The following is a 1,153,433-nucleotide window of genomic DNA, read 5'->3' as shown; positions in this document are numbered from 1 at the left end:
AAAGTTGCGTGGCTATAGAGTATCGTCTCAGCTGTGCAACTGCATTTCTGATTTCCTGTCTGGAAGATCACAATCTGCACTAATTGATGGACAGTTATCAAGTAGAACAGATGTGGTATCTTGCGTTCCCCAAGGAATTGTCATAAACCCTCTGCTGTTTCTAATCCATAAAAATGATTTAGGTGACAATCTGAGCAATCATCTTAGATTGTCTGCAGATGATGCTGTGATTTACTGTCTATTAAAGTCATCAGAAGATCAAAACCAATTGCAAAATGGTTTAAACACAATATCTGTGGTGTGAAAAATGGCAACTGACCCCAATTAATGAAAAGTGTGAGATCATGCACTTGAATACTAAAAGCAATCTGTTAAATTTCGGTTACACAATAAATCACACAAATCAGACTGTCGAGCAACCTCAATTTGTACAATAACATAGATAATGTGGAGAAGGCAAACTGAAAACTGTGTGTCATTGGAAGAACACTTAGAAGATGCAACAGATCTACTAAAGAGACTGCCTACACTACACTTGTCCGTCCTCTGCTAGAGTATTGCTGGGCAGTATGGGATCCTTACCAGATTGGATTGACGGAGAACAACAAAAAAGTTCAAAGAAGAGCAGCTCATTTTGTATTATTATGAAATAGGGGAGAGATTGTCACGGATATGATATGTAAGTTGGGGTGGCAATCATTAAAACAATTTTTCATTATGGCAAGATGTTTTCATAAAATTTTCAATTATCAGTGCTTCCCTATGACTGCGAAAGTATTTTGTTGATGCCCATCTACTTACGGAGGTATGATCACTCCGATAAAACATGAGAAATGAGAGCTTAGACAGAAAGATTTAAGTGTAAATTTTCCCTGCGCACTGCTAGAGATTGGAATGGTAGAAAAATGGCATGAAACTGGCTCAATGAACCCTCTGCCAGACACTTAATTGTGAATTGCAGAATAGTCATGTAGATACAGATTTAGAGTGCCGAAAGACAAAGTTTGTAAAAATAAAATACTCTGATGTGTTAAAAATATGCAACAATGAAGTTTTGCTGTGGGAAACAATAGTGAAATTGGAACAATGACTGTGAAGATTTTCCGTATTTCCCTCATGTCAGAGAGACAAGCTCAGCAGTCAATTCAGCCCGACATCGCACACTGTGTACACCTACATTTACACCCGTACTCTGCAAACCAAGGTGAAATGGCAGCAGAGGGTATGTGCCATTGTAACAGTTATTAGGACTTTTTTCCCATTCTATTCATGTAGAACTGTGGAAAGAATGATTGCTTAAATAACTCTACATGCACTGCAATTAGTGTAATTTTTGTGATACGTATGAGAGCAATATGTAGTGGGGTTGCAGTATATTTCTAGATCCATCAGTTAAAGTTAATTACAGAAACTTTATAAGCAGGCTTTCTACAGCATTCATCATGTCTATCTTGAAACATTCACCATTTCAGTTTTTTCGGTATTTTTGTGACATTCTCTTATAGTTGTATCTATTCAATATCCCCCGTTAGTCATATATTGTACAGGTCCTACATAATTGATCAATATCCTTTGAGTAGTTACACGTGTGTTTTGTATGCAGTCCCCTTCATAAACTGATTGCATTTCCTTAGCATTCTACACTAGAAAAATAACACTACCTAATCAACCCACAGATACGCCATATGTGTTAAGAAGTCTCTCATTATGTTTAACAAATTTTGTAAGTTCTTCATACTTTCAGTCACACACATCATCACACAGTGAAACTCAACACTGGTACCTGTGGCAACTTACAATGCATAGTATTCACCTCATTATGAGCCAACAAGAAATCCTTTTAAGTTAATTCTGAGATTTGAATCTTTTGTAGGGTTTACTGTGCAGGTTACACATGTATGCTGTCAAAGATTTAATTTCATTTAATAATGGATTTTTGTTGACAGTAATTTATTGCCCAAATGAAAATCTGCTGACAGAAAACTGTGCAATGAACTTACCACTAATTAATGCTATGATAGGGCTGACTTTAAATGCATGCTGGGGAAGGCTCAACTTCTGAATGTGAAAATCATATAAGTAATGGATTTTCTGAGTGTAAGGATTCTCATTACTCTCACAGTCCACATGCTATCAGCAATATACAAACTATTTCTTTAAGAGATCATGCTATCACATTGTACCAACATCAGCTTCTGCAATATAGCCATCTTTCTGCAGTTAACTTCATGAAGAACACACCTGGAATTGGAAGGTATGTAGATATTTGAATAACTAACATAAAAAGTTCATTCAACACAATTTTTTATACAACTGAAAATGAAATTAAATGATGGAAACTCCATGTTGGAATATCAACTACATAAGGAAAAGATAGATCACTACTTATCATAAAGATGATACAATAAGTCACAGACAAGCACAATTAAAATTACACATTAGCTTTCTGCCGCAGCCTTTGTCAGAAAAGGATGGAAGGACAGACAGACATGCACGTGCGCAAACACACACACACACACACACACACACACACACACACACACACATTCATTCTTACATAAAAGCAAACGGAGATGGCAGCCTTGTTTACACAAGGTGTGTGCTTGCTTCTGCGAATGGATGTGTGTATCTCCCTTTCTGGCGAAGGCTGTGGTGGAAAGCTAATGTGTAAATGTCTCTTAGCTGTCCTTATCTGCAACTTAATGTATCATCTTTAAGGTAAATAGCAATCTATCTTTTCCTTATATTGTTACAAATGAAATTATTGAGATCAAAAACATTGAAGAGCACGAGTTTATGGCCAAAAATGGATAAATATTGACAGCGTTCTATTCAAGGCATTTCATAGGTTGCTGTCACTTGGTTGTATATTACTGATAATTTGGAAAGTTTACAAAGAGACTGTGAGATAAGGGAACGGGCCAGAATATATTTTGGGTGATGCCACGAAACTCATTCAGTAAAACATAATTTGTTGCACAATTTGATAAGAAATTAAGTAGAAAAGAAAGAGGAAAAATTTAGAAATATTTGGTAGAAGTCTTTCCCAGATTATATAATCTTGAAGTAAATGTGACTGTCAATAAGTAAATGGTAGGTTTTTCGGGTTGATGTCCCAGACAATATGTTCTAAGTGAACCATCAAAGTATGGGATAAGAACATGGACAGCTTGTGGCTGGGGAACTTCAGATGTACTAAAATTACAAATTAATGTGGGCGAAGCCACATGAGCAGCACCAGAAATAAAAAATAAAAAAAAAATAAAGTTAAAAAGGTATGATGATGTGTAAGATCTTACCAGTGAACCAAGAGTTGAGAATGTAACATACAACAACTTTTTTTACTTCCTTTGAATCCAGACAGCAGTTGTTAAAAAGGAAAGTGACACTATTAGGAACTCCACAGAAAATCATGTCAGAACTCCCACAGCAAATAATGAACAGTGAAGTTCACAGTCATCATTTAACTTCAAAAGTGACATTACTGTGGTCAATTACATCTCAAAGAAAAACAAAAAAATATTATGAGTATGAGTCATCACAATGGCAAAATCAGCAAGACATATGACAAGAACAAAGATTACAACAGAACAAAGAGGCTGTAAATAAAATGCATATCAATAATTGTATTCTACATTTCAGATATTTTTGCATACATTACTTATGTTTTCTGACTTCCATAGATCCCAGTTACAATGCAAACAAATTGACAAGAAGTATTCTTAGAAGAATTTGTAAAATCACTCATAAAACAACATACTGCATCAAAATCACACCTTCCAACATCGAACAAATCAATGAAGATTTTCAAGAATATCCTAAATCCTGAAAATATGGATGCAGGAGCAACTGGCCACTGTCCAGAAACAACTGAAAGCTGTGTTGGCCATGATCGAAAGGCTTCAGGCTGCTGCCATCAGTTGCTGAGGAGCTGATGTGGCTGAGGCCACAGTTTTAACACCTTTGGTGCTTGCAGTGTCATCTGGTACCTCTGATGTTACAGTTCCTTCAGATTCGCTCCTCACGACCGGTTTACATTCACCTGAGTGTGAACGGTGAACAATGCCGGGGCTACAAATCTCTGAGTGGCAGGCAAAAGTAGATAACAGCAGTACAGCTGTCCTCTTCCACCTCAAAAACAACTTGTATGTCTTGCTGATTGCCAAAAGTACACCTCAACCAACATGGGATGATTTGCTTGTTGGGACTAGTGCCGACCTCCAAATTTCCAGACAATTGTCGAGAGGTTTGTTGGTCAGTGAGAGCTTCAAGGTTTGGCAGGTGATACAGTCCCTGTGGAAATAGTAGTTAGGATGGAAAGGAAGGCTACTTTCCACTCTGTATGCTTGGCAGGGCAGGGCAGGGGCGAGAAGGGGGGGGGGGGGAGTTAGCTAATTGTGACTCAGCACTAATGATGCCTGCTGGGGGTCTGGGACCATCCTCAGTCCCTACAGAAGTCTGGCTGCATTTGTGGTGGTGTTTGGTTTGTTGGGCACTCAACTGCATGGTCATCAGCACCCGTACAAAGTCCCAATTTTTACACAGTCCAATTTGTACACAATCCAATCCAACTACTGTCATGAATGATGATTATGATGATGAAATGATGAGGACAACGCAAACACCCTGTCCCCATACAAAGACAATCCTCAACCCAGCCGGGAATCAAACCTGGGATCCCGTCAGCCAGAGGTAGCAACGTTAGGCACTACACCACGAGCTGCGGGCAGCTATGTCGGTGAAGACAGTTTTCCTAATACATGGGGCAGAAACTGAGCTATTGATCTACAGCATCATTCCCAGAACTGATCACAATCTTCTGGTTCCAACCCAAATGGAAAGCTTCAATATCAGAGACTCAGATGATTATGTAATGACCTTGGCTGCAGATTACTCCACAGCCAAAATCATATGGCAAACTGTAGACCCCTTCTTAATAAGTCAGAGATGCACTACACACAGGACGAAGCTACTGGATTAGAAGAGTAAATCTGGCATATGCCTGTGGGTTTTTAGGATAGATAAATGCCTTGCACAGGCCCAACAACTGTTCTGTTTTCAGAAAGGGAAAAATAACAGCCCCAATTATTACAGAAAGAAATATTCATTATGGCAGATCACAAAAGAGAATATGAATGACGTATTTGTTAACTGCAGGGGAGTCCATGGAAAGGACCCACAACTAGTCTCACTTTTAAACGGTAATATGTCAACACAGTGCGATAGGTAGAAAGCTGGCTGAATTCAGATGTTAATAGGAATGAAATTCTGTTTCGAATGTACACTGCAACGATGGGCTGGATGTTTGTGGTGGAGGCATTTATTAGCCATAAATGTGGTAATATCTACTGAGAGTAAATGTTAAAGGTGGATTTAAACATGGTAGAAAGATGGCTCTAAACATGGTAGTCTGATGATTTTATCAGTCTCCTGCCAAAGGCGTAGTAGTAGTAGTAGTAGTAGAGGTATATTTCTGCGGAAACCCATAGGAAGGTGCCTGTAAATTTCCTGGCCATATTATAGTGCTAGGGAGTAATTTCAACTTACCAGCTGTAGACTAGGAGTTGAGTATAAATGAGTATTGTACGATATGGCTTAGACAGGTATGTGAAGAGCAAAATTATGAGGGATGGAGAAGACTTTTAGTGGCTCAAGAGCTTGGTCAGAAAGCTGCACCAAAAGCAAAGAGAGCCTCATACACAGCCAAAGCCTTGTCAACAAACAAAAACTGAACAAAGACAGAATTAGCCAAGAAAAGACGTGTGAAGTGTTAAACATATTAGAAAGTAAAATTCTGTCAACCAATCTGACAGAAAATCCTAAGAAGTTTTGGTAACACATATCAAAGCTACTTGTCCACACAGTCAGCGACCATAATGGTGCTGAAGTGGAGGATGACAGAGAGGAGGCTGAAACTGCTTACCTGAGGCAGATTGTCCTGAAATTCTTCTGTTCAACTGTAATACAAATATCAAATTACAGACATCTAAATAAGTGGCTGTGGGGTAGAAAACCAAGTAAACAGAGGAGAAGCAATTGGACCTGACAGGATACCTATGCGATTCCGCACTGTGTATGGAAAAGAACTTGCTCAATTCTAGCAACTGACTACTGTAGGTCAGTGGAAGAACGTATTCCAAGTGATTGGAAAATTGTGTGGGTCATACCTGTTTTCAAGAAGATTCATTGAACAGATGTAAACAAGTACCGGTCTAGCCCTATATTGTTAATGTCAGTCTGTTGTAGAATTTTTGAATATGTTTATGCTCACATATTATATTTCTGTAGATTGAAAACCTCCTAAGCAGGAATCAACAGTTTTGTAATTGAATTGAAGAGCACATTTTAAGAAAATGTCGTCGATCTGTAAAGTACACCACTTAGGGAACACTAGTATGACCTTTCTTGAGTACTGCTCAAGTGTTTGGGAACACAGGTTGGATTAAAGGCATTTGACACTAACAACAGAACAATCCTACTGCCGCCAAGATACACTTTGCAAAAGGACCATGAAGATACATAAAGAGAAATTAGGGGTTATACAGAGGATACAAACAGTCTTTTTTCCCTCTGTCTATTTGAGAGTGGAATATGTATGATTTTTGGGTAACCTGTGGAACTGTTTTACAGAATAAGTCATAAAAAATATTTTAATACAAAGCTTAAAGTTACCTGGATTTTTTTTTATTATACAGGTGGACAGTAATATACATGAGATATCAAATTACTATTGTCTTTGAATGTAAAGGGATTAATATATCTTTACCGACCACCAACAAGGGTGATCACAAATTACCTCACAGGTGCAATAAACGTGACCCACTTCATAACACAGGTGATCCAAGAAACACATGGAAGCACTAAGAAACAAAAATACCATATAAGAGCTGTACCCACCACCCACTACTTGTATGAAAAACACACACACACACACACACACACACACACACACACACACACACACACACACCATGTTATTAAGCAAACACTGGCATTTACATATCCAACCAAAATGCAAAAAGCTACACACATTTGAAACACCTGAAATATACAAACACCAAAGAAAACAACCTAAGTCCACCCTATTGTTGCTGTTCTTATTTCCAGTCCTAGGACTGATTTCATGCAGCCCTTCATACTAGTCTATCCTATAGTCTTGTGTAGTTTGCGAACGAACTAATTCGGAAGAGCACTCCCACAGGCGAACTACGACACTAGTTCACGGATAACCTCGCTATTTAGTTCGTTCGCTCTTTTCCAAAGACCAACGGACAATAGCGAGACGGAACGAGAGCCCGCAGTAAGCTTTTTTAAAAAAAATCACGTGCTTCCCCCCCACCCCCCTGCACTGCAGTGCAGTGTCTGACATATAACCATAGTGTCAAGAAGTAAAATCATACACAGCTTTAGCTAAGTACAGTACCTAAACTGTGTAATGTAGAATGACTATCATCACATAACAATGGACTTCCACAGTGTGATGATGTGGAGTACGGTAATGCGTATCAGTTCATTATAGGGTTACTATGTTTTGTTTTAGGCTGTTTATTACGATGTCATCAAAAAGGAAACATAGTTCCTTGTGGACACATTTCACTGAAGACACAGATAAAAGAAAAGCAAAATGTAACCACAGTTCAACATTAATAAGTATTTCAGGAGGCTCAAACGGAAATTTAACCCGGCATATGAAAACAAAACACGCTTCAATCCCAATAACGATGGAAAGACAACCACCGATAATGTCTAGTTTAAACTCACTGCAAGCAAATCAAACTACATCCGCAATAAGAATGTTATTTCGGTATCAGCCTCCCAACAATCAATGAACCAATATATTCGAAGACCACTGTTAGTCTGAAAGGTTGAAGAAATAGACAAGTTGTCAAGATGGTAGCTAAAGGGCATCACGCTCTACGAATTGTGGAAGAAAAAGATTTTCGAAAACTGATAGAACTAGTTTCTCATTGCCGAAACTACAAACTTCCATCGAGAAAAACGTTATCGGAAAATTTAATATCAAGGGTTCACAATGACATAATGGATGAAGTACAAAGGAAGGTGCAATCTGTATCTGCGTTATCTCTCAGTACTGATGGTTGGATGTCGAGGAATAATGAAAGCTATATAGTCATTGTAGCCCACTTTATAGATGAAGAGACTAAACTTCAGTCGGCATTACTTGGTTGTATTAATTATAAAGAGTGGCATACCAGCCAAAACTTGTGCAATTTCAAGAAAGACGTTATGACAGACTGGCATATTTCCCGCAAAGTTGCTGCTATTGTTAGCGATAATGCTGAAAATATCTTATCTGCTATCAGACTTGGTGAGTGGCGATCAGTCTCATGTTTCTCTCTAAATCTTGTTGTACAAGAAGCTACTTAAGAAATATCTGACATTTTGGCGCAAGTTAAAAATATTGTCGAGTTTTTCAATCGTAGTACACAAGGCCAAAAAAAAACTGATTGCTACACAACAGCAAATGAATCTGCCTGTCCTCAAGCTCAAACAGGATGTCCAGACCCGCTGGAATTCTACTTTTGACATGCTTCAGTGAATAATGAAGGTAAAGGATGCAGTGATTGCTACGTTAGCACTTCTGCGCTCTGACCTAACAATAAAAGAAGGTAACTGGCAAATACTAGGAGGAGTTTTGCCCTTACTTAGTCCATTCTATGGAATCACAATAGAAATAAGTGCGAAAGAAATGTGACTTTGTCAAAAGTTATTGTGTTTTGTGACCTGCTCAACAGTTTTCTGCAGAAGCATGCTTCTAACAATAAAAAAATTGTCGCTGTGCAATCAGTGCTCAAGAAAGGCATGGAAGACCACTTTAAAGATTTAGAGGATGACATTCTATACGCTGAGTGTACTATTCTGGACCACTGATTTAGACAGAGAAGATTTAGAAATCATAAAGCTTCTGAAGTTGCAATAGAACATCTCAAAAATAAAGTTGGCAGAGTGCAGTTACTTCAGAGGGAGAATCGAGATATTTTAGTGGCTGATCCTACTGCTAGCGACACTTCGGCATCTTGTTCTAGTAGCAGCAGTAATGAAAATAACAAATACTCTATATGGGACGAGTATGACCAAGAAATAAGGAAAATCACTAGACCAGATAACCAACTTGCTGCTGGTATTCACAACTCGATAAATACCTCAATGAAGAGTATTTAGACTGAAAAAAAGATCCACTTGAGAGGTGGCACGAGCGTCGACAGTTATATCCTCATGTATATGCATACGTGTTAAAGAGATTTTGCATAGTAGCGACATCAGTGCCCTGCGAATGCGTTTTTTCGGTGATGGGACAAATCCTTAACGAACGAAGAACACTGTTATCAACAAATAAAGTTTCCAAATTAATGTTTTTACATAATAATATGTAAATTTTTGTAATATTTCACTTGAAAATTAGAAGACTGATTATTTAAAGAATGATAATGCAAAGCACAAAAAGTATGCTTTAGAATACAATCTCACTCAGGGGTCATTTTTTCTATGCCTATTTTTCCCGAGGACATGCAGCTTTACTGTATGATTAAATGATGATGGCGTCCTCTTGGGTAAAATATTCCGGAGGTAAAATAGTTCCCCATTCGGATCTCCGGGCGGGGACTACTCAAGAGGACGTAGTTATCAGGAGAAAGAAAACTGGCATTCTACGGATCAGAGCATGGAATGTCAGATCCCTTAATCGGGCAGGTAGGTTAGAAAATTTAAAAAGGTAAATGGATAGGTTAAAGTTAGATATAGTGGGAATTAGTAAAGTTCGGTGGCAGGAGGAACAAGACTTTTGGTCAGGTGATTACAGGGTTATAAATACAAAATCAAATAGGGGTAATGCAGGAGTAGGTTTAATAATGAATAAAAAAATAGGAGTGCGTGTTAGCTACTACAAACAGCATAGTGAACGCATTATTGTGGCCAAGATAGACACAAAGCCCATGCCTACTACAGTAGTACAAGTTTATATGCCAACTAGCTCTGCAGATGATGAAGAAATTGATGAAATGTATGACGAGATAAAAGAAATTATTCAGGTAGTGAAGGGAGACGAAAATTTAATAGTCATGGGTGACTGGAATTTGTCAGTAGGAAAAGGGAGAGAAGGAAACATAGTAGGTGAATATGGATTGGGGGTCAGAAATGAAAGGGGAAGCCGCCTTGTAGAATTTTGCACGGAGCATAACTTAATCATAGCTAACACTTGGTTCAAGAATCATAAAAGAAGGTTGTATACCTGGGAAGAATCCTGGAGATACTAAAAGGTATCAGATAGATTATATAATGGTAAGACAGAGGTTTAGGAACCAGGTTTTAAATTGTAAGACATTTCCAGGGGCAGATGTGGACTCTGACCACAATCTATTGGTTATGAACTGCAGATTGAAACTGAAGAAACTGCAAAAAGGTGGGAATTTAACGAGATGGAACCTGGATAAACTGAAAGAACCAGAGGTTGTAGAGAGTTTCAGGGAGAGCATAAGGGAACAATTGACAGGAATGCGGGAAAGAAATACAGTAGAAGAAGAATGGGTAGCTCTGAGGGATGAAGTAGTGAAGGCAGCAGAGGATCAAGTAGGTAAAAAGACGAGGGCTAATAGAAATCTTTGGGTAACAGAAGAAATATTGAATTTAATTGATGAAAGGAGAAAATATAAAAATGCAGTAAATGAAGCATGCAAAAAGGAATACAAACGTCTCAAAAATGAGATCGACAGGAAGTGCAAAATGGCTAAGCGGGGATGGCTAGAGGACAAATGTAAGAATGTAGAGGCTTGTCTCACTAGGGGTAAGATAGATACTGCCTACAGGAAAATTAAAGAGGCCTTTGGAGAGAAGAGAACCACTTGTATGAATATCAAGAGCTCAGATGGCAACCCAGTTCTAAGCAAAGAAGGGAAGGCAGAAAGGTGGAAGGAGTATATAGAGGGTTTATACAAGGGCGATGTACTTGAGGACAATATTATGGAAATGGAAGAGGATGTAGATGAAGATGAAATGGGAGATAAGATACTGCGTGAAGAGTTTGACAGAGCACTGAAAGACCTGAGTCAAAACAAGGCCCCGGGAGTAGACAACATTCCATTAGAACTACTGATGGCCTTGGGAGAGCCAATCATGACAAAACTCTACCATCTGGTGAGCAAGATGTATGAGACAGGCGAAATACCCACAGACTTCAAGAAGAATATAATAATTCCAATCCCAAAGAAAGCAGGTGTTGACAGATGTGAAAATTAGCGAACTATCAGTTTAATAAGTCACAGCTGCAAAAAATTAACGCGAATTCTTTACAGACGAATGGAAAAACTGGTAGAAGTGGACCTCGGGGAAGATCAGTTTGGATTCCATAGAAATGTTGGAACACATGAGGCAATACTAACCTTACGACTTATCTTAGAAGAAAGATTAAGAAATGGCAAACCTACGTTTCTAGCATTTGTAGACTTAGAGAAAGCTTTTGACAACGTTAACTGGAATACTCTCTTTCAAATTCTGAAGGTGACATGGGTAAAATACAAGGAGCGAAAGGCTATTTACAATTTGTACAGAAAGCAGATGGCAATTATAAGAGTCGAGGGGCATGAAAGGGAAGCAGTGGTTGGGAAAGGAGTGAGACAGGGTTGTAGCCTCTCCCCAATGTTATTCAATCTGTATATTGAGCAAGCAGTAAAGGAAACAAATGAAAAATTCGGAGTAGGTATTAAAATTCATGGAGAAGAAGTAAAAACTTTGAGGTTCGCCGATGACATTGTAATTCTGTCAGAGACAGCAAAGGACTTGGAAGAGCAGTTGAATGGAATGGACAGTGTCTTGATAGGAGGATATAAGATGAACATCAACAAAAGCACAATGAGGATAATGGAATGTAGTCAAATTAAGTCGGGTGATGCTGAGGGGATTAGATTAGGAAATAAGATACTTAAAGTAGTAAAGGAGTTTTGCTACTTAGGGAGCAAAATAACTGATGATGGTCGAAGTAGAGAGGATATAAAATGTAGACTGGCAATGGCAAGGAAATCGTTTCTGAAGAAGAGAAATTTGTTAACATCGAGTATAGATTTAAGTGTCAGGAAGTCGTTTCTGAAAGTATTTGTATGGAGTGTAGCCATGTATGGAAGTGAAACATGGACGATAGCTAGTTTGGACAAGAAGAGAATAGAAGCTTTCGAAATGTGCTACAGAAGAATGCTGCAGATAAGGTGGGTAGACCACGTAACTAATGAGGAGGTATTGAATAGGATTGGGGAGAAGAGAAGTTTGTGGCACAACTTGACTAGAAGAAGGGATCGGTTGGTAGGACATGTTTTGAGGCATCAAGAGATCACAAATTTAGCATTGGAGGGCACCGAGGAGGGTAAAAATCGTAGAGGGAGACCAAGAGATGAAAACGCTAAGCAGATTCAGAAGGATGTAGGTTGCAGTAGGTACTGGGAGATGAAGAAGCTTGCACAGGATAGAGTAGCATGGAGAGCTGCATCAAACCAGTCTCAGGACTGAAGGCCACAACAACAACAACAACAACAACAACAACAATTGTTTGGTAACAAATTATAAGTGTTAGTGTTTCTTCTGTTAATGATAAAGGTATTATTGTTTGTACCATATAGTACTTAACCTTTACCTAAAGCAGAAATATTTTTTGTTGGTTATTTCCAAAACTTTAAAAAAGTCGATTATTTATTAAAGTGTATTTTTATTGACAAAAAAAAAAAAAAAAAAAAAAACGCGTTTAGCATATTCTGTAAGTAATATTCCTACAATGAACTAATAAATAAATAAATAAATAAATAAATACATATATTTTAAAATTAGAATACTACGACTGCACTGTATGTAAAGTAAAGTAGTTAACTACCCCATTTGTGTTAATAACTGGTTTATTTGCCCTTTCAAAGTCTAATTACTCGACATAAAACTGTAATAATACAGGCATTGGCAACACTGCTCATTATTTAAAAGACTAGCATAACGAATAATAGAGTGTGTGCAGTAGCGGTAGCAAAACGAGCTAACTGTCATTCTGGAAATTGGGATGGGAGCTAGCGAACTAAAAGAGCGACCTAGTTCGCGACGGAACCGCGAACTAAACTGAACATTCCCAGTCAAGAACTATTATGCGTAAGACTACTATCCTATACTACTCTCTTCACTTTTATACGACTACTGCAACCTACATCCATTTAAACTTGCTTACTGCACTCACGCCTACATCTCCCTCTCCAATTTTTATTCACCACACTTCCCTCTGTAACCAAATATAACAAACTGACAATTCCATGATGCCTCAGGATGCATTCCATCCACCAATTCTTTCTTTCTGTCAAGTTGTGCCTTAACAGTCTTGTTCCCCAATTCAAGTCCATCCTAAATGGTACCATTTACAAAAGTATCATCACTACAGCCTGCACAACACAATTAACCCTTTAATTACCACTGATTTCTGCATGAATTCACACATTTTTTAAGAATCAGTACCTTTCACATGAAACCACCAATGCTACTGCAAGAGAGAGAGAGAGAGAGAGAGAGAGAGAGAGAGAGAGAGAGAGAGAGTTCTGGTACAATGAGACAAATCCTCTTTGATGATGATGATGATGATGATGATGATGATTATGATTGGTATGTGGGGCACTCAACTGCGCGGTCATCAGCATCCGTACACATTCCTAATCAGTACACAGTCCAGTCTAGCCACTTCCATGACTGATGATGAAATGATGAGGACAACACAAACATGCAGTCCCCGGGCAGAGAAAATCCCCAAGAATCTTCTTTGAGCCTGTCCATTTGTATCAGCAATCATGATGCAGTTGTGGCAACAACAATGACCAAAGTGCATAAGGCAGCTACAACAAGCAAAAAAACCAGTACTATCATATCTCAATGAGGAACATGAAACTTTCCACACAGAACAGAAGCATGTACAGAAACTACAGCTCAAGTTTAGAAGAGTAGTTGACCATGCACCGGACAGATATCATACCCAGAAGAATAGTTTAGTTTATAAATCGAGTGACCCTCCTCGGTATACAGTCACTGTAAATAAACTTCTAAAGAAACTGAGGATACTGCATAACAGGTGTAAACCAAAGCACAGGACTGCAGAGAAGGAGATGTTGAATGAGAAGTGTTTCGCAGTCAAGAGAGCAATGCATGAAGCCTTCAGTGACTACTGTAGCAGAATACTGTCAAATGAACTTTCAAAAAACCCAAAGAAAATCTGGTCATATACATACGCTGTTACTGGCACCACAGTTAACGTCCTGTCCCTAGCAAATGAGACAGGAATTCAAATTGAAGGTAGCAAAGCAAAAGCTGAAATCCTTAACTCTGTTAACAGTTGAAATTGTTGAAACTGAACAAAGCAACAGGGTCTGATGGAATACCTACCAGATTCTATATTGAATTTGTGCCTGGGTTAGCCCCTCTTCTAACTCTTCTATTGTAGATCTCTCAAACAAAAAGCCGTGCTCAGTAGTTGGAAGAAAGAACAGGTAACACCACTCGACAGGAAGAGTAGTAGAAGTATTTCACATAAATACCGTCCAACATCTTTGACATCAAATTGTTGTAGAATCTTAGAACTTATTCTGAGCTCAAATATAATGACGTATCTTGAACAGAATGACCTGTTCCATGCCAACAGCATGGGTTCCAAAAACACTGATCATATGAAACCCAACTCACACTTTTCTCACACAACATACTGAAAACTTTGGATTACAGCAGTCATATAGATGCAGTATTTCTTGATTTCTGAATAGTGTTTCACTCAGTACCACACCTACCTTTATTGTCAAAAGTTTTATTCTATGGGGTATCAAGTGAAATCTGTGATTAGATTGAGGACTTTTGGGCTGAGAGGACACAGCATGTTATCTGGGATGGAGAGTCATCGTCAGATGTAGAAGTATATTCAGATGTGACCCAGGGAGTCCTTGCTGTTCATGTTGTATATTAATGACCTTGTGGACAATATTAACAGTAACCTCAGACTTTTTGCAGATGATGCAGTTACCTATAATGAAGCACTGTCTAAAAGAATTAGCATCTTTGTATCAGTCAGACCTTGGTAAGATTTCAAAGTGGTGCAAAGATTGGCAACGTGTTAAAGCAGAAATTTAAAACTGTGCACTTAATAAAATGAAAAGACATAGTATCCCAGGACTATAATATCAATGAATTACAGCTCAAATCAGCCAACTCATACAAATATATGAGTATAACAATTTGTGAGGATATAAAATGGAATGAACTCACAGGCACAGCTGTGGGTAAAGCAGGTTCTGTTTATTGGTAGAATACTGGAGAAATGCAGTCAGTCTGCAATGGAGATTGCTTACAAATCACTTGTGTGACCCATTCCAGAATACTGGAACTTGTACCAAATAGGACTAATGGGGGATACTGAATGTATACAGAGAAGGACAGAAAGAACGATCACATGTATGTTTGATACATGGGAAAGTGTTACCAAGTTGCTGGAGAAACTGAACTGGCAGACTGTTGAAGATAGATGTAAATTGTTCCGGGAAAGTCTGATAACAAAGTTTCAAGAACCGACTAAGTGATGACTCTAGAAACAGACTACAGCCACCTATATATCGTTAACATCGGATCGTGAAGGCCAGATTAGAGTAATTACAGCATGCACAGAGGCTTCCAAATAATCATTCTTCTCACACTCCATATGTGAATTAAACAGGAAGAAACCCTACTGACTGGTATAATGGGACATAGCCTCTGCCTTGCATTTCATGGTGGTTTGCAGAGTATGGGTGTGGGTGTGAGTGTGGGTGTAGATGTCGATGTAATGCATTGCAGCAGTCACTAATAGTGTTCAAAGCAACAGTTGATGTAGAGATCATGCTACCTGATTGTAGAAGATTTTGACATGGGCTTTTTGTATAGCGCGCATACTCAGGAGATCACAGACAGTGAAAGTACATGTATATAAGATATTGCAACAAACCTGAGTTTGTACTACTGCTTTTGTGAGTTTTACTGGAATAAAACCATTGGCACAGACTGTTATTCTGATACAAAATTTATTACATTTTACACCCAATTTGCTCGTTATTTTACTATAATTTGTTTTGGGCATTATTAGATCATCAAAATATCGAGATGTGGGATTTTATCTAGGAAAAATGCAAATCTGGTTTCAAATATATCACATATGAACGATGGGCAGTTGAAAATTGCGTGTCACAGTGGTTCCACAGTAAAACCACTTTCCTGAAACAAGTTTGTTTACTTTTTGCCATTTTCTTCTTTATTCATTACTTGCTATGATGATAAAGGTTAACTGTATGAAAAAATTTGAAATTCTATTAGTTTTCATATTGTTGGGACTCAAAGAGTTAAAGGTCAGTTTTTTTAAAACCCAGTAATTGTCTCTCATTGTCATATAGAAGTTTGAGATTTGGTTCAAAGGTGCCCATAACCTTCCTCTGTAATGGTACAAAAATGTGGGGACCTGCGACGTCACCCTCGGGTTTCGTGATGCTTCAAACAGCACTTTGTTGATACTTGCCAAAAAAGGCCAGAGCTCAGAAGTACAGGTAAGTTGTAAAGTGGTTTAATGGTGACATATTGACACCAAACTTCACCATAAATCTGCCCAATGCCACCAAGGACATCACATAATGGGCAGGTTGTTACACCCCTAGTATCCCTCCAATACATATGCTCTGTAGCAGGAGCTAGAGCAGCAGCATAACCTGCCTGCATGGACCCATGCATCAATCACAAGGTCACTCTGTAGAGGTACATTTTAAAGTGCTCAACAAAGGAGGGCAGGTGGGTGACACTGAGGGTGTTGCCAAACTGGGAGGTCTTAGAGGGGCCCTTGACCGTTTTATTCACACATGTGTCAATGTTCATCCCCCTGAGATCACAACACAAGAGGGTGGTGTGAAACAGTACGGTTGGGAAAATAAAACTTGGCACCTTTTGCTGCTTCGGATCACATTCAAATTTCAAGTTTGTCAAGAATGTCATTGTGTTGCTAATCACACTGTGAACTGATGTTTTTTACATTAACATAATATTTCCTTAAAACAAGCAGCTCTCTACAACAAGCTGAAATCAACACGCCAAAGAAAGGAGTGGTTTGAGTGATACATTTTATGCCACCCGCTGTGGTATTTTCATGTCAATTGAGTGGCAGTGTGTCTGAAATGTTTTCCCCAGCCACCCGAAACAAAACAGCATGATTCAACTCAAGGCATCACAGTTCTGACCTCCATCACAGAGGTGCCAAAAGAAGGGTGAAATAAGGGTAACAGGGGCTGTGATGAGCTTCCCATTGCATGAAACATCCACATGGTGGTTGGCAGACTATGATCAGATTGGATTAGATTCAGTTTTCGTTTCATAGACCCACAAATGAGATGAATCTCGTGGGTGTGGAACACATCAGAAAGTATAAAACAAAAAACATAAAACATTTGATACTACCCTGTCCATGAAATTTTGTGCAAATGAGAAACCATTACACCACTTAACACCTCACCTGGATGTCGGAGCTCTGGCCTTTTTTCACATGTGTGGACACCTTGCTTTCTGAAGCATCGCCAAGCCCAAGGACGATATCACAGGGGCCCATGCTTTTGGGTCATTACAGATGAAGGTTGTTGGCAGCTTTGAGCCACATTTCAAACTCATATATTGCAATGGGAGACAATAACAGGGTTTCAAAAGAGGTATTTTAACTTTGTTGTGCAGCGTATTTAAAAAAAACTGCACACACAGCATCCATTTAATATAATAAGTAAAATTAGCCTTTTTGTCACTGTTGGGAGTACTATTACTTTTTAGAACCTGTGTGTTCTTTGTACTTATTAGTGTATAAAATTCCCCCTTTGCTTAGTTCAGTGTGTACTCTGTGATGTAAATATGACAGAGAAAGGAAGCTGTGACCACTGAAAGTTACTTACATTTATGTTAATATTTATGTATGTAATGTCTTTGAGCTTTGCATTAAAATAGATTTTGTTTTCTGCTGCCAAACAGCAACATAAATTACTTTAATACCCAAATCTCCAGATCAGTACTAAACATTGTATGTCAATAGAGTATCAACCAAAACACTGATTTAGTTCGTGCTGTGTGCTGTCATCCAGTAGAAGATGCATAAATGGTAATTAAAAGTAATACCAGAACTACGGAGTATAGGAAAAGTGTGTCTGTGAGGCAAGAAAGTGTAGATCATTGGTAGGTGAATTGGTAGAGCATCAGATCATCATACAAAAGGTCTTGAGTTCGAAACCCACAAATGGCGAATTTTTTTTAATATTGTAAGGATGAAATTGCTAAGTCGGAGACATTTTTCTGACATCTAAAAGGACATTTCAGAGTTTGGAGCACTGTTCTTTTAGCAATCTGCTTTTGTTTCATTAGTTGAAAGTGGCAAACCTATAGCGTACATCTATATACATAACACCACACCTATCTATACAAATGTACACTATACGTCTGCTACTTTCAACTAATGAAGCAAAAGCAGACTGCCAAAAAAAAAACAGTACTAAAAACTCCAAAACGTCAGAATAATATCCTCCCATATAACAATTTCTTGCATAAACTGTTAACAAAAATTCGCCACTAGTGGGTTTCGAACTCGGGATCTTTAGCTCTACCAACTGAACTAGCAGAGATCCCCCAGGATAGCAACTCACATATAGGCTTTTCCTACACTTTGTAGTTCTGGTGTTACTTTCAATTACCATTTACATATGTTCTACTGGACAACAGCACACAGCACAAACTAAATTAGTGTTTTGGTCGATACTGTATCGACACACAAACTTTGGTACCAATCCAAGTGTCTGACATCTGGAGGTTTGGGTGTAAGATACAATATATCCACACCTTATTAAATGACAAGTTCCCTGATGCTGAATGAATAAGTCTCCAAAACATGCAGTGGAAAGTACAGTATAATAAACGTGACTGGTTACAGTAATTTGTATTCCCAATTGACATTCCCATAGATATCTGCCACATTTTTGACAGGTTCTTCCTATTAAGAAAATCAAATCATAGTTGAGGCAATTTTGCTTATAATCATCTTTGGAGTATTGTCTGGAAAGAAGCGGGAACTGTAAAAAAGATTATGGGGAGATAAAGGACAGAGAAAATTATGATACACAGCAGCATCTCGTTACAGAAAACACTGCAAGGTATTATGAAATATTTTAAGAAACAGTCACAGCATTTGACTTACAACATGAAATTCATGTCTGAAAACAAATTCAGCAGTGTGGAAAACACTAACATCCATGCCACAGAACAGATGTAAGTCATATATCACACAGATGAAAAGAGAAAATAGAGATTCAATGAAATTACAGAAATATGCAAAATGTTCAATGACAATTTCTTTTCAACTGTAAGTCAACTCAAAATGAACCTTTCTCTCAACTGGTTTACCATTTCCAATATAACAGATTTGTAACACACTCATGAAAGATGATGTTTTGTAGACAAATAATGCATGAATAGATGCAAGTCACTGTAGCAGAGGACACATATAGCTAGATCATATGATAACCATATCCTGGAAATATACTTATTTCTGTAATACATATTTTCAATCATATCTGATCCAAACAGTTTTGCTCAGTGGTGATACCTCTTCACAGGAAAGGGAAAACTACAATTAGTTGACTTCTAAAGCCTAATACTAATAATTAATAATTTCCTGTGGCTCAATGGCCTGGTTCAAGTCTTTTAATCTGACACCATGTCAGTGACTAATATGTCCCTAACCTACCCTAGTTATCCAACGGGGGAAAAGGGACCAACAGTTTAACATGGAATCCAAACGAGCCATTTTTGTAGTATCTCCATCACACTGAGAGGTGAATGTTAGACTGAGTTATCTGCGGTCTGACCAGAATGCAATTCTGTGACCTTTTTGTTTCCAGGCATATGCTTTACCACTAGACTGCAAAGCCCAACAACAGAGTAACATTTTTTTACTTCATAAATAAGTGTGACATCAATTTTGTAATTTAATTAAAAGCATGCAGTGGTCTGTCAATGGATGTGCTGCAGTAGATACACCAGTTCCCATAAGATCACCAAAGTTAAGCACCATCAAGTGTGGTTGGCACTTGGGATGAATGACAATCTGGGCCACCATGCTAGGCCGGCCTGGGGTGCACTTAGCCACATGATGTCAATTGAGGAGCTATTTAACTGAGTAGTAGTCGCTCCACATGAAAAAAAAAAACTGACAATGGCAAGGAGAATGGTATGCTGATTCCACACCCATCCATGTCCGCATTCGATGATGCAAGTCAGCTGAGGATGATATTGTGGTCAACTGGTACTATTGGGCCTTCTGAGGCATGTTCAAATGGAGTTAATTTTCTTATACAATTGTCTACAAAAATCTGGCACACTGACGTCTCTCTTTGGAGGTCAGGATCTGCCTGTCACAAGACAATTTAAAGGGGTGGTGACAGAGGCATAACAATACATTACAAATCTAGGTCCAACTGGTTAGTGGCACCATGCGAGAGGCTCCAGACAGTGTAACAGTGAAGAATGAAATAGTTTGTGAGGAAGATAAGACCAGGCACTCACAAATATCATTACAGCAGAGAAGCAGCTACACTTTTTGCAGGGGTTCCTGTACAGAGACGACAACCTCAAGAGATGCTGTTCTGTGATTTGGAAGACAATGGGAAACAATTCACATAATATTTCCTTAACACAAGCAGCTCTCTTCTACAATGAAAGTGACAGCTTCCTCCTGGTAAAATGTTCCAGCAATTAAGTAGACCCCCCCTCCAATTCAGATCTCTGGGCTGGGAATACTTGAAAACAGCTATCTACACCTACATGCCTGCCATGATGTTCACATTTAACTGTTTGGCAAAGTGTCCACAGAACCATTTTCAAGCAATTCTCGACCCTTCCACACTCAAACAGCATGTGAGAAAAAGGAGCACCTACATCTTTCAGTGCGAGCTCTGATTTCTCTTATTTTATTATGGTGGAAATTTCTCCCGTAGCAGATTGGTGCCAACAAAATAGTTTCACACTCCGAGGAGAAAGTTTGTTATTGGAATTTCATAAGCTGTCCTCCTTTGAACTTTTTTGATGTCCTGCGTTAATCCTATCTGGTGCAGATCTCATACCCACAGAAAGAGGGTGGACAAGCATAGTGTAAGCAGTCACTTTTTTATACCTGTTATATTTTGTAAGTGTTCTGCAAATAAATCACAGTCTTTGGTTTGCTTTTTCCGCAGCATTATCTATGTGATTATTCCAATTTAAGTTAATCGTAAATTGTAATCCCTAAGTATTTAGTTGAATTGACTGCCTTTAGGTTTGTGTGATTTATCATGTAACCAAAATTTAGAATGTTCCTCTTGGCATTCACGAGGACATTTCCACTTTTCCCACAATTCAGATATTTTGTCCAAACCATTTTACAATTAGTTTTGATTTTCTGATGACTTTAAGACAGTAAATGACAGCATCATTTGCAAACCATCTTTGAGGGACACTCAGATGGTCTTTAAATTGTTCATATAGCTTATGAAGAGCAGAGGGCCTGTAACACTTCCTTGGGGAACCCCAGATATCACTTTTTCACTAGATGACATCCCCTCAGTTACTATGCACTGTAATTTTCCTGACAGGGAATCACAAATCCTTTTCTTGAGAGGGAATCACAAATCCTTTTCCTGACAGGGAATCACAAATCCAGTCACACAACTCACAATCAATAGGCATATAATTTGATTAAAATAAACTTGTAAGAAGCTGAAACTTCCTGGCAGATTAAAACTGTGTGCCCGACCGAGACTCGAACTCGGGACCTTTGCCTTTCGCGGGCAAGTGCTCTACCATCTGAGCTACCGAAGCACGACGCATGCCCGGTCCTCACAGTTTTACTTCTGCCAGTATCTCGTCTCCTACCTTCCAAACTTTACAGAAGCTCTCCTGCGAACCTTGCAGAACTAGCACTCCTGAAAGAAAGGATATTGTGGAGACATGGCTTAGCCACAGCCTGGGGGATGTTTCCAGAATGAGATTTTCACTCTGCAGCGGAGTGTGCGCTGATATGAAACTTCCTGGCAGGAAGTTTGGAAGGTAGGAGACGAGATACTGGCAGAAGTAAAGCTGTGAGGACTGGGCGTGAGTCATGCTTCGGTAGCTCAGATGGTAGAGCACTTGCCCGCGAAAGGCAAAGGTCCCGAGTTCGAGTCTCGGTCGGTCACACAGTTTTAATCTGCCAGGAAGTTTCATATCAGCGCACACTCCGCTGCAGAGTGAAAATCTCATTATGTAAGAAGCTGTGTCAATTCCATTTATAAACTCTGCCAGAGTGACGCCATTCCAGAAGTCCAACATAATCTCCAATCCCTACTTAAAGTCTTAGGCCCTTCCCATGACTCCATTTCCTATCTCACCCCCAAGAAACCCCACCCACCCACATTCTAAATGCTCCCAAAGATCCACAAATGCAATAATCATGGAGGCCTCATAGCAGCCGGTTATTGTGCGCTCAATGAACTTCCGTTCCTCATTGATCAACACTTCCAATCAAAGGATCAAACTCTGGTCTCCTAAATCAAAAATAATGAAGTGTCACAGGCTTACCATAATCCATCAGAGAACAGGCCACCTGTGAAAGCAGTTGGGTCATACACAAGCTCTGCTGCAATTACTGCACAGCTTTTTATATTGGTATGACTACCAACTAGCTATCCACCAGAAAGAACAGCCACAGCTAAACTATGACCAAGAACAAATGTAACTGAACACTACATGTTTGATTTCAATGGCTGCTTCACAATACAGGATACAGGCAACTTGGATCCTCTCCTCAAACACCTGTTTTTATGATATGTGCAGATGGGAGTTATCCTTGCAACGCATTCTCCTTTCCTGAAATTATCCCTGCCTCAACCTATGGTTGGTCGGCTAGTTAGTTTAAAAGAGAGGGGGGGGGGGGGGGGGACCAAACTGCTACATCATCAGTCCCTCGTTCTGATTAAAATAATTCCACAAGGGTGGGAGTAAAATAATTGAGACATACAAAAAACAGCTGGAAAAAGGAGAAAACCACGAGAATGACAGAGGGGCAACAAACACTAAAATGGACCAAACTGGACAAGAAAACCATAGAGAGACGCAAGAAACATGTAGAAGAGATCAAAACAAGAGAGCACATTACCATGGCTGGCTGACCATGAGAATACAAAGGAGAAGCCAGCAACTCTGCAACACATTAAAACCTCCACCCTAAAAGCATTAGGGTGTAGGACACAGAGGGACAGCGCTAAAACTTAGATCAAATGATAAAACCCACCCTAACGAATAAAACTGAAAACTAAAGCTGCTGCTGAGGCATCGTTGCCTAACACCGAAGGTAGAGTGCTGGGAAAGCTAAAAGTTCGCCACAGAACGGCTAAAATAGGTCCTTGCGACGAAGGAGGTAACCATGCGGTAGCCACGTATGGCCAATGCGGAGCCGGCAGAGGACAACTGATTACCTGTGAGAGGACTGCATGGAAGACTTCCACACATTTGCAGTCTTCTTAATGACACACAGTTTGTTGTGCGTACTGTTATGCTATTCCGTCTCCCAAAGCCGAAAGACCCTGCGGCGTAAGACAGAACACAGGTCAGTTTTGGAGATGACCATCTCCAGAAGCAGTTTCCGCATACCTCGTTTGGGCAGCCTGTCGTCAATTTCATTGCGTGGGATTCCGACGTGTCCTGGGGTCCACACAAACACCACTGAACAGCGGGACCGTCCAGGGCATAGATGGACTCCCGAATGGACGCTACCAAAGGATGGCGAGGGTAGCATTGTTTGATAGCTTGTAGGTTGTTCAAGGAGTCAGTACACAGGAGAAATGACTCACCAGGGCATGAGCAGATATGCTCAAGAGCACTAGATATGGCCGCCAGCTCTGCAGTGAAAACACTGCAGCCATCTGGAAAGGAGTGCTATTCAATATGTCCTCCATGAACATATACAAAGCCTACGTGACCATCAGCCATCGAGCCATCGGTGTAAACCACTTCATGGTCCCGGGACATGTCGAGAATCAAGAAGAAGTGATAGTGGAGAGCCACAGGGATAATGGAGTGCTTAGGGCCACGCGAAAATGAATGGACCTCAAGGAGAGGTGGTAACGGGAAGGACTCCAGTTCAGATAGAAGGGACTGGACGCGAACCGCAATCTTAAGCCCTGACCTGGGCCACTGATGTGGGAGATGAAGTGCCGTGGTTGGGAAAAGGAGACGGTAATTTGGATGTGCAGGAGAACTACGAACATGTGCAATGTAACTGGCGAGCAGCTGTGCACATCTAACCTTCAATGGAGGGACTCTGGCCTCCACCAGGACACTGGTCACCAGACTCGTTCTAAAAGCTCCTGTCGCTAGGCAAACGCCACAGTGGTGCACTGGGTCGAGTAAACGCAATGCTGAGGGCGCCACCGAACCATAAACCAGACTCTCATAGTTAAGGCGGGATTGAACAAGGACTCTGTAGAGCTGCAGCAGCGTAGAGTGATCTGCGACCCAGTTGGTGTTGCTCAGGCTGCAGAAGGCACTGAGGTGCTGCCAGCACTTCCGCTTAAGCTGACAAAGGTGAAGTAGCCAAGTCAATTGGGCATCGAAAACCAGTCCTAAGAATAGATATGTCTCCAATACAGTAAGTGGATCGTCATTAAGGAAATGTTCTGGATCTGGACGAATTCGATGCTGACAGAAATGCATGAAACATGACTTCGCAGCTGAAAACTGGAAGCCATGGGCTAGAGCCCATAACTGCATCTTGTGAATGGCTCCCTGAAGTGCTGGAGGAGTAGTACGAAATGTTGAAGTCACCCGCATACAGAGAAGGTGAGACCGACGGCCCTACAGCTGCTGCTAGACCGTGAATAGGATGGCGAGGGTAGCACTGTTCGATAGCTTGTAGGCTGCTCAAGGAGTCAGTACACAGGAGAAATGACTCACCAGGGCATGAGCAGATGTGCTCAAGATCACTAGATATGGCCGCCAGCTCTGCAGTGGAAACACTGCAGCCATCTGGAAAGGAGTGCTGTTCAATATGTCCTCCATGAACATATACAAAGCCTACGTGACCATCAGCCATCGAGCCGTCGGTGTAAACCAGTTCATGGTTCCGGGACATGTCGAGAGGAAGTGATAGAGAAGAGCCACAGGGATAATGGAGTGCTTAGGGCCAAGCGAAATGTCCACAAGAATCTGCAGCCTAGGTGTACACCATGGAGGTGAGGTGTACGTGAATGGACCTCGAGGAGAAGTGGTAACGAAAAGGACTCCAGTTCAGATAGAAGGGACTGGACACGAACCGCAATCTTAAGCCCTGACCTGGGCCGCTGATGTAGGAGATGAAGCGCCGTGGTTGGGAAAAGGAGACGTGAATAGCCACTAAAAATCCAGTCACACTGAATACAGAGCCCTGCAGAATGCCATTCTCCTGAATATATGGGGGAACTATGGAAGGCACCAACTTGGACACAGAAAGTACGGAGAGACAGGAAGTTCTGGATAAAAATCGGGAGTGGGCCCCAGAGACCTCATTCATACAATGTGGTATGGATATGATGTCGCCAGGTCGTGTCGTATGCTTCACATAAGTCAAAAAAGATGGTAACCAGATGTTGGCACCTGATAAAGGCTCTTCAGATGGCAGACTCGAGGGGCACAAGATTATCAGTAGTACAGCGAACCTGGCGGAAGCTGCCCTGACATGGAGCCAGTAGGCCACATGACTCCAGGACCCAACCCAACCACCAACACAATATACGTTCCAGCAGCTTACAAAGAAAGTTGGTGAGGCTGATGGGCCAGTAGCTATCTACATCAAGTGGGTTTTGACTGGGTTTGAGCACCAGAATGATGGTGCTCTCCTGCCATTGTGATGGAAAGACGCCATCGCACCAAATTCAGTTGAAGATGACAAGGATATGTCACTTGTAGTCAGACGAGAGATGTTTAATCATCTGACTGTGGATCCAATCTGGCCCAGGATCTCTGTCGGGGCGATGTGCAAGGGCGCCAAGGAGCTGCCACTCTGTAAATGGGGCGTTATAGGGTTCACTGTGGTGTGTAGTGAACGAGAGGATTTCCTTTCAATCCATCGTTTGAGAGTGCGAAAGGGTGGCGGGTAGTTCTCCAACACACAGCCTCGAGCAAAGTGCTCGGCAATCGCGTTTGTGTCAGTAGATAACACGCCATTGATGTTAAAAACAGGGATACCTGTTGGGGTCTGGTACCCAAAAAGACATAAGATCTTCGTCCAGACTTGGGAAGGTGACTCAATGGTCGACACATATATCTCCCAACACTCCTGTTTCCGGCGTTTTATAAGCTGGTGAACGCGGGCACAGTGCCGCTTAAAGGCTATTAGGTGCTCTAGGGAAGGGTGCACTTACGTCCCTGTAGAGTTCGCCAACACTCTTCAATTGCCTCAGCGACTTCCGGCGACCACAAAGGGACTGTCTTTCGCCGGGGGCACCCTAAAGGATGAAGGGTCCGTTTTCCGCTGCAGAAATGACCGTTGTAGTGGCCTGCTCAACGACAACATCGATGGTACCTATTGGGGGAGATTCACCATTGACAGCAGAGGTGATGGCTTTACGTCACAGCGGTAGACCATCACCTTGACCTTCTCGGGTAATGTGTCACCCTTGAAGGCCAAGATGAAGGCACCGGTGGCAACCTGATTATCCCTTGGACCCCGGTGGACACGCCAGATGAAATTGACACCTCACCGTTCTAAATTGGTGCGCAGCTCATCGCCAGACTGCAAAAGAAGGTCCCAGTGAAATATGATACCCTGGACCATATTTAAGCTCTTGTGGGGTGTGATGGTAACAGAAACATCCCCCAGCTTGTCACAGGCGAGTAGTACCTGTGATTGGGCAGAGGATATTGTTTGCATCAAGACCAACCCTGACCGCATTTTGGACAAGCTCTCCACCTCCCAAAACTTGTCCTCTAAATGCTCCACAAAAAACTGAGGTTTCATTGACAAGAAAGATTCCCCATCAAGTTTAGTACCGGGGTGAATAAGCTTTGCTGCCATCCTTAGCCTGGCATTCCTCCCATGGTGTGGTTAGGAAGCTGGGCGGGGGAGAGGGGGGGGGGATGATTTGGGGTCGTATTTCTTAGCATTGAATTTAGACCTTGACTACTTAGAGACTGCTGATGTTTGACCACCAGCAAGAGATGACGTACACTTCATGGCATGTCATCTGCCCTGATGCCACCCACTCCGACCAGGAACGCTTCCTACAGGCTCTGCCCAGCCACAGCAAAGACCACCTGGCAGGATGGCCATTGCCGGGAGTCCCAATGCCCCAGGGTGACGGGCATCTACTCTTTGGCATATGTGGGGAGTTAATTGTGCAGCGATCAGGAGAGTGATCCCTGTGTGGTCAGGGGGCTACAGCCAACAGGGTATATGGCGGCCCCACCGCAATGGACTGGCTACCTTGCTGGATATCAGGTACAAACGAGCTAAGAAGTCCACTATGGTCGACAGTGCTGAAAGCGATACTGCACAGAGGATGGAAGCAAATGCACCCAGGAGGGTGACCTCGCCCAACAGCTGGAGAATGAGAGGAAGTGCAGATCCACGTCCACGAAGAATGCGAGAGGTCTCAGCGCACGATGGACACTATACACCATGTAAGGCACCCTTCCCCAATTGGCTCGCTCTTTGAGAAAATTTTAAAAAAACAGTGGTCAAACCCTAAAGGGGACAATCACGTAAAGGCCAAAACATGTGAGACTCCTTTTAGTCACCTCTTACGACAGACAGGAATATCTCGGGCCTATTCTTAAACACCCGGACTCGCAGAGGGCTCAACCTATGATTATCTACTGTCCCACACCCTACACTACAGTTTACATTCCCTCTGTCCTATCACTTCCTCCCAATTCACGTCCTTTCACCCTACTGTGCACCATTCTCTGACAAAGCACCCATCAGTCTTTTCCCCCTCTCTGTTCCTCTCCGTTTTTCCACCTCCCACCCACAGCCTCTCAATGCTGCGCTAGGCAGCCCTGTCCTGCTGCCTTCCAATCCCTACATGATCTGCCAGACAGTGCTCTTCCCTCCCCCCTATTATCCCTCCCACTTCCCCACTTCCTTGCCCCTCTCCAAACTGCTGCTTTTGTTCAACAAAACAGTCACATTCTGGCATTAGTGGCCGGAGGTAGCAGTTGTGTGCTTGCTTGAGTGAATTCAAGCTTTCGTAACCAATGGTTGCTTCGTCAGGAAAGAGGGAAGGAGAGAGGAAAATGAAAGGATGTGGGTTTTAAGGGAGAAGGTAAGGAGTCATTCCAATCCCGGGAGCGGAAAGACTTACCTTAGGGGGAAAAAAGGACAGGTATACACTTGCGCACGCACGCACGCACGCACGCACGCACGCACGCACGAACACGAACACACACACACACACACACACACACACACACACACACGTATCCATTCGCACATACGCAGACACAAGCAGATATTTGTAAAGGCAAAGAGTTTGGGTGGCAGATTCACCTGGTCCTACTCCAAATCCCATGCCACTTTCCTTGACGTTGACCTCCACCTGTCCAATGGCCAGCTTCACACGTCCGTCCACATCAAACCCACCAACAAGCAACAGTACCTCCATTATGACAGCTGCCACCCATTCCACATCAAACGGTCCCTTCCCTACAGCCTAGGTCTTCGTGGCAAACGAATCTGCTCCAGTCCAGAATCCCAGAACCATTACACCAACAACCTGAAAACAGCTTTCGCATCCCGCAACTACCCTTCCGACCTGGTACAGAAGCAAATAACCAGAGCCACTTCCTCATCTCCTCAAACCCAGAACATCCCACAGAAGAACCCCTAAAGTGCTCCACTTGTGACAGGATACTTTCCGGGACTGGATCAGACTCTGAATGTGGCTCTCCAGCAGGGATACGACTTCCTCAAATCCTGCCCTGAAATGAGATCCATCCTTCATGAAATCCTCCCCACTCCACCAAGAGTGTCTTTCCGCCGTCCACCTAACCTTCGTAACCTCTTAGTTCATCCCTATGAAATCCCCTAACCACCTTCCCTACCCTTTGGCTCCTACCTTTGTAACTGCCCCCAGTGTAAAACCTGTCCCATGCACCCTCCCACCACCACCTACTCCAGTCCTGTAACCCGGAAGGTGTACACGATCAAAGGCAGAGCCACTTGTGAAAGCACCCACGTGATTTACCAACTGACCTGCCTACACTGTGAAGCTTTCTACATGGGAATGACCAGCAACAAACTGTCCATTCGCATGAATGGACACAGGCAGACAGTGTTTGTTGGTAATGAGGATCACCCTGTGGCTAAACATGCCTTGGTGCACGGCCAGCACATCTTGGCACAGTGTTACATCGTCCGGGTTATCTGGATACTTCCCACTAACACCAACCTGTCAGAACTCCGGAGATGGGAACTTGCCCTTCAGTATATCCTCTCTTCTCGTTATCCGCCAGGCCTCAATCTCCGCTAATTTCAAGTTGCCGCCGCTCATACCTCACCTGTCTTTCAACAACATCTTTGCCTCTGTACTTCCACCTCGACTGACATCTCTGCCCAAACTCTTTGCTTTTACAAATGTCTGCTTGTGTATGTGTGTGTGTGTGTGTGTGTGTGTGCGCGTGAGAGTGTATACCTGTCCTTTTTTCCCCCTAAGGTAAGTCTTTCCGCTCCCGGGATTGGAATGACTCCTTACCCTCTCCCTTAAAACCCACATCCTTTCATTTTCCCCTCTCCTTCCCTCTTTCCTGACGAAGCAACCGTTGGTTGCGAAAGCTTGAATTTTGTGTGTATGTTTGTGTGTCTCTCGACCTGCCAGCACTTTCGTTTGGTAAGTTGCATCATCTTTGTTTTTAGATATATTTTTCCCACATGGAATGTTTCCACACACAGAGATATATATATATATATATATATATATATATATATATAGGGAGCGGAAAGACTTACCTTAGGGGGAAAAAAGGACGGGTATACACTCGCCCACACACACATATCCATCCACACATATACAGACACAAGCAGACATATTTAAAGACTATATGTCTGCTTGTCTCTGTATATGTGTGGATGGATATGTGTGTGCGTGCGAGTGTATACCTGTCCTTTTTTCCCCCTAAGGTAAGTCTTTCCGCTCCCAGGATTGGAATGACTCCTTACCCTCTCCCCTAAAACCCACATCCTTTCGTCTTTCCCTCTCCTTCCCTCTTTCCTGATGAGGCAACAGTTTGTTGCGAAAGCTTGAATTTTGTGTGTGTGTGTTTGTGTGTCTATCGACCTGCCAGCGCTTTCATTCGGTAAGTCACATCATCTAAAAACAAAGATGATGTGACTTACCGAACGAAAGCGCTGGCAGGTCGATAGACACACAAACAGCGCTTTCGTTCGGTAAGTCACATCATCTTTGTTTTTCCCTCATTATATATATATATATATATATATATATATATATATATATATATGTGTGTGTGTGTGTGTGTGTGTGGTTGTGTGTGGTTTTCCTTTCTTTTCCGAAGAAGGAAACTGATGGAATGGCCTTAAAATATATTTTGTAAAAACAGTGGGAAATATACTAGGACTGAAAAAGAGGCAGCCATGGATAACAAATGAAATACTGAAATTAATAAAGGAAGAAAAAAAATTTAAAAATGTTTTAAGTGAACAGCAGCAACATACTAACTTTGAAATGAAGTTGTGTGAAAACAGGAAAGTTATAGAAGCATGAAAGGAAGATACAGCAAAATTGTTACAAAATTGAAACAGTATAGTGAATATGTTACACGCAGATGAATATATAATTATCATAAGGATACACAGTCAGGAATACCAATGTTTGCAGTTCAGAAGATAACATACTAATGGAAGCAGAAAATAAGGGGAGAATATGGGCACGAAACTGGCAGAAACTTTATAATTTCCCAGGAGGAAATAATCTATTGAAAATGACGACACATTGAAAGAAGGTTAAAGGGGCATACAAAATTATTCTTAATTTCAGAAATCTTTGCACAAATTGGTAGGGAACAAATGCCTAGGTACTGATGAAATTTCAGCAAAACTCTTGTACAAATCACGTAAAATGGCTGCAAGGATTATACAAACTCATTAACGAAACTTGTGTTACTAGGCAAGTTCTATCTGATTTTGAAAGGAATGTAATAACTACGCTACACAAGAAAGCCAGAGTGGTTAGAAGTGAAAATTACAGCATAGTATTGTGTGCATAAAAGATAAACAATACCTAGATCAAAGAATGGAAGGGAAAATAGAAAGTAGATTAGGAGAGTACCAGTTTCATTTTACAAGAAGCAGAAACCAGAGAAGCAAGTTTAGCAATGAAATTAGTGACAGACACGAGTTTCAGGACAAAAAAATTAAACATGTATTGTATTCAGAAATTTGGAGAAGACCTTTGCTTATGTGAAATGGAATAAAATGTTTTCCATTCTTCGTTGGTGTGGCATCAATTACAGGGATGGAAGGGTAATCAACACACTTAATTTAAAACAGACTGACAGTCAGAACTGACAAAATGATACAAAATGGCAAAATCGGGAAAGGTGCAAGGCGTTGCTGCTCATTGCATTGTCACCACTCACCACTGAGAGGAGGCTGTGAGTGAACTAAAGAAATGTGAGAATTCTTTGGCACAAGCAGATAAATCTGCAGAAGAGTTTTCTGATGGAGCTGCAATGCTGCAACTGAACAGGAACTAACCAGGTGCTCAATGAAATTGAAAGTGTGTTAGCTGACAGTTACAATGCGCACAGAAAGAAACAAGAAAACAAATGCAACAGTGTGAACAACAGGACATGTTCGACACCTGAATGTTAAACTTGGGCAAGAGACTCTTGAAGGGATGTACAACTTTCTGCACTCTCTGAACTAGTACAGAAAAAGAAGGTAGATGCAAGAAAGACATAATAAGAACTGCACAAGGCAAAAGGACTTTCCATAAAAAGAATCAGCTATTAATATCCAAAAATATAAACCTCGAGATCAGAAAAAAGATTCATGAAATACAATGAAACCACATTTATACGTTTCTCAGCTCTTACATTTTACACACTTTTTAAATTGTATACTGTGCACTTTTTCAATTTTGCATGCAAATTTACCCCACATCCATGTTTTCCATTTATACGTTTTCGCGCTTTTATGCTATTATTTTTACTACTCCACAGCCATTTTTGTCACACTTATACATTATAAAATACAAGAACTCGTCTTGAAATGTTTTGTATGTGGTGTGGCCAGTGATTATTGGTTTGCTAACTGCATGCAAAGTCACAGTTATTATTGCGGGCCTTAGCAACAGTACACATGGCGGCACTGTTGTTGTTGACCTTGTGGCAGTCCGTTTCAGATCGAATAACTTGGCGAACACTGCTCCCAATACGGCCTTCACACAATGCCACTTTGGGGTGCTGTTGACTGGCCAAGCAGTAGGTTGCCGATTATGAACAGCCAGCACGAGACATCAGTGAAATCAGCAGCAGTATCGGCAGCATCAAAGTTGTTCACAGCAACAGCTGCACCTGTTTTCAGTGGCAGCATGACATGCCACACTGTGTGAATGCAAGAGCGCTGCAGAGTAGCGTTTCTTAATGGCGTTGTGAAATGGGGCCCTAAGGAGGGGGAATGCTGCCGTGGTCCAACTATCACACAATACACACCAGTGGCACTTGACGGCAGTGCAAACAGGTGGAGCACAGTGAATGAAATATGGAGCGTTTTTTGCAAGGCGAGAATTAAATCTTTTTACTGTAATTTCTAATTTTTGTGCATGTGAAAATGATGAGTTCACCACAAAATAAAAGAAAATGTTTTTCCATCAGGAGAAAGCAAACATAACTGAAGAAGTGCAAAGAAGTCCTACTGAAGGTTAGGACACTCTTTACACGCACACTTCGTATGTACATTCCCTGTCAGTTCCTTCTGAATGTTACTAACTTTTTGGAACAGATCTCTAAATTAAATTAAATTTAGTGCAAATATGTATACATATCTTTTAAATTTGGTTTTCTTATCTAGGCAATGCGGTACATAAGGACTGCAGGGCATCAATTAGAGCCAAACACAATATGCAAGTGCTTTCAAAAAGCAGACATCACAAAAGATGAAACTCAAGCTTACCCGGAAAACGCTGAACATTTTGATGTAGATTTTGATGTACCGGTACCAGAAGACAATGAATAGGCTCGTATGTCAAATGGAATTGATTTTGATGATTTGATGCTGATGCTGTCATGTGTTGCGTACAAAATAAGGATGAAATAATTAAATAAGTAGTGTCCGTATCAGCTGAAATAAACACTTCTGAGGAATTCGAAGAATCAGATGGTCAATCTGTGGACTCACACAGTCTGTCAGAATCACTTACTGCATGGATGTAACACAATGCTACATAAGATCAAGAAATGGTAGTGATGACAAGATGTGAACAGTGACTGCATATGAAAACTTTATGAAGGCAGTATTGGTTCCAAAAAACAAACCACATCTGATTCATTCTTTAGGCCTAAATAATTTTAATTGTCCATAACTTAGGCATAAGCCTATTTGAACTACTGTACCCATTACTGTACAATATACATATCTTCTGTTGCACACACTTGAGTTTAATAGAAATATATTAAGAAGTTTCATTTTAATGTTAATCTCACTTGTATATTTATTTTATCACCCCCCTTCAAAAATTTATAAACGAGGTTTTACTGTACTATGTTTTTAGCACATATGCATGAATGCACCCATTGTCTAGGGGGTAGCTCAGCGTGCTTGGTCAGAGGGGTTGCTGTCCTCTGTAATTAAAAAAATTAATTAATTAATTAAAAAACTGAGTGAAAGGATCGAAACAAATGCAATGAACAAAATGAGATTAATGTTTTTGATCAGTAATCAAAATGTCCTCAGCCACGGGTTCGAAATTGGCCACTGCTTAAATTTTGATTATTAATCAGCACTGGTGGCTGAAGACTTCTGGCATAAGACGCCACCCTCATTCTGCCAACAGCCTTTTCAAAGAGAGCTGAGGAGTGGACAGAGATTCAGGGCACTCTCTTGTCCTTGGGGTGGGAAACTGCTCCTGAAGGTGGAAGAATCAGCAATGATCAACAAAATGAGGATGCAGAAGGCAGTGGAAACCACTGTATTAAACACATATAATGTGTATCCACAGGACATATGGCCTGTTACTCAAAAAGTGACATGATAATCTCTCCATTGGCAAAAGATTCCAGTAGTCCTCCATTCAGATTTTCAGGCGGGGAGTGCCACAGAGGTGGTGACCATGAGAGAAAGACTGAATAACCAACAAAAGGATAACATTCTATGAGTCAAAGCATGGAATGTCAGAAGCTTCAACATGGTAGGGAAGCTAGAAAATCTGAAAAGGGAAATGCAAAGGCTCAATCTAGATACAGTAAGGATCAGTGAAGTGGAGCGGAAAGAAGTCAAGGATTTCTGTTCAGATGAGCATAGGGTAACATCAACAGCAGCAGCAAATGGTGTAACGATCGTGCGATTCGTTATGAATGGGAAGGTATGGTAGAGAGTGTGTTGCTGTGAACAGTTCAGTGATACTGTTGTTCTTATCAGAATCGAAAGAAAACTAGCACCCATAACGATAGTTCAGGTATACATGCTGACATCGCAAGCTGAAAAAATAGAGGAAGTATATGAGGATATTGAAAGGGTAATACAGTACATAAAGGGAGATAAAAATCTAATAGTCATGGGGGAATGGAATGCAGCTGTAGGAGAAGGAGTACAAGAAAAAGTTATAGGAGAATATGGGCTTGGGACAAGGAATGAGAGAGGAGAAAGACTAAGTGAGTTCTGTAGTAAATTTCAGCTAGTAATATCGAATACTCTGTTCAAGAACCACAAGAGGAGGAGGTATAGTTGGAAAAGGCCGGGTGATATGGGATGATTTCTGTTAGATTACATCATGGTCAGACGGAGATTCCAAAATCAGATGCTGGATTGTGAGGCATACTCAGAAGCAGATAAAGACTCAGATGACAATATAGTAGTGAAGAAGAGTAGGCTGAAGTTCAAGAGATTAGTCAGGAAGAATCAATACGCAAAAACGGGTTATGGAAGTACTAAGGAATGACGAGATACACTTAAAGTTCTCTCAGGATATAGATACAGCAATAAGGAATAGCACAGTAGGCAGTACAGTTGAAGATGAATGGATATCTCTAAAAAGGGTAATCATAGAAGTTGGAAAGAAAAACATAGGTGTAAAGAAGGTAACTGGGTCATTCCATGTCAAAGGGACCAATATTAAACAGTGTCCCCACTCAACCATCTCCAAATCTGATGAAATTTGATGTGAAGGTTCTATATGGACTTTGATGGTTACATACCAAATTTCAGTCCAGTATCTCCAGTGGTTGCATTTTTAGAGCCTTTCAAAGAGAGGCTACTCACCTTTGCATCACATATGAAGGTGCAAATGTGCCAAGTTTGCTAGGCTTTTTTAAAAGTTCTAGCAAACATTTTGTCATTTGTTTTAATGTATCTAGACAACTTTTTATGCTAAATCACACCATGGCAAAAATTAGGGATTTAGCCACACCTAAATATAGATACAACCCTCTAAAGTGGCTAAAAAAATTCATCGCACTATTCGGAGAGAACCAATGACACTGAAACTTCAGGGGTTCATTCTTACCTGTGATGTCGACATATGAATCAAATTTAATCAACATTGGGTGCCTACATGAAAATAAATACATCTGGAAAGTTGGCCAAATTTTTTTTTGTTCAAATTTTAGGGTATTTTTGGGGCAATATCTCAAACAAGTCTAATTCAATTCTTTTTTTTCTTGCCACAGCTGGAAAGAGCATACTGTAAGCCTTCAGAGCTATATTATTTAATCTCTGGATCTTGCATTTTGTGTAGTAAGAATACCTATCGAAAGAAAGGGAAATGGATTATATATAAACACAAAAAAGTAATGCAATTTGAAGTTTCAAATCAAAATACGTGCAATTGTAGTGTCTTTCAATGCTATAACATTCGCCTGTGGTTTGGATAAGGCAAATATGCTAATAAGAAGTGTTTTTATATTATTTTACAGCATAGAATATAAATATAACAAAACCTCAGAAAATCCTCTTAAGATTATAAAACCTAGATCATAACGGAGTGCTATGCTGTTTTAGAACATTTTAACCGTACACAGCCTGGTGGTGCATATATGCCCTGTCATTTAGTTTCCATCGTCATTATAAGGCAGCAATAGTTTTTAAGACTCTATCCTCATAACAGTGATATATTGCTGAGTCACACTTGCAATGTTGCTTCCTGGCAGTCTTCTGTGTGTGGTATCTTTGGTGTTGACATTGCACAATCTTAGTGTTGAATACCGAGTGTTTGAATAATCAATGATCATTGTTGTGGCTGAGCAAAATCAATAAAACAGTATTTTTTGATAGCCAAATCTGTATATTTTATATACAAACAGGACGATCTATTACAAGTAAATTACAAAAACTGTGAGATTTTAAGTGAGTGATGCATATACATCACTGTGTGTAATTTCATCTTACATTATGCTTCAAACCAGGTTATTGACGAGCTTTCAAATTTGCTTGTTATAAGTTAACAAACTATTGTATTAAATGAACCAAGAGACACTTGCTCACTGCTACTCTGGTGGATCAGATGGAGCTGACTGCCGTAAGTAATCACCCTTCTATTATGGCAAAAGTCAACTACAATCAGTTGAAGAAATGTCACCAATGGACAAGGAGCTTCTATGATGTACATCTGGACTTGATTTTACTGAAGATGCTCAAATTTGTTCATACCATAATGTCATGGTGATGAGAAAATTTCAATTCCAGCAGAATACTTTCTACAAACCATTTGGTAAAGAAAAAACACATAACCAAGAAGGCTTTTTCAGCGGTAACCATTGCAATGTCTGATAGGTTGAATGTACTGGCTAATGAAGTTTTTAAAACTGGTCAGAAAATCTGTACCAATGTACACATGAACTGGCTCAAAAACGATCACACCACCAGGATAAGAACGAACCACCACCCACTGCCGACATGGATGTTGTTGATACTTGCTTTACTGCTAATACTTCATTATCACCACTTGGAGAGTCGCCATTAAAGCTTCAATGGATCGACAAAAGGGATTCAACTGGATAAATAAAGTGCAAAGTTCTGAAAGCCCAAGACAGCATTACTGAGGTAACCACCACATCTGCTGGTGTGAGTAAAGTAGATATTGTAACATACAAATGGAAAAGTGGCAAAACAGATACAGATATGGACATCTTAATTGAAGAACTTTAGGTTAAGCTTCAGCTTTCAAGCAATTGCTGTCAAGTTCAAATTTGCAAGCAGAAAATTTTGGGCAACTTTGCAGATGCGCATCTTTTTATCTAGGCATCCAATGTTAATTAAATATGATCCATTTGTAGACATCATTGGTATGAATAATCTTTTGTGGTATTGGTTCAAATGAGAATTAGCAGTGGGAGGTCAAACCTTGGCTCTCAGAATAGTGTGACGAATTTTTTAACCGCTTTAGAGGCTTGTATCTATATTTAGGTGTGGCTCAATCCCTAATTTTTGCCATGGTGTGATTGAACATTGAACATAAAGAGTTGTTTATGTACATTAAAGCAAAAGATGAAATGTTTGCTAGAACTTTTAAAAATGTCTAGCAAACTTAACACATTTGCACCTTCGCCTCAAAGGGCTCTAAAAATTCAACCACTGAAGATACTGAACCGAAGTTTGGCGAAGGTCGAGTGTGGTCCCCTTGATATGGAATGACTTAACTGTGAAGAAACCATGGGTAACAGAAGAAATACTTCAGTTGATCGATGAAAGAAGGAAGAACAAAAACATTCAGGGAAATACAGAAATACAAGTTGCTGAGGAATGAAATAAATAGGAAGTGCAAGAAAGCTAAGATGAAATGGCTGTGTGAAAAAAGTGAAGAAATTGAAAAAAGAAATGATTGTTGGAACGACTCACTCAGCATATAGGAACGTTAAAACTGCCTTCAGTGAAATTAACAGCAAGGATGGTAACATTAAGAGTGCAATGGCAATTCCACTATTGAACGCAGAGGAGAGAGCAGATAGGTGGAAAATGAAGAAGAATTACATGATCTGCTGAACTGAATGAAGAGTCTAATGAGTATAGAATATGGACAGAGTAAACTGAAGGAAGACAAAAGTAATGAGAAGTAGCAGAAATGAGAATAGCGAGAAACTTAACATCAGGATTGATGGTCACGAAGTAGATGAAGATAAGGGAGTGGACTACCTAGGCAGCAAAATAACCAATGACGGATGAAGCAAGGACACCAAAAGCAGACTATCACTGGCAAAAAGGGCATTCCTGGCCAAGAGAAATCTACTAGTATCAAACACAGGCTTTAATTTGAGCAAAAAATTTCTGAGAATGTATGTTTGGAGCACAACATTGTATGGTAGTGAAACATGGACTGTGGGAAAGTCGGAACACAAGAAAATCAAAGCAGTTGAGATGTGGTGCTACTGACAAATGTCGAAAATTAGGTGGACTGATAAGGTAAGGAATGAGGAGGTTCTGTGCAGAATTGGAGAGGAAAGGAACGTGTGGAAAAAACAGACAAGGAGAAGAGAGAGGATGATAAGACATCTGTTAAGATGTCAGGGGATGACTTCCACGGTACTAGTGGGGGCTGTTGAGGGCAGAAACTGTAGAGGAAAACATAGATTGGAATACATCCAGCAAATAATTGAGGATGTAGTTTACAAGTGCTACTCTGAGATGAAGAAGTTGGCACAGGAGAGGAATTCGTGGCAGGCCACATCAAACCAGTCACAAGACTGATGCGTCAAAAAAACATATCTTTATGATTGCAAAACATGGGCAATGGGGAAGACAGAGATGGAATAAGCAGAAGCCTTTATAATACGGTGTTGCAAAAGACTGCTGAAGATCAGGTGGGTTGACTGAGTAAAGAACGAAGACATCCTGGAAAAAGTGAATGAGAAAAAAATACTACTAAAATAACATAATGAATTGAAAAATATAATTAAAACATTAGTAGCTGCTGGAAGCAATAATAAAGAGCAAAAAGGTCATAGGTGCAGGCCTAGTATGTACGGCAATCAGTCAATGATGAGGAGTGCAACAGTTATGCTGAATTGAAGAGGATTGCTGGCCAATGAGAAGAATGGAAAGCTGCATCTTCCTGTTTATGACCAAAATAGCAACATAGTTTTCAAGGCATAAAAAGGCTACTACATGAATTTCTGGGGTTTCACAAGTGAAGACAGTATTTGAAAGAGCTTAATGTTATGACTGTCCCTAGGTTACATGTTTGTTTTGCGGTCTCCCGTCAGAAGACTGGTTAAATGCATCTCACCATGCTAGTCTATTGTGTGTAAGCGTCTTCATCTCTGCGTAAGTGCTACAGCCTAAATCCATTTGAACTTGCTAACTGTAGTCAAGAGTTGATCTGATGATTCCCTGATGCCTCAAGAATTGTCCTATCAACCAATCCCTCCTGTTAGTCAATTTTTGCCATAAATTTCTTTTCTCCCCAAATCAATTCAATACCTCCTAATTTTTTTCTTATATACCCATCTAATCTTCAGCATTCAAGCATCCTCTTACTTACTGTCAACATTTCACTTCTGTACAAGCTATACTCCAAACAAATATCTGCAGAAAAAGACTTCCTAACACTTAAATTTAGATCTGATGTTAACAAATTGTTTGTTTTCAGAAACACTCTACTTGTTACTGCCAGTTTACATTTATCATTATCTAAACATCGACCACCGCTACTTATTTTGCTGCCAAAATAACAAATACCTCTACTACTTTTAGTTTACATGTTTAGTACAGCCTTTTCCCCATCAAGCAAAAACTAAGAAAACATACCACTATGACAAGAGCAATGGACATAATGTCTAATATACTATATAGGCCCTTGACACAGTTATCTACAGTGAAATACTGCTTAACACAGATTACACATACTAATGCTCAAAGGTGAATAAATTCTATTATACTCTTGAACAAAGGCAGTGCCATTTCTTATGCGTTTTATAAAGTGATGTTGTAGATACGAATTGTGAAGTGCAATGGGAACTCAAACAGGAGACAGCTGTTTCTGAATACCCAGTGAGGAACCAACAGATGGATGACATTTCATAACAATGAGGAAGTAATTACTTCAAAACTGGATGTGAATCTAACTATGTTATGCACGATGTACACAGAAAAAGATATGAAATCACCTACCTTTGTCTATGTTTGTAAAAATTACAACTAAAATGTTTGTTCAATAACTGTAACCAAGCATTTTCTGACATCAGAAACTGTAACCAAGTATTTTCTCAAGACATCAGACTATGTAGCCAAGCATTTCCTGAAGACAACGCATTGTTTGGGTTTGCCTACTACAACTAAATGGCCACTTCTCAACTTATCTCTGACTATGCTAAGGATCAGTCTGTCACCACCACCTTCATACCAAAAATAGCTTATTAGTATGACAAATTCAACAACTCCCTCAACTCAAATCCAAATTATCCTCATCCATTTTAAACAAAACTACAAAGTATACTACAGATCAATCTATCACCACAATATAATTTTTTAAAAAAGGGGAAAAATGAAAGCTACAGGGGCAGAAATTAAAAGCAGCTTCATGAGCAAACACAGGAAGGCACAAATAATTCAAAAAACATTAAATGGTTTTGATATTCAACATCAAAAACACAATGCTGCTTTTCCTGCATCTCACTGTTTACAAACAGCATTCCATTGTCTGCATTAAACATACATGTTGCCAATATCCTTATCACACAGAAAAAGTGCATGGATGGCACAATTAATTCATGAAAATCAAATAAGCTGCTAGTTCATAAGCTTATACTGATATACTCTCTCTCTCTCTCTCTCTCTCTCTCTCTCTCTCTCTCTCTCTCTCTCTGTCTGTCTTCCCCTTTCCCCCTAATCAAAATCTTGTCATGGCAGTTGGCAGTGACACATCAAAACAGTGTCATCGTGTCTGTAGGTGTGTTGGAAATTGTTTGTACTTACAATAAAACAGAATTCTAGCTCTAAGCGACTCAATGCCTCCTCAACATGGTGAGTAGCAATCTATTCTTTCCTTGTAGTTGTTATTTCATCATGGACTTTTGGCTGTTTATCATGTATAGTCTTGTCTATTGCACACAAGAAAGTGTGATATTCCACAGTGTCGATTTTCAGCAGTTGTCTGTAAAAACTGATGGCACTGGGTGAAAACCCACTTACTATTATGTCCAAGCTGAAGGCTTTTCTTTTGATCAACTATGCCTATTACTTTCCCTTACAGGAATATCTAACATTTTTGTAAGCATAATTATTATTAAAAAAAAGCTACAGATAATGTAATTAGGATACAGGACTGTTACTTATCCAGCGACCGTCTTCAATTGTTTTCTCAACTCAAACCATGCAAAGATTGGTACACTTCCTAATCATCTTTCTCCTTCTCAGTCCATTATTGGTCATTTGAAATAAACTATGTAGTCACTATTTAATTTAAATATAATAATTATTTACTTAACGTAATATCTTATTCCATAATTGTATGAAAAAATTACACTACCCTACGGGATAAAAATAATAAATAAGCACTACAGGGTTTCAAACTAGTGTTGGGAGTAATAAAAAGTGAATGTATCACATTACAAGTAAATCATTAAATTGGGCTACAAAAGATACCCATTAAGCATGCTCACATCAGGGAGGTAGAAAATGCATTTCAGTACAATTAATAGCTCGATTACAATGTGTACTTACACTAAGGCTAAGCAGAAGAATTCCATTAGGGGCGTATAACGAATATTCTTCCACAGGTTACATCCAAGGCCCATTTCACTAGCCATCGAGAACCAAATTGAAAGTAGAACCAAGAAATTTAAGAGAGATCACAGACAACACCAATCTATAATGTATGCTGTGACAACTTAAGTGAAGCACTTTAATAATAAATATGTTATCGGGATATGCCACAAATGTCACATTTCTTCTGATCCCATTTACGCCAATCAATAGGATTAACATATTCCATTTTATTTTCTGGGAAGTGATACAGGGAATATACTGATATAAGGATTATAAATATGCTCACAATTTTTTTTAACATCATCACAAATACTATAGCTATCAGACAATCTTTTGGATCTAGAGAAGTTTTGTAGTACCTGCAGAGAAATAACTTACTTATTGCATTCAAGAAATCAGAAACTTAACTTTACCATTCCCACAAGTCATTTTGATGAATAGAATTGAGTTTCATGTAAGTCACTGAGAACTAAACATTTACAATAGAGCAACTGAGATTTTTTTTCCTTTGTTAGTTTCACAGGTAGATCCTACTCAACGTAATTTGGTGTGAAACGATGACAACAACTTTACTGTGACCAAAAATCTTGCAAGTTGAGTATAAGCATTATTTACTATTTTAATATATTACTTAACATTGCACCTCAAAACAGATGTGTTTCCACATTACTTGCCCTCTTCGCAAAGTGTAAACAGACGGATGTGTACAATCATCTCATTAGCCTACCTAGCAGTTTCTATGTTGCCATTGTGAAAACACTAAATGATACTACAGGTATTTACTAGTACATGTAACTGCCCTTAATTGACCTGCACGGTTACATCAACGTATAAAAAAAGGACTACATAGTTCACTAATGTCTTTTCCACATCATAAAGTAATTGTTTGCTGTTCTGTGGCACAACACAAAAGGAAATCACTATCTATATCCTAGCACAGAGCTTGTTTGTTGCCTGTCAGGTCGCCCTGATTTCATATCGAGCACCACAATTTGATTAAATAATCTCATCCTCAATTTGCCCCAAAATTCGTGATTTTCTGCCAACCACTGTGTTGGAAACGCATTTCATTACTATAACTTGTGAGGCGATAATGTGGAACGGACACAGCAGCAGAAGAATAAATGTCCACGAAGTAGGTGTTAACTACGACAAGAAAAAGTACAGGGTTCTATAAAAATTGCAACAGTTTTGCAAAGAAGCCTACGTATATATAATTTTTCGTGACGTCAATTCAGTTACAAAAGTAAACTATAAACATACACGTCACTGGTCAGTTCAGATCGCAAAGGTGACACCATTTTAATAAGCACCGACTCAAACTGAATTCTATGGTAAAACGACATTTTAGATTCTACCTAGATTCGAACGTCAGTATTGTTCCAAGCGGTATTTTTACACGGCTCTCCTTACATGTCGTAAATTAAAAAAAAAAAAGTGAATATTACTCAGTAAACTCTCAGTGTTAAACAGTTATCAGCATTTACACGTGGTTTACAATATTAGGCAAATTAGTTTTATTGCCGATACGTTCTAGTTACACTAATTTCCATAGTGGTCTTTCAATAGGCCTACTGCATGGGATTTGTTTGTCAGTACCGATTCCTGAACTTACCAACTAATAAAATAGCCGTGACAACTCACACCACTTAGTATGGCATCATTTGTCTTTCACTTGTATCACAACTTTAGCAAAGCAATGTTGTAATAACGTACAGTTCACTTTCAATTAAAACACAGTTTTAACCAAACTTCAACGCACTCCTTACGTTCCCTTGGATGAAAAACAATTACGTGGTGGCTACCATAGTTCCTTGTCAACGGAAAAATAGATGAAGTGAGATTGGTTTATATGACTCAAATAATCTATGGGTTTTAGAACTTAACGTATACAGTTTTTACTTTAAATTACAGTCAACGTATATCTGAAGAAAATGAAAATAGCTGATAACCGCCCGTCTAACAGCTAGGCGACAAACCATTCATCTCTGACCCCGTGTCCAATGAGTACTTCACTACTTCACGAGTTTCATTATTTTGTTTACCTGTACAGTGTACAGTGTCTTGTTTGTTTACATATGCGCGGTGGAACCCCAGTTGTTTACGCGTTGAATAAATCGAGTGGGGAAACTGTGCTTCGATGACACCGTAATGGATAATATTATCGATGCTCATTACTTTCTACTCCCTTCGCAGGGAAACATATATTCTCTTTCTAAATTGTGTATGTGCAATGGCAATAACAAAATATTGGCAGCTTCACTCCGAAGAAAAATATTTTCGTTTGAGTACATGTGCTCTGACGGTGCTCTAATACCTGCTGTAAGAGAAGTTGTATTCACTTACATACCAAGTAAGTGTATTTGTGTTTTTAGTTTCACACTTCTCCAAATGCCGCCTTTTTATTCACAAGTATAACGTCTTCCATACTTCAGTTCCACAGAGGATCTCATTTATAACATTTTGCATCTAACTCTGCGTTCGTCTTAACAGTATACGCTCTCCTGTTTTTATGTATCTTTGGAATAAAATTTTCAGCATTGCTAACAAAGTTCTGAATCATCATGCTGTAACCATTTAAGGGATATACTGTTTTATTTTGCCTTGGAACTTGTAAAGCCTTTTAATTCTTAGAATTGTTATTGCCGGGTCAACGGAAGCATCTGATTCCACCTGTCAGCTTTGACCCGTGACGTAAGGCCGTTGTAGTGTGTGACTTCACGAGGGCGCGGAGTTTAGTTTGTGAGTGTGTCGTTTTGGAAACGTAACACTGTTGTTCTGTCATCATGTTCTGCAGCCCCATTCTACAGATGTTTTCTTCATAATGTGTTTACCGTAGTATGTGTAATAGTATATCCCGATGATTTTTAAATAAGGTAGAGATTGCTAAACATTTTGTTTTATTTCATCAGTGCCCAGTTTGCACTTGACCCCTTTTAGCTTTGTCAACTGAAAGAAAAAACTGTGCTTTGTGTGCACTCTTATATTGTGGTAGGAGCTTATATCTGTAATTTCTCACTGCAAGATACAAATTAATTGACATATGAGAAACCTGTTTTAATGCTTGACACATGAGTAATGTATTTTAATGATTCACAAATGGGATGAATAGTGTGCAGGATGTAGATTGTGTGTTTTAATTTAAAGAACATAGACTTGAGACTGAAAAGTGCAGGTAAGATTTAACAGTCTTAATCTGTATGCACTAACCACACACGATCACATTTTATTCAATCAGGCCACAACAAAAAAAATACATTGTTGAAACTTCGCAACATGGTATCATTGTCTGTTTTCTTAAAAATGAAAGTTAACAAACACATAGGTTTCACTTGTTCTCCATTCAGAGGTTCTACTAAAATATTTAATACATACCAGTTCTGTCTGTCAGTGATTTCATCTAGAATAAAATACACTGGATCCTCAGTTACTACTCTTCTGATTTATCACACACACATGCATTCATAATGATGTGGCATTAGTGCCTTGCATTACCAATTTGTTTCTTTCTTCACTATAATTTCATGACGAAACATTATTCTACTTATGGTAGATCAATAACATGTGTAAGCAGTAAAAGTTTTGTACAGAAATAATTTGCTGGAAAGATCAGGGTATCCCTCAACATCATTCCCCTCTATCCGGCAATGAACATGGAGGTATCAGACAAGCTTTTAGACTTGCAAGTGCCAACGACATCTGGTAAGTCTGAAAATCCCTGTCAGGGCGTTATGAACATTTCAGATGAAGAATCTTAAAAATATCTCTAAACTCAATGATGTGAGGAATGATTCAAAATGCCTACAGTCAGCATGTATTTTATTTTGGGATTTTGAGGATGTAGGCTAATGATGAAGAAAGTTACTCATTTGGAAATTCACTCAACAGATAAGAGGGTGCCTTACAGCATTCAAGCAAGAAATGTGTGAATGAAGCAGAAAAGTCTGTCACTTAAATATTGTTGATGTTTTCAGTTCAGTAACAATGATTAAGAGACTACTTGAGGTGCAGTGGAACATGTCTGTCTCCCTAACCAGCCTATTTTTTTTTTTTCCCTCTCTCCAAAAACTGAAGTTCTGGGCAAACTTTTGAATATATATCTTCCATGAGTTATTCAACATCCAAAAAATAGCTACAAATGTTGCTGACACTGAAAAAAAGACGCAGCAAAATTATAGTTAGGAGAGTTTATCTAATGGATTCTTTGCACAATAAGTCATTTACACCTATTGCAACAACAATAACAAATTTAAGGTGTGGGTGTTCTTCCATGGGAGAATTAATTAATGAGTTAATGGACTGTATGTTGAGAGGCAAGTAAGGGTGACCATTCCATTGGAGTGACTAGCATGAGGTATGCTACAGCCCTATGTTTGGCTTCACTGATCACATTTATTGCTCCTCAGTGGCAGCTTTCCCTCCCCCCTCAGTTGCATATTTTTCTGACTACTGTGTGGCGACAGCATGCAAGGGAATGGGACTTTGTGTCAGTTGGTTTTCTGTTGGCCTTCTTGCTTGCTTGATTCGTTTACTCATTTCCCCTGACTGCCACAGGCCTTTGCACCTCATGACATCATTCCCCTGCTGTTGTAAAATGGAACCAGTTTCTCCTGTATTTTTTCTTCTGAGTATATTTGCTGCAGCGCTTGTAAGGCAGCAAAGAATCAGAGCAGCTGAGAACCTGTTTTCTTTGATAATGCTTCATCTACTCCTGTGCCTTTAGGATTGTACAAAGTTTTGCACTAAATACAGACTACTGATTGGAAAGCCAAATCTTGAGGACACGGTCAGGAAAACCGAGTGATCAGTCAAGGAAGGTCCCTTGTTTTGAACCATCTGTGTATACTGTGTTAAAATTGTGATGTTGGTTGAAAGTTTTATAAAGCAAGGACTTACAAAGTTAAATCAGAGGCACATTCATTCTTGAAGTTTAAATCCAACATAATTCTGGACCTCCTCAGAATCCAAGATGGACAACTGCTCCACTCTTGGTATAAAACTTTGAAATGAGCCCTTGGGCGTTATAGCTCACATTCAATTTCTGAAATGTCATTCCATTGGTGGTGAGGCAGTTGCATGATTTGCAAACGTCTCAGGCGTGGATGTTGTTTTATAGGCTTCTCTCACCAAGAGGAGTCACCTCCTGTTAAGTGGTGGCTCACCAGCATCAGCACAGATGCTTGACATAGAGCTTGTCCTAAATTTTTTAGTAACTAGACTGTTCCATGGTGTTGCACTGCATCTACGTCTAAGATTCACAGTCAAGTTTCTGGCAGAAGGTTCATTGAACCACCTTCAAGCTATTTCTCTACACCCGCATCCACACCAGACATGCCATGCAGAAACTCATGGCGCAGAGCAGCGCAGAACAGTGCTGAGTAGTGCACAATCACAGAGAATGGAGCAGAGTGTTGTAACTGCACTCCAGTGTGCATGTATGTGCTTCAGTAACAATGAAAAATTAGAGATGCTGTCCATAAACAGCCTTGCTTGAATGAATCATTTCCTTGGATGTACTGACACTGCATGGAACTGGTTCATTGTTGTACAAAGCAGTTTTATCAGCCATACCCAAGATTATTCTACAAGGTCCATACTGGCCACTCCGTACTGCACTGAACCTCTTGTCTGGATTTTGCACAGTGTGGCCAGAATGGATGCGGCTTACTGTTCCACTCTCAAACAGTGCATGGGGAAAAACGTTCACTTAAATCTTTCTGTGCAAGCTCTGATTCCTCTTATTTATTATGATGATTATTTCTTCCTTCGTAAATGGACACCAACAAAATATTTTTGTATTCGGAGGAGAAAGTTAGTGATTGAAATTCCATGAGAAGTTCCATCTGCAACAAAAAATTATTTGTTTTAATTATTGCCACCCTAACTCATGCATCATAGCAATGACACTCTCACTCTAATGCAGATCTCACATTGTGCAGCAGTATTCCAGAAAAGGACGGGTAAACATAGTGTAGGCAGTGTCATTATTATACCTATTGTATCATTTAAGTATTCTGCCATTAAATCACAGTCTTTGGTTACTCTCTCCACAGCATTATGTATGTATCCCTCCAATTTAAGTTATTCATAATTTTAATCCCTAAGTATTTAGTTGAATTCACATCCTTTAAATTTGTGTATTTCATCATATCATCGAAATCTAGTAGATTCCTGTAGTACTCTTGTGAATAACTTCACTTTTTTTTGTTATTTAGAGTCAATTATCACTTTTTGCACCATACAGATATTATGTCTAAATCATTTTGCAATTGGTTTTGATTGTCTGATGACTTTATAAGACGTAAATGACTATATCATCTGCAAAAAATCTAAGAGGATTGCTAGATTGTCTCCTAAACAGTTCATATCAATTAGGAACAGCAGAGAACCCATAAATCTTCCTATGGGAATGCCAGGTATCACTTGTGCTTGACTCTATGACTTTCTCTTAGTTACTACAGACTGTGATCTTTTTGACAAGAAATCACAAATCAATTGCACAACTGAGATGATATCTATAGGCACGCAAATTGATCAGAGTTGCTTGTGAGGAGTGATGTCAAAAGCCTGAAAATCTAGAAATAAGTCCACTATTCTAAAATAGAAGGCCATGTAGATGCATACACCATGCACCCATTACCAAACTGAGACTGCATGAAGGCTTTGTAAAACTGGAGCACATAGGTTTGGTCTGCCCCTGTGAACTATAACCTATGCATTTTAAAAGTATTTACTGCTTTTAAGGGCCATGCTTTCAAGTTTTTAGTATGTGACAATTAGATAAATGTAAAATCAACTATGAGATCCAGATATCTCACCATTTCCCTTATATTATGAACAGCACCTCTCATCCTTAGTTCAGTGAAGTTAAAAATTAAGCATGAATATTAAAAAGAGCACACATAAGTCAAAAAATTAAAATCTTTTTTACACCCCACTCATTCCTCCAGCTTCCTAATTAGAAGCTGCAACTGATGGGTTCATTGTAACAAGGATAGAAGAGTCACCAAAGACAGAGAAGTTGTCCACAAATGACATGACAGGACCCTCAAAACACTAATCTGAAGGACTCCAATCTGTTTTGCATAAGTGACTAAGAATATTATATCTTGATGTACCATCAAAGGTCTTCACAATGTCAAAAAAGTTCTTATCAGTTGATTACTGCAGGAGGAATCCTGTCATATATGTGCTTCCTGGATGTCCACATTATTAAAGACGGTGATATAAGAGTTACTAAGGAGTTATCTGTAGTCTATGATCTATACGAGATGGCTGTTGACTATCTGCTCCATGATCTATCCAACACAGCTTTTGAGGCCAACACTAGTATAACTATTTGGGCACATATGATACTTCCGAAGTTTGAAGAAGAGGATGAAAATAGTTTTGTTTCATGAATCGGGAAGTTGTCTTGTCAACTAAGTAAAGTTGAAAGGTCAAGGCTTTACTTCTTTCTGTGAGGTGCCACAACAGGCTGTAATACATGAATGTGTGATGTCTTACATGCTGCAGGCAATGGAAAATACTGCTCTCACATGGAAAAGGAACAGTTGTGTGCTTCGTTATTGGTGGAACTGAAGCCCCAACCATCCTTCCATCATTGTCTGACCACAAGGTCAGTATACCGAGACTGAATACCACACACAAAATACAACAAAAATAAATGCAAAAATACGTCAATTTAAAAAAGCAAATAAAAATTGGCTTGATACCTTCCTAAGAGAGAGCTCCAGTTCTTCCAAATTAAGGTAGACATGTCAGCAAAAGACTCTGAGGACACATAATGTAGATGTGGTTTAAACAAATATTATGAGAGGGAAAGTTGCTACTCACCATATAACAGAGATGCTGGGTCACAAATAGGCACAATAAAAAGTTTCCAGAATGAGATTTTCACTCTGCAGCGGAGTGTGCACTGATATGAAACTTCCTGGCAGATTAAAACTGTGTGCCCGACCGAGACTCGAACTCGGGACCTTTGCCTTTCGCGGGCAAGTGCTCTACCAACTGAGCTACCGAAGCACGACTCACGCCCGGTACTCACAGCTTTACTTCTGCCAGTACCTCGTCTCCTACCTTCCAAACTTTACAGAAGCTCTCCTGCGAGCTTCTGTAAAGTTTGGAAGGTAGGAGACGAGGTACTGGCAGAAGTAAAGCTGTGAGTACCGGGCATGAGTCGTGCTTCGGTAGCTCAGTTGGTAGAGCACTTGCCCGCGAAAGGCAAAGGTCCCGAGTTCGAGTCTCGGTCGGGCACACAGTTTTAATCTGCCAGGAAGTTTTGTTACAATAAAAAGTGTTTCACACTTAAAGCACCTCACACACAACTGCAGTCTCATGCAACTGAAACCACCTGTCCCATACATCCTCCCACCACCACCTACTCCAATGCAGTCACTAACACCACCTATCCCATCAAATGCAGGGCTACCTATGAAACCAGTCATGTTGTCTCCTAGCTAAGCTGCAACCACTGTGCTGCATTCCATGTAGACATGACAACCAGCAAGCTGTCTGTCCGCATGAATGGCCACTGACAAACTGTGACCAAGAAACAAGTGGCCCACCCTGTTGCTGACCACGCTGCCAAACACAATATTCTTCATTTCAATGGCTGATTCACAGTCTGTGCCATATGGATCCTTCCTACCAACACCAGCTCTTCTGAATTGCACAGGTGGGAACTTTCCCTGCAATACATCCTACATTCCTGTAACCCTCCTGGCCTCAACCTTCGTTAATTGCTGCCCTCACCAATCCGGCCCCTTTCCCTGCTCCCATTCCAGCACTATGCAGTCGTCATTCCACCACCACACCCAGTCTTTTTATTTATTTATTTATTTATTTATTTCCGCTACCTCCCCCCTCCCCCCCCCTCTTCCCCACCTCTCCACTACCCCCCCCCCCACCTAACCTGCAGCATTTCACTGTCCTCCATCCCCTCCGTACTATCTGTCCCCCTCCCTGCTACAGCCTCCTCCTTACCCCCACCCAGTTGCCACTCCCATCATGCACTGGTGCTGCTGCTCGCAATGTGGTTTCAGTTGCCTGAGACTACAGTTGTGTGTGTTTGCGTGAGTTTGTGTGTGCGTGTATGTGTGTCTATTGTTGACAAAGGCCATTGGCCGAAAGGTTTAAGTGTGAAACACTTTTTGTTGTGCCTATCTGTGACTCAGCATTCCGCTATATGGTTAGTAGCAACTTTCCTCCTCATAATATTGCTACATTCCATCCTGGATTTTCCTTTGTTAGATGTGGTTTAAAATCAGATAAATAGGCATGATGGCAGTTGATTTTATGCAAAGTAAATTAATAAGAGATGGAACAGTAAACAGAACAGAACAGGTCAGGACACTGCTGCAGAAGTGATGAGTAAAGCATGCCAGATTTGAAAGAAGGTTAAATCTCCAGGATATGAGAGTTCTACAGATGTTTGGTACTTACTGCAGACTCCAGTGTGGTTGCTTTTAATTGTTTCCATCATGAAACTCTGTCTGAAAATGTGACAAAAAAATCCATTTAAGAGATTGTGGTCATATGAAAAGCATACCAGTAGTGAGACAATCAGTATGTTAACTGAGCAACAGTAATGTTACCAATAAAACAGAGTTACTAAACACAGTTTTGCAGTGTTCCTTCACCAAAGAAGATAACAAATATTCCATAATTCAAATCAAGAATAGCTGCCAACAAGAGTAATTTAGAAGTAGATACCCTCAGTGTAGTAAAGCAGTGTAAGTCACTTGATAAAAGTATGTCGTCCAGCCCAGATTGTAAACCTTTTAGATCCCACTCATTGTGCTTAAAAAACATCTTTACCTAAAGACTGGAAAGTTGCTCTTCTCAGACCAGACATAAGAAAGGAAATATAATCCTCTACATTGTAAACTTATATCACTGACATCAATTAGCAGTTGGATTATGGAACACATACTGTGTTCCAACATTATTAAATATCTAAGAGTAAATGATCTATTGACACACAACCAGTACAGGTTCAGAAAATGATGTACTAGTGAAACATAATTGGCTCTTTATTTATACAAAGTAATGAGTATTAATTACATGGGCTCTCCAGTTGATTCCATATATCTAGATCTTTAATAGGCTTTTTGACAGATTTCCTCTTAAATGGCTCCTGACCAAATTGCTTGTCCATGGAGTATCATCGAAATTGTGCTACTGGGTGGTTTCGTGTCAGAATTGTCAGTTTGTTGTAATTAACAGGACATCATCTGCAGAAACCAAAGTTATATGTGAAATTTACAATCTAGTAAAATCTTCAGATGAAAAGATACCATAAAATGATTTATACAGGATATCTGTATGGTGCAAAAAGTGGCAATTGAGCCTAAACAATAAATAGTGTGAGGTCTATACGAGTACAAAAAAGATTTGGTAAATTTTGGTTGCCTGAAAAGACTCGCAGAAATAAAGATTTCCAAGTCAGCTGAATATGTAGTGATTACATTTACGAAAAACTTAAACTGGAACAATCACATTTAAACTGTTGTGAGGAAGGTGGATCAAAGACTGTATTTTATTGACAGAACACTTAGAAGATACAATAAATCTACTAAAGAGATTGCCTGCATTATGCTTCTGGGACTTAACTGCTGAGGTCATCAGTCCCCCAGAACTTAGAACTACTTAAACCTAACTAACCTAAGGACATCACACACATCCATGCCCGAGGCAGGATTCGAACCTGCGACCGTAGCAGTCGTGTGGTTCCAGACTGTAGCGCCTAGAACCGCTCGGCCACCCGGCCGGCTCATCTTCTGGAGTACTGCTGCATGGTATCGGAACCTTACCATATAGGACTGATGAAGAACATTGAAAAAGCTCAAAGAAGGGCAGCTAATTTTGTATTGACACAAAATAGTGTAGAGAATATCTCAGATAATATAAGATAGGGAGCAGGAGGGGAACCATTAAAACAAAGGTGTTTTTGCTGTAGTGATACCTAGACTCTTCATTGCAATCACCATTTTCCTCCTCTAAATGCCAAAATATATTGTTGACTCACACCTACACAGGGAAAAAAAAATAATTGTAATAAGAATTTCATGTGGCTCAAGAGTTAGGTGCCAATCTTTCAATTGGACACCACTTCATTCACTTGCATGTGTCTAATCTGTCCTAGTTATCCACACAAGGAAAGGGAACCTTCAGTTTAACATGGCATCCAGACCAAGTATCATTCCTGACTATTCCGCATGTTGCTGAGAAGTGAAAGCCAGATGAAAGAGATTGGAAATTTCCATTGTCCAGCTGGGATTCGATCCCCCAACCTCTTGGTTTCCAGGCACGCACTTTGTCACTACACCTCCAGATCTGGCAGAGAGGAATGATCATATTGATAAAATAAGCAAAATTAGAGTTTGCATAGAAATGTGTAAGTGTTCATGTGCAAACTGAGACTGGAACAGTTGATAAATAATCTGAATGTGTTTCATAAACCTCTGCAAGCACTTACTTGAGTGTGAATTGCAAGATAGTCATATAGATGTAGTTACCCAGCTATTTAACCTGCTGTAGGAGCTGCTAGATGAGCCCTCCTATGAGTGTAGGACATACAAGCGGAGGGTTGAGACCTGTAGAGCACTGGGTTGCTGATGAGAAACCTGCCGGAGGAGGGTCCAGTGGCTGGAGCCAGGTCCAGCGGCCAGATCGTCACTATAGCCCATCTTGGCTCTGGACATCTGTTGGAGCCTTAGCACTCCTATTGAGTGTTTTCTTTGTACACACTGTTTCCTTCATGTGCTTCTTATCATGCCTAGGCATTTATGGGGGTATGTATTAGGGGCTACAACAGATCTTCAGCCGGACATTGCTGCTTGTCCTGTTCCAGAGGTTGCCCCTCAGTCTGCAAGATCCGGGCGGTCGCAAAGGGTGAGCTTACTGGTAGTTGGGAGCTCCAACGTCAGGCGCGTAATGGGGCCCCTTATGGATATGGCAGCAAAAGAGGGGAAGAAAACCAATGTGCACTCCATGTGCATACGGGGGGGGGGGGGGGGGGGGGAGTCATTCCAGATGTGGAAAGGGTCCTTCCGGATGCCATGAAGGGTACTGGGTGCACCCATCTGCAGGTGGTCGCTCATGTCGGCACCAATGATGTGTGTCGCTATGGATCGGAGGAAATCCTCTCTGGCTTCCGGCAGCTATCTGATTTGGTGAAGACTGCCAGTCTCTCTAGCGGGATGAAAGCAGAGCTCACCATCTGCAGCATCGTCGACAGGACTGACTGCGCACCTTTGGTACAGAGCCGAGTGGAGGGTCTGAAACAGAGGCTGAGACGGTTCTGCGACCGTGTGGGCTGCAGATTCCTCAACTTGCACCATAGGGTGGTGGGGTTTCAGGTTCCGCTGGATAGGTCAGGAGTCCACTACACGCAGCAAGCGGTACACGGGTAGCAGGGGTTGTGTGGCGTGGACTGGGCGGTTTTTTAGGTTAGATGGCCTCTGGCGAGTACAGAAAGGGCAACAGCCTCAAAGGGTGTGGGGCAAAGTCAGGACATGCGGAGACCAAAGCAGCAATCGGTATTGTAATTGTAAACTGTCGAAGCTCCATTGGTTAACTACCGGAACTTCAAGCGCTGATAGAAAGCACCGAAGCTGAAATCGTTATAGGTACAGAAAGGTGGCTGAAGCCAGAGATAAATTCTGCCGAAATTTTTACAAAGGCACCAACGGTGTTTAGAAAGGATAGATTGCATGCAACTGGTGGTGGCATGTTTGTTGCTGTTAGTAGTAGTTTATCCTGTAGTAAAGTAGAAGTGGATAGTTCCTGTGAATTATTATGGGTGGAGGTTACATTCAACAACCGAGCTAGGTTAATAATTGGCTCCTTTTACCGACCTCCCGTCTCAGCAGCATTAGTGGCAGAACAACTGAGAGAAAATTTGGAATACATTTCACATAAATTTTCTCAGCGTGTTATAGTCTTAGGTGGAGATATCAATGTACCAGATATAGACTGGGACACTCAGATGTTTAGGACGGGTGGTAGGGACAGAGCATTGAGTGACATTATACTGAGTGCACTATCCGAAAATTACCTGGAGCAATTAAACAGAGAACCGACTCGTGGAGATAACATCTTGGACCTACTGATAACAAACAGACCCGAACTTATCGACTCTGTAAGTGCAGAACAGGGAATCAGTGATCATAAGGCCGTTGCAGCATCCCTGAATATGGAAGTTAATAGGAATATAAAAAAAGGGAGGAAGGTTTATCTGTTTAGCAAGAGTAATAGAAGGCAGATTTCAGACTACCTAACAGATCAAAATGAAAATTTCTGTTCCGACACTGACAATATTGAGTGTTTATGGAAAAAGTTCAAGGCAATCGTAAAATGCGTTTTAGACAGGTACGTGCCGAGTAAAACTGTGAGGGACGGGACAAACCCACCGTGGTTCAACAACAAAGTTAGGAAACTACTGCGAAAGCAAAGAGAGCTTCACTCCAAGTTTAAACGCAGCCAAAACCTCTCAGACAAACAGAAGCTAAAGGATGTCAAAGTTAGCGTAAGGAGGGCTATACGTGAAGCGTTCAGTGAATTCGAAAGTAAAATTATATGTACCAACTTGACAGGAAATCCTATGAAGTTCTGGTCTTACGTTAAATCAGTAAGTGGCTCGAAACAGCATATCCAGACACTCCGGGATGATGATGGCATTGAAACAGAGGATGACCCGCGTAAAGCTGAAATACTAAACACCTTTTTCCAAAGCTATTTCACAGAGGAAGACCGCGCTGCAGTTCCTTCTCTAAATCCTCGTACAGACGAAAAAATGGCGGACATTGAAATAAGTGTCCAAGCAACAGAAAAGCAACTGGGATCACTCAACAGAGGAAAGTCCACTGGACCTGGCGGGATACCAATTCGATTCTACACAGAATACGCGAAAGAACTTGCCCCCCTTCTAACAGCCGTGTACCGCAAGTCTCTAGAGAAACGGAAGGTTCCAAATGATTGGAAAAAAGCACAGGTAGTCCCAGTCTTCAAGAAGGGTCGTCGAGCAGATGCGCAAAACTATAGACCTATATCTCTGACGTCAATCTGTTGTAGAATTTTAGAACAAGTTTTTTGCTCGCGTATCATGTCGTTTTTGGAAACCCAGAATCTACTCTGTAGGAGTCAACATGGATTCCGGAAACAGCGATCATGTGAGACCCAACTCGCTTTATTTGTTCATGAGACCCAGAAAATATTAGATACAGGCTCCCATGTAGATGCTATTTTCCTTGGCTTCCGGAAGGCATTCGATTCAGTTCCGCACTGTTGCCTGATAAACAAAGTAAGAGACTACGGAATATCAGACCAGCTGTGTGGCTGGATTGAAGATTTTTTAGAAAACAGAACACAGCATGTTGTTGTGAATGGAGAGACATCTACAGACGTTAAAGTAACCTCTGGTGTGCCACAGGGGAGTGTTATGGGACCATTGCTTTTCTCAATATATACAAATGACCTAGTAGATAGTGTCGGAAGTTGCATGCGGCTTTTCACGGATGATGCTGTAGTATACAGAGAAGTTGCAGAGTTAGAAAATTCTAGCGAAATGCAGGAAGATCTGCAGCAGATAGGCACTTGGTGCAGGGAGTGGCAACTGACTCTTAACACAGACAAATGTAATGTATTGCGAATACATAGAAAGAAGGATCCTTTATTGTATGATTATATGATAGCGGAACAAACACTGGTAGCAGTTACTTCTGTAAAATATCTGGGAGTATGCGTACGGAACAATTTGAAGTGGAATGATCACATAAAATTAATTGTTGGTAAGGCGGGTACCAGGTTGAGATTCATTGGGAGAGTCCTTAGAAAATGTAGTCCATCAGCAAAGCAGGTGGCTTACAAAACACTCATTCGACCTATACTTGAGTATTGCTCATCAGTGTGGGATCCGTACCAGATCGGGTTGACGGAGGAGATAGAGAAGATCCAAAGAAGAGTGGCGCGTTTCGTCACAGGGTTATTTGGTAACCATGATAGCGTTACAGAGATGTTGAGCAAACTCAAGTGGCAGACTCTGCAGGAGAGGCGCTCTGCATCGCGGTGTAGCTTGCTCGCCAGGTTTCGAGAGGGTGCATTTCTGGATGAGGTATCGAATATATTGCTTCCCCCTACTTATACCTCCCGAGGAGATCACGAATGTAAAATTAGAGAGATTCGAGCGCGCACAGAGGCTTTCCGACAGTCGTTCTTCCTGCGAACCATATGCGACTGGAACAGAAAAGGGAGGTAATGACAGTGACACGTAAAGTGCCCTCCGCCTCACACCGTTGGGTGGCTTGCGGAGTATAAATGTAGATGTAGATGTAAATGCTAACTTTCAGTACATCAACAACTTCACACCCAGGAATATAAACATCTACATTGTCTTCTTCAGTTTCACATTCTCTTGATGGTGATTGTTGCTGTGGGCTATCATTAAATTTCTTGTCATAGTGAGTATAGCAATTCCTGCACAATGGGTTTGATGGTAACACAGTTACTTTAGGACCAAGATATTTCTGCAATACCGCTGACAAATTTCCAGCAATTATGAAGTGTTTCAGTTTTCTTAAACACCACATTTTTGTGTCATTTTTCATAGTCCACACACCTCACCCTTTCACTACTGTATTTCCTCACTGACGCTGAATCTAATAAAAAATTTTGTGAGAGAGCTTTCCTAGAAAATAATTTGTAGAAATGCAATTTAAAAAAAAAAAATGTTTAGTAATAAATATTGACGTAATACAAATGGCTGGAGCAGTTGTATCTGGTAATACAACAAGGAAATTGCCATTCTGTGACTTTCCAAATTAGCAAAACAATTAAGTAGATAAAAATTAAAATTTTTGTATTTTCTTCTTAAGTTTGTAAGTTAAAAGGAAGCCTATAGAGGTAGGTGTGTGTGTGTGTGTGTGTGTGTGTGTGTGTGTGTGTGTGTGTGAACGAACTAAATTTGAACATATAAAGAGGCAGCTTTAAAGCAAAACATTTGCCAGGTCTCCAGAACTTTTGGTTTATTAGTTATATTTGTTTAGTTCTCTACTGTTTGAAGGCTTATTTACAAAACATACATTTTTCAAAGGACTGTACCATGTAAAAAAGCCAAGACAAAATGAAACTATTTTATTTCATAACACATGTACTGATAATCCAAAACATTATAACCACTGCCCACCACGAAACTGGATGCCGCCTGGTGACGTGGTAGCAAAAGTATGTAAACAGAGCAGAGATGGATGGGGATCACCATAGTGAAGATACAGGCTGCAAATGGGGACATCCTTTGAGATGAGGGACTTTGACAAAGGGCAGATTATTATTACACAGAGCCTGTGGACGAGCATCTCAAAAACGGCGAACCTGGTCAAATGTTCATTTACTACTGTAATCAGCATCTACTGAAAGAGGTAGGAGGACTGTGAAACTACCACTAGGCACTAAATGGCTGGACGTTCACAACTCTTCATAGAACTTGGGGTTCAGAGGCTTGTCTGCTCTGTGAAGTACGATAGATGAGGATCTGTGACATCTCTGCTGATAGAGCAAAATGCTGGAGCACGCAAAAGTGTTTTGGAGCACATCTTTATCGTTCACTGTTGAACATAGAACTCTGGAGTAGACCACCCCTACGTGTTCACATGTTGACCCAATGACACCATCAGTTAGGATTGCAATAGGCATGGGACCATCGGGATTCAACTTTCGATCAATGGAAACTTGTTGGCACTTCGAGTGAGTGACATTTTTACTACACTAGGTGATGTTCCTCTCCATAAGCACTGTCATTGAGATGAACGGCGGCTAGAAAGGTGCAACGCCTCGCAGATGCAGGCTCATGGGAGCAGTATTATGCAATGGGAGACATTCTCCTGTGCTTGCATGGATCCTGTGGTAGTAATTGAAGACATGGTGACAGCTGCGAACCATGTGCATCCCTTCATGCATGATGTCTTCCCCTATGGCGATGTCGTCTTTCAGCCATGTAATTGTCCATGTCGTGGAACTAGAACCATGCTACATTGGGTTGAGGAGCATTGTAATGAACTCATGTTGAGGTTTTGGTGACCAGATTCACCTGATATAAATCCTATGGAAATTATATGGATCACTATCGGGCGCCGTCACCACATATGCAAATCAGCGGCCCGTTATTTACGTGAATTATATGATCTATGCAAAGACATCCAATGCCACATACCTCCACAAACCTACCAACAAACTTTTGGATCCCTAATCACAAAACCGGTGATGTATTTTGTTCTAAAGATGGACAAACAAGCTATTAAGCAGGTGGTCATAATATTTTGGCTAATCAGTGTACTATATATGCAGTCACATGTGTGCATACTTTCAAAAGGCTGCGGCAGTGCTATATAGTCCATAGAGGGTGCCTCAGACTTGTCTTTGTGTGTGTGTGTCACCACCAGAGTCTGCCACTGACCCCAGTCTATTTAAGGCTAGCTGAACTATGCTCAGCCTCAGTTTTCTATGTATATTGCTACAGCTCTTTGTGTATGTATTTGGTTCTTGCTGAATGGTACTTAAACAGTGTTCAAGTTCTAAATGCTTCCATGGAATAAAGTTGTGTTCAGTCTTAATGTTCATGCTGTACTTACATCTAATTATAACATGATTGGTGATGAGTGTGGTCCTTTTCTCCATGCGTCTTTCTTCTCTGGTTGGTCCTCTGTTTGTTTTCATGATGGCTGATGGTGTTTGCGGAGGACATTTTACATTGGTTGGTCGAACAGCGAGAATCATTCGCCACAGCGTTGCACCACCAATCCCAGGCACTGGACAGTCAAACTCAGTTACTTCAATCATTGGCTTCTGTTTCCTCTAGTTGGCATTTTCCTCAGTTGTGTCACTTGCTGTTTTGCCCTTGCTAAGTCCCCATGGTTTATCCACCTCCCTTTTCTACACATGATTAGACAATTGAGAAATGGGACACATACGAGCAACATCTGCAATCATACTATCAAGCTTTTGCGATTACTGGTGCTATTTTATGTCATGCCTTGTTCTTTTCATGGATATTGCCAAGAATGCATCAAGTCCTATGTCAGCTCACCACTTTGCAGGATCCGTCTTTTTAACATTTGAAAAAAAGTGTGAAGTTCTTTCAAAATACTATTGTAAGTGCACCCATATTACTGCATCTTAGTTTGATTCTTACTGCTGTAGGAAGCTACCACATCAGTCCTATTGAGCATGGGCAGCTGAACTCCATGGATTAAGTCGTCGTTGTCATTTTGTGTCCATAAAGATTCACATGCAGATTGGATGGTGAGAGATGCTATCATTCATTTAACTCTGGATCGTGAGTTGGAGTGTGTGCGCTCCCATGTGAAAATCCATCCCTGTCCGAGGTTTTAGCTATTGCACAGTTGTTTGAGGAGTCACAAGTTGCGGATCACGAAATTCAGTCATGGTGTGAGGTATCAGCTATGCAACTCTCTCCTCCACACCAAGCTTCAGGTAGTTTGCAGTGGGAAGACTTTGTCACGGTGGTCCACACACAATCACAACATCAAGGGGGTGGCCTTGCTCTCAGCAGCAGCTGCACCATCACAGCAAACAGGTCAGTAAACAGCAATGTACGCATTTCACACTCCCATCCTGCCCTTATTGTTTAGTTAGCCATGAGTGGCCAGACTGCCCGAAACTCTGGGCTACCTGTCAGAATTGCAACAAAAAAGGTCACATTGCCTCTGTTTGTAATTCAAAAATTCAGCACAACAATCCTGATGAGGGTCTGGACATGAACATTATATCGGCTATTTCTGTTGCACCAAATGAGCTTTTTACTGATGTTATGGTTTTTCATAAAGTTCTGAACATGCAAGCGGATATAGGAATTGGGGTAACCTTGTTAAACTCTCAAACTTATATGGACTTGGGCTCCCCTCCGCTTCTCCCTGTGTCATGGAAGTTATTAAATTACAGTAAATAGAGTATTCCTATTCTGAGCCAATTCTCTGCCCCAGTGACCTACAGTTCAATAGTCCGGTCAGTTACATTTCTTGCTGTAGGTAGCACGTGCGGAGAATCTTTTTGGGTCAGGTGCTTTTAAGTTGTTTGGTTTTACCATTTCAGATGAAGTGAATTTAGTGTCTGAACAAGTGCTGTATACAAAGTTAGAGGCATTGTGTTTTGAGTTTTCCTCTTTGTTCTCTCCTGGATTGGAATGTGCCAACAATTTTCAAGCACACACATGAAACATTTTGCTCGGCGTCGCTTTTTCCAGACCTGTTTGGTTCCAGTGCAACTCAGAGAACAAGTCAAAGATGAATTAGATCACCTCATGGAATCTGGCCTTGGTCAGCCAGTTGCATCAAGTGATTGGTCCACACGCTTAGTTTAGTAAAGAAACTGTTGGGCCAGTTACGGCTCTGTGGCAATTTCAAAGTTTCTGTGAGTACACCATCTGTAGTGGATAGTACCCGATACCACACCCAGATGAACTCTTTATGAAGTTATCAGGTGGTCAGTATTTCTCAAAAATTGCTTATTTACAACTCCCTGTATGTTAGTTGTCGATACCCCTTTGGCCCACACCAATTCTTGCAGTTGGCTTTTGGAGTCACCAGTGCTCCCGCTATTTTTCAACATTTTTTGGAACAACTTACAGCATCTGTATTGGGTTTTGCAAACTATTTGGATGACACTGTAGTTTCCGGTGCCTCCACTGAGGAACATTTACAAAAATCTCTGTACTCTTTTTTTTTTTCTGTCCGCCGAGCGGCTGGGTTCAAGTATAATTTAGAAAAATGTCAATTTTTTCAACTTTCTGTCATTTATCTTAGGTTTGAAGTTTTTTGCAAGGGTCTCAAACCCGTGCATAAAGATGTTTCTGCTATTGTGTCAATTCCGTGCTCTGCATCAGTCAAAGAACTTCATGTTTTTGTAGGCAAAGTCGCCTACTACCATAAATTTTTGTCTGGGGCAGTGGCAGTCATATAACCGTTACATGTGTTGATGATGGTTGCAGGCATGTGAAACCACGTTTTCCATCCTTAAGACCATGTTGCAGTCTGCGCCATGTTTAGTGACATACTCCCCGGACCTCCTCTTGGTCCTTGCAAGGACACTTCACAGTACGAGTTGCGGGCGGCACTGGCCCGTAGATATCCCAGTGGCTCCAAGTGGCCTATTGCTTATGCCCCAAAAATTCTGACTTCTGCACAAACTAAGTACTCTCAGATAGAAAAGGAAGCTTTGGCCACTGTATATAGTATGGAGAAATTCCATATTTTTCCCTATGGTACCAAATTCCACCTGGTCACCAATCACAAACCATTGATTTCCTTATATAAAAGTCCTTCTGTGCCGTTACCAGATAAAGTGGCATATCGCGTTCAACATTGGGCTCTTTTCCTTTTGCATTACAACTATGAGATTCATTTCTGCCTTGCAAATCAACCCACAAATGCCGATGCTTTGTCCTGCCTGCTCTCCCGTCTGGACCCAGGATTTCATCAGGAGGAGTTGCTTTGTTTCCACATTGATTTCATCATGCAGCGGATGGTTGAAGGTTTTCCTATAATTAGCACACAGAACATGAAGGCTTTAGCTTCTTATCCCATTATGCAGAAAGTCATAACAATTGTACAACATGGTTGGCTGGATTCACCACCTTCTCACTTGGATAGTGATTCCCATGGTGCTTCGTTCAGAGATTCTCTATTTATTACTTGCAGATCATTGGGGTACTCAAAAGCATTGGCCCATCAACATGTGTTTTGGCCAGGGTTGGACAATGATGTTACCCACCTGGTTGCCTCCTGTTCACAGTGTGTGATGCACCAAGCAGCCCCCCGGGTGTCATTGTCTCCTTGGCCGATGCTGTCATGTGCATGGGACCATATACATGTGGACTTCACTGGCTCCTTTCTCAATGCTTATTATCTGTTGGTCATTGATGCATATTCTCATTTTCTTTCACTATGTTTGCTCATGCACAACTCCCACCGTTGCAGCCTTGTTCAAAATTTTCTCATTCAAAGGCTCGCCCACGATGTTATTGTTCCATAATGGTCCACAATTTTCATCACAAGAGTTTTTGGCATTTTTTGATTTCCATGGTATCTGTCACGTCCTGAAGCTGGTATTCCATCCACAATCTAACGGTGAGGCAGAACACCTAGTGTGAACATTCTAAACTCAGATGAAAAAGCACGTTACCAACTCTTCGTCCAACATTGCCTTAGACTGGTTTCCCTCCTCATACTGTTTCACACCGTTCGGTGAGAAGAGCACAGCAGAGCTCCTCCACGGGTGCCACCAAGGACACTGTTACACCTCCTATGTCATCCAACTGAACATCAACCCGATCAGCTGCCATGCCTCTTCCGGCCGGGTGCGGCTGTCACAGTCTGGGCGGGCGGTTTCGAACATCACCCTAAATAAATTCCAGCTGTCGTCAACAGATGCTGGGGGCAGTGGCTCTGTGAGATCCACATGGAGGACATCCTCTGCTCGAGACACCATGATCAGATTCGCCTTTCTGTGGATGGTCAGGCACCCCCTGATTTCACACCATCGCCTCCAAGCCATCCACATCAGGCGTCACATCACATGCTGCTGCCAGTTCCCCCCTTATGTGTGGGCGAGGGCATCCATCCTCAGTGGCTGAACCAGCAGTTCCTCTATTGCTTTTATATGATCATTAGGGATTCCATCACCCAATCCTGAGCCACCGCTGACACCAATATCATCAGCTTCACCATCACCATCACCAAAGCTGACTCCCAAGGTCAACACAGAAACAGCCCTAGTATTACCGGTGCTGCCACGGGAAGGTGGGCACAGAATGTGTCTGCACCGAAAACACTTCAGGCCTTACGCACCTGCTCCAGCACCCCGCCTTAGCTAGAACCCAACAGACGAGGAGGACAGCATGGATGTCTCAAGAATCTGTGAATACTGTGTTCAAGTTGTTAATGCTTCCATGGAATAACGATTTTGTCAACCTACTTGTTGCGTTTTACTTGTACCTAATTACAACAATATAGAGGTCTAACATTATTTTTTCCAGAGAAAAATCATGATCATGAATTTGACATGTCCTGTAGGATTTGAGATGAAATTGCCCATTAATATGTTCTCCTTCTTTTATCTGTAAAATCTGATATTTTGTTCTTCCTTTTGTGAGATGACTGTGGGTTTCCTTGATGTCGTGACCAGCAATATTCAATTGCACATTTTTATTTCCAGGAATGAGATTTTGGCAAACTTGCCATTTGTCTCTGATCCATTTTTGATACCTGGCTCTGCTGTTTCACTCACACAGAAATGTGAGTACTTTGTAAAACCTGCCTGCTGGCCAAGTACCATGCATATAACTGTCAATTTCCCACAGATAATCCACTTATGATCTGAGTATTTTACTTTCGTAAGGATCAGATGCATGTTTTCACAAGTTTCTTTTAAGCACACTTAATCACCAATTTACACTGATTCAAATTTGTCACCATAATGTAAAAGAACAGCTTTTAAGCTTCTTTTAGAGGGATCACTAAATAGCCTCCGAGCTTCGTTTTCGTGCTCTGTTCCAAATTCATGCATTAATCCAGTTATGTAGGAACAAAATACCGAGTCACCTTCTTGTTCAAAGTAAGGTGTAAACTGCATTTCTCTCTTCCTATAAAAATGAGCAGACATACCTTAAGCCAGAAAATTATTTTCTTTCAGTCTAGATGCAAGTAGTTCAGCCTTTTCTTTGGTTAGACCTAGATCTCTCATAAGGTCGCTGAGTTCAGATTGAGTAAACACCTCACAATTTAGATGTCTAGCACATTCGAAAGCAGGATCTGGTTCTTCGCTTGAATCCAATAGGTTATCATCACTTGACATGTTTGTAGGCAGCATAATTTCTTGTAGTGACTCTGGAGGTTGAGGTATTGTAATGCCTGGACCAAGAGGAATCGGGTGGATGCCAGATGGAAGGTTTGTGTGTACAGTGTGGTTTTTTGTTTGTTTTGTTTTTGGAATTATAACCATTAACATCAGTGCAAAAAAAGTAACAGTGGTCACAGTGGTTCATTTGCTCCCACCACACCAATGAAACTCTTTCTTATTCCCTTTAACTATTTCCATTAGTCTTCTATGCATGCACAATGAATGCATCTCCATTAAATTAGAAATTAGTTACCTTGCTGGTCTTACTCTGGGTAGTGTTCAGCCAAATCCACTTAAAATGTGAAGTCTGTGGTCTATCCCAGATGTACTAATTTTTGTTCCTACATTCCTTTTACCTTCGTAAATTCAACAAAAGTGCCTTGGGTGCCTCTTGTATTAACTAACATACTTTGCAGTAGTATATGAGGTTTCCATACTCTTCGTTCAGTTCCATTGGAAACTGTTGCACCTGACAGTGTACTAATGCATGCTACATTAGAAATTCTACTAGTTGTGTCACCAGTTTCTTCATGTGCGACATGCCCAAAAATTTTGCACAAAGTGCTTCTTGATTTGCAGAACAATAAATCCCGTCTGTTGATTGTTGCAATTTGTTGGCCTTCCATTGTCAACTAAATTACCAAATTCTTTTTGCATGGTTTTGTAATGTCATATCAAATATAATGTCATATCAATATAGTGCCCTTTCTTCTGTCATTCCCAGTCATCTTAAAGGACTGTGATGGTAGATTGCTAGACTGCATCTTTTTTTGCAAACACCCTTTGAACCTGTGAATATCCTTCATATACGAACAAATACCGAAGGGTGAACAGCACGAATTTATATACGGCCAAAGGTTTTGGGGGTTATTTTTAGAATCTGCAGATAAAATATTGCTTTCAAATTTGTTAAAAGAATCTGTCATTGACCTTTTGACAACTGCTTTCATTCAATTTCTGTTTGTCAGCGGGGCAGTGACTACATTTAAAACAAGTGTGCAAAATTCTCTGCTTTCTCAGCAATTTCCTAATATGTTTGTTGAACCAAGGTGGATCCTTTCCCGCCCCTATATTTTTGCTAGGCACATATTTCTCTAACACAATACCTTTAAATTCCGACCAAAGAGGCTCATTATCTTCATGTTCCGCAGTGAGTGCTTGGAGCTAACTATGAACATATTCATTAATGACACTTTTATTTGCTTTCCCAAACAAGGAAATTCTATGCTGTTTCTTTGGTTTTTTTTTTTTTTTTTTTTTTTTTTTTTTTTTTTTTTTTTTTTTTTTTTTTTTTTTTTTTTGCAACTTCCACTGACATAGAAGACACAACGACATTACGGTCACTAATACCTTCTTCTAGATTAACTTCTTCAAAAAGACCAGGTCTGTTTGTTACCAAGATATCTAATACGTTACCATCACAAGTTGGTTTTCTAACCAATTGCTCAAGGTTGTATGTTGAGAGCGCTCCTAGAATAACTTCACACAAGGCTTTGCTTCTGCCCCCTGTGATAAACATGTAATTTTACCAGTCAATGGACGCCAGATTAAAGTCTCCACCTATAACTAATAGATAATTTGGATATTTATTTCCTATGTGCTCAAGTCTTTCCCTGAAATGTTCTGTGACATTTGTTGTGGATACTGGTGGTCTATAAAAACATCCTAATACAATGGTCACTCCTTGTCTGATTGACAGCTTTATCCAGCCTATTTCACAGTGTGACCCAGTATCGATCCCAACTGCATTTAAACAGTTTTTAACTGCAATGAACACACCACCTCCCATAGCATCAGTCCTATCCTTCCTAAACATTGTCCAATCCAAGTTCAAAATTTCACTGCTATTTATGTCTGGTTTCAACCAGATTTCAGTACCTAATACAATATTGGCATTACTACTGTTTATTTCGGAGAATAACTTGGGGATCTTGCTACAGACACTTCGACAGTTTACTAATATGAGATTTGGCATATTTAAATCCTTTGGAATGACCTGTTTAGTCGAACTAATGCTTTTTACAGTTGGCATACCCACATGAGTGTCATGAACTGGTAATTTTTCAGGCCAATGGTTTGTTTCCCATGGGGGGAACCTAATCTAAAAAAAGACCATGTGCACGCCACAAGTACTGTGCTACCCATGTAGCTGCCTCTTGTGTGTAGTGCATGCCTGATCTATCAAGGGGCGTCCTACAACCTTCCACCCAATAGCATAGGTCGACGAATCTACAACCATTTTTGTCACAGAGTCGACGTAGCCTCTGGTTTAGATTCTCCAATCGACTCCAAACCAGAGGATCCACTCTGGGTACAATGCTGCAAATCGTCAGCTTGACTTCCACTCCTCAAGAGATGGAGACCGCCTTCGCCAATTTGGCCAGCTGTCAAAAGGACCCAAGGATTTCCTCGGAACCCCAGCGACTGGCATTGTTTGAGCCAACATGTGCAACAATCTGCAGCTGGCTGCACACTTGATAGCTGCCGGAAGAGCCTCTTCCACATTCCAGACATGGCCCCCTGGCAAGCACACCAAGTGAACTTTGGACTTCTTCCCCACCCTAGCCACTATGTTGCTGAGGAGCTCCATGACCTGTCTAACATTGGAGCACCCAATAACTAACAAACCCCTATCCCTATGTGCCTGTCCAGACCTTGCTGAAGCAGCGGCAACTATCCTGGCAGAAGGTGCATTCTGATCCGGCTAAGCCCCCCCCCCCCCCCCCCAGCATCAGATAGCACACTGAATCTATTAGCAAAGTGCATGGGATTTAGCAGGAGCCTGCATCCCCCACGCAGCCTTTGCCTTGAGGCTTGAGACCTCGATACGATCCGCCACCCACATTCAGGTGAGAGTGGGCCGGCCAGCTCAGTCACACCTGAGATTGGCTCAGTGACAGAGAGGTGTGACATTCCCCCCTGCGCATCTAGTACAGCAGAGGCTGCTCCAGGCACCCCATCCCCACTGCACCTCGAGGTGGCACTCTGGAGCCTGTTGACTGTGGCCGACAAAGCTCCTGCATCCGCACACAACAGACACAGTCCCTATCCATCTAGCTAATATGTGGTTTACTATAAGAAACTTAAGGAAACCTACTGCCACACAAGGTTAACAGCTACACTCTAGTTGGCAGAAAGGACACTCAACAATGAAAAACAATAAAAATGTATGGTAGAAGCTAGATGTCGTGCTTATTTTCCTACTAGGGGCTATCTAGTGAATACTAAAGAAAAAACAGTGACCTACAGTGAATTGCTAGGGGCTATCTAGTAAATATTATTAAAGAATTAAACAGTAACCTAAGGTAAGCTACACCTACTGATTATCCCTCGTATTTATAATGTGAACAAACGTTTACGTACACGCGAAATGACCAAATGAAACTATAGAAACTGCTACCTTCAGTGCATCGAGTCTAAATGGCACTAATAAATGTAAATACTGAGTATTGTACATTGACAGGTGCAGATACAAAACAAAGCCTTTAACTAACAATAAGAGTTCAGAATGTAAAGCACAAATACAAACTCTGCTTTATAGGAACTGATGGGCTTGCAGTACATGATCACTGAAACCCACAACAAGCTTAGGAATTCAAGCAGACAGTTAGGTGAGTTTTAGCTTTCGGCTAACTAGACCGTATGTAAGAAGGGCTCAAAAGTTGTATTTAATACTGATTTACTCAGATATTGTAGGGTAACACTAATTTATCACAGATTTTACGTTTGCTTAACTGTTAACGCTTGCAGGTTGTGCTAGTCAAACATATACAAGTGAGGTTGGGGACATATGGTTAGGCAATGCCAGGAGACAAGATGGCTCATGATTAGAGGTAAGAATTAAGTTAATGTATTTTGTTTTCTTGTCTTGTAAGAGTCAGTTCTCAGAATGAGTGTTGTCAAGGACAAAGCTTTGACAGAAGCTTAGAGGCAAGGTGTGTCAGGGCAGGAAGCAGTACCACAGTTGTCACAACTTCCTCCAAGTCAATTTCCCTGATTTCCAGACAAGTTTTAGCATTTTTCCATGACAAATTTTGAGATCTCAAGGGTAAGTAAAGACATAAGTTGACAAAAAAAATATAAGTATTTCTAAATGTGTGAGCAAAAATCTTAATTACTAAATCAATATCTTTTGTAATGAACTGTTTTTAGATAAAGAAAGTGAGCCAAATGGTATATATGTTTCATTAAGACCACTGATGCTATTTTATTTCAATAAAACGAAACACATCCGGTGCCAAAAATATGCATTTCGTTGGAGCCGCAAGACAGATTTACAATACCTTCACGATTTCAGAAATAACCTCAGTAAAAGCAGGTCTCTTGAAAGAATTGTATAAGGTGGGGAAAGGGTGTGGAAACCAACACTATAGGTGGCCACCAATAAAATGTTGGTTCTACTATGTTCATTACTGTCGGTTATTACCCACAGGCAGGACCAGCATGTTAGCGGGAAATTGTGGGTTTCAGATCAGCAGGCCTGATCCGTTAGATACCTACAGAAATGGCCAGTGGTTTTGGCCGATCATGGAAGTCCACAGGTGTGGCCAGCTATTCACTGACACCAGGTTTATGTAAAGGCAAATCACCGGGTTGTCCCCGAGTGTCTGACACAGACGTCAAACTCGTCCGCCATAGTTTCACAAGGAGTCCGCAGAAATCCATTTGCTATGCAGCTCGACAACTCAACATGCCCCGATGTCCGTTTGGCGTATGTTGCGTCAGTGTTTATACGTGAAAGCATACAAAATTCAGCTACTGCAAGTTCTTCATGAAGGTGACAAACAACATGTGGAGTTCTGTAATTCCATTCTTGGCAAGATGAAGGATGTCAGTTTTCTTCCACACTTAGTGTTTAGTGACGGGGCAAGATTCCATTTAAATGGAAAGGGGTGAACTGCTATAATGTGAGTCTATGGGGTATGGAACTACCACATGAACTTTCCAAAATTTAATGTGTTTTGTACAGTTTCATGGGAAAAAGTGTATGGTGCATTTTTCTTTGTCGAGAACACTGTTACAGGAAGCACATATCTTGATGTGCATGAGAACGTTCTTTTCCCAGAGTTGGAGACTGATTCAAACGACTTCATTTACCAACAGGATGGGGCACCACCACACTGGCATCTGGAAGTGCAGGAATTTTTAAATCAAAGGATTGCTGAATGATGGACTAGTCACACTGGACCAGATGATTCAGCCTTAGATTACTGGCCTCCAAGGTCACCGGACCTGACTGTATGTGATTATTCCTTGTGGGGGTTTATAAAATACTGTTTAGGTGCCTCCATTACCAGCAACAATGAATGAGCTGAGACATAACATAACAGCTGCTGTGGAAGCTGTTACTCAAGATGTGCTTGCTGCAGTGTGGGAACAATTTGAAAAATTTGACAAATATACTGGAAAAATCTCTTTTTTTGTCTCAATAGATGTGTGTTCTATGGATCGGAGCGTGGAATGTCAGATCCCTAAATCGGGCAGGTAGGTTAGAAAATTTGAAAAGGGAAATGGATAGGTTAAAGTTAGATATAGTGGGAATTAATGAAGTTCGGTGGCAGGAGGAACAAGACTTCTGGTCAGGTGACCACAGGGCTATAAACACAAAGTCAAATAGGGGTAATGCAGGAGTAGGTTTAATAATGAATAGGAAAATAGGAGTGCGGATAAGCTACTACAAACAGCATAGTGAATGCATTATTGTGGCCAAGATAGATACGAAGCCCACACCTACTACAGTAGTACAAGTTTATATGCCAACTAGCTCTGCAGATGACGAAGAAATTAAAGAAATGTATGATGAAATAAAAGAAATTATTCAGATAGTGAAGGGAGACGAAAATTTAATAGTCATGGGTGACTGGAATTCGAGTGTAGGAAAAGGGAGAGAAGGAAACGTAGTAGGTGAATATGGATTGGGGGTAAGAAATGAAAGAGGAAGCCGCCTGGTAGAATTTTGCACAGAGCACAACTTAATCATAGCTAACACTTGGTTTAAGAATCATGATAGAAGGTTGTATACATGGAAGAACCCTGGAGATACTAAAAGGTATCAGATAGATTATATAATGGTAAGACAGAGATTTAGGAACCAGGTTTCAAATTGTAAGACATTTCCAGGGGTAGATGTGGACTCTGACCACAATCTATTGGTTATGACCTGTAGATTAAAACTGAAGAAACTGCAAAAAGGTGGGAATTTCAGGAGATGGGACCTGGATAAACTGAAAGAACCAAAGGTTGTACAGAGTTTCAGGGAGAGCATAAGGGAACAATTGACAGGAATGGGGGAAAGAAATACAGTAGAAGAAGAATGGGTAGCTTTGAGGGATGAACTAGTGAAGGCAGCAGAGGATCAAGTAGGTAAAAAGACGAGGGCTAGTAGAAATCCTTGGGTAACAGAAGAAATATTGAATTTAATTCATGAAAGGAGAAAATATAAAAATGCAGTAAATGAAGCAGGCAAAAAGGAATACAAACGTCTCAAAAATGAGATCGACAGGAAGTGCAAAATGGCTAAGCAGGGATGGCTAGAGGACAAATGTAAGGATGTAGAGGCTTGTCTCACTAGGGGTAAGATAGATACTGCCTACAGGAAAATTAAAGAGACCTTTGGAGAGAAGAGAACCACTTGTATGAATATCAAGAGCTCAGATGGCAACCCAGTTCTAAGCAAAGAAGGGAAGGCAGAAAGGTGGAAGGAATATATAGAGGGTCTATACAAGGGCGATGTACTTGAGGACAATATTATGGAAATGGAAGAGGATGTAGATGAAGATGAAATGGGAGATACGATACTGCGTGAAGAATTTGACAGAGCACTGAAAGACCTGAGTCGAAACAAGGCCCCGGGAGTAGACAACATTCCATTGGAACTACTGACGGCCTTGGGAGAGCCAGTCCTGACAAAACTCTACCATCTGGTGAGGAAGATGTATGAAACAGGCGAAATACCCTCAGACTTCAAGAAGAATATAATAATTCCAATCCCAAAGAAAGCAGGTGTTGACAGATGTGAGAATTACCGAACAATCAGTTTAATAAGCCACAGCTGCAAAATACTAACACGAATTCTTTACAGACGAATGGAAAAACTAGTAGAAGCCGACCTCGGGGAAGATCAGTTTGGATTCCGTAGAAATGTTGGAACACGTGAGGCAATACTGACCTTACGACTTATCTTAGAAGAAAGATTAAGGAAAGGCAAACCTACATTTCTAGCATTTGTAGACTTAGAGAAAGCTTTTGACAATGTTGACTGGAATACTCTCTTTCAAATTCTAAAGGTGGCAGGGGTAAAATACAGGGAGCAAAAGGCTATTTACAATTTGTACAGAAACCAGATGGCAGTTATAAGAGTCGAGGGACATGAAAGGGAAGCAGTGGTTGGGAAGGGAGTAAGACAGGGTTGTAGCCTCTCCCCGATGTTATTCAATCTGTATATTGAGCAAGCAGTAAAGGAAACAAAAGAAAAATTCGGAGTAGGTATTAAAATCCATGGAGAAGAAATAAAAACTTTGAGGTTCGCCGATGACATTGTAATTCTGTCAGAGACAGCAAAGGACTTGGAAGAGCAGTTGAACGGAATGGATGGTGTCTTGAAGGGAGGATATAAGATGAACATCAACAAAAGCAAAACGAGGATAATGGAATGTAGTCGAATTAAGTCGGGTGATGTTGAGGGTATTAGATTAGGAAATGAGACACTTAAAGTAGTAAAGGAGTTTTGCTATTTGGGGAGCAAAATAACTGATGATGGTCGAAGTAGAGAGGATATAAAATGTAGACTGGCAATGGCAAGGAAAGCGTTTCTGAAGAAGAGAAATTTGTTAACATCGAGTATAGATTTAAGTGTCAGGAAGTCATTTCTGAAAGTATTTGTATGGAGTGTAGCCATGTATGGAAGTGAAATATGGACGGTAAATAGTTTGGACAAGAAGAGAATAGAAGCTTTCGAAATGTGGTGCTACAGAAGAATGCTGAGATTAGATGGGTAGATCACATAACTAATGAGGAGGTACTGAATAGGATTGGGGAGAAGAGGAGTTTGTGGCACAACTTGACCAGAAGAAGGGATTGGTTGGTAGGACATGTTCTGAGGCATCAAGGGATCACCAATTTAGTATTGGAGGGCAGCGTGGAGGGTAAAAATCGTAGGGGGAGACCAAGAGATGAATACACTAAGCAGATTCAGAAGGATGTAGGTTGCAGTAGGTACTGGGAGATGAAGAAGCTTGCACAGGATAGAGGAGCATGGAGAGCTGCATCAAACCAGTCTCAGGACTGAAGACCACAACAACAACAACAACAGATGTGCCACTTCCCTGCTCCCTCATACTTACTGCTTCTTGCCTTCCTACCACTCCCCTCAGCTTGCAGTCAGTACTGTCACCACTTCTTGCCAGCAGCCGAGCAGAGACTGTAAATGCAGTGGCCAGGTTTGGCCATCATGTGTCATGAGTTGTCCCTGAGTGATTGTGTGAATGTATGTGTGCCCTAGTTTTCTGACAAAGGCTATGGACAAAAATTGAGATGTGGCAGTGTGATTTGTCTTCTCTGTGTGCCTGTCTGCAGCTTAGCAATCATCTTTATGGTGGTTGCTGCCTATCCTCATTATTATTGGTTCTAAGAGTATTTGTGCAAGTTATCTGTTGCATGGATTGATCACCGCAGTCTTATTTCATCAATGTGGTGTCTGTGAATAGCTGGCCACACCTATGGACTTCCATGATGGCCCAAAACCACTCACCATTTCTCTGGGTATCTAACAGATCAGAGCTGCCAATATGAAGCCCATAGTTTCCCACTAATGTGCAGGCCCTGCTTGTCGGACCTAGTCTCACTGATCTGCCTGCAGGCCAGGTCTGTTTGTGTGTGACATAATGTGGCAGATTTTCGTGGTTTATCCATGCACCAAGGACTGTGGTGCTCCTCAGCAGGCCAGGAGCCACGGGTAATGGATTTAAGGAATTGCGATTGTCTCACCACATGTATATCTACAGTGCAACGTTTTGTTTGTTCTAGTACATTTTGGCACATTGAAAGTAGTTTATGTATGAGAAAGTATGGATGACAAGAAGAAGAAAATTGTGGCAGTCGCTGGCAGTTTGTATGCTATGTACTCATGTATTTCTTGAAAGAAAAAGCACTCCACTCAATACCTGTAAAACAATAAATACAACACAGTGGGTAATAAATGACAGAAATGAACATAGTAGAACCAACATTTTATTGACGGTCACCTACAGTGTTGGTTTACCCAACCTTTCACCACCTTATACAGTTCTTTCAAGAGGCCTACTTTTTACTGAAGTTATTTCTGAAATCAGTGAAAGTTTTTTAAATCTGTCTTGCGACTCCAATGAAATGCGTATTTTTATCACCAGATGTGTTTTGTTTTATTGAAATAAAATAACATCATTGGTCTTAATGATACATATGAGGGTTGGAACTTTAATAGTGGCAACTATTTATTTACAACCTGTACAAAATATATACATGTTTCAAAGTTTTACTGACCTTCAAAGTAGTCACCAGCATTGTGTATAACCCAGTGCCAGCGATGTGGAAGTTGTTGGATACTCTCAGCAGTGCCAGTTGTGTTGACAGTTCGAGCGGTGCGGTCTATTGCCGGACAAATTTGTTGCAGTTCTGAAGCGAATGCTTTGATGTGTTCAGAAATTGAGTTGAACTCACGAGGGCTTAAGTCAGGGGAGTGCAGTAGGTGGTATAGGACTTAGCAGCCCCATCAGTCAAACGAATCAGTAACAGCTTTCACTGAACGTGCTTGAGCATTATCCTGTAAAATGATGGTCAGGTCCTGCAGAAAGTGGCATCACTTCTGTCTCTAAGCCGGTTGTAGGTTGTGTTCCAAAAATGGACAGCATAGAGACAGAAGTGATGACACTTTCTGCAGGACCTGACAATTTTGCAGTACAGTGCTCAAGCACGAACAGTGCAAGCTGTTACAGATTTGTTTGACTGATAGGGCTGCTAAGTGCTTACCACCTACTGCACTCCCCTGACTTAAGCCCTCATAAGTTCAACTCGATTTCTAAACTGAAGTAAACACTTCACGGCATTCGCTTCAGAACTGCTACAAATTCGTTGGGCAATAGACTGCACCGCTCGAACTGTCAACACAATTGGCACTGCTAAGGATATCCTACGACTTCCACATCACTGGCAAAGGGTTATCTACAATGCTGGTCTCTACATCTGTAAAAATTTGAAACATATATGTATTTTGTACGAGCTGTATTTCTGCTTCTGTCAAAGCTTTGTCCTTGACAACACTTGTTTTTAGAACTAACACTCACAAGACAAGAAAACAAAATACATTAACTTAATTCTTACCTCTAATCATGAGTCATCTTGACTCCTGGCATTTACTAGCCATATGCCCCCAACAATTACATGTATAATATTTTACTGGAACTGATTCTGTACATGGTGTTGAGTGGCCCTCAGGGTTACACCGTGCACATCTAACAAGGACTAACCAATCATGACTTCCAGTATCTCTAAAACTAGACAAATTCACTGATTCTCTATGCGCAGTTAAATCTACTTTACGAAATACATGACCATCAAACCTTCTCTCCATGACCAAAATAAATCTACCTTTTTGGACTCACTATTTCATAGGCTTAGGTTCAGACATTGTTCTAAGAAGGCAACATCTTACGTCAGTGTTAGATTACTCGTGGATTGTCACCCATGGAGAGTGAAGAATAGCTGGGTGGAGGCATCCAGTTGCCTTTCATGCGAAACAATAGATGTCTGACATTGCTGACAATACAATTAGTGTGGTCGAATGGGGCATCACTTGAATGCCACTGTGTTGTATTCCAGGGTGTCACTCTGGATGTTACAGGCTCATGGTGTTGGCTGTGATACTGAGACAAGAATATTTTAGTACACAAATGGCTGAGTACTTATACGCTACAGATTGTGTTCATTTAGGGCTTAAGGCAGGTATTCTAAACTCTTTCATGGTGGCAAATGAGGAAAGGCTTCCATTCTTCCATTAGCATGTTGCAGTGTCAGCTGTTCTTAAAATGTGACCAGCTGCCTCTGTTTCACAACACCTGTCGGCCGTGTTTTGCTTTGCAATGCATAACACTTTTGCCGGCCTGTGGCTGCCTCTGTTGCATCTCACTTCCACTCTGACATTCTTTTTGACTGAATACCGTCGATACACTACAGTGTTATGATGGTGTGTATAGTGCCGGAGTGGCAGCACGGAAAGGATAGGTAAGTGGATGATAGGGACTAGTGAAGGTTAAAGGCATGGAGGGACTAGTGAAGGTAAGAGGCAGGGCAGTTATGGGAATGAAGACTACTTGGTACAGAGTGTTCCCATCTGTGCCATTCAGAAAAGCTAATGTTGGTAGGAAGGCTGTAGATGGCAGAGGCTGTGAAGCAGACATTAAAGTGTCAGCGTGTTCAGCGACTGGGTGCTCCAGCTGTCTCTTGGCCACAGTTAGGCGATGACCATTCGTTTGGACAGGCAGTTTGTTAGTTGTCATGGCCATGTGGAAAGCAGAACAGTTTGTGACATTCGCTTGATTCATTTCCTCGTTGCTGGTCCTCAGTGTCAAAATACTGTGTTGCTGTACAGGCTGAAAAATGGAGGGTGGAAGTTCAACACTGACTACTTTAGATGATGTAGCTGTCAGGTGCACATTTGTGTTTCACAATTCTTTACTTTCACTGTTCAGAACCTCCCAATAATACACAGTTATATGACCAGTGCGCTCTTGTTTAACTTTTGATAAGTCTCATTAATAGGTTGCAAGCAAACATCAACACACTGCTACAATAGTTTACTGTTAAACATCTACGAGCAGTAAAAACCTAACTCAGATTTCACAGTTCTTGTAGAATAAAATGGTACGCATTGAACACACACTGTCATTGTTTTATCACATGGTCTAATTGTATTCAACTTATTTCACAGTTAATTGGATGCATTGTTGTTGATCTAACCAATACAGGTTCCTTGTCTGAAACTCGACCATGGACTGACTGTCTCATGACCAAAAACTGGGCCTCAATATATCATCACAATAATAGGCACTGAAACTATACATTGTTTGATGTTTAAGTTACAGAAATTGCAATTAAAATATGACTCATTAAGTTAACTGAATATATCAAAAAATTCGTTCTTTTTAACAGTTTCTTCTACTATAAAGTTTAGGCTGAATTATTTGTTTAAATGATGTAATTAACAGATATAGTTACACAAACAAAACTTTTGACAAAACTGATAATTACTTTGGAATTAATTAAGGGCTGGCTTTGCTAACATGTTTTCAAATAGAGCCAAATAAATACTTAAACAATGCTATTAGTTGTTCCCCCAAATGTTTATAATTATTGTAGAATTTACACTCCTGGAAATTGAAATAAGAACACCGTGAATTCATTGTCCCAGGAAGGGGAAACTTTATTGACACATTCCTGGGGTCAGATACATCACATGATCACACTGACAGAACCACAGGCACATAGACACAGGCAACAGAGCATGCACAATGTCGGCACTAGTACAGTGTATATCCACCTTTCGCAGCAATGCAGGCTGCTATTCTCCCATGGAGACGATCGTAGAGATGCTGGATGTAGTCCTGTGGAACGGCTTGCCATGCCATTTCCACCTGGCGCCTCAGTTGGACCAGTGTTCGTGCCGGACGTGCAGACCGCGTGAGACGACGCTTCATCCAGTCCCAAACATGCTCAATGGGGGACAGATCCGGAGATCTTGCTGGCCAGGGTAGTTGACTTACACCTTCTAGAGCACGTTGGGTGGCACGGGATACATGTGGACGTGCATTGTCCTGTTGGAACAGCAAGTTCCCTTGCCGGTCTAGGAATGGTAGAACGATGGGTTCGATGACGGTTTGGATGTACCGTGCACTATTCAGTGTCCCCTCGACGATCACCAGTGGTGTACGGCCAGTGTAGGAGATCGCTCCCCACACCATGATGCCGGGTGTTGGCCCTGTGTGCCTCGGTCGTATGCAGTCCTGATTGTGGCGCTCACCTGCACGGCGCCAAACACGCATACGACCATCATTGGCACCAAGGCAGAAGCGACTCTCATCGCTGAAGACGACACGTCTCCATTCGTCCCTCCATTCACGCCTGTCGCGACACCACTGGAGGCGGGCTGCACGATGTTGGGGCGTGAGCGGAAGACGGCCTAACGGTGTGCGGGACCGTAGCCCAGCTTCATGGAGACGGTTGCGAATGGTCCTCGCCGATACCCCAGGAGCAACAGTGTCCCTAATTTGCTGGGAAGTGGCGGTGCGGTCCCCTACGGCACTGCGTAGGATCCTACGGTCTTGGCGTGCATCCGTGCGTCGCTGCGGTCCGGTCCCAGGTCGACGGGCACGTGCACCTTCCGCCGACCACTGGCGACAACATCGATGTACTGTGGAGACCTCACGCCCCACGTGTTGAGCAATTCGGCGGTACGTCCACCCGGCCTCCCGCATGCCCACTATACGCCCTCACTCAAAGTCCGTCAACTGCACATACGGTTCACGTCCACGCTGTCGCGGCATGCTACCAGTGTTAAAGACTGCGATGGAGCTCCGTATGCCACGGCAAACTGGCTGACACTGACGGCGGCGGTGCACAAATGCTGCGCAGCTAGCGCCATTTGACGGCCAACACCGCGGTTCCTGGTGTGTCCGCTGTGCCGTGCGTGTGATCATTGCTTGTACAGCCCTCTCGCAGTGTCCGGAGCAAGTATGGTGGGTCTGACACACCGGTGTCAATGTGTTCTTTTTTCCATTTCCAGGAGTGTATATTTCTTTACAAGTTAACAATAGAATTTAAGTTATGGAACAGTTACTGATTTCACCCTATAATGAAAGACATTATCTAGGAAGAGTCAAAACAAATTAGAAAATTGATTACATACAAAAAAACTAAGCACAAAATTAGATCTGGTGCTACATTCTTTAAAACAGGGGGCCAGCCTTTCTCTTTTATTAAGATGCAATTTATACTCATGTATGTTAATAGTAACTGGTCAAAACTGAAAAAAAAAATAAGTTTTAAAGTGGCAAATGGCAAAACAAGAGGGGGAAGTAAAAATATCCCAGCTTGCTTCGTCACAAGTGATTACAGCTTTGTTTGTAGATCACCACCAACAATACCTCCACTTCAACAGCTACCACCCATTCTATACCAAAAAATCCCTTCCACACAGCCTAGCCAGTCATTGTCATCACATCTTTAGTGATGAGCAGTCCCTCTCCAAATATGCAAAGGCTCTCACTGAGGCCTTCAAAGACTAAAATTACCCTCCTATCCTTGTCCAGAAACAGGTCTCCTGTGTCTTGTCTCTCCTGTCGCCTACCCCACTGTCCAGAGCACTCTTCTCATGACTCAGTACCACCTAGGACAGGAGAAATGGGCTCTCACTCTCTGCCAGGATTTCAAATGCCTGAAATGAATTAATTGTAGCACAAGCTTTTTACATTATTAAATAACTACTTTGCATAACTATATTTTACACTAGCGATACATTGAATGGGATTGTGTTGCTTTTAACAGACTGGCATTCTATTCATGATGATGCAGGAAGCAATCTCCATTTGGCCATTTTAATGTAGGTTGCTCATAGTTCCACTAAATTACTTCGGTCAATGGTTCCTACTATAAACTATGGCAAATGACCTGTCCCATCCTATTCGTATGAGATATGTATGTTTGTAAACACCTATATATATGATTTTTTTTTACTGTAATACAATGATATGTCCAATGTTACCATAAAAGTTATCTGCGTGTGCATAAAACAACTAGTTCTCTTCAAAAGCTGATGTGTACTTGTGACACAAGTATACTGATAAAAGATCTCAACAATCCGTACCAGATATGGTCAGGAGAATAATAGAACAGGCTTCATCTTGCAAATCCTCATATTATGCAATTTCAGATCAGTGAAAATGACTTACAGGTACCAAAAGCAGAGATCAATGAGCGTACACTGGATGTGTGAATTTCCTGGGAATCTAGATGGTTAATAAACCGAGGTGGCACCTGTGTCTGCCGTATGGCATAATCTTGGAATATGCGACTAAGGTGAAAAAAATGTTTGTTCTACAGAAGCACACAATAAGAATATTTTGTAAAGTTGGTAACTGAATATCCTACAGAAGACTCTTCAGGGACCTAGGAATTCTTACACTTAATAATATGACTGACCTAATGGTGAACTTTCCAATTCTCAACCACAATACTAAAAATAGAAATAATTTCCATGTAGACTATGTGTCCCCTGTAGGATTCTGAATGGAGTTTTATACTCCAATAAAAGGTCTCGAAAAGTTTGACAGTGGACATCAGACAAGAAATTGGAATTCCCAAATATTTAAACATTTCGCAAAAGCATATACCTCATTAGGCAGTACTACAATATCTCTGACTATTTCAACTCAAGAATTTAAATTCTGCTTAACTCTGATAAGGGTATCCAGGCCAGAGGTATACACAAACAAATGCTTGTAATGAAAGAAATTGACAGCATCTTATGCAGCCTTACTCTGACACAGGATGTCTGGGCTAGAGGTATACACAAACAAATGCTTTTAATGGAAGAACCTGATCATATTTTATGTTGTTAGATAAATACACAATCAATAGAGACACTCAAAATGTGATCTTCACCATTTCATGAACAGCACTAAGTCATGGCTCATGCGCACAAATGTTTACTGTACAGTAGAAGACATACTCCTGACAATCAACGTTTGGATACCACTAGAAAAGCTGCAATATGTGACATCGTTACAAGTGTTAAAATCTGCAACATGTCTTCAGCAGTGTGCAAGAAGAGAATGGAACATGGATCCTCCCACACGTAAATCTGCTTATCAGTGGGACAGAACTCTTCGAGAAATGGGTATTTTTGAGTTCAGATACTGGAAGACATCATAAAACGCATGTAAATGAAGGGACTGTGTAACAAGTATGCAAAGTATTTGTTATAAGCCCACATAAATCCATTAGATGACCTAGTAGGGAACTAACTGTTCCTTATTTGACAGTGTGTGACATTGTGCACAAACAATGCCGATTGCATGCTTACAAACTCCGAAAACAATGGCTATGTCAATGCAGTGCTGTTCAATGATGACTTTACCCTTCAGCACTGTGGCAAAGTTAACCAACATTACTGTCGAATGTGGGTAAGTGAAACTCCAGCAGCAGTGACTGAGCAGGAAAGGGACACAACAAAAGTTAACATATTGCTGGGATTTCATGAACATGGTGTGATTAGTAAATTTTTAGGATTCTGTGCCTCAGTCAGTAAAAACAGAACCCTTATAGTATTGCTTTGTTGTCCATCTGTCTCTCTGTCTTCCTGTCTGTTAAAAACTCTTTTTTCAGGGTTGTGTGGACATATAAAGTTAAAATTCATGTTACATTCTAAGATCTATGGTCCTTTGGTGGTAGAGTAAAGGTTGGCTTCGAAGTCCATGCAGTCAAATGTACTGCCATTTTTGTCACATTTTCATATTTGCAAACTCCCTTGTCAGAACATATAGGGTACTTCCCATGAATCTACAATGATGAAATGTGGCAAGAAGTAAGGTTTCACAGTACAAGTAAAGGAAAAGCTCCAAAAATTGTTAATTTGTAGTTAAGAGGGGTGGTTGAAAAGCTTCTAACCCAAGATAGTTACCATAATGTCTTTCACAAACACCACCACCTACTTTTATGGTGACCTTTTGTGGGTATGCAAGTCAGATTTCGTGGCTCCAGCTTCGTTAGTTTTGCCGCTAGGATGCGTTGTACATGGTGACATAAACAAAATGGTGAATATCGAGACAATAAAGAACCGTGCTGTGATTGAATATCTTCATTTGAAGGGAATGACACCCAAGGAAGTTACGGAGGGCATGCGGAATACACTTGAGGACAATGAAAAACTGTACATTCTACTTCAAATATGGGAGAACGAGTGTGAAAGGTGCGCCAATTAGTGAAAGGCCTGTCACCATTGCCACTGATGGAACAGTGACTGCAATTCACGATACAGTTTAGCAGGATCATTGAACAACATTGCAGCAAAGTGAAAACACATTTGAAATCTCCTAAGAGTGTGCTGATGACATTGTTTAGGATATTTTGGAAATCCGGAAAGTTTCATCTTGGTGGGTCCTGAAAGACTTGAAAGCAGATCAGAGATGGGTGCGTGTGCAGAGTTGTGAAGAAATCGTTCGCCAATTTGAAGCGGATGATGACTGCTTTCTTGCAAGGTATGTGACAGTGGATGAAACATGGTTTCACCACTTTGATGCTGAGACAAAACAACAGTCACAACAATTGAAACATCATCCCCTACCCAAAAAAATTCCGGGTGCAAAAATCAGCCAATAAGGTGATGGCATCGGTCTTCAGGGATGCAGAAGGGGTAATTATGGTGGATTACTTGCAAAAGGATGTGACTATCAATGCATCATACTATTTCACCATCGTGCACTGTTTGAGAGAAGAGATAAAGAAAAAAAGGCATGGAAAATTGGCATTCGGAGTTCTTTTGCATCAGGACAATGCACCAGTGCACAAAGCCCTCACAGCACTGGAAAATCTGCCTGACTGTGGGTTCAGATTGTTATGTCATTCGCCATATTCTCCAGATTTGGCTCCATCAGACTTTTTTCTTTTCCCAAACCTAAAAAAAAAGAGCTCAGAGGACGATTTGACAATGATGATGCAGTGATTGATGCTCAAAATCGAAGACCTTTTATTTCAATGGTTTGCAGATGTTATTTGACCATACCCACAAGTGTATTATTGTACATGGGTATTATATTGAAAAATAAATAGGTATTATGAAATTTCTGTCATTTTTATTTGTTAGGCTAGAACCCCCCCCCCCCCTTGTATATCACACGAAAAAATATTTCATTTGTTATCCAACTTCAAACTTGAAATTAAAAGAATCAGTACTTCTGCATTCAGGTCGAATGGGTTGCAATGTAAAAGTAAAACATCAGGCAAGGAATGACTTTATTCTCATATGATGCATTCCAGAATTTATCCATCATCAGATGTCCAGGTGCGATTGGGCCTACTACACACAGACATGGCATTTCAGCTGTATGTGAAATGCCATATCTGCATGCAGTAATCGCTCCTGGATATCTGATGATGGATAAATTCTGAAATGCATCATATGAGCAACAAAGTCATTCCTTGCCTGATGTTTGACTTTTTCCATTGCAACCCACTCAACCTGAATGGAGAACTATTGATTAGTGCAGTAGTGGCCACCTGGCCCCTGCATGGCTTTATGTTATTTTTTATATTATTGAAATTAAAACATTCTCGAAAATCTTGGAATCCCTGGAACTGTTACTTGCCAGTATCTCCATTAGAAATTTCCCCACAATTTAAGACTGAATAATGTGGGTCTTTACCAGTGTGTTTTTCAAACTTTTGTAGGTAAATGAGGGAATGATGCTGATTAAATTTAAATAATCCTATTGATGATACGGTCGGTTTGTGACCACTTTTTCAGTGCATGGGGACCTTTAGCTCATCAGGAACTGGTACTCCTGGTGGTCAGAATTTAGTAGTATTTTACCTACCAGATAGTTTGTTATTGAGAAGTTCTTATTTTAACTGTTGTCCTTTCTAGGCATTACAGGAACACACTATGTTATTTTATGTTGTGTTGTTGTTTTATGACGTCCACTAAACAGTGAAAAATTGCTGACTATGAACACTGAGTCATCCCATTCTCTTTCCTGATCAGAACATGAGTTGAGCTTGTGAGTATGTTCATCTGCTGTCTCTCTTCATTTTTTATGTTTTATTGCCTTACATGGGTTCTTGTGTGTAACTTTGTACAGATTGCACCTGTGATGTACCTATAATGCTGCAAAATTGGTTGTGTTTGTAAATAAACTACTTACAGCTAAAGTGGATTCATCTTCAAAATTAAAAAAAGGAGCCAAAAGTGGCTGCTTCTGCATGTTAATGTATAATTTGCTTCTTCTCATGTTCCTGGAGGCTTTGCTTCATGGTTGCACAGAGTGGACACGCAGTTTGACGCGCCATCTACATCTACATTTATACTCCGCAAGCCACCCAATGGTGTGTGGCGGAGGGCACTTTACGTGCCACTGTCATTACCTCCCTTTCCTCTTCCAGTCGCGTATGGTTCGCGGGTAGAATGACTGCCGAAAAGCCTATGTGCGCTCTCGAATCTCTCTAATTTTACATTCGTCATCTCCTCGGGAGGTATAAGTAGGGGGAAGCAATATATTCGATACCTCATCCAGAAATGCACCCTCTTGAAACCTAGACAGCAAGCCACACTGCGATGCAGAGCACCTCTCTTGCAGAGTCTGCCACTTGAGTTTGCTAAACAGCTCCGAAATGCTATCACTGTTACCAAATAACCCTGTGACGAAACGCGCTGCTCTTCTTTGGATCTTCTCTATCTCCTCTGTCAACCCGACACTGGTGAGCAATATTCAAGTATAGGTCGAACGAGTGTTTTGCAAGCCACCTCCTTTGTTGATGGACTACATTTTCTAAGGACTCTCCCAATGAATCTCAACCTGGCACCCGCCTTACCAACAATTAATTTTATATGATCATTCCACTTCAGATCGTTCCGCACGCATACTCCCAGATATTTTACAGAAGTAACTACTACCATTGTTTGTTCCGCTATCATATAATCATACAATAAAGGATCCTTCTTTCTATGTATCCGCAATACATTACATTTGTCTATGTTAAGGGTCAGTTGCCACTCCCTGCACCAAGTGCCTATCCACTGCAGATCTTCCTGCGTTTCGCTGCAATGTTCTAATGCTGCAACTTCTCTGTATACTACAGCATCATCCGCGAAAAGCCGCATGGAACTTCCGACACTATCTACTAGGTCATTTATATATGTAGTGAAAAGCAATGGTCCCAAAACACTCCCCTGTGGCACGCCAGAGGTTACTTTAATGTCTGTAGACGTCTCTCCATTGAGAACAACATGGTGTGTTCTGTTTCCTAGAAGCTCTTCGGTCTGATATTCCATAGTCTCTTACTTTGTTTATCAGGCGACAGTGTGGAACTGTATCGAATGCCTTCCGGAAGTCAAGGAATATGACATCTACCTGGGAGCCTGTATCTAATATTTTCTGGGTCTCATGAACAAATAAAGCGAGTTGGGTCTCACACAATCGCTGTTTCCAGAATCCATGTTGATTCCTACAGAGTAGATTCTGGGTTTCCAGAAATGACATTATACGCGAGCAAAAAACATGTTCTAAAATTCTGCAACAGATCGATGTCAGAGATATAGGTCTATAGTTTTGCGTATCTGCTCCGACCCTTCTTGAAGATTGGGACTACCTGTGCTCTTTTCCAATCATTTGGAACCTTCCGTTTCTCTAGAGACTTGCGGTACACGGCTGTTAAAATGGGGACAAGTTCTTTCACATACTCTGTGTAGAATCGAATTGGTACCCCATCAGTTCCAGTGGACTTTCCTCTGTTTAGTGGTTTCAGTTGCTTTTCTATTCCTTGGACACTTATTTCTATGTCGGCCATTTTTTCGTTTGTGCGAGGATTTAGAGAAGGAACTGCAGTGCGGTCTTCCTCTGTGAAATAGCTTTGGAAAAAGGTGTTAAGTATTTCAGCTTTAGGTGTGTCATCCTCTATTTCAATGCCAGCATCATCCCGGAGTGTCTGGATATGCTGTTTCGAGCCACTTACTGATTTAACGTAAGACCAGAACTTCCTAGGATTTTCTGTGAAGTTGGTACATAGAATTTTACTTTTGAATTCACTGAACACTTCATGCCTAGCCCTCCTTACGCTAACTTTGACATCCTTTAGCTTCTGTTTGTCTGAGAGGCTTTGGCTGTGTTTAAACTTGGAGTGAAGCTCTCTTTGCTTTCGCAGTGTTTCCTAACTTTGCTGTTGAACCACGGTGAGTTTTTCCCGTCCCTCACAGTTTTACCAGCACGTACCTGTCTAAAACGCATTTTACAATTGCCTTTAACTTTTTCCATAAACATTCAACATTGTCAGTGTCGGAACAGAAATTTTCATTTTGATCCGTTAGGTAGTCTGAAATCTACCTTCTATTACTCTTGCTAAACAGATAAACCTTCCTCCCTTTTTTTATATTCCTATTTACTTCCATATTCAGGGATGCTGCAACGGCCTTATGATCACTGATTCCCTGCTCTGCGCTTACAGAGTCGAAAAGTTCGGGTCTGTTTGTTATCAATAGGTCCAAGATGGTATCTCCACGAGTCGGCCATGTCACAATGTGTGGCCCCTCCTGCCGGAGGTTCGAGTCCTCCCTCGGGCATGGGTGTGTGTGTGTTGTTCTTAGCGTAAGTTACTTTAAGTAGTGTGTAAGTCTAGAGACCAGTGACGTCAGCAGTTTGGCCCCTTAGGAATTCACACACGCCAGCTTTGCTTCATGGTAAGACTGACAGAACAAGATGTGTGAACCAATGAATGAATGAACAAACTGCTGATGTTCTTGCCTCTGGAGCTGTAATACTACTGATTATTTATCATACTATTTGCGATGATCATGATTTTCAAAGTGAATCAGGTTGCAGCCTGCTAATGGCAGCTTGGAGCAACACTGCAAAGTCAGAACACTTTACGATAAATCTCATGAAACACACACACACTATATTTATCTTTCTTAATAAACCCAACAGAAATAAATACAGTGATACAATTAATTTCTCCATGTAAACATGTAAGGGGAGAAAAAAACACTGTGCACAAACCAGGTACTGCTGCTGCTGTCAGCTGCCTTTTTCTATGTCTGGAACTTGAAGTGTCTGTCTGCCAGGCATTTTCATGTACTGTAGTGTACTCACTAATTATGTGACATTATGAATTTGTCTTATTATTTTATTATTATTATTAAGGGTTTTCTTAGTTGCTACTTACAACTGCATTAAAGTATAATGTTACATATTTTTTCATTGTAGGCTTTATCTAAATGCTAAGTGAATTAATTGTCTCACTTTTTCCATTAGATTATTTATCTTTGTGCACTGCTTCAACAGTTGGTACAGTAATCTTTAACTGTTATTAACAAACCATTGGTGGCTTTGAAACCATTCACAATTAAAATTCTAGTTAATTTTATATTTATGGTGCTAAGCTACAAAGAACACCCATAGTAACTGAGAGAGAAAAATTCAGTTAATTTGCATCCAGTGATACTGTTTTCTGACCTATTGTATTTTAACAGATCATTCTCTGTAACTTAGTTGACTGTAATAAACACATACATAGAAAGAGAGAGATAGAGATTTATCGTAATGTTATACGATGGGCTGCATTCCAGTAACAATTAATTAAAATTTTTCAGTTATGATTTCTGGTGGGAGCAAGCAGTGGAAGAGGAGTTAAAAACGTTCCAAGTAATTACTGTTATGTTCCATTTTGTCATATAGAACTGCCTACAGTACATTTTTAGAGAATCAATTTATTTCATGTGCCCATCTTTGTGTACTTATAATTTTCATAACTTGTGTTTTTATACATGCTTGTGAATCTTCAGCTTATCAGTAACTGAAATCAAGCTATATAATTAAATTATGAGCAAGGTGGTACAGTGGTTAGCATACTGGACTCGCATTCGGGAGGATGATGGTTCAAACTCACGTCCGGCCATCCTGATTTAGGTTTTCCATGATTTCCCTAAACTGCTTCAGGAAAATGCTGGGATAGTTCCTTTAAAATGACATGGCCAATTTCCTTCCTCATCTTTCCCTAATCTGAGCTTGTGCTCTGTCTCTAATGACCTCATTGTCGACAGGTTGTTCAACACTAATCTCCTCCTCCTGTAATTAAATTGGTATGAATTATAAGTAATTCATTCTCTGTTTCAGGTGGAGCAGAAATCATATCTATAGATTCATTCAACAAGAGCACATCAGGTGATGATTTTGTTATAGGAATAACAATTATAAAGGTATGATATCGTATATTTCTCAGTTGACATGAAGCCATCAACACATTGTCATAGGATAGTTTCATGGTTAATTGTTACATTTTGTGTAATATGTTTGTTGTTTCTGCATTATAGGCAAGCAGTGAAAGCAATACTGAAACATATCTAAATATTTATTCTGAATGGGAGCCAAACTCAGAATTCAACCTAGAGAGTGTTGCTCAAAACTGTTTAATGTTGGAGCTGGATTTTATACCATACCAACTGTATCATTCGTATATCCTGGTAAATGAAAATGATGAGAACACTAAAGAGGTACTTAAATATTTTTGTTAGATTGTAGCTTAATTAGGAAATGATGTTTAAACCAAACACAGTACAAAAAAGCATGGGTGCAAGTGGCAAGAGCATGCGCCACCTCCTCCCCCCTCCCCCTTCCCCCCTCCCCCTTCCCCCTCCCCCCTCCCCTCCCCTCCCCTCCCCTCCACTCCCCTCCCCCCCCCCCCCCCCACACACACACAGTAGAGTTACTTCACTAGTCTTCTTGTATGTATGCAGCAGTCATTCCAGTTGATGAAAATTTATGCCACTTCAAGTTTCACCTCTGCAAAGCTTAATTTCATGCGCAAGACAAGCATACATTTTCAATAATATTTCTGCAAGTTTAGTACATGAAATTGAATTATACAGCGTGTATATGTATTATAGGAAACGCTTTCAGGAACAGTCATGAGCTGTAGAAGCAAAAAATAAGGCAAGAAACCCCTTTCCAGCACTAAAAAATCATAAGCCAAAATTTTAGTCAGCAGAAGATGTTTTTTAGTATTTGATTACGGAAATTTTGTCTTTGTGGTTCTAGTTACTAAGATAAATGCCGAGGCTGAAAAAACCATTGTAAATTTAGACCAGGTGGGTGGCGAGACCCAAGGACATGTTGTAATGCCAGTTCCCATATGTGGAGTTCTGAGAAATTGGTGTTGGGGGGGAGAATCCTATGGCAAATGTGATGAAACAGGCATAAAGCTCATGAGTGTCATGTGGTAGAACATGTTCTGCAACAGAATATTATATGTTGTCAGTATACACCATCTGTCTATGCACTTTCATCCTAAATGATAACTTGGTGGTAGTCACAACGATGTAGAAGGCCAAAAAGGGTTTGCATAACAACTGGGACATGACGTGTGTCATTTCACAGGTAGCTCTTTCACCAATTGCAGGGCTGGTACAGGTGGTGATACAGGGGTGCATAGGGCAATTTTCATCCTAACTAGTAACTTGGTGGTAGTCACACCAAAGTAGAAGGGCATGCTGTTCAGAAAGTTACGAACCTCTTCTTTCACCTTGTCGTCGGAGCTGAATTACTTTCCAGCCAAATGTTCTTTTAACCTAGGGAACAGGTGATAGTCACTGGGTGCCAAGTCAGGATATAGAGTGGGTGGGTGATTATGTTGCACTGAAACTGTTGCAGGAGAGCAACGGTTTGCCGAGTGATGTGTGGACGAGCGTTGTCATGGAGAATGTGTACGCCCTTGCTCAACATTCCTCTTCTCCAGTTGTGAATTGCCCGTTTGAGATTTCAGAGTCTCACAGTACCTGTCAGCGTTGATTGTGGTCCCAGCGATTCAGCTCCGACGAGGTGAAAGAAGAGGTTCATAACTTTATGAACAGCATGGTGGCGAGCTGGTATGACATGGGCATACAAAAACTGCCACAGCATCTACAAAAATGCATTGAGAGAAATTGTGATTATGTCGAAAAATAGCTAAATGTTCAAGCTGTAAACTGATGTAAACCATTCTAGAAATAAACAGGTCTATGTACTTATAAAAAAAATAGGAGACCCTTTTTTTGGGATTACCCTCGTATGATGAACAATATCCAAATTTGTAAATAACAGTGGCCACATATAATCAAACAGAAATCAGTGCTAGTACTATAAAAGATACAGGAGTGAGATATTGGTTAATAATAGGTGGTACTGATAAATAAAAGAGTGAGCTAGCACATAAGGATGTAAACAGATGATAGTTTGGACAAGATAACATGGCAGCAAAGACTGACAAGAGGGTTACTTCAGAAGGTATGATGGCCGCAACAACTAAAGTACAAACACAAATAATCAGTTTTTGAAAATGCAATATAATTGGATAGATGGCACCAAACAGCAAAAGGAGAGAACACACACAAAAGTTGCAGACATGTGTAAGCTGTCAGACACAGTGGCTCCTTCTGGCAGAAGGGTTGAACCAAGGACGTGTTGTAACACTGGTTCACACCTATGGAGCTTGAGAAACTGATGCCAGGGAAAAGAATCCTATGGCACGTGTGGTGGAACAGGCACTGAGGTCACAACTTTCATGTTTTAGAGCATACTCTGCAACAGGATATTGTATGTTGCTAGTGTAAACCCTCTGTCTATACTCGTTGATCCTTACTGATAACTTGGTGCTAGTCATACCAATGTAGACTGCCAGACAGTGTTTACATAACAGCCAGCAGATAACATTTGTCGTTTCAGAGATGGCTTTCCCTTTAATGGTATATGTATTGCCAGTTGTAGGGCTGGTATAGGTAGTGTTGGGTGAGTGGATGGGACAAATCTTACAGCAGAGATGGTAACAGAGTTACGAGCCATTGGGGAAGGAAATGGGTGCAGAGTGGGCATAAGATCTGAGCAAGATGTTAAGATATTGCCACGATTTGGGGGGGGGGGGGGGGTGAAAAGATATGCTTCTTGTTCAGAATGGACCTCATTTCAGGGCATGATTTTAGGAAGCGGCTGATTAATACATTCAAGACTAGGATAGTACTGAGTGAAAAGAAGTGCACTCCTAAGGTGTGTGTGTGTGTGTGTGTGTGTGTGTGTGTGTGTGTGTGTGTGTGTGTGTGTGTGTGTGTTTTTAAGGCATCAGCGGACAAGGGTTGGATGTGATGGCCTGGGAAATCTACTTTCAACTAGTTTGATGGGTTAATTACATCCACCAAACATATGTCTGCCTTAAGTCAGCAACACCTGCCCATATAGTACATGAACTCCCCTCCTATATTAAAGACACCAACCATTTCATAGATCATCTGAAATCTGTGCACATCCCACTCCCACTGCATACCTTCCTTGTCACCATTGCTGCCACCTCCCTCTATAACAACATTCCCCATGTGCATGGTCTGTCTGCTGCTGAACATAATCTCAACTGGTGCCCACCTTTGTCATCCTTCCTGCTCACTTTAATTAACTTTATTTTCACAAAGACCAGTGGCATGACATGACAATGGGAGCCACAGTGGCTGCTTCCTATACCAAACATTTTATGGGTTGCTTGGAGGGGGCTTTTCTGGGATCCATAAGCCTTCAGCCCCTGCTTTGGTTTATTTTACATTAATGACAACTGTGTCATGTGGACTGATGGTGAGGCTAACCTGCTAAAAGTTTTGGAATCTCTTAGTACATTCCTCCTATTCCAAATCCCATGCCACATTCCCTGATCTTGGCCTCATCCTCACCGTGGGCCAACTACACACAGTTCTGTTCAGATAAATCTACTAAAACAACAGAACTTACATTTTGATAGCCACCATCCTTTCCACATCAGTTGTTCCCTCCTGTACAGCCTTCGCTTTCAAGGCAAATGTGTTTGTTCTGATGGAGATTCTTTATGGCAATACACCACCATTCTTACCTCAGGCTACCACGAACATGACTACCCCACCAGCCTAGTTCAAAAGCAGATTTCTTGAATCATTACATCCAATCCTGGTACTGCTGATCCATCCAAAAAACATCTTAAGATTGCACCTCTTGCCACTCGGTGCAGATGTTATAGGGTGAGTGTTCAACGGAGCTAAGCCATTAAGTCGATTCTCCTTCAGTGTCGACCTCAGCCATGTTTTTGTACTCCGCAATGTTGAGAAAAATTCTTTCTGCAGTAGCAGCAGATGCAGATAGACAAGCAAATATTTTGTACAGCATGCGAAAAGTAGGATAGTCAGCTCTAGGACAAACAGACAATGTATGCGTAACAGAATCACAATCATTAAGGGCATATATACTCGTTTGCTTGTATTGAAGAATCTCTCCCATTAGTCTCTTTTTAATCACAGAGTGATTCTTCTTTGAAAACAATAGTTCAGTCAAGCACTGATTCAATTTATGTGCCAGATCATTATTGTCATGTTTCAGTAGTTGTGAGGGCAAAAGTATGCTGAATTTTAAATGGTGATGCTACATAGGAAGTACAAATACTCGATAACTCGATTCAGTTGAGTCGACTGATGAAAGAAACGAATGAATAGTGTGCGGTCTGATGCAGTGTGGGCGGCCCCGCAAGGGGGGGCACGCGACTGCGTGCCCCCCATAAGTATCCACCACTGGTCACACCAGGCGCCAGCTTTGAGAGCTGAAATTCAGTGTGAACCTTCCCCCACTTATGTGAGAACCAAGAAAGCTATTCTGACTCTACAGTCACACATTCACTTTCAGTCAACCACACATTCATTCGTCACAGAGTTAACCACAATTAAGTTATGGATGAAGGGTAACATAGGGTGCTGATATGAAATAAAAGGAAATAAAATCAGTAAAGTTGGTTCCGCACACAACTGTTCTTCCAGACATGGCTATATCATAAGCAGATAGCATAAAAGCAATCTGCTGAACTAGGTGAAGCCATGTTAATTATTATAAATTATAGGTTCATGAAAGGTGGCTGAGGCAGATGCCATTCATTACTCCAATGCCAGGAAGAAAACCTGTGCCAGATCTGTTGTTATCATAGGATTTCAGAGTGTAGCCACCCTGATCCACTGATGAGGACCCAAGTCAGAACCTCAACCCAAGTGGTCCACCACAAAACTTTTAATTATTGCTTTAACTGTACAAATACTATCAAACACAAAAAATTGTTGGAACCAGAATGATTATAAAATGTATACAGGAAATATTCCCCAAAGAAAATTTTTTCTTGCCCTCACTTGGGCCATACATGATCTACAAACAGTTAATAACATTACTAATTTCATAATTTTTCAAAACAATTCAATCCTCATTCTCACAAAAAGGAATATACTAGATATTCCAGTTCAAAACCGAGAGTCATGGGTCCTACTAACAAAATATAATTTCCTTTGTAAGATCAAAAGCTAATATTTGAACTGGGTATAAGAGGGTAGAAACTAGATGTTGCATCAGAGCTGCATGTCTACATACACTAGAATTTGTCACTGTAAAAGACATATTAATAGGCATGGTAAATCATGCTGAAGTCTCATTGTAACATAGAAGACAAACAAACAAAAATCAATCATTACAAAAGATAATGTTTTCATCATAGGAGAACCAACAACTGTTAAGTACTTTAGAAAATGCATTTTATCCACCAGCTGTTTCATTTAACCTATACACCATCTAGTGGTTTCAATTACATATCATCACTGGATGCAAGGTAAAACAGATCAGTTAAAAACTTATTCCATTTTTCTTTTAAGTTGATACAACAAGGTTCACAGTGAAAACACTCAAACAACTGTCATCTCGTGTTGAAGGTTTATAAACAAAACCAATAGATGACATATAGGTTAAATAAGACAGCTTATTGTTAAAGTGCATTTTCTTAGGTACAAAGGATTTGATATATTTTACACTAATATGCAGGATGGTCAGAAACAGTCTGAAAAGCTTGCAAGGGTATGTGGTGCTGCGAAAAAATTCGATACATTGCATCATTTCTGATTTAATTAGCATTGAAATTAGCCTATCAGGACTTTGTGCGTGCAAATCACAGCAGCCTACCAGAGATGGTGTTTGCAAAAGTGTTCTTTGTTTGGTTTTCTAAACTGAAGAAGAGATCCTTGCTGCCATCCAATGTCCAATTTATGTATCACTCTCTTGTTCAGTTTGAGGAAACCAAATGAAGAACACTTTAGACATCACTGCGTGTGCCAGGTTGCTTGAATTTAGGTACGCAATGTCGTGATTGGCTAACTTCCATGCTAAGTAAACTGGGAGTAGCACAACATAGCAGTTTTTTTCCTAGCAATTATTTCTCAGCACAACCTATGTTGCATCATCCTTATAATCTTTTCAGACTGAATCTGACCATCCTGTAAAGTTCAACATGGTACTAATTATGTTATGGTTGTGTTCAAAAGCACACTAAATATCAACGTGTTTTTGTCTATAAACATTGTCTTGTGTCACTGTACAGAAACCTGTTGACACAATTAACATGCTCCTCTAAGAATGAATGGTGACAAAACTCTATTTACAGAACTTAACATAAAATTACCATTAAACGTGTGTGCACAGAAATATAGCCCTCGTTTGTATGAAATTACAGAAAAAAAATTACATTAAAACCGATAATCACACAAATGATAAAAGTTTCATCTGAAAATAAAAATGTTACAATTTCTACAGCCATTCTGAGACATAACACACTTTATGTTGTAGTCTCTTAACATCACAACATATTTCACAGGTGTGTAACAGAATTGTGGTAGCGAGGGTTATTGACCAGGCTCATCTGGTTTTATCTAATCATGGAAACTGAGAACACGATCATGCAGAGAATGAAAACAACATTAAAAAATGAGTTTCATGCAGTATGTCTCATTAGCCTCATAAAAAGTCACTCCCAGGCCACATGAGACTGAAAGCATTCTTTTATCAACCACACCGCACTGTCTTTTCTTGATGTTGTTTCATTAATTACTGATCAAAAAAAGTGCTCAGTCTTGCAATTTATTGTGGACCACCCTCTATTTTCACCAATAAGATTGTCACTATAATAACAATTTTTGTCTCGACCACAATATTTTATTGACTTTATTACACCTTACATGTTTCGGCGTTGCACCATTTCCAAAGGGTCTACAAAAAATTTATATCAGTGGGAAACATGTGATAACATCCAAAATAGTGATTGTTAAAAAATGCTTCGAATCAAATAAGCTTGCTGTCTTGATTCTAATGACCATCGTGGATGCACTGAACGTTTTTGGCCTGGCATACATTGGGATGACTTCATGTGCCAAACAGCATTTTTTGAAGTTAATTCTCATTCATGAAATGTATTTTCAGTTGTAAATGTGGACAACCTTCAGTTGTATAATTGAACAAAGACACTGAAAATTTGTGCCAGACCAGCACTTTAACTCGGATTTCCCGCTTGTCTAGAGCAGTCATCTAAACTGCTTTGGCTAATCAACCACGCTTCATCGCAAGACTCAAACTTCAATATGTCACCATTCATGCACCTACAATCTGCACTCATACATTCTTTGTGTATATTTCTGTACCAGGGAGACAGTTTAATTCAAAGTTTCTTGCCTGGTATTGACAGATAAATTAAGTATTGCAGTTTGTGCATGTCTGAAGGAATGGGCCCTGCAGCGACTAGCTGTTATGAAACACATGAAATGTATTCGCAGTTGCAAATATGGACAGCTGTTAGCTCTGTAATGGAATGATGACATCGAAAATTTGTGGTGGAGCCAGACTTGAATTTGAATTTCTTGCTTGTCGCGAGTGGTCGCCTTAACCACTTTCGTTATATGAGCATGCTTCACGTCCAGACCCAAACTTCCAAACGGCATTGCCCATGTATCTACTGCCTGCACTTGTACATTCATTGTGTGTATTCCCGTACAGCGGGAAATCTGGGTTTGAGTCCCTGTCCTGCACAAATTTTCAGTGTCATCATTCCATTATACAGCTGAAGTTATCCATATTGTAACTGCAAATACATTTCATGTTTTTCCTAACAGCTGTAGTCAGTGAAGCACATGGTTCTTCGGATATACATGCACTGCAACTTCGTACTTATCCACTGATACCAGGCAAACAACTTTCAGTTAAAATGTCTCCCCTGTACAGGAGTATACATAATGAATGTAGAAGTCCAGCTGTAAAAACTTGGATGATATCATTTGGAAGTTTGGGTCTGTCCATGAAGCTGTTACTACTGAAAAACACTAAAAGTGGCACAGAAAAAGTGTAAGGGAAAACTTCGTTTCAGTTGTTGTGACTCTTGTGCTCTTGGCATGACACATCTTTTACTCTCGGATCTGTGAACACTCAGAACAAACTCCATATATAGTTAAACACCATATAAAATAATAAACTGCATAATAAAAAGTCTGCAACTAACATAAGCATAGTAACATGCACCTGGCTGTAGGTTGTCAAAGTACCTTTCTTTCCTTGATGTATGTTCTTTTCCCTTTTTGATACTTTCTCAATACATGTGGGTCAGCTAATATCCCTCCAGTCTCTCCTCATTGCTCCATGGGTTAATTCCATTTCTTGATTCCTACTTAGCCACATATCTTTGGCTGCTGCAGTCACTGTGCTCTTCCCAGGGTCCCATCACAAATGAACACTCTCCAACTAAAGTGCTACAGAGAAAAAACAATTAGTAGTTACAAATTTTCAGTCTTCTTATCCTCTGATCCACCTCTGCACTGGCAGGAAATTCATTGCTCCATGTACCTACTCTGCTCACCTCTGCATACATTTATGGGAACTCATCTAAATAGTCACCACAGTGTTCCTTGTTCTGCTGGAACTTAAAATCAATAAAACCCCTTCTTCACATCTGTAAGTCATAATCTCACTTCAGGTATCCTTCTTGTTACGAGGTGCATTCAAGTTCTAAGGCCTCCGATTTTTTTTCTAATTAACTACTCACCCAAAATCGATGAAACTGGCGTTACTTCTCGACGTAATCGCCCTGCAGACGTACACATTTTTCACAACACTGACGCCATGATTCCATGGCAGCGCTGAAGGCTTCTTTAGGAGCCTGTTTTGACCACTGGAAAATCGCTGAGGCAATAGCAGCACGGCTGGTGAATGTGTGGCCATGGAGAGTGTCTTTCATTGTTGGAAGAAGCCAAAATTCACTAGGAGCCAGGTCAGGTGAGTAGGGAGCATGAGGAATCACTTCAAAGTTGTTATCACAAAGAAACTGTTGCGTAATGTTAGCTCGATGTGCGGGTGCGTTGTCTTGGTGAAACAGCACACGCGCAGCCCTTCCCGGACGTTTTTGTTGCAGTGCAGGAAGGAATTTGTTCTTCAAAACATTTTCGTAGGATGCACCTGTTACCATAGTGCCCTTTGGAATGCAATGGGTAAAGATTACGCCCTCGCTGTCCCAGAGCATGGACACCATCATTTTTTCAGCACTGGCGGTTACCCGAAATTTTTTTGGTGGCGGTGAATCTGTGTGCTTCCATTGAGCTGACTGGTGCTTTGTTTCTGGATTGAAAAATGGCATCCACGTCTCATCCATTGTCACAACCGACGAAAAGAAAGTCCCATTCATGCTGTTGTTGCGCGTCAACATTGCTTGGCAACATGCCACACGGGCAGCCATGTGGTCGTCCGTCAGCATTCGTGGCACCCACCTGGATGACACTTTTCGCATTTTCAGGTTGTCATGCAGGTTTGTGTGCACAGAACCCACAGAAATGCCAACTCTGGAGGCGATCTGTTCAACAGTCATTCGGCGATCCCCCAAAACAATTCTCTCCACTTTCTCGATCATGTCGTCAGACCGGCTTGTGCGAGCCCGAGGTTGTTTCAGTTTGTTGTCCCATGATGTTCTGCCTTCATTAAACTGTCGCACCCACGAACGCGCTTTCGACACATCCATAACTCCATCACCACATGTCTCCGTCAACTGTCGATGAATTGCAATTGGTTTCACACCACGCAAATTCAGAAAACGAATGACTGCACCCTGTTCAAGTAAGGAAAACGTCTCGCCATTTTAAGTATTTAAAACAGTTCTCATTCTCACCGCTGGCGGTAAAATTCCATCTGCCGTACGGTGCTGCCATCTCTGGGATGTATTGACAATGAACGCGGCCTCATTTTAAAACAATGCGCATGTTTCTATCTCTTTCCAGTCCGGAGAAAAAAAATCGGAGGCCTTAGAACTTGAATGCACCTCGTACTTCAGCAAAGTCTTCTTCTTCACAACTCAATCAATCAATCACAAAAAAAAAAAAAAAAAAAAACACACAATAAGAACATTCCATTATTCACAACATGTCTCAGACATCAAGACAAACTAGTATTCAGCATAACTTTCCAGCATGTCATTATACGACAGTGGTCGAGGCATCAATTGGTTGTAGATGATGTACCTATCAGATTCTGTCTCATCAGGCTTTTCCCAAAATTTCTTGATGTTTCATATATGATGTATACCATGAGATCTGATATGCGAAGTGCCTCCTCATCAGCCATTCTCAGCAGATCAGAAATTGCCCGCTATATATATTAAGCCTATGAGTAACAAGAGTTTCTGCCTGAGACCACAGTTTCACAAATTTTTTCCTTGAAGTACCAGTGCTCGTAGCGTGAAACCACTAACGCTGTTTAAAACTGTCACCTAGCAATGCACTGAGGCATTTCTATGAATGTACTGCATTGTGGTCGTCACTTATAATGTTCAAAGCAACAGTCGACACGGAGACTGTGCTACAGGATTGGAGGAGATTATAACTTCCCTTTTTTTTATAGTGTTTTGAAATGAAACTTCTGTGACTGTATATAGTGCCAAATTTATTAAATTTTAGGCCTATTTTTGCTTATTATTTAGGAATATAGCTTGTTTTAGACACTGAATTCATGAAAGTTTCGAGAGGTGGGATTATGTTTAGGAAAAATGTGAATCTGCTTTTAAATATATGACATGAAATGATGGGTGGTTGAAGCCTATGTTTTCTAGTGGGTTCAAAGTGAAACTGTCTCCTTAAAACATTTGATTTTTTACAATCGTATTGACCAACTAGGATCATGTTAACAACTTCAGTTCCTCTTCTTCTTTTGTTGTTGTTTCCTATTTTTCCAGTATTCCCTCATATTCTCCCAATGAAGTTTCTTTCTTTCTTCTGTCCATGTTGTTCCTGGTTTTTTATTTCTTCTGCTTTGAAAGCATTCCAAATTTAGTATTTTATTTTTAAAATGGTTTCTTTCCACTATTTCTGATTCTTTGATGTTGTTTCTTTCTGTATCTTTCCTTACTTCTGTAATCCATGCTATTGTTGATTTCTTCTTCCAGAAATATAGGAGTATTTGTTTTGCTAGTCTATTTCCATCCATCCGGTAGAGGTGTCCGAAAAAGGTTAATCTTCATTTGGCCATTACTTCAGATATTTTCTCTATATTTTTGTAGATCTCCTTATTACTTCTTATTTTCCAACCATCTGCAGTTTTTATTGCACCCATTATTTTTCTAATAATCCTGCTTTCCAGTATCTCTAGTCTGCCCATCTTATAGTTCATCGTTACCCATTCAGATCCATATAAACATTCTGATTGTACCGCTGTGGTGTAGTGTTTTAGTTTTGTTTTGCTAGATATGCACTTCTTGTAAATATTTTTGGCCAAACTATATGCTATTTCCATTTGTTAATTCTTACATATATTGCAGATTTTTCTAGTCCATTCTGTTGTATAGTCTCTCAAAGATATTTAATTTTATTTACGTGCTCTATTTTACCTATTTGTGTTTCTATGCATTTTCGTGCATTTTTTATATTTGTCATGAATTTTGTTTCTTCGGCTGAAATTTTGAGACCAGTTCTGTTTGCTGTTTTTTCCAGAAGGTTTATTTAATTACTGCTTGTGTCAGGTTTTCTGAAAGTATTGCAAAATCATCCGCAAAAGCCAAGCAGTTTACCTTGATCCCATTTGTTTTCCTTCCAGAGTTATTGGTTCAATTTTGTGATTTTTTAGCTCCGAATTCCAGATGCTTACAATTTTTTCTATAACACAATTAAACAGTAAAGGTGATAAACCATCACCTAATCTAACACCAGTTTTTATTTCAAATGGCTGAGATACTTCTCCCATAAATTTGACTGTAGATATTGTACCTGTTAGTGTTTCACAAATGATATTTGTTAATTTTGATTTAACACCAAATTCTCGAATCACCTTATCTATTGTTTCTCTGTCTGTATAATCAAATGATTTCTTGAAATCAATAAATGACACTATTATTGCTTTGCTGGTTAACATTCTATGGTGAATTATTGACTTTAAGTTAAAAATTTGTTCTGCGCAGGATCGTCCCTTTCGAAAACCACCCTTATATTCTCACAGTTGTTTATCTAAAGTATCTACCACTCTGTTCAGGAGAATTTTTGATATTTTGTATGCCACTGACAGAAGTGACATTCCTCTGTAATTTTTGACATTTTGTTTGTCTCCCTTTTTATGTAGTTGGTGGATTAATGCTGTTTTTCATTCATTTGGAATCTTTTCAGTTTTCCAAATGTTCTCAATAAGCAGTTGTAGATCCTTTATGATTTTTGTTTCTGACCACTTCAATAATTCTGCTGTAATGGAGTCTTCACCACTTGCTTTATTGTTTTTGAGTGTTTTGATGACTTCATGAATTTTTAACTCTGTTGGTGGGAAATATTCCTCTAGATTTTGAGGTGTCACTGGAAATTCTAATTTATCTGTTGTAACTGGACAGTTTAACAGCTTTTCAAAAAATTTTGCTAAAATTTCACAATTTTCTTTGTTATTTAATCCCATTTGATTGTTTATTTTTTGTAGATTTCTTTTTATATTCCTTGGTTACTGTGATAATAAATGTTAACTGTATGAAAAATTTTAAAATTATGTTGCAAAGTGAAACCACCTTCATACAACTGAGTCTTTACTTTTTGCTAATTTCTTTTTATATCCATTGCCTAATAAAATAATAATGTTGATTTTGTGAAGAATTTAAAATTAGCTTTAATCAAAACCCTATTCCCTACTGTCAAATGTATATGATGAAGTGCTCCCTTCTGATTAGCTTTACATCTCTCAGCAGCTCTTCATATTTGTTACATTGCCATCTGTACTATTACAGCATGTCTGTCTGTCTCTGTGGATGGAAAATGAACCTCTTCCCTATTCTTATCAGCTGACCACTTGTTCTTCAAAACTGAGATGGGTGTCTGGGATATCTTCTTGGAAATCTTCCGAGAAGATATCCCAGTCCCTGTGTTGTGTGTGTCATTACAAATGAATTATCCTCACAAGTGCCTTCATTATCCTTGCTGGAGGATTTGATACAGCATGGTAATGAGAAACATATACTGTGAAACTCTTCCTCTGTCATAAAAAAAGCTTGCCATCTGAGTGATTTGAACAGAGGACCATTGTCTAATTCAACCTTGTCTACGTCCCTTACACCTCTCAGAAAGCACTCTGCAAACCCCTTACACACCGTCTTTGCACTAGCAGTCTGAAAGGTGCAAAGGTTACATATTTTGTAGTCAGTTCAACAATAACTAACACATACTAATAATCTGCCAGGAAGTTTCATATCAGCGCACACTCCGCTGCAGAGTGAAAATCTCATTCTGGAAACATCCCCCAGGCTGTGGCTAAGCCATGTCTCCGCAATATCCTTTCTTTCAGGAGTGCTAGTTCTGCAAGTTTCGCAGGAGAGCTTCTGTAAAGTTTGGAAGGTAGGAGACGAGGTACTGGCAGAAGTAAAGCTGTGAGTACCGGGCGTGAGTCGTGCTTCGGTAGCTCAGTTGGTAGAGCACTTGCCCGCGAAAGGCAAAGGTCCCGAGTTCGAGTCTCGGTCGGGCACACAGTTTTAATCTGCCAGGAAGTTTCATATCAGCGCACACTCCGCTGCAGAGTGAAAATCTCATTCTGGAAACATACTAATAACTTTGTCTTTCCTTCAGGAAGGGCTGAACAGCCCAGTAGCAGCAAGTTCTGACAGCTTCACCAGAATAATAAGAAATACCGGTCTTCTGTGCATTACAGTGGCTAATTTTGCATGTTGACAGGACTTTCAGTTTGCCATAACTTTCCTGATTCTTCTCTCCATGTTGTCGAAAAAATAGACTCTCTTAACCTGCCAGAGCATTCCTTTGCACCAGAATGTACATAGCCTTTCCCTGATGTGTACACAATTGTTAATCGAAGCTCTTGGAGATACAGTGACCAGTGCACTAAGTGGTCATGTGTCAGTTTGGAAGTCATCAAACACTGCAACAGTTTATGGTCACAGTACACCTTTGTGTCCCCTACCAAACAAGAAGAATAAAAACCTCGTAAATCCCTACACAATTGTGAGGGCTTAGACTACTGTAATGGAGTAGCTTTGTTCAGACTTGGACAAGATTTGATTTGTGAATGAGGTCACCAAGTCACTATCACACAGTATGTTTAGGAACAGATGAACGCCAATCCAAGCACAGAAGGTATCCGGAGCAATGGAGAACTCTATCTCTCTCAAAATCAGGATGTCCCAGTATGGGGGCATTAATTAAGCTTCCTTCAGTGCTACAAACTCACTCTATGCTTCTTAGTTCCAGTCCCAATCTGTGTTCTTTCTTATTAGGTGACAGAGCCACAGGGTAGATACAGTCACCTTGATGAATCTTTTGTAATAATTTACTAGTCCTAAAAAGGCACAAACCTGTTGCTTAGTTTTTTGGTACTGCATAATTTCTTGTGCCTTAGAGCTTCTCCAGGTCTGGATGAATCCCTTCTGGTGAAAGCACTTCCTCAATGCATTTGCTTCCCTTACACCCAGATTCTGAGTTTACAAGGTTCACAGTTATCCCACGATATTTGAATGCTTGCAGCAAACAGTTTAGGATCTTATTGTGCTCTTTGCCATGCTCTTTACATCCACATACGAGGTGACCTTCTTACTTAGTTCTACAGGAATCACTGTGTTTAAATCTCTTAACGAAGGCAGTTGATGACACTTTCAGTCGAAAAGGTAGATTTTTAAACTGGTAGCAACACTCAAAACATAGAAATGTGGTGTATTGGTGGCACTCTGGTTTCATCTCCACTTGCCATTAACTTGTGCACAAATCTACCGAGGTGTGTGTCTTCATATCATGAAAATGTAACAGTTCTTCAAAAGTTTATGGATGATCTGTTTCTGGCTCTATAATCGTATTAATATTATATGAGTCAAGTACCAAGCGTATTGACCCAGCTTTCTGTGGTACACATACTAACAGATTGTTGTAGGATCTGGAAGTTTCAACAATAACCCAAATTTCTTCTTCACTGTGCTCCTTATACTTCAAGGGAATTGAGCAATGTTACATAAAGAACTTTTAGTGTGGTCCAGGCATGTCTGAAAACACTTTACATTGTGATACCAAAATATCTCAAGCTGCTCTCTTTCTTCAGTTATCTCAAGCTGTCCTGTTTTTTCATCTCCTACTCTGTTCAAGTCTGATTTACCATTATTTGTATTGCCTCGGACATGTTCTGTTTGTGACACATCAACAAAACCCACTGAATAGTTATTTTCATGAAACTAAAAGCCAAAATAAATAACTAAACAAACAGTCGTTTTCTATAACACTCTTTTCTACACAATTCTCGAAATACAATTTGAATGCCTTTCTCTGAGGTTGTGGCCCAGCCAGTTTCATATCAGCATTTATTATCATTTTTAATGATTTATAAAATCCAGCCTCAGGATCGTAATCCAGAAATTCACCCACATTGTTAGTGATTGGCACACAGTCCTTGCTTCTGTCTTGACTTTCACTGCTTTTCCCGTTATGCTACTCTAATGCTCATCTATTGCATCGGCAATTCAGTCCATGCTTTCTCCTGCAGAAAGTCCTCACAAACACTTACTCATCATGAACACATGACTACTGTTGCCAAGAACACATCAGATTTCCTTACTACTCATACTCTCAAGTGCAGGATAACCTGAATCTTCAAGTCATCTTCCTCTCTTATTAGTACTTCCCGTAAATCTTTGAAACTAATATACAATGACACAGGTAGCTGCTGCTTATGTACACCATTACCAGGTCCACATTCCTCCCATCAGTTCCTTTCGTTACTGGTTTCATTGGCACTTGGCCATTATTTCTGGGACCAGCTGCCTGCAATTCTACAATTTCCAGTGGCATGCCACACTTCTCTTCTCTCTCATAGATCCCAAAGTGACGTGTATTGTTGTAGTGTTCTCTAAGAGACCCTCAGTCTCTCCTGAAAACATGGTTCAGTGTGTTATCAGTAATATTCGACTGATGCCAAGGACAATCTCTCAGTCCCACTGAAGGATAGTCTGAAGTCAAAATATTTCGTGCTTGCTATACCAGCACTCCCACCTTGTTGACTTGGTCATAGGCCACTTTTTGCATGAGATGTTGGAATGCCATTACATCATTCATGCATGTCCCAGCTATGACTGTTTCATGTTGGAGATGATCAGACAGCTTGATCAAGCATATCCTCACTAGCTGTGCTGGATAATACAGCGAATCAAGGTATTGGTTTTTGCTATATCATTTGGATTGAACTACTAGAATGTGACTCACTATAAACCTCCATCATGAGAATACTCATTTTTACCTGGTTCTGGGTACTTTGAGACTAGAACTCAGATAGAAATGCACTTCTGAAATCTTGGTACATCTTACAGTCTCATATTATTAAGTACATTCAGAGACCGCCTCATGTGTAAATGTCCACAGGCGAATTTCATCATCAAAAGAATGGTCCATGGACAATGCTTTTTCAGTTTGATCTTGCTACATTCGTAGATGTGGGTCAGTTGTGGGATCAGGGAATAAGGAGTACTTGTGAACCAAGACAAAGTAACATCAGGTCTCAGTGTAGATTTATCTGTCTCATTCTGTTTGAATTGCAACAGTATCTGGACTTCTGCATTGCCGCCTACAGTGATGGGATAAGGACAATCAGAGTCCTCATCTGTACAAAGAGAAAGTCACTCAGTGGCAGTGCCTGGCAACTCCAGCTTATCCCAAACTTTTACTGCCTCCCCTCCTCCTTGCTTTAATGCCCTCTTCATGCTGTTAAACTTGTTGAAACAAATTCCATAGCAATTCAGTCTGCTTTCTAGTAATTTCACTTACAACTTCGCATAGTTGGGTTTAGTCAAGCTGCCCAGCTGTTTGTTTCACAAGACCAACTCTCATTCTCTCTACCTTCAGCTGGTTTGGCTTGGCTTCCTCACATCTACAACCCTTTTGCCAATTTCTTCATGCCACTGATTCATTGTCCTAAATCTGATCTGACTTTACTTATCTTCCGATTAATTCCTTTGGTAGTGCCTGTGTTTTTGGCAGTATACACTTTTAATTTTGTGTTTTGTGCCTCAGTCCTTTCCCCCTCTTCTCCTCTAAATCATTACTCTGCCCTCCCATTCTCTTTTGTACCTTCTCTAATCCAGTACTCTGCTCTTCTATTCTCTTTCCTATGTTCTTTAATCTGGTACTCCATGGTTGGAATTGCAGCATAATTAGATTCTGGAATACGCTGAAGTCAAACATGACCATAATAGATGAGTCTGCTCTGAACACTGTTCCTCACCATGCATATTCATGGACCTTACCCTGCGCCTGACCAGTCAGGCCATTCAGGAGGGTGATCTCTGTTTATACTGGTCCCCAAGAGCCTTGTTCCTTGCTCAGTCTTTAGGCTTATGTCTTCCAACCCAGCATCAATTAACTGCATTTTGTCCAGTGACAAAACAATCTCATCCTGCAAAAACATCTGCCCTATGCTCTAACAGGCGTTAGACAGAATTGCATGACTCCTGCAAGATAAATTTTACAGATTAGACACTTCACTAAATTTAACAGCTAATCAGAAGATCTGCAACGTAAAGAAACAGTGCTGGAAAGGTATCACTAGACAAGGGAGGCCTGTAGTTCTTTCAATTAGATTTAATTTTACACATCAATGCTATTTATCGTCTGATTCTGTTTGGTTCTGAACTTTAGTTTGTTGAAAATATAGGATACATCTTTCACCAAATGTAATGTAGAGGGTGACAATTATTGAACTATATTGAAAAAAGATGTAAATTAGTAACAAACTACAGTGTGCACACACTTTATTCAACATGTAAACATTACTACAGATATTCGGATTTAGGTTATGACATGTTCAATATGCCTGCCATTATTGGCGATGATGTGGTGCAGACAAATACCGAAATTATGCATGACCCGCTGAAGTGTCGGAACAACAGTGCTGTTGATGGCCTCTTGAATGGCTGTTTTCAGCTCAGCAGTGGTTTTGGGGTTATTGCTGTACACCTTGTGTTTAATATAGCCCCACAAAAAGGTGTAGCATGTGTTCATATCTGGAGAATATGGCAGCCAATCAAAGCCCATGCCAGTGGCCTCTGGGTACCCAGTGCCAGAATGCAATCCCCAAAGTGCTCCTCCAGGACATCAATCTCCTGCTTCAGTGGGATCAAACTATGTCTTGCATGAACCAGATCTTGTCAAAATCAGGGTCACTTTGGATAATGGGGATGAAATCATCTTCCAACATACATTTGGTATTCACCATGCCAACAAGGAATATCACACCAATTATTCTGTGACTGGACATTGCACCCCACACAGTCACCCGTTGAGGGTGAAGAGACTTCTCGATCACAAAATGCAGATTCTCTGTCCCCCAAATGTGCTAATTTTGCTTATTGATGAACCTGTCCATATGAAAGTGGGCTTCATTGCTAAACTAAACCATGCATGCACATGCTAATTCCCATTATGCCCCGTGACCAACTGTACAGTTTGAATATCCTACCACAAACCGTTCAGAAGTTATGGTGATTTTATTCCATATAGTTCAATAATTGCCATCATGTACTGTATGAAGCTACTGTGCTTTTTATCGAGAGCAGGAAATGCCAGTTTTTTGTGGTACGTTCCACTAAATGCAGTGTCATTTCAAGTCTGTAAGAAAATATAATGAGATATGGTCCAGTGATTTATCTGTAACACACTACAGAATCTGAGTAACCGCCTTCAGCACAACTGATAATGGAATGAATTTCATTGGTAATTTAAAAGGACACTATCAGAGGAGATATAAGGGAGTGGTGGACTGCATGTACGCACAGAAGAGCTAGCAAATTGTACTCCATGAAAAAGGACATTTATTAACATGAGGAATTCTCTCCCCAAATTTTAGTAGTCTGTTAATGAAACAAAAATCATCTTAGTATCTTCTGCCTCCATAGCTGAGTTTTCAGTGCTGCAGAATACCATGTGAGGGGCTCAGGTTTGATTGATGGCTGGGTTAGAGATGTTCTCCACTTGGGGACTGTGTGTTGTGTTGTCTTCATCATCATTTCATCCTCTTCGACACACAAGTCCCTGAAATGTCGTCAACTACAAAGGCTTGCATCAGGAGACCAGTCTACCTGACGGGCAGCTCTAGCCACCTGCACATTTCATTTTATCCTATGGTTGCTTATGGGGATTGATTTCTTAGCAGCTCTCTGAACATTATTCTGTCAACTAAGGATCGTGTGATCAGAAGGGTAGGACATGCTTGCTCTTATGAGTGCATTAAAAATCAAGTACTCACTACAGATAGGAAAGGGAGTCAGTAGAAGATAAATTTACCAATCAAAGAAAATCCTATGAATTCCTACAAATTGCATGCTGCTGCCATCAAACCTGGCTTGTGGCTGCTCATTCTGCTTGAGAAAAATCTGCAGAACACAATGGAGAAATCCCAACATGGGTTGATAGTAAAAGTGAGTCACTCTTTCAAAAACTATGTTGAAAACCAATAAAATCTGACACACAAAATTTAGGTACATAATTCTCTCAATAACTGAAGTTAATTACTGCACAGATTACCTACATTATAAACTGAATTGTCTAACCAGAATCCCAACCAAAATGTTTTGTCCTATGTTTGCTTGGAAACAGCATGTGCTATTCACCACACTGTCAGAGCACAACTAAGAGATCACAAAAGATAGCAGGTGACCAGCTATCATGAAAAATGACACTGCTGCGCCAAACACTTCACCCAGTTGGATGGGTGCTAAAAAAATGCCAGGTGCTATCAGTTCACTGTAAGAATTTTGAGCAAAAGTTAGGTGGAAAATGCCACAGTTCACACGCTGGTTGTGTAAACCAGCATGTAAACTGTGGCATGTGAAATGAACATTGAAAAAAGAGTGAAACAAAATGATGTCTTTACCAATCACACCACAAGCCACCTTTGAAAGCTACAATTCAGCAGACCTTCTCCCGCTTCTATGAGAACCAAGAAAGCTACTCTGCCTCTATAATGACACATTCAGTTTCAAACAAACACCATTTATTCGTCACAGACCTAACCACGATTAGGTTATGACTGAAGGATAACATAGGATGCTGATATGAAATAAAAGCAATTCAAATCAATAAAGTTGTTTCCCTGTGCAATCCTTCTCCCAGCATGGCTATATTATAAGCAAATAGCAGAAAAGGATAGGGGAGGGAGGGAGGGAGAGAGAGAGAGAGAGAGAGAGAGAGAGAGAGAGAGAGAGAGAGAGTTGTCCTAACACTAACCCCTGAGACCCTCCCCCACTCCACCCGACCCCACCTCACCCCACATAACCATGGCCCAATTAGATGCCACCTCATAACTGTTCCAACCGCATATGAAGTGCAGAAAGATGACTGCTGAAACGTCTCTATGAGTACTGTAGTTTATGTAATTTTGTGTTGATGGTTCCTTTGTAAATGATGTGTATGGCTCTAAACAGATTCTCTCTTGATTCTTCACATGATACTGATTCTTGAAATTTTATAACTAGGCCTTTTGTGGGATAATTTGAATCCACCTACAAGAGTTTACCAGTTCAGTTGTCTCAGTTTTCCCTGACACTCCCCTGTGGATCGAACAAACCTGTCACCATTTGTGCTGCCATTCTTTGTATACTTTCAATATCCCTGTTGGTCCTGTTTGGGGTCACACACACTTGAGCGACATTCCGAGGTGGGACACATAAGTGAAGCAGCACTGTTTTTTTCCCCAATGTCATGTCAGTGAAGTGAAATCTGCCTTATGAATGATTAAAGGTTTATTAATTCAGATCTAAAACCAATGATCTATGTTTTGTCTGGCCATGATAGTCAAATGTTGACAATAAAATATTCTCATCAGTTGGGTTCAGATAATAAAACAAAGTATTGTACCACATATTATTGAACAGTTTATTTTCTAATTTCTCCATTCCTCTTTATATACTCTATTTCTTCTTCTTCTTCTTCTTCTTCTTCTTCTTCTTTAAACCTTTCTTGCGTCACTCTCTCTTTTTATACTTTCTTTCATTTTTTGGTTCTAATGTACCCTACAGTTTTTTATATACTCATTCAGTAAGATTTTATTTCTTAATAAATGTTCCCTTTTTTTTCCTTTTTCTTTAAATGTCATTTCCATACCTTCTCCCCAATTCTTTGACATATTGGTGCAGAAAATTCTCCTTTTCTTATAAAATGCCTCTTTTGGCATTGCTATTCGGATTTTAATTCCTTTGGTGCTCTTCCAGTCTATTTCTATCTATCATGCTTCTGCAGTACTTAAAACTTTGCATATGTTCTAATACTTCTCCATTCAGTATTATCTTTACCTTTTTATTTCTTCCTAGTGCCATTACTTTTGTTTTCATTGTATTGATTTCCATTTCATAAGTCTTTCCCTTAGCTTCAGTGGGATCACTATATCGTGTAATTGTTTTTCATCTATTGCTAGGCTGCTGTCACTTGGTTATAAAACCATGGCATGAAAAACTGCCTGCCATTGGTATCAGGCATATGGAATGATCTTGAAAGCACTTCCTATGTCCCCATCTGTGTGAGGATGGGGGTGAGTTTTTTCACATCAGCCATATCAAGCCCCTGCACTATTCCAGATCATCTCGAGCACTGAATACGACACATCAGACAATAGTGCTGGTAAACAATTCTCAGCTTCTCAGCAGAGTTTGTGCCCACTTAGCATTAAAACAAGAGAAAGAAAGTGTTCACTATTCTACTCAAGAAAATTAGTTTACAATTAGTGTCACAGAATTACATGGATTGGACAAAAATACAGAAACACCATGAGAAATGCATGCTTGAACATAAATGCAGATGTTAGCCAAGCCTGCAGATTGCATTGTTGTATTTGACCACAAATGTCAGCCCTGCAATGTCTTCAGTATGTTGTTAGTGTCAGTCGTGGTCAGAACAGTGTTCTGTGTATGTGTGAGTGCACATGTTGGAACTACATGAATTCAAACACAGGCAAATTTTTAGTGCTAATATGATGAGTGGTTCCACAAGCAAGGTAGATAAAGTGTTGGGTGTCTTAACAGGCATTGTATTGAAGATTTATACCGCGTACAGGGAAAGTGAAAAACTAGCATCTTCTAAGTCACAACACAGATGAAAGTGTGTGTTAAGGGATTGTGCCACACAGTGATTGAAGAGGATTGTGACAAAAAATAAGAGGGTGACTGCTGAAATGCTGAAAAAGTCGCTGCGGAACTGAATGTCACATTTGTTAACTCTGTCAGCACCAAAACAACACGAAGGGAGCTCCAGAGGCAGGGAATTGGAGGGTGGATCAGTGACTTTGCTGTTTGGTGACAGGGCCCCTGTGCACACAGCTTGCATCATCCAGGACTGGTTTTGTGAGCACAGGAGTGAATTGTCACATCTCCCCTGGCCACCACAGGTACCAGATCTCAATATTATTGAGCCTTTGTGGTCTACTTTGGAGAAAAGGGTGTGTGATTGCTATCCCCTTCCAGCATAACTACCTGAACTTGCCAAATACACTGCAGGAAGATTGATTTAAGATCCCTCGTAAACAATGCAGGACCTGTATCTCTCCCCTCCAAGATGACTGGAAGCTGTTTTGAATGTGTGGTTTTCCTACACTGTATTATGTGTGATACTGCATTGCGTTTATGATGTTTCCATGTTTTTGTCCACCCCCTATATCTCAACATGAAGAGGCGGTTAAAAGTAATGAAGCAATTCAATTCTGGTGCACTTTGCTGGTCATAGTTCTGTGATGGTATGGAAAGTCACTTACTGTACAATGCCCTCACAGCACTGTGTTTGGCGAGATCCAGAAGATATTCGATCTGCTTGTTGCTTGCCATTGTGTAATTCCTTCTGAAAGAAAATTCAGAAAGGAGTCAAAATACTGAACTCAGCCTATGCAATGAGGAATAAAGATGTAGATTAATTTTGTGGTGCAATGACAACTGTATTCAGCTATGAGTAGTTAAAACACCCTCCCAAAATTAATGTCATTGATAAAAAAGGGGAGTTTTAAAGACAGTAGCTTTTCTGTTTCAACAAGCATTTATGGCATGCTCACCACAGTATGCACCATAGCTATATGCAGACTCCAGCAGTGATCCAGAACAGAGTCAAGGAATAGCACTCACTCGTAAGTTTCTCCATAAGCAGAAAGTGTAAGGCAATCCAGGATGGCACCACTCTGATAGTGCAGGCATTAATAGCCCCAGTCCCTATAAAAATATCACAGAAAATTCTTTGCAGGTTGCCTCTAGCACCTGAAATTGAATCGTGTCCAATGCTAGGTTTACAGTGACAGTAATCCCAAAAGCTGAAAAGACATGTAGCCCAAAAATATTCTCTACTGCTAGGCAATTTACTACCAGGATGTTTAGGTTTTGAGTGACATTCTTGTAACTGATATCTGCTGAAATCACTCTTTTGACCAGGATTTGATATTGGCAGTCTCAGTGAGTCCACTATTCACAACCCTATGTTGTTTATATCCATGCTTCCCAGATGGGAGGCCTAACAGACCTAAACAGCTGTAACTGCTCTGGCACACCACAGCAAGATACCCTTCGTGTCCACATTTTGCACAGATTTCCTGGCAACAGGGCATTTGAATCATTGGTTCATTTTGAAGCAGTCTTCACATGATGGGAGGGATTAGTGCCAGTGTCTAACGCCACACCATGTGGTGATCAGAAAGATTCTGAGGAGGGATGGGATTGATACTGTTTCCAGGGGTTGACCAGGGCTAGTTCAAAGGAGACCACCATGGGTAACATAACTGCTTGCAAAACTTTGAATAGTTGAGCAATGCATAGGATTCCTTCCAAGTGAAGTACGGGAGTTCTGATTCCTCATTGCAAACCTGTTCATCTTGTTGTTGTTGTTGTTGTTGTTGTTGTTGTGGTCTTCAGTCCTGAGACTGGTTTGATGCAGCTCTCCATGCTACTCTATCCTGTGCAAGCTTCTTCATCTCCCAGTACCTACTGCAACCTACATCCTTCTGAATTTGCTTAGTGTATTCATCTCTTGGTCTCCCCCTACGATTTTTACCCTCCACGCTGCCCTCCAATACTAAATTGGTGATCCCTTGATGCCTCAGAACATGTCCTACCTACCAATCCCTTCTTCTGGTCAAGTTGTGCCACAAACTCCTCTTCTCCCCAATCCTATTCAGTACCTCCTCATTAGTTATGTGATCTACCCATCTAATCTTCAGCATTCTTCTGTAACACCACATTTCGAAAGCTTCTATTCTCTTCTTGTCCAAACTATTTACCGTCCATGTTTCACTTCCATACATGGCTACACTCCATACAAATACTTTCAGAAATGACTTCCTGACACTTAAATCTATACTCGATGTTAACAAATTTCTCTTCTTCAGAAACACTTTCCTTGCCATTGCCAGTCTACATTTTATATCCTCTCTACTTCGACCATCATCAGTTATTTTGCTCCCCAAATAGCAAAACCCCTTTACTACTTTAAGTGTCTCATTTCCTAATCTAATACCCTCAACATCACCCGACTTAATTCGACTACATTCCATTATCCTCGTTTTGCTTTTGTTGATGTTCATCTTATATCCTCCCTTCAAGACACCATCCATTCCGTTCAACTGCTCTTCCAAGTCCTTTGCTGTCTCTGACAGAATTACAATGTCATCGGCAAACCTCAAAGTTTTTATTTCTTCTCCATGGATTTTAATACCTACTCCAAATTTTTCTTTTGTTTCCTTTACTGCTTGCTCAATATACAGATTGAATAACATCGGGGAGAGGCTACAACCCTGTCTTACTCCCTTCCCAACAACTGCTTCCCTTTCATGTCCCTCGACTCTTATAACTGCCATCTGGTTTCTGTACAAATTGTAAATAGCCTTTTGCTCCCTGTATTTTACCCCTGCCACCTTTAGAATTTGAAAGAGAGTATTCCAGTTAACATTGTCAAAAGCTTTCTCTAAGTCTACAAATGCTAGAAACGTAGGTTTGCCTTTCCTTAATCTTTCTTCTAAGATGAGTCGTAAGGTCAGTATTGCCTCACGTGTTCCAGTATTTCTGCGGAATCCAAACTGATCTTCCCCGAGGTCGGCTTCTACTAGTTTTTCCATTCGTCTGTAAAGAATTCGTGTTAGTATTTTGCAGCCGTGGCTTATTAAACCGATAGTTCGGTAATTTTCACATCTGTCAACACCTGCTTTCTTTGGGATTGGAATTATTATATTCTTCTTGAAGTCTGAGGGTATTTCGCCTGTTTCATACATCTTGCTCACCAGATGGTAGAGTTTTGTCAGGACTGGCTCTCCCAAGGCCGCCAGTAATTCCAATGGAATGTTGTCTACTCCGGGGGCCTTGTTTCGATTCAGGTCTTTCAGTGCTCTATCAAACTCTTCACGCAGTATCGTATCTCCCATTTCATCTTCATCTACATCCTCTTCCATTTCCATAATATTGTCCTCAAGTACATCGCCCTTGTATAGACTCTCTATATACTCCTTCCACCTTTCTGCTTTCCCTTCTTTGCTTAGAACTGGGTTTCCATCTGAGCTCTTGATATTCATACAAGTGGTTCTCTTATCTCCAAAGGTCTCTTTAATTTTCCTGTAGGCAGTATCTATCTTACCCCTAGTAAGATAAGCCTCTACATCCTTACATTTGTCCTCTAGCCATCCCTGCTTAGCCATTTTGCACTTCCTGTCGATCTCATTTTTGAGACGTTTGTATTCCTTTTTGCCTGCTTCATTTACTGCATTTTTATATTTTCTCCTTTCATCAATTAAATTCAATATTTCTTCTGTTACCCAAGGATTTCTACTAGCCCTCGTCTTTTTACCTATTTGATCCTCTGCTGCCTTCACTACTTCATCCCTCAAAGCTACCCATTCTTCTTCTACTGTATTTCTTTCCCCCATTCCTGTCAATTGTTCCCTTATGCTCTCCCTGAAATTCTGTACAACCTCTGGTTCTTTCAGTTTATCCAGGTCCCATCTCCTTAAATTCCCACCTTTCTGCAGTTTCTTCCATTTTAATCTGCAGGTCATAACCAATAGATTGTGGTCAGAGTCCACATCTGCCCCTGGAAATGTCTTACAGTTTAAAACCTGGTTCCTAACTCTCTGTCTTACCATTATATAATCTATCTGATACCTTTTAGTATCTCCAGGATTCTTCCATGTATACAACCTTCTTTCATGATTCTTAAACCAAGTGTTAGCTATGATTAAGTTGTGCTCTGTGCAAAATTCTACCAGGTGGCTTCCTCTTTCATTTCTTAGCCCCAATCCATATTCACCTACTACGTTTCCTTCTCTCCCTTTTCCTACACTCGAATTCCAGTCACCCATGGCTATTAAATTTTTGTCTCCCTTCACTATCTGAATAATTTCTTTTATTTCATCATACATTTCTTCAATTTCTTCGTCTTCCGCAGAGCTAGTTGGCATATAAACTTGTACTACTGTAGTAGGTGTGGGCTTCGTATCTATCTTGGCCACAATAATGCGTTCACTAAGCTGTTTGTAGTAGCTTACCCGCGTTCCTATTTTCCTATTCATTATTAAACCTACTCCTGCATTACCCCTATTTGACTTTGTGTTTATAACCCTGTAGTCACCTGACCAGAAGTCTTGTTCCTCCTGCCACCGAACTTCACTAATTCCCACTATATCTAACATTAACCTATCCATTTCCCTTTTCAAATTTTCTAACCTACCTGCCCGATTAAGAAACCTGACATTCCACGCTCCAATCCGTAGAACGCCAGTTTTCTTTCTCCTGATAACGACATCCTGTTGAGTAGTCCCCGCCCGGAGATCCGAATGGGGGACTATTTTACCTCCGGAATATTTTACCCAAGAGGACGCCATCATCATTTAATCATACAGTAAAGCTGCATGCCCTCGGGAAAAATTACGGCCATAGTTTCCCCTTGCTTTCAGCCGTTCGCAGTACCAGCACAGCAAGGCCGTTTTGGTTATTGTTACAAGGCCAGATCAGTCAATCATCCGGACTGTTGCCCTTGCAACTACTGAAAAGGCTGCTGCTCCTCTTCAGGAACCACACGTTTGTCTGGCCTCTCAACAGATACCCCTCCGTTGTGGTTGTACCTATGGTACGGCTATCTGTATCACTGAGGCATGCAAGCCTCCCCACCAACGGCAAGGTCCATGGTTCATGGGGGGGCTGTTCATCTTATGAGAATCAAATTTCTGAGTCCCAAATAAATGGATTGGCATACTAGGTTATATATACTAGGTTGTCATGGACAAATTGACATTTTTGACTGAGTCCCTGAAGATCGGCCACCCACACTGCATATGAGTGGTCTACACCTTTTTAGTGTTGATTGAACTGTAGGCAGATGAACACCGCGTGGCACTGTTGACTGTAATAAATTACCAGTAAGATACACAACTCTTCAAAAGGCAGAATTATTGGATCCGTTAATGGTTGCAAGGTTTGCAGTAACATGAGCAATTCAGGCTACAGTAAGAAAAAAGTCCACTGGAACTCACTTTCTACTATTTTAAATGCTGTGAAGTAGTGAAGGCAGTGAAGATATATATATGTCCCAGTCCTCTTTCGATTCCATGCAGGGTGGACAAAGTGGAGATAGTAATGATTAGGATGGCACCATTAGCTGCTGTTTTCTAACGTGAGGTGGCTACTCAAGTTGCCATTTACTGCCATTTACTGGTAGTGCCATTCCTCTTGAGGCTATGTCTGCTGGTAGTGCCACTCCTGTCGTGCTGCTAATTATTGTTGTAACATCATTTGAAGCTATTGTTGCTCTAACAGCTTTGCCAAAGCTAGGTTTATCTTGAAGTCCTTTTCTTGGTTATAGTCAATTTTTTGTTTCAACAAGTATTTACTGCACGCTGACCACAGTCGCATACAGAGCCGGGGGGAAATCTACAGCAGAGTCCAGGGGTGGTACTCGCTCCTGCGTTAGACCCTTTGTCGCTAAGCAGCAAGATCGCTTCAACTCGTGGAAATAGATGGATCTGCACTGAATTTAAGTTTCCACTAAGGTAGAATTCATAAGTATGTATAACAACTACATTTTTGTAAATAGCCTTATTAATCCACACACATGTTTTCCTTTATTGCAAAGAAAATTACTTTTTATTAAGTTTATTCACATTCTTACAGCACAATACTGAACAACCTTTCTCCCATTAAAGTTTCACTGAAACTTTGACAGAGTTAACTAATACCATAACAAACATGTTTTATAATATATTGTGATTGTGATTTGCAATATGGCATGACCTCTGTTCAGTTGTCTGTGCTAATTCAGCATCAGTGCATTTATACTTAAGTTTTGACAGGGGGACACTTTTGTTTGAATATATACAAAACAATATGAAAACCCAGACTGAATCTTTCACTCTGCAGCAAAGTGTGTAATGTTTTAAAACTTCCTGGCAGATCAAAACCATTTACTGGACCATAACTTCAACACAGAACCTTGTCTTACATGGACAATGCCATTATCGACTAAACTATCTAGGCACAACTAATGATCTGCACCCACAGCTTCATTTATACCAGTACATTTCTCCTACTTCAAACATTCCAGAAGTTCTCCTACACACACTTCAGTACTAGCTCTCACAGAAGAACGGATATTGTGAAGAAGTGGCATAGCTACAGCCTAGGCATTGTTCCCAGAATCCATCTTCTCTCTACTGCGGCAGTGTGTGCCCTCTTCCAGAGTACTAAGTCTTTTCTTCTCATCCTGTCTGGTAAGTCACCCTGACCTGGGGGTTCTGGGTGACTTTTCAAAACTCTACCCCTTTTCCTAAACCTCTCCAGTCCTTTTCCTTCACCCCTCTTCCTTCCACTTCAACCCTTCTGCTGGAAGGAGGAGCCACTGGCTCCAAAAGCTTGCACAAGTGAAAGCTTTTTTTTTGTGTGTGTGTGTGTGTGTGTGTGTGTGTGTGTGTGTGTGTGTGTGTTTTCCTACTGCCACTTGATTCAGCATTTCATGTTGTTATGGTAGTTACTGCTGCGAGATACAATTGACGATATTTGTGCAGCAGGATTCGAACTCGGACCCCGTGACTGTCACATGACTATAAAATCGATAGGTTCAGGAGGCTCATACTCAACAAAACACAAGATCTCTACGGCCCATGCAACCACCACCGAGGAGGACAGTCATACTGTTGCTTGGTCATGCACCAACATACTGTCACTTCATGTATTTTAAGCCAGTCAGTGGAATAGTTTGCAATAAGATAAGAATCCAGTGTCTGGAGTACCATGTGATGACCATTGTAGCAGCTTCCCATGACACGCCAGCAGAGGCACAGTGACAGTGGTGCACACAACAACCACCCTGGACACAGACAAGCACCACTCTGTCTTTTCAGACCAGGTCTCAGTTTTGCGTAGTGTCTTGATAAACGTGACTGCATGTGGAGCCTCTGAGGACAGCAAACATTTCCAGATTGCATTTTACATTATCAGATAGGCCTTGCACCTGGCATGATGGTATGGGGTGCAATTGGGTACACAACATGATTGCTTACGGTTCACATAGTTCGTAATTTGGACAGCAGGTGTTACAGTTCTGACATGTTAAAGCTGGTAGCAGCGTACCATATTCGAGGTGTCCACAACATTATCTTTCAACAAGGTAATGCAAGGCTGCATGTTACCTTGACCTATCTCAACATAGAGGGTGTATGACTGTTGCCCTGGTCAGCATATTCTCCAGATCTCTCTCCCATTGAAAACATCTGGTCACAGTTTGTTGAGAGACTGGCGCCTAATCATTTGCCAGTAGCTATAACTGCTAACTGTGGAACATAGTTGAAGCAGCATGGCGTAATCTTACTTGTATCTACTATCCAAGTTCTGTTCGACTCAAGGCCTTTTTGAGTGAACCATTGTTGCTGCCAGAGGTGACAGCTCTGTGCACCAAAATTTTCACTTTGTGACCTCAAATCACATACAAATTTAATCATATATTCTTCCTAGATGAGGAATGTGAATGAATGAATGAATGAATGAATGTGAATGAATGACTCAGTGACACAAACAATTAATGAACAAAATCAGTTTCTTTCATTTGAATATATATGTCATCAATGTGTAGTGTTTTCAATTTCAGTGTTAGCTTTAACACCAAATATTTTCTATTAAAGGTTGTATGGTTATTATCTGGAAGTGATAACAAGATTCATGTGTTTCGAGAGGACAGAGTAAACCACTGCTACAGTCAAGTTGAAGTAGATACCTATTTTCCTGAATTTTCAGACATTCCAAGTGTTGTAATGTGGATGGATATTCGGTATAATGAAGAACACACACAGTAAGTGAAAATTCTATCATAATATACTTGTTAACAACTGGGACTGCAACATCATGGTGGCAGAATAGTAAGATATCTTTGTGAAATATTACATACATACGAACTGGTCCGATAACAAGGTGTGTTGGAAGTTTTCTTCTGCAATGGGGGTAAGGATACTGACATTCAATTGAGTGACAGCAGCAAACAAGTGTGTGATTTTTAATTATTTCAGTCACACAATACAATTATACTTTAGCAAAAAATGGCTGAGGTACTGCTTCGTTGTACTTACTGTTACATACTGGCAGTGCAGCCAACTAGTTTTCACAGCTTAATTATATATAAAGTGTTTTGTTTAGTGTTGCTATATCTAATTTTAAATGTGAACTATAATTTGTGTGTTCTACTTTTATGTTGTATTTTACTATGCAGCTTAATTAATATGCAGCAAAAAATTTTCATGTGTAACTGAACTGTGGGTATGTATGTGATGTTGACAGATGTGGTTACAGCGTATCGTATGAGCTACATACAACATCCAGTGAAGTTTTTAGTAATAGCGAAGCCAGTAACAGTGCGAAATGCGTAGAAAGGAGTAAGCTAGTATTTCAACATTAATAAGTTTGACACCAGTATGGTATTGTAATGACATAGGAGAATGTCTACACTAGCCATTGTTCAGAGCTAGATATTGTTGAACCTAACGTGCCATATTTTGGAATAGATGTACGATTATGTTGGTTTCTCTGTCTCAGTAACTTTGTTGATGCTTGCATTCAAGTTGTCCTTGCCTTCATTTAATCACGAAGACACAGGAACAACAATATAATTTCAGAATGATTTTGTTTGTAAAGAATATTCAGTTTATATGCTTATGAAGTGTGAGACGTCACTTGCTCATGTTGAACTCTCCATCATATAACTTATACAAACACATACAAGTATTAGTGATGTTATTGTATGAAGAATGATGAGACCCATTGTGTGCCGCCATGACGTACTGTAGGAAAAAACAGCTAGAGCAGTTTTGAATGTATTAGACTAATATTTCCACTTTGTCAAATACATTACCTTTGAGCATTAACATAGATCAGCATATCTTTCCAAAAGTTCAGATTATAATGAGCTTTCTCATTCTGTGAGAAATAAAGTAATAACTTTTCATAATGCTTTTGCATCTAGTAACATTTCCATCCAAGAACATTACTAATGAATATCCTCAGCAGACAACTACCAGCTTAATATCGTGTTGCATGAATTCCTGTGCTGCTCAGTAGCATTGCTTTCGGTGCTGTTAGTGGCCAGCTGCGGCTTTCAACTTTTTTTATTTTTTCCCACTAATTCATCAGATACACTATCTATCTCATACTTAATAAATAACTTACAGTTTAATGTGTACTTCGAACCACAGTGCAGCTTAGCATTTGTTCAGATTAACAAATCTTTGTTGGAAGCGAAAGAAGTGATAAACAAGAGAAAAAAGCCTCCTTGTGGGCTCAAATCTCTTCTAATTTTACACTAATGGACTTTTCACAAAATATATATAAAACAAAGCAATACATTGGTTGACTCTTCTAGGAATGTACCTTCGCACAACTTTAACAGACCGTACCGTGATGCAGCCACCTCTCTTGCATCATCTGCCACTGGAATTGGCTGGGCATTTCCGTTACTCTTTCACACACACTAAATGACCGTTTAGTGAAACATACTGCTGTTCTTTGGATCTTCTCTATTTCTTCTATCAGTTGTATCTGATACGGATTCCATACTGATGACTAATCTTCAAATATTGGTTGAATGAGTGTGTTGTAAGTTACTGACTTTGTTGATGGATAACATTTCCTGAGGATTCTTCCAATGAAACTCAGTCTGTTCCACTTCAAATCACTCCATATGCATACTCCTCGATATTTTATGAGAGTAACTGCTTCCAGTGATTGTTCTACAATTTTGTTATTATACGTTAAACTGTTTTTCTGGATAAGTATTCGCTACACATTACATTTGTTTATCTCGAGAGTTAGCTGCCGTTCCTTGCATCAGGTGTCAATCCTGTGCAGATCTTCCTGTATTTGACTACAATTTTCTAGCATCATGACATCATATATATTTAACACTCCCCTGGGGCACACCCAAAGTTACTTCTGCATCTGAAGACTTCTGTCCCCTGTCATTTAAATTTGTAGTTTGAAACGTACCCACTAAATTACACTCATTTTTACCATACAGTGTTAACACTAAATTCTCACTACTTCTAAGACATTTTCTGGCTATCATATGCAAATGAAGAAGATGAAGCCATTCACTAAGAGTTTTGTTTACTGCTTGTAGTAATAATTGTTTCTGCTTGTTGTTCCAGACGATTAACAGCATATGGTTGTGAATGTGGTTACATGAAGTTATCAGTTGTTGATCCACAAAAGAGAGAAGTTATAACTAGTTGGAGTGCTCGTTTTGCAGGATCAGTGTCTTCTGTCCGTATGTTTGATAGATATTCAAGTGTTCAGTGTCCATCATTTCTTGGAAAAGAAGAGGAAAAGCTTGCAGAAGATTCACAAGTTAATCTGCTTGTAACTAGCACTTTGCAGCCTTCGGTTGTATATATGTAAGTATTTGCTAAATTATACATATTTCTCCTCTTCATCTTATAAAATGTGTACATTGAAGATGTAAAGAAATGGGCTTCAGATGCAGTCCCTGTAGCATGTTAAGTGACATTTCCAGTAGATACATGTTCTGTGTATGGTATTGTCAGTAACATTAGCAACAGGGAAGATGTCAGAAGTGAGTGCTTACATTCTTATGTCTTCTTGGGACTAACTTATCCTTACATTTGTTCATTTGCATGTGTCTTGTAATGAGGTGTTTGTTCCAAAAGGAAGCTCCCTCCATTGATATGATAGATCAGTATAATATAATGCTGGAAAGAAGTACAAATGCTGTTGTACTTACCAGGGTAATTATGATAAAAAAGTGTAATGTTACTGATTGATGTTACTGACAACACCATTGTTGATAACAAGGTAGGACAGAAGTAGATGTGAAATTGCCATGGCAGACACACAGGTCGCTGCAGAACTGTGACAGAGAGAAAAGAGTGATCCAATTACTGTAATGTATAAATAACCCGTGTTAAAGCTATGAATAAGTAATTGGCAACAAGATGTGAACAGGATTAAACAGAAAGATGACTTTACTAAAACAGTACTCATAAAATGGCACATTAGATTAGATATTGGACTATCTAGCCATCCTGTTTAAAGATGTTTTTGATGTTTTTAAAATTGTTATTATTATTACTGTTATTATTATTATTATTATTATTATTAATTCACATGTTACAGGCCTCTATCAGACCAAGCAAAGCATTTATGACTACCAATTCTTCCTGTTCTCATTCATTAAAGGCCCTCTTCCTTTCTTCGGTCCACTTTGGTCTTTGGGCTTTAGGTGCTGTCTTCTCTGACATTACTTCCCACTTGTGTCTATAGATACTTTTGTCTGTGATGTCCGCTGAATCTACTTGTGCTTTTTCCAAATCAATTTTGACTTGTGCTGTTGAAGGGGTATTGGTTTTGAGCCTCTGTATGTATCCGAGTATTCGGTTGGTGAGTCTGGTCTGTGGGAGTCTGCTGATATGGCCACAAAATTTTAGTCGCCTTTTTCTGATTCCCGCTGCGATGTTGGACAACTTTTCTGTGGTGTCTCTTGAGTGAGGCCAGTATCCTTCGTCTGTAAGTTTTGGTCCAATAATTTTCTTGATAATTTTTCTTTCCTGTGTGAGGATCTTGTCTAGGTCGCCGTTGGTGTGTAGTGTCAGTGTTTCGCAGGCGTATAGCACCTCAGGTTTGATTACAGTATTGCAATGACGAATTTTGATGGAGTTTGACAGACATTTTTTGTTTTAGATACCCTGTGTTTTGTATAATGCTCTCTTCATCTTCAGTAACATGGTGTTCTACATGATTTTCTCCTTTCCTGTCAGTTCGAGCACTTCCCATAGCTGTTTAAAATTTGTTACTCTGTTGATCATGACATATTGTGTGTTTAAGTTCAGTACGTTGCATTTTGTGCAGAAGAACTCTGTTTTTTGGATGGAAATCTGTAGCCCTAATGACTTTGTCCAACACTAGGTTGAAGAGGAGTAATAAGAGACAATCACCTTGATGCGTGCCTGTCCTGGTCCCAAAGGGTTCAGTGATTTCCCCCCTAAATTTCACTTTTGACATTGTGTTTGTCAGTGCCTGTCTGATCAGCCACAGTGTCCAGACCTTGTTTGTATAGGATGTTGAACAGTGACTAGCAGTCAACGGAGTCATACGCTTTCTTAAAGTCAACAAAAGTGCATATGACTGGCATATTTCTGAGGGCTTTGATTTTCAGCATAGTCTTCAAATTGAAGATTTGTTCTGCGCAGGAGTGACCAGGTCGGAAGCTTGCCTGGTACTCACCAATCTTGTGTTTCATCTGGTCCTGTGTCCTTTTGAATAGCCAAGCTGAAAGGTTCTTATATGTGACATGTAGTAGGAAAATGCCCCTTTAATTGTTTACATCTGCATGGTCGCCTTTTTTATGTAATAGATGAAACAGTGCACATTTCCAGGCATCTGGCAGCTTTTCTGATGTCTAGATGTCTGTGATAATCTGTGTGAGTTCTCCAAGTGAGTTTGGTCCAAGGTTTGTCAGTAGTTCAGCCACTATACCGTCTTCATCAAATGTTCTGTTGGTTTTGAGTTTGAGGATGTGTCTGTGGACCTCCTCTTGTATCGGGGGTGCTTCTCTGTCAGTTCTTCCTCTAGGAATCTCTCTGTGGGTTCTGGGCAATTCAGAAGTAGTGAAAAATACTATGCCAGCACCTTGCAATTATCATTATTTGTCAGTGCTGATTTTCCATCACTTTTCCTGAAGCAGAGGTTCAGTGGTGTGTATCCTCAGATTTGCCTGCAGACGTGCTGTAGAAATCTCTTGTCTTGCAGTTACGGAAGTTGTCCTCTATGTAATTCAACTGTTCTTTCATGAATTTTCTCTTGGCTTTTCTGATCATTTTTTGTGGTTGTTTCTGAGGTTTCATTGAAGGCCTGTAAATTTCCTGGGAATTTTTTGCTATTGTATTTCTGGTATTCAACTTTCCTAGTGACGAGTGCATTCTCACTGTCAGTGTCTCACCAAGGGTGTGTGGCGTTCTTCTTCAGAGGAATGAGGGCTTGTGCTTTTTCTGTGGTTTTTTTGGTGGAGATTTTGCCTCATTTAAATGTTCTTTTTCCCAGGCTTCTTTCACTCCAGACTCTGCAATCTTCTTTATGTCAAATTTTGGTAAAGGGGTTTTCTTATTGAAAGTTCTTTTTGGGGTGAATTTGACTTTGACACGTGTGAGGTAATGATCCGAGCCAATATTGGCTCATCTGTGTACCTGGACATTGTGGATCTCTTTCTTTACTGGGTACGAGATTGCCACATGGTCAATTTGGAACTCACCTAACTGCTGGACTTGTGAGTGCCAGGTTTTCTGTTCTTTGGGGTCCTTTCTGAGGAATGTCAACATGAGCTTGAGGTTGTTCTGTTGACAGAGCTCTATGAGCTGTGTGCCATTTTTGTTAGTAAATTTATGTGCTGGATAATTTCCAACTGTTTTCTTGTGTCATTTTTGTTATACCGAAGCCAAGGTAGCCCCTGAGGGCTGGCAAACCATATTACACCACAGAGGATGAGGTTGTCTATGCCCAAGGCATACCAAAAGCACCATGGTAAACACCGGCTATTTACATACAAAATAATGGAAACAGACATTCTGAGCACTGCTTCCTGCAGGGGGAGCTCGAGCCACCGCCTGCAGTAAGTATCACAACGCCAAATCCTGATTGGCTGGAGACAGCTATTTAGTGGCTAGAACCAGCCCCAAAGTTCAGTTCACACCTGATGCTAACCTTGTGTACTGCGACCGTAGAAGATTACGCCTTCGTCTCTGAATTGGACTGTTACTAGTGTGTGTGTGTGTGTGTGTGTGTGTGTGTGTGTGTGTGTTACCACAAACCTTTGTGGAAAATTAGAAGTGAACTTTTGTTTGCCTCAATTAGGAAACTGTTACTGGCTTTGTTATTGTTACCTTTTGTTTGTTGTTCAGTCATCAACCTTGTGAATTGTCAGTCACAACAGTTTTTTTTGCCGATCTGTGCATTTAAGTCTCCCAGGAGTAGTTTGAAGTCATCTCTGGGGATTCTGGACATCACTTTCTTGAGTGTCAACCAGAATTTTTCTTTGGGTCTGTCTTGTTACTTTGGTTAGTGGGGGCATGTGCATTGATCAGTGTGTACTTTTTGTTGGCGCAGTGAACCTGCATAGTCATCAGTCGGTTGTTTACTGGTGTAACTTCTTTTATGGATTTGACTATGGTCTGGTGAACCATGAAAGCCATCCCCAGTAGCAGAGTGCCTTTGGCAACACATCTGTCAGTTTTGCTTTTGAAGATGCAGTATTTGCCGTAGTCCATGGTGTCTTTGTCTGTGATATGTCTCTCCTGGAGCACAAGGATTAGAATCTTCTGTCTATCGAGTTCTGTCACTAGGTTGTGCAGCTTTCCAGGCTGCATGAGTGTGTTAATGTTGAGAGTCCCTAAGTATGTTGTTGTCTTGAGTGGGAGTTTGCCAGAGAACTCCGATTTTCTCTGTATTTGTGAAAGCCCGGGTCCACCAGAATCTGAATGCCCTGTTGCCATCTGTTGACAGATGAATTGGTTACCACCTGGGGTGGTGTTATTATTTGCATGAGCCATAGTTGCTTGTAAGCAATGGTGTCCATTGGTTGCCCACTAGGTTTGTTAGCACCAGGGATTGTCAGTTCCTAGAGCACATGTTGCAGCTGCACCTCTTGGTGAACAGACGCTGACCATACTGCCGCTTGCTCCGGGTCAGACGCAGCATTGATTTAGATTGTCATTTTGGTCTGCAGGTGGTATTTTATTTCCCACCTACCTTGCATACCTGCCGGGCATTCCCCTATCTGCCACCTGGGGACACACCAGATGGGTTTGACAACTCACACTGGATGATGATGGTGATACTAATAATTATTATTATTAGAAACTTTCAAATGAGAATAAGATGATGGATAAAAAGTAAGTAAACTGTTTATTGTTTCAAAAGTAATCACCGTAACTGTTAATGCATTTATCCAACTGTGAGACAAGATGGTCATTGCCTTCATGGAAAAATGTTTGTGGTTGGCTGTGAAACCATGATTGTACACAGGCACGAACCTCTTCATCCAAAGCAAATCAACGGCTGTGAATGTCTTTCTTCAGGGCTCCAAAAATATGGAAATCACTTGGGGAGAGATCAGGGCAATGTATGGGGAATGTGTAATGGCTTCCCAGAAAATGCCTGCAGCTTAGTTGAAACAACCTTGGCAACATGTGGGCTCACAGACATTTTTCCATGAAGGCATTTTCTATCTTGTCTCACAGTGGGATTAATTTATTAACAGTTATGATCGTTACTTATGAAATAATTAGTGGTTTTACTACTTTTTTCCATCTCATTTTCATTTGACTGCCTCTTTATTATTATTATTATTATTATTATTATTATTATTAATTTGATTTGCTCCACCAACATTTACAGCTCAGTCAGTTCTCCATCTGTGGTGAAAGTTAGGCAAAAGGGACATTAAATCATAATCACAAAAAATACTGTTTTCAGTGTTGTTAAAGGGACATTAAATCATAATCACAAAAAATATTATTTTCAGTGTTGTTAAATTGTTTGGCATGTTAAGAACTCTGTCTACATTTAAAATAAAGAAAATTAGTCAATAGTGTAACCTCTAAATATAATCACAGGTAATAAGAACAAAAGACAGTTTTTAGTAGTTTCTGTGAAGTGCCTTGTAATAATTAAACAGAGAAAAAGTCATACTTAACACTGCACTTCCCATTGAACTAGTTCATAGTTTCTGCAGTGAAGTAACTTACAGACAACCAGGCATTATTTGAATAAAATATAGCCAGATATCTTGAGGGTCATTGTTCAGCTATAGCTTTCTCCGTAATGCAATGGCATGAGGTGTCACTGCCGTAGTCACCATCACCATCGCATTGAAAGCATGACTAATTTTCTTCTCCACTGTTGTCCAATCCAAGCTGGTGCTCTACCTCTAAAAAGTGTGCAAGATTTCAAGCCATCAGCAGTAGTTACCCATAGTGTCTCTTGCAGCACTCATATTTAAATTTTATGCATTACACATAGTTTACCATTTTACATACTTCTGTTAGGAAGTGAGCAACGACTGCTTTAGGCCCATGTTTATTTTTTCATTTCTTTACTTGTTTTTCTGCTCACAAGAGCTAAGGTCACACACAGTTGACTTAGTAGCATATTTTAACATTACCATATGTATCACTGTTGACTGAGGCAGTTTGAACCAATGACCACTAACTAACAGCAATGCAGCAGATCCATAGGCATCAGCACTAACATCTCTGGTAGCAGCCATCGGTTAAAGTTTTTTCTGCAGTTTTTTTATTTGGAAGTAAGTAGAGACTAGTGTTTGATTTCATTTTTTTTTTACTTCTTTTTATCTTTGCAAGAGCTAGGATCATGAATAGAGACAGCTGGGAGCTATGGCTGTTCCAGGATCTTAATGGGGAGTAGACTACTCTCTGTGAACTGCTGGGAACTGCATTGGCATTTGGCTTTATGTGGCCACTGTGAACTGTATGGGTCGTGGAGAGGTAGGGTTGTCCCTTGTTGTCACAATTGTGCCGAAAACTTATCAGTAAATCATGTTGCTGATGCCATCTACAAAGAACACATGACAGTGGCTAGCAGATTGTACCCAGACGTGGAGCTGTTTTATGGGGAAGGTAGTGTGTGGCAAGTGGTCAAAAGCCTGGACTCATACTTGTAATGAATAGGTTTGAGGCATTTTTTCATACTGGTGAGATAGAGCCAGTGAAACTTAACTCTCGTGTGTGAGCAGCATTCTCTCCTCTTATCAAGATTCAGGCAGCTACAAAAGGGAAAATGAGTGAATATTAGGTTTTAATTCCTCATTGACAATGTGGTCATTAAAAATGAAACAAAAGATAAGACAGCAGCTTTTAGGTGTAAGCAGACTGAATATTTGACATATGATGGTCCCACTTAGTAAAACAGCATCACATGATGAGAACAAGTTATCTGTGCCCTCATTGTGTATCCCAGGAGGAGCTGTTTTCCAGGTGGAAGTTGCCATCCTGGGGGCAATTGATAGAGCAGTTGCAGTCAGCTGCAGTTCTTAACAAATGCTGGGACCAAAATTGTCTGTTGCCTGGAATCTAAAACTATTTGACTATAATAATAGTAGTAGGTGGTGACTGATTTGTCTTTATTGACTGTGGAAACTGTGCACATAATATTGCCAGTAAGGACAAATAACCTTGTGAAGTAATACTGAATATTTCGTCAGACAACTGCCTGAAACAACTATTCCAACAGGTTGCATGCTGAAGAAATATTTTATACCTCATGGACATATACAGACTGGTCTTTTTGAGATTGTCACCAATGAGAGAGATATTAGTGATCCTGATGCTATGACATAAATGGTGATCACCAAAGGCTAAAAGATAATAAAAAAATCTAGGGAAGTATTTGTGTGTGGTTGAACCGAAGGGCAGTTGCTAACAACCTACTTAAAAGTTGAAATTAGAGCATTTAGTTCAAATCCACCAAACACAGAACAGCTATGGTTGCAACTCAAACACATCAACAACCACTATCTAGATAAAGATGCAGAGAACCACCTAGATTTGATTATACCATTTGGAGACAGCTGCAGTCTCATAACAAAAGAAATGCAACAAAACTAATGAAAACGTAATGGCAATTTGTGCATGCCTAAGAAGGACTATCATGAAGCCTACAATGATTTACATAGTCAGACACTGGCCAAAAATCTGTCAGAAAACCCAAGAAAGTTCTGACCATATTTAAAGTGAATGAAGTTATTCAAGCCTTCCATCCGATCTCTCCTGCATAAGTCTGATGTTGAAACTAGAGGCATCTGGTTCTCAGACAAGGACACTATTGTACTTATCTTTTCTTGCTGTACATACACTAACTAATGAGAGATTTTGAAATATGCTTCCTTAATGTTGAAAAACAATTAGCTTACATAAAGCAAACAAGAGACAAAACCATAATGAAATTCCTTATAAATTTTAGGTTGGACATGCTGTGACGTCTTCCCTCTTATTTAAATGAGTGGCTGTTTTGTAGTGATCAGTCCCACATAACTGGAAGAAAGTGGAGGTCACTTCAATTTACAGAAGTTGTAAAAGAGTCACAGACCAATATTGATAACGGCCATCAGTTGCAGAATCCTAGAACATATTTTAAGGTCAAACATTATGACAGTGAAAAAATCACTCCTATGAAACATAGCTTGCTTTATTCACACGTCGGTCTTTGTGAATGAAGAAGCAGGTGAAGAGGTACACTCATTCTTCTTACCGATGATATCATGACCTAGAAATCGAGATACAATTTGTATATTCTCACATATATGTGACAAATTCAAATATTTTTTTGCTGATAGAACTATTTCATTATACTACATGTAAATGTTGAAGACTCAAAACTAAAAGTTAACATGCCTCAGGGATGTGTAACAAGCCCGCTAATAAACTGATGGAAAAAAAAATCTCAACACCAACAGGGAGCTGTGCGACATAAAGAAAAGTTGGTAGGTATGTTCCTACATCTGAAACATGATGTTTATGCAAGTTTGCACCAGTTGCATAAGAGTGGCACTAGTAGTGCCACTATGAGGATACAGATCAGGTTTATCTTAAATACGTGTTGTAACAGTCGTGAGCATTAGTTACCTTTGAGATTGGATTGGACGTGGTGATACGATGTTAGTCATGAATGGCTTTAGGGCGACGGAGACACCATTATAAACACCTCACTTGAGTTTGGACAAGTTCGTGTAATAGTGCTATGAGAAGCTGGATGCTCCTCCTGTGATACTGCAGAGAGACGTGGCAGGAATGTAGCCACTGTACGTGATTGCTGGCAGTGGTGGTCACGAGAATGTACAGTCACAAGAAGACCAGGTTCTGGACAGCCATGTGGCACAACCAGGGTGGAAGACTATCACGTTCAGTGTATGCCTTGGCTCATTGTGCTGCATCTGCATAGCAGTTTGAGGAGCAGTTGGCACAAGAGTGACACAGCAAACTGATACAAATTGATTATTTCAAGGACAACTGCAAGCCAGACAACCTGTAGCATGCATTCCACTGACCCTAAACCACACCAATTTGCAACTTCTGTAGGGCCAAGTGAGAACTCATTGGAAGGCAGGGCAGAGGTCTGTTGTATTTTCTTATGAAAGGTGGATCTGCTAGTGATGGCCATATAATGGTTAGGAGCAGGACAGTTGAGGGCCTGCAACCAGCCTGTCTGCTTGCTAGACACACTGGAGCTAGACCTGGAGTTATGGTCTCTTGTGCAATTTCACACGACAGCGGGAGCTGTCTCGTGGTTATCCCACGCACTCGACTGCAAACTTGTATATCAATCTGGTGACTCGACCTGTTGTGCTGCAATTCGTGACCAGCATTCCAAGGGGTGTTTTCCAGCTTTCACCCATATACTCCTATTATAACCCAACATGCTCTACGGAGTGTCAACGTGTTGCCTTGTACCACTCAGTCACCAGATCTGTCTCCAGTCGAGTACATATTGGACATCATCAGATGACAATTACAGTGTTGTCCACAATCAGCATTAACCGTCCTTCTATTGGCTAAGGACGTACAACAGATATAGAACTCCATCCTACGGACTTGTACAAGACCATTCATACATATTTGCATGCTTGCATTCAACATTCTGTGGGTTAAACCTGTTATTAATGTACCAGCGTTTCACATTTGCAATGGCTTATCTCACGCTTACATTAACTTAAGATCTTGCTATGTTTATCACTTAAATATGTTACCTGGATGAATGTATTCCCAAAATTTCTTTACTCTGCATTAATTATTTTTTTGTGTCTTGATTTCCAAAAAGCATTTGATTCAGTACCATGTCTACACTTATTGTAAAAAGTACTGACACATGGGGTATCAAGTGAAATTTGTGACTGAATTGAGAACTTTTTGGTTGGGAGGACGCAGCATGTTACTTGGATGGAGAGTCACTGTCAGATGTAGAAGTAATTTTGACTGTACACCAGGGAAGTGTGTTAAGCCCCTTATTGTTCAAGTTGTATATTAATGACTTGCAGACAATATTAAAAGTAACATCAGGCTTCTTGCAGATAATGCAGTTGTCAATAATGAAGTGCTATCTGAAAGAAGGTGCATAAATCATTTAGATCTTGATAAGATTTCAAAGTGGTGCAAAGACTGGCAACTTGCTTTAAATGTTCAGAAATGTAAAATTGTGCACTTCACAAAACAAAACAAAAATATCATTCCATGACTATAAAGTCAATGAGTCACTGTTCGAATTGGCCAACTCATAACTGGGTGTAACACCATGTAGGATATAAAATGGAATGATCAATGAGGCTCAGTCGTTGGAAAAGCAGGAGGTAGACCTTGGTTTATTGGTATAATGCTGGGGAAGTGCAATCTTTGTACTAAGGAGACTGCTTACAAATCACTTGTGTGACCAATTCCAGAATATTACTCAAGTGTGTGGGATCCATACCAAATAGGACCAGCAGTGGATATTGAATGTATACAAAGGAGGACAGCATGGATGGTCACAGGTTTGTTTAATCTGTGGGAGAGTGTCTTAGAGATACTGAAGGAACTGAACTGGAAGAGACTTGAATATAGATGTAAACTATCCCCAGAAAGTCCATTAATAAAGTTTCAAGAACCAGCTTTAAATGATGTCTCTAGGAATATACTACAATCCCCTACACATCGCTTACAAAGGGATCTTGAGGATAAGATTAGAATAATTGCTGTGTGCACAGATGCATTCAATCATTCTTTCCATGCTCAATAAATGAAACCCTAATAACTGGTAAAGTGAGATGTACCCTCTACCGGGCACCTCATGCTGATTTGTAGAGTATAGATGTAGGTGTTGGTGCAGGTGTAGGTGTAGATGTAGGTGTAAGTAACACACCAAAAGAGTATTTCACTCGTATCAATTTATTTTCCTTGTTGTTGAACAAATACACTCCTGGAAATGGAAAAAAGAACACATTGACACCGGTGTGTCAGACCCACCATACTTGCTCCGGAAACTGCGAGAGGGCTGTACAAGCAATGATCACACGCACGGCACAGCGGACACACCAGGAACCGCGGTGTTGGCCCCCGAATGGTGCTAGCTGCGCAGCATTTGTGCACCGCCGCCGTCAGTGTCAGCCAGTTTGCCGTGGCATACGGAGCTCCATCGCAGTCTTTAACACTGGTAGCATGCCGCGACAGCGTGGACGTGAACCGTATGTGCAGTTGACGGACTTTGAGCGAGGGCGTATAGTGGGCATGCGGGAGGCCGGGTGGACGTACCGCCGAATTGCTCAACACGTGGGGCGTGAGGACTCCACAGTACATCGATGTTGTCGCCAGTGGTCGGCGGAAGGTGCACGTGCCCGTCGACCTGGGACCGGACCGCAGCGACGCACGGATGCACGCCAAGACCGTAGGATCCTACTCAGTGCCGTAGGGGACCGCACCGCCACTTCCCAGCAAATTAGGGACACTGTTGCTCCTGGGGTATCGGCGAGGACCATTCGCAACCGCCTCCATGAAGCTGGGCTACGGTCCCGCACACCGTTAGGCCGTCTTCCGCTCACGCCCCAACATCGTGCAGCCCGCCTCCAGTGGTGTCGCGACAGGCGTGAATGGATGGACGAATGGAGACGTGTCGTCTTCAGCGATGAGAGTCGCTTCTGCCTTGGTGCCAATGATAATCGTATGCGTGTTTGGCGCCGTGCAGGTGAACGCCACAATCAGGACTGCATACGACCGAGGCACACAGGGCCAACACCCGGCATCATGGTGTGGGGAGCGATCTCCTACACTGGCCGTACACCACTGGTGATCGTCGAGGGGACACTGAATAGTGCACGGTACATCCAAACCGTCATCGAACCCATCGTTCTACCATTCCTAGACCGGCAAGGGAACTTGCTGTTCCAACAGGACAATGCACGTCCGCATGTATCCCGTGCCACCCAACGTGCTCTAGAAGGTGTAAGTCAACTACCCTGGCCAGCAAGATCTCCGGATCTGTCCCCCATTGAGCATGTTTGGGACTGGATGAAGCGTCGTCTCACGCGGTCTGCACGTCCAGCACGAACGCTGGTCCAACTGAGGCGCCAGGTGGAAATGGCATGGCAAGCCGTTCCACAGGACTACATCCAGCATCTCTACGATTGTCTCCATGGGAGAATAGCAGCCTGCATTGCTGCGAAAGGTGGATATACACTGTACTAGTGCTGACATTGTGCATGCTCTGTTGCCTGTGTCTATGTGCCTGTGGTTCTGTCAGTGTGATCATGTGATGTATCTGACCCCAGGAATGTGTCAATAAAGTTTCCCCTTCCTGGGACAATGAATTCACGGTGTTCTTATTTCAATTTCCAGGAGTGTATGTACTGTTGTGTTGAAGTGGAAGAACTTTATATAGATAACTTAACAATTTAACTTTGGATAAACACATTGCTTGAGCCATACACACTAAATCCCAATGTATTATAAATGTCCTATTTGAAATAAACAAGCTGTAACAAAGCAGCCCACAAATCACAAACTTATGGCTTTAAGAATTGTTATTGTGTTCTGACTGGGTTAGATGACTTGATTAATGATGATTCGATATGGTTTTTCTTAACATCTTAATTTCTTAGACTATTGCCTATGATGTGGTGATAAAAGAATTAGTCACTTCATTGTTAGCTTCTGGCTGGAAGGAAATGCAACATGACAAGTTCTACTTTTATTGAATAATTATCCAGATACTTTTTATACAGGGTGTATCAAAAAGAATCATCCGATTTGGCATGTCTATATTTCTGAAACTAATAAACATATACAATGAATTTTGTTTTTTGATGAACGAGAAAAAAAAATATGTGTGTGTGTGTGTGTGTGTGTGTGTGTGTGTGTGTGTGTGTATATATATCGCCCCCCACCATTTCTTAGGTGTTCATTATGCCCCCTTTAGACGCACAGTATATGTTAATGCGGTATTCAAATTGTCCCCATAGAGGATTTTGGTACACAGCTTCCACAGCTGCTGTTATGCGATGTCTTAGTTCATTCATTGTTGTTGGTAAAAGAGGTGCATAAACATAGTCTTTTGTAGGCCCCAACAACAAATAACCACATACAGTCAGGTCCAGTGACCATGGAGGCCAGTGATGTAAGACTGAATTGTTTGGTCCAGTGCGACCCATCCATCATTCAGTATTCTTTGATTAAAAATACTTGCACTTCCAGATGCCAGTGTGGTGGTGCTCCATCCTGTTGGTAAATGAAGTTGTTTGAATCAGTCTCCAACTCTGGGAAAAGAAAGTTCTCAAGCATATTGAGATATGTGCTTCCTGTAACAGTGTTCTCGGCAAAGAAAAATGGACCATACACCTTTTCCCTTGAATCTGTGCAAAACTCATTACATTTTTGAGAGTCCCTTTCATATTGTTCAACTTCATATGATTGTTCCGTACCCCATATTCTCGCATTATGACAGTTCACCTTTCCATTTAAATGGAATATTGTCTCGTCATTAAACACTAAGCGTGGAATAAAACTGTCATCCTCCATCTTGCCAAGAACAAAATTACAGAACTCAACATGTTGTTGTTTGTCACCTTCACGAAGAGCTTGCAGTAGCTGAAATTTCATATGGTTTCATGTGTAAACATCGATGCAACACACACCAAATTCACATCGGGGCACGTTGAGCTGTCAAGTTGCACGGCAAATGGATTTCTGTGGATTCCTTGTGAAACTATGGTAAATGAGTTCTGAGTCAGACTCTCGGGGATTACCGGTGATGTGCCTTTACACAAACAACCTGTTTCTCGGAACTGTTCATGCCGTCATCTAATGCTCTTTGCTGTTGGAGGATCCATGCCATACCTAGTACAAGCAGTTATTACTGACCCCCACTGTGCAAAAGGTAGAACACAAAACGCTTTCTGTTGTCCCGACACCAGTTTTACTAGAATTGAAGTGGATGCACACTGTGGCTATCTTGTGGGAACCATGTAAAACATGGGAGTTTGCTCTTTCCAACAGTACGTCTCTCACGCACATATCTCAAATAACATAATGCTTATGATATTTTTTTTTTTTAATTGGACGATTCTTTTTGATACACCCTGTCATCTGCATATTGTCCGCAGATATGTACATTATCCTTTAGATAACATAAAATCAGAAAGCTCACTGTGAAAACCCTACATATAAGTTTACACAAGGCTCAATGGAATCAGAATGACATTTCAGTGACATATCATTAACAGTTCATTTGCCTGAGTTGAATCACAACCGTTGAGTGCATTATATATTTTCTCCAAGGATGTCATGCTTCTCCAGTGTAGGCCAGCACTGCTGGGAGCTCGTATATTCGCATCCTTGCACGTACTTCCTCTTATAGAGTTACTGTGACACCATCCTGTCTTAGATACCAGCACTGTCCCCGGCATAGTTCTCCACATGCAAATAAAATAACAAATCCTCAGAATAGTTGTGCTCTCCTCTATGACAGCATTCATTTGCGAGTATCATTTGTTGATGAGAATATGTAGGTATGCACATCACTCATCTAAAGTGGAATGTAACACCATGTACCCCACACTTAGATGAGTGATCTCATGATAAATACAGATACTTTTCTTAATTCATATGCCAGACATCTGCCAGTTGGCAATGGTCTTTATAATACCAACAAATTCCTAGTAAAGCTGTCTACTTACTATTGCTTTACAAATTAATAACATTTATTATCTGAGTATAGCAATATGCTTTTCATTGTTCACTAATGGATGTTTTACCATGATTAACAATACAGTAATAATCGTGTCCCACTTAAAATTGAAGGAATGTGCCTTTATCTTTGCACATAATGTGGTAAATATTCAAACCTTAGTGCTGCATCTACCCTAGCATATTTATTTTAATATGCCTGTACTTTTTCACCCAATACTGCCTGATCTTCACAATATTTTCCACATAATGACGCTGTGGTAGAGTTGTAATAATGTCCTTTGAATGCATAATTACAAGAAAAAATGTTTAAAACATGCAATTTTTGCAAGAACTCAAGAGATTCTGGCAGCCTTATTCTTACATAATAGTTTTGCTGCTGTCACAGTAACAGTATACATGAAATCACATTATGAGTACTTATAACTCTTAAATTTTTGTACAGCTTGTACATCATAATTATTGTGTCTCTTAAAACTCCATTATTGCAACCATACAAAATCAGAAATGAAACTTCCTGGCAGATTAAAACTGTGTGCCGGACCGAGACTCGAACTCGGGACCTTTGTCTTTCGCGGGCAAGTGCTCTACCAACTGAGCTACCCAAGCACGACTCACGCCCCGTCCTCACAGCTTTACTTCTGCCAGTACCTCGTCTCCTACCTTCCAAACTTTACAGAAGCTCTCCTGCGAACCCTGCAGAACTAGCACTCCTGAAAGAAAGGATATTGCGGAGACATGGCTTAGCCACAGCCTGGGGGATGTTTCCAGAATGAGATTTTCACTCCGCAGCGGAGTGTGCGCTGATATGAAACTTCCTGGCAGATTAAAACTGTGTGCCAGACCAAGACTCGAACTCGGGACCTTTGCCTTTCACGGGCAAGTGCTCTACCAACTGAGCTACCCAAGCACGACTCACGCCCCGTCCTCACAGCTTTACTTCTGCCAGTACCTCGTCTCCTTCACTTAACACACAAACACATATAACAAATTTTTAAAAACAAGTTTTGGCTTAAATACAATGCACCATACTCTGTCATGCAGCATGTAGTGTCATAAGGTAGACTGCATTTTGCCAGCACAACTTGATGACATCATGGTGTTGTAGAGCATCTGATGCTTGCCCTGCCAGCTGCTGTGAAATTAGTGATTGCCCATCGAAAATAGTTACCACCTCTAAAAGATGCCACCAACCATTCTTCCAACTGTTTTGTAATCTTCCATATTATATATAATATCATGAGTTTTAACAGTATTTCCTCAGTAATATACTCCTTCCACAATCTGTGCAAGCCTTGAACTTGGAATACTGCAGCAAACTGCGTGAAAGATTTTATGATGGCAGTTTAATTTCAAACTGTACCATCTGCAGCTAATGCAACAATTAAAACTGAGAGATTATAGCTAGTACCTTCAATTTTTCATCACAATCCAGGAAGCACTTGAGGATGAACTTTTAACCTCCAAAGTGAGACTCAGCAACGAAAAAAAACTTCCTTTTATCTGGAAAGGTTAATTAGTATAATTTAAGAGCATGGTCCATTGAAAATCCTCATGAAATTGTTGTATAGGAACGAGATTTACTGAAGGATAATGTTTTCTCTGCCATCTCACAGATGAAGTCATTAGGGCAATTTTCCTTTTTTTGAGAAGACAGTGACAGGTACCTCTTACCTTGATATGCTGCAGTTGTGGTTGTTTCCACAATGACTGCTGATTCCGAAGATTTCATCTTCCAACAAGATGGGGCACATACTCATTGGAGCATTGATGTCTGTCACTACTTAAACAACAAACTTCCACATTGCTGGATTGGATGTAGTGGTGAAGATGATGTGGCTCTTTTCCATTGGACCTCCAGGTCACCTGACCACAAAGCCTTCTTAGAATTTTTCCTTTGGGAGTACATTAAGGATTGTGTTTACAGTCCCCTCTCTGCCAAGAAAACTGGAACAGCTCAGACAATTGTACATGTAACACGTTGGAAAATATAGAGCTCTGAAAATGAATAAATCATTTATAGGAGCCCTGTATTAACTCCTTGAAGGTTCAATGTCAGCTTCAATGTTCTTTGGCACAGTCACAGCTGACATAGTGTTCCTGTTGCTTCAGACATAAATTTACCAATAAAGACTTGGTATGGGTTTTCTTAACCTCTTACTTGTTCAATAATTGCTTCGGTTGCAGCGATAAAAGACTTTGTCTCCTCCTCATCAGCTTCTTGCTAGAAGGAAATCTACTACTGCAACTTCTGCTTTTCTTGAATAGTTATGTAGACATCTTTTGTATATACAGGAGTATGAGCACAGATTTTTAAATAGCGACCGAGTATAGTGTACTGTGTACTGAACAGTGTTACATCAGTACATACTTAATTTGTAGACTAACTGTTACGAGTAGTATGTTTTAGGTTGATTAGTACGTCCAAGCTCATGTGGCAAGAGCTTGCCATTAATGCTTATTTTCCCCTGGGCAGCAGGTCAGATGTTAAAGTGTGGACACACAGATGCAAAATGGTTAGTCTGTACTGACAGACAACTTAGTGGTGCAATTACAACTGTGCAGAAGATATCAGGTAGTAAATTATGCAGCATGTTTGTAGAAAGACTGTTAGACACAGAGAGAAAACAACAAACGCACTGAACTGTGTGCTTATTAATGTAACAGTGATCACAATATCTGAACTTATACTGTTAACACCCTGTATAACCCACATATTGTCCAAAAAACATATATAACAGTACTTCACACTTCTCCAGTGTAGGTCAGCGATGTTCAAAGCTTATATATTCACCTCTGCACCTATATTTACTTTCTCTTACAAAGTTATTGTGGTCATCGCCTCATCCATTGCCATATTTCTCCACATGCAAATAAAATAACAAATCCACACAATAGTTGTGCTCTCCTCTCAGATAACTTGTTTTAGGGTTTTCATTTGTTGGTAAAAATATGTAGGGATGCATATCACATTGTTGTTGTTTTTCTTTTTTCAGGTACTTTCATGTGTGGAATCTATTCATCTTTTATAGCGAAGAAAAAGATACAAGAGTTTAAAATTCCAATTGAGTTTCTTACTATGAACTCAAAAGCACATTCAGAGCCTATCAATTACCGTCTTCTCCTGTGTCCTTTGTACTTACATCACATAAATTCAGCTACTACACTTTTCATGCTGGCAGCACTATCAACTTTTATAGGAATAAGTGCAAAACCATGCTTTGCAATTATGCTCTTGTCAAGCCCATCACACAAGACAAAGAAGTATGGTTCAAATGGCTCTCAGCACTATGGGACTTAACTTCTAAGGTCATCAGTCCCCTAGAACTTAGAACTACTTAAACCTAACTGACCTAAGGACACCACATACATCCATGCCCGAGGCAGCATTCGAACCTGCGACTGTAGCGGTCGCGCAGTCCAGACTGTAGCGCCTAGAACCGCTCGGCCACCCCGGCCGGCAAGAAAGTATGCAACATAGAAAATCTTATTTATTCATTCATATCATCCAACAAGGCCAAAAGTAGTTTTTGGTAATTCTTGAAATTTACAACAGCATTCTTGAAATGTTAAAAAATATGTCAAGAAGTGTAGTTCCAAATTAATTAAAAAGCAAGAACTTCTAAGGACAACAAATTTAAGTACAGTTGTAAAAATTTGTCATTTAAATAATTGAAAACAATATGCTCCTATGTATGTTGCATTGTCTGTCTTTTCCACATGATGTTTTTTTCTTTTTTATATATATTTTTGTGATTAAGAGTTAATATCCAGTTCTTTTGCTAACAGGAATGTAGCTCAGAATGGTTTGAACTGTAGCCATTCATTACCATCAAGTGAAGAGTTTGATGCTGTCCTCTGTTCATGCATTGCTGACATTGACATGGATGGAGAGCAGGAAATATTACTTGGGACATACGGACAGGTAAGCGAAGCTTTATTGCACTATAGAAAATTGTGGAATAAATAATGAATAAAAATGAGTTTTATTTTTATTTATTTTTTCCAGGAAATGCTTATGTACAAGTACAAATCTGATACTTGGGTATTATCTGGCAAACGCACATTTGCAAATCCTATTCATTCAGTGCTGTATATTGATGTGACAGGTGATGGTGTTAAAGAACTAGTTGTTCTCTCTCTGAGGGGTGTACACATATTACAGGTAAGAATAAAAAGTGATTTAATGATAATGTGGAACAAAACCAAGGAAATCGTATTTTCATTATTAATACTGTGTTCATGCTTTCTGCCATCTAGGTCAAGTAAACTGAGACCTTTTGGACATTATTTGTAGCACTAATATTGTAACTGCAGTAACTATTGAAAGTGCTCATGTCAAATCCTAATGCAATTATAATGTAGTATTATAGACTGACATAGTACATCAGACTTGTGCTTGAATACAGGTCTTCTTCACAATTCAAGAGCAATGATTCCACCTCTGAGCCATCAATGCAGACCATGATGTTGCCCACCTCAAGGCTTTAATATGCCTTTAGCTCTCTTTAGACATGCCCTTCTTTGTATTCCACTACAGGAAGTAGTGATATGATGAAGAAAACTCAGTTTCAGGATACGTTCCGCAGCTGTGTGAAACCTTATTGCGGGTCTAATTCTTTGATAGCGACTAACAAATTCTCCCATATTTATCCAAATGGGGCTATTCTTGTAAGTTTAGCAGAAGGAGTTATTATTGCAGTGCTGCCATCTCCTACATAGCTCCAGTTTGTGTGAGGTGGGTTGTAAAGAAAATTAAGAGAACAGTTCACTAACTGAAACATGCACAGATCGTTGTTTGAGATTGATACATCACACAGTTTTATTATATTTATTTTCCAGCCTGCAACAGCATTAGAAATTTATAAATTTTGAGTATCATAAATATTTCATGTACAGGTAATACACATATGTACTGGATATATCAGAAAGAGTCCCCCCAGGGGGCTCACAGTTCTTTCGTGAGGTCGTGCATGGCAGACATGGGGCCATGAGCTATTGCACAGCCCATTCTTCTTTCCGTGCCTACATTTCCTTTACCCTGTCCCTCTCTCCCTATCCTTGCTCCTTCCCCACTGCCCCCTCTTTCCCCTCTCTGTGTTCTGATTTATGCCAACCTGGCTAACCACCAGGTTCCCTGTATTGTTTGCAATTTTGTTTCGTTCTGCCTGTTGTCTGTCATCCTTTTTGGCATGTAGGTCTCCGCTTGAGGTTTGACTCCACTTCTAAATTTTCTGTTTTTAGTGTGAGCCATTTGGGGAAGAACTTCCTCCCTAGCTTCTATGCCGTGAATTTCTCTCCCCCCTTTCCTTTCCCTCTTCCTTTCCTGTCATAGCCACCCTCCATCCTGCTAGGTCAACAGTATGTATAGCCAGTACGTGTGATGGGACTGTTACGTACCCATCTGGCTGAGCCCCCTGACAACACAGGGATCACATACTGATACCTGATCTGTTCCCTTCCCATGTATGCCAAGGAGTGGTTGCTTTTCTTCCTGGAGCATCAGAACTCCCAGCAATTGGCTGGGTGGTACCCAGGGGGAGAGTTCCTGATCAGAGAGGTTGGTATCAGGGCGGATGCTTGGCATGTGAAGTGTCTGAAGCTGCAAAAATCTGGCTGTTCTCAAATGATTGTCTCTTCAAATGGTGAAGGATCATTGAATACTACTTCGTATGACACAGCAGCCTTCCCTTCCCTAGCTGCACCATGGGAGGAGGGCCAGGCTTGCCATCTTGGGATGAAAAACTTTCCCCACTATCTCATCTGTACCAGGAATGACTGGGACACATTCACCACCACAAAGCCATTGCTTTTTTTGTGGAGAATATTGAGGACAAGTTTGGTGACATGGAGTCTCTCAGTAAGATGTGGTCGGGCTCCCTGTTGATCAAAGCTTCTTCTGCTGCCCAGTCTGTAGCTCTTTGTGCTTGTGATCATCTTGGCAATGTCCCAGTGTCTATTACTCCTCAGTAATCTCTCAATATGGTGCAGGGAGTGATTTTTGATAGTGACTTCATCCTGCAAACTGGTGAGGAACTCTGGACTAATCTGGAGCGACACAGCGTTCATTTTGTTTGGTGTGTGCAAAATGGTCGTAAAGACAACCACACCAATACAGGTGCCTTCATTCTGGCTTTCGAGGGGGTACCCTCCCAAAAAAGGTCAAGGTTATGTGCTTAAGATGTGACATGAATCCATATGTCCCATCACCCATCACGTGCTTTTGGTGCTAGCGTCTTCCCACTATACAGCAGACACTTCGTGTGGTGACTGTGGACACCCACTCCATGAAGGAACCCACTGTCTTCTGCAACCTGTGTTCGTCAATTGTCATGACTGCCACTCTCTTTGCTTGCCAGATTGCCCATTTTACAAACGAGAATAGAAAATTCAAGAGTATAAGTCCCTGGATCACCTGAGCCTCGCCAGAAATATGAGAGACTCCATCCGGTGGCACTAACTTCAACTTTTGCCTCTCCCTCCTATCTCTTCCTTACCCCAGCCCCATCCCCCTCCCGGAAACCTACTACCACACCATCTGTGCACCATCTGTGTACCTCAAGGTCGCCTGCTCTCTTTCGGTTCCGGATCTTGCACGAGCCAGGACAAACGCCCCCCCCCCCCCCCTCCAGTGCCCCCGGAGGTGCCATCTGCTCCCCCTCACAACCTGAGTATGACATCTTATTTAAGGATGTCACCCCATCCTTGCTGGTGATGACCACTGACTGAGTGACATGGCCTCCCCTCGGCTTCTTTATGTCCAACCTGGACTCTCACCACACAATAATCCAGTGGAATTGCAACAGATATTATCGTCACATGTCAGAAATACAATGTCTTGTTTCCTCCTATTCTGCATTCTGTCTTCTCTTCAAGAAACTCATTTCTGTGATGACCACTATCCAATGTTTCATGGTTATCGGGCATTCTGTCAGAACCATACTGGCCCTGGTATAGCATCTGGAGGGGTCTGCACTTTGGTTCACTCCAATGTCATTAGTGACTGGATCCCCGTTCATACCAGCCTGGAAGCAATAGTAGTTAGAATGCAAATGACTCCAGCAATCTCCATTTGCAATGTCTACCTCCCTCCAGGTAGGCCATTTTCTTATGTTGAACTGCCTACCTCACAACAGCAACTCTCGCCCCCGTTTCTCCTCCTCGGGGACTTCAATGCACACCACCCCCTTCAGGGTAGTGCCACTTCAATGGGTAGGTATCTCCTAATTGACCAACTTATGACAGACTTTGATTTGTGTCTCCTCAGTGACGTTTCCCCTACCCAATTCAGTGTCACTCATGGCCCTTTACTGCTACCGATCTCACCATCTCCTCCCATGCTCTTGTGGCTTCCCTACATTGGTCTCCCCATGATGATCTTTGTGACAGTGATCGCCTTCCAGTGATTCTATCATGCCCCTGCCACCGCCAGGCAGGCAGGCTCTCACTTTGGGCTTCCACAGGGCCAATTGGCCTTTATATACATTTGCTGTGCACTTTGACAGCTCTCTCTTAAACTGCATTGATGTGGTCATGCAGAGCATTTCTGCCACTATTCTTCATGCTGCTGGCACTGCTGACCCCCTATCCAAGGACCCTTCGTCATCGACTGGTACTGTGGTGGAACAAGGACATAGCAGTCACTGTCCAGGACTGCCGACAGGCACTGCAGCAGTTTAAACAACACCCTTCACATACCAACCTCCTTGCTTGTAAGCGTCTCTGTGCTAAGTCTCATTACCTTTTTAAGCAGAGTAAAAAGGAATATTGGGAGTGCTAGGTTTCCTCCCTGAGGACGTGTGCCTCTTCATTGCAGATCTGGTCCAAGCTCCATAGCCTTCTGTGCTGCCAGCAGCATTCAACTGTCCAGGGTCTTATCCTTTAAGCTGCTCTGTACTGATTCATTGGTTCTTGCAGAACAACTCGCGACACACTTTGTGATGACATTGGCATCCTCTTCCTATCCTGCTATTTTTCTCCAACAGAAATACCGAGTTGAACAGACCACCCTCTGTTTCAATCCCACTAACCTGAACGTTATAATGAACCCTGCTCTGAATGGGAATGGTTGCAGGTCTTACCTCTTCACATGACACGACCCCACACCTGGATTCCAGCCACAACCATATGGTCGAACACTTGGACGTTAACAAGAGGCAACATTTACTCAGGGTCTTCAACTGCATTTGGCTCCCAGCTGCTTACCTGTCGTAATGGTGAGACAGTATAGTTATCCCCATCCTCAAGCTCAGGAAGAACCCAACATCTCTCGACACCTACCACCCAAGTAGCCTAACAAATGTACTTTGTAAACTGCTGGAGAGGTTAGCTTCCGATTATGTTGGGTACTTGAATCTCAGGGCCTTTTATCCCTGTATCAGTGTGGCTTCTAGGAAGGACGATCTCCAACTGATCATTTACTCTAATTGGAAACAGCAGTCCGACAGGCTTTTACTAACTGCCGGCACCTTGTCGCAGCCTTCTTTGACCTACATAAGGCATACGACACACGTTGGCACCATCACACTTTAGTTACTCGCCATGACTGGGGCTTTTGCGGCCCCTTTCTGATTTTTATCTGCTAGTTTTTATCCCACCAGCTCTTCTGTGTTAGAGTTGGCACTTCACTCAGCACCCCTCGGATTCGGGAGAATGGTATCCCACAGGGCTCTGTGTTTAGTGGGGACTGATGACCTCCAATGTTAAGTCCCATAGTCCTCAGAGCCATTTGTCTGTGTTTAGTGTCACTCTCTTCCTCATAGCCATCAATGCCTTTGTAACCTCTGTTGGGCCTGTGGTTACCACAGAATTGTATGTCAACAATTTTTGCATCTGGTGCAACTCCTGTTCGGTAGCATCTGCTGATCACAGGCTCCAAGGCGCCATCCAATGGGCCTCTACGTGAGACGTCTCCCATGGCTTCCAGTTTTCTCCCTCCAAAATGCGGGTTATGCATTTTTGTCATCGACCCACAGTACATCCCGATCCAGAACTTTATTTAGGTGACCATCTCCTAGATGATGTAGCACAGTCCGATTTCTTGGGCCTTATTTTTGATAAAAAGCTGACATGGCTGCCTCCTATTTGCCACCTGAAGACTACATGCATGTAGAACCTTAATGCTCTCTGCGTCCTGCCCCACACATCTTGGGGTGCAGACTGTGCTACTCTTCTCCATCTTTACCATGCTCTGATCTTGTCCAGACTAGATTATGGTAGTCAGGTTTGTGGCTCATTGGCTCCTTTCACTCTGAAAATACTTGACCCTGTTCACCACTGTGGGATGCAGCTAGTGCCTTTCGCACTCGTCCCCTTGACAGTCTCCTTGCAGAAGCAGTTATTCCCCCTCTACAAATACTATGGAGCCAATGCCTAGTTTCTTATGCAATCACCATTTGCCGATTCCCTGACCATCCCCTGTACCCTGTCCTCTTTGCAAACGAGGGATGTCTCCCTCCTGATAACCGGGCACGGATGGGATTGCCTGTTGGAATGCGTCTCACCTCCCTTTGTGGGGATCTCCATCTCCACTCACTGAAATCGCCCCGTGTATTTCGTCCCACACCTGCCATTGGATGGCGCGTAGACATTCCAGGACCCTAAGGTCTCTGTCACGCCTATGGTCTTCTGGCGTCTTGTACGTTCCATCATTGCATAGTTCCAGGATGTCACCATCTTCTACATTGATGGTTCTAAGATGATAGATGCAGTGGGACACACTTTCACGTCTCCTACTGACTTAGAACAGCATTTATTGCCAGGATCATGTAGTGTGTTCACAGCAGAACTGCTAACCATTCACAGAGCTCTCCTTTTTGTTGCTCAGGCTTCCCTCCACAGTGTTTTAATATGTACCGACTCAATGAGCAGCATGCAGATGACATTCTCTCTGCCCCTGGCCATGCCGCCTGCTCAGTTGTCTTTCTTTGCATCCCAAGTCATGTGGGCATACCACGAAATGAACTGGCTGACCATCTGGCTAGAGAAGCAGATACTTAGCCCCCTCTCCCTCCCAATTCCCTTTCATGATTCCAGGTCCGGATCTACATCAAATATCTCTTTGTCCAAAAGTGGAATGACATCAGGAGCGCTACTGCTCTCAGTAACAAACTCTGCACAATCAAGAAGTCTACTGCTGCTTGGCGCTCTTCCTTCTGCTCCTCTCGCAGGGCGTCCACTGTCTTAAGCTGTCTATGTATTGACCATACCAGGCCCACTCGTTGTTTCCTCTTGTGTTGTGAACCACTCCCATAATGTAGTTGTGGAGCCAGACTAATGGTGTCCCATATATTGGTGGAATGTCCCCTGCTACTGGCCCTTTGAACTAAGTATAGTCTTCCAGATTCCTTAATCTTAATATTACAGACAATTCATGGGTGGTTGAACTGGTCCTCAGTTTCCTCCGTGGAAGTGGTTTTTGTTTTCAGATATAAGGTTTTGCTTTACTCCTGGAGCAAGGACCTCTCTTCATGTTTTCTCTGTCTGCAACCCATGCCTGCTACCCTTTGTGAAGACCACTCTTTTATCCTTCTGTTTTCATAGTTTTTAGATTTGGGCAATCCTTTTGTATCTTCTACAGTGTGTATTTTAACTTCCTCATTTTATAGTTTGACTCCTCTGACTGGATCTGTCTACTTTTAGTGGGCCCTCTCTCTTCCGTGTGTAACTTTGGAATCACAGGACAGATGACCTCACTGTTTAGCCACATAACACCCCTCAATTAGCCAATCAATCAATCAGAAAGAATGACTTGATTAAGAAATGCAACATGCATGTTACAATACAGAAGCAGACTTTGAGTGGCGTGCAAAGAACTTCAAACACAAGAATATATGGCTTGAAAACCCTTCTTCTTGCTTTGCAAAATACGCACTTTAGATGACAACCAGTGAACCCACAAATCATAAAGATCGAACCTCCTGTGTACAAAATTATTAAACATCCGATTACTTTACAAATCAATTAACATGTTACATATTTAACATTGCAGAGAAAAAGTTTAGAAAAGGTTTGAAATTATGTTTAAAGTTTGTTGCAAGGCACCAAGTGCTCACATTCTCAAATGCTGGATGAAATAGTGCATTTCGCTTCCGTCTCTTTTCTGTTTGTTTTTGTTTTACTATTACTCGCGTAACAACTAATGTATGAGATAAAATATGTTACTACGAAAAGAGACCCGAAATACCTTTTAGTGATGCTGTGCTATGTCTTTCTTTGGATCATTAATTTTCAACAAAACAAAATATATTACGTTCTTATTGTTCTGGATCTGGCTTTCTATTAAAGGAACATTTTTTTGTTACTGTAACTCGCCATAAAGTTCAACATATCTTCCTTACTTTATAGTTATTGAAAAGGTTAATGAAAATTACTTCGTTATCAATACTGATGTTACAGTACGCAATGATTGTTCAACATCATAATTTTGCAGTGGATTTTTGTTAACAGTAAAACAACAATAAGTACCACGACTAACACGAGAACATGAGACTATTATCGGAGAAAAAAGATGTTTTTTACTATAAGGTTGCCAGACCAGAACTACGCACAGCAAGATTTCTTTTATGTTATGAAAGTAAATTATCTTTTTGCACTGTTAGTAATATATTATCAGCAGCCCGCATCAACCTGTAAAACACATCATAAAATCTGCTGCTCTGCTCTGCAATTCCGAAAGCTGGAAGAAATAATTTTACTTCACTATTACCTGCCTGCTTCTTTGCGGTATGATAGATTTCATTTAATGCAATTTGAATGCGCCGCGGCAACGGCTCGTTCGTTCGTAGCACAGCTCTGCACCACGAATAATATTTAAATAACTGAAAATGTCTTAAAGGGATGGGATAAAATACCAGGCAAGCTTAATACAAATCATAATGCAAGGTTTCACTAAGTAACTCTATTCAAAACATTTAATCAATTGTGTCTGTATGTGTGGATGGATATGTGTGTGTGTGCGAGTTTATACCTGTCCTTTTTTCCCCCTAAGGTAAGTCTTTCCGCTCCCGGGATTGGAATGACTCCTTACCCTCTCCCTTAAAACCCACATCCTTTCGTCTTTCCCTCTCCTTCCCTCTTTCCTGATGAGGCAACAGTTTGTTGCGAAAGCTTGAATTTTGTGTGTATATTTGTGTTTGTTTGTGTGTCTATCGACCTGCCAGCGCTTTTGTTTGGTAAGTCTCATCATCTTTCTTTTTAGATATATTTTTTCCACGTGGAATGTTTCCCTCTGTTATATTCAATTAATTACACACCTTTCCAAAACTACTTAATGGCGTCCCTCTTACAAACTTGACAAAAGAATGCTACGCTAGCGTACAATATAACGTCACAGGCTATCCTACTCACGTAACTCCAAGAAGACGACAGAAACATTAATGTTCATTCTTTATTATTTATACTAGTCACATATTCTCATCTTTGTTTGATACTTATCGTCTGTGGCGGTTTCAGTACTCGCCGACACAGATATTATCTAAAATAAATAAAAAAAAAAAAAACAGTACATAATTTTATACAAGAACAAAACATGACACACAATGTTTTCTCTTTATTACATAATATGTCTTTTTGCTAAGAGACGTTACAATGCCCCCTGGCAGCAATTGACTAACGTTAAGAATTTTCGGCAATATGCTGCCACTAACGTCCGTTTTGTCATTGTTTGTCACCTTATTTGGAATATTCACTATTCACTTGTTTGCTATTTTGCACTATAGTTTTAATCACACTCTTTATGGTTTTCTCACACTTTGCGAGGTGACCGTAAACCTAGTCCCAGGGTCATTACAGTTTTCTGGCTCCCCCATTCGGGCTATGTGCGGTCAGAAAACCTGGGAAAACTGCGCCGGAGCCATGGTCATCTCGCCTGGTTTGTCGTAATACGCAGTCTGATTGTTCATCAAAAACGGTTGGCATTTATCAAATGTTCACAGATAACGAAGGTTATTTATGATAAAATATTAAACTTTTAGTCCCCTTGTTGAAAATGTACCTTTTACTCTCTTTCACATTCGTGGTAATATTTGTGTTCTGTGTCACACTAAAAGTCAATCATTAAATAGTTTTACAGTAGTGTAATGGATTGTCTCTACACTTACTCACGACAAATGTTCTACCATGGTATGGCATTCGTGTCAGTTTGCTTCACTAATATGACGAAAACATATAACATATATCATCGAACAAGTGAATGTTTTGAGTTTATACACAGTAAACTAAAGAAAAACTGTTTTTCACGAAATTTCGTGTCCTATAAATCATTTTCATGTTAGTACATTAACAGCGTAGTTCGTAATTTTCGGTTGAATGTCGACAATGTCGTACGGAGCGGGCGGTGCGAAGCAATTGTTGCGTAGCGTCGTCTGGAACGCGGCGTGCCAACGACTGCTGGGTCGACGATCTGCTCGCCGTAACAGCGACGGCGTGCTGGGGTGGCGCCCGTGCAGTCGCGAACAGTGCCGAACCATTCACCAATGTCGGCGTGTTGCAGTTGTTTCCCGCGACCGGCTGGCTGGCGGCATGGCACCCGTCTCTGCTTCTCCGCGTGGCTCCCCGTCATAACGCATGAAAGAAATATTCCACAACGGTTTACTGTCTTTATGGATACAGATTATTAGCTGTGGAAGAAAATGCAACTTGGTTAAAAGCGTTTATTGTTCAGTAAGCCGTCGTTTCGCTGGTATGCACAGGATGTTTTGGCATGATAAAGGGTTTCTTGTGGCTTCACAAGTGAATCGCATTGTGACACTGGTATTCAGGGTTCGTCACGCGCACGTTGTACTACACACTTTCACTTGTTCTCACGGTCGATACGCTGCCATAGCGTCTCTCAACACGCGAAAATGTTTCGGTTCACACACACACTAAATGTTTCCGTCGAGCGATGTTTGTTTGAATCAACTCCGAACGGATCACTAATTACCGTTTTTACACACAGTAAATTTATTGTTCGTTGAGCACTGCACTACGACAGGTAGTCACTCAACACTTGACTTATACCGACGTATATATTGGTGCAGATACAACAGTCATTTTCTGTCCCTACTACACACAATATTCTGTCCTTTCCTAGATTGTTTATGCACACAGTTTATTTTTAATGCATATCAACTGTTCTTAGCATAATCACTCTCATCTACATTGAGTCCATTGTGTTTACCAGGTCATTATACACTTTTAGTACTATTTCTAGGCATATATGGCTTTTTTGTAATTATTTAAAGGTGTGTGATTTTTGGTACATAGCTTTCTTTTCTTTTTTCGGTGTAGCTTGCCAGGTTACCACCCATCTAGCAAACAGATTTTACCATGTGCATGACAGCTGGACTTGGGCATATTGCTCAATAAATACTTCATTTTTTTAATGATCTGTCCTACAGGACTACAGTGTAGTTTCCACGTTGATTGACGTGATTCGCGTACCGTGTAATTAATATTCAAGGACGTGTACCCAGTACACGGGCTTCAATTGAAGCATCGATACATACAAAGCGTAGGTTACACGGAACGAGTTTGTCTTTGATTGAATTCTGCTCGTGTTGTTCTCAGATCACTATTGGCAGTAAACGTTACATCACATAATCGTTTCGTACTACAAAGTCAATTTTTGTCCATTAGAGACTCTCTCTCAGGGTTCCTTAATTCTAACACAATTACACCTGTTACATTACTATATGAGATCTCATCATTAATTGTACTTACTTACTACAAATGAAAAATGACTCAAGAAATTAATCATTATTTTATCAACAAAAAGATTATTCATTGCTTGATGAGCATATAGTATTTTAATGACACTAATTGTCTGTAAACAGAGTCTTCAATTTGCATGCTATTGCTCAGTTTACTGATTCTACTTTCATGCTATGCTTACTTATTTATGTTTTGCTTCCTCAAAATTTTAAATACACACAAATTCTTTCTTAAAGCTAACATACTTATACTCTAAAACACAATTGAAATCTTCTCATAACTACTACTATTTACATCTGATACGTCATTGAATAAATAATTTTACTATCACACTCTAACATCTTTCAAATCTCTTAGGCACTACTTCCCTCCTCGACCAAGGGATGGAGTAAGATGCGTGACAGTATGTTTTGTGGGGCATGACCTCTACGTGATAGTGGTACCCCTTGATTATTCCTTGTCGGTCGGTAAATGCCACGGTATATTCCGATAGCAGCTGCGTCAACCGTTGCTTTTGTATGTGCTTAAACTTTCAGATTCCTGTACTTTGGTTTGAAATGCATCAACATTTGTTTCAGAATTTCTATCTTCAATACTAGGATAATAGAGATCTGCCACATGTGAATAATCATCGAGGTGTAGTACCCAGGGGTTCCTACCTTTGATATCTATTCAGTTGCAACATGGCACAAGTACCTCCCTCAATTTCATCATAGACAACTCAATCCACCTACCTTTATTAACTATGCTTAATTTTCCCGAGGAGAGGTCGATCACTGCGTCCCTCTCACGGAGAAAATCTACTCCCAGAATGCAGGCCACCTTTAACCCTTTAACAATGAGGAACGAGCTCACTATGGCTTCGCCCTCCTTACAAATCTCCACCTGCACCTGGTACTTAACTAATTGGCTCTGTGCACTTATAGCTCCAGACACCTTGCAATTATTAACCGGGAAAGTCGGTATGCTACATCCCTTCCCCAGTGCTTTAACAATTCTGTACTCATTACACTCACTGAGGCACCTGTGTCTATGATTATATTCACGGCAACATCATTGATTTTCGCTTCTATTATGGCTTGCACACTTTCGTTGCTATCTTTCTTACCTTCATGCGGTTCGGTCAGTAGATCTTTATCTATACTGATACCGTCGTTGTATCGCAGCGTATGTATTCCAGGCATATTATTGTCATTCGTGTTGCTCTCACTCCACCCCTCGGCCAGCGATGGAGAGCATGTCGTGGCCGATTCTAGTTTGTTGGATGGCTTGCTTGCGAGGTACTTGGACGGCTATTGTCCGCGACCTCTACTATGTGTACGTTTTGATTTGTAGGCCGCCACGACTGCGCAATAGGCGCGTTTTGCAGTGGTGGTCTGTTGTTATCGTACTGGTCATTACCTTGCCGTTCTGGGCTTGTTCGCTGATTCTGATTCCAATTTCGATTATTGTCACTGTATTTGCTATGCCACTGACCTCGCTCATTTTTGCAGCGGTTGGTCCCTGGCAGTCCGGAATCGTACCGGTCGTCAAATCGACGCTTTTTATTATGGGACGGTTGCCCATACCCGTTCTGATTTCTACTATTATTACCATTTTGTGAGTGCTCTTGCCGCTTGTTACTGCCCCCACCATTTCCATGGTTGTGGTTTTGTGCACTATTATTTCTGTCATGTTTACACCCTGATCCATTATTCCGTGACTGATCACACGCTGCTTTTGCGTCTTCCTGGATTAAGTCTATTGAATCTAGAACAGACAGGAAGTGTTCCATGTCGCTCTCTGGTACTTGTATTAATTTCTCTTTGATATGAATGGGTAAATGTGATTTTAGGAGTCTTATTATGTCTCTTGGTGAGATAGGCTCATCCCAGTAGCGCGTTTTGTTTATATACTTCTCGAAATACCGTCTCAGATTCCCAAGACGGGGTGAGTACAGTTCGGGATTGTATACTTCTTTTCTTAGCCGATCTTGTATACAAGGCGACCAGTATTTCGACAAAAATGCCCTTTCGAACTGTTCATACGTCATGCAGCTGTCTGCTACTTTCGTAGCCCACAACGCGGCATCACCCTGAATGTATGACATTACGTATTGAATTTTCTGTGCTTCGTTCCACACACTAGGCAAGATATTTTTAAAGCTTTTTATGAATACTACTGGGTGTACTGACTTCCGTTCAGTAGTAAACGTTTGGAAGTGCCTATTTTTGATCAAACTTTCTTCAACCAATATTCTTGGACTATACTGGTTTGCTCCTGGGACATAGGCTGTGTGCTCCGAACTGAAGCTACAGCTCTTCGCATTATCGCCTAAAGATTCAACATTGTTGCGTCGCGTATAAGTTTGTGCGTTGGCAAAAACATTGGCTGTTGGCGACATAGTTTCATGTTCAAGATGTTTGCTGCTCTGTGCTAAACCCTTTTCCAAGTCGGATATCCATTTGCTAATATTCACTTGCCACTGCGGAATATCCTCACTGAGTATTTGTTTGATGGTTTGCACGTCGTTCTGTACTTGACTATTTACTGCGGTACTGAACGATTCTGAATCTCTATCTGCCATGGCTGCTTGTACCTTAGAATTAATATTTTTGTCGATCTCGCTCTCCTTTGCTTCTAGCCAAGTGTTGAATTTGGTTTCAAGTTTAGTCGCTTGTTCGTTCCACTTCTGCTCTACAAGCTGTGTGGAATCTATTTCTAGCTTTTCTAATCGGTTGGCTAAGACACCTATCTCGTCTACAATGTTAGTGTTTGCTACTTGCAGGTTGTTGACCTGTACAGTCAATTCCTGCACGGCCTTAGGTATGGACTCATAATTCTGTTCCATACAGGCAATCTCTTTCATAATTTCTAACGATTGCACAGGTTGCTGGTCCCGCTCAGCTTGCTGGCGATCCCGCTCAGCCTGCTGGGCAAGAAACTTTTCCTCTAGCTGGCGATCTCGCTCAGCTTGTTGTGCAAGGAAATTTTCCGTTAGCTGGCGATCCCACTCAGCTTGCTGTGCGAGAAAGATCTCAATTTTTTCGTCCTCTTCAGCTTGTTGTTGCACAAATTTTGACTGGTAATCCAGCACGCGCTCTAATATCGCCTGAAGTGAATACCCACCAAGCAGATTACCACTCTCTGGTTCCTGCTTTTCTGGGGGTGGTGCAATTTCTTTATCTACATCTCCTTGAGCACTGGTGGGCGGTGGCATGACTTCCTGTGCCCCTGCCCCCAAATTTTCGCATGGTATATCCTCGAAGAGAGTACTTGTACTGCTTAATGCACCCGTTTCTACATTTCCTGCACTAACTAATGGCTGTTCCTCAGTATCCATATTGCTCGGACGTTGACTACGCAATTTAACCATATTCATAAATTACCTACTCGAACACAAGATCTGACAGTTTTTCCACTTGCACACAAAATATGTTAATTTATCTACAATACACTGCACACTAAAAATTACTATCTACACTCAACTTCGCCCTGTCATAAACACTAACGTCAAACTATGCACACCACTAGCGATATGAGATCACTTCACTGGAGTTAAGCTTCTACAAACAGGACAACTACACTGTAATCTTACCTTTAGTTTATCTGATTTCGGGGTTCGGCTGCCCCCGGATTATGTAGTCGTTACAGTTTCTCAGTACTATCAGGATCGTTTCCTCTGACTCGCTTGCAGTGGTGCGTTTTTTCATGAAAGAGTGTTTGTACATTCATTAATACATGGCATTAATCATGAGACACATACATACATTTATCACTAAATACATACATGTATATAACAATAGACACTGAAAGAAAACACATAAAACAGTTATTATTTTCGTGGCCACTGCAAATTCGGGCCCCGCGTTTTTGGGCGCCAGTTTCGCTTCCGTCTCTTTTCTGTTTTTTTTTTACTCGTGTAACAACTAATGTATGAGATAAAATATGTTACTACGAAAAGAGACCCGAAATACCTTTTAGTGATGCTGTGCTATGTCTTTCTTTGGATCATTAATTTTCAACAAAACAAAATATATTACGTTCTTATTGTTCTGGATCTGGCTTTCTATTAAAGGAACATTTTTTTGTTACTGTAACTCGCCATAAAGTTCAACATATCTTCCTTACTTTATAGTTATTGAAAAGGTTAATGAAAATTACTTCGTTATCAATACTGATGTTACAGTACGCAATGATTGTTCAACATCATAATTTTGCAGTGGATTTTTGTTAACAGTAAAACAACAATAAGTACCACGACTAACACGAGAACATGAGACTATTATCGGAGAAAAAAGATGTTTTTTACTATAAGGTTGCCAGACCAGAACTACGCACAGCAAGATTTCTTTTATGTTATGAAAGTAAATTATCTTTTTGCACTGTTAGTAATATATTATCAGCAGCCCGCATCAACCTGTAAAACACATCATAAAATCTGCTGCTCTGCTCTGCAATTCCGAAAGCTGGAAGAAATAATTTTACTTCACTATTACCTGCCCGCTTCTTTGCGGTATGATAGATTTCATTTAATGCAATTTGAATGCGCCGCGGCAACGGCTCGTTCGTTCGTAGCACAGCTCTGCACCACGAATAATATTTAAATAACTGAAAATGTCTTAAAGGGATGGGATAAAATACCAGGCAAGCTTAATACAAATCATAATGCAAGGTTTCACTAAGTAACTCTATTCAAAACATTTAATCAATTCAATTAATTACACACCTTTCCAAAACTACTTAATGGCGTCCCTCTTACAAACTTGACAAAAGAATGCTACGCTAGCGTACAATATAACGTCACAGGCTATCCTACTCACGTAACTCCAAGAAGACGACAGAAACATTAATGTTCATTCTTTATTATTTATACTAGTCACATATTCTCATCTTTGTTTGATACTTATCGTCTGTGGCGGTTTCAGTACTCGCCGACACAGATATTATCTAAAATAAATAAAAAAAAAAAGTACATAATTTTATACAAGAACAAAACATGACATACAATGTTTTCTCTTTATTACATAATATGTCTTTTGCTAAGAGACGTTACACGCAGGTAACTGCATGCAGTAAGTTACACTGCCTGAAGACACATACAGTTTCTAAATAGTACTTGCCTTATTGTGACAAACCTTTACATAAGATTATACCTCTCAGTGAATAGATTATGACAGCATTTTATTATTTTTTAAATTCATTCGGTAATTGTATGAAATATTGAAAATCAAATTTTTGTTGCCCCTGGAAACCAATAGATAGGCAACTTGCAACTGGCCCTGGGTGACAGTGCCCCAGTTGGGCTTCGTAGTATAGTGGTAAAGTTCATCTTGTAAACCGAAAAGTTTTTGTAAATTTGCAGTATGTGCCACAAATCTAAGAGAAATATTTTATACTGTAAAATAACAACATGTTATGCATATTAACCCACCTGAAACTGTCCTTTTGCATGGTCATTTTCAAAGAAGTTAAATTTTCTTTACATCAGTGGGAGTAAATTGGGAGCAGAGTATAGCCCAAAAATATTGTTGATCTCTCTCTCTCTCTCTCTCTCTCTCTCTCTCTCTCTCTCTCTCTCTCACACACACACACACACACACACACACACAAAATGAAAACATATTTTTGATAATATTTATCAGTTTTCCCCAGTTGGGTGTGTGGGAGCCATTGCCCATGCAATCTTTTGACTACACACATGCCTTTTAAATAATGAACACTCCTACAAGACTGTTTGGGCAAGACTCAGCATCAACAGTGTACATAAATAAGCTTATCACCCACCTGACTCATCTCTTAATGTATCTGAAAACTTTAAGCGAAACCCTCAGCTCACTTATATGTAAGTTCCCCAATCATTCTGCAGTCATTGATGGAACTTTAATCATCCAACAATTAATTGGGAAAATTATAGATTTGTTAGCGGCGTGCCTGATAATAAATCCTGTGAAACTTTACCAAATGCCTTCTCTGAAAACTACCTAGAACAGACATTGAGGAACCCCAATCATGATGGAAATATATTGGATCTAATGGCAACAAATAAACCTGACCTCTTTGAGGGTATCCACATTGGAACTGGTATCAGTGACCCTGAGGCAGTTGTGACAGCAATGATTATCAAAGTATGAAGGACAACTAAAACAAGCAGAAAGCTAAATATGTTCAGTAAAGCAGATAAAAAAATCAGTAGTGTCATATCCCAATGAGGAACTTGAAACTTTCAGCACAGGACAGGAACTCTGGCTCAAGTTTAAAAGAAAAGTTGAGCACGCGCTGGACAGATATGTACCCAGTAGAACAGTACATAATGGGAAGGAACCTCCATGGTATACAGTCGCATCTTCTAAAGAAACAGAGATTATTGTATAATATGTGTAAAACAAAGTGTGGGGCTATAGATAGAGAGAAGCTGAATGAAACACGTTTGGCTGTCGAGAGAACAATGCGTGATACTTTCAGTGAGTACCATACCAGAATATTGTCAGGTGATCTTTCACAAAACCTACACAAATGCTTAACTCTGTTTTCAAATGTTCCTTTACAGAGGAATGCCCAAGAGAATTGAACCAATTTAATTGTTGTAGCACTGAAAAGATGAATGAAATAAATATTAATGCCATTTGTGTTGAGAAACAGCTTAAATCATTAAAATTGAGCAAAGCTTCAGGCCCTAATGGAATCCCTGTCAGATTCTATACTGAATTTACAGCTGAGTTAGCCTTTTTTCTAACTATGGTCTGTTGTAGATCCCTTGAATAAAAAACCGTGCCCAGTTTTTGGAAAAAGGCTTAGTTCACACCTATCTACAAAAATGGTGGTAGAAGTAAGCCATAAAACTACCGTCCAATATCCTTGACATCAGTTTGTTGCAGAATCTTAGAACATGTTCTGAGCTCAAATACACTCCTGGAAATGGAAAAAAGAACACATTGACATCGGTGTGTCAGACCCACCATACTTGCTCCGGACACTGCGAGAGGGCTGTACAAGCAATGATCACACGCACGGCACAGCGGACACACCAGGAACCGCGGTGTTGCCCGTCGAATGGCGCTAGCTGCGCAACATTTGTGCACCGCCGCCGTCAGTGTCGGCCAGTTTGCCGTGGCATATGGAGCTCCATCGCAGTCTTTAACACTGGTAGCATGCCGTGACAGCGTGGACGTGAACCGTATGTGCAGTTGACGGACTTTGAGCCAGGGCGTATAGTGGGCATGCGGGAGGCTGGGTGGACGTACCGCCGAATTGCTCAACGCGTGGGGCGTGAGGTCTCCACAGTACATCGATGTTGTCGCCAGTGGTCGGCGGAAGGTGCATGTGCCCGTCGACCTGGGACCGGACCGCAGCGACGCACGGATGCACGCCAAGACCGTAGGATCCTACGCAGTGCCGTAGGGGACCGCACCGCCACTTCCCAGCAAATTAGGGACACTGTTGCTCCTGGGGTATCGGCGAGGACCATTCGCAACCGTCTCCATGAAGCTGGGCTACGGTCCCGCACACCGTTAGGCCGTCTTCCGCTCACGCCCCAACATCGTGCAGCCCGCCTCCAGTGGTGTCGCGACAGGCGTGAATGGAGGGACGAATGGAGACGTGTCGTCTTCAGCGATGAGAGTCGCTTCTGCCTTGGTGCCAATGATGGTCGTATGCGTGTTTGGCGCCGTGCAGGTGAGCGCCACAATCAGGACTGCATACGACCGAGGCACACAGGGCCAACACCCGGCATCATGGTGTGGGGAGCGATCTCCTACACTGGCCGTATACCACTGGTGATCGTCGAGGGGACACTGAATAGTGCACGGTACATCCAAACCGTCATCGAACCCATCGTTCTACCATTCCTAGACCGGCAAGGGAACTTGCTGTTCCAACAGGACAATGCACGTCCGCATGTATCCCGTGCCACCCAACGTGCTCTAGAAGGTGTAAGTCAACTACCCTGGCCAGCAAGATCTCCGGATCTGTCCCCCATTGAGCATGTTTGGGACTGGATGAAGCGTCGTCTCACGCGGTCTGCACGTCCAGCACGAACGCTGGTCCAACTGAGGCGCCAGGTGGAAATGGCATGGCAAGCCGTTCCACAGGACTACATCCAGCATCTCTACGATCGTCTCCATGGGAGAATAGCAGCCTGCATTGCTGCGAAAGGTGGATATACACTGTACTAGTGCCGACATTGTGCATGCTCTGTTGCCTGTGTCTATGTGCCTGTGGTTCTGTCAGTGTGATCATGTGATGCATCTGACCCCAGGAATGTGTCAATAAAGTTTCCCCTTCCTGGGACAATGAATTCACGGTGTTCTTATTTCAATTGCCAGGAGTGTATAATGACGTATCTTGAACAGAATGACCTCCTCAATGCCAACGAGAATGGATTTCATAAACATCGATCATGTGAAACCCAACTCGCATTTTTATAACATGACATGCAGAAAGCTTTGGATCAAGTCAGTCAAGTAGATGCAGTGTTCCATAAAACCACGGGAGAACTGCCGGATATCAGTAACTTCCTGCCACGATATTTCGGCGCAGAGTCTTCTGGCCATCTTCAGGTGAATGCCACTGTAGTAGTACTGGCGAGTACGCGCTGAGCTCCGCTATTTAAAGCCTTCTGAGGTGACATTGCGCATGCGCCGCTCAGTGCGCGCGTTCATAACGGCTCCGTGCGCTGCGCCTCGCGCCCTCCACTGTGAAAGCCTGGCGTATCGGTGTCAGGTCGATTTCCATCTTTATGCAGATAACTACGTCGACTACGAAGTTTCTCTATAACAGGATTCCAAGCAGAGTTCAGCTGATAACCGCTATCTCGATTGATGAGAGTCTCGTTGTCAGACAATCTTATTTCCACAGCTTCATTGATAATCGAGCTCCAAAAGTTGGATGTATGGGCTAAAATTTTTGTGTCGTTGTAATTCATGGAATGGTCTGTGGAAATACAATGTTCGGCGATTGCGGACTTGGTGGGTTGGAGAAGGCGAGTATGCCGTTGGTGTTCCACAATGCGTTCTTGCACAGTTCGTGTTGTTTGCCCTATATATGATTTGCCGCATTCACACGGAATTTTGTAAACACCTGGTTTACGCAGGCCCAGGTCGTCTTTAACGGATCCCACCAGTGATGAAATTTTGGAAGGAGGGCGAAAGATGACTCTCACTTGATACTTTCTCAATATTCTCCCTATCTGTGAAGAAATATTCCCAATAAATGGTAGATAAACAGTCGACCTGAAGGCCTCTTCCTCTTCCTTGTTCCGTCGTTTGTAGGTCTTCATCACTCTGTTCACTTGCCTAGGTGAAAAGCCATTCTTCAAAAATACTTTTTGCAGGTGTTCCAGTTCCGCTTGAAGACTGTCGGCGTCAGAGATAGTATGGGCACGGTGGACCAAGGTTTTGAGAACGCCCATTGTTTGTGCTGGATGGTGGCAACTAGTAGCTTCTAGATACAGGTCTGTATGAGTGGGCTTTCTGTACACCGAGTGACCAAGTGTGCCATCACTCTTCCGTCGCACCAAGACGTCTAAAAATGGCAGACAACCATCTCTCTCTATCTCCATGGTAAACTTTATGTTTTCATGTATGGAGTTCATGTGACGTAAAAATTCTTGGAGACGGTCCAGACCATGAGGCCACAATATAAAAGTGTCGTCAACGTACCGCCAAAATACTGTCGGTTTAAAAGTGGCAGAGTCGAGTGCTCTCTCCTCAAAATCCAAATGCGACGGAAGAGTGATGGCACACTTGGTCACTCGGTGTACAGAAAGCCCACTCATACAGACCTGTATCTACAAGCTACTAGTTGCCACCATCCAGCACAAACAATGGGCGTTCTCAAAACCTTGGTCCACCGTGCCCATACTATCTCTGACGCCGACAGTCTTCAAGCGGAACTGGAACACCTGCAAAAAGTATTTTTGAAGAATGGCTTTTCACCTAGGCAAGTGAACAGAGTGATGAAGACCTACAAACGACGGAACAAGGAAGAGGAAGAGGCAACTTGCCCTAAATGTTCAGAAATGTAAAATTTTGCACTTCAGAAAATGGAAAAACGTATTATCCTTTGACTATAATATCAATGAGTCACTGTTGGAATCGGCAATTCATACAAATACCTAGGTGTAATACTTCATAGAGATATGAAATGGAATGATCAGATAGATACAGTCGTGGTTAAAGCGGGTGCTAGACTTCGGTTTATTGGTAGAATATTGGGTAAGTGTAATCAGTCTACAAAGGAGATTGCTTAAAAAACACTCATGCGACCGGCTGTAGAATATTTCTCAAGTCTGCGGGACCTATACCAGGTAGGTCTAACAAGGGCACAGAAGGGCAGCATGGCAGCGTACAGAAAAGGGCAGCATGAATGGTCACAGGTTTGTTTAATCCATGTGAGAGTTTCACAGAGATACTGAAGGAACCAAACTGTAAAACTCTTGAAGATTGACATAAACTATCCCGAGAAAGTCTGTTAACTAAGTTTCAAGAACCCGCTTTAAATGATGACTCTAGGAATATAATACAACCTCGTGAGGACAAGATTAGAATAATTGTTGCACACACAGAGGCATTCAAACAATTATTCTTCATGTGCTCAATATGTGAATGGAACAGGGAGAAACCCTAATAATAAAAATAATAATAATATATGTAGGATAGAGGACCAGAGTGTCAGGCAGCTTCAGAGCATCAGGCAGCTTTCCAGAGTGTGTATGTGGGAAGGAGGGGGGGACGGCTTGTTTATGGAGAATAAGTAACATATTGATTTGTTTTAAAGTGGTTAGTAGGGACTGGGGTGGTAGACAAGTTAAAAAGTGGTTATTTATTTATTTAGTGCTACTGTACCACAGTTTGATCGCATCCTCATTGTTACTTTCTGTCAGTAAGGGCTTCAACAAGGGAAGTGTCCGGGCATCTCTGAGTGAACCAAAGTGATGTTTGGACATGGAGGAGCTACAGAGAGACAGGAACTGTCGATGGCATGCCTCGCTCAGGCCGCACAAGGGCTACTACTGCAGTGGATGACTGCTACCTACAGATTATGGCTCAGAGGAACCCCGACAGCAATGCCACCAAGTTGAATAATGCTTTCCATGGAGCCACAGGACGCCGTGTTATGACTCAAACTGTGTGCAGTAGGCTGCATGATGTGCAACTTCACTCCCAACGTCCATGGCGAGGTCCTTCTTTGCAACCACGACACAATGCAGCGCGGTGCAGATGGGCCCAACAACATGCCAAATGTACTGGTCAGGATTAGCATCACATTCTCTTCACCGACGAGTGTCGCATATGCCTTCAACCAGACGATCATGGGAGACACGTTTGGAGGCAATCCAGTCAGGCTGAACGCATTAGTCATACTGCCCAGCGCGTGTCGCCGGGTGGAGGCTCCCTGCTGTTTCAGGGTGGCATTATGTGGGGCCAATGTTTGCCGCTGGTGGTCATGGAAGGTGCCATAATGGCTGTATGATACGTGAATTACATCCTCCGACCAATAGCGCAACCATATCGCCAGCATATTGGTGAGGCATATGTCTTCATGGGTGACGATTTGCACCCCTTTCATCCACATCATGTGAATGACTTCCTTCAGGATAACTACATCGCTCGACTAGAGTGGCCAGCCTGCCCCTCCAGGCATGAACCCTATGAAACATGCCTGGAATAGATTGAAAAGGGCTTTTTATGGACAACGTGACCCACCAACCACTCAGAGGGATCTAAGCCGAATTGCCATTGAGGAGTGGGACAATCTGGACCAACAATGCCTTGATTAACTTGTGGATGGTATGCCATGACGAATACAGGCATGCAGCAGTGCAAGAGGACATGCTACTGGGTACCAGAGGTACCAGTGGTACCAGTTTGTACAGCAATCTGGACCACCACCCCAGAAGGTCTCGCTGTATGGTGGTTCAACATGCAATGTGAGGTTTTCATCAGCAATAAAAAGGGCGGAAATGATGTTTATGTTGATCTCTATTCCAATTTTCTGTACAGGTTCTGGAACTCTTGGAACTGAGTTGATGCAAAACTTTTTTTGATGTGTGTAGTAGGGTGAGAAAAATATTTATCATTTTTACTATGTATCTCTAAATTATGCCTCTCAGCACAATGTGAGCGTACTTTCATTGCATTTATTATGACTGTAAATTGTTCCAGAACAGATCTGTAATGCAACTGCATTGGAGAAGTCTATCAGTACAGTGGAATTTGTAACACTGATGAATGTACCTAGCATTGACTAGGATGATGATCGATTTTGGAACTGATATTCATGATTTTTTTTCAATAAAATAAGAAACAAATTACAAAACTGACTTTAGACCTTTATTGTGCACCATTAAGGTAGTGTTATGGTATCTTTTTTAGTAAAAAGATTTGCACTCAGAGGACACTACATGCTACACATGATATTGACAAAAGGCCTTCACGAAATGCAAGGGTGGTTGGTGGGAGCTCTGAATGCCAGAATTTTCAACCTAGAACAGAATTTCAAAAACTGTTTTGATACTTATAATATAGTCTAACATAGTGCAAAGGTATATCTTAAAAATGGTTTTTAATGAAATAGCGGCACGCTCAAATAAATGTCAATGTTTTTGCCAAAAAATAGAATGTGTGCTAAAAGTCAAAATTAAAATATATCACAAAAATCCTACATACTACAGCAGAGAAAACACCGATTAACAAGTTACAAAAATGTATGATGTAATTGCATGTATATTCCAGGTGTTATAGCTCCTTTCAGCTGGAAAAAAACGTTGATTTGAAAAAGCAAGCATTTAAAGTTTCAGAATGCATTTTTTTAATATTGAAACTAAACAGGCCACCAATTGACAATGCCAGCACCATACAGTTGACCTTTCTTTCTTTCTTTCTTTCTTTCCTGCTGTCAGAACACTCTTATTTTGACAGAATTACATTGATTAACTGGCACTCGCCAATCAAAGCATTTTTGCACAATTGGGATTACTTTTTGAACCTTTTTTATCCATAAAAATTTGTTTGTCATTTTCAGGCACCCACATTTTACTTCATATTAAAAAAAAGAAGAAAAACAAGTGAAATGATAAATCACGCAGACAAGAGACAACCATGTGCTTTCAGATTGTTTACCATAAATGATTCATGTTACAAAGAGAAATCTTGTTGACAGTAGCATTTTAGTTGATACCAATGCCCTTTGTGATACTATTAGACACTAATAGGACCATTTTCCATTTTTAATGGTTATAGTATCACTTTGATAGCATTTGAGCACTCGGGTGTGCCAGACCCCCATCAGTAAATCATGGTTTTAAAATGTTTTGACATTTATGGAATGCTTTATACGAATGAATCTTAAAAATAGGCTCTCTAAGGAACATTTTAAGTCAATAAAATTATTATAAAAAAATTTCTAGCTTGGTCTACTCCCTTACGCAAATACCACTAAATATCATAATAAAGAAAAAGTCCAGCTACATATTATAATAAATAATTACGCCTAATGCTGTAAATCTATATTGAGCCCATCTACAACTTATGCTGAGCATTAACTGGGAAAGGGGGGGGGGAGAGGGGAGGAGGATTTTTAATGCACTAAATATTACCACAAGAACCTGGTTGAATGTCATTCTAATAGAAGGGTCATAAGACATTAGTTGAACTTCTTTATTGCATTGTGCATTTGCAGTGTAGACACAAACACCTAAAAATCCACAATGTTAAGATAGTAGTGCCAAGTGATAAACATCACGAATTTTGTGCTTTGACAGTAATATTAATCACTTGTCACTATTATGTTATCATTGTGGATTTTTAAATGTGACATTGTTTGCATCTAAAGATTTTTTCTTGAACTTCGTATTTTGATCATCTGATGATGAGCTGCACCCAGAATGCATAATGCCATAAAGCAGTTCTGCCAACATCTTGTGACTGTTATTAGCAACCTGTCAGCATTGGTTATAATTTTTATAAGTATCATTTTGGTTGCAAACTTCATACATGTCCCTTTTTTATATTTAAAATGTTGCTGATTTGTTACAACAGAATATAAAGTTTATGAATATGCTATCTTAGGACTTGAAAGACAGTCCTGTATGGTGAACATTATACAGTCCAGAAAAAAAAGAAAGAGAACAAAAACACTGAGTTATAGATCAATTCAGGGGCAACGTCTAACAACATTAAGTGGAGTCCAGCTCAGTTCTAACTTTACAGTACTGTGTAATGTTAATTAGAAAAGTAAAAGCCTAGAGCATTTTTCCTTACAAATGCTAGAAATATAACAATGATATGAAAATGTGTCAACATGTTATTAACAGGTACTACAAACAAATTTTAGCAGAAATCAGTGCACTGGAATCGTCCTCCCTTTCCAATGAAAATTTCAAAGCAAATAATACACCACTGTCTTGCTTTCATCATTGGATATACTAGTGAATTCTGTATAATTAGATATTATGAAACAGTAGCATGTAATACAGTGGAAGTACGTTCACATTATAATATACAATCTTATGTACAAATGTGCATTTCCCTGAAGAATATTCCTGCTTTGTAACAGTATCTGGCAGAATAAGTACTTATAAAGCCATTAAGACTACAAAAAATACTCAGTGACTCGACACAAGACAATTCAAAGCAGAATTACGCACTCATTTATGACAAGCTGTAATAAAGTTGAATACTAATTCTGTTAAAAACTGCTAACGTGTAGCTCTCCATTAAATGTGAGACATTACAAAAAACATATGTGACAAAAAAAAAAAAAACTTTGAACGTAGCTGCTAAGGTTCGGTGACCGTGTCAGAATTATATTGGAACAGATAAGCCCTCGGTCACAAATATTAAGTCAAAATTGACCTGGTTTCGATGCTACGATAAGCGTCGTCTTCAGAATTAGACTAACTGTTATAAAAAATATTAGGTATATAGTACATTACTAAAATTAAAGTTTGTACTGACTGGAAAAGATACAGTACTTACAAGTCACATATTAAAAAAGATCTAAGCCGGAAAGGCGACACCATGAACAGTTGTGAGATAGTGAGCCGCTAAGGGCTGCTCGTACTGTGAACAAGGGTTGCAATGAGAATATTTGTGTGCATATGGTCACATTCTCAACTCCTATTCCTGCTTTTATTGTCATATCAATGATAATTCACTCTTTCTTATATTCCATACACACGTTTCTCATTCTGTCTTTTTGTCACCCAAATCACATTTACTTCTAGCATCTTCCATTCTGGTGTTCCTATCGATGTGAGTATGCTGTTGGCATTAATGTTAATGTTACATATGGTGCTGGCATTAATTTTAACGTGAGTCCCCAGTATTTATACTTTATCTCTTATCCAAATGTATGCTTTTGTATCATCTTGGTAGTATGGAATCTGATCATGCCGCCAGCCGAAGTGGCCGTGCGGTTAAAGGCGCTGCAGTCTGGAACCGCAAGACCGCTACAGTCGCAGGTTCGAATCCTGCCTCGGGCATGGATGTTTGTGATGTCCTTAGGTTAGTTAGGTTTAACTAGTTCTAAGTTCTAGGGGACTAATGACCTCAGCAGTTGAGTCCCAGTGCTCAGAGCCATTTTTTCTGATCATGCCAGCTATTTATAACTTTGTTCTTACTGTGTACTTTCAAATTATCTGAGGAAGCCCTACCCAGCTGGAACATGTAACAAACAAATTACAAATCTGCAGCCTTTGACTGTTTTTACTATAAAATTATAATATGGTTTTTGTATCAGTCTGCTACCATGGAATGGAATAGTTTTTTTTAGCAAAGTTCATGTCCGTTGCCAACCACAAACCATTGATTTTGTTAATTGGCCCTCATTTTATGCTACTGAATAGAACTCCCACCAATTGCAGAGGTGGACACTTTTTCTCAGTAATTATTGTTATGGCATTCATCCCCCTGCGGGTTCGGGGGTTAGAATAGGCCCGCGGTATTCCTGCCTGTCGTAAGAGGCGACTAAAAGGAGTCTCACATGTTTCGGCCTTACGTGATGGTCCCCTCTCGGGTTTGACCTCCATATTTCTAAATTATTCCGAAGAGCGAGCCAATTGGGGAAGGGCGCCTTACATGGTGCACTGTATCCATCGTGCAATTAGACCTTTAGCCGGATTTCTCGTCGTTGCAATGATGTCCCGCTCGTTTTCGATCTCTTGGGCGATTACCACACTGCGCTCTGCAGTGTTTCTTTTAACTGCGACAACGACGTTGGACATTTTGCACCTAAGATCCAGCACGGTAGCCAGTCCGTTGTGGTGGGGCCGCCATGTACCCTCTTGGTTGTAGCCCCCTGACAACACAGGGATCGCTCTACTGATGCCTGCGCCGTTAACTCCCCACGTATGCCAAGGAGTAGATGCCCATCTCCCTGGGGCATCGGGACTCCCGGCAATGGCCATCCTGCCAGGTGGCTATTGCTGCGGCTGGGTGGCGCCCGTGGGGAGGGCCCTTGGTCGGAGTAGGTGGCATCAGGGTGGATGACCCGCAATGAAGCGTGGTACATCATCTCTCGCTGGTGGGCCTCCACCAGCAGTCTCTAAGCGATCGAGGTCTAACCTCAACGGCAGGAAATACGAACCGCGATCATTTCCCTCCCTGGCCACTCCATGGGAGGAACGTATGGCAAAAGAAGTCGGTGGAGAATATTCACCCCGGTTCCTTGTGTGCACGCGAGTCGATGGAGAATCGTTTATGTCAACTAAGCCCCAGTTTTTTGTGGAGCATTTAGAGGACAAGTTCGGGGAGGTGGAGGGCTTGTCAAAGATGCGCTCTGGTTCTGTGCTCATCAAAACGGCATCCTCTGCCCAGTCACGGAGGTTGCTCAATTGTGACAAGTTGGGGGATGTTTCCGTTAGCATCACGCCGCATAAGAGTCTCAACATGGTCCAGGGTATTATATTCCACAGGGATCTTCTTCTGCAGTCCGACGATGAATTACCCGCCAACCTCGAACGACGAGGTGTTCACTTCGTCCGGCGCGTCCATCGGGGTCCGAGGGATAATCAGGTAGCCACCGGTGCCTTCATCTTGGCCTTCGAAGGTGATGTATTACCCGAAAAGGTCAAGGTGATGGTTTACCGTTGTGATGTGAAGCCATATATCCCTCCTCCGATGCGGTGTTTTAAATGCTGGAAGTTCGGGCACATGTCCTCTCGTTGTACTTCCAGCCTCATGTGTCGGGATTGTGGACGTCCTTCGCATCCCGATACTCCATGTGCCCCGCCTCCTATCTGTGTTAACTGCGGAGAACACCATTCCCCCTGCTCGCCGGACTGTAGGATATTGCAGAAAGAAAGAAAGATAATGGAATATAAGACCCTGGACCGGCTGACCTACCCCGAGGCTAGACGGAAATATGAGAGGCACCATCCTGTGGCAATGACGTCAACCTACGCCGCTGCTGCAACGTCGGTTCTGCCATCATCACGATTCGGCTCTAAGATCGGTCAGCATCCACCAGCCCCCTTGCTCGTGGGGGGCACTTCACACCCTGTTGCTCCTGCTCCATCCTCTCCAGGAGCAACAACCTCCCAACCATCGGGGACATCAGTCCCCCCTTCCCAGCCGGAGAAGCGTAAGACTTCTTCGGCTACTCTCGTACGGAAGGGGTCCCTTGGGGACCTACCTTCACAAGTTCCGACCAGCGGGACAGCAGACACCGGCAAGTGGCTCAAACAACCACCAGCCCCTGGTCGTCGGGCCTCCCGGTCGTCCTCTGTCCCTGAGACTGACCCTGTGAAGCCCTCTAAGCCCTCCAAGCCTGAACCACCGAAGGCACAACGGGCGAAACAGAAACAGAACCAGAAGAAAGTCCCCAAGAATACCAACATTGCGGTGGCACCTGTCCCACCGCTTACTACAAGCTCCGCCTCGGAGGACGAGGTGGAGATTCTGGCGTCTGCTGAGGACCTCGATCTCGGCGGTCCCTCAGACGCCATGAATAACACTAGCGCGGGTGCTCAATCGGAGGCAGCAGGTGACCCGTCGGCGTAATCTGCCTTCCCAGTCCCGTCACGCCTTTCCCAGCCATGGACACCACCATCCTCCAGTGGAACTGCAGCGGTTTCTTCCACCATCTAGCTGAGCTCCGCCAACTTATCAGCCTTCACCCTTTCCTCTGTATTGCTCTCCAGGAAACTTGGTTTCCAGCACTGCGAACCCCCGCCCTCCGTGGCTATCGGGGTTATTTTAAGAACCGGGCAGCTTATGAAAGGGTGTCTGGTGGCGTCTGCATATATGTCCTTAACTCTCTACACAGCGAGTTTGTACCTCTACAAACAGCTTTAGAGGCTGTCGCTGTTCGGGTGTGGACGCCACAGGCTGTTACCGTCTGCAGTATTTACCTTCCACCGGATGGTGCTGTCGCACAGCATGTCCTGGCTGCTCTGATAGCACAACTGCCGCCACCTTTCTTGTTGCTGGGCGATTTCAATGCCCACAACCCTCTATGGGGTGGGACTGTCTCCGATGACCGCGGTCGTGCCGTGGAGCATTTGTTGGCTCAGCTCGACCTTAGCCTCCTGAACACCGGTGCTCCCACACATTTCAGTGTGGCCCACGGCTCGTTCTCGGCCATCGATCTCTCTCTTTGCAGCCCCGGCCTTGTCCCATCTCTCCACTGGAGAGTGCATCCTGACCTGTGTGGTAGTGACCATTTTCCCATCTATTTGTCACTGCCCCAGTGTCATTCATCTGGGCGCCTGCCCCGCTGGGCTCTCCACAGGGCTGACTGGCCGAGTTTCACTTCCGCGGCAACCGTTGAGTCTCCCCCGCAGGGTGACATTGACGATGTGGTCCGTGACTTAACCACGTCCATCATTTCGGCGGCCGAGGCTGCCATCCCCCGCTCTTCTGGACTCCCTCGGAGGAAGGCTGTACCCTGGTGGTCGCCGGAGATTGCTGAAGCTATTCGCGACCGTCGGCGGGCCCTCCAGCGTCATCGGCGGCACCCGTCTCTCGAGACCCTCATCGCCTTTAAGAGGCTCCGTGCCTTCGCCCGTCGTCTTATTACACAGCGTAAGCAGGAGTGCTGGGAGCGGTATGTTTCATCCTTGGGCTCTCGTGTCTCCCCCTCGCTCGTGTGGTCCCGGATACGGCGGATTTATGGACACCAGACCCCTATGGGTGTCGCTGGGATCTCCTTGGACGGCGCTGTCTGCACGGACGCTGCCGCCATTGCTGAACAGCTTGCTGCGCACTTCGCTCAGAGCTCTGCGACTGCAACTTATCCCCCCGCCTTTCGCTCTCTCAAGGAGCGTGCCGAGAGGACGCCGTTATCATTCCGCACGCGTCGTTCTGAAACATACAATGCTCCCTTCAGCGAGAGGGAATTCCTCGCTGCCCTCGCCGATTGCCCTGATACAGCACCAGGACCGGACTGCATCCACGCGCAGATGCTGAAGCATCTCTCCAGGGACTGCCAGAGACACATTCTCGCGGTATTTAACCGCATTTGGAGCGAAGGCGTGTTCCCGTCGCAATGGCGAGAGGGTCTTATTGTCCCCATCTTGAAGCCCGGTGCGGACCCACTGGCGGTGGACAGCTATCGTCCCATTACCCTCACCAACGTTTTGTGCAAATTGCTCGAACGTATGGTGGGGCGGCGTTTGTGTTGGGTCCTTGAATCGCGCGGTCTCCTCGCTCCATCCCAGGGTGGCTTCCGTCGGGGCCGGTCTGCAGCGGACAATTTGGTGCGGCTGGAATCTGCTATCCGTACGGCCTTTGCCCGACGTCAGCATCTCGTTGCCGTATTCTTCGATCTGCGGAAGGCGTATGACACCACATGGAGGCATCACATCCTTGCTACGTTGCATGAGTGGGGTCTTCGTGGTCGACTCCCGGCTTTTCTTCAGACCTTTCTATTGCACCGCTCTTTCCGGGTACAAGTCGGTGCCGCCTCTAGTTCATCCTATACACAGGAGAATGGGGTCCCGCAGGGCTCGGTGTTGAGCGTCTCGTTATTTCTAGTGGCCATTAATGGTCTGGCTGCAGCCGTGGGGTCGTCGGTGTCTCCTTCTTTGTATGCCGACGACTTCTGCATGTCATTTAGCTCCACGACTACGGGGGTCGCCGAACGCAGGCTGCAAGTAGCCGTACGCAAGGCAGAATCGTGGGCTCTGACTCACGGTTTTCAGTTCTCTGCAGCCAAGACTCGAGTTATGCACTTCTGCAGGCGTCGGACGGTCCACCCTCATCCTGAACTTTACCTTGACGGCCACCTGCTTGAAGTGGTGGACACTTGCCGCTTCTTAGGACTCGTGTTTGATGCCCGGCTCACATGGGTTCCTCATATTACTCAGCTGAAGCAAAAGTGCTGGCGGCATCTCAACGCCCTCCGCTGCCTCAGCCACACATCTTGGGGTGCGGATCGCTGCACGCTGTTGCGACTGTACAAAGCCCTTGTGCAGTCCAGGCTTGATTATGGGAGCCTGGCCTATGGGTCTGCATCACCCTCAGTGTTGAAGTTGTTAGACCCCATACATCACTGTGGGGTTCGGCTTGCAACTGGCGCATTTCGTACGAGCCCCGTGGATAGTCTACTGGTGGAGGCCGGGGTTCCCCCGCTGCGGATTCGCCGCCATCGACTGCTCGCCGACTATGCTGTCCACGTTCATTGCTCGCCGGGCCATCCCCATCGTCGCCTGCTTTTCCCTGTCTCGGTCCTCCACCTGCCCGAACGGCGACCTCGGTCTGGGCTTTCCATAGCTGTCCGTGTCCAGTCCCTGCTGTCCGAACTGGGATCATTCCCTCTTCTGCCTCCCTTCCGGGTCCGTGCACCTACGCCTCCCTGGTGCTTGTCCCGTCCGTCCGTCCGTCTGGACTTGGCACAGGGACCCAAGGACTCGGTTCCGCCTGTGGCCCTCCGTCGCCGTTTTCTTGCGCTCCTCGCCTCATTTTCGGACTGTGAGCCTGTCTACACCGATGGTTCCCTGGTTGATGGTCGCACTGCCTACGCTTTTGCTCATGCTGCCCACGTTGAACAGCGCTCCTTGCCGGCTGGCTGCAGTATTTTTACTGCAGAGCTGGTGGCCATATTACGCGCTCTTGAGCATATGCGTTCCTGCTCAGGTACGTCCCTTGTCATCTGCAGTGACTCCCTGAGCAGCCTCCAGGCCATCGACCGCTGCTATCCCTCATGTCCTCTGGTGTCCTCTATTCGGGAGTCTGTTTCCACCATTACCCACTCTGGACGTTCGGTGGTCTTTGTTTGGACGCCGGGTCACGTTGGCATCCCAGGGAATGAACGTGTCGACAGGTTGGCCAAAGGGGCGATCGACGCCCCAGTTTTGGAGATCGGCCTTACGGCTCGCGACCAGCAGCTGGTCTTGCGCCGTAAGGTGCTTGGGATGTGGGCTTCTGAGTGGCGTGGCATGACAGCCCCGAATAAACTGCGGGCTGTCAAGGAGACGACCGATGTGTGGCGTTCCTCCCTGCGGGCTTCTCGCAGGGACTCGGTGGTCCTGTGTCGGCTGCGCATCGGCCATACATACCTGACGCACGGCCATCTGTTGCGTCAGGAGGATCCCCCTCTGTGTTGGTGTGGGTCCCGGCTGACGGTCGGCCACATTTTGCTGGAGTGTCCTCGACTGCGCACACTCTGGCAATCTTTTAATCTCCCGGGCACTTTGGCTTTGGTTTTATCTGACGATGCCTCCATGGCTGACAATGTTTTACATTTTATCCGTGGTAGTCCTTTTTATGGTTCGATTTAGGGAGGTCCTGCACCTTCCCATTCTGTGTCTTTTGTCCTCGCGTCTCTTTACATTTGTTGCTGTTTTGGTGTATAGTCTGCTGGTTGACTCTTTCCCTTTTTTTGTCTCGCGGTCAGTCAACCAGTTTCCAGCCATCTTCTTTTCTTCTGTATGTTAGTGTCTGGTGTTTGTCTGTCCTCTTCTTGTCTGTAGTGTTCGTTGTTGCATTTGTGTTCTTGTAGTGCCTGTGGGGAGTCTCCTTCCCTCTAGGGTTTTACCTGCTTCGTGACCCTGTCTCGCCTGTTTTTGGAATGGGGGACTGATGACCTTAGCTGTTTAGTCCCCCTTAAACATCCCAACAACCAACCAACCAACCTATGGCATTCATTACTGGTCTGCTGCCAAGCACGCTAGTGCAGAGGTTCTATTGTGGTTGCCAGTCGGACCCAATCTGGAATTTTATCAACAGGATGCACCCTTTTTGTGGTGGATGATACATTGCAGCAGATATTACTGAATATTCATATGATGACACCGCAGCCATCATGGCCACAGACCTGCTTTTCCAGTAAATCATGTCCACAGCCCATATGGAATGGCCAGCTTGCTCCTTTGAGAGTGGACTGGGTTGTACATTTTTCTTACTATGGGATCAACTCAGTATTATCCAGATGGTATTCATGCTTGCCACGAAGGAGCAAAGCTGTTGACTAGTTGTCCCTCCAGCACTGTATCCTTGCTTATTACAGCTGTTGCAAGCATCATCACGCTGGGGTATGTTTCGTATGAATGCTTTGGCACAGCGACATGGCTACTGGCTGGTGATTGATCATGACATTGAACATCTGGTGCTGCCTTGCAAGGCCTCTGCACAAAAGCAGGTTGTGTCACTGTGTCAGTTATGCCTTTGGCCAAACCCGAAGCTCCCTTGGGACAGAGAGTGTGCCAACTTCATAGGCTTTTTGTTTTTTTTTTTGTCCCCCCCCCCGAAGCATGTGGTTGTCATCAGTGGATGCATTGTCCGATTTCTCATATGTAACTAGACTATCATCGACGGTCTCAACAGCAACTATTCACATGTTGTTAGATAGTTTTGCTATCAAGTGCATTGGTATCCAGGATCTAACCACTGCCCCATTTCACCTTGCTTCAACTCAGAAGTGGAGTTATTTGTGTCACCTTTGAAGACCCAAATGAAGAACACCATGTCGTCCTCATCCCGTGTCAATGCACTGTCTAGTTTTCTAGCCACATACCATGCAATGCCAGTTAAAGTGTGCAGTATGATGGAACATTTGCATGTGCGCGAGCTATGGGGCCTCTTAGATTTGTTACACCCTTAGTCACATGCCCTGGAATGTCACACCTACCGCATTTTCCTGTCAGGGATGTTGTTTGCTCCTGGTCTTTTGGCAATAAGCTGAGGTGGCTTCTGGTGTAGTGGGGGGGGGGGGGGGGGGGGACTGAAAAGGTCTGCACTTGCTTGTGGTGGATGTCAGCCGGAAGCAGATGACCCATTATTCAAACCATTGTGTCCATGACCTGTTGGACCCAGATCGTCACCATCTCTGCATAATCCAGATGAAGGGTCAGTCTGTTTACCTGGTAGGAGGCTCCCAATTGCAGCACTGTGCTGCACACCTACACCATGCGCTCTGCCATATTACTTTCATCAGAGAAGAAGCGCACTGGCTGGCGACTACTCTCATGATTTCCAGTGCTGAGCCCATGAACTAGGGGCTGGCACCGTCCTTTCCCCACTCACCCATGGATAAGTCCTCACCCTCACCAATGCATGAAGACCAGCCATTATTACAGCCTCCACAAGCTTCTGCCATTCTGGCAGAATCAGCTGGGTTGTCTTTGCCTACTTTTATGGTAGACTCACTGCTGGAGAATCTTGCACCTTTGGTTTTTGCAGTGGAGATTGCAGCAGAAACCAGGCCAACTTATGGTCCTATGTAGCCTTTTCAGGGGGAGGTATTTAGTAGCCCTATCAACAGATATGCATACACGTGGATGCAGATGGGCTGTCAGGGTCTCAAGGCAGAGTACTGCAGAAAGCTATCACAGAAAATGCACACAGAACATCATATGGTTAGAATTGCTGACACAAAGGTTAACTTGCTGGGGATGATAGGCTAGGCCAGTAATTTCTTATGCTGAGTTTGGCTCGCACAAACCATGTTCTTTGTTCTACATGCTAGTTGTTTTGGTCATTCATGCTGCTTGTGCTGTGTGCTTTTCTCATTGCTAGCTCTCATATGGTGTTTGGACTCTCTGCTCCCCTGTAGGCTGAATGACACGTCAAGTTTTTCCTTTTCCAGGGTCCAGCTCCCCTTTTTCCGGGTTGAGCACCTGCCATCACCTGGAATACTGACTTTTGTGCCGGCAGAATTTTTGCAGAATTGTCACACCTGTACAGATACAAAATGTAGAATCATCAAAAACCATCAGAGAGGTTTTGTACAATGTATTTTGTATAGCAGAGAGGCAGTTAACGTTATCAGTCTATAATGAAAGCCATTAAAAATAGAGTACTATTCCTGTAAATGGAAAGCATAAACTTTAATAGACAACAGAAATGCAGATGTACTTGCTAGATTTTGAACGTAATGAAAGAATATAGATTACTTTCTTTTAGAGGAGAATACAAACATTATGGTATCACCAAATACTAAGAAGTATATGAGTGTACAAATTTTGACCAGCCTCATGACTGTTTGTTTATTAAAAAAGTATCTGTACATGAAGTTTCAGGTTGCAGATTTATTTTCTCTGGCCTGTGGTTGATGTAAAATATTTTTAAACAATGGAAAATCCAGGATGGAATGTAACAATACCAGAGAAGGAAAGTTGCTACTCACCATATAGTGGAGATGCTGAGTCGCGATAGGCACAATAAAAAGATTCACACAATTAAAGCTTTCGGCCATTAAGGCCTTTGTCAGCAGTACACACACACACAAACGTAACTTGCACTCACATCTGCAGTCTCAGAGAGAGAGCTGTGTGTGTGTGTCTACTGCTGACAAAGGCCTTAATGACCGAAAGCTTTAATTGTGTGAATCTTTTTATTGTGCCTATCGCGACTCAGCATCTCCACTATATGGTGAGTAGCAACTTCCCTTCTCTGGTACTGTAAAATATTTTTAATTTGGCTAAAATCAAAAGAAACAAACCAAAGTTCTCGTGATATTGGTTTGTCTTATGCCACCTCATTAACAAATATGGCTAAAATTGTTTAATAATCCCATAAGCAATGTATTATTATTGTTATTGTTATTATTATTATTACACTAGAACTAGCAGAGAGCATAATGAAGTAGTGTCTCATACTTTGTAACTAACTTTCTCTTGTGTTGCTAGATAAAACTTTTCCTCAAACACATATTTCTAACCTGAGTTGTGAAAAAAAAGAAACACTCTATCCTTTAATTAATATGTTATTGATTCCGACAGTGCAGCATATATTCCTGCCATGTCAGTTGAACAGTTCTGTTTTATTTAAATTCACTTCAAGGATAAAGTAGAGAACTGATTTGTATTTTATGCTTTGTTTTGTCTATTTTCCAGCATGATCCAGATATCATAAATGAGAAACTGCTGAGAGGATACCAGGAAATAAGTAATCACGATGAAAGTGACAGAGGCAGTGCTGTGACAAGTTAGATCCTAATATTCCAGTTAACAAACCAGTGGGTGGTGCCTCTGTAAAAGCTTCTCTACAGTATACGTATGGACTAAACAAAAGTACAGTTTTTTAGTTTGGTGCGTGAAGAAATAATCATTCAAGCTAATGAGAGGAATGTAAATTATTTGAATTATTAATTTAAGTAGGTGAAGCAAAAGTGAGTCTTATCATCATTGCTCAGCCATTTTCTAGATGAAAATGCATTCCTGATGGGCAGGAAGCACATACTTGGTCTACTTGGTCATAAGTAGCATAATCAGAAGAAAGATGTATTTCGATACTAAAACTATAAACAATTATTTAATATCATCTGCCAAGAGGGTTAAATCATTTATAGATCCACATGCATCATTCCAGGAGATCTGTATATTTATACCTGACTGTGACTGATGTATTTCCTTTTCCCAAATGCTGTCTGCGTACTTCCTCAAACCACATTTAGTGACAATAGTTTTAAAAATGGCATATAATTATACAGTATCATTGCAAGGCAGAAAAGTGGTTGGTAAGGAATCACAACTGCTGCTTAATTAATTTTCTTGCTGACTGTCTAGTTTATGATGGCTGTTATATGTTAGTCAGTGAGTTCATCTGGTTTACAGTCTGTAGCTAGTCATATTGGATCTGAGAGTGGTTACTATTCTCTCCCAATTTCAGACTGATACGATACTATTACTTTCATATAAATGGATGTTACCAAAGATGTAATATTGTTTGACTGTAATTGTAAATAATGTTGGCATATTAATAAATGTTTGTTTTCTATTTTATTCCATGTTGTCCTCTGTATTAATGACATATTTGCTGAAATTTTATTGTGAATCAGTTTACTTTCATTTAATTTATATGGAAAATGTGCTGATAATTTGTGTTTTATAGTCAGTAATCTCATTCAGATGACACACTTGTTGAATCAGTATGTTTGTTTATGGACATAACAACTATTATGTAGCAACAACTTTCTGGTTCATGAGTGGAGTTAATGTGTGGCTGTGTTGTACAACAACCAACATAAACATGATGTTTGTTAATGATGATGATTATCATCATGTATACAAACAAATGCACACCGGCAAAGTGGTATCTATAAATGTAAATAGCTTCATTGCAACAAAGAGCTTGTGGAACTATAGTGACAGAAATTTCATTTCCATTAGTGTTATGAGAATGGATACAACAGTAATCCAGTACAGTGAAGAATATACACTACATTTATACAATTTGTTCCAGCTGCATCTAATGTTAGAAATAACATCCAATCTTCATTAAGCTTTTGGTTTCATTCATGATTTTTAACTAACCATTATAGTTACTTTCAGTTAGTTGCACATCCCACAGATAATTTTTTATGGTGTCATGATAACAAGGAAAAGTTTAACTGCAAATATTTAGCAAACACTGTAGTAAACATAGCTGCTGCATACTGACAATTTGTAGGTTGCAAGGACACATCATATTTGAAATTTGCTTCACATCAATCTTTAGCAGACTCTGTGAAGTTTATAATTGTACTCTGTAAATAAAAATTGAATTGTAGGGCATGCTTTAGAGCCATTAATTTTTGATATTTTATCAATTAAAGTACTTATTTATGTTATGCTGGACACTTGCGTACAATTCCACAGCTTGACGTGGTCTAAAATATGCAGTGAGACTACGTTGCTCAAAGAGGATGCTGTGTTCAACAAGACATAGCAATGCAAATTACATTTAGCACTGTAATGTAACATCATAGCAATTTAGATTATTTGGATTTGAAAAATATTCTGTATGGACATATGGAGAGTAGTCGAGTAGTAGGAATAACTATGTCAAGCAAATACTTATTAAGAAATGACAGTCTCGTGTTATCCAACTTTGTAATATTAACATTTATCAAGGTGCTAACTCACACTTTAAAGATTTTTCCTCAGTTAAGCAACTACTGAGAAAAGTAAAATTGATAAAGAAGAGAATCCATTCATTCATTCATCATGTGCCGTGGATCCCATCAAGAAAGAGAGACCTCTGGGATGTGGAATGAGCCAAGGTATACATTGACAAGAAACAGATCAGAGAGACAATCTGTATTCTCTATCAACACTAAACTGCCAGATCCCTGCATAATGGTATTCACAATTCTGCCACCTAAATTTAACTGAATAAATTAGAAAGGAAGCTGCTACTCTGAAAAAGCTGATGCTTTCTCATTTATACGATAGAGCTGCTGTTTATCTGTATTTAGTTAGTTAGTATTACTTACAGCTGTATTTTTAAAAGAAACTATGTGCCTACATCTGTCAATATTGACTCCTACCTGCAACACATTACTACTTTATATGTATCCTTCAATGTTTAGTGTTACTTGCCATGTAGTTAACAGAACTTCTCATTTTCTAAAATTAGAAATTCAAATAATTTGTAGGAAGAGAGCTAGAATTGGTAGCAATTCTCAGTTCTTCCTTGCTGCTGGGTGAGATCTTGTTGAATATTTTCACACCAGAGTACATGACTCCATTTTGAGCCCTAGACGTGGAGACAAAGTCTACATGAAAATTATTTTTGTGTCTTGTATTGTGTCTGTGTTAATCAAAGTTCAGTTTAACCTGATTTTTATTATCAGCAAACAGAAGCATTAAGGAGTAAATGCATTGGGAAGTGCATTTAAGAATTCCAAGATCCTTAAAATTGCTTCCGCAAGATGTATTGTTATATGCTTTACACAGTATTCTAACTGCTCAGTGCTGCTGAATCAACACTTATTTACCTTACATGCACTGATGGAGAAGATAATTCCTTAAGACAACAGGGAGTGAAAATGTACTATGTAGGTCAACACTTCTGTTTTTATGTTGACACAGTGAGGAATGACTCTATTTTAATTTGTTATTCAACTAGGTCCCAATGAATTTTACACAATGTATTTCAGTATATAATCAGTAATGTCCTATTCTGGTGCTAACAGGTCATTATTAACACAGTGCTGGTATCCAGTGCTGGGACAAGACAAATAACACAGATTGTCCATAACACAAGAAAATACAAATGAAACTGCTTGAAATTTGATGCGCAACCCAACAACATGAAATTCTAAACTCAAATTGGAATGTATACCACAGAGACAGGCTGGACAGTGAAGGGGGAGGCATGTTTATAGCGATAAAAAGTGCAATAGTATCGAAGGAAATTGACGGAGATCTGAAATTTGAAACAATTTGGGTGAAGGTCACGGGTAAAGCAGGCTCAAACACGGTAATTGGATGTCTCTATAGGCCCCCTGGCTCAGCAGCTGTTGTGGCAGAGCACCTCAAAGAAAATTTGGAAAATATTTCAAGTAGATTTCCCGACCATGTTATAGTTCTGGGTGGAGGTTTTAATTTGCCAGATATAGACTGGGAGACTCAAACATTTATAATGGGTGGCAGTGACAAATAATCCAGTGAAATTTTTTTAAGCGCATTATCTGTAAACTACCTTGAGCAGTTAAACAGAGAACCGACTCGTGGAGTTAACACATTAGACTTCTGGTGACAAACAGACCCGAACTATTTGAAACAGTTAATGCAGAACAGGGAATCAGCGATCATAAAGCAGTTACTGCATCGATGATTTCAGCTGTTAATAGAAATATTGAAAAAGGTAGGAAGATTTTTCTTTTTACCAAAAGTGACAAAAAGCAGATTTCAGAGTACTTGACGGCTCAACACAAAAGTTTTGTCTCAAGTACAGATAGTGTTGAGGATCAGTGGACAAAGTTCAAAACAATCGTACAATATGCATTAGATGAGTATATGCCAAGCAAGATCGTAAGAGATGGAAAAGAGCCACTGTGGTACAACAACTGAGTTAGAAAACTGCTGCGGAAGCAACGAGAACTTCACAGCAAACATAAACATAGCCAAAGTCTTGCAGACAAACAAAAATTACACGAAGCGAAATGTAGTGTGGGGAGGGCTATGTGAGAGGTGTTCAATGAATTTGAAAATAAAGTTCTGTGTACTGACTTGGCAGAAAATTCTAAGAAATTTTGGTCATATGTCAAAGCGGTAGGTGGATCAAAACAAAATGTCCAGACACTCTGTTACCAAAATGGTACTGAAACAGAGGATGACAGGCTAAAGGCCGAAATACTAAATGTCTTTTTCCAAAGCTGTTGCACAGAGGAATACTGCACTGTAGTTCCTTCTCTAGATTGTCGCACAGATGACAAAATGGTAGATATCAAAATAGATGACAGAGGGATAGAAAAACAATTAAAATCGCTCAAAAGAGGAAAGGCCGCTGGACCTTATGGGATACCAGTTCGATTTTACACAGAGTACGTGAAGGAACTTGCCCCGCTTCTTGCAGTGGTGTACCGTAGGTCTCTAGAAGAGCGTAGCATTCCAAAGGACTGGAAAAGGGCACAAGTCATCCCAGTTTTCAAGAAGGGACGTCGAACAGATGTGCAGAACTATATACCTATATCTCTAATGTCGATCAGTTGTAGAATTTTGGAACACGTATTATGTTTGAGTATAATGACTTTTATGGAGACTAGAAATCTACTCTGTAGGAATCAGCATGGGTTTCGAAAAAGACGATCGTATGAAACCCAGCTCGCGCTATTTGTCCATGAGACTCAGAGGGCCATAGACACGGATTCCCAGGTAGATGCCATGTTTCTTGACTTCTGCAAGGTGTTCGATACAGTTCCCCACAGTCATTTAATGAACAAAGTAAGAGCATATGGACTATCAGACCAATTGTGTGATTGGATTGAAGAGTTCCTAGATAACAGAATGCAGCACGTCATTCTCAATGGAGAGAAGTCTTCCAAAGTAAGAGTGATTTCAGGTGTGCCACAGGGGAGTGTCGTAGGACCATTGCTATTCACAATATACATAAATGACCTTGTAGATGACATTGGAAGTTCACTGAGGCTTTTTGCGGATGATGCTGTAGTATATCGAGAGGTTTTAACAATGGAAAATTGTACTGAAATGCAGGAGGATCTGCAATGAATTGATGCATGGTGCAGGGAATGGGAATTGAATCTCAATGTAGACAAGTGTAATGTGCTGCGAATACATAGAAAGAAAGATCCTTTATCATTTAGCTACAATATAGCAGGTCAGCAACTGGAAGCAGTTAATTCCATAAATTATCTGGGAGTATGCATTAGGAGTGATTTAAAATGGAATGATCATATAAAGTTGATCGTCTGTAAAGCAGATGCCAGACTGAGATTCATTGGAAGAATCCTAAGGAAATGCAATCCGAATACAATGGAAGTAGGTTACAGTACACTTGTTCGCTCACTTCTTGAATATTGCTCACCAGTGTGGGATCCGTACCAGATAGGGTTGATAGAAGAGATAGAGAAGATCCAACGGAGAACAGCGCGCTTCATTACTGGATCATTTAGTAATCGTGAAAGTGTTACAGAGATGATAGATAAACTCCAGTGGAAGACTCTGCAGGAGAGATGCTCAGTAGCTCGGTACGGGCTTCTGTTAAAGTTTAGAGAATATATCTTCCTCAAGGAGTCAAACAGTATATCGCTCCCTCCTATGTATATCTCACGAAGAGATCATGAGAATAAAATGAGAGAGATTAGAGCCCACACAGAGGCATATCGACAATCTTTCTTTCCACGAACAATACGAGACTGGAATAGAAGGGAGAACTGATCAAGGTACTCAAAGTACCCTCCGCCACACACCGTCAAGTGGCTTTCGGAGTATGGATGTAGATGTAGAACATGCAACATAGGCACATAAGTTTAGGGCTAACTGCTATCCAGACTTGGTGTTCTCTTTGTTTATGTTTAGGGGTAACTACTAGTTAGAATTGGTTTTCCCTTAGTTTCAGTTTAGGGCTAACTATGTGTCAGACTTGGTTTTCCCTTAGTTTATCTTACAATCTCCAATGAATGATTTTATCAAAGGAAAACAAATTTTGAGACACAGTTCCTCTCCAGTACCTACATTCAGAACACAAAATGGAGAAGGAGGGAGAATTAATGTTAAAAGTCCCGTCGACAGTAAGGTTGTTAGAGATGGAGCACAAGCTTGAATTAGGACAGGATGAGGAAGGGAAGCAGTCATGTCCTTTCGAAAGAATCAGGATGGGCAGATGCGGGTTTGAATCTTCATCCTCTTGAATGCGAGTCCAGTGTGCTAACCACTGTGTTATCCCACTCACTATATGGCAAAATGTGTAATACTGCTAATAAACAGTATCTTTGCTTATCATTTTGTCCTTACCACCTCTTGACTGAAACTGGCACAGTGTTTACCATTATACCAACCCTCACCTACTCTCTTTGGGGCCTCGCCATCCTTCTTTGTTTACCCTTTACCTTTGTTTACATGTGAATCCTTCTCATCCTGGAGTCTGAGTGACGAGGCATTCCTTTTAATCTTCCCCAAACTATCCTTCTCTGGACCTCAAAGAAGGAACTATTTGCTCCAAAAGCTAGAAAGTGTATCACTTTCACTATTGTATATGTATATCTTCAGTACTAAACATTTTGCTTCTGGGAGGTAAGCATAACTCAGCAGTTCTCTCTTGTAATTTATTAGTTTTCTGAGCAATATGTTAAATTGAAACAAAATTATGGACAATTCAGGAAAAAACAACAAATTTTAGGCATATAATAAAACATTGAACCCTACAGTGGAAACTCCTTTTTAAGTAGTAAACAACATGTATTGGATGCCATTTGTGTAGTTTACATTTTTTTTGTTTATTTTGGGAACCTGAATGTGTCATTTAACATATAACAACAAGATTAGGTGCCCACATGCAGGATTGTAATTAATGTACATTAAAATTGTTTTTATTTTCATAAAAATATCTGTTTCAGACCACAGCTAGGTTGACTGCAGTCATCATTTACAAAACATATCCTGGAACAATGAACTTATATCCATCACACACTAAAATCAATAATATACAATTATGTTAATGAGATTGTCAGAATCGCTTTCCATAATATTAGCTATTACTTTGAGACAGGTGGAACATTGTCAGATGGACTTTATTGGCGTGCTTTAATGAATGTCCACCATTGCCGGTCCCAAGTCTGGGGCCTCATTTCGCAAGTCATGAGGAAGAGTAATACCTCATTAAAAAACCTGGGTCCATCTGGCTCCGGATGGTAGTACCCTGTAAGGGCCCCTGCCTAGGTATACTAGGTGAAACCTGGTCAACAGTCTCAAAGGCGGAAGAGGAAGTTCAGATTCCCAACGGCGGGGAGAGCGGAAGAACTACCTCCAGGACTCACAATCTTGGTTTTATTTTTTGTGGCCTTTGGGCCACACCCAAAATAAATTTCATCAATCATGGAAGTGTGTGATGTAAACTATTTTACCCCAGGTGAACGATCCACTGTACGTCAGCAGACATTCGGATTCTGGGGGGTCTGCAACATTGTACAAAGACAAGTTGGAGTGTCTTGCAATCTCATCCAAATTTCAACATAGGCAATCAACGTACCTAGCAACTTTCAATGCAAACACATTGTTGAAAACCGGAAAACTAAAACATCTAAGAGATACGCTAAAGAACCCCAATGTACTCATAACAGCCATTCAAGAAATACGATACTTGGATACAGGTACCTTCGATTCTGAAGGTTTTAGGATATACAAAGGTAAAGTGGGACCGAGAATAATGAAAAATGTACCACATCTTGGAACAGACTTTATAATCAATAAACAAATCTTGAACTCGATAGTTGACTTCGATTCCCAATCAGAAAGAATCTCAAGTCTTACATTCACAAGCACAAACAAAATCTACACAATTATCAATGCACATGCCTCTATAAATGAGGATAACAGGAAAAACAAAGAAAAAGTTGAGGCCTTTTGGCATCATCTAGATGACATTATTCAGAAAATTCCAGATAAAAACATCATCATTCTTCTTGGAGATTTTAATGCACAGATTGGTAAAGAAAAAAGATATAAGAAAGTAGTTGGAGATTATCCTGCACACATGAGAACAATTCTTAAATCCACAGCTTTCAAGAAACTACCATGAAGACAAAAGACATGGATATCCCCAAATCCTAGCCTTGGGGAATTTCAACCTGATCATGTGGCAATCAAGAAGATTTCTAGCAAAGAAATCATGAATGTTAGGATACTCAGAGGTGAAAACTTGGATTCAGACCACTACCTTTCTAAAATTAAGTTCAAAGTCATCCCAAACGGGAAACGCAGCATGAAACAAATTAAGGGTCGGAAGTATAGCACAGAAGAGATGTTAAAATCAGATGAATTCATAAAAGCAACAGAAACCATTCAGACACAAAGCTGGGGGGATATCAAGGAAAACCTCATTACTACAGCCGAACAGATAGCATCTAACATAAAAAGTAAAAAACATGCCTGGTGGTCGCTGGAATGTGATGCCCTCATTGAAACAAGAAAACAGGCATGGCAAAACTGGCAATCACAGAAAACAGAAGAAAGCAGATTGAATTTCATTACGGTTAGAAAACTGGTAGATAAAAATATAAAAATGATTAAGAAGACCCATGAAAACAAAACTCCGCTCCAAATTGATGAAGAATTTGCTAAAAACAACACAAGAAGCTTTTACAGAACTTTCAAACAAAGGTTATCAAGATTCAAAGCGCCCACCCTCCAGTTTCGAGGTGTAAATGGACCATCGCTCACAATAATATGGAAAATTGCAAAACACTAGCAGGCTACTTTGAGAAACTCTTGAATTGTGAACCCATCCTTGAAAAATTTGAATCCATCCCAAATAACCATGAGAAGCCAGATTCAGAACCACCGACAATTGAAGAACTACAGAAGGTCATTTCAGAACTTAAAAACAACAAGACATCCAGAGAAAACCAAAATAGTGGCTGAACTATGGAAAAAGGCTGACAAAAATGCAGTTACATCCCTTAAGTGTGTTTTCGATAAAATCTGGAAAGAAGAAGAGATCCCCGCAGAATGGAGAACAGCTCTCATCTACCCTATCCACAAGAAAGGTTTGAAGACAGACCGACACAATTACAGAGGAATATCACTGCTGGATGTAACATACAAGATTCTTTCTAAAGTCCTTTTGAACAGGGCAGAGCCACAATTGGACCCGCAAATCGGCGAATACCAGTGAGGTTTTAGAAAGGGTAGATCATGTTCGGAAAAAATACTAAACCTCAAAAACATTATGGCATACCAAAAATCAAGTGCAAAGACATATGTAATCTCCTTCATTGATTTCAAAAAAGCATATGATTTGACTGATAGAGAATCTCTATTATCAGTCCTGGAAGAAATGGGTTTGGATAAGAAAACAACTAATATTATAAAAGGATCCTTACAAATACATTTTCGAAACTTAAATTTATGGGCAAATTATCAGAACCCTTTGAAGTAAAAACGAGAGTGCGACGGGGGGATGGGCTCTCACTGTTGCTGTTCAATTGTGCACTGGAGAAAGTAGTCAGAGAATGGAACACGAATATTAAGAGTGGTATAAGACTGGGTTGTAAAAAGAAGAACCTTAAAGTAAATTGCATTGCTTTTGCAGATGATATGGCCCTGTTTCTGAAACAATGGAAGAAGCACGGGAGCAAATCGTTGAACTAAAGAAACTATCAGCTAAAATAGTTCTTCACATCTCCTTTGAAAAAACTAAGATATTGACAAACATCAAGCACTCATGTAAATACCTCAAAGTTCAAGAACAGAAGATTGAAATAGTAAAAGAATTCAAATATCTTGGAGAATGGATTAGTTGGAATGCTGAGGAAAACAAGGCAATGGAATCCAGAAAAAATAAATGTGAATTGGCCTTCCACTAACAAAAAATACATACAACAAAAAATCCCTTTCATGGGGGTCCAAAATTACACATTACAAGACAGTGATTAAGCCAGAAGCACTGTATGCAGCAGAAACACTTAACATGTTTTTCAAAGGCCAAATGGAGAAACTTGAGCTAAAGGAAAGAAAACTTTTAAGAAAACTCATTGGGCCAAAATTTCAGGATAATAAGATTATATACATCAAAAATGAAACACTCCACAAGAAAATTGAAAAACTTTCAGATTCCATGCGAAAAAGGAAAATAAATTTTTATGGTCATCTTCTCAGAATGAATTCCAACAGAATGAGATTTTCACTCTGCAGCGAAGTGTGCGCTGATATGAAACTTCCTGGCTGATTAAAACTGTGCCCAACTGAGACTCGAACTCGGGGCCTTTGCCTTTCGCGGGCAAGTGCTCTACCATCTGAGCTACCGAAGCACGACTCACGCCCGGTCCTCACAGCTTTACTTCTGCCAGTACCTTGTCTCCTACCTTCCAAACTTTACAGAAGCTACTTATGTACTGTTAGTTAGGATGGTCTCGTTCTCTTTAATAGTAAATACTACCTACCCCAGTGGTCACTTTTCCTGTCTCCCTTCTAACAACATTCCATATTGATTTGATTTTATTGCCGGAATTGTTAATTTTTTCTCTAACATACATATATGTGTGTGTCAAAAGTGTGCCATTCAAATTTGACTGCTTGTGATCTATATTGTAAGAAATATGTCACAAAAAGTTCCAAAAAAACTGAAATTTCCAATAATCTTGATGGGGCTGAAGATGACCACCCTTGTGGCAGTGACTATGAGCAGCATTTTGGATCATCTGGTGAGGCTGAAGAATCAGACACTGGTGACACTGTGATGGTGGGAGTGATTGTGCTTGAGCTGAGTAGATTTAAACTAACTGATGCATTTTTGGGAAACAAAGTCACTTTTCATTTTTTCAAGAACAGGCTGTATTTACAAACCAGGTAATAAGTTTTTCTGCTATTTTCTTCTTACGTCTTTCATGGTTTACAATACAAAAGTAACTGCAGTAACTTGTAATGGTGTCAATTTCAGCCCACTAGGTAAGTGCACATGTCATTTTGAAACTGACAGTTTATGATCTGGAGGGGAAAATATCGATTACAGGGCACACCATGAGTTTTCAAGCCAAAATTCAAGAAAAAAAAAAAGTGTGGCCTTTATTCCCGCAAATTCTCGTGCATGTTTTAGTAAGAAACAGATGCTCTGAAAAAGCCACTTCTCGTCCTGATATACTATTCGGCTGCTGCCATTATCTAATACTTCCAATAAAAGTGTTTGTGTAACTTTACACAGATTGCTATCAATGTCTATGTACTGGCAAAGGCAGGATCTATCTAATAGAAGTATTATAATTATGTGGAATTTATGTTATTGATCCCCAGTGTTACGATATAGTGTAGGAGTGTCTAATGAGGTATAATTTAATTTGTTTTTAAATATTTACGATTGTTCAAGTTTCTGTCTGATGTCCACTGGCAAACTGTGGTATACTTTTGTTCCAGAACATAAAACTCCATTCTGAAAGCAAGAGGGATGCATATAGTCTATATAAAAAAATTTTCTACCTCTGGCATTGTGGTTGTGAATTGGTGAGTTCACCCGAAATTCACGGTTGTTATTAACCACAAATAACATTAAAGATTATATGAATTGACATGTAAGTGTGAGAATCCCCACCCTTGAAGAGGCCTCTGCAAGATGTTTAGTTATCAACTGTACACAACAATCTTACTGCACAACTCTGATGAAAACATACATTTCTCACCTTAGTTACAATGCCCTGGAAGATTATGTCATAGGACCGAAGAAGAGAGCCTCAATTTTAGTAGCTAGGACCAATGGGTTTGAACATTGCCTTTAAGGCCTAAGGTATAATGTGGAACATTGTTAACTTTAACTGGAAAGGATAGACTGCTACTCACTACATAGAGGATGTGTTGAGTCACAGACAGGCACAACAAAAAAGAGTGCTAGAAATGTTCAGCTTTCAGACTATGTCCTTCATCAGAAGTATGAATCGCACACACAAGGACAACTAGCACAAACATCCCCACTGCCATCAGGAACTAGAGTAATGAGCACAACACAACCTCAAAAAACTGTCCAGTCTATTTATATCACACTTATGCTTTGGACTAGCACTATCCACCACCACCCCACCACTGGGGCCTCCAGCAAAACTCTCCCATGATCCCTCATAGCCTCCAAACCCTGTGTTGCAGACATACCAGTACTACATTTACCACACCCTCAGAAACTCACCCCCACCACCCTACAGAGCATTGAGCCTAAACAGGCCCGAAACCAGTCACAAATCTATCCTCGAAAAGCCTCACTCCCTCAGAAGTAACAGTCCTTTCGAAAGGCCTTACCTTTTGTCCCACTCCCAAATTTAATTATGCTGGGCTTGTTGAACTTCCTACCCCAGTCCATACAGTGGAAACACTTTTTTGCCATCAACCCTACCGGATTCAATCCAGTCCCTGAGCCCTTGCTGACAGTTTACTCCTCCATCCAACCATGATCCATCCCCACTGCCTCCAAATTTAACTTTCCAGAATTTCCTGGCCTCAAACTTTACAACACCAAAATTCCCCAAATCCTTCAACATGGAAACCAGCGTTACATACACAGATAAAACCTCAATTGACCATCTAAAAACTGATCTTGACCTTATAATCCTACCTTCTAATGGAGACTCCATCATTGTGGTTATGAACTGCAGGAATTACCTGGTGGAGGAACTCTAAAAGCTGTCAGATGCTCCCACTTTCAAACCCTGCCACTGTGACCACATTCCAGAAATCCAGCAGGATCTCCAGTCTCTCCTCAAATCCTTACACCTATCCCAGAACCTCTCCCCTGAGTCTGTTGCTCTCCTCGCCCCCACTCCTATTTATACACAAACCCAATAACTGAGGGCTACCTAATGATTTTTTCATAATGTGGGGCCACAGTCATAAAATATTTCTTTAAAGTCGGTACTGTCATTAGACTGTTTTTTATTTGCAGTGTTACATTTTTAACAAGTGTTTTAAATGTTGTACAGTGCCTAAGATGGCATACTGTCGTATTTAAAATACACTGTGAGACACATTGTCTAAGGGTTGATATATCTGGTAAAGCCTTAGAGAAACAAACACTCTCAGCAAAGGCATTTATCGCATCCAGACATCTCAAGTTGGACCCACAGTGTAAAAACACTTACATCAAGCTGTCATGTAACATATGAACCACTAATGAACAATTTACAACACAAACAAACACTGTAAATGCACTTGAAAAAGATGAACATTGCATATTAAGCAACTGATTCCAAAATAAACAACAAATTTTAATTATAGGTGCAGCAAAACTTAGTCAAACACCTTGAGCACCAGTAGCTTCCACAGTGAGTTCACAGGAAGAAATTATTAAAGTGTATCGTAGTGACAATGACAGTTTAAAAACAGAATTATCTATGCAGAAGCAAGAAAATTGTGACCTGAAACATGTTAAGAAATGTTTTTGCAAAACAGCTGAGGTGATAGACAAAAATAACATTCAAAGCGGGTGGAGTGATACATTTATTAGCTCAAACAATGCATCTGGTGCACCTATGGGAAAAATTCATGCAGAAGACTCAATAACTGAGAATAAATACAAGTGGACAAGTGTAAAATATGGGAGAAAGAACCTGAAACATCTTAGTGATGAAAAACGGAATAGTGCCAAATTCCACAATAGATGTGCATCAGGAATCAAGACCCACCAGTTGAATAAGCACTGCAGCAACATATGTAACTTGCATTATGGTTATGCAGGGGCATCTCGGAAGAATTAAACAGGAATCTTCATCCTCGTAGGTACAAATTCTCTTATAAACAACACAGAAGGGGAAATTGAAAGTGAATTTATTTATTTATCCATCTACAGACAATGTAAACTGTATGGATGTTGTCAACACAAAAATACATAAAATACAGACACAGAGATACACAATTACACATATAAATAGATACATATATTTCTTGCCTTACTGAGTTATCCATTCGGACATTGTATTTCACTGTTCTAGTCAACATATTGTAAAATTCCTCTTAACTGCAGTAATTAATCATTAACATAAGTGTCAATAGCATTTACAAGTCATTTTGTGTAATCCTTTACAGTATGAAACAAATAATTTTTCAGGGTATTCCTGAAGGCATGTATTTCACTTTTGTCCTTGATCTCTTATGGTAATTTGTTATATAGTTTAATTCCCTTATATAGCACACTATTTTGGGATTTTTTTTCCCGCCTAATGAGATGTAAGCAGTGGCTGGACCTGGTTCCACGTTTGTGTAGAGACCTGCTTTTGGATACTGATTAATATCTGTTTTAATGTGGATCACTGTTTGCAAAATGAACTCACATGGAATTCCCATAGATTTAAACAACACAGTGCAGTGTGTTCTCTTATGACTCTTTGTGTCATAATTCGTACAGCCCTTATTTGTAGCTTAAAGATTGTTTGTCTCTTCTGCTCATTTTTTCACCAGAATATTCTCCCATAACTTATCAAAGAATGAACATATGCAAAACAAAATATGCTGTTCTGGTGCATGCACTCGAAGCGTGTAATGAGTGGTTTCTACTGCTTTCAAAACTGTCCTACTCTGAGACTGATTACTGCTGCACCCACATACCAAGTTCAAGCTGTAGGCACAGGTGACGGTAACTGAATACATGTGGTAATGCAAGAACTCATTTATTAATAACAATATATACACACTGAAAAACTGATAATATTCACATTCACGAGGGCAATAATGTGACTGTGGTGCACAGCTCAACCACCGATCCTGAAGGGTATGCACCCCTCAGTAATTGAGAGCAAAGTACAATCACATGGCTGTGAAAGGCCAATGGATGCGTGACCAGCTGAGCATGCAAATTGTCTCCCATCTCATGTAGGCATGAGAAACATAGCGCATGAGTGGCAACTTCCCGGTTCGAGTACACGACACTGGAGAGCACACAATGTGCTTAACCCCCACATGGACAGTGGCTCGTTAGGTCGAAGAATGGCATAGACATCCATGCAGTATCAACAGCTAGCTTGCACTGCCATCTCTCTTTGTGGCCTGTGCACTTGTGGGCACCACATCATTGTTTGGGCCTAACAGTACTTCTACATCGCAGCATGGGCCTAACAGTACTTCTGCATCGCAGCATGCATGGGCAGATGTCAGAGATGTCAGCCTGTTGGCTGTGTCATCTGCAATTGCTGTGCTGCTGTACACAACTGTGGTAATATGAGTGTTTCTTCAGCTTTGTCCTTTAGTACACTTGGCGATGTTTCGGTGGTTAGAATGTTAATGTCATCAGCAAACAATACTGTTTCATGATGTTTGACACCAGTAAAAATCATTTATATACATCGAGGAGAGTATTGGGTCATGCACACTTCCTTTGGGCGCTCCAGTAGTAATGTATTCTGGGTCAGAATGGTGTATATGATAATGATGTTTGGTTTGTGAGACGCACAACTGCGTGGTCATCAGCGCACAACTGCGTGGTCATCAGCGCCCGTACAAAGTCCCAGTTGTTACACCGTCCATTTTTTTCACAATCCAATTTATCCACTGTCAGGAAATGATGATGATGAGGAGGAGGAGGAGGAGGAGGACAACACAAACACCCAGTCCCCAAACAGAGAAAATCCCCAACCCGGCCAGGAATCGAACCCAGGATCCCAAGGTCCAGAGGTAGCAAAGAAAGGTGTATATGAAATGACTGGAGTTTGTTTGAGAGATCTCTGCCTGTTGCACTCTGTTATTTATGAATGAACAAAATCATTTGTTTTCTACCCCTCTTATACCTAGAGCTTCCAGTTTATTTAACAGTACTGTGTGGTCTTCTGTATCAAAGGCTTTGCTGAAGCCTAGGAAGTTGTCTGTTATATGATCTTCTTTAACTGGTGCTTCCAGAACAACATTTGTAAAATGAGCTATAACTGATTGTGTGCTTTTACCAGGCCTGAACCCAAACTGTTCTTTACACAAAAGATTGTACTTTGTTAGGTACCCCATGAGCCTAATTTTCATTATGGTTTCCATTACTCTGGAAAATGATGACAGTAAAGAGATGAGGCTATAATTTTCTATCTCTTCAGTGTCCCCTTTCTTACGGGCAGGACCTTTGGGAAGCAACCTATGATGAATGGTTCGTTTATGACGTACACTAAGGGTCTTTGATATTGTCTATATAGTCCTTCAGCAAGCACACAGGCACTTCATCTATACCTATTTTACTTTTACAGTTCCAAACAATATTGCTTATTTCTTCTGAAGAGGTGGGTCGCAGCATCATTGTGTTTGGAACATAGTTCAGTGTTTGTACAGGCTGTATTTTGCCAAATTCGTGTTGTAGCTTGGTAGCTGTGTTGCTGAAGTATTGATTTGTATAGTTTCCCATTTTTTCGGGATCATGTATTGTGTGAAGTTGTGTGTTTCCCTGTTTTGTCTTTTTTTCTATTTGTCTCCTGTTTGGTGACATTCCAACCTACTTTTATTTTATTTCCTGCTTTTTCTATAATTTCATCACTTTGATAGCTTTTTGCTGTTACTAAAACTTTTTTATATATGTTTTTGTATATTTGGTAGTATTTTTGGAATGCAGGGACATTTTGGTTGTTTTTGTGCTGCTGAGTTGTTTGAGAATTACAGAGGATTTCTTATCCCTTTAGTCATCCAGTTACTTTTGTTTTGTGTTTTAGTGACTCTTGGTATTTTTGGGAACACTCCTTCAAACCTGAATTTAAATTTCAACAGAAACTTTGAAAACTTTCTATCTGTACTAGGCTTTGTGAACATTTCTTACCATGTTTCATTGTTCATTTACATGGTAAATTCAGTATATTTTCCTTAGACAAAACCCTTCTATATGTGACTATTTTAGTTTTGTTTTCTACATCTATGTTTAATTTTAAGAGCTGATGGGAATTTATCTGAATGGCCGAGGTTACCTACAGCAACATCACAATTTTCTTTCTCCAATTCGGTTAGTACATGGTCAATAATTGATGCTGAATGATTCATTAGCCTTGTGGCTGCACTAATCAATGGTGATATTATATAGCCGTATATAATGTTCAAAAATGTGTTGCAGGACCCATCTGGGTTCATTGTGTTGATGTTTAAATCTCCACAAATGAGAATTTTGTCCTTAGGTTTATTAATCATGTTCAATACTTGAATTAGTTTTCATACAAATATATCTAGTTCATCACTGGAAGAATGGTAAATACATAGCATAGTCAGTCTTTGGAATATATGTGTGTTTCGTATCTCTGTACCTGATATTTCTACACACTTTTCTTTCTTAATGAAATAACGTCATTTGTAACTTTGTGTGTAATCCCTTCGTTTACATATATACGTGATCCACCACCTCTCATAGTGGTTCTATTACAATGGCATGCTAGATTATTATGAGCTTAGAGCTACATGTGTAATTTCAGATCCCCTACACCAATGTTCTGTTATGCCAGCAAGTGAGATATCAGTAGCCAGCAGTTGCACTTCCATCTGTTGCACGATATTTCTTATTGACTGGATATTTTTGTGGAGAACTGAAAAACATTTAGCACTTATTATCTTGGAGTCTTCTTGCTTTCATCATTTTCATCTAAAACATCATTTGGATGGTGAGAAGCTATAGCTTTCTTGTTGTTCACTTCACTATCCACTGTTGTTTCTGTTAACTTGTAAGAAACTATGGGGATGAGAAACAGTGTTTGATAATACAAACGGCAAGACCAAAAAGGTAGGAAAGAAAGACTATGCTTGAGACAATAAACAGGAAAGAATGTCGCTACAGAATGCACTTGAATACAAAAGGTCAGTGCTGACTTTTAAAACAAAAGTCGTACAGTAGACGAATTACAAATTTTTCGATCTGAATGTAGAAATATCAAAGTTATATGTCCCAATAAACATTGGCTTATATTTGATAACACGTCTTAAGAAAATTGAAAATTTCGAATTAGCCGACAGCTGTTTTAGACGAGAAATCATGTGGGGACTCTTGCATACTTACTCATCCCAATATGAAATAAGAAATGATTTTAATCATTTGAATGAAGAGTGTATATTTGTAAACTGCTGTATTGAGTTGAGGAACCTAAATGTATAGTAGTTTCTATTTACAGACCACCAGAGAAAGCTGCAATTGAAGCTTTTCTGGTGAAATTTCATTGCCTGCTTGAAAAGTCAGAAAGGAAAAAGGGAAGAAGATAGTAATAGCTGTTGACTTTGGGATTGACATCATAGTTGAAAGCAATTATGTGTCCTAATCCACTGACTTTATAAAAAATATTGGCTACTTATAAACTTCATACAACCCACTAGAGTAAAAGCACAGTCAATGAACTGTATCTATAACATTCTAACAAATTATGAATTTGAAGATGTTTATAAATTTTGCATAGATTTAGGAATCTCTGACCACACTGCGTTATTTGTTGAACTACCAAAAATAAACAAAGAAATTTCATACAATAAAAGCCACATGACAAGAACTTCAATGAAAAAAATTCAGTTGTATTTATATGTAAGTTAAGAGAGGTTGAGTGGCCAAAAGCTGTATTTTGAGTAGTAGTAAATTTAACAAATTTTTAAGCATCGTTCTTGAAATGTTTAACGAAACTTTACCACTTTGAACCATATATAACAAAACAACTAATAAACTTACATGGATAACTCAGGGAATAAAAACTACTAACGCCAGGAAGAGGAAACTCCACTGTGTACTAAAATGTAACTAATGCTTTTTACAGAGTATGTTCATCACTATAAAGCCATATTTTAAAAAGTGGTGTAGGCAGGCAAACAAATGACAAACAGTAAGCTCATTGTACAACATAAAAGTAACACAAAGGCAGTGTGGTCCGTTGTCAAATCAGAGGAATAGAGAATATGGAAAATGTTATGTTATCACTAAAATAATTAAAAACTCATGGGTGAGACAGGACACCCACTATAATGGCCAGTGGCCAGTGGCCACCAAGATGGCCACCGAGTGAGATCATAGGTATTTTCTTCGTCCGGTAAAAGAACTTATTTAAGAGGAAATAGTGTCAAATTTAAATTTTCTCTGTTTTGTATATAGTCCGTTCTTGTCACACAACTGAATATTAGCGTGTTAGCAGAACTTTTTCTTGAAAAAACTTGTTCTTTAGCTGAAGTCCCGATAATCGCGATATGATCCGAAATTTTGCGTGATATAAACACAAGAAATTGTATTCAAGTTTTCTTGATAGTGCAAAATTCGTTTAAAAAAGAGAGCTACTAGTTTCAGCAGTGTCTATTGTCGCAATAAAAGTGTAATTAAATGTTTCTAAATCGTATTTAACTAACACATTTCGTATTGTTTACTAGTTAGATAGATGCGATCTAGTTCTAAATTTTCCGAGGTACAAACGTTTAAAAACCTGACCAAACACGCCTGATAACTTAAATTCTCTAAAAGCAAAGTAATTACAAAATCATTCTTCTGTCATTCTATCACTAAATCAGTACAAAAACAACCACCACCGCACATAAGACCTTTGTGTCGTTTTTTGTTTACACACTGCCAATCTCACATCCTTGACAAATTAAAACATCATTTAAACTTAATTATTCTTTAGAAACTCGCCATGAGTGAGAAATGTGGGAGCTGTTATAAGGTAGTGAGAAAAGAAAATATTTTCACTGTGCGGGGGGCGGGGGGGGGGGGTGCAGTGAGAACTCCAGAGTATGCAGTAGGAACATTTTGATTGGGGAACAGGAAAGGAAAATCGAAAATCTGTGCCCTTGCACAGTTGGAGGAAGCAAGGAAGGAACTCAAGGATCCAGCAGGGAGATAGGAGGGAGGAGTGTGGTTGGGAACTGGCAGCTGCTAGGAGGATAGGAAGAAAGAGAACATGATCTGACTGTTTAACATCAACACCAAAAACAGGTATCTGCCACTGCCAGAGTTAAATGGAGAAGAGCCTCAGGTAGAAAGAGGGGCAGGAAACGTGCAGCACACTTCAACCGAGGCCAAGAAGCCTAGGAATGTACAAAGTCTTAGGAGAAGAAAGTGCTGCTGCTAGGTAATAGCCATGGGTGAGGTGTAGGCCCTCAGTTACAGGAAAGTTTAGGGTCAGCGTACCAGGCCACCAGTATCTTCAAGCCAAATACAGGGCTAAGTCATGTGATAGAGGACCTATGTCTTTATGTAAGGACTTTACAAAAGAGGACCATAGTGGGTGGGGCGGGAAACAGTTTGGACAGGGATGGTGCATATGACATAGGTGGTGACCTGGACAACAACATAGCTTCCCTGACTCATGGCACCAACGTACACTTTGTTGAGCTGTTCCGGCGTCATGACCGATCACACCTTGATGCAGCTGCGAGGCGAATCATTGTGGGGTTAGGGATGGCTCTGACGACAGCCAACTTTGCTCATGTTTCTTTGGTGCCCGTTGGGACTATCAACAGATGCGGTTTCACTAGGCATGGCCTACACCTCAACAGGACTGGGAAAGGAAGATTGGTACAGCTGATTCATGAAAGTATAGGGTGTGGATCTCGGGCCACACATGGTCAAATACCTGTCTTTTTTAGGATAAATCCAGACAACATGTTCCCCTGTCTAATGAGTATCTCCAACAGTTTAAAAAATACTGAAACAGTCACTCACAAAACAGATTTTAACACTTCAAATATCTCATATACCAGATGTCACAAAGAAAAGCAAACTATTGGAAAAAGTAACATGAGGCACTTCACAGACTTAACAATCCTCCATCACAACATGCAATCAATAAAAATAAAATACAACTATTAGAAATGTAGGTTAATTCTTACAAAGAAGAAGACAGCAACTAGCCACTATTAATACTGCTATTTATTTAGATAAATAGCGCCGTTACCGATTTTGAACTGGCAAGTTCATCATCAGACGGCTGTTCACATGATTTGCAAGATACCCTTCACATTATCATCCATTTTCGGTTTTTGTTTAAGCTGAACTTCACATGTGGTAAATTCTTTTGTGTGTGTGTGTGTGTGGGGGGGGGGGGGGGGGGTGCGCTTTGCACAATATGGTGATGTACAAATTACATAAGTGCTGGATATATTTTGGAATATTCGAAAAACACAATCCTGCAACTTCGCAACAAAATCGCGTGGAATTTTCGACAGCAACAACACACCATAAATATTTCCCCACAGTGGAAGAATAAAAATGGAAAACGGACGATAATGTAAAGTGTATCTAGCAAATCATGTGAACAGCCGTCTGATGATGAACTTGCCAGTTCGAAACCGGTAACGGCGCTATTTACCTAAATAAATAGCAGTATTAATAGTGGCTGATTGCTGTCTTCTTCTTTGTAAGAATTAACCTGCATTAATTGTACACAGCCACGGTCTCACCATGTCAGTTTTATACAAAATAGCACAACTATTAGAAGTTGAGCTCCAATCTTTGAACTGCACAGTAGTATTATCACTGTATAAAAAGGCAAAATCTTACTGCAGAACTATCTCAAGGGGTGGAGGATCATGCGTTTATATAAGAAAAATCAAGACATTACCTCAGTACGGTAAGTGAAGACAAACAGCTATTGAATTAACAGCGCTTGGTATCACCAAGAAATTAATCATTTTGTGTGTGTATAGATATCCTAGTGGTAGTGTGAACACTTTATTCAGTAAATTAACAGAAGTTCTAGATAAAGTCTCAAGTACAAAGGTCAACATAATTCTGTGTGGAGACATTAACATCAGCACTAATATCATAAATGAATCGAGAACAGTAAAATCAGGCATCGAATCATTTCCTAAACTACAAACAATATCTATCAGAAATCAAAATAAAAGATTTTTCAAACGAACTAGAAAAACAAAGCTGGGATGAAGTGTATAAGGAAACCAATGTAGGCCCTAAATGTGAAATTCTCTAAATCCTCCACATTGTTTAAATTGAACTTTGAAACAGCATTTCCAAAAGTATGCATGTCTGTATCAACATCTCACAAAAACAGATGGATAACAGCAAGTATTAAGAAGTCTTTGTAAACAATTAAACACCTCAGTTCCATGAAAATGATGTGCAATGATCCAGAATTCTTAAATTTCTATCATAGATACAAAAAGATCTATAGGAAGGTGCTGATTGCTGCAAAAAAGTCATTTAATGACAAAAAATATATATTGCAGAGAATAAAAGCAAAGCAGTCTGGGATGGTATAAAAAAAGGAAACGGGGAGAGGCAAACAAATGCAGAATAACATACTGCTAAGGGAGGGGGATAAGGTAATAAATGATCCACAACACTTAGCAATCTATGTAAATGAGCATTTTTCAAGTATTGCAGAGAAGTTACAGCAAAAATTCCCCAAAACAAATATAACACCTGTAAATAATGAGCAGAAACTTCTGCAATAAACGTGAAGACAAACTCTAAGTGAAAATATTCTCTGATAGCCATGGACATGAAATTGCAAAAATACTATATTACAGTCATTGTATACAAGCAACTAGTATTGTCAAACCAGGTGCACCCATCCAAGAACTCATTAGAAACATAGAAACTGAAAATGATTGTCATATTGTCGTCATAGCTGGAGCCAATAATGTATATAAAAACGATCCCCACAGTATAACACAAAACCTTAAGGCAATAATAAATTCAACAGAAGAGAAATCAGTTTTTGTAGTCGGAATTCCACATAGGCATGAGCTTTCGGAATGGTCATGTGCAAACGTGGAAATCATAAAAGCAAACAGGAAATACTCAAAGATTTGCAGGGCCTACCAAAATGCATATTTTATAAGTATGGACTCCTTGCAAAGAGACTGTTACACGAGACATGGCATGCACCTTAATAACAGAGGCAAGAAGATTCTGTGCCAAAACATCAGCATGATACTGAAAGCATCTGACAACAAAGAAGTAATTGCTGCTCTTCCAGTTCCTTGTTTGACACAAGCAGAGCCTGAAGAAATGGTTACTTCTATAGCAGCAGTAGAGGTGGAAGCAGCAATTGTACCTACACACATAACAAACCTGCAGCAGCAGTACCTACCACACTTCATCTACAGGATTCAACAGCAGCAGAAGATGAAGCAACATCCAAATCTCCACTGTCACCAGTTGCCACAACAATGCCTTCAACTGCAGAAGAAGAAGAAGCAACAACCTTATCTCCTCAGTCACCAGATGCCACAACAGTGCCTCCACACACCATAACAGGAATTCCATCAATTCCTGTAGTAGCAGCCTTGTCTACAATATCATCACAAGGAGGGAAGAGTAGGCATACAACAGTAGATGTGCTACCACTCCAAGTGAACATTTTTTTAGTAAAAGGCAACAAGAGGCAGCAATCCAAAAGATAAACCTTGTAAAAGGTTTGAAAACCAATCGCCATAGTGTTCAATGTGTAAGGAATAAGAGTGTGGATCTTAATATATGTTACCTTAACAGTCAAGGACTGAAAGATAAAGAACTTATCATACATGAATTTGGTCTTGATAACCAGTTTGATATTTCTTGTCTAAGTGAACACTGGGCTAATGAGAATGAATTTGCAGTTACCAAATTTGACAATTTTAGTATAGTAAATAGCTACTGTAGGAAAGAGCACATTAGAGGTGGTGTGGCAATTTATTCCAACCAGTCACTCAATTGTACAATAACCAAACTAGACCTAAATTCCTTGTGTGATGAACAGCACTTTGAAGTTACGGGTATAATCATTAATAGTCATAAGCTAATAGTAGTATCCATGTACAGATCACCAAAGGGAAGCATTAACATATTTTTAGAAAAAATGGGCACGCTTCTGAGTGAATTAAGTAATATTAAATGGTTACACTATAATATGGCGATAGGAGGTGATTTGAATGCTGATTCTGATGTTACTAAATGTAAGGGTAGTGTTGCAGATCTGGAAAACTTACTAAGACAATACAGTTTACATCATGTCAATAACAGGCCCACAAGAAACAAAGCCTGTTTGGATAACATCTTTGTAAACTTCAAGACCACTGAAAACACATGTGAAGTTGTAGTGCTCCCATTCTCTGACCATGACTCCGTATCTCTAAATTATGCAAGTAAAATTCCCCTCAATAGGAGCAATGCAAACAGACCTGTCCCAACAGTTGTGATTACCAGACCCGTAACTGAGGATAAAATTAACACATTTCGTAATTCCCTTGCTGACAGAGACTGGTTTGGCCATTGTAGTGTCGGACATTACACATCAAGTAATGACCTGCCAACCAAAATAATATTTGACAGATTTTTTTAATTCATTCTTGACCCTATTTAACCATAGTATTCCCATGAAGAAAATCAAAATAATGGACAGCAGCCACAAATCCAGATCTCAAAGCAGACAAAATATATGGTACACTAAACAGCTGACAGATTTAAAGAAACAAGTTTTGTTACTGTACAACATATACAATAGTATGAAGTCTGACTATGCCAAATCAGCCTATGTGGAATACAGGAATGAATACAAAAAAGCCATCCTGCAAGCCAAAAAAACCTACAATGCCAACAGCATACATAATTCCACCAATAAATGCAAAACCACTTGGAAAGAAACTAACAGTGCTACCACAGATACTAAAAAAGACAAAATTAATATCCCACCTCAAACACTCAATGAGTTTTTTATTAATTGAGTGGAAGAAATAGGAGACGCAATTATCAAACCAGACATTAGTCCATCCAAATTACTCTTCCAAAATTGTGGTAGACAGTCACCTAATACAAGCATGCTAACCTTCTCCGAAGTATTGCCTAGATTTGTACAAGGGGTCATAAAACAACTGAAACCTCTGATAGCTTAGATATATATGGTATATCATGCAACCTGCTAAAAAAAGTGTGAGATTGCATTCTGTACCCTTTAACCCATAGCATAAACAAATGCTTACTTGAGGGATATTTTCCTGATGAGTTAAAACTGTCTAGGATCGTCCCAGTATACAAAAAAGGATCTAGTTACAGGCCTATTTCAATAGTACCCACATTCTCCAAGGTAATAGAATGCATCATGTATCAACAATTATCATCTCACTTTGAGAATTTAGGAATAATTAATGCTACACAATAGGGGTTTAGGAAGAATCTGTCGACCATTGATGCAATCAACATGGTAGTCAGTTACATCCTCAAAGTTTTTGAGAAAAAAGGCTTTGCTCAGGTCTCATTCTGTGACCTAAGCAAGGCCTTTGACTGTGTTGAGCACATGCCACTACTAGAGAAACTAGAATTCTACAGCATCAAAGGAAACAGTCCCAGACTATTAAAAGCTTATCTCAACAGCCGTAACCAGGTAGTTTGTGTTGGTCAGGAAATGTCAAACATAGAAAATGTTAAAGTAGGTGTGCCTCAGGGATCTGTACTGGCCCCTTCCTATTTATGATAATGATCAATGACCTCCCCTAGTTTATTAGATCCACCACTGTATTGTATGCAGATGATACGACTTTTCTTCATAGCAGTAACAATCTTAATGATCTTAAAACCTTTGCTGAAAATACACTCACTCACGCAGCATACTGGTTCAGAGCAGATGGTTTCCTGCTAAATGAAAATAAAACTCAGCAGGTAATCTTCACTCTAAGAGACAAGCCACTATCTGATGACCCTAGTTCTGTTAAATTCCTGGGAGTTTATTTAGACGAAAAGTTATCCTGGGGCCAACATGTTAACTATATTAGTAGTAAGCTATCTAGAGTAATTTATTTATTGAGACAACTCAGAAATTGTGTACCTGAAACATACATCACATCATCTTATTTTGCATTTTTCCAAAGTGTATCCTAAGGCATTATCTTGTGGGGTAAATGTAGTCATATACATGACATCCTATTATTGCAGAAGGCTCACTGCAAACCCTTATTTACTAAACAAAAAATTATGACAGTAATAAACCTCTACATATACAATGTGTTAATCTTTACGAAGAAGAACCTACAAGATGTGAAATGTAGAGAAAATGTACATTGTTACAACACGAGAAGCATCAAACACATATACACGCCTTACCACAAATTATCAAAATAGCTATGAAGACACAGGGCACAAACTATTTAATAAGCTGCCACATCCTATACAGGATCTTCCTGAATATACATTCAAAGAAAGACTGCATGAATGGTTTATTGCCCACCTGTTCTATGATATTAGTGTTGCACTAAATACAATGATGTTACTTCCAACCACAGAGAATGAAGTCAATAAAACAGTTCAAAAACTAAAAAATAAAAAGTCAGTATGCTTAGATGAAGTACCAATGTATGTACTGAAACAATGCATAGACATTATACAAGGCCCCTTAACAAATATAATAAATGAATCCTTCACATCAGGGACATTTCCAGAGCATTTAAAAGAGGCAAGAGTTGTACCTTTGCTTAAGAAAGGTAATTCAGAAGATGTAGAAAATTTCCAGCCCATTTCCCTGCTGTCAGCATTCTCAAAAATAATAGAAGCAATTATGAAAGACAGATTAATGAATTACCTGAATAAATACAATATTTTAAGCGAATCACAGTTTGGTTTCCGAAGTGGCAAAAATACGGAGTCAGCCATAGTAGAATTCACAAAAGTTGTACTTGATGCACTTGATAAAGATGAATGTATCACAGGCACATTTTTTGATATTTCTAAGGTGTTTGATACTGTCAACCATAAGATTCTATTAAATAAATTAGAAGCATTAGGAATAAGAGGGGTAGCTAATGACTTGTTACGATCATACCTCACAGACAGGGTACAAAGAGTAGAGATAACACATACTTCAAATAGATCTAAACATTTAGTAAAACACTTATCAGAATCAAAATACATTAATATAGGGGTTCCGCAAGGTAGCATATTAGGACCAATACTGTTCCTGATATACATCAATGACTTTCCCAGTAGTGTTACTCATGGTGAAAAAATTCTCTTCGCTAATGACAGCAATATTATAGTCACTGAGAAAACAAGAGAACTCCTGGCTGAGAAAACAAATGAAACTCTCAAGGAAGTTTATGACTGGTCAATAAGAACATTGAACGTAAAGAAAACTAGTGCCATGATTTTAAGTTTGAAGAGAAAAAATGACAATGTTAAATTAAATGTAGATGGCACCTCTATAGACTGTGTAACAAATGCAAAATTTCTAGGAATGAATATTGATTCTCAGTTGAAGTGGTGTGAACACACAAAGGTACTTGCACACAGAATGTCATCAGCATGTTATGCCCTTAGAACCCTATCATCAGTGTGTAACATGCAGTGCCTTTTAGTTACATATTACTCATATGTACACTCAATTCTTAGCTACAGCACTCTTTTTTGGTGAACAAATGCACAAAATATGAACACAGTTTTCAAACTCCAGAAAAGAGCCATAGGAATAATAACCAAAAATACTAGTTGAGCTTATTGTAAAGGTCGGTTCAAAACACTGGGTATTTTAATTGCTCCATGTGAATACATTTACCAGTCAGTTTTACACATCAAAAATAACATTGGTAATTACTGCACAAACAGATCTTTCCATGACAATGCAACAAGAGATAGAATCAACTTACATTTACCAAGAAAAAATAAAGGTTACGCTCGAAACAGCATTTTCTACCACGGAATAAAACTGTACAATAAATTACCAAAAGAAAGCAAAGGAATTGCAAAAAATACACTTATTTAAAAAATCAGCTAAAAAGTACCAGTTATGAAATACATTTTATACACTGAGGATTACTTAGATAAAATAGAGTACAGGTTTGAAAAAAAATGTTATATAAATAAATAAAAATAATAATGATTATAAAACATCCAACATTCCACATAACACCTACACTTTATGTTTTTTTCCCTTCTTTTTTCCTTTCTAGAAATACTTACCCCAAAGTTATAGTGACATTTTATGAAACAATGTGTATATAGTGTGTGCAGTGACTGATAGTGCGATATGAGTGAACAATGTGGCATTACATTATTTAATAAGTTATTTGTAAAAAAAGTATTGTATACCAGGAGTAAATCTAATGATTGTCTCTAGCTAGAAGTCTGTAAATATATGTGTACATGAATTAGCATATTTTAAATTGATCTTAACTTGTAAACATTTTGACATGTCTTATATCCCTGTAAAAAGAGATCTACAGATGAATAAAGCTACTAGCACCACTCTACTACTACTACTACTACTACTACTACTACTACTAAAGTGATTAAAACACTGTATGATATAATAGGACCTCCCCTAACTAAAATAGTCAACCAGTATTTTAAACAAGCATATTTTCCTGGTGCATTGAAATATGCCGAAGTCAGACCTCTGTTCAAGGAAGGGTTAAGGGAAGACATGAGAAACTATCAACTTATCTCTATTTTTCTAGTTCTGTCAAAAGTGTTGGAGAAAGTAGATGCAAACCAGATCAAAAATTTTCTTTTACGAGATATTATTATAATAACCAATTTGGATTTCAACCAGAAAAATATACTTTGGATGTAGTGAATAACTTTTTTGAAAAGATATGCAAATCATTGGATAAGAGGAATAAAGTTGCAGGTATCTTCTGTGACCTTATAAAAACAGTTGACTCCATGAACCATGACTTCCTTCTCTTCAAATTAGACAAATATGGGATTAAGGGCAATGCTCTAAATTGGCTCACACCATAATTGCACAACAGAAAATGAAGGGTAACTATCACTTCAGATGCAGTGAATTATTATTCTGAATGGAGTACAATATTACAGGGCGCGCCTCAAGGCTTCGTTTTGGGGCCAATACTGTTTCAGTTCTACATAAACAACTCACTCATGATATAAATTCCCCATCAGTTCTGTTTGCAGATGATGCTTCTGTTTTAATTGAAGATGATAATACAGAAAAAATTCTGAGCTCCATAGTTAACACACTGGATACCTTAGAAAACTGGTTCCAGTTAAATCTGTTGAAACTGAAAATTGCAAAAACGCATATGGTAATATTCAAAATAGAACATTCATAATGAGTGGAATTCAAAATACAACATAATAATCAATCTATGAAAGAAATTGGTACAGAGTACATTCAATTATAACAGTTGTTAGTGTCTCTCCCACTTCATTTACTTATTGAGTGCAGGAAGAACAATTATTTAAATGCCTTTATGAATGCCACAATTAATATAATCTTGACCTTACAATCCCTATGTGAACGATAAGTTGGGGGTTGTAGTATAATCCTAGAATCATCATTTAGAGACAGTTCTTGAAACTTTGTAAGTATGCTTTTTGGGTTGTTTACATCTAACTTCAAAAGTCTGCCAATTCAGTTTCTTCATCATCTCTGTAACACTCTTCCACAGATTGAATAAACCTTGAACATTGGTGCTGCCCTTCTATGTATGTGCTCAAGAATGTGTAAATCTAAGATCACGTGGAGCTTTTTATTGTGACTTTGGTAATGCTCTAGAAATAATTAACACCCAGAAACTTTGTCGTGAAACATGATAGTAGACTGGCTCTTAGAACTTTTTCTCAATTTTTTTCCTCTATAAATTGAAAACAATATAGATCAAGTTGCATCCCAATATTTTGTAATTTCATTTTTAATAGCACTGAATCCTTCCCATATACCACTTTGTTATGCACTGTTTACTGCATGCACTTTAGAGCCTGCATCTATCAGAGAAGAAATCAATCAAAATGATGGCTACAAGACGAGAGGTAAGCAAGTTGCCTCCAGTTGAACTATGAAAAGTGAGCATGGACATTATTTACTGAAACCCACAATGTTTGTTGATCTTGGCACATCTTCTTGGTGGGAATTGTTATGTTCAGGACCCACGGTGTAGCTTGTGAGGGTATAAATTTGAGTTTTCTTTGAGTCTGCTAATAATAAAAACATTCAAGGCACTAATTATTGCATTTAGCATTTCCCCAACTACCCTTCAATACATTACACTTGGTGTAAGTGCACATGGATGTGTTACTAAATTGGCAGACTACATTTTGAACAAGTACAAATGCTCTCATCAATTTTACACTTGGCATCCCTAACTGCAGAATGACCAGTAAACAGTGTGTGATTGATGTGACAGGATATGTTCTTGGATAATAAACATTGCAGAGTAGAAATCATGTATGAACTTTGGAAAAAAATGGTCAGACAGTGATTAATTGAAGTGGCATGAGTTTTTAACTTTGCATAAAAGAAATGTGAATTTTTCATCTTGCTGTGGATGACAATACATTATAGACAGTGATGGCAAAGATTCCTGTGTGACAAGTGATGAGGGATGATATTATCTGTTATGAACAATGAACATTACAGAGGACATTATTGTTGAACTACGGTATTATAAACAGATTATGCATGCAGTAATTACAAGAAATCATTTCAAATGGTGGATAAATTTTTGACAAATGAAGGATCGATTAGTTAACAAACTTTTGAAAGAACTGAAGTGACTGTAGTAAATATCTGATAAAACAATGTATTAGGACTGTTGTTGTAGAACACTAGAGTTATAGGGTACTGTGTGTGGAAGTTTATTGCCACAATATTAATCTAATGACAGTGTAAAAATTCCAAGAGAAACTGAGAGAATGAAGGCAACTTGATCATTGGATGGTGTGTATGACGTCAAATGTGGAAATGGCACAGGCACGGCACTGGTGACATAGCAAATCAGCATGAGCGGCTTTGACTTTGTGGCACTGCCAGCATGTGATAGGCCGCAAGACAGACCTAGCATGCATGGGTCAACAGGGTCATGCTACTTGTAACCAATAGGAGTCTGGCTTGGTTGACAGTTTGATGCGCCTGGCTTCAACTCTGTGAAAATGTGGGGGCAGTGCCTGTCTCCGCAATGGTTAATGTGCTTATACTTTTGTTAAAGAAAGGAACTTTTATCATACTATTAGAAAATGTGATCTTACCATTTTAGGACTTATAATTTCATGTGTAGTGAATTATTGCTATAACAAAGGGCAAATAAAATATGATTGATGAGACCACCAATCAAGTAGACATTAATAATGATAATACTAATTAATGAATGAGTTTATTAATTATATTTTGAATTAAAGAAGATGTGTTTTCTGGTGAAAGTATTGGGGGGGGGGGAATGGTGATATAAATGGAAATGATATTAATTAGTTCATTGGTAGTGAAAATGACAACTTATTTTTTTTTTTTTTTTTAGTTAATTACAGAGTTTAGAAAATGATGACAGTTTTCTGGCAAATAAATGGCATTTTGTTTGAGACAAGGGCTTTTAATGAGACTGTCATTTTAGGATTTATGAAATGTTGATATAGAGTAAGTCGTACAAAATGAGTAATGTTAATAAGAATATTGGTGATGAAATGCCCATGAAGGTAAATGTCAATATGGATGGTAATGTCAATGTCATAATTAATAGTAAATGGAACAAGATGCTTGAAGTTAATGGATCTCAGAATATAAAGTACAACATTGGAGTTAAGATGACTGGGAAACAAAATGTAAATAAAGGCTTAAGTAAAACAGTGGGAGTAATACACTATAAAAATAATAGTTGTTCGACGAAGGCTGTTTGTAAATTACGGTGGTGTGATGAAGGCTATATGTAAATTCTTATTAAGTGAACTGAGTTTTTGAGGCAGACAGATGAAACAGGATTATGAGGATTTAACTACTAAAACTGAACAAAAAGGTAAAGATGTGTTAAATGATATTGATCCTCTAATGATGATTTCTGTAGGAAACCTGAGGTAGCTAACAGTATGATGGTAGATCTTTTGATGGATTAAGAAAGAATTTAAAAATGGAGTGGCTGAATTAGCAGACTGTAAAAATATATTGCCCGTTAGAAATGTAAGTACTAAAACTGATGAATTAAATACTGAACAGGAAGTGTTAGGACAGGTTGTTTTAATGGAACTAAAACACTGGAAAATAATAATAAAGTATTAAAGACTGAGTTACAGAATTATGAGTTAATGTCAGACATAGATATCATAAATCAAAAAATGAGAATGGAGTTGTTTAAGAGAGAAGCAGAGGTTAAATATGTGGAGATATGTGCTGAAAAAGGTAAACAGAGTAATGTTAATGTTAAAGTAAAGCAAAGCGAATTTAATTGTGGTACAGAGAGTGGTAATAACAGAACAATGGCAGTTCAGATAACATGGACGAAAAGTACACAAATAAACTAATTTGTGAAAAAGATAATACTGTTTTTGATTGCATAAACTGTAAAAAATGACTTTCACATCAGTGTTATATTTGTTGGAGAAAAATATTGGTGATCTGATTAATAATAAAGTATGTCAGATTATAGGTTATGATGAAGACAAAATATTGCTAAAACTATTAAGGAAGAATCAGAAATTTTTTTTTGAAATCTGTATTATTTGGAGACTATGCTTAGTGGTTTAAGATGCAAGGGCACAGACATTTCAAATGACAGCTCCCGATCATGTCATAGTAGTATGAGAAGCCATAGATGACGACAAGCCTAGTGCAGATCTGGGTCAGGTAACAGAGGATGTAGGTGCTTTATGCAAGGATTTCACAAAGGAGGATACCATGGTTATAGTGGGTGGTCCGGGAAATAGCATTGGCAGAGACTCTGAATATTCCATAGAGAGTGACCTGGTGAAGATAGTGTCAGCAACAAAGCATACGAGTGTGGGATTTGTGTCTGTGTTGAGACGCAATGATCGGCCTCATTTGAACTCTTCCGTAGGGAGGGTGAACTTGGAGTTGGAGTGGCTGCTTAGGACGGATATAGGGTCCCATATTGGTTTGATTCCTGTGGATGCTACTGATAGGTGGGACTACACCAGGAATGGCCTTCACCTCAATAGGAAAGGGAAGGGAAAACTGTCAGGGTTGATTGCAGAAAACTTAAGGGGGGACACTGGCACAAGTGGTAAAATACCAGTGGTCACAGGTGTCAGAGGGATGCCTTTTTTAGGATAGGGAAGGGGGAAAGAAAACGAGTTTTAAGAGAGATTGGCAGACACACTCAGTTTGAGAAAACAGATGAACAGGAGTCAGATTTTATCATACAGCCTCCATTTAAACAGTGTTTAACAGAAAGTAATCAGAAACTGCCAGTTCATCTTCACCAAAGCAGTTACAATCCCATTAGTATGCAGTATCAGTTATCTTTATTACACCAGAACATTCCGGAACTTAGAAATAAAGTTGATGAACTACTCATTTGTATCGATGAAATGAATTCATCTAACCAAATTGACATAATCTGCCTCTCTGAACATCAAGTGACCACTGATATAGATATGTTAGACATTTCAGGATTTAAGCTAGCTTCCTACTTCTGCAGAGTAGATATGGATGGAGGAGGAGTTGCCACATTTATCAAAAACTGCCATAAATTCAAGAACATTGACATTAATAAATTCTGTTTAGAGCAGCATCTAGAAGCATGTGCAACAGAAGTAGAGTTCCATAACAGATCCTATATAATAATAACTATTTACCGAGCACCTGCAGGAAATTATAATCTATTCTTAGATCATCTAGAAGCTCTTTTAGGTTATTTAACAGGAAGAAACAAAGAAATTTTGATTGTTGGTGACTTTAATACAGATTTTCTGATGCAATCTTCCAGTAAACATTCACTGCAGTTAGTAATGTTGTCTTTCAATCTAACTCACACTGTAAGCTTTCCAACTAGGATCACTAAATCCTCAAGGACAGCCATTAATAACATTTTTATAGACAAATCAAAGGAACAAAATCATATCATAAAACCTGTTATAAATGGACTATCAGATCATGACATGCAGCTCCTTGTTTTAGATGTAAATTCTAAGCAGATTATCAAGACTGCTAAATCTGAGTACAGGAGAGTAGTCAATCAACCAAAAATTGAGTGTTTTAGAAAACTGCTCAAAGATATGAACTGGAAAGATGTTTATAGTGCTCATGACATGAATGAAAAATATAACACATTCATGAACAATGTCAGTACCATGTTTGAAAACTTTTTTCTTCTAAAAGTAACTCAAATTAAACAGAAGTCTATAATAAAACCATGGATTACACAAGGAATAAAGATTTCCTGTAAGACAAAAAGGAAAATCTATCTGTCAACCAAGAATAGCTCCATTGCTGATGATTTAGCTAAATACAAGGAATACTGTAAAACATTAAAAAAAGTAATTCAGATGTCTAAACAAATGCACTACGAGAAGAAGATAGCAATGTCAGGGAACAAAATAAAAACAATATGGGATATAGTGAAAGAACAGACTGGTAGGACCAGAAAGGAACAGGAGCAAATAGCACTAAGGGTAGATGACACATTAGTAACTGATGGGCATAGTGTGGCAAATCTATTTAACAAGTACTTTATATCCGTTACTGATAGAATGGGACTTTCAGGATCAGTAAATAATGCCCTTGAATATCTGAAACTAGCCTTCAAAAATAGCTTCAAGTACATGAATATATCACTCACTTCACCAAAAGAAATAACGTCCATAATAAAATCTTTAAAAACAAAGCATTCTAGTGGGTACGGTGAAATATCAACAAAGTTAATTACGGCATGTTCTTGTGAGTTTAGTACTATTCTAAGTTACTTGTGTAACCAGTCAATTATAACTGGGACATTTCCTGACTGGCTAAAATATGCAGATGTTAAGCCTCTATTCAAGAAAGGGGATAAAGAGATACCATCAAACTACAGACCGATTTCACTTTTGCCAGCATTCTCAAAAATTTTAGAAAAAGTAATGTACAGGCAGCTGTTCAACCATCTGACCACAAATAACATATTATCAAGAACACAGTTTGGATTTCTGAAGGGTTCTGATATCGAGAAGGCTATTTACACCTACAGTGAAAATGTACTTAATTCATTAAATAACAAATTACAAGCAGCAGGTATTTTCTGTGATTTGTCAAAGGCATTTGATTGTGTGAACCACAACATCCTTTTAAGTAAATTAGAATTCTATGGTGTCACGGGCAGTGCTGCAAAATGGTTCAAGTCATACCTCACTAACAGGAAACAAAGGGTGTCAGTGCAAGGGACTAGTGAATTAAGTCATCAGTCATCATCAGAATGGGAAGAAATTACATGTGGTGTCCCACAAGGATCCATCTTAGGGCCATTGCTTTTTCTTGTGTACATTAATGATCTCTCATCAGTTACACTGCCAGAAGCAGAGTTCGTTTTGTTTGCAGATGACACAAGTATTGCAATAAATAGTATGTCAAGTGTAGTTCTAGAAAGATCTGCTAACGATATTTTCATGGATATTAATAAATGGTTTAAAGCCAACTCACTGACATTAAACTTCGAAAAGACTCACTATATGCAATTTAGAACCTGTAAAAGGTTTCCACCCAGCATATGCATAAAATACGAAGAAGAGCAGATAGAAGAGGTTGACGGTCTTAAATTCCTGGGATTACAACTTGATAATAAATTCAGTTGGGAAGAGCACACCACAGAACTGCAGAAACGCCTTAACAAATCTGTATTTGCAATTCGAGTGTTAGCAGACATAGGCGACATAAAAATGAAAAAGCTTGCATACTTTGCCTACTTTCATTCCATAATGTCATATGGTATAATATTTTGGGGTAACTCTTCAAGTCAAACAAAAGTTTTCAGAGTCCAAAAGCGTTAATACGTATTATTTGTGGAGTAAATTCACGGACGTCCTGTAGAAACCTCTTCAAAGAACTGGGTATACTAACTACTGCCTCTCAGTATATTTACTCATTAATGAAACTTGTCCTAAATAATATATCTCTTTTTCCAACCAACAGCTCAGTTCATACATACAATACCAGGAACAAAAATGATCTGCACAAGGACTTAAAAGCACTTACTTTAGTTCAAAAAGGGGTCCACTACTCAGGAACACTCATCTTCAATAATTTGCCAGTAAACATAAAAAAATTTAGTTACAAATAAAGATCAGTTTAAAAGGAGCCTGAAAGACTTACTAGTGGCCAACTCCTTCTACTCCATTGACGAATTTTTTAATAGAAACAAATGATGTATTGTATATATTCATACTATTAGTATTGTTATTTCAGCTTTTTAAAAAAAAATTAAAAAAAATGACATGTTCCACATCCACGAGGATCTCCTCAGCAAGGATCTATGGAACGTAAACTAATCTAATCTAATCTAATCTAATGTAGCCGTTTCCATTGTTAGAAGTTCACATATTAATCCAGTGTTTATTATCAGGTCATTTTGAGGTTTTGCTAATATGGTACAGCACTAACCATGAATATTATATATGTATTGTGTGTTTAAAGTAAAAGAGAGATATTATAGAATGAGTGCACAGAGCATGGCCTATCAAAATCAGATAAGTCCATCACAGCAGTTCTAGAGACATGGCTAACAATGTGTGGCGCAATGACCTGCCAGCCACCAATTGTTGCAGCGAGGTCATTGCCATGAAGCTTGCCAGAGCAGAATATAGATGATGCATCACTGTGTGGTGCACAATGAGTTGTAACAGGTCATTTAATATTTATTAAGAAACCATACATCTACTAGCCTGTAGAATGGTTTTTGTTGAAATTATTAACCATTTATGTAATTAATATTATTGTATTTAATCTTCCTTTGAGGAAGATTGTGGTATTGCACATGTTTGATGTTTGTATTATTTAATGTATGTTGCATGTATCAAAATGTTCAAGACGAGTGGAGCATGTCCAGTGTGGGCAGACACCAAATTGTTAAGATAGCTAACTACTAGTCTGTGATCAGGTTTGGATAAGGCAATAGGTGAATCTGTGTATAAAATGTAATCTCACATTAAGACAGAATAATTTATTAAAATTGTCTCAGACGACATTCTTGTGAGAGCTTTTGTAGCTTTTTATTGTGAATTTTGCAGTAGTCTATAAATAATTAACATTGAGAAACTTTGCCATAAATAATGACAGTAGACTGACTCTCAGAACATTTTTCTTGATTTTTTGCCTCTGTAACTACACTGTTCCGTCATGTTAATGTAACCACATTAAAATCCATGGAGAAGAAATAAAAACTTTAAGGTTCGCCGATGACATTGTAATTCTGTCAGAGACAGCAAAGGACTTGGAAGAGCAGTTGAACGGAATGGACAGTGTCTTGAAGGTAGGATATAAGATGAACATCAACAAAAGCAAAACGAGAATAATGGAATGTAGTCAAATTAAGTCGGGCGACGCTGAGGGAATTAGATTAGGAAATGAGACACTTAAAGTAGTAAATGAGTTTTGCTATTTGGGGAGCAAAGTAACTGATGATGGTCGAAGTAGAGAGGATATAAAATGTAGACTGGCAATGGCAAGGATAGCATTTCTGAAGAAGAGAAATTTGTTAACATCGAGTATAGATTTAAATGTCAAGAAGTCATTTCTGAAAGTATTTGTATGGAGTGTAGCCATGTATGGAAGTGAAACATGGACGATAAATAGTTTGGACAAGAAGATAATAGAAGCCTTTGAAACGTGGCGCTACAGAAAAATGCTGAAGATTAGATGGGTACATCACATAGCTAATGAGGAAGTATTGAATAGGATTGGGGAGAAGAGGAGTTTGTGGCACAACTTGACAAGAAGAAGGGATCAGTTGGTAGGACATGTTCTGAGGCATCAAGGGATCACCAATTTAGTATTGGAGGGCAGCGTGGAGGGTAAAAATCGTAGAGGGAGACCAAGAGATGAATACACTAAGCAGATTCAGAAGGATGTAGGTTGCAGTAGGTACTGTGAGATGAAGAAGCTCGCACAGGATAGAGTAGCGTGGAGAGCTGCATCAAACTAGTCTCAGGACTGAAGACCACAACAACAACAACAACAATGTGACCACTTGCCAAAAGCCTGAATAACCACCTTTCACTGTGCAGACCACTGTGAGACATGAAGAAAGAGTCAATGAGGTACTGGAAGGTGCCAGCCGGAGTGTGGTGCCATGCTAACTGTAGTGCCATGGCCAGCTGTGTTATGTTTCTCGGTTGAGGATCCACAGCACAAACAGAGTGATAGAGGTGGTCCCACAGATTTGTGAGTGGATTAAATCCAAGACGTTTGATGGCCAGGGGAGTATGGTAAACTCATCCTGGTGCTCTCTAAACCAGGCACATACATTGTGAGATGTGTGACATAGTGCACTGTCCTGCTGGTAGATGCCATTGTATAGAGGAAAAACCAACTCCTTGTAAGGGTGATCCAATGTATTGATCCAATGTCTCTTCCAGAATGACATGATCCTAGGGAATGCCACAAAAGCATTCGCCAGACGATAACGATCCTTCCTTCAGCCTGGACCCTACCTCCGACTGTTGCAGTGTATTTGCTTGTGGGTGCTTCAGAGCATAAAACATGATTTATCTGAAAAAGCCACCTGTCACCACTCAGTGGCCATCCAGTTGTGGTACTGGGATGCAAATTCCAGCCTTCAGTGCTGATGAACAGCAATCAGCATGAGTGCATGAATCTGGCACCTGCTGTGGAGACTGGTTCACAGCAACGTTTGCTGAGTTTTTCATTGAGGAGACACCTTTGGTAGCCTCTTGGTTCATCTGTGTGGTCTGTTGCTCAACAGTTGCATGTCTGTTATGCCATACACATCTCGACATCATTATTCACCCCTGTCATCTATGGCCCTTGGTGGACCAGTTGGCCCGGAACCAGTTTTGGATTGTGCCATTCTGCCATGCACGGTTTATTTTAAGCACAGCAGCACATGAACAGTTTATAAAATCAGTAGTTTTGGAAATGCTCCCAGCCTTAGCCAGAAAGCCAATTATCATGCCCTTTCAGATGTCAGATAAATCGCTCCATTTCTGAGTTATAACAATGACTGCACTGTTTACCATGTCAGTCCAACATGCTTTATAAACCTTGCACTGCTAATGCAGCCACCTGCTGTCCATGTGTGGTCGTTGCACATTGATGTTGAACATAAGTAATGGTCACATTACTGTGACTGGACCATGTAAAAATAAAAACCAAGTGGCATCACAATATTTCATAATTACATTTTTTTAAGAGTGCTGAATTCTTTCCCATTTGCCACTTCGTTTGGCATTGTGTACTGCAGGTACAACAGAACGTGTGGCCAGCAGAGAAGAAATCAATAGAGATGACAGCTATGAGACACCTTTACAAGATGATAGATAAGCAAGATGCCTAAAGTTGTGCTATGGAAGGGAGCACAGACATTATTTACCAAAATCCACTGTATTTGTTGATCCTGGCACATCTTTTTTGTATGAAGTATTGTATTCAGGAACCCACCATGTAGTGTTTGAGGGTTCAGATAGATTTAATAGCATACATCAATCCTCATTAAAACATTACTAGTATTCTTTCTTGGAAGAGCCTTGAACAAGGAGCAGACTAGCAAAGAAAGAATTCCTAATCACAAGCCTTAAACTGAGGAAGATATTTCTGGGAATGTATGTTTAGAGAACAGCATTATAGGCAAGTGAAACTTAGACTGTGGGAAAACTGGACAACAAGAGAACTGAATTACTTGATATAGGGTATTACAGAAGGATGTTGAAAATTAAGTGTACTGATTGAAATTGAGGGGCTCTCTGCAGAGTAAGTATGGAAAAAAATATGTGAAAACACTAAATATAAGAAAGGATAAGATCATAGAACATGCTTTAAATCAGGTGTTAATGTATGGTGTAGTTCCAAGTGTTCAGCAAATTTGTTTCAGTTCCCTGCATGATATTTCAATAACCAACCTAGTTGTCCTCTTCAGTGGGTGTGAGGTGAATTACACTGCCTGACAAGAAAAGTGAAGCAACTAGAAGAACAACTACGAGAGTTCATTAGTGTTGTTTATGTTTAATTTGTTACCATGTCTTCACCACTGTGAAGGACATGGAGATGCTGTGTACTCATAAGAGACAGTGTTATCAAGACTTGACAGTGTTTGAAATGGTCTAATTTTGGGTCTCCACTTCCTGGCTGTTTGAAACATACAGCACTGTGCTGAAAAGTGCTTCCCCTGAATTTTGTATGTGAAAACTCTTAAACCTTTTTAGAAGGTACATCACACTGTACCAGTTATTAGGGTTTCTTCCTGTTCCATTCATGTATGGAGTGAAGGAAGAATGATTGCTTAAATTCCTCTGCATGTTCTGTAATTATTCTAATCTTTTCTTCATGATCCCTGTGTCGGAATTGTAGTATATTTCTAGAGCCATCCTTAAACTTTGTTAGTAGACTTTCTTGGGGTAATTTACATCTATCTTCAATAGCCTGCCAGTTAGATTTTTCAACATCTCAATGATACTCTCCCATAGGTCAAACAAACCTGTGACTATTCATGCTGCACTTCTCTGTATGTGTTCATATCCACTGTCAGCACTATCTGGGATGGGTCTCACACACTTCAGCAGTATTCTAGAACCTGTCGCACAAGTTATTTGTAAGCAAACTTTCTTGTAGAATGGTTGCACTTCCACAGTATTCTACCAATAAACCACAATCTACCACTTACTTTACTCACAACTGAGCCTATGTGATTATTCCATTTCATATCCCTATAAAGTGCTACATCCAGGCATTTTTATGAATTGGCTGATTCCAACAGTGACTCATTGATATTGTAGTCATATAAAATTACATTTTTTGCTTTATAGGTGCACAAGATTATGTTTCTGAATATTTAAAGCAAGTTTCCAATCTTTGCACCACTTTGAAATCTTATCAAACTGTGGCTCAATATTTATGCAGCTTCTTTCAGACAGTACTTCATTATTGATAACTGCATCATCTACAAAAAGCCTGATGTTATTATTAATATTGTCTGCAAGGTCATTAATATACAACATGAACAGCAAGGGTCCCAACACACTTCCCTGTGGTTCACCCAAAGTTACTTATACATCTGATGATGACTCTGCATGCTGGCCAGTGTGGCCGAGCAGTTCTAGGCACTTCAGTCTGGAACTGCGTGACCACTACAGTCGCAGGTTCGAATCCTGCCTCGGGTATGGATGTATGTGATGTCCTTCGGTTAGTTAGGTTTAAGTAGTTCTAAGTTCTAGGGGACTGATGACCTCAGAGCCATTTGAACCTTCTTCACAAATTTTGCTTGATACCCTATGTTGAAAGCAAGGGGAAACTACAGCCGTAATTTTTCCCAAGGGCATGCAGCTCTACTGTATGGTTAATGATGATGGCGTCCTCTTGGGTAAAATATTCCGGAGGTAAAATAGTCCCCCATTCAGATCTCCGGGCGGGGACTACTCAGGAGGACATCGTTATCAGGAGAAATAAAACTGGCGTTCTATGGATCGGAGCGTGGAATGTCAGAATCCTTAATTGGGCAGGTAGGTTAGAAAATTTAAAAACGGAAATGGACAGGTTAAAGTTACATATAGTGGGAATTAGTGAAGTTCGGTGGCAGGAGGAACAAGACTTTTGGTCAGGCAAATACAGGATTATAAATACAAAGTCAAATAGGGGTAATGCAGGAGTCCGTTTAATAATGAATAAAAAATAGGAATGCGGATAAGCTACTACAAACATCATAGTGAACGCATTATTGTGGCCAAGATAGATACGAAGCCCACACCTACTACAGTAGTACAAGTTTATATGCCAACTAGCTCTGCAGATGACGAAGAAATTGAAGAAATGTATGACGAAATAAAAGAAATTATTCAGATAGTGAAGGGAGACGAAAATTTAATAGTCATGGGTGACTGGAATTCGGTAGTAGGAAAAGGGAGAGAAGGAAACATAGTAGGTGAATATGGACTGGGGCTAAGAAATGAAAGAGGAAGCCGCCTGGTAGAATTTTGCACAGAGCACAACTTAATCATAGCTAACACTTGGTTCAAGAATCATAATAGAAGGTTGTATACATGGAAGAAGCCTGGAGATACTGACAGATTTCAGATAGATTATATAATGGTAAGACAGAGATTCAGGAACCAGGTTTTAAATTGTAAGACATTTCCAGGGGCAGATGTGGACTCTGACCACAATCTATTGGTTATGAACTGTAGATTAAAACTGAAGAAACTGCAAAAAGGTGGGAATTTAATGAGATGGGACCTGGATAAACTGACTAAATCAGAGGTTGTACAGAGTTTCAGGGAGAGCATAAGGGAACAAATGGCAGGAATGGGGGAAAGAAATACAGTAGAAGAAGAATGGGTAGCTTTGAGGGATGAAGTAGTGAAGGCAGCAGAGGATCAAGTAGGTAAAATGACGAGGGCTAGTAGAAATCCTTGGGTAACAGAAGAAGTATTGAATTTAATTGATGAAAGGAGAAAATATAAAAATGCAGTAAATGAAGCAGGCAAAACACGAATACAAACGTCTCAAAAATGAGATCGACAGGAAGTGCAAAATGGCTAAGCAGGCGTGGCTAGAGGACAAATGTAAGGATGTAGAGGCTTATCTCACTAGGGGTAAGATAGATACTGCCTACAGGAAAATTAAAGAGACCTTTGGAGAAAAGAGAACCACTTGTATGAATATTAAGAGCTCAGATGGAAACCCATTTCTAAGCAAAGAAGGGAAAGCAGAAAGGTGGAAGGAGTATACAGATGGTCTATAGTAGGGCGATGTACTTGAGGGCAATATTATGGAAATGGTAGAGGACGTAGACGAAGATGAAATGGGAGATATGATATTGCATGAAGAGTTTGACAGAGCACTAAAAGACCTGAGTCGAAACAAGGCCCCGGGGGTAGACAACATTCCATTAGAACTACTGATGGCCTTGGGAGAGCCAGTCCTGACAAAACTCTACCATCTGGTGAGCAAGATGTATGAGACAGGTGAAATACCCTCAGACTTCAAGAAGAATATAATAATTCCAATCCCAAAGAAAGCAGGTGTTGACAGATGTGAAAATTACCGAACTATCAGTTTAATAAGCCACGGCTGCAAAATACTAACGCGAATTCTTTACAGACGAATGGAAAAACTAGTAGAAGCCGACCTCGGGGAAGATCAGTTTGGATTCCGTAGAAATACTGGAAAACGTGAGGCAATACTGACCTTACGACTTATCTTAGAAGAAAGATTAAGGAAAGGCAAACCTACGTTTCTAGCATTTGTAGACTTAGAGAAAGCTTTTGACAATGTTAACTGGAATACTCTCTTTCAAATTCTGAAGGTGGCTGGGGTAAAATACAGGGAGCGAAAGGCTATTTACAATTTGTACAGAAACCAGATGGCAGTTATAAGAGTCGAGGGACATGAAAGGGAAGCAGTGGTTGGGAAGGGAGTAAGACAGGGTTGTAGCCTCTCCCCGATGTTATTCAATCTGTATATTGAGCAAGCAGTAAAGGAAACAAAAGAAAAATTCAGAGTAGGTATTAAAATCCATGGAGAAGAAATAAAAACTTTGAGGTTTGCCGATGACATTGTAATTCTGTCAGAGACAGCAAAGGACTTGGAAGAGCAGTTGAACGGAATGGACAGTGTCTTGAAAGGAGGATATAAGATGAACATCAACAAAAGCAAAATGAGGATAATGGAATGTAGTCGAATTAAATCAGGTGATGCTGAGGTAATTAGATTAGGAAATGAGACACTTAAAGTAGTAAAGGAGTTTTGCTATTTGGGGAGCAAAATAACTGATGATGGTCGAAGTAGAGAGGATATAAAATGTAGACAGGCAATGGGAAGGAAAGCATTTCTGAAGAAGAGAAATTTGTTAACATCGAGTATAGATTTAAGTGTCAGGAAGTCGTTTCTGAAAGTATTTGTATGGAGTGTAGCCATGTATGGAAGTGAAACATGCACGATAAATAGTTTAGACAAGAAGAGAATAGAAGCTTTCGAAATGTGGTGCTACAGAAGAATGCTGAAGATTAGATGGGTAGATCACATAAATAATGAGGAGGTGTTGAATAGGATTGGGGAGAAGAGAAGTTTGTGGCACAACTTGACTAGAAGAAGGGATTGGTTGGTAGGACATGTTCTGAGGCATCAAGGGATCGCCAATTTAGTATTGGAGGGCAACGTAGAGGGTAAGAATCGTAGAGGGAGACTAAGAGATGAATACACCAAGCACATTCAGAAGGATGTAGGTTGCAGTAGGTACTGTGAGATGAAGAAGCTTGCACAGGATAGAGTAGCATGGAGAGCTGCATCAAACCAGTCTCAGGACTGAAGACCACAACAGGAACACTTTTTTTTTTTTTTTTTTTTTTTTTTTTTTTTTTTTTTTTTTTTTTTTTGTGGGGTTTAAGGGCCCTCAACTACTGAGGTCATTAGCGCCCACACACTGTCGTTAGAGCAGAGGGAATCTAGTAAAACTCAAGGGGAGGGGGGGACACCAGAAAGACTTAACAAAGATGTAGATAAAATAAGTAAAAAGGTTATATGTCTTTGGACAAGCCAGTCAAAGTTATAAAACGCAGAACACGAGCAGCTGCTCGAGCATCATCAGCTAAAATATCCGGTAAAGTTGATGGCAGGGACAGGACAACACGAGATTGACTAAAGCGGGGACACGACAATAAAACATGGCGCACTGTTAATGCCTGACCACAAGGGCACTGCGGGGCTGGGTCACCGGAGAGCAGGTAGCGGTGGCTAAACCGGCAATGCCCAATCCGCAACCTGGTCAGAAGGACCTCCTCTTGCCGAGATGGTCAGGAGGAGGTTGTCCAAGCAGTTGGGAGTGGTTTTACTGCCCGGAGCTTGTTTCCTTGGAGGGATGACCAAGCATCCCACCACAACGACACAAGCCTCTTACAAACATCCCCACGAACGTCAGATGACGGGACACAATGGGAGGCTGGCCAAGGCAGGAGGACTGCAGCCTTGGCTGCAGCATCCGCAGCCTCATTCCCAGGCACTCCTACATGTCCGGGAACCCACAGAAAGCTGACAGGAGAACCATTATCAGCGAAAGAATGGAGGGACTGCTGTATCCTTTGAGCCAAGGGATGGACCAGATAGGGAGCTACAAGGCTCTGAAGAGCACTGAGTGAGTCAGAGCAGAGTACATACGATGAATGCCGGTGGCGGCAGGCATACTGAATGGCCTGATGGAGAGCAAAAAGCTTGGCCGTAAAGCTGGAACATTGGTCGAGGAGCCGGTATTTAAAGTTGGCGGCCCCGACGACAAAGGCACAGCTGACACCATCGACAGTTTTGGAGCCATCGGTATAAATAAAGGTGTGACCGGCAAGTCGAGCACGAAGTTCGACAAACCATGAGCAATACACTGCAGCCAGAGTACCCTCCTTCGGGAGTGAGCTGAGTTCGAGATAAATATGAACCGGAGCCTGGAGCCAAGGTGGTGTCGGGCTCTCACCCTCTCTGAAGGTGGTAGGGAGGGCAAAATCCAATTGTCGAAGCAGGCAACGGAAGCGGACTCCAGGGGGCAGCAGGGCAGACACATACAACCCGTACTGATGGTCGAGAGAATCGGCGAAGAAGGACTCGTAAGAGGGGTGGTCGGGCTTAGACAACAGCCGGCAGGCATACCGACACAGCAGTACATCGCGCCGGTAGGTCAATGGTAATTCGGCAGCTTCAGCATAAAGACTCTCGACAGGACTAGTGTAGAAGGCTCCGGTCGCAAGACGTAACCCCCGATGGTGGATGGAGTTGAGACGGCGTAAGAGGGATGGCCGAGCAGACGAGTAGACGAAACTCCCATAATCCAGCTTCGATCGGACTATGGACCGATACAAACGAAGCAGGACACTGCGATCCGCTCCCCAAGATGAACCACTAAGAACTCTGAGGACATTAAGGGAACGTGTACAACGGGCTGCCAAATAAGAGACATGCGGAGACCAACACAGTTTCCTGTCCAACGTGAGCCCTAGAAACTTAGTTGTTTCCACGAATGGGAGAACAACGGGACCGAGATGTAAGGATGGCGGAAGGAACGCTTTATATCGCCAAAAGTTGATACAAACCGTCTTCTCTTCAGAGAACCAAAAGCCATTTGCCACGCTCCATGAGTATAGGCTGTCTAGACAATGCTGAAGGCAGCGCTCCAGGAGGCATGTTCTCTGGGCACTGCAGTAGATCGCGAAGTCATTGACAAAGAGAGAGCCTGAGATATTAGGTGGAATGCAATCCATAATTGGATTGATTGCGATGGCAAAAAGGGCTACGCTCAAGACGGAGGCCTGAGGCACTCCGTTCTCCTGGAGGAAGACGTCGGACAATACGGAACCCACACGTACCCTTAACTTTCGATCCGTTAAAAAGGAATCAATAGAAAGGGGCAGGTGACCACGTAGGCCCCACCTGTGCATAGTGCGGAGGATACCTCCTCTCCAACAGGTATCATAAGCCTTCTCCAAATCGAAGAACACGGCTACCGTTTGGCGCCTTCGCAAAAAGTTGTTCATGATGAATGTCGACAAGGTCACAAGGTGGTTAACAACGGAGCAGCGGCGACGAAAACCGCATTGGACATTGGTAAGTAGCCGTCGAGATTCAAGAATCCAAACTAACCGAGCATTAACCATGCGCTCCATCACCTTACAGACACAGCTTGTAAGAGAAATGGGGCGGTAACTAGAAGGAAGGTGTCTATCCTTCCCGGGTTTGGGTATAGGAACAATGACGGCGTCACGCCAACGCATGGGGACCTGACCTTCAGTCCAGATGTGATTGTAGGTACGAAGAAGGAAGCTTTTGCCCGCCAGAGAAAGGTGTGCCAGCATCTGAACGTGAATGGCATCTGGCCCCGGAGCAGAGGACCGGGACAGTGCAAGCGCACGTTCGAGTTCCCGCATAGTAAAGGGGGCATTATAAGTTTCCAGATTCAGCGAGTGGAAGAAAGGTCGCTGAGCCACTTCTGCCTCTTTCCTGGGAAGGAAGGCAGGGTGGTAATGGGCGGAGCTTGAAAACTCCGCGAAAAACCGGCCGAAGGCGTTGGAGACAGCCACAGGATCAACAAGGACCTCATTACCTGAGGTCAGGCCAGGTACCGAGGAGTGGGCCTTAATGCCCGACAGCCGGCGCAGGCCACCCCATACGACAGAAGAGGGAGTAAAACTGTTAAAGGAGCTGGTGAAAGAGGCCCAACAAGCTTTTTTGCTGTCTTTGATGACTCTACGGCATTGCGCTCGGAGTCGTTTGTATCCAATACAATTCTCCAACGTAGGATGGCGGTGAAAGGTGTGTAAAGCACGTCGTCGAGCACGGATAGCGTCTCTACAATCCTCATTCCACCAGGGGACGGAAATGCGACGTGAAGAAGAGGTAGTACGAGGAATGGAACATTCAGCAGCATTGATGATAACAGCCGTGAGGTATTCGACCTGACTGTCACAACTGAGAAAATCGTGGTCCGGAAAGGTCGCCAGGGAGGAGTAAAGTCCCCAGTCAGCTTTCGGTATGTTCCAGCTCGAAGGACGTGGGGTTGGGGTGTGGTGCAGGAGACGAACGACACAGGGGAAGTGGTTGCTCAAATAGGTGTCAGAAAGGACATACCACTCGAACCGACGGGCAAGAGTGGTAGAACAGATCGAGAGGTCCAAGTGAGAGTAGGTATGAGTAGAGTCTGAGAGGAAAGTCGGGGCGCCAGTATTGAGGCAGACAAGATTGAGATGGTTGAAGACATCCGCCAAGAGTGAGCCTCTTTGACAGGATGCAGGAGAGCCCCAAAGGGGATGATGGGCATTGAAGTCGCCAAACAATAAAAACGGCGGGGGAAGCTGAACGATCAGGTGCATCATGTCAGCCCGACTAACAGCAGATGACGATGGAGTGTAGATGGTACAAACTGAAAAAGTAAAAGCAGAAAGACTAATACGGACAGCTATTGCTTGGAGTGGGGTGGTCAATGGGATGGGATGGTAATAGACATCGTCCCGAACGAGCAACATGACCCCACCATGAGCTGGGATACTGTCCACAGGGGTGAGGTCATACCACTCCGAGGTATAGTGGGTAAAGGCAATACGGTCAGTCGGGCGCAACTTGGTTTCCTGGAGACCAAGGACGAGCGGACAGTGCAGGTGGAGGAGCAGTTGTAATTCCTCCCGATTAGATCGAATACCTCTTATGTTCCAATGTAACAAGGCCATCGCTAGTCAAAAAAGAGGGGGAACGAGACGGGGGAAGAGCTGGTCACCTCGATGGCCGCGGAGGGCCAGGTTTCGAGGGAACAATGCTACAACCGGCGGGAGGCGGATCCTGTTCCATCGAGTCATCGCCAGCTGCGGCCACTGTCCCTGGTGGTGTAGGAGGGGCAGCATCATTTGCCGACGAGAGGCCAGCTGAGCGCCTGGCAGCAGAGCGTCCCGGAGAAACTGAGGACGGCCGGGAGCAGCGACTCATGGATGGAGCGTCAGACGAAACGCGCCGGGGTGGAGAGGGGGATAGAGACTTCTTCTTGGAGGCCTTCTTGGAAGTCCGAGAAGGCGCAGGGATGGTGGGCTGGACCCAAAGAAGGTCCTCACGTGTGGGGTCCGTTTTGGAACGCCCGGACCTCGGAAGCTGGGGTCCGGAACGTTTCCCCGATGGACGCCTGAGAAGAGGATCGCTTCTCAGGCGGCGGGGGGGGGGGGGAGGAGGAGGAAGGGTGGCCCCTGGGGCAGAGGGGGCGGGGGCCACGGGGGAGGAGGATTTGGAAGGGAGGGATTTGGGAGGCGGACGCAGAGACCCCGGATGGGGGGAGGAGGCAGAGGGGGGACAGGATAGGGGTGAGGATACCGCGGAAGGAGTGGACACAACTGAGGCAAACGAAGTGGTCAACGGCACGGGATGGAGGCGGTCATACTTCTTCCTGGCCTCAGAATAAGAGAGACGATCCAAAGTTTTGAGTTCTTGTATCTTCTTCTTCTTCTGATATGCGGGGCAGTCTGAGGATCTAGGTGAGTGGATGCCAGGACAATTAACACACCGAGGTGGTGGGGTGCATGTATGTTCCTCACGAAGAGGACGTCCACAATCGCCACAAAGGGGCTCAGCCTCACACCGTGACGACATGTGCCCAAAGCGCAAACACCGAAAACAGCGCATAGGAGGCGGAACGTAAGGTCGCACGTCGCACCGGTAGCACATCACCTTTACCTTCTCTGGGAGAACGTCCCCCTCGAAGGCGAGGATAAAGGCCCCAGTGTCGATGCGACGGTCTTTGGGGCCGCGCTGGACTCGCCTAACGAAATGCACGCCTCGGCGCTCCAGGTTGGCCGTGAGCTCCTCATCAGATTGCAGCAGGAGGTCCCGATGAAAAATAACCCCCTGCGTCCTATTTAGTGCCAGATGCAGGACAATGGACACTGGGATGTCCCCTAGGCGGTCGCACACCTGGAGCACCGCCGACTGTGTGGCGGAGGTGGTCTTTATAAGAACGGACCCCGAACGCATCTTACTGAGAGCCTCGATTTCCCCGAAGATGTCCTCAATGTGCTGAACAAAGAACATGGGCTTGGAGGTGGCGAACGTCCCCCCATCGGTTCGAGAACAGACCAAATAGCGGGGGAAGTACTTCGCCCCAAGCCGGCGGGCCTGTCCCTCCTCCCAGGGAGTGGCCAAGGGGGAAAGGGCAGGAGAACCAGAACTAGAAACAGTACCTTTCCTTTTGAAAGACTCGGCCGCAGAGCGACCTGATACGTGTTGACGTTTCATCTGCAAAACGTCCGCCCCGATACCACCCACTCCGACCAGGGGCTCTCCCCACGGGCGCCACCCAGCCTCAGCAAGGGCCACCTGGCAGGATGACCGTTGCCGGGAGTCCTGATGCCCCAAGGAGACGGGCATCTACTCCTTGGCTGACGTGGGGAGGGTGCAGCTCAGGTATCGGCAGTACGATCCCTGTGTTGTCAGGGGGCTACAACCTAGAGGGTACACGACGACCCCACCACAACGGGCTGGCTATTATGCTGGATTTCTGGTGCCATGGAAAGTCCATCATGATCGTAGGTGCAGATGGGGATGCACTATGGGCGTAACTTGTACAACCCATCAGGCGTTTAGGCCCAATTTGAGGAATAATGGGTATGGTTACAACACCGGTACAATGCTGAGTGCCAAGGTCTTAGTGCACTGAGGACCAGTGGTACACCACGTAAGGCGTCCTTCCCCAAAAGGCTCGTACTTCTGTAGAATTTTGAAAAATGGAGGTCAAACCCCAAGGGGGACCATCACATGGAAGGCCGAAACAGTTGAAACTCCTTTTAGTTGCCTCTTACGACAGGCAGGAATACCGCAGGCCTATTCTAACCCCCGAACCCGCAGGGGGGACAGCAACCCTATGTGACAGTACTTTTGGCATTAAGCATAGGTGTGGTACTGAGTCAAATACTTTTTAGAAATCAAGAAATACTGCTTCTACCTGACTGCCTTGATCTAAGGCTTTCAGTATGTCATGAAAGAAAAGTGCGAGATGTTTTCGGAATCCATGCTGGTCGGCATGGAGGAGGTCATTGGTCATTCTGTTTGAGATACCTCATTGTAATTGAGCTCAGGATATGTTCCAAGATTCTACAACAAACTGATATCAAGGACACTGGATACTAGTTTTGTGGATCATTTCTCCTAGCCTTATTGTAGATGGGTGTGATCTGTTTTTTTTTTTTTTTTTTTTAAAGAACTGGGCAACGTTTTTTGTTTGAGAGATCTGTAATGGGCTGTAGTTAGAAGAGGGGCTAACTCAGCCACAAGTCAATATAACGTTCTGTTGGGACCTGCAGCTTTGTTCAATTTTAATGATTTCAGCTGTTTCTTAACGCCTCTGACACTAATACTTATTTCATACATTTTTTCAGTGATACAGAGATTAAATTGGGGCAATTCTCCTGGGTTTTCCTGTGGTATAGTCAATGCCCACACCATGGCACCTGCAGCTGCGTGGCCGCAGTCTTTACGTCATACAGCCAACGGCCGGCACGTCCTGCTTATGAGCAGCTCTGCACAGCTGTCCAATGCAGGCACGGGCCTCACACACTGAGTGCCTCTGCACTGTCATGGCAACCTCGGCCGGCGTCCTCCCAAGAGATAGTTACAGGAGGCCGTGCCGCCGATCATAACAGGATACGACAAGCGGACTCGGTTACGGTGGGCATATTCCTCCGCCACTCACCCTATATAGCTGCATATTCCACCACGCCTGGCAGTCTCGTGTTGGGCTACCTACTTGCTACGTCGACACCGCACCCAGGAACGATGCTACACTGTGCTATGACTATTTACCATACCGGACTTGGACTCTGCAGCCCAGTCGCTGCTCTTGATTAAGCACAAAGTTGTGTTAGTATTGTGGAACTGTTGGCAATAAACAGAATTTGGAACTCACGCCAATCGTTATTTGTTGTTTCTCTAATTACGGATACAACATTTCCATTGTAAAGAAACATCTGAAAATAGGATTAAACAGTTCAACTTTTGCTTTGCTGCCCTCAGGTTCAGTTCCTGTCTCATTCACAATGGAATGGACACTAACCTTGGTGCTGCTAACAACCTTTACATATGACCTGAATTTCTTTGGGTTTTGAGCAAGATCATTCAACAGTATTCTGTTATGGTAGTTGTTGAAGGCTTCAGGCATTGTTCTCCTGTCAGCCAAACACGTTTCATTTAGTGTGGCTTCAGTTGCCTGAGACTGCAGCCATGTACAAAACCATGGATCACTAAGTGGATTTCAGCATTATTGATCTCCAGCATATAAACATGTACATGAATGCACAATCACGTGAAGATGGGTGCAAGCCCAAAACCGGTCATGTGACAAATAAATAACCTTTTATTGTGACTGGTAGCAGAAATTTTTCCACATGCTATACAGTATCTTGTGAAAGAAAAAGGGAAATGTATCTTTTGTCAAGAACAAGTAGAGATCCTGCGCAACAAAACCTACTCAAAATTGCTAAGAAAGGTTATTAAAAAATTGAGAAACATGCACATAATGTCAGAAATCAGTACATCCGGCAACAGAGTTAAGGCAATATGGAATATAGTGAAGCAAGAGACAGGACAACCAACCACAGAAGAGGATAACATTACTATTGAATTGAATGGAAGGATTATAAATGACAAGTCGGAGGTAGCATAAGTATTAATAATTATCTCTTACCCCCGTGCGGTATTCCTGCCTGTCGTAAGAGGCGACTAAAAGGAGTCTCCAATGTTTCGGCCTTAATGTGATGGTCCCCTAAGGGGTTTGACCAGTACATTTCAGAATTTTCTGTTAGGGCATACCATTTGGGGAAGGACAACTTATGTGGTGCACTATATATCCATCTTGCTCTAAGATCTGGCACATTTGTTATTGTCATGGAGTTGGACTTACACCAAGCTTCCGTCCACATCGGCTGCAGTGTGTTCCGGGTAGCATACATTCCCTCCATTGTGCACTTCCATCTTTGCTCCCTATATAGATGGATATTTGACACCCAACAACCAGCACGGTAGCCAATCCATTCTGGTGGGGTTGTCATGTACCCCCTTGGTGGTAGCCCCCTGCCTACACAGGGACCGCACTGCTGATGCCTAAGCTGCTACCTCCCCACGTATGCCAAGGAGTAGATGCCTATCTCTATGGGGCATCAGGACTCCCGGCAAAGGACATCCTTCCAGGTGGCCTTTGCTGTGGCTGGGTGGCGCCTGTGGGGAGAGCCCCTGGTCGGAGTGGGTGGCATCAGGGCGGATGACCCGCAATGAAGCGTGGTACATCATCTCTCGCTGGTGGGCCTCCACCAGTAGTCTCTAAGCGATCGAGGTCTAATCTCAATGGCAAGAAATACGATCCGAGATCATTTCCCTCCCTGGCCACTCCATGGGAGGAACGTATGGCTAAAGAAGGCAGTGGAGATTATTCGCCCCGGAACCTCATCTGTACGCGAGTTGATGGTGAATCATTTATGTCGATGAAGCCTCGGTTTTTTGTGGAGCATTTAGAGGACACGTTCATGGAGGTGGAGGGCTGTCCAAAATGCGCTCTGGGTCATTTCTAATCAAAACAGCATCCTCTGCCCAGTCACGGAGGTTGCTTGTTTGCGACAAGTTGGAGGATGTTTCAGTTCTCATCACGACCCATAAGCATTTAAACATGGTCCAGGGTATTATATTCGACAGGGATCTTCTTCTGCAGTTGGATGATGAACTACGCGCCAACCTAGAACGACGAGGTGTTCACTTTGTCCAGCGCATCCATCGGGGTCCAAGGGATAATCAGGTAGAGCCACTGGTGCCTTCATCTTGGCCTTCAGGGGTGACATCTTACCTGAAAAGGTCAAGGTGATGGTTTACCGCTGTGTTGTGAAACCATATATCCCTCCTCCGATGCGGTGTTTTAAACGCTGGAAGTTTGGGCATACGTCATCCTGAAGTACTTCCAGCATCACGTGTCAAGATTGTGGACGTCCTTCGCATCCCAATACTCCATGTGCCCCGCCTCCCATCTGTGTTATCTGTGGAGAACACCATTCCCCCTGCTCGCCGGACTGTAGGGTATTCCAGAAAGAACGGATGATAATGGAATATAAGACCCTGGACCGCCTGACCTACACCGAGGCTAAGCGGAAATATGAGAGACTACATCCTGTGCCAATGACATCAACTTATGCCACTACTGCAACAATGGTTCTCCCATCTCCCATGTCGTCACGTACAGTTGGCTCTCTGATCCTTCAGAATCCACCTGCCCCCTTGGTTGTGGGGGGCACTTCACTCCCTGTTGTTCCTGCTCCATCTACTTCAGGAGCAACACCCCTCCAACCATCGGGGACTTCAGTTCCCACTTCCTAGCCGGAGAAGCATAAGACATCTTTGGCTACTCTCGACAGGAAAGGGTCCCTTGGAGCCCTCCCTTCCCAGGTTTTGCCCAGTGGCAAAGCGGACACCTGCAAGTGGCTGAAACAACCACCGGTCGCTGGTCGTAGGGCCTCACAGTCCTTGTCCGTCCCTGAGACTGACCCAGTGAGGCCCTCCCAGCCAGAACCACAGAAGGCACAGTGCGCAAAGCAGACAAAGAAAAAGGCTCCCAAGAATCCTGACATTGTGGTGGCACCTGTCCCACCGTTTCCTAGAAGTTCAGTGTCTGAGGATGAGGTGGAGATCCTGGCGTCCGCTAAGGACCTCGATCTCGCTGGTCCCTCAGATACAATGAATATCACTTGCACAGGTGCTCAATCGGTGGCAGCAGGTCACCCAGTGGCGTAATCTGCCTCCCCAGTCCCTTCACGCCTTTCTCAACCATGGACAATATCATCCTCCAGTGGAACTGCAGTGGTTTCTTCCACCATCTTACTGATCTCCGACAACTTCTCAGCCTTCACCCTTTCCTCTGCATTGCTCTTCAAGAAACTTGGTTTCCAGCGATGCGAACCCCTGCCTTCTGTGGCTATCGGGGCTATTATAGGAACCGGGCAACTTACGAAAGGGTATCTGGTGGCGTCTGCATCTACATCCACCACTCCCTTCACAGCGAGTCTGTCCCTCTACAAACATCTTTAGAGGCTGTCGCTGTTCGGGTGTGGATGCCACAGGCTGTTACTGTCTGCAGTCTCTATCTTCCACCAGATGGTGATGTTCCACAGCATGTCTTGGCTGCGCTGATAGCCCAATTGCCACCACCTTTTCTGTTACTGGGCGACTTCAACGCCCATAACCCTCTGTGGGGTGGCTCAGTGGCAACAGGTCGAGGCGCCACTGTTGAGAATGTATTGGCACAGCTCGGCCTCTCCCTTTTAAATGATGGTGCCTTCACACATTTCAGTGTGGCGCATGGCAAGTACTCCGCCATTGACCTTTCCATCTGCAGCCCTAGCCTCTTACCGTCTGTCCAATGGAGTGTGCACGACGACTTGTGCGGTAGTGACCACTTTCCGATATTTCTGTCACTGCCGCAGCATCACTCTTCTGGGCGCACCTGCAGATGGGCTATGAATAAGGCTGACTGGGACTTGATCTCCTCCGTTGTCACTATTGAGCTTCTTTCCAATGACGCCATTGATGCGGTGGTTGACTCCGTCACCACCGGCATCATTACTGCTGCAGAATCTGCTATTCCCTGTTCTTCTTGGTCCCCTCAGCGGAGGACTGTGCCTTGGTGGTCGCCTGAGATCGCTGAGGTGATTAGAGATCGAAGGCGGGCGCTCCAGCGTCACAAGCAACATCCCTCATTAGCACATCTCGTCGCCTTTAAACATCTCCGTGCACGGGCCCGCCGCCTCATTTGCCAACACAAGCAGGAGTGCTGGGAACGGTATGTCTCCACCATTGGCCTCCGTACCTCTCCCTTGCAGGTATGGACCAAGATTCGGTGACTCTATGGCTATCGGACCCCTGTCAGTGTCCCTGCGCTTTCACTGAATGGAGCAGTTTGTACTGACCCCGACACAATTTCCAACAGCTTAGCAGAGCATTTTGCTCAGAGTTCCACTTTTGCGAATTATCCACTGGCCTTCCACTCCACTAAAGAGCGGTTGGAGCATCGGAGCCTTTCATTTCACATGCACCATCCTGAATTCTACAAAGTTCCATTTAGTGAGTGGGAATTCCAAAGTGCCCTAGCCGCTTGCCGTGATACAGCTCCCGGGCCAAATCGCATCAACTGTCAGATGCTCAAACTCCTCTCAGTGGACTGCCAGCGACGCCTCCTCGGCCTTTACAACCGTATCTGGGTAGAGGGTGAGTTTCCGTCACAATGGCGGGAAAGCCTTGTTATCCTCGTTTTGAAACCTGGCAAGAACCCATTGGAGGTGAATAGCTACCGCCCCATTAGCCTCACCAACGTTCTTTGCAAGTTGCTCTAACGCATGGTGAGCCGGTGGTTGAGTTGGGTACTCGAGTCTTGGGGCCTTCTGGCTCCGTCTCAGGGTGGGTTCCATAAGGGCCGCTCTGCCGCCGACAATCTGGTGAGCCTGGAGTCAGCCATCTGTACAGACTTTGCCCGCCATCAGCACCTCGTTGCTGTCTTTTTTGACATGTGGAAGGTATACGATACGACATGGCGACATCACATCCTCTCTATGCTTCATGGTTGGTGTCTTCGGGGTCCGCTGCCGATTTTCGTACGAAATTTTCTGTCGCACTGTATGTTCTGTGTGGAAGTTGCGGCCTTCCATAGTTGCCCCAGAGTTCGGGAGAACAGGGTGCCACAGGGATCTGTCTTAAGTGCCCGCCTGTTTTTAATTGCCATTAATGGGCTCGCTGCGGCGGTGGGAACGTCTGTCTCAGCGTCCTTGTATGCTGACGACTTCTGCCTCTACTATAGCTCCATTGGCATTGCAGCTGCTGAACGTCATCTGCAGGGCACTATCCGCAAGGAGCAGGCTTGGGCAGTAGTGCATGGATTCCAGTTTTTGGCTGCCAAGACCTGCGTTATGCATTTCTGCCAGCGACGCACTGTTCACCCTGAGCCACGGCTTTATCTTGACGGTGAACCTCTTACTGTGGTGGAGACACATCAGTTTTTGGGTGCGGTTTTTGATGCCCAGTTGACTTGGCTCCCTCATATTCGGCAGCTTAAACAGATGTGTTGGCGGCATCTTAATGCTCTGTGATGCTTGAGCCACACCAGCTGGGGCATCGACCGATCTACCCTCTTACGGCTCTACCAGGCATTAATACAGTCCCGTCTGGATTATGGGAGCCTGGCTTATGGTTCAGCATCCCCTTCTGCATTGCGGCTGGATCCTGTCTTTCACAGTGGGATCCGACTTGCCACTGGAGCTTTCCAGACCAGCCCTGTGAACAGCATACTGGTTTCCCTCCACTGCGGTTAGGGCGCCAACGTTTACTGGCTGCTTATGTTATACACGTTTGTAGCTTTCCCGGGCATCCTAATTATTGTCTCCTGTTCCCTCAGTCAGTCATCCATCTCCCAGAATGTCGGCCCCGGTCGGGTTGTACGATCGCGGTCTGCATCAGAGAGCATCTCTCTGGGCTTGGGGTTTTCCCTCTTCCACCTCCTTTCCATGCCCCTCTGCGTACACCCCCGTGGTGCGTGCCTCGCCCTTGCCTTCAGCTCGTATTGGCACAGGGCCCGAAGGACTCAGATCCTCGGGAGGCCTTCCGCCACTGCTTTCTTTCCATCTTTGCCACGTATCAGGGCTCTGGTGTTGTTTACACTGATGGTTCGATGGTTGCTGGTCGTGTTGGTTATGCTCTTACTCTAGGGGACCATTACGAACAACACTCATTGCCGGCTGGCTGCAGCATTTTCACTGCTGAGCTTGTTGCCATCTTTCGTGACCTAGAGTATATCCACTCCTGCTCAGGTGATTCCTTCGTTATCTGTAGCGACTCCCTGAGCAGTTTATGAGCTATCAATCAGTATTTCCCTCGCTCTCGTCTGGTGATGGCTATCAAGGAGTCCCTCCTTACTTTTGCCCGTGGTCTTTGGTCTTTGTGGTCTTTGTGTGGACCCCTGGTCATGTCGGCATCCCGGGCAATGAACGTGTTGACTGCCTGGCCAAACAGGCCACCAGTGGTGAACCAACTCTGGACATTGGCCTCCCAGAGACTGATTTGCGAGCAGTCTTACGCCGTAAAGTTTTCGTGCTTTGGGACGCTGAATTGCGGGATCTGACCACACCTAATAAACACTCTGCTGTCAAGGAGACGACGACTGTGTTGCAGTCATCCATGTGAGCCATTCACAGGGACTCAGTTGTCCTTTGTCGGCTCTGCACTGGCCACACCCGGTTGATGCACAGATATTTACTGCGCCGTGAGGACCCGCCTCTCTGTTGCTGTGGGGCGGCTTTGACGGTGGTCCACATTTTGTTGGCCCGTCCGCTTTTAGCTGTGCTCAGGCAGACATTTGCACTGCCTGATATGCTCCCTGCCCTTTTAACAGATGACACTGCCATGGCAGGCTTAGTTTTGCGTTTTATACGTGCAGGGGGTTTTTCTCACTTAATTTGAGTGTTTGTCATTTTTTTGTTATGAGTCTGGCCTTTGGCCTACGATTTTAGACTGGGTTATTTGTTTGGTGTGTTTCTAGGTGGTTGCTTTTCTTCTTTGTCTCTATGGTCAGCAAACCACTGTCACACTCTGTGTGATTTTAATTCCTTTTGTCTGGTCTCTGTCTGCGTCTTTCTTGTCCTGTGTCATTTGTTGTCATGCCCATTGTTCGTTTTTATTCTGTGTGGGTGTTTGTAGTTTTGAAAAAAGGGACTGATGATCGTAACAGTCTGGTCCCTTAAATCCCACAAACCAACCAATTATCTCTTAAACATAGTAGAAAGCATAGGGACCAACAGTTCAGGAGAAAGATCACGGCAATATGTTGAAGAAGTAACTCTCATAAAATTACATCATATGAATCTACCACCAACATCTACTTTTGAAATTAAGAGGGTCATACATTCTCTCAAGAATAAAAGCTCTTCTGGTTTTAATGGTGTTTCCAATAGAGTACTAAAGATTTGTTCCCATATAATAAGTCCGGTATTGTCTGAAATATGTAATGCATCACTAACTCAACGCATTTTTCCAGAGAGACTAAAATATGCCATTGTTAAACCCCTCTTTAAGAAAGGTGATAAGAGAGACGTCAGTAACTACTGACCTGTTTCAATGCAACATCATTTTCCAAAATTTTTGAGAAGGTGATGTATTCTAGAATAGTATCTCACCTTGGCAGCAACAATGTTCTCAGCAAATCACAGTTTGGGTTTCAGAAGAGTTGCTCTACTGAAAATGCCATTTATATGTTCACACACCAGATATTAAAAGCATTAAATAACAAAATAGCACCAATAGAAATTTTCTGTGACCTATACAAGGAATTTAATTGTGTGAATTATAGTACAGGGTTTCCCACTCAAACCTCCCTGATTTCAAGGACCCAGGAGAAAAAAACCACAGTAGATAGGACAATAAAAAATGCACCACATTGTAGAGCATCTCAAAGAATCTATATTCCTGCATCAGAAGTGCCAAGTATCGTCGCCAGAGCACAGCATGGTTGCATGAGGTGAAAATGGCAACTCCACAGCAGTAGTGTGGTTTCCAGAAACAAAATCGCCGATTACTGTGGAAATAAATTATTGTCGTGTGTATGAATGTCACCTACCTGATTTGAAAACAATTAAGAAATGGTATAGGAAGTTTCTGGCAATAGGAAGTCATCTGAAACATTCTTGCAGTGCATGTTACGGAGTTTCAGAAGAGACAGTGGAGGACATGAGACAAACGTTTCTCAGAAGCTCACGTAAGTCAATTCGTCAAGCACCTAGGCAACTTGATGTACCTCGATCAACATTGCATCAAGTAGTTCACCAGCATCTTCATGTGTGAGCTTACAAACCGCAAATTCTGCAGCATCTGACACCGAACGACAAACCATGCTGACAATGATTTGCTGCAGATATGCTGCAGGTTATTGATGTGGATGCTAGCTTTCTGGAAAAATTGTTTATTCTCACATGAGGCAACCTTTCAAGTATCTGGAAGGGTTAATAGGCATAATGTTCTGATTTTGGGTTCACAAAATCCACACATTTTCATTGAACATGCCCTAAGCTAAACATATGGTGTGGGCTAATGCACAACAGGACTGTTGGACCATTTTTCTTTGCAGAAAAACAGTGAATGTGTCAATATATCTGGACATGTTGGAGCAGTTTGTGTACCCTCAGAAACAAGATTTGCAACCCAACAAGATTTTTCAACAAAATGGAGCTCCACCACATTGGTCAATGGCTGTTCACAAGTTCCTGGATGGCAAATTTCCCAGTTGTTGGATTGGACGTGGAGGACCCATTGCCTGGCCACCACGTTCACCCGACATTACGCTGTGTGATTTCTTCATGTGGGGATTTGTGAAGGAGTGCGTGTATGCAACCAAAGTGGATGATATTCCTACATTGCAACATCATATCACTCAAGTGATTGCACAATAGCAGAGGAAATGTTACAAAGAACTTGGTAAGAGATTGAATATAGACTCGATATTCTTCATGCTACAGTGCTTCACATGTAGAGGTGTATTTATGATAAATAAATAAATTCTTTGAGATGCACTACAATGTGATGCATTTTTCATTGTAGTATCTATTGTGGTTTTTTTCCTGGATCTTTGAAATCAGGGGTGTTTGAGTGTGACACCCTGTATACTCCTAGATAAATTGAAGTTTTATGGGATTGATGGTATTGCCAACCAATGGATCATCTCATACATAACAAAAGAATGCAGAATGTTGTACTTAGTAGTAATTCAATCAACAGAATCCAGGGACATAATTCTGACTGTGGAGAAATCACGCATGGTGTTCCCCAAGGCTCAATCTTAGTTAGGTCCATTACTGTTTCTCATCTATGTAAATGATCTACTGTCTAATGTACAACAAGCAGAATTAGTTCTTTTTTTCAGATGACTCCAGTATTCTAATCATTCCCAGTATACATACAGAAATGGAAGAAATGGTGAACAAAGTTCTCAAAAGTATCATTGAATGGTTTTCTGTGAACGGTGTCACCCTGAATTTCACAAAGACACACTATATTCAGTTTTGCACCTCCATGGGTACTGCACCAGTGATAAGTGTAACACATGGTGATTTAATAATACATAGGGTGGAAACTTCAAAATTCTTAGGTGTCCATATTGATGAGACTTTAAGTTGTAAGAACACATTTTGGAACTGTTGTTGTTTTGGGGGAAGGAGACCAGACAGCGAGGTCATCGGTCTCATCGGATTAGGGAGGGATGGGGAAGGAAGTCGGCCATGCCCTTTCAGAGGAACCATCCCGGCATTTGCCTGGACTGATTTAGGGAAATCACGGAAAACCTAAATCAGGATGGCCGGACACGGGATTGAAACGTCGTCCTCCCGAATACGAGTCCAGTGTCCACCACTGCACCACCTCGCTCGGTTTTTGGAACTGTTAAAACAACTTAGTTCAGCCATATTTGCACTTATAATCATAGCAAATTTTGGGGAGAGAGAAATCAGTAAGTTGACATATTCTACGAATTTTCTTTCAGTAATGTTATATGGAATAATGTTCTGGGGTAACTCATCTTTAAGAAAGAAGGTCTTCACTGCCCAAAAATGTGCTGTGAGAATAATATGTGGTGCTCACCCATGATCATCTTGAAGACACCTGTTCAAGGAGTTATGCATTCTGACTACTGCTTCACAGTACAATTATTCCCTCATGAAGTTTGTTATAAATAATCAATTACAGTTCAAAAGGAACAATAAGGTACATAATTACAATAACAGAAGAAAAAAGGACATTCATTACTCAACATAAAGGTTTCCTTTAGCACTGAAAGGGATGCACAACGATGCAGCAAAAATTTTTTATATAAAATGTCTAACAGGCAGCAAGGCAAAATCTGAAAATAAACTGAAAAAGTTTCTCCTTGATAACTCCTTCTATTCTGTAGAAGAATTTCTGTGTTTGTGATGTGTAAAAAGTAGTGGGTAGGAATTGCTAACTCAATCTGTGTATCTTGTTTTCATTTCAGAGGGGAGGGAGGGGGGGGGGGGGGGAATAATATGGTGATGTTTAGAGTAGAAATAAGATGTACAAATTAATTTGCAATGTTAATGTAAAATGACTCGTTCCACATCATGATGACTTATCATGCAAAATAATCCATGGAACATGAAAGTAACTAACTAAGTGAATTGTAGTTTCCTCTAAAGTTTTCAGTTACATCAGGAGTTGACTCCCATGGGCAGTAGAATAATCCAGTTATTTTATGTACACCCTTAATCCTGAGACTTGCCCAAGCAATCTCACATGCAGCTTCAATTTGTATCATATGGATCTGAGTTTCTTGTCTACTGTGACAAATACACCACCTTCAATTCCCTTGGTGCAATCATGGTGTAATCGAGTTTCAAAATCCAAGAGTTTGACACCACATGGAGCACCCTCTCCTTCAGCAAGACAATGCTAGCCACATGAGTGCTGAAACAATCTGAAGCCTTGGGTCATTGATCATCTTCCATACAATCCCAACTTGGCCTCATCTGATTTTCATCTGTTTACAAACCTTAAAGAATACCACCAAGGACTTCACTTCAGTAGTGATGAAGCAATGCAACCAAAGGTGAGGATGTAGCTCCATCAGCAAAGTAAAACATTATACTGTGACAGCGTCAACAAACTGTCTCTCAGTGGGAGAAATGTATTTCTGACTACATTCAGGAATAAATATACAGGGCATGTATCACAGAAACAGTCGCCTTGACTGTTCAGAGAAGTGACTAAATCCGCCCAAAGATGTAAACAACCATGCATGGGCAGCGCCTATTAGATGGAGGGGGTCTGACAACTGATCAGTTCCAATCATTTCACTAGGAAGGAGATACATGGCTCATGTTGTCTGTAGTTGAACCATGCCTAGACAGTCAATACCGTGGTTCGAAAGTGTCTGCATTGTTCCTTTGTGCCAGGAAGGGCTCTCAACAAGGGAAGTGTCCAGGTGCCTCAGAGTGAACCAAAGCAATGTTGTTCGGACATGGAGATACAGAGAGACAGGAACTGTCGATGACATGTCCCGCTCAGACTACCACAGGGCTACTACTGCAGTGGATGACCGCTATCTATGGATTCTGGCTTGGAGGAACTCTGACAGCAATGCCACCATGTTGAATAATGCTTTTGGTGCAGCCACAGGATGTCGTGTTACAACTCAAATTCTGTGCAACAGGCTGCATGATGCGGAGCTTCACTCTCGACAGCCATGGCAAGGTCCATCTTTGCAACCACGACATATGTGGTGCAGATGGGCCAAACAACATATGGACTGGTCAGGATTGGCATCACATTCTCTTCATCGATGAGTGTCGCATGCCTTCAGTCAGGCAACCGTCGAAGACGTGTTTGGAGGCAACCCGGTCAGGCTGAACGCCTTAGATACACTATGCAGCAACTGAGCATGATAATGGAATATGCTAGTCACCAAAGTTTGTTGCTCTGCATTCTAAGGAACAGGACCATGATCTCATCTGAACTATGTAATCCTGCACCATTGTTTGGAGACCAGTTACAGTGAACTATGGTTTACTCACGCTGCAGTCATCATGTGGTTTGTATCATTCATTACTGTGGGCAGAAAACTAAAGCACATTACTGCAATTTGTATCTGTGATCAACAGCTGTGTGTACATTTCACACTCCTTAGAGGATGAAGTGTTTGCTGTGGGCATGTCAACATGTTCACTATAATGCAGATCAGCATAGGATCATTCTCTTCATGGTATGTCCAAGTTTAGTGAGCATAGTGACACTAGATATCTCTTGAATTGCCATAAAGCACAGACCTTTGTCTTCCCAACTGTTACTGCTCAGAGATAATAGAGGACACATCATTGATGCTACTGCATTAAGTGACAATATTCAAGCACAAATGGGCCACCCACTGGGTGGCTTCTGAGGTACTGCTGCTGTGCTGTGGCACCACTTGTATCAAAAATAAAGGGAGAGAAATCTATGTGAATTGCACATAAAACACTGTTTCAGAGTATGTATTTTCTGATTCAAAGACGCACGTTTTGCCACACGTGCTCGCATGGTAGTTATCTGAAGCTTGGAGCTAACTGCAGATTGGCACCATCTGCTGCGAGATGTGTGTGTCTGTGTGTGTGTGTGTGTGTGTGTGTGTGTGTGTGTGTGTGTGTAAGAGAGATTTTCGGACTTAGTGTTACATTTTATATGTCATGCAGACATGTGAAAAAGGTAGCTAAAGCAACCTCTCTGGTGTACACCTTCTTGAAGTAGCACTGTCTGTGCATGTGGGGAGGCTGGTGTGTACGTGTGAAGCTGAGGGCTATGCCGGCTGTGGGAACCTACAGTCGGTAATGTCCTGCCTAAGTGTGTCCCACAACAACCCGTCATCCCACATCCATTCCATGTCTTTTCTCAACTCCTCAAAATCCAGCCCAAGGTGTGATGCGATCTGTGCTGAGGGGTGTGTGGCACACGGGAAAATGTGTGGTGAAAGGAGCCTCAGGGATACCGGACGACCTCCCTGAGTAATTAGCCTTGCACCATGTGTGGTTTCTGTGGTGTCGACAGATGAGATCACCAACTATTGTGGAACCAAAATGGACACAAAAGAAAATAGCAATACCGAGGGGCAAGCATGTGCGAACATTACAGAAGGCGAACTGAGAGGAATGTCGTTACACGTATTGCCAAATGCATTGAGGTTGACGGACATCATTTTGAGCATTTATTGCATTAATGTGGTATTTGCAGGTAAAATCCAATGGGCAGTGCAACATTCCAACCATTTAAGTCACCTGGCCCAGATGGAATTTTTCTGGCGTTCCTGCAACAAGCAGAAGTGAACTTAATAAGATTCCTACGTAGGTTATTTAGGATTAGCCTACTGTGACGCTGTCACAGTAGAATGTTTTACAGGTAATTTTACAAAAATGATAAGTTCACAAAGGTACATGTATCACATTGGAACAATCAAAATAAAATATTCAAATGTAACTACGTTCTGTACTTTAATTAAAAAAACCTACCTGTTACCAACTGTTTGCGCAAAATTGTGAGCCATATGTTTGTGACTATTACAGCGCCATCTATCACAAAGCGAAAAAAGTGGTCCAACTAAAACATACATATTTCTTTACGACTACACAAATATGTAATAAAAAATGGGGGTTCCTATTTTAAAAAACGCAGTTGATACCAATTTGACCTATGGCAGCGGCATCTAGCGGGCCAACCACAGCGCCATCTGGTTTCCCCCTTCAAGTTAGACAAGTTTAGTTCTTTGTAGTTTTTTCGTTTGACACTTATTTCGTGAGATATTTGGCCCGGTCACGATCAATGGACCACCTTGTATAAAGGGGGTGAATCGGGCCTCGGCGGCAACTGGAGGTAAGCTGGTTTATGCTAGAAAGATAAGAAACTCCAGAACATGCATTTATGTAAAAATGGAATCCCCTTCATGCCGATGGCGGACTTTTGTTCTAGGGGCTTAGTGACCACCAGGATGCGGCAACGTGAGGAAGGTATCATGAGGGAGTTTGTAATGGCCTTGGCATATCTTCCTTATGAGGACAGTGCTCCTCCTTCTCAGGAGGTGAGGAGACTGACAGAATCCTGTCACAACAGGGCAACCAACTATTGGTTGGATGCGATGCTAATGCCCACAACTTAGTGTGGGGAAGCACGACACCAACAGTGGAGGTGACAACCTTCTAGAATTTCTTCTAGATAATAACTTAGAGATTCTCAACAGTGGCAAGGAACCTACATTTAGGAATATAAGAAGGGAAGAGGTAGTCGATATAACTTTCGGTTTCACTTTGACGAGTAGTTATGTCAAACAATGGCATGTGGCTTTAGAGCCATCCTCATCAGACAATTTGTATATTAAGTTCGAGCTTGAAATGGGCATTAGACAGACCATGTCCTACAGGAATACCAGGAAAACAAACTTGGGAGGCGTATAGGAGGGACCTCAACTCAAGCCTATCGGAAGTCAATACTTCGATAAGGAATCCATTAGAGTTTGAGGAGGTAGCAGAGGCAGTGACTTCTGCCATCAGGACCTCATACCATGACAACTGTTCAGTCACCAAGAAATGCACGAATAAGAATGTATCTTGGTGGAACAACAACCTGGAATCACAGACGAACAGGTAGGAAGACTGTTTAACCTTGTGAGAATGAAAGGGCAATGGGCAGAATATTAGAAGACCCTTGTCAAATACAATCTTGCAACTAAGCAAGCACAGCAGGAGTCCTGGAAGATATTCTGTGAGGAGGTAGAGGGTACAGCTGTTCAGGCCAGATTTCACAAAATCCTCACTAGGATACTAACTAATCCCAGAGGAACTTTAAGGAAAGAGGATGGGGAGTATACAAGGACAGCACATGAAACGATGAAACTACTCCTCAAGACCCATTTTCCTCAGTGCACTCTGACAGACAACATACACCAGGACGAGATCCGTGAGAGATTTCGTTTTCAGGTATTCGAAGGAAGAACTGGAATCTGCCAGAGAATGTGTCGACCATAGTAAAATCCGATGGGCAGTGGAACATTCCAACCATTTAAGTCACCTGGCCCAGATGGAATTTTTCTGGCATTCCTGCAACAAGCAGAAGTGAACTTAATAAGATTCCTACGTAGGTTATTTAGGATTAGCCTAACAGCAGGAATCATTCCTAATGTCTGGAGGGCAGTGAAAGTTGTCTTCATTTCAAAGCCAGGGAGAATTGATCATACCAATGCCAATAAGTCTGCCCTCCTTTCTTCTTAAAACATCAGAAAAACGTGAACGTGCATGTTAGGGAGGAGGAGGCTAACTAGGGTCCCAATACACATAAACCAACATGCATACAAACCAGGAAAATCGCGTCAAACTGCACTCCACCAAGTTGTTGAGAAGGTGGAAGAAGCACTACACTTTCAGGAAATGGCCATCTCCATCTTCTTGGACACCGAAGGGGCTTTTAGCAACACGACCTTCGAATCCATGGTTAAGGCAGCAGAGGTGCATGGCTTGAAGACCATCATTTGCAGGTGGATTAGAACCATGCTTAGTGGTAGAAAGGAAGAATCCACCATGGTGTAACAAAAAATGGTAATCAACACCACCAGATGCTGTCCACAAGGAGGGGTCCTGTCCCTTCTACTGTGGAACCCTGTGGTGAATGAACTCATTGTAGAAATAAACTTTAGACAGTACTTTTGCCAGGTATATGCAGACATTCTTACCATAGAAATACTTGGCAAATTTTCAAGTACAGACAGAGCTATGGCAAAAGGAGCATTGAACATTGTGCAAAATTGGTGTAGGAAACAGGAGATAAGGATCAGCCCTAAGAAGACTGTAGTAGTACCATTTACAAGGTAGCAGATCCAACACACATATTGGAATCTCAAGCTTCTCGTTGAAACTCTACAATTGAAGGGGATAGTGAAATATATACGGGTAAACCTGGATGAGAAACTATCGTGGACCCCTCACTTAAGGAGCACCTGTTCCAGCACAAAAGGCTCTCTAATGAGTACCAGGAGAGCTTGTAGTAAAAACTGGGGCTAAAAGGGAGTCAGAACGGAAAAAAAAAATTTCGGATTTTTATCTCATTATAAAATTTCCAATTTTCCGAATAAAATGATATATATGTCACTTGTGTGTTATATGTGGCGTAGAACTGTAATAACACACTTTTAGAGTAAAAATTACATTTATTTCCGCACTGAACAGAGAAAATACAGAAATGGATGTCGAACATGGCGCAAGCGAACAAGGACAGAATGCAAAGCTAAAGACATAAGCAAAGAAGTGTCACTTTGCATCATAGATGCCACTGAGCCGCCCCCTCCCCCCCCCCCCCCCCCCACCCAGCAGTGCACAGTGCAGAGCGTGGTGGGGTGGAGCTAACACACGTCCACAAAAAAATCTTCATGCCAGCACGGTGGGCGCAGGCAGCGTCCAGCGCGCAAAGTGTGCAGCTCAAGCATGTCGTCGTCATGGTCACGCACGGCAGATAGCTACACAGGTGGTGGCAAGTTGGAGGGGGGCGCAGTGGCAGCGGGCGAGGCATCAGTGGTGGCAAGCCAGCAGGGAGTGGTGGGGAATGGCTCCAGGAGGAACCACACAGGCTTTACTCATTGAACAGAAACCATACTCAGTTGTAGCAATTTCAAAGTGTTAAAACGCCAAGCTTTGTAACATAAGAGTGGGGCCATCCACGGTGTGGATTTGGTGGCCAGTGCCATTGCTGATTGCCGAGACCCGCGAAGGGAGGCATGCGTGGAGGGGCGAGAGGGGGGCCATGAGCGGTGGCAGTTGACTGACCTTGGCATGCTGGGATGAGTGTGCGGAGTGTCAACAGCAGGCAACAACTGAGGAAGTGGAGCGGTGGCCATGAAATGCGAGGGATCCCGCAAAGCGAGAACATGAGCATCCACGCCAAGCCAGAGTGAAGTGGACGAGGTGTCGGTGGCAGACGATGACAGAGTGCGTGGTGTGGCAGCTGCGTGATGCGAAGGGTCCCACTGAGTGAAAACAGAAGCGGCCTGCCAGTCCAATTGCATCAGCGCGGAACTGGTAGCAGGGAAAGTGCAGCTTGACACAGGAGTGAAGCAGAGTGAAGATACAGCAGGAGAGGGAGGCGGCATCGAAAGAAGCGCCTCTGCAGGGAGGCTGCATAAGGTACTCTGTGCGTTAGCCAATTCAGTGCAGGTGGTAGCAATGCGGGAGTGTAACTCTGTGTTCTGTGTGCAGAGCCCTACGATCTGTATGTGGATGTCTGGTAAATTGGAGAGACGTGCCGTAATACCTTCGAGCAGAGATTCACAAGTGGAAAGCATAGTCAAGGAGACAGAGAGTGGAGACTTGCTGAGTTTATTTGAGCATGGAACGGTAGAACCAGACGAGTGGCAGAGTGTAGCAGCCTGCAGGTCTGGCAAAAATTCATCATGGTGTAGAAAGTCTAACCCAAGCACACATTTGTCTACGTCGGCGATGTGGAAGGTCCAAGGAAACATTGCACTCAGTGACAGACGAAGCAACATCTTGATGGAGCTGAGGACCGCAATAGGGGAGTGATTTGCAGCGATCAAATTGAGGTTAGCAGAAGAAAGCATGTTGCCCGTAAGCTTGGCTGGGATAATGCTGATGTTGGTGGCAGTGCCAACAAGAAAGCAAGTGCCAGATGACAAGGCAGTGACTTGGAGACGTTGCGCCACCAGAGCAAGTGACTCGGCATTGGATGGTTGGTGTCTAGAAGAATCGTGGGAGGTCATGGTGCCTAAGCATGCCCGCCAGCCTCAGTTGGGAAAGGTGCACAACAGTTGTGGGCAGCGTCCCGGTAAGTAGGGTGAAACCAGCACAGCGCAGCTGACTGCGTCAGGGCAGGAAGCCAATCGGGTTGTTGCTTGGGTGAGATGGGTGGCTGTCGGACGGCCGCAGGCAGTACCTCCTGTAGGCGGCTAGGTGGCAGCTCCTGACAGGCAGCTCCTGACAGGCAGCTAAGGTGCTGAGGCGAGCATGCTGGTCTCTGTCAGCAGAGTGTGGAACCGGAGGCGCAGGCATGCCAACTGGTGGAAACGGGGATGTTGTTTGTGGCAGTCAGTGTCGGTGATGAATGACTGCATATGCTCGATCAGCCATGCGTAGGCAAACCTCGAGATGGTTGGTTACATGAGTTAACAGGTGAAGTTGCAGGTCTGACGGCAGTTTGACCAACCACAAAGACCAAAGTGCCATGTCTGGTAGTGTTTGATCATCAATTAATGAACAAATGTGCCGCCAAAGCTGCAAAGGTGTGCAGTTGTCAGGGTGCTTGTCATGGATGATGTGGTGGATAGCCTCTGCTGGAGAGCGAGAAAGGCATTCAAAAACTGATGTTTTTGCCATTAAATACTTGGGGGAGGCGGCAAGCAAGAGTAGCAGATGACTGATAAAGTCTGGATGGGTGTGGAGGTGGCTCACCAAGCAGATAAAACATGCATCACTGTGGGAAATTCCGTGGATATCCAGTAGATGGTCCACCAGTGTGAACCAAGTCCTAGGGTTGACCTTTTACAACACACACAGCTTAGGATATCTGCCGGGTAACACATGTTGACATAGCACTGGTAGGCAAAGATCTGTGTTGGTGATGGAGGGAGCTCCCGACACCGGAACTGCAGTAGCAGTGAATGGTGCTTGCCCGAGGTCTGCGTGGGGGGGCAGCCGCAAGCAGTACACAATGTGGGGTGAGCCAGCGTAACCGACGGCACAACTTGTTCCAACTGGAGGCCCGGAGGCAGGCACGGCGTTGGTGTAACTGCCGGTGCCATTGCAACAGTGGGTGGAAGGCGATCGTGAAGCAGCCAGGGGGCGGGGGGGGGGGGGGGGCTGATGCAGAAGAAACGGCCAGTGCCATTATATGGGCGGGCTGAAGGCGATCGTGGTGTGACCATGGTCGTGGAGAGTGGCATGCCTGAGGTGACTGGTGTCGCTGAGACAGCGTGCGGATTGTTGGAAGTATAGTTCTTGAACTGCATCTGCACATCAAACCAACCGGAAGGCGACTGCTTGACCAGAGGGTGAAACACATGATTATCATTCACGATGTCGGTGAGCAATGTGCACTATCCCGGTGGTGGCCCTTGCTGTGTAGTACCATTTGACGGTGGCCATATTGGGCCAGCAATGGTTAAGTGGCTGCTGGCATGGCAGGGGCCAGTAAATTGTTCACTTTAACTAACTGTACATTAGGAAAACTTGTATATACACAAGCACAGTTAAAAGGATGTGTGGCACTAGCACAAAACGACACTGGTAGATCAATTGTTCTGAAGACAATGTGGACCAGCACACAAAGTTCGTTAACAATGAAAACAAGCTCAATATAATTCCTGAACGCACAACGTTGAAGTCGGGTTCACCACTGTGGGTTATATGTGGTGAACAACTATAACAACACACTTTTAGAGTAATAATTAACATTTTTCGCCACTGAACAGAGGGAATACAGGAATGGTTGTCGAAAATGGCGCGAGGAAACAAGGACAGTAGAGATGGCAAAAAATAACGTAACTGATAGAAATAACGAGTTTCTGAGAAGTAATGGTTACTGTGATAATCGCTCATCTGATACTGCCAGTTATTTCAATAACTGTCAACAGTGCCTCGCGCCATCTGTTGACTGAAGATCATACTACGCTTTTGCGTTAACTCATTGGAGATCGGGCTACGAGGGATAGACCATTTGGAAGGCGTTCTATAGACCATGGGAATAGCTGCGAGACTCTGCGCCATCTATTTCATGCGCCTTAGTTACTTTTAGCACAAACAATTAAATAAAGTTAATGTCTGAGTGGTGGCTGATAGGAGCTGCAGTACTGGCATTAACGAGTATGGTCGTTCCCTTGAGTAACTGCCTTATATGTCAATTTAGCTTGGACGGATAGTACAAGGAGAGTTACCATAAGGAATTTGAGCGACTATGGAAATAACTGTCAGAGATCGGTATTTTTCTCTGGCAGTTATCGCTATTGGCTCGCAGTTCTAGTTCTCTGGCAGTTAACAGGCTACCACTACAGGTAACATGGAACTTGGTAACAGAATAACTGTGTGTCTAGATGTTCCTGACTTGGTGACTCCAGTTAAAAGTCGTTGATCCCAGTGATACTTTCAGAGAGGATAGATACTGGAGCGAACAAATATTTTCGTACTGCTACGGAAATAGCCACTGGGCCATTGGGGAGAGGGTATGACAAATAACGGGATTCTGTTCTCTCATTTCTCTGCGATTCTTGTAGTTCCAGAACAGGTGTTACTCTCTTTCTAGCCTTTGGTTGTGTTAGAGGATACTGACTTAAGATAATATACTTTATTGTCACATAACATGTTTTTATACAATCATTCGATTGAGAACATTGGTGACTCGTCAGTCTTTAACCTAAGTTGTTACAGTATTTTATATACTACAGGGAATACATAATACATACATTGCTTATTATAATATAAATACAGCATTATATTTTAAATCTTTTCGTAACTCTTCGAATCATTACCATAGACTTCACAAACCTATATGAAGTATCGATGTACTGAATGGAATACAAACCGCCATTCAAACTATAATTCTATACATAAACATGAATATACTGTGAATGTGTATACTTTGTATCTATATAGCTTCGAAAGTATACCATTTGTACTTGTATCCTTACTCCCTATTCGTATTTATAAATTCTTCTAAACTATAACATTTGCTTTTTATTCATTTAGAAATTCTTCTAGACTATAATAACATTTGTTTTTTAGGTATGTGGCAATGGTCTCCAATATGGATTACCCAATGTTGTTGTTGTGGTCTTCAGTCCTGAGACTGGTTTGATGCAGCTCTCCATGCTACTCTATCCTGTGCAAGCTTCTTCATCTCCCAGTACCTACTGCAACCTACATCCTTCTGAATCTGCTTAGTGTATTGATCTCTTGGTCTCCCTCTACGATTTTTACCCTCCACGCTGCCCTCCAATGCTAAATTTGTGATCCCTTGATGCCTCAAAACATGTCCTACCAACCGATCCCTTCTTCTAGTCAAGTTGTGCCACAAGCTTCTCTTCTCCCCAATCCTATTCAATACCTCCTCATTAGTTACGTGATCTACCCACCTTATCTTCAGCATTCTTCTGTAGCACCACATTTCGAAAGCTTCTATTCGATTCTTGTCCAAACTGGTTATCGTCCATGTTTCACTTCCATACATGGCTACACTCCATACAAATACTTTCAGAAACGACTTCCTGACACCTAAATCTATACTCGATGTTAACAAAGTTCTCTTCTTCAGAACGATTTCCTTGCCATTGCCAGTCTACATTTTATATCCTCTCTACTTCGACCATCATCGGTTATTTTACTACCTAAATAGCAAAACTCCTTTACTACTTTAAGTGTCTCATTTCCTAATCCAATTCCCTCAGCATCACCCGACTTAATTTGACTACATTCCATTATCCTCGTTTTGCTTTTGTTGATGTTCATCTTATATCCTCCTTTCAAGACACTGTCCATTCCGTTCAACTGCTCTTCCAAGTCCTTTGCTGTCTCTGACAGAATTACAATGTCATCGGCGAACCTCAAAGTTTTTACTTCTTCTCCATGAATTTTAATACCTACTCCGAATTTTTCTTTTGTTTCCTTTACTGCTTGCTCAATATACAGATTGAATAACATCGGGGAGAGGCTACAACCCTGTCTCACTCCCTTCCCAACCACTGCTTCCCTTTCATGCCCCTCGACTCTTATAACTGCCATCTGGTTTCTGTACAAATTGTAAATAGCCTTTCGCTCCCTGTATTTTACCCCTGCCACCTTCAGAATTTGAAAGAGAGTATTCCAGTCAACATTGTCAAAAGCTTTCTCTAAGTCTACAAATGCTAGAAACGTAGGTTTGCCTTTTCTTAATCTTTTTTCCAAGATAAGTCGTAAGGTCAGTATTGCCTCGCGTGTTCCAACATTTCTACGGAATCCAAACTGATCATCCCCGAGGTCGGCTTCTACCAGTTTTTCCATTCGTCTGTAAAGAATTCGCGTTAGTATTTTGCAGCTGTGACTTATTAAACTGATAGTTCGGTAATTTTCACATCTGTCAACACCTGCTTTCTTTGGGATTGGAATTATTATATTCTTCTTGAAGTCTGAGGGTATTTCGCCTGTCTCATACATCTTGCTCACCAGATGGTAGAGTTTTGTCAGGACTGGCTCTCCCGAGGCCATCAGTAGTTCTAATGGAATGTTGTCTACTCCCGGGGCCTTGTTTCGACTCAGGTCTTTCAGTGCTCTGTCAAACTCTTCACGCAGTATCTTATCTCCCATTTCATCTTCATCTACATCCTCTTCCATTTCCATAATATTTTCCTCAAGTACATCTCCCTTGTATAAACCCTCTATATACTCCTTCCACCTTTCTGCCTTCCCTTCTTTGCTTAGAACTGGGTTTCCATCTGAGCTCTTGATATTCATACAAGTGGTTCTCTTCTCTCCAAAGGTCTCTTTAATTTTCCTGTAGGCAGTATCTATCTTACCCCTAGTGAGACAAGCCTCTACATCCTTACATTTGTCCTCTAGCCATCCCTGCTTAGCCATTTTGCACTTCCTGTCGATTTCATTTTTGAGACGTTTGTATTCCTTTTTGCCTGCTTCATTTACTGCATTTTTATATTTTCTCCTTTCATCAATTAAATCCAATATTTCTTCTGTTACCCAAGGATTTCTATTAGCCCTCGTCTTTTTACCTACTTGATCGTCTGCTGCCTTCACCACTTCATCCCTCAGAGCTACCCATTCTTCTTCTACTGTATTTCTTTCCCCCATTCCTGTCAATTGTTCCCTTATGCTCTCCCTGAAACTCTCTACAACCTCTGGTTCTTTCAGTTTATCCAGATCCCATCTCCTTAAATTCCCACCTTTTTGCAGTTTCTTCAGTTTCAATCTGCAGTTCATAACCAATAGATTGTGGTCAGAATCCACATCTGCCCCTGGAAATGTCTTACAATTTAAAACCTGGTTCCTAAATCTCTGTCTTACCATTATATAATCTATCTGAAACCTGTCAGTATCTCCAGGCTTCTTCCATGTATACAGCCTCCTTTCATGATTCTTGAACCAAGTGTTAGCTATGATTAAGTTATGCTCTGTGCAAAATTCTACAAGGCGGCTTCCTCTTTCATTCCTTCCCCCCAATCCATATTCACCTACTATGTTTCCTTCTCTCCCTTTTCCTACACTCGAATTCCAGTCACCCATGACTATTAAATTTTCGCCTCCCTTCACTACCTGAATAATTTCTTTTATCTCGTCATACATTTCATCTATTTCTTCATCATCTGCAGAGCTAGTTGGCATATAAACTTGTACTACTGTAGTAGGCATGGGCTTTGTGTCTATCTTGGCCACAATAATGCGTTCACTATGCTGTTTGTAGTAGCTAACCCGCATTCCTATTCTTTTATTCATTATTAAACCTACTCCTGCATTACCCCTATTTGATTTTGTATTTATAACCCTGTAATCACCTGACCAAAAGTCTTGTTCCTCCTGCCACCGAACTTCACTAATTCCCACTATATCTAACTTTAACCTATCCATTTCCCTTTTTAAATTTTCTAACCTACCTGCCCGATTAAGTGATCTGACATTCCACGCTCCGATCCGTAGAACGCCAGTTTTCTTTCTCCTGATAACGACGTCCTCTTGAGTAGTCCCCGCCCGGAGATCCGAATGGGGGACTATTTTACCTCCGGAATATTTTACCCAAGAGGACGCCATCATCATTTAATCATACAGTAGAGCTGCATGTCCTCGGGAAAAATTACGGCTGTAGTTTCCCCTTGCTTTCAGCCGTTCGCAGTACCAGCACAGCAAGGCCGTTTTGGTTAATGTTACAAGGCCAGATCAGTCAATCATCCAGACTGTTGCCCCTGCAACTACTGAAAAGGCTGCTGCCCCTCTTCAGGAACCCAAATACTGACCTTATCTTATTTTTGATCTTCAGAGCCAAGTAATATGGAGCATTTTCATATAATGTGAGTCTGTGACAAGGTACCGTAGCATGGATTTCAATTTATGTCTAGTTTCATAGGCATGTGTGAATGTATTTCCTTCAAACAGATGTGAGTTTTCTGTTCAAAGAGAAGTATTTCATATATGAAGATGGAAGGGATTGTCATGAAGTCCAGGCTTTCGAATAGTGGTTTTCATGAATGTCTACTATTAGTTCCTGTCATTGTTCTGATTTTTTTTGGTTTCGAAATAGGTTTGTGTTTTCAGCACACCAAAAAATTGTTCCATATCTTATAACTGTTATGAAATACGCGTGGTATACAATTTTCTTCACCGTTCAATCCGTTACTTTGTGTAGTACCCTCATTGCATAAACTCAACTATTTAATCTCTTCAGTAAACTATCCACATGGCCGGTCCATTTCAAGTTTTTATTTAAAGTTATCCCAAGAAATTTTACAGAATCAATTGTGGTCAGTTTTTTACCTGCATATTCTATTTGCGATATACATTCAGTAGTTTGTTTGGTCCTGAAGTGTATGATTTTGGTTTTTTCAAGATTTAATTTCATAGCATTATTTTTTATCCATTGTTCAAGTTCTTGTAGAGTTTGTTTCGTGGTCCATACTAATACTTCAGTGTTTTTGCAGCAGACTACAGCAGTTGAGTCATCTGCGTAAAGTATTGTATCTGTATTTACTTTGCTAGGCATGTCATTTAGTGTAATAGAAGAACAGAAGTGGTCCTAATATCGAGCCCTGGGGCACGCCTGCTTGTATTTCTTTCCAGCTAGAGCAAGTTTTCTCTCCCTTTTGATGTATCACCACCCTTTGGTGTCTGTTCTTGAGATAAGATGAAAACCATGTTATAGATATTCCGTGGATGCCATATGTACCCAATTTTTGGAGCAGTAGCTTATGATTTACTGTGTCAAACGCCTTTGAGAGGTCACAAAAAATACCAGATACACTTTGTTTGTTGTCGAGGCATTTACTTACTTTAGAGATTAGTTCATTTACAGCTTGTAAAGTGTTTCGTCGCTTCCTAAACCCGTATTGGTTATTGAGAATAATATTACCTTCTGTATTGTACTGTTCTAATTGATTACATACTATTCGTTCAACTACTTTAGAGAAAACTGGGCTTATAGACACTGGACGGAAATTTACTAAATCATCTTGTTTTCCCTTTTTGAAGATTGGAGAAACTTCAGCATATTTTAGTCTGTCTGGAAAGCAGCCCTCATCAAATGATTGGTTTATTATTTTACAGAGTTAAGGTGCAATGCTGTCACTTCCTGCCTTTATGATATTTGTTGGAATTTCATCCCAGCCCACAGATTTAAGATTTTTTAGGGATTGTATGATGTTACCTACTACCTGACATGATACTGCAGTAAATTTAAACTCTCTTGATTCCTGCAGTACTGCATCAGGTCTAATTTGTGGAAGCAAGAAGTTATGAATTTCGTTTGTGGTTATGAAGTACTTATTAAATTCTTCACAGCCGTGCCGAGTGTTAGTAACAGTATTCCCACCAGTTTCTAGTTTGTAATTAAAATGTTTTGTTTCTTCAGTACCTGTTTCTTTCTTGACAACCTGCCATATTGCTTTTGATTTATTTGAGGCATTAGCTATATATTTACTGTAACTCTTCAGGCTTTCCCAGCGAGATCTTGACATGTGGAATAATCGGGTCTACTGCCAGATGTTTGTGTTGCTCTGGCACAATATTTCGACCACGTAACTCGTTGTCTTCTGCAGGTGCTACCTGAAACTGCCGTGTTGGAGGATCTTGTCCAGTATTTATGCCCAGAGGGCGCTGGGTGCTCTCTTTGCCGTCCGCACCCGCCTGGCACTGCTTGTAATGTGTTGTCTCTTCCCCGGTGTTCCCTCAGACGTCCACGCCCGACTTGGGCGCCATCTGTGGCAGCTCTCTGAGGCCCGTCCTGTGTCAGGAGTTCCATTCGCGGTCTGCGCCCGCCAGGTGCTGCTGCTGAGGTTTTTACCCCTCCCTGGTGCTCCCACGAATGTCTGCGCCCGGCTCGTCCACCATCTATGGTCGTGTCAGCTGTCTGGGGCCAGACCCGCATGTGGTGTTCCGTTCGTGGTCCGCGCCAGCTTGGCGCTGCTCCCGAGGTGTTGGCACTTCCCTGGTGCTCCGACGGACGTCCGCACCCGCCTAGTCCACCATCTGCAGTTGTGGCAGCTGTCTGAGGCCCGTCTCACGTCGGGGGCTCTGTTCGCGGTCTGTGCCCGCCTGGCGCTGCTTGTAAGGTGTTGTTTCTTTCCCGGTGCTCCCTCGGACGTCCGCGCCTGACTTGGTCTCCATCTGTGGCAGCTCTCTGAGGCCTGTCCTTTGTTGGGCACTCCATTCCCGGGCCGCGCCCGCCTGGCGCTGATCCTGCGGTGTTGGCACTTCCCTGGTGCTCCGATGGTCGTCCGTGCTCGGCTCGTCCATCATCTGCGGTCGTGGCGGCTGTCAGAGGCCCGTCCTGCGTCGGGAGTTGTGTTCGCGGTTCACGTTCGCGGTCCGCACCCGCCTGGCGCTACTCCTGCAGTGTTACTACTTCTTGAGGAGTTTGTTGGTTCATTTCATTGAGCCCTGATAAGCGCCAGAGCTGGACTCGACGCCGAGCTGAGCTGGTAACCGCTGTCTCGGTTTATTAGGTTGTCTGTGACCTTGATCTCGATGGCCTCCTTTATGACACTGTCCCAAAATCTTGGCGTCTGTGTTACAATTTTGGTGTTGTTATAGTCCATTGAGTGACCGAGCTCCAGACAGTGCTCTGCTATGGAAGATTTTGTTGCCTGTCTGAGTCTGGTGTGCCTCTGGTGGTCTTTGCACCTGACGTCCACCGTCCTAGTTGTCTGGCCAATGTATGACTTTCCACACAGGCATGGGATGTTGTAAATGCCTGGTTTACGTAGCCCCAGGTCGTCCTTCACACTCCATAGCATGGTCCCAATTTTGGAGGGTGGATAGAAGATACTCTTTATATCATATTTTGAAAGAAATCTGCTGATCTTTGCAGAAATAGGTCCAGCATATGGCAGATATGCCACCTTCTTCACCTCCTCTGGCTCCTCTTGTGTACCCTGAGGTTGACTGGTAGTACGAAGTGCCCTTTGGATGTCTGTGGATGAGTATCCATTTCTGCTGAACACCAGCTGTAGATGTTCTATCTCTGTGGCCAGACTTTCCGTATCTGACAGAGCTCGAGCCCTGTGCATAAAGTATTGTATCTGTGTTTACTTTGCTACGCATGTCATTTAGTTTAATATAAGAACCCGATCAAATATTTTTTTGTATTTTATTTTTTACCTAATAAATTCGGCATCACGGTTGGTTTTCGCTCCCTTATGCATTTCCCTCTTTCTAATACTAGAGATCATGATACCTTCCGTAATCCATGTCATACTTTTATTGTATTTATCAAGTGTTGATACAAGGGGAAATCATTCGTTGAAAATGTTCTTTAATTCGGATATGAAAGTGTTGTAATTATTGTTTACTGAACACTGGTTGGTGAAGTTTCAGTGGGTTTCCTTTAATTTCAAGATAAATGTGTTTATATTTGGCTGGCTGAAATTTCGGACCAATTTTACAGTGGGCCTATGTGTTTTGTCTATGTATGGCAATGACATAAAAAGTGCTAAGTGATCAGATATTCCTAATTCTAATACATTTTTTTCTGTATTCCCATAATTTTTGCTGCTCACTATATTATCAACGCTTGTGGCAGAAGTGGCTGTTACCCTGGTGTACTCAGTAAAATTTAGTGTTAAGCCATTTGTAGCCAACAAATCCTTCAGGGTGGTAAAAAATCTGTTTTCGTCTCTTATATATATATTAAAATCAGAACAAATTACAATCTTTTTATGTGGTTTTCCTACCTGCAACCTACTTAACAGAGTTTCAAATTTCTCTAGAAATGCCCTAGTAGCCCAATATTCCGAGACATGATATATTCAGACAGCTCAATGCAACAGCTTTTGAATATCTGTTCCTCATTTAAACAAACGAATGTCGTTTTGGATTCGAAATTTTGTGTCTGTTTGTTTAACTAATATACATGATCCCCCATACTCCTTTTATCTGCAAAATCTCGATGCTAACATGTATCCTGAGAGTGAATTTGGTAGCTTGACATTGTCCCATGTAAGTCAATGTTCATTCAAACATATGACTTTTACAGAGTTTATTTGCCCTAAGAGTATTTCTAAGTCATATAGTTTGTTCGTCATTTCTCCTGACACACCACCTATATTTAAGTGGATTATGAAGCTATTTTTACTAACTAAAGAACTTACAGTATCTATTAAACTGTCGGCAAAGTTTACACCTGCGGTATGTGTGTCTTTACTGCTAATTTAAGAAACCTTTAGGGAGAGCTCGGCTCGAAACGAAAATAACCAATAGCATTTCAGGGTAGCGATATCCAATAGGATTGCTTCGTTTCGAAGGAGACGTGGCGTAGACATTTTTAGCTTTCGAAAGTTACACACACACGGGCGGTTTTGTCAGCAAATACGTATGGAATGAGTGTATTTTGCCCTTACTGTTACTTTGTGCTGTGCTGATTTTTCAGTGTCATGTGTGCGATAAAGTCTATCCTAAAAAAGGAAATTTGAATAGACACCTGTTAGAGGTTCATGGACTGCAAATAGAGCAGAAAAAATTGTTTGTGTGTGCCCTGCGTAATGAAAGAAGTACTTCTGAAAAGTGCCTGTTTGAACATTTACAGGCGGCACATGAAGTAGATGTGAAATGTGAAATATTACGTTTTAGCACCGTTCATGAATTTCAGAAGTGGAAGGAGGAAACTGAGCAGACAACGCTCTCAAAGTTCGTCAAACGTCGTGGTTCCCATGCTAAGGTTGATTCAGAAGTTGTTTCTTATATTTGTCACCGGTCTGGTAATTTTGTGTCTAGAGGAAAAAACGTGCGATGTCTTAAATTGCAAGGTAGTAGTAATATTGATGCATTGTGCCCTGCTAAGATGAGAGTAGATATGAAAAAGAATGGAACCTGCTGTGTGAAATATGTTTCAACCCATGTTGGCCACAAATCCGGGTCGACAGAAGCGTCCGATCCCACGCGTCGGCTTTGACCCGTGACGTAAGGGTGTTGTCAAGTGTGACGTCATGATGACGCGGAGTCTGGTTTGTGAGTGTGGCGTGTTTGTAGATGTCGTCATGTTGTGGTTTGTTGCGCTCTCTGGTGGTATTTTCGTTTGTGTGGTGTAATGGGCTCAGTTTGCTTTTGCTCATTATCCAGAATTGCTCGAGTGTCGGCTGTGTTTGTAGTGGAATTCGTTTCAGTGAGTTAACGATTTTGTGTCAAGGTTAATTTAGTGTTGTTCGCTGTACATCGTGTGGTAATTTTAGTAAAATTAATCGGATAAAATTAAGTGTGCAGGTCAATGGAAGTGTTCGATCCCAACGTGTGGCTGTGTATGTTGATATTGGTATCAGGAGATGTTTTTGAGCTATATAGGCCAAGGGAAGTGTTTGATCCTAATTTATGGGATCGGGAGATGCAGTTGAGCTATATAGGTCAAGGGAAGTGTCCGATTCCAGATGGTATTGTGTTTAGTGGTATTTGGGGAGCTTTGTGATGTCGGTTTTGTCGTCGTTTTGTGTTGTTTTGTATGGGGGTGGGTGTCTAAATTTGTTTGTATTTAGTTTGCACCCACCTAAAAACATCCCATTTCCCGCGCTTGTCCCGTTAGTGTCATTAGGCTTTATGAGGAAAGTGGGTGTGTTTGTTTTTCGATGTATTTTCGTCCTCATAATGTGTACGTACAGACTTTATATGCGCCATATTGGAATCGTGGTTTATGGTCGTATCCGCCATATTTGTGACGTCATGGGTCAAAGCAAACGGGCGGGATCGGACGCTTCCGTATTTCCACAAATCAGAGTTATGTTATCTGCAACTAACAAAAAGAGAAAGGGAAAGTATTGCTGCAGATATAGCAAGTGGCATACCATTCTCTGTCATATTAGACAAAATTCGAGATACAGTTGTAGATTCGAACTTGGAAAGGGTACATTTGATTACGAGACAGGATCTACATAATATAGATCAATCTTATAATTTGTCCTTCAAGTCAATAAGACACCATAATGATGCAATAAGTGTAGAAGCATGGGTAAATGAAGTAAATGGTGGAGACAGTCCTTGTGTGCTTTTTTATAAACCACAGGATGTAGTCCTTGATTCGTACCCTCAATTAAAGCGCTCTGATTTTGTACTGATAATTATGAACAATGCTCCAGGCGAGATATTAAAGAAATATGGGAATGACTGCGTTTGTGTTGATGGGACACATGGTCTTAATCGATATAATTTTGAACTTATAACTCTACCGCAAGCAGTGTACAAAACTGACTTACAAAATCAATAATCAGATCATTAATTTCCAGTCCAAATATGAGACAGTCACGCAAGGTGTACCCCAGGGCTCAATTTTGGGCCCTTTCCTTTTCCTAGTGTACATAAATGATATAGAGCAACCTTTCAACTCCCAATTGGTAACCTATGCAGACGATACCTCACTGCTATTTCTTGGTAAACAAAATGATGAGTTAACGTTGGTAGCAACTGAGGGCCTACGTCAAATAACTACTTATTTCCAAGATCAAGGTTTGAAAGTTAATATCGGTAAATCTCAGTTATTGCCGTTTAAACTTACAAACTCACACCAAACCTCTATCAGTAACATAGGTGGAATTGAAGTAGTGGACACAGAAGGCTGCAGATTTCTAGGCATTCACCTAGATGAAAATCTAAGATGGGTAAACCATATCAATTTTTTATGCAATAAAATCAGCAGTTCATTACATCTAATCAGCCAGTTATCAAAAGTAGTCCCACATCAGACATTAAAAACAATTTATTATGGAACCATTTTTGCACAGATTAATTACAGGATAGAGATATGGGGTTGTGCTGCTGACATACATATGAACAGAATATTAACCCTACAGAAAAGAGCAATCAGAATTATCCATGGATTAGGGTATAGAGATTCATGCAGGGAAATCTTTGTTCATCATAAATACCTCACAGTCTACTCACTGTATCTTTACAAATTAATTATATTTTTTGTGACACATCAAAACAAAGCAACAAAGTGCTCTGATATGCATGCCTATAATACAAGAAATAAAGACTGCTACTACAGACAAAGAACAAAATTAAAAACAACACACCATAGTCTATGCATTAGTGGTCAAATATGGTACAACAGATTACCGAGCTCTATAAGGTGCCACAAAGGGAACTTATTCAAAATGAAACTGAAATATTTCTTGATTGACAAGTGTTTATATTCTTTAAGTGAATTTTAATATTAAACTAAAATAAATTATATATATATATATATATATATATATATATATATATCAAACTCTTTGTCTTTAAATATGTCTGCTTGTGTCTGTATATGTGTGGATGGATATGTGTGTGTGTGTGTGCGCGAGTGTATACCCGTCCTTTTTTCCCCCTAAGGTAAGTCTTTCCGCTCCCGGGATTGGAATGACTCCTTACCCTCTCCCTTAAAACCCACATCCTTTCGTCTTTCCCTCTCCTTCCCTCTTTCCTGATGAGGCAACAGTTTGTTGCGAAAGCTTGAATTTTGCGTGTATGTTTGTGTTTGTTTGTGTGTCTGTCGACCTGCCAGCACTTTCATTTGGTAAGTCACATCATCTTTGTTTTTAGATATATTTTTCCTACGTGGAATGTTTCCCTCTATTATATATATATATATATATATATATATATATATATATATATATATATATATATATATATATATAACAGAGGGAAACATTCCACGTGGAAAAAATATATCTAAAAAGAAAGATGATGAGACTTACCAAACAAAAGCGCTGGCAGGTCGATAGACACACAAACAAACACAAATATACACACAAAATTCAAGCTTTCGCAACAAACTGTTGCCTCATCAGGAAAGAGGGAAGGAGAGGGAAAGACGAAAGGATGTGGGTTTTAAGGGAGAGGGTAAGGAGTCATTCCAATCCCGGGAGCGGAAAGACTTACCTTAGGGGGAAAAAAGGACAGGTATACACTCGCACACACACACATATCCATCCACACATACAGACACAAGCAGACATATTTCTGCTTGTGTCCTTTTTGCTTTTCTGCTTGTGTCTGTATGTGTGGATGGATATGTGTGTGTGTGCGAGTGTATACCTGTCCTTTTTTCCCCCTAAGGTAAGTCTTTCCGCTCCCGGGATTGGAATGACTCCTTACCCTCTCCCTTAAAACCCACATCCTTTCGTCTTTCCCTCTCCTTCCCTCTTTCCTGATGAGGCAACAGTTTGTTGCGAAAGCTTGAATTTTGTGTGTATATTTGTGTTTGTTTGTGTGTCTATCGACCTGCCAGCGCTTTTGTTTGGTAAGTCTCATCATCTTTCTTTTTATATATATATATATATATATATATATACACACACACACACACACACACACAGATAACGTGACTTACCAAACAAAAGCGCTGGTAGGTCGATAGACACACAAACAAACACAAACATACATACAAAATTCTAGCTTTCGCAACAAACGGTTGCTTCGTCAGGAAAGGGGGGAGGAGAGGCAAAGACGAAAGGATGTGGGTTTTAAGGGAGAGGGTAAGGAATCATTCCAATCCCGGGAGCGGAAAGACTTACCTTAGGGGGAAAAAAGGACGGGTATACACTCGCACACACACACACATATCCATCCACACATATACAGACACAAGCAGACATATTCACTGAATATGTCTTCTGTTGCCAGATGCGGTTCTGTCATGTCATGGTGGATACTAAGCAGTGCTGTCTCATCTGCATAACACACTATGGATCAGCTGTAACATGGTAAGGCAGATCATTAACTGCATCAATGAACAGAAAGGGATCTAGATTGAGCCTTGTGGCACTCCAGTCCAAACTTCCTTCAAAGAAGATCATCTGTTGCTTAGATACATCTAAATATGGATTGTGTATGCAATATGTCAGTTTTTCAAGTAGGGTGTTAAATACTATACAATCAAAGGCTTTGCTGAGATCACAAAGTACAGCGGATACTAGATCCTTATGTTCAAATACAGTTAACACCTTCAGAGACAGCAGCAGTGGTATTTTTGCCATGTGGAACCCAAACTGTCTGTTGGAGAGTACATCATGCTTTCCGAAACAGTTGCTTAGCTGGTTGTACATTAGATTCTCAAAAACTTTGGAGAAAATTGGGACAATAGAAATTGAGTGGTGGTTTTGAGGCAGATGCTTATCTCCCTAAAGATTGGTGTCAGTTTAGCACTTTTTAGTGAATCAGGGGAAACTCCAGATTCTAAATATTTATTGAAGATGACAGAAGGTGGCTGATAGATAAAATGTGTTACTTTTTAGCCGGCCGGAGTGGCAGAGCAGTTCTAGGCACTACAGTCTGGAACCGCGCGACTGCTAAAGTCGCAGGTTCGAATCCTGCCTCGGGCATGGATGTCTGTGATGTCCTTAGGTTAGTTAGGTTTATGTAGTTCTAAGTTCTAGGGGACTGATGACCTCAAGAAGTTAAGTCCATAGTGCTCAGAGCCATTTGATCCATTGTTTTGTTATTTTTTAATCACATAATAGAAGAACCAATAACAGTCCATACTTGCAGTGGCTGATGCCTTGAGAACTACCTACATCTAAATACCCAGAGACAGTTGGCTAATGTAATTCTGTATCATCCAGATGAACAATAGGGAGGTAATCACTAAACAACATAGTCTCTTGTAATTGCTATGTTAATTAATATGATGACTGCCAAGCTGCCAGCGGACTCAGCAGAAGTTCACTCTTGATGCTGTGTGCTTGCCCGCAGTCACTCTCTCTACTACATTAAGTGCAATATGTAATAGAGCCCTGCAATCATGTGGACCGCTTACATCTACAGTGTGCGAGTGAAAGCTCGAATACGCTTTGCAAACGTTGGCGGAAACTGTCGAATAGTACCTATGCTAATGACAGTCGCGTGAGCGCATGGCACCGGCAATGTTGCCGGCACAGCCGGATGAAGGCTTGTCTGCAGCCACGCAAGTTTCACACACCTACTCTCAGTGCACATAGGTTCTGAATCTGCAGACTGCGCACGCGTGATGTGCTTTGCTTAGCGCCAAACTTGGGTGAAATTTATGCGAATGACGAACAATGAATACAGTTATAAAATACTATTTGTTATTTATGAATAAGAAATATTATTCGAAACATTATTCACTTACATGAATATAAACACTTATCCATTTGTGAATAAAAAGTGTTAAAAAATAGATAAATTTGAAATCCAACTGCACTTATTGCTCCAATTGTTTGTCATATATTAAATGAGTATATTTTTTGTTTGTTTTAAATTAGTTCTCAGAACTATTCTTTTTCTGAAATGTTTCATCAAAATAATTTATGGAGGTTTACTGTTATGACACAAAAGAAAATAAGTTCAACATAATCAATGCACTCCTAAATTCGTCTTTAATCATGACTTCAATTTATGACTTCCAGCTCACAATCCTCTTCAGCAAAAATTGTGAAATCATCAGTTCCGCTGTCGTATTTGGCAAATAATTTTTTGCGATTCCACTTTATCTTCACTTCTCAAATCATATTCCGAGTAAAATCTTCCATTTGCATCATAATGTCATTCGAGTCTCCTGACCCGATTTCTTTGATGTTTCTTTGGCTTTTACGTATCCGAAGTTTGATGTAAGCCTCCCTTGATCCTGGACAGCAATAGGGGTGCACTGCAGTTGGCAAACAAAGGTGAAAAATGTCTTCCACTCATCTCTTGACACTTTCACAAAACACCAATATTACAAACTCTTTTATATACTTGAACCCTGTGTCTCTTCCGAAATGTTTGAATCTCAAAGCTCTACGTGTGTGCAATAACGGATGTCGGATTGTTTCTCATGGAGATCGTATGTGGTTGCCTTCAGTCTCCGTGCACTTGGAGGAGGAGGAAATTAGCGCTTAACATCTCCGTGCACTTGTCGAAGCAGTCAGATCTCGCTTGCATCCTGAAACAAATTTCATGATGACTTTAGATAGCTTGTAAGACCCGGGGAGATTTACAGTTCTGGAGGGGCATACAATATGTCTTCAAATTTACAGCCATCTCTCTCTGGCACATTATTATACACAACACAGCATGCATTTATTATGACAATTGCAAATTCTTCTTGAACATCCACTGGACAATGACAAATGCTCCATTCTCCTTTTATCTGCTCAAGTGCCAACAAAAGTACATTCTGTAAACTGCCTAATTCACGACAGTCAGTTTTTAAAGGTTTCTTTAATGTTTGTTGAACTCCTTCCTCCTATTGTTGATGTTGTTGTTGTTGTTGTTGTTGTTGTCTTCAGTCCTGAGACTGGTTTGATGCAGCTCTCTATGCTACTCTATCCTGAGCAAGCTTCTTCATCTCCCAGTACCTACTGCAACCTACATCCTTCTGAATCTGTTTAGTGTATTCATCTCTCGATCTCCCTCTACGATTTTTACCCTCCTCGCTGTCCTCCAATACTAAATTGGTGATCCCTTGATGCCTCAGAACATGTCCTACCGACCAATCCCTTCTTCTAGTCAAGTTGTGCCACAAACTCCTCTTTTCCCCAATTCTATTCAATACATCCTCATTAGTTATGTGATCTACCCATCTAATCTTCAGCATTCTTCTGTAGCACCACATTTCGAAAGCTTCTATTCTCTTCTTGTCCAAACTACTTGTCGTCCACGTTTCACTTCCATACATGGCTACACTCCATACAAATACTTTCAGAAATGACTTCCTGATACTTAAATCTATACTCGATGTTAACAAATTTCTCTTCTTCAGAAACGATTTCCTTGCCATTGCCAGTCTACATTTTATATCCTCTCTACTGCGACCATCATCAGTTACTTTGCTCCCCAAATATCAAAACTCATTTACTATTTTAAGTGTCTCATTCCCTAATCTAATTCCCTCAGCATCACCCGAGTTAACTTGACTACATTCCATTATCCTCGTTTTGCTTTTGTTGATGTTCATCTTCCTTTCAAGACACTTTCCATTCCGTTCAGCTGCTCTTCCAAATCCTTTGCTGTCTATGATAGAATTACAGTGTCATCGGCGAACCTCAAAGTTTTTATTTCTTTTCCATGGATTTTAATTCCTGCTCCGAATTTTTCTTTTGTTTCCTTTATTGCTTGCTCAATATACAGATTGAATAACATTGGGGAGAGGCTACAACCCTGTCTCACTCCCTTCCCAACCACTGCTTCCCTTTCATGCCCCTCGACTCTTATAATTGCCATCTGGTTTCTGTACAAATTGTTAATAGCCTTTCGCTCCCTGTATTTTACCCCAGCCATCTTCAGAATTTGAAAGAGAGTATTCCAGTCAACATTGTCAAAAGCTTTCTCTAAGTCTACAAATGCTAGAAACGTAGGTTTGCCTTTTCTTAATCTAGCTTCTAAGGTAAGTCGTAGGGTCAGTATGGCCTCACGTGTTCCAATTTTTCTACGGAATCCAAGCTGATCTTCCCCGAGGTCGGCTTCTACCAATTTTTCCATTCATCTGTAAAGAATTCGCGTTAGTATTTTGCATCCGTGACTTATTAAACTGATAGTTCAGTAATTTTCACATCTGTCAACACCTGCTTTCTTTGGGATTGGAATTATTATATTCTTCTTGAAGTCCGAGGGTATTTCACCTGTCTCATACATCTTGCTCACCAGATGGTAGAGTTTTGTCAGGACTGACTCTCCCAAGGCTGTCAGTAGTTCTAATGGAATGTTGTCTACTCCCGGGGCCCTTTTTCGACTCAGGTCTTTCAGTGCTCTGTCAAACTCTTCACGCAGTATCTTATCTCCCATTTCATCTTCATCTACATCCTCTTCCATTTCCATAATATTTTCCTCAAGTACATCTCCCTTGTATAAACCCTCTATATACTCCTTCCACCTTTCTGCCTTCCCTTCTTTGCTTAGAACTGGGTTTCCATCTGAGCTCTTGATATTCATACAAGTGGTTCTCTTCTCTCCAAAGGTCTCTTTAATTTTCCTGTAGGCAGTATCTATCTTACCCCTAGTGAGACAAGCCTCTACATCCTTACATTTGTCCTCTAGCCACGCCTGCTTAGCCATTTTGCACTTCCTGTCAATCTCATTTTTGAGACATTTGTATTCCTTTTTGCCTGCTTCATTTACTGCATTTTTATACTTTCTCCTTTCATCAATTAAATTCAATATTTCTTCTGTCACCCAAGGATTTCTACTAGCCCTTGTCGTTTTACCTACTTTATCCTCTGCTGCCTTCACTACTTCATCCCTCAAAGCTATCCATTCTTCTTCTACTGTATTTCTTTCCCCCATTCTTGTCAATTGTTCCCTTATGCTCTCCCTGAAACTCTGTACAACCTCTGGTTTAGTCAGTTTATCAAGGTCCCATCTCCTTAAATTCCCACCTTTTTGCAGTTTCTTCAGTTTTAATCTACAGTTCATAACCAATAGATTGTGGTTAGAGTCCACATCTGCCCCTGGAAATGTCTTGCAATTTAAAACCTGGTTCCTAAATCTCTGTCTTACCATTATATAATCTATCTGAAACCTGTCAGTATCTCCAGGCTTCTTCCGTGTATACAACCTTCTTTCATGATTCTTGAACCAAGTGTTAGCTATGATTAAGTTATGCTCTGTGCAAAATTCTACAAGGCGGCTTCCTCTTTCATTTCTTACCCCCAATCCATATTCACCAACTACATTTCCTTCTCTTCCTTCTCCTACTGTCGAATTCCAGTCACCCATGACTATTAAATTTTCATCTCCCTTCACTATCTGAATAATTTCTTTTATGTCATCATACATTTCTTAAATTTCTTTGTCATCTGCAGAGCTAGTTGACATATAAACTTGTACTAGCATGGGCTTTGTGTCTATCTTGGCCACAATAATGCGTTCACTATGATGTTTGTAGTAGCTTATCCGCATTCCTATTTTTTTATTCATTATTAAACCTACTCCTGCATTACCCCTATCTGATTTTGTATTTATAACCCTGTAGTCACCTGACCGGAAGTCTTGTTCCTCCTGCCACCGAACTTCACTAATTCCCACTACATCTAACTTTAACCTATCCATTTCCCTTTTTAAATTTTCTAACCTACCTGACCGATTAAGGGATCTGACATTCCACGCTCCGATCCGTAGAATGCCAGTTTTCTTTCTCCTGATAATGATGTCCTCTTGAGTAGTCCCTGCCCGGAGATCCGAATGGGGGACTATTTTACCTCCGGAATATTGTACCCAAGAGGACGCCATCATCATTTAACCATACAGTAAAGCTGCATGCCCTCGGGAAAAATTATGGCTGTAGTTTCCCCTTGCTTTCAGCCGTTCACAGTACCAGCACAGCAAGGCCGTTTTGGTTAGTGTTACAAGGCCAGATCAGTCAATCATCAAGACTGTTGCCCCTGCAACTACTAAAAAGGCTGTGTGCCCCTCTTCAGGAACCACACATTTGCTGGCCTCTCAACAGATACCTCTCAGTTGTGGTTGCACCTACGGTACGGATATCTGTATCGCTGAAGCATGCAAGCCTCCCGACCAACCGCAAGGTCTATGGTTCATGGGGGGGCCTTCCTCCATAAGGACACATTAAATTTTCATGCATACCAAATGCTTCGTCTTCAACAATGATGCACGCCTTCGGTACTTTGCTACGCATAAAGCAAGTAAAACAATGGGAAGATAATTTTTGTAATTATTTGAGCCAGCCAGAGTGGCCGAGCAGTTCTATTCGCTACAGTCCGGAACTGCGCAACCGCTACGGTTGCAGGTTCAAATCCTGCCTCGGGCATGGATTTGTGTGATGTCCTTAGGTTAGTTAGGTTTAAGTAGTTCTAAGTTCCAGGAGACTGATGACCACAGAAGTTAAGTCCCATAGTGCTCAGAGCTATTTGACCAATTTTTGTAATTATTTGTTACGAGAAAAAAGGCATAACATATACCACGTTCATCTTATTCTGCTGATTGGTCATGACTGACAGTCAACTGGCCATCCAAATTGGCTGCTCAACATTCTACATTCACATGTACACCCTGCAAACCACAGTGAGGTGCATGGCAGAGGGTACATCCTTTTGTGCTAGTTGTTAAGATTTCTTCCCATTCCATTCACGTATGAAGTGTAGATAAAATGATTGTTTGAAAGCCTCTATGCATGCAATAACTATTCTAATGTTATCCTCATGATCCCTATGAGAGTGATATGTAGGGGATTGTTGCATATTCCTAAGGTCATCATTTAAAGCTGGTTCTTGGAACTTCATTAATAGATTTTTATGGGACAGTTTACGTCTATCTTCAAGAATCTTCCAGTTGAGTTCCTTCAGTATATCTGTAACACTCTCCCTTAGATCAAACCAACTTTTGGCTATTCATACTGCCATTCTCTATGGCCAACAGCCCATGTGTGTCCTGTTTGGTATGGATCCCATACACTAGAGCAATATTCTAGAACTGGTTGCATGAATGATTTGTAAGCCGTCTCCTTTGTAGACTGACTGCACTTCCCCGGTTTCTACCAATACACCAAAGTCTACCACATGCTTTACCCATGACTGGGCCTATGCGATCATTCCATTCCATACCGGTATCTCTACAAAGTGTTACACCCAGGTATTTATACAAGTTAGCCGTTTCCAACAGTGATATTATTGAGCTCTGCGCACTGGCTTCGTGGCCAGAGTAATGCCTCTCTGGTTATCAATGGTCGTCCATGGTTTAATTTTCCAACCAAATATGTTGGTCTGTGTGTCTTTGACTGGAAGGCAATTGACAGGCCCTGATCTACAGGTGGCAAACCAGGGTGTCTGCCCTGGGTGGCAATTTCAGGGGCCCCAAATTCATATTCTTGAAGAAAAAAAAAACTACTTTCACAAAGCGCCTATCATCCAGCGCACATTGCTCTATCTATTATTCATATGATTTTGGCACACATCCCAGTTGGTTTTTGAATACATTTTAAGTTGATTTCTGAATGAATCATAAGTTGATTTTTGAATGCGAGCACAGCATACACAATGTCTGCCAGGGGAATCCCTGTCGCATATACAAATAAAAAACTTTCCCACAGACAGAATGGGATGGAGATATAAGAGCTGAGCCAAATAAACTCCAATGGATGAATGCTAATTGCCTTTTGTTTCTGTGTTTAATTAGGTGAGTGAATGATCAGCATTGTCACAATTATTAGCGGAAACCATAGACTTAGATTAAAAGAATGGAAATAAATGACTAACAGGAATAACAGGTAAGCAAGATTACGTGTTATCTTCTCGGTGTATCCAAGAAAATGAAATTTTGACAGAGAATTTTTGCCAGATCACTGCACTGGTATTGTACAGTCGCCGATTTGCAGCCGCTTAAAGTTCCATTCTAAGAACAGTGTGGAAAACGTGTTGTACGAACACGTAATAAATGTGAGATAACTGTACCATTGATTCTGGAAGGGTTAATGAAGTTAGCAGAGAATAAGTTTTGACAATGGCAGGAATAGTTACAGAAATAGTTATGGCAAGATTGTTTGTTAGAGCGAGGAAGGAAAAGAAATGGGGACGTCACACAAATTATATGAAAGAATAATATATGAATATTCCAAATTTATATAAAAATTTAATGTTACTACTTTTTGATGTCATGCTTGAGACACTGGAGCATATGAATAAAATGTGAAACTATTTCCTAACATAAAACTTTTTGTTTGTAGTATGGTAGGTCTAATTGGCATTTTATATTGATATTTTGTGAATTATGTTCTGTCGTGTTATTTATGTAAATGACGTACATAAAAGTGACCATATGTGCCAAAGCAATTCTCATATTTTGTGTGTGTTAGAATTGCTGCAATATTAGAAAGGCCTATTTCATCTTATCTAGCGGACATTGAGAAAGTAGACGTAATTAAATCAAGAAATCACAACAGTCTTGGGTACTAATCGTATTAACAGCTTTTTCAGTGTTAGACGACGACATTTTGATTTTTTGTGTAGCAAAATGTTTGATGACCTTTGAGGTAGGCTAATAGATTCTTTCGCAGAAGGAAAAGCATGCTGTGTAAAGCTATAGCAACATTAAAGAGAAAAAAAAAATGCTGGGGCCTAAGGATTGTAGAAATGTGTACTGTCTTGCTTGTCTCTTGTCTTTACTGGTTTTATGTTTCCTATATTTGATTTTGTGTCACATAAAAGAGAAAATGGTTCAAATGGCTCTGAGCACTATGGGACTTAACATCTGAGGTCATCAGTCCCCTAGAACTGAGAACTACTTAAACCTAACTAACCTAAGAACATCTCACACATCCATGTCCGAGGCAGGATTCGAACCTGTGACCGTAGTGGTCGCGCAGTTCCAGACTGACATAAAAGAGAAAGTTATTAACAAATGGTCCATAAGAGTGCAAATTTTCTTAAGAGTTCTTAATCTCTCTGTCACAAATAATACCACCCAGTATTAATTGTGAGTCTTTTTCTGAAGGGGGGTAGGATGTCAAACTGGCTGACTGGGAACAGTAGAGGCACCACAGGACATTTTAATTTCCACTGCACTGAATATGGGTTTGATGGCTTCATTACAAAATATAGAAGTTTGAATTCCACAGAGTGAAATACAGTGACATACGATAGAATAATTCTGTGTGAAGAGGCGTAGCACTGCACTTCAATACTCTTAAGACCGAATACCATGTCATATATTTCCTCAAACATATATGTTTTACATATCAAACTCTTCAGAAATATATGCACTACAAAATGAACATATTTTTGAAACCTCGTTTTTTTCTCCTTTTTGACTTCTATCTCAAACACTCAAGGGATAACGGGGAGGGAGTGCGTCACTATCAAGTTTTTGTCCGATTCGGAAATGTCGTAGATTTGGAGTTGGCTATTGTAGTGTGCATGCTGTGTCGGTTGCTCTTGAGTCCTTCAAGTTTGGTTCCATGGTGGTGCAAGGATACTCTGCGAGGTGGCGGGTCACGCATTTGCTGGCAGAGAGAGAAAGCGAATGGGCAGCGTGTTGCTCACTGTGATTGTGTGGGTCCGATTTGGTTGCTGATTCCAAATCTGATGAGAGTGCTGTACTCAAGTCTGAGGGGCCAATTTGCACTAGTGTCTACAAACGGCAGTGACCATTTGTTAATTTGGTGGCTAAAAGGCTGTTTAAAGCCCTGTTGTGTCCCACAGCCTGGTTACAGTAGAAGTACAAGTACAGAAATGCACTTAAGTATTATTCTGTGACCGGACTGCACTACCGAGCATATATGGTATGAAACAGTTGGCTGGTCTAAGTGATTTGATACTAGTAATTTGCCCATATTTTACTGTCCAAGTTTATTTCATCCTTTAAGAAATGTCTTATACTTCAATTGGCTGTAACTTAGTGTTCATATTTAAAGAACTATCATGTGCTGCTGCTGTTGTTTTACTGTAATTTAGATATTTTCTGCTTTTACTCAACCATTGTGTAAAGATTAACTGTGTGGATGATCACTCAGTTGTTTATAATTCTAGTGTGGTTAAGTGGGCTGAGCCTGTTGCTTCTCGAAAACTGAGGAAATGTATGAGAACTTGCTGTTGACTTTATAGGTGTGTGTGGAATACGTGTAAGTGGTTTAATCTGCACTGTTGTTGATCCAGAATTGTTTCATAAAGTCAAGTGCTCTTGCTTGAATTGATCAAATAATTATTTCTTACTTGAGGTGTCTAGAAGCCATTCTAATTGTTAGTTTGTTAAACTGGTATGACAGGGAGCAATAATCTAATGGCTTAATTCACAGATGGCTAAATAAAAGGTTAAAATTAAATGGGTTTAAACCTATTGACTCTTGTCTATGCCTGGTGCTAATAGGATTATGTTACAGGTATCATAAGTTATTCCAAGCAGCAGCGCCAAGAGGCAGATTATCGTAAAGAGAAAGGCCAGCAAGTGTGCCAAAGGACCTGTCATTTGCAAAACTAATACCAATATTGTAATGCATAATCCCTCGCGCTCCTCCCCCCCCCCCCCCTCCCTCCACACACACAAGTTAAATAATGTTGTTTATCCCTCAGTTGTCAATGGATTCGCAAGGACTGTATCTCTTGTTTAATTGACTGTCTTGAGTGATTTCTCGAGTCAGCTGTTTGTTAAATTGTGAGCTGTAATTATTTGTTTTAAGGAGAAAAAGCCATACTTGAATATTTGTGAAATTCTTTGTATATATTGTTTATTGTCAATACTATTTTTTGTCAGCAATCGGAGTTGTAAAGTTTACAATGTTTTTTAATGCAGGTTATCAGAGTTTGTTTATAGTTTTCCGAACTGACCATCTGTATTGAAGTGTTTAAAAGTTTTGAAGGGACTAACAATAAATCTGTTTGTATGTATGATTGTAAAGTGGCTTGGCACCCTACGCCTCCCCTACCATTCCACCACTCCTACCATTTCAAGTATAGTCATAGCATACTACATTTTTTCTTTTTGTGAAGTGTGCAATTTTACATTTCTGAACATTTGAAACAAGTTGCCAGTCTTTGCACCATTTTGAAATCTTATTAAGATCTGACTGAATATCTATGCAGCTTCTTTCAGACAGTACTTCATTACAGATAACTGTATCACCTGCAAAAAGTCTGAAGTTACTATTAATATTGTCTGCAAGGTCATTAATATACAACATAAACATCAAGGGTCCAAAAACACTTCCCTGGGGCACACCTGAAGTTACTTCTGTATCTGATGACGACTCTCCATCCTAGATAAAATGTTGTTTCATCCCCACCAAAAAGTCCTCAATCCAGTCAAAATTTCACTTGATACCCCATAGGACTGTACTTTTGACATTGCAGCCACTTAGTGCATTATAGCCCAAGCTGCTGAGGCTATTTGCCTATACCCATTTTTATGATTCATTCGTTATGCTGTAAATAAAGAAAAGCTGTGCTTGACTTAAAGGGTGGTTTCAGCACTGCTGTGCTGTACTAGGCATGGTGGTGTGCCCTTGACTTTCTTCCACCCCTCAACAGACACACAGACAGTCAGAGGGAACTCTGCATTTCAACACATGTTCCATTATGTGATGCAACTTGACTTGGCATTATTGTCATTGTTATAGGAGAAAGAAGTGATAAGTAACAGAGAAAATTGTAGGATGAAATGGGGATCGAACTTTAAGTCTAAGTTTTGTAGTCCAGAACTTAAGTCACTGAGACACAAAGGCACATTTCTGGACAAACTAGTAATTAGTTATTTATCAAACAGAAACTACACAGAGCAAAGGGAACAGATATTAATTTTGTACAAGAACTAAACAAAGAAAACACAGCATTATATGTTACCCATTATTTGATTAACAGATAATTTACTGGTTAATAAATTTGTTTAAATGATCTACTTATCCAAATAATTATCCAGATGGAAATCTATTTGAATAATACCTATCTCTTTTCACCACTACACCTTATGCTTCTTTTTATGTTCATATTATCAAATGTAATGAGTCTTACTGTTTCATTTGTTCGATTTATTCACAAAAGTCTACAGTGTAGCTGGCTTGGAAGTTTTTTTTTTTTTTTTTTTTTTGTTAATTGCAAACAAAGTTGAAAATTATAGCTTGTTGTCACATTCCTCAATGTAAATCTTTTTAATTTGTTCTGTTCAAATAGCATTGTATGGAAGTATTTAAGGCTTCTTTCTTTGTGATCTCTCCCCTTTTCCCACTCCCCCATATCCTTTTTTTTAAGGGCAACTTTAGGAGTCAACAAAGTGAGCAGTAATTCAGCAGCTATTATTTCTCAGAAATATACAGCTTCATAACTGAAACAATGACCTTCAACAATAGTCAACACTCAGTTATAACTTTAATTTTTGTAGTATTGTAACAACACTTTGTGAACTTCTGGTATACATGGAAAATTGGCAACTAAAAAGAAATTTTAATTTAAATGCATTGAGAACACTTTCCAGGTCCATTAGTGCTCTACAATGCATCATAGCTGCATAGAGTTTATGATTCTTTATCCTCATCGGAAGGGCATGGGGTTGTTGCAAATCACTCTGTGAGTGAGTGCCACATAATAGTGAGTGAGTGAACTGCCAGCCGCATGCTTCCACATGCAAGTGCATAACAAGTGATGTAGATGAATGCTACTCACTCTACTATATAGTGCAGTGCTGTGCATTGATTTGCACTTCACCGAATTGATGTCAGTGGATAGGAAATGATGTACAGTTTGTAGTTCAGTGGTTTGAACTTCGTTTTTTTTGCAAGCTTATAACCCTCCAAAGATACACTGTACTAAAAATGGAATGTGTGGCCACTGGCAAGCACACAGCAGCAGGTGTGAACCTCTGCTGCGTCCGCCAGCAGCCTCTTGGCACTCAACATGTTACTGATATCAGTATCAACTTTACTTTCTCAAATGGAACTTAGTAATTTCTGCTATTTGTATCATATGTTGCAGAGAAATTAATTCAACCATGTTTCACCCTACAAAATCCAACATGTCATTCTGGAGAAAATACAATATTTAGAACTTATGACTCAATCCATTTTCACAATCAAACCATTTTCTGTCATTTGAGAAAGTTCGCATTGTTGTGAACTGTTTTGTCCAGCTGAAAGAGCACTCCATGTTGACATAACTGAGGAATCTGAATGACACATTCAAGACGGTTTTGACAATTTGGGTTAAAATAGATACTTATTACACTTGTCTATAGGTGGTTGAACTGGCACACCAACTGGATGATTCAACAGTTCGCTATGGCAACAGTTCTGCTCTTGTTTCTGCTAAAGCCACAAAATAAAGGTAATTGTCACAAATTGAATGAATTTGTACAAACAGGAAATTTAGGTATGAAGATGACTAAATAACAACAAAGTGAAAAATTAATTAGTTTTATTTAGATATGAACTCTTACTTATATTGTGAAATTGTCTGCTTTTGTAGCCGAGTGGTCAGCGCAGCTGACTGCCATACGGGGGATCTAGGTTCAATTTCTGGTATGTCCAGAGATCTTTCCTCAGTGAGAAGACTGGCATGGGGTGCACTTGGCCTTGTGAGGCAATCTGAAGAGCTTGACTGTTTAGTAGTGGTTCCAATATCAAGAAATCCGCAAATGACTGGTAGAGCAGAGTGCCGACCACATGCCCCACCACACCACTTACAATGATGCCATTGGCAGGAGATAACACTGTGACTGACTAACTTTAAAAAATAAAAAAAAGGATATGGGGGAGTGGGAAAGGGGAGATATGACAAAAAAGAAGCTTTAAACACTCCCATACAATGCTATTTATGTCATCAAGTTTTCGAAATGCACACAGTCTACTGCGATACACATTTTCAGTCATTGTTGAGAGGACTTCTAGACAGACTGAAGATGCATTTAATAATTTACACACTCTGCAATAACACGATGTTTTAAATCCTCTTAGCTCATCACAATTTATGCATGGACTTCATTTCTGAGCTTATCCTAAAGCAAATATTCCCATGGCATCACATTGAATAAATTTACAAGCCTACTGACAGGTAACATCTTCAAGTCATATCCAGTAACCAAGAAAGAACTGGGCGAGTCCATTCCTAGCCACTAGTGAATAGTGAGCCAGGCACTCATCATGCTTGTACCATGTACATCTACATATTTCAAGTAGTGCTTCATATAGCAGAGATGTTCAGTAAGAAAATGAGATTATCTATTATCCATTAAGTAGCATGTTTTCCTTCTATGAAGTAAAAACCAATTACATAGTCTCCAATAATCCACCAACAAATGTTCACACTCCCCTGCATCTGCTGCTCAATCTGTCAGTCAAGAGTGAACTTCCAATGGACTAATAACTGCATATATGCTTCTTACATTCAGTTTTGCATGATCTGTATAGTTTACTTCATTGGTAAAGACAATTCGTTCAAGAAAGAATCTATTATTCCAGTACTGTGTCAGAAATGAGTGGCACTTGTGTGTGTGTGTGTGTGTGTGTGTGTTTTGCGCGCGTGCGCACCCACACACACACACACACACTGGCCTTATTGTACGTCTAGAGTTCTTTTTATGAAACTGTGAAATAATAAACTAGGTTCAGATACCCTATTACTTTCAGTGTTAACAATACTTACCAAGGTGCTATGTTGTACAACATAACTCACTTTTTTTTTTTTTAGTGTTCCTTCTGTTCTCCACAAAGATGTGGATTATTTAATGTTTTTAGGTTTTTAAGAGATGTCCCCTCCAACTCTCTCCATTTACCCCTTCCCACTTTACAATAACTGTACCTAGAGGACAAGAAGTTACACATTCTATGTACTGTGTATATACTTTAACCAAAGTGATGTATTTTTTTTATTTGAGTATGAGATCATGAAATTCTTCATAAGACAGCAGTTGGTTTGATGCTTAAAAAAACATAAACCAATGATATAAATATCATCTTTGTTAAATCACTTATTACATTTTGAAGAGTGAAACATGGTTGAATTCTTCTCTTTGAGACATACAATACTAGCACCAAAAACTGCTAGAGACACATTTGAAAAAGCAAAGTTTATATCAATAAGGACAGTATGTATGACAAGAAACTATATATTATTTTGAGAGGACTGTCTTACAGTTCACCTGGATGAAAGAATTACAATATTTTACATGGTTCCAAAACTACTTGAACTGAACAACTTAGCTGCATTAACCAACACACTTGAAGCTACTGCCAGTGCATGGTGAATAGTAATTTTCTGTCCTCTTCCATTTGGGTATTGAAGGGCAAAATTATCTACATGACTCAGTATGCTAACTGATCCCTAAATACTAACCATTACTTCTCTGTATACCTACAAAATTTTTATTTTCATATATAAAAATAAAAAATTTTCATTTCAACCACAATTACAGTACTCATCACAGAGACAGTTTCAGACTTCCCTCTCATAATTTAAAACTTTACATGGGATTAAGAATTTACAATAAATTAAATAACACAAATCTGTTAAATGTGGAGTTTGACCCACTAAAAAGATTGTTATTTAATACACTAGTGGAAAAATGTTATTCAATTGAAGAATTCATGCAGGACAGTTTGGCAACTTGAAAAGAAAAGAAACAATAAAGATTATGTATTGTACAATAAATTGTTAATATATTGTATAAATTGTATTGCAAGCTGCAAAATGACCATAAGTGTTATATATGTTCTTGTTAAATTGTTCATGTCTAAAAATTCAGAAATTCCTGCTTAAACATGATAATTACTATAACCCTATTTTTTAAAGTAATTTGATGTTTCCAGTACAAAAATCTTTGATTTGCAACTGTGCGTTAAGAGACATTAATTTTAATAACAGTCAGGATGTGCCAAGTTACTTGTTGCCATGTTAAAAAATTTGCCAAGTTTTCGGCAAGAAAATAATTAGAAAAAAACACACACATGAAGTGACAACTATGTAGGAGTGGGCTGATGTTGAGAGGAAAAGTACGTGTAAGGCATGGACAGGATGGGTAGGTAATGAGCATTGATAGATGGGGTAGGCAGGTGTGTCTTAGTGGAAGTGACACAATACCCACTAAAAATGTGACATTTGCAGAACAGAAAGATTGTGAGAATGGAGTAGATGCTGAAGGGACAGTAAGTAGTATTTAGTAATCACCATTCGTGCATGTGGACAGCTGGTGATCTCTTTTCTAAACAAAATGCTGTATAGTACTTGCAGCATAATTAGTATAAAAAAGGCTGCTTTCACACATGACCAGGCAATTATAACTTGATGCAGCTTACGGAATGTACTTTAATGTCTTAGCAACAGCTACCATTACACAGTGATACGTAAACTTTTATTGTGATCACATGGTGTTTACATCTCTCATTCCCTAATGTAGTTTGATCTCATAACTCTACATGTGATTGTGCCTCCTGGGCATTTAAAAAAGAAGTAACATTAGTTAAGTGCTATTAAATGTGTATATTGTTCGTTATATTGCATGCCTGTTACTACCCACAGCATTGAAAGCAAAAAACATGAAAAAGATTAGTAGAGTTGTCTAACAGTATTACAACCCAAACCATTACACTTCATTTGGCACCCTAGTGCAAGAAACAAATTAGAGATGCTAAAATAAGAGAGCCTTCATAATAATAGAAAAAATTTTGAAGAAAATTATGGAAGAAGATACGACTTTGTCCAGAGAAATGCAGGTCTATAACTGAAAAAGTATAAGCAGGCACATGCAGTCAGAAGAAATAATTTTAATTTCATTAAGACCAAAGAAGTGTTAATTATTATAAAGGGTTGGTTAAAGATGTTAGCTGAGCAAGCATAGCAGCAAGGTCAACAGTGAAAGATATTCGCATACTTAAGGAACCTTCAGCACGTAAGAATTTCATCAACGAAATGGATTACTTCTGCATGGTGCAACAATCGACCAGCTCATCACTGCATTGCCTGGCCCATGCATAATGCATAAGAGCGCCATGCAGCTATGTATGCCTGATTAGGTGAGCTGTAAACACCACCGATCTGAGATTTTCTTTATTAGAGGTTCATTCTGTAAAGACACATTTCACTGGCTTTGGGTAGTTAGGTCAGAATCGAGCGACACTGCTTAGATACAAACGAGGGTATACCTATGGTATGAAGTTAGTCATATACCAGTTTGGACTAAGAAGATGGACGATTTAGTGGGTCTTATTAACGTTCATGGGGAGGAGTTAAAAAGCAACTTAAATACAAATTTCTCAAATTTAAACACACAAGGAGAGGAATTAAAAAGTCATGAGGAGGAGGTAGCTATTAAGTAGATAAAATTTCTATCATAGAAGGGACTTTATTAAATTTACCTAAGAAGTAACAAATGGAGATGTAGTCAGAAATTATGTTCACGAACAGGTTAGAGGTAAACAATAATATGAAAAAAGTAGATGAATTGTCAACCCGTGAATTCATAATCAAATCCCAAGACGTGCAAGGCGAAGTAATGAGTTCCTCAAACACTTTGACTTGTTTGGAGATAGCTGAACAAAAGTGCTACCACCAGTTATTCAGGTAATACTATAGAGCACCAGAGGGAGTTTAAAAACTTGTGGGAACAATTAGAATGGAAATCCAAATACCAGAACAATTTTAAGACATTGTGTCCATTCAATGGACCTTTAGGAGAGAATTTATAGCTCCTTGTGAATATACTAAAATGTATGATGGTCAAAAACCTAAGTCTGAAACATATTGAAGCTGCTATGAATACGTGAATGAAGAATTTAGTTTTGATTTCAGCACACATCAAGGAAGTAGGCTTACTAGTAGATAGTCATGTGTGTAATGGGTTTAAGTTTCATGGTAAAAAAAAATAAAAAATAAAAAATAAAAGTGTGAACTACTGTCTATTGGAAGAGAAGTATTCAAATATAGGTATTGCTGCAGTCTGTAGATGGACAGTATTGTCTATTAAGAAGTGTATTGTTTAACAGGTCAACGGGAGGTGAAGATCTGAGACGAACAGGGTGGTCCAAAAGTCTGGAAACACTTTCATAAAACCCAAACACAGCACCAAACAGTAAAACAAAGTCCCTACACATGGGAGGAGAAGGGGGGGGGGGGGGGGGGACTTACAGTAGGGCCAGCCAAAAATTCTGCACAAATGCAGAGCTGCTTCACATGTGCAACTTTCTGGTCACAGTATACACACTTATCAGGCTTGTAAACAGAGAAATTGAACTGTCATGCTCATTTAGTATATGTCTCTAAGCACATATGTCGCTTCTTTTCTTTTTACCCAGTACCTGGGGTATACCGTACCTGCTCTTTTCACAATGTAGATTGCAGTTATGGAAAGGTATCATGTTATTCCATCACCCTATCAACAGATATCATGGTTCTAAAACAAAAAATAAAAATAAATGATGCTTAATATGGCAGATTGGTTTTATGCCCACATTAGGTAACTAAACACTCTTCATGGCAAGGGTATTAAACATGTACCTCAATAATTAAAGAATAATTTTTTTAATTGTGTAAGTATACCTTGAACAACCAGTTTAATACAAAACTTTTCATATAACAATCTTCTCCTATGTAACATGGAGTTGGATGAGGCACAGCTAGTAAATAACAATTTTAAATTAGAAGGAGAAAGAAATTCAATACCTGCTTATCACTGGTTATGTTAATGTCAGGCACATGGCACATTGGCAGAAGTATGCAGTTGTGAAGATTTTTGTCACTAATATTTAATCAAAACCTTGATTTATTCATTTTCAGTACAGAGAAAAATTTTTCACACTCATAAGTAGATCTGAACATGGAAATAACTGAAGCTTTGTGATGCAGGTATGGAAAATTCTTGCTGTGGAAAGTTTTCATAGGATTCTTTTGTACTTTGTACTGCTAAGAATTTGTCCTTCATCCATGTATTGCATTGCAAGTCAATCGATTCTATCTGTAGATGATTTAGAGCATCTTTGACTGATGCTGAAAATGGCTGTGCAAAGCAATAAATGATAAGACACACACTCGAAACATCTACAAATTGTGCTTGAAATTGCTCCTTAATTTTTACAATTACTGACACATATTCATTAAATCTAGCACTTTTGTGGACCAAATCAAGAGTAGGGAAATGTGCAGTGTTTTCAGACAACAGTTGGCTCTCCCAAAGAGCAAGCTTACTTTCAAAAGCATTTAATTTTGCAAACATGACAGAAATTAAACTATTTTTACCTTGCAAAATGATGTTCAGACTGTTTATGTGGGACGTAATGTTCATGAGAAATGCCAGGTCTGATATCCAGCAAGGATCTTCTAATTTTGGTTCACTCTTTTCCCTCATGTAAGAAATGTACTACAGCCAAACGTAAATCAAAAAATCTTTTCAGCATTTACCTTGACTGAGCCAGTATGCTTCATTATAGTAAGGTACGTTATCATACTCCTCTCCCAATTCCTCCAGGAAATGCTGGAACTGGCAATGCATAAGCCCATTTGTTTCCAGATAGTTCATAGTATGAACAACAATTTGCATGACATTTTCTAACGTTACTGATTTTGCACAAAGCAACCCTTGATGTAGAATGCAGTGACTTCCATACAACATCTATTCTGTGCATCCTAGCTTTTTTTGTATCAATGCTATGAGTTATCTCAGATGACCTCGCATTGCTGGTGCTCCATCTGTGGGAACTGAGACTAACCAATCCCAGTCCATACCGAGACCATAAGTTGCTTACTCTACAGCATGGAGTAAGTCTACACCTGTCGTAATCCCTTTCAAAGGCACTAAGTCCAAAATGTCCTCCATTACACGCAGAGCATTATTGACACCTTGTATGTACATCACTACCTGATCTGTATCTGTAAGGCTACAGTCACAGTGGCTCTGATATCACTTGATTCTGCCCACATCAATATCGGCCGATCTTTTCAAATCAGTACGCCAGTGTGTGCCCAGTCACACTATAGCCGATCTTATCTCCCAAACGTACAGACTTTGGATCACAATTGGTGAGATACAAATCAGTTTGTTTTCTTCGGTTAAATCGGCCAAAGTTCTCACACACAAAATGTGAAGGGTAAGAAACTGATAAGCTTACTTCAGGAAAGAGTTAAGTTTGTGGCATCCTGAGGCTGAAAATATCATAATCAGGATATAGTTCGGAATCTAGGGACAGAAATTGCACGTTTATTCAAAACCTTAAACAGACCAAATTTTTATTGGAAATTTTAGGCGTAGATTATAACCTCAAGAAACAATTTTTTCAAGTGGAAAGGAAGGTGTATCATATATGAATATAGCTACTGTACTGGACCTTTTTTGTGGTAGATTATCATTAGTTGTCTATAAACTTTATTACTGCTTACTGGCATTTTATGCCAGTAGGGTAGTGATTCTGTTAATATGAAGTGGTATGCAAATGTGGTGAACTGTATGTATTTCCACTTTTAAGTGCTGTAGGTTATCAGAATATCTTATACTACACTCCACATTTGCCTTTAACTCATGTGCTAAATGACCTATGTCAACACAACTTTTCAAAACATACAGTGAAACACTGTGTTTATAACTTGCTTTTGAAAGTCTCTATGAATTATCTTGAGTATTCAATAGAAAATTTCTTTTATCATCTCATATATTCAAAACATGTCTGGTTATTTCAGTAACTGAGGAGAGAGTGTATAGCACTTGCCACATTCTTTACAAGAGGGGAAAGCTCATTCACATGCATTCAGCATCTCTTTAATAGCAGAAGCTGCTATGCAGCACTCGTATCCAAGCACAGACGTGTTGTGGTATCCACCCCATCCTAAGAGGTTAACATCTAATCTACTGCATACATATAATAGATTCTAACTGAAACTAACCTCCTTTGACTCTGCCAAAAATTGATGGAAATCGGATGCATAATGACCATGTTATCGGCTAATGTTATCGGTTGACGGTGTCTTACAACTGTTGCCAGTGCCACTGTGAACACAGCAGCCTAAGACCTGTTGCTTCATCCAGTGCAACAGAGAAAGCAATGAAGTCCTTAGATTTGTTTATTAACTGCCTGTGCACATTGTTGGCCATAACATTTACACTGGAGGTCTTGGGGACCATGGACATTCACTATTATAAGAAAATGAAACATGTACAGCTGTCCTTATGACCTCCTTTAATGTGTACCTACTAGTTTCAGCACTTCAATGCGCCATTTTCAGGCCATAGTTGATGTTAAAGGGGAGTTGATGGTTGGAGTAGTGACATCACTGTTACAGATAGCCTGCATAATCCAGTTAAGCTGGCCACTGATGCAGTATTTATATGGATTGTGATAAACCCTTTAGCATCAACTATGGCTGGATGATGTTGAACTGAAGTGCTGAAATGGATAGCTACACAATAAAGAAGATCATAAGGATGGCTGTACATGTTTAATTTTCTTACAATGCTGAATGGCCATGGTCCCCAAGACCTCCAGTCATTTTCTTACAATAATGCTCACATATCATGTCATGTCATGTCATTATTTGTTTGGAAAGGCCAATTTTTTGAAACCTGCTAACTTTAGTTGGACACAAAGTTCTGCAGTATCAATGAAACAGTCTTTTACCAACTCTCTTTTGAAAAATGTTTTTCCAGATCTTATTATTCTTTACTCAGTTTTGAAACTTGATTGCCATTCTGGAAAATTGAAAACAGTACATACAGGAAAATAGATATGAATGTAACACAAGAAACAAAGAGTTCAAGAGAAGAAACTTCCTGGCAGATTATTACTGTGTGCTGGACCGAGACTCGAACTCACGACCTTTGCCTTTCGCGGGCAAGTGCACTACCAACTGAGCTACCCAAGCACAACTCACGCCCTGTCCTCACAGCTTTACTTCTGCCAGTACCTTGCCTCCTACCTTCCAAACTTTATAGAAGCTCTCCTGCGAACCATGCAGAACCAGCACTCCTGAAAGAAAGGATATTGCGGAGACATGGCTTAGCAACAGCTTGGGAGATGTTTCCAGAAACTCGAACTCTGTCCGGCACACAGTTTTAATCTGCCAGGAAGTTTCATATCAGCGCACCCTCCGCTGCAGAGTGAAAATCTCATTCTGAGTTCAAGAGGTATCAGTTATTATGTCTTACATTAAAAACCTGTTGATGTGCCTCAACCACTTTTTAAGTGCACTTAATTTGGCTTACTGTTCTTCACTGTTCAGTACACTACACTTGTCTTTATGAAATGAATAGTAGTGTCTTTCAATTATGAACTTTGGCTGGCCACCTATTATTTGGCAGCACAACAAACACTGAGTTTTCACCTGCTGCCATAAAGAAGAATTGCAATTCCCAGTCATGTTTAAATGACAGAGAATACAGATCCCCTGTTCTTTGCTTTTTTCCAATACTCACCATTTCTCAGTACATCTCACGTAAGGCTACTGTCACCAGAGGGAAGCAAAACTGGGTGTACTTCAGTCCTCCTGATACCAAGTAAACAAGGAAGCAGAACTATCGCCGCTCATTTGGTGAACTTGTCTAGTCACAGATGTCACTCTTTGACTTTCTGCTGGCTGAAACGAGCACACCAGCACTGCACTTTTGCACAGTGTGCAGCATTTGGCCAGCCCCAACTCTCAGGCTATGTCACGAACGTGGCAGCCATTCAGCATTGTTAGCCCCAAAATGCAAAAGGGCAGGGTCTATTAACCGTTAGCAATTCAAATGTATGGCAAATGATGGTACCCATTACGGAAATGGCAGCAAGGGACAGGAAAGGACTCCAGGTGCACTCGGTATGTATGCCTGGGGGCATCATTCAACATGTTGAAGAGGCTATTCTGGCAACCATTGAGGGAACAAGGTGCAACCAACTGAAGATTGTGGTGCATGTTGGAACAAATGATGCCGGTCGTCTGGGCTCTGAGGTCATTCTTGGGTCATTCCAGTGACTGGCAGAGAAGACCCGCCTTGTGTGCTGAAGTTCAACGAAGTTCACAATTTTCAGCATTGTTCCCAGAACTTATAGTGGCTCTTTGATTTGAGTCGAGGACTGAACCAGAGACTTTGATGGTTCTCTGACAAGCTAGGCTGCGACTTCCTGGACTTGTGCCATAGGGTAAAGAACTGTAGGGTCTCCCTAAATGCGTTAGGTTTACACTACACATCAGAGGCTGCTACTCAGGTGACTTACTGTATATGGGGTGCAGTCTTGGGTTTTTAGATAAAATTTAATGGTAAAGTGCCGATGCATTTGCAAAAAAGTGGCAGTGTTTGAAGTGCTCATAAAAAGCCGTGAATCTCATAATACTAGTAACAGAAAGATAGTTGAAATCTTAAATTGACAGTAGTGAGATTTTTGGGGAAAATTTCAGTATATAATGAAAGGGTAGACAAATGGGAAATGGAGGTACCGGTAGTGTATTTGTCATAGCAGACAAGAAACTCGAATCCAACGAGATAGAAATTTAAGCTGCATGTGAGATTGTTTGGGCAAGACTGAGTATCAGGGGTAGGCATAAAATGATAATTAGAAGCTTCTATCACCCACTAGACTCGCCTCATAATGCATCTGAAAAATTTAGAGAAAACCTCAGTTCACTAGCAAGTAAGTTCCACAATCATACTGTAATAATTCGTGGAGACTTTAATCATCAAACAACTAAGTGGGAATATTACAGGTTTGTGAGTGATGGCCATAATAAGACACCCTGAAAACATTACTAAATGCATTCTTAAAAACTACCTCTAACAGATAGTTAGTAACCCCACTCATGATGTAAATATATTGGATCTAATGGTAACCAATAGACCTGACACATTTGAGGATGTCCACATTGAAACTGGTACCAGTGACCATGATGTGGTTGTGATAACAATGATTTACCAAAGTACAAAGGGCAACTAAAACAAGCAGAAAGATATCTGTGATCAGTAAGTAGATAAAAAAAATCAGTAGTGTCGTATCAGTCAGGAATTTGAAACTTTCAGCACAGGGTAGGAGCACATAGAGGAGCACTGGCTCAAGTTTAAAAAAATAGTTGACCATACAATGGGTAGATATGTACTGAGTATAACAGTTAATAATGGGAGGGAACCTCCATCATTTACAGTCACTATAAAGAAATTTCTAAAGAAGCAGAGATTACTGCAAAATAGGTGTAAAACAAAGCATAGGGCTATAGACAGAGAGATGGAGAATGAAACACGTTTGGCTGTCAAGAGAGCAATGCCTGACACCTTCAATAACTACCGTAGCAGAATATTTTCAAGTGACCCTTTCACAGAACCCAAAGAAATTCTGGTCATCTGTAAAGGCTATTAGTGGCACCAATGTTAATGTCCTGTACCTAGTAAATGAGATGGGAATTGAAATTGGGTATACAAAGAAAAAGCTGAAATGCTTGATATTTCCAAATGTTCCTTTACAAAGGAAAACCCAGGAGAACTGCCCAGCTGAAATGATTAAAACTGAACAGAGCTCCAGGGCTTGATGGAATCCCTGTCAGATTCTATATTGAATTTGCGTCTGAGTTAGCCCATTCTAACTATAATCCATTGTAGATCCCTGTAACAAAAACCCATGCCAAGTTTTTTGAAAAAGGAACAGGTTACACCCATTTACAAGAAGGGTAGTGATTGACTGAGAGGGGTTATGGATTAAATGGTGAGTTCATCAGTTCTGTGATACTGAAGTTAGTCACAGAAGAAAGAGGGTCCGCTAAAAGTGAACAGATCCAGTCAGGGAAGTCAAATTATAAAACAAACATTAAACAGTGAATGACTTAAAAGGTGAAACTAAATTTAAAAAAAAACTGGATGAAAGGGGTGGTTATAGAGTCACAGACTGAGAAGACTGGAAAAGAGATTCCAATTACAACCAACCTGCCCCTGTTCCAAGACTAAAGTAGAACTTTATACCTGCGAATAAAAACCACTTTCACGGAGGAGTTCAACCATCCATGAATCATCTGCTAATATTAAATTTAAGGAATCGGGAAGACTATACATAGCACGAAGGGCTGAAAGAAAGGGTCATTCCACCAATATATGCGATACCGTCAGTCTGGCTCCACAACCACATTGTGGGGGTGGGTCGTTACATAGGAGGAAACAGTGGGTGAGCCTGGAATGACCAATGTGTAGATGGCATAAAACAGTGGACTCCTTCCAAAAGGAGCCAAAGGAAGAGCGCAAAACTGCAGTAGACTCCTTGATTGTGATTACTGTGAGGAGTGGCGCACCAGATGTCATTCCATTTTTGGGTAAAGAGAGATTTGACGTAGATCTGCATCTGGAATCACGAAAGGAAATGGGGGGGGGGGGGGGGGGGGGGTTAAGTATCTGCTTCTCTAGCCAAATGGTCAGAAAGTTCATTCCCTGGGATGCCCACATGACTTGGGCCCAGAGAAAGACAACGGAGCAGGTGGCACATCCAAGGGGGGGGGGGGGGGGGGGGGAACATTATTTAACAGTACATCACAAGTTGTTTATTAATATTTATTAAAATGCATTATTTTATTATGCATTTATTTAGTATTAAATGAAGGAAATGAAACTGTAAAAGTTTTGTTAATTGCATTATGACAAATGTTCTTAGTCTTGCAGTCATTTTTAATTGGTGCAACAGAATGTAAGATTAACACTAAATTCCTTAGAGGTGCGAAAGCATCGCTGCAAGCTAAATATTGTACTCACTTTATTAGAATTGAATATTAAATGAAAGTCATAACTGCACAATATTTATTTCAGTGACATATAAGACACCCTCTACATGAGCTTACAGCATTACTAGTAACAGAAATAGCAAGAGATTTTATATGAAGCTAAGGACTATTAATCAAGTTTATGATACTGATGCTAATTTTATTTCATTAAGTAGTGGCACAATGCCCTTATTTACACAGTCATTCATTTATTATTAAATGAAAGAACTAGAATTATAAATCTTTAGGTTTACTACATGTTAGCAATGTTACAAAAAGGGGTAAGAGGAATGAAGGTGTGTGACGTGCCAGTGTGTAAGTAAAAAAAGCAATGGTTTTGAGTTTCAGTTTTTTTGCCGTCATAGTCGTAAGATATTGCTAAGACCACTGTTCTTTCTCATCAGAGGGTGCTGATGAATAATGGCTTAGCAGCTGATACACAATAATAATAATAAAAAGAGTTGAATTATCTCTGTTGAGAGTGTCTAGTAAATAATGACTTAAGTAAATGGAATAAAACGGCCATATTTCTTAATGCACAAGGGCTATTCAAAAAGTAGGGAACAGTACAAGATATACATTTTATTATATAGATCTGAAAGAGCGATTGACATACTACTTTTCCGCATAGTCACCAAACACATTGAAGCACTTATCATAGCAGCAGACAAGCTTTGAAAGACCTTGGTCATAAAATTCTGCCGCCTGACACTTGTGGTAGCCTAGCTTTTGAGTGACAATTTCAAACAAAAAAGTCCGTGAAACTTGTGGAAAAGAAAGCGAAAGCTCCGTTATTGTGAAGCGATGGTTTTCATGAATCGTTTCATCAACTTTAATGACAAGATCGTCAGTCACAATGCTCGGGTGTCCACTCTTCTCTTCATCATGAACGTTGGTTCGGCCATTTTTAAACCGAATGCACCATTTCCGGATGGAAAATTCACTCATTACGTTGTTTCCGTACACTTCACAAAGTTCACGATAAATTTCTATAGGTTTTAGGATTTTCGCCAAGAAAAACGTTATCACAGACCACACCACACCTCACAACTGGTGGGATTTTCAATTGCAGTGCACATTTCAAATTCGAATACCGAAAAAATCAGATGCACAGATATGCTCCCGCTGTCACGGATGGATCTGCCGAGCAGGCATATACCAAAATATACGTAATCGGCATGCGCCTACAGGCGTCAGATGGAAACATTCCCTACTTTCTGAACAGTCCTCGTATTACTTTAAGAGACACAAAACTGAAGAGCTAACGAGTTATTAAGTAAATGTGTCTTATTTTATAACTGGAAAGATTAAACAGTGATTTAGAGAAAAATTAGAATTATTCTCAACAGAAATAGAAAAGCTACATTTTAATATATATAGCAAGCATTTGCCTAAAGAAATGAAGGGGAAAAATGTATGTTTCAGGCACTGAAAACTGCATTTTCGTAATTATTTTTGAACCAAGCTGAATGTGACCACCTTAATAATAAAGAATAAAGATAAACTTTATACTTTAGTAGCAATGAACAGATCCCTGGCAGACAATCACTGACAAATATGTATTGGAAGGTGAAGACTTCCTTGAGAAGTCATGGCATTAGGAGAAGTAAACATACAAAAGAAGGAACAACCAGGTAGAGTCGACACGCTATGGAGAAACTGCATCATTGTGACACATAAACATAAGGGTTGGAGGCAGTAAATGATGTTAAGAATTGAAGATGGGTCATACCTAAATTATTTATGTAGATATTGGAGAAGAGAAGGCTAGGTGAATCAAGGAAAGAATGGTCTAATCCTAGGTAAATGGAATCCATAGACACAATGACCTAAAGTGTTTTTTGTATACACAATGACCTGATGCATTTTTTGTATAGAGGGATTAATAAAGGAACACTTTCATCAAAGAAGATGGAAAAGTATTTAGACAGTATCCGCCCACAAGAGGAAGTGTAAGTGAAGCTCTTACAAAGGTAGGAAGCTGTACAGTGAGTGTTAGTAACGTTGCAAAACTGTTTTCCAAAAGATAGGTACAAGCTAACAGACTTACCTGCGTAGCGATGATTTTTCGAATTTACTTTTGACTTACCACAGATCTGAGATTTGAAATTGTGGAAAGTGGTGTAGATTAAAATGTCAGCATGTAGTATCTTATGGTAAAGAAAAGTTGTACATTTTCTATCTTGATAAATTTGAGAAACTTCTGCTGTTGTAATCATTGGGTTGAAAGCAAAGTAAATTCAATTACCTTTGAGTAAAAAGTACTGTAATAATGATATAGCCTGATCAAATGGGGCAAATATATTTTACATCTGCATCTACGAAAATGAAACAATGTGTGTGCGTAAAGTTCTTGTATGAAAGTACAAGGGAAACCCAATACAAACAGCATAATAAAATGCATAATGGGGAAGTCATTTACTAGAATATAGCATGCACTGAACAACTGTATGGTTGAACAGACATACATCGGTACCTTAAACTGATTATGTCAAGTGTAAAATGAGGGTAGTGAACAGAGACTACCTTTCATTTCAGCAACCTGAATTAAATGATTACTATTTTCCAATAATAATACACTACTGGCCATTAAAATTGCTACACCAAGAAGAAATGCTGATGATAAACGGGTATTCACTGGACAAATATATTATGCTAGAACTGACATGTGATTACATTTTCACGCAATTTGGATGCATAGATCCTGAGAAATCAGTACCCAGAACAACCACCTCTGGCCATAATAATGGCCTTGATACACCCGGGCATTGAGTCAAACAGAGCTTGGATGGCGTGTACAGGTACAGCTGCCCATGCAGCTTCAACACGATACCACAGTTCATCAAGAGTAGTGACTGGTGTATTGTGACGAGCCAGTTGCTTGGTCACCATTGACCAGACGTTTCAATTGGTGAGAGATCTGGAGAATGTGCTGGCCAGGGCAGCAGTCGAACATTTTCCGTATCCAGGAAGGCCTGTACAGGACCTGCAACATGCGGTCGTGCATTATGCTGCTGAAATGTAGGGTTTCGCAGGGATCAATTTAAGGGCAGAGTCACGGGTCGTAACCCATCTGAAATGTAACGTCCACAGTTCAAAGTGCGGTCAAAGAGAACAAGAGGTGACCGAGACGTGTAACCAATGGCACCCCATACCATCAAGCCAGTGATACGACAGTATGGCGATGACGAATACACGCTTCCAATGAGTGTTCACCGCGATGTCGCCAAACACTGATGCGACCATCATGATGCTGTAAACAGAACCTGGATTCATCCGAAAAAATGACGTTTTTGCCATTCATGCACCCAGGTTCATCATTCAGTACACCATCGCCGGCACTCCTTTCTGTGATGCAGCGTCAAGGGTAATTGCAGCCATGGTCTACGAGCTGATAGTCCATGCTGCTGCAAACGTCGTCGAACTGCTCGTGCAGATGGTTGTCGTCTTGCAAACGTCCGCATCTGTTGACTCAGGGATCGAGACATGACTGCACGATCCATTACAGTCATGCGGATAAGATGCCTGTCATCTCAACTGCTAGTGATACGAGGCCATTGGGATCCAGCACGGCGTTCCGTATTACCCTCCTGAACCCACCGATTCCATATTCTGCTAACAGCCATTGGATCTCGAGCAATACGAGCAGCAATGTCGCGATACAATAAACCACAATTGCGATAGGCTACAATCCGACCCTTATCAAAGTCGGAAACATGATGACACGCATTTCTCCTCCTTACACGAGGCATCGCAACATTTCACCAGGCAACGCTGGTCAACTGCTGTTTGTGTATGAGAAATCGGTTGGAAACTTTCCTTATGTCAGCACGGTGGTGTCGCCACTGGCGCCAACCTTGTGTGAATGCTCTGAAAAGCTAATCATTTGCATATCACAGCATCTTCTTCCTGTCTGTTAAATTTCGCGTCTGTAGCACGTGATCTTCGTGGTGTAGCAATTTTAATGGCCAGTAGTGTAATAAATAATAAATAATAATAATAATAATTGAAGGCAAATTAAAATTATTGTTATTTTGTTGATATTTCTCAATGTTGTTCGAAGTTCATAATTAGTCAGACTAGTCAGGTTACATGACATCTCTCGTCTCTAAAGACAGGAATCTATGCTGTAACACGATTCTGTTGAATAACACGTTCCATTTCTATTCACTCCGGCTGACGAAATTTCTCTGTGAGAAGTGGAACTGTTGTTTACATAATTACGTATGGAACATTCTGTTGAGAGTGCTCTGGTTTGCCATATGTGCCAGATGGAATGCAACAGACATCAGCTCAGAACATTGACAAGGCGTGATGGCGATTGAGCATATCCACCAGCTGTGTAGTGCTGCTTATGCTTGTGCGTCACAGCTTGGCAGCACACTGGACATCATGGAGCAAACGACACTGATGATAATGCCAGTGCAAAAACAATTGAAGAATACATGAGAACCGTCATTCTGTAATGTCAAATCAGTGCAGCAATACATGGTACGATCTACTTTGAGCTACCGATTAAAGAGAGATCTGTTTCACCCATACAGTGGAAAAACTGATTAAAATTCAGAAGAATTATCACAAAACTGATTTACACCATTTTAGGAGCTTGAATAGATTGGAGGTCTCTTTCTGCAGTGGGATGGTGCAAAAGGTGAAGCAGTCGCATCACAGTCTAGTAGCACTGCATAGCAGGTCCACTACAGCAAATGACTAAAGTCAATGACCACAAGATATTTGTTAGCTAGAAGTTGGTATATACACACACACACACACACACACACACACACACACACACACACACACACACACACACACACACACTACGTGATCAAAAGTATCAAGACACCTGGCTGAAAATGACTTACAAGTTTGTGGCGCCCTCCATCGGTAATGCCGGAATTCAGTATGATGTTAGCCCACCCTTAGCCTTGATGACAGCTTCCACTCTCTCAGGCATATGTTCAATCAGGTGCTGGAAGGTTTCTTGGGGAATGGCAGCCCATTCTTACAGAGTGCTGCATTGAGGAGAGGTATCAATGTCAGTCGGTGAGGCCTGTCAAGAAGTCAGTGTCTCAAAACATTCCAAAGGTGTTCTACAGGATTCAGGTCAAGACTCTCTGTAGGCCAGTCCATTACAGGGATGTTATTGTTGAGTAACCACTCTGCCACAGGCCATGCATTATGAACAGGTGCTCAATCATGTTGAAAGATGAAATTGCCATCCCAGAATTGCTCTCCAACAGTGAGAAGCAAGAAGGTGCTTAAAACATCAGTGTAGGCCTACGCTGTGATAGTACCATGCAAAACAAGGGGTACAAGCCCCCTCTATGAAAAACACAACCACACCATAACACCACCACCTCCAAATTTTACTGTTGGCACTATACACACTGGCAAATGACGTTCACCAGGCTTTTGCCATACCCACCTGCCATCGGATTGCCACATTGTGTACGGTCATTCATCACTCCACACAACATTTTTCCACTGTTCAATTGTCCCATGTTTACGCCCCTGACATCAAGCGAGGCATCGTTTGGCATTTGCCGGCGTGATGTGTGGCTTATGAGCAACCACTCTACCACGAAATCCAAGTTTTCTCACCTCCCACCTAACTGTCATAGTACTTGCAGTGGATCCTGATGCCGTTTAGAATTCCTGTGTGATGGTCTGGATAGATGTCTGCCTATTACACATTACAACCCTCTTCAACAGTCGGCGGTCTCAGCCAGTCAGCAGAAAAGGTCGGCCTGTACGCCTTTGTGCTGTACATGTCCCTTCACGTTTACACTTCATTATCACATTGGAAACAGTGGACCTAGGGATGTTTAGAAGTGTTGAAACCTCATGTACAGACATATGACACAACTGACACCCAATCACCTGACCACATTAGAAGTCCGAGAGTTCCACGGAGTGCCCCATTCTGCTCTCTCACGACGTCTAACGACTACTGAGGAAGCCGATATGGAGTACCAGACAGTAGGTGGCAGCACAATGCACTTAATACGAAAAATGCATGTTTTTTTGGGGTTGTCTGGATACTTTTGATCACATAGTGTATCAGGCAGGTGATAGGTCGAGCGTGGAGTGAACACATCGTATCAAAATCCCATTCATTCACATCATAGCTTAAGCTTTGTATTTTGATGATTTTTATCTATTACTGTATTTGAAGAAATTCCATAATGGATGAACATTTTAATGAGAATACTAGGATTCTTGTTATCCGTATTTTATTACCTAGTTATGTCATCTCTATTGTAAATTCACTTTTGACTGTTTTTGGTGAATGTACTCGAAAAAATGTGCGTTGCCTGAAACACATTCAGCCAGGGTGAAGTACTTTGTTTTACATGGAAGCAGTTGTCATCCATTAATAATGATGTACAAACAATCTTCTCAACTAATACTTGAAATCTTGTGTTCTGGATGAGAGACCTGTGACTAGCATTGAAGTATGGCTTCATGCAACATAACAGTAAGTGACTGGGTTTTACACTGCCATGTGTCAACTCACATATTACCTATTCAATATAATATAACCAGAAACCATCCTTTATTAATACTTTAGCTTGTAAAAATTTTATTTTACTATTACTCCGTAACATTATTATGTCCCCTTGCTATGTACAGGTAATCAATAATTTGGTCACAACTACTACACAAGAAGAACACACAGAACTTTGTTTTCTACATCAACACATGACTCACTGAACTGGGACTGGGACTGAAGCATATGTGGTAAATGAACAGTTTGAAGATCTGATGTGTCAAGAAACTGCCCTGCTTCTAAGCAAATGGTGCACTATAAATCGCATACAGTTTGTTTACACAAAGCAGGAAAGGTTTTGTAGGTAACTTATTTTGGTTACGTGATAAGTGATGAAGGAAATCTTTTTAAGGAAAGGCATTTGTTGCTATTAGTTTTAATGAATGTGTGTGGTTTTCACCGAGGTAAAGTTTCCATTACAATCCTTTTCGTAACGGACAGCCAAGTCCATAAACCGTATTGCTATGGCATCACTGCTTTAGCTGAAGCAGTTGGCCGATATGAGAAGGGAGCCAGCAGCTGATTACTTACCTGTATGCTACAGAGATGCTAGTATGGAACATTTGGGTTGATTGGTTTGTGTGTGTGTGTGTGTGTGTTGTACACTACAAGAACTGACCTGTCCTTCCCCTCTCGTCCATGGTGAGTCACTAGGAACTACCCCACTGAGTCTACGTTAAGCCAAAATTAACTTTATCTGATATACGCACCACTAATCATTGTTTGGAGAAGTGTATCATCCATGCTGAAATATGATTTTATTTACCATATTTATGTGAATCTAACGTGCACTTACTTTTACCATATAGGGAATTCAAAATTGGGGTGCGCATAAGATTCAGTAGAGCGTTCCAATTGAGTACAAACCTGAATCCACCATTCAAAAGTATCATCACTGAAATTTAGGTATTGTTCCTTACGTCACAATGCATTCTTTTAATTCTCAACTTTGTTACATTATTGAATTCTCAACTTTGTTACATTATTGCTGGCCTATTACTACGTGGAGTGTTTGCATTACATAGTCTAACAATGCAAGGCAAGCAGAGCAGAATGACGTACGATGCTACTTTCAAGCACAAAGTAATTCATTATGCTGATATATATGGTGACAGGAGGATGGGACATGAGTTCAATGTGGCTGAGAGTAACATTTGCTTATGGTAGATACAGAAATTGGCATAATTTGCAATTAACACAACTAAAAAGAAATTCACTGGCACTAACAAATGAAGACTCCTGACCAAGTAAAAGTTTTGGAGTTCATCAGTGAAAGGAGGAAGAATAGGCAACCTGTGACTAGCGACGACATAAGAAACAAAGCAAAAGAGGTGGCTGATATTTAATTTGCCAAGAGAAGAGTTTAAGGTTAGCTGTGGATTGGTTGATCATTTTGTGAAATCTGAATACATATCTCTACGATGTCATACTAAAATAAGCCAAAAGCTTCCACATAATTTTGAGAATAAACTTCAGCAATTTCAGCAATATGTCATCACACTTTGGAAAGAGAAGAATTTTCCAATGGGCCAAATGGACAACACTGACGACACACCACTTTGGTTTGATACACCATGTAATCACACAATTGATAAGAAGGGAACAAAAGAAGTTACCTTCTAAACATCAAGGTGCGAAAAACATTACATTCTTGCAATGTTGGCAATCACAGCGGACGGGTGCAAACTTCCCCTTTTCTGAATCTTTAAACAGAAAACAAGCCCCCAAGACCCCTAAAAATGAAAAGATGTTCCTGAGAATGCCATTGTTCAAAATGATGACAAATTGTAATGCTTGACCGGCTCCAAAATGGGAACTCCATCCTGCTAGACTGTCCAAACTACAATCAGCACTTTGTCTTGATGCATTTCATGGTCATCTCAATGATGACATAAAACTGAAGATCCACAGCCTAGCCAGTGATCTTGTTGTCATTCCTGGACGAATGACTTCTGTGTTATAAACTAAGGACATTAGTATACATAAACCTTTCAAAAGTTATGTTCAGGAACAGACAAAAATGGTTTTGTGAACCAAACCACGAGCTGACTCCAACAGAAAAAACTAACTGCACTGCATCCAACAATATTGCACACTGCATTTCGGCTGCCTTGAGAAGGATCAAAGCACCAATGATCATAAAGTCATTCAAGAAATGTTGTACTTCAAGTACTCGGGACAGCAGAAAAGATAATGTGTTCTGGAACGACACTGAGGATGATGGAGAAAGAAGGAAATGAAATCTGTTTTGAATGTAGACTCCTCCGAGGATACCAGTAATGATGACTTTAGTGAATAATGATGAGTAATACCTGCAATTTACACTATGTTTGTCTGGATGTCACATAGGTAATCAAGTAATGCTGTCTTTTTTTTTCAATAATGACTGTCAGTTAAAAATTACTGTTGTTTTATAGTTTGTGTATACATCCACTTTTGTGTAAAATAAATTCAGTTTACCAGGGATGTGCCAATAAACTCTCTTTCATGATTTTAATTTTTAAAATTGGCGTGCGCATTACATTTGATCATTTGAAGGTGCATTAGATTCATATAAATATGTTACCTTACACACTACACTGGTTCACTGCATATGTCAAAGAACGAAATTAACATTGTCTGGGGGAAAAATCCTCTGCAATAATACAAGGGAATGCTCAAAAGTAATGCTTCCAATTATTTTTACGTAGAAACTCTAAGCTTTTCAAATAATATTTCTCAAGACAGCCACCCCGGCGATGAACACATTTCTCCCCAAAAGAGAGAGAGACTTGTTGATAGAGTCAAAGTAGAATGTTTCACTATGTTGATGGAGCCACAACGTCACCTCTGCTTGCACCGCATCTTCACTATCATAATGAAGTCTTCAAATGTGTTCTTTAACTTTTGGAAACAGATGAAAATCGGATTGGGTCAACATGGGATGATCCTGACTGTGAACCCAAGATGTCCGATTGTTGTAGATCACAGCACTCATGTGGGTTGGCACTGCTGAAGGAGTGGGTGCTCTATATGTGGACGAACTCTTCAAATTGTAAAATCAATTACGTCACGCCGTTTCTCAAGCACTGAGACATAGTTACATTTCTCGATACCATTTGGAGCCCTCTAGTGGCAGAGAAATAAAGATGTTGAATATTAATAATGTTTGTTTTATTTTAAATGCTTGAAGTAATTTCTCTCTCTCTCTCTCTCTCTTACGCGCGCGCACGCGCGCGCGCACGCGCGCGCACGCACACACACACACACACACACACACACACACACACACACACACACACACACACACACACACACAGACACACAGACAGACAGACAGACAGACACAGACACAGACACAGACACAGAGAGAGAGAGAGAGAGAGAGAGAGAGAGAGAGAGAGAGAGAGAGAGAGAGAGAGAGAGAGAGACTGCTACCTCCAGAATCATTCTTTTTGTTGTGTCTGTCTGCAATTCCATGGGTCATCTTTACAGTGAGTAGGAATCTATCCTTTTCCTAATATGACAACCTGGAGTTTTCATTGTTTAAACTTAAGTACAAATCATTTGTATTAGTACCGACTGCATGTATACAAGATATTTTGTATTGATATGTGCCACTGGTCTGACAATCACACACACTGAAATGCACTATTAGTAGGAAACGTGTTTTGCAATATGACAAAAGCTACAACACAGAATAATTTTATGGAAAGAGGACACAACCTTTCTATACAACAAAATGCAACCCAGAAAGAAAATTTCGTCAAGTTCTTAATAATGGTTGTGTACCTACTAAAAGACACTCACTCTCTGTTGTGTGGTGGCTCGCCACTAGGTAAAAGTCTTTTATGGGATGCGATTTAGGCAACTTGCACATTGGTGATGATAAAATAATGATGAGGACAACACAACATCCAGTCCCTGAGCAGACAAAATCTCTGATCCTGCTGGGAATCAAACCTGGGACCCTTCAGCTATGATGACCCCAAGACTACAACGGCAAGTTACTAAAAAACTGTATAACATTACAAAAGTTTTCTGCTTCTCAGGCTTTTTTTTGTTTTTTACATAGCACCTAAATATTTGAAGCTACAGATCCAATAAAACTGTTGGAGGTAACTATGAAATAACCATATGCAGTGAACTATATAACTGAAGCAACAGTAACATCTTAATCGAATTTATGTTGACAAGTCCTCACATTTTGAAGTATACAGATTTCCAATGATACTCCAAAAGCAGCAAATCATTTAGATTCATCCACCTTTCCAGCAGATGATATAAGTTTATTGAACTAACTTAGAAATGGGAATGATTGTTCTGAAAATTTAATTGACATCTTTCCAGCATGAGTCATTAAGACTTTATCGACTTGTTTAAATGTGACTTGGGTGACCTGTACAATTTTATTGAGAATCAAAGCACAAGAGCTGAATTCTGTAATCTGCCTACCCAGTATTTTTTCTGCAACTTAACAATGTCAGTTCCATTAACACTCACCTAAACAATCAAATTGCAGGAATGTAATTTGTTACCAGTTATTTTCCAGCTTCCTCCCAAAATTTAAAAAAGATAGTTTTATATTTTACACAGATGTTTATTTAAAACTTGTGTTATTGTATGTATTATATTTTAAATAGTGTCCCTAAATTGACTGTGGTGTCTTATTTTGGGATTATTAGAAAAAATACTGTTAGTTCTGGAAGGTTGTACCTATATTACTGACAGAATTTAAACAACCAAACAATTTTACAGTGTAATTCATCCAATAATACCGAATCTCTACAAGGAGGAATATTATAATGGACCCAGACAATACTCTCTCATACTGCTTCTACTACACTAAATAAAGAATTGCTTTTACCACGCTGAACGTTCTCAAACTTTTTAAAATAAATGAGTGTCCAACTACATGCCTTGAACTCTTACACTGTTTATGCACCAGTTGTATACAAAAAATACTGTAACAATTTGCTTGTAAAACTGCAGGGTCAACTAAGACTAAGTGAATATTGATTATGGAGTGGGGGGAGGCACTTATAAAAAAATATTAAGGAAGGACTGTAGAGAACTTGTGACAGTGGCTCCAACACACTGTGGAAATCAATAAATAGTTAACACCTTGCTTGTTCAAACTTACCATACTTCAACTAAAAATATTCATAGACCCACACACACACTTTTCTAATTACAGCCATTAATTATTTGTATATGGTCAGCCTGCCTGAGACATTCCAGTTTTTTTTTTTTTTTTTTTGTACAAAATATCACAGAAGTGATAACAGTCTACATCATTTTGATTCATGAACGACGCAAAGCTGGTAATTATAACTGAATATCAATAGATCAATTCTTTCAAAGCAGCGTTTTAAAATAATGCTCAACACAATAATGTAACACAGATACAATAAAAATTTACAAGATATAATTGTTCACACACATACAATTTTAAAAAATGAGATTAAGACAAACTAGTTTCACCAAACAGGCCATGTTGGTCTGAACAGCAACTCAAATGTGTGTACAATTTTAGTGACATCATTGAACATATCAGCTGGAACACCACCATTCGTTTCAAATGGCAGTTATCAAACTTAACAGCACATTTCAGGATATTTGGACACACACTGCATAGTTTGTGTTGTGACACAAAATATCTATACACAATCCAGTTATCTCTTGGGGAGCATTTCAGTTTCACACACTATTTTGAGACTCACTGATTTAGTTTTTAACTGCTCACCATATACTGATACTGTACATATTACTTTCAGTCCCATCAGAGCCAAGGCTGCTCCAGATTGAGTATTAATGGAGTAATATATGCACAGTTTGCAAGTTAATGCAGTGAGCAGTTGATAACTTACAAGTAATGCAGTAATTATAAATAATCTTTATTTTCACCTAATAATAATTACTGTCAATTTGACTATGCACAAGACACCTGACAACTGTTTTTCAGTTACAATGGTGTGACAGTTTTTAATCCAGTCACTTTCCAGCAGAAAACTCAAAAGTTTAAAAATCACTCATTTGGGGCTAAAACAAATAAAATATAAATAAAAATTCTTTGAAAACCACAGTGTCTTCACATACACTTTTTTTAACAATACAGACAAGCCTCTTGGATCCAGAAGGCCACTTTGTTCATTTTGGCAACTGAAATATTTCTAAGCTGCACTTTTCAATCAACATTGTCCTGAAAAATAAGGCGTACATATCCTGGTTGTCCAGCCAGAAGTGTTGCACAGAAAGGACATACAGCTTCAAAACTGTTTGTCCCATGTGGTATGAGAACCGATGCCCAGTACCTGCACAAAGAAATACAAACTAATTTTCAGTTTAAATAATTACCACAATGAGCTATCAATAAATATGTGTGTGTGTGTGTGTGTGTGTGTGTGTGTGTGTGTATTTGAAAATCTATGGGTTATCAAATGGGAGCAAATAAAAATCAGACATTTTTCCCAATTGTACTGGAAATATAGTAACAATGGTACATACAGAATGGTTCACATTTTTCTATCCACTGTTTAAAAAACTGGTAGTTTAGTGAGTGACAGATGAAGTTCCTTTTGAATTACTAAATGCATTAGGAGGAGTATATGTAATGATTTGGCAGTGTTAGAATTCTGAGATGCTTTGACAATGGTCTGCACACTGTCTGCAAACTACCACTACATATCATTTAGACTACTCTCTCCTGGGCTAAAAATGCTGTATAAAATCACAGGGTTGCTACAGATATGATAGTACAGAATATAACAGAGTGAAAATGAGCAATATAAACACACTTGTGTGTTTCAGTGTCAGTAATACGGATCTTGTTATACTCTACAAGGTTTTGGGACTGCAGCCAGATCATGTTGACTTGCCAGAATATTCCTGCTGGCAACTATTCAGCCATCTTCATGTGTCCATCATGAGCAATGGACACTTGAAGATGGCTGAATGTTTGCCAGCCAAAATATTGTGGTAAGAAGTCAACATGATCTGGCTCCAGCACCGAAACCTCATAGAATATTCAGTATGCCTTGTAGACTTCAAGAATCACATCTAGTGAAGACAGTAGCAACCTGTTTATTCACACCATAAAAGTGAAATTTCCACAAACAGTAAGCTGTAAAACATACCAACCATTAAATTGATGAAATGTTTTGAATATTTTTATTATTTCAAGCCATTTTATTATATGCATTTTCTCCTGCTGCCTCTTGGTGAGCAGATTTTTTTGATATATTCACTGTTATTTATGGTGCACTGATCTTTCCATGGCATAAAGAAAGACCCAAATATGCAGTGGTTAAGTGGGCATCAGAACAATACCGGGAAGAGGTAGGAAACATTCTGAGAAAGATGTTCATCAATTCAGTTTGAGATTAAGGTAGTCTAAGCCTTGGTGGTGGGTGAGTTTCACCTGCTCCAATTCAGGAATGTCAAACTGCCGTAACATGAGCTGACTGACCTTGGCTCCTTCCCTACATTCCCTTCTGCTTTCCTTTCTAAAGAAAGCACTAACAGTTCTGAAAGCTAGGTAACATCTTTTTCTGCTTTACATGTATTTATAAGTAGTACTGGAATTTCATCTCCTAAAGATAAGTACTGGCCATCCATTCTATCTCACTTCAATCCTATGGTTCACTCAAGTGCATTTTCCTTTTCATACGTAATAGGAAGTTAGTACCTATCAATTAAGACATACAGACAACATGTCCATGAAAAGAAAGTGGCTGAGTGACCACATTTAATATTTTTATGTCACTGGTAAAGGTGCATAACCAGATTTGTAATACATGGTTATCAAATGTATGTGTAGGTTTAAGGAGAATAAATACATCAAAACTGATAGCAAAAGAGCTTTAGAAGTATCTTCTGTTCTTTGGAAATTTACATTCACAACTCCATAGATGTTAAGAGCATATGTGCACACGAGGTTACAACTCAATAATACTGTTGCTACAATGTGAAGCAATATAATTCAATGGAATCTAATGTAAGACTAAAATACATACTTGACTGTTTTCTCAGTGGCCATATGCCCACAAGGATTGAATGCAAAAGTTGGTGGGCCCGAGTCCACATAAAATGCAGGTTCAATTCCCATGCACAGCTTCACAATAGGACCAGTCTGAAAAACAACACCACTCATTACTTTTAGGATTGAGGCAAAACTGTTGGGTACACTGCACTAGCATGTCATCTCACATGCACTAGCATGTCATCTCACATAACATAAATATCATATTAAGGAAGATACAGTAATTATAATGTGAGGAGCTCTGAGGTTATTACTATTCCATTCAAACAAAGAATGGGGGAGGGAAGCACATTACAATTCCCAATGGACTTCGTTTAATTTTCTATCTACAGGCACTACACAGTGGTTACTGGAGACTTCCTCACTGAAAAAAGATTAAAATGGATTTCACAGAATAGCAGATGCCGGCCGAAGTGGCCATGCGGTTAAAGGCGCTGCAGTCTGGAACCGCGAGACCGCTACGGTCGCAGGTTCGAATCCTGCCTCGGGCATGGATGTTTGTGATGTCCTTAGGTTAGTTAGGTTTAACTAGTTCTAAGTTCTAGGGGACTAATGACCTCAGCAGTTGAGTCCCATAGTGCTCAGAGCCATTTGAACCATTTGAATAGCAGATACAATGACTAGTAGCTTGCTTTCATTCTGCATCAACATTTAAGATTGGGGAAAAAAAATCATCAACTAAGTGACAATTATTTCAGTTCAATAAAGGAACAGTGCACTCTCATAACCCATCAACAGGTGGATATCCGGATACTCTGCAGGTAATATGGCTTGATGATAAAATCTGAAAGAATGGGAACTTACAAAATATGCTAACAAGCATCACAATGTTATTTCACACTGTCTCTATCATTCCAAGGTATCTTAAAGAAGTCACCAGCCCCTGTACATGATTAATAATAAATAGTAACTTTCAATTTTAACCTAACTCTCCCTCTCAACTGAAACCCATTTATCAATCACTAGAACTTATCACAGTAGTTAAAAGTGCTGTATTCGCTACAGATATTACTTCATCAGACGTAAACATCTTGAATTCTACTATCTATTTTTTGATGATTATGATTAATGGAATGTAGTTTCAGTTCAGAGCACTTCAAAAAATCCAATGATTTTGGGGGAAAAGTAAATATTTATCAAATTCAAACAGTTTCTACCCCCCTGCAGTATATAGAGTCAATACTACTGCTAAATATTAATGCACTGAAGTAATCTACCAGCTCTGGATTACGTTCCTGTGTAATTATGGAATCTGTCCAAAAAAATTCCATAGCTTTGTCCAAAGAAATTTTCTACGCTTACCTTTTACTTATTGTGCATGGTCTCCTTAGAAATACTCTCCTCCACAATTGATACATCACTCCCAATGCCATTTCCACTTCCAGAGGCAGTCTTGGGGTGCCTCTTGCAGGATCACATGAGGCCCCATCTGTGAATTTTTCTTTTATCTCACCTAGCATTGCAAATCTTCATTCTTTCAACAGGAATTTCAACTTTGGAGACAAAAGAAGTCCCCAAGGGCCACGTCTGGAGAGTACAGATGATGAGGCAGCACAGTGATTTTGTGTTTTATGCAATCGTCACGCACCAACAGAGACGAATGTGCGGGTGCATTCTCGTGATACAAGAGCCATGAATTTCCTTGCCACATTTACGGCCATTTCATTCACACATTTTCTCACAGACATTTGAACACGTCCCAATAGTACCATCAATTAACAATTTGTCCCTGTGGCATGGATTCATGATGAACTAATCCTTCAAACTCAAAGAAAACCATCAGTGTGACTTTGACATATGACCTGACCCGACCCGACGAACTTTTTTTTGTCTTGGAGAAACTTTCATGACCCATTGTAAAGACTGAACCTTGGTCTCAACATTATAACCGTAGACTCACATCTCATCACCATTTATGATTCTCTAAAGGGGGATAGGACGTAAAAAAAATCTCATTTTTTCCAAAATATGCCTATTGTGTAGCGCACATCTTCCTGAATAGTTTTATGTATAAAACATATATTTGAGATTATAAGGCATGTTATTTGGTCTTAAGTGTCCGAAGATGCAGTGCCACATGCCTCTGCACAGCGTTATTTTGTCATGCGTAAGTATTTCGCTCTCTAGAATTCCAATGTTTATATTTGCAACAGAGATTGTCAAACGTAAAACAAAGGACTACTGATATCGGTACTTTCTCTGCTGCTATCGACATGCATTGTTTTGATCGCTGGTTTTGTTTGGTCTCTCTTTTGAAAGGCCTGCAGTATCGTGTTGTGACTTTCTAAACAATTTTCATTTGGCTTGGCAATAAGAAGGAAGAGAGTGGACTTGAAAAATATGAAGCAAGCAGTTCGGGCCTTAAGCTTCCACAAAATATCCACGGAAACAGCCCTATACACAACTTGTGCCCAAAAGGAAGTGAATCATGGTGTGGCTACCAAAGGTCAATTGCTGGTGGTGAAGAATATCATCACAGGAATTCTCTACCATCTGCTACAATGGAAGCCATCAAACCTATATTCAGGGACCTCGCAAATGAAAACTTGTAGAAGAAATGTCTTCATGGCAGTACCCAAAACCCAAATGAAAGTTTTAACCAATGTATAAGGGAAAGATCACCAAAAATCATTTTTTGTGGGAAGAAATGGACTTGCTATTAGGGTTTATGATGCAGTTTCATGTTTTAATGATGGTGTGCAAAGCAGGAAATATGTTTTAGAGAAAATGAGAATTAAGCCCGTAGTGAACTGCATCAAAGCTTTGTACGCAATAGGCAGAGAGCAGGTAGTGAAGCAAATATATCATTTTTGGAGATGATAAAAATCAAGAAGGGTGCATCATACAAACATGAAAAGGAAGAAAACTGATTTAGAAAATGAAAAAGAACCTGCTTATGGTGCTGGACAGTTCTAAAAGAATGCCAAATACAAGCAGATACTTCGGCCACTTTCTGCAAAACACAAATTTATGCGCTTAGGTACATGTAACATCAAAAATAAATATCCTATTACTTTCAAACTTGGTATGCTTATTGAGCACTATCTCCTCAATGCTAAACTCTAGAATTTTCCAAATCTATTAAAAACTGTGGTAAAAATCTATTAAAAACTGTGGTAAAAATTGAGATAATTAACTATAAAATTTAAGTTTTTTTCTAAACATGAAGTTTAAAATGTAACAGCTCATTCATTTCCTCATAAATTAAATAAATTCTAGAGTTTCATACACCTGTAAGTATGGTTTGTATGCTGTGCAAAATTCATCGAAGAATCTCTCTTACTTATGAAGAAAAGTGTAGCTATAGCAACAAATGCAGCCAACAGTAAGTGAAAAAAAGACAAAATTACATATGTAAAACAAATTTATTTTGTTACATTTTTGAACTTCCATTGCTATGAGTGTGAATCCTGAATCCCTCCTGGTCATGCTGACAGTTTTACGAATTTATTTGTGAAAGTATAGACAGTGGAAATTAAAGTATCTGTGGTGCCTCTCCTACTCCAGGTCGGCCCATTTAACATTCTACCCCCCCTTCACGAACATCTTGTTCTCATTTGCGCAAAAAAAGCTCTTCACAGATTGCGAGGTGAAGGTCTTTCTGGTCTCAACTCATGAGCCATAGGACAAACTTGGTGGTAACACAATGCATTTCAAGATGCTGTGTCAGTTTTTCATGACCTGATACAACTGAGATGTTACATTCTTCTGCAACCTCTCAGTCAATCAGTCTTCAATTGGCATGCACAATTTCATTGTGTTCCTGATGTGAGTGTTGTCGATAGATGTCAAAGGGCGTCCTGAATGAGCGTCACCTTTTACTTCCGTCCAGCCATTTTTAAACCATGTGAACCATTTGTAACAGAGTACAGCTTAAGCACTCATCACTGTAGGCTTCCTGCATCATTTGGTATGCCTCTGTAAAGGTTTCTTGGGTTTCCCACAAAATTTAACGCAGCCGCATTGCTCCTCTAACTCTGCCGTCTCAAAATTTGCAAACTGTGCAATGCAACAATCTACTCAAAATAGCACTGAACAATAACTAATAGACATACAAAAATGAAACTCCAGCAGTTAAACGTTAAACACAGGCCTGCGCAGGGATGCCAATCACATTTTGCTCCAACACATGACTGACATGTAATTATGAGTGTTCTGGAATTTGTTGAACAGATCTTGTATATGAATACCACTAGCCAATTGTTTCATTCTATGTTATGTACTTTCCACCGAATCTCCATAAAACTTTGTTGATTATATAGACTTATCACTGTATTTTAAGTTATTTTGTCAAGCACACCTCAGGAACTCTTTGATAACTAAAATACTTTCAAGTCCTCAATTGATTTGAACCTTCACAGAGCCACATACTACTACTTGATGGCTTAACAGCACACGACTCCATGGGGAAAGTTCATTCTCGAGTCTGGAGGAAAAAATTATTAAGTAGTAGCATTGTGGCTCACACATTGCAGTATCTATGTTATATATTGGTGTCTGAACATACTAAGCTAGCTGCACAGTGCACAAATCAGACTGTTGAGCTACTGTTTTCGCACTCTGCTGTCAGGGTCATTCCATGTCAAGCCATCCAGGCCATGACAACCATTATCTAGTTGTCAACTGAGATTTTGTGTACTGCTTTTGTATCTAATATCATGAACTTTTGCCAATTTTCAATGCTTTATATACATTCTGTTGGTAGCATTCGCTGAAAGACTGATGCAATGCATTACTTCAAAGCAAACAGCAAAAATTTGAAAATTTGCTGCAGTTTTTAAACAAAAAATGGTATGCTGACAGTTTTTTCCCTGAATATCCTTTTTGACATGTAGTTTCTAAAAGCATGTCGGAACTGTCCAATTAAATTTTTGTAAATTAATTTTATTGTTAAACTAGAAAAAAAAATATTTTTGACAGTTGCCCCCCTCTGGAAAACAATGAAAAACTAGAAAGTGATCTACAAATAACAAAGTTACATCATACAAAAAATCAGTTTTGAGAAATGAATGGCACTGGGAAAATTATATATTGCAATTTTTGTTCAATTATACATATATTTTGTCAAAAGCCAATATTGTTTACACTGCACAAAATGCTGGTGCTGCAATCTGCAAGTTGATTCAGAACTACACATGTGACGATACACTTTCATGCTTAGATAATATTTTTTTTGTATGAGAACCACTTTTCTTCCACCAACTTTGAGGACTCTTTGTTCAGAGAATAAGTATGGCCTGTTGCTGTGGTGATATCAACTTCACACACAATATGAGAGAACGAAACATCACAAACTTCATTATCAGGCCAATAGAAGGATGGGGATGGCCCATGAGGATGCATGAACCTTACCGTAACATCTCCTTCACAATTCACCTTCTCAACAATTTCCAAATACAAAGAAGAGACATATGCACATGCAACATAGCAGTTGGGCTGCACAGTGCATTCTGGCATTAGTGGTGGAAGTGCATCTGAGAAATCATCCACAATACTAAAATCCTTACCACAGCTCAGCCTTTTTGCTCCAATCTTGGTTGGTAATACTGGTACAATGTGATGCATAGAGCGTGTTCCAGGAATTGTTTTTGCAGTGAAGTGCTGAGAAAGATAATGTCTGACTTGTATCATGTCATCTTTTGAAACAAAGAACTGAAATGCCTTGGAGGTTCTCGCGGCAGAAATCAAATACTGTGAAGCTGTAAGTATTTGATCTTTATAAACTCTTTGCAAACTTGTTTTTGTGACAAGTCTTAACAGTGCCACCAATACCATCACAGGGAGATTTGCCGTGGCTGGTAGCAAAAAAGGACTAGGTGCAATTTATGTTTAAGTCTTGTTCAAGGCAGCAGATATTTCTGAAATTCTTACAATTTTTATATTGTGCAGCACAACCATCAGTGAAATATTCAACATATGCAAGATGAATTTTGCTTTAAAAAATTCAATACAGTCTTCGGAGTCTGGTACACCAAGGCAACATCATGTTCTAAATTATCAGAAACAATACCAATACTCTTTGCATTCAACTGCTTGTCCTTTTTGTAATACATATGGACAGTGTGAAGAGTGCAGCTGCCATTGTTCCAGTGGTATCCTTATACTTCATCTTTAACAACAAAATTGAGATTTGCACTGAAATCCATTAAAATTAACACTGATCCTTCATCAAGTGTTTCCTTCTTCATTTTCAGATTATCAGATTGCAATTCCGAAATAAAAGACTGTGGAGCAAGTTTTTCCATTTTCTTAATTAGTGTGTCACAAAATTCTGATAGAGAAGTGATTTGAACACTTTAAGTAATTCTCTCAGATGATACCCATTGACTGTACTGAACCATCTCATCAGGATCATAGTCTTCTATTTCATTTTCTAAGTGGGATTGAAGCAATGAACTGGTGGGGCATTTATCACACAGACTAAGCATACAGGCTCAGTTATTTATATCACATGTTATTATTTTAATTAGATCTTGGCATGTTTCTTCAATAGAAATGGAATTTAGAAGCAATTTAACACTTTGGTGGTAAATGCACACACATACTGTATGTGTTCCTGATGATCTTGCAAGTATACACTGTTTTGGTCAAAGAGAAGCAAATTTTGAGAATCCTACTTTGTCTTCAGGAATACTTTTTTTATAGAGAGAATACAGTTCAGTTAAATTACTTAAAACAAGAGCTTTTGTTCATAGGGGTTTTTGCTGGTGCTCACTTTGCCTTTTTTCCCCAGTCATTATTCTTTTGTTTTCATCATCCAAATAAAAACCTCTTTACTTTTTGCACTGTATGATGTGGCAATGTCTTTCCTCTTTTCTGCTCAGCCATCGACAAAGTACCCTCCATTAAAAGAGCTCTTGCTTGTCATACCAATTTTCGTTTGGTGCTGCATACCGACTATGCCGAGTAACTGAATGGAGCTTAGCAGGAGATACTCCTAAGCTAGTTAAGCTAGTATTTAGCACAGATTTTTCAGGAGTCTGCACCTTCACATTACTGTCATTTATATAGACTGGTGATGAGTCATCACTTGCTCATTTTTCATTAATTAGTTGGATACAGGTTGGACACATTTTCTCCCCAGGAATAATGCTAAAGCCTCTCATTTTGAAGGTCTTTGCCTTTTCTAAACTAATCTATGCAATTCAGATTAACGATTGTTTATGGCACTTGAAGGGTTCACAGCAAGTTATGTAGAGAGAATCAGCACAGGTACTTTTTGTGTGTGTGTGTGTGTGTGTGTGTGTGTGTGTGTGTGTGTGTGTGTGTGTGTAACACACACACACACACACACACACACACACACACACACACACATGAAACACTTAAATCACAGTATGAATGGCTGTCCTTCGCCATAATAAAAGTTCTTGTTCTTCACTGGTCAATTCGTTCGCACAAGTCAGGGCATTATCTTGCAGATACTGTCCAAGAAAACACTGCCTGCTTGTACTTTCGATACTGCTTCAGTCATAAAACCAATATTTGTCATAAATAATTCTGAAGATGACTGCTGTAACCTAAAAAGTAATTAAATTATGAAAAATTGTTCTATCCCATTGATTCATTACAAAAGTATTTTACATTACTATTGTAACATTAGGGGACTTACTTCTTTAAGAAAGAATAGTTAAAGCTGCAAAATTTGAATTTTTAACCAGTAATTGACTCTGGGTACATCTCAGTAGAAGAGCTCAGAACTGCATGCTCAGTGAACACATGACTCAAAACAAAGGAACTGGATGATGCAATGCATGTAGCGGCAATAAAACAGTGATCTTAGATATGACTTGTTCCTAGGGAAATCCAGTGTAGCCAACTTCAGCAATTCAGTGGTGACATGGTAGTCATGAATTAGTAACTTCAATATTTCTTTTACAATAATGTTGTTTTTCACACTTCCCATTATTTCTACGAAGTGCTTCTTTTTGTGCGATATACAATGGAATACTTATAATAATTATGTAAATTTTTCAAAGGTATTTATGAGGGGGCAATACCTTAAGAGAATCATAATGTCCATGCATGAATTTTGTTTACAAGAAATTATTTACAATTTTTTCTGAGATGTAGATGCTGGGTACTCATTACAAGAAGCACAACTATAAAAATATAAACCCCCCTCTTTAACTAAAAAGTTCGAACTTCCACTGCAAAAACTGTAGGAAATAGAATTCCTGAATCAGTACAACTTCTTTTTATCATAAGTGAGAAAGTAATTGACCTGCAACATTTACATATAGAAAATGTGAATACATCTAGGCAAACTTCCACTACTCAAAATTTCAAGAATTTGTGTGATGATGGGTGTCATTTCCTAAAATGTCCGGATGATTTGATGTGGAATGACCCATCAGCTACTCCACTGGTAGCTATATAGATACAAACAATTGAGTAATCACTTGAAATCCAAGTCTTTTGTCATGTTATTGGACACAAGCAGCTGATGATAGGAGTAGATCAACTGCTGATAATCAATGACCCCACTAAGCTGTCATTTCACCTTTTTTTTAATGGTGGGTTCAATTAGAAAAATTAATTCTCATAATGACTTTACTTCTGTTGGTGCACATGTAAACCCTTATCAAACATGACTGACAGTTGAACATATCCTCGAAACAGTTGTGAAAGACAGGACCATGAAGTAGAAGATAAAGTAAAGAAGCTAAGCCCTTGAATTTCTTTCACTAGAATCTTAATATTAGAATCGGGGAGAAAGGCATGCATCATCTGGTCATTTGCGCTATAACCACCCAGGTGTGACATGACAAAATTTTATGCCAATTGTAATGTAGTCCTCTAGAATGATTAAATTTAGTTCACTCATACACACATTCTGAAAATATATATATATATATATATATATATATATATAAAACAGAGGGAAACATTCCACGTGGAAAAAATATATCTAAAAAGAAAGATGATGAGACTTACCAAACAAAAGCGCTGGCAGGTCGATAGACACACAAACAAACACAAATATACACACAAAATTCAAGCTTTCGCAACAAACTGTTGCCTTATCAGGAAAGAGGGAAGGAGAGGGAAAGACGAAAGGATGTGGGTTTTAAGGGAGAGGGTAAGGAGTCATTCCAATCCCGGGAGCGGAAAGACTTACCTTAGGGGGAAAAAAGGACAGGTATACACTCGCGCACACACACACATATCCATCCACACATACAGACACAAGCAGACATATTTAAAGACAAAGAGTTTGGGCAGAGATGTCAGTCGAGGTGGAAGAGTAGAGGCAAAGAAGTTGTTGAGAGACAGGTGAGGTATGAGTGGCGGCAACTTGAAATTAGCGGAGATTGAGGCCTGGCGGATAACGAGAAGAGAGGATATACTGAAGGGCAAGTTCCCATCTCCGGAGTTCGGATAGGTTGGTGTTGGTGGGAAGTATCCAGATAACCTGGACGGTGTAACACTGTGCCAAGATGTGCTGGCTGTGCACCAAGGCATGTTTAGCCACAGGGTGATCCTCATTACCAACAAACACTGTCTGCCTGTGTCCATTCATGCGAATGGACAGTTTGTTGCTGGTCATTCCCACATAGAATGCATCACAGTGTAGGCAGGTCAGTTGGTAAATCACGTGGGTGCTTTCACACGTGGCTCTGCCTTTGATCGTGTACACCTTCCGGGTTACAGGACTGGAGTAGGTGGTGGTGGGAGGGTGCATGGGACAGGTTTTGCACCGGGGGCGGTTACAAGGATAGGAGCCAGAGGGTAGGGAAGGTGGTTTGGGGATTTCATAGGGATGAACTAACAGGTTACGAAGGTTAGGTGGACGGCGGAAAGACACTCTTGGCGGAGTGGGGAGGATTTCATGAAGGATGGATCTCATTTCAGGGCAGGATTTGAGGAAGTCGTATCCCTGCTGGAGAGCCACATTCAGAGTCTGGTCCAGTCCCGGAAAGTATCCTGTCACAAGTGGGGCACTTTTGTGGTTCTTCTGTGGGGGATTCTGGGTTTGAGGGGATGAGGAAGTGGCTCTGGTTATTTGCTTCTGTACCAGGCCGGGAGGGTAGTTGCGGCATGCGAAAGCTGTTGTCAGGTTGTTGGTGTAATGTTTCAGGGATTCCGGACTGGAGCAGATTCGTTTGCCACGAAGACCTAGGCTGTAGGGAAGGGACCGTTTGATGTGGAATGGGTGGCAGCTGTCATAATGGAGGTACTGTTGCTTGTTGGTGGGTTTGATGTGGACGGACGTGTGAAGTTGGCCATTGGACAGGTGGAGGTCAACGTCAAGGAAAGTGGCATGGGATTTGGAGTAGGACCAGGTGAATCTGATGGAACCAAAGGAGTTGAGGTTGGAGAGGAAATTCTGGAGTTCTTCTTCACTGTAAGTCCAGATCATGAAGATGTCATCAATAAATCTGTACCAAACTTTGGGTTGGCAGACCTGGGTAACCAAGAAGGCTTCCTCTAAGCGACCCATGAATAGGTTGGCGTACGAGGGGGCCATCCTGGTACCCATGGCTGTTCCCTTTAATTGTTGGTATGTCTGGCCTTCAAAAGTGAAGAAGTTGTGGGTCAGGATGAAGCTGGCTAAGGTAATGAGGAAAGAGGTTTTAGGTAGGGTGGCAGGTGATCGGCGTGAAAGGAAATGCTCCATCGCAGCGAGGCCCTGGACGTGCGGAATATTTGTGTATAAGGAAGTGGCATCAATGGTTACAAGGATGGTTTCCGGGGGTAACCGATTGGGTAAGGATTCCAGGCGTTCAAGGAAGTGGTTGGTGTCTTTGATGAAGGATGGGAGACTGCATGTAATGGGTTGAAGGTGTTGATCTACGTAGGCAGAGATACGTTCTGTGGGGGCTTGGTAACCAGCTACAATGGGGCGGCCGGGATGATTGGGTTTGTGGATTTTAGGAAGAAGGTAGAAGGTTGGGGTGCGGGGTGTCGGTGGGGTCAGGAGGTTGATGGAGTCAGGTGAAAGGTTTTGCAGGGGGCCTAAGGTTCTGAGGATTCCTTGAAGCTCCGCCTGGACATCGGGAATGGGGTTACCTTGGCAAACTTTGTATGTGGTGTTGTCTGAAAGCTGACGCAGTCCCTCAGCCACATACTCCCGACGATCAAGTACCACGGTCGTGGAACCCTTGTCCGCCGGAAGAATGACGATGGATCGGTCAGCCTTCAGATCACGGATAGCCTGGGCTTCAGCAGTGGTGATGTTGGGTGTAGGATTAAGGTTTTTTAAGAAGGATTGAGATGCAAGGCTGGAAGTCAGAAATTCCTGGAAGGTTTGGAGAGGGTGATTTTGAGGAAGAGGAGGTGGGTCCCGCTGTGACGGAGGACGGAACTGTTCCAGGCAGGGTTCAATTCGGATGGTGTCTTGGGCAGTTGGATCATTAGGAGTAAGATTAGGATCATTTTTCTTCGTGGCAAAGTGATATTTCCAGCAGAGAGTACGGGTGTAGGACAGTAAATCTTTGACGAGGGCTGTTTGGTTGAATCTGGGAGTGGGGCTGAAGGTGAGGCCTTTGGATAGGACAGAGGTTTTGGATTGGGAGAGAGGTTTGGAGGAAAGGTTAACTACTGAATTAGGGTGTTGTGGTTCCAGATTGTGTTGAAAGGAATTTTGAGGTTTTGGAGGGAGGCAACAGTTTGTTGCGAAAGCTTGAATTTTGTGTGTATATTTGTGTTTGTTTGTGTGTCTATCGACCTGCCAGCGCTTTTGTTTGGTAAGTCTCATCATCTTTCTTTTTAGATATATTTTTTCCATGTGGAATGTTTCCCTCTGTTATATTCATATCATTAATTTGAACCCAACAATGACGTTTGTTATTGTCACTGTTACATTTCGAAGTCTTTTCTGTCGTCTTATTTCCTCCTTCTGTTTTTGCCAGTAGTTTCCCTTTGTATTCACCTTCTCCTTTTTACCGTAATCCACTATACAATTTTATCCCGCCGATATATACTCAACAATACGTAATAATACGTAACCCACTTCCAAACCATAACCAAAAAATTTTTTCTTCCACTACTGCTATAAAATCCACCGTTTCTAGTTCACAAACAGTTCCTTTCAGCTATTAAACAACCTTTTCGGCTAGTTTTAATAACTTTTGCTTTATTTCGATTTCCGTTTTTTCACATCACCGATCATTTTTAGCCGCTTCCCACAGGTTTTAACGTTATTATTTCTCCACCAGACAATTGTTAGCCTCATTTCCATAATCTGCCACCACCATACCACTACTTTTAATACATCCTCACGTAGTTTTTTCGAAATTTTCCCAAATTTCTCCACCCTTTAACGTTTTTTGGCGGCAACACAACCACCTAACCTTTATGCACATCGTTTTCTACCTACACTATTTCACCACAGGATCAACATAACCCAGCTCCAACCAACCCCTTTTCGCCTCTTTTCACACCAGATCTCCATTTGCTTTCTGCTTCACCTTTATCTCTCCCCCACATATTTTTATATTCATTTTCATTTCAGCCTCACGTTACACTTTCGACCTTTTAGTACCATGTCACCCGCACAACACCCCCACAACGACCCCATTAAGTTTTATTTACATTCCCTCCGCAGACATGCCTTCGCCCTAGCCAGATTACGCTCCCATATTCTATTTTCTCAGGCTTGTCTGACATTTGGCATTACCCCCAAAGGCCTCACACTTAAAGTTCCCATCTCTGGCTGCAACCCTTCCTTCCATCAGTCCCTATACCAGTTCCAAACTGAACAATCCATTGCCCTCACCCACCTAATCCTTCACCTACACATCAACTCAGCCAATGAACACACCCGTCAACTCCTATCCTTAATAAAAGTCCTTAATCTTTCCTCTCCCACATCCACACCGGCTGTTCAGAGCATCCTCCTACAGGCCAACCGTAAATTAGAACAGCATGCCACCCTCCACCTCAAAAAACTATCCAATCTCCTGGTTTCCCACCTCCGGAAAGGCAACTCACTCACCCTTCACAACCTTTCCAGCAAACCTCAACCACCTCTCATTGCACACAAACCCAGTCTCTCCCATCTACTCAATCTCCCACTTCCAGCTCCACTCCCTCCAAAACCTCAAAATTCCTTTCAACACAATCTGGAACCACAACACCCTAATTCAGTAGTTAACCTTTCCTCCAAACCTCTCTCTCAATCCGAAACCTCTGTCCTATCCAAAGGCCTCACCTTCAGCCCCACTCCCAGATTCAACCAAACAGCCCTCGTCAAAGATTTACTGTCCTACACCCGTACTCTCTGCTGGAAATATCACTTTGCCACGAAGAAAAATGATCCTAATCCTACTCCTAATGATCCAACTCCCCAAGACACCATCCGAATTGAACCCTGCCTGGAACAGTTCCGTCCTCCGTCACAGCGGGACCCACCTCCTCTTCCTCAAAATCACCCTCTCCAAACCTTCCAGGAATTTCTGACTTCCAGCCTTGCATCTCAATCCTTCTTAAAAAACCTTAATCCTACACCCAACATCACCACTGCTGAAGCCCAGGCTATCCGTGATCTGAAGGCTGACCGATCCATCGTCATTCTTCCGGCGGACAAGGGTTCCACGACCGTGGTACTTGATCGTCGGGAGTATGTGGCTGAGGGACTGCGTCAGCTTTCAGACAACGCCACATACAAAGTTTGCCAAGGTAACCCCATTCCCGATGTCCAGGCGGAGCTTCAAGGAATCCTCAGAACCTTAGGCCCCCTGCAAAACCTTTCACCTGACTCCATCAACCTTCTGACCCCACCGACACCCCGCACCCCAACCTTCTACCTTCTTCCTAAAATCCACAAACCCAATCATCCCGGCCGCCCCATTGTAGCTGGTTACCAAGCCCCCACAGAACGTATCTCTGCCTACGTAGATCAACACCTTCAACCCATTACATGCAGTCTCCCATCCTTCATCAAAGACACCAACCACTTCCTTGAACGCCTGGAATCCTTACCCAATCGGTTACCCCCGGAAACCGTCCTTGTAACCATTGATGCCACTTCCTTATACACAAATATTCCGCACGTCCAGGGCCTCGCTGCGATGGAGCATTTCCTTTCACGCCGATCACCTGCCACCCTACCTAAAACCTCTTTCCTCATTACCTTAGCCAGCTTCATCCTGACCCACAACTTCTTCACTTTTGAAGGCCAGACATACCAACAATTAAAGGGAACAGCCATGGGTACCAGGATGGCCCCCTCGTACGCCAACCTATTCATGGGTCGCTTAGAGGAAGCCTTCTTGGTTACCCAGGTCTGCCAACCCAAAGTTTGGTACAGATTTATTGATGACATCTTCATGATCTGGACTTACAGTGAAGAAGAACTCCAGAATTTCCTCTCCAACCTCAACTCCTTTGGTTCCATCAGATTCACCTGGTCCTACTCCAAATCCCATGCCACTTTCCTTGACGTTGACCTCCACCTGTCCAATGGCCAACTTCACACGTCCGTCCACATCAAACCCACCAACAAGCAACAGTACCTCCATTATGACAGCTGCCACCCATTCCACATCAAACGGTCCCTTCCCTACAGCCTAGGTCTTCGTGGCAAACGAATCTGCTCCAGTCCGGAATCCCTGAAACATTACACCAACAACCTGACAACAGCTTTCGCATGCCGCAACTACCCTCCCGGCCTGGTACAGAAGCAAATAACCAGAGCCACTTCCTCATCCCCTCAAACCCAGAATCCCCCACAGAAGAACCACAAAAGTGCCCCACTTGTGACAGGATACTTTCCGGGACTGGACCAGACTCTGAATGTGGCTCTCCAGCAGGGATACGACTTCCTCAAATCCTGCCCTGAAATGAGATCCATCCTTCATGAAATCCTCCCCACTCCGCCAAGAGTGTCTTTCCGCCGTCCACCTAACCTTCGTAACCTGTTAGTTCATCCCTATGAAATCCCCAAACCACCTTCCCTACCCTCTGGCTCCTATCCTTGTAACCGCCCCCGGTGCAAAACCTGTCCCATGCACCCTCCCACCACCACCTACTCCAGTCCTGTAACCCGGAAGGTGTACACGATCAAAGGCAGAGCCACGTGTGAAAGCACCCACGTGATTTACCAACTGACCTGCCTACACTGTGATGCATTCTATGTGGGAATGACCAGCAACAAACTGTCCATTCGCATGAATGGACACAGGCAGACAGTGTTTGTTGGTAATGAGGATCACCCTGTGGCTAAACATGCCTTGGTGCACAGCCAGCACATCTTGGCACAGTGTTACACCGTCCGGGTTATCTGGATACTTCCCACCAACACCAACCTATCTGAACTCCGGAGATGGGAACTTGCCCTTCAGTATATCCTCTCTTCTCGTTATCCGCCAGGCCTCAATCTCCGCTAATTTCAAGTTGCCGCCACTCATACCTCACCTGTCTCTCAACAACTTCTTTGCCTCTACTCTTCCACCTCGACTGACATCTCTGCCCAAACTCTTTGTCTTTAAATATGTCTGCTTGTGTCTGTATGTGTGGATGGATATGTGTGTGTGTGCGAGTGTATACCTGTCCTTTTTTCCCCCTAAGGTAAGTCTTTCCGCTCCCGGGATAGGAATGACTCCTTACCCTCTCCCTTAAAACCCACATCCTTTCGTCTTTCCCTCTCCTTCCCTCTTTCCTGATGAGGCAACAGTTTGTTGCGAAAGCTTGAATTTTGTGTGTATATTTGTGTTTGTTTGTGTGTCTATCGACCTGCCAGCGCTTTTGTTTGGTAAGTCTCATCATCTTTCTTTTTATATATATATATATATATATATATATATATATATATATATATATATATATATATATATATATATATATAGATAGAGAGAGAGAGAGAGAGAGAGAGAGAGAGAGAGAGAGAGAGGGGGGGGGGGAAACATTCCACGTAGGAAAAATATATCTAAAAACAAAGATGATGTGACTCACCAAATGAAAGTGCTGGCAGGTCGACAGACACACAAACAAACACAAACATACACACAAAATTCAAGCTTTCGCAACAAACTGTTGCCTCATCAGGAAAGAGGGAAGGAGAGGGAAAGACGAAAGGATGTGGGTTTTAAGGGAGAGGGTAAGGAGTCATTCCAATCCCGGGAGCGGAAAGACTTACCTTAGGGGGAAAAAAGGACGGGTATACACTCGCGCGAACACACACACACATATACAGACAAGCAGACATATTTAAAGACAAAGAGTTTGGGCAGAGATGTCAGTCGAGGCAGAAGTGCAGAGGCAAAGATGTTGTTGAATGACAGGTGAGGTGTGAGTGGCGGCAACTTGAAATTAGCGGAGATTGTGGCCTGGTGGATAACGGGAAGAGAGGATATATTGAAGAGCAAGTTCCCATCTCCGGAGTTCGGATAGGTTGGTGTTAGTGGGAAGTATCCAGATAACCCGGACGGTGTAACACTGTGCCAAGATGTGCTGGCTGTGCACCAAGGCATGTTTAGCCACAGGGTGATCCTCATTACCAACAAACACTGTCTGCCTGTGTCCATTCGTGCGAATGGACAGTTTGTTGCTGGTCATTCCCACATAGAATGCATCACAGTGTAGGCAGGTCAGTTGGTAGATCACGTGGGTGCTTTCACACGTCGCTCTGCCTTTGATCGTGTACACCTTCCGGGTTACAGGACTGGAGTAGGTGGTGGTGGGAGGGTGCATGCGACAGGTTTTACACCGGGGGCGGTTACAAGGATAGGAGCCAGAGGGTAGGGACGGTGGTTTGGGGATTTCATAAGGATGAACTAACGGGTTACGAAGGTTAGGTGGATGGCGGAAAGACGCTCTTGGTGGAGTGGGGAGGATTTCATGAAGGATGGATCTCATTTCAGGGCAGGATTTGAGGAAGTCGTATCCCTGCTGGAGAGCCATATTCAGAGTTTGGTCCAGTCCTGGAAAGTATCCTGTCACAAGTGGGGCACTTTTGTGGTTCTTCTGTGGGAGGTTCTGGGTTTGAGGGGATGAGGAAGTGGCTCTGGTTATTTGCTTCTGTACCAGGTTGGGAGGGTAGTTGCGGGATGCGAAAGCTGTCGTCAGGTTGTTGGTGTAATGGTTCAGGGATTCCGGACTGGAGCAGATTCGTTTGCCACGAAGACATAGGCTGTAGGGAAGGGACCGTTTGATGTGGAATGGGTGGCAGCTGTCATAATGGAGGTACTGTTGCTTGTTGGTGGGTTTGATGTGGACGGACGTGTGAAGCTGGCCATTGGACAGATGGAGGTCAACGTCACGGAAAGTGGCGTGGGATTTGGAGTAGGACCAGGTGAATCTGATGGACCTAAAGGAGTTGAGGTTGGAGAGGAAATTCTGATGTTGTTCTTCACTGTGAGTCCAGATCATGAAGATGTCATCAATAAATCTGTACCAAACTTTGGGTTGGCAGGCCTGGGTAACCAAGAAGGCTTCCTCTAAGCGACCCATGAATAGGTTGGCGTACGAGGTGTGCATCCTGGTACCCATGGCTGTTCCCTGTAATTGTTGGTATGTCTGGCCTTCAAAAGTGAAGAAGTTGTGGGTCAGGATGAAGCTGGCTAAGGTAATGAGGAAAGAGGTTTTAGGTAGGGTGGCAGGTGATCGGCATGAAAGGAAGTGCTCCATCGCAGTGAGGCCCTGGACGTGCGGAATATTTGTGTATAAGGTTCAAAAAATGGTTCAAATGGCTCTGAGCACTATGGGACTCAACTGCTGTGGTCATCAGTCCCCTAGAACTTAGAACTACTTAAACCTAACTAACCTAAGGACATCACACACATCCATGCCCGAGGCAGGATTCGAACCTGCGACCGTAGCAGTCGCACGGTTCCAGACTGCGCGCCTAGAACCGCGAGTGTGTATAAGGAAGTGGCATCAATGGTTACAAGGATGGTTTCCGGGGGTAACAGATTGGGTAAGGATTCCAGGCGTTCGAGAAAGTGGTTGGTGTCTTTGATGAAGGATGGGAGACTGCATGTAATGGGTTGAAGGTGTTGATCTACGTAGGCAGAGATACGTTCTGTGGGGGGCTTGGTAACCAGCTACAATGGGGCGGCCGGGATGATTGGGTTTGTGAATTTTAGGAAGAAGGTAGAAGGTAGAGGTGCGCGGTGTCGGTGGGGTCAGGAGGTTGATGGAGTCAGGTGAAAGGTTTTGCAGGGGGCCTAAGGTTCTGAGGATTCCTTGAAGCTCCGCCTGGACATCGGGAATGGGATTAACTTGGCAAACTTTGTATGTGGTGTTGTCTGAAAGCTGACACAGTCCCTCAGCCACATATTCCCGACGATCAAGTACCATGGTCGTGGAACCCTTTTCCGCCGGAAGAATGACGATGGATCGGTCAGCTTTCAGATCACGGATAGCCTGGGCTTCAGCAGTGATGATGTTGGGAGTAGGATTAAGGTTTTTCAAGAAGGATTGAGATGCAAAACTGGAAGTCAGAAATTCCTGGAAGGTTTGGAGAGGGTGATTTTGGGGAAGAGGAGGTGGGTCCCGCTGTGACCGAGGACAGAACTGTTGCAGGCAGGGTTCAATTTGGATAGTGTCTTGGGGAGTTGGATCATTAGGAGTAGGATTAGGATCATTTTTCTTCATGGCAAAGTGATGTTTCCAGCAGAGAGTACGAGTGTAGGACAGTAAATCTTTGATGAGGGCTGTTTGGTTGAATCTGGGAGTGGGGCTGAAGGTGACGCCTTTGGATAGGACAGAGGTTTCGGATTGGGAGAGAGGTTTGGAGGAAAGGTTAACTACTGAATTAGGGTGTTGTGGTTCCAGATTGTGTTGATTGGAACCAACACCTTTTCGCCTTTATTCACACCAGATCTCCAGTTACTTTCCAGTTCACCTTTATCTCTCCCCATATATTTTTATTTTCATTTTCATTTCAGCCTCATGTTACACTTTCCACCTTCTAATACCATGTCACCCTCACAACACCCCCACAATGACCCCATTAAGTTTTATTTACATTCCCCCCGCAAACATGTCTTCGCCCTAGCCAGATTACGCTCCCATATTCTATTTTCTCAGGCTTGTCTGACAGTTGGCATAACCCCCAAAGGCCTCACACTTAAAGTTCCCATCTCTGGCTGCAACCCTTCTTTCCATCAGTCCCTATACCAGTTCCAAACTGAACAATCCATTGCCCCCATACTTCACCTACACATCAACTCAGCCATTGAACACACCCGTCAACTCCAATCCTTAATAAAAGTTCTCAATCTTTCCTCTCCCACATCCACACCGGCTGTTCAGAGCATCCTCCTAAAGGCCAACTGCAAATTAGAACAGCATGCCACCCTCCACCTCAAAAAACTACCCAATCTCCTGGTCCCATCTACTCAATCTCCCACTTCCAGCTCCACTCCAACAATTAAAGGGAACAGCCATGGGTACCAGGATGGCCCCCTCGTACGCCAACCTATTCATGGGTCGCTTAGCGGAAGCCTTCTTAGTTACCCAGGCCTGCCAACCCAAAGTTTGGTACAGATTTACTGATGACATCTTCATGATCTGGACTCACAGTGAAGAAGAATTCCAGAATTTCCTCTCCAACCTGAACTCCTTTGGGTCCATCATATTCACCTGGTCCTACTCCAAATCCCACGCCACTTTCTTTGACGTTGACCTCCATCTGTCCAATGGCCAGCTTCACACGTCCATCCACATCAAACCCACCAACAAGCAACAGTACCTCCATTATGACAGCTGCCACCCATTCCACATCAAACGGTCCCTTCCCTACAGCCTAGGTCTTCATGGCAAACGAATCTGCTCCAGTCCGGAATCCCTGAACCATTACACCAAGAACCTGATAACAGCTTTCGCATCCCGCAACTACCCTCCCAACCTGGTACAGAAGCAAATAACCAGAGCCACTTCCTCGTCCCCTCAAACCCAAAACCTCCCACAGAAGAACCATAAAAGTGCCCCACTTGTGACAGGATACTTTCCGGGACTGGATCAGACTCTGAATGTGGCTCTGCAGCAGGGATACGACTTCCTCAAATCCTGCCCTGAAATGAGATCCATCCTTCATGAAATCCTCCCCACTCCACCAAGAGTGTCTTTCCGGCGTCCACCTAACCTTCGTAACCTCTTAGTTCATCCCTATGAAATCCCCAAACCACCTTCCCTACCCTCTGGCTCCTATCCTTGTAACTGCCCCCGGTGTAAAACCTGTCCCATGCACCCTCCCACCACCACCTACTCCAGTCCTGTAACCCGGAAGGTGTACACGATCAAAGGCAGAGCCACGTGTGAAAGTACCCACGTGATTTACCAACTGACCTGCCTACACTGTGAAGCTTTCTATGTGGGAATGACCAGCAACAAACTGTCCATTCGCATGAATGGACACAGGCAGACAGTGTTTGTTGGTAATGAGGATCACCCTGCGGCTAAACATGCCTTGGTGCACGGCCAGCACATCTTGGCACAGTGTTACACCATCTGGGTTATCTGGATACTTCCCACTAACACCAACCTGTCAGAACTCCGGAGATGGGAACTTGGCCTTCAGTATATTCTCTCTTCTCATTATCCGCCAGGCCTCAACATCCGCTAATTTCAAGTTGCCGCCGCTCATACCTCACCTGTCTTTCAACATCTTTGCGTCTGTACTTCTGCCTCGACTGACATCTCTGCCGAATCTCTTTGCCTTTACAAATGTCTGCTTGTGTCTGTGTATGTGGGGTTGGATATGGGTGTGTGTGCGCGTGCGCGAGTGTATACCTGTCCTTTTTTCCCCCGTAAGGTAAGTCTTTCCGCTCCCGGGATTGGAATGACTCCTTACCCTCTCCCTTAAAACCCACATCCTTTCGTCTTTCCCTCTCCTTCCCTCTTTCCTGATGAGGCAACAGTTTGTTGCGAAAGCTTGAATTTCGTGTGTATGTTTGTGTGTCTATCGACCTGCATGGCATGGCATGCCGGCACTTTCGTTCGGTAAGTAACCTCATCTGTGTTTTTAGATATATTTTTCCCACGTGGAATGATATATATATGAGAGAGAGAGAGAGAGAGAGAGAGAGAGAGAGAGAGAGAGAGAGAGAGAGAGAGCGCAGGTGCATACGCATACAATAGATCATAAGAAATGTGGAAAAGTTAACTTCCCTGTACTTGGGAAAGAGAGTATTTAACTAACTACGAGTCATATTATGGCACCAAATACAGGGTTAGACTAAATGATTCATAGGGTTTCAAAGCAAGATTTATTGAGAAGTATATGATATACAGAAAAGGACGATGCATGAAAAGATACACTCACTAAGTTTAAAAAGCTCACCTTGTAGATCACGTGCAGAGCAGATGGCAGGCATGCGACAGTACTCTACAAGATGGTGGCATCGCAAAAGAAGACTTTGGGTGTCAGAATATGTGAAGTATTTGGTGGTTATGAGCATTCAGCAGTCATTCATATACAAATAACGAAAAGCTGCACCTGCTCATTGGGGGATTTTGCATCGCTTTCACCAATTTCGTGATGCTTGTTTGTGCAAAGGCAAACGCGTAGGGTGATCGCTTCTCTCAAGATAAACTGGGAAGCATGAGAGAGACAGCTTTGCACTCAGCGCACAGAAATCAATCATCTGCGCAAGCCATTGATAGCGCATTCTGCAGAAAACAGCCTGGAATATTTTGCGGGGGCATTTGTATTTCAAACCCTACTGTTTACAACTGTTACAACACCAGATTGCAGATGATTATACCAACTGATTGGAATTTTGTACCAGAATGCAGTAAGCTATGGAAGATGATGATGACGTTATGGGGCCACTGATATTCGACAATGAGGTGACTTTCCATCTGTCAGGAAACATGATAATCATAATAAGTGATTGTGGGATACAGAACTGCCGCATTTTCATGTGGAATTGGAAAGGGATTTACCAAAAATAAATGTCATTTGTGCCATATCCAAAACAAAGATGCATGGCCCCTTTTTCTTTAGCAAGCAAATGGTGACAGATTCTGTGTACCTGGGTATGTTGTGTTTCTTCCCACAACTGACTGCTGACTGTTTGACTTTCCTATTTCAATACAGCTGGGCTCCACTTCACTTGCGCACAACCGTCCACTCCTTTCTAAACAGAGAACTGCCACATCACTGGAGAGGGCGTGCTGATCCTGATTATGTTTCTCTGTTGGCACCCAGGTTGTCAAATCCCACACACCATGTAATTTCTTCCTGTAGAGTTATGTTAAGGACATGGTTAATGTACCCCCCAATGCCAACAATGCTGCAGGAACGCATCACTGCTTCTGTGACAGACATTGATGGAAACGTGCTATGAACACATGGATGAAAGTGATTTGCAGTCTGGATGAATGCGAAGTGACCAAGGGTGCACACACTGAACATAAATAAAATGTATCAGAAATCTTTTGAGTATATTCTTTTGTGTATCACCCATCTTGGTAAACCTTATACTTGTAAATAAGCAGTGCTCTCAAACCTGATGATTCATTTAGGCTAACCCTGTATAAGCTGATGAAAACTGCTCCTGGCCATTACACAGCACCAGTTTCAAATAACTCTTACATCCATCAGCATCTCAAAGAGAAAGCCATCATCTTTGGATTGTGTTGATTGCTCCAGAAATGCATGTCGAAGGTTTCTTTGTTAAATAAAGGGTTTCAGCATTTCTGCCTGAGATTCTTGAATACAACTTCGAAAACTGCCAAGATGATTCAAATTAATCAGTGGTGTGTTCATAATTACCACCAGCTAATGTAGGGTTACCTATGCTGCAAGTACTACTGCTGCTACTTCCACCTGAGCAATGACAAATATTTACTTTTTAATATTACGAAGTGTTTGCAATTACTGTTTCACTATAATCACAGATATGCATTTATTTCATTCTTTCATGTTGAGCTAACTGGAATCACGACATCAGGGTACTATCTTTTCAACGTGATGTGTATCTTCAAGGAGACAGACTAGTCATCCTCACCTATTAACAGATGGCCAACAACCATGAGAAGATTGTAGCTGCATTATGAAGATAGCCCTGTTAGTTATTATAATAAAAAACATTTGAAGTATTAACCATTGTAGTCAAACTCTGCCACAGATGTAAAAAGAAAGTTTAGTCTTAACCATTTCTCAGGTACTTAGCCATGTGGCATTGCCCAAAAGACGCGATATTTCGGCAAGGTGATTTCTTGCCATCTTCAGGCATACCTGAGTACTGACTGATATCTACTGCTGGGTGCTGTCTTTATATCCTCTCCTCCCCTCCCCTCCTACAGCCTCCAGCCGGTTGCCTCCAGGCGTAGACCTGGTGGGGTGGTGGGTGGAAGCATGTCAGGAGTTGATCCACGGTCTTCACTCAGAGCAGCAGCCAACATTGGACACATGGATCTATGCTGCTGTGGCAAAAATGCATCCTAATCTTTTTCAATTGTCACAATGAGAGAGGATTTTCACATAGACGGCCACTGTGCTTTTATCAAGCTCAAAGCCTGGGGCCATGCCTTGCTAAACTGAAAGCTGCTGTCTTTATTTATTAGTCTGTCACTTGTTTGATCTCTACAGTTTCTTTGAGAATACAATCCCAGAAAATGTTCAATTGTTTGCAACAATTTGGTGTTACCATAATTCACAATACATCTATAATAGATGCAGTGCTCTGCCACAGTGGACTTTGTTGGCTGTATGTTGTCTGTGTGGCATTTATGGTTCAAATGGCTCTGAGCACTATGCGACTTAACTTCTGAGTTCATCAGTCGCCTAGGACTTAGAACTAATTAAAACTAACTAACCTAAGGACATCACACACATCCATGCCCGAGGCAGGATTCGAACCTGCGACCATAGTGGTCGCTCAGCTCCAGGCTGTAGCGCCTAGAACCGCACAGCCACTCCAGCCGGTGTGAAATTTATGCTCTGTGCATCTTTCCTATATAGACCAGATAGTCTGGCCTGTATGTATTTTTCCATACTGGCAATGGTTGCAGTAGACACACTGTTTCTGGAGTCTGTATTATCCTTTACTGATCCCAATAAGGCTTTTGTCTTGGCTGATGAACTTGACATTGTACTTCCGAGCATTCTTCCGATTTCTGTTGATGTGCTCCTGATGTATGGAATAATCATCATCGCAAACAATTTATCCTCATCCTCAGAAGGACTGTCATCTCAGCTTCTCGAGCCTTAAGGCTTATATCTGGTAGTAGTTTTAACCATTTGTATGGAACACGGCTTCTAAGTGCTGTAATCCAGCTGCTGGACTGTCACAGTCCAAGATTTCATGTGCTCTGTGCACTACTGTGCTTGGGAAACCATGTTGTGAAATAGAAAGACAGCAGGAGGCAACCAAGTATAAATCGCATATGTCAGTTTACGGTATGACACTGTGTCCTAGCATCCTATCTGGTCTTCGCTAGATGAGCACATCCTGAAACGGAAGTTTATCTTTTCTTCTATCTCCATCATGAATTTTATGTGTGGTGCAGTGAATTCAGATGTTGCAGGTAGACTTGTAGGTGATGAAGTCCATATGATCATATTTCGAATGTACTGTCTATGTGGTGAAAAATTCATGACAGCTTGTAGACTGCAGACTCCAGAGCTGCTTCTTCAGATGCCTCCATAAACCTATTGGCCACCACTCATGATAATGGCTATCCTATTGCAACACTGTTTGTTCATAGAAATTTCTGTACGACAGAAGGTAGTTTGACGTAAGCACGAATTCAAACAGTTTCGTTAGTGCTAGTCCAAACTTTCCCCCTCTGAGGCTCAGGGAGTTTCTTAGAGGTACCCTGTAAAGAGAGATACCATGTCAAGGTTCACCATGACATCATCTTGGCCCGATGTGAAGTTTTACAGCTGGTGGACAAAATGCACCAAATTTCATATGTGATGCTGCCATTTGCCCACAAATAAGCTGAACATTGCTGTTGGATGTTTTGCTAATTCATCTGTTGGTGTGCCTCAGAATCTTGCAGTTTGTCAGCAGGTGGCTGACTGCCATGTTCTGTTGACTTGAGGCCAGGTAACTGCATCCATCAACTCCCACCAGTCGGTCAGTAGGGAGTTGAGGTGGAGTGAGACGAATTCTGTCAAAATCTCATCGAGTCTGGATCGAGTGTACTGGATCCTCTCCCTGAACACGGCCATCCTGGCTCTTCTGGTGATATGGTTGGATGCTGGAGTTCTGATGTGATAAACTATATTTTGTTCTGAAGAGTGTCCACATTCTTAATTTTGCTTTGTATCTCCTCAGCACCAAGCTACTTTGTGTGTGATTTTCGGTTTTCTCAATTTAGAAAATCTTTAATATTTCTTGGATATTTAACCAGGTGTCATCGTACACTTCTTGCCACCTTCAGGTGTTGCTGGTGAGATCACGGCTTTTGGATGATGTCTTCCTGCTGAATACTCAAGAAATAGTCAAGACTTTCCTACACCAGGAAAACGTAAAATCGTAGGAGAAAGTTTAGTGCTTGCCTGACTGTCGCAGCAAGCAGTTCATTGTACATTGTATTAATACGAACAAACAGAGATTAGTCAGTCACCTGTATCAGAGAATTTAATGAAAGCAGATTTACTAAAAAGGGTAAAGTTGGAAGTGGCGTGTTTTCATTTAAAATGAAGTTTACTTATATGCAGCTCAATGAAGAAAGTAATTGTGATACTTGAAGTTTTCCCAGTGTACTGAATGTTCGATGAGGTTTCGGTTTTGCAGCCAGATCATGTTGACTTCTTGCCACGATGTTTTGGCTAGCGATCATCCAGCCATCTTCAGGTGAGTGTCCATCACTGGAGACTGCAAGTTCCCGGCGTCGGCTTTGTAGCAAAAATTGGTGCGCAAATGCATTGGCACCTGCCACAGTAGCGTCCTCTATCAAACTCCATGTCCTCTGGAAATACTGTTCTATCTGTGGTGCACAGGTGCATGCGTAAAGGTGAAAACTACACGTCTGCTCTCTGTCGGAATGTGCGTTCGCGTCGCTGAAAACCAGACATCAGATGTCACCAGATGTGTCACTATGAATAAACTGTCTTCTCTCTGAAGAAATTAGAGAGATTGCTGGGTCCCAAGCCTTGTCCTGTTGAAAACTGCTGTCGCAATTTATAATATGTTGTGCTAGATGTATTTCCACAGTTTCTTTAATTACTGAATCACAAAAAGTTCTTGCTGGGGGCCAAGATTTTCATGGCAGAAAAATCCATAGCATTTCCTGTGGTAATATAATGCTCAGCTATGGCTGACATATTGGGCTGTGAAAGGTGAGTGTGGCGCTCATGTTCAATGCACCTTTCATGTACTGTGCGTGTATTCTGAATGATGTAAGCCATGCAACACTGGCAAGGAATTTTGTAGATCCCAGCAACTGAACTCCCAATACTGTGTTTTTTCTGACAGTTCATCATCCCCCCCTCCCCTCCTCTCCCCAGAAAGACAACTAAGCATGTAGTGCAATATAGGTCATAGAGAAGATTGTGAATAGCACATAACATACAGCTAGAAGTGAAACATCAACCAACAGCCTGAAGAGTACCAATCAAGTAAATACAATTAAAAATGCAGCTGAGGGAGGTCTGTTTAAAGCACAGGGCTCTATTAAAGACTATCAGCTTTGCCATAAAGATGCAAAATGTCCCTAGCAATGAATGTTGTTTATTACTACTGAGAGAAATATAAGCATATCCTGTCCTGTCCATGATTTCAGAGCTATCAGTGTGAAGGAAGGCAACATTCTCGTATTTCTGAAGAACTGCAAAAAACTGAATGCTGAAAGGCCACTGAGGCAACAAACTTTAGGTACTTGAAATAAATACGTAGTAGTTAATGATCTGGGTATTGAGCAAGCAGGAATGCAAGGGAATACATGGCCAGCATGCTGAACAGGATGGGTGTAGGTCCCAGCAGGGTCTCTCAAGGTGCATTCCAACTGGAAAATGCGCACAGGGGTTCAACATCCCTGCATGAAGGGGGAAAGAAAACTCAGTAAACTGGATGATTAGGGGAGCTGAGCAATGTACTAACTATAATACAAAACTACTGGAGGGATAAACACCGATGAATAAAAGGCGGTAGGCACCATCAAAAGCCCCGGTCATGCAAGGTAAGTGAAATAGGATGATGCCACACGCTTTATGTAGGTCAAAACAGACTGTAGTAAGATATTGGCATTTAGAGTGCCATTTCCAACCTAACTAGACCATCATTTGTGGGTCATCCCTCCCAGAAACTACTCTGACAGGAGGACAATAGGCCCTTTGATTTGAGAACCAGGCAGAATCGTCAAGCTACCATTCTTCCAACGAGTCTGCAGGGCTCGTTGATGCTAATGGGTCAGTAGCTGCAGAATGATGTTGGGTTTATGCCCAACTTAAAGACTGAGATAACACTATTTCTCCACTGGAAAAGCAAAACACCTTTCAGTCATATTCAGAAGCTGAATTACCTGATTATGAATCTAACCAAGGCTTAGGGCCCTATAATGAGGTAAGTCAAAAGTCGGAAGGGTTTCCCAGTCACTGATAGGTCCATTATATAAGTGAGGGTTAGAGGAAGTAAATGACAGAGGGATGTCTACAACTTGTTTTAAATCTACATCTAAATCGATACTCTGCAAATCACACTTAGGTGCCCGGCAGATGGTTCACGAACCACCTTCACAATAATTCTCTATTATTCCAGTCTCGAACAGCTCTGATTTTCCTTATTTTATTATGATGATCGGTTCTCCCTATGTGGGTCGGCATCAACAATTTTTTTTTGCATTCAGAAAAGAAAATTGGTGACTGAAATTTTGTAAGAAGATTCTGCCACAACAAGAGATGTCTTTGTTTTAATGATGTCCATCTCAAATCCTGTATCATGTCAGAGATACTATATCTCCCCTATTTTGTGATAATACAAAACATGTTGTTGCTGTTCTTTGAAGTTTCTTGATGTATTCCATTAAACCTATTTGGTAAGGATCCCATACTGTGCAGCAGTACTCCAAAAGAGGACAGACAAGCATAGTGCAGGCAGTCTCTTTAGTAGACCTTTTACATTTTCTAACTGTTCTGCCCAATAAAACACAATCTTTGGTTTGCCTTCACCACAATGTTTTCTATGTGTTCTTTCCAATTTCAGTTGTTTGCAATTCCTAGGTGTTCAATTGAATTTACGGCCTTTACATCTGACCAATTTATCATGTAACTGAAGTTTAACGGATTCCTTTTACCACTCATGTGGATGACCTCGCACACTTCATTATTTGGGGACAATTACCAATTTTTGCACCATACAGATATTTTTTTCTATCGTTCTAGTTGGTTGGTTTGTGGGATTAAAGGGACCAGACTGCTACGGTCATCGGTCCCTTATTCCAAGCACTAAAAACACCCACAGAGAATAAAAACGATCAACAGAATAGAGCACCGACGACACAGAACAAGAGGAACTGAGACAAAGACCAGACAAAACGAACTAAAATCACACAGAGTATGACGGTGGTTGGCCGACTATAGAAATAAAAAAGGAAAAGCCAACCACTTAAAACACATTAAAAAATCAGTTTAAAACCGGAGGCCAAAGGCCAGAATCCACACAAAACAATAAGATAAAACAGAAACACTTAGATTAAATGATAAAAACCCCCTGCCCGAATAAAATGTAAAACTAAGTCAGCCGTAGCAGAGTCGTCTATTAAAAGCGCAGGGAGCGTGTCAGGCAGTGCGAACGACTGCCTGAGCACAGCTAAAAGCGGACACTCCAATAAAATATGGACCACAGATAAAACGGAGCCGCAGCGACATAGAGGTGCATCCCCACGGCGCAATAAGTGGCCGTGCGTAAACCGAGTATGCCCAATGCGCAGCCGGCAGAGGACAACAGACTCCTGGCGGGAGACCCGCATGGACGACCGCCACACAGTCGTCGTCGCCTTGATTGGACGGATTTTGTTGGGCGTGGGCAGATTGCGCCATTCAGCGTCCCAAACCGAAAGAACTTCGCGGCGCAAGACTGCCCGCAAATCAGTCTCCGGGAGTCCAATCCCCAGAGACGATTTACTAGTGGCCTCTTTCGCCAGGCGGTCAACATTCTCATTGCCAGGTATCCCAACATGGCCTGGGGTCCACACGAAGACCACAGAGCGGCCGCAACGCGCAAGAGTATGCAGGGACTCATGGATAGGCATCACCAGACGAGAACGAGGAAAACACTGGTCGAGAGCTCGTAAACCGCTCAGGGAATCGCTACAGATCACGAAGGACTCACCTGAGCAGGAGTGAATATACTCTAGGGCACGAAAGATGGCGACCAGCTCAGCAGTGTAAACGCTGCAGCCATCCGGCAAGGAACGTTGTTCGGAATGGTCCCCTAGAGATAGCGCATACCCGACACGACCAGCAACCATCGAACCGTCAGTGTAAACAATTCCAGAGCCCTGATACGTGGCCAGGATGGAATAAAAGCGGCGGCGGAAGGCCTCTGGAGGGACTGAGTCCTTCGAGCCCCGTGCCAAGTCAAACCGAAGGCAAGGGCGAGGAACACACCACGGGGGTGTACGCAGAGGTGCCTGGAAAGGAGGTGGAACAGGGAAAAACCCAAGCCCAGAGAGAAGCTCCTTGACACGTACGGCAATCTGACAACCCGACCTGGACCAACGGTCTGGCAGATGGACGACGGACTGCGGGAACAGGACACGGTAATTTGGATGCCCGGGCAAGCTAAAAACATGGGCAGCATAAGCAGCCAGTAATTGTTGGCGTCGGAACCGCAGTGGAGGGACACCTGCCTCCACTAGTATGCCGTCCACAGGGCTGGTGCGGAAAGCACCAGTGGCAAGGCGTATCCTGCTATGGAGGATTGGGTCCAGCACCCGCAACGCAGATGGGGAAGCTGAGCCATAAGCCAGGCTCCCATAATCCAGACGAGACTGGATTAACGCCTGGTAGAGCCGGAACAGGGTAGATCGGTCGGCGCCCCAGCGGGTGTGGCTCAAACATCGCAGAGCATCGAGATGCCGCCAACACGCCTGTTTGAGCTGCCGGATATGAGGCAGCCAAGTCAACCGGGCATCGAAAACCACCCCCAAAAACCTGTGTGATTCCACCACTGAAAGAAGTTCGCCGTTAAGAGAAAGCTGCGGCTCCGGGTGGACAGTAAGTCGCCGGCAGAAATGCATAACGCAGGTCTTGGCTGCCGAAAACTGGAACCCATGAGCTACAGCCCAAGACTGCGCCTTGCGGATAGCGCCCTGTAGCTGACGTTCAACAGCTGCAATGCCAGTAGAGCTGTAGTAAAGGCAGAAGTCGTCAGCATACAGGGAATCAGAGACAGAATTTCCCCACGGCCGCAGCGAGCCCGTTAATGGCTATTAAAAACAGGCAGACACTTAAAACAGAACCCTGTGGCACACTGGTCTCCTGGACGTGGGAGGAACTATATGAGGCCGCGACTTGCACGCGGAAGGTACGATACGACAGAAAATTGCGGATAAAAATCGGCAGAGAACCCCGAAGACCCCATCCATGAAGCGTAGAAAGGATGTGATGACGCCGTGTCATATCGTACGCCTTCCGCATGTCGAAAAAGACAGCGACCAGGTGCTGACGGCGGGCAAAGGCAGTACGGATGGCCGACTCAAGGCTCACCAGATTGTCAGTGGCGGAGCAGCCTTTACGGAACCCACCCTGAGACGGAGCCAGAAGGCCCCGAGACTCCAATACTCAATTTAAGCGCTGGCTCACCATCCGTTCAAGCAACTTGCAAAGAACGTTGGTGAGGCTAATGGGACGGTAGCTGCCCACCTCCAGAGGGTTCTTTCCAGGTTTCAAAACGGGGATGACAATGCTGTCCCGCCATTACGACAGAAACTCCCCCTCGACCCAAAGACGGTTATAAAGGTCGAGGAGGCGTCGCTGGTGGTCCACTGAAAGGTGTTTCAGCATCTGACAGTGGATGCCATCTGGCCCAGGAGCGGTATCAGGGCAAGCGGCTAGGGCACTGCAAAATTCCCACTCACTGAATGGAGCATTGTAAGCATCTGGGTGGTGGGTGCGAAACGAAAGGCTCCAACGTTCCATCCACTCTTTAATGGAGCGGAAGGCCTGGGGGTAATTCGCAGAAGCGGAACTCATAGCAAAATGCTATGCCAAGCGGTTTGAAATGATGTCGGAGTCAGTACAAACTACGCCATTCAGTGAGAGTGCAGGGACGCTGACAGGAGTCCGATAGCCGTAGACGCGTCGAATCTTGGCCCAGACCTGCGATGGAGTGACATGGAGGCCAATGGTGGACACATACCGCTCCCAGCACTCCTTCTTGCCTTGGTGGATAAGGAGGCGGGCCCGTGCACGCAGCCGTTTGAAAGCGATAAGGTGGTCATGCAGCTTTACTGTATGATTAAATGATGATGGCGTCCTCTTGGGTAAAATATTCCGGAGGTAAAATAGTCCCCCATTCGGATCTCCGGGTGGGGACTACTCAAGAGGACGTCGTTATCAGGAGAAAGAAAACTGGCGTTCTACGGATCGGAGCGTGGAAGGAATGTCAGATCCCTTAATCGGGCAGGTAGGTTAGAAAATTTAAAAAGGGAAATGGATAGGTTAAAGTAAGATATAGGGGGAATTAGTGAAGTTGGGTGGCAGGAGGAACAAGACTTTTGGTCAGGTGATTACAGGGTTATAAATACAAAATCAAATAGGGGTAATGCAGGAGTAGGTTTAATAATGAATAAAAAAATAGGAGTGCGGGTTAGCTACTACAAACAGCATAGTGAATGCATTATTGTGGCCAAGATAGACACAAAGCCCATGCCTACTACAGTAGTACAAGTTTATATGCCAACTAGCTCTGCAGATGACGAAGAAATTGAAGAAATGTATGACGAAATAAAAGAAATTATTCAGGTAGTGAAGGGAGACGAAAATTTAATAGTCATGGGTGACTGGAATTAGTCAGTAGGAAAAGGGAGAGAAGAAAACATAGTAAGAGAATATGGATTGGGGGGAAGAAATGAAAGAGGAAGCCGCCTTGTAGAATTTTGCACAGAGCATGACTTAATCATAGCTAACACTTGGTTCAAGAATCATAAAAGAAGGTTGTATACCTGGAAGAATCCTGGAGATACTAAAAGGTATCAGATAGATTATATAATGGTAAGACAGAGATGTAGGAACCAGGTTTTAAATTTTAAGACATTTCCAGGGGCAGATGTGGATTCTGAACACAATCTATTGGTTATGAACTGCAGATTGAAACTGAAGAAACTGCAAAAAGGTGGGAATTTAAGGAGATGGGACCTCGATAAACTGACTAAACCAGAGGTTGTAGAGAGTTTCAGGGAGAGCATAAGGGAACAATTGACAGGAATGGGGGAAAGAAATACAGTAGAAGGAGTATGGGTAGCTCTGAGGGATGAAGTAGTGAAGGCAGCAGACGATCAAGTAGGTAAAAAGACGAGGGCTAATAGAAATCTTTGGGTAACAGAAGAAATATTGAATTTAATTGATGAAAAGAGAAAATATAAAAATGCAGTAAATGAAGCAGGCAAAAAGGAATACAATCGTCTCAAAAATGAGATCGACAGGAAGTGCAAAATGGCTAAGCAGGGACGGCTAGAGGACAAATATAAGGATGTATAGGCTTGTCTCACTAGGGGTAAGATAGATACTGCCTACAGGAAAATTAAAGAGACCTTTGGAGAGAAGAGAACCACTTGTATTAATATCAAGAGCTCAGATGGCAACCCAGTTCTAAGCAAAGAAGGGAAGGCAGAAAGGTGGAAGGAGTATATAGAGGGTTTATACAAGGGCGATGTACTTGAGGACAATATTATGGAAATGGAAGAGGATGTAGATGAAGATGAAATGGGAGATAAGATACTGCGTGAAGAGTGTGACAGAGCACTGAAAGACCTGAGTCGAAACAAGGCCCCGGGAGTAGACAATATTCCATTAGAACTACTGATGGCCTTGGGAGAGCCAGTCATGACAAAACTCTACCATCTGGTGAGCAAGATGTATGAGACAGGCGAAATACCCTCAGACTTCAAGAAGAATATAATAATTCCAATCCCAAAGAAAGCAGGTGTTGACAGATGTGAAAATTACCGAACTATCAGTTTAATAAGTCACAGCTGCAAAAATACTAACGCGAATTCCTTACAGACGAATGGAAAAACTGGTAGAAGCGGACCTCGGGGAAGATCAGTTTGGATTCCGTAGAAATGTTGGAACACGTGAGGCAATACTAACCTTACGACTTATCTTAGAAGAAAGATTAAGAAAAGACAAACCTACGTTTCTAGCATTTGTAGACTTAGAGAAAGCTTTTGACAACGTTAACTCGAATACTCTCTTTCAAGTTCTGAAGGTGGCAGGGGTACAATACAGGGAGCGAAAGGCTATTTACAATTTGTACAGAAACCAGATGGCAGTTATAAGCGTCGAGGGACATGAAAGGGAAGCAGTGGTTGCGAAAGGAGTGAGACAGGGTTGTAGCCTCTCCCCGATGTTATTCAATCTGTATATTGAGCAAGCAGTAAAGGAAACAAAAGAAAAATTCGGAGTAGGTATTAAAATCCATGGAGAAGAAATAAAAACTTTGAGGTTTGCCGATGACATTGTAATTCTGTCAGAGACAGCAAAGGACTTGGAAGAGCAGTTGAACGGAATGGACAGTGTCTTGAAAGGAGGATATAAGATGAACATCAACAAAAGCAAAACGAGGATAATGGAATGTAGTCAAATTAAATCGGGTGATGCTGAGGGGATTAGATTAGGAAATGAGACACTTAAAGTAGTAAAGGAGTTTTGCTATTTAGGGAGCAAAATAACTGATGATGGTCAAAGTAGAGAGGATATAAAATGTAGACTGGCAATGGCAAGGAAATCGTTTCTGAAGAAGAGAAATTTGTTAACATCGAGTATAGATTTAAGTGTCAGGAAGTCGTTTCTGAAAGTATTTGTATGGAGTGTAGCCATGTATGGAAGTGAAACATGGACAATAACCAGTTTGGACAAGAAGAGAATAGAAGCTTTTGAAATGTGGTGCTACAGAAGAATGCTGAAGATAAGGTGGGTAGATCACGTAACTAATGAGGAGGTATTGAATAGGATTGGGGAGAAGAGAAGTTTGTGGCACAACTTGACTAGAAGAAGGGATCGGTTGGTAGGACATGTTTTGAGGCATCAAGGGATCACAAATTTAGCATTGGAGGGCAGCGTGGAGGGTAAAAATCGTAGAGTGAGACCAAGAGATCAATACACTAAGCAGATTCAGAAGGATGTAGGTTGCAGTAGGTACTGGGAGATGAAGAAGCTTGCACAGGATAGAGTAGCATGGAGAGCTGCATCAAACCAGTCTCAGGACTGAAGACCACAACAACAACAACAACAACAACAACAAGGTGGTCTATGGAGGGATGTCGCTTATGACGCTGGAGCGCCCGCCGGCGATCTTTAATCGCTTCAGTGATCTCAGGTGACCACCAAGGCACAGCCCTCCGCCGAGGGGACCCAGAAGAACGGGGAATGGCAGATTCGGCAGCAGTAACAATGCCGGTGGTGACCGATTGAACCACCGCATCAATGTCATCAGTAGAGAGAGGCTCAATAGCGGCAGTGGAGGAGAACAAGTCCCAGTCAGCCTTAGTCATAGCCCATCTGCTAGGGCGCCCAGAAGAGTGACGCTGTGGTAGTGGCAGAAAGATCGGAAAGTGGTCACTACCACACAGGTCGTCATGCACACTCCATTGGACAGACGGTAAGAGGCTAGGGCTACAGATTGAAAGGTCAATGGCAGAGTATGTGCCATGCGCCACACTGAAGTGTGTGAAGGCACCATCATTTAACAGCGAGAGATCGAGCTGCGACAATAAATGCTCAACGATGGCGCCTCGACCTGTTGCCACTGACCCACCCCACAGAGGGTTATGGGCGTTGAAGTCGCCCAATAACAAGAAAGGTGGCGGCAATTGATCTACCAGTGCAGCCAGGACATGCTGCGAGACATCACCATCCGGTGGAAGGTAAAGACTGCAGACGGTAATAGCCTGTGGCGTCCACACCCGAACAGCAACAGCCTCTAAAGGTGTTTGGGAGGGACAGACTCGCTGTGCAGAGTGTGAAGGACATATATGCAGATGCCACCAGACACCCTTTCATAAGCTGCTCGGTTCTTATAATAACCCCGACAGCCACGGAGGGTGGAGGTTGGCATTGCTGGAAACCAAGTTTTCTGAAGAGCAATGCAGAAGAAAGGGTGAAGGCTGATAAGTTGGCGGAGCTCAGCTAGATGGTGGAAGAAACTGCTGCAGTTCCACTGGAGGATGGTGTTGTCCATGGCTGGGAAAGGCGTGACGGGACTGGGAAGGCAGATTACGCCGCTGGGTCACCTGCTGCCTCCGATTGAGCACCCGCACAAATGCCATCCATTGCGTCTGAGGGACCGGCGAGATCGAGGTCCTCAGCGGACGCCAGAATCTCCACCTCGTCCTCAGAGGCAGAGCTTGTAGGAAGCGGTGGGATGGGTGCCACCGCAATATCGTTGGTCTTGGAGACTTTCTTCTTTTTCTGCTTGTCGCACTGTGCCTTCGGTGGTTCAGGCTTCATGGGCTTCACTGGGTCAGTCTCAGGGACAGACGACGACAGTGAGGCCCTACGACCAGGGACTGGTGGTTGTTTCAACCACTTGCGGGCGTCCGCTTTTCCACTGGTAGGAAATTGCGAAGGGAGGTCCCCAAGGGATCCCTTCCTGGCTAGAGTAGCCAAAGAAGTCTTACGCTTCTCCGGCTGGGAAGGGGGAGCTGTGTCCCCGATGGTTGGGAGGGTGTTGCTCCTGGAGAAGATGGAGCAGGAGCAACAGGGTGTGAAGTGCCCCCCACAATCAAGGGGGCTTGTGGATGCTGACCAATCATAGAACCAACCGTATGGGACGACACAGGAGATGGAAGAACCGTCGTTGCAGCAGCGGCGTACGTTGACGTCATTGGCACAGGATGGAGTCTCTCATATTTCCGCCTAGCCTCAGAGTAGGTCAGGCGGTCCAGAGTTTTATATTCCATTATCTTCCGTTCTTTCTGGAAGATCCTACAGTCCGGTGAGCAGGGGGAATGGTGTTCTCCGCAGTTAACACAGATAGGAGGCGGGGCACATGGAGTATCAGGATGCGAAGGACGTCCACAATCCCGACACGTGATGTTGGAAGTACAGCGAGATGACATGTGCCCAAACTTCCAGCATTTAAAACACCGCATCGGAGGAGGGATATATGGCTTCACATCACAACGGTAAACCATCACCTTAACCTTTTCGGGTAAGACATCACCCTCAAAGGCCAAGATGAAGGCACCGATGGCTACCTGATTATCCCTCGGACCCCGATGGACGCGCCGCACGAAGTGAACACCTCGTCATTCTAGGTTGGCGCGTAGTTCATCGCCGGACTACAGAAGAAGATCCCTGTGGAATATAATACCCTGGACCATGTTTAAACTTTTATGGGGAGTGATGGTGACGGAAACATCCCCCAACTTGTCACAAGTGAGCAACCTCCGTGACTGGGGAGAGGATGATGTTTTGATGAGAACCGACCCAGAGTGCATTTTGGACAAGCCCTCCACCGCCCCGAACTTGTCCTCTAAATGCTCCACAAAAAACTGAGGCTTAGTTTGCATAAAAGATTCACCATCGACCCGCGTACAGACAAGGTACCGGGGTGAATAATCTCCACTGCTGTCTTTAGCCATGCGTTCCTCCCATGGAGTGGCCAGGGAGGGAAACGATCTTGGAGTGAATTGCTTGCCGTTGAGGTTAGACCTCAATCGCTTAGAGACTGCTGGTGGAGGCCCAGGCTTCATTGCGGGTCATCCGCCCTGATGCCACCCACTCCGACCAGGGGCTCTCCCCATGGGCGCCACCCAGCCACAGCAAAGACCACCTGGCAGGATGGCCTTTGCTGGGAGTCCCGATGCCCCAGAGGGATAGACATCTACTCCTCGGCATACATGGGGAGGTAGCAGCTCAGGCATCAGCAGTGCGATCCCTGTGTAGTCAGGGGGCTACCACCAAGAGGGTACATGACGGCCCCACCACAACGGACTGGCTACCGTGCCGGATGTCGGGTGTCGAATATCCATATGTGTCAGGAGGGCAAAGATGGAAGTTCCTAATGGAGGGCATGTATGCTGCCCGGAACACACAGCAGCTGATGGGGCTGGAAGAACGGTGTAAGGCCAACTCCATGACAATATTGGGTGTGCCAGATCTTAGGGCAAGAGGGATATATAATACACCACGTAAGGCATCCTTCCCCAAATGGTACACACTAACAGAAAATTTTGAAAGGTAGTGGTCAAACCCCTTAGGGGACCATCACATTAAGGCCAAAACGTTTGAAACTCCTTTTAGTCGCCTCTTACGACAGGCAGGAAGACCGCGGGCCTATTCTTACCCCCAAACCCACAGGGGGGTCTATCGTTCTACAATATGCTTTGACCCTCTGGTGACTTTACTAGATGATAAATGATAGCATCATCTGCAAACAACCTAAGACAGCTGCTCAGATTGTCTCCTAAATCTTTTATGTAGACAAGGAACACAGAGGGCCTATAACACTACCTTGGGGAATGCCAGACATCACTTCTGTTTTACTTGGTAACTTTCTGTCAATTACTACGAACTGTGACCTCTCTGACAGGAAATCACGAGTCCAGTCACGTAACTGAGATGATATTCCATAAGCACACAATTTCACTACAAGCCACTTGTGTGGTACAGTGTCAAAAGTCTTCTGGAAATCCAGAAATACGGAATCAACTTGAAATCTCTTGTCAAATGTGCTCAACAGTTCATGTGAGTTACGAGCTACTTGTGTTTCGCAAGAACAATGTTTTCTAAATCTGTGTTGACTGTGTGTCAATAGGCCTTTATCTTTGAGATAATTCATAATGTTCAAACACAATATATGTTCCAAAATCTGCTGCATATCAATGTTAATGATATGGGCCTGCAATTCAGTGCATTGCTCTTATTACCTTCCATAAATATTGGCATGACCTGTGCAACTTTCCAGTCTTTGGCTACAGATCTTTCGTCCAGTGAGCAGTTGTATATGATTGTTAAGTTTGGAGCTATTGCATCAGCATACTCTGAAAGGAACCTAACTGGTATACAGTCTGAAGTGAAAGACTTACTTTTATAAGTGATTTAAGTTGCTTCAATACTCTGAGGATATCTACTTCCAAGTTACTCATGTTGCCAGCTGTTCTTGTTTCGAATTCTGGAATATTTACTTCATCTTGTTTAGCGAAGGAATTTTGGAAGGCTGTGTTTAGTAGTTCTGCTTTGGCAGCACTGTCATCAATAGCATTTCCATTGCTATCGCACAGAGGAGGTACTGATTATATTTTGCTGCTAGCATACTTTACATAGACCAGAATCTCCTTGGATTTTCTGCCAGGTTTAGAGAGAAAGTTTTGTTGTGGAAACTATTGTAACATCTCACATTAAAGTCCATGGTAAATTTTGAGCTTCTGCAAAAGATCACCAATCTTGAAGGTTTTCGTGTTAATTTAAATTTGGCATGCTTTTTCACTGTTTCTGCAACATTCTGACCCCATTTTATGTACCAAGAGGGATCAACTCCATTGCTTGTTAATTTATTTGGCAATTGCTATCGATACAATTTTTTCTTTGAATTCAATCCACATCTGGTCTATACTTACCTTTATAATTTGAAAGGAGTTGTGTGTGTTTGGAAGGTAGTCAGGTAAGAAGAGAAAACCGACACCATCATAAAGTGGACCACCAGGTGTTCAGCAAGGATCAATATATCAGTATAAATTCCACTATGAAGGAGGAGACCCAAAACAGCTGTTGGCCTTTGGCAGCCCAACACCCTTTTAAACTTGGTCCAAACCTGGGCTGAAGACACTTACTTCCCAAAGAGGAGACAACACTCCCAGCATGTCTTCTTACTGTTTTTAATTATGTAGCAAAAAATTGCATGGGGCTGCTTAAAAATGATGAGGGCAGCCTGCAAAGGATGTCGCTTGAGACATTACAGTATCATTTAATGGTCTTTAATTGCTGTTGCATTATCTTTTTTATTTTTATTCCACCATAGTACCACTGACTGATGATGAAATGGCTATTGCAAGAATAGCAGTACGGATGAGTAAGGTGGAAATGTCTACAACATTCTTATCGACAAAGTCTGATGGAAACTGGATAAAAGTGATGACAGAGGTATACAACAATTGGCTGGCCCTTTAGAGAGGCAAAGTTACAATTGGTCTATAGGGCAATCACAATGAAGTGACAGGATGTAAAGCTATCACTATAATACAGATTGTCGAGCAGCAACTACTATAGTGAATCCACAAGATTTTGGAAGAGATCATGAACTATACATTCAGAAAGTTGTCATGGATAGCAATGAAGCGGGTTAGGGGTACAGTCATTCTGAAGATCGCACTATCTGGAGGTAAACAGGGTTCACAGAGGGTTATTGCTGGAGGTGGTACAGAGGGGAGTCCACTCACTGATGACATCTTTGCAAACCAATGCACAGACTCTCAGGTCTGCCCTGATAGAAGGCACAGTAATGTTGAAGGATTAGAAAATGGTTGCAGTGAAACACATTAACAAAGATCGCAGAAGAGGGCGGCATTAGTTTTTGCAGTTCTGTGACAGGTGACAATAATATCCACTGCAATTACATTGAATTATCACATTAAGCTCATCCTCTTAGTCATGAAGGGGCCAAGAGGACAGGTCGCATCCCAGAATCCCTGTATCACCAGTTGGGGATGGAACCAAATCAATGAACAAAGGTTTCCAGACCAATGACGCGGGGGCAATCTAGTGCTTCCAGGGTCACCTGAATTACCTTCTCCATAACTAGTTTAGAGGATCAGGACTCTAGCGAAGGCTTGTCTGCTGTGACAGTAGGAACTGAAGAGGAGCAAGTAGTTCTGTGATCCACAGTCTGTGACTCCGTAGGCCACTGGCAAGTGTGTGGGTGCTAATTTTTCAATTATAGGGAGCTCTGTGACAGGTAGATAGTGAGGATGACACTGCTCCTCTAGCTGGGTGCAGGGAGTCGAGGAACCACTGGAGCCCCATTGGCTAATTTACATACACGACCACTAGAAGTCGATGTCGAGGGAATGGGATTGGGTTAGGTTAGGTTAGGTAGTGAAAGTAGCTGTAAAATTTGATTTCAGTGGGATAGGATATCTGAGAAATTTTAATTTCTTTTGAGCTTCAAAATATCAGAGGTGATCAGAGACCTGATGCCCCTGGATTTTATGTTCCGTAGTTACAGTAGCACACTTCAAGAATCAAGGTTTTTTTTTTGTTTTTTTTTTTTTTTAGCGCGGGGGGGGGGGGGGGGTTGCAGTGGCAGCAATGTTTTTCACAAAATAAACAGAATGACAGAGTTTTCATGAAGCAACCAAGCATAGTTTTCACAAAGCGAGTTGCTCGTACATGGGGAAAATGTATGCCCAAAGTGTTGTTGCTCATAAAGTGGTAATAATGTACGCCCAAAGTGTTGGCGCTTAAAATACCCCATTGGAGTGGGAAAAAATGGCTTCACATCACAATGACTGACAATGCTGAAAGCTCCAGTGTCAGCCTTGTTGTTGGAGGCCTCGATATACATGAAGTGGATCCTTCACTTCAAGTTTTCCCATAGTTTCCATCCATCTACAACATGAAGTCCTGGTAAAAAGTATCTCTCTGTACCATTTTAAGGCTCTTATGGGATTTTATGACTAGAGATGTATCATCAAGTTTCCTGCATGACAATGATGCTCAAGGTGAGTAGGAGTTGCTGCTTTAATTAAGACAGAGCCACTTCATAGTTTACTGAGGAAGCGATTTATCCAAACACATTTTTAGTATTACCTACAAAGAACATAAGCTTGGTGGTTACACAGGACTCTCTGTCAGTGTGGGTGCTAAACAGCAACTGAGGGGAGGAAGTTTTTGCAGTCCACTTTCTTTTGGCCTCTCTCTCATGGCTTGGGCCAAGAGGGTAAGTTTTTGGATCAATAACTATACATGTTGAAACATTCACTTTTGTCTGGAGAGACTGCTAACACCTCATGGCTGTTAGCTGATAACTTGGGTTTTCTCACTGTGCAAGACATCTACCATCATGCTGCCTACTCTGGTCAAGGGCTCTCCCCACAGGCACCACCCAGCCACAGCAATGACCACCTGGCTCCATGGCCATTGGCTGGAGTGCCAGTGTCCGAAAATAACAGACACCTACTCCTTGGTATGCTCTTGGAGGTAAAAGCTTGGGGATCAATCATGTGTTTCCTGCGTAGTCAGTGGGTTACATGCATTCAGGTACCTGTCGACCTCTATTTGAACTAGCTACCATCTTAGGTATTGGGCAGCTCTCCTTGTACAGTCCGCATTTCTATCAAAAAAATTGCAAAAGTGGGCGTAAAATCCAGATGTGGGGCCCACATTTGAGTTAAATGAAACAAGTATTGTAAAATAATGTTGGTAAAGTGAGGAGGCAGACGAGGAGGAAGGAAGTGGGAACAGCCGTGACTTATGTGCTATAGACAAGCCAGGTTTCCAAAACTGAATCTGCCCTATAGATCAAGTAAGTGGAAAGAAATAACCAAACAGTAAGAGTGCAGCACAAGAAGGGAGAAAATACTGCAATGGCTCAGCATCTTTGACTATGCATAGTATACACATTTACGAGAAAAGAACAATGTTAAACTAAAACTCATGGAAAACAGTAACTCCAAACATTGAACCTGTCAATGCAGAACCTCCATATTTTAGTTATTTAAGCGACAGTCAGTGTTTCAGAGTTTAATCAATCAGACATAAGAAATAATATTTCTCAGAATAATTGTAACACCACACATCAGGGTGCAGCTAATACCATACAACAATGAAGGCCTCTGTATCAAGTTCAACATAAATTTAACATTAAGATGATTCCGAGACATGACATGCTGCAATTAACTACAAAATTTTCACACGAATAATAAATTCTATGAAAGCTTTCATTGTTAGACAATGTTTCTATTCTTTCTAAAGTTCTGTGTACATTTTGTTATATATCATAGCTGCTTTCATCTACCTCAAGACATATTGGACAGCGACGAGCTTCAGAATCGTCCTCTTGTCCCCAATCATGATGACCCTGGACATGGCCACAGTTCAGGTACACATATGGTTGCTGGTTTTCATTTACAGCTCCAGATTCATTCATTGTCACAGTCACTCTTCGTGGTATGACAAGTGTATTTAGTCCAACTGGACATTGGGGTCGCCCTGCATTCAAGTCATCAACCATTTTCTCCAAGTGTGATTTTGTCTGAAAAGTTAAAGATTTATAAACATCAGTTCAACATTACATAGGAACATGAAAAAAATATAAAATCATCATATGTACAAAGGATTTGAGATGATGATAAAAGAAAGAGGAAAAATCTATAGCATACAAATAAAATCTTCACACAATTCATTTATACAATTTTACATGCCATAGTCGTTGCATTACTTACAACAAAAAGAAATTTCTCCTGAAGAGGGGGTGGGGTGGGGGAAGGGGGGTTGTTGAGGTAGTTATGCAGTAAATATAATCTTGCATCTTGAAGGTAAATACTGACCAGCTATACTGCTCCCACTGTAATCTTTATAGATTCCTACGAGATGAGATAACAGCCTTGTTGTCCAAATTCCATATGTTTTAAGTAAAAAATTAAAAACATCACGTTGTTAAATTAAATCACTAACAATCTCAATGCCGAAGTACATCAAGGATACAGCTAATGGAAATATCATTCCATTTATGTATCAACAACATAAATTTTTTTGAGATTCAAATGAAACATTTTCATTCAGGTGCACTATAACTCCTCTATAACAAAGTTTACTGCGTGTTCAAATAGTTTTAAACAATGCATCCCGATAATGTCCTCGACAGCTGCTAATATTTTAAAATATCACCAGCTGTCAAGATCATTATCCGGATGCACTCACATAAATTATTTGAACATCTGATATGGAGAATTCTTTCTTATAGCTTTTGAATTTGGAAAGCCTTGTATAATCCTAAGTAGCAGCTGAGTATTTAATGAAACACTTTTCAGAAAAAGCCAATTAAGCAAAATGATTAGTGAAAGTCAACAGGTGATGAACTGTCAGAAAAGGAAAGTATTTGGAGTTCAGTTTCTGTTCTCTTCCCACATTTCCCCTATTTCCTTGGAGAACGAGTCAGCGAAGAATGCCGATTGGAGACAGAAGACAAATTACCGAAGACTGGCGATTGCCAATGAATCTTTTATTACCATCAGTGTCATGGTTTGTGGAGCTGGCAGACTGAGAAAGCCGTCATAAGCAGTGAACAAGAATCCAGAGGAAAAAAAATTGAACTTGTTTAGGACTCTGAATTAATTAAAGGTAGCTAAGCGGGTACCTCAGTCCTAAGCTCAACAAAGAAACTCAAAACACTGAGAAGGTGTAAAGGAGAGAAGTGATGGCATTCTCACAGAAACAGGAAGAGCTGTGTAAAAGAAGCAGAAGAAATGAAGAAAAAAAAAATCATGTCACACACACACACACACACACACACACACACACACACACACACACACACACAAAAGCATGTTGCACTGACTGAATGCATTACATTCTTCTAGAATAGTAAGTACAACTGTCTCCAACACAGTCAGTTAATGAACCCATATTAACAGCGACAAAGGAGATTATACGAGGCAAATAAGGCAGCAGTAAACTATGTGCTCCAATGCCATTCCCACACAACTAGTGAGGTCAATTACGATAGGAGGGAACTATTAGTTTTGAAATCTAAATATTTTGTCACTTTTTATGCGTGCACCTGCTTCCTGAAGCAGTACTGACCAGCCCTTGTGTCATGTAATTTATTACTTTTCTCAAATGAATTTTCCTATGTACTGCAAAATAATTTTTTCCAAGTTAAATCCATTTAGAGTATACCAAAGAGCCACATAGGAGTGACCTTACTAGTTGTTTGGGAATTGCTTTGGAACACGTAGTTTTGTTTGCTAGCTGTCAGCAGCTCCAACATTAGGCATGTTACGGAGCCCCTTCGGGAAGTACAGTTTAAGACAGGAAAGAAAGCCGACGACCACTCAGTATGTCTGCCACGAGGGAGAAGCCTCATCCAAGATGTAGAGGCAGCCTTGCCTGCAGCTATCTAACATGAAGGGTGCAGTCATCTGCAAGTTGTGACTTACACTGGCACTAAAGATGCCTTGCCATTTGGGTTCTGAGGCCATTACAGGCAACTGGCGGAAACAGTGAAGGCTGTCAGCCTCGCACGCAGGGTGCAAGCTAAGCTAACAATCTGTAGCATCATTCTCACAGTTCGTCAGGGTCTTTCGGCTTAAAGCTCAGTGGAAGGTTTCAACCAAAGGCTTCATTGGCTCTGTGATGGTCTTGGCTACAGATTTTTGGACCTACATTATCAAGAAGGAATCGAAGGGTGCCCCTTTGTGTGTTAGGGGGTGCACTAACAAAGGAATAAGCTACACAGGTAGCAGAGTTCTTGTGGGATGCACATGGGGCTTTCTAGGCTAGACAGTAATTTGAGGTACTCTGATGAACACTTGCCAGTCAACACACAGATAGCAAAATCAAACCACTTTCAGAGTAAAGACGCTTCAACTGTCAAAATTTTAACAGCAGTTTATCCAAGTATTGGTAACAAAGTTCCTGAATTTACTGCCCTCCAAGAAATTTCTCACACTCCAATTATCCTTGGGACCATGAGCTGGCTGAAGTTCACAGTAGAAAGCTCTAAGATAATTAGCCATTTATGAAACATATAAAAAAAACAGATTAAATGCCATTGGAGGGGGAGTGTTCTTTGCAGCTGACAAAATTATTGTCTCTATTGGGGTCGAATTTGAGTGTGGCAATGAAGTAATCTGGTCAAGCGTAACAGGTCTAGGTGAAAACAACTCAATTGCAAGAATTTTTTACCATCTACTCGATTCCACTGCAACGGCCTTGCTGCAGTGGATACACCGGTTCCCTTCAGATCACCGAAGATAAGCACTGTCGGGCCATTAGTTGTAGGCAACTTTTGTAAACTGGGACGTCTATGAATTCATTGCAGAGGATATAGACAGTCTTGTAAAGAACTTTTGAACACATCCTCCAAAAAACCTCTTTAGCAGTTAGCTCAACAGTCCACACTCAGCGGCAAAATTTTAAAACTTGTAGCTGCAAGCAGGCCTGACTTTCTTGACAATGTCATTATTGAGACAGAGATTAGTGACCATGTCATTGTAGCAACTAAGTGTACAAAAGTTACTAAACTAATGATATGAATATAATAGAGGGAAACATTCCACGTGGGAAAAATATATATCTCTTAAAACAAAGATGATGTGACTTACGAAACGAAAGTGCTAGCAGGTCGATAGACACACAAACTAACACAAACATACACACAAAATTCTAGCTTTCGCAACCCACGATTGCTTCGTCAGGGAAGAGGGGAGGAGAGGGAAAGACGAAAGGATGTGGGTTTTCAGGGAGAGGGTAAGGAGTCATTCCAATCCCGGGAGTGGAAAGACTTACCTTGGGGGAAAAAAGGACGGGTATACACTCGCACGCACGCACGCACGCACGCACACACATATATATACACAGACACAAGCAGGCATATTCAAAGACAAAGAGTTTGGGCAGAGATGTCAGTCGAGGCAGAAGTGCAGAGGCAAAGATATTGTTGAATGACAGGTGAGGTATGAGTGGTGGCAACATGAAATTAGCGGAGATTGAGGCCTGGTGGGTAACGGAAGAGAGGATATATTGAAGAGCAAGTTCCCATCTCCGGAGTTCGGATAGGTTGGTGTTAGTGGGAAGTATCCAGATAACCCGGATGGTGTAACACTGTGCCAAGATGTGCTGGCCGTGCACCAAGGCATGTTTAGTCACACACCCTGTGGCTAAACATGCCTTGGTGCACGGCCAGCACATCTTGGCACAGTGTTACACCGTCCGGGTTATCTGGATACTTCCCACTAACACCAACCTATCCGAACTCCGGAGATGGGAACTTGCTCAACTCCGTAAACATTAGCCCACTAACACCAACCTATCCGAACTCCGGAGATGGGAACTTGCTCTTCAATATATCCTCTCTTCCCATTACCCACCAGGCCTCAATCTCCGCTAATTTCAAGTTGCCGCCACTCATACCTCACCTGTCATTCAACAACATCTTTGCCTCTGCACTTCCGCCTCGACTGACATCTCTGCCCAAACTCTTTGTCTTTGAATATGTCTGTGTGTGTGTGTGTGCGTGTGCGTGTGCGTATACCCATCCTTTTTTCCCCCCAAGGTAAGTCTTTCCGCTCCTGGGATTGGAATGACTCCTTACCCTCTCCCTTAAAACCCACATCCTTTCATCTTTCCCTCTCCTTCCCTCTTTCCTGATGAAGCAACCGTGAGTTGCTAAAGCTAGAATTTTGTGTGTATGTTTGTGTTAGTTTGTGTGTCTATCGACCTGCCAGCACTTTCGTTTGGTAAGTCACATCATCTTTGTTTTAATATATCTAAAAAGAAAGAAAGTGATGAGACTTACCAAACAAAAGCGCTGGCAGGTCGATAGACACACAAACAAACACAAACATACACACAAAATTCTAGCTTTCGCAACAAACGGTTGCTTCGTCAGGAAAGAGGGAAGGAGAGGGAAAGATGAAAGGAAGTGGGTTTTAAGGGAGAGGATAAGGAGTCATTCCAATCCCGGGAGCGGAAAGACTTACCTTAGGGGGAAAAAAGGACGGGTATACACTCGCACACACACACATATCCATCCGCATATACACAGACACAAGCAGACATTTCAATGTCTGCTTGTGTCTGTGTATATGCGGATGGATATGTGTGTGTGTGCGCGAGTGTATACCCGTCCTTTTTTCCCCCTAAGGTAAGTCTTTCCGCTCCCGGGACTGGAATGACTCCTTACCCTCTCCCTTAAAACCCACTTCCTTTCATCTTTCCCTCTCCTTCCCTCTTTCCTGACGAAGCAACCGTTTGTTGCGAAAGCTAGAATTTTGTGTGTATGTTTGTGTTTGTTTGTGTGTCTATCGACCTGCCAGCGCTTTTGTTTGGTAAGTCTCATCACTTTCTTTCTTTTTAGATATATTTTTTCCACGTGGAATGTTTCCCTCTGTTATATTCATCTTTGTTTTAAGAGATATATAAAGTTAATAAAACTGTTAACAAGGCTAGTAGAGTATTACTGCTAGACAGAACATATAAGTAGTCATTAGCATCACACTTTAGACAGTGAATGGACATTACTTAGTTCCAATATGATGGATATAAAGGAATTGTGGGCCAAGTTTAAACACACTGTAAATCATTCTCTGGAAAAGTATCTGTCAAGTAAGTGGATTAAGGACGGAAAAAACCCACCGTGATTTAATAACAGGATTCAGAAAATGCTATGGAAGCAAAGGCTGTTGCGCTCTTGGTTCAAAACAGAATGTGCAAATGACGACATGCTGAAGTTAGTAGAGATTCGTACATCTAAAAAAAGATCAATGCATGAAGCATACAACTATCACCTTCATACCTTAGCAAAATATCTTGCCCAAGAAAATTCTGATCCTATATAAAATTGCTAAGTAGGTCTAAGGTGTATATCCAGTCACTCATTGACCTGTATGGTGTAGCAGCAGAAGTTTTAAATTTCTGCATTTAAGAAATAATTCATCACAAGAATTGTACAAACATACCATCTTTTGACCACTGAACAGCCTCCCATATGGAGAATGTATTAATAGGCATCCCTGGCACAGAGAAGCAACTGAAAGAGTTGAAAACAAATACGTCTCCACGTCCAAATACAATCCCAATCACGTTTTACAAAAGAGTATTCTATGGTATTGCCCCCCTTATTTAGTTTGCATTTTTCGCAACTCTCTCAACCAGCGTGAAGTCCAAAGTGACTGAAACGAAGCACAGGTGATTCCTGTATGTAAGAAAGGTCAAAGAAAGGACCTGCAAAATTACAGATCAATATTCTTAACGTTAGTTTGCTGCAGAATTCTCGCACATATTCTCAGTTTGAATATAATAAATTTTTTTGAGACAGAACAGCTTCTGCCCACAAATCAGCACAATTTCAGAAAGCATTGCTCATGTGAAACTCAGCTTGCCCCCCCCCCCCTTTGTTTTCTTTCTTTTTTTTCTTTCACACAATATCCTGTGAACTCTGGATAAAGGGCAACAGGCCTAGATTGCCAAAAAGCTTTCAGCACTGTGCCCCACTGCAAACTGTTAACGAGGGTGCAAGAATAGGGAGTAGGTTCCCAGGTATGTTAGTGGCTCAAAGAATTCTTAAATAACAGAAACAAGCACACTGTTTACAGAGCAAGTGTTCGTCAAAGACACGGGTGTTATCAGGAGTGCTCCAGGGAAGTGTGATAGGACTGTTGTTATTTTCTATATACAAAAAAGGTTTAATGGACATGGTGAGCAGCAATCTGTGGCTGTTTGCTAATTATTCTGTAGTGTACAGGAAGGTTCATCACTGATTGACTGCAGGAGAATACAAGATGACTTTGACAAAATTTCTAGTTGGTGTGATGAATGGTATCTAGCTCTAAATGTAGAAAAATGCACACGAGTATGAAAAACAAAACCATAATGTTCAAAATATTTGATCAGGTGAACATCCACAATCAAGGAACATGTTTATAGAATAAAATTAATTATTCCATAAACCTAATGTTCAAATGCAGTATTAGTTTGTGCCACTTTACACAATCATGTAATATCTTGAGAGCAAAGCAATACGAAGTAAAACAAGCATGAATGAACTGTAGTAAGGAAGGCAAAGGTAAACTCCTGTTTATTTGGAAGATTGCAGGAAAGTGTGGTTCATCTGTAAAGGAAACTGCGTACATGGCAGTAGTATGACCCATTCTTGAGTACTAATGAAGTGTTTGGGATTAACACCAGGTTCGATTAAAAAATAAAAAAAATAAAAAAAATAAACACACATCAGAGCAGTTCAGAGGCAGGCTGCTAAATTTGTTACTGGTACATTCGAACAACACACAAGTATTATGGACATGCTTCAGGAACTCAAATGGGAATACCTGGAAGGAAGGCAGGTGACATTCTTTTTGAGGAACATTACTGATGAAATTTAGAGAACTTGCATTTGAAGCTGAATGCAGAACAATTCTACTGCCACCAATGTACATCTTGTGCAAGTTCCAAGCAGTTAAAATAAGAGAAATTAGGGCTCATACAGAGAATACAGACAGATGCTTTTCACTTGCTGTATTTGCAAGTGGAACAGGAAAGGAAATGACTAGCAGTGATAAAGCATACCCTCTGCCACGCACTGCAGCATACATATGTAGATATAGAAGTAGCTGTAGATTACAGTGAAATGTGCCTTGGTGTGGTCACTTTAGCTGTAGAAGAGAAGTACTGTATGATATCTTTAGTTCTGTGACACAATGAGGGTACTGTTGTCAGCAATAAACAAACTCCAACTAACTAATATTTATATTTTGTCTGTGAGACTAAATTTATAATACAATGAAACTGAATACGTTGAGCAGAATTGAATGTTGTTCAAGTTTCTCTGAAATACACAGCTACAAGGAGGAAGGGGAGAGGCCGGGAGGCGTGTGCGGAGGGGGGGAGGGGGGAGATGGGTTTGAGGACAGTGGGAGTGCCTGCCCCTAATGACAATTCATTTAGTTTAGGAATATGGAAAAGGACCTGTGAGCAGATGGCCTGGATTTTTATGACCTAAAATACCTTTAAATGAAAAGTATGTGGATAGGCACTACAAGACAGCTCAACATTTAACTTACAATAGTCAACATGAAAATATTAAGAATTCATAAACTTACTAGATGTAACTGCTGACATGAGTACAGAAACACACTGTTTCGAAAATTTATAGACAAACTACAACTAGAGACAGACACAGTAATAACTTCCTACTCGCAACACACACACACACACACACACACACACACACACACACACACACACACACACACACACACCTTTACAACCAATGGCTCACCATCTCATGTCTGTTTACATGTCAAAAAAAGAGACTGCAAAAGAGAGTTAGACAAAATTTATTGCTTCGAGCAATGGCTAAAAAATCTTGTCCTAGCTGACTACATCTTTCATAGGGAACAAAAATACAAACTTACACCCCTTCTTTATGCTAGCTCTACTGTTTCTTTCAATGTTTGCATGAAGTGGTGTACAATCCCATACCTATCCAATGGATTCAGAGGGTGTAGTAAAGCACTGAAATCCTGGAACTATAGGATTTCCTTTTATGTGAGGAACACCACAGCCCAGTGCATTTTCAGCAGCAAAGATAAATCCAATTACTGCCCAATAGTAGAGTTTACGAAACTACTTATCCTGATTGTGGTACTTTGTTTATTGGACAATCCAGCAGACACAGAGCGACTAACTTAGCTAAATATAAAACACAGGTGGAGGTTGCAAATTATTGCTGAGTGAGGGTGACAGCTACCAGCCATTGCATGTCCTTCACTTAGCAAACAAAGAGCAAAAGATTAATCTGATGGAAAACAACAAACATCTGTCCCACTGTCTTGATGCAATACGAAATGACCAAATACAGTTCAATACTGCCCCTCTTCTAAAGTTCACTTAATCTTCACAGTTTTCCACTGTTTCTTATGCTGTCTGTTTCAATCTATACCTCCACTTTCATGTATCTGTTTAATTTATTGTGATCATTTATGTGCCCCACATATACTCTTGCAACAATTGTCAGTTGTATCTTTAGATTGTTTATCACTTTTCATATGTTATACCTCTGAAAGGTATTCTTTAGAAGTCTTGTCAGGTGCCAATTTTATTTTATTGGGATTGTTAATTAAAATTAAATTTAAATTTATAAATGGTCTTTTTTTTTCAAGTTTAGTGTGTTTTTTCTGGTTCGCTCCCTACATTGGTGTTTCTCACATTCAGCTATGGCAGGTGAAGATGAAAAGCAATTTTTTGTTTACAAACCAAAATTATAGCTGTGTTTTAAAATATGTAATGAACTGACTAAATGGTGGGGGAAATTTACAGCACAATAGTGATATGAGGGTAGTGTCTCTTACTAGTAATGAAAATGTCCTTGGTCCCAGGTTCAAACCAAGCCACTGCTCAACTTTCAAATAAAAATCATCAGCAATGGTGGCTGAATACTTCCAGTGAGAAGTTACCCTCATTCTGCCAACAGACTGTGGCCAGAATACATCCGGCCCCAATAACCAAGGATTTTGGGGTGGTTTTTGTAACACTTAGACAACAAAAGCAGAAAAGAAATAGTATGTACTGAGTTTTGTTTAGAAAAAGGGGATTTACACGTGCTGTTCAGTTAAGAATTTGGGGTTTACTACGAGATGAGGAAAGCCGAGAATTAGAATCACTTGAGCAGAAGGATTAGGCCATAGTACACCATGTGATAACTGATATTTTTCTGAGGAGTAACAGGTTAAATAAAGATGAGAGGTTGAGACTTGAAAATGAAGTAGGTTATCATGGTAGTTTAAGGGAAGAAGGAAAAAAAGTTCCAGATTCTGTGAAAAGCTATTGAATGCTATAGGGGTCATCAAAAGATGTGGATTATCTTAATTCTATTGCTTTAGAAACACCTAATTCTGCTCACAACATATAGGAATTAGGTTGAAGATCATTTAAATACTGAATAAAATTCACAACATGTGAAACAAAATATTGCTGTGGGAAGGAATGAGAGTGTTCCTTACAAAATTTGGATTCTTTTGGAAAAAGTATTATGTACCACTTCATTCTGGGAAAAACTGGCAGCAATAGGTAAACAACTGAATCCAGAGTGATGGAAGAAATATTAAACTGTATTTTAGAAATACTTTAAAGAAACACTGAGTAATCTTAACGAAAATTCAATTAATGTAGACATTCTGAAAATGGAAAGATATCACAATTCTGAAGTGAGCATTAAACTAATTGAAAGTGTGACTGATGTCAATAAAAGTAAAGGTATTGAATTTGTCAATACACACCAATAAGCCAAAACATTATGACCGCTGCCCACTGCAATGTTGGATGCTGCCTGGTGGCATTGAAAGCATGTGGCGCAGTAACAGAAGTATGTAAGCGGAGCAGACACAGACGGGGATCGCCCTGGCAAAGAGAGGGTCTGCAAATGGGGAAATCCACTGAGATAAGCAACTCTGACAAAGGGTAGATTTTTATCATGTGCTACTGTGATGAGCATCTACGGAAAGAGGTAGAAGAACAGTGAAGCTACCATTAAGCACAAAGTGGTAGGACATCCACGACTCTTCAAGGAATGTGGCGTTTGGAGGCTTGTCTTTTCTGAAAAGTAGGACAGATGGTGATCTGTGGCATGTTCTTCCAAAAGAGCACAATGCTCGTATACACACAAGTGCTTCAGAATACACTGTTTATTGTACATTGTTGAACATGGGAGCCCCTATATGTTCACATGTTGACCATGACCATCGGGATACAACCTCTGATCAATGGAAGTGTGTTGCCTCTTCGGGTGAATCACATTTCTGCTACCCTAGGTTATTGGTCGTCTCCACAAATGCCATTGTCGAGTTGAATGTCAGCTTGAAATTTGGGGTGCGCCATGGATGCAGGCTGGTGGGAGTAGTAGTAGGCTACAGGAGAGATTCTCTTCTGCTTTCATGGGACCTGTATTATCGATCGAAGACAAGCTGCATCCCTTCATGCTTGATGTCATCCCCGATGGTGATGTCATCTTTCAGCAATATAATTGTCCATGTCTCGAAACCAGAACTGTAGTACAGCAGTTTGAGGAGTTTTGTAGTGAACTCACATTGATGTTTTGGTGACCAAGTTCGTCTGATTTAAATCCTATGTAACCCACCTGGGGCACTATCAGGTGCCATCACTGTGTATGCAAATTAGCAGCCCGTTATTTACGCAAATTACATGACCTGTGCTGAGACTTCTCTTGCCACATAACTCCACAAACCTACTAACAAACTGTCGGACCCTTGATATGCAGAATTAGTGGTGTATTTTGTTCCAGAGATGAACAAATAAGCAGGTGGTCATAATGTTTTCGCTCATCAGTATGAAAGTTATAGTATGGGAAGAGAGGTGCACGATAGACACAGGGAGTCAAGTATCTGGCATATCAAAAGTACTCAGTAATAACTTAAGAAGGAACCAAATTACAATGATACACCAGTGGTTGGTTTGAAGGTCAGGGGAGCTACAGGTAAGCACAAAAAACAAATTACATCTGAAGTCAGTGGGGCAGTGTGTAACCATGGTTTTCTTGTGATACATAAACACGACAAACATGTCATTCAAGGAACTCATTGGTCACGTAAAGCAAACACAGCAGTGCATTGGAAAGAGGAATCCCTGTACACTAAAAGCTGAAGTGATAGTTCAACACAAGAGAAACTCCTGCAAGACAATAAAGTATATTTATAAAACAAAATTAATAACCTGTTTTGTTGAGATTAAAAAGCTTACATAATTGAGAATAGTAAAAGAGAAGAAGTGAATGTGAGGAGTCTAACACATTAGTTGAGGAAAAGGTGTCCCTGGCTAAAGGGTTAGATGAAGTACAAGCAAAAACTTTACAGTCATTACTACAGAATTAAGGTAATGAGTTTAATGATGTTAGTGATAGTGTGAAAAATTCTGAGTGCGCACTGAGATTAAAACCTCATTAACCCTTCTACCTTAGGCCACAAAAAATTACCTGCTAATGAAAAAATAAATAAATAAATAAATAAATAATTAAAAAAAAAATTACAGAAATTTGAGAACTTTGTCATCACTGAAAGAAGTATCAGAGAATTCAACAACCTATTAGTTGTAGTTGGTAAGCATGATGGTGGAGTCAGACTGGTGTTGGGACTCTGCACATTTTAATTAGTGTATCTCACAGCCGAAAAACATCTACGAGTTACTACATAAATTTCAATGTATAAAGTTATGATTAGTTTGGATTTAACTGCAGGATCCCACCAAATACCTTTAGCTCTTGGGATAAGGAAGTACACAACTTTTTTACACAGTGTAAAATATTACCAATACAAAGTTGGTTCCATTTGAGGTACCTGTTTCATTAGCCAAGATTATTTGAGCCTTGGATTGTATGTTAGATCAGGAGTTGAGTTCAATACTGACTTATAAAAAGACATCTTAGATGAACCTATTTGCCAAAGACTCTGTATCTATAATTATTGTCCAACACTATTTGGTATTGTGCAATGTATTACACTGGGTATCAATTAGTCTACCAGTGAATAAATGTGCACATACAATAAATTTTACAGCTAGCACTTTTATTTGAAAGACAACCGAGGATACTAAATATACTCTACACAACATTTTAGAGGACCTGGGAAACACACAAGGCAGTTTCAACTTGGAGGAGACTAAGATAAGTACAATAATTTATTCTTAACAATTCTGTTGTTCTTTCTGAAATGGAGTTTGTCCTGCAATTCTCACAACCTGCAAGTGAACTCTTAAGTTCCAGACAAAAATGTTGAATGATGTTTCAACACGTCTCTCATAGTTATGAATTCATGTACTAGTTAGTTAATATGGTTTTGTTATTCTGTTTTGCAAGTTTATGTGAGTATAATTTTTTTTTAATTTATTGCTGTCTTTTGCTACCACTGTTTGTGTAAAGGAGACGTTTATGAACTACTTCACCACTCGCTAGTGAAAGAAAACCAGATTTCGGATGGCTATAGTAGTGATTTCAGAAAAGTGCTCCCCCAGGATCTGCACAATGTCTCTATTGCTGGTCAGGAAGCTCCCATTCCTTATTACAACAGCAACAGAGCAATTGTCACCATTCTGCGAAAACCTTGTAATTGTCTCCATATACGAGTTTAGAGAAAAGATCAATTGAACTTTTATCCATTCTGGATTTGGCACACTGCGATTGTCTTGTTAAACTGTACCATCTGATGATGAATCGCCAGGCAATTTGAAACCGGTCATGAATAAATAAAAATTGAAGAAAAAATAGTGACTGGTTGCAGTAATTCCTGAAACCTTCAAAGATCAATTGAGTTCATGAACTGTCACTCTCCTTATATAAATGATGTCTTATTTGCCATTGCCACCCAATCTGTCACGAGAAGCCTGGCACTTAAATCACATTAGTACTGTACAGCTCTCCCCCACTTTACAGCAATTTCCTGCACTACCATGAAACAAGCTGTCTTCTCCTTAACATCTCAGCACAGATGCATCAGTACTGTGGTGAATCATGCTGGTGACACGATCTGCTCATTCCTGGACATAGTCTATACATTCCAAAGCAACTACTTTGTTACTTACCCTGCAACAAGTACTTTCAAGGTAGTGTTGAGAGATATAGGTGAGGAGGACCTTACTTTTCTGAAGAGCGCAAGTACTCATTTAGCTCTCATCCACTTCATGTTCTTCCAGAGGAGGCTAAACTCATTAGTACAGCAGTGCCCTAGTCAATTTAAGAAGTGCTTTACATACACAAAAGTCTGCTTTGTGCAAGAAGTTCAACTTCTTCCACACGTGTCCTGAACCAATTTACAAACCACTCCAATACGCAAGCCATCTAATTGTTGAGGTTTTGTGGTTTTTTAACCTTTTTTTCCCATTTGGTTAAGGATACTGTGATAACGGGGGGAGGGGAGGTGGGTGGTAGAGTTTGCACTATTTCTTGGTTCCCTCGGGCCAATTTCAAAGTCCCTACCATCGACACTTGACAGCATAAAAATTGGCCAGCAGAAATTGAGGCCAGACTTATAAGTTCGGTACAGCACTGATGTGAATGAAATGCACCAAGCCACATTTTTATATTTACTTTGGGAATATGCAGACAAGGAAATATTACTTCAAAAATTACAGGAAACTGAGCTTGGAAAAGATCTGGAATACAGACACAAAATCTTTTCTGCAAATAAAATATGCAGGTAATATCTGAAAGTATAGCGCATTTAAACTAAATAAATAAAAGTTTGAAAATAATCACTGCAGTTGAATAAACAACATGCAGACTTCACATCATGTGAAGTGTCCGATGCTCAAATCCATATGAATCCCCCCCCCATAACACATACAGTCTCTTGGTTCAAAAATAGAAAAACATTTTGATGATGTGCCAGACTGCCCACAAAAGAAGCAACAGAATTTTCACTATAAATCAATGAGATCCAATTCTGGTGGAGAACAACACCTCTGAAGTTGAAAACTTAAATTTACTACCCCTGTCTGACATAATACGTGAGAATTATCCACACAGTTACATGGTAACTAACTAGAAGTCTTCTGAGGTTCAGGCACACTATTACAATCCTGAGTGCAATGCATGATGATGGATAAAACCAGTAAGAGCATCAAGACCATAAGGCATCAGTTTTGAGCCGAAATATCTCCACGAGCCATCTTCCAGTAGCCATGTGACTGTGGCACTCTGGGGCTGATTGCCTTACATGATGGACGGTCAATTTGATGCTGCCCAGTACACCATCACCACAAGTAATATTATAGTCCCATCAGTGTGACAGCTGCATTCTGAGGAAGTATAGTGCTTCCAGTAGAGCCAGTCTTCTATACACATGTCTGTGTTTGTGCAGCAGTGGTCTGCAGAACAGAATAAGATTTCTTAATTGGCCTTTTCCTGCATCAGGCCTAAATCCTATGGAAAATGTATGGGCAGAGAGAAAGTAGACAATGAGGGGAAAACTGGCACGAGTCTGCACCAAGAACACATCAACCTGTTGGATCTGTGTAGGAGGGGTTGGCTGAAAATGAGAGATTTATTACCCACATCATTGATTCCATTCCTTGCAGACCACCAACAGTCACTGAGGTTTAAGACCTCTGGACAGGATATTAATTGTTAAAGTAGCCACATGCTGTGCCCTTTTCAAGTCACATGATGTGCCCTTCTGAGAGCTGAAAATATCTTAACACCAGTGAACTACTTGTTGAATTAATTTTGTGATTTCTGCAGATTATATGAATTAATGGAGTAACATAAAACAGACTGCACTAAGTCAGATACACAGCAAATCTTGTCACCAGGCAGTTGCTTATTGCATTGCCAACAATGTAACTAAGTTATGACTGCAATATGCTACAGCTGCCAACATTTTTGTAAAAATAGAAATATTACAACTATCAGTTTCTGGTTATGCAATACTTACAGGCGATTTAGAAAGACCTTCTGCTGAACGCCACAGCAATGTGGCACCACAAAGATCAATTAATGTACCATCTTGTAGCACATTACTTTCATCTTCAACCTGCAACAGCGCAGGATCAGCTTGTGTAAGGAGAGTCACTGTTTTATAACAAATTATTATTACAGGAGACATCCTTTAGTGGAACTGGCACACAGTCAATCCATGGAATTCAATACAAAATCTTTCTACAGCAAGCATGCAACACACACTATGATATACAATTTCAACTGGAAGACAAAAATATTCTTTAAGAATTACATTTTGCATAAAGTTATTATTTTTAACACAATCGCCACATTTTGTGAGCTGTTTTATTTCTGTGTCCTGTAGTTGTTCCATCCATTTGCCTGGCCATTTTATTGTGGTTCATGACCTTTTTTGTTAGCACTTTCTTTATGTGAATGTTTTCCTACTCCAAAACAACTTTAATTGTAGAAATATTCAAGTCACAACAAAAACTGATAAATCTGCCTAAACTTCCCACCCAAAGGATTGTAACAATTTCTGTGTGTCCTAGGTTTTTATATTTTCAAAACAGCATTTTTCAGTTTTTTTAAACTTACTGCAGCAGATTCACAGTACAAACTGGCAACAACAGGATCTCTCAAGGTATACACTCAATGAAAAACCACTGCCAAGATTCTACATAAAAAGAAGAAATAGACTTTAACATCACACTTACATTTAAATTTTAAATGTGTATAGTTTGTTTTTATTTATTGGGATGAGGGAGGGTGGGACGTGTGATGTGGCATTGTTTCACTGATTACTAAGTTCCAAGGTGTGCAGTGGGAAATTGGAGTCAACTGCTCACACCCAAAGGAGACACTGCAAAAGTAACCTAGTATAATCAATGGTGCAACAATCTACACAAGTCTACTTGATATTTCATTATTTGAAAATGAGTCTTTACTCTTCAGTGATTTAATAACTGATTTAATTTCCTCCTTTCGTATTTTCTATAGTTTCATTTGACATCATTGCCACTGAAAACCAGCTTTTAACATCTGTGCGTACTTGCCTCTACCACTAAAATTTTAATTTAATTTGCCAACGACTGACATAATGCACAACTCTGGTGGATGACCAACAGTACCATTTTCATGAAGAAGAGATGTAATATATTGAGCACCGATCTTTTGTCCTGATTTTTAACAACAATATAGTCTTTATTTTTTCCTGTAACCAATTTTTTTCATGAGAGCTGCTTACTGCTCTTAGTTTAATGCTCATTTTACACAACCAGATGGCATTCTTCAGCTCATTGTAATATGGTAAGAAGTGAAATTCTGTCAATAGGTTATCACTGTGCTTCGTTCTATAATACATCTCTAATTCCTCCTACGTGATCTACATCTCCATCTACATGACTACTCTGCAATTCACATTTAAGTGCTTGGCAGAGAGTTCGTCAAACCACAATCATACTATCTCTTTACCATTCCACTCCCAAACAGCGCGCGGGAAAAACAAACACCTAAACCTTTCTGTTCGAGCTCTGATTTCTATTATTTTATTTTGATGACCATTCCTATCTATGTAGGTTGGGCTCAACAAAATATTTTCGCATTCGGAAGAGAAAGTTGGTGACTGAAATTTCGTAAATAGATCTCGCCGCGACAAAAACGTCTTTGCTGTAATGACTTCCATCCCAATTCGCGTATCATATCTGCCACACTCTCTCCCCTACTATGTGATAATACAAAACGAGCTGCCATTTTTTGCACCCTTTCGTGATATTCTAACATTATTATTAGTCAAAAGTGGTTTCTTACAGTTCAAGTAACTTAACTGTTGGACACTTTAAATCTAAAACATGATACAAGTGCATATACCACAATGAATAACTGAAGTATTCTCACCAGCATTAAAGAAATAATTCTAGAGAAACCAGGAAATTAAAATGTTCACACAATATGAAATTAATTAAGATGCAACTTCTATGCATAAGGGCATGCTGAAAAATAATGCCTCCAAATTCAAACAAAAGCTCTTAAAACTTTTTAAATAAAACAAACTATTAACATTCTGCATCTTGTTACCTCACGGCTACATATTTGTTTCGAAACAGTCACCCTGGTAATTTCTCCAAACAAGAGATCAGTTTGTTGATACTGTCATTGTAGAGAGTTTGATTTTGTTCATGGAGCCACAATCTCACCTCTGCTTACACTGCTTCACTATTATCAAAAGCGTTCTTAAGTTTTGCAACAAGATGAGAATCATATGGGGCCACATCTGAACTATAAGCAGGAAGATGAATGACAGTGAACCGTGGTATCCAATTTTTGCAGATGTCACAGTGCTTTGTGTGTGTGTGTGTGTGTGTGTGTGTGTGTGTGTGTGTGTGAGAGAGATTATATATATATATATATATATATATATATATATATATATATATATATATATATATATAGTTATAATAGAGGGAAACATTCCACGTAGGAAAAATGTATCTAAAAACAAAGATGATGTGACTTACCAAATGAAAGTGCTGGCAGGTCAACAGACACACAAACAAACACAAACATACACACAAAATTCAAGCTTTCGCAACAAACTGTTGCCTCGTCAGGAAAGACGGAAGGAGAGGGAAAGACGAAAGGATGTGGGTTTTAAGGGAGAGGGTAAGGAGTCATTCCAATCCCGGGAGCGGAAAGACTTACCTTAGGGGGGAAAAAAAGGACGGGTATACACTCGCACACACACATATCCATCCACACATATACAGACACAAGCTTGGCTTCTCCTTCCCTCTTTCCTGATGAGGCAACAGTTTGTTGCGAAAGCTTGAATTTTGTGTGTATGTTTGTGTGTCTGTCGACCTGCCAGCACTTTCATTTGGTAAGTCACATCATCTTTGTATATATATATATATATATATATATATATATATATATATATATATATATATATATATATATATATATATATATAATGTCTGCTTGTGTCTGTATATGTGTGGATGGATATGTGTGTGTGTGCGCGAGTGTGTACCCGTCCTTTTTTCCCCCTAAGGTAAGTCTTTCCGCTCCCGGGATTGGAATGACTCCTTACCCTCTCCCTTAAAACCCACATACTTTCGTCTTTCCCTCTCCTCCCTCTTTCCTGATGAGGCAACAGTTTGTTGCGAAACCTTGAATTTTGTGTGTGTGTGTGTGTGTGTGTGTGTGTGTGTGTGTGTGTGTGTGTATCGACCTGCCAGCGCTTTCGTTCGGTAAGCCACATCATCTTTGTTTTTAGATATATTTTTCCCACGTGGAATGTTTCCCTATATATATATATATATATATATATATATATATATATATATATATATATATATATATATATATAAAATCAGGCATTGTCATACTGAACGAGAGGGTGGTATATATGGGGATGGACTCCTCAAGCTCTTGCTTTCAGTTTCCTGGGGGCCTTGCAGTACATTGCAGAGTTTATGGTGGTGCTTTTAGGCATGAATTCAAAATGCATCACAACCTGAACACCCAAGAACTCTGAGCATGGCTTTGCCTGCTGGCAGCATGGTCTTTAATTTTTTTGGCCTTGGTGACCCAGCGTGGTGAAACTCTAGTGATGATCTCTTGTTTCCATGGTCAAAATGGTGAACCGAGCTTTCATCATCCGTTACAATTTTGTTAAGGAACCAATAACCCTGGCACTCAAAATGCAAAATAAGTGCCGACAGATGTCCAATCTCCTCTGTTTCACATCGGGAGTAAACATTTGAGGCCCCCACTGTGCACACAGTTTTCTATACGACAGTTCTGCAATGACAGCCTGTACGCACTATCATATGATATGCCATACTTGTGTGAGAACTATGTCTGTATCATCCGATGATTTTTTCTGATGTGCTCATCAACCTGATTCCGAGTCGTCTGTTGCCATATTCAGTCATCCACTCTGAGCTCTGTCACACTTGTTGAGGTTAGCACTACCAAAGCAAGTAAGTCAACCAAGTAATATGTATGATGTGAAATACCTCAAATGATATTGAGAATAGAATAAATAAATTGGAGGCATTAGTTTTCAGCACACCCTCTTAAGAGGTATTTGTACACGAATACTTCTATGTAAACTGCTGCATCTATTTCATAAGACAATAATTGATTCTGTCATGCTTGACAGATTCTTGCACAATATGCTGCAAACTGGCAACTCTAATCCACTAAGTATTCAGGTGAAGGTAAATGCAGGAAACAACATGTGTACATTGACAAATGAAAATACAAAAAAATAGAAACTCTGATACTGACACAAAGTTACACATTGGTCTCTAACCACTGCTAATAGCCATGTGAGTACAGATAATATGCAGAAGCATATGAACATGAAGTGTATATTATGAACTACATGATTAAATTTAAAGTCTAAAACAGACACTAGTAACAATAAAACTTCTATAGTCAGGGACTGACACAAATTTGGAGAATTAACAATTTATTTTATCCTTAATGGTAATTCTTATACAAAGAAACATGACACACTCACTCACTCACTCACTCACTGCTGCACCTGCAGTGAGACCGCATGTTTCTTGTTGATTACAGAGAGCAGTTGCCTGGGCAGAGGGTAGTGAGGTAAAGGTTGGGGTAGGGGAGGATCCACAAGGCAAGGAGGGGGTAGGTGGACAGTGTGAGGCACGTCTTTTGACAGATGACTGCTATGTAAAACAAGATTAAACAAGTTCAGAGGATAGACCATATGTAAGAGATTAGAGCACCCACACAGGGGAAGAGAAAGAGTTGTGGGAGAAGGCAAGGTACAGTTGAGTGTTGCGAGTTTGGCAACTAGACGGTAAAGTTTGCAGTTTGCCACAGGGAGGTCAGTCGGCTACTTGTCATGCCCAAAAAGAATCCTGTCCTTAACTGCAGCATATCTGATATATAACATGTTTGCTTTCACACATGGCCTTGCCTTTTATAGGGTAGAAGATGCCAGTAAATGAACTGCATTAGGTGATAGTGGGTGGATGCATGGAACCCGTCTTGCACCTGGACAAACCACAAGGGAGTGACCCACAGGGTGCAGCGATTGGGAGCAGGACTGGAGTAGTGATGGACAAGGATATTCTGTAGGTTGGGTAGGCATCAGAGCACTACTTTAGTGATGCGGGTAACATGCCCCAACTCAGGGCATGACGAGAGGTAGTCAAAGCTTTTGTGAAGGAATTGGTTGAGCTTTCCGATGCCATGGCAATGAACCAATAACCTTACTACAGTATTTACTGGCATACAACATCTCATCCAGTTGTTGAACATGCTGCACACCACAACACAAATGACTAACAGCTGCTTCACCAAATGAGCCATTTGGATACTCTCCTCCAGTACAAGTTTCTCAAGACTATGCACATATCTCCCCTCCCTATCTCCCTCTTCCCTTGCAACTCCCCCTCCCCCAAACTCATTATCTTGTTGTGCAGCTGTGCCCCTCCCCTCCTGGTCTCGTTCAACCATCCCCTCCCCCACCCGACCATGATTTGTCCAGACAATTGCTCTCAACAGTCAAAAATTAATAATAAGACTCACTACGATTGTTGGAGTGTACATCTGGGTGTTTTTGCAATTGTGTTTGTGAATGTGTATACTTCTATTAGAAAGTGAGCAAGAGTTTGAAAACTAATGAGATTACTGTTTCGTTATGTGTTTCCATGTACCATGCATCAGTCCAGTACAGGTGAATGATTGCCTTTCCTTTTTATTTTACATATTTATGACATATACATATTTGTAGCATATTCAGCATCAAATAAACATAGCATTACTTACTGGCTCTCCTTTTTGCTGTGCAGACCGTGAGTGCCTTAGAGAGTAGATGCCACCCCCAACAGACACTTCTCGCCATATGCCCATCTTTGCCTCACCACCACAGAAGGCACCACGTGGGTGCCAGATGAGAATACCGTTTGTTGTAAGACCATCAATCTCCCGTCCATCCTGCCATTTGGTGGCCTTTTCCTGTAAAGAGCAAATTGATGTTCTATGAAATTTTATTGGTCTACAGAAACTACGGCATATCATCACATTACACAATATGACTACAGTCAGTTCACCAGAATAAGAAAATTCTGAGGGAGATGGGAGGGGGGAGTGATGGAAGTGGAGGAAGGAAGCTCAGCCCACTGAATGCCAACACATACGGTGTCGAGGGATGGGAGGCAATTGGGGGTGGGGGGGGGATGGAGGGGGGGGGGGGGCAACAAGCTGCAGTACAGTCGTGCAGTCACACTTGCGTGCTCATACAGTGAGTGCTGCAAGCGGCAGTGACAGTGCCATCTATTATGTGCTGCCATAACAGCTGTCAACTGCTACATACTGCACGCACCTATGAAAGTAGAAACTGAAACAGGAATGTAATAAAAGCTTACAAAATTTGTGAAACTGAAATTGATAGTTTCATGCTGAATGATGGTGCTCTTTGCTGCTAGTTCTATATCAGTCCTCATCGACAATACAAAATTAAAAAGAACTTTTAGTAAAACTTACATTGTGTCAATAAAAAAGAGAGTGAGTAAAATTTTGAACATTTATTCACATATGTGTCACTGACTTATGGACACATAAATCACTCTGAATCAGACCACTATATTCCTCATCTGTGTGTATGTCATTGTAGTCCGAATCACTAGTATTAGCAATGATTTTGTCTTTTGTCAGTTCAATGACACCATTGGGGCTCCAGCTGTTGGACATTCCCAGTTATCACCAGTTACTGGCAGAAGGGATTCACTTGCAGTCTTACTGTATTTACCCAATTACAAGATAACCCAGAATATAAGGAGATGACCCCATCCTCTAAAAAAAAGGAAGGGAAAAGGGAGGCTTCTTGAGAAAAATTCATTTTTAACAAATTTTGACTGATCAAAATTACAAACTTTTATTCATGTAAGGGATCTGTCTAAAAGTTAATACAACATGTATTCTCCATGAACCATGGACCTTGCCGTTGGTGGGGAGGCTTGCGTGCCTCAGCGATACAGATGGCCGTACCATAGGTGCAACCACAACGGAGGGTTATCTGTTGAGAGGCCAGACAAACATGTGGTTCCTGAAGAGGGGCAGCAGTCTTTTCAGTAGTTGCAGGGGCAACAGTCTGGATGATTGACTGATCTGGCCTTGTAACATTAACCAAAACGGCCTTGCTGTGCTGGTACTGCGAACAGCTGAAAGCAACGGGAAACTACAGCCGTAATTTTTCCCGAGGACATGCAGCTTTACTGTATGATTAGATGATGATGGCGTCCTCTTGGGTAAAATATTCCGGAGGTAAAATAGACCCCCCATTCAGATCTCCGGGCGGGGACTACTCAAGAGGACGTCTTTATCGGGAGAAAGAAAACTGGCATTCTACGGATCGGAGCGTGGAATGTCAGATCCCTTAATTGGGCAAGTAGGTTAGAAAATTTAAAAAGGGAAATGGATAGGTTAAAGTTAGATATAGTGGGAATTAGTGAAGTTCGGTGGCAGGAGGAACAAGACTTTTGGTCAGGTGATTACAGGGTTATAAATACAAAATCAAATAGGGGTAATGCAGGAGTAGGTTTAATAATGAATAAAAAAAAAGGAGTGCGGGTTAGCTACTACAAACAGCATAGTGAATGCATTATTGTGGCCAAGATAGACACAAAGTCCATGCCTACTACAGTAGTACAAGTTTATATGCCAACTAGCTCTGCAGATGATGATGAAATAGATGAAATGTATGACGAGATAAAAGAAATTATTCAGGTAGTGAAGGGTGACGAAAATTTAATAGTCATGGGTGACTGGAATTCGTCAGTAGGAAAAGGGAGAGAAGGAAACATAGTAGGAGAATATGGATTGGGGGGAAGAAATGAAAGAGGAAGCCGCCTTGTAGAATTTTGCACAGAGCATGACTTAATCATAGCTAACACTTGGTTCAAGAATCATAAAAGAAGGTTGTATACCTGGAAGAATCCTGGAGATACTAAAAGGTATCAGATAGATTATATAATGGTAAGACAGAGATGTAGGAACCAGGTTTTAAATTTTAAGACATTTCCAGGGGCAGATGTGGATTCTGACCACAATCTATTGGTTATGAACTGCAGATTGAAACTGAAGAAACTGCAAAAAGGTGGGAATTTAAGGAGATGGGACCTCGATAAACTGACTAAACCAGAGGTTGTAGAGAGTTTCAGGGAGAGCATAAGGGAACAATTGACAGGAATGGGGGAAAGAAATACAGTAGAAGGAGTATGGGTAGCTCTGAGGGATGAAGTAGTGAAGGCAGCAGACGATCAAGTAGGTAAAAAGACGAGGGCTAATAGAAATCTTTGGGTAACAGAAGAAATATTGAATTTAATTGATGAAAGGAGAAAATATAAAAATGCAGTAAATGAAGCAGGCAAAAAGGAATACAATCGTCTCAAAAATGAGATCGACAGGAAGTGCAAAATGGCTAAGCAGGGATGGCTAGAAGACAAATGTAAGGATGTAGAGGCTTATCTCACTAGGGGTAAGACAGATACTGCCTACAGGAAAATTAAAGAGACCTTTGGAGAGAAGAGAACCACTTGTATTAATATCAAGAGCTCAGATGGCAACCCAGTTCTAAGCAAAGAAGGGAAGGCAGAAAGGTGGAAGGAGTATATAGAGGGTTTATACAAGGGCGATGTACTTGAGGACAATATTATGGAAATGGAAGAGGATGTAGATGAAGATGAAATGGGAGATAAGATACTGCGTGGAGAGTTTGACAGAGCACTGAAAGACCTGAGTCGAAACAAGGCCCCGGGAGTAGACAACATTCCATTAGAACTACTGATGGACTTGGGAGAGCCAGTCATGACAAAACTCTACCATCTGGTGAGCAAGATGTGTGAGACAGGCGAAATACCCACTGACTTCAAGAAGAATATAATAATTCCAATACCAAAGAAAGCAGGTGTTGACAGATGTGAAAATTACGAACTATTAGTTTAATAAGTCACAGCTGCAAAATACTAAAGCGAATTCTTTACAGACGAATGGAAAAACTGGTAGAAGCGGACCTTGCGGAAGATCAGTTTGGATTCCGTAGAAATGTTGGAACACGTGAGGCAATACTAACCTTACGACTTATCTTAGAAGAAAGATTAAGAAAAGGCAAACCTACGTTTCTAGCATTTGTAGACTTAGAGAAAGCTTTTGACAACGTTAACTGGAATACTCTCTTTCAAATTCTGAAGGTGGCAGGGGTAAAATACAGGGAGCGAAAGGCTATTTACAATTTGTACAGAAACCAGATGGCAGTTATAAGAGTCGAGGGGCATGAAAGGGAAGCAGTGGTTGGGAAAGGAGTGAGACAGGGTTGTAGCCTCTCCCCGATGTTATTCAATCTGTATATTGAGCAAGCAGTAAAGGAAACAAAAGAAAAATTCGGAGTAGGTATTAAAATCCATGGAGAAGAAATAAAAACTTTGAGGTTTGCCGATGACATTGTAATTCTGTCAGAGACAGCAAAGGACTTGGAAGAGCAGTTGAACGGAATGGACAGTGTCTTGAAAGGAGGATATAAGATGAACATCAACAAAAGCAAAACAAGGATAATGGAATGTAGTCAAATTAAATCGGGTGATGCTGAGGGGATTAGATTAGGAAATGAGACACTTAAAGTAGTAAAGGAGTTTTGCTATTTAGGGAGTAAAATAACTGATGATGGTCGAAGTAGAGAGGATATAAAATGTAGACTGGCAATGGCAAGGAAAGCATTTCTGAAAAAGAGAAATTTGTTAACATCAAGTATAGATTTAAGAGTCAGGAAGTCATTTTTGAAAGTATTTGTATGGAGTGTAGCCATGTATGGAAGTGAAACATGGACAATAACTAGTTTGGACAAGAAGAGAATAGAAGCTTTTGAAATGTGGTGCTACAGAAGAATGCTGAAGATAAGGTTTGTAGATTACGTAACTAATGAGGAGGTATTGAATAGGATTGGGGAGAAGAGACGTTTGTGGCACAACTTGACTAGAAGAAGGGATCAGTTGGTAGGACATGTTTTGAGGCATCAAGGGATCACCAATTTAGCATTGGAGGGCAGCGTGGAGGGTAAAAATCGTAGAGGGAGACCAAGAGATCAATACACTAAGCAGATTCAGAAGGATGTAGGTTGCAGTAGGTACTGGGAGATGAAGAAGCTTGCACAGGATAGAGTAGCATGGAGAGCTGCATCAAACCAGTCTCAGGACTGAAGACCACAACAACAACAACAACAACAACAATGCTATTTACTTATTGTCTACATTTTTATAATAGAAGGACAAATACAACAAATAAAAATAAATTGTTTACATCTTTTTTTAACTATGCTGCTTTTCTGTTTCCTTAGCCTGTTATCTATGGTATCACTATTTTCAATCGTCAACCACCACCACCACCACCACCACCACCACCACCACCACCACCACCACCACCACCCTCATCAGACAGCTGTGTATCTTTTATCTCCATTGTCACAAATATTTGGCTGTTTCTTCCAAATATGTCATGATTTCTGAGGTTTGAGTTACTGTGGGATCCAAGAACACAGCTGCTTTTTTTTCTGAACACAAGGCAGATTTTGCTCCTATCCGGAAGTGAGAATGTTACAATGACACTTGCTTCCAAACATATCATCTGCCTTCTGCTTTCTCATTGGCTGCATAGGAGGACCAGCAGCTGACAAACTCCCAATTGTTTCCATCATAGATCACGGTGAGCGTCGACAACATTACTGCATGAAACATGTAAACTGGTCCATGTTAGAGTCTCCTCGAAAAATGCACGTTATTTTCCAGTATTTGTTCAATTTTAAAGTCAATTTGATTCCTAATGCAAATTGATTTGGGCAGACTGCACCTTAAACATGGTAGATGTTCATGAAATGTTAAAGTACACAGAATATGTACCCGTAGTTGGCTGCACTATGAAATTTCTGCCTGCCAAACACTCCCCTCCCCACACTCATTGCAGTTCTCAGCCACGCTGGGTACCATTCCTCCTCCAACTTTCCATATACACTCCTGGAAATGGAAAAAAGAACACATTGACACCGGTGTGTCAGACCCACCATACTTGCTCCGGACACTGCGAGAGGGCTGTACAAGCAATGATCACACGCACGGCACAGCGGACACACCAGGAACCGCGGTGTTGGCCGTCGAATGGCGCTAGCTGCGCAGCATTTGTGCACCGCCGCCGTCAGTGTCAGCCAGTTTGCCGTGGCATACGGAGCTCCATCGCAGTCTTTAACACTGGTAGCATGCCGCGACAGCGTGGACGGGAACCGTATGTGCAGTTGACGGACTTTGAGCGAGGGCATATAGTGGGCATGCGGGAGGCCGGGTGGACGTACCGCCGAATTGCTCAACACGTGGGGCGTGAGGTCTCCACAGTACATCGATGTTGTCGCCAGTGGTCGGCGGAAGGTGCACGTGTCCGTCGACCTGGGACCGGACCGCAGCGACGCACGGATGCACGCCAAGACCGTAGGATCCTACGCAGTGCCGTAGGGGACCGCACCGCCACTTCCCAGCAAATTAGGGACACTGTTGCTCCTGGGGTATCGGCGAGGACCATTCGCAACCGTCTCCATGAAGCTGGGCTACGGTTCCGCACACCGTTAGGCCGTCTTCCGCTCACGCCCCAACATCGTGCAGCCCGCCTCCAGTGGTGTCGCGACAGGCGTGAATGGAGGGACGAATGGAGACGTGTCGTCTTCAGCGATGAGAGTCGCTTCTGCCTTGGTGCCAATGATGGTCGTATGCGTGTTTGGCGCCGTGCAGGTGAGCGCCACAATCAGGACTGCATACGACCGAGGCACACAGGGCCAACACCCGGCATCATGGTGTGGGGAGCGATCTCCTACACTGGCCGTACACCACTGGTGATCGTCGAGGGGACACTGAATAGTGCACGGTACATCCAAACCGTCATCGAACCCATCGTTCTACCATTCCTAGACCGGCAAGGGAACTTGCTGTTCCAACAGGACAATGCACGTCCGCATGTATCCCGTGCCACCCAACGTGCTCTAGAAGGTGTAAGTCAACTACCCTGGCCAGCAAGATCTCCGGATCTGTCCCCCATTGAGCATGTTTGGGACTGGATGAAGCGTCGTCTCACGCGGTCTGCACGTCCAGCACGAACGCTGGTCCAACTGAGGCGCCAGGTGGAAATGGCATGGCAAGCCGTTCCACAGGACTACATCCAGCATCTCTACGATCGTCTCCATGGGAGAATAGCAGCCTGCATTGCTGCGAAAGGTGGATATACACTGTACTAGTGCCGACATTGTGCATGCTCTGTTGCCTGTGTCTATGTGCCTGTGGTTCTGTCAGTGTGATCATGTGATGTATCTGACCCCAGGAATGTGTCAATAAAGTTTCCCCTTCCTGGGACAATGAATTCACGGTGTTCTTATTTCAATTTCCAGGAGTGTAGTTGTACTTGAACAACAGTGGAACATAGATGGCAATGTCTTCTAGGGTACAGGTCATATGAACAACAGTGGCTAATACATAAATAAAAGAATACACTCACTATTAAGTACAATTGTCGAAATTTCGCTCGTCCCACAATCTTGTATAGTCTGTTCATACTATCTTCACAAGGGGTCTTTATGCTCCAATTTATTCTCACTACAACAATTACAGCCTGTTTAATATGATTTGTTAAACATTTTATTCTGGGTTAATTTTTCATCTTCTTGTTCTAAACCTGATTAAAAAGCTGGCAATGATTTTATCCGGTATTTTAATATGTGTATAGAGACTGAATCTCTCTTTTCAACTCTTTGGTAAATCATTACTTTCTCATAACCAAATAAAATATTGACTGATTCGAATCAAGTAATGGTTTTTGAAGCACAAGATTTTCGCCTTTGAATGTTATCTTTACTTAAAAAGCAGCACAAATGTGTGTATACGGTACCCATACATCTATTAGAACTTTTATTACAGACCTGTTCATATACAACTGAAGTTTTTAAGTTGATGGAATCTAATGTTATTTCCCTCTGTATTTCACAACATTGTCAATTTTTAAGCAGAGTTCTAGACTGTTGCAGTGGTTACTTCATAGTTTCTTGTGTATCCCTTGAACTTGCACAGCAAGTCAAATGTCATGGGATTGTTCAAGCAAGGTTAAAATTGTTTCAAGTGCTTCGGTGTATAGGCAAATGTTGAGCCCATTCAAACGCAAGTATTGTTTGATATGCCCTACCCTTTGGGATTGTTAAAAATAAATGTTTATGAAACCTCAATAGCCAAAGTTTCATCTATAAATGTAAGATGGGTCCTGTATTCATCAATTAAAAAAAAAAAAATCACTCCATCTTCAGGCCACGAGTGGCCTACCGGGACCATCCGACCGCAGTGTCATCCTCCGTGGAGGATGCGGATAGGAGGGGCGTGGGGTCAGCATACCGCTCTCCCAGTTGTTATGATGGTATTCTTGACCGAAATATCACGAGGCTGAGTACACCCCGAAAAATGGCAACAGTGCATGGAGGCCTGGATGGTCACCCATCCAAGTGCCGACCACGACTGACAGCGTTTAACTTCGGTGATCTTACGGGAACCGGTGTAACCACTGCGACAAAGCCATTGCCATATTTTTCTATTAAACAATGTAAAAATGTTGACCTCAGCAGCAGTAGTTTAATCTGCAAATATAGGACAACCCCACATTTTTTGAATGACGAATTTGGGAAAAAACCCCTCATCTTATAATCGGATAAATGCAGTAGACAGATGTCTTTGGTTACGTCCCCTGAAATACTGAATTCCGTGAACAGCTGCTTTCCTTTTGTCCACATCACATTGCCAGGAAAAAAAAGAAAGTGCACAAGGAGTACATGAAATTAACGAATTTACAGATCAATAGCACAAGCGGCTCTGAGGTACCAAGTATTGATCAATGCTGAAATACCCGTATTAGTACTATGGGTGGCCTCCACGGTCAGCAATGGAGGCACCGACTCTGACATCCAGTTGATTGTACAGATGGCAAATACTGTCTTAGGCCATATTTTGCCACATCTGCTAGACCGTTTCATATAGTTCTGTAAGAGTTTTTGGTTGAAAAGTCACACATGTCACTTCTTGTCCCATCATAGCTCACACATGCTCGATCAGAGACAAGTCTGAATTGCGCTGGGCACGGAAGTTGCTGCACACCTTGCAGAGCAAGCCGAGTTTCATGGACAGTGTGTGGGAAAGCATTATGCTCTTGGAACAACACTACACCATCCTGTTGCAAGAATGGCAAAAGAATGAATCCAACAACATTCTGCATGTACTGACAAGGAAAAGTCCCATTAATTAGATTAATACAGTAATTAGACTATGAAATGAGATCCTAAAAGAAGCAGATGTGTTTTGTTATTGAGGCAGTAAATGAACTGAGGAGAGGGCCGAGTAGAAATTTATATAAAATGCAGACTGGCAATGGGAAGAACATTATTTCTGAAAGAGATATTTGCTAACATCCAACATATATTTTAGATGTTACGAAGTTTTTTTTAGAGGTGATTTTTATTTATGTGTAGCCTTGTGTGGACATGATACGTGAATGATGAACAGCTTAGACAAGAGAATATAAAAGCTTTTGAAATGTGGTACAGCACAATAATGGTGAAGATTATATGAATAAATTGAATAACTAATGAGGCCGTATTGATCAACAAGGATAAAAAAAGAAATTTATGGCACAACTTGCTGAAAGGAAGAATTCAGTCATTTGGAAATAACCTTAGACACCAAGTAATCATCAAGTTGAGGAGATGATGGCTTGAATACAGTAAGCAGCTTCAAATGGATGCAAGTTGTTGATGTTATGTAGGGGTAAAGACTTGCATGGGATAGACAACCTTGGACAGATGGATAAAAGTAGTCTTTGGACTGAAGACAACAACAATGTACTCATTACTTTCAAAGACAAATGGACAGGTTTGCAAAACTCAGTATGGTCCATCAGAAGATGTACCAAATATGGCAAGGGAAGATAAATCTGAACTTTTGCAAGGAAGGTGTCATTCTTCTCACATGAACTTTTTGATTCAATTTAGAGAACAAGTATTTGAGGCAAACTGTGTGAAAATTCTGTTGCTGCAATCATCCAAAGCTCATCTACACCTACATAGATACTCCGCAAGCCACCCTAAGGTGTGTGGCGGATGGTACCCTGTACCACTACTAGTCATTTCCTTTCCTGTTCCACTCGCAGATAGAGCAAGGGAAAAACAACGCTCTATATGCCTTCATATGAGCCCTAATTTCTCATATCTTATCTTCATGGTCCTTACGCACAATGTATGTTGGGAGAGTAGAATTGTTTGGCAGTCAGCTTCAAATGCTGTTTATCTAAATTTTATCAATAGTATTTCTTGAAAGAAAAGCCGCCTTCCCTCTAGTGATTCCCATATGAGTTCCCAAAGCATCTCCAAACAATTGTGTGTTGTTGGAATTTACCAGTAACAAATCTAGCATACCGCCTCTGAATTGCTTTGATGTCTTCCTTCAATCCAAGCTGGTATGGATCCCAAAGACACTAGCAGTACACAAGAATAGGTCACACCAGCATCCTATATGCAGTCTCGTTTAAAGGTCAATCACTCTTTCCCAAAAATTCTTCCAATAAACCAGAGTCTACCATTCACCCTCCCTGCCACAGTCCTCAAATTCTCATTCCATCTCACTTTGTGAGGTTACACGCACATATTTAAACAACTTGACAGTGTCAAGCAGGACACTGGTAATGCTGTATCCTAACATTACGGGTTTGTCCTTCCTATTCACCTGCATTAACTCATATTTTTCCACATTTAGGGCTAGCTGCCATTCATTACACCAACTGGAAATTTTGTCTAAGTTGTCACGTATCTTCCTACAGTCACTCAACTTCGACTCCCTACCATACACCACGGCATCATCAGCAAACAATCTGAGATTGCTGCCCACCCTCTCCGCCAAATCATTTGTGCATACAGAGAACAACAGCGTTCGTATCACACTTCCCTGGGGCGTCCTTGATGTTACCCTTTTCTCTAATGAACAGTCTGGGTTCTATTATTTGAGGAGATTTCAAGCCACTCACATGTCCGAATTTATTCCATATGCTCACACCTTCATTAGCAGCCTACAATGGGGCACTGTGTCAAATGTTTTCTGGGAATCTAGAAATATGGAAACTGCCCGTTGCCCTTCATCCATGGTTCTCAGCATATCAAGTGAGCAAAGGGCAAGCCAAGTTTCATATGAGGGATGCTTTCTAAAACCATGCTGATTCGTGGACTTCAGCATCTCGGTCTCAAGAGAGTTCATTATGGTTCTGCAGCAAACAGAATATAAGGGTACTGGTGTGTAATTTTGCGGGTCTGTTCTTTTACCCTTCTTATATACTGCAGTATACATGAGGATTTATTTGCTTTCAAATCTTTCAGTTCTTTCTCTACACCAGGGATACTTATTACAATGTCGTCCATACAGGAGTATGTCCGATGGTCAAATGATGGTATGTTTGTACTTTTCCCTGTGTGAACGATTTCTTGAATGGGAAATTTAGAACTTCAGCTTTCGTTTTGCTACTTTCAACTGCCACACCAGACTGGTTAACTAGGGACTGAATGAAAGCCTTAGAGCCGCTTAGTGATTTCACTAAGACCAAAATTTTCTCAGTTTCTCTGCCACATCTTTTGCTAAGGTGTGTGACAATGGTGGTAGTCTTAAGCTTCGTGCATAGGTCTTTTCACAGATGCACGAATCTCTAACAACCTCCGCTTGTCATCCCTTGTGCATTTCCCTTTCGAACCGCTGCTTCCTCAGTATCCTCCTATTTTGTTATTAAACCAATGTGGGTCTTTTCCATCCTTTATCTACTTACTAAATACAATTTTCCAGACCACAATTTACAATCTGCTTAAACTTTGCCCACGAATTCCTCTACATCCATCTTACTAGAACTATGTGATGTCACTTCACTGTCGAAGTGAGATGTTAATAATTGATTATCTGCTCTACCTCGCAGAAACACTCTCCTAGCATTCTTGACTGATTTATTAACTTTTTTAATCACAGTTGCTATAATGACATCATAATCACTAATCCCCATTTCTATTCTGACATTGTCGATAACATCTGACCTATTTGTAGCTACAAGGTCTAATATATTTCCACTGTGTGTGGTCTGATGAGCTAGTTGCTCAGGGCAGTTTCCAGAAAACTGTATTCAAAAGTATTGTCTGTTTGTACCTCCTACAATGAATCCATAGACATCCCAGACTATAATCGGTAGGTTAAAGACACCTCCAGCTAGTACTGCATGATCTGGGTGTTTACGCGCTGTTGACTGTAGATGTTCTTTGAATGACTCTAAAACTGTTACAGCAGAATCGGGTGGCCAGTAGAAACATCCAACAATTAACCTAGTTTCATCTATACCTCTTATATGTGAGCAGATCAGTTCACTGTCATCCTCAACTTCGACCTCAACAGAGAGAATATTTGAATCAACTGAAACGAACACTCTCTAACCCCCCCCCCCCTTATGGCATCCAATCTGTTTTCCAAAATACATTGCACATATCACTAAATATCTCTGAGCTTTCCACTTCAGGTTTCAGCCCGCTCTCAGTCCCAAGAATAATTTTAGCACGAGAACTTCCCTGGAGGGCAGTGAATTCGGGAACTTTATTACCAGTACTTTGACAATTTACTGATAATATTATGAAAGTCAAAGTGTCTTTATACTGAATGCCATTTAACGTCCCTTGCTGCATATCAACTGATGAGAGTTCATCAGAGTATGTCTAATTACTGCCTGGCCTAAAAAGCCCTCATGTGCACTCTGCAAGTACTCTGCTACCCAAGTGGCTGCTTCCTTTGTGTAGTGCATCCCTGATCTATCATGGGGAGTCCTACAAATCTTCACACGATAATGCAGGTCTAGAAATCTGCAGCCAAGACCGTCGCAGAGTCTTGGAAGCCTGTGGTTGAGACCCCCATTCAACTCCAAACCACAGGACTCTGAGCAACTCTGGGGAAAAATGCTGCAGATTGGGAGCTCTGCTTGCATACTGTGCGCGAGGCCAGCAGTCTTGACCACCTCCGCCAGCCACCCTTACGAACTGAGGATCACCTCCGAACCCATGTGACAGGTATCGTTGGTGCTGACTTGAGCCACAACTTGCAGACGACTGCACCCTGCACACTCGATAGCTGCCGGCACGGCCACCTCCAAATCTCAGATGAGGTCCCCTGGCAGACATACTGACTGCACATTGGCTTTCCTTACAGCCCGGAACGCTATCTGCCTACGTGGCTCTGTAACCCATCTAACACTGAAGCTCCTGCTAACTAGTGAACCCCTCCCCTGCATGCTTGCTTGGACCCTGGTGAAGGAGCCACCTGTCCACTCACAGGTGAATGATCAACGCTGGGTGACAAGTCTCCACAAGGGCCCTGCACCTCGAGCTATGCGAGTGCTTTACCACCCACCACTTGCCCTGCTGTGAGGGCAGATTCACCGTGTCAGGTGCACTTGGAGGTACCTCGGAAGGAAGAGCCCATGGGCAAAACAAACATGCCAGATTCTCCGCCACCGCTACACCCCGAGGCGGCGTAGCCAAAAGCGCATTCAGCTGTTTGCTAACTGCAGCCAGCTCCTCCTGCATCATCCGCAGAAGCAAGGAGTCCTGGGTTCAATTCCCGGCAAGGTTGGGGAATTTCTCTGTCCGAGGAATGGGTGTTTGTGTTGCCCTCATCATTTCATTATCATTTGTGAAAGTGGCGGGACTGGACGGTGTAAAAATTGGTAATTTGTATGGGAGCTGATAACCACGCAGTTGAGCAGTCCACAAACCAAATAATATTAATGCTAATACTAATACTAATACTAATAATAATAATAATGTCTGAGACAAGAAAGAAATAATAATAATAATAATAATAATAATAATAATTGCATGACTGAAGTAAATTATAAAAGCAAACAGAATTCTAAATATACAACTTGCTACCCTCCTGAAGTGTCACCAATGGACGCTGATGCATTAATGAGCTATGTAATGTTCAGTGAGCAACTACTGCACTGCAGACTGAATGAATGTACACTTCCAAAAACACGAGACTAACCCCGTTACACAGAAAAAGATGCACAAAATTTAATATACTACGAGGAAAACACAGAAACAGATAAACAGTTAACTGAGTATGTTAAGAGAAGTTAATGTCTTGACTGAGGCATGGAAATAGCCATCTTTCCCCACACTCCAAAAAGTTGAAAATTCATGCCAGACTGTCTCCTACTTCCTCAGACATAGTGGTCACTGCAACAGCACATCACATGTATATATAATTAAGATGATATCCAATTATCTCTTCAGTTTGGAAGCATACCAGACTCGAATCCTTATGGGAATCGGCAAAATCCCGCAAGTAACGAGGATAATGGGGAAGGGGCACAACATTAGTAGTGTGTGGATAAGTTGAGAATTCGCACCTGACAGGAGGTGTGCTATGACAGTCTATGCACTTGTGATGACCACTATGGCTTAGTGATCAGAGCATTTGGCTAATAAACAGGAGACCTGGGATTGAATCCTGCTTCGGCACAAAATTTTCAACTTTTCCCATTGATTGAAATCCGCAAGTGGCCAACATCTGCAATTCCTTTGTGTCTGAAAGTACACACTCACTCACTGTGTGTGTGTGTGAGAGAGAGAGAGAGAGAGAGAGAGAGAGAGAGAGAGAGATTTGCAAGGTTAGGTGCTTGGTCCACTCTTGTTCTTTGTCTACATGAACTACTAACTTGAGTCACTGGTTAACTCTTCAGTAACTGTAATTTTTGTTGATGGCATACTTATTGATAAACAGAGAAAACACGACTGTACTACACAGGGGCAGGAGAATAACGGAACAGGCTAACAACTGATTGACAGCCAACAGCTTAAGCCTTAATCTCACAAAAACTCATATTACAACAAGTGGAAAGATGATAAGTGGAAAGAAAGTAGACAGCAGAGAGGCTACCAGTAGAATAATCTGCGATCTGCTCCCACGAGAAGATCATGGTTTACACACTCGTCATGTGTTAGATAATGCCAATCATTCATCACTATATAAGGATGTCTCTCTTCACAAACTTCCCCAGTGACCTATACAAGATAGGCATTGGAGATCCTTTTATTTGTTTGTGAGACATCAGGTGGTAATTTAAATAATATATTCTCTTCGTTTGTATATTGTAGTGATCAGCAAGCAAGACTAAGTACACTGAAATCATTAGAACACCACTGTAATCACTGTATCAGAAAAATGCGTGTACATTCACATGGAGGCTTCTGTACCATCACACAGACTATGCACGATCGTAGTGCCATTTCTATGCATTGCTTAGCTTTACCTTATGGAAGCCATTGCGTAACCTCGAGATAATGTTACAGTATCTCACCAGAGCAAATTACTGCGTGTTACAATGATCTGTTATGACTTGTTTTTTAACTATTTATAGAAACTTGTTTTAGTCATCAGCTGTACCAGTTAAGCAATACTGTGCTGTCTGTTAGGTACATACATCAAAAATAAATAAATAAATAAATAACATAGTGGTTGAGACTTTCACTATTCATTACTTATCTTACTCTGTCACATAGATGAGTGTATTACAAAAGGCACAGAAAAATTTCATCGCTTCCTCTACTCCCTCAATGAAATGCACATTATGATGGCAGTAAAGTCATACAAACACAGGTGATCAGTGTCCAAGGGCACCATGTAGCTTCATACAGAGACAAAGCAACATTTGTTCCATCTCAGTTGTTAAGTTTTCCACATCAAAGTGATTATCATGCACATGATCCATGTAGTATTGCCATCATTAACAAAGTCTAAACAACAATAATGATGACAATGTCGATACTCACAAATTCCCTGAATTGCATTGCAAAGACATGTCTCCATAACATAAAATGGTGAGGGTTTTCAGGATATATGTTTAGAAAGTACACTGAAACATCTCTGCAGAAAATCTGCATCCTGAATGCACAATTTTAAGGTTTTGTACAACCCAACAGTGACCACTTATCGCCAGTCAAGCACAATGTGTTATCACACCACCTTACAGTGGAGGTAAAACTGACTACGCACCTCTGCACAGAAGGTCTTACAGCTATGGCGGACTGTCATCTTTAAAACTCAACTCTTAATTTGACTGATTCGTAACAGTAATGAAGCCAGATCTTGGATCAGTAATAATGTAAAACACACATGGTAAGTACATTACACTCAGTTTTTTAAATAATTTTCTTTCTGCTGTGAAACAACATGTGCCATCTGCATTCCATTGCGATGTATCACTTTGACGTGGTCTTACACAGTGGTATCTTACGATTCGTGAAATCTATTCTAACAAAATCTTTTAGCTGTAGATGCAAATGTAATGACATTAGGTGCATGCCTTGCACTTCATTTGTGCTATTATCCCAGCTAAGAACTCATTAAAACTATGTGCTAGGGTGGGGCCTGAATCCTTGCATTTCACAGGTAACACTCTTATCAAATGAGAATGCAGGTGTAACTCCTGATTCCAAAATATAATGCTCTCATAGTTGAAAACACGCATAAGCAACTGCTGCAACTACAGAAACTAGTACTTATTTACGTTGACAAAGGTGTGAAATATACGCCGACTACATTGTAAAATTCTGCACCCACTGCTCACATGCAACTGGCAACATAAAACTTTTGATATTCATTAGGGTTTGTGGAGAGACTACTTGTGCACATTGTCTGCAAGCAGCTATACTCACACCAAGGAAGATGTTACAGGAACCATCAAAGCCAGCAGCATAAATACGTGCAATGCGTGGGTTTGCTCGGTCGGCAAGTATGCGACAAGCAAACCGAGAGATGGTGCTCTGCTCCATCTTGCTGTCACGTGTCTTCTCACCTGCCACAGTATCCATTACAACGAAGTCGATTGGTGACTCGGATGATCGCCCAATCTGCAAGGCATAATACAGTCTATCAGAATTTAATGGGCAAATGCAATAATTTTGTGAAGGACAATGTTATTACGAGGTTTCACACATTCATTCAGTCTGCAATCAATACAAAATTTCACCACACACACACTCTACATAAACATCTTGTGGCACACACCACAATACATTTTCAATGAGCAAACAATTTCTGCAGATTTTCTTTGGGCTATTCATGCAAACTAACTAGGGATGGATGGGGGAGGGAAGGGTACGGGGGTAGGGGGGGCAGAATGGGGCAGGGGGGGGGAAGGGGAAGGGAGCAGGGGAGGGAAAGGGGGGGAGGAGGGAGTATAGTTCATTTGTACTAACACTTTCAACTGCTTGTGGATTATTTGGCAGTTTTCTGTATGGGAAAACTCTCCACATAAAGAATATTTCATTTGTACTTTCTTCAGCTACACTATTCACTAAAGACAGCGTCCAGCAGTTACTTAACACATGTAAACAACATTCATAATATTTTAAGCACACATTACAAAGCTCGCTTTTACAGATTTAGATTTTTGTACATGCCTACTTAAAAACCATATAATTAACAAAAGAAAATGGGAAGGAAGAGTAGGACTTTAGTATAATTACTAAATAGTACAGTATTTAGTATTCAAATTTCACATGTGACTTCATATCCAGTGATTACATTTCTGGCATGCACTCTTCTAGTTTTTAATTGTACAAAACTAGCTCAAGTCTGGGGCAGCAGAATTTTATGCAGCATATTTCAAAATCATGTTTCACAATACAAAAACTTCTTGGTACAAATGGTGGGTATTATTTCCTTGCAAGCATTAACCGTCCCCCCCTATTCTCTAACAACTTCTGTTATAACTCATATGGTCTCACTGTTGCAACTCACCACTTACCCCTCTTACTTACAAGGCAGAGCTCAAATACCACAGATTTACTTATTGTGATGAAAACTCACCTGGAACATGTCTGTTTCTTCATCAGGCATGTATTCTACTATGACTGCTTGGTTTCTCGACAAGGTGTATGAGATTGAATGCTGCTTTGTATCGAGTATAGCCTGTAACACACACAAAATTTTAGTTTGAGTTCATTACTATCCATATTCATAATACAATTAAGATAAAAGGAAAAAAAATTGTAAGGGAAACCATAAAATTTCTCAAGCTCAGGTCAAAAGGTTTTGTGGAAGGTTAGATTTACGGGGCACCCAGTGCCAAATATTTATGTACACCATCTAGGTGTTGTGTGCATTAAGATAAACGTGCTGTCGTACTGCTTCTCTGAGGAAGGCTTCCTAAGTGAGCATGCAAACTTGCATATCATTGCACAGAACTTGTCCCACAGACATCACGTGAAATTATTTCCACTCTGCTCATGTCATACATAGTATCTGTAGAAGTCCTCTATGAAATCATTTACTACCTCATAGCCAATCAATGTATCAATGGGGAGCAGAAATAAATTTCTGACATTCTGCCAGATGATGTCGCAACACTTCTTATTGTGCCAACAACGGTGTGATTCAAGACTGTAAATTTCTTTGAAACTTAAACATCGATGAAACATTTCATTGGTTCGAAACCAATTCAACTTTTTGTGGAGCATATTGTAGAAATTAAGAGAACCTAGACCGTAACACTAAACCAAATTTTAATTTTTTTCTTTCATTCAATTCCTAATGGTTAAAAAAAAAAAACCACAGAGGCAATGGCGAGCAGACAGCTGCCAAGATTCGACGATTTCCAGTTTACTGCCTTTGTATCAGCTACGAAGACACCAACATTGCACAAGCAACTATGGTAGTGAAAGATTACCACCCAAACTACTCAAGTGGCCTGCATCGGAAGATAGTAATGAGCGTTACCGTCTCAATTTGTAGCACATGTAATAGTGGTACTCTTCTTCACTTCATGACAGTATTTTCGTACACATTCTACGCATTGAGTTCTTAGAGTGGCTCCTATTTTCCAATGCATTTGATGAGACAATCTTGATGAAACAAGACAGCGATCTGAAGAAATGATCGAACAGTGATAACTAGCTAAGAAGGTGAGGGTCTGCAAGACAAAAATGCGGGCACTGCAAGCGTAAAGAAAAAGATACTGAGCTCACATTTGCGCGGTAGAAGGCAACTGGATGGCGGCATGATCGACTCCCCACCATCTGAAAGCGAAATATTAAAAATACTTAGGCTGTTAACATAACACAGATAGTACATGCAATTGTACATTGCCTGCGTCGAATCGGTCACTTTTTCGAAACCATTTGTCCTGAAAAGCATGTAGCACTTTTCTTTCTCGAAATAGCGTCACTAATTTTGATTGGTAGAAGTGCGAAATGTCAAGGTAATGTGCAGATTCTGAATATGCCGTGAATGATCAACTTGCAGCAGTAAGACCTAGTGTACGCTTTCGGTACCCGGCAAAACTTAAAAGAGTTTCCTTTAGTAACTCGTCTACAAATCTCGCGAGGTGGGAGCCTTACGTAGAAATTTGATACTTCACCAACACTCAAAACATCGAAGGAGGACCGTCATATTGGTTTGACAATATTTTATTACCACACATACTTCTTACTAGCATATTTTTTTATTTTTTCACTGCATATATTTTATGATGCAAATACTTGCTTGCCCATATATTGGCACTCAGAGCATTTGCATAAACCAAACAACATGTAATGTAACCGACAACCTTTTACGCGCATGTTTAATTGCTATACGAATGACCTCGTCGTTTCGAAAATCATTAAATGTTTTAGAATATGTAACTATTGTACTAGTCTAGCAGAACGGTAATAAATGTAGCGGCGACAGGAGGAGGAGAAGGAGGAGGAAGAAGGAAATAGAACCGGTGGAACACTTTAAATCAGTAAGGCTTTAAGCAAAATGAAAATCTTTTATGTTCCGAGGACCGTTTTAGAAATATTTTAACCCCGTTACTAGTTTTACTACGATGAGAAACGTTAAACTACCTCAAGAAGCAAGTATCACACACAAAAACGGCTATTTTTCAGTTGGAACGGTCGACATTGGGGACGGAGCGATATTGCAGAGTGAGAATGTGTGTTTTTGCGTGTTTTCTTTTCGTGTCGATATTTTTCTCTCTTAAATGTCAGAAAAAGCGTGAAAACCGGATGCGAACTAAAATAACGTAGAATACGAGCAATATACTTAACAATACATTTAAATCGAGAAGTTCACACATGGATTCGTGAGCAGTAACAAAAAAGACAGGAGTCCACAGAATCACTACGCTTACACGAGACACGTCTTCCGAAGACGAAAACCAAATTTGGGAGATCGTTTTTTGCTTTTATGTTTAAGATGTTAAGGTCTGAAGCGGATTTGCTAGCCCAGTTAAATACGACGCCTGGAAAACAGCTGATACGGTTTATGATTTAGTCAGCACACTCGCAGGTGTAAACAGCTTCAGTCCAATATTTCTACTTACCCATCACTGTACAAATGGCCACTCCGTAAACATTAGCCTTATTTTTTAACTAGATGAAACCTGATAGCCCAAGCACGCTTCAAAATCGGTTGCGTTTACAATAGGGCCAAAATCGATTGCGGAATTGGAAAACCAGCAACCAGAAGCCTATTTAAAGAATAGATTTTGAAGTGTGTACTTCACCACCCGAGTGGTTTTACAAATGAATAATTTTACAGTCAAAAGGCGACCACGATATCTCTTACAAAATTCTAAATTACTGTGAACTCCAGATACGAGAAGTTTATCTTACTCTCTGATTACTCTGGAAGGTAACAAAAACGTTTCCAGGGCACACTTTATCAGACTACCAGGTTCACTCATAAGGCATAAATGAAAAAGGTCATCTAGATTCTCATTTCGCAAAGCAAGAATACGGATTCCCGTGCCATATTTTCTCGTATTCGAAGTTGCTGCCATATCACGATGAACGCTATTGTTTGTTCCCGTATCGTAACAAGGACCTTGCAGTTATGACATTTCGGTGTCTGTGCTCTTTACTGGTTCGATTCCCGGCGGGGTCAGGGATTTTCTCTGCCTCGTGATGACTGGGTGTTGTGTGCTGTCCTTAGGTTAGTTAGGTTTAAGTAGTTCTAAGTTCTAGGGGACTTATGACCATAGATGTTAAGTCCCATAGTGCTCAGAGCCATTTGAACCATTTTTTGTGCTCTTTACTACGAAACTAAAACAAATATGGAAGAATTTAAACAGCGCAATTAGATACAGAGGTGATGGACTGATCACTGTACAACGTGCCACGTGGCCCGGAAGTGAAACGAAGTCGTGTTACCGAAGTATCTGTTTTGAGTTTCACCCGCCACCCACTGTTTGTCGATTCGCTCTCCAGATGGCAGAGAGTTATACGCACTTGGAACTTACATAACATGTATCTTGTAAAACAGTGAGGCAGTGCAAGTTTAAAGCCCATTTTCACAGTGAAGACTACGGGGAACTTGTAAAAAAGAAACTAAAAAACCAATAACGCAAAATATGGAAAGCAGCATGTATTACTAAGAAAACAAGTACGCATACCCACCGAAGTTCGGTGAAACATGTATGGGTCAAGAAGAATAAAATCTGTTTGCTCAAGGCGGAACCTATCCACAAAGAAGTCAAAGAACCCGAAACCAGTGGTGATTTAAGTTCAACGAAATATGCAGAGTGAATGCGAACTCTGCCGACTGAATTTCGGAGGTTCTTCACGGATATTTTATGAGTAACCTAGCATAAGCGACCCGGGATTTCTGGTGCCTCGTCGGGGTAATTGCATTTCGTTTTATTTATTACCCATATTTACCTCTGATTCGCATTGCACTGAAAATATCTGCGTAACAGTGGAAACACTGGCAGTATGCGCCGTGTCCCTTATTTCGAAACAAACATGTTGCTTTCATTCACGATCTTTACTATTGATAACAATAATTGCCCAGTTTATTTTTCGTCCTCAAGTTTTTCGCTGTCGTGTAAACACGAGAGCGAAGAGGATTTGCTAGACCAGTCAAGTATGGTGTCTGGAAATCGAATGTTCCAGTTTCTGATATAGTCGGCACAATCGCTATTTCTCTTCAGTTAAATATTATAAGTAGATAGCTTCATGCTCAGTACAATATTTCTACTTCTCTATCACAGTGTAACAAGTCTCACTATCTACATAACCAGACAGTACAAGCGCGTTTCGAAAACGGTTGCGCGTTTACATGGTAGCTTAAATCGATCGTGGAAATGGGAAACATCGAAAATTATTTTCCTTGTTGAATGGCTCTGATTTTTCACTATTGAAACAATCATGAAAATATTAATCCATTTACTTTGTTATTTATGCACAGTTTAGGCATTTTCTTTGTCCAAGTGTTGTGAAACAGCAAATACCTCCTTGTTTTTAAATATTTTGTCTCTTGTTGTGGAGGAACACTAGTAGTGAAAATACCAGGCTAACTACCAGCCTTCCCAATGTGTGTTAAAAATAAAGCAAACAATAAATACAGATTAAGTAGATACGAAGTCTATTACTATGATTGTGTGACTTCGGCTTCACTTCCATATGTTAGCAGACGAAGCCACATTCGCCCGTTTCTGCGCATGCGCTGTCTGCAGCAGGCCCAAGATCTTAGAACCACAAATTCGACACAGTCAACTGGTCATTGACGGCATCGATACGCTTGTGTGTAAATCAGCGGCCAGCCACGTACCAAGCACGTGAAGCGCATCCACAACGTGTAGTCGATTTTGGTCAGAAAGCTATTCGTGTAAAATGGGCTTTAAGGTTGTCGCATTACTCTGTTTTGTGTTCTACGTTTCAGTGACAGAATATTATTGTTTTTTTTTTCACTAATGTGACAGTATTTTCACAGAAACTAAGGTAATTTGGGTAACAAACCAAATACGAAGGGCGCTCAATAAGTAATGCAACACTATTTTTTTCTCAAATACATGTTGGGTTTTATTCAGGATTCCAGTTGACCACATTATTCTTCGCTCTATTGGCTACCACATTTTTCAATATAATCTCTCTTCAATGCGACGGCCTTATGCCACCTTACTGGGAGCGCCTGTATGCCGTATGGTACCACCCTACTGGTCGAGGTTGGCACCAACATTGCGCAGCATCAATAACCTCCCCATCATCCGTGTACTTTTTTCGCGGAGCGCATCCTTCATTGGACCAAAGAGATGGAAGTCGGGAAGTGCTTAAGCCGGGCTGTAGGATGGATTAGGAAGAACAGTCCAACGGAATTTTCTTAGCTCCTCTCGGGTACGCAGGCATGAGCGGCCTTTCGCTGTCATGGAGAAGCAGAAGTTTGTTTGCATTTTGGTGGCGACTAAGTCGAGTGTAATTAGTTTTCCGGTTTTCTAAAGGTAGCGCAATACACTTCAGAGTTGATCGTCGCACCATGAGGGAGGACCTCAAACAGAACAACCTCTTCAGCGTCCCAGAAGATCATCGCCACGACTTTACGAGCTGAGGGTGTGGCTTTGAACTTTTTGTTCGGAGGAGAGGTGGTGTAACGCCACTCCAAGGACTGCCGTTTTGTTTTCGGTTCGACGTGGTGACTCCATGTTTCATTGTCTGTGTCTACGTTCGACAAGAAGTTGTCACGATCAGCCTCATTGCGCGCGAGCAACTGCAAATAGATGGTCCTTCGTTGCTCTTTATGGTTTTCTGTTAGGCGGCGAGGAACCCAGCTAGCACACAGCTTTGAGTGTCCACAACTGGTCGACGACTGTGTCATCACTACCAACAGAGACGCCCAGTTGAGCAGCGGGGTGTTTCCGATCACCTTGACAGAGTGTCCGCACGTTCCAACATTGCAGGAGTCACAGCTGTTTGCGGCCGGCCGGCACTAGAGAGAGAGAGAGAGAGAGAGAGAGAGAGAGAGAGAGAGCGGACAGGTTTTCGCGACATTGTTGCGATGATGACAAACGCCTCGCCTAACGACTCACGGTACTTTTGTTCACCGCGCCTATGAATATCTGCGATGCTCTGCTTGTCCGTCAAATAAACGCAGTGACAGCTCTCTGCTTGAAACACATTTCTGTTAGAGATGCCCTTTTGAAGGCTACATATAAAGCCGCCACCGACTGGAACTTCATAAAACTATAGGGTCTGAAGTGAGAATATTCCACGGTGTCCTACAACTAATTCCACAGTTTTTCAACCGAAATTGGCTGTGGGAAAAAAATGTTGCATTACTTATTGAACGTCCCTTGTAAACTACCGGGTGGTTATCGTTTAAGTATAGTCATTCACAGTGGTCCAACGAGGCTGCTATTGTATGGCAGTGAAACTTCTTAGATATTCTAAAGCTTTAATGCGGAACCGATTTACGCCGGAAAAAAAAAATTAGTTCCAATTTGGCCACCAGTTGCAATTCAGTCGTTTTGAATACAAGAAAGACGTACAGAAATGTTTCCGTATGCAATTGATTAGAAACGGAAAGTGGGCATAAGAGGCCAAACAAGTGAGTGAGGCATAATGTTGATTTTATTATAAACCACCGGTTACACAATTTGTTCAATATCAGCACAGGACACGTCGACGAGATGCTGTACAGAGTTAGGTTTGTACAGTCGTGGACAAAACGAGCGAGACCCCTCGCCTTTTCGTTATGCTGATCCGCACGGCTTTAAAGTCTGCTACACAGCATAACAGGCAAGGCGACGAAGTGCTACCAACATACTATGCGCAGGCGTGAAATTGACAAACTATCTGAACTTTTTTAGACTGTATTCCATAATTTGTAAGACTATATTAATGCTGATTAGTGTGTTAAATACAACACGTAAATATAAGACAGAACTGAAAGAACAAACGCTAATTGGTATGAACTGGACAAATAAAAATGAATTTCAACTTATCGAGATGACTTAACTGTTTCAGTAAGACAAAGAACCCCAGATCGTTACGAAGTAGCAAAATATTATCCGCATTCGGCCGCGAAACGGTCTGTGTCAACGTTCAGACCAGTCATACTGGATTACCGTTGCTGACCTACCATGAAAGTGTGCAAATTTAGCAATGCGTGAAGATTCATAACGAAATTCAGTTAAAAATCATTGTGCCACGCTTAAGTCAATTCCATTATTGACAGAAGCGGAAAAAGTAGGCAGTAACATGTATGAAATTCTACAAGAGTGTCATATTGACATGCACAGGGCGCCAGTACAGAATAAAGGTAGCGATAAAACGTATTGGGTGCGCGAGAATTTCTTAAAATTGCTTTACTGATATTCTACCTGCCTCCATAGAGATTAGAACCGAAAACAAACCAGACCTTCCTTTCACTATGCTAGCAGACAACCTAGGCAAACAGCCCTCTATTATTACCCCAGACATGAACAAGCAGGCAATTTCGAAATGAAACTCTGCAGTTTCTGTTGCATAGAGCTTTCTGGACTCAAAAACATGAATTTTCTTCCTTTATGTCACCGCTTATGTGACAATCATTCGGGATGTTTATCGAAATAACAAATTACTGTTATTAGAGAGTAAATTTTGTAGGATAATTCTGCACCACCCCAGGAAATAAACGGCTACATAGCTGCCAAACGTATTCTGCATTGTTTCGAATTCTCCACTAGACTCGCCACAGCCAGAAAACGTTCATTAGCAGAAGTGTTTCTTAAGCTAGCTAGCAATGAGAATGTTCGTACTTCTAAAACGCGGTGGCATTAATACTGGGATGTGAATTACCACGTGTATAGGCAAATACATTCTATTTGCATTCCTGTAAACGTGATTTGGATCGAAAACGTAGCTACGACTAATATGCTTATGTATCGACAGCAACTAGAACATTTCGAATAAAGAGTAGCGGGTGTTATTTATGCGGCCCTCATCTTCAGTGTTTTCGTTGTTAGGATTTCGTCACCTAAACCGGTAAAAACGGAACCCTACTAGTCTCACTTTCTTGACCGTCTATCGGTCTACCCAACCCTTAAAACCCGTTTACCTCCAGAACGGGTGGACATCATAAGCGGAAATGTATCGCACTTCTTGCTGTAACCGGTCCCATGCTGGTGTAAAAAAGTGAGCTTCTATGTCAACGCAATCAAAAGATACGACGGTTTATGTAAAGAAAATTTACGCGAAAGGTCAAAAAATGGCTTCAAGAACTATGCGACCTAACTGCTTAGGTCATCAGCCCCTAGACCTAGAACTACTTAAACCTAGCTAGCCTAAGGGCATCACAGACATCTATGCCCGAGGTAGAATTCCAACCTGCGACTGAAGCAGCCGTGCGGTTCGTCACTGGGAACCGCTCGGCCACCGCAACGCGGCGAAACCCTACTCACCTCATGTATAATGATAATATATACTGTCTAGTGAGGATAAACTGTATTCGCCAGCAACTCAGATCGTTTGCTCACGGAACTTTTACGAAGCTACATTCAAACTTTGTCGAAGTCGTCTGCAATATCCATTACAAACACCCTAGGAACTTCGTATGCGATATCCACTTCTGAAGACGCTGGCAGATACTGCGGTACTATAACAAGTAGGTGGGAATTTATTGTTATTGGTCCACGCATGACACTTTATTTCAATATCAATTTAACGCGCCTAGGTGTTTGTATATGCCTGAAACTATTGAACAAAAAGTAAATAAACAACAAACGAGCCGGCCGCGGTGGTCTCGCGGTTCTAGGCGCGCAGTCCGGAACCGTGCGACTGCTACGGTCGCTGGTTCGAATCCTGCCTGGGGCATGGATGTGTGTGATGTCCTTAGGTTAGTTAGGTTTAAGTAGTTCTAAGTTCTAGGGGACTTATGACCACAGCAGTTGAGTCCCATAGTGCTCAGAGGCATTTGAACCATTTTGAAACAGCAAACAACTTCGATGTTTAAATCAAATGAAAGTCACATGTCGTAATTAAAACATAATTTCGTCGTTACATCTACATGACTACATCAACAGGATTTCTTGGCAATCCGGACTTACGGGCCTGGCAGAAGGTTAGGGTTATTTCTCTACCGTCCCACTCATTAACAGTGTGCGGGAAAAAGGACCACTTAAATCTTTTCTTGCGAGCCTTGAATTACATTATTACTATGGTTTCTTCCTGTGTTCCCGAGGAAATACCCCGATCTTGCTGAAACTTCGCTCAGTGAAAGCGGGGACAAAATAAGCGAACACGTGTCTCGGCTTATCTGCTTACACTCTACCGCTTCTGAGAAAACGACGGTCAAAGTTTTCAATGCGCTGTTACTATAGTGTAGACACCTCTTAGCGGGTAAGCATTCAACTGGAGCGGTGGCTCTGCGGCTACCATAGCGATTTCTGAACTTTGCGCTGCGAGTTCGAAACCCGGTTTTTCCTTTGTTTTCCCCTCACTCTCTGAATTATCTACGAATGTTTATTCCAATTTATGTTGAAACACTGTTGTCGTTATTCGTCAGTTAATTTACTGTGTAAAGAAATAAGTTAAAAAGGGAACACACAGTGCGTAGTGGGGCGATCACTCTGTTGTAGAAATAATTCAGAAGCCAAGATCGCTTAAATATTGTTTACTGGATAACCGGTTTCAACACACTAAAGGTGCCATCATCGGATCTGAATGTAGATTAACATTTATAAAATATTTGGTTATAACGATACATGAGGCAGCCCAGATGATGTTAGATCAGCTTGTCTCATTCGTTTATTACTTTTTAATTCATTAATTACACATAAAGTTAATTGGCGAATAATGACAACATTATTTCAACATAACTTAGAAAAAAACATTCGTAGATAATTCTGATAGAGAGGCAGGAAAATAAAATAATTAAAAAACCCAATATGGTATCGAACACGGGAATCAGTGTTAAGAAGGAACGACGGTAGCCACCGCTTCAATTGCTTTCTCGGCTGCAGAAGGTATCTACACTAGAGCAACAACGCGCTGATAACTTTGACCGTCGTTTTCTCGGAAACGGTCGAGTGTCTGCAGATAAGCCGAAACACATGTTCGCTTATTTTGTCCTCTCCTTCACTGAGCAAAGTTTCGGGACAATCAGCCTATGACATTTGGCGAGTTCCCCTCGCTCGTCGAGTCGCTTCTTACGCCCGGCGAGAATTATGTATGCCTCCGAGTAAACTGCGCCACCTGGAAACACGGCGAGCGGGGATAAACACGTTTTCCTTCTTATAAGGCAACCTTCTACAGATAATATTCACGAAGTGTTCTTCAGGTTGCCTCAGATATTTCAGAAATGTTTCTTGCGTCAGGCCTGCCGCATATGCAAAACGTAAACATTTCATTTCATGTAATATTTATCAGGATAAGACATGACAAGAGTGGACCAGTCACTTCTGAGAAAAATTAGAGATTCTAAGTTGCTCCACTATGTAATGACACGGGCACGGGCTTGCGATCTGTCTTTTATGCCATCGATTTCCGTGTTACACATACTTGGCCACTGCGTTGCGGCTGCCATCTTGGAGGAGGCAGTCTGTTTCCTGCCAGCGCTGTTTCCGCAGCCAATATTAACCGCGACGAATCATTCAGTCAACGCTAAATGGCCCATCTGGCTGAGGCAGACAAGGGCGCTATAATACTCCATGCAGAGGGATCTTCAAATGCAGACATAGCGAGAACTATGGGTCTTCACAAGTCGACGGTAGCCAGGTGGATCAGACGAAAGGAAGAGAGTGGTAACTTGAATGGGAGGCCTCATGGCCGTCGCCGCAAAACAACGCAAGCTCAGGATCAGCAGATACGCCGTTTCAGTGGGAACCACCCATTTGTCAACGCACGACAAATCAGCAAATTCATGAAGCTTGGAATGAGTTACCTGAATCTCCTAGTTCTGTGGCTCGAGTTGTGGGCTCAATGCCCAACAGACTTCCAGCTGTTGTGGAAGCCAAAGGAGGCTATACGCGATTTTTTTTACAGACTTATGTTTTATATAATTTCAAGGAAACGCAATAAGTGGAATGGGGACAAACAAATTAATTCACAGCAAGATATGTAATATTTAATTTGATAAGAGAAGAAATACTCACCTTATATATTCATTCAGTCTCTATAAAATACGTGACACACGTGTGTATGCAAGAAGGGTACAAAACAGTTCAGCACAAAATAAAAATGTTGAGGAGAAGCTCCCCGATGAAGACGTAATTGCAGAACAAAGGTTGGGCTAGAAGGAGAGGTAAGGAGGCCCGAAAAAGCAGAACAAAATCAAATACCCAATAGACTTTGAGTAGTTGTCGCAGCAAAGGGCGGTTGGTATATGCGATTCGGAGCAACTGTACAAGAATAGTTTTATTTACTGATTTTTGAGGCTTTATTTTGTGACGGCTAAACAGTGCTGCATCATGAGACCCGCTATTTTTCCACATGTGGCTAAACATCAGAGCTGAAATAATTTTGAGAGGTACCGAAGTTCTCTGGAAGAGTAAAGTGTTTTAGACAAGAAGATGATTTTTAGATCATTTCATTTTAACCATTCACACTATGCTTCGACATTCTAATCTTTGATTTCATTTTATTATTACGTATCTTTCCTTCAGTGAAAGTCAACGGTAGTAAGTTTCAAGATATGAAGAATAACTGGAAGTTTTTAATTTGTGGAATAGCGTATTTAACAGTTCATATTTTCAACAAATCTGTAGTTATAGGACATATTAAGAAGCAAGTAAAAATGGCACTGTGGAAAGATCAGGTTGGCCTCTAAAGGGTAACGACGGTAAAATAGCAAATACTAAACAATGGGTAACAACTATTGTTGATGGTGAGTAGCCGTAATCGATATGTCACTTTTCCGTAATTGTATTTCTGAAGTTTATCGTCAATCCTAGGACTGACATCGATACTCTGTTTTACGTAAAGAATACAACCTTCAAAATTTATTTAGCAGCGCAGAATATTAAATCACAGTTTATAGATCAGGAACCTAATCCAACTGCCTTTAATTTTATTCTCACGGATGACTTTGGGACAGTAAATAACAAGAGAAATAACAAAACTCTCAGAATCAATATATAGAATTCAAGTGTCCAGTGGATTCAAAAGTTTGCTATAATAGCGATTAATTGCTTTTACAGACTCCTTCATGCCTACATTTTCTATCAGACAATGTTTGAAACTAGGACTAAGAAGGTAAACAATTTTTCCACAAATTGTCAAATTGGAAGTCGGAGAGACAGTTACACAAATTACGATGACAACAAACGTTTTTCAAGTAAACTGATCACAGGAGGAATCCAACGCATTTATTGTGAGTTACATGCACAGTATGTAAACTGGCAACGCCACCAACACACAATACCACTAACAAGGGAACATCCCCATCGCACCGCCCTCAGATTTAGTTATAAGTTGATACAGGGGATAGGCCTTGAAAAACTGAACACAGATCAATCGAGAAAACAGGAAGAAGTTGTGTGGAAGTATGAAAAAAATAAGCAAAATATACAAACTGAGTAGTCCATGCGCAAGATAGGCAACATCAAGGATAGGGTGAGCTCAGGAGCGCCGTGATCCCGTGGTTAGCGCACGCAGCTGCGGAACGAGAGGTCCTTCCGTCAAATTTTCCCAGGAGTGAAAAGTTTAATTTTTATTTTCAGACAATTATTATCTGTCCGTCCGTCCGTCCGATGCGAGGTAACCGCGCCGTAGTATGATGACGCTACACCTAAAAAACATCGAAAGACATGACGTCAGTCGACTATAGCGCACGGAAGAGAGAGTATTCCTGCTAATGAGGCTCCCTGGCTGGCAGTTAACTGTTCGCTACTTTGGACGAGAGTGCATTAAATACGTGCGATGCATTGCGTGGGCAATATGAATCCAGCAAATATAGCTCGTGACTCCAATAACAATGTCAATGAATATTTTCCGAACTGTAAGGCATCGGAAAGTTCCTTAAGGGATCGAACGATTGTCGAACATTTGTATGATTATTTCCTACATTTGTTGAATAACAGTACGTGTGGTTATGATTGTCTGAAAATAAAAAAAATCAAACAACTAACCCGAGGGAAGACTTAAACCAACGACCTCTCGTTCTACAGCTCCTCACGCTAACCACGCGACCACTGCGCTCCCGTGCTCAAGCTATCCTTGATGTTGCTTATCATGCACACGGACTACTCAGTTTGTTTGGTTTGAATATTTTTTTCATAGGTCCACACAACTTCTTCCTGTTTTTCGAATGATCTGTGTTCAGTTTTCAAGGCCTATCCACTGTGTCAACTTATAACTAAATCTGAGGAGGGTGCGATGGGAAGGTTCCCTTGTTAGCTATGAAACAACTGTAGCAAAACGGAGCATCCTCGTTATCCATGTGATGGATAAGACGACTAATTCGCAACATAAATGTCAATGTAAGCATCAGTTTCTGTTGGAACGTGCTTCCCGGACCAAATAACATACATTTCCTACGTCTTCAATGCGAATCATGTAGCAAATGTAATTTAAAGGACATAAAAATATCGAGTGAATTTACTAAAATAATTATGAACCACTTGAATTTGCATTCAACAGGCAATGTTCAGAAGTCTGGTGTAGGAGTACTGCATGCTCTAATTCGAAACAACAAAAATCAACAGAGTAACTATTATTGAACGTCATCAGGTCACTCATCGAGCATTCCTATGCAGTACTGTTACTGGTGACGTGTTATGATGCCTTTATCGTTAACTTCCTAAGAAGAAATGAAAGGCTGAGCCCCACCAAAAGACGTAAACTCGAGGAGAGAGTTGCGTGAACATATTATTTTACATCTGATAAATCCAAAAGTGTGTTTTGGGCTACGAATTCTGCCCCCAGGGTGTGTGCAACACAGCTGGAATTTGTTGCCAACAACTGAGTCACCTTTCGGTCACAGTGTAAGAAAATCGAGCAACAAAACTACATCACCTGTGCTACTGCATGATAACGCACTATGTTGATTTGAGAAACAAAACTATCCAGGAGATTGATAGGAAAGTCGTCTCTCAGGCACATTTGTATTGATAGGGAAGTCCTCTCTCAAGCACTTGTCCCTCTCGTCATATATTTGTAAAATTTTACCTTTCCCACTCTAGATCGATCAACCGTCAAGGCAATTCATTTCTAGACGAAAATACTTTTAAAACTACTCTGGTTTATTGACATCGTTAGAACAAGTAGGTTTCTACAGGCGTAGAATTTGTAAACAACTTTAGCATTGTCATATCGTTTTAGATATCGTGAAAGAAAATTCTGCTGCTAATTAATTTCTCTTTGATAATTACTGTTGCGTTTAGTAAACTAATGGAAAATGCAATTAAAATATTCACTGTACTAATACAAACTAAAGTCAGCTTAATACAGAAACATCACGACGGCAGTCTATCTTAATAAAGCATTAAGTTTCTGTGAGACAATTGGGCTTATTTTAACACGAATTAGTAGGATATTACAGACTTTACACTTAGAAAAGATCTGTATTTATTTCATTTCCTGTACCATTCGTAAGTGTTATGAAAATGGGGCTTTTCATAGATAAAATTATGTACTCACAACAACAAAAAAATGTCGGCAGAAAACAAAAGTGGCATTATGAATCTGGCAGTACCGTAAGGTTTTCACTCTGACACTAAGAGTTACTGAAAGTAGCAAGAAGAATTTCGCTCGAGCGTTGTCTTACGATTCCCTTATTAAGTTTTTATCTGCCTGCTTGTAGCTGTGCTACAAAAGAATTAAAAATCTGGCTTTCAGCAAGTCTCGAAAGGCGAACAAAAGCAGCTTGCACCTGGTTACTAAGCATGTTACCTGGGGACTGGTTTTTTCTTAAAGCGGGAAGACATCCTTTTGTGGTTCAATTGGCAAATGTCAGTCAGACGTGTGACGTTAGTCTAAGCGTTTCGGTGTGTTGAATTTGTACCAATGATTTTTCTACACGTTTTTTCTGTCCCAAATAGAGTTGAAGTCTCCCATTAGTATTTTCACGTCATCTTGGTGAATTTTGCTCATGGTAATTTCGAGTGTGTTCCAGAATTTTTCAACATTGTCGGTGTTTTTCTTATTTTCGATGTTGGTGGGTTCAAATGGTTCAAATGGCTCTGAGCACTATGGGACTTAACTGCTGTGGTCATCAGTCCCCTAGAACTTAGAACTAGTTACACCTAACTAACCTAAGGACATCGCACACATCCATGCCCGAGGCAGGATGCGAACCTGCGACCGTAGCGGTCGCGCGGTTCCAGACTGTAGCGCCTAGAACCTCTCGAACACTCCGGCCGTCGATGTTGGTGGGGACACGTGCATTGATGAGTGTATATGTTTTACTGGGGCTCTGAATGACCATAGTCATAAGTCGCTTGTTGACGGGCCAGCCGCGGTGGCCGAGCGGTTCTTGGCTCTTCAGTCTGGAACCGCGCGACTGCTACGGTCGCAGGTTCGAATCCAGCCTTGGGCATGAATTTGTGTGATGTCCTTAGATTAGCTAGGTATAAGTAGTTCTAAGTTCTAGGAGACTGATGACCTCCACTGTTAAGTTCCATAGTGCTCAGAGCCATTGGAACCTTTTGATTGTCGATCGGTGTGAATTCTTTGGCAGAGTTGATAAATCGGTGTTCGAGAAATGCAATGCCGAAGATTGGTACGCCTTTCGTTACCTTTTGTTGTATTCTGCTCTTGAAGATGCAATGGTTTCCCTAATACACGGTTTCATTGTCAGTTAGTCGTGGTTCTTGAAGTGCAAGGATGAGAATTTTTTGTCGGTCCATTTCTTTTGTGAAATTATTTAGTTTTCGTGTTTGGATCAAGGTATCGATGTTTACTTTTAAATGCATGTTTTTTGCTTGTAGGGAAATTTACCAGAGATCTTCGATATTCTCTGTCGTGCTAACCTGGACTCCCCAGAATCCGAAAATCCAACTGCCGCCTGTCGACAGCCGGGTTGTGTACCACCTGGGATAAAGTTGACTTTGCTTGCATAGTTTACGTTTGCTTGTGTTTCATTGGTTGTGCTTGGGTGATACCAGGACCGGACAGGACCAGAGGGTGTTGAAGCCTTTGAAAGCAAATATTTTCAGCCAAGCTCATTGAGCTAACACGGTGACCAGAGTAACGGTGATTTTCACTCAGACGTGTCTGGATTTTGCGTTCAACGGATTGAGTAGCCGTTCAGGATTGTGTTAGTATTTGGTTCACCCCTAGTATTTGATTTCCTCGGTACCACCCATATGGGGGAGGGTTTCCACTATCCGCCACACGCGATTATTATTATTATTATTGTCATTATGTCTCAGCAAATCCCATATGGTGTATCTTCCCACCACTGAAATAGATGTGTATTGTTCGATTCAGTATTTCCATCACATAAATGTGGTTTATAATTACGTTACATTGCTACTAGTAGACATATTTCTCACTTTTTCTTAGACAGTTGCTACCTGTTACTCCATCATAGGAATTTATGTGCGAAGCATTGTTGAAATACAGACGTTCAAATTATCCGATTTCTGTAATTTCATTTCGATACCAGATCGTTCTAATCGGATTCAGCCAGGTAGTCTTAATGTGGATATCCGACCACGACTGTCATCATATGATAGACTGTGTAAACCACATTCTTTATCGGACTGTTGAATATAGATCACTTATCTATGACAGGACCTGAATTCTTAAACACTGTGGAAAATAATAATCCGATGTGCTTATTACAAATACGTTATTCCAATATAAATATGTGAACTAACGAGATAACAGTTTATTTACAGGAGCAGAACTAATGTTCAAATGTGTGTGAAATCGTATGGGACTTAACTGCTAAGGTCATCAGTACCTAAGCTTACACACTACTTAACCTAAATCATCCTAAGGACAAACACACACACCCATGCCCGAGGGAGGACTCGAACCTCCGCCGGGATCAGCCACGCAGCTCATGACTGCAGCGCCCCTGACCGCTCGGCTAATCCCGCGCGGCTACTAAAAGTATACTCGTCCACAAAACCCATGTGGACAATTATCTGATAATCGGTCAAGCTTTGCTTTGTCGCAGCTCTTTAGGATACAAGTCCATTTACTTTCAGGCTCTTACATACAATTCTTGCAATGCAAGGTAATTGAAAAAACTCATCCACTCGACGCCAACTGAGGAACTGACTGGTGCATGTGTTGTTCAACACACAGTAGTTGTCACCCTCACTGGAATCAATGAGTGTGTGCGTGTGTGCGTGTGTGTGTGTGTGTGTGTGTGTGTGTGTGTGTGTGTGAGTTTTCGTGTTAATGCACAATCTGAATCAATACTATTAACATCAGACAGACAACCGGGCATCAAATATGACTGTAAAGTATGTTAATGCGATGGGAAGTTACAAACTGAATTTTCACCTAACCCACGTCCTGCATATTACGTTAAGTAAGATGTATTAACTCCATAGTATCGTTAGCAGAGAGTGCGCTCTTGTTGTCGAGGCCTGCGACAAGCGCAGCGATCAGCACTGCCCAATGCCGCTGCGATTTGTTTATGTTGGCTGAGCGTGGACACTGCAGCAGACGCTTCGCCATAAACAGAAAGAAATCACCTTGGCTCTGACTGCAGTGAGCGGATATCACTGCCTGCGTGTTCTTATAGTAACCAACGTGAGACTCTACTCACAGGTGCCATGGAGCAATTGCAACGGGTATCATGTCATTAGTCATGAGAATATTAACCAGTGATGAAATGTCCACTCTATTTGAATCCTAAGAAAATAGGAACCTTCTCACAAAGGAATGTGAGGTGATATCAAAATTTATCCAACATACAAAAATTAACTGCAGGGCTTTCATGTATGCAGTAGTAGCACACAAGGAAATAATATGTCTTGGAAGCGTATATTTCATTTCCTCTTCTCATATTAACGTCCTTGTTTTAGAATGAAGTGAGAAAATTAACGCGAAAAACTTAAGTTCCTGAGAAGCATATAAGTCATTTCCTCGTCTCATATCATAGCTTTTGTTTTAGTATGAGGTGAAAAAATAAACAGTTTACGGCTCTGAAACATAATATGACACCAGATTCTTATCGTAGGCGCTATCGGAAACGCAAAAAGCAGGGAGCTGTCCATTCTTTTGTCCTAAAGAGCTGCGACAAAGCAAAGCTTGACCGATTATCAGATAATTGTCCACATGGGTTTTGTGGACGAGTATACTTTTAGTAGCCGCGCGGGATTAGCCGAGCGGTCAGGGGCGCTGCAGTCATGAGCTGCGTGGCTGATCCCGGCGGAGGTTCGAGTCCTCCCTCGGGCATGGGTGTGTGTGTTTGTCCTTAGGATGATTTAGGTTAAGTAGTGTGTAAGCTTAGGTACTGATGACCTTAGCAGTTAAGTCCCATACGATTTCACACACATTTGAACATTAGTTCTGCTCCTGTAAATAAACTGTTATCTCGTTAGTTCACATATTTATATTGGAATAACGTATTTGTAATAAGCACATCGGATTATTATTTTCCACAGTGTTTAAGAATTCAGGTCCTGTCATAGATAAGTGATCTATATTCAACAGTCCGATAAAGAATGTGGTTTACACAGTCTATCATATGATGACAGTTGTGGTCGGATATCCACATTAAGACTACCTGGCTGAATCCGATTAGAACGATCTGGTATCGAAATGAAATTACAGAAATCGGATAATTTGAACGTCTGTATTTCAACAATGCTTCGCACATAAATTCCTATGATGGAGTAACAGGTAGCAACTGTCTAAGAAAAAGTGAGAAATATGTCTACTAGTAGCAATGTAACGTAATTATAAACCACATTTATGTGATGGAAATACTGAATCGAACAATACACATCTATTTCAGTGGTGGGAAGATACACCATATGGGATTTGCTGAGACATAATGACAATAATAATAATAATAATAATAATAATAATAATAATAATCGCGTGTGGCGGATAGTGGAAACCCTCCCCCATATGGGTGGTACCGAGGAAATCAAATACTAGGGGTGAACCAAATACTAACACAATCCTGAACGGCTACTCAATCCGTTGAACGCAAAATCCAGACACGTCTGAGTGAAAATCACCGTTACTCTGGTCACCGTGTTAGCTCAATGAGCTTGGCTGAAAATATTTGCTTTCAAAGGCTTCAACACCCTCTGGTCCTGTCCGGTCCTGGTATCACCCAAGCACAACCAATGAAACACAAGCAAACGTAAACTATGCAAGCAAAGTCAACTTTATCCCAGGTGGTACACAACCCGGCTGTCGACAGGCGGCAGTTGGATTTTCGGATTCTGGGGAGTCCAGGTTAGCACGACAGAGAATATCGAAGATCTCTGGTAAATTTCCCTACAAGCAAAAAACATGCATTTAAAAGTAAACATCGATACCTTGATCCAAACACGAAAACTAAATAATTTCACAAAAGAAATGGACCGACAAAAAATTGTCATCCTTGCACTTCAAGAACCACGACTAACTGACAATGAAACCGTGCATTAGGGAAACCATTGCATCTTCAAGAGCAGAATACAACAAAAGGTAACGAAAGGCGTACCAATCTTCGGCATTGCATTTCTCGAACACCGATCTATCAACTCTGTCAAAGAAATCACACCGATCGACAATCAAAAGGTTCCAATGGCTCTGAGCACTATGGAACTTAACAGTGGAGGTCATCAGTCTCCTAGAACTTAGAACTACTTATACTTAGCTAATCTAAGGACATCACACAAATTCATGCCCAAGGCTGGATTCGAACCTGCGACCGTAGCAGTCGCGCGGTTCCAGACTGAAGAGCCAAGAACCGCTCGGCCACCGCGGCTGGCCCGTCAACAAGCGACTTATGACTATGGTCATTCAGAGCCCCAGTAAAACATATACACTCATCAATGCACGTGTCCCCACCAACATCGACGGCCGGAGTGTTCGAGAGGTTCTAGGCGCTACAGTCTGGAACCGCGCGACCGCTACGGTCGCAGGTTCGCATCCTGCCTCGGGCATGGATGTGTGCGATGTCCTTAGGTCAGTTAGGTGTAACTAGTTCTAAGTTCTAGGGGACTGATGACCACAGCAGTTAAGTCCCATAGTGCTCAGAGCCATTTGAACCATTTGAACCCACCAACATCGAAAATAAGAAAAACATCGACCATGTTGAAAAATTCTGGAACACACTCGAAATTACCATGAGCAAAATTCACCAAGATGACGTGAAAATACTAATGGGAGACTTCAACTCTATTTGGGACAGAAAAAACGTGTAGAAAAATCATTGGTACAAATTCAACACACCGAAACGCTTAGACTAACGTCACACGTCTGACTGACATTTGCCAATTGAACCACAAAAGGATGTCTTCCCGCTTTAAGAAAAAACTAATCCCCAGGTAACATGCTTAGTAACCAGGTGCAAGCTGCTTTTGTAGCACAGCTACAAGCAGGCAGATAAAAACTTAATAAGGGAATCGTAAGACAACGCTCGAGCAAAATTCTTCTTGCTACTTTCAGTAACTCTTAGTGTCAGAGTGAAAACCTTACGGTACTGCCAGATTCATAATGCCACTTTTGTTTTCTGCCGACATTTTTTTGTTGTTGTGAATACATAATTTTATCTATGAAAAGCCCCATTTTCATAACACTTACGAATGGTACAGGAAATGAAATAAATACAGATCTTTTCTAAGTGTAAAGTCTGTAATATCCTACTAATTCGTGTTAAAATAAGCCCAATTGTCTCACAGAAACTTAATGCTTTATTAAGATAGACTGCCGTCGTGATGTTTCTGTATTAAGCTGACTTTAGTTTGTATTAGTACAGTGAATATTTTAATTGCATTTTCCATTAGTTTACTAAACGCAACAGTAATTATCAAAGAGAAATTAATTAGCAGCAGAATTTTCTTTCACGATATCTAAAACGATATGACAATGCTAAAGTTGTTTACAAATTCTACGCCTGTAGAAACCTACTTGTTCTAACGATGTCAATAAACCAGAGTAGTTTTAAAAGTATTTTCGTCTAGAAATGAATTGCCTTGACGGTTGATCGATCTAGAGTGGGAAAGGTAAAATTTTACAAATATATGACGAGAGGGACAAGTGCTTGAGAGAGGACTTCCCTATCAATACAAATGTGCCTGAGAGACGACTTTCCTATCAATCTCCTGGATAGTTTTGTTTCTCAAATCAACATAGTGCGTTATCATGCAGTAGCACAGGTGATGTAGTTTTGTTGCTCGATTTTCTTACACTGTGACCGAAAGGTGACTCAGTTGTTGGCAACAAATTCCAGCTGTGTTGCACACACCCTGGGGGCAGAATTCGTAGCCCAAAACACACTTTTGGATTTATCAGATGTAAAATAATATGTTCACGCAACTCTCTCCTCGAGTTTACGTCTTTTGGTGGGGCTCAGCCTTTCATTTCTTCTTAGGAAGTTAACGATAAAGGCATCATAACACGTCACCAGTAACAGTACTGCATAGGAATGCTCGATGAGTGACCTGATGACGTTCAATAATAGTTACTCTGTTGATTTTTGTTGTTTCGAATTAGAGCATGCAGTACTCCTACACCAGACTTCTGAACATTGCCTGTTGAATGCAAATTCAAGTGGTTCATAATTATTTTAGTAAATTCACTCGATATTTTTATGTCCTTTAAATTACATTTGCTACATGATTCGCATTGAAGACGTAGGAAATGTATGTTATTTGGTCCGGGAAGCACGTTCCAACAGAAACTGATGCTTACATTGACATTTATGTTGCGAATTAGTCGTCTTATCCATCACATGGATAACGAGGATGCTCCGTTTTGCTACAGTTGTTTCATAGCTAACAAGGGAACCTCCCCATCGCACCCTCCTCAGATTTAGTTATAAGTTGACACAGTGGATAGGCCTTGAAAACTGAACACAGATCATTCGAAAAACAGGAAGAAGTTGTGTGGACCTATGAAAAAAATATTCAAACCAAACAAACTGAGTAGTCCGTGTGCATGATAAGCAACATCAAGGATAGCTTGAGCACGGGAGCGCAGTGGTCGCGTGGTTAGCGTGAGGAGCTGTAGAACGAGAGGTCGTTGGTTTAAGTCTTCCCTCGGGTTAGTTGTTTGATTTTTTTTATTTTCAGACAATCATAACCACACGTACTGTTATTCAACAAATGTAGGAAATAATCATACAAATGTTCGACAATCGTTCGATCCCTTAAGGAACTTTCCGATGCCTTACAGTTCGGAAAATATTCATTGACATTGTTATTGGAGTCACGAGCTATATTTGCTGGATTCATATTGCCCACGCAATGCATCGCACGTATTTAATGCACTCTCGTCCAAAGTAGCGAACAGTTAACTGCCAGCCAGGGAGCCTCATTAGCAGGAATACTCTCTCTTCCGTGCGCTATAGTCGACTGACGTCATGTCTTTCGATGTTTTTTAGGTGTAGCGTCATCATACTACGGCGCGGTTACCTCGCATCGGACGGACGGACGGACAGATAATAATTGTCTGAAAATAAAAATTAAACTTTTCACTCCTGGGAAAATTTGACGGAAGGACCTCTCGTTCCGCAGCTGCGTGCGCTAACCACGGGATCACGGCGCTCCTGAGCTCACCCTATCCTTGATGTTGCCTATCTTGCGCATGGACTACTCAGTTTGTATATTTTGCTTATTTTTTTCATACTTCCACACAACTTCTTCCTGTTTTCTCGATTGATCTGTGTTCAGTTTTTCAAGGCCTATCCCCTGTATCAACTTATAACTAAATCTGAGGGCGGTGCGATGGGGATGTTCCCTTGTTAGTGGTATTGTGTGTTGGTGGCGTTGCCAGTTTACATACTGTGCATGTAACTCACAATAAATGCGTTGGATGCCTCCTGTGACCAGTTTACTTGAAAAACGTTTGTTGTCATCGTAATTTATGTAACTGGCTCTCCGACTTCCAATTTGACAATTTGTGGAAAAATTGTTTACCTCGTTAGTCCTAGTTTCAAACATTGTCTGTCTGACGGAAAACGTAGGCATGAAGGGGTCTGTAAAAAGCAATTAATCGCTATTATAGCAAACTTTTGAATTCACATGATACTTGAATTCTCTATATTGATTCTGAGAGTTTTCTTATTTCTCTTGTTATTTACTGTCTCAATGTCATCCGTGAAAATAAAATTAAAGGCAGTTGGATTAGGTTCCTGATCTATAAACTGTGATTTAATATTCTGCGCTGCTAAATAAATTTTGAAGGTTGTATTCTTTACGTAAAACAGAGTATCGGTGTCAGTCCTAGGATTGACGATAAACTTCAGAAATACAATTACGGAAAAGTGACATATCGATTATGGCTCCTCACCATCAACAATAGTTGTTACCCATAGTTTCATATTTGCTATTTTATCGTCGTTACCCTTTAGAGACCAACCTGATCATTCCACAATGCCATTTTTGACTCGCTTCTTAATATGTCCTATAACTACAGATTTGTCGAAAATATTAACTGTTAAATACGCTTTCCACAAATTAGAAACTTCCAGTTATTCTTCATATCTTGAAACTTACTACCGTTGACTTTCACTGGAGAAAAGATACGTAATAATAAAATGAAATCAAAGATTAGAATGTCAAATCATAGTGTGAATGGTTAAAATGAAATGAACTAAAAATCATCTCCTTGTCTAAAAGACGTTATTCTTCCAGAGAACTTCGGCACCTCAAAATTTTTTACACCTCTGATGTTCAGCCACATGTGGACAAATAGCGGGTCCCATGATGCAGCACTGTTTAGCCGTCACAAAATGAAGCCTCAAAAATCAGTCCACATTCCATTTACTGCGTTTCCTTGAAATTATATAAAATATACGTCTGTAAGTAAAAAAAAAAGACGAAGAAGAAAGAAACAAAGCTTGAAACAGCTGATTGGTGAAGCCTCCTTTGGCTTCCACAACAGCTCGAAGTCTGTTGGGCATTGAGCCCACAACTCGAGCCACATAACTAGGAGATTCAAGTAACTCATTCCAAGCGTCATGAATCACATCAGAAAGCTGTCGGCGAGTCGACGGTGACTGCCCTTTTCTCGTATTACTCTGACCATTTCTGCCCAGATATTCTCAATGGGATTCGTGTCAGCTTCTTTAGGTGGCCATTCCGTTCCAGTAATATTACTATGGTCGTCGACCCGCCTCTTAACCACACGTGCCATATGAATAGACGAGCGATCTTGTTGGAACATGATCTGATCATCGCCAAATCTTGCTGCCACAGCAGGCAACATCACGTTCTCCAGAATTGATATGTAATTGCGCGCATCGAATCTTCCTTCCACTTCCCACAGGAGCCTACACCCTTCGGCCGATATCCACGCCCATACCGTTACCGACTACAAATGGCTCTGAGCACTGTGGGACTTAACATCTGTGGTCATCAGTCCCCTAGAACGTAGAACTACTTAAACCTAACTAACCTAAGGACATCACACACATCCATGCGCGAGGCAGGATTCGAACCTGCGACCGTAGCGGTCACGCGGTTCCAGACTGAAGCGCCTCGAACCGCACGGCCACACCGGCCGGCACCGACAACCTGCCACTCCTTCGGCAACTGTAAATATATTTTCGATTATACCTAGCACATTTAGGCCGGTAAACTAGTACTTTTCCGGATGATGCCGTAGAGGAAACTTTTTGGTGCGTGAAAATCACTCGCCTCCAAAACTGGAGAGGTTTGTCGCCATTTTCAGTAGCAAAAGCAAGGCAAGCTTCTCTTTGGGAAACAGTCAATGTCTCTTTCACAGCAGCGCTTCTTGCTCTCAGTCCACCTTCCCTTACACGAGGAGTGACGGTCTTACTGCTAACATTGAGACCCAAAGTTTGCTGAATTTGTCGTGCGTTGACAAATGGGTGGTTCTCACTGAAACGGCGTATCTGCTGATCCTGAGCTGCTGTTGTTTTGCGGCGACGGCCATGAGGCCTCCCATTCAAGTTACCACTCTCTTCCTTTCGTCTGATCCACCTGGCTACCGTCGACTTGTGAAGACCCATAGTTCTTGCTATGTCGGCATTTGAAGATCCCTCTGCATGGAGTTCTATTATAGCGCCCTTGTCTGCCTCAGCCAGATGGGCCATTTAGCGTTGACTGAATGATTCGTCGCGGTTAATATTGGCTGCGGAAACAGCGCTGGCAGGAAACAGACTGCCTCCTCCACGATGGCAGCCACAACGCAGTGGCCAAGTATGTGTAACACGGAAATCGATGGCATAAAAGAGAGATCGCAAGCCCATACCCGTGTCATTACATAGTGGAGCAACTTAAAATCTCTAATTTTTCTCAGAAGGGACTGGTCCACTCTTGTCATGTCTTATCCTGATAAATATTACATGAAATGAAATGTTTACGTTTTGCATATGCGGCAGGCCTGACGCAAGAAACATTTCTGAAATATCTGAGGCAACCTGAAGAACACTTCATGAATTTTATCTGTAGAGGGTTGCCTTATAAGAAGGAAAACGTGTTTATCCCCGCTCGCCGTGTTTCCAGGTGGCGCAGTTTACTCGGAGGCATACATAATTCTCGCCGGGCGTAAGAAGCGACTCGACGAGCGAGGGGAACTCGCCAAGTGTCATAGGCTGATTGTCCCGAAACTTTGCTCACAAGGGGAGGCCGCCAAATGTGAAATTCAGATTCGATTCATACTGCACATAATAAAAGCTCATGGCCAGAGGTGTAATGTGGCAAAGCACCAAGATGCACTTCTCAGCTGTTGTCGAGAAAATCGACAGTTAGAAGAAACCGTTGCGGTGAAATACTCTCTACGATTAATAATTTTCTACAGCGTCGTGGCGCAGCGGTAAGCGCTCGAGTTCGTAATCCGAAGGTCGCCGGATCGAATGTCACGCCATGCAACATTTTTTTATTATTATTATTTTTTTGTAATTCAAATATATATATATATATATATATATATATATATATATATATATATATATCTATATATATATATATAGATATATATATATATAAACTATTAATGAATTGCTTATGCATGTTGGTGAAGGCGGATCGCTCTCCAATTGTACCGCCTCCATTTTACCGTTTGTTTAACAGGGTGTACCAAAGCTCTCACGTCCGCACTGATTTTCGACGGTGTTATAAGTTGTGCTAGGGACCGCATCTACCTTCTTTCGAAGTTAGCAGGCAACTACGCTGTTATGCGGCGGCTCGTTTCGGCCCATTCAACATCTGTGCTTCAAGTGCAACGAGCGATTAACGGAGTTTATATTTCATACCTGCCACAGCAAATTTGTGTTCGTGGGGTTTCTATTCTAATTCGAACGTTTGACTTACGCTATACGTATTCGTTTCGGAATATCGTTTCTACGTCTTCCGCTAACTATACGTGGTTAACATTATGAAGACAATTAATAACATTTGTGAAATACAAATTTGTTTGCGGAAAACATAATGATGTTCGAAGTCGCCAGTTTTTCCACGACAAACGACTTTCAACAACTTATTATATGCATAATTGTTGCAACCTGTTGCCGGGAATTATATATATATATATATATATATATATATATATATATATATATATATATATATGTGTGTGTGTGTGTGTGTGTTTATACACACATTTGAATTACAAAAAACAAATACTAAAAAAAAAAAAGTTGCATGGAGCGAGATTCGATCCGCCGACCTTCGGATTACGAACTCGAGCGCTTACCGCTGCGCCACGACGCTGTAGAAAATTATGAATCGTAGAGAGTATTTCACCGCAGCGGTTTCTTCTAACTGTCGATTTTCTCGACAACGGCTGAGAAGTGCATCTTGGTGCTTTGCCACATTATACCTCTGGCCATGAGCTTTTATTATGCGCAGTATGAATCGAATCTGAATTTCACAATTGGCGGCCTCCCCTTGTCAGTGAAGGAGAGGACAAAATAAGCGAACTTGTGTTTCGGCTTATCTGCAGACACTCGACCGTTTCCGAGAAAACGACGGCCAAAGTTGTCAACGCGCTGTTGCTCTAGTGTAGATACCTTCTGCAGCCGAGAACGCAATTGAAGCGGTGGCTCAGTGGCTACCGTCGTTCCTTCTTAGCATTGATTCCCGTGTTCGAGACCATATTGGGTTTTTAATTATTTTATTTTCCTGCCTCTCTATCAGAATTATCTTCGAATGTTTTTTTTCTAATTTATGTTGAAATAATGTTGTCATTACTCGACAATTAACTTTATGTGTAATTAATGAATTAAAAAAATAATAAACGAATGAGACAAGCTGATATAAAATCATCTCGTCTGCCTCATGTATCGTTATATCCAAATGGTTTATCAATGTTAATCTACATTTAGATCCGATAATGGCACCTTTAGTGTGTTGAAACCGGTTATCCAGTAGACAGTATTTAAGCGATCTTGGCTTCTGAATTATTTCTACAACAGAGTGATCGCCCCACTACGCACTGTGTGTTCCCTTTTTAACTTATTTCTTTACACAGTAAATTAACTGACGAATAACGACAACAGTGTTTCATCATAAATTGGAATAAACATTCGTAGATAATTCAGAGAGTGAGGGGGGAAAAAAGGAAAAACCGGATTTCGAACTCGCAGCGCAAAGTTCCGAAGTCGCTATGGTAGCCGCAGAGCCACCGCTTCAGTTGAATCCTTAACCGCTAAGCGGTATCTACACTATAGCAACAACGCATTCATCACTTTGACCGTCGTTTTCTCAGAAGCGGTAGAGTTTAAGCTTATTTTGTCCCCTCTTTCAATGAGCGTAGTTAAAAGCAAGATCGGGGTCTGACACTTGGCGTGCCCCCTCGTAAATTGCGTGCGTTGGGATTCAGTAGACAGAATGCGTCCACTTTCCTCGACTACTCATTGACATGTTTGGAAACTTTCTTTGTTGTAGTTGCACTTTGCATTATGAGGGCTGGTTTTCCTGATGAGGATCTACTTATGGACTTTGCTCCTAATTTACGTTACTGTGTAGTAGACCTACTGCAACTACTTAAACCGGAAACGTTTGTTTGTTTGGATACTCCGCTTCTTAGTTGCTACATTTCGCTAAAATATTTTCCTTTTTTTCAAAACGGCAAGTTAAGATGACCACTGCAACATGGTAAGATCAGTAACAATTTAATACTTTGAAACAGTTATGTGTGGTGTACGAGGAGTCTACTGTTGTTGACTGAGGAATACATTAAACACGAAAGCTGCGTCCAATAACAATAATTAACTTTCGGTTACATGACAAAACACAAGTCGAAGCACTGTCAGTTCATCTCAGTACCCAGTAAAACTTAAACTGGAAAGATCGAAAACATACTTTTGTGGGGAAGGCAAACGAATGACTGCGTTTTATTGGCCGCACACTAAGAATACGCAACAGGCCAACTGAAAACCCTGCCTACACTACGTTTGTCCGTCCACTGCTATAATATCCTTGACAGACGTGATTGACTGTGCACGCAAAAACGTCCAAGGAACGGTAGCACGCTTTGTAATGTCACGAAATAGGGGAGAGAGGATCCCAGATTTGATAATCGAGTTGGGGTAACATTCATGAAAACATATGCGTTTTTCGTTGCCACGAGATCTTTTCACGAAATTTCAATCACCACCATATGTTCTGAATGCCAAAACATTATTTCCTAGGGTACTTACACAAGAAGAAACCATAGTAATAATGTAATTCAAGGCTCGCAAGAAAAGATTTAAGTAGTCCCTTTTCCCGCACACTGTTAATGAGTGGGACGGTAGAGAAATAATCCGAACCTTCTGCCAGGCACGTAAGTCCGGATTGCAAAGAAATCCTGTTGATGTAGTCATGTAGATGTAACAACGAAATTATGTTGTAATTACGACATGTGACTTTCACTTGATCTGAACATCGAAGTTGTTTACTGTTTATTTACTTTTTGTTCATTAATTTCAGCCATATACGAACACCTAGGCGCGTTAAAGTGATATTGAAATAAAGTGTCATGCATGGACCAATAACAATAAGTTCCCACCTACTTGTTATAGTACTGCATTATCTGCCAGCGTATTCAGAAGTGGATATCGCATACGAAGTTCCTAGGGTGTTTGTAATGGATATTGCAGACGACTTCGACAAAGTTTGAATGTAGCTTCGTAAAAGTTCCGTGATCAAACGATCTGAGTTGCTGGAGAATACAGTTTATCCTCACTAGACAGTATATATTATCATTATAAATGAGGTGAGTAGGGTTTCGCCGCGTTGCGGTGGCCAAGCGGTTCCAGGCGCTTCAGTGACGAACCGCACGGCTGCTTCAGTCGCAGGTTGGAATTCTACCTCGGGCATAGATGTCTGTGATGCCCTTAGGCTAGCTAGGTTTAAGTAGTTCTAGGTCTAGGGGCTGATGACCTAAGCAGTTAGGTCGCATAGTTCTTGAAGCCATTTTTTGACCTTTCGCGTAAATTTTCTTTACATAAACCGTCGTATCTTTTGATTGCGTTGACATAGAAGCTCACTTTTTTACACCAGCAAGGGACCGGTTACAGCAAGAAGTGCGATACATTTCCGCTTATTATGTCCACCCGTTCTGGAGGTAAACGGGTTTTAAGGGTTGGGTAGACCGATAGACGGTCAAGAAAGTGAGACTAGTAGGGTTCCGTTTTTACCGGTTTAGGTGACGAAATCCTAACAACGAAAACACTGAAGATGAGGGCCGCATAAATAACACCCGCTACTCTTTATTCGAAATGTTCTAGTTGCTGTCGATACATAAGCATATTAGTCGTAGCTACGTTTTCGATCCAAATCACGTTTACAGGAATGCAAATAGAATGTATTTGCCTATACACGTGGTAATTCACATCCCAGTATTAATGCCACCGCGTTTTAGAAGTACGAACATTCTCATTGCTAGCTAGCTTAAGAAACACGTCTGCTAATGAACGTTTTCTGGCTGTGGCGAGTCTAGTGGAGAATTCGAAACAATGCAGAATACGTTTGGCAGCTATGTAGCCGTTTATTTCCTGGGGTGGTGCAGAATTATCCTACAAAATTTACTCTCTAATAACAGTAATTTGTTATTTCGATAATCATCCCGAATGATTGTCGCATAAGTGGTGACATAAAGGAAGAAAATTCATGTTTTTGAGTCCAGAAAGCTCTATGCAACAGAAACTGCAGATTTTTATTGCGAAATTGCCGGCTTGTTCATGTCTGGGGTAATAATAGAGGGCTGTTTGCCTAGGTTGTCTGCTAGCATAGTGAAAGGAAGGTCTGGTTTGTTTTCGGTTCTAATCTCTATGGAGGCAGGTAGAATATCAGAAAAGCAATTTTAAGAAATTCTCGCGCACCCAATACGTTTTATCGCTACCTTTATTCTGTACTGGCGCTCTGTGGATGTCAATATGACACTCTTGTAGAATTTCATACATGATACTGCCTCCTTTTTCCGCTTCTGTCAATAATGGAATTGACTTAAGTGTGGCACTGAATGATGTTTAAGTGAATTTCGTTATGAATCTTCACGCATTGCTAAATTTGCACACTTTCATGGTAGGTCAGCAATGGTAATCCAGTATGACTGGTCTGAACGTTGACACAGACCGTTTCGCGGGCGAATGCGGATAATATTTTGCTAATTCGTAACGGTCTGGGGTTCTTTGTCTGTTATCTGGATAAGCTGAAATTCATTTTTAATCGTCCGTTTCATACAAATTAGCGTTTCTTCTTTCAGTTCTGTCCTATGTTTACGTGTTGTATTAAACACACTAATCAGCATTAATATAGTCTTAGAAATTATGGAATACAGTCTAAAAAAGTTCAGATAGTTTGTCAATTTCACGCCTGCGCATAGTATGTTGGTAGCACTTCGTCGCCTTGCCTGTTATGCTGTGTAGCAGACTTTAAAGCCGTGCGGATCAGCATAACGAAAAGGCGAGGGGTCTCGCTCGTTTTGTCCACGACTGTACCTCGCAGCCAAACTTTGATTTTTTTTTTTTTTTCCAGCGTGAATCGTTTCTTCATTAACACATTAGCACAACTACCATGTTTCGCTGCCACATGGTTATTCCAGCCCACGCTAGATCTGCACTTTATAACCACCCAGTATAACTGCGTTACTACTATACAACGAACCACCGGAAAGCCCGCATCTCGTGGTCGTGCGGTAGCGTTCTCGCTTCCCACGCCCGGGTTCCCGGGTTCGATTCCCGGCGGGGTCAGGGATTTTCTCTGCCTCGTGATGGCTGGGTGTTGTGTGATGTCCTTAGGTTAGTTAGGTCTAAGTAGTTCTAAGTTCTAGGGGACTGATGACCATAGATTTTAAGTCCCATAGTGCTCAGAGCCATTTGAACCACCGGAAATCAACCGTCCCTCGTACCAAAACACTCAGGAAATATCTCCGAACAACTTCCGAAATTTTGTCGGTGGCCTTTAAGTTTAACGTGTACTCCGTCGAAAACATTCTCCTGTTCCTGTCAGAGCTACAACATATAGAGCTCTAATACGATTTCTCAGACCAAATACCACGCGAAGCAAACATTTTCCACAACCTTCAGTGCGGATGCACGTTTACGTTCTACCTCCAGTGGGAATCTAAAATTAGCGAGCATGAAGACATGGACGGAGACTGCAGATGTGTGCGCTAGATAGGAGTGTGGGTCGGCCCGGGAGCGTGCACAGATAGTCCGCTCATTTGCGATAAACAATGTCCGGATGGCGAAGTGGTTAACGCAAGTGCCCACTACGCTGGAGATCCCGGGTTCGAGTCGCGGTCTGGTACACATTTTCACTCGTCGCCGCTGATTCCTCAAAGTCCCGATGCAGCTGCTGTCATTAGTTCCTTCCCTTTTCTTTCTCCCCCTTCCACCCTTCAATTTACGTAATATGTATCACAAACCGGACTTCCACGTGGTGTCTGCTTTTTCCGAAATGTCCGAAAGAACAGACAGCACTCATTCATATAATTTCCCATGGTGTTTATGATTCAGCTTTGCAGTAGTGGAGACACTGTGCACTTATCCATTGTTTTACTGGAAAATCGAGGTGCGTACGCTTACGAAGTACGTGTCGCCTATAATTTTAAGTCCGTTCCCACGGGGCGTGGAAACGACTGCGCTGCCGTGCTAGCTTTCGTGCATTTGCGAGCTTCACTGCTACCAGTCGTCGGTAGTTCGCTCCAAACTAAACTATCTACGAAGATGTGACTCACTTGATCCTGGTAAACTGCTCGTGAAAGAGCTCTCGCAGATTCTATTACTTTATTAAGGTCAGCTAATTTAGTGCAGAGAATGGAATTGGCGGTGAAACCGAAACAAAAACGGAAGAAAAGTTGATTGACATGGAACTCTGTGAAAAGCACCCAGTTGATTTCAAGAACTTACCAAGTGCACGCTTGCGTGGGTGTATATACGACAATTTGATAATTTATGGGAAGTATTTCACCATTGATTTCCACATAACGCACTGATATGAGGCAGATAATAACGACATAAAACTTCACGTCATTTTACACTATTCAGCCTCGAGAGACTATATGAAATGTTTCTAATTTTTGTTCAGTTTTCCAAAAAAAAAAAAAATAAATAAATAAAAAAAAATTACAAATCTGGTTCATCTGCATACAATATCGAAAATGACAGTTTCAGTCTCTTCTTACTTTATCATATATCCTGTTGTTGACACAGCGGAGGCAAAGTCACGAAGGAAAATCAAACACGTCTGATACTACGCCTCAGCCCCCAAACGTTTGCCTTTGAAGTCATAGGATTTGTCAACACTCTAACACTCTTCTTTCATATGGTGCAGGTTTAAAGCTCTCCAGCCTCGGGCACATTGCTTGCAGTTTTGTCAATACTATCAGTTACAAAACAACAACCAGCGTAGTGTATTGCTCCCACGGAACGATGAATGCTTTCCACGGAAGGCGACAAGGCGTCTGCCTTTCTGCCCCTTAGTGAAGAACCGGTTCCTGGAAATGTAGGAATACTTCTCACGGCCTTGATAAAGCCCGGCACGCCGTAATCTGACGCTGAAGAATCGATGGTGTGTGGTGCGAGTTGGTTCCCACGACGGCGGGGAGCACACGCGCCAAGCCGTGCGGGAGTGCGAAATGTGGCGCGCGCATTGATCGGCCCGCGAGCCCCTGCGCCAGTGACCCACATACTACGCAAAACAAAACTGCCTTTCGTGCGCCAAAAGCAGCTTTGCAGCCTTTTCGTGGCTGATGGAACACACTTGTTCCACTAAAATAATAATCAGTTTCGAGCATTGGGACGACTGTCCTGTATGTCTCGTGCTACCATCTAGCGAAACGTTTTCGTCGCAACTTAGAAATATCAGGAACCATAGGGTGGATATATACAAAGCTGTGATCCATCAAATGGCGCGCCGTAAGTTTACAGCTGGTGCGGTGTGTCCTCTTTCTACAAAAGCAGAATGAAATTACGATCTTCTCCGTTCCGATAACGTCTGAAGTTGGTAATTTTGTTCCTTTATACATTTTATACTGTTCTCAATAATTACTGAACTCCTTAGTAAAACTGATGATTTATACGTAATTTATAGTTAGCGGAACCATTAAGTCCCAGACAACTGCACAGAATACAAAAAAAAAAAAAAAATAAAGAAAACATTGATCTGTGATACATCAAAGCTGTCTTTATACTTAAAATTGAAAATCTGTATGCATTAGTTTAGGTTTTTCATTTTCATGAGAATAAATGTGCTTTTGGTATTGATTTTTTATCCTTTTTCTGTTATTTAGTATCCTGATTATAGTATCTCTACAAACAAAAATTTCCAAAATACCTAAAAAAATTTTTGTTCACGAAGATGTAATACTGATCCCGAAGGAACACAGTTCTGAAGGATGTGTAAAATCTAGTTTAAACACGGTGGGTTTAAGCCATTGCACAAAATGCCCTATCTTGATGACGCAAATGAAACTTACGTAAAGTCATTCCCACTTCTTAATACACATGGTGAGTCGCATAAGGCGTAGTACCTCTTATTTCGCGAAGGTTTAAAATACCGAAATGAAATCTTCCACAAATAGATAGTATGCTGAGATGCACGAAAATTTGTTGCATGTTCACTCGTCTTACTGTTTCTCGGGGTGGAAGGTAGAGATCGGGATATATTCCGATTTCTCGCGCAAGACTGTCAATCGTGTCTACTGTGACTTCACGGTGGAGACAGGGCTGCGTATTGAACATTGCTTTCGTGTGCAATTATTGTTGTTGTGATTCCTATTGTACACTTTTACAGCGAACATTGAATTACCGGTAATATGAAAAAGGGCAGGTGTAACTGTGCAGTCAGTCATTGCAACCACGTGATGTTATGTTTCGCAGTTTTGCGAAAATACCGAATGTATTCCGGATTCACACTCATTACTCACAAATAAATAAAAATAATGGTGTCAGGAAACAACTAGTAACAAAGTTATGGCTAACAGCAGCGTCACGTTTTGGACGAGTATGAAATGAAACAAGACTGCTCCTAACGACGTGTAGGTTATTTTATCATAGCGTTTCACACTAAGGTAGGTTATATGTTCACTTAAAATAGGAAAGTATGTTATTTGAAGTTCTGCTTTCAAACCTACGTTAAAACTACAGCGGAAGTAGAGATAGGTGAGTTGTCTTCTATCATCAGCAACGGTAGCGCCATCAGAAAAAGGAAAAGCGTTCGCATTTCCTGTGAGCGTTTAAGCAGCATCACGTTTCTCACTTTGCACGTTGTGGTATGCAGCAAGACCGCTAACTCTGGAAAAATAATTCCTTATTCCGTTTTGGTTCAACCAGTAGTCAATGTGTAAGGCATCCTCGTATTTCTGATATCGCTCGAGACCAATGACTGTTCACGGTTGTCACAAAACTCCTTTCTAAACTGCTTGAGGACTTAACCTTCTTCCTGCAGTCATAACCGAACAAAGTTCCAAAATCTTCAAATATTCTCCCGGTTTTTAACGTTGAGGCCGTATCCGCAATTCAAAAGTGTCTCATTCTCCGGGAATCTCTACTTTAACACGTATCGTTCATAGGTTCCATTTCTTCTTTAGCACATACATCACTGTTTGCGAAGAGTGCCGGAATGTCTTCAAATGCAACAACATTTGAAGTTCGCTACGTTATCAACAAAAAATTGTCAGCCTGCTGCAAAAGAAGTCGCGCATCATGATGGAATTACGAGGTGCATTCAAGTTCTAAGGCCTCCGATTTTTTTTCTCCGGTCTGGAAAGAGATAGAAACATTGTTTTAAAATGAGGCCGCGTTCATTGTCAATGGCAGCACCGTACGGAAGATGGAATTTTACCGCCAGCGGCGAGAATGAGAACTGTTTTAAATACTTAAAATGGCGACGTTTTCCTTACTTGAACAGCGTGCAATCATTCGTTTTCTGAATTTGTGTGGTGTGAAACCAATTGATATTCATCGACAGTTGAAGGAGACATGTGGTGATGGAGTTATGGATGTGTAGAAACTGCGTTCGTGGGTGCGACAGTTTAATGAAGGCAGATCATCATGGGACAACAAACCGAAACAACCTCGGGCTTGCGCAAGCCGGTCTGACGACATGATCGAGAAAGTGGAGAGAATTGTTTTAGGAGGATCGCCGAATGACTGATAAACAGATCGCCTCCAGAGTTGGCATTTCTGTGGGTTCTGTGCACACAATCCTGCATGACGACCTGAAAATGCGAAAAGTGTCATCCAGGTGGGTGCCACGAATGCTGACGGACAACCACATGGCTGCCCGTGTGGCATGTTGCCAAGCAATGTTGACGCGTAACGACAGCATGAATGGGACTTTCTTTTCGTCGGTTGTGACAATGGATGAGACGTGGATGCCATTTTTCAATCCAGAAACAAAGCGCCAGTCAGCTCAATGGAAGCACACACATTCACCGCCACCAAAAAAATTTCGGGTAACCGCCAGTGCTGAAAAAATGATGGTGTCCATGTTCTGGGACAGCGAGGGCGTAATCCTTACCCATTGCGTTCCAAAGGGCACTACGGTAACATGTGCATCCTACGAAAATGTTTTGAAGAACAAATTCCTTCCTGCACTGCAACAAAAACGTCCGGGAAGGGCTGCGCGTGTGCTGTTTCACCAAGACAACGCACCCGCACATCGAGCTAACATTACGCAACAGTTTCTTTGTGATAACAACTTTGAAGTGATTCCTCATGCTCCCTACTCACCTGACCTGGCTCCTAGTGACTTTTGGCTTTTTCCAACAATGAAAGACACTCTCTGTGGCCGCACATTCACCAGCCGTGCTGCTATTGCCTCAGCGATTTTCCAGTGGTCAAAACAGACTCCTAAAGAAGCCTTTGCCGCTGCCATGGAATTATGGCGTCAGCGTTGTGAAAAATGTGCACGTCTGCAGGGCGATTACGTCGAGAAGTAACGCCAGTTTCATCGATTTCGAGGGAGTAGTTAATTAGAAAAGAAAAATCGGAGGCCTTAGAACTTGAATGCACCTCGTACTATGATTCCCAAACCAGGTTCACACCTCCATCTCCTGAATGTTTCAGTACAGTGATAGAGAGGTAGTATATTTGCGCAAACATCATTTAAAACAACATCGCCTTTATTTAATAATAAGCACAACATATCTGATGCCAAACAATACACCAAGTTTTTAACTCCACACTCACAAGATTTCTTCAATGTTACTCATGCTGATTTGATGATTATAATAAACGGTAGACATATGCAGCTGCGAGAGACTTTAAAACTACTGTACAGAGCTTCCAGCTTGACTAATTAGAACAATAGTTGTTTCGAAATGCACCAGATCTGAAAGGTACAGTCGTCTGTGATTAGTATGAGAAACATACAGAGGAACAGCATCAGAGTTACCGCTTAGTGCCGTGTTCCCCGAACTTAGACCATTGTCCATGAGCACCATCAGATATTAGCTAGTCCTCTCCCCATCCAACCTCCGCCACCATTAAAACAATTTGTTTGAACACTTATTTTTGAAATGATGAAATATGAGTGTTGAGAGACGAATGATATTTATTTTTTTGTTTGTTTGTTTATGTTTTATTAAGCCAGGAACTAACGAGTCAACGAGACAGTTAGTACTGTCTATGTCTAACAACCTTTTTTATATTTGAGTTGTCCGTCAGTGCACCTAATAAATGGTGCCCCAAATCTATTCAGTTTTTTGTTTTTATTTTCACTGCTACCACAGCCAAAAATTTACTTTCACATTCCACAGCAATTCCCGGTGCACTGAGAGAGCAAGGTACAACTCCTCCGCACATAAAAAAAAGCCAACTACTCATAGTGATGGTAGACACTTTTAACAAAACTTGCTTCCTCTGCAAAGCTACTCTCTCTAGCGGAACTTACTTCGCCTGCACCCTGCACCACTATTTCAAATCAACAAAGTTAAAATGTGTGCACCATACTTTCTGTTTGTTAATCACTTGATTGATTGACTCCTTACTTCTGGACTAGCACAAATTGGAGGACTTAAGGCTATCAATGCTCTGTGTCTGAACACATAATAATAATAATATTAATAATAATATGTACAGCACTACAAAAGCCCTTACGTAGTTACTTTCGTGCTATGCTGCTGATTAGTTCATTTATCTGTTTAAGTGGGTGGTGATGAAATTTTTGGTCTACTGCAATAACTAACTAAAACTTGGAGTACACATTTCCATGAGTGACTTAACGATTGTTACTTATGTGTCTCACTTTTACCATTATCAATGAATGGTACAAAGCACAAAGTATGTGTGTAGGGGGTGGACCAAGTGAAGAGCCTGTAACCTCCACCGCACAGTGTCTTGCACGAAGTTAGTAATCGAGGAAAAAGTAATTACTGGTAACATTATATAATGAATATTAGAGCTTAACAAAATTGTGATAACAGTAATGATCTTTTAAAAATAAGTGTGGCAAACACAGCCAAACGCTTTTAGTTTGTACTGCGCAGAAAATTTTATTTTAACCCTCGGGGTGGTGGGTGTTTACCCCTAGACAGGGACCACCGGGTTAGCGCAACAGAGAACTGAATGAATTCCGCAGCACTGCTGTCTACCCGATGATATAAGCGAGTGTTAGCCACTGGTCGCATACTAGCAGTGAGTGAACTGCCTGTTGAAAGTCTACTTACCTTGCTTCCTCTCAATCAAGATATTGAAGTAGGGCCTACGTATGTTTTTTTCTTAAATGGAACAACGTACTTTATTGGCAATTGAAAGCACTTGAAAACAGGAGTACAATGTTATGACACTTATTAATGTTCGTGTTTTAACACTTCGTAAAAATATAATGAAAATGTGTATAAATTGGAAAGCAGGGCACTCAGAACTGGTTAATATACGGTAAACATCGTCAACTGGGACTCTAGTGCTAGAATGTCGCTGTATCAAGACTTTCGAATGTGTTTGAACTACAGGAGTACGTACACACATTCCAATTAGTTTTCCTAAGCCCCCTTTCATATCCTGTAAGTAAACACACATTTCAATTTACAGAAGTCGTTGCTGACCCCGTATCTATGGCCAAGAGGAAACATGTTTTACCTTAGTAGCATAAGCCTACACTCTTGCTGCATATGAGGTCGAAGTCTGACATAAGAGCTTTACAGCCCAGTCGCCGATTCCGACCGTCAAGCTTTTCGATTTTAGCGCACTTCTAGAATATTTATGAAAAAAACTTTCAACGCCAGTAATAAGTGATTTCGAATGATGTTAAACAAAGCAGTTCCGTAAAGAAACATACTTGCTTCAATATCTCGATCGAAAAAGTTAATATTCGTAGCCACGCAAAAAATCACGTGCCCTACGCATACTATCATTCGCCGACAACCTTCCTTCGATATCTTGAACCGTTCACGAAATAAATATGTTATGCCTTACGCGACTCACGCAGTATAGTTCACGATATACAAATCGCGTTGAATCGATATTTTGCGTCGTCATAGTCAGGTCAGAATTTAATGGCGAGTATGAGCAGAGGAAATCGGAAAAAAAAACAATTGCTTAGAAGTAGAAGAAATGAAAAATTGCGAGAAATTTAACATCAACGTTGGCGATCACGAAGTAGAGGAAATTAAGGAATTCTGCTACATTGGAAGCAAAATAGCCCATGACGGAGGAAGCAACAACAGAAGTTTACTGGTATCAAACATAGGCCTTAACGTGAGCAAGTAATTTCCGAGAATGTATATTTTAATCACAGCACTGTGTGGTAGTGAATCGTGGACAGTGTGAAAACTGGGACAGAATACAACAGAAGCGTTTATGATGCGGTGCTACAGGATAATGATGAGAATTGGGTGAACTTATAAGGAGTGAGGCGATTCTTCGCATAATATGCGAATAAAGGAGCACGTGGGAAACTCAAGAAAAAGAGGCAGAATGGTAGGACATGTCGTAAGACATCAGGGAATAACCTCCTTGGTACTAGATGGAACTGCAGACTGGAAAATTGTTGGCGAAAACAATCATGAGCTTTGACATCCCTACATTCACATGGGTTGTTTCTGCCGCTGCCCCGTGTTACCCTGTAGCCAACTACGTACGTTCAACTATTGGCAATCGGCTTGTGGCCGGCAGCGGCCTTGTCCGTTCGCAATGGCGAGGTGGGGAATAGGATGCCTCCAGCATATTAACTTCTGTTTACGTTTCGTCCTAGCGCTACCCCCAACATAAGCGTCCCGTCCCTTGTTGTGCTTGAAGGTTCGTTTACACACATTTGCGCCTTGCGCCTGTTTGCCACACGCACCGGAAGAGGCATGGATGCTTGCGCATGCATCTTTCTTGACGTGTGTGCATGCGTGATTTCATTCACGCCTTGATACTAGCAGGCACATTATTCTAGTGATCATAATGTCAATTTGCAAGCAGCCATTGTTGCAACAGCTGGTATATTTGGAGATAAAGTCGAAATCGTAGAAATAAGCCCAAGTACTGAAATAATTAATACATTATGCGTAACGAATGCGAGAGCGACGTGGATGAGACAAAGATGACAAGGAACATTCTATTTATTAACTGCGTTAGTGATTTAGAAGTAATATTTCATCGTGTTGGACCACTGCTGGTGAAGGAAAATACAGAATATTGAGACGATATACCAGTGACGATAAGCTTAGCTCCGACACTTTGAATTTTTTCCACGCGACACCATTATACCAGTCTAAAGTTCCAGCTCAGGGTACAATACAGGGTGTCCACAATGAGACTCCAACATTTTAATATCCTATATCTTTCTCATTTCAGGTGGTGGACCTGTGAATCCTGAAGGGGCAGACATTGCAACTCAACAAGTTTGTGGTGTGCAAATTTGATACGCCAAGTGGCCGTAGTGGAGCTGCAATCAATTATTTTAGCAAAATGGAGGATATGAAGGAGCGTGCACAAGTGGTCTGGTGGTATGTAGAGACAAAATCGGCGACCCAAGTGCAAAGAAACTTTCGTCGAGTTTACAACAAAGCGCCCCTGTCGTTCAAGACTATAAAGAAGTGGTGTGATCAGTTTTTGGCTACTGGGAGTGTTACGAAAGGGCATGGTGGTGGTGAGCCTGGGATCAGCGAACATCATGTGGACCAAGTGCGGCGGTCATTCGAACAAAGTCCACAGAAGTCAGTGCGACAGGCAGCACGAGAACTTCGTATGAAACGTTCAACAGAGCACAAAGTGCTTCATCAGCCATTATGTTTGTACGCATATAAAGTGCAGGTAGTGCAAGAAATCAAGCCTGATGATCGACCAAAGCGAGAAGAATTTGCATGTGTCACGTTAGATCGCATTGCCGCGGACGAGACATTTTTATCAGGTGTGATGTTTACTGACGAGGCAACCTTTCACGTGTCAGGGGCTGTCACTCGTCACAATGTGCGCATCTGGGGGTCCGAAAATCCACATGCATCAAGGGAATACATGCGCGACAGTCCGAAAGTTAATGTGTGGTGTGATTTGATGATAAATCGCATTGTTGGGCCGTTTTTCTTTCAGGAGTCGACTGTAGATGGAGCGATCTACCTGGACAGGTTGGAACAATTTGCCGTGCCACAGATAACAGACCTGAAGCCAAATGTGATGTTTCAACAGGACGGTGCACCACCCCACTGCAGCTTTGATATCCGAAAATTTTTAAATGACATATTCCCGCAACGATGGATTAGCCGTGGAGGTCCAATTACTTGGCCGCCACGTTCGCCCGACATAATCCCCCTCAATTTTTTATTGTGGGGTTATGTGAAAGACCGGATGTACGCTATACCAGTAAAGGACCTGCAAGACTTCAAACAGCGCATAAGAATTGTCATCAACTCAGTCACAGAACAGATGCTCCGCAACACATGGTACGAAATCGATTATAGACTTTATATCCTTCGCGCTACCCGTGGCGCCCATGTTCAAGTGTACTGAACCGTCCACCTGTCTATGAAGACTTTATGAGCTGCTGTATGATTTCCCTGTATTTGTTAGTCAATAAATTGTGTTTCCTCTCAGATTTTATGAGTTCAAATGTTGGAGTCTCATTGTGGACACCCTGTATCTTACGAAAATTATTCGGACACCAGCTAGTAAACATGAATATGCGGCGTCTCCATTCTTCGCCTTTGTGATGGGCGGAACTATGCTGGAACACTTGCAATGAGGTGTCGGGATGTATGCAGAGGAGTACAGCCCATTCTTCCTCGATGACAGAAACCAGAGAAGGTAGTGATGTTCCACGCTGGGTGTTGAAGCGAAGTCTACTTTATAATTCCTTCCAAAGGTGTTTCACGGGGCTGAGGTCTGGGCTCGGAGCGGGCCAGTCCATTGTAGCAACGTTACTTCCCAATATTACCTTACAGACGTTACTTCGTGATAGGGTGTCTTGTCATACTGACAGTCATAACCTCCGAACAGTTCCTCCATTGTACACAGTACGCAATGTTATAAAATGTCTTCGTAGCCTTCCTAATTTAATATTTTCGTAATAGCAATAAGGGGGCTACAACCTAAACACGAAGAACGCCCCCACACCGAAACACCATCTCCTTCGTACTTCAGTGCTGGCACTACACATGGAGGCAGGTAACGTTCCCCAAATCCTTCCATCGGATTGCCACAGGCTACAGCGTGATCTATCACTCCAAATCACTTCGCTTCCAGTCATCCACAGTCGTCACACTTTAAACCATCTCAAGCGTAGCTTAGCACAGACTACAGAAATGGATCGCTTACGACGAGGTACTCGACCATTGTAGCCCATTCTTTTAAATTCCCCACGCTCCTAGCTGGATTGCTGGTGGAACTCTCGAATTCATTAGTAGTTCCTTCGGCTACTATAATGCTCAACGGTCCCTGCCCGTCAACCAATGATATCTGCAAGGCGTTGATTTAGCTGTTATTGTTCATACGCGTTTCCACTTCAAAATCACACCACGAACAGCCGTCTTCCGCAGCTTCACACGAGATGAAATGTCCCTAATGGACTCGGTTGACATCCTATGCCTAATCCGCGTTCGAAATTTTTGAGTTCTCCTGACTAACCGATTACGCTGCTACCGCTTCTCCACTGACACTACTACACTTCCCGCCACCTTTTATGCTAGCTGGTCCGTCTCCCGTGACACCTCTTGTTCAGTTCCGCATTAAATTGGGGCGTACGGATGATACTGTTCAGGCAGTGCGTCTATTGCTTCGAAATCATGCAATTCCAGAAGTATTTCACGCTCTGGCGAAATCCCTGGAAATCTACACTAAGCTAAGCTGGTTACTTAAAAACACTTGTCTGATTCTAAAGGTTTGCAGTAAATAGTACAAGAATAGGCAAATGTGTGTGTACTTCTGAATACAATACGAATCTATACATGAAAATGAAGAGCTGAAAGGGTAACACTTCCGTTTTCATATAGTCAAAACAAATCAGCGTTGCTGGGGGGGGGGGGGGGAGGAAGGGGGGGGACGGGAGAAAAAGATAAAAAAGAGATTTTTTATATATATATATATTATTTGTACTCGACGACAGAAATTATTTCTGAATGAAAGCGGCTCAAAGCAACCAAGACTGCTTCGGCACATCAAGGGCCATAGAATTATTCCTTTTCAGCATCTATTCGCATGAAGCACGATCGAAGGCTTCTTATTTTGTTCAGGCTTGCCTTTGTTGTTTCCAACTTGGTTGGTTTGAAAGAGAGGGTGGGACCAAACTGCTAGGTCATCGGTTCCTCCTTCTGATTAAAATAACTCCACAACGGTGGGAGTAAAATGATCGAGACACACAAAACGCAGATGGAAGAAAAGAGAAGACCACAAGAATGATGGAAGGGCAACAAACACTAAAATGGACAATATCGGACAAGAAAACCACAGAGGGAAGCACGAAACATGTAGAAGAGATCAAAACAAGAGAGCAGATTACCATGGCTGGCTGACCATGAGAAAAAAAAAGGGGGAAGCCAGCCACTCTGCAACACATTAAAACCTCCATCCTAAAAGCACTTGGGTGAAGCACACAGAGGGACAAAAGGACATGCGCTAAAACTTGGATCAAATGATAAAACCCACCCTCACGAATAAAACTTAAAACTAAAGCTGCTGTTGAGGCATTGTCGCCCAACATCGAAGGTAGGGTGCTGGGAAAGTTAAAAATCCGCCACAGAGCGGCTAAAAGTGGGCAGTCCAGCAAGAGGTGGACGACCGTCATTTGAGAGTCATCGCGACAGAGGAGGTAACCATGCGTTAGACATGTATGCGGAGCCGGCAGAGGACAACTGATTCCCTGCGAGAGGACCGCATGGAAGACTTCCACACTTTCTTAGTCTTCTTAATGACACGCAATTTGTTGTGCGTACTGTTTTGCCATTCCGTCTCCCAAAGCCGAAAGACCCTGCGGCGTAAGACAGAACACAGGTCAGTTTCGGATATGCCTATCTCCATAAGCTGTTTCCACGTAGCCTGTTTGGCCAGCCTGTCGGCAAGTTCGTTGCCTGGGATTCCGACGTGTCCTGGGGTCCACACAAACACCACTGAACAATGGGACCGTTCCAGGGCATAGATGGTCTCCTGAATGGACGCTACCAAAGGATGGCGAGGGTAGCGCTGGTCGATAGCTAGTAGGCTCCTCAAGGAGTCAGAACACAGGAGAAATGACTCGCCAGGCCATGAGCGGATGTGCTCAAGAGCACTAGATACGGCCGCCAGCTCTGCAGTGAAAACACTGCAGCCATCTGGCAAGGAGTGCTGTTCAATATAAGTTCCATGAACATACGCAAAACCTACGTGACGATCAGCCATCGAGCCGTCGGTGTAAACCACTTCTTGGCCCCGGTACATATCGAGAATCGAGAGGAAGTGATAGTGGAGAGCCGCAGGATTAACGGAGTCCTTAGGGCCACGGGAAACGTCCAGAAGAATCTGCGGCCTAGGTGTACACCATGGAGATGTACGTAAATAGACCTCGAGGAGAGGTGATAACGGGAAGGACTCCAGACAGCCCTACAGCTGCTGCTAGACCGTTAATAGCCACTAAAACTAGAGACGCACTCAATACGGAGCCCTGCGGGACCCCATTCTCCTCGATATTGCGGGGAACTACGGGAGGCACCAACTTTGACATGGAAAGTACGAAGCGACAAGGAATTTTGGATAAAAAATCGGGAGCGGGCCTCGGAGACCCCACTAGTATTATATGGCAAGGTGGCAAGGATATGACGTCGCCAGGTCGTGCCATACGCTTTTCGTAAATCAAAAAAGATGGCAACCAGGTGTTGGCGACTGGAAAAGGCTGTTCGGATGGTAGACTCGAGGGACACAAGATTATCAGTGGCAGGGCAACCCTGGCGGAAGCCGCCCTGACATGGAGCCAGTAGGCCACATGACTCGAGGACCCAAACCAACCGCCGACACATCATATGTTCCAGCAGCTTACAAAGGAAGTTGGTGAGGCTGATGGGCCGATAGCTACCCACATCAAGCGGGTTTTGACCAGGTTTGAGCACCATAATGGTGGTGCTCTCCCGCCATTGCAATGGAAAGAAGTCATCGCACCAGATGCGGTTGAAGATGGCGAGGATATGTCGCTTGTAGTCAGACGAGAGATGTTTAATCATCTGACTGTGGATCCGATCCAGCCCAGGAGCTGTGTCAGGGCAAAGTGCAAAGGCGCTGAGGAGCTCCCACTATGTAAATGGGGCGTTACAGGGTTCAATGTGGCGCGTAATGAACGAGAAAACTTTCCTTTCCGTCCACCGTTTGAGGGTGCGAAAGGTTGGGGGGTAATTCTCCGATGCAGAGACTCGAGCTTAGTGCTCGGCAATCGCGTTTGCGTCGGTAGATAACACGCCATTGATGTTAATGCCAGGGACACCTGTTCTGGTCTGGTACCCAAAAAGACGTCTGATCTACGTCCATACTTGGGAAGGTGTCGTATGGCACCCAATGGTCGACACATACCTACCCCAACACTTCTGTTTCCGTCGTTTTATTAGCTGTTGAACGCGGGCACCGAGCCGCTTAAAGGCTATTAGGTGCTCCAGGGAAGGGTGCCACTTACGTCGCTGTAGAGTTTGCCGACACACTTTAATTGCCTCAGCGATATCCGGCGACCACAAAGGGACTGTCTTTCGCCGGGGGACAATAAAGAACGAGGGATCGCGTTTTCCACCGCAGAAACAATCATTGTAGTGACCTGCTCTACGACAACACCGATGGCACCATGTGGGGGAGATTAAGCGATGGCAGCAGAGGTGAAGGCTTCCCAGTCTGCCTTGTTGAAAGCCCATCTGGGTAGGCGTCCGTGAGCATGACGCCGGGGGAGAGACAGGAAGATGTGGAAGTTGTCACTACCACACAGATCGTCATGTATTCTCCAGTGGATAGATGGGAGAAGGCCAGGACTGCAAACCGAGATATTAATGGCAGAATATGTGCCATGTGCCTCACTGATGTGTGTGGGGGCACCTGTATTTGAGAGGCAGAGGACGAGTTGTGACAGTAAATTTTCGACCTTCCTACCTCGGCCAGTAAGCATGGCGCCATCCCACAAGGTGTTATGCGTGTTAAAATCTCCCAAAAGTATCAAAAATTTAGGGAGTTGATCAATGAGTGCAGCCAATACATTCAGGTGTACTGCACCATCTGGAGAAGATATACATTGCAGACAGTTATTTCCTGCTTCGTGCGTATCCTGACAGTCACAGCTTCAAGAGGCGTTTGAAGGGGCACAGGTTCACTACATATTGAGTTCAGAACATAGACGCAAATTCCATCTGACACACTATCATAGTCGCTACAGTTCCTGTAATATCCCTTATAGCCGCAGAGGGCAGGGATCCACACTGCCGGGAACTTTGTTTGCTGGAGGGCAATGCAGAAAACAGGTGTAAAGCTTAACAGTTGCCGTAACTCAGCTAGGTGGTGGAAAAACCGCCGCAATTCCACTGGAGGATTACGTGATCGTGAGACTGGAAAGGCAGTAAACACTCAATGAGGCAGTACGCCTCAGGGTCACCTGCTGCGACCAGATGAGTACCTGTGCGATCGACATCCAGGTCTTTTACTCCATTATTTTTCTTTCTTTCTGGAGAATCCTGCAGTATGGCGAGCCAGGCGAATGGTGCTCTCCGCAGTTGTCACAGCTGGGAGGCGGGGCACAGGGAGTATTGGGATGTGAAGGACGTCCACAATCCCAACAGGTGACACTGGAAGTACAGCGGGTAGATATATGGCCGAACTTACAGCACTTAAAGCACCGCATTGTGGGAGGGATATATATCCCTCTGACCCAGTTGGACGCGCCGGACGAAATCGACACCTCACCGCTCTAAATTGGCCCGCAGCTCATCGTCAGACTGCAAAAGAAGGTCCCTGTGAAATATGATACGCTGGACCACATTTAAGCTCTTATGGGGCGTGATGGAAAAAGAAACATCCCCCAGCTTGTCACAGGCGAGAAGTGCCTGTGACTGGGCAGAGGATGCTGTTCTGATCCAGACCAATCCTGACTGCATTTTGGATAAGCCCTCCACCTCCCCAAACTTGAGGCACTGGGGTGAATAAGCTTTGCTGCCATCCTTAGCCTGGCGTTCCTCCCATGGTGTTGCCGGGGAGGTGGGGAAGGGGCGGGACAGGACGGTTTGCGATCGTATTTCTTAGCATTGAAGTTAGACCCTGACCGCTTAGAGACTGCTGGTGTTTGACCACCAGCAAGAGATGACTTACTACGCTTCATGGCGCGTCATCCGCCCTGATGCCACCCACTCCATCCAGGGGCCCTCCCCAAGGGCGCCATCCAGCCGCAGCAAAGGCTACCTGGCAGGATGGCCATTGCCAGGAGTCCCGATGCCCCAGGGAGATGGGCATCTACTCCATGGCATATGTGGGGAGTTAACAGTGCAGTCATCAGCATAGCGATCCTTATGTGGTCAGGGGGCTACAACCAACAGGGTACATGGCGGCCCCACCCCAACGAACTGGCTACCGTTCTGGATATCAGGCGCAAACGAGCTAAGAAGCCCATTATCGTCGAGGCGCAGAAAGCGATACTGCACAGAGGATAGAGGAAAATGCACCCGCTACGGTCGCAGGTTCGAATCCTTCCTCGGGCATGGATGTGTGTGATGTCCTTAGGTTAGTTAGGTTTAACTAGTTCTCAGTTCTAGGGGACTAATGACCTCAGCAGTTGAGTCCCATAGTGCTCAGAGCCAAAATGCACCCTGGAGGGTGACCTCGCCCAACAGCTGGAGAATGAGTGGAAGTGGAGATCCACGTCGACTTTTAGTCGCCTCTGACGACAGGCAGAAATCTCTAAGGCCTATTCGAACCCCCGGACCCACAGGGGGGTGTTTTCAGTTTATTCTTTTTGTGCGAACTGTATGCTGTAACTCCGTTTCACTCTGCCTTTGTGGTCGGCGGAATTAACAAACCACAAATACGGAGAAGCATTAAAATATTTCTATGTCACCCGTAGATGGGATGCCGCCAACATCTTAGCAGAACACGCGTTATTTAAGTACGCCACCAACGGCTGTCTCCGCGAGATGCTCGCCGTGTTCCTACGGATGGTGCTATGGACACCATGACAGTACGCCGTCTGCGCTTCTACTCGGTGCAAGCCAATGTATCAAGATGCCGCACATCGAACTCCGCCAAGTCTTGGAAGACTCGCAGTGAGAATACAACTATGTACGTTGTGCTGCTTTCTGGAATACGGCACCACAATTAACGCACAATGGTACGAGCGTTCTGCAAAAATTGAAGCGTGCCCTCAAGTGTAAACGCCCAGCATTGTTGACAGACATCATTCTGTTCTAAGATAACGCCCGCCCACTTGTGAACAAGGACGTTTCGACTACGCCAAGAAGCCCTTGCACATTTTACGAGCATACAGAATTATTTCTGAATGTCTGGAACAGACTATAAGTGACACTGCGGATATGTATATCTTTACTATGCCGTACATATTGTAAAGAAAAGAGGAAGTAATTAGACAGACGGAAAAAGCATGTAAACTGTCTGTAACTTTAAAAAAATTGTCACTGTAGCAGTTAATACAATATTTATCCCACTGTGTGACAACACGGCAAATGTCTTCACGGAAAAATGTTTGCAGCTGTCCACAGAACCATGATTGTACCCAGGCGTGTCCGAAGCAAATCGACGGCCACCAACGTCATTCTTCAGGGCTCCAGAGAAATGGAAATTGCATGGGGAGAGGTTGGGGCTTGTATGCAGGACGTGTAAGGGCTTCCCAGCGTAGTCTAAACACCCTTGGTTGGGCGGGCGTTGTCCTACAACAGAATGACGACTTCCGTCAACACTGCTGGACGTTTACACTTGACAGCACGCTTCAATTTTTGCAGTGTCCTCGTATCACAGCGCTTTAATTGTGGCGCCGTATTCCTGAAAGTTAATAAGCAACTAGTCCTTGCATTTAAATAAAATCGTGACTTCCCCTGACTTCCCCGGAGGTGGCGTGCCTGTTCCGACTACGCTGCAGAAAGTTACGGTGGGAAGCCCTTATACATGCTCCGTACAGTCATCTCTCCCCATGTGATTTCCATATTTTTGGAGCCCTAAAGGAAGACATTCGTCGCCGACGATTTTCTTCGGATGAATAGGTGTACGCCTGGGTACAATCAGGTTCCGAAGGCAACAGTAAACATTTTTCCATGAAGGTATTGACTATCAGGTCTCTCAGCGGGATAAATGTATGAACAGTTATGCCATTACCTCTGATGTAATGAACGGTTTGCTTACAATTTTCTACCTGTCTTGTTTTCATCTGATGTGTTGATGTTTTAGTGATCTATTAAATGTTTGGGGTGTTAAAGGTTTACCCAACAACCTCGCGCAAACTATTAACATACACTAAGTGATAAAAAGTATCCGGACACCAGGCTGAAAATGACTTGGCGCCTTGTATCGGTAATGCTAGAATTCAATATGGTGTTGGCCCACCCTTAGCCTTGATGACGGCTTCCACTCTCGCAGGCATACGTTCAGTCAGGTACTGGAAGGTTTCTTGGGGAATGGCAGCCCATTCTTCACGGAGTGCTGCACTGAGGAGAGATATCGATATCGGTCGGTGAGCCCTGGCTTTAAGTCGGCGTTCCAAACATCCCAAAGGCGTTCTATAGGATTCAGGTCAGGACTCTGTGCAGGCCAGTTCATTATAGCGATGTTATTGTCGTGTAACTACACCGCCACAGGCCGCGCAATATGAACAAGTGCTCCATCGTGTTGAAAGATGAAATCGCCATCCTCGACTTGCTCTACAACAGCGGGAAGCAAGAAGGTGCTTAAAACATTAATGTAGGCCTGTGCTGTGATTGTGCCACGGTAAAGAACAAAGGGTGCAAGCCCCCTCCATGAAAAACACGACCTCACCATAACACCACCGCCTCCGAATTATGCTGTTGGCACTACACAGGCTGTAAGATGACGTCCACCGGACATTCGCCATACCCACACCCTGTCATCGGATCGCCACATTGTGTACCGTGATTCGTCACTCCACACAACGTTTTTCCACTATTCAATCGTCCAAGGTTTACGCTCCTTACACCAAGCGAGGCGTCGTTTGGCATTTACCGGCGTGACGCGTGGTTTACGAGCAGCCGCTCGACCATGAAATCTTAGTTTTCTCACGTCTCGTCTAACTGTCACAGTACATGCAGTGGGTCCTGATGCAGTTTGGAATTCCTGTGTGATGGGCTGGATAGTGTTTGCCTATTACACATTACAACCCTCTTCAACTGTCGGTGGTCTCTGTCGCTCAACAGACGAGGTCGGCCAGTACGCTTTTGTGCTGAACCTTTCCATTCACTTTTCCACTTCACTATCACATGGGAAACAATGGTCCTAGGGATGTTTATGAGTGTGGAAATCTCGCGTGCAGACTTATGACACAAGTGACGCCCAATCATCTGACCACATTTGAAGTCCGTGAGTTCCGCAGAGCGCCCCATTTTGATCTCTCATCATGTCTAATGACTTCTGTGGTCGCTGATATGTAGTACCTGGCAGCAGGTGGCAGCACAATGCACCTAATATGAAAAACGTATGTTTTTGGGAGTGTCCGGATACTTTTGATCACATGGAGCTGCTTCGCGCAACGGCCGCATGTACCTAATGTACAGGTGTAAATGCACCTTCAAGGCGATACTTCTGTTAAAATCTCCATCAAATTTGATCTCCAGTCATCTTTATTATATATACCAGGCGTCTTAAAAAATTCAGAAACTTTGTCCTAAAATGTTTTCTACGTTTTACTTATTGTGCATGGTCTCCTTCGGAACTCTCTCCTTCACAATTTATACACAGCTCCCAACGCCGTTTCCACTTCCGGAAGCAGTCTTGTTACGCCTCTTGCTGGGTCGCGCAAAGTCTGCGAATTTTCTTTTATCTCGTCTATCGTTGCAAATCTTCGTCTTTTCAACAGAGATATTTCAACTCAAAAATGGTTCAAATGGCTCTGAGCACTATGGGACTCAACTGCTGTGGTCATAAGTCCCCTAGAACTTAGAACTACTTAAACCTAACTAACCTAAGGACAGCACACAACACCCAGCCATCACGAGGCAGAGAAAATCCCTGACCCCGCCGGGAATCGAACCCGGGAACCCGGGCGTGGGAAGCGAGAACGCTACCGCACGACCACGAGATGCGGGTTTTCAACTCAGATCTGATGAGTACGGAGGGTGGGGCAGCACAGTGATTCCGCTTTTTGTGCAGTAGTCACGTACCAGCAGCGATGAATGTGAGGGTGCGTTATCTTGATGCAAGAGCCATGAATTGTCTTGCTACATTTCAGGTCGTTTACTTTAACATTTTCTCGCAGGTGTCGCACCGAGTCCCGATAGTGCCATCGATTAACAGTTTATCTCCGTAGCACGAATTCATGATGAACTAATTCTTCAAAATCAAAGAAAACTATCAGCACGGCTTTGACATTTTACATGACTGGTAACCCAATGACGAATGGAAAAATCAGTGTTAGGCTTCACAAAGAAAGACAAAAGGAAAGAAAGCAAATAATATCAGACGTACAACAAAGGTCAGCGAATAATGGAAAGAATGAATACCTTGAAATGGCAGTGCGCCTGTCATGCCGCTCGAAGAAAGGATGACAGACAGTCCAAACAAGTACGAGACTTGAGCCCACGTGGCCAAAACACACCGAGAGTAAGACCACCGGACAGATGGGACAGGGACGTAAGAAAGACAGCCGGAGTGAACTGGCAACTGAGGCTCAAGATCGGCAGAAATCGAAAAATCTGCTGCAATTCCAGGTTGCAAGCCAACTCGAAGAGCTCACATCAAGTGATTGACTTAGATGATGGTAATATGACAGTTATACATAACACGAACTTTGAGTTACGTCTTTGCACACGTTTGGAACAGTAGGGCAACCGCCTGTGGCATCTCCTTTCCTGACGGCGGCACAGTGGTTTGCGACACGATAATCTTGTTAGTATCTTATCAAGTTCCACCTGTATTATGAGTTTACATCCTTTTTGAAGGCTCTTTCCAATGCCAAACATAAAATAAAGAGTTCCTTAAAATCGTTATCATAATTTGGCGGCTATAAACGTTGTGTATGTCAGAATATTCGCCGCATTGCTGCTATAGAGAACAGAAAACCGCTCCTTGATAAGTTTACTCATTCTCGACATATTGTGGGTGGCCATCTTACTTCCTTTCTCAAAATATACACTGAGGTGATAAAAGTCATGGGATAGCGATATGGACATACGCAGATGACGGTAGTATTGCGTACAAAAGGTATAAAAGGGCGCTACATTGGCAGCGCTATAGTTCGTACTCGGGTGATTCATGTGAAAATGTTTCCGACGTGACTATGGTCGCACGACCGAAATTAACAAACTTTGAAAAGTTGGAGTTAGACACATGAGACAGTCCATTTTGGAAATTGTTAGAGAACTCATTATTGCGAAATCCACAGTGACAAAAATGTGCTGAGACTACCAAATTTCAAACATTACCTCTCACCATGGAGAACGCAGTTGCTGACGCCCTTCATTTAACGATCAAGAGCAGCGGCGTTTGCGTGGAGTTTTCAGTGCCAACAGACAACAAACACCCAAAACCGCCTGAAATAACCGCAGAAATCAATGGGGGACGTACAACGAGCATATCTCTTAGGACAGTGTGGCGAAATTTGGCGTTACTGAGCTATAGCGGCATACGACCAAGGCTAGTGCCTTTGTTAACAGCACGACATCGCCTGCAGCGCCTCTAAGGGGCTCGTGATCGTATCGATTGTACCCTGGACGACTAGAGAACCGTGGCTTGGTCAGATGAGCCCCCATTCGGTAAGAGCTGATGGCAGGGTTCGAGTGGGCGCAGATCCCCACGAAGCATGGTTCCAAGTTGTCAAAGACGCAATGTACAAACCGATGGTGGCTCCATAATGGTGTGGGCTGTGTCTACATGGAATGGACTGGGACCATTTGCAGCCGTTCATGTTCCGAAACAATGATGGAATTTTTGTGGATAACAATGCGCTTGTCACTGAGCCACAATTACTCGCGACTGGTTTGAACAAGATTTCTGGACAGTTTGAACGAATGATTTGGCCACCCAGATCGCCCGACATGATTCTCGGCGAACATTTATGGGACATAATCGAGAGGTCAATTCGGGCACATAATCCTGCAACAGTTTCGCAATTATTGACTGCTATAGAGGCAATATCGCTCAATATTTCTACAGGGGACTTCCAACGATTTGTTGAGTCCATGGCACGTCGAGTTACTCCATAATGCCGGGCGAAAGGTGATACGACATGATATTAAGAAGTATCCCGTGACTTTTGTCACCTCACTGTATAGTTCTACGGAAATAACTTACGTTCGACTATTTGATAGATTGAATTTCGATTGTCCAAATAGTTACTAGCAACACGAAGAAATTTGGGGCATGCGGGAAAAACGAACACACATCCTTCCGCGTGAGCTCTGATTTGTTTTATTATTATGATCATTCCTCCCAATGTAAGTAGACGCCAACAAAATACTTTCACAATGAGGAGAAAGTTGGTGATTGAGATTTCATGAGAAGATCCTGCCGCAGCGAAAAACGAATTTGTTTTAATTATTGCCACCCCAATTCGCCTATCATATCCGTGGTACTCTCCCCCCTGTTTCGCGATAATAGAAAACGAGCTCCCCTTCTTGGAACTTTTTCAATATCTTCTGTCAATCCCACCTCATGCGGATCCCACAGCGCATAGCAATACTCCAGACGAGGTGGTACAAGCGTGCTGTAAGCAATCTCTCTAGTATTCTCGTTAAATTTTCTAAGTGTTCAACCAATAAATCGCAGTATTTGGTTTGTTTTCCCCTCACAACATTATCTATCTGATTGGACCATGTTAAGTTATTCGTAATTAGCTGAATTCACAGCTTTTAGGTTCGTATGTTTTATCCTGTAACCGGAATTTAAAGTATTCCTTTTAGGACCCATACGGACGACTTCACACTTTTCATTACTAAAAGTCAATTATCACTTTCCGCACCATAAAGATATCTTCGGTTTTGTAATTTGTTTTGACCATCTGATGACTCTAAAAGATTGTAAATGACAGCATCATCTGCAAACTAACAGGGATGCTAAGATTGTCTCCTAAATCTTTTCTGTAGATCAGAAACATCAGAGGGCCTGTAACACTTCCTTGGAGAGCGCCAGATATTACTTCTGTTTCAGACGACGACTTTGCGTCAACTACTATAAAGTGAGAGCTTTGTGACAGAAAATCACGAATCCAGTCGCACAACCGAGACCATACTCCATAGGCAAGCAATTTGATTAGAAGTCGCTTGTGGGGAACGGTGTTAAAACCATTCTGCAAATCTAAAAACATGGAATTAATTTGACATCACTTGTCGATAGCACTCATTACTTCGTGAGAATAAAGAGTTACTTGTGTTTCACAAGAACGATATTTTCTGAATTCATCTTGGCTGTAAGTAAATAGTTTCTGTGGTCGTGCGCGTCCAAGACTAATGGATAACGGATAACGGGCTGAGCTACCCTATGGCGAGCATGCTGTCTTCGAAGATGACAACAGCCGTCTTCCGGGTCCTGGTTTGACGAGTATTCGGGCACGCTGTCACACCTCAACTGGTCCACTAAATCGGCCGTTCTTACTCCCTTACAGAAACTTCCTGCACCTATTTGGAACATCTCCCAGTTGCTAACTTTACAGAATCTAATAATCAATGAGTCGCTTCGGCTAGATATGGAATACCCGGAAAAAATTGCCAATCTGAATAGTATTACGCGTTAATCCTGTCGTGTCACACACAAATTTCAAGCGATTGCTACGTTTGTTTCCTTTAATATTTGGTAAAGTAACATCTACGACGAAATATCATTGCATCATTTTCATCTGGATACTCATGGACGTTCAAAATCCAAATAGGGTATCTGATAAATGAAGCATTTCCAGACATGTACTTACGTGAATTTTTACTTGTATTGACTTATGGAACCACTAGTAAATTCCTGGTCAGTTCCTCACCACTCAAGAGTAATATGATCAATAAATACCAGTCATACAAAATTATAAACACAGCTGTATTGCTTTAAGTTAAACGGCGATTTTCCGAGTTCCAAAACTATTACTTTCAACCATAACTTCATTTTTTTCCTGTGTGCTGTAAAACTATTTTGGCAGATTCCTAGAATTGTGAATATTCTGGTATATTTCTTCTGTGGAGGTGTTAAAATTTGCTTCTTATCTCATTTTCTGTACGTCAGTAACTGTATATATAGTCTTCCCTCGTACAAAATAATTAAAAGGTTCAAATGGCTCTGAGCACTATAGGACTTAACATCTGTGGTCATCAGTCCCCTAGAACTTAGAACTACTTACACCTAACTAACCTAAGGACATCACACACATCCATGCCCGAGGCAAGATTCGAACCTGCGACCGTAGCAGTCGCGCGGACAAAATAATTACACGCACAAATTCGTCCCGGCTGCACTTCCTGGCAGCTTTCTTCATTCTTTTTTTCGTCGACACATCGTTCGACATTCACTTGAAGTGCGTATCCATCGCGACAATGGACACAACTGTATCGACAATGCCGTTACACGCTTACGAAGGAGATCGTTCTAGCGTTGCTGTGCTGCAGTTGGTAGTGCGCTAGTCTTTCATTCACATTTTCTTTCATATCGACTTTGAATACGGTCTCTACAGTGGTAATTTTTATTTTCTTTCCTTTTTGTTAATGCTATATATCTACGATGTTAAATGTTACTGGTTGCGTGTTGTTATTGTTGTCTTCAGTCCTGAGACTGGTTTGATGCAGCTCTCCATGCTACTCTATCCTGTGCAAGCTTCTTCATCTCCCAGTACCTACTGCAACCTACAACCTTCTGAATCTGCTTAGTGTATTCATCTCTTGGTCTCCCCCTACGATTTTTACCCTCCACGCTGCCCTCCAATACTAAATTGGTGATCCCTTGATGCCTCAGAACATGTCCTACCAACCGATCCCTTCTTCTGGTCAAGTTGTGCCACAAACTCCTCTTCTCCCCAATTCCATTCAATACCTCCACATTAGTTATGTGATCTACCCATCTAATCTTCAGGATTCTTCTGTAGCACCACATTTCGAAAGCTTCTGTTCTCTTCTTGTCCAAACTATTTACCGTTTATGTTTCACTTCCATACATGGCTACACTCCATACAAATAGTTTCAGAAATGATTTCCTGACACTTAAATCTATACTCGATGTTAACAAATTTCTCTTCTTCAGAAACGATTTCCTTGCCATTGCCAGTCTACATTTTATATCCTCTCTACTTCGACCATCATCAGCTATTTTGCTCCCCAAATAGCAAAACTCCTTTACTACTTTAAGTGTCTCATTTCCTAATCTAATACCATCAACATCACCCGACTTAATTCGACTACATTCCATTATCCTCGTTTTGCTTTTGTTGATGTTCATCTTATATCCTCCCTTCAAGACACCATCCATTCCGTTCAACTGCTCTTCCAAGTCCTTTGCTGTCTCTGACAGAATTACAATGTCATCGGCGAACCTCAAAGTTTTTATTACTTCTCCATGGATTTTAATACCTACTCCGAATTTTTCTTTTGTTTCCTTTACTGCTTGCTCAATATACAGATTAAATAACATCGGGGAGAGGCTACAACCCTGTCTTACTCCCTTCCCAACCACTGCTTCCCTTTCATGCCCCTCGACTCTTATAACTGCCATCTGGTTTCTGTACAAATTGTAAATAGTCTTTCGCTCCCTGTATTTTACCCCTGCTACCTTTAGAATTTGAAAGAGAGTATTCCAGTCAACATTGTCAAAAGCTTTCTCTAAGTCTACAAATGCTAGAAACGTAGGTTTGCCTTTCCTTAATCTTTCTTCTAAGATAAGTCGTAAGGTCAGTATTGCCTCACGTGTTCCAACATTTCTACGGAATCCAAACTGATCTTCCCCGAGCTCCGCTTCTACCAGTTTTTCCATTCGTATGTAAAGAATTCGTGTTAGTATTTTGCAGCTGTGGCTTATTAAACTGATTGTTCGGTAATTCTCACATCTGTCAACACCTGCTTTCTTTGGTATTGGAATTATTATATTCTTCTTGAAGTCTGAGGGTATTTCGCCTGTTTCATACATCTTGCTCACCAGATGGTAGAGTTTTGTCAGGACTGGCTCTCCCAAGGCCGTCAGTAGTTCCAATGGAATGTTGTCTACTCCGTGGGCCTTGTTTCGACTCAGGTCTTTTAGTGCTCTGTCAAACTCTTCGCGCAATATCATATCTCCCATTTCATCTTCATCTACATCCTCTTCCATTTCCATAATATTGTCCTCAAGTACATCGCCCTTGTATAGACCCTCTATATTCTCCTTCCAACTTTCTGCCTTCCCTTCTTTGCTTAGAACTGGGTTGCCATCTGAGCTCTTGATATTCATACAAGTGGTTCTCTTCTCTCCAAAGGTCTCTTTAATTTTCCTGTAGGCAGTATCTATCTTACCCCTAGTGAGACAAGCCTCTACATCCTTACATTTGTCCTCTAGCCATCCCTGCTTAGCCATTTTGCACTTCCTGTCGATCTCATTTTTGAGACGTTTGTATTCCTTTTTGCCTGCTTCATTTACTGCATTTTTATATTTTCTGCTTTCATCAATTAAATTCAATATTTCTTCTGTTACCCATGGATTTCTACTAGCCCTCGTCTTTTTACCAACTTGATCGTCTGCTGCCTTCACTACTTCATCCCTCAAAGCTACCCATTCTTCTTCTACTGTATTTCTTTCCCCCATTCCTGTCAATTGTTCCCTTATGCTCTCCCTGAAACTCTGTACAACCTTTGGTTCTTTCAGTTTATCCAGGTCCCATCTCCTTAAATTCCCACGTTCTTGCAGTTTCTTCAGTTTTAATCTACAGGTCATAACCAATCGATTGTGGTCAGAGACCACATCTGGCCCCTGGAAATGTCTTAAAATTTAAAACCTGGTTCCTACATCTCTTTCTTACCATTATATAATCTATCTGATACCTTTTAGTATCTCCAGGATTCTTCCAGGTATACAACTTTCTTTTGTGATTCTTGAACCAAGTGTTAGCTATGATTAAGTCATGCTCTGTGCAAAATTCTACAAGGCGGCTTCCTCTTTCATTTCTTCCCCCCAATCCATATTCTTCTACTATGTTTCCTTCTCTCCCTTTTCCTACTGACGAATTCCAGTCACCCATGACTATTAAATTTTCGTCTCCCTTCACTATCTGAATAATTTCTTTGATCTCGTCATACATTTCATCTATTTCTTCATCATCTGCAGAGCTAGTTGGCATATAAACTTGTACTACTGTAGTAGGCGTGGGCTTCGTGTCTATCTTGGTCACAATAATGCGTTCACTATGCTGTTTGTAGTAGCTTCCCCGCACTCCTATTTTTTTATTCATTATTAAACCTACTCCTGCATTACCCCTATTTGATTTTGTATTTATAACCCTGTAATCACCTGACCAAAAGTCTTGTTCCTCCTGCCACCGAACTTCACTAATTCCCACTATATCTAACTTTAACCTATCCATTTCCCTTTTTAAATTTTCTAACCTACCTGCCCGATTAAGGGATCTGACATTCCTTCCACGCTCCGATCCGTAGAACGCCAGTTTTCTTTCTCCTGATAACGACGTCCTCTTGAGTAGTCCCCGCCCGGAGATCCGAATGGGGGACTATTTTACCTCCGGAATATTTTACCCAAGAGGACGCCATCATCATTTAATCATACAGTAAAGCTGCATTTCCTCGGGAAAAATTACGGCTGTAGTTTCCCCTTGCTTTCAGCCGTTCGCGGTACCAGCACAGCAAGGCCGTTTTGGTTAATGTTACAAGGCCAGATCAGTCAATCATGCAGACTGTTGCCCCTGCAACTACTGAAAAGGCTGCTGCCCCTCTTCAGGAATCACATGTTTGTCTGGCCTCTCAACAGATACCCCTCCGTTGTGGTTGCATCTACGGTACGGCCATCTGTATCGCTGAGGCACGCAAGCCTCTCCCATGGTTCATGGTTCATGGGGGGGAAAATTCCTAGGTATTTAGTTGAATTTGCGGCCTTTTGATTTGACATTTATCGTGTAACCGAAGTTTAACGAATTCCTTTTAGCACTATTGTGGATGACCTCACATTTTTCGTTATTTAGGATCAATTGACAATTTTCGTACCATAAAGATATCTTTCCTAAATCGTTTTGCAATTTGTTTTGGTTTTCTGATGACTTTACTAGTCGATAAACGGCAGCATCAACTGCAAACAACCTAAGACGGCTGCTCAGATTGTTTCCCAAATCGTTTATATAGATAAGGAACAGCAAAGGACCTATAAAACTTCCTTGGGGAACGCCAGAAATCACTTCTGTTTTACTCATAACTTTCCGTCAATTTCAACGATCTGTGACGTCTCTGAAAGCAATAACGAATCCAGTCATATAAACGAGACGATATTCTATGAGCACGTAATTTCACTACAAGCGGCCTGTGTAGTACAGTGTCAGAAGCCTTCCAGAAATACAGAATCAATTTGAAATCCCTTACAGAATCAATTTGAAATCCCTTGTCAATAGCACTCAACACTTCATGCGAGTAAAGAGCTGGTTGTGTTCCGCAAGAACGATGTATTCTAATGTCGTGTTGTCTGCGTGTCAATATTTATATTACCAAGATGTGGTAGTGTACAAACTGAAATACGGGACACATCTGGGACGCACTTCCTCTCAGGTCTCCCAACAATACCGATAGAGTCTTTCTTGACTAGCAGCTCTCGACAGACAGAAGTTTACGTCTGCACGAGAGGTCTAAGCTCTGACAGCACTACAATTGCACTCACGAACGGCGGCGGTTGAGTTTCGATTTGTTCTGCGCATTTACGTCACGCATTCTCTGACAATCAATGAATGTTCAGCATTGTTCCGAGTGCTCTGCTGTGGATATCGCACCCAACACGAGCATTAAACGAGATATTAGCGAATTATTTAGTGAATAATTATTCCATTTGTTGTGAGTCGTCGTGGTTGATGGTGGTGGTAAGAGAGAAATTCTACACAACAAGTGAGAGGGAGAATTTGCAAGATACACGCCCTCATCAAGCGGGACTATAGTACCTGTGATCTCGCTCCACTCTCGGACAGTACCGGCGAGGTGAATCTCGGCTCTAAGCGACACGTTATTACTTGTACAACCTCTCAGAGTGAAAAACGCTGAAGTGTACACCTAGCTTTACATTCACCAACAACTGAGTCGCGCTCCACTTAGAGGTACTCTTAGCTGACAAGACTCCAGGTGGTGGGATTGATTTGTAGTGAAAGTTGTCGACAACAAGGAGAAAAGACACATTATGTGATCAAAAATATCAGGACACTCCCAAAAACATATGTTTTTCATATTAGGTGCATTGTACTTCCACCTACTGCCAGGTACTCCGTATCAGCGACCTCAGTAGTCATTAGACATCGTGAGAGGGCAAAACGGGGCGCTCCGCGGAACTCACGGACTTCAAATGTGGTCAGGAGATTGGGTGTCACTTGTGTCATAAGTCTGTACGCGAGATTTCCACACTCCTGAACATCCCTAGGTCCACTGTTTCCGGTGTGATAGTGAAGTGGAAACGTGAAGGGACACGTACAGCACAAAAGCGTACAGGCCGATCTCGTCTGTTGACTGACAGACCGCCGACAGTTGAAGAGGGTCGTAATGTGTAATAGGCAGACCTCTGTCCAGACCATCACATAGGACTTCCAAACTGCATCAGGATCCACTGCAAGTACTATGACAGGCGAGAGGTAAGAAAACTGATTTCATGGTCAAGTGGCTGCTCATAAACCACACATCACGCCGGTAAATGCCAAACGACGCCTCGCTCGGTGTAAGGAGCGTAAACGTTGGACGATTGAACAGTGGAAAAACGTTTGTGGAGTCACATATCACGGTACACAAAGTGGCGATCCGATGGCAGGGTGTGGGTATGGCGAATGCCAGGTGAACTTCATGTGCCAGAGTGTGTAGTGCCAACAATAAAATTCGGAGGCGGTGGTGTTATGGTGAGGTCGTGTTTTTCATTGAGGGGGCTTGCGCCCCTTTTTGTTTTGCGTAATACTGTCACAGCACAGGCCTACATTGATGTTTTAAGGACCTTGTTGTTTCCCACTGTTGAAGAGCAATTCGGGGATGGCGATTGCATGTTTCAATACGATAGAGCACCTGTTCTGCCTGTGGGGGAGTGGTTACACGACAATAAAATCCCTGTAATGTACTGGCCTGCATAGAGTCCTGGCCTGAGTCCTACAGAACACCTCTGGGATGTTTTGGAACGCCGACTTCGTGCCGAGCCTCACCGACCGACATCTATACCTCTCCTCAGTACAGCACTCCGTGAAGAATGGCCTGCCTTTCCCCAAGAAACCTTCCAGCACCTGATTGAACGTATGTCTGAGAGAGTGGAAGCTGTCATCAAGGCTAAGGGTGGGCCAACACCAACTACTTCACATGTGAGAATCATCAGAAAGACTGCAAACAGGGGATCAGTATATTTATGATCACGTTCACTGCGAATTACTTTTCAGTCTGTCAACCAGTTATTCTTTTAGCTATTGCAATGCCTACCTGCATCTACATAGAGCCCCAATGCCTACCTGACATGTGTATAGTAAGACTGGCCCATTTACAACTTAGAGCATATATCCATCATTGTGTCTTGTGATGTGTGTATCCGTTCCGTCCGCTACTTGTTGATCCCGCGAGACAATAAAAGCACTGGATCATAAGTTTTCCTGAAGTTGTTACTCGAAAAGTGGGCAATTAGTTCTAGAATTTGAACCGGAGTCCGTATAGCTCAAAAGGGCTTCAAAGCATTCACCCACCTTATTTTCTATCAACAACTTTGTAACTAAATTACTAATAGAAATCCTCCACATGCAAGATTGTTTTAAGAACTTCCATAGAGCAAATTCATCTGAAACAATAATTATGTGCGATGTTAATTTTGTCACTAAATCAATAGTGACATTGTTGCAAGCGATCCAACGGCCAAATACACGAAAAGGACCACATGTCGAAATGTTTCTTGCAGCCATCATTCTCAAATTCCTTGACATTTCTGACACTTCCTAAACAGTTGATGGTACTACTGTACGGAGAAAATTACTTTATAAAGAATATTTTAAACACTTTGTCGCTATGTGTTGCTAACAGAAGTATCCAGCCATGATACGAGCTGTGTGTTGCTACTATGTTCAATGACGATCGATCTCTTGTTCACTCGGCTACCAGGTAATCAAAGATTTAGATTTAGATGGTGAATAAAAAAAGGAGAACATTAGCTACGATGGATTTAATTAGAAGCATAAGGCCAGAAACAGTGTCAATTAACGGACAGTCACTCTCTCGGCAAATTACCATAAAGATAACAAATATCTATTTAAAGACCACATTGTGCTCTTCTGCCAGAACAACGTATACCCCAATGAAGCGATTCCTTATTTGTTATTTCTTTTGTTTTAATATGATATTACGTACTCCTGCACGCATAGAATCCCTCTTACCGTATTCTCATGATTTCTACACGAGATATACGACGGTAGCATCGGAGTCTCGGCATCATCTTCATCGATTACAGATTCTCTACAATTAGGCAACATGCTTTCGCAATAATAGCGTCGCCTTATTCCTACGACTTCATGCAAGTTTCCCCAAGCATCTTTACTGAACTTTCGTATGGGCTACACATCGCTTCTGAACTTTTGGATGTCTGCTGTGACGCTTACGCGATGAGTAATACCAACTCCCTCATCAACCTTATTCACAACGGATTTCAAGTCGCATTTCTGTTTTATAAGGCTTCTTGCTATTACTGATAAAAACTGAAAAGAGGTAACGCGCTCCAGGTGTTCGTCAGTAATCTTTTCATCGGATACTACCGTTTTCCCCCTTCGTTATATACACGGTTTTCCATTCATCGCGTTTACAGACAACTGCCATTCATAACGCCAAGTGAAATTTTTTTCCAAGTCTTTCCCTATTTCCTTACGATGTCTACAGACTTTTCTGTTAACAACTATGTCAGCGGACAAGCTGGTAGCGCAGATGACGTATGAGAACCAATCACACCGGATATTATGGCAAGCTTACCATAGCTCATATATAGTGCCTTCGAAATCATTTTAATGGGTCCCAAATCACCTCACTGGCGATGGTACAGGGGGCGTTCAGTAAGTAATTTAATTTTTTTCTGAAAGCAGGTAGTCTTATCCAGGATTTCAATACATCATATTATTCTCTACGTTTTTGGCTACAAAACCCCATTTTTCAACATAATGTCCATTCGATGAGGCGGCCTTACGCCACCTTACTGAGAGGGCCTGCATGCCCGCATGGCACCACTCTACCGGTCAACGTAGGAGGCAACGTCTTGCTGCATCAGTAACCTCCCCAGAATCTACGGTGTGCTTCCTGCGGAGAGCATCCTCGATTGGACCAAAGAGACGCAGTCGAAGTTGCGAGATTCGGACTGTAGGGTGGATGACGAACAGTTCAATGAAGTTTTGTAAGCTCCTCTCAGCAGCGCAGACTTGTGTGAGGCCTTGCGTTGTCAAGCAGAAGTAGTAGTTCGTTTGCATTTTTATGCCGACGAGCACGATGAATTCGTTGCAGGAGTCACGGCTTTGTGCGGCGTCCGGCACGCGAGAGGGAAGATAGGTTTCCACAACCTTGTTGCAATGACAGACGCCTCGCCAACGATTCATCGTGCTTTTGTTCATTGCCAGGCCTCCGTAGACATGCTGCAAGCGCCTATGAATATTTGCGATGCTCTGGTTTTCCCCCCAAAGAAACTCAATGGCAGCTTGGAATGCGCCTCTGTTACAGACTCCATTCTGAAGGCTACGTATATCGCCGCCACTTATGGGAACTTCATAAAACTATAGGGGCTGAAGTAGGAATATTCCACGATGTCCCACAACAAATTCTGCATTTTTTGAATCGAAATTGGTCGAGAATTGTTGCCTTACTTATTTAACATGCCTCGTATTACGACCGAGCGAGGTGGCGCAGTGGTTAGACACTGGACTCTCATTCGGGAGGACGACGGTTCAATCCCGCGTCCGGCCATACTGATTTGGGTTTTCCGTGATTTCCCTAAATCGTTCCAGGCAAATGCCGGGATGGTTCCTTTCAAAGGGCACGGCCGACTTCCTTCCCCGTCCTCCCCCAATCCGATGAGACCGATGACCTCGCTGTCTGGTCTCGTTTCCCAAGAAACAACCAACAACCTCGTATTACGAATTTGGCATTAACTTGCACAAACACGATTACGGTGTCAGACGAAGGCTGCCGCACTTCGTGAATATGCAGTTATTAGTCCTCTTAAGTACCATCAGCGAAAAGCTGTGACATGGACACGGTTTCCAAAACCACTAGGCCACGTGCAGTGCCCCTACGTCTCTGAACAATGTATAATGACTACGCTTTGCACACCTCTGCTATCTGCGCTGGAGGCGAAACAGAATCATACTTAGATTGAAACAATTGTGTGGTTGACGCTTCTGCGAGCGGACTTTAAGTGGTTAGCCGTCTGCCAATCTTTAGTTCTCTCTCGAGCGCCATGTGCTCGCTGTATTGCGTCTTTTGCAGGTTCCTGCAGAGCCTTGTTACGCGAGTGATCGATTGCGCGCCGGCAGCACATCCCTCGCCACTGTAGTTTGTCGTTAGATAAATTTATTTTATCTCCATCTGTAATTACTGCGATGCGGCTACGTTCCACCTTACATATATATACCTGGTGATTTTTTCCACCGTGTACAAACTCTAGGGATTGATCGACGAGAGAATACGAAGCAAACAACGCCTAATAAACTTATATTCGTAAATGCACAGTTTCCATGCTAGAGACCATTTATTCAATTATACTTTGTTACAGAGACTGAACTAACACGCTCTGCACCATAGAGCCACGGTTAGAGTATGCATGGTTTCCTCCTATAGGGTGGTACCGTTTCTCATACGTCAAGGCCGGGCGCTCTTTCCTGCCATAGTAATTGGTGATGTGTCCGATTCACTTCTCTTGCTGACTCACCTTGGAAGTGATACAACGTTGTACGCAATGATTCCGTATTCGAATCGAGATCTTGCCGACATGTTCTTTACTTCGGAACGACAAGGTTTCATCTGGAGACCTACCCCCGCCGACAACAACCACAGCATTCAATGTTTGTAGCACTGTTTCGTCGTTTGTCTAAGACAAGAGGTTGGGGTTGGGTTGTTTTGGGGGAGGAGACCAGACAGTGAGGTCATCGGTCTCATCTGACTTAGGGAGGACAGGGAAGGAAGACGGCCGTGCCCTTTCAAAGGAACCATCCCGGCATTTGCCTGGAGCGATTTAGGGAAATCACGGAAAACCTAAAGCAGGATGGCCGGACGCGGGATTGAACCGTCGTCCTCCCAAATGCGAGCCGAGTGTGAGACAAGAGGTACTCGAAATGTTCGGACACCAGACTTTGAGGAAAATGTGATCGGGGTGTATATGCGGACAAGGAAAAAAAATTTCCTTATTTTCCCGGATTTCCCGGTTAAAAAACACACTTTTTCCCCCGATGAAAATACACTTCTCCCGGAACTGTAAAACTTATGGTTTTATACACCGGCGTAGAACTTCTCAGCTCTTTGGAAAATGAAACTAAGAAAAAAAGACCATGTAGGCTGATTATTTTCGTATTACGAAAGTATAAATTCGAATTCCACCGAACACCGCATGTTACTTTCCGAAACACTGAAATCGAGATTGCGATGCACTTTTGTAAGCCACTCATAGGTCATGTCACGTGATCTCGCGAGCCGATACAGCTGATATTCAGGGCTTAGGACACGTGATGTAGTCGGCCAATAGCATTATTACTGTTAGCGCATACACACAAATAGGAAAAGTTAATGGTGTAAATTAATATACAAAGTGTTGCTGCAAGAAAAGCACAGCTTTCACATATAATATTGGTCTCGACGATTAATAAACTGCAGGAGAAGCTAAACTTTCACGTATAATGTTATTTTTTGCGCGTGTTACACTTTAAGTTATATCACACAAATGTGCCAGTAAAATTTTTAACACCGACATAAATGTCTGATCTCCCGGGCTCTAAATTTTTTCTAAAAGGTCTTCCTCAAACAGTTGATTTTTGAATGAGAGTCTAACGCTCTGTGATTTAAGAAATTCATCGCACATTCTCGCACTTAGTTCATCTTGCGTAAAAAGAAATTTACTTTGAAAGTAACGCTTTTCAATCAATCATTCGCAATATTTTCCCGCGACCTGTCAGAAAGAGATTCGTTTCCACAGTTGGCAGAGAGCGCCAGATAACAGGCGTCACCGCGCTTGCGCAGCTACGATGACGCAGGAATTCCGTATGTACGTACGCGTAAAACATTGAAATATCATACATTATGCCATAAAAGAAACAAGACATCAGAGAAATTTCGTGAACCAAACTAAAATGCATAATTCGGCTTAAAGTGCACTGTATTATCTCATGTTTGGTTCTTTATTATGGCATAATGCCATACGTGCTAGAAGATGAAATGCAGCAAACACTTGAAACTATCCAATAGTGTGGAATTAAACACTTCGTTTCAAATAAATGACTACCTCAGCGGAAAAGATTAATAAAGCCATATTTCTTTAGCAAACCGACAAAAATATCTTCATTGTTCCGCAACGCGATTAATGCTTGACTGAAATTGCCGGCCGGGGCAGATACCCCGGTTTGCTCCCAGTGAATATGGCAGCTTGCGCGCCCCAGTAAAATTTTTCCGGGGAGCACCTTGCTGCTTGCTTATACAGCTAACAGCCACACTTTTGTAGCCAGAAGTGGAAGAAGGTACATGAGCGACTCAACTGCGCATGCGCATGATTCCGCTCGTAACTGCTAAAACGAATTTAATGTAAAAAGTTGTGACGTCACGCTCATCGGAGGCAATTTGTTGTTACGAATCATTGCATATTCTTCTTAAAAATGGCTCTGAGCACTATGGGACTTAACTTCTGTGGTCATCAGTCCCTTAGAACTTAGAACTACTTAAACCTAACTAACGTAAGGACATCACACACATCCATGCCCGAGGCAGGATTCGAAACTGCGACCGTAGCAGTCGCGCGGTTCCGGACTGAGCGCCTTAACCGCGAGACCACCGCGGCCGGCGATTCTTCTTAAAGCCTTTGACAGATTTTGCTACTGGCAGACGCTTGTATGAGCACTGTGTTTTGTTGTATACATGGCGCATTTCCTTTGCAACTTAAGTTTTATTTTAGTTTTTCTCTCTGGTTTATGTTTTATTGCTACAGTCCTTTGTTAAAGTATTATTTCTTCCCAGTCAAAGTTACAAAAATTTAACTGAAAACTAAAACAAAAAAGTATCCCGTAATTCCAAAAAATTCCCGGGTTTTTCACGGTTTTCTCCCGGATGAAAAAACTCCCGTGTTTTTCCTGGATCTCCCGGTTGTCCCGGGTCGTATACACCCTGGTGATTAACACTGTGGAAGGCAACCACCGTGTTAGTACCAGGCAATTGGTCCGGCAGTACAGGGTAAGACAGACGACCATGAGGAACGTTCCCCATGACAATTGTTACTACTTATAGCTGTGCAGGGCTTACTAGCGACAGACACCACATCGGGAGCAGTTTTGGCACTGGTTTCTTCACCAGGCAACCGCGATTCCGGGATTTGTGCCACCCATCCCAGTCACAGATGAAGTCAGCTTTACGCGGAGTAGTATCTTCAACTTTCAGAAGTCATCTGTGGGATAGTATGCAGAAAACCCGTGGTACGGTGACAGCGAATCATCTGCATCGGTGCAGCCGGAATGAGTGAGCCGTGATAATTGGCGACCGTATTTTGGGACCAGTCTTCCTTCCACGATTCCTAACAGGCCGGAATTATCGGCGTTTCTTGCGGGTGTCGTGGCCTCCCCTGTTCGAAGAAGTGCCATTGATTCGGAGGGATATGTGGCTGCTACATGATTGTGCTACAGCTCGCTTCGCCGCTAACGTCCGGACGCATGTCAATCGTGTCTTCCCCGGTCGATGGATCGGACGAGGGGGTCCAGCTGCGTAGCCTGGACGTTCACCGGATCTCAACCCGTGCGGTTTCTGGTTATGGGGCGATCTTAAAAATATCGTGTATGCAGAGCCCATTCCAGATGTGGGGACACTAGAGCAGCGTATTCGTGCTGCCTTTGACACTGTTCGGATGCAACCTGGCCGATGTGAACGTGTGAGACAGAACATACTACGGCGCGTACACGCGTGCGTTGAGGCACATGGAAACTATTTTCAACACATACAGTAACTGTGGCTGCAGGGTGCAGCGCGAATTGGACCGCAGTTTCTGCAGCAACGTATGATTGAATAAATGGTCTGTAGCATGGAATTTCCGGACGAAGTTCATTAGACATTTTCTGTTCCTTATCCTCTCATCGAGCAATCCCTAGAGTTTGTACACGGTGGAAAAAAATGACCCTGTACACATATACACACACACACACACACACAACACACACAACACACACAACACACACACACACACACACACACACAAGCGCTTCTACCGACGGCGCTTAGTCGGCGAGAGATGGAACTTGAAGTGATGCTTTTGAGCAGTCCAGAAGTCCACATCACCGCATTGTCTAAGTATGACACTACGGGGTCAGATCCGGCGATTCTGCTCCGCGGTCAGTGGATAACAGCGGCCACCAGTGCCTACTCCGTGCGATGTAATTCCTTATAACGCTACACATTCACCTCTTTAAACATCATGATCCGTGCACAAGAGAGACCAATTAATTCTGTGAAATGTGAAGACTTTTCCAAATGTTATTCTGGATCACCCCGAAGTTAGAGGGCATCTGTCTGAGTCTTATCTGTAAAACAGGTAGTAATACCACTGGATCCTTTTATCCACGCTCGATATCAGAAACCTCTGGTATTAGGTACACAGCTGGCCACTAAAACTACAACACAAAGCAGCTCAGCAAATAACGAAATTTTACCTATTGCGCGTATACATTATATTAGGAAGAAAAATTTTTCGGAATACCTTCGCCGAATCGTGAGTTATTTTAGCATCAGCTGTATTAGGTATAGCTGTACTATTCATCGGTTGTGTGTGAAAATTGTGTCGGCGGGGACTAACCCGGATTTCCCATACCGAGGGAGGTGGCACAGTGGTTAGCATGCTGGACTCGCACTCGGGAGGACGATGGTTCAAACCCGTCTCCGGCCATCCTGATTTAGGTTTTTCGTGATTTCCCTAAACCGTTTCAGGCAAATGCCACGATGGTTCCTTTGAAAGGGCACGGCCGGTTTCATTCCCCATCGTTCCCTAATCCGAGCTAGTGCTCCGTCTCTAATGACCTCGTTGTCGACGGGACGTTAAACACCAATCATCTCCTCCTCCTCCTCCTCCGGATTTCCCACTTCTCGGGAGCGGTCGCCCTACCGCTTAGCGCGAGAAGTCGCCTTACCGCTTCGGCTATCCGAGCACGCTCTCCGGACGACCCAAAAATTCTCATGTCAGCTGTCTATATCCTTTTATCTCCGTCTAGTCTGTTCATCCCTTTGTGCTCACAACTTTGTGTTCTCACACGTGGAAGAATGAAATTATGCGGAAACGAAACTATTGTTATTATCGTCGTATGAACTGGCTATGCCTTGTAATACATATTTTACTCGACGATACTATAGCCGCCGAAATATGTTTCGAAGTAAATTGGCTGAGTTGCGAATGCTTTTAGAATCAGCTGTATTGGTTATAGCTATACTAGGTATCGGTGAAACGTGAAAATCTGAGCTGATACCAAAAGAAATCGCAATCCAGCCAATATATTTCGAAGAATATTTCGATGGGTTTAGGTTTGTCAAAATATGAAGTGCATGAATAAGTTTGTGAGGTTTTTGAGAGTATACAGGATGAAAAGTTTAGTACTCAGATCTGCCACTTCGAGTAGTAACAATTGTACTAAGCCGGCTGGACATCCGAGTCGAACTCAGATTAGATAAAAGATACGAAAACGTCATTCCATGCTCCTTCAACCCCAGGCCGTAGTTCATCAATTGAAGAGGCGGTTGCCAGGTAACCCGTGACCAGTTTTCAGCAGGTACGAGATCGGGCTAGGACAACACTAACGCCCTATGTTTGGTGGTAGACCACGACAACATGGGCAACATGTTGTCCTCTTTATATGGTTCCAAGGCAGCTTCACACAGATCTAAGGCAGGGCGCAACTACAGCCTTAGCATGTCACAAACGTAGAAGCTGTCTACATCACCACCAGGTGCTCGTGTTGTATATGCAATGGCATCCTATAGTACACTACCGGCCATTAAAATTCCTACATCAAGAAGAAATGCAGATGATAAACGGGTATTCATTGGACAAATATATTATACTAGAACTGACATCTGATTACATTTTCACGCAATATGGGTGCATAGATCCTGAGAAATCACTACCCAGAACATCCACCTCAGGCCGTAATAACGGCCTTGATACGCCTGGGCATTGAGTCAAACAGAGCTTGGATGGTGTATACAGGTACAGCTGCCCATGCAGCTTCAACACGATACCACAGTTCATCAAGAGTAGTGACTGGCGTATTGTGACGAGCCAGTTGCTCGGCCACCATTGACCAGACGTTTTCAATTGGTGAGAGATCTGGAGAATGTGCTGGCCAGGGCAGCAGTCTAACATTTTCTGTATCCAGAAAGGCCCGTACATGATCTGCAACATGCGGTCGTGCATTATCTTGCTGAAATGAAGGGTTTCGCAGCGATCGAATGAAGGGTAGTGCCACGGGTCGTAACACATCTGAAAGGTAACGTCCACAGTTCAAAGTGCCGTCAATGCGAACAAGAGGTGACAGAGACGTGTAATCAATGGCACCCAATACCATCACGCCGGGTGATACGCCAGAATGGCGATGACGAATATACGCTTCCAATGTGCGTTCACCGCGATGTCGCCAAACACGGATGCGACCATCATGATGCTGTAAACAGAACCTGGATTCATCCGAAAAAAATGACGTTTTCACATTCGTGCACCCAGGTTCGTCGTTGAGTACACCATCGCAGGCCCTCCTGTCTGTGATGCAGCGTCAAGGGTAACCGCAGCCATGGTCTCCGAGCTGATAGTCCATGCTGCTGCAAACGTCGTCGAACTGTTCGTGCAGATGGTTGTTGTCTTGCAAACGTCCGCATCTGTTGACTCTGGGATCGAAACGTGGCTGCTCGATCAGTTACAGCCATGCGGATAAGATGCCTGTCATCTCGACAGCTAGTGATACGAGGCCATTGGGATCCAGCACGGCATTCCGTATTACCCTCCTGAACCCACCGATTTCATCTTTTGCTAACAATCATTGGATCTCGACCAACGCGAGCAGCAATGTCGCGATACGACAAACCGCAATCGCGATAGGCTACAATCCGACCTTTATCAAAGTCGGAAACGTGATGGTACGCATTTCTCCTCCTTACACGAGGCATCACAACAACGTTTCACCAGGCAACGCCGGTCAACTGCTGTTTGTGTATGAGAAATCGGTTGGAAACTTTCCTAATGCCAGCACGTTGTAGGTGTCGCCACCAGCACCAACCTTGCACAGCATCATCTTCCTGTCGGTTAAATTTTGAGTCTGTAGCACGTCATCTTCGTGGTGTAGCAATTTTAATGGCCCGTACTGTATGATACCAGGTGCTGGACCCAAATGACGATGACGAATGCAATCTGGCAACTTTCGTTCGCCTCTGAGCCTCCACACACCGATACGTCCAATGTTATGGTGTACGCAGAATTGGGACTTGTCTGAGAAGACGTCGTGCGTCCGCTCTTATATCTAATGTTCTCGGGCACATCAGTCGGCGAGCTCCTCTGGTGCCGCATCAGGGAAAGCCCCACCAATGGTCGCCGTGCTGACAGTCCGTGGTACTACAGATGTCGCCGCACTGTCCGTACGTATATTTGCTACGCTACAATCAAGCACAGCATCTCAAGCACAGTATGTAACATAGCTGTACGATCCTGCAAGGGTGGGCTAATCATTAGGCTGTCCTCCCGGGCACTAGTCGCATGGGTCCGTTATGATCCTGCATAGCGTTGATTAAGGCCCACATGAACCTATCGATTGTATATTCGCTTGACAGTCGTGAGATTCCAATCGACGCATCAGAATCGTGGAACGATAAACCACAGTCTCGACTGGCCACGATCCCGCAGCATCTTCTACACTCTTTGTAAGTCTAACACAATCTTCTCGCCAACATCAATCGTTTAACCGCAATCGTTTAATCGCAATTTCTGAATGAGGACCCGCTCTGTAATCTTTCCTTGTATATAGAATGTATTATAGATATTAGTGGTGTCTGTTCTTTCGTGCAGACACCATTTGCGATGAAGCAGCAGAAGTTATAAAGCAGTAACTGGGGTAACAGGAATGGAAAGGAACGATAAAATGACTTTCAGCCGCACAGGGCCCTGCGGCATTGCGACAGCTTGAGTTGAAAACTTTGCCGGACCAGGACTCCAACCAGGATGTTCCGCTTCTCTGGAACGGTTGCCCTAGCGGCCTCTGCCACCTGGACACACTTTCCGTCAGACCCAAATTCCCAACTTACCGCTCGATCACCTAAACGACCCCCGCCCATTAACCCCTACTCGCAGATTTCTGATTACCGTAAGAGTTCTGGCGTTTGTTGTGCGTTTTCGTCAAACAAATGTCCTACAGAACAGACACCACTCATATCCATAATTTTATGGGCGCTACGGCTGTTTGATGCAAAAGTTTCAGTGTGGATGCACAATCAACGTCCGAACACTTACAAATAGCGAAAGCTAAAATGACAGTGCCCAATGCACGACTTAGCTAAAATGATCTCCTTGTCACGATAGGGCCAAGAGTAGACTGGCTAAGCCATTGCGAGAGGTTTAATCCCCCGGAGCTTGTTCCCGTGGAGGGAAGACCAATGGAGATGCCAAAGTCACATCATCTGCCGACAGACGGCAACACGGAGATCATCTGAAAGGAATCAAAAAGATAGTAGGCCGAGGTAGGACTGCAGCCTTGGCAACAGAGTCAAAAGCCTCATTTCCCATCAGACCGACGTGACCACTAATCCACATGAATACCACAGTGGCTCCATCAACAGCAAGCGAGAGGATGCTTTCCTGGGCCCGTTGCACTAAGGGATGGACTGTGTACAGCACACACAGGCTCTGAAGGGCACTATGATATTCGGAGCATATGACACAAAAGGCCTGTGTCGCCGGATGTACTGGGTGACCTGATAGAGGGCAATGACCCTTACTGTAAAAATCAAGCAGTGCTCTGGAAGCTGATACTAAAAATGGTCGGTGCCAATGACGAAGGCACACCAGATACCAAGGTCAGTCTTAAAGCCATCAGCGTCCACGAAGGCGCTATCGAGAAGTTGCGTGCGAAGGCCGAGAAACTTACAGTGATAGATCGAATCTGGAGTAGTGTCCTTGGTAAGCAAATGAGGTCCAAGATGAAGATGGGCTGCCGCACAAAGCCAAGGTGGTGAAGGGTTCACACCCACCAGGAACGTGGCAGGTAGCGTGAAGTTAAGCTGCAGAAGCAATAGTCGAAAGCCAATTCCGGGAAGTAACAGAGAAGAAGGGCGCGCCCCATTCACGAGGTCAAGGGAGTCATCGAAAAAGGAGGCATAGGCTTGGTGCATGGTGTGGAAGACAAAATGCACGCGTATCACCTGAGTAAGATATCACGCCGGTATGACAGTGGTAGTTCGGCAGTTTCTTCTGCTTAGAGACTCTCAACCAGGCTGGTGTAAAACGCGCCAATGGCCAATCATATTCCACGATGGTGGATTGTGTGAAGGCAGGAGGAGATGGACGTACATGCAGATGAATAAACGAAACACGCCAAGTGTAGTTTCGAACGGCCAGGGGATTGGTACAAACTGAAGAGGGTGGTCAGACACGCTCCCCAGGAAGTACTGCTTAGGACACGTAGGACACTGACAGACTGGGTACAGCGTGCGGCCAGGAAAGACACATGGGAGGACGAGTTTCCTATGAAGTATGAGTCTCAGGAACTTTGTAATTTCAGCGAACGAAAGAGCAACACGCCCAAGATGTAAAGACGGTGGAAGAAACCACTTTGCCGCCAGAAATTCATCGAAACGGTTCTGTCAGTGGAAGAGCCAAAGCCATTGTCTATGCTCCACGAGTGAAGATGATCGAGATCCCACTGAACTGCTAATGGAGTCCGTGGAGAACAACAGTTCACGAAGTCGACAACGAAAAGGGAGCCAGAGATGCCTCGCAGGAGACAGTCCATAATAGAGTTAACGGCTATAGCAAGAGGACGACACTCAGGACGAAGCCTTGAGACACGCCATTCTCCTGGATAAAGGTGTCTGACAAGGCTGAACCAACATTTACCTTGAAAATTCTGTCTCTTAAATATTCCTGAAGGAAACGGGGCAGGCAATCTTTGAAGTCTCCCGTGTAGGGAGTACGGAGGATACCATTCCTTCAGCAGATGTCATAGGCTTTCTCCAAATCAAAAAATACGGCCACAACTGATATTTATGCAGAAAAGCGTTCATTGCTGGGTTTGAAGAGAAGACGAAATGGTTAACTGCAGGACGGCGTGCACGAAACTCTCGCTGTACAATGGTTAGTAGGCTGAGAGACTCAAGCCGTCATACTAGCCTGAAGCGAATCATACGTTCCATCACCTTGTAAACACAGCTGGTGAGAGAAATGGGGCGGTAGCTAGAAGGAAGGTGTTCATCCTTAGCGGGCTTAGGTACGGGTACGACAGTGCCTTCAAGCCATCATCTGCGTAACGTGCTCCCTTCCCAAATGCGATTGTACGTACAAAGGAGAAAGTGCCTGCCCGCAAGGTACTGCAACATCTGAATGTGAACATCATCCGGCCCCAGAGCGAAAGGTCAGGATGAGGTGAGAGTATGGTCAAGCTCTTTCATAGTAAAGATAGCACTGAAGCATTCACAATTCCGAAAGAAAGATATCATCCAACTCGTCTCCATTCGTTTCCGAGGAGGAAGATCGGGTGATAGTGGGTGGAGCTCGAAATCTCCGCAAAGTAGCGGCCCGAGGTGTTGAAGATAGCAATAGCTTCCACAATGGTATCATCTGCTACGGTCACGCCAGAAATCGGGGAATGAACTTCAGTCCCAAAGAGTCGATGGAGGTTGCTCCACACAATGGAAGGTGGAATGAAATTGTTAAAAGAAATAGTAAAGGAAATCCAGCTAGCTTTTTTGCTATCCCGAAGAATGCGACGACACTGCGCACCCAACTGTTTATAACAAAGACAGTTTGCCATTGTAGGCTGATGGTTAAAAACGTGGAGCTCTCCAAACATGAATAACATCATTGCACGCCCCAGTCCACAAGGGGACTGGGACATGGCGCAGTAAAGTATTAGTGCAAGATATGGATCATTCTGTGGCGATAAGGGTAAAGTTCGTAAGGTACTCTACCTGGTCATCACAACTGGGGAAATGCTGTTCGTCGAACGTCACCAGGGAGGAGTAAAGCCTTAGAAAGCTGCCAATATGGTTTACACGCAGGTGGGACAGCAGTCAGCAAATGGATAACACAAAGGAAATCTCGCTCGAGTACATGACAGAGGGAACAGACCACTCGAGATCAGGGGAAAGCTGGACAGTGCAGAACGAGAAGTCGAAATGGGGATACGAGTAGGTGTGTGTGCGCAATATAAAAGAAACATGGATGCTTCTGTGTTAAGATAGATGAAGTTGTATTAACTGTGAAGGTCAGCGAAGAGGGAATCTCTCGGACAGGTTCTCTAAGAGCACCAAATGGGGACGGTGGGTGTTCAGCCGCCGAGCAGCAAATATGGGCGAGGTAGCAGACCAATAAGCTGGAGTAAGTTCGTCCCAGTAACAGTGAATGACAGAGGGATGTAGACATTACAAAGAAAAAAGGTGAAACGAGGAAGGAAAATGCAGACTGCAACAGCTTGCAGCCGGTTGTTCAACGAGATAGTTTGGTTATGGATTTCATCCTGAATGAGTAGCTTGACTCCTCCATGAGGTAGAATGCTGTCATTGTGGGAAAGGTCAAAGCGGACTTGAAGGAAACGCGAGTGGTCAATTTCGTTTCCTGGAGGCCGAATAAACTGGGAGCTGCTAGTCCAAGAGCAGCCGTAATTCCTCCTAGTTACATATAATGGCGCAAACGTTCCATTGGATGAGAGTCGTAATGGCGAATGGGGAGGAGGGTACAAACGAAGGGTAGCAACCTCGGTGGCTGCCGAGTGCCAGCCTTCAAAGACGCACTGATACAGGTCGCAGAGACAGAAGAATCCTATTCCTATGAAATATACAGAGGCGTCGGCATTCTCCCTCGGTCAGCCTGCAGACTCCAGGGCAGAAAAATGGTAGGCAGTGAGCACCGGTGAAATGGAGGTCGGCCGGGTGAGGGTATCATGTAGCGACACCTTTAAAGAGGATCTCTGAATTAGGAGAAGACCGACTGCCTTTGTTCGATTTCTTAGAGCCTTTATGGTTGGCAGACGAAGACTCAGTCTTTTGTTGGCTGAAAGGACATAAAAAGGTCTTCGTGGGAGTGTTCCTTTTGTTCTTACTTGTGTGCCCATTGTGTAAAAGGTGATTTCGCCGCCTGGGGCGACGGTCTGGAGGCGCGTTGTGTAGTTGTAGGAGGAGGGGACAGGGATGCTAACGTGATACTGGGCGATTTCACATATGCGCTACTGAATTGGGCGTCTGAAGTCTGTGTGACCACGTCCTTCGTGGAATGAGGCTTAGCAAGAGTGGTACTGTAAGTGCTGGTTAGTAAAATGTAGAGTTCTCGACCAGCCAACAACTTTCGCGCAACAGGGTAGTGTACTTTTTCCTCCCTGGATCTCCTGGATGGCCCACTCATCAAGATACGTACATGGGACACTCATGGGTAGCGGCAGCATGACTACTATTACACTGATATAGTGAGGGGAGGAGGAGGAGGAGGAGGAGGAGGAGGAGGGCGGCACTCGGCCTTGTGAGCATCTATAATCACAAGTAACACATTTGGCTGTGTTTTGACAGGACAAGCGAGTGTGGTTATAACACTGGCACTGGTATCAACACATCGGGTTTGGAATGTATAATCGGACTGTGATGACTTCTTAGTCTCCCTTAATCTTCGATGGATACACTGCTCTATCAAATGTGAGAAAAAAAAAAAAAAAAAAAGAGTGCGTATATGCATTAAGTTTGCAATATTTCCCTCTCGGTTAAACCATCAGGCATATGAGTGTAAATAACACCAGATGAAGAATTCATCGTACGTTAGGTCTCGACACGAACAGGACAGCGGTGGAGGAGAGAAGCTGTAAGCAGTTGTTGGACCTGACAATCGCAATTGGTCTCCAGAAACAAAGTTCCATTACATAAGTGAGAGCAGGATTTTACTGGCCCTGCACTTGCAGCAATTCTTTTATGAATAATAAATCCCTTAGTAGATGTAGTCTGAGATGATGATGATTGGCTCATTGGAAGAAAATCCTTCATGATTGCCAGCATCTTCGATGGCGCGCTCTTTCCGACTAGTGGCTTCATCACCTGCCTTAGGTGATTGTTCACACCTCAGGTCATACGTTCAGAACAACAGACAGAGGGACCAATTAGCAACTGGGAAGTTAACACCTCAGGCAATCACCCCTCCCTGGGTCTGGCCTGTACCCGGGGGGTACGTGCGAACTTACCTGATGACCTGCGGCTGTGAATTACACGTTGCCCAGTCCACCTGTTACGCGTCAAACGCGTGGACCGGTCTTTACAAGCGCACGGGGAAGAAGAAGAAGAAACAAAGAGAGACCTCAAACGCCGAAGCGGAGGAAGGGGAGGAAATATAGAACGAAAAAAGAAGGAAAAATCAGACGAGGGACTGCTCCAATGCCGACCTACCGAAACCTCAAAATGCATTCCAGAAAATACGCAAGACACGTTCCCCAATGGAGGGGAGAAAAATGGCAGGATGATAGACATCCAGCACGGAGAAGGAAGAGGTGTTGAAAACGGTGTCTCATGGTAGCCAAGCACGAATTCACCAAAAAGTGGTGAGCCCCCAGAGGACCGACGGGGTTAAGACAACTTTTCTAGAGAAGCGGAGCATCGGGGTTCAAAGGCCTGGTCTGGCATAAATTTTCAGCTCCCGCCGTTGCATTGTCCCACTCCCATGTGCGGCTGGTGTTTCCTTCCTATCTCCTTCCCCCACCCCGTTTCCTTTACGTTACTTTCAGCCCAATTATCCATATGTATAGAACGTAGATGACTTTATTGCTAACTGCATTGTGCGGTTGCACTGAAATGCTATCATTAGCATATCCACGCCTGTAGTAAACTTCATGCCCAGTTGACGTTTGTTGTCTGCAGTCTTCGTGATGCTGCAATTTTAATTTTGACATTTCATCGCCTTAAATAAATGAATAAATGCCATTACCTTTGTTTTCTCTAGAACACACACACACACACACACACACACACACACACACACACACTAATACAGAAATGCGGCTGGAGTGGGTAGTGCTACGTAGAGTGAATCCGATGCACAAATGTCAAGAGTGATTCTATGTAATGCACCTCTAAAGCGACGATGACGTGACTTGGACAACTGAGTGGAAGCGTGCACATACCTTTGATGAATGAGGCGTCGTGACGACGTAATGTTTGGAGCGCTTGACGCCGCTCGGGGTGGGTCTCTTGTACAACACGAACTTACTGCGTCGGCGCCCGCGGTCGCCAGGCGGAAGGAAACCGTTGTACCTGAAAACCAAGAGACGGTATCAATCACAAAATATTGCGGCTATGATCTATGGGTCGATGTTACCGTTATTGTAATAAACTAATACGGAATAAATCTGAATTCGACTAGGGTGCTATAAACAGAAGGGTGTCGCGAAGTTTTGTTCTGGGTTCTGAAGTAATTTTTACCTATGCGTTGTAAATTAAGTACGTTTGGAACCACACGCAGTACTGCAGATAACGTCGGGGCAGCTATTCTGATTTCATGGGGCATTGGATCGAGAAATGTTACTAGTTATACTGTACATCAACTAGACCTTGCTGTAGTAAACTACCATCGTACTTTTATCAACTTTATCTTTCCTTTATTTTGATTCATCTACAAAACAATCCAATAGCAGTTCGGAAGTAAAACCGGTTTTAGACAATATCCGCTTGCTTTCCAATGACTGTTTGGATAAAGAGTAGGGAATAGTAAAAAAAAGCTAACATTACTTAATAATCAACAACTGCTATTCTGAAGTAAACTGTCTTAGTTCAGTGATTCTTACTGTAAGATATATGCCCAATATCTGTGACGGAAGGTTCTAACCCCTTTCTATTTTTCTGACCCCCAACATCTCATTCATGTGGCCAGGTGCAGAGTCAGGTTTTTCAGAAAGTCAAAAGGACATCAATAATTCGATACGAGTACATGTATGAATTAGTTATTACCATGATTGTTGTTAACTTTTTTCGCAATTACCTAACGGTTTATACGAGTCCGGGTAACCACTAGTTTCCTCCTCAAACGAAAACGAAGTTGTACGCTAATATTAGCGTATTTAAAAGTATGCATCACTCGTGGAAGTTGGAGAGTCGGACTTCGTCGTCAGTTCTAAGGAGATGATACATAATAACGTTTTTCGATTGCCACGTGTACGATTAGGCGTGAAACTGATGTAAGAGCGGTAAAATGGTGTACTATCTTTCGTGCGTACCAAAGGTCATCCACCTGATATTCAACTGTAATGCTTTCTGACGAGAACAAGACTACCTACACGGAGAACGGTCGCGGCTAACAACTTTGTGAAATCACCCGATTAGAAGCTCGATGAACATAAAAAAAAGAAACTAAAGCGCTCCATAGATCGGGTTCGGCATGCACGCAGGACTTCTAATTCCAGGCCATTTTCATGTTATATAACCACAAATTCCCGGTGTTCTCAAAGTATGTAGCAACGTTACTTGCTAGTGCAACGTAGATGATCAATTTTCTGCCTGATAAGCTTGACTACTCTAGTAGCATCAGCAACTTGTCCATCAGTGTCAGTTTAAGGACTCCTACCATCCTCTCCCCCTCCCTCACACAAGTGAATAAATAACAGGAAACAATGAACCTGCATGGAACAAGTTCATCGGGCATTTAGTTCTTCAGAAAGTAACACCCGACCAAGACAGAGCTCGGAACTATCTAAAATCGAGAAAGGATGAAGATCATTGGAGTATGCGCATATACATCGACTTTTAAGCTTTTGGAACACATTACAATTTGGAAGCACTTTCTGTGGGACTACATGCTGTATATGGTTATAACGTGTGTTTACGTTGTTTTTGGATTCATCGTGCAACAATGTGGTAATGTTCATGTTAAACTGTTACTGACAAACGCAGGCGTGTTTTCCAAGACAGATGAAAATGACTTAAATGAGTCGACAATGGTCATGCGAATAAATGTTCAACGTAACTGGCAACTGGATCGTTTGTTTTCAACAAACACATGCCGCCGACTCTTGCTAATTCGAACCTCGATAAATCTAATTTTTCGACAAAATGAACGAGTTGTCCGGTCGCTTGTAAAAACCTCAAGGAATCTAAGAATACTCTGTGTATTGGTAAGTTCGATACATCTAAGCCAATTTCACGAGCAACCAATCACAAGCACACGATATTTCGACAATGTAATTCGAAATCAACGGTGGCGATTCGATTTTTATTCGTCAACTGTGTTGGCAGCTGTTTCGCCATTAAACTCATCGCAGCACTCCCTTGTTTACTCAAAAGGTCTCAATTTCGTAGAAAAATAATAATACGGTTCCCTTACGTACGCCCGGAAATTTGTGTCTTGGATTTGAAATATTAAAATATAAATCAATGTGTGGGTAAAAATCAACCTTTAATATGAGTTCTAGTTGTTGATTTATGATTACATTTGTAATAAAATACGAATGTTACTGAATTACAGCAGGCTTACTAGTTTCAACTCTGTTTTAAACGGGCTAGCCTTATTAGTTTCTTTCTTGATTTCAGCATGATAGGTCAATACTTCGTTAATTCGAACTCTTTCAGATGTCTTGCGAATTTCAAGTTATCGAGATTCGACATTTTACCGTCGCCAGACAGAAACGGCGAAAAATAGTCTGACAAAATTAAGGCAGAGTTAAAAATACAAAAGCAAGAGGATAAATCAAATTGAATACCACTGTACGTATTATTTCAGAGATGTTTATACAGGGAGACTTTTCGATGTGTACGGTGCATCACCTATTCATAATTAACACAAAAAGATTATCTTTTTTGCTATGCCAACGGTTTAATCAATAATTAACATGAACGATTTTTTATGCACTGCTTGATAAAAAAGTGAAGCACTCAGTAGGCGAACATGTTCTATCGTGGACGCATCTGGGAATCTTTATGACCACAGGAGTACCTCATCTGATAGTTTGTAAAGAGACGTGTCATGTGTGGACGAGCACTGTCCTGTCGAGAAGTGGCACCACGATACTGTTGCATGTATGAGTAACGCCGCTGTGCGTTTCCAAAATGACTGGAAGATTGGGACCTCTACACAGGCCGCCATCATACTCGCCGACGACGGAAATCTGGGGTAATACAGAATCGCGATTCACTGCTGCAAACAATACTTTGCCATTCATCAACAGCGCATGTACCCCAGTCACGACACCACCCCAAACTCTGCGGTGTGTGGCGGTGTGGTAACAGCAACCTACTCATATGATGGTAATTCATTACTCTGGCTGCTGCTAGTGTCCTACTAATTGTGGAGCTTGAGACAAAATACTGCAGGGAATCAACTACTTGTTTTTGATGATTATGTTTTTAAAGGGACTAAACTATTGTGACATCAGCCCCTCCATTCCATGAATCACGTAAAAACGCGAAAAGCAAAAAAGTGGGGACTTGGCTGCTCCAACTATATAAGTAAGTCAAGGAGTTTAAAAAAGGACGTAACAGTAGTTGCAACACAATAGACAAAAGAAAACTGAAATAACCCAGGCACCATCGTGCATAAGAGTGTCTAAATGCACAATAAGGTTAGGGGGGGACGAAAGGAACCTGCAGATGCAAGGGGGAGGTCAGTAACTCTCCAGAGCTCCAGCTGTCAACCAGTAGGTCGTGGATGTTGGCGACCAAAAGATTTTTAGGATAACACAGGAATATGCCTTTTAAGCAACTCAGAGAATCGCTATAGATCAGAAAGTTCGTCGCGGCCAGGGATTTGCTGTACCGCAAATCCTGAGCTAGGCAACGAGCTCAGCAGCGTATACACTGCTGGCACTCGGCAGCGTGCTCCTCATGTTCCCTTGTATGTGCAAATGAGTAATCAACCCTTTCGTTGACTTTCGCTCCATCCGTGTAGATGCACACCGAATCGGAATGATCGTGGAGGACCAAACGAAACAGGTGTCTAAGAAAGGTAGGTTTAGCGACGTCCTTGGGGTCCCAAAAGAGGACCAACGGTTTCGTAGGATAAGGTATAGACCAACGGGGTGTCGAGAGGGAGCCCTAGAAGCACAGACTAAAGGAGACTCTTTGAGGTCCTTCAGTAGAGATCACAGCTGGTGTACCCAGCTCTGGGGGATGCTCGAACAGTCTAAACTGCTGGTTGTGAAACAGAGTTGACCGACATGCGTGAGTGGGCACGAGACAAATTGTGACTGCATAACAAGCGAGAAGGACCTGTCGTCTAACCCGCAGCTGTGAGACACTAGCTTCCGCCAGGAGGCTGTCACAACATGGCTCTTACAGAAGGCCCCTGTTGCCAACCACACGCCAGTGTGGTAAACAGAATCCAACAACTCCGTACCCATAGGCAACACATCCATAGTCCAAGCGGGATAAAAATCAGCGCTTTGTTTTCAGAAGAACTATGCGGTACGCGCCCCAAGAGAAGTTACTAAGAAGATGGAGAGCATTTACCATCTTCATGCAAGCTGCCTTGAGCCGGCGGACACATGGCAGCCAAGTTAACTTGTTGTCAAATAACACACCTAAGAACTGAAAAGTTTCAACGAATTCAAGTAACTGGTCACGAAGATAAATTTCTGGGTGCGGGTGCACAGTCAGGAGTCGGCAAAAATGCACAACTCGTAATTTTGCAAGAGAAAATTGACAGCTGTGGCCCAGGGCCCAATCATGTACTCTCCAGACGACCCCCTGAAGCTGGTGCTGAGCACTGTGCAGTGATGCGGAGGCATGGTACAGGCAAAGATCATCCACATACAGCGACCCAGAGACTGTGGGGCCCACTGCATTTCCGATACGAATGATGGCGATAGCGATCAGCGTTATGCTCAGAACCCATCCCTTAGGAACTCCAGTTTCCTCTATGTATTGGTTGCCGAGAGTCGAACCTATATGGGCCGGAAACAGTCGGACAGATAGGAAATTCTATATAAAAATGAATGAACTGCCCCAGAAATACCACTCATGTAGAGTAGATAGTAGGTGATGTCGCCAGTTGGTGGTATATGCCTTCTGTAGGTCAAAAAGAGCACAGCAATCAGACGTTGGCGACGGGTTAAAGCATTGCGCACTGCAGATTCCAGGCGTACAAGATTATCTGTGGTGGACTAGAAAACCTAAATGTCCCTTTGGAATCGTGATATCTGCCCTCCAGCTTCAAGGCACCAGCAAAGACGGCAATTGAACGTATGTTTGAATAACGTGCACAACATTTGTCAGAGAAATGGCCGGTAATCAGCTAAAATGTGTGTGTCCTTTCCACTATCAGGACAGGAAGAATAACACCTTCCTGCCACTGAGAGGAAAATTCTCCTTCCCGTGAAATACTATCACAAAAGCCCAAGGTATGCTTCATGCTGCCGGCACTAAGATGTTTCAGCATTTGGTCATTGATTTTGTCGGTCCGGGGGCCGTATCTCCACACACTGCCAAAGTGCTGTGAAACTCCCATTCGCTAAAAGGGACATTGTATGACAGAGAACCATGTGCACGAAAGGATAGCATCACGGCAGTGTGTCTCACAGTCAGGAAATGAGAATGGTAATTACTGCAAGCTTTCTGGATGGCGAAGTGTGTCACAAAACATTTTGCAAGTACTATTAGATCAGTACAGATGTTACCGCTGCCAAGGATGCCAGGCACCACCTTGGTGGTGGATGGCCACAAATGCGGTGGAGTTTAGTCCACAGTTCGAACAATGGGGTGTGGGATCGTATAGATGATACATATCGCTCGTAACATTCCTGCTTCCTTTCCTTTATTAAAAACCTTGCTTTCACCCAGAGTCTCTTGAATGGTATTAAATTAACCATATAAGGATGGCCCTTGTGCCGTTGAACCGCCCTGCAGTGTTCCCTGATAGCCCTCGGACACCAGCGGTTATTGGAATGAATCTGAAGAGTAGGGTACCGTTGCTATGGCAGTTATGATAGTATCAATAGTATCCTGTACAACTTTGTCAATATCTGTAGCATGACTGGTTGCGAAAGTGGCTGTAGAGGAGAAAGCCTGCCAGTCAGATTTGCTTTCTGAAGCGACCAACGTGGGGCACGATCCAGATGTCTGCGAGTAGAGAGGGAGAGAACGATAGGAAATATGGTCACAAGATGGCCATGGACGCGCACAGAAACAGGAATATGACATGCGGGCTGCAAACTGTGAGATCAATAGTTGAGTATGTTCCGTGGGCCACAAAGAAATTTGTTGCAGCTTGTAAGACGTCGTGGTCTCCTGACCTTCATTGCTTACATATTCCGCCCTCACGATCATATTCCGCACATCAAGACGCGTAATTCGAACCCAAACACGATAAGATAAAGTCAATGTTGTATGAATTCATGTAAACGATATGCAAATAACAAGTAAGTGCACTGTGTTTGAAATACTCTAGGTTGGCGTACACACACACACACACACACACACACACACACACACACACACACACACATTCCAGACACGACCGTCACAGGAGCCTTTATTCGAGAGAGGCAGACCACACGCCAGGGGGCCGGTCCCTTCAGAGGACGACCCAGCCTATCTGTGTCGGCCGGTGACCGCCCATAGAGCAGACAGCGGTTGCCTGAGTGAAAGGAGGAACGAACCCGTGTTCGGCTTAAAAGCAAATTCCGCTACATTGTGTGACAGTGGCTAGCCTACGCATTCTTTACACATAGCATGCAGTTTCAGAGATTTTCACAGGGAGACAGCAAACGCCAAACGCCGATACTACAGGTTTCCGGATTGGTTGCCTTAAATGAAAGGTCATTCTCCCGTTTTAGAAAAGCAATGCTGATTGGCAGACGATATTTCTGATGCCTTGAGCTGAAGGAGTAATGGAAGAGACCGAAAGATATACCCCTTCACGTCTGGCGTGGAGAGGGGCCGTTCCATTGTCGCTCTTGGAGCGAGAACACGTAACTAGAGCGCGTGCTCGTACGTGTACTCAAAGAGCGAGGAACAAGTCTCTCCTCAGTACTTCACTGGGAGAGCACCTCTGTCATGAGCGAATCGAAGTGCGACTCTATATTGAGTCCTTGCGATTAAGCGTTGTTCACTGTGTTGGCCGCCACACTTATTGTGCGGTGTGAACGGACAGAGTTATAGTTAAACACCTGCGAGCGAATTTTTGACGGCATCGCGGTGGACTGGTTATCTGACCGGTGTACCACGCAAATAGTTAGACTAGGGGCGAATAGGAGGCCTTGACTTCATCAAGACATAGGGAGAGTTCGATTGGCGAAGGTCAATCCAGATAGAACGAGAGTTATCTTATTTGTCAGCAGCGAGCGGCGCAGACAGCAGTCATCGCAGCTTACGGTATTGTGCGCTACAGCTCTTGCGAGCCCCATATTTCCTTCACAACAGTACACTTCACTGCATTTCACATGTGACAGTCTCAAAGCCTCGACCATACCTAGCAACATTCAAACGGATAATTATTCAAGTTGAGTAGGCGCGGCTCTCAGCCATTCTGCCAAGTCAATAACAATCTTAAACTTTGTACAGAAATTTCATTAGCGAATCCTGTCCTTGAGAGGTAACTTCACATTCCGAAAAAAAAAAAACACAATATAACTTGTTCAATTCGTAACTAAACGTGCCATTGTGATTTCTCAGAATTTTTGCAAAATAAATAATAGTTTTCGTTAGTTTCATGTTTTTCTTACACTAACTAGCACTACTCCAGTACCCAAGTATCCCACAAGGTACGTAAGAAATTTTGTGAATTTTTGTGTCATTTCCTTACAGCGGACGACTCCAGAAGATATTTATTGTTGAAAGTTTTTCAGGCATTTCTCTTTAGAACGTTAGGAGCGTATGTCTGACTTCTGTAGTAGTGTGGGGGTGGAAATTGCATCTTGCAGGAGCCATAGGGTAAATGGTACATCTCAGATTAATCCGTTGCACAGAACAACAGAATAGCAACCCACACGCTGATAAGCTCCAGTGTTGAGTACCCAAATGTCCAATTCAGAAAGAAGGTGTTCTAGTACCCAGCCTCTGCGCGACAGTGTCGCAGCCCCACAGACGATTATTGGCACTAAAGTCCCCCATAAATAGTAAGGGGAGAGGTAGCTTTTCGTCTAACTCTTAACAGCTCGTGACAGTAGAAAGTTCTAGTTCTATCAGGGGGTATGTAAACATTACATATTGTCATCCGAATTGACAGGTAAACACTAACGGCCACGGCCTCTACTTCAGTGGTAAAGGGCACCTGCTTACTGAAAATATCACGAGCGTGTAACGGTAAAAGCCCGACGAATGCTCTCGACATCAACGCAATTAGTACAGTAAGCTTTATTGTTTTTTCAGACCAGGGAGACGTGTTGCTGTAAACTACGTTTCTGGAAGTGCTATGCAAATTACGGAATAAGTAGCCTTTAAACGACGGAGTTCCGTCACATGGCGATAGTAGCCATTACAGTTCCACTGAAGGAGCGTTGGGATCACATCTGAGAAATTGGCGAATGGAAAAGATGGGTGTGATTATTTCGCTGCCAGGTAGGAGTCCGCCTGATTGTGTAATACGTCGTCAAAGTGCATAGGCGCGACCTTTGCAGGGGTGGGAAGCGGAACATCCGAAGCTTCAGAAAGTAGTATATCTTTCTGCTTATCCTTCTTATCCATGTGAGACTTCAATTTCTGTGAAGATTTCCCATTCCATCTTCCGGGAGCGAAGATGGCTGTACTTTTCTTGGCACCTGAACAGATGTTCTCGTTCCTGACGACACCAGAGGATCACTAAGCATCACTGGCCGCACCGATGGTGTGGGAACCACGGTGTTACAGGGGTAGGGGGCGTGTGGGCCGACATTCCTTCCCACAAGTGTGGCGCAGGCCCTGGAATTTGACCAGGGCCAGGTGGTGTCGGGCGAGACCTTGTCATCGCGTGAGGTATGAAATTTGACAACAGTCGTAAAATTGGAGACCATATCAGTCAGGAGAAGTCTTTCAAACTTTTCTTTGCATCTTAGTAAGACAGATAGTCAACTGTTTTATACTTTTACGTTTTCTTCTCCCTCTTAAATATCGAGCATTGCGGTGAACGAGGAGGGTGCGGTTCTGGGCAGGTGACACATTGAGGGGATTGGTCACACTGGCTGCGCTCATGGGACACCCGTCCACTTGCCCAACTGACAGCTTCATTAGAACAGTGGGAGCACATGTTCGAACCTATGGCACCTAAAACATCTCATCAGAGGAGGAAAATAAGGGCCGACATCATACCTATAAACCATGAGGTTAACCTCCGGCAAAATTTTGCCACCTAAGGCCGGAATAAAAGCTCCACTGTCCACTATATTATCTTTGGATCCCTTCTGGAAGCGAAAAACAAAATGACTCCACGCTGCGCCATATTAGTACGCTGATCATCAGTTTCTACCGTTAAGTCCTGTTGGAAGATAACACCTTGAATTTTATTCAGCTTATAAGGAGAAATGGTGACCGTATATCTCCTATCTGAAGTGCATGTCCGGACAGCCAGCAACGGTGTGAGCTGACCATGTGCGCTGGTTTGAAACGTTCTGGGAGATTAAAACTCTTTGCCAGACCGGCACTCGATCCCGGAATTAAGATGTTTGTTGGAGGGAAGTGAGTCGTGCCTAGCTAACGGATATGTAAAACGAGAAGTATGCCATATTCTCTCTTTACTTGGTTCACAACTATAAACTTCCGTAGCATGCTGCAATATTTTGCCTCGTTTAGACAAATTAACTCTACGAAAAAATTAAAAATACGTTTTAGTTTTATGTTATTCTAACGTCTTGTTCGCGAGCTACAGGAAAGTTGTAATAGTTTCTTCAATGTTAGTTTGAGCGGGAAGTGTTACAGAACTTTTCGATTCCTTTGAACATCACCTGTACGTTAATTTATTTTCCGTACCTTTCTAAAAGTTACCTTGTGTATGTTTACACAGCAATATTTGGATGGTTTACTTACGCAGTGAAAGCAATGTGGCCAGCATTTTTTAAGAAGTAACGAGGCAATGAAACGCATGGATTTTCACATAAAGCGTAGTAGATTTTTTCCTAAGAGGGGAGGACGAGGAATGACAGGGAAAGAAGAAAAGAGATAGGCAAACGACCGTATTGTCAACTTATTACAAGAGAACAGTGTAGTTGCTGAGCACTCGGTGCTGTGGTACAAGTGGCTAAAAGCTTTGGAATATCGCTAATCTGAAATCTGTTCCTTAATACTTGGAGCACAAAATTTCTTGAAAGAACAACCATATAGTAAGTCAACTTATTAAGGACTCAGAAGCATGTGCCATGCAGGGTAAGTAAACAAGGCAAGGTTTGAAACTTCCAGACAGATTAAAACTATGTTCCGGACCGTGACTCGAACCAGAAACCTTTGGCTTTTGCAGCTAAGCGCTGTGCCGATTGAGTTAACCATGCACGGCTCACGTCCCTCCACCGAACATCTTAATTACGGGTTCGAGTCCCGGTGTGGCAGAGAGTTTTAATCTCCCAGAACGTTTCCAACCAGCGCACATTCGCTGCCGAGTGGAAGTTCATTATAGAAAGGCACAATCTGAGTAAGAGAGTTTATCGCTGATGTCATCCAGGCTGAGAAAGTGGTTTTTCTGCTGTCTGAAGAAGCGAAGGGATCACTAGACACGAGAAGCGAATTGGAAAAAGGACTGCAATTTAAGTAGTGATATGTAGCAATGAGGCACCCAACTACGCAGGCACATAATTCAGTAGAAAGCCGCTTTTCGTGCAGTTGGTTTTATACAGGCTACGTAGTTAACTAGGTAAATTATTATACGTAGTTGAATTTTCATCTGAAATACGGGTAACTGGGAAACATAAGAACATGAAACGCACAAGAAACAGTATTATTCGGTTATAAAGTCTGATTATCATGTTCGTTTTCGTGTAGGTCAAATATGTTAGCTTGCGTAATACCTCAGTCTTATAACAATTCTCTAGGGAACGAATACTTCAGTACTACAGCATGTGCCATCTACCTTAGAGGCATCAATAATCGCTGAAACGCTCCACTGTTCACTTTATCGACAGCCAACATTTTTAGGATCCTACTTTGCTAAAGCAGTGTAGCTTGCCACGCGAAGGCCGATGTGCTTCATCCAAATGTTTCTCGCACACCACGCCTCCAACTACTCGTTTCCACGTTAAGGTTTAATTCTAACCAATTACACACAAGTGAGGTTTTATATACATATAGAGCGTAAAAACTCCGTATATAGAATTTTCAAGTGTTTGGAGGCGATAAAAAGAAACTTATTTTATGCGATGAAAATGTCATTGGTGCACCGTTTCGCCGCTAGGGGTCCATAAAAGTTTTAACACTCTTTATGTTCACCGAGATGGATTATTATTTTAGAGATACTGCAGACCACTTACACTTCTTTTTGTGGGAGGACATTAAGCATTTGATGTACGAGACACCGTTAAGACACCACAGAAGGGCTGGTTGCTCGTTCAGCTGAAGCTGCAGCCATTATTCGTGAAAAACCTTGTTGTTTGGTACACGTTAAACTATCACTACGCTGACGGCAATTGTGCATTAATGCAGAGTTATAATATATGCCCTTCGCTCTTCTCTCCTCTACCAAACTGACGAATCCTTGATGTCTCAGGATGTGTCCTAGAAACCGACTACAGTAATGTAGTACTGTAATTAAAAGGTTAGCTAACTGAAGACCGTTATGATCGCCTGAAACCGGTAATGGAATTAAATAAAGCTTTCTGAAAGTATTTATGGGTGGTTTTGTTTTTCATCAAATGTCCTTAACGGCCGCGGAGTTCCACAGTGGATAATGTACGAGGGCCACTCAATAATTAAAGAGAGAAATCTGTCTGGAGAAAAAAGTGTTTGTTTTCACAAAACAATACTTTTTCTAGATTTCAACATAATCCCTTTGAACATTTATGCACTTGCTCCAACGGGCTACAAGATTTTTTTATTCCGACTGAATAGAACTCTTTATCCTGATGTTTGAACCAATTTCCCCAAAAAATTTTCACGTCCTCGTTGTCCTGGAACCTTTTACCACATAATGCCTCCTTCAGTGCACCAAATAAATGGAAATCGCTAGGTGCTAAATCAGGACTGTAAGGGGGATGATGCAGTACTTCCCAGCCCATTTTGTCGATGGTTTCACGGGTTACTTGAGCAATATGACGACGTGCGTTGTCTTGCTGGAGAATCACACCTCTCTCCTCTGAGATCCACGACATCTTTGTCTCATGGCTGGCTTCATCTTGTTTAAAAGCAAATCTATTTACTATATGTAGTACTGGCTGTTCATTGTATGCTGCTCTTCGAGATAATCACAAAAAACTGGACCTTCAGCATCCCAAAACACAGTCAACATGATTTTTCCTGCTGATGCTTGGGTTTTGAATTTTTTCTTGATAGGTGGGTTGGTGTGCTTACACTCCATGCTTTGCCTTTTTGATTCTACACTCCTGGAAATGGAAAAAAGAACACATTGACACCGGTGTGTCAGACCGACCATACTTGCTCCGGACACTGCGAGAGGGCTGTACAAGCAATGATCACACGCACGGCACAGCGGACACACCAGGAACCGCGGTGTTGGCCGTCGAATGGCGCTAGCTGCGCAGCATTTGTGCACCGCCGCCGTCAGTGTCAGCCAGTTTGCCGTGGCATACGGAGCTCCATCGCAGTCTTTAACACTGGTAGCATGCCGCGACAGCGTGGACGTGAACCGTATGTGCAGTTGACGGACTTTGAGCGAGGGCGTATAGTGGGCATGCGGGAGGCCGGGTGGACGTACCGCCGAATTGCTCAACACGTGGGGCGTGAGGTCTCCACAGTACATCGATGTTGTCGCCAGTGGTCGGCGGAAGGTGCACGTGCCCGTCGACCCGGGACCGGACCGCAGCGACGCACGGATGCACGCCAAGACCAAAGGATCCTACGCAGTGCCGTAGGGGACCGCACTGCCACTTCCCAACAAATTAGGGACACTGTTGCTCCTGGGGTATCGGCGAGGACCATTCGCAACCGTCTCCATGAAGCTGGGCTACGGTCCCGCACACCGTTAGGCCGTCTTCCGCTCACGCCCCAACATCGTGCAGCCCGCCTCCAGTGGTGTCGCGACAGGCGTGAATGGAGGGACGAATGGAGACGTGTCGTCTTCAGCGATGAGAGTCGCTTCTGCCTTGGTGCCGATGATGGTCGTATGCGTGTTTGGCGCCGTGCAGGTGAGCGCCACAATCAGGACTGCATACGACCGAGGCACACAGGGCCAACACCCGGCATCATGGTGTGGGGAGCGATCTCCTACACTGGCCGTATACCACTGGTGATCGTCGAGGGGACACTGAATAGTGCACGGTACATCCAAACCGTCATCGAACCCATCGTTCTACCATTCCTAGACCGGCAAGGGAACTTGCTGTTCCAACAGGACAATGCACGTCCGCATGTATCCCGTGCCACCCAACGTGCTCTAGAAGGTGTAAGTCAACTACCCTGGCCAGCAAGATCTCCGGATCTGTCCCCCATTGAGCATGTTTGGGACTGGATGAAGCGTCGTCTCACGCGGTCTGCACGTCCAGCACGAACGCTGGTCCAACTGAGGCGCCAGGTGGAAATGGCATGGCAAGCCGTTCCACAGGACTACATCCAGCATCTCTACGATCGTCTCCATGGGAGAATAGCAGCTTGCATTGCTGCGAAAGGCGGATATACACTGAACTAGTGCCGACATTGTGCATGCTCTGTTGCCTGTGTCTATGTGCCTGTGGTTCTGTCAGTGTGATCATGTGATGTATCTGACCCCAGGAATGTGTCAATAAAGTTTCCCCTTCCTGGGACAATGAATTCACGGTGTTCTTATTTCAATTTCCAGGAGTGTAGCTTATAATAGTGAACCCTAGTTTCATCATAAAGTTAAAATTTTGTTGAGGAAGTGCTCACCTTCTCTTTCATAATGTTCCTTTAGCACTGTGCACACTCTCAAAGTTGTTTCCTTGTGTAGCCGCGTCAACTCCTTTGGGACCCGCCTTGCGCATGTTTGCGGTACTTCAGCTTGTTTCAGATCATGTTATGAACTGTAGCAGAAGTACCAACTTGAACCTCATCAACTATCATTTCCACATCACACGGTGGTCGGCACGAATAATGTCACCAATTCGACTTTCAAGTGATGGAGTTGAAACTACAACTGATCGGCCAGAACGGTGTGCGTCAGTCACTGAGTAGCGACCATTTTTGAACTGCTCTACCCACTTGTAAATATTTGCACAGTTCACACAACCTTCACCATAAACTGTAGACATTCTACTGGTTTCTCGCCTTCAGCAAGTAAAAAATGAACACCAGAACGTTGTTCAACTAATCTGGACGTTTCCAGTGGACTCGCCATCTAGAAATTTATTTTTGAAGTTGTAAGCAAAACAATGTTGACACATTAGCTGATCAGGGCTCATCCCAGTGATGCCGACCTAAAGCCATAAAAGTACCAAACTTGCCCTACTAACAGCTTTCCCCCCAGATCAATTTGTCTCTCAAATTATTGAATGACCCTCGTACTTTTACACCGATCGGTCTTGTTTCGTTGACAAAGACGTGTTGAGTTCTGCCTGCAAGAAAGTCCAGAATCCAATCAAAAATATGGACAAACACTCGCTTAGCTCGTATTTTGCTCACTAAACGACAGTGTGGAACTATATCGAATGCTGGGTGTTGCAAGATCTCAGTGTGCGGAATCAGAACTGATTTTCATAGAGGATACTAACTGTTCAAACACTTCTTAATGCCTTATCATAGAACATGCACCATAATTCAACAGAAAGACGGCAGCAATTTATGCCTGTAGTTATATGTATCTAAAACGGGAATGATCTACGCCTTCTTCCAGACACTAGGCTCCAGCAATCCACGATAAACGAAAGCTAGAGGAGGAGCAAGTTTCATCGCTTTATCCCGTCTCGATACCTCACAGTTATCCCATACAGCACAGTCCAGAAACATTTTCGCTATGTAGCAGATCTCATTGATTCGTTACACAGCAATCGCTTCTCTCAATACCTGCCATTTCGGCATTCGTGCCGTAACTGGAAAGAGGAATCACGTTATGATGTTGGGTATTAGTGTGTCAAACACTCTTAAGAAACCAAATCACAATACTAAAAGAACTCCAGAAGGAAGTCGACCATGCGTCCAGTGAACTCTCAGCTGTAAATTCTTTAACCTGAAATACTGTTCAGATCAAGGTTTTTCTCCTTCAATGAATCTTACTTGTTCTTGTGTCAATTTTGTTTGCCACGCAAACCCATACTGTGCAAGCTTGTGTATGTTTCACTACACACGGTGTTCCTAAACAATTCCTTCATTTTAACATATGAACTACAGATCAGAGCCAAACAGATGGTCTCTCAGTCAATTTATAACTTCAGGGAACATACTGTTAGTGGTGCTGACCTGCACTGTGTCGGTGTCGCTGACTGGGAATGTGTACGGACGGTTGGCTGTACTGGTTGGATGTACCTCTTAATATCAGACCAAGTATGTACTTCCAGCACGATGGGGCGTCAGCCAATTCGAGCATTACTGTGAGGAAACATTTGAGATCCGTCTTCGGGAATAGATGGATCGGCCGAGGTGGCCTTGTGGCCTGGCCACTCAGGTCCCCTCACCTCTGGGCGGCATATGAAGCAGCTGGTGTATGAAACCGCTGTGGAAACGGAAGAAGGACCTCGTCGGTAGAAGTGCCGTCGCTGCTGGTACCACTGTGTGCATGCTAGGAATCTTCGAAAGGTCACGACAATCAACGGTTCGACGGTGTACTGCGTGCGTAAGGTCTATGGTCGCATATTCGAGCAGTTCCTGTAAATGCAATTTCTGTAATTAGCATGCTTAACTGCCTTCTGTGTAAATCATCCCTAGCATCAGAAATTGCCGCCAGGAACAACATGCACCATAACTAAATATATTTGTTCTGATGCTCTCAACCTGTTGCATAATTTGAAAGAGGAACAACCTGTATAAGAAATGATACTATCAGTTTATCCTGTAGCGTTCCGGTACGTGTGGAGTAGCACAGAAGAAACAAGCGTTAGAAGAGCCGACAGACTGCATCCCAATATCATACAGCGGTCTTTCTTAATAAAAGAAACATCTCAATGAACATAATACAGTGATGGACCACATACAGTATTATCGACGCCAGCTGCTGTGGTGTGTATGTATATAATTTTTGTACTATTTCCATATGAATTACGTAATATTTGTCGTGTAAATTGTGGGAATTCAGATTCGTTGGCCTGGAAGCAACTCACACGAATACCTGACTGTAACAATCGTGGTGATGTGAAATGAAATTATCGCATATGCTTAACCTCAGGTAAAGCACGTAGCAGCCTTCGAATAGAGGATATTAGGAATACACAGTCAGTTAAGGGGCTCCGGAAAGGCTCAAAATCATGAAAGTTCAATTTTTACTTTTTTGCGTTTTCTGAATCTGCAGACTACTACCTTTTAATATATATAATTTATTCAATTCCGAAGACTAGAACTATTTTTAAATTTTTTTTGAAATGTGTTCTACATGGGCGTGACCCACTGTGGCGCTGTTAAACTGCTGTCAAATGGTGTTATTATTAACGTCCGTGTTCATCAGGTACATTTTAGTGATGTGAGATAAAGTATGTGTTGTGGCTAACCTGTGATGGTTCAATATATATCGCTGGTGTGATTGTCGATTGTTTCATGTTTACTTACTCTGTCGTTATCTCGAAAATATTCGTAATTAATTCTGTTTCTTGAGTCTCTGTTTTGTTGAAGTATAATAATGAGTAAAAGTAAAGTTATTAGAAATCCTCTGAAGGCTTTTAAGAAAAGGAGAAATGTTGGAAAGCCAAAGGTATTTAAAAATATGGGAATGAAGATAGGTTCTAACATGGTACGAGCGATGCTTGCTTTAGACAAGGAACGCCTTCGGGCTGCAGACAGGGCTGTAAAGAGTCTAGAAATACAAGCAAGAGTAAACAGGAGGAGGAACAAGAGGAAGCTGGAGGAGGAGTTTGCAGAGGATGAAGATAATCCATGCTATGGACCTGGAATGCACTAAAAAGTTAATCCAATCTTTGTCGCTCGATTCCCAAAACTTTTATTTTCTCATACTAATTACATGTTTTCTAAGGATCTTCCAAACATATTTGTTTCAAACTTTCAGTAAATGTTACACAGTACCTTCTGCATAATTTAACACAGCCTTTTTCCAAAAAACTGTATATTTTTGAATATATAAATAAAAAATTGCAAAAAAATGTGAATTTTCATTACAACTGAAAAAAAATCATCTTTAATAACTGAACTAAAATTTTGTAAAATCCCTGTGTTAAGTTGTAGCCCATATTCCAATAAATAATCTGTAAAAAGTTCAACTTCCTACCTCAAATACTTTGTGAGGAAAGATGTAATTTATAAGCGTTATTTTAACATTGCAAGTATAGGGCGTTCCGGAGCTCCGGAACGCCCTATACTTGCAATGTTAAAATAACGCTTATAAATTACATCTTTCCTCACAAAGTATTTGAGGTAGGAAGTTGAACTTTTTACAGATTATTTATTGGAATATGGGCTACAACTTAACACAGGGATTTTACAAAATTTTAATTCAGTTATTAAAGATGATTTTTTTTCAGTTGTAATGAAAATTCACATTTTTTTGCAATTTTTTATTTATATATTCAAAAATATACAGTTTTTTGGAAAAAGGCTGTGTTAAATTATGCAGAAGGTACTGTGTAACATTTACTGAAAGTTTGAAACAAATATGTTTGGAAGATCCTTAGAAAACATGTAATTAGTATGAGAAAATAAAAGTTTTGGGAATCGAGCGACAAAGATTGGATTAACTTTTTAGTGCATTCCAGGTCCATAGCATGGATTATCTTCATCCTCTGCAAACTCCTCCTCCAGCTTCCTCTTGTTCCTCCTCCTGTTTACTCTTGCTTGTATTTCTAGACTCTTTACAGCCCTGTCTGCAGCCCGAAGGCGTTCCTTGTCTAAAGCAAGCATCGCTCGTACCATGTTAGAACCTATCTTCATTCCCATATTTCTAAATACCTTGCACCTTACAATGTTGCCATCATTGAAAGTCGCAACAGCATCATACACACCAAAGTGAAGTGTTTCTATTCCAACAAATACAGTCTTGGGGATTCTCGACCATATAACACTATTTACACTTTCATTGGGGTTTTGAGTTATTCCGTGAATACACTTTTTCAACAGTTCAGGTGCTGCTAAGTCTCTGAAAATAGGTTTTATCACCTCAATCATTGCATGAGGCAGACTATGCTTATGAGTGTACACTTCACCAGTTAGCAATCCTTTGTTATATTTACACCACCTGTCTTCCTCTTTGGGACACAAACTATGTTGGGGATTTTCATCGTCTTTATTGTTTACAGTAATAACACATATCTTTGGCTTTCCAACATTTCTCCTTTTCTTAAAAGCCTTCAGAGGATTTCTAATAACTTTACTTTTACTCATTATTATACTTCAACAAAACAGAGACTCAAGAAACAGAATTAATTACGAATATTTTCGAGATAACGACAGAGTAAATAAATATGAAACAATCGACAATCACACCAGCGATATATATTGAACCATCACAGGTTAGCCACAACACATACTTTATCTCACATCACTAAAATGTACCTGATGAACACGGACGTTAATAATAACACCATTTGACAGCAGTTTAACAGCGCCACAGTGGGTCACGCCCATGTAGAACACATTTCAAAAAAAAATTAAAAATAGTTGTAGTCTTCGGAATTGAATAAATTACATATCTATTAAAAGGTAATAGTTTGCAGATTCAGAAAACGCAAAAAAGTAAAAATTGAACTTTTCATGATTTTGAGCCTTTCCGGAGCCCCTTAACGGAAGAGACAGGCTACGTATCCCTTGTGCATACCATTTAGAATATTGCTCAAGCCACGGACCCATTTTAAATAGGACTAACAAAAGACATCGAACATATACTAAGAATGGGATCATGAATAGTCAAAACTTTTTTATTTTCATTTTTTTTTTACTGGGGGAGGTTGGGGGCGGCGACGATCATAGAAATGCAGAGAAAAATGAATTGGCAGACGCTTGAGGACAGGCGATACCCATCTCTGGGGAAAGCCCATTTAAAATGTCTGAATAGTCTGGTAAGTGAGAATCAAGGAATATAGCGGGAGGGAAGATCGGGTAGTATTGAATAGTTGATTGTGTCGGGCAAGTATAGTTCCTGAACTCTAGCGTTAGTGGCAGCACTTGGCGTGCCGCTTGGTGGATGAACAACACCCCCCACGCGATTTTGAATCTAAACAAGAAGTTATGTTCCTAGTGAGTTTTTCGGTGCACGAACTTTACTTCGAAGTGTTGCGTTTTATTTTCAAGTAAGGAATATTACATTACTGTTGTACCTTGAGGCATAATTGATATTAATCTCTACACTGTAGACTGTGGGAAGGTGTAGCCGAAGTAATAACTATAGAAATGTTAAAATACTACATCAGAGCCCGACAGAACAGGTAGCATAAAACTTAAATTTTTACGGTTTTTCTTTAATAGACAAATATAGAGATGTCAGAACATAACTGGGATGTAAATAACGCTAATGAAGCCGTTACCTCTAGTGAACAAATACGCAGACTGTAAATAAAACCGTTTTAAAAAGACAAAAATGAAAGCGGGGTAAAGACTTACTATGATTTTATCACAATACGAAGATTTTAGGCACAGGACTGCTGAACCCTCGAGTTTGCAGTGAGCAGCAGGCTTCAGCAAGAACAAGGTGACATTCTTTGACGAACTAGATGAGCTGATGAACAAGTTCAAGCTTAAAATCATTTACTATCCAATTAAAACTTTTTTGCAACAAAAATGACTTAACGCATTAGAACATATCTGATGCCACCCCAAAAATTTAAACGAGCAATATTCAACGGCGGAAAAAGTATTAGGAAGTAGCTATCTTCTTATGGCGTCGATTCTTGTAATTCTGTTAAGGAACGTATCATAGTATTATTTATTGTGAAAAATGTCCAACACAACTTTCAGAAAATATTATACTTTCAAAAAAATTTACGTCCAATAATACCAGAACCGTCCCCTAAAACACCCCCTATTTGTAATTCCTGTAGGGACCGGAAATACGAGACCGGAGTAATTACAGAGTGCTCAGAGGCTTTTAAGCAGTCATTCCTGCTACAATCCACACGCGAATGGAAATGCCGTGTGGCTAGGGCCTCCCATCGGGTAGACCGTTCGCCTGGTGCAAGTCTTTCGAGTTGACGCCACTTCGGCGACTTGCGTGTCGATGGGGATGAAATGGTAAGGACAACACCCAGTACCTGAGCAGAGAAAATCTCCGATCCAGCCGTTAGGCATGACATTCCGTCGCGCTGACCACTCAGCTACCAGGGGCTGACCACACGCGAATGAAACGAGGAGAAGCCGTAATACGCGAATTCAATAGAAACTATTCGTTGTCACTTACTTCAGTGGTTTCAGAGAATGATACGCAGAATTACAAATTGTATAATTATACCAATAAGAGATGACATTATCAGGCAGTCATGGATTCCTATCAGAATTCCAGTAATTATTATTGCATATACGTGATTGCAGGCTTCTTCGGCGTATTCCAGTAATGAAATAATCTCGGATGATTAGCCGAGTGGTGGCGTCGTCTAGTCGCGGCGTTTCGACGAGTTTCGTACCCATCGTCATCGCTTCACCATTCGGTTCATTAACCGAGAAAAATTTCATCATCAGTATTGTATATAATCTACTTTTTCTATGGACACATTTTTAATCTTTGGGGAAAGCTTTCACCCCACGTTGTAATAGAATCACGGAAACTTAGTTTTCCAGAACCTTGTTCGACACTTACCGCCAGAATTTTGCCCATACAGGAGTGGTGTAGCTGCTGGTGAGTCTTCCGGGTTGTGTAATCGAGGTCTAAGAAGAGCTTTTTCGTTTCTAACGTTTCGTCCGGACCTACGCTGAATATCTTCAGTGATGCTCCTGCTTCCGCTCACGGTAAGACTCAGCACAACCAGGAGCACCTCTGAAGATGTCCAGCGCAGCTCTGGTCTATACGTTAGAAACGGGGAAGTTTCTTGGACCACGATCATACTGTAATGACACATTCCGACGCAGAGACATACAATACCTTAAAAGCTGCGCCAAAGATTAAATTGAGAGGAATGTAGATTATAATCTTTGTAATGTTCACATTGGATTCTCTTTTGTTTCATACTCCAAGGAGCTAAGGGACACTTTCGATTGTTGCCTTGTGGAGGATGGACGTGATTTTTTGGACTGTGCGGAAAGGCAGCCATATAGTTAGTAATTATGGTTTGTGCGACGAGCACAGCAAGTCTTGTTGTGTTGTGAATAAAAAATAGTGAAAAGTATCGAAGTGTTACGAAAATTATTTAAAGTGACGTAGCATTGTATTCCTTGGTTTCCACCGTCTTCGTGAAGTGAACCGATGCCGACTCATGATGGTACACACGGTCAACAAAGAGAAGAACATCGATGGCGACTGATGAATTAATATTGTGGCAGAAGGACTAATTCTACGTCTAAGGTGAGAACTCTGATTAAATCAACAATGACGTAGAATTCAAAATGCAATTAATCGGAATGGTAAATTATATTACAGGCATATTTCACGCAGCACTGTATTTGTCCGCATTCATGCCGGTCAATACAATCCGTAAAAAAGCCTTTCAAAAATTCTAAAGTTACAGTTCCATATCCATAATTTTTCATCTTTTCAAAAAACCAATAAATTCAAATGTTTTTTATTTATTTCGCCACAATACAAGCCAGAAGACTCACCAGCAGCTAAGATAACCGGTCATGAAGGCATTCAATATACACTGTCCAGTCTTATTAAAATGACCACATGTCAGAAACCTGAATACAGAAACCTGAATAACCACTTTTTGCAGAGAGGACCGCTGCGAAACGTGCAGGAAGAGTCACTGAGTGAAGTTCTGGACGGTATCGACAGGGATTAGAAGCTATGTCAATTCCAGTCCCGTGCCCAGCTGCGCTAGGTTCTCGGTTGAGGATCCATGGCGCCTACTGCGTACAGCCCGATTGGGTCTTCATAGGGGTAGTTTGGATGTCAGGGGATTACGATAGACTCACCCTGATGCTTTCCGAACCGTGCACGAACACAGCTAGCTGTGCGACACGTTTCACTGCCCTGCTGGTGGATGCCATCGTGCCAATAAAACTGCATGTAGAGGTGCCTTCGAAAATGACGAGATCACCCAGTGAATGCCACAAAAACCTTGCACTCTTTGACATCTAGTTGCAGTACTGCTAATTCCAGCCTTCATCGGCGAACAGGAGCCAGCATGGTTTCATGAGCCAGGTGCCTACTGTGGAAGCCAACAGGCAGCAACGTTCGCTGAACGCTCGTTCAGGACACACTTGGAAGCCCCTTGGTTCATCTGCATGCTCAGCTACTTAACATCTATTATTCCGTAGAGATCTCCACATCCGTCGTTCACATCCGTCATCTACGGTCCGTGGTGCACTACAAGATGTCTTGAAGCCAGTTTTGGATAGTGCCATTTTGCCAAGCACTGTATACTTTAACCCCGGCGGATGATCTTGCCCTTTTGGACGTTTCTGCATTACAACAATGACTGCATTGTTTCCGCTTCCCCGTCCCCTCTCCCCACCCTCCATTGCTAGTGCTGCCATCGGTGAGTGGTTATTGCACGTTGATGTATAACATACCCGATGGTCACAATGTGTCTTGACCGTGTATAATCGACATTATGAACCACCAAGCAAGGTGAAGCAGTGGTTACGTCACTGGGATTGCAAACAAAAGCAAATCTCGATCTAACAATTGTGTGTCAGGTTTTCCGCGGTTTCCGTAACTTGCTTAAGCTGAATGATAGAATGGCTCCTTGGGAAAAGACATGGCCGATTTCTTTTCCTCCTCTAACACGGACGTGTTCATTTCTAATGGAGACGATGCTACTATTCCCATAATATCATCGAAGTGACGCTACATCGTGGTCCTTTACTTCCCCCCCAAACATGCTCCACTGTGTTGGCAGCTGTCTATTGTCTGTTCTGTTTTGAAAATGTCTTCCTTCAGTTTTGGAAATCGAATCAGATCCTGAAAATCATACTATCCAATTTCACTGACTCACGACGCGCTCCATTAACTATAGTTCAACAGGAGCACAGAAACTTGTGAGAGTACCACAACGTGTAACAAGATTCATTCCTCCATAAAACAACCTTCCACTGCTCCACTGACTAATGGTGGCTTTTCCACCACAGCGAAACGCCATTGCGAATTCTTTCATGTGGCAATGACTTTGAAACATCAGCAGCACTCCATGTAAACCTAGTCCTACGCGTTACGCACTGGCCCTCTTCCATTTCCTACATACTTATACAATTTGAAGGTCAGTGCCCTAACGTCAGTTTCCTAAAACAGTACGAAGCAACTTAAAAATAAAAAAATCTTTAAAGCTCAAAACATTTCCAAGCGGTGTGAGGTTTCACTGGTAGCCGAGCGCGTAGTTGGTTTTATAATTATGTCGTCCGTGGTTCTATTCTCGCTAGTGGCAATGTTTCTTTCACCTTCATTTAAATTCTGTATTTACTATCGTGTGGAAATGTTAAATATTGTTGTTAATTACTTATCAAATGAAAATTTGATACAGATAGGGAAATGCCTTATTGTTAAATGAGAAAACATATACAGCAATAAGACTGTTCAGCCTCCAGAAATAAGGTATTATTCTCAATTTTATTTTTCGCAGTTTCGTAATAAATATGATCTATTCTGAACACTTTTTCATGTGATTAGTAATTAAAACTGACATTTTATTCAAAAAATATGATTCAATATTTGCAAATTAACATTTTCATTTGAAAATAGATATAGCGAGATTCTCAAGAGAGAATTCGCGATTACTATGTTTAAAATGGTGGAAATGTTTTGTACGGAACAGCTCTCTGATGTCTTCGTATCTCCGAAGCCGATTATCCGACCTTTTTTTTTAATCTTTTTTTTAAGAACTCCGTCATACTGCTTTACAAAACATGTCCTGTCAATGCGTTTCAGATTCTGTAAGCATGAAGAAAATAGAAGAAAGCCAGTCCGAAAGGACACCTTCGACGGAAGTCCTCTGCTGTAGATAAGAAAATCTGGTGATTTGTTTATTCATTATGCTACGAACTTCGGCATGCCCTGTGAACACCTTCAACGCTTACCATACCGACAGCCGAACTTAACGCATCCCTGACCTTTTCAACCGACAACACCAGTGGATTAGTGCAAATTTAACTCTTATGAAAACTTTTACGGAGTGACCCGTGTACCGCTTGAACTAGGGCCCGTTCGCATCCAATTTTTTTCTGTCGACTTATCACACTCGGCTAAATGTGCGAACAAAGGGGCCATACTGGGTCGTCGGATACTGGTAGGGAATGTGGTCTATGAACTACGAACAGCAAGTATCACACGCATACCATTCTGAATGGAATCCGCAGGTAGAAAACAACGGAAACGGTTGCTGAAGACGCAGCAGCTGGTGATGATTTAGCGCCGACTGCGTTTCACATGTGAATACTCGACTGTCTAACTGAAGCAACCATGCTGACTGAGACAGTAGAGAAGTCGAGTAGATTGTGTTTGCGGGCCAAAGTGTGTCTCGAACGGCGTAATGACAACAAACAGGGAGGAGTTTTAGATTGGTGCATAAGTCCGTAGTGTTTTTGTTTTTCATGTTAGTAGTACATTTGCTGTAAATTTATTTGTAGTTCACTGTAGCTGTTTGAGTTTATATATTGTCATTTTGTCATCTGGAGATAGATAGTGGAGCTGTGGACGATAGAAAACGGAGTGCCATGTGGAGAAACTGAACATTTCCAACATATTCTTCTGTCCGAGTTCAGTAGAGGGGTGGCAGCAGCGAAGGCAGCCTGAAACATTTGCACTGTATATGGGGGTAATGCCACTGCACAGAGCGCGGCAAGAAAATGTTTCTCTTGTTTTTCTGTTTTTAAGGAGGATTGTTTTGATATTAGTTACTCCTCACTTTCAGGAAGATCTTCGGGGTTTCATGAAGATCGTTTAAACGCATTAATCCATAAAGATCAACGTCAGTGTTCTCGAGAACAGGCAAATGTGATCAACTGTGACATTTGTATGCAAGAATGGGGTGAATGGGTACCGCATGCTCAAAGCCAAAATCACAAAAATCAGCGGGTGGCCATATGTGCATCTCTGCTTGCCCGTCGACAACTTGCTCGAACAACACCTACCATTCCTGATCTGAATCGCTGCTGGTGACGAGAAATGGTGTCTCTATGCTAACCTAAGGAAAAGAATATTCGAGGGGGAAAAATAACTACTCTAACGAAAACCTGCGCGCATCCACAAAATATGTTCCGTATTTGGTGGAAAAGCGATGGTGTGATGTGCTACGAATTGGTCCCCTGATGTGTGACAATCACTGCTGACGTTTTCTGTCATCAACCGAGCCGGCTTGGAGACTCAGTAAAAAAAAAAAAAAGGGTTCAAATGGCTCTGAGCATTATGGGACTCAACTGCTGTGGTCATCAGTCCCCTAGAACTTAGAACTACTTAATCGAACCTGCGACCGTAGCAGCAGCGCGGCTCCGGACTGGAGCGCCTAGAACCGCACGGCCACCGCGGCCGGTCCAGAAGATTTTAACTTCATATTATTGATGACTAAAGTCTCTGTTGTGTGTATCTGTTGAATTTATTAAACTGAAGGAAAAACGCTACGAACTACCGCACCACCATAATATATGAACGATCTGGTTCGCAGATGATGCGGTTGTCTAGTCGCAGACAATGCGGTTGTCTAGTAGGAGGTCGCAACGTCAGAAGACTGTAACAATTTGTAAAAGGACATGCAGAGGATTGACAAATGGTGTATGGACTGGCATTTGAACCTGGACGTTAATAAATGTAACGTATTGCGCATAACCAGGTAAAGAGATCCATTAGTGTTCGATTACACTACTGTAGAGAATAACTGGAAACGGTAAGTACCGTACAATATGTAGGAGTAACCGTCCGCAGCGAATTAAAGTGAAATGATCACATAAAACAGATGATGCGGTAAGCAGACGCCAGACTGAAATTCACTGGAAGAACCTTATGGAAATGTAATTCATCCACGAAAGAAGTAGCTTAGATAACACTTGTTCGGCCGATTCTGGAGTACTGTCTATCAGTCTGGGATCTGTGACAAGTAAGGTTAATCGAAGAGCTAGATGTAACGAAGAGAGGCCCGTTTCCTCATGGGGTCGTTTAGTCGGCGAGAGAGCATTACGGCGATGCTCAGGAACTCCAGCGACAGACGCAACAAGAGAGGCGTTGCGCATCACGTAGAGCTTGTACCACTAAAAACTCGAATAGATTCCGCGGAAAATCTGGCAACATATTGCTCCCTCTTACATGTGTCTCGCAAAATGACCACAACGAGAAAATCTGAGAAATTAATAGTTAATACGGAGGTTTAGCGACAATCGTTCCCGCGCACCATTTGCAAGACGAGAGGGGGAGGGGGGTTATACCCTACTGGTTTTCGACATTTGAATTAGTCACTACGGAGCAAGAAGTTTCATCTTACTTTATCATGCCAGTAGTACAGGATGAGCAGTTTGATTTCTTGTTGAGATCTGCTTGTTGACAATAACGTGTAACTACTACGTACCGTAATGAAAAAGACGCAACTTTTTTAGCAAAGGCATGAATCGGAAAAGGCGTGTGTGAAATCATATGGGTCCGACTTTTCCAAAAACGATCACCTTCCTTTTATGAGAGTTCCCTTAAACAGTCTTTGACGGAGCGCTAGAACGCGAACGTCTGCAGTAAACTATCACACGCTACCACTCATTTAATATAGTAAGCTGAAGCCTGCGACGAAATAAATAGTTTAAGGTCGAAAAATAGTCGCGCGACAATTAAATACGTAGTAATGCGGGCATTGTCTTAGCGTCTGTAAGTAGCTCTGCAATTTTTCAATGAACTGGAGCACGACGTAGTAGTTCAATTTTTATTTATTTATTTATTTTTTTTCCAACAGCTTCATTGTTATCACACATGGACACTGTAATGAAGACATGCTGACGCAAAATTTATGACGACTCCCGCAGCTATCACTACGAACTAGCATTACAATTTTGTCGGGGAATCTTTGCTCTGACATGCTACAGTTTATTTTTTTTACATTATACTTTAATTTTCGATGGCATTATGGGAATGAGTTACCAATGTGCATACTGAAAATAATGAACGCGATAATATTTCAGAAAAACCACTAACATTTCTTTTTGTTTATATTCGTAACACAAAGCCACTGAAACGTGTTGCTAGTCGGCGGAAACGTGGTATGTTAACTAACTTTGTAAAAAAAAAAAAAAAAAAAAACACCACTGAAGTGAACTTAATTACTGCCACGGCTACAAGAATAGCAGCGATGAATTAAGACTTTGGAGATGAATTTCTTTTCTGAGGAATTACTTTTCATTTCCAACGACAATTTAATATTTTAACGGCGGCTTGTGTGTAAATAACTGTGTAAATTTGAGCTGTGGAACGATTGTTTGTAATAGAAAGTGTATTACTAAAATTATAATTTAGATCTAATTCGGTTTTAACTTCCACCTGCATAACATACGAAAACATGTAAAGTAGTATATATTACAAAAGGAAGAAAACCACAAAATGATAATTGATAATATTAAATACTCTAAGTCACAGCATTTGTTTGAACATGAAGTAAATATTTTCTCTAACTGAGATTTGTTTAACTGTTTTGTAACGTATGATTAAGAGTAGTTCACTGGTTCTATCTAATAAATTTTAATAAACACGGAATAAAATTCCTAATAGGAAAGAACCAAGTTAATTTTGTTACTTAAAAGATAAACTGAACAGAATGCATGCATGTTGACGCTGGGAGGAGATAACAGCATAATACCATTATCCAACGTAATATTACCTTATCCAAAGAAATATTACGTTGTCTCTGCCCATCGGCAATCTGCATGCCAAAAATATTATGCTTGAAAATGGCACAAATGCCAAAATTACAGTAGTAAAACAAAAACATTAACAGTTAAAAGCAAATATGACGCCAGTAAAAAATATATATATAAAATAAAAAACTGGAGAGAGAGAGAGAGAGAGAGAGAGAGAGAGAGAGAGAGAGAGAGAGGAGGTAATGCAAGTAGCAAAGAGGTAGGTAGAAACAGATAGGTAGTGCCGAACGAATTAGATTAGAAAACAAGAGACTAAAAGTATATGAGTTTTGCTATTTGGGCAGCAGAACACCTGAAGGTCGAAGTGAACAGGCTATAAAATGCAAACTGGCTATAGCAAGGAAAGTATTTCTGAAAGAGAGACATAGCAGCTTTCGAAATGTGGTACTACAGAAGAATGTTTAATATTAGATGGGTAGATAGAGCAACTGATGAAGTGGTATTGAATCTAATTTGGGGAAAAAAGAATTTATGACGCGACTAGACTAAAAGAAGGGACCGGTTACTAACAAGGGAACCTCCCCATCGCACCCCCCTCAGATTTAGTTATAAGTTGGCACAATGGACAGGCCTTGAAAAACTAAATACATATCAATCGAGAAAACAGGAAGAAGTTGTGTGGAACTATGAAAAAAATAAGCAAAATATAGAAACTGAGTAGTCCATGCACTGGACAGGCAATACCAAGGCCAGCCTGAGCTTATGAGCGCGGTGGTCCCGTGGTTAGCGTGAGCAGCTGCGGGACGAGAGGTCCTTTGTTCAAGTCTTACCTCGAGTGAAAAATTTAATTTTTTTATTTTCAGACAATCATTATCCGTCCGTCCGATGCGATCACTTTTTTTGGGATTGATTATCACGTCCACAAGAAAACCTAAATCGGGCAAGGTAGAAGAATCTTTTTACCCATTCGCCAAGTGTGCAAGTTAGGTGGGTCGACAACATATTCCTGTCATGTGACACACATGCCGTGACCAGTGTATAGAATATATCAGACGTGTTTTCCTGTGGAGGAATCGGTTGACCTATGACCTTGCGATCAAATGTTTTCGGTTCCCATTGGAGAGGCACGTCCTTTCGTCTACTAATCGCACGGTTTTGCGGTGCGGTCGCAAAAACCAGACACTAAACTTATTACAGTGAACAGAGACGTCAATGAACGAACGGACAGATCATAACTTTGCGAAAATAAAAAAAGTAAACTTATACTCGAGGGAAGACTTTAACCAAGTACCTCTCGTTCCGCAGCTGCTCACGCTAACCACGAGACCACGGCACTCCTGAGCTCACATTAGCCTCGATGTTGCCTATCTTGCGCATGGACTACTCAGTTTGTATATATTGCTTATTTTTTTCATAGTTCCACACAACTTCTTCCTGTTTTCTCGATTGATCTGTGTTCAGTTTTTTAAGATCTATCCACTGTGTCAACTTATAACTAAATCTGAGGGGGGTGCGATGGGGAGGTCCCCTTGTAAGAAACATCCTGAGGCATCGAGAAACTGCCAGTTTGGAAATGGAGTAAATTGTGTGTGTGTGTGTGTGTGTGTGTGTGTGTGTGTGTGTGTGTAAGGGGGGGGGGGGCTGGGGGTAAAAGTTTTAGAGGGATATCTAGGCATGAATTCAGTAAGCAGGTTCATCAAGTAGATGTAGTTTGCGATAGCTGTGTAGAAAGAAAGACGCTTCCACAGATAGAACAGCATGGTGAGCTGCGTTAAAGCAGTCTTCGGACCGAAGAACGGAATCCATTGGTGTCGACTACCCAGCGTTTAATCTGCTACGGCCACGGTCACTCACGGAACGGAGCGTCATATCCCCGCGGAGCTCCTCGGCTCGGCAGCTGCTACTGCTGCTACCATTACCGTCGTTTTTACCGCCCGCGCCTAACAGACGGAAGCCGTGTGTCCGGGCAGTACGCGCTGCTACGGATAAGGATGCACTCAATGAAACCCGACACGGGCAGCTGCGCGCCTCCAGCGACCGCCTGAAGCCTTACGGGCGGCGCGGGAAGGACAGGAGAGGACGGGGAGCAGGCCAGACTTGAGGGACGATCGCTCTTCGTGTCTGCTTATGGTATCGAAGGGAACAGAAGGAAAGGGAAGGACAGCCGTTTATAGCGCTGCTGCAGTCTAAGGGGACCTTAGGAACTGGCTCACTTCAATTGTTTCCGTACTTGTAGGTCAGTGGCCAGACATCAATAACCTACAGCAGTGCGACAGACCTCTGAAAAATCTCCAAACAATCGCGTCTGAAGATATTCAGCACGGTTTGTTAAAACATTTCGAGTATTTTAATAGAGCGCCGGTAGTTCAGTGTGTTTTCATATTACGAAGTCGCCTGTTCGATTCTCGCTAGTACCAATTTCCTTTTATTTAAACTCCGTCCTTATTACCAAATAGAAATTTTTATTAATAAAAAATGAATCAATTTATTACTAATGGCATGAAAATTTTCGGTACGAAAACACGAAATAAAAAGCAACTACAATTTTTTTTATTTCCAGAGATTTGACAATATTATTATAATTAACAGTGCGGCATTTCCCATTAAATCTTATTTTCATGCAATTAGCAATTACAAAAGTTATTTCTATCAAAAAATTAGACTTTAGATGTAGCAAGAAGTTTCCTCCAGCCACCGCCATCAGCTTACACGTTTTCAGCTTCCTCCCACATCACGTCCATGCATTGCACATATCTTTCAGTTCATTTTCAGGTATCGCGAGGTCTTTCTCTACTTCTGTATATGTTCCAAGCTTAAGTTTTCTTTTATCGATGTTTTTGTGCGAGCTGCTTAGCCTACTACTAGTCAGCACTTCTCCTGAAACTTGGCTGCCAAAAATAATCAAAATTAGTCTCAAACATCGTCTGTATAAAAAACAGCGAGTTTCTGTAATTTTTTTTTTTTTTACAGATCTCTCATGCGTATGTGATCATTGGTAACATACAGAGGAATTCCGATGACGCTAGGTGGACGTAGTTTTAGAATCTAACTGCCATATGGATCGCATTCGTTGGAACACTGTGGAAGTTCTCGAATTCTGCTGATGTCTGCACCTATGTCCCAATTACTACAGTTAAGGCTGCCGAGATATGGAATTCGACCATCATCTTTAAGTATTTTTTGTTGTATCAAAAAATAAGTAGACAAATTTCCAATTCTTACGCACAATGTTTTGTCTTATTACCATTTATTTTTAGCCCTACAGAACTAGCCATTCCATACAACATGGTACTCATTAGGTATGAACTTTGATGGCTTTCTGCCAGAAAAGCTGTATCAGCAAAACCCAGATCCCTAAGACTAGAGTGATCATTCCAAGTATGCCGATGTTGAAGTTGTCCATAGTTTTACTTATTATGAAATGTACGACTAATATGAAAAGTAATGATGACAAAATGTATCACTGAAGTCAGTCAGAATGCTGAAGAAAGGTGTTTCCCATCGGTTCTTATGCAGTAACTTCAGTCTAGATTCATGTTTCCGAAAATATTCGTGAGATAGTCCGAAATTCCATACAGGCTTACAATATTCAACAATGATTTTGTGTATATACCGTCAAAAGCTTTTTAAAAATCAATGAAGTTTTGGCCCAGTGTCAAACCTCTCTTTATCTAATACTTAATTTTATAACAAACCTAGGCATTATTTCTTTGCATCTGTTTGCTTGATATTTTCTGCCACTGAGAACAAATACGAGTATAGGTAAATTTTTCATAAAATAAAGACTGTGATAATTTAGTAATTTTCATTATTTATTGTCTTCATTCGATGTATTTAGACCTCTTTGTTGGGACAAAGTACTAAAGGTATATTTCTACTTGCAGAAGAACATTTAGATTTTTTGTTTAAAATATTTACCTTGAAATAACTTTTTGCGGGCACTTTAATCTTTCACATAGAGCATATGATTCTCTCCATTACGACACATCGCAATTTCAACATTCTAATGTGTCGAACTCAGAATTCGACATGAAACACAGCATACAACGATTTCCCGCCTACTTCATAAGATAGCAGCTTTGAACTACTAGTCAAAAAGAAAGAAGATTATTATGTATCAAAGAAGTTCTTTTACATAATTACTTATAGATATATTTTCTTTGAAGTAATTTTTTTGAGAGTTTATAACTACCAATTTTAATGGCGATGACTTCAATGGAAATAAGTGTATTTGAAATAAATCCAATATATGAGACAGATTTAAGTTTCTTGAAAAATGATGGAACTAATATCACATATGTATATTTTTGAAAACACATGTGTACATAATTACTTTATTGGTGTCGTTAGAACTATACAGAATGGGAAATTACAGTTTCGAGCTTGTCTGTATCGAATAATAAATTTAAGGTGTGTATAGAATAATCAATGTCTTTTATTGTAGCAACATGTTCTCTATGTAGCCAAAGATGAGCTATTGACAACTGCCATTACAAGTGGACAGTTTAATTATATGCGTTGTTCTATTACGTTTCGCAGAACAAATATTATGATTCACATTTGTTCAAATGGTTCAAATGGCTCTGAGCACTATAGGACTCAACATCTTAGGTCATAAGTCCCCTAGAACTTAGAACTACTTAAACCTAACTAACCTAAGGACATCACAAACACCCATGCCCGAGGCAGGATTCGAACCTGCGACCGTAGCAGTCCCGCGGTTCCGGACTGCAGCGCCAGAACCGCTAGACCACCGCGGCCGTCTCACATTTGTTACTTGTCGCTTCCATTGGATGATAAATATAAAACCGATGTAAGCAAAAGATCGTTCCTCGTTGCGAAAATCCAACCAGTGACTTGATGAATACATTACCTACACACTAAGCATTCAGCTACCGACGACGGTATTACATTGCTCGAAATAGTCTGTACTTTAACAGCGCTCATTTCTTTATGGAAATGTTTTGTACTGCTGTAGGAAACATGTATGGTACCTTTATATCCTGTAAGCATGAAGAAAATAGGACCACTCCACAACGTCCACCTGTTAGTAAAAGGAAAAGAAAACTGCAATGGATGCGATTTATTGGCGGTCTTGCACCATCTTCTTGACTTCAGTAGTTTGTGGTTTCCTGATCGGCACAATCTTTCTCAAGACGCCTTAGACCACAGGAAATTTCCACGTACAGTCGCCTCCGTCATGGAGACATACGTAAACCTGCAGTCTCACGGCGGTTCAGCATAGTGCACTGCGTCTCCAATCGTCAACGGGAGAATGCAGCTTGTGTTCGCCGTTCAGTCTGCCAACATTCCTCTAATGATTTTTAAGCTTAGGGCGTATGTGCATTGTCACTGTACGGCAAGAAGGGTACTCAGCACGAAAAGTTCCCAGCATAATTTGCGTAGACCACAGTGGGGCCATTCGCACACAACTGCTGTTGTTAGGTACAAAACAATAGCGATCTGTTTCGACTTGCTATTAGCCAGAACTCAATATGTTATTTACGTTATTCTTAACGGGTTTAAATAGACAGATGCATATGCAATTTCTGGGGTACTCCAACGGACTGTCAGAGGGGAATTCATCATCATCATCATCATCATCATCATCATCATCATCATCATCATCATCCAATACTATCACTCGGTGATGTAGCCTCTTGAGTCGGCGAATAGAGCTTCCCTCTGTCAACTCAATCCGGCTGTCTTTCTTATGTCTCTGCCCCACCGGTCCAGTAGTCTTATCCCTGAACTTGTTTGGTCAGTTGGGCTCCAATCCAGTACTACTTCTTACCATTTGCAAACCTCTCTTCGAGCGGCATGACAGGCGCACTTCCATTTGAAGATATTCACTCTTTCCATTATGTCAGTGATCTTTAGTGTCCGTCTGGTATCAACTGCTTTCTTTCTTTCTTTCTTTCTTTCTTTCTGTCTTTCTTAGTGTAACTTAACACTGATCTTAAAATTCCTCTTTGGGTTACTCTTAGTTTCGTAACAATGAACTCATTAAATGTCCTTGTCTAACAGCCATAAATAAATAATTACTGGCGGTACACAAAGGTCAACAACTTTTCTTCGGCTTAGCCGACATCTCAGACTTAAAAACTGAAGAGTATCTTCCATAAACTTGCCACATCAGATTATTACGTGGAAATATTTCTGGTTTTAGCTGTCGTTTCAAATTTAATATTTAGCCCAGGTAGACATATTCTGTGACCATTTGCAGCTGCGACTTACAACATATTTCCTGCAGTATCCATTCATTCATTCATTACTTGGTTTTAGCATAGTTCACTTTTAGACTAACTTCAGAACAGACTAATGCAATTCTCTAACCAGCATTTGAAGTCTTTCTATTTTCTTTACAAATAGAACAATATCAGCAGCAAACGTTGGTTATTTAATCTATTTCCCACAACATGGAATGCCTTTATTTTCCAATTCTATTAAGACTATCCTTTTCTAAGACTACTGAAAATAGTTTTGGAGATACGAAGTCACATTGGTTTCTACGACAACACACATAAACGCTGTGGACGAGTTTATGCGAGAATGTTGTATTCAGACTTTAATATGGCCTATTTTATTCCTTGTTTTGTTAGAGCCTCAAGCACAGCTGGGTGACCATAGGATGAGGATGTGGCCAACTGTACTAAATTATGTGCGAAAGCCCGCTTGTTGAATAGGTTCAGCCAGATCAAATGCAGTGCTCGATCTGGAAGTCAAAATTCTAGTAAAAACTATGACAGCGTGGACAATAGCTGATAGGACGACGGTTTTTTATATTGTTAGTACTACAATATGCATCTGGATTATTTTGGCTTTATTACAATCTCTTGGTAATTCTCCGCTGTGCAAGCAACTTTAAACTATTTTAGCTACAGCCATATCCGTCAGTTTTAAACTATCAACTGCGAGATCTTCAGAACTTTTTTTCTTCCTGTCTACAGCACGCGACTTTTGAGGGGCGTTTTTCCATGGTTCGGGAGACAGCAGCATCCAGAATGAAATTTTCACTCTGCAGCAGAGTCTGCGCTGATATGAAACTTCCTGGCAGATTAAAACTGTGTGCCGGACCGAGACTCGAACTCGGGACCTTTGCCTTTCGCGGGCAAGTGCTCTACCAACTGAGCTACCCCGTCCTCACAGCTTTATTTCTGCCAGTACCTCGTCTCCTACCTTCCAAACTTTACAGAAGCTCTCCTGAGAACCTTGCAGAACTAGCACTCCCGAAAGAAAGTGCAAGATTAAGGTGTCATCGTCCACTTTACAGGTTATTAAAAAATTACCAATATATTCGAGTACTTCTTTCTTGTTTGTAATTCGGCCGTTGTGCGTGTCTAACGCTACTATCTTATTCTTTGCAATGGATTTATTTTGAACACCGGCTTTTAGAGAATCATCAAGTATTCTTTCTCAGAGCCTTACTCAGTTCCGTATATTCTGTCTCATCTTTGTGTATTTCTACTATCATTTTGCGTCTATTGTCTATCAAACCTACCATTTTACTCATTACCTTATTTGGTTGGTTTTGAGATTTGCACATGAAGATTTAAACCAAGTGTCAATAGATATGGACGAATGGCGAATAGCAGCAATGGACAGAATACAGTGGAAGAGGAAACTTGTAGACGCGTGCGGTCCACTGGGCCTGATCACGTAGTAGTAGTAGTAGTAGTAGTAGTAGTAGTAGTAGTACATGCCACCCACTTCTTCACCTGATCTGATTGATACTATTGTTACTTCTGCATCATATTTTTAATTTTCTCTCAATTCTGTATTAAAATTCCTGTTTCCGGTCTTCGATATTTTTAAAATTGTCCCTTTCTCTTTAATTAGTTTCAAATCTTGCTTTTATCAATCGATTATCACTGTTCATTGAATCTGTTCTCCACAGACATATTTAACGTTTTGAGGTCTGTTAGTAAGAATGAAGTCTATTTCATTTTTCACTTTAAAGTTACAATCCCTTCAAGTTAATTTGCGACAAGGATGGTTCTTGAAAAACGTATTCATAATTGGTGTTCTCATGTATTCTGCAAACTGAACCAATCTGTCACTTGTAATTTCTTTCGTCTATTCCTTATCTGTCAATAACTGAATCATCTTCCTTGTACGTTAGAACTTTGGCATTAAAGTCACCAATTATCAATTTATAAAATGTTTCTTTCAGGTAGTCATAGAAGTATTCTGTATCTTCATCCTAGCGACTACAAGTAGGTTCATATGCTCGAACTATTTAGATTTCATACCTTTCGTAACTCGAGGACCAAACGTGCAATTCTGTTTGCAGTTCCTTCTAATGCTACTACCTTATCCAATATGGTTTCGTTCGACAAAAATCCGACTCGTTCATTTTTGCACTTGTTTCACCAAAGCGACAAAGGAGATTTCCCAGTTAACAGAAGACATTTTCTGGAGTCTGTCAAAAACAGATTTCACCCTTACGACATACTTCAAAAAATGTTCAAGTGTGTGTGAAATCTTGTGGGACTCAACTGCTAAGGTCATCAGTCCCTAAGCTTACACACTACTTAACCTAAATTATCCTAAGGAGACACACACACACACACACACACACACACACACACACACACACACACACACACACACACGCCCGAGGTAGGACTCGAACCTCCGCCGGGACCAGCCGCACAGTCCACGACTGCAGCGCCCTAGACCGCTCGGCTAATCCCACGCGGCCGACATACTTCACTTAAACCAACAATGCACCAGTTATTTTTCCCTAATTCCTCTTCTATTTCTGTCAACCTGTCCAACAGAGTCATTACTGGTTACTAAGTATATAAACGGATCTAGTGGATACCGTCGGCAGCTCTTTGAAGCTCTTTGAAGATGCTACTGTTGTCTAAGATAAGGCTGCAACGCTAGAAGACTAGCGAAAGTCAAAACAACCTGTACAGCATATGCGATTAATACTGGGACTGGCAGTTGACCCTAAACGTAAAATATGTAGCCTGCTGGGCGTAAACAGGCGAACAGAATCGTTACTAAACGATTATGCTATTGGTGTAAAAAATCACAATACGAGTAACCGTCCGAAGCGACAAAGTTAGAAGACTATGTAAAACAAATGGCAGGGAAAGGCGATGTCAGGCTGAGATTCACTGGAATAATCTTAAGAAAATGTAATTCACCCACGAAAGACATGGTTTACAAAATACTTGTTCGACCAATTCTTCGGCAATCTGGGACCCATACTAGCAGCAGCAAAGATTCGACGAAGAGCAGCGCATTTCATTGTAGGATCGTTTGGTCTGTGCTAGAGTATTACGGAAACGCTCAAACGACTCCAATGGCGGACACTACGAGACAGGTGGTGTGCATCGCCCACAGGTAAAACAGATTCTGAGAGCGCGCGTTTCGGGAAGATGAGGGAACTTAATACTGGTACTTCCCGCAACGGGAAAATCCGAGAAATTAAAGCTAATTTAGGGGTTTAACGACAATTTTTCTTCCCATGCGTCTTTCGCGAGTTGAGCAGGGAAAGTTGGAACATACAGTGGTACCAGAAGTCCCCTCCGCCAGCCACCATATGATGGCTTGCGGAGTATATTTTTTTCTTTTTTTTGGGGGTGCAAAAAAAAAACTGGGGTCATACGCACCGCCGGCCGAAGTGGTCGAGCGGTTCTAGGCGCTACAGTCTGGAACCGCGCGACCGTTACGGTCGCAGATTCGAATCCTGCCTCGGGCATGGATGTGTGTGATGTCATTAGGTTAGTTAGGTTTAAGTAGTTCTAAGTTCTAGGGGACTGATGACCACAGAAGTTAAGTCCCATAGTGCTCAGAGCCATTTGAACTATTTCATACGCGCCCAAGTCAAAACTATAGAACACAAACACAGAGAGGAGGGAAAGGACTATATGTCAGTCCTAATGGACAGAATATGAGACAGCGAAACAAGGCACGTGGAAAAAGGGCTAAAATCACCATACAATAATGGAGACCCAAAACTAAAATCTACATGGCCTTCTCCATATTGCTTCGGTGGATAAAAAGTAAAACGTGGTCGACATCCCGCGCGTCATTCGCTAAAGCGAAACCCAAGCTGGAACGTAAATTGGTTAAAAAAGGGCATTCCAGCAGGAAGTAGCGGACTGTTAAAATTTGGGCGCAGTGCGTACAAAGTGGTGGGGCAGCGCCACTGAGCAAATGATGATGGCTAAAAAGGCAGTGCCCAATAAGCAGCCGAGTTAAAATAATCTCCCGGCGGGAGCGCCGAGAGGATGTCGTCCAAGGCGCTGGGTGAGGCTTAATAAGTCGAAGCTTACTACCGTGAAGGGAGAGCCATTGGCGATGATAAAGAGACACCACCTCCTGACAGACGGCAACGCAGAGATCATCGGAGGGAATAGAGGTACTCACGGGCTGAGGTACGAGGACTGCAGCCTTGGCAGCAGCGTCAGCAGCCTCGTTTCCTGGCAGACCGAAAGGCGAACGGCAACAGCTTGAAGATGGGTAATCAGGGAGAGGGGTTGACTATGAAGATCATCCCGTATGAGCAGCGTAACGCCCCCATGAGATGGGATGCCTAACTCAGAGGTAAGGTCAAAACGAATTGGTAAGTAATATTAAAGCGCAAAGCGGTCTTGAGAGCGCAATTTCGTTTCCTGAAGGCAGAGTACAAGGGGATGCTGCAATGCTAGAAGCAGCCATAAATCCTCTTTGAGGGACCGAAGGCCACGAACGTTCCATTGCAGGATAGTCATGGGGAGGAAGAGATGTAGGGCAACAACTCGGTGGTCGCCGTGGGACAGCAGGTGGAGAGTCACTACTACTACTACTACTACTACTACTACTGCTGCTGCTACAGCGCACAAATGCAGGATGATTCTACTCCATGGGGGTCCACAAAAGCATCGGCGTGCTTGTGCAGTCGGTCTGTGGAGTCCAACGCTGAAAAACGTTTGGCGGTCGTACCGGAGAGAGAGAGAGAGAGAGAGAGAGAGAGAGAGAGAGAGAGAGGACGGCTGGGCTACGTGACCACACTATCGAGCAGGATCTTTGAGCTCTTCTGGTTAGAGGAAGACTTAGGTATAGTTTGGCTGGAGGGATAGAGAAAGTCTTCTCGGGAGTACTACTCCTATCCTTTGCTGCCTGCCGGTTGGGTAGTGGCGCTGCTCAACGGACTCGTCCTAAAAGCTCCTGTCGCTAGGCAAACGCCAAGGTGGTGCACTAGGTCCAGTAAACGCAACGCTGAAGGCGCCGCCGAACCAGAAACCAATATTCCCATAGTCAAGGTCAGCTTAAGCTGACGAAGGTGAGGAAGCCAAGTCAATCGAGGGTCGAAAACCAGTCCTAAGAATCGGTATGTTTCCACTACGGTGAGTGGATCGTCATTAAGATAACGTTCTGGTTCTGGATGAACGGTACGATGCCGACGACAGAAGTGCATAACACACGACTTTGCAGTCGAAAACTGCAAACCGTGGGCTAGACCCCATGACTGGGCCTTGTGGATGGCTCCCTGTAGGCACCGTTCAGCAACACCATTACTGGTGGAGCAGTACGAAATGCAGAAGTCGTCTGCATGAGATGTAAGGCCCTACAGTTGCTGCTAGGCCATTAATGGCCACTAAAAATAGAGACTCAAGGCAAAACCCTGCAGGACCCCATTCTCTTGGCTATGGGAGGAACTATAGGAGCCGGCCGCTGGTGGCCGAGCGGTTCTGGCGCTAGTCTGGAACCGCGCGACCGCTACGGTCGCAGGTTCGAATCCTGCCTCGGGCATGGATGTGTGTGTTGTCCTTAGGTTAGTTAGGTTGAAGTAGTTCTAAGTTCTAGGGGACTTATGACCTCAGCAGTTGAGTCCCATAGTGCTCAGAGCCATTTGAACTATAGGAGGCACTAACTTGGACACTGGCTGGGAGGACTTCACTGAGTCAGTCTCCAGGAATGAGGATGAGCGTGAAGCCCTGCAACCAGCTGCTTTGGGACTCTTCAACCACTATTGGGTGTCATCTTTCCCAATAGCAGAAACTTGGGAAGAGAGTGACCCAAGAGAACCCTTCCTAGCGAGAACAGCCGAAGAAGTTGTATACTTCTCTGGCTTAGAAGAGGGGATGGACGTACCTGATGGTTGGGGGGTGCTGCTCCTGAAGTAGGTGGTGCAACAGGGAGGGAAATGCCCCCCACCATCAAGGGGGCTTGTGTAGTCTTCTGGCTCTGAGAGGTGACTCGGGTTGGTGGAGCTAATGGGGCTAGGACTGTTGTAGCGGCATCATAAGACAATGTCATGCATACAGGATGTAGGTCTACAAATTTCCTCTTAGCTTCAGTGTAGATCAGTCGGTCCATGGTCTTTTACTCCATGATTTTCCTTTCTTTCTGGAGAATCCTTCAGTCCGGTGAGCAAGGCGAATGGTATTCTCCGGAGTTGACACAGATGGGAGGTGGAGCACATGGAGTATTAGCATGTGATGTGCGTCCGCAATCTCGACATGTGACACTGGGAAGTACAGCAGGAAGACATATAACCGAACTTCCAACATTTAAAGCACCACATTGGGGGAAGGATATAGGGTGATTGATCACAGCGGTAGACCATCACCTTGACCTTCTCAGGTAATGTATCACCCTCGAAAGCCAAGATTTAGGCACTGGTGGCAACCTGATTATCCCTCTGACTCCAGTGGGCACGCAGAACGAGATGTACACCTCGCCGCTCTAAGTTGGCGTGCTGCTCATCATTGGACTGCAGCAAAAGGTCAATGCGAAATATGATATCTTTGACCATATTTAAGCTCTCATGGGGCGTGACAGTTACAGAAACATCCCCCAGATTTTTACAATCAAGTAACGCCCGTGACTGGGCAGAAGATGCTGTTTTGATCAAGACTGACTCAGATCTTATTTTCGACAAGCCCTCCACGTCCCCAAACTTGTTCTCTAAATGCTCACAAAAAGCTGAGGTTTCATCGTCCTGAAAGATTCCCCATCATCTCTTGAACATATAAAGTAGCGGGGTGAATAAGAGCCGCTGCCATCCTTAGCCTGACGTTCCTCCCACGGTGAGGGCAGGGAAGGGAATGATTTGGGGTCATACTTCTGTGCATTGAATTGAGCCCGTGAACGCTTAGAGAATCCTGGTGTTTGACCACCAGCAAGAGATTATGTACTACGCTTCATCTCGTGTCATCCACCCTGATGCCACACACTCCGACCAGGAGCCCTCCCCATGGGAGCCACCCGGCCACAGCAAAGGTCACCTGGCAGGATAGCCATTGCCGGGAATCCTGATGCCCCGGGGCGGATGGGCATCTACCCCTTCGTGTATGTGGGGAGTTAACGGCACAGGCATCAGCAGAGCGATCCGTATGTGGTCAGGGGGCTACAACCAACAGGGTACATGGCGGCCCCACCACAATGGACTGGCTACCATGCTGGATATCAGATGCAACCAAGCAAACAAGTCCATCATTATCGTCAGCGTAGAAAACGATATTGCACAGTTGATGGAAAAATACGCACCCAGGAGGGTGACTTCGTCCCACAATTGGAGAATGAGCTGATCCATGTCAATGAAGGATGCGATAGGTCTCAGCACATGACAGACACGACGCACCGTGTAAGGCGCCCTTTCCCAATTGGCTCGCTCTTCGGGAAAATTTTGGAAAATGGAGGTCAAACCCTACAGGAGACCATCACATAAAGGCCAGAACATGTGAGACTCCTTTTAGTCGCCTCTTACGACAGGCAGGAATACCTCGGACCTATTATAACGCCCGGACATGCAGGGGGCTCTCACAATGGGCTTAATGTATTTCATATTCAGTACTACCAATGAGCACCAGATTTAAACATGACTTTTTTGTTATGGTTTTAGGGCGCAAAACTGCTACGGTCATTAGCGCCCGTTCTGTGACTTAGAAAAAGGTTTAAAAACGAAACTGGAAACCAGCAGCAACGGGAGCGAAACTCAGAGTGGGGAAACAAAAAACAGAAGCAAAGCTTAAAAAACCACTATAGAAAGGGGGTTATTGTCCCCAAAAAGAGCTTCAAATGATTGACGTCATCTCACTGGCACTAATGAACTCGAGAACGCGATCGGCTGAGCGCGTGTCATCTGCTAAAATGGAAGATATATCGAGCGACAGCTGTAGACGGGCGCGTAACGGAGTAAAATAGGGGCACTCAAGTCTTACCGTCCACAGCTGAGAGCAGTGGGGACAGAGTGGGGGAGGATCACCACTTAAAAGATGTCGATGGCTAAAAAGACAGTGCCCTATCCGGAGTCTAGTTAAAATTACCTCCTCCCGACGACGCGTTCGGGAGGAAGAGGTCCAAGCACAGGGAAGAGCTTTCACTTCCCGCAATTTATTATTGGGAAGTGTCGACCAATGTGCGTGCCATAAAAGAGTAACACGACGACATAAAACACTCCGTAGATCAGCGAAGGGAATCGTGCGAATAGCTGGCTGAAGAAGAGAGACTGCAGCCTTGGCCGCTATATCGGCCGCCTCATTTCCACAGAAACCAACGTGTCCTGGGATCCAGAGGAACGCCACAGAGACGCCCACCAAGTGGAGCAAGTGGAGGCAGTCCTGAATCCGGTGGACCAGAGGGTGGACAGGGTACAGAGCTTGGAGACTGAGGAGAGAGCTGACAGAATTAGAACAGATAACATACTGTATCCGCTGATGGCGACGGGTGTGCTGGACAGCCAGGAGAACAGCCTAAAGTTCCGCAGTGTAAACCGAACACTGGTCGGGAAGCCGAAATCGATTTGGGGTGTCGCCAACAATATAGGCACTCCCTACATTTAACGATGTTTTCGAGCCATCAGTTTAAATAAATGTGGCTTCCTTCATTTGTGCACATAGAGCAGCAACAATATAGGCACTCCCTACATTTAACGATGTTTTCGAGCCATCAGTTTAAATAAATGTGGCTTCCTTCATTTGTGCACATAGAGCAGCAAATGCCCGACGATAAACAAGTGAAGGGGTACCATCCTTGGGAAATTGACAAAGGTCACGGAGCAGGCGGATCCGGGGACGGATCCAAGGCGGTGCTATGCCCCAAGTTGTCAAGAAGGTTTTAGGAAAGCGGAAGGAAAGAGAATGGAGCAGTTGACGGAAGCGGACTCCCAGTGGTAGTAGGGAGGAAGGGCGGCCTGCATACCCTAAATCCAAGGAGGCGTCGAAAAAAATGTCATGTGCCGGATTAGCAGGCATGGAAGACAGATGGCTAGCATAACGACTCAGGAGGACAGCGCGCCGATTGGACAGCGGAGGTTCAGCAGTCTCAGCATAAAGGCTTTCCACAGGGCTGGTGTGAAAAGCTCCAGACACTAAACGTAATCCACGGTGGTGGACAGAGTCGAGACGCCGAAGAATAGACGGCCGAGCAGAGGAGTAAACTATGCTTCCATAGTCCAATTTCGAGCGCACTAAGGCGCGATAGAGGCGGAGAAGGACCATTCGGTCCGCTCCCCAGGAGGTGCCATTCAGGACACGGAGGGTGTTGAGGGATCGCAGACAGCGAGCCGAAAGATAGGAATCGTGGGAGGACCAGCACAGTTTTCTGTCAAACATAAGACCCAAGAATTTAGCGACGTCCGCGAACGGAAGGTTGACAGGGCCTAGATGTAAGGAAGGCGGAAGAAACTCAGTACGACGCCAAAAATTAACACGAACGGTCTTACTGGGAGAAAAGCGGAACCCGGTTTCGATGCTCCAAGAGTGGAGGCGATCGAGACATCCTTGAAGACGTCGTTCAAGAAGGCTGGTCCGTTGAGAGCTGTAGTAGATCGCAAAATCGTCCACAAAGAGGGAGCCCGAGACATCAGGAAGGAGACAATCCATAATTGGATTTATGGCAATGGCAAACAGTACAACACTTAGCACGGAGCCATGGGGTACCCCGTTTTCTTGGGAGAACGTACGGGAGAGAGTAGTGTTCACCCGCACTTTAAATGTGCGCTCTGCCATAAATTCACGAAGAAAAAGGGGCAGCCGACCTCGAAAGCCCCAAGAGAACAGTGTGCGGAGGATGCCTGTCCTCAAACAGGTATCGTATGCTCTCTCCAGATCAAAATATATTGCCACTGTTTGGCGTTTCCGGAGGAAATTGTTCATGATATAAGTGGAGAGAGCAACAAGATGGTCAACTGCAGAACGATGCTTTCGGAAACCGCATTGGGCAGGTGTAAAAAGACTGCGGAACTCCAGCCACCAGGCTAAATAGCAGTTCACCATACGCTCCAAAACCTTACACACACTACTCGTGAGAGAAATGGGACGATAGCTAGAGGGGAGATGTTTGTCCTTTCCAGGTTTCGGAACAGGAACGACGATAGCTTCCCGCCATCGTCTGGGAAAAGTACTGTCGGTGCTAATTCGATTATAAAGGCGAAGGTGGTAACGCAGACTATGGTATGATAATTGCAGCAACATTTGGATGTGGATACCATCCGGTCCTGAGGCGGAAGAGCGAGAAGAAGAGAGTGCATGTTGGAGTTCCCGCATAGAGAAAACAGTATTATAGCTTTCGCGATTTTGAGAGGAGAAAGCAAGAGGTTGCACTTCCGCTGCACGTTTCTTCGGGAGAAACGCTGGCGGGTAATTTGAAGAGCTCGAAATCTCAGCAAAGTGTTGACCCAATGAGTTAGAAATTGCGACGGGGTCCACTAATGTATCATGCGCGACTGTGGGCCCAGAGACCGGGGAGAAACTAGGCGCGCCAGCTAACCGTCGAATCCGACTCCAAACTTCCGAGGAGGGAGTGAAGGTGTTAAATGGGCTAGTAAAGAAGTCCCAGCTTGACTTCTTGCTATCGCGGATGATGCGACGGTATCGCGCACGGAACTGCTTATAGCGGATACAGTTGGCCAAAGTAGGATGGTGTCTGAAAACGCGAAGAGCACGTAGCCGCTCACGTATTGCGTCACGGCATGCCTCGTTCCACCAAGGAACTGGGGGGCGCCGGGGCAATTCGGAGGTTCGAGGTATTGAACGTTCCGCAGCTGTAAGAATAACGTCGGTAAGATGTGTGACCTCATCGTCGACGCTAGGAAAGTCACGGTCATCGAATGTCGCTAGAGACGAAAAAAGTGTCCAATCGGCTTGGGCAAACTTCCAGCGTCTCGGGTGCATATATGGCAGTTGAGACTGCAATCGAAGGACACATGGAAAGTGGTCACTAGAGTGTGTGTCAGCAAGAGCGAACCATTCGAAGCGCCGAGCTAGCGGAGCAGTACAGGCCGGAAGGTCCAAATGAGATAAATTCGTCGTGGAGGCAGACAAAAATGTAGGTCCCCAGTGTTGAGGCAAACAAGATCCGCTTTGTGGAAGACGTCTAACAAAAGTGAACCGCGCGGACAAGGATGCGGAGATCTCCAAAGCGGGTGGTGGGCATTAAAGTCCCCAACCAGCAAATAAGGGGGCGGAAGCTGACCAAGAAGATGAAGTAGATCAGCTCGTGCCATTGGTGTGGACGATGGAATGTATACAGTACAAAGAGAGAAGGTGTATCCAGAAAGGGAAAGACGGAGAGCGACAGCTTGGAACGAAGTGTTTAAGGGGGTAGGACGTCAAACGGGCCGACTTGGAGCAGGAGAGGCACCACAGGACATTTTAATTTCCACTGTATATACTTTTACAAGTAAATTCATAAAACTTTGTCAGCATGACCAGGAAGGATTCAGGATTCACACTCGTAGCAGCGGAAGTTCAAAAACATAACAAAATAATTTTTTTTTACATGTGAAATTTCACCATTTTTTCACTTACTATTGGCTGCATTTGTTGCTATAGGTACACTTTTCTTCATAAGTAAGAGAGACAGTTCAATGAATTTTGCACAGCATACAAACCATACTTACAGGTATCTGAAACTCTATAATCTATTTAATTTATGAAAAAATGAATGAGCTGTTATGTTTTAAACTTTATGTTTAGAAAAAATCTAATTTTGTAGATAATTATCTCAATTTTTACCACAGTTTTTAATAGATTTGGAAAATTCTAGAGTTTCATACACCTGTAAGTATGGTTTGTATGCTGTGCAAAATTCATCAAAGAATCCATCTTACTTGTGAAGAAAAATGTACCTATAGGAACAAATGCAGCCAACAGTAAGTGCAAAAATGATGAAATTTCATATCTAAAAAAAATTTATTTTGTTGTGTTTCTGCACTTCCACTGCTATGAGTGTGAATCCTGAATCCTTCCTGGTCATGCTGACAAAGTTTTATGAATTTATTTGTAAAAGTATAGACAGTAGAAAATAAAATGTCCTGTGGTGCCTCTCCTGCTCCAAGTCGGCCCGTTTGACGTCATACCCCCCCTTAAGGGGATTGGGTGATAATGGAAAGTATCATGGACAAGAATCATGAGTCCTCCATGTGATGGAGTGCCTTCAACAGAGGGGAGATCAAATCGAACTGACTGAAAATGGGGGAAAACAAAGCGATCGTGGGGACCCAGCTTTGTTTCCTGAAGACAGAAGACGACTGGCGAGTAGGATCGTAAGAGGATCGACAATTCATCCCGATTGGCCCGAATGCCGCGGATATTCCAATGGATAATGTACATAGGGTGGACAGAAAATGGAAGAATGTGACCAAGGTTGCCCTCAACTCAACGACTGCTCAGAGCTTGCGACCAACAGCGTAGAACGGCATTCAGCCGAAGATCCTGATCCATAGGTTGTTCGGGAGCAGCTCCTGCCACCAGCGATCGGCTGGTTGATCGGCCGCCAGCAGTGCGCCCTGGCGACACAGAAGACTGCCGAGGGCGGTTACCGCCAGGTGGTGCTGTAGATGAGACACGCCGTGGCGGAGGAGAGGAACTGAGTTTCTTATTAGCCTTCTTGGAAACAGGACATTGACATGGAGGAGGAACCAATTGTTGTGAAGTTGGGGTACGTAAAAAATCTTCACGAGTAGGCTCTTTTTTGGAAGTCCGGGTGTCTGACTTTGGGGCTCGAGATTTAGCAGAACCCAATGAAGGATGAGCCATAGAGTGAGCAGGCGAGAGTGGTGAGGTTGAACAGGCGATCATTGCGCTGGCCGAGCTGACAACCGTGGCACTAAAGGTGAGATCACAAGTCTGCGTGGCTGCCTCCTTTGTTGGCCGGGGAGAGGCAAGGACAGTGCTGTATTTACCTGTCTGAGGCACAGTGGGTTTTCGACTGGCGAATAACTTTCGAGCAGCAAAGGTCGACACCTTTTCCTTCAGTCTGATTTCCTGGATGAGCCGTTCGTCTTTAAAATGGGGCAATCTCTAGAGGAAGCAGCGTGGTCACCCATACAGTTAATTCAACAAGGGGATGGAGGTGGACAAACACCATCATGGGCATCCTTGCCACACGTAACGCATTTGACCAGTTTGGAACAGGACTGGCTGGTATGATTGAACCGCTGACACCGATAGCAACGCGTAGGGTTTGGGATGTAAGGGCGAACAGAAATTCTCATAGCCCGCTTTTATGTTTGATGGGAGTTGAACTCTGTTAAATGTCAAGAAGACAGTATGGGTTGGAACGATGTTCGTGTCAACCCTTTTCATGACTATGAACAGCCGTTATGCCCTGGTCAGACATGTAGTTTTGAAATTCCTCGTCGGACAATCCGTGGAGGGAGCGTGTATAAACGACCCCATGTGATGAATTTAAAGTGCGGTGCGCTTCCACCCTGACAGGGAAGTTGTGTAGCACTGAAGTACGCAGCAATTTTTGTGCCTGGAGCGCACTGACTGTTTCTAACAACAAGGTGCCATTTCGTAATCTGGAACAAGACTTTACAGGACCTGCAATTGCGTCGACACCTTTCTGAATAATGAAAGGGTTGACTGTGGCGAAGTCTTGACCTTCGTCAGACCGAGAAACAACAAGGAACTGTGGCAACGATGGAAGAACTGTCCGTGGCTGAGACTCATTGAACTTACGCTTGTGAGCAGACAGTAGATGATGAGGAAACCATTGCAGAAGTATCCCCCATGATTACCGGCGTCTCCGATGGCGCGCTCCTTCCTTGTGGAGGCCCCTCTCTGAGGGCACTCCCGCCTTAGGTGATCGTTCACACCTCAGGTCACACCTCCCGAGAAACGGACGGAGGGACCAATCGGCACTTTCGGAAGTTATCAGCTCGGGTAATCACCCCTCCCTGGGCCTGGCCGTTACCAGGGGGTACGTATGTGTCCAACCTGTCTACCCGGGGCGAGGAATTACGCATTACCCCGTCACCAGCTACGCATGGGAATGCGTGGGTCGGCCTTCATACACGCACAGGGAGGAAAAAAAGAGAAAAGGAGGAACAAAGAAAGGGAAGGGAAGGGAAGGGAAAGAAAAGAAAAGAGAGGTCTCAAACGCCGCAGCGGAGAAAAGGGTTAAGAGAAGAGGTAAGGAAAGGAGGACAAAGGAAGGACAAAGAGTTGCCAGCGGAGAAAGCGAAGAAGAGAGACTGTTGTACAGTTTCGAGCGTCCGTCTCCGGACGTAGGCACAAAACGTACGCCCAGAGGGGGAGAAAGGGAAGGAAAGATGCGGAGGTGAGGGGGGGGGGGCGAAGATGGGGGATGGGGAAGGATGCAGAAAAGGAAGGTATGCAGCCCGGAAAGGAAGGAGTGCCACATTAGCTCGGGGTCCCGTGCTCGCTACGCACGTATCCACAAGAGAGTTGTGGACCCCCTGGGGGGCAACATGACTGTGTATACTTCATATTCATGAAAGCTTGTTACCTCGACGTGTCATTTCTACCATTGCAAATGATAGGTACAAGGTGTAAAATGCACACGTTTAGTGACAGCACTGTGTGAGAACGGTGGAAATTATCGCTCTCCGCTTCCAACATAAGAACACTCTAATAAGCCTTCAATTTTATCACAGCATGAAAAACTTTGTCCGAAAGCTCAGTAACACAAGAAATAGCAAGCTCTGATTCTCTTCCAAACAAGCGAAAACAATGCCTGATAAACGACTTTTTAGGCAAGTTCATCACTTCACACGTGTTTCTTCCGAAATTTCTGAAAAATACTTAATTTGCCAAACCTCTTCTCTTTCGTCCGGAAGAGTGGTTTCCTTAGCAGACTTGATCGTGCCAGACAGCAAAAGCAGACCGACAGGGGAACGTATTAGAAAGAGAGTTCTGTTAATGTTTATCGGTGGTGATCGTTGATTCCATTAACTACTTTTTTTTGTAAATAAGATATTTCATAGTATGTTGGATGTCTTCTTTGTTAACGTTGGGTACAATAAAGTATGTCAATTTTTAAATATTTGTTAATAATTTCCGTGACAGATCATTTTTTTAAAATTCCTGCAAATATTGAAAATATCACCCGATATATCAAAATATCGATATTTTTGTCTCGATAGTACCAGTGTCTTCTGTCTATACGAATCGATACAAAATATATTGTCGATTCCTGATGAATTAAAATTTATCACAACTTGATGGTGTGCCAGTTGGATACCATGCTGGTAACGTCGAAAAAAGGAGACTGCGATGCAAAAGAACTCTGCAACATTCGGGTTGTTACAGGAATATGTTAATCGCTTGTGGGCGTGGCAGGTGCCTGCGGAGCAGTGCTACAAGCCAAGGAGAGGGCCAGAGGCCGCCGCGAGGCCATCCTGCTGCCGCTGCAACTTTTGCAACCGGCGGCCGCGGAGCAGGTGGAAGCACAACTGCTGCTTTCATTATTGTCTGGTGTATACCAATGCTGTTTAGAAGGCGGCGGAAGAACGGATGTAGGAGACGCGTTCTATTAATTTTAAAGCAAATTCTTATTTTGCATACAGTCAAATTATCATCATTTAATGATAAACAACAATAATGATCGCCGGCCGCTGGTGGCCGAGCGGTTCTGGCGCTACAGTCTGGAACCGCGCGACCGCTACGGTCGCAGGTTCGAATCCTGCCTCGGGCATGGATGTGTGTGTTGTCCTTAGGTTAGTTAGGTTTAAGTAGTTCTAAGTTCTAGGGGACTTATGACCTCAGCAGTTGAGTCCCATAGTGCTCAGAGCCATTTTTTGAACAATAATGATCTCAGTTTCTACACTTTCATACACTGTACTGGCACTAAATTGGTAGATGATACAGAAGGCAAAAATTCACAAATTTACCTTCCGAAACTCAGCAAAAATTTTAGCACCGTAACTGTTGTAGTCGCACCGACGCGGATTTGACACTGGTAAGTGATTACGGAACCATACAGCAATCACACGTTCCTGAGCATGGACCCCCTGACGCAATGCTGTATCTTTTAGATTACATTTTATGTGAAAAAAGTAGCTGCCCTCTTTTAGTGGATTTATGGTGTAATAGTGTACGTTGTCATAAGAGAGAGATTTAGGTCGTTCCTTATCTGTAGTAGTATGAGAGATTCGCTGTGCTGGAAACCCTTGTAATTATCGAATGACAGTTATTGTCGATAGAACGATAGAGTGGGTACAAGCGAAATTTTAGACAGGAGAGTAGTCGATAGTTTTAGTGGTACCTTTGGGTATGCTCCACGGTTGTGTGTCGAGACCCTTCCTGTTGATGTTTTATTTTAGTGACCTTGCAGGTACAATTAAAGAGTACCCGCTGTCTTTTCCGAGATAATGCAGATCTACAATTAAGTACTGTCTGAAATTATTGAACCAGATGCTGATACGATTTCAATGTGGTGCAAAGATTACCATCTTGCTTTAAATGCGCACTTCGTAAAAAGAAAAATCCCAAGATTTTAATATCAGTGAGACAACTGAAATCGGTCAACGCATAAAGATACGTACGGTGCAATAATTTGCAGGGGTATGAAGTGGAACGGTCACATAGACACAGTCGTGGATAAAGCAGACAGCAGACTTCGGTTCACTGTTAGAGCAACAAAAATGTAGTCAATCTACAAAGGAGGAATATTCACAGATTTGTTTGACCCACGGGGAAGAGTCACGGATATGCTGACGACACAAAGGGGAAACATTATAAGATAGACTCGAACTAATAAGACAAAGCCGGTTTATTAAGTCTGAAGAATCAACTTACAGTTACGAACCTAGAAATATACAGTAAAACCCTACATATAACTTCCGTCCGCAGCTCGTGGTCGTGCGGTAGCGTTCTCGCTTCCCGCGCCCGGGTTCCCAGGTTCGATTCCCGGCGGGGTCAGGGATTTTCTCTGGCTCGTGATGACTGGGTGTTGTGTGCTGTCCTTAGTTAGTTAGGTTTAAGTAGGTCTAAGTTCTAGGGGACTGATGACCATAGATGTTAAGTCCCATAGTGCTCAGAGCCATTTGAACCATTTTTTAAGTAAATAATCATATACCAAACGTGAATGGAACGAGGGGAAAAGCCCTAATAACTGGTAGAAATTGAAGTATCCTCTGCCATTCATGACATGGTGGGTTGCATATATTATGGATGTAAATGTAGAAAGTGGCTGTTTAAGTGACTCAAAAGTTATATAAGAAACTACACCGATTAAGCAAGCAAGGAGCGTTTGGAACTTTGTTCTACGACGAAATCCAGATGACTCCAAGGACGGAAGTAGGTGGTCTGATAGAGGGGGAAGCCTTCGATAGAGCTCCGCACTAACACTCTTAGAGCAAAGCATATCCTTGAGGAATACCATAGCAGGTACTTGGTTCAAATGGCTCTGAGCACTATGGGACTCAACTGCTGAGGTCATTAGTCCCCTAGAACTTAGAACTAGTTAAACCTAACTAACCTAAGGACATCACAAACATCCATGCCCTAGGCAGGATTCGAACCTGCGACCGTAGCGGTCTTGCGGTTCCAGACTGCAGCGCCTTTAACCGCACGGCCACTTCGGCCGGCATAGCAGGTACTACCCGACGACGATACTACTGCAACTGGTCTCCCGTGGCTGTATCGGAAACGCGCACTGACGTTACAGAAAACAGTGCAGCGGTAACGAAAAATTCGCATCGCGCAGTCAATATTTTCACGCTTAGACTGTTGTGCATGTAGTATCAACTACGACTCACGGTAAGTCAACCGAAGTGCTCTCACTTCCAAGTGCAATAATACTGTGGTCGACTAATGTGTGGGTCTGTTAAAAAAATTAAAAAACCGCAGTACCCCTTCCTCACTCTTGAGCAAAATGGTAGTTAGGGAATACGTGAAAGAAATAGGGCTGTTACCCCTCAAGATGTACAGTATCTGATCAACATTATCGGAACGCCTGTGAGTAATGCGTAACTGACCACCAGGAGTCCGAGAATCGTACCTGCCTTTATACGTTGGGGAGAATTGTGTCGTCAGTAGAAAAGCAGTAACAACGTAATGGGGTCGATCAAGACAGTTTAATGACGTCAAACGTGGACTGGTCACTGGGTGTCACCTGAATAATAACTCCGCTGGGGACATTTCAATCATACTGAAGCTGGCCATGTTAACTGTTGACGATGTGATTGCGGAGTGGAAACGCAGAGGAATAATCACAGTTAAACCAGGTTAGGCAGACCTCATGTACTGACGGACAGGGACCGTCCAGCGCTCCGGCGGGTCGTTGTAAAAAAAAATCGCATGAAATCAGCAAAAGGGATCACTAGTGAGTTCGAAATTGCTAGCAGGAGTCCAGCTAGCACAATGACTGTGCTAAGCAACCCATTTCTATTGTCAGTGCTAAGCAACGCCTGAGCTGGTGTAAAGAGCGACGCCACTGGACAGTGGATGACTGGAAAAGAATGATTAGGAGTGATGTATCACGCTATACCCTGTGCTTAACGCCTGGAGAAAGGGTAGTGCTAACTGTGAAGCACGGAGGAGGTGGTGCTACCTTAAGGGCGTGTTTTTCGTGGTTTGGGTGTCGTCCCCTTATTCTCCGTATGGATATCAAAAGATTTCCAGTGCCGTGTACAGCCTGCAGCAGAGGAGCAGTTCTCTGGTTTCAGCCGTTGAGGAAGAACGGTCTGCCATTCCTCCACACACACTCCGACACATGATTGAAAGTGCTCCCAGCAGAGTTCATGCAGAGTTTTTATAAGACTGATAAAGTTTGTTTTGCTTTTTATTGTTTCACGTATGGCTTGGTAAGGTAAGCACAGTGGACGGCAGTCTTCGCCCATCAGGGCAGTAGCGCAAGTACTAGGCGTCGACGCCAGCATTCTCCCACCTGTCGAAGGTTGATGAAGTGAGACAACACCGAAAATACGTTGTTTTTATTCGAAAATGGGAGCTCATGTTATGATCTGGCTATTTAAAGATCGATGTATTGTATTGTTCCAGTCACTGTCGATGAAATTTACATGTGATCAGAATTCTGCAGCTATTTTATGAAGTGCTGGAAGATACACTGTGTATGAAAAGTAAGAACTGCTGCTATTTATAGCTATTAACATATTGGTCGCTATATGCCGCTTTTTTATAATAATCAGAAGAACGCAACCTTTTCCTACTGTGGGTTTCAGCGACTGGAGTGATGATTGATTGAAACTGCGTGCGAGATAAGAGAAACCAAACTAAACTATTGCCAGAAAATAGATGCAAAACGGATATGATATAAAGTACAGCGTGAGTCTACTCTGTCAGGTAAAGTGTTACTGCAGTTACTTTTCTCTAACGTTCAAGAGTTGGACACTTAAAGCCAAGGAGCTATGATACGTCCATGGCTAATGTGAGAAGAAAATTCTTATTCGAAGAGAGTAAAGCCAAGCGCTAGGGATTACTGATAATCTGCAGTTGTGAAAAAACACACAGCTATTTGCCAGATCGATATTGAGGGGTGAGTATCATAAAGCGTCTGCACTGACTATATATTTGAATACAATTCGTCCAGTCATTCTAAGAAGCGCATGTAAAGTATGAGAACAGTGATTCTGGATAAGAATTCTGAATGAGTTAACTGTGCATCCCAGAGCTACGCACATACAAAGTTTATCTACAGTCTGCATAGCAACCAGGATAAACAAGACTGCAAGAAAGTGAAAAAAATGCACATAAAAGCTGTAGCATCATGAGAAAAGGTGCTACCCCAATGTTCCGCCCGCAAATAAAAGCGGAGTGTGTTGCAAATGGCCTTAAATAATTTCGAGGTCGTCCGATCTGGCTGTTAATAATGCGACTGAACTGTCACCGCGTTACGTCCGAAGACTTCAACAAATACGCAAAGTCGTACCACTGCACAATACTGTATAGGATACTTTAAATCACACAGCTAAAGGTCCTATTCACACAGAATTGGCGTAGTGCAGACGTCTGGCGCGGCAGACTATTTTAAAGCCGACAGGCTACTGCTGAAAGGGAACTTCATAGTACTGAACGTAATAGCAATCTCGTTATGCTGTTTTTCATCAACAACAGGATTTAATTCTTACCTATCCTGCTATGGCAAATCCGTTATCTGACGTTCTACTGCATCCTTGGCTGACTATTAGGTACACAAAGTCTCAGACAATCTGACAGATGGTTCTTCATCTTCAAACTATTTATCAGTGATATTACTGTCCTCTTCAAGCATTTGCTATTGATTGTATAGTCAAAAATATGAAAACATAGTTAAGCAGTAAGCCATGACCAAATATCATTCAAATATGATAAAAAAAACTGTCGCAGTGTATCCGGGAGCTATGTGCGATTTAAAATTTGTACATTAAGATGTTAAGACGGTCCCAAACGAAAATAAACGCATTTTATTTGACGATAGGCAGTGGAAACAGAAAGATATTACGGATAACTAGTAATGGTTATTTGATTCCGCGTGGAGCCTGTCTTCCACTCACGCCACAGCATCAACGCGCGCAGCTCGACTGGAGTCGTCTGAGGATCACTAAAAGATGTAACGGCGCGCTGTGGTCTTCAGTGATGATAGCTGATACTGCCTGCATGCAAGTGACGGTCCTGTGCGCGTATGACGTAGACCTGGAGAGCGCTGTCTCGTGGACCTTATAGTTTGGGGTGAGGTAAGCTACAACTCTCGTTCGCTTTTGGCGTTTCTGGATGGGACGCTAGCTAGCACCCTTTCTTTCGCTGTTCTTGCAACAGGAAATGATGTTTTGTGCTGACAGTATAATGCTCGCTCACACACGGCATGAGAAAATCAACGTGGTCTGCAAGACGTGCGGCAACTTCCCTGGCCAACACGACCTCCAGACTTGTCTCTAATCGAACACGTGTGGAATATGAGGGGACGAGAAATGACTCGTGTGACTCGTCAATCAACAACTCTTACATATCTACGCGAACAGGTTGAGCATCTAAGCGTGGCCTAACGTATCCCAGGATAGTATTCGCTATCTGTACGACCGACTGTATGCCAGAGTCAGTGCCTGCACTGCCGCCCGTGGAGGCTACATCACGTACTAATATGGATGTTTCAGCATGGGTCAATGCCTTGTACCTCAGAACTGCTTGAGCTATTGATCTGTGAATGTAATCGTTTCACGTACTCGATACACATCGTTGCAACAATAAATCTTGAATTTACTGAAGATCTCGAAATGGGTGTACTAATTTTTTTCGGAGGTGTATATAGCATTCGTTACACGTGTGTCTCACTTTTATTGTCGTAGATCTATGCTACAAAACACAAGATTTGATTATGGTGGGTGAACCAGGTGAGGAACCTGTAACCTCCACTGCGTTATCTCACTCAGTGATGCTAGTAATTTGGAAAAGTAGAGTGTGATAACTTACATAATCAATATTAGTATCTTACAAAATTGTGTTAATAGTTAATGATCTTTTAAAAGTAATTGAGTTTCATAACTGAGTCACACTCTAACCCTTTTGGTTTTGATGGTTCCAATTTAAGTTGTTCATAACGTGTTTATAGCTTTGGTTAAGTTATAGCTATGTAAAACTATATAACGTAATCCAGCTTCTCAGAGCAGCTATGAAGTTATATTATCAAGGCATCGAGTTCAGCAATACCTTCCTAGCACAAGTACGTGTTTCGTATAATCTCCATGTCCGATACTATCGATATACATACCTATTGGTTTCCAAACAATGGTGTAGGATATGTCTTGAAGTGCACATACATTAGGGACATACGAAATGTGTGACCTTATTAGTACTCCATATATGGAGGGGGAGTTAGCAGCATAGCCAGCTAAAAAATGAGGGATATCACAACTTTCATAGAGTTTGATACCAAAAGATTGTACAAGTACTTTCAAACATTGTATCACCTAACCTGTCAGCAAATTAATAAAAATGTAACATTTTTATGGAGTAAGAACTGCCAAGTTAATATAATGTGAATTAATGCTCATGTTACGACACATTACAAGAAAACTGTGGATTTCATTCATTTAATTAATACAATGTTTAAGAGGAATCTTACATACCACTGAGGCATAGAGAAAGTTTTTATATATTAGTTGAACGTCTCATCAGAAGCCACGTTAATAATTTGAAACTCAGCAAACGGCACACTACATCCATCATTCGGAAGCGCATAGAATAGGCGTGCTCTCCGAGCCACCAAACTATACTGTAAGTAAAGGAGCGTCCTTACTGCAGTGAGGGGTCTTTTTCAGTAGTCGACCACAGCCTTTTCTTCTACCACGTACGGCAAAGAATAACAGAAATTATACGAGGTACCTGGGAAAGAAAGTCATATTTCCCACTACAGTATGTTTTAATCTGTGGAAATGTAGGAACAATAAGACAATGTATACAACTGCAGCTTCGTATGTGTTTAGGCAAACATAGTTTATTAAATTAATAGATGATCTGATGCTATTCAATATACGAAGCCCAGTAAAGCGAAAGTAAGGGAGTTTAACTGACATATTACTGTTCTCATTTACCACTGTACTGTTGTACTGCAATAACCGCTTCGTATTCAGTCATTATACAGTGTGTTCGGAAATTACCGTTACAAACTTTTAGGAATGTAGAGGCGAGCGAATACATGTTCTGAAACTTGCCGTTTCCGTTCTACGACGATTTCAGTTCAGATATTTGCTTCATCCATTTCTGCTTGAGGAACTGAATTAGGCGTGGCGTAGAACAATTATTTGCTAACAATTCGCAAGGAAACATAACGAAATATCCACATATCACCGAAGAAGATTTGTTTGTATTAACACTTAAATATTATGTGTTTACATTATTCCAAAACAAAGAAGAACCTAGTCTATTGTACGTACAGTACGTAATGATAAAGTGTTAATACAAACAAATGCATTTTTCGTAATGCTTCCTTTCGAACTGTTACCTAGTAACTGTACTGTGTCACGCCTAATTCAATTCCTCAAGCAGAAGTGGTTGAGTGAAACATCTGAACTGAAACAGTCGTAGAACGGAAACAGTACGTTTACGGGCATGGGTTCCTATTCAAAATATTACGTACTGACTATCCTCTACAAGTCCTAGAAGGCTGAAAGGGAATTTCCGAGCACTCTGTACTAAGGGGGACCTTGCGGAAGTGTGGAGCTCTGCAAACACAGAGACAAGCGATAACTGCGACAGCGGTACTACCCCGCCGCGATATTATTGCACTTGGTCTCGCGTGGCCACTATGGAAAACACGGGGTGACCTTGCAGTAAAACTAGTACAGTGGTAACAAACGAAAACGCATCGCATTGTGAAAGATTTCGAGACAGTCGGGCATATACTATCAAGTGTTTCAGTGTGTCCTCGTGAAATATTACGATAAAAACTCACGATAAGCCGACCGAAGCGCCCTCACTTCCAGGTGCTATTATACTGTGGTCGATTAATACAGTGTATCAACATGGGGCCACAGTTGTAGCAACTGCGGTCGTGCCACGATACGACCGCTGTCAGTCCGGTGAAGGTGCAGCACGCTAAGATGTGCGATGTGCGCAAGCATAACTAGAGTAGCAAAATCGTTTCGGCGAACATCTGCCTTCCCGTTGTTAAGTGTGATTAAGTGCGCCAAAGTTGGTAGTTCATGATAAAGCATCGGCGCCAAGGATTATGGCTACTAGCTGCTGCTACTTTCAGCACGGGTGCAGTAGCAGTTTGCGAGTTACAGTTTCTGCATTTCTTTATCAATAAACAACAGTACCTAAATGAGTTGACAAGTATGTGTCTATCCCGTGCCACAAACAGTGTCGCAATCAGTCAACAGTGGCCACACAGACAAGCCATATGAAGCACTCTACGTGTCTGTTAGTGCTCTATTCTGCCAGATAATAGTAATTACATGACTGTTGAGACAGGAAGACTATAATTCATTGCCTCATCGACAGAGACGACGTCATAGAGTATGAGCATCGAACTTTGTTCGTCTCGGATGCGGGTTTGTGCCGTAGCGTCTACGTCGTTTGTATCTCGCAGACGCTTTACCAGTACCACCGTAAGGAATACTCTAACGCGCCAGCGTAGAGATTCCTACGGAAGAATTCAACATTCAGTTTTCAGAGGTTCCAACTACACTTTAATTAGGGGATAAACAACCATCGCTTAACTAAATCCGATGAAGGAAACATCCATGGGAGGACTAGTTGCACGCTGTACGGACGAGCCACCAAATACCTACCGTGACCGTGACCAGTTACTCGACATTACATATTATGCTGGAGCTGTGTAGCGCGCCATACCAAACAACACGTTTTCTCACAGAATTTAAGTAACAACCGGAAAAAATTAGTACAACATTTTAGAGGTTCCCAAATCACTCAAGATTTATTGTTGCAACAGTGCATGTGGAGTACATAAAATGATTACATTTACAGATCAATAACACAAACGGTTCTGAGGTACCAGGTATCGAACCATTTTTAAACACCCATATTAGCACTTGGTGTAGCCTCCATAGGCGGCAGTGCATACTCTGAATCTGGTATCCAGTCGATCGTGCAGATGACGAATACTGTCCTGGGATACGCTATGCCAAACCTGCTCGACCTGTTCACGTAGTTCTGTAACAGTAGTTTGTTGACGGATCGCGCGCGTCACTTCTCGTCCCATCATACGAGGTGCATTTAAGTTCTAAGGCCTCCGATTTTTTTTCTAATTAACTACTCACCCGAAATCGATGAAACTGGCGTTACCTCTCGGCGTAATCGCCCTGCAGACGTACACATTTTTCACAACGCTGACGCCATGATTCCATGGCAGCGGCGAAGGCTTCTTTAGGAGTCTGTTTTGACCACTGGAAAATCGCTGAGGCAATAGCAGCACGGCTGATGAATGTGCGGCCACGGAGAGTGTCTTTCATTGTTGGAAAAAGCCAAAAGTCACTAGGAGCCAGGTCAGGTGAGTAGGGAGCATGAGGAATCACTTCAAAGTTGTTATCACGAAGAAACTGTTGCGTAACGTTAGCTCGATGTGCGGGTGCGTTGTCTTGGTGAAACAGCACACGCGCAGCCCTTCCCGGACGTTTTTGTTGCAGTGCAGGAAGGAATTTGTTCTTCAAAACATTTTCGTGGGATGCACCTGTTACCGTAGTGCCCTTTGGAACGCAATGGGTAAGGATTACGCCCTCGCTGTCCCAGAACATGGACACCATCGTTTTTTCAGCACTGGCAGTTACCCGAAATTTTTTTGGTGGCGGTGAATCTGTGTGCTTCCATTGAGCTGACTGGCGCTTTGTTTCTGGATTGAAAAATGGCATCCACGTCTCATCCATTGTCACAACCGACGAAAAGAAAGTCCCATTCATGCTGTTGTTGCGCGTGAACATTGCTTGGCAACATGCCACACGGGCAGCCATGTGGTCGTCCGTCAGCATTCGTGGCACCCACCTGGATGACACTTTTCGCATTTTCAGGTCGTCATGCAGGATTGTGTGCACAGAACCCACAGAAATGCCAACTCTGGAGGCGATCTGTTCAACAGTCATTCGGCGATCCCCCAAAACAATTCTCTCCACTTTCTCGATCATGTCGTCAGACCGGCTTGTGCGAGCCCGAGGTTGTTTCGGTTTGTTGTCACACGATGTTCTGCCTTCATTAAACTGTCGCACCCACGAACGCACTTTCGACACATCCATAACTCCACCACCACATGTCTCCTTCAACTGTCGATGAATTTAAATTGGTTTCACACCACGCAAATACGGAAAACGAATGATTGCACGCTGTTCAAGTAAGGAAAACGTCGCCATTTTAAGTATTTAAAACAGTTCTCATTCTCGACGCTGGCGGTAAAATTCCATCTGCCGTACGGTGCTGCCATCTCTGGGATGTATTGACAATGAACGCGGCCTCATTTTAAAACAATGCGCATGTTTCTATCTCTTTCCAGTCCGGAGAAAAAAAACCGGAGGCCTTAGAACTTGAATGCACCTCGTATTCCACGCGTGCTCCATTGGAGGCAAGTGTGGAGATCGTGCTGGCAAGGGAATTTCCTGCACATCTTGCAGAGCACGTCGAGTTTCACTGGCGGTGTATGGACAAGCATTATTCTGATGGAACAACACATCACCATCCTGTTACAAGAACATCTACATCTACATCCATACTCCGCAAGCCAACTGACTGTGTGTGGCGGAGGGTACCTTGACTACCTCTATCGGTTCTCCCTTCTATTCCAGTCTCTTATTGTTCGTGGAAAAAAAGATTGTCGGTATGCCTTTAATCTCTGTGATTTTATCCTCATGGTCTCTTCACGAGATTACGTAAGGGGGGGGGGGGGGGGGCAAAATACTGCTTGACTCCTCGGTGAAGGTATGTTCTCGTAACTTCAACAAAAGCCTGTACAGAGCTACTGAGCGTCTCTCCTGCAGAGTCTTCCACTGGAGTTTATCTATCATCTCTGTAATGCTTTCGTGATTACTAAATGATCCTGTAACGAAGCGCGCTGCTCTCCGTTGGATCATTTGGATCATCTCTATCTCTTCTATCAACCTTATCTGGTACGGATCCCACACTGCTGAGCAGTATTCAAGCAGTGGTCGAACAAGCGTACTGTACCATTAAGTTTCGGGAATGGAGCAGTCATTGCGCCGCGAAAATCTGAAGACTCACAACAAGCGTACTGTAACCTACTTCCTTTGTTTTCGGATTGCATTTCCTTAGGATTCTTCCAATGAATCTCAGTCTGGCATCCGCTTTACCGACGATCAACTTTATATGATCATTCCATTTTAAATCACTCCTAATACCTACTCCCAGATAATTTATGGAATTAACTGCTTCCAGTAGCTGACCTGCTATTTTGTAGCTAAATGATAAGGGATTTATCTTTCTATGTATTCGCAGCACATTACACTTGTCTACATTGAGATTCAATTGCCATTTCCTGCACCATGCGTCAATTCGTTGCAGATCCTCCTGCATTTCAGTACAATTTTCCATTGTTACAACCTCTCGATATACCACAGCATCATCCGCAAAAAGCCTCAGTGAACTTCCGATGTCATCCACAAGGTCATTTATGTATATTGTGAATAGCAACGGTCCTACGACACTCCCCTGCGGCACACCTGAAATCACTCTTACTTTGGAAGACTTCTCTCCATTGAGAATGACATGCTGCGTTCTGTTACCTAGGAACTCTTCAATCCAATCACACAATTGGTCTGATAGTCCGTGTGCTCTTACTTTGTTCATTAAACGAATGTGGGGAACTGTATCGAACGCCTTACGGAAGCCAAGAAACACAGCATCTACCTGGGAACCCGTTTCTATGGCCCTCTGAGTCTCGTGGACGAATAGCGCGAGCTGGGTTTCAGACGATCGTCTTTTTCGAAACCCATGCTGATTCCTGCAGAGTAGATTTCTAGTCTCCAGAAAAGTCATTATACTCGAACATAATACGTGTTCAAAAATTCTACAACTGATCGACGTTAGAGATACATGTCTATAGTTCTGTTCGACGTCCCTTCTTGAAAACGGGGATGACCTGTGCCTTTTCCAATCCTTTGGAACGCTACGCTCTTCTAGAGACCTACGGTACACCGCTTCAAGAAGGGGGGAAAGTTCCTTCGCGTACTCTGTGTAAAATCGAACTGGTATCCTATCAGGTCCAGCGGCCTTTCTTCTTTTGATCGATTTTAATTGTTTCTCTATCCCTCTGTCGTCTATTTCGATATCTACCATTTTGTCATCCGACAAAAGAACGGCTCTAACAACATTCTGCACGTACCGAGCGCTGCTTAGTGTCCTCTCCAAAAACAACAAAGGTGAACCAGAATTTTTGCTTATTGCGCCACAGACCATAAGGTCCGAGACGGGTTCAGTGTGTCTTGGGCGAATGCACTCTACGAGACAGAGCTCACCAGGTCTACGTCGTACGCACAAACGGCTATCAACATGCGTGCAGGCAAAATCTGCGTTCATTACAGAAGACTAGGGCGCGCCATTCTATTTTTCAAGTGATCCTTTGCCGGCACCAGTGGAGCCACGCACGCCGATGCTGTGGCAAGAGTGGAAGAAGGGCTAGAAGTTTGCGTGCCTGTAGCCCCACTGCTAAAAATCGGTTCGCATCATTTCGTGACGACACGCCTGGGCTCACGAGCGTTCTTATCCGCGCTGTGGTAGCTGTACGCCTGCTACTATTGACCACTCAATACGACGATGCTGGAGCCATCTGTGCTGCGTGGACATCCAGAATATCGTTTACGGGTGCGTGAATGTTCACCACTGATATCAGCATCAATGCGCAACTGACGCAGCACGCCCAACTTGTGCGGCATTCTCCAGAAGGACCATCCCGCAGGGTGTATACGCGGACAGAGTATCGGTTCTTACCAGTCAAAATTACAAAAATTTAACTGAAAGCAATGAAAAATTCCCGGAATTCTAAAATATTCCCGGGTTTTTCCCGGTTTTCTCCCGGATGAAAAAATTCCCGGATCTCCCTGTTGTCCCGGGTCGCATACACCCTGATCCCGCCACTCCAAAGGCCGCAATCTGACCCTTTTAAAACTCGCTTCGTAGAACAGACACCACACATGTAATAGCAGAATTAATGTGTCGTGTTGCCTGTTTTCATTCTATGCTTGGAACACACTTGGTCACGAGGGCTATCTTCACTGATTTACTTCTCGTTCAGCGCGTCTTAATACCACCCGAACCACTAAGATAGTGTAATTATTATTGAGCTCAGTAGGAAGCACGAGTGCGTACTACTGCCTGATTGCCTAATTTATCCACACTTTTGCGCCACAGTGAGCCTTCTGGATGTGAGCATTCCCTATTAAATGGTAGACACAGACTGTGCTCTAGTAGCTATGCGACTGCGCTATCTGTTGGCGGACGACGTTGGAACTTATCAATACACCTACTATTCCCCAGGTGGAATATCCTCCCATCGGATCAAAATCGACGTCTTTTCACGTGCACTATTTTGCTCCGGCACTGTATTACGATCCAACAAGTCTTGGAAATGATTTGGTACACTAGGTGTCATTATGCTTAACATTGTACTAAATACCATATGCGTGTACTCTTTTCTCTCTTCTCTAGCTAGCTGTAGTAGCCAGCTGGTTGTGTTATGAAGACGAAGAACTAAATGGTAAGACGCTAATTTGTTCATGATGAAAAAAAAAAGCAATTTTAAGAAATAAATAAGAGCGACGGCAAGAAATAAAAGAGGAAAGGGGGGGAGGGGGAGGCTGTTGCCTACAGTAACGTACGGCGACGCCCACTCTTCCGAAGTAAGACGCCAGCTCGCCCACTGAGTAGCATCTTCAATCAAGTCGGACTGTGCTGGGGCGGAGCAGTGAACGTAGAACCGGTGGCTGGCCGGCACGCGCGCGACCCGCCGTTGCCCTGGAGACGGCCCGGACTCAGCGCAGCGCCCGCCCCTACCCGCACCCCCGCAAACCCCGCGTATCGATTGCGCGGGGCGTGTCGCCAGCTGATACCGCGGCGGAGACGGAGGCGACGCCCGGAACGCTCTTTAAAGCAAAAGAGTCCAGCGCGCGCCGGGGCCGCAGCCCACGTAAACAGTGCCGCTCTGTGTGGCTCGCGGCTTTACAGCCAAGTGCTCGTGCCGGCCTGCTGCGTCAGCGCCGGTTAACACGGTACTCGATCCACATCAGAGGGCTACCCCACACTGTCGTTGGGATAACAGGAGACACTGCTTACAACAGCTAACGTCGCATCTGTCAAAGGAACAGCTTTCCTCACACCATGAACGAAGGACTGTCTCAGTCTCATTTCTTTGTCTTGCAACATTTCTAAGCCGATACGTAGTTCGATATTTCCAATTCATTATTAGGAGCATTAGGACGCTACTGATAATCCCCGTGGTGTGAAACAGGTACAAATGTACAATTTCACGTAGACTAACACCCATAGCAATTCATATGCTTTGTCCATATGGACTTGCGTCCATACGCTAATCACGATCAAAGAAGAAGTTGTCGGGTTACGGAACAAGATGAAGTTAAAACAACCAATTTAACGAACATTACGCTTAAAAAACTGTGGGATTACAATAATTCTGAAAATCAAAATATACATTTCGTAATAGTCAAAATCGAGTAAATTAATTTCCAACAGCAGAACAGTTGGTGAAACTATGTGGATAATTGGCAGGCGATCACATTATTAACAAGGGGAGGGGCTGACGCGTGGGTCACCGATTTTCATCTAGTTTTAAAATAAAGGGGCACGTGTTTTGGCTTTTTGCTAGACGCTTCTTAGTTTCTGAAAAAATCGCAGTCAAAGTTGATGAAGAAAATTCGTATTTTGAATGCTACACATCGAAATATTGTCTAAAAAGAAACATTTTTATTAATATGGGGTCTAAAGTTAATAATGTTCGAGTTATTGACGTTATTTTCTGTTTTCATGCTGTAAGAAGGGTACCTATCATTCTATGCGTGCAGAAGAGCGAGGTCGGCAGTCGAGCAATGGAGGCATTAGACTACCAAAGCTTTGGTCGTGGTCTTATTTTCACTATTTTTTTCCACTGTATGATAATATTCTGTTAATGGAAATACATTTCTTTTTTCCCCTTTTTTTTAAGTAAAACATTGGGAGGTTTGATCATTAACCAAAGAATTATATGTGACATGAACGTCGTGATACAGGACGCGCTACGATAGAATTGTCGCAGATGATGATGCTCAAGGAACCTGCACCGTTAAAGCGGTATCATCGAAATGTACCTCTCTTTGCCAATCGTATGACTTTTTCCTACAGTTAAAGAATTTCATCGCAGTATTTCAAAAATCATGCGACTTCACAGGAGAGCAGATAATTACAAGGTATGAAATTATAATAAAATCCAGACCTTTAGCTGCTTACAGGCGTTGATGAATATCAACGGGGACAGTTGAAAAATGTTTGCCACGACCGAGACTCAAACCCGGGGTCTCCGGTCGGGGCACACATTTTTCAGCTATCCCCGTTGATATTTATCAACGCCTGTAAGCAGCTAAAGGTCTGGATTTCAATTCACTTTCATTCTTCGAAAGCCGTAAGATCAACAATGGCATCTGTACAGATACCAGCTTCATAATTACAAGGTAGAATGGGTGCTATCGGAATTCATGCCTCGGTCCATAAAAACTTGGACGCGTCTGTCTTTCATGATACGATTTTATGTGCTTCGTACGCACCCAAATTGATAACTAACATTTGTTTTTAACTACGTGAACCGGATACTTTCCACTGACGATGTTTCGCCTATTTCTATGATAAGTTTCACCCCACTGATTGTGAGAACACTCACGAATAAACGATTAGTTAGGATTATGCAATAATATACTTAAGGTGTATTTTTGTGCTACGTATCACGATCAAAGTAACTAACAATTCATTATATAAACGTATCTGATTATTAATCAGATCTCCCGATGTTCTACTTTAAAAAGGGCAAATAAAAGTATTCTGATTATCAGGATATTGTCGGATACACTGAAAAAAAGTACAGAATGTCAAAATCCACGACCAAGAACAGAACACGGACGAAGAGTTTGGCAGTCTAATGCCTTGTCCGCTCGACCGCCGACCTCGCTCTGCTTGTTGCTTAGAAAGAGGACTACTGCAAGTACAGCACGAACACACAGAAACGCTAATAACTGGAACATTGTTAATAGAAAGTTTGTTTTTAGACGATATTTCGGTGTACAGCACTGAAAATACCACTTTCAGTCATCAACTTTCACCTCAATTTTTCAAAAACTAGGGCGTGTCTAGAAATAAGCCGAAACACGTCCTAGTTTCAATATAGACCGTCCTTGGCAAACTTTATCTTAATCGGTGACCCACACGTCAGACAACCTTGTAAGGAAGTGCTAAAGAACGAAGAATAGGATTTAACGACATGGCCATAAAAGACGGAGCAAAAGCTCTAGATGGGGAAGGGAACCTGCCTCGCCTGGGCATTTGCTTGAAGCGATTCAGGGAAACCATGGGAAACCCAAATGCCGGTGGCCGGCTAGCGATTTTAACCGCTGCCCTTCCTAATGCGAGTCCAGTATCTAACCACTGCACCACCTCACTCGGTGAGACAGCTGTCTAGAGGTCTGCCATATTTTTAGGTGGCGGATGCATCCCAGAATCTCGATGGCTATTTTTTGCAGTGGACATAGTCTGCAAGAAATTCTACCGACAAAGGAGAAAAGTCCCATATGTATTGTCTCACCTAAAAGCCTCTGGATGTTTTGGACGCGTTCGTCCAGTCACAAGAGATGACACACCAAATACTCCTCAAATATTTAACGGCCGCCGATGAAACCCCACGAACAATAAACAACTCTCTAACATGTTCCTATGACTGTACCGAATATAATTTGTCATTCAGCGGTATTGCGATGAGGAAATACTTGTAATCTGAAATGGGATTCATCAGTAAAGAACACATTCCTCTAGTTATTCATAGCGAAGTGGGTTGCAACATACTTGTTTGAGAGATTCTCGGGTGTTGCTGATCAGTCTTATCAAGCTGGAATAATATGTACGGGAAATAAAAGATCCATCGAAGAACAGCGCGTTTCGTCGCGGGTATTTTAACTGACGCAATAGAGTTACGGAAATGACCATAAAAGTCCAGTGGCAGACGACAGAAAAGAGTTGCACGTCACCGAGATGTTTACAATTTAAATTCCGGGAGGATACTTTCCACGAAGAGTCGGGCAACATTTACCTCTCGCATACGTCTCGTGGACTGACTACAACGATAAAAATCAGAGAAACTAGAGATCATATAGAGTTTAACCGATACTCCGCGCGTTATTCCCGGCTAGAACAGGCAACGGGGTGGGGGTAATCAGAAGTACTCTCAGCCACACACCTTGAGGTGTCTTGCGAGGCAGAAGTTCAGATAGTCCGACCTTTACTTCCCGGATTCCACGAAAAATCAACCCATTTATGCATTGCCGTCAGTGAGACATTCTGCCGGACTGCTGACACGCAGATCAACTGTTCTGAGCCTCGTAATTCCAGACATCGTTGGATTTCACCTTATAGTTGAGGCAAGATATTTTGCTATTGTATTATTCTTTGGGGACCACGTGTTGGCCTACCACAAACATTCCTGATACTTCTGAAATACCACCGTAGTCTCAAAATGTGACTTTCTTCCTCATTCAACGCTAATAACAATATGGTCAATGTCTTACCTGCTACGAGAATTCCTAGCAATGTTGCATGCAAATCTGGGTCAAAGTGGTGTCATAGTGGTACTAGGTCGTCTCCATACAGTACAGTCCTCACAACAAACAACAACACACTACTGACACAGCGGGTATCAAGCATTACTTGAAAACCCGTCCAGTACTCCCCCATTCCCGAAACCTAAGTCGTTTTTGTAGAGAGGCCTAAACATCTGTTTAAAGTGATCTCTCGCTTTTCATTTCCAGTTTCCTTTTTGCCTTTATTACCAACGATTGTAGACTAGAGTAGGTCAAAATCCTAAAGTCATCATACGAAACATTAAGAAGCTATTGCTGACACCATCGAGTAACTTTCTTTCGAATACCTCTACCCATGAGAAAGATGCTTTCAATATCTCATCTTAATTTTACGTGATATTCGCTAATGAAATCTTTAACAAGAAAATGTAAAAAAACGAATACGGAAAATTGCTTATGTACAATTTGAAACGGTTGCCATATTTTGTTCACAACTGTCACACGTAAACCTTTTGTTGCTTCATAACGATATGATTTTCTTTTTGTCCAAGGGCTACAATATTTCTGTTTCGACGACGCCTATGAACTATATCCGTGCATCTGATGAAAACTTATACTATAGCGGGACTATTAGCACTGCCAATGACCGTCGTACAAATGTGTGGGTTGCACTTCCTTTTAATATTAGAGGAACAGAGCGACTGCAGTAGCTCAAATGGCTCTGAGCACTATGGGACTCAACTGCTGTGGTCATCAGTCCCCTAGAACTTAGAACGACTTAAACCTAACTAACCTAAGGACATCACACACACCCATGCCCGAGGCAGGATTCGAACCTGCGACCGTAGCAGCAGCGCGGCTCCGGACTGGAGCGCCTAGAACCGCACGGCCACCACGGCCGGCGACTGCAGTAGCGCTCAAAGGTCAACCGATATGCTAAGATCAAAACCAACATTTAAATCAGAGCCGTTTCTACAGCAACATGACAGCAAACTATGCAGTGTACAATCAGGGTCGTATCTGGAATCCATAGAACCCTAAGCTGAACCTGTGATCCGGGCCATATTTGGGCAAATTTCATGATATTGCTCAGAAAAAATTGCATTTTCCAACAATTTTCGAATTAAAAGCCTATAAAGCAGCGTTTAAGATTTATTATGTAATTCGTGGGCTATAGTGAATTGAGTTGCAGTATTAAGAATGTTTGGCGTAGGCCAGTACGTAGTCCCCAAAAGTAACATTGCATGGCAGGAAAATATCTTGCCTTAACTATTAGGTGAAATCCAGCGATGACTGCAATGACACTGTCATGAGAGCGTACTTCTGCGTCTGGAGTATCTTCTTGAGTGACGTACTGTGCATACGAGTCTCAGAACAACTGATCTGTCTCTCAGCAGTCCGGCAGCTTGGGTCTCATCGATGGCAATTCTGGTATTAGGCAACAGCGCTTAGGAAGATTAGAATTCTGCAAAATGACGTTATTTAATCAGACGATTAACTGTCTGGTTATTTACTCATACTGTTTACAAATTTTTTCCCTGTTCCCTAATATTTGACTGTTCTACAAAAGCAATGCTGTTGGGTACTTATGATCCGCGCTGGACTATCTCAGCAGCCCGGTATGCCTAAGCTCCTATAAAAGATCTGGGCCACGGCTGTTAACGGGTCATCGAACCCAGCAGCTTCGTGTTCTGGGTGTCTGCAGCAACTCACGCAACGCACAAAGCGCTTTTGTCGAGACAATAGTTAATGGAAGCACTAAGGACAGATAAGGGACACCACAGTCGACAAGGACGTACCGTTACCGTGTACGTCACCTGACGAGGCACATTACAACGTCTGTAAACACCACGCGGACTCGTGAATTATTTGCAGCTTCAACAACAGAGCAATCTCGTCCATTTCGGCCCGTATCTTAATACAGTTTCTCGTGCCTGACACTGACATATCTGCGTCAGTGGGTGAAAAGGCGCAGTTGTGAAGAAAAATAAGTGTCAACATCATGGAAGATTGCCAAAGCGGGTAGAGCGCAAATCGATAACTCCGTCTCACGGTCTCTTTGTTCGTCATTGTTCAGAGTAATTGAGTCAAGAGTTTTAAGAAAGTACTGCTCACACAACAATGAATTACCAAAATATAGAAATATTTGACGAATCATGAAGAAAATATTAGGGTAAAAAGATACTAGGCCCTCTAAAAAAATTTCGAAGTTTTGGAAAAAAAGTAACAACGAATTTTTCTTCAGAATTTGACCAACTATGGACCGTGTACAACTTAAGCATTCTTGGCCATTCTTTTGCTCTGTGTCCAGAACCTCTTTATACTTTCACTTCTTTTCTTCCTCTTCTCCCATGAAGTGTGATGAATGGACCATTTCTGTGGTTTCTCTCGAAGTCAATTTATGTTTTTTTTTTATTTTTTACTTTGCTTCTGAATTATTCTCAAGTTCTGATTGTTTTCAGTGTACTGACTGCGCTTTTTAATGATGTAACTGGAAATCCAATTTGAACCACTGCTTCCCAGTAGTAACCATGATCTTTTCTATGTACATTTAGAGTTCACCTTTTCTTCCAAATAGCAATTTTTATTTAAAATAAGACACTCCATGCTTCGGAGTCGTCCTGCTATTATAGCTGAATTATAGTCCCTGATTTTGGCTTTTATGATATCGCTCGTTTATTTCACCGGGTGTTTATAATTAAACTGCAGTAACTCACAGAGCTCCAGTGTGGATTGAAATAATCGTACGACAGGTAAACTTTGTAGATATTCTAATACATTAATGCTGAACATATTTACGCTCGGAAAGAAGTCCCATTTTGATCATTAGGTGCTAATCTGCCGCTACACAGCATCACGCCAATAAATTCGGAGTGTTAGCAGCGATTAATAATAAAATCAACATTATTCATTTCTCGCTCGTTTCACCTTTTCTGCTCACGTCCCGTTCCTAATCCACTACATATGAAAACATTTCTACGCGTCTTTCTTGCATACACAGCATCAGATTTGTACCTGTTTGCCAAAATTGGTATTATTTTTTCCCAGCATAAATCGGTTCCGCATTAACCCATTAGAATATCTACCAAGTATCGCTGCCATACGATAATTACACTGGACCTCTGTGAGAAGCTGCACTTACATTGTAGTCACCCTGTGCCGGTCCCTGTTAGTTTCTAAATAAAATCTACTTGTTTGACTCTTCCTTTGATTGCTTCCTTTTCCAGTCGATTGTGCTAGATCCAGTCTCAAGTATTTGAATTTATCTGTCTCCTAATGTGTGTGTGTGTGTGTGTGTTGGGGTTTATGGGCGCTCAACATCGAGGTCATCAGTGCCCTTGTCTCCTAATGTTCCTGTACTTTACCTGCAGTGCTTCTCCCCTTGATGCTTGCGTTATTACAACAAAGAAAACTTATCAGAAAAATCGAAGCGGTGAGTGCTATACTTTCAAGAAATTTATAGAACGGTCGAAAATGAAGTAACGAAAACTATCTTGAAACATCTTTGGGGTAAAAACAGTTGAAGTGCACCCGGATTCTATAGGTCAGGAAAGACTTGAAAAGAAACAAAATAAGTGGTACTACGCGAAATTTGTAAGAGTAAGCCGGCCGAAGTGGCCGTGCGGTTAAAGGCGCTGCAGTCTGGAACCGCAAGACCGCTACGATCGCAGGTTCGAATCCTGCCTGGGGCATGGATGTTTGTGCTGTCCTTAGGTTAGTTAGGTTTAACTAGTTCTAAGTTCTAGGGGACTAATGACCTCAGCAGTTGAGTCCCATAGTGCTCAGAGCCATTTGAACCATTTGTAAGAGTAAGTTTTTAAAATTTAAAATTTCTAGGACGGGAAGGAAAACAAGACTGGCACAAACTGGTCTTGAGGAAGGAAGAAGTAAAAGTCAAGGAATACAAGACGAAAAGAAAGGAACAACGAAAACTGAAATGAAGTTTAAATGTGATCTTTAGAAGGCCTTAAGGCAGGAAAGATGATATACCTGTAGATATAAAGGGGCAAGGGATACAGGCATCAGCCGTTGGAAAGTTGTGTGCGGCATACAGTCAGCCGGCGGCACTGATAATGTTTACTCACCCGAGGATGACAAGCTCGCCATATTTCACTAGTGTCTTCGGCTTGTCTGACGGAGTCGGCTCTTGTTCTTCTAATATAGGTGGATCTGTACCATCGGACCTGAGAATGAATGAAAATGAAATTAACGGTAATAATGTATTGATTGATTGGTACGCATCTTAAATTATCACAAAAATCATGAGTTGCTGCCACGTTGTACTGACACAATGGCAGATATATTCCCACATGTGAACAGTTCACTACTTACTGAGATTAATCAGTTGAAGCAAGAGGGCCTGCTTCAAGAGATTAATTACTGTTTAATATATTATTTACAAATAACGTGTTGGTGTCATCTGCGACGACAATGTAAGGGCGAAAAATAAACAACAGATTGAAGAAATATCTGAATGCGATCGTAACTAAAGCAAATGTTCGCTATAATACTTGTTCTTCCTTTATTCGACTTTTTAGTAAAGTGCAGCATACAGGAACGAGTCTGAAGTTATTTCTTCGAGAGTAAAATGAGTGGAAGCGTTTTCTTCCTGCCTATTTAGCTGAAGTGTGCAATTACTGGAAGAAACGTGACAGTGTAAATATACGTTACAGGTATTACTTCCTTAAAACACAGTGATTCAATCAAGAGCGTGCATATAGGGTGTCCCACGAGGAATAGTCAGTATTCAGGAATATGTCAATAATGCTCATTTGAAGCAAAGAAACTTTATATGGATATATGCCCTACTCCGAATGTTTTTGAAGGTAGAACACAATGATATTTATGGAACCTGTGACTTTAAAAATAACTGGTCTAAATTATATATAAGACACAGAACGCAAGATGTTGTGTTCAATAGTTCATACAATGTTGATAGAGTGGACAGTTTTAGTGATTGGGGAGAAATCAAAATGGGTAACCCACAGGGTTCAATTTCGGGACCGACCATACCTATTGCTATAGCAGGGAGGCATCCCGAACGAAGAGGTAGGTTGGGCTAGAAAAAGTGTCAAAGAGGTTGGATGGGCTAACACAGACACACACACACACACACACACACACACACACACACACACACACACACACAGGCAGGCAGTCACGCAGGCACCACTAACTCAAAAGCAAATTCACATTAAACGTGATTTACCTCGGAAAACATTCGGACAGATCATATGTCTAGATGAAGTTTTTCACTTCAAATGAACGGTCCTGTCGTACCCCTGGATACCGACCATTCCTTCTTTGATATCCTTGTAACATTTATCGCTTTTTACTTTGGGAACATTATCCTGGAAAACAAATCACGAGTATACAGTAAAACCCTTTTATCTTAGCACCCTGAGTAACTTTCAGTGCACATGCAAAATTAAGAAAAAAAATGATATAAGGCATATGTTTTTTTGCTACCAGCGTGACATGAATCGGTATTGTTGCCTTTCTTTGAACTTTCGTCTTTACAAAGGTATGAACGGCAGCACGCTTTTTGTCAACCTATATTTTTTATTCGTTAATCCACTTCCTCTTCTCAAGATCCGCCTGCTTACGAGAACACAGAAAGTGCCACAGCCTGATTTCCCAGAAACTTCACACCTTGGAAGAGGAGTCAAAATAAGCGAACACGTGTCTGGGCTTATCCGTAGATATTGGACCGTTTCTCAGAAAACGACGGTCAGAGTTTTCGACGTAATTTACACTGTGGTCATAAGAGTCATGGGTACTCCTAATATCGTGTCGGACCGTCTTTGCCCGGCGTAGTGCAGGAACTCAATGTGGCATGGACTCAACAAGTCGTTTGAAGTTCTCTGCAAAAATATTGAGAGCAATGCTGCCTCTACAGCCGTCCATAATTGCGAAAGTGTTGCCGGTGCAGGATTTTGTGCACGAGCTGACCTCGCGGTTACGTCCCGTTACTGTCCAATGGGATTCATGTCGAGTGATTTGGGTAGGCAAATCATTCGCTCGAACTGTATAGAACATTCTTCAATCCAAGAGCGAACAATTATCAAGTGGTGACATGACATCGCTGTTCGGAAACAGGAGTCCATGGATGCCTGCAAATGGTATCCAAGATGCCGAACGTAACCATTTGCAGCCAATCATCAGTTCAGTTGGACCAGTGGACCCAGTCAATTCCATGTAAACACAGCCACACAATCATGGAGCCACCACCAACTTGCATAGTCCCTTGTTGATAACATGGCTCCATGGTTTCGTGGGGTCCGCGCCACACCCGAACCCTAGGATTAGCTCTTTCCAACTGAAATCGGGACTCATCAGACCAGGGCACTGTTTTCCAGTCGTCTAGGGTCCAAGCGATATGGTCACGAAGCCTGAAGAGGCGCTGAGGGCGATGTTATGCTAAAGGCACTCGTGTCGGTCATCTGCTGCCACAGCCCATTAACGCCAAATTTCGCCGCACTGTCCTAGCGGATACGTTCGTTGAACGTCCCACATCGATTTCTAAGGGTATTTCATGCTGTGTTACTTGTGTGTTAGAATGACAACTCAGTCGTTAAGTAAAGGCCGTCAGCCACTGCGTTGTCCGTGGTGATAGTGCCTTGAAATTTGGTATTCGGGGCACACTCTTTACACTGTGTATCTCTGAATATTTAATTCCCTAACGATTTCTGAAATAGCATGTCCCATGCGTCTAGCTCCGAATACTATTCCGCGTTTGAAGTGCAAATGATAGCTCTCCCAGTACACTGCACTTTTCTACCTTGTGTACGCGATACTGCCGCCATCTGTATATGTGCACATCGCTATCCCATGACTTGTTACCTCAGTATGCGTGCCTTTTAGCGAGAAAACAAGCAAACCAATGCAGTGGCTAGCTAGCAGATTCACACTTAGCGTGCCGTTTTCGAAATACGATTATTATTATTTTTCCTTTATCTACCCGGTGCGCAGAAGATTCCTACACTAATCTTTTCTAGTGTATGTTGAAATAACTTTGTCCTTGTTTGTCTACTACTTGTATGTCTGGTAAACGAATTACAAAAAAGGAATAAACAAATGGATAAATTACTTGAAATCTTTTTCGGTGAAATTCCTGTAGTGTATCTTGATACATAATCAATTGCAAGCTCCAAGCTCCAGTTTTCGAAAAAGTGGTATGTTGCGCGTGGCTTGCCGCAAAATTATTGCTAACACATGTATAATCCTCAGCAGTGTTGAAGTTTCTTTCGCAAGTGAGATTCATACGAAGAAATGTCTTTATGGCAAACCTGCCTCCACGCGATGCTTGTGGTTTTCGGAATTTGTGTGTTAATGTTTCTACGATCGGTATCACCCCTGGGAGTGCACCAAGTCTTCCAGGAGAATCAATACAAGAATAAAATATAAGAATTACGAACTGTTATACCTGTAAGAACGAAATATAAGTATACGAACATTTAAAAAGATTACTACCGCTGAAAATACCAGACACAAACAAATTACTACAACGTTCATGTATCCCCTAACTTAATAAGAAACATTCGTGTAGTAACCTTCTACGGATATGGGTAGATAAACGAGAAAAACAACGAAAACAGTGGGTCTCAAACACGGAACGCAGAAGTGAAAGGCCGCCACGCTAGCCACTATGCCACCAGCTTGGCTTAGTTTGTTGCACGCTAAAAGGATCTAAATTATGTGGAAAACTGGGACCATCTTTTTCTCAGAAACAGTGGAGTATATATGGATAAGTCGAGGCACGTGTTCGCTTATTTTGGCTCCTCTTCCACTGAGGAGAGGTTCTGGGAAATCTAGTTATGGCACTTGCCGTGTTCTCGTTAGCCGACGTCGCTAACGCACGCGTGCACACAGGCGCTCGACTAGGAGTAGCCAGTGCGAAGTAATTTTCATCGCTGGAGTCCTGGGCAAAATTCCGGAAACTCCCCGCAGTGCGTCAATCAGTGAATGCGTGACAGTTCGTCAGACTGGCCCTTTCGCGCTATCCGAGAGAAATACGCTATGCGCCGGCACCGGGCTTGAGGCTGTGCTTTCCAGTCATGCGTAACAGAAGCAACAATCAGTCATCTCAATTTTGAAGTAATAATAGATTACAGTCAAGGAAAAAAGTGTTCATACATTGTCGCTCGTATAGAACAACATTTTTTTTAATTAGAACTAGACATAACCAGATATGTTACTTCGAAAACTAACAGTATAGGGGTTTCCTTCCTAATCTGTTAAACGTAAAAGGGTTAACTAAATTAACCTTCCGCAGAAACTACGTAAATATTCTTTAGCAGCTAGCTTCACACAGTGAATACATACAAAGAAAATTACAATGCAGGCTATACTAATACAATGACGATCTTAATTCTTTGTAGCGACTCCTCTTGTATGTATCACTTCCGTTAACATCTTTGGCATGGATGAAACAGTTTTTTTAGTAGTCTCAGAGGAAATATTTTTCGATTCTTGTTGTGGACACTGTTTCAGGGCAACCTTACTTCGGATTTCAGGTTTTCTAACCATTCTTGCAAGCGTACTTCAAAGATTTTCAGATTTTTCCCTCAGGATATTTGAATATTGAAATCTATCCCCGTTATCTTCAACAAAAACAATCTGCTCACTCATGTTTTGACGCTACATCCTCGTAACATATTTCCTCTACGGCCGTGCTTTAATGTGGGTTGAATATGTCTGGGATCCAGCTGAGTACTCGGTCGTCTTTACACAAAAATTCTGCCATTATTTACAAAATTATATTTACTTTCATATATGAATAGTACCTTGACTCAGAAACTTGTGTTCTTCCTTATATGCTCTTGAACAGATTCAGGTCTCGATTTCTCGTTCTTGCTGACGTACCCTAGCTCCATAATCTGCACTACCTAATACAGAACGAACAGCCCTTGGTGTGATTACCTTCCTGAACTGATCATTTACATGTGTGAACAGTGCAGAAGCTGTCGAGCTAGGATCATTTTTGACAACCCTTATGAACATATTTCGTTGTCTTTGCGTTAGCTTCTGCGGTCAACCTTTTCTTTCGATATTAATGAGAGTAGTTCTTTCCCTAAATCGCAATATTACGGACTGCACAACTGCCTGGCTTTTTCGAATAATATCAGCTATTTCTGAAAATAATTTTTCCCTTTTAATATTGAGAGATAACTATTTGCCTTTCCTGTACAATTGTTTGCTGCTATTTGCGTCGCATGGCATTCACTGCATATCAGAATCAACATGCACGTGGTGCAGCTTGCCGCTGAAGGCCTTCCTTGCTGCAAGGGGTTCGCTAATTATTTCCATGTTTACACTTCTAGTACTTCAAGAGTACTTTTACTCCCACTGTGTGAAGCTAGGTGGTACAGAATTTTTATTTACTTGTTGCAGAAGGCGAAGTTAGTTAACTCTTCTCTATGTACTGTTTAGGAAGGAAACCTCATACTGTTAGTTTACCAAATAACATTTCTGTTTGTGATCTGTAGTTCTAATAAGGAAAGTTATTCCACATGAACAACGGTCTATGAATACTTTATTTCCAAGTCTTTCGATATGAACCCAAAAGCGAACTCCCTGGAAAAGTGGCCGTGCGTGCTACCAGCTCGCGGCGTTGTTTACTGTGCGCCGCCGCATTATACCAGCGCGGGCTCCGCGGAACTGAAAAGCAAGCGTGAGGAAGGCGGGCGTCCGTGTTGTTGCCGCTTCCGGGAAAACAAAGGCGGCTGCTCGGGACGTGACTCAACGCCGCTCAGCCGCGCTGCTGAGTCAGCCGGTGTCCTCAACCCTCGGCAGAGTGCTGCGTATTTACCGCCCGCTCTGCAAGGTTACAAGAAATTTTAATTTCTGTTCTTACAAATGAGTGTTCCAAGGCTCAACTAACCAATTCCTCGCAAGACATGTCTTTCCTGTAACAGCTCTGACGAATTCGCTCCGTTAAAATTCACACTCATACCACCAGTGTATGAACTTTTATTTCTAACTGCACTGAAGGCACTACAATCTATTACCGATATGAGGAAATTGCGGAGAAATGGTTCAGCCGCAGCTCAGAGAGTTGGATCCAGAATGAACTTCCGCTCTGCAGCCGAGTGCGCGCTGATTTGAAACTTCCTGGCAGACTCAACTGTATTCTGGACCGGAACTCTGACCTGGGACCTTTGCCTTTCGCGAGAAACTGCTCTACCGATTGAGCTATCCATGCACGACGTACCGGTCTACTTCCGCCACTACCTCTCTTTTACCTTACAAATTTCATGTACGTTCTCGTGGATGTCTTACGGGCATAGCACTCCTGGAAGAAAAGAAGTTCCTTCCCGGTCTGAAATTCCTTTCCCGATTTTAAGTTACTTTCTTCCGAGAGTGCTAGTCCCTCGAAGTAAACTGGAGTACTTCTGTTGAGTTTGGGAGGGGGGGGGGGGGGTAAGAGATGTAGCTCTGGCGGCAGTAAAGCTGTGAACGAGGGTCGTGAGTCGCTCTTAGATAGCTCATTCGGTAGAGCATTTACCTACGACGGGCAGAAGTCTCAAGTTAGGAGGCAGCACCCAGTTTTAATCTGCTATCAAGTTTCGAATTAGCGTATACTTCCCGCTGCAGAGTGTAAAATAATTCGACGAATGTTGTGTTTGTTTCGACTGCCATCGTATGCAGTGCAGGGCGGCCGCTTCAACGTGGCACTTTTAGGTAGAGAGAACTATGGCTGCATGAGACGCCGGTAGATGTCACGCCTCAATTACCCAGTTTCCGACACTTCGAAGCAATTGCGCAGCATCCGTTACAAACTACTTTGTGTACACCGTTTGAAGCTGCTTCTCGTTTTCTTATTCTGAAGAGAGTGAAGAAACTGACCCATCATGGACTTCGAGCATGACTCTCACGACAACGGTAGTGGAGATTATGCTTCTGTGAAACTAGACCTGACACACGGTCATAGCCATTGCCAAGGTAGATGTATGCTACCAGCCCTGGGACGGGGCCGCGGGACTGTGTCGATTTAAGCTATCAACATTGTTCACTCTCGAGACTGACTGCCACGTTTAAGATGATCTCACTATAGTTGTTTTACTAATCAACCACAATATTATTGCACTCTGCCTCCAATGGGCGTTATTGGGAACACGCGGTGTTACAGGAAACAGGGTGGTGACTAAGGAAAACGCATCGCATTGTGAGTGATTGCAGGAGAGTTGTGCATATACTAACAAGGGATTCAGCCTGTCCTCGTGTAACATAACTACATAAATTCACAATAAGCCAACCGAAGCACGCTCACTCACAAGTACAACATTACGGTCGACTAATATATATATATATATATATATATATATATATATATATATATATTTCCTGGAAATGGAAAAAAACACATTGACACCGGTGTGTCAGACCCACCATACTTGCTCCGGACACTGCGAGAGGGCTGTACAAGCAATGATCACACGCACGGCACAGCGGACACACCAGGAACCGCGGTGTTGGCCGTCGAATGGCGCTAGCTGCGCAGCATTTGTGCACCGCCGCCGTCAGTGTCAGCCAGTTTGCCGTGGCATACGGAGCTCCATCGCAGTCTTTAAACACTGGTAGCATGCCGCGACAGCGTGGACGTGAACCGTATGTGCAGTTGACGGACTTTGAGCGAGGGCGTATAGTGGGCATGCGGGAGGCCGGGTGGACGTACCGCCGAATTGCTCAACACGTGGGGCGTGAGGTCTCCACAGTACATCGATGTTGTCGCCAGTGGTCGGCGGAAGGTGCACGTGCCCGTCGACCTGTGACCGGACCGCAGCGACGCACGGATGCACGCCAAGACCGTAGGATCCTACGCAGTGCCGTAGGGGACCGCACCGCCACTTCCCAGCAAATTAGGGACACTGTTGCTCCTGGGGTATCGGCGAGGACCATTCGCAACCGTCTCCATGAAGCTGGGCTACGGTCCCGCACACCGTTAGGCCGTCTTCCGCTCACGCCCCAACATCGTGCAGCCCGCCTCCAGTGGTGTCGCGACAGGCGTGAATGGAGGGACGAATGGAGACGTGTCGTCTGCAGCGATGAGAGTCGCTTCTGCCTTGGTGCCAATGATGGTCGTATGCGTGTTTGGCGCCGTGCAGGTGAGCGCCACAATCAAGACTGCATACGACCGAGGCACACAGGGCCAACACCCGGCATCATGGTGTGGGGAGCGATCTCCTACACTGGCCGTACACCACTGGTGATCGTCGAGGGGACACTGAATAGTGCACGGTACATCCAAACAGTCATCGAACCCATCGTTCTACCGTTCCTAGACCGGCAAGGGAACTTGCTGTTCCAACAGGACAATGCACGTCCGCATGTATCCCGTGCCACCCAACGTGCTCTAGAAGGTGTAAGTCAACTACCCTGGCCAGCAAGATCTCCGGATCTGTCCCCCATTGAGCATGTTTATGACTGGATGAAGCGTCGTCTCACGCGGTCTGCACGTCCAGCACGAACGCTGGTCCAACTGAGGCGCCAGGTGGAAATGGCATGGCAAGCCGTTCCACAGGACTACATCCAGCATCTCTACGATCGTCTCCATGGGAGAATAGCAGCCTGCATTGCTGCGAAAGGTGGATATACACTGTACTAGTGCCGACATTGTGCATGCTGTGTTGCCTGTGTCTATGTGCCTGTGGTTCTGTCAGTGTGATCATGTGATGTATCTGACCCCAGGAATGTGTCAATAAAGTTTCCCCTTCCTGGGACAATGAATTCACGGTGTTCTTATTTCAATTTCCAGGAATATATATATATATATATATATATATATATATATATATATATATATATATGAGAGAGAGAGAGCTTATGCATTTCCGTCAACAATATTAGTGGGCGAGAGGCTTGAGACTGGTTACTAAATAATAATTCAAAAATTCTCCTTTCCGATGAGAGGCGGGGTCACTTATCTCCATGTTCACTTGAGAATCGCTAACATTAAACTTGCTCTTGAGTCACGGCAATATTACTGTGTGCAGTGCAATTTCTTGCATGGGTTGTCCTACCAGCACGTAACGCAACTGATTTCGTCGGGTGTCCCATTGTAGGCTGTGTATGTTCTTAAAAGAACGATGACATTGAGATCTGGAATGGAGACAAATGAAGTACAACGAAGATGAAATGTTGATCAACCTGTGCTAACTAATACGGGAAAAAACCTGTCAACTTCAAAGCCTGCGAAGAGGAGTAATAAGCACCGAGCAGTAGTGATGCTTCTTTGTACAGAAAATTGATACGCATCTGATGTAATACAATATCCGCCCAAGACGGAAAAAATAGTAATTAACATCTTATTGATCTTCACTGCGATTGGTGGCTCAGTGGGTAAGTGCTGGACTACAAATCCTAAAGGTATGTGTGACGATGCCCGGTTATAGCTAAGATCTTTATCTCTCACTTATCACTTCTTTTATCTATGACAATGTTAGGCAACGAGGAAAATGCCGAGTTCGGCATCCACGTCGAAGAGGTGGTTTCCCTAAAACTGGCTGGGTTAGTCAGTTCAAAGGTCAGAGGAACGCAATGGCATACCATTTCCAATAGGACCATGCGTAGTAAAGCACTGTGGTGTTCAAATTAACCCTCGGACTGATACAAGCTCAATCTATTAACACTCTGCACTCCTTGATTTTCAAGCCCCAGCGGCCCCCTTTCCAGTAGGGTTGTCAAAACTGTAAATAAGGCAACAGAAGGCTGCTCTTCGTCGAAGGCTGCTTTGTGGGCCAGGTCGAGGACTGCGGTCAGGTGCGACGTCTTATTATCGTCAGTCGTCACTTTACGATTGCACAACTCCGTACGTATTTGCAGCAGATATCCCGATCGTCCTTGGAAACAAGGAATCTTCCACCAACAAATTTAAAGCCGTATCTATAGTAATACTATGTACCATTTGGGAAGAATTAACATGACGACGACAACAACTTGGACACGAACGTCACTTGCGAACAAGAATCGGTTACTTCTATACCGGAAGGCAGGCAGAGGTCGTTGCATCGGCGTCATAGCTGACCTTCCTGCACGATCACGGTCCGAGTGGGTCTACATCTACATTTATACTCCGCAAGCACCCAACGGTGTGTGGCGGAGGGCACTTTACGTGCCACTGTCATTACCTCCCTTTCCTGTTCCAGTCGCGTATGGTTCGCGGGAAGAACGACTGCCGGAAAGCCTCCGTGCGTGCTCCAATCTCTCTAATTTTACATTCGTGATCTCCTCTGGAGGTATAAGTAGGGGGATGCAATATATTCGATACCTCATCCAGAAACGCACCATCTCGAAACCTGGCGAGCAAGCTACACCGCGATGCAGAGCGCCTCTCCTGCAGAGTCTGCCACTTGAGTTTGCTAAACATCTCCGTAACGCTATCACGCTTACCAAATAACCCTGTGACAAAACGCGCCGCTCTTCTTTGGATCTTCTCTATCTCCTCTGTCAACCCGACCTAGTACGGATCCCACAATGATGAGCAATACTGAAGTATAGGTCGAACGAGTGTTTTGTAAGCCACCTCTTTTGTTGATGGACTACATTTTCTAAGGACTCTTCCAATGAATCTCAACCTGGCACCCGCCTTACCAACAATTAATTTTATATGATCATTCCACTTCAAATCGTCCCGTACACATACTCCCAGATATTTTGCAGAAGTAACTGCTACCAGTGTTTGTTCTGCTATCATATAATCATACAATAAAGGATCATTCTTTCTTGGTGCAATGGTAAGAAATTTTGAGAGCGGTGGTTCAATCCTCCAGTCCGGTCATCCAGATTTAGCTTTTCTTTGGTTTCCCTAGATGGCTTTAACCAAATACCAGGATGGTTTCTCTGAGAAAGACATGGTCTATTTCCTTACCCATCCTTTCCCAAGTCAAGTTTGTGCTTAGTCTGTCATAACCTGGTAGTCGACGGGACGTTGAAGTTAAATCTTCCTTCCTTCTGTTAAGACTGCATCGACGCACGAATGGATGTGTACTGTGTCCTGCCAATAAAAGAGTATTTCCTCGTTTACTTGTAGGTAAATTGAAGGTGGAGGGAGGGGGGGGGGGAGGCGGAGAAAGGAATGAAAGTGGAAGGGATTACTGATGTCAGCTGTATCGAGACATTACGCGGAATCAGCGTTCCTTCCGGAACACAATGTTATCGCAACTGTGCTATCTCGGCACACCTCACGGCCGATCCACATTCCCACCGAGCGCTACCTATCCGCAGTCCCTGTCCACTTCCTCCATGGTCGCTACTAAGATTCCCGCAGGAAGTCGGACGTATTTGTGCATCCGCACTGACGAAGGTGGAGCCACTGCCCATGTAGGCGAAAGAACAACCACACACATGCACATTATTGATTCGCCTTGATGGGCAATGGCTCCACCTTCGTTAGTGCGGATGCACAAATACTTCCGACTTTCTGCGGGAATCTGAGTAGCGACCATGGAGAAAGTGGACAGGGACTGCGGATAGGTAGCGCTCGGTGGGAATGTGGATCGGCCGTGAGGTGTGCCGAGATAGCACAGTTGCGATAACATTGTGTTCCGGAAGGCACAGTGGTTAACGCACCTGCCTAGTAAGTAGGAGAGCTCGTTTTCGAATCCCGGTCTGGCACAAATTTTCACTCGCCACCGCTGATTCCGCGTAATGTCAGCTGATATCAGTAATCTTTTCCCTTTCTTTTCTCTCCCCCTTCACCTCAGCGGCAAGACTCAGTAAATACCTTCGCTGCGCAGTGCCGCTAAAGCGGAGTTATTGAACGCAGTTTTCCGAAATTCCTTCACCATGGAAGACGAATGGAATATTCCAGAATTTGAAACACGAACAGCTGCTAGCATGAGTTTCTTAGAAGTAGATACATTAGGGGTTGCGAAGCAACTCAAATCGCTTGATACGGGCAAGTCTTCAGGTCCAGATTGTATACTGATTAGGTTCGTTTCAGATTGCGCTGATACAATAGCTCCCTACTTCGCAATCATATACAACCTCTCGCTCACTGACAGATCTGTACCTACAGATTGGAAAATTGCGCAGGTCGCACCAATGTTTAAGAAGGGTAGTAGGAGCAATCCATCGAACTACAGACCTATATCATTGACGTCGGTTTGCAGTAGGGTTTTGGAGCATACATTGTATTCAAACATTATGAATCACCTCGAAGTGAACCATCTATTGATATGTAATCAGCATGGTTTCAGAAAACATCGTTCTTGTGCAACGCAGCTAGCTCTTTATTCGCAGGAAGTAATGGCCGCTATCGACAGGGGATCTCAAGTTGACTCCGTATTTCTGGATTTCGGGAAAGCTTTTGACACCATTCCTCACAAGCGACTTCTAATCAAGTTGCGGGCCTATGGGGTATAGTCTCAGTTGTGCGACTGGATTCGTGATTTCCTGTCAGGAAGGTCGCAGTTCGTAGTAATAGACGGCAAAAATCATCGAGTAAAACTGAAGTGATATCAGGTGTTTCCCAGGGAAGCGTTCTGGGACCTCTGCTGTTCCTGATCTATATAAATGACCTGGGTGACAATCTGAGCAGTTCTCTTAGGTTGTTCGCAGATGATACTGTAATTTACCGTCTAGTAAGGTCATCCGAAGACCAGTATCAGTTGCAAAGCGATTTAGAAAAGAGTGCTGTATGGTGTGGCAGGTGGAAGTTGACACTAAATAACGAAAAGTGTGAGGTGATCCACACGAGTTCCAAAAGAAATCCGTTGGAATTCGATTACTCGACAAATAGTAAAATTCTCAAGGCTGTCAATTCAACTAAGTACCTGGGTGTTAAAATTAAGAACAACTTCAGTTGGAAAGACCACATAGATAATATTGTGGGGAAGGCGAGCCAAAGGTTGCGTTTCATTGGCAGGACACTTAGAAGATGCAACAGGTCCACTAAAGAGACAGCTTACACTACACTCGTTCGTCCTCTGTTAGAATATTGCTGCGCGGTGTGGGATCCTTACCAGGTGGGATTGACGGAGGACATCGAAAGGGTGCAAAAAAAGGGCAGCTCGTTTTGCATAATCACGTAATAGGGGAGAGAGTGTGGCAGATACGATACGCGTGTTGGGATGGAAGTCATTAAAGCAAAGACTTTTTTCGTCACGGCGAGATCTATTTACGAAATGTCAGTCACCAACTTTCTCTTCCGAATGCGAAAATATTTTGTTGAGCCCAACCTACATAGGTAAGAATGATCATCAAAATAAAATAATAGAAATCAGAGCTCGAACAGAAAGGTTTAGGTGTTCGTTTTTCCTGCGCGCTGTTCGGGAGTGGAATGGTAGAGAGATAGTATGACTGTGGTTCGATGAACCCTCTGCCAGGCACTTAAATGTGAATTGCAGAGTAATCATGTAGATGTAGACCTCCAATTCTCCTATAATGAAACACAGCTGCGGAGTCCACGTCGTCCGAAAGAACACACCCAGGCATTCATAGAATTATCGTTTATTTCCAGCCAGCAGATGAAACGCCGAATTTTAGAATAGCTGTATCGTTTACTTTTAGGCCTCAGTTGCACATTTTTTTTTACTATGCACTTCTATTTGTTCCTGTACAGATATGAGTGGTCGCTTAGATAACTATATAGATTCGAGGATGGCCGGACGTCATCGTAGAAAGGTGCAACTAATACGGAAAAATTTATATACATTTTAAATAGCTACACAGTTGTTGATATCTCTCACGACTTATGTGTATGATACAGCGGAAACTCTGAATTATGATCCTAACTGTGATATGGCACAGCGCCATTCTAAACATGAAGAGCGAATGGTCAGCACTGGGTGTTGTAACGTGTGCTGAGCCAGATATTAGCCACTGCCGTCTCTCTACGTGTACTGCATACATCTACACTCTGTATAAGTCCTATGGTGGCAGAGTGAAATTTGAGTACAACTGTCGCTTTGCCTCTTCCATGTTCCAGCTGCGTATGGTGCGGAGAAGTGAGTTTGTTGGTAAGCCTGAGCTCGTATCGCTGTCATTTTTACCTTCATGATCTTTTCGCGAGATATACGTAGGGGGAAGCGATATATTGGTTGACTGTTCTACGAACGTACGCTCTCAGTATTTCACCATTAAACACACGCGGACACACAATACGACACTTTTAGTACTTGCCACTGTTGTTACATGAACATCTCCGTGGCGATGTCTTACTAAATGAATCTCTGACGAAACACTCTGGTCTTCTTTGTATCTTCTGTGCCATTACAGTTTCCGCTGGGATTAGTCTGAGCTAAATTCTCAGAAGTCCTCTTTTTTTTCATCTACGCATAGTAGGAAAGTTTTCTATCCTGTTAACATTTATGCATTGAAGAAATGCGCATAGACGAGTTCTGCAAGTCTGATGCTAGGGATACGAATCATTGTGCAAGGAAAATTAATATCGAAGTTCATTCTACGTTATGGTGTTTTATTTCCGATGATACTCAGCGGAAAACTGTTTCAATAAGTTTTTCATGTAACTGATGTAGTACTCATTGAGCAACTGCTCAGAGAGAGAGAGAGAGAGAGAGAGAGAGAGAGAGAGAGAGAGAGAGAGAGAGAGAGAGAGAGAGAGGGGGGGGGGGGGGGGTGGGGCAGGCTTCGGGTGATTAGCTCTTGTCTATTTAGTGGACTGCGGTGACGTAGCCAAAGAGGTGTAGTGACCGATATTTCTCCCTTCGTGTTGCTGGTTGCTGGAGCGCTAATGGAATGTGCACGTTGTTGGCCATCTATCAGGTGCTGTCCTATTTGCGTTGGTACCGAACCGCGAACTGTAATTATGACCGACATGTGTTGACTCACTCCCGTTAATGATAACGGCAGCACTCCCGCTGCCTCTCAGGTGTCACTGCGTGTGCACCGCTGGTAAAAGGTGGAGGACAAAAGACAGTAAGTTTTCCCGGCTGAAGTAGGTAACATTTCCCTAGTCGCCGTTAATGTAAGACGGCAAATGTCCACGAAATAGTATGACATTTTAAGTGGTACAGTACATGATAAATGTTGTTGTTGTGGCATTTTTATAGGAATTTGCCAGTACGTGCAAAGCACGCATTTATCTGTCTGTTGGCATTTCTCGTAAGTAATCGGTGTCAGACATTCCTAGAACTGATTGTGTATCGTGCAGTGATGAAACATTTAAAACCTGGACCTCGCTACAAATAAGAACAGCGGAAGAAAATTCATGCGGATACATCACCAGCACTCGAAATCTTTTATTTTTGGACAAATGAAAAAATCTTAGGAGGGCTCCAGAATTTTCCTTTACCGAGCGCCTTATTAAGGTATTATCACGAGAATCTGCGCGTTACAATTCGAGAGACTACAAGGAAGGTAACCATTAGTATGAAGGGAAATATAGTAATCTAAATTAAGCTTTGTATACGAAGAAATTTTGAGCTCGCTTGGTGCGACGTTTTGTTGCCTCCGCACATAAAAACGCTCGAAGCGGGAAGTACTCGTATTTAGATTTTACGCCGAACGCGTGTCACTGCACCCTGGAGACAAAACCATAGTTAAGACAGCGGGTTGTTGAGTGTGAGAGTGCTCTGCTGAAGTGAGTTTTGTAAGCGGCATTTTTTTTCTCACCGTGTATCTGTGACACAATTTGGTGAGGTATCTGGCTGCGCGCGCTACGATGGAAGAAGAAGACGAAGACGACGTTTTAAAAAAATAGATCCTTTCCTACTTTGTAGTCCAAAACTGACACACTTTTGTTAGTTTGCCTCCGGCCACGACAAGGTAAGAATAAATTGTTGCCGAAGAGTTATGCAAAGCTAGTCTCTCACAAGCTGTTCATTTTGCAACAAATTTCCGTTTCTGAAGAGCTAAAAATGAGAACAGATGGAAAACCTGTTCATTAAAGATAATAGTACTGGCACAATGGCGAAATATGCTGAGAATACCATGAAACCCTTCAAAATGCCGATGATAATTTTTTAAAGAAAACATGAAACTGGTGTTTCGGGGAAAGAATAAGCCAAAGTAAAAATGTTGTGATGGATATTCATTTCCGGTCATTAGACTGTCGCTTCCCATTCGAATATACCGTGGCGTGGGGTGGATTTTCATGCTACTGCTAATGTAACCGTTGGACAACTAAAGATTAGTTCACAAATAGATTTGTTGTCCAACTATATCCCTACTTCGACCTTCAGTTATTTTGCGTCCCAAACAGCAAAACTCATCTACTACCTTAAGTGTGTCGTTTCCTAATGTAATTTCCTCAGCATCACCTGATTTAATTCGACTAAATTACATTACCCTCGTGTTGCTTTTGGCACACATACAAAGAAATAAATCTTATATTACTATCCAATTTCTTGACAACAGGACGCGAACGTATTACATAGAGATACGATTAAAAATAAAGTTAATTAAACAACAGTGAAATTACCTATCGCATTGACCACTGGAGGAAAGATACGATATACAACGATGGAAAAAAAATCGCAACACCAAAAAATGATGTAGAGTAATGAAATTTCGGGAATTCTTTTGTCCAGGTAACACATTTAATTGATTAACACTGCAAAATCTCTCTCTCTCTCTCCCTCTCACAAGCACTATATACACACTACTGGCCATTAAAATTGCTACACCAAGAAGAAATGCAGATGATAAACGGGTATTCATTGGACAAATATACTAGAATTGACATGTGATTACATTTTCACGCAATTTGAGTGCATAGATCCTGAGAAATCAGTACCCAGAACAACCACCTCTGGCCGTAATAACGGCCATGATACGCTTGGGCATTGAGTCAAACAGAGCTTGGATGGCGTGTACAGGTACAGCTGCCCATGCAGCTTCAACACGATACCACAGTTCAACAAGAGTAGTGACTGGCGTATTGTGACGAGCCAGTTGCTCAGGCACCATTGACCAGACGTTTTCAATTGGTGAGAGATCTGGAGAATGTGCTGGCCAGGGCAGCAGTCCAACATTTTCTGTATCCAGAAAGGCCCGTACAGGACCTGCAACAAACGGTCGTACGTTATCCTGCTGAAATGTAGGGTTTCGCAGGTATCGAATGAAGCCACGGGTCGTAACACATCTGAAATGTAACGTCCACTGTTCAAAGTACCGTCAATGCGAACAAGAGGTGACCGAGACGTGTAACCAATGGCACCCCATACCATCACGCCGGGTGATACGCCAGTATGGCGATGACGAATACACGCTTCCAATGTGTGTTCACCGCGATGTTGCCGAACACGGATGCGACCATCATGATGCTGTAAACAGAACCTGGATTCGTCCGAAAAAAAAAAAAAATGACGTTTTGCCATTCGTGCACCAAGGTTCGTCGTTGAGTACACCATCGCAGGCGCTCTTCTGTGTGATGCAGCGTCAAGGGTAACCGCAGCCATGGTCTCCGAGCTGATAGTCCCTGCTGCTGCAAACGTCGTCGAACTGTTCGTGCAGATGGTTCTTGTCTTGCAAACGTCCCCATCTGTTGACTCAGGGATCGAGATGTGGCTGCACGATCCGTTACAGCCATGCGGATACGATGCCTGGCATCTAGACTGCTAGTGATACGAGGCCATTGGGGTCCAGCGCGGCGTTCCGTATTACCCTCCTAAACCAACCGATTCCATATTCTGCTAACAGTCATTGGATCTCGAACAACGCGAGCAACAGTGTCGCGATACGATAAACCGCAATCGCGATTGGCTACAATCCGACCTTTATGAAAGTTGGAAACGTGATGGTATGCATTTCTCCTCCTTACACGAGGCATCATAACATTTCACCAGGCAACGCCGGTTAACTGCTGTTGGTGTATGAGAAATCGGTTGGAAACTTTCCTAATGTCAGCACGTTGTAGGTGTCGCCACCGGCGCCAACCTTGTGTGAATGCTCTGAAAAGCTAATCATTTGCATATCACGGCATCTTCTTCCTGTCGGTTAAATTTCGCGTCTGTAGCACGTCATCTTCGTGGTGTAGCAATTTTAATGGCCAGTAGCATATGTATACCGTGTAGTGCGACAGTTTTATCGAGATTTATTACCAGTGACAGTGAAACATGAAGAATAAACATTACTCCAGCAGCGACTTGCGTGAAACCCTCCCCCTGCTGTCTACTACTGCCATGCAGCAATCGCTCTGGAGTGTGGGTTATTCTTCCAGTTTTACTGTCACTGTTAAAACATGCCAATAAAAACTATTATCTGACAAGCCTAATCCTGTGCGCACGAGTGGAGATATCTCATTTCCTCCACTGGATCATTTTAACACCATTAACAACCGCAGCTGATGGTCTTATGGTTAGCCAGCGCAGTAGCAAGTCGCGTTGTGTCAGTGAGCTGACCGCTCGCTGTAATTAAAAAAACTGAAGTATTCAACGATGAAGTTCAAGGGGTGTCATGTGACGTCCTCCAAGACCAAGTAATAGCCGGCACAGTAGCTCAGCATGTTCGGTCAGAGGGTTAGTTGCCTACTGCAATAAAAAAAACTGAGTTAATCGATCAACAACGAACTTGAAACAGATGTCACAACGTCCGCCCCGTGCAGATGCAACGAACAATAGCGAACAAAATGAGATTTAAAAAAGTAACAAGAACAGCGACAAAAAAAGTTGGCGGTGCTATCTCTAGATCGTAGGGTCTTGGGTTCAATTCCCGGACGACTCGAGATTTTCTTCGCTCGCACTGGGCGTTATTGGTGCCAATTTTATCTCATCTCCATCTCCATCGTGTAGCCGTAGATGTAGGTAACTTGCAGCAGTCCTCAGCAATTAGGAGGCCTAGGTTAGTTGCAAAGTCTAGCAGAAAGAAGGTTCTGCTGCTAGGTAGTTCCCACGGTAGAGGTGTGGGCCAGCAATTGCAGGAAGTGTTGGGGAGTGAGTACCAGGTCACCAGCATTGTAAAGCCTAGTGCAGGGTTGGATCAGGTGATTGAAAGCATAGGGGAGTTATTTAAGACTTTTACGAAAGAAGATCAGGTAGTGATAGTGGGTGGAGCAGGGAACAGTCTCGATAGGGACGGGGAATATGATGTCAGTGGTGACTTGGTTAAGATAGCTACTCAAACTGGTGGCACTAATGTGCATTTCGTGCAACTGTTTCAGCGTCATGGTCGGCCTCACCTTAATGCGGCTGTTAGGCGCGTTAATGTGGGGCTGGGGAAGGCACTGATGGCGGACGGCGTGGATCACATCTCAGTGGTGCCAGTTGGGTCTATCAGTAGATGGGGTTTCACTAGGCATGGCCTGCACCTCAATAGGTATGGGAAGGGGAGGCTGGCTAAGCTTATAGGTGACAGTGTAGTGGGTGGTGGTGGTGGTAGTGGTATCACTCATGGAAAAATTCCTGTAGTAGTTGGTGTTAGAGCTGTACCTTTTTTTAGACTGAAGTCAGCTGATACGTATACCTGCTTAAAGGAAGTCCCTCTAACTAAGGGCTCACCTCCAGAGGATGTAATGTTTCCAAGTAGAGAAGGAATTAGCATATTTCATCAAAATATAAGAGGTATTAGAGATAAAGTTAGTGAACTGCTAATAGATGTTAACTCTGAAATTATTGGTATATCAGAGCACCACTTAAATAATTTGATAATTCAGAGGCTTCCTTTACCAGGCTACAGATTAGCTGGCTGTTTCTCAAGGAGTTCCTTGCGGGGTGGGGGAGTGGCTCTGTACGTAAAAAACACTATTTCATTTGAGTCCACAGACGTATCACGACACTGCGCTGAACAGATATTTGAAAGTTGTGCAGCATTAGTTGAATTTAGTGAAACTAAACTTCTAATTGCTGTTGTTTATAGGTCCCCTAACTCCGACTTCAGAGCATTTTTGCTTAAGCTAGAGAGGGTTCTTGATTCACTTTGTAGGAAGTACCAGAAAGTAGTTATATGTGGTGACTTCAATATTAATTTTGTACATGATTGTGCAAGAAAAAGGATGTTGGTAGATCTCCTAAATTCATATGATCTGACGCAAACTGTGTTTTTTCCAACTAGGGTGCAGGGCAACAGTAGCACAGTCATAGACAATATTTTTATTCGTTCTTCATTACTAGATGGGCATTCTATTAGTAAAAGGGTGAATGGCCTTTCAGACCATGAAGCACAAATTTTAACACTGAAAGGTTTTTGTACTCAAACCAATGTCGTATTTAATTACAAACGACGTAGGAAAGTTAATCCAACAGCAATGAAGAGTTTTTCAAAACTTGTCAAGGAACAAAAGTGGCAAGATGTTTATAGCGCCGATAATATAGATAATAAGTACAATGCTTTCCATAACACATTTCTCATGCTCTTTGAGAGTTGCTTTCCATTAGAACATTTTAAACGGGGTACTAGCAGTAATGGACAGCCCGGTTGGTTGACTAGTGGGATAATGATATCATGTAGAACAAAGTGGGAATTATATCAAAATGTTAGAAGTAGTCAGAATCAAGCTACAGTAGCCCATTACAAACAGTATTGTAAGGTGCTTAAAAATGTTATTAGTAAGGCAAAAAGTATGTGGTATGCAAATAGAATAGCTAATTCACAGGATAAAATTAAAGCCATATGGTCAGTTGTGAAGGAAGTGTCGGGTCAGCAGCACAAGGTTGATGATACAAAGTCAGTTCGCAGTAATAATATTTCTGTTACTGATACATCAGATATATGTACAGTATTTAACAACCATTTTCTGAGCATTGCTGGTGAATTAAATAAAAATTTAGTTTCAACAGGAAATCATATAAATTTCTTAGCAAATGCCTTTCCGAGATTGACGTCTGAAATACTCCTCTGTGATACTGACAAGAGGGAGATTGAGTCAATAATTAAATCACTGAAGACTAAGGACTCTCATGGTTATGATGGGAGTGTCTAGTAGAATATTTAAGTACTGTGCTGCACATGTTAGCCCTGTATTTAGCCATATTTGTAATTTTTCCTTTAGGAATGGTCAGTTTCCTGAGCGATTAAAGTACTCAGTAGTAAAGCCGCTTCATAAAAAGGGAGAAAGGGATAATGTAGATAATTTTAGACCTATTGCTATGCCATCAGTGTTTGCAAAAGTTACCGAAAAGGCTGTGTATGTAAGGTTAATTGATCATTTTATATCACACGATTTGCTATCAAATGTACAGTTCGGCTTTAGAAGTAGTTTGACAACTGAAAATGCTATATTCTCTTTTCTCTGTGAGGTACTGGATGGGCTAAACAAAAAGTTTCGAACGCTTGGCGTATTTTTTGATTTAACAAAGGCATTTGACTGTGTTGATCTCACAATATTGCTCCTGAAGTTGGACCATTATGGAATAAGGGGAGTAGCTCACAATTGGTTCACCTCTTACTTTAGCAACAGGCAGCAAAAGGTCATTATTCACAATGTTGATAACGGCTGTGATGTGGGATCTGAGTGGGGTACTGTCAAGTGAGGGGTGCCCCAGGGATCAGTGTTGGGGCCGTTCCTGTTCCTTATTTATATAAATGATATGTCCCTGTAGTATTATGGGTAACTCTAAAATATTTCTGTTTGCTGATGACACTAGCTTGGTAGTAAAGGATGTTGTGTGCAACATTGACTCGGTTTCAAGTAGTGGAGTACATGACCTCAGTTCATGGCTTGTAGAAAATAAACTAACGTTAAATCACAGTAAGACTCAGTTTTTACAGTTTGTAACACAGTTTCTCAAGGAGTTCCTTGCGGGGTGGTGGAGTGGCTCTGTACGTAAAAAACACTATTTCATTTGAGTCCATAGACGTTTTAATCTCACGGAACGGGCATATGATTAGTGAAACTGAACAGTTCAAATTCCTAGGTGTTCAGATAGATGATAAGCTGTCGTGAAAAGCCCACGTTCAGGATCTTGTTCAAAGACTTTATACTGCCATTTTCACTACTCGAACGGTATCTAAAGTGAGTGATACTTAGACACGTAAATTAGTCTACTTTGCTTACTTTCATTCACTTATGTCGTATGGTATTATGTTTTGGGGTAACACTTCCCATTCTAGAAGGATACTTTTGGCTCAGAAACGGGCGGTTCTGGCAATAAGTGGTATGAGTTCACGAACCTCTTGTCGACCTCTGTTCACGAGTCTGGGTATTTTGACATTGGCCTCTCAATATGTATATTCGTTATTGTCGTTTCTTGTTACCAATATTAGTTTACTTCCAACAACAAGCAGCTTTCACTCGGTTAATACTCGGCAGAAATCAAACCTCCATTTGGATCGGACTTCCTTAACTCTTGTGCAAAAAGGTGTGCAGTATACTGCTGCATCCATTTTCAATAAGCTGCCACTCGAATTCAAAAATCTTAGCAGTAATCCACGCGCTTTCAAATCGAAACTGAAGAGTTTCCTCATTGGTCACTCCTTCTATTCTGTCGAGGAGTTCCTTGAAAAATTAAGCTGATTCTCATTGTATTGCTGATAGCGTTTGCTTAAACTTATGGACTGATTTTCTTTCAGGTTCATGAACATTTATTTTTATGTTATTACTTTTATATTTTAACTTCATGTACTGACACGTTCCACGACCTTGGAGATTTGCTCCTCAATTTGTTCCTACGGAACTTGACATGTAAATAAAAAATAAAATAAAAGAAAGTCACGCAAGTCGCCGAAGTGGCATCAAATAGACTTGCAACAGGCGGCCGAACTACCCAAGATTGTTTGTCACGGTCAATAAGATCACAAGATCATTTCCATCACCATAACCAGTACCAATAATCGCGGCGGTAAGAAGGAACCACACGTCCATCCTGCATGTCGGGCAGTGCGCAGTCGCGCAGCGCCTGCGAGATCCGGTGCAGCGGCCGGGACGCGCTGACCTCTCGCTGGCCGGACGATGACGGCGGCAACGCTGATGTCACAGGCCGCGCCAGGCGCCGCCAGGTGTCCGCGGCGCACTTGTTTAGTGCCGGCACACGGCGATCACCTTACGCGCTCCCGGCGGAACCATTAGCACGTTGTTCGCGCCAGTTTATTGCACCTCGCCACTCATTATAGCCGTGTTGTTACCGCCAGACTATCACCAGTTCCCACCAGCTGTCTTGATCGGAGACCTTAAGGTAATCCGTGAAACGCAGGCACACCTAACACATTTTCACGAACTTTGCGAGATCTCGCCCAATGGTTTGGAGACGTTACACAACACCAAGAAATGGGCGAGTGTGTGTTCACTGGTTCTATCTACGTAGGGGGCTTCAGGAAGTAACTTATACACGTCTGCCCACGCTGGGACCATTGCGGAACAAGATTTGCACATTGTACAAAGAGATAAAATGATCCAGCTATCCAGCAAACGCAATTCTGTTGCGGTACGGATAACAGATCAATCACAGTGTTGAGTGAAACGGCGCGATAACTGGAAACTTACTACAACGCTGAGGTACGCGGGGCAATACGATGTCTAAACTGCACACGGATTTCGAGCGAAATTCTGGCGGCATATGGACTAAATGCAACGTCTCGTCCAGACATAATAAAATGGTGCCAACAATTTGACCAAGGCCACACAGACGTAGTGATATCGATCGGTAAGCCCAGATCTTGCACCATGCGTTTTCCATCTTTTGGAAAGGCAGAAATACATCGGGGGTGGGGCGCCCCTCCCCTGGAAGGAGACATTTTCTAACTACGAGGACGTTCAGACGGCGGTTCTTGAATACCTCCATGACCAAGAAGCGGATTTCTGTCATCGAGGATCTGAACGACTGGTAGAACGTTCCATCCGTTATTTACAGAGAGTTGATTACTATGTTGAAAAAACTGGTGTCATGCATCTGTGCCACTTTGAAGTTTAATGCAGCATTAAATGAAACATACTTAGCCTGCCGTAATAGCCAGTAACTTACTTTCTGGAGTCCCCACGTAGCAATTTACCGGAAATCACTAGGGAATAATGTGTTTTCAGAGGTTAGTGGTTTTTTTTACTTTAGTGATATGGCGCTTACTACAACTGAACTGCGAACTTTCCATATAAAAAGGCGGAAATGTGCAAAGCATCGGAGGTAATAAGGCGACTCATGCAGCGCAGTTGACGCCGGGCTATTACGAGTTTATTACTGTTTCTGCGAAATATTTTACCCAACAGTGCCACGTATTACTTTACTGTATGTGAACTATCATAGTTTTATACACCGGGTGATCAAAAAGTCAGTATAAATTTGAAAACTGACTAAATCACGGAATAATGAAGATAGAGAGGACAAATTGACATACATGCTTGAAATGACATGGGGTTTTAGTAGTTGAAAAAAAAAAGTTCAAAAACTGTCCGACAGATGGCGCTTCATCTGACCAGAATAGCAATAATTAGCATAAAAACTTAAGACAAAGCAAAGATTATGTTCTTTACAGAAAATGCTCAATATGTCCACCATCATTCCTCAACAATAGCTGTAGTCGAGGAATAATGTTGTGAACAGCACTGAAAAGCATGTCCGGAGTTATGGTGAGGCATTGGCGTCGGATGTTGTCTTTCAGCATGCCTAGAGATGTCGGTCGATCACGATACACTTGCGACTTCAGGTAACCTCAAAGCCAATAATCGCACGGACTGTGGTCTGGGGACCTGGGAGGCCAAGCATGACGAAAGTGGCGGCTGAGCACACGATCATCACCAAACGACGCGCGCAAGAGATCTTTCACGCGTCTAGCAATATGGGGTGGTTCTAATAAAGCCCCATGTCATTCCAAGCATGTGTGTCCTTTTTTACCTCTCTATCTACATTATTCTGTGGTTTATTAAGTTTTCAAATTTATACTGACTTTTTGATCACCTGGTACATATGACGATTCATGTACAATAATACAGTTTCTTCAATGTATCGGTAGCGGGAGTTACGAATGTTAACTGTGCAGTACAAGACTTGTTTCTTTGCTTACTGCTGAGTACTGTGAACGTTGCTTCGCTATTCTGAACCGGCTATGGAATTTCAGGGTTCTCGACTTTACAGTAACGCACGATATATACCAAATAAAGTTGCCAAATCTAGTAAACCTTGTTTCCAACTGAAGTTGTTGTAATTCACATTCAATATTAAGCTTATACAACTGCTCAAGACATGCAGGAATAGCGACATGTAAGCCGATTTTCCGAATGACAAATATGTCATCTTAATTTCATCTTTCCAACATAGTATCCGAGCACAACAGCATGCTGCATTTTTGTGACAGCTCCTCCCGCTTTAATCGCAAATTTAACACAAGATAATGCCGACGCTGAAAAACAAGGAGAAATCTGCGATAGAACAAGCGAATTACGATTCCAAGCGATTAATAACCACAGTAGAAAAAGTAGCCCCAGGAGACATCACTTATATCGTCTAATACGGCTTCTCGCCTTGATAATGACCTCCATTCAGCAAGTGTGCATGAAACTGGAGCCCTTGCGAACACAGCTTTTATTTTGGAAGGTGAGTGTCTGTGCACGTACTCATGAATATTTAGAAGAAAGAGCAACACTTGGTTAAACAAGCATCCTGGTTAACTTTCAGTAGCCTCCATAAGTGGATCCGAGACATACTGCCGAAACCATCGTCAAACATCACACAACAATCTCCGGACTGGAGTGTAGCCTCCACACACTGCGGGTTAAAACGAATCATTGCGCCATTTTGCACTCATTGCGCCTTGCATCATTTGAAAAGCATACAGCCGCGACTCGTCGGAGCACACTACACTCCAAGTCCGCTGCCGTCCTGTTTCTGTGTTGTTTAGCCCGCCAAGGACATGCAGTTTTATGTCGACTGTCAGCAATGGCCTTTTGCAAGGTACCGAGCGGTACCCTAAGCAGCCCAGTTTGCAATGTTCGCTGAGAAAGACTGACCTGCGTCCAATGACAGTTGCAACTCCTGTCGGTGTTGGAACCGATTGTCATTGCCAAGACGTGACACTCGCCTTCCATACCTGTCGGTTACGATCTTATTACGAATGCTGCTGTTACGCCTAGTTACATGGTTCCGGGTAGTACACGGTTCCTCGCAGACACCATGTTTATGCAATAGTGCACAAATATCTGTGGAGTGAGCACAGCCACTGCTAACATCTTGAGTTAACCTATTTTCGCCGCGCTCACTCGTACTATAGTAGTTGATTTGTGCTTTTATGTCCTCGTAATCTTTATTTAATTCTTCATCTTTGCTTTCGTTGCAAACTGCAAATGTTTATGTTTATGGGGAAAAAATATGCAAATCATATGAGTTTTCTTATGCAAGCGAGGTCGGATATCTGATTGAGGGAAGTTATTTAGGTTTTACAGCAACTTAACAGCGCTGACCACCAGAATGTATAAAAATAACATTTCAAGTGAAATCCTCAGCTTCAGTGACGGGAAAAAAAACACTAGTTCATAGCGTTATTAGTTACGTAAGACATAATGGATACGGTAAACAGGCTCCATTCGTTCCTTTATAGCGATTTTTTTCACGTGTTTGCGTGTGTACACTTCCCCTATCAAATACATATCGATGTTTTAAATTGTTTTTTCACTTTTCAGTACTTTACAAAACAAAACTGACCAAGAACTTACGTTTGCAGAGTCTTGTTGGTTCCTCAATTTCGACACTATACTATGACATACTGTACCACAGATGGTGGATCATATCACCACTTTCGCCTTTCAGTGCTGGGCTAAGCGAATTGACGTGACGGTAAATGAGAATACACGCTGGCGAGACGGTGCCGTGGAGTGTTGCCCGTTCATTTTGGTCATCAAAGCTACCAGCCCAGTTTATTCCAGGCATCAAATACAAATTGTTATGGCGTCTACTAAACGCTCTAACAAAATCCACAGCGCCTACGAAGGGGATGTATCTGAACTAGAGATGTGGTCAGATTCATAATTTATAGGGTGCATTACGGACAACCGTACGTCATCCAGAGATCACGTGACCACGGTGCCAATGTACGTTGACAGCAGAATAACAAGTCCGCGCACCTTAGTGCTCACGCCAGCGATAATTTTACTCTATGGTTGCTAAACCAACTTCTTTCACTATGTGTTTCTTGACACGTCCGAAAACTATGTCTCATTTCCGCCATCCTGTCGCTTCTCCGTATAGCCCTCTTATTGTGCTGATTCCATACAACCGAGTGACACATGAACACCACTTAGTAATGTGTGCTCTTGTCAGCGAGGTGATATTTCATCTCATTAGCTTATTTCGCACATGTAAATTACTGCAAAAGGACGTTTATCACATTCCGCAAAGGAAAAAAAACCTTGTGTATTTATAATTTGTTTTACAGCTACTGCGTATTCCGATGGAAAACAATCGCCAGCAGAAGAATGGACATATTCTGGGAGTTTCCAGGCGCCATTTCTGGCGAAGACTGAACAAGTAATATTTGCTCTAAATTACAGCTAGTTTGATTTACACGTTGAGAGATTTAGTTTATCTTGAAATGAAGAATAACCACTGAAATGAAATCTTAGATGAGACTAACAGAGACTCCACGCATCATCCTGATAATAGCCACAAATCGCGGCAGACCGTGTCGAGGATCAAATCACGTCCTCCTCGCGAATCTGATTCCATGGTAGAGTGAGGTTGTAATTCTGGCCCGAGTTAGGCAGGCCATTAATATGACTCACTGAGAACGTGGATGTCATTGCGTTCAATGCGATCTAGAGCCAGACACGTCGATGTTTTACGACCCAGTTCGGATAGTCGCTACGGAGAATGCTGGCGAATGATATCTGTATTTACCTCGTATTAAGCACTAAAGCCCTAGTTTTCAGTGTTTTCAAATATTAAATTCCAATCATGGCGGTTTTCGATTTTGAGAATTATTCAGGTAAATTGTCTTCACCCTTTTACAACGCGAGCTTAACTTTATTACCCATTATGCTTTATTTGCTGTGACGTCAAGTTTTTGATAGCTGTTGGTTCCTTTGTCTCTTTCCAAGCTGTTCGAAATTCAGTAATACCCTACATTAAACTTCAATTTTACCGATATATTTGAATGATCTTCAGCTTTCTATAGGACGGATTATTTCGTTGATAAAACGGTAGCCGGATCTTAAAAATACTTTCCTTTTCACGTTTAATTCAAGGAACATGTACTTATCTGACATCTGTCGTCAGCATTAAGTAACTGAACATTCATTCACGTCATCAACTGCACCTAGTCGATAACAATTTGCGTTTAGCGGTTTTTTTTGGTTCGATATTAGACTATTTTCAGTCATAAACTGTACTGTACAGGTTATTAATGCTTGAAATTTAGCAGTTATTGAAGTATTTGTGTTTCGTCTGTTTTTAATGTTTTTTCCTGATCTAGTAAATTCAGCTCCACGTTTGGCCAGCCAAGTATGGCACACAGCAGCTGACAGGTTATGTCCATTCCACAGGTAGCTGGCCGGGTCGAGTGGCGGAAGCGCGCTCTATTTTTACTTCCGCCCCACTTGCAGTGAGCACGGGAGGTCGCTTCGACGCTTCCATCTGCTGCCAGTACGTGCCATGTGTGTTCTATAGAGATGAAAGCAGGTGCTACGCCGTAGAAATCTCTCTCTCTCTCTCTCTCTCTCTGAACCGTTTGCTAAGTTAATAACAGCTGTATTGGAGTGCTGTAATTTCCAAGCTTCTGTTGCCACTTTATGCAGCAAATCTCTGGGATCATTCCTCTCTTCAGTTTCCTAAAGGGGATAAGGAATTTCACGCCTCAGTTGCAGAAAGACATTTCCTTTATTAAGGCAAATATGTGCCAACAACGTACCTCCCTATTGTCCGTAATCTTTAGCTCCCACAGAGCGAGATGGAGCTGTGGTTAGGACACTGGATCCGCATTCTGGAGAAAGAGGGTTTAAATCCTGGTACGGCCATCCGAATTTACGTTTTCCGTGAATTCCCTAAATCGTTCCAGGCAAATGCCGAGATGGTTCCTTTAAAAACGACACAACCTATTTCATTCCCGATTCTTTCGCAATCCGAACTTGTACTGTGTCTCTAATGACCGCGCTGTCAAAGGTACGTTAAAGTAATCTTCCTTCCTGACTTTCCTCGATCTCTTCCCGCCTTCCCCCCGTTCCTCTTTCTCTCCACCCCTTCCTATCTTTCTATTTATTTCATTAGTATGCTATTATTACTTACGCCATGCGACGCAAATTATCTGAACTAGATTCATCCAATATGTAAAAAAGGTTTACGCAAAATTAACGTGTTTACAAGATGTGTGCTAATTTACATGTCAAAATGACGAGGTGACATTTTACAGTGTAACAGAGCTGTTATCAACCCGACTGTTACTTTTTGCACCATAGTGGTTTACCCGGTATCGTCTTATTGGGGGTGGTAAGGTCGCCTTTCCTCCAACTTCTCAACTGACTCATGCAGACTGTTATAGGGAAACCAACAATTTAATGCTGGCTCTAAACCACGGAGAAACTCGGCGTTTTCCACATTAAAAATAGTTGCCATTTGTGGTAGAAAAAGTGCATCTCCCATAAAAATCCTAGCACCGATTGGGACTTTAACAATGAACCTTTGTAGTGTGGCATTTACCCACCCGATGAACGTGAAACAGAAAGGTTGAGAAGGCAGTGCGGCAGGTTTGTAGCCTCTCCCCATTGTTCTTCAGTCTGTGTACTGAGCCAGCTGTAAGGAAATCCAAGAAAAAATTACTAGAGAGAATTAACGTTCAGGGAAAAAACTAAAAATAGGTCTTGGAATGAGATTATAAAATTATAGTCGTGGAAGATAAAACGAGGGCAATAGCCTGTAGTTGTATTAAAACAGGTGATGTTGAAGGAATTAGATTAGGAAATGAGACACTAAAAGTAGTAAATTAGTTTTGGTATTTGAGCAGTAAAATAACTGATGATGGTCGAGGTAGAAAGAAAATAAAATGCAGACTGGCTGTAGCACGAAAAGCATTTCCGTAAAACAGGAATTTTTTAACAACGAATATAAATATAAATGTCAGGACGTCTATTCTGAAGGTATTTGTCTTGAGTGTGGACTTGCATGTAAGTGAAACGTGAATAATAAACAGTTCAGACAAGAAGAGAATGGAAGCTTTTGAAATATGGTGCTACAGAAGAATGCTGAAAATTAGGCGGATAGATCAACTAACTAGTGATGAGGTACTGTATCGACTCGGGGAAAAAATAAAAAAAAAAAAGAAATTTACGGCATTACTCGGCTCAAAGAAAGCAACAGTTCTTAGGACACATCCTGAGGCACTAAAGATTGTCAGTTTGGTAATGTAAGGGACCGGGGTGGGGGAGGGCGGTCGCGCCAGCATACAGGGAGACTAAGGATTCAATACAGTAAATTTTCAAATGTATGTAGGTTGCGGTAATTATTCTAAGATGATGCTGCTGCTGCTTGCACAAGATAGACTAGCAAACCAGTCTTCGGATGAAGACCAAAACGACAGCAAGAATGTTTTCCACTAAGCCACCGATTTCACAAAAGTGATGTCAACGGATACCAGTTGTAGTTGAAATAATATCTCTGACCCTTTCCACTACAGGTTTTCATGTGGGGGAGTTTCATAGTAACGTCCGACACTTCACGTTTCCTGCAGTCACGGAATTATCTTTCCATTTTATACTTCTGTGCCGACTGCACACTGTTCTTTCATCATCGCCGACTTCTAATCAAACAATCATACCGTTAACTTTCGACTAAAAGTGTACCCTATTACACTGAAAACTATGGCACTATTCACTGCTCTGTTTAGCGTCGAATCACGAACACGCAACATGAACAAGTAGTCATAATGTCAATCCTCCTCCTGACGAGCCACGTAATACGACTAATATCTCCTCGTAGTACATCCAGAGTCACAATAATGCTTGCAAAATAACTATCTGTGACAGAAACTTTCGTATTTAACGTGCTACCAGGTTCCAATGAAAGGAGGCCGTATTTGAGCTAAAGATGCTTCCCCCATTCTCACTGAAAGATCCCAACTGACTGTCTCTGAGGTTTACAAGCTTGTTAAGTCAGTGGTCGTGGAGTGACTGCCACGTCAAGACTGGAGCCGGGTTCGATTCCCAGAACTGCTTTTTTTTTCCTTTCTTGGAGGACTGGAACGAGATGAAGTCAACTGGGCAACTGGGGAGATGTTTTCAGGGCAAGTGGGTGGTCCGGTTTGTTAAAGCTAAGATGAACTGTCGGCGGAGCTGTGTGTAAACTGTATGTACCTCCACACTGAAGTCCAATGGCGCCATAGGCAGTGAAACATTGGTGGTTTCGTAGCACATGGTCAACGAAGGTGTGGTCAGAGTTTCTTTTATATATTTCACTACACCTGACAGTCATGGGCTTTGTAACGCTGTAATGAATTCTTTCGTACTTTACGACTGTCAGACATCCTGCCTTGCAGTATACGGACGTATATTAAATTTGCGCATTAACTTCGTTGTAGAACTTTCAAGAATTTCACCACGAACATCATTATAGTCACAACTTCATCTGATTGTACCCAGTGGCAGAATTTGTCTCCGGTCACCATTTGACGTGGAAGCTAGAATGGGAGCAAACGGGAGACGAGGATGACGAAAATTAAGTCGAATGATACTTTAGTAAAGCGTTTCTTAAACTGTGTTCCGCGGAACCCTCGAGTTCGGTGATCACACGAGGGCTCTTCTGCATGCGGGAATACAAGAGACGGACGAAGGTGGCAGTTTGAATTGCCTGCTGCAATCACACCTTGTGTAATCGTTCCCTCGTAGTTGAGTTTGTCTTCCGGTCTCTGATAACTGCAGCCTTATTAATCGTCGGTGTAGCATTGTACAGACTATCCAAATTAGTGCAAACTATTGTTAGTTGATGTACTACACCGCTTAAGAAAAGTGAAGCACCCTGAAAGGGAGGGAAAAAAAGAAATTAAACTTCACAGGTTGAGAGGTTATGAGATCGTATTTCGGTGACTACAAACTCGAGTCAAATTTAGAAAGAATTTAACAGTATGAACCCATTTATCACTATGACGCTGCACGTCCTCTGGTGTACATGAGTGTACTAGTTCTGTTGGTAATAGTGTCAAAGCCGTCCTACCCTCATGGTCCAAAGCTATTGGAACTGGTCCTTGACATCCTGGATACTGTCGCTGGAACGGAGTTGGTGCCCGATCTGTTCCACATGTTCTATTGGGGGCGTATCTGGAGTCTTGCTGGCCACGCAAGTATCTCAACATCACAGGGACGTTCACAGATACAACTGTCATGTGTGGATGAGCATCGTCATGTCAAAATGTGGCACCATGTCAGATGGGAAGTAACACATGAGAGCACAGGATGACAAACGTACCGCTGTGTCGTCATAGTTGCCCTCAATCCCTCAACGCCGTTTGGAATAATACCACTGTCTCTCCAAAACATTTAAAAAATTGCATTATATATATGGAAGAAAAGCGGCGAAAAGAAAAAGGAAACATACTTGAATGAAGCCACAGGTATTACGAGGTGCATTCAAGTTCTAAGGCCTCCGATTTTTTTTCTAATTAACTACTCACCCGAAATCGATGAAACTGGCGTTACTTCTCGATGTAATCGCCCTGCAGACGTACACATTTTTCACAACGCTGACGCCATGATTCCATGGCAGCGGCGAAGGCTTCTTTAGGAGTCTGTTTTGACCACTGGAAAATCGCTGAGGCAATAGCAGCACGGCTGGTGAATGTGCGGCCACGGAGGGTGTCTTTCATTGTTGGAAAAAGCCAAAAGTCACTAGGAGCCAGGTCAGGTGAGTAGGGAGCATGAGGAATCACTTCAAAGTTGTTATCACGAAGAAACTGTTGCGTAACGTTAGCTCGATGTGCGGGTGCGTTGTCTTGGTGAAACAGCACACGCGCAGCCCTTCCCGGACGTTTTTGTTGCAGTGCAGGAAGGAATTTGTTCTTCAAAACATTTTCGTAGGATGCACCTGTTACCGTAGTGCCCTTTGGAACGCAATGGGTAAGGATTACGCCCTCGCTGTCCCAAAACATGGACACCATCATTTTTTCAGCACTGGCGGTTGCCCGAAATTTTTTTTGGTGGCGGTGAATGTGTGTGTTTCCATTGAGCTGACTGGCGCTTTGTTTCTGGATTGAAAAATGGCATCCACGTCTCATCCATTGTCACAACCGACGAGAAGAAAGTCCCATTCATGCTGTCGTTGTGCATCAACATTGCTTGGCAACATGCCACACGGGCAGCCATGTGGTCGTCCGTCAGCATTCGAGGCACCCACCTGGATGACACTTTTCGCATTTTCAGGTCGTCATGCAGGATTGTGTGCACAGAACCCACAGCAATGCCAGTTCTGGAGGTGATCTGTTCAACAGTCATTCGGCGATCCCCCAAAACAATTCTCTCCACTTTCTCGATCATGTCGTCAGACCGGCTTGTGCGAGCCCGAGGTTGTTTCAGTTTGTTGTCACACGATGTTCTGCCTTCATTAAACTGTCGCACCCACGAGCGCACTTTCGACACATCCATAACTCCATCACCACATGTCTCCTTCAACTGTCGATGAATATCAATTGGTTTCACACCACGCAAATTCAGAAAACGAATGATTGCACGCTGTTCAAGTAAGGAAAACGTCGCCATTTTAAGTATTTAAAACAGTTCTCACTCTAGCCGCTGGCGGTAAAATTCCATCTGCCGTACGGTGCTGCCATCTCTGGGACGTATTGACAATGAACGCGGCCTCATTTTAAAACAATGCACACGTTTCTATCTCTTTCCAGTCTGGAGAAAAAAAGTCTGAGGCCTTAGAACTTGAATGCACCTCGTACGTCGAGGTGATAAAAGCATTCAGCAAAATTTGTTACAAGAGCTGCACGTGGAGGACGTCAATTCTTATATATAAATTACGTAGGAATCGATGAGGGTGTATGTCAGTATTTGCTCAGTAAAGTGGCTTCTCGTATTACTAAACAGAACAGTCTCTTGAGAAATACTATATCTGCAGAAGATAGGCAAACTGTGACACTGCGATTTCTTGATATACTAGAGAGCTACTCTAATTACAACACAGCACTCTAATTGCACATTAGCCAAAATAATTCCAGAAACGTGCAAAGCGATTTATAAAGCACTGAAGGGGGACTATGCACAGGTTAATAAATGTTTAGTACACCATATGGCCAATAAGAACTATTTTTTTAATAATTTAATGGAATTAGTATTCCAACAACTATAAAATTAATAAAAAGTACGCAACAGACGAAGAACTTTTTAACTTGTGGCATCCAGAGTTCAAAAATAGACAAAGTAGAATGGAAAGCTAAGAAAGAATTTATTTTAGAGTGTGACCACATCCTTTATTTCTGCTTGCTGAAAAGCTACCTGGATGTTTCCAGATGTAGAGGTGAATGGCTGTAGCTGTGATTGTGGACATATGTCGCCTGCAGCATATTCTACCTGTCCATCAACACACAATTAACAGCATGCACTGTGCCCCTTGCTCAATTCCCTCCCCCCCCCCCTCCCCCACTCTTCGACGTAAGTTTTTGCAAAAGAACCAGTCATGACGAACGACTTATGATCAAATCTAGGGCCTCGCCGTAGATTTGATCATATTTATTTGACGACAGGCGAGATTTGACGAAGTTCCCTACTATACCATCAAATTTCTTTGACATAAATATTTAACAAATCATCTTTCACAAAGAAACATGATAGTGCAATATCGGCCTAACGCACTTTGTCTGCGATCATATTAAACAGTAGTAACAGTCTAAGCTGTGTCTGTCCCGCATTACTGTACGGGCTAAAAGAGAAAGGAGGTGCTAGACAGTACCGCTCACGGAACGTGCGGTAGGCTCGCCTCCGCTGACGTGCTGCAACCGTCCCGCTAGGCTTTCAGTCCCTCTCCCTTCTTTCCTTCATAAAGAGACGTCGCTCTGTGCTACAACGGCAGAACAGCGAGCGCCATGGTGAAACAATTATTGTCGGCCGCAAAGAAACACCAGGCCACGTGCCGCGAGTACTATGTGCGCGACATGTGCACACTGTCACATCCCTCGGAATACAAAAGGAATCACGTTGAAGGATAGCACCGATTCGAATTCAAACCGTTGGTATTTGCAGTTCACCCTCACAAACAACAATGAAAGCCAAGCGCTCCGAGCCACTCCCCAACGACTATCAGGTACCATCAGCTTCTCGAAGAGTATTATGAACATTACGCCTGAGGTGTAAGTTTGTGTTATACAGAAGCTTATTTAGAAAAATAAAACGAGATAAATTACTAGGCATAACTTTCAGAGAGTGACAGTGATGTTTTGAAATGATCTACCTACACTGCTAAGTTTCGAAATGTTACGAGTTTACGAACTGTCTCATCCTTATTCATTGCACAATGAAATTACCAGAGCATTTCTGTAAACATGTGGACAAAAAATATATCAATATCATTGCGTTGCATATTGGGTACCTAAACCTGAAACTAAGTAACACTAAATAACTAGTAAAACAGTACTGAAATATCAGGCTTTGAGTTTCTTCACGAATTTTCAAAATGATAGAATTTCCACCGTTTGAAATTATTTTTCATTTATCCATACATCTCAGCATTTTGCGCGCCATCTTCAGTGGGTTAGTATACAAAAAGTTATCAGCATTTGTGAGCTGCTAGTGTCATACGCAACGTATTTCAAACAGCTTTTCATAATGTGTTACTGTCACCTAACTTGCTATTGCATTAGATGTGGCAAAATTAATTTTGTTAATTACTAACAGGAAATAAGTGTTACATGGGGGCATAATAATTAAAATCTCACTCAAGATAGCATATAAAATGCTGAAACATCTACAAGTTAAAGAATATATAATTTGTTGTCTTGCATAAAACAAGATTTCTCTACAATATTCCTCCGGAAGCGCGGTTGTTAAGAATGGCTACAGTAACCCCAGGAGTATTCAATGGCTTAGGGTTTTAAAAGTCATCTAGTTTAGTTTAATCTTCGGTACTCCTTTCTTCTTCTCGCTACCGGATCGCGAAACAAACGCTTTGACACTAGACCAAGGAACCTTCCTGAAACTTGCCGTGTCAATGGTCGCTTGAGCGAAACTAGTCTCATGTGAATACACATTCCTTACAATAGCTTTCGGTTGGTCTCTGATGCCTGTTTTTTAATACAATGAAACTCTGCAGTACTTTCTACAGAAAATACATTGTTAAGACTGGAAACGTCCTCCAAAATACTGGCAACTGGGTACTGGGTGTTGCCTCGCACCACTGCCTGTTCGCCAGAATTTAACTGAAGACCAAGGTGAGTTTATTGTTTGTTTTGTGCTGATTTTCTGGATTGTTTAATACGACCACATGTGAATAAGAAATACTAAAAATACACAGTCCAGTCATGTTAATGTGACCACCGCCTACGTTCGACGTCAGCCATCAAGGTGCAAGGTGCAATAACCAGTCACAGCCAACAGGTGGCAGGACTAGCAGTGGAGGGTATATAAAGCGTGTCGGCGAGGGCGTGGGGGTGGGGGGAGAGGGGGGTTGAAGTCCAATAGGGGGGTGATCATCGGCTTTCAGACCATATGTGGAAAGCATTTCCAAAACAGCTAAGTTTGTAAGCCGTTCGCGTGCCGTGTTTGGGCAAAATGGCGCTATCCAAATCCGGCGCCGAAGCAACTGCCGTGCACCATGGGCCACAATGACGGGGATGAACAACGGCTGCGGAGATGTCCAAGAGCAACAGACGTGCAGCTGCTAAGCACCTGTCCGCCCAATGAACCAAGGGGGCTACCAATAGTGTCTCGTCAACGACCGTTCAGCAAATGTTGGTGCATGCGTGTGGGCCTCTGCAGCAAGCTCCTGGTTCATGCATCTATGCTGACTGCTGTTCGGTAGCAATGAAGGCTGGTATTTGCACACCAGTACGACAACTAGACGTCCACCGAGTGGGAACAGGTGGCCTTTTCAAAGTTTTTCACTCCATTGGACAAATAGTCGTTGGTGCGTACAGCAAAGACCGTGCAACTAGCATCGGAAGGGCGCAGGCCGGAGGAGGGAGTGTTACGGCCTGGGGAATGTTTTCACGACACTCCCTGTGTGACATTCTGGAAGGCACACTGGATCAACACAAATATGCACCATGTTCACCCCTGCAGGCAATCTGCAGCTTTCAATTTACGTGCGTGGTTCGAAGAGCGCCAGAATGAACTTACAATACTCCCCTGGAGACCAAACTCCCTTGATTTACACGGAATCGAGACATTGTGGGACCACCTCGATCGAGTTGAGCGCGCCACAGCACTGCAGTCTGTATGGCACCACATGTCCAGCAGCGATCCGCGCTGCGTAAGGTGGTTATTCAGGATTTCGACCGGTGAACACAACGTGACTGGACAGTGTATGGAAGCGACATGCCAAAACAAAGACATGTTATCAGTCAGTATGGCAGCAGTATGTTAAGTGATGTTCGTCAGCCTGCGCTGTCAAGCAGTGAAACTGCAAGAAGGAGACAAAAGCTTTCATGCACTGTTTTAAAACCATAAACCTCAACACGGCTGATTTACTAAAAACTGCTATTCTGGCGCAGAAAACTGGAAGAAAGGCAACGGTAATGAGCGGCGAAAATTTAAAATGCTATTCTTTATGCGGACATGGCGAGGGAATAATGCAGGAATATGTTGTGCTATCTTCTGCTGCATACTTAGAATCGACCGAAAATGTGTGAAAGTTTTGACTGCATTTGCATTTTCAAATGGTCACAGACGGGAGGGGGGAGGGGGAGGGGGGAGAGGATACGCGGCGCATGTATAAAACAAAGAAGAGAACGAATAAAACGATTTGTGAACATTATTTTCACTTTGTTTTCAGGCAGCACACAAATTATTCACTCACACAATTTTAAAACAATGCATGAAAATTATCTCTGGAATATTACAAGGATGATGAGGCTATGACAAGCACTAATCACCTCTACAACGATTTTTTTAATACAGTTCAACCAAAGTTTTGGAACCCGTCGTACGGACATCTGCAGCTACTCAAGACCGGCAACTGCACCTTAAAACTGACTGGAGAGAACAACAACATAAACGAAGAGTCGATTACTTTTATCGTTTTATGGGGTCAGGACTACATACAGATATGCATGTTTTGTCTTTAACATGGTGCAGTGGGTGACATGTTCTATTATCGTCAAATCTGGCATTTTTATTTGTGAAATGTTGAACAGAACGGCTCTCATTCCAAACAGAGTGATTCTGAGGTTCACTTATACACTTGGACTGAACGAGAGACTCAGTGGAGGACTTCAGAAGTTGCACTGTTCCGTCACTTAAATTTCTGTAAAGGCAAATCGTAGTAAGAAAACTGAAATATTCTCTGACTGGTGCGTGACAGAACAAAAATTGTGTGTTATGAATGCTAATCAAACTTTCACACACATCCATTTTTTTTAGGTTACATTTCTTGTGAGTGGTCATACTTATTTCCTAATAGATAAGGCTTTTGGAAATTGGGGAAAAATTATTACGTCATCGGAACTCGTTCTTGCAAAAAACAGGACGACGAAGTTTTACAGCAGATGGGCCCAGGTTATCCGCTTGGTAAATGGAACTTGCAGTTAAGCCATAAGGCCAAAGGTAGATTTTAAAATATCTAGCGTGAGAGAGAGCCTGTAAGCTGAAAGTCCGTGTTTTGCAAAAATTATTAGTCTGATTTACTTGCAACGCGTAAGCACACCGTGTTAATAAAGAGGCAAATAATGGTTGTCTCCAACAGCTGATATGGAGCCACGCTGCGAAAGCCTTAAGCAGGGAAAGTTGGATGATGTGAATCAACTTACGAGTTAACGAGAGAGAACTGACAGGCATTAAGCTAAGCCGTCCTGTAACAAGGCGTTTTCTCTTTCAGCGTAAGTAACTGCTGTGCTCTGCAAACAATCATTATCTCATCTGTCATCTTTAACACTGTTTTGCTTATATGCATAAATTCATTTTTTAAAATATTTTAAATTCTGTAATTTACATAGTACTTGATACGACGGACATTGTGATACTGAAGTGCCTGTGTTATCCAATGGAACGGGCACTGCGGCAACTAGAGTCGTTATGAAATACATTAAATGCATTCGCAGTTGCAAATAAGGACTAGCATCAAGTGTATAACGGAATGACAACAGAAATTTCTGGCGGACCGGAACTCGAACTTTGATTTCCCACTTATTGCGAGCGATCGCTTACCATCTGGCTATCCGAGCACGGCCCAAGGCCAGACCCAAACTTCCATATGTCGTCAACCATGTGTCGTCAACCTGTACTCTTACGTACATAATGCATATCCCTGTAAAGCAGACTTCAAGTCGCTTGTCCGGTGTCTGCGTACAAACGCGAAACTGCAGTGCCTGTCTTATTCCGAATTGCGATGCAAAGTTTCTTCGGACATGCATGCATGTATGTATGTGGAAGTTTAGGCCTGGACGTGAATCGTGCTCGGATAGCTAAACGATAACGCGATCGCTCGCGATAAGTGAGACATCAGGGTTCGAGTCCCGTTCAGGCACAAATTTCCATTGTCTCATTCCATTATACAGTTACCTAGCGGGATAGCGCAGTGATTAGCACACTGGACTCACATTCGGAAGGACGGTTCAGACCCGCGTGCGGCCGTCCTGACTTAGGTTTTCCGTTTTTTTTTCCTTAAATCGCTAAGGCAAATGCTGGGATGATTCCTTTTAAAAGGCACGGCCGCCTTCCTTCTCCGACCTTTCCCAATCCGACCTTGTGCTCCGTCTAAAATGACCTCTCTATCGACGGGGCGTTAAACACTAATCTTCTACTCCTCCATTACACAGTTGATGATAATCCATATCCGCAATTGCAAATACATTTGATATAAATTGAATGTTTCTGGATATTATTTAAAACAGACAAAATTACCGTTTTAACTGTAAAAATCAAATACAGTGATTTTGGTGCAATGTGACGTAACTCCAAAACTAAGTGCATTGTCCACCACCTCCTAAGCGCGAGATTTCTTCTCACCATTATATCAATATTTAGAATATAAAAGTGAACCTGTGTACCGAAAACTATGCTTTAGAGACAAAAATTGAGTAGATTTAAAATTTTTGGTTTCCTGAGAATTTTTATTTGTTGACATCGCTTTGGAATGGGCTCTTGAAACCGGAAGGTGCAACGATAGTGACTCATGACAACGTGAGCCATCTGCAGTTCCAGTTACAAGAAGAATAGCGATGAACGGCAGAATACTCAGATTTCACAACAAATGCCTCTGCGTGCAGTAGCTACTGCGCACTTGCGACATGTGAACCGGAAGTGCAACTCCACAAAAAAATTTCGGAGGTTGTTCGGAGTTCTTTTAACCATTCCCCCCTTTAACGAAGCCGCGGCCGCGCGTAGGTCCTTTCAGATTGGCAATAAAAACATTTTTTAGGTTCAGTACCATAAATACCTCTGTTTATGTGAAAATACCTTCACGACAGTGAAAAAACCCTTTTATTTTCAAGGCACCTATGTACTCTTCGCTGTGGGAACAGATCAGTTTAGCGTCCTTGTGCCGCTCTTTCATTTCACTCAGAATCCGTAAACAGTACATGAGGTCCACCAGAAAACCTAAATATACGGCTGTGTGTTATTGTTGACGTACAACTAACACTACCAGAAAAAGAAACCGGAGGCAGAGCCGGGCAGTAGTGGATGCAAGATTGAGGGCGAAGAGTAAAGAGGGCATTACTGTTAACACTAATAACCACGTGTGAATGGAAGAAGTTTGTTTCCGAAAAAAAGATACAACAGCACTTACTGGCGACATGTGCACTGTTGTGGAGACATTTTCAGTGCAACACAGATTCAAAAATAAATGGGCGTAAGTAACCAAACGAAATGCCGTCATCGAACATTCGCCGTCCATTACTCGTGGCGGACTACACCAGATCATCCTTCACAATGCCGGCCACCCGTGCTGGCGGACCGTAGGAAGGATCACTGAATATCAGCGGAAGATCTAGCGATAAAGCCAACAGGCAATAAGTCAAGAAGTGACCACGAAAGCATCAACAATTGTGGGATGCAAGTACTGTGTAGCGATCCACCTGAGACCACGGGTCACACTAAATGTCCCTGAGCGACGTAAGAAATTTTGTTGGTGGGTTTCGGGTTGTCCGCATCGCCGATACAAGTAGAGCTTGTGCGAGTGTATACACGTTTCCAGTCCGCCTGCACCAGACCACAGTCGCTTGCACAGACAGGCGCAGGCCTGTAGCAACGGGCAGGCGTGCCGCCAGAATGGAGGCCGATCGTGACTGGACGGCGCTTCGGGGTCACAGCTAACGGCAAAAGCGCGGCCAGCCGAGGCAAGCCGTCCAAACGTCGCGTGGCCGCATCACGTAAAGTGGTTCACGGGCCTTGTCAGGTGCACGTCACTCACAGCGGCGTCTCGCTCGCTAACTCCCTCCCCCCTCCTCCCCCCCCCCCAATGTGCTCTTTACAACAAGAAATGCAGGACACTGCGACTTAACATGCGGAGAAGCTGAACGGCCAGTCGACGTTAAGGTGATTATAGACAGAGCAGTAAATCTACAGGTGAATTATAGGTGGGAATGAGGCATCAAAAATGTTCAAATGTGTGTGAAATCATATGGGACTTAACTGCTAAGGTCATCCGTCCCTAAGCTTACACACTACTTAACCTAAATTATCCTAAGGACAAACACACACACACACACACACACACACACACACACACACACACACACACACACACACACACACGCGCGCGCGCCCGAGGGAGGACACGAACCTCCGCCGGGACCAGCCGCACAGTCCATGACTGCAGCGCATAGACCGCTCGGCTAATCCCGCGCGGCGAATGAGGCATCAACAGTGCTACTGTTAGAAGCAATCAGCTCTCCTTTTGCCTGATTGGTTAGGGAAGTTGTGGAACATCTAAACCCGGGTACTCTCATACGAGAATTTTTGTCCGATCGGCCAAAATTTAGTCACTCGACTAACTGCTCGTCTGAATATGATCCAGTTAATTGAACAACAGTCAATAAAAGAGAGAGAGAAGCTGGACAGAAGTCTGGCAAATGAGCTTGCCCCCTGATTACTTGTAAGGCAAGGCATCAAAGGAAATAAGTACTGAGACAAATACTGTATTAAACGAATATAAGACCTACATGAACAACGGTAAACAGAAAACTTCTGTATTAGTGCAGATCACACACACACACACACACACACACACACACACACACACACACACACACACACACACACACACACACAAAATTCAGTACACAGGGTCAAGTACCAAACACTTGCACCTCAAATGTTTCGGACGTGGAAGGAACTATCGACACGCGGTTTTCACAGAAGTGAATTGTAGGTAAACACGCGTATTTACAGATTTACAGCCAATACCAGAGACTGGGGGATGGGAGACGTTGATGGAAGTGAATTTTTTTTTATTTTTTATTTTTTTACTGCGGTCACAAATTCTTAAATGAGACAACGCCCATTGACAGCAAAATCCTGAAAGTAACTTAAATGAGAATGTCAATTATGTTTGCTGCAGGAAGCTAGTGCAAGTAGTTTACGAGTTATCGTACTGCGTACTGTGAACATTGTAAACAACATCTGTTTGTTCCATTCTACTGCTTAGTTGCTAGACGACGACGTTACTCTTGTTTACATTGTGTTGTGTTTGTACACTGCGATTGCATTGCAACGATCTTGTTACTGTGTGGCTGTGGACGTAGGACGTGCTTGGATGATGGTATTGCCCAAAGCGAAAAAAAGCGCACATGCTCGTTGTTTATGGCGAATTGTGAGAAGTGTGCCGCTCGTCAAACTACGATATCTCGTAAACTACTTTCACTAGACTCCTACAGCAAACACTACTAACGTTCTAATTTAGTCTGTTTTGCTTGTGGTACTGTCAATAGGCATTGTTCCACTGAATTTTTGTATCTTTTTAAATAAACACATATTTGAAACTCCTAGCCTTAACCATCTCTGCTGGACCCAGGGTCACAGATAATGTGGGAACGCCGCGACAGCTAGGTAGTGGAATGGGGTTGGGTCGGATGGGATGGGGGTGAGATGATCTGCTAATAGAATGAAGTAGGATTTGGCATGAATAAGAGTGAGAAATATTTATTCTCTGATTATTACAGTGCAATATTGAACAGCATATTTTTCTTTCCGTCAGTCGAATGAAATTCCTGCACTTGGGAAATTGAAAAAGAAAGATTCAGTATACGAAACATGTTCGGCAAGCTAAAGATAAAGAAACTGTAACTGTAAGAATTGTCAACTTTTATACTAAGAATCAAGCATGTTTCACTGTTACAGTGTACGCGATACGCGTCTAAGCATATCACAATCAAAATATGTTGGGATAGCCATGTGAATTGTTCGGCTGACGAACGCCTGAAACCGCATATTGGTAAGTGAAAAATGAGCACTGTGGCAGATATGATACGCGAATTGGGATGGAAGTCATTACAGCAAAGACGTTTTTCGTCGCGGCGAGATCTATTTACGAAATTTCAGTCACCAACTTTCTCTTCCGAATGCGAAAATATTTTGTTGAGCCCAACCTACATAGGTAGGAACGATCATCAAAATAACATAAGAGAAATCCGAGCTCGGACAGAAAGGTTTAGGTGTTCGTTTTTCCCGCGCGCTGTTCGGGAGTGGAATGGTAGAGAGATAGTATGATTGTGGTTCGACGAACCCTCTGCCAAGCACTTAAATGTGAATTGCAGAGTAGTCATGTAGATGTAGAGGGAGTCATACGGACATTCACATTTTCCATGAAGGAAATTGCTTTCAGGCAAGCCAAGAGGAGTGGTATGTGTATGAGTTTCACGACGCATATTTAGGGGTGTGGCCGATGAGCTTGGAAAATACGTTAAGGCAAATGGTTCAAATGGCTCTGAGCACTATGGGACTCAGCTGCTGAGGTCAGTAGTCCCCTAGAACTGAGAACTAGTTACACCTAACTAACCTAAGGACATCACAAACATCCATGCCCGAGGCAGGATTCGAACCTGCGACCGTAGCGGTCTCGCGGTTCCAGACTGCAGCGCCTTTAACCGCACGGCTACTTCGGCCGGCACGTTAAGGCACAAACATGTTCAGGCACTATATCAACCATGTGCGACCCGTCTATTGTCACTAGAATAATTTCCCGCCATTCTTCTTCTCCACCTCTTCCTCCTCTCCAGAGTCAATCTGAAGACCTACCACGTCCACGCGACTTTCACGAAATTTGACTTTGGAGAAGGGTTCTTTGAGCCACAGGGGTCCACAAGCCTACCACCACCACCACCACCATTAATTCTTTATAAAATGTTCCCCCATTCGTCTTTGCTCTGCTTGTATACTTTCTTTACTGCGTCACGTGCACGCAACGCCACGAAGCGCGGTTGACAGCTGTCATAATTTTTTGGGGTAATCGGTGTGCGTCCCACTCTGGATCTTAAACGTGAAATGGCAACTTAATGTATGTCAGACTACAGGTAAAATGCTGTCTCCATTGTGTCAATGTGAAATACGACAAGAAAAGGATATTAGATGGACAGTCGGAAACGTTCTTTATCACTCTTTCCGGATACAGGGTTCATCGACGTACACACAAACATGCTGAATACAGAGATATAAGTTTACAACATAAAACAAAACAACTTATCTTTTCAGAAGTGAGTGAAAAAACTTTCAAAGTAACATTTCCCCCTTACAAGAAAGTAAGTAACGCTGGTTAAACGAAGCTGACCATATCTTCACTCCGTCCATCGTAATGTATCATCTACCGCTTTGAGTCTATCCGTGAAAGAGAGATTGGCTGCCTCAATCAGAAGCGCACTGTCCGCGAAGAGAGAAGGATAGAGATCGAACTGTGCCGCGACATATAGTTTTAATTTTTCGAAAATTATCTTTGTGGTACCTTTTCGACATAATCGCTCAGGCTTACGACAAACAAAAGAGGTCTGCCAAACACAGTATGTTAAATTCATCCCTACGCTTTCCCTTGATCAGAGAGGACGGCCAAATGTCGTGCAAAGCGCTACAAATACCTCTTTTCTAGCCCATTCTCAACAAAAGATCGAAGTTTAAAACACTTTTTCCACTCACACCTCATCTACAAGAAAGACGGCTTTTACGATACAGAAATCAGCGAAATCAAGTTCCCAACGCCGCACGCCAATGAGACTAGGTTCTTGCTCGATCCCAACGGTTTCAGGCCTTTTAGGGACAAATTGTTCCACACCTCCAGCTCGTTTAATTAGAACGAAGTGCACTCAGAAAGAAAGGCCTTTGAGCGGCTTTTCACAAACTAATTCTGCCACCGGCCCTTTGAACAGTTGGGATGTCGTTTGATGTTTTTCGTTTTCAGACATCAAGTAACTAGCGCACAAGATGAATTAGTCGCGACATTGTATGCGGCGTGTTTACTCTTAGCGCAGCGTATGTAGTACGCAGGATTTTTCCCTTGGTACTGGCAACGTTTCCGTTGCTTCTGCCCAGAGCATGACGCCAATACAGGAAACAGAATCAAAGACGAGTTAGACGCGACAAGAGTTACCTCTGTTCGGAAACTTGAAACGGTCAAATCAAAGGGATTCTAGTCCAGTCTTCTACCAGGACGAAGGTAGTCACGTCTACTCACGGAACCTACAGAAAAAAAGAATGTAAACATTGAAATCACATGTTCCAAAATTCTATCGTTCATCCAAAACTATTTTTCACGAATGAAGTTCGGATCAGTCAACACAAACGTTTCCAGAGTTACTCACAGCAGCGCTGCTGATTTTTATTTTATATGTAATTTTCTAACGAAGTTGCACTTTTACCTGTTTCACAGACGTCAGTTTATCTGTTACGTACATTTACCATACGTAAGCTACGAGTACGCCGTGTTGTTGAGTTTGGACATACGACACGTTACATTTATGTGCCTTCTATAAAACAAAATTAACATGGAGCAGGAAGTGAGTACATATTCACACGAGCCCTTTGGCACCGGTTAACATTTGCTTGCGTTTTTCCTTACTATATACCTATGCAAATGGCATCTTATGTATTTGCTGCAGCGCACGCTGTATAAGTTAACACTGGACTCCCATTTGGGAGGACGAGGTTGTGAGGGTGCAGATCCCCCCCCTCCCTAATCCGAAGTATAGTCTCCATTCATCTGTATTTTTCATTTACACTGTCGCCTCTCCATTTTGCTCCCACTACTATCTCCATCCACCTCTCTTTCCCCTTTAATGCCACTGTCTCTCACTGAACACCATTAACTCCTCGGTTTCCCATTGCTATTATTTATCTCTCTCTCTCTCTCTCTCTCTCTCTCTCTCTCTCTCTCTCTCTAAATCTCCATCCCCATTAGCACTGTCTTCTCTCTCCTCCACCTTCACTCTCTTTCGACACAAGAAAGCACGAATATGTTCGCACGCCAAAATTTTTGGCGAGGAAGGCGGAATGAGGCACTTGGTTCCCCACGTTTCAGTCAGTCTTTTAAAGAAGATATACATTAGCCATTCTGTGCTCTGACATGTTCACTTCTTTTCCCTGCTGTAACAGCATGTGCTGCTTGTATAAAACTAATGCTCTAAGTCATTAAAGTTTTGATAGTCTATTTATATACTTCGACACATTTTTATTGACACCTATAAACAACAAATAAGTACGCATAACATAAGGCTAAACACAAAATTGTTTGCTTTTCGTCCGTTTTACATTTTTTCTACATACTTTGCTCATCGAAAATGCCCGGCTTATATATATATATATATATATATATATATATATATATATATATTTATTTTAAGATACAAATCATAAGCCACACACTCGCAGTCTTTCCAGCTTTACATAATTTTTGGCAGTCTTTTGTGTTCTTTCCATACAAGAACAATTCAGCCCTTTTTTGTCACTGTAACTGGATTACCACACTGGGCATATTTGTATAGGTGCGAAGTGTTCGTTATACGGAGACAGCGCATCGTAAAGTTCATTGGCGAAAAATGCCGACTAAAAACATAGTTTGGTGACGACACAGAACCGTTGCCATGTGTTCACTACGTCAGTTGAAACTACATGTACACCTCAGATCGGATATTACGGTCATATTTTACGTGAATAAGTACGGTAACTTTGAACTCTGGATCTGGGTGACGGACAATGATACCGAAAAAAAGCTTTCGAAGTTCCCAAAAATATCACGTTAAGAATTTATGGCCAACATTTCGACGACCTGCCATGAATAGAATTTATACAAACTGCCATCCTACAATCGGTACTTTTCGTGCCAAAAATCATGGTTTTTCGGGGTTTCCTCACGAGCGCCCACGAACAAATGGTGCTTATACAAGCCACCTAAGCTTCGCCCTAGACCTCACCTAATACAAATGACCCAACCGATTTGCTAAATTTGCCTTGGCTGGAAGAAGTGTAATGTTCAAATTTTGGCTCTCTACTTTATGACAGCTATAGCATACCCGTTCTTCCCATAGGTGTACAAATGGTCGGTATTCCGAAACATTTGACCCATTATCTATCATTAAAAGAACCCGAGATAGGACCCCTGAAAAAGCCCATTTGCCCGGGCAGTTTTTTGTAACATATTGGTACCGCTGCAGTGTAGTGCACAAATCGATAGTACCTACACTCTTAAGGATGGCTTGTCGGAGGAGTAATTGATCCACATTTTAGTTCGAGGCGAAATTTTATGCGCTTTACATGCGGAGCGAAATGTCGTTGTGTGTGTGGCAAGAGAATGTATCTGCAAGAGATCTTCGGAAGACGTTCGAAACGGAACAATTTCTGTTCATTAGAGTTGTGAAATTTGGTTATGAGTGATTCTTATCGTGTAACCACCGAGCGGATTGGCTAACAGGCTCAAATGTTTGACGAATTGGTAAAGTTGTTGGGTACTCCAAACACCGGAACGTTAATCGTGAACCCTTGTGGTGCAATTAAAGCAAGCCTGCGGCACCAGGACACACTGTATCGGCAGTTTCGATCTTCGTAAGAGATTTTATGGCAGCAGCTTCGTTATGGTGACAGACAGTTTGAACTAGCTTCTTTCGAAGTCGGGTATACGATGTTCGTTAAAAAGCCAAGTGGGCGACATTCATACAAAATTGTGTGTTTATGAAGACTGTTCCCGTGGACGCTGAAGTGCTTGAGTTTGGTGTGACCTAAACATCCTCCGATTCTCATTCCGAGACTTTTCTGGCGGAGTTTGCCCACGAAGTTTTAACGTTCCAGTCGAAGGTTAAATAGATACTGTTAGGGCTTTGTGTTTCCAGGCCAGTGCTCGAATGTTTTAATTTATCTCAGTGTAATCGGACTGTTCCAGTGCAATGATCACAGCTCTGCCCTTCTGAGTTTTTCTCGCGAGTTTAAGTCTGGCTAGCGACTCTGATGAAACGTGTTTCATTAATATAAGAGAGCAGAGTTTATTCGGGTCAGACGATTAATACCACCGTCGCCGAAAAACACTGAATTCAAGACGTGGAGCGGGTCAGGGACAAGCTTTCCCGACTGTTCGGAATTGCTGAAGACGGCTATTGTTACACAGCGCATTATATTAACGGTGTTAACACATTACCTGGAAGCCATATGTTCCACTCAAAAGGACAAGGCACGTTTGGTTCGACGTCAGCTGTGTGACCACACAGCAACATAATCAAATTTTCACCACTATTCGTCCGCACTGTAAGATCGTGCCGTCGCCGGTTAAAAGAACGCGGCGGATTAGTGGAGCAGTCAGTCTTTTAGTACAACGTCGCGAATCGGGAGCGGTCGTGGCACTGATTCAGTACAGCGAGCAAGCGGCGCAGAGAGAAGCTGTACACTTTTTGTAGAGCAGTAGCAAGCTCTGCTTAGCAAACCACTACTGCAGCCGCATTACGTACTGGGCCGCATTTCATGATCTACTCCACTTTTATCCAAATAAATTGTTAAGTGTTGAGCACTGCAATCATTTTCATAACTTTTCATATCACGCTCGTTCTCTATGGTAAGACATCGTTGATAAAGGGTGTATGAGAGACAGAAAGCGACAAAATGCAACTCAGTCGTAAATTATATTCTTTCACGAAGGATGCCATACAAAATCAATGAAAGAAAACAGAAAGCCGGTCGTCCTCACTCGTTCATGAGGTCTCGGTACAGGCATACATTGATTTTAACTTTTAGAATTGTTTTGATGCTTTAATAGTAATCTGACAAGACCATTTGCTGATTGTTCTCAGCAAACTTTTCGATGACCTACTACTACAAACGAGCAAGATTAGGATTTTAATACTCCATCAATGACGACGTCATTAGAGATAGAGCACCAACTCGGACTAGATGAGATGTTACGAGAAATCTATGAAAATTTTCATTCTGGCTTTCGCATCAGGTAATTCAGGTAAACTACGGAAGACCTGAACCTAGGTAACTGGACTGGGATTCCCACAGCAGTCCTTCCGAATGGAAGGCCCATCTCACTGGGTGTAACAAAAACCAAATTCCAACCTTGACAGAATTGTCTCGACGAAGAAGACTGGCGAGAACGAGCAAGTATTTCTGAAAACGGATAATGGCCACAAAAACGAGATTAAAAAATTTAAGCATCTTCGGGAGGTAAGTCAAGAAAATAGATTGCAAAAAGCTGCAATAGAAGAATAAATATGTACAATTGGAAAGCAGTATGGTATAACTGAAAACCTTTACATAAAAAGTGCCTAAAATGCAAAAAATAAGGCATTACACTACAATAGTGAATCCAGAATGTCTGGCATTAAACTATAATTTAGACAAAAAAATACTAGAACGGCCAATCGCTAGGAAAATATTAGACAGGTAAAAAAACTATGGAAGGCTGTAAATTACAATGTAAAGATACTTATGAAAACAGAAAACCTATCAAGAGTAAGAAGAAAAAGACATTTTTCTGATACATCGAATGCAGGATAGTACATTAAACAAGATTATTTTCAAATATCTGTGGGGTAAGAAGTCAATAAGTTGGATCCACGAAGTGACAAAGGATTTAGAAATACATAAAAGATTAAGTAACGTCTGACAAATGCTTAGGAGAAAATACTAAATATTGGACAGATGAAAGAGAAGGGGAAGAAGGCAACAGAACAATAAATAAACTGGAATGTTTGTCCTTAGTTGCCCCATCCGGAAACTTTCAATATTTTGCCGCCTTAGCTTCCACTTATCTGAACATGGTAGGTTGAAGAACTGGACCAACAAATAATATTACGGTGCAAGTTACAAAGTAGATTTTTATTATGGCTGCGCGTAAATTTTTTTCCCTTTGCGCCCACACGCTGCTAACATTACGATGAAACACAGCTCCCTAGTTTTCTTCCTTTGCTTGGCAATAAATGCGATGAAGACATAAGGGCCGTGCGAGACCGCGTAGCGGTTATTGCACGAAAAAAAGGGAGACAGATTATGGTTTCACGTCGCGTAAACAACGTGGTCGTTGTGGGCTGAGCAGAACCAAGAATTGGGAAGGACAAGGCTTGAGAAGCAATGAGTAGTGGCCTTTACAACGAATCGTCCCGGCACTTGCCTCTGACGATTTAGTGCAGTCATGGAAAAACTGGAATCTGGATGACCCGAGTGCTGTTAGAAACGCCGCCCTCCCGAATGCGGGTCCAGTGCATTACCACTGCACTGTATCACCCTGTAGGTGGGTGGGAAGAGCGGGCTAGGGAGTCCATCCGGTCATCAGATTTAGAGTTTCCGACGTTGCTTTAACTAGCAACGAATTTTGGAGGATTCCATTGTTAATCGTCCTCCCCCCGTCCTTGTCCAATTCCATATGGAGTCAGTTCGTCGTCGACGAGCCGTTACGAGTAAATATCATTCTACCTTCATTTTCTGAGGCTTAACATCTTACGCCAATGATGCAATGGTCAGCAGTGAACGGCGCAGGGGCAGTTGAACAACCCGCCTGCTGCTCCCGCTCTGCAGATATGGATCACAAAAATTGATAAATTAGATCGAAGAAATGCGTCAGCTCAGTCTGCTACCTGTATTGATTAACAGAAGCTGGAGAATATAAGACAGAAAAACTGGCTAGGTGCAAGCAGGATTTAATTATGTACCGGGTGATCAAAAAGTTAGTATAAATTTGAAAACTGAATAAATCACGGAATAATGTAGATAGAGAGGTACAAATTGACAAACATGCTTGGAAAGACATGGGGTTTTATTACAACAACAAAAAATACGAAAGTTCAAAAAATGTCCGACAGATGGCGCTTTATCTGATCAGAATAGCAAATAATTAGCATAACAAAGTAAGACAAAGCAAAGATGTTGTTCTTTATAGGAATGCTCAATATGTCCATCATTCCTCAACAATAGCTGTAGTCGAGGAATAATGTTGTGAACAGCACTGTAAAGCATGTCCGGAGTTATGGTGAGGCATTGGCGTCGGATGTTGTCTTTCAGCATGCCTAGAGATGTCTGTCGATCACGATACACTTGCGACTTCAGGTAACCTCAAAGCCAATAATCGCACGGACTGTGGTCTGGGGACCTGGGAGGCCAAGCATGACGAAAGTGGCGGCTGAGCACACGATCGTCACCAAACGACGCGCGCACGAGATCTTTCACGTGTCTAGCAATATGGGGTGGAGCGCCATCCTGCATGAACATCGTACGTTCTAGCAGGTGTTTATCAGCCACTCTGGGGATGATGCGATTCTGTAACATATCGGCCTACCTCTCCCCCGTCACGGTAGCAGTTACAAAACCAGAATCACGGATTTCCTCGAAGAAAAAAAGCCCGATAACGGTAGATGTGCTAATTCCAACCCATACTGTGACTTTCTCGTCGTGCAATGGAGTTTCCACGACAGTTCCAAATTCTGCCGTTGTGGGCATTGACAGAAATGAGCTTCGTCGATCCACAACACGTTACTCAACCAATCGTCATCTTCCGCCACCTTTTGAAACGCCCACACCGTAAATGCCCTCCGCTTCACTAAATCGACAGGTAACAGTTCATGATGCCGATGTATTTTGTACGGATAGCATCGGAGGGTACGCCTAAGTGCCAACCAAACAGTAGTGTATGGAATGCCGGTGCGACGTGCGACTGCACGAGCGCTGACTTCCCCGTGCATAGACGAACCCGCTACAGTCTCCATTTCTTCCCGAACTGTCTCAACAGCATTACGCCTTGTGCTCGGTCGGCCACTACGGGGTCTATCGTCTAAACAACCCATGGCTTCGAACTTCGAAATCATTCTCGCCACAGCTGCATTTGTCACCTTCCTATGGCGATAGGATTGTAACGCTGAACTACCACATTCCCCATTCTGATAATACAGCTTCACTAAAAGCGCCTTTTCAGGTAACGTCAACATACTGCGACTGCTGGCGCATCTGATTCTCTCTCTCATTACAGCTCCTTTTATACACGATTGTCATGCGCAGTCACTGACGTTTTGCTGTCCAGCGCAATCTGTCGGACATTTTGTGAACTTTTTTTTGTTCTACTAAAACCCTATGTCATTCCAAGCATGTGTGTCAATTTTTACCTCTCTATCTACATTACTCCGTGGTTTATTGAGTTTTTAAATTTATACTGACTTTTTTATCACCCGGTATATAGACATTACATGCAATCCGGGAATCGAGGTTATTGACGATTTTTACCTGTGATAGCCATTGATCCTGGCAAGATATCAGTCGTCCGTATTCCAAAACTTTCGGGAATGTTTTGATTTCAAGCTTGAAGTCTTATAAACGACAAAGAGAAATTTTTTTCGTGTGCTATAATTACAAATTAATTTCGGAGTTTTTCCTTTACTTGTACTACGAAACCTTTTTTCCTGCCAAATTTCATGATTCTAGACCAAAAGGAAGTACCCTATGGGTATTGATGAGCGAGTATCAAGATGTGTGACATAATAGGCCGTATACTTTGATTGCACTGGCTTAGAAGCTTAAATATTTTCATCGCGAAGAGAACGTAGGCCTTAATATGTAACATTTCAACTTCATACGTCGGGTCATTTCGAGAGAGAGAGAGAGAGAGAGAGAGAGAGAGAGAGAGAGAGAAAAAAAGGGGGGGGGGGCGTTGAACGAACGGAGAGACAAAGTGATCCTGTAAGGCCGGCCGAAGTGGCCGCGCGGTTCTGGCGCTGCAGTCTGGAACCGCGAGACCGCTCCGGTCGCAGGTTCGAATCCTGCCTCGGGCATGGATGTGTGTGATGTCCTTAGGTTAGTTCGGTTTAACTAGTTCTAAGTTCTAGGGGACTAATGACCTCAGCAGTTGAGTCCCATAGTGCTCAGAGCCATTTGAACCATTTTTGATCCTGTAAGGGTTCTGTTTTTTTTTTAGAGACTGAGGCACGGAACCTTAACAGTTTTAATTTACACGCGTATCGCAGTATACACTAACTCGTTCAATCTATGCTGGCTGCTGACTACATCCCTCCCCACCCCTCCCCCTCTTTTCCGTGACACATTCTCAATTAACAGTTTCAGCCATCCTGACGAAAAAGCCTTTCCAATACTTTACCGATGAAAGCCTTTAACATTATATGCATATACCGTTGATGAGGCTCTATGTCAGTCTACAAATAAGAATGTTCTAATTTCAATCGACGGTTGGTTCCAATATTTTGTCACTTCTCGTGTCGTCTCTCTCTCTCTCTCTCTCTCTCTCTCTCTCTCTCTTTCCCCCCCCCCCCCCCCCCTTCCGGTAAGCTAAGTTGAACCGTGATTCATTCAGAGTCCACTTCGAACTAGAGATAACCTGTAACCGTCTGTTTATGTCACGTCAAATATCGGAGAGATGCAAGGGGTACAACATACAACAGATACAGTCCTTCATAATGAAATGTGTGTTAAAAATAAGCCTTTCCCTTGAGAACAGCTTTGATTTATACCGCTTCTGTTCACGCGTTGTATATGTATTATAAATTACCTATACAAAATAACGTGCGCTATTTTCGAAGTTTTTCCTAAGTCATGACGAGTTTTTAGGCGTCCCTCTAATTTCACTATTATTTTAAGTATACTGATGAGAAGGAAGAACGCATAATAAACTGTTTTGCCGATTACATTAACTGAAGGTGCTGTTTATCTTTTAGATAAGAAAACTATCACTAGCCATTTGCAACTGAATTTTTATTACTGCAGAAGACGAGTAAGTTACTTAAAGGCCAAGCAGCACTGAAGAAGTAAGTGAATAAGAATGGCGGCCAAAAATGTAACATATTAACTAATGGATCTGTCATTGTTGTTCCCAGTGACTGTGCTTTGACGGACAACGACAGATGCGGTAAAACCAGCGACATGCTGTTGCAGGCAAGACTTACATTTGAAAGACGTTAGCGGAAAACATTAAGACATCGAAGGGGAAAAAGCCAAGTGAACGCATAGCTGTGTGGAAAAGTCCAGACAGTTTCCAACCGCTACAGCGGCAGCTGCTCCGAGCGCCAGAACAACCTCTCAACAGCACGAAACTGTTCATATGAATATCCACCTGGCTTCTTTGTTGAAAATGGGACAAAAAGAATCATTCTGTGCTGCAGAGAATAGGCGAAACACACTGCGCGCGGCGAATGAAATCTCTCTTGCTTCGAACAAAGGACCGCCTATCAGTAGGTATGCGACGGCATGATGCAAAGGAAGTTGCCGAATGCCAAGTCCCTACAGATTTTACCGAGCTTTGAACATTTACCTGGCAACGATTCCCACATTTACTGCAATTTAAATATAGCTGATAATGTACACGCGAGTACGTTAACCAACATACTCTGTCGGTGTAATACGTATTTCTGCAACTAACAGACTTTGGCAAAAACTGATATTTTGGAGCTGAACACTTGTTAAAGCAGTCCTCTTTCTACAGCTATTTGACGATTTCTGACCAACTGCCAATTTTCCAACTGCGATGAAATACTGTCACTGATTGCCCTCTTCGTTTCTAGTTGTATTTAGACTATTTAATGCAATAGTCTAGTGCACTGGCCTCCGTTTTTCTTCATACTTACAGGATCTGATACTGCGACTGGGCATCAGTTTCCTAAAATAATAAGTCGGAATTTTCAAAACTTAACTCTGAAAACGGCATTTGAAAATTAGAAGATTTCAGAATGCCCTTAACCACAAATCATTCTAACATTTATATTACTAAGCAGCTATCTTAGAAAACGGTACCAGTTGCAGGCTGCCTACCTGAACTGTTTCCGAGGCCAACAAATACTTGATTTTCAATATTTCGTCTAGTTACGGAATGAATTTAAAAAGTTAACACACTAAGACAAGTATCACAGTTGGAAACTGTGTGTGTTGAGGCAGCGTAACTGACGGCGTCCAGATACCCGAACTTTAATCATCCAGTATCTCAGAATGAGAGCAATTAGCGACTTCCGACGACATTTACACAGTCTAATTTCAAATCTTTACGGAACTTTTTCTTGCTGCCACATCCTACAAAATCAAGAAAGGAATAAAGTTTATCCCGCTATATTTTCGCTGAACTTCAGCACCACGCATGACTTTTTAATTCGTTACTTCTTTACTAATGGCCATACTCGCAACACATATACCACTGAATGAACCTGATAAATTATATCATAGTTAAGGGGATACGATGTCATGAACATTTAAATACGTTAAAAACCAACTTTTGTTAAAAACGCCAATTCCCCAGACCATATTCATCTGGCTTTTCATAATGTCTGCACTTAGCGACTTTAAGCAGATTTCAAAGATATTCTAAACTTTCTGTCCGTTAAATGATTAACGTCAACTATTTAACACATTAACTCATTTGCAAAGTAACCAGACGTTTGGAGCTGTTTTGTACAAGGGTGTTCAATTCTTGAAACAATGGCGAGTTTACTGCTATTAACATATCAGCCAGCAGCTGAGAGTGTCACTGGTTTCTCAACTTTTATTAGAAACCATAGTTTATTAACAAATGAAAATGTTAATTAACAAATACTGAATATTTTAGTAAAAATTAATATCTTTAATTACTGGCTGTACGAAAATAAAATTTGGTACAGACTTACGAAATACTTTATCGATACGGTACAAGGAAAAAAAAATGTTGTACCTCAACAATATTCTTCAAACTCCTGAAATGAAGTATTTTCTATTTGACATTCTGCATTTTTGTACCCAATTTTAATTTGTTGTACATTTTATGTAAAACATGATCCATATTTGTTAACGATTAATTCCATTTGATAAAATAGCATGTGAATAAAAGTAACAAAAACTGCAACTAACGAGATTCGAACCAATGATTTTACAATTACAAGACTTGCTTACTATGCACTCTGCTGCTGGAGTCGATGTTAATTTGCTTGCATTTTTTTTTTTTTTTTTTTTTTGTAGATGGGCGCCCGCAAATTTTCTTATCTCGTAGGCGACGTTGTCGAATTTTTGAGAGATTTGTATCGTTAAGGTCAGTAATCACATCCTGTTAAGTATGAAGAAAACTGAGGACGCCATTTCCATAAGGTCTCCTTTTTATGACAACAAAGGCGCCAACCAGGACCCTTCTCCATGAAATCAGCGTTTCAGCTTTGGTTACACAGAGGATTAATATTCTCACTTTTAACTCTGCAGGTCTATAGCATGAGGCAAAGAAATCAGCTCCACTGCTGTTTCTGGAAGCAATTCTTGAGCAGTCTTGAGTTATTTTGTCGAATACAACGGATCCTCGTTAGATCGCGTACAGGCTATGTGAAAACAATATAGTGAGTTCAAAATGGTTCAAATGGCTCTGATGAGCACTATGGGACTTAACTTCTGAAGTCATCAGTCCCCTAGAACTTAGTACTACTTAAACCTAACTAACCTAAGGACATCACACACACATCCATGCCCGAGGCAGGATTCGAACCTGCGGTCGCGCGGTTCCAGACTGTAGCGCCTAGAACAGCTCGGCCACCCCGGCCAGCAATATAGTGACTGATAAATTTAGGAACTTATGAATGTTCCTTCTCTGCATTCATCAAAGCCTTCCTCAATGATTAGTGTTACCGTTTTATCAGCCAGTTAAGGTGCGACACACTTACGTGGAACATCCTACTTACCAATTCCCCGCAACTACTACTACCACCACCACCACCACCACCACCACCACCACCACCACCACCACCAGTCATGATGCTCACAGACAATTAGCAAAATAGTTTCTGCAACTCTCAGACCACTGTCCTGCAGTGATGATTGTAATATACTTGTTTACGTCAATTTTTAGTTTCTGTGTTGTGTTAAGAGATTTAAGTTTCGAAAAAGTAGCACGAAAAATATGACTTCGTAAGCAAAAAGCAGAGCTTTTCCTGCGTTAAAATGCCACACGTTTGTAGTAAAATAATTGGTAACTACATTTAAAACCAGAAAATAAATTAATAACGAGTTCATTCCGGTGTCAAAGACGCATGATATTTGCTGCATACAAGGCGCACTATACCTCATTTAGCACGGTGTACATTGAGGTGACACAAACAGATGGCGGTAATAACGGATATACGAGGTATAAAAGAGCAGTGCATTGGCGAAATAGTCACTTGTACTGAGGTGATTCATGTGAAAAGGTATCCGACGTGATTATGGCTGCACAACGGGTATTAACAGACTTTAAACACAAAATGGTAGTTGGAGTTACACGAATGGGACATATTTCAGAAATCGTTAGGGAATTCAATATTCCGAGATCCACAGTATCAAGATTGTGCCGAGAATACCAAATTTCAGCATTCATTTAGAGTTACAGTGCTTACAGACAAGCAACCCTGCGTCAGATAACTGCAGAAATCAATGTGTATCCGTTAGGACAGTGCGGTGAAATGTGGCGTTAATGCGCTATGGCTGTAGACGACCGATCCGCAAGCGTTTGCTAGCAGCACGACATTGCCTGCAGCGCCTCTTCTCAGTTCGGGACCATATTGGTTGGACTCTAGACTGGAAAACTGCGCCTGGTAAGATGTGTCCCGGTTTCAGTTGAAAGGTGGTTATGGTAGGGGGCATACCCCACGAAACCATGGACACAAGTTGTCAAGACGGCACTGTGAAAGCTGGTGGTGGCTCCTTAATGGTGTGGATTATAGAGGCAGAATATTTCTGCGGGTGATTTCCAATGAATTTTTGAGTCCATGCTAAGTCAAGTTGCTGCGCTGCGCCAGCAAAATGAGGTCCGACACGACATTAGGTGGTGTCTCTGGACTCTTGTCAGCTGAATGTACAGAATGTTACTACTACATCCTCCTGCGTGTTGTTGAGACTAGTTCTGTTATCTGTTCAGTCTCCATGGTCTCTCCATTCTGTAAATGACGGGCGAGGTGGTATTCGTTACTGGAGGTTGAGGCCAATTTTATTCGTGGCTGGCAGGCTGCACGCTTTAACGCCGTAATTGTGAAGCCTCACTGCTGAATCTACTATAGTTTGGAAGGGTCAAGATGCCTCACTATCAACTGCTGCATTGAGTTGCAAATCAATGTCTGCCGCTGCTGCCTCGTCAACAGTTTGCTGCTGACAGCGTTGTGGGTATTCCGCTTTGTAGCCTAACGTTCGCCGCACATGGCTGATGATGTGGGCCACATGGGCTGTAATAGAGTTCTCCAGCTGTAGGTGGAACCTCATGCACAGTCCCGGAAGGCCGTATACTCCTCTGCCTTCTCATACCCTTGTCCCACTGCGAGCCAGAACTTCGTATATGATGTGCTTTAGTGTTACGCTGGCAAGACTACCTAGAAAAAAATTCGCTCGCTGAGCAGCCAGTAAATATTTGTTTTTCTCAGTCATTCCACTGCAAAGGTTTTGATAGGTTATAACACATTTTAAATGATTCAACACGTGCACTTACCAGCGTTCATGGAACACTGTTTGATATCCCCCTTTTTTTTAATTTACTTGCCTTTGGCATTAACCATTTAGCCAGAAAAATGAGTAACTACAGATTTGGTATACAATATGATATACTATATAAAGCATAGGCATTAGGAATTACATTAATTCCAGTTAAACTTCTTGGTACACTTTGTACATTCAAAAACTCAGCACAGTCCATACATAACTTTTGACGCTGGGTCCTTTGTATTTGACTTGTAAATGGATATCCGCTTCTCGCAGATACCGGGCACTACTGACATATTTCGCTGTACATAGCTGCCGAAACACGTCCGCCACAGGTGTAGATTCAGGAATTCACGCAATGATCAAGTCTTTGAGAAACTTGAGGCGTCATCTGTCATAGCGTGAACACCCTGGTATCACATGGTTGAGGTCTGCAATCTCAGTTGGGTGGACTTCGGAGAACAGAGATAGAGAAAACATGCGGAAGTATGGAATATCGCTATCATTTCTGTTCCGCGATTGCGCGCACACGGTCGTACGTTTTAAATGGATCGTAGTATCCAGCCTGAGGACTCAGAACAATGAATTAATTCCCTTTCAAATGAACTAACCTCGTACGAATTAATCATTCTACACAATCGAACCTTCATGTGCATTTTATTTAATCAGAATAGTTGCCAATATGACAGGCATAATATTTGGCGCTATGAGTGGAGTGGGAAATAAACTATTAATCGGTAATAACAGTCAAAATAAATTCGTTATTGTGGTTGTTTACTGGATGATTCAAAAGCTGTGCACAAACTGAAGGACCTGACAAACTAATCGAAATACAACTACTCTGGAACAGGAATTTGTGATCTTGGAAGTAATCCTGAACCACTGACCGGACCATATCTTCTGTCACCCAGTTTGAATGGAGGCCTTCCAGAACTGTTAGAGAACGTGCTACTAAACACGCGTCGTCGGATGCTGATGCCACTGGAAGAAGTACTTCTCATTGGATCAGTGGAACTATGTGACGTACTCTCAATCCCACATATAGCAGCAGCTGGATTGGAAGGAAAGGTTCAACTGCATGGTCTCCTCGCTCCCCCGGTTTAACACCTCTATTACTTTTTTGTAGGAGCATATCAAAAGCCTCGTGCAACTGATGCATGTAGCCTGGCGAGAAGTGTTTCTTCGTCGGGTACTGGTAGCGCCAGGTGAAGTTCGTGCGATGTCTAATGTATCTAGTAGAGCGCGCCAGATTTTTCTACAAAAATGGTAGGTCTGTACTGAACGTGGTGGTCTCATTTTGACTGCCTGTCATGTAAAACGTTGAGTGAATGATAAATCTATAAACCAAGGCACGTGTGCGTTGTTCTTACTGACATTCCAAACTTTTGAGAATTACTTCCCAAACCATAAATTCCTATTCTAAATTAGTTGTATTTCGACTCATCTATCAGTTCCTTCAGTTGGTGCGAAACCTTTTGAATAATCCTGTATATATGGTGACTACTCACTCTGCATACGTGACATGCTCGACGTCTACACTGCAAGCCATATCGGGAGAAAGGCTTGTATAACGCCAGCACTGTGTGCGGGCGTTGGTAGGAGAGTGCGCAACGGTGGGTGGTCGCCGCCTGTGCAGATAAGATTAGCCGCCCGACCCGCCCCGGCAGTAACCAGCCACAGCACCACGCTGCCGTGGTAGCCAGACTCTTTCGCCTCAGTCTACACTTGGTCACGTTGCGTTGCTTTCTTACCACGAGTAGATTTGAAGTGAACCTCAGTTGAAGATTCGTACGCACCCAGCTCGCATACATGTCGCCTACAGCTGTCGACAGCCGATTGCCCATTGTACTACCTATTCTGATAAGCTCACCGGACAACGTTAGTAATTTGCTTAACAAGCGCACGGGCCGCTTCGGAACACTATACATAGTTTGCAACTGATAGCACGCGGTGTTGTGGCCTCCGACGATGACCTATGACATCAGTGATGGGTGTGCGCGCGTGCCAGTCGGTTGTATACAATCAGTGCGGCAACCTGCGAAAAAATGCTCCTATCGGAGCAAGTTCCTGTTCAAAAGACCAAATGAGAAATGGAGAACCAACTGCCTCATTCTGCCGTACTCAGCACCTTTGAAAAGTTGCCCAAAAATTTTGGCATGCGAACATATTTAACATGCAACTCACTTCAAACTCTCATAAACTTCTCTAACTGTAACTCGCCCATACTCACTAGTCCATCACTGTAAAGAAGTCGCTTTGCTCACACCAATCTACTCCCACCTGCTGATTCTCACTCATTCAGCGTCGTTCATGGTCATTATCTCTGTGTCTCTCCAACTGTCACTATCTCGTGTCTCGAAGTCCAAGTCTCCTTCATTCTCTCCTACGATTAATGTATCCTTTCACTGTCTCCCTTTTGTTCTCTCTTACTGCTATTGCCTTTTTCATCCCTTCCCACTGTTCACCGAGCGAGGTGGCGCAGTGGTTAGCACACTGGACTCGCATTCGGGAGGACGACGGTTCAATCCCGTCTCCGGCCATCCTGATTTAGGTTTTCCGTGATTTCCCTAAATCGCTTCAGGCAAATGCCGGGATGGTTCCTTTGAAAGGGCGCGGCCGATTTCCTTCCCCATCCTTCCCTCACCCGAGCTTGCGCTCCGTCTCTAATGACCTCGTTGTCGACGGGACGTTAAACACTGATCTCCTCCTCCTCCCACTGCTCTCTCTCTCTCTCTCTCTCTCTCTCTCTCTCTCTCTCTCGTTGTCACTGTCATATACTCTGCCCCTCACCATCGCTGCCTCTTACGCACTTCCACTTTCTCCCCCTCTTCATTTCTCTCGCACTGCCACTGTCCTTCACTCTTCTCCTATCACTGTTTCATCACAACATGGGATTCCCACAATCCTTCGGACGATATTTTGCGGCATATTTCTCCATGCTACGTCGCCTGACGCTGGATTGTACACCCGTGTTTTATGGGTACAAGTAGTGTAGCTTTGAACATCTGTATCTTGGAAATGGATGAATGCATTAAAATTTTCAAGGCTGTTCGAGATAGGAATCTTAGGAATATATCGTAAAAATATCAGCCTTCTGCTGTTGATAGGCGTCTTGAAAATTGCGGCGCGGTTTCGGTAAGAAAAAATTGTAAAAAAAAACGTAAAACATTTGGGGGTTTTCTAAGGAATCGCCCAAGAACCAATGGTGCCCCCATGGTCACTGTCGACCACATCAAATGCAAAAAGCGCCAACCGATTTGCTATAATTGTCTAAATAGGTAGAACTGTCGAATTGTCTAAATACGAGGAACTGTATAATATTCATAGTTAGACCCAGTACAATAGGATAGTGACACTAAGACGCTCCTTCTGTTGGGTATACAAATGGTCCCTAGTCCAAGGGCTATCCAGAACACTTGACCCGAACTTTCTGTCGCCCCTAGAACCCGAGGTATGAGCCATGGAAGAATCCAGTTTTTATGCGTGGCATTTTTGAACCTATTAGGTCCCACATGCTGGTGCATGCACACCAATATAGGGCGATGCGGAAACATTTCAGAATGATAGAAGGGAGCTATCGTGTGTGGACGTGCCCATGAGTATCCCTTGAATGAGGTTGCTACATTTTTGGTTTACTAATGTGGATTGTTCCATGGTATACCGTTCGCAGTCATGGGACACAGTCTAAGGCATTAATCTGCGAAAGTATCAAACAACAGGAATAGCAATTGCATGCTACGACTTGTCAATGACAACCTGTTTCCAACCCCCGATAGGCATTGCAACTGTCAGTTAATTCAGGCCAGTCTCATTCAGTTTTACGCGAACAGTGCTAAGGGAACTGCATGCAACAGACATTTGGAACAGGGTACCTCGCAAAAGATTTTCTCACTGCAGCACGAAGCTGTGCGTCTTCAGGGGACCAAACACAAACTCGACAAGTAGCGATTTTGCCTCTTTTCATATGATGCAAGGCATCGCAATGCACCGAAGGCCCAGTAAAGCCTGTGAGGAGGATGTATTTCGTGCCGTAGGTGGCTGTGTGATGTTTTGCAGGTTAATTTCGTACCATGATAGGGCGCACACATTCAGGTCAGCGCAAGCATTGAACAAGAATGTTTGTTTAGCACTCTGTGACCAAATATTTCCCATTTTTCTACAGCTTCATGAGGAGTATACTGTGGACACTCCCATCAACCAGTATCCGTGATCACTAGGTTTCGCGCAGACGTTCCTGATTGAACGAATTCTCAGTCATTTTCTTGCACATCGGCTGGCCGTCTTAATCACCCAATTTTGACCCTATATGAAATGTCTGGGACTACTTATAATACAGGGTGAAACTTAACACTCCACATTCCTGAAACGTGGTAGCTCCACAGGACGTTATCAACGACGAGAGACTTCAGTTGGGTGTGGCATACTTTAACGAACTTGTGGAGTCTCCTCGTAAAATTTACGCTATTATTAAAGCTAGAGGCGGTGTTACATGATACTAGCCTCACATCTTCTAAGAGGGTCTACTGTGTAGCTCTCCGGTCTGCAAAGATATATCAGTGTAACATGAGGAATAGTAGAGAAAGATAAGAGGTTATAGTCTCGTCGACAACAATGTCATGAGAGTGAGAAACTCCGAATAGAAACCACGTGAATCTAAATGACGATTGTCTCTTGTGGAAATTTGGGGCTGGCCGTTGTGGCCGAGTGGTTCTAGGCGCTTCAGTCTGGAACCGCGCGACCGCTACGGTCGCAGGTTCGCATCCTGCCTCGGGCATGGATGTGTGTGATGTCCTTAGGTTAGTTAGGATATGTAGTTCTAAGTTCTAGGGGACTGATGACCTCAGATGTTAAGTCCCATAGTGCTCAGAGTCATTGGAACCATTTGAAATTTGGGAATTTGTGGCAGATCTTATGCGACCAAACTGCTGAGATCATCGGTCCCTAAGCTTATACACTACTTAATCTAACTTAAATTAACTTACGCTAAGGACAACACACACCCATGCCCGAGGGAGGATTCTGATCTCCGACGGGGTAAGCTGCACGGACCATGATAAGGTTCCTCAGGTGCATTGTTGTCGCTTGTGCATCTGATACTTATCACGAATACGAGTCCAGTGCAACACGCGGAATGGGTGCAGTAACAGTGCCATCACAACAGTAGGTAAAGTAAGCCTACCGCTGTCAAAACAAGATGCTTATCACAGTGTCCCAGTTAGAGGTCAAGTGCTTGCCGATGCGGAACACCATGTTGAAAGGAGGACAGTTATCAGCTCCTGCTCTAACAGGCTATACGAAACCGTTACCGGGCTTTGCAGGAACTTCGTTACACCGCAAACCAGCTCGCTAATCTCTGTCGTCGAATGCACTTTGACATTACACGTAACCGCAGCATCGTACTGACGTGCTTCATGTACGGCATGAAAACATTTTGGATGTAAACTAATGATAATGCAGCCTTATTTTTACTATTCATGTATAATATGCATTGTTACCGGTATCTATGCTGTAATTATTCCCATTAAACACAATTTCTAAGAACGACGAAAACTATTCGCGGAACATAGTTAACAAACGCTCGTAGTTCAAGATGCAATACGAGTCTTTTCTTTAAGGAATTTTGTTCCCGCTTTTTGACAAATATGACCAGATTTGAAAAGCACATTGGATCAATGAAAACCCTTGTCTGACGTAAAATTAAATTTTCTTCTGTTTACCAATCGTAGTCCCTATAAACAAAGTCCGTAACCGACGAAACTACTACATGATGTCGAATGTTAATACTTACAAGAAAGCAAATATGGGTGATATTAACAAACCGAAGATATTCTGAACTCTGATGAGAGCTTACCAAGTAACGTATTAACACCACTCTCAAAACCGACTGCACGTATTGCTGGTTGTGAGATTCCGGGAACTACGGAACAGTGGATGGTGGCTGAAAGTTCTAGCGGAATAGTGTAGTATGTCTTACCAGGAACGACAAGATAATACCCAAGTCTGTGTATTATATTAATTAATTATTAACTGCTTAAAATACATTTTTACCTGTCATGCAGTTTTGCAACGAACACTATAACTTGTGAAGTGACTAAAGGAATTTTCAATGTTATAATTCAACATTCCGATAATTTGAATGTACAGTAGTCAACGAGGGTTTTCCCTGGAACTAGCTCGATTCCCAGTTTCTTGCTTTATGTTACAGGGAATTTTGCTGAATACCTTTAAGTGAGAGCACGTAACTCCCTTCTGAACTGCAGACAAGGAGTGAAGTTCTATATGAAAATTAGTCTTGTGTCTTAGTTAAGATTTTACCTGCCCCCGAACTCGAGGTCGCTAACGCATACCTGTACGATGGCGCTCGACTCTGTGGCAAGCGGGTTCGATTCCTGGTGATGGGACATTTTCACTAGCAGTATTTAGTCGGAAAGCGGAGGACGTGATGGTGTGAAGTTCCTGATCACAAGTTTTTTCATCAATGCCCTGAATTAAATTCCAATCCAATCTGCATTGTCTCATGAAGTGAGGCATAGGGCACACTTTATAGTATTCCGTCCGTCCGATTGTGACTTAAGTTTGGCCGGCACCGGGTTTCACCCTCACCCCGAACAACACAAACCTAAGACTATACTGAGCAAGCACTCATCGCCGTCACCGTCATCCATACCACACAGATATACATCTGACACCTCATGACGGGTCGCAGGAATGTAATGGTAAACCATCTCCAGTAGCTTCTTGCCTGCAAGGGTGATGCTGAATTCTTGCATCTGCTCCTCTACGTTCATTTCCAGATTAAGTCTACTTTGACTTTATATCATGATTTTGTGGATTATAGTTCGGCTTCAACTAATTTTTACTGAAAGCGAAAAAAAAACAATTAAGAATTTAATTCATGACCTATATTACAGCGTAGGACTCATTCGTCGCAAGTAGGATACCTTCGTTTCCCTATACCCAGCAAAAAATTAAAATAAAGGTGTCAGTTCTGAGGCAAGAGCAATGTTAGTTGGTAAGGTTATACAGAAGTACCGTTGAAAGTTACCATCTCCAATTTTACCTTCACCAAAGCAGTTCCTTAGCTGGACGCACTTGAAAGCTGGTGGAATTTCCAGCAGTTAAATATCATGAAATTTGGCCAGTAAATTAAGAAAGTCTTCAATTTGTAAAGCTGAAACGGAATACCAGGTAAAAATGTGATATTTACTCGGTAGCAGATATTATGAGTCACCACTGAACATTTCGTAATGGTAATTAATCCAGAAGAATTAACTCTGTTTAGCAATAGACTAGTAGCATTTGTGGATAAAATACGTGAACAAAAGATTCCAAAGCGTTATAATAAGTTAAAAAGATAAAACCCATTGAAGTAATATTTGTAGGGTTTACAGGAATTTATCTAGTATGTAAGCAGATTAAGTCTTCATTAGGTTTCCCTAGACATGTATAAGGTAATCTCATTCGGAAAAAAGCACACACACAAAGCGAGAGTATTTTTCCAAATGAATGGAAAGCTACTGCATTCAACAGGCGAGCCAGAAAGAAAAACATTCCGTCGTGTTTTAATAAGTGACTGTTAGATAACCGCTGCGTCTCGTATGTAAACAAGGCGACCTTGCGCAGACGATCTCAAAATCAATTAGCTTCATGGTGACAAAATACATGGAACGTGTTCGGGAAAGTCAGCGAAACGTGACACCTGTCTTCTACCACTCCTTTTTGTTTGCAAAGATCACTTAAGGAATAATGAAAGTAAGCCTTCTGGACACAAGAAGCTCAAATTTAAGAAAAGGTCAGTCGAAGTCACATGACAGTGAAGAACTAGTCGACGGAGAAAATTGCGAGTTTCCATTCGTCTTGGCATATTGCTGCACGCGTTATTTCATATGTAAACAGCGACCTGGGGAAATTCACGTTTTCCGAAACAAATAGTTAAAATTGCAAAACGAACAATAAACCTTATGCAAGCGAGTGTCCGACAGATTTACCGCGTCCATAGCTCTAAAACATTGTTTATGTTTAGCGGAGTCGTTCGTGAACTCAGAACGAAACATCAAACTGCGCAGCTAATTAATAGCATCCTAATGTCGCTGCTGACTAAGGAACTTCCGCCGGAAAGGCTACAGCTGCAAGTCATTTAGGAACAGCACTTAACTGCGATTGGACTAACGTATTTTAGATTCTTAATAAGCAACCAAACAAACCATTAACGTCGTCAGTTCCAAATGATGTTCAGTTAGCAAATAGCTTTTTTTATTATTTGAATACATGAAAAAACTCAATCCCAGACACATGGTTTCAGCGCTATGAGCTAAATGTTACAGGTAAGCTTAAAGGAAGAACGTATCAGACAGAACTCTGTTGACTAAAATGGTGTATATTTATGTCAAATATTTATTAATCCGTAAACTACTGCGACGCTGGGGCTAAAGGTGTATCTCCTATGACAGAGAAATAATCTCCTCTTAGTAGTCCCCTACATACTTGTATAAGCACCATATTTTACCCGGTACAGTAAGTTGGGAATATCTGCGCGAAACGCAAGTTAATTCACTACTGACAAAAATGCATGTCAATAATGAGAAGTTAGGGATTCTAAAAAACGTTTCTAGTTTATAATAAATGAGCGGCCTCCTGAAGGAAAGAGTGCACCTTCGTTCCTGATTCTTTTGTATTCCCTCTCCAGAAGGGCAATGCAGAACTTAGACTGTTTCATTCTTCATTTATCTTGATAACACGAACAGCTGCATCTGTTTCCATCTGATGCAGCTATGCCTAATAGATATAGGCATACTTTGCACGGTCAGTCTAGAAATCTTCTGTTTATTCTAAACATATTACAGCATAGGACATTGGTAGGTCAGGGCTCCCTGTTACGTAAACTTTACCGATATGTTGCTGTTCTTACCAATTGAGCTTCATTGTCTTTCTCCTGGTACTTTTTCGTAAACACATCGCACGGCACCCACAGTAAATGTTTAAATGGATATTTAACAACTCAGTTTACTACGAAGACTACAATATACTATTTACCTAACAAAGGGCGCCGTTTGTTCGGAATCAGTATTGAGTGTGCCAGAATTTTACATCATTCCTTGACTTCCGAAAAGTATTCGATACGGTTCCTCGTGGCTGCCTAACGAACAGAATACAAGTGCATGGAATATCAGACCATCCGTCTGACTAGACTGAGGAGTTTCTGGCAAACAGAACACAGCATGTCATTCTGAACGGAGAAAATTCTTCAAACGTGGAAGTAAATTTGGGTGTGCTCCGGGAAGTATTATAGCACCATTACTTTTCACAATACATAAATATTACCCAGCAGACAATGTCGGAAATTCCATTAGGCATTTCGTGGATGACGCTGTTGTATACAGACAAGTTCAAATGGTTCAAATGGCTCTGAGCACTATAGGACTTAACATCTGAGGTCATCAGTCCCCTAGACTTAGAACTACTTAAACCTAACTAACCTAAGGACATCACACACATCCATGCCCCAGGCAGAATTCGAACCTGCGACCGTAGCGGTCGCGCGGTTCCAGACTGAAGCGCCTAGAACCGCTTTTCCACACCGGCCGGCTACATACAAGTCGCGAAGACAGAAAACTGTAGCGAAATGCAGAACCACCACATCCAAAATTATTTGAGTACCCTCTTTTTCGGTTTCCTAGAGTCCTTATGTCACTTCTATACAATACTGTGCTCCAGACGCACGTTCTCACAAATTTATTCCTCAAATTAAACGCTATCGGTTTTCCCACACCACGGAATTTCGAAGGAAATCCGCCGTGACATCATGAAAAGCAACCATCCCAGCACTCACCAGAGGAAAGTCAAGGGAAACTCAAAATGTGGTTGGTCAAAAGAGGATCTGAACCCCACACCTTTCTAATTCTCAGTTCAGGGCATTATGCGAGTTGCTCTTAAGAGAAATTAGAGTCTTATTGAATCGAGGTCCCAAAATATCGTGGGTAAGGTTCTCTGCAACGTACAACGCACGCCTATCTCGTAGCGTCTGCCACTGGAGTAATGTTACGACACTTTTGGGACTATTTGGTTATCTTTTTCTGTCTGGTATCTGCTTTTCCCCCGCAACAAGATTTATGCAGCCATTTCAGTTTAAATAATCCCTAACCGGCAGTCCATGGAAAATTCTTCAAGTCTCTGAGTGACTCCAGTGACAATGTTGACATCAGCAATCGGCGAGTATTTTTTCGTATATTTACCCATGTTTTATTACATTTATTTACATTGGATGTCAACGTTGGACTTGTGTGCCAAACATATGACAATTTTAAGATTTCTTGCAGCTCGTAACATCCTCCAAAAACGTCACCTGAGTGCACATACTTGCGAAGTCTGATAGAAGTTTCAGACAACGACAAATGATAGCTAGCAGTGTACATTTAATAGGTGTTTCCGCAATGATAGTAGCTTTCAAGGATAATGAGGAATAGTATTTACATCAACAAGAGACAAGGAAGACTGGTCTGGAACCGAGTGAATCCAAAGTTACGAAGGCAAACGTCATGTGATGACTGCCAGTGAACAGGAGAACCTACGATTCGTTTTTCTTTCAGTGTAATAAATTAATTTACTGTGTACATTTCTGTTAACACGGGAGAGTAAACAAACCTAACATGAAGATGCACAAAATGAAGTGTGGATAAAAACTCCCCCCCCCCCTCCTTCCTCCACCATACTTCATTTCTAACTGCGGGGTAATGAGCAATGTCTCTCGTGCTGCATACATGTTAAGTATAAATTATCGCTGTTGCTATACTCTAATAGCGTCGGCTTGCTCGATCGACAACCACAGATCTGCGTGCGGTATCGACACAACTGCATAGCATCTAGCGAACGCTACTATCGGTAATTGTTGGTGTGGCTCCTTGTTCTACAGCAAAACAACAAAAGCATGTACTTTTGTATGACATAATTTTCTGCAGAAGCTGCGAATAATCTTTCGTATCCTGCATGTAATCCCAGCTACTTTGGGATTTTCAAAAGAGGTATTCAAGTCAACATCGTGAAAACATCTGTCGACAAACGTCTATCTTTAATTTATCTAAGATAAATCGGAGGGTCAGTACTGCATCTACTATTCCTAAATTTCTCGGAAACCCAAACGTACCTTCCCCGTAGTCGGAAGCTTCTATCACTCGGCACAGCGAATCGCGGACCCGCTTGGTCAAGTGACTAGGTACAACCACGTTTCGATTCAGTGTAGTACGTGTTGTTACTTCGCAGTGCGAGCACTGGAAGTGATTGTGCCTTCGTGGGCAGCCGTGACGATTTGTTATTACAGCTTTTGAATTTTTCTGACTATTGGAAGACAGGAATGGTACAGCTTAGGGGGAAGTGACGGAATCTGCAACCAAATTGTCATAGCTGATGGTGCATAAATTAAAGGACGGAGGATACGATGCTGAGTGGAGTAGGTTCACTTATCTGCCCCGAAGCAGAAGCAGTAAAGTGTGAACAAATACACCATTGAGTAGATGAGGACATGTGTCATATTAACAACAATTGAACGAAATACCAAAATTAGGAGAATTCGACAGCTTTTGTGTTTCATTAATAAAGTTCAAGGCTAGCAAGGAAATATTTTTTTTAAACAATGACTATGAGGTGACAAAAGTCATGCGTTAGCAATATGCACATGTACAGTTGACGGTAGTATCGCATACACAAGGTATAAAAGGACAATGCATCGGCGGAGCTGTCATTTTTACTCAGATGATAGTAGTGAAGAGATTTCCGACGTGACTATGGTCGCACGACGGGAATTAAACTTTGAACGCGAAATGGTAGTTGGCGCTAGGGCATGCAGCACTTCATTTCGGAAATCGTTAGTGAATTCAACATTCCGAGATCCACAGTGTCGACAATGTGCCGAGAATACCACATTTCTGACAGTGCCTATCACCACAGACAAGACAGTGGCCGACGGCTTTCACTTAACGACCGAGAGCAGCTGCATTTGCGTAGAGGTGTCAGTGCTAACAGACAGGTACCATGGCGTGAGATAACCGCAGAAATCAATGTGGGGCGTACGAAGCCGGCCGCGGTGGTCTAGCGGTTCTAGGCGCTCAGTCTGGAACCGTGTGACTGCTAAGGTCGCAGGTTCGAATCCTGACTCAGGCACGGATGTGTGTGATGTCCTTAGGTTAGTTAGGTTTAAGTAGTTCTAAGTTCTAGGGGACTGATGACCACAGATGTTAAGTGCTCAGAGCCGTTTGAACCATTTTGGGGCGTACGAACAACGTATCCGCTAGGACGGTGCAGCGAAATTTGGTGTTAATGAGATACGGCAGCAGACGACGGACCCGAGTGCCTTTGTTAACAGAACCACATTTCCTGCTGCAACTCTCCTAGGTCGTGGCCATATCCGTTGGATCCTAGACGACTGGAAAACCGAGGCCTGGTCAGATGAGTCACAATTTCTGCTGGTAAGAACTGATGGTAGGGACGGAGCCAAGTTGTCAACAAGGCAACGCGCAAGCTGGGGGTGGCTCCATAATGGTAGGAGCTGTGTTTACATGGAATGGACTGGGTCTTTTGGTCCAACTCAACCTATCACTGACTGGGCATGGTTATGTTCGACTACTTGGACACATTTGCCGCCGTTCGTGAACTTCAGGTTCCCAAACAATGATGTCATGTCACCGGATCACAATTGTTCTGAACAGTTCGAGCGAATGATTTGGCCGCCCATATTTCCCGATATGAATCCCATGGGAAATTTATGGGACGTAACCGAGAGGTCAGTTCGCGTACAACATCCTGCGCAGACACTTCCGCAATTGTGGACGGCTATAGAGTCAGCATAGCTCAAAATTTCAGCAGGAGACTTCAAACGACTTGTTGACTCCAAGTCACATCGAGCTGCTGCACAGTGCCGAGCAAAAGCACCAGAAAGGGGCCAGAGGTTTTTACTGCGTAAAGAGGGATTGAGACCCGACTGTGCTGCCACCCTAGCATGAGTTTCAGTTCACTTTGCCAGGCAAGAAACACCTTTCATCATTATGGATGTGATCCGTGTCTTTACTTTGCACTTTGAAGCCTTGCAATGGCGTGCAGCTCTGCACGTAGCAGGCGACGCGCTGGAGGCGCCACCGACACGCCAGTTGGTTCCCCCTGCAGGGGCCGCCTCCGCCCGGCGGCGCTCCTTATCGCGGTGAGGCCTGCGGCCACACAAAAGGTCCTCCGAGCCCTACCTGCCGGCTAGCGCCCGCCAAATGTGCCGACCCCCACAGTCGAGTCACCAAGGACGCCGCCCGACGTGAGCGGAGACGACAACAACTGCCGTAGCTGCACGGATTGCCAAGCGTCCGTCCGTTTACTACCACCGTCCGCCATCATACAGAAAGCAAAACAGATAACCCACTCTAGTTGTACGAGGAGTGTTTTTAAAGCACCGTCCTGAAATACGGCCGTTAGAGCGTTGTCGCCGTACTGAGTTTGCTCGTAAAGTGCCCTCAACTATTGGCTCCCCACAAATGCCAAATGCAGCTTTCGCTGGCTACAATGTTTGTGTTTTAATAATAGTAGTAGTAATAGTAGCAGCAGCTTTATTCATTCATATATCAGTTTTACAAGGATACGGAACATGTCGCGGTGTTACATTTCACGCCAACAGAAGTGAACACAATAAACAAGATGTGCAGTACACCCTGCTCAGTCTATCACCAGTGTTGGAAGTGTTGCCATCGAGTCAGGCGACACGTTCCACTAATAAATACTCTGGGACAACACATTCGAAGTTGAAGATGGCACCATTGTCCGCCTCGGTAACTGCGCGGTCAGCGCGGTGGATTAGTAAGCGAAGAAGCCCGAGTTCGACTCCCAGCGGGGTCGGAGATTCTCTCCGCTCGGAGACTGGGTCTTTTCCTTACTTGCGTATCGTCATGATTGACATTACTATGGAGATAGGTGAATGAGCACGGTGTGAAAGCCAATAAATTGAGGAAAAAAATAGTCGAACATGCGAAGTGATTTCAAATTGTCTACCAGAGTATGAAGAAAGAAGCTATGCTAGGTTCTCCAATGAAATTAAAATCTACATTGAAACGAATGGTCGAAGCAGCTGATATATCGTTTACTTGTGATTGGAGAATCAGGAGAGAACTGGAAAGAGTCCGGGCAGGTGAATCGGCGCCATTTGCAACACCTCACAAGGAAACGCCCAGGAGACCTTGGTAGGCCAGTTTGGACAAATTTAATGAGCAAGTCGTTCGCCACCTGATGAATAACTTCTACGCTACAGACAAAAGAAGACATACTTTAAAGGGAATTTATAAAAAGTTACGGGGTTTAATAAATTTTGAAAAATGTATAAATACATTACTTAAAATTTTTCGCGCTCTAGGATTTAGGTGCAAGAAGACTGAACAATCGAGAAGTCTTCCAACAACGAAGCAATATCAGGACGAAACGAATTGCTTACTTAAGAAGTATCCGAGACCTGAGCGTCGTCAATTATTTACATGGAAGAGACATCTGTCCACACTTGTCAAACAACATCGTACGAATGGAGTGGCAATCCACTGCAGAGTGTTGAAACCTGTTTCGAAACGAAGCGGATCATCATCATCATCCATGCTGGCTGGGAGGACTGTTTTGTACCGAATGCCTGTGTAAGGTTTAAATTCGGGCAGACAGCAGTGCATTATCACAACGACATGGACTTCTCAAATTATGAAGAGTGGTTCAGGGAGAAATGAATACCAAATCTACTTCCGCCTACTGTCCCTTTACTACAATACGTAACTGACTCGTGCTCCACCTCAAAGTCCACGAGAACGAAAATGATGTCCTGGTTAATAGAAAAGTGAGTTCCTTTCCACAAAGACCATGCTGAGACCCAGCTGTATCCAGGGTTCAAAATGAGCAAATCAGGGCACATCACTTACAAAATAGATGCTATTATTACTACCGCACATTTTTATTATTACTATTATTATTATATCATTATTATATCATTATATTATTATCACCGAACATGGTCGTACTGTGTTACGACTTCCTTCGTACCGCCCGGAATTCAATCTTACAGCGCTGATAAGGGCAGTAGTCAACGACAGCATTTTTGGATGTAACATAAACTTCTAAGATGAACAAACTGCTTCTGTAACCGAAGAAGACCAGAAGAAATGCTGTGAGCATATAAATAGAATTGAAAAGCAGTAAATTTCAAGTAAAGGTTTATTGTACCAGCGCTAGAGATATCGTAAATGTGGGAAGTAAAGACTAATAGCGATAGTCATAGTGATGGAAGCAATACTGACTCCGCAAGTGAACAATACTGACTCCGCAAGTGAAAACGAAAGAGAATCAGCAGACACTGCCAGTGGAAGTGAAACAGACATGGTTAATTAAAATGAAGAAACATAGCGTGGAGCATTTTTAAATGTGTTTTGTGAGTGCAAATAATAATAAAAGCTCCATACTATTATGTCAAACGATGAACTGTATTATTTGTAGTGTGCAATTTTGTCTACAATTACTTTAAAGATCTCTGAACGTCTGTTAACGGACAAATTTTACCTTTCACCTGGCTATGCTTGTAAAAAATAAACCCGCTTACATTTTCTTATGTATTCTCGTGCCGCCTCTAACCACTTTGCTCGTCCGCTGCACTGCAAACCTCCTCCCCGCCCTTGTACAAGGTGGAGCAAATGAAAGTGACCCGGAGAACTGAGTTCCAGTGTACAAAGATACACCGCAGAGGAAAGGAAATACAGTCCTAACCTGACAACAGCAGATGCCGAAAGTGACCACTATTCATCTCTTGACACTTCTGGGCTCTGGTCAGCAAGTTGCTGAAAGAGAATCATCGAAGATGAACGGCTAGAATTTCTGCAGTCTCATCCGTAATGTTCTGCTGCAGTTCTTAAAAGACTATGAGGGAAGTGAGATACACCTTAGACTTGAGGGCTCCCCACAGAAAGCCTTCGCACATTGACAGATCAGGTGACCTCGGGGGGCCAGCTTGAGCCGCGACCGGACTGACTTCTGCTAATAACTGTCAGACGTGGTGTGAATATTGTGTACATGTGTTCCAAGGTTCTGCCGGATATATGGGCAGTTGCTCCATCCTGTTTGAAGTAACTGTAGTTCTTCTTCTCCGTTAATGCTGCCACAAATGGTTTCAAAATGTTGGCTATGTAATGCGGTGTGCAGACACTGCACACCAAATACCAAACTTCTGATCATGCAATGGTGTTTCGTGAAAGTTACGAGGATTCTCCGCTGCCCACAACCTGTGATTCTGTGAGTTGACATAACCACTCGGGTGGAACCAGGCTTCATACGACATAAAAACAGATCCATATTTAAGCCATTTACTGTTATCTCAGTGAACAGCCACTCACAAAACTGGAGGAGCATCTGCTGATTTTAAAGCATGGACACACACTCGGTAGGGATGCATATGCAGGTCCAGGTGTATTCGTCCGCAAGATCGACGTGATATGCTGGTCTCTTGCGACAGGCATGGGTAGGGTTCTGAAGCATTTTATGGTGAACTGTAGCAACATTTTCTGGAGTGCGGGCACGTTTCGGAATGTTTTCTGACTTGTTCAAAACAGATCCTACCTGGCGCAATTTTCGGATAAAGCGTTATACGGCACTCTTTGCTGGCACTTTGACCCCATTAAACGTCTCAGCAAACAACTGGCCACACCGTTTCCACGACTTTGTTGTCACGTAACTTTCCACAACGAACACCAACTAGTCCACAGTGACTACCATCGTCGCCTTTGCACTACTCCACTCTCACTGACACAGCACGCTCTGAACTGATTTACATCAAGTGACGGGCTTACACGTGATGTACGCGCCATGGGGTGTGGTAACATGCATAGACGCACGTCCAATCGTATCCACTCGTCCGGACCACTTTTATTTGCTCCACCCTGTACTTCCCCTCTTGCGCAACGAGTATGGTCCTCTGTTAGCAGGGACCGTACAATTTCAGAACAACAAAAACAATGTAATTCATATATAGAGCCATTTGTATACTTATAGGTCTACTTTGACCAGAATGGGACAGGTAGTCGGCCGTTGCCATGTAGTAGGAACCATTCCGGCACTTGCCTGAAGTAATTAGGGAAACTAAGGACAACCTACATCAGACTGGCCGGATGAAGAGCTGAGCCTCCACCTTCCGGAGTTCAAGGGCAGTCGGTTGCAAACAGTGCTACCTCATTTGGTTTTTCCGCAAATGGCATGACCGATTGAAAATGCCTCCGGTTGTGAAATACATGCGCTGTTATTCGTTTCTTAAATGCAAGTGACCTGAAAGCTGCGAAAAAATCATCGGCAAATTGGTGAAGTGAATGTTTGGAAAATGCTGTACAGCTCTTAAAGATGACCACACAAACGTGCACGGTAACACGACTTCATTTAGTTAGAGCTACAGGTCCCTGACGAACAGATGGATTGGACATGTAATTGGCAACAAGCTAGAATCATGATTTTGAGTCATAAGAGCGTAACAGTGTGCCGGATTGGAGTTCATATCCGCATCGCTATCAACAAAATTAACCACCATGTCCAATAACGGATTTAAAGTTTGAGTCATACAAAGAGCTGACACTATATGCAGTCCGAAATTTGCATTTAATAAATTATCAAGCCATTTCTACCACGCTTGTTTCTCCATTTCGTGCTGTGAGCGGACGTTCTTTAAAAAAGTAGACGCAACATCAATGTACTCAATGTTGGAGTGTAATTTTTTTATTCCTTATACTTTATCCCCCAACGGAGTAACGAGCTGTTGAATGCATCATCCTGGCAACCACTACGAATGATTTGGCGAAACTACGGAAGATGTAAAACAGGATCGCCAGATTGGAATATTTTAGTTCACCAACAGAAGAAGATACAGCGCTTTTATTTTTTGGCACCAAATTTATGTGCGAGAGTTTGTCAGAAGCTTAGGTGCTAAGTACACTTCTCCTACATCAATGGAATAAAAAACTATGTGCCTCTACTTACTCACTAACACGAAGCAATCTTCCTCTTTAGCCCTTCCTTTCTGCACATCGTAGATAGTTCTCTGGAGCTACAGGCATAGCCTTCCTAAGACTTCCTGACGCGGCAAGGCAGTCACCACAATTATGGTGTAACTAGTCAATGCCGCCCATTCTCTTTAACAGTAGTGCATCTGCCTGATGTCTACACGTACACGCTGAGTATCCGCTCAGTACTATGCCAAAAATATTCGCTCCTTCTGTAATTTCTAAAAAAAAAAATAATTATCTAGCAAAATTTTACGGTTATTTATACGTACCTCAGGTATTCCAAAAGAAAACTACGTGAAGACTACAAGAATAAAGAAGAATGATGTATCTGGATAGATTACCTCTAAGTTTCGATTCGTAATACGCGCCACGGAATAGTTACACTGGGAAACATGTAAGTCAGAACATTTACACAGATCATCCGCTCCATATTGGCTCATCAAATTAGGTCCCGACTGGATGTAAACAACTCAATGAACTGATTTCCAAAGCAATCTGCTTTCACTCCTCGTGGGAAATTCTTGTCAGCGACTTCTGTGGCTTGCGAACACAGACTGACGTTTGCAACTTCACGAACTGCGCCCATACTGAGCATCTGTAATGTGAGTTAACAACTTCGAGATATGTTTTATATAACGATGAGTGTATTTCCTGTATATGTTAGTTTTCTCGCGCTGGTCTTTTGAAATCCCAGGGATACTTATGAGTAACCTCAGCGAGTAAGTCACTTTAACTGCAAACATGACGACAGTTTCCCGGCTATTGCAGAACAGCACATCGATATTGCGACACTTACGCAACATCTTACTCCGATACAACACAGCAATTACCTCCTACAACATGTCTTCAGTACCTATTAACCACAAAATAAGTCATGGTTATGCAATCATGAATGCTATTTACACGAAAGACCATTTCCAAACTCTCAGATCCCTTCCATTTATAGACTTCTCCGATGCTCCAGCGATAACCTTTAACAGCGGAACCCTGCTAGGTAATTAATTTCTGTTTGAGAGGTTTCGCACCCGTACACGCCATTAGATGAAGCCGCACAAGCGTTTTAGTCGAAATTAGCTGTCCTCTTTATTACTTGTCAATTCTACGGAAATAGAACTGCTCACTTCGACAGTAGCTGCAACAATCAATTTACTTCACTTCACAATTCCCACACACTCTATACGTCGAACTGTGTGGATGCTAATGCTAGGATATTAATTTAAATTCATTCAGAAGCGTTGCAAGTGCGGCTGTGATGCGGACGTTACGAGATTGCAAATCAAGAAGTATTCAAATATCATGAATTGGGTTATTTCTTGTATCTTCGCACTCTCAGATCGAACTTTCGGTGTCTGTTTATTGGGTCATTCCTCTCACTGACTAATGAGATGTAATAGTTTTACCGATAATTTAGAATTGCAGTGACAATATTACATAAAACAGCAGAAAATACTGCACGCGGTGTAACGCAAAAGCGAAGTTCTACCATGTTCGATCATTATGCGAGGCAACCAGTTTAGTATATAAATAAATTGCCTGTGTCGTGTTACACCAAGCCGCTTTTGCATATGTTTTCGTTGATGCCCCACCAATCGTTTCGATGCTCAACATTATTACGTTTCCCTACATGCGTACGACCCAGTCACTGTAGTCTTCCAGTCTATAACACAGCGCACCGTTCAGTCCAAATTATAACCAGACAGGATGCTATACATCACAGAAAATCATTTTAGATCCTGTAGGAATGGATTCCTGTACTTACTAAGTAGAATATGGGAATTTAAGGAGATGGGACCTAGATAAACTGACAGAACCAGAGGTTGTAGAGTGTTTCAGGGAGAGCATTAGGGAACGATTGACAAGAATGGGGGAAAGAAATACAGAATGAGTAGCTTTGAGAGATGAAATAGTGAAGGCAGCAGAGGATCAAGTAAGTAAAAAGACGAGGGCTAGTAGAAATCCATGGGTAACAGAAGAAATACTGAATTTAACTGATGGAAGGAGAAACTACAAAACTGCAGCATACGAAGGAGGTAAAAAGGAATAAAAACGTCTCAAAAATGAGATCGACAGGAAGTGCAAAATGGCTGAACAAGGATGGCTAGAGGACAAATGTAAGTATGCAAAGGCATGTATCACTAGGGATAAGACATACTGCCTACACGAAAATTAAAGAGACCTTTGAAGAAAAGAGAGCTACTTGTATGAATATCAAGAGTTCAGATGGAATCCCTGTTCTAAGCAAAGAAGGGAAAGCAGTAAGGTGGGAGGAGTATATTGAGGGTCTATACAAGGGCGATGTACTTGAGGACAATATTATGGAAATGGAAGAGGATGTAGATGAAGATGAAATGGGAGATACGATACTGCGTGAAGAGTTTGACAGAGCACCGAAAGACCTGAGTCGAAACAAGGCCCCGGGCGTAGACACCATTCCGTTAGAAATACTGTTGGCCTTGGGAGAGCCAGCCCTGACAAAACTTTACCATGTCGTGAGCAAGATGTATTAGACAGGCGAAATACCCTCAGACTTCAAGAAGAATATAATAATTCCAATTCCAATGAAAGCAGGTGTTGACAGATGTGAAAATTACCGAATTATCAGTTTAATAAGTCAGAGCTGCAAAATATTAACGCGAATTATTTACAGACGACTGGAAAAACTGGTACAAGCCGACCTCGGGGAAGATCAGTTTGGATTCCGTAGAAATGTTGGAACACGTAAGGCAATACTGACCCTACGACTTGTCTTAGAAGAAAGATTAAGGAAAGGCAAACCTACGTTTCTAGCATTTGTAGACTTAGAGAAAGCTTTTGACAACGTTGACTGGAATACTCTCTTTCAAATTATGAAGGTGGCAGGGCTAAAATACAGGGAGCGAAAGGCTATTCACAATTTGTATAGAAACCAGAAGGCAGTTGTAAGAGTCGAGGGGCATGAAAGGGAAGCAGTGGTTGGGAAGGGAGTGAGACAGGGTTGTAGCCTATCTCCGATGCTAATCAATCTGTATATGGAGCAAGCAGTAAACGAAACAAAAGAAAAATTCGGAGTAAATATTAAAATCCATTGAGAAGAAATAAAAACTTTGAGGTTTGCCGATGACATTGTAATTCTGTCAGAGACAGCGAAGAACTTGGAAGAGCAGTTGAACGGAATGGACAGTGTCTTGAAAGGAGGATATAAGATGAACATCAACAAAAGCAAAACGAGGATAATGGAATGTAGTCGAATTAAATCGGGTGATGCTGAGGGAATTAGATTAGGAAATGAGACACTTAAAGCAGTAGATGGGTTTTGATATTCGGGGACAAAATAACTGATGATGGTCTAAGTAGAGAGGATATAAAATGTAGACTGCCAATGACAAGGAAAGCGTTTCTGAAGAAGAGACATTTATTAACATCAAGTATAGATTTAAGTGTCAGGAAGTCGTTTCTGAAAGTATTTGTATGGAGTGTAGCCATGTATGGAAATGAAACGTGGACGAATAGTTTTGACAAGAAGAGAAGAGAAGCTTTCGAAATGTCGTGCTACAGAAGAATGCTGAAGATTAGATGGGTAGATCACATAACTAATGAGGAGGTATTGAATAGAATTGGGGAGAAGAGAAGTTTGTGGCACAACTTGACTAGAAGAAGGGATCGGTTGGCAGGACATGTTCTGAGGTATCAAGGGATCACTAATTTAGTATCGGAGGGCAGCGTGGAGGGTAAAAATCGTACAGGGAGACCAAGAGATGAATACACTAAGCAGATTAGGAAGGACGTAGGTTGCAGTAGGTACTCGGAGATGAAGAATTTTGCACAGGATAGATTAGCATGGAGAGCTGTATGAAACCAGTCTCTGAACTGAAGACCACAACAACGACAACATCAAGTAATTAAGCGGAAAGGATTTTAAACATGGCCTCTGTCTCACGCATAAATAGCGCAGAGCGTCAGGCTACTGCAGTTGGAACGTAATTAAACCTTTTAGGCAGTGGGCATACTGCTGGAGTTCCAAGCAAGGTGCAGTCGGCGACATGAACGTTTGTTGTATACAGTTAGTAGCGAAAGGTAAACTAAACCTGATGGGAAATGGCACAGATAGATTTCTAGTGCCCACATGGCGGTCAAGTAGGAACTTTTGGGTTTTCTTACGCTATTCGAGGTATCTTATGACATGAAATGGTGAAATACGCGATGAGACGTCCTAGCACGTGCGCAATGTATCCAGTAAGAGGTTATTATCTCCCTGCCGTTAGACGTCGTTGTTCGCTGTCTCTTAGATATCGCTGTCTCTTCCTGAAGTGGGATACGGTACCGACTGGCAAATTGAATTTAACTGTCTTAGACGATAGTTCAGATTTATTCTCACCATAGTATTTTCCTCCAATATCAATTTTCACAGATTATTATATGCCAAGCCTGTAACTAAATTATCTGATCAGCGACTTAATTAAAGCTCTGAGCATTTCGCGCGACTAACTTCTATTTCAGAAAATTGGCTTTGAAATGATTCGTCTGCGGGTAAGTCAAGACCTCGCGATCGATCCATACAACTGTTTTCCATGACAACTCGTCAACGAGTGTCAAATGACGAAGACTTGCCGTGGTGCTGAAAACAGAGCAAGACCAACCCACTGCTGACCTCAGAGAAGCAGTTTTACTACTTCTTACCTGTGTTACAACTCTTGGGAACAACAGAAGTTATGGTGTATCAACTCATATAGACAGTTCTGAAGATATAGGAGCATCCACATAACCAGCAACAGTAAAATCTACGACCTGCGAATACGACAACTGTTGATTCGGTTACAACTTGGGAGCGGGGGTCACAGGATAGCGGCAGCACGAGACCATATGGGGGAGAGGGGGGCGCAATCCGAGGGAGCAGAAGAGAAACGAAGAACCGCATTGCTTGGAGGACGGGCCCTAATTATCTATTACATCAGAAGACAAACTGGACACGAAGGGACGTGTAATTGTACAAGACTTCTTTAGTTCAAAGTCATATACCTTCTGTTTCTGAAAAAAATGGCTGAGCACTATGGTACTTAACAGCTGAGGTCATCAGTCCCCTAGACTTACAACTACTTAAACCTAAGTAACCTAAGGTTATCAAACATCCATGCCCGAGGCAGGATTCGAACCTGCGACCGCAGCGGTCGCGCGGTTCCGGACTGAAGCGCCTAGAACCGCTCGGCCACCGCGGCCAGCTGTTTTTGAATTTAATTTAAATTTTGCACATACTATGAGACGATTAAAGCCTTGGGGCACAACGTGATATCGTGTCGGACCACCTCCTGCCCGGCATAGTGCAGCAACTCTACATGCCATGTACTCAGCAAGCTGTTGGAAACCCCTGCAGAAATAGCGAGCCATGCTGCCTCTGCAGCTGTCCCTGATCGCGAAAGTGTTGCCGGTGCTGGATTTTGTGCAAGAACTGACCCGTAGATCACGTCCCATAAATGTTCGATGGGATTCATGTCGGGCATCTGGGTGGCCAAGCTATTCGCTCAAATTATCCAGAATATTCTTCAAACCAACTGTGGCCCACTGGAACAGCGCACTGTCAACCGTAAGACTTCCATCTTCGTTTGGGAACATGAAGTCCATAACCATAATTTCCAGTCAATATTGGGTTTGGGTTCACGCCACACGACAGATCATGGAGCCACCGCCATCTTGCACAGTGCCTCGTTGACAACTTCACTGGGTCTTTCGAACCCTACCACCAGCTCTTACCAACTAATAGCTAGACGGGGGCGGGGGCGGGGGGATGTAGCGGCACTCGCGTCAGTCGTCTTTCACGCAGTGTTGCTTGTCTGCTCTCGGTCGTTAAGTGAAGGCCGTCGGCCACATCATTATCTGTTGTGGGAGGTGATGCCTAAAATTTGGTACTCTCAGCACACTCTTGACACTGGATCTCAGAATACTGAATTCCCTAACGATTTCCGAAATGTAATGTCCCATGCATCTCGCTATAACTACGATTCTGCGTTCAAAGTCTTAATTCACATCGTGTGATCGTAATCACGTTGGAAGCCTTTTCATACGAATTACCTGAGTAGAAATAGCAGCTCCGACAATATACTGCACTTTTATATGTTGTGTACGCGATACCACCACCGTTTGTATGTTTGCATATCGCTAACTCGTCACTTGCCCACGTGTCACCTCAGTGTAGATAAGCATAGTGTCTTCACGCAGATTTTATAAAAATTACACATCTTTTGCCATAAATGGATTTAAATGTCGTACACAATAGTCAAAACTAAAGGTTGTTACTGCTTTGTATAAATTACAGTTGGCTGTATGGATATAAAACCAAAAGCTAAAAATTAAGTAAAATAAAACGAGTTTGCACACGATATCGTTCACTAGGATCGTTTGCACACATCTATATTCATACCAAATGTGAGAGTAGCAACTTTACAACGTACAAGGGAGAGAAACTACTTCAGTGACCATGTCGGAAGTGAAAGCTTCTCAGTGTGACTATGGTCGAAATCTGAATCTGGAGCGCGTTCCCAAAACGTGGAATCGTCGAGCAGTTGCTCGGTTACGTTACGCAATGAACGTACAGGTTTGTACCATAGAAATATTTTAGCTAACGACATACTTCAATTACCGCTTCAGTTTTTTCAATGTTTTGTCTGTCTGGAGCATCTCCTCTTTTAGCTATAATTCTGTTTACTGGTCTGACCTTTCTTCTAAATTGCACAATGTAGTGGTTACACAACTTTGTGTTTTATACACAGATGAGCAGGTTATCTTCCCCCATAGCGATTAGAGTGTCGATACTCTTACTTGATTTTCCCGCTCGCGGGACGAACCTTCCGCCTGTCACAGCTGCTTGCAGCAACTGTGTTTGCATCACGAGTGCAGCGCGCTGCCGCTGATCTCTTCTCTCAGCTGTTAATTGTTTTCCTGTTAGTACGGACAGACGAGCAAGGTAGTGGGGCTGCTACCGCTCTCCTATGTTAAGCGTCTTTCACATTTCAGCGTTTCGTTTCCCGTTTTTAATATTTCTTGCAAGTTTCGTGTTTTTATGGAAAGCGATTTTCTAACGGATTACTCGTTTTGTGAACTTCTAGGGTTCCCTATTTTATGAACTGAAACATGCCGATTTTGTTCCACACACAATGTCGGATGGAAGCCAACCTTAGTACGCTTTCCCTTTATGTGAATAATGCCCGGTCATCAGTTTCATGTCACACTTTCTTTTTGGAATTACAGCTTGCTATTAACATTGTTTGCATCGTTACAGCGTGTACTAGAAGATGGAACTTTTTCATTCCGAGCCCTCTAGTAAATATCTTTCATTTCGTATGTATATGTTGATTTTCGTTCTCTGAGATTTCTATGTAACTGAAGGGAACCATTTGGAAGTTAAGTGGGGACTATTACTGGTGTGTGATTTCAGAACTACACATATCAAAGAAAGTTTTGCATCACATAGGTTCCGAGAGTTCCGGAACCTGTGCAGAAAATTGGAAGAGAAATCAACATAAACATCATTTCTGCCCTTCTTATTGCTCATGAAAACCCCACATTGTATGTTGTACCACCACACAGCGGGACCTTCAGAGGTGGTGGTCCAGATTGCTATACACACCGGTACCTCTAATACCCAGTAGCATGTTCTCTTGTATTGATGCTCGCCTGTATTCGTCGTGGCATACTATCCAGCAGTTCGTCAAGGCACTGTTGGTCCAGACTGTCCCACTCCTCAACGGCGATTCGGCGTAGATCCCTCAGAGTGGTTGGTGGGTCACGTCGTCTATAAACAGCGATCTTCAGTCTGCCCAGGCTTGTACGATAGGGTTCATGTCTGGAGAACATGCTGGCCACTTTAGTCGAGCGATGTAACCCTGAAGGAAGTCATTCGCAAGATGTGCACGACGGGGGCGCGAATTGTCTTCCTAGAAGACGAATGCCTCGCCAATATGCTGCCGATGTGGTTGCACTATCGGTCGGAGGATGTCATTCACGTATCGTACAGCCGTTACAGCGATTTCCCTGACCACCAGCGGCGTACGTCGGCCCCACATAACGCCACCCTAAAACAGCAGCGTACGTCCACCTTGCTGCACTCGCTGGACAGTGTGTGTATGGCGTTCAGCCTGACCGGGTTGCCTCCAAACACGTCTCCGACGATTGTATGGTTGAAGGCACATGCGCCACTCATCGGTGAAAAGAACATGATGCCAATCCTGAGCGATCCAATCGGCGTGTTGTTGGGCCCATCTGTACCGCGCTGCATGGGGTCGTGGTTGAAAGATGGACCCCGACATGGACGTCGGAAGTGAAGTTGCGCATCATGCAGCCTATTGCGCACAGTTTGAGTCGTCCTGTCGCTGCATGAAAAACATTATTCAACATGATGGCGTTGTTGTCAGGGTTCCTCCGAGCCATAACCCGTAGGAAGCGGTCATCCACTGCAGTAGTAACCCTTGGGCGGCCTGAGCGAGGCATGTCATCGACAGTTCCTGTCTTTCTGTATCTCCTCCATGTCCGAACATCGCTTTGGTTCACTCCCAGACGCCTGGACACTTCCCTTGTTGAGAGACCTTCCTGGCACAAAGTAACAATGCGGACGCGATCGAACAGCGGTATTGACCGTATAGGCACGGTTGAACTACAAACACAAGTCGTGTACCTCCTTCCTGGTGGAATGACGAACTGATCGGCTGTCGAACCCCCTCCGTCTGATAGGTGCTGCCCATGCATGGTTGTTTACATCTTTGGGTGGTTCAGAGACATCTCTGAAGAGTCAATGGGTCTGTGTCTGTGATAAAATATCCACAGTCAACGCCTATCTTCAGGAGTTGTGGGAACTGGGGTGACGCAAAATTTTTGTTGATGTTTAGTTATTTCAATGCAGTCAGATTGGTACAGGGATATCAGATGTGCTAATGACAACTAACAATATGTAACGTTGCGGATGTAAGCTTTGGGAAGCTATTTCAGGAGTATGGGAAAGTTTCCACAAATTCCGAACCGGTTAGGGGTTGTAGCTACAGAAAACTGTAACAGATCTGCTTCTTGAGCTTCGAAGAACAACGGAAAGGAGGTCCCGTCGGTCAGTGACATCAAGCCCCCCCCCCCCCCCCCTCCTCTCTCAATGAATGGATTCACTACGAAACTGTACTGAATGAAGAAAAAGCTTGAAGAGGAAGACAGACAGTAAAACATTCCTCGCCGCGTCAGTTCAGCCCAAAACCTCGAGGTTTCGATGATTACCTCTATCGTCTTCGTCAGGAGCAAATGACTGTCAAAACTGCTGCTATGGTGGCCTTATACAGGGTGAGTCACCTAACGTAACCGCTGGATATATTTCGTAAACCACATCAAATACGAACCGATTCCACAGACGGAACGTGTGGAGAGGGGCTAGTGTAATTGGTTAATACAAACCATAAAAAAATGCACGTAAGTATGTTTTTTTTAACACAAACCTACGTTTTTTTAAATGGAACCCCGTTAGTTTTGTTAGCACATCTGAACATATAAACAAATACGTAATCAGTACCGTTTGTTGCATTGTAAAATGTTAATTACATCCGGAGATATTGTAACCTGAAGCTGACGCTTGAGTACCACTCCTCCGCTGTTCGATCGTGTGTATCGGAGAGCACCGAATTACGTAGGGATCCAAAGGGAACGGTGATGGACCTTAGGTACAGAAGAGACTGGAACAGCACATTACGTCCACATGCTAACACCTTTTTATTGGTCTTTTTCACTGACGCACATGTACATTACCATAAGGAGTGAGGTACACGTACACACGTGGTTTCCGTTTTCAATTACGGAGTGGAATAGAGTGTGTCCCGACATGTCAGGCCAATAGATGTTCAATGTGGTGGCCATCATTTGCTGCACACAATTGCAATCTCTGGCGTAATGAATGTCGTACACACCGTAGTACATCTGGTGTAATGTCGCCGCAGGCTGCCACAATACGTTGTTTCATATCCTCTGGGGTTGTAGGCACATCACGGTACACATTCTCCTTTAACGTGCCCCATAGAAAGAAGTCCAGAGGTGTAAGATCAGGAGAACGGGCTGGCCAATTTATGCGTCCTCCACGTCCTATGAAACTCCCGTCGAACATCCTGTCAAGGGTCAGCCTAGTGTTAATTGCGGAATGTGCAGGTGCACTATCATGCTGATACCACATAGGTCGACGCGTTTCCAGTGGGACATTTTCGAGCAACGTTGGCAGATCATTCTGTAGAAACGCTATGTATGTTGCAGTGCTCTCCGATACACACGATCGAACAGCGGAGGAGTGGTACTCAAGCGTCAACTCTAGGTTACAATATCTCGGGATGTAATTAACATTTTACAATGCAACAAACGGCACTGATTACCTATTTGTTTATATGTTCAGATGTGCTAACAAAACTAACGTGGTTCCATTTAAAAAACTTAGGTTTGTGTTAAAAACATACTTCCGTGCATTTTTGTATGGTTTGTATTAAACAATTACACTAGCCCCTCTTCTCACGTTCGGTCTGTGGAATCCGTTCGTCAGTATTTGATGTGGTTTACGAAATACATCCAGCGGTAACGTTAGGTGACTCACCCTGTATAGCTCATAGACGCCTTCAGATTGGTCTATAATTACGTAATGCCGTCACAAATTGTGTCTACGTCTGCGCTGGTGGCGCCACCGCTTCAGCCGAGCAGAAATATTGCTATGAATATCTCCGACTCTTCTCTGCATGGAGAGCTCGCTTGTAGTCTCGAAGAGAGAAGTTTTAAATACACCGGTGCACAGCGCAGAAACAGTTTCTGATGAGAACCACTTGGATTCCGAAATTAATCATTTGAAGTATATGTCCCGAAAGAACGGCTATAGGTCACGTGATATGAAGTTTGTTCTCCCAGAAAAGGAAACGTGAAAATGCTGAAAATGTTGAAAATTCACGTGATGGGCCACCGTTTGTTTCCTTCCTTTCTAGGGCGCTACATCCATCAAAACAGGTAGAGTGCTAGGAAGACGAAGTGTAAGATCTATTTTTCGACCTCTTAAGAAGATAAAGGAGATGCCTGCCCAGTTAAGAGCAGTCTCAGCTTCAGGATCCCTGAGATTAACAACATTCCTTGTGAGTGTGGAAGCAATTACATTGGTCAGTCCATCTGCACCGTTTCCGAGCGCTGTGCAGAACAGCAATGGCATATTAAAAATCGAAGACTTGAGAAATCTGCATTTGCTGAGAACATCCTCATAACAAACATAAAATATTATTGTCCCAGGCTTCTAAATAAGAATGTGTGACAGGATCTAACCTTAATTGTGCACGGAAGTGAGCCCTCAATGCACAGAAGAGCCACTGACATTCGTCGCAATGTTTACGCTGTGGCTGGAGCGATGACGCCACCAGCGCACAGACGTTTACACGATCTGCGACGGTATTGCGTAATTATCGAGAAATCAGAAGCCGTCTATGGGCCATATAAGGCCATCACAGCAGTTTTAACAGTTAGTTGCTCCTGACGAAGAGGATGGAGGTAATCGTCGAAAGCTGGAGGTTTTATCCTGGACTGACACGGCAAGAAGTCCGAGAATGTTTTATACAACAATGCCGTCGCGGAAGACTTCGTTCTCACAAAGTAAAACAGTTTGGTGGATGATACTGGTCAAACGGTTATCGTATGGGGACACTGCTGAAACGCTTGCGCCAGCCTCAGCAGATCCCAGGCGCTCTCCTTTGTTCTGGTCAGGGCCTGCCAGCGGCCTGTGAATGAGGGCGTCCAGCCGCTGTCACAGCGACAGCGTGTCGCGGACCAGCGGCGGCACGACCTCGGACGGACAAAGAGCAACAGAGAGGACACTGCACGCCACACCACCACATTGTCCGCATCGCGTCCACCTAATGTGAAGAGCAGTCACGCGACGTGCATGAGGCAGTGACCATCACCTATCTTTGCACTATACAAGAAGTGTAAGAAACTGAAGAAACCTCACGTAACCAGCACAGCAACAGCTCCGCCCTGATGTAGTGTTCGCTTTTATACGCCAGTCTCTTTGGCGGTTTTAACTTACCTACATATATACATACTCTGCAAACCACTGAAGTGCATGGCAGACGGTACTTACAAGAAGAGGTACCTAGCACTGAGATCGACTTTTTGAGACTATCTACATGGTGATTAGGTTAAGATCCTACGTATCAAATGCTGCAGCCATTCACCCTGATGGGTCCTCTTTTGAAAGTAACTGACGAAAAAAATTCGGAATTTTGTGTGATACTCAATAAGCTTAAAAAGTTGCGTTATATAGTCTGGTTGCGTGGTGTAATGGATAGGATAACAGCTTTACATGCAGGAGGGTCAAATCTCATCACGTGCAATAAGTTTTTTGTTTTTAAATCTTTATCGGAATTACTTATTTTTATTCAATTAACTAACTTAAACGTAATTTTTTAATTCCATTCCTTTTAACCACCGCATGAATTTATTGATTTGTTTCATTTTTTCTTTGTATCATTCTGTTTCCGATCGCAATTTTTGTAAATATGAATATAATTATACTTAGTTAATTATTTGACAAATCCGATCTAGCAGTGAAAAAACAAAGGAGGAAATAATCTATATTTGTCCAATAGTGTGAAAATGTTTTTGTTACCAAATGTGCAAAATTTTTTTCCACAAAGTTCGTCAAACAAACTTGAAAACATCACATACACCTATTGCACTATGGGAAAAATACCGCAGTTGAAAATTTACATGAAAGACGAAATTCAGACAAAATGAGAAACATATTATGAACGGAATAACGTGGACGAAAAAACAGGACGATAAAAAATAAATCGAAATTAAAACATAAAATTAATTAAAAACACATGAATGAAGATTTGAAGTGGAGAAAGAATGATGCGAAAAAAATGTGAGCAAGTGAAGAAATTGATATGATTAAAATTATCTGCCAAGGGAATAGAATTAAAAATCAATTAACTGAATAAAAATGATGATCGAAGTTATGTAGATAAGGAATTCAAAATAATAAAAATTACTGCACCTGACAAGCTTCGAACCAACAACATGCGAGACTTATCCTATCCATTATACCACGCAACCAGGCTATATAACACAAGTTTTTTAACGCTGCTGAGCATGAAACAAAATTCCTAATTCTTTTCTCGTAAATTAATCGCAAACAAGGGCCCACCGGGATGAATGGCTGCAGTGTGGTGCCTGGGATCTTAACCTACATTACCGTTTACATGGTTTCAGAAAGTCTATCGCACCGCTGGAGACCTCTCCTGGTTAGTATGATACAACAGGTTTTGATTTCTTCCTATTCCAGTTGTATGTAGAGCGCGGGAAGAGCGAATGCTTAAATGCCTCTGTGCACGTTGCAATTAGTCTAATCCTGTCCTCACGGTCACAAAGGGAGCGATACGAGAGGAAGTAACACTGTCTGTAGTTTTTTGCACTTAATACTGGCTCTTTAAACTTAGCAAACAGGTTTCGGGATAACTAGTGTATTTTCAGAGTATGGCAATACAGAGTTTTCAAAATTTTTGTGACGTTTGCGCGTCAGTCAGACAAACCTGTACCTATATGAATGAGCAGTCTGTGTTCTCTCGAACAAGCCCGAAAACACAGACACCTTGCGGAATCCACAGCTGTGATACGTATCCTGTAAACTGAATGTGACGATGCAAGGGGTGGGGGGAGGGGGGAGGGGCGAGGGAGGGGAGGATAAGAAGAAAGGGAAAAAATTATGGTATCAGCTGCATCCGGACTTCATGCGAAATAAGCGGCGGCGATGAGTGAAAATGTGTGCTGTATCGGGCATCGAACCCAGGCTCTCTGCTTACTAGGCAGTTCCGTTAATCACTGCTCCATCGGGACAGTGTTAACTGCAAATGCGCCGACTACACCGGCACGCCCCTCGGCCGATTCTCACTCCCACGCCGCGCCACAACCTTTCCGCAGTCCCCGTCCATTTCCTCCCTGCTAGCTAATTTTAGATTTCCGCTGGAGGTCGAACATAAATGTGCATCAGCAATGCTGGTTGTGGATTCATAGCACATCGAGGCGAATCAATGCATTCCAAGGCATCTTAAGCGCGAAAATGCAACTGGTCCATCAGATACAATTAGTGTCAGTTCTCATACCACAGATAACATCACACGAAACTGATCAGACCGTGGCTCTGGTCCGATCCTTACTACCATCTCATGTCCAATTTTTGTATCGTTCTCTTGTCCGGTTTTAGGAAACCAAACAAAGGACATGTTTGGCGACACCGTTTCTGGCGGGCCGCTTAAATTAGCCAACCATGCCATTGGCGCGCGGAAACTTCAAGGTAATTTTGTAGGAAACGGCGCAACGTATTGAATTTTCCTAATTATTTCTCAGCACAACCTACCCTGCAACACCCTTTAAAACTTTTCATGCTATTTCTGACCACCGTTTACAATAAGAAGGGCGGTAAGAATAGTTACAAGTTTGTTTCAGTAACGCGAGAGCGTCAAAAAAATTCCGAAGAACCTGTGGTGGCATACTCTTGAAGATACAATAGTTACCCCGAAGCCTAATGTTTAATGTCCTATGTTTAGTGTCCCCCATTACTCCAATTTGGTATGTGCTCCACATACTTGACAATATTTTAATATAGGACGCGCAAGTAATATGTACGCAATTTTCTTTGTAGACTGATTGCATTTTCAGAATATCCGACGTACGACTGAACCTGTCTTATCATTCCATTCATATTCCTGAGAATTGTGACACCCAGTTATTTGTAAGAGTCGACTGGTTTCAACGGTGACTCACTGATATAATGAGTTACCAGTTTTCCGCGTTTTGCTAGTTGTACATTCTACATACATGAACATTTGAAGGAAGTTCCCAATCGTTACACCACCTTAAAATGTCATCAGGATCTACTTGGGTATCTCAGCAGTCGTCCCCCCCCCCCCCCCGCCCCCTGGAAGTATTTCATTATAGATGACTACAGATCTGCAAGAACACTGGGTACTATTAAAATTACCTGCCAGATCATTGATATGGAACATGATCATCAAGGGTCGCAAAGCACTTCCCTAGGATACGCCGGAAGTTACTTTTGCTTCTGTCGATGACTCTCAGTCCAAGATAACATGTTGCGTGCTCCCTACCAAGAAACAGTTCAGTCACAATTCTGTTCGATAATCCATATAATCGGTGTGGTAGCGGGTCAAATGATTTTCGGAAATCATTAAATACTGCATTTACCTGACTGCACTGATCCATTGTTTTCAGGATGTGCTGTTAGAAAAAAAATTGAGTTCCGCATGATGAATTTTTTAAAAATGTATGTATGTTGGCATGTTTTGATTCGAGATACCTCACTATGTTTGAGCTCGGTGGATCTTCTAGGATTCTACAACAGGTGGATGTCAATGACACAGAACAGTGGTACTGTGGAGCATTTCTGCCTTTCTTCTTGGAAAGGTGTGTCGCCTATGCTTCCTTCAAATCACTGACCACACTTGTTCACACGGACGAAGTGGAACCTAACTCACTTGCATGTTATATATGAGATTTGATGGGGATTCCATTTGGTCCTGGAGCTGCCTTTAATTTTAACGATTTCAGTTTTTTCTCAGCGCAACTGACACTAATATCTCTGTCACCAACAACGGTACAAGCCACAACAAGAAATCTAAACGGCATGCATCGCTGAGTGTTATCTTCAAATCATCCTTTTGACTGTGGATCGAAAGATCCTCCACAAGGTTGGTGTGCAATAGGCCTATAATTTATCATTAGAGGGATGACGAAGATGAAGTCTATCTTTCAGAGTGACCTATAGCAGTGGTTGTACACAACACGCAACTGGTAGACAGTGAGAAACTAAAGGTCAAATCCCATTACACCTCAAAACACTACATTTCGACCCCTCTGCTGGGATCAGAGGTCTGCTAGTGCTCTCGACTGGTCGAAAAGTTTGTAAAATCTGCGCCGGAGTTATTTATGAAAGGATTCTTTAGTCGTGCTTGTTCCGAAGAACCGACATATTGAATAACGTCTTCAGGTACTATTCGTTGGCATCGTCATATAATAGGTAGTGAAGGACGGAGAGAAGTTACCAAAGTATTGTCGCTTCCCGATGTATGTTGAGTAACACGCGCACGGTGGTTGGGGGGTTACTTCCTTCATGGCAAGAAGTTATCTGATTGGGATTCTTTAAAGACAAATTTTTAATTTATATCTATCCTTTTTTACGACTTATTTTTATAGCGTATGACCATCACCCATCTTTTTCTGAGTGAAATGCATTTTTTTTTATCTATGAAGAATGCGTTTTGTGAGTTAAACTGCTTTACTGAGCTTTGACTTTACCTTTCCGCTGACGGCACCGTAACTTTTTCGGAGAAAACCAGGACAGCCCTAAAATAGATAGGATAAATCAAGTTGGCACCACTTTAGGAATCTTCAATACAACTGGAATGAAAGGGAGGCAGAGATATTCTTGCTTACAATTTACTCTTTATACACCCTTGTGAGACTATTACATAATGTAAGAGAGGATTGAAACCAAAGTCTGTCAGTTGTGTTGCAAATATACGATATACAGCTTCCTTTTACCTTACAAGTGCTCACGCATCAACTGTCTTCGTACATCTGGGTGTGCTGTTATCTGCTTTCTACGTTAGGCTTAAAGCATAAGCTGCGGAAAATATTTATGAAAAATTTTTATCTTTACGAACAGTTATTTCAAAGCCTTCTTTACGCTCAAGCCTCGCAACAGTCTTTCTTTTTAATTTTATGTGCCACTGGACTTATGGGATCAGCAATCAACGTAGCTTTTACCCACGGTGATGCCTAGTATGCTACAGAAAGTATCTCGCTCTCACGGCCGAGACAAAATTGATCCCAGCGACTGCCGATAAATAGCATCGCTGATGTAATTGCGTCACACTATCGGAGCACGTGTCATAAAATCTCAGTATCTGATAGTGCACTATTTATCTGAGGGCATTTGATGAACAGCTGTCTGTTCTTATCTGTGGTTCATGTTGCTGGCATATTTTCTGTTTTCGACAAGTGCTGCTTCATTACTTGGCTATCTGCTAGCCTGTACGGTAGGGTACAAACAAGTTGAGAGACTTCACAGACACTTATGTCGGTTAATCTCTAGAATGATTAATCTAACGCACAACGTGCATTTTGCTCACAGAACCTTATCTTTTTTGCAACAAACCGACGCAACGTGAATGGTCAAGAACCAAATGTTTCGAGTTTCTAAGAATGGTCATTGTTCCGAAAGGAAGACACGTTAGAATTTGACGTCCTATTGACATCTAGATCAGATGATTAACACCACGTGCAGTATCTATTACAATTTTTAATGACATTGTAAGCAATTTTTGATCCGTAATTAATCGCTGACGATCCAAAGCAAATACTGTAAGTATTATATCACTGATGCGAGTCTAACGCCAATGAGAGCGAATCGTCCTTTTATCGATGTGTGACTATTTCGCATTCAGTATTTACTTTTCTGGAGCGATTCTTAGTAGCAGAAGGACGTAAAATTCTACTGCTCCCGTAGCAGCACATTTTAAGTTGCAAATAGAAATATTTCGCGCTACGGTATTGACCCAGAAACAAATCTTTCATCTATCATAGTGACTCTTGAGAAGATTGATTAAACATGTAAATTTGAATGCGTCGAGCATTCATTAACAGTAGAATACATATATTCCCTTACTGTTGTTAACAATTTTTATACGTTCATCTGTTGTACACAAAAGATGTTTCTACAATGTGACGTACCCCTAAAGCACAATGTTGAGCTACCGCGAGACTAATTATTTTTTTATTTTTATTCTTTTCCTAGCTTGTTGCAGTTTCATTCAAAAATATTTATTTCTGGTTACTGGTTTTGGACTACACTTCCACTCTCAAACCACAGCCTTCGTTGCAAACGTTAATATACATGTCCCCCAGTGTACACACATGCAATAGCCATACCTGGATTTTCTATGTATAGAAGAGTAACGATTGTATCTAATAACTTCACAAAGACAAGTGACAGCTCTGCTACTACGGACAGTTGGAGGGAGCCGTCATTTTTCCTATCTGATCTTGTACAAGCATTAATTTTCTGTACATATATGAGAAAACAAGCTGTGGCTTTCCATGTGTGTGCACTAGTGGAAATGTAAGTTATCGTTTACAACGAAGGCTACACTTTCAGAACAGACAATGTAGTCCGAAATTATTCACCACAAACATTTTTGAATGCAACTGTGATAGAAACTGGAAAAAAAATTTTAGCGACGTAAGTTACTGCGCTTCACTCAGAATACTTTGATTGTTGGTAATTAAAGATCCTCCGAATACATGGTTAGAGATTAGCTTTTACATTACCATTATTTATTCATTGAAATATCTCTACCAATATATTTACTGAACTACATTTTTCGGAAACGGTGCATACGTCAATGAATTTGCCACAGGAATTGTTACTGAATTTTTTCTTAGTTACATCGTCTCTGAAGTAATAAAGTAGTTCCCGAACGAACTCATATCGCCAGTAGTGTCCCATTCACCAAGCCATCTGAAAACTCGTTCTTGATAACACGGTAACGAAATACAATGAACATGTGTAATACAGGGGGATACAACAAGTACCTATTTAGCATTCCTTGCCAATGTAAAGTTTAATTTTTTAACCTTCCGTCAATATATAACCACAACCAAATTCGTACGCTTCAGCTACTCTGAAACAATTTAAAACAAAGTACTTACCTAACACGAAACATTTTAAATTTTACGGATAATGAGCACCACTAAATTCCTGTGGTTTAAAAACATCTTTTTGGAACAAATTCACACAAATTTATTACAGTTGATTATTTCATGTACTGTGGATCTCATTTTATGAGCACTGTTATATTAAATAAGGCCTTCATTTGTTCACAGAGTACTACAGAAGAAACAAGAGCTTGAGACTGAGAACTGCTGGCAATAGGCACACGTTTTTCGCGACAGATCGTAGTCAAGCGAGAGGAGGATGATACAGTTAACGTCCAATGATTTGGTGTAAGCTTTGTCTAAAATGTGAGTCCATGTGTAATCGTAATCCACATACTACATTTCATATTAGCTAACCGTTGGGATAAACAATCGTCGGCTGCTTCTAGGTATGCGACGGCAGTTTTGCTTTCCGGCCGGTGTACAGTTTCGTCCACACATTTTACGCTATGCACACATGATCGGATTCGTTTGCTGGCGTACGCTCCTCTAAACGTGGATGACTTGATTGAAGCCATAACACTTGAGCGACTTACACATTGCAAAAGTAGGATCGATTTTATTTGCTCTCATTCTGCCGAAGAATGCTTTAAAATTCTCCTTTAGGCTGGATCTGCTTGGTTATTCTTACAAAGAGTAGAGAATAATGGCTTCAGCAGTCGAGGTGGCTTTCTTTGCTGGAAATATCTGCCAATTCTATGTGATAACACGTCTGCCGTGAAAACTTAACTAGAACGACTATTATGGGATGTACAGGAAACCTGGTGATTGCTGAATCGTTAACTTCTATCAAATATATTTTGAAACAAATTGCTTGCATTTTCCCACTTAACGATGAGAAGTAGTTCGACGATCTGTACTGCACTAATAAAAGCAGCTGTTAATATGAAGCTGACAAAACCATTCATGATTCAACGCATTTCTGTCAGCTAATGTTTGATCAAGAACAAGACATTGCCTCAACTACACGTTTCGGACAGAAGCACCAGTGAAACGTATAAAGAAACACCCGAGAACATCTCTTTACGGCGTCACAGTTAACAAGGTCGACGGACATAATAGTAAAAATTATTAACTAAATCAACTGGCTCACCTAGAAAGCAGCAACGAGACACTTCCTAACATTTAATTTGACACAGAAGAGCCTGCTTACGTGGAAGCATTTGTGCGGCCTTTAACCCATATTAGCATGGTTACCTTGTCTTGTTGAGCCTGAATACGACCAACATCTCTTCGTTTCATTGGTTGTGTTCTTCAGTTTCTCTGCTGCACACCTGACACACATATTCGAAGAGGCACTACTAACGTCCGCCACCGAAGGAGATAAATAGCAACTGATTGGAAAGATGCTGTAAGGCCTCGTCTGGAAAACAGCGCCATTGAAAACCCATTATCCGAACCGTCAATTAACACAGAGAAAAATAGTTGCCTCGAAGTTAACAAGTAGCTACAGGCATCCAAATGATTCCACTACACGTTATGCCTCTCGACACACGGCAATAGGAGCCATGATCTTGACTGTCTCCGAGCACGGCGAAGTATGGACTTTCAAAGATAATTTGAAGTGTGAATTGGGGTAGGCTCACAGCGATCATCCGCGTCCAAGACTTGAAAAATATAAACTTATGTGAAGAAAGCTATGTAGACCAATGTGTTAATCCACACTAACAATCATTAACAAGTAAAAATAATAACTTTGCTGCAAAATATAAATTTGTCCTCAATGCCAAGGTTCGTTTGCCCATAAAATCGCTTATCTCTTACTGCAGATTGTAGGCCTACATCCTTCATCACACCTATAGTTCGTCGTGGGCACCAAATCCGAATGTAATTTTTTTTCCCCACACCTAAAAGGCATTACAAAAGGTGAGAAACTTAACAGAAATAATTCTAGGGCTGACCAAGGATTGAACTCTACATTCGAATGTTTAGCTTGACCCACACTTAGCCACATGACAACTGGGTAAGATGATAAAAATGCACCAGCAATAAAAAAAAAAAGGGAGGGGAGGGAGGGAACAATTCCCCACAGGTTCTGTCCGAGTAGTCGTTCAACCTTACAATCTGATAGTACTATCTCTTGTGAGTTTCCCACTATTTATCGCCGAACAACAGTAAGAAGTCATCACGACGAGGTCTTTTTCCTCTCTGTGTGATTTATTGCCCATCAAAAAATTAACTGATGTTAAGTCTATTTCGTGTGAAGGTGCTATGGACATATGCAGCGATTTTCTCACTCTTTTCGTAAGATACATGATATTTCCTCCAAACGGCAATCCATGTCTTTCACGAGCGGTAGAGTTTCCGCATTACAGCAATTGCCTGACTTTCAGTCAGGGTTTACTCCCTTAGCCGAATGAGGTCAGTTTTAAGGCGCTGAAGTACGAAAAACATTAGGAAAATTCAACAGCCGCAATAATACAATTTCTATGAAACATTCGAGTTAAGATGTCAAAAATTAAAATTTATACCATCTTGAGACATGCGTTTTTTATGGTAGTGAGGTCCGCCCCCGCTGACGTGAGAACAGCGTGGTACAAGGTAGTCAATATCATCATCAGCACTAATGTGCGTCTCTTTGCCATCGGTTTAAGTGACACAAACCTCTGCAGCAAATGCAACCTCGTTGATAGTGTGCCTCATCGTTACACTTGTGGAGATCGGATTATCAACTGGAGGTGGACCAGGGAGAAAATTGCTCAAATAACAAGAACTTCAGCAAACAATGTACCGACTAACATTTTCTTCAGACCAGAGGAAAGTTACTACCCTCAGGCAAAAAATAACGCAGTGATTTGGTTAATGGGCAAATATACAAGTTATGTTTTTAACAATATTTGGAGCGATGAACATATTGAATACAAGCTGTATATGGAAAATGAATTCGAGAAAATACTCAAATATCAGAATCACAATAAGAAATATGGTAACATGCTCCGAATTGTCTTCAACCGAATGGGTATAGGTTAGGAACTGGATTCCTAGTAGAGAGGGAATGGATTGGGTCACGTTCCCGACCCTAACCTCACCTGCAAGTCACACATGAAAAATAAATCAGCAGTACAGCAGATACAAGAATATGGCGAGAAACATCTGGTGTGATATAAAGGAAGATCTTTAAATACCTATAGATGCGTCTAGAAGGCTGGAACTGACAAAAATAACAAGGCAGTGAAATATTTTGCGACGTCGCTGTTCGGTACTGCTCTTCTGTCCATGTAATTTACCCTGGAAGGAACACACATCAAGGATTTACTGAATGATTAATTTTGGTCTGGGAAATGATGATGAGGAACCGGCTGCAGAAGAAGAAAATGTGCTTGCTGATCTGCCACCAGTTGAAGGTGACAGTGAAGGTGCTAAATTGTGCTACTGCTAAAGATCATTTTTTGAATGCTGTAATTTATGACTGCAATTATCTGTCACCTTATTTATGTCATTTCATTGTAGCCATTTTTGTTACTGTTTTTGGTGAATAAAAAAAAGTGGTCAAGGCGACAGACTGTCAATCCTAAGGGCCCGGGTTCGATTCCCGGCTGGGTTGGAGATTTTCTCCGCTCAGGGACTGGGTGTTATGTTGTCCTAATCATCATCATTTCATCCCCATCGACGCGCAAGTCGCCGAAGTGGCGCCAAATCGAAAGACTTGCACCAGGCGAGCGGTCTACCCGACGGGAGGCCCTCGTCACACGCCATTATTATTATTATTATTATTATTATTATTATATGGTAGTGAGATATTAACGTATAGACAGACAAGAGATGCATTCAGACTCCGGGGATGTGGTTTCCAACACTATGGTGGGGACTCTGAAGGAAAATTACAAACGATAATAACCGAACAGGAATGAAAAACTAAAACCGGGGTAGAAGAAGAAAGTTGGGTAGGGGAGGGAGGGAGGGGACGACAATGGCTCTGATAGCTACAAATAATGCGTTCTGACTTGCTCTTGTGGGAAGCTGATTTTTTACCAGCTCCACGAAAGAACATGTTGACCAGCACCCGGAAAGAGCTAGTCAAGTTACATTTGCTTGACGACGGGATTTCACTCCATCTTGTGTGGAAGGGAAGAGATAACAGTTCACATAATGCGTAGAGATCAGGCTACACCATCACTATGATAGCCACACGTATGTTGTCTCTGAATTTTTCGTCCAGGTAGCATTCCAGGAGAACTTAAATTTGTGACAAACATAGACGTTAGTAATGATTTATAAAAATATAGTTTTAATTTGAACGCCAACAAGGCTGCAGTTTGCAATATTTGTACGTATCTCCGAATTTCCAACGACAACAAGATCAGTAGTAGCTATAAAGAACGAAGAATACCGGACGGGAAACGCGGACTGGGAAGATTTAGAGAATTTCTAATTTTTAAGTTCAGTACCGCTCGGGTCACGAAGTGGTAGCGCGATTACCACGTTGACTGCCACGAGGTCGCTGCAGGAATTGGAAAAAGTTACTTACACGAGTATTTTAGTTCGGAATGACCGGTATTTTTCGGTTTTTGTTCGTTATTAAAGGGTTTTTCATTCTTTACTAATAACCGAGTAAAAAAACGGCAGCAGTGCTTAAGTTATTGGTTTTTAAGTAAAACTTTTTCTAAAAATAAGCAACGTTCATTATAAATTATCCACTGCTTTAAAATATTGGATTATTATAGAAAAAGGGAAAAGCGAGCAACACTATTTTTATAACAACGCCCACAGTTAGAAACAAGCAACAATCAAGTTACGTAAGATATGCCTATAAATTTTACGACGTGCAATAAATTTGGGATAAATGAACCCCTAATCTTGTGGTTGCCTGACACCATGCCAAAGCGACGATGCACGGAAGTCATCAGCTTGAGAAGTTTACTCTCGCTGTCGTCGCGCCCGTCTCACTCACCTTCGCAATCTCTGCTGGAGACAGACCGATTTCTGGCGCATAGTCAACCCCATATCGATCGCGATCTTACTTCTTCACCTTCATTAGAAGTTTTCAATAACTGTTGACAGTATGTTTATTACTTGAAGGAATAGTAAAATGGGTTACTTCAGGAACGTGTTATTTCGGGGCGCTTTGAACAGTCAGGTTAAACTAATGAACGGAACTGGTGTAATCGAAAATCGGTTGTGTCAGCGATAACCGCCATCCCTAGGCCGTCGTCGCCACAGCAGCGCTTTCTGCTGTGGCCGGCGGAGGACCCCTGGCAATCAACTTGTTCCGGCAAACATGGTACTGTTGCTCCGGTGTGGTGCGGTGTGCTGACGCAGGGCAGTCAGTACACGCTAGATGGCTGCTGCCCCGGGCGTTCATCGCAGTGTCCGCTGGGGGTGAACGGTCGGCCGACTGGCCGCCTGCGGCCGGTCCATTTGCATAACGCCGTGCCAGTGGCAGGCAGCTAGTGACGCACTGCTCCGTTCGTTTGCGCGTACAGTAGACCGAGATACGGCCACAGCTGACCAACTACTCTGTGTGTGCTGTATCATAGTCGCATCGGTGTTTCTAGTGAGGGTAAGGTAATTTAATCTACCTTACGTAGTCCGAGGCTGAACAAGAGATGGTATCAAGAAAGTGGGCACACTTCCAAAAGAAAACACAAGTTACGCATTTTCAGGGTGGCTTCTCACACTCCGAAACAAATTCCCTGAGAATTTCAGGTGTGAGGTGGCGTTATGTAACCGTCATAAGCAGTAGTTTGACCTCAGTTTTTTTTTAAAAAAATAGATAATTTACGTGGAATACTATTCATATAATGAATACACTTTGAGATATAAAGAATTTTAAAATTTGTGATTTATAAAACTCAATAAAATTCAATTCCAATGCTAGGTAAAGAGGCAGAATTCCCTGAGATTTTATGAAATTCCTGACATCCCTTACGGTTTCCCTTACTTTTCCAGGTAAAATGTAATTCCCTGAGAATTCCAGGTTTTCCAGAAGAATCGCCACCCTGATTTTGAGCCAGTACTTTGACAGGAAGGAACGTAGGGGAACACTTTGCGAAATTTGTACAATACAGATACTAACAGTAAAGAAAGTAAAGTTATGAAATTAATTTTTTTTTGTAGATGTCTGCAGTTCTGGTGCACTTTGAAATGCCCGTGCAATAGTACCGTAGCACGGCGATGGAGAAGCCTTAACAAAATGGTACGCCCAGTGGTGGAGATGACCTGCAGCACTTGCTTTTCGCTACTCTAATGGTGTGCTAGGGTACCGTAGCGTAGGGATTTCAGTGTGTATCAGGATTGTAGACATGCACCTGCAAAAACTTATTTACGTAGCAATTTTTTTCGATGATTTCATTAAAACAGGCAATCCCTTGTTGATGTACAACAATCGGATACGTAGTAATTAACTACCTTTAATTTTAGAAAAAAGAAAGAATATAGGTGTTATACCTGGCGAGTGGGGGAAGCGGAGTAACACCGGGCCGTGGAATAAAACCGGGTACCTTGTTTCTGACCTCACTATTATGTAACCTGGTTCAAATGGCTCTGAGCACTATGGGACTTAACATCTGAGGTCATCGGGCCCTTAGAACTTAGAACTACTTAAACCTAACTAACCTAAGGACATCACACGCACCCATGACCGAGGCAGGATTCGAACCTGCGACCGTAGCGGTTGCGCGGTTCCAGACTGTAGCGCCTAGAACCACTCGGCCACCACGGCCGGCCATTATGCAACCTGGTGCAGACATACAAAATTACACTCCACTAATCAAGAATAAAGAGCGTCCATGTTGGCGTATTTTTGCTGTTCATCTCACCGCGTGTCAAGTATGTTTAACAATATCAACTATTGAAACTTCCTGGCAGATTAAAACTGTGTGCCGGACCGAGACTCGAACTCGGGACCTTTGCCTTTCGCGGGCAAGTGCTCTAACCAATTCCGAATATCAACTATTATTTTGTTCCTAAACTGCTATTGTTTCATCATCATTACACATAATAACGCCATTTGGTCCGGAATAGTAAATGTTTAGTAGTATTTGAAAACTAGCAAATAATAGGGATTTGCTTCAACAAGAGGGTGCTTTTGTTTCGTTTTTATAAGCTCTGCTCTCGGGACAACACACGATACGTTTCATGGGGTCAAGATCGGCTAGTGCCCGGTCAGTCCTGCGGCAATGTTTCTACAGATGAAGAACATAAAAACAATTCGAACGTCAATTGCTTGTCTTATGACGACATATATATAAACTCTGAAGGAGAAGGTACAATTCAATGCGGAAAATATCCTCGCTGGGGCCATAAAATTTGCTGTGGCGCAGATGATGGGCACTGTTACTTTACGTGTGAATTTTGTAAATAATACTGCAAATTAAATAACACTTCAATAAACAGGTCTGCTTCTTTCCATTGCAAATCTTGTTTTGCTGCATTCCCACTAAGTTAATGTGTGTACCCGCTCTACTTCACTAGTGGGGCAAGACCGGACGATTTGGCTTTTTTCCTACACGAGAAATTCTCATTAAAAGAAGTACTGAAGCTATGAGTTTCCAGGATTAATATATTGTATCCAATTAAACAGTTATATTTTATTAAATCTGATAATTTGTAAGTTAAATAGCTTAGCTCCAAAGGGCTTTTGAGTTCATGCTATCTTGTCTTACCCTACTTCCCCAGACATACATACGTACTTTCAACTGTAAGATTCTTCGCTCTCCCGTTCATATCTGCTCTGAGTTTTCCTTTGATTGGCAATGATATAAAGCGTCAACAACCTGATGGTTGTTTTGAATACCACATTGCTTTATGTGGTTGCATGTCAGACGGTGAGCCACCCAGCTCTGTAAATACCGTAGCGGTTTATCTTCAAGTATTTTGTGCTTATATTTCTGCTCCCTCGACAGGACAATCAGTTTTCCACACGGAAAAATCACGTATCATCGTTGGTTTGCTTTACACTGTTCTGCACCCCCTCCAGTCATTGAAGGTGCTATGATGCACGTAACACGACACACCATTCGTGCGCACTTTGAGCTCATGCTTGGGACAGTAAAAGTACGTCGTCCATTGAAGGAATGCGGCGCATTTCCCTTACACCTTTATGATTTATCTTCAGCAAATTAACTTATCTTTACGAGTAAGCAAGCCTGTGAAATAAGATACGCAGTGTTTCCCGCACCGTCACGCTCCGAGTAAGTTTACAGAGTGTACACAGCGAAGACGTTGCAGGAATGAATTCTTCCGCGGAAGCCAATGCAAAGTACAGCGGAGCAGAGGTAAGACGCAGTTAAGACTCAGGCTTGTGCTCACGTGATATGACACACGCAGCCCAATTATACACAGAGCTGCATGCGTCATCAGGAAATATTCTGAGGTCAATTAAACATAGATTTATCTGAACTGTGACATATCTTCCATGCACACCACCACCAACATTAAACTATCGTTAAAACTTCTAAACGTAGACACATTCACTCTATTGCTACATTTCCTCAGCGTGTCTATGCAGTTTGGTTCCTACGAACTGTTGAATTACATAGTAAGTTTAGGTGGCTGACCGATGTGGATCTCCGTGCATTGAAGTAACAAACTACTGTCAATCGAACTACTGAAATTACGTCGCAGCAGAACGAAAGGGAGGCTTTAGCGCTCTGACGACACCGTGTTCATTTGGGACAGCAGTAGCTCGGAGAACAAGCTGTTGGACAAGGATGGTGTGGGAAATCATCCATGGCCTTTCAGGGGAACCACTCACGCCGTCACCACAACATTTATAGGCAAATAATAGACCAACAGAAGTACCGCCGGTCAGACGGCGATCTGAATCCGTTCCTGCGAATACGAGTCCAATGTCTTAAGACAATCTAGCTCTTCCTCCATCCCTTATTTGTTCCTTTTCTTGCCACATTGATCTTACTCTTTCTGCAGAAAAATCACTATAAATTCTCGACAACGTCTCTCTGATTATTCGTTTTCCGCAGTTACATGAAAGAAAATTTTTATCACAACAAGCTATTCACTGCTGTATCAGCAGCTGATGAAATCTGTTGCTATCTTTCATATAAAAATGAGCAAATATATCAGCACAACCTAGATGGCGCAATGCTGCGGAAGACTGCTACCATTTACGGACGACAGTGAATCTTGGGGAAGCTTACTGTCCAATTTGTACAGTTTGTTGCCATTACGCAATCAAACGCAATAGTTCGCCATCTCATTCGATACCTTAAATCAGTTATTACTCATGGGGAAACCAAATAAGAGAGTATAATGGAAATCTGTGTAATGCTTAAATACGCAATACTGAAACAGGCAAATCTGTTACACAGTGCTTCTTATTTCTGGTGATAATCATTTGCATTTGTGGTATCTTTGTTATGCTGAGACCGTACAATATGATTACGCTTCCTTTTCCAAAAATTCAGACATGACTTACACAGAAACTGCTTTAAACTGAAATCAAAAGATAAAGTATATCTATCCAAAATCTGTAAGGTTTGTTCACAGCAGTGCTTTACTAAGATGAATTCCTATTGGAGTAATAACCCTGTCTTCCCCCAGTCACTGACTGTAACTTATAACGGGACCGGCAGTTTAAAGTATACTCTGAATCATGGTGCAACTCTGTCTTTTTCTCGTTTTCCTTACAAATCGTTGTTAGAGATGAAGAAGCAGTAAGTGATAAAATAAGCTTCTGACCAACTAAGGAGTGATTTCCGAAAATTTTTTATCTGTTTGCATTTTAGTCTGACACTCCATTGGCCATCAAGCCATATGACAACTTTCACTAACTTCAGTCGTCAATAGTGGAAAGTTCACAGTAGTGTCTTTCCCATGCTGTCTCAGCAAGCTTTCTAAATGTAACTTTTCACTCTCCACTGACACTGGATTCTTTATCTACTTCTAAGACACACGCCTACTGGAATTTTGATGTAGCCTTTGCAAACAACTTCGCGTAATCTCAATAAGGTAAAAAACGCGAGCTACTTTTGTCCTCCTACTACTACATGTAAAGTACGAGGCAATACTGTACCTGCAAAAGCCTCTATACTGATCCCATTAGTTTCTACGAAAAATACGAGTGTTAAAGCAACGTCGAACGAAATTTTACGAAAAATATCAAGGACCATTACATTTCTTTTGTCTAATGAAGACGTCCGAAGATAGTACAGAACTCGTATGTCAAGACTTTTATGCATTAAGAAAATGAGAACGAAAACTAACTCCTCTGCTTTTGAATACGAAAAGTGATGCATGATCAAGAGGAACGTTTCTTGAATGGACTCAAAAGGACTGACACCGCAACGGCGGAGGATTATTGCTACCCCATTCATATATACACTTAAAATCTTCGCGGAGTCCGCATTTCTCCTAGACCATTTTATCACTCAATCCGATCTTTTGAAGATACTAGGATAGAGAACGAGGCGTGGTCTCTCAGTTGTCTAATAGGCGACTTCTTTCGAAGACAACCGTAAATGAACCACTATTTGATCTTTATTTTTCCCAGAAGAAGAATTTTTGATATTGTACTGTATCTGCGAATCGTAAAATTGCAATCGACGTCATTAACAGAGTTTTGCCTGTGATGCTGTATGCTTACGGTACCGGACCACAAACTGATTAAGAATATTTCATACCGTGGATCACTGTAATGCCGGATGTCGCTGATTCTGCACGCATTTTATTTAAAACACGTAACAGGGCATTCCCCGAGACTCCGTGATTAAAGGGACTGCACTCGAGTGCAACTGACACCTGCTTGGGTTGTAACTAATTCGCAGGAAAAAAATTTATCACGTGTGTTTTCAGTTCAACATTTAGAGAAGTTTTAAAATACCGCGTATAGAAATATTTATTCTTGTTCTAGTGAAAAACAGTTCACTACAAGTACACTGTCCTCTTCGTTTCTACGACACTACATGCCCTGGAAGATTGTTACGCAATGATCTTTTGTACGGCCGCTGTGGTCGAGCGGTTCTAGGCGCTTCAGTCTGGAACCGCGCGACCCCTGCCTCAGGCATGGATGTGTGTGATGTCCTTAGGTTAGTTAGGTTTACGTAGTTCTAAGTTCTTGGGGACTGATGACCTCAGATGTTAAGTCCCATAGAGCTCAGACCCATGTGAACCATTTTGATCTTTTGTAATTGTTATCTAATGACGCCATTTAAAGCATCCTTGTGAACAAACTTACTTTAATAAGAAAGAAGGAAATAAACACGAAACGTGATTGGATGCTCATTCTTCAACAACTGTTATTCTATTAACGTGCTTCTCATCTCTGACATTTGGCATCGCCTACAGTCGTTATCGATTTTATTAAATGACAGCTCCAGCCGCTCAAAAATTAGTTTAGACGACCAGTTTCGCCCCTGTATGTCGTTAACATATGCTCAGTTGTTTATCACAACGGGAATCGGTAATAACTGCTGTTTTTCAACCATTTTAATAGAACTTGACATAATTCAACTACGCTTTTCAATAGACAAAGCTCTGTCATCAGGCTGTTTATACTCAGTTTACGGCCATCATTAAATAAAATAATGTAAACATTCTACTGAAGGTCTTCGTCTTACTTAAAAATCTTCCACTTTACAAGCCGCAACCGCGCAGCAGACCATGTCCCCTTCTTCGTCTGTGGATATGGGTACCAAGATTGTTAACTTGTCTCTTCTCCTTGATACTTTTTATATCCATGGCAGAAGAGGAAGACGACGCGGCCTACTGCGCGGTAACTGAAGTGGACGTTTTATGTAAGATGAGGATCCTTAATCCATATGGCGTTTTATTTAATGAACGCCACAGAGAGTGTCAGCAACCTGTTGAGAGCACTCTACCAAGGAAAATCGCCAAACAGGCATGGTTTTGAGAAGTTATTTTATTTAGACAAACAGTTTGGGCATTTCAATGCCATCTTCAGGCCTCTATGCAAGGCATGTATAGACAGTCAGATATATCGATACTTGCGTAAATGGAGCCATCAGTATCTGAACAAGTTATGGTGAAGTCATCGAAGTAAACACTTCTAAAACGAATTCATGGAACTAAGATACTGATGGCTCCATTTACGCAAGTATCGATATATCTAATTGTCTACAGTTGCCGTAAGTAGGGGCCTGAAAATGACTTTACTGAGATGCCGAAACTGTTTGTGTAAATAAACGAACTACTCAAAACACACGGCTGTTCGGCGATTTTAATTGGTAGATATTTGACGGCTGCTGTCCCTTACGCACAATGGATCAACAGAGATTGATGAGAGTATTGAACTGTATCATGCATCGTATTAAAGTGGTCTCTCCGTCCTAACAGGCCTCGGAAGGTCCAACGTTACCGACCGACCGCCATGTCATCTTCCGCTAACAGGCAGACTGGATGCGAATATGGAGAGGCATGTGGTCAGCACACCGCACTCCCGGTCGCTGTCAGTATTCGTGACCACAGGCGCCAATTCTTAGTGAAGTAGCTCCTCAATTGGTTTCAGAGGGGCCGAGTGTAACACGCTTGCCAACAACGCTCGGCAGACCCCGATAGTCACCCATCCAAGTGCTACCCAAGCCCGACAGCGCTGAACTCCGATGACCTGACGGGAACCGATGTTACCATTCTGGAAACGCCGTTGGCTATTAAAGTTGCCTGATGCAAATAATTGTTACTGTTTAAGTGTAACAACCGTTACCTCACATCCGAAAAATGATTAATGTTAAATAAATGGTTTTACTCAAGTGGAAATGGCATTTACTAAAATCTGTTAGAATTTCTGCAGTCCATGAAAAAGAGCTTTGAACCTAATGAGAAAAACCACCGGCAGCATTAGCGGCAGGTTTATGCGGGATTCTGTCGCTAGTCTGCTACCGCAGCCGTGTGAGAACGCAGGACGTGCAGCGGTTCCCGCCAGTTCAGCTGTTCCTGCGGGCAGGGCGTAAGCCGTAAGGCGACCCGCCGGGCCGCCACTTCCGTCCCGTGAACGCCCGCTATGACTAAGTGGCGCTTTATCTCGCTAGGCGGACGCTGCCCGCCTGGCCGGCGCTGCCGGCAAGGACCCGAGTTTCCAAGGAGAAAGGAACCGCCGTCGCTGGCGAAAATTAACCATTTTGTAGCACAGGAGCTCCCATCTGTCGACAATTGCAAAGAGATTTTCACTTACATCACTGCGTTGCTGCGATGTATCTGTACGAAACTACTGGTACAGGAAATAGTGTACCAGTCTCTTTTACTGAAACGCGTATAAATACAGGATGTTTCAAAAATATTTCTCAGATTTCATGTGATTGGAAGTGCATCTTTTACACGGTCTCCTGTACAATGTGCTCAGTGGTATCTGCGCCAAGAAAAAATCGAGGAAAGGTCCGCTAATTTGCCTGTTCCAATTGCGCAACTTGCCCGCCAGTTAGAGCAACCGAGGGCCCTTAAGTGGTGTACTGATGAAATGGATTGGAGGTGATCGACAAGGGGCAGTTACGACAATTTTGTTTTGGAATCAGAGCTGATCCTAATTTATTTTCAGTCCGACGCAACCACATTTTTTAAAAATTTGACTGGATCGTCAGAAACTAGAATGAAAAACAAAACCGATTTACAAACACGGAAATGAAAAATCTTCTCTCTTGTACTTGACAGATCATACTTCAAAATAAATAGCAAGTAAAATATGTTCGACACCCGTGGATGAACATCTAATGAACTAAAAGGTCGTATATAGGTAACATAACTTATCTCATTAGGGGTAAGATAGATACTGCCTACAGGAAAATTAAAGAGACCTTTAGAGAGAAGAGAACCACTTGTATGAATATCAAGAGCTCAGATGGCAACCCAGTTCTAAGCAAAGAAGGGAAGGCAGAAAGGTGGAAGGAGTATATAGATGGTTTATACAAGGGCGAAGTACTTGAGGACAATATTACGGAAATGGAAGAGGATGTAGATGAAGACGAAATGGGAGATAAGATACTGCGTGAAGAGTTTGACAGAGCACTGAAAGACCTGAGTCGAAACAAGGCCCCGGGAGTAGACAACATTCCATTAGAACAACTGATGGCCTTGGGAGAGCCAGTCATGACAAAACTCTACCATCTGGTGAGCAAGATGTATGAGACAGGCGAAATACCCTCAGACTTCAAGAAGAATATAATAATTCCAATCCCAAAGAAAGCAGGTGTTGACAGATGTGAAAATTACCGAACAATCAGTTTAATAAGCCACAGCAGCAAAATACTAACACGAATTCTTTACAGACGAATGGAAAAACTAGTAGAAGCCGACCTCGGGGAAGATCAGTTTAGATTCCGTAGAAATACTGGAACACGTGAGGCAATACTGACCTTACGACTTATCTTAGAAGAAAGATTAAGGAAAGGCAAACCTACGTTGCTAGCATTTGTAGACTTACAGAAAGCTTTTGACAAGGTTGACTGGAATACTCTTTCAAATTCTAAAGGTGGCAGGGGGAAAATTTAGAGAGCGAAAGGCTATTTACAATTTGTACAGAAACCAGATGGCAGTTATAAGACTCGAGGGACATGAAAGGGAAGCAGTTGTTGGGAAGGGAGTAAGACAGGGTTGTAGCCTCTCCCCGATGTTATTCAATCTGTATATTGAGCAAGCAGTAAAGGAAACAAAAGAAAAATTCGGAGTAGGTATTAAAATCCATGGAGAAGAAATAAAAACTTTGAGGTTCGCCGATGACATTGTAATTCTGTCAGAGACAGCAAAGGACTAGGAAGAGCAGTTGAATGGAATGGATAGCGTCTTGAAAGGAGGATGTAAGATGAACATCAACAAAAACAAAACGAAGATAATGGACTGTAGTCGAATTAAGTCGGGTGATGCTGAGAGAATTATATTAGGAAATGAGACACTTAAAGCAGTAAAGGAGTTTTGCTATTTGGGGAGCAAAATAACTGATGATGGTCGAAGTAGAGAGGATATAAAATGTAGACTGGCAATGACAAGGAAAGCGTTTCTGAAGAAGAGAAATTTGTTAACATCGAGTATAGATTTAAGTGTCAGGCCATGTATGGAAGTGAAACATGGACGATAAATAGTTTGGACAAGAAGAGAATAGAAGCTTTCGAAATGTGGTGCTACAGAAGAATGCTGAAGATTAGATGGGTAGATCACATAACTAATGAGGAAGTATTGAATAGGATTGGGGAGAAGTTTGTGGCACAACTTGACCAGGAGAAGGGATCGGTTGGTAGGATATGTTCTGAGGCATCAAGGGATCACCTATTTAGTATTGGAGGGCAGCGTGGAGGGTAAAAATCGTAGAGTGAGACCAAGAGATGAATACACTAAGATTCAGAAGGATGTAGGTTGCAGTAAGTACTGGGAGATGATGAAGCTTGCACAGGATAGAGTAGCATGGAGAGCTGCATCAAACCAGTCTCAGGACTGAAGACAACAACAACAACAACAAGCTGTCTTACCACCCCTAACGCTACATGGGCGTGTCCTGTACGTGTGACTTAAAAAAAAAACCACGAAAGCATTTCTCTTTATAATTCTCTATATTATTTCCATTACTGCGAAGTGGAAGATATATGGCCATTTTAAACAGCAGAGTAAGTCGGATGTACTTTAAAAGGATATACTGCGCATCATAAATAATAATAAATTCAAGGTGAAAATGAAAACGAAAAATGGTTCGAATGGCTCCGAGCACTATGGGACTTAACATCTATGGTCGTCAGTCCCCTATAACTTAGAACTACTTAAACCTAACTAACCTAAGAACAACACACAACACCCAGTCATCACGAGGCATAGAAAATCACTGACCCCGCCGGGAATCGAACCCGGGAACCCGGGCGTGGGAAGCGAGAACGCTACCGCACGACCACGAGCTGCGGACGAAAATGAAAACGATTTCTCAACCTAGAATAAAGCACATAGGAGAAGAATCAAATTCAGGATTTAAATGTTGAAACAGCTACAACCAGAGCAACAGGTGGATACAAGAGGGTAAATCAAGTAACATTATGTCGACCATTAGTACCGCTCTTTTTCCGGCAGCAGGATAGGTCATCAGTATGGCGACGGCTTGCACAGCCCGACAACACCACCACTATGGGTGTCAGGAGAGTATCCTGCGGACAACTCAAGTTACAGGAAGGCGGCAGCGTTGTGAGCACGTAGTTTCCAGGAATACCGGGCGCAAATTTCAAAATTTTTGAACGGGCGCAAATTTTATCATGCGAAGTTTACATATTCCCCTTCCATATGAACAAAGACAGAAACTTGCGATACATTTTAGCCCATACATCTAAACTGTCAATTTATCTCCGCACCAGTTGTAACCTGCCGGTGCATACCGTTGCAGGAAGGGTCTACCTGGATCCAGTTTGCTTGCCCCTTCATTACCCAATATGCGACGAGACGAGGTGGTGGCCACACTGCCACGGAAGTGGTTTGGGTTCTCCGTTTCAACATGATGGTTCACCAGGTGCCAACCTGCACGAAGCAGCATTTGTTAACACGTAGGTGCCTCAACGAGGGATCGGCTGTCGTTGGGCTCACTGATATCCCATTGTACCAGTGCCCTCCTAGGACGCCTGATATCACACTATGTTATATTTTGTGAGCGTTCGTGAAAGACCCCGGTCTGTGTGCCTTCTCTTAGACTTCAGATGAACTGCGACGCCGTATAGCACCAGCAGGGAATGCTGTATCTCTAGGTATGCTCGCGAAAGTATGGGACGAGCCTGATTATCGTCTCGATATTTGTCGTGCATCCGGTGCCGGCACATTGTACGTTTGTGAAAGATAAGTAAGGTCCTACACGTAATAGTACGGGTGCCGCTACATTTTATGTGCATGCATGTAAGAGGGGCGCACAGTAAGCAGTGCAACACATTTTTGCGTCGAATTTCGACTGAAAAAATGCGAAATTTGTTGTAGGACTCGTGGATATTCCTGATTTAGCCCCTATAGTTCTATGAAGTTCCGATAGGTAGCCTGGAAAATGGCGTCTGACACGGAGGTGCGTTCCACGCAGATAGGTATCACCAGTTTCTTTTGGTGGAAACTGAGAGCATCGCAGTTATTCACAGGCGCTTGCAGAATGTCTACGGAGACCAGGCACTAAATAAAAACACGGTGAGTCGTTGGGCGAAGCGTCTGTCATTGTTGCAACAAGGTTGCGCAAATCCGACGTCCTGCGTGCCGACCGGCCGCACACGGCTGTGACTCGTGCAATGTTTGAACGTGCGGACACTCTCAATCGAGGTGATTGACGCACCACAATCAAACACCTCACTGCTCAACTGAGCGTCTCTTGGTAGGGCACGCACACTCGTCTACTAATTGTGATACTCAGAGGTGGGTACCCACTATGTTCTTCACCGCCTAGCATAACAAGCAATGAAGGATCATCTGTGCTGAGTTGCTTGCCCGTTACGAGATTGATAGTGACAATTTACTGTCTAACATCGTCACAGGTGACGAAACATGGGTTCATCACTTCGAACCGGAAACAAAACTGCAATCCATGAAGTAACGCCACACCATCTCTCCTCAGTTATGTTCGAAGCCGCACCCTTTGCCGGTAAATTCATACCGACGTTCTTCTGGGACACTGAAGGGGTTATTCTGTTTGAGGTCCTCCCGTCATGGTACAACGATCAACTCTTAAGTGTATTGTGCTACCCTCAGGAATTTGAAGAAACCACTTTGGCGTGTTTGTCTCATCTCCATGACAATGCAAGTCCTCTCACAAGTCGGCGCACCCGAGAGCAGCTCACAAAATGTCACTGGACAGTTCTTCCTCAACCGCCCTACAGCCCGGATTTCCTATCTTCCGACTTCCATCTGCTTGGTCCAATGAAGGACGCACTCCGCGGGAAGGAGTACATGGATGATGTGGAGGTTACTGATGAAGCAACACGCTGCCTCAGACGTCGACCAGAGGAGTGGTACCATGAGGGCATACAGGCCCTCCCAGTAAGGTGGCGTAAGGCCGTCGCACGTTCAACGGAGATGATGTTCGAAAGTAGCTCAAACAGTGGGGAATAACATAGTTCACTGGAATCCTGAATTAAAGCCGGTTGCTTGAAAACAAACAAACCCATGTGGGCAGCACTAGGCACGAAAAGTAGACAAGGCAGGCGTTCTGGGGAACGGAAATAAACCTAAACAACAGTAATGTTTATTCAGCGAGAGATTTTGCTCCTTCTCGAGTAACGCAGAAGAGGCGAAACTGCAGTTCACATCAGCAACAATAACATATGGAAAGTGGTCCAGCGAAGGAAACCCTAAGACAAACTTCTACGGGAGTACTATATTCGCCACTTTAAGTATGCAAGCACACTAGCCCATTTCTGACAAGAAGCCCACCATAAATTGTCAGTTGACAGAATGACGCGGATGGCCAAAAACATCTGAAATGCTTTTTTCACCACCGTTGAAGAATGCCTTTGCGCAGAAGCAAAAGGTTAAGGAGATGTGGTATTGATAATCGCTGGATACAGTGTGAAAAATGTAACCAGATATGGCAGGACCACTGTACGGATTGTGAAGGTGTATAACATTTTTGTGACCACTACCTGATTTCATGTGTAAACTCTTGCCAGAATGAATTCCACTCTAATCCGCCTGTGCGGGTAAGAGAATGTAGTTAACGCTTTTCTGCTCGAAAGAGTAAACGTACATTACTGTTTACCGTTACTTATATGTGGGAGCTTCAGCAACAGATTGTTGTGTAAATAGTTATACTGCGATATGAGGTTAAGAAGATATCCAGATTGTTTTCCTCAACTGCGTACTCTAACCCGCAACTTCCCTGTAATTTAAAAAAAAAATTTTGGGTGTCTTGGAAAAGCATTGAAATTATTTTCTGTAACACCAAATTTCTTCGTCACTGTAACAAAATAGCAATAAAATTCGCAGGATGGAAAAGTCTGTGACTGCGCAGTGATTTAATTGTGTCTTATGTTTCATTCCTGTCACGATTCTGTGGAGGTCAGCAGATACACTGCACGCTTTAAGTAGTCAGCGTCACGTAATACGGACGTGATCTGCAAGAACAATGTTAGTCTTCCGAGAGCGCTAATGGAAACGAGCAGACGTATGACGCACGAACAGTGACAGCGAAACAACTCAATTATACCGTAAGGTGGTTACTTACTGCCTAAAAAAGTTACAAAAATAATTTGGACCCAGATTGTCGCTAGACTCCTCCTCATGGTAACGACTGTATGTCTGTTTACTGTAACTGGTGTGTGTGTGTGTGTGTGTGTGTGTGTGTGTGTGTGTGTGTCTAAGATCTTATACCCTATATATTGTTAGATGATGGATTAATGTATTTTTTCCCCTAAAATGAACCACCAACTTCTTAAACTTTTTGCCCTTGAATATAAGAGGAATTTTCAGCGAAGTAGTTTTATATTTTATATATTATAAATCGCTTAAACCACATAAAAAGGCATTTAGATAAGAGGCACTGTTGTCAAGTTTGCAATACTGTAACTTTCCGATTTATAACAACTTCTTAAAAACAGAAACTAGTTGTGATGTGTCGCGTGAAGACACCTGTTGCTGTCAAAGAAGGCCCCAGGGAAAGGGTACACGTCATGATTTAAACCACTTCGTGTGTTCCAGTGTAGACTCAAATCTGGCCCCAATAGTCATTCAATACAATAGAATTCAAACTACAGCGTCATCGGCCTCCTCCATCCTAGGAATATCAATCCATTTCAATATTCTTCTTCAAGGAATGAGATGGGTAAATAAATCGACTCTTACAGCGTTCGTATGGTATGAAGTGAGTAGCTGGAGGGAATGATAAAACCTGTTACAAAACTGAAGTACTATAGGGTAAGGTGAAATACACTCCTGGAAATGGAAAAAAGAACACATTGACACCGGTGTGTCAGACCCACCATACTTGCTCCGGACACTGCGAGAGGGCTGTACAAGCAATGATCACACGCACGGCACAGCGGACACACCAGGAACCGCGGTGTTGGCCGTCGAATGGCGCTAGCTGCGCAGCATTTGTGCACCGCCGCCGTCAGTGTCAGCCAGTTTGCCGTGGCATACGGAGCTCCATCGCAGTCTTTAACACTGGTAGCATGCCGCGACAGCGTGGACGTGAACCGTATGTGCAGTTGACGGACTTTGAGCGAGGGCGTATAGTGGGCATACGGGAGGCCGGGTGGACGTACCGCCGAATTGCTCAACACGTGCGGCGTGAGGTCTCCACAGTACATCGATGTCGCCAGTGGTCGGCGGAAGGTGCACGTGCCCGTCGACCTGGGACCGGACCGCAGCGACGCACGGATGCACGCCAAGACCGTAGGATCCTACGCAGTGCCGTAGGGGACCGCACCGCCACTTCCCAGCAAATTAGGGACACTGTTGCTCCTGGGGTATCGGCGAGGACCATTCGCAACCGTCTCCATGAAGCTAGGCTACGGTCCCGCACACCGTTAGGCCGTCTTCCGCTCACGCCCCAACATCGTGCAGCCCGCCTTCAGTGGTGTCGCGACAGGCGTGAATGGAGGGACGAATGGAGACGTGTCGTCTTCAGCGATGAGAGTCGCTTCTGCCTTGGTGCCAATGATGGTCGTATGCGTGTTTGGCGCCGTGCAGGTGAGCGCCACAATCAGGACTGCATACGACCGAGGCACACAGGGCCAACACCCGGCATCATGGTGTGGGGAGCGATCTCCTACACTGGCCGTACACCACTGTTGATCGTCGAGGGGACACTGAATAGTGCACGGTACATCCAAACCGTCATCGAACCCATCGTTCTACCATTCCTAGACCGGCAAGGGACCTTGCTGTTCCAACAGGACAATGCACGTCCGCATGTATCCCGTGCCACCCAACGTGCTCTAGAAGGTGTAAGTCAACTACCCTGGCCAGCAAGATCTCCGGATCTGTCCCCCATTGAGCATGTTTGGGACTGGATGAAGCGTCGTCTCACGCGGTTTGCACGTCCAGCACGAACGCTGGTCCAACTGAGGCGCCAGGTGGAAATGGCATGGCAAGCCGTTCCACAGGACTACATCCAGCATCTCTACGATCGTCTCCATGGGAGAATAGCAGCCTGCATTGCTGCGAAAGGTGGATATACACTGTACTAGTGCCGACATTGTGCATGCTCTGTTGCCTGTGTCTATGTGCCTGTGGTTCTGTCAGTGTGATCATGTGATGTATCTGACCCCAGGAATGTGTCAATAAAGTTTCCCCTTCCTGGGACAATGAATTCACGGTGTTCTTATTTCAATTTCCAGGAGTGTACGTCAACCGAAAACCGCCGAGCGCTCTCCGGATCTTTTTCACTAGTGTTCTGCCAAACCGCAGTATTTTCTCGCTTTCGTTAGCGAATGAGGAAATGATGTAGTTCGACTGCAAGTTATCTTAGAAGAATACAAAAGCTACTTACGCAGTTAGCTCTGATACCAAATAAATTAAGAAGTAGCTTACAAAGAGTTTATGGACCTTATGACTTCGGTTCAAGAATGAATATTACTCGTAGTTAACAATCGCAAGTCGTGTGAAAGATTCTGTACAACAACCTCTACAACCTGCGTGGTGTGGTTCGAATTAGCGTCCATATTGCTTTCAACACTGATTCAAAGTCCTTCACATCTTACACCATTCCTAATAGTAATTACGTTCACATGCGGTCCCTACGCTGGATTATATATATATTGGCCACGACATCTTGGTAGATGATTGTTGCAGTGTGTGTGTTTATGGGTTGCATTTTTTCATATGACTTGTCAAGCCAATGGCAGCACGGCATCTCTTGACGCAATTGTTACAAGTGTATCTAGCTGCTGAGGCAGGAGCAGTGGTAGCATTGCGAAGCTTTTTCTGCCTTAATCTGTCTAACAAGCCTTCAACATGCTTCGACATTCCAGATGATATATCATTACGCCACTCTGGTCTCATGCTAATCCGTGCTTCCCATCTCTATGTGTCGATTCCAAAGCTCTCCATATCTCGTTTACAGGAGTCCTTGAACCTCAATACAGGACGTCCTACAGGTCGTTTGGCTATAGAGATCTCTCCAAGCATCACCTCACGTGGTAATCTGTCAGGATCCATACGGTGGACGTGTCCCAGCCAGCGGAGTCCTCTCTGCTTCAAGGTAGCTGAAATGCTGGATTAACTAGTGTTGTTTATCAAACTAATTTGTTATTGGATTGAAATGGCGGGATGACCATTCATGTATAAGTACGCGACATTTATTGGGCGTTAGCGAGTATAGCAAAAAGAGAAACCGGTCGTGTCTTCTAGTTCTTTGTCCAGTGATGGAACCCGTGCTCAAACTTTGTATCCTTCCGACGAACTCTCAACGTAATTTAGATTTCGACAGCCATGCAATAGGCTGTAAAGCTGGCAACTTGGTGAAGTGGGAACCGCTTAGATCTCTCCAATCTGAACGGTCTCTCCAAGATACATCGTGACCTATTTACCCTCCTTCGTTCTTTAACTATTCCAACTGCTGTTCTCTCGCCATCCTTCCGCCATACCTCCGACTTGTCTATTCACTTAATTCCCTAAAGCTACATTATGTTCGCTATGAACTATGTTTTCTAAAAAATGTGGGCCACAGGCCCCACTTAGCAGATTTCGTTCAAAGTTCATCTGTTTGTCGTTATATTGCTCAGTTCGATGATTGGTTTTATGATGCTCTCCGTACTACTTTATCTTGTCCAAATCTTTTCGTATCTGCACTCTGCATCTACTGAAACTGTATTATTATATTGGAAACTAGGCTTTCCTCAACTTCTTTTAACTTTCTTACGTTTTCTTCCATCACCAAATTAACTATTCTTGATATCTCAGCATGTCTCAAATTAACCCTTTCCTTCTTTCCGTGAAATTGTGCCATAAATTTTTCTCCTAAAGTCGATTCAGAATCTCTGTATCCATCCAATGCTCATTACTCCATAGCACCACATTTCAAAAGCTTGAACTATCTTCGTGCCTGAACTGTTTATTGTCTACTTTTGACTTCCGTACAACGTTACACTTCAGTAGACTTACTAAAAATTAATTTTGGATTAAATATCAACGAATTCCTCTGTTTCAGAAATACTTTTCTTGCTGCAGCCAGTCTGAATTTTATGCCCTCTTCACTTTAGTCATCTTATTTTGCTGCCCAAGTAGCAAAACCCATCTGCTACTTTCAATGTCTCATTTCCTAATCTATTTCCCTCAGCATCGCTCTATTTGACTATTACGTTGTCCTGACACTTATTTTTTCTGATGTCCAACTTAGCCTCTTTTCAAAGCGCCACCCATTCCGTTCACCCGAAGTCTTCTGCTGTCTCTGACAGAACTATCTCACCTGCATACCTCAAAGTTTTTATTTATTATCACCGAACCTGGATTCAGTTTCCAAATTTCTCCTTGTTTCCTTATAACTTAGGAGATAGACAACAATACTGTTTCACTCCCTTCTCAGCCAATACATCTCTTGTCCTTCGAGTCATAAATGCTGTCCGATTTCTGTACAAGCTGCAAACGACCTTCCGCTGCCATTGTTTTATCCCTGGTAACTAAATAAGTCCAAAGAATGCCTTCCACTCAACATCGTAAAAAGCTTTTCCTAAATCTAAAAGCAATATAAATCAGGGTTTACATTTAGCTCTCCCATATCTAGCTTCTAAACAATAGTAAGGTCGATATGACTTCGCGTATTCCTGTAACTCTCAAGAACCAAGCTGATGTTTCCCTAGGTAGGCATCCATAAGTCACTCCATCCATAGTGCAGATAGTAAGAGTTATTTTACAATGAAGATTTCTGATAAAAATCACACCCAGTAGACGTCCGTAGCTCGTGGTCTAGTGGCTAGCGTTCCTGCCTCTGGATCACGGGATCCCTGGTTCGATTCCCGGCCGGGTTGGCGATTTTTCTTCCACTGTCATCGTACAGAATATCACTCAACAGTATGTCATGCAAAATTATTCAAAAGTAATCGTTTTCCCATAATAAATTTATTAAAAATACTCAATCTTTTCAGTAAACTCTTTTCAAGTGTGTATTCAGTTTGTTACGTAACATATTACAGAATCGTGTTACTATGGCTAGCATCGCTTGCTGTACTAGAAAAGTATTGCGGATGGTATTTGTCGCAGAAGTAACCGAAACAAATTCTTAGAACACTAAGCAGATTTAATTAAAGCTACTGCCTTGTAGGCACACAGATTTTTCAGAAGACATACTGGAAAACACAGTTCGTTTCAATTTAAAAGAGATTCTTTTTTTAGATCAAATCCGATGCGAACACCGCGTATTTGGTAATTTCCGTGAAAGAAGGCGAACTAAACTGATGCGGAACTAAGAAATTTATTGTTACGGAATCTTCCCTTGAACTGATTTCTCTATTAGTCTTTAGCAAGTCGGGAGCATTTTGAATTTTCTTCCTGAAAACTTTCACCTGGCTGTAAAAATGACAGAATTTGCAAAGTAGAGTACATTTGGCTGGGATAATCTTTGCGGTGCAGGAGCATGCTTTTCTTTCATCTATAAAGATTTCATCAACATGTGATCAAGCTGCCCTCGCCACAAAACAATAATGTAAACAAACTTTTTTGTTCTCACGCACGCAAGAATGACATTTTAAAAACTCTTCGTGCAGCACTTCGGTTAACTACTCCGATTTCGTACAGGTCGCAATTACGTTTTTCAATTAATGAGTCAAGTAGTCAACTCTTTCTTGAAAATTCCGACGAAACTTACCGGATGGTTCTTGGATACGTAAGAAAAAGTAAGAAAATTTCTTTCCTGGCGCAGTTGTAGTACGAGGATATTATGGTGTGAAGGGAAGACTAATCTTGTTCAAATCTGTTTTCGAGCCTTGCTCCGCAAGGTATCTATTTTGGGTGCACTGGCAGCCAGTTTTTCGGTATTAATTACATAATCGAGATTAAAAGTAGGGATGAGTAATTCCGCAGCTGCTAATAGGTCTATCGTTGATAACTCTTTGCAGCTGTCCAAATACTGAATTGTAACTGCGAACCGTAACTCTGTACAAGTAGAAACACATTCACAAAAGAAACAGACCAAAGAAATATAAATATCCCCCCCTCTCCCTCTAGCACAATACAATATAGTTTACATTTTAGCCGCTTCAAAGTAATCACTCTTTCCCCTAAGATCAGCCGCACAAACTCTTGGCATTCTGGAGAAAAAAATTTTGTAGTGTTTTTGCAAATATTGCAGTCCATCACGTTTATAAATTATTCAATACATCTTCAACATTAGATGACCTCTTTCTTCACCTCTCTGTGAAGTTCATCCCATTCATCCCATAACAGCCCAATGGGATTAAAGTCAGGTAACTGTCTCTGCGAAATCATGTTCTTCAGTTCCCACGTTTCTCTTTTCAAGACCCTCTTGCCAGATGAGACTCTACTACCTGTACCCTGTGACATCCTTCCTTCTTTACAGCCCCTTTAATTCTAACTATATCATCGACTTTTTCACTCGCAGAACAACCCCACATTATAACCGATCCCCTACAACATGTTTCACCGTTTGCCTTAGTCATTGACTCTTCATTCGTTCTCCACCGAGTCGACGAATAAACATTCGACCATAGCTTCAAAATACTTCACACTTACATTCGCCCAGGAATAACACCGTTGACAAAGACTGCACGCTTCAGTTTTTATGCTGCTGTGCCCATTACTATCTTTTCACCTTATTTTTTTTTAGTAATAAAAAATTTTTTTCGATCGTGATTTAATTCTTTAAATCTTGTACTGTTACTACTTCATCGCGATTTGCAGGTGTTGTACGAGTTCTCTTACGTTCACTCTGAACTGATCTTCCCTGTAAGATGTTATTCAGCATCTTCCAGATCGCGAAACACTTCCATTGGTACTAGCTTCGTTGAACCGCTGCAATGTATACTCTACTGTAGATTGGGCTACGCCAACGTTTATTGCTTTTGCCCTACAGCAATAAACTTCCTTGTGCAAAGTTACAATACTTTTTGAGTTCTTGTCTCCTGTTTCCGTCCCGTTGAGAGATAATATGGTACGAACCTGATCAGGTGTACACAGTGCTAGATGAACACGATGCACTGTGAACTAATGCGAATTGTTACACGGCCAGCCGAAGAAATGAGTATTCGAATGGAACCCTCTTCGGTAAAGGAATGTCAGTGTCGTTGTGGGTATTCAGCAATACCTCTCTACGCAAACAACCAAATTCCCAACAGTGCGGCTTTGTCTTTACTTGTTTGCACGTATTTTCTCATCAGACCGTGGGTAAGATAGAAAATTCGAAACGAAATTTGTGTTTTATATGCAAATCAAGAGTTTTGATGGGTGACAGAAAATTTTTGACCGATAAAGTACTATACGAGTATAGGGTTCGAACTCGTACAGCCAGTGTGGTAGCCGTGGGTCTGAGCCCTTGCCTTACGTTCGCGCGGTTGGAAAATATTTAACGTTACGGGCATAGGAAGTACGCATATTACTTCGACATCTTTTTCGCTGGTCTACTCAGGGCAGGTCCCTCTACAACACATTTGAGGCTCATCAAAATCCGTGATTAACAGGTATGCCGTTTCCCTTGCGAGCACACTGGGTGGACGTGAAAAGACGGGCTGCATCGAAACAGTCTGAAGTCTGATGACAAAAATAATGGCTTTCCCATATGCGCTCTGGCATCATAGATCTGGCCAGTAAGCTTACAACAAACGTTACATATTCACTCTCAACACTGTGTTGATGGTTCAGCCTATTCGCTACACTATCAAATACAGAGGGGTCCAAAAAAATGTATCCACTGTTTAAAAGTCCATAACTTGCAATCTAACTGACGGAATTGTCTCATTTTTGGTGAAAGTGCAGCTTGAAGTCCAACTTAAAGGTACCACTGTAGGTGTCCGAAATGGTCACCATTAACATCCACACACAAACGATGCCGCCGAACTGCAGCACGAACTACTGACTGCATCGTGTTCAGTTAGATATTTGCACATGAATGTACGATGGATTCTCGAAGTTCATCCAATGTGCGCGCCTTTTGTCGATAAACGACGTCCTTTAGTGTTCCCCACAGGTAAAAGTCCAGAGGAATTAGGTCTGGGAAACGAAGTGGATACTACACAGCACCTCTACGGTCTATCCCACTTCCTGGTAGATTTTCGTCGAGATACGCTTAACACGATTTTGGTAGTGGGCTGGGACACCATCTTGTTGAAAGTAAACTCTTCCGTCTCCATACAAGTCTCGGACGGCAGGTGAAATTGATGTCTGAAGCTTCTGAAGGTACACCTCACCGGTAACTGTGCTGTCAAAGAAGAATGGCCCAATCAAGCCCCGTTAAGACAACCTACACCACACATTTACTCCTGGCAAATTCAAGGCTTTGTCTACATGGACGTTCGGATTTTCGGCGGCCCAGTAGATGCGATTGTGGCGATTTACTGTACCACTGAGTTTGAACTGTGCCTCATCAGACCACACAATCATCTCTGCAAACTCTTCATGGTTGCGCACCATGTTAGTAAACCACTCTCAGCACTCCATTGTACGATCTGGGTCGTCCTCGTTCATTGCGTGTAGCAATCGTGGGATGTAGCACTTCCACTTTGCTGTCTTCAAAATTCGCCAACACTGGAGCGACTCACTCCAGTTTCACGGGCACACAGTCTCACAGACTTCTGTGGTGAGCGAGTGAATTGTTGTAATACAAGACGGGAGTTAGCTGGACTTGTTACTGTTACAGGTCGTCCAGATCGTTGGTTGAGTACATCTTTAACACAGCCTTAGGCTTCAAATTTGTCTCGAATGCGACGAATCGTTAAACGTGTCGGTGGCTCTGTTTGATACTGATTTCGCCATTGCTGTTCAACCTCATTAATGTTTTCGTACTTAAAATACCACTACACAACTGATTTCCTTTCATCGAATGTAAGCCTTGCGCCACCCATGTTTACTCGAGTAACTAGGTGCAACTAAGAACAAAACACTCTATCTGGCGACTTATCTGACAAAACAAAACAACGCAATACAACACTTGTGTGGCGATTGCCGGAACTACAAACCATTACACTACCAAAGATGAGATAACTCCGTCAATTAGTTCGCCAGTTATGGACTTTTAAACAGTGGATAAATGTTTTTGGACCCTATGCCCGTGTTCTGAACGTTACAGTCACAACTGACGGCACCCGACTCCTTTAATCTGTTCGCCCGACACTTTTCGAGTAGAGCTGTGAAGAACGTGCAGTTCTTAAACCACAGAACGACATGGCTTCAATGCCTTTTAGCAGTGCCATTGTGCTCTTGTGGAGGGATACGTGATCGAGTGCCAAGGTGCGGCCCGGCGGCCACACGTGTCGCAGCCCGGTGCCGTCTCGGCCGACAGCATTCGCGACGGCGAGACAGCGTGGGAGGTTGGTGCCACGTGTGGGCGGCTCGCCGACTGTATCGACCAGTCACCGGCAGACAGACCGCAGGCCGCGCCGCGACATCAAAAGGAGCAGCGGCCGCCCTCAGGTCGCACGCACTATATAGGTAACAGTCAGGAATTTATCGCGTCTCAGTGGAGATGCGATAGCAGCCTACTGATAAAGTTGGAGGACAGTGACGTAATTCGTTTTCGGCGGCGGAGGAAATGTTACAGCTATGCCAGGCTAACTCATACGGCATCTTTAGCCAGTTGGATTATCTTCATGCAAGTGGAGCATTTCAGCTGCTGCCGAAAAAGACTTATCGCACGACGCTCAACTTTTTGAACGGGCAGCGCAATTTTGTTTTGGCTACTCTAGCTCCGCGATACGATACTGTGTCGCGGGAATTTCTGTGTGTACTAGCATTGCTGATTTGTACCTCCACACAAACAAAAGTAATAATTTCGTTCATCAAAATCGATGTTTCTGGAAAGCCTACACCTGTGTCATTTATGACTTAAACAATAAACAACTGCAACAGTTACGTGTCTCTCATTGTCAAGTGTAAGAGAAGCAGAAAAGACGGATGCAATTACAAAAAAATAGTGCACTTACCAATGAGAAATTCTCTAAACGCGTCGTGCTAAGCAGGAAAAAATACGTAACTGGTGAATTGTTTCATTATTTAGATCACAAAATCGATTACGTAACGATTAATTATTAAAACATGTAACCATCCGTCATCAATACAGTATGAACACGGCATGCTAGTGCATGTTACAACACACTAGGCTGAACAAACAAAAGAGCTGTCTAATAAATGGAGAAGCTCAGAGACCACCCTAGTCATTACGAAAATTTAACTGGCAGTGTGCTCACGCATTGGGACTTTTTCGCAGAACGAAAGCCGCCTCTGTTAGCTCGCTCTCTTCGTCCATGAAATCCAGAGCGGCGTAACAAAGTCACACACGTTGTTGTATTCCTTGAATCCCGAAAGGCTTTCGAAGCAGTTCCGCTCTGTCGTACGTGACCTGATTTGCGACTGAATTTAGGACTCCCCCACATACCTCAACACGTCGTTAGTCACGGAACAAAACTGACAAACGTACATTGTGCGCGAGATATTCCCGTACTCTAAGTCAGAACATATTGTGAGTTGTATACTGCGGTAATTACAAAAGCTACTAATCAATCAGATGTGTATGTTCACAATCGTGCCTTACCCAAGTATCTATGCGCCTCCATGTCGTCCTCAGCATCTTTCAGAGCATCTCACGCAATAAACTTTGGTAAACTTCAACACTTACGTGCAATGCTTCATTAGTCTTAACGAGACTGAGCATCCTGCTTCAACCACACATGAGCCACGATTCTCTTCGAGTTGACTTAATAACCGCCTATGCACAGTGTCCTAATACAGTAGTATTTATAAAGCGTATGGCAATGAAAGCTGAACTGCAGCTTACATACATGAATTGCATAATTTTTCAAAATAAATAGAACTGAACAACTATATCTACAAATTAATGTCTAATTTTTCAATCCTTTCAAGGCCTGCCTCTGTCCGTCAAAGAAATAGGCTAGACTTCCTGGGTAAATTTGTCTGCTACAGCTTGTTACAACTTGTTTGATGGTCTGATGATAACTGCCACAGTCGCATTGGGAAGATGAAGCTTTTCCCCGTAGATGGAGGCTTTCTGGGTCCTATGAATCCCAATGATTTTTTTTCCAAGCACATCATGGCAATTCCATACCAGCTTGTTTTCTGCCATGTCTTACGAAAGTCTGATATTCCTCATGAGCAACATTATTCCATGTTTCTGACCACTACCCGTTCATGCTAAAATCCACCGCTTTTAGCGATTCTGCCAATATTATCAGGTGACTGTCTAGATTTTAATCGGGTCGTTTTATGTGCAGGCTCGTCAGAATGGACTGGGAGCTTAGTAGTTTAAATTAATTTTTTGTGTTCTTTGAGAAGATCTGTTGGGGCAATGTGGCTTAGAGTTGGTAATTAAGTCACATTGGAACACAGCATTCGAGAGATGAGTAGACGAGTCCTAAGGAAGAGCATAGTGTTTTAGATCTTGCTCCCCATGAGGAACCACTCAACTCCTGTATGATGATACTGTGTCATCTCAGCTTTGCTGCGGCATTTTCTATTTAATAATTTCCATTCACGTTTGCTTTACGAAAATGGTCCGAGACGGTAGAGTGACGACATTCCGGCCCGTATCACATGAGGCTGGTTCCTTCCTGACTGTTACACGAAACGGGAAGCTTTGTTACACAAACAAACCACATTCCTCCTGGCTGAACTGCGGTATATCGCACATTCATTAGCAATTAACCGTATTGAAGAATGGCACTTAGAAACTGTGGCACCGAACCGCGGCAGGTTGCAACTATCTCCCTGTTGCCGCATAATTCGTTTACAAGCATCAGTATTAATCATTTCGATTTCAAACATCTTTTAATGTCAGACTGTTGACGACACTAAGTTAAGCTGTACGCTTGTGTATGGTCTTCTTTGGAGACTGTTGAGCAGGTCGTCTAGCCAGTCTGATTGGTATTTAAACAAATTAATTTTTTCCATATTAATAGTCTCACGTGTTGAAGTACAATTCATTGCGGCCATAGTGCCGCCTGACGGTTGCTTCATCAAAAGTAGGTTGCTCCTGTGGAACGCAATCAGCTGACATGTTCACTATGCACCCATTCTCAGTAGCCAATCGGAAGCGTGGAAGATAAATCGCGTGTTAACTGCTGGCCGCAACCTGGAGCGTCGGTTCCAGGCTGGGCATTCGCTCAGGCCCCCCTCTTTCAGCTAGCAATGACGATTCCTTTCCTACTACATTCTTTTCGCCATGATTGGGTAAGACTTCACAAACCAATCTTGGTGAATTCATTTGTATTCCGAAAAATAAACTTCCTTTTCGTTCTTGAGAATTTACGCCCTTTAATTCAGGCGGCCACGAAAGATGTCCACAACATGCCCATCGTGACCAGGTCCCTCGTGGACGGGTACGTTGCTCAACTAATTCAGCGATGGCGACAGGTTTCCTCTCGTCTTTTCTTACATCCAATACGAGACCTGTCTATCACTGCTTGAGAAAAACATGTTTCTGCAAAGCAAGCACTGTTGCTTCACGAGTTGCTGCCTTACCAAAACGATTCTCCCCCCCCCCGCCCCCCCCCCCCCACACACACACACAACAATCCATTCCAACAGTGGCCACTCACAACATTTTCAGAACACTTCAATATTAAAATAACGAGAAAACTGCTTTTTTGTCAGCTTCCAAGGAGATAATATAGAACAACTATTTTTAGTCAAAACTTCTGGGCTTTGAGGCCATCGTCGATATTTACTGATGAGCTAATAGATTGTGACCACCCGCTTAACAGCGTGTTTCGTTGGTCCAGTTTCTAGCGCAATATAGCAGTGATTCTATTGGCGTGAACAAGATCTTGATTGGTGTCCGGGGGTATGTGACACCAGATGTCTAAGCGAAGGTAATGCCGTTCCCGTAATTACGGACCGGCGATTTGTGGGCGCGAAGCGGTCATCCGATAGTATCATAGATGTGTTCCATCTGGTTCAGACCAGGTGAATTTGACGGCGAAAACACGAACGTGAGTCAAGGTCCTCAAATCCCTGTAGCACGATTCTGGCCTTGTGACACTGACAATTACCCTGCTGGAAGTGGCATCGCCTTTTTGGGAAGGCCTAATAAATGGAGGGATGAAGGTGGTCCGCAATCATGTTACCTTTTATTACCATACCAGGTCCCATGGCAGTCCACACTGAACTCCGCCATACCATATGACTGTTCCCACAGGCGCACGATCGTGACGCGATGCACGATTCGAGCAGCTATTTGCCTCTATGGCGGCGAATCCAGACGCGGCAAACCACCTAATGTAATAAGACCAGTGATTTATTCGACCGAACGACATGTTTCCAAATATCAACGGTCCAATCTCGATGGTCCCGTCCCAGTTGCACTCTTAATTCGCGATGACGTTGCGTCAGCGAGATTATACGTAGGATTCGCCTGCCGCGGTACCCACATTCAACAACGTGTGCCCCGAAACACTAGTGCCTGCACCCTGCCATGAGATCAGCCATACACGTGCGCCTATTCCGCCTTCCAGGCTCCATGTGAAACATGTGAACAGCCCATCTGCTTCGTAGTTTCCGACATGCTCATTCCCAGGCGTCGGTGCGTAGCCTCATCTTTGTCAATCGTTGATCAGCTTACATTATTTCCCCACCACGGCATCTGACCGTAATGCCACCTATCGGCATTCAGTCTCGCTGCTGGTAGTGGTCAAAATGTTATAGCTTGTCACTGTAGAAATCCGCTGACTGATGTTTCGTCCCCATCTGAGAGAGACCTCTATCGAGATGAATCGGCAACACCGGTTCATCTTCGAATACTGGTCATAAATGTCGAAGCACAACGAGAAATGCATGCTTGAACGAAAATGGAGATGCCACCCACGCCAACAAGTAGCGCTTCTGTAGATGTCCACATACGGCATCTGTGCAATGGCCTTTGTACGTTGTAAGTGTCAGTCGCGGTAAGAACAGTGTTCTGTGTAGTTGCTAGTGCATTATCTCGGAGCTACGTGAATTCGAACGTGGGTAAATTGTTAGTGCTCGTACGTTGCGTGCTTTCAGAACCAAGGCGGCAGAAGTTTCTCAAAAGGCACCTTCCAAAGATAGATACCGCTTACAGAGGAAGTCTAAGAACTTTGTTTGCTAAGTCACAAAGCCGACGAAAGTGGGTTCTTACTGGTCGCGACGGACGGTCGTTGAAGAGAATTGTGAGGAAAACAGAACGACAGCTGCTTAAGTCACTGCAGAACAGTGTCGCACTCGTGAACCGTGTCAGCACCAAAACAACACGAAGGGAGGTCCAGAGGCAGGGGACTATAATGCCAGGTGGAATTCCAAAAACTCCCAGTTATACAAATGCCCGTAACAGGAAAACGTGATGGCGAAGTCAAAAATTCGGGACTATGGAGCAATGGAAGAAAGTCATTAGGTGGGATGAGTCTTGTTCCATATGGTTTCCAACGTCTGGCCCAGTTAACATCTCAAGAGTGAAATACGGCGGGGATTCGGTGACGATTTTGGCAACCACATCATAGTATACTGTGGGCCCCATGAGTACTATGCAAGGTCGCATTACAGTCAAGGATCAGGTGACCCTTTCGCTGATCAGGTCCATCGTTTCCCAATGGTGACGCTGTGTTCCAAGACACGCTGGGCCCCTGTTCACACATCCCACATCATCCCAGAGCTTTGTGAGCACGGTCATGAATTCTTCATCTCTCCTGGCACTACAGTTACCTGATCTCAATAATATCGTGCCTTTGCGGTCTTCTTGGGAGAGAGAAGGATGCTTGATTGCTATCTACCTCCATCATCATTACCTGAACTAGCCTCTATTTTGGGGGAAGAATGGTAAAAGATTCTCTTGAAAACCATTCAGAGGCGAGTGGAAGCTGTTTTGAATGCCAACGGTTCTCCTACAACGTATAACGCATGGTGATGTATTGTGTCTTTGGTGTTTCCATATTTTGTTATCCCCTGTACATATCTCACAGTTTAAAACTAACCATCAGAAAAAGTTTTATAAAAAGAGGCAGTCAAATAAAAACGAGGCATATGGGAAAAAGTAAGTAAAGTGAAATGTTTATTATTTCTAAAGTAATGGCCGTAACTTAATACATTTAGCCCACTGTCATCCAAGACAGTCAATGCATGTATGGGAAAAATTTTGCTGTTTCCTACGGAACCACAGCAGTACTCATGCGTGCACCTCTTCGGAACAAATCAACGGTGATTAATGCCTTCCTTCAGGTCTCCTAAAATATGGAATTCACTTAGGATGATAAGGGGACTGTATGGATCATGTGTAAGGGCTTCCCAGCGAAACTTCTACAGCGTAGTCTGAACAACCTTCCAACAAACTATCCGACAGCAAGTTTCCAGTTTCGAGTACCACGCAGAAGCTTCGCTAGGAAGGCCTTATATATCCTCCATATATTCCCGATCTCTCCCCATTCGACTTCCACGTTTTTGCAGCCCTGAAGAAAGACATTAGTGGGCGTCGATTTGGTTCGGATGCAGAGATGCACACCTGGATACAATCAAGGTACGGTAGGCAACAGCAAAGATTTTTCCATGAAGGCACTGACCGCCTTGTCTCTCAGTAGGATAAATGTATTAACAGTTATGACTTACTTTTGAAACGATAAACAGTTTCCTTACTTTTTTTACATCTGTCTTGTTTTGGTTTAACTGCCTCTTAAAGACTTCCATCAACCAAGGGCTCTCAGTCCAGAAGATCTGAAGCAAATATCCGCCGAGAAGGCCTACTCGTACACTCCGTCTTCAGGCCACAAGTGGCCCAGCAGCACCATCCGACCGCCGTGTCATCCTCAGATGAGGATGCGGATAGGAGGGGCGTGTGGTCAGCACACTGCTCTCCCGGTCTTTATGGTGGTTTTCTTTGACCGGAGCCGCTACTATTCGGTCGAGTAGCTCCTCAATTGGCCTCACGAGACTGAGTGCACCTGAAAAATGACAACAGCGCATGACGGCCCGCATGGTCACCCATCCAAGTGCCGGCCACGCCCGACAGCGCGTAACTTCGGTGATCTGACGGGAACCAGTGTATCCACTGCGGCAAGGCCGTTGTCTACTCGTACACTGTATTACAAAAAAATAAAAATAAAAACTTTATTTTCCCTATCTACAACTATGTGATTACTGTGCTATTCACAATAAAGTGCCTGGCAGAGGGTTCCATGAACCACCTTCAAGCTGTCTCTCTACCATTCCACTCTCTAACAGCACGCGGGAAAAACGAGTACTTAAATTTTTCTGTGCGAGACATTATTTCTCTAATTTTATCGTGATTACCATTTCTCCCTATGTAGGTAGATGCCAACAGAATGTTTTCGCAATCGGAGGAGAAAGCTGGTGATTGAAATTTCATGAGAAGTTACCGTCGCAACGAAAAACGCCTTTGTTTTAATGATTCCCACTCCAATTCACGTATCATGTCTGTGACACTATCTCTCCTATTTCGCGATAATACAAAACGAGCTGCCCTTCTTTGTACTTTTTCGATGTCATCCGTCAGTCCCACCTGATGCGGATCCCACACCGCACAGCAATACTCCAGAATAGGGCGGACAAGCATGGTGTAAGCAGTCTCTTTGGTAGACCTGTTGCGCCTTCTAAGTGTACTGCCAATGAATCGCAGTCTTTGGTTTGCTCTATCCACAATATTATCTATGTGATCGTTCCAATTTAGATTATTTGTAGTTGTAATCCGTAAGTATTTAGTTGAATTTACAGCCTTCAGATTTGTGTGACTTATCGCGTAATCGAAATTTAGCTGACTTCTTTTAGTATTCGTGTGAATAACTTCACACTTTTCTTTATTCAGGGTCAATTGCCACTTTCCGTACTTTACAGATATCTTATCTAAATCATTTTGAAATTCGTTTAGGTCATCTGATGACTTTACAAGGCGGTAAATGAGAGCATCATCTGCAAAAAATCTAAGACAGCTACTCAGATTGTCTCCTATGTCGTTAATATAGATCAGGAACAATAGAGGGCCTGTAACACTTCCTTGGGGGACGCCGGATATTACTTCTGTTTTACTCGATGAGTTTCCGTCTATTACTACGAACTGTGACCTTTCTGACAGGAAATCACGAATCCAGTCGCGCAACTGTCGCGATACTCCGTAGGCACGCAGCTTGGTTGGGAGACGCTTGTGAGGGAGTTTCGAAAGCCTTCTAGAAATCTAAAAATATGGAATCAATTTGACATCCTCTGTCGATAGCACGTATTACTTCATGAGTATAAAGAGCTAGTTGCGTTTCATAAGATCGATATTTTCTGAATCCGTGCTATGTGTCAATAAATATTTTTCATCGAGGTGCTTCATAATGTTCGAATACAGTATATGTTCCAAAACCCTACTGCAAATCTACGTTAGTTGATTGTTGAAAGTCAAGAGCGGTACGGATATTTCTCCGACATTCTGTATAACCCCGCAGTGACCAGACACATTACAGAGCAACGTTGGTTGTAACGCGAAAAAGTTTGCCCGAGTACAGCGGCCTGTTGTGGGAGGAAGGCTTCGGCCACCGAATGGGCAGCTAAGGCGCAGCCAGCGGTGCCACAGGTGGCAGGCAGTGCTCCGAGCTTTAAAGGCACTGGTCGCAGCGCTGTGCGCGGATCGATGGTAATGCGGACCGCCCTGCATTATGAACGCTCGCTCCATAGAGCAATCCACAGCTCCAATAATTTGCAACGCCCTCTTCGCAGCGCTCAAGCTGCAGTACGACCTCGACGTAGAGGACGCGAAGAGACCCCTTTGGAACCAACAATTTTAAGTTTACGAACGCTGCGAGTTTGCAGGTATTAGTATCAAATGCCGAATTCCTTTGTTCAGAATACATGATGCATCAAAATTCAAGTTGCTTACGAAAATGGAAACAGCATTACCGCTTTTACACTGTTTTTCTTTCGTGAAGCACTACTTTTTTTTTTAATTAAGTACAGAAGCACTCGCATACGGTGACGAAGGGCTTGTTGACGTCGCTGCGCAAGCAACCGTGAAGGCGCAGCCTGACTTGGCAGAGGGCTCATTAAGCAAGGCGGCGAACGGCAGACGCCGTTAATGTCACGCTCCCGGGTCGCTTTCGCCCACCCCTATCTTCGTCATGCCGCGGTGCACGCCAATGGAGGTGTCCCCTTACCAGCATCTGTATAACTAACGCTTCCCTCATCCACATGAGCAACGGCCGTCTGAATGCCGCCCTTGCATTGCTACACAAAACATCAGACGCAGTGGTTATTGACATCAACACACAACGAAGGATAACGTTAACGACAGTGCCTCAGCGTATCATCTGTAGGTGAGACACCCAGGGTTCCTTTTCAGTCAGATAGCATAGACTGACCAATTACACTAATAACTTCTCTAGAAAATTATCATTGCAGCTTTCGATTCTAATAACAATCCAAGAAAAGACTATGTCCTCAAGCAGGTCAAGGAACCGATCACCAATGTTTATTTTCCAGAGAGGGCAGGGGGAGGAGACAGCAAGCATCTAGAAGCTTACCACTTTTTTTTTAGATTTGATTAATTTCGGCAATTTCTGCATCAGTCACGCTTTGAATTATTGAGATGGCGCCATTACTGATTACAATATACAGAGTAGTCAGAAAAAGTCTTAAAAGTTTGTAAGCGTTTTGCAAGGTAGGTTGCGCTGAGAAATAATGTCAAGGAAGAAATTCGCTATGGTGCACAGTTTCCGAGTTAATTACCACTGAAGTTAGCCCACCTAGCCGCTGAACGCGCAAATTCAAGCGGACCGTTAGAGACGGTGTCGCCAAAGGCGTTCTTCGTTTGGTTTCCTAAAACCAAACAAGAGAGTGACACAAAAACTGGTCATGGAACGGTAGTGAGGATCGAACCGGAGCCAAAGAGCGAGAGGTCTTGTGCGCTATCATCTACGCCATGGCTTCCTAGACGCTGGTTCGGCATGCCACTGGTGGTACGCAACTTTATTTCGGGTGGTAGGCGTACAAATAAACAAAACATGTACTGATATACGTATATTGGTAAACTATAGCGACACTCTTCGGACATAGCATTTTGTAAACAATCCAAATTCATGGCAAATTTTCAGAATACTGATACTAACTTGACAAAAGCATCACAACTGGCTACGAAGGGAAAAGCTCCCAATTGGTGAGTCTCTTACTGACTGCGGCTATAAAAAAGTGCTTCCACGAAACCTACTTACCTACCTACCTACCTCTCCCTCTCCCTCTCTCTCTCTCTCTCTCTCTCTCTCTCTCTCTCTCTCATATGCTTGTGCGCGTGCGCGTCATTTCTACCATACATAGTAGTTTAGCGGCACGACGCAAAGACCGGATGTGTGTTGCCAGTACTGAGCAAGACGCCGAAAATTCTCTCCGCACCGTGTCTCACCCGTGCGCCAGGCAGCAATCTTCGGTCAATCTTCCGCACTCCCGCACCATCCTTCCAACCTCAGGGCCCGTTAGAGGTGAACAAGCTATAGCAGTACGCCCAACTTTGAAACAAAATGTCAAGTGGTACAAAACCAAAAATCTGGAAACGCCCGATCTGCGCATGAGAACTGATAGTAATTGTATTTGGCGGGCCGTTTGAACTGGCGCGCGCAACGGCCTGAATGGCTAACTTGAATGCTAAGTAACTCAGACACGTTTCTAACTTTTTCTTAACAATTATTTCTCAGCACAACCTGCACTACAACACCCTTACAAGCTTTTCAGACTGTTTCAGACCACCTTGTACGTAAGTTATCTAGTGGACAAAATCGGAAGCTACATGACGCTGTTCGCAGACGATACTGTTTACAATATGAAGGTTCCAACAGCAGAAGAATGTAGGTAAATTCAGGAAGACCTGCCGTGAATTGACGATTGGTGCTGGGACGGGCAGTTCACCCTGAAAGTAAGCAAGTATCATATACTGCGCATAAACAAGCGAAGATATCTACTACAGTTTGATTACACTATTGACGATAAACCACTGGAGACAGGAACTATCATAAAATACCAGTTGCTGGGCTGACATTCACTGTAATAATAATACGGAAATAGAGTTCATCCAGGAAGGAAGTGGCGTACTAAAAACGTGTTCGGCGTATTCATGGATACTGTTCATCAGTCTCGAACCCTTGCCAGGCTGGAGTAATAGAAGAGAGACGATATAACTCTGAGTGCCACGTTTCGTGACGTGATCATTTAATCGTTACGAAGATTCTCAACAAACTGTAGTGGCAGACCCTACAAGACATGCGCTTTGCATCTACGTCTACATAAATACTCGGAAGGTACCAGACGGTGCGTGGAGGAAGGTGCTTCCGGTCCCACTAACTGCCCCCCCCCCCCTTTCTCTGTTCCACTCACGAATGGCACGTGGAAAGAATGACTGCTGGTAGGCATCTGTATTAGCTCTAATTTCTGGAATTTTTTCATCTTGGTCATTTCGCGACATGTATGTGCGAGGAAGAATTATGTTGCCCGGCTCTTCTCGGAAAGTACTCTCTCAAAATTTTAATAGTAAACCTTCCATGATGCACAACGCCTCTCTTGTAGCGTCTGCCACTGGAATTCGTTAAGCGTCTGTGTGATGCTCTCGTGCCGACTTAACGATCCCTTGACAAAACACGCCGCTCTTCGTTGGGTCTTCTGTATCTCTTGTATCAGCCCTACATACTTATTAACAATACTGAAGAATCAGCCGATGAAGTGCCTTGCAAGCCACTTCTTTCATGCATGAATTACATCATAAGATTGTTCCTATAAATCTTAGTATGACGCCTGCTTTTCATACTACTTACTTTATCCCTCTGGATAGTTATTCCTAGATATTTTACGGTACACATATGTTCGAGCAGTTTGTCATCAATAATGTAGTTGTACAGTAATGGAATTTTTTTCCTATGTATACACGCACAATGTGTTATATGTATTTAAGTTCAGGGATAACTGACAGCCGCGCGGGAGGATAATTTAGGTTAAGTAGTGTGTAAGCTTAGGGACTGATGACCTTAGCAGTTAAGTCCCATAAGATTTCATACACATTTTTGATAACTGACAGAGTTGTAAGTCATTTTACAAATTGTGACTGTCTTCTGGCGTTGTTACTTTCTTACAGACAGACGCATCAACTGACAACAGCCAAAGACATTCAGACGCTTCCTACCAGCTGATTTGTATATGTATGTACAGTGTAAACAATAACTGTACTATCACACTTCTTTGGTACTTAGAATTATATTTATATCAGTAGATTTCATTCCGTCAAGAGCGACATGTTGAGTTCTATCTGCAAGGTATTCCTGAATCCAGGCGCAAATCTAGTCAGGTGTGTGTGTGTGTGTGTGTGTGTGTGTGTGTGTGTGTGTGTGTGTGTGTGTGTGTGTTCCATCACCTCACATAACTAAAGACCTCCGCACATCGTAAGCCAAATGACAGCTCCGAGTTCCGTCATTTCCATTCAGACACCCATTTGCAAATGCACAAGAAAAACCGTGATGTTCTCATGTTGTGAATAGTCACCTGTTTTAGTATTCGAGAAGAAAATGTATATGCTATAAAATTTGTAAGGGCTGTGTCACACACTAACTGAACATTCAGCGCTATCTTTCCGAAAGAAACAACACACCAACTGGAATAGGACGTTGAAAGAAGGGATGAAATGTTGAAGTGCTTACGTTCAGTGTGCTCTATTCACGTCTAGTTATTTGAGTCTACATGAGTTCTTTATCTCTGTTAAAATACTAAATCTGAAGATTACTTTTGTGTCTAAGTATTCACAAACCATTCTATCGTTTTTAAGCGGTGGCTATAGCGTGTGTAGATGATGGGGCCATAACTAAGAATGTATCTCCCCTTCGGAAATGCTCGCTCACACATTTGAGAATAAAGATATAGTTTGTCATTTTTGGGTTTACGATATTCGTGGTATAAATGATTTATTAATGAAAATAATGCCTAAGTAAATAATGAATGCTATCTTCTACCGCCATTTGTCTTTCGTTTTTCTGTGCTATACAATCGTCAGTAACCTGAGAATTATAATTACTTTTGAAATTTCTGTTGAAAGTTCAAACACAAATTTCTAGCTAATGACGCGCAATTCATTTATCTGCTGAGTATTCTCGTCTGTTTCTGTTTTCGTGAGGATGTGTTGACCGCATGCACGTTTCGCTGGAATCCTCGTCAGTCTGTTTAACATGTTAGCATTTATTATTTCTAGAACGTTACCAAAACTACTTGTGTTTGTAATGTTTGCAACATTCAATTTCTGGAACATTCAGTTTCTGTATAAATATTGGCACTCTGCCCCAATGGCACAGTTTCGTTCAGTTTGTGCATTGGTGTCTGTGGTAAATGTTCTTCCAGTGCTTAGTGTTGTACTTCACTGACGACCCTGTTTTCGGATTTAGACTTGATTGTGGTTACGATAGAAACAAAGATAAAGTTTAGGAACATTATACAAATAATAAGAACTCTAAAATTAGATAGTAAGTTGGTAGCACTTTGAATCTCACAACAAACAAAAAGAATAAACTGAAATCACACAAACGAATGCATCAGTGGGAACGTAATACAGCATTTAAATGATTGCATTATGTGGTTATGTAGTGCTAAAAAATGGGCACGAAAGTCGGTGTCAAAAACGAGGAAACCTGTGAACTATGCACGCAGAAAAGGAAACATTCCCGTGTAAACAGAAGGGCGAGGAAACGGCCTTTAGTGAATGAGTGGTTTGAAAAACCGTTCGAATTTCCAACAAAACCATTCAAATTTCCAACAAAACCATTCAAATTTCCAACAAAACCATTCAAATTTCCAACAAAACCATTCAAATTTCCAACAAAACCATTCAAATTTCCAACAAAACCATTCAAATTTCCAACAAAACCATTCAAATTTCCAACAAAACCATTCAAATTTCCAACAAAACCATTCAAATTTCCAACAAAACCATTCAAATTTCCAACAAAACCATTCAAATTTCCAACAAAACCATTCAAATTTCCAACAAAACCAAACTGTAAACTATTTTTAAATTTGGGACCACTGATGTGTTAATTAAATATAACGCATTTGGCAGCTGTACAGATAGAACCACTATTAATAAAGTGAGAGAGAGTCTGAAACAGAACTGAAGGTTCTATTTCCTTCTGTCTCCTGCTCCCGTCCATTACTAACGACTGCTGCTTAAAACACCACATTCTGAGGATATAATAACGTACCTTTGTCTTCTTGCACCTATTTTCTTTCAACAATTTCACTAATCAGAATAATAACTAATACTTGCATCGTTGGAAATGCGATTTAACTGTTCTTAATGCGTGACTTACAGACTACGTAATGAAATATGAGTTCCAGAAGCGCACAGTATATGTTGGAAAAACGAAGTGTTAGGCCACCACAGTTTCTGAGAGCCCACCAAACAAGCAAGTCTCTTCTGGGCAGACCCTACCTACAAGCCGTCTTGGACAGCGGCTGCAGGGCGCTGACGCTGGATGACCTTGAACAAGGTCGGCGGCGGCGGTGCGTCGCGCTTCTTGCTCTGCGATTGAAGGGCAACGCCACTGGCCGTGACGAGCCGCTTCAGAGTCGAGCATTCTTCACGGAGCTTAATAGAAAGATGCAGAGTTTAGTCTTTTAACTGTCAAGTAAAGCACCAATCCGACACATCACGCAGCTACTAGGTCGTGGGAAATATAACTGTGTTACTCTTAGTTTAGATTAAAGTGTGTGACTTGACGATACCAAGTTACCACAAGGGCTGGTACAGAATTGTGCTGGAGTGTCGTATCAGTTGTGACGAAAAACACTTATGGTTCGTACAGCAAGTTTTATAACTTATTGGCCACCTTGCGTAAAAAAAATTAAAAAAATATTGTGGAATGATCTATGTCTGTAAAGATGCGCATTTCAAACGACAAGAACAGTGTTCAAGATGGTACATATACATATCTTTCTCCCAACTGCGAATTTACTCTAGCACATACTGAAAGCACAGCTATCTACCAGTCATCTTGAAAAATATTTTGAAAACTAAGATTCTGTACTGTCCCGCTCGCAGTAATCTGAATTTTGTTGCAGAGTATATCGTTGGACATCGTGAACCATTTCGCTAACCTAAAAGAAAAATATATGTAGCTGAAGTTTTTCGAGAAATCCAAAAGAAATGAGGAGGAATGACGAGAACAACGTCAAATAACAAAAACGCGAAGTAACGCTATTATCAGTTACAGAGATATTCTAAGAAGTCTAACTGTGTCTAGTTTATACAGAGAATGGGCGCCAGAAAATGTTTTGACGAATAAAATGACAGTAACCAACGCAACAAACAGTAGCCAGAATCTTGTCCCGAGCGAAATGAATACTTCAGAAAGGTTTTCGCACACATTATAAATTCAGTAAGTTCTGAGACAACGTTGCAACTGCATGGTCACATAATTTAAGAAAAAATACTGAATGAGTGGTAAAGAACTACAGATTGTCACACGAACTCCAGCAGAGGAAAAATTTTACGACGTTCAAAGCCCCCCCCCCCCCCCCCCCCCCACACACACACACAGTTTGAGACTGCATATATACGCTACTGTTTCTAAAAAGCGAAACACGCGGAAGTAAAGGTCTGCAACACGCCACTATAAGAGTAAGAGTAGAAACGCGGAATCACGATAATACACTACTGGCCATTAAAATTGCTACACCACGAAGTTGACGTGCTACAGACGCGAAATTTAACCGACAGGAAGAAGATGCTGTGATATGCAAATGATTAGCTTTTCAGAGCATTCACACAAGGTTGGCGCCGGTGGCGACACCTATAATGTGCTGACATGAGGAAAGTTTCCAACCGATTTCTCATACACCAACAGCAGTTAACCGGCGTTGCCTGGTGAAACGTTGTTATGATGCCTCGTGTAAGGAGGAGAAATGCATACCATCACGTTTCCAACTTTCATAAAGGTCGGATTGTAGCCTATCGCGATTGCAGTGTATCGTATCGCGACTTTGCTGTTCGTGTTGGTAGTCCAATGACTGTTAGCAGAATATTGAATCGGTGGGTTCAGGAAGTAAATACGGAACGCCGTGCTGGATCCCAACGGCCTCGTATCACTAGCAGTCGAGATGACAGGCATCTTATCCGCATGGCTGTAACGGATCGTGCACCCTGAGTCAACAGATGGGGACGTTTGCAAGACAACAACCATCTGCACGAACAGTTCGACGATGTTTGCAGCAGCATGGACTATCAGTTCGGAGACCATGGCTACGGTTACCCTTGATGCTGCATCACAGACAGGAGCGCCTGCGATGGTGTACTCAACGACGAACCTCGGTGCACGATTGGCAAAACGTCATTTTTTCGGATGAATCCAGATTGTGTTTACAGCATCATGATGGTCGCATCCATGTTTGGCGACATCGCGGTGACGCACATTGGAAGCGTGTATTCGTCATCGCCATACTGTCGTATCACTGGCGTGATGGTATGGGGTGCCACTGGTTACACGTCTCGGTCACCTCTTGTTCGCACTGAGACGGCACTTTGAACAGTGGACGTTACGTTTCAGATGTGTTACGACCCGAGGCTCTACCCTTCATTCGATCCCTGCGAAACCCTACAACGTCTGGTCAATGGTGGCCGTGCAACTGGCTCGTCACAATATACCAGTCATTTCTCTTCATTAACTGTGGTATCGTGTTGAAGCTGCATGAGCAGCTGTACCTGTACACGCCATCCAAGCTCTGTTTGACTCAGTGCCCAGGCGTATCAAGGCCGTTATTACGGCCAGAGGTGGTTGTTCTGGGTACTGATTCCTCATGATTTATGCACCGAAATTGCGTGAAAATGTTATCACATGTCAGTTCTAGTATAATATATTTGTCCAATGAATACCCGTTTATCATCTGCATTTCTTCTTGGTGTAGCAATTTTAATGGCCAGTAGTGTATGTCATCTTAAATGGCAGAGAGGTGGCGTGCACGTAGGCCAAAGAGTGCCCTCTTTAGTGTGATCGCACAGGTCAGTGTTACGCAATGCCCAGTGGGTGCGGAGCCGTCATAAAAGGGAAAATGTGTAACCAAGTGACACTATTCCTCGCCGACATCTGGGGATGGAATGGCGGCATGTGAGTGCATTCGAACGGGGCAGAATGACTGGTCTCCGGGAGGCGGGCCTGTCGTTCCCGACACATTGCGCCGAAGGCGTACTGGACGACACTATGTCCCACAGCGCGAGATGACCGCCATCTTGCCTGCTTGGCCGTAACGGACAGCAAGCTTCGTCCACAGCGGCGCGACGCTGGAGCACTGTAACGGGTGTGGACATGTCTGCGTCGGCTGTTCGACGCCATCTGCAGCGGGCTGGACTGCTGTCAACCACGCCGTTGCGACGACTTCCATTGACCAAAATCCACCAACGCCGCAGACTGCAATGAGCACGTGAACGAAGCACTGGTGTGCTGAGTTGCAAAATGAGTGATTTTAGACGGGTCCCGCTTCAACTTGACCTTCAGTAATGGCCGAGTATGTGTTCGAAGCCGCCGTGGTGAACGCAATCTGCCAGATTGTATTGTTGAGCGGCATAGCGGACAAACGCCAAATGTGATGGTTTGGAGAGTCATTGCCTGTAACACACCATCTCGCCTCCTACGTCCTGAGGGCAACCTGAACAGCTACCACTACCTCGGAGATTGTACAGCCCGAAGCACTGGCCCTTCTGCAGGCCGCTTCAAATGTCATATTTCAGCAATACAACGCCAAGCTCCATGTGGCGAGGAAATGTCAAGCCTACTTCGAAGAACGTAGGCTACCACTGCTTCCCTGGCGTGCCCGTTCGCCTGACATGTCGCCCATCGAACGTGTCTGGTTGGACGGCAACTTGTTCTTTCAGGTCCTCCTGCAGCCATAGTTGACGCTTATGGAAGCGCCTACAAACCGCGTGCCAGAGTAGTCCCCAGCATCACTTTTAGGGCGCTCTTTGATTCCACGCCACCACGTCACGCGGCTCTGACTGTAGAAAGTGGTGGCGCTACTCATTACTGAATTTCCACAGCTACAGTGCATGTACAGGTCTGTAAATACAATCGCTTGTGTAGTGTCATAACCCTAATGGCTGGTTCAAATGGCTCTGAGCACTATGGGACTCAACTGCTGAGGTCATTAGTCCCCTAGAACTTAGAACTAGTTAAACCTAACTAACCTAAGGACATCACAAACATCCATGCCCGAGGCAGGATTCGAACCTGCGACCGTAGCGGTCTTGCGGTTCCAGACTGCAGCGCCTTTAACCGCACGGCCACTTCGGCCGGCATAACCCTAATCAGTGGAATAAATTTCACTGTGTTCTCTCTCTCTGACTTTATCAAAATAGTAGTGTTTATAATCAACTTCGGAAGTGGTGATACAGATCTGATAGCGATCTTTAATTAATAATTTCGCTAATACGAATAGGATTATCTTCAACGCCTTAATCAATATAAGAAGAAGCGAACATACTAACATCGACAGTGAGAACTAAGCTAACAATTTAACTAAAAAAATCCTGATGGAATTCAAAAACTACGTACTGTTTAAATCTCTTACAAAAGCTTCCAACGTACCTCATCTACAGCGGATGTACAGGAAAGATTTTTATAACACAAACATTTATAAATGTAACATATATCCTAACCACTGTTAACTTTTAGAGTCAAGCATGAAGCTTGTTATGAAGTGTTACAACGTTTTCGTAGCAAACCTATTATCTATACTGCCAACAGACATAATTAAAAATATCGAGATTCTTGGTGCAAAACGAACATGTGATTTACCAGGATGTTAATCAGGATAGCGTCAGTCCTAAAATTGGACTCGGGGAGCAAAAGATCGTTTGTAATCAGAAAAAAAAGGTATGTCGTGGTAGCAGTTAAGCTTTACCTTGGCATTTGTTTCAGGACATAACTGGAAATAGTCGATAACATAGATGGAAAGCTTTTACCCTGCTGGTGCGTCACTTCCTTTTATGCAAATTAACACGGAACTGCAGCGAGATATGACTCGCCAAAGAAGATTACAACTGACTTACACAAAGAGGTCTAACGTGAGTGCCCGTTAGCTTATTCAAAAAGTGCACTGCCGCGTGAAAGACAGACTTCTACAAGGTAACTATTTAGTGTTTAGAAAAACACTGCCTGACAAAAGCATGAATAACAGGAATAAGTAAAATGAAACTTCACGGACTGAGAGGGTATGTAACGTTCTTTTAGCGACTTCCAAATCGAGTAAATTTACAAAGAACGTTGAAGTATTAACCAATTTATCAGTATGAAGTTGCATCCTCTCTGGCATGGACGCAATCGCGATCCGTTTGGGAAGGGCGTCAAGGCGTTGTATTCTCTCCTCAGGCGCCCACAACTGTTGTAATTACTCCTTGATGTCCTGGGATGGAGTTGATGTCCGAGATGCCGGGTACGGGAAATCCTCAACATCATGCAGACAGTCCGTAAAGACGTGACATGTGTACGAGCATTGTCCTCTTGAAAAAATGGCACCACGATACTGTCACAAGAGAGCTAGCGCACGAGGACGCGGGATGTGCGTGACGTACGATTGTATCGTCAGAGTTCTCTCAATTACTGCCGGCAGTGATTGGAAATCTTACCCGATGGCTCCCCGCACCATGAAACCACGAGTAACACCACTGTGTTTTTCCAAAACAATGTAAGAATGAAAGCTCTTCCCAGAAATCGCCATACTCGCCGCTGAACACAATGCGACGCCATCCATCACCTGTCTCCCTTTCACGGCAACACTTCCATATTCAGCCGTTTGTGTTGTGTTAACGGCAGCCTATCCATGGGGGCGGTAATTTCCCATACCGGCTGATGCTAGTCTCCAGCCAATGGTGCTGGGTGATACAATGCTGGAGGGAGTTTGATTTTGTTTTGTTTTGCTGCAGGGAGTGTCCTTGGTGCATAAACTTACGGAAAGGAAAAACCGCCCTGTTAAAACCGATACCGCTATTTTAGTTCTGAATAACAGGTATTTTTCGGTATTTGTCTCGTCTCTGTTGCAACAGGCTTTTTTTCATTTTTCACTAATAACCGCCTAAAAAACTGACCTATCAACTTGCCGTATCAGCAGTGCTGAAAATATTGGTTTTAGGTAAACCATTTTTTAAAAAACGAGTAATGTTTATAGGTCAATTATCCATTACTTTGAAATATTGGATTATTTTAGAAATTGGGAGAAACGATCGACACTATTTTTTATAAAAACGCCTACTGTTAGGAATTAGCAACAAAAACGTGACAAGGATCGGTACAAAGTAACGCCCAGTTGCCGGGTGGCATATTAGACGGTACGCGTGTAAGTACGTTCTGGAAGACTTGCCACCACCTGTTCTGCACGGTAATTTCTCGTTGTCCTTACACATAAGTTGTGTTGCAGAATGGCAGTATTATTAGTTTGGGAGTATTTTACGAAGTGCGGTAGCAGTGAACTACAATGCCACATTTTCTTTAAAATATTAAAAATGGGAGGAGGCACAACAAACTTGCGGCACCATATAAGAAGCAAACATCTTCAATGTTACTTGGAAGTAAAGATGAATTTAATTGATAGATCTAATAATTTTATTGACGTGCTATTATCGTGGCATAAAAACTGAACCCTTAATTTTGTGGTTGCTTGATAACATCCAAAAGTGACGATGCAAGGAATCCATCAACTTGTGACCTTTCGGCCGGCTGGTGTGGCCGTGCGGTTCTAGGCGTTTGTCTGGAACCGCGTGACCGCTACGGTCGCAGGTTCGAATCCTGCCTCGGGCATGGATGTGTGTGATGTCAAATTAGTTAGGTTTAAGTAGTTCTAATTTCTAGGGGACTGATGACCACAGATGTTAAGTCCCATAGTGCTCAGAGCCATTTGAACCATTTTTTGTGAACTTTCGCTCTCGCTGCCGTCGCGCCACCTCCTTCACCTTCGCATTCCTTGCTGGATATAGTGCGAACTATTTCTGCTATACATACAACCCTGCGCCGATCGCATTTTCTTAGTAGTCCACCTTCATTGCAGTTTTTCGGTAGTTGTTCGGTGTGTACGTTTGTTACTGTTATTAATAATAATAAAAATCCAAACTTTTATTTAAGAAACAGATTATGTCTGAGCGCTTTTAAGAGACAGGTTAAACTGGGGACAAAAAGAATCGGTGTAGCCGCAAACTGTTTGTTTCAACCGTCATCCCTTTGCGCAATACTGCGATCCTCCCAAGTGGTTGTCTGATGTGATATACCAAAACCTTGATTGTCAGTATGCCTGCCCTCATGCTCCCCTGCAATCCAACAACGAGCCACCGCTACATGCGAATGCCCCAGAATTCTGAATATGGCATGATTCGACCAACCGGCCAAATGGAGACCCATAATGAGGCCTCTTGGATACGGTGTCAGGTGCAGATGAGGCTCTCTCATAGGCGTACGTGGGATCTCAGTGTTCTTCACGGTGATCACTGAACTACTGATGCTGTTCCCGTACCCTTATATAAACACCAGGCCTCGAGAAAATACTGAACACGAACAACACTAATGCTCTTGACGGCAGGGTCAACTTAACACAGAACAGCGTCTCTAATCTTTTCACATTCCCGCCGATGGTGTGTTCATGTACGAAGTTTCATTGACAATCGGACCGTGTCTACTGGGTGCTTCACTTTATCAGACAGTGTAGATACATTTGGTTGGTGCGAAGAAGAGCACACATGCGAAGAAGGGCACACATGCGAAGAAGGGCACACATGCGAAGAAGGGCACACATGCGAAGAAGGGCACACATGCGAAGAAGGGCACACATGCGAAGAAGGGCACACATGCGAAGAAGGGCAGGTGAGGTGCCCCATGTAGGGGGTTGCTAGAAGCCCCTGAAAGCAGAGTGCCATGAGGGCATACATGCCCTACCCCTGCCACTTACCAGAGGTACCCACTCACAAATTGCCTAGGAAAGACTAGAAACACGGACAGGACAAGAGAAGCACAGATAGAGATATTTTTGAGTTATAATTTATCTCAATTTTCTATCTTAAGTCATTCTTGTTAAATCGACACAATCTTTCTGTAATACCATCTCCTTTATCGCCTACATATTGTTCCTGTGAACGCCGTGAAGGTAAAATTAGACTAATTACTTCGCACACAAAAGTAATTATAAGCTGTCATTCTTCTCGCACTCCATAAGCGAAGTGAAATGCAAAATACCTACAATGTGGTACGATGTGAAGCACCTATCAAGCACGGAACTGTGGTTTGCAGAGCACGCATGGAGACAGTATTCGTGCTACAGCGGACGAACGGGGACGTACGAGCTGCAGACTCAGTGCCGGCGGTTAGCTGTCTAGCGCCGCCGGCGCCGGAAGCATCGGCGGGGGCAGCGGAAGCCATGCGGGCGGCAACAGCAGCTGGTGGCCGAGCCTGTGTCGGGCACGCTCTGGTACACGCGCCGTGACGCAACGACCGGGCCCTGTTCCAGAGCCGGACGAGCGGTGAAAGGCGCCGACGCTGGAACCAGTGCCGCACAACGCCGGCTTCCCCTGCTGACACTAACTACCGCTTGCAGCTACCGTGAGGCAACGGCAGGAAGCTCGCCGACAACCAGGGTTCGCTTTTCCGCAGTCTTCAGAAAGCGCCCTTCGTCACGATGCTTGGGACCTCGGCAGACTGATGCTCATAAAAGTACACCGGACAAGGTTCCCCAGACAGGCGTCACCCAGATTCCGTCTAACACTGCCTGCAGCGTTGATAATTTGTCGAACAAAGTGTCCACAGGTATGCCACGTCCAGCTGAAGGCAGTCAATGATGATTAGATCCTGCAGAACAACCAAATTGCGAGGATGCAAACTGCTGTGTTTGAAATCTCAGACATTTCCTCTGGGATTAAGACCGGGTGGTTTAGTAGGCCAGTCGATGTCCCAGTGTCCCTGAGCGTTCGCCAAACCAGGAACGTATGCATGCAGCGCTGTGAACGCAGATGTTCTCACTTTGGAGGGTGGCAGTGCGCTCAGAATACTCGTGAAGAAAGGACATCACTTGGCGGCTGAGAATACTGAAATAAACATTGCTCATGTTCACGGTAACCGGAATGAGTTAGCCCACGCAATGGTACCAAAAATACCCCTAAAATATCACAGCACCACCTCACGCCTAAACTTTACACTGCCGCTTAATTGCCTCATTGTGCCTTCCGTGCAAAAGACACCTTTCATAATTACGAAAGACTCCTCAGAGACACACAGCACGCCTCCAGAAACACACCTGATGTGCTGCCTTTTGCCCCAGCCCGTGTGATACAACAAATCAGGCAACTTGCACGTGACTTATTTCGGCGGTGGAGGATCATCGGTACCACTTCAACGGTATTTACAGTCCTCAGAAGTGACCAGTGCGCTCTTTTAAAGGGAGTAACTAATATGTCCGAACCATGTCTATCTTATAGATCGTGACTCGTAGCAAGGACCTCGAGTTGAAGTTAATGATCGCGATGCTGATTTTCCTGAACATCGAGTAAATTGGCATCCACTATGCTCCTTGCCAGACAGGTCAAAGCACGTAATCACAAAACAAACCCAAAAGTGCTTCTGGAGTTCGCAGACCTATCTGGTTTCTAGTTACGCTCTAAATTCACATGTAATTACGAAATGAGTTCAGTGAATGGAACCGAGCGTTCAAAAGTTGAAGAAATGCGAGGGCGGCGAATGAATAACTGCTTATGCAGTCACAACCACAACAGAAAAACACGAATTGTGACCAATCTGCGATGCGGGTTCGGCAGTCCTACCTTTACGAAAGAGAAAAACCAGATAACTATGTTCCAAATCTAAGAATTACTCTTTACTGCAGGTAAAATTTATGAAAGATGCCTAGTTTATGTACTAGTCTCCACGTAATCTCTCACCATTAAAATACCGATACCTGAAGCGTCAGTAAAAATTATGTACATCAAATGGTTCAAATGGCTCTGACCACTATGGGACTTAACTTCCGAGGTCACCAGTCCCCTAGACTTAGAACTACTTAAACCTAACTAACCTAAGGACATCACACACATCCATGCCCGCGGCAGGATTCGAACCTGCGACCGTTGCGTTCTCGCGGTTCCAGACTGTAGCGCCTAGAACCGCTCGGCCATCCAGGCCAGCTTTATCTACATGAACAATTGTTTTGTCTAAGATGACCCTGAGGCGTAAGAGTGCTCTGCAACCACAGAAATTGTAGCTCCTGTTGCACGATGGTTTACTGACAAGACTGGTTCCGATAACTATGCAGTAATCAAGTACATGTTATTTTGGACGACTGTACAAGTTTTTTATAACAACACGCACGTATTTGGATATAATGTGCAAACAGAACTTCGATACTAACTTTGTATGCAAGTATAAAGCTTTGTGGAGCATCTAAACTATTTTTTAATGGATAAATTCTGCTTAAGGAAAACTTTGAGATGCTCGTAGCATTGGAAAACTAACATTTCAGGTGTGATAAACCACATATTTATCTTGGAAACAAGGTTGGGGAAGTGATAACCAAGAACAAAGCAGTTATCGTCTTACTATTAATCCATCTCAATTCGAAAATTTACGTAAACAATAAAGAATTATATACGTGCTACACGAGGTTCGAAAAACTGAGCGACATTTGTATTTACAGAACCACAGGCTTCCATGTATTACTATTTGCAAATGCAAAATTCCCTGTGACGATGTGGAAGTGGGTAAGCGGCGGATCCCCGAGACTGTAATCGTAACCTGGGAGAAGTCGTCCAGGGAGTACATGGCAGGTCACTAGGTTACCCTAAGTTATGAACGTCGCAACAGGTACACAGGAGCGCAGGGTACGACATGAGGCCTTGACGGACGTCCCCAAAAGCCTTGGGAACGAGGTTTCCGTAAAAGCTGCCATTGCCCAATGTGGGAGCTCAGTCTCACTAGAAGGCGCCTACTGCGTCGAAGAAAACCGCCGCGTCCACTGCCTCCTCACAATACAGTTCTCTTCTGTTTGCTGTTGACAAATACACTATACTAGACGCCTCAGCACATGATTCCAGAAATCCATTCGCAACGAAACATATTTATTATTATTATTTCATTGCTGCGTCTATTTTATGACGTTTCTGAATATATCTTGAAATAACACACACAAATGATTTGATGTGCAGCAAAACAGAACCACTGACTTATTCTCTTCCTCAATTGTTGATAAAATTATACATGTTTGTAATATTTTACAGCTTGTTAACCGATATTAAACTGAATCTTATATATATTCATATTCTAGGTACTGTCTTCGGGCAGCACTGACCTATCACTAATTTTCTCCTCAAATACGAAACCTGGAGTAAAACTACGTCGTCACATTCTCATCTGGTCCAATGAAAAACCAAGTGAAATAGGGGTTTCTTGCGGTTCTGGAGCTTGATGAAAGGTGATCATCAGCATTACTGTCTTCTGCTGTATTATTGTGGGAAATGAGGCTGCATCTGCCTGTTCACCACTACGTGAACCGCAACGTAGGTAGGCTCCTTTGTTAACGTATGTAGCACTTCATACAGCTCAATTTGCTTAGAACCTCCCTAGAGATGTTATGTCTGACGAGGTCGTTTTCTGTCTTCGAACTTACGTCATGACCACTACACTGAAAACTAGGTACTTTGGTGTCTCATCATCATACCATGAGTACTTGTGAGAAACCTATGTAGCCAGACTCAGATTTTCACTCTGCAGTGGAGTGTGCGCTGATATGAAACTTCCTGGCAGATTAAAACTGTGTGCCGGACCGAGACTCGAACTCGGGACCTTTGCCTTTCGCGGGCAAGTGCTCTAATAACTGAGCTACCCAAGCACGGCTCACGCCCCGTCCTCACAGCTTTACTTCTGCCAATTAAGTTTGGAAGGTAGGAGACGAGGTACTGGCAGAAGTAAAGCTGTGAGGACGGGGCGTGAGTCGTGCTTGGGTAGCTCAGTTGGTAGAGCACTTGCCCGCGAAAGGCAAAGGTCCCGAGTACGAGTCTCGCTCCGGCACACAGTTTTAATCTGCCAGGAAGTTTCAAACCTATGTAGTTCGTAACAGTACACCAGCGATGATTTGTTTTATACCCTTTGATGGTTATAGTTTATTCACCTAGCGCCGGTCCTTAACATCTGATATGAGGTGACTTGTTTTTGACCTTGTTCCGCATTTCACGACTAACTGCCGATTCATCTGTGCAACTATTGTTTAATGACTACTTCTTCCTCAGCGATAGGTTTCACACTGTTTCCCTTAGCCACCCAATACACTGTTTCAAGTGCCTAGATTTGTACATCAACTGGTCACCATTCAAGAGTTAAGAGAGGCGCTTCCACTTGGCGTAGCTCTGTAGGCTCCAGCAAGCCTGTGAAGAACACACCGCCGCATTCTGCGCAAGGTTTCAACTGATACCTGACTGAACTGATGTGACCAGCGCTGAACCAAAACTAAAATGGGTTTTGGTTCGTGGTTATTGTCTACTTCAATGCCCCTCATTTCCATCTCAAATTTGACAGGGAGGTGCAGGAGTTAAACATTCTTATAGAAAAGACAAAAATTCTAGTATATTGCATTTTACAGTAGATCGGAGTAAGTCATACCCGTACTCAGCAAACAGCGGTGGGGGAGATGCAGAAATCTGATGGAACGAAGAGGGGTGATGAAAATTGGTGCCGGCACGTAGCTGACGCTTCTCGAGTAGCACCGAGGGGATCGCCGAGTTGAACATCGATATCCCATGGACGTATCACCATCTAAAGTGTCATATCACTCCACGAGACTCGGCGGAGAGGTTTGGAATATAATCAAGGACACTGCTGCAAAGTTTGACGATATGGAACTTTTCTCCGCCACCTCTAACTCACATTGTTGGTCAAATGCAAGTGATGAAAATTGCTTTCATCGCTATGATTCGAACGGCTGCCTCTGAGAAGAGAGCCACCGCAACGCGTGCGTTAGCGACCTCGGCAACAGACGCGGGTTTCGCGGCAAGTGTACAGGGTGTATCAAAAAGGTTCAAATGGCTCTGAGCACTATGGGACTTAACGTCTATGGTCATCAGTCCCCTAGAACTTAGAACTACTTAAACCTAACTAACCTAAGGACATCACACAACACCTAGTCATCACGAGGCAGAGAAAATCCCTGACCCCGCCGGGAATCGAACCCGGGAACCCGGGCGCGGAAAGCGAGAATGTATCAAAAAGAATCATCCGATTTGGCACGTCTATATTTCTGGGACTATAAACATATACATTGAATTTTGTTTTTTGATGAACGGGAAACTAAAAAAGTTTTTTCATACCTTTTCGTAGGTGTTTAATATGCCTCCCTTAAGATGCATGTCATATGTCAATGAGTTACCCAAACTGTTCGCACTGTGCAGCGTGCATGTCTTGAGTTACAACTTCCACAGCTGCTGTTATGCGATGACTCAGTTCATTCACTGTTGTTGGTAATGGAGGCACCTAAGAAGAGTTTTTTTAAACCCCCAAAAGAGATAATCACCTACAGTCGGGGCCGGCGACCCTGGAGGCCATTAATGTAAGGCTGAATTATTTGGTCGAGTGCGAAAGATCCATCGATCAGTAAGCCTTTGATTTAAAAATTCCCGCACTTTCAGATGCCAGTGGATGGTGCCCCATCTTGTTGGTAAATGAAGTCGGTCGAATCAGTCTCCAACTGTGGGAACAGAAAGTTCTCAAGATATCGATATATGTGCTGCCTGTAACAGTGTTCTCGGCAAAGAAAAAATGGACCACATACCTTTCCCTGTACAACTACACAAAACTCATCAAATTTTGGAGAGTCCCTATCATGTTGTACAACTTCATGTGAATGTTCCGTACAGCATATTCTTAAATTCACTTTTTCATTTAAATTTAATGTTGCCTCGTCACTAAACACTAAGCGTGGACGAAAACCGTCATCCTCCATCTTGCCGAGAGCGAAATTACAGAACTTCACACGTTGTTGATTGTCATATTCACGAAGAGCTTGCAATAGCTGAATTTTGTATGGTTTCATGTGTAAACCTCGGCGCTACACACGCCAGACGGACATCGGGAACATGTTGAGCTGTCGAGCTGCACGGCCAACTGATTTCTGCGGACTCCTTGTGGAGCTATGGCGGATGCGTTCGACGTCTGTGCCATGACATTTGAGGACGGCCCGGACTTTACACAAGGAAGCTGTTTCTCGGAATTGTTCATGCCATCGTCTAATGCTCTGTGCTGTAGGAGCATCCACACCATACGTAGTACGAAAGTCACGCTGAACTGTTCTTACTAACCTGCACCATGCAAAACGTAAAACACGAAACTCTTTCCGTTGTCCCGACACCATTTTTCATTTTTACAAAGAGAGGGGGCACACTGCTAATTCCTAGCGAGAACCATGTAGAACAGGAAGGAGTGCTCTTTCCAACAATACGCTGTTCGCGCACATCTCAAATTGTTATGATTTTTTTAAAAATGGATGATTATTTTTGATACATCCTATATTTTGTATACACACATTAAAGTGAGTGCTGCAACATTATGGTTATTATATCAAAGGTGCTCGTTTCATAGTGATTTAACTACTTCACCTGAAACTACAGGGTGGCGCACGAAATGTGTTACCATTTTGTTTTTGAATATAAACTTTATTGTCAATACAATCTGAAAGGAACATATACTACAATGAAGAGCCGTCCATGGAGATTTGTTCTAACTCAGCACATGCTCAATATGTCCACTATTTCGTTTCTTAACTTCCTTCAAACGAACACTGAAGTTAGTGATTACTCTACGGCACATGTCTTCCGTAATTTCACTGCAAGCTTGAAGAATAAGTCTTCTGAACTCCATTAAATCACGTGGACGTTTCGGGAAAATTTTTTCCCTTTAGGTACCCCCAAAGAGACAGTCACATGGATTGAGGTCTGGACTATTGGGGGGCCAATTTTGTCCGTCATTGAAGCGACCTGAAAACCTGAGTGAAATGATCCGCATGTCGAAATGCTCGTGTAAAAACCCCAACACAGTGTTTGCAGTATGTGGCCTTGCTCCATCTTGCATGAACCACTGCGTGTTGAAGGGCAAGGCAGTAGCATGAAGCTGTGGAATGAAGCTGTTGCGAAGCATGCTCAAATAACGCTCGCTGTTCACAGTTCCTTCAAAGAAAAAGGGTCCAATAAGTCCGCGACTGGAAATTGCTGCGCACGCTGTAATCCTCGATGCATAATGTTGTTCATGAAGCACTTGTGGGTTTTCAGTGGCCCAAAAGCGTACATTTTATTTGTTAACCACACCGTCTAAATGAAAATGCGTCTCGTCTGAAAACCAAATGCTGTTGAGAGTTTCTTCCCTATCCTCCGCCCACTGAGCAAACAGTAGTCTCTGCTGCTTGTGTTCTTGAGTGGGCTTCTGTGCACAGGTCATTTTGTATGGGTACATATGGAGGTCACTTAAGAATGCGTTGAACGGAGCGTCTGGACATTCCCAGTTACACTGCTGCCTTTCTACACGATTTCCCGGGACGTCTCTGTACAGCAACTCGTACCGCTTCAATGTTCTCCGGCGACGAAACAGGCTTAGGCCGAGGTCGCTTCGCGTCCAATACTGTTCATTCCCGTACAAATTTATCGTACAACCTGTGGATGGTGTTCTTGCAAGGGACCCATCGTGTGTTAAACTGTTGTCGGAAACGCCTTTGAGTCACAACAAGGCTTTTCGTTTCATGAAAAAGTAATACAATTGCCGATCGTTGCTGTGTCGTCAGTCTTCCATTGTCAGCCATTGCTGCTTACTAGTCTCCTAGCGGCAGTATCGTGAATTACACGTCATTTCATAACTCATTTGTTTTTCCAAGCTCTGCTGGTACTGCTGTCGAGATCCCAGCGGGATATATAATGTGCGCCGTAAATTGTGAAAGAAACAACTGGTAACACATTTCGTGCGCCACCCTTTATGTTCAGAATCTGTTTCGAATACGACGGACACGCAAATGTAACAATTTAAATACGATCCACTGCAAGTTATCCAAATAAGGCTTCCTGAAACTGAAACGACGAATCAGTACAAGCGCGCGTGTAACTGTTGGAGCGGAACTCTTGGGAGGACTTTGCGAGCTGGCAACGTGGGGACGCCAGTGTGCAGTAATGGGATGGGGTGCGCGTTGCGGGCTACACGCACTTATTGCGCTCTACGCAGCAAATACTCGCACGCATTCTGAGAGGGCCCGGCTGAGGGAATGCCACGCGACGTGCCACGATCGTCGCGCTGGGGCGCCGCCGAACAAAACGGCGAGGGTGCAAGGATGTCCGCCCGTAATTACTGCGCGAGATGTGGCGTCATTTCTAAGGGCCTCGGGGGCGGAAAGAGGGCGGCAACCCCGACAGCCGCGCTCAGGCGACGCCCGCTCCACGTTACGCTGCTGCCGCATATTCCCAAGTAGCGGTTTTTTAAAGCGAGGAAAATCCGTGATCACCACAGCCTTCCTTGCGGAATAGAAGTGACACACATGGCAAAAACCGTGAATATTTGCGTGCGTTACTTACGGCGCTCCTTAGCCCACTGGTAAACAATGCTTGTACGTATATTGTGGTACAACAACACTGCCTGTTGTATTTCCTTTACTTGACTCATCTAGACAGTGGCCCGTGTGCGCATCGCCATGTTACGAACTGTGGTTAAACACATCGATTTCTATTAAATCTCGGCACCAGTTGCACCACAATTTCTCCACGAACGGTTCCGGCTCTTCGATAGTTTTCAAACGTACGTAACTGACTACAGAAGACAGACAACAAACATCTTTAAATAAGCCACTATCAGTTATACATAGTATAATCGCGAATTTGATAGGTGAATATCTGATAACGAAATTGTAAAACTTTCACAGCAGGAGCCCTTCTGTCAGTTGGAATGCGCTAGACGCAGTGGTGCAAGCTGTCTGGTGCACTAAGGGCCGTGAAAGTTTTATGAGATTGTCAGCATATATTTTTGTTTTAAGATGGTGGTTGTCGCCTTTTTACAACAAGATATGAAAAGTTGGAAAATAGCCAAGGGCCGAAACTGGTGGTGGGGAAATTTCTGTGTAACTAGTGCTACGATTCAGTATAAATATATTACCGACATTAGCGGCTACTGTGCGTCAAACTAAAAATGTTGGGCAAATAAACAAATCGATTTTATCGTATACTTCACTATATTTCATCTGTTATCACATGGTGGCTACCAAAATCTGATTTGGGGCTACCGTAAGGCAACAAATCTTACAGGGGTAGACTGGGTAAACAGTCGCGTAACATAATTGTACTGAAAAACCAGCCAGTGATGCAACTGCAATACACCGTTTGTAAGCTGATCAAGATTAACACTCAAGCTGATCAAGATCAACACTCCAAATAGGGAAACACTCTAAAATTAAATACCAAGCCATTTCTTTTTGACTTGTGTGGCGATTATATATTAGGCTAATACGTGATTCCAGTGCAAAAAATATAAAGCGTATCCCATGTAACGTGTTTTGTAGTTCTGAAGATCAGTGAATGGTTTGATATTTTGCATTGTGATTTGTGTACTCTCTTCCACCTACCGAGGCACTGAAACAGTATTTTTAATGGAATCGTGTCCCTCGATAATGACATTTAACGTAGTTAAATGTGCAAGCAATCTTTTCTAACAAAGCCGCGACTGAGCCGAATTTAAGGCTCATGGCATTACCGTAACGAGAGCCACGTGCAACAGCGCTCGGGTCCGACGTCTTTGTCTCACATTTAAATCGCATTCCGGTTGTACTTTTTTGGCGCTTTTATCTTTGTGGAAACAGTCAATGAGAGTAATGTTTTTCATTGGTGCAGTCTTTTTGGGTGTCTGTAATTTAGGTTGTGCAACGAGATCGCTCCGTTACAGATAAGAAAATAACTTCAATATTATTGTAGAAAAAATAGTGTTGAAAGCGCGAAGCAAACCCTTCTTTTGTTTACTTATAACCAGTAGTGGAAGAAATTTTGATATCTTTAAATGCAACGTGGGGGCAACCTGAAGACCAGCAGGCGCTGCACTTCGATCAGTCCCGAAGAGTTGCGTAACACGCTGTGGCATTACAAGATAAATTTTATATTCGACCATGAAGTATAATTTACGTCATGGCGCAGTCGTGGCTCTCCAGTCTACGCTAACTACATATCATGTCGGGTACCAGATAGTGCATTCTCAACAGTCATACCGACGCTGTGCACTGTCTCAGCTGTTTCGCCACCTATCACCAAGAACGACTGGATGCTTTCGTACACGTCCTAATCACATTTCTCTCGGTTACACGCGAAACTAGCAATGGAAACAGTACAATCGATTTACACCCTATCTCTAACACTTTCTAAAGTAAACCAAGAGCTTAGAGTTCGACTTTGTAAAATTCATCTGTGAGCGCGGTTGCGCCATGACATAGAATTAAAACCAACTGCCAATAATGCCTCAGTCCGTTTGGAAACAACATAGCGAGTACGCATAACGTCATCGCTCGTAGCAGCAAAAGAAGCATACAATGAGAGAGTGGTAGCGAAAACATTGAGCAAAAGAGTACTATTTCGCATCCGAAAAATCTAGGTCTTCGCCCCTCTTTCTGTGATCCGCATGGTGTCGGTGGTATATGCTATTGAGTTATGCTAGAAATCATCTCTCTAGCGTGTTTATGCGATCCCTTTGCAGATAATCGGATCTCTCAGACTTCTATCCTAAAATGTTCCAGTTGCCCTGTCCATTACTTTTGTTTATGATCCTTGGACCGCAAATTACTTTGCATCGAGAGACGAAGAAGTTAACCAATGCGAATGAGTCCAATGAGTCCAGTGGTATATCAGTAACGTAGTGCTCTTTAAGAGCACTTACAGGGCAAGTGCCCACCAAACGCAAGAACCTGTTTCGTCATCTGAATTAGACCACAGCTTTAACATTATCTTGACAGATCAACTAAGAAACATTCTGACTGGCACGCTCGTCTTCGAGAGTAATTACTCGTTTTCAACACAAAGAGCATTGAAACTTTTCGTATGCAGTTACTCTCTCAATGGTGTGCTTCTGACTAGTTGCAAAGTGACATGTAAATGAAAACAGTGACAAGATTAGCGTAGAAGTATTCGACGATCCAGAGAATGAATCAAATAACCATGTGGCGTAACGCTGTGATTAAGACGAATCCATCAATATGGTCGTTCAGATTCGTCAAAATCACACATTCTACATCACGTGTTTGTCTCCACGTTCTAAAAATTTTTAGTTTCGCCTTCGCTACTCTAACGGAAGAATTTATCTTCATTTTGAATTAAACATGTAAAAGAATTTTTAATCCTTAACATGCTTTTGATCTATGTCAAATGCGCCGTATGTTGTAGTCTACATAGCTTACTTTTAGAGTTTCAAATACGAAGAGCACTGTTTCTCTTACAGGTAAAGTTGTCCTCCATCTGAAGGGTGGTTTCAACACCACAGTGCTTATTTAGTCATGGTCCTGCTGGAAGCTTTATGTCCTTGCGTTCCTCCGACTTTCGAACAGACACCCACTCAGTTGTAGGGGGACTTAAAATTTCAACGGGGTAGATACTGAAAGAAAGTGCAACCCAGCATTTTTCACATAAACAAATCGTTGGCACAAATGGAGTGACAAAATGCACTTGACAAAAAAATCATACGACCAACAGGTGATTGAAACCTAGGCCTTTGTACGAGGGTCATTCAATAATTAGACGAATTGGTCTGGGGAAAAAAAACTGTTAGTAGGGCAAGTTTGGTACTTTTATGGCATCACTGGGATGCGTCCAGATCAGCTGATATATCAACATTGTTTTGTTTATAACTTCAGAAATACATTTCAAGATGGTGAGTTCGCTTGAAACGTCCACATTAGTTTAACAACATTTTGTTCTTCGTTTTCTACTTGCTTAAGGCTAGGAACCAATGAATATACCTGTAGAGTGTGTAAAGTTTATGATGAAGGTTTTATGAGTCTTGCAAGTTTTTACAAGTGGATAGACTCAAAAATGGTCGCGACTCAGTGACTGATGAACACCGTTCTGGCCGACCAGTTGCAGTTTCAACTCCCTCACTTGAAAGTCGAATTGATGACATTGTTCGTGCTGACCGCCGTGTGACTGTGGAAATGATAGTTAATAAGGTTCAAATTGGTACTGGTACAGTTCATAACGATCTGTAACAAGCTGAAGTGTCGCAAAACATGTGCAAGATGGGTCCCAAAGGAGTTGACGCGGCTATACAAGAAACAAGGTTGAGAGTGTGCACAGAGCTAAAGACGTTATGAAAGAGAAGGTGAGCTTTTCCTCAACAAAATTTTAACTTGTAATGAAACTTGGGTTCACTAGTATGAGCCAGAACCAAAAAGACAAAGCATGGAGTGGAAGTACACCAACTCACCAGTCAAGAAAAAATTCAAAACCCAAGCATCAGCAGGAAAAGTCACATTGACAGTGTTTTGGGATGCTGAAGGTCCAGTTTTTTGTGATTATCTCCAAGAGCAGCGTACAATGAACAGCCAATACTACTCGGATTTGCTTTTAAACAAGGTGAAGTCAGCCATGAGAGAGAGACGTCATGGATCTCAGAGGAGAGGTGTGATTCTCCAGCAAGACAACGCACGTCGTCATATTGCTCAACTAACCCGTGAAACCATCGACAAAATGGGCTGGGAAGTACTGCCTCATCCCCCTTACAGACCTGATTTAGCACCTAGCGATTTCCATTTGTTTGGTGCACTGAAGGAGGCATTACGTGGGAAGAGGTTTCAGGACAACGAGGACGTGAAAAAGTTTGTGGGGAAATTGGTTCAAACAACAATATAAAAGAATTCTTTGCAGCCGGAATAAAAAAGCTTGTAGCCCGTTGGAACAAGTGCAAAAATGCTCACGGGGATTATGTTGAAAAGTAGAAAAAGTATTTTGTAAAAATAAACTCTTTTCTCCAGACCAATTTGTCTCTCTAAGTATTGAATGACCCTCGTATTTTCGGCACTTATGCATTACGCTGCCGAGAGTGATTTCCATAGTATTCTCACCATATTGCTCAAAAGAATTAGGGAAACATGACCTGGGAGGTCTGCCGTACTCTACATAGCAACAACTGAGGACTGGGTATGTTACCTAATTATACCTCTATCTATCACAAATTAAGTACACAACAAAATACAATTACATCCTCGACTGTTTGCGTAACAAAAACTGAAATGTCCGACAGGTACCGAAAACAAAGTGGAAACAATCATTCATCACGTCATCTTGTATACTTTTCACTGGACAACGAGAGCGTCAATAACGTGTATGCCCTCCGCGAGCGTTTATCACCACCCAACACCTACATGGCATGCTCTGCATAAGTCTACGGAGGTCGCCCTGGGGTCCCATACTCCAATGAGAGCCCAAGAGAATTCTTTGACAGTCAGTGGTGTAACATGACAACCACGACCAAGTCTGTCAAGCATGTGTCACACATGCACGATGGGGTTTAGGTAGGGAATCACCGCGGCCGTTCCATTACTTTCATGTCCAGGCTTCTGAAGACATCCCTACTGACGCCCTCCGTACAGATGGAACTCAGGGCAACCACAGTATCCAGCAGCCACCATATGGTACAGCAGTATCTGTTGGATGGACCTGGTCGTAAGGCGACCATGGGACAACGAGAGGATCCGTATTGCTGTCAACACTGAAGCCTCCCCACGTCATCACAGAACCACGGAAATTTTCGATTTCCTTGACAGCATTTGGCAGGTCTGCTCACCATGGGTCCCCACACACGAACACAGCCATCACCTTGCGTCAGTGGATATCTGGACTCGTCTGTGAATAACACGTTTCGCCAGTGACGAAGTTTCCAATTGACGTGGGAAGCCAGGCGAGCTCTAAGTTGATGTGTCAAGCGAAGTACTCAGACAAGACGTCTGGGTGGTAGGGTCCTGTCTCGTAATCTGTTCTTATCGGACACAGCGGCTCCAGTACCCCTTCTGAGATCGTCTTGCAGTGCTCTGGCGGTATCCCTACGACGCTGCACCGCAGAGATGGCCAGCTATCGGTCTTCACGTGGTGTTTTGAAGCGTCCGCGATCTTATCCAACTCGCTTTGTTTACTAACCTGCCTCCCTGTAACGTGTCCACTACCTGTGGATGACACATGGAGAGGAACTGACATCTGCAACAACACACGACCAAATGTCCAACCTTTTTGGCTCTTACAGACCGCCCTTGCAACTTGCACTGCGTTACGATGCCGCACTGCATGTGCTTGGCTGAATGCAAGGTCCACAAATGACAACTGCAAACTGTGTACCTAGTTAGAAGACACTCGTACTCACTTCCTTATGAGGGGTCACCTGACGTTGTAATACATAACACAGCCAATACATTTTAATTGTAGCTTACACTGAAATCGAAGGTCTCAAGCCATGTAGTAAGACCGCAGGTACCCCCTCCCTGTATCCAGCTAGTCTTAACCCCTTAACACATGAATAATTTTTTTGATGAAAGTTAAAAATAAAAAATGATGGTGCTTTAGAGGTGCGCAAAACACTCAGGAGAATGCAGCACCTGTCAGAAGCGTTGGTACCATCATGCAGCACCAGCACCTACCGGCACTGGCGTTGAAAAACAGTTATGATCCAAATTCGGATATTCGGCGTTAAGTGGTTAACATGCCGGATATTGATACACGTGTTCCCCAAATTCTTTTGAACAGTGCATTATTTTCATAATGCACCCAGAACTGGAAACACTGTGACAATAATTAATACAAGGGGTCGCAGTGAAAACATGCCACCAGGCCTCATTGCTTTCTGTAAGTTCTATACCCTGCAATAGAAGTACAGACTATAAGCAATTAAATAAAAATATCGAAAAGATACAAGGTCAAATGAATTCACAATAACTTGGCACACGCCAAACTCGGTATAGCATAAAACCGTAGTAAAAGTGTAACGATCTTACTACCTGATGCTGTTTTATTTTATTCTGTGGGACTTATCTTTCGCGAACGTCCTTCCGATTCCAAAATTTTACCGCTGCCAACAATTCACAACCACAGGTCGCATTTAAATAAGAATAGAGGCACTTCTCGCAAAACCCGGAGAAGGACACTGCTTTAATTTTGCCATGAATGGACGAAACAGTAAACACTCAGCCGAATATTACATTTCATTATATTGATCTCGCCAGGGTTAGATATAAAAGCTTCTTGAAGCAAGAATTCACGGGAGTACAGGGTGTGACAGATGTAAGTGCAGATATTTTTATATGTGGTACGTAATATGTACATACATCAGTGTGTTCGTCTTTTTTCTCTGTGTCAAATATTCCTGCAAACACATCACCAGATGTCTTCTGCTTCGTCGTAACTGCACCACTAAAGTGGATTACCCCTGTCAGTATAGACCAACCACTTCGCATCCACGCGTCCACGCCTCAGCACCTAATGTGCTGCCCAGGGGAAAATAAGCATTATGGTTTGCTTTTGCCACATTTACTTGGAGGTAGTAGCCAACCTAAAAACATTCTACTCCTAATAGCTGTAATTATTACTGTGCAAATGATATGATGATGTTGAGTACATATCCTGTCACCAATAAAAATATCTGCAATTCTACCCGTTAAAACCAGGTACACTACTCTCGGCGGGTTGTGCGAATCATGTCTGTAGTACTGGGAGTGTATTGGAGAGAAAAAGCCTGTGCAGCTGACCGACAGTCGGCAACCGCCAGACGACGCTATTAGTGAAGCGTGGCGCGCATGCGCACGACAGCTATAGGATATACGCGGCAGCGACGGCATGGAGCGATGACGCAGTCGGCGCTGTGGGCGTCATGCCGGAGAGATCGATGCGGTCGTCAGGCGAAAAACGCGTCGCCAGCCTCGTATCAGCACGTCGCGTTAAAAGGGCACAAAGAGCAAGCCGAGCGCGCCGCGCTCGCCGCTTCAACAGCAGTGCGTTACTTCTATTCCAACAGCGGCAATGCTTTTTCTTTTTTTTTTAAAAAAAAAAGCACGGCCTAGCCAGAAATTTTTCCATCCACTGTTAGCAGCTCCAGTATAATTTACATAAGACACATATTTACACCCCTGAAGGTAGTGGTCCGACAATGCATAGTTCAAATGCAATTTTAGAATAAATACTAAATTGCCAAATAAGTCTTTAGCGATTGTACTGCCAGCAAATGCATTTTGCTTTTCTTCAATGCGCCATAAGTAGATTCCCTTTCAAGTTTCTTAAAAAAGTGACAGAAAACCGTTTTAAAGTTTAAGTGAACTGTAAATTCTCCTCAGTGCAAGGCGCTCGACGTACCAATAGTTGTATCGGCGAAGGTTTGCCAACAATAAGATATTTCTGAAAATATGAAAGATCAGAATTTCTCTAGCGAAAATAGAGCGACTTACCGATGTATTTGTTACTTCATATGTATATGCCGAAGAAGTATTTCACTTTTTCTGATGTCCTATTTTTTCTGTTGCAAAAGATTTTTTACAATAAAGTTAATAGTCGTTTAAAATTTAGCGGTGGGCCATAGCAACAAATTACTGATCAGTTAGTGCAGATGTCAACCAAATCATATGACCAGCAAAGAGCATTTGTTTCAATGATTTTGGTTTAGTAATTATGGCAAAGAAATCATCATTTTAACAAAATCAGACATATCGTGAAATAGACCAAAATCGCCAAGGTGACCTAGATTTTTATGGTCCTCAAACCAAGAACATAATGTAGTAGCTTAGCGCCCGTCGTTTAGTTCGTGTAGACTGTATGATCTGCACAGTTTATTATTTTTTGTTTTTCTTTGACCGAATTTTTATATTCACAAATTGTAACATCATATGAACTTTTCACACTACTTACGGTCGTGGAAGTACTGTCTTTTCCGAGTGTACTTCCGACCAAAGAGCAATTCTGACCGCTGGAGTCTGTGGTTATTGTTAATACTGCCTTTTGAGTTCATGTGGTAATATTTCCTCAGAAACTTACATCCCCCGACATAGTTCTTTAGAGGGCAAATACCAGTTTTTACAGATTTAGCTTTAAAAATGTTTTAATAGAAGGAACTGTTTTCAAAACTACCGAAACACTTTTTATTGCTAACGGAGAAGTCAATTATCAGTTTTCATAAATGTAGCCCTAAAACTGCTTCAATAGTATTTTAATAAAGATTTATTTTTAAAAATCTTTCACTATTTTAGCCCAGTAGTGCTTGACTTCCCAAAAATTCTGAAACAAGAATTTTTTTTATTTCTGACCGAGTAACCGAACACCAACTTTCTCAGTTCTAGCTTCAAAATTGCCAGCGACAAATATCCTACAAGGCATTTCATCCCCTATTTCATCCTCTTAGGAGTGAAATTTCGAACAATCCCTTCTTAAACGTTGCCTCCAGTACAAGACCCAGACCCTCTCCAATCTTCGAATTTCTATCCTTAGTGGTCTGTCCTGGGCGTTTATCAGTCAGTCAGTACATTTCCTTTTATATGTACAGGGATAAGCAGCCCCTAAACCCCTAAGTGCTTCAATTATTTGTTAAGTTTTTCCTTCGTGTATACTCGACGACACAAAATGTGTGCAAACACACACTTTTACAAAATTCACCTTGGTTTGAGGTCGTGTCTAGCCTTGTGGCAGAAGAGGCTGACAACTGCTTAGCATACGAAGACGAGATCCGAGCTTCCTCCAGATTACGCGGGAGAGCCATTCATTTCGAGACGACTACTGGCCTAGTTCCAGCAGGGCGGCGCACCCCCATTAGTCAGTGGCCGGCCGCTGCATATGGCACAGACATAACGGCACAAATCAGGAGCCAAGCTCAACTGACCTACTTCCTGCGGGACTATGAGAGGAATAAAAACAAAAGAATCTAGAATGATCAGTCGCAACTTCACAGAATCAGTTTGTTACCCCTCGGTAAACGGCAGAATGTTAAATCACAACTGCTTAAGTAATGACCGGAAATAAAGTCCATTGTCCAAGTACTTGCAGTCACCAAAAAAAAATGGTTCAAATGGCTCTGAGCACTATGGGACTTAACATCCATGGTCATCAGTCCCCTAGAACTTAGAACTACTTAAACCTAACTAACCTAAGGACAGCACACAACACCCAGTCATCACGTGCAGTCACCAGATGACTGGTTTTGTCTTAAGACTGCATCCACTATGCTCCTCTAGTAATGCACACACAGAAAATCATGCACATGGTCCAACTTAGGGGGCTCACGCAGGCAAAAAAGTGAATCACCGACTTCCCGGAAGAACCGAAATGAAAATTCTCGGGCTGAGAGGGTATGTGATGTAATTTCGGCGACTACAAACATTAAGTAAAATTTACAAATATCTTGACAGTTTGAGCCCACATATCAGTACGACGTTGCACCCCCTCTAGCCTGGATACATGCACAGAAACGGTTGGGAAAGCTGTCAAAGCCGTTTCAACTTCTCAGGCAGGCTGGCCCACAACTGTTTTAATTGGTCCATGATACCCTGGGATGGAATTAGCGTCCTAGTCTGTCCCACGCATCATCTATCGGGGACATATCTGGGGATCTTATTGGCCACGGAAGTAACTGAATGTCACGCAGATTGTTCGTAGACACACGTGCCATGTGTGAAGGAGCACTGCCCTGCTGAAAAATTGCATCACAATACTGTCACTTGAAACAACACAAGAGAACGCAGTATCCAGTTCTGTCATCAGAGTTCTCTTCGTAACTACCAGCTGCGATCTGAAGTCATAACCAGTGGCTTCCCACACCACTGGCGTGTGTCTCCAAAACGAGTGGAAGATTGGGATCTCTCCAAAGGTCACCGCCATACTCGCCGACGATAGTCATCTGGGTAGTGCAAAACCGCATTTAATCGCTGAAAACCGAGCGAGGCGGGGCAGTGGTTAGCACACTGGACTCACATTCGGGAGGGCGACTTTTGAAACCGCGTCCAGTCCTCCCGATTTAGGTTTTCCGTGATTACCATAATTCGCTTCAGGCAAAAGCCGGGATGGTTCCTTTGAAACGGCACGGCCGACTTCCTTCTCCATCCTTCCCTAATCCGATGGGACCGATGACCTCGCTATTTGGTCCCCTTCCCCAAATCAACAAACCACTGCTGAACACAATGTGACACCATTCATCAGCAGTCCATGCTTCCCTATCATGGCACCACTCCAAATATAGCCGTGTGTGTTGTGTTAATGGCCACCTACGCATGGGACGGTAATTCCCTAGTCCAGCTGCTACCAGTTTTCGAGCAATGGTGCGGAATAACACAATGTTGCATGGAGTCTATTACTTGTGCTCGGATGGCCGGCGCTACGATGTGTTTGGTGCAATCCTCCCTGTGGTAGTCAGGCAAGTAACTGGTATCTTGTTGAAAGATACGCCTGTCCTCTCGTCCCCATGCAGTGCAAAAACTGAATGCTCCACAGGTATGGATACTCCTTGTGTTCGGCCAGCCCCCCAAATGGAGATCCATAATGAGGCCCCTTTTCCAACGACGTCAGGTTTTGTCTCACAGGAATACCCCGTGTCCTCCACAGTGATCACTCTGTATCTGACGCTGTTCATGTTCCTCATATACCCTACTAGGCCCATTAATAACGCTGAACTAATTACAGAAGTGTTCTCTAATCATTTACATAGCCGCACGTGTACAAAGTAATGTCTGCTGCGTGCTTTTGACCGCTGTAACCTTATGTCCTCACCCGTCCCGCGACACAGGCAATACCATTTCCGTGCCAGTTTGAAGAAAAGCGAAACTTGTAACGTACCGAATAAAAATTTCTATTGAACTGTCAATATTATTTCGCATTTCCCCCCCCCCCCTCCCCCATTTTCGAGGTACAACCCTGGGTACGCTCCTGTATACATCCATTCCCTAACTGCAGAGCACATCATAGATGCACCGTTCGGGTCACCTGCTATCCTGCTAAAATAGCGATTCAAATTTTAATCTTTATATTACACGAAGTTAAACCTTTGACGCCGGCCATATCAGCACGGTGTCGTCTCACGTGGAACGGAATCATCCGCGCGAACGGACGTACGGCAGAAGACTAGTCGAGATCAAATGAAGTACCTAGTTTTCATTCACCTTTTGGATCCGGGCTTTGTACCGTCAAGGGCTAAGTTAGATGTAGGCAGATTTGTTGGCTTTTGTTTTAACTTCAATATTATTGTATGTTATTACTCTTAATACGAAATCAGAATTAATTTCAGTATCAACTGCGAGTACGTACTACATCTCCGTTCTGAAAAGTAACATCCAGTTGTGCGTATTAATAAAGAAATGCTTTTCCTGATGTGACGAGTAGCTGTCTTAATCTTTATTCATTTCTTTTCATTATCAAATCTAGAACAGTAAGAACAAACAACGTACATGACCGTAATTTGTGACTTCAGTGGAGTTGTCTTTATGTATTACTTCCCTCAAAATACAGCGTCAAAAAATGAAATAAATGAAAGAGAGTTTGAAACTGTGTTATATTTTGTAACTCCACGTTGATAACAATGAGTTACTTAAAACGTATTGTCTCTTGTCGTGGTGAGGGCATTTAACGACGCACCACAGGAACAAGATGCTCTTGCTACTGTCTTAATCGCCGAGCCATCACGGTCATTTGTCTTCGCCAGTCAAGCTGAAGCATGTGAAAAACGCTTTTCGTTTTTACTAGTGAACAATACAAAGATGAAGTTCGAAGATTAGTGTTACAAAAAAAAGTAAGGAAAAATAGGATTTAACGTCCGACCGACGACGAAGTCATTAGAGACGAACCACAAGCTCGGGCAGAGGAAGGAAATCTACAGTTTCCTTTCAAAGGAAACATTCGCCGTAAATCGCCTTAAACGATTTAGGAACATCACGGAAACCTAAATCGAGATAGACGTTGGCCGTGCGGGGTTTTGATGTCTTCTATTGATCTATGTCGCTTTAGAAGTATAGTAAGTGAAGGAGACAGTTCAAAACGCATATCTATAAACGACCTATTCTTGTGCAAAAACCTTTGAGAGACTACGCTGACGAAAACAAATACTTTCCTAACAACATAATTTTAAATAATTAAATATCCGATTTTACACTGAGGTGACATTTTCACCCGGCACTGTGCAGCAACTATGTGGCATGGACTCGCCAAATCGCTGGAAGTTCCCTGCAGAAATACTGAGCCGTGCTGCCTCTCCAGCCGCCCATAATTGCGGAAGTGTTGTCGGTGCAGGATTTTGTGAACAAACTGACCTCTCGATTATGCCCCGCAAATGTTCGATGTGATTCATGTCGGGCGATCTGGGTGGTCAAATCATTCGTTCGAATTGTCCAGAGTGTCCTTCAAGCCGGTGACACAGAGCACTGGCATCCATACAAATACCATCGTGGAATGGCTGCAAATGGTCTCCAAGTAGCCGAAAATAACCATTTCCAGTCAATGACTGGTTCACTGGACCAGAGGATCCTCCACGTAAACAGCGCAAACCATTACGGAGTCACCACCAGATGCACAGTGCCTCCTTCACTACTTGTCTTAACGGCTTCGTGGGGTCTGCGCCTCACCCAAACCCTACCATCAGCTTTAACCACCTGAAATCGGGACTAATCTGACCAGGACGTGGTCACGAACCCAGGAAAGCAGCCGCAAGCGATGTGGGGCTGTTAGCAAAGGCAGTCGTTTCGGTCATCTGCTGCCGTGATAGCCCATTAAAGACAAATTTTGCCTCATTGTTCTAACGGATAAGTTCGTCGTACGTCTCACATTAATTTCTGCGGTAATTTCACGTAGTGTTGCTTATCCCATTTCGTATGCCTAAAATTAGTTATCGTTTCCATTTGAAGACACTGAAGTGTATTCTACAAATTATTAAAACTGAAAGCTACTTCTTGCACATACCCTACATCACCGAAAGCGTAATTCAGTTTAGAACCTTACACGGCTAAGTTGTGAAACTTATTCACTCTAAATTAGGTGTGACGCGTTACGGTACGATAGGTCTAACCGTGCTCCGTAAAGAACGCCCTTGTGCTACAATCTGATGCAAGCAGTTGTAAGGTGTCAGTTCAATGTTTCACACCTCCACCGGTGTCTCAAACGAGTACTTCTAACATTCGAATGTGTTCTGCACTGGAAGCGTCGACAGAGGAGGGGGGGGGGGGGGGGGGGCGGTGTGTCAGAAAGCTCAGGCGAGAGAAAAATGGCGATTGTATAGTTTACGAGAGAATAATAATCACACTACGTTTCGCAAGAAACATGAAAGCTAAAATGCGAGCCAACCACAATGATAACGCAGAAAAAAAAGTCCGATTTGTTACGAACTTCTTTACAAACAACAACAGTGGATCACAAAGTAATGCCTCCTGTGTCAATAATAATCTTTACTACTGTATAAAGCCAAGTTGTTCAACGTTGTTACCAAAAAAGTACTTGAGAAAAGTACTTGATTGATTTACTTCAAACTTTATACGATACTGTAATGAATTTAAGGACGGACATATCCTGTGTGTTTTTGAAATATATAAATAGGTGTGTTACAGATAAAGGCGAAAAATTTTTTGAAACGATCTCGGAAAGTTTTTGATCGATTTACTTCAATTTTTTACTGACTGTAAGAAAGAAAATGCTGTGCTGTGCCGTGAAAATGTGCGGTTTCGATTACCTCGCGCAAAACGTTTCAAATACGATGGGGGGGGGGGGGGGGGGAGAATGTAAACCATTAGACAAATTGTTTCTCCCACATATATTCTTCTACATATTCGTACAGAAACTGTATACACAGCAGCGTTCTGTCTTGTTTTCTTCTTCGCAGTCATTTTTACAGAAAAACAGGAAAGCTGTATTTATGGTTTATTGGTTCTTGATCAAAATACTACTATGGAATAAATCTTCAGTAACTTTGTAATCTTACCGAATCTCAGGTTAAAACTATGCGAAATAATGTCATTGAGGCTACGATCCTCACAGCTGCAGCAGCTGGAGAGATGCGTCTCATACCTCCTACACATACGACCCCAACTGACTTACCATTCATTTTAAGCGAATTCAGCTCCCAATCAAAGTTTCGTTTGCAATAAGAATAAACAAAGCTCGAAGTCAGAGGGGTATGAGGACACAGATGGGTGCGGAGGGAGATGCCTCGGGCATAATAGTGTGTGATATCCTTAGGTTATTTAGGTTTAAGTAGTTCTAAGTTCTATGGGACTGATGACCTCAGCAGTTAAGTCCCATAGAGCTCAGAGCCATTTGTCCTCTACACAATCCTACTGCTCAACATAGTCACCATGCACTTGTAAACATTTGCACCATCATTGAACACAGGCTTCGAAACTGGTTTGTAAAAATTCTGGGTTTCACCTCTTGCTCACTATTTTAAGGCTATTTTAGCCTCATACAAGTCACCGAATCTGTAACCATGTGGGTTGTCTCGCATAGGTCCAAACAGGTAGAAGTGAAAAGGGACCAAATCAGCGTTGTAGGGTGCATGAGGCATCACTGAGCAGCTCATTATTACAATCTCTTGGGTTGTGAAAGAATGAGGTGTGGGGACACTTATTACTGTGATGAAGCTTGAGAGTACGACCTTTAAGTGGTCTCTTCTTTCTTATTTCCTCCTGACTTTTCTTAAGTGTGTTCGTTTCGCTGTTGATTGTGAACTTTTAACCTGTTTGTCTCCACAGTCACTTTATCAGTACCTCTTAGGTCGGCGTACGTGACAGGTGATGTCGGCCGGCCGCTTCGCGGTTTATCTGCATGTTCTTTTCTCCGTTATCCAATCTTCACGGAACGGCGCACGTTGCTAACTACAGCATTCCCATACCGTTTCTTCGTGGATGTGATCAAAACAGCTTTAAAATCATTGGGCAAGAAGCGAAACAGTGAATTTTTCCCAACTGGTTTTCATTCCTAGGTTCAACGAGGGCCGAAATGTGTACAAATATATTGTTTCTATGTTGTACTGTAGTGGTGTGTAGTGTAGAGAATATTTCAGGTTATGATCTGTACAATTCCGCAGTTTTTTTTTTATTACAAAGGAGAAATCCATGTTCGTTCAACAGACCACGTAAGGCAAATCTCAGTCGGGAAGAAAGTGAGCAAGCAGCACCACTGTAAAAAACTTATCTGAATGGGTATTGGAAACACATAATATTACTGAAAAACTGAATCAGTATTATCGGGCAACGCGGTTGCTACGTAACTGGGGAAGAGTAGATCAAACAAGGTCGTAATCACCAAGTTACACGTGAGCCTTGGGCGAGAGAAAAATCACAAACGACGATTCCGAGCTGGCGAAGTACTAACAGACGTCCTGCGTGTAAGTGACGAGGTTAAGTGGTGTAACTGTCAAGAGGTTAACTTGTGAATTTCGTTCTCGAGCTTCAGATAGAGCTGTCGCGTATATGACACTGGACCTACAGCCCACGCTATGTGGACTGCCACTGTCTGGAACCATCGTTACCGCCCGACGCCGCTCAACAACCGAAAGCTGTTGCGAATATCCAGACAGCCAGTCAACTCTCTCCCCAAAGAAACCTGTTAAATAACTCTAATACTGCATCATTAATCAACCGGCATCACAATGAAAAATAACCTACGGTCTTCAGGAAGGAAATATGATGGTGCAACTTACCTGCGTCAATCCTGTCTAAATTTTTCATCAAGGATGGTGCTCTAGCCATTACGCCGCGATTTTCAGATTTTTTTAATCCTTCAAAATCGTGTGCGTAAGAGGTGTTATAAAATGCATCGGCGAAGAAGGAATTTATGGTAACTATAAGTAGTGTCAGACTGATAGGACACGAGTTAAGAAAGGGGAATAGCTTCCATGATGTAATGTATGGAAGTAAAAGGAGTAGTAGTTTGTCAGACGAAGAGCGAGAAGCGATATGGCAAGATAAGAAAATGAAATGGAAGAAAACAAATAGGAATGAGAAATGCATGGACAGTGTTGATATCGTGACAGATACTAGCTGTTGGAAAGAAGAAAAACGGCAGGAATACGCCAAGAGGGAAGCTACGTCGGTGGTAACAGAAAGCATTTATCTCCTCTTGAATGAAGAGTTGTCTGGAGTAAGACACAGATTTGCAGGTAGTTTGTTCCACAGTGGTAGGGCTGAAATAGAAAATGTTTTAGTGTTATGCGAAAGTACGGCCAAGACGTTGCACGTATTCGATCTGGTAATTGCTATGGAATCAGGTACTGATGTCACTAGCTGCTAAGAAATCGATTAAGCGAACACAGCTGGTCGCTTCCGGCCGGTGAGCACAGGAAGGACTGACGTGATCGAACACCCGACGTTACACGTTAGTATCTTACGCAAGCATTCATAGCTAGCTCGAGCCGTTATGAGATTCCACTAATTGTGCTGTGTTGAACTACATCACAATTAAGACACTTGGCAGGACTCAAGAGTGGGGTTCCGTACTTCAATCGGTAAAAACGTAACCCTTATGGGATCATTTAGTTGTGTGTTGAAAACTATTTTTCTCAGGAATGAGTAGCCGTATTAAGTGGAAATTTATGTCTCATATTAGGTCTATGATCTTAGTGCTGTAGAAACGTTAAGCTACCAAGTCAATGTAATCAGAGCGTAAAGCCACTTACGTTACATACAGGATAATCACAGACAGTCAGTAAATACTATAAAGCATTGCAATGGTGGTTGTGCTGAGAAACAATTGTTAAGAAAAAAATGATACATTGTGCAGTTTCCGAGTTATTTAGCATTAAAGTTAGCCAATCAGGTCGACGTGTGCGCAAATTCAAGCAGTCTGCTCAAGACAATGTCACCAAACGTTTATTCATTTAGTTTCCTCAACAGCTTTTGCTCACCTAGCTTAAATTTATAACTTTCGACAAAAGCACGTTTAACCGGCAATGAGTATTTGAACAAGTGTTGACTCATGGTCCCACAGGTGTCTAGGCGTTACCGCATTTTAACGCGTGCAAGTGGTTGTTTTTGCGCGAGCAACGACCTGACTAGCAAACATCAATGCTAAATAATTTGGAAAATGCGCAACGTATCAATATGCGAAACCTTTTACTGTTTTGATAGGATAATTTGATGCCGTCATGAAGTACTACTGGAAGAAATCTGTAACGAAAATCTTAAACGCGCAGTACAAGAGATCCTTCAGTCGGCTTGTGTAGCGAAGCAGTCTCATGAGTCACCCAGCTGACTGAAGCGCTTTAAATGACGTGCCGCGCGCGACTTCCGAGGCATGACTTGGCAGGCAGGACAGCTACCGGAAGCAGCGGCAGATTCAGAGCCGCTGTCTGGGATAACGGGGTCGGCGGCGGCCGTTGAAACCGCGCGTGGGAGTCAACAGCTGATCCCACAACCGCTAGCCAAAAGCTTGCGCTCCGAGGACGCTGCTGCGCTTACCGAGCACGCATCACACGACGACGTTGTTTTACATGTTGTATGTTAATACTAAACTACAAACCAGTCCAAGAAGTGCTCCGAATGACTCGTTTGTAGCTTATACGTGGGCGTGGCGGACTTAGGGAATTCCGCTTTCGAAACGTTCTTTACGACGAAGCTATTGCCTGCAGAACGCGCTTGGTGAAGTCATCCAGTGAAATGCTATAGCTACAGAAGCAGACTATCATTACAGAACTAAGATTACGGGCCAGTAAGGTACATAAATTTATGCGAGAAACCATGACGTACGAATAATTAACAATTATGTTACATTAAGCACTAAATTTTACTAAACAGATGTTACCAATAAAGGGTAACTATCCACATATGAAGCTAAAGGTACTTTTACCGATAATGAAGAACACAAACATCTGTTCGCTACTGACAATATGCGGCACATTAACATGTTTTACATTTTGTATTCACACTTGATTCCATAGTTACGTATCTGCTGAAACAGAAGTGCAGAACAGACGCTAGAAGAATGAAGCAGACCCTTATGATACTAGAGATATTAAGTACTACAAATTAGCATCCCCACTAACCGCTTCTTTTTCATCCGCGGAAGCTTAATTTGTACTAGAACCAGATTTCGTGCAATGAGCAACAATGAAAGTTGCTCCACCTGAAGTACACTTGCACCAAATTTTAAGATTTGAAGAGCGACATTTAAAATTACGTTAAGGTATCATTTTAGGGACTGTGGTAAATTACTGTTTAAAAATGTCAACAATACAATGTTCGCTGTCAATAGGCGCAACCAATAAAACTATTTCGAAATAAAACATTCCATTTACTTCAGATTTTCTCTGGCGCATTGTACCGTTGTCACAAAACGCACAAGAAATTTTGTGCAACAGCAAGACATGCAGCAGCCTGACGAAATCTAATGTTCAATTAGAATCGAAGTATATATACCGATAATTGTAATAAACAAAAACAAAAATACACTGTCGGGTGACGACTATATTACTGTATTATTATTTGTAAAAACACTCAAAAATTCAACTAGTTTTGTACAATACATAGAGGGGAAAAAACAATAACTGTGCCATATTATGCCACTGTCAGCTGCACGTAGGCCGTCTCTTGGCAGTCATTAAAAACAGCCAAGCGCGAAAAACAAAACATGACGGCTGGGAGCACTCACCTCTTCACCATCTTTCTCACGAAATGCTTCACTACCCCCGCCGTGGAAAAAGCCGATAGCACTACAGAAGCAGCAGCGCGAAAAACACCATACCACGACAGCTGAGCAGACGGGGACTCGGGCGGCGGTTCATAATCCACACAGTACACAGTTGCTCACGCTTTAGCCGTGGAACATCAAGTAATCAAACGCACCAAACAGTCGAGAAACCTGGCGAAGCACAGCGGCGGAGTGGAGTGGTCGGTAGACACCGCGGGCGAGTGGCGGGGGAGGGGAAGAGCAGCAGGAGGTAGGGCGGCCCGACATCTAGCGTCACGCCCGCGAACCAGCGGCGCGTAAACAAGCTGCGGCGGAATAAATGGCAGTATTTACAGAGGAAAGGTATAATCAAGATTTGACTAACAAGACGTTCGAAAAAAAAAAAAACAACCTTAGTATAGAATCCAAATGTAATTGAAGTTTGAAATACGTAAACAGATCCCTAGTTAAATGTAATATACCGTAATTGAGTCTAGCAACGTGAAAAATTTGATGTCGCCGAAGGGTTACATGTCTTAGAAGTCAACAGTTTCCGAAACAATATGTACAGCTGTATCAAGTTGTGTAGGCAAGGAACGCCTATTACAATTTCCTTCGGTCAGCATAATGCAGTGCGAGAAGTCCTCTTCATAGGATTGTTCAAACGAAGTCTTAACAAGGAGGGATCTCCAGTGGGTGGAATCGACTTTCTGAAATCATCTGTACGGTGATGCTGGTTAGAATACCAGGTATCTCACTAAGTAGCCACTCACACTGATGGGCTCACGATAGCGACTAATCGACGAAACAAAATTTCCTAATTTTGCGTGATATTCTAGAGCCCTTTGACAATCTCATTGAGTGGCATTGTAGCGAAGTGGTTAGCATATGAACATAGCGTGCAACACTTTGTTTGTTCTAATCTTCTCAGTTCCTTCAAATTTTTTATTTTTAAATTCTTATCGAAATGTCTTTGATCACTATTCTTTTGCACGTAATTGGTTTAAATGAATGTTTTAAAAATTTCAAACGCTTTTATATTTAAACGTTTGAAAATACCGATCTATCTGTTAAAAGATGAAATAATCTGTACCGACTATCTAATGGAGTCAAAAATATATTTTTATTACGCACAAGATGTAATTTTTTAAAAATATAATCGCCATAAATACATTTAAAACAGAAATTCCTGTTGCACTAAGGAGAAAATAACGCGGATGAAATTTTAACGAAAGAACGAATTACAAATAAATTCGCAACATGAGGAATACAAATAATGAATCCAATAACATGAACGGAAATATATGATTAAGCGGAAAAATTATGGCGGAAGTAATTCAAAAAATTATTAAAATCACACGCACAACGACTCCAAATTTGATAAAAATGGTAAGAAGAAAAAATAAGAGCAAATGTTTATATGATAATTGAAATTACGTGATAACGGGTTAGAAATTAAAAATACATTTAAACCAGTTAACTGAATAAAAAAAGATGAAAGTAATTAAGAACAGAACTGAATATATCTACAGAGATTCGAACCCCCTATCTTCCATTAACCAATCTGACACGCTAACAACTACGCTACAACCCCATTTATAGGCGTATTTGAAACTGCCAGTTTTAAAGCTACAGAATATAACGAAAATTACGAAATTTTTTTGGTCTATTACTCGCAAACCGGGGCCCAACCAGGGTGAATGGATGCAGGTGAGACACCTGGGAAGCTAACGTACGTCACTGTACATATGGTTTCAAAAACTATCCCACCCCTGGGGACCTCTCCTCGTAAGTAAAAAAGCCACAGGTTTGAAGTATATAACGAATGTTTGTGTTTCTCTCTGAAACCTTATAAATATTTCTCTCAGTAGTCTTATACGTGCGGGAAAGAGGCGTTACTGTAAATGGCATTCGAAATATTTCTAGGACATTCAGAGTTCCGCTGTACAGCTGTACAGTCAAATTTTTTAACATCACTATCACTAACGAGGAGCTACAGGAGGGAATAGACCCTGACTGCTAGCGGTACCTTTCTTCAGATATTATCTATAGTTTTGCTACATGGAATATGCATTGGTTTCCCTCCCAATGGTACAACTAGACAGTATTTACCATCCCATATCTGATTTTCAGGTATAGTTCTTGATGGTGTCTCGTTTTCATTCGACGGTTTCAGACATATCTGTACGAACAAATAAGGACCGACCCTGACATTGCAGAAAAAAAACAAGAACAGATGAGAAATATCATGGACTAGCAACATTCATACTTCTATATTTAGGCGTTGGACCGTTTTTTGATGATTTTCGCAGAAGCGCTATGCGCTTTACCTCTGTATGCTGCACAGTGATTAAGGCCTGTGGACATGAGGACTTAGTCGTGACATCTATGTGGGTGTTTGTAGCGGCGATTTCTATTCGAATTCTGGTAGTGGAAGAATTCGTCGTGTCAGAATTTAACTATTAAGGGCTGAACATGCGGCATTCTACAGATCATGATCAGCGATCACTGGACTGCTTACTACGTCCTGGGCCATGCTCTGAATCTCGCTCCTGTCTCAGTGTAAAGCAATGATCTGAATGTGGACATTCACAGAATACGCTATTTATGAAAAGCTCCCAGGTTTCAAACTGAATGGCAGTGTTAAAATACCGTATTTTTGCGCTACCCCCCCCCCCCCCCCCCCGCAGGAAACCAGAGCTTTTCATCAAAAGGTAACATGGACAATGTTCGGTCTGTAAAAAATAAGCCCGTATTTTAGTTTTTTACTGGCCTTCAGGTACCTTCCATCTAAGCAGTTTTAAAACGACGAACGAATATATGAATCACAGCTGGAGGTTAAATGTATTCCCGACAGACGAAGTTTTGCCTACAGCGAGAAGTCTGCGTAGTTGCGGATATCAACAATAATAATTGCTTTTTGTCAAAAAATGAAGGAAAATAACCATTGAGCACGCAGATATTTTTACTGCAGGTGCGCAGGAGGTAGGGTGGCTCTAAAATAGATTTTTGATACAAATGAATTGCTCAGTCAGTTTAGAGATATTTCATGCCATAAGAACTACATTTTATAGGTGATACAAAAAAGCTATTACATCCCAGAGAATTGATGCAAGGCCCATGTAAATCGGAAGTTGTTTCCATCCGTACCTCCTTGCTTCGACCGCTTTAGCTGCAAGTCACGGACCTGCACCTATTAACTATGTGTTTCCCTGACGATATCATGCGTTCAGTCTGAAGGGTGTCATGCGCTTTCCTACCCTAGGTTTTGCAACCCCTAACAGTGTGGCATTTCCGACCAGAAAACATTTTTAGTCGTGGGTTTTCCAATCGTCAAAATAAGCCCCAACAATGGGAGAGACTTTGTCGATCATTAAGTGATAAGTACATCCCTTCACATTTCATCCAGGCTTAGGACGGACTTCGCATATGGTACATAGCATTTAAACATGCCTATTTTATTTATTTTTATTTTAACTTTTTATGTCCACTTTTCTGCATTCTACAACCTTACTGAAGCAAAGAATTAAAATTCATAACAAAAAGTTTAATCTCTCACTCAGATTTTTTATAAGAAATCCGAAGATTTTAAACATCTAAAACCCTTCGAGTCGTTATATTTTCTTATGTCTTAACCTTTTATGAATATCGATATATCTTTTGATTCTTTTTGATGAGGCAAGCAAACGGAAGCCGCTGCTTCCAAATGTTTAAAATAGAGCATTTATTGCTTCCACCAACGGCTTATTTGTCAGAAAGCATACTTTTTTGGTTTATTGGGGAGCTTAGTTTCCTATGCCAAGCGTCGACTGCATCCGCGGTCCCGTGCTGCTGATTGAAAACATTCCACATTTAAAGTGGCATACTACGATTTTCCATCCACTGATTGACCTTTTCTCCACTGGGAATTTCCTCCATTATTACCATTTATGCTTCAACAACACGGTTTGGTAGAAGATGAGCCACTTCGGACTCCATCACAAATGCGGCAAAACCATCTGACTTCTTATCCACCCCAGTATTCTCCTGTTAACCCTATTTCTCATATATTCTTCCACAGACACTGATCTAAGTGAAAACTGCAACCCGGAAATGGACGCATCGGACAACACTGTTTTCATAGCTCTATTGTAGCCACTTGGAAGTCCAGCACTGCAGTTACAGGTGACTACATCCGGCATCTTACCGAAAAAGTGTTTCATATGTACACTATGTGATCAAAGTATCCGGACACCCCCAAAAATTGCGCTTTTCATATTAGGTGCATTGTGCTGCCACCTACTGCCAGGTACTCCGTATCAGCGACCTCAGTAGTCATTGGACATCGTGAGAGAGCTGAATGGGGCGCTCCGCGGAACTCGCGGACTTCCAAAGTGGTCAGGTGATTGGGTGTCACTTGTGTCTTAAGTCTGTACGCGAGATTTCCACACTCCTAAACATCCCTAGGTCCACTGTTTCCGGTGTGATAGTGAAGTGGAAACGTGAAGGGACACGTACAGCACAAAAGCGTACAGGTCGATCTCGTCTGATGACTGACAGGCCGCCGACAGTTGAAGAGGGTCGTAATGTGTAATAGGCAGACCTCTGTCCAGACCATGACACAGGAATTCCAAACTGCATCAGGATCCACTGCAAGTACTATGACAGTTAGGCGAGAGGTGAGAAAACTTTGATTTCATGGTCAAGTGGCTGCTCATAAGCCACACATCACGCCGGTAAATGCCAAACGACGCCTCGCCTGGTGCAAGGAGCGTAAACGTTGGACGATTGAACAGTGGAAAAACGTTGTGTGGAGTCACGAATCACGGTACACAATGTGGTGATCCGATGGCAGGGTAAGGATATGGCGAATTCCCCGGTGAATGTCATTGTCAGCGTGTGTAGTGCCAACAGGAAAATTCGGAGGCGGTGGTGTTATGGTATGGTCGTGTTTTTCATGGAAGGGGGGGGGGGGAGGCAGGCTTGCACCCCTTGTTGTTTTGCGTGGCACTGTCGATTGCATCTTTCAACACGATCGAGCACCTGTTCATAATGCACAGCCCGTGGCGTAGTGGTTACAGGACAGTAAAATCCCTGTAATGGCTGACCTGAATCCTACAGACAACCTTTGGAATGTTTTGGAACGCCGACTTGGTGCCAGGCCTCACCGACCAACATCGATACCTCTCCTCAGTGCAGCTCTCTGAAGTCCCCAAGGAACCTTCCACCACGTGGTTGAACGTATGCCTGCGAGAGTGGAAGCTGTCATCAAGGCTAAAGGGGGGCAACACCATATTGAATTCCAGCCTTGCCAATGGAGGGCGAAACGAACTTTTAAGTCTATTTTCGCCAGGTGTCCGAATACTTTTGATCAAATAGTGTATCTTGACTTTTTCCGGGAACTGTCAAATGTAGATCGATCGCCAATGAAATAAAAGAAACTATTACCTTCAGCTAATTTCAAAACGTCTTCGCTGAGCTGAATCTCTGAACAAGTGCTATAACGTTCAGTGTCATCCCAAAACCTTTCTTGCACTACACAATGCATATTTGCGACGAAATCGAAACCTCTCTTTCAAATTTTTAAATACCCCTTAAAAATTTCTAAGAATAGGCACTGTCTTTTCTTCGTGGACACACTTCTTGCAGTTGTGCGCAAGTTTCTTAATCTGCACATTTGCTTCATCGGGTGGGCAACGATGTTGCTGTTCTGCCACTTGCACTTTTTGAACGGCCTCGGCTCTTACTCTGTTTGCAATTTATGCACAATCAGTTCGCATACTCGTCAAGATTTTCTGTGCACCCAGTTGCGGTGACCACAGTTGCGAAAACGCGGCTTCCCCTTTCCTTGCTTTAATTATTTCCATTATAGTGTGTAGGACTGAAGTAGCATAAGCCTGCGAAACTATACGGAAATGAAGGCTGTCTTGAGGACACTGCCTGACAGTGACAACACATCCGCTGCTGATGAACAACTGGCGTAAAACAGCAGGAGGGAAGGCCTAGATCGGCAGTCCGCCGGTACCTGCGGCACCTACGAAAGGGTCGGAAACACCACGAATGGAAACCCCCGTATCCTCTATGGAGCACGTCCTGTATGACAAGACTGTTCACAGGCTACCTGAGAGGTGAGAGTTGCCAATTTTCTGCTACCTTCAGTTAAAGCTTTGTAGTGACTGAGTGACCTCTGTACGAGTGCTTCGGAGTAAATATTAGTAAAAGTGATTCAATAAAATGATCATGGACATAATTTCATGTAACGTGAAACAAGCTGATTTCACATTATTGCGAGAAAACCACACTGAAATCAATCTGGATGAAATTCGGATATGTATTTGACAATGTTGACTGGAATACTTTCTTTCAAATTCTGAAGCTGGCAGGGGTAAAACACAGGGAGCGAAAGGCTATTTACAATTTGTACAGAAACCAGATGGCACTCATAAGAATCGAGGGACATGAAAGGGAAGCAGTGGTTGGGAAGTGAGTGAGACAGGGTTGTAGCTTGTCCCTGATGTTATTCAATCTGTATATTGAGCAAAACAGTAACGGAAACAAAAGCAAAACGAGGATAATGGAATGTAGTCGAATTAAGTCGGGTGATGCGGAGGGAATAAATTAGGAAATGAGACACTTAAAGTAGTAAAGGAATTTTGCTATTTGGGGAGCGAAGTAACTGATGATGGTCGCAGTAGAGAGGATATAAAATGTAGACTGGCAATGGCAAGGAAAGCGTTTCTTAAGAAGAGAAATTTGTTAACATCGAGTATAGATTTAAGTGTCAGGAAGTCATTTCTGAAAGTATTTGTAAGGAGTGTAGCCATGTACGGAACTGAAACGTGGACGATCAATAGCTTAGACAAGAAGAGAATAGAAGATTTCGAAATGTGGTGCTACAGAAGAATGCTGAAGATTAGGTGGGTAGATCACATAACTGATGAGGAGGTATTGAATAGAATTGGGGAGGAGTTTGAGCCACAACTTGACTAGAAGAAGGGATCGGTTGGTAGGACATGTCTGAGACATCGAGGGATCACCAAATTTAGTATTGGAGGGCAGCGTGGAGGGAGACCCAGAGATGAATACACTAAACAGATTCAAAAAGATGTAAATTGCAGTAGGTACTGTGAGATGAAGCTTGCACAGGATAGAGTAGCATGGAGAGCTGCATCAAACCAGACTCAGGACTGAAGACCACAACAACAACATTTGATGACATCGAGATAAAAGATATAGTAGCTTGTTTTGCATGCAAAAGTAGTGTACACCAGACACAAAGCTGATACTTCAAATTTGTTTATGTATGTGTGCAAGTATGCCAGGCAGGAGAAAGTAGTGTAATAACGGTTTTAAATACTATATGAAATTGAAGGAAGCCGTGACGAAAACTCATCAATCTCAGGAAAGACATTTCCTTTTCGAAGCTATGCGTAGAAATGAATTTCTAGAAACGATACAGTCTTTTATTGATGCGGGAGCCAAGTACGGTGTAGCGAGTGCCAAAGGACTGCTACCTCATTTAACCCTAAATTCGAGAAATTTAAAGGAAACCTATCTTCTGCGCGAAGCTATTTTTAGATAGGTAAAGAATGTTTTCCGAGATGTACGAGGAGTAGTAACAAATAGTCGACTTATGAAGTGATTCATATCGTCGAATGGACTACATGGACGTGACTGCACATTATACTGACACTGGAGGAGGAGGAGGAGGAGGAGGAGGAGGAGGAGGAGGAGAGTGTGTTGTGCACTAGAGATTTCTAAAGAGACATTAAAAACCTAAAGAAAATATAGAACAAGAACTGATAGCTACTACGCTCGTATGATTTATTCGCTACTGTGCACGACGTCTTATTTGTTACCGACAAAGGTCCGAAGACTGTAGGAGCACTTCGTCAATATAAGACACACTCGTGTCACCGCACATCCTCCATACTGTGTTTGAGCGCACTACTAGAGGAGATATTAATGAACGCGATGACACATGTATAGTGATTAATAAATTCTTTTTAAGAGATCTGGTCCCCTGCCGAACTCGTTGAAAGAATATGTGGGTGTATGATGCATCAGCAAACTAACATGTTTGAGTCTGTCAACTTGCAGTCGTTCCTAATTCTTGCAGTTTTGTGCGAGAAACATGCTGGAAGATGTAATAAGTTTTTTGACACCATTTAAAAATACCTCCTCTGATCTTGAAACCTCCAAAACAACACGGTTCTATCTACATTTATTGTGGATGTTTAAACTGCTCCCCTTTCTAAGAAAAAAAAATCACAATGGTGAAACCCCGTTTTTACTGGATTTAAAGGCTACTTAAAGTCACTTTTAATTGCTAAGTGGTGAAGAACGACGACGCATCAGCTTTAACATTCTGAAATGCTAAATACAAAAGCATAAAAATTTCATGGCAGTGCCGAAAAAATGGAGATATAAAGGAAGCTTGGAACTCTGTCTCAGAAAGTCTTCACTATTCAAAAATGAGAAGTTCTCATCTGAGATTCCTGAAAAAAAAAACCTGACCGATTTTACGACGAATCTGAAGATCTGTCGGAAGGTGACACTCTAAGAGACGTTGGCGTTACCGCTATTCAAATTTCGAAATATATCAACGATAAACTTTAATGCGAAGAAAGCAGCGACCTGATAGCCTGGTGGCGCGGACGTGAAAGAATGTTTCCAATTTTTTCCAAATTGACGTACGCTTACATACGGCATTCCAAGATCCAGTGTGCCGTCCCAGATGAGATTCCCTACTGCCGGATGAATACTACAGGACTTTATCACATCTTCGAAACCAAACACGATTGACTATATTAAGTTACTGAATATTATCACCAACTAAACACGTACGGGGTGGCAATTATTGAACTATATTTAAAAAACGTACATTAGTTACAAACTATAGCGTGCACACACATTATTCAACATGTAAAAGTCACTAAAGATATTCACATTTAGTTGATGACATGTTCGATACGCCTGCCATCATTGGTGATGATGTGCCACAGACGAATTGCGAAATTCTGCATGACTCGCTGAAGTGTCAGAACATCGATGCCGTTGATACCTCTTGAATGGCTGTTTTCAGCTCAGTAATGGTTTTGAAGTTATTGCTGTACACCTTGCCTTTAATATAGCCCCCACAAAAAGAGAGTCGCATGTGTTCATATCCGGAGAATATGGCGACCAACTGAGGCCCATGCCAACGGTTTCTGGATACCCCAGAGCCAGAATGCTGTCCCAAAGTGCTCCTCCAGCACATAAAACACTCTCCTACTTCAATGCGGTCGAGCTCCGTCTTGCGTGAACTACATCTTGTAGAAATCAGTCTCTGAATAATGGGGATGGGGTTCGGTGCTCACTGTGCCGTCAAGGAAAATAGCACCGATTATTCCGTGACCCTTCGTTGAGGGTGAAGAGGGATCTTGATCGCGAAATGCGGATTCCCAGTCCCCAAAATGGACCAGTTTTGCTTATTGATGAACCAATCGAAATGAAAGTGGGCTTCGTCGCTAAACCAACCCATGCATGCGCATACTAATTCCATCACCGCGGCCAACCGTGCAATTTGAACGTCCTAATGCAAACCGTTCAGAAGTTATAACGATTTTATTTCATACAGTTCAATAATTGTCACCGTGTACCTGTAGAGATAAGAATATTCCTCGTAATCAGTAGAGTATAACAGTATTTAATTTTTTTTTTAAATTCGATCAATAATTATATGAAATACTGAAAATCAAGTTTTAGTTGCCCATAGAAGCCGTTAAATAGGCAACCTGGAACTGGGCCTAGGTGCCATGATTCGGGTTATCCGTTTGGTAGGACAGATAACTGTCTGCGGTATTTAATAAACGAAATGCCATAAATTGCCGCAGGAATGACATCTTAATTATTATGATTTTAAACACTATTGTTGACATACATCCGTAAAGAGTACCGCCATACATGTCTGTACAGTGCCCTCGAAAAGGATATAATCTTCAACATCTGCAACGATTAGAGACGGTGAAGATTGCTCTTCCTCGTTGTCCACATTTAAACGTGCATTCTATTTCCATACTATAAGCAGCAGCCTTGCCTCTGAGTAATCGCTCTCTTCCGCAGTAACAGAGCTTAATTAAGCAATTTCTCAAAGCAATCAAAATGTCTTAAGTAGGCTCTTTTAGGACACACCGTTCTTTGGAATTTTCGCTTCATAATCTCACTCCTGTCAATCCCATACGCCAAACAAAATGTTCGGTATAAAATCAGTGAATCTATTACCGTTTGTGTTAAAATATATTTCGAAGTATACGAAGCAATGCTTGTTAAAGGAAAATAGTAACACGCTGACATAATATGACATTGTGGTAATTGATGTACATCTGATAAACAAACTATGAGATTCACATCTAACACTACGCAATATGCGACAGCTTGCGCCACGACTTCATTTGACTTCCTATTGCAGCAGGAACGATCGCAAGCCATGTACTATTACAATAATGTTATCTAAATTACGAGACCAGTAAAATGTTAAAAATTGCTTACGTAATTTCTTCATTAAATTGTTTTGAACATAAATAAGAAACAAATACGCTGTGCCACACTCAAATGAAAAAATGAGTTTCAATTTGATATGATTGTCACTGAAATACGTCTGCCGTAACATCGCAGCCAAGTGCGCCCTTCAGCGGACAAACATTCAGGCCAGGCACAAGTCTGGTCAGAGCAATGGCGGGTTAAACTGATTACAAAACTTTAGTATCTAGTGATGCAGATAAGGACTTTGACGGATGCGGACTGCATTTTTCCTGTCCGTGCACACCTCTACCCACTTATCAGTTTGTACGCCCATACATAGGGTATCCATGTGCGTTCTATAGGATCGTTCACTAGTTCGTGATGTACTAGCGACACGCAGCCTCTTTGGAGCTATTTCATAGACTCTAATAACGCCTTGGCACAATTTTTATTTTATACAAATCTGTAACAAAAATAAACGCTACTTTGTCAGTAAACCCACCAATCGCAACGACACTTACACATCTCGCGCAAAAAGGTAAAGGTGGATCACCAAAAATACAGTACTAACAAAGCGAGAGGGGATTCCATTTTGCTGACAAAGTACAGTCAGTCACCGTATGACTTCTCCCGAGGCCTAGTGGGTTCTTGATGGTAGTGACTTGCTGCAGTACTAAAGATTTTACGGATAATGTGAAGTGTCGCCTATTTATCTATATCCAAAATTAACTTCGGTTCTCTGAATTAACTGTAGAAGATATTTCATGGGTCAACTTATAGTCATAACAGCAGCTACAAGTTATCTTATCTGCAGATAACTTGTCAGCTATACTCCATGTTTTCATTCTGTTCATTTGGACAGATTGTGAAGCATATCTGTCTTACACTCTTTCCGTGTGACAATATTTTATGAGCAACGTCATATGTAAGGTTCTTACAGCTAATAATTATCTAGAAATGATATGCCACTCATTAACAGTAACAGTCAGTTTGTAGAATAGTATATCAGTCAATGCTGCCGCTTTCCAACGATGTTAGGCCTGCTGAAATCAGCCTTTCAATGCTCTGCTTCGTTTCAGAGTTGCTTCTTTTAGTACTGGAAATTATCTACCTGTGGCCCGCGGTCAGTATGTGTGTATTAAGTAATTTTTGCGTGTGTTTCATCGGTATTTTCCGAAGGATATTAAAATGGAAAGTATAATCAGGCACCTTACGCTGAAACAGTAAGATTTGTGAGTGCCATACGAAGCAGAAATATTAATTAATTGGCAGATTTATACCTTGCTTCAGTAGATAAGCTTAGGAAATGATTATACACAAAACCGATAAACGTGTGTGTCCACTATCTGCTGTTATATCCAAGTTAGTTTTATGTATCCTTAGCATTTCCTAACCTTACCTACTGAAGCAAAGTATAAATCTGCCTATTAATTAATATTAGCTTTAAGATTCTGCTTCGTATGGTACTTACACACTATGTGAAAAATCTTATTGTTTTAGCATAAGGCATAAGGTGCCTGATTATACTTTACATTTTGCAAATGACAAGGGTGACATTATTACGCGGAACACGACGCTCCCAATTTTTAAAATACACATTTTGCGCCGCTGAAGCTACTATTGTTAGACAAGTGAAGTTCTCAGTGTGATTAAACGTTTTAATATCACAGAAAACGTCGATGCTACCGGTAGTACATTTACCTAAAGGATGAGCTTTTGAATAGCTGATCCTTACAGACTGAATGGTCATAAGCATGATATTGGCGTCAAGAACTATATTCTGACCACATTAAACCATCACACGATCCTTTATCCCTTACCTCCAAATAATAGTCTTCAAGACGGACATACAGCATTGCACAGCAAAACATAAAATGATGGGTGTCCTACCTGCAATCCTCTTGAAATTGTGAGACATTTCTCCATCGGAGAAAAAACTATATATTATTTAGTTTCTTTCCCAACGATGACCTATTTTTTAACGAAAGCTTAAAAATGTCAAAAAAGGGAGCATATATACACTGATAAGCAAAATTATTATGATCACTGCCCACGGCGACGTTGGATGCCGTCTGAGGCGTTGCTGGCACGTGACGCGGTAACGAAAGTATGTGAAGGGAGCAGACACGGAAGGGGATCACTCTAGCGAATATATGGGCTGCAAATAGGGAAATCCCCTGAGATACGCGACTCTGACAAAGGGCACATTATTATTACACAGAGCCTGTGAACGAATACTTCGAAAAGACGAACCTGGTCGAATGTTCACGTGCTACTGACGTGAGCATAAATGGTTGAACGCCAACGACTCTTCACAAAACGTGGGGCTCGGAGACTCGTCTGCTCTGTAAAGTGGGATACATGGTAAACTTTGGCATCTTTGCCGGAAGAGCACAATTCTGGTGAACGCAGAACTGTTTCGGAGCACACCGTTTATCGTACATTGCTCAACGTGGAGCTCCGCAACAGACCACCCCTACATATTGACCCAATGATATCGTCAATTATGATTGCAGTGGGCACGGGGCCATAGGGATTCGACATGGATCAATGGAAACGTGTCGGCTCTTAGGGTGAATCATATTTTTGTTATACTTAAGTCTCTGACCGTCTCCACAAACGCCGTCATCGAGGTGAACGGCGGCTGCAAAGGTGCACCACGCCAAAGACGCAGGCTGGTGGGGGCAGTGTTATGCTACAGAAGACATTCTTCTGCACTTGCATGGGACGCTGACAGCTGCGAATCACCTGCATCCCTTCATGCTTGATGTCTTCACAAATGGCGATGCCATGTTTCAGCAGTATAATTGTTGTCCGTGTCTCGGAGCCCCAACTGTGCTACAGTGGTTTGAGAAGTATTATTAGTGATCTCACGTTGATGCCACGGCGATCAAATTATTTTGATGTAAATCCTATAGAACCCATCTGGGTCGTTATCACTGCGTACGCGAATTGTATGACATGTGCGTAGACACGTAATGCTACATACCTCCACAAAGCTACCAACAGTCTGATCCCTGATACGCAGAATCAGTGATGTATTTCGTTCCAAAGATGGGCAAACAAGCTATTAAGCACGTGGTTTTTGTTTTGTTTTAGGACGCAAAAACAACTAGGATCATATGCGCCCATGTCAGAACCGTAGAACACGAAGACGAAAACGGAGTTAAAAACGACTACGCGTTAAGGCAGGAAAGACAACTAAAAACAGGGACTTTGAGAAAGGTCCGTAAAATACGCCATAGAGAGAATGGAGGTCATGAACTAAAGATTAAATGTCCTTCGTCATATTGCTACGACGGAGAAAAAGTAAAATGCGGTCGTCAGCCCGCACATCGTTGGCTAAAACGCCGACAATTAAGATGGCAAACGCAAACGAGAATATAAGCGATTAAAAAAAGGGCATTCCATCAGGAAATGGCGAATAGTCATAGCTTGAGGGCAATGAGCACAAATTGGTTGGGGAGCACCACTTGACAAATGGCGACGGCAAAAAGAGACAGTGCCCGATACGTAACATAGCTAAAATGGTCTCCTCATGGCGAGTGGGCAGGGAGGTGGTCGTCCACGCCACTGGGAGAGGATTCATAAACCGGAGCTTGTTCCCATGAAGAAAGGACCAGTGGTGATGCCAAAGTGATACCATCTGCTGACAGACGGCAACACAGATCATCTGAGGGATTGGAAGAACCAGCGGGCCGAGGTACGAGGACTGCAGCCTTTGAAGCAATGTCAGTGGCCTCTTTTTCCTGTCAGACCGACGTGACCAGGGACCCACAAACATTACAGTGGCTCCATCAAGAGTCAGCAAGTGACAGCTTTCCTGGACCCGTTGCACTAAGGGATGGACGGTGCACTGCACACAGATTCCGAAGGGCACAGAATGTCGGAGCAGATGACACAAATGAAAAGCCTGTGTTGCCGGATGTATTGCGTGGCCTGATAAAGGGCGAGCAGCTCCGCTGTAAATACTGAGCAGTGTTCTGGAAGACGATACCGAAAATCGTCGGTGCCAATGACGAAGAGACACGCGACACTATGGTCAGTCCGAGAGCCATCCGTGTACACAAAGGAACTATCGCCAAATTCCGTGCGAAGGTTGAGAAACTTACGGCGATAGACTGGAGTAGTGTCCTTAGAAAGCGAATGAAGTCCAAGGTCAACACAGACCACCGCACGAAGCCAATATGGTGAAGGATTCACACCCATTGGGAAAGTGGCAGGTAACGTGAAGTTCAGCTGCCGGAGCAATAGCCGAAAGCGAATTCCAGGAGGTAACAGAGAAGAGAGACGCGGCCCATACTCGCGGTCAAACAAGTCAGCAAAGAAGGTGGCATAGGATCAGTGGCCAGACATGGCACACAAACGGCATGCGTATCTGCTGAGGAGAAAATCGCGGAGGTATGGCAGCGGCAGATTCTTCATACACTCTCTCAACCGAGCTAGTGCAAAAAGCGCCAGTGGCCAAACGGATGTCACGATGGTGGATAATATTGAGTCGGCGTAAGAGGAACGGATGTGCAGATGCTTAAATGAAACATCCATAGTCTGGTTTCGAACGGACAAGGTTCCGGTACGAACTGAGGAGGGTGGTCCGATCTGCTCCCCAGGAAGTTATCACCGAGGACACGTAGGAAACTGAGGGACCTCGTACAGCGGGCGGCCAGGTAAGACACGTGGAAGAACCAAGAAAGTTTCTTATCAAACATGAGCCCAGGAATTTCACAGTTTGAACGAACGTAAGAGCAACAGGCCCAAAATGTAAAGACGGTGGAAGAAACCAATTGCCTGAGTACATTCAAAAGCAATAATGAGTCGTCAATTTTGTTTTGGTGCTAAGGGGATGGGGTTTCAAGGAAACCACGCAAGAAGGTTGAAACTGATGTAAGCTACAATAGCTATGGACGGTCATGAAGGTTTGGATAGTAGGACTACAAAGTGAAATGAGTCGCATCCTAGTTTTCGGGTGGAAGAATTCATCAACAACAACAAAGTGGGTCTTTTTTTTTTGTCAGTTCACCGTTTACTCCACCTACTGAACAAGAGACCGCAGAGGTTCACGCAGTCGTTACCTTGCGAAAGTCGGAGAGTGCTGAGCAGTGCTTTCCCACACGAAACAGTGGAGACGGAACTGCTAAGTGGGTTACAGTCAAGATGCAAATGAGGGGCGCATGCACTCTTCTATCTTCCAAGAAAAGCGCTTGTCAAAATCTATGACACATTGAAAGAAATCTTTAACAGAGGCGAGATGAAATCATAACACACACAAATTTAGAGGCTTGATCGTAGATGAATTACGTACGAGCAAGTCTCTGCTAAAAATTAAAATCTCTTAAAAGATTAGTGAGATTTTAAATAAAATTTTGAAACTTCCAAACGTGGTATCATATAAAACTGATTAAAAATCCTCCCAGAATAAATGTTTGCCACCTTGTCAGCAAGCAACGCACACTACGCTGGTATAACTGAAGGTCCTCGTACCTCAGGCGACACCTGCGCATCATAAAATGATACCTATTCCGAGACTAGCCAGGGTTATTTCCATCATCCTATTTGCGAGAAACTGTATCTTGATTCAGTGGTTGACTTTACGAAGAGGTGAATGTGTTTAATGAAATGCCGAATATCAGTTAAGACACACCGTCCACAAAATCAGCTGTGAAGTACGACTCACAGATTTTTATTTCGTAAAGGCGATGCTACTGGCGGTACTTTTTTTTGGTGGATCACAGAGAATCTGCTGCTGAAAGTAACATAGATGTCGCACACAAAACATGTTACAAAGCTAGAAAGCCCACTTGGACATGGCTGTGCAAGGACACGACACGCAGCCTCGCTCTAGCACCCGTTACGGCTTCGTTACTGCGGCGTGGCTGCTTAAGTGCGACGTTATCGCTAGCCAGGGCTGCAGGACTACCTTCCTGGCTCGTCGGTAGCTCTCGAGGCGTTTTAACGGCGGCTGGCATGTGCTCAGTGCTTCTGTATAGACCACGAGGTCGTATATTCATATTTCCTACCTTTGTCTCTGGCACGCTGTCTCCCAGGCTTTCAAGAAATGGTGGTGAGATGCAAGACGACGGGAAATGTTCCACTCCTCGAGTGGCGAGGAACTGCCGTGCTGGCACTTCACAGAAATGTTTGTAGATACAGGCAAAACATGCGGTAACTTTCCGCTACAGATTTTTTTCCGCAGTCCAGACGAATTGTTACATTCGGTGCAAAGGCAAGACAGCTGGGATTGAAAGTAAAACTTTATCTGAGCGACAGTGCACCCTTCTCGCGCTAAGCATCATTACAGACAGCATTTCTGCAATTATTTGTAGTATGTGAAATGCACCATAACGTCGTTCTTGTTAGACTGATATACCAGCTGTGTACACTAGTCCTTCCTGTGCAATTTCTTCATCCCTGCATAACCGCTGAAACCATTTCTACCTGCTGACAACAGATAAGCCTTAGGCTATCACTGTTACTTTTACCCCACCCCCGTACTTACCTTCACTGCCGAACTGACGATTCCTTTCTGCCTCGTCAACATGTTTACCATCAACCCATTCCTTCTTTTAGTCATGTTTAGTCACATATTTTTCCCCTCAATTCGGTTCAATACCTCTTTATTAGTTACCTGATCGACCCACGCAATCTTTTGTGTTTTTTCTGTAACAGCAAATTTCAAAACTTCATTTCTCTTCTTCTGTGTACACTTCACTACAAATCACTTGCAGGTAGCATTCGGGAGTAGCAGATATCGGTCCGTCGGTGGAGCTGTCGCACCTGAACCACAGACCAGACAGCTATAAAATCGCCCACAAGAAGAACTGGTCGGGGAGACCCGCACGGCAGGGAGACTGGCCGACTAGTCGGTCTGTAAATGGGCGCTGCTGACCACCTCATTTCACTCACCTAGTGTGGTTACTGACAGTCCAACTGGTGTCTGTTACTTTTTTAGCCTTCTTAATTTTACGAGCCTACTAACTAGAAGACATCCTGCACCCAGGAATAGTCTTTTCTCTTGATGGGGTCAGCAAGGGGAGGAGTTTCTTCACAAGTGAGCCCTAGGAGATCCCTCTGCTGCTCACATATAGCCCGACCTTTAAATTATTCCCCAGCTCTGGCAACAACATTGTTTTCATTGTTTCTGTTTTATCACTACTATATAATTTCATAATCTGTACAAATTTCTAGCGGATGTCTCTAACTCTAGGTGAACTATCTCTCGACCTAGACTGATGTCACTGTTTAGTATTTTCATCCCCAATCAGCCAACCTATCTCCATTTCTGTCTCTAACGTCCCTCACAGACTCTGATCTCCTTGCTTCCAGAAGACTACCACCAGTGTCAACTATCGTCATTGTTCAATCAGTGGAATACAAACAAACTGGTGAAAGATGTTTACTCCTACGAACTCCCTTTTCAAAGAAAGCACAACAGAGTTGTTCAGTTTTGCGGCATGTAAGTAATGTTCTCGATCTTTACAATGTACAGGAGCAGAGGAGATAAAGTGACCATTACAGTCAAAGTGGCACTTGGGCTCATTGTGGAGGTGGATCCTAGTAATAAGCTGTGCTTGAAATTATTCAGAATCTTATGAAAAACCTACACACATTTCTAGCACAGGTTATTATTTTACAGGCTTAGTGGCTATTGTTTTAAAGGCACAATTTACCATCTATATATAATCTCTTTCCCTGTCTCTCCAAAGTTTATTTATTTATTCATATGGCTCCCAAATGGTTCAAATGGCTCTGAGCACTATGGGACTTAACTACTGTGGTCATCAGTCCCCTAGAACTTAGAACTACTTAAACCTAACTAACCTAAGGACAGCACACACATCCATGCCCGAGGCAGGATTCGAACCTGCGACCGTAGCAGTCGCGCGGTTCCGGACTGCGCGCCTAGAACCGCTAGACCGCCTAGAACCGCTAGACCACCGCGGCCGGCCATATGGCTCCCATGCAGCGTAAAAATAAAGGTATATAACATTAGTATACGCACGTAACAAAAATACAGAAAGACAAAACTATGTATAAAACTGCCAATACCTAAATTCTTAATCTATATAAGAGCTGTATCATCAGCTTTCATGAGGTCGCTCCAGCTCCTCTAAAAGGAATGCAAGGGGCCGACCATGTCCAGCGCGAGCTCTGTTCAATTTGAGCTAGTTTCCTGTCGAGCTCTGTGCCGGCAGTATCACAGGCTTTCGGAACCACTAACGCTCCTCAGGATTTTCAATAAGCTGACAGTTCTGATTCCAAAGGTCTCACTCCTCGATATTACTATAATGTAGTTGTTCTGCTTGCCGTATTGGTGGGTTTCTTGAACGGAGTCTATTTCGTCGTAGACTTGGTATGTCTCTCGTATGAGTAATTCCAGGTTCTCCTGTAGCTTGCGGTGTTCACTAAGCAAGGCTCCACTTCTATGGATTGCGGGTGGATAGATGATGTTCAGCAGAGGAAGCTAAAAACTGCTCCGAGTTTTTATCTTGGCAACGGTATTTTCAAGAGAATTTTTATATGAAAGGGTGAATTTTTGGGTGACACCACGGTAGTTAGGGTACTTGTTATGGCAAACAGCGTTTCCGTTAAGTTTCATTCAGAGCTCCGTCTTAGCTTGTTTGTTGTTCAGATGGAACTTACATACTCTAGTTTTACTTGTACCGGGTTTAAGTTCCACTTTCTAAAGTATAATGGCTAGATCTTCTATGAGAACTGTCTCCGCTTGTCTGTAATCTTTGGTTTGCAAGCAAAAGTAATGTCGCCCGCGTAGCAGAATTTTGGTGACCTGGTACTTGGGAGATTAAGAGTAATATAGGTTGAATAATAGGGGCTCTGTGGGAGAGCATTATTTAATTTCCTCTCCTTGCTCACATTTTCTACCAAGTAAACACAGAAGTACCTATTGTTTATCATGGCATTGATGAGAGTTACAGCTTCTCTGCATTGGATTGTTTTTAGTAATTTGTATATCATGCCTTCCCTCCAGACTGTACCATATGCCGCAGTTAGGTCTACGAACGCGACACATGTCTTCATGTTTTCTTGGAAACTAGCGTCTATGACAGTTGTTAGGGCCAATAGCTGGTCGCAGCAGCTTCTATATCGCCTGAAACTTGCTTGCTCAGTTGGGATATGTTCCACAGCGAAACCGCTAATTCTATTATAAATGAGCCTCTTCAAGAGTTTATTAGTACAGCTCAAAAGGGAAATTGATCTGAAAATTTGAGGGTGGTCAGCTGGTTTACCTTGTTTCAAAACTCCCATTATTGTCATTCCCCTTAGCTCGTTGGACAGTGGTGTATTATCTAGGATGTTGGAGAAGGAGCTGTTATCCAATAGTTATATTTTGCATAAAGAATTTTGTTTTATGCTCATATTTTCACTTTTTTTAAAAAATCTCATTTTGTTCGCTTTCGTTCGTTGCATTTGTTCAGGGCGAACGTCGTAAGACATCCGTTTAAGTTCGTTGTTGATCGATTAACTCTGTTTTTTTATTACAGAGGGCTGCTAACCCTCTGACCCAACACGCTGAGCTACCGTGCCGGCGCTTAGGCTTTCCGCCAAGGCCACTGGTCTGCGCGCTCTTGCAGAAACTGATTTGTCACTGCTTCGTTGACAGATGAGTAATTAAGTCGCCGAATATTTATCCTGATGAACGGCGAATAACACTTCTATCCGGCGGACTAGATTTAGGTTTTCTGTTTACCCAAAATATTTTCGTTTAGTTGAGGGATTAATTCTTAAATGAATCCACAAGCAAATAACCTCTCCCCTTGCATGAAATCAAGGCTAATGTTCTGTTAAATGATCACGACTCTGACTGGACATTAAATTCCTTCTTTCACCTTTGTCCTGTTGTTACCACCAATACCTGCTACCAATGTGCGTGACTTCAATTCTTACGCCTGCTGAATATTAACTTAGTTAATAGATTTGTTTAATAAGTTGTAAATAATCCTAGGTTGCAGCGTTTATAGATAATTAGTCCGTAATGCACACGAAGTGCTTTGTAATGTGGTTTCGCCGTTCTGTACTTCTGCGCTTACTGTCACTACAATACGTAAAGTACCTTCCTTTCTGTGATACACCATCAACTGTAAGTAAACACTGGACTCGCATTCGGGACAACGGCGGTGAAAAATCTTCCTCCAGGAATTTTTAGGTTTGCTTTTTTTTCCTAAATCGCTTAAGGCATATGCCGGGAAGGTCTATTTGGAAAGGACTTGTCTACTTCCATCACCAACCTTCTGGGGACCGACGTCTTCCGGAACGCGAGTCCAGTGTTTTTTCCAAAGAGGTCATCCCGACATGCCAGAGCTTGTGCTCCGTCGTCGTAGATGGGACGTTCAGTCTTAATCTCTTTCTCTCTTTGCAGTACAGCCATGGCAGACTGTTCTATATGTATTGCTTTTTCACTTAACAAGAATGTCAGCTACAAGCCTTGTTTATCGGTGAAGCTAACGAGGTCTTGTTTTCTCGAAACGTCTAGGAAGTTCATAGAAACGTATACTGATTGCAGTCTCAATCATTCATTGATTAGAAGGACTGCCTGCAGCGCATAACATCGTAATTACTCTGTGAGTCTTACTTTACAGTAGACATTACAAGGTGCGACATGTCCCACTGAATTGTGATGGGACCTTTACTGCTTACGCTATAGATGAGAGGACCAAAATTCGCACACAATGGCACCACGGCACGATTCCTTGCGTGAAGTGCCAAACACAATTTCTTTCTAAGTGCATTTTCGGTAGAAAATTGGAACGTCAAAGAAAGGCAATTAGGCAACGTTGTAATGTCAAGTACGGTAAGTATTTTCAAATGAAACTATATGGTTCCAGAGACCTTCTCAAGTCTCAAACATCTATGATGTATGTATGCAGACTGAAGCGATGAATGAGAATTTGTAGAAGACCTCACTAGGCAGATGCGCTAATCACGACGCCACCTTGGCACAGTGGCCTTGCACAACTGCAGGGACCGCCTTTCAGCACCACCCTCCTCAATCCAAATTCCTTTTTACGCCTCAGCCCACTTAATGAACAAAGTAAGAGCATGTGGACTACCAGACCAATTGTGTGATTGGATTGAAGAGTTCCTAGGTAACAGAACGCAGCATGTCATTCCCAATGGAGAGAAGTCTTACGAAGTAAGAGTTACTTCAGGTGTGCCGCAGGGGAGTGTCGTAGGACCGTTGTTGTTCACAATATACACTCCTGGAAATTGAAATAAGAACACCGTGAATTCATTGTCCCAGGAAGGGGAAACTTTATTGACACATTCCTGGGGTCAGATACATCACATGATCACACTGACAGAACCACAGGCACATAGACACAGGCAACAGCATGCACAATGTCGGCACTAGTACAGTGTATATCCACCTTTCGCAGCAATGCAGGCTGCTATTCTCCCATGGAGACGATCGTAGAGATGCTGGATGTAGTCCTGTGGAACGGCTTGCCATGCCATTTCCACCTGGCGCCTCAGTTGGACCAGCGTTCGTGCTGGACGTGCAGACCGCGTGAGACGACGCTTCATCCAGTCCCAAACATGCTCAATGGGGGACAGATCCGGAGATCTTGCTGGCCAGGGTAGTTGACTTACACCTTCTAGAGCACGTTGGGTGGCACGGGATACATGCGGACGTGCATTGTCCTGTTGGAACAGCAAGGTCCCTTGCCGGTCTAGGAATGGTAGAACGATGGGTTCGATGACGGTTTGGATGTACCGTGCACTATTCAGTGTCCCCTCGACGATCACCAGTGGTGTACGACCAGTGTAGGAGATCGCTCCCCACACTATGATGCCGGGTGTTGGCCCTGTGTGCCTCGGTCGTATGCAGTCCTGATTGTGGCGCTCACCTGCACGGCGCCAAACACGCATACGACCATCATTGGCACCAAGGCAGAAGCGACTCTCATCGCTGAAGACGACACGTCTCCATTCGTCCCTCCATTCACGCCTGTCGCGACACCACTGGAGGCGGGCTGCACGATGTTGGGGCGTGAGCGGAAGACGGCCTAACGGTGTGCGGGACCGTAGCCCAGCTTCATGGAGACGGTTGCGAATGGTCCTCGCCGATACCCCAGGAGCAACAGTGTCCCTAATTTGCTGGGAAGTGGCGGTGCGGTCCCATACGGCACTGCGTAGGATCCTACGGTCTTGGCGTGCATCCGTGCGTCGCTGCGGTCCGGTCCCAGGTCGACGGGCACGTGCACCTTCCGCCGACCACTGGCGACAACATCGATGTACTGTGGAGACCTCACGCCCCACGTGTTGAGCAATTCGGCGGTACGTCCACCCGGCCTCCCGCATGCCCACTATACGCCCTCGCTCAAAGTCCGTCAACTGCACATACGGTTCACGTCCACGCTGTCGCGGCATGCTACCAGTGTTAAAGACTGCGATGGAGCTCCGTATGCCACGGCAAACTGGCTGACACTGACGGCGGCGGTGCACAAATGCTGCGCAGCTAGCGCCATTCGACGGCCAACACCGCGGTTCCTGGTGTGTCCGCTGTGCCGTGCGTGTGATCATTGCTTGTACAGCCCTCTCGCAGTGTCCGGAGCAAGTATGGTGGGTCTGTCACACCGGTGTCAATGTGTTCTTTTTTCCATTTTCAGGAATGTATATAAATTACCTCGTGGGTAACATCGGAAGTTCACTGAGGCTTTTTGCAGATGGTGCTGTTGTATATCGAGAGGATGTAACAATGGAAAATTGTACTGAAATGCAGGATGATTAGCAACGAATTGAAGCATGGTGCACGGAATGGAAATTGAATCTCAATGTAGACAAGTGTAATGTGCTACGAATACAAAGAAATAAAGATCCTGTATCATTTAGCTACAATATAGTAGGTCAGCAACTGGAAGCAGTTAATTCCATGAATTATCTGGGAGTACGCATTAGGAGTGATTTAAAATGGAATGACCATATAAAATTAATCGTCGGTAAAGCAGATGCCAGACAGATTCATTGGAAGAATCCTAAGGAAATGCAATCCGAAAACAAAGGAAGTAGGTTACAGTACACTGCTTGAATACTGCTCACCAGTTTGGGATCCGTACCAGATAGGGTTGATAGGGGAGAGAGAGAGAGAGAGAGAGAGAGAGAGAGAGAGAGAGAGAGAGAGAGAGAGAGAGAGAGAGAGAAGATCCAACGGAGAGCAGCACGCTTCGTTACAGGATCATTTAGTTACCGCGAAAGCGTTACGCAGATGATAAACTCCAGTGGAAGACTCTGCGGGAGAGACGCTCAGTAGCTCGGAATGAGCTTTTGTTGAAGTTTCGAGAACATACCTTCACCGAGGAGTCAAGCAGTATATTGCTCCCTCCTACGTATATCTCGCGAGGAGACAATGAGGGTAAAAGCAGAGAGATTAGAGCCCACACAGAGGCATACCGACAATCTTTCTTTCCACGAACAACACGAGACTGGAATAGAAGGGAGAACCGATAGAGGTACTCAAAGTACCCTCCGCCACACACCGTCAGGAGGCTTGCAGAGTATGGATGTAGATGTAGATTAATATTCACCGAAACTCTGACAGTATTTCAGAGACACTCCAACTGTATTGGAATAGCACCTCAACATGGAAGGAAACGGTGATCATGTCTGAAACCCAGGCATAGGTTCCTCAATCAAATGAATCTATATGATTCGAGGAGCCGTACGATGCTGTGGTCCTATTCCAATACAGTTGGAGAACCCCTGCAGTTCTGTTAGTAGGAGGAATAACAAATGGGCTCAGACGTGAATGGGATTTGGATTGGGGAGGGAGGCCTGCTAGCGTAGTCCGTGCAGAGCAAAGCCAGTGTGCCAGGGTGGCGCCATGGTTAGCGCATCTGCCTTGTGAGCCGGAAACCCGGGTTCGAATCCCGGACTTAGTACACATTTTCATTCGTCTCTTGTCTGCACATGTAAGTATCTTCGTTAACTCTATAGGAGTTCTGTCCAGTTAATGTAGAAGGTAGAATTTCGCGTTAGAATACTAGAGTTCTATTCCAGGTTTACACGTAACTTTTATTTTATAATTTTCATCTGCCAACTATTACCTTTCATAAGGCAGAAATAACTACAAACCTTATCAATGTATTTTTAGTAGAAGCGTCCAGTGTTTTGTTTTTATTTTGGTGGAACTGAAGAAAATAGAAGCAATGTTGAGAATGGTCCAGAGAGCACAGAGGGGTGTAGTGCGTGGAAGAGCAAAGAGTAAATGTTTAAAGGCCACATACATCTTTAAAAGTCGAAAGATAAAAAATCATAGTACTATCATTTATGTGTTAGTATTAAATAATCCAACCCGTTTTGTGTAAGACCTGCGGTATATAAAGCAGTCTAAAATTAGACAAAAATTACACACAAGTCCGGGACTGAACGCACTAACTACACTATTCTAACGCAAAACTCAACCCACTGCACTATCGTGACAGCACTCTACAGAGTATCGAATTAAGATACTGACCATTTGATTACAGCGTTACCGAATTGCCTTTACGAAATTTTTGGATTTTTATACTCTTAGTATGAATGGAATCACGTTGTGGCGACGAGTGCGCGAGTTGTTGTTTACCCTGTAGACAAATGGCCTGCCCGAGATTTGTTAGTTTCCAAGCTTGTCCGCAGGTAACACGTTGGCCACTGTGTGGTGACGCCGTCACGAAAAGCTGAAGTATTTGTCGCTGATTCGATTTTGGTGAAGAGTCTGGCTTGTGTGTGTCAACGTAAGTAAGCGAAATGGAAATAAACACAAAGATCGCCTATCTTTAATAACACGGTAGGCTGTCAGTTGAGATCTGCGCAGATAAGAAAAGTGCAATCCCCCTGCATCCGCAAGTTCATCAACCGCTTTCACCGTTATTAGAACACTGCAAACCGCTTTGCCTCTGACTGTAGGCTTCCACCTGGTCTCAGGTTTCGTCTGCGGAAATCAGACCTCTTAATTTACATTCCGTAGACTAAGAACGAAGATTCCGATCATGACCACATTTTTATACAATGCAGTATATCACTGCTTATATGCTCCTTACGTTACAACTCCTGTCTTAATTACTGAAATGAAATTTGTGAAATTCTGCAGCATATTTCCTCAACATTTGGACGTGAAGTGGCGTAGTAGCATCTCATATGCTTTCCGCCTTCCATCGTGGATAATACATTAAGTTCCTAAACTTATAAAATGAAATGTCAAGTTATAGTTTAGTGATTAACCTCGACTTGAGATTATGTTAGAGACAGATGAGAGTGCACATCCCTGCCTAGTTTCTTATGTTTCTCCTTTCCGTAGAGGAAGATTAGGATTATCAAACTGACCCAGCAGACCAAACGCACGTGCCTCGTGGATTCCAGATGAACATGTATCTGTGTGCCAGATGGCCAAATGGAGTATGTATTTTTTTTATTTTTGTACATATTTTACCAAGATTTCTTTCCCTTAAACACCGAAATGCTTAGTTATACTAACACATTTGAAATTAAGTTAAAATGTGCGCTATACCCACACCAATTCGAGTACAACATTCTGTCCTTGTCTCTAGATTACAGACTAAAAGAAAATAGTCAGTAAATACATCACAGACTTAACATTGTCCATCTTGAGTAATTGTCTGTAGAGCACGAGTGTGGATGAAAAGTTCTGGTCTTAACAAGGGAACCGTACTAGCATCCCGCTCACCGGTTTGATTCATGTTGACAGAGTGCGTAGGGCACAACTAGGACTTCAACGTATGAAAAGAAGACGCAACTCTCAACCCTTTTCAAGAGAATCGAGTTTGAAAATATTAGGCGTGATTATAAACTTTTTTAGGTGGCTAGTATGGTCGTGCGGTAGCGTTCTCGCTTCCCACGCCCGGGTTCGATTCCTGGCGGGGTCAGGGATTATCTCTGCCTCGTGATGACTGGGTGTTGTGTTATGTCCTCAGGTTAGTTAGGTTTAAGTAGTTCTAAGTTCTAGGGGACTGATGACCATAGATGTTAAGTCCCATAGTGCTCAGAGCCATTTGAACCATTTGTGGCTAGTACTCAACGATTCCGCAGCCGAGTGAGTAACCGCTTAGTTTCTTAAGCGTGAGGTCTGCGTCGAATAACGCTTAAGGCACTTCTTTTTCTTCATTCCCACGTAATTCTCGCAACAGATTTGTCATGACTCCAAATTATCAATTATTAATTTATTACTCTCATGATCATCCTGAGGAATGGAGAAACAAAATTTTCTTAAGGAGATTGCAAGTAAATAAATGATACGCAAGAATTTTCAATCAAATCAGTGTAGTTCTTTTATATACGAGGGTAATCCCAAAAGTAAGGTCTCCTATTTTTTTGTAAGTACATAGAACTGTTTATTTCTACAATGGTTTACATCAGTTTACAGCTTGAACATTTAGATACTTTTCGACGTAATCACCTATTCTGTCGATACATTTTTGTAATCGCTATGGCAGTTTTTGTACGCCTATGTCATACCAGCTCGCCGCCATGCTGTTCAGAAAGTTATGAACCTCTTCTTTCATCTGGTCGTCGGAGCTGAATCGCTTTCCGGCCAAATGTTCTTTTAACCTAGGGAACAGGTGATAGTCACTGGCGGCCAAGTCAGGACTATAGGGTGGGTGGGTGATTATGTTCCACTGAAACTGTTGCAGGAGAGCAACGGTTTGCCGAGCGATGTGTGGGCGAGCGTTGTCATAGAGAATGTGTACGCCCTCGCTCAACATTCCTCTTCTCCGATTCTGAATTGCCCGTTTGAGTTTTTTCAGAGTCTCATAGTACCTGTCAGCGTTAATTGTGGTCCCAGTGGGCATAAAGTCGACCAACAATATCACTTTCCGATCCCAAAAAACGGTTGTCATGACTTTACCGGCAGACTGTGTTTGAATTTCCGCGGCTTTAGCGAAGAAGAATGCCGCCACTGGCGTGATTGTTGCTTGGTCTCACGTGTAAAGTGGTATGCCCACGTTTCGTCACCCGTGACAACTGAGTCCAAAAAGTTGTCCAGTTCGGCTGCAAGGCGGTGAAGAAATGCGCGGGAAGCATCAACTCGATGCCGCATGTGGTCCTCAGTCAGCATGCGTGGCACCCATCTTGCGCACACCTTCCGGCAGTTGAATGTTTCCGTTAAAATTCTATGAGCGGTGTTTCGGGAAGCATCAGGAACCAGAGATCATCCACGGTGTCGCCGACCTTCACGCATGCTTTGCTCAACCTTCAACACTCCTCAGAAATTGACTGTCTCCCGCTCGTTTGTCCGTCGTGAATTTCGGTCCGACCAGCTGCAAACTCTCTACACCACTTATGAACATTTTTGACATCCATGCACGACTCACCATACACTTCCGTCAATTGGCGATGGATTTCAATCGGCGCAGTGTCCTTTGCGGTCAAAAACCGAATGACTGCGCGCAATTCGCACTTGGCGGTAACATCTAACGGGCGCTCCATTCTCAACGGCTGCCAAGCCAAGACAGCGCCTCAGCGCGGCGTGTGCATGTTTACACACAGCGCGTGACGCACTCTTCATAACAGTGTGACCAACTGCCACACAGAGTTCTGTACTTACAAAAAAAGTAGAGACCTTACTTTTGGGATTACCCTCGTATGTTCTTGTATCTACTTTTCTGAGAAGTATAGTGTGTAACCTATGGACAGAGCACGAATCAGGATGATGCTGATCATAAAAATATGAAAACAATTATTGCGACATACAGCACATGTAATGAACGCCGAATTTTCGCATGTGCATATTTTTTTTTTCAATGGGTCTACTGCAAATCAAAATTGGTTTAGATTCATAAATGTTTCTCAGTCGCACACAATTCCGTAGCCGCGCATTTCTGTTAGAATCACGGTGGAATTACAAAACGTACGGGCCACGAGATTCGATCCATAGACCTCGCGTAGCTTACTTGTTCGGGCTGCGCGATCATCTAATACTAGCAACCATACGAAGAATATAAGCATACCCACAATTTTCAGACTAGATTTTCTCTAAAAGGTTTGAGAGTTGCGTCATTCTTTTTGCATATGTTGAAGTCCTAGTCGTGTCCCGCACACCCTGTCAATATGAATAATCGGTGAGCTGAAGTTCGCACTGCCCCCTTGTTAGTACAAGCAGACGTTAATGAACGGAAGTCGGTATTGTAGTAATCAGCTTCACCGGCTGTTCCAGTATGCATAATTTATTTTATTCGAATGAATATACCATATAAAGAAATGAATAGTTTCACATACCGCAGACGCTGTAATCTTTTGCGAGACCATAAAGGGAAGAATAAATTCAAAGTTATCAATAATATCTTATACCTCTTTAAGGGGTTCCTACATCAAGACTCCATTCTGCAGCCCAATAATATTTCCAAGACCTTCTCCATATTTAAATCCTTATCCATGCAACGGCACATAGATCCCCGTCACCTATAGAATTTGAAAGAGTATTCCAGTCAACATTGTCAAAAGCTTTCTCTAAGTCTACAAACGCTAGAAACGTATGTTTGCCTTTCCTTAATCTTTCTTCTAAGACAAGTCGTAGGGGTCAGTATTGCCTCACATGTTCCAATATTTCTACGGAATCCAAACTGATCTTCCACGAGGTCGGCTTCTACCAGTTTTTCCATTCGTCTGTAAAGAATTCGCGTTAATATTTTGCAGCTGTGACTTATTAAACTGATAGTTCGGTAATTTTCACATCTGTCAACACCTGCTTTCTTTGGGATTGGAATCATATTCTTCTTGAAGTCTGAGGGTATTTCGCCGGTCTCATATCTTGCTCGCCATATTTTATAGTTTTGTCAGTACTGGCTCTCCCAAGGCCGTCAGTAGTTCTAATGGAATGTTGTCTACTCCCGGGGCCTTGTTTCGACTCAGGTCTTTCAGTGTTCTGTTAAACTCTTCACGCAGTATCGTATCTCCAATTTCATCTTCATCTACATCCTCTTCCATTTCCATAATATTGTCCTCAAGTACATCGCCCTTGTATAGACCCTCTATATACTCCTTCCACCTTTCTGCTTTCCCTTCTTTGCTTAGAACTGGGTTTCCATCTGAGATCTTGATGTTCATACAAGTGGTTCTCTTTTCTCCAAAGGTCTCTTTAATTTTCCTGTAGGCAGTATCTATCTTACCCCTAGTGATATACGCCTCTACATCCTCACATTTGTCCTCTAGCCATCCCTGCTTTGCCATTTTGCACTTCCTGTTCATCTCATTTTTGAGACGTTTGTATTCCCTTTTGCCTGCTTCATTTACTGCATTTTTATATTTTCTCCTTTCATCAATTAAATTCAATATTTCTTCTGTTACCCAAGGATTTCTACTAGCCCTCGTCTTTTTACCTACTTGATCCTCTGCTGCCTTCACTACTTCATCCCTCAAAGCTACCCATTCTTCTTCTGCTATATTTCTTTCCCCCATTCCTGTCAATTGTTCCCTTATGCTCTCCCTGAAACTCTGTACAACCTCTGGTTTAGTCAGGTTATCCAGGTCCCATCTCCTTAAATTCCCACCTTTTTGCAGTTTCTTCAGTTTTAATCGACAGTTCATAACCAACAGATTGTGGTCAGAGTCCACATCTGCCCCTGGAAATGTCTTACAATTTAAAACCTGGTTCCTAAATCTGTGTCTTACCATTATATAATCTATCTGATACTTACTAGTATCTCCAGGCTTCTTCCACGTATACAACCTTCTTTTATGATTCTTGAACCAAGTGTTAGCTATGATGAAGTTATGACCTCTGTTACTGCGAATTAAAAAGGAATGACTCAAACGCAAAAAAACAGCTGTTTGCACGATGCAAGCAGATTGTACGTGTAATCGCACTGAAAGCAAGGTAGATCCCCGTCTTGTCATCTTTGGCTCTTGCACATATCAGGAGTGCATCTCCTATCTTCAGGCGTGTGCTCATTCACTGTACAGTTCGCGCAGGATGCGGTGTGCTATACGCAGTGACTAGTTTACGTCTGAAGCACTGGGCGAGGCCGATAAGCGTTTCCGGTCAGCGATGACACCCTGCAATCTTTATCAAAACATTTTACAGGAACTATTAGGTTAAAAAATCACCACTTCACTTCATGGTTTACTTATAGCTTTATATGTCAGGTTCATGACGATGTGACTATCATTTAGCAAAGGGTCATAGTTTTTGTGATTTCATGTGAAAGTATGACACTGCGCGCGATTCCGAAAAGTGTGCAACGAAAAACAGAGGTAGCTATAATTTTGCATTTGCTGCATATTACATATTATTTTGTTGCGTATGAAATTTAGTTAACACAGAATTTTTCTTTAGACTAGGGTAAAGGTTAGCAATCTCGAGAAAACTGATCTGATATAGCGCACTCATTTGCGATGGCGCCGCGCCAGCGATAAAGCCAAAGTGTAATGACCACAACATTCCTCGTATTTCATAAACGGTTTCAGATATCGAAGTGAGACTTTGGCAAATGATACCACGCAAAGAGGAGAGTATTTTACCATATCGTTATTTTCTAAAACTTCACTATCTACCATGTTATTTCAACAGCTGCACTTTTTTTCGGTGAAAGACTAATTTTCACAGGCCATTGATAGCTGATGAAGAGAAAAATGCTATGGGTTTTGGAACAACATACGTCAAGTCATTACACTTTTTTTGGTACTGAGGATATGCTTTGTCAAAAGCTATTGACTTTACCTTTCCTCAATTCTTCACTTAATAAATTTAATAAACCACTGTTTCAGAATTCTCTCGCAATTGTGTCTGCACAACATGCGCCACTCACAGCGCTTCTCTGAAAATTACAAATGGTTAACAAACCAGTCGAAAATAAATCGCTGCACTTTTGGCGGAATTCTTTGCAAGAGTACTCGTTCCAGTATAAATCAGGACATTTCCTTAGATATCTCACGTAATGGACACGATTACTAACGAAAGCAGAGGTGACAGTAGATCTTTCTGAATGGTCACGGTGCAAGTGTGTGCGTGGATAGGCACCACTTAATATTTACAAAAAAGTGAGCTTAGACTTCAGTTTAGAACGGCAATTCAACTCCAGCGCAAGGCGTTTCCCCTAAAGCGCTCTGAGCGACCCCCCCCCCCCCCCCCCCCACCTCCTCCGCAGCCAACTGAGCATCTAGAGGCCACGGCATTTTGCGCCCATTATAATAGTGGCATTCAGGCCCTCATGAATAATAGTTACTTAAACCACAATCATTGCTTATCGTATGTAGTCCAAAAAGCGAAATACTGGAACTGTTCTTTAACTTACAACCACAAAATAATTACTGTCGATATCTGCAGATGCACCCCCGACAGGCTTTTATTCACAAAGTCAGTATTACTGCGAATATTCGCACCCGCACAGCTCCCATCTGTCAGTCACTACTCATTTACAACTGGCAAGTATAAAGGAGTACACGACGAGACTGACTTCAGGAATTTTAAAAGATATGGGATACGTATTTAGAGAAGGATGAGAGTGGAAAAAGAATAAAAAGGGTGAAGTTATATTATGAAGGGCGGATAAGGAATGATACCGGAAACAAGAGGAGAAAAATTTTCTAATATACACTATGAGAAGATTACAGGAGGGTGCTGACTGCGAAGACGGTCAGAGGAAGGAGAATATACTAGCTAATTGTTGGTACCAAGATAAATACGCATTGGAACTGTAATTTGAGGACGCTGAACATGCAATGACGGACCTGCCTAACAAGGACTCATTATCATCATACGTCAGTCACCGAATCAGTCTATTCACACATAAAGAATAACGTCTATAAACGATCGTCCGAACGCCTGGGTGTTGACAACTGACCAGCCCTACAGTCGCAGAAACGCTTACTACCTTCAATGGGAGACGACACAAAGATGTTTAATACTGTGGTGAGTCTTATGGTCAAATTGCAGGAGTACTCTTTCCAGTACAAATAAGGAGATTTCCTCAGACTTCTCACGTAATGGATACGATAGTAGTTCGGGCGTATGCACATAAACTGAAGAGCCAAAGAAACTGGTACACCTGTCTAATATCGTGTAGGCCCCCGCGAGCACGCAGAATTGCTGCAACACGACGTGGCATGGACTCAACTAATGTCTGGTGCTGCAGGGAATGACACCATGAACCCTGCAGTGCCGTCCATAAATGCCTGAGAATACGAGGGGGTGGAGATCTCTTCTGAACAGCACGTTGCAAGGCATCCCAGATATGCTCAGTAATGTTCATGTCTGGGGAGTTTGGTGGGCAGTGGAAGTGTTTAAATTCAATAGTGTGTTCCTGAAGACATTCTGTAGCAATTCTGGACGTTTGGGGTCCCGCATTGTCTCGCTGGAATTGCACAAGTCCGTCGGAGTACACAACGGATACGAATGCATGCAGGTGATCAGACATTATGCTTAGGTACGTGTTACCTATCAGAGTCGTGTCTAGAAGTATCAGGAGTTCCATATCACTCCAACTGAACACGCCCCACACCATTACAGAGCCTCCACCAGCTTGAAGAGTCCCCTGCTGAAATGCAGGGTCCATGAGGTTGTCTCCATACCCGTAGAAGTCCATCCACTCGATACAATTTGAAACGAGATTCGTCTAACCAGTCAACATGTTTCCAGTCATCAACACTCCGATGTCGGTGCTGACGGGCCCTGGCGAGGCATAAAGCTTTGTGTCGTGCAGTCATCACGGGTACACGAGTGGGCCTTCAGCTTCGAAAACCCATATCGATGACGGTTCGCTGAATGGTTCGCACGCTGACACTTTTTGATATCCCAACATTGAAATCGCAGCAGTTTGCGGAAGGCTGGCACTTCTGTCACGTTGAACGATTCTCTTCAGTTGTCGTTGGTCCCGTTTTTGCAGGATCTTTTTCCGGCCACAACAACGATGTCGAAGATTTGATGTTTTACCGGATTCCTGATATTCACGGTACACTCGTCAAATGGTCTTACGGGAAAATCCCCGCTTCATCGCTACCTCTGTGCCATCGCTCGTGCGCCGACTGTAACATCACGTTCAAACTCGCATCTTGATAACATGCCATTATAGCAGCAATAACAAATCTAACAACTGCACCACACACCTTTTGTCTTACATAGGCGATGCCGATGGCAGCGCCATATTCTGCCTGTTTACATATCTCTGTATTTGAATACGCATACCTATACCAGTTTCTTTGGCGCTTCAGTGTATGAGATTTTTTTATTGCGCCACCATCCGCGAGGGACACATCAAGGATTTAACATTCTGATACACTACGTAACAACAGCCGCACACCGTATCTTGACAAAAGGGGTAAGTGTAAATCTGTATTTTTTTCTTACATATTTATTGCTGCCGCCACTGCTCCCCCCCCCCCCAGTTAACACTACCCTTTCCTTTAAAGGAATGATGCAATAGGGAGGAGAGTGGGAACAGGTTTCGTCACCTATACCTATCACTACGTTGCGTTTTTGGATGATGGAGTCCCAAGGCAAGTTCCTTACAATGGGTGGAAAAAAATCTCACATATTGGCAGAGAAATGTAGGGGATGTCAAACCGAGCGACATTTTACAAATAAACATAGGTAGAAAATGCACCGTTTTCCAGCTACGGCTATGAAAACAGAACCAATCAGCGAAAGTGCGCAGAAGTGTGCACGCGCATTTCAACTAACTTGCCTCAGCTAATACTTGCTATGCTCAAGAGTGCAGTTACTAATGAAATTAGCTGAAGAGAAAGATTTCAGCTGAATAGTCAAACTTCAGATTTCCTTCACTGGCTGAAGCTTGACTATTAAATGAACTACGGTAAAGTACGATAATGTCAATTTGTTAAGATGACAAACTATATTGCTGAAACAGCACTGTATTAATATAGTCTATCATTGGTACTGTAAGGTACAACGTTGTTAATAATGCAATCTACTCGTGGAAGCTATATAATTTTTACAAATGTACAGAGCGTGAATTTTTTTTTTCTTTCAATAAGTACAGTACATCAATTAGTGTGAACGAAGGCAATGGTGAAAAAGAAAAAGGTTAAACACTTTTTCATACACCTTGTCCTCCCACGGCAGGCGCTTTCAATTCCATGATTGGCGCACCCACTCGAAATTCCTAGCATGTTGCGAATTATCGCGGCCTCAAAAATTCTTGCGCCCAGCTCTTCATTGGGGTTGATTTCCGCGAGATCGCCGCTGATTTGCTGCCGTTTTGTGACAACGATCCGCTTCCGACCTAAGGTTATCTTTAAAATTTTGCTCGATCTGGCGCCCCTATGCTGCTCTGAGTCATCAGGTTGACTATTCCTCCACCTTGTATATGCTACTTGACCATTCTTTTGGAAACAGTTTTGCTCCCAAATAAAATCTTGAGTGGAATCGCAATGAAAGACAAGACAGTCGTCTAATTTTGCTTTCTAAAGTTTATATGTAGGCTATAGGGGATTCAAAATAAAACAGAAGAGAAACTCTAGACTTTCCTGACCAGCAGCACTACGTAAAAAAAAGTAATTTAAAGACCAAGAAATTATTCCCACAATATTCGTATTCCTCACGGAGAAGTGGAGCTTCAGTGCTCCACCCCTAGTCCTTTGACGTAGTACAATCCATAGCTGTGCGCAGTTACGGGTCCATCAACCGAAAGTATCACCTCTGCTGACAGAGGCCAACCACTTACCATACCCAGAAAATCTGTTTCAATAACTACAGACTGCTACGGAGACACTTGCTTTTAAACGAACTACCACGCCATTAATTTTTGTGGAAACTACGTCTCTATAACAGCAGAGATTTGTCCCTCTTTATTTGAATCACCCAATTTATAACTATTATTACTGCATGATTTTCCAGTTATATATTCGAAGTAACAATACTGTGAATGCAGACGAAACAGTCTAAAAGCATTGTAATGCATTTCAAAGAAAACAACCTTATACAGGGTGTTTAAAAAATGACCGGTATATTTGAAACGGCAATAAAAACTAAACGAGCAGCGATAGAAATACACCGTTTGTTGCAATATGCTTGGGACAACAGTACATTTTCACGCGGACAAACTTTCGAAATTACAGTAGTTACAATTTTCAACAACAGATGGCACTGCAAGTGATGTGAAAGATATAGAAGACAACGCAGTCTGTGTGTGCGCCATTCTGTACGTCGTCTTTCTGCTGTAAGCGTGTGCTGTTCACAACGTGCAAGTGTGCTGTAGACAACATGGTTTATTCCTTAGAACAGAGGATTTTTCTGGTGTTGGAATTCCACCGCCTAGAACACAGTGTTGTTGCAACAAGACGAAGTTTTCAACGGAGGTTTAATGTAACCAAAGGACCGAAAAGCGATACAATAAAGGATCTGTTTGAAAAATTTCAACGGACTGGGAACGTGACGGATGAACGTGCTGGAAAGGTAGGACGACCGCGTACGGCAACCACAGAGAGCAACGCGCAGCTAGTGCAGCAGGTGATCCAACAGCGGCCTCGGGTTTCCGTTCGCCGTGTTGCAGCTGCGGTCCAAATGACGCCAACGTCCACGTATCGTGTCATGCGCCAGAGTTTACACCTCTATCCATACAAAATTCAAACGCGGCAACCCCTCAGCGCCGCTACCATTGCTGCACGAGAGACATTCGCTAACGATATAGTGCACAGGATTGATGACGGCGATATGCATGTGGGCAGCATTTGGTTTACTGACGAAGCTTATTTTTACCTGGACGGCTTCGTCAATAAACAGAACTGGCGCATATGGGGAACCGAAAAGCCCCATGTTGCAGTCCCATCGTCCCTGCATCCTCAAAAAGTACTGGTCTGGGCCGCCATTTCTTCCAAAGGAATCATTGGCCCATTTTTCAGATCCGAAACGATAACTGCATCACGCTATCTGGACATTCTTCGTGAATTTGTGGCAGTACAAACTGCCTTAGACGACACTGCGAACACCTCGTGGTTTATGCAAGATGGTGCCCGGCCACATCGCACGGCCGCCGTCTTTAATTTCCTGAACGAATATTTCGATGATCGTGTGATTGCTTTGGGCTATCCGAAACATGCAGGAGGCGGCGTGGATTGGCCTCCCTATTCGCCAGACATGAACCCCTGTGACTTCTTTCTGTGGGGACACTTGAAAGACCAGGTGTACCGCCAGAATCCAGAAACAATTGAACAGCTGAAGCAGTACATCTCATCTGCATGTGAAGCCATTCCGCCAGACACGTTGTCAAAGGTTTCGGGTAATTTCATTCAGAGACTACGCCATATTATTGCTACGCATGGTGGATATGTGGAAAATATCGTACTATAGAGTGTCCCAGACCGCAGCGCCATCTGTTGTTGAAAAATGTAACTACTGTAATTTCGAAAGTTTGTCTGCCTAAAAATGTACTGTTGTCCCAAGCATATTGCAACAAACGGTGTATTTCTATCGCTGCTCGTTTAGTTTTTATTGCCGTTTCAAATATACCGGTCATTTTTGAAACACCCTGTATAAAGAAATATCAAAACAATGTTAACACTAACAAATATTGGCATGACCTCTAACATCTGTGACTTTTCATGCTTTGCACCTCTAACATATTTTGCCCAATCGTATGGCTGCTATTCCTAGAATATCGGATTCTTGCCACTACTGAATGTATCCAAATTAATTAATTGCTACACTTTGCGCCGTACAGCACTCCGTACCGTTTGTGGCGATGGGAACGGTAATTTGCCCCTACCACGGGTGGTCAATGTACTCTTAACTTCAGTTAAATGGTATGGAGTAACAAATGGAACTAACAAACCAATAAAAATTTTTCCCCTACCATTACAGGCTCCTCTTACTTAATGAACAGTACAGGATCATGTTGTAAGATGAACTGCACACAAAACAAGATATCTTCTGGAGGAGTAACTTCGATATTTAACTGATTTAACGAACCGACAGTACAATGCAGTTGCTTTGAGTGTACCAGCATTTGGAACGACGCCCATACAAATGAGCATCCATTACCAAATAGAATACAATGGCAGTTCCCTGTCTCCTGACGAATGCATTCAATGCTGTTTTCACAATCCAGTTACTATTCACACGAACTGCTATTGCTTCTGAATCTCCTAAAATAAGATGGACACCTCCCTGCAAACTTTACTACTTTAATGCGACACGCTGCAACAAAGCATTCCTAAAGAAAGTGTAAGCTGCAACTACGACGTCTGCGACGTCTTTCGAACGAACATTAGAATCATCGAAGGGCAAACTCTCCACTAGAAAATATTCACAACAGATGGTGTACTCTCCATTTATTTATGCTGGTAATATACGAAAATTCATGACTGTCCAGCAGACTGAATATATTAACGGCATAAAAAAATCAAGCTCATTTCGTAAGTTGGGACTGTGTGTATAGCTAAGCAACAAACCATTAATAAAACGTGTTTTTTCCACTCTGGAGATTAATTTATAGCTGACGAGTCGCGGAATCTGTACAGGAACTACAAGTATCAACAAACTCAATGCAGTACCCAAATTAAAAGTTATTTGCAGATCTAGAGGCGACTGTAACAAAATAAATTGCGTTGACATATTCCAACATAGCCATGTCCTGATGCTACCTTTAAATGTGAGTACTCAACTAACTTCTAAGTTATCTAGGATCTTGACTAAAGCGACAATAACAAACGTTATTCACCGATTATAACTGATATTATTAAACAGCATGGAAAACAGAGCCCGCCGGACCCTGCACGATTAATTAACACAGCAGATAGTAACTCATATTATGACCGTCGATTTACATTGTAAATAAAAAGATGCTAAGAAAAACGTATGCAGTCACCACATTGATAAAATCCGCCTTATGACATCGCCGGAATATTTAGATTATGTGAACAGAATTTGTACAATGTTTAGCACATTAAATTTCTCTTTGCCGTCTTAGATAAAGCAACACACGAAAATAGCTAACTGATACAATGGAAAATGTCACTATTTTCTTGTTGTTTGAAACCTGATAACGAACACTGACAACAGTGACGTACCTGCTACATTTCGTTGTGTTTTTCCGTGTCGTAGCGGATCTTCCCGCCATCTAAATCTGGGAAACCAGGACAGCGGTGAAGTTATACTGATGTGCGCTGAACGGCAGACAACATCAAATACTATTTCCTCATTAGCACTCAGTGTGTGTGTGTTTGTCACGTCCAGAGGCCTTAGTACTGGCTGTACCACTACTGTAACCAACCGAAAGTCAAGAACTGTAAAATCGCTTCTTGTATATGTAAAGGTCCCTATACACGTACCAATTTATCAGCCGGCCGACCGACCTACCAATTTCGCCTGTACTCGGCGATTACAGCGCCGTCGCGTTGTGGTTTGTTTATCTTAAGTTCACTGTGTTTATGTTCTACGAGATCCCGCTTGCCTTTACACAGAAACAAAAACGGGGGATGGCCTCGGCCGTTTTGGAGGTTGCAAGGCATTTAAGAATGAATGAATCATGGATTTTCGAGTTACTGAAAATCGTCAAACCACTGCGGACGAAAAAAAAAGTCATGAGAGAGGCTGTAAAGTACTTTGTGATTTCTACCGACTGGCAGACGTTAGCAGGACCTCAAATTCACTGTTGTATCCCCGTAACTATTAACTAAAATGATTCCTGACACCTGCAACGTGATTTATAGTTGACTGAGGAAATGCATCATGCATCAAATAAACGTTATTACTTTATTTATGTATGTAGCGTAGAAGACGACCTGTAAGTTTAAGATTTTAAATTCGAACATGAAAGACTACACATGGTGGAGGCGCATATTATCTAATAAATCAACAACAGGTACATATCACATGAAGCACTTAGCAACTATTAGACACGCAAAAAATCCCACACTTGCTCTTCATACTAGAGGGCTGCGAAGTAGGATGGACTTTTTAAAAACTTTTATAACAATGAAGCAAGTTTATTTTACGAATTAAAGTCCATTAAATGTCAATATTTCAGTTTTTTGATTCAATTTACCATACGTATCGGAAATAAAACTTAAAAACAGAATTACGTAAGATTTTTTATTCTATGTGCCACACGAAACCATTATGGAACCGTTAAAAAAATTAAAGGAGTGCTTCACTTTTTGAATCCATATTGCTATATTTCTCGCACGACGTATCCCACTAACATCTGCAATTCTTAAATTTCTCCCGAAACACTGTCCTTAAGGTTCCATCCGTTTCACACCTTGTCATGTACATTAGAACACTATTAAAAATCGAGAGCAGTGACGAAAGACAAACTTTTGTCGGTAGGTTGACACAACGGCGGTCACACGACATAATGTGTTGGGTAGCGGTGTGCGGATCGGCTGTCGGTTGGTCCTACCCGCCCGACAAGGAATGTTGGTTGATCGGTCACATCGGTCACACATAGCGCCTACGTGGACGGTCACACATAGCGCCTACACAAGTTCAGTTTGTCGGTCGGTCGGTCAGTGCGTATATAGGGCCCTTGAAACTCCCATTTTAGTAAAGTTTCCTAAGTTTGATTAATCATTCGTGACAATAAATAATTACTTCAATAAATTTTCATTTTGGAACAATAATCAAGCCTGCAAAACGGGCAGCAAATGTGGATGCTGATAAATAGAAGGCATCAAATTCGGGTCTTGATAAGAAGACATAATATCAGAATCCAAAACATGTCCCCACAAATGGTCGAACAACAAATTCACCATTGTACAATCCACGAAGACAACAGGCTAACATTCATAACGATTGTCTTCCGGCATGCCGTTCAACTTGGGACAGACATGCACAGAACACTCCTGCCGGTAGAACGATGACTACGAGGGCCTGTCCTCCAGAGTTCGATATTGAGGTTTTGTACTGTTAAGAACAAATGTCCGTATCTAGGATTGATCTTCCACTCTATAGTGGAGTTTGGCCTGTTTCAAATCTTCCTGTTGGATTAAAACTGTGTAGCAGATCGCAATACAACCCGCCCTCAACAGCTTTACTTCTACCAGCATCTCTCTCCTACACTCGGAAAATCACAGAAGTAAGGTATACATGGGAAGTTCTTAAACTTTTGAACGCCAAGAAGGAAGGTATGCGGGAGAGCTTCTGTGAATTTACGAATGTAGGGTAGAGAGGCTGCCAGAAGTAAAGCTGTTGAGGGCGTGTTGTGAGTCGTGCCCGCATACCTCAGTCGGAAAGAGCAATGCCTGCGAAAGGCAAGGTTCCGCGTTCAAGCCCCGGCCCGGTTAAAAGTTTCAAATACCCGTTCGCTCATGTGGGCATAGACTGTTACTACACTGGTATAGGCATGCGCATTCAAATACGGAGATGTGTAAACAGGCAGAATATGGCGCTGCAGTCGGCTACACCTATATAAGACAAGTGTCTGGCGCATTTGTTGGGTCGGTTACTGCTGCTACAATGGCAAATTATCATAATTTAAGTGAGTTTGAACGAGGTTTTATAGTCGGCGCACGAGAGATGGGACACAGCATCTCCGATGTAGCGATGAAGAAGGCATTTTCCCGTACGACCATTTCACGAGTGTGCCGTGAATATCAGGAATCCGGTAAAGCATCAAATCTCCGACATCGCTACGGCCGGAAAAAGATCCTGCTTCTGCAGGGACCAACGACGATTGCATAGAATTGTTGAACGCGACAGAAGTGCAACCCTTTCGCAAATTGCTGCAGATATCAATGCTGGGCCATCAACAAGCGTCAGCGTGCGAAACATCATCGATATGGGCTTTCGGAGCCGAAGGCCCACTCGTGCAACATTAATGACTGCACGACACAAAGCTTTACGTCTCGCCTGGGTTCGTCCACTCTGACACTGGACTGTTGATGACTGGAAACATGTTCACTGGTCGGATGAGTCTCGCTTCAAATTGTATCGAGAGAATGGAAGTGTACGGGTATGCAGACAACCTCATGTATCCATGGACCCTGCATGTTAGCAGGGGACTGTTCAAGCTGGTGTAGGCTCTGTAACGGTGTGTGGCATGTGCAGTTGGAGTGATATGGGACCCCTGATACGTCTAGACACGACTCTGATAGGTGAAACGTATGTAAGCATCCTGTCTGATCACCTGCATCCATTCACGTCCATTGTGCATCCCGATGGACTTGGAAAATTCGAGCAGGACAATGACACCTCACACGTCCAGATTTGCTACAGAATGACTCCAGGAACACTCCTCTGAGTTTAAACTCTTCCGTTGGCCACCAAACTCCCCAGACATGAACATTACTGAGCATACCTGGGATGCCTTACAACGTGTCGTTCAGCAAACATCTCAAGCCCCTCGTACTCTTATGGATTTATAGACAGCCGTGCAGGATTAGTGATGTCAGTTCCCTCCAGCACTACTTCAGACATTAGTTGAGTCCATGCCACGTCATGTTGCGGCGCTTCTGCGTGCTCGCGGGGCCCTTCACGGTATTAGGCAGGTGTATCTCTTTCTTTGGCTGTTCATTGTATTACTACTATTCTTTTTCCTGACCTTAACCCATGGCTTCACGGAGTTGTCAAATTAATCTGGACATCGCAATGTTAGTGGCAGAGCGTCGCCGGATACCCCTCCTGTCTCCACATCTTTCCACTCCGGTACTCAATTTGTGTACCCCAACTGCCTGTGTCTAGTGTTACCCTTGCACTAGTGTGTGTACGTTTTCTAAATACACTACTGGCCATCAAAATTGCTACACCACGAAGGTGACGTGCAACAGAAGCGAAATTTAACGGACAGGAAGAAGAGGCTGTGAATTGCAAATGATTAGCTTTTCAGACCATTCACACAAGGTTGACGCCGGTGGCGACACCTACAACGTCCTGACACGAGGAAAGTTTCCAACCGATTTCTCATACATAAACAGCAGTTCACCGGCGTTCCCTGGTGACACGTTGTTGTGATGCCTCGTGCAAGGAGGAGAGGTGCGTACCACCACGTTTCCGACTTTGATAAAGGTCGGATTGTAGCCTATCGCGATTGCAGTTTATCGTATCGCGACATTGCTGCTCGCGTTGGTCGAGATCCAATGACTGTTGGTAGAATATGGAATAGGTGGGTTCAGGAGGGTAATATGGAACGCGGTGCTGGATCCCAACGGCCTCGTATCACTAGCAGTCGAGATGACAGGCATCTTATCCGCATTGCTGTAAAGGATCGTGCAGCCACGTCTCGATCCCTGAGTCAACAGATTGGAACCTTTGCAAGACAACAACCATCTGCACGAACAGTTCGACGATGTTTGCAGCAGCATGGACTATCAGCTCGGAGACCATGGCTGCGGTTACCCTTGACGCTGCATCACAGACAGGAGCGCCTGCGATGGTGTACTCAACGACGAACCTGGGTGCACGAATGGCAAAACGTCATTTTTTCGGATGAATCCAGGTTCTGTTTACAGCATCATGATGGTCGCATCCGTGATTGGTGACATCGCGGTGAACGCACATTGGAAGCGTGTATTCGTCATCGCCATACTGGCGTATCACCCGGCGTGATGGTATGGGGTGCCATTGGTTACACGTCTCGGTCACCTCTTGTTCGCAATGACGGCACTTTGAACAGTGGACGTTACATTTCAGATGTGTTACGACCCGGGGCTCTACCCTTCATTCGATCCCTGCGAAACCCCACATTTCAGCAGGATAATGCACGACGGCATGTTGCAGGTCCTGTACCGGCCTTTCTGGATACAGAAAATGTTTGACTGCTGCCCTGGACAGCACATTCTCCAGATCTCTCACCAATTGAAAACGTCTGGTCAATGGTGGCCCAGCAACTGGCTCGTCACAATACGCCAGTCACTATTCTTGATGAACTGTGGTACCGTGTTGAAGCTGGATGGGCAGCTGTACCTGTACACGCCATCCAAGCTCTGTCTGACTCAAAGCCCAGGCGTATCAAGGCCGTTATTACGGCCAGAGGTGGTTATTCTGGGTACTGATTCCTCATGATCTATGCACCCAAATTGCGTGAAAATGTTATCACATGTCAGTTCTAGTATAATATATTTGTCCAATGAATACCCGTTTATCATTTGCATTTCTTCTTGGTGTAGCAATTTTAATGGCCAGTAGTGTATCTTCCTCTTCTTCTTCTTGATCTTCTTTTGATCTTCTCTTTACTTTACTAGACAGTAAACGGTAGCAACTTCTGAAAGAATCTAAGGGGGCTGTTCAGATTGTGGCTCTGAGCACAATGGGACTTAACATCTGAGGTCATCCGTCCCCTAGAACTTAGAACTACTTAAACCTAACTAACCTGAAGCTCAGCTACACGGCCGGCGCTCAGATTGTCTCCTAAATCGTTTACATACATGGATTGGATAAAAAGTAGTGACAACTCTGCCGCAAGGTGAAGGATGTGCGCAGTAAGGCATGCCCACTGTCTGCAGCTGATAGCAGAAGGTCAGTTAAATTAGTGCAGCGAGCGCCGAGTCAGTTGCTGTGTGTACTGGATGAAAGTGTGGGAATCCAGTTCAATCGCCTTAACTGTATGTTTAGGAAACACGAGCAACGTGTTTGGATCAAGACTGAAGTGACATCTGGCATCATTCTTCATGAAAAAGCACGGGGCGACATGGCGTACCAGATGCAGGAGCTCCCGCATATGTGTGGGTGGAAGACACTGGAACATCCACCGTATCCAGCCGATACGAATCCGTGCGCTTACGACCTGTTCGTGGCACACTCTAGAACACAACAGACACATCATCTGTGCCACAGGGCGGTCCTTGCGAACGTCGACTGAGGTGGACGCAATGGCAGTTCACGATGCCTTCCATCTCTGTGGGAGAAGATGATCATCGTGATGGAATTCTATTACATTGAGGGCATGTAATATGGTGAACGTCTGTCAATATTGTCTGCTATGAATTACAACCGTGTTGCCACTAATTTTTATCCAGCTCATACAGATTAACCCTTTCGTGAGCCGTGGGAAACATGCTTCCCACTACAATGAACTCGCTCCTAGTCCCGTGGGATTCACATTTCCCACCTCTGTACGGTGCTACTAACTAGTGAACAGTATAGGGTACTACTTCCAATCGGAAGTTCCCGCCGTTTTTGCTGTACTTTCGCGCAGAGGCATTGTATAGCTGAGTGTTGCTCTACAGAGGAGCCTTTCAGTGCTGTTTGCGTGACATTTTGTGATTTTTTCCTCAAAGCTATAGTATAAGGTAAATACTTTTGATTTAGCCAAATTTATGAAGGAAAACGTAAAATTGGAACGAGGAGAATTTCAGTCTGAAACAAAAGGAGTCATTTCTGCAGTAAAATGTATGGATAACCGTCCAGTCACTTTCCTGTCCTCAATTCATGACCCATGAGAAACTGCCACAGTGAAAAGAAAAAACAAGGATGGTATTAGTACAGAGATTTCTTGTCCTGAAGTTGTGGCAGAATACAACTAAATTATGGGTGGTGTCGGTAAGTTTGATCAATTACAAGAAAGGTATGCTATTGGCAGGCGTTCTGTAAAATTGATCGCTGGCTTCTCATCCCAAAAAAGGCGTGGACAAAAACCTGTCTTTCTGGCAAAAAGTGGTAAAGTACCTGAAGATTTTCGTCATGTGACTGTAGGGGAGCATCAACCCATTTTAGGAGAAACCTACCGGACGTGCTGTCATTATAGTACCAAAGCTGCGGAAAAGAGCACTCGCTGTGTTTGTACATATTGTTAAATACCACTTTGCATAGACCCATGTTTCAGAAAATTTCATGGCAAGTAATTGTGAACAATCATTGCAACAAGAGAAGTAAATTTACCAAATAAATATGACATATATTGAAAAAGTTGTTTTTGTCATTTAACCCCAAGGAAGGGCAGTGGGAAGAATACTTCCCACCTTGTTGTAAGGTTCACTTTCACAGTTGGAGTAAATTTGATATTCTGATAAATACACCTATCTGTTAACTACTATCTGCTCTCCAATTATTAAAAAAAAAACTGCTCAATAATTTTGCCCACGAAAGGGTAACAACAGTAGAGGGCCTGTAAACACTTACTTGGGGAACCTCAGGCATTACTCCTGCTTCACAACATGGCTTCTCGCCAGTTACTACGATCTGTGACCTTTCTGACAGGAAATGACGAATCCAGTCGCACACCTGAAACGGCACTGAACAAGTACGCAATTTGATTAGAAGCTGCATGTGAGGAATGATGTCAAAAGCTTCCTGGAAATCTAGAAATATGGAATCAACTGGCGATCCCCTGTCAAAGAGCTCATTACTTTTGTGAAAAAAGAGCTAGTTGTGTTTCACAAGGGCGGTATTTTTGGAATCCGTGCATGTTACGTGCCGATATATCGTTTTCTTCGAGGCATTAGATAATGTTCGAACACAATGTATTATGCTCCAAAATCCTAATGCAAAACGGGTTACAGTCCAGTGGATTGCTTTTATCCTCGCTGCACGGCAGTGGCAGCGGGCTACAGCCGGTGCTCCTGGTGACTTGGCGCCGGCCGCACTCGGCCGCGCACAAAGGCGGCATCGCCTCACCTCAGCTGGGCGCGCTGCGACCCCCCTTTGCAATTAGCCGCGAGCCACTCCAGCCAGCCCCCTCCCCCTCCTGACACTCTCAACGACACGCGCTATCACAGGGCCGCACTACCCAGCCGCCACACTGGCCACGGCGCGCGAGAGCCCACCACGCCCGTCCCTCTACCCCCCCCCCCCTCCGCTCCGCCCACACTCCACGGACTTGCTTTCTCTCAAGCCGTGCTCACACGGCACGTGAGAGCGAACGTGGACGGCTTTGTGACGTCGCAATGTGAAGTTTTCACGTTGCGAAGCATTCCCAACCGTGAAAAGAAGAACCACACGAATAAGATTTTTGAGGCGCAGGGCAGAACGTAGCTAAGGAACTGAAAAATCGCTTTCTATTGCACAAGCAAAGCTTAACCCTTTAGTGACCAGTGGGAACTATAGTTTCCACTTACTTGTTTTCGCTGTAAATTCAGTGGTAATCCGTGTTCCCACTTCTAACTTGTGCTACCATCTCTGTTAGAGTGTGCTAACTATGTGTAGATTGGCAACGGATAGGCGAAAGCTGTTGTATTTCTACCTTGTGAGTCAATCAATGCAGAAGCGCAGTTCCCGCGTGAAAACGAGCCACTATTTCCACCGCTACTGCGGTTTTTGGATAGTGTGTTTTCCCTTTGCGTGTGAAGTGACTTGTATTTATCTACTTTTATATTTATGAGGGAGACATTATTCTGTATATTTGCTGGATTTGACTGAAAATTACATAAATATTACAAGGTAAGTTAGTGGAAGCACAAGCGAAGTATTCTGCCCATTGGCTGTGGCAGACTATAATAAAATAATGGGAGGAGTGGACAGATTTGATCAGCTGCGTGAACGGTATGCTCTAGGCCGTCGTTCATGGAAGTGGTGGCACAAACTGCTTTCTTTCTTGTGGATTTGGCAGTTGTCAATTCCTACGTTATGTGGAAGCTACAGAAGCAGACCAGCTAACGTTTAGATTGCACTTGGCAAGGCAGCTTATCTCTGGCTTCTCAAGTCGTAAGAGAAGAGGAAGCTCTGTTCATTTTCAAACACTAAAAAGAGATGTGTCTGGAGTACCAGACGAAGTTTGTCTGGAGAAAGTTGGAACTCATTTCGCTACAAAAGGTACAACAAACAGAAGATGCCGCCAATGTAGCACCAAGAACAAAGAAAAGAGAACAAAAATTACGTGTAGCAACTGTCGTGTACCTTTGTGTGTAGCACCATGCTTCTCTATGTTCCATAGTACATCACCTTAGACAACTCAAAGGACAGTATGAACTAATACAAATATAAATGTAATGTTTAACACGTTTTTGTACTAAAAAATAAAAGAAATACATTTTTTTTTTTAATTAGCAAGTGAAGTTACTCCAGAGTTCGGTGGGAACAATAGTTCCCACTAATTTTTTTATACTCGTAGGCTAAACTCTCACTTTCAAGATTTAAACTATGATTTTATGAACGGTTTCTTAGCCCAATAAAGTGTTCATAAAAAGTCTACAACTTCCGGAAATAATTTGGTCACTAAAAACCCCTAACACAATACATCGCCTGCAGCTGAGGACTGTGGTTTTTACACTACTGGCCATTAAAATTGCTGCACCAAGAAGAAATGCAGATGATGAACGGGTATTCATTGGACAAATATATTATACTAAAACTGACATGTGATTACATTTTCACGCAATTTGGGTGCATGGATCCTAAAAAATCAGTACCCAGAACAACCACATCTGGCCGTAATAACGGCCTTGATATGCCTGGGCATTGAGTCAGAGCTTGGATGGCGTGCACAGGTACAGCTGCCCATCCAGCTTCAACACGATACCACAGTTCATCAAGAGTAGTGACTGGCGTATTGTGACGAACCAGTTGCTCGGCTACCATTGACCAGACATTTTCAATTGGTGACAGATCTGGAGAATTTGCTGGCCAGGACAGCAGTCAAACATTTTCTGTATCCAGAAAGGCCCGCACGGGACCTGCAACATGCGGTCGTGCATTATCCTGCTGAAATGAAAGGTTTCGCAAGGATCGAATGAAGGGTAGAGCCACGGGTCGTAACACATCTGAAATGTAACGTCCACTGTTCAAAGTGCCGTCAATGCGAACAAGAGGTGACCGAGACGTGTAACCAATGCACCCCATACCATCACGCCGGGTGATACGCCAGTATGGCGATGACGAATATACGCTTCCAATGTGCGTTCACCGCGATGTCACCAATCACGGATGCGACCATCATGATGCTGTAAACAGAACCTGGATTCATCCGAAAAAATGACGTTTTGTCATTCGTGCACCCAGGTTCGTCGTTGGGTACACCATCGCAGGCTCTCCTGTCTGTGATGCAGCGGCAAGGGTAACCGCAGCCATGGTCTCCGAGCTGATAGTCCATGCTGCTGCAAACGTCGTCGAACTGTTCGTGCAGATGGTTGTTGTCTTGCAAACGACCCCATCTGTTGACTCAGGGATTGAGACGTTGCTGCACGATCCGTTACAGCCATGCGGATAAGATGCCTGTCATCTCGACTGCTAGTGATACGAGGCGTTGGGATCCAGCACGGCGTTGCGCATTACCCTCCTGAACCCACCGAATCCATATTCTGCCAACAGTCACTGAATCTCGACCAACGCAAGCAGCAATGTCGCGATACGATAAACAGCAATCGTGATAGGCTACAATCCGACCTTAATCAAAGTCGGAAACGTGATGGTACGCATTTCTCCTCCTTACACGAGGCATCACAACGACGTTTCACCAGGCAACGCCGGTCAACTGCTGTTTATGTATGAGAAAACGGTTGGAAACTTTCCTCATGTCAGCACGTTGTAGGTGTCGCCACCGGCGCCAACCTTGTGTGAATGCTCTGCTATAATCATACGCTGTTTCAAACGCAGCGGCACATTGAGGATCTCTCAGAAACGCTTCATTCTTGGTTCGGTTTGTTATAATTACAGGATTGCAAACGATGTACTGGTTGTAAAACGATTTTCATATTAGAACTTGCGTGCTATTAAAGTACGCCGTTTACATTACCTCTGAGATTAGATGGATAGATCGTGCAACTAAAGAAAAGGCACTGAACAAAATTGGAATGAAAAGAAATATGTGGCACAACATGACTAGACGAAGGGATCGGTTGATAGCAAAAATTCTGAGACATCAGGGGATAACCAATTTAGTACAGGAGGGAGGTGCTGGAGTTAAAAATTGTAGAGGGAGACTAAGAGATCAATACAGCAATCAGATTCAGACGGATGTAAATTTCAGTAGTTATGCGGAGACGAAGAGGTTCGCACAGGCTAGAGACAAATGGAGAGCTGCATCAAAGCAGTCTTCGGACTGAAGACGACAACAACAGCATCTGGTTACAGCTGTACCTTCCTTCTTTGACTTTCAGACTGTAACCCTTCTCTTTACAATGAAATGCCGTCATTAGATTATGTCTACATTGTCCCCTGAAAATAGCGACATCGTGATGCAAATGCTAGAGATCCATTTGTACATTGTTTATACAATAATGAAATATGCGGGATTTGATTAATAAAAATGAAGTAGGCGTTAGGTGGTATTTCTGTACAGAACTCAGTTACTTATCAAATGTAAAGCCACAATTCAGAATAGGGCATAGTCATGTCATAGTCCCATACTCACAAGGCAAACTCCCCATCGCACACCCCTCAGATTTAGTGGTAAAGTGGCCCAGAGGACAGCCTGTCAAAAGCTGAACACACTCCACGTGTGAAAACAGGAAGAAGATGTACTGAACTGTGAAAAAAGAAGCAAAACAGAAACAGTGGACGGTCCAAGATCAAAATATGCAACATCGAGCGAATTAGAGGAACTACGGTGTTGTGGTTGTGTGGTCACGGTGTTGGACTGCAACACGGGAATGCCTGTTCGAATCTCTCTCGTCCTCCATTTTTTTTTTTTGGACAAAATTATGATCTGTCCGTCCGCTCATTAACGTGTCTGTTCTCCTTCTGTAGTCTTGGCAGTTGTTATTCTAGATACTGGTTATAGGGTGTGAGTCATATGGTGAGAACATATTACCGTCGCTAGTTGCTAGAGCAAGCGAGATGCTGCATAGACGTCTCACAGACATGAAAACAATAAATAAACGGTTATGAATTACGTTACAACAAAGGAATTCAAGAATCAAAACTTCCTAAACTGAACGCAAGTGTCATAACATTTGATACTCGTGTAGAACAAATAGGAGATACGTTCTTCTGGAACTCCCTTCCTTACACTTCGTTGTTGCAAACGGAACGTTACACCACGACACACATCAATTTGAATACAGTGAACAGACACGTCAATAACTGGACGGACAGTTCGTAATTTTGTGGAAAAAAAGGGGGCCTGAGGAAGATTTGAACACGGACCTTCTTCAGTCCGGAACCGCGCTGCTGCTACAGTCGAAGTTTCGAATCCTGCCTCGGGCATGGATGTGTGTGATGTCCTTAGGTTGGTTAGGTTTAAGTAGTTCTAAGTCTAGGGGACTGATGACCTCAGATTTTAAGTCCCAGTGCTTAGAGCCATTTGAACCAATTCTGAACGGACCTTCCCCTTCGCAGTCTAACACTGTGACCACATAACCACGACGCCGTGGCTAGTCAAATACGCTCAATGATGGCACATCTTGAGCGAAGACCGTTCACTGTTTCTATTTTGCTTCTTTTTTCACAGTTCAGTACAACTTCTTCCTGTTTTCATGTCATGCTTGATCCGCGTTTAGTTTCTGACGAGCTATCAATTGAGCCATCTTTGCACTAAATGTGTTTGTGTGTGGGGGAGGGTGGGGGGTATTTCCCTTGTCAGGGAATGAGCGTATGGGAGCAGGTACAGGAATCTTCCATTGCTGTTCTAGGCATGGTCCTAGCGAAGGTGGTTTGCCACTGCCTTCCTCCGATCCGGTATGAAATGTCAAGCGCGTGTCCGTGTCGTGTGGATGAGTGCTTGTACAGTGTGGTATTGGGTTAGTGTTGTTATGGATGAAGCGATGGGATATAGTGAAACCTGGTGCCTACACATGGTTTACTCCTCTCCAATTGCACCAAGGAGATGCCATAGTAACGCCTCGAAACACAGGATGTAGAAAAACCTACGTGTACAAACTTTAAAGTGTTTGGAGGAGCTATAAAGAAACATGTGGAGATATAAAGAAACATGTATTTTATGTGACAAGTATGACATTTCCCCGCAAGGGGTTCATGAAGGGTTTAACGCCAGTGATGTTCAGAGACGGAGTTCAAACTTGCCGGTGACGAATACTGTTTTAAAGATGTTGCTGACCTATAGATAGAAGAGCTGGCTGTTAATTTGGCTGAAGTTGCAGCTATTATTCGTGAAACATCTGGTTGTTTTCAGCGTGTTAGACAATCACTGCTAACGGAGCGTTAATGTAAACGGACGACATCTTCAGCGGCATTTCTAAAACAATATTCATCACGCGTTGGTTCGAACCTTCATGGGGAAACGGTGCACCTAAAAAAAAAAGTGTTAATTTATACCTCCTCGAAAGACTCTAAATATTTTTATACGTAGTTTTTTCACCCTGTGCATACAATGATGCGTCTTTCTTATGGCGTCTTGGGAACGAAAGACAACTTCGTCTGCGCCAGACAAAAGAAAAAACCTGCAGCAGCAATAATACTATAAAACAGTATCCTAGACGAAAAATATTATCATGAAACAACATAATCACCAACGAAAATAAATGGAAAGAATACTATCGCTGATGTGGGATGTGTGTATGTCACACGTTTTATGGCACCGGCGCATTGAAGATTTATCAAAAACGCGTTGTTTCTGGAACGATTCGTTATAATGAAATGTCAGTTAATGACAAATCAGAAGTTAAGGCCTTCAGAACATTGTAAGATCAGAACTTTAACTAACAAAAATGCTGGAAGAATATGGACGACCCGCTATTACCCATCAATGTACGGGCAAAGTGGTACTACGTTATCAACAGAAAATTCTCAACAAATTCAAGACCACACTCCATTCATCTGGCATGTTCTCCACTGTGTGCCACCTGCAATCTCATTGAGACCGAATAACATAATCTTGTTTGTGGTAAGGCAAACAATGTATGGCTGTCCATCAGAAAAAAACCCAGCAAGTATCCGAAGGATATCGCCCAATACTATACCATCGACGAGCCTTTTACATCCAGATGAAGAACCTTACCCGAAAATGAAGAAAAATGCGGTCAACTGGTTAAAGTGTCATACAATATTCTACATATTCTCAAAAAAGGAACAGGAGTGAGCAAGATTTCTGGTTGTAGATGACTATGCAATACCGTCAGCTATAACAAATTAACATTATAATGAGAAACACACATTCTTTTTCAAAAGAACTCTAAATGTGAAATCTACCTAAGAAATCACTCAATGGAAACTTTCCTACACATTTCCGTAAGGAAGACTGAAATTTGAATGTGTTGTAATTTATAAAATACGTATTGTTTTCCCTTATATGATGTGATTATGCTAAAGTGTTAAACGTTAAGTAAAATTTTTGAAAAACAAAATAAAAAGAGAGTTTTTTCGATTTTGGGAATGTGGCACATTATTGCAATAGTGTTGGCTACATCACTGCTTGTTTCGCTTGCCAATCACGTATTTATTCATGCACCAATCTATCCACATTGTTGGATACATCATCCCTTCATAAACATTGTGTACGACGTGTGCATAAACGACTATGATTGCATATATGCACACACGCACGCGCTCCCCACCTCCCCCCCCCCCCCCCCACACACACACACTTGCTCTTACACAAAATTTAACCATAATATTACAGCATCTACAAGAAAGCTTTCACTACTTAGCGATCGTCGCAGAACGTTTATAATACAAAACCAACAAGTACGGAGTTCAAATCCATATGACTTAATCCAGTACGGCGACTCTTTTGAGTTCTGGTTGTCACGTAAAACCGATGCTACATCTCATTGGCCAGGGTTCCTCTCCACAAGCCAAAAATCTGGCATGGCACTGTCTCCCTTTTATGCTTCGCAATGAGGAACGTGGAATCCCAAGCGGTGACGTCACCAGCTCCTCATCTGCGAAAGCTTTCACGTCCATTGAGAGGATGCCTTCAGGATTCAACTAAAAAGTGAGAATATTTATGCTATGTGGACGACTATTGTAAATTTCTATCACACAATTTGTAATGGAAGTTTGAAAAAAAGCTGATGTCCTTACAGACTGGACAAAGAACTTCTCGTTGTACCTTGAATCAAGTTCACGCATGATGGGCTATGATCACACGAGACGTGAAAGCGAACGTGGAGCTGAACGAAGTTTTTGACGTCGCGTCGTGCAATTTCACCTTGCGGAGCACGATGGGCAGAATCAGACGGGTTAAATTTTTGAGACGCGGAGAGAAATTTGACCAATGAAATGCAATATGCTTTCTACGCCACAAGCAGAACTTGGAGACCCTATACCGGAATGTGTAGTTTGTAGCTGAAACATATTATTGGTGGTTTTTACATTACAACTTAAATTCTATGAACATATCTTTTTTAAAATCACTGACACAAAGACGATCTCTCGAAAATGCGTCGTTTTGGTGCGATTTGCTATAATAAAATGACCGGAAACGGCATATCAACAGTTAAAGACTGTTTGTATTATTACTTGCTTGTTATGACCGGCGCTTTGAAAGTCTACAAACGACACTTCATTTTTGACCGCACGATTTGGTACACATATCAGTTAAAGCCTTTAGGACATCGTATGGCCCAACACAACGACTCAAATAACTGTAGTGTAATGGATAGAGACATGAACTGGAAGATGACAGCATTCTGAAAATATTTTATCTTTATTCTGTCTATTGTTTTATTAAAACTTCTGGTACTTCCTTATTAATTTAATATAAGTTTGTTCTGGAATATTCTATGTTACTTACAAATATAAGCGCGCTCTGTTCAGAAGAGTCAATCAGCAGAGAGCGGGGGATTCTGTGCTTTGCAGACATATGAATACCTAGCTGTGCTTCCAGCTGACAAGGGAAATTCCACGGTAGTTCTTCATGCTACAAAGTACCATAGCACAGTTTCGTTGCTGTTGGAGGATAATACTCACCAATGCTTAAAACATGACACTGTGTCACACAGCAGAAAAATGGTGGTCTACTTGGCGATCTCATTAAAAATCCCACAGCTCGAGATCCTTCACCTCCTAGGCTGCACAGCTTACCTAAAATCTAGACAACGAAGAAATTCCAATGAGACCTACTGTGATTGCTAGTGGCTCTCCCACCTAGAATTAGCCAAATATCTAACTGAATTAAACACTCCCACAGTTGATGGCTGTGAACATCACATTACAAAATCTCAGTTGTTCACTATCAAGAGCAAGCAAATCACAGTTGGCCAAACAATATTTTAGTCAACGTTGATGTGGTCTCTCTGTTTACGTCGGGGGCACGTCAAAACGTCTGGCCGACTATTTTCTTCTTGAACCTTTAAAGCTGTTCCGTCATGCCTTGACAAACATCCATTTCTTTAATAGCAGTGAATTTTATGAAATGAGCGACAGAATGGCCATTGGTTCTCCGTCGTTTCCAGCAGTGGCCAATTTCATTATGAAGCTTTTTGAGGAATGCCAAATAGCCATTAAATATAGTTCAACGTAACCCACCTCCATTTTAACGGTGTGCCGGAGACACGTTTATGATCTGGCCCCATTGTGCCAAAGACCTTGCGCAATTTATCGATCAAAGGAACAGCATACATCCAAATATCTGGTTAACTATCGACACAAAAAGGGAAGGAAAGTAGCAACTTCTGATGTTTTGGTAGCACGAATATCGGATACGGGGCTCAGTCAGACTGTATATTGCAAGATATAAAAGAGCGTGCTTTATCTCGGCGTGTAGTTTTCACCAACCAATCTAGAAGCTATTTTAAAGACAATGATACCTGGAGCACCGGCTATTTTTAATAAGGACCAATTTCATTACGAGATTAAGCATCGGAAGTACGTTTTCTGAAAGAACAACTTGTTGTTGTTGTTGTTGTTGTGGTCTTCAGTCCTGAGACTGGTTTGATGCAGCTCTCCATGCTACTCTATCCTGTGCAAGCTTCTTCATCTCCCAGTACCTACTGCAACCTACATCCTTCTGAATCTGCTTAGTGTATTGATCTCTTGGTCTCCCTCTACGATTTTTACCCTCCACACTGCCCTCCAATGCTAAATTTGTGATCCCTTGATGCCTCAAAACATGTCCTACCAACCGATCCCTTCTTCTAGTCAAGTTGTGCCACAAACTTCTCTTCTCTCCAATCCTATTCAATACCTCCTCATTAGTTACGTGATCTACCCACCTTATCTTCAGCATTCTTCTGTAGCACCACATTTCGAAAGCTTCTATTCTCTTCTTGTCCAAACTAGTTATCGTCCATGTCTCACTTCCATACACGGCTACACTCCATACAAATACTTTCAGAAACGACTTCCTGACACCTAAATCTATACTCGAAGTTAACAAATTTCTCTTCTTGAGAAACGCTTTCCTTGCCATTGCCAGTCTACATTTTATATCCTCTCTACTTCGACCATCATCGGTTATTTTACTCCCTAAATAGCAAAACTCCTTTACTACTTTAAGTGTCTCATTTCCTAATCTAATTCCCTCAGCATCACCCGACTTAATTTGACTACATTCCATTATCCTCGTTTTGCTTTTGTTGATGTTCATCTTATATCCTCCTTTCAAGACACTGTCCATTCCGTTCAACTGCTCTTCCAAGTCCTTTGCTGCCTCTGACAGAATTACAATGTCATCGGCGAACCTCAAAGTTTTTACTTCTTCTCCATGAATTTTAATACCTACTCCGAATTTTTCTTTTGTTTCCTTTACTGCTTGCTCAATATACAGATTGAATAACATCGGGGAGAGGCTACAACCCTGTCTCACTCCTTTCCCAACCACTGCTTCCCTTTCATGCCCCTCGACTCTTATAACTGCCATCTGGTTTCTGTACAAATTGTAAATAGCCTTTCGCTCCCTGTATTTTACCCCTGCCACCTTCAGAATTTGAAAGAGAGTATTCCAGTCAACATTGTCAAAAGCTTTCTCTAAGTCTACAAATGCTAGAAACGTAGGTTTGCCTTTTCTTAATCTTTCTTCCAAGATAAGTCGTAAGGTCAGTATTGCCTCACGTGTTCCAACATTCCTACGGAATCCAAACTGATCTTCCCCGAGGTCAGCTTCTACCAGTTTTTCCATTCGTCTGTAAAGAATTCGCGTTAGTATTTTGCAGCTGTGACTTATTAAACTGATAGTTCGGTAATTTTCACATCTGTCAACACCTGCTTTCTTTGGGATTGGAATTATTATATTCTTCTTGAAGTCTGAGGGTATTTCGCCTGTCTCATACATCGTGCTCACCAGATGGTAGAGTTTTGTCATGACTGGCTCTCCCGAGGCCATCAGTAGTTCTAGTGGAATGTTGTCTACTCCCGGGGCCTTGTTTCGACTCAGGTCTTTCAGTGCTCTGTCAAACTCTTCACGCAGTATCTTATCTCCCATTTCGTCTTCATCTACATCCTCTTCCATTTCCATAATATTGTCCTCAAGTACATCTCCCTTGTATAAACCCTCTATATACTCCTTCCACCTTTCTACCTTCCCTTCTTTGCTTAGAACTGGGTTTCCATCTGAGCTCTTGATATTCATACAAGTGGTTCTCTTCTCTCCAAAGGTCTCTTTAATTTTCCTGTAGGCAGTATCTATCTTACCCCTAGTGAGACAAGCCTCTACATCCTTACATTTGTCCTCTAGCCATCCCTGCTTAGCCATTTTGCACTTCCTGTCGATCTCATTTTTGAGACGTTTGTATTCCTTTTTGCCTGCTTCATTTACTGCATTTTTATATTTACTGCAACTTAGGGGCACAAAATATAAAGTAGGTGCTCTCCAATAATCGAAAATGTTGAACAATAGCGTGATCAACCTATTGTGGTCATTCCTCTTTGTGGTGCTACATCTAGCAAAATAGGTAGCTTACTGGGGAGACGAAGGATAAGACCTAATTTCCAACCACCAAAGAAAATAAAGAAGTTGCCCCAGTTGTCCTTGGGACCGATGCCCTCAGCAGTTTGGTCCCTTAGGAATTCACACACGCCGGCCGCTGTGGCCGAGCGGTTCGAATCCTGCCTCGGGCATGGATTTGTGTGATGTTCTTAGGTTAGTTAGGTTTAAGTAGTTCTAAGTTCGGGGACTGATGGCCCTAGATGTTAAGTCCCATAGTGCTCAGAGCCATTTGAACCATTTTTTTTTTTTTAATTCACACACATTCTGGTTCCTTGGATTCTACGAGAGAGTGCTGAAAAGTAATGTCTCCGAATTTTTATGTGACAATTCTTGAAGATTTTTAAATGAAACACGCGTTATTAACAGTCTAAATCTTTATTCTTCATGTGTACATATTTGCAGTCCTCTGCCGCTAGAGGACTCCTAATTGTAGCATGCAACGTGGCGGCGTCAACTACGCCACTGCAAAAGAAACAGCATTCTGTAATCGAGCTTCGAATTCGAAGAGTTCGTCTACACCTGGAGCACCCTCTCCTTCAGCATGAAAATCCCAGACCACACACCAGCACTGCGACTTTTGCATGCGTTCACTGCTATCGGTCATACTCCACGCAGTCCAAACTTGACTCCATCGGATTTTCATCTGTTTCCAAAACTTAAAAAAAAAGAAAAGAAACACATCTTCGAAGCCTCCACTTTCACTCCGATGGAGCAGAGCATGGGGATGCGAGGTTGATATTCTGTCAACAAAGTCAAACATTCTACAATGACATTATCAACAAACGACCTCTTGTTGGGATGAAATGTGTTCTTCGCCAGGGTTGGCTATGTTGAAAAATAAATGGAGATACATGAATCATAAAGATGTACAATAACTATAACGTTTTTTATTTAAAAGTTTTAAGAGTATTCACATAACAAATTCGATGCCATTACTTTCAGCACGTCATCGTATAAGATTCCTTGAGAATGGCGAACCACCTACTTCAGTCTACTTTACTTTTTCCGACCTCTGTGCAGAAAGCCAACAGCACATCAAGAGTGGTAAACTTGAGAAATAAGCAGGGGCTGAGCACAGCTTCATAAATAAATACCGAACAACAGTTGACGAAATTAGAATCGTGTCCCACGCTTCTACATTCTGGGACTGTGTTATTAACGGGCAGTAGAAACTAGAATACTTGAGAACAAATACGACCGGGACAGCAGCTATAATCTGACTAGTGCGTGGAAGGAGCTCTCGATGCTGAGAACATACAGAGAAATTCGCACCATTGTACGTTCCTACAGGAGCGATGGCAGTATCAGCGCAGACGTTGACACAATGTATGGCAGCATGACGCATTGCTGACGTACATCGACCAACTCCAAGTCGCATATGGGTGATAAGCAGCCACCACAAGAGTAGCCGCGACAGTCACATTGCTCCTTATGAAGATGACAGGTGATCGTCGAAAGCTTGAGGTTTTATCCACATCTGAAGTGGCAAGCATATCGAGACTATTTTGTACAAACTTGACAAAATCATACTGAAAAATCTCCGATGGACACCATCATACAGCCTCCCGGGCGACCTTATACCAGAAACTGGAGTACTTATTATAATCAAAACGGAGGACTTTCTGCCGATTGGTGGATTTGTTTTGAGTTTCCGGTATTATACGAGCATAATGAAAGAGTGAAAATCGCTCAGCTGAGGACTGGGGACGTATTGCAGAAGTCGTTGAGAACACAACCTAAATTCGCCAGGTACAAGAACCACTTTGTTGGATGTCTACGAACAGTGCTTATATTCCCATAATTGTCAGGATCACTTTCTGTAATATATATGTAGCTATGTATTAACTGCTCTCATATTGGCACTGAAAATACAATTACATTAATAATGAAGTTTTAATTATTACCTGGCAAAAATAACGAAATGTAAGTAATTTCTTGTTTGTTGTACGTACACTCTTTGACATAAAACTTGACCGGCGGCCGGCCGCTTCAGAGGCTAAGTCCGCGCCGATCGCGACATGGGACAAAAAAACTGGCCAGCTCGCTAATTCTCTAAGTCCGGTTATCTGCACAATCTGGCAACACTGTAGACTGCGGCACTTCCTGGAGGAAAACTTGTCCCATGATAGAGAAACTCTAGGCTGATTACGCCTGTGGTCTAGCGGTAGCGTGCGTTGTTTCTGTTCATAATGTCAGTGGATCGAGAGCAGCTGGCATAAAATATTTTTATAGCCTCTTCTGTCTGAATGCTGAAGACGTGAATGTAATGGTAGCGCAGATTCAATCTATTTCGCTTTGTGACACACCGATATCAAAATTTTATCCAGTAACGATTTTGCGGCAGATTTCCTGCAGACTGTCCTCCTCTGGACGCCGTATGCGGCAAAGCTCCGGGATCCATTTGCTGGCTACTGGCAGCGGCCGTGGCGACAGCAGCGGCGCTGCACTCCCCCGTTCTTTATCGAAAGCGCCTGCTACCGCTCATCGCTTTTGATGATTTAAAACGCTTTATTATTAAATGTTGCTCCACAGAAAATTTCTACAATTTCCATTCACGCTCAAAAGCAACGGAGACGCCCTGATTAGTAGGCGGGTATTATATTACATTAATCGGCAAGAGCTGAGTATGGCCCGAAATTAATTTTATAGACTGGGACGAAATTAAACCACCTCACTACATTCGATGAATTTATAAATGCTTCATACTTCGTTTCTTTTCCTTTCAAACTCAATTATTTGTGCAACTTTTGGTCAATGTTTGGATGTTTTCGTCAAGCCAGAGTGAGCGTCTGTGGTGTAAAGTGTATTACAGTTCTTGTTTCATTCCTTATGGTAAGTCTATGCGATAAACTGTGTGAATACCTTGCAATGCATGCTCTGTAGCAGTGCAGGAACACTGCACATTTGGAGTTCCATGTATGGGTTCATGAAGTATTTATTGTTGATCGGAAGTGATAGTTAAGGTCATCAGATTTAAACCAGAAAAATTTGTCGTTTTGAAGGTTTCAGAGAACGGAAAGGAATTGCTAACGCCGGTGTTAGAAAACGTCTACAGTTAAATGCTATTGCAAAAATGTAGAAGAAGGGAACTACATTAATGAACATGTGCACTTCATAAACAACCTTCTGACATGTTAGACCTATATGAGGAACAAAGCTCAAATTTATATCGTTGGCAGTCGGTTTGAATCTTTTCAGGGTCTATTTTACAGTGAAGCACCTTGGAATTTGCAAAGCAGAAATCCATGATATTAACTTAATTTACTAAGTCGAAATCTGACGAAGATTGATGTTTAAAGGCATTCTTCAGATTTCGCATAAGAAATTTTTACTAGCAGTTTGCAACTCCATTAATTAAAATGGAAAATAAAAGGTTGTAGTCAGCGGCCTCTACCGTGATTCGAACTGCTATGTCTTATAATACAAGCACTGCAACGCCCAAGGGAACCTCTGAGCTAACGACACACTGGCGGCCAGAGGCGGAATATAGTCACTGCGATGTTGCCTGAGCCTCAAAACGCAACCTTAAACACACGAACAGAGGAGGTGGAGATTACTGTTTTAACATCCCGTCGACAACGATGTCATTAGAGACGGAGCACAAGCTCGGATTAGGGAAGGATGGGGAAGGAAATCAGCCGTGCCCTTCCTAAGGAACCATCCCGGCATTTGCCTGAAGCGATTTAGGGAAAAACATTGAAAACCTAAATCAGGATGGCCGGGCGCGGGATTGCACCGTCGTTCTCCCGAATGCACACACAAACAGGTGTTACTTATGTGAAGAACGCCGTTCTTGGAGTCCAGAAATTAAATATACTTTCTAATTGTGTCATCTTGCAGTGGATTATATCGTACGAGTCTTCGATGTGGAAAACGAATGTCAAGTGAATTTAGCGAGGTAACGCCGACCTACACCCGGAAGTAAATGCACTATCAGAGTGTTGACAAATACTTGCTACGACGCTGCCATTTCTAGGCTCTCTGACGAGGCAGCTCTTCAGCGAAATGCTTGCCGTGATTCTCCGATACGGTTCTTCAGAGTGGAGACGCGCGCGCACGTTTGGTTTTTATGCGGCGTTCTCCCCTGATGGTTTCTGACGTCGCCTTGTGGGCTATGTATACATATGAGACATTCAATTATCATTAATCCAGAATGATACAAGTTGCAGCATCCGGCGTGGAAAAAGGCTGTTGACGCCGACATCATATCATTTCAACGTAGGGAAAGCAAAACGGATCATTCAATGTTTCTCATTCAACATAAAGCATGTGAGATAATTTTCCGTAACGTTCATAATCATCTAAAAATACAAACGAAGTAAAAATACACCGGAAGCTTATTCGAATTGAATATAACGCTTTGCACCTCGATGTCGAATTTGTCCACTTGCAATCTTTTGCAGCATACACATAGAATGTCATGATTACCACGAGAATGAAGAAATATGTTGGTAAGGATGGAAGCAAGAAGAGACGCAGTCAACAAATATTCTATTCCTCATGGTATTCATTTCATTTGACACGTAAGAAGAGGTAAAGCGGGAATTTACTTTCCTTAACACGAAAGATATGCCGCACATATTGATAACGAGGAAGTCTGCGTCTTCATACGTTTCCTCCTTGAAATCTGTATGCTCTATTATATACTAAGTAGCCCGATCATTCTTTCAGTAATGTTACCCTCTTGTTTGACCCCGTAACGATGAACAGATTCCAAATGCATGTCTCCCTTCCTGGGTTGTTTTTTGTGTTTTATTGCTTGGAATTCCTGAAGCAGACCACTGTGCCTTCTCCCCTCGTGGGTTAGGTCTCAAAACTAAACCGCTTTGTATCCAATGGCATAATTTATTCAGACAGCATCAGCATAAGACTATCAAACAAAGCCTTCCATTTACAGTTGCAGCACTCTAACCAGCACTGACCAAAGTGTAATCCACGGTCATGGTCCTAAATTACCAGCTGTCTGCTACTGTGGCAAAGTCCGTACTACACTGTCGATTCCGCAGCACCATTTTATCTGGTAACACTGTGTAGTTGCACAGTTGTGCTACCAGGTCTGTCCTCACACTGTCAACTTTATGTATCTCACTTCTCCTGTAGCGTAGATCACGAGGAGCCGAAGTAAATGAGTGTATTCTGCATGACGTAACAATCAGTATTCCCTTCTTTCATAGCCACTCTTCATGTGCATCGATACCAAATAGGAATGCGAAAACTCTTGCGAGTGAGAGAATGACAATAACAATCGTAACAAGAACAAGCAAATAATGAATGATGTTTATTCCAACGCAGAACGAGAATGGCTTTAAATATAAAAATCTGTATCTATATCTATATCCATATATATTGATCTGTGAGTTGGCACAATGCAAATATATTCTTAGCATTTAGTTACTGAATTTAGTTCTGGATGTTTGCAGAGAAAAGGAAAAGTCGGTACTTCTCGCTAGTGTAATATAATGTGAACCAGCAACTACCCTTTCCTTAGAACACGACTCAAGCAGGTCCTCAAGTAGGTAGCAAGGCACTGCTGCATTCTGTTCCCTGACATTGCTCTGATGACGGTTAATGCAGATAGTTCCGATTATGAAATACAAAACGTATTGCAGGTTAGTTCCTAGGATAGTAACATTAAATTTGCGTTGTAGACGGCACATGAACGTGACGACTATCCATATTACTCATCAATATAAAAAGACAATATTTTGGGAATTTAGCAGGATTACTCAAAATGAATTCTGAAATTGGGTGACTGACTGCACAGGTGCTAAACGTCGTCAAGAGTATACGATGTCCTAATCGCATTAGGAATATGAAGATCGTCTTCGACAGCTCACAACTTTCACATTGCTATCTCCACCCTACTCCAGACAGCCCTCGGTAGAGTTGCACTACGTTGCCGATGTTATGGAAGGCCTTCAAACCGACAACAGACCACATATTGAAAATACAAGCGAATTCTCTTGCAGCGTAAGCTTATTGTAACTAATCTAAAAATTATTGGAGAGGAACATTGTCCTATTCAAAAAAAGTAAAATGTTACACACTGTTGACGTCAAACGGACATTATCTATGTCCTGTCTTGTGTCCTACTCATCTATAATATCAAGTGTACTATGAAAATGATTATATATAATGGATGATAGGGTAATGCATTGATACCAGATGGTGGGGGCCGGCCGGTGTGGCCGTGCGGTTCTAGGCGCTTCAGTCTGGAACCGCGTGACAGTTACGGTCGCAGGTTCGAATCCTGCCTCGGGCATGGATGTGAGTGATGTCCTTAGGTTAGTTAGGTTTAAGTAGTTCTAAGTTCTAGGGGACTGATGACCTTAGAAGTCAAGTCCCATAGTGCTCAGAGCCATTTGAACTATTTAACACAAAATGACATTAAAAATTAAAGTTATTCACGAGCAGCTAGTTGAGAATATGTATGAACATTAAATGACACGACGAACTGAAATAATATGACGAAGAGTTCAGCGCTCACTGGGAATAGAGCCCCACACATATCGTTGTTGACTACACACAAAGAGACGTCAGCTACCGAATTTTTCTCCACCAGCTGCTCAGAATAGCATCTTGAACTTACAGTCATCTCGCAAATAGTTCTGTGTCTCACTGGGAGTTAAAAACGTCAGATATCGTTAGTGTTGACAACGAATGAAAATACATTAAAAATCAAAATTATTATCCACCAGCAGATAGGTGTTCTCATGATAGAGCTTGATAATACATAATTAAATCTTTAGTGCCGGGCCAGGATTCGATCCCATTCACGCGTAATATGTGAAGGTGTTGAGGAATCTGCAGTTTTGAACAAACAACAAATTGTAGCCGAGCTGTATTGCCACGAAGGGATCAAATTCCGCGTTAAGGGCGGTCTGAGTTGCATTCCCAGTTTAGAACCAATTTTATCGACATACAGAAGCTCAAATAAAAGATGGAATAAGTGTCCTGTGACCATACATAGCGTTAGTGTCGTCACTTGAAATAAATAACTAGTATAAGAAAGGTTACTGGTGATAGAGTTTCTACATGTCGCCACTCCAGACTTTATTGTGGTTCAACCTACCGTCTACTTGGTAAAGAAGGAATATCATCTTTAATGTGAATTTTCAGACCACGCAGCCATTATATCTCCTTCACTTGGTGTAGCCAGGAGAGAATGGAATCTGTCTCTCCCTATCTAAAATCATTGACGGATGTGGGAATCGAACCCAGACCATAGGTATAACAACCTACCATCCGTCCAACAGACCACGAAATCCTCTTCTCTGCGAGTCATTTTTCTATCGTATCGCAGTTGCGCCACACTGGATGAGAATTCTGACACACAGGCTCCCTGTAGTAATTTGCAGCATGTTCAGTAAATTCATTTACTTGGTTGACCTAATCACCATGAACTAGCTGCCTCGGCTACCCAGTGCATACATTCGACTATTTTGTAATCACAGAAATAAAATCACGTAACTGCCACCTACACACAACTGCCAACAGTGAAGGATGCAGAAGTTTAAATAGGAAGTGTTCCTTTCCACTTGAGCTATTATATTGCACTATCTTCTACTAGAAAACGTCGTTCAGTCCAAAAGAAAAGCTGTAACTGTTTGTCTCTCAGAAGTCAAGACCTGGCCATATGCATAATCTCACAGTGCTGTGGAATCCAAAAGTTCTGGAGGAATAGTTGCCGAGCTCTGGATCTGCTGTAGCTACGTGTCAGCTTGTAGCATAGATAAGATGTCGCAAGTTCGAATACATTCAGTGCTACATTTTTTAAAACGCAATTCTGCTCTCTGCTGAAGGTATCAATCTAATGGAACTTTGAACATAATTCCCTTCACTTCTCAACCCAAAGTAGTCGCTTGTGGAAAAAGGGCTAACTACTGTGACATTTTGTTCTATTCAGGTTTAATAGACAGCAGGCACCAGATGCATCTCGAAGATGTGCAGGGAGAGCGCATCGTGCCATAATATGTCAGAAAAGTATTTTCTACATTAGCCGTCGTGTGGTAGTGATATTTTATTCTTCTTCAAACTTTGTTTGACAGCTTTAACTCAGAACAAGTTTTCTACATGCATGTAATCAATAAACTGCATGTGCATTGTCACACTGTCATAGGTAACATCAGAGAATTCGCATACATCGTTGATGATTAATTTCTCTCTCATGTTTACTATTTTTTTAACAACACTAAAGGAAACCTTACGAAAATTGTGCACTGTATTATAAGAAATGAAATAAAACTAACCATGATAACCTTACGACGAAAGTATCTGTACACAAGCATGCCTCTATCGACACAAATTAGTAAAATACTACTCACTTAGATTTTGATTGGGTCTGTGTTTAATTGGTATGCTGTGTCATACTCAAGAGGTATGCAAATGTGGCATTTCATAAATATAGTTACGTATTCGTAGAAACCCAAAATTCGTTTGTCAGCAGCGGAAAGAGGCGTTACCTGTTGTGCAGCATTGTAAGTTTTTCAACATTGCACTATGAGCTGAAAGCATTTTCTTGCGATTTCCTTATTGATGTTTGATCTGACTGCTTGTAGCTCTTTCACAGAAGGGATAAAAACGTTACAGTCAGTGAGACTGGAACTGCGAACCGTAACAGACTCTTTTTCACAGGTCAGCACGTTACCACAGAGCTGGCGAGGAGGTATGGGTCTTAGCTTCCTATTACGAGGGCAATAGTAACTAGAACTCGTAAACCGCTATATGAAGGTCGAGATTAGTTGCGGTTTCCACCTGCAACGACTTTCCTGGGCTGAAAACCGTAAATTTTCAATCTTTTGTTACCCTTCAAGCGATAATAACTCAGATTATTCAATGGAAATGACAGGTAAAATCAAGTGAACTTTGAGGCTTAATTCCGTGCACACCAGGAAGTAGCTCGTCGATCACAGAGTTGCCAAACATACGTTGCCTTGTTGCCAAATCTCAGTTACAGTACCAGCAGGAAGAAGACGAACCGATGTGATCCTACAGCGGTCTGGGAAGTGACCATAGCTGGTGTCTCCAAGTCGCGGCTGCTACGGCCTGGAATACGTAATGCGTCTGATTCGCTTTCTGTAACTAGGTTTAGGGACTGGAGCGTAGTTACTAATAATACTCAGAACTGACTGCAAACTGAGCATCATAAATCAGTAACTCTCATTGTTGTTTTTATATTTCTTTCGTAAGTGTACTCAAAACTAAGAAAGTCATTCACAGGCGTTTTCGTGCCTCGCCGATAGTCGAGCACAACATACAAATAAAAATAAAAAAAGAATGTGTGTGTGTGTGTGTGTGTGTTTGTGTGTGTGTGTGTGTGAGAGAGAGAGAGATAAATAAAAAGCAATGAGAGAGAGTGTAAAAAATTGTTGTAAAGAAATTGAATCATGGTATTTAAAGAAATCTTTCATTAAAATGACACGTTCCACATCATTACGAAATGTCGTATTCATGATCTATGGAACAAGAGTTAATCTAATGTAATCTTATCTAATCTAATCACATCATATTGATGATTAGCCATGAAGAGTCATGAATTACCGAAATTTTGGCCAATACCAGTAACCATATCTAAACTTGAAAATAAAAGACGACAATTTTTGTAATAAACCGTGACTCCTATCAAGACCCTTTCGTCCCTGTTATCTAACCACGAAAGATGTCTGATATACCTCCATTCTGTAGTAACAAAGTGTGCATGCATTTAAAGATGAAGTGCATGATGTGAAGTTCTGTGACGGAGATACGAACCCAACACGTAATCCGATTGTTAACTAAGAAAAATCAAATGTTACGTATCGGTTTTTCTTACGAGCCGCTAGGTGTCTGAATCTAAAATAAGGATACAAACTTTTGTGCCTAAGCGACAATCGAACTGCACACCTACCGTGCATCCACGAATATAGCTTAAGTATCAGTTGCTTACTCATGAACAGTAAGATGTGTGCGTGTTTGACCAGAAATAACGACACCTGTTGCGATTGTTGGAAACACATGAACAGACATTGAAATTGCGCGTTAATTTTCACTAGCAGGTGGGTGTGCACTTGATAAAGCTAGAAATGAAATTATGAATATTTTTGTACTGGATCAGGTTTCAGACCCACATACTTACCTTTGGTGGAGACCTAGAGAAGATTGCAGTCTTGGGAAAAGGAACGAAATGACTGAACTATACTGTTCCGAGAGATTCAGATCCTCGAAAGAGGAAATACGAATTCGAATCACAGTCCAACACCAAATTTTTCAACGTCTCTAGTTCAATCAAGTACAAGTAAAATAAGAGCCCTGTCCCATTAAATGGCTATCGGTTCATCAAATAAAATAAAATTTTCTAATGTAAGTAAGCTTACTGGCGACTGTATTTCTGTTTACCATGACTTCCGCTGTGTCATTTCCCAACGTAAACCGGCTCTGCCCAGTTGGTAATGAAGGAACGTGATGTTTAATGCGGATTCTGGATTATAACGTCTTTCTCTTGAGGTTACCAGAGGTAAAATAAATCTGTTTGTGCCTCTTAAAAGTAAATGCCTGAACCCACGCATTGCACCTGTGATAGCTCGTTCCACCATACCATTGTGGCCACATTACCCAGCCCCAAGAGTGTGCTGTAACGGATGATGTGCTTAGCTTACAAAATTAGTCGCGGTGGAAAAAATGCGAGTCTATTAAATGGTCAAGTAGAAGCAAGCTTCTGACGCAGAGATTATGCTATTCTCATGTCAGCAGGATGTAAAGACACTTCTAGGCATCATAGGCTGGATGTGAAGCCATTTTGATTTTTCACAAATTCAGCAAATTTCTTAGTTCGAGAAAATCCACTGTGAAGTGTGAAGTTGCCGGATAATTCGATTATTACTGTTATTATTACTATCATTTTATTCATACCGCTGCTGTAACACAAGTGCTTGAACATCATTTAATGCCTTTTGGTCACTATAGATGTAGTTTCCCAAGAATAGGTTCTTTCCCTGTCTACGGAATCCTTTTCATGTTAATATCAAACACCAGCAATTACTCGTAGATTACTTTAAAACTAAAGTAATTGACGAAGACGTTACTTGGTAACAAAAAAGCACTGCCTTTCTTCATTTACTTTCGCCTAGAAATGGCTATCGAGTACTGACAAACCAAAAGGCAAGAGATCTTACTGCCTTCCGATATACGTTGCTGTTAGTTCTTCCACATGATTTGGTCGACATGACCTGTTTCAAGTTGTGTATGACAGACAGTGTTTTAGAAAATCTATTGTTTCCCTTTGAAATAAACAGAAGTATTTTCATTCTAAGCTGTCCAAGTACAAAATTTTCGCAATATTAGTTCAAATTTAATATTCGCTTCTATAATGTAGGAAAGTATTTCACAGTCGCAAAACTCGCATCCGAAACGTTGACCTTACACTTAGTCGCTGACCATAAATTCTAGCTCAGAGTGACACCAGTTTAAATAACCTAATGTAGCGAAGACTGTTTGCCAGTGCTCTTTCTCACCGGAAAATACGCAATTCACTCATTTGGCTCCATAAGTACACTGTAACAGTAATTTCTGTGTGAAATTTGTCAGTAAGCTTTTGCCTTCCAACCGGCAAAATACGGCAGAGTACGGCCGGTAAACAATTCACAAACCACGATTTAGTGCCAATAAGACGATTTCTTTAAACATTGTCGAAGCTGAGGGAATTTAGTTTCTGCTTAAATCGTCTTAAGCAGCAACGTTCACAGATATCTCAAATAGGAAAAAGCTGAATATCCAGGTACGAAGGTTGTAAAACAAACTTCCCACAGTTTGTGTCAGGTTGATCTTTTCGTCTGATAACACTGCTGAAGTATTTTGTCTAAGAGGTATCACAAGTAGTATCCCTGTAGCTGTGGGAATCATTGGTTGAAAACGAGTTTAACACCAATGGGTACAGTGCTGCTAAATTTTCACAATTATTATCAACCTAAGTCTGAGTTCATCCACAAACTGAGGCGTATTTATAATATTGGAGCTAGACTGTGTATCCTTGTCTTTCTTGAGTGGTCATTGGAAGGCGTTTACACACACGTATACAATACTATGAATACTTCGAACGCTATGGTTAATGTTGCTCTCATAAACTACTTTTTTTTTTAAATTCTTCTGGGTCTTCAGCGTGCAATATGTGTTGTAGATACAGTCTCAGACCAAAAAATTGACCGCCGAGTCGTTCACGTAAGGTGGACAATACAGTCGTGCTCCTCTCAGAATTCTATGTCGGGCAATATGCTCGATCTAGCAACATGTAGACTGCGGCACTTCCCAGAGGAAGTCTTGACTCCAGTCTTAGTACATTACTCTTGACTACGACCGTAGTCTTGAGGTAAAACGCGAGACCAGCTAATATGATATTGTAGATTCGCTTGAATTACACTCATAGCTTCAGCACCGAGAGGAAAGGGGCGATAAAAATTTTGTCGATATGTGCTTTCGGTCGCCAGACGTCATATTAGCTGGTCTCGCGTTTTACCAGAAGACTACGGTCGTGTTCCAGCAGCGGTATGAATAAAATGATAGTAATAATAACAGTAATAATCGAATTATCCGGCAACTTCACACTTCACAGTGGATTTTCTCGAACTAAGAAATTTGCTGAATTTGTGAAAAATCAAAATGGCTTCACATCCAGCCTATGATGCCTAGAAGAGTCTTTACATCCTGCTGACATGAGAACAGCATAATCTGTGCGTCAGAAGCTTGCTTCTACTTGACCATTTAATAGACTCGCATTTTTTCCACCGTGACTAATTTTGTAAGCTAAGCACATCATCCGTTACAGCACACTCTTGGGGCTGGGTAATGTGGCCACAATGGTATGGTGGAACGAGCTATCACAGGTGCAATGCGTGGGTTCAGGCATTTACTTTTAAGAGGCACAAACAGATTTATTTTACCTCTGGTAACCTCAAGAGAAAGACGTTATAATCCAGAATCCGCATTAAACATCACGTTCCTTCATTACCAACTGGGCAGAGCCGGTTTACGTTGGGAAATGACACAGCGGAAGTCATGGTAAACAGAAATACAGTCGCCAGTAAGCTTACTTACATTAGAAAATTTTATTTTATTTGATGAACCGATAGCCATTTAATGGGACAGGGCTCTTATTTTACTTGTACTTGATTGAACTAGAGACGTTGAAAAATTTGGTGTTGGACTGTGATTCGAATTCGTATTTCCTCTTTCGAGGATCTGAATCTCTCGGAACAGTATAGTTCAGTCATTTCGTTCCTTTTCCCAAGACTGCAATCTTCTCTAGGTCTCCACCAAAGGTAAGTATGTGGGTCTGAAACCTGATCCAGTACAAAAATATTCATAATTTCATTTCTAGCTTTATCAAGTGCACATCCACCCGCTAGTGAAAATTAACGCGCAATTTCAATGTCTGTTCATGTGTTTCCAACAATCGCAACAGGTGTCGTTATTTCTGGTCAAACACGCACACATCTTACTGTTCATGAGTAAGCAACTGATACTTAAGCTATATTCGTGGATGCACGGTAGGTGTGCAGTTCGATTGTCGCTTAGGCACAAAAGTTTGTATCCTTATTTTAGATTCAGACACCTAGCGGCTTGTAAGAAAAACCGATACGTAACATTTGATTTTTCTTAGTTAACAATCGGATTACGTGTTGGGTTCGTATCTCCGTCACAGAACTTCACATCATGCACTTCATCTTTAAATGCATGCACACTTTGTTACTACAGAATGGAGGTATATCAGACATCTTTCGTGGTTAGATAACAGGGACGAAAGGGTCTTGATAGGAGTCACGGTTTATTACAAAAATTGTCGTCTTTTATTTTCAAGTTTAGATATGGTTACTGGTATTGGCCAAAATTTCGGTAATTCATGACTCTTCATGGCTAATCATCAATATGATGTGATTAGGTTAGATTAGATTACATTAGATTAACTCTTGTTCCATAGATCATGAATACGACATTTCGTAATGATGTGGAACGTGTCATTTTAATGAAAGATTTCTTTAAGTACCATGATTCAATTTCTTTACAACAATTTTTTACACTCTCTCTCATTGCTTTTTATTTATCTCTCTCTCTCTCTCACACACACACACACACAAACACACACACACACACACACACATTCTTTTTTTATTTTTATTTGTATGTTGTGCTCGACTATCGGCGAGGCACGAAAACGCCTGTGAATGACTTTCTTAGTTTTGAGTACACTTACGAAAGAAATATAAAAACAACAATGAGAGTTACTGATTTATGATGCTCAGTTTGCAGTCAGTTCTGAGTATTATTAGTAACTACGCTCCAGTCCCTAAACCTAGTTACAGAAAGCGAATCAGACGCATTACGTATTCCAGGCCGTAGCAGCCGCGACTTGGAGACACCAGCTATGGTCACTTCCCAGACCGCTGTAGGATCACATCGGTTCGTCTTCTTCCTGCTGGTACTGTAACTGAGATTTGGCAACAAGGCAACGTATGTTTGGCAACTCTGTGATCGACGAGCTACTTCCTGGTGTGCACGGAATTAAGCCTCAAAGTTCACTTGATTTTACCTGTCATTTCCATTGAATAATCTGAGTTATTATCGCTTGAAGGGTAACAAAAGATTGAAAATTTACGGTTTTCAGCCCAGGAAAGTCGTTGCAGGTGGAAACCGCAACTAATCTCGACCTTCATATAGCGGTTTACGAGTTCTAGTTACTATTGCCCTCGTAATAGGAAGCTAAGACCCATACCTCCTCGCCAGCTCTGTGGTAACGTGCTGACCTGTGAAAAAGAGTCTGTTACGGTTCGCAGTTCCAGTCTCACTGACTGTAACGTTTTTATCCCTTCTGTGAAAGAGCTACAAGCAGTCAGATCAAACATCAATAAGGAAATCGCAAGAAAATGCTTTCAGCTCATAGTGCAATGTTGAAAAACTTACAATGCTGCACAACAGGTAAGGCCTCTTTCCGCTGCTGACAAGCGAATTTTGGGTTTCTACGAATACGTAACTATATTTATGAAATGCCACATTTGCATACCTCTTGAGTATGACACAGCATACCAATTAAACACAGACCCAATCAAAATCTAAGTGAGTAGTATTTTACTAATTCGTGTCGATAGAGGCATGCTTGTGTACAGATACTTTCGTCGTAAGGTTATCATGGTTAGTTTTATTTCATTTCTTATAATACAGTGCACAATTTTCGTAAGGTTTCCTTTAGTGTTGTTAAAAAAATAGTAAACATGAGAGAGAAATTAATCATCAACGATGTATGCGAATTCTCTGATGTTACCTATGACAGTGTGACAATGCACATGCAGTTTATTGATTACATGCATGTAGAAAACTTGTTCTGAGTTAAAGCTGTCAAACAAAGTTTGAAGAAGAATAAAATATCACTACCACACGACGGCTAATGTAGAAAATACTTTTCTGACATATTATGGCACGATGCGCTCTCCCTGCACATCTTCGAGATGCATCTGGTGCCTGCTGTCTATTAAACCTGAATAGAACAAAATGTCACAGTAGTTAGCCCTTTTTCCACAAGCGACTACTTTGGGTTGAGAAGTGAAGGGAATTATGTTCAAAGTTCCATTAGATTGATACCTTCAGCAGAGAGCAGAATTGCGTTTTAAAAAATGTAGCACTGAATGTATTCGAACTCGCGACATCTTATCTATGCTACAAGCTGACACGTAGCTACAGCAGATCCAGAGCTCGGCAACTATTCCTCCAGAACTTTTGGATTCCACAGCACTGTGAGATTATGCATATGGCCAGGTCTTGACTTCTGAGAGACAAACAGTTACAGCTTTTCTTTTGGACTGAACGACGTTTTCTAGTAACAGATAGCGCAATATAATAGCTCAAGTGGAAAGGAACACTTCCTATTTAAACTTCTGCATCCTACACTGTTGGCAGTTGTGTGTAGGTGGCAGTTACGTGATTTTATTTCTGTGATTACAAAATAGTCGAATGTATGCACTGGGTAGCCGAGGCAGCTAGTTCATGGTGATTAGGTCAACCAAGTAAACGAATTTACTGAACATGCTGCAAATTACTACAGGGAGCCTGTGTGTCAGAATTCTCATCCAGTGTGGCGCAACTGCGTTACGATAGAAAAATGACTCGCAGAGAAGAGGATTTCGTGGTCTGTTGGACGGATGGTAGGTTGTTATACCTACGGTCTGGGTTAGATTCCCACTTCCGTCAATGATTTTAGATAGGGAGAGACAGATTCCATTCTCTCCTGGCTACACCAAGTGAAGGAGATATAATGGCTGCGTGGTCTGAAAATTCACATTAAAGATGATATTCCTTCTTTACCAAGTAGACGGTAGGTTGAACCACAATAAAGTCTGGAGTGGCGACATGTAGAAACTCTATCACCAGTAACCTTTCTTATACTAGTTATTTATTTCAAGTGACGACACTAACGCTATGTATGGTCACAGGACACTTATTCCATCTTTTATTTGAGCTTCTGTATGTCGATAAAATTGGTTCTAAACTGGGAATGCAACTCAGACCGCCCTTAACGCAGAATTTGATCCCTTCGTGGCAATACAACTCGGCTACAATTTGTTGTTTGTTCAAAACTGCAGATTCCTCAACACCTTCACATATTACGCGTGAATGGGATCGAATCCTGGCCCGGCACTAAAGATTTAATTATGTATTATCAAGCTCTATCATGAGAACACCTATCTGCTGGTGGATAATAATTTTGATTTTTAATGTATTTTCATTCGTTGTCAACACTAACGATATCTGACGTTTTTAACTCCCAGTGAGACACAGAACTATTTGCGAGATGACTGTAAGTTCAAGATGCTATTCTGAGCAGCTGGTGGAGAAAAATTCGGTAGCTGACGTCCCTTTGTGTGTAGTCAACAACGATATGTGTGGGGCTCTATTCCAAGTGAGCGCTGAACTCTTCGTCATATTATTTCAGTTCGTCGTGTCATTTAATGTTCATACATATTCTCAACTAGCTGCTCGTGAATAACTTTAATTTTTAATGTCATTTTGTGTTAAATAGTTCAAATGGCTCTGAGCACTATGGGACTTGACTTCTAAGGTCATCAGTCCCCTAGAACTTAGAACTACTTAAACCTAACTAACCTAAGGACATCACTCACATCCATGCCCGAGGCAGGATTCGAACCTGCGACCGTAGCGGTCACGCGGTTCCAGACTGAAGCGCCTAGAACCGCACGCCCACACGGGCCGGCCCCCACCATCTGGTATCAATGCATTACCCTATCATCCATTACATATAATCATTTTCATAGTACACTTGATATTATAGATGAGTAGGACACAAGACAGGACATAGATAATGTCCGTTTGACGTCAACAGTGTGTAACATTTTACTTTTTTTGAATAGGACAATGTTCCTCTCCAATAATTTTTAGATTAGTTACAATAAGCTTACGCTGCAAGAGAATTCGCTTGTATTTTTCAATATGTGGTCTGTTGTCGGTTTGAAGGCCTTCCATAACATCGGCAACGTAGTGCAACTCTACCGAGGGCTGTCTGGAGTAGGGTGGAGATAGCAATGTGAAAGTTGCGAGCTGTCGAAGACGATCTTCATATTCCTAATGCGATTAGGACATCGTATACTCTTGACGACGTTTAGCACCTGTGCAGTCAGTCACCCAATTTCAGAATTCATTTTGAGTAATCCTGCTAAATTCCCAAAATATTGTCTTTTTATATTGATGAGTAATATGGATAGTCGTCACGTTCATGTGCCGTCTACAACGCAAATTTAATGTTACTATCCTAGGAACTAACCTGCAATACGTTTTGTATTTCATAATCGGAACTATCTGCATTAACCGTCATCAGAGCAATGTCAGGGAACAGAATGCAGCAGTGCCTTGCTACCTACTTGAGGACCTGCTTGAGTCGTGTTCTAAGGAAAGGGTAGTTGCTGGTTCACATTATATTACACTAGCGAGAAGTACCGACTTTTCCTTTTCTCTGCAAACATCCAGAACTAAATTCAGTAACTAAATGCTAAGAATATATTTGCATTGTGCCAACTCACAGATCAATATATATGGATATAGATATAGATACAGATTTTTATATTTAAAGCCATTCTCGTTCTGCGTTGGAATAAACATCATTCATTATTTGCTTGTTCTTGTTACGATTGTTATTGTCATTCTCTCACTCGCAAGAGTTTTCGCATTCCTATTTGGTATCGATGCACATGAAGAGTGGCTATGAAAGAAGGGAATACTGAATGTTACGTCATGCAGAATACACTCATTTACTTCGGCTCCTCGTGATCTACGCTACAGGAGAAGTGAGATACATAAAGTTGACAGTGTGAGGACAGACCTGGTAGCACAACTGTGCAACTACACAGTGTTACCAGATAAAATGGTGCTGCGGAATCGACAGTGTAGTACGGACTTTGCCACAGTAGCAGACAGCTGGTAATTTAGGACCATGACCGTGGATTACACTTTGGTCAGTGCTGGTTAGAGTGCTGCAACTGTAAATGGAAGGCTTTGTTTGATAGTCTTATGCTGATGCTGTCTGAATAAATTATGCCATTGGATACAAAGCGGTTTAGTTTTGAGACCTAACCCACGAGGGGAGAAGGCACAGTGGTCTGCTTCAGGAATTCCAAGCAATAAAACACAAAAAACAACCCAGGAAGGGAGACATGCATTTGGAATCTGTTCATCGTTACGGGGTCAAACAAGAGGGTAACATTACTGAAAGAATGATCGGGCTACTTAGTATATAATAGAGCATACAGATTTCAAGGAGGAAACGTATGAAGACGCAGACTTCCTCGTTATCAATATGTGCGGCATATCTTTCGTGTTAAGGAAAGTAAATTCCCGCTTTACCTCTTCTTACGTGTCAAATGAAATGAATGCCATGAGGAATAGAATATTTGTTGACTGCGTCTCTTCTTGCTTCCATCCTTACCAACATATTTCTTCATTCTCGTGGTAATCATGACATTCTATGTGTATGCTGCAAAAGATTGCAAGTGGACAAATTCGACATCGAGGTGCAAAGCGTTATATTCAATTCGAATAAGCTTCCGGTGTATTTTTACTTCGTTTGTATTTTTAGATGATTATGAACGTTACGGAAAATTATCTCACATGCTTTATGTTGAATGAGAAACATTGAATGATCCGTTTTGCTTTCCCTACGTTGAAATGATATAATGTCGGCGTCAACAGCCTTTTTCCACGCCGGATGCTGCAACTTGTATCATTCTGGATTAATGATAATTGAATGTCTCATATGTATACATAGCCCACAAGGCGACGTCAGAAACCATCAGGGGAGAACGCCGCATAAAAACCAAACGTGCGCGCGCGTCTCCACTCTGAAGAACCGTATCGGAGAATCACGGCAAGCATTTCGCTGAAGAGCTGCCTCGTCAGAGAGCCTAGAAATGGCAGCGTCGTAGCAAGTATTTGTCAACACTCTGATAGTGCATTTACTTCCGGGTGTAGGTCGGCGTTACCTCGCTAAATTCACTTGACATTCGTTTTCCACATCGAAGACTCGTACGATATAAATTTGAGCTTTGTTCGTCATATAGGTCTAACATGTCAGAAGGTTGTTTATGAAGTGCACATGTTCATTAATGTAGTTCCCTTCTTCTAAATTTTTGCAATAGCATTTAACTGTAGACGTTTTCTAACACCGGCGTTAGCAATTCCTTTCCGTTCTCTGAAACCTTCAAAACGACAAATTTTTCTGGTTTAAATCTGATGACCTTAACTATCACTTCCGATCAACAATAAATACTTCATGAACCCATACATGGAACTCCAAATGTGCAGTGTTCCTGCACTGCTACAGAGCATGCATTGCAAGGTATTCACACAGTTTATCGCATAGACTTACCATAAGGAATGAAACAAGAACTGTAATACACTTTACACCACAGACGCTCACTCTGGCTTGACGAAAACATCCAAACATTGACCAAAAGTTGCACAAATAATTGAGTTTGAAAGGAAAAGAAACGAGGTATGAAGCATTTATAAATTCATCGAATGTAGTGAGGTGGTTTAATTTCGTCCCAGTCTATAAAATTAATTTCGGGCCATACTCAGCTCTTGCCGATTAATGTAATATAATACCCGCCTACTAATCAGGGCGTCTCCGTTGCTTTTGAGCGTGAATGGAAATTGTAGAAATTTTCTGTGGAGCAACATTTAATAATAAAGCGTTTTAAATCATCAAAAGCGATGAGCGGTAGCAGGCGCTTTCGATAAAGAACGGGGGAGTGCAGCGCCGCTGCTGTCGCCACGGCCGCTGCCAGTAGCCAGCAAATGGATCCCGGAGCTTTGCCGCATACGGCGTCCAGAGGAGGACAGTCTGCAGGAAATCTGCCGCAAAATCGTTACTGGATAAAATTTTGATATCGGTGTGTCACAAAGCGAAATAGATTGAATCTGCGCTACCATTACATTCACGTCTTCAGCATTCAGACAGAAGAGGCTATAAAAATATTTTATGCCAGCTGCTCTCGATCCACTGACATTATGAACAGAAACAACGCACGCTACCGCTAGACCACAGGCGTAATCAGCCTAGAGTTTCTCTATCATGGGACAAGTTTTCCTCCAGGAAGTGCCGCAGTCTACAGTGTTGCCAGATTGTGCAGATAACCGGACTTAGAGAATTAGCGAGCTGGCCAGTTTTTTTGTCCCATGTCGCGATCGGCGCGGACTTAGCCTCTGAAGCGGCCGACCGCCGGTCGAGTTTTATGTCAAAGAGTGTACATATCCGCAGTCCTACCACGCACTGGAATCTTCGCACTACTGTACAGTGGCACGCCGCTGCAGGAGCCAAAACAAAATAGTACAACCGATTGATAAAGTGGAGTACCGCGCGGAAAATCTTGTTTCTAAATTTGAAGGGGCGCAACGCTGCAAGAATCCATACACAGTTTATGGAACTATAACACAACTGTTCCAAACATTCCGGAATATTCGTAATTTCGCGCCAATGGTGTGTCGTCGTACAGTTTGCGAATTTCGAGATGGCAGAGTTAAAGAAGCAACGCGTCTGCATTAAGTTTTGTGTGAAACTCAAGAAAACCTTTACAGAGACACACCAAATGATGCAGGAAGCCTACGGTGATGAATGCTTACGCCGTACTCAGTGTTACGAATGATGTGCACAGTTTAAAAATAATCGGGCGGCTGTTAAAGATGACACTCGTTCAGGACGCTCTTCAAAGTCTAACGACGACGCACGTGTCAGGAACGTCAACGAAATTGTGCGTGCCAATCGAAGACTGACTGTCCGAGAAGTTGCAGACATTGGTCGTAACATTTCAGTTGGATCATGTCACGAAATCCTGACACAGGATCTTGTGAAATGCTTAGTGTTGTCGCCAAGTTCGTCCCACTTTTTGAGTTAAGACCAGAAGGACCGTCGCCTCGCAATCTGTGAAGACCTTATGGATCATGCAAATGTGAATGAGATGTTCCTTAAGAGAATCATAACTGGTGATGAGACATTAATCTACGGTTATGATGTTGAGACCAAGGTTCAATCTTCTCCTAGACCGAAAAAAGCTCGTCATCATGTCGGGACAAATGTCAAAGGCATGCTGATAGCTTTCTTCCACAAAAAAAACCACCACCACAACACTGTGCTGCCTCAACCTCCGTACTCTCCAGCCCCTGCGGACTTTTTTTTTTTTTTTTCTAAAGCTGAAACCCCCATTGAAAGATCGATGATTTGCAACGATAGACGAGACAAAAGAAAATTCACGCAGAACAGACCACGTACAAATGGTTCAAATGGCTCTAAGCACTATGGGACTTAACAAAATGGTTCAAATGGCTCTGAGCACCATGGGACTTAACATCTGAGGTCATCAGTCCCTTAGAACTACTTAGACCTAACTAACCTAAAGCCATCACACACATCCATGCCCGAGGCTGGATTCGAAGCTGCGACCATAGCGGTCGCGCGGTTCCAGACTGTAGCGCCTAGAGCCGCTCGGCCACTCCGGCCGGCTGGGACTTAACATTTGAGGTCATCAGTCCCCTAGACGTAGAACTACTTAAACCTAACTAACCTAAGGACATCACACACTTCCATGCCCGAGGCAGAATTCGAACCTACGACCGTAGCAGCAGCGCGGTTCCGGACGGAAGCGCCTAGAACCGCTCGGCCACAACGGCCGGCAGACCTCTTATATGTGTGTCGCTTGAATACTTAATAAACATATACAGGGTGAATCAGAAGGAAACGTACGTGTTTTGACAGGTGATAGCATTAGCGATTTTGAACAAAAAGCGTGATGTGGACATACGCCCTATTCCGAATGGTTTCCGAGACAGAACACTTTTAATGTACATTTTCATTTTTTTCTGTATTCACTCATTGTTTACAACGTAACACAGTAGTATAAAGGAAGTTGAGACGAACATTTTGATACAGGACGCTTGTGGTCTATCAAGTCGGAAAACTACCTCAAACTGGCCTACAAAAAGTACTTACGCTATAGCGCATGCGCGTCGCAGGTTTCCAATATTCTCACGATCTCTTCGCACAAACTGTCAGTCCTAGACAAAAAATAAATAGGACCTTTTTTGTTGCAAATATAATTTACTTTAATTGTGTACTGAGACACGTTTTCGTTGAAGTGTGCGGTTTTCCAGTTATTAAAGAAAAACCTACAAAAGTGATATTAAACGTGTTCTATCTCAGAAACCATTCGCAATAGCGCATATGTCCATATGAAGTTATTTGCTCAGAATCACTAATATTATAGCGTCTCAAAGCATGTACCTTTCCTCCTGACTCACCCTGTATATAAAGGAAGGAAGGAAGGGGCGTTCTCGCCATGGAAATCGGTAGATGTGATTTAATAGGGGCGTTTGAAAAGCCCGTGCAAAGTCCGAGAGATGACACCCAACGGCGCGTATCGAGGTCATGTTTAGTTAGTAGCATCTTTGGAAAGAACTCACACCAAGTTTCAGCCATATTGGTATATTTCTTAGTGTTTGGCATTCGTGTGAATCAAGGAAGTCGAGTGAGTGTCAAAAAATGGACGAAAAAGAATTTCGTGTGGTGATCAAACATTACTTTAGGAAAGGCAAAACGCCTCAGGAGACGAAAGAGAAGCTTGATAAACATTACGGTGACACTGCACCTTCGATTAGAACAGTTTATAGGTGGTTTCAAAATTTTTGGAGTGGTCATATGGGCAAAAGAGATGCTGAACGTTCTGGACGCCCTGTGGAGGTCACCACTCCAGAAATCTTTGATAAAATCCATAATATGGAGATGGATGACAGGAGAGTTAAGGTGCATGACATTGCTAGTGCTGTGGGCATCTCGAATGAACGGTTATATAATATTTTCCATAAACATTTGGACATGAGAAAGCTACCCGCAAAATGGGTTCCGCGATTGCTCACGCTTGACCAAAAACAGAATCATGTGAAGTGTTGCAAGGATGGTTTGCAGCTGTTTAAGAAGAATCCGCAGGACTTTAAGCCTCGTTTCGTCACTGTGGATAAAACATGGATACGTTACTATACTCCTGAGGCCAAAGAACAATCTAAACAATTGGTTACCAAGGGAGAATCTGCACCAAAAAAGGTGAAGACCTTTTCTTCAGCCCGAAAGGTCATGGCGACTGTCTTTTGGGATTCGCAAAGGATAATCCTCATCGACTTTCTGCAAATGAGTAAAACTATTACATGTGCATATTATTCATCGTTATTGGGCCGCTTGAAAACCGAGCTGCAATAAAACGCCGTCGATTGGACCGCAAAAAAAGTCCTTTTCCATCACGACAATGCACCAGCATACATCAGCAGTTGCGGTCGCAAAATTAATGGAAATAGGATTCCAACTCGTTTCACGTGCCCCCTTATTCCCCAGACTTGGCTCCCTCTGACTACTATTTGTTCCCCAATTTGAAGAAATGGCTGGCGGGACAAATATTTTATTCAAACGAGGAGGTGATTGCAGCAATTAATAGCTATTTTGCAGACTTGGACAATTCCTATTATTCGGAAATTAGAACAGCGTTGGACGAAGTGTATAAGTCTAAAAGGAGACAATGTCGAAAAATAAAAAAGGTTTACCCCAAACACGTAAGTAGTTTTTATTTTTGCATGGACTTTTCAAACGCCCCTCGTACACGTACAGACAAACAAATGATGGTCTGGGATGCCATTTCTTTTGATAGCAGGATCCTTTTGGTTGTCATCCGCGTCATCCTACAGCACAGCGGTACGTCGACGATATTCAACGCCCCGTTTTGTTGTCCTTCGGGGAAAGCCATCCTGGGCTCACATTTCAGCAAGATAATGGCCGCTCGCACACGGCGAGAGTTTCTACTGCTTGTCTTCGTGCTTGTTGAAGCCTACCTTGGCCAGCAAGGTCGCCGGATATCTCCACAGTTGCGAGCATTATGAGCAGGACCCTCCAACCATCTCGCGATTTCGACAATCTAGCGGGCTAGTTGGACAGAATTTGACACGATATCCCTCAGGAGGGCATCCAACAATTCTATTGACCAATGCCAAGCCGAATAACTGCCTGCCTAAGAGCCAGAGGTGAAGCAACGCGCTATTGGCTCTCTCAATTTGTGAAGCTCTTTCTCTTGAATAAATCACCATATTCTTTCTGAAATTGTAATCATTTGTTTGGCCGTACATGTACATCACATTTGGATAACTCCTTCGTGGCCCGTCGTTCTTTTTGTCTTAGAGTGTATATCAGAGCGTGGAGGCATGGAGTGTATATCAGAGCGTGGAGGCATTAGCTAGCTAGTGTTCACCGAACGAAGAGGACTTGGCGAAGTTTAATTTATTCAAACAAGCTAAATTCCATTCGCTTCCTGGGAAATCTGAGTGTTGTATGTATGCGTGTCTTTTTATCGACTGAACTGTATCCCTGTTTCATTCTGCGGAGATTATCAGCGGAAGCTGTCAGGAATCAGCAGAAGGCGATGTATGAGCTCTGTTAGCGGCGTCCGTATTCCGGTCCAGCCTCGGAATATTTCAGAAAGTAGCTGCACTACTACAGGGCATTTCTATTTGGCTTTGGCGTTGTGTAAGTTTTTAACCCTGACTCGCCACTGAAAGAGACACTGCTGACCCCTTTTTACAGTGATTTCATAAACGGCGTTGTACGTCGCGTAATTGGTCTCGCGCACCATGCATAGCAGAGGGTGCGTGATTCTGTGCAAGGCCGCATAAGTGGGAATCCGCGCGACGCAGTAGAAGCTCCGAAGCACGGTCGAAAGGAACGCTTTGAGGCAAGGAAAAGTACTTGAATGTCACATTCAGGCTGACTATATCGCAGGCCATCAGTCCTTAATCCTGTGACACTTAATCCATGTCTGCCTACTTTCAGGAACACACGTTCTTTACTTTTTAGTATTGTATACATACACTGTCGATTATGTAAGTTTTTGGAATTGTTATCAGATACACAAGACTTTTCCCACCAAAATTTTTGCTGTGCTCTTTATAGCCACAATTCAGGTAAGGAAGATTGGGATTTAACATCCCGTCGACGATAAGTCAATGGAGTCGGATTTTAATTGAGCCGAAAACCGACGCCTGTGTTCGCTATCTCCACTTAATTCGGTGAGCAAATTTGTCAGCCGGATGTTCGATTAACAGAGAAAGAGAAACACTTAAGTTTCTCTTGAAATCGCAATGAATATACGAAATTTACCCATTGTGAAGCTTGTATGGGACAATATCATAACTTATTTTGTTTTGCAAGTAAACAATATTAGGAAAAACTGATGCGTCATTAGGTGACAGGACAGACACTGTTGCTTCTTTGCCAGAAGAGCCTGGAACTCCAGAGAAGCTCCTGCTGACATGACTTTTATGGAAGGCGAAACTGCCAACCGAGATGCATATCGTGACCGCATATGATCTATTTATAGTCTTCTCTTAAGATGATTCTGCGCAGGTTTTTAAAATTTTTCTCCGCCTAAAGAAATGCCTTTTCTTGGGAGATACCAGAAACGAACACACTGCTCTTTTCAGCCTCATACTACTGGCTGCTATTTCCGCACACTTCACTTCACAAGGGAAATGCATCCCACACACGAATGTTATTTCGAGGAAGTAGTTTACGACCGCATGTGCGGCGCCTCACCTGAGAAATAATCTTAACGTTGTCCAAATCCTCGCTTAGTAGATATGAGGTGTTGATATGAAAGCCTGAAGAATACGAGTAAATGATGAAGCGAGATTGGAGGATCATTTCGGTCCCTTTTTGCGTTATTTTCGTGTATGCTGTAGGCGTATGACAAACTTATCTATCTGCAGCAAAAGGCCCTCCTCCTCTCTGCAGTGTAGTGGCATTGTACTTCCACAGCTTCGGATTTCCTCTAAAACAAGTTAACTTTGCGAAAAGATATAAAGCCACTGATTAACCTGTTTAACAAAAGACTGGTACGTCATTAGGCCACCCCGAAAGTAAGGCGCGTATCTCCCAGCATGAATCAGGCTAAATGCACACAGGTATTCGACCCATAAGTTCTGCAGACGCGGCAGTATCCACAAAAAAATAGCTTGGGCCAAATGTAAGTGGCGATTTTCTGACATAAACAATGGGTTTATCTGTGTCGTTTCAGTGCTACGTCTTATGGCAGTCACTTTATCCTTCGACCATGGTTTGTGGCCATCCTATTTCACGGTTTCAACACTTAAATACACCAAACATCGGCAGTGTTATGGTGGACTGTTCGGAGACTGCGTGGAATACCAGCAAGGAATGTAATCAACAAAAATGATAAAATCAGTAAACACAAAACTACCACATACAAATCAGCGACCCGCATCTCGTGGTCGTGCGGTAGCGTTCTCGCTTCCCACGCCCGGGTTCCCGGGTTCGATTCCCGGCGGGGTCAGGGATTTTCTCTGCCTCGTGATGGCTGGGTGTTGTGTGCTGTCCTTAGGTTAGTTAGGTTTAAGTAGTTCTAAGTTCTAGGGGACTTATGACCACAGCAGTTGAGTCCCATAGCGCTCAGAGCCATTTGCATTTTTTTTTTTTTGCACAAATCAGCGACATTGCAATCCGTCTGCATCTGTGCGGGGAGGGGCGCTACACATCCGAGGGTACGGCGGCAAAGGCGCTGCGTGTCAGAGAAGCTGAAATTGAGACAGTTAAATTGGCGTTATTTTGTCGGACGAACAGCAGTGGAGGGATACTGGCCAATGTTGACAAACTCAAATATAGATGGCAAGATGATACAATTTTTGTCCTTCCAAAAGCCGTCCGCACAGGGAACTGCTCAAAAGGGAACTGCTTATGAGAGGTAACTTGACAATTAGCACCTGCTTGATTCAATGGAAAGCTGCACACGGCACTAGTAGTTGGAAACCGCCAAGTAAACGGTTTGTAACCATTTGACGTGACTCACCGTACCAGTCGCCAGTGACAGCAGTTTCTCACAGCTGCGTTATTCCATTACCGAATCATCATAATACATTCCCGAAATGCTTTTCTTCCTCTGATTTACTTATTGTTAGAAACTCTTTGCACATCGTTCACATATTTTTTGAGAATGGTTTCACTAAGTAACGTGATAAAGGAAACGTTACACCATCTATAAAGAAATGGCAAAGAGGGTTATAATTTTCATTGTTCATTAATCTCGATGGGGTTCCATTATTAGTGTTTGACTGCTAAAGCACGAAATATTCCTCCGACCTTGTCCCTTACAACAAAACAGGTTTTGACCGTCGAATCGCAAAATCTCATTAATATAATACAATCGCAATGATTTGTATTTGAAGTTTTGAACCACGAGGATCTCTAAATAACTGAAGCAGGTGACAACTTATATATGTAGGCCTTCAGGTCAAGCGCAATTCTTCTGGCCTTATAATTGGACTTTATCATATATTTTGTCTTATTTTCTTTTCCAGTGAGTCCAGTTTTTCCTCCTTCTGCTTTCATCACTTCATGTATTCGTTGAAGGTCGTTTATATCTCAAAATATGTTTGTGGCCTCCGCTACAGTGCACCCAATACGAGGGGGGACCCAAAAGAAACCGGACTCCGAAGGTGCTGACACTCGTAGACGAAGTGCAGGGTTCTCACGCTAGATGGTGTTAATAAAGACCTTCATCAAACAGCTGTGCAGACGTCGTCAGCGTAGAGCTGAACGTGCAAGTGTGGTATTGTGTTTCTCTAACTGTGGGCGGGTTACCTCTGCGAAGTCGTTATGACAACTTAAAAAGAACAAAGAGTGTGTGTGAAATTTTGTTTCCTGCTTTTAAAAAAAAACTGCAACGGAGACGCCCAACGCTTCAGGAAGCTTTCCAGGAGGACGCTATGAGCCGCACACAAGTTTTTGAGTGGTTTGGGCGCTTTAAACGTGGTGAGATGTGTGTTGAAGACCAAGCTCGTTCTGGACGTCCTTCAACATCGCGAAATGAGGAGAACATTGAAAAGGTCCGCCAAAAGATCAACGAGGATCGTCGCCAAACGATCGACCAAATTTCAGCAGAGACAGGAATCAGTTGGAGCTCATGCCAGCGGATTTTGAGTGAGGATTTGCACATGAGACGTGTTGCTGCTAAATTTGTTCCGCGCCTCCTCACACAGGAGCAAAAAACCATCCGTATGTATGTGTGTCAGCACTTGAAAACAGAGATTGCACGTGATCCAAACTTCTTGAACAAAGTCATTACAGGGATGAGAGTTGGTGTTCAGGTATGACCCATAAACCAAGCAAGCGTCAAGCCAGTGGAGGACTCCCAACTCTCCCAGACCAAAAAAAGCAAGGCACGTGAGGTCAAATGTGAAGACGATGATCATTTGGATGTTTTAAGGCGTCTGCGAGAGGATGTGAGGAGGAAACGACCGGAACTTTGGCGATCAGGTGACTTGTTTCTGTATCACGACAACGCTCCAGCACACACGGCCTTACGAGTGACCCACTATTTGGCATCTCAGAGGTGGTCTGTCGTTCCCCACGCTCCGTATTCGCCGGACCTAGCCCCGTGCGACTTTTTCCTATTTCCACGAATGAAAAAAACGCTAAAAGGGGAGCGTTATGACGATGTGGAGGCGGTAAAAAAAGCTTCGCAAACGGCACTGGACAATATCAAACTTGAAAAGTTCCAAACATGCTTCCAACAGTGGGAAAAGAGACTTGACAAGTGCATCGCATGTAATGGAGAGTATTTTGAAGCTGACTGAAGTAATTTTGTAAAAAGGTTCATCAATAAATTTTTTATGATAACAATCCTGTTTCTTTTGGGTCCCCCCGTACGTTGAAGGGCGTTTATATCTCAAAATATTTTTGTGGTCTCCGTAACAGTGCATCTAATAATGATTTCGTTGCGTGAAAAGCACGAAGGTGTGCTGAAAAGCTAGCACGAAGGTGTGCTGAAAAGCTATGTTCCGAATTACCACTTTTTGCATTAAAAAACGTTATTAACAGGTCAAGTCAGTTTAATTTGGGGGGAGGACCAAATAGCGAGGTCATTGGCCTCATCAGATTAGGGAAGAATGGGGAAGGAAGTCGGCCGTGCAGGGAAATCACGGAAAACTTAAATCAGGATGGCCGGACGCAGGTTTGATCCGTCGTCCTCCCAAATGCGAGTCCAGTGTGCTAACCACAGCGCTATCTCGCTCGGTCGTTATTAACAATCTACATTTTTATTCTTCATGTATAAATATTTGCAACACTCTGCTGCTACAGGGCTCCGAATCTTAGAGTGTAACATGGAGGCGAGTAATGTTAACTATGTCTGTGCGTGAGAAACAGTGCTGCACTCGAGTTTCTAATTCGGAGAGTTCGTCCACACATGGAGTCCCCTTTCCGTCAACATAACAATGCCAGACCACACACGAGCGCTGCGAAGTCTGCAACAATCGAAGCCTTGGTTCAATGTCACTGATCACCCTCCACACATCCCCGACCGCCGCGCGGGATTAGCCGAGCGGTCTCAGGCGCTGCAGTCATGGACTGTGCGGCTGGTCCCGGCGGAGGTTCGAGTCCTCCCTCGGGCATGGGTGTGTGTGTTTGTCCTTAGGATAATTTAGGTTAAGTAGCGTGTAAGCGTAGGGACTGATGACCTTAGCAGTTAAGTCCCATAAGATTTCACATACATTTGAACATCCCCGACTAGCCAGAATATAAACAACACCTTCGGGGACTCAATTTTAAAGTAATGAAGCGGGGCAGAGGGGAGGTTATGGCTTCGTTCGCTAAGATTATACAGTGACGGTATCAACAAACTGGTCTCTCGTAGGGGCGAAATTTTTTCGTGGTCATGGTGACTATGCTAAAAATAAATATGTACACATGAAGAATAAAGATGTAGAATATTAATAACGTTTGTTTCATTTAAAAAGCTTCAGGAGCTTCCACATAAAAAATTCGAAGGCATTAATTTTCAAAACGCCCTCGTACTATTACGCGAAACAAATGCGCAGCCCAAGACCAAGTAACTGTAAATGAAAGACTTTGTCTAACTTATAATATTCGCTTATACCCTAATTCCTGTTTTAGTGAAGCGTTGTGGCAGCGTGAAGAACCGGGCTTCTGTTCAGATGAATACAGGGTTTTAAATAAAAAATGACCTTATTGTGTAGGCGTCGTTTGAAAAGGGATTTTTCGAAATTCCATCCCTAAGGGGTGAGGGGTGGCCTTAAATAGGAGATTTTTTTTGAAAAGATGTCGGTATTAAGGTAATTCTGAAGTTCTACCTGCGAAATTTGGTATTTGGTTTTTCGGTGAGAAATAAAGAAATACATGTTTCTGTACTTTTGGAAAGGGGGTAAAATAGTGGGTGAAAGTTTTTTGAAAGTAAACCATTATTAAAGTACTATTAAAGCATTTTTAAAGCTACTTCTATTAAAACAGAGATTTGAAGTCTCCGTTAGAAATAAAAAATACATGTTTCAATGTTTTTGGAAACTGATTCCCTAACGGGGTGAAATAGGGGATGAACATTTTTATGAAAATGTATCATTATGAAAGTAATTTTACAGCTAAACATAAGAAAATCTGTACCTGGCCTTTCGGTTATAAATTAAAAAAAAAAAGTGCTTTGGTGTTTTCGAAAATTCAATCCATAACGGGGTGACATAGGGGTGAAAAGTTTTACGAAAATATTTCATTGTGAAAGTACTTTTATGGCCAAATTTATAAAAAATGGGTTTTGACTTCTCGGTTATACATAAAGTAATATGTGTTAGTGGACGATAGTTTCCATGGGAATATCACCACAAGAAGTCAAAAAGCATGATTAACAAAAACCTTGGATTCCAGAATTGCTTTTGGTCAGAAGTACATTCGGAAAAGACCATGCTTCTACGGCCTTAACTAATGTGCAAAGTTTCGAAAGTGTTGCAATTTGTGAACAACATAAAAATGTGATTAAAGGAAAATAAAAAAAATCTGTGCATAACCATGCAGTCTACGCGAGCGAAGCAGCGAGTGCAACAACACGATGCTCCAGAGCAGTAACCCTCTGTCCTCCACGTTCGAAGGCGTTGAGTGCGGTTTCCGTTCTTTCATAGTTGCGCCGTGAGTGGAACTGGATTGCCATCGCGTCGGTAACCAGGCAGCGATTTAGATCATCTATCAATTCCGTTTCTTCTGAATAGCTCCGTGTGCGGTTCGGCCTTATTCACGAATCGTGGAAACTATTTCTAACCACGGGTTTGGTATTCAGAAGGTCCAACCAATGACGCGCCTATGATGAATGAGGAATGAGAACGCATTTCCAACTCAACAAAAGTGCGCTTCGTCCCTAAAAATCTCAACGTCTAAGGTTCGTACAACTCGAAATTCTCTTACAGTCTGCCCATAGCTACACCAAACGGAGAGGTGTTATCATAGACGTGTTCTCTGAAGGATTCACATCGCTTTGCATACGGGGCAACCTGCCACAATTATACCGCTTATTGCTCGTCGCAAGATGAAGATGTTATTGGTAATCTTGATAAATGTGTTCCGTTTGTCTTCTACATAGATAAAATTCTTTATATACATATTTTTTACCACGCATTGAAACAATTATAGTATTTGACACTGAAAATTCTTTCACAAGCTCGTTCACAGATCGCCCAGGGCATCTACGCAACAGCGTGTCGGTCGGTCAGAGCACCATCACATGGTACGAACAAATCTGAATGACAAAGAACGAAGTGGTATTCCATCTCCCTGTAAAGAATCCGGAATTGCACAGAATTGCAGGCCTTACCGCACGAAGACCGGTGTATTACAATAGAGGCTATAGTGGGAGAAGTGAAATTCAGTTTTTGATCTGTTTCCAGCACATTGCACGACATTTGGAACACCTCAAAGGTAGCAGCCCGCTGCCACAATAGAAACAAAGGAAGCAGTGGAAACATTGGACTTACGATCATCGCGAAGGCAACGATCTAACCATCATTGGGCAAGATCATATTGAAGAGTTTTTTTGTGAATGATACGGTGTAGTACTCGTTACAAACTGCTAGGGTAACATACTATCAAAATCTCATGAGGAGGTTAAGCAGACTGCCAAGCACAAGCGTCACGGGAAGCTGTCCAAGAGGGACGTTTATGCTCCACAACAACGCTCCAGATCATTCACTCTGAAAGGGCCACAGTCACAAATACTTTTTTTTTCTATCGAATGTTGACTCACCCTAGTATTACCTTTTCATGCTAGCCAGTGACTTCTTCCTCTTTCCTTGGATGATAAAGAACTATGTGATAGACATTTTCAGAATCTTGACAAGGGAGTTTTCTGGGTGGTGCGTTTTCTCAGCAGTCAAAATACAGACTTTTACAACAAAGCTGTCAGCCAATTCATCCATCGTACGAAAATTAGCCGTGCAGATAGATGAATGTGCTGAGAAGGACTAACGCCATCACGAAGTTTCATGCCGCAAACTATTTTTTTTTCTTTTTTTGTGAAAAAATTTTTGGGGTTTGCACTTACATCTATGTCTCTGTCATGTGGGAAGGAGCACTTGCCTGACTCTCCTTCTCCGGAATCTGGAGTACAAAGTTTTTATTCTTTGAGTGGATAACCATCAATTCTCAGCTGCATAAAAAGTTTTTTGTATCATCAATAAAATTTAGTTCTTGTGGCATGACACGTCACGAAGCTAACATAATTTATATCAAAAGCGGCAATTTTAGTATCCCCGCCCGCAATAAATTTCTGCATACGCTCTTGGCACAGCCAAGTCATTTAGGCCACTGTTGGACTTATTCCATTTACTCAGCACATGCAGAGATAACAATGGTATATATTTTAATTTCGACGTAGACTCTCATTGTCGGCAGATTCAGGTTCTGTTACAAACGACACCATCTGCTCGCAACTGTACGACTGAAACCATTGTCTTCTCAATCAGGAGCGCAGCATTGTGCCACTGCACATTTTCTATTGTAATACCGAAGAGAATTTTAAACTTGTATGGCTATTGTCACGCGTAATAAGACGCAAAATGGGTTACGAATTCCGTCTGTGCACACAATGCAAATCACTCCATCTCTAACATCGCAATATCATTGCTGAAAGGACGCAACCGCAAAGAAAAATTCCCTCCGGCCATCGAAGTCTACGCTTCGCTCAGCATTGCGCTTGCGCAGTGTGACGCATCTACTGGGAACAATGACAGACATATTTCGATTTTTACTCACTGGTGAGAGGATTTCCTTCTGCGAGCTGTAACTAGCAAATACATGCTATATTATTACGCGGTATAGAAATGTAGCGAAAAGATTCGTATGTATGGTACCGGTACTTTGAAGGCAATGATATTTATACAAGAAATAATCACTAGCAACATTATGACACCGTCGACTGCTCACTCGAAAAAGACAATTTACTTGAATTCTGACAAATGATAACTTTCTGATTGTCCCCTACTCCAGCAAATGTTATTTCGAAAGTTTACTGCTTGAAAAATATTGCTCAAAATGCAAATCTGGAAAATACGTTTATGATGCTTACCAACATAACTAAATATAAATTATTATGGTCATTACCAACATAACTAAAAACGTATGTATCTATTTCACCGTCAAGGCTTCTAAGATACTTCGGTGGAGCTCTACTTTAAGACTGAGCCATAGATATGACTGAAAAAAACAATTTCGCTCAGATTTACTGCATATGACCGAATAGCACTTTTCAATGAATAGCTTTAAAAAATCAGCTACTTCTTCGTTTGGCTAGCTACAAACAATTACGAAATCAAGGCTTTATCGTTATCTACAATGATTAGTTATCTTTATGCAAAAGCATGAATTCTCAAATGGGCACGTCCACATTTTGACCGCACGCAGAAAGTAGTTCAGCAAAATAAGCATCTCATTCACGCTACAAATGTTACCAGCGGTTTCCATAGGTATCTAAATAACTCTGTTACGTTTCACTCAACTGTAAATCCACCCACAGCCAAATAAACGGAACAACAAACAAAGCATGAAGGAAGATTGTACAGGGTTTTAATTTATAAGTAAGCACCGGTAACTTGAACGGCCTCTTCGAATTCCAGTAGTTGTCATTCCGTTTCAGGAAACCGCAGAAAAATCATAAGGTTATGTGAACATTTACCAAGCACTAGTACATGTTTAAGAATTACAGAAATGATATTATTGCTATTCACTTACGAATAACGTTTCGGTTTCGCGCTAAAAGCATAGGTGAGGCGCTGCAAATATATAAACATACTCCACCCCATGTACAATTTTGAATATCCTTCCTTCTCAAGTCGATAGAAACAGAAACCAAAATAAGGCGCATCAATTCAATTGTTTCTACTTACAAAGAGTGTAGAAGTGGCATACTTCACAATTCTTCTTTATCCATACTCATACGTCATTTCAAAACATTGTCACCTACTGTATACAGAACTGTCAACAACTTCCACACACTGATTATCTTTGAATGAGTAGCTGTCACGAATATCTTTGTTTACAAGTCATAGATATAGAATAACAGTGACTATAAGACACTGTTGCATCTTTGAGGAAGGAAAGGAGGATCTTTTGAAAGAATAATTTGGTTTTCAATCTATTGAACTTTGTGAAATATTAGTGTCAGTTGTCAGATTTAATACTGTGACCGATGCAAAAGTGTGCCGTGTTAGTAAATGTATAAAACATCGTGAATTCCGAGTTCAGTGCGACAACTAAGTACGAAATGTCGAGTGCGGGACTCTTGCAGAAGTCGAGAATTTTGTTCATGTGAAATGTTTGTTTATTTGTGAAATTAATGCTTAGAGTAACATCGTGAGTGTAACATGTTCAGCCACCAACGAAACATCTCCCAAAACACATACTTCGAAAATATATACTTTTAATTGGTGTACCGCTTCAAAGCTCTTTCCAAAACACTCGTAGTACCATTTGATGCCCTACTTTGCGTACCATTAACCAGGGATAACTAACATACAGTTCCTAAATCTTCTGAGATTACTTGCCATCATCAAACCTACTACATTGTATTTCTTAACCTCAAATTTTAATTTCTTTATTGTGATTTGTCTTTAGTGACGCCAGCAGCTATACACGGTACTATAATTTCACATATTACATTGATTGCCAGCAAGCGTTATTCATATCAGGACTTGCTTGTATAGTATTTAGTTACGAAGCAGATTTCCAAAACTAGTGATAAAGTATATGGCTGTTATGACCATTCCATAATCTTTCGCAATGCTTTCTTCATGAAACCACCCTTCTCTGTCGCTCATGACCTGTAGTACCCAATTTTTAATTTGCAATTCATTCCATTAGTGACACTAGAAAGGTGATTTCCTGGGACTGTAGTCAGTTTAGTTTTTTTCGTTGTTTGCCGCCAATAAATCTGGAATTCTTTAGTTTTTTTTTCCCTTTAGTATTTGCTCATTGGATTTTCTTTTCATTCTAGACTTTTTGTGAGTTCTCCATATAGCCTACGCATCTGTTATTTCTATGTTTCTTCCTGTGTTTCTTAAAAGTCACATATTAAGCCTGTACCTTAAACTCCTAATAAATTTCTTGATGTGTCTTCCTTATGGTACATCCTTATTACAGTGGTATGCTGGTAATAAATTGGGTTTGCAAAGCCTTGTCCCACTATGCTAGTTGCAGGATTTGTTTACTTTTTCTAGAGGTGTATTTCTTATCTTAATGTTTGTTCATAAATGTCTGTTTTACCTGACGCTACTGTTTGGATTTTATTGGTGTCTATACTTTGCGTACCATTAGCCAGGGATAAATAACATACAATTCCTAAATCTTCTGAGATTACTGTGCCATCAGCAAACCTACTACATTGTATTTCTTTACCTCTAATTTTAATTTCTTTATTGTGATTTGTCTTTAGTTTCTGTTACATATTCTACAAACATTAAATAGATAAGGTAGGATAGGGCAATCTTAAGAAACATAAAATTTTATTCCAGCCAGCTTCATAATACCCATCTTATTTCTTTACTGTGGCTTTTGCATAAATTGGGGACAACTCTTTTGTTTCCAATCTATTCCAAATGTGATAAGTGCTCAAATCAGTAATTTTCAGTGTTAGGCCTACTTGTTTTCTGTACATGAGAGGACCTGAAGCTGAAGAATTAAATTTCGTAGGTGATAATAGCGATTTGGCACGATGGAAGTATGTATTCTTGTGTTTACTGATATAGGTACAACCTTATTTTAACAGTGCAATGAATTGATAAAATTTTTCTGACAAAGTTACTACTGTGAAGTGTGTGCACAGCATTAGGAAACTACGCATTATTGGTTTTCTCTCTCCCCCCCCCCCCCCCCCCTGGCTCTACAGTTTGTCTTGGGTTGTGGCCTGCTCTAGGACATCATTCTGTTTGTCCCTGTCCAACACTTGCGTCTCCATCCTCCGACACCAATAATTTCTAGATCTTCTTGTATTTCGTCCAATTATCAAAGTATTGTTCTTGCTTATTTGTCCCACTGGGTTTTGTAGCAGCACTGTTTTTATTGGGTTCTCATGTTTCATCTGAAAAATATGGCTGACCCAGTTCAGGTTTCATTGTGATGAACTTTATAATTTAAAAATATTTGTAAAGTCTGTAAAGTTCAAAATTATATCGGCTACACCTTCGTTAGTTCCCCTACAGGTTTTGCGTAACATCAGTTGTTAAAGTCATTCTGTTAGCTCTTCACACTGTTCTCAGAATCCAGGTTTCTGAATCGTATTTAATACTGGGTTTATTAAAGTTTTATCTAGTCGACACTTTGTTCTGCTGGACAGATTTCAGGACTTCAGTTGTGAGGACAGCCCATGATAGCATTTACTGGCTAGGTGGAAGCACCAATGTATTTCCATAGTAATGTCATTCTGCAATGTTCCCATGTAGATAAACTCATTAACAGATTCTATTTGTTTCTGGTCAATGTATACCACAGTATTTTTTATGCTTGTGTTATTCGCACATATTTTGTTTTATTAATGTTCACTTCTAGTCCCATTTCTATTGCTGCTGCTGCTGCCAGTGCCTTATATGTTCCTTAGGGAGCTAGTTCTGTTTTTGCAATAACATCCACATCATCTGCATCGGCCAGAACCTGCACTGTTTTGTTGTATGTTGTGTCTCTTGCGTTCGTTTGAGCTGTCCTCATTACCTTCTCTGGTATTAAAAAAACATACATGAGAGTACATCCCCTTGCCTCAGTCAACAGTTAGTTTCAAAACTTGGTGTTAAAATTCTTTGTATACACACTTTACATGCCACTTTTCCCACAGTCAAACTTACAGGCCATATTAACTGTTTTGGTGTGCCAAGTTCATTCATGGCTTCAATAAGCTTGTTTCTTTCTATGATGACATATTCAGCTTTAAAATCAGTAAATATATTGGGTGTTTCTTTATTGTGTTCCGTAATTTTTTCCGATATATGTCTCAGGTTGTATATTTGGTGAATAATTGATATGCCAGATCTAAAGGCTACCTTACATCTCCATATATTCCTTTTTTGGCTAATGTTTTACTCTGGTGCAAACATAAAGAAAAATATTTTATATGTGGTTTTCAATAAAGTAAGTCTTCTATAGTTAGTATGTTCTTCAAGAATGTGTCCTTACTTTCATATAGCACATATTAGTCCTACATTTGTCACCTGGGATAACGTTTTTGCATCCACGTATCTGAGATCAGGGTGTGCATGGATGTAGATATTCTCCACCACACCTAATAAGCTCAGCTGGCAGGTCGTTGCCAGGTGACTTATTGTTGGCTTGTTTCTTTGCTACTAGCCATATCGTGCATCGAGGGCATCCCATTTTCCTCTTCTTTCACTTGTGGCTTTCAGTTAATTCCCATGCTTCAGCATTATCAGAGTATAATAATTCGTTAAAGTAGTCTGCCCACAATGTAACACTCCTTCCTGTGATGTAATTAGTTCACCATTTTTTCCTGTACATGGTGTTGTTTTTGGTTGAAATCCCTTTCGAAGGTTTTTGACTTTCCTGGAGAATTTCCTTCCTTCATTAGTGTTATTCAGTGATTCTATATCCTGCAGCTGCCTTTCAAAAAAGCTTGTCATCTTTCCGAATCCGCTTTTCTGTGATCTTCTTTTTCTCGGTAGTTACCCACTAACATGCTCGGTTTTCCGGCCAGTGTCTTTTTGTATGCTTCATTCTTTTTTCTTGTTGTCTCCTCACCCTCTTTATCATACTGTTCATTCCTTCTGGTCTGTTGTTCCATACCAATTACATTATGTGATCAAAAGTATCCGGACAGCCCCCAAAACATACCTTTCTCATATTAGTGCATAGTGCTGCCACCTACTACCAGATACTCCATATCAGTGGCCTCAGTAGTCACTAGACATCATGTGAGAGCATAATGGGGCACTCTGCGGAACTCATGGACTTCAAACGTGGTCAGGTGGTTAGGTGTCACTTGTGTCATACATCTGTACATGAGATTTCCACACTCCGAAACATCCTTAGGTCCACTGTGTCTGATGTGATGGTGAAGTGGAAGCATGAAGGGACACGTACAGCACAAAAGCGTACACGCCGGTCTCGCCTGTTGATTGACAGAGACCGCAGACAGTTGAAGATGGTTGTAATGTGTAATAGGCAGACATCTATCCAGACCATCACACAGGAATTCAAAACTGCATCAGGAACCACTGCAAGTACTATGACAGTTAGGTGGGAGGTGAGAAAACTTGGATTTCATGGTTGTGCGGCTGCTCATAATCCACACATCATGCCGGTAAATGCCAAACGACGCCTCGAGTAGTGTAAGGAGCGTAAGCATTGGACGATTGAACAGTGGAAAAACATTGTGTGGAGTCACGAATTGTGGTACAAAATGTGGCGTTCCGATGTTAGGGTGTGGGTATGACGAATGCCTGGTGAACGTCATTTGTCAGTGTGTGTAGTGTCAACAGTAAATTTCAGAAGCGGTGGTGTTATGGTGTGGTCATGTTTTTCGTGGAGGGGACTTGCACCCCTTGGCTTGTTGTTTTTGCATGCCACTATCACAGCACAGGCCTACATTAATGTTTTAAGCACCTTCTTGCTTCTCACTGTTGAGCAATTCGGGGGTGACGATTGCATCTTTCAACAAGGTGGAGCACCTGTTCACAATGCATGCATGGTCTGTGACAGAGTGGGTACACGACAATAACATCCCTCTAATGGACTGGCCTACACGAAGTCTTGACCTGGATCCTACAGAACACCTTTGGGATGGTTTGGAACACTGATTTCGTGTCAGGCCCCTCTGACCGACATCGATACCTCTCCTCAGTGAAGCTGTCATCAAGGCTAAGGGTGGGCCAACACCATATTGAAGTCCAGAATTACCGATGGAGGGTGCCACGAACTTGTAAGTCATTTTCAGCCAGGTGTCCTGATACTTTTGGTCACATTGTGTACATCCTCTGCACCAGCATTTATTTCATGTCTGATTTTATGCCACTGCTCTTTTATGTTATGAGTGTAGCTCAGAGGATTCTTGTTAATCTATTTCTCAAATTAATAGCTAGGTGTTCAGCCTTCCTTGGGTCCTTAAGTTCTGAGGTATTATATTTATTTTGTCTTTCTTCTTTTTGTGCATCTGAAATTCTCCTTCTTTTTGTTATGTGGAGGTAATGACCGGAGTTAGTATTAACACCTCGGAAACTACGGCAGTCTATGCTGGAACTATATGCTAGGAACGGTCGGACACTGTCAATAAATAAGCTTGCTGTCTTCTCCTCAGTAGGGGCATGCGCATGTAGGAGACGGTAGTTAAACAAATTCCCCTTCGTTCGCATATGGCATGTCCTCGGACTTATTGCTTTGACTCCTGTCAATTGTTGTACAGTGCTTTGATTGACTATAAATCCCACACCAAATATTTGTTCAACATTGTGGCTGCTGTGGTACATTGTACACTGCTGTATCTGGAGGGTATTCTGTCCAGTCCATCTTATCTCTTGCAAGGCCATGATATCCACCGTGTTTGTTATCACTATTTCAACCAGGTTTCCAAGGGCTCCAATTCTTTATAATGTCTGTACGTTCCATGATCCACGTCTCATATTCCCTATTAATTTGCCATGTCATTGCCTTAGGTTCCGTGTGGTTATATTTCCTTAAACTTTCATAATAAAACTTTTTTCCTGGTACCGGGTTATCATCCCACAGCCGAACCCATTATTCTTTGGAGGACCAATTCTCCCACTCTCGTCTGCCCTGACCCTATTTCCTACGAGGGTTGGGTACCCAGTCATCCACAGGGTTGCTCAGGTTCCCAGGGTTCAGACAACTTGTAGCTGAGAGACAGGCTTGAGCAGGAGAGGCTAAGTAACCTTCTTTTGTTTACAATCATATTTTACACATCTCCAACCCATTTGAACTTTGCATTATTAGTTACTGAAAAAAATAAATAAAAGTTTCTTCATCAAACAATGGAAAATCTAGGATGAATATAACAATGTTAGAGAAGGAAAGTTGCTATTCACCTTATAGCAGAGATGCTGAGGCACAACAAAAAGATTCACACAATTATAGCTTTTGGCCATTAAGGCCTTTGTCAGCAATAAAAGCGAGCGCGCGCGCACACACACACACACACACACACACCTGCAGTCTGTCAGCTGAAACCTTACTGCGAGCAGCAGTACCAGCACCAGTGCATGATGGGAGGGGTGAGTGGGTGGGGGTAAGGAGGTGACTTGGGGTCGGGAGGGGGAGGGATAGTACGGTGGGGGTGACGGATAGTGAAGTGCTGCAGTTTGACGGAGGGCAGGAGAGAAAGAGGGGGGGGGGGTAAGTAGCAGAAAGGAGAGAAATAGAAAGAAATTAAAAGACTGGATGTGGCAGTGAAATGACAGCTGTGTAGTGCTGAAATGGGAACAGGGAGGGGGCTGGATTAGTGAGGACAGTGACTAATGAAGGTTGAGACCAGGAGGATTACGGGAACGTAGGATGTATTGCAGGGAAAGTTCCCACTAGCACAATTCAGAAAAGCTGGTGTTGCTGGGAAGGATCCATACAGCACAGGCTGTGAAGCAGTCATTGAGATAAGGGATATCATGTTTGGCAGCGTGTTCAGCAACAGGGTGGTCAACTTGTTTTTTGGCCACAGTTTGTCGGTGGCCAAAAAAAAAAAAGTGGACCACCCTTGTTGCTGAAAATGCTGCCAAACATGATATCCCTCATCTCAATGACTGCTTCACAGCCTGTGCCATATGGATCCTTCCCACCAACACCAGCTTTTCGGAATTGCACAGGTGGAACTTTCCCTGCAATATATCCTACATTCCCGTAACCATCCTGGTCTCAACCTTTGTTAGTGGGTGGCCTGCCGAGCAGCCCGCTCCCGTCACGCCAACTCCGAACTTAGAATATTTCCAGGGCACTACAACTTGCCTGTCACCTCACAAGTTGAACAGTTGGAGTTGTGGCTTTTGGTACTGTAGTTATAAGCCACTATGTTTTTTCGTTTTGTGAAGGGCACAGTTTTACACTTCTGGACATTTAAAGCAAGTTGATTAGAAAGTACTTCATTGTAGGTTACGGCATCATCTCTGAAAATTCCGGGGATAACATTTATATTGTCTGCAGGGTCATTAGTATACAGTGTGAACAGCAAGAGTCCCAGTGTACTTCCCTGGAGCAAATCTGAAGTTAGTTCTAAATCTTTGGATGACTCTCCATCCAAGATAATGCTCTGCATCATCCTTACCAAAATACCTCAGTACAGTAACAAATTTTGCTTTACAGCTCATATGGTTGTACTTTTGGTAAAGTATAGGTGTGGTGTATGCTGCCATAGCTCTGTGGTTGCCTAGTCTGGCTGCTGTGTGGAAAACCTGGATTTCAATTCCAGTATTTCCAGGGGCTTTTTTTATGGTGGAAAGACTGGAACATAGTGCACTCAGTCTAATGATGCCATTTGAGGAGCTACTTGAGTGAGAAGTAGTGGCTCCAAGCTCAAGTAAGCGGCAAATGGCCTAGAGAGTGGTGTATTGAACCCAGGCCTCTCCAACCGCATCCAGTAACGCCATTGGCAGTGACTAACTTGTTGATTGGTCAGTCCCGATTGGCCCATCAGGGCTAGAACACAGAGCTCTGCTTTTTAGGTTTAGTACTGAGTTAAATGCTTTTTGGAAATAAAGAAATATTGCCCCTAAATGACTGCATTGATGTACGGCTTTCAGGATGATATAGAAGATTGCAAGTTGGGTTTCAAATGATCGGTATTTTCAGAATCCATGCTGGGTGGGATAGAGGAGGTGATTCTGTTCCAAATACCTTATGTTTGAGCCCAGACCATGTTCTAAGATTCTACAATAAATGGATATCAGGGATCCTCATTGGTAGTTTCGTGTATCACTTCCTGCTGTGCTGGTAGACTGGTGTGACCTGTGCTGTCTTCCAACCACTGGGCACAACAGCAAATGGGGGGCCAGCATTCCAGTCCCCGGCAGGTCATTGGTTTGACCCTCTGAGGCTGTCGCGGGGTCCTCATTCAGCCAGCGGCAGGCCACTCTTCAGCTCGCTACCGTGGGCAGTTGTCTCGGCTCCCGACACCCGCCGTAGACATTCTGAGGCGAGGGCCGCAGTTTCGGATGCTGGATTGCGGGCGCTCGTTGTCACCGCGTTCTTAGTCACACCAGAGAGAAGAAGCAGGAGCTGGCCATCTGCGGCTCGCACTGAGCAGCCCTGAGTTGGCAGGGATGCAAACCGTTAAGCCAACTCCTGGCATCCTAACGACGATGCACTCCGCTGGCGTACAAGGCCAACACACAGCACGTTGCACTGGGGGGTGGCCTCAGCATTGCGGGACCCTGTGACGCGGACCGAGGTGAATGGGGTGCTGTAGTTCGAAACAATAAGTCATTTGGAAAGCTCCGACAAGTTTTAATACAGCACGTCCTGGCACCCACCCACTACATCTGGTGTCGTCCCGATACATTCGGTGGCAGAAATCGCCACTACACCAGTGACATTAATATCTATATCACTCATCTCTCCAGTGGCACGAGAATAAAAAGGGTCAATATTCTTGAATTATTGTTTGTAAAGGAACATTTGAAAATGGATGTCAGTGTTCCTGCAATTTGCTTTAATACCACTCAATTTCAGCCCTTGTCTATCCATGAGTGTGGACACTTACATTAGTACCACTAACAGCCTTTAATTACATTATATTTACATATGACTAGAATTTCTTTGGATTTTGTGAGAGATGTTTCGATAATATTCTGCTATGGAAATCATTGAAAGCTTCATACATTGTTCTCTTGGCACCCAAATTGTTTGATTCAGCATCTCCCCATCCAGAGGGTGACCCAGGAGGAATGGTCAGTTTTCAGGTAAACTTCAAGAACAATTGCTCGAAGAAAAATAAAGTCTATTAAACATGGGCTCGAAAATGTATACCTTGACAGCTGTGAGCACGTGGTCATCTTTACTATTGGGTCATTCCACATCAAATCGTCTTGAAATTTTAGGAAATGACACCCATCATTACGCAAATCCTTGAAATTTTGGTTAGGTGAAGTTTACTTAGATATATTCACATGTCCAAAATATTAATGTTGCAGGTCAATTACTTTTTCACTTATGATAAAAAGAAGTTGTATAGATTCAGGAATTCAGGCTTTCATAGACGAGCTCCTTTATAATTTAAAAATGCAATAGTTTCTACAGTTTTTGCAGTGGAAGCTTAAATTTTTTTTTAGTTAAAGAGGAAGGTTTATATTTTTATCGTTATGCTTCTTGTAGTGAATATCCTTCATCTACATCTCAGAAAAATTGTAAATAATTTCTTTTAAACAAAATCCATGCGTGGACATTATAATTTTTTAAGGTATTTCCCCCTCAAGATACCTTTGAAAAATTTACAATATTATTATAAGTATTCCATTATGTCACACAAAAAGAATCAGTTTGTAGAAATAATGGAAAACAAAGTTATTGTAAAAGAAATATTGAAGTTGCTAATTCATTACTTTCATGTCACCACTAAATTGCTGAAGTTGGCTACACTGGATTTCCCTAGGAACAAATCGTATCTGAGAACACTGTTTTATTGCCACTGCATGTATTGCATCATCCAGTTCCTTTGTTTTGAGTCATGTGTTCACTGAGCATGTCTTGAATGAAACAATAGGATATAATGATTTTTTGTTATTTAATTACATTTTAGGTTACAGCACTCATCTTTTGAATTATTTATGACAAGTATTGGTTTTATGACTGAAGCAGTGTGGAAAGTATAAGTAGGCAGTGTTTTCTTGGACAGTATCTGCAAGATATATGAGATAATGCCGCACTTGTGTGAATGAACTGACCAATGAAGAACAAGAACTTTTATTATAGCGAAGCAAGTCATTCAATCTGTGGTTTAAGTGTTTCATGTGTGTGTGTTAAGCTGCGTACACACTGAGCCTGCATCATGTTTTCAAAACATGTTTCCGGCTGCTTGATGCGGACACCATTTGGAAACATGTTTCGAAACATAGAAACATCTATCCGTACCAGTGTCGGTACAGATCAAAGGAAACAATGTTTCAGGCTAGCTACCACTTGTCACCGCTGCTCGGCACTAGTGTGTGTGTGTGTGTGTGTGTGTGTGTGTGTGTGTGTGTGTGTGTGTGTGTGTGTGTGTGTGTGTGTGTCGTCAACTGTTAAGTGGTGTTGTGTTTACTATAGTGTCGTTTTCGCTTCATTTTTCTAAAATAATGGAGTGGTCAAGTCAACAAATTGTTGATTTAATTGCCATGTACCAGGGGGAGGATTGCTTATAGAACGTCCGGAGCAAGGAATATAAAAACACTGTTAAAAACACAATGCACTTGCAAAAATTGCAACAGCTTTTGGCATGGACAAGGAAAGTGTAGAGAAACAGATATGATCGCTTGTGGTTGCTTACAGGCGCGAGAAAAGAAAAATTATTTCCAGCAGACCATCTGGTAGTGGTGCAGACACTGCATTTGGTTCCAACTGTTTTCTTCTATCGGCTGCTGCATTCTTGGATGATGTTCATGAGCCGAAGGAGACAACAGATACTGTGGAAAATGAGGTACGAAAATTATGCTTGTTTGTCTTTATTTGTATTTTATAGTACACAATCACATTCACCCATAGTTATTTTGCCACAGTACACTTCCTTATGGGCTTAAAAAATAAGTAGCAAATTCGTCTCAAGTTTGATGGGCTTAAAAAATAAGTAGCAAATTCATCTCGAGTTTGTTTATTCGTGGAAGCATCTTTCCTCGGTATATTTTGTGCTGAAATGAAAACTGATGCAGTGTCATCTCGTCTCCATGTGCCTGGAATCATCTCACCTGTTTGTAAATCATAGGAATCAAACCTTGCATTTCGCCTTAAAAAGTTGGGGAGACATACAGCTGTAAGTGTGGCAGTTTTGCCTTTTCCGGTTGTAGCAACATAGGTTTTCTAAACACACGAAAAACTGAAGCCATAATGCTGAAAGTGTTCTCAACAATCAATCTGGCCCTAGAAAGTCTGTAATTAAAAACTCTCTCTTTTGAACCTTTAACATGTTTTCCCGGGTAGGTTTTCATAATGTTTTCCTGTAAGGGAAAAGCATCGTCTGCTACAAAAACGTATGGTAGGGCCTTGGTGCCACCTGGTAAGCATTCAGCTTGCGGCAAGTTAAGTTTCTTTTTGTTAATTAACTCACTTATGCTCACGTTTTTGAACACACCACCATCTGATATTCTGCCTTGGGCAGCCGATATCTGCGTACAAAAAGTTGTAGCTGGCATTGACGACCCGAAGCAGCGCAATGCTGAATGAACCTTTATAATTATAATATTCACTTCCAATACCAACAGGGCACTGTAGCATGATATGTTTCCTGTCAATTGCTCTGACACAATAGGGGAACTGAAGAATCTGTGAGAAGAAAAATGCTGTTTCACTCCAGCCGTTTTCAGTCGCAGGTATCTAAAAGAAAGAAATTTGATTTCAGGTTTTCATACATTCACCAGAGGTCACAAATGAAGATGAAGAGGTTGTGGCTGGACCTTTCAGTCCTCCACCACAAAAAATTAGAAGGATGGGCGAGAAAAGGTATGCAGCAACCCTACAAGATTGCGTATCAATTGTTAACTAAAGTGCTGCAAAAACAAGAAGAGAACAAGAATGATGAATGTAGTACATATGGGCAGTTAGTGGCATCAGTTTTACAGAAATTTCCAGAGTTAGAAGGAGCAAAAACAATGGCTTTGCTTAATGAAGTGTTAAGGAAACAGCATGTAGCGTATTTGGAAAGTGAGCAGTATACAGTGGGTATGAATGTGGCAGGGCCATCATCATCATAAAGTAACAATTCCCCTGTTACATTTACGAGTTATGAAGATAGTGACAACGCAATTGAAGAAGTTATGTTTGATGAGATATGTAATGTAATTGAGAAATAATAACACTTTGAAAATATGCTTATTTAACGATGTTTTTCATTTACTTACCTTTACATAATCCTTCAGTACTTCCACCAGAGCTCCACATACTTCAGGTACTATTTGAGATATTACTTGCTTCGAAATGTGAAATAAATACGCAAGGCTCTGAAATGAATCTCCTGTTGCCAGGGGACGAAGAGTAACTGCAAAACTTATATCATATTTGCCAGATACACAAAATCGGTAGGTGAGATCCGAGTGAAGTTACGGAACCCAGAGCCGTCTTCCATACTCAGCTCACCTAGCAGGTTATTTCCACCAGTTATTCTATAGAATGTTTTTCTCCACCAACGACGAGGATGCCTTTAATTTTGTTTGTGTAAACCTTCTAGTATTAATAATGCAGCACCACATATCATTAATGTTTCTTCGACACCAGACATAACGCAGCGGCAGATACGAACACAATAACACATGGTGCACTGCAGACGGCGTGAACACACAACGAGAAATGTTTGCCGCCAGTGTGGACGGAAACAGAGACCAGAAACAAAGTCAGAAACATTTGTGAAACATCGCAGAAAACAATGTTACCAACAGAAACATGTTTCCAGTGGCAGTGTGTACGCAGCTTTAAATACAAAAGACAGGTACCTGCATAATGATTCTCTCTACGCAAGAAAATTTCCTGTGATCCCTTCAAGCGCCATAAACGATGTTTCATCTGGATTGTGTGAAATTAGTTTAGAAAAGGCAAAGACGTTCAAAATCAGAGGCTTTAACTTTATTCCAGGGGAGAAAATGTGTCCAACCTGTATTAAAGTTATTAATGGAAAACGAAAAAACAAGTGACAACTCACCACCAGACTATATACACTACTGGCCATTAAAATTGCTACATCATGAAGATGACATGCTACAGACATGAAATTTAACCGACAGGAAGAAAATGCTGTGATATGCAAATGATTAGCTTTTCAGAGCATTCACACAAAGTTGGTGCTGGTGGCGACACCTACAACGCGCTGACATGAGGAAAGTTTCCAACCGATTTCTCATACATAAACAGCATTTGACCGGAGTTGCCTGGAGAAACGTTGTTGTGATGCCTCATGTAAGGAGGAGAAATGCGTACCATCACATTTCTGACTTTGATGAAGGTCGGATTGTAGCCTATCGCAATTGCAGTTTATCGTATCGCGACATTGCTGCTTGCGTTAGTCGAGATCCAATGACTGTTAGCAGAATATGGAATCTGTGGGTTCAGGAGGGTAATATGGAACGCTGTGCTGGTTCCCAACGGCCTCGTACCACTAGCAGTCGAGATGACAGGCATCTTATCCGCATGGCTGTAACGGATTGTGCAGCCACGTCTTGATCCCTGAGTCAACAGATGGGAACGTTTGCAAGACAACAACCATCTGCACGAATGGTTCGACAACGTTTGCAGCAGCATGGACTATCAGCTCGGAGAACATAGCTGCGGTTACCCTTGATGCTGCATCGCAGACAGGAACGCCTGCGATGGTGCACTCAGCGACGAACCTGGGTGCACAAATGGCAAATCGTCATTTCTTTGGATGAATCCAGCATCATGATGGTCACATCTGTGTTTGGCGACATCGCGGTGAACGCACATTGGAAGCGTGTACTCCTCATCGCCATACTGGCGTATCACTGGCGTGATGGTATGGGGTGCCGTTGGTTACATGTCTTGGTCACCCCCTTGATCGCATTGACAGCACTTTGGACAGTGGACGTTACAATTCAGATATGTTACGATCCATGGCTTTATCCTTCATTCGATCTCTGCAGAACCCTACATTTCAGCAGGATAATGCACGACCGCATGTTGCAGGTCCTGTACGGGCCTTTCTGGATACAGAAAATGTTTGACTGCTGCCCTGGCCAGCACATTCTTCAGTTCTGTCACCAATTGAAAACATCTGATCAATGGTGGCCCGGCAACTGGCTCGTCACAATATAGCAGTCACTACTCTTGATGAGCTGTGGTATCGTGTTGAAGTTGCATGGGCAGCTGTACCTGTGCACGCCATCCAAGCTCTGTTTGACTCAATGCCCAGGCGTATCAAGGTCGTTAATATGGCCAGAGGTGGTTGTTCAGGTACTGATTTCTCAGGATCTATGCACCCAAATTGTGTGAAAATGTAATCACATGTCAGTTCTAGTATAATATATTTGTCCAATGAATACCCGTTTATCATCTGCATATCTTCTTGGTGTAGCAATTTTAATGGCCAGTAGTGTAAGTGACAGTAATGTGAAGGTGCAGAGTCTTGAAAAATCTGTGTTCATTACTATCTTAGGAGTATCTCCTGCAAAGCTGCATTCGGTTTCTCGGCATAGTCGGTAAGCAGCAGCTAAACGAAGATTGGCATCAGCAGCTGGGGCTCTGATAACTAAAATTTCACATACACATCAAGTTGAGCTGGCTGCTGATGCAAGCACTATCCCTGGCAGTGATTTAACAGAACTGGAAGAACTGGCAAAACATCATAATCAACTCGTGGACAAAATCAAACAGAAAATTGAGTATGCAGATAATCGTGAAAAAAATGAGTTTTTTACTCTTGTGCTGTCAACTTGGCCTCGACAGAAAGTCAGTTCCAAATTCCAGGTTTCTGAATATTTGGTACGACAAGCAAGAGCTCTTTTAATGGAGAAGGGTATTTTATCTATGGCTGAGCAGAAAAGAGGAAAGTCATTGCCACATGATACAGTGCAAAAAGTGAAGAGTTTTTGTTCGGATGTCGAAAACACAAGAATAATGCCTGGGAAAAAAGACAAAGTGAGCACCAGCAAAAATATGTAGGAACAAAAGCATCTTGTTTTAAGTAATTTAACTTAACTGTATTCTCTCTATAAAAAAAGTATTGCTGAAGACAAAGTAGGATTCTTAAAATTTGCTTCTCTTTGACAAAAACAATGTATACTTGTAGGATCATCAGGAACACATACCGTATGTTTGTGCATTTACCACCAAAATGTTAAATTGCTTCTAAATACCATTTCTGTTGAAGAAACATACCAGGATCTAACTAAAATAATAATGTGTGATATAAATAACTGAGCCTGTATGCTTCGACTATGTGAAAAATGCCCGACTAGTTCATTACCTCAAACCCACTTGGAAAAAGAAGACTATGATCTTGATGAGATGGTTCAGTACAGTCAGTGGGTATCATCTGATAGAATGACTTCAAGTGTTCAGATCACTTCTCTATCAGAATTCCGTGACACACTAATTAAGGAAATGGAAAAACTTACTCCACAGTCTTTTATTTCGGAATTGCAATCTGATAATCTGAAAATGAAGAAGGAAATACTTGATGAAGGATCGGTGTTAATTTTAATGGATTTTAGTGAAAATCTCAATTTTGTTGTTCAAGATGAAGTACCGGGATACCATTGGAACAATGACAGCTGCACTCTTCACACTGTATTACAAAAAGGACAAGCAGTTGCATGCAAAAAGTATTTGTATTGTTTGTGATAATCTAGAACATGGTGTTGCCTTGCTGTAGCAGACACAGGAGACTGTATTGAATTTTTTAAAGTGAACTTCATCTTGCATATGTTGAATATTTCACTGATGGTTGTGCTGCACAATATAAAAATTGTGAGAATTTCAGAATACAACTTCAAAATAAAGTGCAGATGGTCCTTTTTTGCTACCAGCCATGGCAAATGTCCCTGTGATGGTATTGGTGGCACTGTCACAAAAATAAGTTCGCAAAAAGTTTATAAAGATCAAATACTTACAGCTTCATAGGTATCTGAATTCTATTGCGAGAACCTGCAAGGCATTTCAGTTCTCTTTGTTTCAAAAGATGAAATGGAATATGATCTATGCATTACATTGTACCAGTATCACCAAGCAAAATCGGAGCAAACAGGCTGAGCTGTGATATGGATTTTAGTTGTTGTTGTGGTCTTCAGTCTTCATCTCCCATCATCTCCCAGTACCTACTGCAACCTACATCCTTCTGAAGCTGTTTAGTGTAGTCATCTCTTGGTCTCCCTCTACGGTTTTTACCCTCCACGCTGCCCTCCAATACTAAATTGGTGATCCCTTGATACCTCAGAATATGCCCTACCAACCGATCCCTTCTTCTAGTCAAGTTATGGAGTTTAGTATCATGCATAATTTCTCAGATGCACTTCCACCACTAATGCCAGAAAGCACTGTGCAGCCCAACTGCTATGTTGCATGTGCGTATGACTTCTTGGTATTTGGGAATTGTTGAGAAGGTGAACTGTGAAAAAGGAGATGTTACAATAAGGTTCATGCACCCTCATGGACCATCTCCATCCTTCTATTGGCCTGATAATGATGTTTGTGATGTTTGTTTCTCTCATATTCTGTGTGAAGTTGATATCACCACAGCAACAGGCCGTACTTATTCTCTGAGCAAAGAGTCCTGAAAGTTGGTGGAAGAAAAGTGGTTCTCATACAAAAAAAAAAAAAAAAAAAAAAAAAAAAATTATCTAAGCACAAAAGTGTCTTATCACATGTGTAGTTCCAAATCAACCTGCAGATTGCAGCACCAGCATTTTGTGCAGTGTTGACAATATTGGCGTTTGACAGAATATATGTATAATTGAACAAAAATTGCAATATATAATTTTCCCAGTGGCATTCATTTCTCAAAACTGATTTTTTGTGTAATGAAACTTTATTATTTATAGATCACTTTTTAATGTTTTCCAGAGGGGAGGAATTGTCTGAAATATTTTTTCTAATTTAACAATAAAATTAATTTACAAAAATTTAATTGGTCAATTCTAACATGTTTTCAGAAACTACATGTCCGAAAGGATATTTAGGGAAAAACTGTCAGCATGCTATTTCTTCTTTAAAAACTGCAGCAAATTTTCAAATTGTTACAGTTTTCTTTGAAATAACGCATTGCATCAAACTTTCAGCAATTGCTACCAACAGAACGTATACAAAGCAATAAAAATTGGCAAAAGCTCATGATATAAGATACAAAAGCAGTATAAAAATCTCAGTTCACAAGTAGCATGAATGACTTGACATGGAATGATCCCACTGAGAAACCCATCTTTTCTGCTGGACATGTGTTCATAGTTCTTAAAGTATGCATTTTAGAGTCCATGTTTACTGGACTTTTTGCTTTGATTGGTCATTCTGGCCTATTCCTGAATATTGGCCATTTCTTCTGGGACATGCTGTATAGCTTTAGGATTTGTTTTACACCTATTATAGAGTGGTCTCCGTTTCTTAGGAGTTTCCTTACAGTGCTTGTATACCATGGGGGATCCCTTCCATCATGAACTGTTCATCTAGGTACATGCATGCTCAAATATTCTTCTAAACATGAGCCTCAGCATTTTGAGTTCCTTGTTGAGATGTGACACTACCACCTCCTTACCTGGTTTGATAAAAGTATAAATCCTACTTCGTTCAGTTGCCCTGTATCCTTTGGTAATCATCATTGCTGCAACTGCCTCCTCGTTTCTGAAACAAGGTGCTATGTTGACAATACACAAAGAAGTCAGGGTGTGTTTGTTTCTATTTGACCCAATATATTTCCATCATGAGTAGGATGCTGAACAATCTGTTCCAAGAATTTACCAGAGGACATATTTAGTAAAGTCTCACAGGACGTCTTGCCCATTGTGCTCATGTGATCTGAAACACCTCTGGTATCTCCATCTTATTGTTTTTAAGTGTATTCCTTCCAATGGTTAGCTATTTTTCCAGGTTCAAGTAGACTGCTTAACTATTATTTATACATAACTATGTTATGAAGACTTCTGCATTGAAACAGTAGTGATCTAATTTTTTAGTATATTTGTGTGTGTGTGTGTGGGGGGGGGGGGGGGGGGTTCTTTTGTGAGATTCTATGTATTTTGTGTCATCCGTTGTTCCCTTGGTTTCAGTTTCTTCTTACATAGTGTGTTCTGTGCTCTTTCAGTAATACATCATTTTATTTCCTCCCCACTTCCAGTTTCTTGAGTTACTTGGTCTGTCTCCCCTCCGATTTTCTCAGCTGTATCTTCAGTGTATAGTCCATTAATACATCACTTAACCCCAGTTGTACATTGTTGCTTTTTAAATCTGCTATTACACTTGCTGTAAGTATCATGTGATCACTATCAATGCTAAAATCAGGGTATGGACTAACCTCTAGATTTTATTTTGTTATTACGTATTTGTTTGATTATGACATAATGTTTTTGAAGAGTCAAGGAAAAGAAAAAGCAGTCATTTTTTCTTTGATTTATTGAGTGTTCACCAGTAAATGAAAGTATGGAACAGACTCAATATTTCCTGCTATAGTGGGGCGGGAGGGGGGGGGGGGGGGGAGCGAGCTCATTTTTGAATAGAAGCTGTACAGGGAAAGAAAGAGCCCTTTCCTATGAAATAGAAACAAAGGCTTAGACCATTAAGTACTGGTCTTGATAAAGTAAATAATCATATATGTTGCAGCTCTGGCAAACAGTTTTTGTCAAACTTTGTTATAATTTTATGCATTGTTGTTACACATCTGTGTGCAGGTCTCTATATAATGCACTAAAGTTTCTGCAATTTTAAAATACTGATATGGAAGATGGGCATTGAATGATGCCTATAGTGAAAGTATGGAAGGAGGTCATCAGCTAATGAAGAAAGAAGAAAAACATGACCACTGATCACAGGTAAACAAAAAGATTAACATCTCACGAGATGGGAGAAAATTACAATGTGTTAATAATGTTCCTGAAAATACAAGACAAACTATTTCAAAAGAATTCAGTGTAGAACTGCAGATTGTTTCTTTATGTGGCCTCGTTTCTGTACTTTCAATACAGCATAGAAGGCCTAGAAAATATGAATATGAAGTAAGAGTAGCAGTTTATCCTACAAGTACATAGTTTGAGGACAAGTAGGGGATGGAATGAAAGAAGTTGTAGTTTGTCGTAAAGCATTTATGGCAGTGCACTGTGTATGGAAAAGTAAGAGTCAGTATTTATTGTCTAGTCTTCGAACTGCTGGGGATGTCGCTGTTTACAAGAGACAGAAACATGGTCACAAGCCTTGGAAATTAAGTAATGAAACAGTTAATGCCATTAAGCAGCATATTGTCTCCTTTCCGTGTAGAAATGGTTGTTATGGGTTGAAAGATACAACTAAAATATAACTCCCTGGGGAACTAGGTATGAGTAAAATGTTCAGTTTGTTCAAAAAAGGTCTACCAAACAATTAAGGCAGCTTATGAAACGTTAGAGACATAATTTAATGTGTGTTTTTTTCATTATTTCTGTTGGGTATCCACATGTATCTGTGACGAATCTACAGCCAGAGTGAAGTCTGTATCTACATACATACTCCACAAGCCAATGTATGGTGCAAGTTAGAACTTCGTCTTCCCTTCAAGGATTACCATTTGAGTTCACTAAGCATCTCCATAATACTTGCATGCTGATCGAACCTGCCAGTAAAAAGGCTACCAGCATGCCTCTCAATTGCTTTGTTGTCTTCCTTTACCCTGGCTTGGTGGGGACTCCTAAGCACTTGATCAGTACTCAACAAAGGGGCACATTAATGTTCCATATGCCATCTCCTTCATAGATGAGCTACACTTTCCCAAAATTCTCCTAATAAAACTAAGTCAGCCATTCACCTTTCCTACCTCCAATCTGTGGTGTGCTCATTCCATTTTGTATTGGTTTGCAACGTTGTGCCTAAATGTTTAATTGATATGATGGGTCAAGCAGCACACAACTAATGCATTATTTGAACTTTATGGGATTGTTTTTTCTACTCAATCACATTAACTTAATTTTTCTACATTTAGAGCAAGCTGTAACTTCATTGCACCTACTAGAAATTCTGTCTGTTCATCCTAGTCACTCAGTGACGACAGCTTCCTATACACCACAATGTCATTAGCAAATAGCCATATTGCTGCTCATCCTATCTGTCAAATCACATATGGATATAGAGAATAAGAGCAGTGTTACGACACTTCCCTGGACACTACTGATGAGACCTTTTTCTGAGGAACATTCCCCATTGAGGACAACATACTGGGTTATATTACTTAAGACGTATTCAAGCCACTCGCATTATCTGGGAGCCTAATTCTTATACTCAAACCTTCAACAGTCTGCAGTGTGACACATTTGCCTGTAAATGCAAAACAAAAGTGCACTGAAATAGCAGAAGTAAGAAGTATTCAGTGTCAGTTACAGGATTTGAAAGGTTTATGAAAGATTTTCACAAATTGCATGCCAACTTGTTTTATGAGAGGAAGGAAAAAGCTAAGGAGGAATGCTGAAAGAGCATGTAAAAGGAATAATGTGGATGGATTTTGGCAATAATTTGTCTCTGCCTAACATTATGAGTAACACAGTATTTCAAGATCCTCTGTTTATTAAATAGGGAGAGTATATTTTTCATGTTTAACCTTAATTTGTCACCAAAAAAGGTAATGATGACACACATTTTGTTACAATTACCTTGGCATGACCATGAAAAATCTGGATATACTTTGTGATTCATGTTCTGGCCAAAATAGGAACCACACCTTACTTGATTTTTTGCACTGTTTGGTTACAGAACAGAGAATATTTGACACTTAAAAGCTACATTTCCAATAAGAGGACATTTGGAATGTGATAAAAACATTGGGCTTATAAACCAGAAGGCCCGCACAGAAGTCTGCAAATATTGGACAGATGTGTTCATACCAAATTGGTCAACGCCTCCACCATTTAATGTTGTTGAAGCTACGTCTGAACCTTTTTGCCAATAGACAGCATTCCTGAAGCCCTTCTCCAAGCAGAAGTGTCCCTTACCTACACACACAGTGAGAAACTCCTCATAGACAAAGCTCACACAAGGCTTGTCAGGTTCAGGGTGACTTATAATGCAGCAAGGGAGGTTGCTGCTTGGGAATCGGCTCATCCAGCTGAAGAATCCAATGGATGAAGAGTTTGATTTACCAGAGTTTTCTCATACCAGGAAGGTTGTATTATAATATCTGAATAACATCTACTTTTTACTACAATATAGTTTCAAATTCTAAAATGTTCTATTTTACATTTTCAGAGCTACTACCCATCTCTTTTGAGAAATTAGTCAACTCATACAAATGTGTGGGTATAACATTTTGTATGGATATGAATTGGAATGAACACACACTGTCAGTAATTGGTAAAGCAGATGGTTGACTTCACTTTATTGTAAAAATTATTCCATTAAATCTTGGTGTGGTGGTACAGCAACCTTCTATTGCAAATATTTAAAAAACAGTTGTAGATGGTAGAATGTCCTTTATTAATTTAAGAACAATACGTTTTGCCCAGATAGGGCATCACCAGGTTATCTGAAAAGGTAAAGGGACAATGATATTACAATAAATCCAGCGTGGTCCTATTCTGGACTGCTATAAAAGCAAAGGCCCGGCCATATTCACATAGAGTATACGTATGCATGATAGGAACTCGTGCAAAATATTGGGCTAATAGTAATGCCAGTCACCATGCAGCACTGCCATCGGGTTTAAATGTGATGACAGCATAAAATTCAAATAATAATGGATAAATTAAGAAATAAATAAAATACACTCCTGGAAATTGAAATAAGAACACCATGAATTCATTGTCCCAGGAAGGGGAAACTTTATTGACACATTCCTGGGGTCAGATACATCACATGATCACACCCGACAGAACCACAGGCACATAGACACAGGCAACAGAGCATGCACAATGTCGGCACTAGTACAGTGTATATCCACCTTTCGCAGCAATGCAGGCTGCTATTCTCCCATGGAGACGATCGTAGAGATGCTGGATGTAGTCCTGTGGAACGGCTTGCCATGCCATTTCCACCTGGCGCCTCAGTTGGACCAGCGTTCGTGCTGGACGTGCAGACCGCGTGAGACGACGCTTCATCCAGTCCCAAACATGCTCAATGGGGGACAGATCCGGAGATCTTGCTGGCCAGGGTAGTTGACTTACACCTTCTAGAGCACGTTGGGTGGCACGGGATACATGCGGACGTGCATTGTCCTGTTGGAACAGCAAGTTCCCTTGCCGGTCTAGGAATGGTAGAACGATGGGTTCGATGACGGTTTGGATGTACCGTGCACTATTCAGTGTCCCCTCGACGATCACCAGTGGTGTACGGCCAGTGTAGGAGATCACTCCCCACACCATGATGCCGGGTGTTGGCCCTGTGTGCCTCGGTCGTATGCAGTCCTGATTGTGGCGCTCACCTGCACGGCGCCAAACACGCATACGACCATCATTGGCACCAAGGCAGAAGCGACTCTCATCGCTGAAGACGACACGTCTCCATTCGTCCCTCCATTCACGCCTGTCACGACACCACTGGAGGCGGGCTGCATGATGTTGGGGCGTGAGCGGAAGACGGCCTAACGGTGTGCGGGACCGTAGCCCAGCTTCATGGAGACGGTTGCGAATGGTCCTCGCCGATACCCCAGGAGCAACAGTGTCCCTAATTTGCTGGGAAGCGGCGGTGCGGTCCCCTACGGCACTGCGTAGGATCCTACGGTCTTGGCGTGCATCCGTGCGTCGCTGCGGTCCGGTCCCAGGTCGACGGGCACGTGCACCTTCCGCCGACCACTGGCGACAACATCGATGTACTGTGGAGACCTCACGCCCCACGTGTTGAGCAATTCGGCAGTACGTCCACCCGGCCTCCCGCATGCCCACTATACGCCCTCGCTCAAAGTCCGTCAACTGCACATACGGTTCACGTCCACGCTGTCGCGGCATGCTACCAGTGTTAAAGACTGCGATGGAGCTCCGTATGCCACGGCAAACTGGCTGACACTGACGGCGGCGGTGCACAAATGCTGCGCAGCTAGCGCCATTCGACGGCCAACACCGCGGTTTCTGGTGTGTCCACTGTGCCGTGCGTGTGATCATTGCTTGTACAGCCCTCTCGCAGTGTCCGGAGCAAGTATGGTGGGTCTGACACACCGGTGTCAATGTGTTCTTTTTTCCATTTCCAGGAGTGTATAATATAGCATATGGGAATATAAACACTGCAGGACATGGCAGTTCGAAAGATAAGCGCAGAGACATAGAAAAAGCTTATGCCCCAAAAATGGTGTGAGAGAATGATGAAATAGAATACATAGAGCAATAAAATAAAGATTAGACAAATCTGTGACTAAAAAGTAACTATGCCAAAAAGATAAAATACAACTGCAAACACATGACAAGCGATCAAGGCCCTGATAATAAAAAGCTAAAACTAATAAATAGTTTAAAAATGGGAAACATGCAGTCATAGAAAACCTAATTCTTGCTTGATAACTGATCGTTGAGTAATGTATCCTTCTTAATGTGTGAATGTGTAACAATTTCCATCTCTTCAAGCAGATTGAGGCTCTTACTTTTGGGAGCATGGCGTAAACCCCCAAGTTCACGAGTGTTGGTGGCTGGTGGCCACTGAATTTAAGATACTCAGTGAAAGCAGAATTATGCTTAACCTGTCCCTTCTTAGTGAGTAAATGCTTCTGAGACCTAATTTTAAAAGCGTTTCCCGTCTGGCCAATTGATCTGCTTGACATTCACAGCACTAGAGCACATATACACCAGAGGCAGCATATTTATCTTTTTGTGAATATATTGATATTAAATTTTATTTAAGGTGATCTACACTATTCTTACATTTTGACCATGAAAGAGTTTAGCCTTGGCACAGGACACATTACTTAAAAATGAAAGCTTAGGAAACCTGTAGTTTTGAGGTGCAAGACTGAGGGTGGTGACCCAGCAGTCGACATATTTCTCACAGTTACAGTGTCAAGGCTGTTACCAGCTTGGTTGCACAGTAGTCACATGTTTTTCTACATTCCTGAGGTGCTGTGAAATCAACCACATAACATTGCTTTGTGACAACTCTCTCTGCATGAGACCTGGCCTGTTCCATGTTTAAGTGCTCTAAGAATCTGCTGGTGTTCATGATTTGTAAGCGGCTCCTTACTGTCCAGAAGAGATTTTTTTTTTTAAGCAGGCTGACTTCTTTTGCAGTTATTTAGTTTCACATGCTCTCTGTGAGTTCTGACAAGTGCTCATTTTTTAAGGCAAGTAAAAAAAAGGCTGCTGCCAGCAAGAAGATATGTGTGTTTCCATGCGTGTTTCTTTATGCTTTTGTGTCTCTGCTCTGTCCCACTGGCTGCAAGGGGTCCATCAGTTTCTGGCACACTTCTCATTTTCCAACAGGCTCTTCACCGGGTGACCATTCTTAAGTGAGGCTAGGGCATCCAGCAGGCTACCCCCTGCATGCCTACAGAAAGCCTCGACATTCGCATCTTTCCTTGCTGCCGAATGGGCACCAACTTTCTCCCTTGCCTTGGACCACAGGTACTTTGAGTCTGGTGTGTGACCCACCAGTGGAGGCATCACCCAGTTCCTTGCTGTCATGAGTCTTAAGCTTTTGATACAGAAGCTTTAGAGTCATGGCAGAGTGACCCATCCATGTTCAAGGTTTGTTGTACACATACCTCAAAAAGCAAAAACAAAAATCTTCACTCTCTAATAGTTCCACTGACACTTCATTCACTAATTCTTACCTTATAACACATTGAAAAATAAGTTTGGTATCTTCTCTTCTACCAATAACCTACAATCATTATGTATAATGTATGCATCATTGATAGTTGAGACCTCCCCACTTTTTACCAGGTTGCGTAGTGTAAGCTGTGTGAGCCACGTGAGTGGACTCAAAAAAAAGTCTGGTGCGTACCTAACTTTGTATACTTGAGCGATCTAGCCTGTCCTTAACTTTTAATGTGCAAAATAATCTTAGTCGTTTACCCAACTTTTTACACTCTAGTGATTTTAACCTACCCTTAAATTCTAACATGCAAAATAATCCTAACACGCTTCAAGCCATGTTCATCCACTACTTTTCAAAGGGAAAAGATCTTCACCACTCACAATATTGGTTCAGTGTGGTTTTCACCATTTACGCTAACATCATTCCATTGAACACCTCATACATTAATACTATAAAACATGAACACATCACTTTGTATTACAGTTAAGTATACACAACAAACAAACAAACAAACAAACAAAAAATAATGTAGATGGAAATGGCAATGTGCTTGCACGAGCTGCATGATAATTCCTTGAAATGGGAAGTATCTTGTTATCAAAAACTTGGTGGCTCCTCTCAGCCTTGCACTGTATGTTGTGATGGCACAGAGAACCCATGCTTGCGCACATGGGACCGTTTTACCACCTCTCAACATTAACACTGAGTATTGCACAATCCAAGCACACACAACAATGACCAAGTACAGTAAAAAACATACTAATTACCACAGCAGAAAGTACATTCACAATATACTAAGTATTGTTGACTGCTATCTACTGCTGTACACTACTCTGTTGAGTCACATATGCCCTTCAGGCTGCAGACATTAAATATCCCATCCTTGCATTTGTTGTCACAAATTGTGTAGGCATTTGGTGTTGTGTACAGTGTCTCCTGCTTCTGAGTGAGATCAGTTTTTCTCACCCCTTTAGTGACTTGCGGTCCTCTGAAAAATGTCTGACTTTTGCAAATTTTTTGACCGTGAATGGAACTGCATTACATTTTACTATTGGCAAGAGGACGTATACTATACTTTTGTAGCACACGTCACAGTGCATCTCTTCCACATTCTCTGCTCCACATGAGCTTCTCATTTGCTGTTGTGGCTTCACCTTTGACCTTTGTCATTATCTCGGCACACTTATTGTCATGGCATTTGACTGTGGTCTCTCTCTCTGTGTATTATTATGTTCCTTTTAAAGTGTTTCCTCTGTACTCACATGGGTGGCATGGGGTGTCACAGCAGTGTACCCATTAATGGCCTCCGGCTCTCTAAATCCTAGAAGTACATGTGCAAGGGTCTCTAGCCTATGACCAATTGCATCATGTACATCAGATTCTCTTTCATCGTCTGTGTGCATGGAATTATCATCACAATTGCAGATCTGAAACCCCTGTTCTCTAATAAATCATCTTTTTGCTCCCATCGCCCATCCATGAAAATTTCCTTGTCCTCCTTACATGTTTTAAATTATTTGTGCCAGTAGTGCTCTCTGAACTCCATGTGACTGATTCCTTGAACAATTTGGCCATGGTTTTAATGGTCCAGTCCATGGTCACTGCTCTAACCGAAAGTATGCTGTTACCAATTATAAAATCGAGCGACAACCCACAAATGACAGCTTTCTTGTTGCTTGGTGATGCCAAGACCTGGTTTTCTACTTTCTTCCTGTTAGCCCCAAAAGTGGTAATTAGTGAGATTCCTTTTACAGGTACCTCAGCTAATTTACAACCACTTTCCACCAGCTTTGTGTGGAAAGATGTCAAAAGTGCTGTCACATTCGACACAGAATCCAGACTTGCTCTTTTCTTAATTTCTTACAAGGCTACTTGATGAAGGATCATTGATTGTCTGCCTTCGTAGGTGACTTCAGGTCTCACACTACTGTCGTCTTGGGTTTCCAGTACCGCACATTGCATATGTGACACCTTTCGTCTTCTGAGCAGCTCCTTTGATATCTCATTGTCTTTGGTCAGCCATGTGTGCGATCTCATGTACCTCTGACTGAGGAGGGGCCAGTTTTGGTGAACTTCTGTTATTCCCTCTCATGCACCTCTGCCTGAGGAGAACTTCCATTACTCCCTCACTGCCTATCACTATACGACACTTGCACGTAATTCATGTGGTGTATGTGACCTGGCACTTTGTTCCTGCCTTGCTCTCCCTGGTATAGACCACAGCATCTGTCTTGCTCTCGTCTATTCCTTTCTTCTCTCCTTCATCTGTTATTGTCAGTTCTGCCAGTCATTGCACCGCACAAACCCTTGTGGCACCCCCTTTTTTTTTGCCCATATTCTGTTAGTGTGTGCCATTCTTTGGTTTTCCTGCCGTTCAGTGTCCTCCAAAGACCTTAAAATATCATGGACCTGTTCTCTCAACAAATCCCCGATGAGTGCTCATTGTAAATGAGCAAGAAAATGCCAGCACATCACACTACGCCATTCATCATCTGTCATTTTGTTGTCCAAGTAACCTGCAGAAATACAAAGTGAGCAGTGTATGTTGCCATGGATTGTTGTGACTATGGTGCATACTACCCAAGTATATGCTCATCTTTGCACTTACTTGTTTAGCCACATTCCAATATGTTGCCAGAAATTTGCTGCAGGGATCCTTATGATTACAGTTCTCGCATAGTGCTACATCAAACCAGGCAGCGTTCTCGTGGTCAAGCGTCTGCCATGCAAAAAGTAAAGCATTACATTCTGCCACTCCTTTTGCATGCAGATATGGATCTAAATTATTTAGGTGTGCCTTTGAGTGGGTTCAGCATGTTTGACCAAACTTAGGCAATGATATGTCCACCCTATGCATTGGGAATGTGGTCTGTGAATTCACTGGAGTGACCTGTGTTACAAGGACATTAACTTGTCATATTGCATCCACTTCATACTTGGAGAGCTGACACTCTTCTTTGTGTTTCCTTGGATGATTTAGTTTCCGCATCTGTGGGTGGAGAGATGTTGCTCATCCTTGTTTTTATCTGCGTTTCAAAGTTGTCAACCTTTGTTTCACACATTTGTCTCAGCATGTCAAGGCTGTTGGCAACCTTCATTCGTATCTTCAGTGATCTGCCCATCAATCTTCTGATTGCAAAATCTTAGCTCTGCTTCCAGTCTTTTAAATGATGTTTTCTTCTCCTTCCTCAGCCTATTAACTGAGATGTTTGGTTTTCTAATATCATGAGAATCCAACCCAGTGGACTCTGACTTTGCATACCCCCACGGACATGCCTTGTGTTTCCTCAAATTTGTCTCACATGGTCTTCCTGTTTCTAGTGCACAGTGATTTTGTGTATTCCCCACAGAAGTGTCTGGTGTTTACTCACTCACATTTCCATATTTATCACTATCACATACATCAGTTGCATAGAAAAACATAACTGCAAACCAAAACTAGTCCACTGAACAAACTGACACTGACAAAACAACACTGGTGGCAACGCTAGTAGCAGGAAACAGAGCAATCGAACGTGATAAACAGAATATTCACAAAAACAAACTACACATTCTCAAACTACTTCACAAAATACTGGGGAGGTTGCGGAATCTGAAACTAAATAGACTAGGTACCATTATGTCTACTTAACACTCTTAACGCCAAACCCGTAAAATTTACAGCAAAAATCACCAGACCCGTAAAATTTACGGGCCACTACATTTAATTTAATACAAAACACTGCAACATTATTTCTACGGGGTAGGCCAGCGTTATATGTTTTAAAGATGTTTAGTAACAAAATGCCTCCGTAGATGGTACAGCAGTGTTGTTTTGAGCACCATAAATCATGTTAAAACTTATCTTTGCATTCTCACTCTTCCTCACGTCATTGTGTTGTTTCATGTTTGTAATCATGTCTCAGTGGGGTTTATCAGATGCAGATATCGCGGATTTGATTAATGATAGCAGCACTCTGGATGCAGAGAGTGATTCTGACAATTCTGAATACAATGTCATGTTTGAAAGTACGTATTCCCGAATTTTCAATGGCATATCACTGCTCGTAATTGTGCAGTACACACATTTCTGCTGAACATGTCTTGTGTAAGAGATATATGTAGTTACATATAGGTTACATTCCTTTTAGAGAGTAAAATCGACGACATCTTGTCTTCAGATGCAGACGAGAATGATGTTGAAGGTGTTACTTCAAATCCAGCAGCTGTGCCACATCCAAAAGATGTTGACTGGACTGAATTTGACACCTACCAACCTCTGCCTTTCAACACTACATCCAATCAGATGCTAGTGAATATTGATGACTCAAGTTCTGTACTGGATTGCAGTAAAATGTTCCTTACTGACAGTGACATACAAGAACTCAAGATACAGACAAATTTGTATGCATCACAGACAATCCAAAAAGAAGAGGAAATAACATAAAGCCTAATTCAGTTTTGAGTTCCTGGAAGCCAGTGACTACAAGTGAGATGAGGCATTTCTTGGGTATGCTTTTCCATATGTGTATTTCAAGAAAGCCAAAAATTCAGGACCACTAATCCTGTTCTTAGTTGGAACTTCTGTCTCCAAGTTATGAGTCAATTGTTTTTTAATCAGATACTGTTGTGCTTGCATCTTGTTGACAATTCTAAACAGAAAAAAACCAGGTGAAGATGGATTTCACCCACTTTATAAAATTTTACCTTATTATAGGAATTTGAAGGAGCAATGTAGCCAGGCATATCGTCCCTCAGAAAAACTGACAATTGATGAAGGAATATGTCCATTTCGTGGTCGTGTGAGCTTCCGTGTTTACAAGCAAAATAAGCCTCATAAGAATGGACTGAAGGTTTATGCTGTTGCTGAACCCAGTCTATGTTGTAAACTATGAAGTTTATGCTGGTAAGCTTATTGTTGACAATTCTTCATCCACTGATTGTTGTCTGACAGTGGTTTGCTGAATAAAGGTCATACTGTGTATTTAGACCGATTTTATTCCTGTCCAGAGCTTTTTCAACAACTGGCTGACTAAGGAACTGGAGCTGTTGGTACTGTGAACAAATGTAGGAAAGGATTACCTAAAGATTTAGTATCTAATAAGCTGAGAAAGGGTGAAATGTCTTTTCAGCGTAAAGATAATGTATTAGCAATGAAGTGGAAGGATAAGAGGGATGTGTATACGTTGTCTACAAGGCATCAGGCCACATTTGGTACGCATACTAAGAAAAATGAGTCTGTAGTAATGAAACCACTTCAGGTACTGGATTACAGTTTGAATAAAATTGGAGTGAATATTGGAGACCAGCACCTGCAGTACAATCCATTCCAGCACAGAACTGTGAAATGGTGGCAAAAGTTATATTTCCATCTGCTGCTGATGGGAGCATCAAATGCTTTTTGGCTATACAATGCAGTGCACAACAAGAAACTCACAATAACAGACTTCATAACAGTGCTTGAAGCTCAGCTTGTAGAAGATGATACACTTGGAAGTCATACAAAGGAATGAAGAAACTGTAGGTCGGCTAACAAAGAGACATTTTTTGCAACACATACCTCCAACTACAAAGAAATATGTTGCTTGTGTGTGCCGCATGTGCAGTGCCAGGAGCAAGAAAGAGGAATGGCAAAGCTTCTGGGAAAGAAACACGGTACAAATGTGAACAGTGCGGTGTTTCACTTTGCCTGGAACCTTGCTTCAAAATTTTCCACACTAAAAAACAATATGATTCTGTGTGAAATTTGTATGCAATTATTGTAGACTGCCAGAGAGATGTTATGTAGTGCCACAATATTAGTTAAAAATAAATAACAATTGCATTCTCTTATCTTTATGACTTTTCTAAATTCTTAAAAACACCTATGTGATTTCTATAACTGTACCTTACAGCTGTGCATTCCAAAGTAGTTTCTTTTGCACAGAATTAAAGTAGAAAAGTGCAGCTTCAAAATGGTACCAAATTTGCCACAATCCAAAAAGTAGATTTGATGCAGTGCTTTTTTAAATATTGGCAAAATTGCCTGGTTTTTAGGGACAGGTATACAAAATAGGCCTGGTACAGAGAGTGTTAATACTACACACTTGGAACTCACGCAGCACACACAAACACTTCATCTGTGTGCCGGATATCACATACAGAGAGGTTAGTGTATTCTGGTAAACATATGGGACGAGAATTCTTCCTGAGTTGTGTCTGAAAATTTAGAAGTTTTCGCCATAGCAAAAACGAGAATGAAATCCAGTCAAACCCCATATTAGGAGCCAAAAATATAATGATTGAGAAAAATTCTCCTCTCTCACATGAAATGAGTTTAAATGAGTAATGAGTTCGTCGCATATTGGGTGTCAAAATGTAGTAATCAAGAAAAATTTTCGTCTCTGACATAAAATGACATCTAGATGAGTAATGAGATCGCCTCACGTTGGATGCCAAAAATGTAGTGAATTTAGAGTTCTTTGGTCTTATGCATAAAATGACATGCAAATTACTAATTACGTTGCCTCATGTTGGCCAACACTGATTAAGTGACATCAGTAGTCAAGAAAAACTCAAACAGCAAAAGGTTATGAGATAAAAGGATTGATAAACAAATGGAATAGATTGTTTAGGTAATTAAAATGTGAAATATTAGCTTTCATTACTGTACTTTTCTAAATAAAATACCAAGTCGTAAGCCAGTGTGACCGGACGTAGACATGTCTCTGTTACTAAGGGTGTAATCTACCTCCTCCCTCCTAGTTGCTGTTATTGTTCACAAGTGTGCAAAGTCTTTTCTGCAGATTTGACAAGAGTAAGATGACAATGAACTTTTTAGTTTACCTGTCTTTTCTTGTAGAGTCGGCTCCAGTTGTTCTCGTCTAGGGATCTGATTCTTGAACCTGAAATTCTCAAATTATAGGTTCTCATGGTTCAGTTGATCTAAATAATTTTGAAGATTGTTGTTGCAAAATTTTTGTTTTTATGTTAATTTATTTTGTCACATTTTTGTATATCAAACAGTTGTTTGAATTTTCGCAATAACAAAGCCGAAATTACATTGTTCGCCCAAAATACAAAAATAAATCTGACCACATCAGAGGAATGCTTACAACTACTTTACTCTGTGATAATAACATTATTCCAAAGGGTTTACAGTTTTTCTTGACAAATGAATTTCTATTAGTTTTGATTATTATTTCGTAAATGAATTCAGAAATAAACATAATAAACAGTACTATAGTGCATAATTAATAATAGAAATTTTGTGTGTAAAATAATTCGTAAATTCAAATGTTTCTAAAATAATAATAATAATTTTAACTGTACATTCAGAGCTAGTACATACTGATTGTAACAATGAAAATAAAGTAATTCTTTTTCACCAAATTTTAGCTTGAAATATAACATATTGTGTGTAGAATTATATGAAAATTTTCAGAAAAACAGCTGAGATAATGTTGACCTGTCCAAAATTCGGAAAATATTACTAGTATCGACTAGTACTGCTGAGGAAAAGTAACGCTAGAGGAGGTGTCCCTTTACAATATCCCCCTCACATAATATGGAAACAGTGTGACCTACTATAAGGTTTACCAAATGTTCTACAAAATGATGCCAAAAGATAGAAAACAGATGTATAGAAGTATCTGATGCATAACATGTTACAGAAAATGTAAGAAAAATATGTACTATACAAGTCATAATCTGTGCACATTTGAGGACAGGGTATTCAGATCTGTGGAACATTCTGTCACAAGACAAACAATACAAAGTCAAAACTACAACATTACAACACTAAACTATAGAAATAACTGCAGAGACAATATAAAATTATTAGAATTCCAAATTGCAAGTATACATCTATAATGTCACACCTTCAAAATCATCAAAAGAGAAGAAAAATATTCAAAGCCTAACTGTACGATGAGTGAGGCGACTCGAAAAACTTACGACAACGGGTACAGACCAGAAGTATATACTCAATCATGATAGGAGTACAGCACAAAATCAATCAGCCACATAAAAAAGAGTATGTAAGGATATGTTGACTCATGAAAGCAGAAAATAATGAAAAAATATTAGGACCTATGCGTACGATGTGAGGACCGAGCCATGAATCCAGACCACACCGGGTACACACTGACAACAAAATGAATAAAGTTCATAATCGTATCATACTCTAACCCCCCCCCCCCCCCCCACACACACACACAAAAATGACCAGGGCTACCCAAAGCAGAGTTAAGCAAGAGTTTGTACACAACTCAAGTTCCAATGAGATACAAATCGAGTAGCTTGAGGACCAAAATCAGTGTGTGAAATCAGAAATGTATACATCTTGTTATACAGTCTGTACTTGATTTATGATCATAATCGTAAATGTCTGCCACACTATTTGGTACATAACAACTAACCTACATACATAGAAACCTAGAAGATTCATCCACAATTGATAAAAAAATACATACTGAGTGTTGAGATAAGAAATTTCATTTAAATGTTTGACTACTAATGTAACAGTGCCTAATTTTATCCGCTTCTGATAATTATTTACAACAATGTTCATAGAATGTGCTCTTGAACTTTTTAAGTTTTTACATAACAAATAATCAGTCATAGAACATCAACCTTCCATAGCATTATTTAAAGTTACATAATGTGTTGGGAAGTTAACCCTCTGCTTGAAAAAACATACATTTATGTGTAATAACACTGTCCATAGCAGTGGTTACCTTTCTAAACAAACAGTTCCTTCAACTCTTCATGTAGCGTAATTTCTTGGCTAACAATTTACAAATTTCAGTCACAACACTGATGCAGTTGACAGATGCTTGAGTACATCACCCAGCACCTAAGATCTCTTGCAAATCGACTGGAGCAGCAAGGGTGCAGCCATTCAGGAGTGTGGAAAAGTATCCACCCACATCTTTCAGTTTCCTCCCTAGATTTCTCATCACACACTCCAATGAATAGGTAACTTCCTGTCTAGCTTTCACATCGAATCCTGAAACACTGTTTTGTATACTAAGTATGCGGTTCAATACCTCAATCACAACACACGGCATATGTTTTGCCTATCTGTATTGAAAAAATAAGTACACAGGGGTTACAGCAGAATAGATTAAAAAGTGTTCACGGATGAAACTTAAGGATACTATTCCTAATATTTACAGTACATATGAATAAAACAAGTCTTCACTCAATTTACCACCACCACCACTCAAAAGAGTCCATGACAATGAAATTTAATTATTTTCTGCAGAGCACACAGGAATAATAAAAATATTTAACACTAATAGCATTTTAAGATAAGAAATGTATTACTGGATATTTAATGGCATTGTCCCATATCAAAATTTTAAAAGGATCTACTTATTTACTCACATGGCATATATGTATCAAATTCTAAAGCACAAATCTATTGTATGAACCTACAAATATAATGTGGCATAGATTTAAACTCAGTCAATAGATAAGACAGAACATTAGAAATCATATCATCTTACATACTACATTTATATAGTTGTATTAACCTGCAAATATAATGTATATTTCTTCCAAACTAGGGATCACTATGCATCCATATTCAAAGGTAGTGTCTAACATACTAGAAGTTAACAGTACCTGAGATTTTACCAATTTGCTTTGCTTACCAGTAGCTGCTCTTATCTTTACACCTGCAATGGACATTTTCACAAAATTCTTAATATACTTGATCTTGTCTCTAAATTGTTCAGATATGACACAAATCAGCCTGCCTGTATCAATCAAACTGTTACCTTTCCACTGATCAATCTTCATTTTAATGTAAGGGCACCCAAAATCTTATTCATCCTCTCCATTGTCAGACACTTCATGCAAAAGATCACTTTCAATTTCATCAAATGCTACATTCGTACTGTCTTCACAAGGTTTTATCAACTTTGCAGGTATCATAACATTACTTTGGTTACTCATGTTGTCAGATTAAGATTGAACACAATGAATAGATTTCATGGCACAAATAACATCACTTGTTACGAAGGTTCACAAAAAAAATTACTGTCAAAATTACAATTCCTGCTTAGATCCTCTTTCACTTCATTCCACCAATTGGGATACAAATTCTGACAAACCACAGCTAACTTATTCCAGATGCACCTTTATCTATGTTATCATGAGTCTGGTCCCAAGCAAACTTCTAAAAGTTTTCACCTTTGTTCTCCAGGTTCACAGATAGCTCACATTTACTGTCTAGATCATCACTCTGCATGACATTAATAAAAAAACTGTTTTGACTAGACTTGTATTCCATGACCCTCGCTTACATCATCACCTACAGCACGTACCTTATCCGTATTGTCAACGTCATTTACAAATAACTCTGAAATTTCATTGTTCTTAAACTCCACAGATACCTGGTACTGATCCTCCTCCTCCTCCTCCTCCTCCTCCTCCTCATCATCATCATCATAATATTCCTCCAAAATTACTTCATCAACAACATCACAAACAATACAAGTCTCATCTCCATTAAAGTCAGTCACCTCACTTACATTCATTTGTAATAAGCCTCCAGTCTCAGACTTACCAACTTCAGTTATTTCACAGCTTTCATTCACATCTACATAAAAAATACAAACTAGTTCAGATCCAATACAGTCATCAGCTGATTCACATTCATCAATGACACTGTTTTCTGCCCAAGAGGAGAAATCATTGGTACATATTATATCAAAATTCTCACTGCTCTCACATTATGGTTTGTGATTAGCACTTATATTTTCTAAAAAAAATCAACTTTTTCATTCGCACTTTTTAACCCTTCTGACAACCCATTTATTAGCTCTGAAACTTTATTACTAAATTGATCTGTCTGATCTTGTACTTTGTCCAATTTTCTATTGTTATCTGTCTCCATTTTCTCTTCCTTTACCAAAATTAAATGCAAAATATCATTTTTTACTGTTTCTTTACGGACTACGATTTCACTTGGCTCAAGATATGTCCTGACTGGATCCTACAGCTTTCATTTCTAATTTACTTTTGCTTTCGTCCCTATTCATTTTGTTAACAAGCACACGAGTCCACAAACAAATTGAGCTCCACAAATAGTGTGTACTTATCTTTCCTTTTTGATGTCCCTGGTTGTAGTTGTAAAGTCCTCTTCCCTTTGATTCAGTCTGGTCCGTCATTATTGGTAGTACAACGTCCACTGTTGGTATGATTTGCTTTATTGGGCAGTCTTCGTTTTTTTGCTCCATGTAATCGAAAATTTATTTGTACATAAATTTTAGAAGTTAACAAAATCAAGCACTTTCTGCAACAGACGAAACTTCATTATTAGTCAGTTAATCATGGACGATGCTCACACATTTGTAATCTACCCCTTCCTTCCTAGTTGCTGCTATTCACCAGTGAACAAAGCCTTTTCTGAAGATTTGACAGGACTAGAATTACTATAAACTTTTTAGTTTATTTATCTTTTTTTGTAGAGTTGGCTACAGTCTTTTGAATTTCACATTAACAAAGCTGAAATTACCTTGTTCACCCAAAATACAAAAGGCTGGTTCATATAAAGCAGTGAGCTTAATAAGAACAAGATACAGTGTTTTATGGGTAAGCTAAAGGAGGTGTTATGGGATGGGACTTAGAAAGAGATGCTAATGTCAGATTCAATTTATTCCATAATAAATTTGTGTCAATATTTGAAAGGTGCTTACCTAAAAAATTTTCCAGAACATCCATAAAAAAGGCAAGTAAAATATATAAGAGGAAGAGGGGAATTATGTAAAGGTCAGAGTAAGTCAAGATCCAACATTACTTGCCTACCACAGAAAATACTGTAGCATTTTAAGGGATGTTGTTAAAGTGTCCAGAAGTACACATCTCCCGACAGAAATAAATAATGCAGAAAATAAGATTAAAATTATATAGGACATTGTCCAATCGAAAACAGGACAGCCAGCCATTCAATGTGCAAGATTCCTGAACAATTAAACTAAATGAGAATGTTGTAACTAATAATTCACAAGTTGAAAGTAATTTGAACAATCATTTTTGTAAACATAGTAGCAAATAAAGTTGCTGTGTTGTCTGAACAAGACACAGCCAGGGAAAAAGCACCACAGGTGCAAAGATGCGAGCTGGTGCCAGTGCCATAGAGACTCGCCACTTGGGCTGAGTTCTACCAGTGCCAGGGGCAGTGTTGAGAATGAAGATATCGACTTAACCTTAGCCAATTACCAGCTGATTACAATCTGCCAATGACCAGACGACAATGACCAGAAGCCTATTCGGAAGATAGAAGAGCAGCTCTTGCCCACTTGGTTATAGATCAGTGGTCTCCAAACTTTTTAGTCCACAGGCCACATTGACTCCCCCACAAAGTCATAAGGGCCAAGATCTACCTAGCTGGATTAAAGCAAGGAGGAGAGCGTGAAATTGAATGACACCTAGATCATTGTAATGTGTGAAAGATGAAATCGCAAAAATTTAAGGTTGTGGGAATAGCTAGCACTGAAACGTACTACGATTTTTATTTAATTAAATAATTTTGACTCATGGACATACCTGACCGAAATTCTGGCATATTCTATTCTGGCGAATTTCACCGACAAAAAAGTATGTCACTGCACATTCTTCACGAAAGTGTCCTGCAAAGTTAACGAAATCTAAAAATCATTGTTAGCAACACTATTACTGCAAGACGTAACAGAGGTAGAGTATGTCAATGCAATGTTATTTCAAGCAGCGCAACAATAAGTTTAGTTATGTAGGGAGTAGCAGAGGCCGTGTCGCGGTGTATTGGTCGCGATAGGCCTCGAAATTCAATTGTTGGCAGTGTAGGTACCACCTCAAATATTTGGCGGGCCGGATACCGGGAATGTCCGGCCAGCTAACGTGGGCCGGTTTGCCGGCTCTCACGGGCCGGTTTCGGCCCGCGGGCCGTAGTTTGGAGCACTCTGTTATAGATCATCATCCAAGGCTGACTTTGACAGGGAATGTCGTTTAGTAAACTCTTAGAAGCGAACAGACAGTTGGTTTAAATTGCATTTGCTATGTACTGTGAAGTATACTTACAATTATTTGCACTTAGACATTGAGGGCATTTTTTGTGTTTTATTACAAGTGGTGTTGCAGACTTCATATTTCAACTAGTCACAAAATAAGTAAACCTTTTTAACTCATTTATGTGACCTGGTTGGAGTGTTGTAGAACCTTCGTTCTATCCTCATACCTGACCTTGGGGCATAGCTGCGTAATAGTGGCAGGGAGAAACTGTCTTAGCGGTGCACTGCACCAGAAGCCATTTCACGAACTCACAAACTTGGCCTACCATTGCAACAATGGCAACTCAGCCTCCTTAGCAGTACCGATGAGGCCTTTACAAGTATTAAATGGTTCAGTTTAAGAAGCAAGAGAATATACTAAACATGTCACTTCACAAAACTTTAAGCAACTAAAGTAGCACCAACATTTTTCAGTGAAATTAATATAACTATAAAAATTATAAGAAACAAAACCTCATGTGAGGTTGGTGGAATTTCAAACAGAATTTGAAAAGCTATTCCAACTTAATAAGTAATATCCTTAGTGATACATGCAATGCATCACTGGCATAGGGAATTTTTCCAGACAAGTTAAAATATACAGTTGTTAAAACACTTCATAAAAAAGGCAACAAGACAGACTTAAACCATTATTGTCCAATTTCCTTACTGACATCATTTCCAAAATATTCGAAGAAGTGATGCACTCAAGAGTAGCCACACACTTATGTGGAAACGATATACTTAACATACCACGAGGGTTTGGATAAATAAGTATTAAGAACAACAAAATATGTACATACAATTTGGGCTTAAAAATATAAACTACGGAAAAACAATATAGAGACAAAAACTACTATTTTCAAATAACTCACACTTAATTATACCAAAAAGCAAACAGTTTTATGCTTCTTCAGTCTAACTGGCACAGTCACATGTGTTTTCTTCTTTTTAGTTTTCAAAATTACAACTATTTCTGTTTGAACAGAACGGCACTTTGTATTGACTGAAAGTCTTCAATGTCACAGGATGTAACTGGACCAAACTTAAATTTGGACAATTCTGGAAGGAGTATTAGATGTTAAGTTTGTCATCTTTCTTCCACAGAGCATACTGTTAATTTTTGTCAGCAGATTAATACCTTTATTTTTCTCAAGTACATCTCCTGAATTCACCATACAGGATTTGTGTTCACATTTTACTAGTACCATGTATCACTTATAATACTGTTATACACTAATTAAGACCTTAAAAATAATTACTTCCCCGAACAAATGCCAGTCAATCCTTCTACTGGTAATTGATATGTTGGCACACCCACAGACTGTGCCATGTTGCCTCTTACCCAGTACAGTATGCAAAAGCCTGCTATAAACATGCCACAACTGGCTCACCACCAACACTTTGTGGTCCTGTTCTTCCCAATGATTGATGCGCATTCCCAAAGCTACCAGTCTGCCTCCTTCATAGCAGTTCAAACGTTTGGGCTGGCAGAAGCTTCTTCCCAAAACTCATCCCATTTACTTCCCCCAGAAACAGCCTCACTTCAGATGTCTGCATATCAGTCCATACTTGGCCACCTGGGCAGATCACATATTCCTCTATCACCTCTCTCCTTCCAAGAATGCACAAAAAATACCGTTATCAGTAATAATGACACAACAAACTAACAGCTCTGTAAAACAAAAGAAAAACAACAAATATCCCTATGCCACAAAATGCATACTCCCTGATGTACTAAACCAAAAAGAACAAAAGAAAAAAACCCTACAAATTACCGTTATAAAAATTACTTACACAACCTTAACCTACACAGCTCATTGTGTATCTTACGTTGCTCGCCAATTCCAGGTTCCTTATTTTTACCCTTTGTAACTTTCACCTCCTGACTGGCTGCTGATAACTGTGGTATCCTCTCTACCATTCCTTTAAATGGTTTTATGCGACTGAGTGTATAACAGACGTTTTTGTGGGGAATTCTTCCTTCAGGTTGACCGGTGAGGTCATTCCTATGACCTGGTATGGTCCCTAGTAATTTCCACAACCTGGTATGGTCCATGGTATTTTGTTAAAAATTTCTTTGGTTTCCCTGTTGACGTATAGGGAATGGTGACCATTACCCACTGCCGCAAGTGGTATTGTGGCAATTCGTCCACAGGTCCTGGTGTTCTAGCACCTTGTTTGCCTTTTGCACATTCCTCCAAATGTCCCTAAGTCTTCTGGTTGACATCCCCACTAACACACCATCCGGTCCTAATTTAGGAATAAAAGCGTCAAAGGGAGATGCATTTTCCTGCCATACACCACCTGAAATGGCAACAAGCCCGTGGCAGCATGAACCTTCAAATTGTAGGCACTCTGTACACTTGGTAAACAAGTGTCCCAATTGTCGTGTCTGGAACCTACGTAATAGCTCAATATCTTTTCAATTGTCTTATGCATGCGTTCCATTCTCCTGTTAGTCTGTGGTTGAAATGGACTCGTCTGTAACTTTGTTATACAGAACACACAGTGTAGCTGCTTCATTAAATCTGAGCCAAATTCTTACCTTGGTCCATAATAAAGGTCTCAGGCACCCCAAATTTTAATATCCAGCTGCTTACTAATGCCTGCACTACAGTACTAGCCCGTTGATCTGCCATCGGTATCATTCCCAAAAAGCAAGAAAAAATGATCAATGATCATGAGAACATACCTTTCTCATGCAGGTGTTTTATTAAATGCCCCAAGGGCATCCAACTCCGACATAGAAAATGTATTGGATACCTATGGTAACCTTTGCAATGGCATTTTATGATGTGTAATATTTGTCACGCTTCCTGATCCTCCACCAAAATTGCTCTGCTACATGTCTGTCTATCGCATGATGCCCACCATGACCTGACAACATATGGTCATGAGCCTGCTGCAAAACTTCGTTCCATAAACCCTCTGAAAGTACCACATGTAGTCCACACCTTGTTGTTCAACACAACAAACTCTCGTGCATAATGAAATGTGGCTGTGATTTAAACACCTGGCTTCCTTATTCTTTGCCTGTGCCTGCTGCTACTCTTCAATGCTCCTCCCGAGCATACTTACCGTATTTACTCGAATCTAAGCCGCACTTTTTTTCCGGTTTTTGTAATCAAAAAAACCGCCTGCGGCTTAGAATCGAGTGCAAAGCAAGCGGAAGTTACGAAAAATGTGGATAGATGCCGCCACAACTAACTTCTGCCGTCGAATATATGTAGCGCTACACAAGCATGCTTTGTGGGCACAAAGATAAATACTGGCGCCAAAACCTCTGCATCAGTAAATAAATTTAAAAAAAAAGGTAGAAGACGAGCTTTTTTTTTCTCCGCCCCGAGTTTCGACCACTGCATTTTCATACATTATCCAACGAAGCAAATACAAATTCCGTATTGTTCATCTTCGAATGTAGCAGAATTTCAATGTACTACGAAAATCCGACTGGCAAGACTGTTAGGGATGTTTGTCAATATGGCCAACTCTACGTTCCGAGTTTTTTCCTACCTGTGAGAAGAGATGGTTGCTAATAGGAACCTGATGAAATGTGAATCACATGCAGTATTCTCTTCACCATAAGAATAATACGAATATAAACATTTTGCCATGTATTCTTTCGTGTTTGTTGCTATCTCATTTAAATCATGTCTGCGTAATAAACTACGAAACTAGAGTGAGACAACAGCAAACACGGAAGAATATACGTATCGTGTCATGTTTATATTCGTATTATTCTTATGCCTAATAGTGATACAGTCAGAAATGAAGCACGGCAACTGACTAGATTTTAAATGTAAGATGACTAATGTCTGTGCAGAATTTGATGTACTAAAGAAGCGGCCGCAAAGATTTTCAAACGGAGGAAAATTTTCGCAAAACTCTCGTTCAGAACATGTTCTACCACACGCATGTTTATCATACGCGTTTGGTTCTTGTTGATCATTATCAAAGAAAGCAGCAGTGTAAGTAACAACAAATAGCAGTCTCTTGCCATTGTTTCGCTAATGAGACGATTCCTCTTTTTTTTTAAGCGGCGGTAGCGCGCACAAAAGGAAGTCATGCCGCGAGCGGCGACAGGCCGTAAACACGCACTATCAAACTGCGACAAACAATGCATTACACAGTACAGTAATGCATTTTCAGTTTAGAGTGACGTAAACACCTATAACAAAGAAAACGGCACTTATCAGATCAAAGCAAAATACGCAATCGATTAAAACCAGACGAAGCACGTGAAAAAGGAAGGATACCCGTATAAATACGGACGGAGCGCTTGACGCATAGCAATGGCTACCTGGTAAAGCTTAACTGCTAAGCTTACGACTCGAACCAAACTACTGTAGCTGTATCGTCTTTCATTCGACCTAAATTGTGTCTCATTTTACAATGGACCAACTTTGTTTCGATTTGGAGGTGCGGCCTAAAACTTTTCTCTCCCCTTGAATTTCGAGTCTCAAATTTCAGGTGCGGCTTAGATTCGGGAATTTTTTTTTCCTTTATTTCGAGTCTCATTTTTCAGGTGCGGCTTAGATTCGAGTAAATACGGTAACATTGCTACCCTGTGGCTTAATTAATCTGCATTTGTGTGTGATCTTCCTGGCTTATGGATTACCTTGTACTCAAATTCACTAAGTGTAAATGCCCACCGAGTTAATCTACTAGATTGATCTTTCAAACCAAGCAACCATTTCAATGAGGCATGATCTGCCATGACCTTAAAATTCCTACCATACAGATAACACTGAAAATATGTAATACCATATATGAACATTGTTGTCCACCTTGTTTAACTGCCTTGGAGCATAAGCTGCTGGATGTTTCTGACCATCTATCATCTGTCCCACAACACAACCAACTCTCATTTGAAGCATCACATGAAAGGATAAACTCTTTCTCAAAATCCAGAAAAACCAATACTGTATCCAAAACTAACATTTCTTTCAATTATTGAAATGCTTCGTGACATTCCTGTGACCGGTGGAATTTCATCCTCTTCTTCAGTAGCTTGTTCAAGGGTCCAGAGATTTTCACAAAGTCTTTCATGAACTGCCTATAATAATTATAGAGGCCAATGAACAACTGCACCTGCTTAGTTGTTTTTGACATTGGATAATTTTGAACTGCGTCCGTAAGATGAGGACTGGTCTGTACTCCTCTCTCACTGATCACATGCCCCAGATAGCTTACTTGAGTATGCACAAAATGACACTTGTCCACATTTAACGTTACATGTATCGATCATAGTCTACTAAAGACATCCTCCAAATGTCTCACATGCTGTGGTAAATCCTTTGAACAGATGATTATGTCATTGAGATAGACTAGACAAGTTTTTGGCTTTAATCCTGTCAGTACTCCATCTAACAATGACTGAAAAGTTGCCAGTGTGTTCTTTAGTCCAAATAACATCTGTTTGTAATGAAAATGTCCTTTTGGAATGGTAAAAGCTGTTTTCAGCCTGTCTTCAGCTGCTACCTCCAACTGATGGTATCCGCTCCTGAGGTCCATAATTGTGAAGAACCAACACTGACCCAGATTATCCAAAGTTCCATGATGTTTGGAATTGGGTATGTATCCGAAATGATTTTAGATATCTGTAGTCACAGCAGAATCTGTATTTCCCTGTCCCATCCACTGACTTTTTTGCATGATAACAATATTTGCACTCCAGGGTCTATCACTCGGTTCTATGATCCCATCTTGTAGTTGCTGTTCAATAAATTTTTCTACCAATGGTTGCAGCTACTTTGCTATACGGTATGGCCTCACATAAATTGGTGTGCTGTCACTGTCGATAAGTTCTGTTGCATTGGCGGGTTGCTGATACCCTTCCGTTCATGCAAAATATATCACTAAACCTCAATAAGTTCTCCATTGCGATTAGCTTGCTGCCCTTCAAATGATCTACTTTCCCTCGTAACACTTCCTTATCAACAGTTTGCTTGTGGCTTTCCTGTTGGTTCGACCTATCAAATTCCTCATCTTTCAATACTTCCAAAGTGGCTATTATTGCACCCGTTGGAAGAGCCACCTCCCCTCTGCCAAAGTTATCCACACTAATCAGAATCATCTGTTCCCCATTAATGTCACTCATATGTGCTAAACTCCTGCATATAAAACAATGTGAACTACTCAGCTTTTCATTGCTTAAGAGTGGTTCAACCGCATGTAATGTTTCCCTCAGCAAATTGGTATCCACTGAACCTGATACTATCTTTCCTGTACCTGCTGGTTTTTTTATCCTGCTGATCAATATTTACTGAAAAAGTACGCAGTTTAGTTGGTCTCATCCCCATGATAGGTGAACCTTGTGCCAGTGTCTCAGTTGCAACTGTTTCCCCCAGTAGAAATAAAGTCCCACTGAGTTCCACTGTGTGTCACAAAAGATCAGTATTTCCCTGATGTTTGTCAAGAAATCCTAGCCCAAGAATCACTGAATGATATTCGCCTATGCATGGCAACACCTCCGTGTGTTCGCTAAACTTAGTTTTCAGTTTTCCTGACTGAAAACTCCAGTACTGCCGTACCCAACAATTTCACCCGATTATCGCCAACCCCACATAACGTGTACATTGGTGGACCCAGTCTCCTCTTTCCTATGAGGTCCAGACTGACAACAGGCACATTCGCACTCTTGTCTACAAAAAATCTGTTTCTTGCCACCCACTAAGCCCACCGAGTTGCGTTCTGTCTGTGCCCTAACTTGTGCCTTTCCAATGGTTGAAGCAATCCTGTCTGTGTTCAACAGCTGCTTCCCTTGCTGGTGCTTCCCACCATCCCTACCTCTACACTCAAATGCCCGGTGGCCCACTATACCACAAACATAGCACTCTAGTTGTCTGCCCCCTTGTAGCTGTGTGGTAAGCGTGACAGAATGTCAATCCTAAGGACCTGGGTTCGATTCCCGGCTGAGTTGGAGATTTTCTCCACTCAGGGACTGGGTGTTGTGTTGTCCTAATCATCATCATTTCATCCCCATCGACGCGCAAGTCGCTGAAGTGGCATCAAATCGAAAGACTTGCACCCGGCGAGCAATCTACCCGACAGCTAGACGACATTTACATTTAGCACTCTAGTTCCTTATACAGTTTCCTTACATGCCCCTCCCAACCACTTCTATAGCACTTCAGAAGTGACCCACAACGGTCCAGTCTCTCTTTTGTGACCATATCCATCTCCTCTATAAGTGTTGTGTTCTTAAGAGCTGACTCTAAATCAGAGGTTCCCAAACTCTTTTTCCTTGTAGACCACTTTCAAAGTTTTACTGTTTTTGGTAGACCCCCTGCTGCTACATTTCTACTATATTCTCCTAAAAAAAGTCTCGGTCGAGTCCCAACCCTAAATTCGGATTGGTAAAAAGAAAAGGAAAAATTGCACATTTTCTTGGGTCCTGTTTATTAAAATAATACTTATGATTACATACTTAATATGATTAAAAATAAACATTGATAATGTACTAATCAACAATCAACAAAACATCAACAATCAACTCCGAAATGCAAACAAACAATATAAACAAATAGTCACAATTTTAATGAAGCAGATGTATTTGATGAATTGACAGCAAATTATCAATATCTGGCTTCAGTTTTGTAAGAAATAACCTGAAGTCTCCCCATTCTGTGATGTTCAGTCTGCTCTTTTTTTTTTGTTACTAGATTGGTAACGACACTAAAACTTTTTTTTGACAAGATATAATGAGGCGAACGCTATCAAAAATTTTCTCGCATTTTCCCACTGCCAAGGATATTTTTCGGGTATTTATGTCTGCAGCCAAAATGTTTGATAGCCTTTTTTAATTTTCACGTTCAGCTCCTCATTGGTGCTAAGCTCAAGTAGCTCCTCTTGTAATACCACATTCGCCACTTCCGTTTCATCAAATGGATTTATCGTCCGTGGCGGTATTTCTATCGTCAGAATATCTTCAAATCTATTTTTGAAGTCATAATGCTGGGTAATTAAATGCTGAGCATATGTCTAAATATCCTAATCAAAACATTCTGCCTGTGACATGTTTGGAGACTGGGAAAATTCATGCTGACTAATATTTTGCTTCATAAATTTCAATTTACCAAGAAAAATCGAAATTACCCTCTTTGTTTTCATTAAATTTAGTCTGTCTCGTTGTAACTGCAAGTTGACATCATTAAATGTGCTGAACAAATCTGTCAAGTAAGCAATGTCTGCTTTAGATTTGATCAGATTTTCTTTTAAATCTGGATTTTTAGTTTCCAGAAATTCTATAACTGATTCGAAAAGTGAGTAAAATCTTGATAAACATGCACCATTCGACAACCAGCTTACCAGTATGTAAGAGCAATCATTGGAAATCATAATTTTCATTGCACAATAGTGCAAATAAACGGGTATTCAAGGCATTGCTTCTTATTTTGTTAACTACGTCACTCACAAATTGAAGTGATTGGTGAATTTATCACTCAAATTTTTCACTACAAGGTGTTGTCAGTGGTGGTTCATGGTGTGGGTTCCTGTTGTCATGTCCTAGTTCATGAACCACGGGCAACGTATGAGTGGCCAAGTAAGTGGTCCTGACAGTCGGGATACCAATTACTTTGGAATAAGGCTGGGCATCTCGGTCATATTCTGAGTCATGGTCACCTTTGTGCTCAGATGGCAAAGACTACCAAATCCACTGGTTAGTCCCTCAACTGTTAGGGGTAAAACTCAATGGGACCCGGGGAATGTAAGGCTAGCAACCTGCTTCCCTGGTACTTTAAATATGATGCTGGCAACAGTCAGAGCAAAATGCCTCAGACCTTTGGAGGTGATGGAGTCCCACCTCTAATTGACAAACCAGGGACTCCTAAGAAATGACTCAGCAAATGAATGGTAATGATATGGGGAGCTATTAATATCAATGGGGGCTACTCTGGGAATAAGGTAGAGCTGGCAGAGGCTGCAAGTAAGATGGGGTTGGACATTTTAGCTGTTAGTGACATTCAGGTAAGTGGTGAGAAAGAAGAGGAAGTGGGAGAATACAAGGTCTACCTGTCAGGAGTCAAAGCAGGAATAGCATAATGGGGTATAGGGCTTTACATCAGGAAAGAAATGGAACCCAGCGTAGTTGCAATAAGGTATGTAAACAAATGACTGATGTGGATAGATTTGACAGTGTCTAGCAAGAAAATTAGAATTGTGTCAGTATATTTGCATTGTGAAGGGACAGATCAAGATAAGATGGATAGTTTTTATGATGCACTCAGTGATGTAGTTGTTAGAGTAAAGGACAAGGACAGTGTTCTGCTCATGGGTGATTTTAATGCCAGGATTGGAAATCGAACAGAAGGGTATGAAAAGGTTATGGGTAAATTTGGAGAGGATATGGAGGCCAACAGGAACGGGAAACTCTTGGATTTCTGTGCCAGTATGGGCTTAGTAATCACAAACTCCTTTTTTAAACATAAGAACATTCACCGGTATACTTGGGAAGGCAGGAGAACCAGATCTGTCATTGACTATATAATAACAGATCAGGAATCCAGGAAGGCTGTGAAGGACACATGTGTATTCAGGGGATTCTTTGATGACACTGATCACTATTTAATCTGCAGTGAAATAGGTATTGTGAGGCCGAAAGTGCAGGAGGCCAGGTCCATATGTAGGAGGATAAGAGTGGAGAAACTTCGGGATAAGGAAATCAGGCACAAGTACATAACAGCGATGTCAGAAAGGTACCAGTTAGTTGAATGTAGTCAATTACAGTCATTGGAAAAGGAATGGACAAGGTACAGGGACACAGTACTAGAAGTGGCTAAAGAACGTCTTGGAACAGTAGTGTGTAAAGGTAGGATGAAGCAAACAGCTTGGTGGAATGACACAGTCAAGGCAGCCTGTAAAAGGAAAAAGAAGGCGTATCAAAAATGGCTACATACTAGAACTCAGGTAGACAGAGAAAGTTATGTTGAAGAAAGAAACAAAGCCAAACAGATAATTGGAGCATCCAAGAAGAAATCTTGGGAAGACTTTGGAAACAGGTTGGAGACTATGGGTCAAGCTGCTGGAAAACCATTTTGGAGTGTAATTAGCAGTCTTCGAAAGGGAGGTAAGAAGGAAATGACAAGTATTTTGGGCAGGTCAGGAAAACTGCTGGTGAATCCTGTTGATGCCTTGGGCAGATGGAGGAAATATTTTGGAGAGTTGCTCAATGTAGGTGAAAATACGATCAGTAATGTTTCAGATTTCGAGGTAGAATGGGATAGGAATGATGATGGAAATAGGATCACATTTGAGGAAATGGAGAAAATGGTCAATAGATTGCAGTGCAGTAAAGCGGCTGGGGTGGATGAAATTAAGTCGGAACTCATCAAATACAGTGGAATGTCAGATCTTAAATGGCTACACAGGATAATTGAAATGGCGTGGGAGTCGGGACAGGTTCCATCAGACTGGACGAAAGCAGTAATCACACCAATCTTTAAACATGGAAACAGAAAAGATTGCAACCACTACAGAGGTATCTCTTTAATCAGCGTTGTGGGTAAAATCTTCTCAGGTATTGTTGAAAGTAAAGTGCGAGTATTAGTTGAGGACAAATTGGGTGAAAGTCAGTGTGGGTTTAGGCCTCTTAGAGGTTGTCAGGACTAGATCTTTAGCTTACAGCAAATAATGGAGAAGTGTTACGAGTGGAGTAGGGAATTGTATCTATGCTTCATAGGTCTAGAAAAGGCATATGACCGGGTTTCTAGGAGGAAGTTATTGTCTGTTCTATGAGATTATGGAATAGGAGGCAAACTTTTGCAAGCAATTAAAGGTCTTTACATAGACAGTCAGGCAGCAGTTAGAGTTGATGGTAAATTGAGTTCATGGTACGGAGTAGTTTCAGGGATAAGACAAGGCTGCAACCTGTCTCCACTGTTGTTCATATAATTTATCAATCGTATGTTGAAAACAATAAACTGGCTGGGTGAGATTAAGATATGTGAACACAAAATAAGCAGTCTCGTATATGCGGATGACTTAGTTGTGATGGCAGATTCGATTGAAAGTTTGCAAAGTAATATTTCAGAGCTAAATCAGAAATGTAAGGACTATGATATTAAGATTAGCATCTCCACAATGAAAGTAATGTCAGTGGGAAAGAGATTTAAATGGATTGAGTGCCAAATAGGAGTAACAAAGTTAGAACAGGTGGACGGTTTCAAGTACTTAGGATGCATATTCTCACAGGATGGCAACATAGTGAAAGAACTGGAAGTGAGGTGTAGCAAAGCTAATGCAGTGAGCGCTCAGCTACGATCTACTCTCTTCTGCAAGAAGGAAGTCAGTACCAAGACTAAGCTATCTATGCACCGTTCAATCTTTCGACCAACTTTGTTGTATGGGAGCAAAAGCTGGGTGGATGCAGGTTACCTTATCAATAAGGTTGAGGTTACGGATATGAAAGTAGCTAGGATGATTGCAGGTACTAGTAGATGGGAACAATGGCAGGAGGGTGTCCACAACGAGGAAATCAAAGAAAAACTGGGAATGAACTCTATAGATGTAGCAGTCAGGGCAAACAGGCTTAGATGGTGGGGTCATGTTACACGCATGGGAGAAGCAAGGTTACCCAAGAGACTCATGGGTTCAGCAGTAGAGGGTAGGAGGAGTTGGGGTAGACCAAGGAGAAGGTACCTGGATTCGGTTAAGAATGATTTTGAAGTAATAGGCTTAACATCAGAAGAGGCACCAATGTTAGCACTGAATAGGGGATCATGGAGGAATTTTATAAAGGGGACTATGCTCCAGACTGAACACTGAAAGGCATAATCAGTCTTAAATGATGATGATGATGATGATGGTGGTGGTGGTGGTGGTGGTGGAGGAGGAGGAGGAGGAGGATGACCCACTGAATTGCCATTAGTCCTGGTATCATTCTTTTAAAATGGCTTATAAACCCACGATATCGCCCAAACATGGCAGGAGCTCCAACTGCTGCCACTGAAATAATGTTTGTAAATGGAATTGATTTTTCCTTAAAAAAATCACTCAGGACATTAAATATTGATTCGCCTTTATTGTCGATTTTCAAAGTTTTCACGAATAGTAGCTCTTCATGGATTTCTTCGTCCATAACAACTCGAACATATGCCAATAATAATGCTTCATTATCAGGTAAAGTCGACCCGTCCAGTTGAATAGAAAAATGAGTGGTTTGCAGAAAATTACACAAGAAGCTTTCAGTATCAGAGCTCATTTCATCAATGCATCTTTGTACTGTGCTGTTACTTAAAGAAATTCTTTACAGTACGTCAAATGGAGGTTTGTGCGGAACAGTTTTTAAAATCTCTTCGATAGCAGGTAAAATTAACTGCTCTCCGATGGCTAAGTGGCTGCCCCATGAGTTAGCTGTCTGCTCCCTCAAGCGTGACTCATGGACCCCATGTAGAGCACCGAAGGGCAATACACTCCTGCAGACTTGATGACGAATGTCAAAGAAAGCAATGAGTGGGTAGGTTCTCTTCTGAAATTTTCTCGACAAGCAGAATCCTATGAAGAAAAGGAAAGATCCATGTTGATTGCACTCACTCATCAAGTGCGTCATAGAAAATCCACCTTCTGGTTGTGTTATTTACCCACAAAACCAGTAAGTGAACTTTGTGAAAGGTAAGTACCAGCTACGAGAATATTTGTCATACTGATTGCCAACTGAACTAAAAGAAATAGAACAGAAAGTATCCTAACTTTTGTTGGAGTGAGCATTATATTTGCAACATTCATATGTGTCAGTAATACAGGATCTACACCAGCTGGAATTGTATTTATCTGTTTGCATATGTACACATGCATTAATGTGAAGATGTGGGGTAGCACCAACTCAATTTTTTTTTCCATGGTTTGCCTGAGTTTGTTATGATGCTAAGTATTTTCACCTGTACAGGTATAATGTTTTTTCTGACAAGTACAGAGGTGCATTTCAGGCTTGCACATTGCTGAATACACACTATGCTTAACACATTTTAATACTCTGACATTTATTTTGTGAAAAGAGTAAACAGATGGTCATGAACCTATAGAACTGAGTGAATAATAAAATGCTAAAGAATGAGACCCTCTCAGTAAATGAAAACGTTTATACAGACACTGTATTGTGTGCTGTCTGCCACATGAATTAAAAAGGGGGGGGGGGGGGAGAGAGAGAGAGAGAGAGAGAGAGAGAGAGAGAGAGAGAGAGAGAGAGAGAGAGAGGCAGGCCCACACACGTGATATAATAGACTGTTCTCAAAGTAAACATCAGTAGTACACTCACACAAAATACTACTGAGCAACATGAATGGTAGTGGTAGTAGTAGTGTCCCGCTGAGAAACTCATAACTAAAGGTTTTAGTTCCACCCACTTTTGGGTGGGCATCTGTTTGTTTTGTACCTGAATCATTTCTAGGATTAAATACTTCATTATTTTGCCCTCCATACTTTAGGTAGTGCTGTGTTGTTGTGACTATGACCTAGCTTTTAGTGTATATAAGCAAATGCAATATTAACTTCATAACATATGAAACTTACACCCAGATCCAAAACTACATTTTGAAGGCTGATAATAGGCTAAGTAAAGTTTGTAAAAATATGCAACTGGTTAATGAAAAGAAAAATTTAATAGGTAAAATGACATGGATAGAGGATCTGCAAATATAAAATCCGATAGTAAATGAGAAACCTCGTACAAAGGAACCTCATCTTCTATTATGATGAAACCAAACTAATGGTGTGGAAGTGATAAAACAGTGACCAATTGGGTTTTGCTAAAGAATTATTGCAATGTGCATAATTCAGATCCCTGGCAGGGTGCTAAAGGAACATTAGGACAAATAAGCAACATTTCTGCTGGATACAAAGGTGTGGACTTACCCCATGAAAAACTGAAACTGCTTTCCGTAAGGTGGTGTGCTACCAAAATGTGTTGATGGATTCCACTACATAGGAACTCAAAACACATCTCTAACACCAACCCTCACTAAGAAGACTTCACTTGACATAAACATGGTGTGCCCTGTCCAATGGTCATGTCTGAACTAATCTGTGGGAATTGTCTACATTAAATTGTGATTGACACCAAACGGTTTTGGGATGCAAGTTATTGAACATTCAATGTACACGCTAAAACATGTATAAGCAAACAAAACATGGACATGATAATATTCTTGTGAATAAGTAGATAAGCAGTGTACTAGCATGATAAAAAAGGGAGAAGGAAAACAAACTTTCAGCTTCATCTGGATTCAAACTGTATGCATGTAGTGGGAAATGTCCAAGTCTCTACAATTAACTAAAATCAAATGCAGGTGTGTAATTACTGTTGAATATAATATGAAAATTCTAAACTCATGTTATTGTTTGTCATTACAAAAGAAAGAAACCCAAACTTTATCTATTATGTATGTATTTATGTGTGTTTTGACTGTGTATGCACTATAGTAGTGTATTCTTTTCAAGAGACTGGTAGCATGATGTTCATGAATCCCTGAACTTTGGCACTGGTGCACATATGAGAGTGGGCTCTGGGGTGAGAAGCAATAAGACAGTGCTGTGTACATAGACCATGTGACATACTGATGGGAATTGTACCGGCCAACCCTTCACCATCCAGTGACATCATGCATCTGGCATATAACATCACATCTCCCCTGGACTTGCGATTTGCACTGCCTCTCTTACACAAATCAACAAGTGTTTCACCTCTGCTCCCACCCACAGAACAACAGTGTCGCTCATATGTTATACTGATGCATACCTATTGTCAGACACATACCAAGAAGTCAATAACTGATGAATCATTCATTTATGGTCCTGTATTTGTCAAATGTGTAAAAAGTAATTATAATTTTTTTCTTTTCCATGAGTTGAATGATAATTCACAATAAAGTAACGAATTGTTTTGTACTCATTCAGGGCACATTGTAAGACCACCTTTAACTAAAGTTATTTTTTGTGTAAAATTTTGTGTAACAATTTAGGACCAAAGAGTCCATATACCAACATTTATACTACCTGCACAAATAGATGAGGGCACCAACTTCTTAGTCAGTTGAGAGGCTTCCATGTTTTCTAATGCAGATTTTTGCCTGGGGATAGGGCCTCCAAAGGTGGGATCTATGAAGCAATATCTGCATTTATGGCTGTCCATAGGTTTTGTCGTGCCATTGATGAAGACATATTGTCATTTACAGAAGTCTTTAGAAAGCTCTTCCTAGATTTCAGCCTGCTTAGGGGAGTTTGGCATCCACACAATGGGTGAGCAGTATTTAGTTCCACTTTACACTTCCCTGTGTTCACAACGACTTACCGTCTTATATCGGGTGGGATTGTCCCTGCCAGGCTGTAGAGTTGGTAGGTAGATGTTGCCCTCAGTCATACTGATGTTCGATACATGTATTGTTGAGGGCAACATCCACATGCCTGGCATGAACAGAACTGTACCAAACAGGGTAGGCATATTTGGCAGCAGAGTAACATAATGCAAGTGCCAACGTACTGAGTACTGTTGGTTGGGATCCCATCTGCTACGTGTTAGCTTTCTGTTGATGTTATTATGGGGAGATACTTTTTTTTATTATTATTATGGCAGTACTCCAGCTCCTTGCCATCCCATATGACTTTTGATTTTCTGTTGGTATCTTTGCTTCACAGATGACAAGTGCTTACTGGAGTTTTAGCCAGATTCAGTTTTTAGTTATTTTGGAAGTATGCTGCAAGAGTATGAAATCCATTTGCTAACTGCCCCTCTACTGTTTCAAAGCCTTTGGCTTGTGATATTACACCAGATCATCAGCATAGATGAAGCTTTTTGTTTTAAGGAGTTGGGGCTGATTGTTACCATAGATGTTAAAACAAGGTTGGGGTAGACTGCTTTTTTGTATTTTACATCTACTTTTATTGCTGTCTAATTTTACATAGAATCTGTCGTTGTGAAGGAGAGAGCCTATGAAGCTGGTAAAGTCATAATCTCTTGTTAATTGATGTAGGTTGTGCAGCATGATATTGTATTGCACGGTATGTAACTTATGGAGAGATATATGAATACTGATCCTCCCCAGAGCCTGCTCAAAACCATTCTCGATATTCTGTTGGATTGAGTATTTGTGCAGTAAAAATTTTTATTTGGTCTAAATCTAGCTTGTTGTGGGATCAGTTGTGGCTCGGTGACAGGACTGAGATGATGAGGCAACAATCTTTCGAGGATAATATGAAGAAGGCACAAAAGAGATATGGGGCAAAAGTTCTTGACATTGCAAACTACCTTGTTGAGCATCAGTGTGATGATGATCCTAGTCGTTCTCCAGATTTTAAGGAATCTGCTGTCATGTTAGGCAGTTGTTATAGAATTGCGGTAGCCATCCCATAATCACAGGCTCAAAATGCTTTATCTGCTCCACCAATAAATCATCCACTCCTGATGCATTGCCTGATCTACACTTTTTAATAGCAGCTTTCAGTTCATCCAAAGTAAATTAGCAGAAAGTACTTTTGTTTCTGGATGATGCCGGGTAGCCCTACTTTTTTTTCTTTCCTCTTTGAGCTTTCCCATTCAGCAGCACCTGGTGGGTGACTTCATTTAGAGCAATGTTGGTTCTTACTTTGAGTATAGCAGGATCATTACTGAGTCATATGGGCAGCTACCAAGCTTTTCTGCCACTCTTAGACATGTCAATACTCTGTACCATTTCAATCCATCAATTTTGTTTGTCTTTCGCCAATTATGGTGTGACAGTCTGTTCTGATTTTACTGTATCCATATTGAATGGGTCTTCATCAAACAGTCTAAGGTATTCCAGCAGTTTTAATGTTAATTCTTCATTCGTACCCAGAGTGTATGTCATGTGGCAGCCTCTGGGGACTGAAGCATGAGAGCATCTCTTCACAGCATCTACAAAATGATCGTTTGAGTCTGGAATGGGTTCAGTGCTCCCCTTTTCCAGTGTCTGCTGCTAATTGAAGGTAGCAACTTGCAGTTATGTAAGAGAGTTAATCTTCTGCTATCAGCTCACTTCAGTGCCACCAAGTGTGGTTTCGTGCTTTACATACACTTGGGTGCACCTGGGTAACAGTTGAAATTTCCCTCAACTGGCTGATCTTCCAACACTGAAGTATTGAGATGTGTGATATTTATGTTAATAATCATTGTACTGCCAGTTCCATTTTTCAACATTTTGTTGGAGGGACCCAATATTTTGATGTGACACCAATCAACCATTGTCATGACTTTGTTTCTAATTTTCAGTATATTTTTCCCTTATTGTACTACCTGAACCTGCAGTCACTGGGAAGAACAAGAATTCTAAGTATATTAACTAATTACAGTGCATAGAGCAATTGTCAGATTGTGATATGCAATTTATGTTTTCAAAAATTCCATCAGTGCACAGCTTTAGCTGTGTGGCTCCCAACATCAGTCTGTGACAATTATGATATGCATTATTTCTCTGGTTCAACACTTATTTAGTGAGAGAATGCTGAAGTCAGCTTACAGTATGGCTGGCCTTTTCTTCTGCTGAAAGGGTGCTATTCGTATGAAGGAACCTGGGCAAGGATAGTGAGGCCAAGTTGGAAGTAAGGAATTCCTAGGAGGTTACCAGGGGTGGTTATGTGGGAGGGGGATCACGGTTGGATGGTGAAATGAATTGGGAGAGGCAGAGTTCAGTGTCAATAAGATTGGCTATGGTTTGAGGGATACGCAGTAAAGAAGTATTTTCATACAGGGATCGGGAGAAGGAGAGTAGGACTCTGACAGGTTCAACATGGTTAAATTTGGGTGTAGGGTTTAAAGTTAGACTTTTGGGTAGGACTGAAACTTTTGTGGGGCTGAGGATTTTGGTGGAAAGGTTAATGTCAGTGTTCTGGGATTATTTTGGCCCTGGATTTAGTTGGGTGATGATAGAGAGTTTTACTGAATGTGGCAAGGTGAGAAAGTCAGCTAGGTGAGTCCTTGTGCTATGAGGGTTTGACTAGAAGGAACACTCAGGGAAGGATAGGGAATGGATAGTGTGTCTCAAAGTGACAGCATGGATGTCAGCATGTTGGATAACTTACAGAGGTGATGTCTAGAATGCTCTTCCAGCTGCTGGAGGGCAAGGGATTCAAATTCACAGATGTGATGTAAACAGTAGGGATTGCATAGTTGCTGCATCATATAGAGGGAGAAGAAATTCTGGGATGCCTGTGCCATGGAGATGTGTTTTTGCAGTACTAGGTTCGTGAGGGACAGGCACTGGTGGAATCAAAAGGTGAAGGTCACTGTGAAAGGAGGGATGGGATCCAGAGAATACAATATGGTTAGCCTGTTGGGAGATGGGTGGGGGAGGGGGACTCCATGGTGTAGACAGTATTTGAAGAACAGTGTGTGTGACTGGGTTCTAGCCAGGGAAAGGGATGCTTAAATTTGAGTGTCAGCTATTGTCTTTCTCTTGAGCTTATCTTGGCTGACATGATATAAAAATTTAGCAATCGGTGTCGGATGTTGAGAAGATGAAAACGTATGGTCAAAAGTTGATGTGATATGGTAGGAAATGAGATCATAGACACTCCTGCAAAAACCCCATAGAATCCATATTGCCGAATGGAAATGAATTAAAATTTGAGTTCAGCTTTGTAATATAGAGTTGTGGTCCACATTGTTTATCAGTGTTGACTCCCTTCAAGATGAATAATTCTTTCACTTTTCTAAACTGGTGCAGAAGGATGGGTCAGGGGTCCATTGTGGCAAGGATGGCATTGGGGAAATGAGAAATGGTGCAGCAAATGGGCAAATGAAGGCATTAGATGGTTTTGAGGGGAGCAAGATAAAAGAAATGACACTTAAAAATATGTAGAGGCATGCAAAAATGTACAAATATATAAAGTACATAAAAATATTCACAATTACACAAAAAATATGCACAAATATGTATAAATATGCACAAAATGCTTAGAAATATGCACAAAATATGTAGTACCCACACAAAAAGGTGGGAAGAAAGGCTATGGGATGATGATGATGATGATGATTGGTTTGTGGGGCACTCAACTGCATGGTTATCAGCGCCCGTACAATTTCCCAACCTTCGCTCAGTCCAGTCTCACCACTTTCAGAAATGATGATCAAATGAAGAGGATAACACAAACACCCAGTCATACTGAGGCAGGTGAAAATCCCTGACCTGCCGGGAATCGAATCTGGGATCCCACATTCGGGAAGCGAGAACGTGACCGCTGCGAGACCCCGAGAGAGAGAGAGAGAGAGAGAGAGAGAATTATAATATTTGGTGGGAAGAATTTGTGGCATGAAAAGCTGCACCAACAATTCAAGTGGTCTTGTAGCTGTGTGGTGTGTGTGGATGAGACTGTTGATACAGTGTGGCTTGGATCTCAGAGTGTAGGTAACTTGGAAGGTGACAAAAAACACAGGAAAGAAGAGAGAGAATGAACACTGAGTGGAACAATGCTGTAGAGAATAGTAAGAAAGGAAAACATTGCAGGGTTGTGGGATGGAAGACAAGGCATTAGGCAAAATCAAACACCGAGTGAGGTGGCACAGTTATTAGCACATTGGACTTGCATTTGGGAGGACAACGGTTCGAACCCCTGTCCGGCCATCCTGATTAAGGTTTTCTGTGATTTCCCTAAATCACTTCAGGCAAATTCCAAGGTGATTCCTTTGAAAGGGCATGGCTGACTTCCTTCCCCAACCTTCCCTAATCTGATGGGACTGATGACATCACTGTTTGGTGCCCTCTCCAAAATCAACTAGCCAACCAAAATCAAACAATGGAAATTTCATGTTGAAATACCAACACTATTGAAAAGAATAGATAGTTCAGAAAAGGTGGTAATGGAGGGGAGACTCTAGATGGCCTGCATTGTGAAACAGCCACTGAAACCAAGCATGTTATGTTCATCTGCATGTTGTGCCAGAGGGTGGTCCACTTTGCTCTTGGCCACACTTTGACAGTGGCGGTTCATCCTAGTGGGTACTGGTTGGTAGTCATACCAATATAAAAAGTTGTGCAATGATTGCAGCAGAGCTGTTGTATAATGTGGCTGCTTTCATAGGTGGCGTGGCCTCTCATGGAGCAGGACAAACCTGAGACAGGACTGGAATAGAAAGCCCAGGGTGGGTGGACTGGGCAGGCATTCTGGCTTCAGCAATCAGAGTGCATGGGTTGTGCCCTCTTGCATGAATGTTCATGTGTCTTTGTTTTCGTTTCTGAAGAAGGCTTTGGCTGAAGCCTCAGTGTGTAGCAATCTCTTCATTTTGTTTGTTTTCATCTCAACATGCTGTCTTTATAGTGAGTAGCAGTCTATCCTTTTCAATATTGCTGATACTCCTACCTTGATTTTCCATTGTTTGACTTTGCCTAATAGCTTTTCTTCCATTCCACAATCCTCTAACATTTTACTATGGTACTATTCTCAAAAGCATTACTCTATCTATTGTGTCCTGCCCACTCATCTAATATAAGGTGCCTAGGAAACCTGCTTTCTTGGATCGCTAGACAACAATCCAAGAAAATTGTATTAAATGATTTTTATTATAGTAAGATCAATGACAATAGATAACTTTGACAATTTACAATGGTGTTCTTTAGTTATGGGTGGAGACTTTAATCTGGCATCCACTGACTGGGAAAATTGCATGTCTATCACAGGGGGCAGGAGCAAAGACTCATGTGAAGTTATTCTAGGAGCACTCTCAACATACAACGTTGAGCAATTGGTTAGAAAACCAACTCGAGATGGGAACATATTAGGTATCTTGGCAACAAACAGACCTGATCTTTTTGAAGAAGTTAATCTAGAAGATGGTATTAGTGACCATAATGTCATTGTGGCCTCTATGCCAGTGGAAGTTGCAAAAAAACCAAAGAAACAGCATAGAGTTTTCTTGTTTGGGAAAGCAAATAAAAGTGTCATTAATGAATATCTTCATAGTCAGCTCCAAGCTTTCACTGCAAGACACAAAGATATTGAGCATCTTTGGTCAGAATTTAAAGGTATTGTGCTAGAGAAATATGTGCCTAGCAAAAATATAGGGAAGGGAAAGAATCCACCTTCGTACAACAAACATACAGGGTGGCGTACGAAATGTGTTACCATTTTGTTTTTGAATATAAACTTTATTGTCAATACAGTCTGAAAGGAACATATACTACAATGAAGAGCCGTCCATGGAGATTTGTTCTAACTCAGCACATGCTCAATATGTCCACTATTTCGTTTCTTAACTTCCTTCAAACGAACACTGAAGTTAGTGATTACCCTACGGCACATGTCTTCCGTAATTTCACTGCAAGCTTGAAGAATAAGTCTTCTGAGCTCCATTAAATCACATGAACGTTTCAGGAAAAAATTTTCCTTTAGGTACCCCCAAAGAAAAAAGTCACATGGATTGAGGTCTGGACTATTGGGGGGCCAATTTTGTCCATCATTGAAGTGACCTGAAAACCTGAGTGAAATGACCCACATTTCGAAATGCCCGTGTAAAAACTCCAACACAGTGTTTGCAGTATATGGCCTTGCTCCATCTTGAATGAACCACTGCATGCTGAAGGGCAAGGCAGTAGCAAGAAGCTGTGGAATGAAGCTATTGCAAAGCATGCTCAAATAATGCTTGCTGTTCACAGTTTCTTCAAATAAAAAGGGTCCAATAAGTCCGTGACTGGAAATTGCTGCCCACGCTGTAATCCTCGGAGCATAATGTTGTTGTTCATGAAGCACTTGTGGGTTTTCAGTGAACCAAAAGCGTACATTTTGTTTGTTAACCACACCGTCTAAATGAAAATGCGCCTCATCTGAAAACCAAACGTCGTTGAGAGTTTCTTCCCTATCCTCCGCCCACTGTGCAAAAAGTAGTCTCTGCTGCTTGTGTTCTTCAGTGAGCTTCTGTGCACAGGTCATCTTGTATGGGTACATATGGAGGTCACTTTTAAGAATGCATTGAACGGAGCATCTGGATATTCCCAGTTGTGCTGCTGACTTTCTACATGATTTCCCGGGTGGGACTTCTCTGTACAGCAACTCGTACTGCTTCAATATTCTCCGGTGAACAAACAGGCTTAGGCCGAGGTCGCTTTGCTTCCAATACTGTTCCTTCCTGTACAAATTTATCGTACAGCTTGTGGATGGTCTTCTTGCAAGGGACCAATTGTGTGTTAAACTGTTGTCAAAAACACCTCTGAGTCACAACAAGGCTTTTCGTTTCATGAAAAAGTAACACAATTGCCGATCATTGCTGTGTCATCAGTCTTCCATTGTCAGCCATTGCTGCTTACTAGTCTCCTAATGGCAGTATCGTGAATTACACATCATTTCATAACTCATTTGTTTTGCCAAGCTCTACTGGTACTGCTGTAGAAATCCCAGCGGGATATCTAATGTGCATTGTAAATTGTGATAAACAGAATTGTGACAAACAGAAGGCCGAAATTCTAAACCTAGCTTTCAAAAACTCATTTATGGTAGAGGGCTGTAGCACCATTCCCCCTTTCATTTATCGAACAAACACAAGAATGGCTGACATAGTGTTTAGTGTATCTGGGCTTGTAAAACAGTTAAGACCGTTAGACACCAGGAAGGCATCTGGGACAGATGGTATCCCCATAAGATTATATGTTGACTATGCTACAAATATAGCACCATTCTTATACATCATTTATCAGAGATCATTGGAACAGCGGACAGTTCCATGGGACTGTAAGAACTCCCAGGTCATAGCAATTTATAAAAAGGGGGAGAAAATTGGATGCACATAATTACCGGCCAATTTCACTTACATCAATTTCTTGTAGAATGATGGAACATATTTTGTGTTCAAACATAATGACCTTTCTAGACTCTGAGAAGCTCATCTGCAGAAACCAGCATGGTTTTAGGAAGCAGCGGTCACTCGAGACACAGCTGGCCCTCTATGTGCATGATATACAACGGGCTCTAGATACCAGCTCCAAGGTTGATGCAATATTTCTTGACTTTCGAAAGGCATTTGACTCAGTTCCGCACTGTTGCTTGTTCCAAAAAGTGTGCGCTTACAGTCTATCTGATGAAATATGACATATGCACTTGGATAGAAAGTTTTCTAACAGACAGAGAGCAGTATGTCATCCTGAATGGGGGGACTTCAACAGAAATAAGCCTAACTTCAGGTGTGCCCCAGGGCAGCGTAATAGGTATGCTGCTTTTTACGATTTACATAAATTATATGGTTGATGGTATTGACAGCTGCATTAGACTGTTTGCCGATGATGCTGTAGTCTACAGGAAAGTAGTATCACACAAAAGTTTTGAACAAATCAATGAGAATTTGCAGAAAATAAATGCATGGTGTAATGACTGGCAGTTATCTCTCAAAATTAGTAAGTGTAACCTACTGCGTATAACAAGGCAAAAATCCCCATTAATGTACGAGTACAAAATAAATGCTCAGTCTTTGGAAGTGGTTACATCCATCAAGTATCTGGGTGTGACTATTCAAAATGTTCTCAAATGGAATGATCAGATTACACAAGTAATGGAAAAGATGAACTCCAGATTGGTAGAATCCTGAAGCGATGCAGTCCTTCAACAAAGGAAATTGCTTGCAATACATTAGTTCATCCAGTCTTGGAGTATTGTTCGCCTGTGCAGGACCCTTGCCAGTTGGGTCCGATTCAAGAGATTGTGAGGGTCCAAAGAAGAGTGGCAAGATTGTGACTGGTACATTTAGCCACCATGAGAGCATTACAAACTCATAGAAATTTTGAAGTGGGACACACTTGCAGATAGATGACGTGCTAAACGGAAGGGGCTACTCACTAAATTCCGAAATCCGATCTTTGCCAAGGATGTAGAGCATATATTACTACCACCAACTTTCAAATTGCTCAATGATCACCATTCAAAGGTAAGGGAAATTATAGCTCATACTGAGGTGTTCGGACAGCCATTTTTCTCTCGTGCGATCTGTGAGTGGAACAGAGGGGGGGAAATATGACTTTGGCTCGAATTGTGCCCTACGCCACACACCACTTGGTGCCTAGTGGAGTATATATGTAGATGTAGATGTAGAAATGGCGACAGACAAATAAGAAGTCTCTTCAGTATATACACTTGCAATACAGTGAAACAATATATTCCCTAAGTCACTGCTGTAGCATTTGTAGAAATGCTAGACTTCAACTGGACCACAGCCAGGCGGCGCGGCGCTTGTGTCCTCTTCATGTAGATAGTGCTACTGTCTCGTTGTCATCCTGGAGAGGGGTCAGTCAGCTTACTATTGGCTGATTTTGTCGTCACAGCCTCCTCTGCTTTAATGTTCCTGATCACCATGCTGGCGCTTGACGTTATGCCGGAACACTATCAGTGTCTGTTCTATCCCTTCTTTCCTGTATTCTTTATTGTCTTTCAAACCACACTTGCTCTGACATTCATGGGTATGTGACTGCACATATTGTTGATGCAGCTTGTCATTTCCTAAATTCTTTCCACCAATAATTATAATTGTTCCTATTGATCACATTTCTTCCCTCATCCTCAGGAATTTTTGTGTGATATTTTCCATGCCTACATGTCTACTTGAACTTGTCGACCTCGATCCAATCAACACCTCCCAGCACCCCCTCTCCCTTTCTTTCTTCCCTTATCCTGATGTGCATCTACTCTTGTACCTTGTCTGTCCTGTGGAGGGGAAAGTAGAACTTCAAAGCATAACTGCACATGAGATGGAGCTGTAAACACAATTTGTAGACAGAATAGAACTAGCCACTCTTGTCCCACATTGTTGTACAATTTTTACACATTTCTTTGTGCATATTTTTCCATATTTTCAGTTATTTGTGCATATTTTGCAGATTTTTATGTATTTGTGCCATGAGAGTGAAGGAAACCTACGAAGCAATGTACACTCTCTTGATACTGATTAAGTACTCTGAGCACAATTGGAATATTTGCAGTGATTTGAAGATTGTAGTCCTTCTGTTAGGAATGCGGACTGTGTATACAAAGCACACGGGCTTTATTTGCCTTTGGAATAGTTGCGATGACAAGAATCACTACATAGCGAGAAACTGGTCACCCAGAAATTTACCTGTAGTTGGACAGTACAATGTTCACATGCAACCATGCAACAATGTATTTCCTACTGGATGTGAGTGTCATGTAATGGAGTGGGCTGATCCCAATTTTGTAATCAGAAATGTAAGGTGTCCGGATTTAAAGTTATAGCTGAAAGTCATTTGATATTAAAAGCCTGTACACGGGTTAATGTGTAGTGAACCAATGAGCCACATTTAATGTACAATTGTGTGTGTGTGTGTGTGTGTGTGTGTGTGTATTCTCAAGGTTACTCTGCTTTATGCATCTGTGGAAAGATAAGTGTGCAGTAGTAAAAACAAACAGGCAGACTTGGACAAGTTCTAACTAGTCTGTGACAAGTATTAACTTGTCCATGAGCTACAGCTTGCAGACAGGTTTCAACATGTTTCATAAAATTAATTCCCATGCAATTTCTTCTGTTCATCCATCAGTCTGATTTATAGGTGATTAGAGGATAATTCATGCTAGTGTGGCTCTGTGTTTTATTAACCAACAGTCGCAATAACATGCAATTAAGTGATTTTGTATAAGACAGTTTGGTAATTTGGTATATGGTGATTCAGTAAACGGAAGATGAGTAGGCACAGTTGTGTGAATTGTCTGGACTGCTCTTGCTATATTTTTGGTCAGTATACAACACCCAACGAGTGAAAGAACATGATGAGAAAGCTATGTATAGTGTACAAACATTACTCTGGATGTGGATTTGGAGATCGAACAAAATTATGGGCTCCTCATCTCTGTTGCACCATCTGTTACTCCGGCCTAACCCAGTGGTTAAACAGTAAGCAAAATCAAATGCCTTTTCCTGTTCCCATGATTTGGTGGGAGCAGAAAGCTCACCACTCAGAGTGCTATTTCTGCTTGACCAACATATCTGGGTACAGCAAGAAGAACAAGTTAAAAATCATGTATCAGGGTTGTCAGTCTGTTCTAAAATCTGTGGCGCATGGTACAGATTACCCTGTACCAATTCCTCCTCCTCCAATGCAATGAACAATAAAGAAAGTGATATTGATGGTAATGACAGTGATGCTGGAGCTATGGAATTCATAATGATCATGAAAATGACATTAAAAAGCAAGCCAACCTGTATGACCTGGTTTGCGATTTGTCCCTGTCATAAGAAAAGTCTGAACTGTTGGGTTCCAGACTGAAGGAGTGGAACTTGCTTGAGGGAAGTGCTACAGTTACTCATTTTTGAGATCGCCATGTGAAATTTTCAGCATACTATGCCGTTGAACGTGGTGTTTGCTTCTGTCATGATGTGACAGGACTCATAATGAAACTAAATAACAAATACATAGCAGAAGAGTGGAGACTTTTTATTGCCTCTAGCTCAAACAGCCTCAAAACAGCGCTGCTACACTATGTTAACCAGAAACTGTCAATTCGTATTGCTCATGCCATGGAAATTAAGGAAACCTATGAAGCAATGAACACTCTCTTGATGTTGATTAAGTACTCTGGGCATAATTAGAATATTTGCAGCCATTTAAAGGTTCTAGCCAAACTGTTAGGAATGCAGACTGAGTATACAAAGCACATGTACTTTATTTGCCTGTGGAATAGTTGCGATGACAAGAATTACTATGTATTGAAAAACTGATCACCCAGAAATTTACCTGTAATTGGACAGCACAACGTTCAAAATGTATCTCTTTTAGTTTGTCGTAAGATTTACCTACCTCAACTCCATATCAAACTGGGTTTTATGAAAAAGTTTTTTGCAGTGATGGATAAAACAAATCATCATTTTCAGTACTTAAAAGGCAAGTCTGGGAAGATGAAAACTGATGCAAAATTGAAAGCAGGAGTCTTTGTTGTATCAGAAATATGAAAGTTGATTCAAGATCCGCAATTCAGATTGGAGCTCACGGAATGAGAACTAGCAGCTTGGGACACATTTGTGCTTGTTGTGCACAACTTTCTTGGGAACCACAGAGTAGGCAACTATGCAGAAATTGTGGACAACTTACTAACAGCCTCCCAGCACCTCGGTTGCTGAATGTCACTAAAGATGCATTTCTTGCATTTGCATCTCACCTTCTTTCCCTCAAATATGGGAACCATTTGAGTGACAAGCACAGTGAAAGGCTTCACCAGGAGATGTCCACCATGGAAGCAAGGTATCAAGAGGGCTTCAGTTGGAACATGATTGGGGATTACTGTTGGTTTTTGCAAAGAGCAACGGAAGATTTTCTCGGGTAGAAAGCAAGAAGCTCTACACACTTTTAAGCCAAGTGATTGTCAATCTTAGTGTAACTAAGGGTCTCTGACCATTTCAGAGGTAAATAAATATTTGTAATTTGCTTCTTAACTATAATATTTAGTGTTTTCATCCCAAAGTACGCACATTAATTTCCCTAAAATTTCTCACATTCACAATTCAACATAGTTTATAGCATTGTCCTTGATAACCTTTACACAGACATAACTTTTTTCCTGATGTGCCAGAGAAAATCAAACTGCAGTTCTGTATTCAGTGCATTTGTATTACTATAAGGAAAATATTTTCAACACAATAGCAGGGAAAAAGATTTATTTTGTTGTGTAGTGTTATGTATTTATGTGTATTTTTGCACATGTACAAATTTTTATGTCTTTTTCTATTATCCAGCTCCCCTCACTTCCATAAAATGCATTCATTGGCCCATTTCCTACATCATTTCCTGTTTCCCCATTGTCATCCCAGCCACAATGGGCCCCTGCTCCATCTTTCTGTATAAATTCAGAAAATTATTCCTTTCCCTACTAAAAACCAGTCATGCATCTTGTTCCTTAAATGCTGCCTGAACCATGGAATCACCAATCAACCCTCCCCACCCCCTCTCCATTTCAAGGGACCAACCTAAAAAATTCCTTTCTGTGGATCCCACCCTTCCTTTCACAGAAACAGTCACCTTTTCAGAGCCCATCAGTCCCTGTACTTCACAAACCTTGGTACTGCGAAGCATATCCCCATGGCAAAGGCATCCCCAGACCTCTGCTTCCTCCACAAAGCAGGCTACTGTGCAATCCCTACCACATACATCACATTTTGAAATTGAACCTCTTGCTCCCCAGCACTGGGAAGAGCATTCTAGACACCACCTCCCTAAGTTATCCAACCTACTGACATCCAACTGCCACCTTGGAGCACCACTATCCAGTCCCTATCCTATCCACAGTAATCCTCCTCATCAACCCCTGATAGCAACTAGATCATGTCTAGATCACATTTTCAATTTACCACATCCCCTAAAACTCTGTGTCAACACCCCACTAAATCCATAGCCAAAACAATATTTGTACATGTTGTTAACCTTTTCACAAAACCCTTCATCCCCACAGAAGCTTCAGTCCTATTCGCAGGCCTCACCTTCAGCTCTACACCCAAATTTGTCAAAGATCTACTCTCCTTCTCCCAATCCCTGCAATGGAAACTCTTCTTTTTGTGATCAATCCTTCAAACTGAAACCAACTTAATCCCAACACTGACCCCTGCCTCTCCCAGTTCACACCACCATCCAGGTCCCTTCCTAAAAGGGTCAACTCCAGCAAAGGTTTGCAGGTTTACACTACCCCCCCCCCCTCCCCCGAAATAATTTGTTTGCTTTTTGAGCTTTCAAAACAAATTCAGTAGTAGCATGCCATTTATTTCTTTTGAATTGTCTGGGCTCCGGCTCTAAATGTCAAATGCAGCTGATTGGAATGGAAATGTGCTGACAGTGCCTTGGGGTTGCAGTGCAACTGCAAGCGCAGATTAAGATTTCACAAGGAGGTGGGGATGGCGGGTGCAGAGGCAATACTTTACAGCACTACAACACTGTTCTCATTGATGCTCCTTGTGTGTGTACAAAAACCTCACTCAAGCTACATTTCCAGCTGCAGAAACAGGGTTCAAACTCCTCTAAAGAGAACTGGAACTGTCAGATCTTCAAAAAAGTGGGATTCTCAGACCAGTTCACATGTGGCTACGAATGAAATAACTATTTACCATGTATTGCATTCATTATTTCAGTGTGTGCTTTAGTGAATTTTAAAGCTCAAGTAACAAGTGAATATGTAAAATAATGAATCCTACATCATTTATAGCTAATTTCCTTGCTCTATAAACTGTCAATTTATGCAGATTTGAAGAAAACATAGTAATCAAGAGGGTGAGGAGGCCAACTCCCATTTTGATCATTTCGCAGGCAGCTGAAACAAAAAGTCATCAATTCAATAAAAAAAATTTCACTCTCAACTATACAGCAAGCATGAATGAGTGTGTGGTTGTGATTTGAAAAACACTTTATTTTGTTTCCCTTGCTTACTATTTGGAGGAGAACTTTTGTGGATTAAATGTGGAGTCTGTTCAACACTTCCATGACATAAATTAGGAAACATGAACTTTCTTTGATGTGAATGATGTTTTGAATCTAGCAAGTTTAGGCAATGTAAATATAGATTCCCAATCAGACAATGGTTCAGGAGATCGTAGCATTAACCAACCAAAAAGTTTCTGATAACAGGTATATACTAAATCTAATTATTAACTGTATACTTTTCTGTGGTGTATTGGAACTTGCCTTCGGAAGACATGATGAGACTGAATCATCTTAAAACTCAGGCATTTTTCATGTCTTGATTAATTTTAGTCCAGAAGTAGACTCTATATTACAGTTCCATTAATAAAAAGCAACAGTTTTCAAAGGTGCCTCTAAAACGATCCAGAATTAACTCCTCCATTGCAAGCTTCAATCCTGCCAAAAGAAAAATATAAAGTAAATTAAAGATATAGAGTTCTTGGGGGTAATAGCAGATGAGACCAGTGATGTAGTCTGTGTTTTACAGATGGTTCTAGTATATACATCATTAATGGAAGACCAGTTGAAAGTTTTTGGGACTTCATAGCACCATAAAAGCAATGCCCAGTCTTTGCCAATGTACATCACAGAACAGATAAATCACCACTTTGAGGATTTTCCACACAAACTAATAAAACAAAAATGTTGTGGTGCAGCATTCATGAGTGGCTCATCACATGGGGTGCAGGCTGCTGTCAAGGAAAAGTTTTCCAGTGTTTCATACATTCATTACTATGACCACCAACAGAATCTCATTTGTGGAAAGTTGCTTCAATTAAAAAAAAGGTGCACATATTTTTCACTAAACTTCAGGGGCTTGCAGCCACTTTTTAGAATCTCCACAAAGAATAGGAATTCTTGATGAAATAGTACGAAAATGATAGCCACGTCCGGTGTCTGCTTGATGGAATTTCCAGTCAAGGAGTGTCAACACTGTTTTTGAGTATAGGGAAGATATTATCAAGTGTGTGAATAATATGAGCAATGGATAAAAACTGTGTAATGAAAACAACATCCTACACAGCTGAAGCTTAGTGGTGATTTTAAAGGATGAAAGGTTAATTTTATGGCTCTCATTTTCCCGTAAAATTATGATCCATGTGGATATTTTGTATAACCAGATACAGGAAAGGGACATTGAACCAACTCAGATATGCCAACTTTCAAAAGTGAAAAATCAGGAGAATGTTAGCGGTGTACTATTGTGAATTACAACACATCCCTGACGATTAAAGTTGCAATAATTCAATAACTGTAACAATTTAATTTCATTTGCTTTATTATTTACATGTAAATACTAAATAATGGACATACCTGAGCCTTCAGACTGTATAATTTATCATTCAACATGCTGAACAATATGAATGATGAGCTCTGCAGGTTTCTTTGGATTCACACACATTCAAATGAAGCACTCTCGAGAGAACTACAGTTCGAAATTACGATCCAAGGAAACAAATTAACGTATATTAGATTTCTGTTTTGACATTAGCACAGTTTTTGCATTAATAAATCACTGTTAAATGATTACATGTTTTCATTTCATAATGCAACCCATATTTGCATGGCATCTTATATCTGTAAGACATCTTTCCCAAATTTAAATCAATTTTATACAGGATGTACATGTTAGGCTTAGCAAGTAATCTGAATAGTTTATCAGTGTGAATTTGTCTGATTACGGTAGTTACTTATTCAGCACACCTGTAGCTGACTTAGCTTTCTTCAAAACTCTGAACTAAATTTCTGCTCAAAGCACTTGCCTTTTTGAACTGATTTTAAAATCAAAAATTTCTCCAAAGACGTTTCTGAAAGCATGGACCTGAACTGAGTTTTGGTCTTTGTAACTGTGCTAAAAAATCTCTCACATTCTGCATTACTGTGTGGAATTGACAAAATAGCCAGCTGGTGCCACCAGAAGCAGAGGAAATTGGCACTAGTTGAAAGATATTCATTTGTCTCCGAACGCTGCCAACGATAAGTTCCTCACTTCCTTGTAGATACGAAGCACAAGCTACACCTACTGCCGCTCCCAACAGCCACCACACCAATCTTCCAAGTTAACATAGACAAGTAGCAGCCATACTTTGTCATCCACCAATATATTGAAGGTGCAGGATTTTCAAATAGTAAGGAAAGTATTGAAACTGCTCTGAAAATCGGGAGATCGGTCTTCACTGTCGGGAGATCAGGAGGAAGATGGAAAAATCGGGAGTCTCCCACTTAAATTGGAAGAGTTGGCATGTCTGCCAACTTATGCATAAGACCAGCTGACAGATTTTGAGCATGGAATTACAAAAATTAGAGGAGCAGTGAATGGGAATTCAACAGATTTGAATGAGTATTGAAAAGAGAGAGAACTAAAGATGGAGTAATATTCAGTCTACTGTGAGAGGCAAAAGAAGAATGTGATGTATCAATTGTCATGTGGTGAGGGCCTCCCATTAGGTAGACCGGTTGTCAGGTGGAAGTCTTTTTAGTTGACACCACTTTGGCAACTTGTGTGTTGATGAGAATGATATGATGATGAAGATAACACAACACCCAACTCCTGAGCAAGAATATCTCTGACCCAGCTGGGAATCAAACCCAGCCCCACACATTGCATTCTGCTGTGTTGACTACACAGCTATGGAGATGGACAGTATGTGATGTTATGAGTTACAAGGGAAAAGAAAGATTCAAAATCACTGGGCATCTATTTGCAGCCTCACTTTTTCTACCAGAGAAATTCACCACTTATTCTTCCAGTTTTCCAGAAACTTCTTTCAGAGCTGTAATTAAATGCTATTCTTTTTTGAAAGTGAAGAAACATTGAGCAGAACTCTATTATTTATAGAAGAGAGGTGTTCAAAAGCACGTGTGGAGCTCTGAGTTTGATGGATTATATAATAGATAATAATATTTGTCAAACAATGGAAAATCCAGGATGGAATGAAACAATACCAGAGAATTTGTCAGCAGTAGACACACACACACACACACACACACACACACACACACACACACACACACACACAAATGCAACTTGCACACACGTGCAGTCTCAGAGAGCTGAAACTACACTGCGAGCAGCAGCACCAGTGCATGATGGGAGTGGCGACTGGGTGGGGGGTAAGGAGGAGGCTGGGTCGAGGAGGGGGAGGGATAATATGGTGGGTTTGGCAGACAGTGAAGTGTTGCAGTTTAGACGGAGGGCAGGAGAGAAGGTGTGAAGGGGTAAGTAGCGGAAAGGAGAGAAATAAAAAGAAATTAAAAGACTGGGTGTGACGGTGAAATGACGGCTGTGTAGTGCTGGAATGGGAACAGGGAGGGCGCTGGATGGGTGAAGACAGTGACTAATGAAGGTTGAGGCCAGGAGGGTTATGGGAACATAGGATGTATTGCACAGAAAGTTCCCACGTGCGCAATTTAGAAAAGCTGGTGTTGTTGGGAAGGATCCATATGGCACAGGCTGTGAAGCAGTCATTGAGAAGCAGTCATTTCTGGTATTCAGTAGAACTGTGAAACTCTTGAAAATGATAATTCCAATTCCAATGAGCACATCATAATGTTGTTTTTCATCACTTAAATGCATCAAAACCTACTTATGGAGTGTTATGGACCAAGAAAGATTATCAGCACTTGGAATGTTCTCGAATGAATGAGATCTCATTTTAGGAATTTCTTACTTCAGTCAAACAGTGATTGAAAAAGTTGCAAATGTGAAGGAGAGATGAATGGAGTTCCTGTACAAGTGATAACCACTACATCAATATGAAGACACACAATCAAATGGAATTAATATTAATCCTGCTGAAAAAGATTAGTCAGGCAGGCCTCCTACTTTTTGTGTACTTAGTGCTGCAATTCATCTTAATTTCTTGTATTCTGCAAAGTAATACATCATTCTGTGTATATGGTTTGTTGTTATTACAAGCAGATGCTGCATTGACATGAGTGAGTGATCTATTTATATCCTGTATTACATAAATTGAGCAGTGCACTAATTCTCTCTCTTTTGTCAATGTATTTCTTGGTGTGCAAAATGCACCACCAACTTTTTTGGTCACAGGCCATCACTGAACACCAACCTCTCTGCAGCAGTAAGGACAGAAACACATTACCTCAAAACAGATCCTGCACTAATCATCCTGCGTGCAGACAAAGGTTCCACCACTATAATTATGAATCACAGTGACTACCTGGAGGAAGGCTTCTGCCAATTGTCTGACTCCTCCACCAATAAAGTCTGTTGTGTTCTGCTTTGAACACACATACAAGTGAACAAATGAAACATTCAGTCAAATGAATAGTCAAATAACAATAAGCTTTATTAATGCAAAAAATGCTCTTATCTGTTGCTCTCCACTGTTGTGGCTGTGTGATTGCACATGGAATTAATTATGCAATTAAATGACTTATTGTTCATATACACAAGAGACAGCCATAGACTGTGGGCTGTGTAAAGTGCAACTCTGCAGATAATGAACTCAGAATGTTTACTGCAGCTAGGATGACTACTTGTCCTTTGATGGCACTCAATATGCTTACATTTAAGACTGAACCAGGCTTGACTCAGTGATGATACAGTGACTCGGTCCTCTTGAGGTGGAAGTAGAACTTTGATGCATGACTGCACTTGTGACATAACTGTAGACACATCTTGGAGACAGAACAGAACAGAACTGGTCACTCTTGTCCTATGCAGCAGTATTTGAAGAGTGTGACCCAGTGGTGGCAATTTGTAACTGTGAGAGGCATGGCTTACTGCTTCTTCCTGACTGGCCCTCAGTGGAGCTGCTTGGGTGTGCAACATTTCTGTGGTTGTCAACTGTTGATCTGCCACAGCTGATCATCAATGACACCATTAATTCTGTCCAACATAATCTTCAGTATCTGCTTAAAGCCTTAGGCCCTTCCCAGAGCCTCTCCTCTAAATCCATTTCCCTCATCCCTATGACACACCACACACCCACCTTCCACATGCTCTCCAAAATCGACAGACCCAACAATCCTTGGGGCCACATTGTAGCTCATTTTTGTGACTCCACTGAAAGAAAATTTTTCCCTCATTGACCAACACCTCCAACCAATTGGCCAAAATCTAGCCTCCCATATCAAAGATACCAAACACTTCCTTCACCATCTCTTCACCATGCCCACCCCTGTATCTTCTGGATCCCTATTCGTTAGTGTTGATGCCACTTCCATTTACACAAACATCATCTCTTCATTGATGGATCCATTCACACCTCTGTCCATATTAAATCCACCAACCACCAACAGTACCTGCATTTTTACAGCTGCCATTCCTTCCACCACAAAAAATGTCTCCACACAACCTTGCCACCCATAGATGGCATTTCAACAGTGACAAGAACACCCTTGCCCACTATGCTGAAAGTCTCAACAAGGCCTCCACAGACAGGCATTATTCTCCAGACCTATTGATTGGCGACTCCATGTTGTCTTGTGCACAACGACCAGATAACAGGTATACTTGAAAAAAGAGACAGCATTGGTCGTATATTTTTTACTATTGCAAAATCGATTTTCTGTCACTGAGTGACCATCTTCAGTGCTATATTGTATAACTTAAATTGGGATGCACTGTTGTCACTAAGCTTACAGCGATCACATAGACTCTATGACATAGAGTCTATGTGATCGCCGTAAGCTTAGTGACAACATTGCATCCCAATTTAAGTTATACAATATAGCACTGAAGATGGTCACTCAGTGACAGAAAATCGATTTTGTAATAGTAAAAAATATACGACCAATGCTGTCTCTTTTTTCAAGTATCCCCAGACCTAGTTCGCAAAGAAATTTCCCATGCCATATCGTCGAATGCCCCCACTTCTCCAACATATCCAAGAACTAACTACAAAGGAGAGGCCCCTTTGTCATCCAATACCATTCCAGATGGGAACAACTGAACCACATCCTTTGTCAGGGCTTTGATTATCTATCATCATATGCTGAAATAAGAGACAACTTACCCAAGATCCTTCCCACCCCTCCTAAAGTTGTATTGTGTCACTCACTGAACCTCCACACATCCTAGTCCATCCCTGTGCCACATCCAGTACTAACCACTTGCCACAGGGATCACATCCCTGTGGAAGACCCAGGTGCAAGACCTGATCAATCCACCAACCCAGCACTTCCTATTCTAGTCCTGTTACAGGCTTATCCTTTCACATCAGAGACAGCTACCTGTGAAAGAAGTCATGTCACATACCAGCACTGCTGCAATCATAGCACAGCTTTTTATATTGACATGACTACCAACCAGCTGTCCACCAGGATGAATGGTCACTGCCAAAGTGTGGCCAAGAGCAAAATGGACCACCCTGTCCCACAACACACAGATGAACGTAACATACTTGATTTCAATAGCGGCTTCACAACTTGTGCCATCTGGATCCTCCCCTCTGACACCAGCTTTTTTGAACTGTGCAGATGTGAGTTATCCTTAAACTGTGTTCTCTGCTCCCAAAATTATCCTGGCCTTAACCTATGGTAACCTCATCACTCATTGATATTTAATGCTTGAAACCCCTTGAATTTGGTGACAGCATGAGGCTTATTATGAAATTTGCAACTCCTCAGCATCAGCATTGGTAAGTTGCCTCCCTCCTCACGTGTCTCAATTGATTTAGGTTACTGGTATTTCCTTTCAGGCTCTATGGGATGATGTCCGTGAATCTGATCAACTTGAGAGCCTGATATTTTGTTCCAAAATATCTATCAGTTGAATGAATATGGTGAATGTGGACTCTGACATCTTTATATCCCACTTGTGATGACCTGTAGGCCATAAAATAACCAAAAATCCTTCTGAAAGAATCACTTCATGAGGAGGGACATCATGTTTAAGAGCCTCTAAGGCCTTCCAATGGCTACCCACAATTAATTAACTGTCTGTGATTGCTCATTGTGCCATGTCAGACTGTAGGTAAGACCAACAAAGACTTTGCATATGTGGCTGCAATTTTTGAGATTATCATACCTCTGCATGTTAAGTCCTCAAGCAGTGCTGATGTGACATGAGTATGTTTCAAAAAATTCTTTGCTTCTCATTGCAAAGTAGAGTGATGTAATGGAACTCCTGCACATAATCAATTGAATCATGTGTGATTAGGTCTTAGGACAATGTCTTGAGTTAGTCCCCTTCAAAATTTGGTAATTTAATGGAGGATAACTTTAAGGAACTGACATTACCTGACAAATTTGATGATTCTGTGGGTTGTGGTGGATTTGTGGGCCTCTCCAGTAACCATTGATAATGGATTCAATAAAATACCAGGAATCTCTGAATTCTGCCCTATCCTGATAATGATCCTTGGGCTGATCTTAATTTTCTTTTGTGTGGACTCAAAACAGAATTTAATTTGTGCCAATCTATTTAATTTTGCTGCCAGTATTTTAACACCAGGACTGTCTGCAGCTTGGACAAAAGTATCTATGCATGTGAGAGTGTCCTTTGCAACACCTCTGTGTTGGACCAATCTTGTCCTCTCAAAAAAATCTGCATCAGGAATAAGCAAATGGTGAAAATAAGTGACAGTTGTTCTTCCCAATTGCAATTGTAGTGGCATAGCAGTATGGAGTGGAGCAGCAGCGATGCCACAGACTCTGGTAGCGGGTGCACCAGGCAATGCACTTTCCTGCAGTGAGGCTTTACATGGGGATACATGACATCATGGAAGATGATAATGAGCACCATCCATATCTGAACTTTTTGTAATTAGTGTCTGATGCAAGACTCATTAATTATCAGCTCCACACACTGATGATAATGCTGTTTTTTCTGAAATCCTAAACAGGCCTTTGAACTCTCAGTGGCATTTAATGACAAAACACATGGTTAGGTTCTTGTGGCTCATACTGGTTTTCATATACTGGAATAAACAAACATGCATGCAAGTGTAACTATTCTGTGTGTTCTTATGGCTGGCAAGAAGACCAAAAAATGTATCCAATTCAGATGTGTGCCTCTGGTCTTGCATTGGTACATTTATGTTCTGAAGATAATGGGAGAGGACTCACTGCCCTCCCCTATTTCCACTCAAACTGTAAAAAGAAGACAACATTATTTGATATAAAAATATGTTCATCCTTTTTAACATTATAACATCCACAAGACGGTCACTTACTGTGGCTCTTGGCTGCGACATGCGTCCTCTCACTGTGGCATCTCGAGGCTACCTGAGGTCCTGGAGAAAGGGCCAGATGCACCATGTAGGTGCACTCAATGCAGCTGCAGTATTTCCTGATGGGGAGTACATTAAACTGGACAGAAGGTCCTGTGCAGTTTGCAAGATGCCACTAGGAATGGAAAAAATGAGTGAAAGAAGTCAACACACTTGTGGGTTCTGTATCTACATCTATATTCCATGAGCCACCTCACAACATGGATTGGAGGGTACTTTGCATATCACTGTCACTTTCTCCCCTTCCCATTCCAGCTGTGAATGTTTTGCGGGAAGAATGATTGTTGATAAGCCTCCATGTGAGCTTGAATCTCTCTAATTTTTCCTTTATGGTGATCTTTTCTCAAAATAGGAATACAAGTCAGCATATTTATTGACTGACTCTTCTAGGAAAGTATGGTCTCAAAATTTTAATAATAAACTGCTTTTTGAAGCAGAATGCCCTTGCATGGTCTGCCAGTGGAGCTGGCTCAACATCTCCATGTTGTCTCAAAATAGGAATACAAGGCAGCTTTTTGATTGACTGATTCTTCTAGGAAATTATGGTCTCAAAATTTTAATAATAAACTGCTTCTTGAAGCAGAATGCCCTTGCAGTGTCTGCCAGTGGAGCTGGATCAACATCTCCATGTGTGCGCAATATTCAGATATTGATCAAATGAAGGTTTGGAAGCTACCTCTAATATGGATGGATTACACTTACTGAGAATTCTTAGAATGAACATTAGTCTGGCAACTGCCTTACCTGTGATGATATATGGATGTGACTGCTTCCATTGATTATCCTGCAATATAATCATAAAATAATATGCCTTTCTGCCTATTTGTGTGCATTAAGTACAGTTATTTATGTTGAAGGTTAATTATCAACCCCTCCACCAACCACTGATCCTTTGCAAGTCTTCCTGCATTTAAAAAAAAAATTTCCAGTGTTGAGACTTCTCTGTATATCATAACATAATCTGGAAAAAGCATCATGGGACTTTTGACATTATCCACTGAATCATTTATATTTAATGTAAAAAGTAACAGTCCTATATCACTGTCTTGGTGTAAGCCCGAATTTACTTTTCCATCTGAAGATTTCTTTCTGTCGAGAATGATTTGCTATTAATGTTTGCTAGAAACTCTTCAATCCAATCACATCACATTCTGTGTGCTCTTATTTTATATGGAACTGTATTCAACACCTTCCAGAAATCAAAGAACAAGGCATCAAACTGTGCAACAGTGTCTATTGATTTTTGGGTCTTGTACATGCAAACTAGGTTCTCACGATCATTGGTTTCAGAGCCCTTGTTGATTTCTAGAGAGGTAATTTTTGGTTTCCAGAAATTTCATTATGTGTGAACATAAAACAGGTTCCAAAATTCTACAACAGACAAAAGTCAGATATCCAGGCCTATACATAAAGTCCGAGAACACTTTCAATTATTTATTGCACAGATATCATACAACATGGTGAGTTCAGGTGCGGAGCAAGCTTTCTGTGTGTTGGAGTTCGGCAAAAATAAGTGTGCTACAGCTGTTCAACGGATGTTTAGAACCAAGTATGGTAAGAAGCCACCAACAAGGAAGGCCATTTACCACTGGCACAACAAATTTGTTATGACGGGTTGCTTGTGACCGGCAAAGCGTAGTGGACATCCCAGTGTGAGTGAAGTGAATGTGGAGTGCCTATGAGAGACATTCATAAGGAGTCCAAAGAAATCACTGTGTCATGCATCCCATGAACTCAAAATGGCTCCAGTAACAGTGTGGAAAGTCCTGCGACAGAAGTTGTCTATGAAAACATTCAAATTGGAGCTAGTGCAGAAGCTCAATGATGATGACGAAGACAAGCATTTTGAGTTTTGTTTGCAGTTGCAACAGTTTAATGGAGATGGGGATGGCATTGTTGATTACTTAATTTTTAGCGACAAAGCCATTTTTCACACTAATGGGAAAGTGAACAGGCATAATTGTCAAATCTGGGGTATGAAGCATCCACATGAATGCATTGCATTTGAGCTTGACTCCCAAAATGTAAAATTTTTTGTGCCTTGTCACGTTGAAAACTGTAAGGGGCATTCTTCTTTGCTGAGAGCACTGTCACTAGATATTCCTTGTTTTACATGTTGCACCAATGGCTGATGCCTCAAATGCCTCCTCTTTCAGCAGGATAGGGCTCCACCCCATTTTCATTGTGTAGTTCGTGGATACCTGAACACGAGCTGCCTCATCAATGGATCAGCCAGGCCATAGAAGGGGACAGCTGTTTCATGAAATGGCCTCCGATCACCAGATCTCACTTCATGTGACTTTTTTCTGTGGGGACACATTAAAGATCAGTTTTGGAAGCACACATTTAGTATTTCAACCTTCACTTTGTTAGCTTGTGTTTTGATGCCATTGTGGTCGTAGAGTGTTGGGACAGATGACTTCAATTCATTTACTGATTTTACTTAAGACCAAAACTTCTTAGGATTTTCTGTCAAGTCGGTAGGCAGAATTCTACTTCCAAACTTGCTGACTCTTGCTCAGATAATTTTGCTTTCACTGAGTTCTTGTTTGCCTGTGAATTTTTAGGTGCATTCAGATTTGTAGTGAAGCTCTCTTTGGTTTTGTAGCAACTTTCTAACATAGCTGTCAAACCATGGTGGGTCTTTCCTACCTTCCATAACCTTGCTCAGCACATACATGCCTACGGTACAATACTCTTGAACTTGTCCATTAGTGCTCAACATTTTTGGTGGTGGAGATGAATTTTTCGTGTTGACCACTTGAGTAATGTGAAAACTGTTTCTTATCACTCTTGCTAAGTAGAAATATCTTCCTACCTTTTTTATATTCTTATTTAAACTTGTGTTAAATGATGCTGTAATGTACTTATGACCAATGATTCCCTGTTCTACACTAACTGTGCTAAAGAGTCTGGGCCTGTTGGTGATCAGAAAATTTAATATGTTGTCTTCATGAGTTGGTTCTCTCATAAGCTGCTCAAGAAAATTATCAGATAAAACACATAGTTTAAATTGAAATCTCCATCTCATACTACAACATGACCAGAAAATCTTCTCCAAGTTTCCCCTCAGAGCCTCTGCCACGATTGCTCATAAGAGAGGGTCTGTAAAAGCGTCTAATGATTATCTTTAAGCCTCATTAGACATTTACTTTCCCTTGAATTATTTTGCTTTTGGAATATGTTCTAAAATAACTAGATATTACATTTTTTTACTCCTGGAAACATGACCCTACCACCAGTGTTTACCCTACTGTCACAGTTTACTTTCCATTCAGAATTTAGAATTTCATTGCCATTAACATCTAGCTTCAGCCAACTTTCTGTCCTAGTCTTGTGTGAGCATTGTTGGCGTTAATAAGCAAGACTATTTCTGTGACCTTTCCATAGGCATTCCTGCAGTTAACTAGTACTATATTAACATTTTATTTTTCCTGTCTGCCTTGACAAATGCTTTAACTAATGGAAAATATAATTTTCCTTTTTTGAAATTCTAACTTTCTGTGTTGGGCCTTTGGACAATTTCTCTATGCTAAAAAACCCACATGTGCATGCCACATGTACTCCGCCACTCTAGTATCTGCTTCCTATGTGTAGAGAATGGATGACCTATTAAGTGGAAGTGGAGATAGCACGATCCAGTAGTTCTCCACCAGATAACATAAATAGAGAGACCTACAGCCATGATCATTGTAGAATCTAATTGAAAATAAATTTGCTAAATTCACATTCTTGATGTCAGCTGTAGTTGATATTGATGCTCTACAGACTGGTGACTTATGGAAATCTGTGCCAGACCAGAACTTGAACACAGCTTTCCTGCTTATGCATGTGGTCACCTTAACCACTAAGCTCCGTGCACACATACCAGAGGACCCAGAGTTCCATATGTCACACTGTCTACATCTCTGTACTATAATCTCCTACAATCATCACTAAATGCTTGCAGCCTTACTCTGTATTCTCACACCAGTGAGAATGACACTATGAGGAACTGAGATCTATGATGATGTTGCCTTGTATTAGCAATATTTACTTGCATATCTGCCCATGGGCACAAGATGATAATATCAAAGGTCTCGATTCCTCATAGTCTCATTCTCACTGGTGCGAGAATAGAGAGTAAAACAATGAGTGTTTAGTGATGATTGTAGAAAACTATGATATAGGGATGTAGACAGTGGTGACATGGAAGTTTGTGTCAGTCCAGGAGGTGTGCACGGCTAGCCTAATGGTTAAGGTGACTGATCATGATAATTGGGAAATTTGGGATTGAGTCCCAGTCCAACATAGATTTTCATATGTTACCAATAGGTAGTACATCTATAACTAACACAACTGTTACCAAGTTATTCATATTCAGTGAATTTATTTTGAATTTAATTTGGATGGCTGTCAATTGCCATCAATGGATTTTCATCCAGACATTGCAATTAAATATTACATGTCAAGGTGGGTGCAGGAGGATAATACCATCGCTCTCAATCCCTCATAGTCTCATTCTCACTTGTATGATAATACTGGCTAAAGCTGTGAGCATTTAGTGATGATTGTAGTAGAATATGGTATAGGGATGTAAACAGTGTGACATATGAAAGTTTATGTTGGAGTGGGAGATGTGTATAGATAGTGTAATGATTAAGGAAACCATTTTGTTGTGAGCAGGAAATCTGGATTCAAGTCCTGGTCTGGGCCAAATTTTCATATGTCTCCAATTGCTACTACATCTATACCTAACAAACCTGTTGCCAAGTCATTCACATTCAGAAAATTTATTTCAAATTAATTTTCGACTTCTGTCAATTGTCATCAATGTCTTCATCCTGACATGCAAGTAAACATCATAGATTCATCTGAGCCTCTGGTTTAAACCTTCCACTCAGCTCCAAACCAGAAGACTGCAATCAGTTCTGGGAAAGATGCTTATGCCTTCATGTGAGGCTAGCTGACTTCACCAAAGCAGTCACCTGCCTTTACAAACACAGGACGGCCTCTGAAGCCAGGTGGCAGGCACCCTTTGTGCTGACCTGAGCCACAATTTGCAACTGGATTTTCCCAGTGTCTAAAATTGGAACTCACAGTGACAAGCAGTCCTGCTGTCTGTGTTCATCCGCGTCTTTCAGTAAGATCGGCCGCAGTCCCAACAGACGATGTGTTACATGCTGGTTGAGATATACTTTCAGCATTGAGCAGTATCTCAAAGCTCAAAGCTGAAGGTGAAACCCACAACAGAGGAGAAAGTTGTGAAAATGTCGGCAGTGGTGGTGGAGAAGGTGAGGGCACCTGCCATGATGTAGGAGATGGCTGGATAGACAGAGGATGTGGCGGTGCCAGAGGCGTACGGGGTGCACAGCTGACCACAGGAGTTTGTATGGTTGATGTGTCATTTTGCCCTCCCCTGCAGATGACACAGAGGCTTCAACCATGGTTATTGTTTACTGCTGGCACCCATTTTGGCTGGTGGCCAAACCCACAAGCCCAGACAGCTGTACCAAAGCTGGAAGTGTTGTGGTGCCAGTGCCGGTGGGTGGCCTGGCATTTGCTGAAACAGATGCAGCAGAGTCCAGGGCTGATGACCATGCAACAACTGTACTGGCTTCTTATTGTCAGCGGGGATGAACCTATAATAACTGAGAAACTGCTCAAGAACTACTTTCAGTGACACATCCAAATGAATCATTTCATCTGAGTCCCAAATTTTCATTCTAGTCATTCCATATCCCTGTTCAATTGAGGGTGGAAGGGAGGAGCCATGACATGGCGAACACAATTTTTTTTTTTAAACAAAAATCTTCAAATTTCTGAGACGTGAACTGGGGGCTGTTGTCAGTAACTAACGTATACAGAAGACTTTCCATTGAAAAATTTTTGATGAAGCAGAAATTGTTGCCACTGCAGAAGTAGATGGACAATGCACCACATAAGGAAACTTAGAATAAGCATCCGTTACAAATAGCCGGTAGAAATTCAGAAAAGCTCCCCCAAAATGTACATGAATTTGTTCCCACAGCTGTTGTGGATCTGTCCATGATGACAAAGAAGCATGGGGAGCCATCATGTGGGTGGCACACTGTGGGCAGGCTGCAACAACTCAAGTTATTTCTCCATCAATATCTGGCCAAAAATCATGGCTGCATGTGACAACCCCAGTGGTACCCAAGTAATAAATGCATAACATCACACTGAAGGGTGGATGAGTCTACAATCCAAGGAGCAGTGTCCTCTGTAGTTAGCAGCAGCACTCCATCCCAAACAGAAAGACACTTCTCTAATGCAAAATAATTTCTCAAAGGATTAGAAGTGTGGCCTGGAGGTTTGTCCAGCCAGCTGTGTTGCACAAAGAAACAACTTCACTTAAAACAGTATATGCAGCTACTGTGACTGCAATTTTTGTACTAGTAATACGAAAACCATCAACAACATTTTGAGCTTCCACATCTAAATGAAAACAAAGTAGTTCCTCTTTATCAGACACTGGATCTGGAGCAGTCAGCAAATGCAATAAGGCATCAGCACCTTAGGTCGAAAATGCATCTCATAATTATATCATGACAGGAGAAGCGCCCACCACTATAAGTTATGTCTGGCTTTGTCTGGCAAGGATGCTGAAGGGTTAAAAAGAGACACCTGTGGTTTGTGGTTTGTAATCAGGTGAACCTTAAATCTGTATAGAAGAACATGAAATTTTTTTTATAGCATACATGACTGACAAAGCCTCTTTATCTCTCTGAGAATAACACTTTTGTGCTGAATTTAAGGATTTTGAGGCATATGCAATAGGGTATTCTGAACCTTTTGCATACTTAGGAGCAAGGACCGTGCCAAGGTCAAACTGAGATGCATCTGTCCCAAACACAAGGTTTGGTGGCATGGGCCGCCTTGGCTTACACGCCCTCCTGAATGCTGGCCAAACGATACTCCAACGATGGTATACGACTTCCTCCTGAAGAAAAGAGGAAGAAAACCCAGAGCCAAGTTTTGTCGATATCTACACCAACCAGCCTTTTAAACTTACTTAAATTCAGCTCATACTGGAAGCTCATTCGTATCACAGCATGGACTCTCCGCTTCCTACACAACATTCGTCAGAAGAATAAATCTTCAGGAGAACTTACAGCCACCGAATTATCAGCTGCCAGAATGTATTGGATTCAAAAATCGCACGATACAATCCTTTCCTAGAAGATGGACTGATACGTCTAGGAGGTCCACTGCAGTGCACTAGCCTAAACAGGGAACAAAAACATCCTGTACTCCTTGACGGTTCCCACCACTTCACACAATTGGTTATTCGAGAGACACATATCCACCTCCATCACTTTGGTGTTTGTTCTGTACTATCCGAACTGCGAACCGAATTTTGGATCCTTAGAGCTTGTCAGGCCATCAAAAGAATCCTACACTCATGCCTCACATGCAAGATCTTGAAGAATCCACGAGGGCAACGGATCGAAGCTCCGCTGCCACCTGAACGACTTTCACCTGCCAAACCATTTTCTGTAACCGGAATAGACTTTGCTGGCCCACTATTCATCAAAGTGGGGAAGGAAATGCACAAGTCATATATCACTCTTTTCACATGTGCTACCACACGAGCTGTACACCTTGAACTCTGTACAGACTTGTCAACAGACAAGTTTCTTATGGCACTTCAGCGATTTGCCAGAAGACGCGGACTACCCCAGATGATATATACAGATAACGCGAAAACATTCCACGCCACGAATATGGAACTAGCCCAACTTTGGAAAGCATTAACTACCACAAAAACTTATCAGTTCCTCGCCCACCACGGTATTACTTGGAAATTCATTGTCTCCCGGGCGGCTTGGTGGGGAGGATGGTGGGAAAGAATGGTGGGCACTATAAAGCGTTGCCTACGGAAGGTATTGGGTCTTGCAAAGCTCACTGAGGAACAACTGAACACCACCTTGATCAGTATTGAAGCCACGGTGAACTCCAGGCCATTCACATCAGGAGATGATTGTGATGCACTCACACCTTCCCATTTTCTGACAGGAGGAAAACTTACGACTATTCCGACGGGACCAGAGCCTTCAGCGAGAACGAATTTAACAAAGGAATTCTGACTGAGACAGCAACAAAGGCTCGGTGTGTTAACTGTAAAAGACTGCATCATAAGTCAATTTGTGAGGAACGAAAGGATATTAGGGGTCCTGCGGGTCAGACAAACGTTACTTCCGTGGGAAAGGTATCTGTCGCTCCCCACGGATATACGTACCTTCAGACAGCTCAAGTATGCGTCTCAGGACCTACAGGATTGAGCAGGACAACGCGATGTCTACTGGACGCAGATAGTCAGTCCAGCTTCATAGCAAAATCACTGATTGATGATCTGAAACTGCAAACGGTAGACCGACAAGAACTAACCGTTTGTTCCTTTGAATCAAACCCTACATGCCCACGTCACCGCAGGCTTGTTCAGTTTAATATGAAGGGGCTTTGGCAGAATTCTTCAGTGCCCTCGGTGGCTCACATGGATAGAGCATGTGCCATGTAAGCAAGACATCCCAGGTTTCGGCACCAAATTTTTATGTCGTGAATCACAGTAGAGCAGTGATTAGCAGTCTAACAACACTTTATTACATAGTCACAGAACATACAATACAACAAGTCAAAGATACATTGTCCTAAGAGCAAACAAACAGTCTCTCACTTGCCCGAAGTACATCACTCTGTGACACAAGGTGTTGGCCTGGCTGAAAAGTGACCAAACAAGGGGTCGACTGCAGCTTAGATTTTAAAAACTTGAATACCTAATCACAAGCTGGGGACCAGTAGAAGGGAACATCTTTATGTAATAATAAATGGAGTGGTTGTACCACTATAGCAGCATTCAGTATGAATTTGTAGTAGTACATAATTTTGCCTAAAACTTCCTTGATGGTCATATAGGGTGTGGCAAAGCAGCAATAGCATCAATATCCTGGCACAAAGGTTTAATACCAGCAAATGACACTTCAAAACCCAAATAAATAATGGATGGTTGAAAAAACTTTCTTGTCCAAATTGCACTTTGACCTTGCAGACTGTAAACCAGAAAACAAGAGTACAAAAATTCTGCAAATGTTCCTCTGCAGAGGCACCAGACCTACTACATCATCTAATTACCTGATGGAGTCTGAAACTGATGCAATAAGTTGCTCTAAAAAGCACTGAAAAATAGCTGGTGCAGTTGCCAAACCAAAAGCCAAACACTAGTCTGAAAAGGCCCAAATGGATATTGATGACTAGAAGGCGTTTAGAGACCTCATTGAGGAACAGCTGTAAATATTCCCCTGCCAAATCAATATTTGAAAAATAATGGCCTCCTGATAATGTTGCTAACAGCTCATCAGGCTGCGGCAAAAGATAGGTACCAAAGATTGACTGTGCATTAACAGATTTATTAAAATTACCACAGAGGTGTAATTTACCAATAGATTGTTTCAACTGTCATCAGTGGTTCTGACCATTCACTGGAAGAAATCAGTTGAATAATGCCAAGGAACTGAAGATGATCTAGTTCTGATTTTATTTGATCCTGTAAAGTTACTGGTACTGGGCGGGCACAGAAAATATGGGGGCGGACAGACTGTTTCATAGTAATATGGGCCTGAAATTCTGTTACACAACCCAGTCCTGGAGAAAACAGAGAAGAAAATTTGACTTAGAGAGCATATGACTGTTGACAGAAAGATAGACTCCAGCTCACAAGCCAGTAGTAAACAAAGAAGAGCAACTGAATAGTGGGAGGAATATGTAGAAAGGAGATACTAGGGAAATGAATTTGGGGACAAGATTATAGAAAGAGAGAAGAGGAAGTAAATAAAGATGGAATGGGAGATATGATACTATGAGAAGCATTTGTCAGAGCTCTGAAAGACCTAGGTTCAGACAAGGTTTTTGGACTGGACGACATTCCCTTTGAATTACTGAGATCCTTGGGAGATAGGGTTTTGTAGAAATGTAGGAATACACAAGGTGTTAATGACCCTAAAAAGTAGGGTTCTCGTACAGAAACCAGACTGCAGTTACAAGAGTTGAAGGACAGGTAAGTAGAGCAGTGTTTGAAAAAGGAGTTAAATGGTGTTGTGACCTATCCTCATAGTTTTTCAGTATGTACATTAACCCTTTAAATAATATGAACATTATCACAAACACAATTACTATGGAGGAGTATCTCAGACTGAGCTTTTATTTATTATACATAAAACCACTGTTTTGGAGAATACATGTTTTCATAGCTTGCTTTTGTTCATTAGACTTCTTGGAAGAAGGCATTATGGACATTTGCTTTTTTTAATCAATGCAGGATATAAAACACTTGATCAGCTAAGAACTAAAACATAGAAAAATTTGTAGTATATCTTTATTTTATGTATTACTGAAGTAACAGATAATGGAAAATCCAGGCTGGAATGTAACAGTGTTATGAAAAGACATCGACGCCGGCCACTGTGGCCAAGCAGTTCTAGGTGCTACTCACCACGTAGTGGAGATGCTGAATCACAGATAGGCACAACAAAAAGACTGCCACAATATAAGCTTTTGGCCAACAAGGCCTTTGTTGAAAACAGATCTCTCTCTCTCTCTCTCTCTCTCTCTCTCTCTCTCTCTCTCTCTCTCTCTCTCACACACACACACACACACACACTCACACACACAAATGCAACTCACATACACATGGCTGCAGCCTTTGGCAGCTGAAGCCACACAGCGAGCAACAGCAGCAGTGCATGATAGGAGTGGCAATTGGTGGCAGTAAGGAGGAGGCTGGGGTGGTGAGGGGGAGGGATAACTGGGTAGGGATGGGTGACAGTGAAGTGCTGCTGGGGAGTGCACAAGGACGAGTTGGAGAGAGGGTAGGGCAGCTAGCTCCAGTCGGGAGGCAGAGGAGAGGTGGTGAGGGGAGGGGATAGCGGAAAAGGAGGGAATGAGGGCGGTGTAGTGCTGGAATGGGAACAGGAAAGGGGCTTCATGGGTGAGAAAAATGACGAACGAAGGTTGACACAGGAGAGTTAGGGGAATGTAGGATGTATTGCAGGGAGAATTCCTACCTGCGCAATTCAGGAAACTGGCGTTGGTGGGAAGGATCCATATGGTACAGGCTCTGAAGTAGTCATTGAAATAAGGATGCTGTGTTGGGCAGAGTGCTCAGCAACAGGGTGGTCCTCTTGTTTCTTGGCCACAGTTTGTCGGTGGCCATTCAAGCGGACAGACAGCATTTTGGTTGTCATGCCCACATAGAATGCAGCACAGTGGTTGCGGCTTAGCTTGTAGATTACAGGACTGGTTTCACAAGTAGCTGTGCCTTTGATGGGATAAGTGATGTTTGTGACTGGACTGTGACCTGTCCCATACATCCTCCTCCCACCAACACCTCCTCCAGTGTGGTCACTAACATCACCTATCCCATCACAGGCAGGGCTACTTGTGAAACCAGTCCTGTAATCTACAAGCTAAGCTGCAACCACTGTGCTGCATTCTATGTGGGCATGACAACCAAGTTGTCTGTCCACATGTATGGCCACTGAAAAACTGTGGCCAAGAAACAAGTGGACTACCCTGTTGCTGAGAATGCTGCCCAACACAACATCCTTTATTTCAATGACTGCTTCACAGTCTGTGGCATATGGATCCTTCCCAGCAACACCACCAGCTTTTCTGAATTACACAGGTGGGAACTCTCCTTGCAATATACAATGGCAAGTCAATTATTATCCACAATCTAGTTACATTTTTGTTTATTTTGGTAGTACTGTTGTTCTACATTGATGACACATGCTTTGTTTATTTGTTGTTATATCTTTGCAATTTTCAAGCTGCTAGGTTAGTTTCATTATTACTGCCATGCTGTTAATCATGGCTGCTCCGCTGTCTATTTGCACCAAAGAAGAGCAATGTTCAGTGATCCATGTTTGTGGTCATAAGGCATATCGGGGGCCGAAATCCATTGAAGACTTTCGGTAGGGTATGGGAACAGTATTTTGCCACAGTGGAGTAGCTACGAATGGATTTAAAAATTCCGAAATGGTCACACAAGTGTTATGCACAATGAAGGAGCTGGACGACCATTTACCACCACAAATGAAGAAAACATTGAGCGTTCACATGAAATGATTCTCTTAGACACATGATTAACTATTGACGAAGTGGCACATTGTCTGTAAATTAGTCACAGTTCTGCCTACGAAATTATCCACAACAGATTTGGGTTTCATAAAGTTTGTGCAAAAATGGTTCACATGGCTCTAAGCACTATGGGACTTAACATCTGAGGTCATCAGCCCCTAGACATAGAACTACCTAAACCTAACTAACCTATGGACATTACACACATCCATGCCCGAGGCAGGATTCGAACCTGCAACCGTAGCAGCAGCATGGTTCCAGACTGAAGCGCCTAGAACTGCTTGGCCACAGTGGCCGGCGTTTGTGCAAGATGGGTCCCAAAACATCTCACACAGTTGCATAAACAAACGTGCTTGGACATCTGCAAAAAACATTTGGATCACTATGGTAATGTAGGAGACAACTTCTTAGACAGGATCATTACTGGTGAAGAAACATGGTTTCATCAGTACTAGCTTGAGAATAAATGGCAGAGTATGGAATGGAAACATCAAAATTTGCCATGGCAATAAAAGTTCAAGACCCAACTGTCTGCAGAAAAACTGATGCTTACGGTTTTTTGGGACTCACAAGGTCCAGTACTGGAACATTATGGAGAAAGAGGGAGAACAATAAACAGTGTGCATTACAGTGAGATGCTTACTGCCAAGCTAAAGCCTGCAATTCGAAACAAACGCTGAGGATTGCTGTCAAAAGGTGTTGTGTTGTTGCACGACAATGCCCGTCAGCATACTGCTGCCCACAAAGCTGAAACGCTCCAGAAACTCAAATTTGAAGTACTGGATCATCCTCCATATAGTCCCAATCTTGCCCCTTCTGACTTTTACTTATTTGGTCCACTCAAACAGGCATTAAGGGGCTGTCGATTTGCCTCGGATGAAGCAGTGAAACAAGCGGTGCATTCTTGGCTCACAGCTCAACTGAGAACCTTCTTTTATGAGGGCATCAGGAAGCTTGTACAATGATGGACCAAGTGCATTAAAATGTAAGGAGACCATGTTGAAAAATGATGTTTTTGTAAGTTTACTATTTGATTACAATAAAATTTTATAACTACTTTGTGGGTAAAAACTGACTTACCCTCGTATCCTATGTTCCTGTAACCCTCCTGCATCAACCTTTGTTAGTCATATTTCTCACCCATGCAGCCCCTTCACTGTTCCCATTCCAGCAGTACACTGCCCTCATTCCACCATTGCACTCAGTCTTTTTTCTTCTCTCCCTTTCTGCTACTCCCCCCCCCCCCTCCCCTCACCTCTCCTCTGCTCTTACATCTTACCTTCCAACTGCAGGTAGCTGCGCTACCCTCTCTCCACCTTGTCCTTGCGCGCTCCCCAGCAGCACTTCACTGTCCCCCACCCCTACTCTGTTATCCCTCCTCCTCCCCACCTCAGCCTCCTCCTTACCTGCACCCAGTTGCCACTCCTATCATGCACTCCTGCTGTTTGCTCGCAGTGTAGCTTCAGCTGCCAGAGGCTGCAATCATCTGTGTGTGTATTACATTTGTGAGTGTGGGTGTGGGTGTGGGGGGGGGGGGGGGAGAAAGGATGTCTGTCATCTATTTTCGACAAGGGTCTTGTTGGCCAAAAGCTTATATTGTGACAGTCTCTTTGTTGTGCCTATCTGTGACTCTGCATCTCCACTATAAGGTGAGTAGCAACTTTCCTTTTCATAATATTGTTGAGGTAATAGATAATTACCCTTTACTCATTCACAGATTATCACAGAGATAATGTTACAGATTTGCAACATAATTATATGGAAAAATATATGCCAGCCGGTGTGGCTGAGTGGTTCTAGGTGCTTCAGTCTGGAACCGTGCGACCGCTACGATGACAGGTTCGAATCCTGTGTTGGGCATGGATATGTGCATGATGTCCTTAGGTTAGTTAGGTTTAAGAAGCTCTACGTTCTAGGGGACTGATGACCTCAGATGTCAAGTCCTATAGTGCTCAGAGCCATTTGAACCATTTGAAAAATATATTTCAATTTTGAAATATTAAGTGTGAAATCAAATTTCAGTTCTTACTTATTGTTTCAATGTAGAGTGACTATTGCACTCCATATTTCATTGAAATGAAGACCTGATCATATTTTTATCACTTTCAGCCTACATGCTTTTCATGCTGAACTTTCTAGAGAGTTCCAAACAAATTGGAACACAACACTGTTGACATGGATATCTTGCTTCCTTGAGGAGGGCATATGTTCTTCATTTTCCAGGCTCATCTTATATATGCAGTACTCTTAAGATGGTGTCACTCAACTCATGTGGCACACATCCTGTAGAAAGTCTGAGCTTCATGTGAGGCTCAAAAAGGCCTCTTGCTAAAGTATTAATGAAGACCAACTTCTTCTTTTGGATAAACTTGACGTAACACAGAATTCACACAACAAATGTGATGAAAATGGCCACATGTCATCTCCTTGTCTGATAACTTGATGAATAAATTTGGTTGAGATTTCATGTTATAAAACAAAGTGAGTAACCAGCTGTGACTTGCTTTTTGACAAATCATTCTCATTTGAACTATTGTTCTGCCAGTTCACTTCTGTCAGGCAACTACTGGACTGTGTCTGCCACTACTAATTGTTTTTCCTGTTGGCTTGGCCAGGATTAAATCAGTAGTTTTGTTGCTTCTGGTTATGTCTGTCAAAATAATTGTAACCATGGTTACTGCTATCATTTTTATTATTCCTGTTCTATACTCTCCATCACCATTGCAGTTACTATATGCATGTTTCCTGTGCCCTTCATTAGAATTGTTACTGTTTTTACCATTTTGGTAATGTACCTTGGTATCTTCATTTATCAGGTCAATCTCACTGTGATATGGGATTGTCCCAATATTTCATCTTGTTCAGTTATTTCTCAACATATTTGCAAAAATTTCCCTATTTGGCTTGAAAAGGTTTCAACTTAGAAACCTCCTTCTTTAACCTTTCCTGGACAGCATCTGACCAATACTTAGCAAGGAATGCATGTTCAAAGTCATAATAACTTGTTGCCAATAATGATCTATCTCCCTGGATATATCCAGTCAAAAACGAAATCTTTTGTGCATCAGTCCATGAACTAGTCATTGTTCCTCTAAAAGCTTGAATGAATACCATTGGATGCACACTTTTCTTATCATGTACAAAGACTTGAAATTGCCAGTGCCTAATTAGGTTTTCCTCCATCATTAAATTCACACAAAATATGGCACTATCCTCATGTTACATGTCATATTAGGTGATTCTGGCATTTCCCAGTCAGTTTCCATTCACAGTGATTTCATCCACAGCAGTTCAGAATCAGTATTTACTTCTGAACTGGTCCCTGAGATATCATTCCTGATGATTTTCTTAATTTCAGCTGAATCTCTTTTGATTTGCGCTAAGTGTTTCTCAACAGCATTCTGCAAAAGCAAAAGGTCTTGGCTCAGTTTGTTATTTAATCTGCGAGCTTTGTACTCTGCTGGTGCATCTGATATTGGCTCTAATTCAGCCACATCAGCAGAAATCTGCCCTATGACTTCTTTAATCTTTGCATCGACTAGGTGTACAATATGCACTTCTTTAGCAGCTGACCAAGTATTAAATTCATCAGATAAGATCTTACATTGGAATTCTATTTGCTCAGTGATAGTTTTATTTTGCTCAACAGTTAGCTGTTATACATTCCAGGTTAAATGTTAACCCATTCTGGATAAACCATTTTGATTTCTCCAAAGGCTATTATTATCCAAACAAATTTACTTCTCTGATTCTGGCCAACAGATATACAGGGTGATTATAATTAAAGTTAAACTTCAAAACACTATAGAAATAACACCACTGGTCAGAATGATGTCAGAGTGCAACAGAATATTATCGGAGAATGGGAAAAATGTATGGCAGAAGAAAAAAATAGTGTGATAATTGATCAATAGATGGTGCTGTATGTGTCAGAATATGTAAATAAAAACACCTGTCATGTGCATGATCCATTGAAGTTGATATAAACACACTGGGCACATGGCCTTTCCTCCTTTCTCATCTGCAACGTTCACCAAGACTGTCTCAATGCAGAATCGCAGTCTGCTTGTAAAGCTGTATTACAGGAATGATGACTCTGCAGAAGTTCCGGACACTGAAGGGTTTGAAAAAGGGCATTCATCTGATGACTGCCGTGGGTCTGGAGAAAATGATTTGGAAGTTTGAAAAGATGGATTCTTTTGGTGTGCAACCTGTTAGAGGGAGGAAACAAATTGCTTCGACGTCAGTAGAAGCAGTGGCCACAGCAATGCAGGAGGAGATGAGTGGTGGTGTGCAAACATATAGTGCATGGGGAATTGCCTTAACATTGGACATATCTGTGAGCACAGTGCATAAAATCCTACAAAACATCCTTCTTTGCTATCCATTCAAAATTACCCATGTGTATGAGTTGCTTTCTGTTGACCTACCAGTAAGAGAGATCTTTGCTTTAGAATTTCTTGCTCGCATGTAAGTGGACAATGATTGGCTGTGGAAGATTTTGTGGACAGACGAAGCCCTCATCCATCTGACAGGATATATCAATACGCAGAATTGTCGAATATGGGGAACAGAAAATCCACATGCAAATCAACCAGTATCACTTCATCCTGAAAAGGTCACTGTGTGGTGCAAGTTTATGGTACCATTTGCCACAGGGCCATATTTTTTTGAAGAGACAGGTGTTTCCGGTCCTGTTACCTGTACCATCACTGGTAAGTGCTATGAGTGTCTTTTGTGCAACCACATCATGCCAGCTCTCCAATAGCATGGCTGTGGGGATGGGATCATTTTCATCCAAGATGGCGCATCTCCGCACATGAGTTCAGAAAGTGACTGAAAAGTGGCAGAGTGATGCTACAGTGCAGGAGAAGGCAGCAGTGTTCACAACATGATAGCCACCCCGCTGTCAACATGCACTGCAATTGAGTAGAGACCTGTGATCCAGAAAGTGTATGAGTGGTATAGGAAATTTAAAAGTGGTGTAATTTCCATGTAATGGTGGACAAGAACATTGCATTAAAGGAGAAACTTGTAAAGGAAAACAGGTAAGTAACTCTGAACAAAATAGCCATAAGTTTAAAGATTAGTGTTGGCTTAGTGCAGAATATTGTTCAAAATGTACTGCACTTCAATAAGGTGTGTGCAAGGTGGGTGCCATGTAAGTCGACTGCCAAAATGAAAGATGTCACGTTGATGCATGTGAAGAACTTTTGCATCATTTCCACTTTGAAGGTAATTCGTTTCTGGGAAAAACTGTTACAGGCAATGAGACTTGTGTCCACTACCACAAACCAGAAATACGAAGGTCAAGCAAGGAATGGTGCCACAGTTCATTCCGCACTCAACTGTCTGCTGGAAAAGTTACTCTCATTCTCTTCTTAGGTGCAGATGGGGTAATTTTGGAGCATTACATTTACAGGGGAGTAATGGTAACCAGTACTTCTTATACAAACATGCTGAAAATCAGCTTCGTCCTGCAATCAGAAGTAAATAACGAGAACTTCTGATTTCAAGAGTATTGCTATAGCATGTCAAAACCTGACAATGTACAGCCCACAAGACAGTTGTGACTATTCAGGAAATTAAATATGAATGTCTGGTACATCTTTCTTATTCACCAGTTCATTCCACACTCGAATATCTGCTGGAAAAGTTAAGCTCATTCTCTTCTCGGATGCAAATGAAAAGGTGAGAACTGCAGTGCACAACTGGCTACACACATGCACAACCAAAAGAATTCGTCTATTGTGGTATCTACGCACTTCTGAAGTGATGGAATACATGCATTCAGTGTCAGGGAGACTATGTCAAAAAATGAAATCTTAATTTTTTTACTTATTGTTACAATTAAAAATATTAGAGCACTTTTAAGGTTTTCATTTGAATCACCCTCATAAAATTACAATTTCCTGGAATAAAACTTTATAGAGCTCTGAAAAGCTGAATCACACTGCATCTGTGAGATATCCCAATGCTTGATACATGTATTCACTCTGAAAGAATACAAATGTACTTGCATGATTCTGTTTCTCCACAGATACCAGTCTCTGTGGCTCTCTGTGGATTCTCTTTTAATGGATATTTTCTCCAAACTGGGTTTTATCGACATTCAGTAGAATGAAACAGAAAGTGAATTTCTGTTAACATTCAAGAATAAGCAATGTACATGGGTTTTAACCATCCCCAAGCAAGTGCCAAATTAAAGTAAGTTTCTCCTTATTTTGCAAATAGAATGTATAAGTGCAATATTCTGCCCACCTCATCTGGTGTTGACTGTAAATATTCATTGGAATCTCTAAGTTCAACAGTGCTATGACTGTGGCTATAGGACTAAAATTCAGAAAAACTGAAGTGCAGTTCCTAACTATGTCACTAATTATTACAAACGCTAGAGTTCATTACTAGAATTCATACTAGACAAGATAATAAACAGTACCTACTTTAATATTTATCTACCACAGAGATAAATGTAGTTTAAAATAATTGACTCATACAGCAATGAAAACTGGTACATGCCATAAATAATTCATTAATTCACATCAGAGCCAAGGAAAGTTTATGGTCTACTCAAATGAAAGCAGAAATTATGTAATATTAGATTTATTGTACAGATCTGATTACATCATTGATTGCATCATGCCTTTCACAATGAGCATCAGAACAAGAGCAAGTAAGTATTTTATCATGCAGATAGCTATATTATACACATTGAAAAAAGATTTGCATCCCCCCCTGTCCTCAGAACTCCTGAAGATAGACGTTGACTGTGGGTATTGTATAACAAACGCAGTCCCTTTGGCTGTTCAGAAATGTCACTAAACCCGTCCAGAAATGTAAACAACTATGCATGAGAAGCACTTATTAGATGGAGGGGGTCCAACAGCCAATCAGTTCCAGTCATTCCACCAGGAAGGAGATACACGGCTTGTGTTGTCTGTAGTTAAACAGTTGCCTAGACGGTCAGTACCCGGTATGAATGCATCCGCATTGTTACTTTGTGTCAGGAAGGGCTCTCAACAAGGGAAATGTCTAGGTTTCTTGGAGTGAACCAAAGCAATTTTGTTCAGACATGGAGGAGATACAGAGAGACAGGAACTGTCGACAACATGCCTCACTCAGGCCACCCAAGGGCTACTACAGCAGTGGATGACAGCTACCTATGGAGGAACCCTGACAACAATGCCACCATGTTGACTAATGCTTTTTGTGAATCCACAGGCATCATGTTATGAGTCAAACTGTGCACAATAGGCTGCATGATGCACAACTTCACTCCTGAAGTCCATCTTTGCAACCATGACACCATGCAGCACAGTGCAGATGGGCCCAACAACATGCCAAATTGACCGCTCAGGATTGGCATCATGTTCTCTTCACCAATGAGTGTCGCATGTGCCTTCAGCCAGACAATCGTTGGAGACATGTTTGGAGGCAACTCAGTCAGGCTGAATCCCTTAGACACACTGTCAAGCGAATGCAGAAAAGTGGAGCTTCCCTGCTGTTTTGGGATGGCATTATGTGGGTCTGACGTATGCTGCTGGTGGTCATGAAAGGTGCCATAGTGGCTGTATGATAAGTGAATGCCATCCTCTGACCGATAGTGCAACCATATTGGCAGCATATTGGCGAGACAGTCGTCTTCATGGACAACAGTTCCCACCCCCATCATGCACATCTTGTGAATGACTTCCTTCAGGAAAATGACATCGCTCGACTAGAGTGGCCAGCATGTTCTCCAGACATGGACACTATTGAACATGCCTGGGATAGATTGAAAAGGCTGTTTATGGATGACCTAACCCACCAACCACTCTGATGGATCTATGCCGAATCACGATTGAGGAGTGGGACAATCTGGACCAACAGTGCCTTGATGAACTTGTGGGTAATATGCCACAATGAATACAGGCATGCACCAATGCAAAAGGATTTGCTGCTGGGTATTAGAGGTACCGGTGTATACAGCAATCTGGACCTCCAGCTCTGAAGGTATTCCTGTGTGGTGGTACAGCATGCAATTTGTGGTTTTCGTGAGTAATAAAAAGGGCAGAAATGATGTTTATGTTGACCTCTATTCCAATTTTCTGTACAGGTTCCGGAACTCTCAGAACTGAGGTGATGCAAAACTTTTTTTGTATATCTTATGATAGTTGATCAAGCACAAAGCATTAATACATGCTCACAGAAATACATTCCATGATTGTTTGTCATATGCAGCTAAGATCACAGTTCTTGGGCACACGATATCAGTGTATAAAATGTGGAATTTTCTCACGATATGACAAGTATCATTACAGTGCTCTTCTTATCCATTTAGAGTCTGACATTTTCTTTCTTAAGTTGTTTGGTGATGCACAGTGTGAATGTTTTTCGCAGGTTGATTCCTATTCATGTTTTCTTGGTTCCTATCAACATGCTGAAATACCAAGAAAATCTTTTCTCGTTAAAAACAATTGATAAAGTTTGGTTGATTAGAAGATTCATGGTACAGCCAAGTAGTATTTAACAATTATAAGTCTTGGTGCGATTGGTAAAAGCTTGTGAAAGTAATCCACAACAGGTATGAGTTAGTGTTGAGTTGTAATGAGAGTTTCAGTGCCAGATGTGATGTATTGAGGGGCTTCATGAACCAAGTGAAGGTCCAATATATGTATATTTTGAGGTGAAGTATATTAGTTTTATGGGTACAAAGTTGTCTAAATAGCCATTATGAAAATATCTTCAACACAATGGGTAGTCAGATCTCTTCATTATGGCGTTCCTCTTTGACTGGAGGTGATGAAGTTCTAAGTAAAGAGAAGGTATCTGTGTCATTTTGTGTAAAGAGAAATGTGCTGCTGAGTGATACAAGCTTTCAGCCAGCATCGGAGCTACAGCTGGCTGCCATAATTACTGTAGGAAGATGTTTTGTGTAGAGATTAATGTCCTTGTCCATTGCATGTTTAGACTAGATAGCTTGGAATGAGTGAATGATAATTGTGCAGACCAAGTCCTTGCCATGATAGTGAAGGGGAGATCAGTACAAAAAATATCTCTGGATGCAAATAATAAGACAGTAGAAAAAAACATTGTTCTGGCAGCTGATTTTGGCTAAAGTAAATGGTAACAGTTGTATTAAAAACTTTTTCTTGAACTGATCACGCCCTGTAAGCTTTTCTTTTAAGGAACTATCACATCCACTAGTTATGTATGACAAACTGAGTGAACAAAATGAGAAGGAAAGAAGGGAATACTACTAATAAACTAACTAAAAAGAAAGCTGTAACATGTGATGGAGGAATGGGGAAACCATCCAGAGTTATGTTATACATAATATTTGTAAAATTGTAAGGCAGAGCACAGGAGTATACAGACTCATGATGTAAGTTTTATTCTTTTGGTTCTGATATTTTTTTATGATTGCAATGATCAGTTTTGTTCTGTTGACAGGCAATATTAGAGAGGTGAAGATGAAGTGGTCTTTGACTCTGAATTGTCTCTTTTTTTACCAGTTACCCATGTCATGAGAGCGTGACAAGAGAATTACTGATAAGATGATTGAGATGAAAAGAAGAACCAGTGCAGTGAAACATCCACCCCTGTGTGTGCGGCAGTCATTGAGTTAATCTTTCACCTATTGTTTGGCAAATACTGAACCAAAATTCCTAAAATTTTGAGGATTAATTTCTGATACAACAAATCTGAATTCTTCAACTCACTACTCCCAATATTATTTCATGCCTCTTGACACACCGACTTCACAGGAACTTGACACGACAACAGTCTTCTTAATTATGTTCAGAACAGCTAAATGCTTAAAAAAGCCTAGAATAATGAAGTTTTCTCATTGAAACCATATATTTGTACAAAACTTTTTGTTTTGATTACTACTGGAGGGAGGGGGATAGAAAGAACTAATGTATAATACTTCTAGAAATAAATTCATACATCACCTTTACTTAGTAAAATGAAGACAATCCTTATTCAAAATTAATATTATGTCCCTTACAGATAACAGTACAGTTTTACCGAGCGAGGTGGCGCAGTGGTTAGTCACTGGACTCGCATTCTGGAGGACGACGGTTCAACCCTGTGTCCGGCCATCCTGATTTAGGTTTTCCGTGATTTCCCTAAATCGCTCCAGGCAAATGCCGGGATGGTTCCTTTCAAAGGGCGCGGCCGACTTCCTTCCCCGTCCTTCCCTAATTTGATGAGACCGATGACCTCACTGTCTGGTCTCCTTCCCCAAAACAACCAGTACAGTTTTCAATGTGATAGCTGTCCCTCATTCCTGTAACTGAAAATTACCATATGTCAGTTAAGAAAACACTCTAAGCCACACGAGCAGCTCATCCTGAATTCTCTCTTGTTGTTAGCCAGAAATACTGTTAGGAATTATATGCATTAGCAATTGGTGTAAGAATCCGTAGATCTCTGATGAGTCTTCTGTAAGATGCTTGGTTATCAGTTTTACACAATGGTCTTACTGCATGTTTCTGTAGAACAATTTATCCTCAGAAGATTACACTGTAGGACAGTATTTACTGATAATGATAGCAATACCATCTCTGTCCCAGAGCAATACAATGAGAGACACAACTGAGTTTCTTGGTTGACTTATCCATGTAATAATGCCATCTCAATTTACTATCCATCTGTATGTCTATGCAATTCAAATAGGGAGCCCCATTCACTGTAAGCCCATTGGTCTCTAATTACATAATGTAGTTATTTTTAAGATTAAGGGAAAATTGTTGTCCATGAACCAGTTGCAAGTATTTACCATTATTCTTTTGGCTGTATCTGGTATGGTATCTGGTATGGACACGTCATCAGTGTACTTATTATTAACAAACATGACAGCTTTTGATAGATACTCCACTGTCCTTGGTGAATCTTTATCTTTCATGTAGATCAAGAACAGGAGCAGACTAAGAACAGAACCTCAAGAGACAGTTTATTTTGTGCTTCACCACTCCAAACTCAGTCTTTTTCTTGTTGCATAATTTGTTGATAACTCCAAACTCTAAACTCCATCTGAACAGAGCTCAGAGGACCCAATGGTACTGACTGGCCGCTGTGTCATCCTCAGCCTATAGGAGTCACAGGATGCAGATACGGAAGGGCATGAGGTCAGTACACTGCTCTTCTGCTCAGTTGTAAGTTTTCGTGACCAGAGCTTTTACTTCTCAGTCAAGTAGCTCCTAAATTTGCTTCTCAAGGGCTGAGTGCACCCCTCTTGCAAACAGTGCATGGCATACTGGATGGTTACCCATCCAAGTGCTAAACGAGCACTTAACTATGATGATCTGATGGGAATGGTGTTTCTACATGGCAAGGCTGCTGGCAGTTTTTGATAACAACCTTTGCTTTTTGTTGTTAAGATATGACTCCATCCAAGTAAGGGGCATGCATGTAAACCTTACCATTTTAGCATCCCTAGTGGTATTTAATAAGATCTCAGAAAATGCCAACAGGTTAATTTTTCTACCAGAGTGAAATTTGTAAGATTATACAGGGTGGTCCATTGATAGTGACCAGGCCAAATATCACATGAAATAAGCATCAAACGAAAAAACTACAAAGAACAAAACTCGTCTAGCTTGAAGGGGGAAACCAGATGGTGCTAAGGTTACCCCGGTAGATGGTGCTGCCATAGGTCAAACGGATATCAACTGCATTTTTAAAAAATAGGAACCCCCATTTTTTATTACATATTCGTGTAGTACGTAAAGAAATATGAATGGTTTAGTTGGACCACTTTTTGCACTTTGTCATAGATGGCACTGTAATAGACACAAATGTATAAGTACGTTGTATTACGTAACATTCCTCCAGTGTGGACAGTATTTGCTTCGTGATACATTACCCATGTTAAAATGGACCATTTACCAATTGTGGAAAAGGTCGATATCATGTTGATGTATGGCTATTGTGATCAAAATGCCCAACAGGCATGTGCTATGTTTGCTGCTCGGTATCCTGGCCAACATCATCCAAGTGTCCGGACCGTTTGCCGGATAGTTACGTTATTTAAGGAAACAGGAAGTGTTCAGCCACATGTGAAATGTCAACCACGACCTGCAACAAATGATGATCCCCAAGTAGGTGTTTTAGCTGCTGTCACGGCTAATCCGCACATCAGTAGCAGACAAATTGTGCGAGAATCAGGAATCTCAAAAATGTCGGTCTGAGAATGCTACATCAACACTGATTGCACCCGTACCATATTTCTATGCACCAGGAATAGCATGGCAACAACTTAAAATGTTGTGTACAGTTCTGCCACTGGGCACAAGAGAAATTACGGGATGATGACAGATTTTTTGCAAGCATTCTATTTAGTGACGAAGCATCATTCACCAACAGCAGTAATGTAAACTGGCATAATATGCACTATTGGGCAATGGAAAATCCATGAAGGCTGCGACAAGTGGAACATCAGCGACCTTGGTGGGTCAATGTATGGTACGGCATTATGGGTGGAATTTTATCAATGGTAATCTAAATGGTGCAATGTATGCTGATTTCCTATTAATGTTCTAGTGATGTTACTACAGGATGTTTACTGCATGACGGAATGGCGTTGTACTTCTAACATGTTGGATGTCTGGCACATAGCTTGCTTGCGGTTGAAGCGGTATTGAATAGCATATTTCATGACAGGTGGATTGGTTGTCGAAGCACCATACCATGGCCCGCACCTTCAACGGATCTGACGTCCCCATATTTCTTTCTGTGGGGAAAGTTGAAGGGTATTTGCTTCGTGATCTACCGACAATGCCTGACAACATGCATCAGCACATTGTCAATGCATTTGTGAACATTACAGAAGGCGAACTACTCGTTGTTGAGAGGAATGTCGTTACACGTATTGCCAAATGCATTGAGGTTGACGGACAACATTTTGAGCATTTATTGCATTAATGTGGTATTTACAGGTAATCATGCTGTAACAGTGTGCGTTCTCAGAAATGATAAGTTTACAAAGGTCATGTATCACATTGGAACCACCAGAATAAAATGTTCAAACGTACCTACATTCTGTATTTTGATTTAAAAAGTCTACCTGTTACCAACTGTTTGTCTAAAATTGTAGGGAGGAGGAGGTTAGTGTTTAACGTCCCGTTGACAACGAGGTCATTAGAGACGGAGCGCAAGCTCGAGTGAGGGAAGGAAATCGGCCGTGCCCTTTCAAATGAACCATCCCGGCATTTGCCTGAAGCGATTTAGGGAAATCATGGAAAACCTAAATCAGCATGGCCGGAGATGGGATTGAACCATCGTCCTCCCGAATGCGAGTCCAGTGTGCTAACCACTGCGCCACCTTGCTCGGTATCTAAAATTGTGAGCCTTATGTTTGTGACTATTACAGAGCCATCTATCACAAAACGAAAAAAGTGGTCCAACTAAAAAATTCATATTTCTTTTCATACTACACAAATATGTAATAAAAAATGAGGGTTCCCATTTAAAAAAACGCAGTTGATATCCATTTGACCTACAGCAGTGCCATCTAGCAGGCCAACCATAACACCATCTGGTTTCCCTCTTCAAGCTAGACAAGTTTTGTTCTTTGTAGTTTTTTCGTTTGACTCTTATTTCGTGAGATATTTGGCCCAGTCACGATCAATGGACCACTCTGTATATCTGCTTCTCAGTAGAGAGGCCTTAAATGAAGCCAAACTGAACTGAAGTTAAGATGTTATTCCCAGTAATGTAGTTTAATATTCTGTTGTAACGTACCTCCTCAAAATTTTTGAGAAGATAGGGAGGAGAGAGAGGGATGTATAATTAGTGGTCACTTGCTTATCTCCTCCATTATAAATGGATTTTAACATTGCATACTTCAGTTTTTCAAGAAATCCATGTACACACCATGAGTTGGTTTATAACTTTTGGATTTGGTGCCACCAAGTCAGCACAAGATTTTAGTACTTAAATTAAATTAAAATCACTGGACAAAAAATTAGTAGCCCCTAGAGCAATTGTTACATGCAATGCAGTGATGCTGATGTTGGTGTTTTACCCGCTGTTCCAACATGTCCCACACATTTTCTATGGGGTTACAGTCGGGTGGTTTTGTGAGTCATTCAAGATGTATTAGGCCAGGGAAGTATTTGGAAATCCAGTCATATATTCCTCCTGCACAATGGACTTTGCTGTTGTTGTCTTGAAAAATATGTATCGATAGCATACTCATCACAGACTGACCTCAGACTTGAACCTGACCTTGTAAACATTCAGGATGAAATGCCTCATTTGGCCTTTTTGCACTCAACAATGTGCATCACTTGAATATAGGTTAAAAAGTGAGTCATCAGACCACATTATGTTCCACTAATCATGTATTGTCCATGTTCAATGATTTCTTTGAAGATGCACAGCTTTGTTCACCTCTGTAGCCAATGGCCTCTTGTGAGGTGACAAACTCCAAATGTTCATTGCATGAAGTTCTTGCTTCAACATTCTCTTGTTAATAATTTTGATCCACAAGCTGTGAAATGTGTCTCCAGTCCCTCTATCAGGGTATTTTTCTGACAGAAATCTGACAGCATGTTTCATGGCAGTGTAGGTTACACAACTGCTTTTAGACATGTTGAACAGTCTGCCACAAAACACCAAAAAATCCGGCAACTTCACATACTGCATGGCCATAGGCATGGCTATATATGATTGCCCACTCCATCATGTCCTTACATGTACCTGTATTTACATATGGTGTCCACTTTAAACATAAATGTCTCACTGATCACTATTTAATTATACTCACACAGGGGCAGTGCCTGTATGTGATTAAGCATGTGACTCAATTACTGTTGCATCTAAAAAGGCTTAATGATTCATCTGGGCATGTGCACTAGGCTGACTAATTTTTTGTCCAGTGAACTTATCAGCATCATAACTATATATAGTTAATTGAATGTATAATATATTTTATTCTCCATTTGTGGGAACCTTTGGATTATCAGAGGAACATTTGTCTATATTGGCTGGCAGTTAACACGTTGACTGCGACAAGGCTGCTGGCAGACAGCACGGGTTCATACCTGACACCGTGTGCCTACCAGTGGCCATGTCTGTACTATGTTACAATGTTTACTTTAGTACTGTGCATTAATCTTTATTACTTGATTGAGTTGATGTTGGTGTACAGGATAGCAGGAATAATATCTTGTTCAATATTTTGGTTTTTATTTTTCACAGCTTTACTCACCATCAGAAGATATACTGTACTACACAGAGTGAGCATATGGCCACCATCGGGCTTATGGTGTCAGGTTGAATTTCTACTGTGTCTGCTGGCGGTCTTGCAGCAGTCAATGTGTTAATTTTAATGTATGTATAAAGTAATTATGAATATGCAATTGTATGAATTATTTTTTTACTATAATAGCAAAACATAATTATTAATGCAGTTGTGTGTTAAAAGAGACTGTCTGCAGACACTTTATTACCGTTTCTCATTGCTTCTCAGAAAGTATACTGGCAGTATTCTCTTATGCAGAACACCCCTGTTCCCAGTGTCAATGCACGAAAAATGAGTTGCCCTGTTAGATAATTCCATCACTTCCAAGCTATCATAGGTACACACAACCTTATTCATCCAATGATGGCTACATTAGCTCCTTGGAGGCATATCCAAACAGTGCGGTTCTTTCTTATGGCCTTGTATGATCTTTTGATATGAAATATAAGTAAACACAGTTAAACTAGGTATAAATCCTATGCTATTTTAATATCTTACTCATTAACTTTGTGTGGATGTTTCTTGGATTACGTAGTGTTCAGGATACTTTGAGGATGGTTATCACTTCCCAAAGGAACCAAATGCTGCAGGGAAAAGAGAACGTTATGATCACCATATATATTTTAGAAAACAGCACCTTACTAGCTGTATAGGGGGAAAAAGAGGGTGGGCAGTAGGAGCAAGTACTGTATTTGTGTTCTGCGTGTACCATAGATCTTGTAATTTTGACACTAGAATGCTTCTGCAATATGTCTATAATAAGCCTTAGTACTTTCTTAGTATTATCTTGGAAGATAGTTGGTCGAAATTTTAAAAATGACAACATCGAAAGCATAAAAGAAATATGATTCAATACAGGATACAATTTTTTATTTTTTTCTATTGGTATACACTGTCTGCAAAGAAAGTGAAGCATCCAGAAAGGGAAGATGATAGGTAATGAAACTTCAGGGCTTGAGAGGGCAGTTGTGGTCTTCAGTCTGACAATTGGTTTGATGCAGCTCTCAGTGCTACTGTATCCTGTGCAAGCCTCTTCATCTCCAAGTAACTATTGCAACCTACATCCTTGTGAATAGGTTTACTGCATTCATCTCTTGGTCTCCCTCTGTGATTTTTATCCCCTATACTTCCCTCCAATATTAAATTCGTGATTCCTTGATGTCTCAGAATGTGCCCTATCAATCAATACCTTCTTCTAGCCAGGTTGTGCCACAAATTTCTTTTCTCACCAATTCTAGTCAGATTTATGTAATCTACATATCTAATCTTCAACATTCTTCTGTAACACCTCATTTCAAAAGCTTCTAAACTCTTCTTGTCTAAACTGTTTATCATCCATATTTCACTGCCATATATGGCTACACTCCAGACAAATACCTTCAGAAGAGACTTCCTAATATTTAAATCTATATCTGATGTTAACAAATTTATCTTCTTCAGAAATGCTTCCCTTGCCATTGTGAGTCTACATTTTATACCTTTCTATTTCGGCCATCATCAGCTATCTTCCTGCCCAAAAAGCAAAACTCATCTACTACTTTAAGTGTCTCATTTCCCAATCTAATTCCCTCAGCATTGCCTGATTTAATTTAACTACATTCAGTTATCCTTGTCTTGGTTTTGTTTTATCTTCATCTTATATCCTCCTTTCAAGACCATGTCCATTCTGTTTAACTGCTTTTCCAAGTCCTTTGCTGTCTCTGACAGAATTACAATGTCATCAGCAAACCTCAAAGTTTTTATTTTTTCTCCCTGAACTTTAATTCATACTGTAAATTTTTCTTTGGTTTCCTTTACTGCTTGCTCAACATACAGATTGAATAACATCCAGGATAGGCTACAACCCTGTCTCACTCCCTTCTGAACCACTGCTACCCTCTCATGCCCCTTGACTTTTCTAACAGCCATCTGGTTTCTTTACAAGTTGTAGATAGCCTTTTGCTCCCTGTATTTTACCCCCACTACCTTCAGAATTTCAAAGAGAATATTCCAGTCAACATTGTCAAAAGCTTGCTCTAAGTCTACAAATGCTATAAATGTGGGTTTGTATTTCCTTAAGCTATCCTCTAATGTTGTGTTTCTACATTTGTCCTAAATCCAGTCTGATCTTCCCTGAGTTTTTCCATTCTTCTGTAAAGAATTAGTGTTAGTATTTTGCATCCATGAGTTATTAAACTGATAGTGCAGTCATTTTCAAACCTGTCAGCACCTGCGTTTTTTGGAGTTACAAAAGTATACAAGGATATGTGAAGTTATTTCGGTGATTACAGAACAGAGAAAAATTTAAAAAGAACTTGGCACTGTGAGCCCACTTACAATATCACTTGACACTGTACCCCTTCTGGTCTGGATGCACACACTGATAGGGAAGGGTGTCATAAAGCCATAGTGTCCTTTTCTGAGGCAAGCTGGCACACAAATGTTGGTTCCAGATATCCTGGATACTAACACTGGGACACAATTGATGTAAGAGCTGGCCTTACCCATGTTCTATTGGGGACAAATCTGGGAACCTTCCTGGCCACAGGAGTATTTCAAAATCACACAAACACTTTATAGACACATGTGCCATTTGTGGATGAGCATCGTTCTGTTCAGAAATGCTGCATGTTGATAGTTGTCGGATGTCCTCCTGAGGGATATTGTGCCAAATTCTGTCCAACTGGCTTATTAGCTCATCAAAATCCCAAGCTGGTTGGAGGGCTCTGCCCATAATGCTCTAAATATTCTCAGTCAGAGAGAGATCTGGTAACCTCACAGGCTAAGGTAGTGTTTGGCAAGATATGAAGACACGGGATGTATTTTTGTGCTGCCTGAGTTCCCTCAGTCACTATCAACCATGACCAGAAATCATACTCAATGGCTCCAAACAGTATAGCTCCAGGAGTAACAATGCTGTGCCCCTCCAAAAAACTGGAAGAATGGGATCTCTCCTCAGGTATGTGCCCTATTCACTGACAACGGTCATCTGGGGTAATGCAGAAATGTGACACATTGCTGAAGACAATGAGATGGCATTCATCAGCAGTCCATGCTTCCTGGTTATGACACTGCTCCAAATACAGGTATTAGTGTTGTGGTATGTGTAGCAGTCTATCGCGTACAACAGTAATTCTGTAGTCTAACTGCTCCCTCACGTTCTCAAGCAGTCCAGCATCAGATCACTGTCATATTTAAATGCCCCACAAATATGGATGTCACACAGTTTGACCAGTCAGCCAAATGGAGACCCAAAATGAGACCAATTTCAAACACTGTCAGTTTGTCAGATGTTAATAATGCTGTCTCTATTGAGTATGTGGTAAATACATGTTCTTCACAGTGATCACTCAAAATCTGACAGTGTTCACAGCCCTTATATACCATGCCAGGGGTGGTAACAACACTAAACACAGGCAATACTGATGTACTCTTGGAGCCATTCTACACGTCACAGAGAATTATATATTTCTCTCTCTCTCTCTCTCTCTCTCTCTCTCTCTCTCTCTCTGTGTGTGTGTGTGTGTGTGTGTGTGTGTGTGTGTGTGTGTGTGGCTGGGTGCCTCCAGCCATGTCTCCACAGGTCATAAGGGATCAGTTCAAAAAGGGGCTCATTACTGAAGGCAATTGTACTTCAGTCAATGAGATTGCAGGATGAAGACATGTCTAGAGATACCCTGGACCGCATTGGGATCATTTAGGGTGCCATTTCTTTTCATAGTTGGAGTGGGACCCCTTTCATTGCCATCCACAGCACCCTTAAAGCAAAGCTGTACATTGATGGTACTCTATGCGCTGTTACGTTGCCTTCCATGGAAAGCCATGCTGGACTTACATTTCAGCACAGGCTGCGAGTTTCTACTGCTTGTCATTGTGCTTGACAAACCCTGTCTTGATCAGCAAGGTCACCAGGTCTTTCCCCAACTGAGAACATTTTGGGCATTATGGACAGGGCCCTCCAATAATTTCAGGATATTGGTGGTCTAATGCTCCAGTTGGGTAGAATTTGGAACAATATCTCTCAGGAGGACATAAAATAACTTGATCAGTCAAAGCCAAGCTGAATAACAGCTTGCATAGGGGCCAGAGGTGGACCAATATATTATTGACTTGCTCAGTTTGTTAAGCACTTTCTCTTGAATAAATCATGAAATTTTTCTGAAAATGTAATCACTCACTTCTCAGTATATGTAAGTCACTTCTACTGATTTTAGATTTCTTGTACAGCTTGAATTTAAAATTGAGTATTGTCAGAAATATCAACTTAGAAATGTTTATTACACAACTTGTTTTCTCCAACAATTATATTTCAATGTCTTTGTCTCTAGTGGTAGTCTTCTGTTTACAAGAGGTCAGGTTTTGGTTTAAAAATAGGTACTTCAAACTAATTAGTTTCAGGCACATTACCTTCCACATACATATTTAATTTCCACACTTTCTATACTGTGAAGTCTTAATATTCATACATGACTGACCTCCACAAAATGACATATCACACACTGTTCAGTACAGCCACTTACTGCCAATATACAGCAACTTACAAGCCAGACAATACATAAATCAAATGCGCAGCAAAGATACAAATTTGGTACTACAAAGATAATTATTTTCAAATATTGATTTTTTACAACCACAGAGATTTATAAGTGATTAATAGTTTATGCTACAAATGTTCTTAAGGTTTAAAAAAGGAATTATTGTGATAATAATGACAACAACAACTTATTATTTTATATGCCTTTCCATGATTTAGAAAAACACACTTACCATAAATTCAAGGTATTTTCTGTCTTTGCATTTTTGTAATTGAATACAGATAAGATAATACTTCACTATTTTTTACTCAAAAATAAGAAGCAAATATTCTTATGGTCTTGGAAAACCTGTCTGTGTATTGAGTGTCTTGGTGGTCAGGGTACATCGAGTACTCCAAGTATTTGCATGTATGGTGTACTCTGATTGTGTGGATAGTCAAGTACAAAATATAAAGAAAATGGGCCACTGATCAGTTCCATTGCAATAGCCCATCAAGAATTTTTCAGGCATGAAAATGGAAACAAAATTCTGATACCGATAATGGAACTGCCCAATGTTTAATGTTGACAAACACACAAATAATTAATTTTCTGTAAAAATACAATGTGTTTAATATGTTTAAATGTTGTAGCTTCAAAAACATTTAAGTAATAAAAATTTCATAAACTGCACTAACATATTATGTTGATATTTTGCAAAATATTGTTTTAGAACATAAGCCATAATTATTTAAAAATCGTTATCTTCATAGAACAATGTAAGATTTAAACTTGTAAGCTTAAGTCATTCACCCTAGTTAAGTGCATATTTACTCTCCAAATAACACAAGTTTGAAAAATCATATTAATAAAATTAGAACCCTTCTTCACAAGAAAAATAATTGCTACCTACATGTTGTTATGACATATATTAAAAAATAGCAAAATTGGTAAATTTTTGTACGGTATATTACAGAGTGTTGTACAATGTAGCGCTAAGAAGTAAAAATCATAGTGATCTCATTTTTTAAATATATATCATTTATTTTAAGAGACTAGCATACTTAACAAGTGCATTGAAAATAGTTAATAATTCTGCACAACAGCAAGTGGATAAATTAATACACAAACATGTTTTGATTCCCAAAAGGTGTGTTTTTTATTGATTGTGTTATGTTAAATGTGCAATCTTTCCATCTAAGTAAGAACACAGTCAAAATTTATAGTCTTGCACTAGATATTATTGTTACCACGATATGCAGAACATCTCCCTTTAACAAAACAGTATAAATCTCTTAAGTACATGGAATGACATCAAGTCTATTACAGTATTACACTGGAAAGCCAAAGAAACTGGTACACCTGCCTAATACTGTGTCAGGTTGCTTTAGAACTCAGAAGTGCTGCAACACAACATAGTATGGACCCGAATAATGTCTGAAGCAGTGCTGGAGGGAATTGACACCATGAATCCTGCAGTGGTGTCCATAAATCAGTAAGAGTATGAAGGGGTGGAGATCTCTTCTGAATAGCACATTGCAAGGCATCCCAGATATGCTCAATAATGTTCATGTCTTGGGAGTTTGGTGAGCAGCAGAAGTGTTTAAACTCAGAAGACTGTTTCTGGAGCGACTCTGTAGCAATTCTGGATGTGTGGGGTGTTGCATTGTCCTGTTGGAATTGCCCAAGTACATCAGAATGTGCAATGGACATGAATGGATGCAGGTGATCAGACAGGATGCTTGCATAACCCCTAGGGGGCTCGCCACTCCTTGGTGGGTTCGTGCCTGGCTGCCACGGGGCCCCTGGGCCCCTGCCTTTGCAGCACTTTTTCCCTTTCATGCTGTATGTCTATCCTCTTGCTACTCTTTCTCCACTCCCTGGGGGAACATGTCAGGGGTATTATTGGGAATGTTCTGCATTCTGTTGCTGACCTGTGAAGAGTCTCAACTTTCTTTTTGGCTCCCTTTTCCTTTCTTTGTTACCCTTCTCCTCTCATCCCTCTGCTTTGGTGTTTGAGGATCCTCTTTTTTCTTCTTCCTCCCTGTGCACTCCTGAAGGCCGGCCCACGCGTCTGATGCGTAAAAGGTGACTGGATAATGCATAATTCCCAGTCCGGGTTGACAGGTAGGGTTCACACATACCCCCTGGTACAGGCCAGACCCAGGGAGGGGTGATTGCCTGAGCTGTGACCTTCCCAGATTGCCCATTGGTCTCTCCATCAGATGTTTGGGAGGTGTGACCTGAGGTGTGAACAATCACCTAAGGCGGCCCCTTGTGAAGGGGCCCCCCAGTTGGAAGGAGCACTCCATCGGAGATGCTGGCAATCATGGGGGATTTCCTCTCCATTGATGTCAACGAAACATAAACATAATGAGGCTACTGATTTGGAGATCCTTCCCACTGCCCCACGGTTCCTTGTGGTATCACATACTGAAGATGGTCAGTCCTTCGCCATGGTCAAAATAATGGTTCAAATGGCTCTAAGCACTATTCGACTTAACATCTGAGGCCATCAATCCCCTAGACTTACAACTACTTAAACCTAACTAACCTCAGGACATCACACACATCCATGCCCAATGCAGGATTTGAACCTGCGACCGTAGCAGCAGCGCGGTTCCAGACTGAAGAGCCTAGAACTCGCCACGGTCAATCCGTTTATTATTCAGAAAGGTGTTGATGCAGTTGATGGCCCTGTGAAATCCTGCTCTCGTTTACAGAATGGCACTTTGCTTTTGGAGACGGCACCTGATTCTCAAGCACAACAACTACTTGCTGCCTTGCTTCTCCACAGCTGCCCTGTTCATGTCGAGGCACATAGAACTTTGAATTATTCCCATGGTGTAATTTACACCAGGCTGCTTGATAGTCTAACTGAAGCCCAGATACAATCCTACCTCTCTGATCAGGGTGTCATTGCTGCCCATCATGTAATGAAAAAGGTTGGTTCCTCCTTGGTGCCCACCCACACTCTGTTCCTCACCTTTGATAGGGTGGTGCTGCAGTCCAAGATTAAAGCAGGCTATGAAATCATCACAGTCCAGCCGTACATTCTGAATCTGATGTGCTGCTACCAGTGTCATCAGTTCAATCACACTAGAAGGTCTTGTTGACACCCAGACACATGTGTAACCTGTGGCAGGGATGCACATGAGGGTGAATGTCTGCCTCCTTCTCCCCACTGTATCAACTGTAATGGTGGCCATGCTGCCTCCTCCTGGGATTGTCCCGTGTATCTACAATCATGCCCATAAATTAAGGATAATGCTAATACATGGTGAAACAACACTCTGATGGCGGTTTGCAGGTTTAAATCACCTTGGGGTATGACAATGCAGTGCATTTGACCTGTGGTCATCACACAGTGGTGCTGGCAGCAGTCCACATACACAGAAGTGTGTTGGTGCGTGTCAGAATACAGTGCAGCGAGTAAGTGTGCAGATGTTTTCAGACATGCTAATGGTGACTGTGTGTTGAAAATGGCTCAAAGAACACATATTCATGACGTTATGAGGGGTAGAATACTAGGGCGACTGGAGGCTGGTCAAACACAGCAGGTTGTAGCACGGGCCCTCCATGTGCCACAAGGTGTGATCTCAAGATTATAGCAATGATTCCAGCAGACAGGAAACGTGTCCAGGCACTACAGTACGAGATGTCCACAAGAAGACTGATATCTCACCATCAGTGCCCACAGACGGCCATGGAGTACTGCAGGTAGCCTTGCTTGGGACCTTATCTCAGCCACTGGAACAGTTGTCTCCAGACACACAGTCTACAGACGACTGAACAGACATGGTTTATTCGCCTGGAGACCTGCAAGGTGCATTCCACTGACCCCTGGTCACAGGAGAGCCTGTAAAGCCTGGTGTCAAGAACACAGTACATGGTCATAGGAACAGTGGTTCCAGATTATTTTCACAGACAAGTCCAGGTATAGTCTGAACAGTGATTCTCACTGTGTTTTCATCTGGTGTGATCCTGGAACCAGATACCAACCCCTTAACGTCCTTGAAAGGGACCTTTATGGAAGTCGCAGTTTGATGTAGTGGGGTGGGATTATGATTGGTGCACGTACACCCCTGCATGTCTTTGACATAGGAACTGTTAACAGGTCAGGTGTATTGGGATGTCATTTTGTACCAGTATGTCCACCTTTTCAGGGGTGCAGTGGGTCCCACCTTCCTCAAATGGCTCTGAGCACTATGGGACTCAACTGCTGCGGTCATAAGTCCCCTAGAACTTAGAAGAATGGGAGGTTATACCCCAGCAGCTGACCCCAGCAGCTGCTCGACCACTTGATTCAGAGTATGCCAACCCATTGTGTGGCTTGTGTACGTGTGCATGGTGATGAAAATGGTTCAAATGGCTCTGAGCACTATGCGACTTAACTTCTAAGGTCATCAGTCGCCTAGAACTTAGAACTAATTAAACCTAACTAACCTAAGGACATCACGCACATCCATGCCCGAGGCAGGTTCAAATGGCTCTGAGCACTATGGGACTCAACTGCTGTGGTTATCAGTCCCCTAGAACTTAGAACTACTTAAACCTAACTAACCTAAGGACATCACACACATCCATGCCTGAGGCAGGATTCGAACCTGTGACCGTAGCGGTCGCCTGGTTCCAGACTGTAGCGCCCAGAACCGCACGGCCACTCCGGCCGGCTTGCATGGTGATCATATCTCATACTAATGTCAGGGTACATGCACAGGAAACAGTAGCGTTTTTTAGCACATGTGTTTCGGAACAGTTTTCTCATCTTATCACCAATACCGTGGGCTTTCTAACAACCCTACCACAACAAAGGTCAAAATTTAATAATGATTGTGGTGTTGCTCACGCTGCTAAATACTGTATTTTAGGGCAACAAAGTTATTATGTGGCAGGTGTCATTAGAGCACAGTTAATAAAGTCATTTCATGTAATAATGAATAAACTAGGCACTCCTTTTCGTGTTTCCCACGCTGATCTCGTAAACAACTCAATCATCGAAAATCTAGGTGGTGGTGATTCCAAGCTCAGATGCAAAGAGGCCTAGGTTTTATTCTGCTATATTCAAAAGTTTTATAGATATGTTTCACAAACCATTCTTGAAGGTCACACTTGTGCAGGACAATGGCGATGTAAAAAAGTAATCAGCACTCCAAATTTAAGTTACACTTCCTTTTTATTGCTTTTGTTGCAATATCGCGTAACACACAAAACATCACTTCGCAATACAAAACATACTTGAAAACATTTTCTTCACTCTTAAAGTTCACATTTTATAAGCTGACTACGTTATGCGTGTTTCCAACATGACGTCCAAGACTTGACTTTCTCAAGGTCTGACTCTCTAACTAAAAAAAAACGCTTACACGTCCAAAAATCAAGAGTTAAAAGTACGTCAAAGATCATAGTGACAAAAGAAAGAATATACATAAGAATAATATCATTGCAATACAAACATATCGATGTATCAAAGTACCTCTTCATTAATGAAATCAAATCTGAATGTTGTCTCAGGAATATGTCAACTACTTTACAGAAACACAGTAGAATATTGCTGGTATCAAGAGGTTGAGTTGAGGTGCCGTAATGGTTACATAATTCAAGTACCATTACAACTTACAGATCTGTGTCATGTGTGTTCCCTATGTGCCTATGCTATTAGCGTGAGTTTTGTGTAGTGCCACATTGTGTGGCACCACATTCTGCAATTATCCCTGATTTATGAGCATGAGTGTAGATGAGCAGGCTGTTCAAGAGATTCGGGTACAGGAAAACGTGCTTTACCCAGTAGCTCGCAAGTTACTGGCTAGTCACAAACCTGCAAATTACTGGCTAGTCGCAAACCCTGTGTTCACCCGTCTGGCACCTATAGTTCAGTTCTTGTTAAACCTTCACTCCATGAAGGACATGGCCACGCAGACATGCATCTTAAAATTTGGCTTTGAGGTTGTGAAGTCGCCCAGTGTCAAGGTAACTTCGCTATCCTCCCATCCTGCTGTGCAACAAATGGTCAAACTCTCGCCTAAATGTGCGAAGCTACCCACTACACAACTGGCAGGCAGAAAAGGACAGAAGCAGTACTCCCTAGAAGACTTCCTCCGTCCCTCCAGCCAAACAACACCCAAGTCTTCCTCTAACCAGAAGGGTTCAAGGAAGTCCACTAAAGACAAACAGTCTTCTCCTTCACCACCTCGAAGATCCTGCTTGATGGTGTTGCCACATCGTTACTTAGCCCGGCTGGCCTCTGTCTCGCCGGTGAGCACCACCAACTATTTTTTAGCATTGAACTCCACAGACCGACCGCACAAGAAAGCCAATGCTTCCGTGGACCCCAAGGAGCAGGATCCTCCTGCTTCTGTGCCGTAGCGACTCTTCACTGGCTGTCCCTTGGCGGCCACCGAGTTGACACCCCTACATCTCTTCCTCCTCGTGACTGGCCTTTGGTCCTATAAAGAGGATTGATGGCTGCTTCTAGCATCGCAGAATCCCCTGGTACTCCGCCTTCAGGAAACGAAATTGTGCCCTCAAGACCACTCTGAGCTTCTACATTACTTACCAATTCGTTTTGACCTTCCCCCTGAGATCAGCATCCCATTTCATGGGGGCGTTATGCTGCTCATATGGGATGACCTTCATAGTCAACCCATCTCCCTGACTAACCGTCTTCAGGCTGTTGCCATTCGCCTTTTCCTTCCCCACCTGACTTTCTCCCTCTGTACCATTTATGTACCTCTGTCCTTTGATGTCACCAGGGCAGACTTCCTTCAGCTTACTGGGCAACTACCTCCCCCATTTTTGCTACTCAGTTACTCTAATGCACATCATCCCCTTTGGGGTACTCCCATGACCTGCCAGAGAGGTGCCCTCTTTGCTGACCTTGTTAACCAAATCAACCTCTTCTGCCTTAGCTCTGGAGCACCCATTTTCCTTTCTGACACCTATTCCCACTTGGACCTATCCTTTTACACTGCCCAGCTTGCCTATCGTCTTGAGTGGTCCATTCTTTCTGATGCCTATTCAAGCAACCATTTCCCATGTGCTCTCCATCTGCTGACTCCTACCCCACCCACATGCCCAAATGGCAGCTTACTAAGGCTGACTGGCAGCTTTACTCCTTCATGGCAACCTTCGCAGAACAGGATTTCCTCAGTTGTGATGACAAGGTGGACTACCTCACCAACGTTATCATTACTGCTGCAGAACCTTCCATTCCTCGCACTTCCTCTTTACCACGTTGTGTCCCAGTCCCTTGGTGGACTGAGGCATGCTGCAATGCAGTTCACGCATGGAGATGTGCTCTCCACATTTTTAACTGACACCCTACACTGGAAAACTGCATTCATTATGAACAGATGTGTGCAAAGTGTTGTTGAGTTCTTCGAGATAGCAAAAGAGCTAGTTGGATTTCATTCACTAGTTCTTTTAACAGTTCCACACCTTCCTCTGTCATGTGAGCCAACCTCTGATGGCTCTCTGGAACCAAGATCCATTCCCCCATTTCTGGCCTGACAGTCGCTGACAATGTCATTGTAGATCCTGTTGCTATCTCCAACACCCTGGGCCGCCATTTTGCGGAAGTTTCAAGCTCTTTCCACTATCATCCTGCCTTCATCCATTGGAAATGAGTGGAGGAGGCTGAGGCGATACCCTTCTCTTCACCAAATTATGAGTGCTACAATGCTATGAGGCAGCTAGATCATGCTCTCAGTTTATCCCCGACCTCCGCCCCAGGGCCTGACGCTATCCACATTCAGAAGGTGCAGCACCTCTCTCTTGCGGGCAAGCACTTTCTGCTTAACACACACAACTACACCTGGGCTGAGGGCACATTTCCTGGCCCTTGGCTTGAAGCCACCATCATACCCATACCTAAGCCCAGAAAGGAAAAAAACCTTGCTTATAACTACTGTCCCATCCCTCTTACAAACTGCGTTTTAAAGGTGGTGGAACGTATGATTCATGCCCGGCTGGTGTGGTGGCTCGAGTCACGCCATTCACTCGCGAATGCACAGTGTGGATTTCAAGTGTGGCGTTCTGTAGTTGACCATCTCCTTACTTTGCCACTCATGTCATGAATGGTTTTCTTTGGAAATCCCAGAGGCCATGTTTTTCGATTTGGAGAAAGCCTACGACACCTGCTGGAGAACTGGTATCCTTCATACTCATTACACGTGGGGCTGTTGTGGGTGCCTGCCCTGTTTTCTTTGGGCATTTTTACAAGACCGAGTTTCCAAGGTGCATGTGGATTCTGCCTTGTCGGACACCTTTATTCAGGAAAATGGTGTGCCTCAGGATACTGTCCTGAGCATCATCCTCTTTGCTATTGCCATTAAGCCTATAATGGCCTGTCTCCCACTGGGCATCAGGGCTCCCTTTTTGTCAATGATTTTGCCAGCTATTGCAGTTCTCCACAGACCTGTCTCACTGAGCGGCGTCTTCAGTACTGTCTTGATCATCTTCACTCCTGGAGCATTGCCAATGGCTTTCGCTCTTCCACTGACAAAACCGCCTGTACGATTTTCTGGTGGCACAAATGGTTTCTCCCACCATCTCTACATCTTGGCCTGTTGCCCTTATGTTCGTTGACACTACAAAATTCCTTGGGCTCATGTTGAAAGAAAACTCTCTTGGTCCTCCCATGCCTCTTACCTGGCAGCCCGCTGTACGCAGTCTCTCAATGTCCTACGTGTCCTCAATGGTACTTCTTGGGGTACCGATCGAACCACCCTCCTCCATTTGTACTGGTCCCTTGTCTGTTAAAAACTCGACTATGGGTGCTTTGTTTATGTATCTGCAAGTCCATCCCTTTTATGCTGCGTCAACACTGTCCATCATCATGGCATCCGTTTGGCCACAGGCGCCCTTTACACCAGCCTGGTTGAGAGTCTGTATGCTGAGGCTGCTGAACTACCACTGTCCTACCACCATGACTTTCTCCTGAGCAGGTATGCATGCCATTTGTCTGCCATGCATGGCCACCTCTCCTATGCCTCCTTGTTTGATGATTCCTTAGATCGAAACTTCCTGGCAGATTAAAACTGTGTGCCCGACCGAGACTCGAACTCGGGACCTTTGCCTTTCGTGGGCAAGTGCTCTACCATCTGAGCTACTGAAGCATGACTCACGCCCGGCACTCACAGTTTTACTTCTGCCAGTATCTCGTGCTTCGGTTGCTCAGATGGTAGAGCACTTGCCCGCGAAAGGCAAAGGCCCCGAGTTCAAGTCTCGGTCGGGCACACAGTTTTAATCTGCCAGAAAGTTTCACATCAGCGCACACTCCGCTGCAGAGTGAAAATCTCATTCTGGAAACATCCCCCAGGCTGTGGCTAAGCCATGTCTCCGCAGTATCCTTTCTTTCAGGAGTGCTAGTTCTGCAAGGTTCGCAGGAGAGCTTCTGTAAAGTTTGGAAGGTAGGAGACGAGATACTGGCAGAAGTAAAACTGTGAGTGCCGGGCGTGAGTCGTGCTTCGGTAGCTCAGATGGTAGAGCACTTGCCCACGAAAGGCAAAGGTCCCGAGTTCGAGTCTCGGTCGGGCACACAGTTTTAATCTGCCAGGAAGTTTCACATCAGCGCACACTCCGCTGCAGAGTGAAAATCTCATTCTGGATTCCTTAAATCATTGGTATGGAGCTCCTCCCTCTTCTCTGTTACCTCCTGGAATCTGCTTTTGCCATTTACTACGGCAGCTTAATTTCATGTTACCTGCATCTTTCCCAGTGGGTGTGAACCCTTCACCACCTTGGCTTCGTGAAGCAGCCCATGTTAACCTTTTCCTTCATTCACTTCCTAAGGACACTACTCTGGCCTCGGTCTATCGCCTTCAGTTTCATGACCTTCGCATGGAACTTAGCGATATTACCTTTGTGAACACTGATGGCTCTCAGACTGACTGTGGGATGTCAATTTTGTTTTCTTCATGCATATTTAGTGTTATAATTTTAGGGTTACTCATACTTGATTGTAAGAAAAATCCCACAGACTCACTCAGCACCCTCCAAAGTCTCTGTGCACTGTGCACCGCTTAGTGCAGTGGGTCCAGGAAAACTGTCACTTGCTCACTCTAGGTGGAGCCAATGTCATATTTCTGAGGGTCCCTGGTCATGTCGGTCTGCCAGGAAATGAGGCTGCTGGCGCTGCTGCCAAGGCTGCAGTCCTCATACCTCAGCCCGCGAGTACCTCTATTCCCTCTGATGATCTCTGCATTGTCATCTGCCAGGAGTTGGTGTCCCTTTGGCATCCCTCCATGGGAATAAGCTTTGGCTTATTAAGCCTCACCCAGTACCTTGGGCAACCTCCTCTCGGCCCTCCCACCGGGAGGAGATTATTTTAGCTGGGCTGCATATTGGGCACTGCCTTTTTAGCCATCATCATTTGCTCAGTGGCGCTGCCCCACCACTTTGTACACATTGTGCCCAAATTTTAACTGTCCACCACTTCCTGCTGGAGTGCCCTTTTCTTACCACTTTACGTTCCAGCTTGGGTTTGCCATCTGATTTATCAGCTGTTTTAGCGAATGACGTGCAGGCTGTTGACCACGTTTTACTTTTTATCCATTGAAGCAATATGGCAAAGGCCACAGAATTTTAGTTTTGGACCTCCATTTTCGCTTTTTTTTTTTTTTTTTTTTTTTAGCCCTTTTTCTACGTGCCTTGTTTAGCTGTCTCCTATTCTGTCCATTGGAACTGACATATAGTTGCTTCCTCTTCTGCGTATTCTCTAGTTTTGACTTGGGCATGTATGACCCCAGTTGTTTTTTGTGCCCTGAAACCGAACAAAACAATATCAGGGGTCCCATATCACTCCAAATGCACACGCCCACACCATTACAGAGCCTCCACCAGCTTGATAAGTCCCCTGCTGACATGCAAGGACCATGAATTCATGAGGTTGTCTCCATACCCATACACATCCATTCACATGATACAATTTGAAACGAGACTCATCCTACCAGGCAACATGTTTCCAGTCATCCACAGTCCAATGTCAGTGTTGACGGTCTAGGCGAGGCATAAAGCTTTGTACCATGCAGTCGTCAAGGGTACACAAGTGGGCCTTCAGCTCCGGAAGAGCATATCAATGATATTTCATTGAATGGTTTGCACATTGACACTTTTTGATGGCCCAGCATTGAAAACTGCAGCTATTTGCTGAAGAGTTGCACTTCTGTCACATTGAACGATTCTCTTCAGTAATTGTTGGTCCCATTCTTGCAGGATCTTTTTGCAGCTGCTGATATATCAAGATTTGATGGTTTACTGGATTCCTGATATTCATGGTACACTCATGAAATGGTCAAATGGGAAAATCCCCATTTCATCACTACCTCGGAGATGCTGTGTCCCATCACTCCTGCGCCAACTATAACACCACATTCAAGCTCACTTAAATCTTGATAACCTGCCATTGTAGCAGCAGTAACTAATCTAACTATTGACCCAGACACTTGTTGTCTTATATAGGCATTGCCAACTACAGTGCCATATTCAGCCTGTTTACATATCTCTATATTTGAATACACATACCTATACCAGTTTCTTTAGCACTTCAGTGTATTTAACTTTAATTCCAAAATAGCATTTTATTTTTCTCTGTACCAAAACTGTGATTAGCAACTATGATGGTAATCCAATTAGTACAATATATCTATTATACATATATGCTGAAGCACCAAAGAAACTGGTACAGTTATGCATATTTAAAGACAGAGATATGTAAACAGGCAGCATATGGCGCTACTGTTGGCAAGACATGTATTAGACAACAAGTGTCTGGCTCAGTTGTTAGATCGGTTACTACTGCTACAATGGCAGGATGTCAAGATTTAAGTGAGTCTGAATGTGGTGTTATAGTTGGTGCAGGAGCAATGGGACACAGCCTCTCCAAGGTAGCAATGAAGTGGGGATTTTCTCATATGATCATTTCATGAGTGTACCATAAATATCAGGAATCTAGTAAAACATCAAATCTCCAATATCGCTGCAGCCGGAAAAAGATACTGCAAGAACGGGACCAATGATGACTGAGGGGAATCGCTCAGTGTGACAGAAGTGCAACCTTCCTCAAATTGTTGCAGATTTCAATGCTGGGCTCTCAATAAGTGTCGGTGTACAAATCATTCAATGAAATATCATTGATATGGGCTTTCAGAGCTGAAGGCCCACTTGTGTACTCTTGATGACTGCACAACACAAAGCTTTAGGCCCCACTTGGGTCTGTCAACTCTGGCATTGGACTGTTGATGACTGAAAACATGTTGCCTGGTCAGACAAGTCTCATTTCAAATTGTATTGCGTGGATAGACAGGTATGGGTATGGATCATGAATCCATGGACCCTGCATATCAACAGAGGACTGTTCAAGCTGGTGGAGGCTCTGTAATGGTGTGGGCGTGTGCAGTTGGAGTGATATGGGACTCCTGATATGTCTAGATATGACTCCGATGGGTGACACATACGTAAGCATCCTGTTTGATGACCTGCATTCATTCGTGGCCATCTTGCATTCCTATGTACTTGGGCAATTCCAGCAGGATGATGCAACACCCCACATGTTCAGAATTGCTTCAGAGTGGCACCAGGAACACTCTTCTGAGTTTAAACACTTCCGCCAGCAACCAAGCTCTCCAGACTTGAACGTTATTGAGCATAGCTGGGATGCCTCACAATGTGATTTTCAAAAGAGATCTCCACTCCCTCATACTTTTAGGGATTTATGGACAGACCTGCAGGATTCATGGTGTCAGTTCCCTCCAGCCCTACTTCAGACGTTAGTCGAGTCTATGCCACATCGTGTTGTGGCCCTACACGATATTAGGCCAGTTCTTTGGCTTTTCAGTGTGTATTTCAATGCAATCAAACATGACAAAATATATGATCATGTAACACAACCTCTTTAACAAAGTTAGTTGAATTAATAAACTCCTTCAATGCATTGCACGTCACTGTCTCTTAAAAGTGTTTGGTCATACATAAAAGAAGGTTTCTCTTTTACAAAAGTACAAAGTATGTCATTACTTTCTGTAAATGTTACATACTTTCTTGTCCTTGTTTTAGTATTATGATGATTTTTTTCTTTTGTTTAATGTCTATTATCACAATCTAGCATGACTTCCTCAGTTTCACTTCATCGTTTCTAAGTCCTGGATAGTGGTTCATAACATTTCTTCCAGTGGGTTTATTTTTCTCATACTTTTAGTTGGTACTTTCAATATCTGTTGTATCAGTGAAACATTAGCTACAAAAATGTCATTACATTAGTTTCTTGTGGCACTGATGGTCATACGTAAGCAACAGAAAACAGCTTGGTTTATCCAAACAGTGGAAAGAAGTATAGCCTTTACAGATTTCTGAATAAACTTTTTTTGTGAATTAGATGACAAATTTAAAGAAATAATTACACATAAATAATAATTACAAATAAGTAATTACAAATAAATATTCTTTGAGTATCATTAAAAAGATAAACATGTCATCCTACACATAAGAAAAGTCCTAATATCTCCGACACACTTAAAAATAAAGTAAGAGAGTTCAAATTGAAGGTTTCAGCAATGATCTATACATAAACAAGAAATTAAAAATTACTCAGTGTTACAGTTCAATTTGCTAAAACAAAGTTAGAATAGTAAAAACTGTGGGTTCCATCAAGCATCGTAAGTATTTTTTACTTTGGTACGTACATATTGTTTCACAGTTTTTGTCAATTTCTGTTTTTTCTTACAATCAAGTATGAGTAACCCTAAAATTATAACACTAAATATGCATGAAGAAAACAAAATTGACACCCCACAGTAAAATCACAGAAGAAGAGTATTGATCAAACAGTGCAATAAGGGAAGCACAGTGACACAAAATTTGTAGATGGAAGGGAAGATAGAGAGTCTGGTGCTGTTGGAGGAGTTCAGTCTAAACTATTCATCTTCAAAAGGAGAGCAAATATGGAATTGCCTCAGTTACATGGCAAGAAGGTAAGAATATGAAAGTGGTGGACTCAAAAAATATAGCTGAGTAGCATCCAGTGTCAACTGCCACTAATACAAACTCAAAATGCAGATTGGCACAAAGGACAGTTGTGGTCATGCCCCACAGCACTGTAAGGAACTCTATTGCTGAAAAAACTTCACAAAACTATACTTTAGGTACTGAGAAGATGTAAAATTGAACATGTAGATGTGTATGTATGCACAGAAAAGGATAAGAAAAGCCGGCCGGTGTGGCCGTGCAGTTCTAGGCGCTTCAGTCTGGAACCACCTGACCGCTGCGGTCGCAGGTTCGAATCCTGCCTCGGGCATGGATGTGTGTGATGTCCTTAGGTTAGTTAGGTTTAAGCAGTTCTAAGTTCTAGGGGACTGATGACCACAGATGTTAAGTCCCACAGTACTCAGAGCCATTTGAACCATTTTTTTTTATAAGAACATCAGGACTTGTCATAACTGTACAAATAATATTAAGATCACCAAATCATTCTATGGCTATACTGAAGATTGATTCACAATACATGGTACTGCCAACATATTTAAACTATTGATGATGCCAGTGAGTAACAAAAGATTCATGAAAGTTAAACTGATATTACTATTCTTCGAATACTAGAGAGAGAGAGAGGGAGGGAGAGGGGGGGGGGAGAGAGAGAGAGAGAGAGAGAGAGAGAGAGAGAGAGAGAGAGAGAGAGAGAGAGAGTACAATCAGAAAGCAACAACACTGATACATTCATAGAGAGTGGAAGCTGATGGACAGAAAATGAAAACAGAAACAGTGCTACTGCAGCTTGAGATCCTGTGCATGCCAAGCACATAACATACAAAGTGTATATCTGCAAATGAGGTTCCCATGTGTATTTCCAAACAAAATTCACATGTTCTAGACAAAACAATAAAAATCATATTACATTTACATACATTTAACAGTGTCTAAATGTATTTTTCAATACTTAAACAATGGAAAGACTAGCATGGAATAATCACAGTATTATGGGAAAGATAGATTGCTACTCACCATATAAAGGAAACGTTGAGTTACAGACAGTGTAAAAAAGGCACATACTCACAGAAGCACAACTCACACACACGACCATTTAGTTCATCAATATTCAGCTTTCTTTCTGTAGTACAAGTAATATTTTGTTTTGGAATAATATTTCCCATATATCAAGCAATAGTGACGCCTACTACCATACAACACAGAGTCCCTAACCAATTGTTTCCTGAATCAATATCATATTTGTCCCAAATAAACCAAGAGAGTCATTATTACTCACATAAATCACCACCATCACCACCACCACCACCACGATTGTCATCATCCTAAAGTCCTAAAACATTGCTATTAATCCTATCCTCTCATAATATATTCTCAATACCTTGCAAATCACTTCATAACATCACCAACAACAGCAAACTCTCACCTTAGACTAGGGTGACCAACATTTGATTATGGTTTTACGGGAGATTGCAAATACCTCACTATGAGTTTAAGGGAGGTTTATGGGAGATTTAGTCAAAATAAATTTCAATTGCACAGCTATACAATATTTTCTTGGAATGGATTACAATGGAAGTGGAAATAAAAAACTGGCATACCTTGCTTACTTCTCTTCTGTGATGTCATGTGGTATCATACACTGAAGGAAAGGGGGGGGGGGGTGGGGGTATTGGGGGTGGGGGGGTGGGGGAAGGAGGAATCTCAACATCAAGAAGGAGGTGTGCAACAAAAACAATAGTTGGTAGGCATATTTCTACATCTGAAAGATGATTTCTATTCAAATGACAGTAATATAATAACATTTACTTTCTTGTTACCTTACTACAGGTAACATTTTCAGGAAAACATTAGTATATTTTCACCATCACCCATTTCACACAGAACAGGACAAGAGCAAATAATGCTAGTTTCTTTTTAATTAGGTTTATATTAGATTAATTTATATTAAATTATGTTTCATAAACGTGTTTTACTGCAGCGGTTGACAAAAACTTCACACTATATATGGAATGAGTGAAAATAGCTGTTATTCATGAAAACAATTTCATTCAGATCTCTGCTTCCAATACTACATTTAATAAGTTCTTTATTCTTCCATTAATCATTAGCTTTCTTACTGAAACATACCAGTAATATAAACCCTAACATTACCACATCATAGTAAAAAATTACAGTCCGTATAGCAAACAAATTAAAGCAAAAAATAATTTTCTTACTTATGAATACAAATTTGCATGCGTCACTTTGCTTCATTGTTACACATTAGTTTATCAAGTGGTTTCTTTCATCTATTAACTGTTACAAATTACTGTACTTTACTTTATTATTCTGCTGTTAATCTTTCCTCTAAATTTGTCCTGACACAGAGACTACATGAGCTTTGAAGACAAACTCACGCAACTCTGCTTTTACAGATTATAATTGCTCTCTCTCTCTCTCTCTCTCTCTCTCTCTCTCTCACACACACACACACACACACACACACACACACTCTCTCACTCTCTCTCTCTCTCTCTCTCTCTCTCTCTCTCTCTCCTTCAAAAACAAATTTTAACTCAGAACTACAATATCTGTTCTCAGACTCTTGAATTTCATGCAGATGGGTTACTTCATTAACACTGCCACAGCATTTTTTCTAAGTAATTATGCATAATTTCAGATGAGTCATTGAAAAATGGGGGTCAAAATTACAAAATTTTGTATCAAAATTGGATGTTGTGCATAAAGCCACATTATTCACAGCATTACTACAAACTTATATGCTACTATTTTTAACCGACTTAAAAATTCATTCAGATACTTCAGTGACCAACTGAGCTGGAATCAATTACAGAATCTTAATAATCCTCCTGAAACAGATGTAGTTCTGAAAAATTCAGATTCTTCTTTCCATACAAAATGTTTGCAAGTGACAGTTCCAAAATGTTTGCAATTGACAGGTTCCAAACAGTTTGCAATAACTAAGATTGAATGTTCATCTTCTTTTAACAGTTCTGGTAAATATTCATGTTTCACAGCAGGAAAGCAATTTGTCTCTACACTAAGATAGTCTACTGTATCCTCATACAAATTGTCCACTTCACTCTCAACAACAGTCTCTACATCATTAACTGAATTATATAAATGTTCCTCTCTGCTACCTATTCCAACACGTAATTGTTTTCAACACTAACTGCAGTGTTAGGTTCAAATACTAAAACATTTTTGTTCAGTTAAATTTTTGTCTACATTTTTGTCTTCATATTGAAGATTATCTGTATGAACTTATACTGCATTAAGTCTTCTATCAATGTTTCTGCTCCAGAACTTTTGTTTTTGACTTTCCTACCAACACTATCCTTCAAAGTTTGTAAATTTTCTGAAGCATTTTGAGCACTAGTTTCTGTTTCACTGGATTCTGATGTGTATTCTGTGGGTTGCTTATTACTTTCTTCATGAATTTTGGCAAGTTGTTCACTATGGGATGCATAACTTGTGTCTCCAGACTGTTCATTGTTAAATCTTATTTCTGATTTTAATTGTGCTCTGCTCAATTTTATCTGATTAGTGCTTTCTTGTGCTTTTGACAATATCTGTTCACAATATTCTTCCACTTACTGTAACTACTCTTATAACCATTAACACATTGACTGCCACAAGGCCACCACTGGCCACAGCAAGGTCTCCCACTGATGCCACAGCAGAACCCCACTCACGCCTGCAGGTGTGCCTGGCAGAGAAACATCCATCACTCATTGTGTAGCAGTCAAAGTATTAAATACTTGTTCTGTGTCAATTTATCCAGTATTTTAATTTCTGGTTGCATTCAACTTCAAAATAAAACCCTTTTCCTGAATTTATTCACCCATTGTTATCTCAGGAATAGTTATTTTTAATTTCTGTAATCTATATGCGAAGCAAAATAAAGAAAATAGTCTTTTTGAGAGAAAACCACTATTTATTGTAGTTAACTTCATATGCTGCCATCAACAGTGACAGTCCCTTTACTGTTCACCACGATACATGTTGCTTATTTAAATGTTTTCATGTTTTCCAATTTCAGCAATATATGTACTTTTGTTGATTTTTCTCATGCAACATACATCTCATTTATATTTATTTATATCAAGACTGACCACCCATATTCAAAAACGTGTACTTGAATCTACAATACATAATTTTTTATTACAAACTTCCCAAACAGATATTTTGCATGTGCATGCATAATTAGTTCTCCCAATGAGAATGGATTTTGTGCAAAGGTTGAATTTAAAACAAAGATTGTTAGAAAAATTAATTTAGTAACTTTTATTATTTACCTTATTATCTTCAACCATTGTATTTTGGAATCTTTGTTCATGTCCCTTATCTAGTGGTATTCTTTTGACTACTGTGAAATCTTATCAAGGTGTGACTATATTTGAACAACTATTTTTTTCACATTGTTGTTCTGTAAAGATAATTGTGTCATCTGCAAAAAGTCTGGGATTACTGGCAGTATTTCCTACCACGTCTTGAAAAGCAAGAGTCCTTAACACACTTCTCTGGGTCATGCAAGATAATATGCTTCATCCTCTCTACCAAGAAATCCTAAATCCAGTCACAAATTTTGCTTGATACCTTATGTCTCCCATCTCATCTCAGTTTACTTCGTCTTCTCCTTCTATAATATTTGTGATATTTGCCTGCTTTATTTCTTCATTGATAGTCCTCAGTGTTGACATGCTGCATTGTTAAATTAGATGAAAAATGGGGGGGGGGGGGGAAGTTCAATACTGACTACTATAAATGATGTAGCCGACAGGTGCACAGTTGCATTTCACTGTTCTTTACTTTCACTATCCACAACCCCCCTCCCCAATATACCCAGTTAATTTCTACATCTACATCTACATCCATACTCCGCAAGCCACCCGACGGTGTGTGGCGGAGGGTACTTTGAGTACCTCTATGAGTTCTCATTCTATTCCAGTCTCGTATTGTTCGTGGAAAGAAAGATTGTCGGTATGTCTCTGTGTGGGCTCTAATCTCGCTGATTTTAGCCTCATGATCTCTTCGTGAGATGTACGTAGGAGGGAGCAATATACTGCTTGACTCCTCAGTGAAGATACGTTCCAGAAACTTCAACAAAAACCCGTACCGAGCTACTGAGCGTCTCTCCTGCAGAGTCTTCCACTGGAGTTTATCTATCATCTCAGTAAGACTTTCGTGATTACTAAATGATCCTGTAATGAAGCGTGCTGCTCTCCGTTGGATCTTCTCTCTCTCTTCTATCAACCCTACCTGGTACGGATCCCACACTGGTGAGCAATATTTAAGCAGTGGGTGAACAAGTGTACTGTAACCTACTTCCTTTCTTTTCGGATTGCATTTCCTTAGGATTCTTCCAATGAATCTCAGTCTGGCATCTGCTTTACCAACGATCAACTTTATATGATCATTCCATTTTAAATCACTCCTAACACCTACCCACAGGTACTTTATGGAATTAACTGCTTCCAGTTGCTGACCTGCTATGTTGTAGCTAAATGATAAAGGATCTTTCTTTCTATGTATTCACAGCACATTACAGTTGTCTACATTGAGATTCAATTGCCATTCCCTGCACCATGCATCAATTCATTGCAGATCCTCCTGCATTTTAGTACAATTTTTCATTGTTACAACCTCTCAATATACTACAGCATCATCGGCAAAAAGCCTCAGTAAACTTCCGATGTTATCCACAAGGTCATTTATGTATATTATGAATAGCAATGTTACTACGACACTCCCCTGCAGCATACCTGAAATCACCCTCACCTCGGAAGACTTCTCTCCACTGAAAATGACATGCTGCATTCTGTTATCTAGGAACTCTTCAATCCAATCACACAATTGGTCTGATAATCCATATGCTCTTAATTTGTTCATTAAACGACTGTGGGGAACTGTATCAAACACCCTGCTGAAGTCAAGAAACACGGCATCTACCTGGGGCTGGCCGGTGTGGCCGAGCGGTTCTAGGCGCTTCAGTCTGGAACCGTGCTACCGCTCCGGTCGCAGGTCCGAATCCTGCCTCGGGCATGGATGTGTGTGATGTCCTTAGGTTAGTTAGGTTTAAGTAGTTCCAAGTTCTAGGGGACTGATGACCTCAGATGTTAAGTCCCGTAGTGCTCAGAGCCATTTGAACCAATCTACCTGGGAACCCATGTCTATGGCCCTCTGAGTCTCGTGGACGAATAGTGTGAGCTGGGTTTCACACAATCATATTTTTCGAAACCCATGCTGATTCCTACAGAGTAGATTTCTAGTCTCCAGAAAAGTCATTATACTTGGACATAATACGTGTTCCAAAATTCTACAAAAGATCGACATTAGAGATTTAAGTCTTTAGTTCTGCACATCTGTTTGATGTCCCTTCTTGAAAACGGGGATGACCTGTGCCCTTTTCCTATCCTTTGGAACGCTACACTCTTCTAGAGACCTACGGTACAGTGCTGCAAGAAGGGGGGCAAGTTCCTTCGCGTACTCTATGTAAAATCGAACTGGTATCCCATCAGGTCCAGCGGCCTTTCCTCTTTTGAGCGATTTTAATTGTTTTTCTGTCCCTCTGTCATCTATTTCGAAATCTACCATTTTGTCATCTGTGCGACAATCTAGAGAAGGAATTACAGTGCAGTCTTCCTCTGTGAAATGGCTTTGGAAAAAGGCGTTTAGTATTTTGGCCTTTAGTCTGTCATACTCTGTTTCAGTACCATTTTGGTCACAGAGTGTCTGGACATTTTGTTTTGATCCACCTACCGCTTTGACATCAGACCAAAACTTCTTAGGATTTTCTGCCATGTCAGTACATAGAACTTTATTTTCAAATTCATTGAATGCCTCTCACATAGCCCTCCTCACACTACATTTTGCTTCACGTAATTTTTGTTTCTCTGCAAGGCTTTGGCTTTGTTTATGTTTGCTGTGAAGTTCCCTTTGCTTCCGCAGCAGTTTTATAACTCAGTTGTTGTACCACAGTGGCTCTTTTCCATCTCTTACGATCTTGCTTGGCACATACTCATCTAATGCATATTGTACGATGGTCTTGAACTTTGTCCACTGATCCTCAACACTATCTGTACTTGAGACAAAACTTGTGTGTTGAGCTGTCAAGTACTCTGAAATCTGCTTTTTGTCACTTTTGCTAAACAGAAAAATCTTCCTATCTTTTTTAATATTTCTATTTACGGCTGAAATCATCGATGTAGTAACCGCTGTATAATTGCTGATTTCCTGTTCTGCGTTAATTGTTTCAAATAGTTTGGGTCTGTTTGTCACCAGAAGGTCTAATATGTTATCACCACGAGTCGGTTCTCTGTTTAACTGCTGAAGGTAGTTTTCAGATAATGCACTTAAAAAAATTTCACTGGATTGTTTGTCCCTGCCACCCGTTATAAATGTTTGAGTCTCCCAGTCTATTTCTGGCAAATTAAAATCTCCACCCAGAACTATATAACATGGCCAGTTAACTATTGGCAAATTTTGTATGTCTCATTAATAGGTTGCAGGCAAACATCAGCATACTTCTACAATAGTTTACTGTTGAATATCTATGATCAGTGAAAACCTAACCACACAGTTCACTGTTCTTGCAGAATAATATATTATGTATTGAACAAACACTGTCATTGTTTTAACACACGGCCCAATTGTGTTACACTTATTTCACAGTTGGGTTGATGCATTGTTGTTGTTCTGACCAATACAGGTTTCTTGTCTCAAACTCGGCTGTGGAATGACTGTCTCAGGACCAAAAATCAGGTCTTTATATATCGTCACAACAATAGGTACTCAAACTATACATTGTTTGATGTTTAATTTACAGAAATTACAGTTAAAACATAACTCATTAAATGAAGTGAATACATAAAAAAGTTGGGTCTTTTTATCAGTTCCTTCTACCATGAGGGTTAAGCCAAATTATTTGTTTAAATGATGAAATTAACAGATATAGTTATACAAACAATACTTTTGATGAAACTGGAAATTACTTTAGAATTAATAAAGAGCTGGCTTTGCTAACACATTTTCTAATACAGCCAAATAAATACTTTAAGAATCCTAGTGATTCTTTTTCCAGATGTTTATCATTATTACAGAATTTATATTTGTTTGTAAGTCAACGATAGAATTTAAGTCACAGAACAATTACTGATTTCACCCTATAATGAAAGAATTAACTAGGAATAGTTGAAATATTAGAAAATCAATTACATGCATAAAACTAAGCACAAAATTAGATCTGGAGTTCTGTTCTTTAAAACTGAGGGCTAACCTTTCTCTTTTATGAAAATGAAGATTATACTCACGTATCTTAATGATAATTAATAAAAAATGAAACAAATGAATTTAAGCAGTCAGATGGCAAAACAACAGAGGAAATAAAAAGATCCCAGCTTGCTTCATCACATATTGTCTTAAGAATTCATTTTCCCTGTACAGCCATCCTACATATTACATCAGCCCAAAAGTTTTGAGACTGGATTAATAAAAAATAGAAAAAAGTCAAGGTGGTGGTTTTTGTGTTTCAGCTGTTGTACATAGTATACCCCTACTTGAATACAAGTCATTCACAGTTTCTTCATTCCTGGCAAACCATTAGAGACCCATTCTGCACCTTCTTGTTTTATGGTAGATTGATGTTGATAACATCAAATCTCATCACCAGTGATGATCTTTCCAGAAAAGAGTTGTCCATGTTAATCATTTCAGTCAAGTTGTCACCAGTGTATACACAAAATTTTGTTTGGTAGTCAAGGTGAAGGGGGCAAACTTTGCACAAACTTTTCTCTTCTTCAAAATATTCTAGGGACACATCCTGAACACTTTGTTTAGAGATATTCAGGTCATTGCTACTTTTCAATATGTGACACAACAATGTTGACACACTAGAATCATATGTCCAGTACATAACCCTTTCTACTAACAACTGACTGGGCAAATCTTCATCGGTTTTTCACAGTTGGTAGTTCAAGATGCCACTGTAGTTACTGGGCTGGTGTCACTTAATATTAGGAATAAAATAAGTCTCAGAATTTTTTGGGGAGATTGTGAATTTCATCCACCTTTTAGCTTTCCCTTTTTTGCTTAGTAGTACCTTTCCATCTGAGCTCTTAATATCCATACAACTGCTTCGCTTTCCTCAAAAGGTCCCTCTAATTTTCAAATAGGGAGCATCCATCATTCATCTATTTACATGTGCTTCTACAGTCTCACATTGGTCTTCAAGACATTCCTACTTTGCCAGTTTGCTTTACATGACAATCTCATCTTTTAAATGTTTGTATTCCCTTTTGTCCACTCCATTTACTGCATTTTTATATTTTATCCTTTCACCAATTCAATTGCTTGTTGTTGAAAGTCACTATGTCCCATTTTTAGAATTTTGAGATAAACACAAAAACTGTTTTTCCACTCTTCTAATGTAATACGAGACATAATTGTTTGTACGTGTAAAGTGCACACACACACGCCAATATAATAAAGCCAGAATAGCATTGTTCCATAAGTTACTAATGCTTTTACTGACAAAATACATAGCTGGACTTACTTCCTTTCAACATGAAACGAACAGAACCTGTAAGTGAGCAATAACATTCACATTCTTGGTTTATTTCCTTTATTTCTAAATGAAAATGTGCATATGCAAGCATGAAAATAGAAGGTAACATATGAGGTCTGCTCAAAAAATTCTGGAACATTCATAATTTTGTGCCAGTGGTGTGTTGGAGTGAAATGCATTTGGCATCCCTGCACATACCTGTGTTTAATGCATAACTGCAAGAAGTTTCATTGTTATGTGTCTGTCAGTTATTGTTCAGTGCTGTATTGAGTAGAACATTGTGTCACACAGTTTGTGAATTTTGAGATGGCAGAGTTAGAGGAGCAAAGAGTATGCATTAAATTTTGTTTGAAACTCAAGAAACCCTTTACAGAGACACATCAAAAGATGCAGGAAGCCTATGGTGCTGATTGCTTAAGCTACTCTCAGTGTTATGAATGGTTCACACGGTCTAAAAATTGCTGGACGGAAGTTAAAGGTGACTGTCATTCAGGATGTCCTTTGATGTCTACCTATGATGCTCATGCCAGGAAGTCAATAGTGCATGCTAACTGACAACTGAATGTCTGAGAGACTGCAGAAGAATGTAACATTTTGGTTGGATCACACCATGAAATATTGGCACAGCATCTTTGAATGGATTGTGTTGCTGCCAAGTTCACCCCACAGTTCATGAGTCAAGATCAGAGAGACCTTCACCTTGCTATCTGTGATGATCTTTTGGGTTGTGCAAACGAGATTAAGATGTTCCATAAGCAAATCGTAACTGGTAATGAGACATGGGTCTATGGTTATGATGCTGAGACCAAGGTTGAATCTTCACAATGGGTCGGGAAAGGTTCTCCTGGACCAAACAAAGCTCATCAGGTCAGGTCAAATGTCAAAGCCATGTTGATAGTTTTCTTTGACTATGAAGGATTAGTTCATCATGAATTCATGCCTCAGGGACAAACTACTAATCGATGCTACTATTGGAATGCGTTGCAATGCCTGTGAGAAAATTTGAGAAGGAAATGGCTTGAAATGTGACAAGACAATTGATGGCTTTTGTTTCATGATTATGCACCCGCACATTCATTCCTGTTGGTGCATGACTATTGCACAAGAAATGAAATCACTGTGCTGCTGCATCCTCCATACTCCCCAAACCTAGCCCCTGCAGGCTTTTTTTTTATTTCCAAAACTGTAAACCCCATTGAAAGAACAGAGATTTGCAATGATAGATGAGATAAAAGAAGCTTTGCAGACAGTGCTTCACACGATCCAGCAAGAGGCATATCAAGGCTGCTTCTTGAAGCGAAAACAGAATTGGGAGTGGTGTACCAATTGTGGAGGAGAGTATTTTATAGGAGACCATGCACAATAAGTAAAAGGTAAGCATAGAAAAATTTTGTGAACAAAGTTCTGGAACTTTTTGAGCAGACATTGCAAATGGAATAACTATTATTTGCTTCACACAACACAGAAATAGTTTATTATTTTCTTATACAGTATTTTCATAAAACCCCACTATTGATAAAACAGTTGCACTACAGTCACAGATACTGAACAACAAAACAGATTTTAAAAGTCATACTCTTAGAAAAGGCAGGTAATGCATTTACATTGACACAGTCATTCTAGCACTTCATCAAAGAAGGTTTTACTCTCCTCTGAAGTCATGACATAACAATGAATCTTTATGACATCATCCTGTTTTGTTGATTTGACTGCTACTTATCCTTCCTCATAGGCCTTCTTCAACTGGTTCACAAGAGGACCATTTTTCAGTCCAGGCTGAGACAATTGGAATGTGTGACAGATTATGCTCCCAATGAAGGGACGGGCACCCGCTCTGCCAGGATGATCTGTAGAATACTGGAACTCAAGGAACGTCCTTTTCTGTTAAATCATCACTTAGAGTTGTTTTCCTATAATGCTTAGGCCACCATGCATCCACATTAATGGTGTCAGTTCCATCAACCATTTTTATTGTAACATCCCTTTTTGCATTAACAATGCAGTCTTTTGGACTGTAGTTTCTGCTGCAGCACTTTATTTTGTCTTGAAAATACAAAAATCTCTATTGTGAGACAGGGAGGAATGACCTCTAATAGGGAAGCAATGAATAATTTCCTCGAATCATTTATCTTCAACCAAACACATGCAGAAACAAATAAATGAGTGATTCTTATACTGACCTGGATACGCATCTGAGTACAAGTGAAGTTTGTTCATGCCTGGTTTAATTTCATTGGTGAGATAGTCCAATATGAATGCCTGCCCTTAAAAATACATGTGTATTGGAGGTTGTGTGTAGTAAATACATGTACCCATAGCTGCCTTACATAGAATATTTCCTGAACTGTTAATGAGGTAGACGTAAATTTTACATGTGATCTAAGGCAACACAGACTATATCATCATACTGGCACGGATCTGAGCATGATTTCATAGAGGAATAAAATTTGTAACTTCTGTGCTTGTGAATACTTGGCTCACTTGCTGCTGTTAGTTCAACATTAGTGATAAGTGCAGAAACTTCATTTCGACTTGAAGTTCCTTGCAGATACTGCACACATCTGTTTGGTGTCCACCAGATCTGTAGCAAAGTTCTTATTGAAATAATTAGCATAAAAATATATTTCACTTCAAGATTAGGTTGTTCCTCACAAAATAAATTATGCATTTTTTAAGGTTCAGCCTTGCATCCACATAATTTACTTCTTTACCCCATAATGAGAAGTTCTGACAGAAAACTTGAAAATGTGATGCCGAATTTCAGTGCAGATTTCATGTGATATAGCATGCATGTTCTTACTGAGTCCTGTCTTGTCCACTGCAGCTTAGTAATCTTGAATACAAGATTCTGCGTTACACCATGTGGAGCATAATTTCTGTCTGTGAAAGCCTCAGTGAGACCCTTGACATATTTGGAGAGGTACTGCTCATCACTATAGGTGGGGGGGGGGGGGGGGTATTGTTGGTGGTTGGTAGATTTGATGTGAATGGAGGTACTGATGTAGCTTTCTGTGAGGAGGAGTTTGACCTCAGGTAAGGTGGCTTTTTCTGCTGAGGAGAAACAGGTGACTTGCGTGAGTAAGAAGGTGTTGAGGTTCTCGAGAAATGTGGATAGAGCGTCCTCACCATCAGTCCAGATCATGAAGACATCATCACTGAATCTAAACCATGTGAGGCATCCAGATAGTAAGGATTCCTCTAGATAGCCCATGAATAGAACAGAATAGGACAGTTCCATGCATGTGCCCATTGTGTTATGATGGATTTGTTAGTTGGTGATGCCTTCTAAGGGTAAGTAACTGTATGTGGGGATACAGCTGGTCAAGATGAACAAAAAAGGAGGATTTGGAGATTTTGAGTCAGTTGGCCATTGGGAAAGGCAGTGTTCAATGGTGGCAAGGCAGTAGGGATTGGAGACGTTAGTGTTGAGGGAAGTGACATCAACAGTGATGAGCAGAGTGCTGGATGGTAAAGGAACAGGTAGTGTGGAGTGACAGTAGAGGAAATGATTACACAGTGTCTTTTATACATGTTGGTTGTTTATGGGTAATGGGCTGAAAGATTCTCTTTGTAGGAGTACTGTATTCAGCCACAATAGGAAGTCCTGTGGGGCTGAGGCTGTCTATTTTAGGAAGTATGTAGGAAGTAGAAAAATAAGGAAAGATGAGGGAAATAGACTCAACGAGAGTTGTTGGGATAGCTGGACAGAGTGGCCGTGTGGTTTTAGACACTACAGTCTAGAACCGCAAGACCGCTACGGTCGCAGGTTCGAATCCTGCCTCGGGCATGGATGTGTGTGATGTCCTTAGGTTAGTTAGGTTTAAGTAGTTCTTAGTTCTATGGGACTGATGACCTCAGATGTTAAGTCCCATAGTGCTCAGAGCCATTTGAACCAATTGTTGGGATAAACCTAGGGATCTGAGGAGGGCATAGTGATCTTGCTATATTTCTGGAATGAGATCACTGTGTCAGGGCTTGAAAGTGTACATGTCTGACAGCTAATGGAGCCCATCTGCCATGTAATCCCTACAGTTATTAATGACAGTGATGGAACCTTTGTCAGAAGGTAAGATTATAAGGATGATATTAGTTTTAGGTGGTGGACTGCAGATCTCTCTGTGGATATGAGGCTGATTGCCATATTAAAGAATTTGTGAGGGAATGATGGTGACACAAAGGTTGATGTTAGGAAATTTTGGAAAATTATCTTCAGATGATTCTGGGGGAGTGGGGGTGGATCACAGTTAGATCGAGGAGTAAACTGAGTATGGCAGGGTTCAGTATTGGTTTTAGGTTGAATCTGATTGGTAGGGTTGATGGTGGAAATGTGTTTCCACTGTAGGGACCAGGAGGAGGAGAGTAGGTCTTTAACAAGCTCAACATGACTGAATTTGGTAATGAGGCAAAAGATAAAGCCTTTGGAAAGGTCTGATACTTGTGCAGGACTAAGGCTTTTGGAGTGCAAGTTTGTGGTTGTGTTGTGGATCTGTTTAGGTTCTGGGTTCCTTAGGTTGGTGGGAGGGAGCTTCTAAGGGTGTGGCATATATAGTAATAAAATTCTGTATGGCAGATTTTGGTGGCTGTGAGAAATGTGTAGGTCATTTATGGTGGTTTTTGTAGTCATGGTAATCCAAGGTGGAGTATGAGGTGAACAGATTGGGCAGGTTTTTTGAGGTGGCATTGGGCATGCTCCTCTAGTTCCTGGAGGGCAAGGGTCTTGATCTGGGAGATAGGCTGCTGGAATCGGGGATTAGAGAGCAGGAGGATTTTATAGATGGTAAACAAAAGTAGTTCTAGGAGACCTGGTCTTCATTTATTTGGTTTTGAAGAACTAGATTACTGAGAGCGCTGAACTGATGGAATTTGAACAGAGGTGGTCAATGCCAGGTCATCTGAGGGGCTTCCATGATTTAGGCAACAACAAGTGAATAGTATGTGGAACTGGGTTCTGGCTAGGAATAAGGAAACTTCCTATATTAGTGGAGATGGAAAGAGGAAGGTTTATATTGGAGTAAAGAACTCATAAAATGTGTGGAAATCTCAAAAGAACACAGATAAGATGAAACAAGAAGGAAATGTAGTGAGAAAACAATGATGAAATCAGAGGAAGTATAACAAAAAACAAGAGAAAACAAAATATGTGATGTGATGTCAAAAGAAAATAAAAATAAACGTAAGAGGACTGGGTGGGGAAATGACAGTGGGTAGAAGTGAATGGAGAGAGGGGACCGAGAGTCTAAATTGATTGCAAAGTCAGTATGGAGTAAGTGTTAATATAGGGATGGGGTCTACTAGATATGAGATGTGAGAACATGTGTATGGTGCAAGTAGGACCAGGAAAACAGATGAAAATAGCCATGGGTAAATAAGGATGATAGGATAAATTTCGCACGTGGATATATATTTTGTCTACATATGATGAAGGTCTTAATCCATTAGCTGATAATTTGTAGCTGTCTATTTTTCAGTGTGTCTGTCTGCCATTTGTCACCTCCTGTAGGTGGTGAGTAGCAATATTGTTGTTATTCCAGCACAGCTTTTCCATTGTTCGTACAATAATTAGTTTATGATGTGTGATTTGTAAGAGTGTTATAAAAATAACTAATTGTTCCACTAATTTGGCTAATAAAAGTAGCAATAAGTTTTTTTATAGATTTATTGAACTTCACTCTTTGTTGTCACAGTATTCTGATGCAATAGTAAACTGAAAATTAATTTCAATGCATGTGGTGAAACAGTTCTTTCATTCATACCTCTGTGATTCCATGACATCATGTGAAGTCATACTTGTGGCTTGGCCAGTATCCACGCTCTCTTGGTGATGTGCAGTGTGCTGGAAAAATTATACATTGTACTTCTCTACAAACTTAACTGGAAACATTTACTGGCAGACCTGGATTAATTCACTGCTATTACAACCAAATGAGTCTAAATACGGGTTCCCATCCTTGCGTTGACCCATGAGACTGACTTAAAGATCTTACTGATTCATTGTCAATAATCCAAGCCCTATAGCAATCCAACTATTTTCAGAAAGATTCTGAGACCTGACCACTGAACTGATATATGTACACTGCTAACACTTAATGCACTGCCTCCAACAGGTTGCTAGCAATTCTAGCCAATAATCACCACAATAACAAAAAGGGCCATAGCTCAGCATCAATAGGGGAGGAACCACACAAAACATCATTCTCAAATCTGCAGAAACAAACAAATTTTATTTGGTATCAGTTAATCCAGCCAAATCTATCACTTTTATCCAGCACAACCTCCAGCTGGCTAATGGCTAATGACATCACACTCTGCTCTCCCTTTTTGTTGAGCAAGTCTATGCTCCCTAATCTACAACAGTCACTGAGAAAAACAGGAAAGTATCTGATCCATGCCTATACCCAGGAAAGCACTTCAGATTCTCTCTGTATTCCATGCTGCACAAATTAATCAATTAATCACTAAATACCACCTATCTCCAGCTTCAGAAATAAACAATGGAAACACTACCTCTGCTCAAGAGGGCACACAACTTCTACATCATACAAAGGCATGCCGCCAACTCACCGATTTTGCTGTTGCAGGCTGCTCCATGGAATTATTTTACCTATGAATTTTTCAGCCAATGAATCTTTCAGCCAATAAGTATCAGGAGAGAATGTAAGCAGTTATAGCATTTCTGTTACTTGTTGCTTCATATCACAACTTTTAGAACTCTCTATGCAAGTGTTAGAAATACACTGCCAATCACAGGAATCGCTTGACCTTATAATCAGAAAATTTGATCATCATTTCCAGCCTTAAGAAAGCCCCTTTTCTCCAGAAACCTGACTGTATCATAGACAACAGCTGCAGAAGGACCACATAGTGGCAGCTAGGAAATGATAAATTACACAGCGCCCCCCCCCCCCCCCCCCCCCCACACACACAATTTCTCAGAATCAGATATAAATAATATTCTTAATGAGTATAATAAAAATCTAGGAGCTGAAAACTCAAATAGATTGGGACTGGGGTAAGGGAAATCCCAATGGGAATTTATTGGAGGAGACTTGCAGTTCTAATTTGTGGCTAGTGCTTGGTGATTTAGAGGCCACATGTACATCTCTTGCAACTGTTGTTCGAAGATGGAATCTTGGCATATGTTTCTAATTACATGATTTATGGAGGGGGCAAAAAAAAAAAAAAAAAAAAAAAAAAAAACCACAGCAAGAAACTGCCAAAGCCTTGAAATTAAGATTATTCATGATTCATAGAAATTATTATTCAATTGCAAAAATGATGGATAATTGGTGCAGAGTCAGTCAGTCCCACTGGCCTATCTCATAATCCCTATTATCAAATTACTAACAACTTAATTAAAATGAAAAAAAATGAAACAAGTACCTGTTTAAATTCATTGTTGTTGTGGTCTTCAGTCTGAAGGCTGATTTGATTCAGTTCTGCATGCTATTCTGCCCTGTGCAAGACACTTCATCTCAGAATAACAACCACAACCCATATCCATTTGAACTTGCTAGCTGTATTCATTCCTTGGCCTTCCTTTACAATTTATACCCTCCACACTTCCCTCCTTTAGCATATTGATGATTCTTTCCAGTTTTAGTATGTATCCTTCTTTTATAAGGTTATGCCACAAAGCATATTGATGATTCTTTCCAGTTTTAGTATGTATCCTTCTTTTATAAGGTTATGCCACAAATTTCCTTTCCCCCCTATTTGATTCAATACCTCCTCCTTATCAGCTATTTGACCTAGCCATTTAATATTCAACATTTTTCTGTAGTACCATATTTCAAAAGTTCTATCCTCTTCTTGTCTGAATGGCTTATTGTCCATGTTTCACTTCCATGCATAGTTACATTCTATACAAATACCTACAGAAAACCCTTCCTGGCACTTATATTGATGTTATATATTAAGAAATTCCTCAATTTCAGAAACACCAATTTTGTGTTTAATAGCCTTTCTACTTCAGCCAGCATCAGTTACTTTGCTGCTGAAATTGCATATAAGTATAAAGGAATCTAAAAGAATTACAGAAAATGCATAGTCCAAATTTGCCGAAATAGAAAGCAAGAGAAACTGTTCTCTGCAAAGAGCATCAACAAATTAAATGTCAGTTTCTTATGTTTTTTCTCGAATATCCTCAAAACCATGGCTTCTAGTGATAATGTTTCCCAGTACAAACTCAAACTATATTCAATTTCCTACAAAAAGCTCCTGTTCGATTTTTCTCTAGGACTAATAGTTCCCATGTTTTAGGGGATGAAAAACCGCATATTATTAAAAATAGTGTTTTAATTTTGTAGAATTACTGCTTATTGTTAAATAATAGGGGTTAAAAAGAAATATTAAGTGTTTTTGCCACATCTAAGTGCAGAAGAATCTTATTAAAGCATAAACTGTGGTCTGGGGATGTAACAGGGTGGAGGTTATAAGTGTGAGGGAAGGTGGGTCAGGGTATTGTGGCCATGCACTTCTCACCTTCATACACCTACAAACTGAAGAGTAAGCATGTGATATCCCATTCTCTTTACAACACTACATCACAAAAAGCAACTACAGGTATTCCACAAAGGTATAACAACCCTACCACAAATCACCTCATGAATCACTGCTGATGCAGTGCACAGACATGCCTTGGGTTGTTCATTTTCAACAAAGTGTGTTAACATTACAGTGAGTATAGATATAAATTAGTAAAAATGCTAATGCAAGAAAAACATGTGAACAGATTCTATGTAAATCTTGGCACACTGTTCTAGTCCTCCTGTGTGGCAGCTGTAGTGGTTTTCCGGGTTAGCTGGTTTCCACCACCATGGGCACTACTCACCTTTTAGTTTTTGGGCAGACTACATCTTGTGTAACACCTTGCATGTATAAAGTTACCCATAGCCAATAAACTAATTATATCCTGGCCACATCTTTAAGGTATAAGCTACAAATGTTAATACACACAACTTTCATGGCTAATGTGCTTTTTAAGTATCCTACAGTGCAGATTTACAAAAAGAACATTTTAATATGAAGAGAAGGGGTCTAACAGAAATACTCTTTCAGTTAACACATTAATTTATTCAATAAACATATTCATACTGAACAGATTATGAAAGACTGTGAAATGGTTTACAAACTCTATAATATAAATTTTAATTAATGGTTTCTATCAATTCACATAGCTACTTAACTGAATAATAAAAGTATGCCCTCCTAATGGACATAAGAATCTGAACATGAATCTGAAAGATAGTTAAACCCAATTGAAAACAGTGTCTGTAAACCTGCTGGTTAACAAACAAGCTAAAACATTCAATACACTCTGTCCACACAGGCCTCAGAATGCCCAAAAGTACCAACTGTATATGGATAAGGAGGGGCATGTGGTCAGCACATCGCTCTCCCAACAGTTGTCAGTTTTCGTGACTGGAGCCGCTATTTCTCAATCAAGTAGCTCCTCAATTGATCTCACAAGGGCTGAGTGCACCCCACTAGCTAACAGTGCTCGGCAGACCCAGACAGTCATCCAACCAAGTGCTAGCCAAGCACAATAGTATTTAAATTTGGTGATCAGGCAAGGCCATTGTCATTTTCAATTTATTAAGTAACTATTTATTTCCAGTTGTTAAGTGAGCTTTTGTGTAAAATACGTTGCTATAAACAATCGATGAGAAGTACTTAGTTTGTGTGATGTTGTCACTGGCTTATAAAGTGTTGGTGAGAAAGGGATTGGATTGGATTGGAAAATGTGGCATCTTGCTCTTGCCTATCATTGACAGAATATTGTAAAGTCATATAATCATGTTTCAGTTATTTGGCAGTAAATTAATGAATGACTAGAAAGATATTGCCATTCTTTCACCATTGTGTTGTTGGTACAATGCTTAAACCACTTATATTGAAAAACTGTTCCCTATTGTAAAGTGGGATGCACTGAGTGGAGCCACTTGGCACACTTCCACAGTGTAGCTTACAAGGTGGGTGTCAATATTTCTGATGCAATAAGACTGATTTTTGTTCCAGCAGACTGCTGTAATGCTTTGCTTGATTTAAGCTGAAATATCTGATGTTTCATGTCTCCTCGGGCAGCTACTTCCGTTTAGGGAGGGAGCCAATTTAAGCCTCTGGGCCTCTTCAGATGCTTCAATTGTTGTGGCTGCCATCATGCATTTGATACCCCTTATGCTGCAAAAAGTATTCCAGCCATTGGTAGGGGAGGCAATGAAATCATCTTTGTGCCAGCATGTTACCCCTGAGACAGGTTCTTCAGTGTGGTAGGCAGTTGACAGCTCCAGCTGTTGACCTTTACAGTGTAATAGAATCAATTTTGTTTAAATGGGTTTAAGTCATGTGACACACATTTGTGGGAAATCGATAAAAACTGCTTAAATCTTCAAACAACTACTTATTTGCATATTTCTTCACACTTTTATGTAATACAATGCAAATGTGATTCTTTGACAAAAAACTGAATTTTTAATATGATATTAAAGTAAAGTAATTAATTGTTAAAAGTTGAAAACTGATGCCTTAAAAAGACATGAAAAAAATTCTGAAACCATATACTCCTTTTTATTCATATCTGGCATTTCAAGCAAACAATATAACATGTTTTCTTGAAATGCCACATATGAATAAAAAGGAGTATATGGTTTCAGAATTTTTTTTTCATGACTTTTTAAGACACACGCCCCATGAACCATGGACCTTACCGTTGGTGGGGAGGCTTGCATGCCTCAACGATACAGATAGCCATACTGTAGGTGCAACCACAATGGAGGGGTATCTGTTGAGAGCCCAGACAAACATGTGGTTCCTGAAGAGGGGCAGCAGCCTTTTCAGTAGTGGCAGGGGCAACAGTCTGGATGATTGACTGATCTGGCCTTGTAACACTAACCAAAACGGCCTTGCTGTGCTGTACAACGAACGGCTGAAAGCAAGGGGAAACTACAGCCGTAATTTTTCCCGAGGGCATGCAGCTTTACTGTATGGTTAAATGATGATGGCGTCCTCTTGGGTAAAATATTCCGGAGGTAAAATAGTCCCCCATTCAGATCTCCAGGCGGGGACTACTCAAGAGGACGTCGTTATCAGGAGAAAGAAAACTGGCATTCTATGGATCGGAGCATGGAATGTCAGATCCCTTAATCGGGCAGGTAGGTTAGAAAATTTAAAAAGGGAAATGGATAGGTTAAAGTTAGATATAGGGGGAATTAGTGAAGTTCAGTGGCAGGAGGAACAAGACTTCTGGTCAGGTGAATACAGGGTTATAAATACAAAATCAAATAGGGGTAATGCAGGAGTAGGTTTAATAATGAATAAAAAATAGAAGTGCGGGTAAGCTACTACAAACAGCATAGTGAACATATTATAGTGGCCAAGATAGACACGAAGCCCATGCCTACTACAGTAGTACAAGTTTATATCCCAACTAGCTCTGCAGATGACAAAGAAATTGAAGAAATGTTTGATGAGATAAAAGAAATTATTCTGATAGTGAAGCGAGACGAAAATTTAATAGTCATGAGTGACTGGAATTTGAGAGTAGGAAAAGGGAGAGAAGGAAACATAGTAGGTGAATATGGATTGGGGGTAAGAAATGAAAGAGGAAGCCATCTGGTATAATTTTGCACAGAGCATAACTTAATCATAGGTAACACTTGGTTCAAGAATCATAAAAGAAGGTTGTATACATGGAAGAATCCTGGAGATACTAAAAGGTATCAGATAGATTATATAATGGTAAGACAGCGATTTAGGAACCAGGTTTTAAATTGTAAGACATTTCCAGGGCAGATGTGGACTCTGACCACAATCTATTGGTTATGAATTGTAGATTAAAACCGAAGAAATTGCAAAAAGGTGGGAATTTAAGGAGATGAGACCTGGATAAACTGACTAAACCAGAGGTTGTAGAGAGTTTCAGGGAGAGCATAAGGGAACAATTGACAAGAATGGGGGAAAGAAATACAGTAGAAGAAGAATGGGTAGCTCTGAGGGATGAAGTAGTGAAGGCAGCAGAGGATCAAGTAGGTAAAAAGACGAGGGCTAGTAGAAATCCTTTGGTAACAGAAGAAATATCGAATTTAACCAATGAAAGGAAAAAATATATAAATGCAGTAAATGAAGCAGACAAAAAGGAATAAAAACGTCTCAAAAATGAGATCGGCGGGAAGTGCAAAATGGCTGAACAGGCATGGCTAGAGGACAAATGTAAGCATGTAGAGGCTTATCTCACTAGGGGTAAGATAGATACTGCTTACAGGAAAATGAAAGAGACCTTTGGAGAAAAGAGAGCCACTTGTATGAATATCAAGAGCTCAGATGGCAACCCAGTTCTAAGCAAAGAAGGGAAAGCAGAAAGATGGAAGGAGTATATAGAGGGTCATTACAAGGGCAGTGTACTTGAGGACAATATTATGGAAATGGAAGAGGATGTAGATGAAGATGAAATGGGAGATACAATACTGTGTGAAGGGTCTGACAGAGTACTGAAAGACCTGAGTTGAAACAAGGCCCCGGGAGTAGACAACATTCCATTAGAACTACTGACAGCCTTGAGAGAGCCAGTCCTGACAAAACTCTACCATCTGGTGAGCAAGATGTACAAGACAGGCGAAATACCCTCAGACTTCAAGAGGAATGTAATAATTCCAATTCCAATGAAAGCAGGTGTTGACAGATGTGAAAATTACCGAATTATCAGTTTAATAAGTCACAGCTGCAAAATACTAACGCGAATTATTTACAGACGACTGGAAAAAGTGGTAGAAGCCGACCTCGGGGAAGACCAGTTTGGATTCCATAGAAATGTTGGAACATGTGAGGCAATACTGACCTTGCGAGTTATCTTAGAAGAAAGATTAAGGAAAGGCAAACCTACGTTTCTAGCATTTGTAGACTTAGAGAAAGCTTTTGACAATGTTGATTGGAATACTCTCTTTCAAATTCTAAAGGTGGCAGGGGCAAAATACAGGGAGCGAAAGGCTACTTACAATTTGTACAGAAACCAGATCGCAGTTATAAGAGTCGAGGGGCATGAAAGGGAAGCAGTGGTTGGGAAGGGAGTGAGACAGGGTTGTAGCCTCTCCCTGATGTTATTCAATCTGTATATTGAGCAAGCAGTAAAGGAAATAAAAGAAAAATTTGGAGTAGGTATTAAAATCCAGGGAGAAGAAATAAAAACTTTGAGGTTCCCCGATGACACTGTAATTCTGTGAGAGACAGCAAAGGACTTGGAAGAGCAGTTGAACAGAATGGACAGTGTCTTGAAAGGAGGGTAGAAGATGAACACCAACAAAAGCAAAATGAGGATAATGGAATGTAGTCGAATTAAGTCGGGTGATGCTGGGGGAGTTAGATTAGGAAATGAGACACTTAAAGTAGTTTTGCTATTTGGGGAGCAAAGTAACTGATGATGGTCAAAGTAGAGAGGATATAAAATGTAGACTGGCAATGGCAAGGAAAGCGTTTCTGAAGAAGAGAAATTTGTTAACATGGAGTATAGATTTAAGTGTCAGGAAATCGTTTCTGAAAGTATTTGTATGGATGTGAAACATGGATGATAAATATTTTGGACAAGAAGAGAATAAAAGCTTTCAAAATGCGATGCTACAGAAGAATGTTGAAGATTATGTGGGTAGATCATGTAACTAATGAGGAGGTATTGAGTAGGATTGGGGAGAAGAGAAGTTTGTGGCACAACTTAACTAGAAGAAGGGATCAGTTGGTAGGACATGTCCTGAGGCATCAAAGGATCACAAATTTAGCATTGGAGGGCAGCGTGGAGGGTATAAATCGTAGAGGGAGACCAAGAGATGAATACACTAAGCAGATTCAGAAGGATGTAGGTTGCAGTAGGTACTAGGAGATGAAGGAGCTTGCACAGGAGAGAGTAGCATGGAAAGCTGCATCAAACCAGTCTCAGGACTGAAGACCACAACAACAACAACAACAACAATATAACATGACCAGTTCCACATTTTACAATAGTTATGCATAATTCTATAACAAAAATCAATATTTCACAGTCCATTTACTCATTGTCTTGGTTGTTGTTCATTACTGGCTACTTCAGAACTTCTTCATAGAAAGATATGTGTTCATCAGGCAGATAATGTTGCAGTTTTCCAAGTATTTTACTGTTTTGGACTTAATTGGAACCTTTCCTGATCAGTAAGCTGGCACAGTCAGTGGACCATTGTGGTGTCCCAGAAGAAAAGTGTGACTTATAAGCCCATCGATTGATGTAGAAGTTCTAAAACAACCCACTCCAATACTATCAAAAATAAAATTTGAAAAAGTGCTGGTAAAGAAAGTTACCTTTCCTTGTCTTCCACTCTTTGAGTTTCTTCAGAAATTCTGGTCTTCCTGTAACATAGTGGCAACCATGACTTGAAGTCTAATATCTCAGTAGCACCAGTTTCTTTAACAAGAAATTTAGCTTCCTTCGAGCTTAATCACCTCTGCAACATCATGTAGTTGTGCTGTTTCCTTAGTTTCTTTATTACAATGCCAAAATATCTATTACAGGGTAGAAAACTGTGCCACCTCATTCGAAAGTATTGTTTAATTTTGTTGGATCTATTAGAATGGCTAAGCCATGTCTCTGCAATATCCTTTCTTTCAGAAGTGCTAGTCCTGCAAGGTTCGCAGGAGAGCTTCTGAAAAATGTGGAAAGTAGGGGATGAGGTACTGGCGGAAGTAAAGCTGTGGGGACAGGGCATGAGTCGTGCTTGGGTAGCTCAGTTGGTAGAGCACTTGCCCGCGAAAGGCAAAGGTCCCGAGTTTGAGTCTCGGTCTGGTACACAGTTTCAGTGAGCCAGGAAGTTTCAACTGTGACATGTCCAAGAAAAATCAACGCTGACAAATTTTAGATTTACTTTCATGCACTTTTCGTGTAACCAGTAGTTGCATTTGATAACTAGAATACCTTTCATCACACGCTTTTCACATTCTCTACATGAAGAACTGTTCATATTTTTGCCTTTTTAACGAGAGAGAAGCATCACTACAATTTTCTATTGGCGCCATCTTGTCTTATAGAAAAACTAGAAGTATTTAAACATAAAATTGTGCCCTTGTTGGTAAGTTAACACTATGAAGATTATGAAGAATGTCTAGGATTTAGGTAACATAATATATTATTCATTTATTAAGACAATAAAAAAGTTGCTACTTACTTGCAAGTGAATGCAGACTTTTTTGCTGGAATACTTTTCCCTCAGTGATTCACACAGGCCTCACCTTGTATACTATCAGATTTTATTTTACTGGCCTTATAACATTCCGATTGATTATTTCTCTTTTACTTTTACGAATTAACACCTTGCTCTCCACTTTTGGAAGCACTCATTGTATGATAAAATACTTGTTAGACATTGACAGCAGCGTATAATGCAATGTATTTATAATAATAATAATCATAATAATAATAATAATAAAACCCGTGGAGGCCCGGGAAAAGAATAGGACTCCGGTATGTTCTGCCAGTCGTAGAAGGTGATGAAAAGAACAAACCACTAATAAGGCTAACCCCCATTTTAGTGTGATTAGTTGGTTCAGGACAGAACTAATGAAGCCTCGGACAAGCTCTGTCATGGTCGGGGAAGACGCTTGAACCCTATGCCCGTCCACAATGGTAATGATACTGCTAGCCACATGGAAAATGATTTAAATCCAAATAGAGGTGTTTTGCAGGATATGCTTCCTGCAACCACTCTAAAAGGAAAACAAAGACATAGGATGAGATGGTCAGATGAAGTTAACCGACACCTCATGTTCTGTTATTACCAAGCAACAAACTTAGGAACCAACACAACTGAATACAGATAACAAGTATTGTGCATACTTGTGATTAAAATTTTTAACAGAACAACAACTAGCTGATCAGATCCGTGTAATAATAAAAAATAACAGGATACCCCTGTCAGAATTATAAAACATCAAACAACAAGTACAACAAATACTGGAACAAAATAATGTGCAATCAGAAGAAGAAGAAAATACAGTAATGGACCCAAACATCCCAGAGCAAACAAACAAAGAACAACACGCATCAATTAAACAATCAGAGGAAAACGAAATCTTAAGACAGCTACCAGAACAGGCACAAATAGAACACGAAGTGACACACATGTTAGATACAGAAGAAAAACTTCAGCTGACATATATAGAATACAAAGACACAAATACAGACATTAGACCATTCTTGCATAGACCACCAAATAACCCACAAGTAAAAACAACAATAACAACTATCAACACAATCATACACAACAAAATAAATGAAAATACAACTATGGAAGAGTTACAACTACTGGTTTATATAGGAGCACTCACTACACTAAATATACACACTAGGTAGAGATCAGAACCAACCAACACACAGAAGAAACCCACAAAACCAGCATGGCAACACAGGCTACAGATCAGAATAGAAAAACTGAAAAAAGACATCGGACAGTTAACACAATTTATAAGAAATGAAATATCAGATAAAAAACGAAAAAGGTTAGGTAAAATCTCACAACAAGAAGCGATAGAGCAATTAGATGAAAAGAAGCAGAAATTACAAGCATTGGCCAAACAACTTAGAAGATATAAAAAAAGTGAAAATAGAAGGAAACAAAACCAAACATTCAAGACAACCAAAAGAAATTTTACCAGACAATGGATAACACACACATTAAAATAGACAATCCACCAAACACAACAGATATGGAACACTTCTGGAGCAACATATGGTCAAACCCGGTACAGCATAACAGGCATGCACGGTGGATACAAGCAGAAACAGACACATACAAGATGATACCACAAATGCCTGAAGTGATAAGTTTGCAACACAAAGTTACCCAAGCAATTAATTCTACTCACAATTGGAAAGCCCCTGGAAAAGATAAAATAGCAAATTTCTCGCTAAAGAAGTTCACCTCAACACATTCACATCTAACTAAATTATTTAACAGTTACATTGCAGATCCATACACATTCCCTGATACACTTACACATGGAATAACTTATCTGAAACCTAAAGATCAAGCAGACACAGCAAGCCCAGCTAAATATCGCCTCATAACATGCCTACCAACAATATACAAAATATTAACTTCAGTCATTACACAGAAGTTAATGACACATACAACACAGAACAAAATTATAAATGAACAAAAAGGCTGTTGCAAAGGAGCACGAGGATGTAAAGAGCAACTGATAATAGATGCAGAGGTGACATATCAAGCTAAAACTAAACAAAGGTCGCTACACTACGCATACATTGATTACCAAAAAGCTTTTGATAGTGTACCCCACTCATGGTTACTACAAATATTGGAAATATACAAAGTAGATCCTAAATTGATACAGTTCCTAAACATAGTAATGAAAAATTGGAAAACCACACTTAATATCCAAACAAATTCAAATAATATCACATCACAGCCAATACAGATTAAGCGTGGAATATACCAAGGAGACTCATTAAGTCCTTTCTGGTTCTGCCTTGCTCTGAACCCACTATCCAACATGCTAAATAATACAAATTATGGATACAATATTACTGGAACATACCAACACAAAATCACACATTTGCTATACATGGATGATCTAAAACTACTGGCAGCAACAAATCAACAACTCAATCAATTACTAAAGATAACAGAAGTATTCAGCAATGATATAAATATGGCTTTTGGAACAGACAAGTGTAAGAAAAATAGCATAGTCAAGGGAAAACACACTAAACAAGAAGTTTACATATTGGATAACCACAGCGACTGCATAGAAGCGATGGAAAAAACAGATGCCTATAAATATCTAGGATACAGACAAAAAATAGGTATAGATAATACAAATATTAAAGAAGAACTAAAAGAAAAATATAGACAAAGACTAACAAAAATACTGAAAACAGAATTGACAGCAAGAAACAAGACAAAAGCTATAAATACTTATGCTGTACCAATATTGACCTACTCATTTGGAGTAGTGAAATGGAGTAACACAGACCTGGAAGCACTCAATACACTTACACGATCACAATGCCACAAATATAGAATACATCACATACATTAAGCAACAGAAAGATTCACATTAAGCAGAAAGGAAGGAGGAAGGGGATTTATCGACATAAAAAACCTACATTATGGACAGGTACACAATTTAAGAAAATTCTTTATCACTCATCACTCATGTAAATACATCTGCTACACCACTGCAATTTCATAACCACTTCCTCAACCATTTAGATCACATAACATCAACAGATACGAAGAAAGTAAATTGGAAAAAGAAAACACTTCATGGCAATCACCCTTATAATCTAACACAGACACATATCGATCAAGACGCACCCAACACATACCTAAGAAAAGGCAATATATACAGTGTGGTGTCACCGCCAGACACCACACTTGCTAGGTGGTAGCTTAAATCAGCCACGGTCCATTAGTACATGTTGGACCCGCGTGTCGCCTCTGTCAGGATCGCAGACCGAGCGCCACCACATGGCAGGTCTCGAGAGACAGACTAGCACTCGCCCCAGTTGTACGACGACGTTGCTAGCGACTACACTGACGAAGCCTTTCTCTCATTTGCCGAGAGACAGAATAGCCTTCAGCTAAGTTAATGGCTACGACCTAGCAAGGCGCCATTAACCATTTGTAACGTTGCATGTACCTCAAGATAGAGTCTCACTTGTATCATCCAGAATGCTGTATACCAAAGGACAATATAAAAGTTAAGTGTTCTAGTAGCTACGTTCTTTTCTTTATCACATTCATTACGAATCCTGTTCCAGACTTAATGCCAGACGGCGTGAGTTGACGCGTGCCCTTTCGGCTACTTCACTGTGGACTGGCTGCCTTAACAGTCCACTACATTCGCGACGCGGATTAATCAGGATCTTGTTCTTTCTCATTGCTTACATTTACTTGTGTCATGGCTTCGCCACATTCTCCAGATGTACTGTCCGAATTTTATCGCTTGCAGAATCAGCAGACGCAGGCGTTATTGGATGCCCTTGGACAGCTCGTCCAGGGTCAACGTGCGCTGCAAAACGATGCGGCCGCCGCCGCTTCATCGCTACCGCAGCCACACCATGCTGTTGCACCTCAATTTAGGCCCTACGAGGCGGCCAACGAGACATAGCCGGAATGGTCTCGACAATTTGGATTTCATCTCGCCGCCTACAGAATTCAAGGTAATGAGCAGCAGCCGTTTTTGCTTTCATGTGTAGGTGTGTCCACCTACCATGTGATAGTGAAATTGTTTCCCTGACGCGACGTAGCAACTCTGTCATACGAAGAAATTTTGTCTGCTTTAGATGCCTATTTCAAAGAAACAGTTAATGTAGTTGCAAAACGGTATACGTTCTTCCGTACAAAACGTACGGCCGGTCAAACTAATCGGGAGTGGGTTGCAACTTTGCAAGGACTTACTAGGGACTGTGCATTTGAATGTGACTGTGGACTCCCTTATTCCGATACTATGGTGCGTGATGCAATAGCACAGAACGTTTCTGATGTTCGCATACGGGAACAGATTTTGAAACTCGTCAATCCCTCCCTTCAACAAGTGATAGACATATTGGATAGGCAAGACACACTTGACTTTGCACAAGAATCATTTGAAACTTCGCCAGCAGTGTGTCGCATTAACCGGCCTGCCGGGCGCGCTGCGCGGACCTGTAAACAGCCTTCGCGCACGTCCGCACCGCCACGTGTCCCGCGAAAGCAAGCCCATGCAGTGAAATCATGCCCGCGGTGTGCAACTAGACATTCGCGTGAGAATTGCCCGTCACGCCAAGCTATTTGCTTTTACTGTCATAAGAAAGGACATGTTCAAAGTGTTTGCCAGAAAAAGCTCAGATCAGACAATCACAACCATTCCAGGCCCTTTGCTTCGCGCCGGAATCGACCCAAGGACACTCAGGCTTGTGGACCTTCGCCCATGGACATTCATGTAGTTAATTCCACTCCGCCCAGTGTTCCTCTCGCTAACAGTGACTGTGTTCGTCCCACAAACAGTGTGTGTCGACGTCGACGGAAGTTCCGTCCCGTCGCACGTGATTCTGTACCAGTGTCTGTTCAAGTTGCACATAACAGTCGCTCTTGTCGCCGGCAGGACAATAAACTTTTTGTAGATTTGGACTTTGCCGGACAAGTGATACCATTCCAGCTCGATACCGGAGCTGCAGTTTCATTGCTCAATCACGCCACATACAAACAACTGGGCGCACCTCCGTTGCGTGCCGCAAATGTTCAGCTCAAGAGTTATTCCGGACAAGCTATCCCTGTGTTAGGACAGTGCACTCTTCTTGCTACATACAAGGAACACACAAAACTTGTGTCTTTTTACGTTCTTCGTTCTTCTTCGGCAGTGAACTTGTTTGGTTTAGATTTATTTCAAGTGTTTAACATGTCTATAGTCCATCAGGTCCTATCGGTGAACGAGACTGTGCTTTCAGACAGTGTTTCTCGTCTGTGTGCAGAATTTGCTGACATTTTTGCACCGGGCCTTGGTTGCGCTAAGAACTATGCACATTTGGAACTGAAAGTGAACGCGCAACCGAAATTTTCCAGAGCGCGCAATGTTCCCCACGCCTTGCGTGATGAGGTCGCAAGAACTTTACACGATTTAGAATCGCAAGGTGTGGTTGAACGTGTGCCGCCTGTTGTTTCCGACAATGGCCCACACTTCATGTCTGCAGAATTTCATTCTGCAAGGCCAATGGTATTCAACATCTGACATCCGCGCCGTTTTCGCCTCAGTCAAACGGTGCCGCTGAATGGTTGGTCCAGACATTCAAGTCACAGATGTTGAAGTTGAAAGAGTCGCTTTCTCGGGAGGACGCGTTATTGCTCTTTTTGTCCTCGTATCGCTCTCAGCCCCGCGATGGTCGCTCGCCGGCTGAGTTGTTCCATGGTCGTCCTCATCGAACCTTGATGTCTTTGCTGCATCCGCTGCATCAGGTTCCTGTGCAGCGGCAGACTCCTGCTTTTGCTCCTGGCGACGTTGTCTTCTATCGCACCTATCGAGGTTCACGGCGTTGGCTCGCAGGGCGCATTCTTCGCTGCCTCGGCCGCGCGATGTATTTGGTTTTGGGGGCCTCTGGTGAGGTGCGTCGGCATCTCAATCAGCTGCGCCTCTGTCGTCGCCTGGGTCCTGCCGCTCCCCGTCTGCTTTCAGCGACGATGCCGTCTGGTCGGCGCCCTGGGGACCCATCTACTGGCTCGCCTCATCCCCAGGTGTTACCGACGCTGCCTTCCCTATTGCCTCATGGCGACATGCCGCCGACGCCGCCGCCTGTTCTCCCGCCGGCGCCGCCCGCAGTGGACGCTTCGCTGCAGCCGCCCAGCGCCTCCCTGGGTCGCGCACCGCCGCTCGCTTCCCGTGACCAGCTGTCCTCCGCCATGGAACTCTTGCCCGCTCCGGACCACATGGCGTCTTCGCGCGTCGGATGCCCCGACGCAATGGAGGTCGACCCTTCGGCCCCTTCTGTCTCATTACGGGCGCATACACTGCATGTTGACGTGCACCCTGGACTAGGTTTTCAGGCGTTTCCTAGCTCCCCTTGGACCGAATGGCAGGGTGCGGGTGGCACAGCCTCGCCTGTTGTTAGGCTCCCCACCCCATCGCATACGTCAACATGGGGTCCTCCCCACGGCGGGCGGAAGCCTTATCACACGACCGTTCGCCGATTTGCGGGGGAGGAATGTGGTGTCACCGCCAGACACCACACTTGCTAGGTGGTAGCTTAAATCGGCCGCGGTCCATTAGTACATGTCGGACCCGCGTGTCGCCACTGTCAGGATCGCAGACCGAGCGCCACCACATGGCAGGTCTCGAGAGACAGACTAGCACTCGCCCCAGTTGTACGACGACGTTGCTAGCGACTACACTGACGAAGCCTTTCTCTCATTTGCCGAGAGATAGTTAGAATAGCCTTCAGCTAAGTTAATGGCTACGACCTAGCAAGGCGCCATTAACCATTTGTAAAGTTGCATGTACCTCAAGATAGAGTCTCACTTGTATCATCCAGAATGCTGTATACCAAAGGACAATATAAAAGTTAAGTGTTCTAGTAGCTACGTTCTTTTCTTTATCACATTCATTACGAATCCTGTTCCAGACTTAACGCCAGATGGCGTGAGTTGACGCGTGCCCTTTCGGCTACTTCACTGTGGACTGGCTGCCTTAACAGTCCACTACATACAGTGCGACGGAAGGATTCATGATTGCAATACAGGATCAAACAATAAACACCAGATACTACAGCAAGCATATTATTAAAGATGCCAGTACCACAACAGATAAATGCAGACTTTGCAAACAACAAATAGAAATAGTAGATCACATCACAAGGGGACGTACAATACTAGCAAATACAGAATACCCCAGAAGACATGACAATGTAGCAAAAATAATACATCAATAACTTGCCACACAACATAAACTAATAAAACAACACATTCCCACATACAAGTATGCACCACAAAATGTACTGGAGAATGATGAGTACAAATTATACTGGAACAGAACCATTTTACCAGATAAAACAACACCACATAACAAACCTGACATCATACTCACCAATAAAAAGAAGAAATTAACACAACTAATTGAAATATCCATACCTAATACAACAAATATACAGAAGAAAGCAGGTGAAAAAATTGAAAAATACATCCAACTGGCTGAGGAAGTCAAGGACATGTGGCATCAGGATAAAGTTGACATTATACCAATTATACTATCAACTACAGCAGTCATACCACACAATATCCACCAGTACATCAACACAATACAGCTACATCCAAACTTATATATACAACTACAGAAATCTGTAATTATTGATACATGTTCAATTACCTGAAAATTCCTAAATGCAGTTACAGTTAAAAGGAAGTCACGCTTGATCAAGGTCCGCATCACTTTCCATTTTTAACCAGACACAATGTCTGAGGAAGGAAAGAATAATAATAATAATATGGCGATGTTTAGAGTATAAATAGATGCACAAATTAATTTGCAATATGATAGACTCGTTTCACATTATGACAATTTATTGTACAAAATGACCTATGGACTATGAAAGTAACTAACTAACTACCTAAATAACTGTGTGGAGAACAAGGACAACAATAAACAGCAGTACAAACAGTTACAGCTTATTGTTTGACTGTCAACACTGCCAATAACGCCATCTAGTAGTATGATTAGAAAGCATTACAGCTGTTCAATATCATTTTATGTTGCCGTCTAACGAATTTCATTTTCAAAGGGACATGAGTAAAAACTAATGGCTGTTCTTTTTTAAATTGCAGGGGTCATTGGCTGATGCCACTATAAAAGTAATACTGTTTTTCATAATGTCATGAAATACATACTAACTGATGGACTGCAGCCCTTTTAATGTTAGTTGGTGCAGTTAAACTATGTGATCTAAAGTATCCGGATACCTAGCTGGAAATGACTTACAAGTTTGTGGCGTCCTCTATCAGTAACCCTCGAATTCAATATGGCTTTGGCCTACATTTAGCCTTGATGATAGCTTCCACTATCACAGGCATACGTTCAGTCAGGTGCTGGAAGGTTTCTTGGGAAATGGCAGCCCTTTCTTCATAGAGTGCTGTACTGAGGAGAGGTACCAATGTCGGTCGGTGAGGCCTGGCACGCAGTCGGCATTCCAAAAGATCCCAAAGGTTCTATATGATTCAGATCAGGACTCTGTGCAGGCCAGTCCATTACAGGGATGTTATTGTTGTGTAACCACTCCGCCAGAGGCCATGCATTACGAACAGGTGCCCTATCGTGTTGAAAGATGCAGTCGCCATCCCCGAATTGCTCTTCAACAGCGGGAAGCAAGAAGGTGCTTAAAACATCAATGTAGACTTGTGCTGTGATAGTGCCACGTAAAACAACAAGGTGTGGGATCCCCCTCCATGAAAAACACGGCCACACCATGATACCACCATCTCTGAATTTTACTGTTGGCATTACACACGCTGGCAGATGACGTTCACTGGGCATTCAACAAACCCACACCCTGCCATCGGATCGCCACATTGTGTACCATGATTCGTCACCCCACACAACATTTATCCACTGTTGAGTCATCCAATGTATGTTCTTACACCAAGGGAGGCATCGTTTGGCGTTTACTGGCTTGATATGTGATTTATGAGCAGCTGCTTGAGCATGAAATCCAAGTTTTCTCACCTCCCACCTAACTATCATAGTACTTGCTGTGGATCCTGATGCAGTTTGGAATTCCTGTGTGATGGTCTGGATAGATGTCTGCTCATTACACATTATGACCCTTTTCAATTGTCAGTGGTCTCTGTCAGTCAACAGACGAGGTCAGCCTGTATGCTTTTGTGCTGTATGTGTCCCTTCACGTTTTCACTTCACTATCACATTGGGAACAGTGGACCTAGGGATGTTTAGGAGTGTGGAAATATCGCGTGCAGACTTATGACACAAGTGACACCCAATCACCTGACCACATTTGAATTCTGTGAGTTCCGCAGAGCGCCCCATTCTGCTCTCTCACGATGTCTAATGATTATGAGGTCGCTGATATGGAGTATCTGGCAGTAGGTGGCGCACAATGCACCTAATATGAAAAACGTATGTTTTTTGGGATGTCAGGATACTTTTGAGCACACAGTGTATACACGAAGTATCGGAAGCAATAGTAAACTAAAAGTTACCAAATTGAGACTGATGCCCATTTTAAAATACACGATTCAATATCTCACTTAACAACTGCAAATAAGTACTCTCTCAATAAACTGACAAAACTCCACTTTATAAACATGAGCTCAGCGAAGTTATTTTGTTCACTCAGAACTTGACAGGAAATGCTGGGGAGATAATTGTTTGTAAACTACAAAGCAAGCAACGCTCGTAGTGGAGGAAGAACACTGCAGCTACTGCCCAAGATCACTAACATGGGAACCTCCCCATCGCACCCCCCTCAGATTTAGTTATAATTTGGCACAGTGGATATGCCTTGAAAAACTGAACACAGATCAGTCGAGAAAACAGGAAGAAGTTGTGTGGAACTATGAAAAAAATTAGTAAAATATACTAACTGAGTAGTCCATGGACAATATAGGCAACATCAAGGGCGATATGAGCACAGGGGCGCCGTGGTCCCGTGGTTAGCGTGAACAGCTACGGAGTGAGAGGTCCTTGGTTCAAGTCTTCCCTCGACTGAAAATTTTACTTTCGCAAATTTATGATCTGTCCGTTCGTTCATTGACGTCTCTGTTCACTCTAATAAGTTTAGTGTCTCTGTGTTTTGCGACCGCACCGCAGAACCGTGCGATTAGTAGACGAAAGGACGTGCCTCTCCAATGGGAACCGAAAACATTTGATCGCAAGGTCATAGGTCAACCGATTCCTCCACAGGAAAACACGTCTGATATATTCTACACGACACTGGTGGCGGCATGTGCGTCACATGACAGGAATATGTTGTCGACCCACCTAACTTGCACACTTGGCGAATGGGTAAAAAGATTCTTCTACCTTGCCCGATTTAGGTTTTCTTGTGGATGTGATAATCACTTCCAAAAAATTGATGAAAACATAAGAGTGTGTCACATAAACTTCAACAAATGAATGCAACAGTTTCACAGTCGCACAGTTTTCTCTGTGCTCTGTCAAAACATATGTTTTTAAGGTTTTCAAATTTTTCCGTGTGTAGACCGTCAAATCCTGCATATGTCCAAGCAAATCTGAACATGTCCTGGAATTTTGCACAACGAAGTTGATTATGCGTGAGTGCCTGCACTCTGATAATTGTCTGAAAATAAAAAATTTTCACTCGAGGAAAGACTTGAACTAAGGACCTCTCATTCCGCAGCTGCTGACGCTAACCACGGGACCACGGCGCTCTTGCGCTCAGATCATCCTTGATGTTGCCTATAGACTGCTTAGTTTGTATATTTTGCTTATTTTTTCATAGTTCCACACAATTTCTTCCTGTTTTCTCGATTGATCTGTGTTCAGTTTTTCAAGGCCTATCGACTGTGCCAACTTATAACTGAATCTGAGGGGGGTGCGATGGGGAGGTTCCCTTGTAAGAATCAATTGCTCACCAGGACTGTAGAGCAATGTGCAGTGGTTTTATGTAGATTCTGTCCATATATGTTCCTTGCATTGACTCACATCCGTATTCCAAATAGTGTTAACACACTCTATGCAAAAATAAACACCTCCAGGTACGTTTGCACACTGTGTCGTCAATAATTCATAAGCCGAGTTGCGGACGGATCCGTAAACCTTCGTGAAACACCTGTAGTTGCTTTTTGTGACGTAGTGCGGTAGAAAGAATAGGATTTCAACTGCGTGCTCTTAGTTTGCAGACCTATGAAGGGGGGAAGTGCATGACCACAATCCAGCGACATACCTTCCACCACACTTCTAAGCTTCAGCCCCCCCCCCCCCCCCCTGTTACACCAACAAACCACAAGTTATCCCGTAATCTGGTTCTACTGCCCTTAGATGTGGGTCACAAATTAAAAATTTGTTCTTAACCAATGTCATTTAACAATAAACATTAATTTTATATCATTCAAACATTATTTTCAATAATCTGCGACTTTTCCAATCCTTGCAGTGCTGAGACTAATAGAACCGGAGAAAAAAGATTAATGTAATCTTTTTTGTGGGAATCTGAATGTAGTTTAATTTTGTACTGGGAATCATTTTCGCCAAAAAACTGCGTTTTTCGAGATATTCAAGAAAATCGTGGAAGAGTGACTTTTCAATCCCCCCACCCCTACTCTCACACCACAACTATCAGCATTGTTAGAATGAGGAGCTTTTAATAAGTAATGCAACATATGTTTTTCTGCAAGCAGGTTGGTTTTATTCATGATTCCAATACACCATGTTATTCCCCACTCTTTTGGCTATAAAAACCATTTTTTAACGCAATCTCCATTCAATGCAACGGCCTTAGCCACCTTACTGGGAGGGAATATATGACCACATTATACCTGTGGTAGCCTTTAAATCGGCCGCGGTCCGTTAGTATACGTCGGACCCGCGTGTCGCCACTGTCAGTGATTGCAGACCGAGCGCCGCCACACGGCAGGTCTAGAGAGACTTCCTAGCACTCGCCCAGTTGTACAGCCGACTTTGCTAGCGATGGTTCACTGACAAATTACGCTCTCATTTGCCGAGACGATAGTTAGCATAGCCTTCAGCTACGTCATTTGCTACAACCTAGCAAGGCTACAACCTAGCAAGGCGCCATTATCATTTGTTATTTATCTTGGGATGCATGTACAGTCAGACCGATGTTCACCAATTATGGATTAAAGTTAAGTATTCCAGCAGCTACGTACTTTTCTTGATAGTATAATTACTTTACCTGTTTCAGACCTCACACCAGCCTGCGTGAGCTTAAACGCGTGCCTTTCGGCTTCCTCCAAACCCCGTGAATTGGCTCCTGCCAATTCACAACAATACCACTCTACTAGTCGACGGCATGCTAACGTGTTGCTGCGTCAATAATCTCATCATCATCCACGTACCGATTCCCACGGAGCGCATCCTTCATTTGCCCAAACAGCTGGAAGTCCTCCGTTAAGTGGCGAGGAATCCAGTAGACACACACCTTTGAGTAACCCAACTGGTGGATGAATGTGTCGGCAGAAAGAGGCCATTACGTGTATTGCTGGAGTGAGAAACCATGTATCATGTAAAGACTATTTCCAGGAGTTAAAATACTGACACTTACATCACTGTTTATTCTCAGTTGCTTAGTGCACATAAAGGAAAACCAAGAAAGCTATAAACTGCGCGAGTCTGTACATAACCATGACTAGAGGTCTGCGCGGATAAGAAAAGTGCAATCCGCATCCGCACCGCATCTGCAACGTCCTAATCCGCAACCGCATCCGCAGCAATTAATCCGCATCCGCAAGTTTCTTATCCGCATCCGCATATATTTAAGTTTTGAGTGAGTAATTAATACGAGGGCAGTTCAATAAGTAATGCAACACATTTTTTTTTCTGAAACAGGGGTTGTTTTATTCAGCATTGAAATACACCAGGTTATTCCCCAATACTTTAGCCACACAACACTATTTTTCAACGTAATCTCCATTCAATGCTACGGCCTTACGCCACCTTGAAATGAGGGCCTGTATGCCTGCACGGTACCATTCCACTGGTCGATGTCGGAGCCAACGTCGTACTGCATCAATAACTTCATCATCCGCGTAGTGCGTCCCACGGATTGCGTCCTTCATTGGGCCAAACATATGGAAATCCGACGGTGCGAGATCGGGGCTGTAGGGTGCATGAGGAAGAACAGTCCACTGAAGTTTTGAAAGCTCCTCTCGGGTGCGAAGACTTGTGTGAGGTCTTGCGTTGTCATGAAGAAGGAGAAGTTCGTTCTGATTTTTGTGCCTACGAACACGCTGAAGTCGTTTCTTCAATTTCTGAAGAGTATCACAATACACTTCAGAGTTGATCGTTTGACCATGGGGAAGGACATCGAACAGAATAACCCCTTCAGCGTCCCAGAAGACTGTAACCATGACTTTACCGGCTGAGGGATGGCTTTAAACTTTTTCTTGGTAGGGGAGTGGGTGTGGCGCCACTCCATTGATTGCCGTTTTGTTTCAGGTTCGAAGTGATGAACCCATGTTTCATCGCCTGTAACAATCTTTGACAAGAAATTGTCACCCTCAGCCACATGATGAGCAAGCAATTCCGCACAGATGGTTCTCCTTTGCTCTTTATGGTGTTCGGTTAGACAACGAGGGACCCAGCGGGAACAAACCTTTGAATATCCCAACTGGTGAACAATTGTGATAGCACTACCAACAGAGATGTCAAGTTGAGCACTGAGTTGTTTGATGGTGATCCGTCGATCATCTCGAACGAGTGTGTTCGCACGCTCCGCCATTGCAGGAGTCACAGCTGTGCACGGCCGGCCCGCACGCGGGAGATCAGACAGTCTTGCTTGACCTTGCGGCGATGAGGACACACGCTTTGCCCAACGACTCACCGTGCTTTTGTCCACTGCCAGATCACCATAGACATTCTGCAAGCGCTTATGAATATCTGAGATGCCCTGGTTTTCCGCCAAAAGAAACTCGATCACTGCCCATTGTTTGCAACGCACATCCGTTACAGACGCCATTTTAACAGCTCGGTACAGCGCTGCCACCTGTCGATACGAGACGAAGCGGAAATATTTGAAAATATTCCACAAGAAATTTCCGGTTTTTTCAACCAAAATTGGCCGAGAAAAAAAATGTGTTGCATTACTTATTGAACTGCCCTCGTAGTAATGGACAGTAGTACTTAGAATTATGGTATGTAATGACATAGTTATTGTTAGGGTGCCATTTCAGCGACAACTTAACTACTTTTGACTTCTTAAATCACAGGAGATGCTGTATACCTACTCTAAAGCAGACCATTCCAAACAGGAAAGCATTGGCGCTCCGGAGCACACACAGTAGCGGCTCGGATCTCGTGAGATTGGAAACGCTATTTAAAAAAATAAAATTCAATGTAATAGTATTAAATGATGAAAATACGTGTATACAAACAATTATATTTCGCTGCTTTTGTGCTGAGGTATCTGAAAATGAAGATGGTTTTAAGCTGTTACTAGCACATTTCATCATTTACCGACAGTCTTTTTGTACTCACTGCTTGGATGCTTCAAATTTTGAAGCCATTCATGTCAGCTGATGATTATATTATAGCTTACACGTTCAGTCCTCGTCATTTCCAGGTGAAAGTATGTACAGTATTATGCCTACACTGCAAAACGCTGGCGCACCTGTGAAAAAATTAAACTGCCAGCAATAATTGACGTTGTCTGGAAGAAATAACTCGTCTTCCGAAGAGTGACAACAAAATCACTGGTTATAGAAATTAGGAGTCCATTTAGCTTTAGCTAAAAATACGATTGAAATGTCGAACCTCATCTTTTGGCTGGTTTATCGAATTAAGACTAGCGATAAATGAAATGTCTGTTTCATTCTCAACTAAACAAAGCTTTTCACACTTTAAAACATCCTCAACATTGGTCTAAATTACTAAGATAAAATTTGCAGTAGATTTTGCAGTTAATACTTTCAATGTTAAAAAAATAATTTTTTTCAAAGTTTAATGGAACTGCAAACGATTTCAAGATGTCTATATAAAAACCACTGTCCCATAACTTCAAATGTTAGGCACTGTTCCCTGTTAAGCAATACCGAGTTACAGTTAAAATGTTCAATTTTGTTACGAATTTCAGCCCTTATTTTTACTAATTGGCTGGTACATTAAAGACACATTATTATTTTGGATGATTTGAATATTTTGTAAGTTTTCAATGTGATCAGAATAATCTTTCACGGGCTATCGCAGTCACAGCTTGTTGGTGGTTGTGAGCCGTAGTTTGAAGTCCCACTTATAATTAATTACAAGGTCCGCCGTGCCACCGCTCTGTCTTCAAATTTGGCGGAACTTCAGGAACTTTAACGTCTGCCTTGGTATTTAAATAAGTAATTATGCTACTTTGTCCAGCCTCACACGAATGTTTTAGCAAATTTGAGGTTCCACTTTTATGTCCAGTGTAGGAATATACTTTTTTTACATGCAAAACAAGCCACTTTATCTTTTATCTTTTCGTTGACATCAAATACGTATCCGAATTTTTTCCAAATTGGCGATTTCAATTTGTTTTCCTTCACTAATGTAAAATTACCTTTTTTCACCTCACACGAAATTGTATCCATCGATATGGTGTTCATTTGAAGAAAGAACTCTCACTGATATTTGCTACGATGCATGTTGTCACTCGGTCACCACAAAGCGCTAACTGAAAGCAGCGGAAAACTGCAACGGGCACCTGTCTGGCAGACCGTGGGCAGGTTTGCCACCCAGAGAGCACTTCACAGGCCACCCAATGACACGGTCGCGGAAACGGATTAGGCGCAGGTCTCTTGGGTACAGCTACGTCGGTCGCAGCCAGGGGCTGAGGACAACAGACATCCGCTCTACCCGGGCCCTGCAAGATTCCAAGAATATCAATAGACTTGAAGTATTTAACCAACATTGGAACATACGTACTGGGCAGATGCCTTGCTCATTATCCACAGATGACCCGCGGATATCCGCGCCGGTCGCGATTTTATCCGCCAAGTAACAAATACCTCGGATATCCGCGGATATCCGCATCCGCGCAGACCTCTAACCATGACACACGCCAAAGGCAGATGATGGACATCCCAGTTACTAAGCTTAAAAAAACCCAAAACAGTTACACATACACAGGGATACAATTATTTAACATGCTACCACCTACAGCACACTGTGTATCACTGAATGTCTTCAAAAATATTACAAAAAGGTGGCTTGGACATAAAGCATTCTGTACAATAGAAGAATTTAAAGTATGTAATAAAAATGATCTAATCTATTAAAACTGCTGTATGACATGACCACCACATTACATGAGCACTTCTGAAAATGTTATTGTGTCATGTGGTTGTGCTTTATTTACTTAATGTATTTTTACTCAATAGTTAACTGCTCTATGACATGACCACCCTATTACATAAGTTCTTCTGAAAATGTTATTGTATCATGCTGTTGTGCTTTATTTACATAATGCATTTTCCCCAATGGTTAACATGTATTAAGCCTGTCTCATTTATATTTGTTAAAATGTTTTTCTTAGCGTGTGTATTGTGTTACGCATACAGTATCTCCTTTTGTCATTCTGCACGACACATTTGTGTTTAATGACTTCTAAACATGTGCAGTAGAAAACGTATTTACTCATTCAGAATGTTAAAAATGTATGACTTATTTTGTAATTATATAATGTATGTAAGATGACGACATCAACTGCATGAAAAATACTTAAAGATGGATCAATAAATCAATCAATATATCAGTCAATCGAAACAGAGATGTCCAGTTGAGCAGCGAGATGTGTGATTGTGACCTATCGATCACCTTGATTGATACGTGTCCTGATGTTCCAATATTGCAGGAGCCACAGCTACGTACCGCCAGTCGGCGTGCGGGAGATCGGACAGGTTTGCGCGACCTTGTTGCGATTGTGATAGACGCCTCGCCCAACTATTCACTGTGCTTCTGTACACTGCAAGGTCTCCGTAAACATTCTGCAAGTGCCTATGAACATCTGCGAAACTCTGGTTTGCAACTGTCAGATGATAACAATTTTCACAACAGTGAGTGTTACGACTGTATATGGTAGACTGTAGTTCAGCTGAAGTAATGATTACGTTTAGATTCACGAAACAAACGGATCGCTTTGTCCCGTCCAGTGAGGTGACGTATCGGTTAAGTTCGATGCATCGAGTACTTTTAATACATCGGTGTATATCGTCCATTCCTACCCGAGGACCTAAACCCAACAATTTTATCTGTTGCCTGAACCAGAGTACTGATTTGCCAGGAAACTGGATATGACACCCTAGGGCCCACGACAACTGTGCATGTGGTACTGCACCATGACAGGGCCAAAACAGTTTGTCGAGGCACATGAACAGCACTATACTTCAGCAAAGCTCTGTTCAGAGCAGTCTGAGCACAGCCCCGAATTCGTCTAAATCTGCAGGGTGGCAATTCTTCTGGAAAACCTGTTACTCTCAGGGAATTACATTTTGCCTGGAGAAATTAGGGAAATCTCAGGGAACTTCAGTAATTTCGTAAAATCTCAGGAAATTCTGCGTTTTTAGTTTAGCATTGAAATTGAATTTTATTGAGTTTTATAAATCATAAATTTTGATATATTTAATACATCAAAGTGTGTTAATTATATGAGTTTTATTCCGTATAAAGTATCGATGTTTAAAAACTGCGGTTAAACTGTTGCTTATGGCTGGTGTATACCTCAGCTGAGAGGAAATAAAAGTCGTTATTGTTGTGGGGTGCTCCCCCCCCCCCCATCCTTCCTTGCTCACCATTAATCTGTCAGCAGCTTCTTCCTCCTCACTCTTGGAATTCTCATGGATTTTTTTTTTTTTTCATGTTTGAGTAGCCACCCTGACCTGAGTCTGGAATCAATATCACTTCACGTTGTGGTTCCATGCCAACAGAGCCTTGTAACAGTGGTTCCCAACCTTTCTGAGACCATTAGGCCTAAGAGGAACCAGATATTAGCCAGTACAGCCCCGCCCCCTTCCCCTTCGACATATCTTCAGCATCAGCGCCTAGCGAAACCTTAGAATGAAAAAGAACTTCCTCTGAACACTTTTATTTTTAAAATGATGAAAGATAAGTTCTATTTAGTTTTTGTATGTGTTTTACTAAATCACAAACAAATGAATTAGTAAGACAATTGGTGCTGTTTATTTCTATCAAACTATTTTAAAAATAGAATAATGAGGTAATTCTCAGTACATCGCTAGTTCTAAATACAACTCCTTCTCAGAAAATAAAGCTAACTATCCAGATAGAGGGTAGATATTCGTTACAAAACATGCTTCTGCACCACTCCTCTCGCTCGTGACACTTGCTTCGCCCACACACTGCAGCTCGATTTCAAATCAGACTAGTTGAAATGCATACATTATACTTACACTTTTAAGAAAGACAGCATCGATGGAGTTCCGACGCCAAAGGAGCTCAAGACCATGCCATCAGAAGGCAAAGTCATGCTCACAGTGTTGTAGGATGTTCAAGGTGTGGTGCATTTGGAATTAATGCGTGAAGGCACCGCCTAACTCAGTAAGGTACTGTGAAACCCTCAAAAACTGAAAGCAGAGGAGCATCCTCTCCTTCAGCATGACAATGCCGGACCACACACTGGCGCTGCGACGTCTGCAACAATCCGAACCTTTGGGTTCACTGTAATCGATCATCCTCCATACAGTCCCGACTTGGCCCCATCCAACATCTGTTTCAAAATCTTAAAGAACACATCCAATGACTCCACTGTGATAGTAATGAAGTGTTGCAAGCAGAGACGGGGTTGTTCCTCCGTCAACGAAATCAAGCAGTCTACAGTGACAGTATAAACAAATTGGTCTCTCGTTGGGAGAAATGTGTTCGTCGATCGGACGACTATGTTGAGACATAAATATGTAGACATGAAGAATAAAAAAGTATAATGGGTCAATCCATACCAAGTGGTCCAGCACAGGTTGCTTGACCATCTCAGAAAAATTTTATATTTGCTGGGTGAATTCCCCAATGTTTGGTAGTCACAAAAATATTTTTTAAAAGATTTATTGTTTATTATTTTGAAATGGCGGCCATATTTGTTCCATATTTTTTCGTATTTGCAAGCATCTATATTTTTTACAATTATTCAGTAGTGGATTGTCCTAAGCCTTTCAGATAAAATGCATTTAGTTCAGCATACTCTGGGCTACAAATTAACATCATTATCACTTAGCTTAATGTATTCTTTAATACATTTTTAATTGTTATCAGCCACAAATTAAAAAAAACTCAATTTTTGAACAGTAGTTTTCCAAAGAAAGATTAATTTCTTACCTTTAATATTTGTTCTGCTATTACACTGTATAGTATAGTAACTTTTTATAGAGTGTCCATGGTGAGCAGCTTACACTTAAAAAATACACTATTTAATTTTTTTTAAATTTTTCTGTTTTGTGGCCTGCAATATCTTTGTTGGGAGACTAGATAAAAATCCGAAAATTTCACAGTTAATAGACCTTTATGGTATCAAACTTAAGTATAAATTTCAACTTTCAGATTCAATTGGAAGTTGCGGGAAAAGGATTACAAACACGAGTCAAAAATACGTTTTTTAACATCTGCTATATCTGGTAAGCTAAACAAATGAAGTATACCAGTTGCATAATGTAACACACGCACATTACACTAGCTAATGATTATTTGTCGATATAACGCTGTGGTAATTGTTTCAGCAGGCTAACAATTGCATCGGCAAGCCTATACAAGTCTGACTGTTGTCTTCCCCCTTACACCAACAACTGTCTACTCACACTTATTTAGCTAGAAGTTCTTGAAGTGTGCTGTTGAAAAATGGTGTCTCAGTGTTCTCTTGGTGTTATTATTGATGAAGCATGTCATAAAAGTGTGTATGGAGTGTATCCTAAAGACATTACTTTAATCAAAGATTATAGTGAAGAATAAAAAGTGTTGTTTTACTTACGAGTCAGCCCAGAGGTCAAATCAACGTGCAAGTACCATGAAATGAAATACTTAAAAAAATGCCATGATCTTTTTGGTCAGTCTTGCATGGACCCTTTTGAGAAACATAAGAAACCTATAACAAAAGGTCTGTGAGAAATAACATTTGATCATTATTCTAAAAATAAAAGCCCTTTTGTCAATCTCATACCAGGAAAATCATTGTGTCCAACATGTTATTGTAAGATATTTGTAATTCACAAGAGAAAGGATAGTGAAACCTCAGATACATATTAAAAAAGTAGATACTGCTTGTGGAATCCTGGGTATATCACCCTGCTAGTCAAATTACAAAACTTAAGTCAAGATAAAAGACCAAGTGCCTTGAATACAAATACTGAGAAAGTGGCAGCTACAGTCAAAAAGAATTTGGAAGTTTTATTTCAAAATACAATTTGTATTAAAACAGGTGGAAGTTCTAAAACTTCACCAACCGAATATGATGATCTGATACAAAAACTAAAAACTAAATGTAGTACTTCAAACAAATAGGATAAAATTAAGATTATCAGTTTACTGCCGAATTCTTGGAGTTGAGCAAAAGTTGGTGATGAATTTAATGTGTCAGAACATCTTGCTAAGTTAACAAAGGAATTAGTAAAAGAACAGGGAATTTTACCAGCATTACAAAAGTGCATCTAACTTGGTAAATGAAAACACAGTCAATAAAGTTATTAAGTATTATGATGATGATGTCTGGCAAAAAAGACTGTGTTTCTGTGAAAGAAAATGGTTCTAAGATTCAAAGACAAAAAGGTTAATATTGTGTAATTTAAATGAACTATTCCCTGAATTTAAAAATGAAAATCCTGTCATTAAAATTGGAACATCAAAGTTTTGTGAGTTGAGACCCAAGATGGCGTATTATTGCAGGGCATCTGGCACCCATAATGTTTGTGTTTGTTTGTGTCATCAGAACATAAAGATGATGATAGATGGGGCCAATCTTAGAGTTGACTATAAAGACCTTTTGGAAGTTGTGGTATGCAATATTTGTAGTCACAATTGTATGATCAAGGGAAAATGTGAAGATAGTCCAGGCAAACAAGCCTTACTTGACATGTTTGAAGAATCCAAAGAAGACGATTTGATGCCTGACAATATAAAATAAAAAGAATGGGTAACACAAAACAGAACTGAAATGGTGACAGTCATAAAATCATGAGAGGAGTTTTTTGAAGTTTTGGTGGCGAACCTTGAAAATCTGAAGATGCTTCATTTTATTGCAAAAGCTCAAAGTAAATTTTTGAAAGACAAAAAGTAAACCTTGGCAGCTGATGAATGATTAGTTCTTTCTGACTTTTCGGAAACTTATTCCTTTGTTGTTCAAGATGAAGTAAAAGGGCACCACTGGGTAAGCAAACAGGCCACACTTCATCTATTTGTATTCTATTATAAAGATGAAGCTAAACCAATGAGCCACAGCTTTTGTGTCATAAGTGACTACCTTGAACACAACACAAGAGCAGTGCACATTTTTCAACTAAAATTAACAAACTACATTAAACAGCACCACCCTTCCATAAAAAAACTGATTTACTTTTCGGATGGGGCAGCAAGTGAATACAAAAATAAAAAAAACTATTAACATCTCCTTTCATAAGTAAGATTTTAGGTTTGATGTAGAATGGCACTTTTTCGCTTCAAACCATGGGAAGAATGCTTTTGATGGTGTTGGGGGTACAACAAAGCGACCTGTCACAAAAGCAAGTCTGCTGCAGACCTATGAAACTCATATCATAACACCTCAAGAAATGTTTGAATTCTGTAAAAAACATATCAAAGGAATTACCTATGATTTTGTACAATTTGAGGAAATACAAGAAGTCTATGACAGTGTCTTGAAGTAAAAGTACAACACTTGTCAGAAGATTAAAGGCACTCGATCTTTACATTGTTTTGTACCGCATTCACACAACTTACTGAAGTGTAAGATCACTTCAACTTTGCCTGATAGTGAACTTCATCAGTGTGGAAAACTTGTACAACTTGTTCTTCAGAATAAAGACATAGTGGCTTGTGTAAACAATTAACCCTAGCATTACCAACGGGGGGGCCTCGTAGGCCCACTGACTCAGTTTTTCTATGTTGTATCCACACCCTTTGATATATGAACTTGAAAGCAAAGGTAATTGTTCGTTATTGAATGTACTATTGAGTCATTACAGAATTTCGGAATAAAAATGTAATTAAAATTCATTTACTTGATTTAATTCTCTGTGGGCCTTAGAAGCCCACCCGTTGGTAATAGCAAGGAAAGATTTACGAGGTTGAGTCTCTCGTTTCAAATTCTTACCATGAAACGAATTTTGGCATTGTTGCCTTCAGACATATTATTATGAAGCGGACCATTGTTATTTTCAGTGTTTCTGCTCCTGTTGAACCAGCAACATGAGTAGACATCGTTTACGTGATAGTTCCATTGAAAGAGTGCTAGAAGAAGTTTTGAACGAATCAGATTTAGAGGAAAGTGATGTGGAAGAAATTAGAACTGATTCATCGTCTGAGAATGAAGATGAGGTTGAAGCCAATCCACCAGATGATAATGATACGGAATGTGATAAATTCATTGCAAAAAGTGGACGAGAGTATATTACGAAGCCATCTCGACAATATCGGCGTTCTGTACAAAATATAGTGCGAGAAAGAATGGAGCTAGGACAACAAGGAAGAATTGCGTCTCCGAAAGAGGCTATAGAGCTCTTTTTTACACCTCAAATTATGAATCTAATAAAACTACACTCAAATGAAGAGGCTTCTCGACTAGGTATTCAGCACACAGATGAAGATGAGTTATTTTGTTATGTAGGACTCTTGCTAATCATGGGTTCAAATCATGACAATAAGATACCTGTCCAAGATTTATGGTCTTTGCTTCAGGGCCGACAAGTGTACTATGGATCAATGAGTCGGACCCGATTTTTCGAATTGACTAAAATATTGAGGTTTGATGATAAGAACACAAGAGAAATTCGTCGCCAGACTGACAAGTTTGCTCCAATGAGGGAAATTTTTGAAAGCTTCAATTCTTCACTTCCATTGTATTTCATTCCTGGTCTACATACAACAGTGGATGAGATGTTGTCTTTGTTCCATGGTCGCTGTCCATTCAAGGTGTTTCTAAAAGAAAAACCTGGAAAATACGGCATTCTAATTCGAATGCTGTCTGATTCTGAGACTAGATATGTGATCAGCATGGACATCTATACAGGCAAGTCAGGAAATACACAGCATTCAAATGGACCGATGGAAATTGTAAAGAGACTAATAAAACCTATTGAAAAATCAGGCCGTAATGTTACCACAGATCGGTACTATACTTCAGTGGAGCTTGCTGAGACTCTATGGAATAATTTTCACCTCACACTTGTTGGCACCCTACAGTCTAACAGACGACACATACCTGAAGAGCTGAAGACTACAACTGGCCGCAGTTTACACTCTTCCATCTTTGCTTATACTGACCCTCAGACACAGAGGCCACCAGTTACTCTTGCATCAACGCTAGTCCGCGAGAAGCCAAAACGACTGCTGTTGATGCTTTCAACTTATCACTCAGAAGGGGTGTTGAATGAAGACTCAAAAAAGACTAACATAAATCTTTTTTATAATTCTACAAAGGGAGGCGTGGACACCATAGACCAGATGGCAAGACACTACAGCACAAAGAGAGGAACAAGAAGATGGCCTTTGTCCCTCTTCTACACACTCATTGACATAGCAGCAATAAATGCATATTCACTCTTCCTCCTCAACTTTCCGAATTGGAAAAAGAATTTGCTAAACCGCAGAAGAGTTTTTATCACTAACTTAGGTCTCGAACTAATAAGATCTCAAGTAGATAAACGGGCACAAAATTTGTATGGACTTCAGAAGCCAGTAATAATGGCAATGGAAAGCATCACACAACGGAAGCTCAGCTGCTCTGTAGAACCATCATCCTCAACAGCAGAACCAGGAACACGTGGACGGTGCCACCTATGCTGCCAAGAAGCTGCATCTAAAAAGATCAAGTACAACAAGCTGGGAAAGTCAACTGTTACCTGCTCTCAGTGCCACAAATACGTCTGTGGGAAACACTGCAGGAAGACAGTGTTGTGTGAAAAATGCGTTGCAGAATGAGACAGTAAATTTTGTTTGCTTCATGTAGTGTATCGAATTAAAAAAGTCGTTTTTATAAGAAAACACTATTTTGAAACATTATTCCAAAAAATATATAAACTGAATCTCGTGATTTGTTCATTTTATTCCTATTATAATAACATCTTTTATTATCCAGTATACAAAAACAATGTCTAAGCATTTTGAATTGTTATTAGAGGTATCAGAAGTAAATAAACTTGATTTATGATAAAATAAATTGTGGTATTCTTTATGGGCCTTTGAGGCCCCCCCGTTGGTATTACATGTAACAAAAAATACGTTGGTAATGCTAGGGTTAACAGTGGTGGATTGGCGAAGTTGATGTACATGTTGTATTTCATCATCCTCCAGGACCAAGGACATCTTTTAAAAAAATTGAGAAGGATCAAGTTTGGATGCCGCTTAAAAATATACAAAGGAAGCTATCCCTCATGGAATTTACAACTGTGCCTGGGCGAATTTATAACCTAACACCCAAACTGAGTGAACAAATTTATCAAAAGTTCAATGAGCGATGTACTAAAAATAAATAACAAGAGAACAATATAATGTAATTAGTAGGCTTATTTTCAATAAAAAAGTAAGTAATCATATATATGATTAAATTATATACTGTAATTGATATATTTGATTCCATAAGCCTAGATATCGCAGATGTTATAAAACGTATTTTTGACTCTTGTTTGTAATTTTTTTCCGTAACTTCCAATTGAATCTCAAAGTTGAAATTTATCCTGAAAGGTCTGCTAACTGTGAAATTTTCAGTTTTTTATGTGGTCCCCCAACAAAGATATTGCAGGCCACAAAATAGAAAAATTAAAAAAATCCATTTTTTAAAATAGTGTATTCTTTTAAGTGTAAGCTGCTCACCATTGATGCTCTATAAAAAAAATAGCTCCACTAGACAGTGTAACGGCAGAAAAAATATTAAATCTGAGAAATCAATCTTTCTTTGGAAAACTACTCTTCAAAAATTGAGTTTTTTTAATTTTTGGATGATAACTTTGAACTATTAAAAATGTATTAAAGAATACATTCAGCTAAGTGATAATGATGTTAATTTGTAGTCCAGAGTGTTTTGAACTAAATGCATTTTATCTGAAAGTCTTAGGACAATTCACTACTGAATAATTCTAAAAAATGTAGATGCTTGCAAATACGAAAAACCGCATGCGTCCTGGAACAAATATGGCCGCCATTTCAAAATAATAAACACTAAATTAAAAAAAAATATTTTTGTGACCACCAAACATTGGGGAATTCACCCAGCAAATATAAAATTTTTCCGAGATGGTCAATCAACCAATTATTTATTTCTTGGACCGCTTGGTATGGATTGACCCTAACGTTAATAAAGTTTCCTTTATTTAAAAAGCTAAAAGAGTTTCCACATGAAAAATTCGGAGGCATTACCCCAGCACGCCCTCGTATTTGGTTATAGCAGCTGGTATGAAGCAAGTGTTGGCACTGTTATTTAGAACGAAGAAAATAATTTACTAACATTGATTTTCTTCTTTTATAGAGGCGCAGAACACATGTGCTGTTAACAAAGCTCTATAAATTGTTATACTCCTTATAGACTTAGGTGGTCTAATATGTGAATATTTTAAGGATATCGTAAAATCACGTGAATACACAAAATGATAATTATACGCTGAAGTGATATGGCCTAAGGCGATCGGAAAAGCATAATTTATTATATGTATCTAATGCCGATGTAAAGCGACGGTGGCTTTGACATTCAAATTGAATTCTTTGTGCTCACTCATCATTATGAATGGACTTTTTCGTTGTTATTTTCTAGAACGCTTTTACATATAATGGAGAGCCTCGCCAATTTAACAGTAGCCCTCGGGATATCCGTCGCAATAATCTGATGAACGTGTATTACGACTGAGTATTATCAAACAATTTAAAATATTCATGTCGCTGTACGAAGAAAAGAAGGTGAGGGGGAATTGCCTGAGGCAAAGTCCAACCAGTACCTTCCCTTTCCTCTCTCTTCTTCGGAATTCTTTTTATTTCTCCTGTCAAAACTTCTTGCACAAGTTCGTTACAACTGACCGCCACAAAGTTACCGTAATTCTTTTGAAACACTTATTTCTTTCTCTTCTTTTGTTTTGTGGACAGCTGTGAATGAGGTTATCTGAATTTTAATTTCGTCTCACGAATTAAATACAGCGTTTAGGTGGAGCACCTTAATCAGACAGAAAAACGGACCCAGCTGTAAAACTTAAGAAAAGCAAAGAAAACTGGTTACCAACGACTTTAAGTCGGCAGAAAGAGAGAGTTTATTTGTGAGTGGTGATGTGTTTTTTCTTCTGTTCTACTGCTCTGTTGTCAAGGAGACGCGAAGAACACGCTCTTCAGTCCATATTTGTACTGTTCTTTATTTCTGCCTGCAGATTTTTCGTTTTGGTATAGGCTTACTGATAAATCGCCGGCCGCGGTGGTCTTGCGGTTCTAGGCGCTGCAGTCCGGGACCGTGGGACTGCTACGGTCGCAGGTTCGAATCCTGCCTCGGGCATGGATGTGTGTGATGTCCTTAGGTTAGTTAGGTTTAAGCAGTTCTAAGTTCTAGGGTACTGATGACCTAAGGTGTTAAGTCCCATAGTGCTCAGAGCCATTTGACCCATTTTGAACTGATAAATCGCTGCCTGAAGTTGATTTATATCCATTTCTTTCCTCCCGTACACTTTGTTACCCCAGATTTTTTAAAATGTAAACCTGGACGGTTCATTCTTCCTATGTTTATTTACTTACGAACACACATGCATACGTGAGCAAGAGCTAGCGATTTTTTTTAGCTATTGTTTGCTTTGCACACTACTTTAGGCACTTGACAAAGTGTTTTCATAAGAGAACTACTGCCACGTCTCTGCTAATGGTTCTTAATTGTGATAAAGATATTGAAGAGAGTTAAATATAAGTTGTATTTACAGTTCAGTAAAGATAAAATTTTAGGACTAGTTCACTGGATAGGAAATTGAAACAACGCAGCTGCTTCTTCGCACAAATATTTATTGCTTGATTTTAACACCTATTAATCACGGTACCAGATGCATCACCTGTATGTATTATTCCCACCCCCCCTTTCCGTCCCAAAAGAACCATGGACCTTGCCGTTGGTGGAGAAGCTTGCGTGCCTCAGCGATACATATAGCCGTACTGTAGGTGCAACCACAACGGAGGGGTATCTGTTGAGAGGCCAGACAAACGTGTGGTTCCTGAAGAGGGGCAGCAGCCTTTTCAGTAGTTGCAGGGGCAACAGTCTGGATGATTGACTGATCTGGCCTTGTAACACTAACCAAAACAGCCTTGCTGTGCTGGTACTACGAACGGCTGAAAGCAAGGGGAAACTACAGCCGTAATTTTTCCCGAGGGCATGCAGCTTTACTGTATGATAAAATGATGATGGCGTCCTCTTGAGTAAAATATTCCGGAGGTATAATAGTCCTCCATTCGGATCTCCAGGTGGGGACTACTCAGGAGGTCGTCGTTATCAGGCGAAAGAAAACTGGCGTTCTACGGATCGGAGCGTGGAATGTCAGATCCCTTAATCGGGCAGGTAGGTTAGAAAATTTAAAAAGGGAAACGGAAAGGTTGAAGTTAGATATAGTGGGAATTAGTGAAGTTCGATGGCAGGAAGAACAAGACTTTTGGTCATGTGAATACAGGGTTATAAATACAAAATCAAATAGGGGTAATGCAGGAGTCGGTTTAATAATGAATAAAAAATAGGAGTGCGGGTAAGATACTACAAACAGCATAGTGAACGCATTATTGTGGCCAAGATAGACACGAGGCCCACGCCTACTACAGTAGTACAAGTTTATATGCCAACTAGCTCTGCAGATGACGAAGAAATTGAAGAAATGTATGATGAAATAAATGAAATTATTCAGATAGTGAAGGGAGACGAAAATTTAATAGCCATGGGTGACTGGAATCCGGTAGTAGGAAAAGGGAGAGAAGGAAATGTAGGAGGTGAATATGGATTGGGGCAAACAAATGAAAGAGGAAGCCGCCTGATAGAATTTTGCACAGAGCACTACTTAATTATAGCTAGCACTTGGTTCGAGAATCATAAAAGAAGGTTGTTTACATAGAAGAAGCCTGGAGATACTGACAGGTTTCAGATATATTATATAATGGTAAGACAGAGATTTAGGAACCAGGTTTTAAATTGTAAGACATTTCCAGGGCCAGATGTGAACTCTGACCACAATCTATTGGTTATGAACTGTAGATTAAAACTGAAGAAACTGCAAAAAGGTGGGAATTTAAGGAGATGGGACCTGGATAAACTGAAAGAACCAGAGGTTGTAGAGAGTTTCAGGGAGAGCATAAGGGAACAATTGACAAGAATGGCAGAAAGAAATACAGTAGAAGAAGAATGGGTAGCTTTGAGAGATGAAGTAGTGAAGGCAGCAGAGGATCTAGTAGGTAAAAAGACGAGGGCTAGTAGAAATCCTTGGATAACAGAAGAAATATTGAATTTAATTGATGAAAGGAGAAAATATAAAAATGCAGTAAATGAAGCAGACAAAAAGGAATACAAACGTCTCAAAAATGAGATCTACAGGAAGTGCAAAATGGCTAAGCAGGGATGGCTAGAGGAGTATGAATTAAACCATTTGTGCATTGCCCCCCTCAAACCATAACGATTTAGCTTATCTAAAAGAATTCCATGATTTACAGAATCAAACGCCTTTGAGTGAGCACAAAAATACCAATGGGTGATGTCCGGTTATTCAGAGCATTTAATATTTGATCAGTGAAAACTTATATAGCATTTTCTGTTGAAAAGCCTTTCTGAAAACCAAACTGACATTTTGTTGGTACTTTATTTTTACAAATATGGGAGGCTACTCTTGAATACATTACTTCCTGAAAAATTTTTGATAGAGCTGTCAGAAGAGAGGTTGGGCGGTAGATGTTGACATCCGACGTATGCAATGGTTTTACAATGGCATATTTCAGTCTATTGGGGAAAACACCCTGCTCCAAAGAGCTATTACATACGTGGCTGAGAATCCTACTTATCTGTGGGGAACAAGCTTTAAGTACCTTGCTGGAAATGCCATCAATTCTGTAAGAGCTTTTACTTTTCAGTGAGTTTATTATTTTACTGATTTCAGAGGGAGAGGTTGGTGGAAATACAGTTGTTTCAAACTGCACAGGTATGGCCTCTTCTATTAGTAGCCTTGCCTCTTCTAGTGAAGATCTAGATCCTATTTTCTCCACAACATTTAAAAAATGATTATTGAAAATATTTTCAATTTCTGATTGTTTGTTAGTACAGTTGTCATTCAGTTTTTTGGCACTAAAGTCTTCCTGTGCTCTTGGTTGCCGTGTTTCCCTTTCATTAATATTCCAAATTGCTTTTATTTTATTATCAGAGTTACTGATCTCAGACATGATACACATGCTTCTGGACTTTTTAATAACTTTTCTTAGTACCGCACAATAGTTTTTATAATATTGATCAATTTCGGGGTCAGTACTCCCTCTTGCTGTTAGATACAGTTCTCTTTTACGGTTGCAAGATATTCTTATTCCTTTAGTTAGCCAAGGTTTTTTATATGTTTTCTTGGAATTATGTTTAACTATTTTCTTGGGAAAACAAATTTCAAATACCCTTAAAAATGTATCGTGAAATAAGTTATATTTCAAGTTTGCATCGGGTTCCTTATACACTTCATCCCAGTCTATCTGCTCTAGGCTTTCCCTAAAGTTTGCAATATTTACATTGTTAATTGAACGCACTGCTTTGAAATTCTGATTTGATATACTGCATGGAGCTATGTCATGTACTGTAACTAGCTGTGCACCATGATCTGAAAGACCAATCTCAACAGGATATTATTACATAGTCCAATTTTTTACACAGTCCAGTCGAGCCACTGTCACGAATAATGAAGATGATGATGAAATGATGAGGACAACGCAAACACCCAGTCCCTGGGCGGAGAAAATCCCCAATCCGGCTGAGAATCGAACCAGGGGACACTGTGATCCAGAGGAAGCAACGCTAGCCACTAGACCACGAGCTGCGGACACAGTGACACAACGAACTGTTACAAATCGGTTACTTCAAGGACAGTTCCGAGTCAGATGCCCTGTAGCATGCATTTCACTAATCTCAAACCTCCGCCGGTTGCAACTTCAGTGGTCTTAAACTAGAGCTCACTGGAGGGCGAGATGGATATCTGTTGTGTTTTCGGATGAAAGCTTTTTCTGCCTCGGCTCCATTGATGGCCATGTGTTGGTTAGGATGAGGCCAGGTGAGCAGCCTAGACACACAAGACCTTCACCTAAATTATGGTTTGTGGTGTGATTTCATAAGCTTCAAGAGCATCCTCTCGTTGTCCAACGCACCCTGACTGCAAAATTGTACGTCTGTCTGGTGATTTGGCCTGTTATGATGCCATTCAGGAACAGCATTCCAGGGGCTGTTTTCCAACAGGATATCGCTCGCCCACATACCGCTGTTGTAACCCAACATGCTCTAAAGAGTGTCGACATGTTGCCTTGGCCTGCTCGATTACCAGATCTGTCTCCAACCGAGCGCGTATGGGACACCATCGGAGGACAACTCAAGTGTCATCCAAAACCAGCATTCACCGTCCCTGTATTGACTAAGTGCGACAGCCATGGAACCCTATCCCACAAACTGACATCTCGCATCTGTGCGACACAGTGCATGCACGTCTGCAAGCTTGTATTCCGCATTTTGACTGTTACACCAGTTATTAATGTACCAGCATTTCATATTTGCAATGGCTTTTCTTGGGCTTACATTAACCTGTTACCTTGCAGCTTTAATCGCTTAAATAGGTTACAAAGACATATGTATTTCTGAAATTTCACCACTCTGCAGTAATTATTTCTTGGTGATACTTTTTTTCGGCAGTGTATTTTCCTTATAGGTGGCGAGGACTCTCAGATGCATAAAGTTCCCTGTACGTAAAATCCACCACTTGGACCCAGACGTCATTGGCTCTTTCTGTTATTGGTGTTTGCTGTACTATCGTGCTCAAAAGTATCCGAATGACCTGAAACGTAACTTTCTTACAGGTCATCTGCCCTCTTTTCGGTACAGTCTTTTGACTACACAAAATGTTTGCTGCAGGAGGCCACAAGAGATCACTGCTTTAAATGGCTATCGATCCAGACGCAAATTAATATCATGATAATGCAGGTATCAGAAAATACGTCATTAGAGATGACACAGCCAGTACGCTTAAAACTCAAAATTATTACAACAGATGAAATTTCAAAAAGCAAATTTTGTCTTGAAATTACATTATAAACATTTTTGTATTGGACTGGCACCTGTGACTCCAAACCAGAAACTACTGTTCCTGTTAACTAACCACGAAAGATCTTAAATATAGTGTCAGTCACAAGTAACAAAGTGTGTGCTGGTTTTCACTTGAAATGACACGATGTAAAGTTTTGCGTTGGGCGGGGATTCGAACCTAGCACCTACACTATCAAATGTTAGCTGTCAAAAATATTATCCAGTATTGAGATGACAAACTGAAATTCCACGAGAGGAAACATTTGTCTTACTGGAATTTGAATATGGCACCTGCTGTCGTTTTCTAGCCACGAACAGACGTTAAAAATCCATTTATTTCAAAAGTAGCAAGATGTGCATATGACGTGAACTGGAAAGAACGCGAGGAAAAGTTCCGTGGTGACTGGAAGTCGAAGCATCACGCATCATCGTTGCTGGCTACACACGAATAGGCGTTGAGTATCGATTTATTTTCCACCAGTAACTAAGAGTGGCTGACTACGAATCGAAACCAGCACCAATCGTCACTGTTGAAAAGCACAGAGAGACATTAAAAATTACAATTATTTGTCACCTGTAGTTTGGTGTGCGTTTGCCGCAGCTTGAAATGACATGATGAAAAGTTTTGTGCCAGAACCGAGACATGCACCTTTCGTGGAGACCTTCAGGACTTTGGAATCTTGGGGAAACAATGAAATGGTGTAACTGTGTCATCTCAAAAAAATCAGACCTGGTGAAAGGAGAATCTGAGTTCAAATTCAAGTCTAGCTTCAATATTTTCATCATATCAGGTTCAAATACAACACGAAGTAAGTACCCCGTGATCTTACATGACAATTGGCTCGTTAATTAAAAAAAAATCCTCGTGTTAGGAAGCTTGCTGGTGACAGAATCTCAACATGGCGCGACTTCCGCCTCTGTTACGGCGCAACCAACACCCACTCTGCTCCAATACGTCGTGAATGGACATCAAGTTTAATGTGGACATGGAACCTCAGTGCAATTCTAACTTGTTCAGCCGGCGTTACTAGAGGTGAAGAGTGTGTATACGTGTGCTACGGCTTCTGACCAATCATCGCGTTTGTGTTTGTTTACATCAGGTTTATTCTTATGATGAACGGGTTATAGTCAAGATTCTTACAGACTCCTCTTCTTTGTGGGAAATCGCAGTGAAATTTTCAGTCTCTTGCTGTAATGTAGTGCAATACTGTTGCAGTTCTCATGGGAATCATGTAATGCAGTCTCCTTGCGTGATGCATTATTATGGAGGTCCATAGTTAAAGAAAAAAAATTAAAGACAAAATTGTGGTGCCCAATATGAGGCCAGTTACGTTGGCCACTAAGAAATGCCTTGAGAGGGAAAACCTATCTGTTGAGCCAATATCACATGTCTCCATCCATATGTCTTAACTGTAGATGTCAGTATAGGAACACCATAAGATTGAGGCTTATTCTTCACATCCCATGGCACGCCATTTATCTATGACCCTGTGTCAATCAGAGACTTCATTCCTTTTATTTATTTGCCTGTAGACAACTGTTGTGTTGTATAGGCATCGTCAGATGGTTATACAAATGATTATACATAAGGTCAGTAGTTTCATAGTTATACAGATTGTGGTACAAATGATTACACAGAAGTTAACATATGGTATATGATTATACAAAGGTCAGTATGGTTTTATGACATAAATTACAGTTTCTTTGATCACAATCACATTTATAATAATAGAGAATCATATTTTTTCATTATGTAGGAATTCACTTATGCTATAGAATGCTTTCTCTTTCAAACATGTCTCTACCACCATTTTAAATCTATTCTCATGCAATTCCCTCGTTCCATGTGATGTATTGTCGTAAAATGTTTTGCCAGCATGTCAAAAATTATTTTGGATTTTATTCAAACATGTCCAAGGAAAGTCTAATAAGTTCCCATTTCTGGTTTCATATGAGTGCACATCTGATCTGCTTTCATACATGTGGGCATTCTCTTTGGCATGCATAAGTGCTTTAAGTATGTATAGACTGGGAACTAAGAATTTTGTGCTCAATGAAGTACTGTCTGCAACAAGTTAAATTGCTCACACAAAAAATACATCTAATGGCTTTCTTCTGCCAGAGGAAAACATCTTTTGCCCCAGCAGAGTTTCCCCAAAGAAGTATTCCATAATGCAGGTGAGTATAAAAATAGGCATGGTTTGCCATAAGTATGGACTCCATACTGACACAATCCTTCAGTTTCCTAAGGAGATATAGAACTCTTGCCAACTTACTGCACAGCTTTTCTGTGTGGGTATTCCAGCACAATTTGGTATCAAGATAAATGCCCAGCAATTTTACTGAATGTCTGAGTTCATTAGGTCCATCATTAATATCTCCAAGGGAAAAGAGGATGTGTTCAGTTTTATTTTTATTTAATGACAGGCTATTTTCATGGAAACAATGAGCTGCCTTTTCCATCATGGATTTGTTCATTTGTTTGACAACATTCACATCTTATGTGACGTGATAAAAGTTGTGTCGTCAGCATACATTACAGATTTATATGGTAATGTGTTGGGCAGGTCATGCACATACACAATGAATAAGAAAAGTCCCAGTACAGATCCTTGTGGGACTCCATATTTTACCTTGAGAAGGACAGATTTGTTGTTTGAATTTATATAGACCATTTGGTTTCTGTTTGTCAAATATGATTTCAGCAGTAATAGTTCTGTTTCAGTTATTCCATATTTTTCTAGTTTCTTAATTAAAATGCTATGTGAGACAGTGTCAAATGCCTTGGTTAAATCAACTAAAGTTGTATAGGAATGTTCCCTATTTTCAAAACCTTGTAATATTGATAAGACAACTTCCTGAACTGCTTTTATTGTTGATAACCCAGTTCAGAATTCATACCGAGCCTTATCGAGAAGGTTGTGACACTAAAAAAATCGTTTAGTTGGTCTTTCATTAATTTTTCAATAATTTTAGATAATATTGGTACTATTGCTATAGGTCTGCAATTTTGGGGTGAATTTCTGTCTCCCTTTTTTCATTTGGGCAATACAATTGTCAGTTTAAGGCAGTCTGGAAATGTTCTCTCTGTAAACATCCTATTGATTAAGTAAGACAGTGGAATGCATATAGTGTCTATTATTTTCTTTATGGTAAAATTAGAAAAACCATGGATGTCCTCAGTTCTGGAGTTGCTTAGAGATCTGACTACATCCAGTATATCCTTAGGGTAAATGGTTCTCCATTCAAATTTTGGCAAGTCTCCTGTCAACTCTGTTTCCTGAAATTTGGGAAGTCTGTGCTCACTGTCATCTAAATTACTTTCATCTGTCATAGCTAATTCTCCAGAATTTATGAAACTATTATTTAGTTCAACTGCACTTAGAGGAACAGGTAAATTTTCTGCAATTAGCCCTGTTTCTGCTTTAACTATTTTCCATGCTGCTTTATATTTGTTGCTGGACTGATAAATATATTTACCATTAGCTTTTTTCTTTGCAGAAATGATTTCTTTTCTGTACAGCTTTTTTAAATTGGCATATGAGTGTCTATAATCATTATTCAAGCAAGATTTATCATAGTAAATTCTTACCAGATTCCTTAAGTTATTTAAGTAATGTGTATACCAGTCAGTTATTTTTCTTTTCTGTTTTCTCCTTGCATTTAGTCTATTGTGTTTAATGATGAGGGGGCAATATTCATTAAAGATAGCGGTAATGGTGTGTAAGAAATAATCAAAAGCAACACTTAATGACTCATTTTCCATGACAGCATTACACCAGTCCATGATCGTAAGTCTTTGTGTGAGATTTTTTATATCTGATGGGCTTAACTGCCTCACTGTCCTGGGTTTTATTGGTTGACCCTGTTCCTTTTTGAATGCCATTAATTTTAGGAAAATTTCATCATGGTCAGAGAGCACTGGTTTAACAACATTTAAGATTACGTCATCTTTGCAAATGTTTGATATGACATTATCTAGGCAGACATTCTGCCTGGTAGGCTCATAGTTAAGAAAAGCATAACTGTATGACTTGAGGGTGTATAGCAGCAATCTACTTTTAGGATTTTGTACCAACACATCAGTATTAATGTTACCAAATATTAAAATTTTATGGTTCTTATATCTAAGTAAGTACATTAAGAGATTATCAACATGCTGGACAAAAACTTTGGCACCAGCCATGCAGGCACAGTACATGGATACTACAACAATCTTGCATTCACGGAAGCGAATCGCAGCAATTTCAATTTCTCCTTCGTGGACTAAGTGCTTGAGATCTATTATCTTAACTGTATGGTTTAGTTCACTTTTCATTAGTACTGAAACTCCTCCATTTTCCATAGCTGATCTAAAATAGCCAGTTAAAAATTAAAAACCAACTGGAGTATACATCTTGGATTCATGTTCTTTAAGCCAGTGCTCATTTACGAAAAGAATATCACAATGCAAGTCTTCTAAAAGCAGTTCAAGTTCATGAAGTTTATTTCTCACTGACTGTATGTTTATATGAGATAAGGACAGATAATCACAATCTTTAACTTTCGATTTCATCACAGAGTTACAATCATCTGACTCTGAAGTTAATGGTGATGGTTGCAGTGTAATAGACCTAGACCAAGACTTGTAAAGGCAGGTCTTGGTCATCACTGCAAGTTTCCCTCTGATATTTTATTCAAGACAAGTAATTAAGATGATTCGCATCTGCAGAAACTGCAGCATTATGTACTTCAGTAAGGAGGTTGATGACTTTGGAACGGACTCGTATGCCTGTAGCATCCATTGCTGTCGCTTGAAAAGTTGCAACGTTGCGAACGTTGCCCAGCATTGCGCCCAAAGCGTCTGCGATACCAACACCACTCGAAACTGCACGGAAGCCGATTGTCGGCATATGTACATCCAAATAATAAAGGAAGCACAGCAAACTCGGCGGCGGCTGCTATTTTGGACCCCAGCACCTAAAACAGTGCTATGGACAGAACTGTTAAATTCTCATTTATGAGGAAGTGAACAGGACTACATGTGCATGTGATATAGTGTGTAAAGTAATCAATGAACTGCAGTTTTTAATTATTTCTTGGTTTCTACCAGAAATATAAACTGAATAAAATGTCCATTTTAGTAAGTCCGTCACTGAAATAACGGCGTCAGTTTATTTTGTAAGTAGGCTGTTTAGGTTTTTTTTATTGGTAACGCCACCTCTGTATGAAAATCACTGGCTGTGCTGTGTGCAGTCTGTGGCTGCTTTGCATTGTTGTAATACTCGCCATTGTAGTGTTAGGCAGCTGGCTGTGAACAGCGCGTAGCGTTGCGCAGTTGGAGGTGAGCCGCCAGCAGTGGTGGATGTGGGGAGAGAGATGGCGGAGTTTTGTAATTTGTCATGAACTGCTATATATATTATGACTATTAAGGTAAATACAGTGTTTGTTCTCTATTAATATCTTTCATTTGCTAACTATCCTTATCAGTAGTTAGTGCCTTCCATAGTTTGAATCTTTTATTTAGCTGGCAGAAGTGACGCCTGCTGTATTGCAGTAGTTCGAGTAACCAAGATTTTTGTGAGGTAAGCGATTTGTTTAACTCATAGGTTAATGTTAGTCAGGGCCATTCTTTCGTAGGGATTTTTGAAAGTCAGATTGCGTTGCACTGAAAATATTGTGTGTCAGTTAAAGCCCAGTCACGTGTATAATTGTTCAAAAAGGGGACGTTTCATATGTCGACCCCTAGCCGAGGATACCTCACTGGAATCTTCTGATTTTTTTTGTAGTTTGTGTAATTAGTGTAGCTATTGTTTATTGCTAGCGCGTAATTGTAGAGCGAATTTCCTTTGTAGTTGTAGTTTTTCATTGTTGTACACAGTTGTGGCATGCATTTAGATTTGCTCCAAGTATTTCGCAGATGCGCTTGCAATTAACTAGATATTATTTTCAGTGTTATGTTAATGTGTTTTCTTATTTTTGCTCTTCAAATTGTGCTTTTCTGTGTTATCGTGTGAAATATTGTGACAATAATGGCGTGTGAAAAACGCAACACTAGGCTCCAAAGTAAACTGAGAAATAATAGTGACGACGAGCGTAGCTTGCCAGCACCACTGTGTAATGAATTAACAGACGTTCAAAGTAGTAATTTGGTAACTGTGCATAGGGAAATGGAGTGGGCTACAAACAATGGTGTAGACAGTGAAACAGGTAGTGAACAGGGAAGCATTATCGATCGATCGCTCGGCAACAGCTCGCCTCAGGAATCCGAAATGACAGGACACAATTTTGCAAACACTGTAGATTCAGCTTTTGCGTCCTCACCGTTTTCTCAAATGAGTCAAGACACATTTTCTGCTTGTCAAAATGTGAATGTTGCCGGTGCAAATTCACTGCCGAAAAGCACTGAGGAACATGTTTCAGACACCAGTGCATTGTTATTACAATTAATGCAACAAATGGGACAAAAGCTTGAAAAGTTAGACACAATGGAACAAAATCAGAGACAAACACAGCAACAGTTAGACACAATGGAACAAAATCAGAGACAAACACAGCAAAAGCTTCAAAAGTTAGACACAATGGAACAAAATCAGAGACAAACACTGCAAAAGCTTCAAAAGTTAGACACAGTGGAACAAAATCTTAAAAAGTTAGACACGACGCTTGAACAAACACGTGAAGATTTAACTACTGAGTTACATAACATCGAATCGAAATGTCAAAAAGTCTGTAATGACGTAAAAACACAAATTTGTGAGCATTTCCAACCTATTTTTTCGCGTCATGAAAATGCATTACAGAATCACGAAGCAGCCATAAAAGAACTGCAAACTATTGTTCATGAAAATCATAAGACCTTGCAAGCCGAATTTGACTCAGTTGCATCTACCGATCCGGTTACGCAACTTGCAAAAACTCAGGAAAACTTAAAGGACACAGTGGATACTCTGAAACTTGGTTCAAAAAAACACACTGAGGAAATAAGTACACTATCGGAGAAAGTAGCCGAACTTTCGGATCAGTTCACTAATTTATCTATGAAGGTAGATGATAATCTGAATGACACAAAACCGGTAGTCTTTAATGACACAGAAGAGTGCGAACAAATTAGGAAATTCAAACAAAATCAGAATCAAATTAATACGCAACACCAAAGAGAAATCCGCGAAGTACAAGATCAGCTGACACAGGTAATACAAGAATTACGTATTTCAGAGGACACTCGCGCCCCAATACGGGAAGAGGGACATAGAAATACGGAACAGCCACAAAATAATAACACAGGACACTTTGGAAATTATGAAAGAAATTGGCAAGGTGCACCGAATTTTGAAATGGAACCACCGAAACGACGTAACAATGACCGATATGTGACTCGCCGACATGATGATTTTGACTATAAGCTGTTCATTACTACACGTAAATTCAAAACATTTAAGAATTCTGGCAACGACATTCATCCACAAGCGTGGCTCCATCAATTCTCTCATTGTTTTCCTCCCAACTGGTCATTAGAGCACAGATTAGAATTTATGTGTGGCTACTTGGAGAAAGAACCAGCTGTAAGAATGCGATCAGTCATTCACGATTGTCACAGTGAAGGAGAGTTTTACCATGCCTTCCTCTCAGCATATTGGTCTCAAGCCACACAAGACCGAGTAAAACATAGCATCATAATGATGAAACGTTTCGAACAATCTGAATTCTCCAGTCTTGTGAAATATTTTGAAGACATGTTGCACAAGAATCAGTACCTGTCAAACCCATACAGCCCCTCAGAACTCATCCGCATTTGCTTAATCAAATTACCTGAACATTTACGACATATTATTTTGGCAGGACGTTGCAAAGATGACATTGAAGCTTTTCAGGGACTCCTACAAGAATTAGAAATTGACACAGACAGTCGCCGGATGCGAAAAGAGGAAAACAATCACTACAGGTCACATCCGTCACAATTCCGTGACGACAGAAACAATAACTGGACACGACAAGGCTATTCTCACAACACAAATCGTGACCAAAACAGACACCACCCGTATGACAACCACTGGCAGAGTAATAATAGTTACAGAGAAAGATCGCATTTCCGCGGTAGGTACTATCACATGACAATCAGAGAAACAGACAATTTGGGAACCAAAATAATTATTATCAAGGGAGACAGAATAACTTTATACGCAACGGTCCAGCGTGCAGTTATGATTCAGGGAGAAATTCTCCACCACGTGACTGACAAGAAAGAAACTATGGCATCTACCGACATGACGACAGACGATATGATCGTAACGACAGACCTGAATTGCATTAGAACTGGCGGGATTCAAACAGAGCAGGGCCCTCTCGACAAAGTGAATTTGTAGAAGTTAGGTCTCCTAATCCCAATAACGACGCGCGCCAACAAAGGGACAGACAATGACTCGCACCGCAGGCAGCCACCTGCGCCGGCTGGCTCAGAGGAAAATAACACAGATGCTAACCTTGAGAAAAGATTTAGCATTCCTTACCGCCGTATAAAACATGAAAATTGCTTTTCAGTTGAAAGTCTGCGTACTAGGAAGAGTAAATGTTTACACCACATTTCACATGTAAAACCGTTTATTGAAAGATAATCTGCTTTTTAACTTAGTCTTTGCCATAAAACTTTTCACTTCACATTTCTAGTATACATTGTCAGACTTAGAAACTGTTACCATGCAACAATGTTTGAAGTTAAATATCCAATCAAGAACCAAGAGAACTTATTTAAACAGAAATTACGAATGCTTTGTTATTGTGAACAGACGACACAGTGCTATTGTGTGTGTACATTCTTGCCTGTTAGTTGCACGATTACGTACCGACTATAAGGCTCACATTCTTAGAACATTTACCAGTACTGCTAATGAATTTTAATGCAACATTTTGGTTTACTTGAAAATACATGCTGGATTTAAAGTACTTTCTGTGAGATACCAGATGACACAGTGGTTAGTTTATGTGACAGCTACACGATTTTATCGCGAAGCTACTAATGAGTGACAATTTACAATGTTGCTTTTGTGGTGTATCTGTTTTATATGTGCACAGTTTTTCTGAATTCTTCTGTAAAGTAAAACATGTTTTACTTTTGTGGTATAGCTACCGTAGGACAACAATACGTTACAGTACAGTACTTTCTTCATCACGCCAATAAGCATAATAACTACGATATCTATACACAAAGCATTTCACTTTTGTTTATCATGAGGTAAGTACATTGACTTCAGCAGAACTTTGCTTACAGAGGACGATAACTACGAGACTTCCACAGAGATTATCTTACAAGACGCACAGTTTAGCGCTACAGTACACGTATTTGAGTGATTAATTTTGTACTTAAAACATTTATTTTTAATGATATTTGAAGTACAATGATGCAAAGGTTTTCCGTGATACATTTCATTCCATTGCTGTAATCTGTAACACCTGAGGGTATAATAACATTAATCCTCAGGGGGGTACACACTTACTTTGTGTACCATGTGTTTGGCAAGCACAAGGAGCCCAAGCTAATATGGTATTTGCTTATACAACTTTACACATCGGTACCATATTTCTCTAACACACAAATTACACAGCTATCTGATCATGTAACTGAGAGATAAACAATTTTTTTTACTACATCAGTGACAGATGTTTACGTAATTACACAGTTGGATAACTTCACACTTATGAAATTGTATTTTGTCTGTACTTTGTGAAATGCTCATATTTTTTCAGAACCATTGTGATACTATGAGAACTTTGAATGATGTATTTGGTAAGGGAGCATGATCTTTAAAGTACGTTTCAGGTAGATGACACTTTTGAAATGAGCAGAGAATTTTTTTTAGGTTTTGAAACTATTGGAGGAAGCTACGACGATTTTGAGATTTGGCTGAGGTGTTATGATGTTATTATTACGATGATGATGTGTATTATGCTGTTGCGGTATGTTTATGATCAATAAGTTGATGCTATATGAGTTATTTGATTATGCTACGTATGTTATGATGAAATATTGAAGAAGTGTCAACGAATAAGGTAAGAAATAATGAGTAGTGGTTAGGGACGCTGATTTGTGAAAAAGGTTGTTGGTAACCAAGAATCGTACTTTAAGAGTTATGAAATGTGTGTAAATGCATGAATGTATCACAATGCCGACGAAAACGTTTTGAACACTGTTATATTCATAGGACTTTGTATCTACACATTTGCAACGAAAATTCTGCTGTCGTAAATATTTCCGTAAGAAAGTTAAGTGACCACCTGCACATAATGCGTTTTGGGCGCCCAGCTGAGAGGTAGATGTCTGACAAAAGAAAGCCATTAGGTGCAAAAAAAAAGAAGAGGTCATTATCCTCGCTATTGACATTCCTTTGTAGAAAGCACCGCAAATACGACACACTCATTACTTGGAAAGATACTTACATCTGCACACCTGATTATGACAAGCGTTCTTCTCGAGAATTGAGAGAATTTTTACTGCCTTATGAAATGCCATATGGCTAATGAATGATGTTTCATGCCGTCCTTTGTACATATTTACTCATTTTGTTTAATATCTAGTTTCTAGTGGCACTGCAGCATTGGTTAAAATAAAATTTTATAGATGTACTAATACAAATATTTTCTGTCTACAGATCCAGTAAATAATAGTTTTGTGATATATTTCCAAAAAAATGAGGGAGCACAAAAAGACATTTCCCTTCACAGGAACTGCATACATAATTTTCTTTACAATACTTGGTAATTTATTTCATAGAATAAGTTTTTATGGTGCACCACTTTAATTACATAGACATTAAGTTGCGATTATACATTACCTTTATCTGCATTGTTGTCTTTAGTGTACTATTTTTTCTGCTTGAGCTTTGTCATGCTTAGGTATACGTTATAGCATTTACTGCAGCTGTTTGCCAGGCATAGTGCTACTGAATTTTAATTTGTGTTACTCTGTTAAGCTAGTTTTACTACTGATTTATTTTTCTTGTTTGCTGCACAGTGCCTTATATTAGTTGTAATATTGCAATTGCTTTGCCTATTTAAATTTTTTGTCATTGATGTTTGTGTTAACTGTTTTGTGCTGCTGCATTGCCTCGTCCCTTAGTTTAGCATCTGAGCTCAGTAGATTTAAGTTAGCTTAAGAGGGGTAGACTATATAAGAAACTGACTATGGAGAATAGGTAAAGAATGCATTGCGAAGTTATATGAAAAAAGATTTGGCCCAAAATGAGTATTGTACAATCAGAAATAATTATTTTGAAAGAAATATGAATAGAATACAGGAAGGAGGTATAGATAGGACTTTTTGGGAATAATGATGAACCAAGGGAGATCTCCAAGAAACAAAGAAAGTTTTGTTTGCAAAATACTGCAGTAAAACAAACCCTGTCCTTTCCTTTTGTATTATTTTGCTATGTGTGTATGTACAATTGTGTATTTGTCTTTTTCCTGTCTTTAAGTGTTTAGCTAATAAGATTTATGTTGTAGAATTTTTCAAATACTATGTTATTTATCTTGTAAAGATGCTTAGACATTATTTATTCTGTTTTGTTTTAATGCTCATATGTGAAGTTGATGTTTCAAAAGTTATTCTGATCTTTATGTATGTACTTATGTCATAATTCTTGTAACACTGATATGCATGTCTATTTCTATTCTTTTGAGAAGCCTGTACTACAAATGTTATCTGTATTGTTATGTTTTTAATGATATATTTTGTACCTTTGTTATTGTGTTCTTATGTTATAAAATTGTACTTGACACCAATTCATCAAATTAAGTAACTTGTAAGTTCCATTTCACTGCACACATTTCTGTTGGTCATAGTATATGGGCAATATGTGAGAAGTAGGGACTGTTAGTGTTTGCACGTGTGTTAATAATTCAGCAAGGGACTGGATAACAGCATTGCTGGTTCTAAAGACAATTCCAAAAACTTTGTGAGTGCACAAGTGGTGGTTATGGACTTGCTATATTATCCGCAAGACACTTCGATGGTGATTGTGCACCTGCACAGTCGCAACAGATCGCAACAGATGGCTGCTGGCCATCTCTACAAGGACTACAGTGGGTTTGCATCTTTGATGACCCACCAATACCTTTATCTCTACAAGGACTACAGTGGGTCTGCATCTTTGATGACCCACCAATACCTTTATCTCTACGAGGACTACAGTGGGTCTGCATCTTTGATGACCCACCAATACCATTATTTCTACAAGGACTACAGTGAGTCTGCATCTTTGATGGCCCACAAATGCCATTATTTCTACAAGGACTGCAGTGGGTCTGCACCTCTGGTGACCCACCAATACCACTACCGTAATCTCTACCAGGACTACAGTGGGTCTACTCTGTGATGACCTACCTACCAATATTCTTCAAAACGTCGAATGACTCTGCTGTGGGTTTGCTCTGTTGTGGCCCATTACCTGTCTGCATGTCAAGAGTCAGCTTTGTCTTTCCGTTGGAAGGACAACACTACTTTTTCAAGACTGCATGGAAATCCACTACTTCCGTGTGCATTTTCTTTTACTGCTCAGACTTTGAAAAAAACAAAAAACACTGCAGTTTTACTGTGATGATTGATCAGGACTGTCTTTTTGGACTGTGAGAAAATTTTAGCTTTTGACCAACATTGTATCAATAAGTGTGTGCATTTGATTTCTTTGTTATTGTAATTATGGAAAATTTTATCAAATCATTATTGGCCACTGCCCAAAACAATTTGTAAAATTTTTTGTGGGGAGCATGGGGGCTATGTAAGTAGGCTGTTTAGGTTTTTTTTATTGGTAACGCCACCTCTGTATGAAAATCACTGGCTGTGCTGTGTGCAGTCTGTGGCTGCTTTGCATTGTTGTAATACTCGCCATTGTAGTGTTAGGGAGCTGGCTGTGAACAGCGTGTAGCATTGCGCAGTTGGAGGTGAGCCGCCAGCAGTGGTGGATGTGGGGAGAGAGATGGCGGAGTTTTGTAATTTGTCATGAACTGCTATATATATTATGACTATTAAGGTAAATACAGTGTTTGTTCTCTATTAATATCTTTCATTTGCTAACTATCCCTGTCAGTAGTTAGTGCCTTCCATAGTTTGAATCTTTTATTTAGCTGGCAGAAGTGGCGCCTGCTGTATTGCAGTAGTTCGAGTAACCAAGATTTTTGTGAGGTAAGCGATTTGTGAAACGCATAGGTTAATGTTAGTCAGGGCCATTCTTTCGTAGGGATTTTTGAAAGTCAGATTGCGTTGCGCTAAAAATATTGTGTGTCAGTTAAAGCCCAGTCACGTGTATAATTGTTCAAAAAGGGGACGTTTCAGTTTGAGGGAAATATTTGTTAACTACAGACCATATTGAAACATAAACACATACTTTTCTTTCCATATTAACGTGTTTAGTGTTTGTATTTGTTATGCAGATCATGTATTTTTACATTTACACTCCATAACTAGGCGACAGCAAGGGGAAACTACAGCCGTAATTTTTCCCGAGGGCATGCAGATTTACTGTATGGTTAAATGATGATGGCGTCCTCTTGGGTAAAATATTCCGGAGGTAAAATAGTCCCCCATTCGGATCTCCGGGCGGGGACTACTCAGGAGGACGTCGTTATTAGGAGAAAGAAAAGGTTAAAGTTAGATATAGTAGGAATTAGTGAAGTTCGGTGGCAGGAGGAACAAGACTTTTGGTCAGGCGAATACACGGTTATAAATACAAATTTAAATAGGGATCATGCAGGAGTCGGTTTAATAATGAATAATAAAATAGGAGTGCGGGTAAGCTACTACAAACAGCATAGTGAACGCCTTATTGTGACCAAGATAGACACGAAGCCCACGCCTACTACAGTAGTACAAGTTTATATGCCAATTAGCTCTGCAGATGACGAAGAAATTGAAGAAATGTATGAGGAAATAAAAGAAATTATTCAGATAGTGAAGGGAGGCGAAAATTTAATAGTCATGGGTGACTGGAATTCGTTAGTAGGAAAAGGGAGAAAAGGAAACGTAAGAGGTGAATATGGATTGGGGCTAAGAAATGAAAGAGGAAGCCGCCTGGTAGAATTTTGCACAGAGCACAACTTAATCATAGCTAACACTTGGTTCAAGAATCATAAAGAAAGGTTGTATACATGGAAGAAGCCTGGAGATACTAGAAGGTATCAGATAGATTACATAATGGTAAGACAGAGATTTAGGAGCCAGGTTTTAAATTGTAAGACATTTCCAGGGGCAGATTTGGACTCTGACCACAATCTATTGGTTATGAACTGTAGATTAAAACTGAAAAAACTGCAAAATGTTGGGAATTTAAGGAGATGGGACCTGGATAAACTGACTAAATCAGAGGTTGTACAGAGTTTCAGGGAGAGCATAAGGGAACAATTGACAGGAATGGGGGAAAGAAATACAGTAGAAGAAGAATGGGTAGCTGTGAGAGATGAGGGAGTGAAGGCAGCAGAGGATCAAGTAGGTAAAAAGACGAGGATTAGTAGAAATCCTTGGGTAACAGAAGAAATATTGAATTTACTTGATGAAAGGAGAAAATATAAAAATGCAATAAATGAAGCAGGCAAAAAGGAATAGAAATGTCTCAAAAATGAGATCGACAGGAAGTGCAAAATTGCTAAGCAGGGATGACTAGAGGACAAATGTAAGGATGTAGAGGCTTACCTCATTAGGGGTAAGATAGATACTGCCTACAGGAAAATTATAGAGACCTTTGGAGAAAAGAGAACCACTTGTATGAATATCAAGAGCTCAGATGGAAACGCAGTTCTAAGCAAAGAAGGGAAAGCAGAAAGGTCGAAGGAGTATATAGAGGGTCTATATAAGGGCGATGTACTTGAGGACAATATTATGGAAATGGAAGAGGATGTAGATGAAGATGAAATGGGAGATACGATGCTGCGTGAAGAGTTTGACAGAGCACTGAAAGACCTGAGCTGAAGCAAGGCCTCGGGAGTAGACAACATTCCATTATAACTACTGACGGCCTTGGGAGAGCCAGTCCTGACAAAACTCTACCATCTGGTGTGCAAGATGAATGGGACATGCGAAATACCCCCAGACTTCAAGAAGAATATAATAATTCCAATCACAAAGAAAGCAGGTGTTGACGGATGTGAAAATTACCGAAGTATCAGTTTAATAAGTCACGGATGCAAAATAGTAACGCGAATTCTTTACAGACGAATGGAAATACTGGTAGAAGCCGACCTCGGGGAAGATCAGTTTGGATTCCATAGAAATATTGGAACACATGAGGCAATACTGACCCTACGACTTATCTTAGAAGCTACATTAAGGAAAGGCAATCCTACGTTTCTAGCATATGTAGACTTAGAGAAAGCTTTTGATAATGTTGACTGGTGGCAGGGGTAAAACACAGGGATGCGAAGGGCTATTTACAACGTGTACAGAAACCAGATGGCAGTTATAAGAGTCAAGGGACATGAAAGGGAAGCAGTGGTTGGGAAGGGAGTGAGACAGGCTTGTAGCCTCTCCCCAATGTTATTCAATCTGTATATTAAGCAAGCAGTGAAGGAAACAAAAGAAAAATTCGGAGTAGATATTAAAATCCATGGGGAAGAAATAAAAACTTTGAAGTTCGCCGATGACATTGTAATTCTGTCAGAGACAGCAAAGGACTTAGAAGAGCAGTTGAACGGAATGGACAGTGTCTTGAAAGGAGGATATAAGATGAACATCAACAAAAGGAAAACGAGGATAATGGAATGTAGTCGAATTAAGCCGCGTGATGCTGAGGGAATTAGATTAGGAAATAAGACACTTAAAGTAGTAAATGAGTTTTGCTATTTGGGAATCAAAGTAACTGATGATGGTCGAAGTAGAGAGGATATAAAATATAGACTGGCATTGGCAAGGAAAGCGTCTCTGAAGAAGAGAAATTTGTTAACATCGAGTATAGATTTAAGTGTCAGGAAGTCGTTTCTGAAAGTATTTGTATGGAGTGTAGCCATGTATGGAAGTGAAACATCACGATAACTAGTTTGGACAAGAAGAGAATAGAAGCTTTCGAAATGTGGTGCTGCAGGAGAATGCTGAAGATTAGATGGGTAGATCATATAACTAATGAGAAGGTATTGAATAGGATTGGGGAGAAGAGAAGTTTGTGGCACAACTTGACTAGAAGAAGGGATCGGTTGGTAGGACATGTTCTGAGGCATCAAGGGATCACCAATTTAATATCGGAGGGCAGCGTGGAGGGTAAAAATCGTAGAGGGAGACCAAGAGATGAATACACTAAACCGATACAGAAGGATGTAGAGTGCAGTAGGTACTGGGAGATGAAGAAGCTTGCACAGGATAGAGTAGCATGGAGAGCTGCATCAAACCAGTCTCAGGACTGAAGACCACAACAACAAAAACAACTAGCCAAAACATACAGGAAATACATTATCTGCCTGGTGCCTGCCTCCTAAAATAACGAGACCGCATATCTCAGGCCTAAACTTTTACTGCCACATTTTGCAGTGGCATACGTCCCTGTCTGACTGTTGTATTACCTCAGAAGAATATAAACTCTTTTGTCAGAAATATCTGTACAAGCATCTCTATGACACTGAGACAAGATAAAATACTACGACGGAGTTTCTTAGCTTCTTTACATATATCTCCCTCCAGTATTTGAAGTGGCAACTTCGATTCCAGAATTTATTTTTCATTGACACAGAAAACAATTTCTACCGTTTGAATAATGTTTAATCCTGCTTCCGATACACGTTCGAAGCTGTTGTTAGTTGTGTAAGTTTGACTTCAGTTAACGTATGAGCTTTTTCTCATTCAGACTGTTTACTTGCTAGAAGTGGTACGCAATACACAGCACATAACACGTATTTCTGCTTAACTGGTTTTACAATTCTTCCAGCTAGATAATTCAAAAAGTGTTGTTTCTAGTGTGAACTATCATCTACGCCGGTTATATCTAAATTTGCACTTAGACGCATGGCTGCATCATTGTTGCTTGTGTGACTCATTTAGGTAGTCGATGAGGAACTCAGCATTTTCGGTCTGATAACTGCCAAAGCAACTGGGACGAAAATACTGTGACACAGCAGCAAGTTTCAAATTGGTCTTAAAACTGATGGAACGTGGAACTGGCATTGTTTCCAACCATGCTGAAAAGTTTTTCCCGGGCGTCAAGTGATAGCTTGCACAATAAAATATAGTGTAAAACTTCTTAATTCAGAAGGTAATTCCGATAATTAATTAAGTGGTTGTTGCTACTACTCTTTTCCAGGTACCTCTTTTTGAATTTTTTATACAGCATAACAACACTCATGGGTACACGCAGAGTATCATTGTGTTTGCCTTCAACAGCATACACATTGGAGTTTTTCTGTTTCCCCAGGTCATTAATTTAAACCACCCAAAAATGATGTGTAAAAAATGTCCAGCGGGTGCAGCAGAACGTTTGTTATCGTAATGCTCTGGCCTTATTTTCTCTGAAGTTCGAAGCAATGTCCAAACTTTTTTGTCTTTGCCAAAATCATGCAATGTTACAGCAGCATGAATGAAGAGAATTAGAAGTGGGAGCTTGTTGTCTTCGAAGGCTTGTTTTGGAAGAATAATGGTCTGCAATCGTGAAATGGTTTCCCAGATTCTTCAGAATAAGGACTAATCAGGCTTGAAATACAGTTTCTTAACACCACTCTTGTGATTCATCTCAAGTTACTCAGACGTGTAAAGTACCTAAAGAATGAAAACATATATTAAAATGTTATGTGATATGGAATCTAAAGCTCTTACATAATTGTATTACGAATAAAGTAAACTTAAAAAGACAGTAGTTTTAAACAGAGAGAACAGGAGAAAAAAACAAAAAATCTTGCTCTGAATGAAGATTTGTGTTGGGATTATTGCATCTGACGTCCATAACCTGTGATGACCTAGTGTTCTGCCTAAATAATGGGATGTATAAATTCGTTGTTAAATAATCTACAATGAGAGAAATGTTTATATATTTCACAAAGTCTAGCAGGCTCGTATGAAAATTATGTCTTCCCGTCCAATTCGATACAGCCATGTTTTGCAACTTTCCACAAATTTTTCGCCCCGTGGGATTCGAAGAACTCCCTCTGCCCTCGAACAGCAGTTTACTGCACAAAAGTGCGGCATTCTTCACGTTGATACGTTTTGTTACGCTCTTAATTCAATACAAAATGAACCTGTGTGTTTCACACACCCCTACATACTAAGATGACTACTAAATTACATGGATTCTCCCACTTATGCCACGTGCTGCTTGGGTCCAAAACGGCTACCTTGTACCACGTGACGTTCAATTGCCCAATGACAGCTCTCAGTTGTCGACAATCCACATATAAAAGCTTGACGCTACTTCCTTCATCACAGAATAAACAGGAAACCTAAATTAAAATACATGACACCCTTCAACACAATCGCACACAACACAACAGATGTACCCCGATCTCGCTCCCATCCTGTCATCACTCACAACAAATACCACCATCCTCCTGCACCTAGACGAAAGAACACATGAACAAAACTACCCCGGTCGCAAGTTCGAATCCTGCCTCGGGAATGGATGTATGTGATGTCCTTAGGTTAGTTAGGTTTAAGTAGTTCTGAGTCTAGGGGATTGATGACCTCAGATGTTAAATCACATAGTGCTCAGAGCCATTTTAGAAAACTACCCACTACCATATACACAAGAACATGGCCCATTAAAAGAACCGCGAACGACATAGCAGACAAAATCTCGACTCCTTTCCACTCTCCCCTCCCTCGCTCTGCACTCTAATCAACAAAAATGGGGAGAAAAACTGATTGAAAACACAAAATATAACGTACAACTAAATGTCTGCTTCGGTTTAAGATCAAATGTATCTACATTCTTGTAGATTGGTAGTCTCGATCTTCTTGTATATCTTCTCCTTCGGTATGGCATGACTGTCTGTACTGTGCGGCTGCCTCGAGTCGAATGAGCGTGCAGCTGCCTGTGCACTAAGTCTGGGACCCACAGAACACCAATATAGTAGAAGTGCAAGGACCACATTATTATACGGAGACACAGAACGACACTAGCGCTACTTGTGGCCTGGCTGTGAACTTCAAAACGAAAAAAATATGGCGCGAAAATCTCTTATGTTTATTTCTAAATATGCGAATTAGAGGACAATATTTTTCATTTAATCTTTGAATGTGGGCCGCATAGTGCAGTAATAAAGGTTTTTGAGATCTTGCAAAGTAATATATAAAAGAAATCTCAATCAAAAACAAACATTAAGTACTCGTAGCTGCAGTTTACATTGTGAAAATTTTCGTAAATTACGACATCACCTTTTGACTGTGAAATTTTTTTGTGAAACTCAATATTGCGATTTTGGTCGTGTGGCCATTATCATGTGGAAATAAGCGAGCTTTAGCACATGGCAGACAAAAATCATCTGACATTGCATGCATATATAAATGATTTTTACGTTTCCACATATCCTAAAGCACATTATGTCCACTCGCATGACCGAAAGTGGAATAGTAGATTACACAAATAAATAAATACACAGCTAATGGATAACCAAGAGGTCATTTACAAAAAAATCTGTGCTACAAGCCAAGGATGTACTGTAAAGTCTATAAAATCCGATTTATTATTTTTTCTGTTGATTGTTATTTATGGATATTCAGTCATCTGAAATTGAACTTCTGCACAGTTCAAATAAATTTATGAAACACACAAAATACTACTTTACAAAACTGAAAAAAAAATTGGGAGCAGAGCAGGTAGACACTCCATGAATGTAGCCAAAATGTTTTTGCCAATGAGACATACAAAGAAAGTGAACTGCAACACACAACATTTTTTTTTCTTTTTTCCCCAACTTGGCTGTTATTTTGGCAACACCCATCATGTTTAAATAATGAAAGAAGACACTGGTACAATATTTATTTTTAACATTTTCATTTATTTACTTCCTCTTTGAAAACACTGTTTGGTACACTACTGAAAATTAAAACAAATTCCCCTTGACAGCACTTTATTCATTATACTTTTAGAATCAAATCATCACATCTAGAAAGTGTTAAGTTATGTGCCTGCTGAATTACCAGATTTTGTCATAACAAGTCAAAGGCATGATTTTGATACAAGAACATTTGTATATGTATAGGGAGCTTACTCTCATTGTACACATAATAAACAAAATACAAAGTCTTTTAACATGATTTGAACTTCTTTTTAAGTTGTAGCATACACAATTTCCTCTTGTTTGTAAATTTCTTTTCTTTCACATACTTGTATATTATAAATGGAATACTTGTCTTCAGAAGTCTCTCTTCAATGTCATGTTTATTACAAATTGTTGTATGAGACAGAACAAATGTTTTTTTTAAATTATCATGTAGTTTTGTTGTGTGACCATGACTATTTAGATACTCATACAGCTGATCATGGAGTGCCCTTAGGAAAATCATGACTCTTTCACTTGCATATTTCAAATGAGAATGCTCCTCACTATTCTCTTTAAATGAGGTAAACAAATGATTTTCAGTCACAACAGAGGAGTAGAGACTGGTATTACATGTTTCACAATCATCTGGTACATCTATGGCTTTTAGTACATAGCCTGCTACATAGGCTAAGGATTGTTGATCTTCTACAGACTAGATTATACCATCTGAGTAAGAATAAATTTGCTCAGGTGTATCAGTGTCTTTCATCTCACATTCACTTAAATGTTCTCTCCTACCACTAGCTGCCAAAAAGTGACACAAACTGCTCAAGGGAGTGTAATCATCATTTTCACAGTTACTTTCACTCATGGCTTTGAAAGGCAAAGTCATATGATTGACAACACAAGTCTTCAGAGCTTGTACAAACTGAAAACAAGTTGGGTTTGTATTAGCAATACCATGTTGTCTTATACAACAAAAGAAATTTTCTAAAGCATCTTGATTGAACGCCTTTAAATTTAAGTACTTAAAGCCAACCACTTTCAAGGTCTTCCACAAGAAAATAATAGACTGTAATGTAATCTGCCAACCTTTTATGAAGCTAAACGTATTAGTCTTGTTTCTTCCCGTTTTTAAATCTATTATTTGCCAGCTGCCTATTTCCCTCAATATGCTATACCACATTTCTAAATGCGGCGAATTTTCTGATAAAGCACACCTAAATTGTTTTCCATCCCTGGGATATTGCTCATTACTATTGAGTGAATCAAATAGATTATCAACCTTTTTCACAAACTCAGCTGTGTGTATAGCTTCAGATGGTAATGGGTGAGTAGAAACATATGTTTCAATTGCAGCTGCAACAGTATGGCTCATTTGTGCAGCAGCAACTTTTACCTTCATTTTGACATGGGAATCAGAAAAGTTAAAGTGTTGTGCTTTTGATTTGGGCAGAGTTTCGAATCGTTTTTTTTTATCCAAAAAGAACACTGTACTGATGTACTCAAACTTTGCTGCTTTGTGAGGTTCAAATTGAATTTTATTATCTATCAAAGCATTTCTAGTGTTTTTGAGCAGATGTGGTACATCATAAATGGTAACAATTGGTTGATTATTGACGACAAAATGAAATATACTGGGCTTCAACAAATTTGCTTCACACAGTTGCTTAAGGGCCTTTTGGTTTGGTGCATTCTGGTCACATACAGTACAAACCACTTTGAACCCAATATTCTGTAGTTCACTTATGATGTGAACAATGAGTGATTTCAAATGAGTGTAGTGGAAACTGGTTGCGGTAAAGTAATATGCTAGAACTTGTTTCCAAGTTCTGTGAATGCCTTTCAGCATAAAAACCAATGCTTGACTAGCAGCTACAGGTGAACGTCCTAAATGACCCAAGTCCTGATACCCATAGATTAGCTGTTTGTGTGCATCATAGTACATACCATCATCCAGAGACATTTCATCAAAAAGTAGAGCACAATAATTGTCATTTTCATGCATATTACTTACTTCCCTTGCTAAAAAGTTTAATAAAGCTGGATTAAGTCCTGTATCAAATGGTATGTGGGAAAGCACTCCCTTGAGCAGCCTGACAGATGGAAGGGAGAAGTATGTGGCCAAATATCTGTACAACAGGAGACTACGCTTATAAATAGATAAAGCAAATGCCTTATCTTGTATAGACCACCGTACTGCTGTGGGCTGCATATTGGCATTTCTTAACTGACTATTAATAAAAGTTTTAGTCACATCATTCAACTCTTCTTCAATTAACTGAAATTTCCTGTCATCATACAACTCTTTTAGAATTTTCAATTTATTCATCTCATTCTGTAGCTGTTTTTTCAATTTACACACTCTGGAAACTGTAATTCTGTGCAATTTATACATTTTGTGTTTTCTTGGAGTTTAATCACGTTTAGAAACGCCAGATCCCATTACACCTGGACTACTTTCAACATCATAAACAGGTGAGGATAAAAAGCTGTACTCACCATCATTTGTGCTCTGTAAAGGGGGACTGCTTCGTTGTATTACTGTAGATTTTGCATTGTGACCTGTCTCGTGCAGACTTATATTTGCACCCGATGTGGTGAAACCGCCACCACCACCACCAGTGTAACACAGATGGGTGGGGGGAGGATGATACAACACCAATTCCATGTACTTTTGTATAACACCAGGATTTAGCCTGTGTCTAGTAAAGTTCACAAAATCTGCTTCATAAAAATGATCCTCACACACATAATAATAACTACAGTTGACACCTTCATCTACATTACAGATCAATTTCCACTTCTTTAAAGTCCCACTTTTTGATGCAGCTGGAAATTTATAGAAATGTTTATTCTTGTGTTTGGAACTTATTTTTACATAATAACTACTCCTGCATCCAGGAAACTTGCACGAGTATTTCAATTTCAATCTCAAACTGGATTCTTCTCTTCCTGTATGATCCATCCTCATGTGTCTGAAATATTATTCAAACCAAAAATTAGGAACGATAAAAAAGATCAGGTATGGTTTACATTGATTAATGTTGAAGAAAACTCAATGTGAAATTAATTTCACTATCAAAAATCATATTAGCTTATGTCTAAATGCAGCTATCCTGTACTGAAGTATTGATAACTGCTATCATGGCTTGTAATCTGATGTGTTATTACTACAAAATAGTGAAAAAACGAAACAAATTCTCATTTCTACTATGGATATGCACATCACTCTATATATAACTGCGTGAGCGTAGTTGCACTATATTCTATATTCAACACTACTTCGTTAAACAGTGCTAAACAGTGCTATCAGGCGGTAGAAACACTGCTTATTGTACCATTTCAGTATATTTCAGCATCTAGATACCATGGTAGATACCAAATTCAACTGTACATTATCAGTAACAGTTACAGCTGTAAATCTGTATTACATTGTGTTGAGCATTAAAGTGCGAGAAGATTTCTACTGCATTGGATATTGCCACAATAATACGTGTAAATGTTCAACTGCTTGAAGGACCTGCTTTGTGTGACTTCGAAACAAATGTCTTATTATGTGAGAACACAACCTTTGTCGATACAACAGCAACATACACTTTTTACCTGGATAGAGAGTTATGTACTGTACTTCTATTTACTGTCGAAAACGGGAAATAGAACACACTCAAGGCATTACGAATCAATTGTAACACGTCCAATATTTGGTATGTAGTAAACGGCACAAGAAATTATACTTATTATGTCACTAAGAGTACTTCGTGGCAAAAAGGAAGATGAATCAAAGCCAGAATTATATTCCATTACAGGATTCGGAAAGTTGAATACAAACTATGTCAAAAGCTGCTAGCATGGGATTCTCTATGAAATACAAGGAAATATTAACAGAAATAAGAAATATACTTACCCTTTAAGTTAACTGAGCAACAGAAATTGTATTTCTTTGCAGGAACAAATATATAAGAGTCCACAGAACGTAATGTGATGATACAACCTCGTGTTTTATATGAAACAAAAGTAAAAAACGTAAATACTGAATCATCACACCATCAAATATTACGAATGTATCCAAAAATTAAGCAGAATAATAGCAACATACTTACACTGCAATTTAAACGAAAAATCATGATCACGTTGCTACGATACCAAAACAATTATGGAAGACTATGTCATCCAATAGGAACACGAGACTATAAATTGCTAAACTTGCAGCGCTCCAAGTGGCCTGGGACCAAACCAACGGCATGTTACCGGAAATCCCTATATGAGTTTCACCCCCCTGCTGGGCCCCCTCCATGCCGACTGTGATGCAGTGGCTGACGCCGCTGCTGATAAGAACGCGCGGCAGCCAATCAGAGCGCAGCCGGATGGGCGTTGGCCGCACCAGAAGTATTTTTCACAGCGGATCGCGCTTAGTTAAAACTCAGCGTGATCCTCCAGCTCTGGCGGCAGCCAGGCGAAGCTCGTTCAAGGTCACCCGCCTTACGTAGCTGCAGCGGCTAAATGAAGACAGCCATCCTCTTACTACTATTGTTGTTCCTACCATCGCTCTTTCTAATTTCAGTTTCCTATGTTATGTTTCTACCTAGTTTCCTTTGTAAAAATTAAAACTGTAAAATATATGTATTGTTATATCAAGAAATTACTTGTAAGTAAACTAGCTAAAAATTTGAATTATAAATATTGAACAAACTGCATTGTAAAATTAGTTAAAAATATCATTGTTAAATGAGAAAGAACCAAAGGAAACTTGCACTGTATGGCAAGAAAAATGTAATAAATGCATAAAAAATTGTTAAAACCTATGGCTGGGAAGGGCAAATAGCAAGCCCTCAAACAGCCCGCTCTGCCCCGTCAGGGCAAATCTTCATTCAGGGCTTAACGCGTACGTTCGTAGGGCTGCCATCTATAGTCTTAGCGTTGCGTTTCGCCAGTTCATTGAGGATCCTGCTCCATAGGTGGCTCTGCCGGCTGCTCGACCGAAAGCCCCGTGCGGGAAGCGTAATTTGCTGTACCGAATACGCGCGATTCCGAACTGGGTCCTGTAACTTGTCTAATCGTGAGCATGAATTAACAGTTTAACCACATGGAAGTGCCACAGCGTCTGCCTTCAGAGACAGTTAGTCCACAGGCAGTCCAGGGAACAGGGATAAAACTCCCATAACTGCCTGCGGGAGCCGCCGTAACCAAATTAATTTCCGGACCCTCTAAAGCGCGGAGCGAGTGTAGTAGCTGAGATGTGGATTCCCTGATGCCAAAATTAATGTCCACCACCTTTTACAAAAGAAATTCTGGAGGAACAAGAAATCGCTGCAAGACAGTCTCCGTAAGAACGGCAAAAGAGAGGCAAGTAGACTTACCTAGAAACTGTGATAAAATTTTACATGCTGTTCCACATACCGCAACAACTGACAAAGCCAATTTTTTTTTAAAAAAAGTCGTGGTACAGTGGAAGCAACATAAATATAAAATTAGTTGAAATGCGTCCCCAATCCCATACAGCAAATATTGATTACACGAAATCGTTGCTGGTACTGCTTTTGTCACACCACATTTGCTGCTATTTTTCCGGCCACTGCACTCTAAAAAAGCAGCCTGTGTTAGGAACCAATATGCGATAGGGCTTCCTTGTTGAAGGCGATTAATGAAAAGAGTTGTAAAAAGGGTAGCTGCCTGTTTTCACAAACGAGCAAATAACCAAGTTTAGCCTTAGGAAAGATAAAGGCACATTGCAGTTGACTATGGAAGCACTACCGAAGAAAAATCAATACACGTTGATAGGATTAGGAAAAAACACTAGACAATGCGACATGGCGCAAGATGTTCAAAATTCTAAGAAAATATAGGGATAAGCTACAGAAAGAGACTAGTCATATACAGGGTTGTCCATTGATAGTGACCGGGACAAATATCTCACGAAATAAGCATCAAACGAAAAAACTACAAAGAACGAAACTCGTCTAGCTTAAAGAGGGAAACCAGATGGCGCTGTGGGTGGCCCGCTAGATGACGCTGACATAGGTCTAACGGACATCAACTGCGTTTTTTTAAAATAGGAACACCCATTTTTTATTACATATTCGTGTAGTACGTAAAGAAATACGAATGTTTTAGTTGGACGACTTTTTTCGCTTTGTGATAGATGGCGCTGTAATAGTCACAAACGTGTAAGAACGAAACAATTGCGGAAAAGGTCGATATCTTGTTGATGTATGGCTATTGTGATCAAAATGCCCAACGGACGTGTGCTATGTATGCTGCTCGGTATCCTGGACGACATCATACAACTGTCCGGACCGTTCGCCGGATAATTACGTTATTTAAGGAAACAGGAAGTGTTCAGCGACATGTGAAACGTCAACCACGAACTGCAACAAATGGTGATGCCCAAATAGGTGTTTTAGCTGCTGTCGCGGCTAATCCGCACATCAGTAGCAGACAAATTGCGCGATAATCGGGAATCTCAAAAACGTTGTTGTTGAGAATGCTACATCAACATCGATTGCTCCCGTGCCATATTTCTATGCACCAGGAATTGCATGGCGACGACTTTAAACGTTGTGTACAGTTGCGCCATTGGGCACAAGAGAAATAACGGGACGATGACAGATTTTTTGAACGCGTTATATTTAACGACGAAGCGTCATTCACCAACAGTGATAACATAAACCGGCATTATATGCACTATTGGGCAACGGAAAATCCACGATGGCTGCGACAAGTGGAACATCAGCGACCTTGGCTGGTTAATGTATGGTGCGGCATTATGGGAGGAAAGATAATTGGCCCCATTTTATCGATGGCAATCTAAATTGTGCAGTGTATGCTGATTTCCTACGTAATGTTCTACCGATGCTACTATGTTTCACTGCATGAGAGAATGGCGATGTACTTCCAACATGATGGATGTCCGGCACATAGCTCGCGTGCGGTTGAAGCGGTATTGAATAGCATATTTCATGACAGCTAGATTGGTCTGCGAATGGCCCGCACGTTCACCGGATCTGACGTCACCGGATTTCTTTCTGTGAGGAAAGTTGAAAGCTATTTGCTATCGTAATCCACCGGCAACGCCGACAACATGAGTCAGCGCGTTGTCAATGCATGTGCGAACATTACGGAAGGCAAACTACTCGCTGTTGAGAGAAATGTCGTTACACGTATTGCCAAATGCATTGAGGTTGACGGACATCATTTAGAGCATTTATTGCATTAATGTGGTATTTACAGGTAATCACGCTTTAACAGCATGCGTTCTCAGAAATGTTCACAAAGGTACATGTATCACATTGGAACAACCGAAATAAAATGTTCAAACGTACCTACGTTCTGTATTTTAATTTAAAAAACCTACCTGTTACCAATTGTTCGTCTAAAACTGTGAGCCATATGTTGTGACTATTACAGCGCCATCTATCACAAAGCGAAAAAAGTGGACTAACTAAAACATTAATATTTCTTTACGTACTACGGGAATATGTAATAAAATTGGGGGTACCTATTTAAAAAAAAAAAACGCAGTTGATATCCGTTTGACCTATGGCAGCGCCATCTAGCGGGACAACCATAGCGCCATCTGGTTTCCCCATTCAAGCTAGACTAGTTTCGTTCTTTGTAGTTTTTTCATTTGATGCTTATTTCGTGAGATATTTGGCCCGATCACGGTCAATGGACCATCCTGTATAATATGTTCAAGAGACACGAAGGAATAATAAGAGTGGACAACCAAGAACGAAGTGCTCGGATTAAAAAGCGTGTAAGACAGGGATGTAATCTTTCGTCCCTACCGTTCGATCTGTACATCTAAAAAGTAATGATGGAAATAAAAGAAAGGTTCAGGAGGGGAGTTAAAATTCAGGGTGAAATGTATAAATAATTCGATTCGCTGATGACATGGCTATCCTGGGTGAAAGAGGAGAAGAATTACATGATCTGCTGAATAGAATGGACTGTCTAATGAGCACAGAAGACGGTCTGAAAGTAAATCGAAGAAAGATGAAAATAACGAGAAGTAGCAGAAATGAGAACAGCCAGAAACTTAACATCAGGATTGATGGTTACGAAGTACATGAAGTTAAGGATCTCTACTACCTATGCAGCAAAGTAACCTACGACGAACGGTATAAGGTGGACATCAAAAGCAGACTAGCACTGGTAAAAAGGGCATTCGTGGCCAAGAGAATTCTACTAGTATCAAACAAAATCCTTAGTTTGATTAAGGAATTTCTGAGCATGTACGTATGGGTCAAAGAATTGTATGGTAGTGAAACATGGAGTTTGGGGAAACCAGAACAGAAGAGAATCGAAGAGTTTGAGATATGATGCTACAGACGAATGTTGAAAATTAGTTGGACTGGTAAGGTAAGGACTGAGGAGGTCGTGCACAGAATCGCAGAGGAAGGGATTTGTGGAAAACACTGACAAGTAGAAGGGACAGGATGATAGAACACCTGTTAAGAGATTAAGGAATGACTTCCATGGAATTAGAGGGTGCTGTGGAGGGCAAAAACTGTAAAGGAAGACAGGGATTGGAATACATCCAGCAAATAATTGAGGATGTAGTGTTGCAAGTGCTACTCTGAGATGCAGAGGTTGGCACAGGCGAGGAATTCTTGGCGGAGCGCATCGAACCAACCAGGAGACTGATGACTCAAACAAAAAGGATGAAACTCTTCCTACACTTCAGTCCTGTCCCCTCTAATGATATATGTACATGTGTGTCCTATTTCCTCTGCAGCTGTTTCACTTTTAGGGCAGTAGGAGGCTACACTTCCTGCACTTCTGTGATAGTTTGCTGTCCTATTCCTCGTTATCAGGAGAAAGAAAACGTGCGTTCAACGGATCGGAGAGTGGAATGTCAGATTCCTTAATTCGGGGAGGTAGGTTAGAAAATTTAAAAAGGGAAATGGATAGGTTAAAGCTAGATATAGTGGGAATTAGTGAAGTTCGGTGGCAGGAGGAACAAGACTTTTGGTCAGGCGAATACAGGGTTATAAATACAAAATCAAATACGGGTAATGCAGGAATAGGTTTAATAATGAATAAAAAATAGGAGTGCGGGTAAGCTACTACAAACAGCATAGTGAACGAATTATTGTGGCCAAGATGGACATGAAGCCCATGCCTACTACAGTGCTACTAGTTTATATGCCAACTAGCTCTTCAGATGATGAAGAATCCTGGAGATACTAGAAGGTATCAGACAGATTATATAATGGTAAGACAGAGATTTAGGAACCAGGTTTTAAATTGTAAGACATTTCCAGGGGCAGATTTGGACTCTGACCGCAATCTATTAGTTATGAACTGTAGATTAAAACTGAAAAAACTGCAAAATGTTGGGAATTTAAGGAGATGGGACCTGGATTAACTGACTAAATCAGAGGTTGTACAGAGTTTCAGGGAGAGCATAAGGGAACTATTGACAGGAATGGGGGAAAGAAATACAGTAGAAGAAGAATAGGTAGCTCTGAGGGATGAAGTAGTGAAGGCAGCAGAGGATCAAGTAAGTAAAAAGACGAAGGCTAGTAGAAGTCCTTGGGTAACAGAAAAAATATTGAATTTAATTGATGAAAGGAGAAAATATAAAAATGCAATAAATGAAGCAGGCAAAAAGGAATACAAACGTCTCAAAAATGAGATCGACAGGAAGTGCAAAATGGCTAAGGGGGGGGGGGGGTGGCTAGAGGACAAATGTAAGGATATAGAGGCTTATCTCACTAGGGGTAAGATATATACTGCCTACATCAAAATTAAAGAGACCTTTGGACAAAAGAGAGCCACTTGTATGAATATCAAGAGCTCAGGTGGAAACCCAGTTATAAGAAAAGAAGGGAAATCAGAAAGGTGGAAGAAGTATATAGAGGGTCTATATAACGGCGATGTACTTGAGGACAATATTATGGAAATGGAAGAGGATGTAGATGAAGATGAAATGGGAGATACGATACTGCGTGAAGGATCTGACAGAGCACTGAAAGACCTGAGTCGAAACAAGGCCCCGGGAGTAGACAACATTCCATTAGAACTAATGACGGCCTTGGGAGAGCCAGTCCTGACAAACTCTACCATCTGGTGAGCAAGATGTATCAGACATGCGAAATACCCTCAGACTTCAAGAAGAATATAATAATTCCAATCCCAAAGAAAGCAGGTGTTGACAGATGTGAAAATTACGGAATTATCAGTTTAATAGGTCACAGCTGCAAAATACTAACGCGAATTCTTTACAGACGAATGGAAAAACTGGTAAAAGTCGACCTCGGGGAAGATCAGTTTGGATTGCGTAAAAATGTTGGAACACGTGAGGCAATACTGACCTTACGAGTTATATTAGAAGAAAGATTAAGGAAAGGAAAACCTACGTTTCTAGCATTTGTAGACTTAGAGAAAGCTTTTGACAATGTTAACTGGAATACTCTCTTTCAAATTCTAAAGGTGGCAGGGGTAAAGCACAGGGAGCGAAAGGCTATTTACAATTTGTACAGAAACCAGATGGCAGTTATAAGAGTCGAGGGACATGAATGGGAAGCAGTGGTTGGGAAGGGAGTGAGACAGGGCTGTTGCCTCTCCCCGATGTTATTCAAACTGTATATTGAGCAAGCAGTAAAGGAAACAAAAGAAAAATTCGGAGTATGTATTAAAATCCATGGACAAGAAATAAAAACTTTTAATTTCGCCGATGACATTGTAATTCTGTCAGAGACAGCAAAGGACTTGGAAGAGCAGCTGAACGGAATGGACAGTGTCTTGAAAGGGGGATATAAGATGAAAATCAACAAAAGCAAAACGAGGATAATGGAATGTAGTCGAATTAAGTAGGGTGATGCCGAGGAAATTAGATTAGGAAATGAGACACTTAAAGCAGTAAAGGAGTTCTGCTATTTGGGGAGCAAAATAACTGATGATGGTCGAAGTAGAGAGGATATAAAATGTGGACTGGCAATGGCAAGGAAAGCGTTTCTGAAGAAGAGAAATTTGTTAACATCGAGTATAGATTTAAGTGTCAGGAAGTCGTTTCTGAAAATATTTGTATGGAGTGTAGCCATGTATGCAAGTGAAACATGGACGATAAATAGTTTGGACAAGAAGAGAATAGAAGCTTTCGAAATGTGGTGCTACAGAAGAATGCTGAAGATTAGATGGGTAGATCACATAACTAATGAGGAGGTACTGAATAGAAGTGGAGAGGAGTTTGTGGCACAACTTGACAAGAAGAACGGACCAGTCGGTAGGACATGTTCTGAGGCATCAAGGGATCGCAAATTTAGCATTGGAGGGCAGCGTGGAGGGTAAGAATCGTAGAGGGAGACCAAGAGATGAATACACTAAGCAGATTCAGAAGGATGTAGATTGCAGTAAGTACTGGGAGATGAAGAAGCTTGCACAGGACAGTGTAGCATGGAGAGCTGCATCAAACCAGTCTCAGGACTGAAGACCACAACAACAACAACATTCCTTCTTACCATTTACTTGTGTGCAGCTTCCTCAGCAGCTGTTCACTTGTAGACCGGTAGGAGGTGAATCTTCTGGCAGCCAGCCGCTGTGAGTGAGCGGTACTAGGCGCTTCAGTCCGGAACCACGCTGCTGCTACTGTCGCAGGTTCGAATCCTGCCTCGGGTATGGATTTGTGTCATGTCCTTAGGTTAGTTAGGTTTACGTAGTTCTAAGTCTAGGGGACTGATGACCTCAGATGTTAAGTCCCATAATGCTTAGAGCCAATCTTCTGGCTAGGGCTGTAGGACGGTTCCTCGCCAATTTCAAGTGACTCTGCGAACTAGGATGCACAGCAGGGTGAACATATACACATACATGTATTTGGAAAGGGGAAGAAACCCTATTTCAAGCATCCTCAGTCGAGCCCCATACACCAAGGCGAACACCTCTAGTTCATTCATTTTGAGGTAGTGGAAGAGGACGAAGCTGTCGCCTCCACTGTGGATTGACTGGCCACTTTAAAAAAAAAAAAACCCGAACCGTTCCAACAAAGGAAGTAGTCTCTATGTGTTGTGAAATGCATCGTCAGTCAATACTGCTGCAACACCATTGTTTTCTGAAAAGTATGCCCCCTACATTCATCCATTATCTATTCCACATATATGGACGTAGTCCTCACCTGTATGCTTGCAGGTAATACACTTATTAAACCTCTCTCTGTTCAACACCAACCTCTCGCCGAATAGACACCCTTCACAACAATTTAATTGATTTTTAATTTATGTTTAAATAAATAAACAGTACATTGTTTGAATTTACCAGCTATTTCGTGTCATCAGATCCCTTTCTTTACAAGAGTTTTTCTATCGCCCTAGCAGTTTTAAGTTGTTGTGTTTATTTGAAATTGTCAGTTCGGTCTGCCTGCCAAAATGTAGAAAATGTCTTATGTAAGATAATACACATATAAATAAATGAACATAGTACCTATGACAGTACATAAATAACGTTCCTAAGACAGTACTTTACATCCTTCCTCTCGAGCAGCTCACCACAGACTGCGTCTTTTTCCCGCCAATTCAGAAGTGGTGGAGTGGATGGGAAGTGAGGGAAGGGAGAGGAGATATGGAGGAGGGGAAGAAGCGGGAGGAATGGGGTGTGAAGCAAGCCTGTCCTAAACTGCATACATGTTCTAATACACCCTGTGGTTGTGTCGCCCCTGATGATTGCCTCTCTGAATAGTTTTGATAACTTATCTATTCGACTTGCCAAGGATTCTTTAGGTATTGTATGGTCTGAAACATCCTAATAGTTTATGGTGTGCTGAACTGAATAAATTTCTTCCAAATTATTAGTTCTATTCTGGACAGTTAATTTCGCCCTAGCTTCTCCCACAATGATAGATTCGATATATTGAAGTAGCAATGGTTTATCATCCATTCACACTACTCCGAATGACATGTTCCCATTCTCAATGAGCTCCCTAAGTTTGGACTTAGCCTGACTAAATGACTTATTTAGTAACGCAAGAGCATCCCTTGCACTGATACCTCTAAGGTCTGGATTACTCGTTGAGGCCGTCTTACATTAATACTGTGTTATACACAGAGTCTTAAAACTATTGCTGTTTGTATGCATAGATGTGAGTGGTGTCTGTCCTGTCAGACATGTCCTTGAACAGACAAAACTCACGATGATGGGGATGGTGTATACATTTATATGACAGAGAGAATAGGGAAAGGAAGGGAAGGGATGGGTAGGATTTCGTCGCTTCCATCAACACAGGGCAATGTGGTAGCGCAATGGCGAAAACTGAAAATTTGTGCTGGATCAGGACTCGAACCCCGATTTACCGCTTCTCAGGAGTGGTTGTCTTAACAGCTTCGGCCGTCCAGACACGGTCCCTGACCGACTCAAATTTCCAACTTATCGCATACTGCAATGCAGAGTCCCTCGTTCATTGACCCCTAGTCGCAAATTATTGATTCCCGTAGGAATACAGATGATATTGGTGTATCTACACTGAAATAAATCTCACTCGTACAGAAGTGTATATATCTGTGTGGTGTCTGTTCTGCTGGACTTGTCCGACACAGCAGGGGCCACAGGGACAAGTTACTCAGCACCACATAAGAACACAGGGCTTTATTCTGTTTCCTGTAATGTCTGTTCCCAGAGTTACACTGGGCAAACTGGTAGAAGTTTCGACGTTTGATTTAAAGAACGTCTCATTGCGAACAGTTTTAGTCCAGAGTCAGCACAACATAAGAAAATAAAAACTCATAAGAAAAGTCAAATAAGGAAAAATTACCGAAACACCCAAAGAAATTATTAAATTGAAAACAGGGAAAAAATAATAAAGTAAATAATTAGATATAATGCCATTCCTTCACTTCTGTAGACCGAATATCCATCACCGATGATGGTTTTACGAATTAAAGAAAGCTGAGAACTTTTGCTTGCCTTGCCAACTGTTACTCGGCAGTTTTCTGCAATAGCTCTCAATACCATATGATATAATACTGTGAGCAACCACCTTTTCGCATTAAATTACAAATCTTGTTTATTATATACGAATAGGCTCATTCTTTATGGGCTGCGTGCGATCCACACTTAGTTTCCTAACTAGATGCATAATATTTTCTTCCTTGTTTCAATCTATCTATGCACTCAGTGCTTTAAAATAGCTCAGATAACTTTATTTCTCCATTAGCAAAGAATTTCTGTACAGACATACACCTGAAGATACGGCCTAAAAGATGTGAAAGCGGTTGTGTGAGTCTGTAATCGACGTCAATGAACACAGCTGTTGTGCGGTATTGGACTTTTCATTCAGTTTTATGTACACCCGTTTTACATACACCAGTATGTTCAAATGGCTCTGAGCACTATGGAACTTAACATCTATGGTCATCAGTCTCCTAGAACTTAGAACTACTTAAACCTAACTAACCTAAGGACAGCACACAACACCCAGCCATCACGAGGCAGAGAAAATCCCTGACCCCGCCGGGAATCGAACCCGGGAACCCGGGCGTGGGAAGCGAGAACGCTACCGTACGACCACGAGCTGCGGGCCACCAGTATGTAAACGCTTGTGTTGTACAGTATGAATAGTCAACTAATTACGTACAATTACTTTAGATGTGGCTGCTCTAGTTGTGAAAGTATCTGACCAATCTAGAATGTTGCTCAGTTATGTGGAACCCGAATGAAAAAGGACTAACTGCGGATACTGAATGTATACAAAGAAGGGAGTATGAATGGTCACAGGTTTATCTGACTCATGTAAGAGCTTCACAGAGATGCTGAAAAACACTCAAGCGGCTGGTGATTGAAGGAAGTTACAAACTATCCCGTAAAAGTTTACTTGAAAAGTGCTATACCCACTGGTAGTCGGAAGAAATGGAGAGACGGAGGAAGCCACCAGGCGGGAGAGTCGCCTATGGAAGAATAACCCAAAATAGCGGTAGGCGAACAAAATGCGACAGGCAGACTGCCGACAAGACAACAGACCAGGACAAGGACAAACGACCTGGGCGACGACGAGGTGCTATGGAAAGACTTCGCCCCAACCTTGGCAACAGTGCCGAGAGCGACTGTAGAGGGCAACTAGCTGACAGGCAAGGTGGCAGTCCTAGTACAGCGAAGATAGATCCGACGGCATTAAGTGCGAAGACTGAAACGACCGCGCAAGTCGCATTGGCTAGGTTTAGACCCAGTTCACTTGAAGTTCCATCTTCCTATTAGTGCTCTGACGTCCGAACTGGCTTGATTATGGTATTGGCTTGGGGACGGTCTCGTCCACAGGTATATCATGTTTCTTCCCTTCATTGTGTCCAGAATTATATTACCAAACAGGTTTCGGACAGTGAGCGCAGTATCTCAAATCGAATAGGAAATGTTCAACTTCGCGTATCGAGTCCTCAAGGGAGAGATAGAGAGAGAGAGAGAGAGAGATAGAGAGAGAGACAGAGAGAGAGAGAGAGAGAGAGAGAGAGATAGAGAGAGAGATTGTGCACGCGAGCTGATCTCCCTGAAGTCTGCTGTATACGTAGCGTAAAACTGCGGCAGAAGGTTAGTGGTCTTCGTGATCGTCTGGATTTGTTTGTGTGGATGCCTCGATGGTGGTGATGGCCGCCAGGTCAGTATGCAGCAGCTTGCTTAGCGGTCGTGCGCTGTGTAGCTTCTGCTTCTTCGCTGGTGGTGTGGCGACAGCCAAGACCACCGTCACCATTGGGCCGGCTTATCGTTGAAACTGAAATAGCTTTAAAGCTGTGAAGAGCAAGGATATTGTGCTTTTTCGCCACAGTATAACAGCTCTATTCTTCAGAGAAGTGTTTAGAGCAAACTTTTGAATATTTTTTTAGGAACAAACTTCTTTCTCTTTATTTTGTGGAGCCATATTTTGACTCTGTTCATCTTTCGGGAAACTAGAATACAAAAATTATACAGGGTGGTCCATTGATCGTGACCGGGCCAAATATCTCACGAAATAAGCGTCAAACGAAAAAACTACTCGTACAAAGAACGAAACTTGTCTAGCTCGAAGGATGAGAAGCATAAGGTGATTTTCACGTCTACATGGCACGCAGCTACGCTATAGACATTTATTTAGTAGAACGGCCAATTTTGCGTGACACACCTCTGCAAAATTACAAGCACAGGATTTATACAAAAAATGTCTCGATCGAAATATTCAATGAAATGAAAGGATTATTTTAAAGGGAAAAATTAATAAGGAAAGTAATTTGTTGTAGCAGATAAATTTTGTTTGCAGATGAACATAGCACGAATACGTAAACACTGACAGCAGCTTAAACGCTCTTACAAATTTATCTAGCATTTCTCTCGTAAACAAATGGGCCAAAAGAAAAAAAAAAAAAGAATCGCTGAAATTTGCTGTACAATACAAGACATTATAATAACGCGCCTCGATAGTTTTAAACATATAAAGCGCCTCACATCAATATGATATTCATTATTAGAGATTTGTTGTACGTACCTATGAAAAGTGACTGGTCCTCCTTTCACGTACTTCTCTTTACATCCGTAGCAACAACAATACTGCTAGATGCCGCTGCCAAAGGTCAAACGGATATCAACAGCGTTTTTTTAAAAATAGGAACCCCCATTTTTTCTTACATATTCGTGTAGTACGTAAAGAAATATGAGTGTTTTAGTTGGACCACTTTTTTCACTTTGTGATGGATGGCGTTGTACTAGTCACAAAAATATGACTCACAGTTTTAGACGAGCAGTTGGTAACAGGTACGTCTTTTAAATTAAAATACAGAAGGTAGGTACGTTTGAACATTTTATTTCGGTTGTTCCAATGTGATACATGTACCCTTGCGTACTTATCATTTCTGAGAACGCATGCCCGCATCTCGCGGTCGTGCGGTAGCGTTCTCGCTTCCCACGCCCGGGTTCCCGGGTTCGATTCCCGGCGGGGTCAGGGATTTTCTCTGCCTCGTGATGGCTGGGTGTTGTGTGCTGTCCTTAGGTTAGTTAGGTTTAAGTAGTTCTAAGTTCTAGGGGACTGATGACCATAGATGTTAAGTCCCATAGTGCTCAGAGCCATTTGAACCATTTTTTTTGGAGAACGCATGCTGTTAAAGCGTGATTACCTGTAAATACCATATTAATTCAATAAATGCTCAAAATGATGTCCGTCAACCTCAATGCATTTGGCAATACGTGTAACATTCCTCTCAACAGCAAGTAGTTCGCCTTCCGTAATGTCCGCACATGCATTGACAATTCGCTGGCGTATTTTGTCAAGCGTTGTCGGTAGATCACGATAGCAAATAGCCTTCAACTTTCCCCACAAAAAGAAATCTGATGACGTCAGATCCGGTGAACGTGCGGGCCATGGTATGGTGCTTCGACGAGCAATCCACCTGTCATGAAATATGCTATTCAATACCGCTTCAACCGCACGCGAGCTATGTGCCGGACATCCATCATGTTGGAAGTACACCGCCATTCTCTCATGCAGTGAAACATCTTGTAGTAACATCGGTAGAACATTACGTAGGAAATCAACATACATTGCACCATTTAGATTGCCATCGATAAAATGGGGGCCAATTATCCTTCCTCCCATAATGCCGTACCCTACATTAACCTGCCAAGGTCGCTGACGTTCCACTTGTCGCAGCCATCGTGGATTTTCTGTTGCCCAATAGTGCATATTATGCGGGTTTACGTTACCGCTGTTGGTGAATGACGCTTCGTCGCTGAATATAAAGCGTGCAAAAAATCTGTCATCGTCCCGTTATTTCTCTTGTGCCCAATGGCGCAACTGTACACGACATTCAAAGTCGTCGCCACGCAATTCCTGGTGCATAGAAATATGGTACGTGTGAAATCGATGTTGATGCAGCATTCTCAACACCGATGTTTTTGAGATTCCCGATTCTCGCGCAGTTTGTCTGCTACTGATGTGCGGATTAGCCGCGACAGCAGCTAAAACACCTACTTGGGCATCATCATTTGTTGCAGTTCGTGGTTGACGTTTCACATGTGGCTTAACACTTCCTGTTTCCTTAAATAACGTAATTATCCGGTGAACGGTCCGAACACTTGGATGATGTCGTCCAGGATACCGAGCAGCATACATAGCACACGCCCGTTGGGCATTTTGATCACAATAGGCATACGTCAACACGACATCGACCTTTTCCGCAATTGGTAAATGGTCCATTTTAACACGGGTAATGTATCACGGAGCAAATACCGTCCGCACTGACGGAATGTTACGTGATACCGCGTATTTACACGTTTGTGACTATTACAGCGTCATCTATCACAAAGCGAAAAAAGTGGTCCAACTAAAACATTCATATTTCTTTACGTACTACACGACTATGTAAGAAAAAAATGACCTATGGCAGCGCCATCTAGCGGGCCAACCATAGCGCCATCTGGTTCCCCCGTTGAAGCTAGACGAGTTTCGTTCTTTGTAGTTTTTTCGTTTGACGCTTATTTCGTGAGATATTTGGCCCGGTCACGATCAATGGACCACCCTGTATAATGTAGGAAATTGTCTCACGCAGAAGTACTCAGATACACACACGGGTTCGAGGACCTGAATAAACTGGAGGAAATTAATCACACTGTCTTGTATAAATTTTGTCTGCAGATGAACATAGCACGAATACGTAAACACTGACAGCAGCTTAAACGCTCTTACAAATTTATCTAGCATTTCTCTCGTAAACACATGGGCCAAAAGAAAAAAAAAAGAATCGCTGAAATTTGCTGTACAATACATTATAATACCGCGCCTCGATAGTTTTAAACATATAAAGCGCCTCACATCAATATGATATTCATTATTAGAGATTTGTTGTACTTACCTATGAAAAGTGACTGGTCCTCCTTTCACGTACTTCTCTTTACATCCGTAGCAACTAAAACGTGTAGAAACGCATGTAAAAACAGGAGAATACGTCTAATATTTAAGTTTCGCTGTTAACACAAATTGCAGCCAAGCAGCCACGTCCCATTACCACGTGACTAGTCTGGTTTGATGTTGATAACATGCGGAGTAGGCTATGCTCACTCCATAGATATGTATACTCTATGGGCCTACTCAGATGGGTCGCGCAATTGTGGTAAACACTGTATCGCGGGTGGCGCAGCGGTTAATGGAACTGCCTAGTATGCAGGAGATCCTGGGTTTGAATCCTGGTCCAGCACACATTTTTACTCCTCGCCGCTGATGCTGCACAGAGTCCTGATGCAGCTGATATCACTTATCCCTTCCATTTCCGTTCCTTTCTCCTCCCTCCTCCTTCAACTAAACCATATGGATTAATCTGATGTTTTTTGAGTCCATATATTTGAAATGCTGTAAGTTATAGATACTGCAAATATTATTTTTGCTCCCTTTAATGCAAACACCATTTTAGAAACAGGTCAATAAAAATATTTATCTGCTACAACAAATTACTTTCCTTATTAATTTTTCCCTTTAAAATAATCCTTTCATTTCATTGAATATTTCGATCGAGACATTTTTCGTATAAATCCTGTGCTTGTAATTTTGCAGAGGTGTGTCACGCAAAATTGGCCGTTCTACTAAATAAATGTCCATAGCGTAGCTGCGTGCCATGTAGACGTGAAAAACACCTTATGCTTCTCAATTCCAAGTTTTCTATGTACAGTTCTACATATATATGTTGGAATTATCATATGGCATTCCATCTCGGCTGCTATATCCTGTTTAAAAAGCATTGGCATCTACCATGTAGATGCGAAAACCGGTGTATGGCTTACTATACCAAAGTTGTCACGTCCCATTTGAAGGGAACCCGTTTGTACTATGTAGATGCTAAAACCACTGTATGACTTTGATACCAAGGCTGCTGCATGCTTGCATACTGCACCAATCTGTATCTTGCTTATTTTAAAAACAGCATCTAGCTTTTGACACCGTGGCTGGTATGTGACATGTAGATGACACAAGACCATACCGTGAAAATGTAAAAACTGACATATGGTTTTACGTACCATACAATGTGTCATTTAGGCGTGAAAACTGTCAAACCGTTTTGCGCACCAAGGCTGCTATTCGCCCTTTATGCGCAACAGGTTTGTACAATGTAGATGTCCAAACCACCATATGGCTTTCGATACCATATCTGTCATGTTCCCTGTAGATGGCATCAGCCTGTACCATGTAAACTTGACGTATTATGGTGCTGATACTTGTGGCTTTTCACATCATGGCTGTCACATGCCGTTTGGATGACACCGGCTCATACCACGTAGATGTGAAAACGACCAAGTGGCTTTCCAAGCCTTGGTTATGTGGACTGTGTCTTTTAGACGACTGCCAGACAAGTGTGAAATCGGCTTAACCCTAGGACGCCTAGGGGGAGGGGGGGGCTGTTGAACCCACAATTTTTTTTATGTTCCCTGCTTTTGCCAAGTAACTTTCATACTACATATTCCCTTTGAGTTATTGTTTGTTGGCTATTTTATGAAACGTTAGTGTCAATATATTTTATAGAAAATTCCTGCTTTGAAAGAAAAAATAAACTTATTATGGGTCCAACAACCCCCCCCCCCCCCCTTTAGGCTTCCATGCTATAGAAAATATCCCTTAGTAGGATTTCGTATTTTTCATCTCTACAACAATGCAAGTTAGTTTCTTGTTGTTTGGTATTCTTGATATTCACAACAATCGGTTTACTTTCAGAGGAAATGATTGTCGATGTCAGTCAGCTGTTATTTATTTTGTAAACTTGCAGTGAGTTAGTGCAGTTCCCTGCTGTTCACACCCAGACTTAGAAATGACTCGTCTCTAGAAAGAGTTCTGAATGAAATTTTAGATGAAGATTCTGACTCGGTGAGTGAAAGTGAATATGAGGATGGTGTTATGGAGTATGCTGGATGTGGATGTTAGAGAAGATGAAGATAGCGCAGCTTCAGGCATTGACCATCAGGATGTTATTGTGGCCAAGTCTGAAAGAAGGTACGTAACCACACAGCCTAGAATTCCTTGGAGGTCTGTTGCTAATATAGTAAGAGAGCAGGCAGGAGTAACTCCAGCTGGTGTTTGCCATTCACCTGGAGAAGCCTTGAAGTTACTTCTTACGCCTGACATCATGGATGTTATAGTAAAATATTCAAATGAAGAGGCAGTTAGGCGAAATGTTACTTTGACTAATGAGAACGAATTGTATGCCTTTATAGGAATCCTGATACTTATGGGGGCAAATAAGGACAATTCTGTCAGTGTGCACGATCTTTGGTCAGACCTAATGGGTCGGCCAGTTTACAAGGGTATTATGGCAAGAGAACGTTTCAAGGAACTTATTGCAATCATAAGGTTTGATGACAAAAGTACCCGCCAGCTAAGAAGGGAAGCAGATAAGTTCACAGCAATCCGTGATGTTTTCAGCAAAGTGAATGATAGGTTTCCACTACTGTATAAACCAGGGGTCCCCCTCACCATTGATGAGATGCTCAGCTTGTTTAGAGGGCGCTGCCCCTTCAAAGTATTTATGAAGGATAAACTTGACAAGTATGGCATCCTTATACGCACGATGTCCGATGCAGTTGACAGGTATGTCTTGAATATGGAACCCTATGCAGGTAATGTTCAGAATTTGTCAAAAGAAGAACGGGGTTCAGCAGTTGTCGTCAAACCTGTGAAAAATACTGGTCGAAATATTACTAAGACCGATGCTACACGTCGGTGGATTTGGCGGAAGAGTTATACCAACACTACAAAGTTACTACAGTAGGAACTCCCCAGTCAAACAGGAAGCATATTCCAGACATAATGAAGAACACGTCAAATCGTGAGCTATATTCATCAATGTTCTTGTTCACAGACTTATCAACAGGTAGGCCTCCAGTAACTTTGGTGTCCTACATAGCAAAAACGAAACCAAGTAAAAACTTACTGGTGTTATCAACAATGCACCAAGATAAAGGCACTGTTGGAGAAGAGAAGAATAAAACTGAGATAAATGCATATTATAATTCCACTAAAGGTGGAATTGATACCATTGATCAAATGGCGAGTATGTACACCTGCAAGAGGGGAACAAAGAGGTGGCCTCTATCTGTATTTTACTCTCTCATCGACATTTGTGCTATCAATGCAACCACCATATTCATCCAGCAAGATGGAATGAAAAGAAACACAACAAACTGAAACTTTATCTTCTGCAAGCTGGGATGGAACTAGTGAAATTGCAGGTAGAAGAAAGAAGTGCCAATGCAAGAGGGTTATTTAACCAAATTGTTCAATCACTGGATACTATTCTACAAAAGAAAATCAAAGAAGTGACAACAGAAGCACGTCAGCCTCCTGCAGGGAAAGGTCGGTGCCATATTTGTGTAAGAGAAGCTAAAACAAAGAAGCAGAAGTACAACAATCTAAGTAAACCAAAACAATATTGTGGACAGTGTCATAAACATGTGTGTAACAGACATTCAGAAAAAATTGTGAAGTGTGTCTCTTGCCTTGAAGTTGAGGATTCAGAGTCGTCTATTATATATGAACACATCTGTATTTTGTATTGTAATACGTCAATTTTTTATTCACTCAATCCAATATTTATAACAATTAACAACATTTATAAACTGATGCCTTAGTTAAAATACATAAACCATTTTGAAAGTTGTAATTTTTCGTCAGTAAACTTATTTAATACCTGTGGGGCTCGCAGAACCCTCCCCCCCCCCCCTTTAGGCATCCAAGCTGGAAAAAAAGGCTTGGGCGTCCTAGGGTTAATACAGCTAAGTCCGCAAGACTGATGTAACCTGGACAAGTGAGTAGAAAAGTGCCTGGGCATACAGCACAGGTGACAGATTGAACTGCTGGGCTCTTTGTTCGTCAGTCATGAGTATTGAGTTGCCCATGACACACTATAATGCTGGTAATTATGGCGAAACTTAGGAAGTGAACACCAGTAACACTCTATATACGAGGTACTTCATTGCTATATTTTCTCTTTCCTCTTGTTGCTATTATTAAAAAAATAACACCTATTCTGCATTAACCATATTGTTTAGTAGCAGCTAGGAATTATCTTCATTCACATTCTGATGAACGCCATTACAGCAATGTTTATAAGGTACTCCGTCAATTTTAGAGTTAAATCTTCTAATGTTGAAATCTGATAGATAATCGAAAGAGATTCTGGTCATGTATGAAGTACGCCTGCGGCAAGACACCATCATTACCTTCACTGGGCGATACGAATGGTAATATTGCCGATAACAGCCTCACTAAGGTGGAGTTATTAAACACGGTGTTTCCAGAATCAAGAACAACTCCCCACATGAGTAACTTTAAAACAATAAAGGCAAGTCTTCCGGTTCAGAGGGCATTCCAGTTAGATTCCTTTCAGAGTGTGCTGATAGAATAGCCCCAATCATACCCAACCGTTCGCTGAACAAAAGATCAGTACCGAAAGATTGGAAGGTAGCAGTTATCACACCAGCATTCCAGAAAGGAAATAGGAGTAATCCCTTGAATTACGTCGACTTCAGTAGGATTCAGGAACATATACTTTGCCTGAACATTATGAATTACCTCGAAGGTTCGACGCGCAAGTTGCCGAAGTGGCGTCAAATCGAAAGACTTGCACCTGGCGAAAGGTAACTATCTAACTATAGTCTGGTTTAACTATTAACTCATTAACTATTAACTCATAGCACTGATTCACATCTCGTTTTTTTTCTCACTTGAAATGGAATGCTGTCGACAGGGAATCTCAGATTGATTCCATATTTCTAAATTTCTAGAATCCATTGCGTGCTTATGGAGTATCACTTCAGTTGTTCCGCTGGATTCACGATTTTTTCTCAGAAAGATTACAGTACGTAGTACAGAAAATCTTCGAGTAAAACAGAAGTGATATTTAGGGTTCTCCAAAGAAGTATTACAGGCCCTCTGCCGTTCATAATCCATGTAAATGGTTTAGACTATCTGAGCGGCCACCTCAGATTGTCTGCAGAAGATGCTGTACTTTATCGTGTAGTAAAGTCTTCAGAGATCAAAACCAATTGCAAAATGATATAGACAAAATATCTCTATGTGCGAACAGTGGAAACTGCCTTTGAATAACGAAAAGTGTGAGTACGAAAAGAAATCCCTTAAATTTCGGTTGCCTAAGTTTAAACGCTATCAGTTCTGCTAAATACCTAGGAATTACAGTTATGAACAACTTGAAATGGAACGATCACATAGATAATGTTGTGGGGATGGCGAACCAAAGACGAGTTTTGTTGGCAAAACATTTAGAAGATGTAACATGTCTACTAAAGAGACTGGCTACACTGCGCTTGTTCGTCTTGTGTTGGAGTACTGCTGTGCGGTATCGGATCCGGATTCTTACCAGACAGGATTGACGGAGCACATCGAGAAAGTCCAAAGAAGGGCAGCACGTTTAGTATTATCGCGGAATAGGGGAGATATTGTCACGGACATGACAAGCGAGTTGGAATAGCACTAATTAAAATTAATGCATTTTTCGTTGCGGCCGGATGTTTTCAGGAAATTTCAATCACGACTGTTCTCCTCTGAAAGTGAAAATATTTTGCTGTCGCCCCAACCTACAAAGAGTGAAATGATTATCGTAATAAAATAAGAGAAATCAGAGCTCGAACAGGGAACGATATAGCCCGAAGGTGGTTCGAGGAAACCTTTGCCAGGCACTTAAATATGAATTGTAAAGTAGTGATGGAGCTGAAGATGTAGAAGTCGTTAATAAATGGAGACAGGTCCTTATCGCATCGAGAGGCATTAAAAATCGTTTAGTAAGTCTCCTGCGTCTGCAAAAATCGATTAGTTTATCTTAATATCGACGGCACGGTCCCTTCCTTCTGTCACTACCCCTCACGCTCAAGAGAAAGTGTCCTGCTGCGGTCTCTCCTTCAGTAGAGCTCAGCGTGAGTCGCCGTGTAAGTGGACAATTTGCAGCTTCTTTAAACTGCCACTCGTAAGCCTCCCGGCGGGGCGTCACCAGTAATTGAAGCCGCTGTCGATATCCCTGAGTGTCTGGTGAGACTTGTTAAGTCTCTCTTGTCGCCGCGATTTCCGCTCCCAATTACTGGCTCGTCAACCGACTTGTTATTCTGCTCGCCTGCGCGTTTCCATTACTTATTCCGAAGAAAGACTTCATCTTGGTGCAAATACGAAGTGTTGCCGCTATGGCAAATGATTACTCGAGTCACTCTACATCCATTTCGTCCAACTACCGCAATTAAAACTGAATAGAATTTTTAAGCGTAGAACAATTTATCCGACTTGAGTTTCAGAAACAAGAAACGACCATAAAACGCGCGGATTAACAATATATTAGCAGGACAAAGACATACAATTACCAACGGATGAGATAGCTTTAACTCTCTCTCTTTGTTGTTTATTCAGGGAGAGATAACAGGATTCAAAGCAGAGTTTAACCAGAAACCTCCATCTCTATCTATTAGTCCACTTGCTAATTTAATCTCAACTGCTTGCTTAATAAAACTGTCCCAATGGCTGGAAGTGCATGCTACAATCCCTGTGCTGTTGCATTCTATAAGATGACTATGCCAAGGGAATGTTCTGCAATAACAGATTCGCTCTGCCGTTGTAAACCTATGTGACGTTTATGTCAATACACCGGTCCTCCACGGTCCACATGGACTGACCGAAGTACAACATGCCACAAGTGCAAGGGATACGGTAGATACCCGCTTTACGCAAACAAAAATCCTTAACGGAACCAATGTGTACGTATTGTCTTTCAGCATGTGCCCTGCATACAGAGATTTTAAACTGTCTTGAATAGCGTTTTCTCGTTGCATTTCTGCCTCGAAAATGACAGGCAGTGCACTTATCGAAATATTGGCAGTAGTCGAAGACGTCACCTAGCTGCATTCCTGTAAGTTGTTCGAAGGTTTTATACACTAAGAGAAACGCAAGTTTCACGGTTACAATCTGTGCGAATCTTTCCGAATAGGTACCACTATTCTCTAATTTTAAAAAGACAGCCTCTCACCTCAAGTCGTGCACGTCCAAAAAGTTTATCCGGTAAACATAAAGTGATATATTAAATCTCATTTGCAGATTAAGATCTTAGCTAAATGTCTCTGCTACACGTCTTATCAAGCGTTGGTCATGCGAATGTGAGAAGGCGGTCTTTATTCGTACGAAGTAATACAGGAACGCTTGTTAATTCACGTTAATGCGCGAAAAGAAAAGAAGGCTAGGCATTAACTATTTCTTTTACTATTCAGTATTATATTGTTTGAAAACAGTAACACAAAACTATTTATTGTTACAATGAAGAAGATTACAATGTTTTCTGCAGAGCGACAGTGTGCTTATTGCAAAAAGAAAATAAGAAAAAAGCAAATCACAACGTCGAAAAATCATTGACAGTACAGTCAACTACGAACGACGCGACACACATTTCTAATGAAGTGAAAACATGCCCATGATCAACAACAGCCAGAAGATGGTTGGTTGGTTTGTGGGGTTTGAAGGGACCAGACTGCAAAGGTCATCGGTTCCTTTTTCCAAGACCATGAAGCACCCACAAGGGCTGAAAAAAAAACAAGCAATGGAGATTACAAGGGACGACACAGAAAAAGAAAGACACAGACGAAGACCAGCCAAAAGGAATTAAAAGCACACAGAGTGTGAAAGTTGTTGGCTGACCAAGGAAACAAAAAAGGAAAAGCTAACCACCAAGAGACACACTAAAAACCCCAATCTAAAACCGTAGGCCAAAGGCCAGACTCAACATAAAAAAAATGGACAAACCCTTAGATCGAGCCATAAAAGCCTCCTGCACGAATAAAACTCAAAACTAAGTCTGCCATTGCAGCGTCATCCGCTAAAGGTGCAGGGAGCGTATCAGGCAGCACAAACGTCTGCCTGAGTGCAGTTAAAAGCGGACAGGCAAGCAAGATGGGGACCACTGTCAACAATGATCCAGAGCGACAGAGAGTTGGTCCTCGTGGCGCAAGGGATGACCGTGCATCAGCCAGGTGTGGCCAGTGTGTAGCCAGCGGACAACAAATGAGTCCTTGTGGAAGGCTCGCAAGGAGGAGCGCCACACACCTATAGTCTCCTTGACGATGCGAAGTTTGTTGGGTGAAGGCAGGGTGTGTCATTCATCACCCCAGGCACCAAGTACCTTCTGCCACATAACTGACCTGAGATCACACTCCGAAAGGCCAATCTCCATGTCCGGGGCACTGACAGCCTGTTTGGCCAGCATGTCAACCCGTTCATTACCTGGGATGTCGACATGACCCAAGTCCACACAAAGACCACGGAGCAGCCGCAGTGGGCAAGAGTATGGAGGGACTCCTAGATAGCCATCACCAGATGAAAGAGAGGAAAACACTGGTCGTTTGCTTGTAAACCGCTCAAGGAGTCACTACAGATAATGAAGGACTCACCTGAGCAGGAGCAGATATGCTCTAGGGTGCGAGAGATGTTCAGAATGATGCCCTAAAGTAATAGCATAACCGATTCGACCAGCAGCCATCGAACCGTCGGTATAGACCACGTCAGAGCCTTGAAACACGGCAAGGATTGAAAGAGAGTGGCGGCAGAGGGCCTCAGGAGGAACGGAGTCCTTTGGGCCCTGTGCCAAATGAAGCCGAAGGCATGGGCGGGGCATACACCACGGGTATACAAAGAGTGGCCCGGAAAGATGGTGGAAGAGGGAAAAATGCAAGTCCAGAGAGAAGAGTCAGGACGCAAACCGCGATCATACACCCTGACCAGGCCTGCCGTCCTGGAAGATGGACGACCGAGTTGGGGAACAGGAGACGGTAATTGAGATGCCCGGGTAAGCTACAAACATGTGCAGCATAAGTGTCTAGTAGACGTAAGTGCTGGATCCTCAATGGAGGGACACCAGCCTCCACAAGTATGCTGTTGACAGGGCTTGTGCAGAAAGCTCTAGTTGCGAGTCAGATCCTGCAGTGAAGGATGGGGTCAAGCAACCACAACACGGAAGGCTCCCATAATCTAGATGGGACTGAATCAACGCCTGATACAGTTGTAGAACGGTAGACCGATCGGCACCCCAGCTGGTGTGACTCAAGCAACAAAGAGCTTTAAGATGCCGCCAGCACGTCTGTTTAAGCCGCCGAATATGAGGGAACCAGGTCAATAAATTATCAAAAAGCAATCCCAAAAACCAATACGTCTCCATCACAGCAAGCTGTTCGCCATCAAGATAAAGCTGTGGCTCAGGGTGAACAGTGCAACGCCGGCAGAAATGCTGAACACAGGTCTTGGCGGCCAAAAACTGGAAGCTATGCGCTATAGCCCAAGACTGCATCTTGGTGATAGCAGCTGCCGTGCAGCGACTGCAATGCCAGTGGAGTTATAGTATAGGCAGAAGTCATCAGCATACAAGGAAGCTGATACAGCCGTTCCCACCACTGCAGCGAGCCCATTGATAGCAACTAAAAAGAGGCAGTCACTCAAGACATATCCTTGCAGGACCCCATTCTCCTGGACTCGGGAAGTACTATGGGAGGGCCCAACTTGCATGCGGAAGGATCAAAGCAACAGAAAATTTTTAATAAAAATCGGGAGCGGGCCCCTAAGAACCCACCCCTGAAGCATGCTAAGGATGTGATATCGCCATATCGTATTGTATGCTGTCAAAAAAGACAGCAACCAGATGCTGACGGCAGGCAAGGGCCATACAGATGGCAGACTCCAGGCAGAACAGATTATTGGTCGGAGAGCAGCCCTTACGGAACTCACCCTGAGAAGGAGCCAGAAGGCCCCAAGTCTCAAGTACCCAACTCAACCTCCAGCTCACCATGTGTTCGAGCAACTTGCAAAGAACGTTGGTGAGGCTAATGGGGCAGGGTAGCTGTCCACCTCCAATGGGTTCTTGCCAGGTTTCAACATGGGTATTGCGGTGCTTTCCTGCCATTGTGATGGGAACTCACCCTCAACCCAGATACAGTTGAAAAGGTCTAGGAGGCGTCGCCGGCAGTCCACCGAGAGGTGTTTGAGCATCTGACAGTGGGTGTGATCCAGCCCGAGAGTTGTATCAGGGCAAAAGGTTAGGGCACTTTGGTATTCCCATTCACTGAATGGAACATTGTACGATTCAGGGTGGCACATGAGAAACGAAGAACTCCGACATTCCAACCTCTCTTTCAGGGAGCAGAAGGCCAGCGGGTAATTCGCAGAAGCGGAACTCCTAGCAAAATACTCCACTAAGTGGTTTGCAATCATGTCGGATTCAGTACAGACTGCCTTATTCAGTGAAAGCCTAGGTACGCTGACGAGGGTCTGATAGCCATAGGGTCGCCTAATCATGGCCCAAAACCTGTGATGGAGAGGTACGGAGACCATAGTGGAGACATATCTTTCCCAGCCCTCAGGCTTGCGTCAGCGAATGAGGTGGCTTGCTCGCACACGGGGCCATTTAAGGGCTATGAGGTGTCCCAATGATAGGTGCCGCTTATGACGCTGGAGGGCCCGTCTGTGATCTAAAATCGCCTCAGCGATCTCTGGGTCCTCTCCTCTAAGAGGACTTGGAAGAACAGGGAATAGCAGATTTTGTAGCAGAAATGATGCCAGTGGTGATCGTATGAACCACCACATCAATGGCATCAGTGAAGGAGGCTCAATAGTGGCAATGGAGGTGAACAAGTCCCAGTCAGCCTTATTCAGAACCCATCTGGAGGGGTGCCCAGAAGAGTGACGTTGCGGCAGTGACAGAAAGATCGGAAAGTGGCCACTACCACACAAGTCGTCATGCACCCTCCATTGGTCAGATGGTAGAAGGATAGGGCTGCATATTGAAAAGTCGATGGCTCATTACATGCCATGTGCCACAGTGAAATGTTTGGAGGTACCATCATTTAAGAGGGAAAGGTCAAGCTGTGCCAACACATTTTCAATGACAGCGCCTCAGCCTGTCGCCACCAAGTCACCCCACAAAGGGTTGCAGGCATTAAAATCGCCCAATAACAGAAAAGGTGGCAGCAGTTGGGCTACCAGCGCAGCCAAGACATGCTGTGGGACATCACCATCTGGTGGAAGATAGATACTGCAGACAGTATCAGCCTGAGGCGTCTACACCTGAACAGCAACAGCCTCCAAAGGTGTTTGAAGAGGTACACACTCGCTGTAAAGAGAGTTAAGGACATAGATACAGGCGCCACCAGATACCCTCTCATAACTCATAAGCTGCCCGATTCTTATAATAACCGCAATAGCCACGGACAGCAGGGGTTCACATCGCCTGAAACCAAGTTTCTTGGAGAGCAACGCAGAAGAAAGGGTGAAGGCTGAGAAGTTGTTGGAGATGAACAAGGTGGTGGAAAAAACCACTGCAATTCCACTGGAGGATGACATTACCTGTGGCTGAAAAAGGTGTGAAGGGATTGATTAGGCAGATTACGCTGTTGGATCATCTACTGCCACCGAAGGAGAGCCAAAATTGAGAATTATTGTGACTGAGGTAGAGGTGAGATCGAGGTCGTCGGGAGAAACCAAAATCTGCAAATCGTCCTCAGACGCAGAGCTGGTAGTTATAGATGGCACAGAGGCAACCTGAACCTCTGCCTTGCTACCCAGCAGTTTCTTCTTCATCATCATCATCATCATCATCTTCTTCTTCTTCTTCTGCCCCTCCACGCGCTGCTCCTTAGGAGCAACCTGGGAACGAGTCTCAGAAGGAGGGTCAGGGACAGACGAAGAGTGGGAAACTCTTCGATCTGGCGCCCATGGTTCCTTGAGCCACTGACTGATGTCAGCTGTTGCGCTGGAGGATGCCTTAGAAGGTAGACTTCCTAGGTACCCTTTCCACATGAGAGTAGCTGGAGGAGGCTGACGTACCTCCGGCAGGGCGACGGGGTCCAATATCCCTATCAATTTCGGGGGGTTGGGCTCCCAAGGGAGGTACCTTGGGAGCACCAGTAGAACTAGTGACCCCCATCATGGGCACAGGGGAAGAGTTAGGGCGGCCCTGAGGGCCCACTGGATGTGTAACAACCGTAGGCACAGGATGAAGGCGTTCATATTTCCTCTTTGCATCTTGATAGGTGAGCCTGTCCAGGATTTTGGTTTCCATTATTCGCCGCTCCTTATGGAGAACAGGGCAGTCAGGCGAGCAGGGGGAGTGGCACATCCCACATTTGACACAAGTCGGAGGAGGCACACACAGAGATGATGGGTGCAGAGGACAACTACAATCCCTGCAGGTGGCGCTGGAGTTACAGCAAGATGACATGTGGCCAAACCTCCAGCACTAGAAGCGTGGCAATGGTATACCATCACCTTGACCTTTTCAGGTAACAAGTCACCCTCAAAAGCCCAGATGAAGGCTCCGGTAACAACCCTGTTGTCTTTGGGTCCACTATGCACACGCCGCTCGAAGTGGACACTGTCGCTCTAAGTTGGCGCATAGCTCCTCATACGACTGCAAGAGGAGGTTATGTTAAGGCTTTTATGGGGATATCACCCAGCTTGTCACAGATGAGCAACTCCCGCGACTGGGCTGGGGAGGCCACCTGGATCAGAAGCACCCCACTACCCATCTTAGACATTGCTGTCACTTCCCCAAACCTATCTTCAACGTGGTCTACGAAAAACTGGGGCTTCATTGCCTGAAAGGTACCTCCACCAGTCCTGCTGAAAACGAGGTACCGAGGCGAATACGACTCTTGAGACCTGGTCGCCCTACGGTCCTTCAAGGTGCAGCCAGAGAGGGGAACGATCGGGAATCGTATGTTGCGGCATCAAAATCATTTCTAACACACTTGGAAACTGCTGGGGCCGAGCGACCACCAGCTTGATTCGATTTAACCTGCGGGTCATCCACCCTTATGCCACCCACTCAGATCAGGGGCTCTCCCCACGGCTGCCACCCAGCCTCAGCCATGGCCACCTGGCGGTGCCTGGTGCCCCAGAAGGATGGCCACCTACTCCTTGGAATACATGGGGTGGTCTCAGCTCAGGCATCAGCAGTGCGATCCCTGTGTTGTCAGGAGGCTACCACCAAGAGGGTACATGATGACCCCACCACAACGGACTGGCTACTGCATTGGATTTTTGGTTTCGAAATGGTCCAGAATTGTCGTGGACACTAAGGATGGGGCTGTGCAGAAGACAAGAAGGAGGTAACTTAGAAGACGTTGGGTGCAAAGTTCTTACAGTTCTAAGATCTTGGTGCATGACACGCAGGAATACTGCGGTCCTATTCTAACCCCCAGACCTGCAGGGGCAGAGGCAAAAGTGCGAGTACCATTTTTCTAATCGTAATGTGCACCTCGAAGTTTCATTCATTAGTGATCATGATGTTATGTTTATGGGGCGCCAACTGCGCGGTCATCAGCACCCATACGAAGTTTCAACTTTTACACAGTCCATTGTTTTTCACAGTGCAATCTAGCGACTTTTATGAATGATGATAAGGATGGCGAAATGATGAGGACAACACAAACACACAGTCCCCTGGCAGAGAAAATCGCCAACCTGGACAGGAATCGAACGCGGAACCCTGTGATCCCGAGGCAGCAACGCTAGCCATTAGACCACGAGCTTCCATTAGTAGTGAGACAGAGTGTGCGGTACTTGTGATATAATAAAGATACTACATGACTGATCGAAAAATGGCCAACAACCTGTAAAATGATTGTATCTTTTTTTTTTACCTCACAAAGATCCCACTGCGACGTAGGTAACATATCGTATGCTGATTACTTCTTTCTTACACTCTGCCAGAATTCCGCTACATAGGATTTAAAACAATCCAGAAGTGAAATTACAAAGGCCTGCAACGTAAAAGTTATTTGTGAAGTAATACATTATTGTTACAGATTTTTAGATGCAGATTTCAGTTAAAATCCATAGGAAAAAATCTGTCACCTGTCATTTGCTCCACAAAATCACTCCTCCATTTAATGTGAACAGAAAAATTATGTAGTACTGTCATGTCGTAATACGAATAAAGCCGAATCCGAAAGCACGGTCGTCAATGATGTAAATCACTTAGAACTGTAAGAACTTTTGGCCGGCCGGAGTGGCCGAGCGGTTCTAGGCGCTTCAGTCTGGAACAGGTTCGAGCCGGCCGGAGTGGCCGTGCGGTTCTAGGCGCTACAGTCTGGAGCCGCGAGACCGCTACGGTCGCAGGTTCGAATCCTGCCTCGGGCTTGGATGTAGGTGAAGTCCTTAGGTTAGTTAGCTTTAAGTAGTTCTAAGTTCTAGGGGACTGATGACCTCAGAAGTTGAGTCCCATAGTGCTCAGAGCCATTTGTAAGCACTTTTATTACGAACAGGAACGTAGAGTCAGATTAAAAACTGAACTGGAAGACGAATGCAGCTGTTCATACAAAGATCGAATATTCCTGAATATAGAAACATAATAAATATAGACAAACCTACAGAACTGATGAGCACTAAATGACAAATAATTGCACGCGGTTGGGTTTCTTCCGGCAACCGTTGGCACGCTAGGCAAAGGCGCTCACCGCTACGTCACGCTCCACACACCACAGGTCGCGGCAAAATTCATGAAGCTATAAAACGCAATTATTCTTGTTTCCTCACAAAAAAATGGCAGAGTAGTACAATGGGCATTGATTCAGTATGATACATTACATTGCATTACATGAATCACTTTTTTATGACCCATAGTTGGATTCATTTCTAGCTGCTCTGAGATGAATGTATAAATTCAGTGAGTTTTTTACTTATAACTTATAGAAAAGTTTATGCTTAATATTATCATGTAACTTTTACATTCTTATGAGAGATAAATTTATTTGCCTGAACACGCCTGTCTTCGAGAGAAATCTTAGCTCACCAGACAACATTTGTTGAGTCATTAGGATTTCCGCAATCAAGAAACAAGAAGGAAACATTGCTGATTTTGTTAAGAAAGTTTATTAAACATGTTTTGGTGTAAAACTTGATTCTTTTGAAATCCTTGGAAACCAGCGCGTGGATTATGAGGGCTTCGAAGGTGCAGACTGAGATAGTTTTTTTTTTTTTCTCTCTCAGACAGTTGGGTACTCTCAGATATTACTCGCATAACTCTTTACACTAGGGGTGTATTTTCGCTGTAGTACTTTCTGTAAATGTCAGAGTGTTGCAAGGGCAGATGTCGGCTGCTTTTACACACATAAGGGTGAGTGTGTCTACGAGAGCTGAGACATCACTCTCCGCTAGTTCTATCTGCCGTAGTTTTCTACGTGAAGGAAGGTGTTGAAAGGAACAGCGTTGGGGTACCGCTGCGCTTTTGAAACTGCAAGAACAGAGGCAAGAAAAAACGCAAAAGACCGTTTTCGTTTTGAATAAGAGAGCAGATTAGGCGATGGGATGATTTTGGGGATGCAAGAATCTCATTGTAGAGTTTATGATCAGAAGTCCACAACAATATCTAAATTTTACGACAGTGACAGCAATGGCGATGGAAGAAATACTTTTTAAAACTGAACCCAAAGTTGCCATTCTAGATACTGTTACGCGTAAATCCATTGATGTTAAACACAGACGACTTGTGACACTAGTATTTCCAGCTTCAGATACGTTTATTTTTTTTTAATATTTGTTAAAGTATCAGTTACGATGAAACGATATTGCATCAATTTCACCTTAGTACCCATAGACGATCAAAAGCCAAATTATAAATGAAGCATTTCCGGACGTAATTTATTTGAACGTTTCTACTTATATTGTCATAATGAACCACTGGAAAAGCTTCTGGAGGTCAGGTCTTTAACAGCAAATATATTAACGTAATCAATAAGTGCCACGCCATATAAAATTATTGATACGACTTTATTACTTAAATTATTTTCGGGCATATATTTATTGTAACGTTTCTACTTGTACTGACTTACGAAACCACTCCAAGCTGGTCCGTTGTTCAACAACGAGTGAAGTAATATAATGACGAAGTTCCATATCATAAAATTGGCAACGGCCCTGTCGCAGTGGATACACCGGTTCCCGTGAGATCACCGAAGTTAAGCGCTGTCGGGCGTGGCCGGCACTTGGATGGGTGACCATCCAGCCGCCATGCGCTGTTGCCATTTTTCGGGGTGCACTCAGCCTCGTGATGCCAACTGAGGAGCTACTCGACCGAATAGCAGCGGCTCCGGTCACAGAAAAGCATCATAACGACCGGGAGAGCGGTGTGCTGACCACACACCCCTCCAATCCGCATCCTCAACTGAGGATGACACGGCGGTCGGATGGCCCCGGTGAGCCACTCGTTCTTGTGTCATAAAATTATATATACAGCTGTATTACTTGAAGTTTAATGGCAGTTTTCCCTGTTCCAAAGCTATTACTTTCAAACATAACTACATTTGTTTCTCTAAGTTAAGTAATCTATGTTATAAAACTACTTTGCCTGATTCTTTGAATTGTGAATTTTCTGGTAAATTTACTCTGTGAAAGTGTTAGAAACTGTAGCTATTTCAACCAACAAACTTTGATTCTTACGTCAGCTGCTGTGGTGCAGTAACTGTACGCTCAATATCGCTGGTCTCTCTTCGCACAAACTAATTAAATGCCCAACTTCGTCCTGAGTCCTCCTCCTGTCAGCTTTCTTCATTACAGTTTTTTTTTGCCGGTACATTTCTGAAATTCGCTCACAGTATACAGGGTGGTCCATTGACAGGGACTGGGCCAAATATCTCACGAAGTAAGCATCAAACGAAAAAACTACTAACAACGAAACTCGTCTACCTTGAAGGGGGAAACCAGATGGCGCTATGGTTGGTGCGCTAGATGGCGCTGCCATAGGTCAAACGGATATCAACTGCGTTTTTTTAAAGAGGAACCCCCATTTTTTATTACATATTCGTGTAGTATGTAAAGAAATATGAGTGTTTTAGTTGGACCACTTGTTTCGCTTTCTGATAGATGTCGCTGTAATAGTCACAAACGTATAAGTGAGTGGTAGCACGTAACATTCCGCCAGTGCGGGCGGTATTCGCTTCGTGATACATTACCCGTGTTAAAATGGACCGTTTACCAATTGTGGAAAAGGTCGATATCGTGTTGATGTATGGCTATTGTGATCAAAATGCCCAACGGGCGTGTGCTATATATGCTGCTCGGTATCCTGGACGACATCATCCAAGTGTCCGGACCGTTCGCCGAACAGTTACGTTATTTAAGAAAACAGGAAGTGTCCAGCCATACGTTAAACGTCAACCACGACCTGCAACAAATGATGATGCCCAAGTAGGTGTTTTAGCTGCTATCGCGGTTAATCCGCACATCAGTAGCAGACAAACTGCGCGAGAATCGGGAATCTCAAAAACATCGGTGTTGAGAATGCTGCATCAACATCGATTTCACACGTACCATATTTCTATGCACCAGGAATTGCATGGCGACGACTTTGAACGTCGTGTACAGTTGCGCCATTGGGCACAAGAGAAATAACGGGACGATGACAGATTTTTTGCACGCTTTATATTTAGCGACGAAGCGTCATTCACCAACAGCGGTAACGTAAACCGGCATAATATGCACTATAGGGCAACGGGAAATGCACGATGGCTGCGACAAGTGGAACATCAGCGACCTTGGCAGGTTAATGTATGGTGCGGCATTATGGGAGGAAGGATAATTGGCCCCCATTTTATCGATGGCAATCTAAATGGTGCAATGTATGTTGATTTCCTACGTAATGTTCTACCGATGTTACTACAAGATGTTTCACTGCATGAGAGAATGGCGATGTACTTCCAACATGATGGATGTCCGGCACGTAGCTCGCATGCGGTTGAAGCGGTATTGAATAGCATATTTCATGACAGGTGGATTGGCCGTCGAAGCACCACGTCCACCGGATCTGACGTCCCCGGATTTCTTTCTGTGCTGAAAGTTGAAGGATATTTGCTATCGTGATCCACCGACAACGCCTGACAACATGCGTCAGCGCATTGTCAATGCATGTGCGAACGTTACGGATGGGAACTACTCGCTGTTGAGAGGAATGCCGTTAGACGTATTGCCAAATGCATTGAGGTTGACGGACATCATTTAGAGCATTTACTGCATTAATGTGGTATTTACAGGTAATCAAGCTGTAACAGCATGCGTTCTCAGAAATGATAAGTTCACAAAGGTACATGTATCACATTGGAACAACCGAAATAAAATGTTCAAACGTACCTACCTTCTGTATTTTAACTTAAAAAACCTACCTGTTATCAACTGTTCGTCTAAAACTGTGAGCCATATGTTTGTGACTATTACAGCGCCATCTATCACAAAGGGAAAAAAGTGGTCCAAATAAAACATTCATGTTTCTTTACGTACTACACGAATATGTAATAAAAATGGTGGTTCCTATTTTTAAAACCGCAGTTGATATCCTTTTGACCTATGGCAGCGCCATCTAGCGGGCCAACCATAGTGCCATCTGGTTTCCCCCTTCAAGCTAGACGAGTTTCGTTCTTTGTAGTTTTTTCGTTTGATGCTTATTTCGTGAGATATTTGGCCCGCTCACTATCAATGGACCACCCTGTATATCCACCGCAACAGCAGTCTCAGCTATTCCAACATTGACCGTATACATTTTATAGACAAGCACGTTGTAGTGTCGATGTGGTGCAGTGCGCTAGTTCCGACTGTCGCGTCGAGAGAGCAGGTTGTTCCTACTTCCGCTTGTACAGCAGCGCCGCGCTTGTCGCACTTGCGTGAACTCAGTCTTTTGTGTGTATCGGCCAGTGTCACATCGCTATTGCCTGGCGGAGGTCTCTGTCGGCGCCGTCTGCCCACTCTTCCAAGGATATTCCTCGTCGGGGTACCGTTCGTTTCAATTTCGACAGGAGTACGCGCCGTGTGCAACCTGTCTTTCTAGAAATTCACGATTGGTTGGTTGATAAGATTCGAGTTTCACCTGATCGGGTAGATACTGCTTATTTTGATTCCGATTTGCGAGCGTTTTGCTGAAGTTTCACGATCTCTTGCAAGTAGACCTGCTTCTCTCTCGTGTTGGTTCTCAGGTGATGTTTACACGTCGTGATGGTTCTGTTGGTCCAGTCCTTCTTGCAAATGCGGCAGTCGAGTATATTTCGACTGGGAGTTTACAGTCTTCCACCCGAAATAAACGAGTCGTTTCTTAAGGCGGCGTTGTTTCCTTATGGAGTCGTTTGGCATGTCTGGCTAAACGCTGGTCTGTTAAATACCGCTTGCGATGTTACAGTGGTATTCGAACCGTAGAAATGTGTGTTCAAAAGGATATTCCTTCACACCTACATGTTTGTGGTTACCGGATTCATGTTACGTATGTAGAGCAAGAAGGAACCTGCTTTGTAATGAAAAAGACGATCGTGTGAAACCCAGCTCGCGCTATTCGTCCACGAGACTCAGAGGGCCATAGACACGTGTTCCCAGGTAGATGCAGTGTTTCTTGACTTCCACAAGGCGTTTGATACAGTTCTCCGCAGTCGTTTAATGAACAAAGTAAGAGGATATGGACTATCAGACCAATTCTGTGATTGAATTGAAGAGTTTATAGATAACAGAACGCAGCATGTCATTCTCAATGGAGAGAAGTCTTACGAAGTAAGAGTGATTTCATGTGTGCCGCAGGGGAGTGTCATAGGACCGTTGCTGTTCACAATGTATATATATATAAATGACCTTGTGGATAACGTCGGAAGTTCACTGAGGCTTTTTGCGGATGATGCTATAGTATATCGAGAGGTTTTAACAATGGAAAATTGTACTGAAATGCAGGAGAATCTGCAACGAATTGACGCATGGTGCAGGGAATGGCAATTGAATCTCAATGTAGACAAGTGTAATGCGCTACGAATACATAGAAAGATCCTTTACCATTTAGCTACAATATAACAGGTCAGCAACTGGAAGCAGTTAATTCCATAAATTATCTGGGAGTAGGCACTGGGAGTGATTTAAAATGGAAAGATCATATAAAATTAATCGCCGGTAAAGCAGATGCCAGAATGAGATTCATTGGAAGAATCCTAAGGCAATGCAGTCCGAAAACAAAGAAAGTACGTTACAGTACACTTGTTCGTCCATTGCTTGAATACTGCTCACCGGTGTCGGATCCGTGTCAGATAGGGTTAATAGAAGAGAGAGAGAGAAGATCCAACGGAGAGCAGCGTGCTTCGTTACAGGATCATTTAGCTATCGCGAAACCTTTACGGAGATGGTAGATAAACTCCAGTGGAAGACTCTGCAAGAGAGACTCTGAGTAGCTCGGTAAGGGATTTTCTTGAAATTTCGAGAATATACTTACACCGAGGAGTCAAGCCGTATCTTGCTCCCTCCTGCGTATATCTCGTGAAGAGACCATGAGGATAAAATCAGAGAGATTAGAGCCCACCCAGGGGCGTACCGACAAACTTTTTTTTCCACGAACAATACGAGACTGGCCGGCTGCGGTGGTCTCGCGGTTCTAGGCGCGCAGTCCGGAACCGTGCGACTGCTGCAGTCGCAGGTTCGAATCCTGCCTCGGGCATGGATGTGTGTGATGTCCTTAGGTTAGTTAGGTTTAAGTAGTTCTAAGTTCTAGGGGACTGATGACCGCAGCAGTTGAGTCCCATAGTGCTCAGAGCCATTTTTTGAATACGAGACCGGAATAGAAGTGAGAAGCAATAGAGGTACTAAAAAGGACCCTCCGGCACACGCCGTCAGGTGGCTTGCGGAGTATGGATGTAGATGTAGATGAAAGTGGCCATCTCAGAACCAATTATACTCGCCGTGTTACACGTAGCGTCCCATGAAAAACGTCGTCCATTGACATAAGCTGAATTAGTTACTTCGCAATCTGCTGTCAGTACTTCTCCAGCCATAGAGGACGTTGGAGAGAGACTGCCGCCGCCTCTGACGCTGCTGCTCCCGCTACCGCCCCCGCCATTTCGCGCAAGTTTCCGCCGTTCCCGGCACGTTCAAATGCGGCCTCTGTTGCCATTAAGGCGCCGGTGGTCTCAGGATTGTGAGGATGTTTAAGTCACCTCGCTCTGAGAAGGTGATTGTGGAGAGTGCTTCTTGCAGTGGTGACGGTCTGAATACTGACGTTAATTCCATTTCTTGTTTCTCCAGGGATGTCGAGCCTGGTTGTGTTGTTGATGTACGCATTTTTTATGTTTAACGTTGTATCTCCGTCCTCTTCTCCACCCACAGGAACGTTTGTTTCGGTAGCTTCCGATGATTTAACAGAGACATTGTCTGTTATTCTGCCTTTACAGTGTTACAATGAAATGCGATCCCTTTCTCATCCTGGCACGATGGAGCAACAGGTTAATGCGGATTCTCTTCCGGGTAGTCAGATGACGCAGCCACCTTCAACGCTGCATTGTCTGTCTCTTCTTTATATTATTATTATTATTATTATTATTATTATTATGATCACATCATCACAGCTCCCGGTTGAGCTTTTCGCATTCCGTTGAGTGGAATGTGGACGCCTCCCTCCCCACAGTGGACCTTCATGACCCACCTACCACTATCGCGTCAAGAATATACAGGTGGTCCATTGATCGTGACCGGGCCAAATATCTCACGAAATAAGCGTCAAACGAAAAACCTACAAAGAACGAAACTTGTCTAGCTCGAAGGAGGAAACCAGATGGCGCTATGGCTGGTCCGCTAGATGGCGCTGCCATAGGTCAAACGGATATCAACTGCGTTTTTTAAATTAGGAACCCCCATTTTTTATTACATATTCGTGTAGGACGTAAAGAAATATGAACGTTTTAGTTGGACCACTTTTTTCGCTTTGTGATAGATAGCGCTGTAATAGTCACAAACATATGGCTCACAATTTTAGACGAACAGTTGGTAACAGGTAGGTTTTTTAAATTAAAATACAGAACGTAGGTACGTTTGAACATTTTATTTCGGTTGTTCCAATGTGGTACATGTACCTTTGTGAACCTATCATTTCTGAGAACGCATGCTGTAACAGCGTAATTACGTGTAAATACCACATTAACGCAATAAATGCTCAAAATGATGTCCGTCAACCTGAATGCATTTGGCAATACATGTAATGACATTCCTCCGTAATCTTCGCACATGCATTTACAATGGGCTCACGCATGTTGTCAAGCGGTGTCGGTGGATCACGATAGCAAATATCCTTCAATTTTCCCCATAGAAAGAAATCTGGGGACGTCAGATCCGGTGAACGTGCAGGCCATGGTATGGTGCTTCGACGATCAATCCACCTGTCTTGAAATATGCTATTCAGTACCGCTTCAACCGCACGCGAGTTATGTACCGACATCCATCATGTTGGAAGTACGTCGCAATTCTGTCATGCAGTGAAACATCTTGTAGTAACATCGGTAGAACATTACGTAGGAAATCCGCATACATTGCACCATTTAGATTGCCATCGATAAAATGGTGGCCAATTATCCTTCCTCCCATAATGCCGCACCATACATTAACCCACCAAGGTCGCTGATGTTCCACTTGTCGCAACCATCGTGGATTTTCTGTTGCCCAATAGTGCATATTATGCCGGTTTACGTTACCGATGTTGGTGAATGACGCTTCGTCGCCAAATAGAACGCGTACAAAAAATCTGTCATCGTCCCGTAATTTCTCTTGTGCCCAGTGGCAGAACTGTACAAGACGTTCAAAGTCGTCGCCATGCAATTCCTGGTGCATAGAAATATGGTACGGGTGCAATTGATTCTCGCGCAATTAGTCTGCTACTGACGTGCGGATTAGCCGCGACAGAAGCTAAAACACCTACTTGGGCATCGTCATTTGTTGTAGGTCGTGGTTGACGTTTCACGTGTGGCTGAACACTTCCCGTCTCCTTAAATAAAGTAACTATCCGGCGAACGGTCTGGACACTTGGATGATGTCGTCCAGGATACCGAGCAGCATACATAACACACGCCCGTTGGGCATTTTGATTACAATAGCTTGACTTCAACACGATATCGACCTTTTCCGCAATTGGTAAACGGTCGATTTTAACACGGGTCATGCATCACGAAGGAAATACTGTCCGCACTGGCGGAATGTTACGTGATACCATGTACTTATTTGTGACTATTAGAGAGCCATCTGTCACAAGGCGAAAAAGTGGTCCAACTAAAACATCCATATTTCTTTACGTACTACAGGAATATGCAATAAAAAATTAGGGTTCCTATTTAAAAAAACGCAGTTGATATCCGTTTGACCTATGGCAGCGCCATATAGCGGGCCAACCATAGCGCCATCTGGTTTCCCCCTTCAAGGTAGACAAGTTTCGTTCTTCGTAGTTTTTTCGTTTGACTCTTATTTCGTGATATATTTAGCGCGTTCATGATCAATGGACCACCCTGTATGTTGTCACGGAGTGGTGTTAAGCAATGTTTTCAACGTGAGCGTGAAGCATCACTACGAAAAAAAAAAAAAAGCATAGAATGGAAGCAGCACCTTCCTGTGGAGAGGATTCAAATCCTATACCTTCGTCTCCGTAGTCTGCCGGTGGGATCGCGAACGAAGACTGTCTAACTGTAGTCTTTTAAGTTTAAGGAGCTTCGCCTTCAAGCGGTGAACTCCCATAATTCTTAAAGGGACGTCGCGAGTGCTGTCATAAAGATCACGGAGAACAGCATAATAAAATTCCCGAGTCCTCGTCATTTCAGGCACTTTACTAGCGCTAGAGTGCCTGAGTGCAGAGCGAAGCCGTGGTTTGGCAATGAGAACCCACTATTCCGTAACTGAGGGATACCGTACTTGTGAACGTATTGCAATGAAATCATCCACAGAAGGGTCCACCAGAGCGGGACACGATGCGTACTTTTTTTTCCCTAGTTCTGGTTTCGTGTCTTACTTTGTCAACTAATGAAGACGTAAACGTTTCTTACCCCAAATGTTAACAGGATTAGGTCTCCGTTACGGTTTGCTGCTTTACGACAGTTTGATTCCAAAGCTGACATGTGTCTGCAAGAAATGTTAGTTGGTGTTTTGCCGCCGTGGGTATTTATGTTTTTTAATGTGGCGCCAGAAAGTTGTACTGGCGTGGCTGTGCTTTATAGGAACGGTATTCCGTTGACAGACTTGGAAACGCTTTACGACGTTGGGGTATAGGGTGTCGTTTTTATGATCTCGCCTTAATTTTTTTTTATGCTCCATCTGGATCTGGTCGTAAATATGATCGCTCGTGCATCTATAGGAAAGGTGCCATTTATTTACTTCGACAGACTCCGCGTAACATTATGATGGGAGAATTCAACTGCGTCTTAGATCCTGTGGATCAGACTCCCAACTGTAACTATTGTCGTGAACATAATGATATGATGGCGCCGTCGACTCTACAGGATGCTTGGATCTGAAGACGTCCCACATTAGTGCGTTTTACCTATTTTACAGCTATTTCTTGTTGTCAACTGGACCGTTTTGCCTGCTTCCCTATGTAACCAACTGTTTCAGTGATGTGAAACCTGAATTTCTCCTGGCATATACAACTTTCAAATAACTTCCGGGAATTCAGCCAGGTAACACTTTCAGCGACCGCCGATATTTCGGCGGGAGAACACCCCGCCATTTTCAAGGCAAACTGCAACGGACAGCCGGCGTACATGCAAATTTAAAACCTGGGTTCGCGGACTGAAGCAGGAAAGATAACACACACACTGAACACTAGTGCCACCTCAGATGACCAAAGTCAGAGCTATCGATAGTGAGACTATGAATTCGCAGGTGAGGTAGCGTTGACTCTGTCCCTCTGTTCTTTGACAAGGGAGAGAGCCGGATTCCAAACAGAGTTGAAACAAAACCTCCATCCCTGTTAACGAGGTTGCTCGATAATTTAATCTCAACTGCCTCCCTAATAACACTGTCCCAATAGCTGGACGTGCATGCCAATATCTCGGTGTTATTATATAACATGGGGTGACCAGTATCCAAGCAATGATCGGCAATAGCAGATCTACTTGGCTGCTGTAATCGTGTGCCGTTTATGCTCAGTATATCGGTCCTCCACGGTCCTGATAGTTTGACCAATATATGCCATGCCGCAGCTACAAGGAATACGATGTACACCCGCCTTACGCAGTCCAAGATCATCCTTAACGGAACTCAAAAGTGCTCTAATTTTAGATGGAGGTCGGAAAACACATTTCACATCGTATTTCCGTAAAATACGACCGATCTTGTTGGACGTGTTTCCTAAGTAAGGCAAAAAGGCAGTAGACTTAGGTGTTGACTCAGAATTATCATCACTCACCCGATGTACAGTTGGTCGATAGGGCAACGCACGTTCAATCTGTCTATCGCTATAACCATGACGAAATGTAATTTCAAGATGGGACAGCTCAGCTGGCAAAGTCTCAGCGTCAGAAACGACATGTGCCCTGTGTACCAAGGTACGAAGTACCCCTTCAGGCTGAGCCGGATGGTGACAACTATTAGCCTGTAAGTACAAATCGGTGTGAGTACGTGTCCTGTAGACTGTATGTCCCAATGATCCATCATCCTTCCTCCTAACCAACACGTCAAGAAAGGGAAGTCAATGCTACCTCACCTGCGAATTCATAGTCTCACTATCGGTAGCTCTGACTTTGGTCATCTGAGGTGGCACTAGTGTTCAGTGTGTGTGTTATCTTTCCTGCTTCAGTCCGAGAACCGAGGTTTTAAAATTGCATGTACGCCGCCTGTCCGTTGCAGTTTGCCTTGAAAATCGCGGGGTGTTCTCCCGCCGAAATATCGTCGGTCGCTGAAAGTGTTACCTGGCTGAATTCCCGGAAGTTATTTGAAATGTTTCAGTGATTCTTAACCACGACTCATAGCGAGTACATGTTTTTCCCCTATTTCTAAACTAAATATTTTACATCTGATGGACCCTTCTCTGGATGATATCATTGCAATACGTTTTTGGAAGTGCGTTGTCCCTCAGTTACGGAATGGTGTGTTATTGCCAGACCCCGGCTTCGCTCTACACTCAGGCGTCTTAGCGCTTGTAAAGCGGCTGAAATGACGAGGACTCGGGAATTTTATTAAGTTGTGCTTCGTGATCTATATGATACTGCTCGCGACGTCCCTCTAACAATTATGGAGGTTCCCCGTGTGAAGGCGAAGCTCCTTGAACTTAAGACTACAATTGGTCTTCGTTTTCGATCCCAGTCATGTTTGATTTCCCAGAATGGGGTGGCGTCTCTATATCATCTAATTCGGCTTCGAGCGCGATCTCAAAGGACGTGCCTCACTCCCATTCGTTCTATAAACCGTGTGCTGATCTTACTTCCCTCCTTGATAGTGTTGTTACACAAGCTGTCTATCAGAAATTTTTGCCAGCTTCTCACCGTGAGCCGGCCGAAGTGGCCGTGCGGTTAAAGGCGCTGCAGTCTGGAACCGCAAGACCGCTACGGTCGCAGGTTCGAATCCTGCCTCGGGCATGGATGTTTGTGATGTCCTTAGGTTAGTTAGGTTTAACTAGTTCTAAGTTCTAGGGGCCTAATGACCTCAGCAGTTGAGTCCCATAGTGCTCAGAGCCATTTGAACCATTTTTTTCTCACCGTGATATGGTATCCGACATTGTAGTTAGCTCTCCTTCCCGCAAATCGCCGGATCTGTATGGGCTTCTCAGAGAATTTTATTTTCGTTTTTCGCCTCTAATAGGAGATACGTTAAAATCTATGGAGCTGAGTACACATATCTCCCTTCTTTAAGATTGAAAAAATTGTTTTAATTCCCAAAAATACGGGACATCAGTCAGGTCCGACGGATTACGCTACTGAATTTTAATGATAAAATCGTAGCGCGGACGAGTAAAAGCCACTTTTCGGTTTTGCTTGTTGACATTGTTGCGCGTTACCAAAGTTGTCTCCCGTGTCGTACTCTTCTGACGCCCACTGCTGAATGTCGTGGTCTTATCTCGATTGTTTCCACTGCTCCTGTGTCGGGAACTTTACCTTTTATTGATTTTAATCACAGAGTTAGTGGTGATTTTTTGTTTCGAGTGTTGGCAGTTGTTGGTTTTGCTGATGCCGCACGACATGTCTTCACCTCTCTACTTACTGGTACTCAGGCGCCTGTTGATATGTATGGTCGTCTTACTTCCCATGGAAGTGCGACGAGATGTCCTGCAGGGGAGTCCCATTTCTATGTCGTTATTCGTGCTATTTCTGGAATCCGTACTATGGTCCATAGTTGTTCGATTGTATGGCTGGTCATTATTGGGAGAAAGGTTCATCGTTCGCGCATATGCCGATGAAGTCATGGTACTTCCTCAAGGATGTTTTTGGTGCATTCTTTCGATTTACGGGAGCAGCGATTAACGACCGGAAGTGTCGGTTACTCAGTTTGCGGGCATTTGACGCAATTCAGATTCCATGGGCTGTGACGGTCGCACGCCATCGATCGCTGAGCGTTGTAACTGATCATTGTCCGATCTGGATGGCCGAGTGAAATTGGAAGTGCGTCACTGACAGGATTCAAGGAGCGATCCTTGAACACGAGCGTCGTTCCCTCTTGTTACTTCATAAAGTTGAGACCTTGAAAACTTACTTGTTCAGCACAGTCTAATATGTTTCCCAAATTTTTCTTCTTACTGCGAGGATGTACCGAAAGCTAAAATGCTTATCCGGCGAGTTTATCTAGCGAAACTATTTTTCGGGTGCACTATGAGGTTATGGTGAGACCCCGTCTGATCGGAGGTTTGGGCTTCCATGATGTTCGGGCCAAGGCTTCTGCTTTGTTTCTTCGACGCAGTGTTTTAACATGTCTTCGTCCCTCAATCAGTTACAGCTCCCCGTTTTGCGAGTCTGCGACCTGAAAGATTAACCTCTCCAATAGTTGTTGGTAGGATAAATGATAAATTAAGGTATATTCGCGATTTTTTCCTTGATTCGTTATTTGGGGTTGATATTCTTTCCTAGTCGCATGTGTCTGTCAAAATGCTACTATGTCGCTGGACGTTTACAAATCGCGTTTCCTCTGTGGAGTCCCTATCGCTAGAGGCGGACTGGAAGGTTATTTGGTCCAACGTCAATCTACCCGTTTTCCCGACGGAAGTGGCGTCCTCGTTGTACCAAGTCATTCATCAAGACGTACCCACAAACGTTCGACTTCCTCGCATTGGCCTTAGTGAGACAGACAGATGTAGTCGTTGCCGTGAAACGGATACATTATGTCATCGGTTGGTCGTCTGTGAACACAGACACTGGAGTTGGTTACGCCGACAGTTGGCCTTTGTTGCCAGGACGACTGAAGCGGCAACCTCGGTGAGATTCTCCTGCGTCCCAAGTCAACCTTCTTTCCTAGAACGAAGAACAATACGGTCAAGTGGCTCATCGGGCATTGTGCTCGTTACGCGGTGGAGAGCAGGTACGACTGGGACCCTTATGCCTTTCACCAATACAAGGTTACGGCTCACTGAACATAGCAAAGGATGCAACGGTAACGCGAACTTTTTGCGAATGTGCTGTATCTAGTATTCAATCGTCATGAAGCTCAATGAAATGTGTAGTCCCTTCTATGTTCGTATGTTTCATTCTTGTTACCTTGCTTTGGGTAAACATCACAAAAAAAGTGTTGAGTTCACTTGTTCTCCGGTTGCCCACCCGGTTGGACGTGCGGTCTAACGCACGGCTTTCCGGGCGGGAAGGAGCACCTGGTCCCCGGCACGAATCCGCCCGGCTGATATGTGTCGAGGTCCGGTGAACCGGTCAGTCTGTGGATCGTTTTTAGACGGTTTTCCATCTGCCACGGCGAGTGCTGGCTGGTTCCCCTTATTCCGCCTCAACTACACTATGTTAGTGATTGCTGCACAAACAAGTTCTCCACATACGCGTAGACCACCATTACTCTACCACGCAAACATAGGGGTTCCACTCGTCTGGTGTGATACGTTGCCTGGGGGGTCCACAGAGGGGCGAACCACACCATAACCCTGGGTTCGATGTGGGGCAGCGGAGGGGTGAAGTGGACTGCGGTAGTCGTCATGGGGTTGTGGACCACTGCGGCTGCGGTGGGGCGGAGCCTCTCCGTCGTTTCTAGGTCCCCGGTTAACATACAATACATACATACAATAGGGTTAAACCCTATGTACCTAACCCTATGTGTTGCTTCAAAAGCCAGCGTATTGGCCATGCAACGCTGAATTGCAGAGGCGAAGTGACTTGGGGGAGTTGTGGAAATACAACCCATGAAGTTGGGACTAACTGTCCATCTCCATTAGTCTGCATTAACTGATCTGGGAGCCACTCAGTCTGGAGCCGAGCCTGCCATGTTTTTGCAGAGGAACGCAAAATTCAGGAAATCAAAGTGACTGAGCGAATCCTCTACGCAGAAGCCATAAAGACTATGAGGCGATGAAACCCCCTGTCTGTGACACTTACTATGCTTCGTTGGTGCAGAAACCCGTTACTAAGGTCGACAGTTCGACTCAGACGACGTTCAGTGTTCCATTAGCACCTGTACTTGAACTTGTATGATCCAAAGCAAAGTGAAAGACACAGTGATCCAGGCAGCTACGACGGAAGAGGCCAGTAATGCTTCCACAGTGCGAAGCCTGAAGGAGCCCCAAAAGCAGAGTGCCTCTCAATGTCAAGTTTCTTCAAAGAAAAGTGGCTCTCACCACCCCTTTGCCCTCATCCTTGCTGGGAAAGGACCCCAACATTCGGGCTGAAAGCTGATCCAGGCACCAGCTAACGTCATTCTGGCGCCTCTGACTGAGGATGAGGACATCATATATTTTGGTACCTCATCACCAGACCCAGTCAGCCCCACCAAACCGCCTCTCTCTACAAGGGCCTCACCACCCCAGCGCAAAGACAGGGGTAAATCAAGGCCACATTGATGAAATGGCTCCCACACTTCAATGGAATATAAATGGATACAGGACTCATCTGGAGGAATTGAGACTCCTTGTACAGGAGAGACCCTTTTGCCTCTGCCTTCAAAAAACTCATTTTAAAAAGACTGACAAACCTGTACTTCCAGGCTATCACCTTTATAGGAAAGACAAGGTTACTAGTGATAGGGCAAAAGCAGGGGTGCAGTGTTCTTAAAGGACGCTTTTCACTCCTCACCTATTCCCTTAACAACAACACTACAAGAGGTTGCTGTTCGATAGTAACCATGTTGACATCTCAGTGTGCTCTGCATACCACCCCATGAGTCTCTTGACAGTGGGGTCCTCTCTCGTCATCTTTGTACTACCCCACCCCTTTCTCCTTTTGGGGGACTTCAGTGCATACAGTGCATTATGGTGTTTACCACCACATACCCCAAGGGTCGGGTACTAGAGGATACGTTACACACAACAGATCTTATACTGCTAAACATGGGTCAAGCCAGACATTTTAGCACCGCTACAGGTTCGTATACAGTTGTTCACCCCTCCTTCTGCTCGCCTGCTCTTGCAGATGTTGCTCAGTGGGCAGAGGACGATGACCTTCATAGTAGTGACCAGTTCCCTATGTGGATCCATCTGCCAGATGGAGCAGATCCCGAAAGAAAGCCGCCGAGATAGTTGTTCAAAAAGTCTAACTCGATGCCTTGCAGGCAGTTAGTTGTATTCGAGTAATGTGACGGCGTCCAGGACTGGGTGGATCAAATTACAGCTGTGATTTACCATGTCTCTGATGCATCCATCCGAAAGTCTATGGAAACGCCTAGGAAGCGAACTGTCCCTTGGTGGAACGATGAGTGTCGTTTTGCAGTCAGGCACAGGAGGGCAGCTATGTGCAGATTCAGTCGATGCCCTACTAATCTTGCAAACTTTCTAATGGTGCGTGCAAAGGCGAGGAGAATAGTTCGGGAGTGCAAGCAGAGGTCTTGGCAAGACTTCCTGAACTCCATCAATAGGTCCACACCCGCTAGTAAAGTATGGTAAGCCATCAGGAGGATCTCAAGCCACAACTCTCGACCGCCAATAGCAGCTGTACGAATACAGGGGTCTCTTGTGACATCGATGAGGGATGTAGCTCAGACAATGGCTGAATCATCTAAATTCATTCCGGCCAATTCTAGCACAGGAGAAGGCTGATGTTGATTTCCGTTCCACCAACCTGCCTTTCTCTCTGTGGCAGCTGGATTCTGCATTGTCAGTTGCTTGTGATACGACCCCTGAAAATGACCTGATAATCTACAGCACGTTGCAACATTTGGACCGACGGTCGAAGGAGATCCTCCTTCAGCTCTTCAACGAAATTTGGATAACAGGCAACTTTCCCGGCTGGTGAAAAAATCTATTTTAATCCCAATTTTAAAACCAGGGAAGGAGCGGACAGAGCCTGGTAGTTGACATAGTATTTGCCTACAAGTTGCGTAGGAAAGACACTGGAGCGTATGGTCAATCGGCGCCTAGTGTGGGTTCTGGAACCAGGTCCATTCTCAGTCGGTCCGTGTGTTGGTTCAACAGGTATCGCTCCACGCTCGATAACCTGACCTTGCTCGAGCTGCAGTTCAAGCTTTCCTTCGTAAGCAACACCATATCGGTGTTTTCTTCGATTTGGAAAAGGCCTACGATACGACCTGGAGGCAAAATATTTTGTTGCAGCTTCATCAGTGGGGATTTCGTGGACATGTACCGACCTTCATACGGTGTTTTCTTTCGGACAGCTATTTTAGGTACAAAGTTGGGAATATCCTGTCTGACCGTTTTAAACAGGAGAATATCGTCCCACAAGGGAGTGTTTTAAATGTCACGTCTTTCGCCATTGCATTTAACAGTATTACATTCACAGTGCGATGTCGAGCAGTATGTTTCTTGTTTGCGGACGACTTCTCTATCTTCTGTGCATCCTCCAGCCTCGCCACGGCTACTCGGCAATTGAAGCTGACGATCCGGCGGTTGGAGGAATGGTCTTGCACCACAGGTTTTAAATTCTCATTAGAGATAACAGTTTGTGTTGATTTTAATCGTTGCTGCTGTCTGTTTAACTTACCCGTTTTGAAAAAGGGGACATCATTCTCACTCTTAAGGAAAAGGTGAAGTATCTGGGTCTTATCTTTGATGAGAAGTTAACATGGTTGCCACACCTTAGAGAACTGCAGCTCAGGTGTGTCACAGTCTTAAACAACCTGAAATGTGTCATAGATCTTAGGGAGCTGACAGGGCACGTCTGCTCCAACTTTATAAGGCCTTTGCGCGATCCCAGCTTGAATACGGATGCCAGATTTATGGGTCAGCAAGGCTTTCATACCTTAAAACGCTGGATGCAATTCACCACGAGGGTATTAGGCTATCAACAGGGGCCTGTCGCAAGAGCCCTGTTGTTAGTGAGTGTGCAGAGGCTGGTCAGCCTCCTCAGTCTATTCGACGTCTTCTTCCCGTGGTACGCCAAGAATATAGGGCATTGTCCGTTTCTACATCGGCAGCATGCAGTTAAGTTATTTAGCTGCCACAGGTCGGTGGATTAAGATCCAAAGCTAGGGGTAGATTAGGGCATCCCACTGGCTACTACCAAGATCCAGATTGCTTTTAGAACTAACTGCTTACTAGAAGTATTGTACCCTAGACTGATTTTAAACTTAAATTTAAGGTGGTTTTACGGAGCCACCCAGGTTTTATTACTGTCTACACGGATGGTTCTAAGCAGGGACATTTTTTCGGTTGCTCTGTCGTGTTCCCCGACATTGTCCACAGGATAGGGCTCCTAGAGCAGTTTTCAGTTTATTACGCGTAACTGTTTGCTATCGAGAGAGTAATGGAGCAGATATGTCGGCGTCGTGACAAAAATTTATCATCTGCTCCGATTCTCAAAGTGCCCTTCCCGCAGTTGGACAAATGTACCCAGCAGATCGGATGGTGCAACAGGTATAGGACGCTGTCCTTCTCTTGCACAGGCAAAACAAGGAAATCCGTTGTTGCTGGGTTTCGGGGCACATAGGCATCCAGGGAAATGAACTCGCTGATGCTCGTCCCAAGGAGGCTTGCTCCCTTCCTCCTCCTGCTCGCTGTTAACTCCCTCTGCGAGCTGTCACTTCATTTGTGACCAGAAAGGCCATATGTTGGTGGGAGTCTCAGTGGTGGCAGTGAGGAATAATAAACTGCGTTCCATGAAGACTTCAGTGCGACCAGGGATTACCTCCTTCTGCTCGCGACGGTGTGAACAAGTAGCCCTTACTCGGCTCCGAGTGGGACATAGTCCATCGACACGTGGCTTGCTCTTACGTCGGGAGGAGCCACCAATATGTCTGATGCGGGTCACAGCTATCAATACGACATATTTTATCTGAATGTGTTTTATATGACGACCTGAGGGTTGAACTGGATCTCTCATAGGATTTTCCCTCTATTTTAACTGGTAACGAAACGAATGTTTTTCGTGTCTTAAGATTTTGTGTGGTGTCCGGAATTCTTCCCAAAATACTGGTGAGATCTTTGTGTCACAGACTTGCTGGCTCACATATTACACTCCTGGAAATGGAAAAAAGAACACATTGACACCGGTGTGTCAGACCCACCATACTTGCTCCGGACACTGCGAGAGGGCTGTACAAGCAATGATCACACGCACGGCACAGCGGACACACCAGGAACCGCGGTGTTGGCCGTCGAATGGCGCTAGCTGCGCAGCATTTGTGCACCGCCGTCGTCAGTGTCAGCCAGTTTGCCGTGGCATACGGAGCTCCATCGCAGTCTTTAACACTGGTAGCATGCCGCGACAGCGTGGACGTGAACCGTATGTGCAGTTAACGGACTTTGAGCGAGGGCGTATAGTGGGCATGCGGGAGGCCGGGTGGACGTACCGCCGAATTGCTCAACACGTGGGGCGTGAGGTCTCCACAGTACATCGATGTTGTCGCCAGTGGTCGGCGGAAGGTGCACGTGCCCGTCGACCTGGGACCGGACCGCAGCGACGCACGGATGCACGCCAAGACCGTAGGATCCTACGCAGTGCCGTAGGGGACCGCACCGCCACTTCCCAGCAAATTAGGGACACTGTTGCTCCTGGGGTATCGGCGAGGACCATTCGCAACCGTCTCCATGAAGCTGGGCTACGGTCCCGCACACCGTTAGGCCGTCTTCCGCTCACGCCCCAACATCGTGCAGCCCGCCTCCAGTGGTATCGCGACAGGCGTGAATGGAGGGACGAATGGAGACGTGTCGTCTTCAGCGATGAGAGTCGCTTCTGCCTTGGTGCCAATGATGGTCGTATGCGTGTTTGGCGCCGTGCAGGTGAGCGCCACAATCAGGACTGCGTACGACCGAGGCACACAGGGCCAACGCCCGGCATCATGGTGTGGGGAGCGATCTCCTACACTGGCCGTACACCACTGGTGATCGTCGAGGGGACACTGAATAGTGCACGGTACATCCAAACCGTCATCGAACCCATCGTTCTACCATTCCTAGACCGGCAAGGGAACTTGCTGTTCCAACAGGACAATGCACGTCCGCATGTATCCCGTGCCACCCAACGTGCTCTAGAAGGTGTAAGTCAACTACCCTGGCCAGCAAGATCTCCGGATCTGTCCCCCATTGAGCATGTTTGGGACTGGATGAAGCGTCGTCTCACGCGGTCTTCACGTCCAGCACGAACGCTGGTCCAACTGAGGCGCCAGGTGGAAATGGCATGGCAAGCCGTTCCACAGGACTACATCCAGCATCTCTACGATCGTCTCCATGGGAGAATAGCAGCCTGCATTGCTGCGAAAGGTGGATATACACTGTACTAGTGCCGACATTGTGCATGCTCTGTTGCCTGTGTCTATGTGCCTGTGGTTCTGTCAGTGTGATCATGTGATGTATCTGACCCCAGGAATGTGTCAATAAAGTTTCCCTTCCTGGGACAATGAATTCACGGTGTTCTTATTTCAATTTCCAGGAGTGTATTTCCAAGTCGTCATCAGCCACGGAAATTTGTCCATTTATAACAGCGTCTTCACAGGTATTTTATCCGTGATTTTCTTTAATTATCCCTCTGTGTGTCTCTGAGATTTTACTACGGGCTTTTCTGAAGCCCATGTTTTTGGGTTTGCTTAGTGATTTGTGATGGGATCAAACATAATTTTCCAGTTTATTGATCTCCTGACATAGATTTTCACAATCTTCTTCGGTATGTCATTACTGCCAGGGCGCTGATGACCTAGCTGTTTAGCGCCCTCCGCCATGAATCACCACCGGTTCGGCCTCTTCCAGTTCGGGTAGCGGGCCTCTCCACGGATCACTACAGTCACCCCTTTCTCGAAGCTGTTACGTAATTGTGTCGAAAAGGGCATGCGATGGAGTGGGACGTTGTGGAGAACCATCTTGATAAAGGCGGCGAGCAGCTCTTCTGTTACAGTGAGCTTCACCATTCAGAAGGATCGTGTCGGTGTATTCTGCGAACGCCTACTCAGCCTTTATTGCTCTAAGATTCACAGACACGTGAATGAGGCTCGAACCAGATCAGAGAGATACGACAGACGTCAAATGACATTAGTCAGTCCAGTCCCACGTAAGCACCTCTCGCTATGACTACCCGTTGCAATCCTACCTAGCAAATGTGTTTTCAAACGGCTGTAGCACGGGGCAAGGGGTCCTACACAAAATGTTATGAACTCACTCTCCTTTACAAGTTCTAGAAATCTGTTATGGGGCACCCTGTGTTTGAAGTGGCCTGTTTTAGCTGCCTCATCCTATAGTTTCTTAGGATTCTCGCAATGACTGTCATGTGAGTTACTAAAATTATTTTCATATTAGCCCTGGACACATACTACATTATTGAACAGTTCTTACTGTCAGCAGCGGTTGATTGACAATAGTTTAGCTGCGATTTGTTTGCAATACGTAGCATCCGTTCTAACTTACAGTCAAGAGCAGTCCTTGCATCTGCGGACGATCCTCTGCATATCTTCCTGCATTTCGCCAGAGTTTTTCTGTATTGCGACGTGGAGTGGCAACTGACCCTTAACATAGACAAATGTAACGTATTGCGAATACATAGAAAGAAGGATCCTTTATTGTATGATTATATGATAGCGGAACAAACGCTGGTAGCAGTTACTTCTGTAAAATATCTGAGAGTATGCGTGCGGAACGATTTGAAGTGGAATGATCATATAAAATTAATTTTTGGTAAGGCGGGTACCAGGTTGAGATTCATTGGGAGAGTCCTTGGAAAATGTAGTCCATCAACAAAGGAGGTGGCTTACAAAACACTCGTTCGACCTATACTTGAGTATTGCTCATCAGTGTGGGATCCATACCAGGTCGGGTTGACGGAGGAGATAGAGAAGATCCAAAGAAGAGCGGCGCGTTTCGTCATACGGTTATTTGGTAAGCGTGATAGCGTCACGGAAATGTTTAGCAAACTCACGTGGCAGACTCTGCAAGAGAGGCGCTCTGCATCGCGATGTAGCTTGCTGTCCAGGTTTCGAGAGGGTGCGTTTCTGGATGAGGTATCGAATATATTGCTTCCCCCTACTTATACGCTCCCGAGGAGATCACGAATGTAAAATTAGAGAGATTCGAGCGCGCACGGAGGATTTCAGGCAGTCGTTCTTTCCGCGAACCATACGCGACTGGAACCGGAAAGGGAGGTAATGACAGTGGCACGTAAAGTGCCCTCCGCTACACACCGTTGGGTGGCTTGCGGAGTATAAATGTAGATGTTCTTCCCGCTCTTGTAAGGGTAACTGGCAACCAGCCCTACCTTCTCAAGAGTAGCACTAAACATCTATGGCTGGACCACGTTTTGATAATTATGTTTACAGGTCACTACGTGAAGTTACGTTTAAAATTCAGAGAACAATGTTAGGTAACTGAGTATCCTCACTTTTGTATAACTTAAGCGATTTAAGCTGCACTCACCAGGAATGTTGTCTGTTCCACATGCAACAGGGGCCTCGTGGCAATGATGGCAGCCGCGAGCTACCACGCCTCTTAATTCGCCTGAGTGCAGCGCCAGTTTGGTGCCAGCTGCGGCCATTTGTCAGTTGCCTGACTGCAGCATCAGTGCGGGGCGGTCCGCCCAACGACAACGAAGTTTGTCACGTACTATAGTCATTTGCCGGCCACTCTACTCCAGCGCATGTCCTGCGCGAGATACATTTTCTGTGTGACCTTTGCTCGTATTTCCCATCACAATCTATACCCAAAAATTCTGTTTTTATCAGCAAAATATTTGATACGCCCTACATTGTACGTCGTTCAGGAAGTGGGCGGCAGCACACGCTGGCCTCTCAGTAGTGGTAACCTAATCTCCTGTGCCCACAAATCCCCGTGAATCAATATACACTGACGGAAAATAATGACAACGAGAAAAAATAATTAATGTAGAGTAACGAAATTTCGGAAATACATTTATCTAGGTAATATGTTTAATTGTTTAACATTCCAACATCACAGGTAAACGTAAGCGCGAGATATGCCATTGCAAATGTAAAACGCTGGTACATTAACAACCGCTGTAACCCCCAGAACGTTGAAATCAAGCATGCAAACGTGCACGCAGTGTGTTGTACAGATGCCAGATGTCACTTTGTGGCATAGTTTCTTGCGTGTTGTACTTGACCGGTCGATATAGGGACGGTTAATGCTGTTTGTGGATGACGCTGGAGTTTTCGCCCGATGATATACTATATGTGCTCGACTGGAGACAGTTCCGATGATCGAGCAGATCATGGCAACACGTCGACACACTGTAGCGCATATTGCGTTACAGCAGAGGTACCTGGGCGAACGGCATGCTGTTAGAAAATACCCCCTTGAATGCTGTTCATCAACAGCAGCACAACAAGTCTAATCACCAGACTGAAGGACAATTTTGTAGTCAGGGTGTGTGGGATAATTACGAGAGTGCTCCAGCTGCCATACGAAATCACACCCTGAACCCTACCCCCATGTGTAGGTTCAGTGTGTCTAGCAGCGAGACAGGTTGTTTCAGGCCCTCAATGGCCTCCTTTCATCCAGAATACGGCCATCACTGATACCAAGACAGAAACAGTTTTCATCAGGAAACACAACAGACATCCTCCCTGTTCTAAAATGAGATACCGCTTGACACAGCTGAAGTCAGGTCGGGGAATGTCAGGTCGGTGGAATGTACGCTATAGGGCACCTGGTTCGGAGCTGTCCATGAAGTAACCGATTTTTAACTTGGTTCTGTCACTCTGGTGCCAACTGCTGCTCAGATTACTGACCTGAGACCCTCCGCCAGCAAATTTTTCTCTATTCTCGGCTAGTACCAGGGCTCAGAAATAGTCTACACCGATGGATCAATGGTCTAAAGTCTTGTTGATTTTGCTTACACTCACGTTGGACATACTGAAACAATGCTCCTTGCCTGATGGCTGCAGTTTTTTCACTGTGGAACTGGTAGCCATTAGTCGCGCTCTTGAGCACATCCACTTCTGCGCTGTTGAGTCCTTTGTCATCTGTAGTGTCTTCTTAAGCAGCCTACAAGCTCTCGACCAGTGCTTCCGTCGCTGTACTTTGGTAATGACCATCCAGGAGACTCTTTATGCCATTGGCAACAGTGGACGTTTAGTGACCTTCATTTGGGTCTCAGGACATGTTGGGATCTCGGGCAATGAACTTGATGATAGCCTGACCAAACAGGCTAATGGTAAATCAACTCTGGAGATCAGCTTGCTGGAGAATGCTCTCTGATCTGTTTTCCTCCGTAAAGTTTTCGCGATTTGGGATACTAAATGGCGCACCATCAATACACCAAATAAACTACATGTTATCAGGGAGACAACGAATGTGTGGCAGTCATCCATGTGAGCCAGTCGCATGGACTCCAGTGTCCTTTCCACCCTGCATGTCTGGGGGTTAGAATTGGCATGAGGTATTCCCGCCTGTCGTAAGAGACAACTAAAAGGAGTCTCACAAATTTCGATCTTTATGTGATAGTCCCCCATCGGGTTTGACCTCCATTCTTCTAAATTTTCCCAAAGAGTGAGCCAGTTGTGGAGGGGTGTCTTACATGAAGCATCATGTCCATCATGCACTGAGACCTCTTGCAACTTTCGTTGATGTGGATCTGCACTTCCACTCATTCTCCAGCTTTTGGGCGAGGTCATTCTCCTCGGTGCGTTTTTGTCCATCCACCGTGCAGTATTGTTTTCTGTGCTGGCGATGATAATAGAATTGTTTGCTTGTTTCTACCTGATATCCAGCATGGTAGACAGCCCATTCTGGTGGGGCCGCCATGTACCCTGTTGGTTGTAGCTCCCTGACTAGACAGGGATTGCTCTGCTGATGCCTGCACCATTAACTCCCCACATATTCCATGGAGTAGATGCCCATCACCCTGGGACATTGAGATTCCCGGAAATTACCATCATGTCAGGTGGCCTTTGCTGCAGCTGGGTGGCGCCCATGGGGTGGGCCCCTGGTCGAAGTGGGTGGTATCAGGGGGGATGACAGGCAATGAAGAGTACTACGTCATCTCTTGCTGGTGGCCCAATGCCAGCAGTCTCTAAGCAGTCGAGGTCTAACTGCAATGCGCAGAAGTATGATCCCAAATCGATCCCTTCTCTGGCTATACCTTGGGAGGAATGCCAGGCTAATAATGGCAGCGAATCTTACTCCTCCAGTACCTCGTATGTACGAAAGATGATGGGACATCCTTCATGTCGATGAAGCCTCAATTTTTTGTGGAGCGTTTAGAGGACAAGTTTGGGGAGGTGGAGGGATTGTCCAAACCGCGGTTGGGGTCAGTTTTGATAAAAACAGCATCCTCTACCCAGTCATGGGCACTACTCACCTCATTTCATTCAGAACTCTTTCTAAAGACGAATCATTTCTAAGTCTGGGTGTGAACGCAGGGAACTGCACTAACTCGCTGCAAGTTTACAAGATAAATAACGGCGATGATACATCAGTCCATACTAATGTAAAATTGCCACCTTCTGAAGAAGACAAATTTAAATTTGTTGAAACCTAGGTAAAGAATTCTTTATCCATTGCAACTGGTCGGCTGTTAATAATTTTAATACGTTGAACCGTTGCTGTTGTGCAGCTATGTTTAAAATACTTTGTTCCTTTTTTAACTCCATCTTTCCAGATAGTTCACCAGACATTACCGAATGCGTCCATACATGACCAACGTGCTGTTATTCTTTTCTCGGATAAAAACCGGTAGACATGCACCAGAGAATGGAGAATGTGTGTGAGGCAGCGTGTCTGTCGGAAACCACCGTTATAGAATGGTGAGCAAAGTTCCGCGCTGCGTCATCGTATTGCAGATTTCGTTACGCTATTCTTGCGCCACACCTCATTGGCCTGATCTTTCGTCATGTGATTACCAGGCCTTCGGTCCCTTAAAAAATGGCATGAAGGGCCACGATTTCTGTCGGACAAGGATGCGCAGCACTCAGTCAGCTAGGGACCTCTTCATGCGGCAGGACACGGTCTTTCACCAACTGAGAATCTGCAGCCTGTTGCATCGGTTGTATGATTGCCTCAACGCTCGCGGCGATTTTGCCTGATTGGGATATCGATTCTGGATTACACGGCCTTCGAACGGAAACTTTTTGATCGCCGCTTACAGATTTTCCCTGTAAAAGGACCGTGTATCGGAGCTCTCTTGGCGATGAAGAACTAATACCAGGCTATTACGCAACCCTCCGCAGCTGACGTACATAACGGTAGTTACGTGGTGTGTATGGGATCAGTACAGTACAGTACGGTTCTTCGACGTGGATACGTGACAGACTGGCAGGAAGGAGCTATTGCGTTTGGACGTACGCGTGACAACATAGTGAATGATGGTCCCCCATTTTTTTGTGTGTGTCTGTCGAACGTGTCTACAAGGAGTGGTGTACCACTCGCCGTTTATGTAACATAGGATCAGAGCAATAGTCTAGGTAAGAATCTAACCGATAGCGACTGGAGACAACCGTCACGCCTTGTAAATCACGTTTGGTTTCAGACCTAACAGGAATTGCTGTTATCAGTAAATGCGTAACGTCGAAATAGTTTCTGAGCGGACCTTAGGAAGACAATGGCCATTTGGAGTTAGGTACTTTGCACTAGACCAATGCTCACAGCAGCAGCAGGATATAAAGTTGCACGTCTTCCTTGTTACAAACAACACAGGAACGGGACAGAAGCTGGTTAAAGTCTATCTAAGGTTCTGCCTCATTTGTACTGATGTAAGGCCTCGAGTTCACCGAAGGCCGAATGAGCTCTGCGATGTTTGGGGCCTTTCCTTTTTACATTGACTACGGTGTTTGTTTCACCATTTTCGGTGACCAAATGTTGGTCATGACCACAGAGCTGCACGGACTCGTCCTTGGTTTTACGAAAACCCAGGCAACCCATCGCATCTTGATTGACCCGTTAGACTACCCGATCTCAGTCTTGCTAGTATTTAGAAAAGCGGGTGGAACGTAGTAATCTAGATCCCCAAAATTTGATAGCTCTATTTGATTTAATTGTCAATGAATGGCTCTAGCTGGCTGTGGCGTACCTCAGTGTTGGACGCAGCATTTCAGGGACGGTTTTGTCCAGTGTGTTTACTCACAATTGTCGTGAAGACACCTCAAAAAGCGTCATATGACCACATTATTGTAACTTTCTTATGGACAACCACAGTAATAGGTGTCAACAAATGCAGTGCATGTCCTCGACCATATAACAATACCATCTTGTGAGTATATATGCGGTGTCTGCTCCTTCAGGCATGTCCGAAAGAACAGACACCACACTGACCCTGCAAGCTCCATGAATCAAGACACAAAGGAATTAATGACATTAGATGCTGGTGGACATTGATTTGTATCAATGGAAAAAGTTGAAAATTTTTGTCAGGCCGGGATTCGAACCCAGGACTCCTGCTTATTAGGCCGATGCGCCGACCGCTTTTTTTTCGCTTTTGTTCGTTGCATCTGCTCGGGGCGGACGTCGTAAGACATCCGTTGAAGTTCGTTGTTGATCGATTAGCTCAGTTTTTTTATTACAGAAGGCTGCTAACCCTCTGACCGAACACGCTGAGCTACCGTGCAGGCGATCCGCTTAGCCATGTGGACACAGTTGTCACTACAACCGCACGGACTACCCTAATATGCCTCCCATCACACCCAAAGCCTAAGCTTACATAACACATCACAGATGGGGTGCCCCTCCTCATTAGCCTCATTGCTTGCGGCACCTCGCCGATTCCCGTAAGAGATCGAGACTGGTGTGCATTTGCAGTGAACGGATAATTGACCGTCACCGCCATAACTATACACAGTATGTGTGTGCAGGAGAGCCGGGTTCGAATCCTGGATCGGCAGATATTGATGTAAATTAGTGCCACTAGAGATAGTGTTTGTAACTCCTTTGTGTCTTGATTCATAGTGGCTACGGGATCAAAATAGTGTCTGTTCTTTCGGACATGTTAGAAAGTTGAAAATTTTGGTCAGGCAGGAGGCAAGCCACGGTAATTCGTGTAGTTGTGTTGACCACTTTGGCCAAATTGCATTGTGGTCAGCACATCTGCCTAGTAAGCTGGAGAACACTCAAATTTCCAACTTGCCACAATGACACAAATCAGTGCCCACTAGCAACTAATGTCTGTAATTCCATTGTGTCTTGGCATTTTAAGAGACTGCTGGAAATTGCTTATACTTGGGACCAGATATTTAGCGAAGAAGCATAACTACAGGTAAAGGCGGCAAATCAGAATACGAAGCTAATATCTAGATTTGAACGTCATGTTCGATTTCTCTGCCACCAAACTGACATGATTTCGTCTTTTTATCTCTAGAAAAATCTGTATAGTGAATAGTATATAGCAGCGATAGAGCGGGCAACACACCCTACAGTTGAAATTACGCGCCCATAAAACGTGCGTGGGCGGGCAGTGCGGACGAGGTCTGGAGGCACGCGGTGCAGACTTTATGGTCCATCAGGAGGGCGGCTGTAAACCGCCCCGAGGCATGGCCGATAAGAGCGGCCAACCTACGCAGAGTCCGGCGCACACAGGAACCCGTTCTCCATTACTGCGGTCGAGGCGAGGCACGGAGATCTACTCATCTGCCCAAATTGGTTGTATTTGTTGTCAGAAACTGCTACACTGTTACACCTCCTCTCACGAACTTGTCCAACCACTTGTCTGGTGACTTGTCTCTGTATCGACTTTCAAAATTATCCTTTTTCCACGTATTCGAATCGCAAGGTTATTGGAAAGATATTTTGTACCAAGTAACCGATTACTGAAGGAGTTATCGTCTGTCTAGATCTACACACATTCTCCGCAAGCCACAGTACGGTGCGTGCAGGAGGGTACTCTGTACCACTACTAGACATTTCCTTTCCTTTTCCATTCGCAAACAGAGCGAGGCAAAAAGGATTATATATATACCTCCCTATGATACCTTATTTCTCGTATCTTATCTTCGTGGTCCTTAAACGAAATGTCTGCTGGCGACAGTAGAATAGTTAAGCAGTCAGCTTCAAAATCAGGGTCTCAATTTTCTCAGTACTGCTACTCGAAAAGAACGTCGCGTTGCCTCCAGGCATTCTCATTTGAGTTCTCGAAGCATCATCTTAACACTTGCATGTTGTTAGAACCTACTGGTAACAAATCTAGCAGCTCGTCTCTGAATTCCTTCTGTGTATTCCTTTAATCTAACCTGTTGCCCTCAACTAATTGAGTTCAAATGGTTCAAATAGCTCTGAGCACTATGGGACTTATCTGAGGTCATCATTCCCCTAGAACTTAGAACTACTTAAATCTAACTAACCTAAGGACATCACACACACCCATGCCCGAGGCAGGATTCGAACCTGCGACCGTAGCGGTTGCGCGGTTCCAGACTGAAGTGCCTAGAACCGCTCGGCCACAGCGGCCTGCTAACTAATTGAGTAAAGGAACGTCTGCCGAGAGGTACTTCGGCGAGAAGTGCAGCTAATACTAAGCCTGCGCAGCTGCGATGTGTCTAGGTTTGTGCTCCGTTTCAACCACACTAAGCACGCTAGTGCGTTCCTCTTCACTTTTCTGGGGGTTATAAGAGTAGCTCTGGCTGGTGATTCAACGATTATCTTTGGATGACTGGTCGAATACCTCCTTTCGGAAGGTCTTTCTCTTGATACAGGCCAGCATTTTGGCTGCTTGGTGTAATATTTGCTTCAAGCAGTTTCAGATATTTGATGATCTTTTACTTGTTTTCAAACTTAAAGGTGGTTGTTCAGTGAGATTTTCGATGAATATGGTACACAATCGAGTTTTCATTAATCCATCTCGTTGATTTAAATGCTTGCAGGATTTTCTAATATGTCTAGAGTTGTTCTCCGTTCAATTCCTTCTTGTATGATGGCCTTCTGTGACAAGTGGAGCATGTACAGCGGTAGTACTTTAATTCGTAATAATCATACACTGAAATAAGGTAGTATGGTTTATATACATTCCCGTGTCAGTGATGAATTCAAGTTTAAAGGTACGATTAGTTACGAGACAATTTGTGTGTTTTGCATTCTACTCTCAGCTTCACGTATGAACACTAATACTTCTTCTCCCTCCTGCAGGAGTGCTAATTAGTACAAAGTACAATTGCAATCAGTATCATATTATTTAGGAGGCTATTTCTTTGAATCTTTTTATTTCAGGTTTTGTGCAGAAAAGTGTTTGATTATGAGACAGAGCCAACCATGCTTATTGCGCGTGCTTCACCTATGGATCGTGTTCACCGTCTTCAAATCAGATTATGAAATCGCCAGAAATAACTGTGACCGTAAAAGTCACTCAAGTATTCATTTATGGGCGTAAATCTTTGCTTTGGCCGATGTAAGTAATAACTACTCTTGAAAATGCTCCATAAAAAAGAAGCATCAACTCAGCAGCAGGAATCACTCCTGTGTCCCAAAGAGCTACCAGCCGTTCACCCTGCCCAGTCCATCGCAGGTTTGGGGCAAGAGTAGGCAGTTCTGGCTATCAGACCCCCGGCAGTGTCACTGCGCTTTCACTGAATGGAGCAGTTTGTACTGACCCCGACCACTTGCCAACCGCTTAGCAGAGCAGTTTGCTCAGAGTTCCGCTCTGCGAATTACCCACTTTCCCTCCAGTCCATTAAAGAGCGGCTGGAATGTCGGAGCCTTTCATTTTACACGCGACACCCTGAATCCTATAATGTTCCGTTCAGTGAGTGGGAATTCCAAAGTGCCCTAGCCGCTTGCCCTGATAAAGCTCCCGGGCCAGATCGCATCCACTGTCAGATGCTGAAACACCTATCGGTGGACTGCCAGCAACGCCTCCTCGACCTTTACAACCGTATCTGGGTCGAGTGTGAGTTCCGGTCGCAATGGCGGGAAAGCATTGTAATCCCCGTGTTGAAACCTGGAAAGATCCCACTGGAGGTGGACAACTACCGCCCCATTAGCCTCACCAACGTTCTTTGCAAGTTGCTCGAACGCATGGTGAGCCGGTGGTTGAGTTGGGTACTCGAGTCTCGGGGCCTTCTGGCTCCGTTTGAGGGTGGATTCCGAAAGGGCCGCTCTGCCGCCGATAATCTGGTGAGCCTCGAGTCTGCCATCCGTATGGCCTTTGCCCACCGTCAGCACCTCGTCGCTGTCTTTTTTGACATGCGGAAGGCATACGATACGACATGGCGACATCACATTATCTCTACGCTTCATGGTTGGGGTCTTCGGGGTCCACTGCCGATTTTCATACGAAATTTTCTGTCGCATCGTACCTTCCGCGTGCAAGTTCCGGCCTCCCATAGTTCCCCCCGAGCTCAGGAGAACGGGATACCACAGGGATCTGTCTTAAGTGTCTGCCTGTTTTTAATTGCAATTAATGGGCTCGCTGCGGCGGTGGGAACGTCTGTCTCAGCTTCTTTGTATGCTGACGACTTCTGCCTCACTATAGCTCCATTGGCATCGCAGCTGCTGAACGTCAGCTGGAGATCGCTATCCGCAAGGCGCAGTCTTGGGCTGTAGCGCATGGCTTCCAGTTTTCGGCTGCCAAGACCTGCGTTATGCATTTCTGCCGGTGACACACAGTTCACCCTGAGCCACGTCTTTATCTTTACGGTAAACCTCTTGCTGTGGTGGAGACACATCGGTTTTTGGGTGTGGTTTTTGATGCCTAGTTGACTTGGCTCCCTCATATTCGGCAACTTAAATAGATGTGTTGGTGGCATCTTAATGCTCTGCTATGCTTGAGCCACACCAGCTGGGGAGCCGACCGATCTACCCTCTTACGGCTCTACCAGGCGTTAATACAGTCCCGTCTGGATTATGGGAGCCTGGCTTATGGTTCAGCATCCCCACCTGCGTTGCAGCTGCTTTACCCCATCCTTCACACCGGGATCCGACTTGCCACTGGAGCTTTCCAGACCAGCCCTGTGAACAGCATACTTGTGGAGGCAGGTGTCCCTCCACTGCGGTTATGGCGCCAAAGTTTACTGGCCGCTTATGCTACACACGTTTGTAGCTTGTCTGGGCATCCCAACTATCATCTCCCGTTCCCTCAGTCTGTCGTCCATCTCCTAGAACGTCGGCCCCGGTCTGGTTGTACGATCGCATTTCGCATAAGAGAGCTTCTCTCCAAGCTTGCGGTTTTCCCTCTTCCACCTCTTTTTTGGGCCACTTTGCAGACACCCCCGCTCATGCCTTCAGCTCGAATTTGCCTGCCGCTTTCTTTCCATCCTCGCCACGTATCAGGTTCAAATGGCTCTGAGCACTATGCGACTTCACTTCTAAGGTCATCAGTCGCCTAGAACTTAGAACTAATTAAACCTAACTAACCTAAGGACATCACACACATCCATGCCCGAGGCAGGATTCGAACCTGCGACCGTATTACTCGGTTCCAGACTGTAGTGCCCAGAACCCCACGGCCACTCCGGCCTGCGCCACGTATCAGGGCTCTGGCGTTGTCTACACTGACAGTTCGATGGTTGCTGGTCGTGTCGGTTATGCTCTCACTCTAGGGGACCATTACGAACAACACTCATTTCCAGCTAGCTGCAGTGTTTTCACTGCTGAGCTGGTCGCCATCTCTCGTGCCCTAGTGTATATCCGGTCCTGCTCAGGTGAGTCCTTCGTTATCTGTAGCGACTCCCTGAGCGATTTTTTGAGCTATCAACCAGTGTATTCCTCGCTCTCGTCTGGTGATGGCGGTCCAGGAGTCCCTCCATACTCTTACCCGTTGCGGCCGCTCTGTGGTCTTTGTGTGGACCCCTGGTTATGTTGGCATCCCGGCAATGAACGTGTTGACATGCTGGCCAAACAGGCTATCGGTGCACCAGCCTTATCGATTGGGCTTTCGGAGAGTGACCTCAAGGCAGTTTTGCGGCGGAATGTCATTCGCACCTGTGGTGAAGAATGGTGCGGCCTGCCTTCACCAAACATACTTCGGGCCACCGGGCCGTGGTGCTCCTCCTTGCGGGTCCTCTGCCAGCTGCGCATTGTGCACACCCGGATGAAGCACGGCCACTTATGGCGCCATGAGGACCCACCTCTATGTTGCTGCGGATCCGTTTTGACGGTGGTCCACATTTTGTTGGAGTGTCCCATTTTAGCTGTGCTCAGGCAGATGTTTGCGCTTGCTTATACGCTCCCTGCCCTTTTAACAGATGACACTGCCATGGAAATCTTAGTTTTGCGTTTTATTCAGGCAGGGTTTTTTATCACTTTGTCTGAGTGTTTGTCATTTTTTTGTTTTGAGTCTGGCCTTGGCCTACGATTTTAAACTGGGTTACTTTTTTTTAGTGTATTTCTAGGTGGTAGGCTTTTCCCTTTTTGTCTCTATGGTCGGGCCAACCTCTCTGTGTGATTTTACTTCCATTTGTCTGATCTCTGTCTGCGCCTTTCTTGTCCTGTGTTGTCTGCTGTCATATCCATTGCTCTTTTTTATTTTGTGTGGGTGTTTGAAGTTTTGGAAAAAGGGACCGATAACCATAGGATTCTGGTCCCTTCAATCCCACAAACCAACCAACCAACCAACCATGAATCACTCGTGAGTGGAGCAGGAAAAGGCGGAAGTAACAGCAGTACACAAAGTACCCTGTGCCACACAGCGCAAGGTAGCTTGCGGAGAATAGATGTACAAGTAAATGTAAATGTATTAAACTAAAAAAGAAGACGAGTTCGAGTAAGACTCGCGCTATGAGCGTTCCACCTAAAAATAATCTACATTTTTATAAAAGGGAATGTCCTGACTGACTCACCATCGTCAAGTCCAAACTGTCAAGGATAGAGGCTCGACATTTGGAGAGAGTGTTGATCTTACACTGTAGACGTTACTTCAAAAGAGATTTTTCGAAATTCCACCATAAAAGGAGTAAAATAATGGACGAAAACGAAAAGCTTGTTGAAAATATGTCGTTGTTAAGCCTTGCCATGGTTTGCGCTGCTCCCCCCGTCAGAGGTTCATGTCCTCCCTTGGGCATGGGTATGTGTGTTGTCCTTAGCGTAAGTTAGTTTAAGTTAGATGAAGTAGTGTGTAAGCCTAGGGGCTAATGACTTCAGCAGTTTGGTCCTATAGGAACTTACCACGAATTTACAAAAAATTTAAGGCAGTTTTGAAGATATAACTATGGAAACTGGGATTTGGTTTCTTAGACAGAAATAAAGAAATACATATAAACGATGGCTTCCAAGGCCATGGTCACATTCAATAAAGTTTGTGACCGCATCGTCAAGATGTAAAAGTACCAACGTTTTGGTCCCTGCTGCAAGTGACCTCCTTCGGGGTTTTGTTTGCAGCAAACAAAAACACCGTGAGGGAGGTCACTTGCAGCAGGGAACGAAACGTCGGTAGGGTGCAGGATGGGCGGATGTAAGGCCATTTATTGGCAAAAGCTATGCTATAGGAAATACATTGTTGGGCCAAGGGAGCTGAGGGTGAGCCAGAAGGTAAAGTATGGCGAAGGTTGGTGTCTTGGAAAACTAAGTCCACACTGCCGCAGCACCGGGAGAAATGTGAAGATCTACACTGCTAGAGGGCGCGTGTCAGACTCGCAGGGGAGCAAAAAAACTAGAGAGAGTGGGCCCGGCGATGGGCGGCCGGGCATATTCGACGCGACACGCAGCTTCCTTCACCCTGATTGGTCAGGATTGAGAAACCTGCACGGGAGGCAATGGAACTTTCCAGAGTGTGGCTTGATCAGCGACGCCTGGGATGGCGTTACTTCGTCAGCTAATGAGGGAAGCGCATGATCGAGGTGCCCTTCGTCGGTGCTGACTTCTTCTTACTAGACCGTGGGACGAAAGAATTTACAGGCAGCCAATACTGCCGGCTGTGGCTTGACCGTAATGGAACAACGAAGTTATTTCTGAGAGGTAATAAAATAAATTAAAATTTTCCTACTGACTGGCTCACCCTTTACAGTAGTTTTACATAATGACAATATGGTCACAAACCCAAAAAAAAAAAATATTGAAAGAAAATATGTCAGCATTTTTGGAAACTGAACTACTAAGAGGGTAAAAGAGTGGGTGAAAGTTTTTTTGAAAAATGTTATTAAAGAACTTCTAAAGCAGCTTTAAGGTTTCATCTACAAAAACTGGCACTTGATTTCTCAGCTGGAAATAAAGAAGACGTGTTTCACTGTTTTTGGAAATTCAACCTGTTAAGGGATTGAAATATGGTATGAGAAGTTTTATGAAGTTATTTCATTATGAAAGCAATTTCAAAGCGAAATCTATGATGATTTGAATTTGCCTTGTCAGTTAGAAATTAAAAAAAACACATGTTCTTCTGGTTTTGAAAATTATATCCCTAAGGCGGGTGAAATAAGGGATGACAATTTGTAAGAAAATTCTTAAAGCTAAATCCATGAAAACTGCTACGTCACTTCTTGGTTAGATATAAAGAAATATGTGTTACGGGATGAAAGGTCCCTTGGAACTATTAGAACGTTGACGCCAACGGTATTACTAACAAAGCCCCAGGCTCGAGCTACCAGAACTGCGTTTTAGTCAGAAGTACATTCGGACAAGACGGTGGTTCAATGGCCTTAGCCCTTTTATTCTCTCTGGCTACAATTATGTACATTAATGTTTGCTCTGTGTTAGCTGTCACAGAAAGGTTTCGCCTCAATGGAAACCTCATGTAAGCGTTTATGAATGATCAATCTTTTCACTATGCGCTAGTGCTGCCACCTGTTGGTGGCATAAATATAAAAATATCAAAAAGTGAATCCAGCAGTCGCAGCTTTGTTGTCGCCAGACTGCACGGAAGTGATTACCTAGTTATATTGCACTGTATTTCTGAATATTATTATTATTATTTTGCATGGTGATTATTAGGTAATCAGTTTGTTTATTAGAATGGTTAATATTTCAAAATTAATTATTTTAGTCCATAAAAAGAAGCCAAGTGTACGAAGCATGTTTTCGAAACAGGTACATACATGTGTATAAATCTAGCACCTAAAATCATTAAAAAATCACCTAAAAGAATTAGAGTACAACGGAAAATTTTTCTTATTCCAGAAAAGAATCAGATCTGAAATGGATAATCAGCGAGAAATGCTTAGGAGGTGCTGCAGTTTGTGAACAACGTAAATATTCGATTAAACAAAAATTTAAAAAAAGGGTGGTGGAGACCATACAGTCTGTGCGAGTGAAGCAGTGGTCGCTAAGCTAGTTGTATGTATACACTCCTGGAAATTGAAATAAGAACACCGTGAATTCATTGTCCCAGGAAGGGGAAACTTTATTGACACATTCCTGGGGTCAGATACATCATATGATCACACTGACAGAACCACAGGCACATAGACACAGGCAACAGAGCATGCACAATGTCGGCACTAGTACAGTGTATATCCACCTTTCGCAGCAATGCAGGCTGCTATTCTCCCATGGAGACGATCGTAGAGATGCTGGATGTAGTCCTGTGGAACGGCTTGCCATGCCATTTCCACCTGGCGCCTCAGTTGGACCAGCGTTCGTGCTGGACGTGCAGACCGCGTGAGACGACGCTTCACCCATTCCCAAACATGCTCAATGGGGGACAGATCCGGAGATCTTGCTGGCCAGGGTAGTTGACTTACACCTTCTAGAGCACGTTGGGTGGCACGGGATACATGCGGACGTGCATTGTCCTGTTGGAACAGCAAGTTCCCTTGCCGGTCTAGGAATGGTAGAACGATGGGTTCGATGACGGTTTGGATGTACCGTGCACTATTCAGTGTCCCCTCGACGATCACCAGTGGTGTACGGCCAGTGTAGGAGATCGCTCCCCACACCATGATGCCTGGTGTTGGCCCTGTGTGCCTCGGTCGTATGCAGTCCTGATTGTGGCGCTCACCTGCACGGCGCCAAACACGCATACGACCATCATTGGCACCAAGGCAGAAGCGACTCTCATCGCTGAAGACGACACGTCTCCATTCGTCCCTCCATTCACGCCTGTCGCGACACCACTGGAGGCGGGCTGCACGATGTTGGGGCGTGAGCGGAAGACGGCCTAACGGTGTGCGGGACCGTAGCCCAGCTTCATGGAGACGGTTGCGAATGGTCCTCGCCGATACCTCAGGAGCAACAGTGTCCCTAATTTGCTGGGAAGTGGCGGTGCGGTCCCCTACGGCACTGTGTAGGATCCTACGGTCTTGGCGTGCATCCGTGCGTCGCTGCGGTCCGGTCCCAGGTCGACGGTCACGTGCACCTTCCGCCGACCACTGGCGACAACATCGATGTACTGTGGAGACCTCACGCCCCACGTGTTGAGCAATTCGGCGGTACGTCCACCCGGCCTCCCGCATGCCCACTATACGCCCTCGCTCAAAGTCCGTCAACTGCACATACGGTTCACGTCCAAGCTGTCGCGGCATGCTACCAGTGTTAAAGACTGCGATGGAGCTCCGTATGCCACGGCAAACTGGCTGACACTGACGGCGGCGGTGCACAAATGCTGCGCAGCTAGCGCCATTCGACGGCCAACACCGCGGTTCCTGGTGTGTCCGCTGTGCCGTGCGTGTGATCATTGCTTGTACAGCCCTCTCGCAGTGTCCGGAGCAAGTATGGTGGGTCTGACACACTGGTGTCAATGTGTTCTTTTTTCCATTTCCAGGAGTGTAGATAATTCATCCATCACGGGACTCGAGGATCATGAAGATTGTGGTCTGTTATCTACATCGTTACTGGCAACATATCGTTCCCGGGAATTCCAGGACTTTCAGTCTCTGGTGACGTGCAGGGTCCATGGATTCATGAGGTTGTCTCCATAACCGTACACATCCATCGTCCATCCGCTCCATACAATTTGAAACTAGAATCGTCCGATAAGGCAACATGTTTCCAGTCAGCAACAGTCCAATGTCGGTGCCGACGGGCCCAGGCGATGCGTAGAGCTTTGTGTCGTGCAGTCATCAAGGGTACACGAGTGGGCCTTCTGCTCCGAAAGCCTATATCGATGATGTTCCATTGAATGGTTCGCATGCTGACACTTGTTGATGGCCCAGCTTTGAAATTTGCAGCAATTTGCGGAAGGGTTGCACTCCTGTCACACTGAACGATTCTCGTCAGTCGGCGTTGGTCCCATTCCTGCAGGATCTTTTTCCGGCTTCAGCGATGTCGGAGATTTGATGTTTTACTGGATTCCTGATATTCACGCTACACTCGTGACATTGTTGTACGTGAAAATCCCCACTTCATCGCTACCTCGGAGATGCTGTGTCAAATCGCTCGTGCGCCGACTATAGCAGCACTTTTAAACACACTTAAATGTTGATAACCCGCTGTTGTAGTAGCAGTAACCTATTTAACAATTGCGCCAGACACTTGTTGTCTTATATAGGCGTTGCCGACCACAGCGCCGTACTCTGCCAGTTTACGTATCGCTGTATTTGAATACGCATACCTGTAGCAGCATCTCTGGTTCTTCAACAGATAATTGTGACATCATCATCATTAGAAGATTAGAACATGTTCAGCTGAAGTAAACACATGGGCTACTGTGCATTTTGTTTACTGTTTATTTTTATGACGTAGCAATCATCTGTTGAGTGTTACACATATGGTCATGTGCACAAGGTGATTTTGATTTTAAATTTTTTATTTATGACAATTCCTTATACATGACAACTTGCAACGAGGTCCAACTCCAAACGAACACATTTTACTACAAAAATTCTTGAAGGCCTGAAGATGGCAGAAAAATCTGCCGAATCCAGTTGTTGTGAATAAAGAAACTTTTGTGCCACCTCGGCTTCAGAAAATTTTTGCCAAATAAAACAGAGTGCTCCTTCTAATTTTTAACATGTGAAAATTCAGTCAATAGTTCTTTTTTCTGTGCTTCAAACACTCTTTCCACAAACATGTGACTTAGTCTACTCCTACGTCACACAGTTTACTACCACTAAGTCGACTATGCCTGTCAGTATAGGCTAACCGTTTTGTGTCCGTATTTCCACACTACCACACATAACCTGCTATCCCGAGGAAAACAAGCGTTAATGACTTGCCCTTTCAACATGTACTTGGAGGTACTAACAAACCTAAAATCATGCCAATCCTAACAACTAAAATTAATTTTACGTTGTAGTGCAATGTGGCATTTTTGTTGTTATTTTTCTTTATTTTATTAATTTTGAAGCTATGTTAACAAGCCATTCTAATCGGGAAGAGAAGATGCGTTGACTTTGCCTGCTAACATGTGTCTCACTATTTCTGGTATGTCCCGGAAGAAAAAAAAAACAATACAGCTGGCCATGGGGCTGTTGTTATTACGCAAAAGTCCAATTGCTTTGTGGAATGCTTCAACGGACATTGCATGGGACACCGGAACCATATCCAATACGAAGAACTAGAATCCAGCATCAGTTAGCAGTATTAATCTGCTCTGAAACACAGATGCTGTACACGTCGTAGGCATAGACTGTCAGGAAGTGTTTGTACGTAGAATTAGCAGTCTGTAAAGGACCTGTGATGTTAGCGCCGGCGCGAAGCGGTAGTCGAGCGGCGTTGCACCCGTCACCTATATATGGCTAAGGTACAGTTTTCAAAGAGGTATGTAACTTCATCACCCTTCAGCCAATTAGCACGAAATTTTTGTAAATTACATACACAAACCTTCCTTGTGAACTATTCTACCTGTTTCCAGAATGAGATTTTCACTCTGCAGCGGAGTGTGCACTGATATGAAACTTCCTGGCAGATTAAAACTATGTGCCCGACCGAGACTAGAACTCGGGACCTTTGCCTTTCGCGGGCAAGTGCTCTACCATCTGAGCTACCGAAGCACGACTCACGCCCGGTACTCACAGCTTTAGTTCTGCCAGTATCTCGCCTCCTACCTTCCAAACATTACAGAAGCTTTCCTGCGAACCTTGCAGAACTAGCACTCCTGAAAGAAAGGATACTGCGGAGACATGGCTTAGCCATAGCCTGGGGGATGTTTCCAGAATGAGATTTTCACTCTGCAGCGGAGTGTGCGCTGATATGAAACTTCCTGGCATATTCTACCTGTCTCTGAAAACAGATCGAAATCTCTACAGTAGTTCCTGAGATTTTTGGTGCATTACGAATGAAATGCAAGTTAGTAATGGGAAAAAAATTTTTTTTCTTCGATATGATTAAAAATTAACAATTTCTGGACCTTTTCCTTTACTTGTCCTGTGAAAACCAGCTTCTTCCCAAATTTCATTAATGTAGGTCACGGCAAGTACCGTGTCGGTTTAGATGAGTGAGTCTGTGCGTATAAAAAAATGAGATTTACTTATAAGCTTAAAGTTTTAACTCCGCCAGGGAGACTGTGGATCCTAGCGCGCGACATAAATTTCAGCGTTCCAATTCCTGTGGAAAAGGGGTCTCCATAGTCGGAGAAACAGGGAAGGAAACAGCCAGACGGACAATAAAGTGATCCCGTAATTGTTTCATTTTTACCGACTGAGTTATGGAACCCAAAAGAACAAAACGAATTTTGCATTTTCCTTTTTTTTCCTACTCATTTTAATCGCTAGCACATTTTTTATTCAGTCTAGAACAATAGGATGACTCGAGTTCTCTCTGTTTTCATTAAAAGCTTTTAAGGATCTGAGTGAATTAACTGAATAAAAACAATCTTTGTTCTGTAATATTTAACAAATCAGTAATGTAGAAGTGAATTATATTTTAAGTATGGTCTATGTAGTACCTCTTTTAAAAGAAAAACAATCGAGTTTCACTATCACCGATCACCGAAGGTGTTACCGAAAGCTTAAGAAAAGGCAGTTAAAGTTTAGAGGGAAGCAGAGGGGAAGGCACTTGCGTTGAAACATGCTCCCGAACCTATACTGCATGTCACTGCAGCGTAGACTAACGTGATTTGTAGGTCCGTGCATATCAGGTCGTCTACTGCCTTTCGTTGAGGGGCTACAATTTACTGCTGAAGCAATTACACACAAACGTTCGCGGTGATCTTTATTGGGCGACAGGTGGTTAGCTCAGAATACCTGCAGGCTTCAATCGAAATCGCTGCCAGTAATCACTGTCTATTTGGACCGTGATGGAGGAGCAGCGATAGGCCGGTTCGCAGATGTATTAGCGTATCGGGCGGGCAATAAGCCGCGAGAATGGTGCCTGTTGGCGACAGCTCTCCATCACACAGCCCAAACACTCTCGGCCGTCACACGGCGCGCTGAGAGTGACGGCCACTGCGTGTGACAACGGGACACTCGGGGACCGGCGCTCGCTCGGAATGACTCCGGCGGCGGGAGAAGCGAGTGAGTTGCTTCCAAGTGGTCGGCGCGAGCCCTCCCACCGACAATGCATGAAGCACGACCTTTGTCCAGAAAACAATGCTGATGGCAGGAGCAAGACATCTGAAGCGGCCTTTTCTTTCCTTTTCTAATGTGACAGAGAACCACCAGTTTAATGAGTCACCACGGTTCCAAAACGCTAACACGAATCATTTGTAGAAGAGTGGGAAGATTGATAAAAGCAGATCTCAGTAATGAACACATGAGGTAATACTGACTCTAAAGCCGTCGGCACACGGACCGTGCTGTGGAACGTGAACGTTGAGAGTGTCAAGTTCACCGTGCTGACGAACGCTCAGAAATGATGTGACTTGTTCATACGGTACGTGGGCCCCAACGTGGTATATGCGATCACAACGCACTCCAGCGGCAGTTGCGGAATGTTTCTAATTCGTAAGTCACACTGTTTACTAAACGGGCGCCAGTAGAATTCGCACGTTAGCTGTATTAAAAAGCACATTTCCCCCATCGTCCATGCAAAGGAAAGTACCATGTCCAATCAGTAAGGACACAGGCTTATAAGAGTTCCATTACAAACAGTGCGGCCGGCCGCTGGTGGCCGAGCGGTTCTAGGCGCTTCAGTCTGGAACCGCGCGACCGCTACGTTCGCAGGTTCGAATTCTGCCTCGGGCATGGATGTGAGTGATGTCCTTAGGTTAGTTAGGTTTAAGTAGTTATAAGTTCTAGGGGACTGATGACCTGAGATGTTAAGTCCCATAGTGCTCAGAGCCATGTGAACCATTTTTGAACAAACAGTGCGGTACAAATTTGGAATACTTCTCCGCATACTTCATCATTCTCACATTTTAGTAAAACCCTAAGGTCAGTCTTACTTGATCACTGTTCCTACCCAGTAGCAGAATCTTTGCAACATGTGAATTACGGAGCGTAAAAGAAATAGGAGCAAGCTGTCGTGCAGATTAAGCCAATCGAACAAAGTCACCCCTCTAAAAAAGGTGAACTTATATTTACATAACATATTATAGTATATACTTACATTAAACTAATAATAAAGTATCAGAACCTAATAAAAACGCGAATGTTAAGAAAAAGACATTGGAAATATCGAGATGCGAACCATCGCCATAAATAGCAACACGATAGTGATTGGTAACGCTACTCATTACGCTACACCAACAACACACTGCTTTCATCAGATTATAGCGTGTTACAATGTGCTGAAACCCTTAATCGTAGATACGTTACTAATTGAAATTTAATTATAACAAATTGTACCAAGAACACTGCGTTTTGGTTGGATCTTCAGAGTGTAGATGCCTTCAAATAGCATACTCTCATATACGCAAGTTACAATAATTCTTTTGTCACGCCGGCCGCGGTGGTCTCGCGGTTCTAGGCGCGCAGTCCGGAACCGCGCGACTGCTACGGTCGCAGGTTCGAATCCTGCCTCGGGCATGGATGTGTGTGATGTCCTTAGGTTAGTTAGGTTTAAGTAGTTCTAAGTTCTAGGGGACTGATGACCACAGCTGTTAAGTCCCATAGTGCTCAGAGCCATTCGAACCATTTTTGAATCTTTTGTCACGGTGAAACACGTGTATTCAGTAGCAGCGATGGCGAGGCATGACAGAATCTCTGACCAGAGAGTTATTTATCGTTGCTAGTCTGCGCTTGACCGCGCGAGAGTTCAGTTCAGTTGCGAGACAGTTGTTGTACGTAGCGAGTCGCAAGAGCATGTAGTTCGTTCGTGCTAACAGCGCGCGAGAGACAGTCGGAGTTGCGTGTGAGGAGTCGGCGGGCGTCGACATGGGTCTCTGGGCAAGGTTTGGGACGAGGTATATTTTAAATAAGGTAATGAAGCAGCATTGCGCACATCTGATAATGTAATGTATCTTAACTGTAATTAATTTGTTCAAGAATTGCTCCAATAATAATTTTGTTCTCAAAGCAATATTTTTAAGAAAATAATCATTACAATTGAAACAATATTTCCTTTGCTTTTCCTCCCAGAATCAATTTTATCAGGTTGATTATTGCACAGGGCCGAAGGTCAGCGCAGATGACCTTATAGAATTTATCAGGTTGATCTTAACGTTAATTTTGTGGGGACTTAACATTTTTGCACATTTTTATTATCATAGAGTTTTATTACTGTGGGAAGCTAACATTTGACACTATTTGAATTTTTTATTCAATTCATATCATTTAAAAATAATTACGGTGAGGTTACACTTAGCACGATGTCAATTCACATTTAAATATTTTCTTTTTCATTTTTGTGGGGAGGTTACAACGGGTATGATGTTTCTCATTATTTTATTGGAGCGAGTCACATAGTTAACAACGGGTTTTCCAGTGATTCTCAATTTGCTGCTGCTTAGAAACGGCATATATACGCATAGGCTTGAAATGAATGCCAATATGGCGCCTCACAACTCTGTACTGAAGGTAGACGACGTGCGTGTGACGTAGGTGGCGTTGTGCCACCCCATTGGTCACCGCTCAGACGCACGCTCAGAATATCTGTAATGCCAGATATTGCTCTGCACGTTCGGAAAGACTCCCGAAGGTGCTATTCCACGCTATGACGTAAGAAACTCGGCACGCTCAACGTTCGGATGCACGGTCCATGTGCCGACAGCTTTAGGTTTATCTTACAAGATAGATTTTAAAAAGGCGAAGGTACATTTGCAGTGTTACCAGATTTAGAGAAAGCATTTCATAGCGTTGAATACACACTCTGAAATTCGGAAGATAGCAGGAATATAATACCACTTGTATAGAAACCGGACTGCGGTTATAGGAGCCGAAGGGAAAGGGGGACAGTGGTTGGGAAAGGAATGGGACACGGCTGTAGCTTATCCTTCCTGTGGTTCAATCTCTGAATTGTACAAGCAGTAAAAGAAAATGAAGGAGAAGTTCGGAAAGGGAATTAGAGGCCAGAGAGAAGAATAAAAACTTTGATGTATGATGGCTTTGTTACTCAGTGATGGTGTTATCCTAACGCATTACGTTCCTCCACGGCAGACCGTCATGCACAGTATTACTGTTAGTGTTTGGAGCATCACCTGCGACCAGCTTTGCGAAAGAAGCGGCGTCACTTTCTGCGCAATCCACCCATCATTTTGCACCACGATGCGCGGGCACATACAGCCTAAGCTGTGGCTGCTCTGTTCAGTCGATGAGACTGGGAAGTACTGTACCATCCACCATACTCCACGGACTTAAGTCCTTGTGACTCGTTTAATTCGCTTCAGAACGGTTCCAGAGATTCTACAGGCAGTACACCGCTCCATTCGCACCATAAACAGAACAGGCTCTCCTAACAGTATACTACCCTTCCACATCTTTGGCAACGGGTTCTACACAACGCTGGTGACTACTTTGAAGGACAGTAACAGGTGCAAATATGTAACTCTTTTGTATCGGTTATAAATAAATAGTTGCCACTATTTAAGTTCCAACCCTCGTATACTGTTGGAAAAACGTATAGCTGGCAAAGCTACAGCGTATATTGAGTAGACGCAAGGTAGTCACTGCTTGCTCAGCATAAACTGGAAACAACGGTAAGACTAATGGAAACTAATTTTAAAAGCATTCCTTTCATGTATAGACACATGTGGTTGTTTGCTATTTTCATCGCATTTGCCGACTTATCATGATTCTCAGACTTGGTATTTTCGCTCTCACTATGCGTTACGACTGAATTGAGGACCGACGTTTTTTGAAAAGTCTGTATGAGCTCCTGGGAGTGTGGATAACTGCTGCCCTTGACACTAGGTCCTGCAGTCAAGCAACTGCGAGCCTTGGTCTGAGGTTATAGGGTCCAAAGCTGTATCTTCTTTTCAGGTGCGATTGGAAAAGTGCTCCAGGTCAAGCTAAATGTTTAATTATGTATATTACACATAATTTTACATTATATCAACACCATACACAGCCTTCGCAGTTTGTAAAAAATTTCGCGTACGTGTAGTGCAGTAGGAATGTAGACAACAGAGCTCGTTGCGTGTTGTAATGCGGGGTGGAGAAAACATAAATATGTGGTCAGTGGGATTTCCAAGAGAAGGGGAAAGTAATTCACCTAGGAACGAGAACACCTGAATTAGGCATCACACCTAAGATGGAATCTTCCATGTGGCATATCAATACGCAACTTTACAACAATAGCTAGTGGCTGACGGGATGTCCTAACGTAGGAAATTGCAAATTTGTGGTAAGTACTATGGGACCAAACTGCTGATGTCATCGGCCCCTAAGCTTACACACTACTTAACCTAACGTAGACTAACTTACGCTAAGGACAAAACACACACACACACACACACACACACACACATACACCCAAGGGAGGACTCTAACCTCCGACGGGGGAATCCTGACGTAGAAAAGCTGTATTACTGGTCATATCGTGAGCATACAAATGATAAATCCGTTTGGAATAGTGTTTGTTGTTATAACGGTCACAAAGCCACTAAAAAGCAGACAGTCTCAGAATCACTTGCCCCTCGATAATCAGTGACAAAACCTTATCGAAGATGAGAATTGATTACATTTTGGACTAGCAGAAGAGAGTTCGTGATTTATAACATAACAACCTCGTACGAAAGAACAGGGACGCTATGAAACGATTAATTGATGTGACTGCTTCTTTGTCAGTGCGAAAGATGCCGTTCAGAGGAAATTACGAATCACACAGTTGAAACATCATATTAAAACATTCTTCCAGGTTTGCAGAAGTATAAGGTGTAATACAGAATGATGATAATTTATGTTTCCAACACTCTCCTTTCTTCTTCAAGGAAGAAAGGAGAAAAGTAAATCAAAGTTTGTCTTACAAGGGGACACACGTCAATCGGATTTTTGTAAGTTTTTTATATTTGTGGTACGCGAAGTTCAAAACTCAAATGCTAATTATCCCAAAATAGTTTGGTGCAACTCAAGTTTTACGACTGTGCTTAATACGCTAAAGCAAGGTCGCTTTCCTCGTCAGGTCGCGTGGCTGTGTGCTACAATGCTCGCATGTCATTCAGTGGTCTTAGGTGTGATACCCGGCTGAAGAAAATTTTTGAACACAGTTGCCTGTTCTACTAGCGATTCCACGGAGTTTAAAATGTATGAAGGCAGAGAAACAGTCAGTTGCGCTCGATACTGATAATTCTTGATTCGAGACTCATTTCGGTCAATATTTTTCCTATTTTTCGTTTAGTTCGAATACTTGCGTCATTTAAACATAAATTTGATAAAATATTTGGGACATAACAAATGTCTAATTGCTATATTTATTTACCTATTTCTAATTACATATTGCACAGAAAAATCAAGTTTTCATTGCAAATATAACTTCTTAATTACTGATGTTTTATAGAAATTGTTTGCCTTAATCATATATATATATATATATATATATATATATATATATATATATATATATATATATATATATATATAATCTCCAAGTGATGCTAATTGTTATTATCTTCAAGTAAAGAAAAGTATTATCTTCTCAACAATCTTCAAATTGTTACACCCTGTATTCTTGTATACGGAATTATGAAATTTAATCATGGCACTTTTATTGTCTAAGTCTACGGTCACTTTCAGAATTCAAATTAATAATTGTATCAACTAATTCAATACGACTGAATTTTGAATTGCTGGTGTATCCGTGTACCACCGTATGAATGAGAACAGTGGCGTATTTAAGTTTACAAAAAGAATGACAAGTTTTTATTCCTTTATACACTCCTGGAAATGGAAAAAAGAACACATTGACACCGGTGTGTCAGACCCACCATACTTGCTCCGGACACTGCGAGAGGGCTGTACAAGCAATGATCACACGCACGGCACAGCGGACACACCGGGAACCGCGGTGTTGGCCGTCGAATGGCGCTAGCTGCGCAGCATTTGTGAACCGCCGCCGTCAGTGTCAGCCAGTTTGCCGTGGCATACGGAGCTCCATCGCAGTCTTTAACACTGGTAGCATGACGCGACAGCGTGGACGTGAACCGTATGTGCAGTTGACGGACTTTGAGCGAGGGCGTATAGTGGGCATGCGGGAGGCCGGGTGGACGTACCGCCGAATTGCTCAACACGTGGGGCGTGAGGTCTCCACAGTACATCGATGTTGTCGCCAGTGGTCGGCGGAAGGTGCACGTGCCCGTCGACCTGGGACCGGACCGCAGCGACGCACGGATGCACGCCAAGACCGTAGGATCCTACGCAGTGCCGTAGGGGACCGCACCGCCACTTCCCAGCAAATAAGGGACACTGTTGCTCCTGGGGTATCGGCGAGGACCATTCGCAACCGTCTCCATGAAGCTGGGCTACGGTCCCGCACACCGTTAGGCCGTCTTCCGCTCACGCCCCAACATCGTGCAGCCCGCCTCCAGTGGTGTCGCGACAGGCGTGAATGGAGGGACGAATGGAGACGTGTCGTCTTCAGCGATGAGAGTCGCTTCTGCCTTGGTGCCAATGATGGTCGTATGCGTGTTTGGCGCCGTGCAGGTGAGCGCCACAATCAGGACTGCATACGACCGAGGCACACAGGGCCAACACCCGGCATCATGGTGTGGGGAGCGATCTCCTACACTGGCCGTACACCACTGGTGATCGTCGAGGGGACACTGAATAGTGCACGGTACATCCAAACCGTCATCGAACCCATCGTTCTACCATTCCTAGACCGGCAAGGGACCTTGCTGTTCCAACAGGACAATGCACGTCCGCATGTATCCCGTGCCACCCAACGTGCTCTAGAAGGTGTAAGTCAACTACCCTGGCCAGCAAGATCTCCGGATCTGTCCCCCAATGAGCATGTTTGGGACTGGATGAAGCGTCGTCTCACGCGGTCTGCACGTCCAGCACGAACGCGGGTCCAACTGAGGCGCCAGGTGGAAATGGCATGGCAAGCCGTTCCACAGGACTACATCCAGCATCTCTACGATCGTCTCCATGGGAGAATAGCAGCCTGCATTGCTGCGAAAGGTGGATATACACTGTACTAGTGCCGACATTGTGCATGCTCTGCTGCCTGTGTCTATGTGCCTGTGGTTCTGTCAGTGTGATCATGTGATGTATCTGACCCCAGGAATGTGTCAATAAAGTTTCCCCTTCCTGGGACAATGAATTCACGGTGTTCTTATTTCAATTTCCAGGAGTGTATAACCACAATAGAGCTGATAAATCTTAGAAAAAATGACAAACATCAATCAGAAACAGCGATGGTGTTTGATCGGCAAACCATTTAGTACGGTGGAACCTATACGAATTCTCCACTGAATTTATCCCTCTTACAACGCAATCTGACTTTTTTTACATGAATCCACGGTGAGGACACATTCCGTTCAGATGGTATTAACTACGACCAAGTACGCCAGAAGTATGGTTCATAGAGTAAGAGGAGCTGTGAATATTATTCAACAACCCCATGTCAGTGCAACAATTCTTCACCCTTTCACCTTGGTAGAGGCGGCAGGAGAAAATAGCACGTGTGAGCAATGGACTGCGGGAGCTGTAATGTTCTGACAGCTTCACGAAAACCTGAAAAATACGAGGATTGGCGTTCTGATTATTAGAACGTTGGAAACTTCCCTATTAGAGCCTTGAAATCCCCGCAGATTTCAATGAGGTGCACCCGTTCACTGGTCTGGCCAAACCAGTTTGACTCACAGGCATGATGGTGCATGCAGAAATTGTCAAATGTCTGACCCACGACGAATAAATTCGACCCCGTGACCCACAAAATGTCCGAGATGATATGCAATTCCACTGACGGTACAGTTGGAAATTGCCACTGGCTCATAGTCCACCGTAAGTTGCGGACCACAAGTCTCACCAATTAGAGAAAGACCTGAAATTCTCCTCCAGAGAGGACCAAAGGACCAAGAAGGCAAAGAACCACAATCACTTTCCACCAAGCCGCAATACAGGAGCCAAATTAGCAGGGAAAACCAGCTCCATGTCGAACAAACCAATTGAACTATCCCCTACTCATTGAATCTCCCCTCTTGACCGTCCTACCGGCCTGGTAGCCAATCCAGACACAGCACTGGGGTTCACACGCTGGGGAGAAAGCCTCTGATTTGCATATCTCGAGAGGAGCCAATCAGCGACTCAAAATCTCTCTTGCCTGAAAAAAGAAGATTTACATAAGGGAGGCGTCGTTCTCATGGTAAGCATGGCCATATTTCGTCGAAAAGCGTCTACTTAGATGGAACCACAGCCCTCATTTATGAAGATATCTAATCTTTTCAGGCTGACCATTTACAATTTCTCAAAAAAAGGCCGTTAATTTTTCCAGAAAGTCGTGCTTGTGAAATATATGTATGTGCTGCTTGCTAAAAGAACCTCGCGGCTTCCTAGCATCAGGTAAGTTACCACCTTGCGTCCACTAAACACGTGCACCAGCCGCTCTGTTTGATCATCCCAGCTTCCGACATGAGAATGCTTATAGTTTTATGACCGTCCCACCATTTGCACAAAAGCTCAGATTACAGGGTCTCTCTTAAAGGGCTTCCTTCACCTGCTCCCTGCTAACTGGCCATTTTCATGACTGCTGCCTGGCCCAGGTTGGTTGGTTTGTTTAAAATGGGGGGGGGGGGGCGTGAGGGGCCAAACTGATGGGTCATTGGTCTCTCGTTCCCATTAAAATTATTCCACAAGGGATGGAAGTAAAATAATCGAGACATACGAAACATAGCAGGAAGAAAGGAGAAAACTACAAGAATGACAGAAGGGCAACAAACACTAAAATGGGCAAAATCCGACAAGAAAACCACAAAGAGACGCAAGGAACATGTAGAAAAGATCAAAACAAGATAGCAGACTACATGGATGGCTGACAATGAGAATAAGAAGGAGAAGCCAGCCACTCTGCAACACATTGAAACCTCCACCCTAAAAGTACTAGGGTGGAGGACACAGAGGGACAAAGAACTTGCACTAAAACTTAGATGAAATGATAAAACCCACACTCACAAATGAAACGTAAAACTAAACCTGTCGCCCAGCACCGAAGGTAGGGTGCTGGGAAAGTTACAACTCTGCTGCAGGGCGGCTAAAAGTGGGCAGTCCAGGAAGAGGTGGACGATTGTCATTTGTGAGCCACAGAGACACCAAGGTGAGTCCGCACAACGGAGGAGGTAACCATGCGTTAGCCACATATGACTAATGCAGAGCTGGCAGAGGAACACATGGAAGACTTTCACATATTTGTAGTCTCCATAATGACACGCAGTTTGTTGTGAGTACTGTTGTGCCATTCCGTGTCCCAAAGCCGAAAAACCATGCGGCGTAAGACAGATCGCAGGTCAGTTTCGGAGTTGCTCATCTCAAGAAGCGGTTTCCAAGTGGCCTGTTTGGCCTGCCTGTCAGCAAGGTCGTTGCTTTGGATTCCGACGTGTCCTGGGGTCCACACAAACACAACTGAATGACCGGACTGATCCAGCGCAAAGATGGACTCCTGGATGGTCGCTTACCAAAGGATGGCTAGGGTAGGACTGGTCGATAGCTTGTTGGCTGCTCAAGGAGTCAGTAAACAGGAGAAATGACTCGCCAGGGCATGAGTGGATGTGCTCAAGAGCACGAGATATGGCCATCAGCTCTGCAGTGAAAACAAGGAGTGCTGTTCATTAGGCCTGCACGGACATAAGCAAAGCGTATGTGACAATCAGCCATCGAACCGTCGGTACATGTCGAGAATCGTGAGGAATTGATAGCAGAGAGCCGCAGATTTAACGGAGTCCTAGGCCTTGCGAAAGGTCCAGAAGAATCTGTGGTCTAGGTGTATACCATGGAGGTGTACGCGAATGGACCTCAAGGAGATGTGGTAACGGGAAGGACTCCAGTTCAGACAGAAGGGACTAGACGTGAACCGCGATTGTAAGCCCAGACCTGGGCCGCCGATGCGGAAGATAAACCGCCGTGGCTGGGAAAAGGAGACGGTAATTCGGATGTGCAGGAGAACTACGAAAGTGCCCAACGTAACTGGCGAGCAGTTGTGCACGAGTAACCTTCAATGGAAGGACTCCGACACCGCCAGGACACTGGTCACCGGATTCGTTCTAAAATCTCCCGTCATAATGCGAATCCTACAGTGGTGCACTGGGTGAAGTAGACGCAACGCTGAGGGAGCCGGCGAACCACAAACCAAACTCCCATAGTCAAGACGGGATTGCACATAGCTCTGTAGAGCTCGCAGCAGTGTAGAGCAATCTGCATCACAGTTGGCGTTACTCAGGTAGCAGAAGGCAATGAGATGCTGCCAGCACTTCCTCTTAAGCTGACGAAGGTGAGGTAGCCATGTCAACTGGGTGTCGAAAACCAGTCTTAAGAATAGATATACCTCCACTACCGTGAGTGGATCGTCATTTAGGTGAAGTTCTGATTCTGGATGAATGGTGCGACGCCGACAGAAATGCATGAGACACGACTCCGTGGCTGAAGACTGGAAGCCGTGGGCTAGAGCCCATGACTGCGCCTTGTGAATGGCACCCTGTAGGCTCTGCTCAGCAACATCAGTCCTGGAGAAGCAGTACGAAATTGAGAAGTCATTCGCGTACAGAGAATGTGAGACCGGCGGCCCAAACGCAGGGGACATCGGTCTGCTCTCTCCAGCCAGAGAAGCAGAAACCTCTTCCAGCTCCTTTCATGCAGAAGGTCTCCACTAATGCCACAGTGAACATTCACTAGTGGCTAAAGGAGCCAAAAACTGCTGGACGAAGAGCTTCACAGTCTTCCTCCACACCTGAAGCTACTTCGGAGAAGTCCTCTCAGCAAGCCCCCAAAGAGAAGCGAGAGGATAAGCAAACGAAGAAGAAGACTGCTAAGAAATGGCACCATCCGGTGGCCCCAACATCACCACTACCTACCAATTCTGCATCAGAGGCTGAGGTGGAGATCTTAGCATCCCCTAAGGACCTGGATCTAAATGATGCCTCATCCGCAATAGTAATGGATACAGATACTCAATCGGTGGCAGCAGGTGATCATGAGGTGTTACCTGCCTCTTTGCACGCTTCATGCCTTCCAAGCCTCACGTTGACATCATCCTCTAGTGGAATTCTGCTGTTTTTACACCACCTGACTGAGCTAAGGCAACTGTTAACATATACATCTACTTTCTGCGTTGTCTGTCCCCCATGAAGACTGGTTCCTGGCAATGCAAAGCTCTCCTGTCCACAGCTATAGGCGATATTACAAGAACCATAGCGAATATAATGGAGTGTCAGGTGGAGTTTGCGTCTATGTCCTGAACTCGATATGTAGTGAACCTGTGCCCCTTCAAACACTTCTTGTAGCTGTGGCTCTCAGGATAAGGGCAACGTAGGAAATAACTGTTTGCAATGTATATCTTCCTGAACGTATTGGCTACTCTGATTCATCAACTCCCTAACCCTTTCCTACTTCTGAGAGATTTTAACGCCCTTAACCCCTTGTGGGGTAGCACCTTGCTTACGGACGGAGGTAGAGATGTCGGAATTTACCGTCCCAACTTGTCCTCTGTCTCTTAAGTAATGGGGACACCACACATTTCAGTGTGGCTCATGGTAGTTACTCGGCCATTGATTTATCGTTCTGCAGCTCAGGGTTTCCCCCATCTGTCAACTGGAGAGACCATGATGACTTGTGTGGTAGTGATCATTACCCCATCTTCCTGTCATTCCCTTGACGTCATGTCCACGGATGTCTACCCAGATGGGCTTTAAACATGGCAGAATGGGAAGCTTTCACCTCAGCTGTCACCATTGAATCTCCCCCCCCCCCCCCCTGGTAACATCGATGTGGTGGTTGAGCGAGTCACTAAAACGACAGTTTCTGCCGTGGAAAACCCGATCAAGCGTTCTTTAGGCTACCCCCGGTGAAAGTCAGTACCTTGGCGGTCGCCAGAAGTCGCTGAGGCAATTAAAGGGCGTCGGTGAGATCTACAGCGACATAAGCAGCACCCTTCCCTACAGCACCTAATAGCCTTTCAACGGCTCCGTGGCCGCGTTCGCCAGATTTCAAAAAGACGGAAACAAGAGTTTTGGGAGAGGTACGTCTCGACCATTGGGCACCATACGTCACCTTACCAAGCCTGGACGATCAGAAGTGTTTTTGGGTACCAGGCCCCGACGGGTCTCCCTGGTGTTACCTTCGATTGCGTGTTATCTACTGACACAAACGCGATTGCCTAGCACTTTGCGGAGCACTATGTTTGAGCCACTGCATCGGAGAATTACCACCCCCTCCCCACCCCCACCTTTCACCCTCTCAAACAACCCATGGAAGGGGAAGTCCTCTTGTTCACTACACGCCAGTTTTATTTAAATGTTGGTTGCCACCCTCTTTTGATAACTGTACTTAAGCGACCAAATGACTCATGCAATAAATAACGCAGAAAATCACCTTTACAGAGGCACTGAAAGGCACAAATACACAATGAATAAAAAATACCAAAAAAGTAAAGAAAGGGGGCTGAAGCAGTAACCAGTAACAGCACTAGTGCTCTTAGGCTAGAGGTTTTAATGTGTTGCAGAGTGGCTGACTTCTTTTTATTCCAGTGGTCAGCCAGCCAAGGTAATCTGCTTTCTTGTTTTAAAATCTTCGCCCTGTTTCTTGCGTCTCTATGTGGTTTTCTTGTCCTCTTTTGTCCACTGGAGTGTTTGTTGCCATTCTGTCGTTCTTGTGGTTTTTCCTTTCTCCCCGTTTTGAGTTGTAAATATCTTTTGTTTTACTCTCATCCTTGTGGCTTTATTTTAATCGGAGCAAGTGACCGATTACCTAGCAGTTTCGTCCCCCCCCCCCCCCCTCTTTTAAACCAACCAACCAGGACGCTGCTTCCCCAAATCACTTGCTCAGCCAGCGTGCTGGACACAACATTTATGGCCTGCAATCCATCTTTTTTCATGTTCTCCACCATCTCCGCGACGGCCCCTCCAGTACAAGTTCTCTACAGGCTAAACATGTAGTTACATTAACATTCTACCCACAATTTCCTCATAAAAATGTCTTAAACCACACATACCAAATATAGAACTGGGGAACACGCAGATCATGTTGTAAAGTACGAATATTAATCTCACCAAGAGGCGTGCCACCTCTCATGTTTAGAAAAAAATTCATTGCAAATTAAGTTATTTTTCACCATTATGTATTTTATGCTTCATGGAAATGCTTGTGGCACAAGTGCTTCTGGAAATCGAACCCAAGCCACACTTGCGATAGGCAAGCATACTACCACACAGCCTCATGACCTGTCTAGAAGTAATGTTCTTATATTGGGATATTAAGGACAGTCAGAAAATTTGGAAGTCAATTTTCTCGAAAATCTTTGAGAGTTGAATAGAACTGCTTTCCATTATTGGTATTTCAGTTCTGGGCTTCATGTACCATAGATATATATACATATATATACAAAGGATACAAAAATCCGATCGCCATGTGGTCACCTTGTTAGTCAATCAGACTGAAGGAAATGGTGTGAATAATATCTCACAGGTCTCCTTAGTGTTCTGCTTCGTCGCTGTTGATAGAAAAGTGCATGTAATATTTTTAAAAAAGCTGCTTAACGTCTTTGAAGAGAGAATAGCCGAGATTTTAAAAATTATTTAACATCAGTAGACGAACAACAGAGGCACTGTGCCATACTGTAGTACAACTTGTACATGACTATGGTTGCCACGAGAAACCAATAGCTCAGAGTTACAATGTAGTTGCAATTATGGATGGCCATTTTAATGGACTGCCGTCTTGACAGAATGCACGTTACCTGCAACAACGTTCGTTCATAGTTTCGATTATCGACTGAATTTGTTGCTCTCGCAAGCCGTGTCCGAGATTAAAGGCTTTAGAATGTTTTTCCTCAATTTGACCTGGTTTTCGACTATTTTTTATCAAGTCGACCAAAATAGCTAGGGTTCTGTTTGTTTGAGGAAGTAAAGAAACAGTTGCCTAAAGTGTCTGCCATGAGGAGTAGTTAAGCATCTCGTTTTATGAAAACCGTACAGGAATATAGCAGTGAAATGGTTTTACTTGTTCAGAAAATAATCGATCTAGATAATATGTAGGACGAAGACACCTGTGCCCCTACTCGAGGATTTGACATAACGATGTGAGTTTCATGTTCTCCACTCGCTGACACTTTGTATTTGATATGTTGGAAGCCACGGCATACCTCAATTTTTACTGTGTAAGAAAAATTAATTTATTTAGAGACGCATTGAAAACCAACGTGACAGATTTGAAAGAACGTGGGAAAGTCATTCACGGCCAGCATATGGATGAACAGGTAACTCAACATCCTAGCCACGATGGTGTAGTCAATATTGAAACAAACTTAGAAGCATCTGCTGTGACATTCTGGACAGAGTTATGGACCAGTTACAAGACTGAGTCAGTCTCTTGACCTACCTTTTATTTTAGGAACTTTTAAATGTACACAGTTTTGATCAGTGTAAGGAGTGTTTCCCAGAAAATAAATTACAGTCACTAAAAGAATGCTACTGCACATTTTTTTAATTTTTCCTGCTTAAAATTACAGCTATTTGTTACGTATATTTCAGGCGAACTGCGCCATGAAAGTATTGGTGATTTCTTGAGGCTTGTTAAGTCCAATGGACTCCAGATGCTGTACTTTGAAATTGTAAAAGTCTGTGAACTTATTTTGACACTTTATGCATCCAGCACCTACTTTGAGAGAACCTATTCAGCCTTTAAATTACAAAGTAGTTCACAAACTCAAGATCGGTTTACAAACCTAGCTCTGCTGTCGATTGAAAAGGATTCCTTGTATCAGGCCTGATCCAGAATTTTACATGGTGATCGCCAAATATGGAGACGAGGATCTAGCGGCACTATATGAGATAATATCAGATTTAAAATTGACAGTTTGTTCTTTTGTAAGTGCTTAACTTAACGAAAAGTTCAGTTCTCCACTGCGAAAGTTATGCATCTCCAGCCATCGTTGGTCCACTTTAAAGCATATTGTATAATTTGGCAGTGAGCAGTGACGACGGCTCGTTATCGATCTTCCTGCCTTCCGTAGTCATGTGTGTCTATGGCGCCGTATTTCCCTCTGCGTATCGATTCTCTTTGTGAAGCAACGCCTCGGGCGGTGCATCGAGGAGACGGCGTAACGTGGAGGGATCCAGTACGACGACGGCAGGCGAACAGCCGAGTACGGTTGACCAGAACGACCAGCGGCTCGGAATAACAGCTACAGCTGTATTTATCGGGTGCTTGGTTTGGTCATGGCCTTAGCGTTTCTCGACTGCTGCAAATTTTGGGGAGACAGCGTCCTGATGTATGAATTCCATTCGTCTTGACGTCCGTGGTTTGTGGTTCAGGAGGTTCAATGTTACGTGCGACTAGATATTTAATGCTGCCCTGACTATATTCTTCCCAAGCCCGGGTTCCCGGGTTCGATTCCCGGCGGGGTCAGGGATTTTCTCTGCCTCGTGATGACTGGGTGTTGTGTGATGTCCTTAGGTTAGTTAGGCTTAATTAGTTCTAAGTTCTAGGGGACTGATGACCATATCTGTTAAGTCCCATAGTGCTCAGAGCCTGACTATATTCAACTTACCTTCGCCTTTTGCACAGTGGTCGTACTGCGAGAGCTCCTGGCTTTGCCCGGTCTTGGTGGCTTCCTGAAGGGTATTTAATTTAATGTGGTTACTGATTCAGCCCCCTTTTTTCATTTTTTGGTATTTTTTTATTCATCGTATATTTGTGCCTTTCAGTGCCTATGTAAAGGTGATTTTCTGCGTTATTTATTGCATGAGTCATTTGGTCGCTTAAGTACAGTTACAGTGACCGAAGGCAGTTATCGAAAAAGGGTGGCAACCAAAATTTAAATAAAACAGGGCAACCCTCAAAGTAATCACCAATACAATAAAAGGATAAATATCATTAGTTAAATAGGAGTGTTGTCAGTTGAAGTTGAGTCCTTTAGTATTCTTTAAACTATGTTGTGATGTAACTGGGTCAGAGTTTTCTTGTGGATGGTTAAGTGAAATTCTGATTGAACTGAAATGTTTGATTAGCCATATGAATACCTGAGTCTAAAGTCAATAAATTTACTAGTTTTATTTTCTTCTGCTGGCTATTTTAGCAGTTTCCTCATGCTTTCGTTTGGGGGGGGGGGGGAAGTGGATTTAAACCTCGTATGTCCAAACGTATGCAAACAGCGTTATAGATTTCTTGCTTAATGTATTGCGTAAGCAGCTAATGAGCGTGAGAACTTGTTTGATTCCAGTTCTGTAGAGATGAGCTCATTCCTTCTTGCAGTATTTGTCGCTGAACCTCCCTAAAGATAAGTTGCTACCCTTTGGTGTGTTCCTGTAAGGGCTTCACTTATAATTGTTAAACCGCTTCTTTGGCCCTCATTTACTCAGTGCCTTTTGTTAAGAGCACTAACTTAGCTTGCGGCCGACTTCTCTTCGCCTCACGGACGTGGGGACCTGTTGGTGTTAGGCGCCGACTTATTGTTCGTTAACTTGTCTCGTTGCGCGGGGGATTTGCCTAAGCACAGTAATTCAGGTCGTCTGTTGGAACGAGCAACTTAAGTTCTCTTGTGTAGGTGATGCTCTGTTTTCTTATATGAAATTGTACCCTTCCATCACAACATCTTGCTTATTAGAGATTTAGATTTAAGTACTGTACATGTTTTCTTTCAACCATTGGCGATTCATAGTTTATTTGAAGGTATTTCTTTTAACTGGCTTTAGACTACGGTACCAACGTACTGCTTTGACCTTGTATTTTTTAGAGGCACTTTAGTGTTATTTAATCGAAAACAAATTTATAAAAGAATGGGGTGGGGGGAATATCGTGCTTTAACAATATATCCGCTTCTTTTCTTGCTGCCGGACGGAGTGTCCGAGCAGTTCTAGGCGCTACAGTCTGGAACTGCGCGACCGCTACGGTTGCAGGTTCGTATCCTGCCTCGGGCATGGATGTATGTGATGTCCTTAGGTTAGTTAGGTTCAAATAGTTATAAGTTCTAGGGGACTGATGACCTCAGCAGTTAAGTCCCATAGTGCTCAGAGCCATTTGAATCATTTTTTTCTTGCTATAGGGAACTGTTAATTTTACAATGAAACAAACTGTTACCTTTTCAGCGATTAGCAACATAGCTTAGTCGAGTGCAGACTGAATATGGGAATAGGCCCCGAGGCCTCATTTTTACCATTTTCTTAATATGAAATGGTACTGTTCTTTATTGTGAATACATCTTCGTTGTACATTGTTGATTGCTGTTTGTTACGAGGGAGTGTGGCTATTACTGTGTCTGATATTATTTGTTGTTATCTGAATGCATGTAATCAAACGACAAATGACATTACTACTCTGGGTTGAGCCCTCTTCGCTTCCTTATCGTTCTGTCGTGTGTAAGCGGGTTATCACCCAAGATAAGGTGTTCCCATTAGCGGTTAGAGATTTGGAGCCGGCCAAAACTTACGAAACTCGAAGTACACAACATCTAAATTTTTCATTTTACCTTTTAGCATTTCAAATTCTTGTTTTCTCAACTCGATGAATCACTAGCGTGTAAAATCGTGGAATCGTTAAGATTCGATACCTAATAATTGAAAACTAATGCAGCACTACCAAATGTTTGTACATATAAAGAATCCAGACGATATGATTCACCATCTTGGACTTCTCATAGGATATTAGATTTATTTAGGACACCTGGTAAGACTGAGGACAAGATGTCATGGGAAAACTGTGACCATTGTTGATACAATGGAGGAAAACATGAAGCTGAAGATGTGGCACCATAGCTGTAGTGCAGAGTGTGACTACACGGTCTGCGAAATTTTAGGGAATTGGTTTAAGAGCTTTATTTCAAATGCCCCAGCCAAATCTTTGCAAGTATTCTACCAGTGTAACCTTTGCTGTGCCTGAGTGACCGCAGTTGCCTGCTTTTTAGGACTGAGGCAGGTCGGCCCAGTTAAAGCCATTGACAAGACACACCTTCAGCCCCGTGTTGGAAAATTCAGACCATCGGTTTAGCCAATAGCGCTGGTGGGAGGCTGGTCATGAGTGTTGCTGTTGAAAGGTTCGGGAAGGCACAGCACATTTGCTGCTCCCTTCTCAGCCCAAGCCGTCTAACAGAGCAGATTCTCTTGTACTTCAACTTTCAGCCAGCGTGGACTGCCTCTGCCCTCTGCCTGTGGCCCTGTTCATCAGTGCCAGCCACCAGCCAGTCGAACTAAATCGCCTCCTTTCACTCTCGCTATTCCTTATATTTTATTCATGCCACACAAGACTGGCAGTTGTGCTTACCCCCGCCGCAGGCGAGCCTTTCTGCAAACCGTAATTTCAGAGTACACTAAAGGTTCAATGATTTCACCCTTGAATTTCGGGTGACCTGTCTTCTGATGCACCCCTCTACCGCTCTGAGCAAGCTCCTCTTGCACGGCCTGTGACTACACGGTCTGCGAAATATTAGGGAATTGATTTAAAAGCTTTATTTCAAATGCCCCAGTCAAATCTTTGCAAGTATTCTTCCAGTGTAACCTCTGCTGTGCCTGAGTGACCCCAGTAGCCTGCTTTTCAGGACTGAGCCAAGTCTATACAGTTAAAGCCATTGACAAGACACACCTTCATTGATAATATACTGACAAAAGGAAATTTACGTACAAGAAGTGATCTCGCCCTTATCAAGGCACACATGCTGCTGTTATTTACACTGAGGTGCTAAAAGTCATGGGACAGCGATACACACATAGTGCGTTGCCGGAGCTGTCATTTGAACCCAGGTGCCCATGTTAAAAGTAGTCCGAAGTGGCTATGGCCGCACGACGGGAAATACGACACTGAACGGGAAATGGTAGTTGGAGCTAGACGCATGACACTTCCCATTTTGTAAACGGTAAGGGGATTCAATATTCAACAGTGACAAGAGTCACTTTCAGCCATTAACCCTCACTAAGGACAAAGCAGAGGCCGACGGCCTTCACTTAACCACCAAGAGCAGCGGAGTTTGCGTAGAGTTCGCAGTGGTGACAGACAAGCAACACCGCATGAAATATCCGCGAAAATCAGCGTGGGTCGTACTACGGACCTATCCACTAGGATAGTGCGGCGAAATTTGACGTTAACAGGCTATGGCAGCAGACGACCGACGCGAGTTCCTTTGCGAACAGCACGACATTGCCCGCAGCGCGTCTCCTGGGCTCGTGGCCGTATCGGTTGGATCTTAGACGGCTGGAAAACCGACGCCTGGTCAGATGAGTCGCGATTGCAGTTAGTAAGAGCTGATGGTAGGATTCAAGTGTACCACGGATCCCAGGTTGTCAACAGAGCACTGTGCAAGTTGATGGTGGTTCCACAATGGTGTGGGCTGTGTTTACATGAAGGGGGCTGGCTCCTCTGGTCCAATCGCTACCTAAGTGATCACTGAGTGAAAATGGTTATTTTGGCTCCAAGGAGATAATTTGCAGGCATCCATAGACTTCATGTTCCCAAACAACGATGACATTTTTATGGATGACAATTCGCCATGTCGCGGGGCCATGACTGTTCGCGAGTGGTTTGAAGAACATTCTGGACAATTCGAGCGAATGATTTGGCCACCCAGATTGCCCGACATAAATCCCATCGAACATTTATGGGTCATAATCGAGGGGTCAGTTCGTGAAAAAAATCCTGCACTGCCAACACTTTCGCCATTGTGGACGGCCATAGAAGCAGCTTGATAGCATTCAATGTTACCTTTTAAACAACCCACATAATGCTATGGCTGTGAAGTATTAAGCTGTTAGCAACTCACAAATTCTGCAATCACACTTATGTATTCAGTTATAGAGCATTTCCCTGGATTATAAATACATACTCGAGCTGTAGAATGTTGACATACACGTAGCTAATGAAAGGGCTATTTAGAATTGTGGTACATATCATTCTGAGGCACCACGTACCTAAATTTGCGGTATTTAACATGCGTCATGTAACAACTATCATGTCCTGAAACTTAATGAGCAGTGAAGATTGTTCTGAGAAATCGATACAAAGGAAATTAGAGGAAATGAATAAACTTAACGCTTCCGACTGCTGCTTGCCCTAAAATAATTGTAAACACCTCCACACTTAAACAGTGTTGCTGAGATGGGCGAAGACGTTGCGATCATATTTTGGTGGTAACGACTACAGTGGGTCTTTTTGCTGAGTTGGACTCATGGTTGAGTATGAAACGAAAGTACACTGAGAGAGATTAGGTCAAAAGGTAACGATACAGCTGCTGAAAGCGAAAGGTTATCTTTGTTCGTAATCACTGTTGAACTCGTGTTTCCAAAACGTTGAGAGTTATTCCTTAAAGGTAAAGTTTTAGTACATGTGAGTACAAAAAGTAAGTGGAAACTGTAGAGTAGTGTTTTTATTGTTATGAGTACCACTAACAATTCTGAGAACTTAATACCTCCTTTGCTGATAGATTTACCGATTGCGGTGACAGATACCATCAACTGGATGTAGATCTTAACTCAGGAAATACAGCATGAATGGACCACCTAAAAATATGGGCACATTGTTGACGAAATGTTGTGCTGGCAATTTATTACATCAGTGGGATTCGAGCAAGCTACCTACACGTTCAACAACACTACAATCGCGTGGACTGACAAAGCCGCTTAGGAATTAGGCAAGGGAAAGCACCGGGAAAAACACGAACATTCTTGCGTGATTAAAAATCTATTGTAATCAACGACGGGCGTTATTGTAACGAAGATAGTATCTGGCCAAATTTTCCACTTAGTTTTCTGTGGTATCTCAATTTGCGAAATTTGTTTAAAGTTTTCTGTTATGGCTATCCTACTTTTGTCTAGTTTGTTTAAACTTCAACTTGAACAAATGCTCCACCACATTATGATCGCCTCCAGTTTCAACTACACATTTTTGTATACCAGTGAGCAACAGACTACACGATAAATGTAACGAATTTAATGACTCATTTTCAGCTGAGCTATAACGCAATGAATAAATAGACTGCTACAGAGCGGTAACCGTATGCTGTCGGGATCGGTAGTGGACCCATTGGTTGCTGAGGGGGCGTTGATTTATTGACTCGGGCTTTGTTTACAGTTAATAATACGTCGGTCTTTGGAGCTTGATTTACGCGGCCACATATGCATCGAACAGATTTATCACCGAACGTCCGAAGCCTAAAAATAAAAACAATAAGCTGCAGTGCACCTGCAACGCTTCCTTTGTGAACGGACAGCCGTGTTACGACGACGTACTGCGATTTACAACTCATGTCACTAACAGAAAGGGAAGTGATTGGAGAGTATTTGCCAAAACGGAAAAATAGTCTTAGCTCGTCACTGCACAGAAGAAAAAAACCACTTTCAGTCTCTTCATGTAACTGACAGATTTCAGCATGAAGATCAATTGAGTCTGTTGAAGAAAGGACTTTATAAAGAAACTGTGGTGTAGTCGACAGGCGTGCGGTGGCGCCTGGTACTGACACCACAAAGATGCTCTTTGGTATCGGAATATCGGTGGCCAGACCAGTGAGACGAAAGTAGCACAACACGCCAACAGAAGCTTTCCGGACCACCGTCGGTGGCTTGTCTTGAAATAGACCAACACACGGACACGAGATCAATTCTACACCGCGTTACGTTCTGTCAAATCCTAGTCTACAGCAAGTAGCGAGAATAGCACCGTGTCCAGCGACAACAGAGCTAGAGACAACCAGTTAGGCTCTTCAGGTTAATCTGCAAGTCCTTGCATAGGTTTTTGAACTTCGTCTTTGAACAGTTCTACGAGAAAGAGTTTCTGCTGAACGAACAGTGCTACGAGTTTTATTACCAACGACAGTCTGTTTAGTCACAAATGTCAGACTGGTTCTACCAGTGTATTTAAAGGCACCTAAGCTCTGACACACAGTCACAGCAGAAAGACGTTGTATAACAAAAGATAAGTGTTCATTTTGACTCTAGATATATTTCAATTCTGACATTTTACGTGTGCAATAATCGTATCATGTATCGCCTCTTTAGGACTCAGTTCAGTTTTGACTACCTGTCACAGCAGATACACTGAAAACAGTGGTGCAAGTCACAATAACAACTGATGTATTAAATTTTGGACTTCGTCGTTGTTGAAAAATCTAGATCCTTAAACTTTTTGCCTAGATGTATAATAATATAATATAGTTCATTTTATAAAGTAATGAAAGGAAGAAACTTGTATACAGGTGAAACAAAGAAGATACTCTTACATGTAGCATCATGCGTCACACTTTTTTGTACTCGTATTATGACCAGCGAATATAGGAAGACGCGCTCTGAAGAATACCACAGGACAAAATAAAAAGAAATAACTGCTAACATCCTGAAATGGTGAACCTTAAGACCTGAGCAAAAATAACGGAACGTTTCACCGATGATGCGAAGCACTGTTACCATCTGTTTAACAATGCTTTGGTCTACCTCTGGAAAGGATTCTGGGTGACATGGACTTGAAAAGTCTTTGGTTGATTTCTGACGATGTCTATGCACACGTCACAACACTTCCGTAAATAACGCGTCGGTGGTTAGCGGGCGCGCTCTAGACGCGTTCCATCGGTTTCACGTTCAGGCGAATTTTGTGCCAGAGACATCAACTAAAGCTCACTATCATGGATCATCGAAACACTGCAGCACAAGTCTTGTAATATGAACAGTTATCCTGCTGGAAGACGGCATTGTCCTCGGGAAGACTTGATGTAGGGATGTTCACACAGTCCACATACGATATTTTGCCTTCGGTCACTGCCAGAGGTCCCATGGAAGGACAGGTAAATGCACGCATAGCACAAAACTGCCCCACCGGCCAACGTCATTGGTGCAGACCTTGCTTCAAGAAGCCGTTCGCCTGGACAGCAGCATATATGGATACGCGCATGGTCCATACTCTATGAATCCGTTGGTTGGTTAGTTGGTTGGTTTAAATAGGGGGGAAGAGATCAAACAGCTAGGTCATTGGTCCCTTGTTCTGAATAAAACAACAAAAAAAGGGTGAGATTAAACAAGCCAGACTGACAACAAAAATGGAGACAAAGGAAAAACCACAAGAACGACACAGGGGCAACAAACACTTAAATGGAGAAAAGGGGAGAAAAAACTACAGAAACGAAAGAAACAGGTAGAAGATATTAAAACCGTGGCTGGATGACCATGAGAATAAAAAGAGAAGCCAGCCACTCTGCAACACATTAAAACCTCCACCCTAAAACCAATAGGATGGAGGACACAGAGGGACTAAGGACATGCGCTAAAACTTAGATAAAATGAGAAAACCCACCCTCACGTACAAAACGTAATAACAAATCAGCCGATGAGCCGTCGTCTGCTAAAATCAATGATAACGAGTCCACCAACTGAGGATGACGTCGCAGGGCAGCCCAGCCAAAGTAGGACAGCTTAACAGTATGTGGGCCACTGTCAACCGCGCACTGCACCGGCACTGAGGTGGCTCATCACGGCGCAGGAGGTAGGCTTGTGTAACCCAAGTGTGACCAATTCGCGGCTGGCAGAGAACCACGGAGTTCCAGCAATAGGCCCGCATGGGTGACATTCACACACTCGTAGTCTCCTTAATGGCTCACAGTTTGTTTTGCATACTCAGACTACGCCATTCCGTCCTCGAAAGCCGAAAAACCTAGCGACGTAAAACCGAACGCAGGTCAGTCATTGGACTGTCGATCTCCATAAGCGGTTTCTGAGTAGCCTGTTTAGCCAGCCTGTCAGCAAGTTCGTTGCCTGGGATTCCGACGTGTCCTGGGGTCCACACAAACACCACTGAACGACTGGACTGTTCCAGGGCATAGATGGACTCCTGGAGGATCGCTACCAAAGGATGATGAGGGTAGCACTGGTCGATAGTTTGTAGGCTGCACAAACAGTCAGTACACAGAAGAAATTACTCCCCAGGGAATGAACGGATGTGCTCAAGAGCACAAGATATAGCCACCAGCTCTGCAGTGAAAACACTGCAGCCATTGGACAAGGAATGCTGTTCAACATGTCCTCCATAGACATACGCGAAGCCGACGTGACCTTTCTGTCATCGAGACGACGGTGTAAATCACTTCATGGCCTCGGTACATGTCAAGAATCGAGATGAAGTGACGGCGGAGAGCTGCGGGGTGAAATGAGTCCTTTGGGCCATGTGAAAGTTCCGGGCGAAGCTTCGGCCTAGGTTTACACCATGGAGGTGTATGTGAATTGACCTGGAACAGAGGTGGTAAAGGTATGGATTCCAGTTCAAACAGAAGTGATCGGACGCGAACGGCAGTCCTAAGCCCTGTCCTTGGCCGCCGATGCGGGAGATGAACCGCCGTGGGTAGTAAAAGGAGACGGTAATTTGGATGCGCAGGAGAACTACGAACGTGTGCAACGTTACTGGCGAGCAGTTGTGCACGCCTGACCTGCAATAGAGGAACTCCAGCCTTCGCAAGGACGCTGGTCACCGGACTCGTCCTAAAAGCTCCCGTCGCTAGTCGAACGCCACAGTGGATCACTGGGTCGAGTAACCACAACGCTGAGGGCGCCGCCGAAGCATAAACCAGACTCCCATAGTCAAGGCGGGATTGAACAAGGGCTCTGTGTAGCAGCAGCAGTTAGAGCGATCTGCTTTCTAGTTGGTGTTGCTCAGGCCGCGGAGGGCATTTAGGTGCTGCCAGCACTGCCGCTTAAATTGACGAAGGTGAGGAAGCCAATTAAATCGGGCGTCGAAAACCACTCCTAAAAATCGATACGTCTCCACTACAGTAAGGGGATCGTCAGTAAGGTTAACTTCTGGTTCCCGATGAACGGTACTACGCCGACAGAAGTGCATAACACACGATTTTGCGGTCGAAAACTGAAGGCCGTGGGCTAGAGCCCACGACTGCGCCTTGTGGATGGCTCCATGTAGGCACTGCACAGCAACAACAGCACTGGTGGAGCAGTATGAAATGCAGAAGTCGGCTGCATACCGAGAGGATGAGACTTATGGCCCTATAGCTGCTGCTAGACCGTTGTTGGTCACTAAAAATAGAGACACACTCAATACAGAGCCCTGTGGGACCCCATTCTCCTGGATATGTGGGGCACTAAGGGAGGCACCAACTTGGACACAGAAAGTATGAAGCGACAGGAAATTCTGGATAAAAATCTGGAGCGGGCCTCAGATACCCCACTCGTATAATGTGCCAAGGATATGATGTCTCCACCGGCCGCGGTGGTATAGCGGTTCTAGGCGCTCAGTCCGGAATCACGCGACTGCTACGGTCGCAGGTTCGAATCCTGCCTCGAGCATGGATGTGTGTGATGTCCTTAGGTTAGTTAGGTTTAAGTAGTTCTAAGTTCTAGGGGACTGATGACCGCAGATGTTAAGTCCCATAGTGATCATACCCATTTGAACCATATGATGTCTCCACGTCGTGTCATACGCTTTCCATAAATAAAAAAAGATGGCAAGAAGGCGTTGGCGTCTGGAAAAGGCTGTTCATATGGCAGACTCGAGGAACACAAGATTATCAGTGGTAGAGCGTACCTGGCGGAAACCGCCGTGGCACAGAGCCAGTATGTCATGTGACTCCAGTATCCAAACCACCTGCTGACACACCATACATTCCAGCAGCTTACGAAGAACATTGGTGAGGCTCATGGGCCGATAGCTGTTCACATCAAGCGGGTTTTGGCTGGGTTTGAGAACTGGTGTGATGGTGCTCTCCCACCAGCGCGATGGAAAGACGCCATTGCACCAGATCCGGTTCAAGATCACAAGGAGATGTCACTTGTAGTGAGAAGAGACATGTTTAATCATCTGACTGTGGATCCGATCGGGCCCAGGAGCTGTGTCAGGGCGTTATTGGTTTCACTGTGGCGTGTAGTGAATGAGAGGACTTTCTCTTCCATCCACCATTTGAGAGTGCGAAGGGCTGGGGGCGGGGGCGGGGGGTGTAGTTCACCGACACAGATGTGCGAGTATAGTGATCAGCAAAGTGTTCGGCAATCGCAATTGCGTTGGTTGATAACACGCCGTTTATGTTAACACCTGTTGAGGTCTGGTACCAAACAACTCGTTTGATCTTTGCCCATACTTGGGAAGGTCAAGTATGGCACCCAATGGACAACACATACCTCTCCCAACACTCCTGTCTCGGCCTTTTGATAAACTGGCGAACGCGGGTATGGAGCTGTTTAAAGGATGCTGTTAGGTGCCACTTATGCCACTGTAGAGCTCGTCGACGCTCCTTAATTGCCTCAGCAACTTCCGGCGACCACCAAGGGACTTTCTTTCGCGGGGGGCACCCTAAAGAGCGAGGAATCGCGTTTTCCTCCACAGAAACGATCGTTGTAGTTATCTGCTCAACCACCACATTGATGTTACTGTGTGGGGGAGATCCAACAGTGACAGCAGAGGTGAAAGTTTCCCAGTCCGCTTTGTTTAGAGCCCATCTGGACAGGCGTCCGTGGTCCTGATGCTGGAGCAGTGACAGGAAGATGGGGAAGTGGTCAATACCACACAGGTCGTCATGTGCTCTCCAGTGGATGATAGATGGTAGAAGGCCAGGGCTGCATACCGAGAGATCAATGGCTGAATATGTGCCATATGCCACAGTGTAATGTGTGGTGGACCCATTATTTAAGAGGCAGAGGCTAAGTTGGGACAGTAAATTTTCGACATCTCTGCCACAGCCAGTAAGAATTGTGCCACACCACAAGGGGTTATGAGCGTTAAAATCTCCCAAAAGTAGGGAAGGTTCAGGGAGCTGATCAATCAGTGCATCCATTGCATTCAGGGGTACTGCACCATCTGGAGGAAGATATACGTTGTAGACAGTTATTTCCTGCATCGTCCTTATCCAGACAGCCACAGCATCAAGAGGGGTTTAAAGGGGCAAAGGGTCAGTGCATGCTGAGTTCAGGACATAGACGCAAATTCCACCTGACAGTATTATAGTTGCTACAGTTCCTGTAATATCCCTTACAGCCACAGAGGGCAAGGGTCCACATTGTCAGGAAACACGTTTCTTGGAGGGCAATGCAGAAAGCAGGTGTAAAGCTTAACAGATGCTGTAGCTCAGCCAGGTGGTGGACAAAACCACCGCAATTCCAATGGAGGATAACGTTATCTTAAGGCTGGGAAGGCATGAAGTTCCAAAGGAGGCAAGTTATGCCTCAGGGCCACCTGCTGCTTCAGACTCAGTATTTGTGTCCATTCCTAAGTTAGATGAGGCATCAGTGTGACCCAGGTCTGGAGGGAATGCTAAGATATCCACTGCATCCTCAGATGAGAATTGATAGGGAGTGGTGGATTTGGGGCCTCCTGGGGGTCCTGTTTCTTAGCAGACTTCTTATTAGTTTCCTTGCTCTCTTGCTTCTCATTAGGGGATTGCTCAGAAGATTTCTCCAAAGCAGTTTCAGGCACAGAGGGAGACCATGAAGCTCTTTGTCCAGCAGCTTTTGGTCCTCGAGCCACTGACGACTGTCTGCCATGGCATTAGTGGAGACCATGAAAGAGAGGGCTCCATGGGACCTCTTCCGCATGAGAGGAGCTGGAAGAAGCTGTTGCTTATCTGGCAGGTGGGAGGGGACCGATGTCCCCTGTGTTGCTGGGCCTTGCTCCCAAAGGGGGTGCTTTGTGAGCAATGGAGGAAAATTTGCCCCCTACCACCAAGGAGGCGGATGTATTTTGGTGGCCCTGAGGGCCCACTGTTCGTGGCACAGAGTGAGGAACTTCTGGCAATTGGTACAACGATGATGATGTAGCTGCAGCGTATGTCGATGTCAACCGAATGGGGTGTAATCTTTCGAATTTACGTTTAGCCTCTGTGTAAGTCAACTGCTCCAGGGTCTTGTAATCCATGATTTTCCACTCCTTTTGGAGTACTGGGCAGTCTGGGGAGCAGGAGGCTGGTACTCTCCGCAGCTGATGCCAGTGGCAGGTGGCGCACTTGGAGTATCTGGGCGCAGTGGACGTCTGCAGTCTCAACATGTGGCGCTGGAAGTGCAGCGGGAAGACATGTGCCCGAACTCCCAGCACTTAAAGCACTGCACAGGGAGAGGAACGTATGGTTTAACGTCACAGCGGTAAACCATCAACTTGACCTTGTAAGGCAATGAATTAACCTCAAAGGCCAAGGTGAAGGCGATGGTTCAAACCCTGTTGTCTTTATGTTCACTGTAAATGCGCAGGATGAAATGAACACCATTCCATTTTAAATTGGAGTGGAGCTCGTCGTCATACTGCAGGAGGAGGTCACGATGGAAAATAATCCCCTGGACCATGTTGAGGCATTTATGTGGACCACCCTTCACGTCTGTGGGTAAGAATAGGCCCATGTTACTCCTGCCTGTCGTAAGAGGCGACTAAAAGGAGTCTCACGCGTTTCGGCGTTTATGTGATGGTACCCTCTAGGGTTTGACTTCCATATTTCCAAATTTTTCAAAAAAGCGAGAAGGGGGAAAGGTGCATAGAGATCTTTCGCCTGCTTTCTCGTCGTCGCATTGAATTTCCGCTCGTTCTCCATCTTTTGGGCGAGGATACATTCCTGGGTGCGATTTCCGCCATGCACTGAGCAGTGTCGCTTTCTGCAGAGACGACGACCATGGACTTCCTTGCACTTAATATTCAGCACGGTAGCCAGTCTGTTGTGGTGGGGCCACCATGTACCCTATCGGTTGTAGCCCCCTGACAACACAGGGATCACTCTGCTGATGCTTGCACCATTAACTCCCCAAGTATGCCAAGGAGTAGACGCCTATCTCCCTGGGGCATCAGGACTCCCATCAATGGCCATCCTGCCAGATGGCCCTTGCTGAGGCTGGGTGGCGCCTGTGGGGAGGGCCCTTGGTTGGAGTGGGTGGCATCAGGGTGGATGACCCGCAGTGAAGCGTGGCACATCATCTTTTGCTGGTATCCAGCTGCTAGCAGTCTCTAAGCGTTCTAGGGCTCAATTCAACGCTCAGAAATAATGATCCAAAATTGTTTCCTTCTCTGGCCACACCATGGAAGGACCGAAAGGTTAACGATGGAAGCGAGACTTATTCACCCCGGTTCCTCGTTTGTACTAGAGCTGATGGGGAGTCTTTCATGTCGACAAAGATTCAGTTCCTTGTAGAGCATTTAGAGGACAAGTTTGGGGAGGTGGTGGGCTTGTCCAAAATGCGCTCTTGGTCAGTTTTGATAAAAATAGGATCCACTGCCCAGTCTCAAAGCTTACTCGCTTGTGACAAGTTGGGGGATATTTCAGTTACCATCACGTCCCATAAGAGTTTAAAAATGGTCAAGGGTATTATATTCCATAGGGACCTTCTTTTGCAGTCTGATGACGAGCTGCGCCCCAATTTAGAGCGGCAAGGAGTTCATTTCGTCCGGCATGTTCATCGGGGTCCGAGGGATAATGAGGTTGCCACTGGTGCCTTCTACTTGACCTTCGACGGTGATACACTACCGGAGAAGGTCAAGGTGATGGTCTACTGCTGTGACGTCAAGCTATACATCCCTCCCTCGGTGCGGTGCTTTAAGTGCAGCAAGTTCGGCCATATGTCTTCCCGCCATACATCCAGTCTCACATGTCGAGACTGCGGACGCCCATCACATCCCAATAATTCATGTGCCCCGTCTCTGATCTGTGTCAACAGAGGAGAGCGTCATCCCCTTGCTCATCAGACTGCAGGACCTTACAGAAAGAGCAGAAAATCATGTAAGATAAGACCCAGGATCGACTGACCTATACTGAGGCTAAGAGGAATTATGAACGACTCCATCCTGTGCACATGATTTACTCACATGCCACCGCTATGACAACAGTGATTGCCCCATCCGTTGCACCAATTACAGTCAGCTCTCAGAGCTGTAAAACAACACCTGCCCCCTTGATGATGGGGGGCACTTCCTGTTGTTCCTGCATCACGTAACTCCAAAGCAGCACCCCCCGACCCATCCGGGACATCCATCCCCACTTCTAAGATGGAGAAGCGTAAGTGGTCTTCGGCTTCTCTCGCTAGGAAGGGGTCCCTTGCGTCACTCCCTTCCCAGGTTTCTACCAGTGGCAAAGAAGATGCCCACCAGTGCAGAAGAAGCCCCAGGTAGCTGGTCGTAGGGCTTCGCAGTTCTCTTCAGTCCTGGAGACTGAATCAAAGAAGTCCTTCCAGCTAGATCAATCCAAGGAACAGCGCGAGAAATTGAAAAAGACCTCTAAGATGAAGGAAATTGCGGTGGCACTCCCACCACCATCGTTACCTACCAGCTCTGCATCTGAGGATGAGGTGGAGATTCTGGCGTCCGCTAAGGACCTAGATCTCGCCGGTCCCTCAGGCACGATGGATGTTGCTCCCATAGGTACTCAGTCAGTGGCAGCAGGTGAACCAGCGGCGTAATCTGCCTCCTCGGTCCCTTCACGCTTTCTCGGCCATGGCTAATGTCGTCCTCCAGTGGAACAGCAGCGGTTTTTTCCACTATCTTGCTGAGCTCTGACAACTTCTCAGCCTTCACCCTTTCCTCTGCATATCTCTTCAGGAAACTTGGTTTCAGGTGGTGCGAACAATCGCCCTATGTGGCTATCGGGGTTATTATAAGAACTGGGCAACTTATAACAGGGTATCTGGTGACATCTGCATCTATGTCCTTCACTCTCTTTACAGAGAATCTGTCCCTCTACAAACACCTTTAGAGGCTGTCCCTGTTCGGCTGTGGATTCCTCAGGCTGTTACTGCCTACAGTCTCTGTCTTCCACCTGAAGGTAATGTCCCACAGCAAGCCCTATCTGCGCTGATAGCCCAATTTCCGCCATCTTTTCTGTTACTGGGTAACTTCAACGCCCATAACCCTCTGTGTCGTGCCTTCACACATTTCAGTGCGGTGTAAGGCACGTACTCAGCCATCAATCTTTCGGTCTGCAGCCCTAGCCTATTACCATCTGTCCAATGGAGAGTACATGACGACTTGTGCAGTAGTGACCACTTTCCGATCTTTCTGTCACTGCCACAGCGTCACTCTTCTGCGCGCCCCTGCAGATGAGCTATGAATAAGGCTGCCTGGGATTCTTTCGCCTCCACTGCCAATATTGAGCCTCTTTCCCATGACGCCATTGATGTGGTAGTTCACTCGATGACCACCGGCATCGTTACTGCCGCAGAATCTGCCATTCCCTGTTCTTCTGGGTCCCCTTGGCGGAGGACTGTGCCTTGGTGGTCGCCCGAGATCGATGTGGCGATTATAGATCGAAGGCAGGCACTCCAAATCAAGAGCGGCATCTCTCGTTGGAACACCTCATGGCCTATCAACAGCTCCGTGAGTGAGCCTGCCGCCTCATTCGCCAACACAAGCAGGAGTGCTGGGAAAGGTATGTCTCCACCATTGGTATCCGTCCCTCTACTTCGCAGCTTTGGGCCAAGATTAGACGACTATGGCTATCGGACCCCTGTCAGCGTACCTGCGCTTTCGCTGAATGGAGCAGTCTGTAATGACTCTGACACAATTGCAAACTACTTAGCGGAGCATTTTGTTCATCTTCTGCGAATTACCCATTGGCGTTCAGCTCCATGAAAGAGCGGTTGGAACGTTGGAGCCTTTCATTTCACACACGCCACACTGAATCGTACAATGCTCCATTCAGTGAGAGGAATTCCAAAGTGCCCTAGGCGCGTGCCCTGGTACGGGACATTTGAACGGCTTCATCCCATGTGCATGACGTCTCCTTATGCCGCCACTGTCACTCCTGCTACAATTTCATCAGCTGCAACACTTAGAGTCAGCTCTCAGAATTGGAGGACCACACCTGTCCCCTTGATGGTGGGGGGGGGGGGGGGGGCTCTTCCCTCCCTGTTGCTCCCGTACCTCCTCCCTCGGGAGCAGGACCACCTCAACCACTGGGGCCATCAGTCCCCACTTCCAAGCCGGAAAAGCGTAAGTTTTCTTCGGCTTCTTTCGCTCGGAAGGGATCCCTTGGGTCACTCTCTTCGCAGGTTCCTACTAGCAGCAGAGCAGACACCCACCAGTGGCTGAAGAAGCCACAGGTCGCTGGTCGTAGTGCTTCACGATCGTCTTCTGTCCTGGAGACTGACTCCAAGAAGCCCTCCCATCAAGGGCAACCAAGGGAACAGCGCGAGAAAGCGAAATTGATGACCCATAAGACCAAAGAACCTGCGGTGGCACCCACTCCATCGCTACCCACAAGCTCTGCGTCTGAGGTTGAGGTAGAGATTCTCGTGTCCGCTGAGGACCTAGATCTCGCTGGACCCTCAGACGCACTGGATGTCACTCATACGGGTACTGAATCAGTGGCAGCAAGTGACCCAGTGGCGTAATCTGGCTCACCAGTCCCTTCACGCCTTTCTCAGCCATGGACAATGTCATCCTCTAGTGGAAATGCAGCGGTTTCTTCCACCATCTTTATGAGCTCCGACAACTTCTCAGCCTTCACCCTATCTTCTGCATTGCTCTTCAGGAAACTTGGTTTCCAGCGATGCGAACCCCGTCCTCCGTGGCTATCGGAGTTATTATAAGAACCAGGCAGCTTATGAGAGGGTATCTGGTGGCATCTGCATCTGCATCTACATCCTTCACAGCGAGTCTGTCCCTCTGCAAAAACCTTTAGAGGCTGTCGCTGTTCGGGTGTGGAAGCCTCAGGCTGTTACTGTCTGCAGTCTGTATCTTCCACCGGATGGTGATGTTCTGCAGCATGTCCTGGCTGCGCTGATAGCCCAATAGCCGCCACCTTTTCTGTTATTGGGCGACTTCAATTCCCATAACCCGCTGTGGGGTGGATCAGTGGCAATGGGCAGAGGCAGCACCATTGAGCATGTATGGCACAGCTCGACCTTTCCATTTTAAATGATGGTGCCTTCACACATTTCAGTGTGGTGCAAGGCACGTACCTAGCCAGCAACCTTTTCATCATCTGGAGCCCTAGCCCCTTACTGTCTGTGCAATGGCGTGTGCATGACGACTTGTGTGGTAGTGACCACTTTCCGATCATTCTGTCACTGCCACAGCGCACTCTTCGGGGCACCCCTGCAGATGGGACCTGTTCTCCTCCATTGCCACTATCGAGTCTCTTTCCAATGAGGCCCTTGATGCAGTCGTTCACTCAGTCACCACCTGCATCGTTACTGCCGCATAATCTGCCATTCCCTGTTCTTCTGGATCCCCTCGGCGGAGGACTGTGCCTTGGTGGTCGCCTGAGATCGCTGAGGCGATTAAAGATCGCAGGCGAGCGCTCCAGCGTCACAAGCGACATCCCTCATTAGAACACCTCATCACTTTTAAACAGTTCCATGCGTGGGCCCGCCGCCTCATTCGCCAACACAAGCAGGAGTGCTGGGAACGGTATGTCTCCGCCATTGGCCTCCGTACCTCTCCATCGCAGGTATGGGCCAAGATTAGGCGACTCTATGGCTGTCGGACCCCTGTCAGTGTCCCCGCGCTTTCAGTGAATGGAGCAGTTTGTACTGACTCCTTCACAATTTCCCACCGCTTAGCGGAGCATTTTGCTCAGAGTTCCGCTTCAGTGAATTACCCACTGACCTGAAAGAGCGGTTGGAACGTCGGAGCATTTTATTTCACATGCGCCATCCTGAATCCTACAATGTTCCGTTCAGTGAGTGGGAATTCCAAAGTGCCCTAGCAGCTTGCCCTGATACAGCTCCCGGGCCAGATTGCATCCACTATCAGATGCTCAAACACCTCTCGGTGGACTGCCAGCAACGTCTCCTCGACCTTTACAACCGTTTCTGGGTCGGGGTGCGTTCCTATCGCAATGGCAGGAAAGCACCTTAACCCCATTTTTGAAACCTGGCAAGAACCCACTGGAGATAGACAGATACCGCCCCATTAGCTTCACCAACGTTCTTTGCAAGTTGCTCGAATGCATGGTGAGCCGGCGGTTGAGTTGGGTACGCGATTCTCGTGCCTTCTGGCTCCATCTCAGGGTAGGTTCCGTAAGGGCCGCTCTGCCGCCGATAATCTGGTGAGCCTGGAGTCTGCCATCCGTACGGCATTTGCCCACCGTCAGCATCTCGTCGCTGTCTTTTTTGACATGCAGAAGACATACGATACGACATGACGACATCACATGCTCTTTACACTTCATGGGTGGGGTCTTCGGAGTCCGCTGCCGATTTTCATACGAAGTTTTCTGTCGCATCGTACCTTCCACTTGCAAGTTGCGGCCTCCCATAGTTTCCCCCGAGTTGAGGAGAACAGAGTACCGCAGGAATCTGTCTTAAAGCGTCTGCCTGTTTTTAATTGCAATTAATGGGCTCGCTGAGGCGGTGGGAACGTCTGTCTCAGCGTCCTTGTAAGCCGTGGTGGACACTTATCGGTTTTTGGGTGTGGTTTTTTTGCCCGGTTGACTTGGCTCCCTCATATTCGGCAGCTTAAACAGATGTGTTGGCGGCATCTTAATGCTCTGCGATGCTTGGGCCACACCAGCTGGGGTGTCGACCGCTCTACCCTCTTACGGCTCTACCAGGCGTTAATTCAGTCCCATCTGGATTATGGGAGCCTCGCTTATGGGTCAGAATCCCCTTCTGCGTTTGCGGGTGCTGGACCCCATCCTTCACAGCAGGATCCGACTTGCCACTGGAGCTTTCCGGACCAGCCCTGTGAACAGCATACTTGTGGAGGCAGGTGTCCCTCCACTGCGGTTACGGCGACAACGTTTACTGGCCGCTTATGCTACACGCGTTGGTAGCTTGCTCGAGCATCCTAATTATCGTCTCCTGTTCCCTCAGTGTGTCGTCCATCTGCCAGAATGTCGGCCCCGTTTGGGTTGTATGATCGCAGTCCGCGTCAGAGGACTTCTCTCCCGGCTTGGGTATTTCCCTCTTCCACTTCCTTTCTGGGCTCCTCTGCGTACACCCCCGTCATGTGTGCCCCGCCCTTGTCTTCGGCTAGAAGTGGCACCCGGCCCGAAGGACTCAGTCTCTCCTGAGGCCTTTCACCTCCGCTTTCTTACCATCGTCGCCACGTATCAGGGCTCTGGCGTTGTTTACACTGACGGTTCGCTGGTTGCTGGTCGTGTCTTTTATGCTCTCACTCTAGGGGACCATTCCGAACAACACTCATTGCCAGCTGGGAGCAGCGTTTTTACTGCTGACCTGGTCTGCATCTGTCGTGCCCTAGAGTATATCCGCTCCTGCTCAGGTGAGTCCTTCGCTATCTGTAGCGACTCCCTGAGCGGTTTACGAGCTATCGACCAGTGTTACCCTCGCTCTCGTCTGGTGATGGCTATCCAGGAGTCCCTCCATACTCTTGCCCGTTGCGGCCGCGCTGTGGTCTTTGTGTGGACACCGGGTCATGTCGGCATCCCAGGAAATGAAAGTGTGGACATGCTGGCTAAACAGGCTGTCTCGGTGCACCAGCCTTATTGATTGGCCTTTTGGAGAATGACCTCAGATCCGTTTTGCGGCAGAAGTTACTTAGCATCTGGGGTGAAAAATGGTGCTCCCTACCTTCACCCAACAAGCTTAGGGTAATCAAGGAGGCTACTAGTGCGTGGCGCTCCTCCTTGCAGGTTTCTCGCAAGGAGTCTTTTGTCCTCTGCCAGCTGCGCATTGGGCACACCCGACTGAAGCACAGCCACTTGTTGCGCCGTGAGGACCCACCTCTATGTCGCTGCGGATTCGTTTTGACGGTGGTCCATATTTTGTTGTAGTGCCCACTTATAGCTGTGCTCAGGCACATGTTTGCGCTGCCTGATTCGCTCCCTTCCCTTTTAACAGATGTCACTGCTATGGCAGGCTTAGTTTTGCGTTTTATTTGGGCAGGGGTTTTTTGTCACTTAATCTGAGTGTTTGTAATTTTTTTGTTTGAGTCTGTCCTTTGGCCTACGATTTTAGACTGAGTTTTAGTGTTTTTCTTGGTGGTTGGCTTTTCCTTATTTGTGTCTATGGTCGGCCAACCATTGTCACACTCTGTGTGATTTTAATTCCTTTTGTCTGGTCTCTGTCTGCGTCTTTCTTGTCCTCTGTCGTCTGTTTTCGTATCCATTGTTCGTTTTTATTCTGTGTAGGTGTTTGAAGTTTTGGAGAAAGGGACCGATGGCCCTAGCAGTCTGGTCCCTTCAATCCCACAAACCAAGCAACCAACCTTTCCCTAATCATGATCACTTGCGTCACTGATTTACCCATTTACGGCCCATATTGTTGCTAAAATTATTCCCAGTACTTCTCTGCTTCTCTCAAAAACTACGCTTAACCGCGGCACATGACAGTGTGACACCAGCTCACAGTATTGAGTCGTGCACTTGAATGTATGTTTAAAACACAACATAATACGCATGCGAAGCGATAACAACAGAGGAGGAAATGAGAAAATTAGACGTATTTAGAATTTGGGGTTACGGGAGACTGATTATGTCCAGACTGACTGATCAAACAAGGAATGAAAGCATTCTGCATCTAATCGACGGGTAACTTTTGAAGTAAATCTTGCCACGTTATTACAACATATGGTGGTTAAAAGTATTTGGAAGTGTGATGGAAGGATGGAGTTACAGTACTAAACTTTTATACTGATACTTATACAGAGCATAACGAATATAAGTGTGGATATATTTTTATATGTGGGACCTTAATATATACACGTATCAGTGTGTTGATTGTTTTTTTTTCTTGGTAAGAACATTCTTCAGCCAAGATCACATAAAAATTCTTTTATATACAAACAAACGATGACATCAGTGGATGCAGGTGTTCAGACATGATGCGCACGTACGTGTCACCTGTCAGAGTCATATCTCGATGTGTCAGAGGTCCCATATCATTCCAACTGCACACGCCCCACACAACATCAGAGCCTCCACCAGATTGAACAGACCCCTGCTGACATGCAAGGTCCATGGATTCATGAGGTTGTCTCCATACCCGTACAGTCCATCCGCTCGATACAATTTGAAACGAGGCTCGTCCGATCAGCCATGTTTCCAGTCATCAACAGTCCAGTGTCGGTGCTGACGGGCCCAGGTGAGTCAAAATTTGGAAATTTGTAGTAAGTTCTTATGGGACCAAACTGCTGAAATTATCGGTCCCTAAGTTTACACTGAGGACAACACACAAACACACCCAGGCCTGGGGGAGGACTCGAACCTCCCACGGGGGGAGCGGCGCGGACCGTGACAAGGCGCCATAGACCGCTCGGCTACCCCGCGTGGCCCAGACGAGGCGTAAAGCCTTGTGTCGTGTAGTCTTCAAAGGGTACACGAGTGGGAGTTCGGCTCCGAAAGCCCATATCGATGATGTCTCGTTGAATGGTTCGCACGCTGACACTTGTTGATGGCCTAGCATTGAAATCTGCAGCTATTTGTGGAAAGGTTGCACTTCTGCACGCTGAACGATTCTCTTAACAAACTTACAAATATGTACACATGTATTAGTCTATTCTGCTGGATATACACAGAGGTTTGGTTTAACGCTACTAACAAATATATACACATGTTTTTGTCTATTGTGGTCGATGTACACATAGATGTGATTTAACGCCTCTAGGCGCTTCAGTCCGGAACCACGCGGCTGCTACGGTCGCAGGTTCGAATCCTGCTTCGGGCATGGATGTGTGTGACGTCCTTAGGTTAATTAGGTTTACGTAGTTCTAAGTCTAGGGGACTGGTGACCTCAGATGTTAAGTTCCATAGTGCTTACAGCCATTTGAACCATTTTGATTTAAAGCCAGTACTTTCATCATTTTTAAGCTAAAGCGGTATTATGACAACCTGTCACTTCTTCTAAACTTGAATTTGTACACATTTATCCAGTTTTACTACGTGTATGCTCTTTTGTTATGCAGGAGGCTGAAGATAGCAAAATTAATATCCGAAACTTGTTGCTTTCAAAATGTTGTTGTTGTGGTCTTCAGTCCTGAGACTGGTTTGATGCAGCTCTCCATGCTACTCTATCCTGTGCAAGCTTCTTCATCTCCCAGTACCTACTGCAACCTACATCCTTCTGAATCTGCTTAGTGTATACATCTCTTGGTCTCCACCTACGATTTTTACCCTCCACGATGCCCTCCAATACTAAATTGGTGATCCCTTGATGCCTCAGAACATGTCCTACCAAACGATCCCTTCTTCTGGTCAAGTTGTGCCACAAACTCCTCTTCTCCCCAATCCTATTCACTACCTCCTCATTAGTTATGTGATCTACCCATCTAATCTTCAGCATTCTTCTGTAGCACCACATTTCGAAAGCTTCTATTCTCTTCTTGTCCAAACTATTTACCGTCCATGTTTCACTTCCATACATGGCTACACTCCATACAAATACTTTCAGAAGTGACTTCCTGACACTTAAATCTATACTCGATGTTAACAAATTTCTCTTCTTGAGAAACGCTTTCCTTGCCATTGCCAGTCTACATTTTATATCCTCTCTACTTCGACCATCATCGGTTATTTTGCTCCCCAAATAGCAAAACTCCTTTACTACTTTAAGTGACTCATTTCCTAATCTAATACCCTCAACATCACCCGACTTAATTCGACTACATTTCATTATCCTCGTTTTGCTTTTGTTGATGTTCATTTTATATCCTCCCTTCAAGACACCATCCATTCCGTTCAACTGCTCTTCCAAGTCCTTTGCTGTCTCTGACAGAATTACAATGTCATCGGCGAACCTCAAAGTTTTTATTTCTTCTCCGTGGATTTTAATACCTACTCCGAATTTTTCTTTTGTTTCCTTTACTGCTTGCTCAATATACAGATTGAATAACATCGGGGAGAGGCTACAACCCTGTCTCACTCCCTTCCCAACCGCTGCTTCCCTTTCATGTCCCTCGACTCTTATAACTGCCATCTGGTTTCTGTACAAATTGTAAATAGCCTTTCGCTCCCTGTATTTTACCCCTGCCACCTTTAGAATTTGAAAGAGAGTATTCTAGTCAACATTGTCAAAAGCTTTCTCTAAGTCTACAAATGCTAGAAACGTAGGTTTGCCTTTCCTTAATCTTTCTTCTAAGGTAAGTCGTAAGGTCAGTATTGCCTCACGTGTTCCAGTATTTCTACGGAATCCAAACTGATCTTCCCCGAGGTCGGCTTCTACTAGTTTTTCCATTCGTCTGTAAAGAATTCGTGTTAGTATTTTGCAGCTGTGGCTTATTAAACTGATTGTCCGGTAATTTTCACATCTGTCAACACCTGCTTTCTTTGGGATTGGAATTATTATATTCTTCTTGAAGCTTTCAAAATAAAGTAAAATATTTTAAGGCGTAGAGCTGCTGGTAAAGTTTATTCAATTGATAAGTGCGTACCAGCCGATTTCCCCTGGCTGTAATGGACCATCAGAGATAGAAACAAAACCACTTATCAGTCATGCAAATTCCCGTAACAGGAAAACGTGGCGCAGAAACTATAAAACATGGACTATGGAGAAATGGAAGAAAGTCATTTGAGTCTAGCTTCACACTGTTTCCAACCTCTGGATGAGACTGAAACATGGCAGGGGTTCGGTCCTGACTTGGGTAGCCGTATCGTGGTATTCCAGAGGCCCTATGGGTAGCCTACAAAGTGGCATTACTGCCAAGGGTTATGTGACCATTTTCACTGATCAGGTCGGTCTCATGGTACAATGTTTGTGCCCCAATGGTGATGCTGTGTTCCAAGACGCCAGTGCCCCTGTAGACACAGCTCACATGGTCCAGGACTGGTTTTGTGAGCACGAGGTTGATTTGTATTATCTCCATTGGCGACCACCACAGTCACTAGGTCTCAGTATTAATAAGCCATCGTGGTCTACTGTTTGGGGAAGGGTGTGTGATCTCTATGCAGCTCCATCGTCGTTATCCGATCTTGCCACTATTTTTCAGGATGAACAGTATACGATTCCCTTGCAAAGCGTAAAGGAGATATATTTATCCATTCCGAGACGAAGACGACTGGAAGCCGTTTCGAATGTGAGTTCCTTCACCGTATTAGGCATGGTAATGTGTTATGTGTGTCGCATTTCCCATTTTTGTCCACCCCTGGATGTCGTTCTTAAACTGTCATTTGGGATGTTGTTTTACACCACGTAATTTATACTGTACACGTACTAAGTGGAGACCATCCAAATTCCTCAATAATAATCACGCTTGGTCTCCTTATCTGCTCATAATCCCCTATGCCCAGCCTCTAACCAATTCCGCTCCTCTCCTGAATTTTTGCAGTACATCTGAAATTAACTAGTGTATAAAATGCGTATTTGAACCATGACATGTTTTTATTTTAAACCTAAATATCTACTGGTTTCGATCTTGGACCATTTTCACGGATGCTATCCAAAGATACAAATAACTGCTTGTAATATACAGGAAACGTTAACAGTTCGTAACATAGAATTGCAAAATAACATGAATACTTACCTGTTTAAAATGTTTTGAGCCGCTATATTGTATTAGTCATTGTCTGAAATGTGTAGTGCAAATCATGAATGTAAATACACTTTTCAAAAAAGCTTTGCATCACCTCGGTTCCGAGAGTTCCGGAACCTGTACAGAAAATTGGAATAGAGATCAACATAAAAATCATTTCCGCCCTTTTTATTGTCCATGAAAACCACACATTGCATGTTGTACCACTATACAGCGAGACCTTCAGAGGCGGTGGTCCAGATTGTTGTACACGACAGTATCTCTAATACACAGTAGCACGTTCTCTGGCATTGATGTATGCCTGTATTCGTCGTGGCATACTATCCACATCAAGGTACTGTTGGTCCAGACTGTCCCACTCCTCAACGGCGACTCGGCGTAGATCCCTCAGAGTGGTTGGTGTGTCATGTCGTCCATAAACAGCGATTTTCAATTTATCCTAGGTATGTTCGATAGGGTTCATGTCTGGAGAACATACTGGTCACTCTAGTCGAGCGATGTCGTTATTATGAAGGAAGTCATTCACAAGATGTGCACAACGGGGGGGGGGGGGGGGGGGGGGGGGCGAATTTTCGTCCATGAAGACGAATTCCTTGCCAGTATGCTGCCAATATGGTTGCACTATCGGTTTGAGGATGGCATTCACGTATCGTACAGCCATTACGGCGCCTTCCATGACCCATGACCACCAGCGGCGTACGTCGGCCCCACATAATGCCACTCCAAAACAGCAGGGAACCTCTAGCTTGCTGCACTCTCTGGACAGTGTGTCTAAGGCGTTAAGCCTGACGGGATTGCCTCCAAACACGTCTCCGACGATTGTCTGGTTGAAGGCATATGCGATACTCATCGGTTAAGAGAACGTGTTGCCAATCCTGAGCGGTTCATTCCACATGTTGTTGGGCCCACCTGTACCGCGCTGCATGGTGTGGTGGTTGCAAAGATGGACCTCGCCATGGACGTCGGGAGTGAAGTTGCGCATCATGCAGCCTATTGCACACAGTTTGAGTCGTAACACACGTCTAGTGGCTGCACGAAAAGCTTTATTCAACATGGTGGCTTTTCTGTCAGGGTTCCTCCGAGCCATAATCCGTAGGTAGCGATCATCCAGTAGCAGCCCTTGGGCGGCCTCAGCGAGGCATGTCATCGAAAGTTCCTGTGTCTCTGTATCTCCTCCATGTCCGAAGAACATCGCTTTTGTTCACTCCGAGACGCCTGAACACTTCCCTTGTTGAGAGCCATTCGTGGCACAAAGTAACAATGCGGATGCGATCAAACCGCGGTATTGATCGTCTAGGCATGGTTGAACTACAGACAACACGACCTGTGTACATCCTTATGGTGGAATGACTGGAACCGATCGGCTGTGAGACCCCCTCCATGTAATAGGCACTGCTCATGCATGGTTGTTTACATCTTTGGGCGGGTTTAGTGAAATTTCTGGTCAAAGGGACTGTGTCTCTGATACAATATCCACAGTCAACGTCTATCTTCAGGAGTTCTGGGAACTGGGGTGATGCAAAACTTTTATGATGTGTGTATATAAACAGAACTAAAAGCAGACATACGAATGCTAAATGTATACAGAGCAGTACTGAAGAGAAGACCAGGACTGTAAGTATTACTTTATACAAAATATTGAGATGTTGGTCAAAGATATTTAAAAGAGTATTTTTGTCATATGGCATAAAAATATCTCTCTGACAAGTTACTTGGTAGTGTAGGGGACTAGTCTGTCTTTGGTGAACATCTGTGCTATAGTTTCATATCAAAACAGAAAACGAAGTTGGCTATCTTCAAGCTTAAGATAATATAGAAGTTACAATACAAGATAGAAAACGTTATAAAACTCTAATGTTGCACAGAATCATATTAATTGCATATGCCTGATGAAATGTATATAAATAAATGTCATTTATATCATAAACGTAACGGAAATCGCATCTGCGACATTAAAACAAGCTAAAGTACGGTACCAAGAAACGGGTTGTAAAGTCACTCAGTGTTTCTATGCATCTAAGTCATAGTAGTGAATCAATTACTGTCACATATCGACTACATTTAAAGGAAACCTTCATATGTAAATATAGTTTCATTACGGTGCTTAGTTGGAAGCTTCTTATGTCATTAATGTTAGTATCATTAAGAAGGGGAGGGCAATAAATAACAACAGCATAACGAACCATGTACTCAAATTTGGCTTTAAGGAATATTGACAACACATGTATTTAGAACTGGTAGTAGTGAACTTACTGCATCTTATAATATAAACGCATGAACTTTGAATTTTGTTGGGAGATATCTTTATGCGAGTCATAAACCACGTCGTTTAGCGTAATTGAATATTCTACTACGCTAATTCACGATATCCTTTACTTCCTCCAGAACTAGGAAAATAACTCACAAAATTACATTTCGTCGTATTCCAGATTACATTTTTCTTTACGATAGGTCGTAAAGTGAAACGTGCGCTTACACTCTTGCTGTGGGAGATTGCTACAGGGAGGCGGGCGCCATTTCCCTATCCGGTCTGCTGGACGTTATGATACTTAGTCCTGAAATACTGAATGACACAACAGGATGCTACTGCTCATCGAAAGTTTATTGGTGGTTCTATTAACCGCAGAACTGTTTAGAATAGGTGTTAATACCCAAGGTATATGGTATTGTTTGTGATACGCGTTCATAATAGTTACAGTTTTCATAGCTAAACATCCGATCCGTCTGAGACGGAAATAGCACTGCTAGATGGTGTTGTTATTACTTTTGCAAAATTTTTGAGGCTTTTGTGGCCACTTCCTGAAGTACTGCCTGTAGGCTTTCGTTTCGCGGTCTTCATTTTTCGGACATTTCGCCATCACGAATGGTTGATTAAGTGAGAGATTCACCCTCCGCCAATAGAAATTGAGGACGAGTCCTTCATAGTGCCAGCCACCCGTGATGGAGAACCATCAGAAGGTTCGTTAAACAAAGACGCCGAGACGGAAATCAACAGGCATTATGTCATTACTAGTTTTGATTAATGGCAGTGAAGCGCGATACTTTAAATTGAAAAAAAAAAATCCATGACAATTCGTCAACGAACAGTGCGGATATGATAAATAGGGAGACTGAAAAACAAAATAAGCGGGTTAAAGGGGAGAATCGTGTGGAAGACATAACTGTCACAGTAAGGGACGTGAAACGGAACTAGGAGGTACATGTAGACAGGTGAATGGATGTTAGATGGAGGGAAGTTTTCTGCTAGACTCAAACGATAAGAAAAGCCCGGGACATCAACTTCATAAAAGCTTCATAGATGACGTTAGGAACATAGTGAAGCAACACAAGTGCATAACGCTGAATACAGAATGCTTGGAAATACCTAGAGGAGGACTTTATCCACTACTGATTATAAAAAAGGGGTGACGATGGGGGATGATGGGGTGATGGCGATATGTTCAAAGATTCATGATTTTTTTCGGAGGGGTAGAATATTTCATTGGATTCCAAAATATCGACTGAGAACCTTTGTCATTGTCAAGATGAGTTTGAAAGCTAGCGTTTCTAATCGTTGAAACCACGAGACCAAGGGACTCATTGCTTTGACTGACCTAACTCAAAGTTTCAAAGTTTTTGTTATCTCAGCGAGTAAATAGCCAACATTGACAATTTTAAGTAAGGAGGAATGGAAAAACTGGTAGAAGCCGACGTAGGGGAACATCAGATTGGGTCCGCAAAAATGAAGCAACACGTGAAGTTATACTGACCCTCCGGTTTTTCTTAGGAGTTAGGTTAAAGAAAGGTAAGCTTACGTTTCTAGCGTGTGTATATTCAGACAAAGCTATCCACAGCGTTGACTGGTATATACTCACTGAAACTCCGATAACGTACTGGCATAGCTACCAGAGCGCCATCTGAGCCTGTCCTCTAATAGGGAATGCTCACAGCCAGAAGGCTCAGTGCAGTGAAAACGTGTGAGTCAATGACACTATGAGTTACTCATGCTTTACAGCTGACTGAGCGAGTTTGGAACGGGTCAACTGCGCTCTTCTGAGTTGGTTGGTTGGTTGGTTGGTTTGGGGAAGGAGACCAGACAGCGTGGTCATCGGTCTCATCGGATTAGGGAAGGATGGGGAAGGAAGTCGGCCGTGCCCTTTCAGAGGAACCATCCCGGCATTTGCCTGGAGTGATTTAGGGAAATCACGCTCTTCTGAGTGGGGAGGTTACCTTTCGGGGAACTGCCACATAAAGTGTACGTGCTATGTCAGTTGCGCAACGATGCTGCTATCAGTGGTCACGTTAACATTTTCACACCAGTAGACAAGGTTCTGGAGGTCAATGCAGCACAAACGATTGCCAGGATCGTCGTATCGTAAGGGCAACAGTGGCGGATTGTACAGCTACCACAGTGCAAGTAATAGGACCTGTGAGCCCAGTCGCGTCAACAGGAAGTGTTGTGAACCGTTTATTAGCAGTAGGATTACTGGCACACACACCTCTAGCCCGTCTTCCACTCACGCCACAGCTTCGACGTGCACTGCTCGACTGGATCACTAGGAAGTTGGAATGGTGCGCCGTCGTCTTCAGCAACGGAAGCAGATACTGCATGCACGTAAGTTAGGGTCGTTCGCCCGTGCGCCATAGGCCTGGTTAGCGTTGTCTGGCAGAGTGTATTCGTCCAAGACACACTGGTCCCACCATAGGAATTATTGTCTGTGGTGCGATAACATAGAAGTTTCGTTCACCTTTGGTGTTTCTGGAGGGGACGCTAACCAGCGCTCGGTACGTGCAGAATGTTGTTAGACCCGTTCTTTTGCCGTTTTTACCACAGGGAGGTAATGTGTTGTTCCAAAAGAATAATGCTCGCCTATACACTGCCGTGAAACTCAACGTGCTTTGCAAATCGTGCAGCAAATTTCCTGGCCGTCATGATCTCTAAACCTGTCTCCAGTCGAGCACGTGTGGGATATGAGGAGATGTAGTCACGCGACTTGTCCACCAATATCTCTCACAGAACTCCGTGAACATGTCAAGCAGACAACGAATAACCTGTCGCAGGACAGTATTCGCTATTTGTTGGATGCAAGTCAGTGCCTACACTACGTACTAATATTAGTGTTTCAACATGGTTCATATACTCCGTATGCACTGTAGCCAATGACCCTGCCGCAGTGAGGTTCCTATCAGGTCACCGAATTTAAGCGCTGTCGGGTTTGGCTAGCACTTGGATCGGTGACCGTCGGGGCCTGCCGAGCGCTGGTGGCAAGTGGGTGCACTCGGCCCTTGTGACGCCAATTGAGAAGCTATTTGCTTGTAAAGTAGCGGCTCCGGTTACGAAAGTTGACAACGGCCAGAAGAGAGGTGTGCTGACCACATGCCCCTTCGTATTCGCATCCAGTGACGCCTATCGGCTGAGGATGGCACGGTGGTTGGTCGGTACCATTCGGACGGAGAGAGTTTATGCATTTTTGCAACAATAAATCTTGAGTGAATTGGAAACCTCTAAAAGGGTGTACTTTTTCCCAGAAGTGCATTGTATTGCACTCAAATGTGTATATCTGGAAATATTTATAAGTGCTGCACAAAACACAACCTCAACAACAATACCAAAAAACAAAACAAAGAAAACTGTTGAAAATGGCGGAAACTGCTTACGGCGATCTCGAGTGCGCATTCCTTCATACGAATTAGAAACTAGTCACTCGACTGAAGCACCGACCGAAAACCATCACGTAGTTCTAGTTACGCTATCCTTTAGGTACAACGCGCTCTCTGTATATAACAGTCCGTCGCATACTGTGGGATCCTCGTACCAAAATGCTCAGAAAATATCCATGAACAATCCTTGGAAGTTCGTTGATAGAGTTCTGGTTATCCTGTACATTGGAACTGACAGGAGTTCCATTTAAGTTGCTTCAATCCTGAACTGCTGAATTTGTCTGGAGCTATATTGTCTGTTCTTTGTCTTTTTTGCTGTGTTATTTGTTCTATATGCTACTGGGAAGGCTTGCTTCAGCATTATATTTCCCTTTGTATGTATTACTTAATTATAATACCGCATGTCTCTCCTAAGAGTCGTCAGGCGCATATCATCTGACGTTTCGGTACGTATTTGCGATGTTGGTTTTACAATGTGTAGATAAGTCATAGTTCGCTACACGGCCACAGTGGCGCGTCCAACAGTCTCCTTCTACTTTTGTTGGAAGAATACAACGTTGACAACGGGGTTTCCCGATAAAACTTACGAAATTACTGCCTCTCCTACCCCTGCAGCGTGGATATAGGGGGTCAACTGTCATTGAATAGCATTTTGAAACATACGATTTTCTACTCATTCTGATTTTTGCTATTACAGCGCAATCTCTTGCAAAACGGAAAAATGTTGCACATAAAACTAACGTATTTTTGTCCCTTGGATCCGAATCTCCAGTGAAAAATGGGGGTGTCCATTTGAGATTTCCCCCTGTGGGTCTGGGGTTAGAAAAGGCCTGTGGTATTCCTGCCTGTCGCAAGAGGCTATTAAAAGGAGTCTCCCATTTTTCAGCCCTACAGGGTCAGGTCTCGTTTTATGGTTTGCCCTCCCACTTTCCAAATTTTACAGAAGTGCAGGCCATTTGGTCAAGGACGCTTATGTGGTGCACCAGCTATCCACAGTCCCATTAAATTCAATCTCCTGCACCTCTTCTTGTCATGCCTTTGCATCTCCACCTGCAATTCAAAGATTTGGGCGAGAACACTTTCCGGGGTATGTCACCTAATTCATTTGTCTACTGTCCTCTTTCGCCGCCATGGAAATATTGGATTTCTCTGCGTGTCTGGTAACCAGACTGTTGTGGTGGGGCTATCATGTACCCACTAGGTGGTAGCCCCCTGACAACACAGGAATCAAACTTCTTATGCTGAGCTGTAAACTTCCAATGTATTCCAGGGAGTAGAAGCCTGTCTTCTTGGAGGATCAGGACTCCCAGTAATGGCCATCGTGCCAGGTGGTCTTTGCTGTGGCCAGGTGACACCAGTGGGGAGAGCCCCTGATTGGAGTGGGTGGCATTGGTCCAGATGCCCTACAATCAAGTGTACCAAGTCCTTGCTTGCTGCTGACTCAATGGCGCCAGCAGTCTCTAAGACAGGGAAGATCGAATACAATGCTGACAGGTATGACCCTAAAACGTTTCCCTCCCTTGCTACACCATGGGAGGAACGAGGGTTACAGAAAGAAGACAGCCATGTTCGCCTCAGTATTCAGTCTGTAGCAGAATGGATGAGGACTTTTCTACTTAAGAAGCCTCGATTTGTTGCTAAACATCTTGACGATAAGTTTGAGGAAGTGACAGCGCTATCCAAAATGAGATATGGTTCAGTCTTGATTCAGACGGCATCCCCAACCCAGCCCTGGACGTTATTCTCCTGTGACCAGCTGGGTGATATTCCTGTTTTGGTCACTTCCTAAGAAGCCTCAACATGGTCCAGGGGATTATTTTCCATCGCGACCTCCTCTTGCAGTCTGACGACGAGCTCTGCGCCAATTTAGAATTGCAGATGGGCTATGAATAAGGCTGACTGGGACTTGTTCTCCTCCACTGCCGCTAGTGAACCTGTTTCTCATGAAGCCATTGATGCGGTGGTTCACTCAGTCACCACCGGCATCGTTACTGCCGCAGAATCTGCCATTCCCAGTGCTTCTGGGTCCCCTCGGCGGAGGACTGTACCTTGGTGGTCGCCAGCGATCGCCGAGGCAATTAAAGATCGCAGGCAGGCGCTCTAGCGACACAAGTGGCATCCATCTTTCAGAAACCTCGTCGCCTTAAACGGCTCCATGTGCGGGCCCGCCGCATCGTTCCCCAACACAAGCAGGAGTGCTGTGAACGATATGTTTCCTTTACAACCGTCTCTGGGTCGAGGGTGAGTTTCCGTCGCAATGGCGGGAAAGCATTGTTATCCCCGTTTTGAAACCTGGCAAGAACCCTTCGGAGGTGGACAGCTACCGCCCCATTAGCCGGCGATTGAGTTGGGTACTCAAGTCACGGGGCCTCCTGGCTCCGTCTCAGGGTGGGTTCCGTAAAGGCCGCTCTGCCGCTGAGAATCTGGTAAGCCTGGAGTCAGCCATCCGTACGGCCTTTGCCCGCCGTCAGCACCTGGTCACTGTCTCTTTTGATGTGCGGAAGGCGTACGATACTACATGGCGCCATCACATCCTCTCTACACTCCATGATTGGGGTCTTTGGGATCCGCTGCCGATTTTCATACGCAACTTTCTGGCGCATCGTACCTTACGCGTGCAAGTTGCGGCCTCTCATAGTTCCTCCCGAGTTCAGGAGAACGGGGTGCCACAGGGATCTGTTTCAAGTGCGTGCCTGTTTTTAATAGCAATTAACGGGCTCTCGGCGGCGGTGGGAACGTCTGTCCCAGTGTCCTTGTATGCTGACGACTTCTGCCTTTACTATAGCTCTAATGGCATTGCAGCTGTTGAACGTCAGCTGCAGGGCGCTGCCCGCAAGGCGCAGTCTTGGGCTGTAGTGCATGGCTTTCAGTTTTCGGCAGCCAAGACCTGCATTACGCATTACTGCCTGCGACGCTCTGTTCATCCGGAGCCGCGGCTTTACCTTGATGGCGAACTCCTTGTGTGGCGGAGTCACATAGGTTTTAGGGTGTGGGTTTTGATGCCCGGTTAACTTGGCTGCCTCATATTCGGCAGCTTAAACAGATGTGTTGGCGGCATCTAAATGCTCTGTGATGCTTGAGCCACACCAACTGGGGCACCGACCGATCTACCCTCTTACAGCTCTACAGGCGTTAATCCAGTCCCGTCTGGATTATGGGAGCCTGGCTTATGGCTCAGCATCCACATCTGCGTTGCAGGTGCTGGACCCAATCGTACACAGCGGGATACGACTTGCCACTGGTGCCTTTCAGACCAGCCCTGTGGACAGCATACGTGTGGAGGGAGGTGTCCCTCCACTGCGGTTATAGCGCCAACATTTACTGGCCGCTTATGCTGCCCATGTTTGTAGCTTGCTCAGGCATCCAAATTATCATCTCCTGTTCCTGCAGTCAGTCGTCCATCTCCCAGAACATCGGCCCCGGTCGGGTTGTATGATCGTCGTCTGCGTCCGAGAGCTTCTCTCTGGGCTTGAGGTTTTCCCTGTTCCACCTCCTTTCAGGGCCTCTCTGCGTACACCCCCATGGTTGACACAAGGCCCGAAGGACTTAGTCTCTGCGGAGGCCTTCCGCCGCCGCTTTTATTCCATCCTCGCCTCATATCAGGTCTCTGGCGTTGTTTACACTGACGGTTCGATGGTTGCTGGTCGTGTCGGTTATGCTCTAACTCTAGGAGACCATTCCGATCAACGTTCATTGCCGGCTGGTTGCAGTGTTTTCACTGCTGAGCTGGTCGCCATCTTTCGTGCCCTAGAGTACATCCGCTCTTGCTCAGATGAGTCCTTTGTTATCTTTAGCGACTCCTTGAGCAGTTTACGAGCTATCGACCAGTGTTTCCCTCGTTCCCATCTGGTGATGGCTATCCATGAGTCCCTGCATACTCTTGCCCGTTGCGGCCGCTCTGTGGTCTTTATGTGGACCCCTGGCCATGTTGGGATACCTGGCAATCAAAATGTTGACCGCCTGGTGAAAGAGGCCACCAGTACATGATCTCTGTAGATTGGCCTCCCGGCGACTGATTTGCGGGCAATCTTATGCCATAAAATTTTCGATTTATGGCGCAACCTGCCCGTGCCAAACAATCTCCGTCCTATCAAGGAGACGACGACTGTGTGGCGGTCATCCATGCGGGTCTCTCGCCAGGAGTCTGTTGTCCTCTGTCGGCTGCGCATTGGGCACACTTGGCTGACGCATGGCCACTTATTGCGCCGTGAGGACCCCCCTCTCTGTCGCTGCGGCTCCGTGTTGTCTGTGGCCCACATTTTGTTGGAGTGTTGCCTTTTAGCTGTGCTCAGGCAGACGTTAGCGCTGCCTGATACGCTCCTTGCCCTTTTAACAGATGACTCTGCCATGGCGGACTTAGTTTTGCGTTTTATTTGGGCAGGGGGCTTTTATCGCTTACTGTAAATGTTTATCTTTTTGTGTTGATTCTGGCCAATGGCCTCCGATTTTAGTCTGATTTTTTAATGTGTTTCTCGGTGGTTGGCTTTTCCTTTTTTGTTTCTATGGTCGGCCAACCACCGTCACACTCTGTGTGATTTTAGCTCGTCTTGTCTGGTCTTTGTCTAAGTTGCTCTTGTCCAGTGTCGTCTGTCTTTTTTCCATTGTCCGTTTTTATTCTTTGTGTGTGGTTTTAACTTTTGGAACAAGGGACCGATGACCGTAGCAGTCTGGTCTCTTTAATCCACCAAAACCAACCAACCAACCAACCTTTACTGCCTGTCCTTTGTTCCTCTGTGTTCTCCACTCTAGAGCTTTTAGGCTTGAGGTTTTAATGTGTTGCAGAGTGGCTGCATTCTCCTTTTAATTGTTGTAGTCAGCCAGCCATGGCAATATGCCCTCTTGTTTTCACCTCTTTTACCTGTTTCTTGCCTGTCTCTGTGGTTTTTTGTCCTCTTTTGTTCCTTGTAGTGTTTGTTGCTCTTCTCTCGTGTTTGTGGCTTATCCTTGCTTTCGGTGTTGTGCTGTACATCTCATTTGTTTATTTTTTCCCTTGTAAAATTTTTTAAAAACGAACAAGTGACCGATGAACAAGCATTTCAGTCCCTCCTCTCCCCCCCCCCCCCTTTCCGACCATCATGCTTCAGGTTTACCGTGATTTCCCTAAATCGCTCCAGGCAAATGCCGGGATGGTTCCTCTGAAAGAGCACAGCCAACTTCCTTCCCCACCCTTCCCTAATCCGATGAGACCAATGACCTCGTTGTTTGGTCTCTTTCCCCAAATCAATCCAATCCAATCCCTCCCCCTTTTAAACCAACCAACCAACCAAGAAATGTGTTGTTAAAAACAGGATAAGCTTAGAAGATTATAAATATTGTTTGGTTAACGATAGAGAACAGAACAGAACGATGAATTTGATTTGAAGTGTAAAACATGCACTCTACACATTGGAGGTAAACAAGAGAGGATTGAGTCCTAATGGTAAAAAACCATATATACTGGAAATTAAAATAGATACTTTACTATATGGACAATGCGCAGTCTGAGACTGCTTTAGCAGTCGCTTTACACGTTGTAAAAAAGTCAAATAAAACTTTTTCTACATAAATGGATATTTTTCTGAAAAATCTCAACAATGTTAGCAATACTACTGCGTGTAAAAAGATTAGTGAGTTGAAAATAAATTCTTTATATAATATTAGTGATTGTGAATATTTACCAACCTGATGCAGAAAAAACGTGTTTCAACTTGTTAATGAATTGAAAATTACTGACCTAACAGACATTTAAAATTAATTAGTTATTGAGATCTTCAATTTTTTGAAGAAGAGAATATTAAATTGAGATATTTTTTCCTATTAAATTTTACAACCTGTAAAAAAAAACAATACCAAACAGCTAAAGCAGTGTGGTTATTGTGAAAAATCAACAGTTCATATCAATCTGATGACGGATCAAGAACAAAGAATTGATAAAATTTTAGGTATATAAGATTGAAATGCAGTAAGGATTCGTTTCCGTTATTTGCTTTAATCCTAATTTTTTTCTTAGATTCACTTTTTACAGAAAATATTAAGTACTTTTTTCTTATGTTCACCTTTTCAGAAAAAAATCAGCTTTCTTATAATGTTTGTATGAAAACAGTGAGTTACACATAAATAAAATCTACAATATTAGATAAAATCGCCGGCCGCAGTGGCCGAGCGGTTCTAGACGCTTCAGTCTGGAACCGCGAGACCGCTACGGTCGCAGGTTCGAATCCTGCCTCGGACATGGACGTGTGTGATGTCCTTAGGTTAGTTAGGTTTAAGTAGTTCTAAGTTCTAGGGGACTGATGACCTCAGATGTTAAGTCCGATAGTGCTCAGAGCCATTTTTTTAGATAAAATCAGCAGGTTCTAGGCAATTTATTTAAAGAACACGAGTGAGTGAATGAAACGACTGAACGAGTTTTCTTTAAAAAAAAACGAGCTAGAACCTACTGATTTTATCTTCTGTTGTAGTCTATAGAAACAGAAGCATTCCGACTCTTTTTGTCATTTGGGTTAACCCCTACTGATGTACAAAATGTGTTCACTGTTGCAAATACAGGGTGTTTCAAAAATGACCGGTATATTTGAAACGGCAATAAAAACTACACGAGCAGCGATAGAAATACACCGTTTGTTGCAATATGCTTGGGACAACAGTACATTTGTAGGCGGACAAACTTTCGAAATTACAGTAGTTACAATTTTCAACAACAGATGGCGCTGCAAGTGATGTGAAAGATATAGAAGACAACGCAGTCTGTGGGTGCGCCATTCTGTACGTCGTCTTTCTGCTGTAAGCGTGTGCTGTTCACAACGTGCAAGTGTGCTGTAGACAACATGGTTTATTCCTTAGAACAGAGGATTTTTCTGGTGTTGGAATTCCAACGCCTAGAACACAGTGTTGTTGCAACAAGACGAAGTTTTCAACGGAGGTTTAATGTAACCAAAGGACCGAAAAGCGATACAATAAAGGATCTGTTTGAAAAATTTCAACGGACTGGGAACGTGACGGATGAACGTGCTGGAAAGGTCGGGCGACCGCGTACGGCAACCACAGAGGGCAACGCGCAGCTAGTGCAGTAGGTGATCCAACAGTGGCCTCGGGTTTCCTTTCGCCGTGTTGCAGCTGCGGTCCAAATGACGCCAACGTCCACGTATTGTCTCATGCGCCAGAGTTTACACCTCTATCCATACAAAATTCAAATGCGGCAACCCCTCAGCGCCGCTACCATTGCTGCACGAGAGACATTCGCTAACGATATAGTGCACAGGATTGATGACGGCGATATGCATGTGGGCAGCATTTGGTTTACTGACGAAGCTTATTTTTACCTGGACGGCTTCGTCAATAAACAGAACTGGCGCATATGGGGAACCGAAAAGCCCCATGTTGCAGTCCCATCGTCCCTGCATCCTCAAAAAGTACTGGTCTGGGCCGCCATTTCTTCCAAAGGAATCATTGGCCCATTTTTCAGATCCGAAACGATTACTGCATCTCGCTATCTGGACATTCTTCGTGAATTTGTGGCGGTACAAACTGCCTTAGACGACACTGCGAACACCTCGTGGTTTATGCAAGATGGTGCCCGGCCACATCGCACGGCCGACGTCTTTAATTTCCTGAATGAATATTTCGATGATCGTGTGATTGCTTTGGGCTATCCGAAACATACAGGAGGCGGCGTGGATTGGCCTCCCTATTCGCCAGACATGAACCCCTGTGACTTCTTTCTGTGGGGACACGTGAAAGACCAGGTGTACCGCCAGAATCCAGAAACAATTGAACAGCTGAAGCAGTACATCTCATCTGCATGTGAAGGAATTCCGCCAGACACGTTGTCAAAGGTTTCGGGTAATTTCATTCAGAGACTACGCCATTTTATTGCTACGCATGGTGGATATGTGGAAAATATCGTACTATAGAGTTTCCCAGACCGCAGCGCCATCTGTTGTTGACAATTGTAACTACTGTAATTTCGAAAGTTTGTCTGCCTGAAAATGTACTGTTGTCCCAAGCATATTGCAACAAACGGTGTATTTCTATCGCTGCTCGTTTAGTTTGTATTGCCGTTTCAAATATACCGGTCATTTTTGGAACACCCTGTACGAACGCTCCTCCGTTGTATAGTAGAATGACAACAATAAAAATTTATGCTGCACTGGGACTCGAACACGGATTTCCCACTTCATATAAGCGGTCACCTTAACCACTTACTGCTTTTTCCTCTTTTCTTTGCATTTTTTTCGGTATTGTCCGTTGCGTTTGGTCTGCGCGGAAGTCACAAGACGTTCATTCACGTTGATCGTTGATTCCTTTACTCAGTTTTTTATTACTGAGGGCGAGCAGCCCTCTGACCGAAGACGCTGAGCTACCGTGCCGGCGCCCCTGCGGCTAACCGTCCACCAGTCATAGTCAAAGGTTCACATTTACTCGTCCTTGTGTCACAACCTGCACTTATACGCTGCACATATTCCTTCCAGGAAGGACATAATTCTGGAAGAGGGCCCTGTATTGGCGAATAAATACGAAATAGCGGTGCCCGCATTATTAAGAACTACTATGTGCGTCAGAGGGATATATTTGAAGAAGAAACAAAGGAATATGTAAGCTGTGCCTGTTGCCCACAAAGGTAATTAACCATCTCGATTGAAAAACAGTGCACAGTTGAACTAAATTCTGTTTAGTTTAAACCTTGACCATGGTTGCTCCTATAATAATATAGCCTTCTTCAGAAGTCTGCAGAAGTAGGCGCAGAAAATAGCTTTTTTCAATTCGGGTGTACACAGGGCAATAAATTTACCTCTTACCAGACTAAATTTCAAAAAGAAGTGTGTACCCTAAAAGAGATTGCCGGTAATAATTGTTATAACCTCAACAGAGTCGATAATATAATTGAGCGCAAAACGAAAAAGACAGTTTCCACGTTGATGAGGTCTGTGAACAACAGGGATGAAAGTAAGAGATTTATAGCTATTCTGTTTCTAGGAAACATATAAAATACAACGTGTGCTCCATGAACACGACTGTAATGTAGCATTTTCCACCAACAATACCTCTAAACGGAATTTTGTTTGTTTCAGCAATAATAATTATAATAAGCTATTGCAATCAGGAGTTTATAAATTGAAATGTAATGATTGCCCGGCGTGTTACACAGGGCAAACAGGTAGATCTCATAAGTCATAAAGAACATATGCCGTCGAGGATGGGTATGAATAAGAATGGGTCAACGTTTGCTGAACACATCATCGAAGAAGGACATACGCCCCAACCTGTTAACGACACTGAACTATTGTGTAAAGAAGCAGAGGGTATGAAATTAGTTTTATTGGAGGAGGTGCAGATATACAAGCACAAAAAGTCTGACAGTAGGAATTTACTGAATGATCAATGTTATTTGAGAAGTTCCAGCTTCCTTGAAGGTTTTCAGCCTGTATTGGGCGTAGCAGATTGGCACTAGTAGTTACTCGATTGTGCCATATGATTGTATGATCATCTTTTGAGATAAACTAATGTTTTAGGACAATGCTCCAGTAGAAATTTGTCATAAAGAGTCATGAGCTGTTTGTGTTGAGACAGATATGTTAATGTGACCTTTGTCATCTTGTACCATGTTACCGCACTCGTGCCGACTGTTGTGGCCGTACGGTTCTAGGCGCTTCAGTCTGGAACCGCGTGACCGCTACGGTCGCAGGTTCGAATCCTGCCTCGGGCATGGATGTGTGTGATGTCCTTAGGTTAGTTAGGTTTAAGTAGTTCTAAGTTCTAGGGGACTGATGACCACAGATGTTAAGTCCCATAGTGCACAGAGCCATTTGAACCATTTGCACCGCACTCGTGCACTAGGGTGCTAGTCGTGGGAAAAAAATGGCTCTGAGCACTATGGGACTTAATATCTATGGTCATAAGTCCCCTAGAACTTAGAACTACTTAAACCTAACTAACCTAAGGACAGCACACAACACCCAGTCATCACGAGGCAGAGAAAATCCCTGACCCCGCCGGGAATCGAACCCGGGAACCCGGGCGTGGGAAGCGAGAACGCTACCGCACGACCACGAGCTGCGGACAACTAGTCGTGGGAAATAATGTCAATTATTGGTAGTGTGGTGACGGACAGCGACTGCGGTCAGCTGGTAGAATTAGCCCTATATGCTATTAGAGTGTATAATGTAAGCTAAAGTTATATTTCAATATGATAGTCTCGTTTCTGAATCATGCATCAAATAGTAATACGACAAAATTTGTTTTATGAAACTGTTAATGTTCTACCACTCTAATGATCGTATGCAACAGTATTTCATCTGTTGGACATTCGTATTAATAGTATATGGTCCGTCATTTGCGCATGTAGGCTTGTTATTAATTTATTGTCGTATACATTGGCTAGTTGCCTGATAAACGGTGCGACGTAGCTCACTGTGGTGAGCGCCACCTATGGTGCGCGGGGTGCAGCACATTTGACGACCGTGCGCCCAATGTAACAGAGGTAGTGGCGGAGGACATACGTTGCCGTATGTAATTTCACTTATGTTCGATACGTGCTTATGTCTGTTGAAGTTATTTTATTGGTCTTGACGCAGCTCCCGGCTAAGACAGTTTTCATTTATTATTGTGTATGCAAGTAATATGTTATCACTAACCTAATTTTGAAGTTTATGTGTAGTTTGTATCATTGGTCTAGGTGTTATTTTGATCGTTTTTAGGACTTCTGCAGAAGTCTATATTACTATAGCAGAAACCACGGTCAAGGTTTAAAATAAACAGAATTTAGTGCAACTGTTGTTTATCATTAGAGACAATTTCGTAACGGTTGCTGTTGTCGATACCATGATGAAAATAATGTAATTAACCGTCTATGACGCGGAGGACAGTAGAAGTGAAAAGCATGCTTTGCCAATACAAGCAACTCCAGGAGAATCACCCTTGCAGGGTTCAAATGGCTCTGAGCACTATGGGACTTAACAGCTATGGTCAGCAGTCCCCTAGAACTTAGAACTACTTAAACCTAACTAACCTAAGGACATCACACAACACCCAGTCATCACGAGGCAGAGAAAATCCGTGACCCCGCCGGGAATCGAACCCGGGACCCCGTGCTCGGGAAGCGAGAACGCTACCGCGAGACCACGAGCTGCGGACCCCTTGCAGGGAACTGACGTAGGTATAGGTAGTATGCCACATACCGCCAAGAAAAGGACCACATACCGCTTTGAAAAGGACTTCAGAGATCTCCACAGTAAGGTGCTCCTCTATAAAAGACAGGAGCCACCGAAGCGACACATGAAATAGACAGCATTTTCTCAACATATGCCAAAACAGTGAAGACGTTTTACATCCAGAAGAGAAGTCTTGGTAAAACGAACCATGACAGAGTTAGTGGATGAACAAAAGTTCATACATTGGGAGGAAACCTATGTTACGACAGCACATGATTGTAGAAATGCCATGCAGTCAACCTCAGAGAATAATACAAATGTAAGGGAATAATTGTCAGCCTAATCCATGAAGAGCGTGAAGTCGTAGAATCAAGTAGTACAGTGTTTGCTGCAATGTATGTGTAGACATTCACTACAAATCTATAGCTAAATCTCATCGCCATTCTAAGATAAACAAAAACCTTTTGTCGTCTACATGGAGCTGCGGCATATCATGTACCCATTTCCATTTTTTAAAGAAATTTCAACCTTACTTATCGATACTTACTGTTTCGGACTTCAGTCCTAATGTGTATAGTTTCGAAACGACCTGTTACCTCGCTTTTTATACATCCTTTTCTAAAGATAATAACAGAAGTTCATCTCCTCTGTGAGACGACTTAATTCGTTTGACTAGTAGCAGTGGATGAAGTAACCCCACCGCGGCAGATTCCGCTGTAGTGTGGACAGCCTAGAAAAACACCCTTCTGCCGTCCTGGTGCAACCAGGGCGTCGTTGCGAATTCACTGCAGAAAAATTTCGCCTCTCGCGAAATCGAGCCAGCGTGAGGACCGCTTAATTTTCTGAGTTGGTGGCCAATGCTAGGGAGCACAGAGTGGGCGGTTACTGCGCTTGGGTTTCGTCGAAACACGAACCTGCTGTACGGTGCACGTCATTTTACTAGTTGTCCAGTTATTGGAAATACGAGAACGAGCCAGGTTTTATTGCATAAAGGTCAACAACAAAGTTAGCAACAACGTAGAAAACTTTACCTCCAGTCCCTCACAAAAAGTAGCATTATTTTTCTAAGTAATTGTCAAATGAAAACGTAAGAGCAAATGTATACTGTTATTGGTAAAGTTTCTGATATGAGGAAACAACCTTCTGCATAAAATTTGTAGGTATCGCACGGTCGATTGATGGAAGTGTGGCCTTTTTATACAATAAGAAGCCGAAATTTGGACAGAAATCCTAATGTGTCTGACAAAGATTTTAGCTTTAGTATAATGAAAGGCAGCAGTAGTTGTAAATAACCTAAGTTGTAGGGTTATTTGCACTGTAACGTCGATTAAATATTTCAGAACATACTTGTTGGTACTGCCAACTGTCAAAATTCCACATTTTCAGTTGTACTGGAGTGAGTGGCGAAAATTGTTTGATGAAGAAATAGCAGTCGTGCCAAATATGCGATATGACACCCGTTTTCGTGTGGCTTAGGAGATCGAACGGAGCAGCTCGATCAGTTTAAAAGAGGAACTGCTGTATTTTCGAGCACAGACTTTTTCCAATCTATGCTACTAAATAAGGCTGTTACCAAAATTATCAGAAAATTCTTCACCAATTTACTTCAGATATTTACACGATGCTCTAATAAACGTTCGAAGAAACTTAGCCTACATGTTATTTTTTATCTATGTGTTATACAACCCTATGTATAAAATCTCTACTACTGTTTAAGGACAAGTCATAGTTTAACGTTTATACCGAAAACCTTGTAAAGATCTTGCCCGAATTACTTAAGATTTTTACACTATAATAAACTTTCAGACGGACATAGGCCATAACTTTTTTAAATGTGTATAATAGTTAAATATAACATATTTATTGTATATAAAGGGGAAACGTTGTAGCAAAACTCTCGAAAAGTGTTTGGTCAACTTATTTCAGCTTTTTACACAATAATAAATATTGGGATGGACATATAATATATATTATTTTATATAAATATTGTTTATAAATATATATTTAATATATAAGGGTGAAAGTTTTTTACGAAACATCTAGAAAGAGTTTTAATAGATTTACTTCAAATTTTCACATGAAGAGATAATGAAATTTGGATGACCATAGACTATAAATATTTTTAAATAGATATATTATTATATGTAAGATATAATAGGCAAACGTTGTTAACGAAATCCAAAAAAGTTGTCGATCGATTTACTTTCAATTTTTCCATAGAAATACACAGGTGGACATAGGGTGTAATTTCTTTTTATTTTTTTTCAACAAAAATGTACCATACTGGTTTTCTGTTAAAATCGACCTCGCTGTTCTGTGCTTCTCCAACATACATTCTTCTTCCTTGTATATAATGTTAAACAAAATGCGTATGCACAACAGTGTGCTGTTTCGTTTTATCCATCGCAATCTGTTAACAGGAAACAGAAAAGTTGTATCTATCGCTTATCAGCAGCTGATTATAATACTACTACGCAATCTGAATCTCCATAACTTCGTAATTCTGTACATTCGCCGATTAAAACAATGTGGAAAACTGTCCCTGAAGGTACTATCCTCACATATCCAGCATATGGAGAGGTGTCTCTCATATCTCATATACCAGTGATCCCAAATGATTTCCCTCTTCATTTTAAGCGACTTTAGTTCCCAATCAAGGTTTCCTTTGCATAAGCGATAAACAGTGCATGAAGTCAGAGAGAAGGGAGAGGAGGGATGTACAAACGAAGGGAGATGAGTTGAGGAGATGAAGAGAGAGAGGCGAAGGAGGAGATGTAGAGATAGAAAGGGGAGGAGGAGAATGACAGAGCGAGAGAGGAGGAGGCGATGGACAGAGAAAGGGGAAGGAGAAGGACGAGATGGACAAAGAGAGAGAGAGAGAGAGAGAGAGAGAGAGAGAGAGAGCGAAAGAGAGACAGACAGAGGGGGGGGGGCAGGAGACAGAGCTTAGAACTTACATCCTGTACACATTTAGCTATAGTGAAGCATTGCGGGGTTGCTAGTAATGTGTAAGTACGTCGCGGAAAGTCCCGTGTCCTTACTTCAATAGCACAGCACCAGAACAGACTTTCATCCTGTAGGAGGCTATTGCAAAATTTTCGGAGGCTTAGAGAAACTGACGCTAGAACGTTCCTACAACTGCTGACCAGCGGTGGAAACAACATAAGATGCTTAGATAGGTAACTTGGGAATGGAATCGGGGCGGCAATCCAGTGCTAAATGTGTAAGTAGGCTGTTTAGGTTTTCTTATTGGTAACGCCACGTAGCGCTCTGTATGAAAATCACTGGCTGTGCTGTGTGCAGTGTGTGGCTAGTTTGCATTGTTGTCTGCCATTGTGGTGTTGGGCAGCTGGATGTTAACAGCGCGTAGCGTTGCACAGTTGGAGGTGAGCCGCCAGCAGTGGTGATGCGGGGAGAGAGATGGCGGAATTTTGAGAGCGGACGATCTGGACGTGTCTCATTAAGAAAGAGTAAATTTGTAAGACTGGATGTCATGAACTGATATATATAATATGACTTTTGAACAATATTAAGGTAAATACATTGTTTGTTCTCTATCAAAATCTTTCTTTTGCTAACTGTGCCTATCAGTAGTTAGTGCCTTCAGTAGTTTGAATCTTTTATTTAGCTGGCAGTAGTGGCGCTCGCTGTATTGCAGTAGTTCGAGTAACGAAGATTTCTGTGAGGTAAGTGAATTGTGAAACGTATAGGTTAATGTTAGTCGGGGCCATTCTTTTGTAGGGATTTTTGGAAGTCAGATTGCGTTGCGCTAAAAATATTGTGTGTCAGTTTAAGCACAGTCATATATAATTGTTCAAAGGGGACGTTTCAAATGGCTATTATATGTGTGTCACTATAAACATCAACGTACAGTGAGGTGACAGAAGTCATGGCATACCTCCTAATATTATGTTGGACTTCCTTTTGTCCTGCGTTGTGCAACAAAACATGGCATGGACACAACAAATCGTTGGAATTCCGCTGCAGAAATATTGAGCCATGCAGCCTCTTCAGCCGTTAATAACTACGAAACTTTACCTTGCGCACGAACTGATCTCTCGTTTATGTCCCATAAATGTTCGATTGGCTTCATGACGAATGATCTGGATGGCCAAACTATTCGCAGGAATTGCCCAAAATATTCTTCAAACCAATCGCGAACAATAGTGGCCAGTTGACATGGCGCATGGACCCATTCCAGTGCATGTAAATTTAGTCCATACCATTATGGAGCTACCACCAGCTAGCACAGTGTCTCGTTAACAACTTGGGTCCATGGCTTCGTGGGATTTGCGCCACACTCCAACCCTAGCATCAGCTCTTACGAACTGAAATCTCGACTTATCTGACGAGGCCACTGTTTTCCAGTCGTCTAGCATCAAAACTACACTCCTGGAAATGGAAAAAAGAACACATTGACACCGGTGTGTCAGACCCACCATACTTGCTCCGGACACTGCGAGAGGGCTGTACAAGCAATGATCACACGCACGGCACAGCGGACACACCAGGAACCGCGGTGTTGGCCGTCGAATGGCGCTAGCTGCGCAGCATTTGTGCACCGCCGCCGTCAGTGTCAGCCAGTTTGCCGTGGCATACGGAGCTCCATCGCAGTCTTTAACACTGGTAGCATGCCGCGACAGCGTGGACGTGAACCGTATGTGCAGTTGACGGACTTTGAGCGAGGGCGTATAGTGGGCATGCGGGAGGCCGGGTGGACGTACCGCCGAATTGCTCAACACGTGGGGCGTGAGGTCTCCACAGTACATCGATGTTGTCGCCAGTGGTCGGCGGAAGGTGCACGTGCCCGTCGACCTGGGACCGGACCGCAGCGACGCACAGATGCACGCCAAGACCGTAGGATCCTACGCAGTGCCGTAGGGGACCGCACCGCCACTTCCCAGCAAATTAGGGACACTGTTGCTCCTGGGGTATCGGCGAGGACCATTCGCAACCGTCTCCATGAAGCTGGGCTACGGTCCCGCACACCGTTAGGCCGTCTTCCGCTCACGCCCCAACATCGTGCAGCCCGCCTCCAGTGGTGTCGCGACAGGCGTGAATGGAGGGACGAATGGAGACGTGTCGTCTTCAGCGATGAGAGTCGCTTCTGCCTTGGTGCCAATGATGGTCGTATGCGTGTTTGGCGCCGTGCAGGTGAGCCCACAATCAGGACTGCATACGACCGAGGCACACAGGGCCAACACCCGGCATCATGGTGTGGGGAGCGATCTCCTACACTGGCCGTACACCACTGGTGATCGTCGAGGGGACACTGAATAGTGCACGGTACATCCAAACCGTCATCGAACCCATCGTTCTACCATTCCTAGACCGGCAAGGGAACTTGCTGTTCCAACAGGACAATGCACGTCCGCATGTATCCCGTGCCACCCAACGTGCTCTAGAAGGTGTAAGTCAACTACCCTGGCCAGCAAGATCTCCGGATCTGTCCCCCATTGAGCATGTTTGGGACTGGATGAAGCGTCGTCTCACGCGGTCTGCACGTCCAGCACGAACGCTGGTCCAACTGAGGCGCCAGGTGGAAATGGCATGGCAAGCCGTTCCACAGGACTACATCCAGCATCTCTACGATCGTCTCCATGGGAGAATAGCAGCCTGCATTGCTGCGAAAGGTGGATATACACTGTACTAGTGCCGACATTGTGCATGCTCTGTTGCCTGTGTCTATGTGCCTGTGGTTCTGTCAGTGTGATCATGTGATGTATCTGACCCCAGGAATGTGTCAATAAAGTTTCCCCTTCCTGGGACAATGAATTGACGGTGTTCTTATTTCAATTTCCAGGAGTGTATATTGTAACGAGACCAAGAGAGGTGCTACAGACTATTCGTGCTGTTAGCAAAGGCACCTGCGTCGGTCGTCTGCTGCCATATCCAATTAACGCCTGATTTCGCCGCACTGTCTCAACGGACACGCTCGTCATACTTCACATACTAATTTATGCGGGTCTTTCACACAGCGTTGCTTGTCTTTTAGCACTCACAACTCTACGAAAACGTCGCTGTTCACGGTCGTTGAGTGAAGTCCGTCGGCCACTACGCTGTCCGTGAAGAGAGATAATGCCTGAAATGTGGTATTCTCGACACTGTGTGCCTTGGAATATTGAATTCCCTAACGAGTTACGAAATAAATATCCCACGCGTCTAGTTTGCGGGCTTTCGGGCTTTCAAATAACTACGCACCCTCGGACTTAGAGTTGCAATATTAAAGTTTTGGCTGGTTTCATTGTCTAGGGGCTGGGATACGTAGTTGCCACATTACAGGCAAAATACTGCTGAGTCTACAGTATACGATAAGAATACACACATGAATGGAATGGTCGAAGGTTTCTATCACTCAGCAATTGCGAATTATGAATGTAACATATAAATTTATAAATGAAAGATTGCAATTGAATAAAATCTGCAGGTACTATCTTAACGACTTTAAATAATGAGTACGATAATAGAAGTACTTTTGAGAATGCGGTATATATCTGCAAATGACTTATTGGTGTCGATTGTCCAGCAATTAAATAAAATATAAGTTGAAGAACAGGGATACAATAGATTCCTACTGTGCGTTATTAGTTATGAACAACAACATAGTTCGCGAGATATTCACTTCTAAACGCACACTACGTCTTCACTGCAGAAGCCATGGAAATCACACAAGAGCACAAGTCCGCACTCCGAAGTATTTCTATCTCTCGCGACCACGCGCAAACCGCTCCACACTCCAAGTCTCCCTCGCGACCGTGCGTCCTCCGCGCCGTCGCCTCCAGCCTTCCCGTCCTGTCAGTGCCCTGTCCCGCACTGCCAGACTACCTCGTGTCCTCTCCAGAAACGATGCTCCACCCCATCCTCCATACGTCTCTCTTAGTAACGAGCGCTGTGACTGGCTAGAGCACTCCCTTCATGTCTCGAACCCAACATACACTCACAAACATTTAAACCCATACGAAATACTGGAGTTACATTTAAATAACTTGAAATTAAATAAATATTCCTACGGCTTGACCATAAACACTCTCTAACACACATTATTAAATACATAAACAAATTAAGTAAACACATATCAGAGGAATAGAACAAAAGGTGGGCCTGTAGCCTAATATCTCTGTGCTTTCTAAAACACAGTAAACATTTAACCAATTTCTTCATTGATAGTATATATCGGATATAAACAAAGATATAGACGAAGAAATATATTTATAAGCATGCTGCTACCGTTTTTTTAAGTAACTGTGGAGTACTTATGGCCTGACGCGATCGATAGTAATCGGCCACTTTGACCTCCAATAACTCATGTACTATTCAAGTTACATGCCTGTAATTCATACCAATTTAGGTTTACACTAATAGCTTTCTAAAGACACGGCGATCGACAAAATCGGATGAAGCGTTTATGTTTTGGAAATTCGTTGCTGGGTGTTACTTGTACAATTTACCGTCTGATACTAAACTTTAAACTAATAAAGATATTGAAAATCTGATTACACCATCAGAATCGTCATGCAAATAATAGTAATGTACATGTTTCGTTTTGAGGTATCATGGTTCATCTGGCTACTATTAATTTCTATATGAACTGCGAAATGTCTGTCATTATGGCTTCACAAAGTCCGCCATCTTTGGCACTCCGGGCGTGTCCCCTTCATCAACATAGCGTCACCATGGAATTGCCAGCCACGCGGCTGGACCCCTCTTGCTTCGGCCAGCGTCTGCCACCACGTGGTCGGCCTGCCGAGCGGCCCGCGCGCTTCAAGCGGCCCGTGCGGCCACTGCTTCCTCCGAACTTAGAATATTTTCAGGGCGCGACGACTCGCCCGTTACCTCACAAGTTCGAAATACTATCCCGCGTTTAAAGTCTGTTAATTCCCGTCGTGCGGCCGTAATCAAGGTGGAAACCTCCTCGTATGAATCACTTGAGTACAAACGACAGCTCCGCCAATGTAATGCCTTTTATAGCTTTTGTAGGTGATATACACCGCCCTCTGCATATGTGCTTATCGCTACCTTATGACCTTTGTTACCCCACTTATGCATAGGCTACTTACACGAATACCGCAACAAAGCTACAAAGAAATGTTAAGACCAGTAGTTCAAAATATCAATCATCTCAGAGGACTAGTACAAAGTTTAAACATTCGCACTGTGCTATCTGAGCAACCAATTGCCAACTGGTATGGTGCTACTGGGTTTACAGACAATGCTGTAACTGCACGCTGGCATGATACAAGAACATCCTCCTTGCATTGAGGCTTATTGCATCAATCCTTCAAGCGTAGATCGAACCACCGAACAGTGCCATCTTCTCCACAACTCAGAAATGAATGAGGATCATTACAGTGACCACTTCATATGTTGTACCAGAATGGCAATTAAATTGGTTGTAAAATGTCTCTTGTTTCCTAGTGAGATCAGTGTAGAGTATTATGCCATCACCAGAACATGAGATGATACTTGTGTCACCACTGCTTGGTAGGAACTTAGCACTGAATATGTTGGCACGGTGACTAGTTTTCAGATCAGTAAGAACCTTATAATTGTAACCATGTGTTACAACAAGATGTTGATCATCTGAGACTGAAAGGATGTATTCCCCTGTCTCATTCCAACAAATTGAATTCACACAGCCATTATGCACAGGCAGGCTCTTCAGTAAGCGAAGTCTCTGTATTAAATCGAGGCTTCCTTTGCTGCTGTTGTATAACTTTATTCTTGTTTTATCGTCGTATGGCTGATGAAAAACATCTCGAAACACGCTTTTCCTACCTTTCATTATTATGCTACTTTCGTTTTCTTTAAACACAGTACACAGATGAAGCTCTACCTTTCATTATTATGCTACTTTCGTTTTCTTTAAACACAGTACACAGATGAAGCAACACAGAGTCACATCATTTCCCGGTGTTTTACAAGAGAAACTAGATTACTAGGTGTAAGAAACAAAGTATTATAGGAGTAAACGTGAAGACGATTCTTTCAAAGCCTACCTTCTGCAACAAGACAGTGTAAGAAGTCTACTTGAACAGCGACTCATGCATTATTTAAAAAAAAAAAAAAAAAAGTAAAATAAAGGAAATCATATAAATACAGAATGGCCAACCACAATTGCACGTGTGATTCAATCGGCGTCCGAGGTAGGAAGTCTAGGGAAAGGAAAGGTGTCAAAATATGGAATGAAGATATAGCAAATGCAATTAAAAGGAAGCAACGAGCTTACATTCTAAATCTACAGCACAGTAGAAGAAACGAAAGCGTAGTGTAAAGGAAAACATAACTATGCTAAGAAAATAGTGACAGAAGCCTACCAAGAATCCTGGGGTGGAACTATATGAAACACAAAAAATCGTCTACACGGCAGACAAGAGATGTCTCATAAACTCACACAAAAGAAACAGGATAAAGCTTGTGCACCGTTAAACGTAATGGACAAAGATATTCGGATAAAATACTATCTAGTATTGCGGGTAGGGAACAATGACAAAATTGAACGAACAGAAACAAACCAGGGTAAGGAAAAATGTGTTGAAATACCTACGATGAAGTTATATTCCTAGAAGCACTGAAAACTGAAACGTGCCTGTGGCATATTTCACCGGGAGTCACCTCCTGGAGAATTCGACCACGTGTTGCTAGTCTAAATCATTAGGCAGATCAAAGTCCCATGTACAGGGTGAGTCAGGAGGAAAGGTACAGACTTTGAGGGGTGATACTAGTGGTGATTCTGAACAAAAAACTCCTAATAAACATATGCCCTTTTCTTAACCGTTTCCGGGTAAACCAGTGAAAACAACTAGGAACGGGAAACGTGTAACATCGTCCTTACTAACTGTGTCAGTACGCAGTTACCTTGCGCATGGTACAGTTGTTTTCTCAGAATGACAGTGCTTGTCGTAGTGCACGGTACTACAGTGTTGTTACGTGAATAACGAATACAATTTTGTGCAGTGAAAATGTCACGGATCTTCACACATGCAGAGTATGCTGACATGGTGTTTGTCTATGCTTTGCACAATGGGAATTCTACAGCTGCTGTGCGAGAATACCAACAAGGATTTCCGAATCGCAGAATGACATAGCGTCGTGTTTAGGAGAGTGTTTCACGGATTGCGTGAGCGTGGTACTCTCCCAGCGTAAATGTTATCTCTTAACGTCCCGTACAACAAACTCTTAATGAAGTTGAAAACATTCTTCAAGTAGTGGAATGCAACCCTACTAATAGCTCTAGAAGAATTGCTGCCCAACTTGGTATTCCACAAACGCGAGTGATACGCGCAGTACACAAGCACAGTCTGTATCCATTTCATCGGCAGAGTGTACATCTGCATGAAGGAGATGCTGACTCAACATTTACCCGCAACGGAATCAACAACACGCGCAAGTCTCATGTATGGAGAAATGAAAATGTGCACCCTACTGTGGAAACGAATTTTCAACGACGTTTCTCACTCAACGTATGGTGCGTTATTATTGATGACCAACTCATCGGTATAGCTGTTTTAGATAACCGTCTTACTGGGACACGGTATCTTGAGTTTCTTCAAAATGTGTTACTTAATACGTGGAGGATATCCCTTTGGCAACACCAGCTCGTATGTACTTTCAGCATGACGGAGCTCCTACACATTCCGTACGGCGAGTGACACAATACGTCAACAAAACGTATCCTGGTCGTTGGTTAGGTCATCGTCGAGTCATTGCTTGGCCACCGAGGTCACTCGATCTTACCCCCTTGGATTACTGTTTGTAGAGGTGGCTGAAGAGTGACGTCTACAAGCACAGAGCGGACACAAGAGAAGAACTTCTCGCTCTTATTTTACATGCTTGTTCCCAGGCAAAGGAATGCAAAACTGAGCTCCGATCGGCGACACAACACCTGTCTACAAGAGCAGCAACATTGACGGTGGACTGTTTGAACTTCTTCTCAAATGGTTCAAATGGCTCTGAGCACTATGGGACTTAACATTTGTGGTCATCAGTCCCCTAGAACTTAGAACTACTTAAACCTAACTAACCTAAGGACATCACGCACATCCATGCCCTAGGCAGGATTCGAACCTGCGACCGTAGCGGTCACGCGGTTCCAGACTGAAGCGCCTAGAACCGCACGGCCACATTGGCCGGCCATGGAACATCTGTGAGGAAACGTACACCATTAAACAAACCATAACAGAACAGTATCTTAATTTACCGTCACCTGCACCTTTCCCGTCCTTAGCTGTTTTCGTTGGTTTAACGGGAGATGGTTAAGAAAAGGGAATATGTTTATTAGAAGTTTTTTGTTCAAAATCACCAGTAGCATCACCTGTCAAAGCAAGTACCTTTTCTCCTGACTCACCATGTATATGAAATACTAGCTTAGTGCCTGCTGATTCGCTCGCGTAGACTGTATGGTCTAAAGAGATTTCTTTGTCTTATTTAAATTTTTATGTTTTTCTCAAATTGTAACAGCTTCTAAGCTTTTCACGCTAATTAAAGCCACATGTGCATGGTCTTTTCCGAATGTACTTCTAACCAAGAAGCATTTCTGGTAGCTGTAGTCCAAAGTTTTGGTCAATCATACTTTTTGCGTTCTTGTGGAGATAGTTCCATAGCAACTTCCATCCTCTAACAAATACTTCCTTATATCTAACCGAGAAGTCAACACCAATTTTGAAAAACTTAGCTTTAAAATTTTTTAATCTAACAATATATTTTCTTAAAAATTTTCGGCCGGCTGTTGTGACCGAGCGGTTCTAGGCGCTTCAATCCGGAACCGCGCTGCTGCTACGGTCGCAGGTTCGAATCCTGCCTCGTGCATGGATGTGTGTGATGTCCTTAGTTTAGTTAGGTTTAAGCAGTTCTAAGTCTAGGAGACTGATGACCTCAGATGTTAAGTCAAATAGTGCTTAGAGCCATTTGAACCATTTGAAAAATTTTCAACTATTTCGCCCTCCAGGGAATGAATTTAGATAAACAGTGAACTATGTATTTCTTTATTTCTCACTGGGATGCAAAATTTAAATTTCCGAAATTCAGATTTAAAAATGCTTTTATAATAAAAATTGTTTTTATAAAAATTCTCATCCCTATTTCACTGTCTTAGGGTTCAGTTCCCCATAACACTGAAACACGCATTTTTTATTTGTAACTGAGAAATCAAGCCTTAAAAATATTTTAGAAGTTCTTTAAATCATGATACATTTTTTTTAAAAAAAGCTTTCACCGACTATTTTACCCCATGAAGTTAAATTTCCAAAAATGCTGAAACCCTTATTTCTTTATTTCTGACCGAAAAACCAAATAACAATTTTCAAACGTCTACCTTCAAAATTAGCTTAACAGTGACATTTTTTTTTAAGTCGTCACGTGTTTCACCCCATTAGATCCACACCTTCTCCGAATTTCAAGTTTGTATCCTTCGCAGTTTGGGCTGGGCGATGATGACTATCTCAGTCAGGACACTGTCTGATATATGCAGTTTTAAACATGGCTATTACTCAGCAACCGTATACTAGTTTCAAAATCGGATTATACAACCAACCGGATGCACATAATTGGTAGGTACGTCGACCTAGGTTTCGACACGTACTAGCGGTTTCTTCATCAGAATGAAATTTTGATAAACCCTATAACATAAAACATAAAATTAGGTATGACAAAAACACATTAACCAAGATAACGATTTTCATGACGTAGAAAGGTTATTTTACGTAAAATTACATTACTAAAAACGAGTGGTCAGAATGTAGAACAGCTATGCTCAAGTCAGCAGTGAAATAAAACATTCTAGCCTTTGTCACGTGTGCCTAGTTGGGAACAATATCAGATTCATCAGCCCAGTGGCTTACATTGATGCCACGAAAACAATACAAGTTGCGCCGCCTATCAGGCGCAGGCAGTGGCAAGTGCCATTTGAAACGTCATAACAGAAATAAATGTAAAAAACGACAGTTAATTTTAAAAACCAAAATAAAGAAGGAGAGTTTAAAGTATTTTTGAAAATACACAGTAGTTAATCAGATTAAATATAACATAGCTATCTGGTAGACTTTACTGAAATTTCTATTACGTAAAGGACAGAATGATGCAGAAAACAATTTATATACAGCTATACAACATAGAAAATATTTCCATGAAGGTAACTTTAGAAGCACATATCTACGAGTGAGATCGAAGAAAATAACCAGAAGCAGGGAAAAAAATATAGCAAGAAACTGAGGAATCAAAATTCCGCGAGCAGTGGATTGAAACCATTGAAAAAATTTTTTGTTACGTAGTGTAATTGTTCATTGAGGATGAGGCCATCGTTCTTAGAAATATGCTTTAAAATCTCCAGTTCTTCTAGTACATCGAGCCTGCGACTTTTCTTTTCTTTATATGGAAATTTCTTCAACGCATTTCGGCCTGTGTCCGGAAATTCGCAGATGATCAGCAAAAGTGTATACACTGAAGAGCCAAAGAAACTGGTACCCCTACCTAATGTCGAGTAGGGCCCCCGCGAGTACACAAAAGTGCCGCAGCACGACGTGGCATGGACTCGACTAATATCTGAAGTTGTACCGGAGGGAACTTACACCATGAATCCCGCAGGGCTGTCCATAAATCCGTAAGAGTGCGAGGATCTCCTATGAACAGCACGTTGCAAGGCATCCCACATATGCTCAATAATATTCATGTCTGAGGAGTTGTATTGCCAGCGGAAGTGTTTAAACTGAGAAGAGTGTTTCTGGAAGCACTCTGTTGCAATTCTGGGCGTATGGGGTGTCGCATTGTCCTGCTGGAATTGCCCAAGTCTGGCGGAATGCACAAAACACATGAATGGATGTATGTGATCAGATAGGATGCGCACTTACGTTTCACCTGTCAGAGTCATATCTAGACGTATCAAGGGTTCCTTATCGCTCCAACTGCACGGGCCCCACACCATTTCAGAGCCTCCATCAGCTTGAACAGTCCCCTGCTGACATGCAGGGCCCATGGATTCATGAGGCTGTTTCCATACCCGTACGCGTCCATCCTCTCTATACAATTTGAAACTAGACTCGTACGACCAGACATCATGTTTCCAGTGATCAACGGTCCAACGTCGGTGGAGACGGACGGAGGCGAGGCGTAAAGCTTTGTGTCGTGCAGTCGTCAACGGTAAACGAGTGGGCCTTCGGCTACGAAAGCCCATATCGATGATGTTTCTTTAAATGGTTCGCACGCTGACACTTGTTGATGGGGTAGCACTGAAATTTGAAGAAAATTTCGGAAGGGTTACACTTCCGTCACGTTGAAAGATTCTCTTCAGTCGTCGTTGGCCCCGTTCTTGCAGGATCTTTTTCCGGCCACAGCAATGTCGGAGATGTTTTACCGGATTCCTGATATTCACGGTACACTCGTAAAATGGGCGTACGGGGAAATCCCCACTTCATCCCCACCTTGGAGATGCTGTGTCCCATCGCTCGTGCGGCGACTATAACACCAACTTCAAAGTCACTTAAATCTTGATAAACTGCCATCGTAACAGCAGTAACCGATCTAACAACTGGATCAGACACTTGTTGTCTTATATAGGCGTTGCCGACCGCAGCGCCGTATTCTGCATGTTCACATATCTCTGTATTTGAATATGCACGCCTATACCAGTTTCCTTGATAGGAGGGTCAGAACTTCTATAGTAGCAACTATTTATTTACAGCTCGTACAAAGTAGATACCTGTTTCAAAGTTTTACTGACCTTCAAAGTATTAACCAGCATTGTGTATAACCCATTGCCAGCGATGTGGAAGTCGTAGGATACGCTTAGCAGTGCCACTTGTGTTGACAGTTGGAGCGGCGCGGTCTATTGCTCGACGAATTTGTAGCAGTTCTGAAGCGAATGCCATGAAGTATTTCCTTCAGCTTAGAAATCGATTTGAACTTACGAGGACTTAAGTGAGGGGAGTGCAGTAGGTGGTATAGCACTTAGCAGCCCCATCAGTCAAACAAATCAGTAACAGCTTGGACTGTACTTGCTTGAGCATTATCCTGCAAAATGATGGTCACTTCCTGCAGAAAGTGTCATCGCTACTGTCTGTAAGCTGGTCGTAGGTTGTGTTCCAAAAATGAACAGCATAGAGACGGAAGTGATGACACTTTCTGCAGGACCTGACCATAATTTTGCAGGACAATGCTCAAGCAAGTACAGTGCAAGTTGTTACTGATTTGTCTGACTGATGGGGCTGCTAAGTGCTGTACCACCTACTGGACTCCCATGACTTGAGCATTCTTGAGTTGAACTCGATTTCTAAACCGAAGGAAACATTTCACAGCTTTCGCTTCAGAACTGCTACAAATTCTTCGGGCAATAGACCGCGCCGCTCCAACTGTCAACACAACTGGCACTGCTAAGAGTGTCCTACGACTTCCACATCGCTGGCAACGGGTAATACACAATGTTGGTTACTACTTTCTACTTTGAAGGTCACTGAAACTTTGAAACACGTATCTATTTTGTACGAGCTGTAAATAAATAATTGCATATATACTGAGACAGACAGAGACAGAGAGAGAGAGAGCGCTCGCGCGAGGTTTCAAGCAACGATACGATAATGATAACGCTCTTACATGTGTCTGTTTAAGAAAAAAAATATGACACTATATTGGCATATAAAATGGTACCTGTAAGTTCAGATTACCCTCTTCGGACCACATGGAAAAGTTTGTGATGACTTCAGATATACAGGGTGGTCCACTGATAGTGACCGCGCCAAATATCTCACGAAATAAGCATCAAACGAAAAACCTACAAAGAACGAAACTTTTCTAGCTTGAAGGGGGAAACCAGATGGCGCTATGGTTGGCCCCCTAGATGGCGCTGCCATAGGTCAAACGGATATCAACTGCGTTTTTTTTTTTAAATAGGAACCCCCATTTTTTATTACATATTCGTGTAGTACGTAAAGAAATATGAATGTTTTAGTTGGACCACTTTTTTCGCTTTGTGATAGATGGCGCTGTAATAGTCGCAAACGTATAAGTACGTGGTATCACGCAACATTCCGCCAGTGCGGGCGGTATTTGCTTCGAGATACATTACCTGTGTTAAAATGGACCGTTTACCAATTGCGGAAAAGGTCGATATCGCGTTGATGTATGGCTAGTGTGATCAAAATGCCCAACAGGCGTGTGCTATGTATGCTGCTCGGTATCCTGGACGACATCATCCAAGTGTCCGGACCGTTCGCCGGATAGTAACGTAATTTAAGGAAACAGGAAGTGTTCAGCCACGTGTGAAACGGCAATCACCTGCAACAAATGATGATGCCCAAGTAGGTGTTATAGCTGTGGTCGCGGCTAATCCGCACGTTAGCAGCAGAGAAATTGCGCGAGAATCGCGAATCTCAAAAACGTCGGTGTTGAGAATGCTACATCAACATCGATTGCACACGTTCCATACTTCTATGCACCAGGAACTGCATGGCGACGACTTTGAACGTCGTGTACAGTTCTGCCACTAGGCACAAGAGAAATTACGGGACGATGACAGATTTTTTGCACGGGTTCTGTTTAGCGACAAAGCGTCATTCACCAACAGCGGTAACGTAAACCGGCATAATATGCACTATTAGGCAATGGAAAAACCGCTGGCTGCGACAATTGGAACATCATCGACCTTGGCGGTTTAATGTATGGTGCGGCATAATGGGAGGAAGGATAATTGGCCCCCATCTTATCGATGGCAATCTAAATGGTGCAATATATGCTGATTTCCTACGTAATGTTCTACCGATGTTACTACAAGATGTTTCACTGCATGACAGAATGGCGATGTACTTCCTACATGATGGATGTCCGGTACATAGCTCGCGTGCAGTTGAAGCGGTATTGAATAGCATATTTCATGACAGCTGGATTGGTCGTTGAACCACCATACCATGGCCCGCACGTTCACCGGATCTGACGTCCCCGGATTTCTCTCTGTGGGGAAAGTTGAAGGATATTTGCTGTTGTGATCCACCGACAACGCCTGACAACATGCGTTAGCGCATTGTCAATGCATGTGCGAACATTACGGAAGGCGCACTACTCGCTGTTGAGAGGAATGTCGTTACACGTATTGTCAAATGCATTGAGGTTGAATGACATCATTTTGAGCATTTATTGCATTAATGTGGTATTTACAGGTAATAAAGCGTTCCCAGAAATGATATGTTCACAAAGGTACATGTATCACATTGGAACAACCGAAATAAAATGTTCAAACGCACCTACGTTCTGTATTTTAATTTAAAAAACCTACCTGTTACCAACTGTTCGTCTAAAATTGTGAGCCATATGTTTGTGACTATTACAGCGCCATCTATCACAAAGCGAAAAAAGTGGTCCAACTAAAACATTAATATTTCTTTACGTACTACACGAATATGCAATAAAATTGGGAGTTCCTGTTTAGAAAACACAGTTGATATCCGTTTGACCTATGGAAGCGCCATCTAGGGGCCAACCATAGCGCCATCTGGTTTCCCCCTTCAAGCTAGACAAGTTTCGTTCTTTGTAGTTTTTTCGTTTGACGCTTATTTCGTGAGAAATTTGACCCGGTCACGATCAATGGACCACCCTGTATTGTTGTGTGATTTAGCATACATGTGTCAGAAATTAACCATAAAGGAATTGTTTTACCATCTCTGAGCATGCTGTCATAATTGAGTTCCACCTCTTCATTTGAAGAGTAGTGTAGATACTGAATGTGATAGATTATACTCGAAACGAAAAGATGGAACATTTGTGACAGTATACACAGGTCTGGATCCATTATACATATAATGCTTTAAAATAATACTATACTGTTTAATTACTATTATATATATAAAACATTTTGATGTAACAGTAATAGTTTGGTACCATCAGTGAGTTACTGAGGCATAATGTGCAAGGGATTTTAATTCAGAAAAATATAAACTATGAAAGCATACATACGAAAATTTGAGATGCAGCCAACACGCATCATACAGTGAGTTACAGAAATACAATAGCAACACACAACGTTGAGATGATTTAAAAACTTCAGAAGTAACCTATATGTGTATTGCAGTTAATTTAAGAACCAGAACACAAACAAACCCTCACAACTTCCATTGCGCCATAATTTACAAAATATGAAAATTTTTCGATGCTAATAAGCTGTGGTGGAGTCACATAGGTTTTTGGGGGTGGTATTTGATGCCTGGTTGACTTGTCTGACTCATATTCGGTATCTTAAACAGATGTGTTGGCGGCATCTAAATGCTCTGCGATGCTTGAGCCACACCCGCTGGGGCGCCGACCGATCTACCCTGTTACGGCTCTGTGTCCCTCCACTGCGGTTAAGACGCCAACAATTACTGGCCGCTTATGCTGCTCATGTTTTTAGCTTGCCCGGGCATCCAAATTATCGTCTCCTGTTCCCGCAGTCAGTAGTCCATCTCCCAGAACGTCGGCCCCGGTCGGGTTGTCCGATCGCCGTCCGCGTCCGAGATCTTCTCTCCGGGCTTGGAGTTTTCCCTGTTCCACCTCCTTTCTGGGCCCCTCTGCGTACATTCCCGTGGTGTGTGCCTCGTCCTTGCCTTCGGCTCGAATTGACACAGGGCCCGAAGGACTCAGTCCCTCCGGAGGCCTTCCGCCGCCGCTTTTATTCCATCCTGGCCACGTATCAGGGCTCTGGCGCTGTATACATGGTTCGATGGTTGCTGGTCGGGTCGGTTATGCTCTAACTCTAGGTGACCATTACGAACAACAATCCTTGCCGGCTGGCTGCAGCGTTTTTACTGCTGAGCTGGTCGCCATCTTTCGTGCCCTAGAGTATATCCGCTCCTGCTCAGGTGAGTCCTTCGTTATCTGTAGCGACTCCCTGAGCGGTTTATGAGCTATTGACCAGTGTTTCCCTCGTTCTCGTCTGGTGATGGCTATCCAGGAGTCCCTCCATACTCTTGCCCGTTGCGGCCGATCTTTGGTGTTTATGTGGACCCCAGGCAATGAAAATGTTGATCGACTGGCGAAGGAGGCCACCAGTAACCCATATCTGGACGTTGGTCTTCGGGAGACTGATTTGCGAGCAGTCTTACGCCGCAAAGTTTTCGCACTATGGGACGATGAATGGCGCGCTCTGTCCACCCCTAACAAACTCTGTGCCGTCAAGGAGACGACGACTGTGTGGCGCTCCTCCTTGCGAGTCTCTCGCCAGGAGTCTGTCGTCCTCTGCCGACTGTGCATTGGGCACACTCGGCTGACGCACGGCCACCTATTGCGCCGTGAGGATCCCCCTCTCTGTCGCTGCGGCTCGGCATTGACAGTGCTCCACATTTTGTAGGACTGTCCACTTTTAGCTGTGCTCAGGCAGACATTTGCGCTGCCTGACACGCTCCCTGCCCTTTTAATAGATGACTCTGCCATGGTGGACTTAGTTTTGCGTTTTATTCGGGCAGGGTTTTTTATCATTTAATCTGAGTGTTTATGTTTTTTAGTGTTGTTTCTAGCTTTTGGCCTCCGATTTTAAACTGAGTTTTTAATGTGTTCTCGGTGGTTGGCTTTTCCTTTTTTTTTCTCTGCGGTCCGCCAACCACCGTCACACTCTGTGTGATTTTAATTTGTTTTGTCTGATCTCTGTCGGAGTATTTCTTGTCCTGTGTCGTCTGCCGTCTTTCCTGTTGTTCGTTTTTTATTCTCTTTGGGTGGTTTTAGTTTTTTGGAAAAAGGAACCGATGACCGTAGCAGTCTGGTCCCTTTAACCCCCACAAACCAACCAACCAACCTTTTCAATGCTAATAAACTTTACCAACAGCCGTACACTTTAAGATATTTTATTTTATTCTGAAAGCAACCAGTTTCGGCAGTTCATGTTGCCATCTTGAGGCCCCTGCATGTGAAAAGAGTACCCAGGTAGTAATATAATGGTGTACAAATCAAGTTTAAAGGAAGTGACAGGTGATCATAATACCGCTTCACCTTAAAAAGGAATGTATTGGCGTTAAAGCAGCATCCTAGGCTAGCCAAGCAAGAATTGTAGCTATTCATCCTTGACACCGCACTTCGTTTTACATCCCAGTCAACATTTTTCTCGTAGTGAACTGTCTGTGTGAACATTAACCTAAGCCATATGAAATAGAGCTCCAATCAAGATCAAAGCCAGTTATCCTAAAGAACCCCAGTAACATTTAATTTTTAAAAATTTTATTCTGACTTAAATTCTCTCGCAGTTAAATGTCTTTGTCATGCTACCTATGTTAATCGTGAAGGCATACATGCTACATTGTAAATACTTATTTTAGCTTCCTCTGCAGAGGATAATGTTGTATTCCTTGTAAAAAAAAAATTTCTCTCATTTGAATTTTCATTAAAATGTACATATTACTCACTGGTTATCTGTATGTCATAGACAAAGGCATGAGTGACGGTAGTGACGTACAGGTTCAACTAAAGTACATTCTAGCACAGAATTATTTGCGTGAAACTGCAACAAGCAAAGGTATTTTCTGACAGTGACCGCCGGACGTCATTCCAGCACATGTCAGATGGATCCGATCTTGTGAAATCAATACTACAGGGCTCTCAGGCAAACAGTTAATAACAGCACATCATATTTTAATCTTCTTATTTGCAATTGACTCTGACAGAGACTGGTCACGTCAGCAAGATTCAGTGGCATTTCAGTGCCATCTAGATTGGATTTTCCATGTTATTTCGTTCCCGTGTTATTTAAGCGGACAGTGAAAAGACAGTCAAAAAGAAAGTAACAACTAACAAATAATATTATCTTAGATATTACCTTCTTGACCGTTTAACTATGATCAGAGTTCCAGAAATCGTTGCTACTTTCGAGAGTCTTAGTTTTCATGTTACTTTGCTCTCCAGAATGTACGTGAGAAATTTGGACATTTTTGATATATGCAGAAATATAAATGCTTCTACTAAAAAAATTTGGAGGGTTTGGTCATGACCCTTATTGCCCTCCACCCTCTTGGATCCGTTTCCAGGTATGCGAAGGCTGATTACCTGTGGCAATACATTTTACCTAACGAACTTTAATATTTACAGCAGTGAAACAGGACTGATATTATCTGACGCTACACTAAGAACATTGCGATGTAGGCTATTGTAAATAATTTTGAGGCATTTGAAGTTGATCAGATGATCGAAAGTGGTACCAAATAGTTACTTTTTTTTGTACGTCTTGGTGATTGTGAAGGATGACTTTTTACAAATACTCTTGAGCTACGGAGCACTACATGCACAAAATGTATGTTCAGAACTTAATCGTGGAGGTTTGACGCCAACCTTTAGATCTATTGAGGAGAATAATGGAGTCAGGGTTCACAGTAGCAAAGACTATTTGGTAGCCATTAGCGCATAATCAACGACGTTGCTGAGAATGAACAGAGATAACCTGTGCTGGTTTGGGTGGTTGCCAGCTGTCAGATGTTGATGTACAACACGATGTTAGATAGGTGTTTGCACGCAGACCATGCACGAGGTCATGCCCTAACCTAGTTAACTAGTAGGGCAGAATTACAGCGTAGCAGCTGAGGACGATTCCATGAATATTCACGATATCGCATTCAGTGTAGCGGCTACACTGCTTGCATTCCGGGATAACAGCCTTGCAGTCCGCAGGACCGTTCTTTCCTTTTGATTTTACTATTCATCTGCAGCATCCAGTTTCTTACGTGCTTTTGATCTTCCTCATTATCACCTTGTCTAGTGCTTAGTAACAGAACAATCATCTAGAGCAGAGAAGACAAGGCCGCCATTGATCTGTTGAACAGAGGAAGAGGATTTACATAGTTACGAGAAATATCCTGTTGTTTATTATTTATTTATTTATTGTTTCGTGGGCCAAATTAAGGAGAAGTCTCCATGGTCATGGAACGAGTCAATACATGAAATTATAACACGATAGTAGAAACAGATAAAATGAAATATAAGTAACATATTCAGGCGACAATTCGTAAGTTTAAATAAAGAAAATCAACCATGTAACACTGGAATTAGCTTAATTTTTCAGCTCTTCCAGGAGATCCTCGACAGAATAGAAGGAGTGAGCCATGAGGAAACTCTTCAGTTTAGACTTAAAAGTGTTTGGGTTACTGCTAAGATTTTTGAGTTCTTGCGGTAGCTTACTGAAAATGGATGCAGCAGAATACTGCACTCCTTTCTGCACAAGAGTCAAGGAAGTGCATTCCACATGCAAATTTGATTTCTGCCTAGTATTAACTGAGTGAAAGCTGCTAACTCTTGGGAATAAGCTAATATTGCTAACAACAAACGACATTAAAGAAAATATATACTGTGAGGGCAATGTCAGAATTCCCAGACTATTGAATAGGGGTCGACAAGAGGTTCTCGAACTTACACCACACATAGCTCGAACAGCCCGTTTTTGAGCCAAAAATACTCTTTTTGAATCAGAAGAATTACCCCAAAAAATAATACCATATGACATAAGTTTATGAAAATATGCGAAGTAGACAACTTTTCGTGTTGAACTGTCACTTATTTCAGAAACTGTTCTAATGGTAAATAAAGCAGCATTTAGTTTCTGAATAAGATCCTGAACATGGGCTTTCCACAACAGCTTACTATCTATCCGAACGCCTAGGAACTTGAACTGTTCCGTCTCGCTTATAATATGCCCATTCTGTCTGATCAAAATATCGGTTCTTGTTGAATTGTGAGTTAGAAACAGCAAAAACTGAGTCTTAGTGTGATTTAGCATCAAATTATTTTCCACAAGCCACGAACTTATTTCATGAACTACATTATTTGGTACTGTTTCAATATTACACACAAGATTCTTCACTACCAAGCTGGTGTCATCAGCAAACAGAAATATTTTTGAATCACCTGTAATACTAGAAGGCATATCATTTCTATAAATAAGAAACAGCAGTGGCCCTAGCACTGACACTTGGGGAACGCCCCACTTAACTGTGCCCCATTGGGACTGAAAATCACTTCCACTCTCAATATTGCGGAGAATTACCTTCTGCTTTCTGCTCTTAAAGTAAGAGGCGAACCAATTGTAAGCTACTCCCATTCATAATGGTCCAACTTCTGCAGTAATTTTTTGTGGTCAACACAGTCAAAAGCCTTCGTTAAATTTACGTAAGTATATCCTGGTGACAGTGATTTTCAGTGCTGGCAATATGTTTATATGGTCTGCAACTGCTAGGAGTGTTTTAATTACACTAGTGAGATTCAGAGACTTCCCACAAGTAGCTGGATAAGTGAAGTTTGTTGGGAATCGAACTCTTCTTTGACGTAACAGTCGAACAATATTTAACATATGAGAAAGTAAATTATGTCTGTGCCCTAACAGTGCATGCCAGCTGCATCAGAGACACAACGAGGGTATTTTAAATGTCTGCCATCGCATATGTTTTTGGTCGTTGACTTCTAGACGAAAATTAACACCACTGTATTTTGAACTATTATCCTGACAGGATGTCAATATTTGTTACGCTCAATGAAGTCTCCATTTTGTGTACGAAGATTAAGAACAATAAAAAAATCATAGTCTGGTGAGCATCACAAATAGCAGTGATTTATTGTTTTATTATACTTTAAATTACTATTAAAGGATATTTATGTTACAGTGTAGCATTTTCACTGGTTTAAATGAAAATGAAGAGCAGAAAAATCTGCTTTCTCTTGCTAAATACACCGTAATCATTACTAACAAATTGTCAGTAGCTTTCATTGTTGTAGCTGTTATAATTTGTTTACTTTTATTTAGCCAAAGAAAAGCCCGGGTAAGCCATTAACAAATGAAGTGCAGCAGGTGTCCCATTGACAGCTTGATAACAACTCTTTCTGCTCAACAGCAATCTACTACGAAAAGAACTGTCAACATCTACATCTGCATCTACATAGATAATCTGAAAGCCACCGTACGGTGCGTGGCGGAGGGTATGTGTACCACTAGTTGTTTCCTTTCGTGTTCCACTCGCAAATAGAGAGAGGGAAAAACGAATGTCTGTATGCCTCCATAGGAACCCTAATTTCTTGTATCTTACCTTCGTGGTCCTTAATCGCAATGTATGTTAGCGGCAGAAGAATCGTTCGGCAGTCAGCTTCAAATACCGGTTCTCTAAATTTTCTCAATAGTGTTCCCTGAAAAGAACGTCGCCTTCCCTGCACGGATTCCCACTCGAGTTCCAGAAGCGTCTTCATAACACTTACGTGATGTTCAACCCCACTGGTAACAAATGTAGCTGCCCACTTCTAATTACTTCGATGTCCTCCTCCTATCTGATCAGGTACGGATCCCAAGCACTGCCCCCTGCAGCTTGGGGGTTAGAATAGGCCCGAGGTATTCCTGCCTGTCGTAAGAGGCGACTAAAAGGAGTTTCACTTATTTCAGCCTTTATTTGATGGTTCCCTGTAGGGTTTGACCTCCATTTTTAAAATGTTCCCGAAGAGCGAGCCAATTCGGGAAGGGCGCCTTACATGGTGCATCGTGTCCAAAGTGTACTGACATCTTTAGCCCACTTTATCGTCGTGGCTTTGCAGATCTGCTCATCCTTCATCTCTTGGGCGCGGACACATACCCGGGTGCGTTTTCCTCCATCCACTATGCAGCGTCGTTTTCTGGGCCAGTGATAACCGTGGACTTCTTTGCACCTAATACCCAGTATGATAGTCGGTCCGTTGTGGTGGGGCCGCCACGTACCCTATTGGTTGTAGCCCCTTGATTACACAGGGATCGCTCTGCTGATGCGTGCCCAATGTATGCCATGGTGTAGATGCCCGTCACCCTGGGGTATCGGGACTCCCTGCAAATGCTGTCCTGCCAGGTGGCCTTTGCTGAGGCTGTATGGGAGAGGATGGCATCTGGTCGGAGAGGATGGCATCAGGGCGGATGACACACCGTGAAGTGTAATACATCATCACTTGTTGCTGGTCAAACACTGGCGGTCTCTAAGCGTTCAAGGGTTCAATTTAATGCATGGAAGTATGACCCCGAATCGATCCCCTCCCTGGCCACATCACGGGAGGAACGCCAGGCTAAGGATGGTACCTCATATCTATAAGAGCTGATTGGGAACCTTCATGTCGATGAAACCTCAATTTTTTGTGGAGCATTTAGAGGACAAGTTTGGGCAGGTGGAGGGATTGTCTTAAATGCGATCTGGGTCAGTCTTGATAAAAACAGCATCATCTGCCCAGTCATGGGCACTACTAGCCTGTGACAATCTTGGGGATGTTTCTGTTTCCGTCACTCCCCATAAGAGCTGCAATGTGGTCCAGGGTATTATATTTTACAGCGATCTTCTCTTGCAGTTTGATAATGGGCTGCGCGCCATCTTAGAGACACGAGGTTGTCTGGCGCGTACATAGGGCTCCAAAGGATAATGAAGTGGCCACTGGTGCCTTCATCTTGGCTTCGAGGGTGATACATTACACGAGAAGGTTAAAAAAATGGCTCTGAGCACTATGGGACTCAACATCTTAGGTCATAAGTCCCCTAGAACTTAGAACTACTTAAACCTAACTAACCTAAGGACATCACACACACCCATGCCCGAGGCAGGATTCGAACCTGCGACCGTAGCAGTCCCGCGGTTACACGAGAAGGTCAAGGTGATGGCGTACTGGTGTGATGTCAAGCCATATATCCCTCCCCCCATGCAGTGCTTTAAGTGATGGAAGTTTTGGCATATGTCTTCCCGTTTTACTTCCAGCATCGCATGTCGCGATTGTGGACGTCCGTCACATCTGGTCTAGCGGTTCTGGCGCTGCAGTCCGGAACCGCGGGACTGCTACGGTCGCAGGTTCGAATCCTGCCTCGGGCATGGTTGTGTGTGATGTCCTTAGGTTAGTTAGGTTTAAGTAGTTCTAAGTTCCAGGGGACTTATGACCTAAGATGTTGAGTCCCATAGTGCTCAGAGCCATTTGAACCATTTTGAACCATCACATCTGTCCATCTCCCATCTGTGTCAACTGCTGCGACAAACAATCCCCTTGCTCACCAGACTGCAGGATTCTACTAAAAGAATGGAAAATGGTGGAGTACAAGACCCTGGGCCGACTGACCTACACTGGGGCTAAGAGGAAATTTGTAAAGCTCCATTCTGTGCAATTGACATCATATTACACCGCCGCTACAACTACTATTTCAGGCACATCCGTTCCGCCTTTGACAGTTGCCCCTCAGGGCCGCAAGGCTACACCTGCCCTCTTGATGGTGGGGGCACTCCTATCCCTGTTGGTCCTGCACCACTTACTTAGGGAGTAATAGCCTCTCAACCATTGGAGAGATCAGTCCCCACTTCTCAGCATGAGAAGCGTCAGTTTTCTTTGGCACCTTTCGTAAGGAAGGGGTCTCTTGGGTCCCTCCCTTCCCAGGTTTCTCCTTGTGGGAAAGATGACACCCGACAGTGGCTGAAGCGCCCAACAGTGGCTGGTCGTAGGGCTTCAAGATACTCCTCAGTCCCATAGACAGACTCAGTGAAGCCCTCCACCCTGAGAACCAAAGGAGTAGCTACTGTAATCTAAAAGGAAGTCCCCCTAGGACAAGGGAATTGCGGTGGCACCCACACCATCGCTACCTATAAGCTATGCGTCTAAGAATGAGGTGGAGATTGTGGTGTCAACTGACGACCTAGATCTCGCTGGACCCACAGACACAACTGATATAAAAGCTTAGGTACTGAGTCAGTGGCAGCAAGAGAGCCTGAGGCGTAAACTGCCTCTTTCACCGTTTCATGCCCTGCCAGACCTTCGACGACAATATTTTCCAGTGCAACTGCGGCGGTTTTATCCACCACCTGGCTGAACTACAACAACTGTTAAGCTTTAAACTTACATTGAGCATTGCCCTCCAGGAAACCTGGTTTCCTTCAATGTGGATCACTGCCATTCATGGCTATAGGGGTTATTACGAGAACCATGACGAATATAATAGACTGTCAGGTCAGCGATTGCGCCTATGTCCTGAATTTGGTACGTAGTGACCCTGTGCCCGTTCAAACACCTCTTGAATCTGTGGCTGTCAGGATAAGAACAACACACGAAATAACCATCTCCAATCTGAGGAGGATCATGAAGCCCTACAACCAGATTCTTTTGAGCTCTTCAGCCACTGGGGTGTCATCGTTCCCACTATTAGAAACCTGGGAAGGTAGGGACCCAAGAGACCTCTTCCACACGAGGGGAGCTGGAGGGGACTGTTGCTTCTCTGGCTGTGGGGAGGGGATCGATGTACTCTGCGTTTAGGGGTACTGCTCCCAAAGTAGTTGCTTTGGGATCAATGGATAAAGATTTGCCCCCTACCACCAAGGGGACAGATGTATTCTGGCGGCCCAGAGGGCCACTGTTCGGGGCACAGAGTGTGGAACTACTTCACTAGTGGCAGCGATGTTGAAGTAGCTGCAGCAAATGTGGATGTCAATCGAATCGCGTGCAATCGATAAAATTTACGTTTAACCTCTTGGAAAGTCAGCCGGTCCAGGGTCTTGTACTTCATGATTATCTGCTCCTTTTGGATTACTGTGCAGTCTGGTGAGCAGGTGGAGTGGTTCTCCCCACAGGTGATACAAGTGGGACGAGGCGCAGATGGAGTGTTTGTATAGAGTGGACGTCCACAGTCTCGACATGTGGCCCTTGAAGTGCAGCTGGAAGGCATGTGCCTGAATTTACAGCACTTAAAGCATCGCATAGGAAGAGGGATGTATGGTTTAACGTCGCAGTGGTAAACCATTACCTTGACCTTTTCAGGCAAGAAGAGTTCGCGATGGAAGATAATCCCCTGGACCATATTAAGGCATTTATGGGGAGTGACTGAAACAGTAATATCAACCAGACAGTCACAGGAGAGTAAGGCATGGAACTGGTCTAGGGATTCTGTCATCAAGAATGCACCATTTCTCATATTGGACAGCGCTGTCACATACCCAAACTTATCCTCGAGATGTTCAACAAAAAAACTGAGGCTTCATAGGTAGAAAGGAGCCCCTACCCATTTTGCTGCAGACTAAATACCAAGGCGAATATGGCTCTCTTCTTTCTGTTGCCTTACATCCCTCTCATGGTGTAGCGAGGGAGGGTTATACGTGCCAGCTTTGTATTCAATCTTTCCCTTCCTAGAGACTGCTGGCGACGTCTGGTCACCAACAAGAGAAGATCTCATCTGCTTCATTGCAGGTAATCCGTCCTGACGCCACCCACTCCGATCATGGATTGGATTGGATTGACCCATGTTCAGCAAAATGAGATTTGTTTTGCATAGCAGATCCTCAAGCATCCTACCACAGGGGCAAGTGACGTTAGAACCCTATAGTGCACTGTGTGTACTGGAGCCCCCAAAAGGAGAAAACGATGGGGTAGTTCATCAAGAAGATGAGTGAGGACCCTACAGTCAAAAAGCCAATGGGATGGTAATTACACAGAGCACAACCTGATGACAACATGGTGCACTATCCAAACAGCAACACCTTGTAGTGTTGTTGTTAAGGGAATAGGTGAGGAGTGAAAAGTCTCTTTGATGAACACTGCAGCCTGACCTTTTGCCCTGACACCAGTTAGATAATCTTTTTTGTAAAGGAGATAGCCTCAAAGTACAGGGGTGTCAGTCTCTTTAAAATGAGTCTCTTGAAGGCAGAGGCAAAAGAGTCTGTCCTGTAGAAAGAGTCTCAGTTCCTCCACATCAGTCCTGTATCCATTTATACTCCATTGGAGTAAGGGAGCCATATCATCAGCGTGATCTTGATTTACCCCTGTCCTTGCGACAGGGTGGTGAGGTGCTCGTAGAGTGAGCAGAGGTGGAGGAGCTGCCTGGGTCTGGTGATGAGACATCAAAATCCATGATGTCCTCATAACAGTCAGACATGCCAGAATGACAACTGATAGTGCCTAGGTTAGATTTCATCCCAAATCCAGAGATTCTTTCCCTGCTCCGTTTTCCAGCAAGGATGAGAGGGCAAGGGGGCGGTGAGAGTTACTTGTCTTTGAAGAAAGTGGGCATTGAGACGCACCCTGTTTTTGGGATGCCTTCAGGCTGCACACTTTACTGGTCCCTTCTTTCGTAGCTACCTGGATCGCGATGTTTTTAGCTTTGCTTTGGCACATGGAGTTGCATGTACAGGTGCTGGCGGTGGATAATGGTACAATGTATGTCGTCTGGTTCAAAGCGTTGGCCTTAGGAACAGGTCTGCACCAAGGAAGCATAAGAAGTGGCAAAGACAGGGGGTTTCATCGCCTGGTAGTCCTTTTTGGCTTCTGCACAGGGGACTCACTTGGTCACTTTAATATCCTGAATTTTGCGTTCTTCTGAAAAAACAGGACAGTCTCGGCTATAGACTTGGTAGCTCCCAGTGCAGTTAATGCAGACTGCTGGAGATGGACAGGCAGTCCCAGCTTCATGGGCTACCTTTCCACACTGGCCACAGGTCACTTCGCCTCTGCAACTCAGCCCTGTATGGCCAAAACAATGGCATTTGAAGCAGCGCATATGGTTAGGCACATAGAGCGTAACTCTAAATCAGTGAAACATTCCATGATGTGTTTAGGTGCTTTCAGAGAGTTAAAGGTCACAATGAAGATGGCCGTCTTCTCAATTTCTCCATTGTTCTTATGTGTCCTTTGCTCCACTTGTATTATCCCCTGTGGTGTCCATTCCTGTTTGAGTTTGGCAACGTCTATGCCCATAATATTATGGCAAGTTACCACACATTTGTCGGAGTTAAGGGAGTTATGCAGCTCAACAATGATGCCATACTCTCCCAATTTTTGTGACTTCCTAAGTAGTTCCACCTGCTTTGCCTGGTTAGTCTCGACCAGCAAGGAACCATTTCGCAACTGATTAATGCTCTTTCAGGTACCAGTAAGCCCATCTAAGCCTTTATGGAAGTCGAAGGTGGACACTTTGTCAAACGTCCCCTCCTTCCGCTTGACCACTGCAAAGACATTCATTCTGATTCATAACTCCTTGAGCTTCAATTCAAATAACAAGTTGATTATCAAGAGGAATAGCCTTCCTCCTTCTATTTTATGAATGGGTGTGAGTTCTCCTGGGCAGTACATCCTTCCCCCTGGGAGGAGAAGAAAAGGATTTCGAGGGTTCTGTCTCAGAGCCACGAGCAGCTAGGAAAAGAAGGGTTCACTCAGACCGAGCCCTGCATGCCTGAGTAACCCTCATGCAACAGTGGTGTGACGGGTTCCCAGAGGTTGCCTGCTAACGAATGTTCTGCCTCAACAGCCATGCATCTCATCATCGCGCACCATATCTTGACATTGAGGGTTTCTTTTTATAGAAGTTTATTCCATCCCCATGATCTCGGCGGTCAAGACAAGATCCCCATTTCCCATGACACACAGCAGTCCACCGCTGGTACACCACAGAAACGATCACCCTGGTGACTCACTCAACCACCACATCGATGTTACCGTGTGAGGGAGGTTCAATGGCGACAGTAGAGGTGAAAGTTTCTCAGTCTGCCTTGTTTAAAGCCCATCTGGTTAGGCGTCCGTGGGCATGACGTCGGGGGACGTGGGTCCTCCAGTGGACAGATGGGAGACGTCCTGGGCTGCAAAGTGATACATCAATGGCCATTATTTAGGAGGCAGAGGTCGAGTTGAGACAAATTTTCGAAATCTGAACCTCAGCCAGTAATCATGGTGCCACACCACAGGGGGTTATGTGCATTAAAGTCTCCCAGAAGTAGGAAAAGTTAGGGAGTTGATGAATCAGTGCAGCTAATACATTCGGGGTAGTACACCATCAGGACCAGTGAAGCCATCCCAGCCAGAGAAATCCAAGGAGCAGTGAGATAAATCCAAAAAGAAGACCCCCAAAGCCAAGGGAACTGTAGTGGCACTCACATCACCGCCACCCACAAACTCTGTGTGAGGATGAGATGGAGATTCTGGCATCTGCTGAGGACCTAGATCTCGCTGGACCCTCAGACACAATGGATATAGACTGCTCAGCGACAGAGTCGGT

The 1,153,433-nt window shown here is 42.3% G+C and overlaps 3 protein-coding genes and 1 pseudogene across 12 annotated transcripts in view; 1 reads left to right on the top strand and 3 right to left on the bottom strand.

Moving 5' to 3' along the window:
• The window catches only part of LOC126259375 (DNA polymerase iota), a 49,891-nt gene extending 5,513 nt beyond the window's left edge, over window positions 1–44,378 (bottom strand). The window contains exons 1-2 of one of the 8 annotated variants that reach the window (XM_049956120.1): window positions 43,587–43,944; window positions 41,927–42,004 (exon numbers count right to left, since the gene is read on the bottom strand). Coding sequence is in view for 2 of the 8 variants with exons in the window: in XM_049956117.1 (XP_049812074.1) it covers window positions 43,270–43,317 (48 nt within the window). In the remaining 6 variants the exon portion in view is untranslated. The other 7 variants (XM_049956121.1, XM_049956123.1, XM_049956118.1 and 4 more) reach the window with 7 other exon arrangements.
• On the top strand, window positions 43,957–176,021 carry LOC126259376 (KICSTOR complex protein kaptin-like). The gene is made up of 8 exons (XM_049956125.1): window positions 43,957–44,324; window positions 87,793–87,875; window positions 87,990–88,169; window positions 118,105–118,271; window positions 120,616–120,861; window positions 138,988–139,123; window positions 139,208–139,363; window positions 175,148–176,021. Exons 1-8 carry the CDS (start codon window positions 44,123–44,125, stop codon window positions 175,241–175,243), a joined length of 1,266 nt encoding a protein of 421 aa, XP_049812082.1. The 5' UTR covers window positions 43,957–44,122; the 3' UTR covers window positions 175,244–176,021.
• A 120,165-nt stretch (window positions 176,022–296,186) lies between these two features.
• On the bottom strand, window positions 296,187–793,952 carry LOC126259689 (protein pellino). 3 transcript variants are annotated; one of them, XM_049956648.1, is made up of 10 exons: window positions 793,838–793,952; window positions 529,027–529,125; window positions 457,638–457,767; window positions 378,977–379,078; window positions 377,821–378,015; window positions 361,803–361,991; window positions 355,987–356,085; window positions 340,845–341,081; window positions 298,796–298,911; window positions 296,187–297,094 (listed from the first exon to the last, which is right to left on the bottom strand). In XM_049956648.1, the coding sequence occupies exons 1-10, from the start codon at window positions 793,855–793,857 to the stop codon at window positions 296,968–296,970; spliced, it is 1,314 nt and encodes a 437-aa protein (XP_049812605.1). In that variant the 5' UTR covers window positions 793,858–793,952; the 3' UTR covers window positions 296,187–296,967. The 3 variants fall into 3 exon arrangements, with proteins under 3 accessions (XP_049812605.1, XP_049812606.1, XP_049812607.1); XM_049956649.1 differs by lacking the exon at window positions 793,838–793,952 and adding an exon at window positions 702,012–702,246; XM_049956650.1 differs by lacking the exons at window positions 457,638–457,767; window positions 529,027–529,125; window positions 793,838–793,952 and adding an exon at window positions 380,134–380,243.
• On the bottom strand, window positions 659,370–659,487 carry LOC126261330 (5S ribosomal RNA; annotated as a pseudogene).
• Window positions 793,953–1,153,433: the final 359,481 nt, after the last annotated feature.

The sequence above is a fragment of the Schistocerca nitens genome, chromosome 5, assembly GCF_023898315.1.
Source record: "Schistocerca nitens isolate TAMUIC-IGC-003100 chromosome 5, iqSchNite1.1, whole genome shotgun sequence".
In the NCBI taxonomy this organism is placed as follows: Eukaryota; Metazoa; Arthropoda; class Insecta; order Orthoptera; family Acrididae; genus Schistocerca; species Schistocerca nitens.
The sequence above is the reverse complement of the archived record's forward strand: the minus strand, read 5'-3'. Positions and strand labels throughout refer to the sequence as shown.

What these genes read in the sequence shown, in the direction of transcription:
- LOC126259376 (XM_049956125.1), top strand. Translation starts at nt 44,123, where the DNA reads ATGGATAATATTATCGATGCTCATTACTTTCTACTCCCTTCGCAGGGA. An exon ending in CAGCCTTCGGTTGTATATAT is followed by an intron (nt 120,862 to 138,987) that starts GTAAGTATTTGC and finishes TTTTGCTAACAG; the next exon opens with GAATGTAGCTCAGAATGGTT. An exon ending in GGGGTGTACACATATTACAG is followed by an intron (nt 139,364 to 175,147) that starts GTAAGAATAAAA and finishes TCTATTTTCCAG; the next exon opens with CATGATCCAGATATCATAAA.
- LOC126259689 (XM_049956648.1), bottom strand. Translation starts at nt 793,857, where the DNA reads ATGCCACTTCTACACTCTTT. An exon ending in GGCGAGCTTGTCATCCTCGG is followed by an intron (nt 457,768 to 529,026) that starts GTGAGTAAACAT and finishes CTTGGTTTTCAG; the next exon opens with GTACAACGGTTTCCTTCCGC. An exon ending in AAGAAACAGACATGTTCCAG is followed by an intron (nt 378,016 to 378,976) that starts GTGAGTTTTCAT and finishes TATGCCTTGCAG; the next exon opens with ATTGGGCGATCATCCGAGTC.